At 47.6% G+C, this 954,667-nt stretch overlaps 1 protein-coding gene and 1 long non-coding RNA gene across 6 annotated transcripts; one reads left to right on the forward strand and one right to left on the reverse strand.

The window, feature by feature from the left end:
• Positions 1-46,966: 46,966 nt before the first annotated feature.
• Positions 46,967-848,235, forward strand: LOC146798697 (nuclear RNA export factor 1-like). 5 transcript variants are annotated; one of them, XM_085626008.1, is made up of 21 exons: positions 46,967-47,143; positions 55,462-55,660; positions 191,960-192,119; positions 192,592-192,675; positions 192,765-192,869; positions 310,891-310,989; positions 311,157-311,226; positions 389,409-389,497; positions 427,442-427,549; positions 427,661-427,770; positions 431,149-431,185; positions 431,357-431,425; positions 434,402-434,457; positions 435,201-435,305; positions 537,309-537,373; positions 603,936-604,051; positions 604,483-604,525; positions 604,615-604,687; positions 722,297-722,479; positions 722,950-723,010; positions 824,208-824,310. In XM_085626008.1, exons 1-21 carry the CDS (start codon positions 46,969-46,971, stop codon positions 824,292-824,294), a joined length of 2,094 nt encoding a protein of 697 aa, XP_085482134.1. In that variant the 5' UTR covers positions 46,967-46,968; the 3' UTR covers positions 824,295-824,310. The 5 variants fall into 5 exon arrangements, with proteins under 5 accessions (XP_085482134.1, XP_085482135.1, XP_085482138.1 ...); XM_085626009.1 differs by lacking the exon at positions 824,208-824,310 and adding an exon at positions 845,791-848,235 and having other exon boundaries at positions 46,968-47,143; XM_085626012.1 differs by lacking the exon at positions 824,208-824,310 and adding an exon at positions 845,791-848,235 and having other exon boundaries at positions 46,999-47,527.
• On the reverse strand, positions 311,839-414,971 carry LOC146798698 (uncharacterized). The gene is made up of 3 exons (XR_014968750.1): positions 414,836-414,971; positions 312,638-312,735; positions 311,839-311,972 (listed from the first exon to the last, which is right to left on the reverse strand). It is a non-coding gene; the product is annotated as an uncharacterized LOC146798698 (long non-coding RNA).
• Positions 848,236-954,667: the final 106,432 nt, after the last annotated feature.

Genomic DNA, 954,667 nt, shown 5'->3' on the forward strand with positions numbered 1-954,667 from the left:
GCCTTCGCGCTAGGGTTCCCGCCTGCCCACGCAGGGCTCCGTGCCTGCAGGGCTCCGGGGCTGCAGGGCTCCGTGCCTGCAGGGCTCCGGGCCTGCAGGGCTCCAGGCCTGCAGGGCTCCAGGGCTCCGGGCTGAAGGGCTCCAGGGCTGCAGGGCTTTGGGGCTGCAGGCCTCGGTGGCTGCAGGGCTCCGGGGCTGCAGGGCTCCGGGCCTGCAGGGCTCCGGGGCTGCAGGGCTCCGGGGCTGCAGGGCTCCGGGCCTGCAGGGCTCCGGGCCTGCAGGGCTCCAGGGCTCCGGTCTGAAGGGCTCCAGGGCTGCAGGGCTTTGGGGCTGCAGGCCTCGGTGGCTGCAGGGCTCCGGGGCTGCAGGGCTCCGGGCCTGCAGGGCTCCGGGCCTGCAGGGCTCCGGGGCTGCAGGGCTCCGGGCCTGCAGGGCTCCAGGGCTCCGGGCTGAAGGGCTCCAGGGCTGCAGGGCTTTGGGGCTGCAGGCCTCGGTGGACGCCCGGGGGACCCATGGAGCCCGTCCTGGGCACTTTGCCTCGCCGCGGGCTGGAGGAGGGAGCACCGGACGCCCCGGGGAAGTGTCGTCCGGGCTTGGCCCATCTGGTCCCCGCCTGAGAACCGCAATCCCCAGGAGGGTCATCCTGGCATACCCTGCCCCTACTAATCCAGAGGAAGGCTACCCACCTTTCTTGTAACCCTCGCGCTCCGAGTGACGGAGGGGACCCTAGGCGCGGACGCGCCCGGCCTCCTGGAGCCCTGGCTGGGATCCGCGAGGCGAATGGACCCTCATCGGGACTTCCAGGCCGGCCCAGCCATCTGGTCGCCCCATTGGAAAGCATTGCGCGCGACCAGATGGCCGAGGGAAAGGTGCGACCAGATGGCCGGGACCGAAAGGACTCCCAGTTGCCCACACCGAGCCATAGCGGTAGGGCTCCTGCCTGCCCTTGCAGGGCTCCGGGGCTCTGCACCAGGGTCCCTTGTCCCGGGCAGATGGACACTTGGCAGGCCGCAGGACGTGGGATCCCAGGCCCTGACCAAACATCAGGAGGCCCGGGGCCGGTCCCTGCTTCTCAACGCAGCCAGGCCGGGGAGATAGGGGAGCCTGCCCAAGCACGAGGGACCCCAGTCCCGGGCACACGGTCCCTCAGGTTGTGCGCTCGTTTTCAACAATTTTTTTTCAAAATTCCGCGAAGAGGCATTCCGCAAATTCCGCCCAGCCCTAGTTGCGGGATGGGTTGCGGCACGGGAGAGGTCCGAGTCGTAGAGGGTGTTTTTCCACACTCCGACCTCCTGCTCCGTTTCCCGACTTCCTCGAGCACTTGCACCTGTTTCTTTTCTTTCATAGCACCGAGCACTCACGGGTTATCCCTCACTCCCCTTTCCCCCACGAACGTCCAGGCTCGGACATTGATTGCTTTCTCCTCCTTTTTGCATGTACCCAAGTGACGTCGGATCAAGGTACAGACCAGACCCAGTGCCATATCGCAAGCAACCAGGGAGAAAAAGACCCGGACGAAGATGATTGTCACGTGCCTTAATACTGGCTTCCCAGAGGAGGATACAATATTGTTTAATAAAACCCGCTTTATCAAGACACGGTCTTTGGAGCATTTTTTCCCCAAGCCCAGTCACTTAAGCAGTGAGGTTCCACCACAAAGTCCAAGATGAACTTTAAAAGGTTTCTAGATATTAACATAAAATCAACGTAGCTAGCCCTACCATATCCAACAAAAGTGGGGCACTGTTGTGAAAAGTCCACGACCCAGCAGTTGATAAGGCCTAGGCCGTTCCCTATCAGGACAGAGTTTAGAGCTTCTCCCTGTGAAGAGTGGGTAAAAAGGGGTAGGGGCTGTCCCTCAGTGTCCTCCAGACCACACACATGTTGAGTGCTGTGCTTACACAATGTACAGTTAAAATTCTCTACCCAGATGATACATTGTGGCTGCCACTTTCCAGTGATTTAAGTTTTCTTTTCATTTTTTTAGAGTAGGGCTTCTAAAAACATTTTTACAAACATTCACAAAGATAAGGGGTCTTTCTTGAGGACCCCTTCCCTTTTGCGAATGGGTTACCACCTAAGTGAAGTGGGTGGTAAAATGCGAATGTGTAGCGACCGCATTTGGGTCGATAAACATTCTTACATACCACTGCAATTCGGTATTAGGAAGAAATACCATAAACACGCCCCTTCCTAATACCGAATTGGTAGGCATTCGCAATTCCAAATTGTGATTTTGTAACATTACCGAATCGCAATTTGGATTGGTACATACCGCTTGATACATTTGGCCCTACACTGTATTTACCAATTGCGAATATAGTCCTTGACTTTGATGGGAAAACATCAGAGTTCAGCAATATTCAAGTTTGGAATTTATATTTTTGGTAACAACCTTTTACTGTGGACAAAAGATTAAAGACCATCTGTTATGTTCTGTAGATGTTATGTCTTTCCTGGAATGACTCGATGTTCCATATGGAATATCAAGTCAGACAGAGAAAGGCAAGATAAGCTGTAAGGAGGACGTGTTACCAGGCGGCTTCAAGATTAATAAAGTGTGTACTTAAACTGCCTGCTCCTGCGTTTATGTACCTCATACGCACAACAATTTGGCGACGAGCTTGAAGACGGTACCCACGCAAAGAATACAAGCAATTAATTCTTCATTACACTCAACGGAAGGAATCATGAGGGATTCATGATATTAGACTGAAGTGGTGGCACGTATTGAACTCACATCATATGATGAGTTTACATGGATCCAAACAATGTTTGTTTTGATGGGAATAACGAAATAATTTTTCCTTTGGCTATGAATGCAGACCGGTAGCGGAGTGCGGCATTTGAATTCATTAATGTTAAGTTGCAGAAACTATGCCCGCGCTCCTGCTGTTACATTCTGTATCCGTGCTCATCGTTCCATGCAGTCAGCGTGAGACGTGCAAGGGCTCTGATCTCTGCGAGGTCACACACAGCCTTATGTCAGCAATTTACGTGGTCACGCTATGTGACCCAACTGTGCCGCCATTTTGGACCAATTAATGGCATAGCAACACATGGAGAACATCACATGGAATTAACTACGACTTGCACACGGTAACTTTTACAATTATTTAAAAAAATAAGTAAATAAATAACAGGTGAGTTCAACTACGGATTATAACGTGCATTGCTCAGTGACAGTAATTTTTCTTTCACGGAAAAAAAATAAGAGAGGATAAGGTGAGAACAAATAACATGTGCCTCTAAGTTTCTTCCACTATTGACTATGGCAACACAAAATGTCAGTATCTCTACACCTCATGCATTCTGGCCAGCTGGACCAGAACCTACATTAAAATGGACCGAATGGAAAGCATATTTTTTTAAAACTTAGTGGCTGCCATAGATGACTCTAGTAAAATGGCTGCAGTACAAAAGAAAATAATCCTTCTACACTCTTTGGAATCTTATGGTTTAAAAGTGTTCAACCAAATGTTAAAAGCTCCAGTTGTGGGTGATGCAAACGTTTTTGAAGCAGCATTGAATTATCTTGATGATTACTGTGCTTCTGAGGTGTGCATTGGAATTACCAGATATAACTTTTTCCAGCGGAAACAAGAACTGGGGGAATCGGTGGACAGTTACGTTGCAGAATTAAAAGAATTGGCAATAGATTGTAAGTTTGGAGCATTGCAAAATTATCTTATCAGAGACCAGTTGGTTATGCACATTAACCACCATTCCATACAAGAAAGGCTGTGGGTCAATGGAGACTCTCCATTAGAGGATATCATAAACATTGTACGCAAAGCTGGAATGTCTGGTAGGTGTGCTAAGGAACTATTAACCAAGGACAGAAAGGTTGAGACTTTACGTAAGGTAGCAGTAGGAGGATCATTCAGTAAACCTATGTTTAAGACATTTCAATGCTCATTGAAAAACGTCAAATAATAGATGTTACCGATGTGACAGTAGAGAAAATTTGTCTCACAGCTAAAACTGCCCTGCATTAAAACAGAAATGCAGTAACTGTGGAATTGTAGGGCACTTTGCAAAGTTTTGCAGGAAAAAAAGGGTAATGTTAAGTACATTTCAGAACAGGATAAGGAGATTGATGACGAGGACGAGATTGATCAAAAGGAGATAGGGTACGACAGTGTGATGAATTTAACAAGTAAACTGATTTTGAGCATCAATGATGAGTGCACAAAAAATAAACCAGTGTGTTGGATGTGCATTGGTGGTGTTAGAATTACAAAATTTGCAGATTCGGGATCACCATATACAAAAATTATTTTTTGATTTTTTTATACATTTTATTTATTCGTTTTTATGATCAATAAAAAAGATACAATACATACAATTCAACCAAAAAAATAAAAATAAACAAAATCACAATTAGTCACAGCGATCATGAGTATACACCAAGGTACATTACTGGTAGGATATTGCATGATACATTGATTGTTTGACCAGAGTGATACCTGTACATATTCCAAATCTAGTTTTCACATAGGGCTCCTGCTTTTATACACACTCATTTCTGGCCTTCTAAGTAACTCTTATATAAGCTCCAAACGTTCTTGGGGCATCTTCGAGGGGTAGCAGTTCACTGTATGATTCAGATTGCGTATTGCAAAACAAAATATCTTTGGACCGTTGAGTTAGGGGAGGGGGTGGGCCACGCGCCCAATGCATCGCCACCACTCGTTTTGTAGCCCCATGTCTATTAGGCGACTTATATCTTTACGGACCCGTTTGGAGAAGCTCAATAGAGCTAGCAGTGGGTCTGGTCTCAAGGGTTCACCGGTGATATCACTTAGTTTTGAGAATATTACTATCCAATAATTAGCTATCGAGGGGCACAACCATGCTAAGTGTAAGAAGCCAGCAGCCTCCTCTCCACATCTTTTGCACTTGTTGGTGTCGCGCAGCCCAAACCTGTATAACCGGACTGGAGTATGGTATATTCTATTAAGAAATTTAAATTGGATAAGTCAGTGTCAACCGCTCAGGGAAATGCGTAGTGTTGCCTCACAGCAGTACTTCCATGTGTCATCATCTAACTGGGCCCCTAAATCCTATCGCCACTCTAGCCTGGATTTAGTATATTGATTCTGGAGAAGTTCCTGTGTTTTGCTGTAGATGTGTGAAACGAGCCTACTCGGGGAGTCTGTGCGTAACATTGTAGTAAGGAACACAACTTCCGGAGGTTCTAGCAACTCCTCACCCAGCAACTTTTGGAGTGCACGTCGGACTCTATAGAAGTGGAATATCATTAATGAGGCAACATCAGGCTTATTAGAGACCAGCTGTTCCCAGTCCCACCCCCTCCCATCTGTAAATAAATCTCCAATTATCGATATGTCCAGAGTTTGCATTGGCTCTCACTACTTCTGGTTCTATGACGGTTAGGAGCCAAGCGCACCACTCAGTGGGTGTTAAGGGGGAGTAAAGGATGGTGACAGCTTGGCGGTTTGTGAGATTATGCCAAACATGTGTGGTTGCGTTTATGGAATCTAAGATGCCAGGCGTCGTATCGTCGCACGGAACAGTGCTGTAGTCAAGTGCTACCCTTTCTATGTGAAGATGGGGGGGTTTGTTGGTGTGACCAGTAAAAGGCGTGTGAGCATTGAGCCGCGCGATAATAGAGATTCAAATCCGGGGCTCCCAACCCCCCATCGAGTAGGGGAGAGTAAGAACATCCATTCTGGCCCGTGGTTGTTTACCTGCCCAAGCCAACTTGATCTGCAAAGACTTAAGGAGATGAAAAAAGTGAGCTGGGAGGACAATTGGTATATTTAAAAATAAGAAAAGGAGTCTAGGTAGCATTACCATCTTCATGAGGGATATCAGTCCTAGGAGCGATAAGGAGAGCCAATCCACCTATTTATATCGTCTTCCAGTCTAGCAATCGCTCTGCAGTAGTTCTCCTTAAATACTGTTTCCGAGCACGTATGCACTTGGATCCCCAAGTATCGCACCAGGTCTGCAGACCAAACCAAGGGGAAATCCATATCCACCGGATACATCGCTGGGGTGAGGGGAAATATAGTAGACTTTGACCAGTTAATTTTGAGTCCCGAAAAATCCCCAAATTTCACCACCTCCCTCAACACTGGAGAAGGGTCACGAATGTACAAGAGCGTACCGTCCGCATATGAGGAGATTATCAGATTGTAATTGGGGGAAACAAACCACCCTATGGTACTCCCTAAGGGCACACGCCAATGGCTCCGCGACAAGCGCATAGAGAAGCAGGGATAGCGGGCAACCCTAACGGGTGCCCCTGGAAACCACCACAGGGGAAGTGACAATATTTCCAACTCCTACTTGGGCCGTTGGGGAGGTATACAGGACTTTCACCAGTTGATTAAAAAGGCCCCCCAACCCCATGCGCTCTAGCACCAGCAGCATAAAATTCCATTTCACAGAATTGAAAGCTTTTTCAGCGTCTTGGAATATTGCTGCCACCTTGGTATCTGGTTTTGTGTGCTGGATAGCGCCAAACACTGTGCGTAAGTTGTGGATTAATGTACGGCCAGGGACGAATCCTGCCTGTTCTGGGCCTACCAAGGACGGGATATGGGGAGCCAATCGATTCGCAAGGATCTTGCCAAATATTTTAGCATCCACATTTAAAAGGGACTGTGGCCTATATGAATCGCAATCGTGTGGCGGTTTACCTGGCTTTAGGAGAGTGACCAGCATAGCTTCGCGCATCGTGGGTGGCATGGATCCACATTCGCCCATCACCTCAAATAAAGCGATCAAATGAGGGGCCAGCTGCTCTCTGAACTCTTTATTAAAGGCCACCGTGAGCGCATCTTGACCTGGTGCGCTATTGGCTCGCATTGATCGCAGCGCATCAAAGACTTCCCATGCCTCTAAAGGTCTCATCAAGTACTCCCTGTGGTCATCGGACAAGCAAGGCAGTTTTATGTGGTCCAAGTATTCCAGCATATTTGTGTCTGTACCGTGTGATTTGGTGCTATATAATAACTGCAAAAGCGCTCCGCTACGGAGTCAGGGTCGCTAGTCTTGTCTTTGGAGTCTAGGCTAACCTCTATGGGGCCTGCACACACCCGTCTACCTCTCATTATAGTTGCCAACGTGGCTCTGAGACGTTCTCCCTCCCTGTATGTTCTCGCTAGTGCATATTTTCCCAGCAGTTTAACCTCCCTGTCGGCCTCTTAATGATATTTGTCTAGTGTATTCTTGAGTTCGTCCATAACCTGATCACTGCCTCCCCCGAGGGCCTCTCGCTCTAATTAAGCCAGCTTCTTTTCCAGCGATGCTAATCGCCGTCTAATAGATCTTAAAACCCCCGAGTGTATAGAAATAGCAATTCCTCGGATATAAACCTTGAAAGTTTCCCAAATGGTAGCAAATTGCGGGACTAACCCAATGTTAGTGGTAAAGAAAACGTCTATGGCTTCTGACATCTCCCCCTTAAAGGCGTCGTCTAATACAGCATATGGAGGGAATCTCCAGGTAAATGGGGGTGGGCGCTTTATAGGGCACTCTAGGTCCAGCAGTATTGGTGAGTGGTCTGAATACGAGGGAGGAAACACCTCGCATCCCCATATGGCATGCCTCAGAGAACCTAACAGAAACCATAGTGTGTAAATCCCCCCGTGTCCCCAGATTGGGAGCGCCAAACGTCAACCAACCCCAGTTCCATTATTGTGTCTACAATCGCCTTGTCTGCTAATGACTGGCGCCTAACAGGGCCCCCAGAGTGGTCAATGGCTGGATTTAACACACAGTTAAAGTACCCTCCTCAAATTTGCGGCAGAGAGGGTAGCTGGTGAGCTAAATCAAGGAGGCTCTAAAAAAACTGTGGGTGATCATAGTTGGGGCCATATACGTTAATGATAACACATTTCATGCCTTTCCCCTTACATTTGGATATGGTATATCTGCCCCCGGCATCTGTGTAGAGTTCTTCTAGGGAGAATCCAGCCCTAGGGTTTACCCAGGTGAGCACTGCCCGAGCATGTGAGGAGAAGCCAGCAGCGTGGAACGAGCCACGCATCCTCCTGCGAACCAACACCGGGTTGTCAAGGGGAAGGTGAGTTTCCTGTAGTAGCGCAATATCTATATTATGCCTGGCTAAGTACGCCATCACTTTCCTGGTTTTACGATGGTAGTTCATTCCCCTTACATTCCATGTCAACAATCTTACCCTATCTCCCATTGCATATGAAAAGGGGGGGACATTTTCCCAGTTAGGTTCCTCTGGTGCCCTCCAGCACGACAGCCTCTAATCGGCACTATGCCACAAGCTTTTTCTGGTGCAGATGCCAGATACACTACTCTCACTGTGACCAAATTAAAACATACAAAAAAGTACGACACCCAAAACAAAGACCCCACCCCCACCCTCGCCATGCAAACCCAAACTTAGCATAGTCGGTATCCCCCCCACCCCTAAACCTTAGGTAGATAAGGAAACAGGCCATGTAGTGTGTAACACACAGGGGAAGAGTTTACCGAAGCACTACTAGTAGCATCAGGCAGTGTGCCCTGCCATCAGAACTAATATGGCACATTCCAGACTAACATAAATCACATTGATACTCGTAAACGGTATGGGAGAGTACAAACCCGCCACCCCCGTGGACAGAGCATCCTCTAGAAGCGCAAAATAACAAAAACAATGGCAACAATAGGGAGCTCAGTGGCCCTCTGACGGGCCACATAAACTGTCATTAACAATACTTGCAGGAGTTCAGGAGGCTTCATCCCGCCGCGCCGATCTTCACAGTGTCGTTTAGTGAGTATAGTCGGCAGTAGATCACTGCTGCGCACCTCGCTCAGCCGGGTGCACCTTCAACTTTCTCAGGCAGCCAAAGAACCAAGGGGCCTAGTGCACAGTGGGCCGTTCAGTCCTGATCATCCAGGCAGCCACCTGACGCCCCCCGGCCGCTTCATCAAGATTTTCTGCTTCTGCATTTCGCTCCACCATTTTGGAGAAGTCTTTCAATGCATTTTGCAAGGATTTAGGGTCCGAGAAGATACGAGCCTTGCCGTTCAGGGTGACTCTCAGGCTGGCAGGATAAAGCATGGCGTATTCTATATTTTGGTTGCAGAGTTGCAGCTTCAGGGGATTGAATTGATGTCTGGCTTCCTCGACCTTCATAGTAAAGTCGAGCTAGAGAGATATCGCAGAACCCTCATACTGTAGTTCCCCCAACTCCCTGGCCCGCCTGAGGGCGGCGTCCCTGTAGTTTAGCAGTTTTGCTATAATCGGGGACGGGGACCCCTGGAGGTGGCCATGGGACAAGCGAACGATGGGCTCGTTCCACCACAAACATATCGTAAAAAATGTTTTGCGGCCCAACAGGGAGATTATACATTTTTCTGTGAACTATTCCAGATTGCCCATCGAGGTGGACTCCGGCAGGGCTGTGATGCGGATGTTGCTCCTTCTAGATCTGGCCTCTAAATCTTCCGCTTTGTCCTGTAATGCCATGAGCGCTTTAGCCATTTGTGTTTGAATCGAGACCATTTCCGATTGCACCTCTTCCACCTTGGCCACTCGACGCTCAGCCATGTCTATCTGCTCCGCTTGTTTGTCGAGGCGCTCCGACATTCTATCCATTCGGAAAACACGTGAGTCAAGCATGCCATCGATTGTTAGTAAGCTCCTTTATCATTTATATCTCCGGGCTCTTCCTCTGGGTTGTCCGCCTGGTCCTCCGCAGTGCGGGATCCCACTGTTTCCCTGGTTTTGGTCCTCTTTTGGCTGAAGAGCAATTTTGTTTGGGTCTTGTCTACTTTGCCCATTATATCATCCGTTGAGGCTCAGCCCTTGGCCAGGGCACGTTCGTGCTGTTGTTTGGGGTACCCAGTTCGCTCGGGACCCACAGCGCTGTGAGCAGGCTACCGTGTCCATTGATATCTCAGGCTGCGCTGGTACTAGCTGCCTCCTCCCTATGATCGCCTGCCAGGTTCCACAGCCCAGTGTTCTTCCTGCTCCCCAAAAATGGGGGCCTCTAGCCGGGGGTCACCTCCGCAGCCGCTCTGGTGTATTGTGCGGGGGGATGTGTAATAGGCTGGTACCTACTCTTCACTTGGGGTACCCTCCAGGTACGATGGGCAGGAATCAGAAACCCCGTTCCGCGACAGTTGGACCTGTATTTTATGAGACTCAGTGTCTCGTGGGGGCAGCAAGAGCCGCAGCGTCGTCTTGCTGGGGCTGGTAGATCCTTCCCCCACTGAGGCAAAGTCAAGTGCCCAGGCAGCAATGTGGGATTAAGGGCCCCCCAGGGCGGCGCTGCAATTATGTGGATTCTTTTGGCCTGGGACCCCCAGCTCGCACCAGCGCTTCTGCCGAAGGCGTCACCTCCGTCTCTAGCTTTGGGATCCATGGTGTGCCGCACTCACCGCCTTGTCCAGAGTCCGGACCTGGAGCAATGCGCAGGGATGCGCACGATTGCCGCTTCGCTGTGTGCCTTCAACCCGTGTGATCAGGCCTTTGGCCGACTCCAGGCCCAACAGGGGAGGTCCCAACTCAAGTGGCGCACCGCAGGGAGTAGCCGTCAGCGGCGGGGGCACGCTGTGTTCGTTGTAGCTCTGGAGGTCCTCCGCGGTAAATCAGACAGGTATCGTGGGTCAGGAGCCTCTGGCTGCAGTCGCTAGCCGCTCCTCACCAGGTCACCCAGCCGGCCAGGTAAATCTACCGGACATGCAGCGCGGCGCGGCCAGCAGCAACACGGGCCACGGTCGCACTCTCTCCCTTATGCGTGGGCTCCGCCGTCAGTCATGTCACCGGAGGGTAGCTCTGATTGTGCTCTACTACCTCCTCCCGTCCATAGAACAGTAGATACTGCGGATGTGAGGATAATTGCTGATTAGTTGTGATGGCTCGCAGAGCTCTCCGTTCACGTGGCCATCTTGTGCTGCGGCAAGCTCTGCCCCCCACCATATACAATTATTAACAAAGAAATATGGAAAGAGAAGTTCATTGGAAAAATTGGCAGCGATTTATGTGAGCCGGATATACAACCCTAAGGATACAGCGGAGAAAAGATTGAAATGATAGGCTACCGCTGGCTCACTTTCAGGTCAAGGACAGACAAGCGAGTTCTAAACTATACATAGCAAAAAGAGGCCCACCGGTCCTTGGTTGAATTGATCAAGGGAAACTACACATCATACTGGATCCTGGTAGTCCAGAACAGGTCAAAATAGTAGATGAAGGATTTAATGTAGCAAAGAATATGTTAAATGAATTTCCTACAGTCTTCAGCACAACTTTAGGCAACCTTAAGAGATTTGAATACCACATCATTTTAAAAACAGATGCCATCCCTAAGGTGCACAAGGTCAGGAACATCCCTATTACCATGAGAGAAGAGGTATCAAAGGAACTGGAGAAACTAATTGAAGCAGGAATAATTGAACAATTTGAATCAGCTGAGTGGATTTCTCCATTGGTTGTTGCCAGAAGCCATAATGGAAGGATCCGTTTGTGTGTGGATTTGCACCACTTAAATGATAACACCGTGATCGACCATTTTCCACTTCTAAAATTAAATTAAATGGTCAGTTGTCTCAAAGCTGTCAAAACATTCTCCACGATTGACTTATTGGCCACATACCACCAAATCTCTTTGACGTGTGAATCGAAAAAGTACACAGCATTCATCACCCCATTTGGCTGCTATCAGTTTAAAAGAATGCCTTTTGGACAAGCATCTGCAACCACAGTCTTTCAAAGACTTATGATCAATCTATTCGGGAAGGAGTCTAGTATCAAGTTCTTTCAAGATGACATATTGGTCTTTGGTGAAGATAAAAGTAGTCATGACTCCAAGCTACGGAAAGTACAGGAAAGTTTGGCAGGGAAAGGTTTGACTGAGGAAATTTCAAAATCCAAATTTGCGGAGAAAAAAGTGACATACTTAGGGCATGAAATTGGAAGCGAAGGAATCAGACCAAAAACTTCACTCATCAATTCCATAAAAGGTGCCCCAGTTCCAAGCAAGAAGGACGAAATAAGATCCTTTGTAGGATTAATGGAGTACTGTTCAAAGTTTATACCTAAGTTTGCTGAGAAAGTTTTCCATTTACGTCAACTTTTAAAAAACAAATCTACATTTCAATGGTCAACAGAGTATCAAATGGAGATTGACCAACTCACATCCATTATTGATAAAATTCCCGCACTGGATTGTGTTGATCCAAATCTGAATCGTTAAGTCACCACGGATGTATGCACAAAAGGGGCTAATGAAAAAAAAAATTCAATGCCTGGAGGGTAGAGAGGATTCTGGGTCAGAGTAATTCCTCCCAAGTTTAAACAGTTAACCACAAATAAATTACTCTAACTGACCAGCCAGTTGTCGATCAGGGTGCACTAAGATGGGAGGATGTGAAGAATTAAGTGAGGGGATATATTACTTCACCGAAGGGTGAGCAAGGAAGCACTTCCTTTTTGTTTAGTTACCCTCACACACTCTAGTGGTTTCATGCTTCATCATCGGGTCACCCCGATGCCTATAACTCGGGGTGGGCTCAACCACAGTGTTGGGAGCTCTTTGAAGAAGTAGAAGACCAGGGGTGCTGAAAGATTAAAAAACCTCAGGCAGATCCCCAGTATCCCTTTATTATTGGGTCTGTCTGGGTTAATAAAATTACTTTAAAAATGGGTCTTGTTGGAAGTATTATGGTCCTAAGACCCTAGTGCCAACATGTTTCAGTCCATACAAGGCCGTAAAGGTCCAGGACTTTCTTCAGAGCAAAGAAGGCCTCCCTAGGGGGCAAGAGGGGGAATTCCCTATCCTGTCCGTGAATCAAGGGCAGAGTAGCTGCTCCTCGTGTGAGTGACTGATTATCAATCTATCATCCGTAGTACTCCATCTGGAAAAGGAACAGAAAACAAAAAACACAACATACACTTGTATGAAAACATGGTAGTAATTCCAAAATGTTGTGTCCCATATTCGTGCTTTGGAAAAAGACCGAGACCACATGTGCCAAATGTGTCTATGACATAGTGGTGTTCTACTCTTTCCAAACATGTGCCACTCGTATCCGTATCTGTACATAAAATTACTGCGTGACAGATATATCGTGTGGTGGCAATTTTGCTCGCCTACTGACAATTGGTTCATGCCAGTTGGTGCATAATATCAAAGTAAAATTCTCTGTAGTTCGCTCTCATTCATCACTCATGCCGTATCCGTGAAGAAAAATAATCGCTAAAACCATGTACGATTATCGTTATCACATTTGGTTGAGATATGCCCACAATACACAAATCCATATTCTTACCCAACTTTTGGTGAGTATCCGTGTCTCAGGGGACCGTAAGGCTAATTGGGGTAGCTCTATAGTCAAACCCTATTGTTTTAGCCCCGGGGGGGGAAGAAAAAAGAGAGAGAGAGGATTTGGAAATAGAATGTGAGGGAAAATACTGCACAGCGCTATCAATTGTGGCGCTCGATGTGCGGGGAGACGCGTTCGTACTCAAATCCCTATGTTCGTGCCCGTGACTTACTTCATCAAGAGTCCTGCCCCACCTGCCCACCTGTTTGGCTTCGGTCCCCGGCTTGAGCACCATTGAGTTGATAACCGGGGGATTTTATACTTCTGCATATCGCAGCAAGATGTTTGTTGATGTTCCAAGGCGCATAGTGTGTGACATCAGAGCGTCTTGTACGTAACTGGAGGATCATGGGAATTGTAGTGTTCAGCGGAGTGGATGGAGTTGTGCCCCCACAACTCCACCCCGTATAACGTGGCGCCCCTTGCTTGAGCTTTATAAATTTCCACCACAGGGGCTGCTGGTTTAAAAACTGAACTTTTGTACAATCTCATTATACCACCCACTGTCTAGCTTAGCCGGAGTCTTGCTTTGGCCAGCTGGGGCCCCCATTCAAAATTCTCTGACAGGGTAACTACCAAATAATCAAATATCTTTACTTTTTCTAGTGGAGTACCATTTAGAGAAGGGTTTGGACTAGTCATGCTAGGGGGGTTGAAGACCATGTATTTAGTTTTAGTTAGATTGATCTCAAGTCCTCGTAGCTTACAAAAAACAAGGTGTCATCGGCAAACATCAGCGCAGACACCCTCCCTGATGCTAGCTTGGGAGCGTCGTTGTCCTTGATGTTTATGAGATAATCGACCAGACCGTTAATGAAAACACAAAATAAAGTAGGGGCTAGAATGCATCCCTGTCGAACCCCCTTTTGGAGGAAAGCGAGAAGTAAGTTCCCCATATTTTCCACAACGTACTTGGGCAAAGTTTCCCAGGTGGAACCTCTCTATGACCTTGAGAAGATAGAGAGTAATCCCAAGATCACTCAGCACCTTCCAGAGCTTCTCCCGCGGGTCCAGATCGAAGGCCGACTTCAGATCAACAAATGTAAGGTAGAGGCTGCCACCATCTATAGTCACCGTTTTCCAGAAAAGTAGTTGTAATCTGAATATCTGGTCTACAGTTGACATGTTTGATCTGAAGCCTGCCTGGTAGGGACTTAATATTTGTTCTTCTTCCATCCAGCCCTGGAGACGGTCCAAAAGCACCCGGCCGAAACGTTTTTGGGTAATATCAATTAAACTAATCGGCCTGTAGTTAGAGGGTGAAAGGGGACAGCCTTTTTTAAGTATGGGCACTATCTCCGAACCCACGCCAGGCATCAGGGGGATCCAAACCCTTCAGAACAGCATTAAAGAGGGCACACAAATATGGTACCCATATTTTTGGCTCTTCCCGGAAGAGGTCCCCCGGTAGTTTGTCCAGAGCTGGCGCTTTGTTGTGGTGTAGCTTTTTAATGGTATTTCCCACTTCGGTCATGGTGATCTCCGAAAACCCCGCCAAGAGGACCTCCGCTATCATACTGGGGAGAGTAGAGATGACAGAGCCACCATCCCCGATGGTGTATAAGGACCCAAAGTGGATTTCCCAGACTTCAGGCGCTATGTTGGGCTCAATGGTCAATCTCCCTTCCCTGTCGCCCGAGCTTACTATGGCCCAGAAGGTTTCCAGATTGTTAAGTTAAGGGCAATCCTGAGGGATTCCCACCTCTCTAATTCCCAGGTTTTTTTTCCTGGTAGGTGATCTGTTTGTACATGGCCCTAGCAAGTTTGGTTAGTGTCCTGTCCTTAGCCTTCGCCGCATCCAGGAGGTCCTTCTTAGCTTTGCGGCAATTGTCGTTAAACCAGGAACATTTATTTAGATTGGTTTTCCACCTGCGGACAGGATGGAAAAACACATCAGCCAATTTCGTGGTTAGCTCGGTGTGTATTTTCCCTACCTCTTCAAGGTCCAGGGTAGGCCCATCCGCCTGCGTTGCCTCCCACATTTTAGCTATCATTGGGATTGCTAGCTGGTACACTTTGGCGAGCTTAGAGGGAGACTGTTGTATATTGTGCAATCTAACCTTTCTTCTGTTATTTGTTAGAATTAGTGGGCCTGTCCCGTTTGTGGTGCTAGGAAGGAAATTGGAAATGCAGAGGTCCCATGGTTTTAAGATCAAGTTCAGGGCATTGTGGTCATTATCTTGCCTCTGCGTGATGTAAAAATCGAGGACCTTGTCCCACAATCTCGTTTCCACCATGATGTAATCAATTAGAGAGGATTGACCTACTCTGTTAAATGTGTGCTGGCTTGGCTGATCAGATTTAGTCCGTCCATTGCATGCCCTGAGTGATAGAGTTAGGGTAAGTGAATTGAGCTGCATTACCAGTGGTGACCATACTTTGGTACGGGCGGTCAGGTGATCGGGAATAGACCTTCAAAAATCTTCTTCGGTGGAAGTGGAGTGGTTAGGGTCAATAAGGGGTTCAAAATGGCAATTAAAGTCACCCGCCACAATCAACCATATCTCTGGGTCCAAGCTAAGAATAAAGTGACCCAGGTGGTCGATTGTGGCAGATTCTTGACTATTGTTGACAGGGTGGGAGTACACGTTGATTAGGGTGATTTTCGTCTTTGAGGGAAAGAAGAGCAGGACACATTGGATGTCGTTTGTGGGTGTTATCATTTGCTCTACTCCACAACCAAGGTGAGTACCTACCCAAATGGAGAGGCCACCTGAGGGTCTACCCCTCCTCCCCAAGGATGGCAGAATGTTAAATGAGGCAAACCCCATCTGGTGGGGGTTTTCCCTCGCCCATGTCTCCTGGAAAAGGCATATATCATGTTCATCAACAAATTCACCCCAGTCAGGGCAGTGCAGGGCAATTTGTTTTTGATAACCTGCCAGGTTCCACGAAAGTAACCTCATCCCACTTACCTGCCCTCTTCCCTCCCTTACGACCTTGGGGGCACCAGCACGGTGAGGTAGAGGGTCACCAGTGCCAACCCCAGACTGCATAACTGATGCCCCCCTCAGTTGACCTTCTCTTCGTATGATGCCCGGCAGGACGGGGGAAGTCACGTTGTGAGTCCCACTTGATCCTATCCTGCCACCTGCCGGATCATTTCGATGAGGGAGGCTAGAGCTAGTACCCCTGTTTGTAGATTTTGGGCCACCACCCTCTTTGCCCATCGTGTAATGGCCTGCCGGATCTATATCCACACCCTTGGGAGGTCCCTCCGTCAGTCAGTCTACCTCCTCGAGGCAGCCATATCTGTTGTTCACCGGGATATTAAATTGGGGGAACCTAGTATGGGCATCCCTGTTTCTCTCTTGAAAAGACCCTGGACCTTTTGATGGAAGTAAAGATTGTACACAGCTTCTAGGGTACACTTGAGGTTGTGGGTAAAAGAAGTCCAGAGGACGGAGGCTCATGACTGTTGGTGGATTGTAGTATTTGGGGGTGGTTTTAAGTAGATTGGTAACAGTTTGAGGGTTATTAAAATTAATGACTACACAGTCACCCAGTTCGCTCTTTCTACGGTTGCCTACCCACCCGACCTTTCTAACCATTAGTATCTCCCCTGACTGGCATGGTCAAAATGCTTGTGTCTAGCCAGCCAGAAGAGACATTTGTTTCTCAGCTGAAATTGGGTTTCCTTAGAGTTCTACTCAGTTTGCAGGACACGTGTCAAAACAGCTACGTACGGGGAGCAGGGAGGGGGAAGATTTATATTGGGCAGGTCTGTACTTGGATAGGCCTGTCTCCCCTCTCTGGATTCTTGTACCTGTTGCCCTCTGACATGTCTGTTAATAACTTGATCTTGGGTGCTGGGTTTGTCACGCTGCTTATTTGGGGATGACCTATCTTTTGCTCTGAGCTCATGGCTTGGACCCCTGCCTCTCTGGTGCATAAGGTCACTCTGCTCCCCCGTGTCTTGTCTGGTAGGGGGACCATTGTGGTCATGTATCTCCACCCCGGGCTGTGATATTGAGCCCACGCTGTCTTCCCGACAGCCCATGTCAATCCCTCTCCCCATCTTACTGGGGGAATGGTTATGAGAGTCAGTTAATCTAGCTTCTCTTGTTGCCAGTGCTTTCTCCAAACTGTCTAAACGCAGGATAAGGGGGGTCACTTCTTCTCTGATAATGGCCCTCAAGTTGTTTTGCAAATCTGTCATCACATTCAGAGCCCATGCCGGATAGGTTGGGTCTAAGATGTCTGTCGGTGTTCTACCAAGGGTCAGTTCTAGCTCTTCCCCCTCCAAGTGGACTGTATTGCCCTCACAGCATTTTTTTTGTGTTCTTTTTTGGACCAACCTCCTGTGATGGCTTACGCTTTCCATTCTTAGGATTGTTCATGGTAGTTTTACTCTTTTGCACTACTTTCTTATAGGGGACAGCCAGTGGTGGAGGTGACAGGGGTTGAACGTCTGGGTGAGTTTGGGAGATGTCTGGTGGCTTAGCCGCATCGGGCGGGGGAATCAATAAATCTGGTGTAAGTGAAAGCTGCCTTTCTGTTAACTCAATTTCAGTATCTACTGCCCCTATTGCCCGCTGCAACATTTTGTCTACAGCTGTTGGAGATGGCAGCATTGAAGGTACACTAGTAGTTTTGGCTTTAGCGTGGCCTACCCTCCTCCCCATTTTGTAGCCTCCTACTGGTCCAGTAACCCAGGGCTCTCTGCCCTGAATTTAAACAACAAGTGACTATTGTATGGGACCTGTGTTTAGCTTCACCACTTAGGAGCAAAAACCAAAGAAAGCCATAGGCCAATGACCAGAAGGAACAAAAAAATGCAGACTACCCCAACAACTTCCTCCTACTCCCCTGCCTGCCTGTATTGCTCGGTGAATATGGTGTTAGTTCAGTCAGCTGGACCTTGAGTCTCCACAGAACACAGTTCGAGCCAGTTTGTAAATGATAAATCCTCGATAGAAACTGCTAAATGCGGGAGGGCTTACCCGCTAGTGCTGCTGAGTCACGGGTCACCACGGACAGGGGTTCTGGCTCTGCCCTGCCTCTTCCTGTCGATGACGGGCGCAGGACGGGCCCGCCCTGGGCCCGGGCTTTGCCCGGGCGCAGCCCGCGCGCGTCCCGCACTGCGGGGGGTGAGGCTGCACTTTGTAGCGTGCTGGTACCGCCTCCCCCTCACCTGTGGCAGCGGTGATGCGGCGGAAAGGCGGGAGGACGCCGCGTTGCACCCTGGGACTTAGAGTCTCTTTACTACTTACCAGTCTTGGTACGGGACGCGGCGTACGGGGACGGCTCCGGACAGTCTACCTTGGATGTGGCTAATACCATCATTCAATCAGACCTTACACAGACAGAGATCGTTTACTCTTGGGTCTTTGAGCCTTATTGTCGTTACACGTTAGCTTGACGGATCTGATGTTCTTTTGCTTGCTGATTATTTCATCAAAAGATATATCCTACACTCATAACAAATTTGCCCTGAAGAAGCCCATGTTTGGGCGAAACGCGTTGGCTGGCTGTTTTTTACGAAGTACAACAAGAACAATAAAAGACGGAAGATATAAAACATCTCTATGTGATCTGTTCTGTGTTGTATTTGACTCATCTGTGCTATTATATTGCCTCTCATTCAATTCATTTCCGACTTAGAGTCCCACCAGGGTGAGTGGCGGCAAAGGCTGGGGGCCTTGATGACAAGAATCGGCCGGTTGGCAGTAGCAAAAGGTAAATGTTGTAACTCCCTGGGCTTAGGCTCCCACCAGGGTGATTAGAGCAGCAGTGTTCTCCGTTTGTGCCCCGCTAGCACAAACGCGTCCCGCACCGCAGGGGGTGAGGCTGCGCTTTGTAGCGTGCTGGTACCGCCTCCCCCTCACCTGTGGCAGCGGTGACGCGGTGGAAAGGCAGGAGAACGTCGCGTTGCACCCTGGGACTTCGAGTCCCACCAGGGTGAGTGGTGGCAAAGGCTGGGGGCCTTGATGACAAGAAATGGCCGGTTGGCAGTAGCAAAAGGTAAATGTTGTAACACCCTGGGCTTAGGCTCCCGCCAGGGTGATTAGAGCAGCAGTGCTCTCCGTTTGTGCCCCACTAGCACAAACGCGTCATGCAAGAAATTATACATAAATTTATATACCCACATGGCAAAGACAATGTAGTGGCTGACTGTTTGTCTCGATTGCCAGCCAAGTTAGAAGAATGTGAAGATGAGGTGTGTAATGGTTTCCACGTGGTGTTTGTACACAGTGATAGTGGAGATGCTGTGTGAAAAGAAGAGTGGCTGAGTGAGTATGAGAAGGACAGAGTACTAGTCCAGGTCAAAGAATGCATTGATGGGAATTGGCCTAGGAAAAATGAGTTAACGGCAGAAATCAAACCATTTTGGGAGATCAGGTCACAACTTACTGTGGAGAATGACACCATAATGAGGGGAGAAAAAAATCATTCCTCCAAAGAATTTGCAAGAAAGTATGATTGCTTTGTGTCATGAGGGTCATTTCGGTATACTAAGAACCAAGGGGCATGTTATCAAGCACTGTGTTAAAATTATTGCCGCTTTAGCGACAGAAAACTGCCGCTAAAGCGGCGATAATGGGCTTGATAATATGCTGCAGAGAATTCCAATAGAAGCCCATGTTGACACCAGAACATGGGCTTCTATGGGAATCTCAAGGGCATATTATCAAGCCCATTATCGCCGCTTTAGCAGCAGTTTTCTGATGACTGTATTCAAATGAACATTGGTGATAGTGTGAACGAGGTGGAGAGGAGTATGGGACAGAGAGTAAGGAGACCTTCGGTGTGGTTGAAGGATTTTGTGTGTGGTTAAAAATAATTATTTGGTAAGGATTAGACTCTATGCAGATGCATTACACATGAAGTATTTGTTGGATGCACCTTTTACAGGGTGACCTCCTTTTCTATGTGTATTTTAGTTTTGTATTTTAGTTTTGGTTAATTGCTAGTGTGTATAAAAAAGAGGGGATGTGTAATGTTCTGTAGATGTTATGTAATTCCTGGAATTACTTTGATGTTCCATATGGAATGTGGAACATCAAGTCAGACAGAAGAAGCAAGATAAGCTGTTAGTAGGCCGTGTTACCAGGCGGCTTCAAGATTAATAACGTGTGTACTTGTAAGCGGGTTAGAGGAACTCACGGACACAGGTACTGCTTTTATGCTGGCCTTTATTGTCCTTAACAGTCTTTTCCTCCTGGGAGGCAGTCTATAGTATGGTAAAGTGAGTTCCGGCTCGTTATCGGGGGATCAGCGTCCTCTTTGAAAGGGGCTTCCCTCCTTCTTCCACTCCAGGGTGCTCCCGTGGCGGCCGCCGGACCGGAAGGCAAATGCAAAGAAAGAAAAAAAGAAAGGACTTGTATTCAGTCGACGGTCCTGCAAAAGTGGTGAACGGGTACGGTCGTGAGGAGACACACGGTGCACAATTCCCCAAAACAATATAACCCAAACAAAAGGTAAGGGGATGGCCCGTGTCGATAGTGCTCAGGGAGAGGGGGTGTAAGGAAGTTGACGGCATGATCACGGGAGTTTAAAACCTTTCCTTCCTACCCACCCCGAGACTCGCGCCCGTACCTGGGTGAGCCATGCGTCTCCTGACGAGTGGCTGGGCGGTGCGTGGTGTCCTTGGCCTCCTGGCTCTGTCGGTCTGGGAAGGGAATCGTCTCTGAGGGTCGCTTCCGTCGGGGGTTCTTTCTCGGCTCGGTCCTCTCGTCCCTCGCTCTCGCGTTCCCCTTCAGGTCTCTCCGCTTCCTTCTCCTTCCTTCCGGGTTTTGGGGCCTCTGACGCGGTGACGTCCCAGGGGGCGGGACCTTCCGCGAACTCGGCCCAATTAAAGAAACAGGGTCCTGCTTCCTCCTGTGGTCGTGGAAGCGTCAGTTCTTCCTGGTTCCAGTTCTTGGGATGCTGCGGGGAAAGAGGCGCAAGAGGTATAGTCCTGCTATTCATCTCTTCTATCTCTGGGGGTCCGGACTGGCTCCACTCGTGACACAACTTCAACTGCCTGTTCCTGCATTTTTGTACCACGTACGCACAACACAATCCTTGAATATATTTCCCGCTCTGCATGCACCTGTTTGCTTTAATAGAATGAACTTTATCTGCACAATGTCCCTTTCGTTCTATGGACCATCTACGTTTTGAATTATATTATTATTTCCATGTACACATAGTTCTATAGCCATGTTATATATTATTATAACATTAGTAATACGATGACTTGAACTATGAATAACAAATAGCAAACCTCAGGGTCATCGTCTTTCTCCATATGCCATATATTTACTTTGCACGAGGTTAAACTCGATTTGTTTAAGCCAAACGTAAAAACAATAGAACATTTTCCAGCATATACAACAAGAATTTTAGATTCTATTAAGAACACGGAGGAGAGGATTATGCTTCTCAATCTTTACTGCACCATTATACAGCAGCCCATGAAAAAACAGTAACGTACAAAAACACTTCAAATCCCATGAGGCTTTGAACCATGCCTCCTTCAAACACCAATCAGATTAGTCCAATATCTGCAAAATAACGAGGCACCATCATACTGCCTCTTTCTTTGCACAAGCAGTCTTCTTTAATTGCGTCATAACAGGTTACTGTTCCAGCTCTCAACGGAGAGCAATGTTCAACAATAGGTCCCAAAAGAGACAACTTTATCCAAGTTGGGGTGGAAGCCATCCGACCAATACCCATATTCAGATCTGTTTGGAATCCATTCCTAAAATCAAAAAGACGTTTGAGTATCATAGAACCCAAGAACCTTCTCATTTCAATGGAGGGGAAATTAACATGTGAGAGATATCATATGACATCATGGCAGTTAAGAACTCTTCTTACCTGTCCCACTGGGTGGGATAATCCTCACCTCCGTGTCCCTAATAGAATCTAAAATTCTTATTGCATATGCTGGAAAACATTCTATTCTATGGCAGGACTGGAGGCTCAGATTATGCTGGTTCAAAGCTGACCAACAGCAACAGAAGCAACATGTACAATTAGCTTGTAATACAATATTTTAAGGGTTTCTGAATAGTTAGAAGCAAAGGCCCAAGAGGGTCTGTTCTGTGAGACAAAGTACAATCTTCATACGCTTTTAAACATTTTACAACACGTAGTTTATCATTATGCGGAAATGCAGGATAATCAGTTGAACGTGACATAGTCTTAGTTCTCTTGGATACAATGAATGATACCCCATGAGGCAAACATAACCTACCTGCTAGATCAAGAGCACGTACGTCAGAAACTCTCCGACAGGAGATGAGACACAAAAGCATAGTAAGTTTCGCAGAAAGTTGTTTTAATGTTAAATCTTTGTTTTCAGGCCAAGATTCTAATAAATAAAACGCAATAGAAACATCCCATAGAGTGTTGTACCTGGGTTTCAGGGGTATAGCGACCCTAATGCCTTTCACTCATTTGCAAACAACCGGATGTACTCCTACCGGTTTCCCATCTATGTGATTATGACCGGCAGACAGAGCAGATCTAAAATTGTTTACCGACCTGCAGTAAAGTCCAGACTCTGCACATTCTGAAAGGAAAATCAAGACATCTTTTAAATTGGTTCCCACGGGATCCACCTCCCGTTGAAGGCACTAACCCACCCAACGTTTCCATGCAGCAGAATATCGTATACGTGTGAAAGGAGCCCAAGCTTGTTGTATAAATTCGGCAGCTGCCAATGAATGACCTTCAATGTGTTTGTGTCTTCTGAGATCGTCCACACCATGAGAACCAGCTGGTCTTGAAGAATCAACGGATGTGGGGACCCGACTGGGTCCAGGAGTAGCTGTAGAAATACAGGAAGCTGAAAAGGTAGATTTACTGACAACTCCAAGAGCGTCGGAAACCACGATTGTGTCTTCCACAGAGGAGTGACTAAGCTCAATGACGCTGACTGATGGCAGACATGGGCCGCTACTCTGGGGATCATCACAAAGGGCGGGAAGGCATAATTCGTCTGTGTTCCAGAAGGATGGAGAAACGTATCCGTTCCCATTGCCATCGGATCCGGTCTCCAACTGTAGAATCTGTGAAGTTGCGCGTTCAGACGAGAGGCGAAAAGATACATGAGGCAAGGACCTCAAATATCCATGATCTCTTGAAATACTGAAGGATGGCGCTTCCAGTCGCTGAAGTCTCTCAGGAACCTGGAATTCCAGTCTGCTACTAAGTTGTCTTTGCCGGAGATGTATTCCGTTAAGACCGTAATCTTCCAAGCTAGGCAGAAATGCCAGAACCCTTGAGCTATATTGGCTAGGAGCCGAGACCTCGTCCCTCCGAGGCGATTTATGTAGCGAACCGCTGACATGTTGTCCATCCGGAGGTGGATGCAACAATTTCTCTTCAATGGTGAAATCGACTTGATGGCAAATGAGCCCGCCAACAACTCTAGACAGTTGATGGGCATGCTCAATTCTTCTGTTGACCAGGGACCTCCAGTGGCGAATTCTCTGCATCTTGCGCCCCAGCCCCACAGCTGACATCCGATTCGATGACTACATCGGGAGAAACTCCGAGAATGGTATTGCCAATGCAGACTTCCATATATTCGTGAGCCATCAACGAAGCACCTCTTGCGCTTCTAGAGTCAGAGCAATGGAGTGATCGTAGCTGAAGTTCTGTTGTAGATAATGAATTTTTAGACATTGCAACGCTCTGTAATGAAGCAGGCCTGGGAAGATCGCTTGGATGGAAGAGGTCAATAGGCCAACAATCCTCGCTAGTGACCTCAAAGAAACCGTCTGTCTCGACAATGTCGATTTGATTTCCCTCTTGATAGATTTGATCTTGGTTTGTGGAAGGAGTAATTGAGCTGACACTGAGTTGATCTGGAACCACAGAAATTCTATCTGTTGAGAGGGACTGATCATAGATTTTTTGAGATTTATCACAAATCCTAGGTTTTGTAATAGAGACACTGTCCATTGTAGATGTGTCATCGGCAATGAAAGATTCTGTGCTAATAGAAGCATGTCGTCCAAATGGAGAATCATACGAACTCCCATTGCTCCTAATCTCGTTACCACTGGTTTCAGGAGCTTGGTGAAAACCCAAGGGGCGGAGGAGAGGCCAAAAGGTAGGGATTGATAATAGAACCACGGGCCCTTCCATTTTTTTTTTTTTGTTTTTTTTTTTTTGTTTGAAAAACCTTTATTGAACCATTGAAAGTGTACACTGCTGTTTAGCCAACAACCCGGAGGCAGGCAGCTTGTATTCGCGGCATCGCGCCGCAAGCTCGGATCAAAGTCATACACTTGAGCAAAATCTCGACAGCAGCGGTGTCTCGGCTTTCCACATTTTACCATACAAAAATAGAAACTGTATAAACTACAACAGCGGCTGCAATCTGAAAACGGAGGAGAGCCCCCTAGCACCTGCACAAAATTTTCTTGCAGTGAACACCCAGCGATAATGCGGCCATATTCATACGCTGCTACATGAGACCCTGCACAGACTACCCCTCGTCGCAGTTTCACACCCATTCCGCAACAATGCCACACATCCAGCAGTCTCTTTCAGTCATCGTCAGTTGCCCCAGTCGCTGCCAGCCAGTCCACAAGCGGCTGCCAAATGTCCGCGGGTCTGGACCGCAGCGGCATCTGATCCCAGTAGGCGGTCAATTGCTCCTTGCAGTAAGTTGCCGACGCCACCCATCCCGAGACCCTCGGCGGTGACTTTTTCTTCCAATGCAACGCTATTTGGCGCTTAGCAAACAGTAGGAGAAGGGCAACCAGCTTGCGCGAGGCACATGGCACGCTCAGCACAAAACCCAGAAGGGCCACAAGAGGGTCCGGCGCGATAGTCAGACCCACCATCTTCCCTATGGCGGCAAAAACTGCCTCCCAAAACCCATAAATCGGACCGCACACCCAAACTAAGTGGTAGAATGTGGCCTCCCATTCGCCACATCGCCAGCAATTCGCATCCACCTGTAATCCCATTTTAAAGAGTTGCACGGGTGTTCGATACGTCCTGTGAAGGAAGTTAAAGTGAATAAGTCTCAATCTATAGTTAGGCGACAAGTTTTCAAGCTGGGTGCAGCAGAACTCCCACTGCTTCTCTGTAATCTGAATACCCGCCTCCAACTCCCACAGGGACCGTGAGTCTGCATGGGCCACAGGCGAAGCACTTTGCGTAGCTCTATATATACGCGTTATCAGCTTGCGCGGGGATCTATTTGATAGTATGTCTTCTAGCGCTGCCACCGACGGTGGAGCCTTCGGAAACGTAGGATACCTATGCCTACACGCCGCCCTTAGCTGATAATATAGGAGAAGTTCAGAAGCCGACGGGTCCGGTGCCACGGCCACGGGCCCTTCCATTGAAAGTGGAGAAAACGTTGATGGGGAGGATAGATCGGGACTGTCAAGTAAGCATCTTTTAGATCTTGCCGAACCATCCAATCCTTTTCCCACAACAGATCCCTCAATAGATGGATGCCTTCCATCTTGAAGTGACAATAGGTCACAAAGGGGTTGACAGCTTTGAGATTTAGAACTAATCTCTGACTGCCTCCTTTCTTTTGGACCAAAAAGACGTTGCTGCAGAAACCTCTGTGTTGGAGGTCTCCCACAGCAATGGCCTGTTTTGCCAAAAGATCTCTCAGCTCTGAGTCTATAAAAAGCTCTTCTTGTTGGGACAATGGAGAGGGGTGGGGGAACTGGATCGGATGGGCGGTCAATTGTATCTGATACGCTTGAACTGTGTTCAGGACCCAAGTATCTGAAGTGATCTTTGACCAATTGTACATGTAGTGCATCTGCCTGCCTCCCAAGGCAATCGAAGTAGAAAATGTTGAATCAGTACCTGAGGATTGGCCATTGTTGTTGCGGAATCCTCTGTTGACGCCTCTGTTGAAGTGGCCCCTGAAGCCTTAAGATCTGGTCAGATAGAATCCAGCTTGGGCCTGTTACATGGCCATTAGGGTCATTGTCGACATTGCTAAGTTAGCATGAGCTTTGCTGCCATGATATTGCTTTTGCGCACGTTACTACATGCTCTTTATTTTGCAAGACGCTGTTTATGCCTTTCACATGAGAACTGTCTGCCTTTCAAGTTCTCTGCGAGTTCCTGGAGTTTAGTCTGAACACGATGTGCAAGGTTGATAAAAAATGCCCCTTGTTATTCTGTTCTGGTCAGTCCCTAGTACCTAGACATAACATGCTAAACACAGCTGCACTGCTGAAGACTTGTGCTTTGATATTACGGGGATGCAGGTTGTTTTAACACACACTTGGAGAGAGCCCTTTCCATGGAGAAGAGCTATGCTGTTCCTATGATGTAAAGCTTACATCTAGGCTTTAAGGTATGGTGTCTGCTGCCAAAGCCCAGAGATCTTCTTTTATATAATAAACTTCTTCCAGTCAAGGGGAGGGCGGTTAGGCCTTATTGTCCTTTTCCCACTGTCTTTATATAATGACTTCCCCCTTCGTACTCTATGGAATTGTAACAACGCTAATTGTTCTGAGTTTATGCATTTTGCTGCTGGTAGTGGCTCGTATACTGTATTATAGAGCATGATAGTTAAAATAAACATTTTATACTACTACAGTGTCTCTGTCAATTCTTATTGTGGACAAGTACGAGTGAGCGAGCGAAAGGGTATGTCTTGCTACCGCGACTCCTGAGAGAGTCGGTAACGTTGTGTTCTGGGTGGTCTAATAACTTGTAGCTTCGTGTTTTGGGAGGAGAACGAATGAGACACTATAGCGGGTCGGTTTGGGGATTTTGGGCTACTAAAGTGATAGGTTGGTACACCCCATACAACTAGGTTCTGTTTTCCTGCGCATAGTTCTGTGTAGGTGCAGAATCCCCGCAACAGGCCGGGTCCTGAGCATATCCCCTGCGTCTGGGGTTGGAGTCACGGGAAGGACCTTGCTGATTGAAGCGGCCGGTCGAGCGTCCTCTGCCGCGACCGGCCCTATAAGAGAGGGGATGAAAGACTTTCATAAGAGATGACTGAGATCTCTCTATTGATGTGAATGTATAGACTAATTTTGCAATATCCTTCACAAAGCAGTCTCCGAACAGATGTCCCTCTGCCAAGGGGCCAGGTTCTGCACAAGCCAGCTCGGCTAGTTGGGGATCCATTTGCAGGAGAACCGATTTGCGTCTTTCCGAAAAGAGTGCGCAATTAGCGTTGCCAAGGAGACAAATCACTCTCTGAGTCCATCCCGCGAGGACCTCAGGGTGGATTGCCGCACCCATCTCCTGTGCCTGTAGGGCCAGTTCTAAGATCTTGACCTGAGGGACCGACACGTCCTGGCATGCTTGCAGGGCTCAATTGATTCCCTTCTTTGGGTCTTTGCGAAACATTTTTTAAAAGGTTTGCATGGACACGTCTATGTCAGGAGTAAGGGCAGTCTTATTAGGAAGGTCCGGGTGGGAACATTCGGATCTGAGGCGGGATCTGACCTCATTGTTGAAACTTTTCCACAGATTAGCGTGCATATAATCAGCCGGGGCTGGGGACCAGTCAGAGGATCTAGGGTGAACAATTTTGGATCAAAATTGAAACGGGACTGAATGGAGGGGGAAGAGGGACGCTTGCGCTTCTTAGAGTGTTTACATGGTTGTGACTCCTGGGAGGAGGAAGAATCAGTATCTGCGTGCGTGATAGGGGAAGGAAGGGGGAGAGGTGTGGCCGGAAGGGTCGACGGATCGGTAAAATAGTCATGATCCCTTGCCTTCTCTGTGACTTTAGTGTAGATCTGTACATGAGGCCAGGAATGGCCGGGGGGCTCTGAGAGGGGAGAGGATTAGAGGAAGGGTTGGGTGACGGGGACAGAGACGGGTCGCTCCCTACAAGTTTGTCAAGATGTTGTGCAATTGGTAGGAGGGCGGAGGACAAAGCTTTGTCAAGTTTCTTGTCAAGGGTTTGTCAATCAAGGTTTCCATGTTTTCATCATAATAATAATCCTTGTCGTCCTGAGGACCATAAATAGCCAACTCCTGCTCGCACACTTCATAATCAGACATGGTGTAGGGAAGAGGGTACTTCCTAGATCAAAATTCCCCAGAGAGAAGCCAAATTCTTACAGCCCCCAAACAGCTGAAGTAGGGCGTAGGTTAGGAGCAATGAGCTGAACTTCGGTACCTTAGCTACTTTCCTCAGGTCTTAGAAGGGGTGTTGAGACCCTAAGCCTGGGACCAGCTAAAAGTTGCCAAACATTATTTAAAAAACATCAGGTTGTAATTAGAACAGGAATGTAGAGAAAGTCATCCGATTCATGAAAATATATAATTGGCTCGATACCGCATGCAAATTAACTGAGGAAAACCCTGTTATCCGAACCCGGGTCAGGCGTCACCAGCTCGATGAAGGGGAGGCTGCCGCATGCACTCTTGCGTGCGGGCTCCCGAGGCACGGGTATGTAGCCCAATGGAGCTGCCTACGCGACCTCGCTCCAGGGAGTGGCCATTCCCAAGGGTACAGCGCAGTGCGCGTCTGCCCCAGCCCGGACGCTCGGACTACGGTCGCGGGCCGACGAAAACTGAAAAGCTAACGGGGAAAAGGCGCCACACACGCCGAAGTCAGGTCAAGAACGTGACCGCGGGAAAGCGGATTCTAGCAACGGAAGGCAGAACACTGCAAAGGCTGAAACAATTAACTACTCAGGGAAACGCCTTACTGGGAGTGCTCATAGATATAAACAGTATGTAACCTTCAGAGACAACCAAATATATGCAAAATACAAGAGACTATCAGCAATACTGCCTAACCAATGTATACAAAATAACGAAGCACTTATCTTGACTGTGGAGCAGCAAAGAAAAAGGGAGTAAGATGGTGCCTCGTTATTTTGTAGACATTGGACTAATCTGATTGGTGTTTGAAGGAGGCGTGGGATTTGTAGTGTTTTTTTACGTTACTGTTTTTTCTTAGGCTGCTGTTTAATGGTGCAGTAAAGATTGAGAAGCATAATCTGAGCCTCCGGTCCTGCCAGAGAATGAAAAATGTCCTAGCTAACGAGAAGGAATGTTTCAATTCTATTAAGGACTAGGAGGCGAGGAATATGCATGTTTTTCTTCACTTTATTTGCATAGCAGTTTTAAAGATCATTAAACAAAAAACTAGTAAAAACATTACAGACTACACATTCCATAAACCATAGGGGAGCAGTCTCCATGGTAACCATAGTCCAATCATATAACAGTCCATAACATATAATCGTGTGACGTCACTTCCGCTTCCTCTTCTTCACTGGAGGATGTTAAGCTGGGATTGCTGCTTTATTCGAACGTTTGGTCATTCCCTGCAATACAAAGAGAGTCCAGTTATCAAATTCCTTAGTATACTGGGATCTTCACAGTATTCATGAAAAGAAAAATACATTCAGAATGCAAACTTTCAACTGTATAAAATTTCAATGACATTAACATTTAATCAAAGACATCATCATGGAAGCAAATTACTTACTGATAACGAATCATCCTTGGAGGGCTGAGTTCAAAAATCATCTCAGGGTGGGATAATCCTTGCCCCCTAGTCCTTAAAAGAATTGAAACTTTCCTTCTCATTAGCTAGGAAATTTTTCATTCTATTTCAGGACGGAGGCGAGGATTATGCATATTCAAAGCTTACTAACGACCAGAGATGTTTCTGAAATGGGCTTGAAGTAAAACCTCTTAAAGGTAGAATCATACGACCAATCAGTCGCATTCATAATATCTTCCAGTCTACCACCTACCTGAATGGCTTTCGATGCCATAGCCCCTCTTGTGGAATGTGCATCAAATTTACTCACATCCACACCTGCCTCTGACATGATCTATTGTACCCACCTGGCAATGGAAGGAGAGGAAACCGCCTTGAAAGGTTTCTGCTTGGCAATAAGTAACTGCCTTTCTCCGGGAGGCGAAGCTCCGAGGTGGTCTCCTCATATGCCTTAATGCACCTCACCCCACACAGCTTTGGATGCTCCGGAAAGGAAGGATAAGATACCGACCTGGTATTCGTCTTTGTCCTTCTTGATATGTTAAAGGTGACCCCTTCCAGGGTAAAAACTCTTACTATGATGTCCAGAGCTCTGACATCCAAAACTCGCTTACATGAGATGAGACATAGCAGGGTGGCTAGTTTAGCCGACAGCTCCTTACGAGACAGATATTGATTATTCTGCCAGCGAAGAAGAAGTTTCAGCACTAGATTAACGTCCCACAGGCCCAAATATCTAGGCTCTGGAGGCCGGAAGCCTCGCATTAGCTTACAAACCCAGGGGTGTTCCCCTGCCGGTTTGCCATCAATCTCACAGTGCCCTGCTGAGATGGCCGAACAAAAGGAATTAATTGTTCGATAGGCCAGGCCAGCTTGGGAGAATTCTGCTAGAAAATTTAGAATGTGAGTAACCTTTGCCTCCATGGGATCCACGTTTCTCTCCAGACACCAAATGTGCCATTGTCTCCAAGCTGAGCGATACCTCTTGATTGTACCTGATGTCCATGCCAGCTCGATGAGGTTTGCAGCTTCTGACGAAAGTTGTTTGTCTTTCCAGCATCCCCTGAAATCCTCCATGCCATGAGTTGCAAATGACCCTGAAGCACAAATGGATGAAGGCCCCCTTGGGGGTCCTTGAGAATTGAAGGGAATGAGGGCAGCTGTATCGGGCAATCCCATGACAGCTCCGTCAACGTTGGGAACCAGGCTTGTGCTCTCCAAATTGGCATGATCAATACTATGGACGCTGCCTGTCATCGAACTTGAGCCGCTACTCATCATGAAAGGGGGAAACGCATAAGGGTACTCCATCGACCAGTCTTGGAGAAAGGCGTCCACCGCAGTGGCTTCCGGGTCCGGTTTCCAGCTCACGAATCGTGGGAGTTGGTGGTTCAATCATGAGGCAAAAAGGTCCAGATTGCAGGGTCCCCATCTGTCCATCAAAGCCAGGAAGACCGCACGATCTAGTTGCCAATCGCTGTACTCGGAGAAGTTCCTGGAGTTCCAATTCGCTTCCGTATTTTGCAGGCCGGGAAGGTATTCCGCTGTCACTGAGATTTGTTTCTGGAGGCAATAGTGCCAAAAGTCCTTTGCCAGGTTGGATAAGTCCTGCGATCAAGGGCCGCCCATGCGGTTGATGAATTGGACGGCTGAGATGTTGTCCATCCTCAACAGAATGCAACAAGAGACTTTGTCCTTGATGAGGGAATTCACTGCAAAGAATCCCGCCAGCAACTCTAGACAGTTGATGTGCAACTGTAACTCGCAACTGTAACTCCTCCTCCGACCATCTGCCTCCCATCGAGACTTCTCCACATCAGGCTCCCCAGCCCAATCTGCTGGCGTCCGGCTCTATCACCATTTCTGGGGTCGATCGAAAGATCGACCACCCATTCCAGGCTGCCATGTGGCCGATCCACAACTGGAGTTCCGTCCTGGCTTCCTACGTCAGGGAGATGATTTCTGAGTAGGTAAGACCCCTCTGTAGATGCTGAGCTTTCAGTCTCTGAAGTGCTCTGTAGTGTAATGGGCCCGGGAATATGGCCTGAATCAAACAGGAGAGAAGGCCCACTATCATGGCCAGCTGACGTAGCGAGATTCTGTCCCTCCAGAGTACTTGTGAGAGTTCCTTCCTTATCTTGTTCACCTTTGACGTTGGCAAGCTCAGGGACGCTGACGTGGAATCTATGAGAAATCCCAGGAAGACCATCTGTTGAGCCAGGCGCAGTTCCGACTTTTGTTCGTTGATGACAAAGTCCAGGTCCTGGAGTAATGCAATAGTCATGTTCACATTGCGGGTAAGATGCACCAGAGACTGATCCATAATAAGGATATCGTCCAGGTAGATGATCATTCTCACCCCCCTCTTGTGGAGCATTTCCACCACTGTGCGCAACAACTTTGTGAAGCACCACGGGGCTGAAGAGAGGCCGAAATTCGAACATTTGGTCCTTCCAAGTGAACTGGAGAAATCTCCTGTGAGGAGGGAAAATGGGGACTGTTAGGTAAGCGTCCTTCAGGTCTAGTCTGACCATCCAATCCCCCGACAGGAGGAAGTCCCGTAGTAAGTGTATCCCCTCCATCTTGAAGTGGCGATAGAACAGCCACTCGTTGAACTCTTTTACATTGATAACAGGTTTGAAGCCCTTGTCCTTCTTCTGTACTAGGAAGAGGTTACTGAGAAACCCGTTTGGGTGGAGTACCGACCTGCAAATAGCTCCTTTCTTTAGGAGCTCCTAAATTTCAGATTCTATCAGACACTCTTCTTCTGCTGAAAAAGTTAAGGGTCTGGGGCGTACCACCCGAGTGGGGGCAACGTAGAACTCTATGTGGAAGCCCCTTACAGTCTGCAACACCCACAGGTCTGTTGTGATCCTTCCCCAATTGTGTGAGAAGTGTAGGAGCCTCCCCTCTAGATCTTGAGGGGAAGAAAGGGTAATTCTTACCAGAGGGTCCCCCTGGAGCATTGGCACCTCCTCTGTTGTTCTGTCCTTTCCCTCTTCCGGAACCTCTGCTGGGATAGAAGGTTCCTTGGCGGCCATCGTTCCAGCTATTATTTCTTCGTTGCTGACCTTTGTTGGAGGGGCCTTGCTGATGGATGTGGTCGGAGGAGCGACCCCTGCCTCTTCCGCCCCCGGCAAAAACCTGCCTCGGAAAAATCTTTTTTATGGAGGCCCGAGTCTTATCCAGGACTGAAAAGGTAGTAACAAACTTGTTGAGTTCCTTAACAAAAGGCTCGCCAAAGAGCTTACCCTAAGCTATGGGGCCCGCTTCAGAGGTAGCTAGGTTCCCTAATTTGGGGTCAATCTTTATAAGGAGAGACCTTCTTCTTTAAGCTGCCAGGGCACAATTTGCGTTGCCGAGGAGGCATATCGCCCTTTGTGCCCAACCAGCAACTATGTCCATAGACAAAGGGGATCCAGACGCTTTCGAACGTTCTGCCAGTTGTATGATTTGGTTCAAGGGGCCTACCACGTCCAGGAGCTTGTCCTGGCAATTTCTCCAGGATCTATCTATTCCTTTTTTGGGAACTCTCATGTATTTTGAAAAAAATGTGCATAGTTTCTCATCTATCTCTGGTGAGTTTGCCACTTTCCCTTTAAGTGAGGGTCTGTGGCATTCTCCCCTCATCTTAATCCTGACTTCCTTCTCTAGGGGCTGACAGAGTTTCCCCCACCACATAATCCACCACTTTGGTGTCAGGGATCCACTCTGCCAACCTAGGGTGATAAATCCGAGTAGGGTCGAAAATGTCTGAGTGGCCCCCGTCCCCTTCTGGGGACTCAGGGGAGTGGGAACCTGGACGCCAGGGGCGACCTGAATCCTTATCCTCGTCGGAGGAGAAATCTTCCTCTGATACACCCTCCCCTCAAAGGGAAGACCACCATCGGGGTCAGAATTTGAGACGACTATGTCGCAATTTTCTCCGGGCTCATCTTCCTCCAGGCAGGGTGCGTGTTTTAGCGTTTTCACACTTTTAAGGAAGGCTTCTCTGAGTTTGTCAAACCCTTCCAAGTGCCCCGGGTTACACTTTATGGCCCTTCTATTCCCCGCCTGGGAGTCACTGGGACCCGCCTCAGCAAGATCGGGATAGCTGAATACCCCTGGGATGCTTTTTGCCAACCTATCCACCAGCTCCCTAAGGGGTGCCAGCGCCCTAGAAAGAGCCTGCGAGAGGGCCTGATCTACTGCAGGTGGAAGGCGTTGGGGGGGCCATTCCTCCTCAACCTCCTGGAATGAGGAATAAAAATGGTCCTCAGATGAAGACATTTCAGTTTGAGGGTGTGAGCACAAAAATCGCCCTTTAGATGTATTGGGCAGCCCCCTCGCCGGTGCTCCAACAGCTGGGCTAAAAACTGCTGCCAGAAGCTGCCAAATTGCACACAAATCAATAAAACAGTCACCACCAGGTGGCGCTGCAGTCACCAAATCGTGACTGTGTGGGGGAGAATCACCGCGTTGCAGCGAGGGTTGGTTAAGGATAGGACTGGCCAGAAGCTCAGCATCCTAATCCCTAAACGCTCGCAAAGTGCCGACGGGAGCGCTCGACTGAGCAGCCTCGCTCGGGCTGCTCAGTCTGACAGATTCTTCACAGTGCACGAAGTGCACACCGGGAGGTCCGCGTCTGCGGGGAGGAAAAGCGCTCGGGCAAAAGCCTGCGGTGCAATGAGCCAACAACACAATAAGCAAGTACAGAGCAAAACCGTTACGCAAAGCACAATAAAGAACGTCAGATAAGCGAAGAATGTTAGGATTGTCACTTAACTGACAAGCAGTGAAGAAAGAGGAAGCGGAAGGGAGGTCACACGATTATATGTTATGGACTGTTATATGATTGGCCTATGGTTACCATGGAGACTGCTCCCCTATGGTTCATGAGATGTGTAGTCTGTAATGTTTTTACTGTTTTTTTTGTTTAACGAACTTTAAAACTGCTATGCAAATAAAGTGAAGAAATACATGCATAATCCTCACCTTTGTCCTGACATAGAATCAAGATGTCTACCAGATATGTCCTTTGTAGTGTCTTAACTAGTTCAGCCCTGCCAAGTATCACGCATCAGGCGTTAGACTAACACACTTTAATGTGGTGGTCCGCATCACCGCATTAAAATGCATTGTCATGCATTTTCAGCTTCTGTTGTCCACCTGCTGTGAGCCTGGTGAACAATTCAACTCTGTACCTTACAATGTGTAACACCATATTGTAATATACAGAGTCGAATATTTCAGTTAACAATGCCGCGCAGATTGCTATTTCTTTCTAAGGTTTTTGCATCGACATCACATCCTCTTTAATTAGGTTGCTGACTTAGGCAGCGCAGCCGTGGAATAACTGTTAATTGACATCACAGGAGGGGCCAATGGCTGCTCCTGAGACAGGCAGGAGCGTGCGCACTCTGCGCAATTTTGATATTAAGTTGACTGCTGGGCTGGCAGTGGCGGCAATCGTGGCAGCGCAGATCACGGTGCACCTGGAGCCCAGGCAGTAGGAGAACACCAGCCCTCTGGATCATTAATTGACTCATGCCCGGCCGTTCTGTTGTGGCGGGACAGGGGTTGTTGCTGTACCTGCAGACTTACATGTGGCACTAGCTGCCAACTCTGCAAGTGGTTTGGCAGCAACCGCTGGGACTTTACAGACACAAGGCACCGCTGATGTTAAGGTTATTTTTAATAAGTTGCATGATCTTAATTCGCAAAGCTGTTGTGTTATTATATATATTTTTTTACAGCTAGTTGAACTGAAAATTAAAAGTCACGGCGTGCAAAGGCGCTGTGTTTAATAAATGCACATGTTATTCTCAGATACTGGGTGAACGATGACTAGTGGCTAACGAACGCCCTTAATCTATTGACTTTGTTCCAAATTCAGCCCTCGGTCGGAGCGAACATTTTCTGTGTAGAAAAGCAAGTATCCTGACTGCACCGGCGGTTTGTTTCAGCTCCTGCCTCCGGCAAAGCTTTATTTTTTCCAGTGAGTCTAGGCTTTTTCCTTGGAGCACTGTGTTCCCCTTTTCTGGTCTGTTAGCCTGAGGAAGATTTCTTATGGTCACCTTCAGAGCCATATCTAAATATCTATTTATTCATGAGACTTTTACTCTGATTGTTTACGCGACTCAAGCTCTATAAATTAACTGTGGTTGGCAGCCCTTTGTCAATGAAATCCGATTACAATCAATTAGAAGCCAATATGTTATTAATGAGTACAAGTAGTGTTCACCTTGTTTGCAAGTATTTTAGTTTTACAAGCATCTGTTGCTGTCTTTTTGAAGCCCTTTGAGCCCAATGGGCGTTGCGCGCCTGGCACTAGGTTAGTTCCCTTCCATTTCCGGTGCTTTGCAGGTATGTTTTAGGATCTTCTTAAGAGTTTCTCATTGCTCAAATGGGCGAGACATATAGTGAGAGAGGAGATTTCAGAAGGGGACTTAAAGCCACGCCCATCATTTTCCTTGGGTCGCGTCAGCTTTTATGCTAAACGCTGGCTTCCCATTGAAAATGATGCTTTTTGGCCACAGCCCTTTGTCCCTTTCGTCCGCCCCATCCGGACTGGCATTTCTGCTTCACGGCTGTCGTGAAGCAATTTCTTATCTCAACATCAGCCGCGTGTTTATTTTTGCATCGTGCTTTCACTTACAGTGAAAGTGAAAGCACGATGCAAATATAAACAAGTAGCTGCCTTCCCGCAATGTCGAGTGCTTGTTTTCTCTGCGAAAAGAATGTCTCCCATCATACTTTCTCTTTTCCGTCACCTGGTGTCTTTGCTTTGCATCCTCGCGTCCTCGCTTCCACTCGTACATCAGCTCGCGTCTTCCCTCAGCATCCCTTCTCGTCCTCCCTTTCACTCATATATCAGCTCGTGCCTACACTGCATGCCTCACCTCTGCCCTTTCTCTCACACATCAGCTCGTGCACTCTCTCTCCTCTTAGTCATGCCGATCTGTCCTCTCTTCACTCCAGGACACGCTTTTCCTTCCCATCGGCCCACTATGTGCACCCTACTACACCCCATGGCCGTGGCGTGGACTCAATCACGCAGGAGACCCCCAACAGTACCTGTCACCTGGGGGAACGCCTCTCGGTCCTCCTCCCCGAAGATCAGCCGAAAGTCCAGCTCCTCGTCTTTGCAGCCGGCCACCACCATGGCTCTGGCGGGGATCGGGAGCAGATGCTGCCATCCTCCGGGAATCTTTGAGACTGAGGGGACCTTCGCTGGGCTAGCATGATAGGGACCCTTCAAAGAGAATCAAACTGTAAACTTGGGCTGTTTTTATCAAAGAAAGGAGTGTGGGGTTTCCGCGCAACCATCGCTGCTCCTGGGCCTTTTAACCTAAATCTCCGTCCTTTGTGCCTTCTCTCACACTCCCTCTAATTTTAGGCTTATAATAGCAACTTTTTCCCCTCCCTACACTGGGAATGAAAAATTGAAAACGTCCCAAGCCCCACCCCCTAAATTTGATGATTGACAGGCTTGAGTTTCGCTCTCCTTTTGGGAGGGGGGTGGGCGTATACTTTTTACCAGGTCACACCTACGTCCACTGGCTGGTCATTGGACCAGTCTGCTCAACATCGTGCCAAGGATAGGCTTTCAGAGCAGCCAATTTGTCTGCGTTCTGACGGCTGAACTAGTTTAAAAAGTTTGTTTTAAAGGTACAGTGTCCAGGACTGGATAGCCACCCAACGGTGGGACCCGTTCCAGGTTATAGCGGTCTCCCACTCTAGCACACCAGTTACTTCAGTCCGTATGGTTTCATTCGACCTCGTGCTGATTGATTTTGCTTTCGTTTTGGTCGGTCATGCATTACAAATTACAACTTGCAAAGATGGTTTGAGGGAGAATGTTTGGACTGATGCTGGGGTAGGCACACCACGAGAGGAGCGAGGGCTGCTGCTGATGTTGCCCTTTACACATCTGGAATGGGTTGCACTACCAGCGTTGTTAGAAAAGTAATAATGCATCCAAAATAATAATCACAGAAACAAGGCAGGTATGTCCCGAGTGAAGTTTAATCGATCTTCACATGTCCAGCATCAACGTACCATGCCCAACCAAGTCAAGTCAAGTCAAAAATTGGCTTTATTCGGTTAAAAAAATTTAAAACCATCAAAGCATACACAGTAAAATTCCTATCACAATTAATCACATTACTGTATCATAATTAACACAACTAAATATATTACAATGTAAAGTGCTATACAATTGATAAGTACAAAAACACAATAAAAAGTTTGTCACCCAATGGAAAATTAATTGTTTTTTATAAAAATTTCAGAAATCATTCATCCAGTTGTCGTTACAGTAAAACTTTCTGTTACACTGCGTACATGAAGAGGCAGAGGGGGGCGATTAGGGTAGCAGCATTTTCTTACGACATCTCGCAGCCCCTATAATGTAACTCGCCACCCCGAAACAAATTGCAGAAGACCCAAGCACTGTTCAAAATTACAACATCTTAGCAGTGGCAGGATAAATTTCTTTCGCTGCAGTACATAAAACTCGCAGAAAAAGATCATATGCAGGACATTTTAGTCTGATTTGTTGTCACACGGGCAAGGCCCTAAAGACCCACTTTTGGCATACCCCCGGGGGAAAGATAGCAACCATGGGAGCATGCCGTGTTTGAACCTTTGCAGAACAAACAAATGGAATGGCTTATTTATGTATGTTAAGTACGGTTGAATCTCTCTCCCTGTGCTTAACATAACAAAGTTTCTGACCAATGGTTTTGCCAATTCCTCCTCTTACCTTAGGACCATCAACCTATTTAAGTACTGAGATTTTACTGCCTTAATCGCGGTTTTGCTTAAGGCCCTAGGGTTTGTAAACAAATCAAGGCTACCCATTGACTCCATTTGAGTTTTAATATAATGGATCCATGGTATAGCCATGGCATTGTCCAAGGACAGACAGTCCTGAATAATTCGTTGATTTAGATTCGGAGCTTGCTGTGACCAGATTCTAAGCCATCCTAATACCGGTGCCACAGCAATCTGGTCAGAAATATAACCAGCGCCCAAGTCTTCATGAATGTTAAAGGATGCTGCAGATTGAGGGAGCGATAGGACTTTTCTAAAAAAGACATTTTCTGCCATTTGGATCTCACTAGATTTAGTATAGCCCCACACCTCACTCCCATACAACACCATGGGCAAACATTTGGCGTTATAAATTTTCATGATGGCCGGTACTGGCTTACAACCTAAACGTTTAGCAAAGCCCAACAGGGCCCCTGTGGCCTTCACTAATGTGTTTTTTTTCAATGAGCGTTGCATTACCCATGATCTTCTATCGTCAAAGACAATACCCAAGTATGGGAAGGCAGGTATTTTACGTAGCTCCTGCCCTTTACAGACAAATGATGCCCTTTTCGCCCGACTGCTGCCTAACGTCATAGCGTGTGATTTTTTAAAATTAGTTTTCAAATCCAAAGAGTCCATAAAACTAATAAAACAATCTAGAAGTGATTGTAAACCTCTTGCCGTCCTGGCTACCAACACAGCATCATCTGCGTATAATAGCGCAGGAATCTTTTTATTGCCCACTCTCGGGATGTCCTTACATGATGAAATTAAGGCTTCACCCAACTTGTTTATATAAAGTGTGAACAGCAGAGGAGCAAGGATACATCCTTGCCTTACCCCTAGATTTACTGGCCAGGCGTCCGTCAAGCTCCCGTTCTCATTGTAACGCACAGCAGCACTAGTGTCTTTATGAATATCGGCTAGGAAGGATATCAGTATGGGATCTAGACCTATATCAGACAAAGCAGTCCAGAGTTTCTGATGGTTTACAAGGTCGAACGCAGTGGACAGATCCATAAAGGCTAGATGTAAATCCCCCTGCTTTGCGACCGTGCACTTCCCTATGAGGAGGTGTAAGTTGAGGCATTGCCCAACAGTACCTCTTCCTTTTCTGAACCCGAACTGCAAGTCTGAGATGACTGCATTCTCTTCCAACCAGTTTGTCAGCCGCTCCAGGACCACTTTCCCCATGATTTTTGCTGCTGAGTCCAGGAGAGAGATCGGCAGATAACACGCCGGATCCTCTCTTGAACCCTTTTTAAATATAGGAACAATAACTGCTTTGTCCCAGGACACTGGGGAGCCCACTATGGTGACTGCGTTAAACACAGCAGTTAAAACCTTTGCCCACAAATGCGGATCTGCCCTATAAAGATCTGCCGGCACCCCATCCGGGCCGAGTGCTTTCCCATGTGCCGTGGACTCAATGGCCTCCAACACTTCCTCTTCTGTGAAGTTAATCTTTCCTACCTGAGTGGGTTTACTTTGAATCACAAGAGATGATTTATTTATTCCAGCATAGAGGCCACCGTAATGCTCCACCCACTTATCTGGTGGAATGAGGCAGTCTTGATTAGTGTTTACTGTCTCATTAAACAAGGGACTGTTAATCACTTTCCAAAATTGAGTACTACTTTTCAGAATACTCACTTTGGTCAGTTCCTCCCAGGCCATATCTTGTAACTCAATTTTCCTACTTTTAATAGCCTTTTTATAAGACCTTCTTGCCTCCGCAACCTTCTGTGCGTCCTTGACAGGTTCTTTAAGCACTTCTAAAAGGGCCATATGGGTGTCACTACAGGCTTGGTTAAACCAATTTTTCAATTTCTTGGGCCTTATTTTACTTTTCCTAGTCAAATTAACTGTTACCTGTACTGTGATGCGATTAAAAGCATCCAGAATTTCCCATGGATCTGGATTTTCTCCTAGGCATTTTGCCAGGTCCTCTGCATTACTCGTGTACAGGTTTTCCAGAAAGTCGCTAGGAGTAATGACCACCCACCTTAGCCTGCGTCCTTGACATTCGGAGACTATATTAGAATTTAAAATAGTGGATGGTACAAGTTCAGTATTTAGTGCCCTGATATTGATAGTCAACGTGAGTGGATTATGATCACTAAAGCCTCTCTGATCCACACTAAAAGGACCTAGAGAGTCCCTCAGTAGACATGACACTAAAATGTAGTCAATTGTAGACTCATTGCCTTGGCCATTAAAAGTTGGGACAGGGCGCTGAGTTTCCCCTTGTGCTGGGACAAACAAGTAATATGTCGATAAAAAACTCTCCAGATAGACCCCACTCCTAGTGTGCTCGAAATGAATATTCCCGAGTGGGTCTTCCTCAAAATCCAAATTCTGTAAACATTGCATGAGACAAACATGAATATTAAAATCCCCAAGCACTAACAAATAATAAAAGGAATTGGTGTGTTCATCATAATCATCCAGGAACCCTGATAATGCTAGTAGATGTTCTAATTCATCATTCCTGGTGAAGGAATTATAAAAATTTACCACTAAAATAGTAGGCAAGTTATCACCCTCCAATCTTACTGCTAAAATGTTTGGGGAACTTGTCACTACTAATACAGCTTTGTATAGTAGTTTCAGACTGAATAACAACAGAAGTCCACCCCTGGATCACCCCATTGTGGAAGGAGTTGCAAATTTAATGAATGATTGATAACCATCCAGGTAATAACCTTCTTTAGCTTCCCGCGTTTCCTGTAAAGCTATAACATGATGGGCAACAAGAAAAGCCTCCCAGTTGGTATCCCCTCTTTTGGATCTTAGTCCGGCAATATTCCAGGATAAGATTGCCATCTTGTTCTCAGATACTGCAAGACTTAATTCTTTGGGGTCCAGATTCCCTGTTGGCAATCTGTCACTCACTGGTGAGTCACCGTCCTCATGTTCCACTGTGGGACTCCCGAAACCACCTTTCCGCCCTGCGGGCTCCCCCATTAGTGTAAAGCTCAAAACAGACCCGTTTCTCATATTGTCCTCTTCCCTGGGCAAAATATTTTGGACTCTATCACTGGTAGGTGTGGCACAATTTACCATTAAACCACGGTCAACACATTTTAATCCCAAATCCGTGGTCGGACACACCATACATCCATCCACTGAGGGGATTATTCCCAGTTCTACACTGTCACCATCCCCAAGTCAATCATTTGCATTTAGTGAGCTTAGTGCCTCATATCTATTAGTCAGGGCCACTGTACTAGTCGGGTAGACCAGTTGTAATCTATGTCCTGTCTCACTATTTAATCCAGTGTTGACTGGGGGGTAGAAAAACCTCAGTGGGAGTACATTTACAGAGTCAAAATGGATCCTTACTGATCAGGCCTGCTTAAGAATGTGGTCCACCAGTAAAGGGCAGCTAAAACTTACCACCGCGCAATCCCCCTTGAGAGACTTATTAGTTTTACCCACCCAGGGTATCCTCCTCACCATTTTAAAGTTCTTAAACAGGTGATCCCCTAACACCTGTGTGGGATATTGTGGAGAGGTGTGGCTCACTGGTTAGAGGCGGCAGACCCGTAAGCAGAGAATCGGCCAGGGACCAGGGTTCAATTCCCGACGCGGCAGGGTCGTGGACCAGGGTCAAAACGGACTCGATAATTCTCGCCTCGGTACCTACTCTAACCAGGAACACACTCGGCAACTCTGGGCATTAAGCTTGCCTCATCTCTACAACGGCCCCCCACAGACGCTGGGGATGCCTGGTTTCACCTTGGAGATACCCAGAAAGGGACCATCTCACAGGGATAGCCAGGACGGGTTCCCCAGCGGTCTACAGCGCCGGGACGCCCCGTTGCTGGGGCAGCTGTGCGCTTTACAAGTCTACAACATTTACATTTACATTTACTGTTTTGGTGGTTAAATAATGTAAGGCCCTGTTTTTAAGGGTACTCCAGTGTTCCTCTTTTCCCTCCTGCATTTTCGGAATGTTTGCCAAAATCACCATATAGGGACATGCTTCTGGGGGGAGGTGCAATGCTCTTTCTCGCGGGTACCTCTGCGCTGGGGGGCTAATTTTCCCCTCTGATCCTCTAGGACCCTTCTTTACCCCCTGAGTTACTCCCACTCCTACAACTATGGGCGGCGTAATCAACGCTGCTACATGGGGTACCGGAGATACTTGGGTTGCTATAGTCAACATCGGGTCAGTCCGGTTAATTACTGTGGTAGCAACGGCTCTCGTGGAGTGCTCCTTGAGAGGCATTGAACCCTGCACTGACACTTTTTGACCAGCAATATGCTTTTCGATGGTAGTTAATCTGCCCTCTATGTGCTCTAATTTCACCATAACCGGTGAAATGAGTACCCCTAAACATTCTTTCATGGCCTTGATAAACTCCAACATTTTCCCCCCCAAAACATTTTCTAAATTTGCGTCCTCATGAGATAAACCCCCCATTGCCCTCCCATCTATACCGTAATTTGAAACATTTTCAACATAAACATCAGGCCCAGTCACAGAATTTTTACTATTCCTGGGTTGTTTCGCCTGTTGCCTGCTGCCCCTGGGCACATTACTGGCCTTTCTTTTCCCAGTCAGAGATTTACCTCCAGCCGATCGAAGCTGTCTAGTACAAGTTACTACAGAAGAAGATGGTACACTAGGCACGGGGTATGCCTCAGCCGTGATAGACAGACTCAGGTCTAACACCGCTCCATTTGAGGCTGGGCAAACTGGGCGGGCCAGGGACGGGGCAATTGTCTTAGGCACATCTATGTTAAAACTTGGAGGGAGGGTTTGAGAAGATGGGTCCAGAGATAACCTTTGTTCCACGAGCACGATTTCTTTTGCCACAGCGGTCTCTGCTCGTTTTAAATAAGCGTCCAAGGACCCAGCCCCCCCGCACCCTTTAGCAATGGATTTAGCCATGAAGTGAGATCACAATGTCACAATAAGACCTAATAATTAATGTACGGCTGGCAGCTGAAGACCACAATTGGTACTTATATCCAAACAGAACGCCCTCCTTACATATCGCTGTTAGTTTCCGGCTGTGGTTGCAAGGTACAGGGCCCAGCCTCCTCCGGCCTCCTTCGCCCGGTGCCGACGGCTGAGTTCCTCCTTGCTCATCTCCTGGCGCCGGAAATGCGTGTGGCCGCTAGGTCGTCTGGGATCTGTAGTCCCGATGCCCCTGGACCCCCCCCTCCTCACTGCGGCCGCTGGTAGATGGATGAGGTGCGGCGGCGGGAGGGGAGACTGGAGACAACCGGACAGTCAGAGAAGGCGGCAGGCATGACCCGCTAAACGCAAAACGACCCCCTCGACGCAGCACCGAGAACGCTGCACAGATGAGTGTGGGCTTCAAACTGGAGTGTGTCTCCACACGGGAGATTGGAATTACTGTACCCCCTTTCAGTCAATATGCTGCGGGAAGGCGAGCCAGCGGGGAGCGGGTAAGCGAGCAAGCAGATGAAAGGTCAAAACAGCACGTTCCTGGTCAGCTCTCTGGAAACCGGAAGTTAGTCTCTATCATGCCCAACCATTCATCACCCGTTAACCACCCCATGGAACTCCCATTGAAAACATAACTACATTGTGTAGAGCGTGACATCTCACAGCATTGTTAAAAACTTCTATAACTTTCTTGGGATCCGACCAACATTGAAAACCTTTAGAAACACCTTTTTTTTAAGCGGACCAAATCACCAATTACAATTCTTTGTTTACTCGCAGAACCCCTCTTCTTATCCATGACATGTTTCATTCTTTCTTTGTACATATTAACTCTGTGTCTAACTAATTCATAGTCAATCATTGCTGTATTTTTATCCTCACTTAAAAAACAATTTAACGACCAAGGAACCAATTTGGTACTTGGCTTGCGCCCCCTAAGGAGTTCGAATGGGCTAACCAAGGTGACTGAGTTAGGTGAAGTCCTATATGCTAACAACATGGATTGCAAAGCATTACGCCAATTAAGTCCTCCCTTAATGGATAATTGAATTGCTTCCTTCACCACGCGATTAAAACGCTCAACTTGACCATTAGCATCGGGATGGAACACAGCTATTCTTCTATGAGTTATTCCACACTTCTCCAAAAAGGAGTCCATTTCCTTACTAATAAATTGAGGTCCGTTGTCTGTGACAATTTACTGTGGAATGCCAAAAAATACTATCAAGAAATTCAATGACACTGTGAAGTGACCTCCTTAACCATCTTGACTTCTGGCCATTTTGAATAATAGTCAATAGGAACAATACCAAAACTCTCATTTTTTGGAAAACCTGAAATGGACCAATGATGTCTAAGCCCAATTTCATCCATGGACCAACAGGAAAATCAAAAGGGTGAGATTCGTCACGCAAAACAACAGCTGACTTATCGCTGTTTGAACATTTGGTACACAAACGCACAAAATGCTCAACGGAAGCATCTATTCCAGGCCACCAAAACGCCTCCCTGATCCGTCTCCTAGTAAAAGAAATGCCCAAGTGTCCCTCGTGGGCAATCTCCATAAGAATGTCTCTCAAGGCAAAAGGTGGAATAATTTTATCATCTCTCATGACTAAACCATTTTCAATAGCTAATTCATCCTGAGTTTTCGAAAAACTCATATCTCCTGATAATTTCCTATGTTCCGGCCATCCTTGAACAATGTACTTTTTAATAGTATTTAACTCAACATCCTTTTCCATTTCTAACAACCAAATCTCTTCACAGAAATTGGGTCTTTCACCATGTATTAAATTTACATCACGTGTAGTAAAAGCTACTTCACAATCATCCTACTGACTCATTTTGTCACTAACAATAGGTAACCTGGACATGCAGTCAGCGTGCATATTCGTTTTCCCTTGAACATATTCAATCCGGAAGCGAAAAGATTGTAGCCTTGAGGATAACCTAGCCTAGGTCCCGAGTGAAGTTTAATCGATCTTCACATGTCCAGCATCAGCGTACCATGCCCAACCATTCATCACCCGTTAACCACCCCATGGAACTCCCATTGAAAACATAACAACATTGTGTAGAGCGTGACAGCCACGAGCGGAAAGAAGAAACACGCTCGTGACTACCACGCTCAGCAAGATCAATATATACAACCAGCGTGGTCCTCTTCAAAGGCATGCGGACCATGTTCGAGAGGAACTGTGCCCACATCTGCAAGCAGCAGGGTGACAGCAATGCCCTGGAGTACACGGCGCACGATCTAGCGAAGGAGGACTCGGCGCTGATCCATTCTGCACTGGTATTTGTTTCTTCTTTTCAGTACACTAGGTGTGACATGCCGTGCGTGTGTGTATCAGCAGAAGTGCAGATATTTAATTATTTACTTAAGTTTTATATAGCGCTGGCTAGACCCGGAGGTATCAGAGCGCTTTACATGAGGAGAGTTACATAGGTTACAAGTTACACATTGATACAGAAGGTACATCAATTACAAGTTACATCCGTTGGTTCATGGCGTGTAGAAGGGTAAGGGGGTAATGTAAAAGAGCGACGGGGAGGGAGATTAAGCGGAGCTTAGACACAAGGATAAACAAAGCAGGCAGGGGGAGAGAGATTCAGGGGAGAGAGGAAAGGAATAGGAGAGGCAAGCAAAGAATGAAGGAGGAAAGAGGTGGGGGAGGGGGTAGGAGACACAGCGAGGAGACGAGGTAGAAACTGTGTCTGAAGTCCGGCTGGGTGGGAGATGGCTCCCCGCGGTAAAGGGATCATTGCCAGTCTTCCATTATGTGTGATTAATTGACAGATAGTCAATTGCAATATCATAATTAAACATTAACATGTTTCTTGCATATATTATTGAGTGCTTTACGGATGAACATTTAAATTATGTTAAATCCTAGATTTTTCGTGATCTCTAAAATTTTAAATTTAAACCCTGCAGCTCTCACCTGCACAGCACCATCCCTACTTACGTGATATGGTCAGTAACCTAACGGGCTATGCAATGCAATAGGTGTTGCTTTTGGTATTGGAAATAACAATGGCTTTTAATTTGTTTCAAAGGCATTGCCATTTATAATGCCAATAGCTCTAAAATGCGCAGTTGCGAGACCTATTGAAATGTAAATGCTTGTTGATAATTGTATGTTTCTCTTGTCTTCATTGCTTGATTTTGCTCGCGAGGAAGTGTCACTCATAGTCATTGAAATGTCACTCATAATTACACTAAAATTATGAAAATGTCACACATAGCAATCTCAAACCTTGGCAGCTATGCTAGTTCTATCCGTTTAGAAAGTTTCCCATACTGCCTCTCGGTATGAAGTAGTCACAGAGTGCGTCACAGAGTACTCCCGTGTGTTTCCGCCTCTGTTTACCGGAAGATGAGGCGCAGACGCAGTGCTTGGAACGCATTTCATACTCCGCATAATGCCCGTTCGTGGTACGCACTGCGCATGTTTGGGTTGCGTTTCTCGCTGTCCTCGGAAGAGGATAGTTGGTATCGCGCATGCGCTTCGCTTCTCCCATACTTAGTTTCACTTTCAGGCGCTGGTTGAGGGCTGAATCTTTTACTTCGCACCCCTGCTATACTGTGCGACCGGGTATGGCGCAACCCCTGTACCGCGCGATGGGGAGGAGAGCCGGCCACACTTCCCCGCCCTCGGAGAGCCGCTCCTACATTAGTGAGTGCTTACACACTGACGTTTGAATCCCCTTGGGTGTCGCTAGGTCCACTGGTACTCAACAGTATCGTCAAGTCGTGTTTCTACTTCTGCTCTGACGTTTACTACAAGCAAAGATAGTAGGATTTAGTAATCAGGCCAAGTCCCTCTGGCATATTCCTTCAAAACCCCACAATTGCAAGGCACTGTGTTAGATATCGGGAATATCGGGCACCGCTCCTCACTACGCTCCCTCTTGAGCACACCCCAAGCGCCCCAGTTTTAAACCCTAAGTATCACTTGACTGGATGGTGGTCAGTGACTTTCCCATCGGCAGTTCCTCTTCCCGAAAACTGATCCCTGTACCGTAATCTCCCCGACGTATTTTCTATTGCATTTACTGATGTACGTATGATATTCCACTGTTTGAATTCTAACGTTGTGTGTTAAAGTGATTGGTTTATAAGTGATACTGATGGTGATCTTATGAAAGTATTGCATGGCTTTGAAACTATTAACAGCTGGGTGACAGTGGCACGAACTTGCAGTACCTAGTCCTTACCTTTTCAGTAAGTGTTATTGGTATATAATGTGATCAAAGGGGTGCTAATCTTTGAGAAATTCCTTGTCACTCTAAATGGAGCTATTTCAAGAGGTGAAACTCATCCCACCAAAGTGTCCACACTGTACCTAACACAAGTAGGCAGTGGTCCCGCTCTTCGCCCCAGCAGCTGCACTGTTGACTTGCCGGCCGCTACACCCGACACCTCTATCCAGGTAGGTGTTCGAGGCCCTCCTCCACCCTTAGGCTCCTGCTTGCACCTCATCCCTGGTGGTCCAGTGGGAGAGCCTTGCTCTTATGCTGTTCCACTTTTGTCTGTCTGCATGTTGTGCCCTTTTTGCCTCTGTCTATCTTTTGTATTGTGCCTTTTGTTTTTCTGTTGACCCTGCTATTTTTGCCCTTTTTAGGTCGAGCGTGAGCCAGCGTGCATGCGCTGCTCTGCAAGACTTCTTGTAGCCAAGTAGCGAATAGAAGCCCCACCCACTCTCCGCCCATGTTTACCATTGGCTTGTGTCATTATCCTAAATGCTGGTTTCTGATTCGTCATTACGCTTGTTAGTCCCTCCTTAGTGCTGACTCCTCGTCATTTGTCACCTCCCATGGCGACTGCCCCCCTTACTTAATTTGTTACATGGTACGTGATATTTTAGACTGCCAGCACTATTTTCTTTACGGAGGTTCTCCTTCTCAGGCACAATGTGCTTTGGTGCCTTCTTTAACCAACCGCCCGCCTGCACGTTGTCCGTGCCTTCTCCACAACCCGCCATCCCGCACGTTGTCCATGCCAGCTCCCCCGCCCTCCCTCCCGTTGTCCGTGCCTTCACCCTCCCTCCCGTTGTCCATGATGCCAACCATTTACAATGCAATAGGTCTCGGTTAAATGCGAGACCTATTGCATTGTAAATACTTGTTTTCATTGGTGTGTCTGTGCCCTTCTTTGTCCTCCGTGCCTGTTTTCGCTGCCCTTTTCCCCCACGGGCCCTCCCCCATGCTGGTTCCCGCTCCTGCCTCCCTGCTGCACTTTCCTCCCTCATCGCTATTTAATGGCGGCCACGCCGCCGGCGCGTCAAAGGCAAGCCCATCCACGACCAGCGCCAGGGACCCTGGTTCTCTGACCAGCCACCACTACGACTTAGCTTCCCTCCTCGTACTCAACCCCAGAAGGGACAACACCTGCCAGCTGTCCACGCCGAACACCACCCACAGCCAATTGTCCTGACGTTACTGCCGCCAAACCTTCACTGCACCCCCACGGCCGCCTCCCCGCACCGGACGGCAGCACCCCAAAGCTTTGAGGTGCATCCTTCTCAACATGAACTCCCTGCACTGACACGCTGTAGAGATCTGGGACCTCCTCGACACCCTCTCGCCAGATGTCTCCTTCTTCACAGAAACTTGGACCAACTCCCCCTCTGCCCCACATCGCAACCGACATCCCCGGCTGATAGAAGATCCAGAGGAAGGACCACCCAACCGTCCAGGAGGAGGACTTGCCATCGCACACAAGAGATCCCTCTGACTCACCACCTCCAACTCGAGCGTCAGCCCGCCCACCACCAAACACTTCCACTTCCAGATCCAGACCAGCCCCAGAACAACACTACAAGTCACCCTCGCCTACAGACCTCCCAGACCTCGAACCGCGTTCACCACTACCATCACCGACCTCACCGCACCCCACGCTAGGGCCTCCTGGGACTACATACTCATCGGAGACCTCAACTTCCACCTCTTCAACCTCAGTGATCCTCAACTCTGTCCCCCTCCTGGACAACCTCACCAACCTTGGACTGAAACAAACAAAAACACCCACAAGGCAGGACACACCCTCGACCCCCTTTTCGCAGGAGATAACAACATCCACTTCAGCCACACCATGCAACCCCCTGGACGGACCACCACTGCTTACACTTCCACGTCGACAAACCCACCACTCCCAAATCGGCACCCCGCTGCCTGAAGGAACTGAAGCAAGGTCACCGAGGAGCAGCTCAACTCAACCACGATGCCCCCTCCTCCTCAACCGATGCTCCCTCCACCTCAACTGATGCCAACCCAGCAGCCAAAGAACTTCACAGATGGATCACCAACTGCGCAGACGAGATTGCACCCCTACGTAACCCCAACAGACAGCGCCCCAGAAAGCTCGCCTGGTTCACCGCCGACCTCCAAGAAACCAGACGATGCTGCAGACGTCTCGAGAAGAACTGGAGAAACAGCAAATTCCCGTAAGACCACACCAGCTACAAGAACGTCAAGACAGAATACCATCAACGCATCAGATCCACCAAAAGGACCTTCATTCGGAACAACATCCGCGTCAACTCCAGCAACATGAAGGAACTCTTCAGCATCATCCAAGAATTCACTAAACCCCCCAGCCAAACTATCCTCCCAGGACCTCTGCAACAAGCTTGGATCCTACTCCATCTTAAAATCAAGGGCCTCTACGACAACTTCAACGGCCAGGCACCTGACTCCGAAGCCAGCCAGCCAACACACCATCTCATCCTGGACCCCAGTCACCGCCCAAGACACCGTAGCGACCATAAAAGGCATCCACTCAGGGGCCCCCACAAACCCCTGCCCCCGCACATCTTCCACAGAGCCGCCGCCGCCATCGCACTGGAACTACGATGCACCATCAATGCCACTTTCGAAATCGGCACTTTCCCTGACGACTGGAAACGCGTAGAAGTCGGGCCTCACTCAAGAAGCCCTCAGCAGATCCTAAGGACCTCAAGAACTACCGACCCATCTCCCTCCTCCCCTTCGCATCCAAAGTCACAGAGAAGACTGTCAACGCCCAACTAACGAAATTCATCGAACAAAAATCCATCCTCGACACCCCCCCCCCCCCATCTGGATTCTGCAGCAGCCACAGCACTGAGACCGCTCTACTCGCCACCACAGACGACATCCACACCCTCCCCGACAAAGGATATACCGCGGCTCTGGTCCTAATCGACCACCCTGCAGCCTTCAACACCATCTCCCACTGCAGACTCGCCGCCAGACTCCCCGGCATACAGGGAACCGCCCTCGACTGGCTCCGCTCATTCCTCACCGGCAGAACCCAAAGAATCAGCCTTCCTCTCCGAACCCACAGAGATCAACTGTGGAGTAGCCCTATGTTCTTCAACATCTACATGCCCCCCCTCGCCTCCATCGTCAGACAGCACAGACTCAGCATAGTATTCTACTCTGGCGACACCTGGCTCATCCTCTCCCTCACCACGGACCCCATCACCACCAGACTCTACTTCCAGGAGGGATTGAAGGACGTCGTATCCTGGATGAGCAGCAGCTACCTGGAGCTCAATTCAGAGAAGACAGTGGTCCTCGTCCTTGGATCCTCTCCCTCTCCATGGGACAACACCTGGTGGCCCACCGCCCATGGCAGCCCCCCCAACCCCGATGGACAACGCCCGGAACCTCTGCATCATACTCAACTCCTCCGTCTCCATGACCCGACAGGTCAACGCAGTCGCCTCCACCTGCTTCAACACCCTCCTCATCCTCTGGAAGACTTTCAAATAGAACCCCCCCGAATCAAAGAAGACCGTCACCCACGCACTCATAACCAGCAGACTGGACTACGTAAATGCCCTCTACATTGGGATTAACACGTCTCTGCTCCGCAAACAGACCGTACAGAACACCGCAGCCAGAGTCGTCCTTGGCATCCCTCGACACGAACACATCACCCAACACCTGAGAAACCTCCACTGGCTCCCTGTCGAGAAGAGAGTAACTTTCAAGATACCCACGCCTACAAATGCCTCCACAACACAGGACCCCAATATCTCAACGATAGAATCTCCTTACACCTACCCAAGAGAACCTCCGATCAGCCTACCTCACCGAACCCCAGCGCATCCGCAGAGCAAGAATGGGTGGAAGAACCTTCTCCTACATCGCGGCCAAGACCTGGAACGAGCTCCCGATCGACATCAGACGCGCCCCCACCCTGCACATCTTCAGAAAGACCCTCAAGACCTGGCTCTTCGACTGACCGGAGCAGCTCCCCCACGCCTTGAGAGTAGCGCGCTCAATATTCTCTGATTGATTGATTGAAATAAGAGGTTACACAACTAACAGCGAACAATGCAATTAAGACAATGTGGAAAGATGCTCTTTTACAAAACGCCCATAAGTCAATTTATCTGTATATATCTTTTTTGCAGGATGACCCACCAGGGCTAACCATTTCTTATTCTCTGCAGTCTTTAATCATTACATTCAGCTGATCTCCAAACAGCTTGCACTCAGATAAAGGAATGCTTACTAACATTTTTTTATGTGCAGCCTCTGCCTTCTATGCCCTCATACATTGCAGTCTCCTGGTTGCTCTGGAAGAGCCTGCGGTTGTTGTAGGTGCACTTGATTCAATAGACTGATCGAACAGAAAACTAACCTGTTGTTCCAAAATGGTCAGACTATCAGTGATAAAGCCCTTCTGTTGTTTCTGTCCCCTACAATCTTTCAGGAGAGATTGTACTACGTAACTGGTGTATGCTGCAGTTCTGATGACAAAATCTGGGGCTGCAAAAGACCTCTTAACTTCCATCTCAAACCTTTTATTAATAGGATCAAATGGAACAACATCCTCTGAGATAATTACACATTGAGTGGATTAGCCAAATCATTTGTTGTGCTATTTCCTGCTCCACAGGTATTATGTGTTCGAAATTCTCTGATGCTGGATTCAGAATGGCAAGGAAATGATTCACCAATGGGTACATATACAGCCCGGCCCAAGGACTAACCATGATGGTTACAGCCATTCATCCCTATACTCGTACCCACTGTCTGTCAGACTTTAAGCCCCCCCCCCGAAGAGAAGTCAGCTCTGTTATTAGTCTTTGGTGTCATAGGAAAGAAGACTTTCCCCAGATCTGTCATGAACTGTCCCCAATGCACTGAAGTTCCTGTGTTGGGATCAGGTGAGACCTCTCTTGCCTGAACAACCACCCATGCTCCTCCAGATCCACATTGTATGGGATTGTGCCTTAGGAAAACAAGAGGAACAGATCAGCCAGTTGTCCAAGTACAGAAATACTTAAATCTCTTTAAAATGTAACAACACTACTTGAGGAGCCTCCCCCTCAAGCTCAATATATATATTTTCTTCTCCTTGTGTTTTCCTTCCTCCATGTCTGCAATTGACAATGAGGAACAAAACACTCTTCTATACAAGCATTCAGAAACCAGTTACAATTAAACTCCATATCGCTGACCAAAGAGCGAAATTTCCACTTCCTGCCACACCCTGTTGCTAAGGAGCACTTTGCCCAAATCACAGCTGTGGCCGGGGTAGTGATTGTTAATGTCTATTTAAATCCTGACATTTGGCTGCCCTCCCTATTCCCATCAGTGTCCTGGTGGCAGAAGGACGACAGTTTCAGCATTCGTTGCTGGACTGTTAGCCATACTTTGGAAAGAAGGGGGCACCTCTGGTCTTACTTATTCAATGTCACTCTTCTTTTGACGTCACGTCTTCCCATAGTTTTGGGTGCCCACAGATTCAGTAAAGGGGAAACCTCTGGTCTTACTCATTCCATGTCGCTCTTCCTTTGACTCCACCTCTTTCCATAGTTTTGGGTGACCACAGATGCACTGACCGATACCCAGCCTCTGTAGTGGATAAAGTGTGGTAAAATAAGCTTGTTACTTGTCTCGGTGCCCGGTACAGCAATTACTAGACAGTAATCACACAAAACCTCCACAAGTCCCAACTACTGTGTTAGGGAGACCTGTAATGGTGTCATTCTGTGAGGGACTGTTTGCCTAGTTAAATGCTATATAACATTAAGTCATTGATGGTTATTGTATAGCTGTGATCATGCAGACGGTCTGTTTCCTATGCCCTTTTGGTATGCTAAATAACTTTGGTGCCCTTTGACAGATTTGTGCAAAATTTGGAAAACCAAATAATTTGAGGTTCATTATGTCAAGCTTTGTGGTCATCTGCTCAGTGGGGAAAAGCTAAAGGGGGTGGGATTAAAAAAGGAATAAGTTTTGATTCAAGGATCTATCGAATTTTGTTCTCTGCTACAGTAAAAAGTGAAAGGAATTACTAGACCTTTAATCAGAATAGTGCATGTTGCGATTTGGTGTAAATCGATTCAGTACTAATAAAGGGCTTTGCGTCACTTGATGATGTATGGGAGACTCAATGGATTAAGTTATAGAAACGTTTTACCCTTTAATCCGTGGTCATCAGAGAATTTCACCTCTCTACTTGGCTATCAGCAAGTTACATTTTTATTCTGCTGGCCATTTACAAGATGCCAGGAACTGAAGCCTGCATCAGCATATCTGGTCAGGCCCAGGCAGTGTTTTGGGACTGTGACAGGAGTCACAGGCATAACAGTATATACTTTCTTACCCCCGCCTCCTCAGGATTTTGGTGCCCTGTTTATGGTTTGTCAGAATGCTTGATATGGTCTCCCTGTACCAATTGAATGCTTTTGACCTGATGAGCAACTTTTTCAGTCTACTAGTCCAATAGTCTAGTTATTTTATAACTTTTATTATGACTGAATTAGAAGATACTTGATGACTTTGAGTGCAGCAGTGATAATTTTTGGTTTGGTGTAAGAAGAGCTAAATTGAACACAGAGTATCTTTTCAGGAGCGATTGCAAAGTTTCTTAAACATGAGATTTGTTATGGTCCAGTAATATGAGTGTCTTGCAGGTTGTTCTGAAATCTTGAAGTTCCTAGTGCACAGTTACAACTGATCTCAAAAATAATACTTTGGCGCTGGACTTCTGGTTTCCTCATTATTTCTTTTGACTTCTTCTTGATGCCGCTATAGACATAAGAGCCACAACCATCTGCAACGGAGTCAAAATTCTGTTTGATGATTGAAGCAGAATGGAACTCAGACGGTGGAAACCATGTTGTTTTCATGGCCAAGCATGGCCTAGGCAATGCATAGACTCTTCCTATTATTTAGAAAATGTATTTAAGATGGTCTAAATTAAATGTTTAAAATGATTGAAATTCCTGATAACCGGATGTTAGAAAATTGATGTTTGGGTTGTGTACACATGGGTATAGTTTAATGTTTTGTGCTGTACCACTGTATCATGATCAATGTTATTTTTTTTTTATTGGGTGCTCTTTTGTTATAAACATCTGCTTTGACAGTTAGGAATGTTGACAAAGGTATGTAAAATAAAGGGTGTTGTCATTCTGTTGGAGGACCCAGCTGCAAGGAGTGAATACCAAACCGTGTTATTGAGTGAAGGGGTTTGGAATGCACTTTGGAAAATAAAGGTGGGTGATGCACCAAAATATTTGCTTCTCTGTATTCTTGGGTGATTAGGAGCACTCTTATGTCAACTGAGGATGGCAGAGAATGAACTGCCTATGCACACTTTCAACTGACACAGGGACTTTCCCTGAAACGTTGAGTGGGTTAGTTAAATTTGAATTGAGCTGACCCAGACAGAAGACTGTTAATTTATGGTTTAGTAGTTGTTTACTTACAACCAGTAGAAAAGGGTGGCATCGAGCGGGCACTCCATGAGCCCGCTGGGTACTTGTGAGGATATTCCTTCAAATTATTGAGATAGTAGTTGTCTGTATAGGGTGCTGTGAGGCATCCTGCACCACTAAAGTAAATTTGGAACAAAAATTAATACCTGCATAAATAAAGTAATGCAAGCAGTTCAGATATACCGATTGAGAGAAATTATTTAATTGATGTACACCTCTCTAGTCTTTCAAGCTCTGACTGTTTTGTTTGTGTTCCTTTTTCTGTACAGAACACAACGATCGTGTCACTGGAGGCTTTCCCATGAGGAAGAAAAAAGGCCGTGGGCCCTTAATGGCAGCGCTGTACTGGTCCCAAGGCAAGAGGGCTCGAAACCGAGGGGGTGGTGAGCCTCCTCGTCGCCTCCTAGAGGACCGAGATGGTGATGTCGCCATGAATGATACCACTGCTGACAATTACCGAAGTCGATAGTAAGTAGAGTTTGTTTGATTTAGAAGTAGATAGTTACGTTTGTTTGATTGATACATTTAAACTTGTAGGCTTACTGGTGGACTGTGGGGGAACCTGTGTTGGAAAGTTGAGACTTCTTCCTCTAAGACATGATGTTAATATAGTATTTGCACTGGAGAATGGAGTTGCTCTCTTGAAGTGCTTAGAGATTGAGGGGTTGACAATATGTTCGGCATAGGGAAATCAAACATGTTAACCCTCTGAAAAGGGATTGGTAGGTTCAAGGGTTTAACACTATTATTGAATACGCCGCCTTCAGGGCCAGATTCTCTCAAGGTTTCTTCAACATTATTTACAGCTGAAAGCTATTCTTCAATATTGCATCCAGTATTAAGCATCAATCTTGTTTGATGTTTGGGTGGGGAACGATTAGAGGACGGCTTCATCTTACTCCACTTGATGCTAAGTATACTGAAGACATAGAAAGCTGCTGCTTGGCTTGTTTTCTCCCATAGGAGTATTTGTGAACATTTGATTGGTCTTATCCTTTGCTCTTTTGCATCAGTATTGAAGATTTCTCAAAAAGTTAAAAGTTGTCAGTGCCTTGATCTAGTCTTCTTTTTATTTATTTTTTAAATTTATTTTAAATTTCCCATTATGAGTACGGAAGATTAGAGTGCACAGACCAAATAATTGTCACAAGCAAAGCTCCACCCAAAGTGACTTATCAGCATCACTTGAGGGTGTCTCATTAATTTAACTGCTTTTCAAATGGCATACCCAAATTGCAACATCAAAAGAGCATTTTTGTTTCAGCCGTAAACGCAGAACTGAAAAGGCTATATACGTCACATCCCCAGAGGTCAGAGTACATAACTTTTGCTTTAGCAGGAAAGATTCAGTGCTCTTCCAGCCTGGACTTCCACTATTCTGAGTCTTCAGGTCCTGTTGATAAAGCTAAAATTCCTCCTTCAAGTGGTCCCGTCTTCTAACCCTCTCACCATCGTCCACTTTCTCTGGAACACATTGAAAGATTGTTTATTCAGCCGTAGATAACCATAGGTTTGAAGGGAATCCTTAAAAATAGAAGCCACGTCACAGATTTGTGAGGTCTTCAAAATGGGCCTCATTGTGACTGATGTCTGCTTCCACTTTCCAGTTCATTGTCATCACAGGATAGTTCCATGACATTGAATTGATAAAAAAAAATCAAAACTGTTTGGTATTTTGATTCTGACTCCAACCACTTCTCAATTGACTTTTCAGATGGCGGTTGTGGTGTAACATTTGATCCCAGGGTAATTTTTGACTTGTGGTCTTATCAGCTTGGATTAATCAAATCAGTTGTAAGATGCGGTAGCTGGCATATAAAAATCCTGCCAAACACGAATGTTGGTCCCCCGAGCACTTACAGTTGTGAAATTGCTGTTTAACTCTCATAGTCTATGATGGAGAACTCGTCCCATGTGGAATATTTTGTTCGGTATAGTGGATTATTATTTTGGTAACCTATGGATCCAGTTACCATAGCCCGTAGCTACCCAAAGCAATTGATATTATTAATCTATTTTCATTTTAAGGCATTTGTATAGCACTGTATGCACCTCATAGTGTTTTTTTAGTGTTACCTGCTTATACAGTTTAGTAAACAGAAGTGTTGACCAAGGATTGTGGCATAAGTAGGGATGCAGGGCATTCCATTTATTGGGGGCTATAGTACTGTCAACCATGACTTCTTTCTCTTCCGAGGAATAGAGAAAATGTTATTCTAAGATTTCAGGAATGAAAGTTTCTGCACATTTTGTCCTTGGGGATTGACCACTCATAGTACAGTATACAATGCACAAGGACATGAAATAGCCCTGCAGTAAATTGAAAACCACTTTAAGATTTTGAGGACTGTATCCACATGTTCAAATCTGCAATCCTCTGATAGAAGTCTAGCTGTTAAGATGTGAAATGGCTGTGACCTGGAAAGGACTCTGTTATTGAAATCAAAGTAAATAGCCTTTTAGTTCGTTAGCAAGACCCAACCAGAGGCGTAATGGCTGAGGTGAGGTCTACTTGGTTAGCAAGATTCTCCTAATAAAAGCCAGTTGTTTTGAGGGCAGAAATTTAAGAGGTTAGAGAAAGCTGGTTTTCTGTCTTAATGATGAGATCTCCACTGGTTTAAGGCTAACTCCTAATCAACCGAGTTGACAGTTTATTGGTAGATCTTCTACATCATAAGGGTGCACACTAATAATCAGTTTCCAATCAGATTTTTAGAAAAATATTTATTGGTTCTTTATATTCTCTAATGTAAATTTTTATATTTAGGACTCCCGATTTGATGGTATTTCTGTCATATTTATGCATATTTATTTTTTGCCCATGTTCTTTTTGTATATATCCATATTTATTATGTGTTTTGAGAGAAAATGGAATTGTAAAATGGCATATTTTCACATTTATTTACCCGATAAATTTGCACTCATACTTTGATGATTGTCTCTTTTTAGCAAATTAGAAAGCCAAAAATAACAAAACCCTGTACCCACAGGTAAATATCAGCTATATATAGAAATATATGTTAATCTATGCATGTATTTAAGGATATCGCATCCCATTTTGTGCCTCCCCATGCTGTCTATGTGCTCAGTTGTTGGCCTGAAATTCATGGAGAACAACTTGGAAGAGTCGTCCACAAGAAGCACAATTTTCAGTAATTTTATGCATTTAAAAATAAATACAAACGGGGAACATGATATTTTCTGTCTGTATTTATCAGAAAAAATCAGTAAAAATGAGAAACTGGGAGCCTTTATATTTCTCCCCATTTCAGTCTTTAGTATGGGACCTTTACAGTGATACATATGCCACAAATCTGTGTGTGTTTCAAGACAACTTTTGTCCTTTCTTCAGGGTAACTGTGTTTATCAACATTGCCAAACTCCATTCACATGTATACTATATCTGCACTAACTTGTCACTCATGCCAGTAAAAAGCTGTGAAAGTGACTACGGAGGCTATAGAAAGGTGTTGGCTCCATTGAGATCAACCACTCCCTAAACTGCAAAGATGTCAGCACAGCTCTAACACTAGACCTCAGTGGAGTCTACCAGTTTTATAGCCACTAATCTCTTTACTTCTTCCACTGTTTGTCCAACTGCAGCTTTCATACACTTTGCATGACTAACAGGTTCAGCGAAGGTTCTAGCAAAGTCAGATCCCAGGCTCTGTCATATACGATTCCTACTTTCTCAGTAGGAAAGTGCCCCTTTTTGATATGAAACCCCCACTTTTTGCCTGATATTTGATTCAATTTAGAATGAAGTGCTCTGGGTTCCTGCTAATCAGGTCCCCAGTGCCTTTTCCATAAAACAAGGTAACTGCTCATCTACTCCCCAGTTGGCAAGACCTTTAGCACCTCTGTTAGTGCTTAGTAAATGATACCTCTGGTACCACTTGGGTACTAAAGAGTGTTCCTAAGGGCTGCATCATGTATTGTGCCACCCACCATAAGGAACCCACCACTAAACTCATGCAGACTGCAGATGCAGGCAAAGGTGAAAACACGACATGGCACACACCCTGTGTGCCTTGCCCACAGATGCTGCATGCAATATGTTAGTCACCCCTAAAGTAGGCCTTATACCCCTAAGGCAGGGTGCATCATATTACATGTGAGGACATATCTGCTTGAACAGATATGCCCCTATGCTGTTTAGTTTAATTGCTAGATAGTAAAAGTGAACAGGGAAGCCATCTTAAGTACATTTACTGGGCAATGGCCATTATGAGTTCCCCAGCTACATGATGGCTTCACTGAAACTTATGGTTTTTGGTATCAAACACATTGTCTTAATAATTACAGATGCCAGTGGTGGATGTATTAAGATATGCACTCAGAGGTCATCCTAGAGGCGCTCCCTGAAAACCTACCAACCTCTTAGTGTGCTGGCCGACTGGTATCTTGCAGCCTGCCACCACAGACAAGTTGCTGATTCTCTGGAGTTGAAAACCCCTGCTCTCCGGTAAAAAAACATGCCTGCTCTGGTATACTAAAACAATTCCACTTCGGACTGTCACTGCTCCTTGACTTGCCAGGGCCCGCCCCAGTAACTATTACTAGACTGGGCTTTCCTAAAGAGGTGGTGTCAGTCAGAGGTAGTAACTTTGTGTCTGGCTACCTAAAAGCCATGTGGGCAGAGTATGGGGTGACATACAAGCTTACCACTCCATATCGCCCACAAACCACTTGGTTATGTTGCGAGGTTCAACAAGATCATAAAATGTATGATCATGGGACTCCCTGAAAAACTCAGGAGATGGCATGTCCTTTTGCCATGCCTGCTGTTTGCCTACAGAGAAGTACCACAGAAGGGAGTAGGCTTTAGTCCCTGTTAGCTTCGGTTTGATCATCCTGTGAGGAGACAAACTATGTCTAGTAAAGGAAGGCTGGTAGAGTTCTCTCAAAGAGCACCTCACATGGTCATCCATGTAAACCGCCTGAAGACTTTCCATGACGGGCTGATGGGGCCATGCTGTTCAGGGGTGTGGAATTTATTAAAATATCTTGTTCATGGGGCAGGTTGCTTCATAAATCCACTTACCCCGTAACAAAACCCACTTCCCCTTTGGTGCCATGTAGTGCAGCGACAAAAATGTTGGCAGCAAACTCAATGTATAAGAGCTCTGATATAGCCTCTCTGATTATGCTAGGTCTCATACCATAGTAGTGTTTGAATACTTGCAATCCCCTTATGTTAACATGTTTCCGCAGATCTACATACCGGGGTTGAAGGTAGTGGTAAACAGTAGTTCCAGGGTTAGAAACGCCGTTTTGAGTCTGTGCAAACCTACTAACTTGCATGTTTTAAGGGTTTTCAACAACTCTTCTCTAATCTTTTCCCATACTGAGAAATGTTGGAAATTTACTCCTGACAATGGCAGACGTAAACCTTCTTCCAGAGTTGGGAAAAAAGTGGTTGGAGGGAAAATGAACTTGCAAACATTCAGATGTTTGCAAGATCAAATCTACACATGCATATTTGTTCATGCTAAAATGCAGTTCACAAATATTTTCTAAGAGTACTATTTCTTGTTCTACTTCTGTAAATTCTTGGGAATTCACGAAAGCCATATAGCTGCACTTAATGCAAGGACATATACCATGGGTGCACTTTAGAGACTTTCTTAAATAATTGAGACCCTAATTTGGTCTGGCGTTGACCGTGACCTTTTGTGTTTATTACAATTCTCTCTCTCTCTCTGTATCAGCTGGCTTCACTGTGAGTGACAGCATTCTGCTATTTCACAAGGAGCATAGCTGCACACAAAGTAGTTTTGTTCAGTGCCAGTAGCTACTGTGGCAGTGTGTGCTTTTTGAGACCAAAAAACAATTTTTGTTTTTGCCAATGTTTGTTATAATGGTGAGGGCCCGGCAGCTCCCACACCAATAAGGTTTTACAAAAACCGTGCCAAAACAAGTCACACATTGACAAAACTAAAAAGCTGACCACCAATTTCAGACCTACTAGCTTTGCCAATGCTTGTTTATTTTTGTTTACTATAATCGTATTGAAACTGATTACACTGATCTTCCATTATGCAGACCCTCCAGGATTTCGCGATTTGCCACGAAATCGGCACTTTTGTAAAAATGCCGCGATTTTTTTACAAAAGTGTCCACGAAATTGAAGGGTAGCGGCTGCTGGCCCAGGCTGGAGGAGGGGTGATTACGTCTAATTTGGGTAAAACAACAAAGCTGTTGCTACTTGAGCAATACAAAACGTTCGATGTGCAACATGTAATTAGCTTTCTACTTATTTATTGTGACTCACTTTTTCGACGGCTTTTCACCAAAATGTAACATGGAGTGACCTTGAATTAACTGCCACCCCTTGGCTCACAATTTAATAGGTTTCCTTTCTCCAGGTTAACGAAGCTGGCACAGACGTAAGCAGTGTGCCACGCAACCAACGCAACGCAACCAACCTCAAACGAGTAACAGAGGACTAAGATTTAAGGACACAAACAACCCATCAAAATGTAGTGGTGGCACTGAAGCATTTCCTGTAACCAATCTGTAAAGACAACCAAACTATGATGGAATGACACCTAAAAAAAGACAGGAATGTATTCAAACAATAAACAGAACGGCTACTCAAGACAACAGCAAATGTGTGTGCAGAACACATAGCGGATTTTACTGAGCAATGTTCAGTGTCTTTCAACTTAGTGAGGAATAAACGTTAACGTGCACAGGAATAAACGTTAACGTGCACGTGTGAACCTCAAGGAGCTAAGACAAGTTAGGGCTTACTCGGTTACATCATGCAGTAGGCTAGTACAGCCAAGAAAGTGAGCCAAACTTGAACATCTAACGTTAACGCCAGTGATCTCGCTCTTCCCCGCACAATCACTTAAAAAAATATCTAAATTGGATAGGAAAGTTAGTTGAGCACACAGCACGCCACACGTAGTTTTCAGGACGGTGTCAGTTTTCAGAAGCGCTTGCGTTCCTTGATAAAGGCAATAATAATAAACTTTATTTTTCAGAAATAGTTTTGGAGCGGCTAGCACAATCGCCTAACTATACAGAAAAAATAGCTCATAGTGCTGTTAATGATCAGGCTATATGGTTTAACGCACAGTATGCCCAAAAGAACCAGGATATTTAATATATGAGGAAAGTACCCAATTCATTTATTTAAGCTATCCATGTCACTATTTTTTAAAAAACAAATCTGTTTTACCTTGAATTCTGGCAACTAGCGCCTTTCGTAGTTTTTTATGAGTGTGCAACATAGACAATAATTGAATAAAGTTACTTGCCCGGTTGTAGTTATTTTAACACTTGTTGAAACGTATGTAGAATTGTACATTTACATACATTTTATTTGTGGGATTTACTTTTTAACCTACATAAAATAAATTCTATTTAGCTTGAACAGTAACTTGGTCAGCTAGATGCGCAGTGCTGATCCCGAGAGCCAGCATCTAGCACGAGTACCGCTGCCAATAGTCATTGTCTTACTTCCCTATACAGACCCTCAAGGATTTCGCGATTTCAGGCTGAAAATGAATGATTATGAGTAAAATAAAGTGCCGCAAAAATGCCGCTAAATTTCCATATTTGTGCCGCTAAATTTCCATATTTGTGCCGCTAAATTTGCTAATCCATGCCACTATATCCTGGGGGGTCTGATTATGAATGTTTTTGGGAAATACTAGCATGCATCAACACATGTTACTAAATGATGCTGCAAAGAAATGGTACCTGAAATGTTTTACAGTAGTTTAGCAAAATGTTTTCTTCCTGCCTCCATTTTTTTGTGAACATTTTATTTCGAAAGTAAAGAATCAGCAATCTTGCTTTCAAGCTTCTGCAAATATTTGCATTAAATCAGAGAGCATTATAAATAGCCTCATATTGCTAAACTTTAAAAACATGCGTACACATTTTTATACTGGAACCACTGTCAGTAGTGCAGTCGGAGCTTACAACATTTACTTATAGCCCTCACCATAATAATAAAGGCTTTTAATTAATGAACCTTAAAAACAAGTGTGAACATCATTAACATATGTGTAAACATATTACCTTAGCTGCAGACAGTGGCCATCCCTGAACCATAATGTGGTACTGCAAACTGTCAGACAAAGAGTTTGTGCTGCAGGGGGTTGGGCCTACTTGTCCCAAGGACACAATACACATGGAAACTTGTTGCCCTTGACCCCAAACAATATGTCCTGGGCATCGGGCTATAGGAATTCCACATCCCTGCTGTTGGTCACTGATGAGGACCATGAAGAAGAGTGAACCTCTCTACCTGACCTCCTCTCCCACAGTGCCAAAGATTGGCCAGTTGAAGGTGTTGTATTTTTGGACACCCTCTACCCAACAGCAAGCTGACTGCAGACAAATTCTTGGGCAGTATGCTGGGCTCTTTTCCCTAACCTCTGATCAGACAACCTGGTGTTCCATGATGTGGACACAGGAGACTGCATACCGGTCAAAAACAAAATATACAGACACTCTGACCAAGTTAAAGAAATTATCAGAGCTGAAATCAACACAAAACTGGAATTAGGTGTGAGAGAGCCCTCTGAAAGTCCCTAGGCTAGCCCAATGGTCTTAGTCCCCAAGGCTCATTACAAGGGTGATGAACCAGAGCTGAGGTTTTGTGTGGACTCTACAGGTCTCAGATGCTGTCACCAAGACAGATGCTCACCCAATCCAAAGACCTGGTTGTAGGAAGCAGGCTCTGTATATACTATACAACGTGAGGTAAAGTGTGCACAGAGTCCATTGGAACCCCAAAGGTAGGCAGAGGTAAAAGTAGATAGCACCTTACTCTCTATTTGTGGTAGTGTGGGCGAGCAGTAAGGCTTTATCAGAGGGTAGTGTTACACATTTATTGTACCAACTCAGGCAAGAAATTATGTCAAACACTCAAAACTGAACTCAGACCAATTTGTTTGTATAAAAATATAATTTTGTTATTTTATTTATAGAACCAAGCCAGGCCTGGTGCTACTGTAATGCAGTTTGTAAACAGTTTGAATTGCAATTGTATATGGAATTTGATTTGATTACTGTAGAGCTACTAGTAATGCAATGCTTTTGATATACTGTACATACACTTTGGATTGGCTTTTAAGTAGAATGTCAAGTATATTACTTTGCAGATTAATTTTCTTACACAGTGCAGTATACTTGGATACTGGACTTGGACATTTCCTGTAAACAGTTAAGTAAAAGTTTTTGATATTTAGTTACAGTTTTAAAGGGTTTCTTAGATTTTCCAACTCCACACTAAGAAACGTTTCATAGAAAAACAGTCAGTGTTATCCTATGGAGGATAATAGGGTTATCGGTTCAAAGGTAAGTATTCGGTTGTGGGAGTTGGTATTCTGGGGGTAGACTCGGGTCCCCCAGGGTCAAGGATGCACTCTTGTTACACCCTCAGTGGCACTAGGACAGCCAGGTGCAGAGTGCTGAGGCCCAATGTTAGCCAATGCAGGATAGGGGGCCTCCGGTTGGTGGCTGCTTACGGACTGGCCACTGGGTTGTGGGAGCAAAGCTCCTGGACTTAAGCTCAGGGCAAATGGGGGTTCAAACCAGCAGCACAAAAGGGGCACCATCAGCGGCACTGGGGCGGCCGGGTGCAGAGTGCTGTTTTGGCGTCTGGCGCCCTGTAGCTGTCAATGGGGAGTCTCCGGTTTGCAAACACACTGTAGGCAGCGGGACGATGGTCTCCTGGGTACGACCACCACTTGGAGAGGTAAGTTGGGATGCTGGGGGTTGGTGAGGCACCGTCGGTTGGGCCACCCAAGGCTGTGGGGCGTCGGGTGCAGGGGTGCCTCAAGCTGCTGATTGCGGTTGGGGGGAACCTTCCGGTTTGAGACTGCAGGCGTCTGCTGAAGGCTTGAGGCAGGTCAGGGATCACCAGATCTTGGGTCCGGATCGCCGGGGACACCGCCTTGTGATGTTGGGCCACTCGAACTCTGGCCGTGGTCGTCAGGTGCAGAGTGGTGCAGACTAGCGGATCTTGCCAGAGCTGGTCTGTTGGGGAACAAATCTGGTGTTCACAGGAGACAGAGTCTTTTCGTTTGAAGGCAGGGCAGGTCCTCGGGGTTCTTGAGGCTGCTGGCTGCAGGACACACTGGAGTTTTGCTCCTGCCGGTTCGATGTGGGACAGGCCAAGTCAGTAGGCGTCGTCCTCTTGTTAGCTTCGGCACGGCTGTTCAGTCCTTCTTTTCTTCTTCTGGTTTCTTGTCTGAGGAAGCACGGTTCGGGGTGCCCCTTAAATACTAGATTTAGGGGCGTTACAGGTAAGTAAAGGTTGGGACCAATGGGTCCCTTTCTTGGGGTGGGTACACCCCCTATTATGCCACCCTCCAGTGGGAGGGAGGCATATGTCTCACTCTTGTTGGCTGGGTCCCCCCATCTGCAAGATGGTGGGGACTGAGAATGTGCTTCGCCTCGCCTCTCCCACCTGAGGGGTTGAGTTGGCAGAGGTGGGCACCCCTCACTTCCTCATTTGTTTTTCCTGCCGGTTCTCCCTCCCAAAGTGGGGGTCAGAACCAGTGGGGACCAGTTGCTGAAAGCAGCAAATGGCCTGGGGAAGCTCAAAAAGGCAGCAAGCCTTTGAAGCTTCCCCTTCGTGGACCCTGTTCATCTTGTGGGAGAAGGCTTGGCACCTCGTCCCAGTATGTGCATTGTTTCAGGCCCACGAGAGCAGAAGGCTCTCAACCCAGGGGTCCAGAAACAGGTCTGGTGGTGGCAGCTGAAAGGAGCCACTCAGCCCGGACACTAGTGGTAGTTCGGTTTTTCAGGGGGCATCTCTAAGATGCCCTCTATGTGCATTTTTTATTAAATCCCACACTGGCATCCGTGTGGGTTTAATGTGCTGGGGAGTTTGATACCAAACTTTTCCGTTTTTAGTGTAGCCATTATGGTGCTGTGGAATTTGTAATCACAAACTCCAAGCAACTTATACTCTTAATGACAGCACTGCAATTACAATGCCTAAGAATGGACCTAGACACTGTAGGGGTACAGGGCTCATGCACCTGTACCCACACCACTGGTATAGTGCACCCAGCTAGAGGGGTGGTTGACCTATGCCAGGGCAGTGGGTTGTAGGCATGGCACACAGGGATGTGTGCCATGTCGACTCTTCATAAACTATTGGTTGGGGGTTCCTGAGACCATTTGGCCATTGTAGACGTTTGTTGCTGCTGCCCACATTAGCGCTGCTTACCTGCCGCGCTGCACTCCCCCGCCGCCGCCATCCACATCAGCGGCCGCAGTGTGGGGACTGGGTTGAACTACATCCCCCAGCATCCTGAGCGCCACCGGACCCGCGGACGCCCTGTTCGCGCCAAGAGGCGCTCAAAAGATCACCGTTGCCTCGACGGAGCGGGTTCCTGAGACCATTTGGCCATTGTAGACGTTTGTTGCTGCTGCCCACATTAGCGCTGCTTACCTGCCGCGCTGCACTCCCCCGCCGCCGCCATCCACATCAGCGGCCGCAGTGTGGGGACTGGGTTGAACTACATCCCCCAGCATCCTGAGCGCCACCGGACCCGCGGACGCCCTGTTCGCGCCAAGAGGCGCTCAAAAGATCACCGTTGCCTCGACGGAGCGGGTTCCTGAGACCATTTGGCCATTGTAGACGTTTGTTGCTGCTGCCCACATTAGCGCTGCTTACCTGCCGCGCTGCACTCCCCCGCCGCCGCCATCCACATCAGCGGCCGCAGTGTGGGGACTGGGTTGAACTACATCCCCCAGCATCCTGAGCGCCACCGGACCCGCGGACGCCCTGTTCGCGCCAAGAGGCGCTCAAAAGATCACCGTTGCCTCGACGGAGCGGGTTCCTGAGACCATTTGGCCATTGTAGACGTTTGTTGCTGCTGCCCACATTAGCGCTGCTTACCTGCCGCGCTGCACTCCCCCGCCGCCGCCATCCACATCAGCGGCCGCAGTGTGGGGACTGGGTTGAACTACATCCCCCAGCATCCTGAGCGCCACCGGACCCGCGGACGCCCTGTTCGCGCCAAGAGGCGCTCAAAAGATCACCGTTGCCTCCGCGTCGCGGGACGCGCGCGGACAGCGCCGGGCTGAGCCCGGGCAGAGGGCGGGCCGTCTGTGGCCGTCCGTGGCAGACCGAGGCAGGGCTGGGCCTAGTCACCAACGTCATCGCCCTAAACTTAAGGTACTGTGTGTCTTCAAGTTTGTTGCAAGCGGCACACCCTGCCTAATAGTTGCTCTTTGTATCAAGTATTAGTGTGTATCCCACATCAGTGGTATGTGATTCTGCGGACCCTTATTGACGGGTGTAGTCATTGAATCAGTTAATTAATTATGCCAAAACCAACCCCTTTCCGTAAACCAGCTACGCTGGGAGGATCAGTCAGAGGCACCCTGGACAGTTTTATCACAAGAGCTGCTTCTGTTCTGGAAAAGGAGATTGCTATAGTTGAACAACGCTTATCGGTCGAGCATTTACAATCTAAAAGATCTTCTCTCGGCCCTATCCAGCTAGCCGTTTCACCGGCACTGGCTCTACCTACTTCTAGCCAGATTGCCTGCCCTTCGTCTCCACCAGCTCATGTAAATAAGTCAGTGTCACATTCTTACACACAATTAACACTGCCTACTTCCAACCCTGTTGAAAATCATTCTATGGACTCCACGTCATCGATCCTACAAGTTCCTGGAACCCCTCCCATTACTACTGATGCTAGCTCGCAAAGGATGGGAAGGAAATGCCATACTACAGGTCCGCCCCCTTCAAAGAAAAGGAAGAAAGGAGGAAAAAAACACCCTAAAACGAACTGTCTGGGCATTGTTAATCATAACTCAGCGGAGAACACTGTCAATTGTTCTCCGCCAGTTGTCGAACAAATAGACCAAACAACAGCCTCGGACCCTCCTAATTTTGTCTTTCCACACGATGACATTATGTGTCGACTTGAGACATTAGTAAAATCACTTCTTCTTCCTCTAATAGAAAGGATGAAGGGGGTATCGAATCAACTTGGGGTAATTGAGCAGTTGGTTTTGAAAAATGTCGTCCAACCAAAAGATACACCGCCTGAGGTTTTGGTACCATCAAATGGTTCTTCTTCTAATTTACTCCCAGCGTTGGATGATAGGCATAGTTGCGCAGAGTATCCCAAAGTTAAAATCATACCAACTTTACCAAAGGTAATTAACTCTATACCTAACCGAATGTTAATTGATGTCCCTCCCCCTTCCAATAGTTCCCACCCGCCCGTAAACAATGTACCCTCTGAACAAAATACATGGTGCGAGTCTTGATCATATACACCTGCCACCTGAAGCAGTTCCCTATGTAGTTCTGATGACAGGTGTCCCCGTACTAGAGGCGGGAAGGAAAGAGGGTTACTCTGACCTTGAAAATAAGGTCTTACATTGGTTGGGCAAGAATAGACCCTTACCTTACAGCATAAATGGCGAACTATTGAATGTTCGCAGGCTTGGCTGGGTGGGTCCACGGCCTAAGGATATCGAAGGCGACGTAATTGTTGTCAACTTTAGAGACCACAGAGCAACCAAACATATAGTCAATTACTTTCAACACCAACACCAGAGCGCCATTAGTACTTTTGATTTAACTTATTTTTACCCACAAAGTTTAATTAGGAACCCAATATATTCCAATACTCCTTCTTGGTTAAAGACAGCCCCTCCTGTGTTTAATTTACCAACTTTTAATCGTTTTTCCTCCCTTAGAGGATTAGAGGATGTGGATTGACTCACCCCAGAAGCACACCACCAGCACCCCTCCTGTGGCTCATCAGATGTACAATCAGCCAGAGATTACTGCGCTTTAACTCCGTCCAATGCTGGACCAGTTAGCGGAGGGGGCAACTCTGGTACTATCCAAATACTTTCATGGAATATTGCAGGCCTTAAGAAGCATTTGGCTAATACGGTCTGGATTGACTTTGTCAACCAATACGAAATTTGTATGTTCCAGGAGACCTGGAGCCTGGACCCTCTTTATATGTCCGGCTATTCCACTTTTTACATACCGGCAGTGCATCAGGGTGTGGGCCGCCCTTCGGGAGGCCTACATATCTGGATCAAGGTCACACTTAACCTGGATATCAAAGTCCATAATGCCAATTCAGCAGACATCCTCCACTTATCTTTCAAACGGCCTTGGAATGGCTCTAGAGTTGATCTTTTTAATGTATATGCTAGGGGAGGCCCCTCTAACAAAAATTCTGTCACTATCTCCACTTTGGAGGATGCCCTGTCAGGTATTCCTCCTCTCTCTAATATAATTCTGGGTGGCGATCTGAACTGCACATACGAACCACTAAGTGACGCAGATCTTTTGGGCCCTAATGAGGATGACACCAAAAACTGTATCCCCCCCCTTAAATTTGAGTCCTATCAAAAGATGGACAACAAGGGCTCTACAGATCACTGGTCTCACGCTGGAATACGACCTCCGAGCATTAAACGGAAGAACCCCCTCTGATCCCCATGGGTCTATGACGTTTAACAGATTAAATGGGCCGTCGCGCATTGACTATTTCATTGTTGACGCGAATTTCTGGGCCAATGTGGTTGATATGAAGGTAGTTCAGACGCTAGATAGTGACCATAATCCCCTTTGTGTAGTATTAAAATGGCACATAAGGTCAGAGCTTTTAAATTCGAACCTATCCTCAAAAGCAGTAATTCCCACAAACTGCAACAGAAAGTTGAAATGGTACAAAGTATCATCTCACGTGGATATCTTAGATTCCATAAACACCCAAGTGGCGACTAAGGCTGCCGAATTTGCTCTCCTTAATATCACGAATGTAGAGACACACTGTGCAGATTTCAACAATACTTATAAAACCTTTATCGAGGATATAGGCTCCCATTTTAAAATAAAAAGATCAAAGGCTGGCACAAAGTTCCCAACCAAGAGAGGCAATCCATGGTACACCACCGAATGCAGAACCCGAAGGAAGGCGATCTCTCTTGCCCTTCGTAAAAGAGACTCTGTAGCAGCTAGGTTGGCCAGACAAGCCTACAAAAAATCCATAGTAGAGGCTAAACGGACCTGGGAGGAGGATCATTGACAAGCGCTAAAGAACGCAGCCTTTTTAAAAGATTCTAGTACCTTCTGGACTTTAATAACTCAACTAACCAGAAGAGACTCTGACCCACTTCCCAACCATATAACCAAGCAGCAGTGGTCTGCACACTTCTCTAAACTATATTGTAATGAGGTAGAGCTCGACCGCCCTGCGATTGCCAACCCTGACCACAACTATATTCTGCCGCAGCCGGACCCAACAGATCTCTTTACCCTTACGGAGGTTCAGACCGCCATTAAAAGCATAGCACCTGGGAAGGCAGCGGGCCCAGATGGCCTCCCAGGAGATCTGATCCTCCATAACCCCTTAGTATGGGCAAATCTTATTTTTAACATAATTAATCTCTTGTTATATGGTCACACAGTCCCAGACTCTTGGAAGGGTGCTGAGTTGGTCACTATCTATAAGAAGGGGGCGAGAGAGGACCCTGCCAACTATAGACCGATAAGTCTAATTGATGTCATCCAAAAGGTGGTGGGCAGGGTCCTTAACTCACACTTGGGGACTTGGCTGGAAGAGGGTAACATCCTAACTCATTTACAAGCTGGCTTTAGGAAGAAAGTAGGTACCATGGACCGAGTGTTCAGATTTGTAGCCACTTATTGGAAGACCGTTCTGATTGGTGGGGGATCTTTATACTTGGCCTTTATTGACCTCAAAACCGCCTTCGACCTCGTCCCTCGGGTTAAATTGTGGCAGGTCTTATATGAAATGGGGCTACCAAGATATCTTTTGGAGTTTATTAAAAGGTTGCATGATGGTACATACGCAAGAATTAGATGGGGATCCGAAGGACAATTGACTGATCGAATTCCTGTCCAGAGGGGGGTCCGCCAGGGATGCGTGATGGCTCCGACTTTGTTCTCCCTCTTTATCAATGGGGTGGCAGACCATCTGAGGGAGGACTCAGCGGATGCACCATCCCTGGCGGGGGAAAAAACACCTACCCTCCTCTTTGCAGATGACACGCTCCTCATGTCCAAAACTCCTATGGGCCTCCAGAAACTGCTTGATAGGTTTGGTGCCTTTTGCGATAATCGTGGTCTTACTATCAATAACACTAAGACCAAATTGATGGTACTAACTGGAAATAAAAAACATAAGAAAATCAATATCGCATTAAATGGCACCCCGCTCGAGGAGGTAGATGCATTTGATTATTTAGGGGTCAGGATTAATTCCAAAATGAAATGGGACTCCCACATCACTAAGATGTCTTTAAATTTTAAGAGAGTAACAGGAGCAATACTTAAAGATCATCGTCTATCCTCTACTAAACCTATTAGCCCGGCGCTATTAGTATATGAGGGTAAGGCACTGTCTGCCGCTTCTTACGGCTCTGAATTATGGGGATTTGAAAGAATTATTAGCTTAGGCACAGTAGAACACAAATTTTTGAGAGAGCTTGTGGGCCTTCCACTTTCCACTCCTCTTAAACCTTTATTTTACGATTTGGGACGCCATTCTATTAAAGATATCCTTGGGCTTCGCCCCCTATTATTTTGGGTTCGTCTTAGAAGGACCCCGGAACTTAGTAATTATGCCGCGGTCCTTGATGAACTCATTGCTTTAAACGGTTTTGGTGTAATATCATGGTTGAAAAACTTAATGGACCTGGTACTCAGCTTGGGGCTAAAAGAAGAATGGCTCTTACAGCAGCCTCCGCAAAAAGACATCATTAAGAAACTATACTGGGCAAATATAGATGCAGCGGTCTTGAAAAACCCCAAGCTGGGCTCCCTAACTGACACATTCTTGATCTGTAAGCCAAAACCAAAGTGGGAACCTTTTTTTGACTTTATCTCCTCACCAAGGGATAGAGCCTTGTTTCTTAAAATGAGGCTAGGCACTTTACCCCTAAACGCTTTCACAATAGGCTGGAAAAACCATAAACCCCACCACACAACTTGCCCGGGATGCTCTAACCCCACTGAATCATTGGGCCACTTCCTGTTCGCCTGTAAAGCATATAGGACGCCCAGAAAACGTTGGCTGAGCCCAGTTTGTATTGGTCTGGGAACTAGGCAGTCGTCAGTGGCCCTCCGTATCCTAACAACGGATACTACATCCTTATTGGTAATTTGTGGGGTGGCTAAATATCTTGGGAAAGCATGGCAAATACGAACTAAGCTTGTCGAACCAAGTAGCTCTGGGTTGTAATTTTATGTAATTTTTCCACTATATGAAATACCCTCTCTACATTTGATGTGTTCCCCCTTGCTGTGCTTTAGGATATCTGTTTTTACCTGAGCCTTTTATGTTTTCATTTATTGCCTATGTATTTTTAGCTTTTTAAAGAAAACTATGCATATTTGTATATGTTTTTTTAATAATTTTATGGTTCTATTTATGCTGTATTGTTCACTTTTATGATACATTGCTATCGAATAAAGTATTCAATCATAGTAGCGGGGCAAAGGGGAGTTAATGACCAATGATTTGCTGAAAGGGTACTGTGCACCCCTTACCAGTAGTTCGTATTTAAAGGGCATTCCCAAGCAAGATGCAAAAACATGGCTTGAGGTGCAGAGCCGTGCAAGCAACTGGCCTCCTCGTGCAGTCTTACATGTTATAGATCAGGGGTACTCATAGTACGGCCCGCGGGCCGCCAGCGGCCCGGCTAGCCTTTCTTGGCGGCCCGCGGACCTTTCAGACATCGTACCAGTGTTTTCTTTTTATTTTAACAGTGTCCGCAAACACAGACTCTGCTCTGTGGGGGCCCGGGTATTCAAGCAATAGTCAGAGTAGAGCTGCTGGGGCGCTAAGAGGTGAAATACAACAAAGCCTCGTTATCATACAAATGGTCTCTTAAAGACCTGTGAAGTACTGGGGTGGGGCTGTGTGTCTGCCCTGGAAGGGAAGCTGCCTCAGCTGCCACACAAGCGGAGGGGGGGGCGGAGAGGTGACAAAGGTTCCGTGCAGCAACAACTTGCTCAGACTCTGGCATGCCGTTTTCTGGGACCTGAGCATTCAGGCACAGGCCTTCCCTCGCAGCAATCGAGCACAGGAGTCTTGGCCTGGGGCTGCGACTGTGGGGTTTGGGTGTTGTCTGATAGCAGTGCCCAGGACACAGGCGGACTCCTGCCAGCTTCCTGCCATCGGACTCCAGAGAGAAGGACAGGCCTTCCCTCAAGCGATTCCAAGGTACGTTATTGGGACTGCTATCGCTTTTTCAGAAAATGTTATTTAAAAAGCTGGATTTCACTTAACCTTTCTTTATGGGTGGGGCCGGCAGGGCGAGGCAAGCTGATTTTTTAAATTGGTCTCTGTAGTCGTTATGCCTTACTTACAAACACGCCTCGTCTTGAAAATAGAAAAGTGTACTGTTCTGTTATTACAGTTGGTGCACTTGCAAGGAAGAGATAATACGCATTATTTATTATGGTGTGTTCCACAGAATATTAGCTTAAGGCTTAAAATACAAAAGTAGAATGTCGTTCTGTGTTATTTTAACGTTAGTGCACTTGCGAGGAAAAGATCATAAACATTTTTTACTGTGAATCACGGCAAAAAAAAAAATCCTTATTTATCTTTTCTTAGCAGCGGCACTAATTGTTATTAGAATAACACCGAACAACATTACAGTTTTCCATTTTAGGCTTTCAGCTATTATCCTTTGAATCAAAATGCACTAACTGTAGTAACACGGAACATTATACTTTTCTATTTCAGGCTTTCAGATCAAATGCAGGCGCAAGTCCCAACATCGTATTACTACAGTGTTGATGCACAGTCCAGCGTCCTTTGAATGATAATCGTTTGTGTGTGTGCCCTGGAAGGGAAGCTGCCTCAGCTGCCACACAAGCGGAGGGGGGGGGGGGCCTGAGAGGTGACAAAGAATGACAAGAGAACAGCAGGGTGTGAGAGTCGGGTAAGGGGACAGAGGGTGACAGAGGGCAGTAGGGAGAGACAGAAACAGACAGAGACAGAGATAGAGACTAACAGAGACAGGGATAGACAGAGACAGATAGGCAGAGACAGGGACAGATAGAGGCAGAGACAGACAGAGAGGCAAAGAGACAGACGGAGAGGGAGACGGAGAGGGGGGGTGACAGAGAGAGAGGAAGACGGGGAGAGAGAGGGAGACGGGGAGAGAGAGGGAGACGGAGGAGGGAGGGAGACGGAGGAGGGAGGGAGACGGAGGAGGGAGGGAGACGGAGGGAGAGGAAGACGGGGAGAGAGAGGGAGACGGGGAGAGAGAGGGAGACTGGGAGAGGGAGGGAGACGGAGGAGGGAGGGAGACGGAGGAGGGAGGGAGACGGAGGACGGAGGGAAACGGAGGAGGGAGGGAGATGGAGGGAGACGGAGGAGGGAGGGAGAAGGGAGGGAGATAGAGAGAGGGAGAGAGAGAGATATGTGTATGCCGGGTCCGGTGGCTCAGTGGACGAAGGTATCCGCTGCAGGGACCTGTGTTCCACCTCATGGTCACAGTTTTTTTTGGTTCCTCTAGCCCCGCCCCCTCCCCCAATGACCCCGCCCCCAAGGTGCGGCCCTCGGCCACAAACCACACTGTAAATTTGGCCCCCAAGAGAAAGTTTGTGAGTACCCCTGTTATAGATGGACAGGAGTGTGGTATAGCCAGCCTATGTAAAAACTTGAAATGTATACGGCAGTCGGTAATTAGGCGAAAGGGCTGCAGTCTGCGCAGAGCAATATGACCATGACCATTGTTCGTCACTTACCGCAGGGTCTAGGTCCTGATTGCATTCAGTCTGAGCGGCCGTGACACACACTGGTGCTTTATCTTGCCTTACCATAGAAAGTCTGGTGACGAGTCTGCAGTGCAAAGTGTGTGAGAGTATATGTTCAAGTGCAAGTAACGTCGGGGGAGGTACCGGGAAGGTGGTGTCAAGTGCACAACAAGTGGCCCTGAGCCTAGTATAGAGAAGATTATCCATCATTCTGGGTTTAGTGATGTCAGTCAGAGCAGGTATTGCGAGGAACTGGTCATTCGGATACAAGTATGCAAATGTAAAAAGAAATTTCTTCTTGGCTGTCTACACACTCCACTATCCATCATTGAGGGCAACATGGGGTTGTGTGCTATAGGTATAGAAGGGTCGTATAGACAGTTGAGAGCCACTCGCCGCAGAGACCGTCCCACACCCACCTCCTGCACTCCACTGTATCCGCTGCAGTGCGTGTGCATTTGTAGGGCCGATAGAGTGCTGTAGCAAGCGGGACCGCAGCAACTAGGTCGGTCACTATGGCCAGGTGTTGGTGGAATTTGACCGTATCAGCCAGAAGTGCAGGTACTGGGCCAGAGCGCAGAAAGCATACAACTGCATTCCAGGCACATTGAGACCACCCTGACTGAAGGGCAACGTGAGAATTTCTAACGCTATTCTTGGCTGTTTTCCTGCCCATGTCAGGGAGATAAATTTGGACTGTAGACGTTTAAAAAAATTGCTATGTGAGTGGCATGGGGAGATTAAGAAACAGGTATAAAAATTAGGGCAGCACAACCAATTCGGCGATGGCAAGCTGACCTGTCAGTGACTATGCGAGGTGCGTCCAGGCCGATATTCTCTCCTCTAACCAGTACATAGCTCTGCCATACTTGGCCTGCCAGAGTTCTCTCACGTTGCGACTAAGCCAAATGCCCAAGTACCTGACCGGCTCGGACGCCTACTGTAAGTAAAACACTGAATGGAATGGTGTTGTGCAAACAGTTAAGGGAAATATAACAGATTTAGTCCAATTTATGGCTATGCCCGACACCCCCCAAATGCCACAACCTCTCTGATTACTGGGTCTAAATTGTCCTGTGGGTGTCTGATGTATAGAGCCACATCATCAGCATACATGGAGACCAGGATGCCCAGCTCATTGAACTGTATGCCCCAATGAGCATGATGCTGGCGCAGTATAGCCGCCAGCGGCTCCATGGTGAGTGCAAGAGGAGGGGTGACTGTCTCGTGCTGCGAGAGATTAAGAAAGGGTCGGACAGTAGCCCATTTATTCGCAGCCTAGCAGTGGGAATTGGAACAGAAACAGGCCACTCCAAAGAATCAAATGCCTTGGTGGTGTCCAAGAGAGTGGTGATCGCTGGTAGGCTCGGATCTACGCCATGCATAACCACAAACAGAGTTCTGAGATTATTTGCCGTAGAGCGGTCTGGCACAAACCCCGACTGATCATGTCTGGGAGCAATGGGGCCAGACGATTCTCGATTAATTTTGCTAAGATCTTATTGTCAACATTCATCATCGAGAGGGATCTGTAGGAGCCACATTATGTGGCAGGTTTACCGGGCTTAAAAATAGTGACAGTGACTGCTTCTCGAATTGACGCAATGAGTATTCCTGTTTCTACGGATTCTTGGTACATAGCGAGCAGATGTGGGGTTAATTGAGGGACGAATTCCTTATAAAAGTCGTCATGAGACCATCAAGACCGGGTGCCTTATCATTCGGGAGGCTACGGATGACCTGTTGGACCTCTTCCTCAGTGAACAGAGAGTCTAAGTATTGGTGATGGACATCATCTAGCCACACCAACTGTATGGATTCCAAGTACTCCTTAATCTGTTCAGAGTGGAGTTGTGATTTGGTTCAGTAGAGGTCAGAGTAAAAAGTAGCCATTGTGTTTAGGATTTCAGTGGGGTTTGTGTGGGGTTGTAGTTGCCCGTCAAGGGGATCCACTATGTAGTCATGCGTTTTGTGTGGCCAAATGAGTTGGGCTAACGTCTTGCCCGGGCGCTCACCCTCCCCATATCTACGGGCTTTAGCCTCCCAACCCAGATAGTGAAACTCACGGTGAGACTCCTTCGTCTATTCCGATAACGTTTCCCGTATTCTTGCCCGGATGCCCCGATCGTTCATTTGGAATAATTCAAGCTCCATTGCTCTAAGCTCGGACTCCAGGCGTGCAAGTTGTGCACGAATATCCCTTAGTATTCTGGCTTGTTTAACAATACAGACCCCCCCGGATTACGGCCTTGAAGGCCTTCCATAGCACAGATGGGTACTCAACTGAACCGGCATTCAGCGCAAAATACTCAATATTAGTGGACCGTATTTCTGAGCGAAAAACCTGCTCTCTCAGGGCGCCACACAGCAGGCACCAAGTGAAAGCCCTCTGGACCGCATGGGATAACATCAACTCCAAATATTACTGAGGAGTGGTCCGAGAGTGTGCAGGGGGGTATCGAGGTACCGGTTGTCCATGTCCGGACGTCCCTGGTGACGAGCCAATAACCAATGCGCGACCATACTCCGATAGCAGACGTGACGCATGTGCCCTCCTTATTCATACCATGCAGGGATCGCCAAGCATCATCTAGGTTTTGGTCTTGTATTATGTGAAGTTGTGCCGCTGTGTTTGGGTGCGGGCGACGGGGCCCTCCTGACCTGTCCATATCTTGGTCCAAAGCAACATTAAAATCTCCTCCCCAAATTATTGCCCCAGGTCCTAGATTCACAATGTGTCGCCACACCTCACTGAAGAACTCATGGCAATCTGTATTGGGGCTGTAAACACACGCAATTATGATTGGGTCCCGGTGCAGGGTGCCTGATAAAAGTACAAAACGGCCCTCTGAATCCAGCTTCGCTTGTATGAGTTTCCATGGCAAGGTTTTACGGATCAGTATGGCAACTCACCGGGCATAATTAGAGTAAAAAGCGACGTGTGTCTCGGCACACCATCAAGCATGTAAACGAGCAGTGTTGGAGAGTGAGGTGTAGCTCCTGCAAGAAAAATATGTCGGCTTGATGTCATGCAAGGTAGGCGTGTATGAGGCGGGCTTTTCTGGCGTTGTTTAGCCCACGGACATTCCAGGTGAGACATTTAATGCGAGGTCATGTTACAGTGTGGGGGAAATGGTCAGTCTCAGTGAGTCTAATATTGTAGCAGCATGCATGGGGCTACTTCCTGAAGCAGAGACTGTTAATTTTGTGGGCGGGGTGTGCGAGCAAAACCGGGAGCATTTCTCTCAGTCCACCAGGAAAGGTGGGGGAAGAGAAGGAGAAAGGGAAAATGGCCTGTGCAAGATCAAGCATGTATACTAACCAACATAACAGTAACTCACTGTGATATGTAGATACCCAAACCCACCCAGTCAACAGTAAGGCTTGCGTAACAAGTAGCCAATATCTCCAGTACAAACCCACAGAGATAGGACTCGTCCCAGGGGGGCAGAGGTGAGCCAGACGAACACCCCAGCCAGAACTAGGCTGGGTGGCTGAACCGACAACTGTCGCTCACCATGATGTACATCAGGGAGAAAACCTTTACATTTAACCTGCAGTAGCCATTCGTCACCCGTATCCCGCCAACAACAATCATAGGGCGCCGAGTGGCAGCATAAATGAGCCCCAGTGCAGGTTACATATGGTGGCAGCACTAGTCAATGTTGTCCAACGACAACACTTCCTCGTAGCGCGGAGATCCTCCCTGACACACTTGGGCCGGGGTTTTAGTGAATTTATGGGCTGGGGTTTGTGCTGGTGAAAAAGTGAGACTTTCATGCGTGTTAAGATTCTCAGTTTGGCGGGGTATAGGAGTGCGACAGTAAAATCTGGGTAAAGATCACATTACCACGGAACTGCATCTCTCCTCGGTTCAGCACCTCATCTTTGTCCTTGTAGTTGAGGAGGCGCGCATTTATAGGGTGTGCCAGAGCGCCCGGGGGCGGCCGCGGCACCAATGACCTGTGTGCCCGCTCCTCAATGAACACTGGGGATAAAGTGGCTCCAAAGAGTTCCTTGAGCATGATTGTGATGTAGTCTTCCATATCGTCAATTGCCGTGGATTCTGGAAGACCTATTATGCATAGATTATTACGTCTAGAACAGGACTCTAACACTTCATTTTAGGCTTTGATAATGGATAGGACACTGTTCATGCAGAGTAATTGCTCTCTGGTCGCGGTCTGATTGTAGTCGATATCCGAGACCTTCAAGCTGGTCTAGGCAGTCCCCATGTTTGTCAGCTCTCTTGCACATTTTATCAAGACGTTGCGCCATCCCATACAGTTTTGTGTCGATCGCCTTGAGGCTGGTCTTTACATTCACCATCATCTCCTTGAGAATCTCATCGCGGCTGGCCGCCCTTCGGAGGAATCAGATTCATGACCTCCACGCTGCTCGGACTCTGCCTGGGGCTGGGTGTTTTTACCCTCAAATGGGAGCTTGGTTTGACCTGTGTCGGGCTTACCCATTTTGAGAGTGCTGGCCAACAACGAGCTATATTAGGCAGCTCATCTCAAAGAAAGGGCAGAAATCACATTGGCCGACAGCACTCCCTCGGTGTTCCTAGTATTTAGGCAATTAGGGCAGATAGTTACTGGCCAATCCACCCTCCGGCGCAAGCCCAGGGGGAGTGGGGGGGTCACACCGGCGCCCCACCGGAAATTATGTCTTCATAGGATGGGCCCCACCAGACTCAATGAGCACAGCTGCGCTCCTCAATGCTCAGGCTCAGGCAGAGGCCGCAGGGTTACACGGCGGGGGGCCAGGACGAGCGCCAGCGCACCCAAAGTGACCCAGCACGAAGGGTACTGGCCGCAAAGATAGGAAAGACGCAATGCACCTGGCTCCGCCTGCTCACAGCATCTCTCCTCACCGCGGCCCGCAGCGCCCAGCCCCGTCGTCCGTCCGATCTGGCGATGTCGCTCGGCTGACCGCGTGTCTGACCAGCTAGGCACTCTCCTCCCGGGGTCTCGATGTCTTTGGTACGCCGGTCAGGCAGCAAGGTCAGTTGCAGACCTCCTTGAGTGTGCCCACCCCTGCCGCGAAGGGGCGGCAGCGGGTGGGGAGCACTGTCACGCGGGGCCTCCAGGCACGGCTCGTACAGCCCACGCTGGCTCGCGCAGTCTTCCCTCCCCTCGGTCGCCCCTGCACAGAGGCAAGATTCAGATGCGGGATGAAGGTGGCCAACGCTTACCCTCAGTCGCACCTCAGGGTCCCAGCCTCGGATCCGAGGGACCGCCAGGCAGCGGGCGACACCAGCCCAGCCAGCAGCGGGGTACGCGACCTTCCTCTGCGGGTCTATGCACAGCCCCAGCAGCGCGGCACTACAGTGCAGTGTTTCGTGCCTTAGTAAGGCTCGGCCTGTGCATTAGCCACCGTCTTCGTTGCCGCAGGACAAGGTGTGCCGCAGGAAACTTCTCATAGGGATACACCCGTGACAGCTACACGCAGGCAGACACCGAGTGCTCCTAGATGTGCACAAATTATTATGCTTTCAGCCGGTGGAGCCCCTCTATTGAGTGGCCATCTTGCTGCTCTGCCAAGCTCCGTCCCCCTTAGCGCAGCATATCTTGATGATATTGCCGTCTATAGCTCCACTTGTCAGGATCACCTGATCCACTTGGGCAAGGTCCTTGAGGCTCTGCAGAGTGCTGGCTCACTACCAAGGCAAGCACGTGCCAGATGGGGCATTGATTTGTTGTATACTTGAGCCAACTTGTAGACGGAGGTCAACCAAGTTCAACCCTTAAGCACAAAATCCAAACAATTGTGGACTGGATAACTCCCAACAACCAAGACTCAAGTCAGGGTATTTCTTGGCTTGACTGGGTACTGCAAGAGGTGTGTGAAGGGGTATAGTACCATTGTGGCACACCTCACAGAGTTGACCTACAAGAAGCAACCCAAGAAGGTAAACTGAACAGCGAGCAGTCAAAAGGCTTTTGACAGTCTGAAAGAAGCAATGTGCTCAGCACCCATACTAAAAGCTCCAGATTATTTTAAGCAGTACATATTGCAGACTGATACCTCCAAACAAAGGGTAAGAGTGGTCCTTTCCCAGCCCAATGTTGATGACCATGACCAGCCTGTTGCTTTCAGTAGCAGGAGATTTCTCCCCAGAGAACAACATTGGAGAGCCACGAAGAGGGAAGCATTGGCTGTGGTTTGGTCCCTAAAGAAGCTGAGACCACAGCTGTTTGGTACTCACTTCCTCGTACAAACTAACCGAAGGCCTCTCTGATGGCTGATGCAAATGAAAGGTTTGTGAAGGAAAGTGCCCCTTTCTGAAATGGTCACCCCCACGTTTTGCCTGGTATTTGATAAAATTTTGACTGAAGTGCACTGGGTTTCTGCTAGCCAGGCCCCAAGTGCTGATGCTCTTTCCCGAAACTAAGGTAACTGCTCAATTGTTGCCCAGTTGGCAAGGTCTTTATTATCTTTGTAATCACCCTAGTAAATGGTACCTCTAGTACCATGGGCATGGGTACTAAAGAGGGTTCCTAAGGCCTGCAGCATGTATTGTGCCACCCACCAAACTCATGCAGGCTGCCATTGCAGGGTTTGTGAAATGCTGCATACAAAGGTGAAAACATGACCAGGCACACACCCTGTGTGCCATGCACGCAGATACTGCATGCAATATATGTAAGTCACCCCTAGATCGGGCCTTATAGGCCTAAGGCGGGGTACATCATTTCGCCTCTGAGGACATATCTGCATGAAGAGATATGCCTCTGTGCTGTCCAGTTCAATTGCTAGATAGTACAAGCGAACAGGGAAATCATCTTAAGTACATGTACTGGGCATTGGTCATTATGAATTCCCCAGCTACATGATGGCTTCACTGAAACCTACAGTGTTAGGTCTCAAACACCTTGTCTTAATAAATCCATACTGATGCCAGTAGTGGATTTATTAATATATGCACCGAGAGGGCACATTAGTGGTGCCCCCTGAAAACCTATCATCCTCTTAGTGCGCTGGCCGACTGGTATGTTCCAGCCTGCCACAACAGACTAGTTTCGGACCCCCCTGGAGATAAGAGCCCCTGCTCTCGTAGGTCAGAAACAGTGCCTGCTATGGCAGGAGGTGTTTACACCTCCAGCAGGAGGGCTAGTGAATCTGCATACCAAGGCCAGCGGCTTCAAAGCGTCTGCCGCCTTTGTTATGCGACCCCTGCTTCCCCCAGACCTGGAAGATGCCATCTCCTGTCCTGATGCCCACCTGGCATCAGGCCAGGGTGGCAAATAAGATATGCAAGTAGGTGGTTTGCACCACCAGGCTAGTTACACCCCTAAGGTAGGCTGCCTGATCTGTCAAGGAAGGATTCCACCATCTTGATTTTGGTGGAATTAGGAACTCTGGGACAAGGTTATGTCCTCTCCCCACAGAAAGTGGCCATATAGGGGGTGTAGTTACTCCGATGGTAAGTAGCTCCTTGGCTACTACCCTTCACTTCCCTTAATGCCCCTGAATTCAGTATTTATTTGGTCCTCTGACACCAGGAACTCATATTTGCTTGACTAAAGAAGAAGGACCTTGAAGAGTTGAATGAAGTGAGTACTGTGGACTTTTGGTGCCAAACCTTGCTTGCTCCTGTCCCATCAATCACGGTAACCCGACTTGTCATACATCTGTGCATCCTCCAAAAGCATCGGGCAGCTGCCAGCACTTCCCAAACAAGCCACTATCTCTCTTGAAGTGGAGGGGCCATTTCCCTGCAAACTGCAGGCATCAACAGCAACCCCAAGTTCACCGAACTGCTGACCACCCCACCCACCAAAGCAGCAACCGTCCAGGAGGAGGTCACATGCTCCCAGAGGTCAGATCCGTCTCCCCACCAAGTTTGGAGACACCAGCACCCCCAGGAGCCGGCCTGCCCAATACCCGGGGAACCGGATCCCTTGCTGCAACCACAGCTTGTTTGAAGTTGACTCTAACCCTGCATTGACTGACCAGCCGACAAGGGACATTAGCATTGCAGAAGCCAGCACCAAGCGTGGTCCAGCTATCCTGTTTTGTCTCCCTCTTCTGTGTGACCGAGAGCTGTGAGTGTATTTGACTCATGGGTACAGCCAACCAAAACCCACTGCACCTGAGCTCGCCGACCCGGGTTGCCTCTGCTCCCCAGGTCCTCATGAAGCCCCCCATTGGGAGCTCCTAGACCTGTCCCCAAGTCCCCCTCTGCAGCCTGTTTCTAGGTACCCCCCACCCCTGCCTACGGTGTTGCATGCAATGCTACCAACCCATCAGGCACATCTGCACCCAGACACACTCTAGGGAAGGTAAACCCAAACTGCTGGTGCAACTTTTGACCTTGACCCCCCTAGCACCTGAAGTCCTGAAGGAGATCCCCAAAATACGATTACAAATACTTATATGCAATATATGTTTCTTTCTCCGTTTGAAAGCATTACTGTGCAAAAACGCATTTGTGTGACATGTTTGCTTAACTGTAAAAATTGATGACTCGTAAAGCACTTACTCAATTACGAAGTTCTTGGTGTTAAATATATAAAAATACCTGTCATTTTTTTCTAGCTTGGTCTTGAGTTTCTTCGAGTGTGTCTCATTTATTGACTCTTTGTACAACAAATGCTTATCACTACCCTCTGATGAGCCTAAACTGCTCGCCCACACTACCTCAAAAGAGCATTTGAGATTATTAACGTAAGCCCTGCAAGCCTATAAGGGTTGTCTGGACTTTCTATATAGTGTAGCTCGGTTTGGTACACTATATAAAAAGCCAGCTTCCCACACCCATGAAACCTAAACCTTAAAAGCAGAAAGAAAGCCAAACTGCACGTAAGTCAGTTTAAAAAATACATCATTAATATCTGCATGTAAAAAAGCAACTTTGCTTGTAAAAAGAAAAAACAGAATTACATTTTTTTGCCTTTTTTAAACTGCTTGTGTATTTCAACGTACCGAGAAGCAGACAAAGCAATGTTGTTTCCAGCTACCGCAGAGGTTTCCGTCGGCATCCTATTCATAAGCTCTAAAGAATAAACATGGTTGTTTCCAGCTCAATCTGCAGCCGCTAAAGGTGTGACAGCTAGTAGTTCTTCTGCAGAAGATGAGCCAGAATCCGAAAATCCCAAACCAAGGCTTCCAGCTCATAGTTTGCATTCCGCAACAATGGCAATCGCACGAGACAACTTAGCAGGGGAATTTTTAACAGACCCATCCGCAGTTCCAAATCCGTACATTGGACAATTGGCATGCCAAGACATGTATCCAAAGCCCTCTCGAAAGTGCACTGTAGACAGCGGAATGCAGCCTATACGTAATGTAGCCATATAGGTTGAAAGGCCAAAGACTAGCTGTCGTTTAGTTCCTAAAGCAAGGGTGTGCCAAAACACTGCATCATGCGTTCACAACACACTAGCACATGTGGCAATGCTATTCTCATTTGGCCATGTGAAGGAACATCCATTGCGGAGGAGCAAAAATAGAGGTAAGATCCTGACCATTAGAAACCAGACAAGTGGTATGCCTCCAAAAATGCTAGAGACCATGCTGTGTATGAAGGTTGGAATCGCTCTGAAGACAGTCTAGAAAGTGCTAACAAATCCCGACCAATCGCTTTAAAAAAATGTGCTGCTCCGGCAGTGTTTGATGCATAAAATGCCTATGCACAAGTTCTCTGGCGTATTGTGGGAGGTTAGTGCATAGTAGTGCAGGATTTCAGAAGAACACCAAACAATTTGAAGAGCAAACGTCTCCCCTGCAGATGTTAAAGAAACGTCCTTCTGAAACAATATGGCTTTCAGTCTGCTCAGACTTAGCATTAATGTTTAAGATAGAAATGAAATTGAAGGACAAATAGTCACTTCTCTAAATGTATGGGCAGGTGGAAAAAGCACATTTGTACAACCGGTAACGACCCTGGAAACTGTCACCACATAGGGCACAGCTAATTTCATCCCACAGCAACCATAGTCATTCAACATCAAATAACTTCCATTTGAAAGTAATCTAAATGGTGGACGAATTACAGCAACTTGGGAACCCTTCAGATAACAGGCTAAGTTCGCCTTGGACGCATTACAAGCTGTTTTTTCTCCCCATCACGGCATTTTGTTGAGGAACAGTGTGGTTTTTGCGATGTCTTCAGAGTTCAAGCCCTGTGGCTTTTGTGACAGACAGATTTAGATCACAGATCCTCATACCATCTGTTTGTGGTGCCTTGGAGAACTCCGGATAGTTGGGTTCCTGTCAGCATCTTTGACAGAAGGCGTTGAGAGAGCGTTGTATGAAACTTCTGGCGTAGCGATTATCTGAGGCACTGTGGCGTCATCTCCTTGTGTTTGCTTTGTTCGCCTTCAGTTGGCAGGGTATGTACAGACATGGGTCCCTTGCTCACTTTGCCTCTGGATTCACGCTAGCCTGGCTGTTGAGGGGTGTTACCCCGAAACTGGTCCCAGGATGCTTGTTTCCGGTCCAGGGAAAACCTAACTTGGCAGTTCGGGCTGGACTGTTCCCATGAGGAACAGGGTCAAGACTGATTTGCATATGGCTGGGCCTGACCTGGGGTGGCGAAGTGAGCTAAAGAACGATGATGGATTCAACCCAGATCTGTGACTTGGAGTGAGTGTCGGAAAAGTTTCAGCACTCCGCCCATCATCTCCTTGTGTTTGCTTTGTTTAATTGTATAGTCTAAGACCAAGCGATATGAATGATGTGGTTTCATTACTGGAAACAAAGGATTGTTCATTGGTTAGGTGAAGGTTTCAATTACACCTTTTTTTAATTTAAAAAAATATATTTTTATTGAGCAGCTAGTGAAGCAACAAACCTGCATCGCCCCCACAGAAGGGCTGAGCAAAATCACTGTGCCAACATAACATCTACAAGCCATTTTGCAGTTCAAGAAAGAAAACACCTGTTGCAAAACAAACCCTCACCCCCCCCAACCTCCCCCCAGCTCGGCACTAATACATATAACTGTGACATCTGGCACTAATACAGTGATATTTTCGATTAGCATTATAGAACAGTCCCATTCCTCCCAGCCCATAAACAGCAATGGCCTGTACAGGAGATTATGCCAAATCTGCATTCGTAAGGAGATACCCAGAGAGGGGAGCCCAAAAATCTTTCGGTCGGGACGCTTCCGGCAACTCCTCCGCATATATTGCCAATTGGTCCCTACAATAGACCAGGTCACGGATCCATTTCTTAATCGTTGGCACAGTCTTTGCACCCCAGCATTGCGCTACAGCCCTCTTAGTAAATAAGGTAGATATGGCTACCAGACGCCTATTACAGGGCTTGAGTTTCTGCACCTAGCCCAACAAACATACCTAACAGGTTCCATAGTAATATCAGTTAACACTTGCGTGACACGTAAACAAAATTTAAAAATACCAGCGCAAGACCAAGCTAAGTGCACAAAGTCTGCGTCAGCCTGACCACATCTCACACAGCACGCACTTTCATGCAAGCCAAACCTACATAATTGAACTGCTGTATAGTAAAGCTGGTGCAAGTATTTAAAATGGATGATGGCAGTGGTTACAGTTCACCGTCAGACGCCCTGTTAAGGCACAGCAGAACTTCCAGGCATCCAATGTCAGCGTATAGCCCAAGATGAAATTCCACTTAGTATAAGAGGGGGATGCAGTTATTTCTTGCTCCCGAAAAGATGCATTATACAATTTAGTGATTAGGCCGCTTCGATCCTCGCCCCCTAACACCGCCCGCAAGGCCTGTAGTGTTCGCGGTTCTTCCGGAAATGCGGGGTAAACGTCCCGAATTGCCTGCCGCACTTGCACATAGGTAAACACCAACATCAGACCTAGTTCCTGACCCGCCTGCAGGTCCAACAGAGTCCGGAATTGACCCTGTTTATATAAGTCGACAATATGATTAATCCTCACGGCACTCAACGTCTTCAAAGCCGCCGTTCTCGAGCGGCAGAGATACCAGGATGTGCTGTAAGTGGCAGTTTAGGTGCATATAAATAATCCAACTGTGCTCTACTAGCAAGAGTTTTCCACGCCCAGGCCGTACCTTGAACTGGACTAATTTCAGCGCGCGGACCCCCTCCACCGCTCATCAAAGCCGCCGCCATCAGGGGCATAGGCAGTACGGTGTCTGCCTCAATCGCAGTGTGCGTCTGGAACCTCTGTGGGTAATACCAAAAGTGCGCAAACTGGGGGGGGGGTGTGGCTTGCGACCGCTGGTAATGGTCGCTCTCTGAGGCGGCTCCGCAGCCGTCGCTGAATATCCGCTAACTTCTCAGTTTCCAGCGAGGAAGATTTCCCTCTAAGCTTGGGAATCTCCCATACAACCGATCCAGCACAGAAGCGCTGCCTCTGGATCGTACAACAACGGCTCCGAAGCTGAAAGGAGCTGCTGAGTGGAGGAGCTCCGTGAGCACCAAAATGACAGCCTGAGACCATCGGCAGTGTCTGCGGGGATCAGTGGTGCCGCCGGTGGAGACGAGATCGCCTTGCCCGGGGCTCCTGCACGCCCTGGGGACCAACGAGCAGCTGAGGTGAGGAGGTGGCGTGCGAGCTCTGTGGCGGGCGGCGGCGTGACGAGGAAGACTCTGCAACCGCGGAGTGCTGAAATGAAACCGGGCGGCCGTGTGTAATCGAGGCCCCGGTTTTGAGGCCTAATGGCGGGATCAACAGAAAACAGCCAAATATCCTCGATTCTGGGCGACAATTGTGAGCGTAGGTGATGCCGAGCCCCCGCCCCTCTTCTAGTGCAACAGCAGCCGACACCAATTGGCAACTCGGCCCCCTACATCTTTTGACCTCCTTGGAAGCTCCTATTTTGTGAGACGCCATTGAAGGAGGAGCTATCACCAGCCGGGGATCGACCGGCTCCCTGTATTGGGGCAGCTCCTGCGGATTCCTCGAGTGGCGGGCAGGGGCCCCCTTGACGGAGACTTCGCAACATGCCGCGTAGAAAGCTCATTGAAGGGGGGGGCTTTGCAGCAGCAGTCCATGGGCCGCATATACACCGTCTCAGGAGCAGAACGGTCTCACCCAGTTGTGGCCACCCAACAGACCTGGTGCCCTGGCGGGCAGGGGTGCAGGCTCCCCCCCGCTCCATCCTCTGGCCTGAAAAGCTGAAACGCTCTGGAGGAGTCCTCAGCATTGCTTTTCCATGTGGGCCCAGAGGGACTCCGCGACTGACCCGAAACAACCTTCCTGTGATTAGCTTGAAGGCGCAAGACGCAGTGTATACACCCACACGCTGCTTGTTGGACCCACCGAAAGTCATCACCGATCCGATGTCCCTCTTCAGCTGAGAGAGGCCTACAGCAGCACAACACTACAGGAGACGATCGGGTTCATTTCCTAACTACTGGAACCACCTGGAACACCTACAGGTTGGCGGTGGGCAGCTTTCCCATCCACGCAGGCGGTGGCGAGTACAGGTCTGTCCTGCCGACTTCTTGCAATCTCTTGTCTCCACATACCAAAGGTGGCCAACAACAAGGGACTTAAATCACAGGCCCAAAAACAGCTGGCAGAATTTGCCTGGAACAAATCAGGTGAGGACACCGACGCAACACCTGGAGACAACTCCAAAGCCTCGCAGCCTTGCCCTTCAGCCAAAGACCTCACCCTTCAAGATGTTATGGAGGCCATAGCAGGAGTGCGGACATCTTTAGAGACCCGTATTGACTCAGTAAATATAGAGGTGACTCTCCTGCAGGCAGGCCTAAAGAAAATGGACTCCAGGGTTAAGTACGTGGAAACCACTACAACAACTTTTGTGTCCGACACCTCTACTCTACAACAGCAGGTAGCTCAGCTCCAGGATCAGCAAAAAAGAATGGAGGAGCTCCTCGATGATTATGAAGGGAGGGCAAGGCGGAACAACATCCGTACCTTAGGAGTTCCTGAACGAGCGAGGAGCCTGCAATGGACCTCTTTGTGGAAGATCTAGTGCTCAACAAACTCCAGCCCAAACATCTTTCCATCGAACGGGCCCACAGAGTTCCTGGGGGGCGTCCAAAGCCCGGAGCCCCTCTCAGGCCCATAATTGCAAGGGTCTTTACCTTCCGCGACAGGGATGTCATTTTACAAACTGCAAGAGCCAGCCCTCTGCTGAAAATCGACAACGCGACTGTTACCCTTTTCCCGGATTTTACCATCAAGGTTCAAGCACAAAGGCGCAGCTTCACAGCAGTTAAAAAAGCTCTACGTGACAAGGACATAAAGTACTCCATGCTGTTTCCGTCTAAACTCCGTGTTGAATCAGAGGGTAAGGTATGGTTTTTCCTGTCCCCGGAGGAAGCCTGGGAGTGGCTGGAAGGCTGGTGTCGAGTAGGGAGATCATCGGTAGGCCGCAATAACAGGACCCACAACAATAGTCAGCGCTTCCCTCCAGCCTCAAGAGAAAACAATTCGGGTATGACACAAATGGCAAACTCTGACTCGAAACACCAAGCCCCATGTGCTCTAAACAACACCCTTAGACTACAAGCGCACTCTCCTATTCCGAATTTACGGCCCACATGGGATGGCTTTCTGTGTGATTGATGGCACAGCTTCCACGGCAGCGTTGGTTGCAATGTGCTCATGCCTTAATGGTTCACCGTCAGCACACGGGTATTCGTGCGGATTGGATTAGAATTGACTGCTTCTAAGTTTAACATGATTACTTTATTCTGACCAGGTGAGGGGTGGAGGTAGTTGGCCAGGTACCTCACACACGGAGGGGTGGGTGACAGGCACTCTGCCTTGTTGGGGAGTGGAAAGTTGGAATTCCACTGGCAGGGGGCAGGAAGGGGGGTTCGGGGTGTGGGAGGGAAGACGGTTGAGGTTTTCTTGTTATAGTTCTTATTAAACAGAGCATCCCAATGGATCTAGCTCCGCTAGGTCACTTTGCTAGATTGCTGACACTGCCGACATATTTGGGAGGGTATGACTGATGGGGCTCTACCTTTGCTTTTAACTTGCACTGCTTTCAAGTATTGGGGTCGCGATGCACACCACCAATGGTCGCCTTGCATTCCCCATCTGATCTGAAAAACTACCCACCATGACTGACACAGGGTAGATAAAATTGTCAATACTGACGTGGAATGTGAACAGCCTGGGCGATAAAATAAAACGGGGAGTGGTTCTGCAATACCTTAAGAGACAGTCGCCAGACCTGATACTATTGCAAGAAACCCATTTGGTGGGTAATAGTTGTAAGGCTCTAAACAGATGGGGTTACAAGCTTCTGATACATGCGGGGTTTACATCTGGGTCCAGGGGTACAGGTATCCTTATACGAAAAAATCTGGCCCTCACTCCTACCCGCATGTGGGCCGACCCACAGGGCAGATTTGCTGTGTTGGAGGCTCTCTGGGAGGGTAGGCCACTGAATGTAGTATCGGTCTATCTTCCACCGGCGCTGGGAAAGACTGCACTGCAAGACCTGGGCAAAATCTTGATAGCCCTCCCCCCTGGTACCCTTCTATTAGGAGGAGACTTCAACATGACAAGGGATGAAAGGCTTGATAGACACCCCCAGAAACTGTCTCCCCGTCGTAGCACCCATATGACAGACTTCGCCCAAGCAATGGGCCTCACTAACATTTGGCGTTCACTGTACCCCACTGTAGTTCACTACACACACTACTCCAATGCACATAGAAGCATGTCCCGCATTGACTATTTTCTTACCTCCCTTGCGGCTATAGGCCACTTCCAACGCCCCCCGTGGGCTCCCGAGAGGTATCTCCGATCACTCTCCTCTTTGGGTTGAACTCACTTTTCACTGACGGTCTACCCGAGGCCCCATAATTATTAATCCATGACTCCTTACGATTCCAGATATTAAGGATGACCTTGCTGAACACACTGACCATTACTTTGCTGAAAACGTCGGATCCGTCGATTCGGCGAAGACTATATGGGAAGCTTACAAGGCAGTGATTAAGGGGCATGCTCTAGCGTTGAAGATTGGATATATCCAAAATCAAAATAAACAGCTGACACAACTTGAAAGCGACTTGCTCCAACTGGAAACGAACCATTATGCCTCTCCCACCGCGGCCACAGCGCATAGTCTCCTGACTAAGCAGCTAGAATACAAAGCCCTAGCACGTGAAACCCAGGCGAGATTGCTCCATACTCTCCATAGGGTGTACGAGCTCGGAGATAAAGCCGATAAAATGTTGCCGTGGTTGGAGTGACGAGCCCAATGGGTCCCTGAACTTTTGCTTGAAGACGGGAGACGGGTGACAGATCCCCGTAGGTGGCGGAAGCATTCGCAACCCACCTGGAGGCAGTATACACCTCCAAGACCACCACTTCCTCGGACGACCCATGTCAACTCTTAGAGGAAATGAACCTGCCCACACTGTCGCACCGTGACCGGGAAGTGCTAGACGCAGATATAACAGCGATATGTAAAGCTATTTTTGCAATCCAATCGGGGAAGACAATGGGGCCTAACGGGATTCCAATTGAATTCCTTAAAGGAATGGCCTTAAAGGTGGCCCCACATCTAAAACACATGTATGAGGAGAGTCTGCAACAGGGCATCCTTCCTTTAGATCAAAGGCTGGCCTCTATAGTTGTCATACATAAACCTGGGAAACCAGCGACCAACTGTGGTTCATATAGGCCTACCTCTTTAATAAGCTCAGAAGCAAAGGTGTTGGCAAAACTTCTCGCGTCCCGTCTGATTGCGGTCCTCCTCTCACTGGTCCTTGAAGACCAATCTGGGTTTGTGCCAGGGCGTAATACCGCTTTAAATATTCGTCGGGTCCATAATGTCCTGGGTAGGCAGCCATATATACAATAAGACGCGGTCATATTGTCATTGGATGCCGCCATGGCGTTCGATTCAATAGAATGGCCTTACCTCCTCGAGGTTTTAGCCGGGTTTGGCTTTGGTCCACGGTTCCGACAGTGGGTGGCGCTGCTCTACAATGCGCTGCTAGGTCAAGTCAGAGTAAATAATCACACGTCGCGAACATTTTCCTTACAAAGGGGGACCAGGCAGGGATGTCCCCTGTCGCCCTTACAGTTTGTGCTGACTCTTGAACCGCTGTCGACATGGATATGACGTGACGTGTCGATACGTGGATTGCTTTGGAGCGAAGACAAGGAAGACAAAATATCGTTATACACTGACGACATCCTGGTATATTTGGCGTCCCCACGGGCCTCTATTAACAGCCTGCTAAACGTCTTTACTAAATTTGGCAAATATGCGGGTTACACCATCAACTGGTCCAAATCTGTGCTATATGTCTTACACGGCCCCCCACCTAGGTCGCCTCGCGGGTACACAATTGAGCTGGCCACGGAGGGTTTTAGGTACTTGGGTATCTTTATCAAACCTGACCCCAAAATATTCTATGATCAGAATCTTCTGGGCCCCCTCAAACAATTGCAAGACGACGTCAAGCACTGTAGATCGCTGCCCTTATCCCTCCTGGGAGGGGCAGCCTTGTTCAAAATGCTCGCCCTACCTAGATTCCTATATGTACTTAAGAACTGCCCGTCCCCGATTTCTGATAATTATTTCACCTCCATTGAAGGGGAAATCCATACCTTACTATGGGACGGGGGCGCACCTCGCATCGCCCTCCAGAAGCTGACAGAGGGGTGGTATGATGGAGGAATTGCACTTCCGGATCTACGCTTATACTATTGGGCCTCGCAACTGGTGGCAATTAATCAATGGATTTATGGCTCCCCATCGAACCCATCTTTCCAACTAGAAAAGTATCAAATGGGGCGGGAGGGATATATAAGCGCCCTCTACACTAATATCCGGAGGGGACACTATTTGGGGCCCATGTCACAAACCATAGCCATTTGGCACAAGGCCACTAAACGCCTGGGGTGGGCAGGTAAATTCACGAAAGCCACACCTTTGTGGTCCTCTCAATAGTTGGCACTACTCTGCCATCACACAGGTTTTGATAAATGGGACACCATTGGCACAACAAATGTAGGCGACTTGATCTACAGGGGCAAACTTCTCACGTTTAAAGAACTACAAACTAAATATGCTCTTGCGCCCGGGGAGGGTTTTCGATATTTGCATATTAGACACGCCCTTATCACGAAAATTCCGGACCTAACTCCCTTACCAGACTCCTCCCCTTTAGAGGACCACTTGCTCTCAGAACCTCTCTTGACAAAAGCTACCTCCTGCACCTACCGCAAACTCTGTAACAACCTACCTGACTCCTTTCAGACTCTTCATGATCGCTGGCAGATGGACATGGGACAATAGATGACGAGGACTGGCAGTCAGCTTTAATGTCCCTCAGGGAAACGGCAATCAACCTATGCTTTCGCCTCATACAACTAAATATTCTACATAGGTCCTGCCTTCCTGGGGTGCTACTGGTTAAAATAGGCAGTTGTGCAGATGCATTATGCCTCAGAGGCTGCCGCCAAGAAAGCACCTTTTACCATACCTTGTGGGACTGTCCCGAAATACGTTCTCTGTGGGCTAATGCAACCAGAAAAATGCAAGACACATTGGGTAAACAGATCCAATTAACACCAAAGTTAGGGATCCTAAACATATGGGAGGCCACAGATCTGACGGAACTAGAGCAACAATGGGTCGCACTGGGGTACCTGCTGGTAAAATGGGCAAAAGCGATACTTTGGGGATCTAATAGATGGCCCTTAACAGTTGGTTGGGTGGTGGAGATGGATAGATGCATGATTGCGGAGAAGGAGGTCTACAAACGGAGGGGCTGCCCCAAGAAATGGGGTGGCTGGAATGCCTATAGAGGGGAAATGTGTACCTCACCGACAGCAGATATGGCAATGCGGAGACGACCAGAACTAAAGCCTCCCACAGTAATGAATGTGCACAATCCATGAGTATTGTTAAATTGTATTTCGCTGCAATGGCAAAGTGATATTGTGTTGAAATGATGACTGTGTTTTCAACTTCAATAAAAATTGTTTTATAAAAAAATAAAAAATAAAGTGAGCAAACTGCGCTTGGGCGCACAAGTAGTACAAGCGCATATCTGGGGCCTCAAAACTACCGCGGTCGAATGGCAGAGTCAGTACACTCCAGCTACAGCGGGGCTTCCCTCCCCCCCAGACAAATGTTAAGAGTCTACTGCAGCGCAGTGAACAGTGCTTTATTCAGACGAATAGGGATGCTAACAAATAAAGGAGTTTGGGCAAAAAAGTCATTTTTATGATCACAATGCGATCCGCAAGTGAAAGAGGAAGTTTAGCCCATTGCGCGGCTTGGTCTGTAATCTTGTCAACCACCCTGCCGTAACTAGCCAAGATCACCACCTCAGGGTCTCTATGAAGCCAAACCCCAAGATATTTCACTGGGTCGACCGACCACTGCAAAGGGTATTCTAAATCAATATACTTGGTACCTGCCATCAATGGAAACATGGTAGATATAGCCCGGTAAATGCCCGAACCCGAGTACCTCTCAAATTTGACATGTTCTCGTAAGAGTGCCGATAAATATGTGGCGGGTTTGCGGACATAGAGCAGCATGTCATCTGCATACAACACCACCACCAAGGGTCTCTGTCGAAACCGCAACGCCGCTTGGGCATGCAGTTGACGCAGCTTACACGCCAGAGGCACCAGGGCCAACGCAAATAGCATGGGCGACAGGGGGCAGCCCTGCCTCGTGCCTCGTTTAATAGAAAAGGGATCGGAAATCCAACCATTCACACGATTCTGTGCTACTGGTGCAGTATACAGAAGGTGAATCCATTTTTAAAAAGAACGGCGGTAGGCCCATCCGCAGCAGGACGGTAAACATAAATTCTCACTGAAGGGAATCGAAGGCCTTAGCTGCGTCCAGGAGCACAGCCACGGCCTGGAAATCCTGCTCAAAATAATGTAGGATGGAAAAAACAGTGCGGAGGTTGTGCATTGTGGATCTGGAGGGCACAAACCCCGACTGATCCGGAAGGACCAGTTTGGGAACCAAGGGTTGGATCCTGGTTGCAATAATTTTTGCCAGTATTTTGGCATCAACATTTATAATAGAGAGGGGCCTGGAGGAGTCACAGACATTTGCCTCCTTTATCCGGTTTCAGAAGCATTACTAATAGGGCCTCTTTAAGGGAGGGAGGTAGAGTACATGAATCATACGCCTCAGCAAATACTTCTAGTAGGCGTGGCGCAAGGACATCCACAATAGCCTTATAAAACTCACTAGGGAGTCCATCTAGCCCTGCTGCTTTACAAGTGGGGAAAGACATTATAGCCTGCTTGACATCCTCAACGTCGAATAGTTGCGTGAGGTATTCTTGATAGTTTGGTGGCAGCCAACCCAGCGTCCCATCATCCAAGTAGGCATGAATATCCTCCACAACTGGCCGTTCCCGGTCCCCATATAAATCCGAATAAAAGTCCAGCACTACATTACTTATCTCAGTGGTTCCAAAATGCGCCACTCCATCCCTTTCCAGCAGTTCGATGATGTAGGCCTGGCTGCGCGAAGCAGCCAACTTCTGCGCCAACGAGCGACTAGGGCGTCCCCCCTCTCCATAATAACGAGCAGTACACTGTCTGGATCTGTGCACCATTTCTTGATCCACTGTCTTGTTATGTTTGGTTATGAGTTCACGTATGGCAGCCAGCGTCTCAGGGACCGGATTGCGAGCATAAGCCCGTTCCAAGGTGGCGATTTCCCCGGCCAGCTTATGTATTCTGCGGCGCAGATCTCTAAGGACCCCGCTTGAGCACCAATGCAAACCCCCCCGGATAGTAACTTCAAATGCTTCCCAGAGAACCCCCTGATTGTTGACCGTCCCTTCATTTTCCCTGAAATAGTTATGAATGGCCTCACCTACTGCGTGCTTAAAAACCTGATCACGGACACAGTGGGGATTATGGGTGCACTATACAATAGGGTCAGGAGAAGCAGCCTCACGGGTCCAACAACACACATTGTCCATGTCTGGGCTGAGGCACAGCGAGCACTGGGATGGGAGGGAGTAATAACGCAAGCAATGCCATTATGGGACACGAAAAGGCTGGGTACACTACGCAACACCAAAGGTTTCCAACAATGGGACCTGATAGGCATAACAAGGGTTGGGGATCTATGGAAGAAAGGGGAGATGGTTAGATTCGCTCACTTACAGACCACAGATGGAATGGCAAAGACCGAATTATTTCGTTACATGCAGATCAGGCACGCTCTTCAGTCAGTAATTCCACCGGGAACAAGACTCGACAAATCCTCGTCACTAGAAGATAGGATCTTGACAGATTACCTCCACAAAAAAGCTATCTCCCAAACCTATCGTAAAATTGTAAATAACTGACCAGACCCTACAGCGGCGTTGAAGGCTAGATGGGAACTAGATAAAGGTGACAGACGAAGCAGACTGGAGAGAGGCGCTCGCGTCCCCTCGGGAGGCAGCAATACCATCTAAGCTCAGGTTGGTGCAATTAAAAATCTTGCATCGCACATACTATACATGGAGGCTGCTGCATAAAATAAAACGCCACTTTGTCTTCAGCAATGTGGAGAGTTAGGCACACTCTAACATACCCTAGGGCAATGGCTGGAGATTGCACAGTACTGGAGAGCGGTGATGCGCACACTCTCACAGGTGACGACGGTCACGATTCTCCCAGAGCCGAAACGCTGCCTTCTTAATGTGTGGGAGCCCACAGACTTAAATAATACAGATCAGGATTGGGTAACACTGGGCATGACATTGGCGAAGCGAAATATAGTGCAACACTGGGGATCTAGGCAAACTCCTACCCTTCACCAGTGGTGTAATGACATGGACGTAGCAATGGTGGCGGAAAATTCAGTCTACACTCATCGAGGGTGCCCCACAAATGGACAAGGGTATGGGGGAAATGGAATACCTACCGTGGGACTATATGTGAACTTCCGCATGAAGAATCTATGTCAGATATTAGTGAATAATCACGCTATAACTTGTTCAGTTTGCGAGATGTGGTACAGTTATTTATTAGGTACTGTAACTCATACTGGTCAGTCTCCAATATATATATGCAGCATTGAAAGTTTATATAACCTGCTGTATCTCCTTATATGCACCGTAATATTCAATTGTATTGGATGGTATTGTTATATTCTACATGTCAATAAAAATTTTAATTATAAAAAAAAAAACCTGATCAGACAGGGAAGATGGTTGCAAGCGCCACGAGAATGGGGCCGCTCACACCCAGGGACGCGCAGCTCAAGAGGTACAGGAGAGTCATCCGACAAAGTTTTAGCCAGATGTTGTACATCCCTCACCCAGGTACAAGCAGCCTCCGACAGCAACCAATAATCCTACCGGGACCACGTTGCATGTACCGTAGGAATAAACATGCTCTCTCTAACTCCAGGGTGCCGCACTCGCCAAATATCATGCAAGTTCCCAGCATCCAGAATTCCCAGAAGTGCATCTGTGGAAAGCCTATGTCTCGCTGTCCCTGTTTCCGCCCTATCAGCGCTAGCATCCAGACATGTATTAAAATCCCCACCCCAAAGAATATCAGCAGCGGGAAAGGCAGAGATGCGATGCCACACATCCGCAAGAAAGGGGTGGTCATCTACATTCGGACCATAGACATTCACTAAAAGCACACTCATACCCCCAAGTGTTCCATGCACAATAGCCAGCCGGCCCTGATCATCTGTCTCTGTGCTGTGAACCTGAAATGGGACTCCCTTCTTGACCAGGATCATCACCCCAGCCCACTGCAATCCTACAGTCCGTTCTGAAAGAGTAGTGAGATGGGTCTCCTGTAACATGGCCACTTGAATATTCAGCCTATCAAGGCTCGCTATCACAGTGCGTATCTTTTTAGGACTGTTAAGGCCATGTACATTCCAGGTTAGGAATCTAAAAGTACCACTCATATGACGTAGTTCTTAGATGCATACGTGTACATGGAACTACATTTAGAACCTTGCGCCAGATGTGAAATATAAACCAATCAGCCAGTGCCCGCTGTATCCCACCTAACCCCCCACCCACTTCGGCCTCCCCATCTGGCCAATGCCATCCCATTGTTGGTGAATCAACCTCCCCCCAGAAATAGCCCCCCAAACCTAGTCCAACCCAACCAACAAAAAAATGCCAACAAGCACAGATGGGGTACTCCCATAAGGGGGGCGTCAAGGCGCGTCTAGCCTCCCAACTAGCAGGAGGTGGCTAAGCATTCCCAATAATCATGCCTATCACACAGTAGCACAGTATCCCCCAGCTCCCGGTCAGAGAGAAGCATATATAGGCATTAAGTCCCGACTGTAACAACCTGAAGAGGAAAAGAATAGTTATAAGCAACAAAGCCGCAGTATACACCTACAATCATCAATGACAGCATAAAGGTCGAGCTGTCGTGCCCCTACTGTTCCTCAGTGTCTGAGGGCGCCTGAGACAGTCACCTTGCCCGTTTTAGGTGTTTTGCATGTTCAAGGGCAGCCTTAGGATTTGTAAATATTTTGAAGTCCCCCTCAGAACCAATACGCAGGCGAGCAGGTTATAGCATAGCGTAGGGGACCCCTTCGGAGTGCAGGAACTTTTTCACGGCACCAAACTCCCTCCTTGCAGCCTGTACTGCGTCAGTAAAATCAGGAAAAAATGAGAGAGAGTTTCCCTGATGCACAATATTCCCCTTGTTCCAGGCAATACAAAATCACATCACGATCCCTGTAATGGAACAGGCACGCTATAATGGGGCGGGGTGGAGCTCCCGGGACAGGCCGCGCCACAAGGGATCTATGAGCCCGTTCCACTATGAACATAGGGGACAACTGTTTGGTACCAAAGACCTCCTTGATCAAGTTCTCAACAAATGGCTCCATCTTGCCGATATTCGTGGATTCTTGGAGACCCGTTATGCGAATGTTATTACGTCGGGAACGAGCCTCCAAATCCTCATTCTTGGCCTGGATTAGAGATAAGACCTTCTCCATGTTCAGCTTCTTCCCGGTGACCTCACTCAGTCCATCCTCCGTCGCAGACACCTGTTGCTCCACTTCTCCCATACGAGCATTGTGTTTTTCGAGTTGCGCCGACATATGGTCCAGTCGATGGTTCAATGTGACCATCGTCTCCTCTATGGACTGCCAACTGCGCTGCATGGCTAGCAGTGTTGTCTAGAGCGTGAGAGGCCCAGCAGTCGGGGCGTTGGCCTCCGAGTCCAAGGCCGCCCCCTGCGAAGTCTTAGAGGATTTGTGTGCCTCAAAAGTGAGGCGAGGTTGTGTTTTATCCATTCTTCCCATGGCAAAAAGCAGCACAGGGCCCCTGGCCCAAGTGGCACCCCTATAGTGGATCTCGTAATCAAAGGGCACCGGAAGACGTCTTCCACCACAAATAAGCCCCTCGTGGCACAAATCTGTAAAGCGCCACCCTTCTCAGCAAGGGGGGGGAACACCTCAATCACATCGGAGTACAATAGCGCCAAATGCAATAGATCCCCCTAAAAGATATAGGACGCCAGCCAAAAGATGCCAGTCTGAACAGTCACAACCGGGGCAAGGATCGTAGAAGAGCGCAGCACACCAGGTTCAAGTCATGATCCCAGACAATAAAGCGGAGGGAGGAGGCCTACCAACGTAGAGGCAGAGAGTCACACGCAGCGCCAATGCTCACTTGATGTGCCTCAGTAAAATAGTCACTGCACTGCACTCCAAACTCCAGCAGCATTGCCAAAGTGGTGCACACCGAGCTCCTTGCATAATCTCAATCAGCCAGTCGTTGAGCCGCCTCCCAGCGCAGTCCGCCACCCTCCCGCGCACCCCCACACCAAGCCACAGCTCGCAGGCCGCAATCCAACCCCCACCGGCGCCGCCTCCACAGTCACCGGCTACTGGCAGGCCGTCCCCACTTACCACAACCAGCGCGGAGCATGCAGGATTCCGCACATCTCCTCTGCTCAGATCCGGATGGTCCAGGCAGGATCCGCGGGCCCGAAGCAGCAGGGCTCCGCTCCACCAGCACCTCCGGCGATATGGGCCCAGCACACCTCACCGGACGGCAGTTGGTAGGCAAGCTGCCAGCGAGCACCAAAAGCAGGATCAGCCCCTCGGGCAGCAACAGCGTCCTCCGCGGGCGTAGAACGCCGCAGCACAGTCACGGCGCGCCGGCCACAGTGCCGCGACGAAGCGGGCATTTTAGGCAGAGACAGCCGATGTCATGCACTCCTCGCCAGCAAGTGGAGCGGCAAGTACAACCAGCGATAACCACGCCAGCCCAGTCAGGAAACGTCAGAGGTAAGGAGCGCTCGGTTCACAGCTCTGAATGGACGTGTGTAAGGTGGATATTAGGCGGATTGATGGCTCAGCCCGGCAGAGCCTCTCTAATGAGCGGCCATCTTGTTGTGCGCTCAAGCCACGCCCCCTAATTACACCTTGATATTAAAATTGTTCTAGACTTTCTCTATAACCTGTTGTTTAGCCTCATGTTTGATGGGTTATTGTGGTTACACTTGTGGGCTAGACCATATGGGTGTAATATAGTAAGGGGATTCTTCATCCCAGCCCATATGATTGCAGTATAACGCCGGGGCTTGTGCAAGGGCCCACCTCTTGGTGTATGTATGTTTAATTGATTCTGGAACGAGGTCGGAGAAAGATAGTAATATTACACCTTCCCCTCGTGGGACTTGTCATACAAACTCAGGTGGCCAATTCTTTCCAGCCAAGAGAATGTCATAACCAAATGATACATTCTCCAAAAAGAGAATGTTACCAGTACGAGGTATCACCCTCCATTTGGAGTTGTAATTTATACAACTGACTTGGAACACCTAATCTCTTGTCCAGTGTTTCCAACTGGACGTAGTCACTAGTTGCTACTGCCGCAAGACCTTCTTGAAGATTCTGGCAAACTATCTTGATTTCTGCTGGGATGTCTAGCAGAGTCAGAGCACACACTCCGTTCAGAAGCAGATTTCTCAATATGTGTTGCATGTTTAGCTTTTATTCCAGCCACTTTCTTCTTTTCAAGTTGGGGCTTTTACTGTGGAAGCTTTTCTTCCTTTTTATGATTAAGTCAGAAGAGCGTTGGTAGGAGAAGGATGTGTATCAGTATACTGATACTTATCAGGCTTTTTATTGTATCACAATCGCACTTTTCATGGGACTCTTGTGGAGGAGATCCATCCCGTGGCTTTTCAGAATTACCCCTAAGTTGTGGTTTATTTGGTCTGGCTCCCTAATTATCTTAACCTATCTGTATAGATGGCAGCAATCATTTTTGGTAGTTCTCATTCCTGGAACTTGTGCAAGACATTGGGGTACTGCCAATTCTGCTGCTACCCCTTTAATATTACTTAATTTAATTGAAAAGACCGTGGCATAATTGCCAATAAGTTTCATCCCCAAGTCCAGGGCTGCCCATATTCATTTTGAATCTGTTTTAGCACTTCAGAAAAAACAGCAGTGGGTGGTGTGCCATGGTTTATAGTGCAGAACGCAGCAAATACTGTGCCCCAGGTGGCGCAGTCATCTACCGGGGGAACCATTCCTAACGGTAGGCACATTGTGAGAATTCTATGTTTATTTTGAGGTTCCGTATGGGGGAATACTGCTTAAAGCTGATTTGTTTTTTGTGCAATTCAGAATGGAATTTCCTGCTGTCTGGTGGGAACTTTTTCCATTATTCAATTTGGACTAATTGCCAGCATTGCTAAATGCTGCTGTGCAGCTAGCTCATTGCCCTCTGGGTTTATTGTCATTATTTGCATAATGTATTGTGTCATACATCTGTATAGACCAACTATATTTGTGTATAGTGTTCGTAGCTCTGGTGGTAAAAGGTTTGCTATTTCTGTGTAAGATGTGTAACCGGCTAAGACTGGCCATGTTGCCCCTTCATTGCTTAGGAGACCCGATCTAACATTAGCCACTGTGTGTGGGAGGACACCTTAGAACCAATTTGGGTGTTCCTGATATGTTAATGGTATTTCTAGCTCTTCATAAGCTGTGTAGTTGTTGGGAACTGCAGCTATGGTATAATTGTGAAAGTGTCTTGATTGAGCGTTTGCTACTGGAAATGTTACCCATGAATAGAATACCTCTCTTCTGTATGCTTTGTGTGCCTCTACCACGAAGGTAACTTCTCCAGCCGTAAGGTCGAGCCCATGTTGTTATAGCATTTGATTCGAGGCATATGAGCTGCAGATCACACACTATGCATAGATCGCCATCTGGCGTTGGGCCCGGATGTTTGCACTTGTTTTCGTCTTGGAAAAGTCTTTGGAAGTCACGAGATAGGTGACTCCTCCTTTGGATGATAGTGCTCATGGGCTCCATCTTCAGATTGTTTTTTGCCGCCATCGGACTCAGATGTGTTTATCGCGCTCCAGTTCGGTGCTGTTACTGATCCAACTTTCGACGCGCAATCCTCACCCTTTCTTCAGTATTGTTTCGATCGCGATCCCTAGTCGTCGCGCATCTCTTCAATTTCGAAGTCCTCGATTCCGGTCGTCGACGAAGGCCTTCGGGCCTACTTAGGACATTCTCTCTGGCTCATGGAAAGGACTCCTTTCAAGAAGTGTCCTCAATGTGGGTTAAAATTCCCACACACAGATCTTCATGAGGTGTGTAACCTCTGCCTCTCACCGGAGCACGAGGCCAAAGACTGTCCAGCGTGTGCCTCTTTCCGCTCCAAGAAAACCATTTGGGATCGTCGAGCTCGAAGAACAATGGCTCGCTCGTCGGCATTCAATCCCGATGACATCTTCCAGGAGGGCGTCGATGTGCCAGAACAGGAGCTGGTCGAAAAAGGCCACGTCAGCGCCTCTGAAGCCGATGAATCTGACGCCGAGGACATCACTCCTGGGCAGCGGGTCGTAAGTAATGACGTCAACCCTGACCCTGACCCCACACCGAAAAAGGATTCGGTAACACCTTCACCTTCGGGCCCAGGAGACAATACTTCTCACACCCCGCCTTCGGGCCCGGCAAAGTCCACAACTAAGCCTTCAGGCCACTCGGGCTCGAGTCAGCCTACCGTCGGTGCCCAAAATCAAGCCCCGGCACCGAAAAAGAAACCCTCCTCCACCTTAGTGGCGACCACTGCCTTCCCATCCACGCTCTCTGCACCCAAACCTACTGGCACCAACCCCTCGACTCTGAAAAAGCCATCGGAACCGAGCAAAAAGACACTACTGAAGAGTTCACATTCTCAACCTTCGGAACCGAAGAAGCCATCGGAACAGAAAAAACTATTGGTTCTGCAAACTCCTGCAGAGACAAAAAATCTCACACTTCAAAGCCTAAGGAGCACATGTCCACTCCAGAATCGGTGCCACGCAAGCCTTCGCAAATGAAAAAAATCGGCGCCGAAACACCAGCCTCCAACAGAAGAGTTTTTTAAACCGGATCCCACCCAAAAAAACTCTTCTAGAAGACCCAAAGAATGGTCAACTAACTCTCAGTTCTAAAAAGAGACCACTGGACACGCCTCCACCGGCTCCACCACCTAAGAAGAGAGACAACATCGCCTCTGAGTCCCTTCTCCACCTCTACCTCCACATCACTCTCCTCCACCATCTCCTCCACCAGTGAACGATGATGACACCTCTGATGACATGGGGGAGGGGCCAGACAATGAACTACTAGGGGATCCTAGTCCACCTTATACCCCAGACCCCTGGGACGATTACAACACACCAGATGTCCCTAATGTACCACAAGACCACATCTATCCCTCTAGACCTTCCCCTCAAGAGGATACCATAGGTTTTACCCACCTCGTTCACAGAGCTGCAGAATACCATGGGGTTGCCCTACATACAGATCCTGTGGAAGAGGATTTCTTAGTGGACACTTCTGATACTTCACAAAAGTCCACCTCCGTCCTCCCTATGTTAAAAGGGGTCATCAAACATGCACTTGAGGTGTTCAAAGATCCTGTTAGGGCTAGGGTTATAAACCCAAGGATAGAGAAAAAATATAAAGCTGCCCCAGCAGACCCCATATACATTAAAGACCAAAGACTTGGACTCCTTAGTGGTCTCCAATGCCAGAAAAAGGGCTAACTCGCAAACGTCAGGGGACGCTCCACCTCCAGGCAAGTAGTCAAAACTCTTGGACGCCTCTGGTAAACGTACGGCGTCACAAGCAGCTAATATATGGAGCAACGCCTACACTCAGTCTTTGTTAGCCAGATACAATAGGGCACACTACGATGAGTTAGAGTCCCTATTGCAACACCTCCCTGACAGATACAAAACTAAGGCCAACGACCTCATACTTGAGGGTAAGCTCATCACAAATGCCTCCATTCGTTGCACTCTAGATGTGGCAGACACCGCCTCCAAAGCAAGTGTCCTTCTGCGTAGGCATGCATGGCTACTCATTTCAAGTTTTAAACCTGAGGTTCAGACTTCCATTCTTAACCAACCATTTGACCAGGAGCATCTATGTGGGCCAGCCGTGGATTCATCTCTCGAAAAGATGTAAAAAGACACCGACACGGCTAAATCAATGGGAGCCTTGCAATCACAAGCTCCCAGACGTTCCTTTCGTCGCTCCTCTTTCAAGGGCACCTCCAGAGGCTACTCCTCTGACCATCCCTCCACGTCCTATAAAACTCCCACCCAGACCACATTCACCAGAGGTTATCAAAGAGGAGGCTACAGAGGAAATAATAACAAAGGTAGAGGCAAGACCAATAATACCTGCTCTGCCTCCACCCCTACCCAATGACTTCCCTCCTCTCCCCCCAGACCATTCCACTACGGTCAGGGGAAGATACATTTCCTACCTGTCTGGAACAACATCACCACAGACAAGTGGGTGAGACAAATCATTCAATCAGGTTACTGTCTAGAACTCACTTCTACCGCCCCGAACATACCACCCAGACAGCGCCCAATGTCACCGGAACATTTATCGCTGCTAAAGCAGGAGGTAATCTCTCTCCTACACAAACATGCAATAGAACCAGTCCCCCTGCAACAGCAAAACACAGGAGTGTACTCCCTGTACTTCCTCATTCTGAAGAAGGATGGCTCTCTAAGACCAATCCTAGACCTCAGATCCTTAAACCTGTACATACACTCAGACCATTTTCACATGGTCACGTTTCAACAGGTCCTTCCTCTTCTCTCACAAGGCGATTTCCTTGCCACTCTAGATCTCAAGGACGCCTACTGTCATATTCCCATTCACACCTCTCACAGGAAATATCTCAGGTTCATAGTGGATGGTCAGCACTACCAATTCAAGGTCCTCCCATTCGGAGGCACCACAGCACCCAGAGTATTCACCAAGTGTCTGGCGGTAGTTGCGGCTCACCGAAGAAGACCGCACATCCACGTCTTGCCATACTTAAACGATTGGCTCATAAAAGCCAACTCATACCATCAGTGTGTACATCACACTCACGCCACAATCCAACTACTGCACGACTTAGGGTTTACAGTAAACCACAAAAAGTCTCACCTACAACCGTCCCACATACAACAGTACCTCGGTGCCACAATAAACACCTCAAAAGCGCTTGCATATCCCAGCAAAACCAGGATAGTAAGCATTCAGAGTCTCATATCAAAATTTCAGCCGCAACACTCTCTTCCAGCTCGAGTGTTCATGCAGTTGATAGGGATGATGGCCTCATGCATATTCACGCAAGACTCCAGATGCGCCCCCTGCAGGAATGTCTGGCACGTCAGTGGAACCAAGCTCAAGGTCAGCTAACAGATCTGGTGTTGGTGGACGTCGCACGCATTGCTCTCTGCATTGGTGGAACACCAAAATCCTTTCCAAAGGGTGACCGTTCCTCGAGCCGGTTCCACAGATTGTGCTAACAGCCGACGCATCGCTCTCCGGCTGGGGAGCTCATCTGTTACATCACACCATGCAGGGCAGGTGGACGCCTCAACAAAAGTTACTCCACATCAATCAACTGGAGTTACTAGCCATCTTCCTAGCACTCAAGGCATTCCAGAAACAAATATCAGGCAAGGCTGTCCTAGTCCGCACTGACAACATGACAGCCATGTACTACATACAGAAACAAGGTGGGACACACTCCCTACAGCTCTCTCAACTAGCGCAAAGCATATGGAGATGGGCTATTCCTCAGAACATTTTTCTTCTAGCCTAACATGTCCCGGGAGTCCAGAACAACATAGCCGATCTGTTAAGTCGTCAGTCGCAACAGATTCACGAGTGGGAACTTCATCCGCAAGTTCTTCAACCATTTTTCCACATGTGGGGGCAACCAGAGATAGATCTCTATGCCACACACGAAAACGCCAAATGCCCAAGCTTCGCCGCCAGGTATCCACACCCATTGTCCAAAGGAAATGCGATATGGATGGATTGGTCAGGCAGATTTGCGTACGCTTTTCCGCCTCTCCCACTCATTCCACTGGTGGTGCGCAGACTACAGCAACACTCACTGACTCTCATCGTAGTTGCTCCAACATGGGCCAGACAACCATGGTACACCACATTACTGGAACTAGCCGTAGTCTCGCACCAAAAGCTACACCTCTTAACCCAGAGCCGTGGAGAGCTCAGGCACCCAGACCCAGCACAGCTCAACCTAGCGATCTGGCTCCTGAGGTCTTAGAGTTTGGTTACCTTAACCTTCCCCCCACTGTATGAACATTATCAAAGAAGCTAGACGTCCCACCACTAGAGCCTGCTATTCAGCCAAATGGAAACGATTTGTGATACATTGTCACAATAATACCATCAATCCTTTAGATTTGTCTGTTCAACACATTATAGGTTACCTACTGCATCTCCAAAGGTGTAACTTAGCATACACATCTATTAGGTTACACCTCACTGCCATAGCAGCCGACTTACAAAATAGACAACACTTGTCGCTTTTCAGGGTACCTGCCATCAAAGCATTTATGGAAGGCCTCAAAAGAATAATTTGTCCCAGGGTACCACCCTCACCTGTGTGGAATTTAAACATAGTTCTCACAAGACTAATGAACCCTCCTTTTGAACCTCTGCACTAATGCGAGCTGTGAGAAGTTGGCCTGATGTATGATGTCACTAGTTATAGTGTACACCTTATATCAGTCCAAATACCCTTATGGTGATTGGTTGTAAAGTCAACCTTATAGACCAGCTATCCTAGTGGTAGCATGGACAAGAGCAGTCTTAGGCTAAACTCTGAATGGCATGTGAAGCCAGCTGTGATACCATATATAATCCCTTGAATACCAAATGAAAGGACACCACAACAGATATATATATATAAAATAAAGTGTATTTATTCTAAGCAAACCCTCAGCACTCTTTATGAGATTAGAGGTAAGTACAACACAGTCTTATTAATGCATACAGTAAGTCACAGAGGTAAGTAATACAGTTAGGCCCTAGGGGCCACGCAAACCATATACTAAAGAAGTGGTATAAGGACCACTGTCACGGAAATAGAATAGGCCTAGGCCTAGGGAATCGCTGGGGTTACACTGCACTAGCAACAGTTAGGAAGTGGGAGGCCCACGGGATTCGTATGCAGAGTGGAAACACTCACGCGTAATGCGTAAAAGTCACTAGCAATAGTACAGTTTAGAAATAGATAGATTTAGGACACTTCCGGAGTAGCTAGGAAGTTGAGACTTGAAACTTAGACACTAGGATAGTCACTATCCTGATGAGCACCGGAGTACCCAAGTTACCTAGCCCACAGGCTGCGGGTGCATAGGGTTGAAGTTGCGTCGGGTTTCGTCGTCGACTCCTATGGATGCCTGAAGAAAGATGCTGACAGGCAGTCAGTGAAGAGTGTCCGGTGGATCCCAAGGCTGGGATCAAGAAGAGAAGAGACCTGCAAGCAGAGGGGACAGAGTCAAGATCACTAGCCAGTGACCACGTGGAACCAGGAAGGAACCAGACGATGTCGTGAAGAGTTGCAGGTGAAGGTGAAGCTTGTCGCTGCAGCCAGGAGGACCAGGAAGCGTCGAGGACGACCAGGACCAGGAGGCGAGCTGTCCCACGAAGGCTCTTGCTGTCGGCGGCGTCGAAGCTGGGCTAGGACTCACCAGGCCTTGGCAAGCGGAACCCACGAAGAACGGAGGACTTGCTTCAGGATCAGACCAGGAAGGTCTGGGGTGCTTCTTCTTTGCAGGGAAGCAGGAGCCAGTCTGGAGGAGCCAAACCAGCGCCGAAGATTTCGGGATGCGTCGTCACAAAGGCCACTAGCCAGCGGGCAAGCAACCGGACAGACGCGGCAGGCAGGAAAATGCTGAAAGGCCCCACGCAGGACTCGTTGAGTGTGGGGGGCTGATCTTCGGTGCAGATGGTGCTTGGGGGTGGGGCTTCTCAATCCCCGGTGCACAACTTCGAGGGTACCTCAGAAGCTGCGCTTGAAGATACTAGCCACTTTTCCCAGGTAGCCGGTCCCACGTCGCTCGTCGCCTCCACGGATCTCAGCTCTGCTGCAGATGTGGATGAGGGTCGGAGAAGTCTGAGAGTCAAGGCTCTGGTCGGGCTCTGTAGTCGGTTCCTCGTAGAACGTTCACAAAGCAAAGGGTAGTCTCTTGATGGTGCCTGTTTGCACAGGGTAGCCACTCCTTGGCCACAAGGGAGATTCTTCAGTCTTCTTCTTCCGTCGAATGTCGAAGGTCCAGAGTTTCTGTTCAAGATTGCAGGTTCAGGATAATCTAAAGTCTTGAGGCCCAACTCCCACTCTTATACTAATCTGGGGGGCTGGGATACCTGCTAGGTCACGCCTTATGGGTGGGACCTGGGAGGGGGTGGTTACACCCACTTCCCTTTGTCCAGTTTCGCGCCAGAGCTGGGGCTGGAGTGCCCCAGCACCGGTTTGAACTGGACTATGCAAGGAACACCTTGTGTGCCCCAGGCATGTCTCATTCCTTTCAGCCCACCCTGCCCCAATACACTAAAGGCTGTCTGGGGAGGTGCTAGCACCTCCCCAAGCAGGAAACCTATTGTCCAGGCCTCCCTGGCTGGGATCACTCCCAGCTGCAGGAGGTCAGACTTGTGTCGTGGCAGCAGCATCCATTTTGTGATGCTGAGGCTTTGGTCAGAGGTTACACAGCAAAGTAGGATTTTAACATGTCTCTCCCTCTAGAAGGGAGGGATAATATCCTCATCACCAGAAATGGTATGGGGGTATTATTCCAAAGTGTTAGACACCTTACACGACATGTTTTGATACAGCCCAACCATAGTTACCATAACCGTTTAAGATTATAAGGCACTTTAAGAGTATATGGTAGGCTATATCATAGAACAGCTATAAGGACATGGTTCCGAAAGCTGCAGACAGGCTCAGCTCATGCTAGAGCACCATCTCACATGTTACCAAGCACTCTGCCTCCAGGATTGTTAAGGCCTGCCATAGGAGTGACTGATAGGTACACATGTGTCTATATATAAGGTAGATATAGATATACTATATCTAAGCAAGGGGTGATTACACGACCTTGCCCCAGCTGAGTGATCAGCCAGTTGTGTCTGATTGGAAGGCCAGACCAGGGGTGGCATAATACATGCTGCAGCCCCTGGGAGGCCTAGGGTACACCTATGCCCTGGGTACCTAGGGTACACTGTACAGGGTCCAATAAGGTGATCCTTACCAATTGGTTATGTACCTAGGGTACATGGAGTCCATTTTACAGAGAGAGCAGACAGCCTGAGACCCTGAATGGCAGGATCTCAGGCCAACTAAGTCAAAAAACCAGCTAGACACTAGGCAAAAAGTTGGGGGTAACCATAGTCAGATATCCACCTTCCTACACGAGCTACAATTTCTAACATGGAAAGTCGCTTTCCTAGTGGCCATTACTTCCCTTAGAAGAGTCAGTGAGCTACAGGCACTAACTATTCAAGAACCGTTTTTACAACTTCATCATAACAAAGTGGTTCTTAGAACCAATCCAAAATTCCTCCCTAAGCTTATTTCTCCCTTCCACCTCAACCAGTCTGTGGAGTTGCCAGTATTCTTCTCGCAAACCACAAACAGTCGCAGAAAGAGCTCTTCACACTCTAGATGTAAAAAGAGCACTGCTTTATTACATTGAAAGAACAAAACCTTTTCGCAAGACAAAACAACTTTTCGTTTCCTTCTCACCACCACATAAAGGCAACCTCATATCAAAATCTGGGATAGCAAGGTGGATTGTCAAATGCATACAGATTTGCTATCACAAAGCAAAATGTACATTATCAGTTCCCCCTAAAGCCCACTCTACCCGAAAAATAGGTGCTTCAATGGCATTTTTAGGAAACATTCCCTTAGATGACATCTGCAAAGCAGCTACATGGGCTACACCGCACACATTCGCAAAGTACTATTGTGTAGATGTGCAAAGAAAATAGGAAGCTAGTGTGGGCCAGGCTGTTCTCAAAACATTATTTCAAAGTACTGCAACAGATACTTGTGGTCGCTGCTAGAAAGGGGTACTGCTATACAATCTATGCATAGTGTGTGATCTGCAGCTCATATGCCTCGAACGGAAAATGCTACTTACCAGTATGCATCTGTTCTTGGCATGTAGAGCTGCAGATCCACACACGCCCACCCACCTCCCCGGCTACCTTTATCTGTTCCAGTACTATCTTATTTAGACACAGTATACATGGGCTTCTTATCTGTTTCTCACAAAACTCCCATCATTTCCCTGCTGGCAAAAAACAATCTGAAGATGGAGCCGATGCCCATGCGCACTATCATCCAAAGGAGGAGTCACCTATCTCGTAACTTCCAAAGACTTTTCCAAGACAAAAACAAGTGCAAACATCCGGGCCCAACACCAGATGGCGATCTATGCATAGTGTGTGGATCTGCAGCTCTACATACCAAGAACAGATGCATACTGGTAAGTAGTATTTCCTTTTACATGTCTGCAGTTCACTGGTATGTTAACAAGTGCTGCATTAGCCACTTTAATTTATGGATTTCAGAGAACAACCTACAGGCAAAAATAGGGATTCCCTATTTAGCTGAGGAGGATGCATCCCTAATACCACAGACATCTTTGGTATATTGGTGAGTAGTGTCTACGGGCACACTTAAGAAAATTACTGGGGAGCCCCATTAAATCAGTACCCAAACTAGAACGTTGGTGGCACCATGTCATACCGTTCCTACTTTTTCAGTAAGACTGCTTGTAGCCAACTAAGCTTCAAAACTATGTGGGACTGAGTCCAATCAGAAAATATTGACTTAATTCCTGGCTAGCTCACAGTGTGCCACCCGGACCCCTAATCTGAGATGGCACCGGATGGTATCTGCAAACTCAGAACATGACAACCCCAATTCCCCCAAGGAAATAATTGAAACAGATTCTACCCTTTCCTGAGAAACACAAGCATGCCCAAAGGGAGACACAATAAGTTGGCAAATTGGCTTTTCAAACATTTATTGAAGCAATTTTACTCTTGTGTAAAATACGTGCACTGCAATGATTGATAGAATGGAGCAAAACAATGTTACCAGTATTACAAGAATGGTGAACAGAATGAATGATTCATCCATCATGCCTTTCCATTAGATTATATGCATACATGTTTACAGGGCTTGAAAAATCCCCAAAAATGTTACTAGACATCTAGGTCTAGTGACTTAAAAACTCTACTCTACCTAATTATAATGCTCTTGACCCATAAACTGGTTTCAAATTATGTGATCCTGGGCAATTATTTTAATTCACTGAGACGCCATTTTCTTTTTTATAACATATGAGAGCTCCTTCAAATACGCACTTTCAGCACGTCTGCTGTACAGAAAACGCCTTTGTTCGATTTAATAGACTAAACATTAGCTCCATATAGAATGCAAATCTAGCCACACATAAGATACACCTGACTGCAGACTTGCCTCTTAATTCATTAAATGCATTGTCATCCAGGCTTGGCTATGAATGTCTCTCATATTATGTTTAAAAACTATCACTTTTAATAAATACATAACAAAAGCATGAAGTAGCAGCTCACTGTTATTTGCAATCAGCAGATTTTACATTGAAATGGCCACATAATTTGTCACTGACATGTGGTTTTAAAACTATATAGTGTAAAATGTTTGGAAATTAAGTTTCTGCAAATATTTGTCCTTTGCACATTACCAAGTAAAGTGTTCTGATTTGTTTTCCTTCAATTTAAATCTTTGTTTCCATCATACTTTTGAATTACAAAAAAAAAGTTCTTTCATAATTTCAGATCTATTTGTACTATTCATTTGCAAGCCGGTCAAATGTTGTTTTAGAGTAAAAAATTGGACATTTTACTGCATTTTGATTCGCAATCCTTGTCAAATAGCTCACTTGACAAAAAGCATTAACTTTGAAAAGAGAAAGAAAAGTAAACACCATTTGCCAGGAACACATGAGCAACAATTAGTAAAAAGACAAACTGACATTTGACCTCTGTCCTTTAGCAGTTGGCAAATGTGTCAAGATAAAACAAGATTTAAAGGTGTTTTAATTGCTCATTCACTTTCTGAACAAAAAGAACCCCTGTTGCTTCCAGCTTAAGTTTACTCGCCAGGAAGTTCCGCTTATCCTATAAAGTATAGGGTGTGCGGGTCTTCCAGAATACCTTTAGAGTGGTCTACTTCTCCATTTACCTGTGGGTGTGCATCATCTGGCAGCCAGCCTTGGTGTAGAACAGGCCGCTGTCTTCTTCGGGATAGTGTTTGAATTCAGCTGTGCTAGAATTCAGGCTTGGGTCGACCTTTGACAATCCATTGAGATGCTTATCTTCCTAACCAAAGACTGCCACAGTTTATACAATAAACCGGACCTATTCATTCTGTGCCTGAGTTCCTGGTCCTGTTGTCATTGTCTATTCTATCCATCCTGGGCTGTTGCCAAACAGACAACAGCAAACAACAAGTCCTTGTACAGAATGTTCTAAGACCTGGTAATGTACGTACAAAAAAGTTTAACTAAGCAAAAGCATTGTGAGTACTTTATCTCGTGAGGCTGCTCATGCAAATGTGTGTTAAGTCATCGTCTAAAAAGGTGTCGGCTTTAAACATGAGCATGTGAAATGGAGGTGTGTGTACCAGGGGCCTTTGTAACCACACAACAGGTCTTCCCCTCACTGGTCTACACAGGTGAGCGTAAAGATTTGCATCTGACCAAACACTTCTCGCTGCTAGCTAATGCCTCCCATTGAAACAAAGGAATCACTTCGGAACTAGGGCATCTTTATCGATGGTCTCATCCCTTCTCTAAAACAAGTGCTAGTCATTAAAACTAATGTCCTAAAATGGGCTTGGGAGTACTTTGAGCCACACTGTGAGGAGTATGTAGCCAAATGGAAAGTGACCAAGGACGTTCTATTATTTATTTATGTTCAGAGCTTTTTATTAAGGTTTTTACACAGTTAAGTACAATATAGGCTGTGTTAAATAGAAACCAAAGAGATGCTAAATAATGCTAAAGAGTGGCAGAATCGGAAAGGTGCACTTTGTTCTCGAAGTGCGACCCCCTAAAAGTCATGTCTCAGATAGAGGAGCATTCCCAATAGCAGTTGACAAGTACTTTCCTCAACTGCCTCAATTCCCCACTCCCCCTTATTTATTTAGTTTAACATAGCAAAAGAATAGTGAGGATAAAAAGCCAAACGGAGCACAGTACCCGAAGGGTGAAAAGGTACGTAGGGATGTATTTGTGAGGGGTAAATACTGATGTGCGTTTGCATGGAGTTAACAAGGGCATCTTGCCTTCTGCTAGATCTACAACTCCTGGGTGTGGGTCCACATCTGTATGTGTGTTATATTACTATTATATCTGATGAGGGCTCAGTGCCTCCAGATTGGTTTCCACAGGGTTTAGTCTACGAGTGGAATTGCTCTTAGCCCATTATTTGCTAAATGGAAAAATTACAGCTTGACGTGTAATCAATAAGGGTTTGCTAACACACTGCAAATTTCTTTTCGGTGAGCAAGAGCTTATGAGAGATTGTTCCACTGCTGAGAACCAAGGCCAATTAACCCACATTGAGGAGGCCGGGGCCTCTTTCTTCCTTCAGTAAAATGCTGTAAGCTATTTAGCAGCTCCAGGCATGTGGCACACCAGTTTCCAGTCTGCCTGCGTCATACTGTTATACATGTGCTAGTCTCCGCCCCAGATTTATAATTCCTGGGTCTACAGGGAGATGACACTCTAGGTTCCCTTTATTTTGTCCCAGTATCTCTTTCCAGACTGTGCATGACAACCATATATGCATAAAGTCATCAGTGGGCTGTGTCAACACCAGCGTAGATAGATTTTGAAGGGTATATTCTTCTCATCATGCAGGAGTAAAGAACAATTGATATATGACCTTGTAGGCGGTTTACCTCTGGGGGATGCTCCTATGCAATTTTGGGATACCCCGCTATATATTGGCGCATTGTTTTCCTGATAAGGGCCTCCAAGCCTGCTTCCCTGTGTGCTTGGTATTGGTATTGAAGGAGAGGTTGTGAGTCTTGTAAAGTACTGTAAGTCTTTGAAATGGGTCCTTTCAAATTAGCAAATTACTTTCTCAAAATTGAGTATGGGATCATGTAGCTACAATGGCGTCCAGTAGGTGGACTGGCCGTCTTAGCTGATCACCTTGTAATCAGGAGTTTTCAGGTATTTTGAGGTCTTTTGTTTTTTTGCTTTAGCAAATGTTTTTCTCCAACCTTTTTCTGACCAGATCCCCGAGTGTTCTACAGTCCCCCTCACCTATCCCAGGAAAGATGCATGTGGGGCTGCAGGGGTAAAGTCAGGATTCTTTGCCATGGGTATTTTTCGGGGATGGTAAGGTACTGAGACCTCTTCTCGTTACAACCTTGTCCAATATTTCAACATTCAGTTCTTTTTCTCTGGTAATGCCTGTGCTCTGCCTGTAGTGATTACGGTCTCTAACAGATGTCTTGCTTACAGCAAGAAAAATCATTCTTCAGACTGAACAGTGCCAAGATTGCAGGCTTGCACCTGTGGCATGAGTCATACCCAAATACCTCACTTAGAAGCGCAGCAGGAGTATGAGTTCATGCTAATGCCGACCAAGAGGTGGCTGAGCAGAAACTGTAAATATCCCAGGATTTTATTTATGCTACTGCTAGGCGTTTGCTTGAGCTTTCAATGCAGTTGAAGTCTATAGACTTGAAGCTGAAAAACTAGGAAAAGGTCATGAATCAACCAAAAAAAGGCAACAGCCTCTTCAATCACTCCACCAATGAGGTAATATGATACCACAAAATGGATACACACATAGGCAAATCATGTAGTACCATCAAAGCAATACAAACCTGGACTAGATCCTCCATGCCCTCCGTCCCAAGCCTACCCATATGTATTGGAAGGCTTTCTGTACTTAAATGCCCGCACAACTTATTTCACAGCAAACCTCCTCTGCCTTTAAAGCCAAGAGTAGCCACTTCAGGGTGTAAACCTAGTCCATCTCAACAGAAGCCCAGTATGCCTAATGACATCACAGTTTGTCTGTAGTTTCACTTGGTGCCATCTATGGAGGTTCATTCTTTTCTGATCGGTAGAAGAATTTCCATCCATTTTAGACTTAAATTGCCAGTGTGCCCACTCAGTTATATGGGTTAGCAAATCCCTCAACTCCTATGCAGGACCTTTGACTCATTTAGCGTCTCCAGAACTTCTGTGAAATTACCTATCATTTTAGATCTGGTCAAATGTCAGGATTTATAGTGTAGCTATTTGAAATGTTCCTTTGTATAGCAGATTCTATGGGCAACAAGAGAAATGTATCTCTAAACAGTAAGGGAACTATTCTCTATGGTTATCAGTCTTTCTCAATCTAGTAGCTCCAAGCATGAGGCGGCCTCACTAGCTTCCTGTGATGAAATGGTTATCTTTTTCCCCAAAATAAAATCAAGGATATGTTCTGTTTCATACAGATGCCTAATATAGGCTCAGGTAGCAACCCAACCTTTAACCTATATTTCCCCTGCCATTACACCACTTAACGGTTCTTGGTACTGACCTTTTATCTAGTTACGGTAATGCCTAAATGAAACGGGGTTTTTCTAAAAAAACGAGCCTCATTCATTATGCTTGAGGATTCCTGGAATCACAGCAGGACACAATTTCCTGCATAATAACTATGTACAAGGGTCATTCCTTCCGTCATCCTAGTCCGACATGACACAGCAAGGTACAGCCCCTGGGTATCACATTGGGTATATAAACACCATATCTTTGCTGAGGCAAGAGAGGAGAAAAGGACATCCATACCGACACACTTATGTGAGACACTCCAGTTCGCAGTGGTCTGACATCCCTTGCGGGGTGTCCATCTCGAGACCAAGACGGGGTGCCACAGTCTCTCACTTCAGGTAAGGGGGTTGACTTTATCCTAGAGGGATTGTTGGCTTGACACCCACATACATGCTAGGTACACTTAGGTACATCTAGTTAGGGTCGCATCGTAGGAGTACGCATTTACTACTGTCATGTATTTTATATGGTAAACGGCGTTTACTTAGCATGCGTTACTTCGCATGCCATTACTACGCGGACGTTAGTACGAACGCGTTGTTACTTAGAAAACCTTTACTACGCAACAGCGACTTGCGTTAGGGGGGGAAGGTGTTGGATTTAAAATCCAACACCTTCCCTAGTGTCCGCATAGATTGGAGTTGGAATAGTAGATTATACTATTCCAACATCCAGCACCCCCTACTGCAATTCGTTGTTCCGAATTGCGTAGGAAAGGAATGCAAACTAAAAACGCGGTCGTACTAACGACCGCGTAGTAATGGCATGCGTACTAAACGCATGCAAAGTAACGTCGTATATTCATTTTATATACTTGCCTGTATTCATTGTTTTAGCACGATGGTAAAAATCTACCATCTTTTTATCCTGTTAGTGCTTCTAATCATTAATATTTGTTTCTGTCTGATGGTTGTTTCAGCACACTTATTTTACACTAGAATGACGCTGGTTCAATAAATGCTTATTGAAAAACTTCCCCACTGTTTATTCTGTGTATCTCTCTGAGACAAAGTGAGCAGGAGTGACTGAGCGAAAAGTATCGCACCGTTTCCATGATCCTGGGGGATCAGGGTTGTCATGTTTGATAGTAGCCAAGAACTATTCTCTCCTTGGTAAGAGGGGTTTCTAGTGGCACTGTGAGCTAGCTGGTATACAGGCTAACATACCCGGTGGGGGTTGTCTAGAATCAGTCTGGACACTAATACTACAGTGTATGTTGTCTAAACTGACAGTTCCTATATAGGTTAATAGGAACTACACTACAACAACCTTTTCCCATATTCCAACATTCAGTTCTTTTTCTCTGGTAATGCCTGTGCTCTGTCTGTAGCAATTACGGTCTCTAACAGATGTCTTGCTTATAGCAAGAAAAATCATTCTTCAGATTGAACAGTGCCAAGATTGCAAGCTTGCACCTGTGGCATGAGTTATACCCAAATACCTCAATTAGACGTGCAGTAGGAGTATGAGTTCATGCTAATGCCGGCTAAGAGGTGGCTGAGCGCAAACTTTAAATATCCCAGGATTTTATTAATACTACTGCTAGGCATTTCCTTGAGCTTTCAATGCAGTTGAAGTCTATGGACTTGAAGCCGAAGGAATAGGAAAAGGTCATGAATCAACCAAACAAAGGCAAGAGCCTCTTCGATCACTCCACCACTGAGGTAATATGGTACCACAAAATGGATACACACATAGGCAAATAATGTTGTACCATCAAAGCGATACAAACCTGCACTAAATCCTCCCTCCCAAGCCTACCCATATATATTGGAAGGCTTTCTGTACTTGAATGCCCACACAACTTTTTTCACATTAAACCTCCTCTGCCTTTAAAGCCAAGAGTAGCCTTTCAGGGTGTAAAGTCCAGTATTCCTAATGACATCACAGATTGTCTGTAGTTTCACTTGGTGCCATCTATGGAGGTTCATTCTTTTCTGTCCTGTAGAAGAATTTCCATCCATTTTAGATTCAAATTGCCAGTGACTTGTGTCCACTCAATTATATGGGTTGGCAAATCCCTCTACGTTTATGCAGGACCTTTGACTTATTTAGAGTCTCCAGAACTTCTGTGAAATGACCTATCGTTTTTGATGTGCTCAAATGTCAGGATTTAAAGTGTAGCTATTTGAAGTGTTCCTTTGTATAGCAGATCCTATGGGCAGCAAGATAAATTTATCTCTAAACAGTAAGGGAACTATTCTCAATGGTTATCAGTCTTTCTCAATCTAGTAGCTCCAAGCATGAGTGGCCCAACTAGCTTCCTGTGATGAAGTGGTTATCTTTTTCCCCCAAAATAAAATCAAGGATATCTACCGGGATCTTCAGTGTACAAATAGCATGCACGATGACACTCCAATTGATGAAAGGCCTGAGGCAGTGGTTTTGCAGAAATCTTTGGAGTTGACTTCACTAGAAGTTCCTAAACGTATTGTTCAGAGAAAGTCTTGTTCTGAGTGATCCCTGTCTCCCCCCCCCCCCCCCCAACCCCTATTCTCCAGCTCATTCCAAAATGCTTTGCAAGGCCGCATACTGACGTATGCAATGCCGTAATTGGAACGGGTGTCTTCCCCACAAAATCGGAGGAAGCTACTCTAATTCTGCTCTTGAAAAAAGCAACAGCTAATCCAGAGGAATTAAAATATGGATAGGCCTATTTCTCCTTTACACCTGCTAGCAAGGCTTTTCGAGAAAGCTATAAACCAAGAGCTACTGGCGGTGGCAGAATTGTATAACTAACTTGGCAGTTGACTGTCATGTTTCAGGAGTGGACCCAGTTCTAAGACAGCCCTTGTAACAGTAAAGGAGGACATCAGGGGCATTGCTGACTGAGGAGTATCAACGGTTGTCATTCTGTGGCACCTCTCGGCCTTTTGATTCAGTATCCCACCTCCTATTACTAGAACACCTTAAACATGTAGGGATCAGTAATAAGGTGTTACAACTTTGTTTGCTTTTAGCTAATTGAACCCAAGAATTGGCGTGCAATTGATTTTGGGCAATCATAATCTAAGCCCTACACGTTTCAATCTGTGTATGTCCCCTCTTGGCATCCTGATTTGATCATTCAGGTGGATGTTCTTCTGATATGCAAATAATTGTTTCAATATTGGATTATATAACATCAGTAGCACATAATTTTCATAGCTGCATGCAGAAAGTGAGGGACTGGATGAAATCAAACTGCGTGAAATTGAACTCCAAATAAGCAAAGTTATTGTTTTTTGGCAATCAATCTCTGTGTTGGTCCCAGGTCTTGCCGTCTGCTAAGTTTACTTAAGATATACAGTAAATTTGGCCAGGAATCTTAAGAGTGATTATGGATAACAAGATTACTTTTTCTCGAAGCACATTAACCAGATCATGTCCTCATGTTTTTGTATTCTGAGAATTCTTAAAAAGATTCTCCCCATGATTCTGGTCCCTTCTTGGGGAAAACATTGTTACATCGTTGATCTCTTAATGCCTGGAAAACTGCAGCGACTTGAGGTTACTCAAACTGCGGCTGCCCATGTTATTTCAGACTGGCCAAAATATCAGTCTGGATCCAAGGAAGATGGTGCAGTTCCATTGGTTGCTGGATGGACCATGTTCAGTGCTTTGTGACTGGCATTAAAACTCTATATGAAAAAGGCACCTTTTCCCTTGCATCGATGTTTTGTTGGTGCAGTACTGGGCGTCATCTTAGATCTGTTGGTAAGAAAAATCTAGTGACACCGAAAATTAAGCTGAGTTGTTGAGAAATTAGATCTTTCTTGCATCAAACATCTAAACTCAGTAATTCAATCCCTACAGCCATTAAAATAAGATGCCATCTTAAATTCAGGAAAGCTATCAAAACGTGGCTCTTTACCTTTGGAGGGTAGGATTCTCCGACCATATGTTCCTCTACAAGGCCCTTCTCTAGCACCAAGACGCTGACTGATATTTGAGCGCTTTCATAGCCTTTTTTCATTTCATTTTAATGTCTTTTGAAGTCTTTAAAATGCTAACTCCGGCTGTTGTCATAGCATCTGCCAAGAACAAACAGAGGCTTCTTTACTTTTGCTTGCAGGAAGTACATCTTGTTGATGGTGAGAAACAGACCAGGATTAAGATGTGGTCTTTAGTCCTCAAGGCAGCACCTTAAGTCTTTTCCAAGATTCTGGCTATGGTCGCTGCTTTCTTGGAGCTGCCAATGTCCAGTTGCCTGTTGATGGCCTGTTAAGGTAGCTGACTGTAATGTCTGGCTTAGGTTGTTTGGACTCTTTAATTTTGTGTTCTGTACTAGCTGCCCCAAAGTCTTTTGTTTGGTAAAAGAGAATTTGACTAATCAGACAATTCTTCCTGTTTAGTGGGTTTTAGCATCAGCCGCACAGTTGGTCTATTCTTGGGCAAGTCATCCGTGATGGGCTGGTGGTTCCAATGTCTTTTGGTACTACAGATGTTATTTATCCTGGCAGTATGAGGACAATTCTGTTCTGTTTTGATACATTAAGTGGTTACTGCGCAATGCCTTGTTGAGTAGTTATTTTCTAGTGATTTTCTGAGATCACCAATGCTATTTCACTCAAAGTGAATAACTATCTGCTCCCTTTGTGCCCCTCTACCAGGCCATAGTATTCCCAATGTAGCAAGCTGTGAATACACTCGATACGCAGGCAGATTTCAAAATAAAATGGTAACAGTTTTGTTATGATGAGATTGCCTGATTTTCCAATATTGGATCTTTCATCAATCAGGGAATTGTAAGCGCGCTACTCACCCGTGAGGGTCTCAAGGCGCTGAGGGGGAAGGGGCGTGCAGATCCGTTCAGCCGAAGAGCCAGGTCTTGAGGGTCTTCCTGAAGGTGTTCAGGTTGGGGGCGAGTCTGATACCTGCTGGTAGCTTGTTCCAGGTTCTGGCTGCAATGTGGGAGAATGATCTTCCGCCTGCTCTGGCTCTGTGGATGCGAGGGGTTTCAGCCAGTGCGAGGTTGGCAGACCGGAGGTTTCTTTTGGGTACGTGGAAGTTTATTCTTTATTTGATGTATTTTGGTCCATTGTTGTGATGGCAATTGTAGGCGTATGTGAGAATTTTGAAGGGGATTCTATTCTCCACGGGGAGCCAGTGGAGTCTCCGCAGGTGTTGGCTGATGTGTTTGTTACAGGGGATGTCGAGGACGAGTCTGGCTGCGGTGTTCTGTAGGGTCTAAAGTTTGCGGAGAAGGGACTTGTTGATGCCGGAGTAGAGCGCATGGATTCAAATGCTTGAATCATCCCTGTTGTGGAGCTTGAAATCCCACGGAATAAGTAAAGAACAGCACAATGTTAAGTATAGGCATATTACGTTGACACAGTCACAGAAGTGGCCTGTACGCACCATTTTAAAATGACCAAAAGCTCAGCCAGTTGGCAAACATCACACATTTCACCCAGGTCCCCAGGCTCAGATGTCTACCACACATCATGTGTGAGGGGAGTCCCTTTGAGCTCGGGTTAGTTAGTCAGCCAGATAAGTAGTGTTAGAAATGGGGGTCTCTGGTTGGCAGTGGATGGCTACTGTCCAAGCAGGGACTCTTCTTTCTAAGTCAGAGTGAAGGGCTGCACCCCCTAGACAACCCCTGCTCCACCCTGTGGTAACGTAGCACGAGCAGTTAGGCTAATCTCAGAGGCAGTGTGTAAAGCGTTGCTGATCTTACACAGTAAATACAGTGAGGAACACTACAAAGGGACACAACACAGGTAGTTATCAAAGAAAATAGTTATATTTATAGAGACTTATCACAAGACCAAATAACGAGAAAATCACAATACTGTACATAAATAGTTCTGTAGTAGGGGATCTCTGTGTATAGTCATAATCTATGAATAGTCCCGCCCATGTGCGGGGACCCCGGAGTAATCAAAATATCTCTTAAGCTGTCCTGCATTTGCAAACCTGCAAAGACACTTAAGAGACAGACAAAAATAATACAGCCTAATAACAACATGGCTGCACTGGCCAGCACTTCCTCTGAAGTGAACACAAAAGCCAAAATAAAGTTTAAATGTCATTTTTATTCACATCTGACATGTTCCTTTATTGTATCACACTCCCTTCACCAAAATCCCTTTAAACAATAGAGAGCAAGGGGTGGACAGACAAGCCCTATAGGCTGTCATTATGTGTCTGCTAAAGGGATACCGTGCCTTTAAGAAACTCTCCAGAGACCCCCGGTATCCCAGGATGCACAGCCCAAGCAAGTTACTTTCAGTTCTTTTTTCCGTCTCCTGCTAGCAGGACCCTGGAGCTTGAGCTCTACCCTTTTGGGTGGTTATTTGGAATAAATCTTAGTTTTTTGGTTATATAGTGTGTTCATTCGACGTCTAGAGGCTTTCTGTACTGCATCCTGAGTTTTGGTGCAGTTTGCTCACTCTTAGCATGGCTTTATTTGATAAATGCCCTGAGTGTGGGAGGAAGAAGGCCAAGACGGACCCACATGATGTCTGTATCCTCTGCTTGTCTTCATCGCATGTCCCTGCTACGTGTGCCATCTGCAAGACCTTCTCCAAGAGGACCCTGAGGGACAGGGAGAAGATTCGCCTCCAGGGACAGGAGAAGCAGAGGACAGGTGGGACTTCGGGGCATGGGGGATCCCATTCCCCTTCTTCTGCCCATGCTTCAGCCACTGGAGGGACCTCCGGGCAGAAACAGCAGCAGAAACGGCGCCTACCGGCTGGTAGATCGCCTTCGACGTCGAAGGCGACGACGTCGACGGCGAGAGGTAAAGCACCGGTGTGTTCGCCGTCGATCCCGGACTCAGGATCGCGGCGTTCTTGACGTTCGACGTCGAGAGAGGGGCCGGCGAGACCTAGGACTAGGTCGCCGTCGAGGATTCCACGGTCGTCGTCGACACACCATCGACGTCGTACCGAGCCCCGCGATGGATCGACGCCGACGACATCGACGCCGAGGCACCGGCGACTGCCGTCGAGACGGAGGGGATCGCCGTCGAGGCACAGATCGCCGTCGAGGCACAGGTCGCCGTCGAGGCACAGGTCGCCGTCGAGGCACAGATCGCCGTCGAGGCACAGGTCGCCGTCGAGGCACAGGTCGCCGTCGAGGCACAGGTCGCCGTCGAGGCACAGGTCGCCGTCGAGGCACAGATCGCCGTCGATGCACAGATCGCCGTCGAGGCACAGGTCGCCGTCGAGGCACAGGTCGCCGTCGAGGCACAGCTCGCCGTCGAGGCGAAGGAGATCGACGTCGAGGCGAAGGAGATCGACGTCGAGGCGAAGGAGATCGACGTCGAGAAGAAGACGATCGCGTCGAGGAGACGTCGGTTGCCGTCGACGTCGAGGGGCCAACGGTCGACGTCGAGGGGACGCCGGACGGCGAGGAGACGACGGTCGAGGTCGACGATCAGCTCGACGTCGGTGACATCGGGGAACACGTCTTCGGTGATTACAATCTCCAGTCGTGGTTCTAGGAGGCGACGGCGCTCCCCCTCATTTACTTCAACACGGGATCGGCCCGCCAAGAAGAGAAGGGTGGACGGGAGTCCGGACCGTGCTGGTCCTGGTTCCCCTGCAAGGAGTGATGGGGCTCCGCAGCCTCTCCCCCAGCCGTTGCCTCGGAAGCCTCCAACGCCTCCTCCGCCTCCTCCTCCTCCTAAGCGGCCTACTCCACCTCCTCCACCGCCAGTGCCGCAGCTTCCACAGTCTCCTCGGCTACCGGCGGCTCCTAAGGCTCCTCGCAGACAGAGGTCGCGTTCTCGCCGGAGGTCACGGAGTAGACGCAGGTCGTCCACCCACACGAGACATGGGCGACGGAGGTATAGATCTCGTTCCAGAGGCACGTGGTATACGGACTCTTCTGGCAATGGACAGCTCTCCCCCTCACTGTCGGAGACTCCGCCTACTCGAATCTCACCGGTGGATGATATTGCCACGTTCCAGGATGTGCTGATGAGGGAGGCGGCGAAGTTGGGGATCTCCGTAGCAGTCCCGGTTCCCACTACTTCGGTGATCTTTGAGACATTGCACAAAGCTCACCTCTCACGCCCCCTCCTTCCTTTGGTTCCGGGTTTGGAGGAACCAGCCATGGAGGTTTTCTTGACTCCTGCGGTGGTGAAATCTGCTCCCTCACGGTTGCAGAAGAAGTACAGGGCCCCTGATTCGGACCCGGCCTTCCTCAGGGTGGACCCTCCCCCGGACTCTGTCATTGTGGTGGCGGCTCGTAAACAACACTCCACGACGCCCTCTTCCACTGCTCCTCCGGATAAGGAGAGCCGCAAGATGGACTCCTTGGGGAGGAGAATGTGCTCTACGTCGGCCACGACTATGAAGGCCGCTAGCGCCTCTGCCCTGCTGGGTCGCTATGACCGATCGCTTTGGGACTCTCTGCAACAGTTTGCTGCCTCCCTGCCTAGGGACAAAAGAGAGGACTTCCAGGAGGTGCTGAACGAAGGCATGATGGTCTCCAACCAGATCATCAGTGCGGCGGGGGATGTCTCGTTGCTGGCGGCCCATGGGTACTGTCATGGAGTGCACATGAGGAGACATTCCTGGCTGAGGCTTACCTCTCTCAAGCCTGAAGCGCAGCAGAAGATCGCAAACTTGCCTTTCTCTGGCTCGACGCTGTTCGGGTCTCATGCGGACGACGAGATGGCACGCATGAAGGCCGAAGCAGAAACCCTGAAGGCCGTGGGGTTGGAGCGCCCCAAGGAGCAGAAGACGTCATTCCGTTCCTATGGCAGGCGTTATTCTAAGCAACGCGGTCAAGGGCGCCAGTCTGGTCACCAACAGCAGCATCAGCAACAACAGCAGTTCCCGAGGCAGTCCTTTCAGAAGCGCCAGAGGGGCAGAGGCCAGCATCAATCCTCGTCGGGGAACAAAGGCCCGGCCGGGTCGAAGCCCTGAAAGGTCACTTCCCCCTCGTCCGTTACCCGCTCCGGTGGGGGGAAGTATTCAGTTCTACCTGGCAGAGTGGAGGACAATAACTCAGGACAAGTGGGTGCTGAATATTGTTTGCAATGGATACAGTCTTCGTTTCACCAGCCCGCCTCCTCAGATTCCACCAGTGCGCTCTCCCTTCATGGTACGGGAGCTCCAGGGGGAGGCGGACGTCCTGTTAAGGAAGAAGGCGATAGAAGCTGTTCCTTTGAGGCAAAGAGGAACAGGCCTGTACTCCAGGTTCTTTCTCGTCAGACAAAAGGACAAAAACGAGTTCAGGCCTATTCTAGATCTGCGTCAAGCAAACACGTGGATCCGCAGAGAAAAGTTCCGTATGTTGTCCCTGCATCAGATTTACCCTCAATTGCATCGAGGAGATTGGCTGTGCGTCATAGATCTGCAGGACGCTTACTTTCATGTGCCGATCGCACCAAAGCATCGCAAGTTCCTGAGGTTTCTGGTAGGCAACAACCATTACCAGTATACAGTACTCCCGTTTGGTCTGAAGTCTGCCCCACGGACGTTCTCCAAGTGCATGGCAGTGGTGGCAGCACACTTGCGGAAGACCAAAGTGTTTGTGTATCCATACCTGGACGATTGGCTGATCAAGGCTTCCACGTTCCGGGAAGCACAGTGTCACTTCAACAGGACAGCTGCCTTGCTTCATCGCCTGGGGCTGCACATCAACATGTCAAAATCAGTGCCGATTCCTGTGCAGTGTCTCCAGTACTTGGGGGCCTCAGTCAATACCTTGAGCGCAAGCGTGTGTCCTTCGGAGGAGAGACGCTTATCGATCCGTGGGTAGGCCCTGCACCTCCTCTCAGCCCACTCTCCTACAGTGAGGACGGTGTCCTCCTTACTGGGGTCGATGGCTTCCTGCATCTTTCTCACCCCCAATGCACGTCTGCATATGAGGCCTCTGCAGGAATGTCTGGAGGATCAATGGGACCAGAGGCGGGGGCGTTGGGAGGACAAGATTCATCTGTCCCAACACGCTCTCCAATCTCTGAAATGGTGGTGCTCCTCAGAGAATGTTTGCAAGGGGACTCCTTTCCACAAGGATATTCCGGTCCAGACCATAGTGACCGATGCGTCTCTCCAGGGCTGGGGAGCGCATTCGGGCCCTCTTCAGATTCAGGGGATATGGTCGCAGACGGAGATGACTTACCACATCAACTTTTTGGAACTCAGAGCAGTACACTTGGCCCTGAAGGCGTTCCATCCCTCCTTCACGACGAACTCCATGCTTGTTCAGACGGACAATACTACTACCATGTACTACCTCAACAAGCAGGGGGGCTCCCGTTCACGCACGCTGTCTCGGGAGGCACAGACGATCTGGAATTGGCTGGTGGCCAGGAACCTGACGATCACGGCAACCCATCTGCCGGGAGTGCAGAATGCCCAAGCTGATGCGCTCAGCAGGCTCGTTCAAGAAAATCACGAGTGGGTGCTAAACGACGACGTGCTCAGAGACGTCTTCGCAGAGTGGGGCACTCCGGATATCGATCTGTTCGCTACGGCAGAAAACAGCAAATGCCGCGACTTCGCGTCCAGGTACTACCAACCAGGGACACTGGGGAATGCCCTATGGATCAGCTGGTCCAACAGCTTTCTCTACGCCTTTCCACCCATTCCCCTGATTCCGGCAGTGCTGATCAAGCTGTCGCAATCCAGAGCCAGAATGATCCTGATTGCTCCGGAGTGGCCGAGGCAATGGTGGTTCACCGACCTTCTTCACCGGTCTGTTCTGCCACACCGGCGCCTGCCGTGTCGGCCGGACCTTCTCACAAAGTTCGGAGGACAGATGGTTCACCCCAATCTCTCGTCCTTGAGTTTGGCAGCATGGCTCCTGAGCTAGTACAGTATGGACACTTGAACCTACCTCAGGACTGCATGGAGATCTTGAAAGAGGCGAAGAGACCGTCTACGAGGATTTCTTACGCCTATAAGTGGAAGAGATTCTGCTTATGGTGCAAGGCAAAGGACATTGACCCTACATCCTGTAAAGAAGATGTTATTTTGCCTTATCTGCTGCAGTTGGCTCAATCTGGGCTTAATTTTCAGTCTATTAAAGTTCATCTCGCAGCTTTGGCTGCGTATAGAAAGGGCCCTTCCCAAACCTCATTTTTTCAAATCCCTGTGATTAAGGATTTTTTGGAGGGTTTGCGTAAGGTGTTTCCCCCTGTTAGACGACCTTCTCCACCATGGGAATTGAACGTGGTGTTGTCCAGATTGATGAGGGAGCCTTTTGAGCCTATTCATAAGGCTTCTTTGCAGCATTTGTCCTGGAAGGCTGCCTTCCTTGTGGCCATTACATCGGCCAGGAGGGTAAGTGAGATTCAGGCTCTGTGTTGTCAAGAGCCGTATACTGTATTCCATGCGTCTAAAGTAGTGATGCGTACTCATCCTAAATTTTTGCCTAAGGTGATATCTGATTTCCATGTAAATCAAATGATAACTTTGCCTACATTTTTTCAGCATCCCTCCTCTCCGGCGGAGAGGTCTCTGCATTCACTAGATGTGCGTAGGGTGTTGAAATTCTATCTAGATAAGACAAAAGACATCCGCAGGTCGGATCAACTGTTTGTAAATTATTGTTCAGTAAGAACTGGTCTAGCTACCTCAAAACAGTCCATCTCTAGATGGATTGTGTCCTGTATTCAGCTTTGTTATCAGAAAGCTAATAAGACGTTAGGGGGTAAGCCTACAGCGCATTCGACTAGGGGCAAAGCATCTACTACAGCTTTGCTTAGGAATGTTCCAATTGCTGACATTTGTAAGGCTGCCACCTGGAAGTCGGTCCATACGTTTACAAAGCATTACTGCCTGGACTCTGATGCTAGGGCAAATGCGCAGGTTGGACAGGCTTCGCTGAGGAATTTGTTTGCACAGTGATTTGTTGGTGTTTGGTTCTTACTCCACCGCTGTTTGTTGGTTGGGATGGGCTTGCCATTCTATTCATAGATTATGACTATACACAGAGATCCCCTACTACAGAAGGAGTAGTTTCTTACCTGTAACTCCAGTTCTGTAGTAGGGGTATCTCTGTTATAGTCATAAACGACCCTCCCTCCTCCCCGGTGGGGTAATTCTGACAGTATCAGGCCTGTTGTTATACACCTTCAAAAAGAACTGAAAGTAACTTGCTTGGGCTGTGCATCCTGGGATACCGGGGGTCTCTGGAGAGTTTCTTAAAGGCACGGTATCCCTTTAGCAGACACATAATGACAGCCTATAGGGCTTGTCTGTCCACCCCTTCCTCTCTATTGTTTAAAGGGATTTTGGTGAAGGGAGTGTGATACAATAAAGGAACATGTCAGATGTGAATAAAAATGACATTTAAACTTTATTTTGGCTTTTGTGTTCACTTCAGAGGAAGTGCTGGCCAGTGCAGCCATGTTGTTATTAGGCTGTATTATTTTTGTCTGTCTCTTAAGTGTCTTTGCAGGTTTGCAAATGCAGGACAGCTTAAGAGATATTTTGATTGCTCCGGGGTCCCCGCACATGGGCGGGACTATTCATAGATTATGACTATAACAGAGATACCCCTACTACAGAACTGGAGTTACAGGTAAGAAACTACTCCTTCTCTCTGGATGCTGCAAAAATAGTTCCAATGGGTAAGGTAAAGTTCAGTTCAGGAGACTGGTCTCTGCAACCCCTCTTACTCACAGTTGAGATGTTGGCAAAAAATCCACAAGAAATGTCTCTCCGGCGGGTTAGCTATGTTTTTCCTCACGCTCTGGTCACGGCCGCTCGCTAACGGGGGTTAGCGACGATTTTGCGGACGCTCAGCCACTGTAGCGATGATTTTCGGGCCGCAAACATGCGGGGCGATGATTAGGCCAGCGAGCCTTCAGCGGCAGTGATGCGACGATCTTCTTTACGCTCAGCAGCTGTAGCGATGATTTTCTGGCCGCAAACGTGCGGGGCGATGATCAGGCCAGCGAGCCTTCAGCGACGATTTTCTTTACGCTCAGCAGCTGTAGCGATGATTTTCTGGCCGCAAACGTGCGGGGCGATGATCAGGCCAGCGAGCCTTCAGCGACAGTGATGCGACGGTTTTCTTTACGCTCAGCAGCTGTAGCGATGATTTTCTGGCCGCAAACGTGCGGGGCGATGATTTTTAGGCTTCAGCGATAACTTTGAGGCTTTAGCGACAAAATGAAGTCTACTGGTCCTGAGACTTCAGTCAGGGGGCTAGCTCTCTCTCTAGCCCTTGGGTGATTGCAGGTTCAAGATTAAAAAGTTCTCTTACAGCTCCTTTTCCCTCCTTTTTCCAGTCCAAGGAAAACTACTGCAGGCCAATCCAGGGAACAGCACACAACACCAGGACAGTCCTCTCCTGCAGCTTTCTTCAGTTCCACGGACAGAGGTTGGTCTTGAGATCCAGGGGCAGTACTAATTGTAGGGGTTTCAGCACAGATATTTATACCCCAGAAGTCTTTGTTCTAAAGAGTCACAAGTCACTGAACCCAGCCAGAACCAGTTCTGCTCAGTCCTGGAGCATTTTGTTTACCAGGCTGCTTCTTTCCTTTCAGGGTGCAGGGCAGAGACATCAGACGCACCATAGGAGGTGGAGCCAGCATTGTGGAGGGAAGGCACAGCCCTATTCAGGTCCCAGGTGCAACTACTCCCACCCATCTAGATGCAGATCTCTCTATTCACCACTGGGACACCTCACCCTGTCTCCTGGAATTCCCCACCCCTGTCACTCCAAACCCAGACAGCCAATACACATAACAGCAGAACACACTGGAAGGCTTAGGCAAGAAAATACCTACTTTCTAAAAGTGGTATTTTCAAACACAGAATATAAAAATAAACTTCACTAAAAGATGTATTTTAATATTCTGAGCTCAGGCATACTAAATTCGTTTTTCTACCATGTTCTATGGATCAGTTAGGACTATAGAATGTAATAGCTAAAACCTCTTATTCTGGCCTATGGAGAACAAGTAGCCTTACAGTAGTGAAAAACGAAATTGGGTGTAATTCACTAACAGGCCATGCTACACACATCAGAGCATGTCCTACCTTACACATACAATGCACCCTACCATAGGGGTGGCTTACATGATGCCAAGGGAAGGTTCAGGGGCTGGGAAGTGGGTGCACTTCACAGCCAAGATGGCAGTTCTAGACTGCACACAGACACTGCAGTGGCATGTCTGAGACACACTTTACAAGCTGCTTCTGTGGGTGGCGCAACTCAGCGCTGCAGGCCCACCAGCAGCATTTGGTTTACCAGCCCCGGGCACACACAGGCCACATTACTAGGGACTAACAGGTAAACCAAATAAGCCAATCATGGATATACCAATTCACATGTCATATTTACAAAGGGAGAGCATATGCACTTTAGCACTGATCCGCAGTGGTAAAGTGCCCACAGTCATAAAATCAACACAAACAGGTCAGAAAAAATACAGGAGGAAGGCAAAACGTTTAGGGATGACCCTGCAAAAAGGGCCATTTCCAACACAACCCCCTTCCAGCCAAAACGCAGGGGAGACCAATCACTACCTTGATGGACTTCCCTGCTTTGTGCGATAGAACATGGATCTGGCCCGCGACTGCAGGGGCATACTCCAGTTCTACGCCACTCCGAACCCTGGGGGATCCCCTGGTCCACACTCTCAGGGCCCACTACGACAACCAATGGGGAACTCTTCCCCTCACCTGTGGACACCACCTGTGCAGCACCTAACCCAAGCTTGCTAACAGGTGTGTTCCAACAGAGAGACAGCAAGCAACAGTTGCCACTGACCGTAGTCAGCGATGAGACCCAGGCCCTATACCTCTCAAGGCTCTCGCATCTCAGTGGCATCAGAGAGCGGGGGGCAATAGCCCCAGGTGCCTGGCATCTTTTGTCCACTCTCATCAGGACAGGCAATACACCCTGACACTGACCCACCAGCCCTGGGCCTGCACCCAGTGGCGGTGCCGGAGACTGGGGTGGGCATTCCCACACCCGGTCCTCCTCTTTGGGGCTGGGTACCCTCCCACCTGGAGCGGTACCCCCTTCCAGAATTGTCAGGGCACCTGTGGCAGGTGTCTGGCACAATTCGCCCACCAGTTCAGGGGTGCTATCCTGCAACTGGCATCCCAGCATAGGGTCTGTACCCTTAGACTGGGCGGAGGTCAGGGGTGACGCTGCCCTCTCCCCGCCCCCTTTACTGGGGCCCTGCACCCTCCCACCTAGAGAGGTGCCCCCATAACACAAACCGGTAGGGGCACTGTTAGCAGTTGCCCCTTCCTCCAGGTCAGGGGCGACACCCTGGACCTGGTCCTCCAACCCAGGGTCTGTACCCTTAGGCTGGACCTGTGCCTGGCAACCCAGGACTTCTGGGGGAGTACACCAATTCCCCCCATGGACAACACCCTCCTCTAGAGTTGGGCAACAGACTGCCTGGCACACCAGGACTTCCTGGGGAGCACCCAGGCCCCCCTTGAGGGAAACATACCCCTCCACCAGTTCAGGGCCTTGACCCTGCAAACGATCTACCAACCTGGAAAACCCCTCAGGTGGCACCAGGGTCAGAGGCGAGGACTTCCTCCCTCTGCACACCCTTCCAGCATACTGCACCCTCCCACATGGAGTGGTGCTCTTAGAAAAAAAAATGGTCGGGACACTGCTTACAGTTGTCCCTCCCTCCAGGTCAGACAACACCTAGACCGGACTTCCCAAATTAGGGACCAACCCCCACGGGTGAACAACCGCCTGGCAAACCAGGACTTCCTGGGGAGTACAAACGCCCTCCCCGAGGGTAACACAGAACTCCTGTGTTGCGTGACAGTCTGCCTGGCGCAGATCTCCCGGTCCCTGTCCACCTGGCAGGGTGCGAAGATCTCCCCGGACAGAAGTGGTGTCACCATGGTCATTCCTCTGGAGCTCAGCCCTCCTGACTGGCCCCTGACCCACTGGTTCTCCCACTGGGGGCTCCTTCCCCCTCTCACCCCTCAAACTGGACTTCTGCACCCTCCCCCTAGGAGTGGCACGGCCAGACACAAGATCTGATGGAGGCCTGACTACGGGCACTCCCAGCTCACCTAACACGGGAGACTCCCCACAACTGACGGTCCATCCGGACAGACCATCTTCTCTACCTGGTGTTCCCTCATGGAACCATCCAGTACTGGAGACTGAGGTGGAGGCACTTCGGGACCGATCCCAGTCTCACTCCTGCTCCCTCGAGACAGGATGTGAGGCCCTACAACCTCCTCACAACAAGGAGACCTAGCTGCATCACTCCGGACCTCTCCCACCCCTCTGGGTTGGAAGACCTCTGAACCACTCCGTTTAGAGTCATTCCCTAATGCCTCTACAGAGCCTCCGGTACTCACCCAGAGGTCTGCCTCCTGTGCCATTTCCCTAGGATCAGGGAACTCGCGCTCTAACCGGTGTTGGTTTAGTTCTGGAAAATAGGAACTCACAATACGCTCTCCCACAATTGGATTACACAGTTCCACGCAGGTGCTAACCTTCAACTCACAATCCAGTGCCTCACATACGTACCCCACACCACTCTCCTGAAATGAGCGAGACATTACATGACTGTCTCTATCACTCAACCCACACTTCTGGGCGTTTCTCACACTCATAAACCAGGACTTCAACCACAGGGGAACCCCTCTCCCTGCACCTCACATCTAGAGTCGGTAGGGTGTCCTTCCCCTCACTACGACTATGGGCCCCTGCGCTAGTTCCCCAATCCCCCTCAGGGACACTGCACATCAATGGAGCTACCTCATATCCTTGAATCCCCTGGTGTAGATCAACCCCCTTCTTCGTGTCAGGTGCCACCTCTCGGGGTGGGCGTACTACCCTGCCATCATTACATAACTCAATTTTTCTGCCACCACTGGACCTAACCCTCACTGGTGAGTCCAGATAATTAAAACTGCACTCTGGGAACAATCTACCCTCCCAAGCTAACTTCTCCTCTACTGCTATCTGCGCTCTCTTGTGGAAATCCCTAACAACCTCTTTAGGAATGTATACTCTGCTCTCTGTCTGTACTACTGGTATGCTGCCACCAGAGGGACTGGAGGTCTCTCCATCATTTGCCTTAATCTCCACCTCCCTCAATGCTCTCTCATGCTCAAGCTTCATTTTCATCATTTCAAGCTCTATCTTCCTGATCTCACGGTCTCTCTCCTTCTGACCTTCTATTTGCATCTTAGCCATATCCCTATTATGGCGTCTCTCTCTTTCCCTGTCCTCCATCTCCTCTGGTGACAGACCCCACGCCGACACACTTGTGCCCGGGCTGGAAAGCGCTTTACTACCTACTACCTCAATCACTTCATCCACATTCTCTCCCTCCACCACAGGCTCTCCCATATTCCTAGGGGCATCCCTGTCTGCTAGCCAGGCCTTCAGTGCCTCGCAGAATTCTTCTTTCCTGGTGAACCCTGTGGTAGGGACTGTAAATTTTTCACAAAATAATTTTAGCTCCTTGGACGTGTAGGTATCTAACTTCTCTTCTTCATAGGAAAACTCTTCTGGGTCAACAACTCTGGGCTTGGCCATTGTGACAACAACTGGCACTCTTAAACAAAAATAGACTTAAAAACAAAAATCCAAAAACAAAAATTCCTCAAATACGTATGTGGCACGTTATGGTCTGCACTCACTAGTAGTGTACACTATAATTACTGTATGCGGTCACCAACGCAAGTCCAGATCCCCACCGCTGACCACCAGTGTTAGAAATGGGGGTCTCTGGTTGGCAGTGGGTGGCCACTGTCCAAGCAGGGACCCTTCTTTCTAAGTCAGAGTGAAGGGCTGCACCCCCTTGACAACCCCTACTCCACCCTGTGGTAACGTAGCACGAGCAGTTAGGCTAATCTCAGAGGCAGTGTGTAAAGCGTTGCTGTTCATACACAATAAATACAGTGAGGAACACTACAAAGGGACACAACACAGGTAGTTATCAAAGAAAATAGTTATATTTATAGAGACTTATCACAAGACCAAATAACAAGGAAATCACAATACTGTACATAAATAGTTATCTCTGGATGCTGCAAAAATAGTTCCAATGGGTAAGGTAAAGTTCAGTTCAGGACAGTGGTCTCTGCAACCCCTCTTACTCACAGTTCTGTGATGTTGGCAAATAATCCACAAGAAATGTTGCTCCGGCGGGTTAGCGATGTTTTTCCTCACGCTCTGGTCACGGCCGCTCGCTAACGGGGGTTAGCGACGATTTTCCAGACGCTCAGCCACTGTAGCGATGATTTTCGGGCCGCAAACATGCGGGCGATGATTAGGCCAGCGAGCCTTCAGCGGCAGTGATGCGACGATCTTCTTTACGCTCAGCAGCTGTAGCGATGATTTTCTGGCCGCAAACGTGCGGGGCGATGATCAGGCCAGCGAGCCTTCAGCGACAGTGATGCGACGATTTTCTTTACGCTCAGCAGCTGTAGCGATGATTTTCTGGCCGCAAACGTGCGGGGCGATGATCAGGCGAGCAAGACTTCAGCGGCAGTGATGCAACAATTTTCTTTACGCTCAGCAGCTGTAGCGATGATTTTCTGGCCGCAAACGTGCGGGGCGATGATCAGGCCAGCGAGCCTTCAGCGGCAGTGATGCGACGATTTTCTTTAAGCTCAGCAGCTGTAGCTATGATTTTCTGGCCGCAAACGTGCGGGGCGATGATTTTTAGGCTTTAGCGATAATTTTGAGGCTTTAGCGACAAAATTAAGTCTACTGGTCCTGAGACTTCAGTCAGGGGGCTAGCTCACTCTCTAGCCCTTGGGTGATTGCAGGTTCAAGATTAAAAAGTTCTCTTACAGCTCCTTTTCCCTCCTTTTTCCAGTCCAATGAAAACTACTGCAGGCCAATCCAGAGAACAGCACACAACACCAGGACAGTCCTCTCCTGCAGCTTTCTTCAGTTCCACGGACAGAGGTTGGTCTTGAGATCCAGGGGCAGTACTAATTGTAGGGGTTTCAGCACAGATATTTATACCCCAAAAGTCTTTGTTCTTAAGAGTCACAAGTCACTGAGCCCAGCCAGAACAAGTTCTGCTCAGTCCTAGAGCATTTTGTTTACCAGGCTGCTTCTTTCCTTTCAGGGTGCAGGGCAGAGACATCAGACGCACCATAGGAGGTGGAGCCAGCATTGTGGAGGGAAGGCACAGCCCTATTCAGGTCCCAGGTGCAACTACTCCCACCCATCTAGATTGAGATCTCTCTATTCACCACTGGGACACCTCACCCTGTCTCCTGGAATTCCCCACCCCTGTCACTCCAAACCCAGACAGCCAATACACATAACAGCAGAGCACACTGGAAGGCTTAGGCAAGAAAATACCTACTTTATAAAAGTGATATTTTCAAACACAGAATATAAAAATAAACTTCACTAAAAGATGTATTTTAATATTCTGAGCTCAGGCATACTAAATTCGTTTTTCTACCATGTTCTATGGGTCAGTTAGGACTATAGAATGTAATAGCTAAAACCTCCCATTCTGGCCTATGAAGAACAAGTAGCCTTACAGTAGTGAAAAACGAAATTGGGTGTAATTCACTACCAGGACATGCTACACACATCAGAGCATGTCCTACCTTACACATACAATGCACCCTACCATAGGGGTGGCTTACATGATGCCAAGGGAAGGTTCAGGGGCTGGGAAGTGGGTGCACTTCACAGCCAAGATGGCAGTTCTAGACTGCACACAGACACTGCAGTGGCATGTCTGAGACACACTTTACAAGCTGCTTCTGGGGGTGGCGCAACTCAGCGCTGCAGGCCCACCAGCAGCATTTGGTTTACCAGCCCCGGGCACACACAGGCCACATTACTAGGGACTAACAGGTAAACCAAATAAGCCAATCATGGATATACCAATTCACATGTCATATTTACAAAGGGAGAGCATATGCACTTTAGCACTGATCCGCAGTGGTAAAGTGCCCACAGTCATAAAATCAACACAAACAGGTCAGAAAAAATACAGGAGGAAGGCAAAACGTTTAGGGATGACCCTGGAAAAAGGGCCATTTCCAACACAACCCCCTTCCAGCCAAAACGCAGGGGAGACCAATCACTACCTTGATGGACTTCCCTGCTTTGTGCGATAGAACATGGAAATGCGACTGCAGGGGCATACTCCAGTTCTACGCCACTCCGAACCCTGGGGGATCCCCTGGTCCACACTCTCAGGGCCCACTACGACAACCAATGGGGAACTCTTCCCCCTCACCTGTGGACACCACCTGTGCAGCACCTAACCCAAGCTTGCTCACAGGTGTGTTCCAACAGAGAGACAGCAAGCAACAGTTGCCACTGACCGTAGTCAGCGATGAGACCCAGGCCCTATACCTCTCAGGGCTCTCGCATCTCAGTGGCATCAGAGAGCGGGGGGCAATAGCCCCAGGTGCCTGGCATCTTTTGTCCACTCTCATCAGGACAGGCAATACACCCTGACACTGACCCACCAGCCCTGGGCCTGCACCCAGTGGCGGTGCCGGAGACTGGGGTGGGCATTCCCACACCCGGTCCTCCTCTTTGGGGCTGGGTACCCTCCCACCTGGAGCGGTACCCCCTTCCAGAATTGTCAGGGCACCTGTGGCAGGTGTCTGGCACAATTCGCCCACCAGTTCAGGGGTGCTATCCTGCAACTGGCATCCCAGCATAGGGTCTGTACCCTTAGACTGGGCGGAGGTCAGGGGTGACGCTGCCCTCTCCCCGCCCCCTTTACTGGGGCCCTGCACCCTCCCACCTAGAGAGGTGCCCCCATAACACAAACCGGTAGGGGCACTGTTAGCAGTTGCCCCTTCCTCCATGTCAGGGGCGACACCCTGGACCTGGTCCTCCAACCCAGGGTCTGTACCCTTAGGCTGGACCTGTGCCTGGCAACCCAGGACTTCTGGGGGAGTACACCAATTCCCCCCATGGACAACACCCTCCTCTAGAGTTGGGCAACAGACTGCCTGGCACACCAGGACTTCCTGGGGAGCACCCAGGCCCCCCTTGAGGGAAACATACCCCTCCACCAGTTCAGGGTCTTGACCCTGCAAACGATCTACCAACCTGGAAAACCCCTCAGGTGGCACCAGGGTCAGAGGCGAGGACTTCCTCCCTCTGCACACCCTTCCAGCATACTGCACCCTCCCACATGGAGTGGTGCTCTTAGAAAAAAAAATGGTCGGGACACTGCTTACAGTTGTCCCTCCCTCCAGGTCAGACAACACCTAGACCGGACTTCCCAAATTAGGGACCAACCCCCACGGTTGAACAACCGCCTGGCAAACCAGGACTTCCTGGGGAGTACAAACACCCTCCCCGAGGGTAACACAGAACTCCTGTGTTGCGTGACAGTCTGCCTGGCGCAGATCTCCCGGTCCCTGTCCACCTGGCAGGGTGCGAAGATCTCCCCGGACAGAAGTGGTGTCACCATGGTCATTCCTCTGGAGCTCAGCCCTCCTGAGTGGCCCCTGACCCACTGGTTCTCCCACTGGGGGCTCCTTCCCCCCTCTCACCCCTCAAACTGGACTTCTGCACCCTCCCCCTAGGAGTGGCACGGCCAGACACAAGATCTGATGGAGGCCTGACTACGGGCACTCCCAGCTCACCTAACACGGGAGACTCCCCACAACTGACGGTCCATCCGGACAGACCATCTTCTCTACCTGGTGTTCCCTCATGGAACCATCCAGTACTGGAGACGGAGGTGGAGGCACTTCGGGACCGATCCCAGTCTCACTCCTGCTCCCTCGAGACAGGATGTGAGGCCCTACAACCTCCTCACAACAAGGAGACCTAGCTGCATCACTCCGGACCTCTCCCACCCCTCTGGGTTGGAAGACCTCTGAACCACTCCGTTTAGAGTCATTCCCTAATGCCTCTACAGAGCCTCCGGTACTCACCCAGAGGTCTGCCTCCTGTGCCATTTCCCTAGGATCAGGGAACTCGCGCTCTAACAGGTGTTGGTTTAGTTCTGGAAAACAGGAACTCACAATACGCTCTCCCACAATTGGATTACACAGTTCCACGCAGGTGCTAACCTTCAACTCACAATCCAGTGCCTCACATACGTACCCCACACCACTCTCCTGAAATGAGCGAGACATTACATGACTGTCTCTATCACTCAACCCACACTTCTGGGCGTTTCTCACACTCATAAACCAGGACTTCAACCACAGGGGAACCCCTCTCCCTGCACCTCACATCTAGAGTCGGTAGGGTGTCCATCCCCTCACTACGACTATGGGCCCCTGCGCTAGTTCCCCAATCCCCCTCAGGGACACTGCACATCAATGGAGCTACCTCATATCCTTGAATCCCCTGGTGTAGATCAACCCCCTTCTTCGTGTCAGGTGCCACCTCTCGGGGTGGGCGTACTACCCTGCCATCATTACATAACTCAATTTTTCTGCCACCACTGGACCTAACCCTCACTGGTGAGTCCAGATAATTAAAACTGCACTCTGGGAACAATCTACCCTCCCAAGCTAACTTCTCCTCTACTGCTATCTGCGCTCTCTTGTGGAAATCCCTAACAACCTCTTTAGGAATGTATACTCTGCTCTCTGTCTGTACTACTGGTATGCTGCCACCAGAGGGACTGGAGGTCTCTCCATCATTTGCCTTAATCTCCAGCTCCCTCAATGCTCTCTCATGCTCAAGCTTCATTTTCATCATTTCAAGCTGTATCTTCCTGATCTCACGGTCTCTCTCCTTCTGACCTTCTATTTGCATCTTAGCCATATCCCTATTATGGCGTCTCTCTCTTTCCCTGTCCTCCATCTCCTCTGGTGACAGACCCCACGCCGACACACTTGTGCCCGGGCTGGAAAGCGCTTTACTACCTACTACCTCAATCACTTCATCCACATTCTCTCCCTCCACCACAGGCTCTCCCATATTCCTAGGGGCATCCCTGTCTGCTAGCCAGGCCTTCAGTGCCTCGCAGAATTCTTCTTTCCTGGTGAACCCTGTGGTAGGGACTGTAAATGTTTCACAAAATAATTTTAGCTCCTTGGACGTGTAGGTATCTAACTTCTCTTCTTCATAGGAAAACTCTTCTGGGTCAACAACTCTGGGCTTGGCCATTGTGACAACAACTGGCACTCTTAAACAAAAATAGACTTAAAAAAAAAAATCCAAAAACAAAAATTCCTCTAACGTATGTGGCACGTTATGGTCTGCACTCACTAGTAGTGTACACTATAATTACTGTATGCGGTCACCAACGCAAGTCCAGATCCCCACCGCTGACCACCGGTGTTAGAAATGGGGGTCTCTGGTTGGCAGTGGGTGGCCACTGTCCAAGCAGGGACCCTTCTTTCTAAGTCAGAGTGAAGGGCTGCACCCCCTTGACAACCCCTACTCCACCCTGTGGTAACGTAGCACGAGCAGTTAGGCTAATCTCAGAGGCAGTGTGTAAAGCGTTGCTGTTCATACACAGTAAATACAGTGAGGAACACTACAAAGGGACACAACACAGGTAGTTATCAAAGAAAATAGTTATATTTATAGAGACTTATCACAAGACCAAATAACAAGGAAATCACAATACTGTACATAAATAGTTATCTCTGGATGCTGCAAAAATAGTTCCAATGGGTAAGGTAAAGTTCAGTTCAGGACAGTGGTCTCTGCAACCCCTCTTACTCACAGTTCTGAGATGTTGGCAAATAATCCACAAGAAATGTTGCTCCGGCGGGTTAGCGATGTTTTTCCTCACGCTCTGGTCACGGCCGCTCGCTAACGGGGGTTAGCGACGATTTTCCAGACGCTCAGCCACTGTAGCGATGATTTTCGGGCCGCAAACATGCGGGCGATGATTAGGCCAGCAAGCCTTCAGCGGCAGTGATGCGACGATCTTCTTTACGCTCAGCAGCTGTAGCGATGATTTTCTGGCCGCAAACGTGCGGGCGATGATCAGGCCAGCGAGCCTTCAGCGACAGTGATGCGACGATTTTCTTTACGCTCAGCAGCTGTAGCGATGATTTTCTGGCCGCAAACGTGCGGGGCGATGATCAGGCGAGCAAGACTTCAGCGGCAGTGATGCAACAATTTTCTTTACGCTCAGCAGCTGTAGCGATGATTTTCTGGCCGCAAACGTGCGGGGCGATGATCAGGCCAGCGAGCCTTCAGCGGCAGTGATGCGACGATTTTCTTTACGCTCAGCAGCTGTAGCAATGATTTTCTGGCCGCAAACGTGCGGGGCGATGATTTTTAGGCTTTAGCGACAAAATTAAGTCTACTGGTCCTGAGACTTCAGTCAGGGGGCTAGCTCACTCTCTAGCCCTTGGGTGATTGCAGGTTCAAGATTAAAAAGTTCTCTTACAGCTCCTTTTCCCTCCTTTTTCCAGTCCAATGAAAACTACTGCAGGCCAATCCAGAGAACAGCACACAACACCAGGACAGTCCTCTCCTGCAGCTTTCTTCAGTTCCACGGACAGAGGTTGGTCTTGAGATCCAGGGGCAGTACTAATTGTAGGGGTTTCAGCACAGATATTTATACCCCAAAAGTCTTTGTTCTTAAGAGTCACAAGTCACTGAACCCAGCCAGAACAAGTTCTGCTCAGTCCTGGAGCATTTTGTTTACCAGGCTGCTTCTTTCCTTTCAGGGTGCAGGGCAGAGACATCAGACGCACCATAGGAGGTGGAGCCAGCATTGTGGAGGGAAGGCACAGCCCTATTCAGGTCCCAGGTGCAACTACTCCCACCCATCTAGATTGAGATCTCTCTATTCACCACTGGGACACCTCACCCTGTCTCCTGGAATTCCCCACCCCTGTCACTCCAAACCCAGACAGCCAATACACATAACAGCAGAGCACACTGGAAGGCTTAGGCAAGAAAATACCTACTTTATAAAAGTGGTATTTTCAAACACAGAATATAAAAATAAACTTCACTAAAAGATGTATTTTAATATTCTGAGCTCAGGCATACTAAATTCGTTTTTCTACCATGTTCTATGGGTCAGTTAGGACTATAGAATGTAATAGCTAAAACCTCCCATTCTGGCCTATGAAGAACAAGTAGCCTTACAGTAGTGAAAATCGAAATTGGGTGTAATTCACTACCATGACATGCTACACACATCAGAGCATATCCTACCTTACACATACAATGCACCCTACCATAGGGGTGGCTTACATGATGCCAAGGGAAGGTTCAGGGGCTGGGAAGTGGGTGCACTTCACAGCCAAGATGGCAGTTCTAGACTGCACACAGACACTGCAGTGGCATGTCTGAGACACACTTTACAAGCTGCTTCTGTGGGTGGCGCAACTCAGCGCTGCAGGCCCACCAGCGGCATTTGGTTAACCAGCCCTGGGCACACACAGGCCACATTACTAGGGACTAACAGGTAAACCAAATAAGCCAATCATGGATATACCAATTCACATGTCATATTTACAAAGAGAGAGCATATGCACTTTTGCACTGATCAGCAGTGGTAAAGTGCCCAGAGTCATAAAATCAACACAAACAGGTCAGAAAAAATACAGGAGGAAGGCAAAAAGTTTAGGGATGACACTGCAAAAAGGGCCATTTCCAACAAGTAGCAATTCTTTCTGTTTTTGTCTTTCGACTTTCTGAGAGGTAATTCATTCCTTTACTCTACAATGACTGAATCTTCTAGAAACGTCTATTTAGACCACACGCATATGTGGCTGGAAAAGACATCCTTAAGATTACCCCCCCCCCCCACCCCCAGCACTGCATATATTGCTTATACACTGATCATAAGTAAAAAGAAAGTAAAATATGCAAATAATTTCCACAGAAATCCTTAAAAACGCTGAGTAGACCTTTACTATGGCTCTAGAAGAAAAACTCAGAAGAAAGCTATACCTTTGAGCAGGGGTACGATTCTACCCCAAAATCATGTATAAGACATAAAAACATGCATAATCTGAGCACTGCTCAAAACATTATTTTGAAGGAAAATCCTCAACTTAAGAACATTGCTTAAAAAAATCTGAGAGACGCAGTGAAGTGTCTCCTGAAGTTGTAATACTGACAGAAAAAATACATTCTAAATCTGTCAGCAAACCGTCATCTGAGCCATCTACTTAAAACAGATCCTTTGATAGGTCAGCTTCCAAATCAAAACCAATTCTTTCATCATTGACTAAACCAGCGTTTGAATCATCATTGAGGAAGAAACCCTCATCATCGTCCATGATACCACTGTTGCTGAAGTAACCCTCCTCGTTGACATCACTGGCTAAGTTACCATTAACACTCTGCAAAGATGAGATCATTGATGAAAGTCTTGTTGGCCATAACACCCTCTATGTCAACGCCATTGACGATACAGTTGACTTTCATTTCAACTACATATACAACTTCACCGATTGACAATACTATAGACAACGGTCCCACACCAAAAAAGCACTGCACAATCACCTCAATGGGGTGGGGAATTCATATCTCTCGACGCTCGAGCCATGCTGATTTCTGTTGGGGGGGCAAGAAGATTCAATGTCTATTTTGCCCGATGGACAATTAGACATTAAATCAAAGTAAACGGGGGCAAAGCTACAGCACTGTAGTGCTCACAGCCAATCAAGAAGGCTGAAAATATATTACATTAACGTGGAAAAATGTGTGCAAGTCTCCAATTGGATAAAATCCCATAATTGTATTCTTGGCTGGGAGAGTCTGAGCCTATCCCAATATAAAACATAATACCGTATCTTGATATTGGGAAAAACAGCCCAGGGTGTGCTCAGAGGCTGGCTCTGTGCTGTGATTTGGCAATTGGAGAGTGAATTGCTGAAAGCAGCCCATGTTTCTCCACCATCGACCCAAACACATCACTATAGGAAAGTGGTTCCCAAAAGTTTTCGACCTCGGCTCCCTTGACCCATTGGCCATTGTCCGCAGCTCCCACCTTTTACTTCTTTTGGAGGGTGGGGAGGATGTAAGCCAGGCCTCGGGGGTACTTGCATTTTTCTCCCTGAAAATAATTGGGATGAAGCTGATGAAGGTATTATAATCATATACACAGGGTGTTTTGTATTACTAAGGTGGCGCCTCTAATAAAATATTCCTAGTTACAATTCTTTGCCCATGCCTTTTTTTAGAGTACCCTCTCAAACCTTATCATCCCACTTACAGTTCTAGATAGCACCCCAATGCGCTTAGGCCCCATTGCCAAAGTGTTTCTGCGCTTGAAGAATATTTGCATGCACTTCCATTTCTACCCATGTCATACGTGCCAATACTCTTGTCTCAGCTGGGTGACTCACGACCTTCTAAACCACATACTGCTTTATTTTTGCTGTTTCCTCCGTAAAATTGGCTCCAAATCAATGCAAGTCAAATAAATTCCTCCGTTTTTTTTTTACGTCCTTCTTTCTTGCTTCCAAATGTTGGCATTAGGCTGTATATGGTGTTTTACTTCCCTGTGCTCAAAGAGAGAGCAGGCCTGTCTATAAATGTGTGCGTACTGAAAGAAATATGTACGAGAAGTACCTATGGTTCCAAGTACAAGTGTCAATACTTTATAATACTTAATGTGTTTAATAGACCGGACAACTGTACTTTCCAGACCCTTCAACATTAAATGCATTAAAGTGCTTAGTGCACGGCTCCACAGGCTAGGTTTGGCGGCTCCCCAGGGAGCTACGGCGCACAGCTTGGGAACCACTGCTATAGGAGCTCAGAGAAGCTACATGAGGAACGCCAATGTAGCTCCTATGGCACACCTCCAGTACACTCTGGTAAGAATTTGAAGGCGAGAAATAAATAAAAGGGCTTCTAAAATGTAAACATATTGATTTCCTGATATAAGTTCTGTGGTCTCCCCCACACCTCTCGTCACTGCCCCAATACACCTTCCCACTTGCTCTCTTTGATCCAGCACTTCCCTGCCTTGAAGTGTTTGCTTCCAGGCACTCCATATGTCTGTCCCTCGTAACCCCAGCCTGCTGCTCTTTGCTTACCCAGCTTTTAATTTTATACCTGTAACTCCTCTGTCAGGAAGAATATGCACACACACCGGTCTTTAATACCCGTTCCCTGAGTCCAAGTCAGAGGTTCTTTCACCTGTACTCTAATGCCCTTTACCTCACTTTTTCTCCCTCTGTGTGACTTTGAATGCTCTGGGCCTTAGTCGGCAAGCATCATTTATTAGTTCTCGCAGACCTAGCGCTGGAACGCACATGCGCTTCTCGCTCTGCGAGGCTTATAGTGGTCGAGAAAATTTCAGTAGTGCACTTATAGCCACGCCCATCAATCCGATTGGTTGGCATCACCGTTTATGCTAAACGCTGGCCTCCGATCGAAAGTGAGGCTTTTTTGTTACTACCCTGTTTCCTTTTGGCCCAGACCATCCAGACTGGATTGTTTCCTTGCGGCGTTATACTGCCTCCTTCATTATTCGGAAGGCACTATGTTTTGTCAGTCGCAAGTTGAACAGCTTTAAAGGCGGACGTGCTGGTTAAACAAGCAGCGTAAGAACAATGGCTATCCCGACAGCCCTGTGCCTCTCATCTCCTGAAGGAGAGGGCAGGGGCGCTCAGTCACATGACCACGTCTTGTTTTCAGCGGAGCTAGGTAGGACTTCATAGTGTTGTCCCAAAGAAAACACGCAAACTATATTTGCTCGTGGCTCCCAAATGCCTCCATGTCAGAAAGAAACTAAAACAAAAACACGAGGAAAGATGTGAAGGTCCTTAAAACCCAAATGCATTATCCCAGAAGCAGTGGCGGCATGTGAAATTTTAAACTGGCGAGGCAGAAACTACTGACATATGAAAAATATAGTGATTGAAGGGGTGAAAACAGATAACATTAAGGAGCAAAGCGGTGAGCAAGCACCTCTTCTGCAGTGAGGGCCAGTAATTGTGAAGGCGTAGCGAAAGACCTCGTTACACCAGCAGTGCCATTCCCTTCAGGTTGGAATAAATATTAAAGCACTAAAACTGATTAGCCCTAGCCTCCCCCCCACACCCTCCCCCATCTCCGTGCCAGCAGAAGCAAATCGTCAGGGCCGGTTCAAAGCATACCTCCTGATCCCCCATGTTTGTTTTTAAAGTAAGTTTGAGAATTGTGTGTTTCTAAACTTGCACGACCAGCATCAATAAACAAAGTCATTAGTCTGTCGATGTACCTAATACCAAACCGAATGTTTGCATATCGATGTGACGAAAATATTTGCATGATTGTACTACAGTTAGATTGAAAGTTATAAAAGAGCGAGTTTTGAATATTGTATGATATCTTGCACTCTGAAATGAAAGTGACATGAATAAAGCATTTTTAAAGCACTCCTAATACCCAAAGGTGTCTAGGCACTAGCCAAAAAGAAAGACAACACTCATGAGGAATTAAGGATAGCAGGGGAAGTTCACTGATTAAAAAGCCATATTTTCAGTGCCTTTCTAAAGGCCAAAAGGTCCGTGTTTCAATACTGTTAATGTTTAATAGTGAAACGTCTTACACAAAACATGCAATCTAACACCAATTAAAATCATAATTACCAGCACAACGGGCAAACAATAAAAATATAAATCAATTCAAGAGCTAAATATCTCCTCTGAAACAAGGGCCGACAACCGGTATCACAGTTTACCACACACGTCATGATTCTGCCAGTCTTACAAAACCCCAAACAACACCCGGGGCTCACAAGCAGCGCTCTCCTGATTTCTCAATTCTAGTACCTACCTGTTGTCACACCCCAGCCTGGCAATAATCAGCAATGCTATGCTGTGACTTCAGCTGGTGCCAGTATCCGTCCCGAGCAACAAACACATGGAATGCAGCACAACTTCTGCGTGCCGATTATGGCGAAATCAGAGCTGCACAGCCAAACTCTTCCACAACCCCCGCCCCCAGCTCCCATTATCCAATAAGGAGGCCTAAAAGTAGCGCGAAGGCAAGGGAGTTCTCCAGTTGTTGCCACCCACTACTCTGTTTTTAGATAGGCCAGCCCTGCCCCTTGCCATTCATTTCAATATCCCGCTAGTAAAACCGCCTGGGCCGCAGCATTAGCGCCCCATTTATAACCAACTATTTGACACTTTCTCTGGCCACTCCCTTTAGGCTGACATCACTCTTTTCGCATGTGCTTCGAGCTCATCCATTCCTTAAAAAAAACCTGAATTTGTAATCAACACGCAGTAGTGAGCACTTCATTTGAAGCTGCTGCATGGCGTACAGTCTCTCTTTTATCTCCTCCTGTCGCTCCCGATGTTAGTCCAGAAGCTAGTAGGGCACTGCCTCTTTCGCCCGTTAACACCAGCCACCCTTGCCCAGAAGAAAGCTATTGCCCCGTACGTTGCAGATTTTCTGAGTGCCCTCTCTGATGGCAGACCAGAGTCCTTCCAAACCACTGCCCCAGAAGCCCTGCCCTCGCTCTGCTCCGCTCCCTCTCACTGCGTTGCCTCGTGCTTTTTTTAGGTCTCGCCTGAGCCAGCGCTTTAGCGCTGCTCTGGCGAGAGCTATACAAAGCGGGATTTGGAAGTGCAAACTAGTGCTTTTCAGGCCGCCAACTACAGTGCATGTGCGCCGGGCGCGCGCACCATTTGGCAGCCTGCCTGATCACTTTTGCGGCCGCTTCGATGTTCTCAGTGAGCCGCGCGGCCAATGAGAACATCAAAGCGGCCACAAAAGTGATCACCATTTGCCACCCCCTCCCTTATCCCACTTCCTGCTTGTTATATTTACCATTCGTCATCACGAGGCCGTTCAGTAGCCAGCTCCCGCGCGTCTTCTTAGCTATGTGTGTGCTGGTGCAGTCTTCTTGAGTCCTGCGCTGACAATGGCAGGATGCAGCTGCCGGAAAGATCTCGTGGACACCCAACCACCCATTCAGTGAAACAAAAACGCGCCCAACACGAAGAATCTTAAATCAGTGGTGCGCCACGATTTCTGTACGCGCTTTATGGCGAACACGTGGGTCTGTAAAGGGCACCGGGCGATACAACAGAACGGAGAATCCAGGGGCCCTGATGAATGCAAACAATGTCGACCCTTTTAGACTAATGTAGTCGCCGCACATTCTCTCATCAAACCTTTATCTGCCGGCACCGGTGTACATTTCCCTACTTGAACTTCGCCATAATGCGATACAGATGTGAAATCCACAATGGGGAGCCCACAAGGCAAGCACTGTTCCCGATGCCAGGCACCAAGAAGTACGCGCGGGATGTACGCGTATTGGGGTGAAATTCGGAAGCGCTAGATGGACACCTGCGTGTACTTTCATTCTTCACACCAAGGCCAATGGCTCTTAATGAACTTCTAAGGACATGCGTCATACTTCCTTTTTCAAGACTCCATAAACAATTACCAAGTAGGGAGGCCCTGCTAGGTTCAAACGTGCTTGGGCGCCAACTTCTGTGGGGCACAGGGGATACGCACCAGAAAAAGTTTAGCAGGGGGCGAGGATTGTGAAAAAGCACCAGAGACAGGATTCGGGGATACCCCAGCAGTGAGGCTTTGCTCTCATCATCTCAAGTCAGAACATATTCGGTTTCTGCTGCTGGTACACATCGTGACCAAAGGAGGGCTGGGGGTTGCAAGTGGTACTAGGATACAAAGCCCCGACCCAGTGGAGTGTAAATGTTCGCACGTCAGCTCTGGGATTATATAATCTGTACGTGAAATGTAATCTTCGTGAATTCACAGCATCACTAATTAATATGTGACTGCTTCAGAGAATAAAAGTGGAAAATCGTGAATAAAAATATTTTTTGAACATTACAGAAGTTGCTAAGCGGCTCACTGCCATGTATGGCACCTTCAGCCAGTTGTGACATTTCTGGCGCCGCACTGTTTCATTTTCTGACAGTTTAAAAAAAAAATGTACAAAGGAGTGGAAATTGTCAGTATGCTAAACGCTGCTGTCTAAAACGTCAGATTGGCCTCAAGGAGCCACGGATCATGGCATAAAATCACTTGACCTTTTAGATTTTACAGTGTCTTGTCCATTTAAAAAAGTGCTTGATCTGAAAGTGAAACGAAATGTAAACCCTTTAGTCCTATCTTATTCAAATTCACTATTTCAGTAACACATCATGCATGAAAACAAGCATTGATAAGGCCATTTGTTTTGACATTTGAATAGTTCATAGAGAACATGTTTTATCTTTCTTCAATAACAGGCAAGATAAGTATAGCAAAAGCAGCAGCACTGCAACCTATTCAAACAACACATATATTGGAACAAGCATTGGCATAGCCAATAGGTCTCGCTTTTGGGACCTTATAAGTAGTTAGTTATGCAGCACAATATCGTTGGTGCAACAACATCAACTGTTGCATGGCTAAACACTTATAAGGTCCCAAAGGCGAGACCTATTGGCTATGCCAATGCTTGTCCTGACTGTCAGCCGCAGCCCAGGCGTTCTACGCAGACTATGGTGTTCGCTTCAGGTAAAGTACCGCTGCCCCCTCCCCTGACTAGCCCGGCATCTGCCGCCTGGGGGTCTTTAACGAGTAACGGGAGGGGGCGAGAGGAGAAGGGCATGGCGTGGGAAATGAGATGGGGAGCAAAGCACGGGAATGGCGCCACACTTCCCAATATTGAGCGCCGCTCAGGCATGCGAGGGCTAGCCGGCTTCCGGAGGTGACGGAGGGGATAAAATTTGAAATAAGAGCTGCCACCGCAACCACCGTACTCACTCAAGGATGGGCTGCGAGCTGCTGGTGCTACCGCCGGAGGCGTCAATCTGATTTCTATTCCAATGTGCAATAGTAAGTCTGCAAAGTCTGCTAGCACAAGGCTTTTTTATATATATATTTTTTATAGCTTTTGTATCTCTTTGCAAGCCTCGTTTTTACATTTATACAGAACCACGAAGTTTCTAATGGCATTAAAAGCAAGAACTGAGAGGCAAACGTTAGGGGGAGAAAGGTGAACACAGGAAGTTGAACAACTTTTTACGCCTGCTGGGTGGGGGAGTTTGATATTTGTATAAGGTTTCCTGTTTCTTGCTGATGGAATGAGCGGTAGGCCTAGGGAGCTTTGGGAGGAGAGAAGGAAGGCATGCTTACAAAACCCTACTTTGGAAAAACATCAAAGATTAGCCTTTTGTTTTGTTATGACTTTCAAGTCACCTGGAAACGGATCGTGTTTTGCTCCATAGATTCCTTGGCACCAGCGCATGACATCTCGACCACAAGGGCGAAACGTACAATCACAAAGCTACATTGGGCGACCTTACTCCGGGTTTGTAGAGCCAACAACCCTAAGACCACCTGACCCTTAACACCAACATATTAACCAAACCTAAAAGTACAGTAGCTCATCAGGCATCCCAACACAGTGAGGCTATTTTGCAGCACGAATTTCCAAATTCCCAATCACAGCGGCCGTCGTAAATATCTGCATGCCTACACATTACAGGCCTGTTTTACAAAACAACCAGACGTATTTAGAATGCTGCAGATTAAGGATGCAGGCATCCTAAACTTCAAGCTTCTGCTGCAAAAGCTACTCTATAAAATAGCATTTAAACTCAATTATATTAGTCATTTCTAAGTCTTCAGGAACGTCATTTGAATGTGAAAAAATAATGTCATAAAAGGCTCCTCATATTCCAACTTTTTAAAGTAGGGTTTGATTTAAATCTTTGCAATTGCTGATTGGCAATTAAAAGTATTTTCAAGTGCACTGATTTTGACTTGAAACAAAATGTGAAAGCAGAATGCTGCCTCAGTTAAACATGCCCTCAGTCATCTTGTGACACATTTTTAATACAGCTCCAGTTTATTGATTGCGGTTATCTCTATATCCTTATATTTTACACCATTACCCTTGCCCATCTCATAAAGACGCCTCGCAAAACTGTGTGAGCAATGGACTCTGATTCTGAATGTTTCTTTCTGCATAATAAAAAGGGTAATATTCCCAAAAATACATTAATTGAAGTGATGAGAGGCCATGCATACTAACCTTCTGTTATGTGTTGCCCATGTTGTAGTTTCAAATCTGATATTGTTGAGTTTTTGGTAATAAGTTACATTTTACTGATGAGCCCAAGTTTTCCACTCCCTTTTCCTGGTAGCGGCCTATCCTCCCTGGGGTCTCCCACCAGCACCCCAATGGGTACTAGTTGGGGAGCCCGCGGGGGTGTTGGGGCTCCCCATCTCCCAACAATTTTAGCAGTTGTTGGTGCCCCCGGAGGGCACCTACTTTAGAAATACAATTGCCGGGTCTTACTGGCACCCGTATATGAGGTTGAGGAAACTGTTGCTTGTGTTACATGATCAAAGCAACCCAAAAATTCACTGAAAAAAACAAAGGTTGAAGTGAAGTTTCTAATACAATGATACATTTTAAAAAGGTTAGAAATTCGCTGAAAAAATTAAGTTTAATTTGAATTATGGTGCAAACTAAAATTTTTAAAAACTGAAATTTGCAATTGGTGTGCAAGTTAAGGTTTGCATGTCTGTCATGGAAACTATGGATTGTGGTCCTCACCATAACCTCTGAAAGATAACTATTATTTCACTTTAGCATTTGTATTTTTCAGTACATTTTTTAGTTTTTTTTATTATATACCACATACAACAGTTTCCTGTGCCTAAACAACCATGGAAGGCCACCCACCATTGCGCGTGGCCTTTGGCACCTCTATATAAGTGCACGGCCAAAGGCAACATGCAGTCATGGGTGGCCTTCCATGGTTGTTTAGGCACAGGAAACTGCTGCATGTGGTATATAATCAAAGAACCCCCTCCCAAAAATGATATATATATATATATATATATATATATATATTTATATTTATATTCTACTGGCGGTCGCCAGTAGATAGTTATAGTTAGGAACGTGTTTCCATAGGAAATCTCAAAATTCTATTTTGAATAACTTTGGCGCCGGTTGACGAATCCTCACGAAATTTTCAAAACTAATGGGGCGCTCCGTTCAGCTCCTACCCTGAAAGTCTTGGGGTGATTCGTCAAGCGGGGGCCGAGAAAAAAGGGGGGTCCCAAAACGCGTTTTCCCCATGCATTTTTCCATAGGACCTTTAGACGCAGCTACAGCCCGAACGGCTGAACAGAATTACTTGAAATTTGGCAGAGAGGTAGCCATAAGGTCAAGGAAGTGCCTTTTGCAGGTCTGGTGTAAATCTGTTCAGTATTTCCTGAGAAAATAGCATTTAAAAGCATATCAATATCTATACGCGCACAGGGTGCGCGCACCGTGCGAGCACCCTAACGTGCGCGAGCGTAATTCTGATTGGTGGTTACATGTTAGTCAACGTTCGAATCGGTCGAAATCAGGAAGTGTCGGCCGCCATTTTGTTTGTTTTCAGTGCGAGAGTGAAAAAGGAAGGTGGCGAACGTGAAAAGGGGGCAGGGTAGAGAGTTCCTGACCCCCTAGCCTTTGTTTTTTAAATCGCGGGGGTGCGCGGTGAAAACCAAAAAAAAAAAAAAAAAAATTTAATACGTAGTTTATTGTAAAATAAATATATATAAAAAAAAATACATAAATAAATTAGCATTTAAAAAACCGTACAAATTCACTGAAAAAACCATAGGTTTCACACATGTTATAGTTAGGAATTAGCATGTAAAAAACCTTGCAAATTCACTTAAAAAACCATAGGTTTCACACATGTTATAGTTATGTGGATATTTCACTCGTAAAAAACCAATGAAATTCCCCCGTTATAGTTAGTTCAGATAACTATAACTCGCGCGACCGCCACTCTACCACAAGGATGATGTCATCAGTGATGTCATGAGTGATGCCACTGACCATGTCATGAGTGATGTAATATGTGACGTCATGAGCAGTGGATTGCGGGCGCGCGAGTTATAGTTATCTGAACTAACTATAACGGGGGAATTTCATTGGTTTTTTACGAGTGAAATATCCACCTTACTATAACATGTGTGAAACCTATGGTTTTTTAAGTGAATATATATATATATATATATATATATATATATATATATATATATATATATATATATATTCCAACAAAAAAGGCTAGGTTTTTGCTGCAATTGGCGGCGCTCTTTAGTGCGGTGCACTGCTCCTTGGCTGAGCCCAGCCGTGAATTATCATGAAACGAATCCTCCCTTTGAAAGAACAAACGGATTAACCCGCGTTCTGTGATTTGGATAATTAATAAACGCTGAGTAAACCTTTTGGAAGTGCGCTCCATTTGTTCTTTCAAAGGGAGGATTTGTTTCATGATATATATATATATATATATTTTTTTTAGATGTTCAAATGGTAGCCATTAAATGTAGCTTGAAAAAAATAACATAATTATATTCAATTGTATCACTGGGTACTGGATTCTCAAATGACATAAAATAAGTACAGTTTGAGGAAATGCTGCACTGTTCCTTAAAAAAGGAGAGAAAACGTAAGATTCCGATCCTTGCGACAAAACGGTAACTCTAAATTGCTGTGTGTTTTTGCTGATTGATTGTGAATACCAGAAAAAGTATGACAATACTGAGTTTAAATGTTGCTATAACAAGATTCTATGGCAGTAGAATCAAGTGCATACAAGACCTATTTAGCCCTTGGTGACATGGAGATTTACTCAGTAAAGGAGAGGTGGCAGCGGTATCTACTTGAGGTTCAAAGACTTTAAAAACTCTAAGTACCAGCAAGCACTGAGCCTAACACGCCAGGAGGCGGAACACAAGTAATATTTAAATGAGACACTCATCCGCTGCCTTTCCGAATTTGCCATACCTGTGATCAAGGGCGACAGGACGCCCGCAACGCGTAAGGTATTAGATGGCTGAACTTTGCTGTGGCCGCGGAAACGCTGTAAAATGCTGCCTGACAAAATAAAAGTCATACACACGCTGTGAGTGGGGCTCCAACAATGGGTGCTTTCTCGATTGGAATATATTGCGGCCCTCCCAGGTCGCGGAGGTCCCCCCTGCTGATGTGCGGGACCGGCGCCGATACTACACCGACGCCAATGGTACAACGTGTGTTTTTTTGCCAGGGAAACTAAAGCAGAACAGTGGACACGGAGGACCTGGCATTCCACTAGGAGATTTACTCAGTAAAGGAGAGGTGGCAGCGGTATCTACTTGAGGTTCAAAGACTTTAAAAACTCTAAGTACCAGCAAGCACTGAGCCTAACACGCCCAGGAGGCCGAACAAAAGTAATATTTAAATGAGACACTCATCCGCTGCCTTTCCGAATTTGCCATACCTGTGATCAAGGGCGACAGGACGCCGGCAACGCGTAAGGTATTAGATGGCTGAACTTTGCTGTGGCCGCGGAAACGCTGTAAAATGTTGCCTGACAAAATAAAAGTCATACACACGCTGTGAGTGGGGCTCCAACAATGGGTGCTTTCTCGATTGGAATATATATATATATTCCAACAAAAAAGGCTAGGTTTTCGCTGCAATTGGCGGCGCTCTTTAGTGCGGTGCACTGCTCCTCGGCTGAGCCCAGCCGTGAATTATCATGAAACGAATCCTCCCTTTGAAAGAACAAACGGATTAACCCGCGTTCTGTAATTAATAAACGCTGAGTAAACCTTTCGGAAGTGCGCTCCATTTGTTCTTTCAAAGGGAGGATTCGTTGCATGATATATATATATATATATATTATCTACTGGCGGTCGCCAGTAGATAGTTATAGTTAGGACCGAGTTTCCATAGGAAATCTCAAAATTCTATTTTGAATAACTTTGGCGCCGATTGACGAATCCTCGCGAAATTTTCAAAACTAATGGGGCGCTCCGCTCCGCTCCTACCCTGAAAGTCTCGGGGTGATTCGTCAAGCGGGGGCCGAGAAAAAGGGGGGGTCCCAAAACGCGTTTTCCCCATGGATTTTTCCATAGGGACTTTAGTCGCAGCTACAGCCCGAACGGCTGAACAGAATTACGTGAAATTTGGCAGAGAGGTAGCCATAAGGTCCATGAAGTGCCTTTTGCAGGTTTGGTGTAAATCTGTTCAGTATTTCCAGAGAAAATAGCATTTAAATCAATATATATATCTGTACGCGCGCAGCGTGCGCGCTGGGTGCGCGCACCTTGCCGTGCGCGAGCGCAATTCTGATTGGTTGTTAGATCTTAGTAAACATTCGAATCGGTCGAAACCAGGAAGTGTCGGCCGCCATTTTGTCTCTCGCACTCTGAGGGGGTGAAAAACAAATGTGGAGAACGATGAAAAGGGGGCAGGATGGACAGTTCCTGACCCCCTTGCCGTGGTCAGGGGGTCCAAGAAGGACCCCCGGGCCAAAATCACAGTCGGTGATTTCGAAAAATCACCGACTGCGCGCACCCTGCGCGCACCACCCAAACGGAAAAAATTCTGCGAAGTTCGCGCAGCGTGCGCGCACTCCGCGATTTATCCCAAAAAAAAACATGTATTTGGCCCTTGAGGACGAAGCGCTCCGCGCGCGCACGGCACGAACTGCGTAAACTGGGCGCGCGGTGCGTGAAGTGCACCGCGTGCCCACCGCGCGCGCACGGTGCACGAAGTGCTCCGTGCGTGCACGGCACGAACTGCGTAAAGTGGGCGCGCGTTGCACGAAGTGCACCGCGTGCCCACCGCGGGCACACGGTGCGCGAAGCGCACCGTGCGCGCGCCGTGAAAAAGTTTTGTTTAAAAAAATATATTAATAAATACATAACTTAGCATTTAAAAACCGTACAAATTCACTGAAAAAAACATAGGTTTCACACACGTTATAGTTAGGAATTAGCATTTAAAAAACCTTGCAAATTCACTTAAAAAACCATAGGTTTCACACATGTTATAGTTAGCTGGGCATTTCCCTCGTAAAAAACCAATGAAATTCCCCTGTTATAGTTAGTGCAGGCAACTATAACTCATGCGACCGCAATCCTCTGCTGATGACGTCAGATATTACATCACTGATGACATATGTGTCTTTTTGAAAAAAAATAAAATGTAATATATGTATAGCTAAAGATGAATGGAAGAACACATGGGTATATAAGTGTCTAAATACAGTGATGTAATATCTGACGTCATCAGCAGAGGATTGCGGTCGCGTGAGTTATAGTTGCCTGCACTAACTATAACGGGGGAATTTCATTGGTTTTTTACGAGGGAAATGCCTAGCTAACTATAACATGTGTGAAACCTATGGTTTTTTAAGTGAATATATATATATATATATATATATATATATATATATATATATATATATATATATATATATATATATATATATATTTTTTTTTAGATGTTCAAATGGTAGCCATTAAATGTAGCTTGAAAAAAATAACATAATAATTATATTCAATTGTGTCACTGGGTACTGGATTCTCAAATGACATAAAATAAGTACAGTTTGAGGAAATGCTGCACTGTTCCTTAAAAAAGGAGAGAAAACGTAAGATTCCGATCCTTGCGACATAACGGTAACTCTAAATTGCTGTGTGTTTTTGCTGATTGATTGTGAATACCAGAAAAAGTATGACAATACTGAGTTTAAATGTTGCTATAACAAGATTCTATGGCAGTAGAATCAAGTGCATACAAGACCTATTTAGCCCTTGGTGACATGGCGCCACTGGGGAATTTTCACAGAAAGTGCCCTTGCTGACATGGCAGGAGCACTTCTGGTGAAAATGTAAGGCCGAGTGGACCCTCATATCATGGTGACCTGTTTGAAGACTTTTGCTTTACAGAAACAAATACTTAAGCAAGGAAATGTAGTTCGCTAAAGCAAAATAGCAGTGGCTTTGATGGACTGGGGGAGGAGGTGATTGCTCATTTCACAGCAGCCACAAACAGAAACAAGCATTTGCAATGCAAATTGGTCTCGCATTTGTGAGAGTTAGAGATATTGGCGTTGTAAATGAGAATGTCTTTTACCCATGTGTTTTGGATTGGAGCAAATGTATGTGGTGTGGAGTGCATTTATGTGCCTTGGAATTGTTAGTTGAGGAATGGTGTGTGGTGGAATTGTGTGAAGTGGATTTGTGTAGTGGAATTATGTGGCATGGTGTGTAATGGAAATATGTGGATAGTAATTATGTGGTATTGAGTGCACTGTAATTATGTGGAATGGCATTTTGTGTGGGGCGCTGAGTGAAATAATGTTGATTGGAATTATGTGGCATGGTGTGAAGTGTATTTGTGTGGACTGTTTTATCACGTTTAAAAATGCACCTGTTTTAATGCCAGCCTTACTTCTTGTAAGCAATGACTATAACTACAAAGTGCGTGTTTACGCACTGATTGCAGGTTTTCAAAACACATGGGTAAAAGACATTGTCATTTACAATGCCGATAGCTAAAACTCTTGCAAATGCGAGACCTATTGCATTGAAAATGCTTGTTTACGATGCAACACAGCGCTGAGGTCTGGCAGGGGCCACAGTTTGTTTATGAGCTGAGAGGGAGACGCTGCAGTAAAAACACATTTTGTATCCTTCAGAAAGCTGATCATGCGAACATATGAAGTGGAGGATCATAAACTTGTAGGAGACAGACTAAAGCCTTTAATTATACTGTATGCTCGGTTGGGACAACAGAAGTGGACTATACTGTAACAGTGTTATGACCAGTGATTTAATAATGGGATTTCTGCTGCTCTGCCATGGTCCTGCAAATGCTTAAACTGGTGTAAGTTGTTAGGGGCTCACTGCATTTGTCACTTTATGTGAAAAAGAGGCTGTGCAAAATGATATTTTTTTTTAAATATCCTAACCTTTTTGTAGTTTACTGATCAAACACGCCCAATCTCAACCCTCTAGGAGCTATGTGCCCGTAGCCCCCCCCAGCCTCACCCAGTGTCACAAAGTACTATCTCAACTAGCTGTGGTTTTCTAGATGGGCATGTGTAAGTCTATAGATACTGGCAGTTGGTATTGCGTTGGACTCCAGTTCTTAATTTGCCTTAACTAAAACTGTATTGATACAGAGCTCGTGCTGTTATGACAATGACTGATCGGCACCTGCTTACCCTTTGATTCCAGTTGTACTTAGAATTGTTCCAAGGCTGACCGTGCTGTGCAGCACCTCGGAGTCTTGTTCATTGTGCCAGCTCATCACAACAGCCCTGAAGATGGCACAGAGAAGATTGAGGCTCTGTCTGCATGAGCCAGGTCCATTCCGTCAAGAAAGCGGTGTTAGCTGAATATCTTCAAACTGAAAGGAAATAAGATACGAGAGTTAAACATGTAGTATTTTTTCAAAATTTAAAGCAAGCAAACTCAGAAGCTTAAATTATGTTGATGTTGGCCATCTATTCTGTGGTTGGTGGGAATGAGAATTTTAGGACATCACTAGTAAAAGAGCCAAGATCCTAAACAGCCCAGAGGCCAGGGGTGTCCAATTTGTGCCCAGGAGTGCCAAACTCCATCCTAGATTTTCAGAATTCTCACCTAAAATAAATTAATTTGTTCTCATTGGAACTCATTTGCATAGTCTGTAATTCTGACATGGATTCTTGCCTGCCCTCATGAACTAATGCTGAGCATCCCTACCACATAAGCCAAAACGTCCTTGGAATCCTTCTCCTTCTGCAAGCTCCTTAGACAGAGCTTACTTGTACATTTGTACAATGCTTCTCCTTAGAATGGAAAATTAGTGGCTTCTTGCAACTTTTTGGGAAATCAGTAAATTTTGTTCTGCAGGCCACTGTCTCTGCTTCAGTCAGGCAGACATGTGTTATGAAAACCTTTATTGTTAGGCACTCCTTGATGCATAAATGACTTTGTCCATGTTGCGGTTTAAGGGCACCAGACTATCAACAAGCTTTGTGGCTTTTCTATAAGCACAATCAACAGTGGATGTGTTGTCTGTGTACAGCAGGGCTATGTTTGTGCATGACGTATGTTTCTTTCTGCAGAGTGTGTGTGCTCGCGCACATGGCATATATGTCTGCATGGGGGTTATCTGCACATGGGGTATGAGTCTAAAGTAGCATTTGTCTTTAGGATGTGTGTTTGCCTATAGGTAGTGTATGGGTCCATCTAGAGTGGATGAGTGTACATCTTTAGGGAGGATTATGTCTGTAGAGGTGTGTCTGTGCAGTAAGTGATGTTAATCTATGCAGGGGTGTTTGCTTCTATAGTATAATTATGTGTCTGGCATCTGGTGATAGAGAGAACTTCTCCAACTGCACAGAATATTTGACCCTTTTCTTTTTTTACTGTAACGTTGAGATACTCCACCTTGAAATCGACTCCAGAATACTGTACGTGAATTATGAAGGTCCAAAATCATGAGTAGGTATTAGGTAAGTAAAGATTCGCTGTTATTCTCTAGAACCAATATTTTGGTCCTGATACATTTCGACATACAACCAAACCAACATGGATGAATTTACAAATGGCTGCAGCTTGCCTTTTGTATCTGGATGTCCAAACTGCTGTACCTGAAGTCAGTTATTCAAAACTCATCCCAGAATAGAACTCGTCTAGTAAGGTCTCGCCATATCCACCACGCAAACATTTTTATAATTAATGTTCTGTTGTGTAGTTCCTAGGAGTCCCCCAGGACTTGCGCGTTTTGTATGACCTAAACTGAGAACTTGGTGTCCCAACCGCTTCAGCACCACACAGGATGTCAGCCGTTAGACCAGTTAGCTCTACAGTGCCACTACCACCCATTGTATCTTACAGTGGTGTAGGTAGTTTCTAGCAACCACTGAACATGACAACCCTGATTACTCAGGAGTCGTGGAAAACAATACAGTACTTTTCGCTCAGACACTCATGCTTGCTTTCTCTCAGAAAATACACAGGATGGCAATTAGGACATTTCAATAAATATTTATTTGACCAGCGACACCCTTGTGCAAAACATGTGCTGCGACAATCAGGAGACAGAAGCATACGAAAGAGATTTCTAGTACCAATATAGTAAATAGTAGATACATTTCTACCATAGTGCTAATAAGATGAACATAAGCAGTTTAGTAGCACTTGCTTATTCATAAATACGCGCCCTAAGTAATTTGCCTAAATGTACCTAGCCTCACCTGGATGTGTAGGTGCATATGCGTATAGGTATGTGTATCTGTAGCCAAGAAACCCCTACGGAAGAACCAGCCCCCTCACCTGATGGTTTAGAACGAAGGACCCCGTCTCTGCGTTGAGGATGAAAACCCGCAAGGGATGTCAGACTACTATGTGTCGAAGATTCGACATTCAGGACCCCCGTCTCAGCCTGGAAGGAATTTTCCTCTAATTTGTAGGGGGAGTGACGGTCTTTTGTACTTTTGGTCATTCCAGGGTTTATTTCTAGAATCAATATGTTTTTTAAACAACCGTGGATGGTTTGAAAACAATCATACATGTTTTAAAAACAATCATAAATGTTTTGAAAACAATCACCAATGCTTTTCTAAACAAGTTTGATCATGCACAGCTGGCTGTTAGCCAAAGATGAAAAAATATGGTGACCCTTATACAGAATAAATCTGCCGTGCCTGGGGACATGTTTATGTACCTCAGGTACAGGGATTATGATAAAATATTTTGAGCCTGGTTTCGAGGAGACAGGAGCAAGCTACTATGTAAAAGGTCACCTGTTTGGAATCGTTATTATCGTGTGGATGGGACATTATATGTAAAGATGGGTTATACATCCATGGGACTATCCTAAAAGACATGACAGCCACTCATCAAAAGGTCAACAAGGTCAGATAGGTAATGATAAAGCTAACATTATTAAAAGGCATAACAAATCACTTTTATTAAAACATAGTAGAAAGCATTTTTAAAAGCCTACAAAAAGTCCCTAAAAGAAAGTAATTTTTCTATAAAGAAGCATTCAAAAGGTCCTCTATACTTGTATGTATTATTATTGCACTGAGCACCTGAAAGCCATGAAGCTCGGCTTTAGAGCCGAGAAAAGAGAAAAAATAAAACAAAGTCCCACTCGACCTTCAATTTGGTAAATGTTCGAAAAGTTGCCAAACGGTTCCCAGCCCAGGAGCGGACAGATTGTTTTAGGAATCCTGCGCTGAAGACTCTCAACATCGCTGACCATCGCATCCGCAGGTGGCAGCCCTTTAACAATTTCCAGTATCATATCCAATGAGGAAAGATGGTCATCTCTGGTTCCCACGGCAGCCGCTGGGGAAGAATTAGATTCCTGCACTCCTGATGCTGATGCATGTACTTCTGGAGCAGAGCCGATATCCCTTCCAACCGGATCGGAAGCATCCCTTGGAGGATCTAGAAATGCCGTCATCAACATGGGAATACGCTTTGGATAACTGCACTTGTGTTCCTGCAGAGGCGCCAATAGCGCTTCTATGTCCGGCAGAGCAACCGATGGAAGTGTCAGACACAGCCCAACACGCAGCCAAATCCGCAGCAGAGGCAACGGAACACACTGGTCTGAAAGACAGGAACCAATGCTCACTCAGCTCTCGCAGCCAAGGTGTAGTCAGGTAGAACAGCATGCGCTCACGACAACGTCGTTCCAGTTGTGTTCTCTCTTTTTCTTGAGGGATTGCGACGTCCATTGCGAAGCAAGAGTATTAAAATCAGGATGCCTGCTACTGAAATAAGGACCAAAGGAAGCCCTCCAAAAACGCTTCCAAGTATGGAGTGTATGAAGAATGGAATTACTCCGAGAATGGTCGGAAAGGTGGTTAAGAGACCTGATCCAAGTCGCTTAAATAAGTGTACGATCCCACTCGTATCAGACGTGTTAAAGATACAATGAACCATTCCTCTGAAATGGATCGAGAAGTTCATACGGACCAGAGCCTGTATCTCTGCTGAAGACCTTGCATCCTGGAGATTAAAAGTCTCTCAGGCTGAAGTTAAGGCCACATTTTGTTGAAACAACATGGCTTTCGGTCTACTCAGCGAATCAAACCGTATACTGGAAACATTCAATGAAGGCCACAGTGGTGCCTCCCTAACTGTGCGAGCCGGGGGAAACAATACTTGCTTACAGCACACCACCCTGAAGTTTACTATGACTAGATATGCGATGCCTGGCGCCATTCCACAACAGCCTTGATAATTCCGCACTAAATAACTTCCATTCAAAAGTAATAAAAAAATGGATGAATCACGGCAGCTGGGGAGCCTTTCAAGTAGCAAGATAAGTTCGCTTTTGACGCATTACACATTCCATGAAACAACACTTCTTTGCACACTAAAGACCCACTTAAAGCCTTACTACAGTCAGTACTACTTAAGAAAACTTCAGTGTCCTTATTTTTCTGCACCTATATCTATACGGCAACTCCCAGGTTTCCTGTATGAACCCTTCACTCATTGTTTCATACCTGCCTTCTTGGTTGTACCTAAGGCAGTAGTGGAACTGAAATGTCGTGATTGGCAGTGTGATATAGCCATGAATTAACCATTCTGTAGGTGCTGACTCTGCTACAGTGAAAGGTAACTTCTCAAATTTTTCAATGAGCAGCATGGTATATATTGCATCTCTGTGTGCCATAGTCAACTGTCTGTCGGTCAGATTGTAAGCCGAGAACAGGCTTGTGTTGTTAATGTATCGCCATGGCACGTGGCCTGAACGCAGTGATTGTAGTGTCCAGCTTAAAAGCATAATGGAGCGCAGTTGAGATTTCCCATGCTGTAGAATAGACAAATCTTATTCCATTATGTCAATTGTCGAGGACACAATGTTGACTCAGTGAATAAATACATGAAGATAGTGTGGGCATACCATCCTCTACCACAGCCAGGGCCTTTTCTAGGTTAAGCCTATCGATTTCACGTAATCTCTCAGCAGCCTCCTGTTGGGAGACTTTCCATAGTTCGTTGTAGATGGCATACAAGAAGCGTTTCTTATGTGGTTTCTTGGGACCTAACAAGAAATCCCTAAGATCCATGTTGTCAGCTAGAAGGGACACGTGTTGTTTCACCAGTTGTAGCTTTGAGGTTTTTAGCCATTCTCGGCAGAAGTTCCCAACACTATAAAAAGTCACTACCCCTGGGTCGTCTGTGTGTATATAGCGAGGGTCGGGCCTGTGGATACTAAACCCTCTGGTAGTACCCTTGAATCTTGCTTGACACCTATTTGTGTCGATAGGCCAAACCAACCATCCCTTCCAATTGGGAGTTGAAGAATTGTATGTACAATTCTGTATCATTGTACCCAGTGCCTCCTCACTATTCTGTGTGTCATTCGATATACCTTCAATAGGTATGGGCGAGGGGATGCGTGGTGTTTTCAGGTCTTTAATTTTTTCAAACCCGTAGTAGGTAGTTTGTGGCACTGTTCTGTTCAGGAATATTATCTGTAACGGTCTGAGGCAAGCTCTAAATGAAGCCTCTGTTCCTTGAACCTGTCAATCTTTCATCCCTTAGATGGATTTTGTGTCTATCGTTTCCCTCCAATAGTGTCAACCTTGTATAGATAGTTGGGAGGTGAAAGGAGCTGAATATATGAGCTTTGTGTTAGCATAATGTTCTTCGCAGTTGTTTTTGACTACTAATTTATAGTTGTATGACATTGGGTCTGATGTATTGAACCCTGAAAAGTATGCAAATTTCTGTACGAATGTGGCAGAACTACCTCTTGGTGGTGTCGGGCAATGTTGGTAAGTGTTACAGTGCGTGGAACACTTGCTCTATGCAAAAAGTGATGACCATAATGCTGGTAACAAAACATACTATCGAAGTCAGGTGTATCTTCATACAATTCCCTTTAAGAAAATGCAGCAGATAGTTCTAGATCTGAAAGCATAGTATTTGCAGTCTCAATGTCCCAATCATCAGAGAGCGTACTCGGGGTAATGAAATCATTCATTGAAATTTTACATACATGAAATGAAATACCAGCATTCGTAAAGCGCACAGCTACCTCCGGAGAGGTGTCCGAGCGCTGGGGGCCGTCGGGAAGATTAAGGGAGCTATTGCCCAGAGTCACATGGTGCTGGGCTAACCTGCTACCGGTGCCGGGGATCGAACTGTGTACCCCGTGGTCCGGAGTCAGGCACCCTGGCCGCTACGCCACACCTCTTCCACATGTGGAATTTTCTATTTTTCAGTAGGACCAAATACATCATATGAAACTCTATCCCAAACTATACCATCCGGTACTGGAACTGCTGAAATGTTCTCTAGGGACAAGTCTCTTTGTTCAGGGGAAGAGGTGTGGCGCAGATTAGCCCAGCACCATGTGACTCTGGGCAATAGCTTGCTTAATCTTCCCGACGACACCCAGCGCCTAAAAACCCTTACGGGTGATTGTTCGCGCTTTACAAATGAGGATTATAATTATTATTATTTGTTCACGGTGTGATGACGTATGTGGTTTTGCCGAGCATTGTGGGAGGTAATGTCCATTCATTAGTAGAAAAAGACAGTTACTATATCAATCCAAATTTACAGGAACAGGATCCCTCATGCAATCCAAAAATGCAACCAAGGGGATACAAGGTAAGTCTTTTTCAGCCAGAGATAGAATTGTCGAAATTGTTCTATTCTAGAGATGGGTGGCGTTTGCTCAGGTAAACTTGGATCTGAAGAAAAGTCATCGAAGTTGATGAAGTAGCCAGATGCAGTTCGATCTATTTTTGGGAGTTCAGCAGTGTTTGTAGAACTGGCAGGTGCTTCTTGTGAAGGCACACTGATGTAAAGTTCAGTATTGGGCCGGATTGCATTTTGCGTTTGTTTCAATTCAATGTTGTTAAATTTCAACAGGTGTAATTTGTACTCCATTATTGGCTACTCCGGCATCTTGCACAGAGGAGTCTTGGAACGTTATCAGTCTTTCCATCTGAACTTCCTGTATAGTAGCTGGAGGAGATCTGAGGCTTCTCAGGATTCCACACGGCTTGCTGTTGAGAATCAGCCACATAGTGTGGTTTGATCAGATCAGTGGAGACGAATCGTTTATCTTTTCGGCCTGCAAGAGGCGGAAGAAGTACTGTTCTTGTTCCTTGAACTGCCCGGCCAGGTGTTCTGTAGGATGGACCGCACAATAAAGAGCCCACGGGTCCAAAAGAAGAGAGTCAGTAGAGCATAAGTGTGAACAGACAAGATGCACAAGGAACAATAGTGATGCAGGGAATATCCTTTTTTTAAGGACGACTCCCCTCACACACCAAAGGTGTCATGCTTCATCATAGGGGTGCCTCCTCGCGTCAGAACCTAGTTCTGGCATGGGATACAACCTCCTCTCTACGAGGGGGGAGCACAGGAATGTTTTTTAATGTGGGCACAAGGGTTGTCCTAAAAACCCTATGTGAGCGTGGTGTGTGGAGAAATAAAGTGCAGTGCTGATAATGTGTGTGTGAGTTAAAAGAGCCAACAGAGGTAGCAGCAAGCTTTATTCAGCTCCCCTGTGGCAGGATTAAAAACAATAAGCTGTGTAATGAGCCTATCCATATTCGAGATAGCTACATTAGTTGGATCGACATGTTTCAGCCCTATTGACCTATATAAGTGTCTAGGCTTTCTTCATGATCTTTAGAAAAACAGCTACTGCTAAAGTGAATAAGTGCAATGGTGCAACACATCAAACAAAAATAAACAATGGTGTCTCAATACAGAACCGGATGCTGTCGTGTTCAGTCACATCCAACGTTTAAACCTATAGTGGAAACAGTCAAGAAACATTGTATATCTTAAACTGTGCCACACCTCTACTGACAAATAAAATAAAATAGAAGCCCAAACATATTTTGCCAGGCTTAGTCACTGACAAACAACTAGCAGTGAGTATTATTATGGCACTCACCTATTTAGGCAGTTAGAGTTACCACATCTGCCCGGTTAGTATTAGTAAAAGGTACAAACGCCGACCTATGTGAAGAAAAAAGTGGTGGCGTAAAAGAGAGATTGAGGAATAGAAAGACAGTCAACAACACACAATGTAATGTCGATGAATGCCAATGTAATTGTGTATTGGTACATGTTTAAACTAGGAAATTGACCTTGCCATTCAGGCACTGAAACAGCGCTGGGGTAGGACTCAGGGTAGAGAACCAATTTGGGACTCAAAAGTCCGCCTCTAAGACCATACTGGGGCAAAGTGGAAAAAGTCCAAAGCTCAGACTCAAGTGAAAGACAGCGCTCAACAAATCGCTGGTCGTGGTTGAGAAAAGCAGTACTTATTGGATCGCCCGTGGGTGCTTTTAAGACAATCGGGCCAAAGCAGAGGTACTAAATTCAATAAAAGTCTGAGACAAAGCTCCGGTGGCAGCATCGGGCTCAGTAATATGTTACAAACGAGCCACTGCGTCTGTCCATCCGACAGGAACTGTCGGGTGGCTGGGGGCCGAAAGTTTCTAAAAGTGCACTTCCGGCCGTGATGTGTGACTGGAATTGTAGTTAAACCGTGAAGAATCACGGAACTCGCTGATCGTGGTTTAGAAACGCAATACTTCTTAGTTCGCCCATAGGGGCTTTAAAGAAAATCAGGCCAAAGTAAAGGTACTAAATTCAATATAAGTAGGAGACAAAGCTCTGGTAGCAGCATCGGGCTCGGTAATATAAGTTAAAAACGAGCCTCAGGCAAAAACGCGGCATGGAATGGCTAGCTGGTCCGGCCTCCTAACAAAGATAAGAGATGCCGGCGGTACAAATACCAGTCTTGTCCAGAGACAATGCTCCGACATCAGTATCGGGCTCAGCAATGTAAATTTTAGTAGGAGCCACAAACAACGCGCAGTCGACTACGCTGCGTGACTAGTGTATCTGGAGTCAAAGCTTCATGCAGGACCGAGTCTAAAGGAGAAACAGATCGCAACAATTAACGGAAGTGCTGATTCACAGAGCTTTAGTGTGAACAGTATAGAAATGCACACGGAGGACTCTATATTCACTGGCAACTCGGAAAACTCACGAGTGGTGTCTGATTAGAACGGAATCTGTTATAAGGTATACGAAACAGAAAAGGAAAGGCCTGGCATATCTAAGTGGGAAAGGGGGGGGGCCATGTCTAATGTATGTCATTGGACAGTGAAGCGCATAAAGCGCCACATGTCTGGCCAATGAGAGATGCGCTAATGGGGAGATTTTACACAAACCACTGTGGTGTGAACCAAGTGAAAATAGAAGGACTTCAGAAGTTGTAGAGTGAGACTCCTCCGGGTCTGAGAAGGAACATCGGTGTGTAGAAGAAAGGCTATGGGGAGATAGTCATGTCAATGATAGCCACGGGATCTCCTTGTTGAGTCCCGCCCTGGACGTGCCCAACCTAAACACCCATCGCTGTTCAATGCGTAGAAGTTTGAGGGCAAGGTTGGGTGTGCTAGCAGAAAGGTTCCGTTTGTCATTTACCGTCCAGGTTAAAGAATCTGCCTGATGTTTTAGCTCTAAACAATGTTTTGTCAGTCGTGTGTTCTGTTTCTCACACCTAATGGTGCTCTTATGTTCTTGTATCCGTACCTTACGGGTGGTCATCCCCTCATACCTAAGGCAGCAGAGACAGGTTATGAGGTGAATGATGTGTTCACTGTTGTAGTTGGTATGATGCATCAAAACCCATGGTTTGTCGGTCCCAATGTCTATGTGTTTGGTGGGGCGTGTTTGTGCGCAAACTGAGCATAAGCCACAGGGAAAGTGGCCCTGAACAGACGGTAGTTGCCATAGTGTATTCACCTTCTGTCTGGATAGAGGCCTAGGTCTAGTGTGAACGAAGGTGTCGCGCAAATTAGTGCCCCCTTTAAATGCAAACATTGATTTCTGTAATGTAAGCTGGCCTTTATTGAGGATCTTCCAATTGTTCAAAATTGATTTTTTGACTTTGAGAGTGTGCTAAAGGTGTTAACACAAACAAGTCTGGATTGAGGTGGCTTACAAGTGGTGTTGTCTAACAAAGCATCACGATGATTGTTAAGTGCCCGCTTTGCTGATTTTCTCACCAACGATCTGGGATATTGTCGATCTAAAAGATGATTTCTGAGCGTGTGAGCATGTTCTTTGTATTTATCAACGTTGGAACATTTGCCTCGCAATCTCAGAAATTGTCCAAACGGAAGATTATCTCGGAGCGATCTCAGATGGTAGCTCCCATAGTGGAGAAGTGCATTCCTAGCCATTGGTTTGGTGTAAAGTTCAGTGTCTAGTTTGCCCCTTGATAGAAAGATAGAAAGATCCAAAAAGGCAAGTTTGCTCTTGCTGTATTCACATGTAAATTTAAGAAATTCGCTGCGTGTATTGAGCCAAGTGTGGGAGGCATTGATGGTTGTTTCTTCTCTCCATATAACCAAAATATCATCAATATATCTCTTCCAAACCCGGATATGGGTCTGGAAAGGGTTGTTGGAAGAGAGTACCGTGTCCTGTTCGAACGCATGCATAAACAGATTCGGCGCAAAAGTGCTACCCATTGGGATGCCCGACACTTGAAGATACAATTGTGTTTCAAACTGAAAGAAATTCTACTTCATAGCTAGAGTCGCACACTTCATTATGAAGGGAGTCGGTGTTATGGTGTCTGGGACAGCAGTTGATCAATAGTGGCCAAAGTCTGGTCTTGTGGAATACAGGTGTAGAGTGATTCTACATCGAAAGAAACAAGATAATCTGTAAGGGGATCGAATGAAATCTCTCTGAGAAGCCTTAACACGTCTTTAGTATCTTGTAAGAATGTTGGCATTGTGCATACTAATGGGCGCAGAAAGAAATCAACAAACTGGGATAAAGGCTCTAAAACAGAACCAATGCCGGAGATGATGGGTCTTCCAGGCGGGGGTCTTTGTATTTTATGAATTTTTGGCAAGATGTAAAAATAAGGTGTAACTGGCTCTATGGTGTATAGAAACTCAGCCTCCTTGTGCGTAATCCAACCATTGTCCTGTCCCTTTTTTGTCATAGTCGATATCGTTTTGGCAATCCTTTCAGTGGGGTCTAAAACCAATTTATGGTATGCAGTCTGTATGTTCAACTGACGCAGACATTCTGTTCTATAAGCTGTCGTGTCCATTATGACAGTGGCGCCCCCTTTGTCTGCGGGCGTAATCGTAATCGTGTCGTCCGTCTTCAGTTTGCATAAGGCTCTTTGTTTCCTCTTGGGAAGGTTTTGGAAACTGTGTGAAGGATTTGAGGTCATAAGTTCAAAATCTTTCAATACTGCCTTCTCGAAGGTAATGACTTCTGCCGGAATTAACACTGTCGGTGGATTGAAAGTTGATTTAACTCAGGGATCGGTAGTAGTTGTTCTCACATTGTTCTCCGATGGTGTTTTGTCGGCAAAGAAAAAGTGGAGCCTCACTTTCTGAAAGAACTGATGGATCTCTTGTTGTATTTTAAATTGGTCACCTCGATTTGTGGGGACAAAACCCAGGCCTCGTTCCAAAACAGTATTTTCATCGGTCGTCAAGGTCCGTTGGCTGAGATTCACTACAAGGCTCGGTCCCGACTGGGACCTGCCTGCTGTCTCTGATGTCGGAGCATTGTCTCTGACCAGAACTGGTATTTGTACCAACGGGCATCCCTTATCTTTGTTAGGAGCCCCCACCAGCGAGCCATTCCTTGCCGAGTTGTTGCCTGAGGCTCGTTTTTAACTTATATTACCGAGCCCGATGCTGCTACCGGAGCTTTGTCTCCTACTTTTATTGAATTCAGTACCTCTGCTTTGGCCTGATTTTCTTTAAAGCCCCTACGGACAAACTAATAAGTATTGCGTTTCTAAACCACGATCATCGACTTCTATGATTCTTCACGGTTTAACTACAATTCCCTTCACGGCCTGAAGTGTACTTTTGCGAACTTTCGGCCACCCGACAGTTCATGTCGGATGGACAGACACCGTGGCTCCATTGTAACTTCTATTACTGAGCCAGATGCTGCTAAGGGAGCTTTGTGTCCTACTTTTATTGAATTTAGTACCGCTGCTTTGGCCTGATTTTCTTAAAAGCCCCCACGGGCGAACCAATAAGTACTGCGTTTCTCAACCACGACCAGCGAGTTGTTGAGCGCTGTCTTTCACTTTGAGTCTGAGCTTTGGACTTTTTCCACTTTGCCCCAGTATGGTCATTGAGGTGCACTTTTGAGTCCCAAATTGGTTCTCTATCCTGAGTCCTACCCCAGCGCTGTTTCAGTGCCTGAATGGCAAGGTCAATTTCCTAGTTTAAACATGTACCAGTACACAATTACATTGGCATTCATCGACATTACATCGTGTGTTGTTGACTGTCTTTCTATTCTTCAATCTCTCTTTTACGCCACCACTTTTTTCTTCACATAGGTCGGCGTTTGTACCTTTTACTAATAGTAACCGGACAGATGTGGTAGCTCTAACTGCCTAAATAGGTGAGTGCCATAATAATACTCACTGCTAGTTGTTTGTCAGTGACTAAGCCTGGCAAAATATGTTTGGGCTTCTATTTTATTTTATTTGTCAGTAGAGGTGTGGCACAGTTTAAGATATACAATGTTTCTTGTCTGTTTCCACTACAGGTTTATTTTTTTTTTGATAAACAAATTTTTATTTTTGCAAATAAACATACAAAATTACATGGACAACTGTCCAAGCGAACTGGCATCAGAAGATATCGTCTACGATCATTGACATTCAACAACAAGACCTCCCACCCCTTTCCCGACTGCCTCACTCCCTCCACCCGCATTGACACCCCTAAATTATACCCCCTAGCCACTTCCCCCATACTCTGTTAAACTTCTGAGGACAGCCCCGCGCTGAATACATCATGCGCTCCTGCGTTGCACACCAATCCACCCCCCTCCTCCACGTAGCACATTTGGGTGGGTCAGACCGCTTCCATGCGGCCGCAATATCCCGTTTTGCTACCACCAGAGCTGTAGTTAAAAAGAATTTCTCATGACGGGAACCGTCCAGACCGTCCGTTATCCCCAACAGGGCCATTCTGGGATCATGGGGAACCTCCCACCCCAGTGTCTCGGTTAGCTCAGTCTCAATCTCACCCCAGTAGGTTCCCAGACGCGGGCATGTCCACACCATGTGGAAAAAAATCCGCCGGGTCCGCCCCACAACGTGCACAGGAAGCATCCGGAGAAAGACCCGCACGGTGGAGGCGTTCCGGGGTCAGATAGGCGGTATGCAAAAAGTAAAGCTGGATGAGCCGCAACCTGGCCGAGGAGGTGATCGTCCTAGGCGCCATAAGGGCCTCCCTCCAATCGGCCTCATCCAGTGGTCCAACCCAGGCCTCCCAGCGCAACTTCGCATCCTCCCAATCCATAGGGGTGTTATTGACCAGGGTCCGGTAGATACGGGAGATACCCCCCCTGCCCAGAAACCCCATCATCACCTGCGCTTCTGGTGGGCTATGATCAGGGAGCCGCGAATCAAGAGGAACGTGAGACCGAAGCGCGTGGCGCAGCTGGAGATACTTATAAAACTGTGAGGGGCACAGCGAGAAGCGAGCCTGAAGCTCCCGGAAGGAGCACATGTGACTCCCTCGCCACAGATCGCCTAGACAGGAGATCCCAAGGAGATCCCACGCCCGAAATCCTTCCAAGCCTGTGACCTCCCGCAGCCAAGTGCCATGCCAGAGTGGTGTAACGCGGGTCAGTTTCCCCGACCACCGGGTATGTCGTAGAGCGGCACGCCAAGCCAAGAAGGGGGCCCGTACAACGTCCGGAAGCGACCGAGGAAGCGTCGCCCCGTGGAGCATGTTTTGAATAGAGGGGAACCCCATTAGCTGAACGTCCAGCCTGTAGGCCGGGTCGTCCCACCCTCCCGAGAACCAGTCATGGACCACCAGAAGCCGAGTCGCAAGGTAGTATAAATAAAGGTTGGTCACGCTCATACCTCCATCGTGCGATGGAATCCGGCACCGGCCCAGGGCCAGGCGGGCCCTGCCGCCTCCCCATAGAAACTTGGTAGCCATACTATCCAAGTCCTGGAACCACGGGCGGGAGAAAGAGCAAGGCGTGTTTTGCAGCATGTACAGGAGTTTGGGAAGGATCATCATCTTATAGAGGGCAATCCTCCCCAGTGGGTTCAGCAGGAGCGATTGCCATCGCGCCAGGTCCGATCTGGCTTTGTTAACCACGGGAGCCACGTTAAGGGCCCAGCAGAGCTCCGGTAAAAGGGTGACCCAGATTCCCAGATACTTAAAAGAAAGCCTCCGGAGGGGAATATCGGACTGCCAATCGAAGCAATCTCTAGCCGGGTGCAGCGGAACCAAGACCGATTTCCTGGGGTTGAGGCGAAGACCCGACGCCCGACCAAACCGGTGAAGAATCTCACGCACAATAGGGCCAGAGGTAGCCGGGTCTGAAAGGTAAAGGAGGACATCGTCCGCATACAGAGCTATTTTATCGAGGACCATGCCCGGCCAAGCCCACCCGCGGAGAGCAGGGTCCGAGCGGACCAAAACCGCCATAGGCTCCATTGCCAAGGCAAAGAGGAGGGGCGAGAGCGGGCAGCCCTGACACGTCCCCCTCCCGATAGGAAACGGGCGAGACAGAGCCCCATTCACCAACACCCTAGCCCGTGGAGCCGCGTATAAGATCCGGACCATGGCGCGGAATTGAGGCCCGAACTCCATCCTCTCCAATACCTCATCAAGGTAGACCCACCCCACCGAATCAAAGGCTTTTTCGAAGTCGACCAACAACAAAGCCAGATAGGGAGAGAGGCGTGCTCGGTGAGCCATGGCGAGATGCAGGCGCCGCAGGCAGTGCCGCGTTCCTCGGTTCGGCATGAACCCACACTGGTCCGGGTGGACCAGGGAGTTGAGGCATGGACGCAGCCGCTGTGCCAGGATGGTGGCGTAAATTTTTATCTCAGTATTAATAAGATTTATCGGTCGGTAGTCCGAGCAGGACTGCGACGGAGGCTGCGTCTTAGGGAGAACGACTATCGTAGCCGTGTCAGTCTCCGATGGGAATGAGCCCTTCTCTATCACCTCTGCATAAAGGTCCAAGAGCTGCGGAGCGAGGGTTCCACGGTAGTGGGCATAGTATTCCTGTGGGAAGCCGTCCGGGCCCGGGGTTTTCCCGGGGGCCAGATGGCTGATGGCGTCATCAATTTCTTGTAAAGTAACGGGCGAGTCAAGGGACTCCCTAGCCTCACGCCCCAAGCATTGCAGCTCCGCACCACCCGCTCCCAACAACTCCTCAAGGGAGGTCCCGGGTTCCCGAGCGCGGTACAACGTGGAGTAATAATCAGCAAAGGATTGAGCCACCGCCACAGAGGCCGTGTGAGTATCACCGGTAAGGCCCACAATAGCGGGGATAATCCTGCTCGACCGGGGGTACGTGGCCAGCTGGTGGAGAAGAGCACCGTTCTTGTCCCCCCATCCGTACACCCGCGCCACCGAGGAGCGCCATAAAGTTTTCGCCGCCTCCATGGAATGCAGGCGAATTTCATCCCGTAGAAAGGCCAAGCGTCGCGCCCGCCCGGCGTCCCTCAAAACATCTGGGTCGCGCTCAAGCTCCAGGGCCTGCGCTTCACATTCAGTAAGCCGCTGGAGCCGCCTCCGGCGCTGCTGCTGTACAAGTCCCTTAGCCGCACCCCTGATAGTCGCCTTCCCAGCCTCCCAGAGGACGGCCGCGGAAGAGACCGATCCCACATTGTGGTGGTAGTAATTAGAAATCTCAGTACCCACCAACTTCCGGAAGTCCTTATCCTGAAGGAACCAAGCGTTCAGGCGCCACATAGGGCGGGCGGAGAAGGGAGGCGGACCAAGGGCCAGAAACAGCGGAGAGTGGTCTGAGAGACCCCTAGGAAGAATGCGGGCATCCTGTACCCCCGCGCATTCGGTGGAGGGGACAAAGATTAAATCAATCTGGGCGTGCGAATGATGCGCCGCCGACGTGTGGGTGTACTGGCGGGCCTGCGGGTGCCAGACCCTCCAGACATCACAGAGGCCCTGGGCCTCAGCCCAGCCCGATAACAACTTCGAGCGGGCAGCCCTGGCAGTGGAGACCGGACCCGTCGCATCCATACTGGGTGTATATACCGCATTGAAATCCCCCCCCCCCAAGACAAGCGCACCCGCCGGGAGTGTTGGAAGCAAGTTTGCAGTGTATGAGAGGACGGGCTGCAACTGGGACGGTGCTGCGTACATGGAGACAAGGGTCAAGGGACGCCCCTCAAGAGCACCAGAAACCGCAACCGCCGTACCCTGGGAGTCAAAGTGCACCTGAGCAAGAACGAAGGGAAAAGTCCGCCGAAGCAGGATAGCCACACCCCGGGAACCCCTAACAAAGCCCGAGTGCCACACCCTATCATACCCATAACGAGCAAGAAAGGGACAATTGTTGCCCAGAAGATGGGTCTCCTGCAGGAGAAGGACATCAATCCCCAGACGCTGCGCATATTTAAGGACTGCCATGCGCTTGAAGCGATCTAGAAGACCCTTGACATTCCATGACAGAATACGCATGGCGGCCCTAGGAATGTTAGTGTCAGCCATCACCCCCTGCTGGAGCATCTATGGGACGAAGTAGGGGGGTGTCCCCGGAGCGCGATCCCAGCAGCGAGACCATGGAGGACGCAGGCGCAGGGGCTCCCCAAGGGGAGAGATCACGGGCATGCAGGCCAGTGGGAAGGTCAGGAACACAATGATGCCATAGAACAAGAACCCTGAGGAGGATCTCTCTAACCAACAGAATCCTCCCTAGAAGAAAAAAACAACCCCAAAACCACCCCAACCCCCCACCCTATACTTCGAGAACAGAAGCATCTGTCGCCCTAACTGTGAAGAACAACTACCAAGCTAAAACGCTCGGGCTTGAGCACCTAGTGGACCCCCAATCAAGCGGATAATGACCAAATCCCCCGCCCTGGCCGAGAGCTATCTCTGAAATGGAGCACGGAAGTCCAAATACTAACAGTGGCAGCCCGGCAGACCATCCCCAGTCCCCTCGTAATCAAGCAAGCCACCTGCATAAAGGGAAGTCAAATAAGTGGACTGCGGGAGAGGTCCGAAATGTCCAGTTGTGCAGTGAGCGGGGCCGCAGAGCCCGACCGCCCCGGGGACACGACCAGGCAGTCAGCGGCACCGGGGCCGGCAGGGGCGACAGAAGATGCAGGGGAAGCTCCAGAGGCCCGACGCGGCCGTCCCATGGAGCGTGTAACCACCACCTCCCCCTCGGTGCGTCCCCGTGGCACGGTGCATCTCCTACAGCGGGTCCTGGACGGCCTGGGCGTAGTCGGTACCCTGCGGCTCCGTGTCGGGGAGCCCTGCCCAGGACGATGGAGCGGGTGCTCTTCTGTCAGCCAAGTCCAAGCGGCCCGAGGCGTCTCAAAGAAGATGGCTTTGTTTTGAAAGATGACCCGGAGGCGGGCCGGGAACTGCAGCTGGTACTGAAGGCCCAGGGACCGCATCTTCTGTTTCACCTCCGTGTAGGATCGCCGCTGCTCCTGAACCTCCCGAGTGTAGTCTGGGAAGATCATGATCTTATGATTCCGGTACTTGAGGGATTCGGCCCGCCTGGCCTCACGGAGAATGGCGTCCCTGTCTCTGAAATTAAGGATTTTAAGAATGAAGGGGCGGGGGGGGTGCCCCCGGAGGCCTCGGGGCCAAGGAGCGGTGGGCCCTTTCAACAACAAACCAGGTCGCCAGGATCGGAACCAGCGCTCCAAGTAGTCATCAGCCCGGCCCGACTCGGCCCCCTCCGGAAACCCCAGCAAGCAGAGGTTACTGCGGCGCGCCCGATTTTCCGCATCCTCAGCCCCGCGGTGCAGCTCCTTGGAGTGGGTGGTGAGCTCCCGTACTTGATCCTGTAGCTGCCGGATATCGTCCTCCGCTGTTGAGATTCTCGATTCGGCCTCGGAAATGCGGGCAGTGGCATTGCGCAAGTCCTGTCGTAGAAGGGCAACATCCACCTTAACCTCGCCTACCATGCCCTCCAAGGAGGAACGGGATGCGTTCATGGCCTGCAAGATGGCCGCCAAATCCGTGGCCGGTGCTGGTGCCGCCTCCCCGGTCGGACCAGTTCCCCTTTCGGAGGTCGTAAATTGATCGATTCTGGTTTGGGTGGCCGCAGGCGCCGGTCTGGAGGCCTTGTCTTTGCCCATACTTGCCACACTGCAGTCCGTCGGGGACAGCCGCACCCGCCCGTGGGCCCCGCAGAGGATCCCGGTGAGCCCAGGAGGACCGGGGAACCGGGCAGCGGGAGGAGGAACGTGCAGTCAGGGCCGCCACTCACCCGGGCAGCCGGCAGACACAAGCCCCGCAAATCGCCTCCCGGGGCGCTGCCCGATATGACAGCCGAGCCCTCCCCAGGATCCGCCGCCGTGCCACAACCCGTCAAGGTCTAGGGTGGTGCGCCGCCACCTCTCTCCGCCTGCAGCCGATGCCGTCGCCGCCTGTGGGGCCCCGTGTCCCTTCACTCCTTACTGGTGTGTAACCGCTGCAGGGCGACCCCCCGGGGCGCGGACGGAAGGGGGAGAGAAGAGGGAGCCAGGCCTCCCGACCGCCGGTCGCAGCCCGATATTCGGGGACAGCCTCGGCCCCGCAGCGCCCCTTCGCGGGTCAAGACGGGCGCCCTCTGAGGGCCTGCAGCAGCCGCGGGGGGGGGGGGGAGAAGCAGCCGAGAGATCGCCGGTCCCCCCCCCCCCCCCCCCGGAAAGGAACCACCACCGGATCCCAGGCACCACCTCTATGGCTCCGCTGGCCGCCTCCACGTCGTCGCACTCACTAGCCTCCACCTGGCGTCGAGCTGTCCCTCGGAAGCTGCTCACCCCCCACCAGCAAGCAGGGTCCGCTGACTGTAGGTGGGTATCGAGGGGGGGGGAAAGGGCCCCCGCGATCGCCGCGGTCAAGCTGCCCCCTCTGTGTCACCGGAGACCCGGGGCCCAGAGACCTCGTGGGCGCCGCGGGCTCCCGTATATTTCACCGCCGGGCTCCGCTCCAGGCGCTCCGTATCCGCGCCCCGGGCCCGCTTCAGACACGGCTGGCGGCGCCCGGGGAGGACCGGAGCTCTTCACAAGTCACCCCCTGGACGCGGGACTGTTCCGAGTCCTGATGCGCCCGACAGCTCCCGGCCACGGCAGCTAGGGGCGACGGGTGCAGGAGAAGACGGGGTCGGGCGCTCGGAGCCGCTCCGCTAGGCGGCCATGTCGGTCCGGCGCCCCCTAGCGCTCCTCCACTACAGGTTTAAACATTGGATGTGACTGAACACGACAGCATCCGGTTCAGTATTGAGACACCATTGTTTATTTTCGTTTGATTTGTTGCACCATTGCGCTTATTCACCTTAGCAGTAGCTGTTTTTCTAAAGATCCTGAAGAAAGCCTAGACACTTATATAGGTCAATAGGTCTGAAACATGTCGATCCAACTAATGTAGCTATCTCGAATCTGGATAGGCTCGTTGCACAGCTTATTGTTTTTAATCCTGCCACAGGGGAGCTGAATAAAGTGTTGCTACCTCTGTCGGCTGTTTTAACTCACACACACATTATCAGCACTGCACTTTATTTCTCCATACACCACGCTCACATAGGGTTTTTAGGACAACCCTTGTGCCCACATTTAAAAACATCCCTGTGCTCCCTCCGCGTAGAGAGGAGGTTGTAGCCCGAGCCAGAACTAGGTTCTGACGCAAGGAGGCACCCCTAAGATGAAGCATGACGCCTTTGGTGTGTGAGGGGAGTCGTCCTTAAAAAAGGATATTCCCTGCATCACTATTGTTCCTTGTGCATCTTGTCTGTCCACATCTATGCTCTACTGACTCTCTTCTTTTGGACCCGTGGGTTCTTTATTGTGTGGTCAATTCTTTAGTGGGGATTGTACCCACGCTGGTCCTTAAACTTCCCTCAGGCTCCCCTTTTTGTGTGTGTTATTGTTCTGTAAGATGGCCCAAACTCCTTCTTATCCGCAATCTTTTCTCTAACCAGGTCCCCAACGTTTGGGACCCAGGCAGGTCTTGCCGGGCCCGGTTTTCACTTCCCCAGTGGCGGTGCGTTTTACTTGGACGTTGCTTTGTAATGCCCGGAATTCATTGAGTTCCTGTAAAACAACCAAACGATCATTCAATTCAAATGGTTTTACATCCGCCACTGTGCTGGCACAATCGAGGTCAGGTACCCACATTCTTGTCCCAAACAGGCTCTCATAGGGGTACCTCCTCCCAAGGATTTTCTTGGCATATTATTCATTGCCCTCTGGACCCCATATATGTGATTGACCCAACTACAACCCGCACCTAATACCCTTGCTGTTAAAGATTGCTTTAGGTCCCGGTTTTTCCTCTCCACAGAATTTCACTCAGGATGGTAAGGGGAGGAGTACCGCACGGCCATGCCCATACTTTCCATGGCTTCCTTGTTAGCCCGAGAGTTAAACGCAGGGCCACGGTCTGAATGTAACGTGCCAATTGCGCATGTTCCGATGAATATTCGCAAATCCTTTATAACAGTTTGAGCGTCAGCCGAGCGCTGAGGCCAAACCCATAGAAATCTAGAGCATAAATCCACTGCCATCAAGTTGTACTTGTAAGCCCTGTCTGAATTTAAGTGGCCACAGTGATCCAAGTAGACGCATGCGAGAGTTCTATCTGAAATAAAAAATGGTGTTTGTGGTGGCCGTGCTACGGTGGAACCTTTCATCTGCTGAAAGATGTCGCGCTTTAAGACATAAGCCTTTGTTTGTTTAGACAAAGTTGGCCACCAGAATCGCCACTTCAGTAACAAAACTGTAGCAGTGGCTCCTGCGTTTGCAGAGCCCAGACCCTCGTGTGCAGCTAGAATTAAACCTAATCTGCAATCAGTGTTTGGTATAACCCTATCCCCCACTTAGAATTTAAGCATACAGTGTGTTTTGCTCATCTAATTTATAGGAATGTTTGAGTGGAAGGCCCTTCAGAATGGCAGAGCCGTTCTTTGAGGCGTTGACAGCTATCAGTATGTCTCAGTCTGTCGTGCTAGAACGAGAGTTTGCAGCAACGGCAGCAGTTCGCACTGTCGCCTTGGCGGCTTCATCAGCCAGTGAATTCCCTTCAACGTGTATGAAAACACGCTGGTGACTCAATGCTGTGAATTTATTGAGCCCGTGGCAGGCATGCTTTCAGCTTTGCCACTTGTTCCCATAACAATTTGTTTAGTTGTGCAACCCTTGGAATCTCTAAACCCACTGCACACAGTAAAATGAACCCGACACTATCAGTGTGGGGAATTCTGAAGTGCCAGTATTGGGGCTTTCAACTCTACCAACTGCGCTGTACAATCTCCTAGAGATTGCTTAGTCGTATTGCTGGGATGGAACTTACCATCCTGCATCCTACCCTTCACTATAGCTCATGCAGCAGTATACTGTTAGATTCCTATCGCAGGCTGGGCAGATCCATCAGTATAAATGATGTATTCATATTTCCCTAGAGGCAAGATTTCATTCGGGAGAGGGTATTCTTGTTTGTACTGCAGGAACGCTTCTGTTTTTAGTGTAGAATCGTATTTGTAATCTACATCTGTTGCAGTGAGAGAACTACCCCATTGTATCCATCGTGGATGCAGTGCTTTTGCATTTGGATACTTGCTTTGGTAACAGCTTCTAAAGTTGGTACCTGGGTTACGACATTTTTGCGTTTCCCCTGTGCAAGTGCTCTTTCCCTCACTACAGCAGTCTGTACTGCAGTCAATAATTTTTCAGTTGCCGCAAAATCTCATTTCAGCATTTGTGTATAAATGTGATTTGTATGCAATTGGAACTGTCTCACCTTCATCGAACGTGAGGTAAGTATATCTTGATAATCCGGGGACGAACTGCCTCACCAAGTTAGTGGCATTCACACGTGTGTAGAAATGTTTAGATGCTATCATATCACCCTGAACTGAACATAGAGTATCTGTGTGTTGCTGTGTCCACTGATGTGGTGTAAAATCAGGTCTGATTAAGTCGTAGAAAGGTTTAACTCTTTCTGTGTAATCTAGAATGTATGTTCTTCCAAAATTTAGAAATCCTAAAATGGATTGCAAACCTTTGAGAGTCATAGGAGGTTGGAGCAATGCGCACTTTTCTAAAAAGTTTTCTACCAGGCTCTTGCCTTCACTTGACAGATTATATCCCAAAAATAGGACATTGAGATGGGCAAATTTGATTTTTTTTAAATTTAATTTGTAGCCCAAATTGGCGAATCCCACAATTATGTTGTTCACCCTGCTCAAGTGTTCAAGCAATTCATCGTCCGTCAGATAGATGTCATCTACATGGGACACAGCCTTCTCGTCATATGTTTGTAATAATTCTAGCATTCTTGCCGAGAATAACCCCGGGATGTTCTTATACCATTGAGGCAAACAACAAAAATTCCACTGAGCACCGAGCGCAGAAAATGCTGTCCAATATCTGCTTTCTGGAGCTATATTTTGGCAGAAGAATCCATTCAAGATATCTAATGTCGTTTTATATTTCTTCTGCACAATGTTATTCTTAATTGCGGCACTGTGTGCGTTTTGAACTGCAATTGTTTGTGTGCATGTTTTCAAATGTCGGTACACTAAAACTAGACGATATGTTTTGTCTGGTTTCATTACTGGAAACAAAGGACTATTCATCGTGGAGGTGCAAGTCTCAATCCCACCTTGATATTCAAGTTCTTCTTAGATTTCTTTGGAAACTCACAAAACATACGTCCCCTTTTGTAACAAGGGTCGTGTAAAAGAAGTCAGTGGAGAAAAAGAGATCCTTTTTAAGGACGAGAACTCTCACTCACTCGAGGGTGACATGCTTCATCATTGGGTTCCGTCCTCACATCGGGACCGCAAGGTCCTGGATGTGGGCAACAACTCCCCACCAGAAAAGTGTAGGTGGAGAGGAGCTGAGGTGTTTTGAGTAGGGAATACCAGTGAGCAAAAAGGTGAGTGAGGGGCAGAGTGCAAAACCCCAAAATAGTGAATAATTAAAACTATCTCAGGGTACCAATAACTTTATTCGGTGGTACCCTTGGATAGGATTAAAAAACAAGAAGACTGGGGGTTCAAAACAAATATACCCCCTTAGTGGTCAACATGTTTCTACCTCTATTTAGACTCAAAACTAGTTCTCTAGGGATTCATCAGGACCAAAAAATCATTCAAGTCACTCTGCAACAATAAATAAAAATCCAACAATCAGATGGTTATACTGGCCATGTTCAATTGTAGTCACGGAGAGGATGGGTACTTAATTCACCATCTCCATCTGAAAGAAAAAATTAGATACAGTGAAACAGAAAACAATGTAGTCTAAAAAAAGGATCAACTAGTTCAAAAGTATCATGTACATAGTATCACAGGGCGCAGTTAGGGAGTGGTACGTTTTCCCCCTTTTTCGGGAATGTCTCCCTTGGATCGCTTGTGTGAATTTGAACTAAAATATCTTTGACCTGTGTTTTTGCATCATTTTTTATAGGGTACTGTCTCTGTGGATTTGGAGTAGATTTTAATGGGATTTCATGGTGGGTAGACTCCACGTCCCATCCTAAGTGGTTACGGTATAATGCCGGAGCTAGCGCCCACATCTGCACGTATGAATGTTTTAAAGGTATTGGAACGAGGTCAGAGAAAGCAGGCAAAATGACGCTTTCTCCTTTTGACCGATCCATTACAAACTCAGGCGGCCAATCCTTTTCTGCTGGAGCATTTTGCGCAGGTTGGGCTGTTAATGTTCGCACAACGAACTGGACACTGTGTCTGTATAGCCTATGTATTTGTATATTTTATGTACTTCATCCACTGATAGTGTATCTACTGTGGATATGTCGCCAAGACCGGCCAGGTCGCTCCTTCTATGCTGATCGGACCGAGTCTCATCTCAGATGTGTGTGGGAGGGTGCCTTTAAGCAAGCTTTTAGGCTGCTGGTAAGGGACTTCAATGTCTACTTATGGAATGTATTCTTCTGGTGGTTCAGCTACAATGTATATGTGGAACAATTTAGTTGCCGGATCTGCAGGTGGGAACTGAACCCAAGAATAGAATGCCTCTGATCCGAACACCTCGTGTACCTCAATCACGAAGGTAACACAGCCACCAGTTGCTGATTCGCCGTGTTCTAACAATTTCATAGTAACTGCTTGTCTGCAGTTTTCTGTAATGTTAAGAGCGCTAGCCAACTCTTCCTCCGAATTCCCCGAACCACTGCTCTTGGACTCAGTCATTCTCAAATGAAGAAGAATTAAAAAAAAAAAAAGATTCTTTATTCAGGATTTTGCACAATGTGAGGAAACTTTTATCCTTACAAGCTTGCTAAACCTTCAGCCAATACACAGAGTATATCTGCTCAGCTGAGGCGGAATTCCCTTCCCACTTCAGATGTCTCTGAATGGTTTGAGTAGGGATTTTCTGAGAAAGCACGATTGAACCACTCAGATTTTCACTGTTAATATAAGAACCAAACCAACGTTGGTGGCGTCATGTCGTGTAGTTCTTAGGGGTCCCACAGGACCTGCGCTTTTTGGATGACCTAAACTGAGGGCTTTGTGTCCCAACCGCTTACGGACACCCCCACAGGATATGGCAGCCGTTAGACCAGCTAGTTCTACAGTGCCACTACCACCCCCCTGTATCTTACAGTCGTGTCGGTAGTTTCTGGCAACCACTGAACATGACAACCCTGATTACTCCGAGATCGTGGAGTACAGTACTATTCGCTCAGACACTCGTGCTTGCTTTCTCTCAGAAAATACACAGGATGGTGAGTAGGACGTTTCAATAAGTATTTATTGGTCCAGCTACAGCCATGTGTAAAACATATGTGCTGCGACAACCAAGAGACAGAAGCATACGAAAGAGATTGCTAGTACCAGTATAGTAAATAGTAGATACATTTCTACCATAGTGCCAATAAGATGAACATGAGCAGTTCAGATAAAAACAGTAGTACTTGCATATGCCTAAAATGATCGCCCGAAGTATTTTGCCTAAATGTATCTACCCTAACCTGGATGTGTAGGTGCATATGTGTATCTGTAGCCAGGAAACACCTAGGGAAGAACCAGCCCCCTCTCCTGATGGTTTAGAACAAAGGACCCCGTCTCTGCATCGAGGATGACAACCCCCAAGCAATGTCAGACCGTTGTGTGTCGAAGAGTTGGCATGCAGGACCCCCGTCTGAGCCTGTATCTAATTTGTAAGGGGGGGGGGGTCTTTTATACTAAAGTGGTCACTCCAGGGTCTTTTCTATAATCGATATTTTTTTAAAACAACCATGGATATTTTGAAAACAATCATAAATGTTTTGAAAACAATCACCAATGCTTTTCTAAACATGTGTGTTCATGCACAATAAATCTGCTGTGCCTGGGGACATGTTTATGTACGTCGGGTACAGGGATTATGATAGAATACTTAGAGCCTGGTGTCAGGGAGACAGGAGCAAGCTACTAGGTAAAAGGTCACCTGTTTCGAATCGTTATTGTCGTGTGGATGGGATAATGAATGTAAAGATGGGGTATACATCGATGGGACTATCCTAAAAGATATGACCGTTCCGCAGGAGAAGATGAGAAGACGATGCCCATTTGGCCCTGCATCTAGCCCAACACAGCTAAAGGTCAAATATCGAGACCCAGATGAGGGCGAACATGATCAAGCTGAAGAACCTGGTTCTGCAAACCGTACCCATTTACAAGGTCCACTTACTAGAAGATCTTATAGGTCTTTCCAAGACTACCAAGACAACATGATCATGAACGATATAATCAGGTTTATTTTGGTAGACGTTGAAGAATCACTGCAGTCAGTTGAAACTGATACGGACACTGCAAGTTCTGTGTCACTCTCATAAAGACGACTGCAACACTTTCGTTGAAGTGAAGGAAGTGGCCAGTATTCCTTTAGAGTATGTTACCAACCTTACAGATATCAACCAATTCAACAGCTGTAGCGTCAAGGTTACACGCAACAATATAGACCGCCGCCACCAGGGTTTTACATTAAGCCTCCCCTCGAAGATGATCTACAAACCATTCTCGCGGAAACTAACTTCAGATAAAACAGACATTATGGAAGCAAAGGTCACGATAATTCCTGAATTGCTTGTAGGTGAAAGAACCTCAACTTTAAAAAAACAAAAACTTTTGAGTTTCATATAGCACAAACTAGACCGGAGGATATCTGGTATCAGAGTGCTTTACAGGAGCACCAGTTTCGTTACAGACAGACACATTCATTTTTGTTAGGCACGCGGAGATCAAGTGATATGCCCAGAATCACAGGATGTTGAGCGTCGTCGTTGAAACTCGAACCCGGTTCCCCAGCTTCGAGGTCGGCCGCTCTAGACATAAGGCTACATCCTCTCCCCAACTTTTTACAGACTATGGTAGATATAACTTCTGACTGCTGGGTATTAGGTCTGATACACTTTGGCTGCACACTAGAATTCGCTCAAAAGCCACCACCACTGTCCAGAGGACCCCACGAACATCTTTGTCTGTTAGAAGCTGAGTTTTAAATAATGTTGCAAAAAGGGGCAATAGAGCAAGTCCCTATTTACCAGAGAAAATTAGGATTCTAGTCTTGCTTTTTCTTGATTAAAAAGGAAGAATTCTGGAGAATGAGTTTTGGCTTTACAAAATTAAAACCAATCTCTCAAGAAGCAGCCCTTGCTTATGGCCACTTTACAAGCAGCCCTCCAACTAGTTCAACAAGGAGTTTACCTGACATCCTTAGACTTAAAGGGTGTATATTCACACCATTGTTCCAAATCATTTGGAACAGTGGTTCCCAACCTTTTGACTCCTGACGACCCCCACTGAGTCCCCACTGGTAGTCGGGGACCCCCAAGCGATTTAAATTTCAAACATTAAAACAGTAATTTGCAAAAAATACACAAACAAGTACACACCAAAGAAATACTCAAATTACTAAAGATTTTATTATTTTATATTGAAAAAAATGCAAAAATCAAAACATTTTAATGGGAAGGTTGGTGCTGCATCTCAGCGACGAACTTTTCAAAGTTTGGTTTTATTTCGCGGTTTGAGGCTCCTGCTACTGCAAGGGCTGAGCTGAGAACCCAGATTAGCCCCTACAAATGTTGTCAGACCAGTCCCCATACGGTGTATAGCGAGTGCAGCGAGCGAGCCTGATCACTACAAAGTGGGGTTCAGGGCATTTCTCCCCCCAAGAAAATTTGGGGGAAAATGCATTCTACAACACATTCATCATTATATATTCAATTGTAATAGCTTTTAAAGCATAGTAAATGATGACCTTACTGTCACCAGGATACAACAGTCTTTGTTGGGGCTTTTGAATGATTCCCTCACTATCACCCTTCAACATTGCCTCTCATCTCTCCATAGCCCCTCTGTCACATGTATTTCAATTGTTTTATAGCACCTCTCATACTAGTGTAGGGTGTCGGAGCACTTTACATCATACACATACAGACAAAATAAATCATACGTGTGTAAATCAATGTATAGAAGATGTTACATTAGGCAAAGGGGACTTCAAGGTGTAGGATTCATGTCATCTATACTGGCAGGCATTTTTTAAGAGTGCTTGGTCGGGAAAAGCACAAACTCGGGATTCACAGCATAACATTGACATTCACATCAGCGTTGACTTTAATAATAAGAATGTATTTAGCATCAGGATAATGAAAGACTGCGAAAAAAACGTAACTTTCTAACTTGTACCATGCAGTTTGCATGCAACTCTTTGGCGCTTCATAGCTCTCACTTTAATAGTGCTAGATTACAAAAAGAGTAACCCACCGAGCTATGCACGTAAAATACTGTTTTTTGATATGCATGGTACACGTTCTTTGGAGCAGGCGTATTAAATATCAGCGCTACCTGAGATGAATCAAAACTGCCACTAGACAAAACTCCCATCTCTCTCCAGCAGGTACATTAATCACCAGAGGTCTCTTCACACTTTTATTGTTGCCCAAAAACTACTGGATCTACAAGTAATGTTGCAGTGCTTTTAAAACTGTTGCCTGCAGCCCCCTGGGTCTGTGTCATGCCCCCCCGGGGGGTCCGCAGACCACAGGTTGGGAACCGCTGATTTGGAATATTGACAAAGTGTATGGCTGCGGTAGCAGTGCATCTAAGAAAACAAGTACATAAAATATATTCATACCTAGACTACTGGCTAGTCAAAGGAAACTCTCACAAAGCTCCAAAGAGATAAACAAGAGACTGCTTGCCATCTTCCACAAATTGGGGCTTAGTTTGAATGAAAAGAAATACTGCTTAATACCCTCAAGAGAAATACAATTTGTAGGAGCTATTTTAGACACCGTGCAACACAGGACCTTTCTGTCCAAAGAGACAGTATAACGTCTAACCTCAATGGCCAAGACTTTGCAAAAGAAAAAACAAGTAAGAATCTTCAAGTGCTCTTTACGGATGATCTCCTGTGCATCCCCATGATCCCTCATTGCTGTCTTCATACGAGACCCTTTCAAGAGGACAAGGAGTGGCTTCAGGTTCAGGCATCATTCGAGGAATCATACAGGTGACAAAACAAATGGAAAAAATGATTTACCATGGTGGGCTCAGTCTACAAATCTCAATGAGGGGTTGCCATTTCTGCAAGGATAAGTTCACTTCAATAAGATTATAGATCCTTAGGAGGTTGGGGAGCGCACTTGCAGAAGCTAGCAATCTGCTTAAATGGTCCCCCAAAGAGAATCCACTACGTATCAACATACTAGGTTGAAGACCATAGCACCGAACTTACGAGTCTTTCTTCGAAGGATAACCAATTCTTCAGTATTAATATGGACACATTACTATAAGCATGTTTTATATCCACAAACCAGGAGAAACACGTACCCTACAGCTCTCCATTGAAGCACAGAAAATATGGGACTGGGCTATTCAAAGCCATATCTAACTAAAATCTCTCAGGAGCACCTAACCTTTGGGCCAACAGCCTCAGCCAAACCCCCTAAGAATGTTGTGGGAGAGAGAGTTGCAGCAACAGCAACAACTGAACAATATTTTACTGAGCTGGGGCATAACAAATCTAGATCAGTTTGCGAACAGCCTGAACTGAAAATGCTGATACAAAGCCAGCAGGCAGTGCCCTCGTGGATCATAGAGGGAATGTCTTTTCAGTCACCTGATCAGGGCTTATGAATACACCTTTCCACCCCGTTCACTGATTCTAGGGGTCCTAGCAAAGATTAAAGGAGAAGGATGTTGTATTGTTCTAATAGTTACTTGGTGACCCACACAGTTGAGATTCACAAAGCTACTTCTCCTCTCTGAACAAACCAGAATTCAGTTGACATAATCCCAGAACGTATTGGCACAATGAAACTGCCAGGTAGTTAATCCAGACCCAAACTTTCTGAGGTGACAGCTTAGCTCCTGAGTTCAGTGAATTCTGCCTTCTAGATAGTCCAGAAGATTGCAGGAGAATGTTATCTAATGGTAGCGCTCCATCAAGGAAGAAAAGTAATGGAGCCACATGGAAATGATTTTACTCATGGTGTGCTGATCACAGCTTACACTCAAAAATAATCTCTACGAAACCAAATATTGCCATGTCTGTTGCATCTGTCTCAGTTAGGTCTGAGCCACGCATTGCTCAAAGTCCGCATATCGACTATTTCTTGCTAAAGAAGACCACTGCTATAGTCTTAAAGAATAATTAAAGAATTTCTCAAAGGGCTTTTTAGACTTTATCCACCAGTAAGAACCTCACAGATTTAGTGGCATTTGAATGTAGTTTTAGCCTAACTAATGAAGACTCCTTTTTAACCAATCAACAAAGCAGAATTGAAATGTCTTTCTTAAAAGCTATTTTATTTTGTAATAACTTTATTGGCATATAGGTATATCAAATAGTGCATATCATAATGAGTCCATTTATAAGCTTCCCGCATCCCCCCGACAGGAATAAATTAACCAAATCCCATTGCTTGTTCAAAAGGGCAGGTTTCTCGTAGATCGGGCTAAAACCCACCACAGTAGTCTAATTAGATTCATGTCAGACACCCAACCGCAATTTAGCTTACTTGAAAAAAAAGCACTATGCATCATCTATTTAGCACCCATGCCGACATATACCAATTCCCCCCACTCCTTAACATGCTTTTGTTTTAGGACAGTATAAAACCGATAGAAGCAAAAATATTGAGCGATTACTGGTTACCCTCAGAGGCTATAGTGTTGTGTGCCCGGGTTTAGGCCCATGTAGCAACGCTGCACATTTCCTTACATTGTCCTCTTTGTGCACAATAACCTTTTACTATGACCTTTTGCAGATATTTGCATGTGTGACTTTGTTGGATAAGTTAGTCTGAAACTGCATTTCTTATACATCTGGCCTCCGCAACATCATGATGCCTCAAACATGGAGTCCAAGGCCTTTGGGCACGTTGTGCAAATGTCATTCTATCTTCATCCACGGGGGCGACGGGGCGCTTTGCATACCCATAACACTAATCTGCATATACATCGCAAGGATGTTTTTTATTATAAATTAAGAACCATTTCCAGGGGTTATAGAGGAGACACTTCAGCTGACGTCGGGAGTCACTGTATGCTAAGGCTTCAGCAAGCAACTGCCTAACTTCTCTGTAACGGGTGTCTAGTTTGTGACCAAGACAGTGTCCTATATTCTTTCCCGCCAGGTAATGGGGTTGGATCATCCAGTGGGGGGATTCTTGGCTATGCACCTACATACACTCTGTTTTCAGGAACGAAGGTCCCTACAGTCAATATATAGATAACAGTGCTCTGGAGACCAGAATAATGTCTAGGAGTAATCAAAAATAGATATGTAGTACACTTTTAATCAAACATTTATGTGTGTGGAAGATTAACCCCACTGGAGTAATCATCAACGGGTGTTAAAAACATGAAAAACAGCAGACTTGAGACATTAAATAACCATCAGTTGTATTCACCATGGGGGTTACTTATTTACATCAAGGAGAACACTACTGCACCCAGAAGTCATATACACATATTTAAAGGGTCAGAGTGTTTAAGGTCGGCGTTTAGATCTGTGATAATGCAGGATCATCATCAGGACTTCAAAATACATGCCTGATTACATGTATTGGTGTGCAAAGAATACATGTAATCTTATGTATAATTAACAACACCTATGGTACCTGAGTACCATTTACTAGGGACTTATAGGGGCCAGACATATTTCTCGACCCAGAAACATGTCTGGTGGTGGCAGCTAGGGAGCAGCGACTCAGTTTAGACACTAGTGTTGGTTAGTTTTATGGGGGCGTCTCGAAGATGCCCTATGTGTGCATCGTTTTTCTTCAGACCGGACCACAGACCTCTCTGATATCCACTGAGAAAACGGCCTGCTTCACTTGGGCCACCCGGGCATCACCACTGTGAAACTACTCCGCCATCCTGCCAGCCCTCACCCCCCTTGGAAGGTTTTATTAGGCTTTTATCAATGCATACTTCTGCCAGAAGGGTTAGCGAAATCAAAGCCTTTACAATCAAAGAGCCTTTTTTCCAGAATAAAGATGATAATATAATTCTAAGAACAAATCCTGGTTTTATACCTAGGATGCCCACTAATTTACATTTAAACAAACCAATTGTACGAAAGTAGCCCTTTTTTGACAATTACCCCACTTCTTGCCTGGTAACTGATGTGATTTCGAGTGCACTGGTTTCATGCTAACCAGGTCCCCAGTGCCAGAGCTCTTTCCCAAAACTTTACAATTGTTTCCCCAATTAGCAAAACCTTTAGCCCTCTCTGTAAGTCCCTAATAAAGGGTACCTAGGGCCTGAGGTACTAAACAGTGTCCCTAAGGGTAGAAGTACAAATTGTGCCACCCTAAGGGACCCCTCACCAAGCACATGTAAGGCTACCATTGCAGGCTGGGTGTCTTGGTGCCGACAAAAGTGAAAACGCATGTCTCACATTCTTGTATGCCATGTCCTCTAACACTGTATTTGATATTTGTAAGTAACCCCTACAGTAGGCCTGACAGCCCTACGGCAGGGTGCTGAATAGTACATATGAGGGCAAACCTGAATGAGCAGATATTCCCCTGTGCTGGTCAGTCCTGTTACTCCCAGCGCAAGCGGACAGGGAAGCCATTTTAAAACATGTGCTGGGCACTGGTGGAAATTAATTCCCCAGCTACATGGTGGCTTCTCTGAAAATAGGCAAGTTTGGTATAAGACATCTCGTATTGATAAACCGTCACTGATTCCAGTGCAGAATTTACCAATACATGCACCCAGAGGGCACCTTTAAGGTGCCCCTTGAAAACCAACCAACCTGTGGTGTCTTCCCTGACTGGTTTCTGCCTGACTGACAACAGAGATGCTGCTCTGACCGCCTAGGGTGAGAGCCTCTGCCCTCAGAAGGCCCAGAACAAAAGCTCATCCGGGAAGAAGGTGTAACATCCCCTCCCACAGGATGGCCTGCTGATTAGCCCCCCCAAGGCCGGCAAGCTTCAAAGAGCTGCCGCCTTAGGAATGCAAGTCTGGCTCCTCTCACAAGAGGGGAAGCCCCCCCCCGTCCAGGACCCCCTTGGCACCTGGACAGGCGGGAAAATTAGCTAGTCCAGTAGGCATGCCACCTCCAGGCTAGTACCACCCCTAAGGTGGGCAGCACTAAGGTGGATACAATTTTTCAGAGAGAGACCTCTTTCTGTTGACGTATTTGCGAATTCTGGGACAGGGAATGCCCATTTCCCATAGGAAGTGGTCATATAGGGGGCGTAATGACCCTAAAGGTCAGTAGCCCATTGGCTACTATCCTAACCCCCTCAAGTCAGTATTTGTTGGAGTTCCTGCTACTAGGAAAGCAGATCTGACTACCTAAGAAGAGGGTGGACACCAAAGCAGAGAAGAGAGAAAAAGCAACTGACCTAGTACCAACCCTGCTGGCCTATCTGCATCCCTCAATCCCTCATTAAAAACTGCACCATAGTTGACCCGTCCTGCAGCTCTTGACTCGAGAACCTTGGAGGTCTGCCTGCCTTTGATGAAGATCCAAGACCTCCAGTGAACAGTAGACCTGTACCCCTGCAACCTGCAGAAACTCTGAAGCAAAGACTCTGAGGCCCCCGGAACTGCCAAAACCGGACACCTGAAGCCACTACTGCACAAGTCGACCCCAGCCCGAGTTGAAGTGGGCCAACCATGTCAACAAGGTCCCCCAGCCCTCCAGAGCTAGTCAATCGTGGTTTCACCCCTCGTGGACTTCCCAACGTCGCCAGCAGCCTCTACACACAGGCCCTCTTGACCGCAACTGTTCCCAGTAAGAAAACCTGATGCCCAAAGTCACCTCTGCATCTGACGCCCCTAGGCCCCGGAGAAGAGGCTCTCAGGTGGCCCTACGTTCCTGAGCATTGCAGTACTTGAACCCCCATGTTGTTTCAACCTGACTGGCCTTTTAGTCAAAGCCTACAGCCTCTTTTTGCTGTGACCGATCTCCATAGAAAACCATTGGGCTTCCGCCGCTGTTTTGTACCCTGCACCTGGCCGCCTTCATGCTGCTGGTGGTATACTGCTGGTGCTGCCTTGGACCTTGCCTATCACTCACCTTAACTCCTGGAGAGTGGTCTTGTTAGTCACAATGCTGTATTTGTTTGCAGAACTTGTCACACACGCTAAAGAGCAGTGAGCCTCCCAGGATACCGTACCTCCCCCTTGTCCCAATCTGTCAAATGGTGTAATTTTACTTCGTGCACTAAATCAAAGCACCTGCCGCTCCCAAGATGCAGCCAGAGGGTTAAACAGATTCATATACAAGTCAAATTCCAACATGTATGTAATCCAGAACATCTTTATTTTTCATTGATTATGGCAAACCCTAGTAGCAAGACGTGCAGCTGTGTGGCACGAGAGCTGAGCAGTTTAGGAAATTTCTTAAGGAGTCAACAATGAATGCATAATAGCGGACCCTGGCTGAATTATTCATATCAGCGGGAGATATGATGAACTGATGAAATAGAGTGACCGGGTTCGCAACGGGTGAAAATTAGAAACCAAATGCCATACTTGATCAATGCAAATTTGTATTTACCCTGGTGAGTTGACATGTAGTGAACGAAACGCGTTTGCTGTCTTTTGCTGTCATCAATGAAAAATAAAGACTTTCTGGATTAGATGCATTTTGGAATTGGACTTGTATTTGAATAGACTCTAACTTTGCAGTGCACTACCATCTGTGAGTTTTGAATTCTGTTTGCATAACATGTTCATCCTTCCGCAGGGTAACATTGCAGAACTCAAAAATTGCAGTGTGTCTGCTTTTTGAACTCAAAAGAATTTATATTTAAAAACATACTAACTTGAACAATTTTTCTCTGATGCTTAACATATATAAAGGTATTTGCTATTTTTATTACATTTGTTTTGCTCTCCATCTTGTGTTGTGTCATTTATTGATACTTGTGTGTATTTGCTGATGTCTTGCACTCCTCTGTGTTTTCCCTAAGGCTGCTCGATGACACTACTCCCTAACAGAGCATTTTGGGATTGCCATAGCAAGCCCTGTCCACTCATAAATGAACCCCTGGATTCTTTACAAGGTATATCAGATTTCTGATATATCACATAAAGAGCCAGTGTCTTACACCAATAATCTTAAAAATTTATTTCGACAACCCAACCAACGCAGTGAAAGGGAGCACTTCATACGTTAGACATTTAAAGGTGTATAAAATGTTATATTGATAGAACAACATTTTTCCAGCAGTCTGCTCAGTTATTATTGTCCTGCGGTTCTCCGTGAAGAGGGCAACCACTATTGAAACACTCACTGGGTTTCTGCAGCCATACTCTAATGCCATAATAAGGTGGGATACCCGCTTCAAGGAAATGTCAATGCACTTTCCATAAGAAGTTCGTCTACATCTACAGTTGTATTTTCCGGGATTCCAATAGTGGCCATTCGCAGAGCAGCCACATGAAATAACATTAACAATATTACTCTGCATTATTGTCTGGACTCAACACTTGACAGAGATGCGGCAGTGGAACAAGCAGAGCTACGTCATCTTTTTCATTAAGATGAACCTGTCTTTTCTCCGCCGCTCCTTCTATTATCTGTATAATGTTACTGCTCGCTACTCTGATTCAAGCATGTGAATCTACGAAAGACCCAGTATTGGAGAAAGAAATCGTTATTTACCTGTAACTTTAGTTCTCCAGTATTGGTATTTTTCCTAGATTCACATGCGACTCACCCTCAGGCTCACCTATATTGCACTAAATTTAAAAACACTTGTGCTACAAAATCTGAACCTGGGGACCTCTGTGAGGAAGGGTGAAGTGTGTGCTGATTGCCAGAGATTCAGATCATTTTAAAATGATGTGGGTAGGCTTCATCTGTGACTGTCAAGGTTTTCTGCCTATACTTAACATTTTATACCGTGGGACTCCTAACTCGAAGACATGGATGAATCGAGCAATACTGGAGAACTGCAGTTACAGGTAAGTTGCTTTTTCTTTATTAACTAACAGTGCTTTGCCCCCTGATTTCAGGGACTGATTGATGAAAAGTAGGGTAGTCTTCGATCTACTGACCTCAGTTCAGCAATGATTTAGAATTCCTCTTTTACACAGCAACCCCTATGGGCAGAGGCCACCCAGACATGGTGAACACTGTCCTGCTCATGACCAAGGCGGTACATCTAATATCCACATCACAGTGAGACGAGCCACTCCTCCCCATGACCTACGAGAAGGCAATAGAAGTATCCTAAACCAACGGTTCAGGGTCATGGTAAGGTTTGGATCCACTAGCCATGAGCTTCTGATGCTGGAGAGTGAGCGAATGGAGGAAGTTGGGAGAAACAAAGGCCCCATTGATAGTTTGTAGTCTGCTGGTGGGTCCAACTGCAATAGGACAGTAGAGGACTTTGTTAGACTGGGTTGGGTTAGATTATACCTATTGATTAGGGATCTCTGCTGCATGTGTGGGTGTTGATGAATACAGACATGAGAGTGAATACAAGGGTTCATGGAAAGGAGTCAAGAGGGAGTTATTGTACTTGGAGCAAAGGAAGCATTATATAGCTTTTATGAGATGCTGGGGGGGTGGTAGAGGTAATCAGGAAACGCATTGTCTTGTACATAGTTCCTGAGAAGGACATATGCTAAAGGTTTGGTAGTGTGAAAGATGAACATGTAATGGCTGTGGTTTTCACATTTGTAAGCCTTTAGCCGCTTTCACCAGTCTTCTCCTTTGACTCTAGATCCCCCAGGGCAGGAGGTTTGACAGGAATTGGATCCTGTCTTCTATTCAGAGTGCTTGCAGTGTTCCATTCCACCCTATAGAGGTATGGTGCTCTGCAATCTACAGTTCTTACAATGAACACAAGACCACTATCAGTAGGACAGTTCATTCACCTTCTTTTTTTCACTCTAGTTTCATTTCAGCCGCATGCGAGCAGTGTTCTTTGTGCAGGGGGCACAGGTGGCAAGTGCTCTACAACAGGTTTCCGGGAGTATCACAGACCCGGATGGCAACAAGGTATGATAAAACCCACACAACTGTTGCTTTTTCCTGACAAGAACTGTTTCTCAAATACTGTGTTTCCCCCACACCCCTGAAGGGAACTCCAAATCAGCTGAACTAACTGGAGTTGCTTCATTTGTTTTGTGTTTTTATATGCTTATGAAAAATGTTTTTGAAAAGAAGGCGAAAGTATGATAGGATCCCTGTTTGAGTGTCCTGTTAAAAGTAGTCATTGATTTACATGATTATCACATCTACCACAATCCTTTGGTTTAGGGATGCTTGGAAAGCTGCTTTCAGTATATCTGGTTTTGCAGTGTGAATATTTTCTTGATTAATATGCTGTACTTTGTTATGAAATCCAGTGGCTGTTACTGACCACTATTTGGTGCAATGTCCTTCCTCCAGTGACATTAGATGTACGTCCGGAAGTTCCTGTGTGTGATTGCCATATTAAAAATATTATTTTTCCGCAGTCACTGAAGAACTGAAAGGTTTTAATGAAAGATCAAGGAAAAACATGGAAGATGTGAGGAAAACTAGAGTATTGCTGATGCCCAGCAAAAAAACATTTAAGCATACAGAATACTGAAAGTGTTAAGGTGTTTCCCATGAGAAGGCAATCATGTGAGTCCGAGAATGAGAGAAGGGTATGGAATATGCTCCTTTACGATTTTTGCCTAAAGTGCCACTACAAGTCAGCATACAAAGATAACCAAAAGGTGTGCATTTTTTGCCTGCCGTAGGACCACTGCAAGGTGGGCTGTGACACATATGCCTAATTTCAGTGGAATATGGAGGTCAAACTGGAGAAGACTCTGAAAAAAACATCGAAAGATAGCGAGCCATGAAAACACCAGTTAACACTTCAGGAAGTTGCAGTAAAGTCAAGCCAAAACCTTAGTTCTCTAGGTCCTGGAAGAGTAAGCCCCATGGCACCAAAGCCAAAAGCTAGGGGGGTGGGGGAGGTGCACAAACATAAGGAACCCTACGAGTCAAAGTCAAAAGAGACTGTTGGCGGTAAATCTTTGGATCCAGCCTCCACTTCGAAAGGCGATCGCAACTGTGGGGGAACTGGGGCTTATGAGAGAAGCTCTTGAAGTTGAAAATAGCGTCAATCCCAAGCAAAAATCTCTTTTGGCAAAAAAAAGGGGAAAAAAATGCTGACTTGAGGCTAAAGTGAAGCCTATAATAAAGAGGAAGAAATTAATTTGAGTCCTTGGAGGAATACCATATTCCTAACAATACTCTGAAGAAGGGGATGTTCCTCAAGAAGAGGAACCCACAGAGCTGATTTCTCCCTTCACCCCCACACGCAAATTTGTCACTAGAGCCCCAAGAGGAAGAATAGGAGGTTGTCTTTGACTATAAAGTGAGCAGTAAGAGAAGCAGTATGGAGAATGTCCATATCTTTAGGTTGAAACAGAAGAAGTGTGGCAGGATCTAGACACCCATTTTCCCCTGAGGAAAGGGTTGAGTCATATGTCTTGGCTCTCATTTCCTGATGACCTACCAATGTAATCTAACGCTCTAATCAAAAGAGCAGCTGTCACCTATGAGGTACACCTAGAGGAATAGCATGTAGTTATGCTTTCTACTCAAGACACTTCTACCCTCACAAAGCAAGAATCAGTTTCTACAATGATGCTCAGCATTCTAGACCAGGGCCATGAAGTTTTGAAAGACCCAGCAGCCTCTAAGGCAGTGACACCAAGAATAGACAAGAAATATTCACTCTTTTGTGTACCTAATTTGTATTAAGGTGAATGCAGCATCTGGCTCCATCGTTGTTACTACCTGGAAGAGATGTGACACACCCACATCATTGGTCCCTCCACTGGATAAGGAGAGCAAGAATATGAACATGGTAGGACTGAAAATGGAGATGGTGGCTGCCATGGAGTGCCACATTACGAATCAAATGCACTGATTAATAGATACAACCACCAAAAATGGGAGGAGATAGAGGAGCTCATGCAGCACCTTCCGGACAGTACAAGAAAAGATCAGATTGTTACTCAGGAGGAAAGGTACATGCCTGAAGTCCGCATTAGGTCCCACGGACATAGCAATTCGAGAGCTTTGCTCAGGAAGTAGCTTAAAGAGATAACGCCTGGCTGAGAATGACCGGGTTCAACCCAGAAGTGCAGTAGACAGTGGTCAATATGCCTTTCAGTGGCCAAAGCCTCTTGGGAACTGCAATGGATGAATCCCTGCAATCCCTGCAAAGAATGAAAAAAAATGATACTGCTAATGCAATGGATGCTCTGCATTCCTGGGATCCATTTAGAGGAGGTCTTGGTCCTAGAAGAGCAATGCGGAAAAGAGGGGCATCACAGGCAGTTACCTCACATATGACCATCACACCACAAACCAGCTCCCAAAGTGCACTAGCACAATGGCAATACATAGCAACAGCATGGCTGCCCTTTCAAGGGATATCCAGAAGAAGAGGAACACCCCATAACTGGTGGCCCTATTAAATGAGTGACGTGACAAAAATAATGCTGCAACACACAGCATGAGTAGGAGGCAGAATTGGAGAATTCCTTCAGGATTGAAAGACTATTTCCTAAAACATGCATGAGTAGGAGGCAGAATTGGAGAATTCCTTCAGGATTGAAAGACTATTTCCTACAACAAATGAACGTTAAGCATAATAAAGCCTTCCATTGCATAGAGCTAATCGAAAGGCCTCTCACATCAATCTGAATAGAACAAGGAAGAACAGCTGCACCTACAAAAGAAATCAATGACCTACTAATCAAGCAGGCAATAGAGAGGGTTCCAAGAAAATAAATACGTCCTGAAGTGTATGCAGTTTTTCTCCTGTTGCCAGAACTGTCAAGAAACTCATGCTGATCCTATATCTACGGATCTTAAACAAGTTCATAGCTCAGAGTCCTGCCTTATCATAACTGTATCAGGATTCGATTTCCATTTTCTACTACTTTACCTTCCCCCTCCACCCCTTCTTCTATCCCTCCCCACCACCCCCGGTTCAATGTCATGTGTAGTTGGGCGCCTCTGACAGTCAGGTCCTCCTTCATCATGTCGTCATAGATTCTCCAAGGGTCGCTCCTCGCCCACTCTCCTGGTGCCTTTCAGCAGTCTTGCCTGTCGTCGGTCAGCATAACAGCCTGACTCCAATTTAGTGCAACTCTGTAAGCTATTAACTTAAGCTCCATTTTGGAGGTGACATCGAATCCAGAGGACGTTTCACTCATTAACTTAGCAGTGACACTTTATATTTCCACCTTCCTCCAGCTACATCTAGCCATCTGCCATGGATCCTAAATCATCAAGAGCTATACTTAATCACTTGGAGCCTTCAGACCATAATGCCTATAAAATCATATATCCTCCCAACTAAGAATGCATCTAAAACTTTCAACACCGACTCCTCAAATCCCACCCAGAAACCCTTATTTCGGACCCTTTCTTCTGCATAAAAAGAGGAGCTATAATTAGTGATCTTATCTTCTAAACAAAAAGACATGCTCAATGGAGGATGGCTCTATATTTATTGCTCGTTATCATTTCATCCAAAAAATCTCGCCATGGTCTAAGACTCACGTTCACCCCCTCGCCTAGTTACAAGTTTAAAGCGATCATCTCCCTTTACAATACTGGGATTATCCTTATCCAATCCTGTAAACGCTACCTTGCAATGTTTGAAGATTTTTCCCCATGATCAAAAACTAGGTGACTAACACGAAATCCGCCCCCTCCTAAAGTTGGTTCTTTTCTGCAGTCTCCTCTGCTGGGCGTCTTCGTTCGTCCTTCTTCATAGGTTGCGGGAATCTGTCTTCTTGGTTCAGGGTGGCCCCCTAAATACTGTATTTAGGGGGCGTATTTAGTGGTCTCTAGATCAGTAGCCAATGGGCTACTGACCTCAGGGTGACTACACCCTTGGTGTGCTTACCCCACGTGGGGAGTGGGCACAATCCCTAATCTTGATTGGAGAGTGCCTGCCATCTGCAAGATGGTGGGCACTGAAGAGTGGGCTTCACCTCGCCTCCCCCACCTGAGTGGTGGGGTTGGCAGAGGTGGGCACACCTTCTAGGCTGTGCTAATTTTTCCTGCCTGTCTTCCCGCCGAAAAGGAGGGGAAACAAGAAGGGGGCCTGCTCCTGATAGCAGGAGAGGCTGGGGGTCGCATTACGACGGCGCCAAGGCCTTTGAAGCTCTCCTGCCATAGATGGCTCTTCCTGGCCTGGGGTAGGTGTGACCACCTCTGCCCAGATAAAAAGGCTTTGTTTCTGGGCTCTGGGAGCGAAGGCTCCCACCCCAGGGGTTCAGCAATATGTCTCGTGGTAGCAAGCTGGTGTGTACCAGTCAGGGAACCCACCATGGGATGGTCTTTTTTCAGAGGGCATCTTTAAGATGCCCTCTGAGTGCATGTTTCATTAAATCCCACACTGGGTTTAATGTGCTGAGATGTTTGCTACCAAACTTCCCATTTTTCAGTAAAGCCATTATGGTGCTGTGGAGTTCGTAATGACAAGCTCCCATCACCATATACTCTTAATGGCTGCACCGCACTTACAATGTCTAACAATTGGTCTAGACACTGTAGGGGTACAGGGCTTATGCACCTGTACCCTCACCACTGGTATTGTGCACCCACCTAGAGGGGTGGCTAACCTATGCTAGGGCAGTGGGTTGTAGGCATGACACACAGGGATGTGTACCATGTCGACTCTTCACCAAAACACGCAGCCTGCAAGGGGGGGGGGGAACTGCCATGTGGCCAGGGAGGTGCCAATTGGGAGTACAAGGTACAGTTTTGTGAATGAACACAGGCCCTGGGAACCTGATTGGCAAGGACCTAGGGCACATCGAGTCAAAGTTCATCAGTAGTCTGGCAAAAAGTGGGGGGGTTACTGCAACAGAAGCCTAGCTTCCTACACACAAGTCTCTGAAAACAATCACAATCGCGCCCATCCCACTAACTACTGCACCAGGCCTCCAGCACATCACCCATTCACTGTGCTCTCACCAATCCTGACCTCCCTTCACTCTAGATGAAAAACCTCACCCTCTCCAATGACTCCACTCGACCCATTAGACTAAATGATCCACTGACTGACAAGGATAGTCACTCACTCTTATGACCCAAAGTACACTGACAACACACACAAAAAGCGTCAAATCGAGACAATCCAAGCTGAGCCACACAGTGAACCCAGGGCTAATCCAAGAGCCTTAAAAGAGAACAAACTCACACGAGTCACCACCTCACATACAACTCTAGCCAACACCAATTCAAATCTTAAATGCATGCTTCTCAATTACAGATCTGCTGTAAGACACACAGCAGATATCGCTGCCCTCATCCTAGAACATGATCCTCATCTCCTAATGCTGACCGAAACCTGGCTAAATGACTCCTCTGCACCTATACTTGACCTACTAGTCCCTCCTAGTTATGACATTATTAGGTTAGACAGATCTAGTAGGCAATCTAACAGTTTATGGAAATTATCTCGACTAACTCAGATCATCACGTCACACAGATCTTCTTTGAAGATTTTATCCTCCACTGGAACGACATGAATAACCTGTCTGTAAACAGCCTCAAAACTTTCCTCATGGACTTAAATCTAACCCAAATATGCGACAGCCCTGCGCACGTCAAGGAAGCAACCTTAGCTCTAATCATTGTTAAACCCGACTCCATGCAACTTGATTCTATCGTCCGTGGCGACTGGTAACACCACCACTGCATCACCTTCCTCATCACAGAATCTGTAAGTACTAATAAAATACAACCAATAAAACCCAAACACTGGCAAATAAGACTGAGAAACATGAACCTGGATAATCTGACAACCCTCAGTAATAACATTTTACACCCCCCTGAGGATATGACCGATTTCCTCGTCCTTTTTGACCACTGCAAAAGATCCATGACAAGCATTCTAGACACGATCGCCCCTATACATTTAAAATAATATCTTCCTTAGTCTCCAAATCCTGGTACAACGGTAGTCTATAAACACTGAAAGAAGAAACCTGAGACTAGCAGAAAGATTTTGGAGATCCTCGCCGTCCCATGAGCATGTCAAACATCTGCACTCATTAAGGAACATCTATAACAAACGCATTATAATCTGTAAAGCTAACTATTTCATAAACCAACTTGAGCAAGCAAAAAATCGACCCAGAAATCTTTTCAAAATTGTTGAGCTTTAATCAAACTGCCAACTCAATCTTTCCCCGTTGGGATCATGTCCACAGCCGAACTGCGAAAAATGTCCAATTTTCTTCATTGAAAAGACAATAAAGATGGAAAATGATCTGCGGACTGCAATGGAGCTCCTGCCGATCTTGCCTCCTATCAGCCCCACCCTCCCCAATTTTTGGTGCCTACGCTCGCGCCAATTTGTATCACCAAGAACAATGCCTCTCGGGGATTATCCGCAATCTTGCATGATAACCCTATTCTAAAAACTCTGACAGCATTCAGACCATCCAACCACTTCAGTGACCCTTTGCCATCGAATTTCTTCAATGAGATTAAACTATCCCAACTTTCACTATGGGCCAAGATAGTCAATACCTCACTGCTCCAAGGCTTTATCCCAGACTGTCTTAAGTCTGGACAGGTATCCCCTATTCTTAAATAGGATTAGAATAACTTTTTTTTGCTTTAAACCATCAAAGTATACAAACAAGATCCATCATTTTACAGTCTAAAACAAAAGAATAGAGTTCTTAGATTACATATGAAAATGAATGGTAAGAAAAACAGGAGTAAAAACGTTAAAACAGACTAGCTTCTAGTTAAATAACCTTCCAATTAGAAGCAACGCCTCTTAAAAACATACTTTAAATGTAATCTTATGTACAAAACACAGTTAATTTGTTCCAGTAGCCAACATTTCCACAATCACGAAAATTCAATTCTGATGAAACCAGCCATTCCAACCTAGGTTAAAAACTTCTGACGGTTAATCCAGAAGAAGAATAAGAAGCGACTAACTGCAAAAACTATTGGCCCGTATGTATCTGTTTTTAGGATTCTGTGGGCAACCTGATCCCTTTTTCGGTTACTCTGTCCAAACCGGGGCAAATTAAGGGTACTCGATCTATTCTAAAAAGAAATTGGAGTAATCTGACCGAAGTTTCCTTAAGCCCTATTCTGCTGGACAATTATCCCCCTCCTATCTTCTGACCCCAATGCAGATGCAGCTGCCATACATCAATGGATTGCCACTGCTGTGGAGTCTGTCGCGCCGGTCAGAGTAGTGAAATCTATTAGACTGTCACCCTCTGCTCCCTTGTTTTCCAATGCCCTCAAAGAAGCAAAGAGCAGGTGCAAAAGATTAGAACGCCAGTGGAGGTTGTGTTACTGCGCTTTAGCTAAGGGAACTTACAAAAAAGCACTAAAAGATTTTCATAGGGCATTAAAAGCAGCCAGGCGGGATTATATTGTTTCGCGTATCCATAACGCAGACCACACCAGTAAGAGATTTTTAAAGTAGTCCAAACCTTTTTTTAAACCCAAAGCAATAGAGACTGAAGTGATACCGTCCCTAGCTTTGTGTGAAAAAATTGCTAGATATTTTGATATTTTTTTTTTAAAGGTCTCTAATTTCATACAGATCGCGCCTCAAGATGCTTTAGCAGAAATCCAAAAATGCCGTTCTGGTGCCCCAGATGATCCTTGCCCTCCCAAATTGTGGAAAATGTTATCCCTTTCCCTGATGGGTGGGCTACTTCATATATGGAACACCTCTCTAGACACGGGCATCTTTCCAGATAAATGGAAACATGCAACACTTCTCCCTCTGAGAAAGAACCCATATGGTGACCCAGGAGACCTTAGCAACCTTAGACCTATCTCTCTGCTCCCCGCCCCAGGAAAAATGTTGGAGAAGTTGGTCCAGCGCCAACTGACCACTTTTATTGAGCAGAATGGTGCCTTGCATGATACACAATCTAGTTTCTGGGCGGGGTTTAGCACGGAGACCGCTCTCCTTGAGGTGGCAGAATCGGTAAGATGGTCGTTGGATTCAGGGGCATCAGCATTGCTGGTGCTCCTGGATCTGTCCGCTGCATTCGAAACTGTTGACCACATCATACTGGTCCAGAGACTACAAGGTGTGGGCTTTAGGGGGAAAGTGCTGACCTGGTTGACATCCTACCTGAGCGGTCGTACTCAGGGAGTTGCCCTACAACCATTTGAATCTAAACCAAAACAGCTCTGGTGCGGTGTCCCCCAGGGTTCAGCTTTGAGCCCTTTACTTTTCAACCTCTACCTAGCTCCACTGTTTTCCCTGATTGCCAACTGGGGAGTTGAAAGCGATTTCCCACGCTGATGACACCCAGTTGGTTTTTCCGTTTCAGGAGCGGACGGTAGATGCCTTCAAGAACTTCAAAGGTTGCCTGCGAGACATAGCTCTATGAATAAACACAAACAAATGAAAACTTAATGCTGGGAAGACAGAAGTTTTGTTCTTCGGTGAGGGCCCAGTGCCAGATTCAGATCTATGGTGGCCGTCAGAAATGGGTCCACCACCATCCCCTGCCACACGTATCGAAATCTAGGGGTGAGATGGGAGGCAGACCTCTCTTTTTCAGCCCAAATACAGCAGGTCGCTGCAACTTGCTTTAGTAAACTAAAACATCTCCGGAAAGTTTTACATTTCCTACCGGAAGATTGCCGCAAATCAGTAGTACATGCCACAGTTACATCTAGGCTAGACTATGCTAATGGCTTATATCTTGGCCTCCCCAAATACGCTATTTGCCGCCTTCAGATGATACAGAATGCGGCTGCGAGACGTATTCATCACATACCGTTTCGACATCATGTCTCTCCGCATCTACAGGAGCTCCACTGAGTCCCAGTGGAGAAATGAATTAAATTCAAGGCCATGACGCTGGAGTACCGAGCCCTTAATGGAAAATGCCCTGGTTATCTGAAGGAAAGACTGTGTCCCTATAAGCAAAACCGTGCGTTGAGATCCAATTCTCATAACTTGCTGCATACCCCACGCTTTGCGAAAACATGCCTGGGTGGCAGAGCATTCACAGTTAGAACGGCTTCATTGTGGAATGCCCTCCCAGGGTTCCTCCGGCAGGCTAAGTCAGAAACCTGTTTCAGAATGGCCTTGAAGACGTGGCTCTTTGAGGCAGATTAATATGGGTTGTTAACACCGGAGCTCTTTATGGATGCAATTACCTGCTGTTTCAGCGCCGGGACACCCATGTTTGGGGTAGCTGTCGCGCTTTATAAGCTTAAGTATTATTATTATTATTATTATTATTATTATTATTAAGCGACTAACTGCAAAAACTATTGGCCTGGATATATCTGTTCTTAGGATTCTGTAGGCAACCTGGTATTGCCTTACTCTAAGGCTTAAGCAGATCAGTTGGTATTTGCTACAAAAAAAGAGTATATGTTCTTCTGTCTCTTGTACTCTAGCATAGGCAGGACATAGTTCTGGTAATAACCCAGCAGCCTGGTTACTGGGGAACCTTAGGAGTTGATTGCCATACCTGAATCTAGCGTATAAACATTTAGCAAGTGGGGGTGTGATTTGATCCAGAAAGGGTTCTAATCTGGGGCATAGCTTGACACTTAAAAATTGTGTTGTTAAGTGGCCATTTGCTGGTCTAGTAACGTAGCGCTCTCCCACAAACGCCCAGTACCTAGCTTTCAATAATACTACTACATAATACTGGAACCTCCTGAGGCTCAGCCGGGAGTAGTCTTTAGCGCTCGTTTTTCACCTTTTAAACCTCGCTAGAATTGATTTTAAAACACTCACCTAGCTTGCAGGCACCCGATTTCATTGGTGCAGGCACCCCCCACAACAGCGGAATCGCGCTGAAGAGGGAGAATCCCTGACTAACTTCCGCTGCCATCACCCACGCCCAGCCACGGGACACGCCCACTTGAGGCCACGCCCATCGCAACAACTACTAATAGCGCGCTGAATACTAGCGTCGCACATAATATTGGAACCTCCTGAGGCTCAGCCGGGAGTAGTCTTTAGCGCTCGTTCTTCACCTTTTAAACCTGGCTAGAATTGATTTTAAAACACTCACCTAGCTTGCAGGCACCCGATTTCATTGGTGCAGGCACCCCCCACAACAGCGGAATCGCGCTGAAAAGGGAGAACCCCTGACTAACTTCCGCCGCCATCACCCACGCCCAGCCACGGGACACGCCCACTTGAGGCCACGCCCATCGCACCCTTCCTTTGCCCTATAAACATGTGTATCTACCGGAAGCGCAGCGGACGAGCGCAGCGGGCGCGACGAATGCGCGCCGAAGGCGCGCTTAAGGCAAGCTCGTCTGCGCTCGTCCGCGCCGAGTCCGGGCCCAGGGCCATACGCCCTACACCTCAGCTACAAGAGTCCAGGTATTACAGTGCTGAAACCCTCCACACTCTTAGACCCTCTGCTACAAACTGCCTACTGCATCGCTATCATGTTGAAAGCATTCCACAAACCTGTCCACATTGTAAATTATCCCTCAAACCTAAGCTGGCCAAAGAACCGACACACGACTACCGTATGTTTATGCTAAATTGCAGATCCCTGCCGAAACACAGAGCGGAAATTGCCCTTCTCTTAGAAGATCGAATGCCGGACATAGTTTTCCTGACGGAAACATGGCTCACCACAGACTCCGACCCTGCCCTTGTAACCGCCCTCCCTACAGGCTTCCAAATCACTCGGCAGGACCGACCTGAGGGGAGAGGAGGAGGTCTAGCAATCATTTATAAAGAACAGTTTCATTGCCGAGTTACTTCTGAAACCATTCCTGATTGTGAGAGCCTTGCCTTCAGTCTCGAACTTTCCCCCAATAACTGCTTCTCAGGAACACTTATCTATCGTCCCCCAGGCCCCCTTAAGCAATTCCACAATCTTCTCCCTTCGATTGTGGCGGAACGCGTTAGTACCACTTCTAATTTCACTCTGCTAGGTGATCTCAATCTTCATTTTGATTCTGCACTAGACCATACAGTCACTACGCTCATGGATGACTTAGCTGCTCTACAATTAACCCAACATGTCAAAACCCCAACTCACGTTAAGGGCCACCTGCTGGACCCAGTGTTCAGCAACTGTGCTGACCTGGTAGACGGCCTACCAATTCCGCTCCCATGGACGGACCACTTACTGGTCCCCTTCACCTGGACCACACTTAAGCCCCCACCAACTGGACCCACTATAAGATTCACCAGAGCCTGGTCTCGTCTTTCAGTCGACGAATGGTCCATCAAGCTCGCCAGCAACCAACCCCTCTATAATGAGGACCCTGGTCTAGCCAACCAGGCTTACGAAGACTGGATCACACAAACTCTTGAAGACACCCTCCCTAAAAGTAAAAACTCGCTGAAACGCTCCCACAAAACTGCCCCCTGGTACACGGAGGCTTTCAGGGAAAAGAAACGCCACTGCCGGAAAACCGAAAGACGTTGGCGTTTAGACTATTCTCCAGGAAATAAAAGTCGCTATAGAGAGTCAATCAATGACTACAAAGCAGAAGTCAAAGCTGCTCAGGCTATATACTTCTCAAACAGAATCATCCTAGCAAAATCAAAACCTAAAGAAATTTTTCAAATTGTGAAAAAACTTACCAAACCCCCACCTAGCCTGTATGAAACAAAATCCACTACTCACTGCAATAACGTAACTGACTTTTTCCACCAAAAAGTTAGCAAAATCTACTCATCCTTCCTCCCCATACTTACCACTCCATCAGTCCAGACCAATACTATTATGGCACCCCCCCCCCCTTCAGCCTTCACCTACTCTGGACCACTTCCCCCTTCTGGACCTTGCAACCCTTGAGTCCATGGCTCGGAAAGTAAAATCCGGTTCCCCTGACGATCCAGCCCCGCCAGACATTGTAATGTCAGCATCCCAGATCACGCTGCCAACCATTAGGGACGTCCTGAATGTATCTATCACCTCCAGCACTGTCCCTCCTGTCTGGAAACGGGCCATGGTCCGAGCATTGTTAAAGAAACCCAATCTGGACCCCTTAGATTTCAGCAACTACCGGCCCATCTCCCTGCTCCCATGGGTGAGTAAAATCCTGGAAAGATATATTAATCTCCAACTGGTGAACTTCTTAGAAGACCACCAACTGTTAGACCCTACCCAAACGGGCTTCAGACCCAAACACGGAACCGAGTCCGCCCTCCTTATGGTCACTGAGGAATCCAGAAAAATCCTGGATCAAGGAGGATCAGTGGCAGTGATCCTCCTTGACCTCAGCGCGGCATTCGACACGGTCAGCCATGACACCTTGCTGTACCGCTTGTCTAGTGTCGGAATCAAGGACCAAGCCTGGCTTTGGTTCAAATCCTTCCTGGAGGACAGATCCTTTCGAGTATTCGATGGTGAGTCTGTATCCAATAGTAGACCACTAAAGTGTGGAGTCCCTCAGGGATCCTCTTTAAGCCCTGCACTTTTCAACATCTATATGAGGCCATTGGCTGAGGTCGTCCGTCCATTTGGGGTCAAGATAATTTCTTACGCGGACGACACCCAGCTGGTGGTCTCATTGGCGCAGGAGGCCAACACGCCAATATCAGGCGGACTTGGAGAGTGCCTAGAGGAAGTAAAGAACTGGATGTCCTCATCATCCCTCAAACTAAATGGGGACAAAACGGAGCTGATGCTCCTGGGCCCCTCTAACCCCAGCTTCTTCAACTCCTTGTGGCCCCCCTGTCTAGGCACCCCTCCAGCACCCAAGGGCAACATCAAGAGCCTTGGGGTGTGGCTGGACAGTACCCTCTCTTTCAACACTCAGGCCACAAAACTTTCAGCCACCTGTTTCGGCCTCCTCAGCACGTTAAAGAAAATCTTCCCCCTTTTAACCTTGGAGGCAAAGCAGGTAGCTATCCAGGGTCTAATACAGTCTCGCCTAGACTTTAACAACGTGCTCTATCTTGGCGCTCCAGATTACACCTTACGCAGACTCCAGACAGTGCAGAACTGCGCGGCTCGCTCACTGCTTGAGCTTCCTCGCAGGCAATCAGTGAGAGCCGGTCTGCTCAGCCTTCATTGGCTGCCAGTGCGTCAGAGAATCCTCTTCAAGGCCATGTGCATTGCCCATCAGGCCTTCTGGGACACAGGTCCTGTGATTACTCGTGACTTAGTCACCCATTACCAACCCAACAGAAACCTTCGCTCAAGCCAGACTTTTATGGCTAAGGTCCCTAGAATAAAAAAAACTAGGACTGGCGGCAGGACGTTCTCCTACAATGCCTCCAAGACCTGGAACACTCTTCCCCTACATCTTAGAGCCAACCCCAACCTTTCCTCATTCCGTAAGCAGTTAAAGACTTTCCTATTTAACTCTTCCCACTAACTCTCTGCTAACCACACTACGAGGTTTCCTTTGTTATTTTCTAGAGCTTGGACGCCCCTGGGCAGCAATTCGCGCTCTATAAATTTACCTTCAATTCAATTCAATTCAATTCAATCTAGGTAGATCCCCTTTGATTGCCCTCTCTGGATGTTCCCATGTTTCCAACATATCTAGGGATTTCCACCAACTTGCGATATGTTTGAACCACTGTAGTAATTTAGTTCCACTGATCTCAGGACCTCCCTCAGGGAATTACAATTATCAGAAAGCTAACGTGTTGTCCACATACGTAGCCAATGCGTTAATGGTTCCAGTGAAGCCATATTGTGGGAAAGTGCCCTCTTTCTGCATGGTTGCCCCCACTTTTTGCTGTACTGCTGATGTACTTTGACTGATTGTGCCCAGGGCTCCTGTCAATTAGGTACTCACGGCCTATGTTCTTTCCCTAAAACTGGATTGAAGACAAAACCCAATCGGCACTCTCTGGCCACAGGTCAGCCCCTGGTAAATGGAACCACAGGTACCCAGGGCACTGTGACCAGGGAAGAGCTCTAAGGGCTGCAGCACTTATTGTGTCACCCTTAGAGGCCCTGTACCTTTACACTCACACACTGCCCTTGCAGGCTGAGTGTTTTGTTGCAGAACAAAGTGAAGAGTTGACATGGCACACATCCCTGTGTAAATCAGTGGAAGTTAGCGCACTCATGAGTAGACTTTTCAACTCTAAATTCGAAATACTCTTTTTAACAACATATACTATCTAAAAACACATAGTGCGTGCAAACCGGAAAAGGTAGCCAACCTGAAACAACATGAATGAAAAGCAGGTGCTATTGCTTCTTCAGCAATAAGGAAACATACAGACTGTTTCACCATGTTCACTTAATCATTGAACATAATCATTCCTTGAACTAAAATTAAACAAACAGTGACATTTCTTGTAACATGAAATCTGATCCTTTGATTGTTGAGCTTTATAGATCATCAAAATCAAAAATTGTTCATTTGATACGAAACTTAGTAATGCAGTTCCAGATGAACATATGAATTATCAATGTCAATACTTCTTAAAAGAACATCTGCATAGAATTTGCAACAATGAAATTAACGGCGATTGTAGTAGTTGTTTTTTGCCCAATGCATTTCCGGATTCTCAACGATCCCTTCTTCAGGGAGCTGTGTGTTAAAGGAATAAAACAAAAGAACATATTGCACATATTCATTGTATGTAATATTGAAAGCAAGAATACACTTTATCCGTGGATACAACGTGCATGACCAGAGTGGTAAGAACACACCTGTACATGTCCTGTAACCAGACAAGAATCAACAAGAGTGAATGAAGTTGAAAATGGTTTCGACTGTGTAGTGTCGTCATTCTGCGTGGAAAAGAGAGAAGCAGAAGCCAATCACCCAAAGAACACGCACCCTTTTTATTGGTGACCAGTGATATGCTCAAATGAGGAGAACACGGAAGAAGAGAGAAGAAACAAAGAAAAAGTAGAGAAAACATGAGAAAAAGGTTTGGGTACTAAGTTCATGATCGTTACTGAAATCGCAGTAATCCGTAAACTGGATGCTGAATATATATCCTCTCAGTATAGATAGCTATCTCCCGCACTCCTCTGAGTGATGTACAGCAACTTCAACTAGTCTGCTAAAAAATAAGAAACACAGACTGAACTCGCTGTTCAACTACCTTGGACATGTGAGAATCTCAGAAAATCACATCCTCCTGGCACTGTACCTCTTGTCAGACTGTGATGTGAATCAACACCAGAATTCTAACTCGTTCAAAAAGGCAAAAATGCCTCCGATAATATTGTAGCCAACCAAGCCCATATGTTTATACAGAAACAGCTGACTGCGGCAAAACCTGGATCGAAAAGAAACAACACGAGGAAATATGGTTATTGACTCAGCGGTCGCTGAACCTTACTTGTTGCCACTCGCAGAATACTGACGACAATATTCACGGCTCAGAGTGTCCCTTTTACCTCAAATGAGTAGAGAAATCTTGTCAAACCTGAGCGGCAAGGCGATACGAATGCACTAGTTGTAGAGCGGCGGCGAAGATCCGCGTACGCTGTTGTTTAAAAGGAAGTATTGCTGCATCGCGTCTGACGTCACCCCGTGTGTGCTGACTAAAGACACTGAAAAAAGACTGGCGCAATTCCTTAATTCTTGTGACTCCGTGAAGGAGTGAATAACCTGAAATGTACCCCGTACTAATCATCCGACGGCAACTAGTAGGTGCCGGTCACTTTGGCGATGAACTCGTGGTGTAATAAGTGTACGTCTCACTAATTTAAAAAATCAAGGTGAATGAAATGCTATAAGCACAATGGAGATCTGCTCTATCAATAAAACGGACTGGATGAAGGATACGTGGTTGAATGAATGTGGAAAGTAAAATAAACTGGAGAGATTAGATATATGATGCCGCTGACTGAAAATGATGATTACTGCTGGACAAGCTGAAAGAATTGATGTATCAACAACGATCTTTCCTAATGTTCTGCAGATGTGTGTGGTGCTACAATGAATGATGCTTGTCAATAAAGATAAATAGAAAAACATGCAAAGGTGGAAACCACAGAGTGAGTGATCGAGAATGACTCCTGGAAAAACAAGTGTGCCCATAGAAAAAAAAAAATTTCAGCAAGAGACAAAAATTAAAATCGTAGATAAACTGGTGGTTGATAAATGAATGGAAAGGACAGTACTTACAGGCTACTTAATTTAAATGAAACATAGCATTTCCAATTTATCATTGAGCCCTGCTGGTACCAGTGTGTGAAGGAAGTTTGTCCACCAAACTTCCCTTTGGGCTAAAACCTTTAGAGTGTCGGTGCCTTGTCTAGATGGAACAGTTTCTAGAATCATGAACTTCAATTGAGCATTGGTGTGGTGAAATTGTTACCAGTGCGTGGCCAAGTTTGATTCGAGATTTTTTTGTCCGGATTGAACCTGTGTGCCATGCCTACAACCCACTGCCCTTGCATAGATCAGCCACCCCTCTAGCTGGGTGCACTATACCAGTGGTGAGGGTACAGGTGTATGAGGTCTGTACCCCTACAGTGTCTAAGTCAATTATTAGACATTTTAAGTTCAGTGCTGACTTTAGGAGTATATGGTGCTGGGAGTTTGTCATTACGAGCTCCACAGTTTCACAATGGCTTCACTGAAAAATCAGAAGGTTGGTATCAAACTTCTTAGTACATTAAACCCACACTGATGCCAGTGTGGGATTTAATGAAAAATGCACACAGAGGGCATCTTAGAGATGCCCCCTGAAAAAATGACCTAACACTAGTGTCCATCCTGAGTGGCTGCTTATAGCTGCCACCACCAGACATATTTCTGGACCGCTGGGTCGAGAGCCTGCTGCTCTCAGGGGTCTGAAACAATGCATATCCTGGGACGAGGTGCCAAGCCTCCTCCCCCAGGATGGGCAGAGTCCACGAAGGGGGAGCTTCAAAGGCTTGCCACCTTTGTGAGCTTCCCCAGGCCTGTTGCTGCTTTCAGGAACTGGTCCCCACTGGTTCTGACCCCCACTTTGGGCGGCAGAATCAGCTGGAAGACCAAGTGAGGAAGAGAGGTGTACCCACCTCAGGTGGGGGAGGCAAGGTGAAGCACAACTCTCAGTCCCCACCATCTTGCATTTGGGGGGACCCTAGCCAACCAGAGCGAGGCATCTGCCTCCCTCCCATTGGAGGGTGACATAATAGGGGGTGTACCCACCCCAAGGAAGGGACCTGTAACGCCCCTAAATCTAGTATTTAGGGGCCACCCCGAACATTGCCTCCTTAGACAAGCAACGACCAAGAAGAAAAGAAGGACGGAACAGCCGTGCCGAAGCTAAGAAGAGGTCGTCTACTGACTTGGCCCCAGCCCTACCAGCCTGTCCCCACCTCGAACCTGCAGAAGCGAAACTCCGATGTGCCCTGCAGCCAGTAACCTCAAGAACCCCAAGGACCTGCCCTGCCTTCCAAAGAAAAGACTTTGTCTCCTGTGAACACGGGATTTGTTCACCCACAGACTCCAGCTCCGGCAAAATCCGCAAGTCTGCACCACTCTGCACACGTCGCCCACGGCCCGAGTTCGAGTGGCCCAACACCACGAGGAGGTCTCCCCAGCAATCCTGACCCTGGATCCAGTGATCCCTGCCCTGCCTCAAGCCTCCAGTCGACGCCTGCAATCTGGAGGGTCCCCTCAACCACAACCAGGAGCTGGCAAGAAGATCCGACCCTAAAAGACACCCCTGCACACGACGCCCCACGGCCTTAGGTGGCCCAACCGACTGTGTCTAGCCAACCCCCAGCATCTCAACTTACCTCTCCAAGTGGTGGTCGCTCCCAGAAGACCTTTGTCCCCAAGCCTGCTCAGTGTTTGCAAACCAGAGAAACCCCATTGAAAGTAACAGGGCGCCTGATGCCTAAACAGCACCTTGCACCCAGCCACCCTAGTGCCGCTGAGGGTGTACCTTTGGTGCTATCTTGAACCCCCATTTGCCCTGAGTTAAAATCCAGGAACTTTGCTCCCACACACTTGTGGCCTGCTGTTGAGCGGTGACCAACCGGAGGTCCCCTACCCACCATTGGATAACATTGGGCCTCAGCACTCGGCTGCCCTAGTGCCGCTGAGGGTACCTTGAGAGTGCATCCTCGACCATGGGGTACCCCTGAGTCTAACCCCAGAAACCCAATTCCCACAACAAAGTACTTACCTGTGAACCGATAACTCTATTTCCTCCCAAACGATAACAAGTGTGGAGTTGGAAAATCTATAAAAGTCTCTATAACTGCATACAAATAACCAAAACGCTTTTCCTTATCTGTTTACAGGAAATGTCCCAGTGCAGTATCCAGGTATACTACACTGTGTAAGAAAAGTAATCTGTAAAGTCATTTACATGACATCATATTGAAAAGTCATTACAAAGTATATGTAATATGTTAAAGTATTGCATTACCAGTAATTCTACTGTAACCAAACCAAATTATTTATACAACTGCAATTCAAACTATATTGTTACTGCAAAGTATAAATCACTTACCTGTGCCAGGTTTGCTTGGTTCTAGGTAATAAATATAACTAAAAGAATATGTTCGAGGCATATGAGCTGCAGATCACACACTGAGGATAAGATCGCCATCTGGTGTTGGGCTCGGATGATTGCAGGTTGTTGTTGTCTTCGGAAGAAGCCTTTGGTCACGAGGTTGGTGACTCCTCCCCTGGACAACAGTGCGCATGGGCATCCACTCCATCGTCAGATTGTTTTTTTCCGCCATTGGGTTCGGATGAACTTTTTTCCGCTCCAGCAGAAAACTTCTAGCAATCAATTTAACTCCTTAATCTTCATTCCATCGACGTCGAAATCAACTCGGACCGGTTCCGGAAGCGGCTGATGGACAGGACACCCTTCAAAAAATGCCCCCAGTGTGGAGCGAAGTTCCCCCACAGTGACCACCACGAGGTTTGTAACCTCTGCCTGTCGCCGGAACACAACGAGTCCACCTGTCCAGCTTGTGCCGCTTTCCGTTCGAAGAAGACCCTCCGGGACCGAAGAGCTCGACGCCATATTATGGCCAAACCAGCTCCAGAACCGGAGGACATCTTTGCTCAAGATGTTCCCGAAGATGACACCGAAGATCTCGAGATCGTGTCCGAGGCCGACGATTCCGATGACCTCATCACTCCAGGGCAGCGTGTGAGTACCACCCCCCCTGCCCCTGCCCCATCCAAAAAAGCATTGGTCAAGACTCCGCCAGCTGGGCCCAGTCGCGACCGGAAATCCTCTTCAGATGCCCCGCCCTCGGGCCCGGCTCCGAAGACATCTAAGCCTGTAGGTGGCTCGGGCTCGAGCAAACCTCATTTGATTGTGCCTTTAACACCCTCGGCACCGAAAAACCCACTATCGGCACCGAAACTGGGTTCAAGACCGAAATCTCCTTCGGCACCGAAACGTTCATCGGCACCGAAGTCTCCACCGGCGCTGAAACGTTCTTCGACATCGATGCCTAAAAGTCCCTCGGCACCGAAACATACATCGGCACCGAAACATTCATCGGCACCGAAACATACATCGGCTCCGAAAAATCCATCGGACCCGAAACATCCTTCGGCACCGAAAACATCATCGGCACCGAAAACTACGTCCACACCGAAAAAAGCTCATAAAGACCCGAAGCGGACGTCGCCGCCACCACCTTCGGAGCCAGATGAACTTTTTCGACCAGATCCTACTCAAAAGCGGATCTACATCAATCCTGACACTGGACATGTGACTGCCATCCCATATAAAAAGCGGAAGCTGGACATTACACCTCCCCCAGCTCCCATACGAAAAAAGGACTGTGCCACTTCACCACTTCGTCCTTCCTCTCCTGTATTACCTTCTAACCCGTCCCCCCCTCCTCCTCCTGCTTCTCCTTTACCTTTACCATCTCCCTATCATTCACCTCCTCCACAGGATGAAAATGATGACTTAGGGGGAGGGGCGGACCCTGATTTATTTAATGATCCTGTTGATCCAAACGACCCGTTAACTTTTCCAGACACAGCACCGGTAGATGACTGGTCTTATCCAATGCCTGACATGCCTGACCCCACTACCTACCCCTCCAAGCCCTCCCCTCCTGATGACCACCTAGGGTTTGGCCAACTAATAAATAGGGCAGCAACATTCCATGGTGTCACTATGCACACGGACCCCCTTGAGGAGGATTTTCTCCTCGATACCTTTGAGCAGTCACAAAAAACTGTTCATATACTTCCCATGATTAAAGGGGTTATAAAGCATGCCACTGACGTCTTTAAAGACCCTGTTCGAGCGAGGGTTCTCAACCCCCGCATCGAAAAAAAGTACCGACCAGCCCCGCAGGACCCTGCATACATTAAAGCCCAGCTCCCTTTAGACTCCTTGGTCGTATCAAATGCCAGGAAGCGCGTTAACTCACAGACAACTGGAGAAACGCCCCCCCCCAGACAAGGAGTCTAAGCTTTTAGAGGCCTCAGGCAAACGAGTCGCCGCACAGGCGGCGAACCACTGGCGTATTGCCAATACCCAGGCCCTGTTAGCCCGGTATGACAGGGCACATTATGACCAACTTGAGGACCTTATGCAACATCTGCCTGAACCCTTTAAGTCCCAGGCCACTGACCTCATTAAAGAAGGCAAATTAATATCTAATGCCTCCATTAAATGCGCCTTAGATGCGGCAGACACTGCTTCTAGGGCGGTCAATACTAGCGTCTTACTCAGACGACATGCCTGGCTCCGTATTTCCGGTTTTAAACCGGAGGTTCAAACCGCAATTCTGGCTCAACCTTTCAACCAAGAGCAGTTATTTGGCCCTGCAGTGGATACTGCATTAGAAAAAATGAAGAAGGATAATGAAACTGCCAAGTCTATGGGAGCACTGCAGTCTCCTCAAAACCGGGGTTCCTTTCGTCGCTCCTTTTATAGAGGAGGCTCCAAAAACACATCAACTGAGACCACGTCCACCTTTAAAAATTCTGGACAAACATCCCCTAACAGAGGTTATTTCCGGGGAGGTTATAGGGGAAACAATAACAAAGGTCGAGGGCGGGGCAACAACAACAACACCCGCACCTCCCCAGCCACCAAACAGTGACTTGCCACCACTCCCCCCAGACCATTCCACTCCGGTCGGGGGGCGACTCCAACAATTCCTACCTGTCTGGACTTCCATCACCACAGACAGATGGGTAAGACAAATTATCCAGTCTGGCTACTGCCTCGAACTCATACAATCCCCCCCAAACATACCGCCCAAACAACGTCCAATGTCCTCACATCATCTCTCTCTCCTCAAACAAGAAGTTCAATCCCTGTTACAAAAACATGCGATAGAACCAGTCCCCCTTCAACATCAGGGAAAAGGGGTATATTCTCTATACTTCCTCATTCCCAAAAAGGACAAAACACTAAGGCCCATACTGGATCTCAGACTACTAAACCAGTATATACATTCGGATCATTTTCATATGACCACTCTCCAACAAGTCCTCCCACTTTTACAACAGGGAGACTTTCTTGCCACATTAGACCTCAAGGACGCATACTTTCACATTTCTATGCATCCCGCTCACAGAAAATATCTACGATTTGTGGTAGATGGGCAACACTATCAATTTACAGTTCTCCCATTCGGAGTAACAACGGCACCCAGAGTGTTCACCAAGTGCCTAGCAGTCGTGGCAGCGCACCTCAGAAGACAACAGATCCATGTCTTCCCCTATCTGGACGATTGGCTCATAAAAGCCAATACATACCAAAAATGCGTTCTCCACACTCATCGCACGATTCAAACTCTCCACGATTTGGGATTCACTATCAACTACCCCAAATCCCACCTACAACCTTCCCACTTACATCAGTATCTAGGAGCAACCATAGATACATCCAAAGCCATTGCTTATCCCAGCACTGCCAGGATAGCCAGTATACAAAATCTCATCTCTCAATTTCAAACTCATCCATCTCTTCCAGCAAGAGTGTTCATGCAGCTCCTAGGCATGATGGCGTCATGCATCTCCATAGTCCCACATGCACGACTTCAAATGCGTCCCTTACAGGAATGTTTAGCACAACAGTGGAACCAGGCTCACGGACAACTTACCGATCTGGTGTTGGTGGACAGTCGCTCACTTCGCTCACTGAAATGGTGGAACACCATCAACCTGTCCAAAGGGCGACCGTTCTTAGAGCCTCTTCCACAAGTTGTGCTAACTACCGACGCATCTCTCACGGGGTGGGGAGCCCACCTCCTTCACCATACCACTCAGGGCAGATGGACCAGTCAACAAAAACTGCTCCACATCAACCACCTGGAACTCTTAGCAGTGTTCCTAGCACTAAAATCCTTTCAAGTTCACCTAAAGAACAAAACTGTCCTCATACGCACAGACAACATGACGACAATGTATTATATACAGAAACAGGGAGGGACACACTCTCTCCAACTGTCCCAACTGGCACAGCAAATCTGGAGATGGGCAATTCCCTTAAACATCTACCTGTTAGCAGAACATCTCCCAGGGATCCACAATCAAGTGGCCGACCTCCTAAGTCGCCACACACAGCAAATCCACGAATGGGAACTACACCCCAAGGTTCTACTCCCCTTCTTCCAAAAGTGGGGACAACCAGACATAGACCTGTTCGCCACTCCCGAAAACACAAAATGCCCAACCTTCGCCGCCAGGTTTCCACACCCACAGTCGAAGGGCAATGCCCTATGGATGAACTGGTCAGGCAGATTTGCGTACGCCTTTCCGCCTCTCCCACTAGTTCCATTTGTGGTACGCAAACTGAAACAACAGTCACTAACACTAATACTAGTGGCTCCCACTTGGGCACGTCAACCGTGGTTCACCACACTTCTGGAACTATCTTTAGTTCCACATCAAAGGCTACGCCTCTCCCCGGATCTATTAACCCAGAACCATGGAGAAATCAGACACCCAGATCCTCAAACACTGAACCTAGCGATCTGGCTCCTGAGGTCTTAGAGTTCGGTTACCTCAATCTCCCTCCAGACTGTATGAATATCATAAGGGAAGCCAGACGCCCTACTACTAGAGCGTGTTATGCCGCTAAATGGAAACGATTTGCCATCTACTGCGCTAATAATGACATACATCCATTGGATGCTTCCACCCAAGACATCATTTGCTATCTACTACACTTGCAAAGATGCAATCTAGCGTATTCCTCTATACGTTTACACCTAGCAGCCTTGGCAGCCTACTTGCAAAATAGGCAACACCTGTCCCTTTTTAAGGTACCAGCCATCAAAGCGTTTATGGAAGGTCTCAAAAGAATTCTTCCCCCAAGATTGCCACCTGCACCAGTGTGGAATCTCAATGTGGTTCTAACAAGACTCATGGGTCACCCATTTGAACCTATGCACAAATGTGAATTGCAATTCCTAACATGGAAGGTAGCTTTCCTTATCGCAATCACTTCCCTACGCAGAGTAAGTGAAATACAAGCCCTTACACTAGAGGAACCTTTCTTACAACTACACCGTAACAAAGTGGTTCTTAGGACAAACCCTAAATTTCTTCCAAAAGTGATTTCCCCTTTCCACCTTAACCAATCAGTAGAGCTACCGGTCTTTTTCCCAAACCCAGACTCCGTAGCTGAAAGGGCCCTACATACCTTAGATGTCAAAAGAGCCTTGCTTTATTACATCGACAGGACAAAACCCTTTCGAAAGACAAAACAACTCTTTGTTGCTTTCGCACCACCACATAAAGGCAACCCAATCTCCAAATCAGGTATAGCCCGGTGGATAGTTAAATGCATCCAAATATGCTACCTCAAGGCTAAACGTACACTTACAGTGCCCCCTAGGGCGCACTCCACGCGTAAAATAGGGGCTTCTATGGCCTTCTTAGGTAACATTCCCTTAGAAGACATTTGCAAGGCAGCCACGTGGTCTACCACGCATACCTTCACTAAACACTATTGTGTTGACGTGCAGGCCAAACAACAGGCCTCCGTGGGCCAGGCTGTCCTAAAAACTTTATTTCAAGCTGCTGCAACGGATACAGGCGACCACCGCTAAGGGGAAGCACTGCTGTATAATCTATCCTCAGTGTGTGATCTGCAGCTCATATGCCTCGAACGGAATATGCTACTTACCAGTATGCATCTGTTCTTGGCATGTAGAGCTGCAGAGTCACACACGCCCGCCCGCCTCCCCGGGACCTGTATCTGTTCCAGCATCCGTCTTACTTAGACATTACACATGGACATCCTTTCTTTCATTTCTATACACTCCATCTTTTCCCATCATGGCGAAAAAACAATCTGACGATGGAGTGGATGCCCATGCTCGTGACCAAAGGCTTCTTCCGAAGACAACAACAACCTGCAATCATCCGAGCCCAACACCAGATGGCGATCTTATCCTCAGTGTGTGACTCTGCAGCTCTACATGCCAAGAACAGATGCATACTGGTAAGTAGCATATTCCTTTTATGCAAAACAAATTGGTTTGAGTTAAGTCTTTGAGTGTGTGTGGAATCATTTGCTGATTGAGTGTGTGCAACAAATGCTCTGATAAAGCCTTACTGCTCGCCCACACTACCACAAATAGAGAGTAAGGTGCTTTCTACTTTTACCTCTGCCTACCTTTGGGGTTCTACTGGACTCTGTGCACACTATATACACTTTTTGGTATAGTATATACAGAGCCAGCTTCCTACACATATCCCCTATTCTTTTCATCCCCAAAATCGAAGAACAGTGGGATCAGTGGGGTGGTGATGGGTACCGAGATAAGTGGTCTTACAAAGATATTTCACAAATCGTCAATTTGTTTGTGCTGATATGCCCCCATATCTCTGCTCCATGCACAGCACTGCTCTGGGCTTTAGAACAATAAACCTCTAATACTGGGGTCAGTGATCGAATACATGACTGTCTTTGGTATCTTAGTATTGATTTTGACCTATGGCATAAGGTAAGATAACTCTTATCTATTTGTTGTTTCCAGCCAAATGAGTCACTTAATCTTATCCCGAGGTAGTCAAAGCTTTTCACCCTCTCAAGGGGTTCACATGGAATTTACCTCACGTGATTTCCCCTGCGCTTTCCTGAACACCATATATTTTATTTTGGCACTGTTAAGTTCTAGGCTCTTATCTCTGCAGAATTCTAAGAATTTGTCCACTAAGATTTGTCCTATTGGGGTTGTGGAAATAAGTAAAGAATCATCTGCAAAGAGCAGGATCAGGACTTTCGTGCCATTCGTAATGGGAGAGTCATTCCTGCAATCCAGTAGTCTGCTAGCCACATCATTAATGAACAGAGAAAATAATGTGGGAGCAAGCACGCACCCCTGGCACACCCCACGCTGTTTAGGTATCCTATCGGTTAGTTTGTTTTTCCCCATGTGACCTGAGCGTAATTGTCCTCGTGAAGTATTGTTATCAAGATTACCAGATCAAAAGGGGCACCGAAGTCCAGCATAGTTCTCCATAACTATTTGCGTGGAACCAGGTCGAACGCGGCTCTCAGATCAACAAATGCTACATAAAGTTTTTGTTTTTTTAGCAGCACATATTTCCATGTTAATAGAGTGAATCTGAAGGCCTGGTCGCATGTACTTATTTTAGAACAAAAACCTGCTTGATATGGGAACAATATCACCTTGTCATCTATCCAGATTTGAAATTTATCCAGAACTTGCCTTGCAAAGATCTTTTGAAGATTGTCAATCAGGCTGATGGGTCTATAGTTGGAGGGGATGGAAGTGTCTCACTTTTTGTGGATTGTAATTATCTCAGCTCCCACCCAGGTTGTCGTAATATCCCCACCAGCCGATATACAATTTGACAAGAGATTTATGTACGAAGCCCATAACATGGGTTCTGATTTATATAAATCACCTGGTATCTGATCAGGGCCAGGGGCTTTTCCTGCCTTGAGTCTGTTAATTGCTGATAAGGTGTCATCCAAGCTAAGAACCAATGCAGTGCCAGTCGAATGCCTGGCAGAAAGGATGTTAGGACTATTCTGGTCAGCTCAAAGGTTGTCTATACAGCGAGTATACTCATTCCTGGTGTATAATATGGTGAAGTGTTCAACCCACACCTCCGGCTGGATATTATAACTAAGAGTATTTGCGTTTTCCGAGTTTCCCTCTGCAATAATGTGCCAAGCGATTGTCAATGCATCTGGCGGCTAATAGCAGATCTTGCCAATTTTTATCTGCAAAATCACGCTTAGCTTTGGCAAGTGCAACCTTATACCTGTGGTGTGTCAGGGCTATCCCAGGCTGACTACGCTCCTTAACCACTAACTGTAGTGCCCTCTTTGCTAGTTTGCATTCGCAATTGAACCATTTATTGTTCGTTCTACCAGCGGGCCTACTACCAGAGCTATTTTTAGTAAATGCAGCTTGCAGGGCTTCGTAAAATTCCCTATGCACTGACAGTATGGAAATTGACCCTGGGGAGTGTGCACAATCCAAACTACTGCTCAAACCAGACAGAAAGTGTACAAATAGCTCATAAATCTTAGTATATAAATCCATGTCTGCAAGGACTTTGGGCCAGCTGACTCTTATTCAGTTATTGGCTAAAAGTGGCTCTTTCGCCCTTGAGATACATTCGGATGATATCCTTACAGGGCATTGCATATCGTTTTTAACAGCAAGTGATTATGATCGCTATCAGATCTCTGGGCGATCCTCATATCCTCAACTAGTGACCATATTCTTACGTCAACTAGAATGTAATCGATGACACTAGTGATGACACCCCATTTGAAAGTGGCGTGCCGGAGACTTGGGGAGGGGGGCAAATGGCGGCCGCTTGAGACCGTAGTGCAGTGAGCTCCGGCCGGTGCTCGTAGCTAAGTCTTACAACCTGCTATGTGAAGACTGAAATACAGGCTTCAACTACGCTAAGGATCAGAGGAATGCTGCTCGAGGAATCAGCCGACAGGGTTGAAATATTGAGTAAGAGCCGGGTTTCGATTTTGGCCTCAGTAATCGGCCTATCTATAGTCCGGTATTTATGCAGCATCAGTAAAAACTTCAAGGGCCATCGCCAATCCTACCTGAGTGACACGGAGATCCAGCAGTGTAGCAGCATGGCTCCGAAATATGCCTCGAAGAACGCAGTCGCTGCGACCACGAAGCAGAAGGAGATGAGAGTGACCAGGTTGGCCGCCCGAGACACAGCCGAGGCGCCAGCTGCGGGAGCATCAGAGGGGATTCCATCTAAGGGCTTGAATGCGAGCGGCTCAACCCGGAAGAGTGGACAGACTGTCTCCTCAGTGATTGAGCTCCTACGCGGGATCCCGGCTCGTTCTCTTCCGGGTCGAGGTGAGCAGTGCAAGCCTCACACTCGAGACGCGCTGGGCATTGCTGCAGTGAGCGCCACTCACACGGAAACTGACAACGGCACCAATGGAGTTTCCTCTGCTGAAATTAGATGGAGCCACATACATATACAGACGGTGAGAGGGGGGGAAGATCACAGGGGTCCTTTGGGGGGGGCCAATGGCGAGATACAAGCTGCTAGTAAGGCTGTAACGAATGATGACAGTTCTCACTCAATATTTACTTCTGAGACTGGAACCGATGCTTGTCTAGTACCCCCCCCCCCCCCCCCGCTCAAACAAGTGGCCCGGGAAGCCAGCAATCGAATCAGGCTCTAGTGTCCTTATCGAGAGATCTGCAATCTGTGCAACTCGGATCTGAAAATCTGAGTGAAAATCCGAGTGAGGCTGACACAGATAAAGATAGAGATAAGGATAAGGAACCCAGTGATTTTTATTCCTTCTCTGATGAGTTGGGATGGTCTACCGATACTGCGTCTAATTTATCTGAGTCCAGCGATGAAGAGACTAACATTAGTAAGGTTAGAACTGCTCAGAAATTGGGACCTAAACACAGGAAAAGTCGACACGACTCAATAGACTTGGCTTGGGATTATACTCCTATTAGTGATCTCCCCCCCCCCCAAGGGACAACCTTGATACAATCACAGCGACCTATCTCTGGCTCTAATCAACATCAAGAGCAAGGTACCACTCAAGACACGATTGCACCAACGTTAGAAACGATTTTGTTAGCTATAGCTGCGCATAGGGAGGAGACTTCTCATGATGGTCCTAGGGCCCAAGCAGAGTTACGTAAGGTGCAGGGTGTGGTCCGTAAGCTCTCGAAGAAAATTGATTCCTTCAACGATCGTATGAATGAGATGGAGTCAAGATTACTGCTCAATGAAACGGAAACTGCACTAAATCATGAGAAGACTGAGGCGCACGATAAAGAACTCTGACATGATGTGGAAACTCGAGGACATGGAAAATCGCCAACGGCGAAGTAACCTACGAGTCCTGGGAATTCCCGAGGGAATTGAAGGGGGGGATGTCCGCTCTTTCATGGTTAAACTGTTTCAAGATTCCCTCCCAGAGCTGTCAACGTGGAAATGGGATATTGAGATACAACGTGCCCATCGGGTACCCCTTAACATGAGAAGCACCCCTAAACCTGGAGCGTATCCAAGAGCAGTATTGGTATACTTTGGTAATTTTCTGTTGAGACAGGCGATATGGGAAAAAGCTAGACCTGAGGCAAAAAAAACTAGTGGCAACATAACTTATTTCGTACGCCCCGATTTCTGTCATGTAACGGTTGAGCGGAGGTGGCGTCTCCGCCAACTCATTAGACCATTTCAAGAAAAAAAACTTCAGGCATTCTTGAACAACCCGGCCTGTCTGAAAGTTATTAATGGTAATCAGACCAAGTTCTTCACTTCTGAGATAAAAGCCAAGGAGTATCTGGACACTCTCTAGGGCTGAAATTTAGTTTCCTCGCTCTTGGTTAATTAATGTTATCCCTTTGATATTTTTTTCTCGGTAGCTTTAAGCTCTGGAAAATGACGGGGGGGGGATAAGTTTGTCTAAAATACTTTATCAAGGAGGGGTATAGATCTAATAGAGAGCACTGGCCTTTCACTGCACGTCCATCACTACAGACTCTTATGGAGTCGATTTGCCCTAGTAACGGGGGAGTGGAGGGGGTGGGTGGAGGGAGGGAGGGTAAGGGGTTAGGGAATGGGTTGGGATTCAGGGGGGTGAAAATATATACAAAATGTAATTGCAGGTATGGAAATAAAAATGGAAGCAGAGATGGAAATGGATTTCGTGAAATTATTATCGCCAAATTTGGTCATACAGTAAAATCTGACTGGTTAATAGATATAATGAAGTATGGCTAGCTTAAAATTATGCTCATGGAACATCGCGGGTCTCAATGATAAGGGGAAAAGGGATCGAATGTGGGGAGTGATCTCCCAAAATACGTTCGATATAATTTGTCTTCAAGAGACACACATTCCCTGGGCAGAAAGAAATATACTGAGGGTCCCGGGGTTTGATTTAATGGCAAGCACATCCCATACTACTAGAACAAGAGGAGTAGCTATCTTGGCAAAATCTTTTTTAGGACCGCCTACACGTAAGACAGCTGACCCTCTGGGCCGGTGGGTGATTGTCGAGCTTAAAGTAGGTATTACTATATGCTCTATTTATGCACCCAACCAGGATGATCCATCTTTTTTTATCAATCTAGAATTGGAATTAGCATCCTGGCCCTCCACATTAATTTTTTGTGGAGATTTTAACATCTCGCTGATTCACCGGGACCTGATATGTAATCATGAGCAATTTAAATATGTGGGATATAAACCGAAGGTATACAGAGCCATATTACAATTAAAAGAAAGTCTAGGCTTAGTCGATGTGTGGGACATGAAACAACGTCAAGATCCGGGATATACCTATTTCTCATACCCACATAATAAATATGTCCGCATTGATTATATCTGGATAACAAGTAGCTGGCTTAATGAGGTACAAATAAATAAACTTCCAAAAATCATCTCGGATCACAATCCCTTAGTGCTCATATTAAGGACTAATAATATTCTAAGACCTCGGTCAAGCTGGTCCTTCGATAGAAAATTATTAGTCGATAATGACTATATAGAATATATTAAAGTATGGGCGCAAAGGTTTATAGACGCTAATCGTTATAGTGCCCCACGGGATGTGGTCTGGGATTGTTTTAAAGCCTCAATTTGTGGTGAAACAATAAGCTATGTGGCCAGGAAGAGAAAGGAGCTGGTTAGAGCCAACAAGCTTTCTCTCCTAGAACTAGCTGGGAAGGAGGAGAAACACACCGCTATAATAATGCAAGGTGGTGATGGAGGGCAGATTCTAAATGAAATGATGATTCTTAAAATGGCAATTAATAGTAGGCTAACCAAGAGAGCAGCAGAGACCTATCAATCTCATCGCAACGAGATATATGAGGCCGGTGAGATGGTTGGTAAGCAATTAGCTCTCCGTACTAGACAAAAACAATCCCTAAACCTAATTACCTGTATTAAGGAAGACGGTCAAGACCACACAACATCTGAAGCCATTCTAGAAGCCTTTAAAAAATCCTATCAGAAACTTTACCAAAATGAGGATACGCTGGACCCTTTAATAATCAAGGATGAATTGGCTAGGTGGGCAACTGAGCAGGCGGGTAACCCAGGACTAGAGGAGGTTACCAGACAAGATCTAGAAAGAGACATAACCCTATTAGAGCTACAAACGGCCCTTGCAGAGCTTGCTCCAGGCAAGGCCGCAGGCCCAGATAAAATACCCTTGGAACTATATAAAATTCTTGGTAATATTATAACACCACTTCTTCTAGATTTATTTATAAGTATCCAGGTGCGCGCCACCCCTCCTAGTTCTTGGAGGGAAACGAATATAGTTGTCTTTCCTAAAAAAGACAAACCGCCCAATCTAACTACATCGTACAGCCCAATTTCTCTCATAAATACAGACTCGAAACTCTATTCTAAAATTCTAGCTAATCGCCTCAGGGGGATCGTCGAGCGTCTGGTCTCCCCGTGGCAGCATGGCTTCATTCCGGGCAGGGGCACTACGGATCATATCCGCCGGGCTATCCCCCTGTTTGAAGCCATGGGTGTCTCGGGCGGCCGGATGTCGATGATCCTTCTGGATGCGGAGAAAGCCTTTGATAGGGTTTCATGGGCATTCCTATGGGCAGTACTTGAGCAAAATAAAATTGGGCCGTGTCTTATGAAATCCATCAAGGCTATGTATTTTATGCCAAAAGCTAGGGTTCTGGCAATGGGTCTTGAGTCTGGCTACTTTGATATATCTCGAGGCACTCGCCAGGGATGCCCATGCTCTCCGATTCTCTTTGCCCTCTATATAAACCCTCTAATCTTGAAATTGTTAAAAACAGAGTCTATTAAACCTATTACTATAGGCCCATTTGATACCAAAATCCTCGCTTATGCCGATGATGTGGCCATAATAACATCTCACCCTGCTGAGGCTTTGTCTACTATTGAACAGATTACCCAGGGTTATGGTCGCCTCTCAGGATACTCTCTAAATAGAGATAAAACAATGGTTATCTGCACTCATAATACCCAATTTGCTGATTCAAGTAGAGTTGACAGTGCAATTTATTTAGGAGTTCGGATATCCTCAAAAATAGAGGAAATAATTAAAATTAATTATGATCCTCTCCTCCAAAAGATTAAGAACGATTTAAAAAGGATAGATGGCCTGCATCTATCAATTATTGGAAGAGGGAATTTCCTCAAAATGAATATATTACCCAGGGTCTTATATTTATTTCGTGCAATCCCGCTACTAGTTGACGATAAAATTATTAAAGCCATGGAATCCCAGATGGCCAGATTCATTTGGGGGTACGGGAAAATAAGGAGATCAATTCGCTTTCTCTCTTTACCAACTATGAGAGGCGGCCTCTCTGTTCCGAATTTGGGATTTTATTTGTGGGCCACTTTGATCCAACAGATGTCCACGCTACTCTTCGTTAAAATACCAGAAGAAGAAATAGGGGGTAAATGTATACCATCAATCTATGAACTCCTTATAGGAGATAAGGCTAATGGCCTCCTAGTAAAACAGTTGGAACCCTCCTATTATAAGAAAACTAAGTTCAAGATCATAACTAGTGCCTGGGCTACCTGAAGGAAAATAATGCGTCACCTTAATATACCTAAATATAACAAGTATATTTCTTTGTGGCATTCTACAGCTCTACCATCACATATATACGATACTATGGCTAGAAGATGGGAATACTTGGGAGTTCTAACGTTAGGGGATTTTTTGCTACCAGGTAACACTAATAGATTTCAAGTGCTGCAAAGTAAATTTTCCATTCCGGATAATAATATATTTAAATATATTCAGATTAATACAATCTTAAAACTAAGGAGTTCCGATTTCTCTCTGAGTAATATCCCCATATTTGAATGCATGGCCAAATCTACAACCAAGATTGGCACTCTTTATACAATACTAATCGAAAACCAGCAGGATGATCTGGAAAATACGGAAAGGAGATGGTCATGCAATTTAAATAACTCCAATGTGGACATTGATATGTCTCTATATCTCTCAATGAAATTATTTGTTTCATCCAATCTCAAAGCTCAGTTATACAAGACCATATATGATCTCTATTTTACACCATCAAAGCTTTACTCTTGGGGGAAAAGGGTGAATTCAGAATGCCCAAGGTGTGGGAAAAGTGGGGCACATTTACTCCACATGCTCTATGAGTGTAGTAAACTTGCTCCTCTAAGAGATCTGATAGCTGGCTTCTGGCAGGACGTGTTCGGGCACTCAATATCTGAATCCCCCACCCTATATATGCTGGGCTACGATAATACACTCGGGCATACAAAGAGAGAGGAAATCTGTCTCTTTCTAGGGACAGCGATCTATAGGATAATTTTAACAGCCCGCTGGAAGGACACAGACCCCCCCAACTTCCAGGTTTGGCTAGCTAGGCTACTGGCTATGTATAACCAGGAGAAAGCTATCTTTGCATGTAAAGGCAAAAAAGCGAGATCCCTAGGGAATACGATCTGGGAACCGATAGAAACCTGGAAGAATAATAATGCAAATGTATGATTGTAATATGCTTAAGTTATATTTATATTAATCCTATGGATTATCTGCTTGTTTTTCTCCTTAATTGTAGCTATTACGCATGTATTTTACTTTATATGTCCATTGTTTAACGTAAATTTCTCTCTATGCAATTAACCATGCAAAGTAATTTTTGTAATGCCTGCAATAATAAAAAAATGAAAAAAAAAAAATGAAAGTGGCGTGCCTGTTTATATCAGATACAGTCCTCCCGTTGCATGCCCTCAAGCTCCTTCCTGTAACCAATGATGCAATCTGCAAGGAAACGGATGTTAAACGATGGCAACGTTTGGTTATACGTTTGGATATACTGCATTCACGGCACAACGAAATCACGCACCGGGTAAAAGAACACGTCAGGCTGGAAAGCCACGAATAATATCCCCGTAATTGAAAAGACGTGAATGCCGAAATTTCAGGATCAATGCATAACCAAATCTAATATGAAGAACATAATGCTTGTGGAGTCTAATTGATAAAAGACCACAGAATGCAAAAATTCTTTATCGATTTTTAGAGTGAAAACGTCATCCAATTGAGACGAAATAAATAATCTGGATTTTGGGAACAGTTGGATTTTTAATCTATGAGATTAGCTGGTTTACCCTCACTCCATTAAACAGCGGGAGTATAACTCACTACACTGCTGTTGCACCGGCAAGAGTACAACCAAACTTAAGGAGAAAATACTTCTATTTGTCCTGATGAAGGTGGTTTAAATGTATATATACCACTGAAACGCGTCGACGCCTACTTGTTTTGTTAAATCCGGATCATTCAGCAGCTTCAAAAAGACAGGATAATTACATCTATGTTATCTGCTGTATATAAGATAACCGGATTAACATATAAATGACAAAGTGTATTGTCTATGTTTGTTCTCCTTTAGGGATGTTATAATTCTGATGAATTGTGTTTTTTTGGACACATGTTTTTATAAATAATGAGATGTTTTTTAATGTATGATATACGGTGTATCAGGTGACCAGGTTTTATGATTAAAAAGACGTATATTTTTTCATAATTGGTTTCATAAGTGCTTCTATACATTCATGGTGAACATTTAGAAGTCCTTGTTGGCTGGGTATTTCTGATGTGTGAATGATTGAGTATTGGTTGTGTCCAAAGGGAAAACTTTTTTTCTAACTTGAACGTTTAGTCGTTGCCAGATTAGGTATGCCCCATATCTCATCCTCCTCCTCTAGTAAAGTACTTAGTAGGGAAGAGGGTTCGAAAGAGGCATTAAAATCCCCAGCTAGTATGATTTTGGAGTTCCTTTGATATACTCCAACCAGATCATCTAGCAACGATAATATTTGAGACGCACTGCTGTAAGATTCGGACCTAGCAGAGACATTAAACACGGTCAAATTTAGGCCTGTTGGAAAGGCAAGCTGTTTCCCCAATCTATCTTGTGATTTTATTGTTAGCTGTTTATACTTGCAGGCTAGAGTATTCCTCACAAGAGTTATCTGCCCCCCACTAGCTCTGCCGGATTTTATGGGGCGCGTTAGTTTCCACACTGTATGTTGTGTAACCATTTATGTGTACCCTGTCCACAGCCCAAGTCTCCTGGAAAATACAGATATCATTTTTGACTATAAAGAAGTGCCATTCTGGATCTTGAAGTTTTAAATGGATCCCGCCAGGTTCCAGGAGTTTAGGGTCAGTCTATTTATTACCTCATTGTTGGGTGTGGGTAAGCATCTATAGGTCTCTGCGTCATAAGACGACATATTATCAGTAATCGAATAATCAGATCGGATTGGTGAAGTGATTGTCAATGGAGGCGCAACCTTGCCTACATCAGGGTTGCAATTAGGTGGTACTTCAATTTTTACTTTGGAGTGCAAATTAGTAGATGATGGCTCAGCAGTGTGACTGACTCCCAAGGGCCTTGGGATATGGCCACTATTGGAAGATGTGTGGTCTAACAGTAGATGCAAAGGAGCTTTCAATTTCCCCTTTTGGCCACACACCATACTATTCAGGCTAGATTCACCCCCTTAGACCACTGTCAAGAGGTTGAATTTGGGTAAAGTTACCAGACCTTGCTACACATGCATTACTGCAATTTACATGAAGTGGTGCAGAGGTAGGAAGGGAATAATTTGAAGTATTCGTGAGTCAATCCACATCGCGCATTGGGGATAAGGGGCTCTTCCTAAGTCTGATACCCTGCAGTACATAAGATCCTGGCCTGCAATACTTGAATCTAATACATGAATTTTTGTAGGTGTTTGTCCTATTGTCTAGGGCCACTAGATCATTCACCAACCTTGCATCTTTTAATGTTAGTTCAATCACGTCAAACATTGAGTTCTTGGGGGAGCCCCTTCAGGCACAGAGGATGTCTTCTCGAATAATCGCGCTACAGCCTTTATTATGCCTAATCCAGTGGGTGGTTTTGTTTATGAGAGAATCTTTAGATTCAGACTTAACGTGGGGCTGCAATTTAGGTACCTTTTATCATTGCAAGTTTGTTTTTTTAATTATTAGGCACTTCTAAAACAAGAGGCGGGCCTGTCGTTCCACCCCCTGTTAACTCTATCGTACTGAGGATTAGAGATCCATGTAGGATTCAGTGACTGCAACTGACGGGAGTTAGGCAAACTAGAATTGCTCAAAACACTATTACTCCATTTTTGGACAGGATTGGCTCTAGTGTTGTGCTGGGAATGAGACTGGGATCTTAGGGACCTAGAATTCCTACTTACTGCCTTGTGTGCTCCATGAGTCCCCTGTGGGTAGGGAGCATCAGGTGGGGATATAAGCTGTTGTGCATCGAGCTGTTAGGTCGTCTGGGTGTTCAGAATGGTAGACTTGTCAATATCATTTGCACCTTTAAGCTTATTTATTGTAAGAACCAATCTAGATTTGATAGTTTTTAACTCTCCCTTTTCTGTTCTTAGGTCATTGATTAAAACAATACATTCCTTGCCTGATTGAGTTGTGGATTCTGGTAACATAATATCCAAAGGAGAGTTAACAGGGGGAACAGGGATAATGAGTTCATCGGCTATGTCAGATAATGGTGAGATTCGGTTACTACAATGGACAATATCGACTATAGTAGATGGATGAGATGGATCGGGTACATCCGGACTAAAAGGTTTGCTCTGAGTAACGGCAGTGGTCGTAGGCTGTCTCGATACCTTTCCAAACATACTGGGTATTTGCAGTTGTGAGCTATGTGTCAGAGTGTAGCAAGTCCTCACAGTCAACAATAAGGTTGTCAATTCGGTCAATTACACAGTTCCTGCCGGCACATTTGGCAATTCTTTTTGATTTTTTTGTGTTTGTGGTGCCGGTGGACCCCTCTGTTGGTTTTCTCTTTCCCATAACTATGATGATAGTAGGGGCAAGGTACTGTTGGACAACACTAGTGCAAGAGAAAGAAGAGCCGCAATAGTCATGTAAAGAAATTAAAACAATGGTGTCAGTAATGCCCCCTGATAAGGTCCCAGTCACTCAATCACTCCATGTGAGTTTGAATATAGCATCCAGCAACAATATAGAGAAAATGGAAAGAAAAAAGTCTTGCTGCGTAACTCCTAGAGTTCAAATGTTAGAGGGATGGCCCAGCCCAGCCTCCTCCGGGCGTGGATGGGCCTGCCCTTGGCCCGGGCGCTTTCCGCGCTGCGAGAGCCCCGAACTGGTCTTAACCGCCTCCTGGCGCGAACAACATTGTTGGCGGCGGCAGCCGCAGGGCGTGTTGGGGGATGGAGTCCCCTTAGGCTATGACGGGCTACCTTATTCTTGAATAACCTATGTCAGACAACAGAAAACTTACGATCAAGCTTTCTCTGGTATCGCCCAGAGAATTTGGAACTCCCTGCCCCCTGAAATCAGGATGACCCCCTCAAGAACATCTTTCAAAAAGGAAGTTAACACACTCTTGGTAAACAAATTTCTGCCCTAGAACCCCCATTCCCGACAAGTACTCAAATACGTGCCTCCCTCTCCCTTGTTTATTACCAGAATCTTTATGATTGTGTTTTGATCTTGGTTTTCAGAGAGTTGCTTCTTTTTTGTACTTTTTTGTATTTACTTTGTTATTGCATCCCCTAGCTTCCTCATCTGCGACATTTGTAATCTGCTTCGCTTATTCTTGTGCCGCTATTCTCCAGGCCTGATGTGACACGTTGCTCACCCTTAGTCCATGCTTCAACTGTTTGATTATTCCTTGTTCTGTCGGATTAAAGTTCTTCTCCCCCTGTACTCTCGATTACCCTGTTGTCTGATTTATATGCTTCATCTCTATCGCTAAACTGTAAAGCGCTCTGATACCCTCATCGGTCTTGTTCACGCTATATAAAACTTTTAAAATAAACTGCTGTCCACGCGTCTGGATGGTGCCTCTATGTGGCTCTGTTGGTCTCTTCCTGAGTGGAACGGCATCAGCGCAGTACCGCATGGCTCCCCCCACCGGTACTCAGGAGCACTGCTTTTTTTAGTTTTCGGAAGCGGTCTGGTGGCCTGATATATTCACAAGGAGTGAAATCTTCAGTTAGAGTATCCACCAGAAAGAACGTAAGAGAAAGTAACTTGTTCATTGATTGCACATAGTGGTTATTGCTGCCCGTATGTATTTCTTGTGTAGTGAACCATATAGTCTGTAAAATGTTTAGTGTAATGGGCATTAATGATTTTTGGTTGATGGGTCATAGTATTTGTATTTATTTGTTGTACGCAATGGAAATTAAAAGTTATTATTAATTCACAATAAATGTTAGGTGACCAGACTTACATGTTCTACAAACATTCATTAGCCACCGATTACTCAAAATCACATCAACTTATGTTACCTAACTACTGTTTGCTATCAGTTAAATAACAATTCATAATAAGCGTTTCACCTAAAATATTTACAAGTTGAGTCAGCAGTTGATGTATATACAATTTCTAGTCCATGTACACACGCTTTCTGGAATGTTAAAACCTCTTGGAGCATAAACTTCTTTTTTTAAGTAGATACACTTAGGCTCTTCTAATCTTAGGCAAGATGTAATATGTGCAAGAGGCTCCTTGTCTGGGTTATATACTTTGCTTTTTTAACTGCATGCTTCCATTTCCCAGTCAAGGCTTACACTTGAACTTTTTGAAATGTGAAACGAAGAACGTATGCCATGTACTTGCCATTATAACTTATGCTTCCTGTTTTCCGTTTTTACACATTTTTACAGATAAATACAGTCTGCATTTAATTTTAAAAGTGGATAAATACAGAAAATTGTGCTTTTTTAAGTGACTCTCTGTACTGTCTTTCATAGATTATAGGCCAGCAGCTGAGCAGATGGACAGCATTAGAAATTTAAAAACAGGATGACATTTCTTTAACTAATGGCATATGTCAACAAACATTTATGGTATAATGCTAGTATTTACCAGTGGATGTATTGTTGTGTAATATCTGGCATCTTAAATAGCTAAATTACGACAGACATCAAAGTATGAGTGCTCGTCTATCAGTTAAATAGATATAGAAATGTACAGTTTTAAAACTTCATTTATATGCAAAACACGAAATAAATATGGATAAATACAGATAAAATGGCCCAAAAATAAATATCGATAAATAGAGATGAAAATGGCCCAAAAATAAATACCATAAAACTGGGAGCCCTAATTATAACATACTTGAGATGGTTCAGTTTCATGTAAGGATACTGCATGGGAATTAAAGAGCAAATACGTTTTAGGACATTCACGTTTTGTCAGGCCTCCGTGTGGCTCACGTTACTCCAGCACATTCATTTTTAGGTCTCGCTAGCGTAGGCTGCGCACATGCGCAGTCTCGCTGGCGAGATTGAATGTTTTGAGGTCTTTTCGGTAAAGGGCTTTAAGCCCAGCCCCTCTTTTCCACTGGCTGGCGTCACCGTTTATGGTAAACGGTGGCCAGCCATTGAAACAGAGCTGTTCATGACGTATTTGCTCGGCTTTTTGAGCCGTCCCATTTCGACAGGCTCGTCTGCCTTCCTTGCGTCGCAAAAGGTTTCTTATCTTTATGGGGCCAAACACATGGCCCCATAAAGACAAGAAACCTTTTAGCAGGCGAGGCCGTCCAAGTGGGACGGCAGAAAAAGCCGAGCAACTACGTCATGGTGAGCGCTTGTTAGCCCTGCTTCCAGTGCCCACAACAAGGCGTGATTGCTTGTTGACCTTAGATTGTTGGCTGCCAGGATACTCCGTCATAGACGTCGTGGATGTCACGTCTGCAGTATTACAAGTGTGTTATCGCCTTTGCCGGGATGTCCGCAACTTTTTAATAGATTATGCGGTCTGCCCCACTGTAAATAAGCCCTTTGTTTCTTGTGCGTAAGCGCTGCCAGCACAACACAACCCCTTGTACGGTGATAGGGTTCAAATAATCTCTTCAATATTAAGCCATTAGTGCTCTTTTTTTTTGTAAATTATTTTTATTAGAAACATAGGGCATCAACAATTCGCATGATCTGTACAGAATTATTTCTTGGCAGCACCAGTACATTTTTACCTTTATGAAAGCAATATGTGGACACAACTCCAGTGAACTTCCAACAACATTCCCGCCCACCGCCCCCATCCCCTTTCCTCCAAAATCTCTAATCTGATCTTTGTACATTGTCTAATCCTGGTGGGTCACAAATGTACCCTCTGAATTTATTCCAATCTCCACAGACTCTTGCCCATTTTTGGGGGCACCCTCGATGCACATACACCGCCCTTTCTGCTACCATGGCTTCTTCCATATCCTTACACCAATCTCGCAGTGCAGGTACCTCGTTCGATCCCCACCTCCTTGCAATATTTCTTTTAGCAACCACGGTTCCCATCGTTACCCAGTCCTGCGCTGGGTGGGTTAGATCAGTCGGCTCCCATATGTTTAATAAGCGTTGTTTCGGTTCTGGAAGCACTGATTCCGCCACGGTTTGTGACATAGTCCTCATTATCTTGATCCAATATGCCCTAATCTTCGGACATTCCCATATCGTGTGATAGAAGATACCCTCTTCCCCACAGCCCCTCAGACAAAATTCGTGTGCAGCCATCCCTATTTTAAAGAGGGTCACTCTAGTGTAATATGTACGATGAAGTACTTTCAATTGTATCAACCGCAGGCGTGCCGGTATTGCCACCTCCCGAGGGGATGACAGCGCCTCCTGCCACTCTCCATCATCCAACTCTCCCAGGTCTACGACCCATTTCCGTTTAAGTGCCAACATAGGGTCCGGCAGATTGTTCACCAGCTTACGATAGGTAAATGAGGTGGCCCTTTTATGCATATACTCAGTTAATAATCTATCCTCCAAGGGAGTGGCCTCGGCCAGGATGGTACCTGCAGGGATAGTCGCCTGTAACGCATGTCTCACCTGCATATATCTGTAGAATTCCGACGCAGCAAGTTCATATTTGGCCTGTAAGTGTTCAAATGGTATTACCGCGCCCTTGTTCCAGAGATCCCCCACCGTGGATATGCCTATCACATCCCATTTATCAAAGCCTTTACTATTCTTCAGTCGTCCAAGACGCTGAGATGTCCCGAGTGGTGTCATTTGCGTAATAACCCCTCTCCAACTCAGCCTGGTATGCGCCTCGTACCATATATGAACCGTGTGCACTGTTGGCCCAATCAGTTGTTTGGATTTTGCTCTATTATACAGCACCGCCATGACTCCACCTTCTCCTAGGCCCTGCCTATCCGCCTGAAATGCTGGATCAGTATGAGGAGCGTGCAGCCAGTTATTATTTACTTTCAATTGGGCCGCCCAGTAATATAACTGTATATTAGGGAGGGCTATACCCCCATCATACCAGCCTCTGACCAACTTTTCCTGTCCAATGCGCGCCGGTTTATTTCCCCAGACCAGACCTGAAACCTCCGACACGATTGCTTTAAAATATCTTAGCGGTACTCGAAACGGGGTGTTCTCCAAAATGTACAAAAACCGTGTGAGTGCCATCATTTTAAAGAGTGCCGCTCTCCCCAGCATTGATAACGGCAGACCGCGCCACACTAACGTGTCGCGCTGAAACCGTTCCAAGGGAGGTCTAAGATTTCGCTGCATGAATTCCTCAGGCGTAGATGTAATATGAATGCCTAAATATTTGAAGGTCGTCTCTGCGACCTGCAACGGGCAACCCCCCGGAAGCAATGGCGTCGGACCATGCAGTACACATAGGACCGATTTGGACCAGTTAATGGTGTACCCTGACACTCTCCCGAATATTTCACAAATATTTAAGAGCGCCCGGATAGAACGCTCGGGGGATGCCAGGTATAGCAACACATCATCCGCATAGAGGGAGATGCGGTCCTCCCAGTGTGGTGCCCATCTAAGTCCACGAATCATCGGTTCCCATGTGATCCATGCCGCCAGCGGCTCCAACACTAATGCGAAGAGCAGCGGAGACAGCGGACATCCCTGGCGCGTTCCCCTCGCCAGCGGGAAGTCTCCGGATATGTGTCCATTGACAGCCACATGTGCTATAGGTTTAGTGTAGAGCATCCTTACCCACGCACAAAATTTGGGGCCAAAGCCAAAATGCCTGAGGGCTGCAAACAGATACGGCCACTCTACCATATCAAACGCCATTCGTGCATCAAGAGAAAGGATAGCTGCCGGTTCCTGAATGTGGGACATGCGCGCTATTACTCCCTGTAACCGCCGCAAGTTCAGAGCTGTGCTCCTATTTGTCATAAATCCAGACTGATCTGGGTGAATTAAGGTTGCCAGGTGGGGGGTCAACCGTGCCGCCAATAGCTTGGCTAATATTTTGGCTTCAGCGTTAATTAATGAGATCGGGCGGTAAGAGGAGCACTCCTCAGGAGACTTTCCAGGCTTTGGGATTGCCACAATGGTGGCCGTTCATTGATCTCGGGGAAGCTCCCCCGTCGCCAGGCTTCCGAGATACATATTCAAAAGAAAGGGGGCCGTCAAGACGGCTGTCTTTTTATACAGTTCGATGGGCAAACCATTAGGACCCGCTGCCTTTCCCGATTGTAGGGAACCTATGGCCAATTGTACTTCCTCGACCGTTAGGTCAGCTTCCAGGAGGAGGGCTTCTTCTGGGGATAATCTAGGCAACTTAATGTCCTTGATGTACGCCTGCGCCTCTGTTGTGTCTATAGTCGTCTGCGATTCGTATACCTGCTTAAAATGCCCGGCTAACGTGTTCTCTATTTCCTCCATGACATCCACCAATGAGCCATCTGGCGTTCGCAGCTGTGCTATCGTTCTTTGTGCTCGTTCCTTTTTATCGAGCCAGGCTAGGAGTTTATTAGCCTTATCACCCAGTTCGTATACTGTGTGTCGCGTGGCTTGGATCCGTGCCCTAGTCGTCTCCATCTGGTATTCCCTAAATTCACATTGTTTGGCATGCAGCCCCTGTGATGTCTCTATGGACGGATTCTGTGTGTGCTGCTCTGTAGCAGCGCGAAAGTCCGATTCGATGTTATCTAATTCGGCTTTCGCCGCCCTCCTGTGCCCAGCAACCGAGGAAATGATTTGCCCACGAATCACCGGTTTATATGCTTCCCAAAGAGTACCCAGGGACTGGACTGAGGAAGCATTCTCCTGGAAATAATGCCGCGTTGTTGTGATTACTTCTTCTGATATCCTAGGGATTTGTAAATATCCCGGATATACAGGGTAGACACGCCTCCGCGCTTTATGATGACGCGTATATTTTAACATTATGGGGGAGTGATCTGAAATGCCCCTCGGGCGAATTTCAACATCCACCACATTCGCAAGATCCTCTGCGGCTGCAAAAAAATAATACGCGACAAGCTATTATGTACCCCCGACTGAAAAGTATATTGTCTCGTCTCTGGATGCCTGTATCTACACACATCTGTAAGCCCGAGAGCCTCGGCAAACCCTTCCAGGCGTGCAGTGCCTGTCGCGGTCTGTCTGGGGGGATACCTATCTTTCGTGCCATCAATAACAGCATTGAAGTCCCCCCCCATCATTATCACCCCCTCTGGAAGATCGAGTAGAAACGCGCTAAGCGCTGGGAGGGCTACGGAGTTGAGGGCCGAGGGGATGTATACGGACACGATATTATACTGTTTCCCTTCCCACTGATAGAATATTGCAGCAAATCGACCCTGGTCGTCCGTTGGTGTATGTTGTATGACCAGCGGGAATTGTTTACGCACTAAAATCCCCACCGCCCTTGAACCTGAGGAGAACGCCGAGTGCGGCACCATTTTGTATCCCCAACGATCCATAGCCTTGCAGGCCGAACCCACCAAATGTGTTTCCTGCAGCAGGGCCACTGCCGGTGCGCATCTCTTTAGATATTGTAGAACGAGACCTCTCTTTATTTTATCCCCTAGCCCATGCACATTCCACGTGAGCAGTGTTAAGGGGGCAACCGGCGACATTAAGGGCCTCTGTGAATTGGACTCAGCTCGTGTCTGCGTCATCCCTGTCCCTTCCGCACATCCTGTCCTCTCTCAGAATCATGTATGTCGTGCGTCCACCAACTTCTCCTAATCACATATTGAAAGTGTGCCATGCCTGCCCTTATACAAAACTGAACCAAAAATAGAAAAAACCCACTTCTTGTCCGTTCCCCCTCCCCCCCCCCCCCCCCCCCCGACCGAACTTCGTCTGGAGTACACATAGTTGGTGTAGCCGCTCTTTTTTAAACTTATCTCATTTGCTAGGGTGATGTCACAAAGTGAGAGTTAAGATCTGAATTTCTTTGCGTTGAGTATCAGAAGTGTTCAGTGCTATTTATGTTATTTGGAATCTCGCCAGAGAGCAGCCCCCCCTGCCGCTTACAGTGCGCTCTCCCACAGAGACAAATGCGGAAGCAGTGTTGTTATCATGGCCAAGTGGAATTTCAGTTATGTAGCAGCGGCCTTCCACAGGTTCCGCGGCTCTCGCATACCATGCCTCTGTGCACCCTTTCATAGCTGCGACAAACAGGGCCGGTCGGCACGGAAAGGACCGGCCCAGATGGGCTGATTCGGGACATACCACAGCTGCCCGACAAAACGCAGAGCCCTGAGAAACTGGCAATCCTCCAAGGAAGGGCGCTTGTTATTATGACTTCTGTAGTAGGGGATCTCTGTGTATAGTCATAATCTAGTGAATAGTCCCGCCCATGTGCGGGACCCCGGAGCAATAAAAATAATCTCTTAAGTTGTCAAGCCATGCAGACCTGCATCTACACTTAAGAGAGAATTTCAAAGACAGATAATGCAGCCTATATCCACAGGCTACACTGTCCAGTACTTCAACTAGACAATTCCACCAACATCCACAAACAGCACTGCCTGCCCAGCCTTTTCCACAGAGAAAAAACCTGCCTCTACCAGCAAAAGCCTCTGGACTGATAGAGAGGGAGGAATGGACAGACAAGCCCCATAGGCTGCCATTATGTGGCTCAGAACAGGATACTGTGCCTTTAAGAAAACTTTCCAGATCTTTTCCAGTATCCCAGAATGCACAGCAGCTCCCTTTTACTTTCAGTTCTTTTTTCCGGCTCCTGCTAGCAGGACCCTGGAGCATTGAGCTCTCCCTTTTCAAGGGTTTATTTGGATTTGTTCACTTTTCACGTGCTATATTAAGTACCTTGTTGCCTTCCTTTTTGTGTGTGCTCTGTGTGGTCAACATGCCTGGCTTGTTTGACAGGTGCCCAGAGTGCGAGAGGAAGAAGGCCAAGTCGGACCCACACAGGGTGTGCATCGTCTGCCTTCCCCAGTCCCATGTCCCAGAGGAGTGTGACATTTGCCAGTCTTTCTCAGCCAGGACCCTGAAGGAAAGGATGAAGATCAGGCTCCTAGGCCTGGAGGACAGAAGGCTGAGGGCACAAGGTGGGTCAGTACGGGCTGATTCTGCCCATGCTGAGGCCCCTGGGGGGCTCCCCAGGGGCAGGAAGCCCAGCAAACGTCCCCATTCCCCGTCGACGTTGACTACAGCGTCGAGGGGGATGGCTGCAGTCTGCTCACCGTCTCCCCAGGGCTCTGGGGAGAAACGGCGTCGACGCTCGACGTCGAGGGAGCTGAGCAGCCCGCCGTCGACGACATCAGCATCTTCGTCGACGCCGTCGACTTCTCCGTCGAGTCATCGGCGTCGAGAACAGTTCCGGCGTAGGCGCTCGCCGTCGAGGCGAGGTCGCCGTTCGCCGTCGGCGAAGAGGAGACGGTCACCGTCGAGGGGATCCCTGACGTCGAGGACCTGTCCCAGGCGTTCGCCGTCGAGGAGGCGTTCGCGACAGCGTTCGCCGTCGAGGAGGCGTTCTCCGTCGAAGAGGCGTTCGCCGTCGAAGAGGCGTTCGCCGTCGAGGAGGCGTTCATCGACACCGAGGCAGCGCAGGAGGAGTCCTGACGCCGGGAGTTCCTCGGGGTCACGAAGGGAGAGAATGGAGTCACCGGGCTCGGTGTACTCAGTGGTGTATACACCTCCTAAGCCGAGGTCGCCACCCTTTCCTCCTTTGCCAAGGGAGCCTTCACCGCGGACTCCTATGCCACCGCCTCCGCCACCACCACCACCACCACCGCCGCCTCCTCCTCCTCATAACATTCCGCCGCACACACCGTCGGGCCCACCTGTGGCCCCGCCACGGTCGGTGTCGTTGCCTAGGTATCCGACGCCGCCGAAGAGAACTCCGAAGCGGCCACAGCCAAGCAGATCGCGCTCCCGCTCCGGACGGAGAGGAAGGTCACGGAGCCGTGGACGGGCATCATCGACATCTGGGCGACGCCGCTGGAGGCGCAGCGCCAGATCCCGCACCCAATCGTCTGCCAGGGACTACTCGCCGACGCTGTCGGACTCGCCAAGGACGGGAGTATCGCCTGTCGACGATATAGTCTCCTTCCAGGAGGTGCTATTGAGGGGTGCGGCCAAACTAGGGATCACGGTGACGGTGCCAACACCTACGACGTCCGTGATCTTCGAGACGCTGCACCAGAAGCACCTGTCTCGTCCCCTGCTGCCACTAGTGCCGGGATTGGTGGAGCCCGCTACGGAGTTGTTCCTCACTCCGGCGGTGACGAAACCGGCCCCCTCTAGACTCCTGAAGAAGTATCGGGCGCCGGAATCGGACCCGACCTTTGTGAGGATGGACCCGAAACCGGACTCGGTCATTGTGACGGCGGCAAGGAAGCAGCATGCTACCACTCCTTCCTCGACAGTGCCGCCTGATAAGGATAGCCGTTGGCTAGATTCGGCGGGCAGAAAGGTCTGTGGGACGGCTTCTACCACCATGAAGGCGGCAAGTGCCGGGGCTCTGTTGGGGCGCTACGACCGTGCCCTGTGGGAGTCTCTCCAGCAGTACGCGGAGCTGCTGCCTCGCAACAAGAAGGAGGACTTTCTAGAGACTTTGCGTGAGGGGATGCTGGTGTCGAATCAGATTATCAGCGCGGCGGCGGATGTGTCTCTTTTAGCGGCACATGGATATTGTCATGGCATTAACCAACTGCGTCATGCTTGGCTTCGCCTTACCTCACTCAAACCGGAGGCACAGCAAAGAGTGGCCAACCTGCCTTTCTCGGGGGAGACCCTGTTCGGCAAGCATGAGGACGACGAAATGGCCCGCATGAAGACGGAGGCAGAGACCCTGACGGCTGTCGGGTTAGAGAAGCCTGAGAGGAAAAAGCGCCCGTTCCAGAGACGGTTCGGGGCTGCAGGAAGAGGGCGTGGGCAGACCTCGGGACAGCAGCAACAACAGCAGCAGCAGTTCCGGAAACCCTTCCAGAAGCGCCAGAAGGGTAGAGGAGGCCAACAGTCCGCTACAGCGTCCAAGGGCCCGGCTGGGTCTCGGCCCTGAGCGTTTACTTCCCCTGCAACCGTTACCCACTTCAGTGGGGGGGAAGCGTTCAATTTTTTCTGGCAGAGTGGAGAAAAATTACTCAGGACAAGTGGGTCCTGAATATTGTTTGCAATGGATACAGTCTTCGGTTCATCAGCCCGCCTCCAGCGATTCCGCCGGTCAGCTCACAGTATCAACTGCGAGAGCTCCAGGCGGAGGCAGACATCCTGTTGAGGAAAAAAGCGGTGGAAGACGTACCTCTGTCTCAAAGGGGAAGAGGTCTGTACTCTCGGTTCTTCCTGGTTCGCAAGAAGGACAAGAACGAGTTCAGGCCCATTCTGGATTTGCGGCAAGCAAACAAATGGATTTGCAGAGAGAAATTCCGCATGCTATCGTTGCATCAGATTTACCCTCAGCTGCAACGGGGAGACTGGCTCTGTGCCATAGACCTACAGGATGCGTACTTCCATGTGCCCATTGCACGGAAGCACAGGAAGTTCCTGCGATTCCAAGTCGGCGCCAATCATTATCAATAGACAGTACTGCCATTTGGGCTAAAGTCTGCGCCCAGTACCTTCTCGAAGTGCATGGCGGTGGTAGCTGCACACCTGCGGAGGAACAAGGTGTTTGTCTACCCGTACCTGGACGATTGGTTGATCAAGGCCGCCTCCTTCTCGGAAGCACAAGCGCACTTCCAGAAGACGTGCGTTCTCTTGAACAAGCTGGGGTTGCACGTCAACATGTCCAAGTCTGTCCCGACTCCGGTCCAGTGCATACAGTACTTGGGGGCCTCCATCAATACGCTCTCAGCAAGCGTGTCTCCTTCGGAGGAGAGACGGTTATCACTCCTTCGGAAGGCTCAGGCTCTTATTACCGCCCCATCGACGACAGTGAGGAAGGTGTCTTCTCTGCTGGGATCGATGGCCTCATGTATCTTCCTCACTCCTCACGCACGGCTGCACATGAGACCACTGCAGGAGTGCTTGGAGGATCAGTGGGATCAGAGGACAGGTTCTTGGGACGACAAGATACGGCTGTCTCTACATGCTCTTCAGTCGCTGAAGTGGTGGTGTTCTGCGGAAAATCTCCTCAGGGGGGTTCCCTTCCACAAGGACATTCCCACGATGAGGATCGTAACGGATGTGTCTCTCCAAGGCTGGGGAGCGCATTCCGGAGACTTACAGATACAAGGAAAGTGGTCCCCGTTGGAGGCGACGTACCACATCAATTTCTTGGGACTCAGAGCCGTTTACTTGGCATTGAAGGCCTTCCATCCGTCCTTCCAGACCAACTCGCTGCTGGTACAGACGGACAATACAACCACGATGTATTAGCTCAACAAGCAGGGGGGGTCGAGATCACGCACTCTGTCGCAGGAGGCGCAGTCGATCTGGCACTGGCTTCTGGCCCGAGGACTGACAATTACGGCCACGCATCTGCCAGGTGTGCAGAATGTTCAGGCGGACGCGCTGAGCAGACTGATTCAGGAAAACCACGAATGGGTCATAAACGAGGAAGTACTAGGGGACGTCTTCGCAAGGTGGGGGACTCCAGACGTAGATCTGTTCGCCACCGCCGAAAACAGCAAATGCCGAGACTTCGCATCCAGGTACTACCAGCGGGGGACGCTGGGGAATGCACTATGGATCGACTGGTCGAACAGCTTTCTGTACGCTTTTCCACCCATCCCCCTGATTCCGGCGGTGCTCATCAAGCTGTCCCAGTCCGAGGCACGGATGATCCTGATTGCCCCGGAATGGCCCAGACAGTGGTGGTTCACGGACCTGCTTCACCGGTCTCTCCTTCCTCACATACGGCTGCTGTGCAGGCTGGACCTTCTCACGAAGTTCGGGGGGCAGTTGGTGCACCCCAACCTCTCGTCCTTGAGTTTGGCGGCATGGCTCCTGAGATAGTGCAATATGGCCATTTGAATCTACCAGCAGATTGTATGGATATACTGAAGGAGGCTAAGCGACCTTCCACTAGGGCGTCCTATGCTTACAAGTGGAAGAGATTCTGCATCTGGTGCAAGTCCAAGAACTTTGACCCGACAACATGTAAGGAAGATGTCATCCTTCCGTACCTCTTGCATTTGGCGCAGTCTGGCCTTAATTTCCATTCCATTAAGGTTCATCTCGCTGCTTTGACTGCTTACAGGAAATGCCCTTCACAGACTTCCTTTTTTCAGATCCCTGTGATCAAGGATTTTTTGGAAGGCTTGAAGAAAGTGTTCCCTCCTGTCAGACTTCCCTCGCCTTCATGGGAATTGAATGTGGTGCTGTCCAGATTGATGAGGGAGCCTTTTGAACCTATTCACAAGGCTTCGTTGCAGCACCTGTCTTGGAAGGCGGCGTTCCTAGTGGCCATTACATCGGCCCGCAGGGTGAGTGAACTTCAGGCGTTGTGTTGCCAAGAACCTTATACGGTTTTTCATGCTGCTAAGGTTGTTATTCGTACTCATCCTAAATTTCTTCCTAAGGTTATATCTGATTTTCATGTCAACCAGACCATAACTTTACCTACGTTTTTTCAGAATCCCTCTTCTCCAGCGGAAAGGTCTCTACATTCCCTGGACGTTAGGAGGGTGTTGAAGTTTTATCTTGATAAGACCAAGGATATTCGTAGGTCAGACCAATTGTTTATCAATTATGGATCAGTCAGGACCGGTCTTGCTACCTCCAAACAGTCCATCTCTCGGTGGATTGTGTCCTGTATACAATTGTGTTACCAAAAGGCTAATAAGACCTTAGGGGGTAAACCTAAGGCTCATTCCAGCAGGGGCAAAGCTGCCACGACTGCTTTGCTGCGTAATGTTCCGATTGCAGAAATCTGCAGGGCGGCCACTTGGAGGTCGGTCCATACCTTTGCTGAGCATCACTGTCTGGACGCGGATGCCAGGGCAGATGCTCAGGTTGGGCAGGCTTCGCTGTGAAATTTGTTCGCACAGTAGTGGTATGATTTTGTAGTCTTCTCCACCGCCGTTTTGGTGTGGGGATGGGCTTGCCATTCTATTCACTAGATTATGACTATACACAGAGATCCCCTACTACAGAAGGAGTAGTTTCTTTTCTGTAACTCCAGTTCTGTAGTAGGGGTATCTCTGTTATAGTCGTAAGCGCCCGCCCTCCTCCCCGGTGGAGAGATAAATGTTAATGTAAGGAATGCTACAGGTCTGGCGTGCTACGCCATCAAAAAGAACTGAAAGTAAAAGGGACCTGCTGTGCATTCTGGGATACTGGAAAAGTTCTGGAAAGTTTTCTTAAAGGCACAGTATCCTGTTCTGAGCCACATAATGGCAGCCTATGGGGCTTGTCTGTCCATTCCTCCCTCTCTATCATTCCAGAGGCTTTTGCTGGTAGAGGCAGGTTTTTTCTCTGTGAAAAAGGCTGGGCAGGCAGTGCTGTTTGTGGATGTTGGTGGAATTGTCTAGTTGAAGTACTAGATAGTGTAGCCGGTGGATATAGGCTGCATTATCTGTCTTTGAAATTCTCTCTTAAGTGTAGATGCAGGTCTGCATGGCTTGACAACTTAAGAGATTATTTGTATTGCTCCGGGGTCCCCGCACATGGGCGGGACTATTCACTAGATTATGACTATAACAGAGATACCCCTACTACAGAACTGGAGTTACAGAAAATAAACTACTCCTTCATGTTGCTGCCCAACAGGCGTGACACAAAAGCAACATTCCAGACACTGTTGTCATCTTTCAGCATCTCTGGAGCCCCAGCTCCTGCGTTGGCTCTGAGGATTCCAGGAATAATATTTTGTGTTCTGCTTCGGTGTTAGAGCTTTTCGTAGCATTTCCTGTTCCCAGCACAGATAAACTGATTCTTTACTGTGGTAGTTGGGCCAAAGGCCTCAGTAAGAGTAAGGGTGTTGCATGTGGGTATGTTGGTGGTTGCACATACATTATTTACCTGCTGGGTATGCTGTCTATTCACAACCCTCGGAAGCTCTTGAAGACCATCAACCTAAGCATTGACCCAGGGGCGGCTCCTCCCCAGGAGCGGAGGAGCATCACCCCGCCTGCTGTAAGCACAGCAGCCAAACATATAAATAAAATGGCATTTCAATGCCATTTTATTTATTTGCCACCGCACGGCTCGCACTGTGTACAGCGTGAGGGTGGGGGCGGGCTGAATCCTGCAAATGCAGGATTACAGCACTGGTCTGCAGTGCGCCTGTCAGATTGGCCGGCTGTCTATAGCCATCCTATCTGACATGCTCAGTGTAGACCCAGCAATCCAAAGGCTGTGAAACAGCCTAGGGATTGCTGGCATAGGCCCCCAGCCTCAAAATGAGCGCTGGGTGAGCCTGCTCCCACAAATCCTGGAGCTGCTTTCACAGCATGAAAGCAGCTCCATGATTGGTTGGAGTTCCGTTCCACAAGCAGTAAGGAAGTCCTTCCTTTTCTTGCTTGTTTAATATCTACCGCAAAAACAACAGTTGATGGACAGAATGCAGAACAATGTCATACATTCACCCCAGTACAGAGATCTGGGCCTAAATCCATTGTTTTTTTGCTCACCATGCCGTTTCAGTTTGAACCCAGCCATATGCAAATCACTCTTGACCCTGTGCCTCATGGGTACAGTCCAGCCCGAACTGCCAAGCCATGTCCTCCCTGGACTGGAAACAAGCATCCTAGGACCGGTTTCGGGGTTTCACCCCTCTTCAGCCAGGATAGCTTGATTCCAGTGGCATGGAGAGCATGGGACCCACGTCTGGGCATACCCTTCCCACTCGGGGTGACAAATGCAAAAACAACAGTTGATGGACAGAATGCAGAACAATGTCAGCATTGACCAGCTTTGCCATCCACTTTAACCATTTTACGAGCCCAGCCTTGAGTGGTTTACAGGTTATTAAAGGGATTAAGTGTATTATTTAACTTTTATCTCATTGGCGCTTCATGTTCACACAGCATGCTTTCTGTTTAGGTCTCACCTAGCGACGCAGCGCGAAAGCGCTGTCGCTAGCGAGATCTATTGTTACCGACTTGCTTTGGAAAGGGAGACAGGAGATGTGCATGCGCAGGACGGACTGCAATTGTGAATGCGCCCATGAACACTCACGTACAGACACGCGATGTGCACATCTCCTGTCCCCCTTCCGTCCTCGCAAGCCTCATGCAATCTTACTTTCTTTTTTTTATTGCGCATGCGCGCTCCAAGCGCTGCGCGCTTTACACCTACAGCATGCTTCATGTGCACTAATCCAATCTTGCCTTGCCATGGAGATTGATAAGCTGGGATCCCACAGGTAAGCGGAAGACGAAGACACCAAGTTGTGAGGTGAATTTAGCACGCTGCGCGTACACAACAGCCACACAAAGCGAAAAGGCAACTGTCTTCACTGTAGTGAGCAAGAACTTGATAGGTCACATATATTGATGAGACTGATGGACAGCTATATAAATGCTGTAAATGCCATAGAGATGGACTTTGTAAATGTGTTCTTCTGCCCCATATATTTAGTGTGGCCATCATAGACACTGTTCCAGTTGGTAGCTTTTAACCCTCAAATCATTCCTTTGAGGTGTGTTACTCTAAATAATTAACTGGAAGCAAACCAAGACACACCATGCAGAATGCATTAGATTGACCCTCTATTATAGTGTATCTAACAACATGGAGTGAGGTAACTACCCACTGGGATTCCACTTAAATAGAGGAATACCGCTAATGTTGCTGCCATTTTGGCCAACACCATGTTCGCTTTCAACCATTTCTGTCTTTTTAGCCAACCAGTATTTCTTTGTATTCCGGATTTGTAGTGCCCTTTCGTCCTGTTTATCTGTGTTCCTACCACCATCGAAGGTGCTGCTTGCATCTCAAGTTGACTCCCTGAAAGCTATGTTTGTGGGCTTCTGCGAATGTTGGAGGGGTTGTCGGCAACCGTGATGTTTTCCATATATGCTGGGCCTGTAATGACAGAGTAAGTCTGGAAAGAGATTTTAGCTCATGTTAAGGATATTGAAAGCATTCCGCCTCCCTGTGACCGGGTGGTAGTGTTACAGGGAGATCTACATCAGTACATTCTACACTTTTTACTTTTGAGCGTGTCCATCCTACAACAATTTCTGTTGATGGTGCGTGCTTTGCAGGGTCCCAGACTTGGAAGCCTCTGATATTCCGCCCCCCACATTGTCACTCTGGTGAGTGAAAATGTAACGCACATGCAGTTGAAAAGCGAAACGCCACTGTGGGACCATCTTAGATGAAGAATGGCTTTTGATGTATCTAGGCTTGCCTGTGGCCGAAGTCATGAAGATGTGCTATAGTGGACACCCATGTCCTCTATGTGTATGTTTATATTTTAAATACATGTGTTCAAAAAAAGAGGGCTGTTAGCAAAACTCACCCTTCCGGCATCTGGTCAGCTTGCAGCTATGTGGTTGCGCAACAGAAGACTCTTGCTTTGGTGACGTTAGACTGTGTTGCAACACAGGGACATCTGCCTTGTCCCTGACGGTATTAACTGTGTGGTTGTGGACAAGCTGCTTTTCCTTCTCTTGTTTGCTGAACTGTTCGGGTCAGCAGTCCCTACCATGCATGTTTCTAGCCTCCTTCTTGCCTATCGATTGGGGTAAGCATTGCTCGTAACCAGGGTTGTACAGAACTGCTCCATTAGGAGCAGACCCATAGCTGTTTTTCACTGTATCTGGAGGTTGTATAAATGACTCCCATTTAGGTCCACCGCTTGTGAATTTATTTCATGGGGATACTATGAAAATCTGGCCTGGAGCAGTCTCTCTAAACATTGGCATTGAAACCAGGTATTGCTTTCTTGAAATCACTCAATTGGGCCAATTACATAGGACTTCCAAGATTGTTAATGAGGCGCACTGTACACCTACAGCATGTCTCACCCCACTTACCGGCTCTTGTGGGGAGTCTGCGCTGCTCCTCGGCTGGTGTCGCGTCTTCAGCCATTATTCAAGTACGGCGAAGTCCGCACGCGCCGCCACTGGGCACGAGCCACAGGCAATGCGCCGCCAGGCTGACTCGATACGTTAGAATGCGGGCAAAAAGTTCTAGGTACTGCGCATGCGCGGGCAGCCCTCGCCCTCCCAGGTCTCCTCCCCGAGCCGGATGTCGATCTGCTTTTAAAAGAGGTGCAGGGCACGTGGGGCTCCGGCAGTGCTCGTCACCTCACATCTCTCTCTGACAGCCCCACCGAGCCGCAGCCGTGTCGGACCAGGCCCCCTTGGGTGGGTGTGGCGTGTTTCCCCTCTTGGGTGGGTGTGGCATGTTGCCCCGTCTTGGGTGGGTGTGCCGTGTTTCCCCTCCTGGGTGGGTGTGGCGTAGTTCCCCTCTTGGGTGGGTGTGGCGCGTGTCACCTTTTGAGTGTGTCTGGTGTTTCCCATCTTGGGTGGGTCTGGCGTGTTCTGTAGTAGGGGATCTCTGTGTATAGTTATAATCTATGAATAGTCCCGCCCATGTGCGGGGACCCCGGAGCAATCAAAATATCTCTTAAGCTGTCCTGCATTTGCAAACCTGCAAAGATACTTAAGAGACAGACAAAAATAATACAGCCTAAGAACAACATGGCTGCACTGGCCAGCACTTCCTCTGAAGTGAACACAAAAGCCAAAATAAAGTTTCAATGTCATTTTTATTCACATCTGACATGTTTCTTTATTGTATCACACTCCCTTCACCAAAATCCCTTTAAACAATAGAGAGGAAGGGGTGGACAGACAAGCCCTATAGGCTGTCATTATGTGTCTGCTAAAGGGATACCGTGCCTTTAAGAAACTCTCCAGAGACCCCCGGTATCCCAGGATGCACAGCCAAAGCAAGTTACTTTCAGTTCTTTTTTCCGGCTCCTGCTAGCAGGACCCTGGAGCTTGAGCTCTACCCTTTTGGGTGGTTATTTGGAATAAATCTTAGATTTTTGGTTATATAGTGTGTTCATTCGACGTCTAGAGCCTTTCTGTACTGCATCCTGAGTTTTGGTGCAGTTTGTTCACTCTTAGCATGGCTTTATTTGATAAATGCCCTGAGTGTGGGAGGAAGAAGGCCAAGACGGACCCACATGATGTCTGTATCCTCTGCTTGTCTTCATCGCATGTCCCTGCTACGTGTGCCATCTGCAAGACCTTCTCCAAGAGGACCCTGAGGGACAGGGAGAAGATTCGCCTCCAGGGACAGGAGAAGCAGAGGACAGGTGGGACTTCGGGGCATGGGGGATCCCATTCCCCTTCTTCTGCCCATGCTTCAGCCACTGGAAGGACCTCCGGGCAGAAACAGCAGCAGAAACGGCGCCTACCGGCTGGTAGATCGCGTTCGACGTCGAGAGAGGGGCCGACGAGACCTAGGACTAGGTCGCCATCGAGGATTCCGCGGTCGTCGTCGACACACCATCGACGTCGTACCGAGCCCCGCGATGGATCGGCGCCGACGACATCGACGCCGAGGCACCGGCGACTGCCGTCGAGACGGAGGGGATCGCCGTTGAGGCACAGATCGCCGTCGAGGCACAGATCGCCGTCGAGGCACAGATCGCCGTCGAGGCACAGATCGCCGTCGAGGCACAGCTCACCGTCGAGACACAGCTCGCCGTCGAGGCGAAGGAGATCGACGTCGAGGCGAAGGAGCTCGACGTCGAGAAGAAGACGATCGGCGTCGAGGAGACGTCGGTTACCGTCGACGTCGAGGGGCCACCGGTCGACGTCGAGGGGACGCCGGACGGCGAGGAGACGAAGGTCGAGGTCGACGATCAGCTCGACGTCGGTGACATCGGGGAACACGTCTGAGGTGATTACAATCTCCAGTCGTGGTTCTAGGAGGCGACGGCGCTCCCCCTCGTTTACTTCAACACGGGATCGGCCCGCCAAGAAGAGAAGGGTGGACGGGAGTCCGGACAGTGCTGGTCCTGGTTCCCCTGCAAGGAGTGATGGGGCTCCGCAGCCTCTCCCCCAGCCGTTGCCTCGGAAGCCTCCAACGCCTCCTCCGCCTCCGCCTCCTCCTCCTCCTCCTCCTCCTCCTCCTCCTCCTCCGCCTCCTCCTAAGCGGCCTACTCCATCTCCTCCACCGCCTGTGCCGCAGCTTCCACAGTCTCCTCGGCTACCCGCGGCTCCTAAGGCTCCTCGCAGACAGAGGTCGCGTTCTAGATCGCGCCGGAGGTCACGGAGTAGACGCAGGTCGTCCACCCACACGAGACATGGGCGACGGAGGTATAGATCTCGTTCCAGAGGCACGTGGTATACGGACTCTTCTGGCAATGGACGGCTCTCCCCCTCACTGTCGGAGACTACTCGCATCTCGCCGGTGGATGATATTGCCACGTTCCAGGATGTGCTGATGAGGGGGGCGGCGAAGTTGGGGATCTCCGTAGCAGTCCCGGTTCCCACTACTTCGGTGATCTTTGAGACATTGCACAAAGCTCACCTCTCACGCCCCCTCCTTCCTTTGGTTCCGGGTTTGGAGGAACCAGCCATGGAGGTTTTCTTGACTCCTGCGGTGGTGAAATCTGCTCCCTCACGGTTGCAGAAGAAGTACAGGGCCCCTGATTCGGACCCGGCCTTCCTCAGGGTGGACCCTCCCCCGGACTCTGTCATTGTGGTGGCGGCTCGTAAACAACACTCCACGACGCCCTCTTCCACGGCTCCTCCGGATAAGGAGAGCCGCAAGATGGACTCCTTGGGGAGGAGAATGTGCTCTACGTCGGCCACGACTATGAAGGCCGCTAGCGCCTCTGCCCTGCTGGGTCGCTATGACCGATCGCTTTGGGACTCTCTGCAACAGTTTGCTGCCTCCCTGCCTAGGGACAAAAGAGAGGACTTCCAGGAGGTGCTGAACGAAGGCATGATGGTCTCCAACCAGATCATCAGTGCGGCGGGGGATGTCTCGTTGCTGGCGGCCCATGGGTACTGTCATGGAGTGCACATGAGGAGACATTCCTGGCTGAGGCTTACCTCTCTCAAGCCTGAAGCGCAGCAGAAGATCGCAAATTTGCCTTTCTCTGGCTCGACGCTGTTCGGGTCTCATGCGGACTACGAGATGGCACGCATGAAGGCCGAAGCAGAAACCCTGAAGGCCGTGGGGTTGGAGCGCCCCAAGGAGCAGAAGAAGTCATTCCGTTCCTATGGCAGACGTTATTCTAAGCAACGCGGTCAAGGGCGCCAGTCTGGTCACCAACAGCAGCATCAGCAACAACAGCAGTTCCCGAGGCAGTCCTTTCAGAAGCGCCAGAGGGGCAGAGGCCAGCATCAATCCTCGTCGGGGAACAAAGGCCCGGCCGGGTCGAAGCCCTGAAAGGTCACTTTCCCCTCATCCGTTACCCGCTCCGGTGGGGGGAAGTATTCAGTTCTACCTGGCAGAGTGGAGGACAATAACTCAGGACAAGTGGGTGCTGAATATTGTTTGCAATGGATACAGTCTTCGTTTCACCAGCCCGCCTCCTCAGATTCCACCAGTGCGCTCTCCCTTCATGGTACGGGAGCTCCAGGGGGAGGCGGACGTCCTGTTAAGGAAGAAGGCGATAGAAGCTGTTCCTTTGAGGCAAAGAGGAACAGGCCTGTACTCCAGGTTCTTTCTCGTCCGAAAAAAGGACAAAAACGAGTTCAGGCCTATTCTAGATCTGCGGCAAGCAAACAAGTGGATCCGCAGAGAAAAGTTCCGTATGTTGTCCCTGCATCAGATTTACCCTCAATTGCATCGAGGAGATTGGCTGTGCGTCATAGATCTGCAGGACGCTTACTTTCATGTGCCGATCGCACCAAAGCATCGCAAGTTCCTGAGGTTTCTGGTAGGCAACAACCATTACCAGTATACAGTACTCCCGTTTGGTCTGAAGTCTGCCCCACGGACGTTCTCCAAGTGCATGGCAGTGGTGGCAGCACACTTGCGGAAGACCAAAGTGTTTGTGTATCCATACCTGGACGATTGGCTGATCAAGGCTTCCACGTTCCGGGAAGCACAGTGTCACTTCAACAGGACAGCTGCCTTGCTTCATCGCCTGGGGCTGCACATCAACATGTCAAAATCAGTGCCGATTCCTGTGCAGTGTCTCCAGTACTTGGGGGCCTCAGTCAATACCTTGAGCGCAAGCGTGTGTCCTTCGGAGGAGAGACGCTTATCGATCCGTGGGAAGGCCCTGCACCTCCTCTCAGCCCACTCTCCTACAGTGAGGACGGTGTCCTCCTTACTGGGGTCGATGGCTTCCTGCATCTTTCTCACCCCCAATGCACGTCTGCATATGAGGCCTCTGCAGGAATGTCTGGAGGATCAATGGGACCAGAGGCGGGGGCGTTGGGAGGACAAGATTCATCTGTCCCAACATGGTCTCCAATCTCTGAAATGGTGGTGCTCCTCAGAGAATGTTTGCAAGGGGACTCCTTTCCACAAGGATATTCCGGTCCAGACCATAGTGACCGATGCGTCTCTCCAGGGCTGGGGAGCGCATTCGGGCCCTCTTCAGATTCAGGGGATATGGTCGCAGACGGAGATGACTTACCACATCAACTTTTTGGAACTCAGAGCAGTACACTTGGCCCTGAAGGCGTTCCATCCCTCCTTCACGACGAACTCCCTGCTTGTTCAGACGGACAATACTACTACCATGTACTACCTCAACAAGCAGGGGGGCTCCCGTTCACGCACGCTGTCTCGGGAGGCACAGACGATCTGGAATTGGCTGGTGGCCAGGAACCTGACGATCACGGCAACCCATCTGCCGGGAGTGCAGAATGCCCAAGCCGATGCGCTCAGCAGGCTCGTTCAAGAAAATCACGAGTGGGTGCTAAACGACGACGTGCTCAGAGACGTCTTCGCAGAGTGGGGCACTCCGGATATCGATCTGTTCGCTACGGCAGAAAACAGCAAATGCCGCGACTTCGCGTCCAGGTACTACCAACCAGGGACACTGGGGAATGCCCTATGGATCAGCTGGTCCAACAGCTTTCTCTACGCCTTTCCACCCATTCCCCTGATTCCGGCGGTGCTGATCAAGCTGTCGCAATCCAGAGCCAGAATGATCCTGATTGCTCCGGAGTGGCCGAGGCAATGGTGGTTCACCGACCTTCTTCACCGGTCTGTTCTGCCACACCGGCGCCTGCCGTGTCGGCCGGACCTTCTCACGAGGTTCGGAGGACAGATGGTTCACCCCAATCTCTCGTCCTTGAGTTTGGCAGCATGGCTCCTGAGCTAGTACAGTATGGACACTTGAACCTACCTCAGGACTGTATGGAGATCTTGAAAGAGGCGAAGAGACCGTCTACGAGGACTTCTTACGCCTATAAGTGGAAGAGATTCTGCTTATGGTGCAAGGCAAAGGACATTGACCCTACATCCTGTAAAGAAGATGTTATTTTGCCTTATCTGCTGCAGTTAGCTCAATCTGGGCTTAATTTTCAGTCTATTAAAGTTCATCTCGCATCTTTGACTGCGTATAGAAAGGGCCCTTCCCAAACCTCATTTTTTCAAATCCCTGTGATTAAAGATTTTTTGGAGGGTTTGCGTAAGGTGTTTTCCCCTGTTAGACGACCTTCTCCACCATGGGAATTGAACGTGGTGTTGTCCAGATTGATGAGGGAGCCTTTTGAGCCTATTCATAAGGCTTCTTTGCAGCATTTGTCCTGGAAGGCTGCCTTCCTTGTGGCCATTACATCGGCCAGGAGGGTAAGTGAGATTCAGGCTCTGTGTTGTCAAGAGCCGTATACTGTATTCCATGCGTCTAAAGTAGTGATGCGTACTCATCCTAAATTTTTGCCTAAAGTGATATCATATTTCCATGTAAATCAAATGATAACTTTGCCTACATTTTTTCAGCATCCCTCCTCTCCGGTGGAGAGGTCTCTGCATTCACTAGATGTGCGTAGGGTGTTGAAATTCTATCTAGATAAGACAAAAGACATCCGCAGGTCGGATCAACTATTTGTAAGTTATGGTTCAGTAAGAACTGGTCTAGCTACCTCAAAACAGTCCATCTCTAGATGGATTGTGTCCTGTATTCAGCTTTGTTATCAGAAAGCTAATAAGACGTTAGGGGGTAAGCCTACAGCGCATTCGACTAGGGGCAAAGCAGCTACTACAGCTTTGCTTAGGAATGTTCCCATTGCTGACATTTGTAAGGCTGCCACCTGGAAGTCGGTCCATACGTTTACAAAGCATTACTGCCTGGACTCTGATGCTAGGGCAGATGCGCAGGTTGGACAGGCTTCGCTGAGGAATTTGTTTGCACAGTGATTTGTTGGTGTTTGGTTCTTACTCCACCGCTGTTTGTTGGTTGGGATGGGCTTGCCATTCTATTCATAGATTATGACTATACACAGAGATCCCCTACTACAGAAGGAGTAGTTTCTTACCTGTAACTCCAGTTCTGTAGTAGGGGTATCTCTGTTATAGTCATAAGCGACCCTCCCTCCTCCCCGGTGGAGTAATTCTGGCAGTATCAGGCCTGTTGTTATACACCTTCAAAAAAGAACTGAAAGTAACTTGCTTTGGCTGTGCATCCTGGGATACCGGGGGTCTCTGGAGAGTTTCTTAAAGGCACGGTATCCCTTTAGCAGACACATAATGACAGCCTATAGGGCTTGTCTGTCCACCCCTTCCTCTCTATTGTTTAAAGGGATTTTGGTGAAGGGAGTGTGATACAATAAAGGAACATGTCAGATGTGAATAAAAATGACATTGAAACTTTATTTTGGCTTTTGTGTTCACTTCAGAGGAAGTGCTGGCCAGTGCAGCCATGTTGTTCTTAGGCTGTATTATTTTTGTCTATCTCTTAAGTGTCTTTGCAGGTTTGCAAATGCAGGACAGCTTAAGAGATATTTTGATTGCTCCGGGGTCCCCGCACATGGGCGGGACTATTCATAGATTATGACTATAACAGAGATACCCCTACTACAGAACTGGAGTTACAGGTAAGAAACTACTCCTTCCCTCTCTTCATGGGCGGGCGAGTTACGAGTGTTGTTACTTGGTAGGCTTTGCTTTAATTACAGCCTCCCAGCACAGCAGGCAGGACATGCTCTCTCCTAATGCTTTTTTAAAACATTTATAGCATGGGCGCTGCAATCGGTCTCACAATGCAATCGGTCTCACATTTGCGAGAGTTTAAGCTATTGGCATTGTAAATGACAATGCCTTTTATTTATCTGTTTAAAAAACAACACATAAATAAAAGGCATTGTCATTTACAATGCCAATAGCTCAAACTCTCGTAAATGCGAGATCTATTGCATTGCAAATGCATGTTTTAAACACCACTCAAAAGAGAAGTATCCTACCATCTCAATTCACAATTATTGTGCTTAGAATCGCATCCCAATTCAATGGTGTGAAAAAATACATCCTTTTTAGATTCTGTGGTTTTCACATTTTGATGTTTGATCTAGTTTTCATCAAGCTTTAAGAGTAGATAAATCGAACTTCATCTAACAAAGAACTCAAAGTTAACTTTTTCATAATTTCTTTATTATTTCACATTGTCATTCAAAACTGAGGTTATCCTCAAACTAGTTTGTCACAAAAGAAAATAAATAAAGCTCTCAAACTTTATGGGCAAATTCCCCAAACCATAGGCAGTAGGCAGTGAATTTGTGATCAGTTGTTCCAGAAAATGCTTTTACTCATTCCTGTGAGTTGTACTAATTCTGACAATATTGATTACAAACTGGAATTTGCAGGCCAGAAAAATCCAGATTGCTCCCTACTAGTTGAGACATTGTTGGTATATAGATCTATGTACATCAGAGACACCTCTTAGGTGACTGTTGTGTAACCCTAATCTGCTATCCAGAGAGCACTATTGAATTTACCTCACCAACTTATCATTAAACTTGGTTACAGGGCTCCTGTATAAAAGCAGTGTGGCCTGTCCAAATTTTCCTAGAGACTTCATAGACCCTTTGAGAGCAACTGAAAGTCCTTCCACTAGATCAACACAAGCTTTCAAACAAAAGATATCAAAAATTTGGTGTCATGATTATGTGCCATTAAGACTCTATCTTGCAGTATCTTCCATATCTTTTAAACCTGGTTAGGTGATATCTACAAATATAAATGCAATTATATATTAAAGTTTTTTCAAAGAAGATATTTATGATGTAGAGCCTTTCCTACTATCTTCACTCCAAACCCCATGTTTCCTGAGCTGAATGCGCCTTTGTTCAGAAACTCTTCAATCCATCTGCAAGTATCATTCACATTATTGGTGAAGGTACAATTCCTTTTCAAGGGCCTTCTGAGTCTAATTTCCCTGACATGGTTGTTAGGAGTGTCATGTTCAGTAATGCCTAACTTTATATAGATAGGTGGATAAAACGTTTGTAACTATTCTGTGTTTAAGACTTCTTAATTATTGTACGTATGAGATTCTGTTCCCTGCTAGTCGTTACTTGTACCCCTCTGCAATCTGTGCATTAGGTCGAATTAATGCTGAGTACACCACAGTTTCATTATTTTCTACTTTAATGCCCACATTAAAAAAAATCTGGTTCCATTTTAATATTTTCTGTGTGCTGTTTTCAGAGATAAAAAAAGGTATTTATGAGCTTTCCGACTAAGAAAACTGCTGTGATTCCACAAGCCCATATTACCTCTGCAGTGTGAACCTTTTGTAACACGATTTTAGAGAGAAATATTTTTTTAAGGTAAACCATTCTCTTTCTCCCACTGCTAACTGAGTTGAAAACGTTTTCTTTTTTTAACTTATTTTTGATGTCTGATGCAAGCCAAGGACCTTTGATTTGAGCATATTAGAAGCTTCATTCATAAACATTGCAATAATTTGCCGCTGCTTGTGTGGACTCCCGAACCCTTCATCTTAAATAGGCGTCCATAGAATTATGCACATAGATTGCTGTTGCCCACATGATGGTAGCACCTTTCAAAGGTCTATCCAGGGCTCGGTGTTCCCAAAGTTTAGCCTGTTAGAATTCCAGAAGAGACCATTTCAAGACTTCTTTGCAGCATCTGATGTGGGAAAATAATCAAATACCTGTTTACCATTGCAGGAAAAGGGGAACCATATAGACGTACGTTGAAAAGCTTTGAAAAGAGACACCTTTCCCTTTAAGGATCCAAACGCTTCCCCTACTCGTGATCAAATGTACTGGCTGTCACTATCTTGCTATTTTTTTTTGCAGTGAAGATGTGATTGCTGGTGCAATCACATCCTGCTCACAAGAAGTACCTAAGGTTTGTGGTGGACGGACAACACTACCAGTTTACAGTCCTTCCATCCGGAGTAACAACCGCGTCCAGAGTATTCACCAAATGTCTAGCAGTAGTAGCAGCACATCTCAGAAGACAACAAATTCATGTCTTCCCGTATCTAGACGACTGGCTAATAAAAGCCAAGTCATTCAACAAATGTGTTCTTCACACTCACCAAACTATCCAAATCTTACACAACTTGGGATTCACGATAAACTATCCCAAATCTCATCTACAACCCTCCCACATACATCAGTATCTAGGAGCCACTATAAACACCTCAAAAGCCCTAGCATATCCCATCCCAGCCAGGATAGCCAATATACAAGCTCTTATCGCAAAATTTCAAACCCAAAACTCTCTTCCAGCAAGAGTGTTCATGCAACTCATAGGCATGATGGCGTCATGCATCTTCATTGTGCCTTATGCAAGACTTCAAATGCGTCCCTTGCAAGAATGTCTAGCACGTCAGTGGAACCAGGCTCACGGACAACTTTCAGATCTGGTGGACAGCCGCACACATCGCTCTCTCAAATGGTGGAACATAAAAAACCTCTCCAAAGGGCGGCCGTTCCTAGAGCCTCTTCCACAGATACTGCTGACAAAGGACGCATCACTCACAGGATGGGGAGCCCATCTCCTCGGACACACCACTCAGGGCAAATGGACCACTCAACTGTGGTAAATAAAATACCGGACTGAATTTCATACGGAATCCTAAAATAAAGTAAAATAGCTCAAAATAACAAGAGGCAGAATCCGTGGTATAAGAGGTTTTCTAAATGGGCTTTATTCCATTCAAAATGGCCGACTCGAGTCGCGGCCTTCAGGTTCCGTCACCACGAGGGTTCAGGAAGTGAAGTACAATAATTTATTGACAGACATGTATTTTTATAATAAGTGCATTACAATGAAACGAATGTAAAAGGCGTAACATTTGATAAGAAAAATGACGTGACAGTGACATAATCGAAACTAGGCGTAACAAGGAATAAAAGAAACATGATTGGTTTGCATTATCAGACATAGGTGGATCTATAAGATAATACTTGGCATAGATGCGCGCGCAGCAGCATAACGTGTAATTGACGTGCAACTAGGGGGTGAAGGGGACTTGACATTTAGCTCTACATGTGGAGACGAGAAGTCTGGGGGGTCAAGTCAACCTAATCCCAAATCATATCTACCATCCTATGTTTGGAGAACTATGTTATCCACAAGGAAGGACTCTCGGACAGAATCTATTCTATACTAACTGTGTGTGCGTGTACAAGCGTCTAAGTGTCTATATGAGATGCGAGGGGCAGAAAACTTTCCATGGCAGCAGGACTATGAATCACTTGCAGGAGGACGGAAAGGCTGAGTCCTTGCTTGTGAGCTAAAGGAAATGTTTACCTAAATCACTTGACAGGAATGCATCGGCTGAAGAGCAAAATAGATAATTCGAAGGTGAAATACAACTTCTTGGCAGGCAGGCGAAAACTGGCCGAGGCAGACATTGTTAGCTGCACAGGGAGTAGGACAAAGTTCATGGATACAGATGCGAGCTCAAGCTGAAGCTGTCAGAGACAGAGAGCAGGGAAAGGCTTTGAGGACAGAATCGGGCCTACTTGCCTGAACTGTAAAAATGGAGTAACTTAGCCATATAAAGTCGGTGGCCTTTCATACTTAGGAATCGAATATCCAGCCCATTGATGGCGGATCTGACAGAGAACATGTCGACGGTAGACACACATATGTTTGCGTCTTAGAAACTGGAACTGGAGGGAACATACATGTATTTGTAACATGCACATAGAACCGTTGGGGTCCAAGATAGGGGACATAACTGATCAGGAAAATCCACATTTCCACATTCCCTCCTTGTCCCCTTCTTGCCCTTCAAGAGACATCAATCTTCATTATTCCATCGATTTGCTCATGGAGCATCATTTCTTCTTCCTTCTTCTTCCGGCATTCTGAACGAGACCTTGGTGGTGGAATACACGATGTGGCACACAGACCACAAATCGCTGGTCCACATTGTAGACATAGACAGCAACTGAATAGTATGAGAAGGCCAATACCTAGGAAGGATAGAACTCTCCATCCCCAGGCTGATATCACACTCCAAAACCACCCGGACCACGTCCAAGTGCCTGGATTCTCGTGTATCTGGCTTACAATCTTATGAAGGCGTGTTATAGCTTTATATACGGATGGCGAATTTTCTGGTATGAATATGCAGCAGCTGGATCCGATGACCCTGCAAGCTCCGCCCCTATCGACCAGGATGACGTCAAGGACAAGACGATTCTGGAGAACAACAATTCTCATCGCTGATTGTTCCTCTGTCAGATTGCCTAGGGCGGCTATAGTCTCGTTTACTACAGCTTCAAGAGTCTTGGTGAGTCTGCGTATCAGCTTACTATTTGATATAGTACCTATATAGGGAAAGATACCTTTATTGAAATCTACATATTTGTCCCATGCTGTCTCAGTATAATCGACAACTGGGAGATCTCTTCGCTCTCTATTGTGTACTAAATGAACATTTCGATAATAATCAGGGGGAGCTAGGAAAACAGGTGGCAAAAGGAATGCTATGTAACAGGTACCATCCCAATCTAGAGGCAGACGCATATATGCCGTCTGGCCACATATGAAGTAAGAATGGCGAGAAGCTCTAAATGAAGATTTACCTTGATCACTATATTCTACTATAGTAATGCATTGGCTATGGCCCATATGTATGGAACCAACTTTTCTCACACATAATTCACCCTTAACTGGAAATACTGACATAGTGGGCAGAATTAGTTCAACTTCGGATTTGACATTCAAAATCATAAGATTAGGCGTAAAATTACCTAATTTATACACTTCATTTTCTAAATCAGTTCCTGTTCTACTGGGGTGACCCTCCTTATTAGGGTGACAGACTTTGAATAAAACTAGATTCAAATTTCCCCATATCCAATGTTGTTGATAAACTGCTGTGTCTGGGTCTATGGAATTTAATAAACTAAACCATGCTCCACAGGAGCCATTGTGTGTGAACGGATGTGGAAAGAAAGGCAGAACTCCTTTGTTATTCTGATAGGGAGGAAGTCGGCCACACACCCAACAATTGGTGGCATTACTAGTCTGATGGGAATGATGTAACATACTAATGAATGTGTTATTACGCAGCGCAAGTCTATAGGACAACTCATGTGGCGGTAGGTCACTAAAAGAATGTTCATCAGTTATATTGAAAGCACGTTTAGAAACAGGATAATACATATGCAACAATATACTTGCAGTAACTATTAAAAAACTCAAGAAAAACAAAATTAATAAAGTCACAATACAGTGGCTACGCAGTGATTTACAATAAGCATGTCGTTTCATTATGATTCTGGACTCTACATGATTCAGACCTAAGGGATACATGTCGGGACAGATTCAACCGCTTCACCTTGGAGAGGACTTAAACAATCAAATCGTCCGACAGTTTAGATCTGGACCTGAGTTTCTGTTTATAGAGTTCGGTGCTACTGGCCTCAGCCAAAGGTAGCTTTGAGTCAATGGGGGAAGACACACGGGGAGTACTGTTTGTGTCAGGAGGAAGTCCATGAAATTTTTTTATATGGCTGGAGTGCACCCAGCCTTTCCTCCCTTCGATCTTCACAGCTGTTCTGGTCGTCAGCAGGACCAACTTAGGAAGCCTCCACCTTGGCTCCAGTTGGGTTTTCCGATCAAAATTCCTGACGAGAACATAATCGCCGGGAATTACGTCATGAGGTTTCACCTCGGTGTTGTCAGGAAAAGCTGCGACTACCTGTGAACGACAAGATTGTAGTGCAGACATCAAGGAAGCCAGGTAATCTGTCAGCATATTACAGTCAACATCAGTTATTTTACGGGGTATAGGCGTCCCCCACATATTCGGTGGCCTACCAAAGATCACCTCATAAGGCGATAGCCCTGTTCGAGAGTGTGCTACCATCCTCATGTAAAATAGCGCAACTGGTAAGGCTACTATCCAGTCCACACCCTTTTCCTGACATATTTTAGACAATCTGATTTTTAAAAGTTGATTATGTCGTTCCACGAGACCTGCTGCCTCGGGGTGTCGGACACAGTGGAATTTCCACTGATATCCCAACAAGAGTGAGACATGTTTCATTAATTCGGATGAGAAAGGCTGACCGTTATCTGAATATACAACACGTGGTAAACCGTACCGTGGGAAGAATTCTCTAATTAGCTGCTTGGCAGTAGTCGGGGCAGTGTAATCTGATACGGGATACGCCTCTGTCCAACGGGAGAGAGCGCAGACAACTACGAGAACATATTTGAATCCTCGACAACGTTCCATCTGAATATAATCCATCTGGAGGACTTCAAAAGGATGGTCAGGAGGCTGAAATCCACCCTGCTCTACGGGAACACTCTTTCCTGGATTAAACTGACAACATATCATACAGGTACGAACTTTTTGTTTAGCTGCTGCTCGTAAATGTTTATTGAACCAAATGTGCTGAATGCTGTCTAGCATAGCCTTCTCTCCTAAATGTGCTGGACTGTGAACTGTAGCTATAATGATTTGAACCATGGAATCAGGGAGAAACCATACAGATTTCTCCTTCGTCATCCATCCTTGATCTGTCTGGATCCCTCCTAGTTCAGTCCACTTCTTTATTTCTTCTGCTGTGGCATGTGTCTGTATGTCAATTACGTCAAGTGCGGGGTCCTTAATTGTCATACACTGTGTTGGTGTCTGAACTATTGGCTTTGTCATGTCTAATGTGCGATTCTGAGCAGTCTGTTTAGCTGTTTTGTCAGCTAAATCATTGCCTTGAGAAATGGTATCAGTAACCTTCGTGTGTGCTTTACATTTCATAATCGATATAGCAGTGGGTAGATGTATTGCGTCTAACAAAGCATGAATGAGGGGTCCGTGCTGAATGTGGGCACCATGGGAGGTTAAATAACCTCTCTCTCGCCACAGCACGCCGAAGTCGTGTACAACTCCGAATGCATAACGTGAGTCAGTGTATACATTAACTTTCTTATTTGTGGCTTGAATACAGGCTTGTGTTAGAGCAATAAGTTCTGCTGCTTGGGCTGACAAAGTATCTATACAATTTGTTTCAATAACTTCAGTGTCTGTTGTGACTGCATACGCGGCCACTAAATCTCCTGTACTTGTTCTCATGCACGATCCGTCTACATACAACGTCAGGTCTGGATCTAACAATGGAACGTCTGTCAAGTCTTGTCTAGGTTTCGTCTTTATTTCAATGATTTCAACACAATCATGAGCTAGTGGGTCTGTTCCAATTACAGGTAATAGTGTAGCAGGATTCAATGTATTACACCGTCGGATCTCTATGTGTGGTTGAAACAATGTCAGTTCATAACCGGTAAGTCTTGCTATGGTCAAGTGTTGTGTTTGTGTTCGGTTCACAAGAACCTCTACTGCATGTGGTACTTGTACTGTCAATGGGTGTCCTAATACTATGGCATCGCTTTGTCTGATTGCTAAAGCTGTCGCTGCCACTGATTTCAGGCATGCAGGCAAAGCCTGAGCTACGGGATCTAATGTACTGGAAAAATAAGCACATGGCTTGCGTGATCCTGCTTGATCCTGAGTGAGTACTGACAAGGCAGTACCTTCGCGTTCTGTAACAAAAAGTGTAAAATGTTTGCTATAACATGGCGTTGCTAAAACAGGTGCTTGACATAAAGCTTCCTTTAGGCTTTCAAAAGCCTGTGTATGTTCCTGAGTCCAAGGGAGAACAGTCGATGTGGCTGCCTCCTGTGTGGTTAACTGAATGAGTGGTTTTGCTAGAAATGCGTACTGAGGGATCCACTGCCTACAATATGAAGTGAGGCCTATGAAAGCCCGCACCTCCTTTTGTGTCTGGGGTATTGACATGTTAGCAATTAACTGGATGCGATCTGGTGTAAGCTGCCTTCCCTCCTTGGACAGCGAGTGACCAAGATAAATAACTCGCTGAACACAGAATTGCAGCTTAGAAGGGGACACCTTGTGCCCCTTGTCGGCTAGGAAATGTAAAACTGTCAGAGAAGCCTTTTCACATTCTGGCTCGCTTCTTGCGGTGATCAGCAGATCATCGACATATTGAAGCAGTGCAGTATTGACTGGCATGTGGATACTGTCAAGTTCTCGTTTCAGTGCTTGGCTGTAGATGCTGGGGCTTTCTGTAAATCCTTGGGGAGCGCGTGAGAATTTAAAGCTGCGCCCATTTAAACTGAATCCGAACAAGTATTGGCTTTCCGGATCTATTGGGACGCTGAAAAAAGCATTCTTGAGATCAATTACAGTAAAAAATGTTGCTTCGGAATCAATTGCTGTCAACAATGATGATATATCAGGGACCACAGGGAATTGTGGTACAATACACTTGTTTAGTTCACGCAAATCAATAACCAATCGGTATACTGGTGGGGCAGTAGGGTCAGTTCGTTTAAGAATCGGAATTATCGGTGAATTACATATATTGGAGTCTGTTTCTATAACTACTCCCTGGGCAATCAGCTCATCAATGATTTTCAGCAAAGCCACTACAGCATCATGCGGTAACTTGTATTGTCGCATTCGTGGTAGTACCACTCCTGCTTTCAATGTAACTCGATAGGGTGTAATGTTCATGCAGCCAACATCCGTAGGGCCTTGTGCCCATAGATGTACTGGTAAAGTCTGTAGTCGGGGAACCATGTCTCTAGACACATAGTGACCTTTAAAATCCCGCAAAAACAACCTTACTCCTTCCGGAGAACAACATATTATGGCTCCTAGTGCTTTCAGAGTTTTAATTCCTAACAGATTTTCTGGGCATGATTTAGTAAGCAATAAATCTGTAGTTCGTGTCAAAGGTCCTATCGTAAGTGGTAGAGGCTGTGATACTTCATTAACAATAGGTTTTCCCGAAAAACCAAGGGAAACATTTTGAGAGCCTGAGAGGGGTGCCCCTGGAACTTCACTACGTTTTATAGTTGTTCGACTTGCCCCTGTATCGAGTAAGAATTTTCTATCTTGACCTAATAATTCACTATGTACATAAGGTCCTTCTTGATCTACAGGAATCTCGATAAGCGGTAAGTCAACTTCCCTCTCTAGGCTGGTTCATGCGTAATGCTGATATTCAGGGTATTCATACTGTGCAGTCTGATACATTTGTCGTGTTGTTGTTTGTGTGGCAGGAGCAGGCAACGGTGGTGCAGCTGGCACAAACTGTATGGGTTGCTGTGAGGCTGGCATGGACTGTTGCTGAACTGGCATGGACTGTCCATGCTGCATAGCTCCTTGTTCATTCTGATCTTGTCTAACTAATCGTGGTCTCTCTTTTGCAATACCCGTAGCTATATTACGTTTCAGGACTGGACAATCATGTACATAATGGCCTAGTTGTTTACAGTAATTGCAAGTTCCCTTTACAGGAACTGCAGAATCACCAGAATGTGTCACACCCTTTTTGTGACCATCTGCTGGTACTGTCTGAGAAACTAGCATTTTCATTTTTGTATCCTTCATGCGTCTATGCTCGTGTTCTTGTTCATCCCTAATTCTATTGTGATGATACTGTAACATTTGTAGCATTTGCGACGGAGTGTTACTTTGCCAGGTACTCTCGAATTTCAATATTCTATTCTTCACTGGAGGCAATGCATTTTCCACCAATTTTGTCACAAATAAATGTGGATATGAGTCACTACTTGCTTTTATACCACTATTTATACCAAAACATTTTTCAAATCGAGCATAATAATCGCTTGTGTCTTCATCTTGCTTTTGTTTGCAGGCTGTGATTGCACCCCAATCTTCCTTTTTTGTAGTTAATAAACGTGGCAGTACCTGTACTAGTAAACCTGGTAACAGTTTAACTTTATCCCCGAGCCCCGAACCTGCAGTTCGGCTCCTTTCTTCCTCTGCTAATGCTGTCCAGTCTATCTTTTGGTCTCCTACTTCCCACTCTTTTTCTTTCAGTTTTTCATAAATGCCAGCAGGCAAAAGCACCTTTAATATCGTCATAATATCAGGAAAGGTGTACTCTCCCATCAGTAACATGTCTTTAATTTCTCGGTGGAAACCCGCTGGGTCTTTGTCATGACTAGGTACTACTTTCTTCATTTCTAATAATTCCATTTTTGATATGGGTGTGTAAACAAATACACGGTGAAACTCATTGTCTTCGCCTTTTATTGGGTGCACTTCTCGTAAAGGATTTTGTCTATCCATATAGTACGGCGTTCTTTCTCTGTGTGGCAGCGAGAGAGAATCCGAACTTACAAAAAGGACATACTGTTTACGTGACACTAATATCTCTTTAATTAGCTTATTACTAGAACCTCTCCATCTGTTTGTGAGTAGTTCCGTTAATATATCAGGTAAAGGACCAGGGTCAGCATGTTGGCACTTATATAATATGAGGAGTTGCTGAATCATATAGATTCCAGCTAAGCGTTGTTCATCTGTACTGAGATTGAGAAACGTGTGTGCTACGGTCTCATCACCGTATTTTTCAGGACTGTCAATCCAGTGAACGGCTGATCTGGCTAATTCTTGCTCATCCATGGAATCGAGGAGGTGGTAACCCCTTCGTTCTCGTAGTATCTTATCTGCGGCTTGAAACGAATGTTCAGGAGACTTCAGATTTATTACAGGCGTCGGATACGTTCTGCTGTTTTTTTGGGCATACAGAATGTATTGGATCAGGAAAACATCTAGTATTTTCACAGGATCTTCCTCTGCCTACATAGGCTATGGTCTCTGACTGTCTTGCGGAATTCCCTGATTCGGACACTTCATCTTGCTCAAACTCGTCTGTTCCCAATCTTTCTTCATGAATACGCTCTATTTCTTTACGTATTTTTCGGCACATGGCTATTATACAATTTTGCTTATCGTGTCTCCCTTCTGATATATTCTGACTCCATCTTGTAAGAATAAGCATTGCATTCGGGTCTACCCCCGGACGATCTTGATTTCTGATCATACAGTTTATGAGGAAACGTAACAGTTCCCCCTGTATCTCTACTTTCTGGAATTCCATAGCTCTGTTAATACATCCTGGATCTCGTCCTGTTTGAACAAAATGATATATGTTGTCTAGATGCGTAGTCATCCCTGGTAACCTCGCTAAATACTCTGCGGCTCGCCTGATACGTAATGATGCCAGGACCATTTCGTCCTCTTTACCAACCACCGGGTCATATCTACAATTTACAAGGAGTTCCTTAAGCGTACGTTCACTTACGAATTTAGGTGTACGTGAATGTGCTGACTCTTGAAAGACAAGTTTATTTATTCTAGGTGGTGTAAAAGTACTGCTAGCACCTCCCGTGGCCCTATCTGGGGCGTCGGGTGTGAATGGGTTCGTTGAACGTGACACAGCAACTATGGGTGTCGATACCTCTGTAGAGTCGACTGCGGAGACAGATGCGGAAACAGATGTGCTTGCCGACGCTTGTGTCGGAACTTGCTGTTGCACGGGGACAGATACCTGATCCTGACGTTGAACCCCTCCGCCAGACGGTCTATGTGGTGCGGCGTTAGCATACTCGGGAGCTGCGTCATCTAGATATGAGGAAAGAAAAACATCTTCTGCGGTTCTGGGAAGCCCCTTTGGATGTACCTTAATTGGAAATAATGGGGGTGGCAAGTCTTTTGGTATCTCTGGAGCAGCCTTAGGTAATCCTTCGGCTAGTAGGGGATACATACCATTCATAAGAGCATTTCTTTGTCTATTTACTTGTTCTGATCTCACTCGGATACCTTCCTCAATTAATAGATTTTCTTGAACTTTATTTGAACTTTCTTTACTCCTCTCTTCTTGTCTACGTGCTTTTTCTGTTCGTCTATGAGATTCTTTACGCCATAACTCAACAGCGTCTTTCTGTGACTGTCTGACCTTTCTTTTCCATAACTCTTCCTCCACTTTCATGATGCACTCTGCATCCCAGGTTCCCGCTATGGGCCACCTTTGACTTTCCGGTAATCCCTTGGTATAATCTACCCATAGATCAAGAAATAATATGGCATCTAAGCCATGTTTATGGTACATAAAATGCCCTGGAGTGTCCCTAGGAGGAATAGGAACTGCTTCTTCAAGCACCCCTTTTCTGGTAGTAATCTGTCTTAACTTCGAGAAGAGCGGCATATTTACAACTGATCTGATACTTACTCTTGAATTTTCTTAATACGAAAAACACAATAAATGAACAGTGAACAATGAACAGTCATTCATACCACAATATGCAAGACATTTTCTGAATACTTTAAACATTAAACATTATAACAATGATCGACAATGATGACAGTCTGCCTAACTAATCACCACGCTGAATTCTTGACAATAACTGAATACTTCGGAATACTTGATATACTGCTAAACAGTACATATACACTGCTAAACAGTGCAGACCGGATTTGTGTACCCAAATCCGTCTTGACCGGCACAACCTATGTGCGCGTCAACACGCCTCCCCGGCGATGGTACTCACCGAGTAGCTCCTTGAAACGGAAGGCCTCAGAGAATGGACAGGACTCGATGACTGCGGACAGCGGACCCTCTGGACATCGGGATTTCGGAAAACCTGGTGGGCCTCTGTATACCTCGGATCTTGCTCTCTCAGCTAGGCTCTGGTCGGGATACTTCGCACTTCTCACCGCCTCGTCTGGGTTGATCGCAGCCTCAGTCGCCCCCGCTTGACCGGAGGGAGCTTACAGGAAATCCTGCTGGTACGCGTTTATGGTCCGTCCAGCTGTGGCAGGAGACCGGGCCTGCAACGCACCGCCGGCGCGTGAGATGAGAAAGTGTCCCTGTTCGGGCGCCATTATGTGGTAAATAAAATACCGGACTGAATTTCATACGGAATCCTAAAATAAAGTAAAATAGCTCAAAATAACAAGAGGCAGAATCCGTGGTATAAGAGGTTTTCTAAATGGGCTTTATTCCATTCAAAATGGCCGACTCGAGTCGCGGCCTTCAGGTTCCGTCACCACGAGGGTTCAGGAAGTGAAGTACAATAATTTATTGACAGACATGTATTTTTATAATAAGTGCATTACAATGAAACGAATGTAAAAGGCGTAACATTTGATAAGAAAAATGACGTGACAGTGACATAATCGAAACTAGGCGTAACAAGGAATAAAAGAAACATGATTGGTTTGCATTATCAGACATAGGTGGATCTATAAGATAATACTTGGCATAGATGCGCGCGCAGCAGCATAACGTGTAATTGACGTGCAACTAGGGGGTGAAGGGGACTTGACATTTAGCTCTACATGTGGAGACGAGAAGTCTGGGGGGTCAAGTCAACCTAATCCCAAATCATATCTACCATCCTATGTTTGGAGAACTATGTTATCCACAAGGAAGGACTCTCGGACAGAATCTATTCTATACTAACTGTGTGTGCGTGTACAAGCGTCTAAGTGTCTATATGAGATGCGAGGGGCAGAAAACTTTCCATGGCAGCAGGACTATGAATCACTTGCAGGAGGACGGAAAGGCTGAGTCCTTGCTTGTGAGCTAAAGGAAATGTTTACCTAAATCACTTGACAGGAATGCATCGGCTGAAGAGCAAAATAGATAATTCGAAGGTGAAATACAACTTCTTGGCAGGCAGGCGAAAACTGGCCGAGGCAGACATTGTTAGCTGCACAGGGAGTAGGACAAAGTTCATGGATACAGATGCGAGCTCAAGCTGAAGCTGTCAGAGACAGAGAGCAGGGAAAGGCTTTGAGGACAGAATCGGGCCTACTTGCCTGAACTGTAAAAATGGAGTAACTTAGCCATATAAAGTCGGTGGCCTTTCATACTTAGGAATCGAATATCCAGCCCATTGATGGCGGATCTGACAGAGAACATGTCGACGGTAGACACACATATGTTTGCGTCTTAGAAACTGGAACTGGAGGGAACATACATGTATTTTCTCGTCCGAAAAAAGGACAAAAACGAGTTCAGGCCTATTCTAGATCTGCGGCAAGCAAACAAGTGGATCCGCAGAGAAAAGTTCCGTATGTTGTCCCTGCATCAGATTTACCCTCAATTGCATCGAGGAGATTGGCTGTGCGTCATAGATCTGCAGGACGCTTACTTTCATGTGCCGATCGCACCAAAGCATCGCAAGTTCCTGAGGTTTCTGGTAGGCAACAACCATTACCAGTATACAGTACTCCCGTTTGGTCTGAAGTCTGCCCCACGGACGTTCTCCAAGTGCATGGCAGTGGTGGCAGCACACTTGCGGAAGACCAAAGTGTTTGTGTATCCATACCTGGACGATTGGCTGATCAAGGCTTCCACGTTCCGGGAAGCACAGTGTCACTTCAACAGGACAGCTGCCTTGCTTCATCGCCTGGGGCTGCACATCAACATGTCAAAATCAGTGCCGATTCCTGTGCAGTGTCTCCAGTACTTGGGGGCCTCAGTCAATACCTTGAGCGCAAGCGTGTGTCCTTCGGAGGAGAGACGCTTATCGATCCGTGGGAAGGCCCTGCACCTCCTCTCAGCCCACTCTCCTACAGTGAGGACGGTGTCCTCCTTACTGGGGTCGATGGCTTCCTGCATCTTTCTCACCCCCAATGCACGTCTGCATATGAGGCCTCTGCAGGAATGTCTGGAGGATCAATGGGACCAGAGGCGGGGGCGTTGGGAGGACAAGATTCATCTGTCCCAACATGGTCTCCAATCTCTGAAATGGTGGTGCTCCTCAGAGAATGTTTGCAAGGGGACTCCTTTCCACAAGGATATTCCGGTCCAGACCATAGTGACCGATGCGTCTCTCCAGGGCTGGGGAGCGCATTCGGGCCCTCTTCAGATTCAGGGGATATGGTCGCAGACGGAGATGACTTACCACATCAACTTTTTGGAACTCAGAGCAGTACACTTGGCCCTGAAGGCGTTCCATCCCTCCTTCACGACGAACTCCCTGCTTGTTCAGACGGACAATACTACTACCATGTACTACCTCAACAAGCAGGGGGGCTCCCGTTCACGCACGCTGTCTCGGGAGGCACAGACGATCTGGAATTGGCTGGTGGCCAGGAACCTGACGATCACGGCAACCCATCTGCCGGGAGTGCAGAATGCCCAAGCCGATGCGCTCAGCAGGCTCGTTCAAGAAAATCACGAGTGGGTGCTAAACGACGACGTGCTCAGAGACTTCTTCGCAGAGTGGGGCACTCCGGATATCGATCTGTTCGCTACGGCAGAAAACAGCAAATGCCGCGACTTCGCGTCCAGGTACTACCAACCAGGGACACTGGGGAATGCCCTATGGATCAGCTGGTCCAACAGCTTTCTCTACGCCTTTCCACCCATTCCCCTGATTCCGGCGGTGCTGATCAAGCTGTCGCAATCCAGAGCCAGAATGATCCTGATTGCTCCGGAGTGGCCGAGGCAATGGTGGTTCACCGACCTTCTTCACCGGTCTGTTCTGCCACACCGGCGCCTGCCGTGTCGGCCGGACCTTCTCACGAGGTTCGGAGGACAGATGGTTCACCCCAATCTCTCGTCCTTGAGTTTGGCAGCATGGCTCCTGAGCTAGTACAGTATGGACACTTGAACCTACCTCAGGACTGTATGGAGATCTTGAAAGAGGCGAAGAGACCGTCTACGAGGACTTCTTACGCCTATAAGTGGAAGAGATTCTGCTTATGGTGCAAGGCAAAGGACATTGACCCTACATCCTGTAAAGAAGATGTTATTTTGCCTTATCTGCTGCAGTTAGCTCAATCTGGGCTTAATTTTCAGTCTATTAAAGTTCATCTCGCATCTTTGACTGCGTATAGAAAGGGCCCTTCCCAAACCTCATTTTTTCAAATCCCTGTGATTAAAGATTTTTTGGAGGGTTTGCGTAAGGTGTTTTCCCCTGTTAGACGACCTTCTCCACCATGGGAATTGAACGTGGTGTTGTCCAGATTGATGAGGGAGCCTTTTGAGCCTATTCATAAGGCTTCTTTGCAGCATTTGTCCTGGAAGGCTGCCTTCCTTGTGGCCATTACATCGGCCAGGAGGGTAAGTGAGATTCAGGCTCTGTGTTGTCAAGAGCCGTATACTGTATTCCATGCGTCTAAAGTAGTGATGCGTACTCATCCTAAATTTTTGCCTAAAGTGATATCATATTTCCATGTAAATCAAATGATAACTTTGCCTACATTTTTTCAGCATCCCTCCTCTCCGGTGGAGAGGTCTCTGCATTCACTAGATGTGCGTAGGGTGTTGAAATTCTATCTAGATAAGACAAAAGACATCCGCAGGTCGGATCAACTATTTGTAAGTTATGGTTCAGTAAGAACTGGTCTAGCTACCTCAAAACAGTCCATCTCTAGATGGATTGTGTCCTGTATTCAGCTTTGTTATCAGAAAGCTAATAAGACGTTAGGGGGTAAGCCTACAGCGCATTCGACTAGGGGCAAAGCAGCTACTACAGCTTTGCTTAGGAATGTTCCCATTGCTGACATTTGTAAGGCTGCCACCTGGAAGTCGGTCCATACGTTTACAAAGCATTACTGCCTGGACTCTGATGCTAGGGCAGATGCGCAGGTTGGACAGGCTTCGCTGAGGAATTTGTTTGCACAGTGATTTGTTGGTGTTTGGTTCTTACTCCACCGCTGTTTGTTGGTTGGGATGGGCTTGCCATTCTATTCATAGATTATGACTATACACAGAGATCCCCTACTACAGAAGGAGTAGTTTCTTACCTGTAACTCCAGTTCTGTAGTAGGGGTATCTCTGTTATAGTCATAAGCGACCCTCCCTCCTCCCCGGTGGAGTAATTCTGGCAGTATCAGGCCTGTTGTTATACACCTTCAAAAAAGAACTGAAAGTAACTTGCTTTGGCTGTGCATCCTGGGATACCGGGGGTCTCTGGAGAGTTTCTTAAAGGCACGGTATCCCTTTAGCAGACACATAATGACAGCCTATAGGGCTTGTCTGTCCACCCCTTCCTCTCTATTGTTTAAAGGGATTTTGGTGAAGGGAGTGTGATACAATAAAGGAACATGTCAGATGTGAATAAAAATGACATTGAAACTTTATTTTGGCTTTTGTGTTCACTTCAGAGGAAGTGCTGGCCAGTGCAGCCATGTTGTTCTTAGGCTGTATTATTTTTGTCTATCTCTTAAGTGTCTTTGCAGGTTTGCAAATGCAGGACAGCTTAAGAGATATTTTGATTGCTCCGGGGTCCCCGCACATGGGCGGGACTATTCATAGATTATGACTATAACAGAGATACCCCTACTACAGAACTGGAGTTACAGGTAAGAAACTACTCCTTCCCTCTCTTCATGGGCGGGCGAGTTACGAGTGTTGTTACTTGGTAGGCTTTGCTTTAATTACAGCCTCCCAGCACAGCAGGCAGGACATGCTCTCTCCTAATGCTTTTTTAAAACATTTATAGCATGGGCGCTGCAATCGGTCTCACAATGCAATCGGTCTCACATTTGCGAGAGTTTAAGCTATTGGCATTGTAAATGACAATGCCTTTTATTTATCTGTTTAAAAAACAACACATAAATAAAAGGCATTGTCATTTACAATGCCAATAGCTCAAACTCTCGTAAATGCGAGATCTATTGCATTGCAAATGCATGTTTTAAACACCACTCAAAAGAGAAGTATCCTACCATCTCAATTCACAATTATTGTGCTTAGAATCGCATCCCAATTCAATGGTGTGAAAAAATACATCCTTTTTAGATTCTGTGGTTTTCACATTTTGATGTTTGATCTAGTTTTCATCAAGCTTTAAGAGTAGATAAATCGAACTTCATCTAACAAAGAACTCAAAGTTAACTTTTTCATAATTTCTTTATTATTTCACATTGTCATTCAAAACTGAGGTTATCCTCAAACTAGTTTGTCACAAAAGAAAATAAATAAAGCTCTCAAACTTTATGGGCAAATTCCCCAAACCATAGGCAGTAGGCAGTGAATTTGTGATCAGTTGTTCCAGAAAATGCTTTTACTCATTCCTGTGAGTTGTACTAATTCTGACAATATTGATTACAAACTGGAATTTGCAGGCCAGAAAAATCCAGATTGCTCCCTACTAGTTGAGACATTGTTGGTATATAGATCTATGTACATCAGAGACACCTCTTAGGTGACTGTTGTGTAACCCTAATCTGCTATCCAGAGAGCACTATTGAATTTACCTCACCAACTTATCATTAAACTTGGTTACAGGGCTCCTGTATAAAAGCAGTGTGGCCTGTCCAAATTTTCCTAGAGACTTCATAGACCCTTTGAGAGCAACTGAAAGTCCTTCCACTAGATCAACACAAGCTTTCAAACAAAAGATATCAAAAATTTGGTGTCATGATTATGTGCCATTAAGACTCTATCTTGCAGTATCTTCCATATCTTTTAAACCTGGTTAGGTGATATCTACAAATATAAATGCAATTATATATTAAAGTTTTTTCAAAGAAGATATTTATGATGTAGAGCCTTTCCTACTATCTTCACTCCAAACCCCATGTTTCCTGAGCTGAATGCGCCTTTGTTCAGAAACTCTTCAATCCATCTGCAAGTATCATTCACATTATTGGTGAAGGTACAATTCCTTTTCAAGGGCCTTCTGAGTCTAATTTCCCTGACATGGTTGTTAGGAGTGTCATGTTCAGTAATGCCTAACTTTATATAGATAGGTGGATAAAACGTTTGTAACTATTCTGTGTTTAAGACTTCTTAATTATTGTACGTATGAGATTCTGTTCCCTGCTAGTCGTTACTTGTACCCCTCTGCAATCTGTGCATTAGGTCGAATTAATGCTGAGTACACCACAGTTTCATTATTTTCTACTTTAATGCCCACATTAAAAAAAATCTGGTTCCATTTTAATATTTTCTGTGTGCTGTTTTCAGAGATAAAAAAAGGTATTTATGAGCTTTCCGACTAAGAAAACTGCTGTGATTCCACAAGCCCATATTACCTCTGCAGTGTGAACCTTTTGTAACACGATTTTAGAGAGAAATATTTTTTTAAGGTAAACCATTCTCTTTCTCCCACTGCTAACTGAGTTGAAAACGTTTTCTTTTTTTAACTTATTTTTGATGTCTGATGCAAGCCAAGGACCTTTGATTTGAGCATATTAGAAGCTTCATTCATAAACATTGCAATAATTTGCCGCTGCTTGTGTGGACTCCCGAACCCTTCATCTTAAATAGGCGTCCATAGAATTATGCACATAGATTGCTGTTGCCCACATGATGGTAGCACCTTTCAAAGGTCTATCCAGGGCTCGGTGTTCCCAAAGTTTAGCCTGTTAGAATTCCAGAAGAGACCATTTCAAGACTTCTTTGCAGCATCTGATGTGGGAAAATAATCAAATACCTGTTTACCATTGCAGGAAAAGGGGAACCATATAGACGTACGTTGAAAAGCTTTGAAAAGAGACACCTTTCCCTTTAAGGATCCAAACGCTTCCCCTACTCGTGATCAAATGTACTGGCTGTCACTATCTTGCTATTTTTTTTTGCAGTGAAGATGTGATTGCTGGTGCAATCACATCCTGCTCACAAGAAGTACCTAAGGTTTGTGGTGGACGGACAACACTACCAGTTTACAGTCCTTCCATCCGGAGTAACAACCGCGTCCAGAGTATTCACCAAATGTCTAGCAGTAGTAGCAGCACATCTCAGAAGACAACAAATTCATGTCTTCCCGTATCTAGACGACTGGCTAATAAAAGCCAAGTCATTCAACAAATGTGTTCTTCACACTCACCAAACTATCCAAATCTTACACAACTTGGGATTCACGATAAACTATCCCAAATCTCATCTACAACCCTCCCACATACATCAGTATCTAGGAGCCACTATAAACACCTCAAAAGCCCTAGCATATCCCATCCCAGCCAGGATAGCCAATATACAAGCTCTTATCGCAAAATTTCAAACCCAAAACTCTCTTCCAGCAAGAGTGTTCATGCAACTCATAGGCATGATGGCGTCATGCATCTTCATTGTGCCTTATGCAAGACTTCAAATGCGTCCCTTGCAAGAATGTCTAGCACGTCAGTGGAACCAGGCTCACGGACAACTTTCAGATCTGGTGGACAGCCGCACACATCGCTCTCTCAAATGGTGGAACATAAAAAACCTCTCCAAAGGGCGGCCGTTCCTAGAGCCTCTTCCACAGATACTGCTGACAAAGGACGCATCACTCACAGGATGGGGAGCCCATCTCCTCGGACACACCACTCAGGGCAAATGGACCACTCAACAGAAAGTGCTCCATATCAATTACCTGGAACTACTAGCAGCGTTCTTAGCATTAAAATAATTCCAACTACATCTCCACAACAAAACTGCCCTCATCCGGACGGACAACATGACAGCCATGTATTACATACAAAAACAAGGAGGCACACATTCTCTCCAGCTGTTCCAGCTCGCACTGAACATTTGGAGATGGGCCATTCCCCAGAACATATACATACTCAAATTGCCGATCTGATAAGTCGACAAACTCAGCAGATCCACGAATGGGAACTACATCCACAAGTCCTACTGCCCTTTTCCCAACAATGGGGGCCAACCAGACATAGAACTGTTCACCACACACGAAAACACAAAATGCCCAACCTTCGCCGCCAGGTTTCCCCACCCGGAGTCAAAGGGCAATGCGATATGGATGAACTGGTCAGGCAGATTTGCGTACGCTTTTCTACCTCTCCCACTCATTCCATGAGTGGTACGCAAGCTCAGGCAGCAGTCTCTCAAACTGATCCTAGTAGCACCTACATGGGCACGCCAACCGTGGTTCCCAACACTACTGGAACTCTCGCTAGTTCCACACCAAAAACTACTCCTCTCCCCGTCCTTATTAACCCAGAACCATGGAGAAATCAGACATTCAGATCCAGGTCAACTGAATCTAGCGATCTGGCTCCTGAAGTCCTAGAGTTCGGTTACCTAAACCTGCCACCAGACTGCATGAATATTATAAAGGATGCCAGACGACCTACCACTAGAGCCTGCTATGCTGCAAAATGGAAAAGATTTGCCATTTACTGCACTAACAATCATATAAACCCACTGAATGCATCCATCCAAGACATCATTTGCTACTTACTGCACTTGCAAAGATGTAATTTGACATTCTCATCCATACGTCTCCACCTAGCAGCATTAGCAGCCTGCTAACAAAATCGACAACACTTGTCACTATTTAGAGTACCTCCGATCAAAGCCTTCATGGAAGGACTTAAACGGATTATTCCTCCCAGATTACCACCCTCTCCAGTGTGGAATCTAAACATTGTTCTTACAAGGCTCATGGGACCCCCATTTGAACCTCTGCATAAATGCGAACTACAGTTCCTCACATGGAAAGTGGCTTTCCTTATCGCTATCACATCCCTCAGAAGGGTAAGTGAAATCCAGGTTTTAACCATACAAGAACCATTCTTACAATTACACCGCAACAAAGTGGTTCTCAGAACAAATTCGAAATTCCTTCCAAAAGTCATATCTCCATTCCATCTTAACCAATCAGTAGAGTTACCAGTGTTCTTCCCAAATCCAGACTCGGTAGCTGAAAGAGCTCTTCATACCTTAGACGTTAAAAGAGCCCTTCTTTACTACATTGACAGAACCAAGTCATTGCGCAAAACAAAACAATTGTTTGTTGCTTTCTCTCCCCCACATAAAGTCAACCCCATTTCCAAATCTGGATAGCTAGGTGGATAGTTAAATGTATCCAAATATGCTACCACAAAGCTAAACGCACACTAAAAGTTCCCCCAGAGCGCATTCCACACGCAAAATAGGGGCTTCCATGGCATTCTTAGTAAACATTCCCTTAGAAGATATTTGTAAGGCAGCCACATGGTCTACAACACACACCTTCACTAAACACTATTGTGTTGACGTGCAAGCAAAGCAACAAGCTTCTGTGGGTCAGGCTGTCCTTAAAACTTTATTTCAAACGGCTGCAACCGATACAGGTGACCACTGCTAGGGGAGACACTGCTATATAGTCTATCCTAAGTGTGTGATCTGCAGCTCATATGCCTCGAACGGAATATGTTACTTACCAGTATGCATCTGTTCTTGGCATTTAGAGCTGCAGAGACACACATGCACACCCACCTCCCCGGGACCTGTATCTGTTCCAGCATTGTCTTACTTAGACATCACACATGGACATCTCTCTCTTTTCTACAAACTCCATCATTTCCCATCATGGCGAAAAACAATCTAAGGATGGAGTTGATACCCATGCGCACTGTAGTCCAAGGGAGGAGTCACCTATCTCGTGACCGAAGACTTCTTCCGAAGACAACAACAACCTGCAAGCATCCGAGCCCAACACCAGATGGCGATCTACTATCCTAAGTGGTTGGCTCTGCAGCTCTACATGCCAAGAACAGATGCATACTGGTAAGTAGTATATTCCTTTTCAGTGTTCTGAGAACAATGACTAACCAGGAGTTAGACCCAATGCAACAAGCACTGCCCTTCTCTGAGGGGGAAGATGTAGATGCAGTACCTATTGCACCGAATTTTAGGAATACAGTCACCCTGAGACTGCTAGAGCATGGATTATCATCTCGGAGTGGCATAGTAGTTTTCGTGATTGAGACACACTAATCTAACAAAACAGAGGTTTTTTATTCGTGGGTTACATTCCCAGCAGCAAATGCAAGAACAAAAACATTTCACTCTTATACAGAAGGAGATGCACCAGCGGAATACTGTCCGCTCACGTACCAGGAACACTTATACTGGTTTAAAGGCGCCCTACCACATATAAGAAGAAGAAAGGGCTGCAAATGAAAGCGTCTGGGTTTTTCCCTGCAAATTGTATCAAAAAAGGGTTTGTGGGGCTGAAATCACCATTTTCCCAGCTTTTAAGGAATGACAGACTGTTGTCAGAAAACCAACATTTTTACACAGTTTTGGCGTTTTTCTGGGACATAGCCCATTTTTGCTATTTTTTGTGCTTTCAACCTCCTTCAAGTTAATGGTAGAAATGGGTATGAACGCAATAATGGATCCTGGAAAGCTATACATTTTAGTAAAGTAGACAAAATTTTGAATTTAGCAAGGGGGTCTTTATAGAAACTAACAGTTAAATATAGGAAAAATTGAAAATTAATTGAAAAAAACAGCCGTTTGTGTTAACGTTTTCACCTGTAACTTCTTCTAATTATGACAGCTCTTTGAAAGCAATATACCGTTACATCCGCGGGACCTTACTGGTTGTGGGGATATATAGGACTTGTAGGTTTACCAAGAACCCGACGAACCCAGAGCCAAAAACTGAGCAGCGACATGCAATGGTTTTTTATTATATACCGGGTATATAGCAAATATTCTGGGAAAATGTATACATGGAAAAATCGGTATGAAAGACACCTATGTATTTCTGAAATGGGAAAAAAATATAGAGTTTAGAAACAGTAGACATTTGCACATTTCCCAAATTAGGAATACTCATACTAGCATGAGAATTATCGGGCATTTTTCAAAATGACTTCTTTTTTACATATTGTCTTCCATTTGGAATGCAGAAATGCATTGAAAGTCAATAGGTAATAACAGTTGCTTTACAAATCTGAATTATCCTAAGTCTCCCGATAAAAATGGTACCTCACTTGTGTGGGTAGGCATAGTGCCCACGACAGGAAACGGCTCAAAACGCAACTTGAACACACCACATTTTCACAATGAAAATTACCCTTATTTTGCAAAGTGCCTAGCTGTAGTTTTTTAACCCTAGCTCTGTCGGCACCTAGGGAAACCTAGCAAACCTATACATTTTTTTAAATTAGACACCCAGGCGTGGGTCTCCCTTCCATTTTTCGCTTTTGTCTCCTCCGTGTTTGCTGGTGTTAGATGCTCTGGGCGCTGTGCCTCTGCCATTCTGTGCCACAGCGCGAATGCTCCCTATTGTAAATGAACTGCATTACCTTCTATAATCCTAATTGACCCAAGGAACCTGATAGGAAAGCCAAATTTAGTATGCCTGAGCTCAGAATATTAAAGTGCATCTGGTAGTGAAGATTATTTCTATATTCTGGGGTTGAAAATACCACTTTTAGAAAGTGGGTATATTCTTGCCTAAACCTTCCAGTGCGCTCTGCTGTTATGTGTATTGGCTGACTGGTTTTGGAGGGACAGGGCAGGCTGAGCCCGACCTGGATTGAATGGAGAGATCTGCAGTTGGAGTATGGGGAGGGGTGACCCTTTGATCTGAGCAGGGCTGTGCCTGGCAAGGTGAATGATGGCTCCACCTCCCACAGTGCGTCTGTTAGCAGACCCTCTCTTCCTGAAAGACAGGATGCAGCCTTGTAAACAAAGTGCTCCAGGACGACACCAAACTGGTTCTGGCTGGGTTCAGTGATTTGTGACTTTTTGAGAATAAAGACTTTTGGTGTATAAAGATCTATGCTAAAACCCCTACACAGTGTGTTACTTCTGGATGTCAAGACGAACCTCTGTCCTTGTAACTAGAGGGAAAGGACTTTGAAACTTTCAACCATCTTGCTGAAGCAACTACCCAAGGGCCCGATTTGAGCTTGCCTCCTGCTGAAGTCTCAGGGACATTAGACTTCACCCATCAGCTTCCCGGATTCCTATTTGAGGGGAATTCTACTCGCAGGTGAGGCCTCTGTTGAGAATTCCAGAGCCTCTGGTTCTACTGCAGGTAACGCGGGCTGAAAGTCGTCGTATCGCTAGTGTGGGCCGCCGCAGCTGAGGAGCTGTGCCGCTGAGTGCCCGCATTTGCCATACTACGAAAATCATTGTTATCGCTATTGTGGGCTGCCGCAGCTGAAGAGCTGTTGCCGCTGAGAGCCCGCATTTGCCTGTGTTACCCAAGTCATCGCTATGGCCTTTGTGGCCTGCTGCAGCTGAGGAGCTGTTGCCGCTGAGGGCCCGCATTTGCCTGTGTCACCCAAGTCATCGCTATCGCCATTGTGGGCCGCCGCAGCTGAGGAGCTGTTGCTGCTGAGAGCCCGCATTTGCCTGTGTTACCCAAGTCATCGCTATCGCTATTGTGGGCCGCTGCAGCTGAGGAGCTGTGCCGCTGAGTGCCCGCATTTGCCGTCCTACGAGAATCATCGCTATTGTGGGCCGCTGCAGCTGAGGAGCTGTGCTGCTGAGTGCCCGCACTGGTCACCACTTCGAGGATCTTGTTATCACCTGCGTGTGCCGCTGGGTGCCCGCCTTAAGCCCCGCCCCAGGATTATCATGAGTGCACGCTGTGGACCGCTACAGCCGGGAGCTGTGGCTTCTGCGAGTACGCCTGTCATCACCGCGGCTTCCTTGTGAGGCTGCGTGCTGTGCCCCCATTTAAATCTCAGTTACATTGTGCATCACCGGATCGCGTGGACCCCGGCCTCGAACTAAGTTCGTTCTACACGCTTTTTGAGTGCCTTGATTGCTTTTGAAGAGAATCTGTAATTATGTGCATTGTGGTTTCTTGAGTGCTTTTAAGCCTTGTGTTCAGTCTATATAAAGAGAACTATTTTTCTATAACTACTTGTGGTGTCCGTTTGTAGCGTCCTTCCTGCGTTATTGTATATGGTCATAAATGCTTCACACACTGCCTCTGAGATAGGCCTGTCTGCTCATGCTACGTTACCACAGGGTTGAGCAGGGGTTGTCAAAGGCTATAGCCCCCCTTACTCTGACTTAGGAAGAAGGATCCCTATTTGGACCTCGGCGTCAGCCTCTGCCAACTAGAGATGCCCATTTCTAACAGGAATTCTAGCAAACCTATACAGTTTTGAAAACTAGACACCCAGGGGAATCCAGGATGGGGTGACTTGACTGTCTCCCACCAGGGTCTGTTACCCAGTATCCCTTGCCAACCTAATAAATTGTCAAAAAAAACCCACATTTTCCTCACATTTCTGTGGTGGCAAGTTGGAATCTGCGCGGATCCACAAATTTCCACCCACCCCGCGTTCGGCAAAGTCTTCCGAGAAAATTGGTACCTCACTTGCGTGGGTAGGCCTAGTGCCCACAACATGAAACGGCGCAAAACGCAACATGGACACACCACAATTTCACAGTGAAAAATGACCCTTTTTTTGGCGAAGTGCTTAGCTATAGTTTTTGAACCCTAGCTCTGCCGGCACCTAGGGAAACCTAGCAAACCTATACCTTTTTGAAAACTAGACACTCGGGGGGATTCCAGTTTTGGGCCCTTGCCTGTCGCGGGTACTTGGGCCTCCCACACACGTGAGGCACCATTTTTATCGGGAGACCCGGGGGAACACTGGGTGGTAGGAAATTTGTGTCAGCCCGGTGATGCTACAACTTTCCCTCACAAAAATGTGCAGAAAAAGTGATTTATTTCAGCTAAATTTGAGGTTTGCAGGGGATTCTTGGTAAGAAAACGTTGGGGGATCCACGCAAGCCACACCTCCCTGGAATCCCCCGGGTGTCTAGTTTTCAGAAATGTGTGGGTGTGGTAGGTTTCCCTAGCTGGCCGTCGAGCATGGGGCCAAATACCCAGGTGACCCCCCTTGCAAAACTAGGTTGTTTTGTGATAGGCAATTTTTGGGCCCTTGCCTGTCGCGGGTACTTGGGCCTCCCACACGAGTGAGGCACCATTTTTATCGGGAGACCCTGGGGAACGCTGGGTGGTTGAAAATTTGTGTCAGCCCGGTGAATCCAGAACTTTCCCACACAAAAATGTGTGAAAAAAGTGACTTTTTCTGCACAATTTAAGGTTTGCAGGGGATTCCGGGTAAGGAAACGTTGGGGGATCTATGCAAGCCATACCTCCCTGGAATCCCCCGGGTGTCTAGTTTTCATAAATGTGTGGGTTTGATAGGTTTCCCTAGATGGCCGCCGAACACGGGGCTAAAAACCCAGGCGACCTTCCTTGCAAAACCAGGTCGTTTTGTCATGGGCAATTTTGATGTTGCCTCAATACGTTTTGGGGATCCACGCAAGCCACACCTCCCTGGAATCCCCTGGGTGTCTAGTTTTCAGAAATGTGTGGGTGTGGTAGGTCTCCCTAGCTGGCCGCCAAGCACGGGGCCAAAAACCCAGGTGACCCCCCTTGCAAAACCAGGTTGTTTTGTGATAGGCAATTTTGATGTCGTGTCACTACGTTTTGGGCTCATACCTGTCGCGGGTACTTGGGCCTCCCACACGAGTAAGGTACCATTTCTATTGGGGTACTTGGAGAAAGGCGGGGGATAGGAAATTTGTTATTTCTTTATGCAGCATGATAATTTTGGCACAATAATGCAAGGAAAACGTGACAGACATTTTGAGGTTTGCAGGACATTTGTGGATACCAACACATTATGTTACCCACGGGACCCACGTCTGGGCATACCCTTCCCACTCGGGGTAACAAATGCAAAAACAACAGTTGATGGTGATGTCTCTCTTGTGGATACCAACACATTATCTTACCCACAGAGAGACATCACCATGTACTCCCATGGACAATATCTACAGTTGGTGGGTTATTCTTAGATGGAATGTACACCTTGGCAGAGAGACTAAAAAGACCAAGATTACTGCACAGCCATCTATTCCTCAAGCACACACACATACTGGTTGAATTTGGCACGAGGGTTAGTGATGGTTCAGTATATAAAATGGTATTAACAAGAGATTTCACAAAATTGAAATGCCCTGTCAATAATTAAAAGGACAATACTCTGAACCAGTGACTCGTAGCTTGTGAGCTGTAAAGCCACGGCAAGGCACCAACCACTTTACAGGCCATTCACACACCTTTCATATGTGATACACACAAGACCATTCACACCACCAGGCACGAAACCAACACATTACAACATTCACAAAAAGGGACAAGGTACACCCTGCTTGAGAAACACGGAAAAGACAAGTATTTCTGCACAACGCCTATTCTTCAAGCACACAGACATACTGGTTGGATTTGGCACGAGGGTGAGTGATGGTTCAGTATATACAGTTGTATTAACCAGAGATTTCACAAAAATGAAATGCACTGTTAATAATTGAAAGGACGAGAAACTGAACCATTGACTCACAGCTCGTGAGCTGTAAAGCCACGACAAGGCACCAACCGCTTTACAGGCCATTCATACACCTTTCATACGTGTGACACATACAAAACCATTCACACCGCCAGCCGCAGGCCCAGCACATTACACAACACTCACACCAGCAGACAGCGCCATTCAAGGGCCCATCACTTTCACACGTCCACATTCCTGACACAGCAACCACACCAGCTCACGGATTGCATGGAGTGGCGATTAGCTAGCAGTGTAGGTAGTGACCAGCAGCAAGTCACTACTCACACACCGCCAGCCAAGCACCAGTCCATGCACACTGCCAGCCAAGCACCAGTCCATGCACACCGCCAGCCAAGCACCAGTCCACGCATACCGCCAGCCAAGCGCCAGCCCACTCACCGCCAGCCAAGCACCATTCCACGCACACTGCCAGCCAAGCGCCAGTCCACACACACCGTCAGCCAAGCGCCAGCCTACGCACACCGCCAGCCAAGCGCCAGCCCACGCACACCGCCAGCCAAGCGTCAGTCCACGCACACAGTCAGCCAAGCCACAGTCCACGCACACCGTCATCAATTTTATTCAACAAGAAAAAAAACACAAACAAATTGCAACTAGATACAAAACTATAACTACAAAAACAACAGCAGTAACTAAAGACATCATTCTAATGCCAACATTGAAACTGAACAACAACTATATAAAACCATACAGACCAGGCAGTACACTATTAGACTCACGGTTGCACTCAAAAACTCTTTAGAGTGTGATACAATCTGAAACATGTGGACACACACAGCCCAGGATTCGAATGACAATTGGCACAGTGCATACGACTCTCCTTCCGCATACCTCTTTGCAAACAGACTCTACATCTCTTACAGGGATTGTTTTTTTTGGCGTGGGAGGAATTAAATCGGGAAAATGGTGCTCTTTCAATCTAGCCACATTCTCCACCACTCCAACTCTAGGAACACTTGCCTGTTCCACAACAACAAGGCTGCCTATCACAGACTCCTGAAACTGAACAAAAGTCATCTTTGACGCAGGAGAACACTCCTTGAACACAACAAAAGCATTAAAAGTTGCTTAATTGAAGAGATGGACGGCCAACTTCTTATAACAAATGTAAGCCTTACGAACAGCAGTGTAAGGTTCCAACCTCTGATCTACTCTATCGACTCCACCCATGTGCTTATTGTAGTCTACAATGCAGACAGGTTTGCGCACTTCAGCAAGCTGACCCCAAACAGTCACAGGTGAAGTACTGTCAGCATGGAAGGTAGTCAGCATGTACACATCCCTCCTGCCCACAAATTTTACAGCTAGCAGTTCCTCACTACGCAAGGCACTCCACTGTCCCCTCTGAAGCTTTTTGCAAACAAGCTCTTTTGGGTAACCTTTACGGTTAGAGCGGATTGTGCCACAAGCAAAAGTGTCCACTTTTAACAATCCTTTAAACAATGGCACAGCAGTGTAGAAGTTATCAAGGTACAAATGGTGACCTCTGTTAAACAGTCCTCTAGCAAGTTCCCACACAATTTTCTCTGAAATGGACAACCAGGGGGGTCAATAGTGGAATCCTTACCAGTGTACACCCGGAACTTAAAGACATATCCTGTCCTACTCTCAGACAACATATACAGCTTAATTCCATAGCGTGCCCTCTTGCTAGGAATGTACTGCCTAAAAACCAAATGGCCCTTGAACAGGACCAAAGACTCATCAATAGATATTTCTTTGCCTGGAGTATAGATCTCTGAAAATTGATCTACAAAGTGATCAAGAACAGGCTGAATCTTAAAAGGACGGTCAGAGTCAGGGTGATCTCGTGGCAACGCCAAAGCATTATCAACAAAATGCAGCATCCGGAGCAAAAGTAAATACCGATCACGACTCATAATTGCAGGAAATATGGCCGTTGCCATCAAGGGAGTGGTAGACCAATATGAAGCCAGGGATGGCTTCCTTATCAAGCCCATCAAAAAAGTAAAACCCAAAAACTTCTTCATCTCATTCAGATTTGTTGGAGTCCACCGGGTAGCTCTAGAGCGGAGCCTAAGTCTGGCACTGTTGTCCCTCAAATACTGTTCAGCATACAAATTAGTCTGCTCAACTATCTCAGCCAAAAATACATCATCCATAAACAACTGAAAAAACTGTATAGGCAAAAAATAATCTCAATTCACTCTACACCCTGCATCACCACTAAAGGCAGGCCGCACCGGCTGCACCATGTTTGGATCAACCCAGAGTCCAGCACTACCGATGGGAAGCCTTACAGCCCCAGGCTGCAATCCAGATGCCTCTTGCACCCTGGCACATGAGTGCCCTCCTCTAAAATAGGCACTTCATCCGCACTGAGAGTAGCTTCATCCACACCGAGAGTAGCTTCATCCACATCGAGAGTAGCTTCATCCGCACTGAGAGTAGCTTCATCATCCGATGATTCCAGGTGGAGAGAAAACTAACTGCCTGAATCTTCTTCTCCCTCAGACTCACTGTCAGTCTTATAAACATGGTCAGAGGAAGATTCAAAAAGCATACCAGCCACCTCCTGAGCAGTAATTCTACGGCTAGCCATAATCCTTACTAATAAAGGTAACTGGTCAAACAAGTCAACAACAACAAACACTTTGTAAAATAAGTAATAAACAAAATGCGTCTTTAATAAAAAAGACCTATATACTCCAAAACTATACCACTCACTTGCCAGAAGCATCTAGACTCACCACCACCTACTCTGCACAGACACAGTAAGGATCAACAATATCCCACTAAAAAGAAAAAAGAAAAGAAAATTACACATAATACAATGCAATACACATCGCTAAGAATTTCATGCTCAAAACACTAACTAAATATGCTGCCATTCTCACACCACTTACAAAAAAATTCATTCATGCATGACAATAATACTCATTTAGAGTAAACACAACAAAAAAAATGTTTTTACCAAATAAATGCAACTACGCGAAACTGCAGAATAACCACTGCCGAAACCGCAAACAAGAATCAAAAGCTTTACACTAGAATAAAAAGGAGAAAAAAACATTACAATCACATATGCAAATATGCACCTGCCAAGCTAAGGGATAGGTGGCCTAGGAGTATACATAAAATATTCACCCCCATAAAAAAGGAGCAACCCTTGCCCAAGGGGCCACTCCCCACAGTTAGTCCCTGGTGGTCTAGTGGGCAGCTAAAATAACATTACATGGCGAGATCTGCCCCCACAGGGGGGCAGACAGACACAAACATTGCCCCCAATGGGGTGTGACCCTTGCCCGAGGGGCCACTCCCCACAGTTTTTATTTTATTTATTTATTTTTGGAGTTTTATATAGCGCTGACCTGACCCGGGGGTATCGGAGCGCTTTACAACAGTGTTTCTTAATAGTTACATGGTAGAGCAATCATTAAACAGAAAGTTGTGCAGTCCAAGAGTGCTGAGGCTTCTTGAGGTAGTGGTTGAGTCCTGAGGTAGCCTTGTCGAATGCTTAATTGAGGTAGTCCGAAAATCTTGAGGCAGCCTAATTTTTTTGTACACTTGTCTAGAGGCGGGCTGAGGTGGATCTGAGCGATGTAAAGTCAGAGAGCACCGGTGTTAGTCCCTAGTGGTCTACTGGGCTTTTAAATTTAAATTAAGTGGAGAGATCTGCCCCCAGTTAGTCCCTGGTGACCCTAGCCCAAGGGGCCACTCCCCATAGTTAGTCCTTGGTGGTCTAGTGGGCATCTAAAACAAAATAATTGCATGGCGAAATCTGCCCCCCCCCCCAGGGAGGCAGACAGTCAAAAACATTGCCCCCAATGGGGAGTAACCCTTGCCCAATGGGCCACTCCCCACAGTTAGTCCCTGGTAGTCTAGTGGACTTTTACATTTTTAATTATTGGCAAGATTGGCCTTCTCCCCCCCCCCCCCAGGGGGCAGACTGCCAAAACATATTGGCCCCAAATGGGGAGCGACACTCGCTTAAGGGGCAGCTCCCCGCACGCTGTTTAGGCTTTTAAATGTGTAAAAAAATAAATCCCTGGCGCTAGTGGGCATTCCTGCTGCACGATGGGAGCCATCCAACGCATGCGCCCACCGTGACGCATGGAAGGGGTTAAGAAAGTGCAATACATAAATACATACTCAGTGTATGGTGATGACTGAGTAGGTGCATACTGGCGGAAAAAGAGGGCAATAAGCAGTATCAAACAGACATGCACAAGATCTAGGGGGCTCTTGTATCTACTGCTTTGAAGTAAAGCAGGATTTCCCAAACAGTCCTCCATTGAGTCAGGTCTTGAATTGTTGTGGAAAAGTGAAATATCTTCACTTTTAAGAAACCAGTTTTGAATGTGCATTTAATGTGATGGTTGGTAGTCTATTCACAATATTGTTTGCGTTTGAAAGGCAGGAGTTTAGATGAAAAGGCTTAAACTCTTACCACGTCCCAATCCCCCTCCCCTCTTGGGGGCTATATGCAATTTTTTTACAAGGCGTGACGATTTACTACTCAAGTCCCTGGTTGCAGTCTCACTTAACTAAACCCCTTTACAATAGGAAATAGCCGTGTGGGGAGAAATTTGCCATGTTCCTTGCAATGGGAGAAAATAAAAAAATAGTTGTCTAATGTTTGAAATGAAGCTTGATTAGTGGATCGAATCAAAAGAGCACACTTACTGCTCTGGATTTATTTCCATTTAATTAATGAATGTGTAAGCAGTTCATCTATGTATTTTAATCATCCCAGAAAGTTTCCAAATGTATAACCAAACAAAATATTTGTTCGAGACATGTGAGCTGTAGATCACATGCTGTGCATAACCCGCCATCTAGTGTTGGGTCCGGATGTTTGCACTTTGTTTTTGTTCGAAGAAGTCTTTTCCAGTCATGAGGTAGGTGATTCCCCCTTTTGGTGATAGTACGCATGGGCATCGACTCCATTGTTAGATTGTTTTTATCCGCCATCGAGTTTGGATGTGAATTGCTGCGCTCCGGTTTGGCACTGTTTGTCAGGTTCCCTTCGACGCGCAATCCACTACCCTCGACGGTATTGTTTCTTGATCGCGTTTCCTATACTCCGCGTATCGTTTAGAACCAAGAATCTTCGATCGGAAAACTCATGAAGGGCCGTTGGGCCTACCCGCGCTGGGCTCGCTAGCAGTCGATGGAACGGACTCCTTTTAAGCTCTGCCCCGGGTGTCGCACCAAGTTTCCGTGCACCGACCTGCACGAAGTGTGCAATCTCTGTTTGTCCCCGGAACACGACGAGAAAGACTGCAACGCGTGCAGATCATTTTGATCTAAGAAGACGCTCAGTGACAGTCTGGCTTGACGTCACGAAATGCAACATCAAGGCGGCTCCGTACCAGACATCTTCGTAGAAGATTCCGACCAAGAACACGCTCAAGGAGCCGAGGAAGAAGAACATGTCTCCATGTCCGAAGCCGACTCCGACAATAAGGAACAGGAGCAAGTTACACCGTGTCAGCGTACCGTGAGTACAGGAACCCCCTTGCCAGAACAACCAAAACCTAAGAAGGTTTCCGCTCCTTCCTCTGCCTGCGGGACAAGGTTGGCACCAAGAAAATGTTTCGAGCACCCCGCCCGTGGGACCGGCGCCGAAACACAAACAAAAGCCTTCCGGCTCGGGATCGAGTCTGCCCCCTAGTGGCACCGAACCACGCATGTCCAGCCTCCATCTTTGTCCAAGCCTAAATCTTCATTGCCGAACAGTTCGGATCCAAAACTCTTGATGCCGAAAACTACAACTAATGAGAAAAAGACTCCAACAAAAGATTTTCGGTCCGATGTTCCACCTCCGGATCCGAAACATAAAGGACTGGTTATCAACCCAGATACAGAACATATATTCATGCCAAATTACCTGAAAAAAGGAAATTGGCACATCAGGATGAGCATCATATACGTCTAAAGAAAAGGAATATGGATACAAACCCATCACCACCTGATATTCCACCTCTTTCACCTACTAATCCGCACCTATTTATTACCCCCACTAATTCACCACCACTATCACTTGTACCACAGGTTGAGGGGAATGGGGATGACAACAGGCCACAAGATGCTGATCCATGGGAGGATTATAATACTGATCCACATACAGACACTGACCCTGATTTGTATCCATTTAGCCACCACCTCCTGATGACAATATAGGTTATATTGAGCTTCTTAATAGGGCTGCTCACTATCATGGGGTGGAATTACATAAAGAAACTTTAGAGGAGGACTTCTTATTCGAGACATTAAGCTCCATTCAATTCAATTCAGCTTTATTCGGTGCATAAAGAAAAATCACCATAAAAGCACAAAGTCCAAGCAGCAACAGTTCAGTAATAAAAATCACAATACAATATTACATTGATAAAACTTCTGTCATAGAGAGCAAATACTTATTTATAAAAGAGATATATATGAATTTATTAAAAAGCTTTGGCAAGTTATCTCTGCACAGTCAGTCAGGCCTAGATTATGTCATCTACATTCTCATATAATAATACTTCCAAATAAGAGTAATCTTTTCTTTTTCTAATTGCACATTGTATATATATCTGATAACGGAATTAATAATTTTTGCATTTCCCAAGTTACAGATAAAACTGTAAGCATGTTTATGATTAAAAAGTTTATTAGATAGACAGTGTGGAGAAACAGTTTAATTTTACCATACTATGTGGTTATGCCCAGAGATAGCGCCCTACTGGAGGGCGGTGATGCGTACGCCCTCTCAGGTTACGAGAGTCACGATTCTTCCAGATCCGAGATGCTGTCTCTTCAACATCTGGGAACCTACAGATTTAAACGCTATTGCTCAGGACTGGGTTACTTTAGGCATGACGGTAGCAAAACGAAACATTGCACAACGTTGGGGGTCCAGACTTGGCCCTACTCTTAATCAGTGGTGCAAGGATATGGACATGGCAATAATGGCGGAAAAGTCTGTATATATTCACCGAGGGTGCCTTAAAAAATCGACAAAGGTTTGGGGGAACTGGAACACCTATCGGGTCAATATATGTGAGCCCCCTCCACTGAATGAGTCTGAGTCGGATATTAGTGAATGAACACACAGTACTATATGATGTCTATTGGTCGCAATTTGACGGATCTCTTAGACACACTGGTTTGGGCAGAAAAGTCCCTGATATGTAAAACAATAGGATTCATCTAAGTACAATATTCTATCACTATCTATACACCATGTGAAGTTTGCTGTCAGTGTAACGTTAAACAAAATATTAATACAATTGTTTAAAAAAACAAAAACACAAAAAAAGTCTATTAGATAGACATAAAGGTTTTAAATACAGTTTCCGTATGTCTATATAAAATTTACAAAAAAAGGATAAAGTGCATAGTCGTTTGTGCATGGGCATTTAGGTAATTTTTTTTTCCAATTTTCAATCTTTGGAAAGGCTACTAAGAAATGTAATATATCAAACCTTAGCCTTGTTAGGTAGAATCTGTGCTGTATATTTTTTACCGATATTAAATATATGGGTAAGCCAGACACAACCACCCGTTCTTGATAAGAGGCAACACTTTCTTTTAAATTAGCAACTCTATCCCTATCGTTTTTTACAAATGCAAGATAACTGGCCTTCAAATCTCTTTTACTATAATCTTGAATCTTCGATGGATTCTTATAGTCGAGATTGATTCTACAGCAAGTTAATAGTTTTGAGATATGATCCAACCATGGAATTTTCCTATTACGATCAAGTGTCAGATAATCCATTATAATTTCTTCGAAAATTTGGATTCATCCTTAGACCATATCCCTTGCCACAGAAGCAGGCCAGCTAAATTTATTGTGTCGCTTAGAAGTGGGGCCGATATCTCTTTGTAAACTATGTCATTTGCTGTAGCTTGAGGGACCGCTAATAATCTTTTAAAAAGCGTATTTTCTTGAGTTTGTAGTGTAACAATAGATGCTCTCCCCCAAATCACGGCCCCATAGCAAACCCCAGTAATACACTTGCTCTGATATCGGGCTAACATTTCTCGTATGGACTTGTTACCTAGTTTTGTAGAAAATCTAAAAATACCTTCTGTCACTTTTAAAAAATTCATGCTATTCAGTTTAATGTGCAAATTCCATCGGCCTGTATTACTAACAAGCATTTGCAATGAAATAGGTCTCGCATTATAAAAGTGTGAGCAGTTGGCATTGCTAATAATAATGCAACACTAGCTATTGGCATTCTAAATGATAATGGCATTTATTTATGTGTTTGTTTTATAAAATAGATCAAAAAGGCATTGTCATGAACAAAGCCAATAGCTTAAACCTTTGCAAATGCGAGACATCTTGCATTGCAAATGCTTGTTTAAGTACTGCAGGCTTTTTAAAAGTTTTAGTCACTACTCAAAATGAAATCCATTTTATCAGCGTTGCCAGTGCTCCTTTATGTTTAATGCCATAAATGAAACACAATCTTCTAAGCAGATTGCTAAATAGCATCTCCAGCCCCGATTACAGTGTCTCACTTCATGCTGGACAGTGGGCACCCTGTTTTCATGCAGCGCCAAGACGGGGTGAACTAATGCACAGACTGAGGTCTGTCAGCCTCCGAGGCTCAAAGCATTCCTTGCAACAGTCCGCTGTGTCAAGGTATTGCCATATGTACAGCACACACTCTGCAACAGCAAGTGGTTTCAAAGTTGGGGGTGACTACCCAAACTTTCCCGAGGTGTTCATCGTGTTTGGTGACATTGTATTTATGCTCACAGCCCAAAAAATTGGGCGCGTGTGTGTTTGGGCACGTGTGTGGTTGGGCGAATGTGTGGTTGGGCGCGTGTGTGTGGTTGGGTGCGTGTGTGTGGTTGAGTGCGTGTGTGTGGTTGTGTGTGTGGTTGAGTGTGTGGGTGTGTGTGGTTGAGTGAGTGTGTGTGGTTGAGTGAGTGTGTGTGTGGTTGAGTGTGTGTGTGTCTGTGGTTCAGTGTGTGTGTGTCTGTGGTTCAGTGAGTGTGGTTGTGTGTTTGGTTGTGTGTGTGTGTTTGTGTGGTTGAGTGTGTATGGTTGTGGTTGAGTGTGTGTGTTGGTGAGTGAGTGTGTGTGGTAGAGTGAGTGTGTGTATGTGGTTGAGTGTGTGGTTGTGTGTGTGGTTGTGTGTGTTTGTGTGTGTTTGTGTATGTGGTTGAGTGTGTGTGGTTGTGGTTGAGTGTGTGTGTGTGGTTGTGGTTGAGTGTGTGTGTGGTTGTGTATGTGGTTGTGTGTGTGTGGTTGTGTGTTTGTGCGTGTGGTTGTGCGTGTGGTTGTGTGCGTGTGTGTGTGGTTGTGCGTGTGTGTGTCGTTTGGTGTGTGTGTGTGTTTGTGTGTGTTTGTGTGTGTGGTTGTGTGCGTGTGTGGTTGTGTGTGTGTGTGTGGTTGTGTGTGTGGTTGTTGTGTGTGGTTGGGTGGGTGCGTGTGTGTGGTTGTGGGAGTGTGTGTGTGTGGTTGTGTGTTGTCGTTGTGTGTGATTGTGGTTGTGGGTGTGTGTGGCTGTGGGTGTGGGTGTGTGTGGCTGTGGGTGTGTGTGTGGTTTGAGGTCTGCTCGTGTCTTGCGATTTACTGTGACGTCATGACTGGATGGCCCGTTTAAAAAGTCCAGGCAAAGCTTAGAGAGAAGCCGGCAGTACAGCACACCAATCAGCTGTAATGCAAGATGTATTGCAGCTTGGACAATTTACTTTAAACAATGGGCAGGAATGCAGGCACCTAAGCAGGGATTAAGACGACCCATTTTCTTTGCTTGCAATTGGCCACATACTCCATTAATATGCCACATCTGAACAAGGGGTACACAGGCTACAATAGTACAAAAATGAGCAAAAATGAAACTTACAGTTTAACGGAAAAAGTAGAGGAGGTGAGCACTTCTCGCGTGCCAACGGCGTGGACCATGAGCGCCATCTTGGAATCGCTATTTTTTTCCGAAATTCTGAGTCACATGTAGTAATGGTAAAAACAAACTGGGCGGCTATCTTTAAGTTATACTAATGCGTTCCCATATGAATCACGCATATCGTACGAGTGAATTTCACGTAAGAGTGGTAAGAACAAACTGGGCGGCTATCTTTAAGTTATACTAATGCGTTCCTATATGAATCACGTATATCGTACGAGTGAATTTCACGTAAGAGTGTATTGACAAGAAAAGAAAGTATTAGAATATGATTAAAACGGACATCGCGATCACTCTAAAAGCGAAAGTGATTGCGATGACTCACGCTAGGGATGAGTGCGCAGCAGCGGGGGGAGGGGTATGGTGCTGAAGGCTGGCGCAGGAGATGGCTGGGGAGAAGGGAGGGGAGCAGCTGTGCGCTTGCACGCCATCGTGCACTGTAGCTTGTCGCCAGCACAAAAAGGTGGGTAGCACTTTCTAAACGCACCTACAAAATGTCTCGCCAGCTCAGCGCATGCGCTGGGTCAGGCGAGACCTAAAAAGCATTCCAAAATACGAAAAGGTGGAGACTCAATTTTCAACCCGGCAATCGCCACATATTACAGTCATACACAATGTTGTGATACATTGAGGTCATCGTACGGTGTACATGCATTATCCTCAACAATAAGTGTATGGCACAGTAGTACAACTATCCCATCCCTCCCTCCCTCCCCTTACTTCATCTGGCGCCAACCTCTCCCAGTGTATATTTCAAGGTGTTCCCACAGCTACTCCCAACTGCATGCAAATATTCAAATGGGTATGTGTGCATCCCACAGTGCAGGAGGCACAAACAATGGAATCCCCTAAACGCGGAAACTGAAAAACAGGGGCTAGGTAATGAAAGAGTCATTATGTCCTAGCTATCGGCACAGGTGGCGGGGCCAAGGCCCTGAAGGCTTCCAGGATACTGTCCCAGTCCAAAGAGATAACCTTTTTGCGCAACCCCGAGCCTCCTCCCGACGGATGGCCACACTCTCCGCACCACCCCATCTCACTACTTCCCCATGCCAGCCGGAAAGTGGGGGGGGTTGTGGTCGACTTCCACCGCATCGTAATAGAGCGTTTAGCCAGAAGCAAAGACAGGTCCACAAAGCGAAGTTGCACCTTCTGTGCCTTAGGGCGTCTTATCAGCCCCAAAAGGCATACTGCAGGCGTGCCCGGGACTAGGATCCCAGCCGAGGTTGTGAGCAAGGACAGTACCTCGGACCAATAAGGGGTAAGCACAGGGCACTGCCATAGCATGTGTAGTAAATCAGCACCCTCTAATTTGCATCTCGGACAGCAGTGGTGTGTGGCCGGAAAAATACGTTGCAAGCGGTGTGGGGTAAGATACGCTCTGTGCAATACCATATACTGTATGAATTTGGCGTTCCGTGGAATTTTCCTGGGGTATGCCAAGGCTTTGTCCCAGTCCCTATCTGACATGTCGGTCCCCAGGTCTGCAACCCATTTATGGTGTAGACCCGTCAGTGAGATTCTGGTGTGAGTGGTAATGCCTTTGTATAGCCATTTGGTAAGGTGACAGCCGTTTCCCATCAGGTAGGTCATAAAGACCAGTTCGTGGCGTGGGGGCTCCTCCCTATTTGGGGCCCAATGTTTCTTCACATACTGCATGAGTGCGGCATGTAATAGGTACAATGCATCCGTGACCCCATGATGCCGTTCAAAGTTACCGTGGTCCATTAATGTGCCACCATCAAATAGGTCACCCACTGTGGTCACCCCACCCTCCGCCCAAGGAAGCAATCGTCGTGTAGTGATCAGTCCAGTGGGGGAAGGGATCCCAAGGAGCGGAGTAGTGTCGGAATAGGGAAGGCAACTACTTGTGTAAGGAATGGCTTTTTTCCAATAAATGAGCGCCGTGCGCAAGAGCAACGTGGCATCCACCAGTATCATAGCCTGCGGGAGCAGTAGTGTGTGGAGCCGCCCCCGGTCTACGTCAGCCGGGGAAAAATCTATTTCCTGTAAGTTGCGCCCTGCCAGCCAATACGACAGCCATTGCCATTGGCTTGCATAGCAGTATGATCGGAAGTCTGGGGCACCCAGCCCGCCCTTATCCGTGCCTAATTGTAACTTGGTCAGCCCAACCCTACGGCGGCCATTACCCCAGATCAAAGCGGAAAGTATAGTGTTCAGAGAGTTGAGTATCGGGGTCGGGATCACAACCGGCAGGATAGTAAAGAAATATAAAAGCCGGGGCAGGACTACCATTTTCGAGATCGCCACTCAGCCCATCACCGAGAGTGGAAGGGAGGACCAGAAACTGACCTGGGAGCGGAGCGATCGTACTGCTTTACCCAGATTGCCCTCAATGAGATGTGGCGCTGATCGGTAAATCCGAATGCCTAAATATCGAAAAGTGTGTGCAGCGACAGTTAGGGAACGGGAGCCAAACTGAACCATCTCTGGGCGATCCCCCTGTTGGAAAAAGAAGGCATACGACTTATTGCCGTTTATGGTAAGGCCCGAAAGCCGCGCAAAAGAATCAAAAATGCTCAGGAGGGGCGAGAGAGAGGCCAGATTATCAGCGTACAGAATTATGTCATCCGCATATGCGGAAATTACATGTGTCGTCTGCCCCAGGCGGATCCCCTGTTGCGTCGCTGATAGCCGCACCCTAAGGGCCAAAGGCTCCAGTGCCAGTACAAAAAGCAAGGGGGACAGGGGGCATCCCTGGCGGGTGCCTTTACCTATCGGGTACTCCCGTGAAATATGCCGTCCCGTGCGGGCCCGTGCTGTGGGGTCCGTGTATTAAATAATCCGGGGGTATACCAAAGCGTTCTAGCGCTCTGAACATGTAATCCCACCGGAGCGTATCGAATGCCTGTCGCAAATCTAGAGTGACACATCCAGCGTCGGCTCTCTCCTCGGGGCTGGTTGCCATAACATGATACAGCCTCCTGATATTTAGCGAGGTGCACCGCGCCGGCACGAAGCCGCATTGGTCTGGGTGTATGAGCTTGTGTACATATGGTAGCAGGCGGCTAGCTAGCACTTTACTCAATATTTTATATTCGGTATTGAGGAGGGACAATGGTCTGTATCCGGACAAGTCCGTCGACGGACGTCCCGGTTTAGGGAGAGAGACTACCAGTGCCTGCCTAGTGGAGTGAGGCAGGGACCCCGAAGACAGCGCGACTGTGTACAAGCTCTCTAGTTGTGGCACCAGAGTGTCCGAAAAAGTGGCATAGAATTCAGCCGGAAGGCCGTCCAAACCTGGGGCCTTATTCCGGGGTAAGGCCCTGATGGCCGCCTTAATTTCGGTCCTTGTAATAGGGCCGGAGAGGGCATCCTGTCCTGCTTTGTCCAATTGCGGAAACTGTACCTCCGCTAAAAAGGTATCTAGAGCCTCTTCCGTCAATGGGGGGGTGCTCGATATAGAGCCTGATAATAGTCACAGAAGGCCGCATTTATGGCCTGTTGCGTATGTACTGTGTCCCCGCTGCTAGTGATAATCCTATGAATCGGGGAATGTGGAGGGTCATCCCTGAGTATGCGTGCTAGTAGCAGGCCCGCCTTGTCTGCGTCAGCATGACTTGCGTGCGTATAGGCAGTATAATCTATTTGCCTAAGCGTCTCCAGCAATTCAGCATGTTGTATTCGGGCGTCTTGTAGAAGCATGCCCTTCGTGGGGTCAGTCGCTGCAGCCTGTTCAAGACTATTGAGTGATTTTTCTTCCGCTTTCAAGTTGTTATGTAGTTCCCTGCGTGCCCCAGCCGTAGTGCTGATAGCTATCCCCCTGATCACTGTCTTGAATGCATCCCACTCCACCTGGGGTGTGGATGCGGTACCAGTGTTCTCAGAAAAGTAATTGTCTGTGCCAGTCGCCAGTGCCTCCCGGAAGACTGGGTCCTCGAGCATCTGAGGCCACAATTTCCAGGTAGGAACCGGGGTGGGGATTCTGCCCCAGCTGAGGGAGATCTCCAATGGGTTGTGATCAGAAAGGGTCTTACCCAAGTATGTAGTGTGTGTTACCTGGGTTGTAATGCAACTGGAGCAAAGTATCCTGTCTATGCGAGTATGAAGTTGGTGCGGGTGGGAAAAGAATGAGTATTCCCTACTGGTGGGGTTTTTCAAGCGCCAAACCTCCCCCAGGCCCCAGCCCTCGGCCCAGCTGCATAATGCCTCCGCTTGTCGGACAGTGCTTGCCCCTCCTAGGGGGGGGTGAGACCTATCAATAGTTGTGTCCATTACAGCGTTATAGTCCCCTCCCAGTATCCACGGACACTCAGCCCAAGGCGCCAGGACCGGATTGAGGCTCAATAGGTACGCATCCTGATCGAAGTTGGGCGAATATATGCTGCCAAGGACAATCTGTGCCCCGTCCAATGTGCCCCTCACCAAGACATATCTGCCCAATGGATCCACCCGCTGCTCCAGAGCCTCAAAGGGAACCCCATTCCGTATCCGGATGGACGCTCCCCTCGCAAATGCAGAATATGACGTGGAGAAAATATGGCCTCTCCATTTTTTGCGAAGCTTAGCCGCTTCAGCAGCCGTCAGGTGGGACTCTTGTAAGAACACTATATGGGCACGCCTCCTGTTCAACCGTGCATGCACTCTGTGCCGTTAATGAATCGACCCCAGTCCCCTGACATTCCAGGTAATCACGCTGAAGCTATCCTGCATTGATATGTAAGCCGTGTATCCATATATCGCCTACGCAGCAAAGGGGGAGCAGCAGTGTAGTGAGGTGGCTCAAATACCCATCTACAATACTCGGGCCAGCTATCGGAACTTTGCTGGCCCAAACCCACTGCACAACGGTGCAAACTGAAAACATTGTGCATGTTGCTTTCGCTATAGGGGGGTGTATGCCCACAGCCAGACCAGCCGAATTAGATCGTTCCGAGCTTTACGCAGCCCGGACCACTATTATTACCTTCATATTTTGCAATTTCGGCTCCAGCGGTATGGTATCATGACTTTAGGTGTAGGACATAAGTGGCGGGGTCAGTAGACAACCCACCTCTACAAAGTGCAGTAGTCAGCATGACCCTAGATAACCATCAGCAGTCTGGGGCGTAATGTTACTAAACAAGTTAATACTAGATCCTGAGTCCGTGTGGTTTGATGCCGCGTCAAAAGAGTCGGGTAGGACCGGCGGGGCCGCCTCCCCGAACCGGGCAGCCGTCTCCAGCGCCTCAGCCTGATCCCGCCGGACCCGCTCCGGGGTGGGAGTCCCAGGCGTAGTGGCGAGCCCCCTCCGGAGACGTTTTGATTTGCGAACTCGCCGGGACCTCGGTGGGGGGGGAGGGAGCAGGGGCCGTCTGGGAAGAGGGCCCAGATCCGCCAGGGGGGAACATGATTTCAATCCAGTCTGCCGCCTTGTCTGGGGACTTGTGTCTTATGGTCATGAATCACTTTCAACTTGGCAGGGAATAACAGTGCATACTTAACATTCAGTGCCCTGAGCTTGACCTTCACGTCCTGGTAGTGGGACCGTTGGCGTTGGACCAGAGCGGTATAGTCCGGATACAGGGATATCCTCTGATTTTCATATTGTATATGGGATAGCTCCCTCGCTTTCTGTAATAGGATGTCTCGATCCCTGAAGTTCAGTACTTTGACAATTAGGGGCCGAGGGCGTGCTCCCGCCACTGGTCTACCCGTCGGCACCCTGTGCGCCCTTTCTACACAAAAAAGGTCTGAGAGGCCCTCCGATGCCACATGTTCCCTAAACCACCGCTCCATAAATCTAGCAGCATCAGAACCCTCGCATCGTTCTGGCAGACCTATGACGCGGATGTTAATTCGTCGGGCGCGTCCTTCCGCCTCGTCCGCCCTCTCCTGTAGGCCTGCAACCTGCTTCTGGAGCAGCGCAATCTGTGCACCGTATCCTTATGTTGTGGTGCCAGCACCAGTAGAGTGTGTTTGTTTTCTTTGACTCCCGCAGCAAGCTTGTCGTGATCCGCTTTAAGGAGGGTAAATCCAGAAGACAAAGTCCCAATCTGTTTCTCAATGGCCTGTCGCGAATCACGCACCTCCTTTAGGATAAGGTCCAGTTTGTCTGGGGGAGACCCCAAGGCAGAGGGCGAATCGCTGGCCGCTGTCTGCGTGACTGGAGGAGAGTCATCAATCTGCTGACTATCAGCAGCGCCAGCATCCGTCCCCTTAACCCTGTGGCGACCCATTGCGGCTCCGGGGGCCAGTGATGGTCGCAGGCCCAGGCAGGTCAAGAGATACCCCTATGAAGATGGCGTAATCTTCCACAATCGTAGCGGCCAAGGAGTCACAACAAGTAAGAAGGGGTGCCCTGGGCCCCAGGTAGAGTGTCACCTTATACACAGTATGCCAGGCTGCACCCAGGTCCTAGTTAATGGCAGGTTGCCGTCCCCAAGCTGGATAAAGCGAGTATAAGCCCACCAGTGATTCTAAAGTTCCAGATCAGGACGAGCACTCCAGTATGTGAGACATGGAGGAAGAGTAGGCCCCAGCAGACAGCCAGGGAGCTTGAGCAATCAGAGAGGCTGCAGGCCCCAGACGCTCTCCATTAGCCAAACCAGTAGGAGCACACAGGACCCGCCCGCCCGCGGAGACCCCGAGGCCGCAGACCTATTCAAGCCGCCAAGCCAGAGGAGCAGGCGCTGCAGAGTCACGGACCGCCAGCGGCAGCCGGGGAGGAAGCTGGGAGCACCAGGTGTATGCCCCCGCTCGCCCATAAAATCCCAGACCTCAAAGTCACTCAGGGCCGCCGGTCCGGAAAAAGCAGCGACAGGACAGGCCCCGGGCACAGAGCGCCGCAGCCGGAGTCCGCCCCGTGCCGCCGGGTGTCAGGCAGCCAGCAGCAGCAGTCAGCGCAGCTTCGCTCCACGCAGTACGCCGGTATCCCTTGCAATGTTGGGAGCAGCACCGGGCCTCAATCCTCCCCGAAGCCAACAGGGGCCAGCAGACAGTCACGGCCCACAGGCCCGTCCCGATCCCCCAGCACTCACCCCCCTCAGCAGCAGCGGCGAGGGCATAGGAGACCGCAGCAGCGTCAGACCCGGCCCACGTCTCCGCGGCCCGCTCCCGCGCGATGAGCCACAGTAAATGAACAGGGGTGCCGCAAGGCCAAGGCAGGCTGTCTCACCCTTCACTTTACACCGGACAACACAGCAGCACAGCAGGGCCAGGTCCACGCAAGACCGTCTTCCCCCATTTAGATCCAGGCGTATGCTAGCCCTCCAGTAACCACAGGGTCCAATGTCATACCCAGCATTCAACAAAATAAGGCGGAGGGGGGGGGGGGTCGGCAGTCCGGCACGCCAGAGCCCACCTGCGTGGCCTGCCCGCAGCAGTCATCCAGCAATTACAAATAAGCAGAGGGGCTGCAGGCAATGCTCCCTTGGGCGCTCCCCTCAATATCGCCGCTGCAGGTAGTCAAGGAAAGGCAGGGAGAAGTATCAGAGACAGGCCCCGCCTGCATACGGAGTTCCCCAACCTCAGGCGTACACAGAGCCGCCGGTCCGGAGGTGAAGTGGCAGAGCGGGCCCTAGGCGTGGCTGAGATTCATAACCAGAGTCACTCCTACCCGGCACCGCAGCGTCCTAGGCATCCAACAGCAACGGTAGGCACAGCGCCACTCCACCCGCTCCAGTTCCGATCAGTAGGGCAGGTGCGGCGGTGGAATCGGCAGGCAGACCACTCAGCAGGGGGCTGTAGGCGACACTCCCTCGGGCGCTCCCCTAGGATAGCCGCTGCAGACAGTCAGGGGGGTGTCAGTGGGACACGCCAGGGACAGGCCTCACCTGTGTACGGAGTTCCCATGCCGCAGGGATAGTCAGAGCCGCTGGTCCGGGAGGGAAGCGGTGGAGCGGGCCCTAGGCGCGGCAAGATGTCGCAGACAGAGTCACTCCTGCCCAGCACCACAGAGTCTCAGTAGCGGCGGAGATCGCGGCGTTACTCCACCCGCTCCAGCTCCGATGACCAAAGTAAAATCGGCAGTGGTGGCGCAGCTAGCAACCCGGGGCCTCAGACATTCCCATAGTAGCTAGGGGAACGGCAGTCGAGCACGGCCCGCAGATCAGTTCCGAGCCCGTGGCTCCCACCTCTCCACCTCACTCCCCTCTCCTCGGTCTCGGGGGGGGGGGGGGGGGCACTCAGCGACAGTGGGGGCACAGAGTTCCACAGCGGCACCAGTCCCAGCATCCGTCAGCGCCACTCGCCCCCAGGGATCAGGCAGGCCCACTCTGGTGTTCAGGAGGGCCTGGCAGCATATACAGGCGATTTCACCGGGCAAGGACCCGCTCGGTCCGCAGGGGGCGCTTATCGGGAGATTTCGTGTCAGTTAGGAGCCGAAACTGCCAGGATTAAGCAGGATGCAGCAGGTCCGGGCACAGAGCCCGTTTACTGTGTGGCCGCCATGCTCGGCAGTCAGCCACGCCCCGACCACCCCGTCAACTTGATGTTGTTTGATCTGTCGTTTGGTTCATGCTCGCTGTCCCTACCGCCGAGACACCCACGGGTATTTGCGCTCTCTACAAATTGCATAAATAAATAAATCTTAGGTTTTTTTTTCCACAAATCATCACAAAAGTTTTTTTTAAGTTTAGCTGTAAGCTTTTATCAGTCATAAATCTAACAAAGTTATCAATTAAAATTTGCAACCCGTTTGCTGTCCTAGAAATTAGGACTGCGTCGTCCGCGTATAAGAGGACTGGTGTTGGGCGCATACCCACTTTTGGTTCGTCTGCTGGTAATGATTGTAAAAAAGAGTCTACACTGTTAATATAGAGCGAAAATACAAAAGGCGCAAGACATTGTCTTATGTCACGTGTAACTCTAAAAGCTGAAGTACATTCTCCCTTTTTTCCGTAACGTACCCTAGTAATTAAAAAGTTATAGATCTGGGACAGGTAGTTAATGATTTCTATGGGTGCGCCTTGTTCCTTTAAAGTTTGCCATAATGTTTGGTGGTTAACCAGGTCAAAAGCACTGGTTAAGTCTACAAAGCACAAGTGTAACACCCCTTCTTTTGCTAGTGTATATTTTCCTATTAGTAAATCTAAATTCAGGCATTGTTCAACCGTACCAATACCTCTTCTGAATCCATACTGGGCATCCGATAAGATATTACATTTGGTTGCCCAGTTTTCGAGTCTTTCTAACAGTATGAGACCCATCACTTTAAAATAGGAATCCAGAAGAGATGTTGGTCGGTAACAATTTGCCATTCCCCTGTCCCCTTTTTTAAAAATGGGTACGATAATGCTCTCTATCCATGTTGCAGGTAGAGCGCCTTTTAAGGTTGCGTTAAAGGCGTTCTTTAAGATAGAAATCCAGAAAACTATATTAGACTTAAAAACATCAATTGACACACCATCTGCACCGGGCGCTTTACCATTTGCAGTCTTGTCCAGTGCAGTTTGTATCTCCTCTTTAGTTATAGGAGCCATTCCAACCGGTTCTATGATTATGGGTTTGTCTACATTGGTATTAGTATTTTTTATGTGACCTGGGTTGAAAATGTGCTCAAAGTGCGAAACCCAGGCTTCTGGGGCAATACCTGTGTCAATATTTGCAACAGTATTCTCAATAAAAAAAGGATGATTTATTGTTTTCCAAAACAGCACTTGGTCATTCGTGGCTGCAGCTTGGGTCAGTGTTGCCCACACCCCTTCGCGTATCTCTATTTTTCTTTCTACTAGAGCCTGTTTATAATCTTTCCTCACAGTACGAACCCTGGCATTATCTCTTGGTTTTTGTTGTAGTGCCAGTTTCAGATCTCTTAATTTGGTGCATTGTCGATTAAACCATCTAGGGTTTGTATTACACATTTGCTTTTTCCTTTTGATAGTAAGACCCTTAGCAATAGTAATGGTAATGTTGCAAAAAGCATCTATAATAGCTGGGACACTAGAAGTGGGTTCGAGACAAGTATCAATGTCGCTTTGTGATCTCCCAATTAACTGTTCCATAAAAATTACTGGATTTACTCCACTTCATTTTATAGATACTCCGTTATTACCGTGGGTAGTGATTTCTTCATCCAATAATTTATCTCTAATTCTATGGACAAGATCCATCCTGATTGTAACAATTAAAGGGTTATGATCACTGAAGAGGCTGTTTTATATATAGGAAGTAATCACGTTGTTACCACAATTATAGGATGCAATAAAGTGGTCTATATTAGAAGACGACCTACTCCCCACAAAAGAGGGTACTGCGAGTTTTCCATCCATACCTGTTGGTTCTAAAACCGATAGGTCAAACTTATGCATCAAATAGTTAATTGTCTCACCATACCCATCATGTATGAAATGTGGGATCCTATCCCCAAAAGCATCATAATACCCACATGGATTGCCCACTTCATGGGCACACATAACACAGTTGAAATCACCCCCCAAATAATATTATAATCCCCTTTAACACTCTTCAGGAAGTTGTCCAGATCATTTTCCAGTGACATTATAACTTTACATTTTGTTTTGTCAAAGATGTTGTTATAAAAGTTAATTATGACAAATACCTCGTTTTCTAGTGAACAAAGTTCCACACATTGGTAAAATTCAGACGTTACAAAGGTATTACGTATAGAAAGAGGTGAAGTGACCGCAATCAAGGTAGCAATACCACCCTTTGCTCTTCCCATACTAGATGATCTAGCATTGGTACTGATTGTCTGAAAGCCGTCTGTAAAGAAAGGCTCAATACACCATGTCTCTTGGATAAGAATGATCATGTATCCATCTATCATTTTTAACCATTCTTTATCTTTAAGTTTACTTTTAATACCCGCCACATTCCAAGTCATAATTTTAAAAGTATCATCAGTAGCTAGAAAAATCCCACCACTCTCCTGTTCATCCTTTTGTAAGTATGTAATAACATGTGGATGCGCTTTAGCCCCGCACTCTTGTGGTCCCGCTTGGTTTTCATGTTCCTTATTAATGGTCATGTTGATTACTTTAAGGGAATCTTCACTGGCAGGCACATGGACCACTTCGTTTGCTCCTTCTAGTTGTGTAATCGTATACATGACAGGAGAGCAAGAGTTAGCATCATCACTCTTATTAAAATTCCTATGGATGCCCCTTGTCCCTCTGAGTCAATCCACTTCGCTACACCTGCGGAGTGGGGAGAATCTGTTATACAGGGGGAGATTAAACATTGGTTGGCATCTCTGTTTTATAGGATATTTATTTAGAGTGGGTGTATAAAAGAAACCTAGTGGGAACGCCACAATATAATCATTCCTGGCTAGACTGAATCCATTATAGTTATCCGCCAGGTCCCTTAGTAAATTGCCCACCAACTTGTGGTTTTGAAAATTGACTACTACACAGTCTCCATCACATGATTTCCTGGAGTCACCCACCCAGTCAACTCTTCTTAGCATAATTATATTTTGATAAAGAATATGCGCTCCGTCAGCAGTGTTTGTAGCAAACCAATGTACCACTTGATTTTTTAAACTATCGTATGACTCTCTCTGAATAGTACTAAGTTTTGGGACATTTTTTAAAACAATCACATATGGTGTCGCCTGGGGTGGAAGATTAAAAGATACTTTACGAATAGGATCATTCTCGCCAGGTAATACTCTGCTGGATAATGGTAAGCTATCAGTTTCCCTTACAGTGTGGAGATTATCGAGCGTTTTGACTTCTTTCTCCAAACTCTGGCCTTCTGACGGTCGTTTTATTATTTCCTTATTCAAATTTGGCTTATTAGGCTTATTGGGCTTATGTGACTCCTTATCTTTCATGCAGTCCCTTACCTCTACAACTCTACTGTGTATATTTTGGTCTAGGCCTGTGGCACAAGTTATTTTGTTTTTTATGTTTGGAAAATGGTTATTTAAAACCAAATCTGTTGAAAAAGCCACATCTTTCTGTAATGATTTAATTTCAGACAAAAGTTGTTTTTCGATATTATCTCATTTGCTATGGAATTTTTTTAACAACTTTTCATAGTCATCGTCATGTTCCCCCTGACTGTCCTTATTACATTCACACTTTTTGCGAGCAGATTTAATAACCCCCTCTTCTTCTTATGTTTATGTTTTACTGTAGAAGTAGAAGTAGGAAAAGAAATAAGCTTTTTTACATGCCCCTCATCCTGCTCTTTCGAATATGGAATGATAACCGTTACTAATTGGTTCTTTTTTTTTTTTGCCCGGTGGGGATATTAGTGATATATCATTAGACAGTGTTGAAATCTCTAATGTCGAGGTGAATACACAAGGGTTAGGATGTCCATGCATTTGTCCATGCGAATTTACAAGATCAGAATCAGTCCTTCTGGCACCTCCAATCTCCTTTTCCTTTTCACCCTTCTCATGTGTACCAGTTCGTATTAATGCCTCACTTTCTAATGCATTGTCCCTTATCACGACGTTTAATGCAGATTTGGTAGCCGCCAGTTGTTCCTCCACTTGCACAATTTCACGGTCAGTGATGCCCACAGCACTTTTTAAATAGTTTGTAATCGGGGCAGTTTTTGGAGGTAACTTTCCACCTAGCGTAGTTAACTTCCTTTTGCCCATGTTAAATGAGGATAGGGATAATCACACAAACAAAAAACAGAGGGCTTGGCTTCTTACCGTTGTCTTTGATTATACAATCACGGGATCACGGGGGATGGCCCTGCCCTGTCATGTCCTGACGCGGACGGGCGCGCCCTTGGCCCGGGCTTTGCCAGGGCACGCCCGTGCGGGTCCCGCGCTGCGGGAGGGCTGCTCGGCTGACATTGCGCCTCCAGGCGCCGCGATGACATCCCAAGCAAGCGTCAGGCAGTGCCTGCTGGGGATTGTAGTTTGCCACAATTGCCGTTGCCCTCACGGCGGGATCTGCCAGTATGCCCTTGAGCCGTTCCCCTCACGGCTGGAGTCCTGCTGGTGACAGGAAAATGAGAAAGGGAAAATGAGAAGCCGTTCCTCTCATGGCACTGGATTCAAGGCAGGTGAGCACGTCCCGTGCTGCGGGAGGGCTGCTCGGCTGATATTGCGCCTCCAGGCGCCGCGATGACGTCCCCAGCAAGTGTCAAAACAAAACAACAATGTCTCAACCAGTAATCATTAAAGAGGCAATTACAGTAAGTGCATAAGTCACTGAGGGAGGGAAAATAGGAGACCAAGATAAGAGAAAAAGGTTATTATTAAGCAAGTAGTTATAACAGCACTCCATTACAAATGGATTAAAGTAACTAAAAAACAACAACCAATTGTGCACTGACCGTGCTCGGTGTAAGTGAAAAGTGCAGTGACACAAGTGATATGTACACAGCGTGAAGCGGCGCAAAACAATAACGTCAGACAATAATCAGGATCAAATAATATAAATTGAAATAATACAACAGATAATTTGTTTTTAAGTATTTTCTAAAATGATCCTGTGGTGGCCATAGATTACACTGTAATGTCATGTGTTGTTTTGTTATCATACTTTTCCCGGTGTCAACTGGGTTAACGGGTTTAGTCCTGTTCCACATTCCCCCAACAAGTGTCAAGCAGTGCCAGCTGGGGATTGTAGTTTGCCGCAATTGTCGTTGCCCTCATGGTGGGATCTGCCGGTATGCCCTTGAGCCGTTCCCCTCACGGCTTGAGTCCTTAAAGGTTGTGGTGCAGCTCCCCCCAGGTCACCTAGTCTGTCTCTGGAAACCACCAAGCTTCTCGAATGATGTACTGAAAAAAGCTTTCTTCCTGCATGCCGTCAAAAAACAACACACACTTTACCAATGCTTAAGGGGATGCTCAAGCAAGCAGATGAGGTTTTCAAAGACCCTGTCTGGGCAAGAATAATCACGCCCAGGGTTGAGAAAAAAAATAAACCAGCACCTACTGACCCTGCTTACATCAAAGGTCAACTGCCCTTAGACTCTTTGGTGGTCTCTAATGCTTGTAAAAGAGCAAATTCACAAATAGCAGGTGAGGCCCCTCCTCCTGATAAAGAGTCCAAGTTAATTGATGCATCTGGTAAAAGGGTAGCTTCTCAGGCAGCTAATCACTGGCACATTGCCAATGCTTAGGCTTTGCTAGCCAGATATGATAGAGCTCGTTATGATGAGTTGGAAAAACTTATCCAATATCTGCCTGATGAGCATAAAGCTAAGGCAAATGATCTCATACAAGTAGGAAAACTCATTACCAATACCTCCATCTTTTGTGCATTAGATGCAGCAGACACAGCAGCACGTGCAGTAAACACAAGCGTGTTGCTACACAGACACGCATGGTTAAGAATATCAGGTTTCAAACCTGAGGTATAGCCCTCTATTCTTAATCAACCTTTTGACAAGGAACACCTATTTGGCCTAGCAGTTGACACCTCGCTGGAAAAAATAAAAAAGGATACTGAGGTCACAAAGTCCACGGGGGCTTTACAATTACCTGCTAGTAGAGGTTCCTTTTGCCACTCCTTTTACAGGGGTGGTTCCAAAACTGTTATCACAGAAAATCCCTCCTCCTCTTACAAGGGCAACAATCAATCGCCCTCATCAAGTGGATATTTTAGAGGAGGTTTTAGAGGAAACAATGGTAAGGGAAGAGGAAGAGGCAACTCCACCCACTAATAATAAACAGTGACTTGCTTCCACTACCCTCCGATCATTACACTCCTGTCGGGGGACGTCTTTCTCAATTTCTCCCTGTCTGTAACACCATCACCTCAGACAAATGGGCTCTACAAATTATCCAATATGGTTACTGCCTGGAACTTACAGACACTCTCCCAAACATTATTCCAAGATCACATGCAATGTCACAGGAACATCTCACCCTTCTAAAAAACAGAGGTACAATCTCTGTTAGAAAAAGGAGCAACAGAGCCAGTCCCATTAGAACATCAAGGAACCAGGTTATACTCCCTATACTTCCTAATTCCCAATAAGGACAGATCTCTTAGGCCTATACTGGACCTCCGAGAACTCAATCTATGCATTCAATCAGACCACTTTCACATGATCACTCTACAACAAGTACTTCCACTCCGTCAACATAGCGACTTCCTTTCCACTCTGGACTTGAAGGACACCTATTTCCATATCCCAATACATCCTGCTTATCGCAAATACCTAAGGTTCGTGGTAGCAGGACAGCATTATCAGTTCAAGGTTGCCCCCATTTGGAGTAACAAGTGCACCCAGAGTTTTCAACAAGCTCACCTTCGAAGACAACACATTCACGTCTTCCCATATCTGGACGACTGGCTCATAAAAGCCAGCTCGCAAAAAAGCTGTCTCCGTCACACTACATACACAAATACAGAACAGTGCAGTTGCTCCACGATCTTGGATTCACTGTAAACCTGTCCAAGTCTCATCTACAGCCATCCAACACACGTGTATCTGGGAGCCACAATAGATGCACAAAAGGCTTTGGCCCACCCCAATCCGACTAGAATCCGTAACATGCAGGCTCTGCTCTGCTAGTTTCAGCCTCATCATCATTACTAGCTCGAGTGTTCATGCAGTTACTAGGTATGATGGCATCTTGCCTACTAATAGTCCCTTACGCAAGACTTCACATGCGTCCGCTTCAAGAGTGCTTGGCACGTCAGTGGAACCAGGCTCAGGGTCGGTTATCAGATCTAGTGTTGGTGGACGGCCGCACCCATCGCTCTCTGCAGTGGTGGAATACACAAAACCTTTCAAAAGGTCGGCCCTTCATCGACCCGGTTCCACAGACAGTGCTAACATCAGGCGCGTTGCTCACTGGTTCAGGAGTTCATCTCCAAACACATACAATTCAGGACATGTGGAGCCTGCAGCAAAACAGCTCCACATAAACCATCTAGGGCTGCTATCAATTTTTCTAGCGCTCAAAGCGTTTCAAGTTAATTTGTAGGCAAAGCTGTCCTGATCCATACAGACAATATGACAGCAATATACTACATACAAAAACAATGGGGTACACACTCTCTCCAGCTGTCACAACTAGCACAGACCATCCGGAGATGGACCACACATCACAGAATGTTTCTCCGGCAGAACACCTTCCAGGAGTAAACAATCAGATTGCAGATCTGCTCAGTCGTCAAAGACAACAGATCCACAAATGGGAACTCCACCCTCAAGTTCTCCTCCCATTCTTTCAAATGTGGGGCTTTCCAGACATAGATCTGTTCTCCACAAACCTAAACGCAAAATGCCCAAACTTAGCATCCAGACATCCACAACCATTGTCCTAGGGCAATGCACTATGGATGAATTGGTCAGGGATATTTGCCTACCCTTTTCCGCCTCTCCCACTCATTCCATTAGTTGTTCGGAAGTTTAGAGAGGCGTCCCTGACATTAATCCTAGTTGCTCCCACATGGGCTCGACAACCCTGGTTCCCCACCCTGTTGGAGCTCTCAGTAGTTCCTCACCAAAAACTACACCTCACTCCCAATATGCTCACTCAGAGCCATGGAGAAATAAGACATCCAGATCCCAGCCATCTCAACCTTGCGATGTGGCACCTGAAATCTTAGAGTTTGGCTACCTTAATCTTCCGCCAGACTGTATAGATATTATCAAAGAGGCTGGACGTCTTACCACAAGAGCCTGCTATGCAGAAAAGTGGAAGCGATTTGTTATATACTGCAATACCAATCAAATAGTTCCACCTTGGTGCTTCAGTTCAAAACATCATTTGTTATTTACTACATCCACAGCGTTCCAATTTAGCGTACTCTTCCATGCGCTTACATCTTGCTGCAATAGCTGCATACCTACAGAACGGACAACACCTGTCTCTTTTTAGAGTGCCTGTCATCAAAGCATTTATGGAGGCACTTAGAAGAATCATTCCTCCAAGACTTCCACCTGCTCCAGTGTGGAATCTAAACATTGTCCACCCTTTGAACCATTGCATAAATGTGAAATAAAATTTCTTACTTGTAAGGTAGCTTTCCTTATAGCTATCGCATCTCTGAGGAGAGTGGGTGAGCTTCAGGCACTAACCATACAAGAACCATTCTTACAAATACATCAAAACAAAGTGTTTCTGTGGACCAACCCTAAATTTCTACCAAAAGTAATTTCTGCCTTTCATATCGACCAATCTGTTGAGTTGCCTGTGTTCTCCTCTCAACCAGATTCTGTGGCAGAATGTGCTTTACACACTTAAGGTGTTAAAAGAGCTATTCTTTACTATATAGAAAGGACAAAACCTTTCCGCAAAACAACCATTTGTCATTTTTGCTCCACCACATAAAGGCAATCCAATATCAAAATCAGGCATTGCAAGGTGGATAGTCAAATGCATTCAGATATGCTATGCAAAAGCAAAAAGAACTTTATCAGTTCCCCTTAGATCACACTCCACTTTCAAACTAGGGGCTTCTAAGGAATGTCTAGGAAACATACCCATATATGATATCTGCAATGCTGCAACATGGTCTACACCTCACACATTCACAAAACACTATTGTGTAGATGTGTTAGCAAGACAGCAAGCTAGTGTGGGCCAAGCAGTTTTACGCACACTATTTCAAACCACTGCAACAGCTACAGGTTAGCCACTGCTTTGGGAGATAACTGCTTTGCAGTCTATGTACAGCATGTGAACTACAGCTCATGTGCCTCGAACGGAAAATGCTACTTACCCAGTATGCATCGGTTCTTGGCATGTAGAGCTGTAGAGTCACATGTGCCCACCTGCCTCCCCGGGTACCTATACCTGTTGCCGTTACATCTTACTTAGATACATAGATACATGGACATCTCTTACTGCTCTTACTAACTCCATCATCACCCTCTGCAGCAAACAATCTAACAATGGAGTCAGTGCCCATGCGCATCGAAAGGATGAGTCTCCTACCTTGTGACTGGAAAAGACATATTCGAACAAAAACAAAGTGCAACCATCCGGACCCAGCACTAGATGGCGGGCTATGCACAGCATGTGACTCTACAGCTCTACATGCCAAGGACAGATACATACTGGGTAGGTGCCCTTTTCCTATCTTCACATCCTAAAATATAACAAGCTTCTTAAACAAACAAAAAAACTCTCACAAACTTCACCTAGATTTAAAAAAACGTATCACAGCATTCCTAAACCGGAAGAAAGTGCTGTTCAACAAAAGGCCCTCAATCATGCGTATACCTTATACTCATGATGCCCTTCGATCCAGAATTGTCTTCTTGTGTAGTTTCCTATCCATTACTGCAAAATAAAACTTAAAGCGATAGACCATGAAGTGAATTGTTGCAATTTATAATTTTAAAATTGACAAGGTGATGGATGGAATGCTTGAATTAATCTCAGCCACTGACAATTACCCAGGGTCGCATATCTATCCATCGTTTTTCGCCCTTCATGCTACCTCAGTTTGGAACCAGCTATATGCATATGCAAATTGCCTTTGTTCGGTTCATGGAAGACCTGGCTTGGCAGTTCGGGTTGGATTGTTCCCGTGAGGAGCAGGGTCAAGACTGATTTACATATGGCTTAGTCCAGACTGAGGTTGCGTGGTGGTAACAAAATGATGGATTGAGATGGGGCTCGAGCGATTGCCAGTGTCTGATATTAATTCAAGCATTTCATGCATCACCTTGTTGTTTTTCCATTTTATAATTCCACATCGTCATACGGAATTTCCAATAGGACATTTCCCGCGACTGGTACCATGTATAAATCACTTAACTAAACATTTGATAAACTTTTACAAAAAAACTCTTGCAATCTTGTCCTCCATTTAGTCCACCAGGATTCACTGTTACAAATCTATCCAAAACTACTTGCATTGTTAAACCGGTTTCATATCACCGCCTCTAAAGTGTGGATCCTACTTTGCTTAAGTATCTAAAAACATAACTGAGCAGCATTAGCGTACACTTCAAAATAGTGCCTAGCTGCATTTGATGTGGAATATATATCTAACTTGTGTTTCATTTGAATGTTCATACTTCTGGAGGTCTGTCCTAGATAACCTTTATGCCAGTGTATTTCAAACAATTAATATCATTCTTTAAATGTCTTAACAATGCTACCTTACCAGTCCATGAATGTACATAAGTTCGATATCCTACATCAAGTGCTGAAACAGTCTACCACATGTTTATAACCTACCATTACTAAAGCTCTTCAGCCAAACGTTTTCCTATTTGTCCTTGTAATCAAGGCATTGTAAAGAGCATGACACCATACTACTCTAAAATGTTTGTCCTGTTTACTACACTTTCCACATCCTTTCCAGTAAACGCCTTTGCTCATCCTCACACTGCCCTGGCTAACACCTTTTTTACTCCTTAGCGACTGCTGTTCCACCTTAGCAATGCAATTTTTGATCTATTCATGTGTTTACATTCCCTGCCGTATTATGACATTAGCAACTTGAAATTGTTTGTTCCCTTCTTTTAGATGGCCCTATTAGTGGATCCTTGTAAACCACCAAGACGTAAACTGAAAATATTCAGAGACTTCAGAGAATTGGTGGACGAAGATATTGTGCACCTAAAGGTGAGCCAATTCAGCCTGTGTGTTTGTTGAAAAGGAGTGTCTTCTTGAAGTATGGTCACATGAAGTGCTTACTAAGGTACTTTGCCACTCCTATTGTTGCTACTCGGATTTTCTGGGGAATCTTAGTAGTAAGGATCTTTATTCCAGTTGATTCTCTTGTCTTCCAGCTCTGCATGAGAAGACGGTATGATGGAGCATTGCAAACATTGGATCTGAAGAATATCTGCAATGATACAGGTACTACAAAATGATTGTTTGTTGGAGTGAACTTTCTCTAGCAAGTTTGGAAGAGGCACATGTTTGAAACAGTGTTGGATCCTGATATCTTGGTGTATTGCTTGATCTCATAACTGATCTGTGAATTGTAGGGGTGGGGTTTATCAAAAAAGTGTTAATTCGCTAACACGTTTGACATTGTACGATTTTGAATTCACACAAGATTTGGCAGTGACTATCAAGGATTAGTTTTCTATAGGTTTGGCAAGTTTAGTACCAATCCATAAACTGGGAGGGGGAAGGGACGTAGTTAAGTTTTGAGTTCAATACAATTTTCACTTGCTTATCATTTTGGTGCTGTTTGGTAGATCTGTCGCAAGTGTCACAAATAGTTAGCAAGTGATATTCAGTGTAAGTTTGAGTTTCATTAAGATCCTATGGCTGGGGGAGAGGAAGACCTCAATATTTTTTATTTACTCCAAAACCCAAACTAAACAGAGCGACGGACTAGTTGGTTAGCACCTCACTTTATTACTGCAATTTAGTCTTTGATAATTGTGCACAAACCATCCAGCACTTGTCGCCCTTTAGTGCCACCGAATACAGATTTCGATTTTTGATGAAGGCAAGGAGGTGCACCAAGAAAGTAGATTAAGTCCATAATAATTTCTTCAAGAAAGTTCTTCATTCAAAAGTTCATGCTCATTCAAAGAACAACCAGCCAACTTGTTTTGTTCCCAAAATGAAATCGTGAAACTTTGTCAGGGCTGTAACAAATAACATAAAAGACATGAAATAGCTGATGGGCATAACTGATGATATAAAAAAACTCATTATCACTACCATCAAATATTGACATGTGAATTAAATCACTTCCCTAAATTACATATAAAAAAGCACAAAGGACACAAAACAACATAACTAATAACCAAACAAAGATTTTTTTGTTTTGTATGAAACAAGGATAAATACACAATGTGAGTAACAAAAACACAACTACATGAAGACTGACATGATAGAGACATATTAACAAAAACACCTACATGAAAACAGGATGAGCAAAGACCTATTTGCAGAACTCTTTAGCAAAAAACAGTTTGCAAGTGTTATCCCTTTGTTTGACAAATAAATGGTTAATTTACGTGAGTAAGTTGTATTAAAAACTGGCGTGTTTATCTCATCCATTAGAGACACTAAATACAATCCAAATTTCACCCTAAACCGTGGTGAAAGTGATAGTTTAAAAGTATTACAGGGATTTAATAACTTATTTGATGAGTATGAAAACCAATTTAGAATAGCGTTAAGAGAAAGACAGAGAATAATAGAGATAAATTGCGGAAAAAGACAGATGCTACAGGAAAGCTAATCAATGGAGTTTATTCCTGAGAGGCTAAAAACAGCTAAATCAAATGATAATCTGAACTCTCACCTCTATAATGTAAAGTTCTGGTACGCCGTAAGGATACATCTTAAATCTCATTGCCGCCTTATGATAGAGGTAAGTTTCAGGTTTTTACAGCTTGTCACCTGGTATGAAAAATTATTTAAAAATGTATGATTAGAGTAATTATAAGGTTTATTTTAAAACCACTGTGTAATTCCTATACCCATAGACGTAAAACTCGTACTTCTTTAGGCCACATCTGTGTCATGTGTAACTAACAACTATGTTATAACTACCCTATAACTACCATAGATCCGAGTTCTCCCAGGACCCATAAACAATAGTTATCTAAGGACATTCATCCTTCCTGATTTGATTCCCCATGCTATGTAAAGCAACTTGTCCCCTCCATTTACCGAATTATGGTAACTTTGATTAAAATCCTAAGAATTGCTTTGCTTATTGTGGTCCCCAGCTACACTGCACAATGACACATGAAATCTGCCGAGTTTGGATCTTCAACATAGTTTGGCCGCATTGCCAATTCTCTAGTTCGTTGCTATACCTACCAATTTCTAGCATGCCTTTCAGTGATTTATCTAAGTTAATGCTTGCCACGATACCCTTCCTCTTCACACACTTAAGCGAGGGAGTTTAAACTGTATCTGAAAGCTCAGAATATCCTACCATAATAAGCGTTTTCAAGCAAGTCTTAAAAACAGCATTTACAGGTGATGCTGACCCCGTAGCCCCACTCTAGATAAATCACGTATTGCGCTCAAATGCGACAGTTAAAAAACCTTGCAAAATAATCAGATTGTCTCAATTCTCCTTCCGTGGTTCCGTGTAGTTTTGAAAAATGCGCCGTACTGACATGTTTAAATACTCCTAACTAACAACAGGTGATAATATGTGATGTCATATATCACCTGACGCACCGTTGGTTTCACCTCCTAGTGTATTGCCAGCTATCGATAATAGGTTCGGCCATCTTTGAATGGCGCCAGTGGCACTTTAAACCAAGAAACCCCGATTCATAATTATTACATCAGTGGAATGCTGCATGATCCAGCTTACAAAAACGAACTTTTTACAAAAATCTACCTACAATCCAAACGTATGTGTGAGAAGCTGGGTTTCTGTTGCAGTAACCCCCCCCCCCCACTTTTTGCCAAACTACTGATGCACTTTGACTTGATGTGCCCTGGGTCCCTGCCAATCAGGTTCCCAGGACCTGTGTTCTGTCTCCAAAACTGTACCCTGTAAGCCCAATTGGCACTCTCTAGGCACAGGTCAGCCCCTGGTAAACGATACCACAGGTACCCAGGGCACTGTGACCAGGGAAGACCTCTTAGGGCTGCAGCACTTATTGTGCCACCCTTAGAGGTCCTGTACCTTTACACTCACACAATGCCTTTGCAGGTAGCGTGTTTTGGTGCAGAACAAAGTGAGGAGTCGCCATGGCACACATCCCTGTGTACCATGCCTACAATCCACTGCCCTGGCATGGATCAGTCACCCCTCTAGCTGGGTGCACTATACCAGAGGTGAGGGTACAGGTGCATGAGTCCTGTACCCCTACAATGTCTAAGTCCATTCTTAGACATTGTAAGTGCAGTGCTGCCATTAAGAGTATATGGTGCTGGGAGTTTATCATTACGAACTCCACAATACCATAATGGCTGCACTGAAAACTGAGAAGCTTGGTATCAAACGTCTCAGGACATTAAACCCGCACTGATGCCAGTGTGGGATTTAATGAAAAATGCACTCAGAGGGCATCTTAGAGATGCCTCCCTAAAAAAACGACCAGCCTCTGGCGGGTTCCCTGACTGGGACACACCAGCCTGCCACAGTGAGACATGTTTCTGGACCCCTAGGGTGGGAGCCTTCGCTCCCTGAGCCCAGAAACAAAGCCTTTCCTGGGCAAGGTGTTCACAATTTCCCCAGGCCAGGAACAGCCATCTCTGGCAGGGAAGCTTCAAAGGCCTTGCAGCCTTTGTAATGCTACCCCCCAGCCTCTCCTGCTATCAAAAGCAGGCCCCCTTCCTGTCTCCCCTCCTTTTCGGCGGGAAGACAGGAAGGAAAAATTAGCCAGCCCAGAAGGTGTGCCCACCTCTGTCAACTCCACCCCTCAGGTGGGGGAGGCGAGGTGAAGCCGACTCTTCAGTGCCTGCCATCTTGCAGATGGCATGCACTCCCCAATCAGGATTAGGGATTGTGGTCACACTCCCATGTGCCAGCAACCTCAAAAACCCTGGAGGACCTGCCTGCCTTCAACCACAAAGACTGTGTCTCCCGTGAACACCGGATTTGTGAACCTCTGGCTGCGTCCGTAAACCGCGAATCCCCCCCCACTCTGCACCCACCGTCCACGGCCCGAGCTCGAGTGGGCAAACACCACGAGGAGGTCTCCCTGGTGATCTTGACCCGAGATCCAGTGATCCCTGACCTGCCTCAAGCCTCCAGCTGATGCCTGCAGCCTAAATCCAGAAAGTCCCCCCAACCGCTACCCAGGAGTTGGTAAGAAGATCCGGCCCTAAAAGGTACCCATGCACCCAACGCCCCACGGCCTTGGGTGGCCCAACTGACTGTGCCTAGCCCACCCCCAACATACTTCTCAAAATGGTGGTCGCACCCAGAAGACCTTCGTCCCCGAGCCTGCAGTGCTTTTGCAAACCGGAGATTCCCCATTGAAAGCTACAGGGCTTCCAATGCCAAAACAGCACTCTCCACCCGGCCGCCTCAGTGCTGCTGAGGGTGCATCTTTTGTGCTGGCCTAAAGCCCCAATTGTCCTTAGCTTAAGTCCAGGAGCTTTGCTCCCGCAACCAAGTGGCCTTCTCGTCAGCAGCCACCAACCAGAGGCCTCCTATCCCCCATTGGATAACATTGGGCCTCAGCGCTCTGCACTCAGCCGCCCTAGTGCCACTGAGGGTGTAACAAGAGTGCATCCTTGACCCTGGGGGACCCCTGAGTCTACCCCCAGAATACCAACTCCCACAACAAAGTACTTACCTTTGAACCGTTAACACTATTTTCCTCCTTAGGATAACATTAGGTACTAACAAAAACGATTTTTCTTACCTGCTTACAGGAAATGTCCCAGTGTAGTATCCAGGTTTACTACACTGTGTAAGAAAAGTATTCTCAAAAGTAACTTACCTGTAATTTTACTAAAACGCTCATTCAAGGTATATGTACTGTATTTACAAAGCATTGCATTTCTCAGTGGCAATACTGTAAGTCAAAACAAAGTGCATATCCAATTACAATTCAAACTGTATTACAACTGTATATTTACTGCAAAGTATTTATCAGTTACCTGTGCCAGGCTTGCTTGGTTTTAGGAAATAAAATAACTAAAAGAATATTTTTATACAAAAACAATTCGTCTGAAGTTTAGTCTTTGAGTGTGTGAATTTATTTGCTGACTGAGTGTGTACAACAAATGCTTAACACTGCCCTCTGATGTAGCCTTACTGCTCAACCACACTACCACAAATAGAGAGTAAGGTGCTATCTAGCTTTACCTCTTCCTACCTATGGGGTTCCACTGGACTCTGTGCACACTATACCTCATTTGGTTATAGTATATACAGAGCTAGCTTCCCACATATGCCACAATGCTTGGTTAGTGTCATTTCAATCCAAAAAACCGCAGCGCATAACTATTACATCAGCGTAGTGCAGCATGATACTGCTTTTAAAAACTATCTGTTAAAAAAACTTTTAATAACCCAAACGTACGGCCACATTTTAATGGAGCTAGTTTCAATAACCAACCGTGTCTCATAATTTACTCATCAGTATAATGTGGCATCATTCTGCTTTAAAGAGCGATCTATTTGTAAATATATTCTTATATTTAAATGCGGCTTGTTTAGACAACCAACGTGGACTAATATCATCGGCCATATTTAAGTGAAACGTGTGAGCCAATGCCCACTGCCACACCGAACTGTCCGGCCATCTCGGAGTAGAATGGATTTGGCTATAACCAAACGCGTCTAAGAGTTTCTGCCAAATTTAAACAAAGCATGTGGACCATTGCTGGCTACCATGACATGACTGCTATCCAGTTTATCGTGGGTCACGCCAATTTAAGAGGCATAGATGGATATTATGTCATTGTTTAAAACAATGTAACCCAATTGGATGAACAGAAAAAAGGGTATCGAACAACAATGTCCGGCCATCTTTGAGTATGGCAAATATAGCTACAGCCAAACTAGGCTGACTGTTATAGCCCAATTGCTTAAAAAATAAAAAAAGGTAACAAACCACATTGTCCGGCAATCTTAAAGTGTGGCAAATATAGCTACAGGCAAACTGGGCTGACTGTTTTATCCATCCGTATGTGAGGCTGCAAAAGCCTAATTCAGATATTTGTCAAATACGCCTATTTTGGCATTTGGAGTTAGCGCCGTAGGGTAAACAGAGGAAAACAACATGTTCGAGACATGTGAGCTGTAGATCACATGCTTTGCATAGCCTGCCATCTAGTGTTGGGGCCGGATGTTTGCACTTTGTTTTTGTTCGAAGAAGTCTTTTCCAGTCACGAGGTAGGTGACTCCTTCTGTCGGTGATAGTGCTCATGGGCATCGATTCATCGACTCCATTGTTAGATTGAGTTCGGATGTGAATTGCGGCACTCTGGTTCAATGCCGTTTTTCGGGTTCCCTTAATGTGCAATCCACTGCCCTCGATGGTATTGTTTCTCAATCGCGTTTCCCAATTCTCCACGTATCGTTTTGAGTCAAAGTCTTCGATCAGAAGATTCGTGGAAGGCCTTTGGGCCTACCCACGTAGGGCTCGCTAGCAGTCGATGGAATGTACTCCATTCAAACTCTGTCCCGGCTGTTGCGCTAAGTTTCCGCTCACCGACTTGCATGAAGTGTACAATCTCTGTCCACCCAGGGAACACAACGAAGAAGACTGCGACTCGTGCCGATCGTTTCGATCAAAGAAGGCGCTCTGTGGCCGTCGGGCTCGACGTCATGAAATGCACCAACAAAGCGGCTCCGCAGCGGACATCTTCGGTGAAGATTCCGACCAGGAAGAATTCTACACACAAGGAGCTCCGACATGGAAGAAGAAGAGCAAGTGACACCGGGTCAGCGTACCGTGAGTACACACACCCCCCTGCCTCAACACTTGTCGACGAAAATGTCGCCGGTCATTCCTCTGCCCTCGGGCCAAGGTCGGCACCGAGAAGTGGTTTTGGACGCCCCGCCCTCTGGCTTGGCAACGAAACACAAAGCCTTCTGTCTTGGGATCGAGTCAACCCCATGCTGATGCCGAACCAAAACCTTCGAAATCGAAGCATGTCGTTGTGGCCATTCCCATGCTACTGAAGAGTAAATCTTCGGAGCTGAAACTTTCGATGTGGAAAAGTACTGTTCCATCCAAAGAGCCTTGTTTAGACATTCCACCTGCAAACACAAATCCAAAACAGAAAGAACTGGTTATCCATCCAGATACTGGACATAAGCATGTGAAACTGCTAGAGAACAGGAAAATGGGCTTACAAGAGGACTACCACATTCCTTTGAAACGCAAGAATGTAGGTACTAACCCTTCTCCTCCTCCAATTACACCTCCTTTACCCATTGACCCAAATTTGCTCATCACACCCACAAATTCTCCACAATCTCAATCACCTAACCCACAAGATGAAGGGGATGGGGCTAGGCCACAGGACGTCAATGACCCCTGGGAGGACTATAATAAAAATCAGATCACTTACAATGATCGGATCATTACCCCTCCAATCCCTCACCACCTGATGACAATATAGGGTATATAGAGCTACTTAACAGGGCTGCTCAATACCATGGGGTGGAATTACACAAAGAGGCTCTTGAAGAGGATGTTCTATTTGAGAAATTACGTTCCTCTCAGAGATCAACACAGACACTACCCATGCTTAAGGAAATGCTTAAACATACTGACAAAATATTTAAAGACCATGTGCGGGCAAGAATTATCACACCCAGAATTGAGAAACAGTATAAGCCAGCACCTACTGACCCTACTTACATCAAGGGTCAACTTCCATTAGACTCCCTTGTAGCCTCCAACGCTCGCAAAAGAGCAAACTCACAAACTACAGGAGATGCCCCTCCTCCTGATAAGGAGTCAAAATTAATTGATGCATCGGGCAAAAGAATAGCATCCCAAGCAGCCAGTCAGTGGCGAATTGCAAATGCGCAAGCTCTCTTAGCTCGCTACGACAGAGCTCATTGTGATGAGCTAGAAAAGTTAATGCAGTTTTTACCCGACAAACACAAAACCAAAGCCAATGACCTGATTCAGGAGGGATAATTAATTACCAATACTTCTATTAGGTACCCCTTAGACGCGGCAGACACAGCAGCCCGCGCAGTCAACACCAGTGTACTGCTACGCAGACCTGCTTTGCTAAGAATTTCTGGGTTCAAACCCGAGGTCCAAGCCTCTATTTTGAACCAACTCTTTGATAAAGAGCACCTCTTCGGTCCTACAGTGTACACTTCTCTAGAGAAGATGAAAAAAGATACAGAGGTTGCAAAATCCATGGGGGCTTTGCAACTTCCTTCCAATCGGAGATCATTCTGTCGCTCCTTTTACAGGGGTGGCTCTAAAACCACTTCATCAGATAATTCCTCCTCCTCTTACAAGGGCAATAATCAATCGCCCTCGTCAAGAGGTTACTTTAGGGGAGGATTTAGAGGGAACAACGGCAAGGGAAGTGGCAGAGGCAACTCAACACGCACTTCCCCTGCAAACACAAAACAGTGACTTCCCTCCTCTACCCCCCGATCTTTCTGCTCCAGTCGGGGGACATCTCTCCCAATTTCTACCCGTCTGAAATACAATCACCTCAGACAGATGGGTTCTACAAATTATCCAATATGGTTTTTGCCTGGAACTTACAGACTCTCCCCCAAACATTCCTCCAATATCACAAGAACCTCTCAACCTTCTCAAACAAGAAGTTCTCTCTCTGTTACAAAAAGGAGCTATAGAACCAGTCCCATTACAATATCAAGGGGCTGGTGTATACTCCCTGTACTTCTTAATTCCCCAAAAAGACATCTCTATCTGGCCTATACTAGACCTCAAACTATATATCCAATCGGATCACTTTCATATGGTGACACTCCAACAAGTACTCCCGCACCTTCAGCAAGGTGACTTTCTGTCCATTTTGGATTTAAAGGACGCATACATCCACAGCCCGTTACACCCTGCTCACCACAAATGCTTCAAGTTTGTGGTAGCGGGCCAACATAATCAATTCACAGTACTCCCATTCGGAGTCACTACTGCTCCTAGGGTTTTCACTAAATACCTGGCAGTAGTCGCAGCTCATCTACGAAGACAACGCATTCCCGTCTTCCCATACTTAGACGACTGGCTCATAAAAGCCAGCTCGCAAGCATACTGTCTACAACCTACTCACACAACAGTGCAGCTGCTCCACGAACTTGGATTCACAGTAAATTTGTCCAAGTCCCAACTCCAACCCTTCAACACGCAAAAGGCTCTGTCCTATCCCAATCCGGCAAGAATCCGCAACATTCAAACTCTACTTTGCCAGTTCCAGCCTCAACACTTATTGCCAGCTCGAACGTTCATGCAGGTACGAGGAATTATGGCATCTTGCATCCTAATAGTCCCCTACGCAAGACTTCAAATGCGTCCCCTTCAGGAATGTTAAGCACGTCAGTGGAATCAGTCTCGGGGTCAGTTATCAGATCTAGTGTTGGTGGATGGCCGCATTCATCGCTCTCTGCAGTGGTGGAATCTTCAAAACCTTTCCAAAGGGCGGCCCTTCATCGACCAGATTCAACAAACCGTGCTAACAGACGCATCGCTCACTGGTTGGGGAGCTCTTCTCCAAACTCACACAATTCAGAGCATGTGAAGCCTGCAGCAAAAGTAGCTTCACATAAATCATCTAGAGCATCTAGCAATATTTCTAGCGCTCAATGCCTTTCAAGTTCCCCTGGTAGGCAAAACTGTCCTGATACGCACAGACAATATGACAGCAATGTATTACATACAGAAACAAGGTGGGGGGGCACTCTCTCCAGCTGTCACAACTAGCACATACCATCTGGAAGTGGGCAATACGTCACAAAATATATCTCCTCGCAGAACACCTTCCAGGAGCAGACAATCAAATCTCAGATCTGCTCAGCAGACAGAGACAACAGATCCACGAGTGGGAACTCCACCCTCGAGTTCTCCTCCCATTCTTTTAGACGTGGGGCTTCCCAGACATAGATCTATTTGCCACACACCAAAACGCAAAATGCCCAATCTTCACCTCCAGGTATACACACCCATTGTCCAGAGGCAATGCACTATGGATAAATTGGTCAGGGATATTTGCCTATGCTTTTCCGCCTCTCCCACTCATTCCACTAGTGGCTCGGAAGCTCAGGCAGGCGTCCCTGACACTAATCCTAGATGCTCCCACATGGGCCCGTCAACCGTGGTTGACCACTCTGTTGGAGCACTAAGTAGTTCCTTACTGACAACTACATTTTACACCCAATCTCCTCACACAGAGCCCTGGAGAGATAAGGCATCCAGATCCCAGTCATCTCAACCTTGCGATCTGGCACCTGAAGTCACAGAGTTTGGCTACCTTAATCTTCCGCCAGACTGCATGAAAATTATCAAACAGGCTAGACGTCCTACTACAAGGGCTTGCTATCAGCAAAGTGTTGTAATTTATAGTAATAACAATTAAATCAGCCCGCTTGATGCTTCAGTTCAGAAAATAATCTGCTATTTACTGCATCTACAATGGTCAAATTTAGCGTACACATCCATACGCTTACAGCTTGCTGCAATAGCCGCATACCTTCAAAATAGACAACATCTGTCTCTCTTCAAAGTGCCTGTTATGAAGGCATTTATGGAAGGACTCAAATGAGTTATTCCCCCAAGACTTCCACCTGCCCCAGTTTGGAATCTCAATCTTGTCCTCACCAGACTGATGGGTCCACCCTTTGAGCCATTGCACAAATGTGAGCTGCAATTTCTCACTTGGAAAGTTGCCTTTCCTCATAGCTATTACATAACTGAGGAGAATAGGTGGGCTTCAGGCACTAACCATAGAGGAACCATTTGTTCGAGGCATATGAGCTGCTGCAGTCACATTATTGCATTAGATCGCCGCCTAGTGTTGGGTCCGGATGTTGCACGTTGTTGTCTTGGAAGAGTCTTCGAGATCTCACGAGATAGGTGACTCCTCCCCTGGACTACATTGCGCATGGACAGCTCCTCCATCGTCAGATTGTTTTTTTCCGCCATCGGGTTCGGATGTACTTCTGCGACGCCAACTTCGACTCCGAAGTTTTTCAACTTTATTCATAGCAAATCAAAGCATCTCGACGGGATTGATCTCCGGTCGATGCCCTACAACTTTACAGGACTTTATTTCTCATATTTTCATCGACACAGGCCTCCAGGCCTATCGACGCCACGCGGGCCTCGGGCCCATGGAAAGGACCCCCTTCAAAAAATGCCCCCAGTGTGGTGCTAAATACCCACACACGGATCATCACCCGGTGTGCAACAGATGTCTATCTCCGGAGCATAAAGAAGAAGACTGCTCAGCCTGCGCACTCTTCCGTTCCAAAAAGACAATCAGCAACCGAAGGGCCCATTGACAAGCGATGCATCGACAAGCAGCAGCACCGGCACCGGACGATATCTTCGACGAGCCCTCGGATGCCGAGGAATCGGACGACCTACAGATCGTCACAGTCGAAGAATCAGACTCAGATGACCCAATCCCAGCGGGGCAGCACGTGAGTACCGATGGCCCTGTCCCAATCAACCCACATAAGGCTCCGGTCAAGACATCGCCACAAGGCCTTCGTCACGATCGAAATATCCCTTCGGAAGCCCCACCCTCGGGCCCGGTTCCGAAGATAATAGAAAAGCCTTCCGGTAGCTCGGGACCGAGCAAACCGTATCTCCCTACACCAAAAATGCCTTCGGCGCCGAGAAAAACACATACGGCACCAATTCCGGCTCCGGCGCCGAGAGACTCGACCGTTCCCAAAAACGTCAAGCCGAAGCATCTCGAGCCGAAAACGGTCGATCCCAAGAAACATATCGACCCGAAAAAGTTAATCGACCCGAAAAAGACTAACGACTCCAAAAAGGTCACCAAGCCTAAAAAACAGATCGAACCCAAGAAAACGGTCGATCCGAAAAAGGATGTCGAAGTCAAGAAAGCTCCCGAACCGAACAAAAACAAGGTTCGGGAGCCAAACAAGTCGAAGCCGAAGCCTACAAATCCTTCGACTCCCAGTAAAAAACACCAAAAATCTTCGGTGCCGAAACCACCAAATACAGAGGAGGAACTGTTTTATCCGGATCCTGTCGATCCAAAACAGAAAAGAATCATCATAGACCCTAACACAGGTCATGTGGTGCTCCACAAGAGGAAAATTCATCCTGCCTTACCCTCTCCCATTCCTCTAAAAAGGAAGGACATTGCTACTTCTCCTAATAGGCCTGTTACTCGTCCTCCTCTCTCTCCTATTCTGCCTTATGTGCCATACACACCCCCCATGCCTCCACAGCCTCATGGGGACCCAGATGAGGACATAGATAATGACCCACAGGACCCTTATGAAGATCCTGATGACACAAATCCTAACCTGGACACATGGGGAGACCCATATTCACCAGACAATAACACACCTCTTCTAGACCCCACACCATATCCTTCAAAACCATCCCCTCCTGACGACACCATTGCATTCCATCAGTTAGTAGACAGGGCTGCTAGTTTCCACGGGGTAGATATGCATGCTGACCCTATGGAAGAGGATTTCTTGCTAGACACCTTCCCAACCACAGAAAGAAGTGTACGCACATTACCCATGCTCAAAGGGGTGTTAAAACATGCACCAGAAATATTCAAAGACCCAATTAGGGCTAGAATACTCAACCCTAGACTGGAAAAGAAATATAGAGCAGCACCCTCCGACCCTACATACATCAAGGGTCAACTACAGCTGGACTCTCTAGCAGTCGCCAATGCACGAAAAAGGGTGAACTCACAAACCACTGACGATGCTGCACCACCAGAAAAAGAGTCCAAACTACTGGAGGCATCTGGGAAAAGGGTGGCTTCACAAGCAGCCAACACCTGGAGAATAGCTAACACACAAGCATTGTTAGCTAGATATGACAGGGCGCACTATGACAAATTAGAGGAGCTGCTACAACATCTCCCTGACCCATATAAACAACAGGCAAATGATCTTATCCAAGAAGGAAAGTTCATCACTAATGCCTCATTAAAGTGTGCTCTAGATGCAGCTGACACAGCCTCTAGAACAGTCAATACAAGCGTGATGTTAAGGAGACGCGCATGGCTTCGCATATCAGGTTTCAAACCTGAGGTGCAAACCACTATTCTCAATCAACCCCTTAACCAAGATTTCCTGTTCAGGCCTGAAACAGATGTCCTATTAGACAGAATGAAAAAGGATACTGACACCACTAAATCTATGGGTGCACTGCAGTTTTATCAATCCAAACGTTCCTTTCGTAGATCCTCCTATGGAGGTACAAGGAGAGGGAATAATACACAAACCTCTCAACCTTTCCAAACTACCTCTCAAAACACATTTCACAGAGGCAGAGGAGGATATAGAGGAAACAATACTAAAGGCAGAGGTAGAGGTAACAACAACAACCGTACCTCCACCACTCCCAAACAGTGACCTCTTACACCTGCCTCCAGACCACTTAACACCAGTCGGAGGTAGATTATCACAGTTCCTACCTGTCTGGGAATCCATCACGACAGACAGGTGGGTGAAGCAAATTATCCATTCTGGTTACTGTCTAGAACTTACATCTACCCCACCCAACATACCACCCAAACACAGACCAATGTCACAGGAACATACCATACTATTACAACAGGAGGTCTTAGCAATGCTACAAAAGCATGCTATAGAACCAGTTCCCCTGCAGCAACAAGGAAAGGGAGTTTATTCTCTCTATTTCCTAATCCCCAAAAAAGACGGCTCCCTCAGGCCCATTCTCGACCTTCGTCCCCTCAATCAATATATACACTCCGATCATTTTCACATGATCACACTCCAACAAGTCCTACCACTACTACAGCAAGGCGATTTCCTCGCCACGCTAGATCTAAAAGATGCATATTTTCACATACCTATTCATCCCGCACACAGGAAATATCTCAGATTTGTAGTGCAGGGACAGCACTACCAATTCAAAGTCCTACCTTTCGGGGTAACAACAGCACCAAGGGTGTTCACAAAATGCTTAGCAGTAGTGGCAGCACATCTAAGGAGACAACATATTCATGTGTTTCCATACCTAGACGATTGGCTGATAAAAGCCAAATCACATCACCAATGCCTGCAGCACACTGTGACCACAATCCATCTAATACACAATCTGGGATTTTCCCTCAACTACCCAAAATCCCATCTACAAACCTCCCATATACAGCAGTATCTGGGAGCAACTATAAACCCCACAGTAGCAAAGGCTTACCCAGCTCCAGCCAGGATACAGAACATTCAAGCAATGATCCTACAATTCCAACCTCAAACTCTTTTGACAGCAAGAGTGTTTATGCAACTCATAGGCATGATGGCATCTTGCATATTCATAGTCCCACATGCTCGGCTACAAATGCGTCCCACACAAAAATGCCTAGCAACACAATGGAACCAGGCTCAAGGGAAACTAAAGGACCTAGTGTTGGTAGACAGTCGTACCCATCGCTCTCTGCAGTGGTGGAACACACAAAACCTTTCAAAAGGACGACTGTTCCAAGAGCCAGTTCCACAGGTAGTGTTGACAACGGACGCATCACTCACAGGGTGGGGAGCCCATCTACTTCAACATACAGTGCAAGGTCTATGGACACCGTACCAAAAAATACACCACATAAACTACCTAGAATTACTGGCAATCTTCCAAGCACTGAAGGCTTTTCAAAAACACATAGCCAACAAGACTGTCCTAGTCCGGACGGACAACATGACAGCAATGTTCTATATACAGAAACAGGGGGGGACACACTCTGCAGCTATCACAACTAGCGCAAAGGATATGGAGATGGGCCATTCCACAAAACATCCATCTTCTAGCAGAACATCTCCCAGGAGTAAACAACCAGATTGCAGACCTATTGAGCAGACACAGTCAACAGATCCACGAATGGGAAATTCACCCAGAAGTCCTACTCCCATTCTTTCAAGCATGGGGACACCCAGACATAGATCTGTTTGCCACAAAGGAAAACGCAAAATGCCCATCCTTCGCCGCCAGGTTCCCACACCCGCAGTCGAAGGGCAATGCGATATGGATGAACTGGTCAGGCAGATTTGCATACGCTTTTCCGCCAACCCCACTCATTCCATTAGTGGTACGCAAACTAAAGCAACAAACACTTACGATGATCCTCGTTGCTCCCACATGGGCACGACAACCATGGTACACAACACTCCTAGAACTCTCGGTAGTCCCTCATCAAAGACTACACCTCTCTCCAAAACAACTCCCACAGAACCATGGAGAGATACAACACCCAGACCCCAGTCAAATCAACCTAGCAATCTGGCTCCTGAAGTCTTTGAGTTTGGATACCTTAACCTGCCTGATGATTGTATGAATATCATCAAAGAGGCAAGACGTCCCACTACCAGAGCCTGTTACGCAAACAAATGGAAAAGATTTGTTATTTACTGCCAAAATAATCAAATCAATCCACTAGACGCTTCTGTCCAAAACATAATTTGTTATATGCTACACTTACAAAGATGTAATCTAGCATATTCATCTATAAGATTACACCTAGCTGCTATTGCAGCATATCTCCAAAACAGACAACACGTGTCTCTTTTCCGAATACTACCCATTAAGGCATTTATGGAAGGGCTCAAAAGAGTAATCCCTCCAAGAGCTCCACCTTCTCCAGTCTGGAATCTTAACATTGTACTTACTAGACTTATGGGTCCACCCTTTGAGCCTCTACATTCTTGCGAATTACAGTTCCTAACATGGAAGGTGGCATTTCTAATAGCGATCACTTCACTAAGAAGAGTAAGTGAGTTGCAGGCACTCACAATTCAAGAACCTTTCATGCAAATACATCAAAATAAGGTAGTTCTCAGAACCAACCCTAAATTCCTACCAAAGGTCATAACTAGTTTTCACATTAACCAATCAATTGAGTTGCCTGTCTTTTTTCAAAAACCACAGTCAGTAGCGGAAAGAGCACTCCACACACTGGATGTCAGAAGGGCTCTACTCTACTACATAGACAGAACTAAACCATTTAGGAAGACAAAACAATTGTTTGTGTCTTTCTGTCAACCTCATAGGGGTAACCCTATTTCAAAGGCAGGGATAGCCAGATGTATAGTTAAGTGCATTCAAATATGTTATCAAAAAGCTAAACGCACATTAACTATTCCCCCAAGAGCACATTCCACGTGCAAAATGGGGGCATCCATGGCTTTTCTAGGGAATATCCCCTTAGAACACATTTGTAAGGCAGCTACATGGTCTACCATACATACCTTCACTAAACACTATTGTGTTGATGTGCAAGCCAAACAACAAGCTTCTGTAGGTCAGGCTGTCCTTAAAACACTTTTCCAAACTACTGCAACTGCCACCGGTAACCACCACTAGAGGAGGAACTGCTATACAGTCTATGCAATAATGTGACTGCAGCAGCTCATATGCCTCGAACGGTAAATGCTACTTACCAGTATGCATCTGTTCTTGGCATGTAGAGCTGCTGCAGTCACATGCCCACCCTCCTCCCTGGTTCCGAGCACAGTTGCAGTACTATCTTAGTTAGATACATTTACATGGACACCTTTTCTTTCTATTACTATCCTCCATCTTTGCCACAATGGCGAAAAAACAATCTGACGATGGAGGAGCTGTCCATGCGCACTGTAGTCCAGGGAAGGAGTCACCTATCTCGTGAGATCTCGAAGACTCTTCCAAGACAACAACGTGCAACATCCGGACCCAACACTAGGCGGCGATCAAAGGCAATAATGTGATTGCAGCAGCTCTACATGCCAAGAACAGATGCATACTGGTAAGTAGCATTTACCTTACAAGTACACCAAAACAAAGTGGTTCTTCGGACTAATCCTAAATTTCTACCAAAAGTTGATTTCTGCCTTCCATATCAACCAATCTGTTGAGTTAAGTGTATTCTTCCCTCAACCAGATTCTGTGGCAGAATGTGCTCTACACACCTTGGACGTTAAAAGAGCATTACTCTATGTTGGACCTGGCCCTTTTGGTAGGTTCACCCCTAAACTTTTTGCATTTATCCTGGCCTTTTTCCCTATGTAGTGTTAGTAGTTTTAGACCTCTAGGCACTTTAGCACTGTATTCCAGTGTAAAGTGCGTGCGCTCTGTGTTACATGTAGTGAGACTGGCCTGCCCTCCCATAGGAATGCATGGGGGATATGTGTGTCCATGGTAGTTCCTGATGTGAGAGGAGTGCAGGGGCGAGTTTGGTATGTGCGAACTCGTGAGAATAAATGCTGCGCAATGGTGTGCGCAGATTTAGTGTGACTGGTGGAGAAGTGCCACTTCTAGAAGTTGGCATTTCTGTGTGCTGTGTGATGTGAATTGCCTGTCTGGCTTGTGATTGACAGGAGCTGAGAGGGCTGGGAAATTCCAGGAGCCAGGGTGAGTCTACCCGGTGGTGAATGGAGAGATCTGCATGTAGATGGGAGGGAGGAGTTGCACCTGGGTCCTGAATGGGGCTGGGCCTTCCCTTCACCTCCTGTGGTGCGTCTGATGTCCCTGGCCTGTCCTATGAATAGAGAGGGGAGCTGAGCAAAACAAAGTGCTCCTGAATGAGTTGTATCTGGTTCTCCCCTTGCCCTACAGTTGCAGAACAAAGGAAAATGCTGTATAAAAGAAGGGGCTGTGACTCCATGAAAATGTTCTTGTTTTTGGACTGGAATCTGCCTGGGGCGTGCTGCTGCTGGGGCCCAGGGGAAAGCTTGCCTCCCTGGGCTCTGCCCTGCCCCATGATACCTGGAGGACCCTGTGTGCTGGACACTGGGCCCTGTATGGCCCCTTGATGCCTGAAAGGACTTTCTCTACACCTCCAGGACCTCTTTGGACCTTTTTTCTCTTCCTTTGCCCTTGCCCAGACAGGATGCTGCCTTTTTGAGCCCTGGGAGCGCTGAGATTTGGCTCCAAGAGGAGCCCTGGAGCTTGGCAGCCCTGAGGGAATCCCCAGCATAGGGATTCCCCCGATATTGCTGAGATTGGCGGGTGCCCACCCCGCTTATTTTTATCTTTCATTGTGCAGGTGCACACTCTGCGTCTTAGTTTTTATTTTATAATCAATGCAGGTGCCCACCCCGCTTATTTGAGCCCAACGCGGGACCCACCCCGCTTCTACATGTATTTTCACTCTCGAGGAAGCCTGCCCCTCATTGTCTGCTTATTTCTTTATTTACAATGCGGGTGCCCACCCCGCTTATTTGATCTTCAACGCGGGAGCCCACCCCGCTTCTACCTTTATTTAATCTGAGCGAGCCTACCCCTCATTACCGCCAAAGAAATCAGAATGCCGCCGCCGTCCGCAGCCCGCCTGGTTGTGGGCGGGGCCTGACAGACGGAAGCGGAAGACGAGAGGCAGATGCGGTGCCGGGTCGCGAGGGGCTCCCGTGTGCGAAGGGAAGCCCCGCGCGCCGCACAGGAGGGAAGTCTTGTGGAGCCTCACGGGCTCTGTGGGTGAAGTAAAAGTCACGGGTCCCAGGAGGGGGCCCGGGTGAAAAGAGGCAGTCAGAGCAAGCCTGCCCCCGCCGCCTGTGAGAAGTCCCGGCCCCCAGGAGCGGGACCGGGTGAAGAGAAGACCGGAGCCCTGCCCCGAGAGCCGGTGAGTAATGGCTATTTGATGTTAAGGCTGGTTCGAAGCCCAGTCCGATTTCCTGAGCGGCCCCAGCCTGATAGGGGGTCGCTCCAACTAAAGGGGGCACATTGTTGTTTAAGGGCCCCAGTGGGGGTCTCGCGGGCCAGAGGGGCCCGTTCTGTTCACCAGGGCAGCGGCTGAGTATCCTGAGCGGCCCCACCTGCCAGAGGGCCGCTCCAACGTGGGCATTATTGTTCTTGAGCCCCGAGTGGCTCCAAGGTTTGGGGACATACTTATTTCCGGAGCCGGTGCACTCCACGGGGGTAGATTTATTTTCAGAGCCACATGGCTCCAATGCTCCACAGTATTTGTTTTAGAGCCAGATGGCTCCCCCACAACGCAGATTTGTCTTAGAGCCCAGGTGGCTCCAACTGGGGCACAGTTAGTTCCAGGGCCAGTGAGAGCCCCTGACTCATTTGATTATTCACAGCTGCGCAGCACTTAGTGCCAGCTGCTACGTTTAGGCTTGCGCACCCTTGACTTTCGCTGCATTGGCAGCGCGCCCTGACTTTCGGGACACAGGGCATTTGAGCCCCTTCTTTGCGATGGCCAGTTGGCCAGGGGGGCTGTTGGGATTGTTAGATTTATAGGGCGCCAGGCCCTACTGTGATTTTGGGTGCTAGGAAATGTGATTTCTGTAGAATGATTTACTCACCTGTGTTGATACCTCTAATAATGTGGTTATGATTATGAGGTTGGTTCACATATGATGGTTTATGCTAGTGAGAGTTATTCCCTAATGTAGTTATACTTAGGAGGTTAGGGTCCAATGCGTTTAGACTGGTGAGATGATTGCCTCGTGTTAATGATGGTGAGGTTGGCGCAGAATGTAATGTGCGACTGATGTGATGCTATGCATAATGTAGTTTATGTTACAGGCCGATGCTAAGTACAGTGATTACCAGTAGTTACTGGGGGTGTTCTATGTTTATGATAAATTCTACATTTACTAAATTCCCTTTGTGATGGTACTGACAGTGGTCCAGTGGGCCCTGTCAGGTGTAAATAATCCCTTGTAAATATGACCTAGTGCCAGGTGGCACCCTGTATAATATGTGCTTACTATTCTAATGTGTTATGATAATATAAAGGCTATTTTTATATATAACCTTGTGTGGAGTTTCTTTTGTGGTGGGCCTGGGATGTTGTTGCTGTGTGCGTGCGCAAATGCTTTACACATTGCCTCCGGGATAAGCCTGACTGCTCGTGCCAAGCTACCAAGGGGGTGAGCAGGAGTTATCTTCGGCGTGTAACTTCTTTTGCTCTGACTAGAGTGGTGGTTTCTGCCTGGCTTTGGCGCACGCCTTAGCCAGCCAGAAATCCCATTTCTAACATTGGTGGCAACGGTGGGATTTGAACCCACGCCTCCGAAGAGACTGGCAGTCTATTGCATAGAAAGAACAAAACCTTTCATTAAGACGAAATAACTCTTTGTGGCTTTTGCCTCACCTCATAAAGGCAATCCCATCTCAAAATCAGGTATTGCACTGTGGATAGTCAAATGCATTCAGACACGCTAGGCAAAAGCAAAACGAACATTAACTATTCCCCCTAGAGCGCACTCCACTCGCAAACTAGGGGCTTCTATGGCTTTCTTAGGAAACCTTCCCACAGATGACATCTGCAAAGCTGCAACATGGTCTACACCTCACACATTCACAAAACCCTATTGTGTAGGTATGTTAGCAAGACAGCAAGCTAGTGAGGGCCAGGCAGTTCTATGTACACTCTCTCAAAACTCTGCAACAGCTACAGGTTAGCTACCGCTTTTGGAGATAACTGTGTTGTAGTCTATGCACAGCATGTGATCTACAGCTCACATGCCTTAAACGGAAAATGCTACTTACCCATTATGCATCTGTTCTTGGCATGAAGAGCTGTAGATTCACATGCTTTGCATAGCCTGCCATCTAGTGTTGGGTCTGGATGTTTGCACTTTGTTTTTCTTCGAAGAAGTCTTTTCCAGTCACGAGGCTGGTGACTCTTCCTTTCGGTGATAGCGCGCATGGGCATCAACTCCATTGTTAGATTGTTTTACCGCAGAGGGTGATAATGGAGTTAATAAGAATAGTGGAATAGAGATGTTCATGTGTTTGTATCTAAGTAAGATATCACTGCAACAGGTATAGGCACCCAGGGAGGCGGGTAGCATTTTCCTTGCTTAAGGTGACTGTCCTTTGTGAGGGTTTTTTGGGTAAATGTATTTTGCTGTCATCTATCAAAGTGCAGAGGGACTAACACTAAGCCAAACTAACCTTATAATTGGGATCAATAAGGTATTCCCAATTTGCAAATTATTTAACACTGATCCAATTTGATCTTATCCATCAATTAATAAGACCTAAGAATCTAACTTTGTTGTAATATATAACTCAATTCATTACAGGGCTCACCTCCCTAATGCTGTAATTTGAAACTCTATTCATTATAAGACTCATCTGTCTAATAATTGTGGCCGTCTCAGAAACATTGGTACACACTTGTATACTCCACCAGTGATGTAAAAAAAAAAAAAATAGCAGAAAGAAGAGGTAATGAAACTTTAAAGATGTTAAGATCGCAAGGAAGGTACATAACTTCACACATATCGTTAACCCTTTTTTTACTCATGAAAAACTCTTTATAGTCTTATATAGGTGATAGCTGACAATACATTTTAAACCTGTTAGTGATTACATTAGAATAACTAATTTAACAGGCATTGAATATAACAGTTTCCACACATACAGCAATTAATTCAACCAATGGCTAAGTCACTTAACCACTAAGAAATGCTGTATGCTTTGTTTGAACCTGACAGCATATTTGATCGAAAACATTATAGTTAATTTAAGAAGTAATGAAACTCATTGTCAGTGTTATGACCACAGGCGATCGCCCGTAATCTACAGATCCATTTAGTCTCCGTCTGCCTGAGAGAGAGCTCCCTATCTCCTCCTCTCTTATCTATCCTTACATGCTCAATCCCATGGAACCAGAAGACAGAGTCAATGGATGGACTTGCCTATAGTGTTCAGCCCTAGAGTACCTGGTGTCCTCACTTGCTATGGCTCTATGGTGCTCTTGAATTCTCAACTTTAGACTTCGTGTTGTACTCCCTACATAGATCATTCCGCAGGTACAGCTTAGCACATATATCACAATTCCTCCTTATTCTTACCATCTCCCCTTACGGGATATTTTTGATCACTGACCGTGCATGTGCACTTGATGCATGCAGTACACCATTGCAGGCTGTTTCTTTCCAAAATAAGGTACTCCGGACAACTCAATTTTTCACATAATAGTGGAGATCAAGGAAATCTATCTCTTCTTTATGTTGATTCATTGTTAGTCTCACATTATAAGGATTATTGTTAAGAAACAAAAAATAATCCTGAAGTGCTTCATCAGAACCCGACCATAGGCAGATAATATCATCCATATACCTCCCCCAAAAGACTATATGCTGGGTTCAGGGGGAGGCATTTCTGCTCCAGGCGTGCTCCCTCTCATACCACGCTATAAAAAGACAGGCATAAGAGGGAGTGAACCTGGTGCCCATGGCTGTTCCGCGGATCTGATTGTACCACTGTCCATTATGAAGGAAAAAATTCTTGGTTAGAATTATGTCCATCATCTCCAAAATCATGTTGTTGTGCCATGAGGCCAAATTTGTTCTCAATGCAAGTATACAGACGGTCAAAATCAAATATGGCAAAGCGCAGGTCTTCGGACCATGCAATATCATTGAATTTCAATAGTACATCCTTACTATCCCTTATATAAAATGGGAGGGTGACCTTACATTTTTGCAACTTAATATCCACAAATTCTGACATCTCCTCAGTGGGTGAACCCACCTTCAAAATAATAGGTCGTCCCAATGGAAATGGGGCTTTTTGATTTACCAATAACTTTGCTAATGTTTGATTAGGGGAGAGGATGTGACCTAATGGCTAAAGCGGATGACCTCCAAGCTGGGGAACTGAGTTAGAGTCTCAGCAGGGACGCTCAGCATCCTGTGGTTCTGGTCAAATCACTTAATCTCTCTGTGCCTAACAAAATGAACATGTCCGTCTGTAATACAATTGGTTCTCATGCAAAGCGATCTGATAACCTTCGGGTCGAGTTCGCTCTATGTAAAACACCCCCAAAAAATGGATCAGCACGGATTTGCCAGGAACTCAGCAAGTGTAACTTTTTAGTATTTTTAAGTCTGTGCATATTCACTGGTGGTTGTGTTGGAGTGTGGGGGGGGGGGGGGGTGTTAAGTGTTTATTCAATAACACTGCCACTGCTTCACGAATCTGCCCAAAATTTGACACAAGCTTGGAAGGCTTTGCTTTTGATTGGTATTTCATGTTTTGTGACAATTCATCAATGGGGTGGGGGCAAAGCTAAATGGGAGGGCAATACATTTTTCAGTTGCTTGTACTTTAGCACAGTTTGAACTTGCATCAAATGTGGCAGGCAGATAGTAAGTTACACCCAGCGCGGGTACATCTGGTTTTGTGCAAATCCAATGGTGGCGTTAAAGAGGCGGTCAGAACATTTTTGTTTACTAATAACCTCGCCACCGTCTGATGGATCTGCATGAAATGTAGCAGAGACTTAGCATTTTTAGCCTACTATTGTGTTTCATTCAGGCCCATCAAACAGATCAGGGGTGATAGCAGTGCTTGTCTTCTAATACATTTGCCACTGATAAATGCACAGAAAACTTTAGCAGAGGTTTGGTGATTTTACCTTACTGTGGTATGTCGAGTTATGAGCGGATCCGGCAGGGGCAATGAAAAGTGGGAGACCAATTAGGGTTTCATTCACTCATAACTTCGTCACTGTTAACTTAATCTGTATCACTTTTTGTCAGCCAGTAAAGTAGGTGCAAGGCCAGGCATGCACTGCAACCCAGCGTCGATGCACACCGACAAAGTTGGTTGGGCACAGGGCCTTGCTGAATGCTGTTCACAGTGCAGATTGGGCAGTTGGCAGGGCCGTGTGGGGGCGCACAGCCCTGCAGCGCACATCCAAATATATAGAGAAGCTATATAAATACATTACGTTTGGGTGCTTTTTTTGTGCAAACACAGTGAAATAACTTGTATTTCACAGTGAACTATGAAATATGGGAAATATTTCACGGTTTCCTTGAAATAACTAATTTCATTATTGTTGGAAGGCGGACCTCTGGGGAGTCGGCGGGACCACCCAGTGGGCCTCCTTACTGCAAGGAAGTAGCCGAGCGCCGCTGAGAAGCCTCCTAGGAGAGATCCTTCCCCTATAATCGTACTAGCCCAGTAACACCACCACACAGGACTCGACACTAGTATCAGTTCTCATATATTTTTATCGGTAGTTATCGTCGGTTTCTTTGGCAATATGTACAGGTGGATCGAGGGATCCGAAAAGAGTCTCAATGTCTTTGTGGGGAAGGGTAGCGGGACAGTCTCAGTATCAGCCTGGTACGGGGGTACCCTGCGCCCAGGTATTAAGCCTCAAGCTGGGAGGGACTCCGGGAGTCGGAGCGTCGGGTGCCGGACACAAGGGCGGCTCGAAGAGGTCGAGCCGCGACGGAGTCAGCAGGGCTCGGAGGGTCAGTTCAGCTAGCTCGAGCAGCGATGAAGTCAGCAGGGCTCCGATGGTAGTTCCGCTAGGTCGAGCCGCAACGAGGTCAGCAGAGCTCCGATGGTAGTTCAGCGAGGTTGGGCCGCGACGGCGTCAGCAGGGCCCCGAGGTTTCCGTGAGGATCTTATTCTCAGCAAGGTGGAGCCGCGACGCAGTCAGCAGGGCTCGAGGTACAGTTCCAGGCAAGAGTCTTTTCTCCCTAGGGTCAGCCGCGATCCGATCAGCAGGGCTCTCGACTCCAGGATACAACTACTGTCCTGGTGCGGGTTCGCCCCAGATATATGTCTGGAGCCCTTTGATGTCCGGACCCTTGCGTCCGGGGGGCGGAGAGGCCGGCCTGGGAGAGGCCAGACGCCCAGCAGGAGAGGCGCCAGTGCCCAGAGAGGCCGGAGAGCGATCGCACCCAGGCGTTGGGGGACGGTTTGGGGTCCCATCGAAACTCCCCTCCTCCGGGATCGGGGGATTGGCCACGTGGTGCCCCCTGGCCGGATCTTGGTGCCTCGATGTCGGGGTTTCGCTGGGGCCGCGGCCGGGAGGGCTGGGTCACGTTGGCTGGTGCGGGTAGATGTGTACAATCCAGGGGGGGCCCCGAAGGGTGAAGAGGTCCCCGGTCGGCCTGAAAAGGGGGCCAGGACCACGCCACGAGGCCGGGTCCAAAAGGCGACCCCCCAGCCGAAGACAGGGAGAGTCACCCATCTCCTTGGGGGTTCTCCTCGCCAAGGCGGAAGAAACGGGACAGGCCGTCAGCATTGGCGTGGTCGTTGCCGGGCCGGTGTTCCACTGTGAAGTCCATCCCTTGCAGAGAGATGGACCATCGCAACAACTTCGGGTTCTCTCCTCTCATTTGCATTAACCACCGCAAGGGCCGGTGGTCGGTTTGGACCCGGAAGTAGGTGCCGAAGAGGTAGGGCCGGAGCTTTTTGAGGGCCCATACCACGGCGAAGGCCTCTCGCTCGATGGTGCTCCATCTCTACTCTCGGGGCAGCAGTCGCCGGCTGATGAAGGCCACTGGTCTGTCAAGGCCTTCCGAATTTACTTGGGACAGGACCGCCCCAACTCCGTACTCCGAGGCATCGGTCTGTACTATGAATTCCTTGCTGTAGTCGGGGGCTTGCAGCACAGGAGCGGTACAAATTGCTGTCTTGAGGGTCTCGAAGGCCGCCTGGCAGCGGGGCGTCCAGTTCACCTTTTTGGGTTGCTTCTTGGACGTAAGCTCCGTGAGAGGTCCCACAATGCTCCCATAGTTTTGGATGAACCGCCGGTAATAGCCCGTGAGGCCCAGGAAGGCCCGGACAGCGGTTTGGGTGGCTGGGGGCTCCCAGGCCTTGATGGCGTCAACTTTTGGCTGGAGGGGAGCCAACCGGCCGCTCCCCACTTGATGACCCAGATAGGTCACGGATCCCTGGCCTATCTGGCATTTGCTGGCCTTTATCGTGAGTCCGGCTCTCTGGAGGGCGGCCAGAACCTCCCCGAGGTGCCCCAGGTGCTCGGCCCAGTGGCTGCTGAGTACGGCAATATCGTCCAGGTAGGCGGCGCTGAACGCTTCCAGCTCGGCCAGGACCTTGTTCACTAGTCTTTGGAAGGTTGCCGGGGCATTCTTCATGCCGAAGGGCATCACCCGAAAGTGGTAGTGCCCATCGGGAGTGGAGAAGGCGGATCGCTCACGGGCGCCGGGGGTGAGCCTGATCTGCCAGTATCCGGCAGGGAGGTCGAAGGTGCTTAGGTAGCGGGCTGCTCCTAGGCGGTCGATTAGTTTGTCTGCCCGAGGAATGGGATGGGCATCGGTCTTGGTGACGGCATTCAACCCTCGGTAGTCCACGCAAAATCTGAGTTCTGGGGTGGTGCCTGGGGCGGCGGCCTTCGGCACCAGGACCACTGGGCTGGCCCAGGGACTGTCGGAAGGTTCGATGACCCCGAGGGCTAGCATCTTGGCGACCTCGGCTTGGATGCAGGCACGCACTCGGTCGGGCACCCTGTAGGCTCGGTGTCGCAACGGGGGTCTGTCCCCGGTGTCGACGTCGTGGACGCACCAGGGAGTGACCCCGGGAGTGAGGGAGAAGAGGGCAGCGAAGGGTTGCAGCAGCTGTTGACAGTCGTGGCGCTGTTCCGAGGTCAGGGTGGTGGAGAGTTTGACGCCCTCTATGGAGCCGTCTTGGTCGGAGGTCCTCAGGAGGTCGGGCAGGGGCTCGGAGTCGCCTTCGCCCCCATCGTCGGTAGCTAGCAGCAGGCTTAGTTCCGTTCGGGCAAAGTGGGGTTTGAGCCGGTTTGCGTGTAGAACCCGGAGGGGGTTCCTGGGGGACTCCAGGTCGACTAGGTAGGTGACGGGGCTCTTCTTTTCCACCACCTTGAAGGGCCCGGTCCATTTGTCCTGGAGGGCACAGGGGTCCACGGGCGACATGACCCAGACTTGCTGGCCTGGCTCGAACTCAATGGAGGAGGCGTTCTGGTCATACCAGCGTTTCATGTCCTCTTGGCTGGCCTCGAGGTTGGCCTCGGCCAGTGCCCGGAACCTCCGGGTTTGGTTCCGCAGGGTCAGGAGGTACCGGTAGACGTTGGGAGGGGCATTTCGGATGTTTGTCTCCCAGCCTTCCTTGACCAGGCTGAGGGGACCTCGGACAGGGTGTCCGTACAAGAGTTCGAAGGGGCTGAACCCCAGAGACTTCTGCGGGACCTCCCGATAGGCAAATATGAGGCAGGGCAGCAGGATGTCCCATTTCCGCCTCAGGGGCTCTTCCAGGCCCTTGATCATCCCTTTCAGTGTTCTGTTAAAACGTTCGACTAGTCCGTTCCCCTGGGGGTGGTACGGGGTGGTGAATTTGTAGGTGACCCCGCATAGTTGCCATAGGGACCGCATGTATTTCGATATAAAGTTCGTACCTCGGTCGCTCACCACTTCCCGGGGGAACCCCACTCTCGAGAAGATTCCCATCAAGGCCCGGCCCACCACGGGGGCTGTCACAGTTAGGAGAGGGATGGCCTCAGGGTATCGGGTGGCGTGGTCGACTAGAACGAGGATGAAGCGGTGACCCAGGGCGGTTCGGGGGTCCAGGGGCCCCACTATGTCGATCCCTACTCGCTCGAACGGGGTGTTGACTGCCGGGAAGGGCTGGAGAGGGGCTTTGACCCGTCCCCCAGTCTTCCCGCTGGCTTGGCAGGTCTGGCAGGTTCGGCAGTGATTGTCCACGTCCTTACGCATTCGGGGCCAGTAGAAGTGGGTCACCAGGCGGCTGTCTGTTTTGTCTTGCCCCAGGTGCCCGGCGAGGGGCACATCATGTGCCAGATTGAGGAGGAAACCTCGGAATCGGAGGGGGACCACCAGCACTCGACCGGCCCCTAGTTCTGCGATCTTCTGCTCGCTGTAGAGCAGGTCATTGTCCCAATAGACCCAGTGAGTTCTTGTTTGGTCACCGGCGGCCTGGGCGGCCGCCTGCTGTCGGGTCCCCTCGAGGGAGGGGCAAGTTTTCTGTTCTTGCTGGAACTGTTCCCTTGTGGGGCCCCCGTCGTGGCGCCATTGTGCAAGTTCAGGGAGTTCGCCGAGGGAGGTGATCTCGTTCTGGGGAAGTTCGGACGGCCCGGCATCCGCGTCGGGTTCCTCCTCGACAGAGGGAGGTGGTGGTTCGGGCCCCTCGGGCTTGTCGGGGGCCGCCGCTACGGTTGGTCGGTGGGCCTGAGCGGTCATGGACCGGGTGGTGGCGCAGCCCCATTCGGGCAGTCCCAGCATCCCTAGATGCTCCCGGCGCTCAACCTGGGCCCAGGGAGAACTTTCCAGGTCGTTCCCCAGGAGGCAGTCCACCGGGGCGTCGTCGCGGACGGTCACTTTCAGCAGGCCTGACACTCCTCCCCACTCGGATGGAATCTGGGCCATCCGGCACATGCTCTCGGTGTTGTCGGCCGTCCGGACGGGGCACAGTACATGAGGCAGGATCTGTTCGGAGGTCACCAGGTGGCAGCGGACAGCGGTCACGCTGGCTCCAGTGTCACGGAGGGCTTCGGCCCGGCGTCCATTAATGGTGACCCACTTGTGGTATTTCTGGGTGTTGCTCGGGATGGGGGTTTGGGGCACCATTTCTCGGCTGCCCAGGCATACGAGGGACATGGCGGCCGGCTCCCACTCGGTGGACCCGGCGTCGGTGTTCTCTTCCTCCTCCTCCCCTTCCCCCAGGGCGGCGGCCGCCAGCTGTCGGGGCAGGGGCCCGGTGGTCCCGCTTCATCGGTTCATGGGGCAGGTTGGGTCACTGGCATAGTGCCCTGGTTGTTGGCAGCTGTAGCAGGTTACCGTTGGCCGAGGTCCTGGTCGGGCTGGGGTTGTCCCCCTTCGTGCTAGGGTCGGGGACGTGCGGTTCGAGGGCGGGCCCCGAGGAGGACTCCGGGGCGGCCCTGCTGTAAAGTCTCGGTTCCGGTTTGACCCTCCTCCTCCGCCGTGCTGGTGGGGGGGTCCTGTGGCGTTCCGCTGGTACTCCCCCATCGAGTTCCGGGGGACCCGGGTGTTCACCCACCGATTGGCCTCGGCGGCGAGCTTGCGCGGCTCGGTCAGTTTGCTGTCGAGGAGGTGCTGTCTTAGCTCGACGAAACAGTTGTTGGAGAGATGCTCCCAGACAATGAGGTCGAACAGCTGCTCGTAGGAGGTGACTTTGCTGCCCTTGACCCACCCTTCCAGGGCTCTGCTAAAAAAGTCGACGTACTCCACCCAAGTGGTACCGGGGAGTTTCTTGCAGTCTCGGAAGCGCTGGCGGTACATTTCTGCGGTGAGGCCATAGCGGGAGAGCAGGGCCTCCGTCATGTGATCGTACGAGGTCATCACGTCGTCCGGGAGCTGTAGCAGGGTGTCTCGACCCTCACTGAGGAATCGTCCCCATAGGCCGGCACCCCAATCCTTCCGGGGTACCCGATGGGAGGTCATGGCCACTTCGTAGGCTTTGAACCATTGTTGGATGTCGTCGTTCTTGTAGTATTCTTTGACGGCATCCTTGGGGATATGTACCTTCGCCTCTGTCGGCGGAGGAGTGTCCTTGTTTCCGGGGGTGCCGGTCTCCCCCTTTTTGGACTTAAGTTCAAGCTCCTTGAGGCTCCGCTCGTGCTCGAGGGTTAGCCTTTTCTCCTCCAATTCTTTGTGCCGTTTTTTTTCCTCAATCTCTTCTTGCAACCGTAGTTGCTCTAGGGCCAACTTCTTTTCCGCCAGCAGGAGTTCTCCGTCCAGCCGGAGTCGTGCGAGTTCTAACTCATGGGTCCGGACCCTCTCCCTCTCCCGCTCCCGTATCTCTTCTGGGGATAGGCGGGCTTCCATGCTGTTTCTTCCCCCATGTGCAGGGGCTGTGGTTGGCTGTAAGGCTACGTTTAGTTCTGACATTCCTTCGCTTTGGGGCGACGCTACTTCGGACTCTACCCAGGCTCTTAGGGCTTTCTGCATGTCCTCTTTTGAGCCTAATCCGGTGGTCGAAATGCCTTTGTCTTTACAGAACTGTTTGAGTTCTTTGTGGGTATATTCCTCCAACCGTTCTTGTTGGAACCCCGCGGTCGTGGTGGTCTCCTGGCTGCTCATGGTTATTCTGCGTCTGGTTAGGTAGCGGGTGAGTTACTTGCTGTACGATTTGCGTCCGGCTCGGATCCCACCGCTGCCACCAAATGTTGGAAGGCGGACCTCTGGGGAGTCGGCGGGACCACCCAGTGGGCCTCCTTACTGCAAGGAAGTAGCCGAGCGCCGCTGAGAAGCCTCCTAGGAGAGGTCCTTCCCCTATAATCATACTAGCCCAGTAACACCACCACACAGGACTCGACACTAGTATCAGTTCTCATATATTTTTATCTGTAGTTATCGTCGGTTTCTTTGGCAATATGTACAGGTGGATCGAGGGATCCGAAAAGAGTCTCAATGTCTTTGTGGGGAAGGGGTAGCGGGACAGTCTCAGTATCAGCCTGGTACGGGGGTACCCTGCGCCCAGGTATTAAGCCTCAAGCTGGGAGGGACTCCGGGAGTCGGAGCATCGGGTGCCGGACACAAGGGCGGCTCGAAGAGGTCGAGCCGCGACGGAGTCAGCAGGGCTCGGAGGGTCAGTTCAGCTAGCTCGAGCCGCGACGAAGTCAGCAGGGCTCCGATGGTAGTTCCGCTAGGTCGAGCCGCGACGAGGTCAGCAGGGCTCCGATGGTAGTTCAGTGAGGTTGGGCCGCGACGGCGTCAGCAGGGCCCCGAGGTTTCCGTGAGGATCTTATTCTCAGCAAGGTGGAGCCGCGACGCAGTCAGCAGGGCTCGAGGTACAGTTCCAGGCAAGAGTCTTTTCTCCTTAGGGTCAGCCGCGATCCGATCAGCAGGGCTCTCGACTCCAGGATACAACTACTGTCCTGGTGCGGGTTCGCCCCAGATATATGTCTGGAGCCCTTTGATGTCCGGACCCTTGCGTCCGGGGGGCGGGGAGGCCGGCCTGGGAGAGGCCAGATGCCCAGCGGGAGAGGCGCCAGTGCCCAGGGAGGCCGGAGAGCGATCGCACCCAGGCGTTGGGGGACGGTTGGGGGTCCCATCGAAACTGCCCTCCTCCGGGATCGGGGGATTGGCCACGTGGTGCCCCCTGGCCGGATCTTGGTGCCTCGATGTCGGGGTTTCGCTAGGGCCGCGGCCGGGAGGGCCGGGTCACGTTGGCTGGTGCGGGTAGATGTGTACAATCCAGGGGGGGCCCCGAAGGGTGAAGAGGTCCCCGGTCGGCCTGAAAAGGGGGCCAGGACCACGCCACGAGGCCGGGTCCAACAATCATCATTATGACAGCCACCAAACAGCCCTGCAGATTGTAGTAAGCTGGCTCTGTATATGGTATGCCCCTAGGTTGTTTTACCGTGCACAAAGTTCAGGAGTTCCCCAAAAGTATACAGGGCTCAATGTAAAACCCAAAGTGCTCTAAACCCAAAGTGCTCTATTAGTGGTAGTGTGGGCTAGTAGCCTTGGGCCTAACACAGAGGAGTGTAAGACATGTATTGCAAAACATTGACCAATAATGGACACACGACTCTAAAAGGACATCCCTACCAATGTTAGAAAAATAAGCATTGTACTTTATTTTAAGACCTAGATCTTCACAATAAGGTAAGTAAGTTTTTAAATATAAATACTTTTCAGTTTTAAAAGTGGAGAGTTAAAACAATTTCTGAACAGTTCAATGTTATCCTATGGGGAAAACAATATTGCAGTTAAACTGATAAGCATCAAACTTACAGTTCCAGTCTTCTGGATCAAAGGTCAGCAAGGAGCAAGTGAGTATCAACACTGCACCACCAGCGGCACAGGTGCAGCCGGGTGCAGAGGTCAACATCGGAGTTCGGCCCAATGCGTTTCAATGGAGACTGAGGATACTTGGAGCCACACTGCTTGCAGGTAAGTAGATTGGTTGCAAGGGGCCGGGCTTTGGGGGTTAGAGCAGGCACAAGGGTGAGGGAGGCACAAAGCAGCACCAAACATACACCACCAATGGCTCAGGGGCGGCAGGGTGCAATTTCAGCATCTGGTGCCCAGTGCTTTTGCAGTGAGGATTCTGCTCTCAACAAACAGGCTGCAGGCGTCACACTGGAGGTTGCAGGAGGAAGACCAATGACAGCAGGGGTAAGAGATGTAGGGGGGTCGTAGGTGTATAGTCTGTTAAGTTCACCAAGGTCCAGGGGCTTCGGGAGCAGGGGTGCCTTTCGACGTAGGAGTCTTCTTCCTCCTGGAGCTAGTCAGAGGGAGCCTCTGGATTCCCACTGCAGTACAAAGGACCAAATTATGAGGCGAGGTTTACTAATGCAGCAAAAAAAGAATATGAATAGTTGTAGGAATAGTTCCCCTTTTTACATGGTTAACCCCCACTTTTTGCCTGATGTTTGATACTCCTTGACTAAGTGTGCCCTGAGTTCTTGCTAATCAGGTACCCGGGGCCTGTGTTCTTTCCTCAAAACTGTATCTTTGCTCCCACATTGGCACTCCTCTGGCCTACATGTAAGTCTCGTGAAAGGTACCAGGGGTACCAAGGGCCTTGTAGCCAGAGAATGTCTCGGAGGGCTGAAGCATATATTATGCCTCCCTCAGAGACTCCCCCCCTGACCCATACACACTGCCAGTGCAGCCTGTGTGCCAAGGAGAGACCCTAAAACTATGTCGACATGGTACACATCCCTGTGTACCATGCCCACCAAAACACTGCCTGTGGCATAGGTCAGTCACCCCTCTAGCAGGCCTTACATCCCTAAGGCAGGGTGCATTATACCAAAGGTGAGGGCACAGCGGCACAAGCCCTGGGCCCCTTCAGTACCTGTCCCATTCACAGGCATTGTAAGTGCAGTATAGCCATTTGTAAACCATGGGCTGGGACTTTGGCACCACGAACTCCACAGCTCCATGATGGCTTTACTGAAGACTGAGAAGCTTGGTTTTAAACTTCTCAGCCCATTAAACCCACACTGATGCCAGTGTTTCATTTAACGCCAAATGCACTGAGAGGACACCTTACAGATGCCCCATGAAAAACTACCTAACTCTAGTGCCCTGGCTGAGTGACTGCTCACCAGCTGCACCACTAGACCTGTTTATAGACCCTGTGGCTTGCTTGAGAGCAGCCACCAACCAAAGGCACCCCTAGCCCCATTGGCTAACATTGGACCTCAGCACTCTGCACCCTGCTCTTGGAAATTATCCTTGACCCTGGGGGAACCCTTGTTCTAACCCCAGGAACTCAACTCTCAAAACCGATTGCTTACCTGCAAACCAATAACCACATATTCGAGGCATATGAGCTGTAGATCATATGCTTTTGCATAGATCGCCATTTAGTGTGGGGTCCTGATGTTTGCACTTTGTTTTTGTTCGAAAATGTCTTTCCAGTCACGAGGTAGGTGATTCCTCACTTAGGCGCATGGACATCGACTCCATTATTAGATTTTTTTTTTCCGCCATCGGGTTCGGATGTGAATTCTTGCGCTCTGGTTCTGCACCATTCCTTCGGGTCCCCTTCGACCCGCAATCCACTACCCTCAACGGTATTGTTAATCCTTCGCGTTTCCCATTCTCGCGTATCGTTGCGTGGAAGGCTGTTGGACATACCCGTGCCGGTATTGGTCACAGCTGATGGAACAGACTCATTTCAAGTTATGTCCAGGGTGTCGCGCTAAGTTCCTGCGCACCGACTTGTACGAAGTGTGCAACCTTTGCCTATCCCCGGAACATGACGAGAAAGACTGTGACACGTGCCAGACCGGCCTCGCAGAAGAGTCCAAGCAAGATGAATCGCAAGCGCAGGGAGCCGAGAAGGAGGAGGAGCACGTCTCCGTATCCGACGCTGACTCCAATGCCGAAGACCTGACCCCGGCTTGAGGCTGTGAGGAATCGCTCAGTATTAGTGGAGATATGCGATGTGATTCATTAAGTGTGAATATTGCTGGTTTTTACACACGAGTTATCAACATTGTTAAAAAATTGTTTCGTAATAAGTTTGAGTATAGCTTTAACGATTTTGAAATTCGGTGTTTCCTGTCTATTGAATGCATAAGTATCATTATGGCACTGATAATTATTTTTTGCATCTTAGAAACCCCCGAAGAAGGGATTGTTCCCGAAATGCATTGGGTGATTTGAATAAAGAGTGACATGCGGAAACATTGATGTTCCTGCGTTTTAATGAGCAGCTAAAGAAAAGTGAATGAGTATAATGGATTGACAAAATGAAAGAGAAACAAAGGATAATTATACCTGATTAAAATGGAGGAAGATTAAATAGAGTTGATTACGGATTCAATGCATTGGATTCATTCTAATAGGTTGTGCAGCTTAATTGGGAATTGTAACGAGGTTCCCTCGTGTTTCCACACAGGGATGTGTGTCATGTCGACTCTTTGTTTTGTCTTATACCCAGACACTCAGCCTGCAAGGGCAGTGTGTTTGTCTTAGGGTACAGGGCCTCTAAGGGTGGCACAATAAGTGCTGCAGCCCTTAGAGGCCTTCACTGGTCACAAGGCCCTGGGTACCTAGGGTACCATTTACCAGGGGCTGACATGTGGCCAGGGTTTGCCAATTTGGGTTTGAGGTTTTAGGGAAGGAACATAGGCCCTGGGCACCTGATTGGCCGGAGTCCAGGGCACACTCAGTCAAAGTACATTCAGCAATTCAGCAAAAAGTGGGGGCATACCATGCAAGAAAGATGGCACTTTCTCACAACAATGCCTCTCACAAGGGCAACAATCAAATTGGCCTCTTCAAGAGGTTATTTTTGAGGAGGATATAGAGGAAATTACTGCAGGGGAAGAGGCTGAGGTAATTTAAAACGCACCTCACCCGCCACCAACAAACAATGACTTATTTCCCATACCCCCGATCATTCCACTCCTGTCGGGGGACATCTCTCACAATTTCTACCCATTTGGAATACGATTACATCCGACAAATGGGTTCTACAAATTATCCAATCTGGTTATTGCCTGGGACTTACAAGCACTCCACCCAGTATTCCTCCAAGGTCACACCTCATGTCACAAGAACATCTTACGCTTTTAAAGCAAGAAGTTCTTTCGTTATTGCAAAACAGTGCAATAGAACCAGTCCCTTTGCAATATCAAGGAACAAGAGTGTAATCCCTCTACTTTCTAATTCCCAAAAAGGACGGCTCTCTCAGGCACATATTGGACCTCAGAGAACTCAATCTCTACATTTAATCAGACCATTTCCACATGGTAACACTGCAGCAAGTGCTTCCTCTCCTTAAGCAAGGCGACTTTCAATCCACTCTGGATCTAAAGGACGCTTATTTTCATATACCAATACATGCTGCACACCGCAAATACCTCCGGTTTGTGGTAGCAGGCCAACATTATCAATTCAAGGTCCTACCCTTCGGAGTGACAACTGCTTCCAGGGTTTTCACAAAATGCTTGGCAGTAGTCGCAGCCCACCTGCGAAGACAACAGGATCACGTCTTCCCATACTTAGACGACTGGCTCATAAAGGCCAGTTCACACTACAGCGACACAAAGAAAACTGTGCAACTCCTTCACCAACTGGGGTTCACAATAAATCAGGCCAAATCCCATCTCCAACCATCCATGTCTTAAGACTATCTAGGAGCTACGAGAGACACACAGAAAGCTGTAGCATACCCAACTCCAGCCAGAATCAGAACGTTTGCACTATGGAAGAATTGGTCAGAGATATTTGCTTATGCTTTTCCGCCTCTCCCACTCATTCCATTAGTGGTTCGGAAACTCAAACAACTCTTTTGGAGCTTTCAGTAGTTCCTCATCAAAAACTACGTCTTACACCCAATCTCCTCACACAGAGCCATGGAGAGATAAGAGATCCAGACCCCAGTCAGCTCAATCGGGCACCTGAAGTCCTAGAGTTTGGCTAACTAAATCTACCGCCAGACTTTATGAATATCATCAAAGAAGCTGGACGTCCTACCACAAGAGCCTGCTTTGCAGCCAAGTGGAAGCTGTTTGTGATTTACTGTAACAACAACCACATCAACCCGCTTGATGCTTCTGGCCAAAACATTATATGCTATTTGTTACATCTACAACGTTCCAATTTAGCATACACATCCATAGGCTTACATCTAGCTGCAATAGCTGCATACCTCCAAAATAGATAGCATCCGTCTCTTTTTAGAGTACCTGTCATTAAAGCATTTATGGAGGGACTGAAAAGAGTTAGTCCACCGAGACGTCCACCTGCCCTAGTGTGGAGTCTCAATATCGTTCTCACCAGACTAATGGGTCCACCCTTTGAACCATTGCACAGATGTGAACTACAATTTCTCACATGAAAAGTGGCTTTCCTAGTTGCTATCACATCACTCAGAAAAATCAGTGAGAGTCAAGCATTAACTCTAGAAGAACCTTTTTTGCAAATGAAAAAAACAAAGTAGTTCTTAGGACCAACCCCAAATTCCTTCCTAAAGTAATTTCTGCCTTTCATATTAATCAATCGGCTGAGTTACCTGTATTCTTCACTCAACCAGATTCAGTGGCAGAACGTGCTCTAGACACACAAGATGTAAAAAGAGCATTGCTGTATTACATAGAAAGGACAAAACCTTTCCGTAACACGAATCAGCTTTTTGTGGCCTTTGCTCCACCACACAAGGGCAATGCCATATCAAAATCAGGTATTGCAAGGTAAATTGTCAAGTGGTTTCAAATATGCTATGCAAAGGCTAAACAAACATTACCATTTCCCCCTAGAGCACACTCTACACAAAAACTGGGGGCTTCTATGGCATTCCTAGGGAATATAACCATAGACATATGCAAAGCTGCAACATGGTCTACACCTCGCACATTCACAAAACACTATTCAGTGGATGTGTTAGCAGCACAACAAGCTAGAGTAGGCCAGGCAGTTTTAGGTACACTATTTCAGACTACAGGAGCTACAGGTCAGCCACCGCTTTAGGAGATAATTGCTGTATAGTCTATGCAAAAGCATATGATCTACAGCTCATATGCCTCGAACAGAAAATGCTACTTACCCAGTATGCATCTGTTCTTGGCATATAGAGCTGTGACTCATATGAACCTGTTGCAGTGACATCTTACTTAGATACATACATTCATGGACATCTCCTTCTAACTACTCTTACTAACTCCATTATCACACGCTGCAGGAAAACAGTCTAACAATGGTGTCTATGCCCATGCGCACTATGACCAAAGGGAGGAGTCACCTACCTCGTGACTGGAAAGACTTCTTCGAAGAAAAACAAAGTGCAAACATCTGGACCCAACACTAGATGGTGATATATGCAAAAGCATATGACTCTACAGCTCTATATGCCAAGAACAGATGCATACTTGGTAAGTAGCATTTTCCTACTCACTGCTTGCAATTCTTATTCAAGCATGTGAATCTGTGAAAGTTACAATACTGGAACAAGAAACAAGTTACTTACCTATTACTATAGGTTTTGAGGCATATGAGCTGTAGATCATATGCTTATTCATAGATTGCCATCTAGTGTTGGATCCGGATGTTTGCACTTTTCTTGTTCAAAAAAGTAATTTCAGTCACAAGGTAGGTGACTTCTCCTTTGGCGATAGTGCGCAATGGCCATTGACTCCATCCTTAGATTGTTTTTTCCCGCCATCGGGTTCGGATGTGTATTGCTGCTCACCGGTTCGGTACCGTTTTCGGACCCCTTTGCGTAATCCACTACTCTCGACGGTATTGTTATCGATCGCGGTTCCTCATTCGACACGCATTGTGTCACCTCGGAAAACCTTTGATCGAGAAACTCGTGGCAGGCCGTCGGGCCTACCTGTGCCGATCTCACTAGCAGTCAATGGAACGGACCCTCTTAAAGTTATGTCCAAGGTGTCGAGCTAAATTTCCATGCACCGACTTTCATGAAGTGTGCAACCTCTGCTCGTCCCGGAACACAACAAGACCGACTGCGGCGCGTGTCGATCGTTTTGATCGAAAAAGACACTTTGTGACCGTCTGGCTCGACGACACGAGATGCAACACTACAGCGGCTCCGCACCGGAAATCTTCGGAGAAGATTCGACACTGAAAATCAAGCTCAAGGTGCCGAGGAAGAAGAACATGTCCGACTCTGACCTGGAAGAAGAGGAGCAGATTACTCCGGGTCAGCGTACCGTGAGTAAAGATACGTCTCTCTCCCTTCAGCATAAAACAAAGGCTCCGGTTCTTCCTCTGCTCTCGGGCCAAGGTAGTCACCGACAAAAAGTTTCGGACGCCTCGCCCTCCGGCCCGGCTCCGAAACAAAAAGAAAAGCCTTCTGGCTCGTTCTCGAGCCGGCCCCTCTCTGGCGCTGAAACATATGCATGTGTTGGTCACAATAGCACCGGGGCCGAAGATTTCACCTTCGACACCGAAAGCCTGAGCACCAAAACCTTCCACGCCCAAAGGCTTGGAGCCGAAACCTTTGACGCCCAAAAGCTCGGAGCCGGAACCTTCGATGCCCAAATGCTCGGAGCCAAAACCTTCTACGCCTAAACCGGCACATAAAGAATAAGATACTCCCTCAAAAGAGCCTCGGTCCGATGACTCGCCCGCAGATCCGAAGGAGAAAAACTGGTGATCAACCCTGAAACAGGACAAATTCATGCTACTCTTCCAAAAAAATGGAAGATTGATCTATCTGAGGACTACCATATTCATCTCAAGAAGAAGAATGTGGGTACTAACCCTTCTCCTCTTTATTTACCAACCCCCTCTCCTCCCATTGATACCAACTTGACCATTACGCCATCTAATTCACCACCACCACCACCTTCACCTAACCCACAGGATGATGGGGATGGGGATCAGGATGCCCCACAGGACACTGACCCTTGGGGGAATTATCATACAGACCCAAACACCGACAATGACCCTGATGTATATCCCTCCAGACCCGCCCCACCTGACGACAGTAATTGGGTACGTTGAACTTCTTAACAGGGCTGCTCAATATCACAGGGTGGAGCTCCATAGGGAGCCAATAGAAGAGGATTTCCTATTTGAAAAACTTTCTTCTTCACAAAGAGCTACTCATACCTTACCAATGCAGAAAGGCATGTTAAAACACACAGATGAGGTATTTAAAGACTCTGTAAGGGCAAGGATAATTACACCAAGGGTGGACAAAAAATATAAATCCGCTCCTACTGACCCCGTTTACATTAGAGGCCAGCTGCCCTTAGACTCTCTTGTAGTCTCTAACGCTTGCAAGAGAGCTAACTCACAAACCACAGGTGAGGCTCATCCTCCTGATAAGGAGTCTAAGCTTATTGATGCCTCAGGCAAAAGGGTGGCTTCACAGGCAGCAAATCACTGGTGTATTGCCAATGCTCAAACTATGTTGGCTCGTTACGATAGGGCTCATTACGATGAGTTAGAAAAACTCCTGCAACATTTACTTGATGAATACAAATCTAAGGCTACCGACCTTATTCAGGAGGGTAAACTTATCACCAACAACTCCATCAGGTGTGCCCTAGATGCAGCAGATACAGTAGCTCGTGCAGTCAACACCAGTATACTCTTACTCAGGCATGCTTGGCTGAGAATATCAGGCTTCAAGCCGGAGGTGCAATCCTCTATCCTTAACCTACCATTTGATAAGGAGCATCTTTTTGGCCCAGCGGTTGATACCTTGCTGGAAAAGATGAAAAAAGACACTGAGGTCGCAAAGTCCATGGGGGCTTTACAATTACATACCAATAGGGGTTCCTTGCGCCGCTACTTTTACAGGGGTGGTTCAAAAACGGTGTCCACCGAAAATCCCTCCTCCTCTTACAAGGGCAACAACCAATCCCCTCTCTTCAAGAGGTTATTTCAGAGGAGGTTTTAGAGGAAATAAGGGTAAGGGATGAGGCAGAGGTAACTCCGCTCGCACTTCCCCCGCAAACAGAAACTTCCTTCCGCTCCCCACGATCATTCCACTCCTGTCGGGGGACGTCTCTCCCAATTCCTACCTGTCTGGAATTAAATCACCTCAGACAAGTGGGTACTACAAATTATCAAATATGGTTACTGCCTGTACCTTACAGACACTCCCCAAAATGTTCTTCCGAGAGCACATGCAATGTCACCAGAGCAGCTCACCCTCCTCAAGCAAGAGGTTCTGTCTCTCTTGGAAAAACATGCTGTAGAGCCAGTCCCATTACGATATCAGGGCCACCGGAGTATACTCCCTGTATTTTTTAGTTCCCAAAAAGGAGGGCTCTCTCAGGCCTATACTAGACCTCAGAGAGCTAAATCTATACATTCAGTCAGACCACTTTCACATGGTCACACTCCAACAGGTGCTCCCACTCCTTGAGCAAGGCGTCCACTCTGGACTTAAAGGACGCCTATTTCCATATTCCCATTCACCCTGCTCACCGGAAATACCTCAGGTTCATGGTGGACGGACAACATTATCAATTCAAAGCTCTCCCATTTGGAGTAACTACAGCACCCAGGGTTTTCACCAAGTGTATGGCAGTAGTTGCCGCTAATCTAAGTAGACCGCACATTCACGTCTTCCCTTACCTAGACGACTGGCTAATAAAAGCCAGCTCGCAACACAACTGCCTACACCACACTCAAAAGACAGTCCAACTGCTTCACGAACTCGGGTCACTGTAAACCTCACCAAGTCTCATCTCCAACCACCCAACATTTAAGTGCATCTAGGAGCCACAATAGACAGTCAAAAAGCTCTGGCGTATCCCAACCCAGTCAGGATCCGCAACATGCAAACTCTTATATTGCAGTTTCAGCCTCAACACTCATTACCAGCTCGAGTGTTCATGCAATTGCTAGGAATGATGGCCTCTTGCATTTTAATCGTTCCTTATGCAAGACTCCAAATGCGTCCTCTACAGGAATGCTTAGCACGTCATTGGAACCACCAGACTCATGGTCAGTTATCAGATCTACAGTTGTTGGATGGCCGCACCCTTCGCTCTCTGCAGTAGTGGAACACACAAAACCTTTCCAAGGGGCGGCCATTAGTCGAACCGTTTTCGGAGATAGTGCAAACAGCAGACGCATCGCTCACTGGTTGGGGAGCTCATCTTTACAGACACAGCAAATCCACGAGTGGGAACTACATCCTCAAGTTCTCCTCCCATTCTTTCAAATGTGGGGCTTCCCAGACACAGACTTGTTCGCCACACATCTAAGCACAAAATGCCCAAACTTCGCATCCAGGTATCCACACCCATTGTCCAAAGGCAATGCACTATGAATGAATTGGTCAGGGATATTTGCTTACGCTTTTCCACCTCTCCCACTCATTTCGTTAGTGGTTCGGAAGCTCAGACAACAGTCCTTGAACACTAATCCAAGTTGCTCCCACATGGGCACACCAACCCTGGTTCACGGCCCTGTTGGAGCTATCAGTAGTTCCTCACCAAAAACTACACCTTTCTCCCAAACTTCTCAGGCAGAACCATGGAGAGATGAGACATCCAGACCCCAATCATCTCAACCTTGCGATTTGGCACCTGAAATCCTAGAGTTTAGCTATTTTAATCTGCCGCCAGACTGCATGAACATTATGAAAGAGGCTAGGTGCCCTACCCCAAGGGTATGCTACGCAGCAAAGTGGAAGCGGTTTGTCATTTATTGTAACAACAATAAAATCAATCCGGTAGACGCTTCAATACAAAACATAATGTGCTATTTATTACATCCTCAGCGTCCCAATTTAGCGTACACATCCATACGCTTACATCTTGCTGCAATAGCTGCATATCTACAAAACAGACAGCATTTGTCTCTTTTTAGAGTACCTGCTATTAAAGCATTCTTGGAAGGACTTAAGAGTCATTCCCCCCAGAACTCCACCTGCTCCAGTGTGAAATGTGAACATCGTTCTTACGTTACTCATGGGTCCACCCTTTGAGCCATTGCACAAATGTGAACTACAATTTCTCACTTAAAAGGTAGCCTTCTTCATAGTCATCACATCTCTAGGAAGAGTGGGTGAGCTTCAGGCACTTACCATAGAAGAACCATTTTTACAAATACATCAAAACAAAGTGGTTCTTAGGACAAATCCGACATTTTTACCTAAAGTAATTTCTGCCTCTCATATCAACCAATCTGTTCTGTTGCCTGTGTTCTTCCCACAACCAGATTCAGTGACAGAACATGCTCTTCATACCTTGGATGTAAAAAGAGCATTACTATACTACATAGAAAGAACAAAACCCATCAGGAAGACTAATCAACTTTTCGTTGCTTTTGCTCCACCACATAAAGGCAATCCAATATCAAATCAGGTATTGCAAGGTGGATAGTTAAGTGCATTCAAATATGCCACATTAAAGCTAAACGCACTCTAACAATTCCCCCTAGAGCACACTCTACACGCAAACTAGGGGCTTCTATTGCATTCTTAGGAAATATACCCCATAGATGACATCTGCAAAGCTGCAACATGATCTACACCTCACATATTCACAAAACTCTATTGTGTAGATGTGTTAGGAAGACAGCAAGCTAGTGTAGGCCAGGCAGTTTTACGTACATTATTTCAGACCACTGTAATAGCTACAGGTTAACCACCACTTTGGGAGATAACTGCTATATAGTCTATACATAAGCATATGATCTACAGCTTAAATGCCTCAAATCGATAATGCTACTTACCCAGCATGCATCTGTTCTTGGCATGTAGAGCTGTAGAGTCGGATGCGCCCACTCTCCTCCCCAGGTACCTTTACCTGTTTCAGTAATATCTTTCTTAGATACAATATACATGGACATCTCTCTTTATTACTCTTACTAACTCCATCTTCACCCCTTACGGCAAAACAATCTAAGGATGGAGCCGATGGCCATGCGCATTATCACCGAAAGGAAGAGTCACCTACTTCGTCACTGGAAAGACTTCTTCTAACAAAAACAAAGTGCAATCATCTGGACCCAACACCAGATGTCGATCTATGCATAAGCATATGACTCTACAGCTCTATATGCCAAGAACAGATTCAGGCTGGGTAAGTAGCATTTTCCTTCTCCTGCATTGGAATCTTTCATAGATACACATGCGACCTGTCCGCTTCCCCTGGAGAAGGCTCACTTATCTCAGTTTTTTCTATTTATGCATCCTTCTGCTTGGAAAATCTAAGGGACTAGAGCTTCTCTCAGTAAGGTTCTACAGTGTGGTCTCTTCTGATTGGTTGAGTTTTAAGTTTGGTCCTTTTTAGGTCTTGCCTAGCGACGCAGCGCATGCGCTGCTCGCTTGCGAGATCTATTGTCGTGGATTTAGCTTCCGAAGCGGGGGTGGAGGCTCCCAAATGCGTGCTTTTCATCGGTAGGGAGGCATGTTTTGTTGCCTCCCTGTCTCCTGCTCGCCGTGGCTGCCTGGACAAGAGATGTGCGTGGGTACGCAAGCAACGCGCGCATGTTGTGCTTTCACTTTCCCTTCCTCTCTCCCCCCGTGGGCTCCAGATCATCTTGGAACCTCATGCACGGCATCAGCAGTCTCAGAGTCGGCTCACTGTTCTGTGATTCTGGGCAAGTCACTAATCCCCGTCTCTTCCGCCTTTTTTATCCTTTTCCCACAGTTGTGCTCTTCATTTTTTTATGGGCTTCCCGATGCGGCGGGTAAAGTTAGCTGTGCCGTAACTCTATTTGGAGCTTATGCTTCTACACCTTTTATTTCTCTGGCGCGGCTTGTTCTAGAATGATGCAGCACCGGCTCTCCGCCTCCCAAGAGCAGCCGCCTGCTTCTGCAGCCCATTCGGGCCACGGTCCACTTCCTGCTCTAAAGAGAAGGCGGGCACCCTCACCCGCTGAGCCCAACGTGCTATGCCTCAGTGGGCAACAACATATAGCTGGGCGCCGGTGTCAATCCCGGCAACAGCCCTCTAATCCTTCTCACAGAAAGCGGCAGTCCCACCATCTCGGAGCTCGCAGGCGACAGTAGGGCCCCTGGTCGGACGCGGAGGTCTCAACCGAGACAGCGGCAGGAGTAGCAGGTCCCCGATGCCTGGCAGGGCTTGTTCCACCGCCTTGGAGCTCAACTCAGAACCCCCCACTCAGCACCATGCCTTTTTAAACATTAATTTAGCAGCATTTCAACACCCCCCGGGTTCATGCTCCGAATTCAGAAGCACTGTGATGGCGACAGCTTGTTTTAATTCACTGCTCGCTTACCCTCCTTGCCTACAGCTGCTTTGGACATTGCGCTTTATTGGCTGATTTATATTTATATAAAGCGTACTGCGATGTTGCACTTTAACTTAAAAGATGGTGGAAGCACCTTTTGTGTGGCCGTTTTATATTTACAAAAAGCGCTCGCCACGACGTCGCGCTTTAAATATTATAATTTGTTTACAATTAAATACACCGCAATTCAAATTTTTCCCCCAACAGCGCGCCATGCCTACCTTTAACTTCGATAATGGCAAGTTCCCTCCCCGATTTTCTTTATTTGCAAAAACCTGAAGCGCTCAGGGGCAGACATCCAGCATAAAGCACTAACTTAAAGCTGCAAACCTGAACACAATGACTGGATTAGCTCAAAAGTGAAGACAGATTTCCAAAAAGCTAAACTTTTAGAATTGAGCCACTTGAAATGGAGCACCCCGCCCAAGTCTAAAGGAGTGACAAAATGGGATTATAGGATTTTCGCTAAAGGGTAAACAGAGTCCAGCCCCACGCAGGGCTTCCAGCCAACGTCAAAGGCCTGTGCCCCCTTCCTGCTACCCCCCTTCCCACACACACTCCTGATGGTAGTCGGCGCTGAATTCACACTTTTCGTCGGACCTGCACATCTTAGCCCGATAGGGGGTGTTTTCAGTTTGTTGTCCAAGTCTCTGGCGCTTTCAGACAGGAAAACAAAGGTGCTGCACGAGTGGATCCCCAAAATGGGACTCCCCCAGTATTTTTTGCTTAAACAGGGCGCAATGAATTAAAGATCGCATGTAGCGCTTTCTGTGTCTAGATCCCTTCTAGTTGCCTCTGAAACTCTGGTGCGGGGGTGGAAAGTGCTATAGAAAGCTTGGAATCGCTTGTGTGACGGTTTAGTGCCCAATATTTACTTGTCCACATTGAAAGCTTGAAAACCGTGTCTAACAAAAATGAATGTGTGTCCGTATGTAACGTAACTGGTGCTCATGTAAAGTGCTCTGATACCTCTGGGTCTAGTTAGCGCTATATAAAAAAAACCTCCCCCCCGCCCCCCCTCCAAAAAAGCGCTTTGTCTCGTCCAAGCACTATGAAGAATGCCAGTACATGAATATTTGCTGTTTAGTTTTACGTCCGATTCCCATCATGCCACAGTAATGTGTTCTATGTACATATTGCACGCCACTTACCCGGTTCGCATTCACCTGAAGAGAATACTAAACTAATCTGATGGGAGAATGTTAAAGTACATGAAAACCATCACAAAGAGCCCATCTCCAACATAATGCGTTAAAGGGGTACGGTTACACCCCCCCCCTGTTTGCTTTCAGTGGTTTGGGTCTAGGAAAAAATCGAGCTTAGAAGCTTACAAATTGTAGTGTGCGCCAAAAGCAGGACATGGCTCTTAAGGGACTTGCTTTTTTTTGAGGCACTGCAATTTTTCCATGAATAAGCTATCTCAGAACAATTTGGAACAGTCGGTGAAAATACTGGTTATATTTAGTCTTTTTATGGCATATTTGTCAAAATCGAATTATACAACATGACCCCTTGTTATCCAGTGTTTCCTGACAAAACGAGTGAGATTTGTATTTTTTTGTCAGTTTCTGACAATGTGCGTCCATCCTGCACATCTTCACAGGACCCCTACCTGAACTGTTATTTATCTGTCTTTAAAACCCCACAACCTGCTCCCTGCAGAAAGTGCTGGCGGTGTTTAATGGGAAGCCAAGGATCTGGCTGACCCCAATTAACACCGTTTGATTACCTGGCATTTCTCCGCAGCGTGTCGGACACGGAAAACAAAATAAATTGCATTTAATTAATGCTTCTCAGTGATACGGATCGGAGGCTGGGTTTAAGGACAGTGAGGGAGGGGACGCCCTCTCCCCAGTGTTTTTTTTCCCCATCTTCGGTGGCTGGACTGCCGTGATGGGATTGCAACGGAGGTATGGGAGGGGGGCAGCTCGGCGAGGGAACGGCTGTGCCTCTAATGTTTGTTTAATTCATCACCAGAAACTTTAATTTCAAGTGAGACGTCATGTAACGCAATTAAACAATAATATCAAATGTGGCTTAGGTAACGGATGCATATACCAGAGCTTGTTTAATTTGTACATTTATATAGCGCTAATAATCCCCGTTGAGGGCATCCAGCGCTGTACATGGGCAAGAGGAGGGTAAGTGATTTGCCCAGACTCGCAGGATGTTGCGAGATTCGAACCAAGATCCCCGGCTTCCGAGTCGGCAGCTCTGGCCGCTGCGCCCCACACTCTACTTTCAGCTCTACCGCTTGAAATAATTTCTTTTTAAATAAGTTTAGAAAAGTGCTCAATTGTAAATGGTGTGAGTGTCGTTCATGGCTTTGGAGAAGCCACTGCGCATAAAATGGTGATTTAAAAAAAAAAATACAATAGGTCTCGCATTTACGCAAATTTAAGCTATTGGCATTGTAAATGACAATACCTTTTATTTATGTATTAAAAACATAAATAAAAGGCATTGTCATTTATAGTGTCAATAGCTCAAACTCGTGTAAATGCGAGACCTATTGCATTGCAAATGCTTGTTTACTAAAGGACAGGGCTATGTTATAAAAGATTTCAAGGCCTAGAGACTTATGTTCTATGTCTAATAGGACAATTATTTTGATAATACCGGGGACTCCCATCTCGACGACGGGGAATAATTCAAGCATGTGAATCTATGAAAGATTCCAATACTGGAGAACTATTGTTACAGGTAAGTAACTTGTTTCTTCGTGACCGTCGGGCTCGACGTCGCGATATGCAGAGCCAACACACTGGTTCCATTCCGGACCTCGAGACTGAAGATGCCATTGGAGCCCAGGAAGAACAGGAGCCTATATCCGTCTCCAAATATGGCTCCGATGTGGACGAAGACATCCCGCAAGGGCAGCGTATCGTGAGTATTGATCCTCCCTTCCCCCAAAGTCCACCTCAGTCAAAGAAGAAGGCTGCGGTCCAACCCTTGCCTGCGGGCCAGTGCTGGCACAGAGAACATGTTTCCGACGTCCCGCCTTCCGGCTCGGCACCGAAACACACCTCAAAGCCTTCCGGCTCCGAACTCAGTCATTCAAAATCGGGCACTGAGCCAAAACCTTCGGGGTCAAAGTCAGGCTCAGCCCCAACCCTTTTGATGCTGAAAATGTCTTTCGATCCGAAATCCTCTGCATCCAAAATGCCGGAGCTGAACCCTTCGGCTCCGAAACAAACAGATGTGCTGATCCCATCAAAAGAGAACCATTTCGATGCTCCTCCCTCAAAACTGGATCCGAAACAGAGAAAACTCTTCATTCATCCAACAACTGGACATATTACCACCAAAGTGACTCCCAAACGTAAACCTGAGACTGAAGAAGCTTACCACATTCCTTTAAAAAGGAAGAATGTGGGTACTAACCCTCCTCCTCTCTTCCTCCTCCTCCTACTACTCCATCACCTCCTTCTCCTGAGTCTCAACTATTGCCAATTTCACCTGCTGACTCACTACCACCATATACACCTGATGATCAGGATGATGGGGATGGGGCTGTGGACAATGATCCAACACCTACAGACCCCTGGAGAGATAATAACACTAATTCTCCCACAGGTAACAATCCTGATCTGTACCTTACTAAGCCTTCTCCACCAGACGACAGTGTAGGATATATAGAATTATTAAGTAGAGCTGCTAATTACCATGGGGTTGAATTACAGAAGGAATCCCTAGAAGATAATTTCCTTTTTGAAACACTTGGTAGTTCCCAAAAATTCTCTCACGCACTTCCCATGCTCAAGGGTATGCTTAGACATGTGGATGACATTTTTAATGATCCTTTGTGGGCACATATCCTCACCCCTAGGGTAGACGAAAAATGAAAATCTGCACCATCAGATCCAGCTTACATCAGGGGGCAGTTACTTAATCTTTAGTTGTTTCTGATGCACGAAAAAGGGCTAATTTCCAAACGTCAGGAGATGCTTCACCCCCAGACAAGGAATATAAGTTGATAGACGCCTCTGGGAAAAGAGTAGCCTCCCAAGCTCCAAACTTTTGGCGCATTTCCAATACCCACGCACTTTAAGCCAGGTGCGATAGGGCATATTGGAATGAAATAGAGCAATTGCTCCAATTTCTGCCTAATGAGCACAAGTCCAAAGCTCAAGACCTAGTGCGGGAGGGACAGCTCATTTCGAACACTTCCATCAGGTGCGCTTTAGATGAGACTGACACTACGGCTTGAGCAGTCAACACCAGCATTCAATTAAGAAGGCATGCCTGGTTTTGCAGTGTGAATCCTTTTCTGGATTCACATGCTGTGCATCATTCTGCCATCTAGTGGTTGGGTCCGGAATTGTTTTGTTTGTTTTTTCTTCTTCTTGTTTTGGTTTCTTTCGACCACCATTTGGTGCCAGGTACGTCCCCTGTGTGACGTCAGACTGTATCTTGGAGGTTTACGTGCGCAGTGGCCATCTTTAGATTCTTTTTTCCGCCGTTGGGTCTAGAAGCAAGACGGGAAGCTACGAAGAAAGTTTAAATTTTTCCCCAAAAACCTTAAAAAGAAGATGATTACCGAAACATCTTTGACGTCGTAACCGGAGGCAGGAGCAGAGCGTCGGTTTGAACACCAGAGGACCACTCGGGTCCACAAATGCTGAGGTAGGGGTCATGGACCATACCCCTTTCAAGTTCTGCCCCAAGTGCCACCACAAGTACGCACAACACGACCCACACAACATCTGCAACCTCTGCCTGCCGAAGATCATCAGGACAAGGACTGTGAGGCCGGCGCAGCATTCCTGCCTAAGACACTCCGCACACGCCGAAACCAAAGACAGGCCCACTATGCCACAATATCGCAGACAACGAAGAAAACTTCCCTGAGAGATCTGTGTTTCTCTAGCGACGAGGAAGAACATGGAGCACCATTGGAGTCGACATACGAAGGATCAGACCTAGAGATCGTAGAAGGGGACCACGAAAAAATCCACGTCGAGAAAAAGGCGAGGGAGCCGAATAAGAAGACAAAGAAGGTAAGACACCATAAAGATCCCTCGGAAGCGAAAGGCCACGAACATAAGGCGCCCAAGGCAGCCCCGAAGCTGAGCAAGAAGGTGATTGAGGGTCAGCCGCAATTAAAAGAACCCCACGGAACCCAACCAAAGGTTGCTGAGGAGGGTTAAACGCCAGAGCCAAGGGTCGACACCAAACCAGTGAAAAAGGGCAGAACACCGCCGAAGACTGACGTCGACGCCGGAAAATAAAGAAAATCTCTGGCCTCCGATGCCGAGAGGGCCCTCGAAGTCGAAAGGAAAAGGAGAAGACTTGAGGAGGAAATGGCAAGTCTCCTACAAAAGAAAAAGGACTTTGGCGCCTCACTGAAGGATTTTTGAATCACAAAGATATCGGCAGCGGAACCAGAGAACGTAGATTCAGAAAAAGCAGAAAACGCAGAGGGAGAGGAAGAAGGTATCTTCGACTCCCCTTCAACCCCTGAACCTCGAGGCGAAGATCCAGAGTAATACGGAGACATACCTGAAGAAGAGAAACTCCGAAACCTTCGAAGATAAGTGGAACGACCTCGACACCGAGAGCCCAGAAAAAGAAATTTGCAGTTACCCCACGAAAGCTTTACCCACCAAATGACATAGCTTTCTGTAATGACATGGTAAAGAAAGCACCAAATTAATTTAGTGTACTCTTAGAGGTAGAAAAAAAGGACACTTGATTCTTGCTAGAAACCCTGGCACCAGCTACAAAAGTAACACAATACCTTCCTATGCTGCCCTGTATTCTGGATCAAGGCAAAGAAGCCTTCAAGAAACCAGCTTCAAACAAAGGAGTAACCCCCAGAGTGGTGAAGAAGTATAAGCCCTCCTCAAAGGAACCAAAATACATTCTGGGAAGTACAGTCTCTGACTCCATTATTGTCACCACAGCCAGGAGGTGAGCAAATGCAGTCTCCAACAGCGGGCCTCCACCATAAAAAGAAAGTAATGAGGATGGATATGGTGGGGAAAAGGATGGAAAAAGAGGCAGCAACACGATAGCGTATTGCTAACTCAAATGCCCTACTAAATAGATATGGCCACCAACAGTGGGATGAGATTGAAGAGTTGTTGAACAAACTCCCTGAGGAGGACAAAAAGAGGGCATTATCTATTGGCCAAGAGGGGAGGAACATGGCTAACACCTGTCTAAAGTCAGCTTTAGATGCAGCAGATACTGCTAGTAGGCAGATGTGCACAGGAACTATCCTGAGAATACAAGCCTGGCTCAGAATTTCAGGTTTAAAACTGGAAGTTCAAACATAAATCATTAACAGACCATCCAACAGTGAAGCTCTGTTTGGCAAAGAAGTGGATGAATCCTTTCAACAAATAAACAAGCATTGGCATAGCCAATAGGTCTCGCGTTTGGGACCTTGTAAGTATTTAGTTATGCAGCACAATATCCTTGGTGCAACAACATCAACCGTTGCATGGCTAAACACTTATAAGGTCCCAAAGGCGAGACCTATTGGCTATGCCAATGCTTGTTTATTCTTCTCTTCACTTAAGGCAAAAACTCTAAGGCACCTTCGGCGCTTACCATTAATGACCGACGTGTTTAATGTGCCCTCTGAATCAGCAACAGTGAGAAGCACGATTCAAGCAATCTGACCCATGTAAGTTATACCTGTTAGGCGCAGGAGCTGAATCCTGGCAGTAGAGGTCAGTGCATCGCTATCTCTATAAGGAAACTCTTTTAAGTAGGTCAATAAAATGAGCCCACTTTGATCCTGAAGCTCATCTGCCAGAAAGTGGCATCGGGAAGGAAATCCGTAATGATGACCATGATTTTGGGAAAGCAGAGCGATTACTAGGCGTAAATGCTCCTGTTGGCTCCACACAGATCAGACCGCACTTTCAGTTGTGGCACCGTATGAGAAATCTTTGGAACTGGTTTTAAGGGTTCGCAAAAGGGTAAATTGTACAAGAAAATTCTACAAGTTCTCAGAATCCACAGTGATTTTCTCAATTTAGAGCCAAAAGAAGCAACACACGCATCAAATGCACCAAGTGTATTTACTTTTACAATTCCTGGATGTTTAGAATGCAAGCTAATCACAACATTTAGGTTTTCTAGTCTCCTCACAATTATCATACTTTTGTGCAGCATAAATACAATAATAGTAATGCCCTAATTTTTTTTTATATGTCTACACCTCTCCACCATGTATGTCAAAGGAATTTCTAACATACACTCTACGTCTAACAAAACTAAATGTACCTACTGTCAGAATGATGGAAGGGGCTGGTCCGATTCAAACTCCTGACCTGCAGATAAACATTTGTTTCAAAACCATCAGCCCACTGAGCCATCCTACCATCTACGTTTAAGGTCTTTGCTTACAAGCCTGATGCCAGAGCTCGTTTCCTGTACACCTCACATCAGGCTCACTGAACATGTCTATAATCCGCAGCGCACGCACCCGTCTGCCATACTTAAAATGAATGGTAGGCAGCACAAGGACTTTTAAGCTCTAGAAGGCTTAAAGAGGGGCCCCCAGTGGGGAAACGTGAGCCTTGGGTGCGAGAATGTATTCTTTAATGGTGTAAATTTGTGTTACATAGTCAGAAAACTCGAGTTTACACGTGAAATCTGTTCCTAATGATAATGAGAGAAGGTTCTTGGGCGAGCAATACCTTGTAAAGCTGGTGAACATCCGGAAACGCGCGGGCTTGTGGGCATTAACAAACTTTTGTAAAACACGTACCCTTCCTCAATAGACATGGTGATTTATTCCTGAAAAGGATAGGAGGAAACCTTAGCTAGAGTAACAAGCATTGGCCGCGCGGCAGTAAGAGTAATGCCGCGCGGCCGTAAAAGCGAAAGTCATCGCGATCACTCTGAAAGCGAAAGTGAACGTGATGACGCGCTAAAGCACGCTAGGGATGTGCGCGCAGCAGCGGGGGAGGGGCATGGTGCTGAAGGCTGGCGCAGGAAAGGCAAATGGCTAGGCGAGAAGGGAGGGGGGAATGCGGGGAGCAGCTGTGCGCGTGCACGCCATTGTGCACTGAAGCTTGTAGCCAGCACAAAAATGTGGGTAGCACTTTGAAAACCCACCTACTAAATGTCTCGCCAGCCCAGTGCATGCGCTGGGTCAGGCGAGACCTATAAAGGACAACGAAACAGCAAGGGCAATGGGGGCCCTGCAGCAAAGAGGTGGTTCTTTGAAAAGAGGAGGTTTCAGTAGCAGAAAGCCCACAGGTAGAGGCACCTTTGGTCAAGGACAACAGATGCCACAACAATCTCAGGGACAGAACCCAAGTCAACAAATGGGTCAGCAGTCAAGCTACCAAGGTTGGCAACACCAACAGAAGCAGCCCTTTCGAGGAAGAGGCAATGGCAGAGGACGAGGAAATGGGTCAAACTGACTTAATCGCAAAAAGGACCCACACAAAACACCAGTGGGGGGGACGAATATCCTTTTTCCACAGACAATGGTAAAAGATCACAACAGACAACTGGATATTAAATTTGGTACAATACAGATATTGCATAGAGCTGACAAAAACACCACCTGCAAATCCACCAAAAACAAGAAAATTAAGATCAGAACAAACACTGCTAAACGCAGAGATCAAAGAACTATACCTAAAACAGGCAATAGAAAAAGTACCTACACAAGAATATTTCAAAGGAAACTATTCTCCATACTTCCTAGTACCCAAACAGGATCAAACTTTAAGACCAATCATGGACTTAAGATTCATAAACAAGTTCATACTAACACAACGCTTCAAAATGTGTACCCTCCAAGAAATAATCCCACAAATTCAAAAGGGGGATTATCTGACAACAATAGACCTCAAAGAAGCCTACTTAGATATTCCTGTGAACAAAAGACACAGAAAGTACCTAAGAATCCAGCACAATGGAACACACTACCAATTTGAAGTACTTCCCTTCGGAATAAAATCAGCTCCACGGGGTTTCACAAAGTGTCTAGCCGCAGTGGCTGCACACCTGAGAAGAGAGAGAATCCACGTCTACCCCTATCTAGACAACTGGCTCATAAGGGGACATGTCACAGTCATGTTAAAAAAACAATCCAAACGCTAGAAAAACTGGGTTTCTCAATAAACCACGAAAAATCTTCAACAACACCAGAAAGAGAAGAAAACCTTCCTGGGAGCAAGGTTGAATACAGCCACCGCAAAGGCATACCCCACACAAGCCAGGATACAAGCAATCCATCACGAAACAGCCCTCTACCAGAGGGGTCAGTCTCTGACAGTGAGGAAGGTAATGGAACTAATGGGCATGATGGCATCATGTATCCCATTTATCCCTCACTTTTGCCTACATATGCACCCATTTCAAGAATGGCTTACCAACAACTGGTCTCAAGCCACAGAAAGTTGGGAGGATATAGTGGTTGTTGCACAAAGGGTGCAAGCAGAGATACAATAATGGGCATTCAACAACATAGCACAGGGGAGTCCTTTAAGGAACCCAACTCCGTCTGCGACAGTAACCACGGATGCATGCCTCAACGGTTGGGGAGCACATTTCAACCAGCTGAAAGTTCATGGTCAATGGAGCGACCAGGACTCCACAAAGCACATCAATTTTCTGGAGATGAAAACTGTCTTTCTGCCACTCAAGGCGTTCTAGAAACACATTCAGGGGAAAAGTATCTTAATTCAAACAGACAATACAACAACAATGTTCTACCTAAACAAACAAGGTGGGGCAAGGTACTTTCCCCTGAACACACTTGTACAGGAAATCTGGCAATGGGCAATACTTCAAAAAATCAATCTACAGACAGTACATCTACCAAGATTAGACAACATTACAGCGACTAACTGAGCAGACAGAACAACTGCTCCCACAAATGGGAGTTGAAGCAGAAGAAAGATCTGTTCAACATCTGGGGTTCACCAGTGATAGACCTGTTTGCAACAGTGCAGAACAAGAAATGCCAATCCTTTGCCTCGAGGTTTCCACACCACCTATCAAATTGAACTGCACTTTCACTCAATTGGTCACAGACATTTGCCTACGTCTTTCCACCAATACCCCTCATGCAAAGAGTGTTGCAAAAAGCAAAAATTTCCAGGATCAAATATGATTCTCATTGCCCCTCAATGGCCAAGGCAAACATGGTACTCAACCCTCCTAGATCTATCCAGGGGAGAAATAGTCAAGATCAAAGCAGAAAAAGACCTGCTAACAATTCAGCAGATCCCGATTTTTCACCCAGAACCAGCGACGCTACATCTAGCAGCCTGGCGCCTGAGTACATAGAATTTGGTCACCTCAATCTGCCTCTTTGAACCATGGAAATTCTAAAAGAGGCAAGGAAACAGTCAACGAGAAAATGCTATACAGCAAAATGGAAGTGATATACCTCATGGTGCACCACTAACAGCAAAATCGGTTCAATCAACACACAAGAAACAATTATTACATACCTTACTTACCTCTTAGACGGCAAAATCAACTTCTCCAGCCATAAAGTGCACATTGCTGCCATAGTGGCATACACAAGAGGAAATTCATGCAAAAGCTTTTTTACAAGACCAGTAATCAAAATGTTCTTAGAAGGAGCAAAAAGAATTGCCCCACCAAGAGCTTCTACAGTGCCCACATGAAGTTTAAATACAGTACTTTCTCAACTAATGGCAAAGCCCTTCGAGCCCATGCATACAGCGTTCCTCAAACATATTACTCTAAAGACAGTCTTTCTTATTGCTATAACATCACTACGAAGAGTAAGTGAACTGCAAGCGTTAACATTCAGCCCCAAGATGGCCGACGGGTAAGAGCTCCGGCCGGGAGCTCCTGGCCAGGGATCACCTTTTGGTGTAAATCCCCTGAAATCTTCCCTCCATCGACCATTTCTACATACCTGGGGTCTTGTCTTTGTTCAGCGGTCCTCGCCTCTCTGGTTTCCCTCACTTGAACTGAGACCTCCCATGGAACTGTGACCGATATTACTGGCGGCTGAGCCTGGCCAATGTCCGGTGGAGCTGCTCCGCCAGCTATAGAGGAGATCAGCTCCGGTTCAATACCTCGGCCGTCACCTACCCAGCCGGACATCGGGCACAGTGCTCGTCCTCTCTCCGCTGATTCTCCTTTCTTCCTTCACCTTTTTGTGAACTCCTGTGGGTCTGCCGGTTGCTTGTTCGCTGCATCGTTGACCATGGCCCCGCCGATTGACGCTTCCTTTCTGGACCTTGGCTTGGCTACGATTCACGAACTGCCTGCGGCGCCTCACTGGGACTGCTGCTGGGACGCGTGGCCGCCCGCCTTCCTTTTGGAAACCGAGACGCGGTTGCTTCCCATCCCTCAGCTCATCAGCGAAGAATTAGGCGAGAATGCGACAAGGAGATCTGGCATTCGCCTGCGCGCTGGGCCGTATCTGTTGCTGCCTGGCTTCCCGCTGGCACCTTGTCCGGGGCTTCAACGGAGTTGTGTGGTTTGTGTCTTCCCCCGTCAGAGCCGCCCCGAGAGTGCCGCGACACGGCTATCCTGATCTCCAAGTTGGTTTCCCTTGTCCGCATTGAAGCGCCCGCCTGACCCCCATGGCTGCCTTTCCCCTTACAAGGCTGCTGCCTGAGCTCTCTCGTCTTCCCTTCTTCCCTGTTATCACTGGACAGCCGATGTGTCGTGGGTGTTCAACGGCCTCTTGACTTCCTTAATTATGGATCTGGGAGCTGCCCCCACTCAACCCTACTCGTGGGCTAGGTTTTTTCCCTTTTGGATTTTTTTTAACCCGATTTGTGTTTACCCACAATTGCCGCCATTTTTGATTGTGCGGTACCTGGGGTCCTTGAAGCTGAAAACAGACATCTTACGGTCTCGTCATTCCCCCTGACTGACTCATGCATCTGGTCAGTGCCTTGTTCCACCTTACTGACTATTGTCTATAATCGGATCTGCCTTCTCTACCCCTCTCTCTCTTCACCATCTATGCTCTCATATTCTCGTTTTTCTATTCTTTGTAAGGTCCTAGTAACTGATATAAATTGTTTCTGATGTAACCTTGTAACAATATGTAACTCTCATGTAAAGCGCTTTGATACCTCCGGGTCTAGCCAGCGCTATATAATACTCAGCAAATAAATAAATAAAACGATACAAGAAGCCTACTTATAAATCCACAAGGATAAAGTAATCTTGAGAACTAACCCACAGTTCTTGCCAAAAGTGGTATCTAAGTATCACTTAAATCAAAACATTCTCTTGCCGGTTTTCTTTAAAAACCCAAAGCCTAAAGGAGAGAGAATCCTCCATACCCTGGATGTAAGGAGGGCTTTATTGTTTTATTTGCAAAAAACAGAACAAATCAGGGAAACAAAGCAATTGTTTGTCGCTGACGTACATACCAACACAGGATCAGCTGTCACAAAGGGAACTATTGCAAGATGGATAGTACAAGCCTTCCAATTATGTTATGCCAATGCCAAGAAAAGAACTAACAATTCAACCAGCAGCTCACTCCATTAAAAATATTGGAGCAACGCTAGCCTTTATAGACAATGTACCTATTGACTCCATTTGCGCAGCAGCAACATGGGCATCACCACAAACTTTTACAAAACATTATTGTGTGGATATACAAATGAATAAGGAAGCTCAAATTGGACAAAGGGTGCTTCAACACCTGTTTGCAAGGTCTTCCTTTCACCACAGCCTCCCAGACACGTGAGAAACTGATACATAATCTGATGCACAGCATGTGAATCCAGAAAAGGATTCACACTGCAAATTGAAATGGTTACTTACCAGTAGGAGTAGTTTTGCAGCTTGACAAATATTCTGGATTCACATGCGACCCACCCGGCCTCCTCTATAAGGAAAGAAAACAGCTGGGGAAGCAAAGGACTACATCAGTTATTTCAATAACCATCTCGAGGATTACAAAAGATAATAAGAACAGAAAAAAGAATCTGAAGATGGCCACCACGCACGTCGACTTCCAGGATACCATCTGACGTCACAGAAGGGACGTACCTGGTACCAAATAGTGGTCGACAGCGACCAAAACAAGAAACAAAACAAAAAAGACCATTCCGGACCCAACCACTAGATGGCGGAATGATGCCCAGCATGTGAATCCAGAAAATTCTTCAAGCTGCAAAACTACTCCTATTGGTAAGTAACCATTTCGTTATGCATTTCAGGGTTTAAACAAGAGGTTCAAGCTTCTATCCTTAACATGCCATTTGACAAGCAGCACCTCTTTGGCCCTGTAGTAGACTCATCATTAGAAAAGATGAAAAGGACACAGAGGTGGCAATCTGTGGGAGCACTTCAGTCACCTTCAGGCCATGGTTCCTTTCGGCGCTCCTTCTATCGTGCAGGATCCAAAAACACCTCCTCAGACACTGCCTCTACGACCTACAAAGGCAACAATCAGCCCTCTGCTTCTAAGGGTTTCTTCGGACAGGGGTACAGAGGCAACAATGGCAAGGGTAGATATAGAGGTTCCAACACACGCGCCTCACCCTCCATAACCAAACACTGACTTGCCTACACCCCCCTCCCCCCCCCCCCCACGCCATTTAACACCTGTCGGGGGTGTCTTTCACAATTCCTGCCCGTCTGGCAGTCCATAACTACGGACAAATGGGTACTGGAAATGATCCTTCCTGGTTATTGCCTGGAGTTCACCACCACCCTCCAAACATCCCTCCACGTTCACACAACCTGTCACCAGACCACTTACATCTCCTCAAACAAGAGGTTCAGTCTCTCCTTTTAAAAGGAGCTATAGAGCCAGTACCACTACAGTACCTCGGATCGGGCGTATACCCCTACTTTCTCATACCCAAGAAGGACGGTTCTCTCAGGCCTATCTTGGACCCCAGAGAATTAAATCTTTACATACAATCAGACCATTTTCACATGGTAAAACTTCAACAAGTGCGCCCACTCCTACAACAGGGTGAATTGCTGTCTACTCTAGACTTGAAAGACGCGTACTTCCATATGCCAATACATCCCGCTTATCGCAATTTTCTCAGATTTGTGGTAGCGGGGCATCATTACCAGTTCAAAGTACTCCCGTTCTGAGTCACCACAGCTCCCAGAGTCTTTACGAAGTGTCTTGCAGTGGCCGCTGCTCACCCAAGAAGACAACACATTCATGTTTTCCCATACTTGGACGACTGGCTCATCAAAGCCAGTACGTATCCAAAGTGTCTCCAACACACTAACAGGACACTGCAGTTATTGCACCAAGTGGGATTCACAGTCAATGTGTTGAAATCGCAACTTACACCTTCCAACACCCAAAACTATCTAGGAACCACTTTAGATACTCAAAGGGCTCTAGCCTTCCCCAATGCAGCCAGAATTTGCAATATTCAGGCTCTAGTACTCCAGTTTCAGCCCACTCACTCACTATCAGCTCGAGTGTATATTCAACTGCTGGGAATGATGGCCTCTTGCATCATGATTGTTCCCCATGCCAGTCTTCACGTGCGTCCCCTCCAGGAATGCTTAGCAAGTCAGTGGAAACAATCACAGGGTCTTTTAACCGATCTAGTGTTGGTAAGCGGCTGTACTCATTGCTCTCTGCAGTGGTGGAACCCACAACATTTATCAAAAGGACGGCCCTTCATAGACCCAGTTCCGCAGACCATGCTAACAGCGGACACGTCCCTCACTTGTCTTCAACATTACACAGTGCAAGGCCTGTGGAGTCGACAACAAAAAACTCTCCACATAAATCATCTAGAGCTGCTAGCAGTGTTTCTAGCACTCAAAGCATTTCAGACTCACCTGGTCGGCAAAGCTGTCCTAGTTCGTACCGACAACATGACAACTATTTATTATATACAAAAGCAAGGGGGGACACACTTTCTCCAACTGTCGCAACTGGCTCAAGACATTTGGAAGTGGGCCATTCACCACAAAATCTATCTCCTAGCAAAACACCTCCCAGGAGTGAACAATCAGATTGCCGATCTTCTCAGCAGACAGAGACAGCAAATCCATGAATGGGAACTTCACCCTCAAGTTCTCCTCCCATACTTTCAAAGTTGGGGAGTCCCTCAAATAGATCTTTTTGCCACACACCAAAACGCAAAATGCTTAAACTTCGCCTTCAGGTACCCACACCAGTGTTCCAAGGGCAATGCACTATGGATGAACTGGTCAGGGATATTTGCCTACGCTTTTCCGCCTCTCCCACTCATTCCATTAGTGGTTCGGAAACTCAGGCAAACATCCCTCACACTGATCCTAGTAGCTCCCACATGGGTCCGTCAACCTTAATTCACAATCCTGTTGGAGCTGTCACTAGTTCCACATCAAAAAGTGCACCTCACATCCAGTCTTCTCGCACAGAGTCATGGAGTAATCAGACACCCAGATCCAAAACAACTGAACCTCGCTATCTGGCTCCTGAAATCATAGAGTTTTGTTATCTAAATCTCCCACCAGACTGTATGAACATCATTAGAGAGGCCAGAAAGCCTACTACAAGAGCCTACTATGCAGCTAAATGGAAACATTTTGTTATCTATTGCAATAATAACAACATCAATCCTCTTGATACTTCAATACAACATATCATTTGTTATCTGTTATACTTGCAGCAGTCGGGGTTAGCTTACACTTCTATCCGACTTCATCTCGCTACAAAAGCTGCATATCTACAAAATAGGCAACACTTATCTATTTTTAAAGAGACAGTAATCAAAGCTTTCATAGAAGGCCTTAAGAGTTATCCCACCAAGACTTCCACCTGCCCCAGTGTGGAATCCTAACACAGTCCTCACACGGTTAATGGGCCCACCTTTTGAATCCATGCATAAATGTGAGCTACCGTTTCTCTCCTGGAAAATCGCTTTCCTCATTGCAATCACTTCACTGAGGAGAGTGGGTGAACTACAGGCACTAACCATAGAAGAACCTTTTTTCTAACTCCACAGAGACAAAGTTGTTCTTCGTACTAACCCCAAGTTTCTACCTAAGGTAGTTTCTGCCTTTCACATCAATCAGTCGGTTGAGTTACCTGTAGTCTTTTCTCAACCTGATTCAGTGGCAGAACAAGCTCTACACACCTTAGATGTTCGAAGAGCCCTTTTATATTACATTGAAAGAACTAAATCATTTCGTAAAACTAAACAACTTTTACATTGCTTTTGCTCCACCACACAAGGGCAATCCCATATCCAAGTCCGATATTGCCAGATGGATTGTTCAATGCATTCAAATTTGTTATGCAAAAACTAACAAGTTACTTACCTTTGGTAACGCGTTATCTGAAAGAAACACGTTAGTTAGATTCCTCACCTTAGAATATCCCCAGACATCAGGCTGGATCCGGAAAGATTTTTCGTCAGCAATACCCCTTGCGCGTCGCTAGGCGTCGTCTGCAGCTCCGCGTCCGTCGTCGGCGTCGTGTGCCGGAATGACGTCGTTGGAGTACTTAGACGCCGCTCTCGCGTGCTGATGTCAGTTCTTTTTTCCGTGCCAGACAGCGCCGATCCGGGAAGAGCTTACCCCTTAGTCACTTTCTGACAAAAAATGTTTTGACTCTTTTTGGTCTTCTGTCGACTCGACTCTGGTGCCGGCAGGATGCCTGGTTTTAAGGCCTGTGACTCCTGTCATCGATTGATGTCGGTGACGGACCACCATCGCCGGTGCCTTTACTGCCTGGGGACCACCACGATGTGGAGTCGTGCCTCGACTGTCAGGCCTTGACCTCGAAGGCTAGGCGGGAGCGGTCCCGTAAGCTTCTCGAGCTTCGACACTCGGCTCCGTGCCGTTCACGGTCCCGGTCCAGGAGGAGGTCGAAGGACCGGCCGCGGAGCCGCAGCCACCATCATCGCTCGTCGGGCTCGAAGTCTTCGGGTAAGTCGAAGTGCTCAAAGAAGTCCAAGAGGCGACATCGCTCTTCGGACTCCCTCGCCGGTCGCGCGACTCGGTCGAGGGTCAGGGTGGTCCCACGAGCCGCGTCCGTCCCCATACCCGCCGGTCCCTGGGACTGACGCGACTCCGGCGAAGATCAGTGCCTTCCTCTCGGCCATGAGGGGCCTGGCTCCGCTGTCGGCACGCTTTCGGGCCCCGCGGGCTCAACTGGGCGACCTCGCAAGCAGGCGGCTCCGGCCCCGGAGCCGTCGACGACTTCGGTCCCGACGCTGCAGGTCCCCGAGGGATTGAGGCCTGGATCTCTGCCAGCGCCGGTCGACCTCACGACGCCTCCTCCGCCGGCGCCGACACCGGTTCCACCTCCGGCGCAGTCTCCGGACGCCGCCGTTCCCCGGTTCAGCCCCGGTCCGGGCCCGGCGCTGGTGCGGCGCCGCTCGATGCCGCACCCGACGCCGATGCATGAGCATTTCATCTACCGCCGGGCTCCGGTTATTCCCCCTGTTTATCAGGAATCGGATGACGGGGCGACTGGGAGGGGTCTGAGGACCCTATGGCCAGGCAGGCCGAACTTTCACAGGACTGGGCAGACGAACTGGGGGATGCCAGTGGTCTGGACACCTCCCCGGACGCTGGTTTCATCTCTCCTCCGACTGTTTTTCAGTGGTACTGCGCAAGGCGGCCGAAGCCCTTGGGTTGGAGTTGCCTGCTGTGGCCGTGAGGTGTAACATCCTCACTGAAGTGCTTCAACCGTCAGCAAGCTCCACGGAGCCTCTGCTGCAGTTCAATGAGGCACTAGTGGACGTTCTGCAGGGCACCTGGTCCAAGCCCTCCACAGTACCTCCTGTGGATCGGAACGTGCCCCGGCGCCACCGCCCTGCTCCGGGCGACCCCAGTTTTCTGTCCCACCACCCCACGCCCGAGAGTCTGGTTATCCAGGCCTCGACTTCCCAATCCTCCTTCCCGTCCGCTCCTCCGGATCTGGAATCCAAGAGACTGGAACAGTTCGGAAAGAAGCTGTTCTCTTCCCTTAGTTTGGGACTGCGGTCCTTGAATACCGCTTGCCTCTTGGACCGTTATTCCCACTCTCTGTGGGATACGGTGGAGGACGTGCTCACCTTTTGTGTCTGGAGGAAGACCGGTCACGGCTCACCCAGGAGCTTGCTGATGGGCGAGATGCAGCACGGCATGCCATACGATGTGGACTAGACACCTCGGACTCGCTGGGTAGGGCGATTTCAACCACGGTGGTGCTCCGTCGCCACGCCTGGCTGCGGTCCACGTCTTTCTCGGGGGATGTCCTGAGTACCCTCATGGATATGCGCTTTGATGGCACTCGCCTTTTTGGCGAGAAGGCGGATAGTGCGCTGGCTCGCTTCAAGGACTCCCGGGCTACGGCCAAGTCCTTGGGTCTCTCGGCCCAGTGGCGGCAAACTTCCGTCTTTCGTCCCTTTCGTGGCCAGGGAAGGGGCGCCGCCTCACATCCGCCTAGCCACCGGCCGCAGAACCAACCTGCACGCGGTCGCGGACGTGGATTCCGCCGAGGCGGTACTGGAGGACAACGTGCGGGTCAGTCCACATCCACCCCGGCAGCATCCGCCTCAAAGCCCTCCTAGTCCGAGCTTTCAAGCCCATTCCACGCCAGTGGGCGTCAGAGTTCGCCATCACCTGCTCCACTGGCGTTCCATCACGTCGGACAGGGGGGTGCTGCAAATCGTCCGATGGGGCTACTCCCTCCCCTTCGAGACAACCCCTCCAGACATGCCACCGCAGTACCACCGTATGTCGGAGGATCACTTGAATCTTCTGTGGGAGGAAGTTACGGCCCTCATGGCCAAAGAGGCCGTCGAGCGCGTTCCTGTTCCAGAAGTAGGTCGTGGTTCCTACTCCCACTACTTTCTGGTTCCCAAGAAGGGCAAAGGGGGCCTACGCCCTATCTTGGACCTCAGGAGCGCCAACGCCTTCCTCCGGAAGGAGAGGTTCAAGATGCTCACCTTAGCTCAGGTTCTGGCTGCCCTAGACCCTGGAGACTGGATGGTAGCGTTGGACTTGCAGGACGTGTATTTTCACATCCCCGTCCTGCCGGCCCGCCGGCGTTACCTGCGGTTCACGGTAGGCCAAGAGCACTTTCAGTTCACCGTGCTCCCCTTCGGCCTCACCAGTGCCCCTCGGGTGTTCACGAAGGTGATGGCGGTGGTCGCAGTTCATCTGCGCAGATCAGGGGTTCCAGTCTTCCTCTATCTCGACGACTGGCTGTTAAAGGCGGGCTCGCCCCAGCAAGCCGTCTCCCACCTCCAGACTACGGCTGACCTCCTGCATTTGCTGGGGTTCTCCATCAATGTGCCGAAGTCGCACCTGAGCCCCTCCCAGAAGCTCCTCTTCATCGGAGCAGGTTCTGGATTCGGCTCAGTTCTGGGCCTATCCTCCGGAACAGCGAGTCCGGGATATTCAGGCTCTGATTCCCATCTTTCGCCTTCTATCCTGGGTTTTGGAAAGGTTGGTGCTGCGACTTCTGGGGCTGATGGCCTCCTGCATCCTGTTGGTGCATTACGCCAGGTGGCGAATGCGGGCTCTGCAGTGGGACCTGAAGTTTCAGTGGGCCCAGCATCGGGGCAACCTGTCCGACCATGTCTTGATCTCGGAGGGCACTGCGAAGCAGTTGCAGTAGTGGCTCACGAACCGCGATTGGTTCAGCGGCAGATCCCTCTCCCTACCCCAACCAGAGCACGTGGTAGTGATGGATGTGTCCCTCCTGGGATGGGGGGGGCCACATGGGGGAGGTGGAGATCAGAGGCCTCTGGTCTCCGGCGGAGACTCGGCTCCATATCAACCTTTTGGAGCTGAGAGCGATCCGGCTTGCACTGAAGGCATTCCTTCCCTCTGTCTGGGGAAGTGTGGTGCAGGTGTTCACGGACACCACCACCGCCATGTGGTATTGCAACAAACAGGGCGGGGTGGGGTAGTGGACCTTTTGTCAGGAGGCTCTGCGCCTCTGGACATGGCTGGAACACCAGGGCAACACCCTGGTGATTCAACATCTGGCGGGCTCTCTGAACGCCAGAGCAGACGAACTCAGCCGCCTGATGGATCACGAATGGCGTCTGAACTCGGACGTGGCGCCTGGTCTCTTTCTGCAGTGGGGAGAGCCTTGGTTAGATCTATTCGCCACCGAAGAGAATGCGCAATGTCCGCAGTTCTGCGCGTTGGAGTTTCCAAGGCGGCACTCGCTCGGGGACGCCTTTCGTCGCGAGTGGAGTTGCGGTCTGTTGTACGCCTTTCCGCCTATACCACTTCTGCCCAGAGTGCTGAAGAAGATCAGGCGCGACCGGGCCCAAGTCATCTTAGTGGCTCCGGATTGGGCACGAAGGTACTGGTATCCCGAGCTACTCAGTATGTCCATCGACCCCCCGATACGACAGCCTCTTCAGGAGGACCTTCTGTCGCAACAGCAGGGATCTGTCCTCCACCCGAACCTGTCCAGTTTCCACCTTCATGCGTGGAGATTGTGCGGCGACAGTTGATGCCATTTGACTTGCCTCCTGAAGTCTGTGATGTTATTCTGGCAGCCAGGCGTCCCTCCACAAAAACGGTATACGCCTGCAGGTGGAACAAATTTGTGGCATGGTGCACAGCAAAGGCTGTGGATCCCCTTTCCGCCCCTCTTTCTGAGGTTCTCCTCTTTCTTCTTTCTCTGGCCCAGCAGGGCTCTGCTCTGGGCACGCTTAAAGGTTATCTTTCAGCTATCTCTGCTTTCTTACGGCTTCCTGATCAGCCTTCTCTTTTCAAATCCCCTGTTTTTTCTCGTTTCCTCAAGGGCATTACTCACATGTTTCCTCCTGTCCCCTTCGTAATGCCTCAGTGGGATTTGAATCTAGTCTTGACTTTTCTGATGTACGCTCCCTTTGAGCCTCTTCACAATTGTTCCATTCGTCTTCTGAGTCTTAAGACTGCTTTCCTGGTAGCTATCACCTCGGCTAGACGGGTGAGTGAGCTCCAGGCTCTATCGTCTAAGCCTCCTTTTCTTTCTGTTCATCGGGACAAGGTTGTCCTCCAGACTCATCCTTTCTTTCTTCCGAAAGTGGTGACTCCCTTTCACATCGGGCAATCTGTCACGTTGTCCACCTTCTTTCCGCCTCCGCATCCTTCGAAAGAGGAAGAGAGGCTTCACCGTCTGGACCCAAAACGGGCACTGTCCTTTTATTTGGACCGCACCAAACAGTTCCGGGTGGACGACCAGCTTTTTGTTGGATACGTGGGTGCTAAGAAGGGACGGGCAGTACACAAGCGGACCATCTCGCGGTGGGTCGTATTGTGTATAAAATCTTGTTACTCCTTGGCTAAAAAGGACCCTCCTGTAGGGCTGAGAGCCCATTCCACTGGGCCACAGCGGCTACTACTGCCCTGGGACGGAGAGTTCCCTTGCAGGACATCTGTCAGGCGGCGACGTGGGCCTCGCTGCACACGTTTGCCAAGCATTATTGCCTAGACAGCCAAGTCCGGAGAGATGGCTTCTTTGGCCGTTCTGTTCTCCAGAACTTTATGGTGTGATCTTGGTTCGCAGACCCACCACCTGGGTTGGTATTGCAGGGGTATCTATTCTAAGGTGAGGAATCTAACTAACGTGTTTCTCTCTGAACAAGTTACTTACCTTCGGTAACGATGTATCTGTAAGAAACATTAGTTAGTTAGATTCCTCACCGCCCCACCCATCCTCCCCGTTCTGCGAACCGACATCTAGGGTTAAGGCTATCCTTTCTAGGGCCCTAGATTATTTGGCACCAGTGTCGGTCTCTTGCATGGCTCTGCGTTCCTGGCTCGGAAAGCTATGTACAAGAACTGACGTCAGCGCGCAAGGGTGGTGTCTAAGTACTCCGACGATGTCATTACGGCGCACGACGACGGACGCGGAGCCGCAGACGACTCCTAGGGACGCGCAAGGGGTATTGCTGATGAAAAATCTTTCCGGATCTAGCCTGACACCTGGGGATATTCTAAGGTGAGGAATCTAACTAACTAATGTTTCTTACAGATACATCGTTACCAAAGGTAAGTAACTTGTTCATCTGGTAGAGACTCTATCTAGCTGCAGATTCCTTACCTTTGAATTTCCCAGGCGTCAGGCTGGATCCGGAAACTTTTGCTGAGCATTACCCCTTGCGCGTGACATCGGGTGGCTCCATTCGGCTTCGCGTGATGTCGGCGTCGGTTGTGTCAGTTATGACGTTGCTTTGCCTATATAGGTGCCACTCAGACACGCGGAAGTCAGTACTTTTTGTTTTTCCTCGCCAGAAGCGCAGAGCCACGAAGTAACTGATGTAGTCGTATGCAAAACTAGGGCCCTGAAAAGGGGAAAATCAACCCTAGTCCTACCACATCAGTCCGCAAAGCGGGGAGGCATGTGTGGAGCTGTAAGGAATCTGCAGCTAGATAGAGTCTGTACCAGATAATGCGTTACCGAAGGTAAGTAACTTGTTCATGTGATGGAGACTTCTAGCTGCAGATTCATTACCTTTGAATCAGATACCCGAGCCATACCATCCCGGCTGTGGGTTGCGGACTCATGACCTAGACTAAAAAGTCCTGCAGGACTGATCAGGCAAAACGCCCATCCCTGCGCACTTGACCATCAAGGCAATAATGTTTTGCGAGCATGTGCAATGATGCCCACGTCGCGGCCTGACAGATGTCTTGAACTTGGATACCCTGAGCCAAGGCCGTAGTCGCAGCCTTTGCCATGGTGGAATCGGGCCCTTAATCCCTCAGGGGGCTGCTTCTTCTCCGAGGCATAATATATTGTGATACAGAGAACGACCCAGCAAGAAATGGTCCTTTTCTGCACTGCCCTTCCCTCTTTGCTCCCACATACCCCACAGTGAGTTGGTCATCCACCCGGAACTCTTTTGTGCGGTCAAGGTATAACGACAATGCTCTTTTCGGGTCCAGTCGGTGGAGACGCTCCTCTTCCTTAGAGGGATGTGGGGAAGCAAAGAAGGTGCGCAAAGTGATGAACTGACCCAGATGGAATGGGGTCACAACTTTGGGTAAAAATGATGCCCTGGTGCTAAGCACCACCTTGTCCGGAAAGGACATAAGATAAGGAGGCGAGCTGGATAAAGCCTGCAATTCACTCACCCTCTGGGCAGATGTAATCGCCACTAAGAAGGCTGTTTTGATGGTTAACAGCCGGAGGGGACTATTGTGCAAAGGCTCAAACAGAGCGCACATCTGATAAGTGAGGACCAAATTAAGGTACCATTGTGGCATAACAAAGGGCGTGGGTGGAAATAAGTGGCCGAGCCCTTTTAGAAATCTATGTACAATAGGAGATTTGAAGAGAGAAACCTGATCTGGCAGCCGCAGAAATGCAGACAGAGCAGAGAGATAACCCTTGAGAGTTCCCAAGGCAGAGCCCTGCTGGGCAAGAGTTAGAATGAATAAAAGGACAGTAGAAAGAGAAGCCGAAAGAGGGTCAATAGATCTTTCTGCACAGTATAATACAAATGTTCGAGGCATGTGAGCTGTAGATCACATGCTATGCATAGATTGCCATCTAGTGTTGGGCCCGGATGTTAGCAGTTTGTTTTTCCTCGAAGAAGTCTTCCTAGTCACGAGGTAGGTGACTCCTCCTTTCGGTGATAGTGCACATGGTCATCGACTCCATCTTCAGATTGTTTTTTTCCGTCATCGGGTTCAAATGTTACTCGCTGTGCTCTGGTGTGACACAGATTCTTCGGTTTCCCTCAGTGCGTAGAACACTCACCCTAGAGGGTATTGTTTCGGATCGCATATTCCATTCCTCGCGTATCGTGTTTATTAGGAAAAAACCCTCTTTCGATCGGAGAGTTCGTGGTAGGCCGTTGGGCCTAGCCCCTGGTTCGATTTGCAGTCGATGGAACGAACTCCCTTTAAATTCTGCCCTCGTGCCACGCGAAATACCCACGCACCGACTCACACGAAGTGTGTAACCTGTGCTTGTCACTAGTACACAGTGAGCAGGACTGCGACGCGTGCCGAGCTTTCCGCTCCAAAAAGACTCTTCGCGACCGTCGGGCTCGACGTGACATGGAGAGCCATCACACTGGCTCCATTCCGGACCTCTTCGGACCTCAATTAGATGAAGAAGCAGGTGACGCCATCAGGGCCGAGGAGGAACAGGATCTGATCTCCCTTTCCGAGGATGGCTCCGACCAGGATGAAGACATCCTGCATGTACAACGTACTGCAAGTACAGTCCCTACCTCGCCCGACTCCCAAGTCAACCTAAAAAAAGGCTCCGGACCAACCCACGCCCTAGGGCCCCGGACGACCCCAAGAACACGCTTCTGATGCCCTGTCTTCTAGCTTGGCACCGAAGCCTTCCAAAAAGTCTTCTGACTCCGAAAAGCCCCACTTCAAATCGGGTACCGAGCCAAAGCCTTCGGGATCGAAGCCAAAGTCTGACTCCGAACCTCACCACTTAGCACCTAAAACCACTTCGGATCTGAAAACACCAACCCGAAGCCGTCGGCACCGAAAACTTCGACGATGAAACAGACTGATGTACCGAAGTCACCTAAAAAGCAACGTTTCGACGATCCGCTTGATAAACCAGACCCGAAACAGAAGCTGTTGTACATTCATCCTAAAACTGGACACAGTACCACCAAAGTGACTTTAAAAAGAAGGACTGATTCTGAAGAGGAATATCATATTCCCTTTTAGAAGAGAACTATTGGAACTAACTTTTCCCCTCCTCCTCTTCCAGCACCACCTTCTCCTCAGTCTCTACCTGTGCCAACTTCATCTGAGCACTCACCACCACATACACCTGACCGTCAGGATGATGGGGATGGTAATGAAGACGGTCAGCCAGAACCTATAGATGAATGGGACAACCTCAACACTGACTCGCCCATAGACAACGATCCTGACTTATACCCTACCAAGCCCTCCCCACCAGACGACAGTGTAGGCTATATTGAATTGCTCGGCAGGGCTGCCAATTACCATGGGGTGCAACTCCACAAAGAATCCCTTGAAGAGGATTTTCTTTTTGAAAACCTTAATAGTACACAAAAATCAACACATATGTTACCCATGCTGAAAGGGATGATCAGACATGTAGGCGGCATATTTAACAATCCTGTCAGGGCACGTATCCTTACCCCTAGGGTGGATAAAAAGTATAAGCCAGCACCATCTGACCCAGTGTACATAAGGGGACAGTTACCCTTAGACTCATTGGTAGTTTCAAATGCACGCAAAAGGGCAAACTCCCAAACTACAGGATATGCTCCACCTCCTGATAAAGAATCAAAGCCACTCGATGCTTCAGGGAAAAGGGTGGCCTCACAGGCAGCGAACTTCTGGCGCATATCCAACACACAAGCGCTATTATCCAGATACGACCGTGCACATTGGGATGAAATGGAACAACTCATCCAATTTCTGCCCCAAGAGCATAAATCTAAAGCACCAGACGTAGTACGGGAGGGACGACTTATTTCAAACAATCAAATCAGGTGTTCCCTAGATGCTCCTGACACATCTGCCAAAACAGTAACCACTAGTGTCCTTTTAAGAAAACACGCCTTGCTACGTATATCTGGGTTCAACCCTGAGGTTCAGACCTCCATATTGAACACACCCTTTGATAAACAACACCTCTTTGGTCAAGTGGTAGATTCTTCACTGGAAAAGATGAAGGACGCTGAAGTGGCCAAATCAATGGGAGCCTTTCAGTCCATACAAGGCCATGGTTCCATTTGGCGCTCCTTCTATCGAGCAAGGTCCAAAAATACTTACTCAGAAACTGCATCCACATAGAAGGGCAATAACCAACCCTCTGGCTCTAAAAATTACTTCAGAGGGGGTTACAGAGGAAACAACGGCAAATGCAGAGGCAGAGGTTCTAACATACGTACCTCCCCCTCTACTACAAAACAGGGACTTACCCATACTTCCCCCGACCACTTAACACCTGTCGGGGGAAGACTGTCTGATTTTTTTATCAACTTGGCAGTCAATAACAACAGACAAGTGGGTTCTACAGATTATCCGTTCTGATTACTGCCTGGTGTTCATCAACACTCCTCCAAACATTCCTCCGAAGTCACACAAACTTTCACCGGATCACCTACACCTCCTCAAACAAGTGGGACAGTCTCTACTACTAACACCTGTACCACCACAACATCAAGGGTCGGGCGTGTACTCCTTTTATTTCCTAACTCCCAAAAAGGACTGCTCTCTCAGACCAATATTAGATCTCTGAGAGAAAAATATTTACATACAGTCAGACCATTTTCACATGGTAACGCTTCAACAGGTACTACCTCCTTTGCAAAGGGCGACTTTCTGTCTACTCTAGACTTAAAGGACACCTACTTTTATATTCCAATCCACCCTGCTCACCGCATATTTCTCAGATTTGCGGTAGCAGGTAACCATTACCAGTTCAAGGCACTCCCATTCGGAGTTACCACTGCCCTCAGAGTCTTCACAAAGTGTCTGGCCGTAATAGCTGCTCATCGAAGAAGACAAACATCCATGTCTTCCCATACCTAGACGACTGGCTCATCAAAGCCAGCACGTATCAACAATGTCTCAAGCACACTTCTATAACCTTTTGGTTACTTCACCAACTGGGGTTTACAGTCAATGTGTTAAAATCACAGCGTCAGCCAGCCAAAACTCAGAACTACCTAGGAGCCACTTTAGATACTCAAAGGGCTCTTTCGTTTCCCAACGCAGCCAGAATTCGAAACATTCAGGCGTTAGTTCTCCAGTTTCAAGCCAATCAATCACTTCCAGCTCGAGTTTATATGCAACTGCTGGGAATGATGGCATCTTGCATCATGATCGTTCCCTAAGCCAGACTGCACATGTGTCCACTTCAGGAATGTTTAGCCAGTCAGTGGAACCAGTCACACGGTCTATTAATCGATCTAGTGTTGGTAAGCGGCCGTCCTCATCGCTCTGTACAGTGGTGGAACACACAAAATGTGTCAAAAGGATGGCCCTTCTTAGACCCAGTTCCACAGACAGTACTAACAGCGGACGCGTCCCTTACTGGCTGGGGAGCTCCTCTTCAGCAACACAAAGTGCAAGGGCTGTGGAGCCACCAGCAGAGGATGCTCCATACCAATCATTTAGAGCTGATGGCAATCTTTCTAGCTCTCAAGGCCTTTCAAAATCACCTGCCTGGCAAAGCTGTCTTGTTTCGGACCGACAACATGACAGCTATGTATTGCATACAAAAACTGGGGGGGGGGGGGACACATTCTCTCCAGCTGTCCCACTTAGCCCAAGACATCTGGAGATGGGCTATTCACCTCAATATCTATCTCCTAGCGGAACACCTCCCAGGAGTAAACAACCAGATTGTGGACCTCCTTAGCAGACAGAGGTATCAAATACATGAATGGGAACTTCATCCTCAAGTTCTCCTCCCATACTTTCAAGCTTGGGGAATCCCTCACATAGATCTGTTTGCCACACCTCAAAACGTAAAATGCCAAAGCTTCGCCTCCAGGTACCCACACCCGTTATTTAAAGGCAATGCTCTATGGATGAATTGGTCAGGGATATTTGCTTACGCTTTTCCGCCGCCCACTCATTCCATCATTGGTTCGGAAACTCAGGCAAACATCTCTCAAACAAATCCTGGTAGCTCCTACATGGGCACGTCAAACCTGGTTCACAACCCTGTTGGATCTCTGTCTGGTACTGCATCAAAAATTACATTTAACTCCCAGGCTCCTCACACAGAGGCATGGTGAAATCAAACACCCAGATCCCAAACAACTGAACCTCGCGATCTGGCTCCTGAAGTCATAGAGTTTGGTTATCTGAGCCTTCCACCAGACTGTATGAACATTATTAGGAAGGCCAGAAGACCTACCACAAGAGCCTGCTATGCAGCCAAAAAGGAAGCGTTTTGTTATCGATTACAATAACAATCACAACCCTCCTGATGCTTCCATACAGACTATACTCTGCTATCTGTTACATTTGCAGCAGTCAGCTTTGACCTATACATCCATCAGACTGCATCTTGTGGCGATAGCTGCGTATCTTCAAAATAGGCAGCATCTATCACTTTTTAGAGTGCCTGTAATAAAAGCATTCATGGAAGAACTAAAACAGTTATACCACCAAGACTTCCACCTGTTCCAGTATGGAATCTTAAAATAGTCCTTGCAAAGTTAATGGGCCCACCATTTGAACCCATGCACAAATCTGAACTACAATTCCTCACTTGGAAAACAGCTTTCCTCATTGCAATCACTTCATTAAGGAGAGTGGGTGAACTACAGGCACTGACCATAGAAGAACCATTTTTCCAACTTCTCAAAGATAAAGTGGTTCTTCGTACAAATCCCAAATTCCTACCTAAGGTAGTATCTGCATTTCACATAAATCAGTCGGTAGAATTACCTGTATTCTTCCCTCAACCTGATTCTGTTGCATAACGAGCTCTACACACCTTAGACATTAGGAGAGCACTATTTTATTACACTGAAAGAACAAAATCATTTCTTAAGACCAAACAACTCTGTCGCTTTTGCACTACCTCACATGGGCAATCCTAGCTCCAAATCAGGTATTGCTAGGTGGATTGTTAAATGTATGCAAAAACCAAGAGGACTCTACTTGTACCCCCTAGAGGGCATTCCACTCGTCAAATAGGGGCTACTATGGTTTTCTTAGGGAACATCCCTATTACTGATATCTGAGAGCTGCAACATGGTCTACACCACACACATTCACCAAGCACTATTCTGTAGATGTGCGAGCAAGCTAATGTGGGCCATGCAGTACTTAAAACCCTATTTCAGACAACTCCATCAGTTACAGGATAGCCGTCGCTTGGGAGACACTGCTGTATAGTCTATGCATAGCATGTGATCTACAGCTCACATGCCTCGAACGGAAAATGATTCTTACCCAGTATGCATCTGTTCTTGGCATGTAGAGCCATAGAATCTCATGCGCCCACCCACCTGCCCGGGTACCTGTAGCTGCTGTAGTTCTCTTGTTACTGTACATACATACGCATAGACATCTCTATTCTTTACTACTACTCCATTCTCTCACTCTCTGCGGGAAAACAATCTGAAGATGGAGTCGATGACCATGCGCACTATCACCGAAAGGAGTTGTCACCTACCTCGTGACAAGGAAGACTTCCTCGAAGAAAAACAAACTGCAAACATCCAGGCCCAACACTAGATGGCGATCTATGCATAGCATGAGATTCTACAGCTCTACCTGCCAAGAACAGATGCATGCTGGGTAAGTAGTATTTTCCTTCTGCCAATGGCAGGTTTATTCCGTCTTGGTGAAGGGCTTCCTGGCCGCCAGAATAATGTCACAGACTTCGGGAGGGAGGTCAAAAGCTATCAACTGTCGCCGCTCAATCTCCACGCATGGAGGCGCAGAGTTGACAGGGGCAGCCTGATCAGAGGATCGATACTCCTGCTCAGAAGCGCTGGATACCAGACTCTCCTTGCTCAGTCCGGAGCCACAAGAATGACATGGGCCCGGTCCCTTTTGATCTTCTTCAGAACCTTGGGCAGAAGTGATATGGACGGAAAGGCTTACAACAGGCCTGAGCTTCACTTGTGACGAAACGCGCCGCAGAGCGATAGCCGCCTTGGAAACTCCAGCGCGCAGTACTGCTGACATTGCACGTTCTCTTCGGGGGCGAACAAATCTAGCCAAGTTTCTTCCCACTGCTGAAAGAGACCTTGCGTCACCTCCGACTGTAGACACCATTTGTGATCTGCTAGGCATCGACGCCTGTGATCGTCTGCCCTGGCATTCAGAGAACCTGCCAGGTGTTGAACCACCACGGTTATGCCCTGCTGTTCCAGCCATGTCCAGAGCCGCAGGGCCTATCAACAAAGAGTCCACGACCCCACCCCGCTCTCTTTGTTGCAGTACCACATGGCGGGGGTGTTGTCCGTGAACACCTGCACCAACTTCCCCTTGACAGATGGAAGAAATGCTTTCAATGCCAAGCGAATTGCACGGAGCTCCAACAAGTTTATGTAGAGCCCTGTCTCTGCCGGAGACCTGTGTCCCCTGATCTCCATCTCTCCCATGTGGCCACCCCATCCCAGAAGTGATGCATCTGTCACGACTGTGAAATCTGGTTGGGGGAAAGAGAGAGAGGTCTGCTGCAGACCCAGTCGCGGTTCGTTAACCACCACTGCAGATCCTTCGCAGTTCCTTCTGAGATCTGAACCACATCGGTGAGATTTCCCTGATGCTGTGCTTATTGGAACTTCGAGTCCCACTGCAGAGCCCGCATACGCCATCTTGCGTGTCTTACCAGCAGGATGCAGGAGGCCATGAGACCCAACAGCCTCAGAGTCCGCCTCACTGAAATCCAGGATAGAGGCTGAAATATCGGAATCATACCCTGAATATCCTGGACTCGCTGCTCGGGAGGATAAGCCCAAAACTGCACTGTGTCCAGAACAGCTCCAATGAAAGGGAGCATCTGAGAAGGAGTCAGGTGTGACTTTGGCACGTTTATAGAGAACCCCAGCAAATGCAGGAGGTTCGCCGTAGTCTGAAGGTGGGAGATGACAGCCTGGGACGAGGACCCCTTCAACAGCCAGTCGTCGAGGAAGGAGAAGACTGAAACCCCTAACTTGAGCAGTTGACCTGCAACCACCGCCATCACCTTGGTGAACACCCGAGGAGCACTGGCAAGGCCGAAGGGGAGCACGGTAAACTGAAAGTGCTCGCGGCCCACCTTGAACCGCAGGTAATGCCTGTGGCCTGGCAGGATGGGGATGTGAAAATACGCATCCTGCGGGTCCAGCGCTATCATCTAGTCATTTTGGTCTAGGGCAGACGAGACCTGAGCCAAAGTGAGCATTTTTAATTTCTCCTTTTTGAGGAAGAGATTTACATTCCGAAGATCCAAAATGGCTCGTAGCCCCTTGTTCTTCTTCGGAATCGGAAAGTAGCGACAATAACAGCCACTGCCTACTTCTGAAACTGAAACCCTTTCTATTGCTCCTTTGGCCAAAAGAGCTGAAACTTCCTCTTGGGGAAACTTTAAATGATCCTCCGTCAGCCGTTCCTCTGACTTGGCAGAATAGTAGGAGGGAAAGGAAAGGAATGGAATTGCCCTCCTGGACGATCTGCAAGACCCACTTGTCTGATGTTATAGATCTCCAGCGGGGGGAGATGATGACGAATTCTCCCACCCATGGAGTAGTGTGGTCCTGCGGAATCAGCTTAGGAGTGCTTGGAGACTGTGGCTGCTGGGGGCAGTGTGGTAGACGATTTCTGGCTTCCATTCCGAGGTCGGAATGTACCGCGTCCACGCACGGCTTGAGCAGTCTGTGCGGGACGGTGGCTAGGATAGGGCTGACGTGGCTGGAAACGAAAAGGGCGAAAGGAAGACTGGCCATGAGGAGTGGAGGAGAGGCCCAAGGATCTGACCCTAGCTCGAGAGTCCTTGAACCTGACCAGGGCTGAGTCAGCCTTTTCTCCAAAAAGGCGGGTTCCATCGAAGGGCAAGTCCATCAAACTGGCTTGGACATCCCCCGAGAAGCCAATTGTACGAAGCAAGGCGTGGCGTCTCAAGGCCACCGTCGTGGACATGGATCTTCCCAGCGAATCGGTCGTGTCTAATCCACACCGTATGGTGAGTTTTGCTGCATTTCTCCCGTCTTTGACAGCTTGGGAGAGCAGAGCCCGGGCCTCCTCCGGGACTAGTGGCAGCACACTCGCAACCGTCTCCCAAAGGGAGTGGCAGAAACGGCCCAGAAACGGCCCAATAAGCATGCGGTATTCACCAACCGCAATGCCAGACTGGAGGAAGAAAACATCTTCTTCCCAAAGGAGTCCAGTCTCTTGGATTTCCTATCCGGAGGTGCAGAAGAGAATGGGCCCTGGGATGTAGAAGCCTGCACCACCATACTTTCTGGGGTGGGGTGTTGGCTGAAGAACATTCAGTCGCCCGGAGGTGGGCGATGGCGGCGTGCAATCGTCCTGTCCACAGGAGCCCCTGTGCTAGATTTGGACCATGTACCTAGAAGGACGTCCGTAAGTGCCTCATTAAAGGGCAATAGGGGTTCAGTAGTGGAAGTCCAAGGTTGAAGCGCTTCTGTCAGGAGATTAGTCCTGACCTGCACTGAGGGCCTTCAAGTCCAAGGACTTCAGCTGCCCTCTTAACCACCATGGCATAGGATGCCCCATTCTCTGTAGCTACTGTAGGTGGAGAGAGCATGTCAGTATCTGGAGAAGTATCCAGATCACTGACTTCCCCAAGTTCCCCATACCAGTCCATTGTCTCCTCAAAGACATCCTGGTTCTCTAGAGGGTCTCCAGACTCCTCCCAATCCTCTCCTGAGCCTAGCACCTCCTCAAAGTGCTCAGGTGACAACATAGAACCCCTGGGTTTTGTCGACGTCGGAATCGGCGTTGCTCGATGCCGTTCCGGCTCCGTGTCGTTGGGTATGAGGATGGGGCTCACGCCACCGACTGGCATCGACAACGTCGTAGGCACGACTTAGGATTCGACGCCGGGGACGGTCTCGTTGGCACGACCAGCGTCGATCTGGATCCGGGATCGGATCCCTGAGACCCCACCGGCGCCATGGCCGGAGCCGACAGCGTCGAATGCGATGGGGCCCAAAGGCTCACCAGTGGGGTTGTTCTGCTCAAATACTGGGCACATAGCCTCGTAAAAATCTTTAATTTGAGCCAGAGTCGCTCCGGCTCCCGGGAAGGGCGGGAGGCACGAAGTCGACTCCGCAGAACCGTGCCTGGAGCGTCGGTGCTCCTTATCTCTCTCGATGACAGACGCCAGTTGAGGTGAAGTCGACGTCCACTTCTTGTTCTTGTGCTCTTCCCCGAGTGTCCAGAGGACCTCGAATGGGAGGAAAAGAACTTAGGGCTCCGTGAGCGGTCCCTTGACCTCCTTTTCTTCGAGCGGCACCGTGACCTCCTCGGAGTCTCGCGTACCGTAGCGTCGACTGCCGGGCCGCGAGCAACTTTATCGCTTGCTCCCTCAAGGTTTTCAGGGCCATGGCCCGACAGTCTGAACATGACTTCTAATCGTGGTCGCATTCAAGACACCACAGACAAATGCGGTGGGGTATGGTAACCGACATCATGCGGGAACAAGTCCCGCATGGCTTGAAACCTGTCTTCCTTGAAGACATCCCTCGCACACAAAGTCGGATCAAAAATGTCTACAAAAAGTTGCGAAAAAACCTGCCAAAAAGCGGCAGAGGGGTAGCTCTTCCCGGATCAGCGCTTAACTGACGAGGAAAGAAAAGAACTGCAACCGCGTGCCTGGGTGGTGCCTATATAGGCACTGCGATATCATAACCAATGCTAACGACGCTGCTGATGACATCACGTGGAGCCGAATGGAACCACCCGACGTCGCGCGCTAGGGGTATTGCTCAGCAAAAGTTTCCGGATCCAGCTTGACGCCTGGGAAATTCAAAGGTAAGGAATCTGCAGCTAGAAGCCTCTATCAGATAAAGAGAACTTCAACAATACACCCTAGAGTGCATTCCACTCTCAAAATAGGGGCTATTATGGCTTTCTTAGGAAATATCCCCATAGTTGACATTTGTAAAGCTGCAACATGGTCTACACCGCACATATTCACCAAACACTATTGTGTAGATGTGTTAGCAAGGCAGCAAGCTAATGTTGGCCTGTATAATCTCTGCAAAGCATGTGATCTACAGCTCACATGCCTCGAATGGATAATGTTACTTACCCAGTAAGCATCTGTTCTTGGCATGTTGAGCTATAGATTCACGTGCCCACCCGCCTCCCCGGGTACCTGTTGCAGTTCTCTCTCTTACTCTATATACATACGCATGGGCATCTCTATTCTTTACTTACTAACTCCATTCTCACCCTCAGCGGAAAAACAATCAAACAATGGATTAAGTGCCCATGCACACTATCACCGAAAGGAGGAGTCACCAACCTCGTGACTGGAAAGCTTTCTTCGAAGAAAAACAACTTGCAAACATCCGGACCCAACATTAGATGCCAGGAGTATGGAAAGCATGTGAACCTACAGCTCTACATGCCAAGAACAGATGCTTACTGAGTAAGTAACATTATCCTTTTCCAGGATTTGTATCTCTCAAATTGATATGAATGCCACGCTACCTCTTCAAAAAAATAGCCCAGCTAAGATTTTGTATAGTTGACGCCCAAGATACTTAAAAAAAATTAAGTTCTATATTAAAACAGTGTAACTAGTCAAAAATATTTTTTTGTATTGCAGTAAACAATCACATTGAAGTAGTAGATGGCGTATTTTTTGTTGGACACAGCTAATCAATGGTATACTTAACAAACTCAGACCATACAAGTAGGTGAGGGAATTGGATATTGTTTCTTCTCCCTCATCCTCCACTTCCAATGATTTCCCATTTCCATGAGTACCTGGGGTCCAGGCGCTGTCACAAAACTCATAGAACTCTCTACACCATCCCCATCGCGTGTCATCTACAGTAATTTGTACTTGTAGCACTTAGCCCCCATCATTCAAATCTACCCACATGCCCTCTTGCTGCATTCCTTTAGAATTTGTAGAAAAATAGCCTGAGGTATGCAGAGCAGGAGGGCACATAGTCTGCTGGAGCCCAGATAACACATGTACTCCATACTCCTATTTTTAGTGCGATTTTGCTGTGAAAATCTCATTAGCAAGTTGGAAGTGGGGATAGTGCATACAAATACAAGAATCGCTATTCGGTGTAAGGTTTAACTATGTAATTTGTTTGCTGTCTTTCAGAACTCCTAACACAGCATGTAATGGTGGGATTGTTTAGGAAGGATCACATGCGGGCTGTGCTCCGGATTATCAAGGAAAACATCCCTGAGGTGAGTGAGGCAAACCTGGGTTCCAGACATCAAAGTCAGATATGTGTTAATGTAGCATACATTCTAATACAGGTGGTTGCCTCCAAACATTTCAATGCACAAAAAGAAAATTAGACACAGCTACTGCCTAAGTAAACATGACCATTTTCTATATAAGGGCCATTTTTTTTCGCTTCTCACTTCCAGTCCAAGTGGAAGGAAAGAGGAATAGCCAAGCTCGAGCCGTGCAGCTTCACCTAAAATACCTTGGTTCCCACCATACAGAGGGACTTCTAAAGCGCTAATCTCCTAACCTCAGATTGCTGTTCCGTGTAAATTCCATCTCTACTCGCACGCCCATATATGTACATCTTCTCTTCCCTATCCTTGCTCCAGAATGATAACTGAGCAAAATGCTCTCACTCAAACGGATAGCTGCCTCAGATAAGAAGAGTTACCACTAACCCTCCCCTGCCGGTATCCTAGGGCTGGTGGGCTTGGTTGGATGCTTTTCGGAAATTGCTCTTTAGTTTATCAGTAGCTCTGCATGTGGAATCCCATGCTCTGTATTCATTTTAATATCTCTGATATGAGATCCTGTGGCGTCTGAGCAGTATGCTGTCAATCCAGTTATTTACACCTAGTGTGCCATCAATGATGGTCCACTGCAATTCTCTAAGCAGTCTATATTCAGATAGGAGGTGGTAGAAATGAAAACTCACACATCATGGCAAAGTATCAAGCACACAGTCAACCAAATGTCCAGCTAGTGCTATAGCTTTTAACTTTACACTAACTTTACAGGTAAGTACAAACGTGTCAATCAAAAATATAATGTTCGTAAAACACAAGGTGCTAGCATACGGAGGTGTGATAAAACATGTAGGAAGCTGGCTCTTTATGTGATATATCAATAATCTGATATATCGTGTAAAGAGTCCAGGGGTTCCTTTACTAGTGGACAGGGCTTGCTATCCTATCCCAATGTGCTCTGTTAGGGAGTAGTGTGGTCGAGAAGCCTGAGGCTTAACAATGAGTGCAAGACATTTACAAACACACAGAATGATTAATAAATGAGTTACATGACTCTGGAAGGAGTTCCATACTAATTTGTAGAAATAGCAAGTACCTTTATATAGGTTTAGGCATCAGAAAAAAATAGTTCAGGTAAGTAAGTTTTTAAATATAAATTCTTTTCACTTTAAAAAGTAGACTGAGTTTTGCAATGTTATCCTATGGAAGAATAACAAGTTCTGCAAACATATATAGTACATGGACTTACAAGACCAATCTCCAGGAGTTAATGTGAGCGGTGGGCCCTTGTAGGAATCTGTCTCTTTATATGGTATTACCACTAGGTGGTTATACCGTGCACAGAGTCTGGGGGTTCCCCAAAGGTGTACAGCTCTCAATGTAAAACCCAAAGTGCTATATTAGTGGTAGTGTGGGCGAGCAGCCTTATGCCTAACACAGAGGAGTGTAAGATATTTATTGCATAACATTGACCAATAATGGATACACGACTCGAAGGAGATCCAAGCCAATTTTAGAAAATTATACTTTTTACTTTATTTTAAGACCAAGATCTTCACAATAAGGTAAGCACGTTTTTAAATAACATTACTAGTCACTTGGAAAAATCGACACTTAAAAACTTTTCCGCACAGTTAAATGTTACCCTATTGGGAAAACAATATCGCGGTTAAAGAAGTAAGTAATGCACTTACAATTCCAGTCTTTGGAACCAAATGTCACCAAGGGGTTCTGTCCAATGTTTTTCAATGGAGTCTGGGGGTGGCACACCTACTTGACTAGCTAATTCCCCCGCCTGCCAGGGTTTCAAGTGGGCTCTGACAGGGATGGGGGGGGGGGGGGGCGGGGGGTTTTGGCTTCCTCTCCTATGATTGGACCAAGTTTTGCATCCCGAAGGCGGCGACTCCTTTAACGCTTGGCAGCCCTCTTCCTGGCCAGGCTTTTATTCCAGACCTCCTGAGAGCAAAAGGCTGTCACCTTAAGAGGTCACTAACTTGTCTCAGGCTGGCAGAATCCAGTTAGCAACACATATCAATATTAAGCACCCTGCTTTAGTGCTGTCAGGCCTGCAGTGGTAGGGGACATGGCACACAGGGATGTGTCACTGAATGGTAGGATGCACACCATTTTTTGCTCCTTTTATAGTCTCTTTTTTAGTAGCTGCTCAATGGCCATATTTAAGCGTGCTCCTTGACTTGTGCTCTTGCCTGGCAGCACGGACGAGATTCAACGTTCCTAAACACGGGGATGTGTGACATGTTGCGTTTTCACTTCTGTCTGCACCAAGACATGCAGCCTCCTATGGCAGTCATGCATGTGCTTGGTGAGAGGTCCCTTAGGGTAGCACAATTCGTGCTGCAGCCCTTACAGAGGGTGCTAAAGGTTTTGCCAATTGGGGGAACAATTGCACAGTTTGGGGAAAAAGCTCTGTCACTGGGCACCTGGTTGGCAGGAACCCAGTTCACTTTGTCGAAATCACATAATGTACCAGTGTACCAGGCAAAAAGTGGGGGCAACCGTGTCAAATAGGAGCACTTTCTACAAGACCCCCTCCCCAAAGAGGATGAAACTAACCTTTGTCAAGAGAGAGTCTTCATCTTCTAAGTGGAAGAGCCTAGAAAGGCCAGCTGCATTGGCATGGTCAGTCCTAGGTTTGTGTTCCACTACAAAGCCCATTCCCTGTAGAGATATGAACCACCTTAACAGTTTGGGGTGTTCACCTTTCATTTGCATTAGTCATCTGAGAGGCCTGTGGTCTGCTTGGACAAGTAAGTGAGAGCCAAACAAGTATGGTCTCAGCTTCTTCAGGGACCAAATCACAGTAAAGGCTTCCCTCTCAATGGCACTCTGTAGGAAGCTGGCTCTGTATATACCATACCAAAGTGAGGTACAGTGTGCGCAGAGTCCAGTGGAACCCCAAAGGTAGGCAGAGGTAAAGTTAGATAGCACCTTACTCTCTATTTGTGGTAGTATGGTCGAGGCCGTGGGGCGTCAGGTGCAAGGGTGCCTTTAGGGTCAGATCTTCTTACCAGCTCCTGGTCCCGGTTGAGGGGACCTTCTGGATTTAGGCTGCAGGCGTCAGTTGGAGGCTTGAGGCAGGTCAGGGATCGCTGGATCTCGGGTGAGGATCGCTGGGCAGACCTCCTTGTGGTGTTTGCCCACTAGAGCTCGGGCCATGGACGGCCTTCTGGCTTGGGCTTGACCCGTCCCCACGCCAGTGCCGACCCGAAACGTTCGGTGTAGAAAGCGAAACACCTTCTGGTCTCCATGCTGCCGTTGCGTAAGGCTAAATCTTCGGAGCCGAAAACTTTGGAGCCGAAACTTTCGCCGCCGAATCCGGCATCTAAAGAAAGTACAGCGACTAAAAAGCCTCGGACCGAAAATCCACCGGCTCCGAAACAGAAGGAAATCGCATTTCATCCAGAAACTGGACACATTCATGCCAAACTTCCTGAGAAGAGGAAAATGGGCTTATCAGAGGACTGATGAATGGTAAGGGGTGTGCCGCACACTCCTATTTGTATGTAAACTTAAGTTGCTTAAGCGTGCCGGGTGGGAATGAGGTAGCCAGCCTCTATGAATTATGTATCTGAGGACTACCACATTCCTCTAAAGAAGAAAAATGTGGTTACTGACCCTTTTTGTCCTTACATTTCAGAAGACTACACATTCCCCTACACCATCATCTCCTGACCTACGGTATACAGGGGATGATGATTTAGATGACTATGCACCACAAGATCCTGATCCATGGGATCATTAAAATGTCCCTCTACCATATAATGACCCTGACTTATATCCATCTAGACCTTCCCCTCCAGATGATAACATTGGGTACATTGAGCTCCTTAATAGGGCTGCAGAATATCATGGAGTAGAGCTTCATAATTAGAGTTTAGAGGAGGATTGTTTATTAGAAATCCTGAGTTCATCCCAAAGGGCTACACAAACATTACCAATGTTAAAGGCCATGCTAAAACATACTGAGGATATCTTTAAAGACCCTGTCAGAGCTAGGATCATCATTTCCAGGGTAGAGATAAAATACAGGGCTGCACCTAATGACACACTCTATATCAAAGGCCAGTTACCTTTAGACTCTTTGGTAGTTTCCAGTGCTCATAAGAGGGCTAACTCTCAAACAGGGGATGTCCCACCTTCTGATAAGGAGTCCAAAATATTGGATGCTTTAGGGAAAAGGATAGCCTCACAAGCGGCTAATAATTGGCACATTGCCGATGCCCAAGCATTATTGGCAAGGTATGATAAATCTCATTATGAGGAACTCGAAAAGCTCATTGAATTCCTTCCAGATGAGCATAAATCTAAAGCCAGAGACAGTATTCAAAAAGGTAAATTGATAACTAATACCTCTATCAGTTGTGTGTTAGATCAGGCAGATACAGCAGCTTGGGCAGTAAACACCAGTGTACTACTTCATAGACATGCTTGGTTAAGGATTTCAGGGTTCAAGCCTGAAGTACAAGCCTCTATTCTTAATCAACCTTTTGATTAGCAACATCTCTTTGGCCCAGCTGTTGATGTATCATTAGAAAAGATGAAAAAAGATACAGAAGTTGCGAAGTCTATGGGGGCCTTACAATCACCTTCTAGCAGAGGTTCCTTTCGTTGCTCATTCTATAGGGGCAGTTCCAAAAATATATCTACAGGCAATCCCTCCTCCTCTTACAAGGGCAACAATCAGTCACCCTCTTCAAGAGGTTCTTTTCGAGGAGGATATAGAGGAAACAACGCCGGGGAAGAGGCAGAGGTAATTCAACACGCACCTCCCCTGCAAACAACAAACAATGACTGATTTCCCATACCCCCGAGCATTTCACTCCTGTCGGGGGACGTCTCTCACAATTTCTATCCATTTGGAATACGATTACATCAGACAAATGGTTTCTACAAATTATCCAATCTGGTTATTGCCTGGAACTTAAAAGCACTACACCCAATATTCCTCCAAGGTCACACCTCATGTCACAAGAACAGCTCACTCTTCTAAAGCAAGAGGTTCTTTCTTTATTGCAAAAGGGCGCAATAGAACCAGTCCCTTTACAATACCAAGGAACAGGAGTGTACTCCCTCTACTTCCTAATTCCCAAAAAGGACGATTCTCTGAGGCCTATATTGGACCTCAGAGAACTAAATCTATACATTCAATCGGACCATTTGCATATGGTAACACTCCAACAAGTGCTTCCTCTCCTTCAGCAAGACGACTTTCTATCCACTCTGGATCTAAAGGACGCGTACTTTCATATTCCAATACACCTCTGGATCTAAAGGACGCTTACTTTCATATTCCAATGCACCCTGCACACCGCAAATACCTCAGGTTTGTGGTAGCAGGCAAACATTATCAATTCAAAGTCCTACTCTTCGGAGTGACGACCGCTCCCTGGGTTTTCACCAAATGCTTGGCAGTAGTCGCAGCCCATCTGAGAAGACAACAGGTTCACGTCTTCCCATACTTAGACGACTGCCTCATAAAGGCCAGTTAACACAATAGCTGTCTGCTCCACACAGAGAAAACTGTGCAACTCCTTCGCCAGCTAGGGTTCACAATAAATCAGACCAAATCCCATCTTCAACCATCCATGTCTCAAGACTATCTAGGAGCTACCATAGACACACAGAAAGCACTAGCATACCCAACTCCAGCCAGAATCAGAAATGTTCCGAACATAATGTCTCAGTTCCATCCTCAACACTCCTTACCAGCTCGAGTGTTCATGCGATTACTGGGAATGATAGCGTTTTGCATTTTCATAGTTCCCTACACAAGACTTCAGATGCGTCCCCTGCAGGAATGCTTAGCACGCCAGTGGAACCAGGCTGAAGGTCGGTTATCAGATCTAGTGTTGGTAGACGGCCACACCCATGCACTATACAAGTCTGTATTCATTTCAAGTTCAGCTGGTACGCAAGACCCTACTAATTCGTACAGATAACATGACAGTCATGTATTACATTAAAAAACAAGGGGGGGACACACTCCCTCCAAATGTCCCACCTAACACAGGAAATCTGGAGGTGGGCCATTCATCACAAAATCTATCTCCTAACAGAACACCTCCCAGGAGTGGACAATCAGATGGCAGATCTGCTAAGTCGTCAGACACAGCAAATACACGAATGGGAACTAAAGCCTCAAGTTCTCCTCCCATTCCTTCAAATGTGGGGCTTCCCAGGCATAGACCAGTTTGCCACGCACCTAAACGCAAAATGCCCAAACTTCGCGGCCAGGTATTCACACCCATTGTTCAAAGGCAATGCACTATGGATGAATTGGTCTGGGATATTTGCTTACGGTTTTCTGCCTCTCCCACTCATTCCATTAGTGGTTCGGAAACTCAAACGTGCGTCCCTGACACTAATCCTAGTTGCTCCCACATGGGCACGTCAACCATGGTTCACAACCCTATTGGAACTCTCAGTAGTTCCTCATCAAAAGCTAAGTCTTACACCCAATCTCCTCACACCGAGCCATGGAGACATAAGACAACCAGACCCCAGTCGACTCAATCTGGCGATCTGGCACCTGAAGTCCTAGAGTTTGGCTATCTAAATCTACCACCAGATTGTATGAATATCATCAAGGAATCTAGACGTCCTACCACAAGAGCCTGCTATGCAGCCAAGTGGAAGCGGTGTTTGATTTACTGTAATAACAACCAAATCAACCCGCTTGATGCTTCTCTCCAAAACATTATATGCTGTTTGTTACATCTGCAACGTTCCAATTTATAACTATAGAAGAACCTTTTTTGCAAATGCACCAAAACATAGTAGTTCTTCGAACTAACCCTAAATTTCTTCCTAAAGTAATTTCTGCCTTTCATATCAATCAATCTGTTGAGTTACCTGTATTCTTCCCTCAACCAGATTCAGTGGCAGAACGTTTCCTGGGTAGCAGCTTGCTGCCTCAGGCTTTCAAGAGTTGGACTGTCCTGCTGTCCAAGGCACAGCTCTTTCCTAGAGGGTCCCTCTGGGCCTAAGAGTTCAAACTGGTAAGGGTCAAGCTCCATGGGCTCAGTTCCCTCTGGGGTGTCCAAGTCCTCTCCCAGAGCAGAGGGTTCCTGATCCTTTTGCTGTACAGAAGCTGGTTTCCCAGTCTTCTTACCTTTCCTCTTGGAAGGTTGGGCCATACTTTCAGGCACCAAAACTTCTTTTTCACCCTGTTTTGTGCTCTGTGCTCTTCTTTTTACACACATATCCAGCATTGCTGCATGTGTTTTTAGTTCAACCTCAGCCCATGCTCAGGTTTCCAGGTTATTGCCAAGCAGACATGCAGCTGGAAGCTTTGGAGAGACCACTACCTGTTTCAGGCCAGTAACGCACCCCCCCCCCCCGGTCTAATGGTCACCATAGCCATTGCATGGTTAGTGGTAACACTGTCAGCATTGGTGACTGGGTAAGTTCTCCCTATCAATTATTGCTCAGGGGAAACCAGTGTATCTCTCACCATAGTGACACTAGCACCTGTATCCCTCAGAGCTTCTACCCTAGTTCCATTAATCCAAGGGTACTGCAAATACTTTTTTAAGTTGGGTGGCCACAGAGCTACAGTGGAAATCTCAACTTCCCCTTCTGAAACTAGAACTGCTTCAGTGTGCAACCCGAATTGCTCTAGGCACACTGTTGATCCCATCTGGAGACTTGCTACACCAGGAGTAGCTGTAGTAGGACTCGGGGGCTTCTTGTTAGGGCAAAAAGCATCTCCAGTTAAGTGTCCCAGCTTCAGAATAATGTCAGAGGCCAATGATGCAACAAGCTTGAAAAAACTCAAACACGGAAGCTGGATATAAAACTATACAATAGCAGAGGGTTACCACAGTATATGTCGTCCCCCCTAAAGCCAACAATGAAGTGCCAACTAATGAGGCTACGATTCTACTTGATCCCCCTATTGGCATATAAGTATGGGCAAGGTTACAAAGAAATGGCAGCCATGCTGTGCCGCCCGTGTGGGGGAGAAGAAGAATCGTTAACTCGCATATTATGCATCTGCGAGACACTTCGCTCATTAAGAACTTGTTGGCTTCGTCCCATCTGGCGCATTTTAAATATTAGGATGCCTTGGTGGAATGTTTGAAGGGCGATTCAGCACGGTTGTTGGTGCGCTTACTGACATTTCTGCTGGCCGCAAAGGACTTTCTGGCCTCCAAAAAACCCATTGAACCATAAAGCTCATTCCACCATTATCAGTTTTATTAATTTTTAATGTGAATGCTCAAATTTTTAAAATTGAAAATGATGCACTTTATTCTGTATCTTATTATTTGCGATTGCAATGATTTTTATTAATTGTGCAATAACAATTTCTATCTAAAAAAATATATATATCCTACTAACTTTAGCTCATGACATCCCCCTAGCTGGACATCTGGGCCAAACCAAAACCTGGGAAAGGCTAGTCAGCCACTTTTACTGGCTCCAGATGTCTCAGAAAGTAAAGGGGTTTGTCAGCTCCTGTGTCACCTGTCAAGCCAGTGGCAACACAGGTGGACACCCGAAGGCCCCCTTGATTCCACTACCAGTGGTTGGGGTTCCCTTTGAAAGGGTAGGTGTGGACATAGTGGGTCCACATGAACCTCCCACAGCATCAGGAAACAAATTCATACTAGTGGTAGTGGATCATGCCACTAGGTATCCCGGGGCAATTCCCCTTAGGACTACTACAGCTCCTGCAGTAGCCAAGGCCCTCATTTGTGTCTTCACGAGGGTAGGGTTTCTTAAGGAAGTGGTGTAGGAAGCTGGCTCTGTATATACTATACCAAAATGAGGTATAGTGTGCACAGAGTAAAGTGGAACCCCAAAGGTAGGCAGAGGTAAAAGTAGATAGCACCTTACTCTCTATTTGTGGTAGTGTGGGCGAGCAGTAAGGCTTTATCAGAGGGTAGTGTTAAGCGTTTGCTGTACGCACTCAATAATCAAATGATTGTCACACACCCAAAGACTGAACTCAGACCAATTTTGTATGTATAAAAAAATATTCTTGTAGTTTATTTATTTTTTAGAACCAAGCAAGCCTGGTACAGGTAAGCAATAAATAGTTTACAGTAGTAATGCAGTTGTATCACAGTTTGGTTTGCAATTGTATATGCACTTTGTTTTGATTACAGTACTGTTACTGAAAATGTAATGCTTTGAAAATACTGAAAATGTAATGCTTTGGAAATACAGTACATATATGTGAGAAGTTGGCCTGGCATATGCTGGTCACTAGTTATAGTGGCCACCTTGCACCAGTCCAATTCGACTCTTATGGTAGATAGGTTTAAGACAACCTTTTAAAGAAAGCTATCCTAGTGGTAGCTGTGGAGAGCAGCCTTCAGGCTAAGTCTCAGAGGAATGTAAAGCAGCTTGTTTTACCTTATAATCTCTTGAATTACCAAATGAAAGGACACCACACAGGTATATATATCAAATATATATGTATTTATTTCTAGACACACTCTACTAATCTCTTCATGAGATTAGAAGGCAGGAACACATTCAAATATCAACGTTTCACAATAAGTTAAGCACAAATATGGCTGGGGCCCTAGGGGCGTACCAGACCATCTACTAAAAAAGAGGGTTAGGAAAGTCGACTTGCAAAATGACAAGGCCTAGGGCCTGTAGAATCGCTGGGGCTTCACTACTGCAGTGTAAGCAGGTAAGTAACAGACCCACGGGAGACGCACGCAGTGTGTGAACACAGCCGCGGGTTCCCTATTGATTATAATGGAGCAAGTCGCGGTTTGATTTTTAAAGTTTTAGGGTACTTCGAGGAAGTCTACAAGCAAGCCACTTACAAGGTAAGTAATTTGAGGGCCAACACACACTAGGGCACCGGAGTGCACGAGTTACCTCACCCAGGGAAGCCGGGTGCATAGGTGGCTTTTGGTGTCGGGTCGCGTCGCTGTTTTCTATGGAGACCAAAGAAGACTTGCTGCTTGCGGCGACTGAAGAAGTGTCCGGTGGAATCCAAGGGTGGATTCGAGATGCAGATGACCTGAAAATTTAAGGGACAGTGTTCACAGTCACTTGCCAGTGACCGGGGGCCATGAAGCTGGTTGCCCACGGAAGTCGGGTGATTTCAGGTGATCAAGGGTGTTTTGACTCTTCGCTCACAAGGTCCAGGAAAGATCGACGATGACCAGCAGCTGGATTCGGAGTGTCCCACGACGTCTGCAGCTGACTGCGGTGTCGGCAACCGGATTGGAGCCAACAAGCCTTGGCAACAGCAAGTCTTGTGTAGAGTGAAGAAAGTCGATGGTGCAGACCAGCAAGGTCTGAGGGACTCACCCAGCGAGGGTGAGTGAGGGCAGGCCTGGAGCAACCAGGGGAGCCCTTTGAGTCGATAAGAAAGTCTTAAGGGGACCCACAAGCCAACGGACAAGGGATCACGAAGACGCCTCGTGAGAAAATGCTTCACAGGAGCCCACGGTCACTCGGGACGGGGTAGGCCTCTGATTGTCGCTGCAAAACCTTCTGGAGGCTTGGGCCACAAATGGTCCAAAGCACAAGTTCTTAGAACGTCGTGAAGGGGTTGCACTCGACAATAGTGCCCGGTACCCGGGTATTGCTGTTCCTCGTCACTCGTGGGGTCCACTCACCTCAGCTTTGCTGGGGGCTCACAATGGCCGTCGACAAGTCAGGAAATCAACTTCCGGGGCTGCAGGGACTTCGAACTCCGGCGGGACCGGGAAAGTTTGCGACCTTTGATTAGAGTTTCTGGTGCCTGCCAAGCAGGGGAGTCACTCCTTGACCACAAGGGAGATTCTTCTGTCTTCCAAAGGTAGTGGAACGTCGAAGGGCCAGGATTCTTCTTTGTAGAGCATCGTCCAGGGTTATCTGTTTTGCAATGGCAAAGTTTGCTATCTTATACTGAAGATAGGGGAGGGACTAGCTCTATGACCACTCCTCTGGGAGGGTCAGGGTAGGGGGTGGTTATACCCACTTCCCTTTGTCCAGTTTCGAGCCAGAGCAGGGACAGGTAGCCCCTGAACAGGTTTGAGCTGGCATATGCACAGAGGAGCTTACTGCTCCCCCAGTGCAGGACTTCAAAACACTCTAGAAGTGCACCCACCCAGCTCCAATACACTAAATCCTGTCTGGAAGGTGGTGACACCTTCCTGTGACAGGGTGCCTATTGTTGGGCCTCCTCCACTGCGAGTTTCAGTCTGCAGCAGGAGGGCAGCCCAGTGTCTGTGCTGGTGGCATCCATTTTGTATTGCCAGGGCTCTTTCAGATTTCTACCGTGTTACCACAGTAGGCACATGTCGTCCACTCTAGAAGGGTGGGATCATGCTCCCACATCATGGACTGGTGTGGGGGTATGATTCCAAGTTTTTTGACACCAAACACAACATGTGTTGATGCAGTCATTCCAAAGTTAGCATTATAATGCACTTAAGAGTATATGGTTTAACCGCATCCACAAACAGCCACAGAGAATAGACCCTGCTAGCTGCAGAGGGGCCCTGCTCATGCAGAGGCACCCCCTCACATTGTAAACCAAGCACCCTGCCCTCTGGATTGATAGGGCCTGCCATAGGGGTGGCTGATAGGTTTATATGTGTGTGTATGGTGAGATATAGGAACCTATACCTCAGTGAGGAGTGCTAACACTACCTCACCCAGGCTGCAGTAGCAGGTCTGTGGTGTCAGATTGAGTCTGCTTCCCAGGGGTGACATAATACTTGCTGCAGCCCCTGGTAGGCCTGTGAAGTGCCTATGCCCTAGGTACCTAAGGTACCATATACTAGGGGCTCATAAGGTACCACAGTATCCAATCACTAGTGCATCTAATATGCACACCAAGTCGTTTAGAGAGAACAGAGAGACTGGGGCCCTGATTAGCAGGGACCCAGCCAGACTATAGCCAGAAACCAGTGTATACATCAGAAAAACAGTGGGGGCAACATAAGTGCAGATCCTCCTCTCCTACAATATACTTTGTATTTGTGCTTTGCCTGGTGCCTAGAAAGGCCTCTATTTCAGGCTCTCTCTTCGACCTCCATTGGCTGAGGATGGAGAATCGTATCAAATTCAAGGACCTATGTTACATGCATAAAATTAAATCGGGCACAGCGCCACAGTACTTGAGTGCCTTAGTCCATCCCTACCTCCCAACGCACCTTCTCCGATCCTCTACTCAAGGATCAAACTGGCGCTTATGGGTGGCCAGTCTTTTTCTTACCTGGCCCCTTCATTATGGAATTCTCTTTCCATGCCACTCCGGCACAAAACTATCAATAACAACTTTCGCAAATGCCTAAAAACGTGGTTATTCAACCAATAGTTTTTTCTCTCACTTTCCGCGTGTATCCGATGGCGCCGGGAAGCCTCCGGGTAGCTGTGCGCCTTATAAAATTAAATAATAATAATATAGGCTTTTTAGTAAAATGACTAGTAGATTACTTTACAGATTACTTTTCGTACACAGTACAGTATACCTGGATGCTGCACTGGGACATTGCCCCATAAACAGGTGAGTAAAAGCGTTTTTTTTTTTTTTTTATTCAGTACAATTTTAAAAGAATTTCCTAGGTTTTCCAACTCCACACTTTGACTGTTTTTCTATGAAAAGTTTCTATGTTATCCTATGGAGGAAAATATAGTTATTGGTTAGCAGGTAAGTACTTTGTTGTGGGAGTTGGTATTCTGGGGTTAGATTCAGGGGTCTCCCATGGTCGAGGATGCACTCACAAATCACCCCCAGCGGCACTAGGGCGGCCGGGTACAGAGTGCTGAGGCCCAATGTTATCCAATCATGGATAGGGGGCCTCCAGTTGGTGGCTGCTGACGAGCAGGCCGCAAGGTTGTGGGAGCAAAGCTCCTGGACTTAAGCTCAGGGCAAAATATGGACTCAAGTTAGCACCAAAAGTACAACTTCAGCGGCACTTGAACGTCAGGGTGCGGTTTTGGCATCGGATGCCCTATTACTTGCAATGGGGATTCTCCGGTTTGCAAACACACTGCAGGCTTGGAGACTAGGGTCTCCTGGGTGCGACCACCACTTCGAGAGTTAAGTTGGGATGCTGAGGCTTGACCAGACACCAACGGTTGCGCCACCAAAGGCCGTGGGGCGTCGGGTGCAGGGGTGTCCTCCGGGTCGGACCTTCTTACCAGCTCCTTGTCTTGGTTGCGGGGGACCCTCCAGATTTAGACTGCAGGCGTCGGCTTGAGGCAGGTCAGGGATTGCTGGATCTCCGGTCAGGCTCGCCGGGGAGACCTCCTCGTGGTGTTGGGCCCGGGAACTCGGGCCGTGGGCGTCTGCTGCAGAGTGTTGCAGACTCGCGGATCCGTCCGGTGCTGGAATCTGTTTGGTGAATAAATAGGTGTTCACGGGAGAGACAGTCTTTGGGATGGAAGGCAGGCAGGTCCTCCGGGTTTCTCGAGGTTGGTGGCTGCAGGACACACCGAGCTTCGGCACGGCTATTCGGTCCTTCTTGTCTTCTTCTGGTTTCTTCTCTGAGTTCTTGGTTCAGGGCTGCCCCCTAAATACTGTATTTAGGGGGCTTGAGGTCAGTAGCCAATGGGCTACTGACCGTAGGGTGAGTACACACCCTTGGTGTGCTCACCCCACGTGGGGAAGTGGGTACAATCCATAATCCTGATTAAGAAGTGCCTGCCATTTGCAGGATGGCGGGCACTGGAGAGTAGGCTTCACCTCTCCTCCTCCACCTGAGGGGTGGGGTTGGCAGAGGTGGGCACACCTTTTGGGCTGGCTAGTTTTTCCCGCCTGTCTTCCCGCCAATAAGGAAGGGAAACAATAAGGGGGCCTGCTCCTGATAGCATGAGAGGCTTGGGGTCGCATTACAAAGGCTGCATGGCATTTGAAGCTTCCCTGCCACAGATGGCTCGTCCTGGTCTGGGGGGAGGTGTGAACGCATCCGCCCAGGAAAGGCTTTGTTTCTTGGCTCAGGAAGCGAAGGCTCCCACCCCAGGGGTCGAGAAACATGTCTCGTGGTGGCAGGCTGGTGTGTACCAGTCAGGGAACCTACCAGAGGCTGGTCATTGTTCAGGGGGCATCTTTACGATGCCCTCTGAGTGCATTTTTCATTAACTCCCACATTGGCATTAGTGTGGGTTGAATGTACTGAGAAGTTTGATACCAAACTTCCCAGTTTTCAGTAAGCCATTAGGTACTGTGGAGTTCGTAATGACAAACTCCCAGGACCATATACTCCTAATGGCAGTACTGCACTTACAATGTCTAAGAGTTGGCTTAGACACTGGAGGGGTACAGGGCTCATGCACTTGTACCCTCACCACTGGTGTAGTGCACCCAGCTAAAGGGGTGGCTGATCTATGCCAGGGCAGTGGGTTGTAGGCATGGCACACAGGGATGTGTGCCATGTCGACTCTTCACTTTGTTCTGCACCAAAACACTCAGCCTGCGAACGCAGTGTGTGAATGTAAAGGTACATGACCTCTAAGGGTGATACAATAAGAGTTGCTGCCCTCTGAGGCCTTCCCTGGCCACAGTGCCCTTGGTACATGTGGTACCATTCACAAGGGAGTGCCCTGTGGCCAGAGAGCGCCAATTGGGGGTATAATTTGGGAAAGAACACAGGCACTGGGAACCCGATTTGCAGGGACTCTGGGCACATCAAGTCAATGTACATCAGCAGTCTGGCAAAAAGTGGGGAAGGTTACTGCATCAGCAACCCAGCTTCCTACAGGTGGTTTCAGACAAAGGGTCAAACTTCATGTCTGCTTACCTAAAACACATGTGGAAAGAGTGTGGATTGCAGTACAAGTTTACTACACCCTATCACCCACAAACCAATGGTGGTGTTGAAAGGTTTAACAAGACATTGAAACGCATGATTTTGGGGCTCCATGAAAAACTCAAAAGGAGATTGGTGGTCCTCTTACCATGCTTGCTTTTTGCCTACAGAGAGGTGCATCAGAAGGGAGTAGAGTTTCCCCCTTTGAACTTATGTTTGGCCATCCTGTCAGGGGACCACCATGTCTTGTAAAAGAGGGTTGGGAGAAGTCTCTGCAAGAACCCAGACAAGACATTGTGGACTCTGTAGTAGGCCTAAGGTCCAGAATGGCAGAGTACATGGAAAACGTTTCCAAAAATATAGAGGTCAGCCAGGAGCTTCAGAAGCACTGGTATGACCAAAAAGCTGCACTGGTAAAATTTCAACCAGGGCAAAAGGTGTGGGTTTTGGAGCCAGTGGCACCAAGGGCTCTTCAGGACAGATGGAGTGGCCCTTACCCCATCTTAGAAAAGAAAAGTGAGGTCACCTACTTGGTTAACCTGGGCACAAGCAAGACACCCAAGAGGGTGATCCATGTGAACCGCCTTAAGCTTTTCCATGACAGGGCTGACATCACCATGCTGATGATGACTGGTGAGGATCAGGAGACAGAGAGTGAAACTCTCCCTGACCTCCTCTCCCTGACCTCCTCTCCTACAGCCCTAAAGATGGGTCAGTGGATGGAGTGGTCTTTTCAGACACACTCACTGCCCAACAGCAGACAGATTGCAAGCAAGTCTTGCATCATTATGCTAAGCTCTTTTCCTTGCACCCTGGTCAGCCACACTGGTGTACCCATGATGTGGACACAGGTGATAGTGCACCTGTCAAGAACAAAATCTATCGACAATCTGATCAAGTCAAGGAAAGCATCAGAGCTTAAGTCAGCAAGATGCTGGAGTTAGGGGTTATTGAACCCTCTGAGAGCCCTTGGGCCAACCCAGTGGTTCTCTCCCTAAACCTCATCCCCAGGGTGGAAAGAGAGAAATGAGGTTCTGTGTGGACTATAGAGGGCTCAAGTCTTTCACCAAGACAGACGCTCACCCTATCCCAAGAGCAGATGAGTTGATTGATAAATTGGGTGCAGCCAAATTTCTAAATACCTTTGACTTAACTGCAGGGTACTGGACGATTGGCAATGGCACCTGGAGAAAATTAAAAGACCGCATTCTCCACACCTAATGGGAATCATCAGTTCACTGTTATGCCTTTTGGTTTAAAGAATGCCCCTGCCACTTTCCAAAGGTTGGTGAATCAATTCCTTGTTGGATTGGATTCCTTTAGTGCAGCATATCTAGATGATATTGCTGTTTTTAGCTCCACCTGTCGGGATCACCTGATCCACCTGGGGAAGGTTTTAAAAGCCCTACAAACTGCAGGCCTAACTATCAAGGCATCCAAATGCCAGATAGGGCAGGGAACTGTGGTATACTTGGGCCACCTTGTTGGTGGAGATCAAGTGCAACCCTTACAGCCCAAGATCCAGGAGGCCATCATGCACTGGGCAGCTCCAACAACCCAGACTCAAGTCAGGGCATTCCTTGGCTTGACTGGGTACTACAGGAGGTTTGTGAAGGGATATGGGTCCATTGTGACTCCCCTCTCAGAACGTACCTCCAAGAAGATGCCCAAATAGGTAAACTGAACAGTTAGTTGTCAAAAGGCTTTTGACACCCTGAAAGAGGCAATGTGCTCCGCACCAATTCTCAAAGCTCCAGACTATACCAAGCAGTTAATTGTGCAGACTGATGCCTCTGAGCTAGGGATAGGAGGGGTCCTTTCCCAGACCAATGATAAAGGCCAAGACCAACCCGTTGCTTTTATAAGCAGAAGGCTTCTCCCCAGGGAGCAGCGTTGGAGTGCCATTGAGAGGGAGGCCTTTGCTGTGGTTTGGTCCCTGAAGAAGCTGAGACCATACTTGTTTGGTACTCACTTCCTAGTTCAAACTGATCACAGACCTCTCAAATGGCTAATGCAGATGAAAGGTGAAAATCCTAAACTGTTGAGGTGGCCCATCTCCCTACAGAGAATGGACTTTATAGCGTAACACAGACCTGGGACTGCCCATGCCGTTGCAGATGGACTTTCCAGGTTCTTCCACTAAGACTATGAAAACTCTCTAAGGAAAGGTTAGTCTCTTTAATTGGGGGGAGGGGGGGGGGGTGTTGTGTGGGAAAGTACCATCTTTCTGCCTGCATGCCCCCACATTTTGCTGAACTGCTGATGTAATTTGACTGAGTGGGCCATGGACTCCTGCCAATCAGGTACCCAGGGCCTATTTTCTTTCCCTAAAACTGCATTGAAGACCAAACCCAATTGGCACTCAGGCCACAGGTCAGCCCCTGGTAAATGGTACGACAGGTACCCAGGGCACTGTGACCAGAGAAGGCCTCTAAGGGCTGCAGCACTTATTGTGCCACCCTTGGAGACCCTGTACCATTAAACTCATACACTGCCTTTGCAGGCTGCGTGTTTTGGTGCAGAACAAAGTGAAGAGTCGACATCCCTGTGTGCCATGTCTACAACCCACTGCCCTGGCATAGACCAGCCACCCCTCTAGGTGGGTGCACTATACCAGCAGTGAGGGTACAGGTGCATGAACCCTGTACCCCTGCAGTGCCTAAGCCAATTCTTAGACATTGTAAGTGCAGTAATGCATATGGTGCTGGGAGTTTGTCATTACGAACTCCACAGTACCATAATTACTTTACTGAAAACTGAGAAGTTTGGTATCAAACTTCTAAGCACATTAAACCCACACTGATGCCAGTGTGGAATTTAATGAAAAATGCAAACAGAGGGCATCTTAGAGATGCCCCCTGAAAAATGACTTAACACTAGTGTCCAGACTGAGTGGCTGCTCCCCAGCTGCCACCCCAGTCATGTTTCTGGACTCCTGGGTCGAGAGCCTTCTACTCTCGGGGGTCTGAAACAATGCACATCCTGGGACGAGGTGCCAATCCTCCTCCCCCAGGATGGTCACGGTCCACGAAGGGGAAGCTTCAAAGGCTTTCCACCTTTGTGAGCTTCCCCAGGCCTTTTGCTGCTCCCAGCAACTGTTCACCACCGCTTCTGACCCCCACTTTGCATGGGAGAGCCGGCGGGACAACCAAGTGAGGAAGGGAGGTGTGTTCACCTTTGCCAACCCCGCCCCTTAGGTGGGGGTGGCGAGGTGAACCACAACTCTCAGTCCCTGCCATCTTGCAGATGGGGGACCCAGCCAACCAGAGTGAGGCATATGCCCCCCTCCCACTGAAGGGTGGCATAATCAGGTTTATACCCACCCTAAGGAATGGACCCATTGGTCCTAACCTTTTACTTACCTGTAACCTCCGTAATTTTAGTATTTATGGCCACCCCTGAACCTTGCCTCCTCAGACAAGCAACGATCAAGAAGAAAAGAAGAAAGACCGAACAGCCGTGCCGAAGCTAAGAAGAGGAGGACGCCCACTGACTTGGCCCCAGCCCTACCGGCTTGCCCCCACCTCGAACCTGCAGAAGCAAAACTCCTGTGTGCCCTGCAGCCAGCAACCTCAAGAACCCCGAGGACCTGCCCTGCCTTCCAAGGGAAAGACTTTGTCTCCTGTGAACACTGGATTTTTTCACCCACAGGCTCCTGCTCTGGCGATATCCTCGAATCTGCACCACTCTGCACCCAACGCCCCCCGCCCGAGTTCAGGTGGCCCAACACCACAAAGAGGTTTCCCTGGCGATCCTGACCCAAGATCCAGTGATCCCTGACCTGCCTCAAGCCGACGCCTGCAGCCTCAATCCGGAGGGTCCCCCCAACCGCGACCCGGAGCTGTTAAGAAGTTACGACTCTAAAATTCACCCCTGCACCCAATGCCCCACGGCCTTGGGTGGCCCAACCGACGGTGTCTAGCCAACCCCCAGCATCCCATCTTACCTGTCCAAGTGGTGGTCGCTCTCAGAAGACCTTCGTCCCCGAGCCTGTAGTGTGTTTGCAAACTGGAGAATCCCCATTGAAAGTAACAGGGCGCCAAACACCAAAACAGCACCCGGCCGCCCTAGTGCAGCTGACGGTGTACCTTTGGTGCTAAATTAAACCCCCATTTGCCCTCAGCTAAAGTCCAGAATCTTTGCTCCCACAACCTTGTGGCCTGCTCTTGAGCAGCCACCAACCGGAGGCCCCCTGGATTACATTGGGCCTCAGCACTCTGCACCCGTCCGCCCTAGTGCCGTTGAAGTTGCTTTGAGAGTGCATCCTCGACCCTGGGAGACTCCTGAGTCTAACACCAGAAAACCAACTTCCACAACAAAGTACTTACCTGTTGACCGATAACTCTATGTTCGAGGCATTTGAGCTGTAGATCACATACTTTGCATACTCCTGCCATCTAGTGTTGGGTCCGGATGTTTGAAAGTTGTTTTTCTACGAAGAAGTCTTTCGAGTCATGAGGTAAGGTGACTCCTCCTTTCGGTGATAGTGTGTATGGATATCGACTCCATTGTTAGATATTTTTTTCCGCCATGGGGTTCGAACGGGAATTGTTGTGCTCCGGTTCAACACCGTTTCTCGGGATCCCCTCGGTGCGCAATTCACTTACCCTCGAAGGTATTGTTATTCGATCACGTTTCCCATTCTCCGCGTATCGTATTGGTTTCAGAAAACAACTCTTTAGATCGGACACTTCGTGGAAGGCCGTCGGGCCTCTCCTCGTCGGGCCACCTCGTAGTCGATGGGATGGACTCCATTGTGTGCAACTTGTTCCTCTCCCCGGAGCACAACGAACAGGACTGTGACGTGTGCAAATCGTTCCGATCCAAGACAACGCTTCATGACCTTTGGGCTCGACACCACAAAATGCAAGAACAAAACATCGGCTCCACTGTGGGTCTCTTTGGAGAATACTCCGCACAAGACCTCTACGAAGCGCAAGGAGCCGAAGAAGAAGAGGAGCTCATTTCCGTGTCAGAATCAAAGTCCGACATGGAAGAGGACATTCCGCAAGGTGAGCGTACCGTGAGTACTGATCCTCCCCTGCCCAAAACTCCACCTCTGCCAAAGAAAAAGGCTCCGGTCCCTCCTCTGCCTTCGGGCCAAGGTGGGCACCGAGAACAAGTTTCCAACGCCCCGCCTTCCGGCTCGGGACTGAGTCGGCCACATTCAGGCATTGAACCGAATCAATCGGAACCGAAACACATTTCAGAGCCATCTCCTTCTGTACCGTAGCAGAAACCATCTTCGGATCCGAAGACTTCGCCGCCGAAAAGTTCGACTCCAAAAAGTTTAGCACTGAAAAACAAAACGGTTCTGAATCCATCAAAAGAGCCTCGCTTCAATGTCCTGCCCTTAATCCCGGACCCGAAACAAAAAACTGGTTATAAATCCAAAAACAGGACATTTCATGCCAAATTACCAATGAAACGGAAACTAGACACTGAGGACATTTACCATATCCCTCTTAAAAGGAAGAACGTTGGTACTAAAACTTCTCCTCTTCCTCTATTACCTCCTTCCCCACGTAACCCAAATTTGTTCATTACACCTACAAATTCACCCATACATTTACCAAGACCACAAACACCTGACAATGACAACCAGGATGATGGGGATGGAGTAAATCTAGATAGTCCTGATCTATGGAATTACTATAATATGTTATAAGATTTTATTAAGCGCACATTTCACCCGAGGGTCTCAAAGCGCTAGCCTATCCCAAAAAACAGTAGAGGAGAAGGAATGAAGAGAGCAGGCAGAAGGAAGAGAACTCCGAACAGCCAGGTTTTGAGAGCCTTACGGAATTTCCAATGGTTGGTCTCCATACGTAGATGCAGAGGGAGTGAGTTCCATAGGGTGGGGGCAAGATGGGAAAAAGATCTCCCGCCATTTCTGGCGGTACGAACCTTAAATGGGATAAGAAGATGTTTATTGGTGGATCTAAGAGTTCTGGATGGGTTATACCTGATCAGTTTTTTTGCAAGATAATGTGGTCCATATCCAAAGATGGTTTTGTGGACCAGACAGTTGATCTTAAATGTTATGCGTTTCCTGATGGAAAGCCAATGAAGAACTCTCAGACTTGGCATCGAGGGGGATTGAGAGGGTAGGTTTAATACCAGCCTGGCAGCTGTATTTTGGAGAATTGTAATTTGGTTAGGAGCTCTTTATTGATGTAGTCCATTAGGGCGTTTCTATAGTCTAGCCGACTGATGATTAATCCTTGAACCAGCGACATTCGAGATGACAGTGGAACCCATTGGAAGATTTTACTAAGACTGCGCATTAATCCATAGCAAATACTGGCTACACGATTGACATGATCAGTCATGGAGAGGTGATTGGCAATCAGCACCCCTAGGTTATGAGCTACCGACTTGGGAGATAGACATGGGCCGAGATTGGGGGCCACCAATCACTCGACCACAAGGTTTGGGCTTTGCCGAAGAGGATGATTTCCATCTTGCTGGCATTGAGTTGCAAATGATTGTTTTACATCCAGATGTGTATATCAGACAGACACTTCATGAATCGAAGTTTGGTATCAGTCGGATCTGGGCCTAACGTGATTAGCAGCTGAGTATCGTCGGCATACAACACTGTGTCGAAGCCGTATGATTTGATCACACTGGCTAGGGGTGCCACGTACAGGTTGAAAAGTGTGGGGATTAAGATAGAGCCCTGGGTGACACCCTTGTCTATAGATTGGCTACTGGAGACAAAAGTACACACATGCACTTTCGAAGTTCATTCTGTTAGATAACTCCTGAGCCAGTTCAATGCAGTGCCCCTGACACCCATCTCCCACAGACGATTCACAAGAGTCCTGTGGGAGATGGTTTCAAAGGCGGCCGACAGATCCAGTAAAACCAGGATGGCTGATTGACCAGCATCAAGGGGGAGTCTTATGTTGTCATCTACCTCCAACAAAGCGTTTTACGTACTATGTGAGGCCTGAAACCCAGATTGAGAGGGGTCCAGTAGATTATTGCTCTCCAGAAAGGTGGTTAGTTGTTTATTAATTAGCGACTCCAGGACCTTCCCAAAACAAGCATTTACAATGCAATAGATCTCGCATTACTTAAAGTTTGAGCTAATTACGTTGCATTAATTGGAACGCCAATAGCTCAAACTTTTAGTAATGTGACACTTATTGCATTGCAAATGCTTGTTTATCTCTGCTGACCTGCCGAGGGTCGTTCCCTTATTTACAAATGTAATGTCCAATAAGGGCTGTGGCACACATTGAGGATATCAATTATGCATGAATTTGTGTCCTTGAGTGTGTGTGCTGCTTGCCAATGGTACACGAAAATCAGACAAAAAATATAAATAACATGTAATACAGGCAAATAATTCCGATCTACACAATATTACTCTAGCTTAAAATGTCCCTGTGACATCACCTGCATTGTTTAGACAAGTGCCGGGGGGAGCCCCGTAGTAAGAGCTGTGAGCGGGAGACCAGGACATCCCCTTCCATAACAAGCACTGACAAAGCCAATAGTTTGGTCCTTGGTGGAGTGAAAAATGTGTTTTGTGTGATTCTGATGCAGAGCTATCCCAGTGCCACTGTCACTGTACTGTGCATGAAAAACTATCAGTTTACAGAGGGGAATAACAATTTGCTTAAAACGTAATTAGTCTGCCATGCATGCACCAAAGTGCAGCATAATGGACTCTCCGAATGTGGCACAACATTTTTAAAATACTATGTAAGTCCGCGCCATGCTCCATTTTGGAGCACTGTGCAGGGGGCATGGGTGAGGGGGGGTGTCTTTCAGTGAAACACCAAGTAGCAAGGCGGCTCAACGAGTTAAATGCTCGCATCGGACACCTGCAGGTTGATAGTTCGAGTCCCAGTATGCCAATTGAGACTATCAATAATTCATTGGCCGGTTAATTAAGTCCCATTACAATGGATAATAGTAACAAGTGTTACTCACAGTGCTTAGAGGCAGCAAAAGTACTATTAAGTTAAAAATGCCAATCTGTACAAATTACAATCCTGACCTTATTAATACAGCTCCAGGCCAGAGGTAGGGCTAGGGTGAGGTAATATTAATTTCCTTGCAGACTTTGACTCGTTCAGTGAACAGTGTTTGCTCCTCCGGTTTAGGTTAAGATCAAAACCTTTGGTCACATTCCGTCCTGCACTTCAAACTGCTTAATCTGAGTGTACCTTCCTAAAGTGCAGCTATAAAAGGCCCCTTTGTGTCCCAAACAGATTTTACCGTCCTCTGTGCCCAAGAATAGAGCGCCATCTCTGCTCGCCTCACAGATGTACTGAGCTCGAAAGTTCCGGATGCTAAACTGAAGGGATCCGGCTGAGACCAATATCACATTACACCGTGTTTACACACCATGGCACTTGATTGGGCACCCTGGCCACGTGCCACCGATAACAATTATGCTCTGTTGCTCTTTCATTTAGGTTGCCTTGTAATCCGGTTTTAGAACAAGAAACAAAAGCAGTCAGCCGTACCCTATGCATAAAGAAACAAGCCGGAAGTCAGGCGCCCTTGCCCGGGACGTGGGCGGGGCCTGCTCCGGCAGGAAGAGAAACGGCGTGCCATGCTAATGCGGGGCTCCCATGCTGAAGGGAGAGCCCCGCGGTGGCGACCGGAGTGGAGCGAAGCCCCGGGTTCCAGGAGGGGGCCGAGGCTGACTGCGGCGGCCGAGGCTGCCCACGGCAGCGCGGGGCTCCAGGGAAGCCCCGCAAGAGAAGTGCTGCAGCCGCGAGGAGGAGCCCCCCCAGAAGAGCAGCCCGGTGAGTGAAGAAGGGCTGGGGGGCTCCGTGTGGGCTATTGTTGGTGCCTGATCGAGGCACAGCGTCCTTTTGGCATTCTGAGCAGCCCCGTCTTGCAGCGGGCCGCTCCAACAGGGCTGACATGTGGTCGGAGGGGGACAGGAGATGTGCACGCCGCGTGGCTGTAAGCGCGTACACCAATTCAAATCCGCTAAGAGCCTGCGCGTGCCCATCTCCTGTCCCCCTTCCGAGGCAAGTCAGCAACAATAGATCTCGCTGGCGACATCAGCGCTTCGCGCTGCGTTCGCCAGGCGAGACCTGAAAAGGAAGAAGGGAGAAAGGCCAGTAGTTATTTGGGTCCTAGGGGTCCAGGGTAGGCTTCTTTAATATGGGCTTGACCATAGCCGCTTTCCACTTTGTTGAAACGGTTGAGTGTCGTAAGGATGGATTAAAAAGCTTGCTAAGGCCTGTGAGAAGGGCTGGCCCAATTATGGACAGAATATGAGGGGAGACTGGGTCGGTGGGGGAACCTCATTTAACCTTACAGAGGGCAGTACTGGCTTCCTCTTGGGTGAATTCAATCAGGGACGTAGGATTGGAGGTATGATCACTGACGGACCAATGGTATTGATTTTCACCAGCCTTGTGGGGAAAGAGGCTGCGGATGTTGTTGATTTTGTCCACAAAAAAGGTGGACAGAGTGTCTTCCCAATCTTGCGTAATGAGTTGTTCCGGCTGACATGAGGTGGGACTGGTAAATTCTTTTAATATTTTATAGAGTTCTTTGTGCGAGTTGGAAGCCTTATTTATTCTGTCACCTAGATAGATTTTTGGGCCATTGCTATATGATCAAGGTGTTGTCTATGGGTAGATTTATAGGCCTGTCTGCCATCGGCACTTTCGGAGTGCCTCCACTTGCGTTCTGCTTTCTTGGTAGCTAGATAATTGGAATTTAGGTCAGCAGTGAACCAAGGTGACATTTTGTGAATACGTTTGACTTTTATTACGGGAGCAATGATGTCAAGGGCCTGACTGATTGCTACCTCAAAGATTCAACGGCAGAATTAAGGTTGACTGTATTGAGCTGGGAGGGTGGAGTGGTGAAGTGGTGAGAAAAAGTGACTACATTGACTTTCTTCAATGGTCTACTCAATATTGGTTCTTTACATGGGTTGCTTTGCATAGAAACTGTAAGGAGAATTTTAATTGGTGATGGTCTGACCAAAGGACTGGAATTGGAGACTCCACTTTAATGTGGGAAGAGTTGGTAAATAGGAGATCGAGTGTGTGGCCTGTTGAATGGGTGGAGCCAACTACCAGCTGATTGAGACCCAAAGTATTTAGGCTCGAGATTAGTGTGTTGGTATGAATATCAGTGTTGTTCCCTGGAAGGGGGGGAGGTGTCTACCCTGTAAGGAAACACTCACACACGTTGATTTCAAGAGGAGGGAAAGGGGGCTTTTTTTGCCAACAGTCTGTCCACCAGATGGAAAAATAAATAAATAAACTAGTCAGTCTGTTTTAAGAAGGTCCTTCTCGTCGTCACCGGTTCCAAGACTCGAGGGGGGGTTGCTGCAAGGTTCGCATTTGACGCTCCGGTCGGTGATCCACGTGGGCCCAGAAGTGTAGGCAAACTCAAAAACAATAGAAAAGAAACCAAGGGTCAGTGGACGGCAGCTAGAATCCACACTACAGGGGGGTGGGGGGAGAGAGTGTGAGGGGATCACCGTTTCTACTGCAGGGGTGGAGAGCAAGAAAGTGAAAAGAGAAGCGGTGTCCTCCCGCTCTGCTAGCCATTCCCTCCTGGTTTTTTTTTCGAAATTCAGGATGCGTTGACGTACCTGTTGCAGCCACCCTCCTCTAGGAGAGTGGCGGGTTGCAGTGCTATGTCGGACCCTGCCGATGCTTTTTTCTGGCTCGGGGAAGGTTCCGGTGACTTCCAACAGCTGGCCAGGCAGGCGGTCTCCGGTAAGGTGCTGGAGCAGCAGCTTCTCCCTTCCCGCTACGTCTCGCTGCTCTTCCGCGGTATATCTGGCTATAATGAGGTCCTCCTTCAATTCGGCGGGGCCAGCTGATAGGACCCAACACTGCTGACGTCACGCTTCCTGATGCCTCCTCCTGCCGGCTTCGCTGATGTTTAAAGGGACCGGCCTTGTCCCGTACCTGTGTCATCAGGATATCGGCGTTAATAAGGGACTCTGAGTCCTGCTCCTCATGCTCCTCCCGACACACCCTTTCCCCAGAATTTGCCCGATCAGGGTAAATAGGGAATCGGGACAGGAAGTCTGCATTGCCTTGCTCAGTGCCTTTACGGTGACGAACCTCAAATTGAAAGGGTTGTAGGGACAAAAACCACCGGAGCACCCGGTTGTTACATCCTTTGTTTCTCTGTAGCCAAGTCAATGGGGCATGGTCAGTATATAACACGAAGGGCCTGCCTTCAAGGTAATATCTGAACTTCTCTATTCCCCATTTTACGGCCAGGCACTCCTTCTCTATGGTTGGATAGATTCGTTCCCTGGGAAAGACCTTCCTGCTGATGTATAGGACCGGTCTCTCCAGGCCCTAGCTATCCAGTTGGGACAATACAGCACCTATCCCCACACCGGAGGCATCTGTAAGATGAATGTTTTACGAAAATCGGGCGTCTGTAGCACCGGTGAGGTGGTCAGGGCAGTTTTGAGGGTGTGGAAGGCCTCTTGCTCCCTGGCTGTGGGTGAGTTTAAGTGTGAGGAGGAGGCTGACTTTTTTAGCAGGTCGGTGAGAGGGGCTGAGTTATCCGCGAACTGGGGGATGAAACACCTATAATAGCCAACCAATCCCAAAAAGGCCCGGAGGTCACGCTTGGTGGTGGGGAGTAAGGTTTCTTGTATGGCCTTTACCTTCTCTGTTTGGGGTTCTATTAGACCCTTCCCAAGCAAATACCCGCGGTATTTCACCTTCTGGAAGGCAAAACGTGACTTCTTTACATTGATATGAAAATGCGCAGATTGGAGTTCGGTGAAAATGGCCTCTAGATGTCTCAGGTGTTCATCCCAGGTCTTACTAAACACCACTTTATCGTCCAAGTAGGCTGATGAATAGGCCAAATGACGTCTCAAGAGGGTGTCCATCACTCTCTGGAAACTGTCTGGTGCACCATGTAAACCGAAGGGCAGGACGGTGAAGTGGAAAAGGCCATCGGGGTGGAGAACGCTGTTTTCTTCTGGTCCTTGGGGTTTAGGGGTATTTGCCAATAGCCCTTGGTGATGTCAATGGTGGAAATATACCGGGCCTAATTCATCCACCCTGGGAAGAGGATAGCCATCCTGCTTTGAAATACGATTCACCACCCTGAAGTCAATACAGAAATGGATACTACCATCCGGTTTTGGTACGACCACTATCAGTGAGCACCAGTTACTATGAGAGGGGACCAAAATTCCGGACTCCAACATCTGCTTCACTTCTTTCTGAATGGCCTGTAGCCGGGCCTCGGGGACCCAGTAGGGTTGTTGTTTTATGGTGACGCCCGGTTGAGTGGGGATTGAGTGCATTGCCAGATGGGTTCTTCTGGGTTGGTCGGAGAACAAATGGAAAAAGGACTTGGGTAAGGTATGGATACTCTTTGTGTGGTCTGGAGTCAATTCGTTATTGATTATAGTGGTCTCGACGCTTGTATCCGCAGTGGAGACCAGGTGTGTTTTCTTTGGTGGGGGCCCTAGCCACTTCTTAAGAAGATTAATGTGATACATCTGTGTTTTGATTGCTGTGAGTGGCAATAAATAGCTGGTTTTGCCTATTTTTCGTATCACGGGAAAAGGGCCCTGCCGCTCTTTCTTTAATTTGTGGGTGGATGAGGGGAGCTGTATTAAGGCCCAGTCCCCTATCTGTAGTTCTCTTAATCGCTTGCCCTTATCGTATGGCTGTTTTTGTCTTAACTGGGCTCACTCTAGGGAGTCGTGGGCGAGGGTTCTTAGTTTGTGGAGGCTGGCCTTGACCTGATTGGCGTACTCAAGCAGGGTCTGGGCTTTTTGAGCACTGCCTTTTTCCCAACTCTCTTTGGTAATTTCTAGGAGGGTTCTTGGTTTCCTTCCGAACAGTAGCTCGAACGGGGACATTCCTAAGCTACTTTGGACCTGGCTTCTGATGACAAACAGGGCTAAGGGAAGAAGCTGGTCCCAGTTCTTCCCGTCTCCTGTAAGGAGTATTTTAAAAGTTAGTTTAAGGTTGCCATTGTATCTCTACCAGATCATCCGTCTGGGGATGATATACAGATGTCTTTATGTGCCTAACATTCAGTTGTCTGCAGACCTGCTTCATCAGCCTTGAAACGGAGGGGGTTCCCTGATCGGTTATTATGTCTCGGGGAAACCCCATCCGGGAGAACACCTCTATAAGTCTCTGAGCTATGGTAGTGGTGGTAGCAGAGTGTAAGGGCAAAGCTTCGGGATACCTGGTTGAATAGTCAACGATCATAAGGACGTATTGATAACCCCTGGTGGATTTGGGGAGGGGACCTATAAGGTCCATACCCACTCGGTCAAAAGGTTTCCCTATTATGGGGAGAGGTTGCAGGGGGTCTTTCGGTGGTATGTAGGGGTTCTTCTTTTGATATATGGTGCACTCCTGACAATACTTTCGTACCTGTGCATGGACCCCTGGCCAAAAAAAACTACGGAGGATGGACTGTGTTGTCTTTTCCGCCCCACAAAGGCCTGCAAGAAGGTGTGCATGAGCAAAGAACAGGATCTGATCCCTAAAAGCAGCGGGGACAAGCAATTGGGGTTCTTCTCTTACCTTGCCCACCCGGTACAGAAGTCCCTTCTTCTCTATAAAACAAGGGTATACTCTTTTTTGGGAGCAAAACGGTGTCCATGGCACTTTGCCAGGCGTTGCTAAGACTGCTGTCATTAAGCTGGGCTGTCCTAAAGTGGGTGTCTATGGCCCAGGGTTCGGACGTCAAGAGGCTGTTCTGGGGAGGAGGAAAAGTTGAACTATGCTTCAAAGTCCCATACATCAGACCAGGAAACCAGGGATTGTCTATGCCTATCATTAGAGGTTCGGGTAGGTGGGGTAATACACCGATATTGGCAGTGACATCTAGACCCTGTTCGCTCTGAAGTCTAATACGGGCCAGGGGGTATTCCCTAACATCCCCGTGCACGCACCTGATGCTAACATATTTTCCCGGCAAGAAAGAGGAGGGGGGTACAAGTCCATGTCGTATTACTGAGTGTTTGCAACCAGAATCTAAGAGGGCGGTTTTACGATGGTTGTTTAAACGCACACTCACGTAGTACACTGGACCGGTTTACTGGGCGTATAGTATGGACTGCGGTAGGTAGCTGACATCCATTGGCTCTTCTTCTGATTTTTCTTTTCGTTTCCTACAAAACCTAGCGATATGGCCCCACTCCCCACATTCAAAACATTGAGGGCCAGCAGAAGGCACAGCTTCTGGACGGCTGGAGCGTGCTTTTGGAGGTTCTGAATATGATTTTGTTGTTCTCTTCTCGGGTTTCCCTAATTGGGAATGCCTTGGAGTCTTATCGGGTTCTTTAACGGCTCCTCTGTTCTGTGCTCTTGCATTCAACGTAGCTATTTCCACAGCATGCTCGAGTGTTAGGCCTGCATGTTGGCGTAGCCACCTCTGTGTCCTATACGGCAGTGAATCTAGATATTGCTCGAGATAGATATTCTCCATTATTTTTTCTCGAGTCGAGTCCAGAGGTTTAAGCCATCTATCCGCAGCGTCTTTGATTTTATAAAATAGGGTCTTCAGGGTATCGCCAGGCACACCCCTCTTTTGCCTGAAGCGAAGGCGGTGTACTTCATCATCAACCCCTAGGCGGTCGAGTATTTCACCTGTCTGTAGGTGGCCGTACCATCCCGGTTGACTATTTGATATGCTGCCTGGGCTTCCCCAGTGAGGAGGGGTGCCAAGTAGAAAGACCAGCGGTCTGCAGGCCAAGCACTGGCCCTTGAAGCCCATTCGAAATTCAAAAACAATGAAAGCGGGTCATCTCCAGGGACGTACTTCTGTAAGGGTATAACCGTTCCTGGCAGGGCAGGCGCCTTTCCTTGTCCTAAGGCTTGTAGAAGCTGGGTCTGTCCTTCTTCCAGCTTCGTGACATTTTCTGCTTGTGTTTGTATGGCCGAAGTAAATACTGCACGGTCCATCTCTGCCTGATTTGCACTCTTTTCCATGGCCCACTTCAGCTTGCTCTGGGCCTCTCGCATCAGGGCTATAACCTGTACCATTGCATTCTCCACTACTTTTGTCATTCCCTGGAAGAGGGGGGGGGGGGTCTATCCTGTAAGGAAACACTCACACGCGTTGATTACAAGAGGAGGGAAAGGGGGATTTTTTTTGCCAACAGTCTGTCCACCAGATGGAAAAATAAATAAATAAACTAGTCAGTCCAGTTCAAGAAGGTCCTTCTCGTCTTCACCGGTTCCAAGACTCGAGGGGGGTTGCAAGGTTTGTATTCGACGCTCCGGTCGGAGACCCACGTGGGCCCAGGAGCGTAAGCAAACTCAAAAACAAAACAAAAAGAAACCAAAGGTCAGTGGACGGCAACTAGAATCCACACTACAAGGAAGGGGAGAGAGAGTGTGAGGGGATCACCGTTTCTACTGCAGGGGTGGAAACCAAGAATGTGAAAAGAGAAGCGGTGTCCTCCCGCTCTACTACCCGTTCCCTCCCAGTGTTTTCACGAAATTCAGGACGCACTGACGTACCGGTTGCAGCCACCCTCCTCCAGGAGAGTGGCAGGTTGCAGCGCTATGTCGGACCCTGCCGACACTTTTTTCTGGCTCGGGGAAGGTTCCGGTGACTTCCGACGGCTGGCCAGGCAGGCGGTCTCCGGTAAGGTGCTGGAATAGTGGCTTCTCCCTTCCCGCTACGTCTCACTGCTCTTCCGCGGTATATCTGGCTGTAACGAGGTCCTCCTCCTTCAATTCGGCGGGGCCACCTGATAGGGCCCAAACTGCTGACGTCACGCTTCCGGACGCCTCCTCCTGCCGACTTTGCTGATGTTTAAAGGGATCGGCCTCGTCCCGTACCTGTGTCATCAGGATATCGGTGTTAATAAGGGACTCTGAGTCCTGCTCCTCATGCTCCTCCCGACAATCAGATAAAAGTTCAGCATGATGGTTAAAATCTCCAAGTAGAAGAAAATTATCAGCAGCCAATACATGAGGCGCAATGGTCTCTATCAGATGATTAGTAAAATTGGTGTTGGTGCCAGGAGGGCGATAGAGTAAGGCACCTCTCCAGGACCCCTTGGTTGAGCATTCCATTTTAAAAATAGACTTCTCCCCAATCCAGAAGGAAACTTTCCATTATACTGAATTTTGAATTGGCCCTGAAAGCAATTGCTAGGCCGCCACTTCTCTTCTTGTTCCTATCAAGTCTGATCAGTTGGTAATCGGGGGGAAGGCTGTCGCGATGTAAGGGAGCGCGGACTCATGGAGCCATGTTTCTGTAACAAAGAAGAAGTCAGGTTTCTCAAAATCTAACAGACACTAGATTTCAAGGGCGTGTTTAGGAATAGAGCGGGCATTACAGTATAACCCTGTTAGTTGATTAGGTAAGTCTATCGGATTGCCACCTGAGAGATCAATGAGGCATGATTTAGAAGCGGGGGCGGATAATTAAAGAATTCTCTTTTTACCAACAGTGGAGCATACTAACGGGGAGAGACTTATGGGCTTCTCAGAGCAATTGGCTCTCTTAAGTGCGCGGAGTTCTTGACTCAAATACTGTATAATGGCCATGAGTACAAACAACTTTTGTGGAAAATGTAGGAAGGTAAGTGTGGATAGTAGGGAAATAGCAGCAGGAAAGGCAGCCAGAGTGTCTGGCGACGACCAGGCGCAGATGGGCGCAGACAGGCTTGACTTTGGCACGCCCCTGCGAGCGTCCGCGCAATGTGCTTTCTTAAGACAGGGTAGGAAGTGGAAGGGAAGAGAAAGGCGGCTGTGTCTAGAGCGCTGGCCGTGAGGTGAGAGTGACTTCCGGTGTAAGGAGAAATTTGGTGGTGTGAGTCCCTCCGCTCAAGTGGCACAAGCTGTGGCGGAACGGGGACCGCACATCAGGGGAAAGTAAATGAGAGGAAGTTAAGGACGGCGCTGTGAGTTTTTTTTAAAAGCTAAAAAGAATGCTAAAGCAATGAGGTTAGGCGCGCGCAGTAAGTAGCATAGTGCCGCGTCTAACCTGGTTCCCGATTTAGGCTGCACGTCCGCACAATGTGGTTCCTTAAAACAGGGTAAGAAGTGGGAGGGGAGAGAAAGGAAGCCGCGTCTAGTGCGCTGACCGTGAGGTGAGTGTGACTTCTGGTGTAAGGAGAAATTCGGCGTTGCAAGTTCCTCCGCTCAAGCGGCACAAGCCATGGAGGAACGGGGACCGCACTTCAGGTGAAAGAAGATGAGAGGAAGGTAAGGACTGGGCTGTGATTTTTTTTTAAGAGCTAAAAACCATGCTAAATCAATGAGGTTAGGTGCGCAGTAAGTAGCGGAGTGCCGCATCCTACCTGTTTCCCGATTAATACAGATCCAAGCAATGACCCAGTCTTATACCCTAAAAAGCCTTCTCCATCTGACGATAATGTAGGGTACATAGATTTAATCAATAGGGCTGCTGAATACCACGGAGTGCAGCTTCACAAAGATACTCTTGAGGAAGATTTTCTTTTCGAAATATTGAACTCCTCCCAAGGTCAAACTACACTTTACCTATGTTAAAGGGTATGCTCAGACACATGAACGACATTTTTAAAGATTCGGTTCGAGCGAGAATCCTTACACCAAGGGTAGATAAGAAATATAAAGCTGCACCATCAGATCCCATTTACATTAGCGGTCAGTTACCTTTAGACTCCCTAGTAGTTTCCAGTGCCCTTAAACGGGCGAACTCACAAACATCAGGGGACGCTCCTCCTCCGGATAAATAATCCAAATTATTAGATGCCTCAGGGAAAAGAGTGGCTGCGCAGGCAGCCAATCACTGGCGTATTGCAAATACACATGCCCTATTAGCAAGATACAATAGAGCACACTATGATGAGTTAGAACAATTCATCCAATACTTACCTGATAAACACAAGGCGAAAGCACACAACGTGATTCAGGAATGGAAGTTAATTTCCAATACATTCATTAGATGCGCCTTGGATGCAGCTGTCACTGCTGCAAGGGCAGTCAACACTAGTGTTTTATTAAGAAGGAATGCCTGGCTTAGGATTTCAGGGTTCAAACCCGAAGTGCAGGCTTCTAGTTTAAACACGCCTTTTGATAAAGAGCATCGTTTTGGTCCTACTGTAGACAATTCATTAGAAAAAAATGACACAGATGTAGCAAAATCTATGGGAGCCCTCCAGTCCCCATCCAATCGGGGTTCCTTTCGGCGCTTCTTTTACCAAGAGGGCTCCAAAAACATATCTACGGACAACGCCTCTTCCTCCTATAAAGGGAACAATCAGTCGTCCTCTTCAAGAGGATACTTTTGAGGCGGATATCGAGGCAATAAGTAAAAAGGGAAGAGGTATAGGTTCCACACCCCGTACCACCTCCACCTCAACAACCAAATAATGACTTGCTTCCCCTTCCCGCTGATCATTCCACTCCTGTCGGGGGACGTCTTTCTCAATTCCTTCCCGTCTGGAACACATTAACTTCATACAAATGGGTACTAGGAATTATCTGATCTGGTTATTGCCCGGAGCTTACAAACAATCCTCCAAACATTCCTCCACGGTCACACAAAATGTCACCAGAACATCTACACCTTCTCAAACAAGAGGTTCAGTCTCTCCTGGAAAAGGGAGCTACAGAGCCTGTACGATTACAATATCAAGGGTCGCTAATCAAAGCCAGTTCTTACCCAAAGTGTCTCAAGCACACTCAAATAACACTGCAATTGCTGCACAAGATAGGATTTACAGTGAATGTGTTGAAGTCCCATCTCCAACCCTCCAGCACACAAACATATTTGGGAGCCACTCTGGATACTCTCAAAGCCCTAGCCTGTCCCAATACAGCCAGGATCTACAATATTAAGACTCTAATTTCCCAGTTTCAACCCAACCAATCATTACCAGCTCGAGTATGCATTCAGCGGCTGGGAATGATGGCGTCTTGCATCATGATAGTTCCCCATGCAAGACTTCATATGCGTCCCCTTAAAAAATGCTTAGCACGTCAGTGGAATCAGTCTCAGGGTCGATTGACAGATCTAGTGTTGGTAGACGGCCTCATCCATCGCTCTCTGCAGTGGTGGAATCCACAAAACGTATCCAAAGGGCGCCCCTTCATCGGCCCAGTTCCACAGACAGTGCTAACAGCATACACATCGCTCACTGGTTGGGGAGCTCATCTCCAAACTCACACAGTTCAAGGTTTGTGGACCCAGAAGCAAAATCAACTTCACATAATCATCTAGAGCTGCTAGCAGTGTTTCTAGCGCTCAAAGCCTTCCAGACTCACATTGCAGGCAAAGCTGTCCTAGTCCGCACCGACAACAAGCCAGCCATGTACTACATACGAAAACAGGGGGGTACACACTCTCCCCAACTGTCATGCTTTGCACTAGTCATTTGGAAGAGGATCATACGTCACAATATTTATCTCCTAGCAGAACACCTTCCAGGAGTAAACAACCAAATCGCAGACCTTCTCAGCAGGCAAAGACAACAGATTCACAAATGGGAACTTCACCCTCAAGTTCTCCTTCCATTCTTTCAGATGTTGAGATTTCCACAGATAGAACTGTTTGCCACACACGAAAACGCAAAATGCCCAAACTTCGCCTCCAGGTATCCACACCCATCATCCAAAGGCAATGCACTATGGATGAATTGGTCCGGGATATTTGCCTATGCTTTTCCACCTCTCCCACTCATTCCACTAGTGGTTCAGAAGCTCAGGCAAACATCCCTCACACTAATCCTAGTAGCTTCCCCATGGGGCCGTCAACCTTGGTTCACTACCCTGTTGGAGCTCTCAGTAGTTCCTTACCAAAAACTACATCTCACACCCAGTCTCCTCACACAGAGCCATGGAGACATACACCCAGATCCCAAAGAACTCAACCTAGCGACCTGGCTCCTGAAGTCAGAGTTTGGTTATCTGACCCTTCCACCAGACTGTATAAAGATCATTAAAGAGGCCAGAAGGCCTACTACAAGGGCTTGCTACGCAGGTAAATGGAAGCGGTTTGTTATATACTGCAATAGCAACCATATCAACCCGTTAGATGCTTCCATTCAACATATAATTTGTTATTTACTACACTTGCAGCAGTCTGGGTTGGCTTACGCATCCATGCGCTTACATCTTGCAATAGCTGCATTCTTCAAAATAGAAAGCCTCTGTCACTTTTCAGAGTACCTGTTATCAAGGCTTTTATGGAAGGACTAAAAAAAGTAATTCCCCCAAGACTTCCACGTGCTCCAGCGTGGAATCTTAACATTGTCCTTACCAGACTAATGGGTCCACCCTTCGAGCCATTGTATAAATGTGAACTGCAATTTCTCACTTGGAAAGTTGCTTTCCTCATTGCTATCACATCACTGAGGAGAGTGGGTGAGCTTCGGGCACTAACCATAGAAGAACCATTTTTCCAACTCCACAAAGACAAAGTGGTTCTTCGCACTAACCCCAAATTCCTACCTAAAGTAGTATCTGCTTTTCACATTAATCAATCGGTTGAGTTGCCGGTGTTCTTTCCTCAACCAGAGTCAGGGGCAGAATGGGCTCTACACACTGTTGTTAGAAGAGCCTTATTGTATTGCGTAGAAAGGACAAAACCTTTTTGAAAAACTAAACAACTATTTGGGGCTTTTGCTCCACCACACAAATACAATCCTATTTCTAAATCTGGTATTGCTCGGTGGATTGTTAAATGTATCCAAGCATGCTATGCAAAAGCAAAGAGGACTTAACCAATACCCCCTAGAGCGCATACCACCCACAAACTAGGGGCTTCTATGGCTTTCTTAGGTAACATCCCCATAGCTGTCATCTGCAAAGCTGCAACATGGCCTACAGTGCACACATACCCAAAGCACTATTGACAGCAAGCTAATGTAGGCCAGGCAGTACTTGGAACACTCTTTCAGACAACTGCAACAGCTACAGGTTAACCACCGCTTTGGGAGAATATTGCTGTAGATTCTATGCAAAGTATGTTATCTACAGCTCACAAGCCTCAAACGGAAAATGTTACTTGCCCAGTAGGCATCTAGTCTTGGCATGTAGAGCTGTAGATTCACATGCATCCACCCGCCTCCGCAGGTACCTGTACCTGTTGCAATTTCATACATATATACATACGCATGGACATCTCTATTCTACTCTTACTAACTCCATTCTCACCGTCTGCGGGAAAACAATCTTACAACGGAGTCGATGCCCATGCTCACTATCACCGAAAGGAGGAGTCACCTTACCTTGTGACTCGAAAGTCTTCTTCGAAGAAAAACAACTTGCAAACATTCAGACCCATCACTAGATGGCAGGAGTATGCAAAGCATGTGAATCTACAGCTCTACATGCCAAGAACAAATGCTTCCTGGGTAAGTAACATTTTCCTTGCTCCCATAGGATAACATTGACTGTTTTTCTATGAAAAGGTTTTCAAGTGTGGAGTTGGAAAATCTATAAAATCTATAAAAGTCTATACAACTGTGTACAAATAACCAAAACGCATTTACTTACCTGTTTACAGGAAATGTCCCAGTGCAGTATCCAGGTATCCTACACTGTGTAAGAAAAGTAATCTGCAAAGTAATAGACATGACCTGCTATTGAAAAGTCATAAAGTATATGTACAATATTTCAAGGTATTGCATTTTCCGTAATTCTTCTGTAACCAACCCAAAGTATATATACAACTGCAATTCAAACTGTATTGTAAAAGTATAAATCACTTACATGTGCCAGGCTTGCTTGGTTCTAAGAAATAAATATAACTAAATAATATTTTTTCATACAAACATTGGTCTGAGTTCAGTCTTTGAGTTTGTAACATCATTTGCTGACTGAGTGTGTACAACAAATGCTTAACACTACCCTCTGATAAAGCCTTACTGCTTGCTCACACTACTACAAATAGAGAGTAAGGTGCTATCTACTTTTACTTCTGCCTACCTTTGGGGTTCCACTGGACTCTGTGCACACTATACCTCATTTTGGTATAGTATTTACAGAGCTAGCTTCCTACAATATGCTTCGAACGGATTATGTTACTTACCTAGTAAGCATCTGTTCTTGGCATGTAGAGCTGTAGATTCACATGCGCCAACCCGCCTCCCCGGACACCTATAGTTGTTGCAGTTCTTACGATTTACATTCATAAGCATGGACCTCTATATTCTACACTCAATTATTCTATCCTCACCCTCTTGCGGGAAAACAATCTAACAATGGTGTTGATGCCCATGCGCACTATCACCAAAAGGAGGAGTCACCTTACCTCGTGACTGGAAAGACTTCATCGAAGAAAAACAACTTGCAAACATCTGGACGCAGTACTAGATGGCAGGAGTATGCAAAGCATGTGAATCTACAGCTCTACATGCCAAGAACAGATGCTTACTGGGTAAGTAACATAATCCTTATGTACAGACTGCATAGACCATTGGAGGCGAATGACAAAGAGCAGGCTTCCTGCAAGGAGTGCAGGTGAAAAAGCATGTACCCCTGCACTATATTTGTTGTTGATACCTCCATTCACGTCCTAGTTCAATAAGAAGAGCAGTAGCCACCCTTCTTGTTGCATGCCTCACTTTTGATGTAGCTCATTTCAACTGAACCAGGCTATTTTGTGACCGTATTGTTTAAAGGAGTAACTCTTCTCTTCAGCTTGCAGTGTGAGTCCACTTACGGAATAAACATTGGTCATGCACCCTCCCCCCCCCCCCCCCCCCCTCACCACCACCATAAAAAACGAACCGTGCAGGGTGGCAAAGGTTTATTTAGATTGACTTGCCCAAGAAGCAGTAGTATGTAGTTTTTATACAAGCAGTTTACCTGTCAACATGCAGTTGTGTTTTTTTTTCTGAAACTTGGTCCACTGTATCTTTCTTCTATTTCTTAAATGTACATATCCAGCAGAGGCACTGGCCCCTTAGTCCACCTGTCTCTATTTCCCTAGACACATTTACTATTTCTACTTTTCATCCGTATGTGGTCACCCCTAGGTTAAACACAGTGTGCTAGTTCGTGGGATTGTTGTAGTTCATATTGTGTGAAGGTGTTGTTTTTTTTTTTTTTTAAATACGTCCTGGGGTGCATATGTGTCTAATCCTCAGTCTGTTGCACCATGTGCAAAGGTCTCATGAGCAACGGGTTTACTGTATGTCTCTAAATGGCTCATAAGCGGCCAATTCATGTGATATTGCTGTCCATGTGGGCTTCAGTAGAAGGACCTGAAGTTAATCTTTCTCTATCATTTGGTCTCACAGCTGCTTGCGCTTGATCTGAGCAATAACAAGTTACATAGTTTGGAAGTCTTGAAAGAGCTTCCGCAGAAGGCTCCTCTCCTGAAACACATTAATCTGTCTGGCAACATGGTAAGTGCTACATGCATCCTTTGGCCCCTGGCTCCATTCTTCTGGTTCACTAGTGTTGACCTTGGCTTTTCCTGGATCTTCTAATCCACCTCCTTTGCTTGTTCTCTTTAGTTGATGTCTGAGCGAGAGCTGGATCATTTGAAAGGCACGAAACTGCAAGAATTGTGGTTGGAGCGGAACCCCCTGTGCGACACATTCCTAGACAGGTCCACATACATCAGGTCAGTCTGCGACACCGTGAACTACAGCAGTATCAGCAGAGAGTCAGACAAGCTCCAGGCTGGCAAACTACTAGTGTTTGAAAGGTCTCCACAAAAGGTCATGTGGGAGTTGTGCATCACCTATCTTCATCTGTTTTGTGGTTATAGTGTGACCGAATGTCTCTCCGGAAGGAGCAGTGTTTCTAGCCCAGGAGATCTGTGCGGGTTGACTTCTGAGGGGAGGTGAACGGTGGGCGTTTTCCTGCCCCGATTGATTAGGATACCTGTAAATGGGAATGCCTGAAATGAGTTTCATTCCTTAAAATGTATTGTTTTTTGTTGTTGTTTTTTTAAAAGAGGAATCTCAGATGTAGTCTCTATTTGCTTTGTATCATCAGCTAATAGATGAGTATGCTGTTCAGAATTATATGTTTAGTATTCATGGCATCTGTCTGGGAGTCTCCAGTAAAGTCTGAATCGTGAAATTTGTATCGATGGCCCATAACTAGGTAGCCTTTATTAGTCTGTTTTCCTAGTAGTGAGTGTGTTGTCCTAGAAATGCCTGGGATTGTTTGAATTTCTTGTCCTTCGGTCTGCCGCTCAGGGCTCTTAATGCCTGGGGTGGCCTAAAACACATTGTTTTGTATCCAGGACCTGCAAAAGTTCACAATGGTCTATTTATCTGCTTTGTGTTTATGGTCCCTATCTTTGGATACTCTAGATGATGTGAATTCCTGGCTTTGTTTCGTGGCTACATGCTTGAGAATACCCAGGGTGATATGAACTCCCTATTAACTTTAAAAGCCAAACACAGAATTGTCTGAATTTAGTTTTGTATCCCCTGGCCATGTTTGTGATGGCTTTAACTTCGTTTTTTATTTCCACTATTCACGTCCCATGTATGGGGTTGTCTTAGTATCTACTCTTACATTCATGGTCCTTGCCTAGGGTGGTCTGTTTTCCAGTTAGGTTTTTGGGACCTATATCTGTGTATTCCATTGCAGGTATGAATTCCTGGATTTATATGTCCGTTATACTTGGGATGGTCAGAACTCCTAGTATTTTTTTTTCTTCTTTTTTTCCTATTTTTCCAATCCTTGTGCAGAATGCCTTGGTTATTATGAATTCTTCTATTTTTGTCTTTTGGAAGGACTTTAAGACTCTTCCACATAAATGGAAGTAATTGCCTGTACACTTCACGTGCACAGTACTGGAAAGGGAAGGGCATCTTAAAGGCAGAGTAGGGCAATTTTGTTCACACGCTCCTGTGCTGTGAAAGAGAGAATTCTATTCCTGACTTCAACTTTCCCCTGTGCTCCAAGAATTCAGTTTGTGGGCAATTGAACTTTGCTTCTCTTTCCTGCAATCAATCAACATGTCGTCTGTCACTCCACATCGTTTTCCTGTGTTTTCCATTGTCTGATTTCTCCATCATACCACCCCCTCAGCCTTACTCTCTAGATGATTGATTTTTCCCTGAAAGTCCAGCTGGGTTTGCCAGTGGTTGAATACTGTAATTTGGTACTAACACTGAAAGTGTAGGCTGTCTGCTTCATGCCTTTGAAGTAGCACGTTGATTAACCAAATAACTGATCGCTAATGGCACAAACCCTTTTCAACATAAGACTGTCAGGTTGTTGTATTGGTTCTCATCAATTTGTACAAGAGTAATCCATTAGCAGCCTCCGTGTCCTGCATTATGAGGTGGTATATACTCCCAAGTGTCTACTTACAAGAATGGAAATGGAGCCGTTCGTCTTAGGCTTACTTGCGTCTCTTGTTCCCTTCTCCCTTTTCATTGTTTCTCTTTTTCATGGTACCCAAATACTTCTGGCTAAACCAAATCATTTGATCTTTCTACTCCTGCTGTGCAGACTACAGACTTTTTTGGGTTGGAGAGTTGTGGTTGCAGCACTGATGTGTCAGAGCTTGAGTGAATGTTGAAGTCTGATGTTATCCTACTCAACCAGCCCTGACTAGTTTTTCTGCTGTGGCTGAGCTCTCTCCCCACTAGTTGGGTATTTTTCTATGTATTTCTTTTTTCCCGCTGTTTGAATGAGACAGATCTTGTGTCCAGGTTATCTCGTTGAGCGCTGTGGGTGAGTATGCTACAGGTAAGTATGAAAGGTGGAGGACCGCCTTATTCCAGTGCCCTGTTGTACTGCTCATCTTTTCTTAATGGGTGCCACAAACCAGAGGATACTGTGCCAGCACGTGTAGAATTCCTGCGCAGTTCTATCTAGGCCCATCCTTTCTCCATGATTCATCCCTTCACCACTATTTTTTTTTTTTTGTGCCTATCCAAATGCTTCTGTGGGGCTCAGACAAACTGATGGCTTGCACTTGGCGGAATCACCCCTTAATTATTCTCTCATATCATTAAAGCTTACCTTTTAGGGAAATAATTCTTCATCTCCTATATACCACAAGCTAAAACCAATAGCACTTTTGTCCCATTTGAGAGATTGCCTGCTCTCTTTATGGATTTTCCTAGAGTAGGGTGAAAATGTGTTTCCACCACCTCCTTTGCACCCTCTCTTGTACTTGAGCATTCAGAGGGCTCCTAATCTACCCATTTCCTTCCTCCTCATACTGTGGAGTCTCTATAGGGTGCCATTAGTGCTTCAGTTTTCAAAGAGGCAGCGTGCAGTGCTCGGTACTGGGAAGATAGTGAAATACAATAGAGCATAAGTTAACCACTGCTGCCCAGCTGATTGGTCAGAGTAGCCTCTTCGTGCTCCTAACCCAGTGCTGTAAATTAACTTGTTTGTACTTCTCACCACAGTACTTCTATTTTCTTTTTTCTGGTTTGGAGAGCCTGCCTTCAACCGATGTTCATACCACTAAACATAGGAGGTGCTAGAAGATTGCTGTGGCCTCTTGAGTGAAAGTCATGGAATTCCCAAATAAATCTACGCTACACTTTTTCTACTAAAATGTTAGCTATTAAATACAGCAAGGGTTATGACCTTTTGCCTTGCTGTTGGGCTTTGTATGATTCTTTATCATAAGAGGTCCCTTCAGGACATAAAAAATGTTCTGTGAATTCATAGCCTCTGTGCTCCCAGTAACCCCTCACTATGTTCCCTTTTTCAATTTCGTGCTAACTGGTTGATTTTCCTACCCACACAAATACACATGTATCCTGTGCAATTAGATGTGTGTAGGGCATAGGCTATGTTGATCCTTTCAGGACATTTCACAGCAGCATATTCTCCACAAGTATTCACCCTACCCATTGATCCTCTTTGCCATATTACATGTTGCTGAGGGAAGAGGGGCGAGGTAGACTCTTTAGGCTGTGCTTGCGGCAATCTCTTCCTGACCCGATTTGAAAACTCACTTTTATCTCTCGTCTTTTTTTTATTTATTTACTTATCTTGATGCGGTGTACGGCAGTGCAATCCGGAAACGCTTTTCGAAGCTGTTGCGTCTGGTAAGAGATTTTTTCTTCTAAACTATGAGCTTTGTAGTCACAGCTCTGACAGGTGTGCTTCCAGTGGGATTGTTTGATTTCTAACCATGTATTTTTCACCACAGTCTTATATTCCTTCTTCACATGCACTCTATACCTTGCTCTTTATTTCCTACTTTCATTTTTCCTCAGGATGGCCATGATCTAACCCCTCGCATTTCCTTTGATGTAGAAACTCCCACGACGCTCCCACCTTCGAAGGTGAGTAAGATATAATGCCACTGGTGAGCAAGGGTATATGTCTGCACTGTACCGCATGAAATTTATTTAAATTATTGAATGGTATCTTTTAACTAATTCATCATTTTCTGCTGGAAAATCATAGTTGGCTTTGTTTTAGCTGTCCGAGGGCAGATCTCAACATTTTTAACCTGTTCTGTTTTTGTACATTAGGATGAGATGTAATTTTGTGAAGACTTGATGAAACAGGTGGACTCTGAAAGGACTTGTGCATCATTTTAGGTTTTTAAGTCCTGTTGCAAAGTAATGTAGAAATTACTGTAGGCCTCTTAAGGTCTTTTTAGCTTTTTCTATAATTGATTACTTTTTCTTCTCTTGCCACCATGTTTTTCTTCCAGCTTATTTTTTACTGCTGTAGCTTTTCTTTACCTCAACTTTATTGTAATTTTGTTTTTGATATCCTTTCTCCAACTGTTCTTTTTCTATTTTACCTTTTATTTTCTAAAGGCAAGGCATTGGGTTATCTGACACCTAGGTCAGCATATTGATTCCAGGACATGCAACTCATTTTCTGAAGCGAATAGTTGTACAATAGTGTCTCAGGAACTCAGGATCAAACCTCCACATTTTTAGGTCTCGCCCTGCTATCGCGTAAGCGATCGCAAGGCGAGACTATTGTAAGGGGGTTTTAAAAGTGCTCCCAAAAAGCGGATTGCATGGCTAGCACGCGCACAATCACGCGCATCGTGCCGCCATGCAATCCGTTTGGCATCGCACTTCAAAGGGTCCGCTCCCTCGCCTGGAATGCGCTCCCCCACCCCCGCCAAGCGCGCGCGCCGCGCTCCGCCGGGCTTGTCTTAATTAACTTCACATTATTCAGCGTGGCGCCCATTTCCTAAGCGCCGTGCTTTCAACTTTAAAGCTCCATCTCCCCGTAGGCTGCCCTCCCTCCCACCACCAAACACAAGCTGCCTATGGAACTCTCCTCCCACCCCTGCTGCCAGGTTAAGGAGTTCATCGGTCGCCCGGTGTAGACTCTTCCGCTATGTTTTGCTTGCAGCTTGGACGCTGCATTTCTCCGTAGGGTGCCCTCCCACCACTTCGCACCTCCCTCCCACCTCCCCCGCTGCTGGGTTAAGGAGACTGCCCCTTCATCATCAGCCGGGCTCAGCCTCTCCCGGGATCACCTCTTGCTGCAAGAGCCATGGTGATCAGCTGCTGAGCTTGCCTCAGACCAGCACACAACACCAGAAAGTTGTTGCCTGCAGGTACTCCGATGGAGTTAAGTATTGGAATAACCCCATGCGCTTTGTTTGTTTCTTTTTTTCTTTCTTTATTGTTTTTGTTTGGTAATCGCTGAAATTATTATTATTTTTTTTCGATCCCTGAAGTTTCACTAAAGAGTCTTTGGGCCGAGTTTTCTTTAACAAAAGCAAACAAAAAAGTGGTTTCATCCTACCCCTACCAGCCCTTTAAAAACAATCCGCATTTACATTTTAGATATTGGCATTTGCTTATTGCACGCAACGTTGCGTCCATTCAAAGTAGGTTACGCTGCTTTTTACAGTATTTCATACAACCAGGGGCCTGCCACCAACCATGTCATACTGAATATTTGTTCACTGAAAACTAATTGCATTCACCGTCTGCGCCTGCTGAGAGCCAGAATCGTTTCTTCAAACAGTACAGTTCTCATTGTCTGTTCTGTCAGTATCATTTAATTAATCACAAACGGAAATGTATTTGAGAGACCACTCCTTCATTTAATGCAGGCCCAAGCACTGCAGAATAGGTATTGTCAAACTTATTCCTCTCTGATTTAGTAATTCGTTATTACCTATTATAAGCCCACCATCTGGCTTGTGTCTGACCTTTACGCGATTGTTCTTTTATAAAAGCTCATTAAGCACCAGATTGTGGTATGTTTCTGTTTGAAGGTCTTAAAAAAAAATTAAAAAAAATATTCTGAATGATCATGATTATTCACAATATAGCAAAACACATCTAACATTGTATCAGAAAGCTGCTTCCTTAGGTTAAGTATTAGCAGCATAACAAAGTCAATCAGACATTTTATTATATCTAGTTTCCTAATTAAAACATCTCAAAGTCCAGTTTCAGTTTAGGCAGTTTGAAAATGATTGAAATATTTAACTGAAAAAAGTCACGCATTTACAACAAAGCCCAACCATGTAAAATGTAATTGGAATTGTTAGCAGTCTTTTTATTTGTGCGGTATAACGTCTTTTGATATGCATGTTTAATGTTGTCACTTCAGTTCTCTTGGGTGGTTTCATACACGGTACATAAAGCGGTTGTAGATTGCCATGCTTCAGAGCCTCCCCTAGTGATCTCTTTGAGACTGATTTATATGGGCAGACCCATGGGTGGGTACATACTGTAGGATGACTTGTAAAATTCTGTTTTTCTAGCGATTGCTGTTTATAAAACGAGTCACATTTGAAAGAGCTCTGGTCAGCTAAGCGAATGCATGTTACATTGGCAGTATCCAGAAGGCATCTGGACTTATTTCATTTTTAACGCGGCTGTGTATTAATCGTAATGCAGCAAATCCTGATAGGGTTGGTTGTTTCGAGAATGTGCACATATAAGGTATTTGAGTTTTTTAGACAGCTATTGGCATTGTAAATAACAAAGCCTTTTATTTGTGTTTTAAAAACCTGAAAGCTTGCACCCCTTGCAGGTTTTCAAAACACATATATAAAAGGCAGTGTCATTTCCAATGCCAATATCTCAAACTCTCGCAAATGCGAGACCTATTGCATTGCAAATGCTTGTTTTATTTTGCAGCCTTAGACCCCCCACCCCCTTCCCCAACCCCACCCTTTCGCATCTTCATTGAGTCTTTTTAGCAAAATGCCTTCTCGAGCCTCCTCCATCAGGAATATTCTAAGGATGAAAATGTACAAACCTGCCCATTTGGAAACTCTTGTTAGAGGCAAATAACTTTTTGTTTCTTCTGTATCTTATTTGCAGGGAAGTTACTTTGGATCCGATGCCATTAAAGTTCTAGTGCTGCGGTTCCTGCATCAGTAAGTGCATCCCTGATTGTGACATAATGTGATTAGAGCTTGTGGTGAGGGTAGAGTGATGGTTGTGAGATGGCATTTCACAAGTCCTGTAGCACCCTTATGTGCTCTTAAAATCGGTCCTAAATCCATCGAAGTCAATGTGTCTATGTAGGAGATCACTTATGTTGAGTGTAGCACTGTTGTTTGTTTATTCATTTATGAATTCTTACAAGCATCCTCAACCCAATTTACATACAGCTAAGTAAAAAATAATTACAACTTACACAGATCTTGAAAAAGAAAATGTATAAAACCTAATCGATAAATGTTATAATCCAAGAGATTGAGTATCATCAGGCGTTGGTTGAAAGAGAAATCAGGAGAGGAGGAAGGGGCTTAAGTGATAAATAGTTGGAAGGAGAATGGATCAAGAGGGTAAGGTGTAACAAGATCATAAGCAGTAACTGAGAAGTGCTGTTGAAAGCCATGAAAGGCCAGGATAAGTAAAGAGAAAAGAGATTGTTGTGTCTGTAGAGGTTTGTGGAGAAATAGGAGGGTAAAACAGCTTGTGGTGAAAGAGTCCAGTGGGACGTAATAGTTGAGAATAAAGGGATGGGGAAAATGTGTTAATGATGGGAAGAGGTAAATGGCATTATATTAGATATAGGTCAGACAGTAATTGTTACTTCTGCAAGATATCCGTGTGTGAGAGAAGCTTTTATGCATCTTGGAGATTAATTTTGTCCGTGCTGTATTCCTTGCAGATATTACTCCGTCTATGACTCGGGTGATCGTCAAGCTCTGTTGGACACCTACCATGACGGTGCTTGCTGTTCAATCAGTACCCCATTCTTTAACCAGAGAACGAGGTGAATAACTTTGCAAATTGCATGTCTGGTTTGTTGTCTCTGATTCATCATAACTGTTTCCAAAGCAGAATAGTTGTTTGCACTAATGGTTATGTTTTGGGCAGTGAGCGTTAATGATGAATTTGTAATTATTATCTAAGGGTATTCTATAACGTAGGAAGATATAGTTGTGCTTTTTTCTCAGGACGCATTGCAAATTCAGGACATTTTTCAGTGGGGTGACAACATAAAATGTGAATTTAATAATGTCCTGAAAGACAGGAGACTGGATTGAACGTACCTGATGTCGACTAGTAGGTTTCAGTTTTGTTGCTGCTCTTATGAATGATTTTGAACTTGAGAGGTTTGATTGTTGTTTACAAGTGACGAGGGTCCTTACTGCTGAGGTGAGCGAGTCCACCTGAGTTGTTAAGTTGGCTAGTTCTGCATCTTAGGATACTCAATGAATGTCCTAAACATAGAATATTCTTGTGCATTTGCGGGGATCCTGGAACACACTTCTTCAAGTATTTAAAGTCCGCCTTTAGATCGAGGTAACCAATTCAATGTCCATAAAATTGGTGTTACTGTCATCAAAAAAAAGATGACAGGCCTGCTTTTTACTGAACTTTTCTGTGCCTTAAAATGACATCTAATTGAAGAATGTAACTACATTGCAGCATCTGACATGTGGTCATTTGGGTTTAATTCTAAAAAGCCTTTTAGGCACATCAGAGAGAGAGAAAAAAAGAAAAAAAGCCACCTGCCGGGTCAAGATTTCAAGGACTGCAAGGAAGCAATGCACTATTACTTTAAGAAGCCAGCAGCTCCCCTTCCTGGCATATACTTACTTGTAGTATTCTCATGTTATGCTGTAATGTTCCCTTTCCCCTTGTTCCTAGCTGCTCAGCCAGTGTGAGTGTTCTGTGTAGATTGTTGGTGTGATTGACGAGTGGAATGCTTGGGTGACTGGTGTGAGTGTTGTCAGTTGGAAGATGGGCTGAGCAGCTAGCAGGCGGCTCCTGGTGGGGCTTGCTGTAAATACTTCCTAAAGACTTAATAAACTACATGAAACTCAACTTGGCTACGTCTACTATGTCTCCTGAACACGTGGGGCCAGCCCACTACATTACTGTACTGGCATTTGGCCTCACAGCTTCAACTCTTTTTTCGGCTTATGCTAAGAAGAATTCCTACACACAGTCTGGGATTCTTTACCTAGTTCTTTCTTCACTTTTTGTCACAAAAGTTTTTTTTTTTATTCATTCGACATCTTTTAAGATGAACACTCTTCACCCACTTTTACATCAAAAGTGGTGTTCATTTTCTCAAAATGCCTTCATTTTTTATCAGATCCTGTGTGTGTGTGTCTGAGAGTGCGAATTTTGTCAAAGAAAGTAAAAAAAACATCCCTAAAAGACTATGAGGGCATTCGCCTAAGAGCAAAACTTGAGAACCTGCACCAGGAAGCGTAGAGAAAGAAACATAGAAAATAAGGAAAGAGACTGGGCTCCTTATTCTGAATTCAGTGGGGACTGGCCTACAGCCAGACAGGGGGCGACCTCATGGGGCATCGACCCAGGCAACCAGGACCCCCCCTACCATCTTCGTGGACCGAGGAGTCCCTGCAGGATGACCCCTGATGACCGGATAGGATAGCATCTACAGCAAGCTTTGAGCGCCATCAGGACCACGCCATAGGAATCCATTGCAACTTGGATAAAGTGCCTAGAACTCCTTCTTCTGTGATGATAACGGTTGTTGAGAACCTTGCTGGTCCCCTTGATTAGCTTCCTGCTGGGGTTGGTTACCCCAAGTACTTCTAACCTACTGCATGGACACTTAACTGAATTTTCTTTGAAAATGTTTTCAAGTGTTCAATTCATTGACTTTGCCATGACTTGTTCGCGGTTGAGCAAAATTGCTTTATTATGTCTAAAATCTACATCATCGTAACCCTCCGGTGGCTTTTTTGTTCTAGTATTCTTATAAAAGCAGTCTATTTTTATAAAATGAGTGTCGTATTTCTCGAGTGCTATGTTGATTTCTTCTTCAATTGTTTTGTTACTGTTTAAATGCTTAACACTTGTTCCTCTGTGTAAATCTTGCTGCTCAATTGCCAAAGCTACCCAGGGTTGAGCTGAGGGTTTTGCAGACTAGATGTAAAGGGGTTGGTACATGTTGGTGAGGGGCTTACTGCATTCTGGGAATTTTGGTAGCAAACTCCTCAGCATAATAAACCCACATTGATGCCAGTGTGGGATTTATTATACCATGCACTCAGAGAGCATCTTAGAGATGCCCCCTGAAAATCAACAAGCCTGTGGTGGGTTCCCTGGCTGGTACACACCAGCCTACCACCACAAGACATGTGTTTGAGGCATGTGTGCTGCAGATACACATACTTTGCATACTCCTGCCATCTAGTGTTGGGTTCGGATGTTTGCAAGTTGTTTTTCTTCAAAGAAGTCTTTCCAAGTCACGAGGTAAGGTGACTCCTCCTTTCAGTGATAGTGCACATGGGCATCGACTCCATTGTTAGATTGTTTTTTCTTTCTGCCATTGGGTTCGGACATGTATTGCTGTGCTTCGGTTCGAAACCGTCCTTCGGGTTCCCATTGGTGCGCAATCCACTGTACCCTCGACAGTATTGTTATCGTACATGTTTCCCTCTCTCCTCGTATCCTTTAGATCGGAAAGTCTCATCTTCGGTTGAAAACATCGTGGACGGCCTTGGGGCCTAGCTGCGTCGATCCACCCCGCTGCCGATGGAACGGACTCCGTTTCAGTTCTGTCCTCTGTGCCACACCAAGTACCCTCGCACCGATCTATACCAGGTCAGCAACTTGTGCTTATCACCAAAGCCCAAAGAAGAAGACTGCGAAGCCTGTTGGTCGTTCAGGTAAATAAATACTCTTTGAGATCGTCGAGAAATGCATCTCCAAGGCACTCAACAGACTCCAAATATCCTTGGAGAAGAGTCTGAACAGCTGCGGAAGAAGAGGCCTACTCGGTCCCTGAATCGGATTCCGACCTTGAGATAGAGTTAGAGTCCGAAGACATTCCAGCGGGACAGGGTATTGTGAGTACTAATACCTCCGCACCCCATAAACTAGCTTCCACCAAACAAAAGGCTTCGGCACCACCTCTGCCTTCGGGCCTTAGTCAACACGAGACGATGTTTCTGATGCCCCGCCCTCGAGCCTGACACTGAAACAAGTGGTCAAGCCTTCTGGCTCTGGATCGAGCCGAGCAGGGCCGGACTGGCCGTAGGGGGCACTGGGCGTTTCCCTGGTGGGCCACCAGCGTGGGGGCCAGTTTTCGGCCCCTGGGGGCTGTTTTTGTAACCAGGGTCCGCAATATCGGCTCCCTGTAACAAAATTGGTCAAAACCGGCCCTAACAAACAGCTCAGCCGCACCCCTTCTCACCTCCAGGGGTGCTGACCGAGCAGTGTGCCAGGGCCGGTTTCGGTTCTCAGTCCGGCCCTGGAGACAAGACAGATCGTCTCCGGACCCAAAACATTCCGCTCCGAGAGACCAATCTGGTTTGGAGCCGAAACCTCCTTCTTCCAAAGACAAGTAGGACAAGTCCGGTTCGGCATTGAAGATTTTGGCACCGAAATCTAAAGAAGAACTTTCAGAATCCTCGGAACCAATCTTGGACATTAAGAAGGACAGACTAGAACCAAAACAGAAAAAGCTTTACATCAATCCAGACACTGAACATATTTTAGCCAAACTCCTTCCAAGAGGAAAGTCACTTCAGAGGACACTGGATACAAGATCCCTCTTAAAAAGAAGGGCATTGCTACAAGGCCTATCCATCCTACTTTGCCATCCTCTCCACCACCTCCACCATCTTCACCTTTCTCAATACTGCCAGGCTCAGATCCATTATACATAACAAAAACCAAAGGAAATGATGGACGGAGTGTTGAACATTGCAAGCACTCACCCCCAGTCAACTGATCTGGGTTTAATCCATCACCGTTCTTTAGCCCACTCTGCCACCCCAGTTCAGACATGGCCACATGCAAATCAGTCTGACCCTGTGCCTCATGGGAACAGTCCAGCCCGAACTGCCAAGCCATGTCTTCCCTGGACCGGAAACAAGCTTCCTAGGACCGGTTTCTGGCATTTCAGCCGTCTTCAGCCAGGCTTGCTTGATTCCAGTGGCAAAGTGAGCAAGGGACTCACGTCTGAGCATACCCTGCCAACTTATGGCGAACAAAGCAAAAACCAAAGGAAATGATGGACGGAGTGTTGAACATTGCAAGCACTCACCCCCAGTCAACTGATCTGGGTTTAATCCATCACCGTTCTTTAGCCCACTCTGCCACCCCAGTTCAGACATGGCCACATGCAAATCAGTCTGACCCTGTGCCTCATGGGAACAGTCCAGCCCGAACTGCCAAGCCATGTCTTCCCTGGACCGGAAACAAGCTTCCTAGGACCGGTTTCTGTCATTTCAGATGTCTTCAGCCAGGCTTGCTTGATTCCAGTGGCAAAGTGAGCAAGGGACTGGGGGTGAGTGCTTGCAATGTTCAACACTCCGTCCATCATTTCCTTTGGTTTTTGCTTTGTTCGCCATAAGTTGGCAGGGTATGCTCAGACGTGAGTCCCTTGCTCACTTTGCCACTGGATTCAAACAAGCCTGGCTGAAGACGGCTGAAATGCCAGAAACCGGTCCTAGGAAGCTTGTTTCCGGTCCAGGGAAGACATGGCTTGGCAGTTCGGGCTGGACTGTTCCCATGAGGCACAGGGTCAGACTGATTTGCATATGGCCATGTCTGAACTGGGTTGGCAGAGTGGGCTAAAGAACGGTGATGGATTAAACCCAGATCAGTTGACTGGGGGTGAGTGCTTGCAATGTTCAACACTCCGTCCATCATTTCCTTTGGTTTTTCCATTATACATAACACCACAGGGGTCTCCTCATACACAGCCTGATTTAAGAGATGCAGATAATGATGACAATCATGACAATGTTCCTTTGCCAACAGATCATGGGATGATTATAATATTAATCTACCCATGGATAATGATCCAGACTTATGCGCTGCAAAGCCTTCACCTCTAGATGATAGGGTATCCTATCTAGTTCTAATTTCCAGAGCTGCAGCATATCATGGGGTTACACTGCATAAAGAGGCCTTAGATGATGATTTTTATTTGAAACACTAGGGTCTTCACAAAGAGTTAGTCTGAGTCTCCCTATGTTAAAAGGCAAGATGAGAAATGCAGATGAGTTTTTAAGGACCATGTTCATGCACATATTTTAACACCCAGGGTTGATAAAAAATATAAACCATCACTTTCTGATCCTGTTTTTATTAAAGGACAGGTCCCTCCAGATTCCTTAGTAGTTCCAAACACTTGTAAAAGAGCGAACTCACAGACCTCTGGGGATGCACCTCCCCCAGATAAAGAATCTAAACTTTTTGAATCTTCTTGTAAAAGGGTAGCTGCTCAAGCCGCTAATCACTGGCACATTGCCAACACACAAGGCCTACTAGCTAGATACGACAGAGCACACTGGGATGAGACGGAAGACCTACTTCAGCACCTCCTAGAAGAGCACAAGAAATGAGCACAAGAGCTAGTTCAAGAAGGGGAACTCATTTCTAAATCTTCTATTAGATGTGCTCTTGATGCTGCTAACATTGCAGCGAGAGAAGTTAACACCAGCATTCTCTTACATCGGCATGCCTGGCTTCGAATTTCAGGTTTTAAACCAGAAGTCCAGCAGTCTATTTCAAATGCTCCTTTTGACAAGCAACATCTTTTTGGACCTCAAGTTGATGAGGCTTTAGAAAAGATGAAAAAAGACACTGATGTGGCGAAATCCAAGAGAGCACTTAAGACTCCTCTCAGCAGAGGCTCTTTTCTACATGCCAAGAACAGGTGCTTACTGGGTAAGTAGCACAATCTTTCTGGACCCCTGGGGTGGGAGCCTTCGCTCTCTGAGCCCAGAAGCGAAGCCTTTTCCTGGGCAGAGGTGGCCACACCTTCCCCAGGCCAGGAAGAACCATCTGTGAGTTTCTAAGGCCTTGCTGCTTTTGTAACGCGACCCCCCAGCCTCTCCTGCTATCAGGAGCAGGCCCCCTTCCTGTCTCCCCTCCTTTTTGGCGGGAAGACATGCGGGAAAAATTAGCATAGCCCAGAAGGTGTGCCCACCTCTGCCAACTCCACCCTTAGGTGGGGGAGGCGAGGTGAAGCACAACTCTCAGTCCCCGCCATTTTGCAGATGGGGGACTCAGCCAGCCAGGGAAAGGCTTATGTCCCCCTCCCACTGGAGGGTGGCATAATAAGGGGTGTCCTCTCCTCAGGGAAGTGACCCATTGGTCTCAACGTTTTTCCTACCTGTAACGCCCCTAAATCTAGTATTTAGGGGCACCCCTGAACCTTGCTTCCTTAGACAAGAAGAAACTACAAGAAAAGAAGGACCGAACAGCCTAGCAGAAGCTAACAAGAGGAAGATGCCCACTGACTGGGCCCCAGCCCTACCGGCCTGTCACCACCTCGAACCTTCTGCGAAATCCCAGTGTGTCCTGCAGCCAGCAACCTCAAAAACCCCGGAGGACCTGCCTGCCTTCAACCACAAAGACTGTGTCTCCCGTGAACACCGGATATGTTCATCTGCAAGCTCTGGCTCCGGTTGGACACCGCGAATCTGCACCACTCTGCAAGCGCCGTCCACGGCCCGAGCTCGAGTGGGCAAACACCACGAGGAGGTCCCCCCGGCGATCCTAACCCAAGATCCGGCGACCCCTGACCTGCCTCAAGCCTCCAACCGACGCCTGCAGCCTAAATCCGGAAGGTCCCCCCAACTGCAACCAGGAGCTGGTAAGAAGATCCGACTCCAAAAGGCACCCCCTGCACCCGACACCCCACGACCTTGGGTGGCCAAACAGACAGTGCCTAACCAACCCCCAACTTACCTTTCGAAGTGGTGGTCGCACCCAGAAGACCTTCGACCCCAAGCCTGCAGTGCTTTTGCAAACCGGAGACTCCCCATTGAAAGCTACAGGGCTTCCGACGCCAAAACATCACTCTGCACCCGACCACCCCAGTGCCGCTGAGGGTGCAACTTTTGTGCTGGCCTAAACCCCCATTTGCCCTGAGCTTAAGTCCAGGAGCTTTGCTCCCACAACCCAGTGGCCTGCTCGTCATCAGCCACCAACCGGAGGCCCACTATCCCCCATTGGATAACATGGGGGATAACTCTGCACCCGGCCGCCCTAGTGCCGCTGAGGGTGTAACAAGAGTGCATCCTTGACCCAGAACCTCAACTCCCACTACCAAATACTTACCTAAAAACCAATAACACTATTTTCCTCCATAGGATAACATTGACCATTTTTCTTGGAAAATGTTTTAAGGGTGGAGTTTGAACACCTAAAGAAATTCTTTAAAATTGCACTACCTAACAAAAACAATTTTACTGACCTGTTTACAGGAAATTGCCCAGAGTAGTATCCAGGTATACTACTCTGAGTAAGAAAAATAAACTCAAAAGTAACTTGCCTGTAATTTTACTGAAAAACCCATTCAAGTATATGTACTGCATTTACAAATTATTGCATTTCTCTGAAACCATACTGTAATTCAAAACAAAGTGCATTTACTATTACAAATCCAAACTGTATTACAACTGTATATTTACTGCAAAGTACTTATCACTTACCTGAATCAGGCTTGCTTGATTCTAGAAAATAAAATAACTTAAAGAATATTTTTATACAAAAACAATTGGTCTGAAGTTCAGTCTTTGAGTGTGTGAATTAATTTGCTGACTGTGTACAACAAATGTTTAACACTGTCCTCTGATACTGCCTTACTGCTCGACCACACTACCACAAATAGAGAGTGAAGTGCTATCTAACTTTACCCCTGCCTACCTTTGGGTATCCACTGGACTCTGTGCACACTATACCTCAGTTTGACATAGTATATACAGAGCCAGCTTCCTACAGCATGTGAATCCAGAAAATTATTTAAGCTGCACATCTAATCCTACTGGTAATTAACTTTCTCCAGTATTAGGGTGTCTTTCATAGATTCACATGCTTGAATATTCCCCGTCGTCGGAGTGGGAGTCCCACGGTAAATAAAATAGCAATATATACATATATATATGTAGTAAAATATATACATAAGTAATCATATAATTAGTGCATATAGGTGTAAAACACACATAGTGTACCTATAAGAGAAAAACTCCATAGGAATACAATGGAGAGAGACAAAAGACCTTTGTAGTCTATCTCTGTCATTATGTAAGTCCGAACTCCAGCCAATCAGGCGTCAGCCCCTCTCTAGAACCTTCTCCTCAGAGCTTCTCACCTCAGATTTTCTACCGCACGTCGTGTGACAGGGAGTCTCCCTGAGCTCTGCTCAGTTTTTGTCAGTGAGGATGTCTTCTAGTAAGAAATCTTTGTTTAGACCATGCTCTTCATGTGGAAAACTGCGTTTGTTCTCTGAGGACCCACACAGTAAGTGTATTTACTGTTTATATCCTGACCATGAGGTGGCAAAATGTAAGTTTTGTAGAACTTTTTCTACAAAAACTCTAAAGGACAGAGAAGGCCGCCTGCTTTTATGGCTACAGAGACTGAAGGACAAGGATAACTCTCCCTCTGATGTGGAAAGTCTCTTTTCTGGTCGTTCTCAACCAGCCTCTAAGCGCAGTAGTGTGCAGGAGTTACCATCTCCTTTCCTGAAGAAAAAGAAGCTGGCTTTGCCTCTGACAACTGCCACCTTTGTGGTTTCACCTACTGCTTTGTCGCCTATGGGACACTGTTCTCAGGCTGCTGAGGCGTCTACTTCCTATTCCTCGGGGAAAACTTTGTCAGCCTCGTCGACGATGCTCCCGACGACGAGATCTGCTGTTTCTACCTCGTCGACGGTGACCCCGACGACGACGTCAGCTGCTTCGTCATCGACGAGCGTTATGTCGACGTTATCCTCGTCGACGATTACCATCACTTCTTCAAGGGCAGTGACTTCTGTTGTGCCCATTACTTCGACGTCGACGAAGAAGGTAAAGGTTCCGTCGACGAAGACTGTGTCGTCGACGAAGACGTCGTCGAGCTCGTCGACGCCCATTCCGTCGGCGAAGAAAAAGAAGATCCCGACGACGACACTGTCGACGGTGGTTCCGTCGACGAAAGCCTTGTCTACGAAGACCTCGACGACGGCTCCGTCGGCAGCGGCTCCGTCGACGGTGGCTCCGTCGACGGCGGCTCCGTCGACGGCGACCTCGTCGACGGCGACCTCGTCGACGGCGAATCCGACGACGGCAATCTTGTTGCCACAGACGTCGTCGACGATAATTCCGTCGACCATCATTCCTTCGACGACGGCTCCGTCGACGAGTACATCCCCACAGACATTCGTAAGGGTACGAATACGCGGTGTGGCGACTACCCAGAAAACAAGAAGGGAAGGAGTTTCTTGGACACCATTACCTCCTACTGTGGGCTTGGAGAGCCAGGAACATAATATTCCTTTGGGAGTTGCACAGCCTCCCTCACCATTATTTGCTACAGATTCGGATCAGGAATCCGAGGGGTTACCGGAGTCTTTCGGAACGGCACAAAGTCCATCCGACTTGGTTATTAAGTGCCAGGATGTCAGTAGTGAGGATGAGGATCCGGTATTTATACACCAGGCCCCTCCGAAGCATAAAACGGCGACTCTTCCTCTGTCGCTCATTACTAATCTCCAACGCATGTTGGACGACTACAACCAACGGTTCCCTCTATCCCCTCAACGTTCAGAGGTTCCGTCAACCCCGGTGATTCCAGCAATTATTCCACCGGTACCTATTGTAAATCCTGCTCCACAGATGCCGCCTGTACCTCCACGACAGGTTCCGGAAAGGGTGTTGCCTCATTATGAGCCTGTAGAGGAAGGCCCTCAGGACCCAGAAGAGGGTGAAATCCCAGATGATGATGGGGATGTAGATGACAATGATGATGATATGGCGGAGTGGGACAATTACCAGGCACAAACACCATCCCCCTCACAAATAGTAACAGGGGATTCACCTCCAGTGGACATAGCCAATTTTCACCAACTGATGGAAAGGGCATCACACCGTTTTAAGTTAACAACGGAGCGCAGGGAGGAAGATTGCTTCCTTTATGATTTCAAGAATCAACCCTACAAACAGACTCATGCTATTCCCATAGTTGAGTTTATCTGGGAAGAAGGCAAGAAATTAATGCAGACACCGAATACCTTGCCAGCTCAGGTGCCTCGATTGGAAAAGAAATATAAGGCACCGATAGGAACCCCAGCATGCCTCACGGGTCAGGCTAAACCTGAGTCGGTCGTTACGCAGGCAGCGCAACGTAAGGCGAAAAATCCGGCATCTTCTATCACCTCGCCTCCGGATCGTGACGGACGTCGGATGGATGCCATAGGGCGTAAATTCTCTTCTATGGCCTCTACGGTGGTTAGAGCAGCTAATGCCTTGGCCATCCTGGGACGATATGACAGACAAGTTTGGGCTGATATCTCGGATGTGGTTCAGGAGTTACCAGAGCCATCTAAACTGGAGGCAATGAAGTTGCTCCAAGAGGGAGAAGCGGCATCGGCGGAAATAATCGATTGTGCAGTGGACATCGCCTGCATGGGTTTCCGTCAGCTTGCCGGAGCGGCTGTTCTGCGTAGGCAAGGATGGTTAAAATCTACATCCTTTCGTCAGGAGGTTCAGTCTATGATCTTAAACATGGCATATGACGGCGAGTCTTTATTTGGGAGCCACGTCGATGAAGCTCTACAGTCCATAAAGAAAGACACTGAAACAGCTAGATCACTAGGAAACCTTCAATTTCAGCGGAGTAATTTTCGTGGTGCACGCGGACGCGGCACCTCCTCAAGTTTTCGAAAAGACAATAAACAATACAAACCTTACAATCAAGGGTCCAACCGTTACTCTTATGGACAGCAACAGCAAACATCACGGCAGCAAACCTCCAAGTCATATAGAGGAAAATCCTCATACAGAGGATCCGCATCAAAGAGACAGTGACTCTTCCCGGACAGACAAGGTTGGAGGTCGAATCTCTCTGTTCTTTTCCCAATGGTCCTCCATCTCAAAGGACCGTTGGGTTTTGGACATTGTGAAGAAGGGACACGCCTTAGAATTCACCAAATTCCCTCCTCCCACTCCACCCTCCGGACCGCCACCAGCTCACATGAAAGAACTGTTGCATCAAGTCCGACTTTTAAGGCAAAAAGGAGCTATAGAACTGGTACCAGTGTCTCAGAAGGGAAAAGGTTTTTATTCCCGGTTCTTTTTGATCACAAAGAAAAACGGAGAGTGGAGGCCCATCCTCGATCTAAGAGCACTAAACAAATATATAAAGAGCCAATCCTTCCGTATGATGACGCTGGTAGACATCTTGCGCTTACTCTTGCAGGAAGATTTTCTGGCGACTATAGATCTCCAGGATGCCTATTTTCATATCCCTATTTTACAGCGGCATCGAAAGTTCCTGCGTTTTCGAGTGGGTCAACACGATTACCAATTCAAGGTGTTACCATTTGGCCTGCGCTCAGCCCCTCGAGTGTTCACGAAGGTACTGGCTCCAGTAATAGCGTATTTGCGCCTCCAGGGAGTGCAAATATTTCCATACCTGGACGATTTTCTCCTGAAATCTCAGTCAAGCACTCACCTGCGACAACACACTCTTCTGTGCCAGAACGTGTTTCGCTCTTTAGGCCTGTCCGTAAATGTGGAAAAATCCCAACTTCATCCGTACCAACAAAGAGATTTCCTGGGCGCAACTCTGGAGACTGTGTCGGCGAAGGCATTCCTCTCCCAGGAGCGTCTCAAAAAGATGCTGCGACTGGTGGCTCTGATCAGATCAAGAGAGTCAGTTTCTGTGAGACTATTAAAATCATTTCTGGGGATGGCGTCATCATCCATTGCCTTGATCCCTCATTGCCGGCTGAGGACACGTCCTATCCAGGAAGCTCTGGATGCTCAGTGGCGTCAGGTAACGGGATCTTTCCACGACATGATATGTGTCACAGATCAGATAAAGTCAGCACTCGCATGGTGGGCAATTCCAGCCAACTTGACGGAAGGCATGTCCTTTCTGTCGCTGCCACCGGACAGAACACTCACAACAGACGCCTCATTGGAAGGATGGGGCGCTCATTTGGAGGATCTCTCTGTGAAGGGAAGATGGTCCACACATCAAAGATCTTGGCACATCAACAGGTTGGAGCTCATGGCGATTTTTCTGGCTCTAAAATCGTTTCTGCCTTTGCTCCAAGGAGAGTCAGTGCTAATACAGACAGACAACACAACCTGTATGCACTATGTCAACAAACAGGGCGGAACAAGATCCCCAAGTCTCTCCAGGCTAGCTCAAAGAATTTGGGACTGGTCTCTCAGTCATCAGATCTTGCTTACGGCAGTCCACCTGCCAGGAGTATCCAATGTCCTAGCGGATTCCCTGAGCAGGTCCTCCTCGTCGACCCACGAGTGGGAGTTACACCAACCCACTCTAGAGAGGATATTCCAACTATGGGGCCGTCCGCAACTCGATCTCTTTGCCACGCCGGAGAACCGGAAATGCCGAAATTACGCAAGCTGGCATCCCCACAAGCAATCACAAGGGAATGCCCTTTTGATAAACTGGTGCAATCTATTTGCGTACGCCTTTCCTCCAATACCCCTCATACCTCGGGTTCTTTGAAAGATGAGGAGACAGCCTTGCCACCTGATCCTAATAGCCCCGCGCTGGCCACGGCAAGCGTGGTTCTCAGAACTGCTCCTCCTGTCCCAATGCCAGCCAATCCTCCTGCAACATCGGACGGATCTGCTTACCATGAGCGAAGGGAGAATTTGTCATCCAAATCCCTCCTCACTGAGCTTATCAGCATGGAACCTGAACACCATGAGTTCGCCCACCTAGACATCCCCCAGGATTGTAGGGATATTTTGGCCCAGGCTAGAGCACCTTCTACAATCAGAACGTACAAGTTTAAATGGAAACGATTCTGCCATTGGTGTGCTGCTAACGGAGTTCATCCGATACATTCCACGGCAGAGCAATTGCTACCATTCTTCTTGCACCTAGCCAGTTCTGGACTGTCGCATGCAACCCTAAGGGTTTTTCTAGCAGCCATTTCCCGTTTCCGGCAAGATGGATCAAGTTCCCTTTGTTCCTCAAGAATAATCCGCCAATTCTTTAAGGGCCTATTCCGGAAATTTCCGCCAGTTCGGCGTCCTCCTCCGTTGTGGCACCTCAACGTTGTGTTGGCACAATTGATGAGACCTCCGTTTGAGCCCATTCACAAGGCCGACCTAAAATATCTCACTTGGAAAGTAGCTCTACTTCTGGCACTAACGTCTTCTCGTCGGGTCAGTGACATCCATGCTTTTACCATCAAACCTCCGTTCCTGCAGTTCAAACCGGATGCTGCAGTGTTACGCACCAATCCATCATTTCTACCCAAGGTGCCTACTGACTTTCACATTAATGAGCCAGTAATATTAAAGACCTTTTTTGCCAATCCTCAGACACCTGCAGAACAAAGATTACATTCTTTGGACGTCAAGCGGTGTCTTAAGTTCTACATCAGTAAGACAGCTTCTTTCAGGAAATCCGATCAACTTTTTATAGCTTATGGACGCTGTCATAAAGGACGTCAGGTTACTAAACCAACGATTGCACGCTGGATCTCGGCAGCTATTGTCTTCTGCCACCAAAGGGCAAATAAACCTCTGCAGTCTCCAGTGAGGGCACACTCCACTAGGGCAGTGTCATCATCTACTGCCTTATTTGCTGGAGTATCTTTGCAACACATCTGCAGAGCAGCTACGTGGTCGACCAGACACACGTTTACTAAGCACTACTGCTTAGCAACTTTAAGCGAGGAGGATGCTGCGGTGGGACAGGCAGTGCTGCGCAATCTTTTTAAGTAAGGTGAGCCTCTTCCTCCCGCCTCCATATTGTTTCCATATATATTATGCATTTACAATGTTACAGTTGTTCAATACTGTTTTTATGCATAAGAAGATTGATTATCTATATATGTTGAATCTATTTGGCATGGAAACAATGGTGATTGTTACTGCTAGCTATTCTATATTCAAGCATGTGAATCTATGAAAGACACCCTAATACTGGAGAAGAACAATTGTTACTTACCTGTAAACAGGTGGTTCTCCAGTATTGGTGTCTTTCATAGATTCACATGCGACCCTCCCTCCTCCCTTCAGAGGCTCTCTTCTCCTCATGCACTTTACAGTCACTCTTGTGCTACGAAAATCTGAGGTGAGAAGCTCTGAGGAGAAGGTTCTAGAGAGGGGCTGACGCCTGATTGGCTGGAGTTCGGACTTACATAATGACAGAGATAGACTACAAAGGTCTTTTGTCTCTCTCCATTGTATTCCTATGGAGTTTTTCTCTTATAGGTACACTATGTGTGTTTTACACCTATATGCACTAATTATATGATTACTTATGTATATATTTTACTACATATATATATGTATATATTGCTATTTTATTTACCGTGGGACTCCCACTCCGACGACGGGGAATATTCAAGCATGTGAATCTATGAAAGACACCAATACTGGAGAACCACCTGTTTACAGGTAAGTAACAATTGTTCATTTTGTTCGAGGCATATGAGCTGCAGATCACACACTAAGCATAGATCGCCATCTGGTGTTGGGCTTGGATGTTTGCACTTGTTTTTGTCTTGGAAAGGTCTTTGGAAGTCACGAGATAGGTGACTCCTCCTTTGGATGATAGTACGCTTGGACATCGGCTCCATCTTCAGATTGTTTTTTTCTGCCATCGGGCTCGGTTGTGTTTCTCGCGCTCCAGTTTGGAACTGCTACCGATTCCACTCTCCGATTCCACTCTCGACGCACAATCTTTCACCCTTCTCCGGTATTGTTTTCGATCGCGATCCCTAAGCGTTGTGCATCTCTTCAACATCGAAGTCCTCGATTCCGGTTGTCGACGAAGGCCTTCGGGCCTACCTGGGCCTTGGTATCTGGCTCATGGAAAGTACGCCATTCAAGAAATGTCCTCAATGTGGGTCGAAATTTACCCACACCGATCTGCATGAGGTGTGCAACCTCTGCTTGTCTCCGGAGCACGAGGCCATAGACTGTGCAGATTCGAGATCGTCGAGCCAGGAGAACAATGGCTCGCTCGTCGGCGCCCATTCCCTATGTCATCTTCCAGGAGGGCGTCGATGTACCTGAACAGGAGCGCACCGAAGAAGGCCCCATCAGCGCCTCCGAAGCTGATGACTCCGACATCAAGGACATCACTCCTGGGCAGCAGGTCGTAAGTAGAGACTTCGACCCCTACCCCCCTCCCTACACCATCGAAAAAGGCTTCAGTCACACCTTCACCTTCGGACCCAGGTGTACACCGTGAGACTGCTTCCCATGCCCCGCCCTCGGGCCCGGTAAAGAAGCCTACTAAGCCTTCAGATGACTCGGGCTCGAGTCAGTCTACCATCGGTGCCGAGTGGACACCAGCACCAAAAAAGAAACCGCCCTCCTCCTCCGTGCCGACCGCTGCCTCCACATCCAAGCACTCTGCACCGAAGTCTACAGGCACTGCCCCATCCACTCCGAAAAAACACTCGGAGCCGAGCAAAAAGCCGATCCCTAAAGCTTCGGATTCACACCCTTCGGATGCGAAAAAAGCCTTGGATCCAAAAAAACACCCGGTTCCACAAGCGGCCACAGAGATTGTAAAACACCACAGTTCTAAGCCAAAGGAGTCGGTGCCCCGCAAGTCTTCCGAACTGAAATGGTCGGCGCCGAAAGAACAACCTCCATCAGAAGAGCTGTTTAAACCAGACCCTAAACAGAAAACTCTTCTGAAAGACCCTAAAACTGGTCAGCTGACTTTAAATTACAAAGAAGAGACCATTGGATACGCCTGTATCGGCTCCACCACCTAAAAGAAGGGACATTGTCACATCTCCCCTCAGGGTCCCTTCTCCACCACCTCCTCCTCCCCCACCCCCACCCCCACCACACAATTCTCCTCCACCATCTCCTCCACCAATGGATGATGATGATGCCACCTCTGATGACACAGGAAGGGGTGCGGATGATGAGCCACTAGGGGATCCATCTTATTCCCCTGACCCTTGGGACGATTATAGTACGCCAGATGTCCCTAATGTTCCACAGGATGACATCTACTCCTCCAGGCCTTCCCCTCCAGAGTACACAATGGGTTTTCATCAGCTTCTACACAGAGCTGCCCAATATCACGGGGTTGACTTACATACTGACCCTGTGGAAGAGGATTTCCTTATGGACACCTTTGATAACCCACAAAGGTCCACCACTATTCTGCCCATGCTGAAAGGAGTTACCAAGCATGCACCTGAGGTATTTAAAGATCCTCTCAGGGCTAGGGTTATAAACCCCAGGATCGAGAAAAAATACAAGGCTGCCCCAGCAGACCCAGCATACATTAAGGGCCCCGTACCACTAGACTCTCTTGTAGTCTCCAATGCTAGAAAGAGGGCCAACTCTCAAACATCAGGGGACGCTCCACCCCCCGATAAAGAGTCCAAACTCTTAGACGCCTTTGGCAAAAGAACCGCTTCACAGGCAGCTAACATATGGCGTATCGCCAACACTCAAGCACTGTTAGCTAGGTACGATAGGGCACATTACGACCAACTTGAAACCCTATTGCAACACCTCCCGGACAAATATAAGGACAAAGCCAATCACCTTATACAAGAGGGTGGAAACTTATCACCAACACCTCTATTCGTTATGTGCTGGACGTGGCAGATACCGCCTCCAGAGATGTCAACACAAGTGTTCTCCTGCGTAGACATGCCTGGCTACGCATTTCAGGTATCTGAAAGAAACACGTTAGTTAGATTCCTCACCTTAGAATATCCCCAGGCGTCAGACTGGATCCGGAAGATTTTTCGTCAGCAATACCCCTTGCGCGTCGCTAGGCGTCGTCTGCGGGTCCGCGTCCGTCGTTGGCGTCGTGCGCCGTAATGACGTCGTCGGAGTACTTAGACGCCGCCCTCACGCGCTGACGTCAGTTCTTCTTTTTTCCGCGCCAGTAAGCGCCGATCCGGGAGAGCTACCCCTTTTAGTCTTTTTTGACTAAATATTTTGATCCCTTTTGATCTTTGTCAATCGACATCTGGTGCCGGTAGGATGCCTGGGTTCAAGGCTTGCGACGATTGCCACCGACTGATGTCGGTGACCGATCACCATCGCCGGTGCCTCTACTGTTTGGGCCTCGACCACGACGCGGACTCGTGCTCCGACTGCCAGGCCCTGACCTCGAAAGCTAGGCGGGAGCGGTCCCGTAAGCTTCTCGAGCTCCGACACTCGGCTCCGAGCCCTTCTCGATCCCGGTCCAGGAGGAGGTCCAAGGATCGGTCGCGGAGCCGCGACAGACGTCATCGCTCGTCTGGCTCGAAGTCTTCGGGTAAGTCCAAGCGATCTAAGAAGTCCAAGAGGCGACACCGCTCTTCGGACTCCCCTCGCCGGTCGCGCGACTCGGCCGAGGGTCAGGGTGGTTCCACCCCCGCGGCTCCGCAGGAGCCGCAGGCGCCGTGCACATCCCCATACCCGCCGGTCCCTGGGACTGACGCGACGCCGGCGGAGATCGGTGCCTTCCTCTCAGCCATGAGGAAACTGCCTCCGCCGTCGACGCCCGCCGGCGCGCCTTCGGGCCCCGCGGACTCGACTGGGCGACCTTGCGCGCCGGCGGCTCCGGCGCCGTGGGGGCTCCGGCCCCGACGCCGCAGGTCCTCGAGGGGCCCATGCCTGGGCCCCCGTCGACGCCGGTCGACCTCGTCACGCCTCCTCCGCCGGCGCCGACTCCGGTTCCACCCCCGACGCCGATTCCGGTCGACATCGTTCCCCGGTTCAGCCCCTGTCCGGACCCGACGCCGATGCGGCGCCCACCTCCGCTCGAGACTCACTATGTCTATCGTCCGGCTCCAATCATTCCACCTGTTTACCAGGAATCGGATGACGGGGGCGACTGGGAGGGGTCCGATGACCCTATGGCCGTTCAGGCTCAACTGTCACAGGACTGGGCAGATGAACTGGGGGAGGCCAGTGGTCTGGATACCTCACCGGACGCTGGATTCATCTCTCCTCCGACTGTGGCTTCGGAGGAGGGTGCTGCTTTTTCCGTGGTGCTGCGCAAGGCGGCCAAAGCCCTCGAGCTTGAGCTGCCTGCCGTGGCTGTGAGGACTAACATCCTCACTGAGGTGCTTCAGTCTGCAGCAAGCTCCACTGAGCCTCTGCTGCCATTCAATGAGGCCCTCACTGACGTTCTACAGGGCACCTGGTCCAAGCCCTCCACAGTTCCTCCTGTGGATAGGAACGTCGCCAGGCGCCACCGCCCTGCTCCGGGCGACCCCAGTTTTCTGTCGCAACACCCCACCCCCGAGAGCCTGGTTATCCAGGCCTCTACCTCCCAAACCTCCTTCCCATCCGCTCCCCCGGACCGGGATTCCAAGAGACTGGAACAGTTTGGCAAGAAGCTGTTCTCCTCCCTCAGTTTAGGCCTGCGGTCTTTAAACACCGCCTGTCTCTTGGACCGTTTCTCCCACTCTCTATGGGATGCGGTGGAGGACGTGCTGCCCCTGTGCCCGTAGGAGGCCCGGACACGACTTTCCCAGGCTCTGGCCGATGGGAGGGATGCAGCGCGCCATGCAATCCGGTGTGGACTTGACTACCGCTGGGTAGGGCGATTTCCACCACGGTGGCGCTTCGGCGTCACGCCTGGCTGCGGTCCACGTCCTTTTCGGGGGATGTCCAGAGCTCTCTCATGGACATGCCCTTTGATGGCGCTCGCCTTTTTGGTGAGAAAGCGGACAGTGCGCTGGCTCGCTTTAAGGACTCCCGGGCTACGGCCACGTCCTTGGGCCTTTCAGCCCCGCGGCCGCAAGCTTCCGCTTTTCGCCCCTTTCGTGGCCAAGGAAGGGGCCTCTCCTCACGTCCGCAGAGCCACCGGCCGCAGAACCAACCTGCACGCGGTCGCGGACGTGGTTTCCGCCGAGGCGGTTCTGGAGGATGACGCGGTCAGTCCACACCCACCCCGGCAGCATCCGCCTCAAAGCCTTCCTAGTCCGAGCTTTCAGGCCCATTCATCGCCAGTGGGAGGCAGATTTCGCCATCACCTGCTCCACTGGCGTACCATCACTTCGGACAGGTGGGTGCTGCAAATTGTCCGAAGGGGCTACTCCCTCCCCTTCGAGACGACCCCTCCAGCCATGCCACCGCAGCACCACCGTATCTCGGAGGATCATTTGAATCTTCTGCGAGAGGAAGTTTCGGCCCTCTTGGCCAAGGAGGCCGTCGAGCGCATTCCGAGCCCAGAAGTAGGTCGTGGTTGTTATTCCCACTACTTTCTGGTTCCCAAGCAGGGCAAAGGGGGCCTACGGAACGTCAATGCTTTCCTCCGAAAGGAACGGTTCAAAATGTTGACTTTGGCTCAGGTTCTAGCTGCCCTCGACCCTGGAGACTGGATGGTAGCGTTGGACTTGCAGGACGCATATTTCCACATCCCCGTCCTGCCGGCCCACCGGCGTTACCTGCGGTTCACGGTGGGTCAGGAGCACTTTCAGTTCACCGTGCTCCCCTTCGGCCTTACCAGTGCCCCTCGGGTGTTCACGAAAGTGATGGCGGTGGTCGCAGCTCATCTGCGCAGATCAGGGGTTCCAGTCTTCCCCTATCTCGACGACTGGTTGTTGAAGGCGGGCTCGCCCCAGGCAGTCGTCTCCCACCTCCAGACTACGGCGGATCTCCTGCATTTGCTGGGGTTTTCCATCAACGTGCCGAAGTCACACCTGAGCCCCTCTCAGAAGCTCCTTTTCATCGGAGTGGTTCTCGATTCGGCTGAGTTCCGGGTTCATCCACCGGAGCAGCGGGTCCGGGATATGCAGGCCCTGATTCCCATCTTTCGGCCTCTATCCTGGGTTTCGGTCAGGCTAGTGTTGCGGCTTCTGGGGCTGATGACCTCCTGCATCCTACTAGTGCATCACGCCAGGCGGCGCATGCGGGCTCTGCAGTGGGACCTGAAGTTTCAGTGGGCCCAGCATCACGGCAACCTGTCCGACCATGTCTTGATCTCGGAGGGCACTGCACAGCAGTTGCAGTGGTGGCTCACGGACCGCGATTGGGTCACGGGCAAGAGCCTCTCCCTACCCCTACCGGAGCATGTCGTAGTGACGGATGCGTCCCTCCTGGGATGGGGTGGCCATATGGGAGAGGCGGAGATCAGAGGCCTCTGGTCTCCGGCGGAGTCTCGCCTCCACATCAACTTGTTGGAGCTGAGAGCGATTCGACTTGCACTGAAAGCCTTCCTTCCCTCTGTCTGGGGAAGTGTGGTGCAGGTGTTCATGGACAACACCACCGCCATGTGGTATTGCAACAAACAGGGCGGGGTCGTGGACCCTTTGTCAGGAGGCTCTGCGCCTCTGGACATGGCTGGAACATCAGGGCATCACCCTGGTGGTTCAACATCTGGCGGGCTCTCTGAACGCCAGAGCAGACGAACTCAGCCGCCGGTGCATGATGGATCACGAATGGCGTCTGAACTCCGAGGTGGCGCAAGGTCTATTTCAGCAGTGGGGAGAGCCTTGGTTAGATCTATTCGCCACCGACGAGAACGCGCAATGTCAGCAGTTCTGCGCAATGTCAGCAGTTCTGCGCGTTGGAATTTCCAAGGCGGCACTCGCTCGGCGACGCTTTTCATCGCGAGTGGAGTTGCGGTCTGTTGTACGCCTTTCCGCCTATACCACTTCTGCCCAGAGTGCTGAAGAAGATCAGGCGCGACCGGGCCCAAGTCATCTTGGTGGCTCCGGATTGGGCACTAAGGTACTGGTATCCCGAGCTACTCAGTATGTTGACGATCCTCCGATACGTCTGCCCCTTCGGGAGGATCTTCTGTCGCAGCAGCAGGGGACGGTCCTCCACCCGAACCTGTCCAGCCTCCACCTCCATGCGTGGAGATTGAGCGGCGGCAGTTGATGCCATTTGACTTGCCTCCTGAAGTCTGTGATATCATTCTGGCAGCCAGGCGTCCCTCCACAAAGACGGTATACGCCTGCCGGTGGAACAAATTTGTGGCATGGTGCACAGCAAAGGCTGTGGATCCCCTTTCCGCCCCTCTTTCTGAGGTTCTCCTCTTTCTTCTTTCTTTGGCCCGGCAAGGCTCTGCCCTGGGCACCTTGAAAGGTTATCTTGCTGCCCTCTCTGCCTTCTTACGGCTTCCTGATCAGCCTTCTCTTTTCAAGTCCCCTGTGGTTCAACGCTTTCTTAAAGGCATTACTCATACGTTCCCTCCTGTTCCTTTCGTAATGCCTCAGTGGGACTTGAATCTTGTTCTCACATTTCTGCTGTGCGCTCCCTTTGAGCCTCTTCACAATTGTCCTCTTCGTCTTCTGACGCTTAAGACCGCTTTCCTGGTAGCCATCATCTCGGCTAGACGGGTGAGTGAGCTCCAGGCCTCCTTTTCTGTCTGTTCATCCGGACAAGGTTGTCCTTCGGCCTCGTCCTTCCTTTCTACCGAAAGTGGTGACTCCCTTTCATCTTGGGCAATCTGTCACCTTGCCCACCTTCTTTCCGCCTCCGCATCCTTCCAAAGAGGAAGAGAGGCTCCACTGTCTGGACCCAAAACGTGCGCTCTCCTTTTATTTGGACCGCACCAAACAGTTCCGGGTGGACGACCAACTTTTCGTTGGATACGTGGGTGCTGAGAAGGGAAAAGCTGTGCACAAACGGACCATCTCCCGGTGGGTCGTTTTGTGCATCAAAATCTGTTACTCCTTGGCGAAAAAGGACCCTCCTGTTGGGCTGCGCGCCCATTCTACTCGGGCTACAGTGGCTACTACTGCTTTGGAACGGGGAGTCCCTTTGCAGGACATCTGTCAGGCGGCTACGTGGGCTTCGCTACACACGTTTGCCAGGCATTATTGCCTAGACAGCCAAGTCCGGAGGGATGGCTTCTTTGGCCGTTCTGTCCTCCAGGACTTTCTGGTGTGATCTTGGTTCGCAGACCCACCACCGGGGTTGGTATTGCTTGGGTATCTATTCTAAGGTGAGGAATCTAACTAACGTGTTTCTTTCAGATGAACAAGTTACTTACCTTCGGTAACGATGTATCTGTAAGAAACATTAGTTAGTTAGATTCCTCACCGACCCACCCATCCTCCCCGTTCGGCGAACTGACTTCTAGGGTTAAGGTTGTCCTTTTCAGGCCCCTAGACTTTTTTGGCACCAGTGTCGGTCTCTTGCATGGTTCTGCGTTCCTGGCGCGGAAAGCTATGTACAAGAACTGACGTCAGCGCGCGAGGGTGGCGTCTAAGTACTCCGACGACGTCATTACGACGCCAACGACGGACGCGGAGCCGCAGACGACGCCTAGCGACGCGCAAGGGGTATTGCTGACGAAAAATCTTCCGGATCCAGTCTGACGCCTGGGGATATTCTAAGGTGAGGAATCTAACTAACTAATGTTTCTTACAGATACATTGTTACCGAAGGTAAGTAACTTGTTCTTCAAACCTGAAGTACAAAGTTCCATCTTAAACCAACCATTCGATCAGGAACACTTATTTGGCCCTAATGTTGATTCATCTCTTGAAAAGATGAAGAAGGACACAGACACAGCTAAATCAATGGGAGCCTTGCAATCGCAAGCTCCCAGACATTCCTTTCGTCGTCCCACTTACAAGGGCACCTCCAGAGGCTACTTCTCTGACAACCCCTCCACCTCTTATGAGACTCCCACCCAATCTACATTCACCAGAGGTTACCAGAGAGGAGGCTACAGAGGCAACAATAACAAAGGTAGAGGCAAGACCAACAACACCCGCTCTGCCTCCACCCCTACCCAGTGACTTCCCACCGTTCCCCCCGGCCCATTCCACTCCAGTCGGGGGAAGATTACAACAGTTCCTGCCTGTTTGGACCAACATCACCACAGACAGGTGGGTGAGACAAATCATTCAATCGGGCTACTGTCTAGAACTCACCTCTACCTCCCCAAACATACCACCCAAACAGCGCCCAATGTCGTTAGAACATTTATCACTGCTCAAGCAGGAAGTCATCTCCCTCCTACAAAAGAGTGCAATAGAACCAGTTCCCCTGCACCAACAAAACACAGGAGTTTACTCTGTATTTTCTCATACCAAAAATGGACGACTCTCTGAGACCTATTCTGGACCTCAGATTCCTAAACCTTTACATACAGTTAGACCATTTTCACATGGTCACACTTCAGCAGGTCCTTCCTCTTCTTTCACAAGGCGACTTTCTTGCCACTCTAGATCTCAAAGACGCCTACTTTCCCATTCACACATCTCACAGGAAATATCTCAGGTTCGTAGTGGACGGTCAACACTACCAACTCAAGGTACTTCCTTTCGGAGTCACCACAGCACCCCGGGTATTCACCAAGTGCCTAGCGGTAGTGGCAGCCCATCTGAGAAGACAGCACATTGACGTCTTCTCATATCTAGACGACTGGCTCATAAAAGCCAGCTCATACAGTCAGTGTGTACAACACACTCACTCCACTATTCAACTACTCCACGACTTGGGGTTCACAGTAAACCACACAAAGTCTCATCTACAACTTTCCCACAGTACCTAAGGGCCACAATAGACACCTCAAAAGCGCTCGCTTATCCCAGTCCAGCCAGGATGGCAAGCATTCAAGCCCTCATAACCAAATTTCAGCCTCAACACTCTCTTCCAGCTCGAGTGTTCATGCAACTCATAGGGATGATGGCCTCTTGCATATTTGTAGTGCCGCACGCAAGACTCCAGATTCGTCCTCTCCAAGAGTGCCTAGCACGCCAATGGAACCAGGCTCAAGGTCAGTTAACAGATCTGGTGTTGGTAGACGGTTGCACTCACCGCTCTCTGCAGTGGTGGAACACCAAGAACATTTCCAAAGGGCGACCGTTCCTAGAGCCAGTTCCACAAATTGTCCTGACAACGGACGCATCGCTCTCCGGCTGTGGAGCTCATCTTTTACATCACACCATGCAAGGCAGGTGGACTCCTCAGCAGAAATTACTCCATATCAACCACCTGGAGTTACTAGCCATATTACTTGCCCTAAAGGCATTCCAAAAGCAAATATTAGGCAAGGCTGTCCTAATCCGCACGGACAACATGACAGCCATGTATTACATACAGAAACAAGGCGGGACACATTCTCTACAGCTCTCTCATCTAGCACAAAGCATATGGAGATGGGCTGTACCGCAGAACATTTTTCTCCTGGCCCAACATGTCCCGGGAGTCCAAAACAACATAGCCGATCTGTTAAGCCGTCAAACGCAACAGATTCATGAGTGGGAACTTCATCTACAAGTTCTTCAACCATTTTTTCAAATGTGGGGCCAACCACACATAGACCTTTTTGCCACACACGAAAACGCCAAATGCCCAAGCTTCGCCACCAGATTCCCACACCCATTGTCCAAAGGCACTGCGATATGGATTAATTGGTCAGGCCGTACGCTTTTCCGCCTCTCACTCATTCCATTGGTGGTGCCAAAACTATAGCAACACTCACTGACTCTCATTCTAGTTGCTCCAACTTGGGCCAGACATCCATGGTACACCACATTACTGGAACTCTCTGTGGTTCCGCACCAAAAACTGCAACTCTCCCCACGCCTCTTAACCCAGAACCATGGAGAGATCAGTTACCCAGACCCAGCTTAGCTCAACCTTGCGATCTGGCTCCTGTGGTCTTAGAATTTGGTTACCTTAACCTTCCCCCTGACTGTATGAACGTTATTAAGGAGGCTAGACGTCCCACAACTAGGGCCTGCTGTGCAGCCAAGTGGAAAAGATTTGTTATATATTGCCATAACAACTTAATCAATCCTCTAGATGTGTCTATCCAACACATCATAGGTTACCTACTACATCTCCAAAGGTGTAACTTGGCTCATACATCCATTAGGTTGCACCTCGCTGCCATAGCGGTCTATTTACAAAATAGGCAACACTTATCACTTTTCAGGGTGCCTGCCATCAAAGCATTTTTGGAAGGCCTCAAGAGAATAATTCCTCCCAGAGTACCACCCTCACCTGTGTGAAATTTAAACATCGTTCTCACATGACTAATGGGTCTTCCATTTGAACCTCTACATAAATGTGAGCTACAGTTTTTAACATGGAAGGTTGCTTTTTTAGTACCATCACTTCTCTTAGAAGAGTTAGTGAACTCCAACCATTCAGGAACCTTTCTGTTCGAGGCATATGAGCTGCAGATTACACACTTTTGCATAGATCGCCATCTGGTGTTGGGTCCGGATGTTTGCAGTTTGTTTTTCCTCTTGGAAAGTCTTTGGAAGTCACGAGGTCGGTATTGCGCATGGGCTTCGGCTCCATCCTCAGATTGGTTTTTTCCGCCATCGGGCTCGGATGTAATACTTCGCGCTCCGGTTCCGAACTTTTCCAGTTCAACGATCGACGCAAAATCCTCGTTCATCGAGATTCTTCAGATACAAATCTTCTTAATCACCTTCTCTTCGACACTTCTTCGATTCCAGTCGTCGACGGCGGCCTTCGGGCCTATCCCGGCTCCGGTCTCGGCTGATGGAAAGAACTCCCTTCAAGAAGTGCCCTCAATGTGGGTCCAAATTCCCCCACACCGATCTTCATGAGGTATGCAACCTCTGCCTCGACCCTGAACACGAGGCTCGAGACTGTCCCGCCTGCAAGTCTTTTAGATCGAAAAAGACTATTCGAGATCGAAGGGCCAGACGCAACATGGCGCACTCCTCGACCTCCGCTCCAGTCGACATCTTCGGGGACGACGTCGAAGCTCCGGGACAGCAGCACACCGAAGAAGAAGACGACCTCGTCAGTGCTTCCGAAGCCGACGACTCAGATGTGGAGGACATCACCCCGGCGCAGAGGGTCGTGAGTACTATACCCCCTCCCACACCTGCGCCGACACCCAAAAAGGCTTCGGTCACGCCTTCCCCTCCGAGCCTAGGCAAGACCAAAGACACTGCTTCTAACACCCCACCTTCGGGCTCGGTGAAGAAGCCTAATAAGCCTTCCGGCGGCTCGGGCTCTAGCCAGCCTGCCAGCGGTGCCGAAAAACACCCTTCGGCACCGAAGAAGAGATCGGCCTCCACCTCCACACCGAGCTCTGCACCAAAGCCCTCGGTGTCGAAACCCGGCCTCTCGGTGCCGACCAAACATCATAAGGCCCTCGGCACCGACACTCCCGTGCCGAAGCCTGTCTCGGCACCGAACAAAAAATCGGAGGTTCCAAAAAAGCACGGCACAGACAAGCCTAGAAAGCCGTCGGCCCCGAAAACGTCGGCGCCGACCGAACAACCAGTGTCGCAAGAACTATTCACACCGGATCCTTTGCAAAAGACACTTACCAAGGATCCAAAAACTGGACATTTGGCACTGTCTTCAAAAAAGAGACATTTGGACAAACCAGCTCCACCTCCAAAGAGGAAGGACTGTGCTACCTCCCCTTTCAGAGTGCCTTCCCCACCTCCTCCAACTCCTCCACCCTCTCCACCTCTGCCCTCTCCACCTTCTCCACCCCTGCCTCATCGCTCTCCGACCCCGTCTCCAGACCATGATGATCAAGGGGACCCATACTACGATCCAGCAGATGTGCCACAAGACCCCACCCCTACTGCATCCCCAGACCCATGGGATGATTTTAACAATCCAGACATCCCAGATGTCCCACAGGATGACCTTTATCCATCCAGGCCATCCCCACCAGAAGACTCGTTAGGTTTTCACCACCTACTCCAGAGAGCAGTGTAGGAGAGTAGGGTCTGCAATCCTATGATCACCCAGATTTTTTGCTTTTGCTTCATTGGTTTACGACTTTCCCGGGCTGTGGGCCTGCCAATCAGACCCACAGCCTAGCTGTTCTCTCTCGAAATTAAAACACTTGTACACTAGGTGCATCCACTAATTGGAACTGGGCCGCCTTGTCAGTCCCTGTATCAGCATACCACAGGTATCCAGGGCATCGGTGTACCCAGGGCCTACCAGGGGCTGCAGCATGTATTATGCCACCCCTGGATGGCCGCCCAAATCTGACACAACTGGCTGCACGACAGCTGGGGCAAAGTTGTGTAATCACCCGTTGCTGTAGGTGTAATATTCCTATACCTAACCCTAGAATGGACACATGGATTCCTATCAGTCACTCCTATGGCAGGCCTTATCAATCCTGAAGGCAGAGCGCGGGGAATCATGTGGGATGGTGCTCTGGCGCGAGCTGAGCCCGTCGACGGCTTGCGGTACCAAGTCCTAATAGCCGTTCCATGGTGACGCGTGCCAACTACTTTAAAATGCATTATAATCCTTGTGGTTATTTGCTAACTTTGGCATCGCATCACCCACACATGTCGAGTAAGGTGTCATACGAATGGGAATACGAACCCCTCGCCAATTCTGGCGACGGGGTTAGCATTCCCCCCTTTTAGAGGGGCACGACATGGAAGTAACCTTGAACCCCGGTTAAAAGTTGACTCAAGCCTCAGCATCACAAAATGGATGCTGCCACCAGACACAAGTCTGACCTCCTGCTGCTGGGAGACCTTCCAGCGGAGGGAGCTTGGACAAAGGGTTTCCTGTCGAGGGCGGTGTTAGCACCATCCCAGACAGGGTTTGTGTATCCCAGGTAGGCAGGGCTGAAAGGAAGGTGATTGCAAGTGGCACCCCGGTGCTCACTGTGCATAGCCCGGCTCAAACCAGTTTCGGGGGCAACCCTGCCCCTGGGCTGGGGCGAAGCCGGACAAAGGATAGGGGTGTAACCACCCCCCTCCTGGCCCCACCCATAGGTAGGACCTAGTCACGGGCCAGCCCCTTTTCCTAGAATAAAGGTAGGAGCGAGTCCCCTTCCCAAATTGGATAATTCTGAATCTTGAACTACTTTCCACGAAAGGAACTCTTGACTTTTTCTGAAGACTCTCCCTTGTGGCTAAGGAGTAGCCACCCTGCACCAGCAGGCACCACCTAAGCGCTTGCGGGTTGCTGTACGTCTCTCCCACGGATCAAGACTGCCCAGCTCGACGAGACCCGGGTTCCCCGCCATCTCTGACCTCTACCTACATCGTCAGCCCAGCTGAGAGTCGTAGGTGTGACGAGACCTGCGGGACCGGCCATCTTCAGAACCTGCACGACGCTTATCTAGCACGCCCACCGAGGGACCCTCGAGTGAGTGTAACTAGGGTTTGAGAAGCCCTAACCCTGAGCAGCTCCAGCACCGAAGTCTGCTTCCCCAGCATCCACGAGATCTGCGTGGGGGCCCTTCCGCTCCTTGCTGTTCACCGCGTTGTCCGGCCACTTGCCGACCGGCTTGTGGCCCTCTTCACGACGCACCACGACAGTCCTTCATCACTGGTCTGGTTGCTCCAGACTGGCTCTTGCTCCCCTTCAACAGAGGAGTACCTCCGACCCTCCTGGTCCACTGCAGATGCCATCTTGACTCCACCGCGTGGGTTTGCCACTGCCAAGACCTGCTGCCCCACTCCTGGGCCCAGCATCGTCGACAGCAGACACCTTCGTGGGACAGCTCGCCCTCCATCCTGGTCGCCGCCGCGCCTCCTGGTCTGAGGAACAGACGAGTCCGACGTCATCCACTCACCTGGTCGAGGTGACTTCAGCCGGTACCTTCCTGGTACCCACGCGATCGCTGGCTAGCGGTTGAGAACTGAGTCCCCTCTGCTTTCAGGTTTCCTTCATCACCGATCCAGGCTTGGATCTCGCTGAACATCGACACTGGTCGCCTGCCAGCAACTTCTTCTTCCAGGCTCCGGAGACTACAACGAGGACTCCCGACATCTTGCCGAACCTCACGCAGCCGCAGCCTCTGGGCTAGGTAACTCGAGCATTTCGGTGCTCCATCGCAGGTTCGCTCCACAAGTGTCCAGTTCCTTTTGCGTTTAGTCCCACTGATCGGATCACTCCGGAATCAGTAACTCCAGACTCGAACCATTCGCATTTCACTGTTAGAGTAGATGGTTTCTCGTGCCCCTCGGGCATTTGTGTAAATTGTGCAACTGAAGTATTTTCATAAGAGTTTTGTAGTGTGCTTAGCTCCCTAACTCATAAAGAGCCAGGGTAGTCTTGTTATAAATAAATATCCTTTATTTTCATAACAACTTGTGTGGTGTCCTTTCACGTGGTGTTCAAGGGGTAAATGTGGTGGTAAAACAGCTGGCTTAACACGCCCTCTAGAGTTTAGCCTAAAGACTGCTCGTATCCACGCTACTAGGATAGCTGGTCTATAAGGTTGACTTACAACCAATCATCAATAAGGGTCGTTTGGAATGATACACAGTGATCACTAGAATAGTGAGCACTACATATCAGGCCAACTTCTCACATTGGTGAGCAGCGGTTGGGATTTGAGCTTGCTGTTGTTTTACCACACACGTATCCTAAGAATATCAAAGTGAAAGATCACATAAGTACCCAGGTACATATAACTTAACTTAGAATACTCTGAGTTCTACTGAACCAGCTGTTGTAGTGTAACAGGGCTTAGCACACCCTGACTACAACTCTTAGCAAGGGATCAGTAGGTAAACACCTAGTGTAGGTAGGTGCATCACTTACACCTCACTAGAAGCATGTCGGTCCACGGAGAGTCTGCGGAGACTCCCTTAGTGGTCAGTGACCCTCCACAGGTCGTGTCACGATATGCAGCTCTTAGCTTCAAGGAGATGAGACAACTGTGTGCCTCCAGGAAGCTAAACCAGGGTTCTAACCCTACCATCGCATTTCTGATAGGTCTCTTAGAGACGTACGATGCTAGGAGGTCCTCTAACACAGGTCCCCCCAATGCTGATGGGAACATGCCTCCCTTAGAGGGAACCCTTGGTGACCCAGACCTCGACCTCCATACAGAGGAGGAAGACCAGGAGGAGTTATCAGGAGACGAGGCAAACAAAGGTCCAGTGGTAGTCGGCAGGCTTACGAGGACCAACTTAAGCAGGCATGAGAATGGAACTGGGGGAGCCCCGGGCCCACGCTCAAGCAGGCCTAACATTGGGAACGGACGAGCTAGGTCTCTCTCCAGAGGCTCTAACAGATCTGTTCCTACACATGTCTCTCAGGCATCTTCTCAGAGAGGAATGACGTCCCCTCAGAGAAGGGAGCATGAAGCGAAGATGAGGGAAGTCAATCTGAGGATCGAGCGGGAAGAACTTGCCCTCGCCAAAGAAAGACTTGCCTTGGCCCGAGAGCAGAAATTAAGGGGGTTAGATCCCACTGGTGGCAGCATTCTCATTAGAGAGAAAGACAGGGTATAGACACTAGACACCTGAGTAAAATAGTGCCCCCCTTTAAACAAGGGGATGACATCCACAAGTGGATAACTGCTTTGGAGAGGGCTTGCACTGTCCAGTGCGTCCCCCCAAGTCAGTGGGCAGCTATACTGTGGCTCTCCTTTGAAGGTAAAGGACGAGACAAGCTCCTCACCACGAGAGCTGAGGATGCTAACAACTACCAAGTCCTGAAGAATACACTGATTGATGGGTTCGGCTTAACCACCGAGCAGTACCGGGTGCTGTTCAGGGACACCCAGAAAATTCAGTCTCAGGATTGGACTGACTTTGTCGATTGTGCCACTAAGGCTTTAGAAGGCTGGTTGCTGGGTAGCAAGGTTACTGATTACACAGGATTGTACAATCTTATCATGAGAGAACAGATTTTAAACAACTGTCAGAACCAATTGTTGCATCAGCACCTTGTCGACTCGGATCTGACCTCTCCCCAAGAATTGGGAAAGAAGGCAGACAGATGGGTCAGAACAAGGGTCAAGCAGAACCAGACTCAGAACCAGGGTGGTCAGAAGAAAGCAGACCAGAAGGGTAGTAACAAGAACGAACAAAATGACCAGAAGTCTTCGACAGGTCCCCAACAAACCAAAGAGGGTGGGGGTCAGGCTTCACAGAAGAAGAAGACTCAAGAAGGCCAGTCAAAAAGGTGGTGCCAATACTGTAAAAGTAAGACTCACTGGTTTAGTGAGTGCACCAAGAAAGGAGGGCAAACTCCTGCCACTGCAGCCCCTAAGGCACCTGCACCCCCTAGTACAGTCAGCAGTGGTAGTGCGCCTCCCAAGGCATTAGTTGGGTTAACCTTGGGAACCGAGGGGAGTGACGACTTGGTCAGCACGCTCACTCAGGTCGTCCTTGTCTGTACAGGGGATATGGATATGTCCCCTGATGCCAGTCCCAATACTTTGGACAAATACAGACAGACACCTTTGATCAATGGAAAAGTGGCTCAGGCCTACAGGGACACTTGTGCCAGTGTCACCATGGTGACGCCTAACTTTGTGGACCCTGGACAGATCATGCTAGGTACCGATTACCTAGTGACCAATGCCAGCAATGTCACTACCAATCACAGTATGGCAGTTGTTGATTTCTCCTGGGGAGGGGTAAGTGGCCCGAAAAAGGTTGTGGTTAGTTCAGACCTCCCCGTAGAATGTCTGTTGGGCAATGATTTGGAAACGTCACAATGGTCAGAAGTGGAGCAGAGGACTCACATGGAAATGTTAGGCTTGCCAGCACATGTCCTTGCTGTGACCAGGTCACAGGCCAAAAGATGCCCCACTGAACAGGTGCTGGATCCTGGAAGAACGGACCAGACACCTTCCAAGAAAAGGAGCAGTAAGGGAAAGGCTTCACCTTCCCCCTTGCCCCAGGTCGTGGATCAAGTCTCTGAGGAGGCTGACCTTAAAGAACTGAGGGAAACTGAGCCGAAAGAGCTTGAACCTGGTCAGGTTGAGTTTCTGGGCTCAGGGGGACCCTCCAGGGAAGACCTGGGGAAGGCACAGTTAGACTGCCCCTCACTTGAACCCCTCAGACAGCAGGCTGCTGCTGAGGCTGCAGGGAACGCCACAGGTACCCACAAAGTGTACTGGGACGATGGACTCCTGTACTCCGAGGCAAGAGACCCCAAACCTGGCGCGACCAGGAGGCTGGTCATCCCCTTGTCTCCGAGAGGTTTCCTTCTTACCTTGGCCCACGAGATTCCCCTTGCAGGTCACTTAGGCCAGAATAAGACTTGGGACAGAATTGTTCCACACTTTCACTGGCCCCACATGTCCGAAGATACGAAGGAGTTTTGCCGCTCCTGTGTCACTTGCCAAGCCAGTGGTAAGTCAGGTGGCACGACAAAGGCCCCCCTCATACCACTACCGGTGGTGGGGGTACCCTTTGAACGAGTGGGGATCGACATTGTCGGACCAATGGAACCCCAGACAGCATCAGGGCACAAGTTTATACTGGTGGTGGTGGACCACGCCACCAGGTATCCTGAAGCTATTCCCCTTAGGACCACTACAGCACCTGTTGTGGCACGGGCCCTAGTTGGAGTGTTCTCCAGAGTGGGCTTCCCTAAGGAGGTTGTCTCAGACAGAGGTGCAAACTTTATGTCGGGATATCTGACTGCAATGTGGAAGGAGTGTGGTGTCAACTACAAGTTCACCACACCCTATCACCCGCAATGCAATGGGCTTGTTGAGAGATTCAACAGGACCCTAAAAGGGATGTTTCACGGACTACCTGAAAAGCTTCGGCGGAGATGGGATGTCCTGATACCCTGCCTCTTGTTCGCCTACAGAGAGGTCCCGCAGAAGGGGGTTGGCTACAGCCCTTTTGAGCTTCTGTTCGGACATCCTGTAAGGGGACCCCTTTGTTTGGTAAAGGAAGGATGGGAGAGACCTCTCAGAAAGCCGGCATCAAACATTGTGGACTATGTGCTCGGTCTCCGCTCGCGGATGGCGGAGTACATGGAAAAGGCATCTAAAAACCTTGAGGCGAGCCAAGAATTACAAAAAGCTTGGCACGACCAAAAGGCTGTCCTGACTGTGTACCAGCCTGGACAGAAGGTGTGGGTGCTGGAGCCAGTGGCCCCAGCAGCACTCAAAGACAAATGGTCTGGGCCCCACACGATCATTGAGCAAAAGGGAGAGGTCACCTACTTGGTAGACCTGGGAACTCCCCGGAGCCCCCACAGGGTGCTCCATGTAAACCGGCTCAAGGCATATGTCGACAGGGAGTGCATGGGCTTGCTCATGGCCACAGATGAGGGACAGGAGGAGGAGAGTGACCCTCTCCCGGACCTGCTCTCTCAGAACCCTGACGATGGGTCAGTAGATGGTGTTGTCTTTTGTGGCAGCCTCTCTGGGCATCAACAACAGGATTGTAAACAGGTTCTTCAATCCTTTCGACATATGTTCTCTCTGACGCCCAGTCAGACCAATTGGTGTACCCATGAGGTCGACACTGGGGACAGTCTGCCCGTAAAGAGTAAAATCTATCGACAGCCTGATCATGTCAGAGACTGCATCAAGACAGAGGTGCAGAAAATGTTGGAGCTGGGAGTCATTGAGCCCTCGGACAGCCCCTGGGCTAGTCCCATAGTTCTCGTGCCGAAACCTCACAACCAGGGCGGTAAGAAAGAGATGAGGTTTTGCGTGGACTACAGAGGCCTCAATGCAGTCACTAAGACTGACGCCCACCCGATACCGAGAGCAGACGAACTTATAGACCGGTTGGCTTCGGCCAACTACTTAAGTACGTTTGACCTGACAGCTGGGTATTGGCAAATCAGGTTAGCTGAGGAGGCCAAGCCCAAAACAGCATTTTCTACCCCGGGTGGGCATTATCAGTTCGTGGTAATGCCCTTTAGTTTGAAAAATGCACCTGCCACCTTCCAAAGGCTGGTGAATCGAGTTCTCACTGGGTTGGACGACTTCTGTGCGGCGTATCTGGACGATATCGCTGTCTTTAGCTCCACCTGGGAGGATCACCTGGTCCACCTGAGGAAAGTGTTAGAGGCCCTGCAAAAGGCAGGCCTCACTATCAAGGCCACTAAGTGCCAGATAGGGCAGACACAGGTTGTATACCTGGGCCACCTTGTAGGTGGAGGCCAGGTTCAGCCATTGGAGAGCAAAATACAGGCCATCCAGGACTGGGCTCCCCCAACCACCCAGACTCAGGTTCGAGCTTTCTTGGGCCTGACTGGTTATTACCGGAAATTTGTCAGAAATTATGGATCCATTGTGACCCCGCTAAACGACCTGACAAGTAAAAAGATGCCAAAAAAAGTTCAGTGGACAGCAAGCTGTCAGAAGGCATTCGATGACCTAAAGCAGGCCATGTGCACAGCACCTATCCTAAAGAGTCCAGACTACTCCAAACCATTCATTGTCCAAACAGACGCTTCGGAGTTGGGTGTGGGAGCTGTTCTATCTCAGCTGAATTTTGATGGTCATGACCAGCCCATAGCTTTTATTAGCAGGAGGCTGACCCCCAGAGAGAAGAATTGGTCAGCTATTGAGAGGGAGGCCTTTGCTGTGGTTTGGGCCCTGAAGAAGTTGAGGCCATACTTGTTTGGCACTCACTTCAAGATTCAGACCGACCATAAGCCCCTCTTGTGGCTAAATCAAATGAAGGGTGAAAACCCCAAACTACTTAGGTGGTCCATTTCCCTACAGGGGATGGACTTCACAGTGGAGCATAGACCTGGCACTGATCATGGCAATGCAGATGGGCTCGCCAGGTATTTCCACTTAGAGCAAGAAGACTCACCTGGTCAAGGTTAGCTTATTGTCCCAAAGTTTGGGGGGGGGTCATGTAGGAGAGTAGGGTCTGCAATCCTATGATCACCCAGATTTTTTGCTTTTGCTTCATTGGTTTACGACTTTCCCGGGCTGTGGGCCTGCCAATCAGACCCACAGCCTAGCTGTTCTCTCTCGAAATTAAAACACTTGTACACTAGGTGCATCCACTAATTGGAACTGGGCCGCCTTGTCAGTCCCTGTATCAGCATACCACAGGTATCCAGGGCATCGGTGTACCCAGGGCCTACCAGGGGCTGCAGCATGTATTATGCCACCCCTGGATGGCCGCCCAAATCTGACACAACTGGCTGCACGACAGCTGGGGCAAAGTGGTGTAATCACCCGTTGCTGTAGGTGTAGTATTCCTATACCTAACCCTAGAATGGACACATGGATTCCTATCAGTCACTCCTATGGCAGGCCTTATCAATCCTGAAGGCAGAGTGCGGGGAATCATGTGGGATGGTGCTCTGGCGCGAGCTGAGCCCGTCGACGGCTTGCGGTACCAAGTCCTAATAGCCGTTCCATGGTGACGCGTGCCAACTACTTTAAAATGCATTATAATCCTTGCGGTTATTTGCTAACTTTGGCATCGCATCACCCACACATGTCGAGTAAGGTGTCATACGAATGGGAATACGAACCCCTCGCCAATTCTGGCGACGGGGTTAGCATTCCCCCCTTTTAGAGGGGCACGACATGGAAGTAACCTTGAACCCCGGTTAAAAGTTGACTCAAGCCTCAGCATCACAAAATGGATGCTGCCACCAGACACAAGTCTGACCTCCTGCTGCTGGGAGACCTTCCAGCGGAGGGAGCTTGGACAAAGGGTTTCCTGTCGAGGGCGGTGTTAGCACCATCCCAGACAGGGTTTGTGTATCCCAGGTAGGCAGGGCTGAAAGGAAGGTGATTGCAAGTGGCACCCCGGTGCTCACTGTGCATAGCCCAGCTCAAACCAGTTTCGGGGGCAACCCTGCCCCTGGGCTGGGGCGAAGCCGGACAAAGGATAGGGGTGTAACCACCCCCCTCCTGGCCCCACCCATAGGTAGGACCTAGTCACGGGCCAGCCCCTTTTCCTAGACTAAAGGTAGGAGCGAGTCCCCTTCCCAAATTGGATAATTCTGAATCTTGAACTACTTTCCACGAAAGGAACTCTTGACTTTTTCTGAAGACTCTCCCTTGTGGCTAAGGAGTAGCCACCCTGCACCAGCAGGCACCACCTAAGCGCTTGCGGGTTGCTGTACGTCTCTCCCACGGATCAAGACTGCCCAGCTCGACGAGACCCGGGTTCCCCGCCATCTCTGACCTCTACCTACATCGTCAGCCCAGCTGAGAGTCGTAGGTGTGACGAGACCTGCGGGACCGGCCATCTTCAGAACCTGCACGACGCTTATCTAGCACGCCCACCGAGGGACCCTCGAGTGAGTGTAACTAGGGTTTGAGAAGCCCTAACCCTGAGCAGCTCCAGCACCGAAGTCTGCTTCCCCAGCATCCACGAGATCTGCGTGGGGGCCCTTCCGCTCCTTGCTGTTCACCGCGTTGTCCGGCCACTCGCCGACCGGCTTGTGGCCCTCTTCACGACGCACCACGACAGTCCTTCATCACTGGTCTGGTTGCTCCAGACTGGCTGTTGCTCCCCTTCAACAGAGGAGTACCTCGAACCCTCCTGGTCCACTGCAGACGCCATCTTGACTCCACCGCGTGGGTTTGCCACTGCCAAGACCTGCTGCCCCACTCCTGGGCCCAGCATCGTCGACAGCAGACACCTTCGTGGGACAGCTCGCCCTCCATCCTGGTCGCCGCCGCGCCTCCTGGTCTGAGGAACAGCCGAGTCCGACGTCATCCACTCACCTGGTCGAGGTGACTTCAGCCGGTACCTTCCTGGTACCCACACGATCGCTGGCTAGCGGTTGAGAACTGAGTCCCCTCTGCTTTCAGGTTTCCTTCATCACCGATCCAGGCTTGGATCTCGCTGAACATCGACACTGGTCGCCTGCCAGCAACTTCTTCTTCCAGGCTCCGGAGACTACAACGAGGACTCCCGACATCTTGCCGAACCTCACGCAGCCGCAGCCTCTGGGCTAGGTAACTCGAGCATTTCGGTGCTCCATCGCAGGTTCGCTCCACAAGTGTCCAGTTCCTTTTGCGTTTAGTCCCACTGATCGGATCACTCCGGAATCAGTAACTCCAGACTCGAACCATTCGCATTTCACTGTTAGAGTAGATGGTTTCTCGTGCCCCTCGGGCATTTGTGTAAATTGTGCAACTGAAGTATTTTCATAAGAGTTTTGTAGTGTGCTTAGCTCCCTAACTCATAAAGAGCCAGGGTAGTCTTGTTATAAATAAATATCCTTTATTTTCATAACAACTTGTGTGGTGTCCTTTCACGTGGTGTTCAAGGGGTAAATGTGGTGGTAAAACAGCTGGCTTAACACGCCCTCTAGAGTTTAGCCTAAAGACTGCTCGTATCCACGCTACTAGGATAGCTGGTCTATAAGGTTGACTTACAACCAATCATCAATAAGGGTCGTTTGGAATGATACACAGTGATCACTAGAATAGTGAGCACTACATATCAGGCCAACTTCTCACAGGCAGCACATTATCACGGGGTAGAGCTACATACTGACCCAGTAGAGGAAGATTTCCTCCTAGACACCTTCGATACTGCACATAGGTCTACTGCTATATTACCTATGCTCAAAGGGGTAATCAAACATGCGCCAGAGGTTTTTAAAGACCCAATCAGGGCCAGGGTCCTAAACCCACGCATAGAGAAAAAATATAATGCCGCCCCCACAGATCCTGCCTACATTAAAGGACCTGCACCACTGGATTCCTTAGTGGTATCCACAGCTAGGAAGAGATCAAATTCCCAGGCGTCAGGCGAAGCACCACCACCTGACAAAGAGTCCAAGCTTCTGGACGCGTCAGGAAAACGCACTGCGTCACAGGCTGCCAATATATGGCGTATCGCCAACACTCAAGCGTTATTGGCCAGATACGACAGAGCGCATTATGATGAGCTAGAAACCATCATGCACCATCTCCCAGAAAAATACAAAAATAGGGCTAATGAATTGATTCAAGAGGGAAAAACCATAACTAATACCTCTATACGCTGTGCCCTAGATGCGGCAGACACAGCCTCCAGGGCCATAAACACTAGTGTCCTCCTCCGTCGCCACGCCTGCCTAAGAGTTTCAGGCTTTAAACCTGAGGTACAAGCCTCCATATTAAACCACCCATTTAATCAACAACATTTATTTGGTCCAAAGGTTTATGAGGCCCTCAAGAAGATGAAGAAAGACACAGATACGGCGAAATCTATGGGAGCCCTACAGTCACACCCTCCTAGGCGCTCCTTTCGCCGCTCTTCCTTACAGGGCACGGGCAGAGGCTACTCCTCAGATATCGCCTCCACGTCTACAAATCCCCTCCTCAGTCCACCTTCACAAGGGGTTATCAAAGAGGCGGCTATAGAGGCAATAATAATAAAGGCAGAGGCAAAACAAATACCGCCCGCTCTGCCACACCGCCTACCCAATGACTTCCCCCTGCTCCCTCCAGACCATCCCACTCCGGTCGGGGGCAGGCTACAAAATTTCCTTCACGTCTGGGAGACCATCACCTCAGACAGATGGGTGACCCAAATTATTCGTTCAGGGTACTGCCTAGAATTAACATCTACCCCCCCAAACATTCCACCCAGGCAACGCCCAATGTCACAAGAACATGCCACGTTACTAAAACAGGAGGTAATCTCCCTCCTGCAAAAACAAGCCATAGAGCAAGTCCCCATCAATCAGCAAAATTTAGGGGTCTACTCCCTGTACTTTCTGATACCAAAAAGAGAAGAGACTCTACGACCTATTCTAGATCTCAGGCCTCTAAACACTTACATACATTCAGACCATTTTCACATGGTAACCCTTCAACAGGTTCTTCCGCTCCTCTCCCAGAACGACTTTCTCACCACACTGGACTTGAAAGACGCATACTTTCACATTCCGGTACACCATGCTCACAGAAAGTACCTCAGATTTGTAGTGGACGGGCAACACTACCAGTTGAAAGTGCTCCCGTTCGGGGTCACAACAGCACCAAGGGTATTCACCAAGTGCTAGCAGTAGTGGCGGCACACCTCAGAAGACAGCACATTCACGTCTTCCCATATTTGGACGACTGGCTAATAAAAGCCACGTCCTACAACCAATGTGTACACAACACCGCCACTACAATCCAACTACTTCACCAGCTAGGTTTCACGGTAAACCACCAAAAGTCCCAGCTGATACCATCCGACACAAAGCAATACCTCGGTGCCACCATAGACACCTCAAAAGCCATAGCCTATCCCAATCCTGCCAGGATTGCATGCATCCGGGCTTTGCGTCAAAAATTCATACTTCAACACTCTCTCCCAGCAAGAGTGTTTATGCAACTCATAGGGATGATGGCCTCTTGCATTTTCATAGTGCCTCACGCAAGACTCCAGATGCGTCCACTCCAGGAGTGCTTAGCACGCCAGTGGAACCAGGCCCAGGGGCAACTGACAGATCTGGTGTTGGTAGATGGTCGCACCCATCGCTCTCTGCAGTGGTGGAACACCACAATTCTTTCCAAAGGTCGACCGTTCCTGGACCCGGTTCCACAAATAATCCTAACAACAGACGCATCGCTCTCCGGCTGGGGAGCTCATCTGTTACACCTCACAGTGCAGGGCACATGGACGCCGCAACAAAAGTTACTCCACATCAACCATCTGGAGTTACTGGCAATCTTTCTAGCCCAAAAATCCTTTCAGACGCAGATTTCAGGCAAGGCAGTCCTCATTCGCACAGACAACATGACTGCCATGTACTACATTCAAAAACAGGGGGGCACACACTCTCCACAGCTCTCTCAACTAGCACAGAGCAACACGTCCCAGGAGTCCAAAACACCATGGCAGATCTGCTCAGCAGACAAACGCAACAGATCTACGAATGGGAACTTCACCCACAGGTTCTTCACCCGTTCTTTCAGAAGTGGGGGCATCCTCAGATAGACCTCTTCGCCACCCACGAAAACAAAAAATGCCCAAGCTTCGCCGCCAGATACCCACACCCATTGTCCGAAGGCAATGCGATATGGATGAACTGGTCAGGCAAATTTGCGTACGCTTTTCCACCTCTCCCACTAATTCCATTAGTGGTGCGAAAGCTACAACAGCACTCCCTCACGCTCATCCTGGTAGCTCCAACATGGGCCAGACAACCGTGGTACACCAGGCTGCTGGAACTCTCGGTAGTGCCACACCAAAAGTTACACCTCTCACCATGCCTCCTAACCCAGAACCATGGAGAGATCAGGCACCCGGACCCAGCTCAGCTCAACCTTGCGATCTCGCTCCTGAGATCCTAGAATTCGGATACCTTAACCTTCCCCCTGATTGCATGAACAATATCAGAGAAGCTAGACGCTCTACTACTAGGGCATGCTACGCCGCAAAGTGGAAAAGATTTGTTGTTTACTGCCATAACAACACAATCAACCCTCTAGATGTATCCATACAGCACATCATATGTTACTTGCTCCAGCTACAAAGGTGTAACCTAGCATATACATCCATTCGGTTACACCTCGCAGCAATTGCTGCTTACCTGGAGAACAGACAGCACCTATCACTTTTCAGGGTGCCTGCCATCAAAGCCTTCATGGAAGGCCTCAAAAGAGTAATTCCACCCAGAGTACCAGCCTCACCTGTGTGGAACTTAAATATAGTTCTCACAAAGCTAATGGGGCCGCCTTTCGAACCTTTGCATAAATGTGAGCTGCAATTTCTCACATGGAAAACAGCTTTTCTGGTGGCCATCACTTCCCTTAGAAGGGTCAGTGAAATACAAGCACTCACTATACAGGAACCTTTTCTCCAAATGCATCAGAACAAGGTTGTACTCCGCACCAACCCAAAATTCCTACCCAAAGTCATTTCCCCCTTCCATCTGAGCCAATCGGTAGAATTGCCTTTTTTTTCTCACAACCTCAAACTGTTGCAGAAAGAGCTCTACACACAATGGATGTTAAAAGGGCCTTACTTTACTATATCCAAAGAACACAACCTTTCAGAAAGACCAAACAGCTATTTGTCTCTTTCTCTCCACCACATAAAGGCAACCCCATCTCTAAATCAGGGATAGCTAGGTGGATTGTAAAATGCATACAGATTTGCTACCACAAAGCAAAACATACGCTATCTATTCCCCCTAAAGCCCACTCTACAAGGAAGATAGGGGCTTCTATGGCTTTTCTAGGGAACATACCATTAGATGATATCTGCAAAGCAGCGACATGGTCAACACCGCACACTTTCGCAAAACATTACTGTGTAGATGTGCAAAGCAAGCAACAAGCTAGTGTGGGCCAGGCTGTACTAAAAACACTGTTTTAAACCACTGCAACGGATACCGGTGGTCGCCGCTAGGGTTGGGTACTGCTATATAGTCTATGCAAAAGTGTGTAATCTGCAGCTCATATGCCTCGAACGGAATATGCTACTTACCAGTATGCATCTGTTCTTGGCATGTAGAGCTGCAGATCTACACACGCTCACCCGCCTCCCCGGCTACCTGTATCCGTTCCAGTCTATCTTATTTAGATACAACACACATGGGTTTCTTCACTATTATTACTACGCTCCATCTTTCCCTGCTGGCGAAAAACAATCTGAGGATGGAGCCGAAGCCCATGCGCAATACGAACCAAGGGAGGAGTCACCGACCTCGTGACTTCCAAAGACTTTCCAAGAGGAAAAACAAACTGCAAACATCCGGGCCCAACACCAGATGGCGATCTATGCAAAAGTGTGTAGATCTGCAGCTCTACATGCCAAGGTCAGATGCATACCGGTAAGTAGCATATTCCTACAAATACATCATAACAAAGTTGTTCTACGAACTAATCCGAAATTCCTCCCTAAAGTTATTTCTCCCTTCCACCTCCATCAGTCTGTAGAGTTGCCAGTGTTCTTCTCGCAACATCAAACAGTCGCAGAAAGTGCTCGCCACACTCTAGATGTCAAAAGAGCACTGCTTTATTACATTGAAAGAACAAAACCTTTTCGCAAAACAAAACAGCTTTTCGTATCCTTCTCACCACCACATAAAGGCAACCCCATATCAAAATCTGGGATAGCAAGGTGGATTGTCAAATGCATACAGATTTGCTATCACAAAGCAAAACTAACATTGTACATTCCCCCTGAAGCCCACTCTACCCGAAAGATAGGGGCTTCAATGGCATTTTTAGGAAACATTCCCTTACATGACATCTGCAACGCAGCTACATGGTCTACACCGCACACATTCATAAAGCACTATTGTGTAGATGTGCAAACAAAACAGCTAGCTAGTGTGGGCCAGACTGTACTCAAAACTTTATTTCAAACTACTGCAACAGTTACTGGTGGTCGCCACTAAGGAGGGGTACTGCTATACAATCTATGCTTAGTGTGTAATCTGCAGCTTACATGCCTCGAGCGGCAAATGCTACTTACCAGTATGCACCTGTTCTTGGCATGTAGAGCTGCATATCCACACACGCCCCCCCACCTCCCCGGCTACCTTTATCTGTTCCAGTATTATCTTATTTAGATACAGCATACATGGGCATCTTTTCTGTTTCTCACAAAACTCCATCATTTCCCTACTGGCGAAAAACAATCTGAAGATGGAGCCGGTGCCCATGCGCACTATCATCCAAAGGAGGAGTCACCTATCTCGTGACTTCCAAAGACTTTTTTTTTTTTTAGACTTGTTTTTATTTTATTCATTAGCAGCAGCACAATACAACAGTCAAACACATAATTTTCCATGATGAAGAGCAATGTAATAGCCCCTGAATGCGACAAGTTGGCAGATAACAGTTCAACAACAGTGCATTTCTCCAACCTCCACCACTCCAAAGACTTTTTTAAGACAAAAACAAGTGCAAACATCCGGGCCCAACACCAGATGGTGATCTATGCTTGGTGTGTGGATCTGCAGCTCTACATGCCAAGAACAGATGCATACTGGTAAGTAGCATTTGCCTTTTTACCTCTGCCTACCTTTGGGGTTTCACTAGACTCTATACACACTATACTTTACTTTGGTATAGTATGTACAGAGCCAGCTTCCTACAGTGAACAAACCGCGATTGGGTCAGAAGCAGACCCCTCTCCCTTCCCCAACTATATCGCACAGTAGTGATAGCTGCATCACTGCTGAGCAGAGGAGGCCATCTGGGAGAGGTGGAGATCAGTGGACACAGGTCTCAGGCGTAATCTGGACTCCACATCAACCTGTTAGTGCTCTCTGCGATTTGACTTGCATTGAAGGCCTTTTTAACCTCCATCAAGGGAGGACTGGTGCAAGTGTTCACTGACAACACCACTGCCATGTGCAACAAACAGGGCGGGTGGGGTCGTGGACCCTTTGTCAAGAGGCAATGCGCCTCTGGACATGGCTGGAACAGCAGGGCATATACCTGGTGGCTCAGCACCTGGCGGGCTTTCTGAACGCCAGAACTGACTAACTCAGCCATCGATACCTCCAGGATCACAAATGGCATCTCCACCCTGAGGTGGCGCAAGGTCTCTCTCTACAGTTGTAGGAAGCTTGAGCAGTATATGGTATGCCACTAGCTGGTTATACTGTGCACAGAGTCCAGGGGTTCCCCAAAAGTGTGCAGGGTACAATGTTGAACCCTAGTGTTCTATTAGTGGTAGTGTGGGCGATGAGCCTTAGGCCTAACACAGAGGTGTGTAAGACATTTATTGCATCAGACGTGAGTCCCGTGCTCTCCATGCCACTGGAATCAAGCTATCCTGGCTGAAGAGGGGTGAAACCCTGAAACCGGTCCTAGGATGCTTGTTTCCAGTCCAGGGTGGACCTGGCCTGGCAGTTCGGGCTGGACTGTTCCCATTGGGCACAGGGTCAAGACTGATTTGCATATGGCTGGGTCCAAACTGGAAGGGCATGGTGAGCAAAAAAACGATGGATCTAAGTCCAGATCTCTGTACTGGGGTGAATGTATGACATTGGTCTGCATGCTGTCCATCAATAGTTCTTTTTGCATTTGTCACCCCGAATGGGAAGGGTATGCTCAGACGTGAGACGTGGATTTAGGCCCAGATCTCTACTTGAACCTTCCACCAGAATGTATGGCTATCATAAGGGAGGCTAGAAGACCTAGTACAAGAGCCTGTTATGCAGCTAAATTGAAAAGTTTTGTTATTTATTGTAATAACATCAACCCTCTTGATGCTTCCATAAAAAACATCAGCTGCTATCTGTTACACTTGCAGCGGTCAGGATTGGCTTACACCTCCATCCGACTGCATCTCGCTGCAATAGCTGCTTGTCTACAAAATAGGCAACATTTATCGCTTTTCAGAGTGCCCATAATTAAAGCTTTCATGGAAGGACTTAAATAAGTCATACCACCAAGACTCCCACCTGCCCCAGGTGGTAACCTAAACATAGTCCTCACAAGATTAATGTGGCCAGCTTTTGAACCCATGGATAAATATGAGCCACAGTTTCTCTCTTAGAAAAAGGATTTCATCATTGCAATCACTTCACTAGAGGGGGTGAACTACAGGCACTAACCATAGAAGAACCTTTTTTCCAACTGCACAGAGACAAAGTAGTTCTTTGTACAAGTCCCAAATTTCTGCCTAAGGTAGTATCTGCATTTCACATAAATCAGTCGGTTGAATTACCTGTATTCTTCCCCAACCTGATTCTGTTGCAGAACGAGCTCTACACACCTTAGATGTCAGAAGAGCACTTTTATATTGCATCAAAAGAACAAAATCATCTTGCAAGACCAAATAACTTTGTTACTTTTGTACCACCACACAAGGGCAATCCTATCTCCAAATCAGGTATTGCAAGGTGGATTGGTAAATGCATTCAAACTCATTCACCAAACACTATTGTGTAGATGTGTTAGCGAGACAACAAGCTAATGTGGGCCAAGCAGTACTTAGAACACTATTTCAGACAACTCCAACAGCTACAGGTTAGCCACCGCTTTAGGAGAATACTGCTATATAGTCTATGCGAAGCATGTGTTCTACAGCTCACATGCCTCGAACGGATAATTTTACTTTCCCAGTAAACATCTGTTCTTGGTATGTACAGCTGTAGATTCACATGTGCTCACCCGCCTCCTGTAGCTGCTGCAGTTCTCTCTTTAGTATACATACATAAGCATGGACATCTTTATTCTACTCTTACTAACTCTATTCTCACCCTCTGCGGGAAAACAATCTAACAGTGGAGTCAATGCCCATGCTCACTATCACCGAAAGGAGGAGTCACCTACCTCTTGACTGGAAAGACTTTTTCGTAGAAAAACTAACTGCAAACATCCAGACCCAAAACTATATGGCATGAGTATGCAAAGCATGTGAATCTACAGCTGTAAATGCCAAGAACAGATGTTTACTGTGTAAGTAACATCATCCTTACTCACCTTTTATTTAGGACATGTCCCAATGTGATATCTAGGCATATCACACTGAGTAGAAACTGAAATTGACCTGCCTGTAACCAAAACAATTGCATTCAACTGCATTTCAACTGTATTTCAACTGCCTTTTTTCTTGCAAAATACTATTAAACTTACCTGTGCCAGGCCTTGCTTGCTTCTAAAAATACAACTTAATAATATGTTCGAGGCATATGAGCTGTAGATCATATGCTTTTGCATAGATCGCAATCTAGTGTTGGGCTTGGATGTTTGCACTTTGTTTTTCTTCGAAGAAGACTTTCCAGTCACGAGGTAGGTGACTCCTCCCCTAGGTTTTTTTCCGCCATCGGATTCGGATGTGAATTGTTGCGCTCTGGTTCGGCACCATTCTTCGGGCCCCCTTTGACGCGCAATCCACGACCCTCGACTGTATTGTTAATCGACCTCTTTTCCCCTTCTCCGCGTATCGTTTACTCTCGACTTCGATTGGAACATTCATGGAAGGCTGTTGGACATACCCCTGCCGGGATCGGTCTAGACTGATGGAATGGACTCCATTCAAGTTATGTCCAAGGTGTCGCATTAAGTTCCTGCGCACCGACTTGCATGAAGTGTGCAACCTCTGCCTATCCCCGGAACACGACGAGAAAGATTGCCACGCGTGCCAGTCGTTTCGATCGAAGAAACCATCTGTGATCGTCGGGCTCGACGTCACGAAATGTACCAGCAAAGCAACCCTGCACCGTACCTCCTCGCAGAAGAGTCCGACCAAGAAGAATCGCAGGCGCAGGAAGCCGAGATGGAGGAGGAGCACGTCTCCGTATCCGACGCTGACTCCGATGCCGAAGACTTGGCACCGGGACAACGGTCCGTGAGTAAAGAGCCTTCGTTCCCCTATCATCTCCTGTACAAGAGAAAGGCTCCGGTCATTCCTCTGCCTGTGGGCCGAGGTCGGTACCGAGAAAAAGTTTAAAGCGCCCCGCCTTCGGGTGCGGCGCCAGAACACAAACAACAGCCTTCTAGCTCGGGCTCGACCCGTCCGCACGCCGGTGCCGACCCGAAACCTTTGGCTTTGAAACCGAAATACCTTCTGGTCTCCGTTCCGCCGTTGCGGAAAGCTAAAGTGTCAGGGCCGAAACTCTCAACGTCGAGATCCACGTTGAAAGAAGGTACAACGTCTAAAGAGTCTCAGACCGAAAATCCACTGTATCCGAGAGAGAAAGAAATCGCAGTCCACCTGGAAACTGAACACATGCCAAACTTCCGGAAAAGAGGAAAATGGAGGAGGGCTACAACATTCCTTTAAAAAAGAAAAATGTGGCTATTGATTCTATTTCTCCTTACATTTCTGAAGACCTTTTTCTTTCACCTACACATTCTCCTACACCACCATCACCTGACCCACACGATACAAGGGATGATGATGACCATTTAGATGACTATGCACCACAGGATATCCCACAGGATCCTGATCCATGGGATAATTATAATGTCCCTCAACCGGATAATGACCTGGATTTGCATCCATCTAGACCTTCCCCTCCAGATGATAATATTGGGTACATCGAGCTCATTAATAGAGCAGCACATTACCATGGGGTACAGCTCCATAAGGAGAGTCTAGAAGAGGATTTTATATTAGAGACCCTTTGTTCGTCTCAAAATGCTACACAAACCTTACCAATGTTAAAGGCCCTGCTTAAACATACTGATGATATCTTTCAAGACCCTGTTAAAGCTAGGATAATCACTCCCAGGGTAGAGAAAAAATACCGGGCTGCACCTAATGACCCAGTCTACATAAAGGGACAGTTACCTTTAGACTCATTGGTCGTTTCCAATGCTCGTAAGAGGGCTAACTCCCAAACTACAGGGGACGCCCAGCCTCCAGATAAAGAGTGCAAATTATTGTATGCTTCCGGTAAACGGATAGCATCACCAGCGGCTAATAATTGGTGCATAGCCAATGCCCAGGCATTACTGGCAAGATATGACAGGGCTCATTATGATGAACTCCAGAAGCTCATTGAGTTCCGTCCTGACCAGCATAAAGCTAAGGCCAGTGACCTTATTCAAGAGGGTAAATTGATAACCAATACCTCTATCAGATGTGCCTTAGATCAGGCAGATAATGCAGCTCGGGCAATAAACACTAGCGTCTTGCTCCGTAGGCATGCTTGGTTAAGGATTTCTGGGTTTAAACCCGAGGTGCCAGCCTCTATCCTTAATCAACCATTTGATGCACAACATCTCTTTGGCCCAGCTGTTGATACATCTTTAGAAAAAAGACACAGACATTGCTAAGTCCATGGGTGCCTTGCAAGCACCCTCCAACAGAGGTTCCTTTTGTCGCTCATTCTATTGGGGCGGCTCCAAAAACATCTCTACCGACAATGCCTCCACCTCTCACAAGGGTATCAATCAGTCGGCCTCTTCAAGAGTTTATTTTCAAGGAGGATATAGAGGAAATAACGGCAGGGGAAGAGGCAAAGGTAATTCTACACGCACCTCCCCCGCTAATAACAACAAACAATGACTTATTTCCCATACCCCCGATCATTCCACTATCACAATTTCTACCCATTTGGAATACGATAACATCCGACAAATGGGTTCTCCAAATTATCCAATCTGGTTATTGCCTCAAAGGTCACACCTCATGTCACAAGAACATCCTACGCTTCTAAAGCAAGAAGTTCTTTCGTTATTACAAAAAGGTGCAATGGAACCAGTCGCTTTACAATATCAAGGAACAGGAGTGTTCTCCGTATACTTGCATGATTCCAAAAAGCACAGCTCTCTTACACCCATATTGGACCTCAGAGAACTCAATCTATACATTCAATCGGACCATTTTCACATGGTAACACTACAGCAAATGCTTCCTCTCCTTCAGCGAGGTGACTTTCTATCCACACTGGATTTAAAGAACGCTTCTTTCCATATGCCAATGCACCCTGGCCACCGCAAATACCTTTGGTTTGTGATAGTAGGCTAACATTACCAATTAAAGATCTTACCCTTCGGAGTCACAACTGCTCCCAGGCTTTTCACAAAATGCTTGGCAGTAGTCGCAGAACACCTGAGAAGACAACAGGTTAACATCTTCCCCTACTTAGACGACTGGCTTATAAAGGCCAGTTCACACAACAGTTGCCTGCGACACCAAGAACACTGTGCAACTCCTTCACCAACTAGAGTTCACATTAAACCAGGTCAAATCCCATCTCCAACCCTCAGTGTCTCAAGACTATCTAGGAGCTACCATAGACACACACAAAGCTGTAGCATACCCAACTCCAGCCAGACTCGGAACGTTTTAGAACGTACTGTCTCAGTTTCAGCCCCAACACTCCTTACCAGCTCGAGTGTTCCTGCTGTTAGTAGGAATGATGGCGTCTTGCATCTTTATAGTACCCTACGCAAAACTTCAGATGCGTCCCCTACAGGAATGCTTGGCACATCAGTGGAACTAGACTCAGGGTCAGTTATCAGATCTAGTGTTGGTAGACGGCCGAACCCATCGCTCTCTGCAGTGGTGGAACACACAAAACCTGTTGAAAGGGCAGCCCTTCTGCGACCCGGTTCCACAGACAGTACTGACAACAGACGCATCACTAACAGGTTGGGGAGCACATCTCCAAAACCACACTATTCAAGGTATGTGGAGCCTCCGACAGAAACAGCTTCACATCAGTCACCTAGAAATCATAGCGATTTTTCTGGCTCTCAAAGCGTTTCAAGTTCAGTCAGTAGGCAAAACCGTCCTAATTTGTACAGACAACATGACAGCCATGTACTACATTCAAAAGCAAGGGGGGGACACACTCCCTCCAACTGTCCCAGCTAGCAGAGGAAATCTGGAGATGGGCCAAACATCACAAAATCTATCTCCTGGCAGAACACCTCCCAGGAGTAGACAATCAGATGGCAGATCTGTTTAGTCGACAGACACAACAGTTCCACAAATGGGAACTACATCCGCAAGTCCTCCTCCCATTCTTCCAAATGTGGGGCTACCCAGACATAGACCTGTTCGCCATGCATCTAAACGCAAAATGCCCAAACTTCGCGTCCAGGTATCCACTCCCATTATCCAAAGGCAATGCACTATGGATGAATTGGTCAGGGATATTTCCTTACGCTTTTCCGCCTCTCCCACTCATTCCATTAGTGGTTCAGAAACTCAAACAAACGTCCCTGACACTAAACCTGGTTGCTCCCACATGGGCACGTCAACCATGGTTTACAACCCTATTGGAACTCTCAGTAGTTCCTCATCAACAACTACGCCTTTCACCCAGTCTCCTCACCCAGAACAATGGCGAGAAAAGACACCCAGATCCCAGTCAACTCAATCTAGCGATCTGGCACCTGAAGTCCTAGAGTTTGGCTATCAAAATCTACCGCCAAACTGTACGAATATCATCAAAGAAGCTAGGCGGCCTACCACAAGAGCCTGCTCTGCAGCCAAGTGGAAGCGGTTTGTGATATACTGTAACAACAACCACATCAACCCGCTGGATGCTTCGGTACAAAACATTATATGCTATTTGTTACATCTACAACCTTCCAATTTAGCATACACATCTATCCACTTACATCTGTCTGCAATAGCTGCATACCTCCAAAATAGGCAGCATCTGTCTCTTTTTTGAGTACCTGTCATTAAGGCATTTATGGAGGGACTCAAAAGAGTTATTCCACTGAGAAGTCCACCTGCCCCTGTGTAGAATCTCAATATTGTTCTCACCAGACTGATGGGTCCACCCTTTGAACCAATGCACAGATGTGAACTGCAATTTCTAACATGGAAAGTGGATTTTCTACTTACTATCACATCACCCAGAAGAGTCAATGAGATCCAGGCATTAACCATAGAAGAACCGTTTTTGCAGATGCACCAAAACAAAGTGGTTCATCGGACCAATGCTAAATTCCTTCCTAAAGTCATTTCTGCCTTTCACATTAATCTATCGGTTGAGCTATCTGTTTTCTTCCCTCAAACAGATTCAGTGGCAGAACGTGCTCTACACACACTAGATGTCCAATGAGCATTGCTGTACTACATTGAAAGGACAAAACCTTTCCGTAACACCAATCAACTTTTTGTAGCCTTTGCTCCACCACACAAGTGCAATGCCATATCAAAATCTGGTATTGCAAGGTGGATTGTTAAGTGTATTCAGATATGCTATGCAAAGGCTAAATGTACATTACCAGTTCCCCCTAGAGCACACACTACACGTAAACTGGGGGCTTCTATTGCATTCCTAGGGAATATACCCATAGACAACATATGCAAAGCTGCAACATGGTCTACCCTTCACACATTCACAAAACATTACTTGGTGGATGTGTTAGCAGCACAACGAGCTAGTGTAGGCCAGGCAGTTTTGCGTACACTATTTCAGACTACTGCAATAGCTATAGGTTAGCCACCGCTTTAGGAGATAACTGCTGTATAGTCTATGCAAAAGCATATGCTCTGCAGCTCATATGCCTCGAAAAGAAAATGCTACTTACCAGTATGCATCCGTTTAGCATGTAGAGCTGTAGAATCATATGCGCCCACCCGCCTCCCTGTGTACCTATACCTGTTGCAGTTACATCTTAATTAGATACATACATTCATGGACATCTCCTTCTAAAACTACTCTTTCTGACTCTGTTAACACCCGCTGTGGGAAAACAATCTAACAATGGAGTTGATGCCCATGCGCACTATCACCTAAGGGAGAAGTCACCTACCTAGTGACTGGAAAGACATCTTCGAAGAAAAACAAAGTGCAAATATCCGAGCCCAACACTAGATGGCAATCTATGCAAAAGCATATGGTTCTACAGCTCTACATGCCAAGGACAGATGCATACTGGTAAGTAGCATTTTCCTTTTATACAAAACAAATTGGTCATAGTTCAGTCTTTGAGTGTGTGAAATCATTTCTTGCCTGTGTGTACAATAAATACTAAACGCTACCCTCTGCTAAAGCCTGACTGCTCGCCCACACTGTAGGAAGCTGGCTCCGTATATACTATATCAAAATGAGGGATAGTGTGCACAGTCCAGTGGAACCCCAAAGCTAGGCATAGGAAAAAGTAGATAGCACCTTACTCTCTATTTGTGGTAGTGTGGGCGAGCAGTAAGGCTTTATCAGAGGGTAGTGTTAAGCATTTGTTGTACACACCCAGGCAAGAAATGATGCCATATATTATTTAGTTATTTTATTTCTAGAACCAAGCCACGCTTCGTGTAGGTAAGTGAAATAATACTTTGCAAAATCTTATGCAGTGATTTCCAGTTGAATGCAGGTTCAAATGCAGTTGGTTAAGTTACAGGTAAGTCAACTTTTCAGTGACTTTACAGATTACTGTGCACGTTAATTTTTAGATTTCTTTTTAAGATACTTTTGCTAATCAGTGTAATATGCCCTGATATCACACTGGGACATTTCTCAGACAAAAGGTATGTAATTCACTTTTAGTACATTTGCAGTTTTTCAACGTTTCATACAAAGCAAACTTTCAAGGAAAAGCAGTCAATGCAATCCTATAGAAGGAAATTAAGTTAATGGTTTGCAGGTAAGTACTTATTTTGAGGGAGTTTGGTATTCTGGCGTAAAAAACAGGGTTCTCCCAGGGTCGAGGATGCTCAGGACACCCTCCACGGCACTAGGGCGGCCGGGTGCAGAGTACTGAGGCCCAATGGGGGATAGGGGGCCTCCTGTTGGTGGCTTCTCATGAGCAGGCCACAAGGTTGTGGGAGCAAAGCTCCTGGACTTAAGCTCATGGAAGATGCATCCAATTTAGCACACAAGGTGCACCCACAGGGGTGGCCTGGTGCAGGGTGCTGTGTTGGCATCTGGTGTTTTCAGTGGGAGTTGCCGTTTTTTTGGATTTTGGCTGCAGGCTCAGTCCAGGAAGACTTTCGGGAGAAACCAAAGGCTGGGCAGGTATGTTGGAAGTCTCGGGGACGTAGGTGCCCCTCTATAGGAAGCTGGCTCTGTATATACTATACCAAAGTGAGGTATAGTGTGCATAGATTCCAGTGGATCCCCAAAGGTAGGCAGAGGTAAAGTTAGGTAGCACCTCACTCTCTATTTGTGGTAGTGTGGTCGAGCAGTAAGGCAGTATCAGAGGACAGTATTAAGCATTTGTTGTACACACTCAGTCAGCAAATGAATTCACACACGCAAAGACTGAACTTCAGACCAGTTGTTTTAGTATAAAAATATTATTTTAGTTATTTTATTTTCTAAAACCAAGCAAGCCTGGCACAGGTAAGCAATAAATACTTTACAGTAGTAAATGCTGATTGTAATGCAATTCATTTGCAATTGTAAATGTACTATCGTTTGTCTTACAGTATTGTTTCAGAGAAATGTAATCACTTGTAAATACAGTACATAGACTTGAATGGGATTTTCAGTAAAATAGCATGTAAGTTACTTTTGGAATGCTTTTCTTACTCAGTGCTGTATGCCTGGATGCAGCACTGGGACCTTTCCTGTAAACAGGTGAGTAAAAACGTTTTTGTTTGATCGTACAATTTTAAAGAATTTCTTTAGGTTTCAAAACTCCACACTTAAAAACTTTTACAGGAAAAAGTGTCCATGTTATCCTATGGAGGAAAATATGGTTATCGTTTTTTAGGTAAGTAATCGGTCTTTGGAGTTGAGGTTCTGGGGTCCCCCAGGGTCTGTAATGCACTCTTGTTACACCCTCAGTGGCACTAGGGCGGCCGGGTGCAGAGTGTTTAGGCCCAATGTTATCCAATGGGGGATAGGGGGCCTCCGGTTGGTGGCTGCTGGCAAGCAGGCCACTGGGTTGTGGGAGCAAAGCTCCTGGACTTTAGCTCAGGGCAAATGGGGAAACAAATTAGCACCTAAGGTGCATTCTCAGCGGCACTAGGGCAGCTGGGTGCAGGGTGCTGTTTCGAGGTCGGATGCCATGTTGTTTCCAATGGAGAACCTAGGGTTTGCAAAAGCACTGCAGGCAGGGAAACAAAGGACTTCTGAGTGTGACCACCACTTTGAGAGGTAAGTTGGGAAGTTAGGGGTTGGTTAGGCACCGTTGGTTTGGGCGCACAAGGCCATGGGGCGTCGGGTGCAGTGGTGGCTTTTGGGGTCAGATCTTCTGATCAGATCATCTCCTGGTCGCGGTTAGGGGGGCCTTCTGGATTTAGTCTGCAGGCGTTGGCTGGAGCCTTGAGGCAGGTCAGGGGTTGCCAGATCTCGGTTCAAGATCGCCGGGGTGACCTCCTCATGGTGTTTGCCCACTCGAGTTCGGGACGTGGACGGTGGGTGCAGAGTGGGGCAGAGTCGCGGTTTCAGTCTGCTGCCATAGGTTGCAGTTGAACAAATCCGGTGCTCACAGGAGAAGCAGTCTTTGGAAGTGAAGGCAGGCAGGTCCTCTGGGGTTTTTGAGGTTGCTGGCTGCAGGACACACCGGGATTTTGCAGGAGCAGGTTCGAGGGGGAGACAGGCCGGTACGGCTGAGGCCAAGTCAGTGGGCGTCTTCCGCTTGCTAGCTGCTGCACGGCTGTTCGGTCCTTCTTCTTCTTTTCTTCTTGTTTCTTGTATGGATCTGAGGAAGCAAGGTTCAGGGGTGCCCCTAAATACTAGATTCAGGGGCGTTACAGGTAGGTAAAAGGAAGGGACCAATGGGTCCCCTCCCTGGGGTGGGTACGCCCCCTATTATGCCACCCTCCAGTGAGAGGGGGGCATGTGCCTGCCCCTGGTTGGCTGAGTCCCCCCATCTTCAAGATGGCGGGGACAAGGAGTTGTGCTTCACCTCGCCTCCCCCAACTGAGGGGTGAAGTTGGCAGAATTGGGCACACCTCTCTTCCTCACTTGTTTTTCCCGCTGGTTCTCCCGCCCAAAGTGGGGGTCAGAACCAGTGGGGACCAGTAGCTGAAAGCAGCAAGTGGCCTGGGGACGTTTACAAAGGCGTCATGCCTTTGAAGCTTCCCCTTCGTGAACCCTGCCCATCATGGGGGAGGAGGCTTGGCACCTCGTCCCAGGATGTGCATTGTTTCAGGCCCCAGAGAGCAGCAGGCTCTCGACCCAGGGGTCCAGAAACATGATTGGTGGTGGCAGCTGAAAGCACAGCCACTCAGCCTGGACACTAGTGGTAGGTTAGTTTTCAGGGGGCATCTCTAAGATCCCCACTGTGTGGATTGTTTATCAAATTCCACACTGGCATCAGTGTGGGTTTAATGTGCTGAGAAGTTTGATACCAAACTTCTCAGTTTTCAGTGTAGCCATTATGGTGCTGTGGAGTTCGTAATGACAAACTCCAAGCACCATATACTCTTAATGGTAGCACTGCACTTACAATGTCTAAGAATGGGCTTAAACACTGTAGGGGTACAGGGATCATATAGCTGTACCCTCACCACTGGTATAGTGCACCCAGCTAGAGGGGTGACTGATCTATGCCAGGGCAGTGGTTTGTAGACATGGCACACAGAGGTGTGTGCCATGTCAACTCTTCACTTTGTTCTGTACCAAAACATGCAGCCTGCAAAGGCAGTGTGTGTGTGTAGAGGTACAGGGCCTCTAAGGGTGGCACAATAAGTGCTGCAGCCCTTGGAGGTCTTCCCTGGTCACAGTGCCCTGGGTACCTGTGGTACCATTTACCAGAGGCTGACTCGTGGCCAGAGATGCTGATTGGGTTAGTTTTGGTGAAAGAATATGGGCCCTGGGAACCCGATTGGCAGGGACCCAGGGCATATCAAGTGAAAGTGTATCAGTAGTCTGGCAAAAAGTAGGGGGTTACTGTGTCAGGCCGGCAGTAGCCGTATACTCTAGGCTCCTACTAACCTGCGGATCGATCGGCAGGAACGATGGCGTGTAGAATAGTTCTCCCTTCCCACTGGTGCAACCCCACGCTGGCGAACCAAAACAACCAACGCGTGGTAGAGGCACTTAGGGGGAAGAAGAGAGGAACGAATGAAGGGAAGGATCGGGTCCGCTTGTCTCGGAACCGGATGGTCTGACGGGTAGTGCTCTAGTAAGCTGCAGGAAGGGGGAGACAGACAAGGCACAGCATTAGGGACGGAAGTACCACTTACCTCCTACCTCCCTGCTCCCCTCTCAAGGGCCACCACTCACCTACTGTGGGCGCTAACTTCGATTCCCCAGTCAGGGAGACCGTTGGCATCACGGTCTTGGAAACGGTAGATAGGGTATGGCTTGTGCAGAACCAGTTCGTTCTGTTGATGCCCACGCGGTAGTTAACCTCACTACCGTGGCAGTATCCAGCAATGCCTATCTAAACAATATGGTGTTCTCTCTCTGTCAACAATTGTCGAAGTAAGCGGCAGGGCTTCCACGCCTCCTCGCGCTGTTCGCGCAGGACGCAGACGAAGGAGACGGAAATCGGGAATTCCTCGGGAAAGACTCTGGGCTACGGCAGTTACGTCACTGCCTAGCAGATGATTATGCAAACGGGTGCTCCTGCTCCTCCCAACGGAGTGTCCTACCTGATACCGGCTCTAGGTACCTCAGGCAAGAACGGGAACCAGGGAGACTTCAGGAGCGGCGTAACAACGGGTACTGGACAGGGAAGTCACGATGCTGCAATGGTAAGCGAGCGCTCGTCCTCCAGCGGGGAATACCATCCGCTAAGCGCTGTCTTCAGGGAACCTCCTCGGATTGTCAAGCGCCATTTCTCCAGAGGGGGATGTGTGAGAAGTTGGCCTGATGTATGATGTCACTAGTTATAGTGTACACCTTATATCAGTCCAAATACCCTTATGGTGATTGGTTGTAAAGTCAACCTTATAGACCAGCTATCCTAGTGGTAGCATGGACAAGAGCAGTCTTAGGCTAAACTCTGAATGGCATGTGAAGCCAGCTGTGATACCATATATAATCCCTTGAATACCAAATGAAAGGACACAACAGATATATATATAAAATAAAGTGTATTTATTCTAAGCAAAACCTCAGCACTCTTTATGAGTTTAGAGGTAAGTACAACACAGTCTTATTAATGCATACAGTAAGTCACACAGGTAAGTAATACAGTTAGGCCCTAGGGGCCACGCAAACCATATACTAAATAAGTGGTATAAGGACCACTGTCACGGAAATAGAATAGGCCTAGGCCTAGGGAATCGCTGGGGCTACACTACACTAGCGTTAGTTAGGAAGTGGGAGGCCCACGGGATTCGTGTGCAGAGTGGAAACACTCACGCGTAATGCGTAAAAGTCAATAGCAATGTTACAGTTTAGAAATAGATAGATTTAGGACACTTCCGGAGTAGCTAGGAAGTTGAGACTTGAAAACTAGACACTAGGATAGTCACTATCCTGATGAGCACGGGAGTACCCAAGTTACCTAGCCCACAGGCTGCGGGTGCATAGGGGTGAAGATGCGTCGTTTTCGTCGTCGACTCTTATGGATGCCTGAAGAAAGATGCTGACAGGCAGTCAGGGGAGAGTGTCCGGTGGATCCCAAGCCTGGGATCAAGAAGAGAAGAAACCTGCAAGCAGAGGGGACAGAGTCAAGGTCACTAGCCAGTGACCACGTGGAACCAGGAAGGAACCAGGCGATGTCGTGAAGAGTTGCAGGGGAAGGTGAAGCTTGTCGCTGCAGCCAGGAGGACCAGGAAGCGTCGAGGACGACCAGGACCAGGAGGCGAGCTGTCCCACGAAGGCTCTTGCTGTCGGCGGCGTCGAAGTTGGACTAGGACTCACCAAGCCTTGGCAAGCGGAACCCACGAAGAACAAGGGACTTGCTTCTGGTGCAGACCAGGAAGGTCTGGGGTGCTTCTTCTTTGCAGAGAAGCGGGAGCCAGTCTGGAGGAGCCAAACCAGCGCAGAAGATTTCAGGGAGCGTCGTCACAAAGGCCACTAGCCAGCGGGCAAGCAACCGGACAGACGCGGCAAGCAGGAAAATGCTGAAGGGCCCCACGCAGGACTCGTGGAGTGTGGGGGGCTGGTCTTCGGTGCAGATGGTGCTTGGGGTTGGGGCTTCTCAATCCCCGGTGCACAACTTCGAGGGTACCTCAGAAGCTGCGCTGTAAGTTACTAGCCACTTTTCCCAGGTAGCCGGTCCCACGTCGCTCGTCGCCTCCACGGATCTCAGCTCTGCTGCAGATGTGGATGAGGGTCGGAGAAGTCTGGAAATCAAGGCTCTGGTCGGGCTCTGCAGTCGGTTCCTCGTCGAACGTTTCACAAAGCAAAGGGTAGTCACTTGATGGTGCCTGTTTGCATAGGGTAGCCACTCCTTGGCTACAAGGGAGATTCTTCAGTCTTCTTCTTTCGTCGAATGTCGAAGGTCCAGAGTTTCTGTTCAGTTTTGCAGGTTCAGGATAATCTAAAAGTCTTGAGGCCCAACTCCCACCCTTATACTAATCTGGGGGGCTGGGATACCTGCTAGGTCACGCCTTATGGGTGGGACCTGGGAGGGGGTGGTTACACCCACTCCCCTTTGTCCAGTTTCGCGCCAGAGCTGGGGCTGGAGTGCCCCAGCGCCGGTTTGAACTGGACTATGCAAGGAACACCTTGTGTGCCCCAGGCATGTCTCATTCCTTTCAGCCCACCCTGCCCCAATACACTAAAGGCTGTCTGGGGAGGTGCTAGCACCTCCCCAAGCAGGAAACCTATTGTCCAGGCCTCCCTGGCTGGGATCACTCCCAGCAGCAGGAGGTCAGACGTGTGTCTGTGGCAGCAGCATCCATTTTGTGATGCTGAGGCTTTGGTTAGAGATAAACAGCAAAGTAGGATTTTAACATGTCTCTCCCTCTAGAAGGGAGGAATAATATCCTCATCACCAGAAATGGTATGGGGGTATTATTCCAAAGTGTTAGACACCTTACACGACATGTTTTGATAAAGCCAAACCATAGTTACCATAACCGTTTAAGATTATAAGGCACTTTAAGAGTATATGGTAGGCTATATCATAGAACAGCTATAAGGACATGGTTCCGAAAGCTGCAGACAGGCTCAGCTCATGCTAGAGCACCATCTCACATGTTACCAAGCACTCTGCCTCCAGGATTGTTAAGGCCTGCCATAGGAGTGACTGATAGGTACACATGTGTCTATATATAAGGGCAGATATAGGCATACTATATCTAAGCAAGGGGTGATTACACGACCTTGCCCCAGCTGAGTGACCAGCCAGTTGTGTCTGATTGGAAGGCCAGACCAGGGGTGGCATAATACATGCTGCAGCCCCTGGGAGGCCTAGGGTACACCTATGCCCTGGGTACCTAGGGTACACTGTACAGGGTCCAATAAGGTGATCCTTACCAATTGTGTATGTACCTAGGGTACATGGAGTCCATTTTACAGAGAGAGCAGACAGCCTGAGACCCTGAATGGCAGGATCTCAGGCCAACTAAGTCGAAAAACCAGCTAGACACTAGGCAAAAAGTTGGGGGTAACCATAGTCAGATATCCACCTTCCTACACAACCCCCCCCCAAACGAAAGGAGATAAGGCTGGCCTTGACAAGGTAAGCCTCTATTGCCTGAGTGGCCATATAAGGAAGAACCAGCACTGGCATGGTTACCCCCTGTCTCATGGTCCACTAAGCAATCCCTCATCCTAAAGATATCATAGGGTCTCCACCATAGGGAATCTCTACCTTTGGTGTGTCTTTGCAAAGTAAAAGGCTGGTGTTGAGATGGAGTACTGAAGTGAGTGTCCTCAAAGTGAGGCCTCAGCTTCCTCCAATCATCCTCCACCATGGATGCCTTTCTTTCTCTGACTGAGTTGCACTGTGCTCTCAGGGTCAGCCTCTGGCTACCTAAAGCTGGAGGCTGGGTCCCTTTTGTGGGCTTACTGGAGGGACAGGTCAGGTTTGGGGCCCTAAGGTCCCAGGTTTGCCTGTGCCCAACAGAATCCCTCTGGGGGAGGTCCCTAACTACCTGTAAAGGGGATCCCTCAGGAATGTTTTTACCCATCACCTGGCTAGGGCTACTAGCCAGGCAATCCTCATTCTTTTGATTGGGGGGTTCTTGTGGACAGGGGCCCTCTTGGGGTCCACTGGCCTCCCTGACCTCTGCAGCCCTGGGCTGACTGAGGCAGGGTAGAGAGAGGCAGGCTACCTGCACCAGACTGGGTCCCACCTTGGAAGGGGCCACTGACATCAGAGGCTCTGCCAGGCCAGGCCTGGCTACCTCTGGGGCAGTTCCTTCACAAGGGGTGAGGTCAGATCCCTGAGGAGGCTGACCTTTTCCTAATGTCTGGGGAGAGGGAGACTTTTCTTCCTCCCCACTACTCTCTGTTTGTGTGGAGTGATCCATAGTTTCAGGCTTCACTACACCTATGTCAGTCTGAGTATAGGCTGAGACCATTACAGCCTTGCCAACCTTTTCAGGGAGGCACTCAGTTTGGGTTTGAGCTGGGACTGTCACAGCTCTGCCAGTCTCTACAGGGAAGTCTGTCTTTACCTGGGCTGTGGCTACCACTGCCCTTCCAACCTTTTCAGGGAGGAAATCTACTTGGACAGGGGTTGTGACTGGCACAACCCCACTACCCTTTTTGGAAAGGCCTACCATTTTAGAATGGGTGTCTTGTTCAACTCCAGCCCAAGCTGAGAGTTCTAAGTCATTCCCCAGCAAGCAGTCCACAGGCAAGGTTGGAGACACTGCCACCCTTTTAGGGCCAGTGACCCCTCCCCAGCTGAGACATACCTCTGCCATGGGATGACTGTTCTGTTTGCCATCAATGTTAGTTACCTGGTATGAGAAACCAGGCAAAAGCTGCTCAGAGGGAACTAGCCTATGGGCCACCATAGTGATGATAGCTCCAGTGTCTCTGTAGGCCTCAGCTTTTCTACCATTGATGTAGGGTTCCTGTCTGTACCTACCCAAAGTGTTGGGACAGGCAGTGAAGTTGGCAAACCCCATGCCACCATCACAGACAAGAGTAGCTGCTGTAGGGGAATTGGCTAAGCTAGGATCCCCCTGTGTTCCCCAAGAAAACCCAACCAAATTTTTGGGGGCACTCCCACCACCTGGGGGATTACTGCTGACAGTAATAGGTGGTGTGACAGGAGTAGTTGGAGGAACAGTTTTGTTTTTAGCCTGTGGACAACTGCTGTCAGTTTTCCAATGCCCAGGTGTTTTACACACATGGCAGTAAGGCTTTTTAACTGTGGTAGAGGAGGGAGCTTGGGACCCACCACCCTGTGTGGAGTTTTGGGGCCCTGAGGAAGATTTCTCTTTTGCTTTATCCCCACCCTTCTCTTGAGGCTTGGTGGTATCTTTCTTTTGGTCACCACCCTGATTTTTAGGCCTAATCCTGGTCCTGACCCATTTATCTGCCCTCTTTCCCAATTCTTGGGGAGAGGTCAAATCTGAGTCTACCAGGTGTTGATGGAGAAGCTGGTTCTGACAATTACTAAGGATCTGCTCCCTCATAATCAAGTTGTACAATCCTGTATAGTCCTGCACCTTGCTGCCAGTTAACCAACCTTCCAAAGCCTTAGTGGCACAATCCACAAAATCAGACCAGTCCTGTGTCTGTGTCTTCTGGGTATCTCTGAACAACAACCTATATTGCTCAGTGGTTAAGCCAAACCCATCTATCAAAGCACTCTTCAGGACTTTGTAATTGTTTGCATCCTCATCACTGACTGTGAGGAGCTTGTCTCTACCTTTGTCAGAAAAGGAGAGCCACAAGATAGCTGCCCACTGACTTTGGGGTACCTGCTGTACTTTGCAGGCCCTCTCCAAAGCAGTCATCCATTTGTGGATGTCATCCCCATTCTGATATGGGGGGACTATCTTGCTTAGGTTTCTATGGTCATAAGACCTATCCCTATCTCTAGGAATGTTGCTGCCACCAGTGGGTTCTGACCCACACAATTTTTGCTCTCTAGCCAGAGCAAGCTTCTCTTTGGCAAGGGCAATTTCTTCCCTCTGAATCCTCAGATTAGCTTCCCTCATTCTGGCTTTATGCTCCTTTCTCTCAGGTGAAGTCATTCCCCTGTGAGAGGAAGCATTAGAGATGCTAGAAACATGGGAGTGGATGGATTCCCTTGAAGGGGATCTGTCCCTCCTGCTTCTCTGTGAAAGCCTACTTGGGGGTCTGTATGGGGGGACCCCATGCAAACTCCCATGTAAACTTAAGTTAGCCTGGCTAAGTCTTCCTACTTGGCCCTGGCTGTCTACCTCTTCCTCTGAAGTCCCATCTGACTCATCTGTGGTGGGTAGACCCTTATCTACAGCTATGGCACCATCCCTGGCAGCTCTTTCAGCATCATAGGCCTCCAGAAGCTCCACTAGCTGTCTAAGGGTAGGGTTTGCACCCTGTTTTATTCCTCTGGAGGTACACAATTGTCTCATCTCCTGGAATGTTAAGGTATCATACCTAGAGGGGGTCTTCTGCAGACCTGCCCCTCCTGAGAGAGCATCTACTTGATCTTCTCCCAGAGGCATGATCTAGTGAGGGTGTGGTGTGTGCACCTACCTACACTAGTTGTTTCTACTAAACCTCTCTAGTAGTTGTAGTCAGGGTGTGTTACTCCCTTCAACCTACAACTACTAAGTCCAGTAGGACTTAAGTATAATAATCTATGTTATATGTACCTAGACAATATCTGTGTGATCTTTCAATTTAGTATCTCAAGATTACAATGGTATTACAACAGCAAGCTCAGATCCCAACCGCTGCTCACCAATGTGAGAAGTTGGCCTGATGTATGATGTCACTAGTTATAGTGTACACCTTATATCAGTCCAAATACCCTTATGGTGATTGGTTGTAAAGTCAACCTTATAGACCAGCTATCCTAGTGGTAGCATGGACAAGAGCAGTCTTAGGCTAAACTCTGAATGGCATGTGAAGCCAGCTGTGATACCATATATAATCCCTTGAATACCAAATGAAAGGACACCACAACAGATATATATATAAAATAAAGTGTATTTATTCTAAGCAAACCCTCAGCACTCTTTATGAGTTTAGAGGTAAGTACAACACAGTCTTATTAATGCATACAGTAAGTCACACAGGTAAGTAATACAGTTAGGCCCTAGGGGCCACGCAAACCATATACTAAATAAGTGGTATAAGGACCACTGTCACGGAAATAGAATAGGCCTAGGCCTAGGGAATCGCTGGGGCTACACTACACTAGCGTTAGTTAGGAAGTGGGAGGCCCACGGGATTCGTGTGCAGAGTGGAAACACTCACGCGTAATGCGTAAAAGTCAATAGCAATGTTACAGTTTAGAAATAGATAGATTTAGGACACTTCCGGAGTAGCTAGGAAGTTGAGACTTGAAAACTAGACACTAGGATAGTCACTATCCTGATGAGCACCGGAGTACCCAAGTTACCTAGCCCACAGGCTGCGGGTGCATAGGGGTGAAGATGCGTCGTTTTCGTCGTCGACTCTTATGGATGCCTGAAGAAAGATGCTGACAGGCAGTCAGGGGAGAGTGTCCGGTGGATCCCAAGCCTGGGATCAAGAAGAGAAGAAACCTGCAAGCAGAGGGGACAGAGTCAAGGTCACTAGCCAGTGACCACGTGGAACCAGGAAGGAACCAGGCGATGTCGTGAAGAGTTGCAGGGGAAGGTGAAGCTTGTCGCTGCAGCCAGGAGGACCAGGAAGCGTCGAGGACGACCAGGACCAGGAGGCGAGCTGTCCCACGAAGGCTCTTGCTGTCGGCGGCGTCGAAGTTGGACTAGGACTCACCAAGCCTTGGCAAGCGGAACCCACGAAGAACAAGGGACTTGCTTCTGGTGCAGACCAGGAAGGTCTGGGGTGCTTCTTCTTTGCAGAGAAGCGGGAGCCAGTCTGGAGGAGCCAAACCAGCGCAGAAGATTTCAGGGAGCGTCGTCACAAAGGCCACTAGCCAGCGGGCAAGCAACCGGACAGACGCGGCAAGCAGGAAAATGCTGAAGGGCCCCACGCAGGACTCGTGGAGTGTGGGGGGCTGGTCTTCGGTGCAGATGGTGCTTGGGGTTGGGGCTTCTCAATCCCCGGTGCACAACTTCGAGGGTACCTCAGAAGCTGCGCTGTAAGTTACTAGCCACTTTTCCCAGGTAGCCGGTCCCACGTCGCTCGTCGCCTCCACGGATCTCAGCTCTGCTGCAGATGTGGATGAGGGTCGGAGAAGTCTGGAAATCAAGGCTCTGGTCGGGCTCTGCAGTCCGTTCCTCGTCGAACGTTTCACAAAGCAAAGGGTAGTCACTTGATGGTGCCTGTTTGCATAGGGTAGCCACTCCTTGGCTACAAGGGAGATTCTTCAGTCTTCTTCTTTCGTCGAATGTCGAAGGTCCAGAGTTTCTGTTCAGTTTTGCAGGTTCAGGATAATCTAAAAGTCTTGAGGCCCAACTCCCACCCTTATACTAATCTGGGGGGCTGGGATACCTGCTAGGTCACGCCTTATGGGTGGGACCTGGGAGGGGGTGGTTACACCCACTCCCCTTTGTCCAGTTTCGCGCCAGAGCTGGGGCTGGAGTGCCCCAGCGCCGGTTTGAACTGGACTATGCAAGGAACACCTTGTGTGCCCCAGGCATGTCTCATTCCTTTCAGCCCACCCTGCCCCAATACACTAAAGGCTGTCTGGGGAGGTGCTAGCACCTCCCCAAGCAGGAAACCTATTGTCCAGGCCTCCCTGGCTGGGATCACTCCCAGCAGCAGGAGGTCAGACGTGTGTCTGTGGCAGCAGCATCCATTTTGTGATGCTGAGGCTTTGGTTAGAGATAAACAGCAAAGTAGGATTTTAACATGTCTCTCCCTCTAGAAGGGAGGAATAATATCCTCATCACCAGAAATGGTATGGGGGTATTATTCCAAAGTGTTAGACACCTTACACGACATGTTTTGATAAAGCCAAACCATAGTTACCATAACCGTTTAAGATTATAAGGCACTTTAAGAGTATATGGTAGGCTATATCATAGAACAGCTATAAGGACATGGTTCCGAAAGCTGCAGACAGGCTCAGCTCATGCTAGAGCACCATCTCACATGTTACCAAGCACTCTGCCTCCAGGATTGTTAAGGCCTGCCATAGGAGTGACTGATAGGTACACATGTGTCTATATATAAGGGCAGATATAGGCATACTATATCTAAGCAAGGGGTGATTACACGACCTTGCCCCAGCTGAGTGACCAGCCAGTTGTGTCTGATTGGAAGGCCAGACCAGGGGTGGCATAATACATGCTGCAGCCCCTGGGAGGCCTAGGGTACACCTATGCCCTGGGTACCTAGGGTACACTGTACAGGGTCCAATAAGGTGATCCTTACCAATTGTGTATGTACCTAGGGTACATGGAGTCCATTTTACAGAGAGAGCAGACAGCCTGAGACCCTGAATGGCAGGATCTCAGGCCAACTAAGTCGAAAAACCAGCTAGACACTAGGCAAAAAGTTGGGGGTAACCATAGTCAGATATCCACCTTCCTACAGGATGGTCTTATAGCTGCGGTCATGTGACCGACCCCGCTTCCGGTGCTCCGCCGTTGGATGTCCCGAGGTCTTCTGGGACTTGTAGTCGGCCTTAGGAGTGCGCTCCTTTGCCGCGCGGTTAGATACCCCCGGGTGGCGCCGATCTGCTGTCTGGAAGCCACATGGCTCGCGAGGATCATGACAGTACCCCCTCTCAAGGACCGCCGTCTCGGCGGTTGTCCTGGTTTACCAGGATGTTGGGCGTGAAACTGTCGGAGTAGTTGTGGACAATGTAAGTTAGCTGCTGGTTCCCAAGTCCGTTCTTCCGGCCCAAACCCTTTCCATTCTACCAGGTATTGCACTCTTCCCCTCACTTGTCGGGAGTCTAATAAGGCCTGGACTTCGTATTCCTCTTGCCCTTCTACCTCCACTGGGAGGGGAGTCAGAGGTAGTCTCATGTTGGCAGGGCATGGCCGGAGAAGGGAAACATGGAAAACAGGATGTATTTTCCAGGAGGCAGGAAGGCTTAGTCTTACCGCAACGGGATTCAGGACGCGGTCTATTCTGTATGGCCCTACGTACTTGGGTGCCAATTTACCCACCCCCTTTAGATGTAAGTTCTTGGTGGATAACCATACTTTGTCTCCTACCCTATACTCGGGTTCTGGCGTTCTCTTTTTGTCAGCGTATAGTTTTTGTGTGTTTTGCGCTGTCTCTAAATGGAGTTTGGTTTCTCGGAGAATGGTGCAAAGATGTGTATGGTGTTCTTGGATTGTAGGGTGTGTAGAGACTACAGGCCACTCGAATGGAAAAATGTCGGGGTGGAAACCATAAAGACAAAAGAACGGGGAACACCCTAGGGTGGTGTGTTCTGCGTTATTGTAGGCGAACTCTGCTAACCATATTAAGGGGTACCACTCCATGGTGTTTTGGAGGGTAAAGCAGCGCAGGTACTGTTCTAACGTCTGGTTCAGACGTTCTGTTTTGCCATCCGTCTGGGGATGGTAACTTGTGGATAGACGGGCATCAATGTTCATAGTGTCACATAGTTTTCTCCAAAAGCGTGAGGTAAACTGGGATCCTCGGTCTGTGATAAGCACCTTTGGTAGTCCGTGCGCTCTCACCACATGTTGTAGGAATACCAGAGCCAGTTCGCCCGCCGTGGGTAGTCTTTTGAGAGGGACGAAGTGGCCCATCTTTGTTAAGTGATCTACAATTACTAGCACGGTGGTGTAACCTTCACAGGGTGGCATCTCCACGATGAAATCCATCGATACTGTATGCCATGGGGCTGGTGGAATGGGTATGGGACGCAACAGCCCCGCTGGTTTCGAATGGCTGACCTTACTCTGCGCACAGATGGCACAATTCTTCAGATATTCTTTGGCATCTGTTCGTAATGTGGGCCACCAGAAGGATCTTTCAAGTCCTGCTATGGTTTTGTATTCCCCCATATGGCCTCCTAGCGCGGAATCATGAACCCAGGCAATCGCTTGCTGTTGTTGTGCTTTCTGCGGGAGAAATAAGGCATCGTTCTGGAACAGGAAGTCCCCTCTTTTTGTTCTGTGGGCTGGGTCGATTTGTATCCAGGCTGAAATGTTGACGTCAGTTAAGGACGCCTTTACAGCCTCAAGGTATTCGTCCGACGAGGTGAGAGCATGCACTTGATGAGCAAACGCCTTGCTGGGCAGGATCGACGGTGGATCGGAGGGTAGGCTCTCTTCAGGGGGTATGGTTTCTTCCATACGGGATAAGGCGTCGGCCTTGCCGTTCTGGGGTCCAGGTCTGTATTTGATGAGAAAGTCATAATCAGAGAAGAATAGGGACCAGCGTAACTGACGTGGTGTGAGGGCTCTGGCCGATTTCAGGAATAAAAGGTTTCTATGGTCAGTGTACATCTCAACAGTGTGGCTTGCCCCTAGCAGATAGTGCCTCCACTCTTCGCACGCCCGTTTAATGGCCAGTAGTTCCTTGTCCGTAATGGAGTAGTTCACCTCACTCGGGGAGAGTTTCTTGGAATAAAACGCCACCGGATGGAGTTGCCCCGTTTGTTGGTGCCGTTGTGATAGCACTCCTCCTATGGCGTATTGAGACGCATCCGTCTCCACCACGAACGGCAGGTCAGTATTTGGGTGTAACAAAATGGGAGCTGTTGTGAACCGCCGTTTTAGTTCCTGAAAAGACCTTTCCGCCTCTTGATCCCAGACGAAAGGAGTATTTTTTCTTAGTAGACGAGAGATGGGGTGGATTACCTTCGAGAAATCCTTTATGAAACGCCTATAGTAATTGGCGAACCCCAGGAATCGTTGTACCGCCTTAACGTGGCTTAGGGCCTTCCAGGAAGTGATTGCATCTACTTTGGCGGTATCCATTTGAAACCCTTGTGCATTAATGATGTACCCTAGGAAGGCAACTTCCTGTACATGAAATAAGCATTTCTCTAACTTGGCATACAACGAATGTCGTTGAAGACGTGTCAACACTTCCTGCACATGGGTGATGTGCTCCTGTAAGGTGGACGAATAGATGAGTATATCATCTATGTAGACTATACAACACACCTCCAGCAGACCTCGGAGAACTTCATCCATGAAGAACTGAAATGCTGCTGGGGCGTTGCATAGCCCGAATGGCATTACTTGGTACTCGTAGAGACCGAACTTCGTTCGGAACGCCGTCTTCCATTCGTCCCCAGATTTCACGCGAACCAAATGGTATGCACCTCGAAGGTCAAGCTTGGTGTATATTCGGGCCCCTTTGAGCTGGTCTAGCAATACGGGAATCAAAGGGAGAGGGTACCGGTTCTTGATGGTTATCTTGTTGATGGCGCGGTAATCGATGCAGGCTCGTAACTCATCGCAGTCCTTCTTGGCGATGAAAAAGAGGGGCGACGAGGCCGGCGACGAGGAAGGGCGGATGAATCCTGATTCCAGGTTCTCTTCCAGATATTTCTTGAGGTAACGGGTCTCTGGTTCTGTTAGAGCGTATACACGACTGCAGGGAATGTCCGCTCCAGGGTGTAGATCGATCCGACAATCAAATGTTCGGTGGGGAGGTAATGTGGCCGCTGTTTGTTTGTCGAACACCGGTTGGTATTGCAGATATTCGTTGGGTAAGGATACAGCGCAGCAATACTCGGCTTCTTCCCGACCTTCGGCGAGGAAACTGGCTTGTGTTCTGGAACCATTGTCCTGCAAGACGTGCCGAGTACAGTGCGTTTTGCAATACTCAGAGGTCAGTGACACCGTACGTTCTGCCCATCGTACTACCGGGTCATGTAGCGTTAGCCACGGCATGCCTAGGATCAAACGGAATTGAGGCGCGTCTATCAGGTCAAACTGCAGGACTTCGTAGTGTTCTTCCCCCACCCTCATTGTGAGGGGAACGGTGTGATACCTAACCGGTCCGGAGGTTAAGGTCTTCCCATCTACAGCCTTCACTATTTCGGGTATCATCTTCTTTTCGTATGGCACCCCAAACCGTCGAGCATACTGGAGATCCATAAAATTTCCGGTGGCGCCCGAATCCAACAAGGACGCCACCTCTAGCAGGCTGTTTTCAGTGATCCATAAGGTTACACACACATTGATGTGTGCTACGGCGGGTTGCATAGTGTTAGCGAGTGCAAGGGGGATCCGTGACGAATCGGTACCCATGGCAGTGATCCCTTCCTGTCTTGGGCTTTCTAGTTTTCCGACTCCTGTGAGAAGGTCGCGGCAGGTACCTGTGGGGGACCGGGTCTTTCCGGGGCCTTGGCTCTCGCGCGACATTCCCTGATAAAATGCCCGCTCTTCCCACAGTAAAGACACAGCTTCTGTTGTCTTCTTTTTTCCCGTTCTTCGGGGGTAAGAGGACCTCGCACTCCCCCGATCTGCATAGGTTCGCTGAGATCTATGGTCTTCTGACGGTCTTCGGGGAGCGATCGCATTCTGGGCAACGGGAAGCGGTTCTCACCTCGGCCTTTATCCGTCTTCCGTTCTTGTAGGCGATGTTCCAATTGCACCGCGAGATCAATCAGCTCCTCACAAGTGGGAGGCAGCTGAACCACTTGCGATAACACGTCTTTCAGCTCACCTCGAAGACCTTGGTAAAAGAGGGTGGAGCGTTTCTCGGTAGGCCAGTCGGTTTCCACCACCAATCGATTAAAGGTCGTGATATACGATAGCAGGTCCTGCGTGCCTTGTCTCAGAGTGAGCAATTCCCGATCCAAGGATAGCATGTGCGACTTGCGGTCGAACAATCTTCTTAGTGCGGTACAAAAATCGTGGAAGTTGTGCAGCACCGGGTCGTTTCTGTCCATCAACGGAATAGTCCAGCTGGCTGCATTGCCCCCCATGTACGACATCATAAAGGAAGTCTTGGCGGTATGTTCTTGGAAGATCGCTGGTTTGCAAAGGAAGTGCAGCCGGCATTGGTTAAGAAAGGTCTCAAATTTCTTTGGGTCCCCAAAGAACCTTTCGGGGGGAGCTAGTGGTATACCATGAGTCTGGATGACATGTACTGTCGGAGCAGAATCCTGTGGAGGTTGGGGCGTGCCCGAAGGAGTAAAGGACCCTGTACCAGTAGCACCACCCCCCATTACCGGGGTTGTGCGTGTCGCAGGCGGGGGAAGGGTCCAATCCTTTATATATGTACTCTTGCTAGGGCCTTGTCTTGTAATGCCTGCAACCTCCCTACGCAAGGTACTCATTTCTCTTTTCATATCCTGGTTCTCTAACCTAGAATCGTGCACTTCCTGTTGTAAAGCCGTAATGCTTTCCAACAGGGAGGTCAACACGACATTGGAGTCCATCGTTCAGGCCGAAAGGTATACGTGGGCTTGACAATCTGTCAGGCCGGCAGTAGCCGTATACTCTAGGCTCCTACTAACCTGCGGATCGATCGGCAGGAACGATGGCGTGTAGAATAGTTCTCCCTTCCCACTGGTGCAACCCCACGCTGGCGAACCAAAACAACCAACGCGTGGTAGAGGCACTTAGGGGGAAGAAGAGAGGAACGAATGAAGGGAAGGATCGGGTCCGCTTGTCTCGGAACCGGATGGTCTGACGGGTAGTGCTCTAGTAAGCTGCAGGAAGGGGGAGACAGACAAGGCACAGCATTAGGGACGGAAGTACCACTTACCTCCTACCTCCCTGCTCCCCTCTCAAGGGCCACCACTCACCTACTGTGGGCGCTAACTTCGATTCCCCAGTCAGGGAGACCGTTGGCATCACGGTCTTGGAAACGGTAGATAGGGTATGGCTTGTGCAGAACCAGTTCGTTCTGTTGATGCCCACGCGGTAGTTAACCTCACTACCGTGGCAGTATCCAGCAATGCCTATCTAAACAATATGGTGTTCTCTCTCTGTCAACAATTGTCGAAGTAAGCGGCAGGGCTTCCACGCCTCCTCGCGCTGTTCGCGCAGGACGCAGACGAAGGAGACGGAAATCGGGAATTCCTCGGGAAAGACTCTGGGCTACGGCAGTTACGTCACTGCCTAGCAGATGATTATGCAAACGGGTGCTCCTGCTCCTCCCAACGGAGTGTCCTACCTGATACCGGCTCTAGGTACCTCAGGCAAGAACGGGAACCAGGGAGACTTCAGGAGCGGCGTAACAACGGGTACTGGACAGGGAAGTCACGATGCTGCAATGGTAAGCGAGCGCTCGTCCTCCAGCGGGGAATACCATCCGCTAAGCGCTGTCTTCAGGGAACCTCCTCGGATTGTCAAGCGCCATTTCTCCAGAGGGGGATGGTCTTATAGCTGCGGTCATGTGACCGACCCCGCTTCCGGTGCTCCGCCGTTGGATGTCCCGAGGTCTTCTGGGACTTGTAGTCGGCCTTAGGAGTGCGCTCCTTTGCCGCGCGGTTAGATACCCCCGGGTGGCGCCGATCTGCTGTCTGGAAGCCACATGGCTCGCGAGGATCATGACATACTGCAACAGAAACCCACTTTCCTACACTTCTTTTGTCATTCTTTTTTGTAGGTTGCGGGTATCTCTTCTAGGTTCAGGGCTGCCCCCTAAAAACTGTATGTTCGAGGCATATGAGCTGCAGATCACACACTGAGGATAAGATCGCCATCTGGTGTTGGGCTCGGATGATTGCAGGTTGTTGTTGTCTTCAGAAGAAGCCTTTGGTCACGAGGTTGGTGACTCCTCCCCTGGACAACAGTGCGCATGGGCATCCACTCCATCGGCAGATTGTTTTTTTCCGCCATTGGGTTCGGATGAACTTTTTTCCGCTCCAGCAGAAAACTTCCAGCAATCGATTTAACTCTTTAATCTTCATTCCATCGACGTCGACATCAACTCGGACCGGTTCCGGAAGCGGCTGATGGACAGGACACCCTTCAAAAAATGCCCCCAGTGTGGAGCGAAGTTCCCCCACAGTGACCACCACGAGGTTTGCAACCTCTGCCTGTCGCCGGAACACAACGAGTCCACCTGTCCAGCTTGTTCCGCTTTCCGTTCGAAGAAGACCCTCCGGGACCGAAGAGCTCGACGCCATATTATGGCCAAACCAGCTCCAGAACCGGAGGACATCTTTGCTCAAGATGTTCCCGAAGACGACACCGAAGATCTCGAGATCGTGTCTGAGGCCGACGATTCCGATGACCTCATCACTCCAGGGCAGCGTGTGAGTACCACCCCCCCTGCCCCTGCCCCATCCAAAAAAGCATTGGTCAAGACTCCGCCAGCTGGGCCCAGTCGCGACCGGAAATCCTCTTCAGAAGCCCCGCCCTCGGGCCCGGCTCCGAAGACATCTAAGCCTGTGGGTGGCTCGGGCTCGAGCAAACCTCACCTGATTGTGCCTTTAACACCCTCGGCACCCAAACACCCACTGTCGGCACCGAAACAGGCTCCAAGACCGAAATCTCCTTCGGCACAGAAACGTTCCTCGGCACCGAAGTCTCCACCGGCACCGAGACGTTCTTCAACATCGATGCCTGAAAGTCCATCGGCACCGAAAACTCAATCGGCACCGAAAACTCAGTCGACACCGAAAACTCAGTCGACACCGAAAACTCAGTCGGCTCCGAACAATCCATCGGACCCGAAAAAATCATCGGCGCCGAAAACTGCGTCCCCGCCGAAAAAAGCTCATAAAGACCCGAAGCGGACATCACAGACACCACCTTCGGAGCCAGATGAACTTTTTCGACCAGATCCTACTCAGAAGCGGATCTACATCAATCCTAACACGGGACATGTGACTGCCATCCCATATAAAAAGCGGAAGCTGGACACTACACCTCCCCCAGCTCCCATACGGAAAAAGGACTGTGCTACTTCACCACTTCGTCCTTCCTCTCCTGTTTTACCTCCTAACCCGTCCCCCCCCTCCTCCTCCTGATTCTCCTTTACCTTTACCTTTACCATCTCCCTATCATTCACCTCCTCCACAGGATGATAATGATGACTTAGGGGGAGGGGCGGACCCTGATTTATTTAATGATCCTGTTGATCCAAACGACCCTTTTACGTTCCCAGACCCAGCACCCATGGATGACTGGTCTTATCCTATACCTGACATGCCTGACCCCACTACCTACCCCTCCAAGCCCTCCCCTCCTGATGACCACCTAGGGTTCGGCCAACTTATAAATAGGGCAGCAACATTCCACGGCGTTACAATGCACACAGACGCCCTTGAAGAGGACTTTCTCCTTGATACCTTTGAGCAGTCACAAAAGACTGTTCACATACTGCCCATGATCAAAGGGGTTATAAAGCATGCTACTGAAGTCTTTAAGGACCCTGTTCGAGCTAGGGTTCTCAACCCACGCATCGAAAAAAAGTACCGACCAGCCCCGCAAGACCCTGCATACATTAAGGCCCAGCTCCCTTTAGACTCCCTAGTCGTATCAAATGCCAGGAAGCGCGCTAACTCACAGACAACTGGAGAAACGCCTCCCCCAGACAAAGAGTCTAAGCTTTTAGAAGCCTCGGGCAAACGGGTCGCCGCGCAGGCGGCTAACCATTGGCGTATTGCGAATACCCAGGCCCTGTTAGCCAGGTATGATAGAGCGCATTATGACCAACTTGAGGACCTTATGCAACATCTGCCTGAACCTTTTAAGTCCCAGGCCTCTGACCTCATCCAAGAAGGCAAATTAATATCTAATGCCTCCATTAAATGCGCCTTAGATGCAGCAGACACTGCTTCTAGAGCGGTCAATACTAGCGTCTTACTCAGACGACATGCCTGGCTCCGTATTTCCGGTTTTAAACCGGAGGTTCAAACCGCAATTCTAGCTCAACCTTTCAACCAAGAGCAGCTATTTGGCCCTGCAGTGGATACTGCATTAGAAAAAATGAAAAAGGATAATGAAACTGCCAAGTCTATGGGAGCACTGCAGTCTCATCAAAACCGGGGTTCCTTTCGTCGCTCCTTTTATAGAGGAGGCTCCAAAAACACATCAACTGAGACCACGTCCACCTTTAAAAATTCTGGACAAACATCCCCTAACAGAGGTTATTTCCGGGGAGGTTATAGGGGAAACAATAACAAAGGTCGAGGGCGGGGCAACAACAACAACACCCGCACCTCACCAGCCACCAAACAGTGACTTGCCACCACTCCCCCCAGACCATTCCACTCCGGTCGGGGGGCGACTCCAACAATTCCTGCCTGTCTGGACTTCCATCACCACAGACAGGTGGGTAAGACAAATTATCCAGTCTGGCTACTGCCTCGAACTCATACAATCCCCCCCAAACATACCGCCCAAACAACGTCCAATGTCCTCGCATCATCTCTCTCTCCTCAAACAAGAAGTTCAATCCCTGTTACAAAAACATGCGATAGAACCAGTCCCCCTTCAACATCAGGGAAAAGGGGTATATTCTCTATACTTCCTCATTCCCAAAAAGGACAAAACACTAAGGCCCATACTGGATCTCAGACTACTAAACCAGTATATACATTCGGATCATTTTCACATGACCACTCTCCAACAAGTCCTCCCACTTTTACAACAGGGAGACTTCCTCGCCACATTGGACCTCAAGGACGCATACTTTCACATCCCTATGCATCCCGCTCACAGAAAATATCTACGATTTGTGGTAGATGGGCAACACTATCAATTTACAGTTCTCCCATTCGGAGTAACAACAGCACCCAGAGTGTTCACCAAGTGCCTAGCAGTCGTGGCAGCGCATCTCAGAAGACAACAGATCCATGTCTTCCCCTATCTAGACGATTGGCTCATAAAAGCCAATACATACCAAAAATGCGTCCTCCACACTCATCGCACGATTCAAACACTCCACGATTTGGGATTCACTATCAACTACCCCAAATCCCACCTACAACCTTCCCACTTACATCAGTATCTAGGAGCAACCATAGATACATCCAAAGCCATTGCCTATCCCAGCACAGCCAGGATAGCCAGTATACAAAATCTCATCTCTCAATTTCAAACTCATCCATCTCTTCCAGCAAGAGTGTTCATGCAGCTCCTAGGCATGATGGCGTCATGCATCTCCATAGTCCCACACGCACGACTTCAAATGCGTCCCTTACAGGAATGCTTAGCACAACAGTGGAACCAAGCTCACGGACAACTTACCGATCTGGTGTTGGTGGACAGTCGCTCACTTCGATCACTGAAATGGTGGAACACCATCAACCTGTCCAAAGGGAGACCGTTCTTAGAGCCTCTTCCACAAGTTGTGCTAACTACAGACGCATCTCTCACGGGGTGGGGAGCCCACCTCCTTCACCATACCACTCAGGGCAGATGGACCAGCCAACAAAAACTGCTCCACATCAACCACCTGGAACTCTTAGCAGTGTTCCTAGCACTAAAATCCTTTCAAATTCACCTAAAGAACAAAACTGTCCTCATACGCACAGACAACATGACGACAATGTATTATATACAGAAACAGGGAGGGACACACTCTCTCCAACTGTCCCAACTGGCACAGCAAATCTGGAGATGGGCAATTCCCCAAAACATCTACCTGTTAGCAGAACATCTCCCAGGGATCCACAATCAAGTGGCCGACCTCCTAAGTCGCCACACACAGCAGATCCACGAATGGGAACTACACCCCAAGGTTCTACTCCCCTTCTTCCAAAAGTGGGGACAACCAGACATAGACCTGTTCGCCACTCCCGAAAACACAAAATGCCCAACCTTCGCCGCCAGGTTTCCACACCCACAGTCGAAGGGCAATGCCCTATGGATGAACTGGTCAGGCAGATTTGCGTACGCCTTTCCGCCTCTCCCACTAGTTCCATTTGTGGTACGCAAACTGAAACAACAGTCACTAACACTAATACTAGTGGCTCCCACTTGGGCACGTCAACCGTGGTTCACCACACTTCTGGAACTATCTTTAGTTCCACATCAAAAGCTACGCCTCTCCCCGGATCTATTAACCCAGAACCATGGAGAAATCAGACACCCAGATCCTCAAACACTGAACCTAGCGATCTGGCTCCTGAGGTCCTAGAGTTCGGTTACCTCAATCTCCCTCCAGACTGTATGAATATCATAAAGGAAGCCAGACGACCTACTACTAGAGCGTGTTATGCCGCTAAATGGAAACGATTTGCCATCTACTGCGCTAATAATGACATACATCCATTGGATGCTTCCATCCAAAACATCATTTGCTATCTACTACACTTGCAAAGATGCAATCTAGCGTATTCCTCTATACGTTTACACCTAGCAGCCTTGGCAGCCTACTTGCAAAATAGACAACACCTGTCCCTTTTTAAGGTACCAGCCATCAAAGCGTTTATGGAAGGTCTCAAAAGAATTCTTCCCCCAAGATTGCCACCTGCACCAGTGTGGAATCTCAATGTGGTTCTAACAAGACTCATGGGTCCCCCATTTGAACCTATGCACAAATGTGAATTGCAATTCCTAACATGGAAGGTAGCCTTCCTTATCGCAATCACTTCCCTGCGCAGAGTAAGTGAAATACAAGCCCTTACACTTGAGGAACCTTTCTTACAACTACACCGTAACAAAGTGGTTCTTAGGACAAACCCTAAATTTCTTCCAAAAGTGATTTCCCCTTTCCACCTTAACCAATCAGTAGAACTACCGGTCTTCTTCCCAAATCCAGACTCGGTAGCTGAAAGGGCCCTACATACCTTAGATGTTAAAAGAGCCTTGCTTTATTACATCGACAGGACAAAACCTTTTCGAAAGACAAAACAACTCTTTGTTGCTTTCGCGCCACCACACAAAGGCAACCCGATCTCCAAATCAGGAATAGCCCGGTGGATAGTTAAATGCATCCAAATATGCTACCTCAAGGCTAAACGTACACTTACAGTTCCCCCTAGGGCGCACTCCACGCGTAAAATAGGGGCTTCTATGGCCTTCTTAGGCAATATTCCCTTAGAAGACATTTGTAAGGCAGCCACATGGTCTACCACGCATACCTTCACTAAACACTATTGTGTTGACGTGCAGGCCAAACAACAGGCCTCCGTGGGCCAGGCTGTCCTAAAAACTTTATTTCAAGCTGCTGCAACGGATACAGGCGACCACCGCTAAGGGGAGCACTGCTGTATAATCTATCCTCAGTGTGTGATCTGCAGCTCATATGCCTCGAACGGAATATGCTACTTACCAGTATGCATCTGTTCTTGGCATGTAGAGCTGCAGAGTCACACACGCCCGCCCGCCTCCCCGGGACCTGTATCTGTTCCAGCATCCGTCTTACTTAGACACTACACATGGACATCCTTTCTTTCTTTTCTATATACTCCATCTTTTCCCATCATGGCGAAAAACAATCTGCCGATGGAGTGGATGCCCATGCGCACTGTTGTCCAGGGGAGGAGTCACCAACCTCGTGACCAAAGGCTTCTTCCGAAGACAACAACAACCTGCAATCATCCGAGCCCAACACCAGATGGCGATCTTATCCTCAGTGTGTGACTCTGCAGCTCTACATGCCAAGAACAGATGCATACTGGTAAGTAGCATATTCCTTAGGGTGCGATTTAGGGGCCTCAAGGTCACTAGCCAATGGGCTACTGACCTTTGGGTGACTACACTCTTGGTGTGCTCATCTCACGTGAGGGAGTGGGCATAAACCCTAATCCTGATTGGATAGTGCGTGCCATCTGCAAGATGGCGGGCACTGAAGAGTGGGCTTCACCGCGCCTCCCCCACCTGAGGGGAGGGGTTGGCAGAGGGGGGCACACCGTCTGGGCTGTGCTAATTTTTCCTGCCCGTCTTCCTGCCGAAAAGAAAGGGAGACAGGAAGGGGACCTGCTCCTGATAGCATAAGAGGCTTGGGGTCGCATTACAAAGGCGACAAGGCCTTTGAAGCTCCCCTGCCACAGATGGCTCTTCCTGGCCTGGGGGAGGTGTGACCACCTCTGCCCAGGAAAGGCTTTGATTCTGGGCTCAGGGAGCGAAGGCTCCTAACCTCAGGAGTCCAGAAATATGCCTTGCGGTGGCAGGCTGGTGTTTATCAGTCAGCGAACCCACCAGAGGCTGGTTGTTTTTCAGGGTACATCTCTAAGATGTCCTCTAAATGGATTGTATAAGAAATTCCACAATGGCATTAGTGTGTGTTTATTATACTGAGACGTTTGATACCAAACATCCCAGAATTCAGTAAAGCCATTATGGTGCTGTGTAGTTCGTAATGACAAACTCCCAGACCATATACTCTTCATGGCTTTACTGCACTTACAATGCCCAAGAATGGACTTAGACACTGTAGGGGTACAGGGATCATGCACCTGTACCATCACCAGTGGCATAATGGACCCAGGTAGAGGGGTGGCTGACCTATGCCATAGGCAGTGGGTTGTAGGCATGGCACACGGATGTGTGCCATGTCGTCTCTTCACTTTTCTCTGCACCAAGACACACAGCCTGCAATGGCAGTGTGTGTGTGTGTGTGTCAAGGTACAGGACCTCTAAGGGTGGTACAATATGTGCTAGAGGCCTGAGGGGGCCTTCCCTGGCCACAGTGCCCTTGGTACCCATGGTACCTTTGACAAGGGACTTGCATGTGGCCAGAGAGGTGCCAATTGGCTGTATAAATATACAGCTTTAGGAAAGGACACAGGCTGTGGGAGCCTGATTAGCAGGGACCCAGGGCACATTAAGACAAAGTGCATCAGAAATCTGGTAAAACGTGTGGGGGGGGGGGTTACCGCAGCAGAAACCCAGCTTCCTACACACACTACGACAAATAGAGAGCAAGGTATTACCTACTTTTACCTCTGCCTTCCTTTGGGGTTCCACTGGACTCTGAGCGAACTATACCTTACTTTGTTATAGTATATACATGCCAGATTCCTACAAGTCATAATTCGTCATTTCTTAATCCTCTAGGAAGTGCTGCTAGCTGCTTCTCTGGTCTCGTCGGTAATTACCACTTTTGCAGCGTGAATCTTTTATGCATTTTTTATGCTGTGCATTATTCCACCATCTAGTGGTTGGGTCCGGAATTGTAGTATTTTTTTTTGTTTTGTTTTTTGTAGTTGGTGGGTGCCAACATACCACCATTTGGTGTTCCCCTGTGACGTCGATGTCCTTCCTCCAGACGCTCCCACCTTTTGTCGCCATCTTCAGATTTTTTTTTCCGCCATTGGGTCTGGATCGATACGGGAGGAGCTCCAGAAGATTGGAGAGAAGAATCAACGAAAATAATCAAAATCAACAGGAGAAGAACTACTTCGACGTTCTGGGCTTCAATTCTGGGAACTGGGACACAGCGAAGAGGAAAAGACTAAACTTCAACGTCATACGAAGAATGCGCATACAGTTGGCTCCCTGGGCGTGGTAATGGACAAGACACCATTCAAGGTCTGCGACAATTATCACCACAATTACGCCCAGAAAGATCAGCATCCGGTCTGCAACCTTTGCCTGCCGCTGGACCACCGCAGCGAAGATTGCAACGCATGCTCAGCATTCACCCCCAAAACTTTGCGGGTAAGAGAAAGCCAGAGAAGAGCAAATTGCAGCATGCAGGGTTAAGGACCACCACCGTCGCTTCGAGACCTGGGTCTCTCCAGCGAAGAGTAGGACAACGTCTCCGAAGGGCCTGAAAGAGAAGAGGACGCGTACGTCCCAGTCGTCGAGGTCAAAAAGAAAACTTCAAAGGAGGTAAGAGAAGCATCGACCTCCAAAAGGTCAGGCAACCCAGGTAAGAGTGACTCGAAGTCCCCGAAAGCAAGTGCGTCCAAAGAAAAACAGGCCGTCGGTTCCTTAGACAAAGACTCCGAGACGGCCAAAACCCAAGAAAAGACAGTCGTCGAAAGACAGTCACGAAAAAGACTTTTCAACATCGAAAAAAGAAAGGGTAAAACAAGCTTTGACTGCGACGTCGTCAAGCTCGAAAAGAAAAGCCGAAAATCTTGACGCGGAAACACAAGCGTCCGAGCTAGAAAAGAAAAAGAAGAGGATCGGAGCTAAAATGGCGAGTATCTTGCAACGCAAGAAAGATTTCAACGAAAAAATTAAACAATTCGAAATTCTACTGAAAATTTCGACCGACGCCGAAAAGGACATCGAGGAACTAGAGCCACCGACAACCCCAGAACCGGTCAAGTAAGAGGAGGAAGAAGAATACTTCTTCGAAGTCGAAGGGGAGGAAGAGGACCAAACATACCAAGGTTCGGCAACTATGGAGCCACAAGACCTACAGTGGCAAGATCTCGACGCTGAGTCACCAGAAGAAGTGGTGGACACATATCCATCAAGGCTTTCTCCACCAGATTACATTGGGATGTACAACCAAGTCATAAAGAAAGCAGCAGACACTTATGGAGTGCAATTGGAGGAAGAAAAGCCACTATCATGTTTCCTACTAGAGACCTTGCTGCCTACACAGACAAGAAGCCAATTTCTTCCAATGTTGCCAAGAGTACTGAACCAGGGTAAGGAAACCTTTAAAGAACCTGCTACATGCAAAGCAGTCACGCCAATAGGGGAGAAAAAGTGCAAGCATTCCTTTAAGGATCCTATGTACATCAAGGGGTCTGTACCAGCTGATTCAATTACAACTTCAACAGTTCCGAAGAGAGCTAATGTACCCACCAATGTTGGTCCACCACCAGACAAGGAGAGCAAGAGATTGGATCTCAGGGGAAGAAAGATGGAAAGAAGTGCGGCAATACAGTGGCGCATTGCAAATTCAAATGCATTAATCAACAGACATGCATATCAGCATTGGGAGGAATTAGGTGAACTACTAAAACACCTGCCAGACCAATTCCAAAGAAGGGCAAACAACTTAGTGGAAGAGGAGAAGAACATGGCGAACACATGTTTAAAATCAGCCCTAGATGCTGCATAAATATCTAGCAGACAGATGATGATCGGGGTTACTGAAAGAAGACATGCCTGGCTGTGAATTTCAAGTTTCAAACCGGAAGTACAGAATAATATACTGAACGACAAATTAAACCAACTAAAGAAAGAAAATGAAACAGCAAGGTCCATGGGGGCACTACAATTCAGAGGCATGCGTAGAGGCGCACCTTCACGGAGACTTGCAGGCAGGGGTAACCACCAACCTGTAGCCTCGCTCCAGACTTTTCAGCAAGGTTACCAAGGAGCAAGCCAGGGGCAACAACAGGGCCAACAACAACAAAGTTGGCAATACCAACATGGAAGGCAATCCTTTCGAGGGCGCCCTCGAGGAAGGGGCCAAACAAAAAGAGGGGGACCACAAACCACCTCCAAGTGAATTCACTCAAAACTTTGCACACCCTCAAACAACAACTCAGAGGGTGCAACAGAATACAAGCGCAAAACAAAATCATGGACCTATAAGTAACCAATTCCTCCAACACGCTACACCAGTAGGAGGCAGATTAACATTACGTCAGACAAATGAATATTAAACATAATGCAATACGGCTACTGCATAGAACTTGCAAGACAACCTCCAACCAAAAAGCCAACCAACAAGATGCATTCAGCAAAAGAACTAGCTCAATTGCTGGAAGAAGCACAGGAACTTCTAAACATGAAGGGCATATAGAAAGTACCACTAAAGGAAAAGGGTGTTTACTCCACGTACTTCCTCATTCCAAAGGTAGACGGAACTTTACGACCAATACTAGACTCAAGGTTCCTAAACAAATTCATAAAGACTGAAAAATTCAAAATGACAACTTTATAAGAGGTGATACTTCAGCTGCAGGCAGGAGACTACATGGCAACTATAGACTTGAAGGACGCATACTTGCACATCCCCATGAACAGAAAACACAAGGGTCTATTAAGATTTGTGATCAACAGAACACACTACCAATTCAGGGTGCTAGCATTCGGACTGAAATCAGCACCAAGGGTCTTCACAAAATGCCTAGCAGCAGTAGCTTCCTACCTAAGAAGGCAAGAAGTTCATGTATATCCATACCTAGACGACTAGCTAGTAAGAGCAAGCTCCTACAATATCTGTAAACAACACATACAGCAAGTCATTCAAACATTGTTCCAACTCGGTTTCTCAATACACTGGGACAAATCGTCACCAGAACCAGAGCGAATAAAAATGTTCTTAGGCACAGAAATAAACACGAGACTTGGGGAAAGTATTCCTAAGCAGAAAGAGAACATTAGAAATACTGAAGGAGACACATCTATACCACAAGGGGCAAGCTCTGACAGTGAGGACAGTGGGGAAACTGCTAGGGATGATGGCTTCATGCATTCATCTAGTCCCAAACATTCCACTATACATGAGACCATTCCAGGAATGGCTTCAAGAACAATGGTCACAGGCAACAGGGAGTTGGGAGGCTCTAGTAGTTGTCACACAAACAGTTCATCAAGAAATAGTGTGGTGGAACACAAAGAACATAGCATAGGGGAGACTTTTCACACAACCAACTCCAACAGTGACCATCACAACAGATGCATCCCAGCAAGGATGAGGGGCGCACATGGAGAACCTGATAGTAAGGGGATTGTGGATGCAACAGTTTGCGGTAAAACACATCACCTTCCTGGAGTTGAAAACATTGTTCCTAGCCTTGAAAGCCTTTCAGAAGGAACTTTACGGAAAGAGGGAGCCAATACAACAACCATGTTTTACATAAACAAGGAGGGACACAGTCCTTAGCACTCTCAACCCTAGCCCAACAACTATGGAGATGGGCGATCCCAAGATAAATAGACTTACTAGCAATACATCTGCCAGGGAAGGACAATGTAGAAGCAGACAGGTTGAGCAGGCAAACTTCTGCATCCCGCGAGTGGGAATTAAATCAGTCAGAGCTCCAAAGAATATTCAACAAATGGGGAGCGCCGCAAATCGACCTATTAGCAACTCCCCACAATGCAAAATGCCGACACTTTGCATCCAGGCAACCGTGCAAACAGTCCCTAGGGAATGTGCTATGGATAGACTGGTCAGGGATATTTGCTTACGCTTTTTCCCGTACACAGGGTAATCAACAAATGCAAGCTCAGCCACATGATATTAATACTCATAGCACCCCAGTGGGCCAGACAGACCTGGTTCTCTCAGATAATGGAGATAACTCAAGGAGCAATGCACAAGTTTCCAAAAAGAAAGGACCTCTTGACAATGCAGAACGGAAAGGTGCTACACCCAAAACCAGAGAGCCTAAGCCTGGCAGCATGGCTCCTGAGGACTTAGAATTTGCTCACCTCAAGCTACCAGGGAGCACAATGGCAGTACTCAGAGAAGCGAGGAAACCTACAACAAGGAGGTGTTACACAGCCAAATGGAAAAGATTCTCTCAATGGTGCCTTAAGGAAAACCTTTCAAAGAAGAGCAGAAGAGAATCAACAGTACTAAAGTACTTAACATATTAACTACACAGTAAACTAAGCTACACATCTATAAAGGTACACTTAGCGGCTATTGTAGCATACACAAGAGGAGAGACAGGAACAAGTTTTTTCACATCCCATCTGGTAAAAAGATTTCTAGAAGGAGCAAAGAAAATAGCACCTCCAAAGAGGATGCCACCACCTGCATGGAACCTCAATGTGGTACTAGCGCAGATGATGAAAGCACCATCTGAACCCCTGCATAAAGCAACACTACATATGCTCACACTAAAGACTGTGTTTTTAGTTGCTATTACATCACTACAGAGAGTAAGTGAATTGCAGGCGCTAACACTACAAGAGCCCTACTTCCAGATACATAATGACAGAATAGTCATGAGAACTGACCTGCAATTTATGCCAAAGGTGGTATCAAAGTTCCACATAAACCAAACGATACAAATACCAAGCTTCTTTCAAAAGCCAAAAACACAAGCGGAAAGGGCATTACACACCCTGGACACAAGAAGCACAGTCATGTATTACATAGAAAGAACCAAGGAATACAGGAAAGCAAAACAATTCTTTGTATCATTTGCCAATAGTTGTGAGAAGTTGGCCTGATATATGATGTCACTAGTTCTAGTGCACACCTTGTATCAGTCCAAACAACCCTTATGGTGATTGGTTGTAAAGTCAACCTTATAGACCAGCTATCCTAGTGGTAGCATGGACAAGAGCAGTCTTAGGTTAAACTCTGTATGGCATGTGAAGCCAGCTGTTCTACCATTATAATCCCTTGAATACCAAATGAAAGGACACCACACCAGGTATATATAAAATTAGAATGTATTTATTCTAACATATACCCTCAGCACTCTTTATGAGTTCAGAGGTCTAAGTACAAACAATTTCTTAAGTAGCATACGTTAAGTTACACAGGAAAATACAGTTAGGCCCAGGGGCCACGCAAACCATATATTAAGAAAGTGGTATAAGTACCACGTCACGAACAGGGAGTAGGCCTAGGGCCTAGGGAATCGCTGGGGCTACACTACCCTACCAATAGTTAGGAAGTGGGAGGCCCACGGGAAGCGTGTGCAGTGTGGAAAAACACACGCGGGTTACATTAAAGTCAATGGGAATGTAACAGTTAGAAATAGGGAGAATACGGACACTTCCGAAGGGGGGGGCGGAGCTAGCTGCGCTGGGAAATGGCCGCCATGTAGGTGAGCTCTCCCGACCGACATGACAAAATGAAATCATCCTGTGTCACACGGCGACACTAACATCCTGTAAATGAGCGAATATGTGCGGGATACCTACTGCCACAACATCCACTAGAAATAACTGCTGTTGCTGACTCCACGAGGCTGCGAGGTGCGCCGATCGACACCGCCGAGAGCCCGAGCTGAGCGCGTCGGACGCTGAGACGAGCCTCCTATGTGAGACCGGGGCGTGTGCGGCCTGATCCGGCTGCCCGGTGCTGCCTGTGTCTGCGGCGTGGGGACGGAGACGGGAGGACGCGGTGACACGCACCTGCCTGAAGCTGCTTCCTTGTGCGCTCCTCTTGATGTGCCGGTGAGAGGGGTTGCTGAGACGCCGGAGCGGTGAGCGCAGAGGCGGAGCGGCCGGCGACTGCGGATCCGGATGCGGAGGCCTAGGCTGCATCAACGGGAAGGCATCCGACCACAGCTGGTGAGGACTCGGCGTTCGGAGAGGCGCTGCAACTTGGAGGTGACGCGGGGGGATGCTGAGCCGCCCCCCCCCCCCTTTCTCTTTCGGCATATGCGGGACAGCGACGAGGCACGGTGGGTTTGAGGACGGATTGGGCCTCCGAGTGACGATCCTCTATTACCGGGAGGGCGCGCTGGGCCCCTATTCATAAAAGGACACTATTTACAATAAGAGGAAGCAAGAAATATAAAGGGGCAGATTTGTGCTTTCCCAGTGATTGCCCAGTACAGCGCCCGGACGGAAGTGATCGGGCGGCCCCCTCCGATATAGGTCAGTCATCTAATAACAACAGTGCAGTACCCCAGGGTCCACCTTTAATATATTTGGGACCCACGTGTCGCCTGATACACACCGCGAGGGAGTAACATACACTGGCAAAATAGCAAGGTGAGACGTGGGGTCTCTGGATGCGGTACAGTTGCCGGATTATGTGGGTGCTCGACGGGGCTGCCTGGCGCCAGTTACTTTGATTGCCGGAGGTCTCTGCTGCTGGCGGGCTGGTGCGATAAATGCAGAAATATCCTACTGTTTCCCGTATTGGCATCGGGGGACGGCTGCGAGCTGACAGGTCGTGACGGATACCAAACATAGATAAGTTGCTATTGCTATACTGTCGGCTCCCGGTGTACTCCTGGTAGGATGGGGAAACCGGAGAAAAATCAGCCGAAACTGCACTTTGATCAGCAACGGAAGGCGCCAGAAAAGATCACTGAAACACCTGGATGAGGCCCGATAGGCGCTACGGATGCGACGGATTCAGATGAGGCGATGGATTTCAAATCAATGTTCGCGGTAAAATACAAGCCACTCTATCAAACATAGACGGTAAAATAGATACCCTAACATGCCGGGTAGACCGTATGGCTGAATGCTTGGACAAACATACGGAACGAATAGACACAGCAGAGCGTCGTATATCGGAAGTGGGAGATCTGCAGCAGCAAATGGAACAGAAACAGAATGCAGCGAGAAAAACTATACAGAATCAAAGACTGAGGATTTGGAAGCCCGATCTAGACGCTGCAACGTACGCATTATGGGAGTGGCGGAAACCACTCAAACAGGAAACATGGAACGCTACATCGAGACATTGTTAATCACGATGTTAGGCAGAGAAACATTCTCCGAGGTATTTATAGTGGAGGGTGGGCATAGATCTCTAGCACCGCCGCCGAGGCCTGGAGCACGGCCGCGACCCATCATTGCCAAAATCCTGAACTACAGAGACAGAGATGCCGCGCTCCGAAGGGCCCGTGAGTTGGGAGATCTTGCACATGAAGGAATGTCAATATCAATATTTCCGGATTTCACTTCGCAGGTTCAGGAGGCACGTAAGAAGTTTATGGATGTCAAGAAAAAATTAAGAGAGATAACATTTCATACGCCATGCTTTATCCTGCTCGTTGAAGATCAGTGTAGAAGGAAAAAGCACCATTTGTAATGAACCAAAAGAAGTCCTCAAATTCTTGCAACAGCAACACCCACACACTCTGCGCCGTAAATCTCCAAGGGGCCAGAGTGTAGAACAGGACCGAACATCAGATGTCGAATAAAGATAGGATAATATATGGTGGTGTAAGAGGATGTAATAGAGATTATATTATCTTTAAAATGCAGGTGCTTGAATAGCAACGTGTGGGATGTGACACGCAAATGTAATGATACAATGATAACTGTTGTGATGAATCGGTCACTCGGCTGTAGCGTAGCTGAGTTTGTTAGCGGGCAACTACCGCCCCCCTGTGTATACCACTGAAAGTTATTTGGAACGGGGGTGTTAATTTGGGGAGGGAGTAGCGAAGGGAGAATTGGAGTTTTACCATTGTTGATGGGAATTGTCTTTGCCAAAGTTGGGGTGGTAAAGTGGGTGGGGGTAGGGAGGGATGGGGGTTTTGATATATTTAAGAGAAGCTTTGTGTTTTGTTCTGGTGATTTTGCATATAGGAAGATCTTGATATATGGTGTGCTTGACGCCGGAGGCACGGGGAATGCACCGCACTATAGGACCCCCGGCCAATTATACAGTATAGTGGACACTGATGTCACATAGTAGAATGGCAAATACGCCGATACGATTGTTAACTTGGAATGTTAGGGGCCCAAATAATCCCAAAAAAATTAGACAGGTATTGGCGTACCTTGATAGGCATCACGTTGACATAGCCCTACTTCAAGAAACGCATCTCTCACCACACAAGGAGAGACGATTGGGGCTTAGATGGGCGGAGCTCACAGTGTCCGCAACCTACTCATCCTATGCTCGGGGGTGTCAACTCTCATACGTAGGGGCACCAAATTTGTATTAGATGAGACGATTGTTGACCCGCAGGGGAGGTTTGTTATAATTACAGGAACACTACGGGGAACAAGGGTTGGCATTATTAATGTATATGGCCCTAATACGGACGATCCCGCTTTTTTTCAGACATTACTGACTACACTAAGAACATTACCAGAGTTGGAGATAGTGTGGGGGGAGACCTAAACGTCACATTGGATGCCAGTAAGGACAGATCACCAAACACCACAGAGTATCATAAATGAGCAGTATTCGTTTTGCAAAATGGGATGACAGAATTTGGCCTACACGACATTTGGCGTGTCCATCACCCTGCCACATTGGAGGGTACACACTCATCCACGGTGCATGGCAGTTGGTCAAGACTAGACCACTGGCTCATTACTGAACATGCTACCACATGGACAAAGGAGGTGCGGCACCTTCCACAGACCCTATCGGATCATAAACCGGTCCTTTTAGCTTTACTGGTCCCGACATATTCACCCCCGCCATTTGTATTGCGATTCAACGCCGCAGCCTTACTGGATCCCATTTATAAAGAAGAGATACATAAGGCGATAGAAGACTATTTCGCGAATAATGCACGCTCGGTTGATAGCGCAGGGGTGCTCTGGGAGGCATTTAAGGCAACGCTACGAGGGGTGTGCATCAGCACACACGCGGGAATATTGAAAGACATACAAACCCAATTGAAGAACTGTGAGGATAGAATAAAGGCCCTGGAAACTGAGTACGAAAATACACACACTGCACTAGCATTAGGGAATTTACGTGAAGAAATCAGTAGGTACAATGAACTCGCAGAGGATGAAATAAAATACATAGGCCGTCATTGTGCGGCACGAAGGCTGGGAGAGGGAGGTAGGCCGGGGCGGATATTGGTGCATAAGATACGACTTGAACATAAGCAACACACTGTCACAAGATTAGAGGATAGAGAGGGGCGGATACACTGTGATACACAGTGAATACTATCTACCTTTGCGGATACTTATAGAGACTTCTACAGCACCCAACATCGGAGGCCGAAATACTAAATTATGTTGAAGATATCGCACTGGTGTGGCTGTTAGATTCACACCGTGAACACCTGGCGCGGCCTGTGACGGAGGAGGAGGTACAGCTAGCTATAAAATCTCTGCCCAATGGTAAATCGCCGGGGCCAGATGGTTATACTGGAGAATTTTATAAAGCATACTCAGACCTCCTGGTCTCACACATGCTTGCAATGTACGATGAAGCATATAATAATAAAATTTTACCCCCGACACTGCGAGAGGCACTTATAGTAGCCTTGTTAAAACCTGATAAGAATCCGGAAAAAGCAGAATCATACAGACCCCTTTCACTAATAAATACTGATGTTAAAATCCTGGCCAAAATTATCGCCACACGCTACAACCATTTATGTCCACAATAGTTCTGCCTGATCAATCGGGCTTTATTCCGGGGCGATCGACTGCAAATAACTTGCGCACTATATTTGCCCTGCTGCATCAATTGAATCCGAAACTGCAAGCAGTGGCAGTCCTATTGGATGCTGCCAAGGCTTTTGACTCTGTCAAATGGTGCTATATGTTTGCTATATTAAAAAGAATAGGATTACCGCCTAGGCTGATCAATTGGATCACTCTGCTGTACACTAAGCCCGTTGCCCGCGTTAAGGTAAACAGACACATATCTGACACAATACATATACAACCAGGCAAGGCTGTCCGTTGTCCCCACTGCTCTTTGCGATAGCACTGAAGCCATTGGCTTGTAAAATACGGCAGAACTATGCACACACAACATTACAATTCCGGCTAAGGCCCATTAGCATATCATTATACGCTGATGATATGGTGTTATATGTGCGGAATCCTGAAGGAAACCTGTCGCCGCTGCTGCGCGAATATATAAAATTCGGAGGGCATTCAGGATTGCAAATCAATTGGGATAAATCAGCAATAATACCATTGACAGTCAATACCAAAGCGCCAAAGCTGGACTTTCCTCTCGTGTGGCAGGAAGATTCTGTTAAATATCTTGGAATCTGGATCCACTGGGAGGTGGAAATCGTGCTACGATCCAACTATGGGGTGGTGATGGACCGCATAGAGGCGCAGATAAGTAGGTGGATTAATCTCCCTCTCTCACTAGCAGATAGAATATCGTTAATAAAAATGGTACTATTGCCTAAACTGTTATATTTATTTGTTAATATCCCGATACCACCGCCCATCTCACTCTTTAATAGAATACGGACGGCCTTTGCTAAATTAATTTGGGCTGGGAAGCAAGCTCGTATCAACTTGCACATCATGACACTCTCATACGCAGCGGGTGGCTTCGCAGTCCCTGACATGTACATATATTATCTATGTGCCCAGACACAATACGCCTACTATTGGTATCACCCAGTAAAATACCTCCCACACCTGGCGGTAGAGGATGGAGACGCGGATCCGATACCTCTATCACAAATACTGCCGCATACACGAACACATCTTACATCAACGTAAATCAATACGATACGCACTACATCGCAAGCATGGCAGCGCATCAGTCAACTAGCGAATAAGACTCCGTTATATGCACCGAACTTACCGCTGGCGCACCACCCTGCTATATCTGTCACACAAGAACAAAAGAGTATGAGGATGCTAGAGCAGGTGGGAATAAGGCAGATGGGTGATCTATATCCCGATGGAGCCTTTATTACAACTGACGAGCTGTCCTATGTCCGAAATCAATCGCTGCTCTTTAGATTCACCTATCACAGGCTCAGAGCGGCCATAAGGGAATTCTATCCATCTTTCCCCGAAGAGCCCCTTAGTCTTCAACCATTACAAACGTTGATAAATGCGACTACACACTCCAACTTGATATCAATACTATATAAAATGGTGCAAACAGAAATAGCAGCGGATACTTCTAAAGCACGAGATAGATGGAATAAATTATTAGACACTCCATTAACCGATGAAGAATGGGTTACATGTTGCACGCTCACTACATTACTCACAGCTAACGGAAATCATACATTTTAAATACATACATCAAGCATATTACACCCCAGCTAAACTATATAGGTATGGACTACGTGACACTGCACAATGTAAAAGATGCGGTAGTGATCAGGTTGATTTCATACATCTTTCATGGGCTTGTCATAAGATACAGCAATTTTGGGAAGCGGTAACTTGCCAGTTAGGAATGATGGTGCTGGGCACTCTACCGTGTGAACCCCGACTATGCCTCTTAGGCCTTAATATACCAGCAAGATTAAAAAAAAAAGAAACTGATAGCCATTATGTTGTTGCTGGCAAAACGCAGAATTGCAATGCACTGGGACAGTAAGACATCCCCCACTCTCACCAGCTAGATTGTGGATGCTGTTTATTGTAGGGATAAATTTGCGACGTATGCAGAAGAGCTGCTAACAAACTCTAGGCCCTCGGACATTTGGGAACCTTTGACAAAATATCTGTGTGAACGTCAGGATCTACTTCCAAAAAAGAAATAGTTTGTGTGTCAGGTTGTTGGGATTGATGCGCTGTGTTGGATTGGACAATTATGTGATGTTGGGAGGCATGCATTGTTTGATCGGGCACTAAGTTGTAATTATATGGTCATTACTGTGTAAATTGTCAGAACATTCAATAAAGTTTTAAAATTAAAAAAAAAACACGTCCGAAGAAACTAGGAGGTACCAACTAAAGACTTAGACACTTGGATAGTCAATATCCACTGGAGCACCGGAGTACTCGCATTACCTCACCCACAGGAGACGGGTGCATAGGTGTGAAGATGTGTCGGGTGTCGTCGCTGGATCCTATGGATGCCTGAAGAACAGATGCTGGCAGGCGGCCAGGAGGAAGTTGTCCGGTGGATCCAAGGATGGATCTTGAAGGAGGAACACCTGCAAGCAGAGGGGACAAAGTCTGGGTCACTAGCCAGTGACCGTGTGGAACCAGGAAGGAACCAGGCAATGTTGTGCAGAACACAGGTGATGTCTTGAAGCTTGTCTCTGCAGCTGCGTGGACCAGGAGGTGTCGAGGACGACCAGAACCAGGGTACGAGCTGTCCCACGAAGGATCTTGCTGATGGCGGAGTCGACGTCCCGATTGGAGTCAACAAGCCTTGGCAAAGGCAACCCACGCGGAAATGGAAATTCGCTTCAGGTGCAGACCAGGAAGGTCTGGGGTGCTTCTCTTTCACAGGGAAGCAAGGGCCAGTCTGGAGGAGCCAAACCAGCGTTGGAAAGTTAAGGGTTCGTCGTCACTGAGGCTACTAGCCAGCGGGCCAGCAACTGGACAGACGCGTCGAGCAGGAAAATGCAGAAGGCCCCCACGCAGAACTCGTGGAGTGTGGAGGGCTGATCTTCGGTGCAGATGGTGCTCGGGGTTGGGGCTTCTCAATCCCCAGAGCACAACTTCGAGGATGCCTCAGAAGCTGCGCTGGAAGCTACTTGCCAATTTTCCCAGGTAGCCGGTCTCACGTCTCTCGTCGCCTCCACGGATCTCAGCTCGGCTGTGGATGTGGATCAGGGTCGGAGAAGTCTGGAAGTCAAGGCGCTGGTCGGGCTCTGCAGTCGGTTCCTCGTAGAACTTGGGCAAAGCAAACAGCAGGTCGCTTGTTGGTGCCTGTTTGCACAGGGTGGCCACTCCTTGGCCACAAGGGAGATTCTTCAGTCTTCTTGTCGTCGAATGTCGAAGGTCCAGAGTTTCGTGTCTAGTTTCATTTCAGGATAATCCAAAGTCCTAGGGACTCAGCTCCCACTCTTATACTAATCTGGGGGGCTGGTTTACTTGCTAGGTCCCTCCTATGGGTGGGACCAGGGAGGGGGGTGGTTACACCCCCTTCCCTTTGTCCAGTTTCGCGCCAGGGCTGAGGCTGGAGTGCCCCAGCACCGGTTTGAACCGGGCTATGCATGGGACACCTTGTGTGCCCCAGGCAGTGTCTCGTTTATTTCATCCCTCCCTGCCCCAATACACTAAGTCCTGTCTGGGGTGGTGCTAGCACCTCCCAAGGCAGAAAACCTATTGTCCAAGCCTCCCTCGCTGGAAGGACTCCCAGCAGCAGGAGGTCAGACTTGTGTCCGTGGCAGCAGCATCCATTTTGTGATGCTGGGGCTCTGGTTAACTTTAACCGGGTAAGTAGGATTTCAACATGTCTTCTCCCTCTAGAAGGGGGGAATACTATCCTCATCGTCAGAAATGGTGTGGGGGTAGTATTCCAAAGTGTTAGACACCTTACACGACATGTTTTGATAAAGCCAAACCATAGTTGCCATAACCGCGAGGATTATAAGGCACTTTAAGAGTATATGGTAGGCGATATCATAGAACAGCTATAAGGACATGGTTCCGAAAGCTGCAGACAGGCTCAGCTCATGCTAGAGCACCATCTCACATGTTACCAAGCACTCTGCCTCCAGGATTGTTAAGGCCTGCCATAGGAGTGGCTGACAGGTTACCCATGTATCTATATATGAGGTAGGTATAGGGATACTACACCTAAGCAAGGGGTGATTACACAACCTTGCCCCAGCTGAGTGATCAGCCAGTTGTGTCATGATGGGAGGCCAGCCAGGGGTGGCATAATACATGCTGCAGCCCCTGGTAGGCCTAGGGTACACCTATGCCCTGGGTACCTAAGGTACACTGTACAGGGCCCCATAAGGTAATCCTTACCAATTGGGTTATGTACATAAAGTACATAGTATGAATTTAGAGAGAGAACAGCTGGGCTGTGGGTCTGATTAGCAGGCCCACAGCCACATCTAAGTCGAAAACCAGTAAAGCAAAAGCAAAAAGTGGGGGTGACCATAGGAAGCAGACCCTACTCTCCTACAATAGTTTTCTCGGAAAACCAGTGACAAAGAATACCATTGCAAGATGGATTGCACCAGCCATACAGTTATGCCACAAACAGGCAGGTCAAACATTGCAAGGAGCACCACATGCTCACTCAACAAGAAAGAAAGGAGCAACAGTCGCTTTTCCAGCAAATACGCCTATTCAAGACATTTGCCAAGCAGCAACATGGTCTTCAGTGCATACTGTGTGGATATTCAAATGAATAAAGAAGCGCAAGTAGGACAAAAGGTCTTACAACTTATATTGACAAACCAATGCTCATCTTCCACCCAACCACCACAAGACTAGCAAACCGCTACAAAGTCTATGCACAGCATAGTGAATCCAGAAAAGATTCTCACTGCAAAACATATACTTTCTTATCTGTCGGTGTAGTTTTGTAGCTTGGAGAATTATCTGGATTCACTAGCGAACCCACCCTCCTCCCCCAAAAAGATGAGACTGGTGGAAAGGAGGATAGAACAAGGACAAACAATCAGGAAAAGAAAAGAATCCGAAAATGGCGACCAAAGGTGGGAGCTACCGGGGGAAGCACGTCGACATCACAGAGGGACACCAAATGGTGGTATGTCGACACCCACCAACTACAAAAGAAAAAAAGAGAAGACATACTACAATTCCGGACCCAACCACTAGATGGCGGAATAATGCGCAGCATAGTGAATCCAGAAAATTCTTCAAGCTGCAAAACTACACCGACAGGTAAGAAACTATACGATATGCTGCAGCCGTTTCTCTGTTCCCACTGATAATCCTCATTCTAAGTCCTCTAGGCAGTGCTGCAGCTGTGTCTATTTTTCCCACTGGCAATTCCCCCATTCTTAGTTCTCTAGATAGTGCTGCATCTTTTCATACATCCACTACACTCCAAACCAAAACACATAGGTGTGAGAAGCTGGGTTTCTGTTGCAGTAACGCCCCCCAACACTTTTTGCCAAACTACTGATGCACTTTGACTTGATGTGCCCTGGGTCCCTGCCAATATGGTTCCCAGGGCCTGTGTTCTTTCCCCCAAACTGTACCTGGTACACTGAATTGGCCACAGGTCAGCCCCTGGTAAATGGTATGACAGGTACTCAGGGCATTGTTACCAGGGAAGGCCTCTAAGGGCTGCAGCACTTATTGTGCCACCCTTAGAGGTCCTGTACCTTTACACTCACACACTTCCTTTGCAGGCTGCGTGTTTTAGTGCAGAACAAAGTGAAGAGTCGACATGGCACACATCCCTGTGTGCCATGCCTACAACCCACTGCTATGGCATGGATAAGTCTTCCCTCTAGCTGGGCACTATACCAGTGGTGAGGGTACAGGTGCATGAGCCCTGTACCCCTACAGTGTCCAAGTCAACTCTTAGACATTGTAAGTGCAGTGCTGCCATTAAGAGTATATGGTGCTGGGAGTTTGTCATTACGAACTCCACAGCACCGTAATAGCTGCACTGAAATCTGAGAAGTTTAGTATCAAACTTCTCAGCACATTAAACCCACACTGATGCCAGTGTCGGATTTAATGAAAAATGCACACAGAGGGCATCTTAGAGATGCACCCTGAAATAGGACCAGCCTCTGTTGGGTTCCCTGACTGGTACTCACCAGCCTGCCACCACAAGACATGTTTCTGGACCCCTGGGGATTGAGCCTTTGCTCCCAGAGCCCAGAACCAAAGCCTTTCCTGGGGGGAGGTGGGCACACCTCCCCCAGGCCAGGAAGAGCTATCTGTGGCAGGGGAGCTTCAGAGGCTTTGCAGCCTTTGTAATGCGACCTCCAGCCTCTCCTGCTATCAGGAGCAGGCTTCCATCCTGTCTCACCTCCTTTTCAGCTGAAATACTGGTGGGAAGAATTACCCAGCCAAGAAGGTGTGCCCACCTCTACCAATCCCACCCCTCAGGTGGGGGATTTGAGGTGAAGCCCACTCTTCAGTGCCCACCATCTTGCAGATGGCAGGCACTACCCACTCAGGTTTAGGGATTGTGCTCACTCCCCCACGTGGGGTGGGCAATCCAAGGGTGTAGTCACCCTAAGGTCAGTAGCCCCTTGGCTACTGACCGCAAGACCCCTAAAACACCCCTAAATACAGTATTTAGGGATCTGAAAGAAACACGTTAGTTAGATTCCTCACCTTAGAATATCCCCAGGCGTCAGACTGGATCCGGAAGATTTTTCGTCAGCAATACCCCTTGCGCGTCGCTAGGCGTCGTCTGCGGCTCCGCGTCCGTCGTCGGCGCCGTGCACCGATATGACGTCGTCGGAGTACTTAGACGCCGCCCTCGCGCGCTGACCTCAGTTCTTTTTTCCGCGCCAGTAAGCGCAGATCCGGGAGAGATACCCCTTTTAGTCTTTTTTGACTACGTTTTTTTGATCCTTTTTGATCTTGTCTCGACTCCGGTGCCGGTAGGATGCCTGGTTTTAAAGCCTGTGCTGACTGCAACCGCTTGATGTCGGTTACGGATCATCACCGCCGGTGCCTTTACTGTTTGGGTCTCGACCACGACGCGGAGTCGTGTTCGGACTGCAAGGCCCTGACCTCGAAGGCTAGACGGGAGCGGTCCCGTAAGCTTCTCGAGCTTCGCCACTCAGCTCCGCGCCCCTCTCGATCCCGGTCCAGGAGGAGGTCAAAGGATCGGTCGCGGAGCCGCAGCCGATGTCATCATCGATCGTCTGGCTCCAAGTCTTCGGGTAAGTCGAAGTACTCCAAGAAGTCCAAGAGGCGACACCGCTCTTCGGACTCCCCTCGCCGGTCGCGCGACTCGGCCGAGGGTCAGGGTGGTTCCACCCCCGCAGCTCCAGCGGAGCTGCAGGCGCCGCGCAAGTCCCCATACCCGCCGGTCCCTGGGACTGACGCGACGCCAGCGGAAGTCAGTGCCTTCCTCTCGGCCATGAGGAACCTGGCTCCGCCGTCGACGCCCGCTGGCGCGCCTTCGGGCCCCGCGGACCCGACTGGGCAACCTTGCATGCCGGCGGCTCCGGCCCGGCGCCGTCGCCGGCTCCGGCCTCGACGCCGCAAGTGCCCGAGGGACTCGTCCCCGCCGACGCCGGTCGACCTCGTCACGCCTCCTCCGCCGGCGTCGACACCGGTTCCACCTCCGACGCCGGCTCTGCTCGGCGTCGTGCCCCAGTTCAGCCCCGCTCCGGACCCGGCGCCGTTACGGCGTCGATGGACGCCGCGTACGGCGCCACTGGAGACACATTATGTCTATCGTCCGGCTCCGATCCTTCCTCCTGTTTACCAGGAATCGGATGACGGGGGCGAATGGGAGGGGTCCGAGGATCCTATGGCCGTTCAGGCTCAGCTGTCACAGGACTGGGCAGATGAACTGGGGGAGGCCAGTGGTCTGGATACCTCACCAGACACTGGATTCATCTCTCCTCCGACTGTGGCTTCGGAGGAGGGTGCTGCTTTCTCTGAGGTGCTGCGCAAGGCGGCCGCAGCCCTTGGGCTCGAGCTGCCTGCCGTGGCTGTGAGAACTAACGTCCTCACTGAGGTGCTTCAGTCTGCAGCAAGCTCCACTGAGCCTCTGCAATTCAATGAGGCCCTCATTGACGTTCTGCAGGGCACCTGGTCCAAGCCCTCCACAGTTCCTCCTGTGGACAGGAACGTCGCCAGGCGCCACCGCCATGCTCCGGGCGACCCCAGTTTTCTGTCCCAACACCCTACCCCCGAGAGCCTGGTTATCCAGGCTTCTACCTCCCAATCCTCCTTCCCGACCGCTCCGCCGGACCAGGATTCCAAGAGACTGGAACAGTTTGGCAAAAAGCTGTTCTCCTCCCTTAGTTTGGGCCTGCGGTCCTTGAACACCGCCTGTGTTTTGGACCGTTATTCCCACTCTCTGTGGGATACGGTGGAGGACGTGCTGTCCCTGTGTCCGGAGGAGGTCCAGACACGACTTACCCAGGCTCTGGCCGATGGGAGGGATGCAGCGCGACATGCTATCAGATGTGGGCTTGACACTACGGACTCGCTGGGTAGGGCGATTTCTACCACGGTGGCGCTTAGACGTCACGCCTGGCTGCGGTCCACGTCCTTTTCGGGAGATGTCCAGAGCACTCTCATGGACATGCCCTTTGATGGCACTCGCCTTTTTGGTGAGAAAGCGGACAGTGCGCTGAATCGCTTTAAGGACTCCCGGGCTACGGCCAAGTCCTTGGGCCTCTCGGCCCCGCGGTCGCAAACTTCCGCCTTTCGCCCCTTTCGTGGCCAAGGAAGGGGTGCCTCCTCCCGTCCGCCTAGCCACCAGCCGCAGAACCAACCTGCGCGCGGTCGCGAACGTGGTTTCCGCCGAGGCGGTTCTGGAGGACGACGCGGTCAGCCCACATCCACCCCGGCAGCATCCGCCTCAAAGCCTTCCTAGTCCGAGCTTTCAGGCCCATTCCACGCCAGTGGGCGGCAGAGTTCGCCATCACCTGCTCCACTGGCGGTCCATCACATCGGACAGGTGGGTGCTGCAAATCGTCCGAAGGGGTTACTCCCTCCCCTTCGAGACGACCCCTCCAGCCATGCCACCGCAGCACCACCGTATCTCGGGGGATCATTTGAATCTTCTCCACGAGGAAGTTTCGGCCCTCTTGGCCAAGGGGGCCGTCGAGCGCGTTCCGAGCCCAGAAGTAGGTCGTGGTTGTTATTCTCACTACTTTCTGATTCCCAAGAAGGGCAAAGGGGGCCTACGCCCTATCTTGGACCTCCGGAACGTCAATGCCTTCCTCCGGAAGGAAAGGTTCAAGATGTTAACTTTGGCTCAGGTTCTAGCTGCCCTAGACCCTGGAGACTGGATGGTAGCGTTGGACTTGCAGGACGCATATTTCCACATCCCCGTCCTGCCGGCCCACCGGCGTTACCTGCGGTTCACGATGGGTCAAGAGCACTTTCAGCTTACCGTGCTCCCCTTCGGCCTTACCAGTGCCCCTCGGGTGTTCACGAAAGTGATGGCGGTGGTCGCAGCTCATCTGCGCAGATCAGGGGTTCCAGTCTTCCCCTATCTCGACGACTGGTTGTTGAAGGCGGGCTCGCCCCAGGCAGTCGTCTCCCACCTCCAGTCTACGGCGGATCTCCTGCATTTGCTGGGGTTTTCCATCAACGTGCCGAAGTCACACCTGAGTCCCTCTCAGAAGCTCCTCTTCATCGGAGCGGTTCTCGATTCGGCGCAGTTCCGGGTCTATCCGCCGGAACAGTCGGTCCGGGATATTCAGGCCCTGATTCCCATCTTTCGACCTCTATCCTGGGTTTCGGTCAGACTAGTGTTGCGGCTTCTGGGGCTGATGGCCTCCTGCATCCTACTAGTGCATCACGCCAGGCGGCGCATGCGGGCTCTGCAGTGGGACCTGAAGTTTCAGTGGGCCCAGCATCACGGCAACCTGTCCGACCATGTCTTGATCAGCAGTTGCAGTGGTGGCTCACGGACCGCGATTGGGTCACGGGCAAGAGCCTCTCCCTTCCCCAACCGGAGCATGTCGTAGTGACGGATGCGTCCCTCCTGGGATGGGGTGGCCATATGAGAGAGGCGGAGATCAGAGGCCTCTGGTCTCCGGCGGAGTCTCGTCTCCACATCAACCTGTTGGAGTTGAGAGCGATCCGACTTGCACTGAAAGCCTTCCTTCCCTCTGTCAGAGGAAGTGTCGTGCAGGTGTTCACGGACAACACCACCGCCATGTGGTATTGCAACAAACAGGGCGGGGTGGGGTCGTGGACCCTTTGTCAGGAGGCTCTGCGCCTCTGGACGTGGCTGGAACACCAGGGCGTCACCCTAGTGGTTCAACATCTGGCGGGCTCTCTGATCGCCAGAGCAGACGAACTCAGCCGCCGGTGCATGATGGATCACGAATGGCGTCTGAACTCCGAAGTGGCGCAAGGTCTCTTTCAGCAGTGGGGAGAGCCTTGGTTAGATCTATTCGCCACCGAAGAGAACGCGCAATGTCAGCAGTTCTGCGCGTTGGAATTTCCAAGGCGGCACTCGCTCGGCGACGCTTTTCGTCACGAGTGGAGTTGCGGTCTGTTGTACGCCTTTCCGCCTATACCACTTCTGCCCAGAGTGCTGAAGAAGATCAGGCACGACCGGGCCCAAGTCATCTTGGTGGCCCCGGATTGGGCACGAAGGTACTGGTATCCCGAGCTACTCAGTATGTTGACCGATCCTCCGATACGTCTGCCCCTTCGGGAGGATCTTCTGTCGCAGCAGCAGGGGACGGTCCTACACCCGAACCTGTCCAGCCTCCACCTCCATGCGTGGAGATTGAGCGGCGGTAGTTGATGCCATTTGACTTGCCTCCTGAAGTCTGTGATATCATTCTGGCAGCCAGGCGTCCCTCCACAAAGACGGTATACGCCTGCCGGTGGAACAAATTTGTGGCATGGTGCACAGCAAAGGCTGTGGATCCCCTTTCCGCCCCTCTTTCTGAGGTCCTCCTCTTTCTTCTTTCTTTGGCCCGGCAGGGCTCTGCCCTGGGCACCTTGAAAGGTTATCTTGCTGCCATCTCTGCCTTCTTGCGGCTTCCTGATCAGCCTTCTCTTTTCAAGTCCCCTGTAGTTACACACTTTCTAAAAGGCATTACTCACACGTTCCCTCCTGTCCCTTTTGTAATGCCTCAGTGGGACTTGAATCTTGTCCTCACATTTCTAATGTGCGCTCCCTTTGAGCCTCTTCATAATTGTCCTCTTCGTCTGCTGACGCTTAAGACTGCTTTTCTGGTAGCCATCACCTCGGCTAGACGGGTGAGTGAGCTCCAGGCTATATCATCAAAGCCTCCTTTTCTCTCTGTTCATCCGGACAAGGTTGTCCTTCGGCCTCGTCCCTCCTTTCTTCCGAAAGTGGTGACCCCCTTTCATCTTGGGCAGTCTGTCACCTTGCCCACCTTCTTTCCGCCTCCGCATCCTTCCAAAGAGGAAGAGAGGCTCCACCGTCTGGACCCAAAACGTGCGCTCTCCTTTTATCTGGACCGCACAAAGCAGTTCCGGGTGGACTACCAACTTTTCGTTGGATACGTGGGTGCTAAGAAGGGGAAAGCTGTGCACAAACGGACCATCTCTCGGTGGGTCGTTTTGTGCATCAAAATTTGTTATTCCGTGGCAAAAAAGGACCCTCCTGTTGGGCTGCGCGCCCATTCTACTCGGGCCACGGCGGCTACTACTGCTTTGGGACGGGGTGTCCCTTTACAGGACATCTGTCAGGCGGCAACGTGGGCTTCGCTACACACGTTTGCCAGGCATTATTGTCTTGACAGCCAAGTCCGGAGGGATGGCTTCTTTGGCCGTTCTGTCCTCCAGGACTTTCTGGTGTGATCTTGGTTCGCAGACCCACCACCGGGGATGGTATTGCTTGGGTATCTATTCTAAGGTGAGGAATCTAACTAACGTGTTTCTTTCAGATGAACAAGTTACTTACCTTCGGTAACGATGTATCTGTAAGAAACATTAGTTAGTTAGATTCCTCACCGACCCACCCATCCTCCCCGTTCTGCGAACTGACATCTAGGGTTAAGGCTATCCCTTTCAGGGCCCTAGAATTTTTTGGCACCAGTGTCGGTATCTTGCATGGCTCTGCGTTCCTGGCGCGGAAGGCTATGTACAAGAACTGACGTCAGCGCGCGAGGGCGGTGTCTAAGTACTCCGACGACGTCATTCCGGCGCACGACGCCTAGCGACGCGCAAGGGGTATTGCTGACGAAAAATCTTCCGGATCCAGTCTGACGCCTGGGGATATTCTAAGGTGAGGAATCTAACTAACTAATGTTTCTTACAGATACATCGTTACCGAAGGTAAGTAACTTGTTCAACAGCCCTGAACCAAGAAAACAGACAAGAACCAACTACAAGAAAAGAAGGACAGAACAGCTGTGCCGAAGCTAACAAGAGGAAGACACCCACTTACTCGGCCCCAGCCCTACCGGCCTGTCTCCACCTCGACCCTGCTCCTGCGAAATCCCGGTGTGTCCTGCAGCCAGTAACCTCGAAAACACCGGAGGACCTGCCTGCTTTCAACCAGAAAGACTGTGTCTCCTGTGAACACCAGATTTGTTAATCCCCAACCTCTGGTCCCAGACGGAAACCGCAAATCTGCCCCACTCTTCACCAGCCGTCCACGGCCCAAGCGTGAGTGGACAAACACCACGAGGAGGTCTCCCCAGCAATCCTGACTCGAGATCCTGCTATCCCTGACCTGCCTCACGCCTCCAGCCGATGCCTGCAGCCTAAATTCGGAAGGTCCCCCCAACCGACCAGGAGCTGGTAAGAAGATCCGACCCTAAAAGGCACCCCTACACCCAACGCCCCACTGCCTTGGGTTGCCCAAACGACGGTGCCTAGACATCACCTCCAACATCCCAACTTACCTCTGTAAGTGGTGGTCGCACCCAGGAGACCTTCGTTCCCGAGCCTGTAGTGCTTTTGCAAACCGGAGACTCCCTATTGGAAGCTTCAGGACTTCCAATCTCAAAACAGCACTCGGGACCCGGCCGCCCCAGTGCCGCTGATTGTGCATCTTTTGTGCTGGCCTAAACCCCCATTTGCCCTGAGCTTAAGTCCAGAAGCTTTGCTACCACAACCCAGTGGCCTGCTTGTCAGCAACCACCAACCGGAGGTCTCCTATCCCCCATTGGATAACATTGGGCCTCAGCACTCTGCACCCGGCCACCCTAGTGCCGCTGAGGGTGTAACAAGAGTGCATCCTTGACCCTGGGGGGACCCCAAAAGTGAAGTTGGAAAACCTAAAGAAATTCTTTAAAATTGTACTAACTAACTAAAACGATTTTACTTACCTGATTACAGGAAATGTCCCAGTGTACTATCCAGGTATACTACGCTGTTTAAAAAAAGTAATCTCAAAAGTAACTTTCCTGTACTGTTACTCAAAAGCCCGTTCAAAGTATATGTACTGTATTTACAAAGTTCTCAGTGACAATACTGTAAGTCAAAACAAAGTGCATATCCAATTACAATTCAAACTGTGTTACAACTGTGTATTTACTGCAAAGTATTTATCACTTACCTGTGCCAGGCTTGCTTGATTCTAGAAGATAAAATACCTAAAAGAATATTTATATACAAAACCAATTGATCTGAAGTTAAGTCTGAGTCTGTACAACAAATTCTTAACACTGTCCTCTGATAAAGCCTTACTGCTTGACCACACTACCACAAATAGAGAGTAATGTGCTATCTAACTTTATCTCTGCCTACCTTTGGGGTTCCACTGGACTCTGTGCACACTATACCTCACTTTGGTATAGTATATACAGAGCCAGCTTCCTACAATAGGTAAAAGACATTGTCATTTACAACGCCGATAGCTCTAACTCTAAAAAAATAAAAAATAAATGCTAGGCCTATTGCATTGCAAATGCTTGTTTCAATTTTCTCTTTGTATGTGCCTAATAGTTTTTATAATTAAACACAAATTACCTCTTCTCACATACTGCAATGTGGTCACATAAACATGCCATTATGGTTCAGAAAACTTCTGTAAAAAGCAGGCCTGTCAGGTTTTTTAATGGAGGTAACACTAATTTTATGGATTTTGATGTGGCTACCTTCATCTAAAGATTGACGTTAAATAATTGATGAAAAGGTGTCCTGGGATCCCCGTAAATGCATGGAAATATTCTATGTTTATGACTTCAGTGGAGGGATATGTGTGATGCAGAAAAAGGAATACAAGTAAGTAACTTTTCCTTGTGTGGGTTTGTTCACATGACTACTTTTGGTGCAATGGTTATGAATATTAGCTTCTATAGCTCCTTTGTCTTACCAGGGAGAGAACAGCATTGTCCTTCATGGGAGGGCCTGTTTTCTGTAAGGGGGTGTGGGGTTGATGAAAGGAAGAAAGGGCGTGCCTTTTTGACCTTTGAGTTTTCTTTCCAGTTTAAGGAGTACCCTGTATGTCTACCTCAAACACAGCCGAAATGTGAGGAAACAGAAGGATCCCAGTAAGTGACAATGTCCTTGTGTCTTAAACTCTTTCATACAGATGTATGTGTAACCAAATAATCCTATAAGCGATTCCATTCTTCTTTCACAGGAACTGCTGTGTGCCTCAGAGTGGGTTGGGAGTAAGGTGGGTCGGAGTCTGAGAACAGAAAATTACAGAGCGTGGCCCCCAGCTCAGTGAATTGATCTGTGTTCAAACTGATTTCAACCCCTGTTCGGTGCGTTTCATTCTCCACTGTAATCTAGTCTGTTAATCTAGAATGCCACAGGAACCCTTGACCTTGTATCATTTTATGCTCCTAAAGGAGGTTATTGGATCAGTGATCTCTCCTGTGAATCCACTTCTCATTCTGTTGCACTGCTGAGACTAGTCTCCTGCCTCCAGTTCCCATTTATTACTTTCTTCTACATCCTTTGAGCTTGTTAGAATAAGCACTTAGTAGTCTTTCCATATCTCTAGGAACTTAACATAGACTATCTCTCAAAGCTTGGGCAAAGAAATAAAGCTCCAGTCCCTCTATGGACTGTGTAGATTATCCCCACCACCCCCATATAGATCTTTAAGCAATGCAACTTTTACCGTAGCTTGTTACTCTGATCTACACTATTCTCATACTTTATCAGAACTCTTCTTTTTTTTATAGATAAACGTTTACTGTAAATGTAATTTCATTTTCAGTCGGATGGGCGGAGTTGAAAGTAGTCCTCGTCTGGTGTTTTTTTTCTAGTAGTCCTTTTCTAGTGTGGTTTTTCCCAGGAGATCGTCAGCATAGCAGGACTGGGAGAGGCATGTGGTGTTACAGCCAAATATCCAGAAAACCTTTGCGATGTCCACAATGATCTGAAATTATTCTTTTCTTGTGTGGCTCTTCCTTGGTCACATTGTTTAGCTGATGCCACATTTTTATTTTTCAGGCAGATGCATGTATTTTCTTTAATGCTTTTTGGTATAGTCTCTCTTCTGTCACCTCGTGGTACATTTGCAGCAGTCAGATTGCTCCTATTATAGCACCGCACTGGAGGTGCTGCAGGTCGTTTTTAACTTTGTTGAGATCAGAGCTGTGCTGATATTAGAGGATCTCCAAGATGGTCCTCCACCCCTTTTCTGAGTAAGTGTGCCATCTACCCCCTCAATCCCTATTATGGTGTGACTGGCAGTGTGATTCTAATACACGCACGGGCACATTTAATTTTTACCTGTGCCCTTATGAAGAGACTAAGTGCTTGGCAATGTTCATAGAAATCAAGTGCTTAGCGGTAATAAACAATTATAATATATGGTTGAATCCTATTAATTTAGATTTCTATTTTTACTTTACCATTTATCCTTCTGTTAAGTAAAATACTTTGCTTTTTCAAAGTAAAGCACTGCCTGAGTATTGAAATGATTGAGGTTTATTTACCATTTCATATTGAATCTTAGGTTCTAAACCCTCTGCCTCCTTGAATAAGGCTTGCCTTTTATCCTTGCTACCCTGGGCTAGTCAAGTGCCTAAGGTAGTGACATGACTGTCTGATTGGAGGGTAGAAGTATTGTAACCTTGACTAAACAATTGTACCTGCAGAGCATGCTGTGCAGTAGTTCTTGAATGCCAGTGGCCCCCAAGAAAAGGCCTCACACTTGTGGAACATGCCACCCTCAAGCAGATAGTGCAGTGAGAAACTCAACCTCATAGGCTTTTCTGCTTCTGGTTCTCGAAAATGGGGACATTGTGAAGAAAACATTTTGGCACTACTTGTCATCCTCCATGTAGACTGCATTGTGCACTCTCAATAGGTACACTTTGGTTATCCTATGACATCAGAGGGGCTAACAAAAAGGTATGACAAAGAGAGTACCTCCAACAGCCATGTAGGATTGTTGAACTCACTGTGGCAAAAAACACAGGTTTTCCGTAAAATGTACAATGGCAGAGCAGCATAGCTTCACGCAGCAGTCATGAGATTTTTGTCTTAACAGTAGTTGACAAGGAACTCCGCCTCAAAACTTTGCCCCTAAATAAGATTCTGCATATACCTGAAACTGGTGCCCTTCCATCTTATAACGAATGGACTTGGGTCATATGAGAATGACCAAGCAACGATTGCTAATGGGAAACACCACATGAAAGCTCAATCTTCCTCCTTAAAAGAACTACATTGGTCTTCATTTTGAATTTGGCTAGGGACATTACAAGTTCCATGCGATTGGCAGGATTGGCCTGTTATTTTGGTGGATTATGCCAAAGACATTAACACCTACAACATGGCACATTGTTCATCCATACACGGAAAAAATAGGCCGCAAGGACCCACATAACATTTAGTTCGAGGCATATGAGTTATAGATTATATACTTTGCATAGATCGCCATCTGGTGTTGGGCTCAGATGCAGTTTGTTTTTGTTGGAAGAAGTCTTTGTAGTCACGAGATAGGTGACTCCTCCTTACGATGATACTGTGCATGGGCATCGACTCCATCTCCAGATTGTTTTTTTCCGCCATCAGGTTCGGATGTGATTTGCTGCGCTCCGGGTCGGTATCGTCTTCGAACCCCCTTTGACACGCAAACCTTCACCATTTGACGGTATTGTTCTCGATCGCGTTCCCCTTTCGACGCACATCCTCCAACTTCAAATAATCTTCAACCAAGAGCTTCAATGCGGGCCGTTGGGCCTACCCGCGCCGACCACGCCGGCAGTCGATGGAATGGACTCCGTTTAAAAAATGCCCAGGGTGTGGTGCTAAATTCCCTCACGTGGATGAAGTGTGTAACCTCTGCTTCTCCCCTGAGCACGAGGAAAAACACTGCGAGGCCTGTACATCGTTCCGGTCCAAGGAACCATCCGTGATCGTCGGGCTCGACGTCACGAAATGTCCCGCGGCAGCAGCTCGATTCCGGACATCTTCGGAGCAGGTTCTAAGGTCCATCCAGAACTCCAACCTGCAGAAGAAGATATCTCTGTGTCCGAAGCCAACGACTCCGAGAAAGACGAGCAGAACGTCACCCTGGCTCAAAGGATTATGAGTATCAATCCCCAAGCCGCCACCAAACCCAAGTCTCCGGTAACACCTTCGCCCTCGGGCTCAGGTCGACACCGTGAACAAATTTCAGACGCCCCGCCCTCCGGCCCGGCTATGAAACTGAAACATAAAACAGTGCATATTGACCCCGAAACTGGTTACCTTCTCACCAAACCTCCTGAGAAACGGAAATTAGACTCCCTAGAGGACTCTCACATACCTCTCAAATGCGAGGACATGGGTACTAACCCCTCTCCTTCTTATATAACTCCCTCTCCTCCTCCTGATCCTAACTTATTTTGCCATCAAACTCACCATCCCCTACACTCTCACCTGCACCACAGGATGATGACGATGGTGGGGATGGGGATGGGGATACACTAGGGGATGATGACAACCAGAAGACAACACAGGACACAGACCCATGGGATAACTTTGGCGCCGAAAATTCACCCACACCCTGCCCATGCTAAAAGGCATGTTAAAACACGCTACCGAAGTATTCAAAGACCCTTTTAGAACCTGAATACTTACATCAAGTGTGGACCAAAAAACTAAAACCAGCTCCCACAGACCCTGTGTATATCAAAGGCCAGGTACCCTTAGACTCTCTTGTTGTGTCTAATGCACGCAAGAGGGCTAATTCGTAAGCTACAGGCAATGCCGCTCCTCCTGACAAGGAGTCAAAGCTTATAGACGCGTCAGGGAAAAGAATTGCGTCACAGGCTGCTAACTATTGGCTCATTGCCAATGCTCAAGCTCTGTTAGCCCGCTACGACAGAGCGCACTATGACGAGCTGGAAAAACTAATGCAGCACTTAACAGAGGAACACAAATACAAGGCTAATGAACTCATTCAAGAGGGCAAACTTATAACTAACACCTCCAAAAAATGCACCCTAAATGCAGCTGATACAGCATCTCGTGCCATTAACACCAGCATATCTGATAGAGACTGGACCTGGAAAACTTACTTGCCCAGCATCTCTGCGCGCCGGGGGGCGGTACCAAGTGACTCTGCCATGATGTCCTCCGCGGGCGTGACGTCCGCGAGGTCACATAATCCCCACCCCGGCGCGCTGACATCAGTTTTTCTTCTTTTCCGCATGCAACGCGGACCCGGATCATGTTCCTGGACTGTTTTCGGGCTTTCTTTTTACGCTCAGCATTTTCTTGGGTACAGTGTGCGAATGCCTTTGGGCTTCACGACGTGCTCGTTTTGCGCGCGCCAGATGTCAGCAATGGATCCTCACCCCATATGTATGTGGGGTTTGGGGGAGCACCATGACTCCATGGACTGTGAGGCGTGTCAGCAAATGAAGCCGAAGTCTCGGCGCTCCCGCCGGATGAAACTCCTTTCGGCACACATGTCCAGGTTGGCGTCGTCGCCGCGCCCATCTCCCATGGAAGGCTTCAAGAACCGCCGCTTCTGTCTCCGACATCGTCCCTCTCCAAGGCTGCAAATGCATCGCTCACCTGTTGGTAAGTGTCGCAGTTTGTCCCCGAGACCCGGTCCCCGGCCTGTTGGGAGGGTGGGTTCTCTGCTGGTGGTGCGGCCCCACGCGTCGTCACCCTATCCGCCGTTCCCTGGTGCGGGGGCGACCAGAGACCAGATGGAGGCCTTTGCGGTGGCCTTGCAGGCCTCTTTGGCTCCTCCCTCTTCTCCTTCTCTTCCTGGGACGTCTGCGGATCCCTTGCCGTGTGCGGGGACTTCTGCGGCATCGCCGGCGGCTCCAGGGCCGACTGGTTCTGATCCAGGTTCGGAGGATGTGGTGCCGTCGGGGTGCGTCCCGTTGGGTTTTCCCTCCTTCGGACCACGGCGCCTCTGCCTCACCGCAAACCACCGCGGGAGTCCCTGTGGTGTCACGGGAGGTTGCCGGGGCTCGGGGCACATCCTCGAGTCCCCCTCGGTCCCCTGGGCAGGCGGCAGCCTTGTCCGAGGCGACGCCGTTCAGGCGCCGGCGGCTGCTGGCCCTGGTGGCGCCTGCGTCGTGGCTTTTTCCCTGGCATCTTCTAAGGACGGCTCTTCGCCGTCACCGCGCCCGCAGTCTTCGCCGGAGGCGCCTCAGGTTCCCCATTCATCGGTCCACCCTCCCCCTTTTCGAGCTTGGCCTTTCCTTCCTCCGGTTGGGCTGGGGGACGGCCGCCTTAGCTTGCAGCCGTCGCCCACGAAGGAACTGCTTTCCCCGCTTCGGGGCCCTGCGGAGGCGAGTGCTGCCTTCGCTCGGGCTGTTTCCACGGCTGCGGGAATCTTGTGCATGGGCAATCCAGCTGCCCATTTCCCCACGGATGATCTGCTAGAGGTTCTCCATCAGGGCTCTGGTGGACGGGAGCTGCTTCTTCCCTTCGAGGCTGCGCTCCACAATTCTCTTTTGGGGGCCTGGGGGCATCCTGCCACGGGGGACCCGGTGCCCCAGGCTCTTTTCACCGCCACTGTCCTGCTCCGCATGATCCTGTCTGTCTTTCCCTCCACCCTTCTACCAGGGGCCCTCTTTTACAGACTGCCTTTCCCTCCTTGCGGTCGGTGTTGTCTCCCCCATCACGGGAGGCCCGCTGGTTAGATTCTTGGGGGCGCAACATCTTCGCCTCCTCCAGTGCTGCTCTACGGGCCCTTAACACTCTTTGTGTATTGGCCAGTGCCACTTCTTCCTTATGGGACTCGGAGGAGTCTCTTCTGTCTTCCGCTCCTCAGGAGGGTGCCTGCGTTGATCTGCGGCACCATGTGTTGGATGGCCGAGAGCTAGCGACGGTTATTCTTCGCTCTGCTCTAGACGTTTCGGAGGTGCTTGGTCGTACCATGGCTACTTCAGTGGCCCTTCGTCGCCATGCCTGGCTCCGGGATAGTGTTTTCCCTGAGAACGTTAGAGAACATCTGGTTGACCTCCCTTATGATGGCGCTCTGTTGTTCCACGCCCCTGCGTATTCTGCCATTCAGAGGTTTCTTGCGGGGCTTCTCCCTCCTCCTCCTCCTCCTCCTCCTCCTCCTCCTCCTCCTCCTCCTCCTCCTCCTCCTCCTCCTCCTCCTCCGCCTCCTCCGCCTCCTCCTCCTCCTCCTCCTCCCCCTCCTCAGTGACCTGCCTGTCGATCTGTGTTTTGGGAGGTGTTCTCCCGTTGTTTTCCTGGGGCCTTGTAACGGGTAGCCCAGGTTGTGTGTTCTGTCTGGTTGATATGCCTTGGGTCCCTTTGTTGGGCCCTTGGTGCTATTGGTTGCTGGTTCGGCCCTTTGTTGACTTGTGGTTTTGGCTGTTGATAAGCCCGGTAGGCTCTGAGATTAGGCCTTCAGTCTCTTCTTTATTGACTGCTTGGTAAGCCGTCTGCGGGGGGTTTTCTGCAGGTCTTTCTGTTTTGTCCTCTGATGCGGAAATGTTTTCCTAAGAGGTGTTCCCATGGTCTTGGGAGGTAACCTACCCTATGTGGGGTACTTGTAGCTATTACATAGCTCTGTCATGTGCTGGGGAGGTGTGGTCACCCTTATGGGTTCCTTGCTCTCCGAGGCGTCACGGTATGTGCGCAGGTGCGATCTTCTTGCCACTTGTCTTGGTGCAGCTTGCGCTGGGTCCGTCCTTCTCCTTGTCGCCATGTCGCTCAGCCGGTCTGGCCTGCTGTCTGCGGCATCGTGTTGTGGTGGTTCCGCACTTTTGTCCTGTGTTCTGGCTTGGTCCTCTGCCTGATGTTCCAGAGGGTTTGGCTTGTCCTGCTCTCTCTCCTCTCCCCTCTCCCCTCTCCCCTCTCTCCTCTCTCCTCTCCTCTCTCCCCCCTCTCCCCTCTCCCCCCCCCTTCCTCTCCCCTCTCCCCCCTCCAGTTTCTCCACTTCTTCGTGGTCGGTGTGTGTGTGTTTCTGGTCCTCCCTGGCCTCTGCCTTCGGCTGGCATCTGCCTTTTCCTGGGTGCGCTGTTCCATGGTGTTGCCTGTTGCTGGTGACGCATGCCCGTGCAGGACTGCTTGTTCTACACCATCGTTGTGATCTTGATGTGTTTCCTTGCGCCCCTGCCTCTGGTTCCGCTGGGGATTCGCGCAACGGTGCTTTTCTTCTTCCGCCTGTGCTGTTGGCGGTGCGGCCATTCCTGCCTTGCCCACTGTTTGCGGCCAAGGTGTTTTCGGCTCTTTCCTATCTCTGTGCATGTGTTTCTTCCAGTGGGTCCTGCCTCTGGCTATACCTCTTCTACCTGGGTTCGAGTTGGCCCTTGTGTTCCTTTAGGCTTTTTGGGTGCTGTCTGCCCCTGCGGGGTGTTGGGTGCTCTTCCTCGGTTGGGTTTAGGATATCCTGTCCTTTTCCTTCTTGTTCTTGTGCCATGTCCCCTACTGGGGCCCTGGTCTCTCCTGGTGGGGGCACTCTCTCGCAGGCCCTCCTCCCTTCTGGGTATGGCTAGGGTATCTATTCTACGTTAAGGAATATGCGGCTAGTAGTCTCTAGCAGATGTACAAGTTACTTACCTTTGGTAACGATATATCTGGTAGAGGCGATTCTAGCCGCAGATTCCTTCACGACCCGCCCTTCCTCCCCGACCCGCCCTTCCTCCCCGTTCTGCGAGTACCCTCAGCTTGGTTTTTTGCACTCGCCTCCCTCTGGGTGGCTTGTCTTCTGTGGAGGACCTTTTTGTTTTCTGCCAGTCGGGCTTCCCTCCAGCTGGGTTCTGTCCAGTGTAGGGGCCTGCTTTTGCTCCTTTTCCCTTTGTTGTTGCAATTTCCGATCCCCTTGCAATCTTCTACGCTGGGGGGTCTTTTGCCTGTCCTTGGCCTCCTGCTCCTTTCAGAGGCTCTGGCCTTCCTTGACTGTGTAGTCCGGGGATGGATTGCTGTTGCTCCTCTGTTCCGGGCTGGTGGCTCTTTGCGGTGTAGTCTATGGTTGTTGTCTCTCTCTCTCTTTCTCTCCAGCGCTTTCCGCTGCAGGTGCCTCCGGCCTGGCTCTCACCTTGGCTTGCTCGTTGGCTCCAAGGAGGGGTGCCTTACACTTTCCCTGCTGTGGCTTTACTGATATGTCCTTCTGGTACTTTTGTGCTGCCCGGTGCTTTCACCTGGCTTGCACAGTTGTTCCTCAGAGGTGGTCTGCTCTTTTCCTGATTTGGCTTTCCTGTTGTGGCCTCCTGGTGACTTGGTGTCACCTGGTGCTGTTCCTCCCCATTTGTCTCTCTGTTTGGTTTCTCTGGTTTCTTCGCACACTGTTCCCATGCTCTCCTCAGTTTTGTTGTGATGGCTCCGCGTTGTGGCGTGGAAACATTCTCCGAAGCAAACTGTCGTCAGAGTGCCGGGATAGGGCTTATGTGACCTCACTGACGTCACGCCTGCGGAGGTTGTCAGTGGGGAGTTGCGTGGTACCGCCCCCCGGCGCGCAGAGATGCTGAGTAAGAAAGTTTTCCGGGTCCTGTCTCATGCCTGGGAATAATTCTATGTTAAGGAATCTGCAACTAGAATCGTCTCTACCAGATACATCGTTACCGAAGGTAAGTAACTTGTACATCACTGCGTAGGCACGCTTGTCTTCGAATCTTATGATTCAAGCAAGAAGTTCAAACCACCATACTCAATCAGCCCTTCGATCAAGAGAATCTTTTTGGACCTACAGTCGATACTTCATTGGAGAAAATGAAGAAAGATACAGATACTGCTAATTCCATGGGGACCTTTTGCCGCTCCTTTTACAGGAGTGGCTCCAAAACAATGTCGTCAGACAATCCCTCCTCATCTTACAAAAGCCCCAATAAATCTACCTCCTCCAGAGAATATTTTCGGGAAGGATACAGAGGGAACAATAATAGGGGAAGAGCCAGTGGTAACAACATCTGCAATTCCCCTACCACCAAGCAGTGACTTCCCTACACTACCCCCGACCAATCCACTCTTGTGGGGGGACGTCTCTCACAGTTCCTACCTGTCTGGATCTCCATCACAACAGACAAGTGGGTAAGACAAATTATCCAGTATGGTTATTGCCTAGAACTCACCTCCACTCCCCCAAATATCCCTCCCAGGCAACGTCCAATGTCATCAGAACATCTGACGCTCCTAAAACAATAGGTTCTTTCCCTGTTATAAAAACATGAAATAGAACCAGTCCCCTTGCCTCATCAGGGCACAGGGGTTTACTCCCTATATTTCCTAATTCCAGAAAAGGACGGCTCTCTCAGGCCAATACTGGACCTCAGACCACTAAACCTCTATATTCAGTCAGATCACTTCCACATGGTCACCCTCCAACAGGTGCTCCCATTGCTTCAACAAGGCGACTTTTTTCCACTCTGGATTTAAATCCAGATCCATATTCCCATTCATCCAGCTCACAGAAAATATCTCGGGTTCATAGTGGACGGTCAATACTACCAGTTCAAAGTTCTCCCGTTCGGAGTGACCACAGCACCCAGATACAATCAGAAAAAACCCAGAGTCTTCACCAAGTGCCTCTCAGTATTGGCGGCTCGCTTAAGAAGACAACACATTCACGTGTTCCCTTATCTGGACAACTGGCTCATAAAAGCCAAGTAACACAGCAGCTGCCTTCACCACACCCGAAAAACAATTCAGTTGCTTCATGACTTGGGATTCACCGTGAATCTCACCAAGTCCCACCTCCAACCATCCAACACACAAATGTATCTAGGAGCTACAATAGACACTTCCAAAGCAAGCTCTAGCATATCCCAACACAGTCAGAATACTCAACATACAGGCTCTAATATCACAATTTCAGGCTCAACACTCAATACCAGCTCACATGTTCATGCAATTAATTGGGATGTTGGCCTCTTGCATTCTAATTGTCCCTTATGCAAGACTCCACATGCGTCCTCTACAGGAATGCTTAGCACATCAATGGAACCAGGCTCAAGGTCAACTAACAGATCTGGTGTTGTTGGATAGCCGCTTATATCGCTCTCTACACTGGTGGAACACACAAAACCTTTTCAAAGGGCTGCCGTTCCTTGACCCGGTTCCACAGATTGTACTAACAGACGCATCGCTCACCGGATAGAGAGCTCATCTCCAAAACCTTACCGTTCAAGGCATATGGACTACACAACAAAAACAATTCCACATAAACCACCTAGAATTACTGGCAGTTTTTCTGGCATTAAAATACTTTCAACTCCATCTGCTAGGCAAAGCTGTCCTAGTCCATATGGACAACATGACAGCAATGTACTACATACAAAAGCAGGGAGGGACACACTCTCTACAGCTTTCACACTTAGCTCAACGCATATGGAAATGGGCCATTCCACAAAACATACATCTCCTTGCAGAACACCTCCCAGGATTACACAATCAAATAGCAGATCTGCTCAGCCGCCAACAAAAACAGATCTACGGGGGGCGTGGCCAAGATGGCTGGGTGAGCGGACGCTTCCTCCCGTAGCTCCTCCGGCCCGGCCAAGCTAGAGCCTTTTTCTTATGCTTTTCTCCCCCCGCTGAGGCTCAGCGTGGGAGAGGAGCGTGGCGGAACATCAGGGGCACACATCGGTGCTGTTTTGGTCCGGATCGCCCCGGGGGAACCCCCCCAAAAGTTCGACCGAGATCAAGGCACGACGACGGCGAGCCCGAGGGGCGGAGCACATTGGAGAGCTGTCCGGGCGCCTCGGCTGGGCCTGGTGCTGAAAGTTGCGATCTGGAGGGGACCTGGCCCGCCGGTCGACGGTGACTGAAGGAGCCTTGCGGATAGGGGCCCGACGGTGTGGAAGGCTTGGGACGGGTGCCCCGGCACTCGGATTGGTGACGGCGACACCTCGCACTGCGGAGGCCCTGACCCCTAGCCGAGGTACAGCGGACTCTCTGATGGGGTTGGACCATCTGGGCCCCTGTGCGTGACAAACGGTGGCCGGTGGTGGAACTTATTTTACTGCGGGGTGCCTCGGGGGCCCCGGTGGTGTCGCCGGGCCTGGTCGTTTTGGCCTGCTCCGCCCGGCCGCCATTTTGTCCCCGAAGGAGCAGTGGTGGCAGCCTTCGCTGGAGTCCTGGCTGCGGGATGCAGGCGACCCCCGCTACTGCTGGGCTGACTACCGGAGGGATGTGCTGTTGGGACCCCTCCGCTGCGGCCCCCTTGGTTGTCTCACACTAGCTCTTGCGGCTGACGGTGACCGGGCTGGGCCGCCATTTTGTCACCTGTGACGCAGCGACTTCACTCGTGGGGGATACCCAGGTCGAGTGCTGGCCGGCGGCTGAGCATCCCTGGGGCGCCTGGATCGGTGCCCGACTGCGGAGCTAGCGATGTCTGGAAAAGGAGGCCCGAAGAAAGGGGACCGTACCCTGCCGGACATGCTTGGCAGGGCCCAGCACTTGCGGGACAGGACGCAGCCCTCACCGGGGCCCTCCCGGGCTCCGGCGGATGTGACTGGAGGGGAGCCACCCGTCACGAGGGCCTTTATGGAGGAACTGTTTAGCTCCCTCAGGGAGGACTTCCAGACACTGAAGCGGGAGGTGGCCAGCGAGGTCCGAGAAGTGCGCAGGGAGGTGGAGGGCCTTGGTGAGCGTGTGGAAGCGGTGGAGACGGAGGGCCAACAGCGATCGGAGGAGATAGTCCACCTCCAGCAGGACGTTCTTCGCCTCCGGGAACAGTGTGTGGAGCTCCAGGCCCACTCTGAGGATCTTGAGAACAGATCTCGGAGGAACAACATTCGAGTGCGTGGTGTGCCGACTGCAGACGAGGGGACCGATCTGGGGGGCTACCTGCGGGCCCTGTTTCGAGAGATCCTGGGGGAAGCTGCGGACTTTCCCATCAGCATTGACAGGGCGCATAGGGTTGGCCGGCAGCGCCAGTCATCGGCACCTCCACCGGACATTCTGGCCTTCCTGCCCGACTTTCCACTAAAGGAGCGCATCATGGCGGAGGCCCGCAGGAAACAGCCCCTGACTTTCCGGGATCGGCCGGTGGCGCTTTACCAGGACCTCTCTGCCATCACTCTGCAAAAGCGCAGGTCCTTTAGGATTGCCACTGACTTTCTGCGCGAGCACGAGACGCCGTACTCTTGGGGTCACCCCTTCCGCCTGATTTTTCGGTGGAACGGAGTGTTACACCAGCTACGCTCCTTGCAAGACATTTGTGGGGTTCTGGGGCTCACGGCGGCGGAGGAAGAAGGAGCTACACCGTCGTGGAGGTCCTCGGAGAGACGGAACCGGCGGAGGTCATCGAGGCGGCGCTCAGCGACCAGTGTGGGGCGCCCGGACTCCCCTACCATCAGAGCGGACATGGCAGACGCCCTGAGGGCGGCGGCCGGGGACTCGACTGGCTCCTCTAGCGTGGCCTTGACGGCCTAATACACACTCCGGGGGGAGATGTCTTTAGCTTCTTTACTTGCTTGGCCCGGGGCGGGGGGGTTGGGGGGGAGCGGTTGGAGGTGAGTGGCTGGACGTCCACTTTGCTCTTTCCTACGGACTTGCCCGTTTTGGGGCTTGACTGAGACTATGGGGTGTTTGAGTTTGGGGGTGGCTAGTTGCCAGGGTTGTGTTTTGGGTGGGGGGGGGGTTGTTTTGGGGTTGAGAAGGTCCCGTCCGATGTTGTCTATGCCCGCTTTGTTCTGGCTTGTCCTGCGCTGCGGCCTTGCGCGCCCCACCCGTTGATTCCCTGCCCATTGCATGGCGCTCCCGACCCCCGCGAGGAATGCCGGGCCTAAAGGTTGTGACCCTTAATGTTCAGGGTCTGAACAACCCGGTGAAGCGCAGAGCGATCCTGTCGTTGCTGGAGGGGACGCAGGCGGACATTTGCCTTTTGCAGGAGACACACTTATTGCCCCGAGATTGCCACAGGATGCGCTCTGCTAGGTTCCCTACCCAGTTCTTTTCCTCGGCAGCGAACAAGACGGCGGGGGTAGCTATTCTCCTAGCGAGCTCCTTTCGGGGGGAGGTGTTGCATAAGTGTGCTGAACAGAAGGGGAGGCTCCTTGCGTATCGCATGCGCCTGGGAGGCATAGCATTTACGGTCGGCTCCGTGTATAGCCCAAACGATCACCAAGAGCGCTTCCTAGATTCCGCGCTGGTGGATGTCACTGCTTCCCCCGACCGCCACGTTATCTTGGGGGGAGACCTCAACATTGTCTTTGACTCTATGATGGACAGATCGGCGCAGCGCTTCCCGCAGACGGGGGAACTGTCCCAGGCTGGGAGGGCCCGGATTGCGGAAATGGGTTTGCACGACCTCTGGCGCTCCATGCACCCCACGGATAGGGACTACTCTTACTTCTCGCACGCACATCGCACCTACTCACGGCTGGATTACCTCCTGGTGAGTGGACCGATGCGTGCCGCTGCCACGGCGGCGGACATCGGGGTCCTGACCCTGTCTGACCACTCCCCAGTCACCGGCGTTTTCCAGTGGCCGGCGGCCCCCCCCTCTCGGGGGGTGTGGCGCCTCCGGGACACACTTCTACACAAAAAGTCGGTGGTGCAACGCATCGGGGAGGTCATACAGGACTATCTCACCCACAATAGCAATACTGACACCTCGCAGGCGACACAGTGGGCAGCATTGAAGGCCGTCCTTCGGGGGGAATTCATCTCTATCTCTGCAGCTGAGAATAAGGAGCGGCAACTGAAGAGGGAAGAGCTGACGGCTCAAGTCCGGGAGCTTGGGCAGGTCCACCGCCGTACGGGGGCGCCGAGGGTGTGGAGGCAGCTGAAGGCAGCGAGGAAGCTCTTGTCGGCTCTGGATCTTGACAGGGCAGAGTACGCCGCCCTACGTTTGAAGCATGCCTACTACACCGGGGGGGACAGATGTGGCAAGCTCCTAGCACACCGGCTCCGGGTCGCGCAACAACGCAGCGTTGTGAAAGAATTGGTGGGCGCGGACGGGGGGGTTGTCTCCGGGGACGCGGAGGTAGCGGAGTCTTTCCGCGGCTTCTACGAGGCGCTGTATGCTGAGGAGCTCTCCTTGCCACGGGATGCCGACGGCTATTTGGAGTCGGTGACCCTCCCGGTACTGGATCCGGCTCAGGCTGACCACCTGGAGCGGGACATCCATGTTGAGGAAGTGATTTCCGCTATCGCGCGGCTGAAACATGGAAAGGCCCCGGGCCCGGACGGGTATACGTCGCTCTTTTACAAGACTTTTTGCACGGCCGTGGCCCCTGTCCTTACTCGGCTATTTAACTCTTTCGCCGAACCGGGAGCCATCCCTCCGGATCTCCTGAGAGCGACGGTCGCAGTAATCCCGAAACCTGGGAAGGACCGGGCCCTCTGCGGCTCGTACCGACCCATTTCGCTTTTAAATGTCGACCTCAAGTTGTACACGGGGATTCTCGCGTCCAGGCTGAGTCCACACCTCCCCGATCTGGTGGAGGCGGACCAGGCTGGTTTTGTGCCCGGCAGACAGACGGTTGACAACACCAAGAGGGTGACGCATGTTCTGGAGAAGGCCTCAAGGATCTCGGGGGAGCGGATGTTGCTGTCTGTTGATGCGGAGAAGGCCTTCGACAGAGTTCACTGGCCGTATCTTGAGCTGGTCCTCAAGAAACTGGGAATCGGTGATAAGTTCCGCACCATGGTATTTAACTGCTATAAGCATCCTTCAGCGTCGGTGCGGGTCAATGGGTGTAGCTCTGGTGGCTTTGCCATCGAGCGCGGCACGCGGCAGGGCTGCCCTCTTTCGCCGCTCTTATTTGCCCTTTACATGGAGCCGTTTGCTCAGAGGATTCGTAATAATCCGGATGCAGTCGGGGTCCGGATGGGCCAGTACGTTCACACTGTCAGTCTCTACGCGGATGATGTCCTGCTGACTTTGGACGACCCTAGGAGGTCGCTGCCTGCTTGCCTCCGAGAGCTGGACGCTTTTGCGGGGGTGGCCGGCTTCAAAATGAATATGAGCAAGTCGATGGCATTAGACGTGTCCCTGGCTGCGGACACCAGGAGGGATCTTCAGCGGCTCTTTCCCATGCAGTGGTCCTCGTCCACGGTGCCGTATCTGGGGATTCTGCTGGCGCCCACATTACCGGAGATGGTTACGGCCAATTATGCCTCCCTCAGCAGGAAGATCAAGGACGAGCTTGGCCGTTGGAGTAAAGGCCTGCTGTCTTGGCTGGGGCGAATCGCGGCGGTCAAGATGACGGTGTTGCCCCAGATACTATATCTTTTTCGGGCCCTTCCGCTCCAACCCCCGGTGGGCTGGATACGACAAATGCAGGCTGACATCTCCCGCTTTGTCTGGCAGGGCCGTAGGCCACGCATGAAGAGGGTCCTCTCCACGCTTGCTCCGGAAGCGGGGGGTCTCGGCATTCCGGACCTCCGTAAGTACTTTCAGGCGGCGCAGCTTCGTTATCTGGTGGAGTGGAGCAGGTGGGAGTCCGATAAACATTGGCTCTTCCAAGACCAAGCAGTGGCGGGCCGCACCTTACAAGAGGTTCCATTCCTGCGCCGCGCGCACCGCCCCCCCAATCTTTACGCTTCCTTTGTTACGCGGGTCCCCCTGCGTGTGTGGGACGCGGTCTGTGAGGCCCGGGGCCTTACCACCTTCCCTTCGCCGCTCACGCCCATTGCGGGCAACCCGGACTTCTCCCCAGGGATGGAGCCGGGGGTTTTCTCCCACTGGGTGCAGGCGGGCTGCAGGGCACTCTTCCAGATCTATGGCCCGGAAGGAGTGGTTCCTTTTCAGCAGCTCCGCCAGGAGTTCGGCCTGACGGAGCTGGACAGATTGCGCTACATGCAAGTCCGGCATTGGGCCCTCCAGCCCCAGGTGCGTGCCACCGCCGCCCGTCCAATTACACCGTATGAGAGGTGGTTGGCTACGCGGACCTCCGACGCTAAATTGATCACCGATCTGTACAAATACCTACAACCTCCGCCGTTTCACTATTACAACCCGGGGAGGGAGCGTTGGCACAGGGAATTGGGTAGGACACTTAGCCACAAGGAATGGGACAAAATTGCGTATCGGGCGCGGCACTCGGCATATCACACGGGCCTTACGGAGACCTTTACTAAGGTGTCCACATACTGGTACTACACCCCGGAGAGGCTGTATGAAATGCATAAACACACTGACAAGGGGTGCTGGCGGAGCTGCGGGCAGGAAGGTACCCTTACACACATTCTGTGGGATTGCCCAGTGCTGACCGCCTACTGGAGGGAAGTCTTGGACGAGGTGGATAAGCACTTTGAGATAGAGCTGCCGCGACTCCCGGCGTATGTCCTGTTGGGCCTCCCCAATGACCTAATGTATCCACTGAAGTCCCGCAGGGGTAGGCAGATCGCAATCGCGCTGGGGTCTGCGGTTCAGAACATTCTAATCCACTGGCGCACAACCACCGTCCCCTCCATCACCGGTTGGTTGCATAGGCTCTGGCATGTGCTGGGGATGGAGAAGCTGTCGCTGACGGTCGCGGGGGAGATAGACCAATTTGAAGAGCTGTGGCAACCCTTTCTAGCGCTGCTGTCCACTGAATTCCGGGAGCTCACCTGCCCGAGGTATCTTAGGCTTCTTAGGCTGACGCCGCCGGTGACCCCGGCGGACTAGCTTACATGTGAGACGGGGACCCCCCGGGGAGGGGGGGGCGCGGGGCTTCCTGGTTAGGATCACTCTGATGCGGGACCATAGGACGGGGGGGGGGGGGGGGTGTTGTTGTTTCGTCACTGGGAGGATGGGGGATGGGAAGGGGGGGGGGATTGTGTTCTGCTGGGGTGTTGATGGGGGGGGGGGGAGTTTTACTGCTTAGATTTGGGGTGTCGGATACGCGTGCGGGGATTCCACAGCTTGTATTTCTAGCTCTCATTTACTGTGTTTTTTCCCCTGACCCACCGCGCTACCTATTGCCAACCCTCTGGAGTTGCACCCTTTTTCTTTGACTGTATTTCATGTATCCTGCCCTCCTATCCCCCTCCCCCATGGTTTGTTTTTGTCTCAATAAAACGTTTTAAACATAAAAACAGATCTACGAATGGGATCTTCATCCTCAACTTCTTCTTCCATTCTTTCAAATGTGGGGCTACCCAGAAATAGATCTGTTCGCCGCACACCAAAATGCCCAACCTTCGCGTCCAGGTAGCCACACCCATTGTCCACAGGCAATGCGATATGGATGACCTGGTCAGGGAAATTTGCTTACGCTTTTCCACCTCTCCCACTCATTCCATTAGTGGTTTGCAAGCTCAAACAGCATTCCCTCTCACTAATCCTGGTTGCTCCCTTATGGGCTCGACATCCCTGGTTCACAACCCTATTAGAAATGTCAGTAGTTCCACATCAAAAACTACACCTTTCTCCCAAACTTCTCACTCAGAACCATAGAGAGATAAGGCATCCAGATCCCAGTCAACTCAACCTTGCGATCTGGCACCTGAAGTCTTAAGGTTTGGCTACCGAAATCTCCTGCCAGACTGCATGAACGTCATTAAAGAAACTAGTCCTACTACCAGAGCATGCTACGCAGCGAAGTGGAAACGATTTGTAATTTACTGTACAATCAAATCAATCCACTAGAAGCTTCCACTCAAAACATTATTTGCTATCAATTACACCTACAACGATGTAACCTAGCATAGACATCTATACGACTAAATCTAGCTGCAATAGCAGCTTATCTATAAAACAGACAACACTTTTCTTTATTTCGAGTACCTGCTAATAAAGCTTTTATGGAAGGACTTAAAAGAATAATTCCCCCTAGAGTTCCGCCCTCTCCAGTGTGGAATCTTAATATCGTCCTTACAAGGTTCATGGGCCCACCATTTGAACCTCTGCACAAATGTGAACTACAATTTCTCACTTGGAAAGTAGCCTTCCTTATAGCCATCACATCTCTTAGAAGAGTGAGTGAGCTTCAGGCACTAACCATACAAGAACCATTTTTGCAAATTCATCACAACAAAGTGGTTCTCAGGACTAATCCAAACTTTTTACCTAACGTTGTGTCTGACTTTCACCTTAACCAGTCTGTTGAACTACCAGTTTTTTTCCCTCAACCAGACTCTGTGGCAGAAAGGGCTCTTCACACGCTAGACATTAAAAGGGCACTACTTTATTACATTGAAAGAACTAAATCCTTTCGTAAGACTAAATAACTCTTTGTTGCTTTCTCCCCACTTCAAAAGGCAATCCCATTTCAAAAGCAGGTATTGCACGGTGGATTGTTAAATGCATCCAAATATGCTACCTTAAAGCCAAGTGTACATTAACCATTCCCCCTAGGGCTCATTCTACGCGTAAACTAGGGGCTTCTATGGCCTTCTTAGGGAACATTCCCTTAGATGACATCTGCAAAGCTGCAACTTGGTCTACACCGCACACATTTACAAAAAACGTTTGTGTAGCTGTGCAAGCAAAACAACAAGCTAGTGTGGGCCAGGCTGTCTTAAGAATACTTTTTCAAACCACTGCAACAGATACAGGTTAGCCACCGCCACAAACAAAACTGCTGTATAGTCTATGCAAAGTATGTGATCTATAGCTCATATGCCTCAAACAGAAAATCCTACTTACCAGTATGCATCTGTTCTTGGCATGTAGACCTGTAGATTCATATACGCCCACCCGCCTCCCCGGGTACCTTTATCTGTTGCAGTGTTATCTTACTTGGATACAACACACATGGGCATCCTTTTCTATTTCTTACTAACTCCATCATCACCCTTTACGGCGAAAACAATCTGGAGAGGGAGACGATGCCCATGGGCACTGTCATCGTAAGGAGGAGTCACCTATCTCGTGACTACAAAGACTTCTTCCAACAAAAACAAACTGCAAACATTCGGATGTTTGCAGTTTGTTTTTGTTGGAAGAAGCCCAAAACCAGATGGCGATCTATGCAAAGTATATGAATCTACTCTACATGCCAAGAACAGAGGCATACTGGTAAGTAGCATTTTAATTCATGGGAGTCCAGGTCCGCAGATGTTCTCACTGAGGATTGGCCTAGAGATGCTCGGACTCAAAATAACGGTGATCGAGAACTATGTCCATGTCAAAGAGAGCTGAAAGAGACAATTAGTTATAGATTCCTTACCTTAGAATCACCGAAGGCGTCAGACTGGAACCGGAGACTTTTTTCGTCAACAGTATTGCACGTCGATAGGTGGCGTCGGTCGACTCTGCGTTCGTCGTTGACGTCGCGGTCGCCGGAATGACATCGCGGTATCTACTTAGACACTACCCTCATGCGCTGACGTCGGTTCTTTCTTTTTCCGCACCAGCCAGCACAGTTCCGGAGAGAGCGGTACCCTTAGTCACTTTCAGCCTTATGCATCAACCCAAAATCCAGTCGGTAAAATACCGATTCCTTATTAGCTCCCGGTATTAAGTAAAAAATTCCCAATCCCAATGCATCAACCCAAAAGCAGAAATCGGTATTTAAGGAATCCTTAAATAGCGATTCTTTAAATAGGGATTCCTTAAATACCGATTCCTTAAATAGCGATTGCATTTAAGGAATCCCAAAGTGAGATTCCTTAAATGCAATGCATCAAAGGTAAAAAATTAGCGATTTCGCTAATAAGGGGAGCAAATTACCATGAAGATGAACTGCATGGTAATTTGCAAAAACTTTGAAAAATGCACTTTTGTGCATTTTTCAAAGTGTCATGTTGCGCACACACATGCCCTTAGAGCATGTGTGTGTGCAACATATGTGCACATATCATTTTCAGGGGTGCAACAGGGTGTCCTTTTGACACCCTGGCACCCTTGAAAGTGCTCCAGCTATTAGCGATTCGGTAATACCGAATCGCTAATACAGAATGGCTTTACATTCATTCCTATGGGCCTCCAAGCCCATAGGAATGAATGGGTAGGTATTCCTTATTACCGATTCGGTATTACCGATTCGGTAATAAGGAATGTTAAGGAATCGCTATTTGAATAGCGATTCCTACATGCATAGCCTTTTGCTATTCCTTATTAGCGATTCCTTATTTTTCGCTAATAAGGAATCGCAAATGCTAATGTTGATGCATATGCCCCTTTGTGACTAACTTTGTTGCGACTTTTATCAACACCTTTTTTTGAGTCTTCTCTAGTGCTGGTGCACGCAGGGATGGCCAGTCGTCCTCGGCCCGGCTTCAAGACTTGTGACACCTGTCGCAAGCTGATGTCCGTTACAGACCCACACCGCGTGTGCCTGTGGTGCCTGGAGCGCGACCACGATCCCAAGTGGTGCTCCGACTGCCGGACCATGAATCAGGTTGTGTCCCCAGCTGGCGTCGACCCCGGCCTCCACCCTGACCTGGACACGGAGCCGGACAGACGTCGACCGACGCTGGATCCAGCGCTGAGCCGTACTTTTGTACCTCTGTTCTACCCTATGAACCACACTGAAGAGGAAATAAGGTGGCAAGTGAATACAGTGATTAATCAACCACCTAGATGTACGAACATTTCTGTCATCCTCAATAAAGAGGAACTAAAATGGATCATAAGAACGGACAGTCTACATACTGGATTAAATCATTTGGAGGACTGGTCCAACTTGCTGTAATACTATGTGGTTTACTGCCCTTCTCTGCATCCCCCGCCCTTTCCCTTTTCCAACGAATGACCAATTGTTGTTGAGCTCAATCATGTTTTCTGAACCCTTTCCGACCTTCCAAATACTGAAATATCTATGTTGCGTTGTGGTCGTTCCTTCCTTATATGTTTTTTTATATGTTTTTTATATTAATCCATGTCTTTCTCCTAATTTGTGTGATGCTTTTTCTGACACCATCAATCTCCTCTCTGGTCCTCCTTTTACTTTCACAATTCCACTATTCTTGCTATACTGCTCGACTTGGCTCTCTCCATATATCTGACTCGACCTACCTCCCTTGTTGGTCCTCCTCATACTTTAACAATCCCACTAATTGTGGAATACTGCTCCACTTGGCTCTCAGCATGCCCACCCCCCACTGTCCTCACATGGTTCTCTCCACTATCCGTTCTACCATTTTGGAACCAGTTTCACTCCTTTCCAATATGGCCGCTCTGTTTGTCACTTTTATTCGTGACCACTACGCATGCGCGTGTGGATCACGTCATATCCGGTACTGTTATCACACAGCTCGCAGAATTCGAAGCACTCGTAATCCTCAAGGCTTTTCGGATTACAAACGGCACTCGCTCTCCCTAGCGCGGCGGTGATTTCCTGCTCGTGGTAGCCTCCCACTTTCCACATGGTGCCGATTCTGGTAAGCACTAATTTCTTGGGATTACTCTTACAGTAATCGAGTATTCACAGCCTCCCATTATACCCCTCCCTCTACCTTATTACAGGCCCGTTACTTCAGCATTGCTCCCCCCTGTGCGTTCCCGGCCGGGAACGTCCAGTTAATTCATGCCATCTTGAAGACCACTTCGGCAAGCCCTGCTCCATTGGGTTGACAACTGCGTTATTCCTAATTACTCCCTGCTTACTGATACTTGTTTTTCTATCCCTAGGCTGCCCGACCTTCATAATCCTTACTACCCATCACCCCTTGGGGTTACTCAGGCCCTCTTCGCCTACCCCATGAGTAAGTCGTATTCCCTTGACTTACTTCCATAGTCCATTTTGCGCGTAATTAGCATATTCAACCCATTCTGGGTTCGCGCAACTCATCTGCAGTATCAACACCCCTGTCAATGAGTCAGGCTCCCCTACCATTCTAGTTACGGTGCCCTGCCCTGTGCCACTTTCCAGCATGCAATCATTATTTTGATGCCTATCCTGTACTACGGTTATTTATATTAAGAGCATGTTCCCTTGCAATTGAGTCCTTCCTTGGCGCCCAATTCTAATCTTTGTCTCTGTCACTTTGGGTTACATTAGTCCTGTACTCTAGCTATTTTAATTACCTTGTACCCTTGCTACACTACTTCCTTACCTCTTTTACTTCCCCTTCTCTACCCCTTCCCCCTCCCTCCCCTACTCTTATCCAGGCAACTTCCCTGGCACTTGTTTTACTGCTTAGTCCTGATGAGATCCCTATACCTCAGTTGGGATTGAAACGTCGTCGACACCTACATCTTCAACTCTATACTCTATTTGTAATCAATTGTGGAGTATGAGATGTAGCTCTATTGTGACTTTCTCTTTATCTACATTCTCACAGATTATAAAGTCACTTTTTAAAGTCACTTGCCTGTGGTAAGGAAATCGGCTGATTTCCCTCTACCCTGTCACGTTTTGCTCACTCACCCCTTGTATATTTTACTTGCGCTGCACTGAAGTGTGAATTAAAACCATACTTTGCATTTATAACTAATTATAATTATAATTTTTGATTACTAAATTGTGATACTGTACTTATTTTACCTGTATGGGACCTCTGTTCGCTTTAGCATACATTCACCCTTGGTCCCGTCAGACTTTTAGGGTCTCCTTGTCCATTTTTGAACTCTGTTCTACTCTGGCATTCCCTATAGCCTGGATTGGCAGCCAGAGGAGGGTGAGGAGGTCTGGGAGGGGTCTGTGGACCCTCTAGCAGGACCGGACTGGAGCAAGGAGTTGGGGGGGAAACCAGTGGTCTAGATACCTCCCCAGACCTTGCCATGCTGTCTCCTCCTACCGTGGCTACGGAGGAGGATGCTTCTTCCGCAGTGGTGTTGCTGAGGGCGGCGAGGCCCTAAACCTTGAACTACCTACGGTGGCAGTCAGGATGAATCTCCTGACTGAGGTACTTCAACCGGCAGCGGCCTCTTTGGAGCCCCTGCTGCCATTCAATGAAGCCCTTACCGACATCCTTTTGGACACCTGGTCCAGGCCCAACACAGGAGCTCCTGTGGATCGGATGATTGCCCGACCTCACCGCCCGGCTCCGGGCGACCCCTCTTTCCTCTCCCAACACTCCACTCCTGAGAGCTTGGTGGTCCAAGCCTCTACATCCAAAGGCGCATTCCCTAACGCACCACCTGATAGGGAATCCAAAATGGCTGGACCATCTTGGGAAGAGGTTTTCTTCCGCCAGTTTGGCACTGCGGTCTGTAAACACTGCATATCTTTTGGGCTGTTACACCCACTCTGTGTGGGATACTGTAGCACAGGTGCTGCCACGGAGCCCGGAGGAGGCCCAGGCTGTGCTCTCCCGTGCAGTTGCCGAGGGGAGAGACGCAGCGAAGTTTTCCATCAGATGTGAACTGGACACCGCCGACTCGCTAGGCAGGGCGATTTCAGCGTCGGTAGCCCTTCGACGCTACACCTGACTGAGGTTGACTGGCTTTTCCGGGGATGTCCAGACTACCTTGTTGGACATTCCCTTTGATGGCCGTCGCCTGTTCGGTGACAAAGCAGACCAAGCGCTAGAGTGCTTCAAGGACTCCCGGGCTATGGCCAAGTCCTTGGGCCTCTCCACCACCCGCCGAGCGCAGTCTGCTTTTCGCCCCTTTTGTGGCTATGGAAGGGGTGCCCCGCCACATTCCACCTAGAGCCACAGGCCTGCGCAAGCTGTCCAGCCCCTGTGCGGCTGGGGACATGGAGCCCACCGTCGTGGGTCTGCGGGCCAGCGATTGGGCCAGTCCACCAACGCTCACTCTGCATCAGCCTCCTAGTCCGACCTTCCAGTGCCACCAATCGCCAGTGGGCAGCAGGATTCACCATCACCTTCCCCACTGGCGCACCATCACGTCGAACAGGTGGGTTTTGCAGATAGTCGAGAGGGGCTACTCCCTCCCCTTCGAGACTACCCCTCCATCCATGCCACCTCAGCACCATCACATCTCGGAGGATCATCTGGCCCTTCTCCAACAGGAAGTTACGGCTCTCTTGGCCAAGGGAACCATCAAGTGAGTTCCTGCCCCAGAAGTAGGTTGTGATTGCTATTCCCACTACTTTCTGGTGCCCAAGAAGGACAAAGGCCTGCGTCCTATCTTGGATCTCAGGAACGTCAACCGCTTCCCCTGGAAGGAGAGGTTCAAAATGTTGACGTTGACTCAGGTCTTGACTGCCCTAGACCCTGGAGACTGGATGGTAGCGTTGCACTTGCAATACGCTTACTTTCATATCCCCGTCCTGCCAGCCCACCAGCGTTACCTGCGGTTCACGGTAGGCCACAAGCACTTTCAGTTTACCGTGTTCCCTTTGGCCTTACCAACGCCCCTTGGGTGTTCACGAAAGTGATGGCGGTGGTCACAGCTCATCTGTGCAGATCAGGGGTTCCAGTCTTCCCTCTATCTAGACGACTGGCTGTTGAAGGCAGGCTCGCCCGAGGCAGTCGTCTCCCACCTCCCGACTACGGCAGACCTCCTGCACTCGCTGCCGTTCACTTTAAACATGCTGAAGTCACACCTGGTTCCCTCTCAGAAGCTCCTTTTCATCTGAGCGGTTCTGGACACAACACACTTTCGGGCTTATCCTCCCGAGCAGCGAGGCCGGGATATTCGGGCTATGATTCCGATCTGTCAGCCTCTATCACGGGTTTCGGTCAGAATGACCCTGTGGCTGCTGAGCCTCATGCTCTCCTGCATCCTGCTAGTAGATCATGCCAGGTGGCATATGCGGGCTCTGCAGTGGGACCTAAAGTTCCATTGGGCGCAGCATCAGGGGAATCTATCCGATTGCGTTCAGATCTCGGAGGGACCTGCACGATAATTGCAGTGGTGGCTAACAAACCAGGATTGGGTCAAGGGCAGATCCCTCTCCCTTCCCCAACCAGAGTTTACAGTAGTGACGGATGCATCACTTCTGGGGTGGGGCAGCCACATGGGAGAGGCGGAGATCAGAGGCCTCTTGTCTCCGGCGGAGTCCGGGCTCCACTTCAACCTTCTAGAGCTTTGGGCGATCCGTCTTGCACTAAAAGCATTCCTTCCCTCTGTCCGGGGAAGAGTAGTGCAGGTGTTCATGAACAACACCACCGCCATGTGGTACTGCAACAAAAAGGGCAGGGCTGGGTCATGGACCATATGTCAAGAGGCTATGGCTGGAACATCAGGGCATATCCCTGGTGGTTCAACACCTGGCAGGTTCTCTGAACGCTAGAGCGAACAAACTCGGCTGCATTTGCATGATGGATAACGAATGGCGTCTTCACTCGGAGATGGCGCAAGGTCTCTTTCAACAGTGGGGAGATCCTTGGTTAGATCTATTCGCCACCAAAGAGAACGTGCAATGTCAGCAATTCTGCGCGTTGGACTTTCCAAGGCAGCAATCGCTAGGCAACTCTTTTCGGCGCGAGTGTAGTTGCGGTCTTCTACATGTCTTTCCGCCTATACCACTTCTGCCCAGATTGCTGAAGAAGATCAAGCGCGATCGGGCCCAAGTAATTCTTGTGGCTCCGGATTGGGCACGAAGAGTCTGGTATCTCGAGCCGCTCAACATGGCCATTCATCGTCCGATCCGACTGCCTCTGTGGGAGGATCTTCTGTCGCAGCAGCAGGAGACGGTTCTCCACCCGAACCTGTCCAGCCCCCAAATCCTTGCGTGGAGATTGAGCGGCGGCAGTTTACGTCATTTGACCTGCCTCCCGAAGTCTGCGATGTTATTTTGGTAGCCAGGCGTCCCTCCACTGAGACGGTATACGTCTGCAGATGGAACAAATTTGTGGCATGGTGCACAGCAAAGGCTGTGGATCCCCTTTCCGCCTCTCTTTCTGAGGTTCTCTTGTTCCTCCTTTCTTTGACCCAGAAGGCTCTGCTCTGGGCACTCTTAATGGCTACCTCTCGGCCATATCAGCCTTCCTGATCAGCCTTCTCTTTTCAAGTCCCCTGTTGTAAATAGATGTTCGAGGCATATGAGCTGCATATTACACACTTTTGCATAGATCGCCACCTTCGGGCCCGGTGAAGAAGCCTAATAAGCCTTCCGGCGGCTCGGGCTCGAGCCAGCCTGCCAGCGTTGCCGAAAAATACCCTTCGGCACCGAAGAAGAGATCGGCCTCCACCTTGACACCGAGCTCCGCACCAAAGCCCTCGGTGTCGAAACCCAGCCTCTCGGTGCCGACCAAAACATCATAAGGCCCTCGGCACCGACACTCCCACGCCGAAGCCTGTCTCGGCACCGAACAAGAAATCGGAGGTTCCACAAAAGCACGGCACAGACAAGCCTAAAAAGCCATCGGCCCCGAAAACGTCGGCGCCGACCGAACAACCAGTGTCGCAAGAACTATTTACACCGGATCCTTTGCAAAAGACACTTACCAAGGATCCAAAAACTGGACATTTGGCACTGTCTTCTAAAAAGAGGCATTTGGACAAACCAGCTCCACCTCCACCTCCAAAGAGGAAGGACTGTGCTACCTCCCCTTTCAGAGTGCCTTCCCCACCTTCTCCACCTCCGCCCCCTCCTTCTTCTCCACCCCTGCCTCATCGCTCTCCGACCCCGTCTCCAGACCATGATGATCAGGGGGACCCATACTACGACCCAGCAGATGTGCCACATGACCCCACCCCTACAGGATCCCCAGACCCATGGGATGATTATAATAATCCAGACATTCCAGATGTCCCACAAGATGACCTTTATCCATCCAGGCTATCCCCACCAGAAGACTCATTAGGTTTTCACCACCTACTTCAGAGGGCGGCACATTATCACGGGGTAGAGCTACACATAGAGAAAAAGTATAAAGCTGCCCCCACAGATCCTGCCTACATCAAAGGGCCAGCGCCACTGGATTCCCTAGTGGTATCCACTGCAAGGAAGAGATCAAATTCCCCGGCGTCAGGCGAAGCACCACCGCCTGACAAAGAGTCAAAGCTCCTGGACGCGTCAGGAAAACGCACTGCGTCACAGGCAGTCAATATATGGCGTATCGCCAACACTCAAGCGCTATTGGTCAGATACGACAGAGCGCATTATGATGAACTAGAAACCATCATGCACCATCTCCCTGAAAAATACAAAAATAGGGCCAATGAATTAATTCAAGAGGGTAAGACCATAACTAATACCTCTATACGCTGTGCCTTAGACACAGCCTCCAGGGCCATTACCACTAGTGTCCTCCTCCGTCGCCACGCTTGGCTGAGAGTTTCAGGCTTTAAACCTGAGGTACAAGCCTCCATATTAAACCATCCATTTGATCAAGAACATTTACTCGGTCCAAAGGTAGATGAGGCCCTCGAGAAGATGAAGAAAGACACAGATACGGCAAAATCTATGGGAGCCCTACAGTCACACCCTCCTAGGCGCTCCTTTCGCCGCTCTTCCTTTCGGAGCACGGGCAGAGGCTACTCCTCTGATAGCGCGTCCACGTCCTACAAATCCCCTCCTCAGTCCACCTTCACAAGGGGTTATCAAAGAGGCGGCTATAGAGGCAATAACAATAAAGGTAGAGGCAAAACAAATACCGCACGCTCTGCCACACCGCCTACCCAATGACTTTCCCCTGCTCCCTCCAGACCATCCCACTCCGGTCGGGGGCAGACTACAAAATGTCCTTCACGTCTGGGAGTCCATCACATCAGACAAATGGGTGACCCAAATTATTCGTTCAGGATACTGCCTAGAACTCATATCTACCCCCCCCCAACATTCCACCCAGGCAACGCCCAATGTCACAAGAACACTCCACGTTACTAAAACAGGAGGTAATCTCCCTCCTACAAAAACATGCAATAGAACAGGTCCCCCCCCGATCAGCAAAATGTAGGGGTCTACCCCCTATATTTTCTGATACCAAAAAGAGACGAGACTCTACGACCTATCTTAGATCTCCGGCCTCTAAACACATACATACATTCGGACCATTTTCACATGGTAACACTTCAGCAGGTACTTCCGCTCCTCTCCTAGAACGACTTTCTCACCACACTGGACTTGAAAGACGCATACTTTCACATTCCGGTACACCATGCCCACAGAAAGTACCTCAGATTCGTAGTGGACGGGCAACACTACCAGTTCAAGGTGCTCCCATTCGGGGTCACAACAGCACCAAGGGTATTCACCAAGTGCCTAGCGGTAGTGGCGGCACATCTCAGAAGACAGCACATTCACGTCTTCCCGTATCTGGACGACTGGCTGATAAAAGCCGCGTCCTACAACCAATGTGTACATCACACCGCCACCACCATCCAACTACTTCACCAACTAGGCTTCACGGTGAACCACCAAAAGTCCCAGCTAACACCATCCCACATAAAGCAATACCTCGGTGCCACCATAAACACCTCAAAAGCCATAGCCTACCCCAATCCGGCCAGGATTGCAAGAATTCAGGCTTTGCGTCAAAAATTCATACTTCAACATTCCCTCCCAACAAGAGTGTTTATGCAACTAATAGGGATGATGGCCTCTTGCATTTTCATAGTGCCTCATGCAAGACTCCAGATGCGTCCACTCCAAGAGTGCTTAGCGCGCCAATGGAACCAGGCCCAGGGGCAACTGACAGATCTGGTGTTGGTAGACGGTCGCACCCATCGCTCTCTGCAGTGGTTGAACACCACAAATCTTTCCAGAGGTCGACCGTTCCTGGACCCGGTTCCACAAATAATCCTGACAACAGACGCATCGCTCTCCGGCTGAGGAGCTCATCTACTACACCTCACAGTGCAGGGCACATGGACGCCGCAACAAAAGTCACTCCACATCAATCATCTGGAGTTACTGGCAATCTTTCTAGCCCTAAAATCCTTTCACACACAGATTTTAGGCAAGGCAGTCCTTATTCGCACAGACAATATGACCGCCATGTACTACATCCAAAAACAAGGCGGCACACACTCTCCACAGCTCTCTCAACTAGCACAGAGCATATGGAGATGGGCAATTCCACACAAAATCTTTCTCCTAGCCCAGCATGTCCCAGGAGTCCAAAACACCATGGCAGATCTGCTCAGCAGACAGACGCAGCAGATCCACGAGTGGGAACTTCACCCGCAGGTTCTTCACCCGTTCTTTCAGATGTGGGGGCATCCACAGATAGACCTATTCGCCACCCACGAAAACAAAAAATGCCCAAGCTTCGCCGCCAGATACCCACACCCATTGTCCAAAGGCAATGCGATATGGATGAACTGGTCAGGCAAATTTGCGTACGCCTTTCTACCTCTCCCACTAATTCCATTAGTGGTGCGAAAGCTACAACAGCACTCCCTCACACTGATCCTAGTAGCTCCAACATGGGCCAGACAACCGTGGTACACCACGCTGCTGGAACTCTCGGTAGTGCCACACCAAAGGTTACACCTCTCACCATGCCTCCTAACCCAGAACCATGGAGAGATCAGACACCCGGACCCAGCTCAGCTCAACCTTGCGATCTGGCTCCTGAGATCCTAGAATTCGGATACCTTAACCTTCCCCCCCAACTGTGTGAACGTTTTCAGAGAAGCTAGACGCCCTACCACTAGAGCCTGCTACGCTTCCAAGTGGAAAAGATTTGTTGTTTATTGCCATAACAACACAATCAACTCTCTAGACGCATCCATACAGCATATCATATGCTACTTATTCCATCTACAAAGATGTAACCTAGCATATACATCCATTCGGCTACACCTTGCAGCAATTGCCGCTTACCTACAAAACAGACAGCACCTATCACTTTTCAGAGTGCCTGCCATTAAAGCCTTCATGGAAGGCCTAAAACGAATAATCCCCCCCAGAGTGCCACCCTCACCTGTGTGGAACTTAAATATAGTTCTCACAAGACTAATGGGACCGCCTTTCGAACCTTTGCATAAATGCGAACTGCAATTCCTCACATGGAAAACAGCTTTCCTTGTAGCCATCACCTCCCTTAGAAGGGTCAGTGAGATACAAGCACTTACTATACAAGAACCTTTTCTCCAAATGCACACGTACAAGGTTGTCCTCCGTACCAACCCAAAATTCCTACCCAAAGTGATCTCACCCTTTCATCTAAACCAATCGGTAGAATTACCGTTTTTTTTCTCGCAACCTCAAACTGTTGCAGAAAGGGCTCTACACACACTGGATGTTAAAAGGGCCTTGCTTTACTATATCCAGAGAACATAACCTTTCAGAAAGACAAAGCAACTGTTTGTCTCTTTCTCTCCACCTCATAAAGGCAACCCCATCTCTAAATCAGGGATAGCTAGGTGGATTGTAAAATGCATACAGATTTGCAACCACAAAGCAAAACGCACGCTATCTATTCCCCCTAAAGCCCACTCTACAAGAAAGATAGGGGCTTCTATGGCTTTTCTAGGGAACATCCGATTAGATGATATCTGCAAGGCAGCTACATGGTCAACACCGCACACTTTCACTAAACATTACTGTGTAGATGTGCAAACCAAGCATCAAGCTAGTGTGGGCCAGGCTGTACTAAAAACACTATTTCAAACCACTGCAGCAGATACCGGTGGTCTCCGCTAAGGTTGGGAACTGCTATATAGTCTATGCAAAAGTGTGTAATCTGCAGCTCATATGCCTCGAACGGAATATGCTACTTACCAGTATGCATCTGTTCTTGGCATGTAGAGCTGCAGATCTACACACGCCCACCCGCCTCCCCGGCTAGCTGTATCTGTTCCAGTCTATCTTATTTAGATACAACACACATGGGTTTCTTCACTGTTATTACTACGCTCCATCTTTCCCTGTTGGCAAAAACCTATCTGAGGATGGAGCCGAAGCCCATGGGCAATACGAACCAAGGGAGGAGTCACCGACCTCGTGACTTCCAAAGACTTTCCAAGAGGAAAAACAAACTGCAAACATCCGGGCCCAACACCAGATGGCGATCTATGCAAAAGTGTGTAGATCTGCAGCTCTACATGCCAAGAACAGATGCATACTGGTAAGTAGCATATTCCTTCTCAAGGGCATTACTCATCTTTTTCCTCCTGTTCCCTTCGTAATGCCTCAGTGGGACTCTCGGCCATTTCAGGCCTCCTTAGGCTTCCTGATCAGCCTTCTCTTTTCAAGTCCCCTGTTGTAAATAGATTTCATAAGGGCATTACACCTCTTTTTCCTCCTGTTCCCTTCATAATGCCTCAGTGGGGCTTGAACTTGTTTCTTACCTATCTTATGTGTGCTCCCTTTGAGCCACTACGTAACTGTCCTCTCAGACTTCTCACTCTGAAAACTGCCTGTTCGAGGCATATGAGCAGCAGATTGTACACTTTTGCATAGATCGCCATCTGGTGTTGGGCCCGGATGTTTGCAGTTTGTTTTTGTTCTTGGACAGTCTTTGGAAGTCACGAGTTCGGTGACTCCTCCTTCGGTCCGTACTGCGCATGGGCTTCGGCTCCATCCTCAGATTGTCTTTTTCCGCCATCGGGCTCGGATGTGATACTTCGTGCTCCGGCTTTGAACTTTTCCAGTTCCAGCCTCGACGGAAAATCCTCGTCCATCGAGATTCTTCATCAATCATCTTCTTCATCTCTCTTAGAGGCACTTTCTCGATTCCACTCATCGGCACCGGCCTTCGGGCCCTCCTCGACTCCGGTCCCTGCCGATGGAAAGGACTCCGTTCAAAAAGTGCCCAAAATGTGGGTCTAAATTTCCCCACACCGACCTCCATCAGGTGTGTAACCTTTGCCTCTCTCCCGAACACGAGGCTCGAGACTGCCCCGCCTGCAAGTCTTTTCGATCGAAAAAGACCATCCGAGATCGAAGGGCTCGACGCACCATGGCGCACTCATCGACCTCGGCTCCACCGGACATCTTCGGAGACGACACCGGAGCTTCGGGGCAACAACACACCGACAGGAGAAAGATATCGTCAGCGCTTCCGAGGCCGACGACTCCGACCTGGAGGACATCACACCGGCGCAGAGGGTCGTGAGTACTCTACCCCCTCCGTCCCCCGCGCCCATATCCAAAGAGACTCCGGTTACACCTTCGCCTCCGGGCCTAGTGAAAACCAAACATGCGGCTTCTATCACCCCACCTTCGGGCCCGGTGTCGAAGCATCACAAGTCTCACGGCAGCTCGGGCTCGAGCCAGCCTACTCCTGGTGCCGACAAACACCGCTCGGCACCGAAGAAAGTGACACCCAGCTCGGCTCCGAAGCCACCGGTGCCGAAGCCTGGACTCTCGGTGCCGACAAAACACAAGCACAAATACCTCGGCACCGACACTCCCGCGCTGAAGCCTACCTCGACACCGAAAAAACCGGAGGTTCCAAAAAAGCATGGCGCAGAGAAACCACCCAAGTCCTCGGCTCCGAAAACATCGGCGCCAGCGGACGATTCGGTGCCAACGGAACTATTTACACCTGATCCTTCTCAAAAAACCTTATCGAAGGATCCAAAGACTGGGCTCTTGATTTTGTCTATAAAGAAAAGACTTCTTGACACACCAGCTCCTCCTCCACCGCCGAAACGGAAAGACTCTGCCACATCTCCTCTCAGAGTGCCCTCCCCACCACCTCCTACACCTCCTACACCTCCTCTCCCTCCCAGGTCTCCGCCACCCTTGCCTCATCACTCCCCAACCCCATCCCCAGAACCGGATTACGGGGATCCAGATTATGATCCAGCGGACGCCCCTATGGACCCCACACCCCCAGGGACCCCAGACCCATGGGAGGATTACCAAAACCCTGACATACCAGATGTGCCGCAGGATGACCTCTACCCATCCAGGCCATCTCCCCCGGAGGACTCACTAGGGTTTCACCACTTAGTGCAGCAAGCAGCACACTATCACGGGGTAGAACTACATAGCGAACCAGTTGAGGAAGATTTCTTACTGGATACATTTGATATTCAGGATAAATCTACAGCCATCTTGCGCATGCTTAAGGGTGTTACCAAACATGCTGCAGAGGTGTTCAAGGACCCAGTCAGGGCCAGGGTCTTAAACCCCAGAATAGAAAAAAAGGACAAAGCAGCCCCCACAGATCCTGCATACATTAAAGGACCTGCTCCTTTAGATTCACTAGTTGTATCCACAGCTAGAAAGCGGTCCAACTCCCAGTCCTCAGGTGAGGCTCCACCGCCAGATAAGGAATCAAAACTCTTAGATGCGTCTGGTAAACGCACTGCCTCGCAAGCCGCAAACATTTGGCGCATTGCGAATACACAGGCGCTGCTTGCGCGTTATGACAGAGCACACTACGATGAGCTAGAGGCTCTTATGCAACACCTCCCAGAGAAACACAAACTTAAAGCTCATGACCTAATACAGGAGGGTAAGCTCATTACTAACACCTCCATTAAATGTGCCCTCGACGCAGCGGACACTGCTTCTAGAGCTATAAATACTAGTGTCCTGCTTTGCCGTCATGCCTGGCTCAGGATCTCAGGGTTTAAGCCAGAAGTCCAGGCATCCATACTAAATCACCCCTTTGACCAACAACACCTATTTGGGCCAAAGGTGGACGAAGCATTAGAAAAAATGAAAAAGGACACGGACACAGCAAAGTCTATGGGGGCATTACATTCCCAAACCCCTAGACGCTCCTTTCGACGTTCGTCCTTTCGTAGCACAGGCAGAGGTTACTCCACCGATAGTGCCTCTACCTCCTACAAGTCCCCTCCTCAAACTACCTTCTCAAAGGGCTACCAAAGAGGTGGATACAGGGGCAACAACAATAAGGGCAGGGGCAAAACCAACACCACCCGTTCTGCCACACCGCCCACACAATGACTTCCCCTCGCTCCCCCCAGACCATCCCACTCCGGTCGGGGGCAGACTACAAAACTTTATTCACGCCTGGGAGTCCATAACATCGGACAAATGGGTGACCCAAATTATTCGGTCAGGGTACTGTCTCGAACTAACATCTACCCCACCCAATATCCCACCAAGGCACCGTACAATGTCACAGGAACATTCCACACTGCTCAAACAGGAGGTGATCTCCCTCCTCCAAAAACACGCTATAGAGCAAGTCCCCGTCAATCAGCAAAATTTAGGGGTCTACTCTCTGTATTTTCTAATACCGAAAAAAGACGGGACCCTGCGGCCCATTCTGGACCTCCGGCCTCTAAATGCATACATACATTCGGACCATTTCCACATGGTCACCCTACAACAAGTCCTCCCACTCCTCTGTCAGGGAGACTTTCTCACTACCTTGGATTTGAAAGACGCATACTTTCATATTCCAATACACCCTTCTCACAGGAAGTACCTCAGGTTTGTGGTGGACGGTCAGCATTACCAATTCACGGTTCTCCCCTTCGGGGTCACCACCGCACCACGGGTGTTTACCAAATGCCTAGCGGTAGTAGCAGCACACCTCAGACGCCAACACATTCACGTCTTCCCTTACTTAGACGACTGGCTGATAAAAGCCGCGTCCTACGACCAATGTGTGCAACATACAAACAGCACCATCCAACTGCTCCACCAGCTAGGCTTCACGGTGAACTACCAAAAGTCCCACCTCATACCATCTCACACAAAGCAATATCTCGGGGCCACTATAGACACCTCCAAGGGTATAGCCTATCCCAATTCAGCCAGGATTGCAAGCATACAAGCCTTGCGCCAAACGTTCATTGCTCAGCACTCTCTCCCAGCAAGAGTGTTCATGAAGCTAATAGGGATGATGGCATCTTGCATTTTCATAGTGCCCCATGCAAGACTCCACATGCGTCCACTCCAAGAGTGCCTAGCACGACAGTGGAACCAGGCCCAGGGACAGCTGACGGATCTGGTGTTGGTGGACGGCCGCACCCATCACTCTCTGCAGTGGTGGAACACCACAAACCTTTCCAAAGGGCGGCCGTTCCTGGACCCGGTTCCTCAGGTGATTCTAACAGCGGACGCATCGCTCTCCGGCTGGGGAGCGCACCTCCTACACCTCACAATGCAAGGTCTATGGACGCCACAGCAAAAATCGCTCCACATCAACCATCTGGAGCTATTAGCGATCTTTCTAGCCCTAAAATCCTTTCAGAAATAGATTTCAGCCAAAGCAGTCCTCATTCACACAGACAATATGACTGCAATGTATTATATTCAAAAACAGGGGGGACACACTCTCCCCAGCTCTCCCGCTTAGCACAGAGCATATGGAGATGGGCAATTCCACAAAACATCTTTCTCCTGGCACAACACGTCCCAGGCATACAAAACACCATGGCAGATCTGCTCAGCAGACAAACGCAACAAATACACGAATGGGAACTGCATCCATGAGTTCTTCGCCCATTCTTCCGCAAGTGGGGGCATCCCCAGATAGACCTCTTCGCCACCCACGAAAACAAAAAATGCCCAAGCTTCGCCGCCAGATACCCACACCCATTGTCCAAAGGCAATGCGATATGGATGAACTGGTCAGGCAAAATTGCATACGCCTTTCCACCTCTCCCACTAATTCCATTAGTGGTCAGAAAGCTACAACAGCACTCCCTCACACTCATTCTGGTAGCCCCAACATGGGCCAGGCAGCCGTGGTACACCACACTATTACAGCTATCAGTGGTACCACATCAAAAACTGCACCTGTCCCCATGCCTCCTAACTCAGAACCATGGAGAAATCAGACACCCGGACCCAGCTCAGCTCAACCTTGCGATCTGGCTCCTGAAATCTTAGAATTTGGGTACCTTAACCTTCCCCCTGACTGCATGAATATTATCAAGGAAGCCAGACGTCCTACCACTCGAGCATGCTATGCCGCAAAGTGGAAGAGATTTGTTGTTTACTGCCGTAACAATACAATCAACTCTTTAGATGCATCCATACAACACATTATATGCTATCTACTCCATCTTCAAAGGTGTAACCTGGCATATTCTTCCATACGCCTACACCTAGCAGCGATTGCTGCTTACCTGCAAAACAGACAGCATTTATCACTATTCAGAGTGCCCGCTATTAAAGCCTTTATGGAAGGCCTTAAACGCGTAATTCCGCCCAGGGCACCACCTTCCCCTGTATGGAATCTAAATTTAGTTCTTACACGGCTAATGGGTCCGCCCTTCGAACCAATGCATAAATGTGAGCTACAGTTTCTCACCTGGAAAACAGCTTTCCTCGTAGCTATCACTTCCCTTAGAAGGGTTAGTGAAATACAAGCGTTCACTATACAAGAACCCTTTTTACAGATACATCACAGCAAGGTGATACTTCGTACAAATCCAAAATGTCTGCACAAGGTCATTTCCCCCTTCCATCTTAATCACTCGGTGCAATTACCTGTCTTTTTCTCGCAACCTCAATCTGTTGCGGAAAGGGCTCTACATACACTTGATGTTAAGAGGGCTTTACTGTACTACATACAAAGAACGCAACCTTTCAGGAAGACTAAACAATTGTTTGTCTCCTTCTCTCCACCGCATAAAGGCAACCCCATCTCTAAATCAGGGATAGCTAGGTGGATTGTAAAGTGCATACAAATTTGCTATCACAAGGCAAAAAGAACATTATCTGTTCCACCTAAAGCCCACTCTACAAGAAAGATGGGGTCTTCTATGGCTTTTCTAGGGAACATACCCTTAGATGACATCTGCAAAGCAGCCACATGGTCAACTCCGCACACCTTCACAAAACATTACTGTGTAGACGTGCATTCCAAGCAACAAGCTAGTGTGGGCCAGGCTGTACTAAAGACATTATTTCAAACCGCTGCAACGGATACCGGTGGTCGCCGCTAGGGCTGGGTACTGCTATATAATCTATGCAAAAGTGTACAATCTGCAGCTCATATGCCTCAAACGGAATATGCTACTTACCAGTATGCATCTGTTCTTGGCATGTAGAGCTGCAGAGTTGTACACGCCCACCCGCCTCCCCGCCTCCCTGTATCCGTTCCAGTCTATCTTATTTAGATACTACACACATGGGTTTCTCACTGTTATCACTACGCTCCATCATTTCCCTGCTGGCGAAAAACAATCTGAGGATGGTGCCGAAGCCCATGCGCAGTACGGACCGAAGGAGGAGTCACCGAACTCGTGACTTCCAAAGACTGTCCAAGAACAAAAACAAACTGCAAACATCCGGGCCCAACACCAGATGGCGATCTATGCAAAAGTGTACAACTCTGCAGCTCTACATGCCAAGAACAGATGCATACTGGTAAGTAGCATATTCCTTCTGGTGGCCATCACCTCTGCACGCAGGGTGAGTGAGCTACAAGCTCTTTCTTCCAAGCCTCCCTTTCTGGCTATCCATCCGGACAAGGTCGTCCTTAGAACTAGACCTTCCTATCTTCCCAAGGTGGTTACTTCTTTCAACATTGGCCAAACCATCACTTTGCCGACCTTCTTTCCGCATCCTTTAAAAGAGGAAGAGAGGCTCTACCGTCTGGATCCAAAACATGCGCTTTCCTTCTACTTGGATCGCACCAAACAATTCCGGGTGGACGACCAGCTCTTTGTTGGTTACGTGGGCGCTAAGAAAGATCGAGCCGTACACAAACGGACCATCTCCAGGTGGGTCGTTCTGTGCTTTAAAGTCTGCTATTCTTTGGCAAAGAAGAAGCCTCCAGTGGGGCTGCGCTCCCATTCCACCAGGGCGACGGCAGCTACTACTGCTTTGGGACAAGGAATCCCCCTACATGACATCTGTCAGGCAGATACTTGGGCATCGCTGCACACGGTCACCAAACACTACTGTCAAGTCCGGATAGACGGCTATTTTGGCCGTTCATTTCTCCAGGACTTTCTGGTGTAAACTTGGTTCGCATACCCACCTCCAAGGTTGGTATTGCTGGGGTATCTATTCTAAGGTAAGGAATCTATAACTAACTGTTTCTTTCAGATGAACAAGTTACTTACCTTCGGTAACGATATATCTGTAAGAAACATAGGTTAGTTATAGATTCCTTAGCGCCCCATCCATCCTCCCCGTTCTTCGAACTGATTTCTAGGGTTAAGGACTGCCTGTCAGGGCCTTAGTTTTGTGCACCAGTGGTCAGTGTCTTGCATGACTCTGCGCTGCTGGCGTGGAAAGTCGTGTACAGAACTGACGTCAGTGCAGCGTCTATGTAGGTACCGCGGCATCATCCCGGCAACCACAACTGATTAACGCGGAGTCAACCGACGCCCCCTTCTGACGCGTAGGGGTACTGCTGACGAAAAACTGTTTGAGGCTTATGAGCTGTTGATCAAGTGCTTTTGCATAGATCACCATCTAGTGTTGGGTCCAGAAGTTTGCACTTTGTTTTTTTTCGAAGAAGTCTTTCCAGTCACGAGGTAGATAACTCCTTCTATCGGTGATAGCGCGCATGGGCATCGACTCCATTGTTAGATTGTTTTTTTCTGCCATCGGGTTCGGATGTGAATTGTTGCGCTCCGGTTCGGCACCGTTTCTGCGGGCCCCCTTTGACGCGCAATCCACTACCCTCGATGGTATTGTGTATCTATTGCGTTTCTCATACTCCGCGTATCGTTTGCTCACGAAAACCTTAGATCAGAACATTCGTGTAAGGCCGTTGGGCCTACCATCGCCAGGATCGGTTGCAGTTGATGGAGCGGACTCCACTCAAGTTATGTCCAGGGTGTCACGCTAAGTTCCTGCGCACCTACTTGCACAAAGTGTGCAACCTGTGCCTATCCCCGGAACACGACGAGAAAGACTGCGACGCGTGTCAGTCATTTCGGTCGAAGAGAACCCTCCGTGATCGTCGGGCTTGACGTCACGAAATGTACCAACAAAGCGGCTCTGTGCCGGACCTCCTCGGAGAAGAGTCCGAACATGAAGAGTCACAAGTGCAGGAAGCCGAAATAGAAGAGGAGCACGTCTCCGTATCCGACGCTGACTTCGATGCCGAAGACCTGACACTGGGACAATGGATCGTGAGTAAAGAGACTTTGTTCCCATACCATCTCCTTTAAAAGAAAAAGGCACCGGTCCCTCCTCTGCCTTCGGGCCAAGGTCGGCACCAAGAAAGGGTTTAGAGCACCCCGCCTTTGGGCTCGGCGCTGAAACATAAACAACAGCCTTCCGGCTTGGGCTCTACCCGTCCCCACGCCGGTGCCGACCCGAAACCTTCGCCGTCGAAAGCGAACACCTTCTGTTTTCCATGCCGCTGTTGCAAAAATCTAAATCGTCGGAGCGGAAAATTTCGGAGCCGAATCTTTCGACACCAAAACCGGCATCTAATGAAAGTACGGTAAATAAAGAGCCTTGGACTGAAAATCCACCTTCGGATCCGAAACAGAAGGAAATCGTGATTAATGCAGAAACTGGACATCTTCATGCCAAACTTCCTGAAAAGAGGAAAATGGGCTTACCAGAGGACTGCCACATTCCCTTAAAGAAGAAAAATGTGGCCACTAACCCTTCTCCTCCTTATGTTTCACCTTCTTCACCCATTCATGAAGAATGAAAAATTACCTAGCTTACGTAACGGAAAGTTTCAATTCTATTAAGGACTCGGAGGCGAGGATTAGGCTTTTCTTAGAAAAACAACAAAAAGGCTTCATTTCCCATGAAGTCTAAGGAGAAAACAACAATGCAATGCGGTAGTCCAATGACCAATCGGGCGCCTCCTGGGACCATAACAACCCCTGTTCTATCCTGGACGTCCTTTCTTCCTGCGACCAGGCCGACCGTCAGCATTCCTAATCCTGCTTCGACGACTCTGATTCTGCGGGCAGAAAAAGGAATTCGTAAAACCTGCCAGTAAAAGTTTCCAGTACAGAAGTCAAACAATATACAGCAACGGCAGTTTGACCAGGAAAACGCCTTACTTACGTCTGACGACGCATCCTGATGAACCGGGCGGGTCAAGGAAAATCCTAAGGGTGGACTAATCCTCGCCTCCGAGTCCTTAATAGAACTGAAACTTTCTGTTACGTAAGCTAAGAAATTTTTCATTCTATGTCAGGACCCGGAGGCGAGGATTAGGCTAGTTCAAAGCTTATCCACCACCAGGGACGCAATGGAGGGGACTGGCTTGAAGTAAAACCTTTTAAAGGTTGCGTCAGAAGCCCAGTCTGCCGCATTCAAGATGTCCTCCAAGCGTGCTCCTAGCGTGAAAGCTTTTGAAGCATCGCACCCCGAGCGGAGTGCTCTCCAAAAACCTTAGTGTCGATACCAGGCTCCACCATGACCCAACAAACCCATCATGCGATCGTAGGAGAGGAGACTGCTCGGAAAGGCTTCCGTAAAGCAATCAAAAGCTGACGCTCCTCATGAGGGCGAACGTCTTCGGTCATAGCCTCATAAGCTCTGATGCATCGAACAACACAGAGTTGTGGACAGTCCGGGAAAGCCGGATAAGAAATAACTCGAGACTGGGTCTTGGTACGCCGGGACACATGAAAGGTAACGCCCTCCGGCGTGAAACATCGCACTGTAAGATCCAGGGCCTGAACATCCGAAACCCTTCTGCAAGACACTAAGCATAGCAACATGGCCAGCTTCGACGACAACTGCTTGCGTGAGAGGTATTTGTTGCTGGGCCATGCGGACAAAAAACGTAAGACCTTATTAACATCCCAGAGGGCAGAATACCGTGGCTCTGGAGGAAGAGAAAGGCAAATTCCCCTAGGAAGCTTCTGCACCAGAGGATGATCACCCACCGGATGATCTGCAACCACCGAGTGTCCCACTGAAATCGCAGAGCGGAATGTATTAATCATTCTATAAGCCAACCCCTGTGAAGCCAGGGAAGCCAGAAAATTCAGGATGTGAACAACATCTGCCCACACGGGATCCAGACTCCGTTGCAGACACCAACCCATCCATCGGGACCAGGCCGATCGATACCGCTTGACAGTACCATCGGCCCAAGCCCTGGAGAGGAGTTCTGCAGCGTGGCGCGAAAGCCCAGGGACTTGCCATCGAAACCGGTAATCCGCCACGACATCAAGGCCAACGAGCCGCTCACTATCCGGGGATGAAGCTCGCCCGACGGATTGAGCAGGAGATGAGGGAGCCGGGGTAGACGGATTGGAGAAGCCCAAGAAAGTTTCATCAGAAGTGGAAACCAGGCTTGCGCTTTCCAAATCGGGGTGATCAGCACCAGATCTGCCCCCTGCTGACGGACCTGCGTCGTCAACCGTATGATCATAGCAAAGGGAGGGAATGCATAACCCTGCTCCCGTGACCAGTCCTGGAGAAAGGCATTGGTGGCCACTGCTCCCGAATCCGGCCGTCAACTGAAATACCGGGGAATCTGAAAATCTAGACGAGAAGCAAAGAGGTCGACAGAAAAGGGACCCCAATGGTTCTGCAGAGTGAGCAACACCGGTCGGGAGAGCTTCCACAAGCTGGAATCCTGAAGATGACGAGACTGCCAATCGGCCACCTGATTGGCTGACCCCGGTAAGTGTTCCGCAATCACCTACAATTGATTGGTCAGGCAGTATTCCCAAAATTCTTTGGCCAAGTCTGCCAGGGCTTTGGAACGCGTCCCCCGCCAAACGATTGATGTAGCGAACCGCCGCCACATTGTCCATTTTGAGGAGGACACACGAGTGAGTCTTGATGTGGAGAGAGCCTTCCTCGGCGGACCAACCTCCTCCTGTAGTGAGCTCGCCACAGCATGCCCCCCAACCGGAGCCGCTGGCATCGGACTCGATCACCAGATAGGGCGGGAACCGAAAATGTCCCGGCCGTTCCATGCGTCCATGTGGGCGAGCCACCAATGAAGCTCGGCCCTGACTGTCTGAGCATAGGTCAAACCCCTGCGCAGGTGAAATGCCTTGAGACGCTGTAGGGCCCGAAAATGCAGAGGGTCCGGTAAGATGGCCTGAATCGAAGCGGACAGGAGTCCGACCACCCTGGCAATACTGCGAAGCGAAGTCCGCTGTTTCCGAAGCAGCTGCCGGATCTCGTGACGAATCTTCGTTAACTCTCTGGAAGGCAGACTTAACGTCGCAGCCACCGAATCGATCACAAAACCGAGGAAAGTGATGGAACGAGTGGGGTGGAGACAAGACTTGGTTTGGTTTATGACAAACCCCAAAGACTGCAGCAGAAGTACCGCCGACCGCAGCTGGCGCAAGAGGGTCTGAGGACACTGATGAAGGAAGAGCATATCGTCTAGGTAAACGATCATCCTGCGGCCTTGCGCCTGCAATGCCTCCACCACCGGGTGCAACACCTAGGTAAAACACCAAGGGGCGGACGACAGACCAAAGCGAAGCGAGGTGAACTCGAAAATCTGGCTGGCCCACCTGAACTGTAGGAACCGACGGTGAGGAGGGAAAATGGGAACCGTCAGGTACGCATCCTTGAGGTTCAAACGGACCATCCAGTCGTCGGGGCGTAACAGGTCACGAAGGAGGTGAATCTCCTCCATTTTGAAATGCCGGTAAACAAGCCATTCGTTGAACACCCAAAGGTTGATCACCGGACGCTGGCCGCCATCCTGCTTCTGAACCAGAAAAATGTTGCTTATGAAGGCCCCGGGTTGGGGATGAGAATGGCAAGTTGCTCCTTTGTGCAAGAGCTCCTGGAGCTCGAGACGGATCAAGCCTGCCTCGGTCCCCGAGAACCTTATCGGGGCTGGAGGGGAGAGTTGGACAGGGGAACCGAAAAACTCTATGTGAAACCCCTGCACCGTTTGCAGTACCCAAGCGTCTGACGTCAAAGCCCGCCAATTGTCCAGAAACCGGGCTAAACTGCCCCCCAAACGTTGACATGAGACAATTATAGAACTCACTGTAAGTGGCGGCGCCGCCGGAGCCTCTCCCACCGTTACGCTGGCCTCGGCGTCGAGAACGGCCTCTGGTGGGGTAGAAACCCCCAAAGCGGGAGGAGTCCTGGTACTGCCCCCTCTGGGATGGTGGACCTCTGCCGGAGGCTGCTTGCGAGAACTGGCCAGCCGAGCACCCCCTGCCACGACCGGCCCCTCCGAAAACCCGTACATTGAAAATGCGTTTTACCGTGGACTGTGCCTTGTCCAGAGAATTAAAGGTGGACACAAACTTGCCTAGTTCTTTAACAAAAGGATCTCCGAAAAGACCACTCTGCACCACTGGGCCTGCTTCGGAGGTCGCCAACTCCCCCAGTTTGGGATCCAATTTGATAAGAAGCGACCGGCGCCGCTCAGTAGAAATGGCGCAGTTCGCATTCCCCAAGAAAATGATGGCCCGTTGAGCCCAACTGGATAATGTGTCAGGGGAGATGAGGGCGCCCAAGACCTTGGCGTCTCCAGCCATATCAAATATATTTACCAAGGGACCCGTGATATCCAATAATTTATCCTGGCAGGCGCGCCAGGACCTATCGATGCCTTTCTTCGGGTCCTTGAGATGAACTTGGTCAGATAAGTGGTCATCTTGGCATCGATTTCGGGGGTTACCGCCACCTTCCCCTCCACGGAGAGGCGCGGGCATTCGGATCGCAGGCGTGCACGGACGTCCTGATCGAGAGGTTTCCGCAGGCGCGGTCACATACTTGGCCACTTTATCGAAGGGGACCCACTGCGAAGAACGGGGATGCAACAGGTCCTCCGGGTCCAGAAGATCCAACGGCATTCCCCCCTGGGAAGCTGAAGACTGGGGGCATTCCACTGAACCCGAGGGAGAGGGACGCCATGACCTGCCCTGGTTTGAGTCGCCATCTGACGCACCCTGGGAGTCCTCCGAAGGGGGAAAGGAAGGCATGGGATCAGGGACCCCCACAGGTGGAGGGTCAGCCGGGGAGGGATCCGCCGGCACGGACGGGGTCTGGGCGTCCAAAAAAGCCTGACGAAGTCGCTCAAAAGCCCCAGAATCAACTCCGTCAGAACGGGCCCGCTTACGCGGAATCTCAGGAAGAGTGGTGGGGCTCAACTTCGAAGGTAAGGAACCAGATGGTCCCGGAGTGTCTTCCCTCGCAGGGCGGGGTTCAAGGAGCTTCACTAGGTCATTCAACCTCTTCTCCAATCTCTTCTCCAAAGGAGCTGCCGCCTCGGAGACCGCCTTCACAATGGAGGAATCCACCGCGTCGCAGAACTCATCGGACAGCGGAAAAAACTGGGATTCCTCCTCCTCGTAATAGTCATCAAACTCCTCCATGGCGCACCAGGGTGAAGCTGAGGAGTAAAAGTAATGGTGGCCACCCACCAGGTAAAAGGGAATTAAAACGTGGGATATCACCCCAGGCAACAGAATGGAGGCAAGAGTCAGAGCCCCTCCCCCTGTCCCAGACAGAGGACAGCAGAACACCCACAGGCAACCGGGTCTCCAAACAGCACACCCAACACCCTAATGTCAAATACGGGCCTGAATTGTATGCCTGGGCACGGTGTGCAGTAAATATATATAGAATCCTACCCCCGCGGGGGGTGTCCGCCTCAGGCACAAAACCGGCAAAAGCGCGAGCTAACTCGGGACGCGGGCGGAGGCGCTCGGAAACGGCTGTTAGATGACTGCGCAAGCTCCGCTCGCGTCCCGGAGAAAGCTCCGTGCCGGAAGAAGATCAAGGGGATGCGCGCCCTCTCGCGGTCGGCGGACCGCCGCACTCCCCGCCGGTAATCGCAAACGCGTTGCGCGGCCGCGTAGGAGCAGGCAGAACGCTCCCGCGGCCGCGATCACGGAGCAAAGGCCCCGATCGGCACCTAAATGGCCAAAATGAAGCCGCGCTGCATACCGAGCCACACGGAGCCGAACGCCCCGACCAAAAAAGCAAACAGCACCAACTGTATCAATCAACAGATTAAAAAAAAAACAAGATAGCCAGCAATCAAGCGGAGCAAAGCTCCTACAAGGTGAACGTCAACAGTGCCCCCCAACCACCAGCAATGTGACAGAAGGTAAGAGCACTTAGCTGAGGGTGGCTGCTAGCAGCGAAGAAAGAGGATGTCCAGGATAGAACAGGGGTTGTTATGGTCCCAGGAGGCGCATGATTGGTCATTGGACTACCGCATTGCATTGTTGTTTTCTCCTTAGACTTCATGGGAAATGAAGTCTTTTTGTTGTTCATTGTTGTTTTTCTAAGGCTGCCATGTAATAAATAGAAGAAAGAAACGCCTAATCCTCGCCTCCGGGTCCTGACATAGAATTGCTTATTACACCTACACATTCCCCTACGCCACCATCACCTGACCCACAGGATATAGGAGATGGGGATATAGATGACTATGCACCACAGGATGCACCACAGGATACTGATCCATGGGATCATTATAATATAAACCAGATAATGACCCTGACTTATATCCATTCAGTCCTTCGCCTCCAGATGATAACATTGGATACATTGAGCTCCCCTAAAAGGGCTGCACAGTTTCATGGAGTAGAGCTTCATAAGGAGAGTTTAGAGGAGGATTTTTTGTTGGAGACAGAGTTCTTCTCAAAGGGCTACACAAACATTACCAATGTTAAAGTCGATGCTCAAACACACTGTGGCTATCTCTAAAGACCCTGTAAGAACTAGGATCATCACTCCCAGGGTAGAGAAAGAATACAGCGCTGCACCTAACAACCCTGTGTATATCAAAGGCCAGTTACCCTTAGGCTCTCTGGTTGTTTCCAATGCTCATAAGACAGCTAACTCTCAAACAACAGGGGATGCCCCTTCTCCTGATAAGGAGACCAAATTATTAGATGCTTCGGGAAAAAGGATAGCCTCACAAGCGGCTAATAATTGGCGCATTGCCAATGCCGAAGCATCGTTGGCAAGGTATGATAGTGCTCATTATGACAGCCTCGAAAAGCTCATTGGATTGCTTCTGGATGAGCATAAGACTAAAGCCAGTGACCTTATTCAAGAAGGTAAATGAATAACTAATACCTCTATCAGGTGTGTGTTAGATCAGGCAGATACAGCAGCTCGGGCAGTAAACACTAGTGTACTACTCCGTAGACATGCTTGCTTAAGGATTTCAGAGCTCAAGCCTGAAGTACAAGCCTCTATTCTTAATCAACCTTTCGATAAACAACATCTCATTGGCCCAGCTGTTGATGTATCACTAGAAAAGATGTAAAAAGAAACCCAAAATTGCTAAATCCATGGGGGCCCTACAATCACCTTCTAGCAGGGGTTTCTGTTGTCTCTCATTCTATAGGGGTGGCTCCAAAAATGTATCTACAGAGAATCCCTCCTCTTACAAGGGCAACAACCAGTCGCCCTCTTCAAGAGGTTAGTTTAGAGGAGGATATAGAGGAAACAACGGCAAGGGAAGAGGCAGAGGTAATTCAACACGCACCTCCCCTGCAAACAACAAGCAGTGACTTATTTCCCATACCCCCCGATCATTTCACTCCTGTCGGGGGCGTCTTTCACAATTTCTACCCATTTGGAATACGATTACATCAGACAAATGGGTTCTACAAATTATCCAATATGGTTATTGCCTGGAGCTTACAAACACTCCACCGAATATTCCTCCAAGGTCACACCTCACGTCACAAGAACATCTCACCCTTCTAAAGCAAGAGGTTCTTTCTTTATTGCATTAGGGGGCAATAGAACCAGTCCCTTTACAATACCAAGGAACAGGAGTGTACTCACTCTACTTCCTAATTCCCAAAAAGGACGGCTCTCTGAGGCCTATATTGGACCTTAGGGAACTACATCTATACATTCGGTCGGACCATGTTCATATGGTAACACTCCAACAAGTGATTCCTCTCCTTCGGCAAGGTGACTTTCTATCCACTCTGGATTTAAAGGACGCTTACTTTTAAATACCTCAGGTTTGTGGTAGCAGGCCAACATTATCAATTCAAAGTCCTTCCCTTCGGAGAGACAACCGCTCCCAGGGTTTTCACAAAATATTTGGCAGTAATCGCAGCCCACCTGAGAAGAAGATTTTTTCGGGTCTTCCCCTACTTAGACGACTGGCTCATAAAAGCCAGTTCGCACAACAGCTGTCTGTGCCACACACACAAGACTGTGCAACTCCTTCACCAACTAGTATTCACAGTAAATCAGACCAAATCCCATCTCCAACCATCCATGTCTCAAGACTATCTAGGAGCTCCTATAGACACACAAAAAGCTCTAGCATACCCAACTCCAGCCAGAATCAGAAATATTCAAAACCTGATGTCTCAGTTCCAGCCTCAACACTCCTTACCAGCTCGAGTGTTCATGCAATTACTGGGAATGATGACGTCTTGCATTTTCATAGTTCCCTACGTAAGACTTCAGATGCGTCCCCTACAGGAATGCTTAGCACGTCAGTGGAACCAGGCTCAGGGTCAGTTATCAGATCTAGTGTTGGCAGACGGCCGCACCCATCGCTCTCTGCAGTGGTGGAACACACAAAAAGTTTTGAAAGGGCGGCCGTTCAGCGACCCGATTCCACAGATCGTACTAACAGCAGACACATCACTGACAGGTTGGGGAGCGCTGTAGGAAGCTGCCTCTGTATATACTATACCAAAGTGAGGTATAGTGTGCACAGAGTCCAGTGGATCCCCACAGGTAGGCAGAGGTAAAGTTAGGTAGCACCTCACTCTCTATTTGTGGTAGGGTGGTAGAGCAGTAAGGCAGTATCAGAGGACAGTGTTAAGCATTTGTTGTACACACTCAGTCAGCAAATTAATTCACACACTCAAAGACTGAGCTTCAGACCAGTAGTTTTTGTATAAAAAATATTCTTTTAGTTATTTTATTTTCTAGAACCAAGCAAGCCTGGCACAGGTAAGTAATAAATACGTTACAGTAATAATACAATTGAAATACAGTTTGAATGATAATTGTAAATGCACTTTGGTTTGATTTACAGTATGGATGCAGAGAAATGCAGTACTTAGACTTGAATAGGCTTTTTAGTAAATTAGCAGGTAAGTAACTTTTGAGATTACTAGGCTTACACAGAGTAGTATACCTAGATACTACTCTGGGACATTTCCTGTAAACAGGTAAGTAAAATCGTTTTTGTTAGGTTATGGAATTTTAAACATTTTCTTAAGTTTCTCAAACTCCACACTTAGAAACTTTTCACAGAAAAACAGTCAATGTTTATCCTATGGAGGAAAATAGTGTTACCGGGTTTTGAGGTAAGTATTTGGTAGTGGGAGTTGAGGTTCTGGGGGTAGACTCGGGGGTCCCCCCAGGTCAAGGATGCACTCTTGTTGCACCCTCAGTGCACTATAGCGGCCGGGTGCAGAGTGCTGAGGCCCAATGTTATCCAAGGGGGGATAGGGGGCCTCCAGTTGGTGGCTGCTGACGACTTGGTTGTGGGAGCAAAGCTCATGGACTTTAGCTCAGGGCAAATGGGGAAACAAGGTAGCACCAAAGGTGCACCCGCAGCGGCACTAGGGTGGCCGGGTGCAGGGTGATGTTTCGACGTTGGACACCCTGTTGTTTTCATTGGGGAACCTCTGGTTTGAAAAGGCACTGCAGGCTTGGGGACGAAGGTCTTCTGGGTGCGACCACCACTTCGAGAGGTAAGTTGGGAAGTTAGGGGTTGGTTAGGCACCGTTGGTTTGGGCACCCAAGGCCGTGTGGCGTCAGATGCAGGGGTGCCTTTTGGGGTCGGATCTTCTTACCAGCTCCTGGTCTCGGTTGGGGAAACCTTCTGGATTTAGGCTGCAGGCGTCGGCTTGAGGCAGGTCAGGGGTCGCTGGATCTCGGGTCAGGATCACCGGGATGACCTCCTTGTGGTGTTTGCCCACTCGAGCAGGGGCAGTGGATGGCGAGTGCAGAGTGGTGCGGATTTGCGGTTTCCAGCCAGGGCCAGAGGTTGCAGATTAACAAATCCGGTGTTCACGGGAATCAAAGTCTTTGGGCTTGAAGGCAGGCAGGTCCTCTGGGGTTTTCGAGTTTGCTGGCTGCAGGACACACTGGGATTTAGCAGGAGCAGGTTCGAGGTGGAGACAGGCCGGTAGGGCTGGGGCCAAGTCAGTGGGCGTCTTCCTCTTGTTAGCTGCTGCACAGCTGTTCGGCACTTCTTCTTCTTGTAGTTTCTTCATGTCTGAGGAAGCAATGTTCAGGGGTGGCCCTAAATACTAGATTTAGGGGCATTACAGGTAGGTAAAAGGTAGGGACCAATGGGTACCTTCCCTGGGGTGGGTACACCCCCTATTATGCCACACTCCAGTGGGAGGGGGGCATGAGCCTGTCCCTGGTTGGCTGAGTCTCCCCATCTTCAAGATGGCGTGGACTGAGAGTTGTGCTTCACCTCACCTCCCCAACCTGAGGGGTGGAGTTGGCAGAGGTGGGCACACCTCTCTTCCTCACTTGTTTTTCCCACTGGTTCTCCTGCCCAAAATGGGGGTCAGAACCAGAGGAGACCAGTTGCTGAGAGCAGCAAGTGGCCTGGGGAAGCTCACAAAGGCGGCAAGCCTTTGAAGCTTCCCATTTGTGTACGCTGCCCATCCTGGGGGAGGAGGCTTAGCACCTCGTCCCAGGATGTGCATTGTTTCAGTCCCCAGAGAGCAGAAGGCTCTTTACCCAGGGGTCCAGAAACAAGTCTGGTGGTGACAGCTGAAAGCAGCCACTCAGCCTGGACACTAGTGGTAGGTCAGTTTTCAGAGGGCATCTCTAAGATACCCTCTGTGTGCATTTTACTTTAATCCCACACTGGCATCAGTGTGGGTTTAATGTGCTGAGAAGTTTGATACCAAACTTCTCCGTTTTCAGTGTAGCCATTATGGTGCGTTGGAGTTTGTAATGACAAACTCACAGCACCATATACTCTTAATGGCAGCACTGCACTTACAATGTCTAAGAATGGACTTAGCCACTGTAGAGGTACAGGGCTCATTCACCTGTACCCTCACCACTGGTAAAGTGCACCCAACTAGAGGGGTGACTGACCTATGCCAGGGCAGTGGGTTGTCGGCATGGCACACAGATGTGTGCCATCTCGACTCTTCACTTTGTTTTGCACCAAAACACACAACCTGCAAAGGCAGTGTGTGAGTGTAATGGTACCGGACCTCTAATGGCACAATAAGTGCTGCAGCCCTTAGAGGCCTTCTATGGTCACAGTGCCCTGGGTACCTGTGGTACCATTTATCAGGGGCTGACCTGTAGCCAGAGATGGCAATTGGGTTTAGGCTTCAATGCAGTTTTAGGGAAAGAACATAGGCCCTGGGTACCTGATTAGCAGTCAAAGCACATCAGCAATCCAGGAAAAGGTGGGGGCAACCATGCAGAAAGAGGGCACTTTCTCAACGGAGATTGAGAGTGAACCTCTCCCTGATCTCCTCTCATAAAGCCCAAAAGATGGGTCAGGGGATGGAGTTGTCTTTTCAGACACCCTCTCTGCCCAACTGCAGACTGGTTGCAAGCAAAATCTATCGACAGTCTGATCAAGTCAAGGAAAGCATCAGAGCTGAAGGCAGCAAGATGCTGGAGTTAGGGGTTATTGAACCCTCTGAGAGCCCCTGAGCCAGCCCAGTGGTCCTAGTCCCCAAACCTCATCCACAGGATGGCAAGAGAGAAATTAGGTTCTGTGTGGACTGTAGAGGGCTCAACTCTGTCACCAAGACAGATGCATACCCTATCCCAAGAGCGGATGAGTTGATAGACAAATTGGGTGCAGCCACGTTTCTAAGTACCTTTGACTTAACTGCAGGCTACTGGCAAATTGGCATGGCCCCAGGAGCAAAAGAAAAGACTGAATTCTCCTCACCTGATGGGCATTATCAGTTTACTGTTATGCCCTTGGTTTAAAGAATACCCCTGCCACCTTCCAGAGGTTGGTGAACCAAGTCCTTGCTGGATTGGAGTCCTTTAGTGCAGCTTATCTAGATGATATTGCTGTCTTTAGCTCCACCTGGCAGGATCACCTGATCCACCTCGGGAAGGTATTAAATGTCCTGCAAACTGCAGGCCTACCTATCAAGGCATCCAAATGCCAGATAGGGCAGGGAAATGTGGTGTACCTGGGCCACCTTGTTGGTGGAGACTAGGTAGAACCCTTACATCTCAAGATCCAGGCTATCCTGGACTGGGCACCTCCAACAACCCAGACCCAAGTCAAGGCATTCCTTGGCTTGACTGGGTATTACAGGAGGTTTGTGAACGGATATGGGTCCATTGTGGCTCCCCTCACAGTACTCACCTCCAAGAAGATGCCCAAAAAGGTAAACTGGACAGTTAGTTGTCAAAAGGCTTTTGACACCCTGAAAGAGGCTATGTGCTCAGCACCAATTCTCAAAGATCCAGACTATGCCAAGAAGTTCATTGTGCAGACTGATGCCTCTGAGCTAGGGATAGGAGCGGTCCTATCCCAGACCAGTGATGAAGGCCAAGACCAACCTGTTGCTTTTATAAGCAGAAGGCTTCTCCCCAGGGAGCCGCGTTGGAGTGTCATTGAGAGGAAGGCCTTTGCTGTGGTTTGATACCTGAAGAAGTCAAGACCATACTTGTTTAGTACTCACTTCCTAGTTCAAACTGATCACAGACCTCTCAGATGGCTAATGCAAATGAAAGATGAAAATGCTAAACTGTTGAGGTGGTCCATCTCCCTACATCGAATGGACTTTGTAGTGGAACATAGACCTGGGACTGCCCATTCCAATGCAGATGGACTTTCCAGGTTCTTCCACTTAAAAAATAAAGACTCTCTAGGGAAAGGTTAGTCTCATCCTCTTTCGTTTGGGGAGGGGGGATTGTGTGAGAAAGTACCCTCTTTCTGCTTTGTTGCACCCACTGTTTGCTGAATTGCTGATGTACTTTGACTGATTGTGCCCTGGGCTCCTGCTAATCAGGTACCCAGGGCCTATGTTCTTTTCCTAAAACTGCATTGAAGCCTAAACCCAATTGGCATCTTTGGCCACAGGTCAGCCCCTGGTAAAAGGTACCACAGGTACCCAAGGTACTGTGACCAGAGAAGGCCTCTAAGGGCTACAGCACTTATTGTGCCACCCTCAGAGGTCCTGTACCATTACACTCACACACTGCCTTTGCAGGCTGCGTGTTTTGGTGCAGAACAAAGTGAAGAGTCGACATGGCACACATCTCTGTGTGCCATGTCTGCAACCCACTGCCCTGGCATGGGTCAGTCACCCATCTAGCTGGGCGCATTATACCAGTGGTGAGGGTACAGGTGCATGAGCCCTGTACACCTACAGTGTCCAAGTCCATTCTTAGACATTGTAAGTGCAGTGCTGTCATTAAGAGTATATGGCGCTGGGAGTTTGTCATTACGAACTCCACAGCACCATAATGGCTACACTGAAAACTGAGAAGTTTGGTATCAAACTTCTCAGAGCATTAAACCCACACTGATGCCACTGTGGGATTTAATGAAAAATGCACACAGAGGACATCTTAGAGATGCCCCCTGAAAACCAACCTACCACTAGTGTACAGGCTGAGTGGCTGCTTTCAGCTGCCACCAACAGACATGTTTCTGGACCCCTGGGTTGAGAGCCTGCTGCTCTGCGGGCTGAAACAATGCACATCCTGGAACGAGGTGCCAAGCCTCCTCCTCCAGGATGGGCAGGGTTCACGAAGGGGAAGCTTTAAAGCTTGCCACCTTTGTGAGCTTCCCCAGGCCACTTGTTGCTCTCAGCAACTGGTCCCCACTGGTTCTGACCCCCACTTTGGGCAGGAGAACCAGGGGGGAAAACAAATGAGGAAGAGAGGTGTGCCCACCTCTGCCAACTCCACCCCTCAGGTAGGCGAGGTGAAGCACAACTCTGTCCATGCCATCTTGAAGATGAGGGGATTCAGCCAACCAGGGACAGGCTCATGCCCCCCTCCCACTGGAGGGTGGCATAATAGGGGGTGTACCCACCCCAGGTAAGGCACCCATTGGTCCCTACCTTTTACCTACCTATGACGCCCCTAAATTTAGTATTTAGTGGCACCCCTGAACCTTGCTTCCTCAGACAAGAAGAAACTACAAGAAGAAGGACCGAACAGCCCTGCAGCAGCTAGCAAGAGGAAGATGCCCACTGACTTGGCCCCAGCCCTACCGGCTTGTCTCCCCCTCGAACTTGCTCCTGCGAAATCCCGGTGTGTCCTGCAGCCAGCAACCTCAAAAACCCCGGAGGACCTGCCTGCCTTCAAGTCCAAATACTTTGTCTCCCGTGAACACCGGATTTGTTCATCTGCAACCTACGGCTCCAGCCGGACACCGCAAATTCAACCCACTCTGCACTCGCCGTCCACGGCCCGAGCTCGAGTGGGCAAACACCACGAGGAGGTCACCCCGGCGTTCCTGACCCGAGATGTGGCGACCTCTGACCTGCCTCAAGCCTCCAGCCGACGCCTGCAGCCTAAATCCAGAATGTACCCCCAACCGCGACCAGGAGCTGGTAAGAAGATCCGACCCCGAAAGACACCACTGCACCCGACGCCCCACGCCCTTGAGTGCCCAAACCAACAGTGCCTAACCAACTCCTCCCTTCCCAACTTACCTCTCAAAGTGGTGGTCACACCCAGAAGACCTTTGTCCCCAAGCCTGCAGTGCATTTGCAAACCGGAGGTTCCCTATTTAAAACAACAGGGCGCAAGATGTTGAAACAGCACCCGGCCGCCCTAGTGCCGCTGAGGTTGCACCTGTGGTGCTACTTTGTTTTCCCATTTGCCCTGAGTTGAAGTCCAAGAGCTTTGCTCCCACAACCTTGTGGCCTGCTCGCCAGCAGTCACCAACCGGAGGCCCCCTGTCCCCCATTGGATAACATTGGGCCTCAGCACTCTACACCCGGCCACCCTAGTGCCGCTGAGGGTGTAACAAGAGTGCATCCTTGACACTGGGGGACCCCTGAGTCTACCCCCAGAACCTCAACTCCCACTACCTAATACTTACCCTGAAACCGATAACACTATGTTCAAGGCATATGAGCTGTAGATTATGTGCTTATGCATAAATCGTCATCTATTGTTGGGTCCGGATGTTTGCACTTTGTTTTTGTGCGAAGAAATCTTTCCAGTCACGAGTTAGGTGACTCCTCCTTTAGGTGGTAGTGTGCATGGGCTTTGACTCCATCCTTGGATTGGTTTTTTTCCGCCATCGGGTTCAGATGTGTATTGCTGCGCTCTGGTTCGGTACCATTTTCGGACCCCTTCGACGCGCATTCTACTACCCTCAACGGTATTGTTATCGATCGCAGTTCCCCATTCGACGCACATCGTCTCACCTCGGAAAACATTTGATCGGGAAACTCATGGCGGGCCGTCAGTCAATGGAACGGATTCCCTTCAACTTCAGTCCCGGGTGTTTTGCTAAGTTTCCACGCACCGATTTGCATGAAGTGTGCAACCTCTGCTTGTCCCCGGAACACGACGAGAATGACTGCAATGCGTGTCGATCGTTTCGATAGAAAAAGACACTTCATGACCGTCGGGCTCGACGCCACGAGATGCAACACCACAGCGGCTCCGCACCAGACATCTTCGGCGAAGATTCCGACACTGCACATCAAGCTCAAGGAGCCGAAGAAGAACTGATCGCCGTGTCCGAGGCCGACTCCGACATTGACGAAGAGGAGCAGGTTACTCCGGGTCAGCCTACCGTGAGTAAAGATACCCCTTTGCCCCCTCAATCTAAAACAAAGGCTATGGTCCCTCCTCTGCCCTCGGGCTAAAGTCGGCGCCGACAAAAAAATTCCGCCGCCCCACCCTCGGGCCCTGCTGCGAAACACAAATAGAAGCCTTCGGGCTCGGGCTGGCCCCACTCTGGCACAGAAACAGCACCTTCAGTGCCGAAACACAAGTCCAAGCATGTGTTGGTCACAATACCACTGTTGACCAAGATTCCTCCTTTGACACCGAAAGGCTCGGAGCTGAACCCTTCGACACCCAAAGGCTCGAACCCGAAACCTTTGATGCCTAAACCGGCACATACAGAGAAAGAAACTTCCTCTAAAGAGCCTCGGCCCAATGACCCGCCTTTGGATCCGAAGCAGAAAAAAACTGGTGATCCACCCTGAAATAGGACATATTCACACCACTCTTCCAAAAAAACGGAAGATTGTCCTACCATAGGACTACCACATTCCTCTCAAAAGAAAGTGTGGGTACTAACCCTTCTCCCCCTTATATTCCACCTCCCTCTCCTACTGATCCCAACTTGCTCATCACACCATCAAATTCACCACCACCACTTTCACCTGACCATCAGGATGAAGGGGATGGGGATGAGGATCAGGGTAGGCCACAGGACACTGGCCCTTGGGATGATTACCATACAGTTCCAAACACAGACAATGACCCTAATTTGTATCCCTCCAGACCCTCCCCACCTGACGACAACATTGGATACATTGAGCTCCTTAACAGGGATGCTCAATATCATGAGGTGGAGCTCCATAAGGAGCCTTTACAAGAGGATTTCCTCTTTGAAACGCTTACTTCTTCCCAAAGAGCTACGCATACCTTACCAATGCTCAAAGGCATGTTAAAACACACAGATGAGGGATTTAAATACCCTGTAAGGGCAAGGATAATCACACCTAGGGTGGATACAAAATATAAACCTGCTCCCACCGACCCAGTTTACATTAAAGGTCAACTGTCATTAGTCTCTCTTGTGGTCTCCAATGCCCGCCAGAGCGCTAATTCACAAACCACTGGTGAGGCTCCTCCTCCTGACAAGGAGGCTAAACTTATTGATGCCTCCTGCAAAAGAGTGGCTTCACAGGCAGCAAATTACTGGCGCATTGCCAGCGCGCAAGCTCTCTTGGCTCGTTAGGATAGGGCTCATTACGATGAGTTAGAGACACTCATACAACATTTACTTGATGAATACAAATCTAAAGCTATTCAGGAAGATAAACTTATCTCCAATACATCCATTAGGTGTTCCCTAGACGCAGCAGACACAGCAGCTTGTGTAGTCAACACCAGTGTATTCTTACGCAGGCATGCTTGGGTGAGAATATCAGGCTTCAAGCCAGAGGAACAAACCTCCAACCTTAACCAGCCATTCGACAAGGAACATCTCTTTGGCCCAGCTGTTGATACCTCGCTGGAAAAGATGAAAAAGGACACTGAGGTTGCAAAGTCCATGGGGGATTTGCAGTTACCTACCAATAGGGGTTCCTTTCGCCGCTCCTTTTATAGGGGTGATTCAAAAACTGTGTCCACCGAAAAGCCCTCCTCCTCTTACAGGGGCAACAACCAACCGCAAAGAAACAGTGATTTCCTTCCGCTATCCCCCGATCACTCCACCCCTGTCGGGGGACGACTCTCCCAATTTCTACCTGTCTGGAATTCGATCACCTCAGACAAGTGGGTACTACAAATTATCCAATATGGTTACTGCCTGGAGCTTACAGACACTCCCCCAAATATTCTTCCAAGATCACATGCAATGTCACCAGAGCATCTCACCCTCCTAAAACAGGAGTTTCTCTCTCTCTTGGAAAAACATGCTATAAAGCCAGTCTCATTACAATACCAGGGGAACGGAGTGTACTCCCGGTATTTTTTCATTCCCAAAAAGCACGGCTCTCTCTGGCCTATAATAGACCTCAGAACTAAATCTGTACATTCAGTCCGACCACTTTCTCATGGTCACACTCCAACAGGTGCTCCCACTCCTTCAGCAAGGCGACTTTCTGTCCACTCTGGACTTAAAGGACGCCTTTTTCCATATTCCCATTCACCCGGCTCACCGGAAATACCTAAGGTTTGTGGTGGACGGACAACATTATCAATTCTAAGTCCTCACATTCGGAGTAACTACAGCACACCCAGGGTCTTCACCAAGTGTCTGGCGGTAGTCGCGGCTCATGTAAGAAGACAGCACATTCACGTCTTCTCCTACCTAGACAACTGGCTAGTAAAAGCCATCTCGCAACAACGCTGCCTACGCCACACTCAGAAAACAGTCCAACTGCTTCAGGACCTTGGGTTCACTGTAAACCTCACCAAGTCTCATCTCCAACCATCCCACAAATCTGTATCTAGGAGCCACAATAGACACTCACAAAGCTCTAGTGTATCCAAACCCAGTAAGGATCCGCAACATGCAGACTCTAATATCGCCATTTCAGTCTCAACACTCATTACCAGCTCGAGTGTTCATGCAAATGCTGGGAATGATGGCATCTTGCATTTTAATCGTTCCTTACGCAAGACTCCAAATGCGTCCCCGACAGGAATGCTTAGCACGTCAGTGGAACCAGACTCCAGGTCAGTTATCAGATCTAGTGTTGGTGGATGGCCGCACCTATTGCTTTCTGCAGTGGTGGAACATACAAAACCTTTCCAAGGGGCGGCCATTCGTCGCCCCCTTTCCAAAGATAGTGCTAACAGCAGACGCATCGCTCACTGGTTGGGGAGCTCACCTTCAAAAACATACCATTCAGGGCATGTGGACTCTGCAACAAAACTCCTCCACATAAATCATCTAGAACTGCTAGCAATGTTTCTAGCATTGAAAGCCTTTCAACTTCATCTAGGAGGCAAAGCTGTCCTGACTCGCACAGACAACATGACAGCAATATACTACATACAGAAACGGGGGGGGCGCTCTCTCCAGCTCTCACAGCTAGCCCAGAGCATTTGTAAATGGGCCATTCCTCAAAAAATATATCTCCTTGTAGAACACCTTTTGCAGATCTGCTCAGTCGGCAAATCCACGAATGGGATCTCCACCCTCAGGTTCTCCTCCCATTCTTCCAAATGTGGGCTTCCCAGAGATAGATCTGTTCGCCACCCACCTAAACGCAAAATGCCCAAGTTTCGCATCCAGGTATCCACACCCATTATCCAAAGGCAATGCACTATGGGTCAATTGGTCAGAGATATTTGCTTACGCATTTCCGCCTCTCCCGCTCATTCCATTAGTGGTTCGGAAGCTCAGACAGCAGTCCCTGACACTAATCCTAGTTGCTCCCACATGGGCCCATAAACCCTGGTTCACAACCCTGTGGGAGCTATCAGTAGTTACTCACCAAAAACTACACCTAATTCCCAATCTTATCACTCAGAACCATGGAGAGATAAGACATCCAGATCCCAGTCATCTCAACCTTGCGATCTGGCACTTGAAATCCTAGAGTTTGGCTATCTTAATCTTCCATCAGACTGCATGAATATTACCAAAGAGGCTAGGCGCCCTACCACAAGAGCATGCTATGCAGCAAAGTGGAAGCGGTTTGTCATTTACTGTGACAACAATCAAATTAATCCGTTAGATGCTTCAATCCAAAACATAATTTGCTATCTATTACATCTACAGCGTTCCAATAATAGCTGCATATCTACAAATCAGACAGCTTTTGTCTCTTTTTAGAGTGCCTGCTATTAAAACATTTATGGAAGGACTTAAGCAGTTCATTTCCCCGAGACTTCCACCTGCTCCAGTGTGGAATCTCAACACAGTTCTTACAAGATTCATGGGTCCACCTTTTGAGCCATTGCACAAATGTGAACTACAAGTTCGAGGTATATGAGATGTAGATCATATGCTTTTGCATAGATTGCCATCTAGTATTGGGTCCGGATGTTTGTACTTTGTTTTTCTTCGAAGAAGTCCTTCCAGTCACGAGGTAGGTGACTCCTTTCTCAGGTGATACTGCGCATGGGCGTCGACTCCATTGTTAGATTCTTTTTTCCGCCATTTGGTTCGGATGTGAATTGTTACGCTCCGGGTCGGCACCATTCCTTCAGACCCCCTTCGCCACGCAATCCACTACCCTCGACGGTATTGTTAATCAATCGCATTTCCCTTTCTTCGCGTATCATTTACTCTCAAAAACCTTCGATCGGAACATTCGTGGAAGGCCGTTGGGCATACCGGCGCCAGGATCGGTCGCAGCTGATGGAACGGACTCCGTTCAGGTTATGTCCAGGGAGTCGCGCTAAGTTCCCGCACCGACTTGCACGGAGTGTGCAACCTTTGCCTATCCCCGGAACACGACAAGAAAGACTGTGACGCGTGCCAGTCGTTTTGGTCGAAGAAAACACTCCGTGATCGTCGGGCTCGACGTCACGAAATCTACCAGCAAAGCGGCCCTGCGCCGGACCTCCTCGGAGAAGAGTCCGAACATGAAGAATTTCAAGCGCAGGAAGCCGAGATGGAGGAGGAACACTTCTCCATATCCGACGCTGACTCCGATGCCGAAGACCTCACCCCGGCACAACGGACCGTGAGTAAAGAGCCTTCGTTCCCACACCATCTCCTTTATAAGAAAAAGGCTCCGGTCCCTCCTCTGCCTTGGGGCCAAGGGCGGCACCGAGAAAACAGAAACAACAGCCTTCCGGCTCGGGCTTGACCTGTCCCCATGCCGGTGCTGACCCGAAACCTTCAGCATCGAAAGCGAAACACCTCTTGGTCTCTGTGCCACCTTTGCGTAAAGCTAAATCTTCGGCGCCGAAAACTTTGGAGCCGAAACTTTTAACGCCAAAACCGGCATGTAAAGAAAGTACAGCAACTAAAGACTCTCGGACTGAAAATCCACCAAATCCGAAACAGAAGGAAGTCGCAGTCCATTCAGAAACTGGACATATTCATGCCAAACTTCCTGAAAAGAGTAAAATGGGCTTATCAGAGGACTACCACATTCATTTAAAAAAGAAAAATGTGGCTATTGACTCTTTTCCTTACATTTCAGAAGACGCACTTATTTCACCTACACATTCCCCTATACCACCATCGCCCGACCCACAGGATACAGGGGATGATGATAATGATTTAGATGCATATGCACCACAAGATGTACCACAGGATCCTGATCCATGGGATCATTATAATGTCCCGCAACCAGATAATGACCCTGACTTAAATCCATTTAGAACTTTCCCTCCAGATGATAACATTGGGTACATTGAGCTCCTTAATAGGGCTGCAGAATACGATGGTGTAGAGCTTCATAAGGAGAGTTTAGAGGAGGATTTTTTAATTAGAGACCCTTAGTTCATCCCAAAGGGCTACTCAAACTTTACCAATGTTAAAGGCCATGCTTAAACATACTGAGCATATCTTTAAAGACCCTGTCAGAGCTAGGATCATCACTCCCAGGGTAGCGAAGAAATACAGTGCTGCATCTAATGACCTAGTCTATATCAAAGGCCAGTTAACTTTAGACTCATTGGTCGTTTCCAATGCTCATAAAAGGGCTAACTCACAAACGACAGGGCAAGCCCTGCCTCCTGATAAGGAGTCCAAATTATTGGATGCTTCAGGAAAAAGGATAGCCTCACAAGCGGCTAATAATTGGCGCATTGTCAATGCCCAGGCATTATTGGTAAGATATGATAGAGCTCGTTATGATGAACTCGAAAAGCTCATTGAATTCCTTCCTGATGAGAATAAAGCTAAAGCCAGTGACCTTATTCAAGAGGGTAAATTGAAAACCAATACCTCTATCAGATGTGCCTTAGATCAGGCAGACACCGCAGCTCGGGCAGTGAACACCAGTGTATTGCTTCGTAGACATGCTTGGTTAAGGATTTCAGGGTTTAAACCTGAAATACAAGCCTCTATCCTTAATCAATCCTTTGATACGCAACATCTCTTTGGCCCAGCTGCTGATGTATCTTTAGAAAAGATGAAAAAAGACACAGAGGTTGCTAACTCCATGGGGGCCTTACAATCACCTTCCAACAGAGGTTCCTTTCGTCGCTCATTCTATAGGGACGGCTCCAAAAACATTTCTACAGACAATCCTTCCTCCTCTTACAATGGCAACAATCAGTCACCCTCTTCAAGAGGTTATTTTCGAGGAGGATATAGAGGAAATAATGGCAGTCTAAGAGGCAGAGGTAATCACGTACCTGCCCCGCAAACACCAAACTGACTTATTTCCCATACCCCGATCATTGCACTCCTGTCGGGGAACGTCTCTCACAATTTCTACCCATTTGGAATACGATTACATCTGACATATGGGTTCTCCAAATTATCCAATCTGGTTATTGCATGGAACTTACAAGCACTCCACCCAATATTCCTCCAAGGTCACACCTCATGTCACAAGAACATCTCACTCTTCTAAAGCAAGAAGTTCTTTCGTTATTGCAAAAGAGCGCAATAGAACCAGTCCCCTTACAATATCAAAGAACAGAAGTGTACTCCCTCTACTTCCTAATTCCCCAAAATAACTGCTCTCTCAGGCCCATATTAGACCTCAGAGAACTAAATCTCTACATTCAGCTGGACCATTTCCACATGGTGACCCTCCAGCAAGTGCTTCCCCTCCTTCAGCAAGGCGACTTTCTATCCACTCTGGATATAAAGGACACCCTTTTCCATATACCAATACACCCTGCACACTGCAAATACCTCCGTTTTGTGGTGACAGGCCAACCATATCAATTCAAGGTCCTACCCTTCTGAGTGACAACCGCTCCCAGGGTTTTCACAAAATGCTTGGCAGTAGTCGCAGCCCACCTGCGAAGACAACAGGTTCACGTCTTCCCATACTTAGACGACTGGCTCATAAAGGCCAGTTCACACAACAGCTGCCTGCGACACACAGAGAAAACTGTGGAACTCCTTCTTCAACTGGGGTTCACAATAAATCAGGCCAAATCCCATCTCCAACCAACCATGTCTCAAGACTATCTAGGAGCTGTGATAGACACACAGAAAGCTGTAGCATACCCAACTCCATCCAGAATCAGAACATTTTAGAACATAATTTCCCAGTTCCAGCCCCAACACTCCTTACCAGGTAGAGTGTTCATGCAATTACTGGGAATTATGGCATCTTGCATTTTCATAGTTCCCTACGCACGACTTCAGATGCTCCCCCTGCAAAAATGCTTAGCACGTCAGTGGAACCAGGCTCAAGGTCAGTTATCAGATCTAGTGCTGGTAGACGGCCGCACCCATCGCTCTCTGCACAAACCCTGTTAAAGGGGGGGGGCCCTTCAGTGACCCGTTCCACAGATAGTACAAACAGCAGACGCATCTAAGGATGGAGTCGATGCCTATGCGCGCTATAACCGGAAGGAGGAGTCACCTACCTCGTGACTGGAAAGACTTCTTCAAGCAAAAACAACGTGCAAACATTCGGACCCCCTGTGCACTGTGAGGTGTAATTTGTAATACCTGCATATGAAAATCACAATAAAGTTTGTTTTAAAAAAAAAAAAACATTCAGACCCAACACTAGATGGCGATCTATGCATAAGCATTTGACTCCACAGCTCTGTGTGCCAAGAACAGATGCATACTGGGTAAGTAGCGTTTTCCTTTCCTCCATAGGATAACATTGACTGTTTTTCATGGAAAAGTTTCTAAGTGTGAAGTTTAAAAACCTAAAGGAATTCTTTAAAATTGCACTAACAAAAACGATTTTACTTACCTGTTTGCAGGAAATGTCCCAGAATAGTGTCCAGGTATACTATTCTGAGTAAGAAAAGTAATCTCAAAAGTAACTTACCTGCAATTTTACTGAAAAGCCCATTCAAGTCAATGTACCTTATTTACAAAGTATTGCATATCTCTGAAACCATACTGTAAGTCAAAACAGGCATATACTATTGCAAATCAAAACTGTATTACAACTGTATATTTACTGCAAAGTACTTATCACTTTCCTGTGCCAGGCTTGCTTGGTTCTAGAAAATAAAATAACTGAAACAACTTTTCGAGGCATATGAGCTGTAGATCATATGCGTTAGCATAGATCGCCATCTGATGTTGGGCTCGAAGGTTTGCACTTTGTTTTTCTTCGAAGAAGTCTTCCTAGTCACGAGGTAGGTGACTCATCCTTACGGTGATAGTGCGCATGGGCATCGACTCCATCCCCAGATTGTTTTTTCCCACCATCCGGTTCGGATGTGCATTGCACCGCTCCGGGATCGTCTTCGAACCTTTTCAACGCGCAATCCTTACCACTCAACGGTATTGTTTTCGATTGTGGTTTCCCTTTCGACGCGCATCGTAAAATCCAACTACTTCGATCGACGCTTCGACACGGGGCGTGAGGCCTACCCGCGTTGACAGCGTCAGCAGTCCATGGAATGGACTCCATTTAAGAAATACCCGGGTGTGGTGCTAAGTTCCCACACACGGACCTGCACAAGGTCTGTAACCGCTGCCTCTCCCCAGAGCACGAAGAAACCAACTGCGAGGCCTGTCGATCATTCCGATCGAAGAAAGCCATTTGTGACCGTCGGGCTCGACGTCACGAGATGAGAAGCGACACTAGTCCGGTGCCAGACATCTTCAGAAAAGAGTCGGCATTCCAACCCGGCGCTGAAGAAGAACACATCTCCGTGTCTGAAGCCGACGACTCCAACATGGAAGAAGACTCGCACGTCACTCCGGCTCAAAGAACTGTGAGTAATGAGCCTCAACTGCCCACAAAAACACCAAAGACTCCGGTTACACCATTACCCTCGGGCTCAGTTCAAAACCGTGATACCATTTCAGACGCTCGGTCCCGGCTATGAAACATAAGGACAAGTCCTCCGGCTCTGGATCGAGCCAACCCCACTCAGGTACCAAACCCACATCTTCGGCACCAAAACCAAAGACCAAGCCTGACGCTGCGCTGCCAGCACCGAAGACATCTTCGGCACCGAAAGAGTCGGATCCGATACAGCATAAACCCAAGGCTTGGGCGCCAACACCAGCTAAACCAAGGCTCCGGAATCGACACCGACTAAACCAAAAGCTTTGGAGCCGAAAACACATAAAGAGAAATCTTCGGATCCGAAACCAGGGAAAACCAAACCTTCGGAGCCCAAACATCCTGCACCGAAGGGCGAAGAGCCCATAAAGCTTGGAAGTCCTCTTAAACCCTCTGAATATAAACAAAGGGACAAAGACACTCCGTCCAATAAACTTCCTCCATCAGATTCTTTGGATCCAAAACAAAAACAGTTACATATTGACCCTGAAACTGGGAAACTTCGAGCAAAACTTTCTAAAAAACTGAAGCTAGACCTCTTAGAAGACTACCATATACCTCATAAGAAAAAGGACATGGGTACTAACCCCTTGCCCCCTTACATACCTCCCTCGCCTCCACCTGTTAATCCAAATTTACTAATTTCACCAGCAAACTCACCACCACCACATTTCTCACTTGAGCCACAGGATGATAATGATGGGGATGGGGACGGGGATGGGGATGGAGATGGAGATGATACTGAGGACACCATTCCACAGATCTATATCCCTCCAGACCATCACCACCCAATGACAATTTTGGTTTCGCACAGCTTATCAATAGAGCTGCTCAGTTCCATGGGGTGGAACTACATACCTATCCCTTAGAGGAGGATTTCTTGGTGGAAACTTTCACTCCCTCCCAAAAAAACACTAATACTTTGCCCATGCACAAAGGTATGATAAAACACGCCAGCGAGGTATTCAAGGACCCTGCTAGAGCTAGAATACTTACGCCAAGGGTAGAGAAAAAGTATAAAGCCGCTCCTACAGACCCAATTTACATCAGGGGCCAGGTACTATTAGATTCTCTTGTCGTTTCAAATGCACGAAAGAGAGCAAATTCTCAAACTACAGGTGACGCCCCTCCTCCTGACAAGGAGTCAAAACTTATAGGCGGGTCAGGCAAGAGAATTGTATCACAAGCTGCAAATCATTGGCGTATTGCCAATGCACAAGCTCCTCTGGCACGATATGATTGAGCTCACTATGACGAGCTAGAAAAACGAATGCACCATTTACCAGACCAATACAAGGCTAAAGCTCACAACCTCATTCAAGAGGGTAAGCTTATCACAAACACTTCAATCAAATGCGCCCTCGATAGGCTGATACAGCCTCGCGTGCCATTAACACCAGCGTTTTGCTACGCCAACACGCTTGGCTTCGAATCTCAGGATTCAAGTAGGAAGTACAATCAGCACTACTTAAAGGAACATCTCTTTGGTCCCACAGTCGATTCATCATTAGAAAAGATGAAAAAAGACACAGAGACTGTTAAGTCCATGGGGGCCTTACAACTACCTTCTAGTAGGGGCTTCTTTCGTCGCTCCTTTTATAGGGGTGGCTCAAAGACAACTGCATCTGAACACACTGCATCCTCTTATAAAAGTCCCAATCAATCTTCCTCATCCAGAGGATATTTTCGGGGCGAGATACAGAGGAAATAACAATAGAGGAAGAGGCAGAGGTAACTCCACACGCACTTCCCCTGCCGCCAAACAGTGACTTCCCTCCACTACCCCCGTTCATTCCACTCCTGTCGGGGGACGTCTCTCACAGTTCCTACCTGTCTGGAATTCCATCACAACAGACAAGTGGGTAAGACAAATTATCCAATATGGTTATTGCCTGGAACTTACCTCCACTCCCCCAAACATTCTTCCCAAACACCGTGCGATGTCCTCAGAACATCTCACTCTCCTAAAGCAAGACGTTCTCTCCCTGTTACAGAAACATGCAATAGAACCAGTCCCCCTGACTCATCAGGGCACAGGGGTTTTACTCACTCTATTTTCTAATTCCAAAAAAGGACGGCTCTCTCAGACCAATATTGGATCTCAGACAGCTAAATCTCTACATTCAATCCGATCATTTTCACATGGTCACCCTCCAACAGGTGCTTCCGCTAATTCAGCAAGGCAACTTTCTTTCCACATTGGATTTAAAAGACGCCTACTTCCACATTCCCATTCACTCCGCTCACAGGAAATATCTCAGGTTCGTGGTGGACGGTTAACACTACCAGCTCAAAGTCCTCCCATTCTGGGTAACCACAGCACCCAGAGTTTTCACCAAGTGCCGAGTAGTTGCAACTCACTTATGACAACACATTCACGTGTTTCCTTATCTGGACGATTGGCTCATAAAAGCCAAATCACAACAAAGCTGTGTTCAACACACCCACCAAACAATTCAGTTGCTTCACCGCTTGGGATTCACGGTAAACCTCACCAAATCCCACCTCCAACCGTCCAACACACAAGTTTATCTAGGAGCTAATATAGACACTTGCAAAGCTCTTGCATACCCCAACCCGGTCAGGATAAACAACATACAGTCTCTAATATCACAATTTCAACCTCTACACTCATCATCAGCTCGAGTGTTAATGCAGCTAATCAGAATGATGGCATCTTGCATTCTAATAGTCCCTTATGCAAGACTCCAGATGCGTCCTCTACAGGAATGCTTAGCACGTCAGTGGAACCAAGCTCAAGGACAGCTGACAGATCTGGTGTTGGTAGACAGCCGCACCCATCGCTCTTTGCAGTGGTGGAACACACAAAACCTTTCCAAAGGACGGCCATTCCTCGAGCCCGTTCCACAAATAGTGCTAACAGCAGACGCATCGCTCTCTGGCTGGGGAGCTCATCTGCAAAATCATACCATTCTAGCAATTATTCTAGCGTTAAAAGCCTTTCAAGTCTATCTAGTCCACAAAGCTGTACTAGTCTGTACAGACAACATGATAGCAATGTACTATATGCAAAAGCAGGGAGGTACACACTCCCTACAGCTCTCACGTCTAGCTCAAAGCATATGGAGATGGGACATTCCTCAAAACATATATCTCCTGGCGGAACACCTTCCAGGCGTAGACAATCAGACCAACCTTAAAAACAATTGGTCTGAAGTTCAGTCTTTGAGTGTGTGAATTCATTTGCTGACTGAGTGTGTACAACAAATGCTTAACACTGTCCTCTGATACTGCCTTACTGCTTGACCACACTACCACAAATAGAGAGTGAAGTGCTATCTAACTTTACCTCTGCCTACCTCTGGGGTTCCACTGGACTGTGCACACTATAACTCACTATGTTATAGTGTATATATAGAGCCATCTTCCTACAATGTGTCTTATAGGTATATCCTTATTGAAGGTAAGTAACGTGTTCATTTTGAGTCGGTGTGTTTCTGTAGTGTCTTTGCCGATATCTTTCTTTGATGTACTGGTCACATCTCTCCTCCCCCTTTTCTGGTTATATTCTTTCTTTACTACCTTTCTCATGCTCTAAATGAGAATCATAGATTACCCATTGGGACATGTGTTCAGTAGCTTCTGATATCCAAATAGATGGCTTGAAGTTCAGTCACTCATGATCTACCAAGGCTTCCTAAAGCAGTTGCTACTCAGTGTGTTCCAGGAATCTTCCTCTGAAGTCAGGCAATAATTTAATCAAGTGATACTTACTTTGAAACATACCAGTGTCCATTGAGTATTTACCGTCTCATCTCTTGCAGTTATGAGATTCAAACTACTGAAGCATACTAGGCTCAATGTTGTGGCCCTCCTGAATGCGCTGCCGAGGACTCTCCATGACATCAATTCCTTTGTGATTGACATCACCGCTCAGACAGTGAGTCTCTTGGAAAACCCCTCTGTTAACCACAACCTTTGTGTGTTTTTTCAGGGGTGAGCTTCAATCATCACATGCCCTCACTTCTTGCTTTTCCTTGACTTCGCCCCTTAATCCGTCCATTATCTAGCACCTTTGGTCTCCAGCGCCGTTCATGCCCCTTTGCTTTGTTTCCTTCTACCTTTTTCCTTTCCTCTCTATAGGTCTAATGTGTCATCTCCTCTGTTAGCTCTTCTCTCTCTCTCCATGTGTCATCTGCGCTCCGTGAGCTTTTCTTCTACTTTGCCCCCTCCCGCTGTTATCCTTGTCATCCCCTGTTCTGTTTCCATTGTTCTTATTATGCTTTCTTCCTAATTCTCCTCCTCTGTTTCCATGTTTTTCACCTCTCTTCTGTTTCTAGTGTATCCATTATTGTGCTTTTTTTTCCTCAGAACACTCTCTTGTGCTTCGCTGTTCATGGCATCTTCCAGGAGGGTAAGCATTTCAATTCCTCTGCAATTGTGTGAACCAAACTCTGTTGTTTCTCTTCTTAATTTTATGTTTTTTGTGTTTTGTTTGTATAGTTGAAGGGAAATTTCGATACTTCAAGAGGGCTTTTAACCGGGTGTTTATCGCAGTACCTGCTCCAAACACTGGGTAAGGTTACAGCTATACTCTGTAAAGGCAGTAGTCAGACACTTGTTTTTAGGTCTCGCCTGACCCAGCGCATGCGCTGGTCTGGCGAGACTTATTGAGAGGGCTCCAAAAAGTGCTACCAGGCCAGCCTAGAGCTACAGTGCATGTGCGCGGGCGCGCGCGCCGCGCTCGACCGCGATTACTTTCACTTTTGCGGCTGCACGGCCGCTTTGATGTTTGATCGCGATTGCGATCACTTTCGCGGCCGCACGGCCACTTGACATAGCCATTAGGTCTCGCTTTTGGGACCTTATAAGTATTTAGTTATGCATTGCTAAACACTTATAAGGTCCCAAAGGCGAGACCTATTGGCTATGCCAATGCTTGTTTGTAAATGTCAACAGGGTTATGGAACTGAAACCTGCAGACTACTTGTACTGTCAGTTACTTTTGGATATTATTACTTGTAGATATAGACCTAGGTGCACTAGCACAGCAAGCAGACAAAACACTTGTGTGCACGCTTAACTGTATCCCTCACTACCCCCACACACTAATTCAGTCTTACACAGCAGTTGATTTGGGGGCCAGAGAACTCTTACTTGAAAAATATATGACCCCAACCATGATGTAATAGAACACGGAGTCCAGTTGTCAGTGTTTTGCAGCGTGAATCTTTTCTAGATTCACATGCTGCGCATTATTCCGCCATCTAGTGGTTGGGTCCGGAATTGTAGTATTTCTTCTCTTTTTTTAATTTAATTTTTATTGTTGGTGGGCGTCGAATTACCACCATTTGGTGTCCTTCTGTGACGTCGATGTGCTTCCTCCGGAAGCTCCCACCTTTGGTCTCCATCTTCAGATTCTTTTTTTCCACCGTTGGGTCTGGATCGATACGGAAGGAGCTCCCAAATTTGGAGAGAACAATCGCCGAAAATAATGGAAAAACAAGAGAAACACCGGTAGGACGTTTTTTCGACTTTCAAGCAAAGAAGACCCGAGTTCGACGAAATGGTCGAAAAGCAAGATCTTCGACGACGATCGGAGAATGCGCATGCAGGGGGCTCCCTGTGTGCGGTAATGGACAAGACACTGTTTTTGCAAGAACTCACCACAAGTACTCACAAAAGAATCAGCACCCAGTCTACAACCTGTGCCTGCCGGTGGATCATCGGAGCGACGACTAACGCCTGCTCCGTCTTCACTCCAAAGACGTTGAGGGTGAGAGAAAGGCAGCGACAAGCCAACTACAACATGCAAGGCCAAGGACCACCGCCTTCGCTGCGAGACCTGGGCCTCTCTAGTGAGGAGGAAGATAACGTCGCCGAATGGCTAGAGGGCGACGAGGACAGAGATGTTTTAGTCGTGGGGTTCGAGAAGAAGTCTTCAAAGGAGGTAAGACACTCGTCGACCTCGAAAAAACTAGAAGAGTCTCGAAAATCAGAGACCACGAAAGGGAGCCTCGGCGTCGAAGTATTCGGCGACCGGAGCTGCATCCAAACAAAACACACCGTAGGATCCTTGGATAAGGAAACCGGAATGGCAAAGATCCTCGAAAAGACAAAGACGTCAAAAAAATGTCTGGAAAAGGACTCCTCGGCGCCGAAAAAAGAGAGGCCCAAACAAGCGTCGACGACCGATTCGGTGTCAACAGGTGAAAAACGGAAAGCTGAAAATCACAACGCCGAAACACACGCGGCCGAGATATAGGAAAAGGCTCAAAGCCGAAATGGCTAATATCTTGCAACGTAAAAAAGATTTCAACGAAAGCTTGAAGCAAATCAAGATACCGCCGAAAGCAAAAAACACGGAAGGCGAAAAGGTTGAAGAACTAATTCCGCAGACAACCCCTGAGCCGATCAAAGAAGAGGAAGAATCATTCTTCTTCGGAGAAGCCGTCGAGGAAGACGAACAGACATATGCCGAATCGGCGATATCGGAGAATTAAGACCTCCAATGGCAAGATCTTGACGCCAAATAACCTGAGGAGGCTGTGGAAACATATCCTTCGAGGCCATCACCCCCAGATGACATTGGCATGTATAATCAGGTGATTAAAAAAGCTGCTGAAACTTATGAGGTTCAACTGGAGGAAGAAAAACCACAGTCATGTTTTTTATTATAGACACTGATGCCTACACAACCCAGAAATCAATTCCTCCTAATGATGCCAAGTGTACTAGACCAGGGGAAAGAGGAATTTAAAGAGCCTGCTACATGCAAGGCTATCACACCAAGAGCAGAAAAAAAGTTTAAGCACTCCTCTAAGGATCCTATATACAACAGGGAATCGGTACCAGCTGACTCTATTATTACTTCAACAGCAAGGAAAAGAGCAAATGTACCAAGTACAGTTGGACCACCTCCAGATCAAGATGCAAGAAGATGGACCTTGTAGGAAGGAAGTTGGAAAGAAGTGAAGCGAATCAATGGCGCATAGCCAATTCAAATGCATTATTAAACAGACATGCTTATCAACATTGGAAGGAGGTAGGAGAATTGTTAAGAAATCTACCTGACTAATTCCAAAAAAGAGCCAGCCACCTGGTGGAAGAGGGTAAAAACATTGCAAATACATGTTTAAAATCAGCCCTAGATGCTGCTGAAACTTCAAGCAGACAAATGATGATTGATATCACAGAAAGGAGGAACGCATGGCTTAGAATCTCAGGGTTCAAGCCAGAATTGCAAAGTAACATCATGTTCGAGGCATATGAGCTGTAGATCATATGCTTATGCATAGATCGCCATCTAGTGTTGGGTCCAGATGTTTGCACTTTGTTTTTGTTCGAAGAAGTCTTTTTCAGTCATGAGATAGGTGACTCCTCTTTTCGGTGATAGTGCGCATGGGCATCGACTCCATCCTTAGATTGTTTTTTTTCCACCATTGGGTTCAGATGTGTATTGCTGCGCTCCGGTTTGGTACCGTTTTCGGATCCCTTCGACGCTCAATCGACTACCCTCGACGGTATTGTTATTGATCGCGGTTTCCCATTTGACGCGCATCGTCTCACCTCGGAAAACCTTCGATTGAGAAACTTGTGGCAGGCCGTCGGGCCTACCCGTGCCGACCGCACTAGCAGTCCATGGAACGGAATCCCTTCAAGTTATGTCCCGGGTGTCATGCTAAATTTCCACGCACCGACTTGCACGAAGTGTGCAACCTCTGCTTGTCCCCGGAACACAACAAGACCGACTGCGACGCGTGTTGATCGTTTTGATCGAAAAAGACACTTTGTGACCGTCTGGCTCGACGACACGAGATACAACACTATAGCGGCTCCGCACTGGACATCTTTGGAGAAGTTTCCGATACTGAACATCAAGCTCAAGGAGCCGAGAAAGAAGAACAGATCTCTGTGTCCGACGCTGACTCTGACATGGAAGAAGAGGAGCAGATTACTCCGGGTCAGCGCACTGTGCATAGAGATACCCCTGTCCCCCTTCAGCATAAAACAAAGGCTCCAGTCCGTCCTCTGCCCTCAGGCCAAGGTCGACACCGACATAAAGTTTCTGAATCCTCGTCCTCTGGCCCGGCTTCGAAGCACAAACAAAAGCCTTTGGGCTCGAGCCAGCCCCACTCTGGTGCCGAACCAACACCTTCAGCGCCGAAACACAAGCATGAGTTGGTCACAAAACCACCGATGCCGAAGATTTCACCTTCGGCACCGAAAGCCTCGGCACCGAAACCTTCCACGCACAAAGGCTTGGAACCAAATTCTTCCACGCCCAAAGGCTCGGTGCCGAAACCTTCGATGCCGAAACCGGCACATAAAGAAAAAGATACTCACTCTAACGAGCCTCGGTCCAATGATCCGCCTTCGGATCCGAGGCAGAAAACATTGGTGATCAACCCTGAAACAGGACATATTCATGATACTCTTCTAAAAAAACTGAAGATTGATCTATCAGAGGACTACCATATTCCTCTTAGGAAGAAGTGTGGGCACTAACTCTTCTCCTCCTTATATACCACCCCCTTCTCCTCCCATTGATCCCAACTTCATCATTACACCATCTAATTTACCACCACCTTCACCTGACCCACAGGATGATGAGGATCAGGATGCACCACAGGACACTGACTCTTGAGGGGATTATCACACAGACCCTAACGCAGACAATTACCCTGATTTATATCCCTCCAGACCCTCTCCACCTGACGACAATATTGGGTGCGTTGAGCTCCTTAACAGGGCTGCTCAATATCACCGGGTGGAGCTCCATAGGGAGCCATTAGAAGAGGATTTCCTATTTGAAACACTGAGCTACTCATACCCTACCAATGCTGAAAGGCATGTTAAAACACACAGATGAGGTATTTAAAGACGATGTAAGGGCAAGGATAATTACACCAAGGGTGGACACAAAATATAAACCCGCTCCTATTGACCCTGTTTACATTAGAGACCAGCTGCCCTTAGACTGTCTTGTAGTCTCTAACGCTCGCAAGAGAGCTAACTCACAAACCACAGGTGAGGCTCCTCCTCCTGATAAGGAGTCTAGGCTTATTGATGACTCAGGCAAAAGGGTGGCTTCACAGGCAGCAAATCACTAGTGCATTACAAACACTCAAGCTATTTTGGCTCGTTACGATCGGGCTCATTACGATGAGTTAGGAAAACTCTTGCAACATTTACTTGATGAATACAAATCTAAGGCTAACGACCTTATTCAGGAAGGTAAACTTATCATTAACACATCCGTCAGGTGTGCCTTAGACGCAGCAGACACAGCAGCTCGTGCAGTCAACACCAGTATACTCTTACGCAGGCATGCTTGGCTGAGAATATCAGGCTTCGAGCCGGCGGTGCAATCCTCCATCCTTAATGTACCATTTGATAAGGAGCATCTTTTTGGCCCAGCGGTTGATACCTCGCTGGAAAAGATGAAAAAAGACACGTAGGTCGGCTTTACAATTACCTACCAATACGGGTTCCTTTCGCCGCTCCCTTTACAGGGGTGGTTCAAAAACTGTGTCCACCGAAAATCCCTCCTCTTATATGAGCAACAGCCAATCCCCTCTTCAAGAGGCTGTTTCAGTGACTTCCTTCCGCTTCCCCCGATCATTACCACTCCTTTCAGGGGACGTCTCTCCCAGTCTGGAATTCAATCACCTTAAACAAGTGGTTCCTACAAATTATCCAATATGGTTACTGCCTGGAGCTTACAGACACTCCCCCAAATTTTCTTCCAACAGCCCATGCAATGTCATCAGAACATTTCACCCTCCTAAAGCCAGAGATTCTCTCTCTCTCTTGGAAAAACATGCTATAGAACCAGTCCCATTACAATATCAGTATACTCACTGTATTTTTTAATTCCCTAAAAGGACGGCTCTCTCAGGCCTGTACTAGACCTCAGGGAGATAAATCTATACATTCAGTCAGACCACTTTCACATGGTCACACTCCAACAGGTGCTCCCACTCCTTGAGCAAGGCGTCCATTCTGGACTTAAAGGACGCCTATTTCCATATTCCTATTCACCCTGCTCACCGGAAATACCTCAGGTTCATGGTGGAAAACAATATTATCAATTCAAAGTTCTCCCATTTGGAGTAACTACAGCACCCAGGATTTTCACCAAGTGTCTGGCAGTTGTCGCGGCTCATCTAAGACAGCAAATTCACGTCTTCCCTTACCTAGACAACTGGCTAATGAAGCCAGCTCGCAACACAGCTGCCTACACCACACTCAAAAGACAGTCCAACTGCTTCACAACCTCGGGTTCACTGTAAACCTCACCAAGTTTCATCTCCAACCATCCAACACTCAAGTGTATCTGGGAGCTACAATAGCCACTCAGAAGGCTTTGGCGTATCCCAACCCAGTCAGGATCTGCAACATGCAAACTCTAATATTGCAATTTCAGCCTCAACACTCATTACCAGCTCTAGTGGTCATGCAATTGCTAGGAATGAAGGCCTCTTGCATTTTAATCGTTCCTTATGCAAGACTCCAAATGCGTCCCCTACAGGAATACTTAGCACATCAGTGGAACCAGGCTCAAGATCAGTTATCAGATCTAGTGTTGGTAGATGGCCGCACTTACCGCTTTCTGCAGGGGTGGAACATACAAAACCTTTCCAAGGAGCGGCCATTCGTTGACCCGGTTCCACAGATAGTGCTAACAGCAGACGCATCTCTCACTGGTTGGGGAGCTCATCTTCAAAACATACCATTCCGGGCATGTGGACTATCCAACAAAAACAACTCCACATAAACCATCTAGAACTGCTAGAAATTTTTCTAGCATTGAAAGCCTTTCAATTTCATCTAGTAGGCAAAGCTGTCCTGATTCGCGCAGACAACATGAAAGTGATGTACTACATACAAAAACGGGGAGGGGGGGGCACACTCTCTCCAACTCTCACAACTAGCCCAGAGCATCTGGAGATGGGCCAAACCTCCCAAAAAAAACGATATATATATCTCCTTGCAGAACAACTTCCAGGAGTAAACAACCAGATTGCAGATCTTCTCAGTCCTCAACAACAGCAGATCCACGAAAGGGAACTCCACCCTCGAGTTCTCCTCCCATTCTTTCAAATGTGGGGCTTCCCAGAGATAGATCTATTTGCCCCCCCACCTAAACGCAAAATGCCCAAACTTTGCATTCAGGTATCCACACCCAGTGTCCAAAGGCAATGCACTATGGATGAACTGGTCAGGGATATTTGCTTACGCTTTTCCACCTCTCCCTCTCATTCCGTTAGTGGTTCGGAAGCTCAGACAGCAGTCCTTTGACACTAATCCTAGTTGCTCCCACATGGGCCCGCCAACCCTGGTTCACGAGCCTGTTGGAGCTATCAGTAGTTCCTCACCAAAAACGGCATCTTTCTCCCAAACTTCTCACTCAGAACGGTGGAGAGATAAGACATCTCATTTATTGTAACAACAATAAAATCAATCCGCTAGACGCTTTAATACCAAACATCATTTGCTGTTTATTACATCTACAGCGCTCCAATTTAGCGTACACATGCATATGCTTACATCTTGCTGCAATAGCTGCATATCTACAAAGCAGACAGCATTTGTCTCTTTTTAGAGTACTTTCTATTAACCCCTTCTATGCTCATGATGGAATGGTTCTGTCATAAGCACAAGTTCTAGTGTGCTCATGACAGAACCATTCCGCCATGAGCACATGCTCAGGAAATCCCTCTGCTGCAGACAGCAGAGGGATTTCCCTTTTTTTTTGCCTGGGGAGGTGGGGAAAAGCTTCTTCAACCTCCCCAGGCCTATTTTTGTATTTTATTGAAATGACAATCGCGTGCATGGCGCGCTATCGTCATTACAATGAAATCGAAATTGAAACTTGATATCTGATAGAGGCTACTAGCCGCAGATTCCTTAACGTAGAATTATCCCCAGGCGTGACCCGTAAAACTTTATTGCCCAGCATCTCTGCGTGCCGGGGGGTGGTACCACGCGACTCCGCCCGACGTCCTCCGTGACGTGACGTCAGCGAGGTCACATAAGCCCCGGCACGCTGACATCAGTTTTCTTCTTTTCCGCGTGCAACGCGGATCCGGATCTTATCCCTGGCCTGTTCAGGCTTTCTTTTTCAGCTTATAGGCGTTTTTAGTGAGAACAGTGTGCGAATGCCTTCGGGCTTTAATACGTGCTCGTCTTGCACGCGCCAGATGCCGGCGACAGATCCTCACCCCAACTGCATGTGGTGTTTGGGGGAGCACCACGAGTCTACGGACTGTGAGGCGTGTCAGCAAATGAAGTGAAGCCGAAGTCCCGGCGGAAACGCCTGATGAAAGTCCTTTCGGCGCGTATGTCCCGGTCAGCATCCCGGTCAGCGTCGTCTCCACGCCTGTCCCCCGCAGAAGGCTTCAAGACCCTCGGACATCGTCCCTCTCCCAGGCCGCATGGGCGTCGCTCTCCTGTTACTAAGTGTCGAAGTTTGTCCCCGAGGCCCGGTCCCCGGCCTGTTGGGGGAGCGGGTTCTCCGCGATTGGTGCAGCCCTGGGTATCGCCACACTATCCGCCGTTCCCCGGCGCGGGGGTGACCAGAGCCCAGCTGGAGGCCTATGTAGCGGCCTTGCAGGCCTCTTTGCCTCTTCCCTCTTCTCCTTCTCTTCCTGGGACGTCTGCGGATCCCTTGCCGCATGCGGGGACTTCTGCAGCGACTCCGGCAGGTTCGGCTCCAGGTTCTGAAGTGGTGGTGCCATCGGGGTGCAGCCCTTCGGGGTTCCCTCCTTTGGACCACGGCGCCTCTGCCTCGCCGCAAACCCCGTGGGGGTCCCTGTGGTGTCGCGGGAGGTTGCCAGGGCTCGGGGCGTGTCCTCGAGTCCTCCTCGGTCCTCCGGGCAGGCAGCGGCCTTGTCCGAGGTCGAGGTGACGCCGCTCAGGCACCAGCGGCTACTGGCCCTGGAGATGCCGCAGGGACTGGCTAGGGGTCGGTGCGTGTCCCCGAGCCCCCCTCGTCCCTCCACGCCAGCGGCTGCCGCGTCAGAGATTGAGTCGACGCCTTTTCGGTGCCGTTCATTAGCTGCCCCGGCTCCGACCCAGCCTCGGTCTCCTGCGCTGCACGTTGTGGTGGAGGTCGTTCCGGCGTCCCCTTCGGCGCCGGTCGACATTGACCAGGCGCCGGTCACGGACTCTACGATGCCGGGCCGGCGTCGGGTCGTTGATTCGTCTTCGGACGCCCCCTCTACTCCAGAGGTTCGGCGGTTGATGGTTTAATCTTCTCCGGAGACGGGTCGCCGCGTCGTGGCTTTTTCCCCGGCGCCTTCTAAGGACGGCTCTTCGCCGCGCCCGCAGTCTTCGCCGGAGGCTCCACCCTCCCCCTTTTCGAGCTTGGTCTTTCCTTCCTCCGGTTGGGCTGGGGGACAGCCGCCTTAGCTTGCAGCCATCGCCCACAGAGGAACTGCTTTCTCCGCCGCGGGGCCCTACGGAGGCGAGTGCTGCCTTAGCTCGGGCTGTTTCCACGGCTGCGGGAATCTTGAGCATGGGCGATCCAGCTGCCCATTTCCCCACGGATCATCTTCTGGAGGTCCTCCATCAGGGTTGTGGTGGTCGGGAGCTTCTTCTTCCTTTCGAGGCTTCGCTCCACACTTCTCTTTTGGGGGCTTGGGGGCAGCCCGCCACGGAGGACCCAGTGCCCCAGCAACTTCTGCACCGCCACCGTCCTGCGCCGCATGATCCGGTCTGTCTCTCCCTCCACCCCTCTACCAGGGCAGACTGCTTTCCCTTCCTGCCATCGGTGTTGTCCTCCCCATTCCTGGGAGGCCCGCTGATTAGATTCCTGGGGGCGCAATATCTTCGCCTCCACCAGTGCGGCTTTGCGGGCCCTTAACACTCTTTGTGTCTTGGCTAGGGCCACTTCTTGCTTGTGGGACTCGGCAGAGTCCCTTATGTCTGCCGCTTCTCAGGAGGATGTCTGTGTTGATCTGAGGCACCATGTGTTGGATGGCCGGGAGCTGGCGGCATTTATTCTTCGCTCGGCTCTGGACATTTCGGAGGTGCTTGGTCGTACCATGGCTTCTTCAGAGGCCCTTCTTCGGCATGCCTGGCTACGGGATAGTGTGTTCCCGGAGAACGTTAGGGAACGGCTCGTAGACCTTCCCCTTGATGGCACTCTTTTGTTCCACGCCCCTGCGGATTCTGCCATTCAGAGGTTTCTTGCGGGGCTTCCTCCTCCTCCTCCTCCTCCTCCTCCTCCTCCTCCTCCTCCTCCTCCTCAGTGACCTGTAAGTCGGTCTGTGTTTTGGGAGGTGTTCTTCCGTTGTTTTCCTGGGGCCTTGTAAAGAGTAGCCCCGGTTGTGTGTTCTGTGTAGTTGATGTGCCTTCAGTTCCTTTCGTTAGGCCTTTGGTGCTGTTGGCTGCTGGTCCGGCCCTTTTTTGACTTGTTGTTTTGGCTGTTGGTAAGCCGTGTGGGCCCTGAGATTAGGCCTTCTGTGTATTCTTTATTGGCTACTTGGCAAGCCGTCTGCGGTTTTCTCCGCAGGTTTTTGTGTTTGTCCTCTGCTGCGGAAATTTTTTCCTAGGAGGGTTCCCATGTTTGGGACGTAATGCCCTATGTGGGGTACTGGTAGCTATTATATAGCTCTTTCATGTGCTGGGGAGGTGTGGTCATCCTTCGGGCTTCTGCTCTCCGTGGCATCACGGTATGTCGCATGTGCGATCTTCTTGCTGATGGTTTGGAGTGGCTTGCGTTACGCCCCTTCTCCTGGATCGCTTGCTTAGTCTGGCCTGCTGTCTGTGGCAGTGCGTTGTAGCGGTTTGCACTTCTGTCCGCCTTGGTCCTATCTTTCTTTCTCCCTGGTTCCACTTCATGTGTGGGTCAGTCTGTGCCGGCCCCTCCCTTGGGGCGTGTCCTGGCCCTTCTTGGCCCTTCCTAGCCTCTGCCTTCGGCTGGTGCCTAGCTTGTCCTGGGTGCACTGTTCCGTGAAGTTGTCTGCTGCTGGCTGTGCATGCCAGTGTAGGCCTGTTTGTTCTACTACACCCTTGTGGCCTTTGCTGTATTCTCTTTTGCCTTTCTTCTTTGGTCTGCACGTTTGACGGTGCAGCCGTCCCTGCCCTGTCAGCTGCTTGCGGCTGGGGTGTGTACAGCTCTTTCTGTCACTGTGTATGTGTTTCTTCAAGTGGGCCCTGCCTCCAGTTCTACCTCTTCCCCCTGAGGGTTGAGGTGGTCCTAGTGATCTTTGCGGCTTTTCGGGCGCTGTCTGCCCCTACGGGGGATTTGGGCAGTTCTCTCTTGGTTGGGCTCAGGATTGCCTGGCCTTTCCCTTCTTGTCCCTGTGACAGGTTCCCTGCTGGGGCCCTGTGTCTCTCCTGGTAGGGAGGCTCTCTCACAGGCCCTCCTCCCTTCTGGGTATGGCTAGGGTATCTATTCTACGTTAAGGAATCTGCTGGTAGTAGTCTCTATCAGATGTACAAGTTACTTACCTTCGGTAACGAAGTATCTGGTAGAGACGATTCTAGCCGCAGATTCCTTCACGACCCACTCTTTTTCCCCGTTCTGCGAGGATCCTTTGCTTGGGTTTCTGCAGTCGCCTCCCTCTGGGTGACTTGTCTTCTGTGGGTGTCCTCTTCGTTTTCTTCCAGTCAGGCATCCCTCTAGCTGGTTTCTCTCCAGCGTGGAGGTTTACTTTTGCTCTTTCCCTCTGTTGTTGGAGTTTCTGATCCCTGACCGGTCATCTTCGTTAGGGGTTCTTTTACCTGTCCTTTGACTTCCTACTCCTTTCGGAGGTTATGGCACTGTAGTCTGCGGAGGGATTACCTGTCCTTTGACCTCCTCCTCCTTTCAGGAGGTGTGACCATCCTTGGCAGTGTAGTCTGGGGGTGGATTGCTGTTGCTCCTCTGTTTCTCTCTCTCTCTCTCTCTCTCTCTCTCTCTCTCTCTCTCTCTCTCTCCTCTCTCTCTCTCTCTCTCTCTCTCTCTTCTCTCTCTCTCTCTCTCTCTCTCTCTCTCTCTCTCTCTCTCTCTCTCTCTCTCTCTCTCTCTCTCTCTCTCTCTCTCTCTCTCTCTCTCTCTTTTTCTCTCTCTCTCTCTCTCTCTCTCTCTCTCTCTCCTTTCACATGTTTGTGCCTCCAGGAGGGCTCTTGCCTTGGTTTGCAAGGTGGTTCCACGGAGTGGTGCTTTGCGCTTTTCTTGCTATGGCCTCGCTCCTCTGGCCTTCTGGTGCTTCACTGCCATCTGGTGCTCTGCTGTTGTCACCTTCTGGTGCCTTGGTGCCACCTGGTGATGTTTCTCTCCTTTTGTTTCTCTTTATTTTGTTTCTCTGGTTTTTTCGCACACTGTTCCCATGCTTTCCTCAGTTTTGTTGTGATGGCTCCGTGTTGTGGCGCGGAAAAGTCTCCGAAGCAAACTGACGTCAGCGCGCCAGGGTGGGGCTTATATGACCTCGCTGACGTCACGCCCACGGCACACAGAGATGCTGCTGGGCAAGAAAGTTTTCCGGGTCCAGTCTCACACCTGGGGATAATTCTACGTTAAGGAATCTGCGGATAGAATCGTCTCTACCAGATACATTGTTACCGAAGGTAAGTAACTTGTACTTCAGTTTCTCAGTTTCGGTGCTTGTGGGGCAATCTCAGCCCCCCGAGCAACGAAAAAGATGGGAGAGGTATTGTTGGAAAGGGGAGAATCTCCCCTTTCCAATGGTACCCTTCATTAGTGGATCCCTGCTTGGGGATCACCCCAGGAGAGTGATCCCCAAGCAGGGATCCACCCACTAGCACCAGGGAGGGGGGACAAGCCCCTTAAGCAAGGGCCTGTACTCCCCCATTTTCTTTTGGGCACAACAGTCTTTCTGCCCCCCCCCGATACCAGGGATTTTTTTTATTGACGTTGGTGTGGGGGTTGCCCAAAAAGGGCTTGACAATGCCTCCACCCCCCCCCCCCCCACATAAATGTCAGTCTTTCTGCCTCCCCTGGGGGGCAGATGGGGGCAGTAGCCCCCAGTCTGCTCCGGGGGGGGGGGGGCAGAAAGCCCACCAAAATCCAGGGATTTATTTTGTTATTGACGTTGGGGTGGGGGATGCCCAAAAAGGATATGATAATGCCCCATCCCAAAACAATTACCACAGTCTTTCTGCCCCTCCCCGGAGGCATATTGGGGCAGAAAGCCCACTAGGCCACAGTCTTTCTGCCTCCCCTGGGGGGCGGATGGGGGCAGTGGCCCCTGATCTGCCCCCGGGAGGGGCAGAAACTCCAATAGGTGCCAGCGATCACGCTGGCTTTTTTATGCGTGGAGGCTGCCCCGAATGGGCATACCAATGCCGCCACCACCAAAAAAATAGCCACAGTCATGGGGGCATATCGGGGCAACCCTCCCCGATTTCCCCCCAGGGCGGCAGAAAGCCCACTAGGCACAGACTTGTTTTTAGCAATGTGCCTACCTGTGGATTTTGGGCAGCTGGCACTTAGGGAAACCTAGCAAACCTGTACATTTTTTCAAACTAGACACCAAGGGGAATCCAGGATGGGGTGACTTGTGTGCCTCTTACCAGGTTCTGTTACCCAGAATCCCTTGCAAACCTCAAAGTTAGTTCAATAAAACACTTTTCCCTCACAATTCTGTGATGGAAAGTTCTGGGATCTGCGTGGATCCACAAAATTCCACCCACCCCGCATTACCCAAAGTCTTCCGAGAAAAATGGTACCTCACTTGTGTGGGTAGGCCTCGTGCCCGCGACCGGAAACGGCCCAAAACGCAGCGTGGACACACCACATTTTTATAGTGAAAATTGACCCTCTTTTTGCAAAGTGCCTAGCTGTCAATTTTGAACCCTAGCTCTGCGGCACCAAGGGAAATCCAGGATGGGGTGACTTGTCTGGCTCTCACCAGGTTCTGTTACCCAGAATCCCTTGCAAACCTCAAAATTTGTAAAAATTTAAAAAAATACATTTTCCTCACATTTCTCTGGTGGAAAGTTCTGGAATCTGCGTGGATCCACATAATTCCACCCAACCCGCATTCCCCAAAGTCTTCCGAGAAAAATGGTACCTCACATGTGTGGGTAGGCCTCGTGCCCACGACAGGAAATGGCCCAAAACGCAACGTGGACACACCACATTTTACTGTGAAAACTGACACTATTTTGCAAAGTGCCTAGCTGTAGATTATGAACCCTAGCTCTGCCGGCACCTCGGGAAACCTAGCAAACCTATACATTTTTTAAAACTAGACACCCAGGGGAATCCAGGATGAGGTGACTTGTCTGGCTCTCACCAGTTTCTGTTACCCAGAATCCCTTGCAAACCTAAAAATTTGTATAAAAAAAACAACAACAAAAAAACACATTTTCCTCACATTTCTGTGGTGGAAAATTCTGGAATCTGTGTGGATCCACAAAATTCCACCAAGGCCGCATTCCCCAAAGTATTTCGAGAAAAATGGTACCTCACTTGTGTGGGTGGGTTAAGTACCCGCGACAGGCAAGGGCCCAAAACCTATTGAGGTGACATTAAAATTACCTATCACAAAACAACCTGGTTTTGCAAGGGGGGGGTCCCATGAGTTTTTGGTCCCGGGCTCGGCGGCAATCTAGGGAAACCTACCAAACTCACACATTTCTGAAAACTGCACATCCTGGGGAGTCTACCAAGGTATGGCCTGCGTGGGTCCCCCAACATTTCCCCACCCAGAATCCACTGCAAACCTCAAATTTTGTTTAAAAAATCTATTTTTTCTCACATTTCTGTATGGGAAAGTTGTAGGTTCACCGGGCTGACACAAATTTCCAACCACCCAGCGTTCCCACAGGTCTCCTGATAAAATGATACCTCACTTGTGTGGGTAGGCATAGTGGCTGCATCAGGAAATGGCCCAAATCATACTGTGGAGACTTCAAAAATTACTTATGACAAAACTACCTGGTTTTGAGCAGGGGGGGCACCTGGGTTTTGGTCCCGGGCTGGCTGTCTAGAGAAACCTACCAAACCCACACATTTCTGAAAACTCGATACCCTGGGGAGTCCAATGAGGTATGGCTTGCGTGGGTATCACAATGTTTCCCTACCCAGAATCCCCTGCAAACCTCAAATTTGGCTGAAAAAAACACATTTTGCACATTTTTGTGTGGAATCACCGTGGTGGCACAAATGTTCTACCCCACAGCGTTCTCCTTAGTGTCCCGAGTAAAATGAGACCTCTGGGTAACAGAACCTAGTGAGACCCAATCAAGTCACCCCATCCTGGATTCCCCTGGGTGTCGAGTTTTCAAAAATGTATAGGTTTGCTAGGTTTCCCTAGGTGCCGGCAGAGCTAAGGTTCAAAAACTACAGCTAGGCACTTTGCAAAAAAAGGGTCATTTTTCACTGTGAAAATGTGGTGTGTCCACGTTGTGTTTTACGCGGTTTCCTGTAGCGGGCACTAGGCCTACCCACACAAGTGAGGTACTATTTTTCTCTGAAGACTTTGGGGAACGCGTGGTGGGTGGAATTTTGTGGATTCACACAGATTCCACAATTTTCCACCACAGAAATGTGAGGAAATTTGTTTTTTTGGACAATTTTTTAGGTTTGCAAGGGATTCAGGGTAACAGAACCTGGTGAGAGCCATTCCAGCCACTCCATCCTGGATTCCCCTGTGTGTCTAGTTTAAAAAATGTATAGGTTTGCTAGGTTTTCCTAGGTGCCGGCAGAGCTAGGGTTCAAAAACTACAGCCAGTCACTTTGCAAAAAAAAGGTGCATTTTCATTGTGAAAATGTGGTGTGTCCACGTTGTGTTTTGAGCCGTTTCCTGTCATGGGCACTAGGCCTACCCACGCAAGTGAGGTACCATTTGGATTGGGAGACTTAGGGTAACACAGAAATGTAGAGCAGCTGTTATTACCTATTGACTTTTGATGCATTTCTGCCTTCCAAATGAAAGACAATGTGTAAAAAATAAGTCATTTTGAAAAATGACCTATTATTCTCATGCTAGTATGGGTATTCCCAATTTCGGAAATGTGCAAATATCAACTGTTTCTCAACTCTATATTTTGTTCCCATTTCAGAAATACATAGGTGTCTTTCATACCGATTTTTTCATGTATACATTTTCCCAGAATAATTGCTATATACCCGGTCCATAATAAAAAAAACATTGCAAGTCGCTGCTTAGTTATTGGCTCTGGGTTCGTCGGGTTCTTGGTGAACCTCCAAGTCCTATACATCCCCACAACCAGAAAGGTCCAGCGGATGTAACAGTATATTGCTTTCAAACAGCTGTCATAATTAGAAGAAGTTACAGGTGAAAACGTTGACACAAATGCTGTTTTTTTCAACTAATCTTCAATTTTTCCTATATTCAACTGTTAGTTTCTATAAAGAAACCTTGAAGTATCTACACATTTGACCCCTTGCTGAATTCAGAATTTTGTCTACTTTTCTAAAATGTATAGCTTTCCAGGATCCATTATTGCTTTCATACCCATTTCTACTATTAACTGGAAAGAGGTTGAAAGCACAAAAAATAACAAAAATAGGCTATGTCCCAGAAAAATGCCAAAACTGTGTAAAATATATTGGTTTTCTGACAAAAGTCTGCTTGTCCCTGAAAGCTGGGAAGATGGTGATTTCAGCACCACAACCCCTTTTTTGATGCCATTTCAGGGGAAAACACAGATGCTTTCACCTGTAGCCCTTTTTTCCAATTGTTTCATCCCAAAAAACAAAATGTAGCTGTATTTTGGCTAATTTCTGGGTCCCCTCCAGGGGAATCCACAAACCCTGGGTACCTTTAGAATTCCTATGATGTTGGAAAAAAGGCCGCAAATTTGGCATGGATACCTTATGTGGTCAAAAAGCTACAGGGCCCTAAGCGCGAACTACCCCAAATAGCCAAAAAAAAAGGCTTAGCACGGGGGGGGGCCTAGCAGCGAAGGGGTTAAAGCATTCATGGAAGGACTTAAGAGTCATTCACCCCAGACTTCCACCTGTTGCTGTGTGGAATCATCATTCTTACAAGACTCATGGGTCCACCCTTTGAGCCATTGCACAAATGTGAACTACAATTTCTCACTTGGAAGGTAGCCTTCCTCATAGCCATCACATCTCTAAGAAGAGTGGGTGAGCTTCAGGCACTTACCATAGAAGAACCATTTTTGCAAATACATCAAGACAAAGTGGTTCTTAGGACTAATCCCAAATTTTTACCTAAAGTCATTTCTGCCTTTCAGATCAACCAATCTGTTCAGTTGCCTGTGTTCTTCCCGCAATCAGATTCAGTGGTATAACGTGCTCTTCATACCTTGGATGTAAATAGAGCATTACTATACTACATAGAAAGAACAAAACCCTTCAGGAAAACTAAGCAACTTTTCGTTGCTTTTGCTCCACCATATAAAGGCAATCCAATATCAAAATCAGGTATTGCAAGGTGGATAGTTAAGTGCATTCAAATATGCTACGTTAAAGCTAAATGCACTCTAACAATTCCCCCTAGAGGGCACTCTACGCGCGAACTAGGGGCTTCTATGGCATTCTTGGGAAATATACCCATAGATGACATCTGCAAAGCTGCAACATGGTCTACACCTCACACATTCACAAAACACCATTGTCTAGATGTGTTAGCAAGAGAGCAAGCTAGTGTGGGCCAGGCAGTTTTACATACACTATTTCAGATCACTGCAACAGCTACAGGTTAACCACCGCTTTGGGAGATAACTGCTGTATAGTCTATGCATAAGCATATGATCTACAGCTCATATGCCTTGAACGGAAAATGCTACTTACCCAGTATGCATCTGTTCTTGGCATATAGAGCTGTTGAGTCATATTCGCCCACCTGCCTCCCTGTGTGCCTTTGCCTGTTGCAGTAATATCTTACTTGGATACAATATTCATGGACATCTCTCTTTACTACTTTTACTAACTCCATCATCACCCTTTATGGCAAAACAATCTAAGGATGGAGTCGATGCCCATGCGCACTATCACCAAAAGGAGGAGTCACCTACCTCGTGACTGGAAAGACTTCTTCGAACAAAAACAAAGTGCAAACATCCGGACCCAACACTAGATAGCGATCTATGCATAAGCATATGACTCTACAGCTCTATATGCCACGAACAGACGCATACTGGGTAAGTAGCATTTTCCTAACTCACCATTCAATGGGGAACAATTGTTTGGGAGTGTGGTTGATGAAAAGCTCAATCAATTAAAAAAAGGATAACGAAACTGCAACGTCCATGGGGACTCCACAGTTCAGAGGCATGCGTAGAGGCACACCATCAAGGAGACCAGCAGGGATAGGTACACACCAACCTACTACCTCACATCAAGGTTACCAGCAAACGTACCAAGCTGGAAACCAGGGTCCACAGCAGGGACAGCAGCAGAGCTGGCAATACCAAGGAAGAGCATCCTTTAAAGGGTGTCCCCGTGGCAGAGGTCAGCCACAAAGAGGTGGACAACAAACTTCTACTAATTGACTGCACTCACAAAAAGGTACACTCACAAACATCAGCAATCAGGGTACACAGAGAAAAACAATATATACAAAAACAAACCAGTGCACAGTTTCTCCAACATACCACCCTAGTAGGAGGCAGACTACATTTTTTCCTGCAAAAATGGAGGAAAATCACCTCAGACAAATGGATTTTAAACATAATACAGTATGGTTACTGCATAGAGTTAACGAAACAAACTCCAAACAGGAGGCCAAAGCAAAAGAAACGTTCAAAAGAAGAATGATCTCACCTAGTCAAAGAGGTGCAGGAACTTCAGGGAAAACATTCAATAGAGCCCGTACCACACAGAGAAAAGAACAACTGAATATATTCAACATACTTCCTAATTCCAAAAGTGGACAAAACATTACGGCCAAGATTAGACCTAAGGTTTCTGCACAAATATATAAAAACACAAAGATTCAAAATGACTACACTGCAAGAAGTGCTCCCTCAGTTGCAAAAGGGAGATTACATGGCAACAATAGACTTAAAAGATGCGTATTTACACATCCTAATGAACAAGTGACACAAGAGGCTGTCAAAATTTGTCGTGGACAAAAAACACTACCAATTCAAAGTACTCACTTTCGGACTAAAATTAGCACCAAGAGTGTTTACAAAGTGCCTAGCAGCAGTAGCAGCACATATCAGAAGGCAGGGGATTCATGTTTACCCCTACTTGGACGACTGGTTAGTGAGAGCAAACTCTTACAGTCTATGCAAACAGGATATACAAGTGATAGAGACACTAGTTCAGCTGGGATTCTCCATACATTAGGAAAAATCATCAATGTGTTCTCGGGCGCAGAGATAAGTACAGTGTTAGGGAGAGCATTCCCAAGCGAGAAAAGATCAGACCTATTGAAGGAGACTCCTCTATACCAGAGGGGCATCATCTGACAGTGAGGACAGTGGGGAAATTAATGGGAATGCTGGCCTCATGCATTCATTTAATTCCCAATATTCGTCTACACATGAGACCATTTCAGGAATGGCTCCAGACACAGTGGTCACAGGCAACAGGGAGTTGGGAGGATCTAGTGGATGTCAGAAAACAGAGTTCATTAAGAGATGGCATGGTGGAACAAAACAAGCTTAGCAAAGGGGAGACTTTTCACACCACCAACTCCAAAAGAGACCATAACAACAGATGCATCCCTAATAGGATGGGGAGCACACATGAACAACCTCAAAGTAAGGGGATTGTGGACACAGCAGGATGCAGAGAAACACATCAATATCTTGGAGCTAAAAACAGTGTTCAAGGCATATGAGCTGCAGATTACACACTGTGCATAGATCGCCATCTGGTGTTGGACCTGGATGTTTGCACTTGTTTTTGTCTTGGAAAGTCTTTGGAAGTCAATAGTGCGCATGGGCATCGGCTTCCGCCATCGGGCTCGGATGTGTTCTCGCGTTCCAGCTCGGAAACGTTAATTATTTCTCTTCGACGCGCAATCCTTCCCATCTCGACGGTATTGTTTCCAACCACACGCGCCCTTCCACTCAAAGTCTTCGATTCCGGTCGTAGACGAAGGCCTTCTGGCCAACCAGGTCCTCATCTCCGGCTCATGGAAAGGACACCATTTAAAAAGTGTCCTCGATGTGGGTCGAAGTTTCCCCACACCGACCTACATGAGGTGTGCAACCTCTGCCTCTCACCGGAGCACGAGGCCAGCTTATGCCTCCTTCCGCTCCAAAAAGTCCATCCGGGACCGACGAGCTCGAAGAACAATGGCGTGCTGTGAGAAAGTGCCATCTTTCTTGCATGGTATGCCCCCACGTTTTGCTGAATTGCTGAATGTACTTTGACTGAGTGTGCCCTGGACTCCTGCCAATCAGGTGCCCAGGGCCTATGTTCCTTCCCCCAAAAACTTCAAACCCAAATTGGCAAACCCTGGCCACATGTCAGCCCCTGGTAAATGGAACCCTAGGTACCCATGGCCTTGTGACCAGGGAAGGCCTCTAAGGGCTGCAGCATTCATTGTGCCACCCTTAGAGACCCTGTACCCTAACACACACACACTGTCCTTGCAGGCTGAGTGTCTGGGTACAAGACAAAACAAAGAGTCGACATGGCACACATCCCTGTGTGCCATGCCCACCACCTACCCTGCCCTGGCATACATCAGCCACCCCTCTAGCAGGGTGCCCTATGCCAGTGGTGTGGGCACAGGAGCATGAGCCCTGTGCCCCTACAGTACCCAGGTCCATTCCTGGGCACTGTAAGTGCAGTGCTGCCATTTAAGAGTACATGGTGCTGAGATCTCGTCAAACAAGAACTCCACAGCACCATATTGACAACACTGAAGACTGAGAAGTTTGGTATCAAACTTCTCAGCACATTAAACCCGCACTGATGCCATTGTGGGATTTAATGTACAAAATACCACAGGGGGCATCTTAGAGATGCCCCTTGAAACCTAACCTTCAGTCCACGTCTGGTCTGGGAGGCTTCCTAGGCTGCCACACAGCAGACATGTTGCTGGACCCCTGGGTAGAAGAGCCCCCGCTCTCCTGGGCCTGCAAGAAGGCACATCCTGGGCGAGGTGCTAGGTCTTCTCCTCCAGGATGGACAGGGGGAAGCTTCAAAGGCATGCCGCCTCTGTGAGCTTCCCCACTTACCCAGCAAACTGGCCTCCATCGGTTTTCACCCCCACTCTGGCTGGAAGATTGTCCGGAAACCCCAAATAAGGACAGGGGATGTGGCAGCCTGCCAACCCCACCCCTCAGATGGGGGTGGCGAGGTGAAGCACATCTCCGGGCACTCGCCATCTTGAAGATGGGAGGCCCTGCCCAATCAGGACTAGGCTACTGCCCCCCTCGCACACAGGAGTGTGGCAGGATAGGGGGTGTACCCACCCCAGGGCAGGGACCCATTGGTCCCTGCCCTTTACCCACCTGTACCGCCCCTAAATCTAGTATTTAGGGGCACCCTTAACCTTCCTTCCTCAGATTCCGAAAAACTAAGAAGAGCAAGAAGAAACAAGACCTGCCGTGCAGCTGCTAAGAAGAGGAAGACACCAACTGCTTTGGCCCCAGCCCTACCGGCCTGTCGACCCTCGAACCTGCTACTGCTACATCCCGGCAACTCTTGTGGCCAGCAACCTCATAAACTCCGGAGGACCTGGCTACCTTTTGGCTCTAAGCACCTGGGACTCCCATGAGCAGAGGCTCTGCTCAAAACCAGCTTCTAACCCCTGGCATCAGCCCGGAACCGCGAACCCTGCACACTCTGCACCCGCCAAGCCTGGCCTGTACCAGAGTGAACAAAGACCCCGAGGACGCCCCCCCCGGCGACTGTGACCCCGAATCCAGCAACCAAGGACTCACCTCGACGCTCCTGACGACGCCTGCAGCCTCAGAACCAGGTATCCCCCCAACCGCGATCAACAGAGGGTAAGATTTCCCGACACCAAAAGGCACCCCTGCACCCGGCGCCCTGCGGGCCCCTGTGTCCAACTCTTGGGTACCTACCTATCCTCCAACTACCCAACTTACCTCTCGAAGTGGTGGTGGCACCTGAAGAATCTTCGTCCCCGAGCTTGCAGCCTTTGTTCAACCAGGAGCTATCCCATTGAAATCCATTGAGCGCCCGAAGGTTCAAAAGCACCCTGCACCCAGCCGCCCGAGTGGCCCTGGCAGTGTAACCTCTACACCTATCTACTTCCCCATTTGCCCTGAGCAAGTGACCAGGAGCCCAGCTCCCACAGCCGCGTGGCCTGCTAGTCAGCAGCCACCAACCAAGGCCCCCCTGCCTCCCATAGGATAACATTGGGCCTAACTCACTCTGCACCCGGCTGCCCCTGTGCCGCTGAGGGTGTAACAACTGTACTTACCTGACCCTGGGAGACCCCTGAGTCTGTGCCCAGAACCTTAACTCTGCCAGTCGAGTACTTACCCAAAAGCCGATAACCCAATTTTCCTCCATAGGGTAACATTGACTGGTTTCTTCTGAAATTTCTTCTAAGTGTGGAGTTTCTAAAACTTAAAATATTCACCTAAAATCAAACGAGTAACGTAAACGAAAATACTCACCTGCTATTAGGAGAGATCCCAGTGCTGGATCTTGGTGCCCAGCACTGACCCTGAAAAATATTCACAACCGTACTTACCATTAACCCAATTTTCTTCCATAGTAAATCATTGACTGTTTTTCTGTGAAATTTCTTCTAAGTGTCGATTTTTGCAAACTACAAATATTCTTTAAAAATCATACCAACTGTGAAAACGTAATTACTTAACTGTTTTAGATAGAGGTCCCAGTACTGAGTCTAGGAGCCCAGTACTGGATTACAAAAGTAATGAGAACATACTTTACCTGCAACTTGAATTTTCACCCATAGGGAATCATTGACTGTTTTTCTATGAAATTTCTTCTAAGTGTAAACTTTTAAAATAGCACAATATTATCTAAAAATCACAACAGTAACTAAGTCGACTTTTATCACTTGTTTCTAAGAACTGTCCCAGGATTGAATCTAGGATCCAGTCCTGGAGTTACAAAAGTAATCCTGAAAGTAATCTATTGCAAATAACTTAAAACTTCCATTGAGCTCAATGCATTATTGTGTTTGAAATTGTGTTGCCTATTGCAACAACCTGTAACCAGTATTTACAAAAGTCAATTGCATATTGCAAAAGTATTTACCTAAAGCATCTCATTCTGAGAAAGTATATTTTAATACCTATTGTTGGTTCTAAAATAAAACAAACATATATTTTTTTTATAAACCATTGGCCTAGAGTTCAGTTATTGAGTGTGTGAGACCATTTGCTGACTGAGTGTGTACAACAAATGCTTTACACTGTCCTCTGATACTGCCTTACTGCTCGACCAAGCTACCACTTTAGAGAGTAAGGTTATATCTAACTTAAGCCTCTGCCAAACCTCTGGGGACTGTGGACTCTGTACACACTGTACCTATTTGGAAACAGTATATACAGAGACACTTTCTCACACGCGCTCGTCATCTTCGATCCCCGACGACATCTTTCAAGAGGGCGCCGATGTTCCGGAGCAAGTTCGAGTCGAGGAAGCCATCATCAGCGCCTCCGAAGCAGACGATTCCGACGTCGAAGACATCACTCCAGCTCAAAGGGCCGTGAGTACAGACGTCGACCCCGACCCACCCACCCCCTCGACACAGTCGAAAAAGGCTTCGGTGGCACCTCCACCTTCGAGCCCAAATGCACGCAGAGATACTGCTTCCCTTGCTCCGCCTTCGGGCCCGGTAAAGAAGCCTGCTAAGCCTTTAGGCGACTCGGGCTCGAGTCAGCCTACCCTCGGTACCGACAAGCCTACTCCGGCACCGAAGAAAAAGGCGTCTTCCACCTCATCCATGCTGACCGCTGCTCCCACGTCGAAGCACTCGGCGTCGAAGGCTAGCACCAGTTCTTCGGCACCGACAACACCCTCGTAGCCGACTAAAAGCCGCCCGCCGAAATGCCCCGATACTTCCAAACCGAAGACCTCGGAACCGAAAAAATAGCACCCTTCTCCAACTCCAAGAGACACTTCAAAAATATACGGTTCCAAGACTAAAACCGCTACCGAGGCAACACCCCAAAAACTTACGGCAGGGAAGCCCTCGGCACCGATGGATCTACCCAAAAGACTCTAATGAAGGATCCTAAAACTGGTCATTTAATGCTCAGTATCACAAAAAGACCACTACACATGCCTGCGCCTGGTCCACCACCAAAAAAGAGAGACTTTGCCACCTCTCCATTAAGAATTCCTTCTCCTCCTCCTCCTCCTCCTTGCCCACCACACCACTCTCCCACACCATCACCTACCCCAATAGATGATGATCATGACAACACATCAGACGATGAAAGGGGAGGTGCGGACAATCAACCCCTTGGGGACCCTACCCCTACTGGCACCCCTGGGATGATTATAGTGTTCCAGATGTCCCTTACACCCCACAAGATGATATTTATCCCTCCAGGCTTTCCCCCCCAGAGGACAATTTCAGGTTCAACCTGCACACAGAACCAGTAGAGGAGGATTTTCTTATGGATACCTTTGACACCACACAAAGGTCCACCTCAACTATGCCCATGCTTAAAGGGGTCATTAAGCACGCAACAGAGATCTTTAAAGACCCAGTCAGGGCTCGGGTCAGCAACCCAAGAATAGAGAAGAAATATATAGCTGCCCCTACTGACCGGGTATACATTAAGGGCCCCGCACCACTAGACTCACTAGTAGTCTCTAATGCCAGAAAGAGGGCAAATTCCCAAATGTGAGGCGATGCACCACCACCAGACAAGGAATCCAAACTCCTAGACGCCTCTGGCAAACGCACAGCGTCACAGGCAGCAAATATTTGGCGCGTTGCTAACACACAAAATGCTCCTAGCCAGATATGACAGGGCACATTATGACGAACTTGAGTCCATAATGCAGCACCTCCCTGACAAATACAAAAACAGGGCCAGTGAGCTAATCCATGAGGGTAAGACCATCACTAATACCTCCATTCGCTGTGCCCTAGATGCAGCAGGCACCGCCTCAAGGGCAATCAACACCAGTGTACTTTTGCGCAGGCATGCCTGGTTATGTATATCAGGTTTTAAACCAGAAGTACAGAGTTCTATACTCAATCAACCTTTTGATGAGCAACAATTATTTGGGCCCAGCGTAGACTTATCCCTCCAAAAAATGAAGAAGGATACAGACACTGCCAAATCTATGGGAGCCTTGCAATCGCAAGCTCCCAGACAATCCTTTTGTCGCTCATCCTTTAGAAGCACCCATTGAGGCTACTCCTCTGATAGCCCCTCCACCTCTTACAAAGCTCCCGCACAAGCCACCTTTGCTAGTGGTTACCAATGGGGTGGTTACATGGGGAATAACAGCAAAGTCAGAGGCAAAAATAACAACTCCCGCTCTGCCTCCACACCAACCCCATGACTTCCCTCCACTTCCCCCCGACTATTCCTCTCCAGTCGGGGGAAGCCTCCACCAATTTCTCCCTGCCTGGACAAACATCACTTCAGACAGGTGGGTCCACAAAATAATTAAATCAGGCTACTGTCTCGAACTAACTTCTACCCCCCAAACATCCCACCCAAACACCGTCCAATGTCACAAGAACATCTGTCACTTTTGAAGCAGGAGGTAATCTCCCTCCTACAAAAGAGTGCAATAGAACCAGTTCCCCTGCACCAACAAAACAAGGGAGTCTACTCCCTCTACTTTCTCATACCAAAAAAGGACGGATCTCTAAGGCCTATTTTAGACCTCAGACCTCTAAACATATACATACATTCAGACCATTTCCACATGGTCACACTTCAGCAGGTCCTCCCTCTGCTTTTCCCAGGGCGACTTCCTTGCTACTCTAGACCTCAAGGACGCCTATTTCCACATTCCCATTCACAACGCTCGCAGAAAATATCTAAGATTTATGGTGGACGGTCAGCACTATCAATTCAAGGTACTCCCATTCGGAGTCACCACAGCACCAAGAGTGTTCACCAAGTGCCTTGCAGTAGTGGCAGCACATCTAAGAAGACAAAACATACATGTCTTCCCATACCTAGACGACTGGCTCATAAAAGCCAAATCGTACAATCATTGTGTACAATACACTCACGCCACTATTCAACAACTTCACAACCTGGGATTCACCATAAATCAAGTCCCAGCTCCAACCGTCCTACACGCAACAATACCTCTGTGCCACCATAAACACCGCAAAAGCACTCGCCTATCCCAGTCCCGCAAAGATAGCGAGCATCCAAGCTCTTCTCACCAGATTCCAACCGCAACACTCTCTTCCAGCTTGAGTGTTCATGCAACTCATAGGAATGATGGCCTCTTGCATATTCATAGTGCCTCATGCAAGACTCCAGATGCGTCCTCTCCAAGAGTGCTTAGCACGCCAATGGAACCAGGCTCAAGGTCAGCTAACAGATCTGGTGTTGGTAGACGGTCGCACCCATCGCTCTCTGCAGTGGTGGAACACCAAGAACTTTCCAAAGGACGACCGTTCCTCAAATAGTCATGACAGCGGACGCATCACTCTCCGGCTGGGGAGCTCACCTACTACATCACACCATGCAGGGCAGGTGGACAGCTCAACAAAAGTTACTCCACATCAACCATTTGGAGTTACTAGCCATATTCCTAGCCTTAAAAGCATTTCAAAAACATATATCAGGCAAGACTGTCTTAGTCCGCACCGACAACATGACAACCATGTATTACATCCAGAAACAAGGCGGGACACACTCTATGCAGCTCTCTCAACTTGCACAGTGCATATGGAGGTGGGCTATACCTCAGAATATTTTTCTCCTAGCCCAACATGTCCCAGGAGTACAAAAAACACAATAGCCGACCTCTTGAGTCGTCAAACAGAACAAATCCACGAGTGGGAACTTCATCCACAAGTTCTTCAACCGTTTTTTCAGACTTGGGGGCAACCACAGATAGACCTCTTCGCCACCCAAGAAAACACCGAATGCCCAAACTCCGCCGCCAGGTATCCTCACCCATTGTCCAAAGGCAATGCGATATGGATGAACTGATCAGGCAGATTTGCGTACGCTTTTCCGCCTCTCCCACTCATTCTGCTAGTGGTGCGCAAACTACAGCAACACTCATTAACGCTCATCCTAGTTGCTCCAACTTGGGCCAGACAGCCATGGTACACCACACTGCTGGAGCTCTCAGTAGTTCAAAACCAAAAACTACACCTCTCTCCACGTCTCTTAACCCAGAACCATGGAGAGATCCAAAACACCCAGACCCAGCTCAGCTCAACCTAGCGATCTGGCTCCTGAAATCCTAGAATTCGGTTACCATAACCTTCCTCCTGACTGTATGAACGTCATCAAAGAAGCTAGACGGCCTACCACTAGAGCAGCCAAGTGGAAATGTTTTGTAGTATACTGCCATAACAACAACACTAATCCCCTAGATGTGTCTATCCAACACATCATAGGCTACTTACTACACCTCCAAAGATGCAACCTAGCCTATACCTCTATCAGATTGCATCTTGCTGCCATAGCAGCATATCTACAAAATAGACAGCACCTCTTACTTTTCAGGGTACATGCCATAAAGGCCTTTATGGAAGGACTCAAAAGAATAATAATAGAGTACCACCTTCCCCTGTGTGGAATTTGAACATCGTTCTCACAAGACTAATGGGGCCTCCATTCGAACCCCTACATAAATGTGAGCTACAATTCTTAACATGGAAAACTGCTTTCCTTGTAGCCATTACTTCTCTACGAAGAGTTAGTGAACTACAAGCACTAACCATTCAAGAACCCTTTCTACAGATGCATCTTAATAAAGTTGTGCTCTGAACTAATACTAAATTCCTCCTTAAAGTCATTTTTCCCTTCCACCTCAATCAATCTCTAGAGCTGCCTGTATTCTTCTCGCATATTAAAGGAGCAACAAGGGCACCCAAAGGAATTAGACAGGGACCTTGGGTAGATACGTATTGCAGGAAACAGTGGTCCCTGAAACCAAACGATAGAGCAAATAAATGAATATAGTCAAAATTGGAACTATATTATAGCCAATGTCCAGCCGGGCATGGCAACTTTAATAAGTAGAAATTCTTGACAGTAAACAAGGAAATGTAAGTAGAAATTCGGTGGGACACAAGCCTGTATCCTATGACTTACATACCAAGTAGACAGAAAATGACAAAACACATTCAGGCAATTACAGTGATGTTTCTTTGAGAAATAATGAATAGCGAAACATCTGATATTCAGATTGCCACCTTCACATTATATTACATACAGCAATATTTAAGGTGTAGGGTGGGCAACAGAGTCGACGGCGTTTCGATCCTTATGAGAGAGATACAGGATCATCATCAGGACTAAATTAGTTAAATTGCCCTTATTTAGAATGCCTGAGTGAACATCGGACATAAGGCAAACATACAACCATCATAAATATGGGAAAAACAATGAAAATAATAAAGGGGAGGGAAGGGAAAAAGGAAAATAATAATCAATCGATTTGTAATTACATACAAACATTACATTTCGCATCAAAAAGGTACTACGTCAGATCAAGTGCTCGTTCAAGTGTGCATTCCTATGCAGAAGTGACATCGCAAGCAGTTGTTTTATGGCAACTAATGTCTAAACAGAAATACGAAAGTAGACGATTTTAAAGGTTACGTTAAAAAATGAAAAAGACATCATGACAACCGTGGTTTAATAGTCACTAGTTGCGCGGTACGATGTGGACCCGTGAGGCGCACGAGGACGCTAAGTGAAGAAGCCTGTAGAGTCCGAAAGGTCAAAGGAGGGGTGGCGGGGAACGAAGGTGAAGAGGGGGTAAGTGGATGGGGGATTACCTCATGTTGCCATGGAGGCAACGGAGAAGATGCCGATTCACGATAAGGTAACGTTGAGTTAAGGATACGAGTTTACGGTAGGACAATGCCTGTGAATAAATGGAAAACATAAGAAGGGCGAAGTGTAGTAGTGAATGCGTAGGGCGTGCCGTGAATGAAGGGCTTACCTACGAACAATTCTTCCGGGAGGAAGGACACGGATTGGTCTAGTGAAAGAAAGTGCAAGAAATGAATAAGGATCCAAGTATAAGGAGCGGGACATCTGGATCGCGAGTGCGTGGTGGAAGGGCTTACCTCAATCAACTTGCAGAAATGGGTTCCGTGGCCATGCAGTGTGTACGGACGATGCCGGATCAACTGTGGGGGCAGAGAGGTGAAGCTACCTAATGTAGGTGTTTCAGGTCATGTGGGTGGTCACATGGTGTATCATGTGACCAGGGAGCAAGGTCGTGCGAGTGTGAAGGCAATTGTCGGCGAAACCAAGGCGCCATGTTGGAAGGGTAATTAAATAATGAGAAAAGTGGCCAGCGGGTAGCGGGACGAGTGGAAAAGAGGAGGGATTCAGTGAGAAAGTGAATGGTAAACGCAAATCGCATATTACAAAGAATTTACAATATGTACATACATATAAATAAAACATGTGATTTATGTGGAGCAATAACCATCAGACATCCAGTGATGGGAAACGATTACCATTAATCACGGAGCCTGGTGTGGAACCCACGGGGGTGTGACCTAGAGTAGGTATTAGTCATTGTTCAGAAAATTGTAGAGTGAAAATGAATCCAAAAAAGTTCATAGTAAAGAGGTCCAGTCCTCAAGGCGATTCAGCCCACTGTGTATGCTTCCTGTTTTGAGAATCCATTTCAATTCCTCTTTGTTTAGCAGTTGGGCGAGATCAGCGCCCCTGGGTGGGATCTTCACTACAGAGATTACTGTCCAGCGTATTTCATTCTCAGAGTGGCCCTTGGCCTCAAAATGTTCAACCAATGGAGCGTTCGGAGTTTTGCATCTTAATCTGCTTCTGTGTTGGCAGATTCGTACCCGAATTTTTTGTGTGGTCTGACCTATGTAGATCATATCGCAGGGACATAAGATAGCATAAATCACATTACAGGTGTTACAATTACTGAATTGTGTGAGTGGTTTACGTATATTACCATATACAAATTCTTTGCAGTCATTGGTAAAACCACATACTGAACAATTGCCACATTTATTATGACCAGTCAAAGAGGGTAACGACCAATGGTCATGAAGGGTGCCAGTGTTTGTGGTACTGGGGAGAGCTGCTCTGACCAAGTGGTCCTTAATGTTTTTGTTTTTCTTAAAGGCGAAGAGAGGTTTCTCTAGGTTCAGCATTCCAGCATTGATTACATTCCAATGCTTTAGAATGCTTTTCCGTAGTTTGTGTGAGGAGAGGGAAAAAGTTGTGACGCATACTATGCGATTCTCTGATTTTTTGTTTTTGGGTTCCAAGAGAGTGTCCCTGGGACAGTACCAAGCTCTTTTGAGGGAGTTTCGGATCAGTCTTTTGGGATAGCCTCTGGAGGTCAGTTTGTTGCTTAGTACTTTGGCTTCCCTGAAATAATCTTCCTTAAGAGTGCAATTGCGTCTGATGCGGAGATACTGAGAATAGGGAAGAGAGTCTCTAAGAGCTCTGGGATGATTGCTGCTGTATTTCAACAGAGTATTGCGCTCAGTTGGTTTTCTGAACAGGCTAGTGACCAGAAATCCGTCTCTGTGAATTATATTGAGGTCAAGAAAAGGAATGGAAATTTTGTTGTGTGTGAGTGTAAATTTCAAACCACCACAGTTGTTGTTCAGCCAATGAAGGAAATTTTCGAGCATTGCCTGGGTGTCATGCCAAATAAGGAAAATATCGTCTATGTATCGTTTCCAGTGTGACAGGGCAGAGAAAAAAGGATTGAGTGGGACCAGTATACAGTTCGTCTCCAGAGCATTCATGTAAAGGATCGCCAGATTTGGGGCAAAAACTGCCCCCATCGATGTTCCTTTAGTCTGCTGATAGTAATGCCCGTCAAACAAAAAGAAATTCCTGGTAAGGCAGATCTCAAGAAGTTGCAAAATAAAAATAGTTGGAACTGCGTGTGGTCTGATGCGTGTCTCTAAAGTTTCTTCAATAACGAGCAATGCATCTCGTTGGGGGATGTTAGTGTAAAGAGACTCCACATCGAGAGTGCAGAGTGTATCTGTAGAGGGATCAAAACTCTGGTTTTCTACCAATGTAATCATCTGCATGCTGTCTCTGACATAATATGGTGTAGATGGGACGAACTCCTTTATGAAAAAATCTACATACAAGCCCAATGGCTCTAGAATGGAGCCGCAACCGGAGACGATAGGGCGTCCAGGGGGGTGTTCAGTGTCCTTGTGGATTTTGGGTAGGGTGTAAATAACTGGTATCCGAGGGGCCTTAGCATTCAAAAACTGGTATTCGAGTTTAGAAAGGAAACCTTCGTCTAGGCCAGATTTGGTGGTTTGTTGGATCATTTGTTTGAGTTCATTAGTGGGGTTAGTGGGTAGTCTACAGTAGTGATCTGTATTCCCTAGCTGTCTTAATATTTCGTTTTTGTAGGTAATGGTTTCCTGGAGTACTATCCCTCCCCCTTTATCAGCAGGTTTGATGACTATCGTGTTGTTATTCTTAAGAGTCTGAAGTGCTGATTTTTCTGCCAGTGAGATATTGTAAGGTATATAGTGGTGTTCTTTGGCCAGTTGTGTCAGGTCATTTAACACCAATTTTTCAAAGGTGGAAATCTCCGGTGGGACCATATTGGCCGACGGGGAGAAAGTGGAAGGAGGCCTCAAAGGAGTATTGGGTGCTTTCGGTGAAAAAGGATTTAGCAGGAAATAGCTGTGTAATCTCAGTTTGCGAAAAAATCTCAAGACTTCTGTTTGTAGGTCGAGAAAATTAGTTTTTGTGATGGGTACGAATGACAAACCCTTGCTAAGTATCGATAATTCTGAGTCATCCAAGTGGTGTTCAGTGAGATTGAATATAGGGAGTGAGAGATTGGATTGTATCTGGGTGAGGGAGGTGGTGGTGTCCGTGTGCTCCGATTGGTCTACCAGCGGTAGTAATTGCGTCGGGTTTGCCGTTCGCCTGGTTGGTTTTGCCAATGGGCACGTTTCAGACCCCCTCTCCTTGGTGGCTCGTGCTGGCCACGTCCTAAAAAAGAGGTTGAAGGTTGTGGATTAACTGGTGTTCTATTGGCACTACTAGTCCCTTCGCCTGGGTCTGAGCTATCAGAGGATTCTACAGAAGTGTCAGAGAATCCAACTAGAGTTTGTCCTCTGTTGAAACGTCCCCAGGGGCAACACTCCCTATATTCAATCTCACTGAACACCACTTGGATGACTCAGAATTATCGATACTTAGCAAGGGTTTGTCATTCGTACCCATCACAAAAACTAATTTTCTCGACCTACAAACAGAAGTCTTGAGATTTTTTCGCAAACTGAGATTACACAGCTATTTTCTGCTAAATCCTTTTTCACCGAAAGCACCCAATACTCCTTTGAGGCCTCCTTCCACTTTCTCCCCGTCGGCCAATATGGTCCCACCGGAGATTTCCACCTTTGAAAAATTGGTGTTAAATGACCTGACACAACTGGCCAAAGAACACCACTATATACCTTACAATATCTCACTGGCAGAAAAATCAGCACTTCAGACTCTTAAGAATAACAACACGATAGTCATCAAACCTGCTGATAAAGGGGGAGGGATAGTACTCCAGGAAACCATTACCTACAAAAACGAAATATTAAGACAGCTAGGGAATACAGATCACTACTGTAGACTACCCACTAACCCCACTAATGAACTCAAACAAATGATCCAACAAACCACCAAATCTGGCCTAGACGAAGGTTTCCTTTCTAAACTCGAATACCAGTTTTTGAATGCTAAGGCCCCTCGGATACCAGTTATTTACACCCTACCCAAAACCCACAAGGACACTGAACACCCCCCTGGACGCCCTATCGTCTCCGGTTGCGGCTCCATTCTAGAGCCATTGGGCTTGTATGTAGATTTTTTCATAAAGGAGTTCGTCCCATCTACACCATATTATGTCAGAGACAGCATGCAGATGATTACATTGGTAGAAAACCAGAGTTTTGATCCCTCTACAGATACACTCTGCACTCTCGATGTGGAGTCTCTTTACACTAACATCCCCCAACGAGATGCATTGCTCGTTATTGAAGAAACTTTAGAGACACGCATCAGACCACACGCAGTTCCAACTATTTTTATTTTGCAACTTCTTGAGATCTGCCTTACCAGGAATTTCTTTTTGTTTGACGGGCATTACTATCAGCAGACTAAAGGAACATCGATGGGGGCAGTTTTTGCCCCAAATCTGGCGATCCTTTACATGAATGCTCTGGAGACGAACTGTATACTGGTCCCACTCAATCCTTTTTTCTCTGCCCTGTCACACTGGAAACGATACATAGACGATATTTTCCTTATTTGGCATGACACCCAGGCAATGCTCGAAAATTTCCTTCATTGGCTGAACAACAACTGTGGTGGTTTGAAATTTACACTCACACACAACAAAATTTCCATTCCTTTTCTTGACCTCAATATAATTCACAGAGACGGATTTCTGGTCACTAGCCTGTTCAGAAAACCAACTGAGCGCAATACTCTGTTGAAATACAGCAGCAATCATCCCAGAGCTCTTAGAGACTCTCTTCCCTATTCTCAGTATCTCCGCATCAGACGCAATTGCACTCTTAAGGAAGATTATTTCAGGGAAGCCAAAGTACTAAGCAACAAACTGACCTCCAGAGGCTATCCCAAAAGACTGATCCGAAACTCCCTCAAAAGAGCTTGGTACTGTCCCAGGGACACTCTCTTGGAACCCAAAAACAAAAAATCAGAGAATCGCATAGTATGCGTCACAACTTTTTCCCTCTCCTCACACAAACTACGGAAAAGCATTCTAAAGCATTGGAATGTAATCAATGCTGGAATGCTGAACCTAGAGAAACCTCTCTTCGCCTTTAAGAAAAACAAAAACATTAAGGACCACTTGGTCAGAGCAGCTCTCCCCAGTACCACAAACACTGGCACCCTTCATGACCATTGGTCGTTACCCTCTTTGACTGGTCATAATAAATGTGGCAATTGTTCAGTATGTGGTTTTACCAATGACTGCAAAGAATTTGTATATGGTAATATACGTAAACCACTCACACAATTCAGTAATTGTAACACCTGTAATGTGATTTATGCTATCTTATGTCCCTGCGATATGATCTACATAGGTCAGACCACACAAAAAATTCGGGTACGAATCTGCCAACACAGAAGCAGATTAAGATGCAAAACTCCGAACGCTCCATTGGTTGAACATTTTGAGGCCAAGGGCCACTCTGAGAATGAAATACGCTGGACAGTAATCTCTGTAGTGAAGATCCCACCCAGGGGCGCTGATCTCGCCCAACTGCTAAACAAAGAGGAATTGAAATGGATTCTCAAAACAGGAAGCATACACAGTGGGCTGAATCGCCTTGAGGACTGGACCTCTTTACTATGAACTTTTTTGGATTCATTTTCACTCTACAATTTTCTGAACAATGACTAATACCTACTCTAGGTCACACCCCCGTGGGTTCCACACCAGGCTCCGTGATTAATGGTAATCGTTTCCCATCACTGGATGTCTGATGGTTATTGCTCCACATAAATCACATGTTTTATTTATATGTATGTACATATTGTAAATTCTTTGTAATATGCGATTTGCGTTTACCATTCACTTTCTCACTGAATCCCTCCTCTTTTCCACTCGTCCCGCTACCCGCTGGCCACTTTTCTCATTATTTAATTACCCTTCCAACATGGCGCCTTGGTTTCGCCGACAATTGCCTTCACACTCGCACGACCTTGCTCCCTGGTCACATGATACACCATGTGACCACCCACATGACCTGAAACACCTACATTAGGTAGCTTCACCTCTCTGCCCCCACAGTTGATCCGGCATCGTCCGTACACACTGCATGGCCACGGAACCCATTTCTGCAAGTTGATTGAGGTAAGCCCTTCCACCACGCACTCGCGATCCAGATGTCCCGCTCCTTATACTTGGATCCTTATTCATTTCTTGCACTTTCTTTCACTAGACCAATCCGTGTCCTTCCTCCCGGAAGAATTGTTCGTAGGTAAGCCCTTCATTCACGGCACGCCCTACGCATTCACTACTACACTTCGCCCTTCTTATGTTTTCCATTTATTCACAGGCATTGTCCTACCGTAAACTCGTATCCTTAACTCAACGTTACCTTATCGTGAATCGGCATCTTCTCCGTTGCCTCCATGGCAACATGAGGTAATCCCCCATCCACTTACCCCCTCTTCACCTTCGTTCCCCGCCACCCCTCCTTTGACCTTTCGGACTCTACAGGCTTCTTCACTTAGCGTCCTCGTGCGCCTCACGGGTCCACATCGTACCGCGCAACTAGTGACTATTAAACCACGGTTGTCATGATGTCTTTTTCATTTTTTAACGTAACCTTTAAAATCGTCTACTTTCGTATTTCTGTTTAGAGATTAGTTGCCATAAAACAACTGCTTGCGATGTCACTTCTGCATAGGAATGCACACTTGAACGAGCACTTGATCTGACGTAGTACCTTTTTGATGCGAAATGTAATGTTTGTATGTAATTACAAATCGATTGATTATTATTTTCCTTTTTCCCTTCCCTCCCCTTTATTATTTTCATTGTTTTTCCCATATTTATGATGGTTGTATGTTTGCCTTATGTCCGATGTTCACTCAGGCATTCTAAATAAGGGCAATTTAACTAATTTAGTCCTGATGATGATCCTGTATCTCTCTCATAAGGATCGAAACGCCGTCGACTCTGTTGCCCACCCTACACCTTAAATATTGCTGTATGTAATATAATGTGAAGGTGGCAATCTGAATATCAGATGTTTCGCTATTCATTATTTCTCAAAGAAACATCACTGTAATTGCCTGAATGTGTTTTGTCATTTTCTGTCTACTTGGTATGTAAGTCATAGGATACAGGCTTGTGTCCCACCGAATTTCTACTTACATTTCCTTGTTTACTGTCAAGAATTTCTACTTATTAAAGTTGCCATGCCCGGCTGGACATTGGCTATAATATAGTTCCAATTTTGACTATATTCATTTATTTGCTCTATCGTTTGGTTTCAGGGACCACTGTTTCCTGCAATATGTATTCTTCTCGCAGCCACAAACAGTCGCAGAAATAGCTCTTCAAACCTTAGATGTCAAAAGAGCACTACTATACTACATAGAAAGAACAAAACCCTTTCGTAAGACCAAACAACTATTCGTGTCTTTCTCACTACCACATAAAGGCAACCCCATATCAAAATCTGGGATAGCTAGGTGGATTGTCAAATGCATACAGATTTGTTACCATAAAGCAAAACGTACATTATCTGTTCCTCCTAAAGTCCACTCTACTCGATAGATAGGGGCTTCAATGGCATTTCTAGGCAACATTCCCCTAGATGATATCTGCAGAGCAGCTACATGGTCTACACCGCACACACTCACAACACACTATTGTGTTGATGTGCAAACTAAACAACAGGCTAGTGTGGGCCAGGCTGTACTCAAAACACTATTTCAAACTACTGCAACAGATACTGGTGGTCGCCGCTAAGGGTGGATACTGCTTTACGATCTATGCACCGTGTGTAATCTGCAGCTCATATGCCTCGAACGGAATCTGCTACTTACCAGCATGCGTCTGTTCTTGGCGTGTAGAGCTGCAGATCTACACACACCCACCCGCCTCGCCGGCTACCTTTACCTGATCCAGTATTATCTTACTTAGATACAACACACATGGGCATCTTTTCTGTTTCTTACTAAGCTCCATCATTTCCCTGCTGGCGAATAACAATCTGAAGATGGAGCCGATGCCCATGCGCACTATGATCCAAAGGAGAAGTCACATACCTCGTGACTTCCAAAGTCTTTCCAAGACAAAAACAAGTGCAAACATCCGGGCCCAACACCAGATGGCGATCTATGCACAGTGTGTAGATCTGCAGCTCTACATGCCAAGAACAGATGCATACTGGTAAGTAGCATATTCCATTCTTAGCCTTAAAAGCTTTTCAGAAAGAGCTCTACAGGAAAAGGGTGTTGATACAAACAGACAACACAACAACTATGTTTTACATGAACAAACAAGGAGGGGCTCATTCTGTAGCTCTCTCAACTCTAGCCCAAGAAATTTGGAGATGGTCAATCCCAAGGATAATAGATATTATAGCAATACACCTACCAGGAAAAGACAATATAGAAGCAGACAGACTGAGCAGGCAAACAACATCATCCCACGAGTGGGAACTAAATCAAACAGAAGTGCAAAAGATTTTCATAAAATGGGGAACACCACAAATAGACCTATTTGCAACACCCCACAATGCAAAATTCCAAAACTTCTCATGCAGGCAACCTTGCAGTCAGTCCCTGGAAAATGCGCTTTGGATAGACTGATCAGCAATATTTGCTTATGCTTTTCCCCCAATACCGTTACTGAACAAAGTGATCAGCAAATGCAGGATCAGCAAAATGACAATGATACTCATCGCACCACAGTGGGCCAGACAAACTTGATCCTCAGAAATAAATAATGGAAATGTCTCAAGGAACAATGCACAAACTTCCAAAAAGAAAAGATCTGCTAACAATGCAAAACGGGAAAGTGCTTCATCCAGAACCAGAGAGCTTAGGCCTCGCGGCATGGCTCCTGAGGACTTAGAATTTGCACATCTTAAACTACCAGAAAGCACAATAGCTGTCCTGAGAGAAGCTAGGAAACCAACAACAAGAAAATGTTATACAGTGAAGTGGAAAAGATACACACAATGGTGCTTTAAAAAACGTATTAAAAAAAAATTTACAAAAGAAAGAACTGTGCTAAAATATTTGACACATTTACTACAAAGAAAATTATGTTTTACTTTGCTAAAAGTACACTTAGCAGCAATTATAGTGTATACAAGAGGTGAAACTGGAAAGAGTTTCTTCACTTCACATGTAGTCAAACGGTTTGTTGAAGGAGCAAAAAGAATTGCACTACCAAAAAAAGGTACCAGCACCAACATGGAATCTGAACATAGCTCTCGCGCAAATGATGAAAGCACCATTCGAACCACTCCATAAAGCAACGCAACAAATGCTCACGCTAAAAACTGCCTACGTAGAGTTAGCAAACTGCAGACACTAACACTACAGGAACCCTACTTCCAAATACATAGTAACAGGATTGTCATGAGGACAGATCCTCAAATCATATCAAAGGTGGTATCAAAATTCCACATAAATCAGAGTATTCAGATACCAAGTTTCTTTCAAAATCCAAAGACCAAAGCGGAAAGAGCTTTGCACAGACGTGACGCAAGAAGAGCAGTCATGCATTACATTGAAAGAAATAAGGAATACAGAAAAAAAGCAGTTATTTGTATCCTTTGCAAAAAGTTTTCTGGGAAGGCCAGTAACCAAAAACACAATTGCAAGACGGATAGTGCAAGCCATACAATTATGCTACAGGCAAGCAGGACAAACTTTACAAGGTGCACCATGGGCACACTCAACAAGGAAGAAAGGAGCAACTATTGCATTTCTAGCTAACACTTCAATTCAAGACATCTGCATGGCTGCAACATGGTCTTCAGTACACACATTCACAAAGCATTACTGTGTGGACATTCAAATGAATAAAGAAGCACAAGTAGGACAGAAGGTCTTACAGCATATATTTACAAACCAAAGTTCATCTTCCACCCAGCCACCACAAGACTAGCAAACTGCTACAAAGTCTATGCACAGCATATGAATCCAGAAAAGATTCATGCTGCAGAAAAAATTGTTTCTTACCTGTCGGTGTAGTTTTGCAGCTTGAAGAATTTTCTGCATTCACTAGTGAACCCACCCTCCTCTGCCAAGGAAGAGAAAAATAAGGAGGAGAGAAGCAAAAAAATAAAAAAATCCGAAGATGGCGACCAAAGGTGGGAGCTTCCGGAGGAAGCACGTCGACGTCACAGAAGGGCACCAAATGGTGGTACGTCGACGCCAACCACCAACAAAAGAAAAAAGAGAAGAAATACTACTATTCCGGACCCAACCACTAGATGGCGGAATAATGCACAGCATGTGAATCCAGAAAATTCTTCAAGCTACAAAACAACACCGACAGGTCAGACATTATTCGTTATCCAACGAGGAGGCATTCTGTTGATCTCTTAATCCTTTGGGTCTCATAGAGCTTTGCAGTTATTTGTTTACTTTAGCTAGTCAATAGAGGAATGGTGTGAGACAGAAGAATATAGTATATTTAGAGTGATGTGATCAGTCTTTGCCTTTAATGATATAAGCTGGGCAGCTCCTTGGGTTGAAGACCCTGCAGTGTAGTTCCCAGAAATCAATCCCAAAAATCCGGTATGCTCAAACCTTCACCGCCGAAGTAGGAATATGGTATCGCCCAAATGAGATGGCTCAGAATACAAATATCCAGTTGACAGAAAGTCTTGATGTCCTCTTGACGGGGCTACTTAAGGCCTACTAGTCAGGTTTTCCTTTGCATTCAATGCTGTGAAGAGACTACGGTGATTCGTAAATCTCATGCCTCTGCACAGTGCCACTGTGCTTGTTATTGAACATTCATAACCATTAATGTATTTTGGTATGGTTTTCATATATCTCAAACACATTGCCAAGGCTACTTTATTCAGCTAAGATGGCAACTTATTGAGTAGAACTATCCAATTATTATGGGGTTAGGGGAGACTTCTAGATTAGACTGTTTGATCAAGATAAAGGTTTTGGGGGCAGGGCCTGTCAAGATTGGGAGGTAAGGGTATGGTAGTGGGGGGATTGGTGGATGAGCTTGTGTTCCTCACTAGACCTGGGTGGAGATCCACCAGAAAAGTGTCCAAAAAACTCTGCCACGCTACTCGGAGTTCCGAAAGCGACGGAGTGCGATAGGTCGTGCCATTCGCAATTATTTTTAGTGCCGGGTGTTTGTCCAGTGCGAATGGCACCATGCGATTCGCAAGAGGGCGCTGCTTCTTTCTGCTGCTCGAGTAGATTTTCTGCTCGAGCTGCGGCTTCCTCAACGTAAATGGAAGGTTTATCAACACGAGTAGTAGCGGCCATCCGCGACCACTCGCCTTAAAAAATCTCCCAGGAAGCTGGTCTGGAGTAAGATTTTCCGTACTCGCCAACTTGATGTTGGCGAACGAGGAAAAAAACTCTGCTCCACGGAGTGGTAAAAACTCTGCAAGCTCCGCAAACTGAGCTGAATTTCACAACCAGGCCTATTCCTCAGTTGGCAAGAGCAGTCTGGAAGGCTTCCTGGAATAATGTTGTCCTAAGGGCTTCCTTGAAGGAAAGGAGGGTGGACAGGTATCTGAGATGATGTGGATTGTGGGTATTGCAAAGGTAAGAGTACTGGATTTGTACAGTGTTTCTACCATGGTGTAGGAAGCTGGTTTCTGTTGAACCCCACCACTTTTTGCCAAACTACTGATGCACTTTGACTTGATGTGCCCTGGGACCTTGCCAATCAAGTTCCCAGGGCCTGTGTTCTTTCTCCAAAACTACCTTGTACACCCAATTGGCACTCTCTGGCCACAGGTCAGCCCCTGGTAAATGATACCACATATTCCCTGGGCACTGTGACCAGGGAAGGTCTCTAAGGGCTGCAGCACTTATTGTGCCACCCTTAGAGGTACTGTACCTTTACACTCACATACTGCCTTTGCAGGCTGCATCACCAGCGCTCCTCTGCAGAAGCCTCCAAACCCTCCTAGTCCGGCCTTTCAGGCCCATCAATCGCCAGTGGGTGGCAGGATTCGCCATCACCTCCCCCGCTGGGTCAACGTCACGTCAGACAGGTCGGTTTTGCAGATAGTCCTAAGGGGCTACTCCCTCCCCTTCAAGACTACCCCTCCATCCATGCCACCTCAATTCCATCGCATGTCGGAGGATCACCTGGCCCTTCTCCAGCAGGAAGTTACGGCTCTCTTGGCCAAGGGAGCCATTGAGCAAGTTCCTGTCCCAGAAGTAGGTTGTGGTGGCTATTCCCACTACTTTATGGTGCCTAAGAAGGACAGGGGTCTGCATCCTATCTTGGATCTCAGGAACGTCAACCGCTTCCTCCAGAAGGAGAAGTTCAAAGTGTTGACTCTGGCTCAGGTCCTGTGTGCCCTTGACCCGGGAGACTGGTTGGTAGCGGACTTGCAGGACGCTTATTTTCACATCCCTGTCCTGCCGGCTCACTGGCGTTACCTACGGTTCACAGTAGTCCACGAGCACTTTCAGTTTACCCTGCTCCCCTTTGGCCTTACCAGCGCCCATGGATGTTCGCGAAAGTGATGGCGGTGGTCGCAGATCATCTGCACATATTAGGGTTCTGGTCTTCCCCTTTCTCGACAACTGGCTGTTGAAGGTGGGCTCGCCCCAGCCAGTCGTCTCCCACCTCCAGACTACAGCGGACCTCCTGCATTCGCTGGGGTTCACTCTCAACGGGACAAAGTCACACCTGATTCCCTCTCAGAAGCTCCTTTTCATCGGAGCGGTTCTGGACATGACGCAGTTTCGGATTTATCCTCCCAAGCAGCGTGTCCAGATATTCGGGCTATGATTCCGATATTTCAGCCTCTATCCCGGGTTTCGGTCAGAATGACTCTGAGGCTGCTGGGACTCATGGCCTCCTGCATCCTGCTGGTGGATCATTCCAGGTTGCATATGCGGGCTCTGCAGTGGGACCTGAAGTTCTAGTGGGCACAGCATCAGGGGAATCTGTCCGATTGCGTCCGGTTCTTGGAGGGCACTGCTCGACAATTGCAGTGGTGGCTCACGAACCAGGATTGGGTCAATGGCAGATCCCTCTCTCTTCCCCAATCAGAGTTTACAGTGGTGACGGATGCTGTGACAAAGTGCTCTCTTTCTGCATGGTTGCCCCCACTTTTTGCTGAATTGCTGATGTACTTTCACTGAGGGTGCCCTGGGCTCTTGCTAATCATGTACCCAGGGCCTGCATTGAAGCCTAAACCAAATTGGCATCTCTGGCCACAGGTCAGTCCCTGGTAAATGGTACCACAGGTACCCAGGTCATTGTGACCAGAGAAGGCCTCTAAGGGCTGCAGCACTTATTGTGCCACCCTTAGAGGTCCTGTACCTCTACACACACACACTGCCTTTGCAGGCTGCGTGTTTTGGTGCAGAACAAAGTGAAGAATCGACATGGCACACATCTCTGGCGCTTTTTAAACACCACGAATACGAAGATCCCACTTCCACTCTTTGCCTTCAAACGGGGATCCAACCTGAGGGATAGACTAGTACATACACGCACCAGGGAACAAGAACCTAGGAGAGTAGGCACCCTTTGGAACCTCCCACCTGTCCAGGGTCATTTCCCGTGCGGTAACTGCACAGTATGCCCACAAACCAAACATACCAAAACTCTAGATCTTGGTTTAACCAGGCCTTGGATACAGAAGAACTACACTAACTGCAATAGTGAAAACCTTATCTATCTGATACAATGTCCATGCCATCTGCAATATGTTGGTATGACGACGCGTAAGGTTAAAACTAGGATGCTGGAACACAAAAGTACCTTCAGGTGTAAGAAGGACAATACTAGACTTACCAGACATTTCTTGGAACTGAACCACCAGGCAGATGATTTCTCTTGGACTGTCTTGGAAAAACCATTCATACAGTCCCACCAGAGTGACAAAGCCAAATTCTTGTTCACTAAAGAGCAACGTTGGGTTTTTAAACTCCAAAGTGATTTAAAAGGCCTGAATGACTCCATTCCATGGACTCTTTTATAAAGAGTCACACTCTGAAAACTCTGCATCGATAGTTATATCTAGTTATACACTGCATCCAGCAACTAGACTCTCTATCATGTTTACACAATACAGATAGTTTGGAGATTCTTGCCTTGGCTTAAAGAATACGCATCGTTACATCCACCTTATCCGTTAACGATGCGCACATAATATCTGTCCCGTAAACGACCAGCCTTTATTTTCACCGACAGATTCATGTATCTCTAAACGAACTACTACTTCCGGATATAGTGATGTCATCCTGTAGTCCTGCACCGCCACTCCCCTGAGTTAATTGTAGCGCTCAGCGTGGTGTGTCACATGACCTACTCACGTCCTTAAACTCCCGTCACACGTTGCCTCGGCACCTCCCACAAACACAGGAAGGACCGAGGCACCGACGGAGAGGTGAGTCTTTATGCGTGTCTAGATCTGGCTTTTTTCTGATTCTGTCCCATTCGATATGTGACTCCTGAATCACTACGGCTAAATTATCCACCCCTAGCGATCCTTCAGCTACGCCCACGGGGTTCCACTAACTTACGCGATAGACATCGCGATAAGTTATAACAGTCTGTTTGTCCACCATTAAGAGACACATCTTATTATCTCACGAATCCTCTGTGATTATGTCCTATTCGAGATGTGACTCCTAAATTGTCCACCCCTAGCGATCCTTCAGCTACGCTTACGGGGTTCCACTAACTCACGCGAGAGACATCGCGATAAGTTATAACTGTCTGTTTATCCACCATTAGAGACACATCTTAGTATCTCACGAATCCTCTTTGTCTAGCTTTACTATGACCGGCTAGCCTTTGATTCGTTTGATACTGTCTCTGGTGCCATAATATGGCGTTATTTCACCGTAACACAATGCCGCAGTACTAACTGTTTGTAACTCGCCTTGGGTTCTGCTGAATATAATGCAAGGGCGCCATTCTCACTGGTGCTCGGCAGCTCTCTGTTATTCTGAGAATCTGCATCTCCACACTCTAGTAGCATACACAGTAGTCTTCTGACGTTTTATTCCTACTGGACACGTGCTGGGCAACTTGTTCTTCAATCGCTTTTCTTGTATTTTCAACACTATCTTTTAGTATGTTGAATAATCCGCCCTAATTTGATTTACACTTACAGGGCGGGGTCTCAATTACCTGAGTTGTTACCGGGTGAGGTGAGGTCTGACGCTCACACAAGTCAGGTGAGTTGTGGTGCTCTGTCTCATAAGATGATATTTCGGTTGTTACCAGTCTTGACAACCTATCTCTAACTTTGCATGCACTGAGGAATACTGAAATAGAACACTACCTACCGTCTGTATTTTATTTTCTTCCAACAGGAGTGAAATACACCCTACTTGCTGTGAGGTCGATAGGTACCAGGTTGTATCACTTAACAACTTGCCATTTTTTCCACTTTTTCTTGTTTTTCACTTGCAGTAGCAGTTATGTATTGGTCCTGAAGAAAGCCGGGTAAATAGTCCCAACTGGCTGAAACTAGTTGACCCCTATATGATGCAACCTATTTGCTAAAAGTTGCCGCTACAATTCTTTTTAATAGGATTGGAACAGAGATATTCAATAAACATAGTTTTCCCTGTCCAACTCCCTTTTTAATAGTTTCTTCACTTGCACTGCACTCACTACACATAGTACCTGTCAACAGGAATACATATGGCCACTCTTGGTCGATTCCTCCTTGGAACTTGTACTCTGCTCTGATCTTGCCTACTACACCGGCCTCTTGGCTAAATGGAGTAGTGACAGGAAGGAAGGATTACCAAGTGATGACACTGGCCTCCCTTGGCAGTTGATGGGAATCCGCATCAAGAGTACATTGTTCTATTTCTATCAACCACACTCAGAATAGTTGATTATAGCATTCTTCTATTTTTCACCTGTTCTTTGTATTCATTTCCTCATTTTTCCATGACCACCAGTTCACTATTTGTATTTTACACATCTCTGTGTGCCATGCCTACAACCCACTGCCCTGGCATAGGTCAGTCACCCCTCTAGCTGGGTGCACTATACCAGGGGTGAGGGTACAGGTGCATAAGCCCTGTATCCCTACATTGTCTAAGTCCATTCTTAGACATTGTAAGTGCAGTGCTGCCATTAAGAGTTTATGGTGCTGGGAGTTTGTCACTACGAACTCCACAGCACCATAATGGCTACACTGAAAACTGAAAAAGTTTAGTATCAAAGTTCTCAGCACATTAAACCCACACTGATGCCAGTGTGAGATTTAATGTAAAATGCACACAGAGGGCATCTTAGAGATGCCCTCTGAAAACTAACCCACCACTAGTGGCTGCTTTCAGCTACCACCACCAGACATGTTTCTGGACCCCTGGGTCGAGAGCCTGCTGCTCTCTGGGGCCTGAAACAATACACATCCTTGTACGAGGTGCCAAGGCTCCTCGCCCAGGATGGGCAGGGTTCACGAAGGGGAAGCTTCAAAGACTTGCCACCTTTGTGAGCTTCCCCAGACAATTGCTGCTTTCAGCAACTGGTCCCCACTGGTTCTGACCCCCACCTTGGGCTGGAGAACTGGCGGGAAAAACAAGCGAGGAAGAGAGGTGTGCCCACCTCTGCCAACTCCACCCCTCAGGTGGGGGAGGCGAGGTGAAGCACAACTCTCAGTCCACGCCATCTTGAAGATGGGGGGACTCAACCGACCAGGGACATGCACATGCCCCCCTCCCACTGGAGGGTGGCATAATAGGGGGTGTACCCACCCCAGGTAAGGGACCCATTCGTCCCTGCCTTTTACCTACCTGTAACACCCCTAAATCTAGTATTTAGGGGCACCCCGGAACCTTGCTTCTTCAGATCCAGACAAGAAACAAGAAGACAAGAAGGAGGACCGAACAGCCGTGTAGCAGCTAACAAGAGGAAGACGCCCAATGACTTGGCCCCTGCCCTACCGGCCTGTCTCCCCCTCGAACCTGCTCCTGCGTAATCCCGGTGTGTCCTGCAGCCAGCAACCTCAAAAACCCCGTCGGTCCTGCCTGCCTTCACTTCCAAAGACTGCTTCTCCCGTGAACACTGGATTTGTTCAACTACAACCTCTGGCTCCGACCGGACACCGCAAATCCACCCCACTCTGCACCCGCCGTCCACAGCCCAAGCGGGCAAACACCACTAAGAGGTCCCACCGGCAATCCTGATCCGAGATCCGGCACCCCTGACCTGTCTCCAGCCGACGCTTGCAGCCTAAATCCAGAAGGCCCCCCTAACTGCGACCAGGAGCTGGTAAGAAGATCCAACTTCAAAAGGCAAGCCTGCACCCGATGCCCCACGGCCTTGTGTGCCCAAACCGACGGTGCCTAACCAACCCCTGACTTCCCAGCTTACCTCTCAAAGTGGTGGTCGCACCCAGAAGACCTTCATCTCCCTGCCTGAAGTGCTTTTGCAAACCGTAGGTTCTCCATCGAAACCAACAGGGCATCCGACGTCGAAACAGCACCCTGCACCTGGCCGCCCTAGTGCCGCTGAGGGTGCACCTCTGGTGCTAATCTGTTTCCCCATTTGCCCTGAGCTAAAGTCCAGGAGATTTGCTCCCACAACCCAGTGGCCTGCTAGCCAGCAGCCACCAACCGGAGGCCCCCTATCCCCACTGGATAACATTGGGCCTCAGCACTCTACACCCGGCCGCACTAGTGCCACTGAGGTTGTAACGAGAGTGCATCCTTGACCCTGGGGGAACCCTTTTGCTAACCCCAGAACCTCAACTCAAAAGACCGATTACTTACCTCCAAACCGATAACCCTATTTTCCTCCATAGGATAACATTGACGGTTTTTCTGTGAAAAGTTTCTAAGTGTGGAGTTTGAGAAACTAAAGAAATTCTTTAAAATTGCATAATCTAACAAAAACTATTTTACTTATCTGTTTTCAGGAAATGTCCTAGAGTAGTATCTAGGTATACTACTCTGTGTAAGCCTAGTGATCTCAAAACTCACTTACCTGCTATTTTACTAAAAAGCCTATTCAAGTCTTTGTACTGCATTTACTAAGTATCGCATTTATCTGCATCCATACTTTAAAGCAAATTAAAGTGCATATACAATTATCATTCAAACTGTATTTCAATTGCATTACTACTGTAAAGTACTTATTGCTTACCTGTGCCAGGCTTGCTTGGTTCTAGAAAATAAAATAACTAAAAGAATATTTTTATACAAAAACAATTGGTCTGAAGTTCAGTCTTTGAGTTTGTGAATTCATTTGCTGACTGAGTGTGTACAACAAATGCTTAACACTGTCCTCTGATACTGCCTAACTGCTCGATCACACTGCCACAAATAGAGAGTAAGGTTCCATCTAACTTTACCTCTCCCTACTTTTGGGGTTCCACTGGACTCTGTGCGCACTATACCTCACTTTGGTATAGTATATACAGAGCCAGCTTCCTACAGATGCCTCACTTCTGGGGTGGGGCGGCCACATGGGAGGGGTGGAGATCAGAGGCCTCTGGTCTCCGGCAGAGTCCGGGCTCCACATCAACCTTCTGAAGCATCGGGCAGTTCTTCTTGCACTAAAGGCATTCCTTCCTTCTGTCTGGGGAAGAGTAGTGCAGGTTTTGACAGACACCACCACCGCCATGTGGTACTGCAACAAACAGGGCAGGATGGGGTCGTGGATCCTATGTCAAGAGGCTCTCTGCATTTGGACATGGCTGGAACATCAGGGCATATCCCTGGTGGTTCAACACCTGACAGGTTCTCTGAACGCCAGAGCGGATGAACTCAGTCGCAGGTGCATGATGTATCATGAATGGCGTCTTCACTCGGAGGTGGTGCAAGGTCTTTTTCAGCTGTGGAGAGAGCCTTGGTTAGATCTATTCGCCACCGAAGAGAATGCGCAATGTCAGCAGTTCTGCGCGTTGGAATTTCCAAGGCGGCACTCGCTAGGTGACGCTATTCATCGCAATTGGAGTTGCACTCTTCTATACGCCTTTCCGCCTAGACCACTTCTGCCCAGAGTGCTGAAGAAGATCAGGCGCGACCGGGCCCAAGTCATTCCTGTGGCTCCAAATTGGGCACGAAGAGTCTGGTATCCCGAGCTGTTACACATGGCCATCGATCCTCCGACCAGACTGCCTCTTCGGGTGGATCCTCTGTCGCAGCAGCAGGGGAAGGTCCTCCACCCGAACCTGTGCAGCCTCCTCCTCCTAGCGTGGAGATTGACGTCTTTCGACCTTCCTCCCCTCACTAAAATGGTATATGCCTGCAGATGGAGCAAATTTGTGGCATGGTGCACAGCAAAAGGCTGTGGATCCCCTTTCCGGCCATCTTTCTGAGGTTCTCTAGTTCCTCGTTTCTTTGGTCCAGCAGGGCGCTCTGCTCTGGGCACTCTTAAGGGCTATCTCGCTGCCATTTCAGCCTTTCTTAGGCTTCCTGATCAACCTTCTCTTTTCAAGTCCCATATTGTAAATAAATTCCTTAAGGGCATTACTCATCTCTGCCCTCCTATTCCTTTCGTAATGGCCCAGTAGAACTTGAACTTGGTTCTGACTTTTCTTATGTGCACCCCCTTTGAGCCTTTTCATAATTGTCCTCTCAGATTTTTTACTTTGAAAACTGCCTTCTTGGTTGCCATCACCTCTGCTCGCAGGGTGAGTGAGCTTCAAGCCCTTTCTTCTAAACCTCCTTTCCTGGCTGTTCATCCAGACAAAGCTGTCCTTCACGCTAGGCCTTCTTTCCTTCCCAAAGTGGTTACCTCTTTCCACATAGGACAGACCATCATTTTGACCACCTTCTTTCCGCTACGCATCCTTCTAAAGAGGAAGAGCGGCTCCATCGTCTGGATCCAAAACGTGCACATTAGAGGCGTATGAGCTGTAGATCATATGCTTTTGCATAGATCACCATCTAGTTTTGGGTCCGGATGTTTGCACTTTGTTCTTCTTCAAAGAAGTATTTCCAGTCACGAGGTAGGTGACTCCTCCTTTTGTTGATAGTGCGCATGGGCATCGACTCCATTGTTAGATTGTTTTTTTCCGCCATCAGGTTCGGATGTGAATTGTTGCGCTCTGGTTCGGCACCGTTTCTTCGGGCCCTTTTCGACGTGCAATCCACTACCCTCAACAGTATTGTTTATTGATCGCGTTTCCCATTCTCCGCTTATCGTTTGCTCTCGAAAACCTTCGATCGGAACATTCGTGTAAGGCCATTGGGCCTACCCGCTCCAGGATCGGTAGCAGCTGATGAACCGGCTCCATTGAAGTTATGTCCAGGGTGACGCGCTAAGTTCCCGTGCACTGACTTGCACGAAGTGTGCAACCTTTGCCTATCCCCCGAACACGACAAGAAAGACTGCGACGCTTGTCAGTCGTTTCGGTCGAAGAAAACCCTCCGTGATCGTCTGGCTCGACTTCACGAAATGTACCAACAAAGCGGCTCTGCGCCGAACCTCCTAGGAGAAGAGTCTAAACACGAAGAATTGCAAGTGCAGGAAGCCGAAATGGAGGAGGAGCACGTCTCTGCATCGGACGCTGACTCCAATGCCGAAGACCTGACACCAGGGCAACGGACCATGAGTAAAAGGGACATCATTCCCATACCATCTCCTTTAAAAGAAAAAGGCTCCGGTCCCTCCTCTCCCTTCGGGCCTAGGTCGTCATCGAGAAAAGGTCTTGCGCACCCCTCCTTTGGGCTTGGCGCCGAAACATAAACAGCCTTCCGGCTCGGGCTCTACCCGTCCCCACGACCCGAAACCTTCAACGTCAAAAGTGAAACACCTAGTGGTTTTCGTGCCACCGTTGCGTAAACCTAAATCTTCGGATCCGAATACTTGGGAGCCCAAACCTTTGATGTCAAAACCGCCATCTAAAGAAAGTACGGCAACGAAAGAGCCTCAGACTTAAAATCCACCTTCAGATCTGAAACAGAAGCGAATCGTGATTAATCCCGAAACTGGACATATTCATGCCAAACTTTCTGAAAAGAGGAAAATGGGCTTACCAGAAGACTATCATATTCCTTTAAAGAAGAAAAATGTGGCCACTAACCCTTCTCCTCCTTATATTTCACCTTCTTCTCCCTATTATGAAGAATTGCTTATTACACCTACACATTCCCCTACACCTCCATCACCTGGCCCACAGGATACAGGGGATGGGGATATAGAAGACTATGCACCACAGGATACTGATCCATGGGATCATTATAATGTCCCTCAACCAGATAATGACCCTGACTTCTATCCATCCAGGCCTTCGCCTCCAGATGATAACATTGGGTACATTGAGCTCCTTAATATGGCCGCACAATATCATGGATTAGAGCTTCATAAGGAAAGTTTAGAGGAGGATTTTTTGTTGGAGACACTGAGTTAATCTCAAAGGGCTACACAAACATTACCAATGTTAAAGGTGATGCTCAAACACACTCCGAATATCTTTAAAGACCCTGTAAGAGCTAGGATCATCACTCCCAGGGTAGAGAAAAAATACAGAGCTGCACCTAATGACCCTGTGCATATCAAAGGCCAGTTACCCTTAGACTCTCTGGTCGTTTCTAATGCTCGTAAGAGAGCTAACTCTCAAACAGGGATTCCCCTCCCCCTCCTCCCAATAAGGAGTCTAAATTATTAGATGCTTCTGGAAAAAGGATAGCCTCACAAGCGGCTAATAATTGGCGCATTGCCAATGCTCAAGCATTGTTGGCAAGGTATGATGGACCTCATTATGACGAACTAGAAAAGCTTATTGAATTCCTTCCGGATGAGCATAAGACTGAAGCCAGTGACCTTGTTGAAGAAGGTAAATTAATAACTAATACCTCTATCAGGTGTGCTTTAGATCAGGCAGATACAGCAGCTCGGGCAATACACACTAGTGTACTACTCTGTAGACATACTTGGCTAAGGATTTCAGGGTTCAAGCCTGAAGTACAAGCCTCTATTCTTAATCAACCTTTTGATAAACAACATCTCTTTGGCCCAGCTGTTGATGTATCACTAGAAAACATTAAAAAAGATACTGAAGTTGCTAAAAGCATGGGGGCCTTACAAACTCCTTCTAACAGGGGTTCCTTTTGTCGCTCATTCTATAGGGGCGCCTCCAAAAATGTATCTACAGAGAATCCCTCCTCTTACAAGGGCAACAACCAGTCGCCCTCTTCAAGAGGTTATTTTAGAGGAGGATATAGAGGAACAACGGCAAGGGAAGAGGCAGAGGTAATACAACACGCACCTCCCCTGCAAACAACAAGCAGTGACTTATTTCCCTTACCCCCCGATCATTTCACTCCTGTCGGGGGCGTCTTTCACAATTTCTACCCATTTGGAATACGATTACATCAGACAAATGGGTTCTACAAATTATCCAATATGGTTATTGCCTGGAGCTTACAAACACTCCACCGAATATTCCTCCAAGATCACACCTCATGTCACAAGAACATCTTACCCTTCTAAAGCAAGAGGTTCTTTCTTTATTGCAAAAGGGGGCAATAGAACTAGTTGTGAGAAAGTGCCATCTTTCTTGCATGGTATGCCCCCCACTTTTTGCTGAATTGCTGAGTGTGCCCTGGGCTCCTGCCAATCAGGTGCCCAGGGCCTGTGTTCCTTCCCTAAAACTGCATGGCAGCCTAATCCAATTGGCATCTCTGGCCACATGTCAGCCCCTGTTAAATGGTAAACTAGGTACCCAGGGCCTTGTGACCAAAGAAGGCCCCTAAGGGCTGCAGCACTTATTGTGCCACCCTTAGAGGCCCTGTACCCTAACACACACACACTGCCTTTGCAGGCTTAGTGTCTGGGTGCAGAACAAAACAGAGAGTCGACATGGCACACATCCCTGTGTGCCATGCCCACAACACACACTGTCCTGGCATACCTCAGTCACCCCTCTAGCTGGGTGCCCTATGCCAGTGGTGTGGGTACAGGTGCATGAGCCCTGTGCCCCTACAGTACCCAGGTCCATTCCTGGGCACTGTAAGTGCAGTGCTGCCATTAAGAGTATATGGTGCTGGGAGCTCATCAACACGAATTCCACAGAACCATGATGGCAACACTGAAGACTGAGAAGTTTGATATCAAACTTCTCAGCACATTAAACCCGCACTGATGCCAGTGTGGGATTTAATGTACAATGCACGACAGAGGGCAACGTAGAGTTGCCCCCTGAACCTAACCTATAATCCACGTCTTGTCTGAGGGGCTGCCTAGGCTGCCACACAGCAGACATGTTGCTGGACCTCTGGGTAGAGAGCCATCCGCACTCCTGCGCCTGCAACAATGCACATCCTGGGCGAGGTGCTAGATCTCCTGCCCCAGGATGGGCAGGGGAAGCTTCAAAGGCGTGCCGCCTTTGTGAGCTACTCCAGGCCACTTGCTGTACTCAGCAACTAGCCCCTACCGGTTTTGACCCCCACTCTGGCGGGAAGACTGTCCGTAAACCCCAAGGAAGGAAAGGGGGTGTGTCAGCCTCTGCCAACCCCACCCCTCAGGTGGGGAGGCGAGGTAAAGCACCTCTCCGGGCTCTCGCCATCTTGAAGATGGGAAGCCCTGCCCAATCAGGACTAGGCTACTGCCCCCCTCCCACAGGAGAATGGCAGGATAGGGGGTGTACCCACCCCAGGGAAGGGACCCATTGGTCCCTGCCCTTTACCTACCTGTAACGCCCCTAAATTTAGTATTTAGGGGCACCTTGAACCTTCCTTTCTCAGATCCAGAATCCGAAACAAGAAGGAAGATCAAGAAACAAAAATACCTGCCGTGCAGCTGCTAACAAGACCCTCGAACCTGCTCCTGCTTAACCCCGGCATCTCCAGTGGTCAGCAACCTCAAAAACCCCAGAGGACCTGACTGCCTTGTGACTCTAACTACCTGGGACTCCCATGAACAGTGGTACTGGTCAAAGCAAGTAACAAGCCCCTGGCATCAGCCAGGAACCGCAACTCCTGCACACTCTGCACCCGCCAAGCCTGGCCTGTGCCGGAGTGAACAAAGACCACGAGGACGTCCCCCCAGCGACTGTGACCTCGAATCCAGCACCCAAGGACCCACCTCGACGCTCCTGACGACACCTGCAGCCTCAGAACCAGGGACCCCTCCAACCGCGACCAGCAGAGGATAAGATTTCCCGACTCCAAAAGGCACCGCTGCACCCGGCGCCCTGCGGCCCCCTGTGCCCAACTCCTGGGTGCCTACCTATCCTCCAGCTACCCAACTTACCTCTCGAAGTGGTGGTCGCACCTGAAGAATCTTCGTCCCCGAGCTTGCAGCCTTTGTTCGTTCTTGAGCTCTCCATTGAAATCCATTGAGCGCACGATGGCTCTAAAGCACCCTGCACCCAGCCGCCCGAGTGCCCCTGGGAGTGCAACCTCTGCTCCAATCTACTTCCCCACTTGCCCTGAGTAAGTGACCAGGAGCCCAGCTCCCAAAGCCGCGTGGCCTGCTAGCCAGCAGCCACCAACCAAAGGCCCCCTGCCTCCCATAGGATAACATTGGGCCTAACTCACTCTGCACCCGGCTACCCCTGTGCCGCTGAGGGTGTAAAAACTGTACCTACCTGACCCTGGGAGACCCCTGAGTCTATGCCCAGAACCTTAACTCTGCCAGTCGAGTACTTACCCAAAAGCCAATAACTCACTTTTCTTCCATAGGGTAACATTGACTGGTTTCACTTGGAAATTCTTCCAAGTGGCCAGTTTTGAAACTTTAGAATATTCATCTAAAATCCGCCGAATAACGAAAACGAATTTACTCAACTGCTATCAGGAGAGATCCCAGTGCTGGATCTGGTGCCCAGCACTGACCCTGCAAAGTAATTACACCGTACTTACAGCTAACTTGATTTTCCCCCATAGGATAACATTGCCTTTTTTTTGACAGAAAAGTTACTGTCGATTTTGCAAACTTACAAATATTCGTTAAAAATCGCCTGTATAAGAAAAACGCATTCTTTCAACTGTTTACAGAAGATACACCAGTGCTGGATCCAGGATCCAACACTGAGTTAGAAAAAGTAACCATAACCCCACGTACCTTCTAAGTGAATTTCCTCCCATAGGATAACATTGGTGTTTCAATGTGAAAAAGTTTCTGTCAACTTTTAAAATACAATAATATTCCTTAAAAATCACAACTGTAACCAAAACGTTTTTACTCAACTGTTTACAGGAGATGTCCCAGGACTGAATCTTGGATCCAGTCCTGTGGTAAGAAAAGTAATCCAAAAAGTAATCAATTGCATTTAACTAGAAATTCCCATTGAGCTCAATGTATAATTGTGTTTGAAATTGTGTTCCCTATTGCAACAACTGTAACTATTGCCTTCAAAAGTCTATTGCCTATTGAAAAGTATTTATCTAAAGCATCTCATTCTGAGAAAGTATATTTTGATACATATTGTTGGTTCTAAAATAAAACAACTATATATTTTTATATACAAACTATTGGCCTAGAGTTCAGTTCTTGAGTGTGTGAGACCATTTGCTGGCTGAGTGTGTACAACAAATGCTTTAAACTGTCCTCTGATACTGCCTTACTGCTTGACCAAGCTACCACTTTAGAGAGTAAGGTTATATCTAACTTTAGTCTCTGCCAAACCTCTGGGGACTGTGGACTTTGTGCATACTGTACCTATTTGGGAACAGTTTATACAGAGCCACTTTCTTACACTAGTTCCTTTACAATACCAAGGAACAGGAGTGTACTCCCTCTACTTCCTAATCCCAAAAAGGACAGCTCTCTGAAGCCTACATTGGACCTCGGGGAACTAAATCTATACATTCAGTCAGACCATTCGCATATGGTAACACTCCCAACAAGTGCTTCCTCTCCTTCAGCAAGGCGACTTTCTATCCACTCTGGATTTAAACGACGCTTACTTTCATATTCCAATACACCCTGCACACTGCAAATACCTCAAGTTTGTGGTAGCAGGCCAACATTATCAATTCAAAGTCCTTCCCTTCGAAGTGACAACCGCTCCTAGGGTTTTCACAAAATGTTTGACAGTAGTCACAGCCCACCTGAGAAGACAACATGTTCAGGTCTTCCCATACTTAGACGACTGGCTCATAAAAGCCAGTTTGCACAACAGCTGCCTGCGCCACACACAGTAGACTGTGCAACTCCTTCACCAACTAGGATTCACAGTAAATCAGACCAAATCCCATCTCCAACCATCCATGTCTCAAGACTATCTAGGAGCTACTATAGACACACAAAAAGCTCTAGCCTACCCAGCTCCAGACAGAATCTGAATTATTCAAAACCTGATTTCTCAGTTCCAGCCTTAACACTCCTTATCAGCTCGAGTGTTCATGCAATTACTGGGAATGATGGCGTCTTGCATTTTCATAGTTCCTTACGTAAGACTTCAGGTGTGTCCCCTACAGGAATGCTTAGCACGTCAGTGGAACCAGACTCATGGTCAGTTATCAGATTTAGTGTTGGTAGACGGCCACACCCATCGCTCTCTGCAGTGGTGGAACACACAAAACCTTTTGAAATGGCGGCCCTTCAGCGACCCGGTTCCACAGATAGTACTAACAGCAGATGCATCACTGACAGGTTGGGGAGCGTATCTCAAAACCCACACAATTCAAGGCATGTGGAGCTCTCAACAAAAACAGCTTCATATAAATCATCTAGAACTGCTAGCGATCTTTCTAGCTTTGAAAGTATTTCAAGTTCAGCTAGTACACAAGACTGTACTAACTTGTACAGACAACTTGACAGCCATGTACTACATTTTAAAACGGGGGGGGGGTGGGGACACTCAATCCAACTGTCCCACCTAGCCCAGGACATCTGGAGGTAGGGCATTCATCGGAGGTGGGGCATTCATCACAAAATCTATCTCCTAGCAGAACACTTCCAGGAGTAGACAATCAGATGGCAGATCTGCTCAGTCGTCAGACACAGCAAATCCACGAATGGGAGCTACATCCTCAAATTCTCCTCCCATTCTTTCAAATGTGGGGCTTCCCAAACATAGAACTGTTTGCTACGTACCTAAATGCAAAATGCCCAATCTTTGCGTCCAGGTATCCACACCCATTGTCCATAGGCAATGCACTATGGTTGAACTGGTCAGGGATATTTGCTTATGCTTTTCCGCCTCTCCCACTCATTCCATTAGTGGTTCGGAAACTCAAACAAGCGTCCCTGACACTAATCCTAGTTGCTCCCACATGGGCACGTCAACCATGGTTCACAACCTTATTGGAACTCTCGGTAGTTCCTCATCAAAAACTACATCTTACACTCAATCTCCTCACACAGAGCCATGGAGACATAAGACACCTAGACCCCAGTCAACTTGATCTGGCACCTGAAGTCCTAGAGTTTGGCTATCTTAATCTACCACCAGACTGTATGAATATTATCAAGGAAGCTAGATGTCCTACCACAAGAGCCTGCTATTCAGCAAAGTGCAAGTGGTTTGTGATTTACTGCAATAACAGCCACATCAACCAGCTTGATGCTTCTGTCTAAAACATTATATGCTATTTGTTACATCTACAACGTTCCAATTTAGCATACACGTCCATACGTTTACATCTCGCTGCTATAGCTGCATATCTCCAAAATAAACAGCATCTATCTCTTTTTAGAGTACCTGTTATTAAAGCTTTTATGGAGGGACTCAAAAAAGTTATTCCCCCGAGACGTCCACCTGCTCCAGTGTGGAATCTCAACATTGTTCTCACCAGACTAATGGGTCCACCCTTTGAACCATTGCACAGATGTGAACTGCAATTTCTCACATGGAAAGTTGCTTTCCTTGTGGGTATTACATCACTCAGAAGAGTGGGTGAACTTCAGGCATTAACTACAGAAGAACCTTTTTTACAAATGCATCAAAACAAAGTAGTTCTTCGGACCAATCCTAAATTCTTTCCTAAAGTCATATCTGCTTTTCATATCAATCAATCTGTTAAGTTGCCTGTGTTCTTCCCTCAACCAGATTCAGTGGCAGAACGTGCACTACACACATTAGATGTGAAAAGAGCATTGCTTTATTACATTGAAAGGACAAAACCTTTCCGTAACACAAATCAGCTTTTTGTCGCTTTTGCTCCACCACACAAAGGCAATCCTATATCAAAATCAGGTATTGCAAGGTGGATAGTCAAGTGCATTCAAATATGCTATTCAAAGGCTAAACAAACATTACCAGTTCCCCCTAGAGCACACTCTACACGCACACTGGGGGCTTCTATGGCATTGCTAGGAAATATACCCATAGATGATATATGTAAAGCTGCAACATGGTCTACACCTCACTCATACACAAAGCACTATTCTGTGGATGTTTTGGCAGCCTAGCAAGCTAGAGTGGCCAAGTAGTTTTACATACACTATTTCAGACCACTGCAACAGCTACAGGTTAGCCACCGCTTTGGGAGATAACTGCTATGTAGTCTATGCAAAAGCATATGATCTACAGCTCATATGCCTCGAACGGAAAATGCTACTTACCCAGTATGCATCTGTTCTTGGCATATAGAGCTGTAGAGTCATATGCGCCCGCCCGCCTCCCCGGATACCTATACCTGTTGCTGTAACATCTTACTTAGATACATGCATTCATGCACATCTCATACTAACTCCGTTATCACCCTCTGCGGGAAAACAATCTAACAATGGAGTCAATGCCCATGCTCACTTTCACCGAAAGGAGGAGTCACCTACCTCATGACAGGAAAGACTTTTTCGGAGAAAAACAAAGTGCAAACATCTAGTCCCGACACTAGATGGCGATCTATGCAAAAGCATATGACTACAGCTCTATATGCCAAGAACAGATGCATACTGGGTAAGTAGCATTTTCCTTTCCTTCTATCTGGATCACACAAGACAATTCCGGGTGGATGATCAACTCTTTGTTGGCTACGTGGGCGCCAAGAAAGGTTGGGCCGTACAAAAACGGACCATGTCTCAATGGGTCATTTTTTGTATAAAAATCTGCTATTCCTTGGCGAAAAAGGAACCTCCAGTAGGGTTGCGTGCCCATCCCACCAGGGCAACAGCAGCTACTACTGCTTTGGGACTTGGAGTCCCTCTTCATGACATCTGCCAGGCAGCTACGTGGGCTTTACTGCACACGTTTACCAAACACTACTGCCTGGACAGACAAGTCCGGAGAGACTGCTTCTTTGGTCATTCGGTTCTCCAGGACTTTCTGGTGTGAACTTGGTTCGCAGACCCACCTCCAGGTTCGGTATTGCTGGGGTATCTATTCTAAGGTGAGGAATCCATAACTAATTGTCTCGTTCAGATGAACAAGTTACTTACCTTCGGTAACGATATATCTGTAAGCGGCATAGATTAGTTATGGATTCCTTACCGCCCCACCCATCCTCCCCGTTCTGCGAACTGACTTCTAGAGTGAGGGACTCCCTTTCAGGGCTCTAGTTTTCGTGCACAAGTGGTCAGTGTCTTGCATTGCTCTGCGCTTGTGGCATGGAATGTCGTGTAAAGAACGGACGTCAGCGCGCGAGGGCGGCGTCTAAGTAGATACCGCAACGTCATTCTGGCGACCACGACGCCACCTATCAACATGCAGGGGTACTGCTGAAGAACAATTCTCTGGATCCAGTCTGACTCCTGGGGGTAATTCTAAGGTGAGGAATCCATAACTAATCTATGGCTCTTACAGATATATTGTTACCGAAGGTAAGTAACTTGTTCATCGACGCCGAAGAGGCAGAAGAAGCCGCGGGAGAAGAAGGTATCTTCGACTCGCCCCCAACCCCAGAACCTCTAGACGAAGAACCCGAGGAATACGGGACATACCTAAAGAGGAGGGAATATCCGAAAATTTCAGAGATTCGTGGAATGGTCTCGACACCAAAAGCCCGGAGGAAGAGATATGCAGTTATCCCTCAAAAGCCTCCCTCCCCCACCCCGACGACATAGCTTTCTACAACTACCTAGTCATGAGGGCAGCAAATCAATTCAGAATAGCCCTAGAGGAAGAGAAAGGAGTCACATGTTTCCTCCTAGAAACCCTGGACCCAACTACTAAGGAAACTCAGTATCTTCCTGTGCTTCCTAGCATTCTGGATCAAGGCAAAGAAGCTTTCAAGGAACCAGCTTCAAACAAGGGGGTAACCCCCAGGGTGGAAAAGAAATATAAGGCCTCCTCAAAGGACCCTAAATATATTCAAGGAAACACGGTGCCTGAGTCAATTATTGTCACCATAGCCAGAAGGCGAGCTAATGCAGTCTCCAACACTGGCCCTCCGCCAGAGAAGGAGAGTAAAAGGATGGACATGGTGGGGAGAAGAAGAATGGAAAAAGAAGCGGCAACACAGTGGCGCATCACAAACTCCAATGCCCTACTAAACAGATATGGTCACCAACAGTGGGATGAGATAGATGAGATTCTTAACAAACTCCCTGAAGAGGACAAGAAAAGGGCAAGATCTATTGTCCAGGAGGGAAAAAACGTGGCAAACACCTGCCTTAAGTAGGCTTTGAATGCAGCAGATACTACTAGTAGGCAAATGTGCACCAGAACTATCCTGGGAAGACATGCCTGGCTCAGAATATCTGTTTTCAAACAGGAATTTCAAACCTCCATCATTAATTGACCATTCAATGGGGAGGCACTTTTTGGAAAGGAAGTGGATGAATTCCTTCAAAAGATAAAAAAGGACAATGAGAAGGCAAGGGGGGTGGGAGCCCTACAGCAGAGAGGTTCCTTTAAAAGAGGTGGATTCAATTACGGAAAGCCCACAGGTAGAGGCACCTTTGGTCAGGGACAACAAATGTCACAGCAATCACAAGGGCAGGACAACAAATAGATCAGCAGTCAAGCTACCAAAGTTGGCAACAACTGCAGAAACAGCCCTTTCGGGCGAGAGGCAAGGGCCGAGGTAGAGGCCAGTCCTCTAGAGGAAGAGGAAACTTATCCAACTGACTCAATTACAAACAAGGACCCACACAAAACACCAGTGAGGGGAGGATTATCCTTCTTCCTCAAACAGTGGCAAAATATCACAACAGACAATTGGATATTAAATTTGGTAAAGTACGGGTATCCCATAGAGCTGTTAGAGAAAACCACCTGCAAGCCCACCAAAAACAAGAAGATTCCTAAAATCAGAACACATACTGCTAGAGGCAGAAATCAAGGAACTATACCAAAAACAGGCAAAAGAATTGGTACCAAAACAAGAATGGTTCAAAGGAAACTACTCCCCATATTTCTTAATACCCAAACAAGACCTAACTCTAAGGCCAATCTTGGACCTAAGGTTCATAAACAAATTCATACTAACACAACGCTTCAAAATATATACTCTTCAAGAGATAATACCACAAATCCAAAAGGGAGACTACATGGCAACAATAGACCTCCAAGACACATACTTACATATCGCTATGAACAAGGAACACAAAAAGTACTTGCGATTACTACACAACGGAAAACATTACCAAATCAAGGTCCTGCCTTTCGGAATAAAATCAGCTCCCTGGGTATTCACAAAGTGGCTAGCCGCAGTAGCGGCACACCTGAGAAGAGAGAGAATCCACGTCTACCCTTATCTGGACGACTGGCTCATAAGGGCACATTCAAAGAAAATGTGCCACAAGCATGTTCAAGCAGCTATCCAAACGCTACAGAGACTGGGTTTCTCAATAAACCACAAAAAATCTTCCACAAAACCAGAAAAGAATAAAAAATTCCTAGGAGACATTTTTAACACAACGAAGGGAAACGCGTACCCCACGCAAAGCAGGATACAAGCTATCCATCAGGAAACGACCCTGTACCAGAGGGGACAATCTCTGACAATGAGGAAGGTCAGGAAACTGATGTGCAATATGGCATCATGCATCCCACTTATCCCTCATGCCCGCTTACACATGCGCCCATTCCAAGGATGGCTTACCAACAGCTGATCCCAAGCCACAGGAAGTTGGGAGGATCTAGTGGTTTTTTCACAAAGGGTGGACGCAGAGATACAGTGGTGGGTATCCAACAACATAGCTCAAAGGAGACCTTTCAAAAACCCAACTCCATCTGTGACCATCACCACGGGCGCATCTCTCAACGGTTGGGGAGCACACTGCAACCAGCTGAAAGTGGGGTGTCAATGGAACAAACAGGATTCCATAAAACACATCAACTTCATGGAGATGAAAACGGTCTTCCTGGCACTGAAATCATTCCAGAAACACATTCAGGGGAAGACTATCCTAATCCAAACAGACAATACAACAATGTTCTATCTGAACTAACAGGGAGGTACAAAGTCCTTTTCCCTCAGCTAACTTGCACAACATATCTGGCAGTAGGTAGTAGTTCACAATATCAATCTACAAACTGCATCTACCAGGAGTTGACAACATTACAGAGAAACCAGCTGGACAGACAGAACAACTGCTCCTACGAATGGGACTTGAAACAACAAACGGTACAGTACATTTTCAATCTCTCGGGGGTCACCAGTGATAGACCTGTTTGCAACAATGCAGAACAAAAAATGCCAGTGCTTTGCCTTGAGGTTTCCACACCACCTATCAGAGCGAAATGCACTTATATCCAACTGGTTGCAGACATTTGCTTACGCCTTTCCACTAATACTCCTGATGCAAAGAGTGTTAGAAAAAGCAAAAGATCCAGGAACAAACATGATTCTCATTGCCCCTCAATGGCCAAGACAAACATTGTACTCAACCCTTTTAGAACTATCAAGTTTCAGATCAAAACAGACAAGGACCTGCTAACAATACAACAAGGCCAAATCTTTCACCCGGAACCAGCAACACTGCACTTGGCCGCCTGGCTCCTGAGTACGCAGAATTTGGCCACCTCACACTGCCTATACAAACAATGGAAATTCTAAAGGAGGCAAGAAAATGCTATACAGCAAAATAGATGCGATATACCACCTGGTGCACCAACAATAAGGTCAGTTCAATTAACACTCAAGATACAGTAATTACATACCTGACTTACCTCCTAGATAGCAACATCAACTATTCAAGCATAAAGGTACACCTGGCTGTCATAGCAGAATACACAAGAAAAAAACATGTAAAAGCTTCTTTACAAGGCCTGTAATTAAATGGTTTTTAGAAGGAGCAAAATGAATTGCTCCACTAAGAGCAGCTCCAGTACCTACATGGGACCTAAATACAGTCCTATCACAACTTATGACAAATCCCTTCGAGCCACATTACTCTAAAAACAGTTTGTTCGAGGCATATGAGCTGCGGTGTTGGGCTCGGATGTATGCACTTTGTTTTTGTTCGAAGAAGTCTTTGTAGTCACGAGGTAAGTGACTCCTCCTTTCGGTGATAGTGCGCATGGGCATCGACTCCATCCTTAGATTGTTTTTTTCCGCCATCATGTTCGGATGTGCATTGCTGCGCTCCGGTTTGGTATCCTTTTCGAACCCCTCGACGCGCAATGTCTTTCGATCGCGGTTTCCCATTAGTCGCGTATCGTCCAAACTGTAAAAACCTTCGATCGGGAGCTTTGAGGTGGGCCATCAGGCCTACCCGTGCCAACCACGCCAGCAGTCGATGGAATGGACTCCGTTCAAGCTATGACCCGGGTGTTGTGCTAAATTTCCACGCGCCGACTTGTACGAGGTCTGCAACCTGTGCCCATCCCCATAACACGAAGAATCATCCTGCAAAGCGTGTCGATCATTCTGATCAAAAAAGACCATCCGTGATCGTCGGGCTCAACCCCACGAGATTCAACGCGGCAGCGGCTCCATACCAGACATCTTCAGCGACGAACCACAACACAGTCCTGCCGCATAAGCCGAAGAAGAAGAACTGGTCTCCGTGTCAGAAGTCGACTCTGACATGGAAGAAGACTTGAGGGTCCTCCGCCGAAAAGTTCGGAGCCAAAGGAAACCACTCCAAAGGCTACACAGCCTAAACTGACTACAACTAAAGAACTAGATTTCAAGCACTCAGCACCCAAAGACTCTAAACAAAAATCTTCTATGCCAAAATTCACTCCAAAAGGAACAGAGACTCCTTCCAAACAACTTACAACACTGGGCACCTTATGGCTACTCTTTCCAAGAAACGGAAGTTAGACCTCCCACAAGAGGCCCCTATACCTACTAGGCAAAAAAGAGACATGGGTACCAACCCTTCTCTCCCTTATATACCTCCATCTCCTTCTCCTATTCCAAACATCACACCATCATATTCACCACCTCCAAGGTCACCTGACTCACAGGATGACGATTTTGATGATGGGGATGGGGGATGGGATTGGGAATGATGATCATCATATCTCGCAAGACCCAGACATACCACACTACATTGACCCATGGGATGATTACGGTAAGGATCCAGATGTACCAAATGACCCTGATCTATATCCCTCTAGGCCTTCCCCACCTGATGACAACATTGGCTTTGGGCAACTCATCAACAGGGCTGCCCAATATCACGGGGTGGAACTACATAGTGACCCTCTAGAAGAGGATTCCTGGTCGAAACGTTCACACATTCACAGAGGTCTACTAACACTTTACCCATGTTAAAAGGCATGTGAAAACATACTAACGAGGTATTCAAGGACTCAGTTAGAGCCCGAATACTAACACCTCGGGTAGGTAAGAAATACAAGGCCGCTCCTACAGACCTTGTATACAGAAAAGGTCAGTTACCACTGGGCTCTCATGTTGTGTCTAATGCCCGCAAAAGAGCTACATTTCAAACAACAGGTGACGCTCCTCCTCCTGATAAGGAGTCAAAACTTATCAATGCCTCGGGCAAAAGGGTAGCTTCCCAGGCCGCCAACTCTTGGCGTATTGCCAATGCTCAAGCTCTATTGGCACGATACGACAGGGCACATTATTCAGAATTAGAAAAACTTCTACAACATTTGCCAAACAAAATAAGGCCAAAGCAAACGACCTCATTCAGGAAGGGAAGCTGATCACAAAAACTTCCATAAAATGCGCCCTAGATGCGGCAGACACAGCTTCGCGTGCGATCAACACTAGCATACTCCTGCGGAGACACGCTTGGCTTCGAATCTCTGGATTCAGGCAGGAGGTACAATTCTCCATAGCTAATCAACCCTTCGATAAAGAATATCTTTTCAGGCCAACGGTAGATACTTCATTAGAAAAAATGAAGAAAGATACTGACACTGCAAAATCCATGGCAGCCCTACAATTACCATCTAGCAGGGGTTCCTTTCATCACTCCTTTTTGAGGGGTGGCTCAAAAAACAATTGCGTCAGAAAATCCCTCCTCCTCTTACAAGAGGAACAACAAATATAGCCCCTCCAGAGGCTATTTTCGAGGAGGTTTCAGAGGAAACAATAACAAAGTCAGAGGAAGAGGCAACTCCATCCGCACCTCCCCTGCCAACAAACAGTGACTTCCCCCACTACCCCCCGACCATTCCACTCCTGTTGGGGGAGGTCTCTCACAGTTCCTACATGTCTGGAATTCAATCACCGCAGACAAGTGGGTAATACAAATTATCCAAAATGGTTATTGCCTGGAACGTACCAGCACTCCACGAACAATTCTTCCATGAGAGCAGGCAATATCACCAGAACATCTCACCCTGTTAAAACAAGAGGTCCTCTCTCTGTAAGACAAACATGCAATAGAACCAGTCCCCTTACATCACCAAGTGACAGCGGTGTACTCCCTATACTTTTTGATTCCCAAAAAGGACGGCTCTCTCAGACCCATACTGGACCTTAGACAGCGAAACCTCTACATTCAATCGGACCACTTCCACATGGTCACCCTGCAACAGGTGCTCCCATCGCTTCAGCAACGCGACTTTCTTTCCACTCTAGATTTAAAGGACGACTATTTTCATATTCCCATTCACCCAGCTCACAGGAAATATCTCAGGTTCCTGGTGGACACACAACACTACCAATTCAAAGTCCTCCCTTTTGGGGTCACTACAGCACCAAGAGTATTCACCAAGTGCCTGGCAGTCGTAGCAGCTCATTTAAGAAGACAACACATTCACGTCTTCCCTTACTTAAAAGACTGGCTAATAAAAGCCAAGTCGCAACACAGCTGCCTACACCACACTCAGAAAACAGTTCAACTACTTCACGACTTGGGATTCACTGTAAACCTCACCAAGTCTCATCTGCAACCCTCCAACATGCAAGCGTATCTAGGAGCTACAATAGATATCCGCAAGGCTCTAGCGTACCCCAAGTCAGTCAGAATACACAACATACCAGCCCGAGTGTTTATGCAGTTGAGCGGAATGATGGCGTCCTGCATTCTAATTGTTCCTTACGCAAGACTCCAAATGCGTCCCCTACAGGAATGCTTAGCACGTCAGAGAAACCAGGCTCAAGGTCACGTAAACGATCTGGTGTTGGTGGACGGCCGCACTCATCACTCTCTGCAGTGGTGGAATACATACAACCTTTCCAAGGGGCGGCCACTCATCAATACGGTTCCACAGATAGTGCTAACAGCAGACGCATCCCTCAGTGGTTGGGGAGCTCATCTTCAGACACATACCATTCAGGGCATGTTGCCTCTACAACAAAAACTGCTCCACATAAACCATCGGGGGCTGCTTGCAATCTTTCTAGTACTAAAAGCTTTTCAGACACATCCAGTAGACAAAGCTGTCCTAGTTCGTACAGACAACATGACAGCAATGTACTACATACAGGGAGGGACACACTCTCTACAACTTTCACACCTAGCTGAAAGCATTTGGAGGTGGGCCTTTCTTCAAAACATATACCTCCTTGTTCAACATCTCCCAGGAGTAGACAATCAGATTGCAGATCTACTCAGTCGTCAGAGACAACAGATCCACGAATGGGAACTACATCCCCAAGTACTCCTCCCAATCTTCCAAATGTGGGGCTACCCAGAAAGAGATCTGTTCGCTACACACCACAACGCAAAATTCCCACACTTTGCGTCCAGGAACCCACACCCATTGTTCAAAGGCAGTGCGATGTGGATGAATTGGTCAGGTAAATTTGCTTACGCTTTTCCACCTGTCCCGCTAATTCCATTAATGGTTCGGAATCTCACTCAACAATCCCTCACAATGATCCTAGTTGCTCCCACATGGGCTCGACAACCTTTGTTCACAACCCTGTTGGAACTATTAATAGTTCCTCATCAAAAGCTACACCTCTACCCCAAGCTTCTCACTCAGAACCATGGAGAGATAATACATCCAGATCCCAATCAACTCAACCTTGCGATTTGGCACCTGAAGTCTTAGAATTTGGCTACCTTAACCTCCCATCAGACTGCATAAATGTCATTAAAGAGGCTAGACGTCCTACCGCAAGGGCATGCTTTGCAGCAAACTGGAAACGATTTGCAATTTATTGTACTAAAAACCAAATCAATCCGTTAGATGCCTCAACTCAAAACATCATGTTCGAGGCATATGAGCTGTAGATCACACACTTATGCATAGATCGCCATCTGGTGTTGGGCCCGGATGTTTGCACTTTGTTGTTGTCCTGGAAAGTCTTTGGAAGTCACAGGATAGGTGGCTCCTCCTTTGGACAATAGTGCGCATGGGCATCGACTCCATCGTTAGATTGTTTTTTTCGCCATTGCGCTCAGATGTGTTTATCGCGCTCCAGTTCGGTGCCGTTACCGATCCAACTTTCGACGCGCAATCCTTCACCCTTTTCTCCGGTATTGTTCCGATCACATTCCCTACTCGACGCGCATCTCTACATCGAAGTCTTCGATTCCGGTCGTCGAAGAAGGCCTTCGGACCTACCCACGCCATTACACCTGGCTCCTGGAAAGGACTCCTTTTAAAAAGTGTCCTCAATGTGGATCCAAGTTTCCACACACAGATCTGCATGAGGTGTGTAACCTCTGCCTTTCACCGGAGCACGAGGCCAGAGACTGCCCAGCTTGTGCCTCTTTCGGCTCCAAGAAAACTATCCGGGATCGTCGAGCTCGAAGAAGCATGGCTCGATCGTCGACATCCATTCCCGACGACATCTTCCAGGATGGCGTGGATGTACCACAGCAGGAGCGGGTTGAAGAAGGCCTCGCCAGCACCTCCGAAGCCAATGACTCCGACATCGAAGATATCACCCCAGAGCAGCGGGTCGTAAGTAGTGACGTCGACCCCGACCCCCTTCCCCCACCCCCGAAAAAGGCTTCGGTAACACCTTCACCTTCGGGCCTAGGTGCACACGGGACAAGACTTCCCACGTCCCGCCTTCGGGCCCGACAAAGAAGTCGACATATAAGCCTTCAGGCCACTCGGGATCGAGTCAGCCAACCGTTGGTGCTGAAACCCAATCCCCAGCACCCAAAAAGAAACTGAAACAGAGCTGCACAATACCACGGGGTAGCTCTACATACAGACCCTGTGGAGGAAGACTTTCTAATGGACACATTTGATACATCTCAAAGGTCCACTACTATTTTCCCTATGTTAAAGGGGGTAATTAAACACGCACCTGAGATGTTCAAAAATCCTGTTAGGGCTAGGGTTATTAACCTCAGGATAGAGAAAAAATACAAATCTGCCCCAGCATACCCTGTTTACATCAAGGGACAAATACCATTGGATTCCTTGGTGGTGTTCAACGCCAGAAAGAGGACCAACTCACAAACATCAGGCGATGCCCCCCCCCCTCCCGACAAGGAGTCAGAACTCCTGGACGCTTCTGGTAAACGAACAGCGTCACAAGCAGCCAACATATGGTGTATCGCCAACACACAAGCTTTGCTGGCTAGATACGATAGGGCACACTATGATGAGTTGGAAACCCTTTTACAACACCTCCCAGACAAATACAAAGCAAAAGCCAACGACCTCATACAAGAGGGTAAACTTATAACAAACACCTCCATTCGTTGTGCTCTAGATGTGTCAGACACCGCCTCCCGAGCCATCAACACAAGTGTCCTTTTACGTAGACATGCATGGCTACGCATTTCAGGGTTTAAACCAGAAGTTCAAAATACCATACTTAACCAACCATTTGATCAAGAGCATCTATTTGGTCCTGCCGTGGATTCATCTCTAGAAAAGATGAAAAAAAAGACACTGACATGGCTAAATCAATGGTAGCCTTGCAGTCCCAAGCTCCCAGACGTTCATTTTGTCGCTCCTCTTATAGGGGCACCTCCAGAGGATACTCCTCTGATAACCCCTCCACGTCCTGCAAAAGTCTCACCCAAACAACCTTTACCAGAGGTTATCATAGAGGAGGCTACAGAGGCAATAATAACAAAGGCAGAGGCAAAACTAACAATACGCGCTTCGCCTCCACCACCACCCAGTGACTTCCCTCCACTCCCCCGGACCATTCCACTCCGGTCGGGGGAAGACTGCTACAATTCCTACCTGTCTGGAGCTACATCACTACCGACAGGTGGGTGAGACAAATCATTCACACCAGTTACTGTCTAGAACTCACCTCTACTCCCCCAAACATACCACACAGACAGCGCCCAATGTCAACAGAACATTTATCGGTGCTAAAGCAAGAAGTGCTTTCCCTTCTACAAAAACATGCAATAGAACCAGTTCCCCTGCATCAGCAAAACACAGGAGTCTACTCCCTGTACTTCCTCATTCCAAAGAAGGACGGAACCCTGAGACCCATCCTGGACCTCAGACCCCTAAACATTTGCATACAATCAGACCATTTTCACATGGTCACACTTCAACAGGTTTTACCTCTGCTCACATAAGGCGATTTCCTTGCCACCCTAGATCTCAAGGACGCCTACTTCCATATTTCCATTCACCCCGCTCACAAGAAATATCTCAGATTTGTAGTGGACGGTCAGCATTACTCATTAATTGCTTGATCACAACCTCTATGTCACAAGGTTACTCTTAACCTTAGTATTTAGTACTCCGTCTCTTTGTTATACTTAATTTTGTTTTGGTACAAATATTGTCTACATCGATGGTTGAATTACCAGGTTGTTACTACGCATATTACACCTCTGTTTCTTCGTACCTTGATCTGGTCACTTCACAAATCAGAATATTCACTCTTTCTCCGCCGCACGTCCTCATAATTGCTTGATCACAGCCTCTCTGTCACATGGTTACTCTTAAGCTTAGTCTTCAGCACTCCGTCTCCTTGGCACGTATACTTAAGGGTTAGCCCTTTGTTTTGGTACAAATATTGTCTGCATCGACGGTTGAATTACTAGGTTGTTACTACGCATATTACCGTTACGTACCCTGATTAAGGTCCATTGGAGACCTTCCTCTTCCTAACGCCACTTAATTCTGCACTTAGCTGTCAGGAACTACATTCTCACTGGTTGGCATGTATATGTTGGACACTGATCCCAAACACACCGCGTAAGATACTTAGCACCAATATTGACACCCTGTACACTTTCCATTGTTTGAGTATATCTGCTTCTGCCCTTTTTTCATCACTCCTTGCCCCTTGATATGAGATGACGTACAGTACTGTGTTTGATCAGACTTTTTAAACCCCCCTTCTAATCATGTGTTTTTGAATTATTACTGTTCGAGGCATATGAGCTGCAGATTGTACACTTAGCATAGATCGCCATCTGGTGTTGGGCCCGGATGTTTGCAGTTTGTTTTTGTTCTTTGGACAGTCTTTGGAAGTCACGAGTTCGGTGACTCCTCCTTCGGTCCGTACTGCGCATGGGCTTCGGCTCCATCCTCAGATTGTTTTTTTCCGCCATCGGGCTCGGATGTGATACTTCGTGCTCCGGCTTCGAACTTCTACGGTTCCAGCCTCGATGGAAAATCCTCGTTCTTCGAGTTTCTTCATCATATCTTCATCTCTCGAAGCGGCACTTTTCTCCATCCCGTACATCGGCACCGGCCTTCGGGCCCTCCTCGACTCCGGTCCCGGCCGATGGAAAGGACTCCGTTCAAAAAGTGCCCAAAATGTGGGTCTAAATTTCCCCACACCGACCTCCATCAGGTGTGTAACCTTTGCCTCTCTCCAGAACACGAGGCCAGAGACTGCCCCGCCTGTAAGTCTTTTCGATCAAAAAAGACCATCCGGGATCGAAGAGCTCGACGCACCATGGCACACTCATCGACCGCAGCTCCACCGGACATCTTCGGAGACGACGCCGAAGCTTCGGGGCAACTACACACCGAGCAGGAGGACGACGTCGTCAGCGCTTCCGAGGCCGACGACTCCGACGTGGAGGACATCACACTAGCGCAGCGGGTCGTGAGTACTGTACCCCCTCCCACCCCCGCGCCCAAAACCAAAGAGACTCAGGTTACACCCTCGCCTGCAGGCCTGGGTAAAACCAAGCACACAGCTTCCATCACCCCACCTTCGGGCCCGGTGTCGAAGCCTCAAAAGTCTCACGGCAGCTCGGGCTCGAGCCAGCCGACGCCTGGTGCCAAAAAACACCATCCGGCACCGAAGAAAGTGATACCCAGCTCGACTCCGAAGCCACCGGTGCCGAAGCCTGGACTCTCGGTGCCGACCAAACACAAACACAAATCTGTCGGCACCGACGCTCCGGCGCCGAAAACTCCTTCGACGCCGAAAAAACCTGAGGCTCCCAAAAAGCATGGCGCACAGAAACCATCGAAGCCCTCGGCTCCGAAACCATCGGCGCCAGCGGACGATTCGGCGCCACTGGACCTCTTTACACCAGACCCTTTGCAAAAGACTCTATCTAAAGATCCAAAGACTGGGCTACTGACTTTAATTGTCAAAAAAAGACGTCTTGACACACCGGCTCCTCCTCCACCACCCAAGCGGAAGGACTCTGCTACTTCTCCTCTCAGAGTACCCTCCCCATTACCTCCTCCTCTGCCTCCTCCACCTCCTCCACCCCCTCCCCCCCCCCCCAGGTCTCCGCCACCCTTACCTCATCGCTCCCCGACCCCGTCCCCAGATCCGGATTACGGGGATCCAGATTATGACCCGGCGGACGCCCCAATGGACCCCACTCCACCGGGGACCCCTGACCCATGGGACGACTACCACAACCCTGACATACCAGATATGCCTCAGGACGACCTATACCCATCCAGGCCGTCTCCCCCTGAGGACTCCTTAGGGTTTCATCACTTAGTGCAGAGAGCAGCACACTACCATGGGGTGGAAATGCATAGTGAACCAGTGGAAGACGACTTCCTACTGGACACATTTGACATTCAAGACAAGTCCACGTCTATCTTGCCCATGCTTAAAGGTGTCACCAAGCATGCTGCAGAGGTGTTCAAAGACCCTGTCAGGGCCAGGGTATTGAACCCTCGAATAGAAAAGAAGTACAAAGCGGCACCCACAGACCCTGCATACATTAAGGGCCCTGCTCCCTTAGATTCCCTAGTTGTGTCCACAGCTAGAAAGCGGGCTAACTCCCAGTCCTCAGGAGAAGCCCCACCGCCAGATAAGGAATCCAAACTTCTAGACGCATCTGGCAAGCGCACCGCCTCCCAAGCTGCCAACATGTGGCGCATTGCAAATACACAAGCGCTACTTGCGCGCTATGACAGAGCACACTACGACGAGCTTGAGGCTCTTATGCAGCATCTCCCCGAAAAACATAAACGCAAGGCTCATGACCTCATACAGGAGGGTAAACTAATTACAAACACCTCCATTAAGTGTGCCCTCGATGCAGCCGACACCGCTTCTAGAGCCATAAATACCAGCGTCCTGCTTCGTCGCCATGCCTGGCTCAGGATCTCAGGGTTCAAGCCTGAAGTCCAGGCGTCCATACTAAACCACCCCTTTGACCAACAAACTCTCTTTGGGCCAAAGGTGGACGAAGCATTAGAAAAGATAAAAAAGGACACAGACACAGCAAAGTCTATGGGGGCACTCCAATCACAGGCCCCTAAACGCTCCTTTCGACGCTCATCCTTTCGTAGCGCAGGCAGAGGCTACTCCCCGGATAACGCCTCTACCTCCTACAAGTCCCCTCCTCAAAATACCTTTTCAAAGGGCTACCAAAGGGGTGGTTACAGAGGCAACAACAATAAGGGCAGGGGCAAAACTAACACCACCCGTTCTGCCACCCCGCCCGCACAATGACTTCCCTACACTCCCCCCAGACCATCCCACTCCGGTCGGGGGCAGACTACAAAACTTTACCACGCATGGGAATCCATAACATCGGACAAATGGGTGAACCAAATTATTCGGTCAGGGTACTGTCTCGAGCTAACATCTACCCCACCCAATCTCCCACCAAGGCACCGTCCAATGTCTCAAGAACATTCCACACTGCTCAAACAGGAGGTGCTCTCCCTCCTCCAAAAACACGCTATAGAGCAGGTCCCCGTCAATCAGCAAAATCTAGGGGTCTACTCCCTGTATTTCCTTATACCAAAGAAAGACGGGACCCTGAGGCCCATTCTGGACCTCCGGCCTCTAAATGCGTACATACATTCAGACCATTTCCACATGGTCACCCTACAACAAGTCCTCCCGCTCCTCTGTCAGGGAGACTTTCTCACTACCTTGGATCTCAAGGACGCATACTTTCACATTTCAATACACCCTTCTCACAGGAAGTACCTCAGGTTCGTGGTGGACGGTCAGCATTACCAATTCACGGTTCTCCCCTTCGGGGTCACCACCACACCACGGGTGTTTACCAAATGCCTAGCAGTTGTAGCTGCACACCTCAGGCGTCAACATATTCACGTCTTCCCTTACCTAGACGACTGGCTCATAAAAGCCACGTCCTACAACCAATGTGTGCAACACACCAACAGCACCATTCAACTACTCCACCGGCTAGGTTTTACGGTGAACTACCAAAAGTCCCACCTCCTACCATCTCACACGAAGCAATATCTCGGGGCAACTATAGACACCTCCAAAGGTATTGCCTATCCAAACTCAGCCAGGATCGCAAGCATACAAGCCTTGCGCAAAACATTCCTTCCTCAACACTCTCTTCCAGCAAGAGTGTTTATGAAGCTCATAGGAATGATGGCGTCCTGCATTTTCATAGTGCCCCATGCAAGACTCCACATGCGTCCACTCCAAGAGTGCCTAGCACGACAGTGGAACCAGGCCCAGGGTCAGCTGATGGATCTGGTGTTGGTGGACGGCCGCACTCATCACTCTCTGCAGTGGTGGAACACCACAAACCTTTCCAAAGGGCGGCCGTTCCTGGACCCGGTTCCTCAGGTGATTCTAACAGCGGACGCATCGCTCTCCGGCTGGGGAGCGCACCTCTTACACCTCACAATGCAAGGTCTATGGACGCCACAGCAAAAATCGCTCCACATCAACCATCTGGAGCTCTTGGCGATCTTTCTAGCCCTAAAATCCTTTCAAAAACAGATTTCGGGCAAAGCAGTCCTCATTCGCACAGACAACATGACTGCAATGTATTATATCCAAAAACAGGGGGGGACACACTCTCCCCAGCTCTCCCGCTTAGCCCAGAGCATATGGAGATGGGCAATTCCCCAAAACATCTTTCTCCTGGCACAGCACGTTCCAGGCGTACAAAACACCATGGCAGATCTGCTCAGCAGACAAACGCAACAACTACACGAATGGGAACTGCATCCACAAGTTCTTCACCCATTCTTCCAACAGTGGGGGCATCCTCAAATAGACCTCTTCGCCAGCCATGAAAACAAAAAATGCCCAAACTTTGCCGCCAGATACCCACACCCATTGTCCAAGGGCAATGCGATATGGATGAACTGGTCAGGCAGCTTTGCATACGCCTTTCCACCTCTCCCACTAATTCCATTAGTGGTAAGGAAGCTACAGCAACACTCCCTCACACTCATTCTAGTAGCTCCAACATGGGCCAGGCAGCCGTGGTACACCACACTACTACAGCTATCGGTGGTACCACATCAAAAACTGCACCTGTCCCCATGCCTCCTAACCCAGAACCATGGAGAAATCAGGCACCCGGACCCAGCTCAGCTCAACCTTGCGATCTGGCTCCTGAAATCTTAGAATTTGGATACCTTAACCTTCCCCCTGATTGCATGAACATCATCATGGAAGCCAGACGTCCTACCACTAGAGCATGCTATGCCGCAAAGTGGAAAAGATTTGTAATTTACTGCCGTAACAATACCATCAACCCTTTAGATGCATCCATACAGCACATCATATGCTATCTGCTCCATCTTCACAGGTGTAACCTGGCATATTCATCCATACGCCTACACCTAGCAGCAATTGCTGCTTATCTACAAAACAGACAGCATTTATCACTGTTCAGAGTGCCCGCTATTAAAGCCTTTATGGAAGGCCTTAAACGAGTAATTCCTCCCAGGGCACCACCTTCCCCTGTATGGAATCTAAATGTAGTTCTTACACGGCTAATGGGTCCACCCTTCGAACCAATGCATAAATGCGAGCTACAGTTCCTCACCTGGAAAACAGCTTTTCTCGTAGCTATCACTTCCCTTAGAAGGGTTGGCGAAATACAAGCGTTCACTATACAGGAACACTACTTACAAATACATCACAGCAAGGTCATACTTCGTACAAATCCGAAGTTTCTGCCCAAGGTCATTTCCCCCTTCCATCTCAATCAATCGGTGGAATTACCTGTCTTTTTCTCGCAACCTCAATCTGTTGCAGAAAGAGCCTTACACACACTTGATGTTAAGAGGGCTTTGCTGTACTACATACAAAGAACGCAACCTTTCAGGAAGACTAAACAATTGTTCGTTTCCTTCTCTCCACCACATAAAGGCAACCCCATCTCTAAATCAGGGATAGCTAGGTGGATTGTAAAGTGCATACAAATTTGCTATCAAAAGGCAAGAAGAACATTATCTGTTCCACCTAAAGCCCACTCTACTAGAAAGTTATGGGCTTCGATGGCTTTTCTAGGGAACATACCCTTAGATGACATCTGCAAAGTAGCCACATGGTCAACACCACACACCTTCACAAAACATTACTGTGTAGATGTGCATTCCAAGCAGCAAGCTAGTGTGGGCCAGGCTGTACTAAAGACACTTTTTCAAACCACTGCAACGGATACCGGTGGTCGCCGCTAAGGTTGGGTACTGCTATATAATCTATGCTAAGTGTAAAATCTGCAGCTCATATGCCTCGAACGGAATATGCTACTTACCAGTATGCATCTGTTCTTGGCATGTAGAGCTGCAGAGTTGTGCACGCCCACCCGCCTCCCCGGCTACCTGTATCCGTTCCAGTCCATCTTATTTAGATACAACACACATGGGTTTCTCACTGTTATTACTACGCTCCATCATTTCCCTGTTGGCGAAAAACAATCTGAGGATGGAGCCGAAGCCCATGCGCAGTACGGACCGAAGGAGGAGTCACCGAACTTGTGACTTCCAAAGACTGTCCAAAGAACAAAAACAAACTGCAAACATCCGGGCCCAACACCAGATGGCGATCTATGCTAAGTGTACAACTCTGCAGCTCTACATGCCAAGAACAGATGCATACTGGTAAGTAGCATATTCCTTCTAATTGTTATCTCCCTTTTCTCTCTTCTTCCCTCTTCCCTTTTAAGGCTATTCAGGTTAAACTGTAAAGGCATAATCAATGTTGTCCTGATGATGATCCTAATATTTCGTTTATAGGATCGAAACGCCGTCGACACTTGTAAACACCCTATATGGTCTTAGCAATACTAAGTATGATACATAAGGGTGTCCCATGTAATGTTTGTTGGTTCATTTTCTATTCCTGCCATTTGCAACAAACGTTTTTTGCCTGAACCTTTGTTTTTTCTGTTCTTCTCCTTGTTATTTGTACGGGACACAGGCTTGTGTCCCACTTTGTGTATTTTTTCGATATTTTGCTTCATTGCTATATCAGTAAAATCTATGACCGCTGTCCGGCTGGACAAGTCTTTAAAAATAAGCACTGATTGGGTCCTTATTCATTATTGTTTCCATTCATTCCTTCCTAGGGACTTTTTGTTGTTTATAAATACGTAATTCACAGGGTCCCTGGTCGACCTTATATGGGTGCTCTTGTTGTTATTTAAATATATACTAGATGTGTCAGACACCGCCTCCCGAGCCATCAACACAAGTGTCCTTTTATGTAGACATGCATGGCTACGCATTTCAGGGTTTAAACCAGAAGTTCAAAATACCATACTTAACCAACCATTTGATCAAGAGCATCTATTTGGTCCTGCCGTGGATTCATCTCTAGAAAAGATGAAAAAAAAGACACTGACATGGCTAAATCAATGGTAGCCTTGCAGTCACAAGCTTCCAGACGTTCATTTTGTCGCTCCTCTTATAGGGGCACCTCCAGAGGATACTCCTCTGATAACCCCTCCACGTCCTACAAAAGTCTCATCCAAACAACCTTTACCAGAGGTTATCATAGAGGAGGCTACAGAGGCAATAATAACAAAGGCAGAGGCAAAACTAACAATACGCGCTTCGCCTCCACCACCACCCAGTGACTTCCCTCCACTCCCCCCGAACCATTCCACTCCGGTCGGGGGAAGACTGCTACAATTCCTACCTGTCTGGAGCTACATCACTACCGACAGGTGGGTGAGACAAATCATTCACACCAGTTACTGTCTAGAACTCACCTCTACTCCCCCAAACATACCACACAGACAGCGCCCAATGTCAACAGAACATTTATCGCTGCTAAAGCAAGAAGTGCTTTCCCTTCTACAAAAACATGCAATAGAACCAGTTCCCCTGCATCAGCAAAACACAGGAGTCTACTCCCTGTACTTCCTCATTCCAAAGAAGGACGGAACCCTGAGACCCATCCTGGACCTCAGACCCCTAAACATTTGCATACAATCAGACCATTTTCACATGGTCACACTTCAACAGGTTTTACCTCTGCTCACATAAGGCGATTTCCTTGCCACCCTAGATCTCAAGGACGCCTACTTCCATATTTCCATTCACCCCGCTCACAAGAAATATCTCAGATTTGTAGTGGACGGTCAGCATTACCAATTCAAATTTCTCCCATTCGGAGTTACCACAGCACCCAGAGTCTTCACAAAATGTCTAGCAGTAGTTGCAACTCACCTAAGAAGACAACAAATTCACGTCTTCCCATACTTAGATGACTGGCTCATAAAAGCCAAGTCATACAGCCAGTGTGTAAATCACACACACGCCACAATCCAACTACTTCACGACTTAGGATTCGCCATAAATCTCACAAAGTCTCACCTACAACCGTCCCACATTCAACAGTATCTCGGTGCCACAATAAACACCTCAAAAGGCCTTGCATATCCCAGTCCACCAAGGATAGCAAGCATACAAAGTCTCATTACAAAATTCCAACCACAACACTTGCTTCCAGCTCGAGTGTTCATGCAGCTCATAGGGATGATAGCCTCTTGCATATTCATAGTACCACATGCCAGATTCCACATGCGTCCCCTACAGGAATGCTTAGCACGTCAGTGGAACCTGGCTCAGGGTCAGCTGACAGATCTGGTGTTGGTGGACGGCCACACGCATCACTCTCTGCAGCGGTGGAACACACAAAACCTTTCCAAAGGGCGACACTTCATAGAGCCGGTTCCACAGATTGTACTAAACAGCAGACGCATCGCTCACTGGCTGGATAGCTCATCTCTTACATCATATCAAAACATTTTTCTCCTAGCCCACCACGTTCCAGGCGTCCAAAACAGCATAGCGGATCTGTTAAGTCGTCAGACACAACAGATTCACGAGTGGGAACTTCATCCACAAGTTCTTCAACCGTATTTCCAAATGTGGGGGCAGCCAGAGATAGATCTCTTCTTCACACATTACAACACAAAATGCCCAAGCTTCACCACCAGATAGCCACACCCATTGTCCAAAGGCAATGCAATATGGATGAATTGGTCAGGCAAATTTGCCAACGCTTTTCCGCCTCTCCCACTCATTCCATTGGTGGTGCGCAAACTGCAGCAACACTCACTAACACTCATCCTAGTTGCTCCAACATGGGCCAGACAACCATGGTACACAACACTGCTGAAACTATCAATAGTCCCACACCACAAACTACACCTCTCCCCACACCTCTTAACACAGAACCGTGGAGAGATCAGACACCCAGACCCAGCACAGCTGAACCTAGCGATCTGGCTCCTGAGTCTTAAAATTTGGTTACCTTAACCTACCCACTGACTGCATGAATGTTATCAAAGAGGCTAGACGCCCCACCACTAGAGCCTGCTATGCAGCCAAGTGGAAAAGATTTGTAATATACTGTAATAACAACATCAATCCTTTAGATGTGTCTATTCAACACATCATATGTTACCTACTACATCTTCAAAGGTGTAATCTAGCATACACATCTATTAGATTACACCTCGCTGCCATAGCAGCTTACTTACAAAATAGGCAACACTTGTCATTATTCAGGGTACCTGCCATTAAAATATTTATGGAAGGCCTTAAAAGAATCATTCCTCCTAGGGTACCACCCTCACCAGTGTGGAATTTAAACATTGTCCTCACAAGACTAATGGGCCCTCCATTTGAACCTCTGCATAAATGCGAGCTACAGTTTTTTACATGGAAAGTCGCTTTCCTTGTGGCCATTACTTCTCTTAGAAGAGTCAGCGAGCTACAAGCACTAACTATTCAAGAACCTTTTTTACAACTCCATCATAACAAAGTGGTTCTCAGGACAAACCGCAAATTCCTTCCTAAAGTTATCTCTCCTTTTCATCTCAATCAGTCTGTGGAGTTGCCAGTATTCTTCTCGCAACCACGAACAGTCGCAGAAAGAGCTCTTCATACTCTAGACGTAAAAAGAGCACTCCTTTATTATATTGACAGGACAAAACCTTTTCATTTATCAAAACAACTTTTTGTATCCTTCACACCACCGCATAAAGGCAGTCCCATTTCAAAATCTGGGATCGCAAGGTGGATTGTCAAATGTATACAAATTTGCTACCACAAAGCAAAACGAACCCTATCTATTCCCCCTAAAGCCCACTCTACCCGAAAAACAGGGGCTTCAATGGCATTTTTAGGGAACATTCCCCTAGATGATATCTGCAAAGCAGCTACATGGTCTACACCGTACACATTCACAAAACACTATTGTGTAGATGTGCAGGCAAAACAACAAGCTAGTGTGGGCCAAGCTGTACTTAAAACACTATTTCAAACTACTGCAACAGACACTGGTGGTCGCCACTAAGGAGGAGTACTGCTATGCAATCTATGCATAAGTGTGTGATCTACAGCTCATATGCCTCAAACGGGAAATGCTATTTACCAGTATACATCTGTTCTTGGTATGTAGAGCTGTAGATCCACACATGCCCACCCACCTCCCCGGCTACCTTTATCTGTTCCAGTATTATTTTATTTAGATACAACATACATGGGCATCTTTTCTGTTTCTTACAAAACTCCATCATTTCCCTTCTTGGTGAAAAAACAATCTAACAATGGAGTCGATGCCCATCCTGTGACTTCCAAAGACTTTCCAGGACAACAACAAAGTACAAACATCCGGGCCCAACACCAGATGGCGATCTATCCATAAGTGTGTGGATCTACAGCTCTACATGCCAAGAACAGATGCATACTGGTAAATAGCATTTTCCTTGCTATCTGTTACACCTACAACGTGCTAACTTAGTATATACGTCTATACAATTACATCTTGCCGCTATATCGGCTTACCCTGAGCCCCATCCTGGACCTCAGACCCCTAAACATTTACATACAATCAGACCATTTTCACATGGTCACACTTCAACAGGTTTTTCCTCTGCTCACATAAGGCGATTTTCTTGCCACCCTAGATCTCAAGGACGCCTACTTCCATATTCCCATTCACCCCACTCACAAGAAATATCTCAGATTTGTAGTGGACGGTCAGCATTACCAATTCAAGGTTCTCCCTTTCAGAGTCACCACAGCACCCAGAGTCTTCACAAAATGTCTAGCAGTAGTTGCAACTCACCTAAGAAGATAACAAATTCACGTCTTCCCATACTTAGATGACTGGCTCATAAAAGCCAAGTCATACAGCCAGTGTGTAAATCGCACACACGCCACAATCCAACTACTTCATGACTTAGGATTCACCATAAATCTCACAAAGTCTCACCTACAACCGTCCCACATTCAACAGTATCTCGGTGCCACAATAAACACCTCAAAAGGCCTTGCATATCCCAGTCCAACAAGGATAGCAAGCATACAAAGTCTCATTACAAAATTCCAACCACAACACTCGCTTCCAGCTCGAGTGTTCATGCAGCTCATAGGGATGATGGCCTCTTGCATATTCATTGTACCACATGCCAGACTCCACATGCGTCCCCTACAGGAATGCTTAGCACGTCAGTGGAACCTGGCTCAAGGTCAGCTGACAGATCTGGTGTTAGTGGACGGCCGCACGCATCACTCTCTGCAGTGGTGGAACACACAAAACCTTTCCAAAGGGCGACCGTTCATAGAGCCGGTTCCACAGATTGTACTAACAGCAGACGCATCGCTCACCGGCTGGGTAGCTCATCTCTTACATCATACCATGCAAGGCAAATGGACTCAGCAGCAAAAATTACTCCACTTCAATCACCTAGAGTTACTAGCAGTTTTTCTGGCATTAAAATCATTCCAGAAACAAATATCAGGCAAAGCTGTCCTGGTCCGCACAGACCATCTGACAGCAATGTACTATATAAAACAAGGCGGAAAACACTCCCTACAGCTGTCTCAATTAGCGCAGAGCATATGGAGGTGGGCTATTCCTAAAAACATTTTTCTCCTAGCCCAACACGTTCCAGGAGTCCAAAACAGCATAGCAGATCTGTTAAGTCGTCAGACACAACAGATTCAAGAGTGGGTACTTCTTCCACAAGTTCTTCAACCGTATTTCCAAATGTGGGGGCAGCCAGAGATAGATCTCCTCTTCACACATTACAACACAAAATGCCCAAGCTTCACCACCAGATATCCACACCCATTGTCCAAAGGCAATGCGATATGGATGAATTGGTCAGGCAAATTTGCCTACGCTTTTCCGCCTCTCCCACTCATTCCATTGGTGGTGCGCAAACTGCAGCAACACTCACTAACACTCATCCTAGTTGCTCCAACATGGGCCAGACAACCATGGTACACAACACTGCTGAAACTATCAATAGTCCCACACCACAAACTACACCTCTCCCCACACCTCTTAACACAGAACCGTGGAGAGATCAGACACCCAGACCCAGCACAGCTGAACCTAGCGATCTGGCTCCTGAGTCTTAAAATTTGGTTACCTTAACCTACCCACTGACTGCATGAATGTTATCAAAGAGGCTAGACGCCCCACCACTAGAGCCTGCTATGCAGCCAAGTGGAAAAGATTTGTAATATACTGTAATAACAACATCAATCCTTTAGATGTGTCTATTCGACACATCATATGTTACCTACTACATCTTCAAAGGTGTAATCTAGCATACACATCTATTAGATTACACCTCGCTGCCATAGCAGCTTACTTACAAAATAGACAACACTTGTCATTATTCAGGGTACCTGCCATTAAAATATTTATGGAAGGCCTTAAAAGAATCATTCCTCCTAGGGTACCACCCTCACCAGTGTGGAATTTAAACATTGTCCTCACAAGACTAATGGGCCCTCCATTCGAACCTCTGCATAAATGCGAGCTGCAGTTTCTTACATGGAAAGTCGCTTTCCTTGTGGCCATTACTTCTCTTAGAAGAGTCAGCGAGCTACAAGCACTAACTATTCAAGAACCTTTTTAACAAATCCATCATAACAAAGTGGTTCTCAGGACAAACCCCAAATTCCTTCCTAAAGTTATCTCTCCTTTTCATCTCAATCAGTTGTGGAGTTGCCAGTATTCTTCTCGCAGAAAGAGAGCACTCCTTTATTATATTAACAGGACAAAACCTTTTCATAAAACAAAACAACTTTTTTTATCCTTCTCACCACCGCATAAAGGCAGTCCCATATCAAAATCTGGGATCGCAAGGTGGATTGTCAAATGTATACAAATTTGCTACCACAAAGCAAAACGAACACTTATCTATTCCCCCTAAAGCCCACTCTACCCGAAAAATAGGGGCTTCAATGGCATTTTTAGGGAACATTGCCTTGATTATGATTTCTGCAAAGCAGCTACATGGTCTACACCGTACACATTCACAAAACACTATTGTGTAGATGTGCAGGCAAAACAACAAGCTAGTGTGGGCCAAGCTGTACTTAAAACACTATTTCAAACTACTGCAACAGACACTGGTAGTCGCCGCTAAGGAGGAGTACTGCTATGCAATCTATGCATAAGTGTGTGATCTATAGCTCATATGCCTCGAACGGAAAATGCTATTTACCAGTATGCATCTGTTCTCGGCATGTAGAGCTGTAGATCCACACATGCCCACCCACCTCCCCGACTACCTTTATCTGTTCCAGTATTCTCTTATTTAGATACAACATACATGGGCATCTTTTCTGTTTCTTACAAAACTCCATAATTTCTCTTCTTGGTGAAAAAACAATCTAACGATGGAGTCGATGCCCATGCGCACTATTGTCCAAAGGAGGAGCCACCTATCCTGTGACTTCCAAAGACTTTCCAGGACAACAACAAAGTACAAACTTCCGGGCCCAACACCAGATGGCGATCTATCCATAAGTGTATGGATCTACAGCTCTACATGCCAAGAACAGATGCATACTGGTAAGTAGCATTTTCCTTGCTATCTGTTACACCTACAACATCCTAACTTAGCATATACGTCTATACAATTACATCTTGCCGCTATATCGGCTTACCTACAAAACAGACAACACTTGTCTTTGTTTTGAGTACCCGCTATCAAAGCCTTTATGGAAGGACTCAAAAGAATCATTCCTCCTAGACTTCCACCTTCTCCTGTGTGGAATCTTAATATAGTCCTTACAAGACTCATGGGCCCACCATTTGAGCCTATGCACAGATGCGAATTACAGTTTCTAACCTGGAAAATAGCCTTCCTTATAGCTGTCATACTCCTAGGAGAGTTGGTGAGTTCCAGGCACTAACTGTACAAGAACCATTTTTACAAATTCACCAAAAATAAAGTGGTTCTTAGGACTAACCCAAAATTTTTACCCAAAGTCGTTTCTGCTTTTCATCTCAACCAGTCTGTTGATTTACCTGTCTTCTTTCCTCAACCAGACTCAGTAGCGGAACGTGCTCTTCACACATTAGATGTAAAAAGAGCAATTCTTTATTACATTGAAAGAACCAAACCTTTTAGGAAGACAAAACAACTCTTTGTTGCTTTCTCACCACCACATAAGGGCAACCCCATTTCAAAAGCAGGTATTGCACGCTGGATAGTTAAGTGCATACAGGTATGCTACCTCAAAGCTAAACGCACCTTAACAGTTCCCCCTAAAGCGCATTCTACATGCAAAATAGGGGATTCCATGGCACACGGATGGAACATACCCTTAGATGACATTTGCAAAGCTGCAACATGGTCTATGTCACACACACTCACAAAGCACTATTGTGTAGATGTGTTAGCAAAACAACAAGCTAGTGTGGGCCAGGCTGTTTTAAGAACATTTTTTCAGACCACTGCAACAGATACAGGTTAGCCACGGCTTGGGAAAGACTGCTATATAGTCTATGCTAGCTAACGCATATGATCTACAGCTCATATGCCTCGAACTTACCCAGTATGCATCTGTTCTTTGCATATACAGCTGTAGATTGATATGCACCCACTTGCCTCCTCGGGTACTTTTACCTGTTGCAGTATTATCTTACTTAGATACACTATACATGGACATCACTTTCTACTCTTACTAACTCCATCATCACCCTTACGGCAAAACAATCTAAGGATGGAGTCGATGCCCATGCACACTATCACTGAAAGGAAGAGTCACCTACCTCATGACTACAAAGACTTCTTCAAAGAAAAACAAAATGTAAACATCCGAGCCCAACAGCAGATGGCGATCTATGCTAACGCATATGAATCTACAACTGTATATGCTAAGAACAGATGTATACTGAGTAAGTAGCATTTTCCTTCTCATCGCTATCACGTCCCTACGAAGACTAAGTGAACTACAAGCTCTAACAATACAAGAACCATACTTACAAATCTACAAAGATAAAGTAATCCTAAAGACAAACTCACATTTCTTACCAAAGGTGGTATCAAAATATCACTTATATCAAAATATCATCCTAACGGTTTTCTTCAAAAACCCAAAAACTAAAGGGGAAAAAAGCCTCCATACCCTGGATGTAACAGAACAGATCCGTAAAACAAAACAATTGTTTGTCACCTACGTGCATACCAACACAGGATCACCAGTCACAAAGGCAACCATTGCAAGATGGCTAGTACAAACCATCCAATCATGTTATACCAATGCCCAAAAAACTAACAATTCAGCCAACAGCTCACTCCACAAGAAAGAAGGGAGCAACCCAGGCTTTCATGGCATTACACACTCGTTTACAAAGCATTACTGCGTGGACATGCACATGAGTAGGGAAGCTCAAATTGGACAAAAAGGTGCTTCAACACCTGTTTGCAAAGTCTTCCTCTCACCACAGCCTCCCAAAGACGGGAGAAACCTCTACATTGTCTAATAGAAGAAAAGGATTCACGCTGCAAAACAAAATGGTTACTTACCAGTAGGAGTAGTTTTGCAGTTTGTAGAATTTTCTGGATTCACATGCGACCCACCTGGCCTCCCCTACAAGCAAAACAAAGGTGGGAAAGCAAATCATGAAATCAGTTATTCAACAAGCATCTCAAGGACTATAAAATAGTAATGAGAACAGAAAAAAGAATCGGAAGATGGCTACCACGCACGGTGACCTCCAGTATACCGTCTGACGTCACACAGGGGACGTACCTGGCACCAAATGGTGGTCGACAGCGACCAAAGCAAGAAGAAAAAAAAAGACAATTCCGGACCCAACCACTAGATGGCGGAATAATGCACATCATGTGAATCCAGAAAATTCTTCAAGCTGCAAAACTACTCCTACTGGTAAGTAACCATTTGGTCTGGACTTTGACCTTTCTCGGTGTGGACCTTTTCTTTGTTCTGTTTTTCTCTGTTGGGCACATGGATTTTCTCCTACTCATATTGTGTTCCTATTTATCCGGGCCTGGGTTACATTACTCCACCTCCCTAATGCCCTTGAGGTGTTGGCATATTATTTCAAATTGCGCCTGCACACTACTTTCCTGTGTAGGCCCTTTTCTACTTTATCGTGCTCCTGGTCATGTTTATTTTCAGCAGTGTTTATCCTTTCAGCATCTAACCTACCTACTTGGGGTACAGCTGCTGCTGCCTTCCGCGTTTTTTTTAGTAGTTATCAGCCATTGCACAGTGGGGTACCTATTGTGTCTGCCTTTCTTTCAGTTCTCTTCCTGTGGGACACCAGTCCCCTTGATTGTTTGGGTCCTTGTCTGGTATCCTTCTTTCACCAGAGGCTGGGTTTCCCTTTCTTTCCTGTATCTTCCGCCCTCCACTCCCGCCTCCCAGTATTATTTTATTTAGATACAACATACATGGGCATCTTTTCTGTTTCTTACAAAACTCCATCATTTCCCTTCTTGGTGAAAAAACAATCTAACGATGGAGTCGATGCCCATCCTGTGACTTCCAAAGACTTTCCAGGACAACAACAAAGTACAAACATCCGGGCCCAACACCAGATGGCGATCTATCCATAAGTGTGTGGATCTACAGCTCTACATGCCAAGAACAGATGCATACTGGTAAATAGCATTTTCCTTGCTATCTGTTACACCTACAACGTGCTAACTTAGAATATATGTCTATACAATTACATCTTGCCGCTATATCGGCTTACCCTGAGCCCCATCCTCGACCTCAGACCCCTAAACATTTACATACAATCAGACCATTTTCACATGGTCACACTTCAACAGGTTTTTCCTCTGCTCACATAAGGCGATTTTCTTGCCACCCTAGATCTCAAGGACGCCTACTTCCATATTCCCATTCACCCCACTCACAAGAAATATCTCAGATTTGTAGTGGACGGTCAGCATTACCAATTCAAGGTTCTCCCTTTTGGAGTCACCACAGCACCCAGAGTCTTCACAAAATGTCTAGCAGTAGTTGCAACTCACCTAAGAAGATAACAAATTCACGTCTTCCCATACTTAGATGACTGGCCCATAAAAGCCAAGTCATACAGCCAGTGTGTAAATCGCACACACGCCACAATTCAACTACTTCACGACTTAGGATTCACCATAAATCTCACAAAGTCTCACCTACAACCGTCCCACATTCGACAGTATCTTGGTGCCACAATAAACACCTCAAAAGGCCTTGCATATCCCAGTCCAACAAGGATAGCAAGCATACAAAGTCTCATTACAAAATTCCAACCACAACACTCGCTTCCAGCTCGAGTGTTCATGCAGCTCATAGGGATGATGGCCTCTTGCATATTCATTGTACCACATGCCAGACTCCACATGCGTCCCCTACAGGAATGCTTAGCACGTCAGTGGAACCTGGCTCAAGGTCAGCTGACAGATCTGGTGTTAGTGGACGGCCGCACGCATCACTCTCTGCAGTGGTGGAACACACAAAACCTTTCCAAAGGGCGACCGTTCATAGAGCCGGTTCCACAGATTGTACTAACAGCAGACGCATCGCTCATCGGCTGGGTAGCTCATCTCTTACATCATACCATGCAAGGCAAATGGACACAGCAGCAAAAATTACTCCACTTCAATCACCTAGAGTTACTAGCAGTTTTTCTGGCATTAAAATCATTCCAGAAACAAATATCAGGCAAAGCTGTCCTGGTCCGCACAGACCATCTGACAGCAATGTACTATATAAAACAAGGCGGAACACACTCCCTACAGCTGTCTCAATTAGCGCAGAGCATATGGAGGTGGGCTATTCCTAAAAACATTTTTCTCCTAGCCCAACACGTTCCAGGAGTCCAAAACAGCATAGCAGATCTGTTAAGTCGTCAGACACAACAGATTCAAGAGTGGGTACTTCTTCCACAAGTTCTTCAACCGTATTTCCAAATGTGGGGGCAGCCAGAGATAGATCTCTTCTTCACACATTACAACACAAAATGCCCAAGCTTCACCACCAGATATCCACACCCATTGTCCAAAGGCAATGCAATATGGATGAATTGGTCAGGCAAATTTGCCTACGCTTTTCCGCTCCTCCCACTCATTCCATTGGTGGTGCGCAAACTGCAGCAACACTCACTAACACTCATCCTAGTTGCTCCAACATGGGCCAGACAACCATGGTACACAACACTGCTGAAACTATCAATAGTCCCACACCACAAACTACACCTCTCCCCACACCTCTTAACACAGAACCGTGGAGAGATCAGACACCCAGACCCAGCACAGCTGAACCTAGCGATCTGGCTCCTGAGTCTTAAAATTTGGTTACCTTAACCTACCCACTGACTGCATGAATGTTATCAAAGAGGCTAGACGCCCCACCACTAGAGCCTGCTATGCAGCCAAGTGGAAAAGATTTGTAATATACTGTAAAACCAACATCAATCCTTTAGATGTGTCTATTCAACACATCATATGTTGCCTACTACATCTTCAAAGGTGTAATCTAGCATACACATCTATTAGATTACACCTCGCTGCCATAGCAGCTTACTTACAAAATAGACAACACTTGTCATTATTCAGGGTACCTGCCATTAAAATATTTATGGAAGGCCTTAAAAGAATCATTCCTCCTAGGGTACCACCCTCACCAGTGTGGAATTTAAACATTGTCCTCACAAGACTAATGGGCCCTCCATTCGAACCTCTGCATAAATGCGAGCTGCAGTTTCTTACATGGAAAGTCGCTTTCCTTGTGGCCATTACTTCTCTTAGAAGAGTCAGCAAGCTACAAGCACTAACTATTCAAGAACCTTTTTAACAAATCCATCATAACAAAGTGGTTCTCAGGACAAACCCCAAATTCCTTCCTAAAGTTATCTCTCCTTTTCATCTCAATCAGTCTGTGGAGTTGCCAGTATTCTTCTCGCAGAAAGAGAGCACTCCTTTATTATATTGACAGGACAAAACCTTTTCATAAAACAAAACAACTTTTTTTATCCTTCTCACCACCGCATAAAGGCAGTCCCATATCAAAATCTGGGATCGCAAGGTGGATTGTCAAATGTATACAAATTTGCTACCACAAAGCAAAACGAACACTTATCTATTCCCCCTAAAGCCCACTCTACCCGAAAAATAGGGGCTTCAATGGCATTTTTAGGGAACATTGCCTTGATTATGATTTCTGCAAAGCAGCTACATGGTCTACACCGTACACATTCACAAAACACTATTGTGTAGATGTGCAGGCAAAACAACAAGCTAGTGTGGGCCAAGCTGTACTTAAAACACTATTTCAAACTACTGCAACAGACACTGGTAGTCGCCGCTAAGGAGGAGTACTGCTATGCAATCTATGCATAAGTGTGTGATCTACAGCTCATATGCCGCGAACGGAAAATGCTATTTACCAGTATGCATCTGTTCTTGGCATGTAGAGCTGTAGATCCACACATGCCCACCCACCTCCCCGACTACCTTTATCTGTTCCAGTATTATCTTATTTAGATACAACATACATGGGCATCTTTTCTGTTTCTTACAAAACTCCATAATTTCTCTTCTTGGTGAAAAAACAATCTAACGATGGAGTCGATGCCCATGCGCACTATTGTCCAAAGGAGGAGCCACCTATCCTGTGACTTCCAAAGACTTTCCAGGACAACAACAAAGTACAAACTTCCGGGCCCAACACCAGATGGCGATCTATCCATAAGTGTGTGGATCTACAGCTCTACATGCCAAGAACAGATGCATACTGGTAAGTAGCATTTTCCTTGCTATCTGTTACACCTACAACATCCTAACTTAGCATATACGTCTATACAATTACATCTTGCCGCTATATCGGCTTACCTACAAAACAGACAACACTTGTCTTTGTTTTGAGTACCCGCTATCAAAGCCTTTATGGAAGGACTCAAAAGAATCATTCCTCCTAGACTTCCACCTTCTCCCGTGTGGAATCTTAATATAGTCCTTACAAGACTCATCGGCCCACCATTTGAGCCTATGCACAGATGCGAATTACAGTTTCTAACCTGGAAAATAGCCTTCCTCATAGCTGTCATACTCCTAGGAGAGTTGGTGAGTTCCAGGCACTAACTGTACAAGAACCATTTTTACAAATTCACCAAAAATAAAGTGGTTCTTAGGACTAACCCAAAATTTTTACCCAAAGTCGTTTCTGCTTTTCATCTCAACCAGTCTGTTGATTTACCTGTCTTCTTTCCTCAACCAGACTCAGTAGCGGAACGTGCTCTTCACACATTAGATGTAAAAAGAGCAATTCTTTATTACATTGAAAGAACCAAACCTTTTAGGAAGACAAAACAACTCTTTGTTGCTTTCTCACCACCACATAAGGGCAACCCCATTTCAAAAGCAGGTATTGCACGCTGGATAGTTAAGTGCATACAGGTATGCTACCTCAAAGCTAAACGCACCTTAACAGTTCCCCCTAAAGCGCATTCTACATGCAAAATAGGGGCTTCCATGGCACACGGATGGAACATACCCTTAGATGACATTTGCAAAGCTGCAACATGGTCTATGTCACACACACTCACAAAGCACTATTGTGTAGATGTGTTAGCAAAACAACAAGCTAGTGTGGGCCAGGCTGTTTTAAGAACATTTTTTCAGACCACTGCAACAGATACAGGTTAGCCACGGCTTGGGAAAGACTGCTATATAGTCTATGCTAGCTAACGCATATGATCTACAGCTCATATGCCTCGAACTTACCCAGTATGCATCTGTTCTTTGCATATACAGCTGTAGATTCATATGCACCCACCCGCCTCCTCGGGTACCTTTACCTGTTGCAGTATTATCTTACTTCAAATCAAATCAAAAATAAGCTTTATTCGGAAAGTTGATCTCAATCCATAAAAGCGTATACATTATAACATATCATACTGAATACATATACACATAAAAAGGTTTATAAAATCCTAAATGTACAAGATGTAGTGCAAGGAAATTATCGGTACAAAATTGGAAAAAGCGAAAGCAACTTTACAGCTCGAAAATATACAAGTCGTTATTTCAAATTTATCTGCCCTGTTATTAAATTGGTTAAAAATTTTGTGAAACTGGAGACCAAAAACAATGTAATGTGCGCCCCCTACTGCGTTATTAGGATGCAGTTGGGGGATAAAACCAAAACAACGTTTGGAGCTATGTCTTTATATCAATAATACTGTTTGTCCATCTGTTCACCTAGAACCTAACTGGGAAACATTTATATGTCATGTGAAGGCGATAAAGAGAATCCACCCAGCAAATATATAATACAATATTAACAACTTTAAAAGTCCATATAAACAAAGGTGCTAAAAATGAGTTAGCAGTTTTTTAGGGCAAAATAGAAGAAACGTATGCCCCCTACTGCTTTTTTAGGATGCATTGGGGGATAAATCCAAAACAACGTTTGGTAACTGATGTCTGCTATTCTTCTAAAAATTTGCTCTATTCACAAAGAATCTAGAACAATACTATTTCTGTGTTTAATCAAATGTTTTAAAAAGACGGCCACATTGTAATTTATACTGTTGTTATCAAGACATTGTAGGGCCAGAAATGCTGGTCGACATTGACGAATTCCCCAAAGTTTAAAAATTGGTTTCAACCATCTCTTTCTGTGTTCATCATAAAATTTACAAAATAAAATGACATGAATTGTTGATTGCACAGAAATGGAATCACATGGACAGGGTAAAAGTTTGTTAGACCAGTTATTGACAGTTGGAAAAGTCACCAGCCTATGGAAAACATTTAGACGGAAGCGGGTGAGCACAAATCTATCGTAACTTTTATCTGTGTTTTGAAGATATAATTGCATGCCTAGTGAAGTAGATATCATTAGGTTATGGCTCACTGATAGTTTTGTGGCTTCATTGGTTAGTCTCAAACTCTCCATATGATTCATACAACGTTTCTTAAAGTCTTTCCTTGCAATAGCTGTCATGGAAAAGGGATTGTTAAAATAATCGGGATTACCAATGTCTGTCATAAAATCCTTCACATACTTAATCCATTTAATTTCGAGGCAGTGGTCCAGTTTGAGAACATCTTGTAAGCACCAATTGATTAAAGTGGTATGTTTCTGACTTCCAAATACGGTGCCATAAAGTTACGGGTTGAATTTTTATAATGTCCGTGATGTAAGGGACTCCCAGCTCAGCATGGCAAACGAAAGTGGAAGTTGAAGCTGGAACCGCTAATAGATATCTTAGAAATGCGTTTTCCACTTTCTGCAATTCAAATACATTCCTATGTCCCCAGATCCCTGCCCCGTATGTTGCCACGCTTATACATTTTGCTTTATAGATTTTGATCAGTTCTGAAGGTGGTCTTTTCCCCAGTTTTTGTGAAAAATTGACAAGGGCAGTGGTGGCTCTCGTAAAAAGGAGTTTTCTTTGTATGATTGCTTGGTTCCATGTGCCCTTATCATCTATAAGTATTCCCAAGTAAGAGTAAGTAGGTGTACTGGCCAATTTATTCCCGTTTAGGTAGATATCTTTACTCTTTTTGCTACCATTGCCACAGTTCATCACAAAAGTTTTTAAAATATTGATATTTAAGTCGATGCCTTGCATATATTTGTTATACAATACTAATGCCTTCTGGAGAGCTATGGGGGTCCTAGCTAGGATCACAGCGTCGTCAGCATACAATAATGCTGGTATACGTCTAGGGGTCGAGATTTGCTGAACCTGGGGGACGTCCTGGGTTCCATCCAGTAAAGCCTTCTCAAGGCCGTTTGTATAAAGAGTGCAAAGGAATGGGGCCAGGACGCACCCCTGTCTAACCCCTCTAAGTACTTTAAATGACGAAGTACATTCTCCCGCTTTTCCGTATCGAACTCTCGCTGAGGCATTGCTGTAGAGGGCTTTTAAAAAATCTATTAAAGGTTCTTCTACTTTCATTTCCTTTAAAATATGCCACAGTTTATCGTGAGCAACACAATCGAAGGCTGAAGAGAGGTCAACAAACGCAAGGTATAGTTTCCCTCTCTTCGCCCTCGTGTATTTGCCCAACAGAATGGCTAGATTAAGTCCCTGGTCTATTGTCCCCAGGCCTTCTCTGAAACCGAACTGTAAGTCAGACAGTATGTTCTTGTCTGCAGCCCAGGTTTGCAGCCGCGTCAGAAGGATCCTTCCTGCTACTTTTCATAGTGAATCCAGGAGTGAGATTGGTCTGTAGCAGGAAGGATCCTGTCTATTGCCCTTTTTGTAAATAGGGACCATGATGGATTCCGTCCAACTGTTAATGAGGCCCTGAGAGGAGGTAGCATTGAGAACGCGGGTTAATATTGGTGCCCAGAGATCTGTGTTATATTTATAGATGTCTACCGGGACCCCGTCAGGACCAGGGGCCTTGGAGCCTTTACTTTCATTTAGTGCAATTAGGACTTCCTCAAGTGAGAAAGATAACTCAGTGGTAAGGGGGATAGGAACTTCATATTGCGGTGGTGAATTTGAGGCAAAACTATTTCGCGACTCTGAGTCGCCAAAAATTCTTGTGAAGTGATTCACCCATTGGGCCTCGTCAATAGCTATTTCTATTGATGGTTGATTATCCGTTGAAAGAAACGGGGACCTAATTACTTTCCAGAATTTTTTGATATCATTCTGGTTGCTTGCCCTATGTAGATCCTCCCACAATGATTCTTTTAATACCTTTTTCCTGGTCGCGATAGCCTGATTGTAACTTTTCCTTGCTTGCTGGACTGCTAGTCCGTCTTTGTCCCTATTATGGATGGCTCTTTTTAGGGTGCGATGGGCATTTGTGCAGGTTTTATCGAACCATTTTGTTTTCTTAGGGTCTATATTTTTCTTGTTTACAATCAGTGTGTTTTTTATAGTAGTTGTAATGGAAATAAAACTGTCTATGATAGTCGATGAAGGGGTATTCTCTTCCAAGCAGGACATTATATGGGGTAGGGCCTTAGTCACCACTGAAGAAGTAATGGTTTCTGGGTCTACTAGTTCCCATTTTAAAGAGAAACCATTCAGACTATCAATAGCAAGATTGGGACAATTGTGACGGAATATATTCGTTTTGCGTTTAGTGAGGGAATTGGAACTTTTCCTCATGATATCTACGGTCTGTGGGAAGTGGTCGCTAATAGCGATCTTATGGGTGGTAAATTGCTTTACCCTGTTTTCGAGATTATTTGATGCAAGAATAACATCTATTACAGAGCCTGTTCCTCTCCCATTATAAGTGGGTAAGAATGCAGTTGGAGGGATCACTAGTTCATTTGCGAATCTCAGGTTCAGCATAAATAGAGATTCATTCAGAGCACCCCCCAAAATATTATGAGGAAAGTGTGTAAGATTATAATTGTCCTCGTCAGTCATACCACAAATCCTATTATTATTTTTGGGGCACAACTTAACGTTAAAATCCCCTCCCCAGATGATTTGGGCGTCACCTGAGTTGACCAGCTGAATGTCATGAACAGCTTGTCTGAGGTGATCAATAACTTTAAGTTCGTTCTCTTTTGGGATGTTGTTGTAAAAATTGACGAGTATTAAAACGTCTTTCCTATCTAATGTGAGGGTGAGTATTTGAAAATAAGAATTTGAACATTCTAGTTTGACTTTTTTTAGTACCACAAGATTGGATAAGTATATACATAGGCCTCCCTTTGGTCTTCCATAAGGGGAGGGAGAGGCTGGAATATGGAAAGTTTTGAAGCCATTGATATTAATTGCGCTTACCGACCAAGTCTCCTGCAGACATAAAATGTCTGAGTTTTTAACAAAATCAGTGAAAAGGTCGTTGTGAATTTTTGAGTATAGGCCCCATATATTCCAGTATGTGATATTAATATAACCTTCCTCTTTCCTAGATATTATAAGTGGAAGTTCAGCTAGTCTTGGGGCCTCTGTTTCCTCTAAAGTAGGATTCAGGTTGATTTTATTATTGCAAGCTATAGCGTGTATATCCTCCTGCATTGACTTATGCCGTGGCTGCCTTTCGGTGTCAGCGACTGTTGCTACTACATCAATCTCAATCTCAGGAGAGCTCCTTCGAGGATGGGGAAGCAAGCAGATGTCGGAGTTCCCAGCTAGACTCCTAGCTCTATTTAATGGCTTTAGGGAGAGTCAATCCTGATCGTCTAGAGAGGTGAGTACACCAAAACGATTACGGACAGGGATGTTAAATTTTTGGTTCAACGAAAATTGATGATGAACCGAATTCATTTGTTCGGAGGGAGGGCGATAGAAAAAGCCTAGGGGAAGAATCTTAATCCCTTTGTCGAATATATTTTTTGGTGCGGACCCCAAAATTTTTCTAACTAACCAGGGGGATCTAAAAGTCAGTATCAGGCAGTCGCCCATAAAGGATTTCCTTGATCTTCCTATCCATCCTATTCTGCGTATCATCTTGAACTCTTCGAACAGGATGTTAGTGTCACCCACTCTGTCTCCCAACCAATGTAGTGCTTTGTTCCTTAATGATTCGTTGCTCTCCTGATCGTTTAGGCCTAGATGGGGAACATTGCCCAAAATCACTGTATAAGGAGTACATGCTGGAGGAAGATCAAGATGTAAAGGATGAGACGCCTTTACAGATGTTGGATTAATAGCAGAAGAGGAGTGACTATTAGAGACTGTGTGAGACGGCATGACTGTATTATGTGGTGTCTTTGTTACCCTAAGCTGTTTGGTACTTTCAGTTGTGGGAGTCTCTACAGGTGCGTCAATATGGGGATGAGAGGTTCGAGATTTCCTGGTGTAATTCGCGCTGTTACTAGTGGACCTTAAGCTGGGGGATGAGATAGGTGTATCTTCTTTACGCGAAAGGAGTTTCGCGACCTGGGACTCAATCTGATCTAGTCTAGAACCGATCGCCTCAACAGCTTCTCTAACGAAAGCATCAAGAATTTTAATGGAAGAGAGGATACATTCCGGTTCAGTCCCCTTATTATGTTGTTGTATGGGGTTATTTGTTGCTATATGGGATGTATCAGGAAGTTGTGTTGAGTTTTTAGCCCTGTCTTGGGTTTTTTTCTTGCCAAAAATGTCCTTACCTCTATGTGGCCTAGATTGACTAACCACTTTTGTGCCTTTACCTTGTTTCCCTAACTGTTTCTTAGTCAAGTTTTTCCCCTTATCTTGTTGTACTAAGTTTTGATCGCTGTTGTTGTGTACTATTATGTCATTTGTAATATTTTGGACACACCCATTAACTGGTATTACAATATCTGTACTCACAGTCGAAATAATGGGGTTAATGAGAGTGAGTTGATCGTCCCCCTCACTGACTTCTTCATTCACCAGAGTACCCGCTGCTAATGATTGTTCTACTGAGGAGATTTGTTTTTCAATTGCCCCCATTGCCCCGGTCAAATATGTTAGTAGAGATTGCTTTTTTGGCTTCTTTGTGTCCATTCCCTCTGTTGGTTCGCAGCTCAATGCTTTCCTTTTGCCCATGATCAAGAGAGATATTCAACTATATCTAAGGGCGTTTATTTTGCCCACAGTCTGGTAGATGTAATCAAAAAAGTTCGGATCAGTTAGTGTTACAGGAATGGATGGCAATTACCTGCGGATGAACACCAATCCTTGAGGGAAGATCGTGATGGGAAGATGTAAGGATATAAGGAAAAACCACGATGGGTGGTCCAGTCCGGTCTCACACGGGCACAGACGGGCAAGGACGGGCCCGCCCTTGGCCCGGGCTTCGCCCGGGCGCTGCCCGCGCGCGTCCCGCGCTGCGTGAGCGCCTGCTCGGATTTAAAGCAGACCGGCGCTGAATAGCGTCGTCATCAGCGTGCGCTGCCAAGGGGAATGCTGGGATATGGAGTTTGAACAGGCCGTTTCCCTCACGGCGGTGTTACTCCGTGGATATTCAGCCCCGCAGCACCTCTGCGAGCCGTTCCCCTCACGGCAAGTAGGTAGGTTATGGATCTCTGCTTTCTCTGCGTCCTGTAATGAGCGTCCCGCGCTGCGTGAGCGCCTGCTCGGATTTAAAGCAGACCGGCGCTGAATAGCGTCGTCATCAGCGTGCGCTGCCAAGGGGAATGCTGGGATATGGAGTTTGAACAGGCCGTTTCCCTCACGGCGGTGTTACTCCGTGGATATTCAGCCCCGCAGCACCTCTGCGAGCCGTTCCCCTCACGGCAAGTAGGTAGGTTATGGATCTCTGCTTTCTCTGCGTCCTGTAATGAGCGTCTTACTTAGATACACTATACATGGACATCACTTTCTACTCTTACTAACTCCATCATCACCCTTACGGCAAAACAATCTAAGGATGGAGTCGATGCCCATGCACACTATCACTGAAAGGAAGAGTCACCTACCTCATGACTACAAAGACTTCTTCAAAGAAAAACAAAATGTAAACATCCGAGCCCAACAGCAGATGGCGATCTATGCTAACGCATATGAATCTACAACTGTATATGCTAAGAACAGATGTATACTGAGTAAGTAGCATTTTCATTCTCATCGCTATCACGTCCCTACGAAGACTAAGTGAACTACAAGCTCTAACAATACAAGAACCATACTTACAAATCTACAAAGATAAAGTAATCCTAAAGACAAACTCACATTTCTTACCAAAGGTGGTATCAAAATATCACTTATATCAAAATATCATCCTACCGGTTTTCTTCAAAAACCCAAAAACTAAAGGGGAAAAAAGCCTCCATACCCTGGATGTAACAGAACAGATCCGTAAAACAAAACAATTGTTTGTCACCTACGTGCATACCAACACAGGATCACCAGTCACAAAGGCAACCATTGCAAGATGGCTAGTACAAACCATCCAATCATGTTATACCAATGGCAAAAAAACTAACAATTCAGCCAACAGCTCACTCCACAAGAAAGAAGGGAGCAACCCAGGCTTTCATGGCATTACACACTCGTTTACAAAGCATTACTGCGTGGACATGCACATGAGTAGGGAAGCTCAAATTGGACAAAAAGGTACTTCAACACCTGTTTGCAAAGTCTTCCTCTCACCACAGCCTCCCAAAGACGGGAGAAACATCTACATTGTCTAATAGAAGAAAAGGATTCACGCTGCAAAACAAAATGGTTACTTACCAGTAGGAGTAGTTTTGCAGTTTGTAGAATTTTCTGGATTCACATGCGACCCACCTGGCCTCCCCTACAAGCAAAACAAAGGTGGGAAAGCAAATAATTAAATCAGTTATTCAACAAGCATCTCAAGGACTATAAAATAGTAATGAGAACAGAAAAAAGAATCGGAAGATGGCTACCACGCACGGTGACCTCCAGTATACCGTCTGACGTCACACAGGGGACGTACCGGGCACCAAATGGTGGTCGACAGCGACCAAAGCAAGAAGAAAAAAAAAGACAATTCCGGACCCAACCACTAGATGGCAGAATAATGCACATCATGTGAATCCAGAAAATTCTTCAAGCTGCAAAACTACTCCTACTGGTAAGTAACCATTTGGTCTGGACTTTGACCTTTCTCGGTGTGGACCTTTTCTTTGTTCTGTTTTTCTCTGTTGGGCACATGGATTTTCTCCTACTCATATTGTGTTCCTATTTGTCCGGGCCTGGGTTACATTACTCCACCTCCCTAATGCCCTTGAGGTGTTGGCATCTTTTGGCATATTATTTCAAATTGCGCCTGCACACTACTTTCCTGTGTAGGCCCTTTTCTACTTTATCGTGCTCCTGGTCATGTTTATTTTCAGCAGTGTTTATCCTTTCAGCATCTAACCTACCTACTTGGGGTACAGCTGCTGCTGCCTCCCGTGTTTTTTTTAGTAGTTATCAGCCATTGCACAGTGGGGTACCTATTGTGTCTGCCTTTCTGTCAGTTCTCTTCCCGTGGGACACCAGTCCCCTTGATTGTTTGGGTCCTTGTCTGGTATCCTTCTTTCACCAGAGGCTGGGTTTCCCTTTCTTTCCTGTATCTTCCACCCTCCACTCCCGCCTTTGTGGTGTCGCCTTTTCTATGAGAGAGGTTCAGTTTCACTCCCTTCTTTGGTGGGGTATTATATTACATTTTCTTGGGGCATATCCTATCTTTCCTCAAATTTCCATGGAGTGTTGGTCAGGTTTCTTACCTGTTCCTCCTGCTTCTTTAAGTTGGACAATGTGTGATTGGCATACTCACTTATCTGTTGCCCTTAGTTTCTGCCAGCCCTTTGTTTTCCATGGCGGTCTTTTTCTTCTACTTCTCTTTCTCTTTCATGGTTGACTCCCACATGCTGTTTATTCTTTGTTTCCCCTGCTACCGCCTGCTGGCACCCTTCCTTAGTCGGTGGTGTTGGTTCTTGGACGGTTGCCCTTGTTTTCTTGTAGTGGGCGATGCCTTTCACTTCCTACTCTTCTGTGACATTGTGTTTTGATGTCCCATCTTTGTCTTTTTCTCCACCTCAGTTACTGTCGTAATCTCTTCTTTTACTATGGTAGGATGTATTATCTCTGTTCTTTTTTGGTTACCTCTTTTCTTATAGTGTTCCTCGTCTCTCCACTTCTCGTCCTCCCATTCACTGTCTGAGGATGTGGGTTGCCCTCGTAGGAGTGGATATGCTTTTGCTGTACGGTCTATGACTTGTGTTTTTACGGGAATTTATGTGGTTTTTTTTTAATATGTATATTTACTCTATATACATTTATATTTGGATGTCTCTTCATGTATATGCCTATCTTTTGAATAGATCTCTTGTAGATATCTTTTACTTCAGATATATATATATGTGTTTGTTTGCACATATGGTTGTCTGGCCTTCTCTACGGTGTACTTCGCTGCATTTTACCTACACCTACTGCGACATGGAAGAGTGTGTATATATTCATGCAGCATTAATACCTGAAATCTGTACAGCACAATGATGCAGCGTTTGGACAGGTTTTACTACACCACTTATTTCAATAAGGGGAGCCTCTTTTGTTCCCATGTGTTTGCTTATGTATATTTTTGCAAATTATTTTTTTCATATATGCATATATTTTTGCAAATTTGTATTTTTTTTATATATGTGTGTGTGTGTATATATATATATATATATATATGTGTATATATGTATATATAGAAATAGATATATATATAGATATAGATACATATATATATAGCTATACAGATATATATATATATAGATATGGATATAATATATATAATGGATATATTTTCTACCCACCATCCGCTATTTGCGCTAATACTGTAAGATATACAAATACAGTAACTGCTTGCTTTTCTGATTCAAGCATTTGAATCTATGAATGATCCAATTCCGGAGAAGAAAATAAGTTACTTCTCTGGAACTGCAGTTCTCCAGTATTGGTATATTTCATAAATTCACATGAGTCGCACCCTCCTTCCCTGAGAGGCTCCCTTTATAGCTCGGGATTATTAATTCCTACTTGTGCTTGATAGTCTGAGGCACTCAGCCTGTTTGGAGTATTGTAGAGGGTGCTTTCACCTTATTGGTTATAGTTCAAGTTTGGTCCTTTTTTAAAAAGGACATAAGTTATTAAACTGACTTTTAATTGTCATTATAACCTATGATAGTGATACATACTGCTTTATTATGGTACTAAGGGAGTCCCACCACAGGGAATGATTCAAGAATGTGAATCTATGAAAGATACCAATACTGGGGAACTGCAGTTACAAGTAAGTAACTTATTTTCTTATTGCTGCAGAAGTCTTGTTTACCTTGAACATTCCATCTCAAGATAGCCAGGGCTCCCGGGCGTCACCGCTGTTTGCGTCTGAGAAGTTGGGCTCTCTCTGGACCTCGAAGGGCTTCGCGAAATGGGACATGATAGGCATCAGTAAAGTGGGGGATCTCTGGTCGAGGGGAGGATTTAAAACATTCGAGATGCTGCAGACGGAGTTTCAGTTGCAGGGCAGTGAATACTTTCGATACCTGCAGATCCGTCATGCACTGGGCTCCGTCTTCCCAGACGTCGCCTCCATCCCGGAGTCTTCCCCCCTGGAGGATAGAGTGCTGGATGGCCACGTCCCAGACAGTACGATCTCCCTTATTTATAAAAAACTGATTAATGATCGATCGGGCTTGCTGATTGGCCTTCGCGAGGCTTGGGTTGCCGACGGTCTGGAATTGGACGATGAGGACTGGATCTCCGCGGTGGCCTCTCCGAAGGAGGTGGCTATACCGGCTCGCCTTCGCTTCGTCCAGCTCAAGATACTCCACCGGGTCTACATGACGGGGCCAAGGCTTCAGCGCATGGGCTATACAGTGGATGGATTGTGTAAGCGTGGTTGTGGTGCCGTGGCGACCTTTCTGCATATCTTATGGGAATGCCCGAAGGTGGAGCGATTCTGGCGCGATGTGCACGAGGTCCTGCGAGTGGTTACGCATGTTGCGCTGCTGCCGGAGGCGAGGAGATGCCTGTTGAATGTGTGGGAACCAACTGACTACTCGGCTCCGCAAACGTGGTGGGTGACTCTGGGATATATGATTGCTAAGCGTGACATTGCGCAACTGTGGGGATCCCAGAACCCCCCGACGGTGTCGGCCTGGAAAGAGCACATGGACTGGTGCATGTTTCGAGAAAAGGTGGTGTATGTGGCGAGGGGTAAGCCTGGGACATGGGTGAAAGTGTGGGGCCCCTGGAACGCCTACCGTGGGAGTATTTGCGCGCCACCATTGCTGCCTGCTGCCTCACCAGCCCCGTCCCCTTAGCTGACCCCTTCCCCTAGCCCCGGGCACAGGGTTCCCCCAGTCCTCGCTCTGTTTCCCTTCCCCTCCTTGGACTCCTCTGATAGTTGGGGTTCCCCATTGGGGAGCACGTGCTGCTACTTTCGACTGTAGGGTAGCCTTGTGGGTGTTATTTTTTTGTTGTTTGTATAAATGAAACCGCACTGTGACGTATTATGGCTGTGGCCCATGATGTTGATGACTCCTGCTTATGCTCCTTTGTAACGCCAAGTGTTCTATGAACGTATGCCATATGTTTCTGCCATTCCTAGCGGCCGGCCGGAAGGTTGTGGGCCCATATTTGTATATTCTTGAGATTTGTAATAAACGGTTTCAAAAAAAAAAAGATAGCCTGGGCTGCATCCTTGCAGGGCAGAGTTGTAGGAAGCTGGCTCTGTATATACTATACCAAAGTGAGGTATAGTGTGCACAGAGTCCAGTGGAACGTCAAAAGTAGGTGTGGTCGGGCAGTATCAGAGGACAGTGTTAAGCATCTGTTGTACACAGTCAGCAAATGAATTCACACACTCAAAGACTGAACTTCAGACCAATTGTTTTTGTATGAAAATATTCTTTTAGTTATTTTATTTTCTAGAACCAAGCAAGCCTGGCACAGGTAAGTAATAAATACTTTACAGTAGAAATGCAGTTTGTAAACAGTTTGAATTGAAATTGTATATGCATTTTGCTTTGACTTACAGTATGGTTTCAGAGAAATGCAGTACTTTGTGAATACAGTACATAGACTTGAATGGGCTTTAGAGTAAATTTACAGGTAAGTTACTTTTGAGATTACTTTTCTTACTCAGAGTAGTATACCTGGATACTACTCTAGGACATTTCCTGCAAACAAGTAAGTAAAATTGTTTTGTTAGTTAGTGCAATTTTAAAGAATTTCTTACGGTTTCCAAACTCCATACTTAAAAACTTTTCCAAGAAAAATCTTAATGTTATCCTATGGAGGAAAATAGTGTTATCGGTTTTGAGGTAAGTATTTGGTAGTGGGAGTTGAGGTTCTAGGGGTAGACTCAAGGTTCCCCCAGGGTCAAGGATGCACTCTAGTTACACCCTCAGGGGAACTAGGGGCGCCGGATGCAGAGTGCTGAGGCCCAATGTTATCCAATGGGGGATAAGGGGCCTCTGGTTGGTGGCTGCTGTCAAGCAGGCCACTTGGTTGTGTGAGCAAAGCTCCTGGACTTTAGCTCAGGGCAAATATGGAAACAAAGTACCACCAAAGGTGCACCCTCAGCGGCACTAGGGCGGCTGGGTGCATGGTGCTGTTTCGACGTCGGGCGCCCTGTTGGTTTTAATGGGGAACCTCCGGTTTGCAAAGGCACTGCAGGCTTGGAGATGAAGGTCTTCTGGGTGCGACCACCACTTCGAGAGGTAAGTTGGGAAGTTAGGGGTTGGCTAGGCACTGTCGGTTTGGGCATCCAAGGCTGTGGGGCGTCGGGTGCCTTTTGGGGTCGGTTTTTCTTACCAGCTCCTGGTCACGGTTTTGGGGGACCTTCCGGATTTAGGCTGCAGGCATTGGCTGGAGGCTTGAGGCAGGTCAGGGGTCGCCGGATCTCGGGTCAGGATCGTCGGGGTGACCTCCTCGTGGTTTTTGCCTACTCGAGCTAGGGCCGTGGATGGCGGGTGCAGAGTGGGGCGGATTTGCGGTGTCCGGTCGGAGCCAGAGGTTGCAGATTAACAAATCCGGTGTTCACGAGAGACAAAGTCTTTGGGATTGAAGGCAGGCAGGTCCTCTGGGGTTTTCGAGGTTACTGGCTGTAGGACACACTGGTATTTCGCAGGAGCAGATTTGGGGTGGAGACAGGCCGGTAGGGCTGGGGCCAAGTCAGTGAACGTCTTCCTTCCTCTTGTTAGCTCTGTACGGCTGTTTGGTTCTTCTTCTTGTAGTTTCTTCTTGTTGTTTCTTCTTGTCTAAGGAAACAAGGTTCAGGGGTGCCCCTAAATACTAGATTTAGGGGTGTTACATGTAGGTAAAAGGCAGGGACCAATTGGTCCCTTCCCTTGGGTGTGTACACCCCCTATTATGCCACCCTCCAGTGGGAGGGGGGCATGAGCCTGTCCCTGGTTGGCTGAGTCCCCCCATCTGCAAGATGGCGAGGACTGGGAGTTGTGCTTCACCTCGCCTCCCATCTGAGGGGTGGAATTGGCAGAGGTGAGCACACCTCTCTTCCTCACTTGTTTTTCCCACCGGTTCTCCCGCCCAAATTGGGGGTCAGAACCAGTAGAGACCAGTTGCTGAAAGCAGCAAGTGGCCTGGGGAAGCTCACAAAGGCTGCAAGCCTTTGAAGCTTGCCCTTCGTGAACCCTGCCCATCCTTGGGGGGAGGATTGGCCCCTCGTCCCAGGATGTGCATTGTTTCAGGCCCCAGAGAGCAGCAGGCTCTCGACCCAGGGGTCCAGAAGCATGCCTGGTGGTGGCAGCTGAAAGCAGCCACTCAGCATGGACACTAGTGGTGGGTTAGTTTTCAGGGGGCATCTCTAAGATGCCCTCTGTGTGTATTTTTCATTAAATCCCACACTTGCATCAGTGTGGGTTTAATGTGCTGAGAAGTTTGATACCAAACTTCTCAGTTTTCAGTGTAGCCATTATGGTGCTGTGGAGTTCATAATGACAAACACCCATATACTCTTAATGGCAGCACTGCACTTACAATGTCTAAGAATAGACTTAGGCACTGTAGGGATACAGGGCTCATGCACCTGCACCCTCACCACTGGTATAGTGCACCCAGCGAGAGGGGTGACTGATCTATGCCAGGGCAGTGGGTTGTAGGCATGGCACACAGAGATGTGTGCCATGTCGACTCTTCACTTTGTTCTGCACCAAAACATGCAGCCTGCAAAGGCAGTGTGTGTGTTTAAGGGTACAGGACCTCTAAGGGTGGCACAATATGTGCTGCAGCCCTTAGAGGCCTTCTCTGGTCACAGTGCCCTGGATACCTGTGGTACCATTTACCAAGGGCTGACCTGTGGCTAGAGATGCCAATTGGGCTTAGGCTTCAGTTCAGTTTTAGGGAATGAACATAGGTGTAGGAAAGTGTGTTTCTGTTGCAGTAACCCCCCACTTTTTGCCAGACTACTGATAACTTGATGTGCCCTGGGTCCCTGCCAATCAGGTTCTCAGGGCCTGTGTTCTTTCCCCAAAACTAACCCAATTGGCATCTCTGGCCACAGGTCATCCCCTGGTAAATGGTACCACGGGTACCCAGGGCACTGTGACCAGGGAAGACCTCTTAAGAGCTACACCAGTTATTATGCCACCCTTAGAAGCCCTGTCCCTCTACACACACACACTGCCTTTGCAGGCTGCGTGTTTTGGTGCAGAACAAAGTGAAGAGTTGACATGGCACACATCCCTGTGTGCCATGCCTACAACCCACTGCCCTTGCATAGATCAGTCACCCCTCTAGCTGGGTACCCTATGCCAGTGGTGAGGGTAGAGGTGCATGAGCGCTGTACCCCTACAGTTTCTAAGTCCATTCTTAGACATTGTAAGTGCAGGGCTGCCATTAAAAGTACATGGTGCTGGGAGCTTGTCATTACGAACTCCACAGCACCATAATGGCTACAATGAAAATTGAGAAGTTTGGTATCAAACTTCTCAGCACATTAAACCCACACTGATGCCAGTGTGAGATTTAATAAAAAATGCACACAGAGGGTATCTTAGAGATGCCCCCTGAAAAACGCCCAGGTGGGTTCCCTGACTGGTACACACCAGCCGGCCACCACAAGACATGTTTCTGGACCCCTAGGGTGGAAGACTACGCTCCCTGAGCCCAGAAACAAAGCCTTTCCTGGGCAAAGGTGTTCACACCTCCCCCAGGCAAGGAAGAGCCATCAGTGGCAGGGGAGCTTCAAAGGCCTGGCAGCCTTTGTAATGCGACCCGCAGCCTCTTCTGCTATCAGGAGCAGGCCCCCTTTCTATCTCCCATCCTTTTCGGCGGGAAGACAGACGGGAAAAACTAGCCAGCCCAGAAGGTGTGCCCACCTCTGCCAACTCCACCCCTCAGGTGGGGAGGCGAGGTGAACTCCACTCTTCAGTGCACACCATCTTGCAGATGGCAAGTACTCCCCAATCAGGATTAGGGATTGTGCTCACTCCCCCACTTGGGGTGAGCACATTCAGGGTGTAGTCACCCTAAGGTCAGTAGCCCTTTGGCTACTGACCTCAAGCCCCTAAACGCCCCCTAAATACAGTATTTAGAGGGAAGCCCTGAACCAAGAAGGCAGATTCACGGAACCTAAGAAGAAAAAGGACGAAAGACGCCCAGCAGAGGAGACTGCAGAGAACAACTGACTTGGCCCCCGCCCTACAGACCCGTCTGCAGTTTCCAGAGATCCTGTACCAAAAATCGTCTTGTCTTGCAGCCAGCGACCTCCAGAACCACTGGGAGGACTGACTGCCTTCAACAAAGACCAGATCTCCTGTGAACAGCAGTCCTGTTCAGAAGAAACCCCAAAGAAAGACTCCAAGCCTGCTGAGGAAAAAGAAACCCGACGCCTGGAACCACTACTGCACCCGTCGCCTACGGCCCGAGTTCTAGTGGCCCACCGGTCCCAGCAAGGTTCCCCAGCACTCCAGAGTCAAAGTCCACCTTTGGTTGACCCCTCCAGGACTCCCCGACGTCGCCTGCAGCCTCTGTACGGAGACCCCCCCAACCACTAGTGGCCCGGTAAAGTGAAATACGACCTCAAAAGACACCCCTGCATCCAGCTGCCCTGTGCCCTGGAGAACGGAACCCGAGGTGCACCTACGTCCAAGAGTCCTCCAACTTACCTGCCCAGCTGTTGGTTCCTCCTGGAAGTCATCCTGGACCGAGCCTGCAGCTGAAAACAAAACCAAAAATCCCCATTGAAAACAACAGGGCACCCGATGCGAAACCTGCACCCTGCACCCAGCCACCGCTGAGGGTGCACTTTTTGTGTTTGCCCGCAGCCTAACACCAGGAGCTTAGCTTCCACAACCTTGTGGCCTGCTTGCCAGCAGCCACCAACCGGAGGCCCCCTATCCCTCATTGGATAACATTGAGCCTCAGCACTCTGCACCCGGCCGCCCTAGTGCTGCTGAGGGTGTAACAAGAGTGCATCCTTGACCCAGGGGGACCCCAAGAGTGGAGTTTGAAAACCTAAAGAAATTCTTTAAAATTGTACTGTTTAACAAAAACGATTTTACTTACCTGTTCACAGGAAATGTCCCAGAGTAGTAACCAGGTATACCACTCTGAGTAAGATAATTAATCTCAAAAGTAACTTACCTGTAATCTTACTGAAAGTCTCATTCAAAGTATATGTATTGTATTCTGAAAAGCATTGCATTATCAGTAACACTACTGTGGAAATATGGATTTTTCTGGTCAGTTATGTCCCCTATCTTGGACCCCAACGGTTCTATGTGCATGTTACAAGTACATGTATGTTCCCTCAAGTTCCAGTTATGAAGACGCAAATACATGTGCGTCCACCGTTAACATGTCCTCTTTTAGATCCGCCATGAATGAGCCGGATATTCCATTCCTAAGTACGAAAGGCCACCGCCTTTATATGGTTCACTTATGCCATTTTACAGTTCAGACGAGTAGGCCCTGATTCTGTCATCAAGTTTTTCTTGCTTTCTATCTCTGAAGCTCCAGTCCGAGCCTGCATCTGTGACCATGAACTTTGTCTCATCCTCTGCGCGGCTCACGATGCCTGACATCAGCTTGCTGCCTGCCAAGAACTGTATTTCACCTTCGAAATTATCTGCTCCGCTCCCTGCCCAATGCATTCCTGTCTAGTAGTTTAAGTAAACATTCCGCCAGCTACCGAGCAAAGGCCCGGCTTCTCTGTCTTTATGCAAGTAATTCATAGCCCTGTTACTATGGAAGATTCCTACCCCCTCGCATCTAGTGTAGACACTTAGACGCTTGTACACGCACTAACAGTCAGTATAGTCAGCATAGAATAAGATTCTACTCCAAGAAGGCCTCTCTTTTGGATAACATAGTTCTTTAAACATAGGATGTTAGATATGATTTGGGATTAGGTTGACTTGACCCTCCAGACATCTGTCGCCACATGTAGAGCTAAATGTCAAGTCCCCTTCACCCCCTAGCTGCACGTCAATCACACGTCATGCTGCTGCGCGCGCATCTCTGCCAAGTATTTCTGCTGACATTGCGAAATTCTTTCATGGAACCACCCCATTATGACATCATGCCTGATGACGTTCCTTTGTTACGCCCAATCACGCCCATTTTCGATTACGCATGAATAATGTTATCTTCCTTATCAATTGTTACGCCTCTCGCATCTGCTGCACTGTAATGCCTATTGTATAAAAGTAATTAATTATCAATAATGTATGTACTTCACTTCCTGAACCTCCGTGGTGATGGAACCTGGAGACCACGATTCCGAATCGTATATTGGAATAAAGCCCATTCCGAACCTCTAATACCACGGATTCTGCCTCTTATTTATTGAGCTATTTTTATTATGTTCTGTATCAAATTAAGTCCCGGTAATTAAATTATTTACCACATAAATGGCGCCCGAACAGGGACACTTTCTCATCTCACGCGCCGGCGGTGCGTTGCAGGCCCGGTCTCCTGCCACAGCTGGACGGACAACAACGCGTACCAGCAGGATTTCCTGTATCTCCCTCCGGTCAAGCGGGGGCGACTGAGGCTGCGATCAACACCCAGACGAGGCGGTGAGAAGTGCGAAGTATCCCGACCAGAGCCTAGCTGAGAGAGCAAGATCCGAGGTATACAGAGGCCCACCAGGTTTCCGATGTCCTGAAGTGTCCGATGTCCTGAAGTGTCCGAAGTTTTCGAGTCGAGTCCGGTCCAGTTCAGTTCAGTTCCGTTCCGAGGCCTTCCGTTCCGAGCTACCCGGTGAGTACCATTACTGGGGAGGCGTTCTGGCGTGCACATAAGTTGTGCCGGTCCAGACGGGTTTGGGTACACAAATCCGGTCTGCACTGTTCCAGCAGTGTATCTGTACTGTTTAGCAGTATATCTAGTATATCAAGTATATAAATTCAGAATAATTCAGTTAATGCCGAGTATTATGTTTAGTGATTAAGTTTTTTTAGATCATCGTCATCATCATCGTTGCTCATTTAAATGTTAAATGTATTAATATGTCCTGCATATTGTGGTATGAATGACTGTTCATTATCGTGTTTTTATGGTATTAAGTTTGTTCAAGACCAAGTATCAGACCAGTTCTCAATATGCCGCTCTTTTCGAAACTAAGACAGATCACCACTAGAAAAGGGGTACTCGAAGAAGCTGTTCCTATTCCTCCTAGGGACACTCCAGGGTACTTCATGTATCATAAACATGGCCTAGACGCCATATTATTTCTTGATCTATGGGTAGACTACACTAAGGAATTACCAGAAAGTCAGAGGTGGCCCGCAGCTGGGACCTGGGATGCAGAGTGCATCGTGAAAGTAGAGGAAGAATTATGGAAAAAGAAAGCTAGACAATCACAGAAAGACGCCATTGAATTATGGCGTAAAGAATCGTATAGACGCACAGAAAAAGCACGTAGACAGGAAGAGAAGAGTAAAGAGAGTTCAAATAAAGTTCAAGAAAATCTATTAATTGAAGAAGGTACACGAGTAAAATCAGAACAAGTAGACAGACAAAGAAATGCCCTTATGAAGGGTATGTATCCCCTTCTGGCCGAGGGATTACCTAAGGCTACTGCGGGGATACCAAAAGACTTGCCACCCCCGTTATTTCCAATAAAGGTACATCCTAAGGGGCATCCTAGAACCGCAGAAGATGTTTTTCTTTCCTCATATTTAGATGACGCAGCTCCCGAGTATGCTAGCCCCGCCCCGCATAGACCGTCGGCCGGGGAGGTTCAACGCCAAGATCCTGTATCTGTATCCTTACAGCATCAAATCCTGACACAAGTTCCGGCAAACACGTCCGTTTCCACATCTGCTCCTACAGCTACTTCTATAGCTGTGTCCACACCTATAGTTGCTGTATCGCGTTCTACGAATCCTTTCACGCCCGATACTCCAGACGGGGCTACCGGAGGTGCTACCAACATTTTTTCTACGCCACCCAGAATAAATAAACTTACCTTTCAAGAGTCAGCACATCCACGTACCCCCAAACTCATAAATTCCCGCACGCTTAAGGAACTTCTTGTAGATTGTAGATATGACCCTGTGCCCGGCAAAGAGGACGAAATGATCCTGGCATCATTACGTATCAGACGAGCCGCGGTGTATTTAGGGAAGTTACCAGGAATGACTATGCATCTAGATAATATATATCATTTTGTCCAAACAGGGCGAGATTCTGAAAGTATTAACAGAGCTATGGAATACCAGAAAGTGGAGATACAGGGGGAACTGTTACGTTTCCTCATAAATTGTGTGATCAGAAATCAAGACCGACCGGGGGTAGACCCGGAAACAATGGAAACTCTTACCAGATGGAGCCAGAATATATCAGAAGGGAGACATGACAGGCAAAAATGTATAATAGCCATGTGCAGAAAGATCCGTAAAGAAATAGAACGCCTACACGAAGAGAGATTAGCGGTAGACCAGTTTGAACAAAACGAGGAGGAGGAAGGATCAGGACTGTCCACAGGACAGTCCGAAACCATAGCCTATGTAGGTAGAGGAAGATCTTGTAATAATACTAGATACTTTACTGACCCAATACGTCCGATATGTCTAGATAATAACAGGAATTTCCAAGCACCTATAATAAATATGAGGTCCCCCGAGCATTCGTTCCAAGCCGCTGACAAATTACTGCGAGAACGAAGGGGTTATCATTTTCTTGATTCTATGGATGAACAAGAATTAGCCAGGTCAGCCGTTCATTGGATTGACAGTCCCGGAAAGTATGATGATGATACAGTAGCACACACATTTTTGAACCTCACCCCAAATGAACAGCGTTTAGCTGGGATTTATATGATTCAACAACTCCTTATACTATATAAGGCCAACATTCAGATCCTGGTCCCTTACCTGATATATTGACTGAATTACTCACGAATAGATGGAAAGGTTCAGGTACTAAGTTAATTAAGGAAATACTAGAATCCAGAAAACAGTACATTCTTTTTGTATGTCCAGAACATGTTTCATTGCCCATCAAGGAAAGACCAATGTATTACGTGGACAGACAGAATCCCTTACGAGAAGTACACCCAATAAAGGGCGAGGACAATCAGTTTAAACGTGTATATGTATATACGCCCATATCGAAAATAGAATTGTTAGAAATGAAGAAAGTGGTACCCAGTCATGACAAAGACCCAGCGGGTTTCCACCGAGAAATTAAAGACATGTTACTCATGGGAGAGTATACCTATCCCGACATTATGACAATATTAAAGGTATTAATGCCTGCTGGCATTTATGAAAAACTCAAGGAAAAAGAGTGGGAGGTAGGAGACCAAAAGATAGATTGGACAGCATTAGAAAATGAAGAAAAGGCCCGAGGTCCAGGTTCGGGGCTTGGGGACAAAACTAAAGCACTGCCAGGTTTACTAGTACAGGTACTGCCACGTTTATTAACCACGAAAAAGGAAGACTGGGGTGCAATCTCAGCCTGTAAACAAAAGCAAGATGAAGACACTAGTGATTTCTATGCCCGATTCGAAAAATGTTTTGGTATAAATAGTGGTATAAAAGCAAGTAGCGAGTCATACCCACATCTGTTTGTGACAAAATTAGTTGAAAATTCTTTGCCCCAAGTGAAGAATAGAGTATTAAAATTCGAGAGTACCTGGCAAGGTAATACCCCATCACAAATGTTACAAATGTTACAGTACCATTACAATAGAATTAGAGAAGAACAAGAACATGAACAAAGACGCATGAAAGACACGAAAATGAAAATGCTAGTCTCCCAGACAGTTCCAGCTGAAGGTCATAAAAAGGGTACGACACAGTCCGGTGATTCAGCAGGACCTGTAAAAGGGACATGCAACTATTGTAAACAGCCAGGACATTACATACACGATTGCCCAGTCCTGAAGCGTAATATCGCCACAGGTATTACAAAAGAAAGACCACGGCCACTTAGACAGGATCAGAATGAACAAGGAGCACCGCAGCATGCACAGTCCATGCCAGCTCCACAACAGTCTATACAGTTTGTGCCAGCCGCACCAGCGTTGCCTGCTGCTGCCACACAAACCACGACACGACAGCTGTACCAGACTGCACAGTATGACTATCTTGATTATCAACGATATGCATGAACCAGCCTAGAGAGGGAAGTTGACTTACCCCTTATCGAGGTCCCTGTAGACCAAGAAGGACCTTATGTACATAGTGAATTATTAGGCCAAGATAGAAAATTTTTACTTGATACAGGGGCAAGTCGAACAACTATAAAACGTAGTGAAGTTCCAGGGGCACCCCTCTCAGGCTCACAGAATATTTCCCTTGGTTTTTCAGGAAAACCTATTGTTAATGAAGTATCACAGCCTCTTCCACTTACGATAGGACCCTTGACCAGAACTACAGATTTATTGCTTACTAAATCATGTCCAGAAAACTTGTTAGGTATAAAAACACTGAAAGCTCTAGGAGCTATAATATGTTGTTCTCCGGAAGGAGTAAGATTGTTTTTACGTGATTTCAAAGGTCACTATGTGTCTCGAGACATGGATTCCCGACTGCAGACTTTACCCACACATTTATGGGCACAAGGCCCTACAGATGTTGGTTGCATGAACATTACGCCATATCGAGTCACACTAAAGGCAGGAGTGGTACTACCACGAATGCGACAATACAAGTTACCCCCAGATGCTGTAATGGCTTTACTGCAAATCATTGACGAACTTATCGGCCAAGGAGTGGTTGTGGAGACCGACTCCAATGTATGTAATTCACCGATAATTCCGATTCTTAAACGAACTGATCCAAAGGCTCCCCCAGTATATCGATTGGTTATTGATCTGCGCGAATTAAATAAATGTATTGTACCACAATACCCCGTAGTTCCAGACATCTCTTCGTTACTGACAGCTATTGATTCCGAAGCAACATTCTTTACTGTAATTGATCTCAAGAATGCCTTTTTCAGCGTCCCAATAGATCCGGAAAGCCAATACTTGTTCGGATTTAGTTTAAATGGACGTAGCTTTAAATTCACACGCGCACCTCAAGGATTTACAGAAAGCCCCAGCATCTATAACCAAGCACTGAAACGAGAACTTGACAGTATACACATGCCAGTCAACACTGCTCTGCTTCAATATGTCGATGATCTGCTGATCACCGCCCGAAGCGAACCTGAATGTGAAAAAGCATCACTGACGGTTTTACAATTTCTAGCCGAAAAGGGGCACAAGGTGTCCCCTTCTAAGCTGCAATTCTGTGTCCAGCGAGTTATTTACCTTGGTCACTCGCTGTCCAAGGAGGGAAGGCAGCTTACACCAGATCGTATTCAGTTAATAGCTAACATGCCAATACCCAAGACGCAAAAGGAGGTGCGGGCTTTCATAGGCCTCACTTCATATTGTAGGCAGTGGATCCCTCAGTATGCATTTCTAGCAAAACCACTCATTCAATTAACAACACAGGAGGCAGCCACATCGACTGTCCTCCCTTGGACTCAGGAACACACACTAGCTTTTGAAAGCTTAAAGAAAGCTCTATGCCAAGCACCTGTTTTAGCAACACCATGTTACAGAAAACATTTTACACTCTTTGTTACAGAACGAGAAGGTACTGCCTTATCAGTACTCACACAGGAACAAGCAGGATCACACAAACCATGTGCTTATTTTTCCAGTACATTAGATCCCGTAGCTCAGGCTCTGCCTGCGTGCCTGAAATCAGTGGCAGCGACAGCTTTAGCAATCAGACAAAGCGATGCCATAGTGTTAGGACATCCATTGACAGTACAAGTACCACACGCAGTAGAGGTTCTTGTGAATCGAACGCAAACACAACACTTGACTATAGCGCGACTTACAGGTTACGAATTAACATTGTTTCAGCCACATATAGAAATCAGACGTTGTAACACATTGAATCCTGCCACACTTTTACCTGTAAATGGAACAGACCCACTAGCTCATGATTGTATTGATGTTATTACAATAACGACGAAACCCAGACAAGACTTGACAGATGTCCCATTGTCAGATCCAGACCTGACACTGTATGTAGATGGTTCATGTATGAGAACAGGTACAGGAGAGTTAGTGGCCGCTTACGCAGTCACAACAGACACTGAAATTATTGAAACCAAGTGTATAAATACCTTGTCCGCTCAAGCAGCAGAGCTCGTCGCTCTGACACAGGCCTGTATTCAAGCCACAAATAAAAAAGTCAACATATACACTGATTCACGTTATGCATTCGGAGTTGTACATGACTTCGGCGTGCTGTGGCGAGAGAGAGGTTATTTAACTTCTCACGGTGCCCACATTCAGCACGGACCCCTCATTCATGCCTTATTAGATGCAATACATCTACCCATTGCAATATCGATTATGAAATGTAAAGCTCATACGAAAATTACTGATATCATTTCTCAAGGCAATGATCTAGCTGACAGAACAGCTAAACAGACTGCTCAAACTCAAACATCCGACATGACAAAGACAATAGTCCAGACACCAACACATTGCATGATGGTTAAGGATCCCGCTCTTGATGTAATTGACATACAGACACATGCTACTCCAGACGAAATAAGGAAATGGACTGAGTTAGGAGGGATCCAAACGGATCAAGGATGGATGACGAAGGAAAAATCTGTATGGTTCCTTCCTGATTCAATGGTCCAAGTCATTATTAACACTGTCCATAGTCCAGCGCATCTAGGAGAGAAAGCTATGCTAGACAGCATTCAACATATTTGGTTCAACAAGCATTTACGAGCAGCAGCGAAACAAAAAGTTCGTACCTGTATGATCTGTTGTCAGTTTAACCCAGGTAAAAGCATTCCCGTAGAGCAGGGTGGATTTCAGCCTCCTGATCACCCTTTTGAAGCCCTTCAGATGGATTATATCCAGATGGAAAGATGTCGAGGATTCAAATATGTTCTCGTAGTTGTCTGTGCTCTTTCCCGTTGGACCGAAGCGTACCCAGTATCAGATTACACTGCCCCGACCACTGCCAAGCAGCTAGTTCGAGAATTCTTCCCACGGTACGGTTTACCACGTGTTGTCTATTCAGATAATGGCCAGCCGTTCTCATCCGAACTAATGAAACACGTTTCACTTTTGTTAGGCTATCAGTGGAAGTTTCATTGTGTCCGACACCCCGAGGCAGCAGGTCTCGTGGAACGACATAATCAAACTTTGAAAATCAGATTGTCCAAAATATGCAGGGAAAAAGGTGTCGACTGGGTAGTAGCATTACCAGTTGCACTCTTTTACATGAGAATGGTAGCACACTCTCGAACAGGGCTATCCCCGTATGAGGTGATCTTTGGCAGACCACCAAATATGTGGGGGACGCCTATACCACGTAAAATAACTGATATTGACTGTAATATGCTGACAGATTATTTGGCTTCCTTGATGTCTGCACTACAATCTTGTCGTTCACAGGTAGCTGCAGCTTTTCCTGACAACACTGAGGTGAAACCCCATGACGTAATTCCGGGGGATCTCGTTTTAGTGAGGAACTTTGATCGAAAGACTCAGCTGGATCCTAGGTGGAGGTCGCCGCAATTGGTCTTGCTCACCACAAGGACAGCCGTGAAGATCGAAGGCAGGAAAGGCTGGGTACATTCAAGTCATATCAAGAAATTTTATGGACTACCATCAGATATAAAAACTACACCTCGTGTGTCTTCACCCATTGACTCAAAACTTCCTTTGGTTGACTCAAGTAGTCACGAACATTATAAACTAAAACTCAGATCTAATCAGTCGGGAAATTTGATTGTTTAAGTCCTCTCCAAGGTGAAGCGGTTGAATTTGTCTCCGACATGTATCCCTTAGATCTGAATAGAGGAAAAACCCGAAAAATGTTGAAACGACATGCTTACTGTAAATCACTGCGTAGTCATTGCACAGTGACGTTATTAATTTTGTTTTTCTTAAGTCTTTTAATAATTATTGCAAGTATATTGTTGCACATATATTATCCTATTTCTAGACATGTTTATAATGTTACTGCTGAACATTCTTTTAGTGAATTACCCCCGCATGAATTGTCATACAGATTTGCGCTGCGCAATAACACTTTTATTAGTATGTTACATCATTCCCATCAGGTTAGCAATGCTACAAATTGTTGGATATGTGGCCGACTCCCTCCCTATCAGAACTATAAAGGAATTCTACCTCTTTTTCCATACCCGTTCACACACAACGGCTCCTGTGGAGCATGGTTTAGCTTAATTAATTCTTTAGATTCAAATTCTGCAGTTTATCAAGACAACTGGGTATGGGGAAATCTGAACTTAGTTTTGCTTAAAGTCTGCCACCCCAACAAGGAAGGACTTCCCAAAAGAACAGGAACTGATCTAGAAAATGAAGTATATGGATTAGGTAACTTTACGCTTAATCTTATGATCCTAAATATCGAATCCGAAGCTACTCCAATTTTGCCCGCCATGGCAGTATTTCCAGTAAAAGGTGAACTATGTGTAAGAAAAAATGGTTCCATACATATGGGCCATAGTAGATGCACCACTGTAATAGAATTCAGTGATCAAGGCAAGTCGACATTTAGAGCTTCCCGCCATTCCTATTTTATATGTGGTCAGACGGCATATGTACGTTTGCCTCTAGATTGGGATGGTACCTGCTACATTGGATTCCTTTTACCACCTGTTTTTCTAGCTCCTCCTGATTATCACAGAAATACTCATTTAGTACACAATAGAGAAAGGAGAGATCTCCCAATAGTCGATTACACTGAAACAGCATGGGAAAAATACACAGATTTCAATAAAGGTCTTTTTCCCTATATAGGTACCGTTACTAATAGTAAGCTGATACGTAGATTAACTAGAACCCTTGAAGCAGTAGTGAACGAAACTATTTCCGCCTTAGGCAATTTAACAGAAGAGCAGTCTGCTATGCGGATTGTTGTGCTTCAAAATCGTCTTGTCCTTGACGTCATCCTGGCCGATAGGGGCGGAGCTTGTAGGGTCATCGGATCAAGCTGTTGCATTTTCATACCAGAAAATTCGCCATCTGTATATAAAGCCATAACACGCCTTCATAAGATTGTGTGCCAGATACACCAGAATCCAGGCACCTGGACTTGGTCCGGTTGGTTGTGGAGCGTGTTATCAGCCTGGGGATGTAGAGTTCTATCCTTCCTAGGTATTGGCCTCCTCATACTATTCAGTTGCTGCTTATGCCTGCAATATGGACCAGCGATTTGTGGTCTGTGTGCCACATCGTGTATTCCACATCGTTCAAGATTCCGGAAGAAGAAAGAAGAACAAATGATGCTATATGAACAGATCAATGGATTAATGAAGATTGATATCTCCTGACGGGCAAGTAGGGGACAAGGAGGGAATGTGGAAATATGGATTTTTCTGGTCAGTTATGTCCCCTATCTTGGACCCCAACGGTTCTATGTGCATGTTACAAGTACATGTATGTTCCCTCAAGTTCCAGTTATGAAGACGCAAATACATGTGCGTCCACCGTTAACATGTCCTCTTTTAGATCCGCCATGAATGAGCCGGATATTCCATTCCTAAGTACGAAAGGCCACCGCCTTTATATGGTTCACTTATGCCATTTTACAGTTCAGACGAGTAGGCCCTGATTCTGTCATCAAGTTTTTCTTGCTTTCTATCTCTGAAGCTCCAGTCCGAGCCTGCATCTGTGACCATGAACTTTGTCTCATCCTCTGCGCGGCTCACGATGCCTGACATCAGCTTGCTGCCTGCCAAGAACTGTATTTCACCTTCGAAATTATCTGCTCCGCTCCCTGCCCAATGCATTCCTGTCTAGTAGTTTAAGTAAACATTCCGCCAGCTACCGAGCAAAGGCCCGGCTTCTCTGTCTTTATGCAAGTAATTCATAGCCCTGTTACTATGGAAGATTCCTACCCCCTCGCATCTAGTGTAGACACTTAGACGCTTGTACACGCACTAACAGTCAGTATAGTCAGTATAGAATAAGATTCTACTCCAAGAAGGCCTCTCTTTTGGATAACATAGTTCTTTAAACATAGGATGTTAGATATGATTTGGGATTAGGTTGACTTGACCCTCCAGACATCTGTCGCCACATGTAGAGCTAAATGTCAAGTCCCCTTCACCCCCTAGCTGCACGTCAATCACACGTCATGCTGCTGCGCGCGCATCTCTGCCAAGTATTTCTGCTGACATTGCGAAATTCTTTCATGGAACCACCCCATTATGACATCATGCCTGATGACGTTCCTTTGTTACGCCCAATCACGCCCATTTTCGATTACGCATGAATAATGTTATCTTCCTTATCAATTGTTACGCCTCTCGCATCTGCTTCACTGTAATGCCTATTGTATAAAAGTAATTAATTATCAATAATGTATGTACTTCACTTCCTGAACCTCCGTGGTGATGGAACCTGGAGACCACGATTCCGAATCGTATATTGGAATAAAGCCCATTCCGAACCTCTAATACCACGGATTCTGCCTCTTATTTATTGAGCTATTTTTATTATGTTCTGTATCAAATTAAGTCCCGGTAATTAAATTATTTACCACACTACTGTAATCAAATCAAAGTACATTTACAATTGCAAACCAAACTGTGTTACAATCTGTATATTTACTGCAAAGTACTTATCACTTACCTGTGCCAGGCTTGCTTGGTTCTAGGAAATAAAATAACTAAAAGAATATTTTTGATACAAAAACAATTGGTCTGAAGTTCAGTCTTTGAGTGTGTGAATTCATTTGCTTGACTGAGTGTCTACAACAAATGCTTAACACTGTCCTCTGATACTGCCTTACTGCTCGACCACACTACCACAAATAGAGAGTGAGGTGCTATCTAACTTTACCTCTGCCTAGCTTTGGGATTACATTGGACTCTGTGCACACTATAGCTCACTTTGGTATAGTATATACAGAGCCAGCTTCCTACAATAGGCCCTGGATACCTGATTAGCAGGAGCCCAGGGCACACTCAGTCAAAGCACATCAGCAAGTCAGCAAAAAGTGAGTGCAACCATATAGAAAGTGTCACTTTCTCACAACAATTTCTCTGAGAGACTGGTAACTGCAATTCACTTAGACATTGCTGGTGCCTGTTCTTAACCGTTTTCTTGGAGGACAGTGGTCTTGGCTCAAATGGTTTTGTCTCACATTTCACAGTCCTGGATTTAGGCTTCATATTATTAGTTACGGGCCAACTCCTTTATATTGAACATTACCTTCATGAATATCTGGTTACATTATTATGTTCACTTAAAACAGTGTTGTTGGGAGTGGTGCAGGAGGGTGACAGTTAATTCTTTCATGGTTCTTATATCTTGAGTGATAAGGGAACTGCTTTCATGTCGTCCAAAGCGATTGAACTCCTCTGGAATAGGACCAAAGGCTGTGTATCAGAATCACTACAGAGAGTAACTTGCTCCAACTTCTTGGTGGTGGGCTCAGTGCCTAAACACTGGATGGCCACCTGTTTAACCCAAGAGACTAGCCTTTGTGCTGTTTGTTAAAAGAGTCTGGGTTACCTCTGTGTTATCCCCTTAACTTAGTAAGCTGTTACCTTGGTGGTATGTTGAGTAACTATTGGTGACCAGTCAGTACTCTGTGCTCTCATTCTCTGGCAGACTCTGTATAGTGAATGACCAGCTCCATGTTCGCGAAGCCACTCCAGAGGAGATCCGCGAAGCATTTGTCACGTCAGCTCCAACGCCGTCCAGCAGCCTGGTGCCCACCCTTCCCTCGACGCACCAAGAAATGATCAAAGACTTCTCACTGCAATTCGGCATGAATTTGGAGTGGTCACAGAAGTGAGTTTTTTCTACTATTGTCTCCAACCCTCACTGTCCCACCCTCCTCCTTTCTTCCCATTCACCTTGTCCTTTGCATATTTTTAGCTCTATCTTCACCATCCTGATCATGTTTTATCACATCTTTAATGTCAATTTGTCAAGTTTTTGTTCCATTTTGATATCTTCAGCAATTTTTTGTAATGTATTTGTCTGGCTTATGTCTGTTGCTGACTTGTCTCCTTTTCTACTCTTTTACTTAATCTTCATGCTACTTAACTCTACACCTCTTCACTTACATTTTTCATGACACCCGCCCTCCTTATTTTTTCATTTTGCTCTGCCTCCATAACAGCCTGTCTTGACTTCAGTCAGATTTCACACTAACATCTCCTTTTCGCCCTCCCACTTCTTCAACCCTTCCACACTTTCACAGTCCCCACCCTCTCTAGTTTTTCTCCACATCTGATGTTCTCTTGATTTCCCGATAGGTGTCTTATTGACAATGACTGGGACTTTGCACTGGCAGCACTGATCTTCACCAAGCTTAAGGTGAGTGGACTGTAACAGAAATAAGGGTACTACCCAGTTTTAATTTCTATATCATTTTGGGCAGGACATGTGGCTTGGCTTCAGTCTCATTTCTTGGTCTGCCACCTCATATCCTTCCCCATCTTTTGCATTCATAACCTTTAGAAGCCTTCCTGTAAGTCTCAGTACATTTTTAGAATATTTTTGGTAGACATATACCCTACAGGAGAATACTATAACTGCACAAACTAGGCGCTTTGAACCATGAGCCTTGTCGAATCACATTCTGTGGAGTTATCCTACCATCTTGTGGTTTCATCTGGAATTGAATGGATGATTTGTGAAAACTAAATTTAAACTTCCAAATCCTACCATCCCTTCCCATGCACACACATCTTTAATGGTCTTCTCCTGATGTGGAGGAAATTTGGAGAACTTATATTCAGCATTGGTCTGGTTCTTTTAGCAGATTTAAGACTGGGTACAAGTGCCACTGGATTTACACTCTGACTTGCCCACAAATTGCCTTTCTTCAAGAGCTCTAGTTCTTACTGTGTCTCAGATGACTTGATGTCTTCATTTAATTCTTATTTTTCCTGAGTAAATGGATTTACACCAAGAGCTCTGGTTCCACATTATTATTCTGCCTCCAGGATGATAACCATGCTGCGGGGAAAGGGTTTTAAAAGGATGTAGATCTTGTAATCTGAAGCTGACCCACCTAAAATGATTCTGGCAATTCTCGGCTCCCCTGAAGGAGCCCTCCATAGTTCTTGTTAACAGAGCCGTATTCCAGTGCAGCAACTGACATTGAAAACTACACTGCCCATCAACCTGAAGTATGGCTAATCTTGTGAAGGGGCCGAGAGTTCCAACCTTCCGCAAAAGCACCAACTGCCAGTTCTCCAGCCTCGTTTCTTTCATAGATTTACATGATTGAATCATTCCCTGTCATCAAAGTGGGAGTCTCCTTGTAACTTAAAAATAGCGCTAAAAGGCACCTACAGCTTAGAAGAGCATAGACAGTTTCCACCTTAAGAAAGCTACCTCATTCTAATAGGCCCAAACATTCGCCAGTGAGGTTAAAGTGCTCTCAGATGTCTTCATACCTCAGATGTCTACCACAAGTCGTATGGAAGGACGTGCCAGAACTTTGCTCTTACTTAAGGTACAGGTGAGTGACAGTTCAGACCTTTTTCCTTGATATGAGATGGACTATTAAACCCTACTGTGTCTGAAAAATGGCAGCGAAAGAAAAATCTAAGAAAAGCTTTTTTTAAAGCTTGTGATTCCTGTGGGAATATGAAGGCTTTAACTGATCCTCCCAAGAGATGCATCGACTGTCTATACCCAGATCACAAAGCCAAAGACTCCAAGATCTGCAGAACATTCTTGGTCAAAACCCTCAATGGTCATGAGGGGAGACTTCTTAGATAGATTCAGAAAAATAAAGCATCTGAACAGCCAGTGGTTAATTTGTGCCGGTGCTTTCCAGTGCTTAGCACCCGCACTGCTCCAGTATTGGGGTATCTTTCATAGATTCACATGCCTGAATCATTCCCCGTTGTCGGAGAGGGAGCCACACGGTACATAAAAATAGCAATATATATATGCATATAGAAACCATATCATGGGTAACCTAGAACCAGGAAGTAAAGTAGCCAGAAATCAAAAGGAAAAAATCCTCCACTTTCATGACTCGTCCAAGTCATTATATATGGTCCAAACTACAGCCAAACGGGCGACAGCACCACTGCCCAGAATGTTCTCAGAGGCTCAGGCTCTCAGATTTTCTACCGCACGTCGTGTGAAGGGAGTCTCCCTGAGCTCTGCTCAGTTCTTCTTTGGAAAATGTTCTTGTGAGGATGTCTTCTTCAAAGAAATCTCTCTTTCGACCATGTGAATCTTGTGAGAAGCTCCAGCTGTTTTCAGAAGATCCCCACAAGAAATGCATTTACTGCTTGTATCCTGACCACCAGGTGAGAGACTGCAAGATCTGCAGAACTTTCCCACCAAAGACTCTGAGGGACAGAGAGGGGCGTCTACTTCTGTGACTACAGAAGATTAAAGATCAGAACAATCCCTTATCTGAAGTTGGGAGTGTTGCCTCTGTCCAGACTGCGTCCTCCAGAAAGAGGAGTGCTGACACAGATTTATCTTCTCCTGGGGCTAAGGTGTCGAAGAAACAGCATATCTCCAAGAGTGCTGAGTTGCCTTATACTTCTAAAAAGGCTCTTCCATCTTCTAAGAGTAAAACTATGCCTTCTACGCCCCCGAGAAAGATTGCGAAGTCTCAATCTTCAAAGCAAGTTTCTGACAAGGATTTACCTCAGAAACAGGGTCCCTCGTCGACGAGCTCGACGACGACGCTTTCGTCAACTAAGCCTTCTGTCGCCACTACGATGACGTCGACTGCAACCTTCTCGTCGCCGAAGCCACAGATGATAATGTCGTCGGCGTCTTCGCCGCTGGTATCTGACCCCGTCAGACCAGTTCCGTCGATGAAAGAGATTAAATCTACCATCGACGCTCTGACGACGAAGATTAAAAGAGTGTCGTAGACAATTGCCTCGTCGACGACTGCCTCATCGACGAAGTCCGTCTCGTCGACGAAGTCCTTCTCGTCGACGATGACTCCATCGACGCCTGCCTCGTCGACGACTACCTCTTCGACGGTTGCCTCGTCGACGTTACCACTATCTTCATGTACAGCTCTTCAGGTTTGGTCTTCGTCTACGCCTGCTGTATCTTCGACACCGTCTATGACACCATTTATGCAATTGCCTCCGTCGACAGCGACGTCTTTTTTACTACAAAGACGTGGATCTTCATTGGAGGTGCTCTCTCCAATTAAAATCTCTCCTTCTAAGGTTCCTCTTAGGTTACCTGAACAACTACTGGATTCTGAAGAGGATGATGAAGAGTCAGACGAGGGAGATAGGTTTCGTGCCGCCAGGAGCCCTTCTGAACTCCTCATTAAGTACCAAGATGTGGATCAAGATGACGAATTTTGTCCGGAGACGGTTCCTTCAGCTCCAGATCCAGTTCCTACGGCCCAAATGCCTTTGGCTCTGTTAAACAATCTGCAGTACATGTTGGACGATTACTATCGCCGTTTCCCTCCATCTGAATCGGCTTCTTCTATACCGCCCACACCTGTGCCTCAATCTTCGTCAGCTTTGAGGTCACCCAGGCCACATTCTCCTGTACCTTCGCATCACTCACAGGATGCTCACACCTCTGATGATGATAGAGAGGAAGGAGAATTGAATGACAGATCACTCCTCACGGAATGGGATGATTACCAAATTCAAACTCCGTCTCCTTCAACTCCTGCAACTGTTGATTCTCCTCATGTTGACATTGGAGGTTTTCACCTTCTTATGGCGAGGGCTACACAGCGTTTTCTACTTCCTATGGAAACAAAGAAGGATGATTGTTTCCTTTAGGATTTTAAAGATCAACCAAGAAAGCAAGTACGGTCTATTCCGAATATTGTTTTCATTTGGCAAGAAGGATTAAAAGTTATGAAGGCTCCGGCTTCTGTTCCTGCGGTCCTGCCCCGCCTTGATAAAAAATACAAGGCGCCGGACAATTCGCCTGCATGCTTGATAGGCCAACCAAAGGCAGATTCAGTTATCGCCCAAGCAGCTCAACGACGACCGCGGAATCCCTCCTCTCCGCTCCTCCGGATCGGGATGGTAGACGTCTGGACGCTATTGGGAAGAAGGTGTACACTATGGCTGTAGGAGAGTAGGGTCTGCTTTCTATGTTCACCCCCACTTTTTGCTTTTGCTTTACTGGTTTTCGACTTAGATGTGGCTGTGGGCCTGCTAATCAGACCCACAGCCCTGCTGTTCTCTCTCTAAATTAACACTATGTACTTTAGGTGCATAACCCATTTGGATAGGATCACCTTATTGGCCCCTGTACAGTGTACCCTAGGTACCCAGGGCATAGGTGTACCCTAGGCCTACCAGGGGCTGCAGCATGCATTATGCCACCCCTGGCCTGGCCTTCCATTTTGACACAACTGGCTGATCACTCAGCTGGGGCAAGGTCGTGTAATCACCCCTTGCTTAGGTGTAGTATTCCTATACCTAACTTACATATAGACACGTGTACCTATCAGTCACTCCTATGGCAGGCCTTAACAATCCTGGAGGCAGAGTGCTTGGTAACATGTGAGATGGTGCTCTAGCATGAGCTGAGCCTGTCTGCAGCTTTCGGAACCAAGTCCTTATAGCTGTTCTATGATATAGCCTACCATATACTCTTAAAGTGCCTTATAATCTTAGACGGTTATGGTAACTATGGTTTGGCTTTATCGAAACATGTCGTGTAAGGTGTCTAACACTGTGGAATAATACCCCCATACCATTTCTGGACATGAGGATATTATTCCCCCCTTCTAGAGGGAAAGACATGTTAAAATCATACTTCACTGTTAGCCTCTGACCAAAGCCTCAGCATCACAAAATGGATGCTGCTGCCACGACACAAGTCTGACCTCCTGCAGCTGGGAGTGATCCCAGCCAGGGAGGCCTGGACAATAGGTTTCCTGCTTGGGGAGGTGCTAGCACCTCCCCAGACAGCCTTTAGTGTATTGGGGCAGGGTGGGCTGAAAGGTATGAGACATGCCTGGGGCACACAAGGTGTTCCTTGCATAGTCCAGTTCAAACCGGCGCTGGGGCACTCCAGCCCCAGCTCTGGCGCGAAACTGGACAAAGGGAAGTGGGTGTAACCACCCCCTCCCAGGTCCCACCCATAAGGCGTGACCTAGCAGGTATCCCAGCCCCCCAGATTAGTATAAGAGTGGGAGTTGGGCCTCAAGAGATTAGATTATCCTGAACCTGCAAACTTGAACAGAAACTCTGGACCTTCGACATTCGACGAAAGAAGAAGACTGAAGAATCTCCCTTGTGGCCAAGGAGTGGCTACCCTGTGCAAACAGGCACCATCAAGAGACTACCCTTTGCTTTGCCCACGTTCTACGAGGAACCGACTGCAGAGCCCGACCAGAGCCTTGACTTCCAGACTTCTCCGACCCTGATCCACATCCACAGCAGAGCTGAGATCCGTGGAGCGACGTGGGACCGGCTACCTGGGAAAAGTGGCTAGTAACTTCAAGCGCAGCTTCTGAGGCACCCTCGAAGTTGTGCACCGGCATCATCTGCACCGAAGATCAGCCCCCCAACACTCCACGAGTCCTGCGTGGGGCCCTTCTGCATTTTCCTGCTTGCCGCGTCTGTCCGGTTGCTTGCCCGCTGGCTAGTGGCCTTTGTGACGACGCACCCTGAAATCTTCTGCGCTGGTTTGGCTCCTCCAGACTGGCTCCCGCTTCTCTGCAAAGAAGAAGCACCCCAGACCTTCCTGGTCTGCACCAGAAGCAAGTCCTCCGTTCTTCGTGGGTTCCGCTTGCCAAGGCTTGGTGAGTCCTAGTCCAACTTCGACGCCGCCGACAGCAAGAGCCTTCGTGGGACAGCTCGCCTCCTGGTCCGGGTCGTCCTCGACGCTTCCTGGTCCTCCTGGCTGCAGCGACAAGCTTCACCTTCACCTGCAATCTTCACGACATCGCCTGGTTCCTTCCTGGTTCCACGTGGTCACTGGCTAGTGACCTTGACTCTGTCCCTTCTGCTTGCAGGTCTCTCCTCTTCTTGATCCCAGCCTTGGGATCCACCGGACACTCTTCACTGACTGCCTGTCAGCATCTTTCTTCAGGCATCCATAGGAGTCGACGACGGAAACCGACGCAACTTCACCCCTATGCACCCGCAGCCTGTGGGCTAGGTAACTTGGGTACTCCGGTGCTCATCAGGATAGTGACTATCCTAGTGTCTAGTTTTCCAGTCTCGACTTCCTAGCTACTCCGGAAGTGTCCTAAATCTATCGTTTTCTAAACTGTACTATTGCTAGTGACTTTTATGCTCTGTTTCCACTCTGCACACGAATCCCGTGGGCCTCCCACTTCCTAACTAAAGCTAGTGTAGTGTAGCCCCAGCGATTCCCTAGGCCTAGGCCTATTCTATTTCCGTGACAGTGGTCCTTATACCACTTACTTAGTATATGGTTTGCGTGGCCCCTAGGGCCTAACTGTATTACTTACCTGTGTGACTTAATGTATGCTTAAATAAGACTGTGTTGTACTTACCTCTAATCTCATAAAGAGTGCTGAGGGTTTGACTAGAATAAATACACTTTATTTTATATATATATCTGTTGTGGTGTCCTTTCATTTGGTATTCAAGGGATTATATATGGTATCACAGCTGGCTTCACATGCCATTCAGAGTTTAGCCTAAGACTGCTCTTGTCCATGCTACCACTAGGATAGCTGGTCTATAAGGTTGACTTTACAACCAATCACCATAAGGGTATTTGGACTGATATAAGGTGTACACTAGAACTAGTGACATCATACATCAGGCCAACTTCTCACAATGGCAGCGACGACAGTTCGTGCAGCTAACTCACTAGCTATCTTAGGACTATATGATAGATAAATGTGGTCGGACATTTCTCCCTACATCGACATGTTGCCTGAGCCCTCTAAGTCAGAGGCGCTTAAGATCCTGCAGGAAGGGGAAAGAATCTTGGCTGAGATTATTGATTCATCGGTGGATGTTGCATCTACAGGTTTTCGACAACTGGCAGGTGCCGCAGTCCTGCGGAGGCAGGGCTGGTTAAAATCAACATCATTTCGCCAGGAGGTTCAGGCTAAAATAATTGATATGCCTTTTGATGGTGAGTCTTTTTTTGGGCAGCATGTTGACGAGGCCCTACAGGCCATTAAAAAGGATACCGAGACAGCAAGATCTCTCGGAACGCTTCAGTTTCGTAAACCGCCCTTTCAGGGTGCGAGAGGCCACGGATCCTTTTCTAATTGAGGAGGATATAATCAGCAAAGACAATATCAGTCCTATCAAAGTAACCAACGGTTCGAGGCATATGAGCTACAGATCACACACTTAGGATAAGATCACCATCTGGTGTTGGGCTCGGATGATTGCAGGTTGTTGTTGTCTTCGGAAGAAGCCTTTTGGTCACGAGATAGCTGTACAACAGTGTGCATGGGCATCCACTCCATCCTCAGATTGTTTTTTTCCGCCATTGGGTTCAGATGAACTTTTCCACTCGGCTGAAAACTTCTAAAAATCCAGCTTTCGAAGCGAAAAACCTTTACATACTTCAACTCGACGTCGAAATTCAATCGGACCGGTTCCGGACATGGCTCATGGAAAGGACACCTTTTAAAAAATGCCCCCGATGTGGAGCAAAGTTCCCCCACAGTGACCACCACGAGGTCTGCAACCTGTGCCTCTCGCCGGAACATAACGAATCCAGCTGTCCGGCCTGCGCCGTATTCCGATCCAAGAAAACCATCCGGGACCGAAGAGCTCGACGCCATATCATGGCCAGACCGACTCTAGAACCAGAGGACATCTTTGATCAGGGCCCTAATGTCCCGGAAGAAGATTCCGAGGAACTCCAAATTATATCCGAAGCGGACGACTCCGATGACCCCATCACTCCGGGGCAACGAGTGAGTACCAGTGCCCCTACCCCAATCCCCCCAAAAAAGGCATTGGTCAAGACTCCGCCAGCTGGCCCCAGTCGCGACCGAAAACTGTCTTCAGAAGCCCCGCCCTCTGGCTCGGCTCCGAAGAAATATAAGCCTACAGGTGGCTTGGGCTCGAGCAAACCACATGTTATAGTACCCACAGTACCTTCGGCACCGAAGACTCAAGACCTCTCGGCACCGAAGCAGGCTCCAATACCCTTGATACCGAAACCATCGAGACCTATTGATAAACCGGCATCTAAAGCTATCAATCTTAAAGATTCCCTCTCTGCACCGAAATCTCCACCGGCACCAAAACGTTCTTCGGCACCGAATTCTCCACCGGCACCGAAATCATCATCGGCACCGAAACCATCATCGGTACCAAAACAACTGTCTAAAGTCCAAAAAGACTCTGCCGATCACCCAAAACATAGATCGAAACCGAAAAAATCGACACCAAAGCCACTTTCGGACAATGAAGAACTTTTTCACCCTGATCCCACGCAAAAAAGGATTTATATCAATCCAAAAACTGGACATGTCACCGCTGTGCCATACAAGAAAAGGAAGCAGGACACAACACCTTCTCCAGCTCCCATAAAGAAGAAGGACTCAGCCACCTCACCCATTCGTCCTTCCTCTCCTATACCACCTCTCACCCCACCCCCCCTGCCCCCACCTCCTTCTCCTCTACCATCTCCTTCACATACACCACCTCCACAGGATGATGATGATGGCTTAGGGGGAGGGGGTGATCCGGATGACCTTAATGATCCTAATGATCCTTTCACACTTTCGGATACGGTACCCTTAGACGACTGGGCTTACCCTTTACCTGATATTCCTGATCCCACTACATACCCCTCCAAACCCTCCCCTCCAGATGACCACCTAGGGTTTGGGCAGCTGATAAACAGGGCAGAACTTTTCCATGGCGTCACCATGCATTCAGATACACCCGAAGAAGACTTTCTTCTAGACACATTTGAACAGTCTCAAAAATCAGTTAAAATCTTGCCCATGATTAAGGCAGTCATAAAACACGCCACAGAGGTTTTTAAAGACCCCGTCAGAGCTAGGGTTCTTAACCCTCGAATTGAAAAAAAATATAGACCTGCCCCACAAGATCCCGCTTACTTTAAAGCACAGCTCCCTCTAGACCCTTTAGTAGTTTCAAACGCAAGAAAGCGGGCTAACTCCCACACAACAGGAGACACACCGCCCCCAGACAAAGAGTCCAAGCTATTAGAGGCCTCGGGCAAAAGAGTTGCAGCACAAGCTGCTAACCATTGGCGTATTGCCAACACACAAGCCCTATTAGCTCGATATGATAGGGCTCATTATGATCAGTTAGAAGATCTTTTACAACACCTACAAGATCAGTACAAATCCCAGGCTAATGACCTCATTCACGAGGGAAAACTCATATCTAACGCATCAATTAAATGTGCACTAGACGCCGCGGACACTGCTTCTAGGGCGGTCAACACAAGCATACTTCTTAGACGCCATGCATGGCTACGTATTTCAGGCTTTAAGCCAGAAGTACAAACAAAAATACTTGGCCAACCATTCAACCAAGAGCAACTATTTGGGCCCGCAGTAGATACTGCACTTGAGAAGATGAAAAAAGATAACAAGACTGCTAAATCAATGGGAGCATTACAGTCTCCACAACCACGAGGCTCCTTTCGACGCTCCTTCTATAGGGGAGCCTCCAAAAATATTGGAACAGACACCTCCTCCACCTTCAAAACCTCCGCACAAACATCCCCCAACAGAGGATATTTTAGAGGAGGATATAGGGGAAACAACACCAAGGGCCGAGGTCGGGGCAATACCAACACCTGCACCTCTCCAGCCACTAAACAGTGACTTGCCTCCACTCCCCCCAGACCATTCCACTCCGGTCGAGGGAAGACTCCAACAGTTCCTACCTGTCTGGAATTCCATTACAACAGACAAGTGGGTAAGACAAATTATCCAGTTTGGTTACTGCCTCGATCTCACAAACACCCCCCCACACATACCACCCATGTGCGCGCACCGTGCGCGGCTATAGATATTTATGTACTTTAACTTCAATTTTCTCAGGAACTACTGAACAGATTGACTCCATATATGCAAAAGGCACATCCCTGACCTGAGGACTACCTCTTTGCCAAATTTCAAGTAATTGTGTTCAGCCGTTCGGGCTGTACCTTCGACTAAAGGTCCTATGGGAAAATGAATGCGGAAGACGCGTTTTGGGACCCTCCTTTTTTCTCGGCCCCCGCTTGACGAATCCCCCCGAGACTTTCAGGGTAGGAGCTGAGCGGAGCGCTCCATTAGTTTTGAAAAATTCGCGAGGATTCGTCAACCGGCGCCAAAGTTATTCAAAATAGAATTTTGAGATTTCCTATGGAAATACGGTCCTAACTATAACTATCTACTGGCGACCGCCAGTAGATAAAAAAAAAATATATATATCGGTAGTGCTACACAGCGGAGCACCCAAAGTACGCGCCAGACGAATGGAGCAAGGATGACAGCTGCGGAATTGGAGGCTGCAGAGCGAGGTGGTTGTGAGCGACGGCCAGCATGCAAGTCTGTGTTCCAAAGCACGGAAAGCCTTACCTGGTATACTGGCGCCCTTTGGAGACTGGGCACCGTAGATGCTGATGCGGAAACGGTGAGGTCTGTCATGGCTTGTCTAATTTGATGTACATCAGTCTCCCCCGACCTCCATGATATGCTCATTATGGATTTACATTTCGAGCTGCTGCTGAATTCAGGTTGTGTGACACTATTTTTGATATCCCCATGCTTAACTTTGGACTGAATTTAAAACACCCGTTTTAAATAGAGCATCCCAAAAGAACACTTGCAAATTCAAACCTTGTCTGCCGGCATACACTAACGGACTTTGGTATTCCAAGGCCAGCAAAGGGAATTATGGGTCCTGTAGTTCCATGGGATAGCAAAACGAAAGCGCCACGGACATTGGACTACGCTCCCATGTTATGCTAGTAACGGGTTTGTTCCACAAGTGCATTTGCATGTTGTCAATTCAATCATGCCCTATTTCTTACGGGACTAATTGATTACAACTGGATGGCTGGGTTTTCTGCTTTCTATTTCAAGCACAGCAAGTGTCACAAATCATTATGCAGCCCGATTTTATGTACTGCAATTTACGCAGTTTTCATTTTATTTGGCTATCCGTTCAAAAATGTTAGTATGTGATGAGAGAAATGGCACTACATCTAAACATTATATGCCTCCACCCTAAATGAACAGATGCTATTTTTATTCTCCGTGTTATTACACTGTAGAATTACAATCCATTTATATCATTCAGCTAAGCATGCTAATGAGACACTGCGCCGAGATCTTCACACATTAGCTGATACTTTGGATTACTGGCACTGAGCAAATTTTAGTTGAGATTTGCCAGTGACCTTTTGCATATAGTCTTTCTACCATGTCCATACATGTTTGAAGGAGTGGGAGGGCGCTATATATATCCCTAATATGTTGGTGTCATTTGGATTGATAAAGCCTGCTGTGCAGGCGAAACGCGTCTCTCTTTTCTGTGGGGTCGAGGGCGACTTGAATTACCATTAAATCAGCCCCATATCCACAGACCGGTGTGCGTACCTCTTCTTTGGGGAAGTTGGTTTGGTGATGTATGTGTATGTATATATATATATATATATATATATCTCCAAACTTTCACAACAAAAGCAATCGACGCCGTGTCTGTGCGCAAAAAATATTTTTTAATGCCAGCTGAAAATGCTAGACGCGTTTCGCCTGTCCTGCACTAGCTAGTGAACAAGCCTGCAGGACAGGCGAAACGCGTCTAGCATTTTCACCTGCCATTAAAAAATATTTTTTGCGCACAGACACGGCGTCGATTGCTTTTGTTGTGAAAGTTTGGCGAAATTACTGATGACCGTGACTGGGAGGTCTTTACTTCGACGCGCCCTTTGGTCTGGAGGCAGCGGGTGTTCCCATTCGTTTGTGGAGTGTATATATATATATATATATATATATATATATATATATACTTATGTTTGTGATGATAATATCACTAGTATTGTTATGGAGTTACTGCTCTCTACTCTGATTCAGGCATGTGAATCTATGAAAGATACCCCAATACTGGAGAAGAACAAAAGTTAATTACCTGTCAGTCAATTACTTTTATTCGATCAATTAAAGATCATAAAAAGAGACAAAACAAACAGATAGTCACATTGCATAAAATACAGGGCAAGAATACATCAATTACAAATCTGGTTATAAATAGCATTGTCAGAATTTAAAAATTTGAAGAGAACATATTTCATAGGTTCAATTCTAAGTTAAAAACAATAAATAGGATATAAAAATAAAATTTCCATCTAAAAAACTAACAGGGATAGGATACTCCATAACTAAAGACCACCATCCGTCCCTACCACGTCAATTATGTTAAGAGTGGGCCGCACTCTGACACGCTTCTTGCTGATGCGAACAGCTGCGACTAAAAAGTTTGCTACATAAAAAGCAATAGTAATATTGGGCAGGAGTTGCAAGAACAGAAGCGCAGGCCGAACCTGAACAAAGCCAGCGCCTTTAAGTAAAGGTAACAAGTATTTTGTCCTAATCTGTGCAAAATGTTCACAAAACATAATAAAATGTAGTGTGTCTTGGCAAGAAAAATTACCACAATCACATGGGGTAGCATTATCAGGGGTAGCCCATGTGGGATAAAAACCTAGCACAAAATGTATCAAGTTTAAACGAAATTTGATTAGGAGAGACCTGTGAAGTGGGCTGGTTACAAATTCCAGGTAGGGTTCGAGACCAGGAACAGTAATTAACCCGAAGTTCCTTCTCACTAACGGCTTTTTTAGTTCTGTATCCTCCCTCTCGGCCATAAATCGTGTCAATAGTGCGGTCTTAATCCCCATGATGTCCTTCTTATTAATACAGTCAGGGGAATTAAATTAACTCTGGTCTGCCTACTGTGACCAACATCTTTTTAACGTATACTAGCCATGGAATTGTATGGGCTCTATCCAGGGCAAGGCAATCCTTAAGTATCAAATGAGTTAAAAGAATTTCTTGGTTAAGCCAAGTTTTTAACCAACATATAACAGGGGCCACTTTGATTAAGTCGGCAACAAACCCCAAACCCAGTTCTGAATGAGTTGTAAAAGTGGGTGTGGACTGGGGAACAGACAGCAAAGATCTTAAAAACTTGTTTTCCACCCTCTGAATGGTGTCATTATTAGTATAGCCCCATATGGCAGAGCCATAAGTGGCTATTGCCAAAGATTTAGCTTTATAAACTTTCAAAATGGCCTCCAGGGGGCGAGCTCCCAACCGTTTGGCAAAACCAAGTATAGCTGCGGCGGATCTTGCCATCGAATTGCCTTTTAGTTTATGTTGCGGGCCCCACGTGCCCTTCTCGTCAAAAATGACCCCTAGATAAGTAAAAATTGGGACCCTTTTGACCTCATGGCCTAGACAAAAAAAGGATTTAGATTTCTTTTTCCTACTGGCCTGGCCAGTGACCATGACCTGTGATTTTTGAGTATTAATTTTCAGGTCTAATGATGTCATAAAGTCACCGAAAGAGGCCAATAGTCTGTCAAGAGCCACCCCTGAACGCGCCAAAAGCACGGCGTCATCCGCGTATAGGAGAACTGGGATCTTGGTGTCTCCTACACGTGGTACATCCACCACTGCATTGGCCAGGCTGGGTCCAGGGCATTTATATAAAGTGTGAAAAGGAGAGGTGCCAATATGCACCCCTGCCTAACGCCCCTCTCTGACTTGAAACAGCTGGTGCACCTTCCCCCCTGGGTAACTCTCACCGAGGCTGATAAGCCACGATGGAGATCTGCCAAGAATCCAACCAGAGGGGGATCAACCCCGATGTCCAGGAGAATACTCCACAATTTTGACCTGTTAACCAGGTCAAAAGCTGAGGAGAGGTCCATGAAGGCCATATACAGAGACCCCTCCTTTGCAATAGTATATTTGCAAATAAGTAGGTGGAGTTCTGATGGATACATCTGCCAGTGGATTCCTCACCTTGTGAATATCCCCTGCGCCAGCAACATTCGGAAACTTTTGTAGCAGTCCACGCCGATGAGGTCGAAGACGACGTCACAGAGGCACGGCTCCGCTCGCGACTCCGCTGACGTCACCGGCTCCATAAGAAGACCTCCTCGGCGTGATGACGCCAGTTCCCTTTTTTCCGCGCCGACGACGCCAACGGATTTCGGGAATCATTACTGGTAGCTTTACCTGTTACTTTGTGTTTATTCTGAAGATTCTCTGTCTTTCTTCGAGAATGTCGACAAGGAAGTCTGGTTTTAAGCCTTGCCGTGAATGTGGCAAACACATGTCCATCACTGACCCGCATGACGATTGCGTTTGGTGTTTGTCCTCGGACCATGACGTTGGAGGTTGTTCGAGTTGCAGGAAAATGAGCTCGAAGGCTCTTAAGGAGAGAGAGGCAAAGCTCTTTATCGCCCGGATGAAGAAAAAGGAGAAAAGAGGTAGAAGAAGATCCAGGTCGAGGTCGAGGTCGGCTTCCAAGTCGACTTCGGGACATGCTTCAAAGAGCAAGAAGCATAAGAAGAAGAGGAGGCATTCGTCGCATCATAAGGCTTCGACGTCGAAGTCGAAATCGCCTGCTCGGCGTCGAAGGGAGTCAGTGTCTCCTTCTCCTGTCCCGGCTTCGCCTCCGGTTCCATCTTCTCCGGTGTCTTCGCCGGCTCCGGCTGAATCCCCGGTGCCGGCGTCCTCTCCGGCGCCGGTGCCATCTCCAGATCCTGCAAGTCCTCGGGCTCCGTCTCCGACTCCGGCCCAGGATGAGGATCGTCAGGCTCTGGGTGAGTCTGTGACGCCGCAAGTTCCACCGTCGGCGCCGGCAGGCCCGAGTCCGGTGTTACCTGACCAGTATCCGGCTTTCCCCAATCCAGGTCAGGACCCCTCGCATTATCTCAATGCAATGTACGGGGTGTTCTCTCGGGCCATCTATACCTCTGGTGCACCCATGGGTCCGATGGTTTTCAATCTGGGTGTGCCGCAGGTTTACCCTCAAGCACCATTTATGCCGTTCTTCCCAGCAACGCCGTCTTGGCAGATGCCGGCGCCGAGAACATCGACGCCGCTTCCCTCTTCGCCGACGCCGGCTGCTCCAGCTGATCCGCGTTCGACGCCACTGCCGGCGCCGTCGGATTCGATCACGGCGCCGCCGACGCCGCAGGTGCGGATCCGTTCAAGAAGGGAGGCGCAGAGAGTGCTGGAGGAGAGACGCTTTCTGATGGATGAGGCTGAAGAGGGGGAATTGGTCGAATCTGATGAGGTGTTCGACGAATTGAAGGAGGCAAGTGGTCTGGATTTGTCTCCGGAGTGGGAGATCACTCCGCCATCGGATGAACCCTCTAAAGACGCGGCACCCTATCATGCTGTAATTAGAAAGGCTGCAGAGTTGTTGGACCTTCAATTGCCATCTACTGAATTCAAGTCCAATATTTTAACTGAGGTGTTACATTCTCCAACTGCGGTCTCAGAGCCTCTGTTGCCTTTCAACGAAGCAATTTTGGAACCTGTGCTGGATGTATGGCGCAAGCCTTTCTCAGCTCCTGCAGTCTCCAAGGTAGTCGCAAGAAGGTATAGGGTGGCTCCAGGGGATCCTGAATTTTTATCTTCACACCCTTCACCTGAAAGCCTAGTAGTTCAGGCGGCTTGTTCTGGACGGTCGAAAGGGGCATTTCCTCAAGTCCCAGGGGACAGGGAGGCAAAGAAGGTGGACCAATCGGCCAAGAAGGTCTTTTCATCAGCCAGTATGGCATTAAAATCTTCAAATGCGACTTGTCTGTTGGGACGCTATATCCATGCGCTTATGGACTCGGCTAAAAAGTTGGCGCCAAAACTGTCAGAGGAGGATAGAGGAGGCTTCAATGAAGTTCTATCGGATGCCCAGGCGGCTGCTCGCCAGGTTATACAGAGTGGCCTGGATACAGCAGACTCAGTTGCCAGGGTCATGGGGTCTTCAGTTGCCACCAGGAGGGGTGCATGGCTTAAGTCCTCCGAGTTCTCTTCGGATGTCCAGACAACTTTGTTGGACTTACCTTTTGATGGGTCTGGTCTGTTCGGGAAGAAGGCTGATGCTGCTCTCGAGCGCTTCAAAGAGAGTAAGGCTACGGCTAGGTCGTTGGGCCTTCAATCCCAGCCGAGGGGTACTTTTAAGAGGTACAGAGGCTTTGGAAGGGCGAGTTTTCGTTCCTACAGACCAACCCAGCAGCAGCAGCAAGGCTCTCTGTCCAAGGGATATAGAGGAAGACTTAGAGGTCGCTCACGTGGCCGTCAACTCTCCTCCTCCTCTTCCTCTTCCTCAGCCCCTCCCACCACCGCAAAACAGCCCTAGATTCGACATTCCGGTTCATGCTGGTCCTGTGGGGGGCCGGCTTACCCATTTTCTGCAAGATTGGGAATCTGTAACTACATATCTCTGGGTTCTAGATCTTGTAGAAAATGGGTATGCCCTTCCCTTTCGGGAATTCCCTCCAAATTATCCTCCTTGCCAAGGGGCTTGCTCGGAGGACCACCGTCTTCTCCTGCAGGAGGAAGTCCTGAAGTTGTTTCAGAAAGGTGCGATAGAGGTGGTTCCAGAGCAGGAAAGGGGTCAGGGATGCTACTCCCGGTATTTTCTGATTCCGAAAAAGGACGGCAGATTGCGTCCGATATTGGACCTCAGGATCTTGAATCTTTATCTGAAGCAAGAGAAGTTCAAGATGCTCACCCTTGCGCAGGTTCTTCAGGCGCTGAATCAGGAGGACTGGATGGTGTCGCTCGACTTGCAGGATGCGTATTTTCACATCCCCATTCTGAAGTCGCACAGGAAGTATCTCCGGTTTACGGTAGGGTCGCAACATTATCAGTTTGCGGTCCTCCCGTTTGGTCTTACTTCGGCACCACGAGTCTTCACAAAGGTGATGGCGGTGGTGGCAGCCCATCTCAGAAGGTCGGGGATTTCGGTTTTCCCTTATTTAGACGACTGGCTGATCAAGGCGGAGTCGCCAGGGAAGGTGCTGCTCCATCTGCAGGATACAACTCAGCTGTTGTACAAATTGGGTTTTTCGATCAATGTGCCCAAATCTCACCTGGTGCCCTCTCAGCGCAACCTGTTCATAGGTGCGGTACTGGACACTACTGTGTGTCGAGCATTCCCTCCTCCTCAAAGGATTCTCGACATACAGGAAATGATTCCTTTATTTTTCAACGGAGCGGTCGTTCCAGTTCTGAAGGTCCTTCGCCTGCTCGGTCTGTTCGCCTCCTGCATCCTGTTGGTCAACCATGCACGCTGGCACATGAGGGCACTCCAGTGGTGCCTCCGCAAGCAGTGGTATCAGCACAGGGGAGATCTCAGGGAGTCTGTGAGGATCTCCAGAGAAGCTGCAGCGGATTTGTCTTGGTGGAGCGTGGAGGGCAATCTGTCCCAAGGAAAGCCCTTTCATCTACCTCCATCGGTGGCCACGGTGATAACGGATGCATCCACTCTAGGGTGGGGTGCTCATCTGGGGGATCTGGAGATCAAAGGTCTTTGGTCTCCAGAGGAAAGGTTGCTTCACATCAACCTTCTGGAGTTACGGGCGATACGTTTAGCACTCAAGGCCTTCCTCCCTTCCCTTCGCGGTCAGTCTGTTCAAGTCCTGACGGACAACACTACCGCAATGTGGTACATAAACAAACAGGGAGGAGTGGGGTCTCTTTGTCTCTGCAGAGAGGCCCTGCGTCTATGGTCCTGGGCTCGGGACCATCAGATTTGTCTGATGGCGAATCATCTGGCCGGTGTTCTGAACGTGCGTGCGGACAGTCTCAGTCGGCAGTTTTCCGCCGACCACGAGTGGAGGCTCCATCCGGAGGTGGTTCGTCACGTCTTTCGGACGTGGGGAACTCCTCGGGTGGATCTGTTTGCCACCCGCGAGAACGCGCACTGTCCGTTGTTCTGCAGTCTCCAGTATCCGATGCAGGGAGCGTTGGGGGATGCGTTTCAGTTGAGTTGGGGCTCTCGACTCCTTTACGCGTTTCCTCCCATACCCTTGATTCCTCGGGTTCTGAGGAAGATTCGCCAAGACCGGGCCCAAGTCATATTGATCGCCCCGGATTGGCCAAGAAGGGTGTGGTATACAGATCTTCTCCACCTCTCCTCGTGCCCTCCGCTCCATCTCCCTCTGAGGGCAGACCTCCTCTCGCAGTCGGAGGGGCAGGTTCTACACCCCCACCTCCAGAGCTTACACCTTCATGCCTGGAGATTGAACGGGGCAACCTGAATTCTTTCTCTCTCCCTCCAGATGTGGTGGACTTTATTTTATCGGCCAGGCGACACTCCACCAAATCCATATACTCCTATAGATGGTCTAAATTCGTTCTCTGGTGCGGAGAGAGGTCAATTGATCCCTTGAAGGCTCGTTTGTCTAATATTTTACAGTTTGCCCTTTCTCTTGCTCAGCAAGGCTTTGCTGTGGCTACTGTAAAAGGATATTTATCGGCTTTGTCGGCTTTCCTATGCCTGCCGGATCAGCCGTCCTTATTTAAATCACCTATTGTGCTTAGGTTTCTTAAGGGCCTCATGAATAAATTTCCTCCTACTCCCTTTATTGTACCTCAATGGGACTTAAACCTTGTACTGACTTATCTTATGGGTTCTCCCTTCGAGCCCTTGCATAAGTGTCCCTTGAGACTGTTGTCTTTTAAGACAGTATTCCTCATTGCAATCACCTCGGCAAGGAGGGTAAGTGAGCTTCAAGCTCTTAGTTCAAAACCCCCATTCTTGACTGTGCATGCTGAACGAATGGTGCTCCGGACCAGGGCTGCGTTTTTGCCTAAAGTGGTAACTCCCTTCCATCTGGGGCAATCCATTACTCTTCCTTCCTTTTATCCTCCCCCTCACCCTTCCAAGGAGGAGGAGAGACTTCACCGTTTGGACTCTAAGAGGGCGGTGAGCTTTTACCTGGACAGGACAAAAGACTACAGGATTGATGACCAGCTCTTTGTGGGCTTTGCTGGCTGCAGAAAGGGTCGTGCGGTGCACAAGCGCACCCTGTCCAGATGGATTGTACTATGCATCAAGATCTGCTACTCCCTAGCTGGTAAGGAGCCTCCGGAGGGTTTGAGGGCTCATTCTACCAGGGCAAAGTCTTCTACGTCTGCTTTATCTAGGGGTGTTCCTGTGGAGGACATTTGTAGGGCGGCAACTTGGGCCTCCCTCCACACCTTTGCAAAGCATTATTGCTTGGACACCGAGGTGAGGAGGGACGGACATTTTGCGCGATCTGTCCTTCAGGACTTTCTGGTATAGAAGGGTGGACACCCTCCTCCGGGAGTGGGGACTGCTGTGGAATCTATTCACAAGGTGAGGAATCCACTGGCAGATGTATCCATCAGAAGAACAAGTTACTTACCTTCGGTAACGCTTTTTCTGGTGGATACAGTATCTGCCTGTGGATTCCTCACTGACCCACCCGCCTCCCCGTTGTCCATCCTTCTATACCTGTGGTTCTATGCCTGTGATTCTATTGATGGTGTTTCAAATGTGTTTATCACTGTCAAAGGCATTTTGTTATTTCTTGTGCTTTGTTACTTATTTTCCACACTGTGTGTGTTGATATGCATTTTGTGTACTGTGTATACTGTGTATATATATTGCTGTCAGTCCGTCCGTGTGCCTCGAAGGCACGGAAAAAAGGGGCGGAACTGACGTCATCACGCCGAGGAGGTCTTCTTATGGAGCCGGTGACGTCAGCGGAGTCGCGAGCGGAGCCGTGCCTCTGTGACGTCGTCTTCGACCTCATCGGCGTGGACTGCTACAAAAGTTTCCGAATGTTGCTGGCGCAGGGGATATTCACAAGGTGAGGAATCCACAGGCAGATACTGTATCCACCAGAAAAAGCGTTACCGAAGGTAAGTAACTTGTTCATTTAAGCATTGATCCTGCGTGCTCCTATTAGCCCTAAAACCATATTGAGCGTCTGATAGTATGCCGCTACCCGCAAACCAAGTATTCAATCTACCCAAAATGACTCTGCCTAAGATTTTAACGGCAGAGTCAATTAGGGAGATAGGCCTATAACAGGCCGGGTCATCCCTCTGACCTTTTTTAAAAATTGGGATGATTGTAGATATTGCCCAAGACTCGGGAATATTCTTATGTCTAGCAGCATTAAAGACGTTTGTAAGTATTTTGGCCCACAATTTAGGAGCAGACCTATATAGGTCTGCAGGGACGCCGTCAGGACCTGGCGCCTTACTCTTAGATGTCTCTAGAATGGCTTTTTCTACGTCCTCCTCCTTGAAGGCCGAAACTGGACCGACCTGGTTCAAGGGTAACAACCCCTCTAAATTCCCAGGCGAGACAGAACTATAAATTTTTTCAAAATGGGCTAACCACTGCTCGTCAGGAATACTACAATCCATGGCCTGATTCTCGCTACCGGAAAAGAAAGGGTGATTTATCACTCCCCAAAATTTGGAGCTATCCCGCAAAGTATCCGGTGACAGTAAATTATTCCAGGCTTCTTCCTGAATCTCGTTTTTACGAGCTTTAATGGCCAATTTATACTGTTTCCTCAGAGATGTAATCAGAGGTCTGTTTCTCGGTTTGCCCTTTGTTGCCTTCAAGAGAGCGGAATGAGCCTTGGTACAATTGGTATCAAACCATTTTTTGCCTGTATAGCAGCCTGACTTGGATTTAACCAAGAGGGCCGCATTTATATGTAGGCAAATGGTAGTAAAGGCCTCAACTATACTTGAGTTGGTATTAACGTGGTCTAAGCATATACCCATCTCCGGTTCAACCTTAGACAGAACTTCTTGAAAAAAAGTAATCGGGGACACCTGAGCCCATTTTAACCTCCTGCCCTGGTCTTTTACTACCAGGGCTCTGGTTCCCAGGTTGCTAGAGTCTTTAAAGACCAGGAACCCTTCCATGGCGACCTCGGCTATCACGGGGTTATGGTCACTAAATGCGGAGTCCTCCACCCTGTAATTTAAAATCAAGGGAAAAATCAGAGAGGAAACAAAAATGTAATCGATGACTGAACCTGAGTCAGGACCTTTAAAGGTACACGGTCTCTGGCCTTCCGCACGGCAACCAGGTTCAGAGAGGTCTGAGGAAGCCAGTAGGCTCTCCAAGGCCTCGCCTTGTTTGGTATGTTCAAAATGTGTGGATGATGAATAGGAAAATCCATCCTCATCATCCAAAATACAACCTAGGCTGCAAGGATGGATATTTAGATCACCCATTAGGATGACCTCAAAACTATTATGTGACGCCCTGTATTTATCCAGAACCTCCCCCAGAGAGTCTAGATGGTAATTTAAGCTGACACTATCTTTGGAATTATAAAAATTAATCAAAAGCAAAGAAGGGGAGTTTGCCACCACTAGTTCTACAGCTAAGCAATGTTGGGAGCCAGAATCTACCTGTTTAGCAGACCCTTTCAGGTTCAAAGAAACCAACAAGGCAAGCCCCCCCCTTGCCCTCCCCGCCAAACTAGGTGTGGCTGGAATATAAAAATGAACATAACCGTCCAAAAAAAGGTTATTTGCTGTGTCCCAGGTTTCCTGCAATGCAATAATATCATGGGACACAACATAACCCACCCATAGCTCATCCTGGCTTTTGAGTCTAATGCCCGCAATATTCCAGCTTAGAATTTTGCAGGTATTTTTTTGGTTGAACTCATGCGACTCACTAGCTGCTACTCCCTTTCCCTCAGATCTAACTATCAAATTGTTTAGTGAGGGAGACATGCTAGAAGGAGACCCCTCCAAGCCCGGTCAGGCTAAGGCTTCCGGATGGTGTATGTTATCAGTACGCACAGTGGGGAATGTGACAGTATTTAGATTGATTCCACTTCTTTCCTTTAACTGACCGAGGCTTCCAGGGTTGGTAGGATAAGAATTATAAAAATACCTTAAATCATGAACCCTTATTTCCGACCTGTCCCAACTAGGTAATTACCTGTAATCTGTGGTTCTCCAGTTTTGGTATCTTTCATAGATTCACATGCAATCTCCCCCCCTCAGATGCTCTCCTCTGCTCTGTTCACTCTGGAGCACACTTGTGCTAGAAAATCTGAGAGCTTGAGCCTCTGAGGAGAACATTCTGGGTGGTGCAGTCGCTGGCTGGCTCTAGTTTGGACCATATATAATGACATGGACGAGTCATGAAAGTGTAGGATTTTTTCCTTTTGATGTCTGGCTACTATACTTCCTGGTTCTAGGTTACCCATGATATGGTTTCTATATGCATATATATTGCTATTTTTATGTACCATGGGGCTCCCACTCCGACGACGGGTAATGATTCAGGCATGTGAATCTATGAAAGATACCAATACTGGAGAACCATAGATTACAGGTAAGTAACTTTTGTTCTATTTTGTCAGGCCCGGGCCTACACTGCCACTGTCAACTTGAACTCACGTCAAGGAGGCAACTGCACTCACTGCACGTGCCGTCATATTTCAAAGTAAATATAAGTTCTCTTTCAGGGGATCCTCATCAATAGTCATAAGCATTGAATATTCCCGCCCATGTGCAGGGACCCCGGAAATAATAAAAAAAATATATATGAAAACATATGTTCGAGGCATGTGAACTGGAGATCACATGCTTTGCACAAGATCGCCATCTAGTGTTGGGTCCAGATGTTTGCACTTGTATTTCTGGAAGAAGTTTTCCCTTGTCACGAGGTAGGGGACTCCTCCCTTAGGTGATAGTGTGCATGGTCATCGACTCCATCTTCAGATTGTTTTTTTCCGCCATCGGATTCGGATGTAACTCACTGTGCTCCGGTTCGACGTCGATCCTTCGTTCCTTATTGGCGTGTATTCCATTCACACTCGAAGGTATTGTTTCCATTCACTTTCCCCTTCTTCGCGGATCGTGATTCCTTACGAAAACTTCAGTCGGAGAGCTTGCAGTAGGCCATTCGGGCCTAGCTCCTGGTTCGACTCGCAGTTGATGGAACAAACTCCCTTCAAGTTCTGTCCTCGGTGCCCCGGGAAATATCCGTGCACCGACTTACACGAGGTGTGCAATCTGTGTTTGTCACCCGACCACAGAGAAGACCACTGCGACGCGTACCGAGCTTTCCGCTCCACGAAGACTCTTCACGATCGTTGGGCCCGACGACGCAATATGCAGAGACAACAAGCAAGCTCCATTCCGTACCTCTTTGGACCTCAATCGGAAGAGGAGGAAGGCAATGAGCCCATCGGGGCCGATGAAGAACAGGAAGACGTCTTCGTTTTCGAAGAAAGCTCTGATGAGGGTGAAGACATCCCTCAGGGACAACGTACAGTGAGTACAGCCCCTACCTCGCCCCACCTTCCACTTCCATCGAAGAAGAAGGCTCCGCACCAACCTGCGCCCTCGGGCTCCGGTGGGCGCCGAGAACAAGCTTCCGAAGCCCCGCCTTCACGCCCAGCACCGAAGCATACAAAAAAGCCTTCCAGCTCCTACAAGCCCCATGCCAAATCGGGCAATGAGCCAAAGACTTTGGAGCCGAAGAAAAAGTCTGGCACCGAACATTCTCCGTCCGCACCGAAACAAACTTGGGATACGAAAACCCCAGCCAAGAAAGCATCTGCACCGAAACATTCGGAACCGAAACACATGGATACGCCGAAGTCACCAAAGAAGCACGTTTTCGGTGATCCGATCGACAAGTTCAAACTTCCATACTAAACACACCCTTTGACAAGGAACACCTTTTTGGGCCTGTAGTAGACACTTTATTGGATAAAATGAAGAAGGATACTGAAGTGGCTAAATCCATGGGAGCACTTCAGTCTCCACAAGGGCGTGGTTCCTTTCGTCACTCCTTTTATCGAGCAGGATCTAAAACTTTTTCCTCAGATACTGCGTCCACCTACAAGTGCAATAATCAACCCTCAGGTCCCAAGGGTTTCTATTGAGGCAATTACAGAGGGAACAACGGCAGGGGCAGAGGTAGAGGTTCCAATACATGTACCTCTCCATCCAATACAAAACAGTGACTTGCTCACAGTTCCCCCCGACCACTTAACACCTGTTGGGGGAAGACTGTCACAATTTCTACCAAAGTGGCAGTCCATAACGACAGACAAATGGGTTCTCCAAATTATCCATTCTGGTTACTGCCTGGAGTTCATCAATAACTCCTCCAAACATTCCTCCAAAGTTGCACAGACTTCCACCAGATCACCTAAACCTTCTCAAACAGAAAGTACAATCCTTGCTACTAAAACAAGCCATAGAGCCCATACCACTTCAACATCTGGGGTTGGGTGTGTACTCCTTTTACTTTCTAATTCCAAAGGAGGACGGCTCTCTCAGACCCATACTGGATCTCAGAGAACTCAATCTTAACATACAGTCAGACCACTTCCACATGGTAACACTGCAGCAAATACTGCCTCTTTTGCAAAAGGGACATTTTCTTTCTACTCTAGATTTCAAGGACGCCTACTTTCATATCCCCATCCATCCGGCTCACCGCACATTTCTCAGGTTTTTGGTAGCAGGTCAGCACTACCAATTCAAAGTGCTCCCATTCGGGAGTCACCACTGCCCTCAGAGTCTTCACAAAATGTCTGGCAGTCGTGGTTACACACCTCCGAAGACAAAAAATACACGTCTTCCCCTATCTGGACGACAGGCTCATCAAAGCCAGCACATATCAACAATGTCGCAAGCACACCTCAGTAACCATTCAGCTGCTACAGCAGCTAGGGTTCTCAGTCAACGTGCTAAAATCACACCTACTGCCAAACAAGGTTCAAGATTACCCAGGAGCCACTATAGATACTCAATAGGCTCTAGCGTATCCCAATGCAGCCCGAATTCGAAACATTCAAGCGTTCGTTCTCAAATTTCAACCTACTCAGTCACTTCCGGCTCGAGAGTTTATGCGACTGCTGGGAATGATGGCATCTTGCATCATGATTGTTTCCCATGCCAAATTATACATGCATCCACTTCAAGAGTGTTTAGCCAGTCAGTAGAACCAGTCTCAAGGTCTATTAACCGATCTAGTGTTGGTAAGCGGCCATACTCATCGCTCTCTGCAGTGGTGGAACACACAACACCTATCAAAAGGACGGCCGTTCATAGACCCGATCCCACAGACAGTGTTAACAGCGGACGTATCCCTTACTGGCTGGGGAGATCATCTTCAACAAGGGTTGTGGACTCACCAGCAAAAGATGCTCCACATCAATCATTTAGAGCTCATGGCAATCTTTCTAGCTCTCAAAGCCTTTCAAGATCACCTATCTGCCAAAGCTGTGTTAGTCTGAACCGACAACATGACAGCTATGTATTACATACAGAAACGGGGGAACACACTCTCTCCAACTGTTCCCCTTAGCCCAGAACATATGGAAGTGGGCTATTCACCACAACATTTATCTCCTTTTGGAACGCCTTCCAGGAGTCAACAATCAGATTGCGGACCTCCACAGCAGGCAGAGGTATCAAATACACGAGTGGGAACTTCACCCTCAAGTTCTCCACCCGTACTTCCAAGCTTGGGGAGTCCCTCACATAGACCTGTTCGCAACACCTGATAACGCAAAATGCCAAAGCTTCGCCTCCAGATATCCACACCCGTTCTCGAAAGGCGTTGTCCTATGGATGAACTGGTCCGGGATATTTGCCCATGCTTTTCCGCCTCTCTCACTCATTCCATCAGTGGTTCGGAAACTCAGGCAAATATTACTCACGCTAATACTAGTAGCTCCAACAAGGGCACGTCAACCCTGGTTCACAACCCTGTTGGAACTCTCGGTGGTACCACACCAAAAATTACATTTAACTCCCAGCCTCCTCACGCAGAGCCATGGAGAAATCGAACACCCAGATCCCAAACAGCTTAACCTTGCGATCTGCTCCTGAAGTCATAGAGTTTGGTTATCTCAACCTTCCACCAGACTGTATGAACATTATTAAAGAAGACAGAAAACCTACCACAGGGGCCTGCTATGCAGCAAAATGGAAGCGCGTTGTTATCTATTGCAATAACAATCACATCAACCCTCTTGATGCTTCTATACAGAACATACTATGCTACCTATTGCATGTGCAGCAGTCAGCATTGGCCTATACATCCATTAGACTGCATCTTGCTGCTATAGCAGCTTACCTTAAAAATAGGCAAAATGTATTGCTATTTCGAGTGCCCGTCATCAAATCATTTATGGAAGGGCTAAAAAGAGTGATACCACCAAGACTTCCACCTGTCCCAGTATGGAATCTTAACATAGTTCTCACAAGGCTAATGGGTCCACCATTTGAACCCATGCATAAATGTGAGCTACAATTCCTTACTTGGAAAACAGCTTTCCATATTGCAATTACCTCATTAAGTAGAGTGGGTGAACTACGGGCGCTAACCATAGAAGAACCCTTCTTCCAGTTACATAAAGATAAAGTAGTACTTCATACCAACCCTAAATTCCTACCTAAGGTTGTATCTGCATTTCACATCAATCAGTCGGTTGAATTACCTGTATTTTTCTCTCAACCTGACTCTGTTGCAGTGCGAGCTTTACATACCTTAGATGTCAGAAGAGCTCTTTTGTATTTCACTGAAAGAACAAAGTCATTTCGTAAAACCAAACAACTCTTTGTAGCTTTTTGCACCACCTCACAAAGGCAATCCTATTTCCAAATCAGGAATTGCTAGGTAGATTGTCAAGTGTATTCAGATTTGTTATCATAAAGCCAAAAGGACTCTTGCAGTACCCCATAGAGCACATTCCACTCGCAAGTTATGGGCTACTATGGCCTTTTTAGGGAATATCCCTATTACTGATATCTGCAAGGCTGCAACATGGTCTACACCACACACATTCACCAAGCGCTATTGTGTAGATGTGTTAGCAAGACAACAAGCTAATGTAGGCCAAGCAGTACTTAAAACGTTATTTCAGACAACTCCAACAGTTACAGGATAGCCACCGCTTCGGGGAGACTACTGTATAGTCTATGCAACGCATGTGATCTACAGCTCACATGCCTCGAGTGGAAAATGCTACTTACCCAGTATGCATGTGCTCTTGGCATGTAGTGCTGTAGAATCTCATGCGCCCACCCACCTCCCCCGGTACCTGTAACTGCTGTAGTTCTCTGTTTTTTACTTCTTTTTACTATACATACTTACGCATGGACATCTATATTCTTTACTACTACTCTATTCTCTCATCCTCTGCGGAAAGCAATTAGAAGATGGAGTCGATGACCATGCTCACATCACCTATGGGAGGAGTCCCCTACCTCATGACAAGGGAAATTTTCTTCTAGAAAAACAAGTGCAAATATCCGGACCCAACACTAGATGGCGATCTAATGCAAAGCCTGAGATTCTACAGCTCTACATGCCAAGAAAAGATGCATACTGGGTAAGTAGCATTATATATATATATATTCACTGAAAAAACCATAGGTTTCAGACATGTAATAGTTAGCGGAAATTTTACTGATAAAAAACCAATGAAATTCCCCCGTTATAGTTAGTGCAGGCAACTATAACTCACGCGACCGCAATCCTCTGCTGATGCTAATACTGTATTTAGACACTTATTTGCCCATGTCTTCTTCCATACATTTTTAGCTATACATATATTAGAAATATTTTTTTTTCATAAAGACACATATGTCATCAGCAGAAGATTGCGGTCGTGTGAGTTATAGTTGCCTGCACTAACTATAACGGGGGAATTTCATTGGTTTTTTATCAGTAAAATTTCCGCTAACTATAACATGTCTGAAACCTATGGTTTTTTCAGTGAATTTGCAAGGTTTTTTAAATGCTAATTCCTAACTATAACGTGTGTGAAACCTATGGTTTTTTCAGTGAATTTGTACGGTTTTTTAAATGCTAAGTTACTTTACGCCATTCGTGGCGTGCACGCCCACTTAACGCAGTTCGTTCCGTGCGCGCACGGTGCCCACTTTACGCAGTTAGTGTCGTACACGCAAGGTGGGCACGCAGTGCGCTACGCGCACCGCGTGCCCACGTTACGCACCGTGCGCACATGGAGGACATATTATGCGCTTCCTTGTGATAGGTAATCTGTTAAATTTAATTTGTAAGTGATGACAATAATATGCCATGCACAGAGAGTGTTTTTTTTTTTTTTATTAACATTTTTAGCGTAAGCGCACCGTACGCGTACGGTAAGCGTAATCGGCGAAATTTTCAAAAAATAAAAATTTACCGTTTTTGGCCTTTGAGGACTCAACTAACATGGCTATGTGCATGGGCGCTGTCTAAACAGCCCCTTTATATGTTTTTTGCCTTTATTTACAGCCCCCCCCTCAGAGTGCGAGAGAGAAAATGGCGGCCGCCGCTTCCTGGTTTCGACCGATTCGAATGTTTACTTAGATGTAACAGCCAATCAGAATCGCGCTCGCGCACGCCACCGTACGCGTACGGTAAGCTTACGGTAAGCGTACCGTAAGCTGGCTCAGATATATATATTGATTTAAAGGCTATTTTCTCAGAATCTACTGAACAGATTTACACCAAACCTACAAAAGGCACTTCCTTGACCTGAGGACTACCTCTCTGCCAAATTTCTAGTAATTCTGTTCAGCCGTTCGGGCTGTAGCCCTGTCTAAAGGTCCTATGGAAAAATGCATGGGAAAAACGCGTTTTGGGACCCCCCTTTTATCTCAGCCCCCGCTTGACGAATCCCCCCGAGACTTTCAGGGTAGGAGCGGAGCGTAGCGCCCCACCTATTTTGAGAAATTCGCGAGGATTCGTCGACCGGCGCCAAAGTTATTCAAAATAGAATGTTGCGGATTTCCTATGGAAAAGGGGTCCTAACTATAACTACCTACTGGCGACCGCCAGTAGGATATAGATATAGATATATATATATATATATATATATATCCATCCATCCATCCATCCATCCATCCATCCATCCATCCTTCCTTCCTACTGGCGGTCGCCAGTAGGTAGTTATAGTTAGGACCACGTTTCCATAGGAAATCCGCAACATTCTATTTTGAATAACTTTGGCGCCGGTCGACGAATCCTCGCGAATTTTTCAAAATAGGTGGGGCGCTACGCTCCGCTCCTTCCCTGAAAGTCTCGGGGGGATTCGTCAAGCGGGGGCTGAGATAAAAGGGGGGTCCCAAAACGCGTTTTTCCCATGCATTTTTCCATAGGACCTTTAGACAGGGCTACAGCCCGAACGGCTGAACAGAATTACTAGAAATTTGACAGAGAGGTAGTCCTCAGGTCAAGGAAGTGCCTTTTGTAGGTTTGGTGTAAATCTGTTCAGTAGATTCTGAGAAAATAGCCTTTAAATCAATATATATATATCTGAGCCAGCTTACGGTGCGCTTACGGTACGCTTACCGTACGCGTACGGTGGCGTGCGCGAGCGCGATTCTGATTGGCTCTTAGATCTTAGTAAACATTCGAATCGGCCGAAACCAGGAAGCGGCGGCCGCCATTTTCTCTCTCGCACTGAGAGTGATGTTTAAAATATAAAGCACAAAAACATGTAAAGGGGCTGTTTAGACAGCTCCCACACACATAGCAATGTTGAGGGAGTCCCCAAAGATCCCCCAAGGCCAAAAACGGAATTTTTATTTTTTAGCTAATTTCGCCGATTACGCTTACCGTACGCGTACGGTCAAAAATTATAAAAAAACAAAAATTATCCACACTCTCTCCACCCCGTGTGCAAATGGTGCCCGAAGGGCACCATTTGTGCATGGCTTATAACATATCCGAAAAATTAAAATATTACCTTTCAAAACGAAGTGCATCATATGTCCTCCATGTGCGCATGGTGCGCGAAGCGCATCGTGCATACATGGCCCATCTAGCGTAACGTGGGCACGCGGTGCGCATAGCGCACCGCGTGCCCACCGTGCGTGCACGGCACTAACTGCGTAAAGTGGGCGCGCAGTGCGCGAAGCGCACCGCGTGCTCACTGTGCGTGCACGGTGCGCGAAGCGCACCGTGCGCGCACGGAACGAACTGCGTTAAGTGGCCGCGCACGCCACGAATGGCGTAAAGTAACTTAGCATTTAAAAAACCGTACAAATTCACTGAAAAAACCATAGGTTTCACACACGTTATAGTTAGGAATTAGCATTTAAAAAACCTTGCAAATTCACTGAAAAAACCATAGGTTTCACACATGTTATAGTTAGCGGAAATTTTACTGATAAAAAACCAATGAAATTCCCCCGTTATAGTTAGTGCAGGCAACTATAACTCACGCGACCGCAATCTTCTGCTGATGACATATGTGTCTTTATGAAAAAAAAATATTTGTAATATATGTATAGCTAAAAATGTATGGAAGAAGACATGGGCAAATAAGTGTCTAAATACAGTATTAGCATCAGCAGAGGATTGCGGTCGCGTGAGTTATAGTTGCCTGCACTAACTATAACGGGGGAATTTCATTGGTTTTTTATCAGTAAAATTTCCGCTAACTATAACATGTGTGAAACCTATGTTTTTTTCAGTGAATATATATATATATATATATATATATATATATATATATATATATATATATATATATATATATATATATATATATATATATTCTTGAAGAAACACAATCCAATGTATCAGATAGAGTCGAGCCCACACCATCAATTTCTGCAGGTAAGTTCTTTATTCAGATTGCAGACAAGGACGAGGCGTTTCGATCACGTCCGTGGTCTTGGTCACATGACCTCCGCCTCCAGTCACACATTATTTAAAGGTGCAGTCAGCATTTGTCATAATGATAGACATAAAAGAAATAAATGTTACAGTCACATTTCAAAAACGATATTTTGTGCCAAACTGTGTTACAAATACTTAAAATGAAGATAGCAGTTCTAGGTCTTTGAAGTGCATTACAAGTGTGGTATTTGATAAAGGTTTGTTGTTACTTTCTATCACCGCCGTGTTTTCACGCCAGCATCAATAATACTGTATTGGTGATAATCATTGTTTAATCAGTCTAGTGCCCGTTTTTCACTAGAAACCATCAGCCATGTTAGTTCTAAAGAAGGTCATAGTTTTATTGGGGTTAATTCCTCTATGTTGATAGTACGAAGAGAGAAAGACTCAATATTACACGCAACAAAGTTATTGTTTCTATTGTTTTCAGCAACATGGCAATGTAAACCAGTGAGATTACTCATTCAAAAAACTGTGAGGGTTTAGTACCCTCTAGTGTCCATCGGTAGAACAAGTTACGCATGACAATTTAAAAATCAAAATGACCATCACTTTTCCTCAATGATGTGCACAACTCTAGACACTGCTACACTATTATTAAAAACAAAAAGGTGTGAAGTGTGGAGAAAGAAGAAAGGAGCGAGTGTTCAGTCAAGGCAAGATTAAAAGTGTATATTCGTGGGTTTACAGATGGCTATACAATTCCTCATCCTGATTCAGGCCATTGGGAAATTTGGTGCCTGCTAGAAGAATAAGGCGTGACTCCCGTTTGCGTAATGCAGCTATTCGATTACCTCCCCTTGGATTTGGGTTGACTGTATCCAGTCCAAAAAATCTGGCTTTGGTCCAGTCACTCCCGTGTTCTTTGGAAAAGTGTCTTGCTGTGCTATAGCTCTGGTCATTGTTGGTAATCGCACGCCAGTGTTCTAAGATTCGTATTTTCACTGCGAATGTCGTAGACCCTATGTACCAAAGGTCACAAGGACAGACAATGGCATACACTACAACAGTGTTGCAATTTATTGCACTGGGTATTTTCCATTTGATCTTTGTCCTTTCAAGAACAGTTTCGGTGACATTGCTGCTATGTTTAGAGGCTTTGCATTTACCGCATCTGCGGAAGCCTTTACTTTTCATCAATCAATCAATCAATCAATGAATTTGTAAAGCGCACTACTCACCCGTAGGGTCTCAAGGTGCTGGGGGGAGGGGGATCCGCTACTGCTCGAAGAGCCAGGTCTTGAGCTGTTTCCTGAAGGAGAGATGGTTCTGGGTCAGTCGTAGGTGGGTAGGGAGGGAGTTCCATGTCTTGGCCGCCAGGTAGGAGAAGGATCTTCCTCCGGCGGTGGTCTTGCGAATGCGCGGGACGGTGGCGAGGGCGAGGCTGGCGGAGCGGAGGTGGCGGGTGGGTGTGTAGAATGTGAGGCGGTTGTTGAGGTATGTGGGTCCCATGTCGTGGAGAGCCTTGTGTGCGTGGGTGAGGAGTCTGAACGTGATCCTCTTGCTGATGGGGAGCCAGTGCAGGTCTCTCAGCTGGGGAGAGATGTGGCTGAAGCGGGAGGTGTCCAGAATAAGTAGTGCAGAGGCGTTCTGTATGCGCTGGAGTCTTTTCTGTAGTTTGGCTGTGGTTCCAGCGTAGAGGGTGTTTCCGTAGTCCAGTCAGCTGGTGACGAGGGCCTGGGTGACAGTCTACCTGGTGTCGGTGGGGATCCACCTGAAGATCTTTCGGAGCATGCGCAGGGTGTTGAAGCAGGATGACGAGACGGCGTTGACTTGCTTGGTCATCGTGAGGGTGGAGTCCAGGATGAAGCCCAGGTTGCAAGCATGGTCCGTTGGCTTTGGAGCGGAGCCCAGGGCAGGGGGCCACCAGGAGTCGTCCCAGGCGGAGGGGGATGTTCCCAGAATGAGGACTTCCGTCTTATCTGAGTTCAGTTTCAGCTGGCTGAGCTTCATCCATTCCGGGATGTCTTTCATTCCTTCCTGGAGGTTGGCTCTGGCTGTGGCGGGGTCGTTGGTGAGGGAGAGGATCAGCTGGGTGTCGTCGGCGTAGAAGATGATGTTGAGGTTGTGTTGGCGTGCGATGGCTGCGAGGGGGCTCATGTAGACGTTGAAGAGGGTGGGGCTGAGCGAGGATCCTTGCGGGACGCCGCAGATGACTTCGGTGGCCACGGACCGGAACGGGGGAAGCCGGACTCTCTGGGTTCTGCCGGCGAGGAACGAGATGATCCATTCCAAGGCCTTTCCTTGGGTTCCGATGTTGCTGAGGCGCTGTATCAGGGTGCGGTGGCATGCGGTGTCGAAGGCTGCCGAGAGGTCCAGGAGGATGAGGGCAGCTGTTTCCCCGTTGTCGAGCAGGGACCTGATGTCGTCGGTGGCTGCGATGAGGGCGGTCTCGGTGCTGTGGTTTGCTCGGAAGCCGGACTGCGAGGGGTCGAGGGATCTGTTGGTCTCGAGGAAGGCGGAGAGTTGTTTGTTGACGATCTTCTCGATGACTTTGGCCGGAAAGGGGAGGAGCGAGATGGGGCGGAAGTTCTTGAGGTCCGTGGGGTCCGCGGTGGGTTTCTTCAGGAGGGCGCTGAGCTCGGCGTGTTTCCAGTTCTCTGGGAAGGTGGCGGATGCGAAGGAGCTGTTGATGATGTTCCGGAGTTGGGGTGCGATGATGGAGTCAGCTTTGTTGAAGATGGGGTGTGGGCAGGGGTCGGTTGGGGAGCCGGAGTGGATGGTGTTCATCGTGTGGGTGGTATCTTCGGTGCTGACCGTCGTCCAGGTGCAGAGGGTGGTGGTGAGGGGCGCCGGATCAGTGGTAGGGTGCGCGGTCTGTGCGCCGAAACTGTTGTGTATGTCGGCAATCTTGCGGTGAAAGAACGAGGCGAGTGAGTCGCAGAAGTCCTGCGAGGGTGTGATGTCGTTGTTGCAGGCGCTGGGGCTGGAGAGCTCTTTGACGATGTTGAAGAGTTCCTTGCTGTTGTGGGAGTTGTTGTCCAGTCGTTCTTTGAATGTGGTCCTTTTGGTGGTGCGGATCAGTTGGTGGTGTTTGCGGGTGGCGTTCTTGAGGGCTGTCATGTTTTCTGTAGTCTGGTCGTGGCACCAGGCTTTCTCGAGGGTACGGCAGGTGTTCTTGGAGTTTTTGAGGTCGTTGGTGAACCAGGAGGCTTTCTTGCTGCCGTGTCTGCTGGGGGGGTTCTTCAGTGGTGCAAGGTCATCTGTGCAGTTGGTGAGCCGCTGTGTGAGGTTGCGGGCTGCTTCGTTGGGGTCCGTCGTGTTGGTGGGGGTGTTCTGGCTGAGGGAGGTGGTGAGCTGGTCGGCGGTGATCTTGCTCCAGCTTCTGCGGGGAACCTGTTGAGGGTGGTTGTGGGTCGTGGTTCTCCTGAAGTTGAAGTGGACGCAGCTGTGGTCTGTCCAGTGCAGTCCGGTGGAGTGGCTGAAGGAGATGTGCTTGCTGGAGGAGAAGATGGGGTCAAGCGTGTGGCCGGCGATGTGGGTGGGGGTGTTCACCAGTTGCTTGAGTCCGAGGTTGTCCAGCAGGGTGGCGGTGTTGCTGTCATTGTTGCTCTCCAGGTGGAAGTTGAGGTCTCCTAGGAGAATGTAGTCTGAGGAGGTAAGGGCGTGCGGGCTGACGAAGTCTGCGATGGCTTCGCTGAATTGTGTGCGTGGTCCCGGGGGTCTTGGGGTCGGTGTGTATCTGGAAGTGAAGGTGTTCGGCGGCGGTGAGGGTGTCGTCGGAGTTGGTCGTGATTCGGATGGTGTTTCTGTGGATGATGGCGATGCCTCCTCCGGCTTGGTTGACGCGGTCCTTCCGGGCGATCTTGTAGCCATCCGGGATGGCTATGGCGATGTCGGGAGCTGAGGAGGCGTTCATCCATGTTTCTGTGAGGAAGGCGACGTCTGGTGATGTTGTGTCGAGAAGGTTCCAGAGTTCGACGGCGTGCCTGTGGATGGAGTGTGTGTTGAGCAAGATGCACTTGAGGTGGTCGTTGCTGGAGCCTGGCTTGGTGGGTGCGGTGCAGGATCGGGTGCAGGTGAAGTTGCAGGCGTGGCAGGTGAATGCTCCGTGGGTGCGTTTCGGGTTGGCTTGGTAGCAGGCTGGCTGTCGGCCAGTGTTGAGTGCGTGGAGGGTGGCGGCGTCGTATCTCTGTCGGGTTGGCTGGCTCCGGCGGGGTCCAGGGGTTCTGGCGCTGGGCGCGGTCCAGGCGTGGACAGGCTTGCCTTTGGCGCGCCTTCGGTGTGCAATCGGCGCGCCCGCTGCGCGTGGCCGCTGCGCGTACGCGCGGTCCCCGCCATATATGGCGAAGTGGGAGGGAGGAACAGCTGGGAGGCGGGAGCGGGGCGGCGAATGGGGAGCGGGTGCCTAGAGAAGGGGGCGGGGCCGCAGGAGAGCAGCGGCGGGGAGCGGAAGGGGGGGGTGGAAAGAGCGGGAAGACGGAGCGGGAGAGCGAGGGCAAGCCTGGAGAGCAGGGGCCTTAAGGAGAGGCGGCAGCAAGAGAGGCCAAGAAGGCAGCAGCAGCAGAATCTGGGCACACGGGGGCCGTGCGGAGTGGAGTGACCGGGTCAAGGGTCACTTTCAGTTGTTGTCCTTGGGCCGAAGGTGACTGTGTACTAAAATATCTCCTAGTGAGGCACTCCTTCTGAAAGTAATCGATGGGGAAATAGTTATTTTGTTACGCAGTATGGGATCCTGTCTAAGGATATCCCATCTGTTCCTTAAGATCCTGCGTATTTGGTTAGATTGGCTGCAGTATCTGGTAATGAACCTCGTTGGTTCCTTGGTTTTTATTTGTTTCCTTTTCCTGGTTCTACTCTTTTCTAGAATTTCTTCCCTGCATTGCGTTTCTACTCTTTTTTCTGGTTGATGTAATGCCTTTCTCGAGTAACCTCTTTCCTTAAACCTTGCTTTCATCTCCTTTTTGGTTCTTGTGTATGCTGCCTCAGTACTGCAATTACGTTTGGCTCTTAGAAACTCGCTATAGGGGTTTCCCCATCTGAAGCTAGGTGGATGTGAGCTGGAGGAGTGCAGAATAGAATTTCCTGCTGTTATTTTTCTAAGGAGATTAGTACTGACTTTCCCATTCTCAACAGTCAATTTTAGGTCTAGGAATTCAATGTGGCTTTGGCTAGTGTCTTGTGAATCTTAGATTAACATCATTTAAGTTTAAGCAATCAATAAAAAGATTAAGATCATTTTCAGACCCACTCCAAACAAAGAAGACGTCGTCAATATATCTCAACCACTTCGAAACATTACAATACCATTGTTCAGTGAGGTCAATCCAGAGCACCTGCTTCTCCCACCAGCCCACGAAGAGATTGGCGTAGCTTGGGGCGAAGCACATGCCCATAGAGGTCCCCTGTAATTGTCTATAATGTACATTCTCACACATAAAAACATTTTCTTTAAGGCACATTGTAATCATTTCCAACATGTGTGTGTGTTGTAGGGATTCAGCTTTGCGTTTTCTAAGAAAGAACTTGCATGCTTTTAGACCATCTTCATGCCGTATGCTCCTATACAGAGCTTCGACATCTAAACTGACCAACCACTCATTCTCCCCTGTTGTGATGTTTTGTATTTTGTGGAGAAAATCAGTTGTGTCCCGTAAATAAGACGTAAGGTCTCTAACAAAGGGAAATAGGAAGTGGCCCACATAGATACTGGTATTCTCCATTAAGCTGTTTTTAGAGGACACTGTGGGTCTTCCAGGTGGATTACTACTGTTCTTATGTATCTTTGGCAGCAGATATAGTGTGGGAGTGGTGGGGGTATCATTTTTAGGAATTGTTTTTCATCCCATGTAAGTAGATTTTGTTCATGCCATGTCCCAAGCTTATCATGGTATTGATTTTTCAAGTCGTTAAGATATTTCTTGTCTACTTTACCGTAGCAAGTATTGTCGTCAAGCTGGCGATGCGCCTCTTTGATATACATGGTCCGTGTCATAAGGACCACATTACCTCCTTTATCGGAGGGTTTAATGACCAATTCTTGGTCTTTTTGTAAATTATTCACCGCCTCCCATTGAGATTTTGTCAGGTTGGTATTCTACTTTGTTTTATTAAGGAGCTTGAGTAGATCTTGGGCCACAAGGTCACTAAAAACATCAATGTTGTCTCTGGCAAGTATGGGTACATACTTTGATTTGGCTCTGAACTGTGTGAGGGATGCCTCGCCGGTATCTATGCCTAGGAGATCGGAAATATTGGTAGTATGTGTGGGATTAAAGGGGTCCAAGGGAACAGTGTTAGATGCTTGGGATATCTGTTGTTCTAGATTTGTCATGATTTGTAGGGTCGGGATATCAGCAATAGTTAAAACAGAGTCACAGTCTATGTTGGGTGCTGTACATTGTTTGTTACTTTTCTTTTTTAAAGCATGCATTTTACATAGTTTTAATTTTCGTTCAAATTTGTACAGATCAACCCTAGCTTGTGCGTAGTCAAACCCTGTCTCAGGACAAAAAGACAAACCAAGTTCTAGTACACTCATTTCGTCATCAGTTAGAATCTTATTGGTTAGATTCATTACCGTTAACTTTGGTGCAGTGTTCTCCATTATGGGTTATTTGCTTTCTGGCCTCTTGTTCCCTTGCCAGTTGTTCTTGGATTCTCGGCACCTGATGTTTCTTTTCTGGTTTTGCCTGCGTTTTCTTGTCTTTTTCCTTTCGGCCTTCCTCTGTTAGAATGTTCTTTTGCTCTCTGTGCGAACAGAAGTTCCCGGGAAAAAGACTGTTGTTCCAAACTTCCTGATGTTGCGCTATCTAGCGATTCCTGGTCAGAGCTGAGATCGGTCGTGGACCCCTCTTTACTTGTTTCCAGGAGTTCCAGGGCTCTGTCTTTTTTCAATTCTGTTCTCATTTTGTCATATTTTTTCGCAAAAGTGAGTATGCGTCCTGAGGCATAGTCAATTTCATCACTTATAAATTTGCGCTGTTTTCTAGCAACAACATCTTTTTCAAAGGCTCTCATTTTGTCATCCACCAGTTTAATAGTTTTTTCCACCTCCTGTTGGTCTTTCTCTTTTTTCAAATGATCCAAAATGTCCTGTATTTGTACTAGCAAGTTCTTTTGTTCCTCCCAGGCATTGGCTATCAATATTTCTAGCATTCGTCTTGAGCATGCAGTTTTATTTTCAACCCAATCTTGTAATACTTTGGGTTTGGGTATTGACAGAGTGGGGGTGATAAAAATCCGGAGCCCTCTTGGTATCCAGTTGACCTCTTGATAGTTTTGCAGTGAGGTCACCTCCCACCATCTGCTTATTTCTTTGCGCCGCAAACGCTCAAGTGAATTGCCCTTTTGTCGTATATTCATTGGTAGTTCATCATTTGCTGTACTTTCCGAGGGTTGTACATCCCACTGTGTTCTGGTAATAATTGCCTTGGCTGATGCCTCGCGTGCCTTTAACAACTCGTCTGCCATTCTCTTACTGTGTTTGTTAGGTGCTTGATGCGCTGCCCTGCTTGTGAAACTGATCTCACGCTTGGAGCCGTCTGGCTCGCGTGAACTCTGGTTAACCGCGCAGTCGGCTGGGATTGGATGTCGGGACAAAGTCAGGCGGAAGTGCTGCTACACACCGCGCCTCACACCGCGCTTCTCTCCGTTGTTTTCAGCCAGCCAGCTTGGGATCGAGGTGGGGAATCGTACACCTCAGCGCGCGTTTACCTCACCTCTCTTCCCATCCAATTGCTGGTTCCGCATTTACAGTTCCGTTTCGTCACTTTGATGCCGCATGCGCTTGTGGTTAACCGGCGGATACTCCTTACAAAAAGGGCTCCAATCGAGTGGTGGACGGATACGGAGTACCCTTCCATACGAGTCGGGGCTTCGTTGGCGGACGCCGCCGCCGCTGTATTCTTGAAGAATCACAATCCAATGTATCAGATAGTCGAGCCCACACCATCAGTTTCTGCAGGTAAGTTCTTTATTCAGATTGCAGACAAGGACGACGCGTTTCGACCACGTCTGTGGCCTTGGTCACATGACCTCCACCTCCAGTCACACATTATTTAAAGGTGCAGTCAGCATTTGTCATAATCATAGACATAAAAGAAATTAATGTTAAAGTCACATTTCAAAAACAATATTTTGTGCCAAACTGTGTTACAAATACTTAAAATGAAGCTAGCAGTTCTAGGTCTTTGAAGTGCATTACAAGTGTGGTATTTGATAAAGGTTTGTTGTTACTTTCTATCACCACCGTGTTTTCACGCCAGCGTCCATAATACTGTATTGGTGATAATCATTGTTTAATCGGTCTAGTGCCCGTTTTACGCTAGAAACCATCAGCCATGTTAGTTCTAAAGATGGTCATAGTTTTATTGGGGTTAATTCCTCTATGTTGATAGTACGGAGAGAGAATGGCTCAATATTACACGCAACAAATATATATTATTTTTTTCTCTCCTCCCAATGCAGCCCCTATATAGGAGGCTAAACAATGCAATAATAAATAACTGCTTTTGTAATTACATATTATATACATAGACCACAGGAGGGCAGGTAGCACTTGAACTCTTTTTAATGAGTAGACTCATGAAAACTGCAAAAGAGCTAGCATTTTTAGCCTACAGGCTGCATTGGAAACCAATAGCATAGAAAATGAAAGCAATTGAAACACAAAAACTGGCTCCGTGCCTTTAAGGCAGTCATGACCCCTAGCTTGCCATCATGCCTCAGGGGTGACAGTTAAGTCAGTTGTTCTTTCCGGCTCCTTCAGTCAGGACACCTGGAATTCACAGGTCTGACTTTTTGACTTTTTTGTCAAATCAAATCAAAAAGAGCTTTATTTGATTTCAGTCATATAAAATCACAAAATCAATCTAATAAAAACATTTCAGAAATTCTCTGAAAATACAAATGTACACAATTCCAGAGTCCATTCATTTACAAGTAGACTTAATCCAAAACATATAATATTGGGGGTAGTCATTGCAAATAGAGTAATCCTACAGAATTTAGTACATTCTGATCTACTTTCTAAGAAAGTTAGACATTGATACTTTTGATTGCACTCAATATACTTTTTAAACAGCCAGCCATAACTCCAATGCAATAATCACAATCCAATAGCTGTAAATATAACAAGCAATAGGTCTCGCATTATTAAAGTTTGATCTGTTGGCATTGCTAATAATAATGCAACCCAAAAACCAAAGGAAATGATGGACGGAGTGTTGAACATTGCAAGCACTCACCCCCAGTCAACTGATCTGGGTTTAATCCATCACCGTTCTTTAGCCCACTCTGCCACCCCAGCTCAGACATGGCCATATGCAAATCAGTCTGACCCTGTGCCTCATGGGGACAGTTCAGCCCGAACTGGCAAGCCATGTCTTCCCTGGACCGGAAACAAGCTTCCTAGGACCGGTTTCTGGCAACACCAACAGCAGCTCAAAGATTCAGTAATGTGAGACCTATTGCATTGTAATTGTTTTTTGTTTGTTGTGTTTTTATATAGCACGGACTTGAGTGAAAGGTGTGTATTTATGTTGCATTGAGTACAGTGTAATTATGTGTTGTGTTATTATGTGGCACAGAGTGAAATTGAGTGGAGTGTATTTATCTTGCATTAAGTAGAGAGTAATTATGTGACGTGCAATTATGTAGTACTGAGTGGTATGTGGAGTGTATTTATGTTGTATTGAATACAGTGTAATTATGTGATGTGTAATCAAACAACCACACACACACAACCACACCCACAACCACACACACACACAAAACCACAAACAACACACACACCCACAACCACACACACAACCACCACAACCACACACACAACCACACACAGCCACAACCACACACACAACCACACATACAAACACACACAACCACACACACACACACAACCACACACACACACAACCACACACACACAACCACACACAAAACCACAAACACCACACACACCACACATACAACCATATAAACACACACAACCACACACACACACAACCACACACACACACAAACACAACACACACAAACACAACACACACAACCACACACACCCACCCAACCACACTCACACAAACACAACACACACAACCACACACACCCACCCAACCACACTCACACACAACCACAAGCACACACACACACAACCACAATCACACACACAACCACACACACACAGCCACCCACACAACCACACACACACAGCCACCCACACAACCACACACACACACAACCATACACAACTACACACACAAAATCACACACACAACCACAAACTTCTCATTATCCATTCCTACCTTTTTGGAAGAAGATGTTGCACTCAAATGATATACTTGACGATCGTTTATTTAATTCTCCCTTCCCTTATTTTATTCCCTTAAGATTAAATGTAAAAAAAATTGTTGTTTGTTCATTGTAAAGTGCATTAACCCCATTTCACAGGTAGAGTGACACTATATAAAATGTAAAATTAAAAAAATTGAACTGGCTGACTACTACTAGTTTTTGGCTCCCCAAACGCCAAAAGCAGCCTGGTCTTCATGTGATTTACAGAAAGGTAATTCCCTTGAGATTGTGTTTAAAGTCGGTACAGACTTCCTTGAAGAGCCAAAACCATAGGTTCTAGGTCAGCTCAACTTCAGAAGCGAGGAATCAACTTAGACTGATAGGTCACTTGCATAAATCACAAAAAGGATCAGTGCAATGACACAATCTCGACTCACTCCCCTGCTGCCTTGCTAGGCTTTTGTCTATAGTGCCCGCTCAAGTATCTAGGCCAAAAAGATTCTCCTACAATGCACTGGGAATGCCAGTCAACCAGAAAGGCCTTGCCATCTTGGTCAATAAGCATCCTCCCTCTCCATTGTATGCTACATTGTCCAGTGTTTCTATTCCCTGCCTAGGCCGAAGGAAAGATGCCTAGGGTGTGAACCCATTCAAGGAGATGCTGGGTAAATCTCTCAGTAAAGATAGCAACTGAGCATGCGGGCTAGCATCGCTGTTAATATATGGTTCTCATGTAAAAACACAAGGAATTGCTATGGTCCTAAGAATTTCAAGAGGGAAACCTATTTAACATCAAATAGTCAGCGTCCCGGAAGCCCTTATGTGTCAGATTCTTTCAGATAACGGATAGCAAGAGAGAAAATAACATTTCACCAAAAAGGATTGGTGGGAAAGGGGTCTTAAATTTAAAGGACAGTGAGGCAATTCCAGACAGAGATCCTGCTGCACTTTCTGTGATAACTCTGAAACTGCGTCACACTTGGAAAAATCTCATTGATCCTTTAAGGTAAATAAAAGTCCCACATCTCCCACGAATGTGAGAAAATCACAGCCAGTATATAAATGGAACAAAAACTAGAAACATAACGATCTAAAGCATCCTGATCAACTATTAGGCAACAGAGTGAGAGCCTCCCATGTTCTCAGGTTTCCCTCTTGGGATCTACAAAAAATAGCGGGCCAAAAGCACCTTCAAAAGTGCTGGTGCACCTCAGTTTAGGTATTATAAACTCACCAACTACACATACTTCTATCTCCGTCTGACTCTAAGAGGTGGTGGGGGGCCAGGGGGGACCAGGAGAGTGCCCTGATGTCCTGTAAGTTCCAGGTGGCACTACATACTATGTGTACAAGAGGCATCAAAGACCCCGGTATTTGCAGCCAGTGACACTGAATTCACACCATTCAAACACTCCAAAGCCCCCATCCCCTTTTTCAAACGCGGTCGACACTCGCTTTGCTGTCCAGCAGATTCCATCCCGGTTTCTTGTTCACCAATTCTGATGTAACATCAACAAAACGTGTCCGGAAGTAGACCTTGCAGTTTCCAGGTCACGGACGGTATCCAAGCAACCATGGGACGCACATTAAAACAGAGTTCGGTTCGCTCCTTGTCAGTGCTCTGCTCTCGTGCCTACTGCTCCGAAAGCGGTAATATGTCAGTTTTCAGAACAGCTTCTCGGTGTGGACGCTCAGAAGAGCGAGAAGGCGCTCTGCAATATAACGCTATGGCTGAAGACGGTACATGCCAATATTTTGTAAAAACGAAAACACATAAGCCGCGCGCAAGAAAATGCAAGCGGCACTGAAAAAAAACCCACGCCTGCGAGTGGTGCGCACGCACGCGTCACTGCGAGGCATATGTTTTCAGTTATCGCGCCCGTGTCTGGGCACGATAATTGAAAACATATGGGCTTTGGTGCGCGTAACAGACACCAATAGGCCACGCAATGCGCCCGCCTTTGGCCTATTGCGTGCTCTGTTGAAACAAAACACGCACTCAAAGCCCAATTACAGACCCCAAAACAGAAAACACACTCACAAGCGTGTGCGATTCCAGGGTCCATTTCTGAACCCCGGACAAAAGGACTCTCGCCTGCGTGAGCACTGCTGCGCAGTGCAACTTAAGTCGCAAGACCTAAAAAGGCAGGTCGACATTGCCTCCATCCCCCCAGCCTTTCAATTTGTAAAATAAGATCACTTGAATAGTTGTTTGTGGGGAGAGATCGTCGCAAGGACAGTGACATAGCTCTCTGGACCAGTCATTCATCTCTGGATAGCTAATTAGTCGATGAAAGGTCCCAAACCTAAAAAGAGTTAAAACATACCTATCATACTCCCCTAAACAGCTTAAAAGATATGGTTGGATATCATATGTTATTACAGTCAATTGGTGTTGGACAACCACAGGTTTATTCATCTCCATTGCAAGTCTGTTTGTCTCAAGGTGGGTCTTACAGATTACTTTAAACTCCTTCCGACAAGTAGAGTTTAACTTCTCTGGGGCAGTATAATAATCTGGACGCCCAAGATCATGCATAAAAGTTTTTACATACTTTAACCAAGTAATCTTAGTAGCATGATCCAACTTCATAGAATCCTTTATTTTTTCCTTATTTTAGCCTGTGCTAGTGGAGGTCCAAATTATGTGCCAGAGTAACACTGGTTGTACCTTAATAACATCTGAAATGTATCATATCCCCAACTCATTATGACAATTAAAAACAGGAGAACTAGCAGGTACAGCCAAAATAAATCTTAAAAAGGCATTTTCAACATATTGAATGGGGGAGGAATCCTAAAAGCCCCAGACTCCCACCCCAAAGGTAGCTATAGTCGCACTTTTCTCCTGGTACATTTTAAGAAGAATTTCTGGGGGCCTTTTACACAGTTTTTTTGAGACATTACCGACAGCCGTGGTCGACTTCATGAAGAGAAGACTCCTACTCTTGACCGCCTGGCCCAGGAACCAGTGCGATTAAATAAAACACCCAAATACGTAAACGTATTAGTGGCGTCTACCCTACTTCTCCCAACTTGGAGGCTCTTGCATTTTTGCTTGCCCCGCCCGCAGGTCATATTAAAAGTTTTCTTGGCGTTCAGTTTTAACCCTAATTCATCCATGAAACTTGTGTAAAATGTAAGAGCTTTTTGTAGTCCTATCTGCGTGCGTGCCATGAGCACTGTGTCGTCTGCGTAGAGAAGGGAGACTATCGGACGTTTGTTGACATACGGTGGGTCCCTCGCCTTGGCCACCAACTCATGTTCCAAAGCGTTGGTATAAAGAGTGAACAGGAATGGTGCCAAGACTCATCCTTGTCTTACCCCCCGCTCTACTTTGAACAACGCAGTACACTCCCCTTTGGTTCCATATCGAATTTTGGCAGTTGCCCCCGTATACAATTGTCGTAAAAACTGTACCAGGACCGGATCGACCTTTAAATCAATCAGAATGTTCCACAATTTACTGTGTATAACACAGTCAAAAGCGGCTGTGAGGACGACAAATGCCAAGCAAAATCTCCCTGTTTTAGCCTGAGTATTTTTTCCAATTAAAATACTAAGATTAAGAACCTGCTCAATTACTCCTAATCCCGGTCTAAAACCGTATTGTACATCGCTTAAAATATTATTTTCCTCTGCCCATGTTTGCAACCGGTCTAAAACAATCCTTCCTGCTACCTTCATCAGGGAGTCTAATAGGGATATCGGACGGTAGCATGCAGGTTTTCCCGTTCCCCTTTTTTAAAAATCGGTACAGTTATCGACTAGGTATTAATAAAACCTTTCACACAACAGGCTTGTAGGTCCCGTGTTATCAACGGGGACCATAATGATGGAATTGATTTAAACAAATCAATTGGCACCCCGTCCGGGCCTGGGGCCTTACCACTCTTGCTTGCATTTATTGCCCCAATAACATCTTTGTGTGTGATCTGAAAGTCAATAGGTAAGAAGACAAGGGGACCCCCTTGCTGGCTCGTACAGTCTATTACACTTTCTGTATCCCCCTGCGATTTATAGACATTTGAGAAGAAATCTACCCACGTCTTCTCCTCTATTGCCACCTCTATTGTCGGGACATCAGACTTAATAATAAAAAAGTGGTGCATTCACCGCCCGCCAGAATAAAGAGCTATCCTTGCTCAAAGAGGCTTCATGGAGAGTAACTGTTAGAAATGGGATTCCTAGTAGGCTAGGGCAAGGGCCGAAGCCAAGCAAAAATCTCCACTCTAGTCAGGATAAGGGAGTTACACTCCTAAAATAACCCCTGCTCACCCCCTGGAAGCTTGGCACGAGCAGTCAGGCTTATCTTAGAGGCAGTGTGTAAAACATTTGCACCTAACCCACAGTAATACAGTGTACGCACTACAAAAGGACACCACACCAGTTCAGAAAAATATCCAATATTTTTATATAATTAAAACAAGACCAAAAACGACAAAAATCCACAATACTATATGTTAAACAAAAGTCTGTAGTTATCAAAATAAGTTTCAAACAAAATTCCTCGATGTCGATAGCTCCATCCGGGGCTACCACGGCGTCTTGAACAACAAATCCAACAGTTCTGGCTGGTCGCGGGCCAGCTACGGTGTTTGGAAGACCCGCAAACAGTACCTGTGAGAAATGCAGGGCGATGACGCCCTCGAAGTCACTCGTGTTGCAGGTCGAGCTCCTCTCTGATGGAATCAGGAGCGCTGGTGTCAGGTGCTGCTGTGCGAAGTGCAGCAGTGCGGCGTGCTGTGCGAGCAGCAGCTCGGTGGCCGCGTCGGATGGCGCCGTCAGTGTAAGAAACTGGCTCTATATATACTGCACCAAAGTGAGGTACAGTGTGTATAGAGTCCAAGAGTCTCCAGAGGTTTGGCAGAGGTTAAAGTTAGATAGAACCTTACTCTCTAAAGTGGTAGCTTGGTCGAGTAGTAAGGCAGTATCAGAGGACAGTTTAAAGCATTTGATGTACACACTCAGTCAGCAAATGGTCTCACACACTCAAGAACTGAACTCTAGGCCAATTGTTTTGTATAAAAAAATATGCTGTTGTTTTATTTCTAGAACCAAGCAAGCCTGGTACAGGTAAGCATATAAATACTTTGCAGTAGTAATTTACTTGTATGAACACAGTTCAGAATTGCAGTATAACTTGTACTGGTTTTGGTTACAGTTTTAAGAAAGCAGTTTGCAACACATTGCAGATATAGTACATTCAATTGAATGGGCTTTTTAAGTAAAATGCAGTTAATTACTTTTCAGATTGCTTTTGCTAACACAGGACTGGATCCTAGATTCAGCTCTGGGACATTTCCTGAAAACAGGTGAGTAAATGCGTTTTGGTTACAGGTACGATTTTTAAAGAATATTATTGCATTTCAAAAGTTGACACTTAGAAACTTTTTCACATAGATTCACCAATGTAATCCTATGGGAGGAAATTCACTTAGCAGGTAAGTTAGGTTATTGTTACTTTTTCTTACTCAGTGCTGGATCCTGGATTCAGCACTGGGACATTTCCTGAAAGCAGTTGAGAAAATGCGTTTTGGTTAATCGACTGATTTTTAAGGAATATTTGTAGATTTTTTTAAAGTCGACACAGAAACTTTTTGGGAGAAAGTGTCAATGTTATCCTATGAGGAAAAATGAGTTATCGGTTTCAAGGTAAGTAATCGGTCTTTTGAGTTAGGGTTCTGGGGTTAGACTCAGGGGTCTCCCAGGGTCAGTGATGCACTTGTGTGGCACCCACAGCGGAACTCGGGTGGCCGGGTGCAGAGTGTTGAGGCCCAATGTTATCCTATGGGAGATAGGGGGACTGCAGTTGGTGGAGGCTGGCAAGCAGGCCACAGGTTTGTGGGAGCAAGGCTCTTAGGGTTAAGCTCAGGGCAAGTTGGGGACCAAGTTAGCACCAAAGGGCAACCTCAGCGGCGCTAGGGCAGCCGGGTGCATGGTGCAGTTTTGAGGTCGGGTGCCCTGTTGAGTTCAATGGAAAGTACTCCAGTATTGAAACTTTCATAGATTCCCATAGCTTGTATCATTCCCCGTCGTCGTAATGGGAGTCTCGGTAAATAAAAATAACATAGCAGTAGGTACAAAAAAGAAGAAAAGGCCTAGGCCTCATCTCATGTTGTGGCTTATCCACCTATTTTTGTAAAAGAGACCAAAATAATGCAACAACCTATCAGAATAGCCTCACCCCACAGAACCTTCCTGAGAGAACCTCAGAGCCTCAGATTTTCTACCGCACGTTGTGCTTAGGGAGTCTCCTTTGAGCTCTGTTCATTTCAACTCTATTCTACTGTTTTTTCAGCAGTTTTTTCTTCAGAATTGTTTGATATTTCTTTTGGAATGTCTGACAAGGAGAAAAAAGCCCTTTTTAAGGCTTGTTCCACCTGTGGCAAGAAAAGGTTGTATGTGGAAGACAGGCATAAAGACTGCATCTACTGCCTGTATCTGGACCACAAGGCATCGGACTGCAAGATCTGCCACACCTTTTCCACAAAGACTCTTAGGGACCGTGAGGGTCGCCTTCTCACCTGGCACCACAAGCTGAAGTCGAGAAAGGAAACACTGTCAAGCGACAGCGAAGATTCGTCATCTGCCACTTCATCCAGAGGGTCAGTGAAGAGGGGTAGGGCTTCCCCTTCACTGTAGGAGAGTAGGGTCTGCTTTCTATGTTCACCCCCACTTTTTGCTTTTTGCTTTACTGGTTTTCGACTTAGATGTGGCTGTGGGCCTGCTAATCAGGCCCACAGCCCTGCTGTTCTCTCTCTAAATTAATACTATGTACTTTAGGTGCATAACCTCATTGGATAGGATCACCTTATTGGCCCCTGTACAGTGTACCTTAGGTACCCAGGGCATAGGTGTACCCTAGGCCTACCAGGGGCTGCAGCATGTATTATGCCACCCCTGGCCTGGCCTTCCATTATGACAGAACTGGCTGATCACTCAGCTGGGGCAAGGTCGTGTAATCACCCCTTGCTTAGGTGTAGTATTCCTATACGTACCTTATATATAGACACATGTGTACCTATTAGCCACTCCTATGGCAGGCCTTAACAATCCTGGAGGCAGAGTGCTTGGTAACATGTGAGATAGTGCTCTAGCATGAGCTGAGCCTGTCTGCAGCTTTCGGAACCATGTCCTTATAGCTGTTTTATGATGTAGCCTACCATATACTCTTAAAGTGCCTTATAATCTTAAACGGTTATGGTAACTATGTATCCCATTTCTGGGGATGAGGATATTATCCCTCCCTTCTAGAGGGAGAAGACATTTTGAAACCTACTTACCCGGTTAAAGTTGACCAGAGCCCCAGCATCACAAAATGGATGCTGCTGCCACAGACATGAGTCTGACCTCCTGCTGCTGGGAGTGATCCCGGCAAGGGAGGCTTGGACAATAGGTTTCCTGCCTTGGGAGGTGCGAGCACCACCCCAGACAGGCCTTAGTGTATTGGGGCAGGGAGGGATGAAAAGAATGAGACATGCCTGGGGCACACAAGGTGTCCCGTGCATAGTCCAGTTCAAACCGGTGCTGGGGCACTCCAGCCCCAGTCCTGGCGCGAAACTGGACAAAGGGAAGGGGGTGTAACCACCCCCCTCCCAGGTCCCACCCATAAGGCGTGACCCAGCAGGCAACCCAGCCCCCCAGATTAGTATAAGTGTGGTAGCTGGGCCCCAGGAGATTAGATTATCCTGAACCTGCAACTTGAACAGAAACTCTGGACCTTCGACATTCGACGAAAGAAGAAGACTGAAGAATCTCCCTTGTGGCCAAGGAGTGGCTACCCTGTGCAAACAGGCACCAACAAGAGACTTACCCTTTGCTTTGCTGAAGTTCTACGAGGGACCGACTGCAGAGCCTGACCAGAGCCTTGACTTCCAGACTTCTCCGACCCTGATCCACATCCACAGCCGAGCTGAGATCCGTGGAGGCGACGAGAGATGTGGGACCGGCTACCTGGGAAAAGTGGCGAGTATCTTCCAGCGCAGCTTCTGAGGCACCCTCGAAGTTGTGCACCGGGGATTGAGAAGCCCCAACCCCAAGCACCATCTGCACTGAAGATCAGCCCCCCACACTCCACGAGTCCTACGTGGGGCCCTTCTGCATTTTCCTGCTTGCCGCGTCTGTCCGGTTGCTTGCCCGCTGGCTAGCAACCTTTGCGACGACACACCTTTGATTTTCCACTGCTGGTTTGGCTCCTCCAGACTGGCTCCTGCTCCTCTGCAAACGAGAAGCACCCCAGACCTTCCTAGTCTGCACCAGAAGCAAGTCCTCCATTCTTCGTGGGTTCCGCTTGCCAAGGCTTGGTGAGTCCTAGTTCGACTTCGACGCCGCCGACAGCAAGAGCCTTCGTGGGACAGCTCGCCTCCTGGTCGTCCTCGACGTCTCCTGGTACCCGTGGCTGCTGCGACAAGCTTCACCTCTTCACCTGCATCTTCACGACATCGCCTGGTTCCTTCCTGGTTCCACGTGGTCACTGGCTAGTGACCCAGACTCTGTCCCTTCTGCTTACAAGTATCCTTCCTTCTTGATCCCGGCCTTGGGATCCACCGGACACTCTGTACTGACTGCCTGTCAGCAACTTTCCTTCAGGCATCCATAGAAGTCCATGACGAAACCCGACGCAAGTTCACACCTATGCACCCGCAGCCCGTGGGCTAGGTAACTTGGGTACTTCGGTGCTCACAAGGGTATTGACTATCCTAGGGTCTAGTTTCCGAGTCTCGACTTTCTAGCTATACCAGAAGTGTCCTAAAACTGCTTATTTCTGAACTGTACTATTTCTATCGATTATACGCATTACGCTTGAGTGTTTCCACTCTGCACCTGAATCCCGTGGGCCTCCCACTTCCTAACCTTGGGTAGTATAGTGTAGCCCCAGCGATTCCCTAGGCCTAGGCCTATCTTATTTCCGTGACAGTGGTCTTTATACCACTTATTTAGTATATGGTTTGCGTGGCCCCTACGGCCTAACTGTATTACTTACCTGTGTGACTTAATGTATGCTTGAATAAGACTGTGTTGTACTTACCTCGAATCTCATAAAGAGTGCTGAGGGTTTGACTAGAATAAATACACTTTATTTTATATATATATCTGTTGTGGTGTCCTTTCATTTGGTATTCAAGGGGTTACAAATGGTATAACAGCTGGCTTCACATGCCATTCAGAGTTTAGCCTAAGACTGCTCTTGTCCATGCTACCACTAGGATAGCTGGTCTATAAGGTTGACTTTACAACCAATCACCATAAGGGTTGTTTGGACTGATATAAGGTGTACACTAGAACTAGTGACATCATACATCAGGCCAACTTCTCACATTGGTGAGCAGCGGTTGGGATCTGAGCTTGCTGTTGTAATACCATTGTAGTATTGAGATACTAAATTGAAAGATCACACAGATATTGTTTAGGTACATATAACATAGATTATAATACTTAAGTCCTACTGGACTTAGTTGTTGTAGGTTGAAGGGCCTAACACACCCTGACTACAACTACTAGAGAGGTTTAGTAGATACAACTAGTGTAGGTAGGTGCACACACCACACCCTCACTAGATCATGTCTCTGGGAGGAGATCTAGTAGATTCTCTCTCAGGAGGGGTAGGTCTGAGAAAGATCCCCTCTAGATATGATACCCTAACTTTTCAGGAGATGAGACAACTGTGTACCTCCAGAAAGTTAAAACAGGGTGCAAACCCTACCCTCCTTCAGCTAGTAGAGATCCTAGAGGAGTATGATGCCCTTAGGGCCTCCCAGGCTGGTACCCTAGGTACAGGGGAGGGTCTACTCGCTACAGATGAGTCAGATGGGACTTCAGATGAGGAGGTAGACAGCCAGGTCAAAGTAGGAACACTTAGCCAGGCTAATTTAAGCTTACATGGGAGTCTGCATGGGCTCCCCCCATTCAGACCCCCAAGTGGACTTAACCAGAGAAGCAGGAGAGACAGATCCCCTTCAAGGGAATCCATCCACTCCCATGTCTCTAGCATCTCTAATGCCTCTTCTCACAGGGGAATGACTTCCCCCTAGAGAAAAGAGCATGAAGCCAGAATGAGGGAAGCTAGTCTAAGGATTGAGAGGGAAGAACTTGCCAAGGAGAAGCTTGCTCTGGCTAGAGAGCAAAAATTAAGTGGGTTAGAACCCACTGGTGGCAGCAATATCCCTAAGGATAGAGACAGGACCTATGATAATAGAAACCTGAGCAAGATTGTCCCTCCCTACAAGTGTGGGGATGACATCCACAAATGGATAACTGCTTTGGAGAGAGCTTGCAAAGTACAGCAGGTACCCCAAAGTCAGTGGGCAGCTATCTTGTGGCTCTCCTTCTCTGAGAAAGGTAGAGACAAGCTCCTCACAGTTAGTGATGAGGATGCTGACAACTACACTGTCCTGAAGAGTGCTCTAATTGATGGGTTTGGCCTAACCACTGAACAATACAGGTTGTTGTTCAGGGATACCCAGAAGACACAGACTCAGGACTGGACTGACTTTGTAGATTGTGCCACTAAGGCTTTGGAAGGCTGGCTATTGGGAAGTAAGGTTAAGGACTATACAGGATTGTATAATTTGATCATGAGAGAACAAATCCTTAACAACTGTCAAAACCAGCTACTGCATCAACACCTGATTGATTCTGATCTGACTTCTCCCCAAGAATTGGGAAATAAGGCAGATAGATGGGTCAGGACTAGAGTTAAGCAGAAAAACCAGAACCAGGGCGGTGATCAGAAAAAGGCAGACCAGAAGGGTAATGATCAGAAACAAAAAGACCAGAAGTCTTCACCAGGCCCCCAAAAGGCTCAGGGGGAGGGTGGTCCCAAAGAGGATAAAAAGAAAGATGGCCAAAAGAAACCATGGTGCAACTATTGTAAGTCAAACTCACATTGGTTTAGTGAGTGCACCAAAAAGGATAAGCCCCCAGCCACCATTGCCCCCAAGGCAACTGTACCCCCCTAGTTCAGCTGTAAGTGGTGGTTCCCAGCAAAAGGGTATAGTAGGGTTAACCCTGGGAACTGAGGAGGATTCTGGCCTAGTCAGGATACCTACTCAGGCTGTTCTGATCTGTGATGGGGACATAGATTTGTCCTCTACTATAGGCCCCAGTAACCTGGGCAAGTACAGACAGACTCCTTTTATCAATGAGAAAATGGCTCAGGCCTACAGGGACACTGGGGCTAGTGTCACAATGGTGACACCTGCCTTTGTGGACCCTGGACAGATCATACTAGGTGAGAACTACCTAGTGACCAACGCTAGCAATGCCACTACCTCGCATAGTGTGGCAATTGTTAACTTCTCCTGGGGAGGGGTAACTGGCCTCAAGAAAGTTGTTGTTAGTTCAGACCTTCCTGTGGAGTGTTTACTGGGCAATGATCTTGAAACTTCAGTTTGGTCTGAAGTGGAGTATAGGACCCATGCAGAAATGCTGGGGATAGATGCACATGTCCTTGCTGTGACCAGGTCACAGGCCAAAAAGTGCAACACTGAACAAGTGCTGGATCCTGGAACCATGGACCGGTCACAACCCAAGAGAAAGAGCAGTAGGGTAAAGGCTGTGCCTTCCCCCCTGCCTCAGGTAGTGGATCAGCCCTCACAGGAGGATGATTCTGAGAGCCCTGAAGGAACTGTCCTAGAAGAACTTGAACCTGATCAGGATGAGTTTCTTGGGACAGGGGGAACTTCAAGGGCAGATCTGAGGCAGGCACAATTAGACTGCCCCTCTCTTGAACCCCTCAGACAGCAGGCTGCTGCTGAGGCTGCAGGGAATGCTCAAGGTACCCATAGAGTGTATTGGGATGAAGGGCTGCTGTATTCAGAGGCTAGAGACCCCAAGCCTGGTGCATCCAGGAGGCTGGTCATACCACTGAAGTTCAGAGGCTTCCTTCTTACCTTGGCCCATGATATTCCCCTTGCAGGACACTTAGGCCAGAACAAGACTTGGGACAGGCTTGTCCCTCACTTTCACTGGCCTCATATGTCAGAAGATACCAAGGAGTTTTGTCGCTCCTGTGTCACCTGCCAAGCCAGTGGCAAATAAGGTGGCACCACAAAGGCCCCCCTCATACCTCTACCTGTGGTGGGGGTTCCCTTTGAGAGAGTGGGCATAGATATTGTAGGACCAATGGACCCACAAACAGCATCTGGGCACAGATTCATACTGGTCATAGTGGACCATGCCACCAGGTATCCAGAAGCTATTCCCCTAAGGACCACAACAGCTCCTGTTGTGGCAAGGGCCCTACTTGGAGTATTCTCCAGAGTGTGCTTTCCAAAGGAGGTCATTTCTGACAGAGGTGCCAACTTCATGTCAGGATATTTGACTGCAATGTGGAAGGAGTGTGGTGTGAACTACAAGTTCACCACACACTATCACCCACAGTGCAATGGGCTTGTGGAGAGATTCAACAAGACCCTAAAAGGAATGATAAAAGGTTTACCAGACAAGCTTAGGCGAAGATGGGACATCCTTTTACCCTGCCTTCTGTTTGCTTACAGAGAGGTCCCACAAAAGGGGGTTGGCTACAGCCCTTTTGAGCTTTTGTTTGGGCATCCTGTAAGAGGACCCCTATGTTTAGTAAGGGAAGGATGGGAGAGACCTCTCAGACAACCCAAACTTGACATAGTGGATTATGTACTTGGTCTCCGCTCCAGGATGGCAGAGTATATGAAGAAGGCTTCTAAAAACCTTGAGGCAAGCCAAGAACTCCAAAAAGCTTGGCATGACCAAAAGGCTGTGCTGACTGTTTACCAGCCAGGGCAGAAAGTGTGGGTGTTGGAGCCAGTGGCCCCAGCAGCACTCCCAAGACGAATGGTCTGGACCCCACACTATTGTTGAGAAAAAGGGAGAAGTCACCTACTTGGTGGACCTTGGGACTCCCAGAAGCCCCCACAGGGTGCTTCATGTCAACAGATTGAAGGCATATGTTGACAGGGCAGACATGGGCTTACTCATGGCTACAGATGAGGGGCAGGAGGAAGAGAGTGACCCTCTCCCAGACCTGTTGACTCAGAACCCTGATGATGGCTCAGTTGATGGTGTGGTCTTTTCTGACAGCCTCACTGTCCATCAGCAACAGGACTGCAGACAAGTTCTGCAATCCTACAGATATTTGTTCTCTCTGACCCCAAGTCAGACAAACTGGTGCACCCATGAGGTGGACACTGGTGACAGTCTGCCTGTGAAGAGTAAAATCTACAGGCAACCTGACCATGTCAGGGACTGCATAAAAGTTGAGGTACAAAAGATGTTGGAGCTGGGAGTCATTGAACCTTCAGAGAGCCCTTGGGCTAGTCCTGTAGTTCTTGTGCCAAAACCTCACACCCAAGATGGTAAGAGAGAGATGAGGTTTTGCGTGGATTACAGAGGTCTCAATGCTGTCACTAGGACAGATGCCCACCCAATACCTAGGGCAGATGAGCTCATTGACAGACTGGCAGCTGCTAGGTTTTTGAGCACATTTGACCTGACAGCAGGCTACTGGCAGATCAGACTAGCTGAGAATGCAAAGGCCAAAACTGCTTTCTCGACCCCAGGAGGACATTATCAATTTGTGGTAATGCCCTTTGGTTTGACGAATGCACCTGCCACTTTCCAAAGGTTGGTGAATCAAGTCCTTACTGGGTTGGATGACTACTGTGCAGCTTATCTTGATGATATTGCTGTCTTTAGCTCCACCTGGGAGGATCACCTGGTCCACCTGAGGAATGTTTTAGAGGCCCTGCAAAAGGCAGGCCTCACTATCAAGGCCACTAAGTGCCAGATAGGGCAGAGCAAGGTTGTGTACCTGGGCCACCTAGTTGGTGGGGGTCAGGTTCAACCACTGGAGAGAAAGATCCAGACCATAAAGGACTGGTCTCCTCCAACTACCCAGACTCAGGTCAGAGCTTTCTTGGGCCTGACTGGGTACTACAGAAAGTTTGTTAAGAACTATGGGTCCATTGTGACACCACTTTATGACTTGACCTCCAAGAAAATGCCAAAGAAAGTTCAGTGGACAGTAAGCTGTCAAAAAGCATTTGATGACCTGAAGCAGGCCATGTGCAGTGCACCTATTCTGAAAAGTCCAGACTACTCCAAAGAGTTTATTGTCCAGACAGATGCTTCTGAGTTGGGTGTGGGAGCTGTTCTTTCACAACTTAATATAGATGGTCAAGACCAGCCCATTGCTTTTATAAGTAGAAGGCTGACTCCTAGAGAGAAACGTTGGTCAGCTATTGAGAGGGAGGCCTTTGCTGTGGTTTGGGCCCTGAAGAAGCTGAGGCCATATTTGTTGGGCACTCACTTCAAGATTCAGACAGACCATAAGCCCCTCTTGTGGCTAAATCAGATGAAGGGTGAAAATCCCAAACTTCTTAGGTGGTCCATTTCCCTACAGGGGATGGACTTCACAGTGGAACATAGACCTGGGACTGACCATGCCAATGCAGATGGACTCTCCAGATATTTCCACTTAGAACATGAAGACTCAACTGGTCAAGGTTATTTTAATGTCCCTAAGTTTGGGGGGGGGTGGGTTGTGTAGGAGAGTAGGGTCTGCTTTCTATGTTCACCCCCACTTTTTGCTTTTTGCTTTACTGGTTTTCGACTTAGATGTGGCTGTGGACCTGCTAATCAGACCCACAGCCCTGCTGTTCTCTCTCTAAATTAATACTATGTACTTTAGGTGCATAACCTCATTGGATAGGATCACCTTATTTGCCCCTGTACAGTGTACCTTAGGTACCCAGGGCATAGGTGTACCCTAGGCCTACCAGGGGCTGCAGCATGTATTATGCCACCCCTGGCCTGGCCTTCCATTATGACACAACTGGCTGATCACTCAGCTGGGGCAAGGTCGTGTAATCACCCCTTGCGTAGGTGTAGTATTCCTATACCTACCTTATATATAGACACATGTGTACCTATCAGCCACTCCTATGGCAGGCCTTAACAATCCTGGAGGCAGAGTGCTTGGTAACATGTGAGATAGTGCTCTAGCATGAGCTGAGCCTGTCTGCAGCTTTCGGAACCATGTCCTTATAAGCTGTTCTATGATATAGCCTACCATATACTCTTAAAGTGCCTTATAATCTTAAACGGTTATGGTAACTATGGTTTAGCTTTATCAAAACATGTCGTGTAAGGTGTCTAACACTTTGGAATAATACCCCCATCCCATTTCTGGGGATGAGGATATTATCCCTCCCTTCTAGAGGGAGAAGACATGTTGAAACCTACTTACCCGGTTAAAGTTAACCAGAGCCCCAGCATCACAAAATGGATGTTGCTGCCACGACACGAGTCTGACCCACTGCTGCTGGGAGTGATCCCGGCACGGGAGGCTTGGACAATAGGTTTCCTGCCTTGGGAGGTGCGAGCACCACCCCAGACAGGCCTTAGTGTATTGGGGCAGGGAGGGATGAAAGAAACTAGACACTGCCTGGGGCACACAAGGTGTCCCATGCATTGTCCAGTTCAAACCGGTGCTGGGGTACTCCAGCCCCAGTCCTGGCGCGAAACTGGACAAAGGGAAGGGGGTGTAACCACCCCCCTCCCAGGTCCCACCCATAAGGCGTGACCTAGCAGGCAACCCAGCCCCCCAGATTAGTATAAGTGTGGTAGCTGGGCCCCAGGAGATTAGATTATCCTGAACCTGCAACTTGAACAGAAACTCTGGACCTTCGACATTCGACGAAAGAAGAAGACTGAAGAATCTTCCTTGTGCCCAAGGAGTGGCTACCCTGTGCAAACAGGCACCATCAAGAGACTTACCCTTTGCTTTGCTGAAGTTCTACGAGGGACCGACTGCAGAGCCTGACCAGAGCCTTGACTTCCAGACTTCTCCGACCCTGATCCACATCCACAGCCGAGCTGAGATCCGTGGAGGCGACGAGAGACATGGGACCGGCTACCTGGGAAAAGTGGCGAGTATCTTCCAGCGCAGCTTCTGAGGCACCCTCGAAGTTATGCACCGGGGATTGAGAAGCCCCAACCACCATCTGCACTGAAGATCAGCCCCCCACACTCCACGAGTCCTGTGTGGGGCCCTTCTGCATTTTCCTGCTTGCCGCGTCTGTCCGGTTGCTTGCCCGCTGGCTAGCAACCTTTGCGACGACACACCTTTGATTTTCCACTGCTGGTTTGGCTCCTCCCGACTGGCTCCTGCTCCTCTGCAAACGAGAAGCACCCCAGACCTTCCTGGTCTGCACCAGAAGCAAGTCCTCCATTCTTCGTGGGTTCCGCTTGCCATGGCATGGTGAGTCCTAGTTCGACTTCGACGCCGCCGACAGCAAGAGCCTTCGTGGGACAGCTCGCCTCCTGGTCCTGGTCGTCCTCGACGTCTCCTGGTACCCGTGGCTGCTGCGACAAGCTTCACCTCTTCACCTGCATCTTCACGACATCGCCTGGTTCCTTCCTGGTTCCACGTGGTCACTGGCTAGTGACCCAGACTCTGTCCCTTCTGCTTGCAGGTATCCTTCCTTCTTGATCCCGGCCTTGGGATCCACCGGACACTCTGTACTGACTGCCTGTCAGCAACTTTCCTTCAGGCATCCATAGAAGTCCACGACGAAACCCGACGCAAGTTCACACCTATGCACCCGCAGCCCGTGGGCTAGGTAACTTGGGTACTTCGGTGCTCACAAGAGAATTGACTATCCTAGGGTCTAGTTTCCGAGTCTCGACTTTCTAGCTATACCAGAAGTGTCCTAAAACTGCTTATTTCTGAACTGTACTATTTCTATCGATTATACGCATTACGAGTGAGTGTTTCCACTCTGCACCTGAATCCCGTGGGCCTCCCACTTCCTAACCTTGGGTAGTATAGTGTAGCCCCAGCGATTCCCTAGGCCTAGGCCTATCTTATTTCCGTGACAGTGGTCCTTATACCACTTATTTAGTATATGGTTTGCGTGGCCCCTATGGCCTAACTGTATTACTTACCTGTGTGACTTAATGTATGCTTGAATAAGGCTGTGTTGTACTTACCTCGAATCTCATAAAGAGTGCTGAGGGTTTGACTAGAATAAATACACTTTATTTTATATATATATCTGTTGTGGTGTCCTTTCATTTGGTATTCAAGGGGTTACAAATGGTATAACAGCTGGCTTCACATGCCATTCAGAGTTTAGCCTAAGACTGCTCTTGTCCATGCTATCACTAGGATAGCTGGTCTATAAGGTTGACTTTACAACCAATCACCATAAGGGTTGTTTGGACTGATATAAGGTGTTCACTAGAACTAGTGACATCATACATCAGGCCAACTTCTCACATTCACCATCTGCAGACCATCACTCAAAGGCCTCAAAAAAGACCCCCCGTGTGTCTGAGAGCCGGAGTCCTAGCGAATCTCCTCACCATGGTGCAAAGGAGCAGTGGCAAAGTCTGATAAACCTTTTAAAAAGCCTTCTTCTGTGTCATCTGAGAAGTCTGACAAGAATAGTCAATCGTCGACGACGCTGCGAAAGACTCAGTCGACGAAGGTTTCAAAGGTACAAGTTAAAACAGTGCCACCGTCAACGAGCCCGTCGACGGTGGCACTGTTCCATCCGTTGGTGTCGACGGGCTCTTCGGCGACGATGACAATTCCTTCAAAGTCGACGTAGGTGTCGGCAAAGGTGTCGACGACGATAGCTGCAACGACGATGACGTCGACGAGAGATTTAACAACGACGGCGGTGACGACGATGACAGCGGGAGTGTCGATGGTCTCGACGACGAAAGTGTCGTCGACGCCCATCTCATCGTCAACGATCTGCTCGTCGTCTGTGGGTCTTCCGTCGACTACCTCGTCGACAACGATTTCTTGTTCTTCTCCACCGTCGACGGTACCGCCGATGACGTCTTCGTCGACGGAGAAAATCGCAATTTCTTTGACGAGAATCACGCTGGACATGACTTCTCCAAGAAGGGTTACCCCTCTGCCTCCCGCATTGTTGCTGGAGGAGGAAGACAATTCTGAGGGTGAGGATGCCCCTCACAGCTTCTAGTCAAGTGCCAGGACACTGATTCTGAAGGTGAATACCTTCATGGGCACTCATATCATCACCCTTTTCAACCTCAGGAAGACACTAGACAGGAGATGGTTTCTGTACCTTCTTCCCTTTTGACAGATCTTCAAGACATGTTGCAGGACTATAGGAGGAGATTCTCCCAGCCACCTCCTCCTTCACTTCCTTTGACGCAGAATGTTTCTGCTCCACCAGCTCGTTCTTTGTCTTCGCCAAGACCATTGTCCCAGATGGTTTCACAGCCTCAATTAACCAGTCCAGTCATACCTCCAGTGGTTCCAGAGTTGAAGATTGATTCCTCGGACGAGGATCAGGGCGATATCACCAGGCCGGACCAGGGTACTGAGTGGGATGATTATGTTATACCGGACCCAGCTTCTCCAGCACCGGATACAGCTGATTCTCCCCCGGCAGACATTGGGGGGTTTCATAAATTGATGGAAAGAGCTTCAAGCAGATTTAAACTTCACATGGCCACATGTGCAAACTGAATGTTTTCTTTATGATTTCAAAGAACCTTATAGGAAGACGGTCCGTTTCATTCCTATTGTCAGCCATGTCTGGGATGAAGGTCTTAAGGCAATGAAGAATCCGGCTACTGTCATTCCAGTCTTGCCGCGTCTGGAGAAAAAATACAAGGCCCCTGAAGACAGTCCAGTATCCTTAACAGGTCAACCGAAGCCGGATTCAGTGATATCTCAGGCGGCTCAGCAAAAATCACGTAATACTTCTGCGCCTCTTACTGCTCCTCCGGATAAGGAAGGCAGACGCCTAGATAATGCTGGGAAAAGATTTTCCGCAATGGCAAGTCTTTTGATTAGAGCGGCGAATGCGTTGGCAATACTTGGCAGATATGATCGTCAGATGTGGTGTGACCTCTCACCATATCTAGACCAGCTGCCTCAGGAAAATAAAGTGGAAGCAAAGAAAATCTTGCAGGAGGGAGAGGTCACATCAGCTAAGATTATTGACTGCGCAATGGACATTGCCACAACGGCTTTCTGTTCGCTTGCAGGCGCAGCTGTTCTTCGTCGCCAAGGCTGGCTGAGGGCGAGATGGTTCCGGCCGGAGGTCCAGAACAAAAACCTGGACCTTCCGTTTGATGGGGAGGCATTATTTGGTAAACATATTGATGATGCCCTCCAAAACATCAAAAAGGATACGGAGACAGCAAGATCCTTAGGAACCCTACAATATTGGCAGGTTCCTTCCGTGGAGCCAGAGAAAGGAGTACTACGACCTACAGGGGTTCATACCAACAGCAACGGTATCCTTCTTATAATTCACCGCGTCAGTCTTATCGTCCATCTTACTATCAAAGACAAAGGCAGACCTCTTCTTTCTCTAGGTCTAACTCTAGAGGGAAACAGAATCGCCAGGGGCGTGACACCTCTAAGCGACAATAGCGGCATACTGGCTCTTCCTGCTGTACCCCCCTCCAAGACAACATCTGTGGGGGGCAGGGTATCTCAATACCTCCACAACTGGCGACGGATAACATCAGACTGTTGGGTACTCAACATCATTCAATGTGGCCATACGCTGGAATTTGTACATCTTCCACCTTCCAAGCCCCCTGCCGCCATGCCTTCGAAACATCTGCGTCTTCTGCGGCTCGAAGTTCATCAGTTGCTCCTCAAAGGGGCTGTAGAGCTGGTCCCTTTTTCTCAGAAGGGAGAGGGTTTCTACTCCCAGATTTTTTCTGTTCAAGAAGACGCCGGAGAAGTGGCGCCCCATTTTAGATCTCGGTGAGCTAAACACCTATCTCATAAAACAATCCTTTCGGATGGTGTCTCTCCAGGACATTTTACGTCTACTCAACCCTGGGGATTTTATGGCCACTCTCGATCTCGAGGATGCCTATTTTCACATACCCATTCATCCAGCCCACAGGAGGTTTCTACGGTTTACAGTAGGCAAGAGCCAATTTCCGTTCAAGGTTCTACCTTTTGGACTTCGGTCTGCTCCGAGGATCTTTACCAAGGTGCTAGCGCCGGTGGTAGCCTTCCTCAGGAAGCAGCATTTTCAAATCTTTCCCTACCTGGACGATTGGTTGCTGAACAGACAGCGGAAGAAACAGTCGATGCATGTACGCATCTGTTCAGCAAACTGGGCCTGATTCTCAACAGGAAGAAGTCATCTGTCTGTCCGTCCAAGGAAGCACGATTCCTAGGAGCCATTCTGGACACGTCTCTCAACAATGCTTCTCCATCCCTCGAAAGGCAAGAGAAACTGATGTCCATGGCTCAGCTGTTGAAAAGAAGAAAGTATCTTTCAGTTCGCCATTGCAAATCCCTGCTAGGAACAATTTCCTCTTGCATTTCTTTAATACCTCACTGCAGGTTACGGATGCGTTCACTTCAGGAACAGCTCGACCTACAATGGCGACAAGTGGACGGATCCTTCGACAAGGTGCTAATCGCTCCGGCTATGAAAAAGGCTGCCTTGTGGTGGGCGAAGGAGCAGAATATATCCTAAGGTCTATCCTTCGTAATCAATCCAGCTCCTCAGGTTGTGACTACAGATGCCTCGCTGGAAGGTTGGGGCGCGGTGCTACAGGATTTACATGTAAGCGGACATTGGTTGCCACAGCACCGCCTTCTTCATATCAATCTCCTGAAACTCAGGGCGATTTGTCTAGCCCTACGGGCTTTTCTTCCACGGCTGCAAGGATCGACGGTTCTCGTCCGCACGGACAACACCACAGCCATGCACTACATAAGCAAAGAAGGGGGTACCAGATCTCTTCCGTTGTCACAGGAAGCCCAGAAGGTTTGGAAGTGGGCTATCCTTCACAGGATATCTCTGAAGGCAGAACATCTTCCAAGAATACTAAACGAAAAGGCGGACATGCTCAGCAGGCTGTCGTCAGTCAGCCACGAATGGGAACTGAACCACACTGTCTGACAGGAAATTTTTCACCGGTGGGGCAGACCTTCAATAGACCTCTTTGCCACCCCGGAGAACAAAAAATGCAAGTTTTATGCAAGCAAGCTACACCATCACGGATCGCTGGGGAATGCGTTTTTGATAGCCTGGTCAGGCGCGTTTGTATACGCTTTTCCCCCCATTCCGTTGATACCCAGAGTACTCAGGAAGATCAAAACGGAACCGTGCAAGATGGTCTTAATAGCTCCAGCTTGGCCGAGGCAGTTCTGGTTCACGGAACTTCATCTCCTCTCCCTGGTCCCTCCACGGCTGCTACGGATGGTCCCAGACCTTCTCACGATATCCCAGGGCCAGATCTGGCATCCGGACCCTCGCTCCTTACACCTAACAGCATGGCTCCTGAGCAGCGAGAGTTTCTTGGGCTAGATCTCTCGGAGGAGATTAAGGAGGTGCTCTCTCAGGCCAGAGCTCCTTCTACTAATACGACATACTGTTTAAAATGGAAGAGATTCTGCATCTGGTGTCAGCAGGAGGGTTTCGACCCTTTTTTATCTCAACCTCACCAAGTTCTTCCATATTTAATGTCTTTGGCTAAAGCGGGGCTGGCTCATTCATGCATAAAGGTTCATTTGGCGGCAGGCTTCTCGCTATAGATGCACTGCATCTGGACCTTCTCTTTGGTCAGCCAGGATTGTCAAGCAGTTCCTCAAAGGCCTCATTAGAGTCTTTCCTCCAGTGAGGCCTCCGCCTCCTATGTGGCATTTGAATTTGGTTCTCACCCAGCTGATGAAGCACCCCTTTGAGCCGATTCATCAAGCAGATTTGATTGTGCATGAAGTTTCACGACGAGTTAGTACAACTCAGTACCTGCATACACCGCTGTTACCCACTACTGAGGTTCAGTCCACTATGCTAATCATCGATGTTTAACTCCCCTCATGTACAAGGTGGTAGGTTGTACGTCGTCGTTGGCATCCCATGTGGCCATGCTGAACATGGTGGACTATGACACAAGAGGTGATCTGTCATCAATTCCTTTTACATAACTACTACATGGTAATTCACGGGCGTGTTTTGAACTGGACGCATGGTCGATCGCTGGGTATACCTGTTAAACTTTCTTCTGGCAATGATTGGCGTACGTCCTGTACGGTCTGATATGCTAGCCAAAAATGCTGTTGTATCGTATCATATCATGTATTTTCTTATTTGCTTGTTAATGAGTATGCTGTTTATTGAAAAAATGGAAAAATGTCAATAAAGATATTTAAGAAAAAAAAATAAAAAATCAAGCAGATTTGAAATTCCTTTCTTGGAAGGTGGCGCTTCTTCCAAGCTCTCACTTCTGCAAGAAGAATGGGTGAATTACAGGCTCTGACAATCCAGGAACCCTTCCTACAATTCAAGAAAAATACAGTGATCCTAAGGACTAACCCAAGGTTCATACCTAAGGTGCCTTCGGACTTTCATTTAAATGAGCCGGTGATCCTTAAGGCTTTCTTTCCTCAGGCCTCTACGCCGGCAGAAAGAGCACTCCACTCTCTGGATGTGCAGAGATGTTTGAAGCTCTATCTGGACCGTACTAAAGAATTCCGAAAATCTTCTCAACGGTTTGTTTCGTTTAGCGCTCCCCGCAAGGGCTTGCCCCTGTCCAAGCAGGGGAGTGCTCGGTGGGAGGCCAGTGCCATAAGTTTTTGTCATTCAGCAGCGGGCAAACCCCTGGAGGGTAGAGTCCGAGCACATTCTACAAGGTTAATGGCTTCCTCTACGGCCCTCTTTGCTGGGGTCCATATCAAAGATATCTGCAGGGCTGCAACTTGGAGCTGCTTGCACACCTTCGCAAGACATTACTGCCTGGAGGCCTCGACATAGGAAGACACGGCTGTAGGCCAGGCAGTCCTGAGGAACCTCTTCCATTGAGTGGTTTTGGAATTATATGTATATTTACTTTTATTCTTAAATGTTATTGCACTATTTTTAGTGTTCTTTTGCATGATGCATTTTTTTTTTTAAAAAGGGAGAGAGAATAGGGAAACACAACGAGGAGAGAGCAAAATGTGCTTCTGAATGCTAGCAACTCTGATACAAGCTATGGAAATCTATGAAAGTTCCAATACTGGAGTAAGAAAACAAGTTACTTACCTGTTAATGTTAATGTTATGGGGTGCTTATAAAGCGCAATCAATCATCCCAATGGGATATCACGGCGCTATAGTTGCAGACAGAATTGCGTAGGTAATGCGGGGAAATGCCAAATGATTACGTTTATTCGTCGGGTTTGGGGAAGAGGAACGTTTTTAGCTGTTTCCTGAATGATAGGTAGTTAGTTATGAGTCTGAGATGCACAGGTAAATCGTTCCATCTGTTAGCCGCCAGGTGAGAGAAGGCTCGCCCTCCCATCTTTGCGGTTTTGACGCGTGGGGTTCTGGCTCTAGCAGTGGATTGAGAGCGTAGATTTCTGGATGGGAAGTAAAGTGTGACTTTGTTTTTTAGGATGCACGGGCCTGTATTGTGTAGTGTTTTATGTGTTGTACAAAGTAGCTTAAATAGAGCTCTTTGTCGAATCGGCAGCCAATGCAGGTCCCTCATGCAGCTCTTGGCTGAGTCAAATTTCTTTTATTACATATCGCCTTAGCTGCGGCATTTTGTACAGTTTGTAATTTGGTGAAGAGATAGTCATTCATTCCTACAAACAGAGAGTTTCCGTAGTCTAACCTACTCATTAGTAGGGATTGTGCCAGAATCTTTCTGCAGTCCAATGGTATCCATGGAAAGACTCTCCTCAGCATTTTTAACATGGCAAAGCCTTTACCACATGTTGTGGATACGTGGGTTTTCATGCTTAAGGCTGTATCCAAAGACACAGCCTGTAACTTTGGTTCTCCAGTATTGGTAACTTTCATAGATTCCCATGCGCCCACCCTCCTCCCCTGGGAAAGCTCAGCCTTCAGCATGTTTTGTTATACTGTTACACAACGGCTACGAAAATCTGAGGCTCTGAGGTTCTTTCAGAAAGGTTCTGTGGGGTGAGGCTATTCTGATTGGTTGTTGCATTATTTTGGTCTCTTTTACAAAAAGAGGTGGATATGCTACAAAATGAGATGAGGCCTAGGCCTTTTCTTCTTTTTTGTACCTACTGCTATGTTATTTTTATTTACAGAGACTCCCATTCCGACGACGGGGAATGATACAAGCTATGGGAATCTATGAAAGTTACCAATACTGGAGAACCAAAGTTACAGGTAAGTAACTTGTTTTCTTCTCCAGGATAAAGAAACACTGCAGGCTGAGGGACGAAGATCTTCCAGGAGTGACCACCAATCAATCAATCAAATGATCTTTATTCGGATATGTTAAAAACATCCATAAAAGTACATAAAGGTTATTTCATACATTCTCATACAAAAGTGCAAAGTCTGAAAGCTAACAGGCCAAGTGACCACCACTTTAAGGGGTAAGTTGGGATGTAGAGAAATGGATAGGCACCACTGGGTTGGGCACACAAGGCCCTGTGGCGTCGGGTGCAGGGGTGCCTTTGGACGTCGGATTTTCTTATCCCCTCTGGTCGTGATAGGGGGGGGTCTTCTGGATTGAGGCTGCAGGCGTCGTCTCGAGTCTTGAGGCAGGTCAGGGGTCGCCGGATCTCGGGTCAGGATCGCCGGGGGGACCTCCTCGTGGTGTTTGTTCACTCAAACGCGGGCCGAGCTCGGCGAGCGCAGAGTGTGCTGGATTTGTGGTTTCTGGCTGGCACCAGAAGCTGCAGTTCAAACATGTCCGGTGTTCACTGGAGAAGCAGCTTGGAAAGTGAATGCAGGCAGGTCCTCCGGGGTTTTTGAGGTTGCTGGCTGCTGGACACGCAGGGGTTTTGCAGGAGCAGGTTAGAGGGGAGACAGGCCTGTAGGGCTGGGGCCAAGTCAGTGGGCGTCGTCCTCTTGTTAGCTCTGCACAGCTTTTCGTCCTTCTTCTTCTTTCCTTCTTTTCTTGTGGCTGCTGGATCTGAGGAAGGAAGGTTCAGGGTGCCCCTAAATACTAAATTTAGGGGCGTTACAGGTAGGTAAAGGGCAGGGACCAATGGGTCTCTTCCCTGGGGTGGGTACACCCCCTATTCTGCCACTCTCCAGTGGGAGGGGGCAGGAGCCTGTCCCTGGTTGGCTGGGTCCCCCCATCCTCAAGATGGCGGGGACTCAAGGTTGTGCTTCACTTCGCCTCCCCCACCTTAGGGGTGGAATTGGTAGAGGTGGGCACACCTCTCTTCCTCACTTTGTTTTTCCCACCGGGTCTCCCGCCCAAAGTGGGGGGTAGAACCAGTGGGGACCAGTTGCTGAGTACAGCAAGTGGTCTGTAGACGCTCACAAAGGCGGTATGCCTTTGAAGCTTCTCCTTCGTGAACCCTGCCCATCCTGGGGGAGGAGGCTTGGCACCTCGTCCCAGGATGTGCACTGTTTCAGGCCCCCGAGAGCAGCAAGCTCTCGACCCAGGGTCCAGAAACATGTCTGGTGGTGGCAGCCTAGGCAGCCACTCAGTCAGGTCACTGGGAGTTGGTCGAGTTTCAGGGGGCATCTCTAAGATGCCCTCTGTTGTGCATTTTACATTAAATCCCACACTGGCATCAGTGTTGGTTTAATGTGCTGAGAAGTTTGATACCAAACTTCCCAGTCTTCAGTGAAGCCATTATGTTGCTGTGGAGTTCGTAATGACAACCTCCCAGCACCATATACTCTTAATGGCTGCACTACACTTACAGTGCCCAGGAATGGACCTGGGTACTGTAGGGGACAGGGCTCATGCACCTGTACCCTCACCACTGGCATAGGGCACCCAGCTAGAGGGGTGACTGATGTATGCCAGGGCAGTGGTTTGTGGGCATGGCACACAGGGATGTGTGCCATGTCGACTCTTTGTTTTGTTCTGCACCTAGGCACCCAGCCTGCAAAGGCAGCGTGTGTGTGTCAGGGTACAGGGCCTCTAAGGGTGGCACAATAAGTGCTGCAGCACTTAGGGGCCTTCTCTGGTCACAGTGCCCTGGGTACCTATGGTGCCATTTACCAGGGGCAGACATGTGGCCAGAGATGTGAATTGGGTTTAGGCTTCAATGCAGTTTTAGGGAAGGAACACAGGCCCTGGGTACCTGATTGGCAGGAGCCCAGGGCACACTCAGTCAAAGTACCTCAGCAATTCAGCAAAAAGTGGGGGCATATCATGCAAAAAAGAGGGCACTTTCTCACAGTCGGTGAGACCAGGGTCGCGGTGCGAGATGAAGGCAGTGCTCGTCACGGTGCTAGCAGGTCACGGGGTAAGCAGCGGCGTCTTCGTTACTGAAGCGCTGTCGTCGGCTGATGAGCGGGAGTTGATGGTGCCGGCGTCGGTGGGCCAAGGCTCCGGTGCGGGATGAGGGCAGTGCTTCGTGTGATTTACGAGCGGTGCCCTCGAACCACGGTGCAAGCAGAGGCACCGATTTCGGCGTGGAGCGGCGGCGGGGAGGCCAAGGCCAAGGCGTCCTCGTGAAGCAAGGCGGTGCGGAGTACGGTGCCCACAGGTCGCGGCTTGAACAGCGGCTCAGTGGCAGCGTCAACAGGCGTCGTCGGTGAGACCAAGGTTGCATTGCGGCGGTGCTCTCTGCGGTGCCATGGCTTAGGCGTGTAGCGAGGCAGTGCCGAGCCCACAGGTCGAGGTGCAAGCAGCGGCTGGGTGGCAGCGTCGACAGGCGTTGTCGGTGAGACCAAGGTTGCGTTGCTGCGGTGCCCTCTGCTGTGCCTTCAGCGGCGTTGTAGACGTTGCTTTTCCTCTGATACAGCACAAAACACACAGTCCCCAGTGCTGCGGGCAGAAGAGCTTGGAAGTCTTTGCTGTTCCTGAGACTTCGTGAACAGGGGGCAAGCTCTACTTCAAGCCCTTGGAGAGACTCACAATATAGGTTGCAAAAAGTCCAGTCCAGGCCTTTCACTGCCCAAGACAGAAGCAGCCACTGCAGGTCAGCTCAGCAAAGCACACAGCAAAGTGGTAGTTCCTCCTCACAGCTTCTCCAGCTCTTCTTCTTGGCAGTCTTCTTGATCCAGATGAGTTCTAAAGTTTAGGGGTCGGTGCCCCAGTATTTGTGTCCAAAAATCCTTTGATCCTCTAGGCAGAGGGTGTCAGTGTCCAGCCAGAACCAGTTCTGCCTTCTCTGGTTTGAATTCCTGGCAGGAGGTGGAGACGGCATTGTCAGAGGCAGACCAGGCCCTTTGAGGTGCAAGGAAATCCTTGTTCCCTGGGTCAATTTAGGATTATAAGATGTTATAATCAAACTGCCCATTCAGGCCTATGAGAACAGATAGCCTTGCTATAGTGAAAAACGAAATTGGCTGTTATTCACTATCAGGACATGCCACACACACCCAGGCATGTCCTACCTTTCACATACACTGCACCCTGCCTACAAGGGTACCGTGGGCCTACCTTAGGGGTGCCTGACATGTAAGAAAAGGGAAGGTTAGGGACTGGCAAGTGTTTGCACTGGCCAAGTCGTCATGGCAGTTACAAACTGCGCGCAGACTCTGCAATGGCAGGTCTGAGTTACCTTTTCAGGGCTACTCACGTGGGTTGCACAGTCAGTGCTGCAGGCCGACGAGTAGCATTTGATTCACAGGCCCTGGCACACTCAGTGCACTTTACTAGGGACTAACAAGTAAATCAAATATGCAATCAAGGAAACACCAATCCACACACAATTGACACAGGGAGCGCCTGCACTTTACCACTGATCAGCAGTGCGAAAAATGCGCAGAAACGTTACGCCAGCAAAAACAGAGTCAAAAGCGGGAGGTCAGAAAGTGAAAACTCAGGGGAAACATGCCAAAAGATGCCAAGTCTAACAGTAGCCCAAGCTTTTTCTTTTAACTCTTCCTTTCGTGACCTTCTAGCTTGATTGTATAGCTTCCTACATTCTCTGACTTCCTCCTTATCTCTTTCTGTCTTATGAAGGGCCTCTTTTAGCTTTGTATATGTTTTAGTGCAATTTAAGTCAAACCACCCCTTTCTACTAGTACTTATACCCTTGCTTTCCACTCTCAGCAAGTTTTTAACAGTTGCTGTAATTTGGGAAAATGCTATCAATATATTTTCATAAGAAGTAGATTCCTCCAAACACACTAAAATTGAGTCATAGGCCTTAGTTATAATTTGTTTGTTGAACTCGGATGGATCTTGGCTAGACCAACGCAGAGTGTAGCCATTCAGTCTACCCATTTGTACATTCTGGGTCCAAACTACCTGATTGTTGTGTTGTCCACTAAAACAGTTGGGAAGGTAATGTTGATGCTTAAGGGCAAGTGATCACTCATTACATTTTTGTGGGTTTTATAACTCATAATATAATTTGCATAACGGTTAGGGGCAATTATAAAATCTATTGTGGATTCTAATCCCCTGCCTATATAGGCATGTTCAAAATCCACTCTAGGGGAGCACAGGCAATTGGCAAAACCAAGGTCATATGAGAATAAAATCTCATTAAACATCTCCCCCCTATCAGAGTGCACAAAATGGATCAAGGGATCATCCTCCTCTATTGTTAGGCCGCCTTTGCCAAGCCCGGCTAGCAGACATAAACCAATATTAAAATCACCTCCCCAAATAGTAATCATTTCAGTGTAACTGATTGCCTTTAATTTACTAAGATCGTAGCTAAGCATCTTCAATATAACCCCCAGCTGTTCTTTTTTGACATTATTGTAAAAATTGATTACAATAAAATACATTTACTATCTATACAAATCGATACTATTTGATAATAAGTTTCAGATTTTATCATTTCAGTCTTTAATGCCCCAACCAAATTCGAAACATAAACGCATAAGACTTTTTTGTCAAATAATTCTACTCTTATTGTGGTTTTCTGCCTTTCACTCAACGTCTTTTAGGCTTTAGAGTGAGGTACAACCATTTTATTGACAGAAAGTGATTTATTTTCTGTCATAATGCCATCTCTTTTTGACCCTTGCCCCTCCTGTGGCAAGAAGAAGGCCAGGTCTGACACACATTCTGTGTGTATTCTCTGCCTCCCTGACTCTCATTCCCCAGAGACCTGTCCGCATTGTAAGAAGCTGTCCAGGAGAACCATCAAGGAGAGAGAAAGAATTTGTCTTTATGGGCTCTCTGAAAGAGGTAGGTCTCCGTTGAGACAGAAGAAAAAGAGAGTAAGATCGACGTCGAGAAGCAAGGTTCCGATCTGTTCAGGATCGGCGTCGAACTTACCAGTGGTAGAAACAGATGTCGTAGTTGAAGTCTTCGACGGTGCAGGCACACCAATCAACTCCAAGACCGAAGACGACAGTTCCAACGTCGAGTCACCAGGTAACTGACCCTCCGTTGACGTCAACCCGGCGACGATCAACATCGAGGAGCAGGTCTCGGTCAACGTTGTTAGACATCGAGGCACAAGTCTCCATCGACATTTTCTCGTAGACGATCGACGTCGAGGCATAAGACTCCATTGGCGTCTTTTCGTACAGGATCGACGTTGAAGCAAAAGACTCCGTCATCGACGTCGAAGAAAAAAACTCTGTCTGCTTCGTCTCAGAGGAGGTTGACGTCGAAGGCACATGACTCCGTCGCAGAGGCGCTCGACGTCAAGACACAGGTCCCCGCCGGCGCCTTCTCTTGGGCGATCGACGTTGAGGCAAAGGACTCTTTTGGCGTCAACACAGAAACGTTTGACGTCGAGACAAACCCCTCCGTCGTCGTCGACCAGGTGGCGATCGACGTCAAGGCACAGATCTACCCTCAGAGAGCGATCGACGTCGAGATATCGTTCTCGATCCGACTCACGTCCAGTGAGCATTGCTCCGTCACCATCACCGAGGTCTATGCAGAATCTCCAGCCCCGGTTCACACAGTAACTCCACGTTCAACGTCGAGGCACTCTCACCAGTCGACGTCGACCCATTGCACTGTTTCAAGACGCTCTCCGGAGGTGGTTATCTCAAAGTCGAACAGTCCGGCGTCTTCACCTGTACGCCCCGTTCATCTGAGGCTCCTGCACGGGAAGAGAGGCAGAAATCTCTATCTGTACACCTCTCTCATATATGGATGGGAGAAAGGTCTGTGACACGGCAGCCTCCATGCTGAAGGGCTCCAGCGCCTCAGCGCTATTAGGGCGCTATGATAGATCCTTGTGGGACTCGCTTCAAAGATTCACAGAAAAGCTGCCCAAAGAACACCGCAGGGATTTTGAGGAGATATTGCAGGAAGGCAGTTTGGTGGCAAACAAAGTTATCAGCGCTGCAGCTGATGGAGCGAGGCTGTCTGCACACTCCTATGCGCACGGAATCTGTGCTAGAAGGTCATCCTGGCTCCGACTCACTGTGCTAAAAGCGGAAGCGCAGTCTTGAAATCTCAATCTCCCTTTCTCAGGCCCATCCTTGTTTGGCACTCACACAGATGAGGAAATGTCGAGGATGAAGACAGAGCTTGATTCCCTGAAGGCGGTCGGGCTTGCAAAAAGAAAAGAGTTCAGGCGACGTTACAGGCCATACGATCGGCGGCCCTTCCATCAGAGGGTTCAAACCCCTCACTGGCAGAGGCAACAACATCAGCAGAGCCAACCAAGATCACACTATCAGGACCGTCATGCCCCCAGAGGAAGAGGAACCCCTCGTCAATCTACTGTCTCAGCGAAGACACCATCTAAGCAATGAGTGTCCGCTTCCCCTATCGCCGTTTCCCACTCCTGTGGGGTGGAAGTATTGCCAACCATGTAGAAGAGTGGCGTGCTATCACAAAAGACCAATGGGTGTTGGCTACGCTGCAGAATGGGTACTCTCTGTGTTTTCGGCATCGGCCTCCTACGATCCCTTCAGTAAAAACAACGTGCCACCAGATGAAAATACTGTAAAAGGAAGTATCCATCCTACTGCGTTAATCAGCCATCGAGGAGGTTCCTATATCGCAACGAGGTCGAGGGGTATATTCGAGGTACTTCCTAGTGAGGAAGAAAGGTCGGAAATCAGAATACAAATTCATCAAAAAAGAGAAGTTTTGCATGTTGGCTCTCCATCAAATATATCCACATCGGCAGCAGAGAGATTGGATGTGTTCGCTTGACCTGCAAGATGCATACTTTCACGTCCCTGTATGTCCACATCACAGTACGTTCCTACGTTTTCTGGTGGGATCGGCCCATTATCAGTTCAAAGTACTGCCCTTCGGGCTGAAGTCAGCTCCTCGAGTGTTTACAAAGTGCATGGCAGTAGTGGCAGCCGCTCTACGGCGCAGAGGCATCTTTGTGTACCCCTGCCTCGACGACAGGCTCCTAAAAGGTCCCTCCCCCCAGAACGTGAGGAACCAATTTCAACAATGTCTAGACCTTTGCCAGCAGCTGGGTCTCCACGTCAACTTCGAAAAATCAACTCAGTAGCCCACACAAAGAATTCACTATCTGGGTGCAACAATAGACTCCGCAATAGGAAAAGTGTTTCCTTCGGAGGAGAGACTGTCACCTATCACACTGAAGGGCAAGCATATTCTATGCAACAACTTACCTTCGGTCCGTCAGGTTGCCTCTCTCCTAGGGTCGATGGCATCCTGCATCTTTCTTGTCCCCAATGCCAGGCTGAGAATGCGTCCTTTACAGCAAGATCTGGAGGACAAGTGGGATCAACAAACGGCTTGGTGGGATGACAGGATGCAGCTGTCAGAAGCAGCCAGAGCATCAATTCCATGGTGGATGCGGCAGGAGAATCTGCTGGTAGGGATTCCATTCCATCAGACACCTCCCTCTCAATTATTGATCACGGATGCCTCCCTCCAGGGTTGGGGAGCTCACCTGGGTTCCCTCCAGACTCCAGGTCGATGGTCAACAAAAGAACAGTTGTACCTCATCAACATGCTGGAACTGAGAGCGGTACATCTAGCTCTCAAGTTTTTCCTCCCTTCGATTCAGACCAACTCCATTCTAGTACAGACGGACAATACAACCACCATGTACTATCTGAACAAGCAGGGAGGAACTCGATCGAGGTCCCTATCTCTGGAAGCCCAAGCTCTCTGGCATTGCTCCTTGCGAGGAATCTATCGATAACAGCAATACACCTACCGGGAGAGCAGGATTCACAAGCAGAAACTCTCCATTGTCACTTCGAGGACAAGCAGGACTGGGTTCTAAACAACAAAGTCATCGAAGACATTTTCCAAGAATGGGGTCGTCCAAGCATCGACCTGTTTGCGGACGACACAAACAAAAAATGCCGAGACTTCGCATCAAGATTCTACCGACCAGGGTCGAAAGGGAATGCCCTTTTGATCAGGTGGTCAGGGGCATTTGTGTACGTCTTTCCTCCCCTTCCACTCATCCAGAAGGTCGTGACCAAGCTCTCCCACTCATTCTGATTGCTCTGGACTGGCCAAGACTGTGGTGGTACCCGGACCTTCTTAACCTGTCAGAATGCCCACACAGGTGGCTGCCGTGCAGACCGGACCTGCTGTCCAAGATGAACGGGAGCATTCATCACCCCAGCCTTCCCTCACTGAACTTGGCAGCATGGCTCCTGAGGTCCTCCAGTATGGTCATTTAGGTCTTCCTCAGGACTGCATGACCATCTTGAAAAAAACTAGAAGACCCTCCACAAGGCACTCCTATGCTTGTAAATGGAAACGTTTTTAGTTATGGTGTGTAAAAAATAATTGTGATCCTACCAAGGGACAGGAGGAAGTGGTTTTGCCCTACCTGCTTCACTTAGCTAAGGCAGGCCTATAATTCTCTTCCATTAAAGTACACCTAGCTGCCATTACGGCATATAGGCGTTTTCCTTCTCAGCCTTCCTTTTTAGGTTGAGCCTGAGCCAGTGCACATGCGCTGCTCTGCTAGGCTTCTTGTAAGCACTCTAAACTTCTTTGTGTGGGTCTGACTCCCCCCCCCCACGCTTTGTGTTGGTTGTTGCCTGTGTCATTTCGTTATTGTAGCCTGCAAATGGCTAAAGGCGGGCGCAAGTCCCACCTCTTTTGAAAATTCTCACTCCCACAGCGTTTTGCTTGCGGGAGCGAGCAGTGGCGCGCAGGGTAGCAGCTGCATTCCTTGTTTTTTTACTTCCTTACAGCACGCGCACCACTCGCGGGACGCTGTTCTTTATGTTAGGCGTGTTTCGAGCAGCGGCGTGCAGGGTGGCAGCTGCATTCCTTGTTTTTTTCTATATCCTTGTTTTCTGTTTGTGGCACGCCACGATTTCTGATGGAGCAGCTATGCTTTCCCTCGTCGCTGGTGCCATCTCGCTGCGGCAATCTCCTTCATAGAATGTTTTCACTAACGTTTTATGAGCTGCTACTGCAGATCGATGTCTTTTTTTAACAATACAAACAGCTCTGAATTCCTGTCTGACTGCCGGGGCCTGAAGTCCAGTTACAAAAATAAACAGTCTGCACTAACTAAACTACAGCCTGCTGCGGACTTGCAGCGCCTCCAGTTACAGGCTGTAATTTAACGTTCTGACTGATTTTTAATATTAACATTTAACATTATCTACATTAGGGACCACTTGGTGAAATACGCCTTACCCGCTTGCGCGCTACATTTTTCTCAGGTCTGGCTGACTTTGGCCATTTGTGCGAACGGCATCACCATGCCCACTGAGACAACTGCGGCCGCCATTTTCGGTTGGTCAGCAGTCTTCGATTTTTGGCCTCCTCAAGCCATTTTAACCTTCAACCTGGCGCAGACGTGCAGTGACGTCAGGTAAGGACTGTAATTTTAAAAATGTTAAACGTTTTAATGGGGATCCTATACATCAGCGATATGAGAAATGTTTGCAAGACTTCTTTTTAATATTTGCATTATTTGCAACAAGGGACCATTTGTTGAAATACACCTTACCTGCTTGCACGCTGCACTTTAGCTATTAGAATTCTGGGTCCGCCCTAACCCTGGTTGTTTGTGTGGAGGGAATCATCATGCCCACTGAGACAACTGCGGCGGCCGTTTTTGGTTGGTCAGCAGTCTAGTCTCAGATTTTTGGCCTCCACTAGCCTATTTAAACTGCAACCCAGCGGCGTTAGGGGCCCTGCATCTCGCTGCTCTGGGGTAACAGCTACCACTAGAATCCTAAAAAAGCAGGTTTATGCATGGAGGGAAGTACGCCCATGGGGTGAGGCATTCCATAAAGTTTTTTTTGCCAGCTTATTATTTTTAAATGCCGCGGCTCCCCAGGGTATTGGGAAATAATACCAAAGTGTCTTCCTCATAACTATGCTGAGACTCTAACAATGATGGCACCCGTCATTTGTGTGGCTTAATGGCTACAGCGGTCGACTTTGAAGCTGGGGAACCAGCCTCAAGTCTGGCTGGAAGCTCAATCAACCTGTGATTCTGGGCAAACCACTTAATCTACCTGTGCCTACAATGAATGTATCCATCTGTAATTCTACTTGTGATCATATAAAACGCTCTGATATCTTCGAGTCGAGTTCACGCTATATACAACTGCAAAAAAAAAAAAAACATCGCCCAAGGCTAACAAACTAGGAGGTCATCTTCGTGCCACTCCCCAGGCCCGTCTCGTTCCCCCACGCAGGTGGCTGCCTCGGAGGTGGTTGAGTCGGCGTCACTCCGGCGCCGCCCCGAGACCAGTGCGGCTCCAGCTCTACTCCGGTCTCTGCTCCGGTCCCGGTGCGGGGTGACTTGGAGGTACCTTGTCCGGTGACGCCGGCTGGTGCCAACGTCCTACCTCAATCAGCGGATTCTATGGCTCCGCGCAGGCGCCGTACCGTGGATTCGTCTTCGGATGCTCCTTCTCCAGAGGCAGGCTGCATATTGGTGTCGTCCTCCCCGGAGACCGGTCGCCGTGTGGTGTCTTTTTCACCGGCGTCGAAGGGCGGCTCCCCGCCCTTCCTGGGGCAGAGGTGTTCATCGGAAGAGCAGCAGGTCCCTCATTCTTCGGCTCCTTCTGACTTCCAGGTCTGGCCCTTGCCCGCCCCGCTTGGCCTCGGGGACAGCCGCCTTAGTTTGAAGCCTTCACCCACAGAGTAGCTGATTTCTCCACCACAGGGCCCTACAGAGGCGGGTGCGGCCTTCGCTCACGTGGTGTCCACGGCTGTGGGCATCCTGCGCATGGGTGACCCGTTGGCTCACTTTCCGGCGGACCATATATTGGAGGTCCTCCACCAGGGCTCTGGTGGGAGGGAAATCTTAATTCCCTTTGAAGGTTCGCTCCTTTCTTCGCTGACGGGAGCTTGGAGGCGTCCTGCCTCGGGGGACCTGGTGCCTCAGCATCTTCTGCACCGGCACCTCCCAGCGCCGCGTGACCCGGCGTGTCTTTCCCTTCACCCCTCAGCCGCCAGCCCCCTTTTGCGGACTGCTTTTCCCTCCCTGCCCCCACTGTTGAGTCCGCCGTCCCGAGAGGCCCACTGGCTGGATTCTTGGGGACGCAACATGTTTGCCTCGACCAGCGCGGCCCTGCGGGCCCTTAACACCTTGTGTGTGCTGGCTAGAGCCTCCTCATGTTTGTGGGACTCGGCTGAGTCTCTGGGATCTGCACCGTCCCAGGAGTCTGGCCTGGTGGACTTACGGCATCATGCATTTGCTGGCCGGGAGCTTTCGGCGTTTATTCTCCGCTTCGCTCTGGACATCTCAGAGGTGCTGGGCCGCGCCATGGCTTCCTCCGTCGCTCTCCATCGCCATGCTTGGCTTAGGGACGGAGTATTCCCTGAGAATATTCAGGAGCGACTCACCCACCTTCCGTTTGATGGGAGCCTGTTCCATGCCTCGGCCGACACCGCCATCCAAAGGCTCTTGGCAGGGCTCCGTCCTCCTCCTCCGCCTTATCCACCTCCTCCTCCGTCCCCTCCCCAGTGAACTTCTGAGTTGGGTTGATTCTGGGCCTTCTTAAGCTGCCTGTGCAGTCTGTTTTCTGGCTGTTTACGTCCTTCCTTGGGACTTTGGCATTGTTGGCTGCTGGACGGCCCTTGTGCGTGGTTCTGCAGGAGTTGTTGCGCAGGCTTGGCCCTGAGATTGGGCCTTCTGCTTTGCTTGGGCTGCTTGTCAAGCCTTCAGCGGTGGTGTTTTTTTTCCCCGTCGCTCTTTTGTTTTTTCCTCTGCTGCGGAAGTTCTTCCAAAGAGGTTTTCCTTATCTTGGAACTTAACGTATCATATGTGGGGTAGTGGTAGCTGTCATATGGCTTGCGCTCTGCTAGAGGGTTCTGGCCGCCTTCGGGTGCCTGCTCTCCATGGCGTTTTAGTAGGTTGCTTTTGCTTCCTGTGGTCGTGTGCGCGGCCACTCGTGGTGGCCCGGGCATCTCCTCATCTCTCTGCTCCTGTCCTGAGGTCTAGGATGATCCTGTGTCTCCCTTACCGGGCGTCACCTACTCGGCCTTCCTGGGGCCTCGGGCTGTTCTTCTTGCTTCTGGCTTGACTACCGGCGCTGTTCTGGCTGGCAGGCTGCTCGCCATCTGGAGTGGGTTCGCCTTCTTTCCCCTAGTTTCCTTGGGCCCTCTAGGCTTCTTCTTCTTTTTCTTCCGCTTTCCTGTCTTGGCATTGGGCGGAAGCTGTGTTGCCTTGTGGGGGAGTGGGGTGCTTCGGCCTCTCAGTCCTTGCCCTTGGTTCCTCTGCTGTGAGTGTATGAGCCTCTTCATCCTTCTTTCCCTCCTACATCCCCTTGGGGTCGGTGGGGTCCTGCTTATGGGGGTTCCCTTGGCCTGGCTGGGGCGAGGTTCTACATGGTCCACAGATCTGGTCTCCTGTGGGGCCCTCTGTTCTGCATTGGCTGGTGGGGTCCTTTCGCAGACCCTTCTTCCCAGGGGGTATTGCTAGGGTATCTATTCTACGTGAAGGAATCTGCGGCTAGTAGTCTATCAGATGTACGAGTTACTTACCTTCGGTAACGATGTATCTGGTAGAGGCTATTCTAGCCGCAGATTCCTTCACGGCCCGCCCTTCCTTCCCTATTCTGCGAGGACCTTTGGGTGGGTTTCGGTACTCGCCTTCTGGTGGGGGGCTGTGTCTCCTGTGAGTGCCTTCCTTTTTCTTGACAGGTGGCTCCGTCTGGGGGCAGTTCATTCCTCCTTGGTCCTTTGGAGGATGGGGTTCCGGTACCCTGCTGCTCTGGCTACTCCAGGTTTGGGGGGGATCCCTGTCCTCCCGCCCCTCCCTTCCTTCCATTGCTACCCTCTGCTTAAGGGTCATCTGGCCTTGTCTTGCCCTTGTACCTTGTGGGTGGTTGCCCTCTACGTTGGGGTGGCTTGGAGGTTTGTTGTCCCTGTCTGTCTTGGGACTGGTCCCATTCCTTGCTCAGAATGGATGGGGGGGGGGGCTGTTCCTACGTGTGCCATGACTTTTACACATGCTCTTGCCTCCGGGGCACAGGGATGGGAGGTTGTCTATGTGCTGGCAGGGTGACTGTGCAGGTTTGTGCTTGTTTTTCTTTTTTCTTCTTTCCCTGCCCTTGGGTTCTGTGGTGTTGGCACAACTCTGGTGGTGTTGTTAGTCACCGTTTCTTTCCAAATTTTTTTGCTCTTCGCACACTGTTCCCATGCCTCCACAGTTTTTTATCTGGTGGTTCCGCGTTGCAGAAAAGTTCTCCGAAGAAAACTGACGTAGGCGTGCCGGGGCGGGTCTTACGTGACCTCGCTGACGTTACGTACGCGGACGACGCCTGGGCGGAGTCGCGTGATGTCGCCCCGCCCCCGGCGCGCAGGAATGCTGTGGCAAAAAGTTTCCGGATCCAGTCTCACGCCTGGGGATAATTCTACGTGAAGGAATCTGCTGCTAGAATCGTCTCTACCAGATACATCGTTACCGAAGGTAAGTAACTCGTAAATCTGTGGCCTGTAGTGGCAGCGGCGTTTGTTCATCACTGTGGTCTAAAGCCTTAGAAAATCCCAGTCGATAATTTAACTAGTAGTTGTCTCTTTTAGGTGCATTTTACAATCTGTCCCTTGCACAAGCACAGTGAAAAACGTAGTGCCTAACCGGCATTTGCTTGTCTTTTTTATTGGTTATCAAAATGAAAGCAGTTGATACCGTTGTGGATGCTCACTGCAGTATACAATTATCAATTAACAAAATATCATGTTTAAACGCAATGAATAATCTGTCACATATCGATCCCAAAGGAAACAAATAAACAAAACACTACCAGCCTGGTGTGTAACAGTTGTTCGGGTAATACAGTTTCCAAGGCCCCATCCGTGTCCAGGGTTGCACCCGACGCTGACTGCACTTAAAGCCATGTTCCCCCCCATGTCCCTTGATGGGAGTGTAGCTTCTTGTTGTGTGGGTTCCTTATCCCATACTGTGTAGTTTTGCCTGAGAAGGTATCGTAGTGCCGGGATCAGACTACCCACCCCACACCTGTGGGGACTATGCCCAAGTTCGTCGGGGATGTGGGGGAGTTGCGAAGGGTTTCTAGGTATGCTTTGTATGGGCCCCAAATATCCTTGGGACGAGAGGAGCTGGATAACGTGCTGCCGTAAACTTCGCTATTAGTGTTGCAGTAGGCTATGCTGGTCAACCAAATCTGTAGCGTGGGCAAAGTCCTACGACCCCAGTGTAGTGAGAGCTCCCTCTTTGCTAACAATAGGCTGATGCAAATCTCCGAACTGTCTTAGGGAAATTCACCGTGTATCCCAGGAGTGCTATTTCTGGAGAGGGAACAAGGGTGAGTCCGGTCATGTCTCCCAGTGTTGAGTGCACTTGCTCCCAGAAGGAGCGTATGTCGGGGCAGGTCCAAGTAAGGTGGGTGAAATCTGCATGTGGGGCACCGCATTTCCTACATGTATGTGGTCTACTGGGATCAAGTTTATGCACTTTGGCCGGGGTAATGTAAATTCTACGTAGAAACTTATAGTGCAACAGTTTATGTCGGCTGTTCAATGAAACGTCTTTCGTGGCTTTACAGCATTTGGCCCATTGGTCGTCCGTGATCGGATGCCCCAGATCAGCTTCCCAGTTCCAACTGAGTTTGTCATCAATGATTGGGATCTCCGCGGCACAATCTTTGTAGAGTTTGGATATAATGTGCACTCCGGTCTCATTCTCAATGAGAAGGGATAGAGGAGCGAACATATCCGGTTCTAAAGGGAAACCTGGGAGCGTAGCCCGCAATGCAGAGTGCAGGCGCTTAAGAACAAATTTGTCCATGAACGTCGCTTCTTGGAAGCGGGTGTCCTCTGAGGCCGAAAAGACGTGACCGCCTGGGTACAGGGTGCCCACTGTCGAAATGGAAAACTTAGTCATAGTGCGCTGCACCAGTTTCTCGCCTGTGATGGGGAGCCAGCGGGCATTTGGTAGAGGGAGGGCCGATGAGTTTAGTACCTGGGTGCCAGTGTAACGGTGAAGTTAACTCCATGCCCAGCTAGTAGTCGCAACAGGTTTTTATGTCGACAGGGTCCCTAGGCACACCTCTGGGTAGAACGGTAGCTAGCTGCCCAGGAAGGACAAAGTCCGCCTCTGGGCGCAGAAACTGAATTCTTGCGTCTGGGTGGTACCACGCATAGGCGTAACTACATTGTGCTACAAGATAATATAAATAAAAATCTGGTACCCCAAATCCGCCCCTGTCATATGGTAGTGTGAGTGCCTGCCAGCGAACACGCGCCTGTTTAACACCCCAGACAAGCCTTATGAGATGTGTTTGCAATTTTAAAAAGAAACTATTCGGGAGGGGAATGGGGATATTATTAAAAAGATATAAAAATATAGGGAGGACCACCATTTTAATTATGGCGACTCTGCCTGCGAGGGACATTGGGATTCGCAGCCATTTCTCTACCTGGGTCTCCAGCGCCCCTATTGACTGCCCACAATTAAGCCGAATTATCTGGTCAGTGTCCAAGTGCACGTGTGTGCCTAGATATTTGATTGAGTCTGAGCACCACTCAAGAGGAAATTCACAAGCCCAGGGGGATGTGCCGGTCGTCAAGGGAAAAATAATAGATTTGTGCCAATTTATGCCCAAACCGGAGTGTTGGCCAAAGCGAAGGATCTCTCGGATAAGTGGGTCTAAGTTCAGGTGAAGTTCCCTGACAGTGATGATAGTGTCATCAGCGTACAGTGAAACCAGGAGGGGGCCAGTGTTAAACTGTAGCCCCCTGTGAAGGTGCCTGTCCTGGAAAGTCCTTATTAAAGGATCCATGGCGAGAATGAATAAAAGGGACGATAAAGGGCACCCTTGGCGTGTGCCGCATGATGGTGGGAATGGACTTGAGAGCGTGCAATTTAGGCGAAGCCGTGCCATGGGCCAACTGTAAAGCAGTGCTGTGGTGGCTATAAAGCCAGCCGGCATACCCATGCGAAGCATGATGGGCATAAAGAAAGGCCACTCAAGAGTGTCAAAGGCCTTTTCCGTGTCGAGTAGTATCGCAGCAGCAGGGACCTCAGGGTTGATACTGTGTAGGACCCCAAATAAGGTTTGTAGATTCAAGGAGGTCGATCGGTGAGGGACGAACCCAGATTGTGCCGGGGAGATAATGAATTCCATCAATTGAGATAGTCTATTAGCAATTATTTTTGCGAGTATCTTATAATCTAAATTAAGTAGGGACAGTGGCCTGTAAGATCCACATAGGGAGGGGTCCTTCCCGGGCTTGGGGAGAAGAATAATTACCGCTTCACTTAGTGTGGGGGATAGGATCTGCTGCTCCAGTACCTCTGCATACACTTCAATCAACTCCGGCGCCAATAGGTCATTGAAGGCCTTGTAGAACTCCCCGGTGAAGGCATCCAGCCCCAGGGCAGAGGATCCACAAAGCACTTTGATAGCTCCAAGGACCTCATTCTCCGTAATAGGTTCTGCCAAGAAGTCCGTATGTCTTTTTCTAGATACACAAGGGCAACTTCCGAGAGATAGGCTTCCTGTGCGGTAGGGTCTCGTCCCAGTTGCAAGGTGTATAATGAAGTGTAGTAAGCCCGAAATTCAGCTGTTGATGTAAGTACTGTATCTGTGGAAGAGCGAATTTCAGTGATGTATGCTTTGTTGTAAGGCGGTCTGAGCACCTGAACCAGTGTACGACCTGGCTGGTCGCCCTCGCCATACCGGCTGGCAGTTTGATATTTGCCCAACTACAGGATCTCATGGTCTGCTGTGTCTCTGTATTCCGAGAGAAGGAAAAATCTCCTGCCTGCCAAAGTAGATGTAGGGACAAGTCGAGCCTCGTTGTCTAGATCTGTGAGCTCGCCCTCTAGCCTCGTCAGTGTGATGCGAAGTGCCTTGAGCACTCTTGCATGTTTGGAAATGCACACACCTCGTATGTAAGCCTTGAACACTTCCCACAGCACGGCCCAAGTGTCGACCGAGCCGGTGTTATCCTCTTCTGTGCCCATGACGAGATAGTCTCGTCATGGAGCACGGTCGCGCTGTGCCCATGACGAGACTATCTCATCATGAACCCCACCCACTAATGAAACGCCCGGCACAGGAGGGGGAAAGGGCGTGGCACAGAAGGGGTTAATAGCAAAGTATCCTTCTATGGCCTCACGGATCTCATGGCAGAAAAGGTCGTCAAGGAGTGCGCGGCTAGGGAAATGCCACTGCCTTTCAAACCCCCCGGCCGAGGGACATTGAGAAAGAGTTGGACCGGGGAGTGGTCTGAATATGTCCTCGGTAATGTTTTCAACGCCTGATACCAGGAGGACATCCCGGGGGATAGTAACCAAAAATCAGTTCTGGTCCAGGTATCGTGTAGACCCGAATAATGCGTGAAGTTGTTGAGGTGAGGGTTACGCCTGCGCCAGATGTCAAGCAGCGAAAATTGGTCACACATTTCAGTGCGCGACGCTCACGAGCTTTAGTGTCTGTTGAAGCGGCTGTACTATCTAGGTCAGTGTTTAGAAGGAGATTGAACTCCCTCCCTACCAGTATTAGACCAGACTCCAATTTGCAGAGTTCTACATGCAAGGAATGGAAGAATTCCGGGGAGTCAGTGTTCGGGGAATAGACACTTAGCAACGTAACCTTCTGTAGTAGGGGATCTCTGTAGTAGGGGATCTCTGTGTATAGTCATAATCTAGTGAATCGTCCCGCCCAAGTGCGTGGACCCCGGAGCAATAAAAATAATCTCTTAAGTTGTCAAGCCATGCAGACCTGCATCTACACTTAAGAGAGAATTTCAAAGACAGATAATGCAGCCTATATCCACAGGCTACACTGTCCAGTACTTCAACTAGAAAAAATCCACCAACAGCACTGCCTGCCCAGCTTTTTCCACAGAGAAAAATCTGCCTCTTCCAGCAAAAGCCTCTGGAATGATAGAGAGGAAGGAATGGACAGACAAGCCCCGTAGGCTGCCATTATGTGGCTCAGAACAGGATACTGTGCCTTTAAGAAAACTTTCCAGGACTTTTCCAGTATCCCAGAATGCACAGCAGGTCCCTTTTACTTTCAGTTCTTTTTTCCGGCTCCTGCTAGCAGGACCCTGGAGCATTGAGCTCTCCCTTTGCAAGGGTTTATTGGTGATTTTTGTCAAATTTTCAAGTGTTTTAGTGTTGGGACTTCCTTCTGGTGTTGTCAACATGCCTGGCTTGTTTGACAAGTGCCCAGAGTGCGATAGGAAGAAGGCTAAGTCAGACCCACACAGGGTGTGTATAGGCTGCCTTCCCCAGTCCCATGTGCCGGAAGAGTGTGAGATCTGCCACTCGTTCTCAGCCAGGACCCTGAGAGAAAGAATGAAGATCAGGCTCCAAGTCCTGGAGGACAGAAGGCTGAAGGCACAAGGTGGGTCCGGAGGGGCTGATTCTGCCCATGCTGAGGCCTCTGGGGGGCTCCCCAGGGGCAGGAAGACCGGCAAACGCCCCCATTCTCCACCGGGGTCGATGACGTCGACTAAGGCGTCGAGAGGGATGACTACGGTCTGTTCGCCTTCTCCCCAGGGCTCTGGGGAGAGCGACGTCGCCGTTCAACGTCGAGGGAGCTGACCGGGCCGCCGTCGACGACTTCGGCATCGTCTGCGTCGACGCCGTCAACTTCGCCGTCGAGGCATCGACGTCGAGATCAGGCCCGGCGTCGGCGCTCACCGTCGAGGGGAGGTCGCCGGTCGCCATCGGCGAAGAGGAGACGGTCGCCGTCGAGGCACTCGCCGTCGAGGCGGCGTTCGCCGTCGAGGCAGTCGACGTCGAGGAGGCGATCGACGTCAAGGAGGCGATCGACGTCGAAGAGGGATTCATCGACGTCGAGGAGGCGCAGGGGGCGCCCGGACACCAGGAGTCCCTCGACAGAGTCCCCGGGCTCGGGGTACTCAGTGGTGTATACGCCGCCTCCTCCTCCGCCACTGCCGCCACCACCACCACCTCCTCCTCCTCCTCCTCCTCCTCCTCCTCCTCCTCCTGCTATTCCGCCTCGCAGGCCTTCGGGCCCACCAGCGGTTCCGACACGATCGGTCTCATTGCCCAGGTATCCGACGCCGCCGCAGGGAACGCCTAGGCCGCGGCGCCAGGGTAAGCCACCGTCGCCGGGCCCGGCGAGGCCGGCGGACAGACCGAAGCCAAGGAGATCGCGCTCCCGCTCCGGACGGAGAGGGAGATCGCGGAGCCGTGGGCATTCGTCGTCAACATCGAGGCGACGCCACAGGAGGTGCAGATCCAGATCACGCACTCGATCATCTGCCAGGGACTTCTCACCGACGCTGTCAGACTCGCCCGGGACGAGGGTGTCGCCGGTTGACGATCTGGTCTCCTTCCAGGAGGTACTACTGAGGGGTGCAGCCAAGTTGGGAATCACGGTGACAGTATCGACACCTACGACGTCCGTGATATTCGAGACGCTGCACAAGAAGCATCTGTCTCGCCCCCTGCTGCCTCTCGTGCCGGGACTGGTGGAGCCCGCTATGGAGTTGTTCCTCACTCCGGCAGTGCCGAAATCCGCCCCCTCCCGGCTCATGAAGAAGTATCGGGCCCCGGACTCGGACCCGACCTTTTTGAGGACGGACCCTAAGCAGGATTCAGTCATTGTGACGGCGGCGAGGAAGGAGCATGCTACCACCCCTTCATCGACAGTTCCGCCCGACAAGGAGAGCCGATGGCTAGATTCGGCGGCAGGAAGGTCTGTGGGACGGCTGCTACCACCATGAAGGCGGCAAGTGCCGGGGCTCTGTTGGGGCGTTACGACCGTGCCCTGTGGGAGTCTCTCCAGCAGTACGCGGAGCTGCTGCCTCGCGACAAGAGGGAAGACTTCTTGGAGACTTTGCACGAGGGGATGCTGGTCTCAAACCAGGTTATCAGTGCGGCAGCGGATGTGTCTCTGCTGGCGGCGCATGGGTACTGTCATGGCGTCCACCAACGACGTCACGCGTGGCTTCGCCTTACCTCGCTCAAGCCGGAGGCTCAACATAGAGTGGCCAATCTGCCTTTCTCGGGGGAAACCCTGTTCGGCCAGCATGCGGACGACGAGATGGCCCGCATGAAGACGGAGGCAGAGACCCTGATGGCTGTCGGGTTGGAGAAGCCAGAAAAGAAGAAGCGCCCGTTCCAGAGACGGTTCGGGTCTGCGGGCAGAGGGCATGGGCAGGCCTCGGGACAGCAGCAACACCAGCAGCAGCAGTTCCGTAAACCCTTCCAGAAACGCCAGAAGGGTAGAGGGGGCCAGCAGTCCGCTACTGCTACCAAGGGCCCGGACGGGTCTCGGCCCTGAGCGTCTACTTCCCCTGCAACCGTTACCCACTCCAGTGGGGGGAAGCATTCAATTTTTTCCGGCAGAGTGGAGAAAAATTACTCAGGACAAGTGGGTGCTGAATATTGTTTGCAATGGATACAGTCTTCAGTTCATCAGGCCGCCTCCAGCGATTCTGCCGGTAAGCTCGCGGTATCAACTGCGAGAGCTCCAGGCGGAGGCAGACATCCTGTTACGGAAAAAGGCGGTGGAAGACGTACCTCTGTCTCAAAGGGGAAGAGGTCTGTACTCTCGTTTCTTCCTGTTTCGCAAGAAGGACAAGAACGAGTTCAGGCCCATTCTGGATTTGCGGCAAGCAAACAAATGGATTCGCAGAGAGAAGTTTTGCATGCTGTCGTTGCATCAGATTTACCCTCAGCTGCAACGGGGAGACTGGCTCTGTGCCATAGACCTACAGGACACATACTTCCATGTGCCCATTGCACGGAAACACAGGAAGTTCCTGCGATTCCAAGTCGGCGCCAATGATTATCAATACACAGTACTGCCATTCGGGCTAAAGTCTGCTCCCAGGACCTTCTCGAAGTGCATGGCAGTGGTAGCGGCGCACCTGCGAAGGAACAAGGTGTTTGTCTACCCGTACCTGGACGACTGGTTGATCAAGGCCTCATCTTTTTTGGAAGCGCAGGCGCACTTCCGGAGGACGTACGCTCTCTTGAACAAGCTGGGGTTACACGTCAACATCTCCAAATCTGTCCCGACTCCGGTCCAGTGCATACAGTACTTGGGGGCCTCCATCGATACACGGTCAGCAAGCGAGGAGAGACGGTTATCGCTCCTTCGGAAGGCTCAGGACCTCATGGCCGCTCCATCGGCGACAGTGAGGAAGGTGTCTTCGCTGCTGGGGTCGATGGCCTCCTGTACCCTCCTCACTACGCATGCACGGCTGCACATGAGACCACTGCAGGAGTGCTTGGAGGATCAATGGGATCAGAGAACAGGTTCTTGGGACGACAAGATACGGCTGTCTCTACATGCTCTTCAGTCTCTGAGATGGTGGTGTTCGGCGGAGAATCTCCTCAGGGGGGTTCCCTTCCACAAGGACATTCCCGAGACGAGTATCGTGACGGATGCGTCTCTCCAAGGTTGGGGAGCGCACTCCGGAGACTTACAGATAGAAGGAAAGTGGTTGGTCCCCGGTGGAGTCGACGTACCACATCAATTTCCTGGAACTCAGAGCCGTGTACTTGGCATTGAAGGCCTTCTATCCGTCCTTCCAGACCAACTCGTTGCTGATACAGACGGACAATACAACCACGATGTATTACCTCAACAAGCAAGGGGGGTCGAGATCGCGCACTCTGTCGCAGGAGGCGCAGGCGATCTGGCGCTGGCTTCTGGCCCGGGGACTGATGATCACAGCCACGCATCTGCCGGGGGTGCAGAATGTTCAGGCGGACGCGCTGAGCAGGCTGCTTCAGGAGAACCACGAATGGGTCATAAACGACGAGGTACTAGGAGAAGTCTTCGCAAGGTGGGGAACTCCAGACGTAGATCTGTTCGCCACCGCCGAAAACAGCAAATGCCGAGACTTCGCATCCAGGTACTACCAGAAGGGGATGCTGGGGAATGCGCTATGGATCGACTGGTCGAACAGCTTTCTGTACGCTTTTCCACCCATTCCCCTGATTCCGGCAGTGTTCATCAAACTGTCCAAGTCCGGCGTGCGGGTGATCCTGATTGCCCCGGAATGGCCCAGGCAGTGGTGGTTCACGGACCTGCTTCACCGGTCTCTCCTTCCTCACATGCGGCTGCTGTGCAGGCCGGACCTTCTCACAAAGTTCGGGGGGCGGATGGTGCATCCCAACCTCTCGTCTTTGAGTTTGGCGGCATGGCTCCTGAGATAGTGCAATATGGCCATTTGAATCTACCAGAAGATTGTATGGACATACTGAAGGAGGCTAAACGTCCTTCCACTAGGACTTCCTATGCTTACAAGTGGAAGAGATTCTGCATCTGGTGCAAATCCAAGAACTTTGACCCGACGACCTGTAAGGAAGATGTCATCCTTCCATATCTTTTACATTTGGCGCAGTCTGGCCTTAATTTCCACTCCATTAAGGTTCATCTCGCTGCTTTGACTGCTTACAGGAAATGCCCTTCACAGACTTCCTTCTTTCAGATCCCTGTGGTCAAGGATTTTTTGGAAGGCTTGAAGAAGGTGTTCCCTCCTGTCAGACTTCCCTCGCCTTCCTGGGAATTGAATGTGGTGCTGTCCAGATTGATGAAGGAGCCTTTTGAACCTATTCACAAGGCTTCGTTGCAGCACCTGTCCTGGAAGGCGGCGTTCCTAGTGGCCATTACATCGGCCCGCAGGGTGAGTGAACTTCAGGCGTTGTGTTGCCGAGAACCTTATACTGTATTTCATGCTGCTAAGGTTGTTATGCGTACTCACCCTAAATTTCTTCCTAAGGTTATATCTGATTTTCATGTCAACCAGACCATAACTTTACCTACGTTTTTTCAGAATCCTTCTTCTCCAGCGGAAAGGTCTCTACATTCCCTGGACGTTAGGAGGGTGTTGAAGTTTTATCTTGATAAGACCAAAGATATTCGTAGGTCAGACCAATTGTTTATCAATTATGGATCAGTCAGGACCGGTCTTGCTACCTCCAAACAGTCCATCTCTCGGTGGATTGTGTCCTGTATACAGTTGTGTTACCAAAAGGCTAATAAGACCTTAGGGGGTAAACCTAAGGCTCATTCCACCAGGGGCAAAGCTGCCACGACTGCTTTGCTGCGTAATGTTCCGATTGCAGAAATCTGCAAGGCGGCCACTTGGAAATCAGTCCATACCTTTTCTGCGCATTACTGTCTGGACGCGGATGCCAGGGCAGATGCTCAGGTTGGGCAGGCTTCGCTGCGAAATTTGTTCGCACAGAAGTGGTATTATTTTGTAATCTTCTCCACCGCCGTTTTTGTGTGGGGATGGGCTTGCCATTCTATTCACTAGATTATGACTATACACAGAGATCCCCTACTACAGAAGGAGTAGTTTCTTTTCTGTAACTCCAGTTCTGTAGTAGGGGTATCTCTGTTATAGTCATAAGCGCCCGCCCTCCTCCCCGGTGGAGAGATGAATGTTAATATAAGGAATGCTACAGGTCTGGCGTGCTACGCCTTCAAAAAGAACTGAAAGTAAAAGGGACCTGCTGTGCTGTGCATTCTGGGATACTGGAAAAGTCCTGGAAAGTTTTCTTAAAGGCACAGTATCCTGTTCTGAGCCACATAATGGCAGCCTATGGGGCTTGTCTGTCCATTCCTTCCTCTCTATCATTCCAGAGGCTTTTGCTGGAAGAGGCAGGTTTTTCTCTGTGGAAAAAGCTGGGCAGGCAGTGCTGTTGGTGGTTGTTGGTGGAATTTTTCTAGTTGAAGTACTGGACAGTGTAGCCTGTGGATATAGGCTGCATTCTCAGTGCAGTGCGCGGAATCTGGCCGACAACCCGCGACCGCTGCAATTTCATGGTAGGGGAGGCGACTGGAGTCAAAGACAGAGAGAGCCCAGATGTTCCGCCGCTAGTGCACGGGTCCACTCGGATACCGCAACAACTGATATCACCTCTGCATTCTGCTAGCCCACCATGTCGCCAAGCCAGGCTCTTTGGCGTGGTGCTGATGCGTTGCGAACCGATCAATGTGGCAGCCAGGCCAGCGGAAGAAACCCACTACACCGCCTTGAGGAGCAACTGGTGGACCTATAGCGCAGCACTGCAGGTCAACAACCTTGTGACGTGGCGCAGCAGGGATCTGGGGCCATGTACCATCTAAAGCAGTAGGCCAAGATTTCACCGAAGAGGGTGCACCCACACAAGCCCGGCGCTGCAACACGGGACAGCATCGCTTGGAGGTCGAGTCATGCAGGCCCTATCGTTAGGCTGAGGGCAGCCGTGCAGTTGAATCGGCACAAGTCACAGCCACCAAAGCGGGCAGGCCCTGGGGACAGAACAGAAGCAGAGCCGGGCGCCGGGGGCAATAGGCAGCCTCAAACTTCACCCCATTACCCCCCCCCCCCCCCCCCCCCCCAAAGCACTACCCACAACGGCCTCCCAGGCTCCTCCCGCAGGCCCTGACCCTGCGGGGCCTTAGGGACTAGGCAGTAGCGAGGGTGGAGACTCGGGGGCGAGCCAAACGGGCCGAGCCCCGTGCAAGTAGAGTGGAAGGCCAAAGAGGGGGAGAGGTGTGGGTAGAGGCAAACCAGACCAGCACCCAGGACACTCACCGGCAACGAAGGTCCCTGTGTCTGTAAAGGCTGCGGCTCTGGCGTTCTCTCCCTGTCGCTCTGGTGCATTAGGCCGCTGGATCCTCGCTGTTCGCTCCGCGGGCACGGGTCACCGCAGCACCACCATAGAAGCGTTTCTTTGCACCAGGCCGTGCAGCATGGCCTCCGGGGCACAGGGCTGTCTCTTCCGCCCTCTGGGCTGCTCACGTTGTGGGGGATATCGCATATGGCGCAGGCCGGCAGGCGTAGCTTCAATGCCGCGTGGCCATTGTGGTCGGCGACTTGGCCACGCCCCGGCATTTGCTTGTCTTTTGTTTTTCCCTTTTCGTCTACATCTAAAGTTATTTCATAAAGGTGCTTAATTTGTTTAAAAAAAAAAAAAGAAGAAATGAAAGTGTGCTGCATGGCAAAATCTTTATAAGGTCCCAAAAGCGAGACCTATTGGCTATGCCAATGCTTGTTTCAACTGCAGGTATTAAAGGACTTCTTACAAGGCGCAAAGAAGGTCTTACCTCCTGTTCGGTCTCCTTCACCTCCCTGGAGCTGAACTTGGTTCTATCTAAATTGATGTGTCCCCCATTTGAGCCTGTCCACAAAGCAACCCTACAACACCTTACGTGGAAGGTAGCTTTCCAAGTGGCGATTACCTCAGCTCGCAGGGTGAGCGAGATCCAGGCTCTCTGCTCAAAACAACCATACTCAGTGTTCCATCTCAGTAGTTGTTTTGAGAACCCACCTCTCCTTCCTTCAGAAGGTGGTGTCAGATTTCCATGTCAACCAAACCATTTTGCTGCAGACCTTTTTTCCTAATCCCTATAGTCCAGTTGAGAGGTCACTCCACTCCTTAGACCTGAAAAGGGTTTTAAAATTCTATCTGGACAGGTCTAAGTCGATTAAAAAATCTGATCAACTATTCATTCATTATGGTTCGATCAGAACAGGTTTTCCAGCCTCCAAGCGTTCCATCTCCAGGTGTATAGTTTCATGTATCAAACAGGCTTATCAGTTAGCACAAAAGCAACTTTGGTGTAGGCCCAAGGCTCAATCCACTATAGGAAAAGCAGCTACAACTGCTTTCCTTAACAATGTATAGATATCCGAGATCTGTAGGCCAGGCCTCCTTGAGGCATCTGTTCCAACACTAATTAATTCTGGTTGTTTGTTGGGTCATTCCTTCTCATTTGCCCGCAGGCGGAGGATGGGTTTGCTATTCTCTTCAGTGCTTGACTATTGATGAGGATCCCGTGGAAGAGAAGGATAAGTTACTTACCTGTAATCCTAATTCTCTTCCAGGAGTATCCTCATCAAAGTCATAAGAAACCCACCCGCCTCCCCAGGCAAATGAGACAGTTTTATTGTTAAGCTATATCTTTGTGCCCTGACCTTCGGGTCTCCGCAAAGAACAACTGACCTAACTGTCACCCCTGAGGCATGATGGGAAGCTAGAGGTCATGACTGCCTTAAAGGCACAGTGCCAGTTTTTGTCTTACAATTGCTTTCATTTTCTATGCTATTGGTTTCCAATGCAGCCTGTAGGCTAACAATGTTTGCTCTTTTGCAGTATTCATGAGTATACTCATTAAAAAGAGTTCAAGTGATACTTGCCCTCCTGTGGTCTATGTATATAACATGTAATTACAAAAGCAGTTATTTATTTTTGCATTGTTTAGCCTCCCAAATAGGGGCTGCATTGGGAGGGGGGGAAATGATATGTGTATATATATATATATATATATAGAGCTCTATATATATGTTTTCATATATATTTTTTTATTATTTCCGGGGTCCCCGCACATGGGTGGGAATATTCAGTGCTTATGGCTTTGATGAGGATACCCCTGGAAGAGAACTAGGACTACAGGTAAGTAATTTATCCTGACTGACACACTACAGTGTTGTTCGAACTAGTCTGTTACGGTCTCCCTGGTGAAGAAGCGTGTTGCTCTGCTCATACTGAGAGAGCCGACAGTTGATAATAAATCCTCCTCCATATCCATGCAAATTTGCCTTCGGTTCAGTGTTGTGGTGGGCGGGCACTGATTAGGCTGTGTTTGGTCTTGGAAAGGTAGGGGCTGCACCGCTGCGGCAGCTTGCGTAACCTTTTTTAAAAATTAAATTCCACTCCCCAGCATGCACCGCCACCGCACGAGTCACCGTGGCGTCAGTTCAGCATGGCGTTGAGACGGGCACTGTTATTTGAGGCAGCAGCGCAGCCGACCTCTTAATAAAGGCAGTGCCACCAGTAAAGTAATCCAGTGAGTATAAAAACAAACCATCCAACGCTGCTTTTCTTGACCGTCAGTCGTGGGGGTAGAAAAGAGAATTGGTATGACTAAGATTAGAACCGAGGCCCGAACAATAATGCGACCGGCGACCGGCGGCTGGCAGGGCACAGTGTGCAGGAGTAGTAGTCAGCTCAGTAGACTGGAAGGACAGGGCCTTGCCCTTAACCCCAGATACAGTTTTAAAGATTCTGCCCACGTGTCAGACTATCTGGTTTAACCCTTGCCCTTCACCCCTAATACATTTTTTTTCGTTTGTTTGGTTTTTTTTTTGGAAGAAAATTTGATCCTTTAATAAAGCAATTTGTAGCAACACAACTATCAATATCAGGAAGGACTTTTGTAGCAATTGTAATAATTTTCCATGATGGTCCTTCCACAACATCTGGACATTACACTGCCTATCTAAAATGTGACAAAGGTTGGACACTTTGTAATGATTCCCAGTTGGTTTTCAAACAACGTTTGCCTAGGGAATTACCAAATTCCTACCTAATATTTTTTTTTTTGTATAATCTTTTTATTAAACATTTTGCAAAGCATGACATCGATATTACTTCCGTGTGACATATGAACTGAATTATTCCGGCATTAACATTAGCATTACAGTACATCTCATAGTGCCCTCCTTCTCGTTCCATCTCTGGCAGCCTTGCGGTCCCATCACCCATGCTCCCTATATGTGTGCCCCTTCTAATCTGCTGAGACACTGGCATCTGAGTCCGATTCATCGAGCGGGGGGGGGCTCACAGATACTCCCACGATAATTGTTCCAGCCACCCCAAACCCTTTCCCACTTTTTGGGACACCTCCGGTGGATATATACTGACTTTTCCGCCACCATTGCCGTATCCATATCTTTGCACCGTTGATCAAGTGTGGGGCAGTTTCTGGATCCCCAGCGCTGGGCAATGTTACGCTTGGCTATCGTCATTCCCAAAGTTACCCAGTCTTGAGCCACCACATTTAAATCTGTAGGTTCCCAGATATTGAGCAGGCAACATCTCTGGCTTGGGAGTGTACCGATCTGTGTGACCTGGGACAGCGTTCGCATTACCGCCGTCCAGTACTGTATTATTTTGGGGCATAACCAGATGGTGTGGTAAAATGTGCCCTCCTCCCCGCATTGCCGGAGACAGAGCGGTGTGTCCGCCCGAAGTATTTTATTTAGGAGTTGCCTAGTGTAGTATGTACGGTGCAGGATTTTTAATTGGACTAGTCGCAGTCTTGATGGGATTGCAGCTTCTCTGGGGGAGGCTAGTGCCGCCCGCCAGTCCGCCTCATCAATCTCTCCAAGTTCGTGTTCCCACTTAACCTTAAGCGCTACCATAGGGTCCTTCCGGTTATTAACTATTTTCTTGTATGTCAATGAGATTGCCCTTTTGCGGAGGTGGTCCGTCAGGAGTCGATCCTCCAGTGGAGAGGCCACTTCAGGCCTCGTACCTGGTGGTAATAGGGACTGCAGCGCATGTCTGACCTGCATGTATCAGAAGAATTCTGTCTGGGCCATGTCATTAGTGGCCTGAAGATGAGCAAAGGTAACCACCTCACCTCGCTGCCACAAGTCCCCCACTTTGGAAATGCCTATTTGATCCCATCCACGAAATCCCTTTGTCCTTCCCAACATTCCAAGTTACTTTGTCTCCCATAATGGCATCGCCAGTGTGACAACACCGTCCCATCCTAGTGTGTGTTGCGCCGCATACCATATTTGCAGTGTGTGCCGTGTAGGCCCCGTAATGTTGCGTTGCTTCCTCTTATTGTATAGAGCACCCATTATCCCTGGTGGCTCTAGGAGGTGTCTATCTAACCTGTATGCGGGGTCGTCGCGAGGGACATGGAGCCACTGGTTGATTGCGACTAATTGGGAAGCCCAGTAATAGATCTTTAGATCCGGAAGGGCAATTCCGCAATCATACCAGCTGCTGGTGAGTTTCTGTAGAGCTATTCGGGGCGTTTTTCCATCCCAGAGCAGCGACGTCACTTCCGCATTTACTGCTGTGAAGTAAGCATCTGGGACGTGGAATGGCGTATTCTGTAGTGCATATAACAACTGGGGAAGCGCCATCATTTTAAATAGGGCTGCCCGCCCTAGGAGCGTTAAGGGTAGTGTACGCCAATGCTTAACGTCTCTTTTAAATCGTGCCAGGGGCTGGGTCAGGTTTTTTTCTGTGAATAGCGCATGATCATGTGTAACAAATATTCCTAAATATTTAAATCCATTCGTGACTATTTGCAGTGGGCATCCTCTTGGGAGCCGCGGTGGGGGGCCGTGTAGGACATAAAGCAGTGACTTTCCCTAGTTGATGGTATACCCTGACATCCGCCCGTACGCGGCACAGATATCTAGAAGACAGTTGATGGATCATGCAGGGGACGTTTGGTACAATAAAATATCATCCGCATATAGCGAAATGTGATCTTCCCAACCGTTGGCCCATCGCAGTCCCTGTATCGTAAGATCCTGCCTAATCCAATCCGCCAGGGGCTCCAGGACCACCGCGAATAGGAGTGGTGACAGTGGGCAACCCTGTCTAGTCCCTCTGCCTAATGGGAACTCGTCCGATAAGTGGCCATTGACTACAACTTGTGCCACCGGCTGCGTATATAACAGACGTATCCATGCGCAGAATTTTGACCCAAACCCCATATGTTTAAGGACTGCAAATAAAAAGGGCCATTCCACTAGGTCAAAAGCCATCCTTGCATCTAACGAAAGTATGGCTGCGTCTTCATCTATAATTGATTTACGCTCTATTACTCCGTGCAGCCTTCTAATATTTAGCGCTGTATTGCGGTGGGGCATAAATCTAGATTGGTCTGGATGGATTATAGCTGAGAGATGCGGCTGTAGCCTTGATGCCAGTGTCTTCGCAAGTATTTTTGCCTCCGTATTGAGGAGGGAAATCGGTCTATAAGATCCGCATTCGTGCACCGGTTTTCCGAGCTTATGTATAGCCACTATAGTGGCCAGTCGTTGATCTCTGGGCAATATTCCTTTGTCTAAGCTTTCAGTGTACATGGCCAGGAGGTGGGAGGCCAGCTGTGGGCTCGCTAATTAAAAAAATTCTACTGGAATTCCATTGGGCCCTAGCGCCTTTCCTGTATGCAGTGCCCTAATGGCTTGCGTAAGTTCCTCTGGCGTAATATCTGCCTCGAGGGCAGTTATGGCGGCTCCGTCAAGCGATGGCATACGGATATCTCGCAGGAACGCTAAGTGCTCTTCCTCTGTCGCTGTAGTCATCGGTGTATAGATTGCCTCGTAATGTTGCGCCAGCGCCGCCGTGATTTACTGTGGTGCCGTCACTAATGCCCCATCCCCCGCCCTTATCTGGGTTATCCAGTTGCCCGCTCTTTACCGCTTTCCCAACCAGGCCAGGAGTCGTCCCGCCTTATCCCCCTGCTCATAAATTACATGTTGCGTCTGTGTCAGTCTATCTATAGCCTCTTCTCGTGTGTATGCCCTATATTCCTGCTGCACCAAATGTAGATTGTGTGTCGTGTCATCAGTGGTGTCTGCCGCTAGGGCCGCCTCCGCCCGTGAGAGTTCTGCCTCTAGGCCATCAATGTGCTTCCGGTGGTCTCTCTGCTGTCCTACTATCAATGACATGGCCTGCCCGCGGAGCACTGTCTTATATGCCTCCCACAGCGTTATCGATGAGGTGACCGAGCCTGAGTTTTCCTCCAAATAGCATTTTGTCGTCCTAAGGAGGCCCTTTCTTACTGTACGGTTCTGGAGGTGTCCTGGCCTGATGGGGAACAGTCTGCGGGTCCGCGGGGTGAATGGAGCATACGTGATGAGAATCGGGGAGTGGTCTGAGATACCTCTAGTTAAGTGTCTAATGTCTGCCATACCTAGCATCCCTGTCGCTAATGTGAAGATGTAGTCTAATCTAGAAAGACTACGGTGTACTCCCGAGTGGAAGGTGTACTGCTTTTCGCTTGGGTGTCTAGCCCTCCATGCATCGAGCAGCCCAAGCGCTTCAACAAATTCCTGTATTCTATGGGTTGGGCTACTGGGGTCTCTGGGAGGGTGCCGGTCTATAGCCATATAAATGACGGCATTGAAATCACCACCGAGTATCAGTTCCCCACCCGGAAGGGCCAGCAGGAAGTTCCCAAGATCTGTGAATGCAGGCTGGTGCAGCATCAGTGGTATGTATACTGACACTATGTTGTATATTCTACCATCCCATTGGCCCGTGATGGCCGCAAACCTACCCTGATCATCTCTATGTGTTGCAGTTACAGTCAGAGGGAAGCGTTTATTGAGGAGGATCCCTACCCCACGAGACCCCGAGGTGAATTCGGAGTGCACTGCCATTCTGAAACCCCAGCGATCTAGTGCTTTGACTGTCGTGCCCTGCAGATGCGACTCCTGAAGGAGTGCCACCGCCGGGTTCTTCCGCCTAAGGAATTGCAACACCAGCCCTCGTTTGATTTAATCGCCCACCCATTTACGTTCCATGACATCACAGTAAATGGGGGCCCTCTCGTTTGATTGTCTTGTGCGCCTGGGGTGCTGCTGCCGTCATTTTGGTTTATGTCTGCCATCCCGATGTGGAACGAGAACTGTGCCCTTTGCTATTTCCGGCTTGTCTGTCACGCTACAGTCCATCACATTCTTCGTCGCAGCTTTGCAAAAAAGTGTTGCCACTAAAACTGAAACCCCACTCAACATGAACTGATCCTGCCTCCCTACCCCCCTCCCTGCCTAGCGGATGTGGAACTACCCGCCTCCCTAACATAGCAGAGCACTTAAATCCCCTTCCCATGTACCTTCGTGCAGGGGGGAAAAGTCCCCCTCGGCTCACCGAGCACCCCTTACAAAGAGTTTTTTGAGTCTGTGGTGTATGGACTGTGTCCAGTTTCATTCACCCATCGGGCCCTATAAATTATACATCATCACTGGTAGGGGTCCGCGCCCCCGGGATCTGCAGGCACAGTTCACAGTCCGCCACTTTGCACCATCTCTGTGGGTCGACTCCTTGGCCAACCCTTTCCCTAGGACACTTCAGGGCTTACCTGGTGTAGGTCCCAAAGATTCGGCGTGGGACAAAATTCAATTCCAATACCACTGCAACTTCGACCGTCCTCTCGTCTCCCGCGCGCCCTTGCCTCTAGCTGGGCGCCAGCCCTCCAGCCAGTCTTGCGCCTCCTCTGGGGTTACAAAGAACCAACTTTTACCCTCCGCTTCCACTCGTAACTTCACCGGGTAGAGCATTGAGTATTTTAGTTCTCTGCTGCGAAGTTCACGCTTGACTTCTGTGAAGGTGCGCCGCTTCTTTGTGACGGCGTCCGTATAGTCCGGGTAGAGGGTTACCACACTGTTGTCCACCCGAATCGGTGGTCCCACTCGGGCTGCTTGTAAAATTGCTTCTCTATCTCTGAAGTTGAATATCCTTGCCAGGATAGGTCTCGGAGCAGCGCCCGGCACATGGTGAGCTCTCTCCACCGAAAAGAATTTGGAGAGTCTGCGGGGCTTCAGCTGGTCCTGGATCAGCTCCTCTACAAATAGATCCAGCGCCGGGCCTGTAACACTTTCCGGCACACCCACCAAGCGCACGTTATTCCGTCTAGCGCGCCCTTCTTGGTCGTTGAGCTTTTCCGCCATCTGTTTATTAGCTAATTCAAGCTGGTGTACCTGCCGCTGGAGAGTCTGCGTATCAGCTGAGAGGACCGCCGTTTTGGCCTCAACTTCCGCCATCCTTGTTCCCATTTTCGAAATGTCGGCCCTCAACAGCGTCACATCGCAAGAAAGGGTGCCTATGGAGGCCTGCATCTGCTGCAAGGTGGCCATAACATCATGGAGCGTGATTTCTTTTTGTGCTTCAACAGGTGGGTTAGGCAGGACTCCCGACGCCGCCTCCAATACGCCATGCCGATCTTTGGTGGTGGCGTACTTGTAGATGCGGTTGCTCTGCACTGATCTTGGGCCCCTGCCGCTCATGGCGCTTTAAGTATCAACGTGGGCGATATCTGCACAGTCGGCACAGGGCAGGCGGCGCAAACAGTCTACCACCAATCGCCTCTCCGCACGCTCCGCCTTCTGTTACTCCGGTCCCGGCCCTGGGTAGGATAAAGGTACCCCACCCGGCATCGGTTGTGCTGCGCGTAGTTCGCTATGCGGGGGGCCTGGTATGGGCCTTAACCACGACCTCCGGGGCCGACCAACTACTTGCCGCTATGGCCTCTGGTGATCTCCTCTCTTCTGTACCTGCAGTTTGGCAAGCCGCCGGGGTGCTGGCGCCTTGCGCCTCGCGCCTCTCTCTTCTTCCTCTTTCCCAATGCACCTGCTCCTTTTTAATTTCCAGCCACACAAGGACATCCTCTCCCCTGCATGGGGTCTTCTCCTCACTTGGTGGGGGACCGCGTCTGGCCGTCCCGATCTTCATAAGGCGCGCCGTGCGTGGAAGGCCCAGCTCCGTCCTGTCTCAGGGCCTTCTAGTTATTTCCCCACGGGGCCTTCCTTCAATGGGCCCGCGCCACTTCTTTACATCAGGGGCGAGTTGCTAGGTCCTCCCTGCACCTGTCCTGCCTCCCACTACCTGTGAGCTGCAGCGTCCTTGCTCGCCGCGCCTCCCGCCGCAGCTCACTTCACTTGCGGCTGCCACTGTGCCTCCCGGCTTCTCCGCCGGGTTTAGGTCGCCGCTGCTTCTTTGGGCTTCCGGCGGGTTCACAGGCACGTCACAATTTTCCGGCCGCTGCAGCAGTCGCCGCTAGTGGTGCGGCATCTCCGTCGCCGTTTCCTGGTCACAGACTTCAGGATTTCTGCCCGGATTGTCGGGGGTTATCTCGGCGTCCTCGGGAGCCTCCTAAGGCTGCGGCCATTTTCTCCGGTCGCAGACCACGCCCCCCCGATACAGTTTTAAAGATTCTGCCCACATGTCAGACTATCTGGTTTTAATCCACGTATCTTTAACAGTTTAATTACTGTTTTTCTACTCTCCCATTGTTTTGATGCACTTAAGAACTAAATATCAACGCCACCTTGTGTCTGTTGTGTTTTATCGTTTTGTTGCTGTCTGACTCTAAAATCTCTGTGTTTCCCAGATTGCTATTTTACATTTGATTGTGGCAAAGGAGTAATATAATGTCGCAAAGAGGTGGGATTCTACATAGCTTACCATGGCAGAGGGGAGAATGGATAAACTGCAGTATTTATTATAACTGTGCCACACGCACCGCAACATCGCCCATGTAGCATTTTCTTAGAGGTGAAATCAACCCGGTGAAAGGGAGGATTGAACACAGAGCAGGGATTTATTTCGGACCGCTGTGTGAGTCACACTGCCTCTATGGTGCTTTTCCGTTGCAACATGTTAATGGCAGGCTGTGCGTGGCCACGCCATAATGAACACACCACAGTGAGTCACAATGGTATTGCAGCTAAGAGGAGACAACCCCACAGCTATCAGAAGCAGGTTTTTTCTAATTACCATCACTTCTTTCTATGGCATTTAGGGGTATATGTATCAAGAAAGCGTTTTGCGAGTCCTTAATAGCGAATTTTAGCGATTCGCTATTAAGGACTCGCAAAAGGCAATGTATGTAGGATTCGCAATATTAATTGCAATTCCTACATCTTCCTTAATTGCGAATCGTTAATTGCGATTCGCAATTAAGGAATACCTTCCCATTTATTCCTATTGGCCTAGAGGCCAATGGGAATGAATGGGAAGACATTTGCAATTTGCGAGTACCCATTAGGTACTCGCAAACTGCGAATGCAATTTCAAAGGTGCAAGGGTGTCAAAAGGACACCGTGTTGCACCCCTGAAATAAGCATGTGTGCACATGTGGCGCACATACATGCCCAAAGGGCATGTATGCGCGCCACATGGCACTCTGAAAAATGCAAACAAGTGCATTTTTCAAAGAAATCGCAAATTACCACCAACTTGAAGTTGGTGGTAATTAGCGATTTCTAAAGCCAAAATCACACAACTTGGGTGCTTTCAGAATTGCATATAAGGAATCGCAATTTGCGATTCCTTAAATGCATTCCCAGAATAGGGAATCGCAAATTTTGCAATTCCCTATTGTGCGAGTGCCTTTTGGGATGATACATCCCAAAAGGTCTTTTCCCGTTCGCAAACTGGCCGATTCTGAGAATCAGCCCATTTGCGAACGGGAAAAAGGCTTCATACATATGCCCTTAAGTTCAGTTAGGGCGCTGGGTGCCAACCAGCAAAGCCTTCTTCCTAAACCAATGTGTAACCAAACAGTGATTAGACATTTTTTTTGTATTTGGGAATTTGCTCGAACATAGTTGAAGGCAGTGTCAATGAGCAGAAGGGGGGTAGAGCGAAAGAGGGTAATTACTGCACCATGACATAATGTTCTTTAAAGAGGTGTCTTCAGCGGTGTCCTTGATGGAGTGTGGTCTTGGGAAAAAATTGTCTCTTCACATGTGCAGAACAGAGATACACTAAACAGCTAGCTTTGTGGGATGTAAGCGGAATATATATGATTGAATGTGACTTAGCTGCAAAGCAGTGGAACTACTAAATGAATAAAAATACAAAGTGTGGGAGAGGCAGTGGTGCGCGTAAAGCAATAATGGGCCCCCCTAAAAACATATGCCTCAGGACCCTCTGACGCCTGTGTCTAACGAATATTCATAGACCACTTGAGGAAGAATGAGGGACTCTTCAAGGAGGAAGGTTGACGGGCAGGGCGGATAGGCAATCGGGCAACCGTCTGATCCCCCGATTGGCCTTGGCCCTAGGGCAGCTAGTTTGTTTTCTATTGATGAAGTGCCCCCACCTGCCAGGACGGGCGCGACTGCTAAACCTAAAATGTTGCTGCCTTTCAGAGTGAGCAGCACATGCTGATGCAGTTTACAGAGTATTAGTACGAAGCAAAAGTACTCATTGTCATGCTTAGACTGACAACAGGCATGCCATAAGTGCCACAGCATGAGGTACGCAAACACCACCACCCCAGATCCTCAAGTACGCCTCCCAGAGGTCCTGCATTGAAACAGCCTTACAGATCAGAAACTATCCCAGGTTGTGGGAGGAAAGGGGAGGAAATAGATGGGAAGAGAAGGTAATGTCTGTGGTGGGGACTGGTGAGAGAAGAAGGTGGTCAGCAAGGAAATTCTTCTGTTTCATTCATCCCCTGGGGTGCAGGCCTCTCCCGAGCTTCAGCTACGCACAGCATAAACATTAGGTAATGTAGTACCCCTCTCACAGGCGAAGCAAAAGATGGCCTCTCACTCTCCATACATCACTCTCCGATTTCTTGTTTTTATTAGTGTGACATTTTGGTTTTATTATCCGGAACTAAAACCTTAATGTATCCAGTTTTCTATAACAGTAAGTTTTCTTCATAACATTTTTGTTGTTGTCATTGTGTGTTCACCCTGACATATAAATACCCAGCGGGGGTGCCTAGCTCTGCCAGGATACAAGAACCGTGATCTGCATATCCCTAGATCTATTGTTGAGGGCTAGCATTGAATACTGTTTGATTGTGAGTCCCCAGATGCCTTGGTATGGATTAGCACAGACTATAAGCTGATCTTGAGCCCCCGATGGGTGTGTACCCCTTGGTATGGGCTAGCATTGATCATATGCTGATCTTAAAACCCAGAAACAGCTGAAGCCCCACCAGCAGGCTAGCATTGACATTAACTGTGATTTGTCTTCACTTGCAGTGGTTGACAGAGAAGGCAGATCCTGGGAGGAATGGACACTGTAGGAGAAAGTCTGTAGACACTGCAGGAACAGCGAGGAACATCTAGTACACAGTGGGATCAGGTGATTCTTGAACTTAAGACCACTAGGGATCCTCAAGTCGAAATTCTCCCACCCCCAGGATGGATATTGGCTCAGCCAATATATCTAGTGTGTACACTATAGAGCTGATGTTCGGTTAATGCGCAATACAAGGAGCAAACACACAAGAGAGAGACAAGCTTTTCCAAACAGAACCCAAAAAACTAAAATATGTAGATCTGAGGGACTCGGACAAAAAAAATATTTTACATGAAAGAATGTGTTCGAGGCATATGAGCTGTAGATCATATGCTTGATGTGAATTGTTGCGCTCCGGTTCGGCACCGTTTTGCGGGCCTCCTTCGATGCGCAATCCACTGCCCTCGACGAATTGTTAATCGACCGCGTTTCTCACTCTCCGCGTATTGTTTTACTCTTGAAAACCTTCGATCAAAACATTCCTGGAAAGCTGTTGGACAAACCTGCGCCGGGATCGGTCGCAGCTGATGGAACGAACTCCAACCAAGTTATGTCCAAGGTGTCGCGCTAAGGTCCCGCGCACCGACTTGCAGGAAGTGTGCAACCTTTGCTTATCCCAGGAACACGACGAGAAAGACTGCGACGCGTGCCAGTCGTTTCGGTCGATGAAAACCCTACGTGATCGTCGGGCTCGACGCCACGAAATGTACCTACACAGCGGCCCTGCGCCGGACCTCCTTGCAGAATCGCCCCTTAGAATGTATAATGTACCATTAACTTAATGACTGCTGTATTACGTGACTAGCCTTGAGAAAGCCCTGGCCTGATTTGCCACAAAGGGCGAAACACGTGTTGGCTGTTGCATTTCCAAAAGAGCGATATTTTGCACGATGGAATTACAAAGCGGTTGATGCTAATAAAATAATCATTCCTATATAAATAATTCTTGACAGTCGTTCTTTGTTATAAAAAGGAATCACCCTATTGGCTGAACTTGCCATTTAACAATGCTCCAGAATAACCTGGAGTCATTCCTGTCACTAGCTATCTTTAGCTCAGACCAATGATGCTCATCCCAGGCTTTCTTTGCCTTTGATATACTAGCTTTATATTCCTTTCTAGCAGATCGAATGGCAGTAGACTGCCTCCCCTTTATGGCGACTTTCATTCCCTGTGTGCCTGCTGCTGACACCTTACCTGCTTGCCCTGGTTCCAATCTTCGTGCCTGTTAACCGTCTCCCTCCCGCTGCCGCCATTCCACCGCGGCCGCTGTGAGGAGGGGAGACTACATCCCCCAGCTTTCCCTGTGGCGGAAGAGGAAGCCGCTTCCTGTACTTTGGCGCCTGGAGGCGTTATAAACATCAGCTGGGCTTCTGGCTGAGCGGGCGACTTTCATTCCCTGTGTGCCTGCTGCTGACACCTTACCTGCCTGCCCTGGTTCCAATCTTCATGCCTGTTGATCGTCTCCCTTCCGCTGCCGCCATTCCACCGTGGCTGCTGTGAGGAGGGGAGACTACATCCCCCAGCTTTCCCTGCGGCGGAAGAGGAAGCCGCTTCCTGTACTTTGGCGCCTGGAGGCATTATAAACATCAGCTGGGCTACCGCCTCACGGGACCGTGCGCGGGTCCGCGCCGGGCTAAGCCCGGGCAAAGAGCGGGCCCTCTGTAGCCCTCAGGAGCCGAGGGAGACCGGACCGGGCTCACCCCCTTATAGGTGCTTGTGATTTTATTGGAACACTCTAATTCGTGAGCTGGCATTCACTCCCTTGTTCTGTGCCCTTTGTTCTTTTTGCATGTTTTACCCATAGTGAGCTACCTCATTTATAGCTGTTAACTCGACCCATAGTCCAACCACAGCGGTATTACCTTTAACATGACTGGAGGCGCTAACAAGGGGACTCTAGATAGTTATTTATTTAGGGTCAACTCGGGATTAGAACGGGAATCAATCCTTGCTGAACTAAGGGCAAAGCGCCGTAGCTCTATTGAGCTTATCAAAAACTCGCCATCCCTCGTGGGTTCTTTGCACTTAGCAACTTCCCCACCTAGGAGTTGCCACTCCCAAAATGAAGACCTAGATAACTCCAGCAATGATGATCTCCCAATCCTATCACGAAATGTAACCTCCTTACCCGAATTAAATAATGTCCAGTCCCTAACTGCCCCACCTCTACTCCTTAATTCAATTTCTGAGCCAGTACTCTCAATTGAGTCACCATCACAAGCTGTTAAGTTTCCACCTCAAAAGGCTAACACACCTAGGCAATCTAAATTTTCAGGTACACCACCTAGAAAAAGGAGAAAGAGGTAGTGAGCCGTTAAAGAGTAAAAAAAAAGAGTAACCACTCTGATTTGGTTTCAACTGCTAAGGGTCCTGTAACTTGTACTGATAAAACATCTTTCCCAGTTACTTCCGCTCCTTGCTTACCAAATGATATATCTATTGCGGAGGTATTGGGTAATGTTGAACAGCTATTTAGATCTCTCATCTTACCTATTCTCGAGAGATTAAAACTAATAGTTAATAGACTTGATAATCTAGAATCGCTAATCGGTAATAACAGGGAATTAATCAAGAATTTTGCAAAGCCAGTGATGGCGCCCCCTATTACTACAGCACCTGTTGTATCATCCCCCATTGTACCATCTCTAAACTCTGTTTCTCAAAATCATCCAAGTATTAATAATCTAAATAATAAAAGTATAGGAAGAGTCATTACCTCCAAATGATTGCAACACTTTACTTCAAATAAAGATAGAGAGTCTTTGAGGGAAGACAACTTAATTCAATCTGGTACAACACGTGATAAAAAAGGTAAAATTCCATCTCCTACTGCAAAGAAACGCAAGGGGCTCCAAATAGAACTGCCACCTGAAGCAGTTCCCCTTGTGGTTGTTCTCGTGGGAGTCGCAGCATTAAAAGAGGGGACAACCTAAGGTTACTCGCAGTTAAAAAATAAAGTTATTCATTGGCTTGGTCAGAATCGCCCTCTTCCTTTGTATATAAATGGCGAAATTTTACATGTACGGCGTCTCTCTTGGTTGGGAAACACACCTAAGAATATAAACGGGGATATTGTAATAATTAATTTCAGAGATACCAGAGCCGTCAGCCATATTCTTAATTGGCATACGAACAATGCGAGGTCTTTTATTTCTACCTGGGAATTGACATATTTTTACCCAAGAACTCAAATAGTTCCCTCTGCTATTCCAGGGGCTCCACTTTGTAAACAGTCCAATCCTGTCATTTCTCTTGGAAACCGCTATGAGGTTCTAGCAAATCTTGAAGAAGTGGATTGACATAATCACCATAAGGGCTCAATGACAGTCATCCAAGAGACTTCTTTTGATTTACCTTCCCCTCCCAACGAGCTAGGAAACTTACCACTAGAAACAAGTGTTGGTATTTGTATTAATCCCCTCATTTCCCTTGATCCTCCTTTATTAACTAACCCCCCGGTTGGCACTGGGGATAACATGGGGAAGCTACTTTCATGGAACATTGCTGGGTTGGCCTCTAAACTGATATCTGACGACTGGCTTTGTTTTGTTAATAACTTTGACATATGTATATTTCAAGAGACCTGGCTATGGGAACCATCTTTCGCTCAGGGATATTTGAATTACTCTGTGCCTGCTTTAAAAGGTCCAAAGGGGAGACCTATGGGTGGATTAACTATATGGGTCCGTCAGAGTCTAAAGCTAGTTGTCAAAGCCATTGACACCAGCCATAGAGACATTCAATTAATCAGAATGAACCTAGATAAATTGGGAATGCTTGATATTTACAATGTTTATGTGAGGAGTAATAGGGGAGGGAGATCTGAGGTTTTAGCGGCCTTGGGAGGCCTCCTTGATATCCACTCTCTAAACAATAACATTGTCATTGCGGGTGATTTTAACATTCGAACCCCTAGCTACTGAAGATGATTTTCTTGGGGACGAAGAAGATCGGCAATGGGGAGTTCCCAAGTTGGAGCTCAAATCGGTTGTGCGTTGGACCGATAATGTGATTAGTTTGAATGCCCTCTGCTATGAAAAGGGCTTAAGAGCTCTAAATGGGAGGACTCCAAGTGATAAAAATGGGACCAATACATTTGATAACGGGCGATACAAAAGTAGAATTGACTATGTTTTATGTAGTCTTAAATTATGGCGGTTGATCTGCGACATGGAGGTTGTTTGGAGGAGTGAGAGTGACCACAACCCCCTGTGTGCAGATCATAAATGGTGGTTTTTCACCAACCGGACCATTGGCCGACTGAGCTTGCCCCTCCTTTGACTGTCCCCATTAATGATATGCGCAGATTAAGGTGGGCGAACATAGTGACTAACCAACTGGCCATTGCTAATATCAGTGGCGAAGTAGATGAAGCAATACTAGCCATCGAGCATATTAATTCATCTAGCACCGGGTTGGGCAGAGTAGTTGAAATACACGACTCTCTCTTTTGTGCAATAAAAAACCACTTCCTTAAGCCTGTGAAAAATAAAGGAAAGAGAGTCCAAAAGCCTGCAAAGTGGTATAATGACCAATGTAGAGATGCTCGACTAGCTTTAGGAACCGCCATAAAGGGGAGGCAGTCTACTGCCATTCGATCTGCTAGAAAGGAATATAAAGCTAGTATATCAAAGGCAAAGAAAGACTGGGATGAGCATCATTGGTCTGAGCTAAAGATAGCTAGTGACAGGAATGACTCCAGGTTATTCTGGAGCATTGTTAAATGGGGAAGTTCAGGTTTACCCGTACCCCCAAATAACAATGTACCGGAAGATGAATGGGTAAAATTATTTAAAAATCAGTATGCTGAGTCAAATAAAGTCGTCACAGGGTCAGATATAAGTTTAATTCAATTTAAAGAAAATTTCTTTAGTATTAAAGAGATTATGATGGCCCTTAGCTCAGTGTCTGGTGGACGCGCCCCAGGACTTGATGGTGTCCCAGCTGATGTCTTTATCAATGATAAAGAGCGCTGGTGTAAGTATATACATCTCCTTATTAATGCAATTGCGCAGGGCGCAGCGGTACCAACATCTTGGCAGGGTGCGGTAATAATACCCGTGTTCAAGAAAGGCGACCGGTCCCAGCCGGGCAACTATAGACCCATAAGCCTTATTGACACTATCCAAAAGGTTGTGGCGTGCGTGATTGCCAATAGGCTCCTTGACTGGGCCGAGGAGTCCAATGCCCTGTCACCCTTCCAGGCAGGATTCCGTCGGTCCACAAGAACGGTGGACCAGGTCTTCCGCTTTACCCTGTTGCAATGGAGGACCGTGGTGCTGGGCGAGGGCAGCTTGTACGCAGCTTTTGTCGATCTGCGGGCTGCCTTCGACCTTGTTCCCCGGACCAAGCTGTGGTTGGTTCTTAAGAACCAGGGTCTACCAGAAGAGTTACTGTCACTAATAATGAGGCTTCATGAAACAAATTTTGCCAAGATTCAGTGGGGGGGATATGGTTCGGTGACTGTGGATTTTCCAGTTGAACGGGGTGTTCGACAAGGATGTTCAATGGCTCCCATCCTTTTTACATTGTACATCAACGATGTTGTTGCCCGTATGCTCTCTGCACAGGTGGATGCTCCCTCTATAGCTGGCTCAAAAATGCCTATTTTATTTTATCTAAGACCCCAAGCGGCCTGCAGTGTGCTCTGTCTATTTTTGACCAATTTTGTAGGGAGTATGGCTTAGAGGTCAACACAGCTAAAACAAAACTTATGACTTTTAATTCCCATCGTAGTTTTAAATCCAAAATTACTATGAATGGCCGCCCGCTAGAGGTGGTGAATACTTTTACGTACCTAGGACTACACATATCTAGTGAGAATAGATGGCGTCAGCATATAGACATTGCTACACTTAGACATAGGCAATTGTCCGGTGCCATTAGCTCAGAGCATAGAAAATCTTTGACTAAACCAGTAAAACCTGTACTTCAGGTTTGTGAAGCGAAGGCTCTAGGCTCTGCACTCTACGGGGCTGAGCTATGGGGCTTCGAGAAGGTGGCTGCACTTCAAACCTCGGAGAATAAATTTCCCCGGGCAATAACCGGTGTCCCTAAAAGTTCACCTTTGTTGACCCTTAGATATGACCTGGGTAGAAGAGCAGTCACAGATTTGGTTAGGCTCCGTCCGATTTTGTATTGGCGAAGACTATGGACGACACCAGTGCTCTCCCACTATGCTGAGGGGTTCCTAGATATTATTAGAATTGATGTATTCCACAAAATCGGGTGGCTTAAATCAATTAAGTTAACTTTGACTGAGCTTGGTATGTGCTCGCTTTGGGAAGATCCTGTGGGAGCAACTTTTCCATCCAAAAGCATTCTGAAAGAAATGTATTGGGAGATGGTAGCCTCTCGGCATTGAAATAGTTCTAGCGCTAGATCTATGGCTAGAGGATTTCTAGAAGCTGAGATGTATCCTTGCCTGGAACCCTACTGGGACATCATAACTAGACCAGGTGATAGAAAGCTCCTTTTCCAACTAAGAGCAGGTGCACTACCCCTCAGATATTTGGTAGCCAAATGGGAAGGTGGATCTTGTGATAGCTGCCCTGCATGTGGCACCACCAAAGAAACAATTGGTCATTTTCTATACTCTTGTAAAGTTTATCTGGTTCCAAGACGCATCTGGTTATCTCCGATGTGTAAAAACTTGGGGACTACTAGTAGTATTTTTGCTCTGCGTATTATACGCATCAGCACTTTGTCATGGATCACAATAACTACCGCGAAGTATCTTGGATGGGCGTGGTCGATTAGACAGAGACTGCTAGTCACTTGACTATTCTCTGTTATGATCCTTTGTCTATACTTCCAACCTGTATTCCTTTAAAAAACAAGGAATTTTTAACCAAGATAAATTTTAAACTTTTTATCATTTTTTAACTGTCTATAGGTATAGTACGTAATTCTTAAATTAGAACTGTTAATCAAGTTAGAAATTGTAAAACGTATGTCTTGTATTGTGATATCATGTGGCTGCAAATTTAATTCTATTTTAAAATGTTGTATGAATTTTAATTCTTTCTTTCTGTTGTATGTATTCTGCTTTTATGATTGAAATATCGAATAAAGCATACTTTGACTTGACTTGTTAACTGTGAAGGGAGGAACAAATGCTCAAACCCCCACCCTATAGAGAAGAAATACCGGGCTGCGCCTAATGACCCAGTCTACATCAAAGGACAGTTACCTTTAGACTCTTTTGTCGTTTCTAATGCTCTTAAGAGGGCTAACTCCCAAACCAGAGGGGACGCCCGCCTCCGGATAAAGAGTCCAAATTATTGGATGCTTCCAGTAAACGGATAGCATCGCAAGCTGCTAATAATTGGTGTATTGCCAATGCCCAAGCATTACTGGTAAGATACAATAGGGCTCATTATGATGAACTCCACAAGCTCATTCAGTTCCTTCCTGACGAACATAAAGCTAAAGCCAGCGACCTTATTCAAGAGGGTAAATTAATAACTAATACCTCTATCAGATGTGCCTTAGATCAGGCAGATAATGTGGCTCGGGCAATAAACACTAGCAGACATGCTTGGTTAAGGATTTCTGGGTTTAATCCTGAGGTATAAGCCTCTATCCTTAATCAGCCTTTTGATAAGCAACATCTCTTTGGATCAGCTGTTGATGTATCTTTAGAAAAGATGAAAAAGACACAGAGGTTGCTAAGTCCATGGTGGCCTTCCAACAGAGGTTCCTTTAGTCGCTCATTCTACAGGGGCGGCTTCAAAAACATCTCTACGGACAATGCCTCCTCCTCTAACAAGGGCAACAATTAGTCGGCCTCTTCAAGAGGTTATTTTTTAGGAAGATATAGAGGAAATAATGGCAGGGGAAGAGGCAGAGGTAATTCCACACGCACCTCCCCCGCCAACAGCAATAAACAATGACTTATTTCCCATCACTTCACTCCTGTCAGGGGACATCTTTTACAATTTCTACCCATTTGGAATACAATTACATCCGACAAATGGGTTCTCCAAATTATCCAATCTGGTTATTGCCTGGAACTTACAAGCACGCCACCCAATATTGCTCCAAGGTCACACCTCATGTCACAAGAACACCTTACGCTTCTAAAGCAAGAAGTTCTTTTGTTATTGCAAAAGGGTGCAATAGAACCAGTCCCTTTGCAATATCAGGGAACAGGAGTGAACTCACTATTCTTTCTAATTCCCAAAAAGGACGGCTCTCTCAGACCCATATTGGACCTCAGTGAACTCAATCTATACATTCAGTCAGACCTTTTTCACATGGTAACACTCCAGCAAGTGCTTCCTCTCCTTCAGCAAGGCGACTTTCTATCCGCTCTGGATCTAAATGATGCTTATTTCCATATACCAATACACCCTGCCCACCGCAAATACCTCCGGTTTGTGGTAGCAGGCCAACATTATCAGTTCAAGGTCCTACCATTCGGAGTCACGACGGCTCCCAGGGTTTTCACAAAATGCATGGCAGTAGTCGCAGCCCACCTGAGAAGACAACAGATTCACGTCTTCCCCTACTTGGACGGCTGGCTTATAAAGGCCAGTTGACACAACAGTTGCCTGAGACACACAGAGAACACTGTGCAACTCCTTCACCAACTAGGGTTTACAATAAACCAGGCCAAATCCCATCTCCAACCCTCCATGTCTCAAGACTATCTAGGAACTACCATAGACACACAAAAAGCTCTAGCATACCCAACTCCAGCCACAATCAGAAATATTCAAAACCTGATGTGTCCGTTCCAGCCTCAACACTCCTTATCTGATAGAGACATCTAGCCGCAGATTCCTTAACTTAGAATATCCCCAGGCATCAGACTGGATCCGTAAAACATTTTGCAGCAGCACCTCTGCGCGCCAGGGGACGGTGCCACACGACCCAGCCCTGACGTCGTCCACATACGGGACGTCAGTGAGGTCATATAAGTCCCTCCCGGCGCGCTGACATCAGTTTTCTTCTGAGAAACTTTTCCGCTGGATGGAGCCGAGTCGGTGCCGGACGGGGCAGGGTCGGCGCCAACCGTAGGCGTTTTGGCGCTGCATCGACGCCGGGTTGTTGACTCTTCTCCGGAAGCTTCAGGGGAGAGTTTGGCGTTGCCTTCACGTCTCACAACGCTGGATCTACCCTTGCATGTGCCCCCCTTAGAATTTGTGGACCTGGCAGGATCCCCACCTCCTCAGGAGCCCCATCAGGACCCCCATTCGTCAATGGGACTCCCTTCCTTTGGGCATTGATCGCGCCCTCAGTGTCTTGGAAGACTTATTTTACAGCCCTCACCTACAGATGAGTTGCTGTCCCCTTCTCGCAGGGCTTCCGAGGCTGGTGCGGCATTTCTTAGAGTAGTCTCCTTGGCCACTCGTGTTCTAAACATGCAGCCTCCTTCGGTCCCCTTGCCTGTGGACCCTCTGCTTGATGTCCTTCACAATGGGTCGGGGAATGTGGAGCCGCTTCTGCCCTTTGAAGCTTCTCTTTATGATGCCCTTTTGGGCTTCTGGGCTTTGCCAGCTTCCGGTGATCCGGTGGCTCGTTCTGTCTTGCACCGCCCCCGTCCTGCTCCACATGATCCAGTTTGCTTATTTGTTCACCAAGAGGTGCAGGGGTTTGTTTTGCAAACTGCCTTCCCTTCCTTGCCTCAGTTAATGCTTCCTCCCTCCCGGGAGTCCAGATGGCTTGAGTCGTGTGGTCATAACATAACATCTTCGCCTCCACTAGTGCTGCCCTTCGTTCACTGAATACAGTGTGTGTCTTGGCTCGGGCTACCTCTGCCCTGTGGGTCTCTGCAGAGTCTCTCCTTTCGGCCACCTCTGAAGGCGCTCGTGTTGACCTCCTTCATCTTCTCCAGGATAGCCGTGACCTTGCTGAAGTCACCATCCGCTCGGCCTTGGGTACTGCAGATTCCTTAGGCCGAGCTGTGGCTGGTTCGGTTGCCGTGAGGCGCCATGCTTGGTTGCCGGAAAGCGTCTTCCCGGAGAATATCTGGGAGCGACTTGTTGACCTACCCTTTGATGGGGTTCTGTTGTTTGATGCCCACGCCAAATCGGCTGTTCAGCGCCTCCTTGCGGGCTTTCGCCCTCCCCCTTAAGCCTATATTTCCCATGTCTTCTTTTCACATGTTCTGGGGTGGTTACCCTTTCATTTAGCATCCTTTCGATGCATTATGCGTTTTGGGCTGGCAGTAAGCCTATTTTGGCAGTGTTCCACAGGTGGTTGTGTCTGGCCCTCTGACTGTGGTTTGCCCTAAGAGGTGTTCCCCGTTGTTTGGGGTGTCCATACTCCAAGTGGGGTACTTGTATGCTATTATATAGCTCTGCTTTATGTCATGTGGGCCTAGAGATCCTTTGGACTCTAGGCGTCCCATGGTGCTCTTATCTTGCCGTTGTACGGTGTTCGATGTTGTGACTTGGTGCTATCTTCTATACGTCATGGGTCATCTTGCTTGTATGCCACGTTCTCCTCCTTGGGAGATTTTCATGGTGTTTTTCACGCTTAAAATGCGGCTACCACCTGCCATTAATGCACTAGTTGTGCTCCTATAACACCCATATTGCCTGCTCATGGCTCGTTTAACCCCTTCAGCGCTGCGCGGATTTCCGCGCAGTGCTGAAGGTTCTGAGCGCGGGCGGGGCCATGACGGAACGGTTCCGTCATAAGCACAGCCCAACCGACGTGCATGACGGAACCGTTCCGTCATAAGCGTCGAAGGGGTTAACCTTCTTTGCTATATATATATTTCTATATATGTGTATATACAGGTTGCCATGGATACCCTTCCTCCTACATCTCCACCTCTCTGCGCTGCTGCGAGGTCTGGTCTCCATGGGTCAGGGAGCTTTTCGGGGCTGCACTCAGGATTGCCCTTGGTCTGCGCATCAGGGTGTCTTTCAGTACACTTAGCTGCACTTTCTTGCTTTTCCTGCATCTTTAGCAATAGGGTCCCTTGTGTGTCTCACTACCTGGGGTGGTTCCCCGGCTTTACACTGGTCCCTTCTTGGTGTTCAGATACTGAACGATATCTCTCTTTCTGGACGAGGGTTAATTTTTACTACCAGTCGTAGGATGTGGTCTAGGATTCTGAGATTCTTTCCTACATTTATACGCCTATTGGTACTCTGGTGCCTCTGCTGCCACTTCCTTCGGATGTGCGCCTTTCATTAGGTATCACCCTATACTACGTCGGCTATGCCTGATGTCAGTCATCCTCAGGTCTGCACCCTGCATGTCTGTATTTCGAGAGTTAGTTCTCACCTTAGTCGTCAAGCTGCCTGGTTAAGCAGTCCTATGCTTATTTTAGCTATGCCACCTTGTTGTCTCTGTGGCTCTCGGCTCTGTGCATGTTTCAGTGGTGGCCCGCATCCGCGTGCTTCAGATTGTTACTGTTCGCCCCTGTCCCCCCTTTGGTGCCTGGGTGTGAACTTGGCGTGTTTCTTGTTCACGCCTGCCCTTCTAGGACATTGCTCAGTTTCTACCACTTGCCCTTTGATTTCTGGCTGTAGCTTCGCCGGCCTCCCTTCCATAGGCTAGCCTGGTAGGCTCTGGTTGCCTCTCTTCATGTTTTCCCCAACCTTGGTTGGTGTCCACATAGTGCGCCATTAGGCTGAGAGTGGTCCTTCTTCCTCCTTCGTTCGGGACTCTCTCTCTCCCTCTCTCTCTTTGTCTGAGATATAGCTGGTGCAGTTTCTACATCTCATACTTATACGGGTATGGTGTAGCACCTTTCAGGCATTTTTTGGGTCGCCTTGCCTCCCGTTATCTTTTGCTCTTTCGAACGAATTGGGTTGCTGTCTGGCTATCCCGCTACAGCTTTCCCCATTGTCCGTCACTCTGTTGCCGGCTCAGTGCTTGGGCACTTACTGTGATTCTGTCGCAGATCCCTCCCCCCCTCTCCTCCCCCTCTCTCCCAGGTATGGCTTTGGTATCTATTCTAAGTTAAGGAATCTGCGGCTAGATGTCTCTTATCAGATGTCTCTACCATCGGTAACGATGTATCTGGTAGAGACGTTGTCTAGCCGCAGATTCCTTAACGCCCACCCATCCTCCCCGTTCTGCAGGAACCTTGCCAGGTGGACTTCTCCTCTTGCCTACTTTCAGTTGCCATTGGTTTTCTTTCAAGGGTGCTCACATAGTTGCGCCCCTTTCGGAATTACCATATGCGGCTGACTCCCTCCAAGGGTTTTTTTCCTGTAGATGGTGCCTTTCCATTCACTGTCATCAGAATCTTCTTCTTCTTCTCCTGCTGTCTTCCCTCCCTCCCCCCTTCTCCAGTGACAAATCTCTTAAGCTCTGTTTTACACTTCCATTATTATGAGGGAAGATAACTTCTTGAAGTACATTGCTGTTCTTTCTGTGCTCCGTCCTTGTTGGATGGCACGGTTCTACATGGTAATAAGTCTATTTTTGTCTGTGGAGATATTCTTCCCTTGTTGCTCGCACTTTGGGAAGGGTTTACGCTTCACTATGCGGGGTTCTTTCTCACAGTGTTGTTCCACTTTTGCTTTTTCACTTATATGTAGACAGTGTCTGATACGGTCTTTTATGATGGTGTTTTGCACCATCCACCTTATTTGTTTTCTGGATTTTTCATCCCTCGCACACTGTTCCCATACTTTCACAGTTTTGTTGGTGGCTCCGCATTGTACCGCGGAAAAGTTTCTCTGAAGAAAACTGATGTCAGCGCGCTGGGAGGGACTTATATGACCTCACTAACGTTCCGTATGTGGACGACGTCAGGGCGGGGTCATGTGGCACCGTCCCCTGGCGCGCAGAGGTGCTGCTGCAAAAAGTTTTCTAGATCCAGTCTGACGCCTGGGGATATTCTAAGTTAAGGAATCTGTGGCTAGACAACGTCTCTACCAGATACATCGTTACCGAAGGTAAGTAACTCGTACACCAGCTCAAGTGTTCATGCAATTACTTGGAATGATTGCGTTTTGCATTTTCATAGTTCCATATGCAAGACTTCACATGCACCCCCTGCAGGAATGCTTAGCATGTCAGTGGAACCAGGCTTGCGGTCAGTTATTGGATCTAGTGTTGGTGGACGGCCGCACCCATCGCTCTCTGCAGTGGTGGAACACACAAAACCTGTTAAAAGGGTGGCCCTTCTGCGACCCGGTTCCACAGATAGTACTGACAGCAGACGCATCACTAACAGGCTGGGTAGCACATCTCCAAACTCACACCATTCAGGGGATGTGGTGCCCCAAGCAGAAACAGCTTCACATAAATCATCTAGAGCTCCTAGCCATTTTTCTGGCTCTGAAAGTATTTCAAGTTCAGTTATTACGCAAGACGTTACTAATTCGTACAGACAACATGACAGCCATGTACTACATTCAAAAACAGGGGGGACACTCCCTCCAACTGTCACAGCTAGCACAGGAAATCTGGAAATGGGCCATTCATCACAAAATCGTTCTCCTGGCGGAACACCTCCCAGGAGTGGACAATCAAAAGGCAGATCTGCTAAGTCGCCAGACACAGCAAATACACGAATGGGAACTACATCCTCAAGTTCTCCTCCCATTCTTCTAAATGTGGGGCTTCGCAGACATAGACCTGTTCGCCACGCATCTAAATGCAAAATGCCCAAACTTAGCGTCCAGGTATCCCACCCATTGTCCAAAGGCAATGCACTATGGATAAATTGGTCAGGGATATATGCTTACGCTTTTCCGCCTCTCCCACTCATTCCATTAGTGGTTCAGAAACTCAAACAAACGTCCCTGACCCTAATCCTGGTTGCTCCCACATGGGCACGTCAACCATGGTTCACAACTCTACTGGAACTCTCAGTAGTTCCTCATCAAAAACTAAACCTTTCACCCAGTCTCCTCACCCAGAGCCATGGCGAGATAAGACACCTAGATCCCAGTCAACTCAATCTAGCAATATGGCACCTGAAGTCCTAGAGTTTGGCTATCTAAATCTACCGCCAGACTGTATGAATATCATCAAAGAAGCTAGGCGTCCTACCACAAGAGCCTGCTATGCAGCCAAGTGGAAGTGGTTTGTGATTTAATGTAACAACCACATCATCCCGCTTGATGCTTTCGTACAAAACATTATATGCTATTTGTTGCATCTACAACATTCCAATTCAGCATACTCATCTATCCGCCTACATCTTGCTGCAATAGCTACATACCTACAGAATAGACAGCATCTGTCTCTCTTTCAGCTACCTGTCATTAAAGCATTTATGGAGGGACTCAAGTTATTCCACCTAGATGTCCACCTGCCCCACTGTGGAATCTTAATATTGTTCTCACCAGACTAATGGGTCCACCCTTTGAACCATTACACAGATGTGAACTGAAATTTCTTACATGCAAAGTGGCGTTTCTAGTTACCATCACATCACTCAGAAGAGTCAGTGAGCACACTCTACACGTAAACTGGGGGCTTCTATGGCATTCCTGGGGAATATACCCATAGACGACATATGTAAAGCTGTAACATGGACTACCCCTCACACATTCACAAACCATTACTCGGTGGATGTGTTGGCAGTACAACAAGCTAGAGTAGGCCAGGCAGTTTTACGTACACTATTTCAGACTACTGCAACAGCTACAGGTTAGCCACCGCTTTGGGAGATAACTGCTGTATAGTCTATGCAAAAGCATATGATCTACAGCTCATATGCCTCAAACGGAAAATGCTACTTACCAGTATGCATCTGTTCTTGGCATGTAGAGCTGTAGAATCATATGCGCCCCCGCCTCCACGGGTACCTATACCTGTTGCAGTTACATCTTACTTAGATACATACATTCACGGACATCTTCTTCAAACTACTCTTTCTGACTCCATTATCACCCGCTGCGGGAAAACAATCTAACAATGGAGTCGATGCCCATGCGCACTATCACCTAAGGGAGGAGTCACCTACCTTGTGACTGGAAAGACTTCTTCGAAGATAAACAAAGTGCAAACATCCGGGCCCAACACTAGATGGCGATCTATGCAAAAGCATATGATTCTACAGCTCTACATGCCAAGAACCGATACATACTGGTAAGTAGCATTTTCCTTTCATGGGGGAAGGGAAAACCCCATTACAATCATGGGGATATATGCACACACCCCAGCTGGATGCCTATATGTGCCATTTCCATGGTTTATGGTCTAGCCCTGACTTGGATGCCCATATGTGACATTTCCACAGATTATGGAATGCTTTCTGGCCTGGGTGCTTATGTGTGACATTTCCATGCTTTCTGGCGTACATGCTTGTGTGACATTTCCATGCTTTCTGGCCTTGGAACTTAAGTGTGACATTTCCATGCTTTCTGGCGTACATGCTTGTGTGACATTTCCATGCTTTCTGGCCTTGGAACTTAAGTGTGACATTTCCATGGTTTATGGCTTGGGTGCTTGCTTATGTGTGACATTTCCATGTTTTAATGGCGTGGGTGCTTATGTGTGACATTTCCATGCTTTCTGGCCTGAGGGCTTATGTATGACATTTTCACAGTTTATGGCTTGGGGGCCAGTTGAGGGTGTTGGTGGAACCAATAGAGGAAGTGGGTAGAGCTAGCGGAGGAAGTGGGTGGAGCCAGGGGAAAGTGGGTGGGGCCTCCGACAAACATTTGAGCACCTGGACTTCATATTTTACAAATTAAGCACTGTGAGCAGCACACTTCAAGGTATAAATATGAGACCAGGCCCTTCAAGTCCAGGAAAAGGAAAGGAGAAAAGAAGCCAGATGCTCCTGAATATTCAAAAATCTACTGTTGGCCTAAGGAATCGGCCGCACATGAACCAGAGGAAAACCCCACAAAAATAAGCTCTAAAAAAAGTCAGTAGGCATGCCTTCTCTAGAGAAGGAGCCCATGAGAAGGCATTCTCCAACATATATGCCTCTTTCATCATCTGCTGATGGAACGGACACAGTTTCAGTCCTGTCCTCGGTGCCACGCCAAGTACCCTCGCACCGACCTACATCATGTTTGTAACTTGTGCCTCTCCGAAGCACAAGGAGGAAGACTGCGACGCCTGTAAATCGTTTCGGTCCAAGAAAACTCTGCGTGGTTGTCGGGCTCGACTTCGAGAAATGCAATACCAAAGCATTCAACAAACTCGGGATATCTTTGGCGAAGAATCCAAGCAGGAAGAGGTCAAAGAGGAAGAGGCCTTCTCCGTTCCAGAGTCTGATTCTGAACTCGAGATTGATTTGAAATCCGAAGACGTGTCTCCGGGACAAGGTGCTATGAGTACAGAAGACCCCTTATCCCCCAAATCCTTTTGCAAAAAGCATAAGGCTATAGCACCACCTCTGCCTTATGGCCAAGGTCGGCACCGAGACCATGTTTCCGACGCCCCACCTCTTGGCTCGGCACCAAAATAAATTGTCAAGCCTTCCGGCTCGGGACGGAATCGACCGAAATCATCTTCAGATCCGAAACCCTCCGGTTCAAAGGACAAATCTGTGTCAGAGCTGAAATCCACGGGCTCAAAGGACAAATCTAGTTCGGAGCCGAAACCTTCCGCTCCCAAAAGCAAATCTATCTTGCGCCAAAATCGAAGGACAGCCTCTCTGAGCCTCCCGAAGCAATTTTAGACATTCTTAAAGCTAAATTCGGTCCTAAACAAAAGAAGATTTATATCAAACCTGATACGGGACATATTTCTGCGAAAACATCCTAACACAAACTTCCTTCAGAGGACACTGCATATAAGATGTAGACCCATGGAATGATTACACCATTGACCCTCCAATGGATATTGACAGACCTTTACCCTGCTAAGTCATCACCATTGGACAATATTGTGGCTTATCGAGAACTTATTGCTAGAACAGCAGAGTATCATGGGGTAGCCTTACATAAAGAGCCCGTAGAAGCAGACTTTTTATTTTAAACACTTGGGTCAACACACAGGTCAAGTCAAACACTCCCTATGCTAAAGGGCATGATGAGGCATGCAGATGACCTCTTCAAAGACCTAGTGCGAGCACGTATTTTAACTCCCAGAGTCGATTACAAAATATAAACCTTATCCATCTGATCATGTGTTTATCAAAGGACAATTACCTATCGACTCCCTAGTGGTTTCCAATGCTCTCAAAAGAGCTAATTCTCAAACCTCTGGTGATACACCTCCCCCAGACAAAGAAACTAAGCTTACAGATGCCTCGGGGAAACGAGTGGTTGCACAAGCCATTAACCACAGGTGCTTCGCAAACACACAGGGCCTACTAGCCAGGTACGACAGGGCACACTGGGACGAGATGGAACAACTGCTCCAATATCTCTCAGACTAACACAAAGCCAAGGCACACGAGGTAGTTCAAGAGGGGAAACTCATTTTAACTCTTCAATCAGATGTGCTCTAGATTCTTCTGAAACCGCAGCTAGAGAGGTCAATACCAGCATTCTTCTTGGTAGGTATGCATGGCTTAGGATTTCAGGGTTTAAACCTGAGGTTCAGCAATCCATTTTAAACACCCCATTTTACAAAGAATACTTATTTGGTCCTGAAGCCAATGAATCTTTAGAAAAAATGAAAAAAGACACAGAAGTGGCAACGTCCATGGGAGCGCTCCAGTCCCCATCAAAGAGGGGCTCCTTTTGGTGCCCATTTTATAGAACAGAGTCTAAAACTACATCTTCCGACCCAAATGTTTCCTCTTATAAAAGCAACACACAATCCTCTCCCTTCAGAGGTTACTATAGAGGAAACCATTCCAAAGGTAGGGGTAAAGGCACAGCACAGCGTAACACTCCTTCCTTAACAAACAGTGACTTGCACACATCCCCCCCGGGTTACTTAACACCTGTCGGGGGAAGACTTCAGCTGTTTCTCACCATTTGGCAATCCATACCAACTGACAAATGGGTGATCGACCTTATCCGACATGGCTATTGCCTGGTGCCTACCACCAGTCCTCCAAACATTCCACCTCTCATTCACAAACTGTTGTCAGACCACTTCCAGTTGCTCAAACAAGAGGTGCAATCTCTCTTAGAAAAGGGAGCCATAGAACCAGTTCCATTACAGTACTAAGGTTCAAGGGTTTACTTTCTGTATTTTCTAATCCCCCAAAAAAAAGGCTCCTTAAGACTTTGGATCTCAGACTGTTAAAACAGTACATACTGTCAGAACATTTCCATATGGTCATGCTTCAACAGATCCTTCCACTTCTACTGCACGGCAATTTTATGTCCAAACTAGACTTAAAAGATGCATATTTTCACATTCCAGTTCATCCAGCTCATCGCAAATATCTCAGATTTGTAATAGCAGGCAAACACTATCAGTTCAAAGTACTCCCATTCGGAGTAACTACTGCTCCCAGAGTGTTTAACAAATGTTTAGCAGTAGTGGCAGATCATTTCAAAAGACAACAAATTCAAGTCTTCCCGTACCTAGACGACTGGCTCATCAAAGCCAGCACATCTCAAAAGTGTCTAGGACCACACCATACCACACTACACCTACTTCACCAACTGGGTTTTATGGTCAACATGCAAAAGTCTCACCTATAGTCTTCACATATACAATCTTATCTAGGAGCCACTCTCACTACTCACATATCCAAACTTTATTGCTACAGTTCTAGACCGACCAAACCTTACCAGCCAGAAATTTCATGCAACTACTAGGAATGATGGCATCATGCATCGCAATAGTGCCTGATACAAAACTACACGTTTCCTCTACAAGAATGTTTAGCACGTCAGGTAATCAATCACAGGGTCAATTAACAGATCTAGTGTTGGTAGACAGCCGCACCCATCGCTCTCTGCAGTAGTGGAACACAAAAAATGTATCAAAAGGGCGGCCGTTTATCGACCCTGTTCCACAAATTGCGCTAATAGCAGACCCATCTCTCACAGGTTGAGATGCACATCTCCACCATTATACAATCCAGGGTCTTTGGCACAACAAGCACAAACCTCTCCACATAAAGTATCTAGAGCTTCTAGCAGTATTTCTAGCTCTGAACGCTTTTCAGTCTCATCTCAAAGACAAAATTGTCCTAGTCCGCACAGACAACATGACAGCTATGTACTATGTACAAAGACAGGGGGGACACACTCTCTCCAACTGTCACGCCTCTCTCAGACCATTTGGAACTAGGCAATCCATCACAGGATTCATCTTCTAGCAGAACACCTTCCATTAGTGAACAATCAAATTGCCAACCTCCTCAGCAGAAAGACGCACCAAAACCACGAGTGGGGCCTTCATCCCCAAGTTCTCCTTCCATACTTTCAACAATGGGAATACCCACAAATAGCTCTGTTCGCCACAGTAGACAACGTACAGTGCCCAAACTTCGCCTCCGGGTTCCCACACCCTCTCTCCTAAGGCAATGCCCAATGAATGAATTGGCCAGGGATATTTGCCTACGCCTTTCCAACTCTCCCATCTCCTTCCATTTCTGGTTCGCAAACTCAGGCAAACATCACTCACACTCATTTTGATAGGTCCCACATGGGCCCGTCAACCATGGTACACCACACTGTTAGAGCTATCAATAGTTCCACATCAAAAACTACATCTCACCTCCAGTCTTCTCACTTAGAGCCATGGGGAAATCAAGCATCTAAATCCTAAGGAGCTCAAGTTATCAATTTGGCTCCTGAAGTCATATAGTTTGGATATTTAAATTTGCCACCAGACTATAAGACTATTCTGAAATAAGCAAGAAAGCCTACTACCAGAGCTTGTTATGCAGCAAAGTGGAAACGATGTGTTGTTTATTGTAACAACAACAAAATTATCCCTGTAGATGCTTCTCTTTAAAACATTATTTGTAACCTTGGGCACCTACAGCAATCTGGGTTGCACGATTGCACGTTGCAGTAGTAGCTGCGTATTTAGAGAACAGACAGCATTTATCTTTCTTCAAGGTTCCTGTCATTAAACCCTTTATGGAGGACTTAAAATGAGTAATACTACCAAGAATCCCTCCAGCACCAGTGTGGAATCTCAACATTGTACTTACAAGACTTATGGGTCCACCTTTTGAAACATTACACAGTTGTCCTTTACTGTTTCTTTCATGGAAGGTTGCCGTCCTCATTGCAGTCACTTCATTAAGGAGAGTTTGTGAGCTACAGGCATTAACCTTAGAAGAACCCTTATTTCAGCTGCATAAAGCTTGGGTAGTTCTTCGCACCAACCCAAAATTCCTCCCTAAAGTAGTTTCTGCTTTTCACCTTAACCAATCAGTTGAGTTACCTGTGTTCTTCCCTCAACCTGATTCTGTAGCAGAACGAGCTCTTCACACACTTGATGTCAGAAGAGCGTTATTGTATTATATAGAAAGGACAAAAGATTTTTATAAAACAAAGCAACTGTTTGTTGCATTTGCTCTACCACACGAAGGCAATCCGATCTCTAAATCTGGCATTTCAAGATGTATTGTTAAATGCATTCAAACTTGCTATGCAAAAGTTAAAAGAACTTTATCTATACCCCCTAGAGCACATTCCATTCGCAAAATAGAGACCTCTATGGCCTTTTTAGGTAACATTCCTATAGCTGACATCTGTAAGGCAACAACATGGTCTACACCACACACATTTCCCAACTCTATTGTGTGGATGTGTTAGAACACCAGCAAGCCAATGTAGGGCAAGCAGTGCCAAAGACACTTTTTGAAACAACTGCAACATCTACTGGTTAGTCACTGCTTTGGGAGAATACTGTTCTATAGTCTATGCAAAGCATGTGTATCTTTAGCACACATGCCTCAAACGGATTGTTACTTACCCAGTAAACAATTGACATGTAGAGCTGTAGATTCACATGTGCCCTCCCACCTCCCCGGACACCTGTAGTTGTTGCAGTTCTCATTATTTACATTACATACTCATGGACATCTCTGTACTACACTCACTTATTCCATTCTCACCCTCTTATGGAAAACAAACTAACAATAGAGTCTATGCCCATGCGCACTATCATGGAAAGGAGGAGTCACCTTACCTCCGTACTGGAAAGACTTCTTTGATTAAAAAAACAATTTGCAAACATCCGGACCCAACACTAGATGGCAGGAGTATGCAAAGCATGTGAAGCTACTGTTCTACATGCCAAGAACAGTATCCTACTGGGTAAGTAACATAAGCCTTCATTTATAATTGCAAAACATATAATTTAATTCTAAATGTGCCTTTGTCTTAACTGTGGTGGGAGACCTATGTTTAGCGTGTTTTTAATAAGCGCCTAATAGCTGTAAAAGCTTAGTAATGCAGGGTTCCCTGGAGGTCAGTTTTGAGGCAGTCCAAGGATACAGTTGCCAGATTATCAGAAAAACTGATGCCGAAGCATGTATAAGCTTCAAGCCATATAACTTGTAAGGGTTGTGAACTCCTCTTTGTATTGCAGGGCTCTCTGTTTTGTCTGAGACAGAAACGGAGTGGAGTACACAAATGATGGTTGTAGGTTTTTAATAAAAGTTTTTTTTCCCCTCATTCTAAACTTCAGTTCAGTTTTCTTAGAAAATGTATGTAAAGAAATCATGATTATTATCATCATATTGTGTTGTATCTTGTCTAAAACCTCTAACCTCTTTTCTTATTGCAGTTGGAAGGAAAAATACCTGATGTCGCCTTCCTGAAGTGATGTTATATTTGACAGTTTCCAGCAAGCAGCATGAGGCTGTGACTCAACCCTTGATTTTTTTTATATTTCAATCCAACACCTGCCAGTGCGGGGGATGTACTGAACTCTGGGACATGTGGTATCCACCTGTGAATGATCCAGGTGTGCTGCGAAGTTCACCCTCTGTCAAGTGTGGAGGAACATAAAGGGCAGATTATTTTTGTAAAATTTGTTGTGTTTTGAGATAGTGTCATGTCATCTTCATTTATTAGATCCGTCACCTGCATCGCGCCATTTTTTTGTATTTTAATATATTTTATTTTATGAGGTTAGCAGGGGGGGGGGGGGGGGGGTCTGTTTTAAAAAGAACTTCACCTTTCAGAACGTACTATGAAGGACCTCACTTAAGTGGTGGGGCCTTGAGATGCCTAGTGGTGGCCTTCTGTGATCTGGGAAATTCAGATTTGAAATCTGAGATGTGCTGTTGCCAAAAATGTGCCTGGTTTGCAGGATCCTTCCCCCAAGAAACTCAATCCCCACTCCTTTCAATACCCTGTTCCCTTCTCTCTCGGTCTCCCCTTGCTTGCCAGTAAACGGATTCCCTTTTTCATCTAGCAGGCCTTTCTTCATTTCAAGGCCCCAGTAGGTTGCTGTTTTTGAAGTGTCTTGCATGCCAATTACTCCCTACCTGAACTCTTCCAGCATTTCACTACCCCACCCCTCTTGCAGAGATCCTTCAAGATAACTCTTGGTAGGAAAGGGAAGGACTGACTTGGAAACCATAGTATACATACTCATCCAGACAATAAGCATGTAGGATAGAAGTAAACAAAGCTGCAGCGATGTCCTCACCATGGGGGAGGGAGGGTGGAAGGGTTGGAAGGGCAAGAAGGTTGCATCTCTAAAAGAGACTACCACCCGCTACTCATTGCACCACAGAGTTTTGAGTTGCCATTCTGCAGCTGAGAACTATTCTGCTCACAGTGAACGAGGATCAGACAATTGCACGAAGTATACATTTCTCACTATCCTGTGGACACTTGGAGAACATCTACGGAGAAGACAGGGCACTGTGCCTGCCTGCGGTAAAAACAGCACTACTGCAAGGCACTTTGTCTGGTGCCAGTTCATTTTTATACCACTTCAACATCCAGTAGAGTGGTGTCATCAGCGGGGTCTCGATTCTCTCTTCAGTCAGGAGACTGGATTTCTGTTCCCGCAACCCCCTGCCATTGGCACTGGACAGCGTCAAGAAGATTAATCAGAATGATTAATCGCTTCAAGGGTGGGTGGGCTAGAAAAGGCGCTTTATTTGAATGTCTCTTTAAACGGAAATCCCCTGTGAATAGCCACTTCCATAGAGGATAAATAAAACCTGCAGTCCTCGCGTTAGAAGCGATCCTTCCATGATGGATTTCTAAGCCACAAAATTTACTTTGAAGCAGGATATCCTTGTTTTTATGGGAGGTCAATTGAACAGCCAGTATTTTCTCGTCTGACCAAAAGGACAACCCTTTCTTCGGGTATTGCTTTTATTTGCTTTGTTGCTGTGTCTTTGTTGGATGTGTATGCAGACTATGAAACTCTGAGCCTTCCTAAGCCTACTCCTTTCCCTACAACCCCTAATGTCCAATCTGATCCACCAGAGCTGTCCTTCTGCCATTCATGTCATTTTTTGATTGTCAGATCACCCATTGGGTTGCGGGTTCCGATCTGGAATGAATGATGAATGTATGCATCTTTACCCCACAATCCGTTCCAGCTCTTTCTCTTGGCAGTCACTTAAAAAAAATTACTCGCTAAAGATTCAGGGGCTGGTGCCTGAACCCTGGCAGGAATGAAGGAATCTGGCATTGCATACCTTCTGTGAAATATCTGCACTTCGTGTTAAGAAAAAGCTTCACAGAGCTTGTGACATTTCTGGGTTGCTTTGATGCTCTTTGACTGGTCTCACTGCTTATGTTAGGATTATCCACCATGTTAGGAAACATGTATTGTATTGTCAAATACATTTTTCTTTGTTAAGATGGTTGTGTTCGGAATGTTTCTAGAATCTTTCTAAAATGTGTCTATAAAGTAGTACTCTGCAACTGTAGATTTGCAGCATGGCATAGCTGCCACAAAAAGCATACATCTCCTGGTCTGTGCAAGTTAAAAATGTTAGGTGGCTGGGTCACTAAAAGCTTACTTGAAGACCTGGGATGTGGGCATCATTCCCAGGCCCTCCTATATATGGATAGTTGATTATAATTTTTTGGACAATGGAACTTTTTTAGGTGCACATGTCCGAACCCTTCCCCATTGTCAGGCTTTGAGTACCTGTAAGCTTTATAAACTAGCATGCTTTCGAGTACAGCAGTGTCTATTAAGAAGCTTTTTCTCTTGTAAATGCGCCAACATTAGCCAATAAACTTAATGTCCTTTGAACATTATTGTCTCTATAGGTTGCCATGAATCTGACTTCTACTGCACATTGTGACTCATCAGTGGTTCTTTTATCATTGACAAACAAGTCACCGTGTATTGAAATCCCTCATTGATTACTAAATCTTTGTTAGTGACTTCCGTCAATCTACAGCTAGATCCTAGTTGGTGGCTCCCACTCCATTGGTGGCAATATCTTCGTCAGTGGCACTCTTTTCTCCAGCTACAAAACCCTTGTCAATTACCTTGCCAACCGATAAAAAAAAAAACATTGGATGACTTGCTCGACTAGTGCGCTTTTGTCAGTTAGCTGTACAGTTGTTGCATGTGCTGCTGTAGATTACATGCTTTCCACACTCCAGCCATTTATTGTTAGACTTGGAACGTTTTCGAACATTGTCCGCTTCTGATAGCAACTTCTAGCCACATATTCATAATCTTGAGAATTTCCCCAGGTGTCAGACTGGGTCAAGGGAATTTTGATAGCAATTCCTTAGCGTTTTGATAGGTGGCATTGTGCACCTCTGAATCAGATTTGTCCCTCCCCAGATGTGATATTGAGGCCACTATAGCTCTGCCACTTCCATGTGCTAAAGTCAGTTTTTCTTTCCATGCCTTCCGACTCTTTTCTGTAGCTCTTTTGAAACCGATCAGCTTGACAGAATTTCTTCCCTCAACTTTTCGAGTGTGCAAAGGACATATCCCCTCCTAAGACCACAGGGTTTAAATCTTGCAAGGACCACAACAGTCGGATGTCAGACATCATGGGTGTTACTGTCTCCTGTGCCTCTGCTCCATGCATGGTGCTATGTCGGGTGAATGCTATGAAAAGATGAATTAAAAGGACCTCAGTGACCCCAAAGCCAAACTTGCTGTTGTAAACTTCAGTGGAAAACGAAAAAGTATCAGTCAAAGGTGCAGTGTGTTCTCGTTCCTAGGGCCAATCTCATGACTGTTTATCTTCAAATTCCAGGAGTTCTGGTAAGTCCAACAAATTAAAAAAGCACCCTAAGTTGAGGCACAGATCTCAGTTGTCCTGCCACACACCTACTGTTCATAGTTGTGCAATTCCCTTAATAGCTCCAGGGCCACATTCGTTCCACCTTTATTCGGCAATTGATCCTAATGCACCCTGATTTTCCCAGGCCTCACCAGCTCCATGAGCTTAAACTGGCTGTGGGCAAAATATTTAGTACCCCACAAGATCCCTCTGGAGCGCCTTCAGGCCCTAAGGATCCAAGGTGGCCTCCAGTCAGATTATCACTGGAAGATCTGCCCCCGACTGCACCACTTGACCTCACTTCAAGTGGTCAAGGTCCCACGCTGACACCACGACCGACACCACAACACCTGGTCTTGACACTGGCTCCAAACCCTAAATTAATCCAATAGTTTTATAGGATTCAGAAGCTCAGTTCTGCGCATTGAATTCTTTTCTGGATCAACATGCTGCGCATCTATTCTACCACCTAGTGGTTGAGTCCAGAATCGTGTCTGCTGGAGCTTTTTTTTCCCCCCATTTAGGGGGTCGTCAACCACCATTGGGTGGTAAGTCCATCCCCTGTGTGACCATAGATGTGCAGCCTGGAAGTTCCTGTGCATGGTCGCCATCTTCAGATTATTTTTTCTGCAATTGAATCTGAAAGCAATGCGAGGAGCTCTGAAGAACTCTTAGAAAAACTGAGTGTTTGAGGCATGCGAGCTGCAGATCACATGCTTTGCATACTCCTGCCATCTAGTGTTGGGTCCGGATGTTTGCAAGTTGTTTTTCTTTGAATAAGTCTTTCCAGTCACAAGGTAAGGTGGTCCGATGCATGCAAGGGGTTAAAGAGGAAGATTGTCAGTACTAACCCTTCTCTTTCACCACGTTCCCCTACACCTTCACCACCTTCTCCAGTTTTTGAACATTTACTTATCACACCACTCAATTCTCCACCCTCACAGCATGATGATGATGATGGAGATATTCAATTACCTGTATATCCCTGGAAAGACTACACTATTGATCCACCTGCAGATAATGGCCCAGACCTTTACCTTGCAAAGCCTTACCCTCCTGACGAAAATGTAGGTTATTTAGAGTTGCTTGCTAGAGCTGCACAATATCACAGAGTACAACTACACAAAGAATCCCATGAATATTTCTTGTTCGAAACTTTCAGTAGTACACACAGATCTAGTCAGACTCTCCATATGCTCAAAGGCATGATGAGACATGCCGATGGCATCGTCAAAGACCCTGTTCGTGCTCGCATTCTGACTCTCAGAATAGATAAAAGGTATAAGCCTGCTCCCTCTGATCCAGTCTTTATTAAGCAACAGTTACCCCTTGGCTCACTTGTTGTCTCTAATGCCCGTAAACGGGGTAATTAACAAACTTCGGGGATTCCCCTCTCTCCCTCCCCCGGACAAGGAGTCAAAATTAATAGACTTCTCTGGCAAATGAATAGCTGCCCAGGCGGCTAATCATTGGTGCATTGTTAACACCCAGGCCCTGTTAGCCAGGTATGATAAAGTGCACTGGGACAAAATGGAGCAGTTGCTCCAATACCTCCCAGATGAGCACAAAGCTAAAGCACAGGATTTAGTACAAGAAGGAAAGCTCATCTCCAATTCCTCCATTAGATGTGCTTTAGATGCTGCCGACACTGCAGCTTGAGAGATTAACACTAGTGTGTTACTCAGACACGCCTGGTTAAGGATTTCCGGTTTTAATCCTGAAGTCCATCGATTCATCTTAAACACTCCGTTTGATAAAGAGTATCTTTTCAGGCCTGAAGTTGATTAGGCATTGGAGAAAATGAAAAAAGACACTGAGGTAGCTAAGTCTATGTGAGCTCTACAGTCTCCTAACCGGGACTCCTTTCGTCACTCCTTTTATCAATGGGGGTGTAAGACCACATCCTCAGACACCAATGTTTCCTTCTCTAAAGGCAACAATCAACCTTCCTCCACAAGAGGTTTCTTTAGAGGAGGATATAGATGAAACAACAGCAAGGGTAGAGGAAAGGCTTCCACACCCTCTACCTCCCCTTCCTCTAACAAGCAGTGACTTACCTACCCTTCCCCTGATCATCTAACACCTGTCAGGGGACGTCTTCTACAATTTCTCCCCATTTGGCAATCTGTAACAACAGACAAAGGGGTTATAGGAATTATCCAACATGGTTATTGCCTGGAGTTTACCGCCAATCCTCCAAACATTCCACCTCGTTCTCACAAACTGTCACCAGAACATTTGCACCCCCTCAAACAAGAAACCCAGTCTCTCTTGCTAAAACAAGCCATAGAACCGGTACCATTACAATATCAAGGGTCAGGCGTTTACTCCCTGCATTTTCTAATTCCCAAAAAGGACAGCTCGTTAAGACCTATTTTGGAACTCAGAGAACTGAACCTCTACGTACTGTCAGAACATTTCCACATGGTGACACTTCATCAAGTGCTCCCACTTTGACAACAGAACGACTTTATGTTTACTCTAGACTTAAGGGACGCATATTTCCACATTCCAATTCACCCCGCTCACCGCAAATATCTCAAATTTGTAATAGCAGGTCAACATTACAAATTCAAAGTTCTACCATTTGGAGTCACAACTGCTCCTAGAGTGTTTACCAAATGCCTGGCAGTAGTCACAGCTCATCTGAGAAGACAGCATATCCACGTATTCCCCTATATGAATGACTGGCTCATCAAAGCAATCACTTACCAGAGGTGTCTCCAACACACTCAAGCCACAATTTACTTACTACTCCAACTAGGATTTACAGTGAATGCGCTGAAGTCTTATCTGCAGCCTTCAAACACACAGACTTATTTGGGAGCCAGCATAGACACTCAAAAAGCTCTAGCCTCACCCAATGCTGCCAGAATTCACAGTATTCAGTCTTTTCTCACTCAGTTTCAGCCCATCCACTCATTACCAGCCGGAGTCTTCTTGCAACTGCTGGGAATGATGGAGTCTTGCATCATGATCGTACTCCTTCACATTCGTCCCTTCAAGAAAGCTTAGCAGGTCAGTGAAACCAGTCGCAAGGTCGATTAACCGATCCAGTGTTAGTAGACGGCCGCACCCATCGCTCTTTCCAGTGGTGGAACCCACAAAATGTACCCAAAGGGCAGCCCTTCCTCGACACTATTCCACAGAAGGTGCTAACAGCAGACTCATCGTTCACTGGTTGGGTTGCTCACTTACAGGCTCACACAATCCAAAGATTGTGGAGTCTAAAGCACACAAATCTTCATATAAATTACCTAGAGCTACTAGCAGTGTTTCTAGCTCTCAAAGCCTTTCAAACCCACCTCGTAGGGATAGCTGTCCTAGTGCGCACGGACAACATGATAGCTATGTACTATGTACAAAAACGGTGGGACACTCTCTCAAACTGTCACGTCTAGCAGAAGCCATTTGGAAATGGGCTATACACCACAAGATTTATCTCCTGGCAGAGCACCTTTCAGGAGTAAACAATCCGATTGCAGACCTTCTCAGCAGACAGAAGCAGCAAATCCACGAGTGTGAACTTCGTCCTCATGTTCTCTTCCCCTACGTTCAGAAATGGGGATATCCTCAGATAAACCTGTTCCCCACAGCAGAAAACGCAAAATGCCCAAGCTTCGCCTCCAGGCTCCCACCCAAAGGCGCAATGCCCTATGGATGAACTGCTCAGGGATATTTGCCTACGCTTTCCGCCTCCCCCACTCATTCCACTAGTAGTTCGGAAGTTCAGGCAAACATCCCTCACACTAATTCTCAAAGCTCCAACATGGGCACGTTAACCCTGGTTTATCACCCTGTTGGAGCTGTCAATAGTTCCACACCAAGAGCTGCATCTCACCTCCTGTCATGTAGTTCCTATATTACCCATACAAGACCTGCACGTTCGGATAACATAAACTGTAGGATTGGTGGCAGACTAACTCTGAGCACCCCCACCAAATATGTTAGCCTCTTTCGCATTAGCTAGCTCACAGTGCCACTAGTGTCTCCTCTTATCGGAGAGAATCGTTTCTGGCAACCTCAGAACATGACAACCCTGATCCCTCAGGATTGTGGAAACAATGTACTACTTTTCGCTCAGTCACCTGTGCTCACTTACGTCGTCTCAGAGAGGTACACAGAAGAAACAGTTGGGCGTGTTTACAATAAGTATTTATTGCACAGTTGTTCCTCTAGTGTAAAATATATGTGCTGCGACAACCGTTAGACAGTAGCAGAGATATATGATCAGCAGTACAGTGAATGTAAAAGGATAGTATAGTTCTACCATTTTGCAATAGTCATGAACAAATACATGGATATAAAATGCATGATAAAAGTGCGCGTACTCCTACGATGCCTATCTAGATGTATCTAAGTGTACCTAGCATGTGAGTAGGTATAAAGCCAAGAATCTCTCTAGGCTTAGTCTAACCCCATTACCTGAAGCAAGAGAGTGTGGGACCCCGTCCTGGTCTCGAGTTGGACACCCTGCAAGGGATGTTTAGACCGCTGTCAGCTGGAGCGTCTGCATGCAGGAGCCTCAGCGTCTTTGGTTAGTGTGTTGGCCTGGAAGTTTCGGTTCCCTCGAACTACTGCTAGCAACAGGTGCTGTATTTATACAGAGATTATCTAAGGTTCCTTTGTCCCTTGTTTGTTGTGTTAGCCATTGTTGGGTATGAGGATGACATATGGGATGAACCTTGTGCGTAGAAATTAGGAAGGTGTTGTATAGCCCGTGCCTGGTTTCCAAGTAGCCTCATGAATATTCATTCATGCAGTATCAGTCTAAAGATGAAGTCATAGAACACTATTGTTCATGGAAACCCTTCTTCTGCTCCCAGGACTAGAACTAGGTAAAAGGTTTAATCCTTAAAAGGGGTTCAATCCTAAAAAGGCTCGTTGCTATGTTATGTAGGGGAGGTGATGTAGGTGAAAGGGTATGATGTTACCTGGGCCTATATTAGGGTACCTATATGAAACATAACACTAAAGTCTCCTCACTCAGAGCCATGGAGAAATCAGTCATCCAAATCCCAAAGAACTCAACCTGGCTATCTGGCTCCTGAAGTCATAGAGTTTAGTTATTTACACTTACCTCCAGACTGTATGAATATCCTAAAAGAGGCTAGAAAGCCTATTATTAGGGCATGTTATGCAGCAAAATGAAAGCAATTTGTTATTTATTGTAACAATATCAATCCTCTTGATGCTTCTGTACAGAACATCATCTGTTACCTGTTACATTTACAGAAATCTGGACTAGCCTACACATCCATTTGCCTACATCTAGCAGCAGTAGCTGCATACTTATAAAACAGACAACACTTACCTCTGTCCAGAATTTCAGTGGTTAAAGCCTTTGTAGAAGGTTTAAAAAGGGTGATACCACCAACAGTCCCACCTGTGCCAGTGTGGAACCTAAATATAGTACTTACAAGGCTAATGGGTTGACCATTTGAACCAATGCATAGCTGCCAATTACAATTCCTCTCATGGAAGGTTGCTTTCCTCATCGCAATAACTTTACTAAGGAGAGTTGATGAACTCCAGGCATTAACTATACTAGAGCCCTTCTTTCAGCTTCATAGAGACAAAGTGGTTCTTTGCACCAATCCTAAATTTCTCCCTAAAGTAGTTTCTGCCTTTCAGATCAACCGGTTGAGTTGCCCGTTTTCTTTTCTCAACCTGATTCTGTAGCTGAACGAGCTCTACGCACCCTTGATGTTAGAAGAGCTCTACTATATTACATTGAAAGAACAAAAGAATTTCACAAAACAAAGCAACTCTTTGTTGCTTTTTCTCCACCACACAAGGGCAATCCCATATCTAAATCGGGCATTGCAAGATGGATTGTAAAATGTATCCAGACATGTTATCAGAGAGCAAGAAGAACTTTTCTAATACCCCCTAGAGCGCATTCTACTCACAAAATAGAGGCCACTATGGCCTTCTTAGGGAATATTCCCCTAGCTGAAATCTGTAAGGCAGCAACATGGTCTACACCACACACATTCACCAAACACTATTGTTTAGATGTGTTAGCGAGGTAACAAGCTAATGTAGACCAAGCAGTACTTAAAACACTGTTTCAGACAGCTACAACAAATACAGGTTAGCCACCGCTTTGGGAGTATACTGCTGTATAGTCTATGCAAAACATGTGATCTACAGCTCTCATGCCTCGAACGGATAATGATAACTTACCCAGTAAGCGTCTGTTCTTGGTATGTAGAGCTGTAGATTCACATGCGCCCACCCGCCTCCCCGGTCTCCTGTAGTTGTTGCAGTTTCTCAGTTTACATACATACGCTTGGACATCTCTATTCTACACTTACTAACTCCATTCTCACCCTCTGCAGGAAAACAATCTAACAATGGAGTCGATGCCGATACGCACTATCAACGAAAGGAGGAGTCACCTTACCCCGTGACTGTAAAGACTTCTTCAAAGACAAACAACTTGCAAACATCTGGAACCAACACTAGATGGCGGGAATATGCAAAGCATGTGAATCTACAACTCAGCATGCCAAGAACAGATGCTTACTGGGTAAGTAAAACTATCCTTTTTCCCCGTAGAAGCAGCGAGGATCAGCGGAAGGAAAGCCAAAGAACAGGGAAGGGGAGCCTTCTCAGCCCTAACGGGAGACTCCACCACATGGCTAGAGAATGCGGAGGAGGGAGGCTGCGAAGGGACATAGAGAACACCCCCTTTAAATTGTGCCCCAATTGCCACCACAACACTAAAAACTAGATTTGAGCAGTGTCCAGCTCACCACGCCATGGCAGACACTCAGAAAACCCATTTCCCTAAAGGATCTGGGCCTGTCCAGTGATTGAGGACAAGAATGTCAGAGGCCTTATCAGCACAACGGGGAAAGGCGAATGCCGAGGAGAACATCCTTGACATATAAAGGGTGGAGGCCGCAAGAAGATCAATGAGAGGTGTCAAAAAGAGGCAGCAGAAAGTAAACAAGACGCTAAAAGGCGCGGACTGTAGGCCCTAAAAGCTACTACATTGCAACACTTGACAAACAAAGGGCTGCATAAAAATAGAGCTACACAGTCCCTGCCAAAGGACACTGATGTGGCAAACCTTTTAGCCACCCCTCGATGCCAGCAGGCACACCGGAAGGAGTGAAGGGCAAGGAGCCGAAGGCCAGAGAGCCGCTATCCTCACAAAGAAAGGCAACTTCATTGCGTTGAAGCTGAGCAACGAAGTCAAGCGGAAAAGCACTGGTACAAAGCGGAAATGGCAGCTCTCCTGTAAAGAAATACATGTTTGATTCCTTTAAGGATTTTGGCTTCCAGACGAAAACCCTCAGAACCTATGTAGACTGAGGGCAAGCAACTGGACATTGAGGCACCCTCTAGGCCGGAACCACATGAGGAGCAGGAGAAATTCTTAGACTACGATTAAGATGAATCTGCTATGCTGGAAGGTCAGGGACAGCTCGTCGACAGGTGGCGAGATCTCTATGCCGAATACTCCGAAGAGGTTTTCGACCACTACCGCTCAAGGTCCTCACCACTGGATGATCTGTGCATGTACAATGATATCAAGAGGGCGGCAAATACATATGGAGTCCAGTTCAAGAAAGAGGGAGCACTCCTGCTTTTTCCTCAAATGCATGCCACCACAGAAGGCAAATCTATATCTGCCTATGCTCCCCAGCATCCTGGACAAAGGTAAGGAGGCTTTTTGAGAGCCAGACACAACAAGAGCTGTAAACCCTTGAGCGGAGAAAAAGTACAAACACTCTACAATAGACTCTCACTACATCAAGGGAAATGTGTTCATAAAATCCATAACTGTGGCAACAGTCAGGAAAGGAGAACAATGTACCCACATCAACCGGGCCACCAAACCAAAAAATTAGTGCAAAAGGATAGATCTGGTGGGAAGGAAAATGTAAAGGGAAGCGGTTACTCAAAGGAGACTAGCCAATTTATAGGTACTATTCAACTACTACGCCCAGCAGCAGCAGGATGAAATGGAGGGTCTCATGCAACACCTCCCAGAGGAGTTTAAAAAAAGAGCCAAGGCAGTAATCCAGGAGGATAATAACATTGTCAACTGCTGCCTCAAATCAGTGTTGGGTGCAGCAGTCACTGCCAGAACGCAGATGTGTACAGGCACTACTCTCCATAGGCACACCTCGCTAAGTGTCAGATTCAAAGCAGAGGTTGAGGCATTGGTGATCAACATGCCTTTCATGGGAAAAGCCCTCTTTGGAACAACTGTGGACGAAGCACAACAGCAGATTAAACAAGCATTTGCATAGCCAATAGGTCTCGCCTTTGGGACCTTATAAGTATTTAGCCATGCAGCACATTATCCTGGGTGCTACAACATGTACTGTTATTTCACATGTCACCGGTAACGGCCACACAAACCCAAGGATGGGTTTCCGTGCTACTTAATGAAAATGTAATTTATAACACGCCCTGACATGCTCAACTGATCTTGAGGTAAGGTTGCGACTTCTCGGAGCAGGGCAGTGAATTCAGAGTTATAGAGAAGATGTTTAACCTCTTCGCCGCGTGGCAAATTCAGCCTCGGTGAGAGGGGGGGCAGGGCTGGGCGTGGCGCTCTGGTACCCAGGACGGCTCCCGGCCGTCATAAATCATGGTGGGCGTGTGCTCATGACGGCCGGGAGCCGTCCGAACTCCGCCCACTAATTAATTCGCCCGCACAGGCGGGGAAATAGCCGCGCGTGGGCGGAGCGGTAACGGACGGACGGCTGGCTCCCGGCCGTCATGAGCACACGACTACCGTGACTCATGACGGCCGGGAGCCGGGTTGAGCACCCATGTGGTTAACTTGATTTTATCACTTGAGGTTTAGAAAAGGATATTTTTTAAATCCATCTCCTTTGATTCCAAATGACATTCACATGCACCCATATAAAGGAGCTTGAAGTAATTCCGCAAGTAAATCTCTGCTTTCTAAAAAAAAATGTCTTTGATTTTGTCAGCAATATGGACTGCACCTCCTGACTATAGAACAAGGCAGCTGCACCAATTGTGGAATTGCAGCCCCTAAGTAAAGCAAGCTTGTACTACACCCATTTTTAACGTGAGCATTCAACTACTGAGCCCATTATGCCACGAGTTGTGCAGTAGTTTTCACAAAGGTATATTACAGACACACCCTGGCGAAAGAACTCCAAATTAGCAAAATGCTAAAGACTGCAAAAAAAACAGTTGTGCTTAATCAGATTCAGACTTCGGTGTGGTACCCGCAAAAGTAATACTACCGCCACACTCTCCTGCAGCTGGGCAGTTAGACCAAATATTCCAACTGCAAATAAACAAAAACGTTCACTTAACCTTCTAAAAAGTCCAGCATAGTGCCCATTAAGAGATGAACCTAAGGGTCAGAAGACCAATCACACTTGGGTGTTTTCATGCTGCCTGTAGCATGTGGAGAAGTCTTTCCACTAGTAACCAAGTCTCGGTCAGAAAAGAAAAGGGGTATAGCTGCAGGCATTTGTTTAAACTCTGCGGTCTCCAAGAATTCACTACACGCCGAGAATATCACATTAGAGCGAAAGGTTTGTAGGGTGTCCTATTTTGAAAGTTCTTTAGTGGATGTGTAAAGAGGTTGTATGAAGACCGTCCATGTTAAAATAAACTTTCAGGTTGTAAAATACTGCTTTATATTATTTGTGCTATGAAATAAGATTTCCACATATGCCAAAATCTTCGAACAGGTAGAAACAATGACAGAAATCTGAAAGAAACAGTTAGTTATAGACTCCTTACCTTAGAATTACCCCCAGGCGTCAGACTGGATCCAGAATTCCTTTTTGTTAGCAGCACCCCTGCGCTTCGAGGTCGCCGGGATGACGTCGCTGTAGCTACTTAGACGCCGTCCTCGTGCGTTGACGTCAGTTCTTTCTTTTTCCGCCTCAGCGAGCGCAGATCCGGAGAGAGCGGTACCTCCAGTCACTTTTTTACTGACTTTTTCTCGACATTTGTCGACTTAATTTTTTGAGTCCATCGTCTCCTGGTGCACGAGGGATTCTCGGCTTCAAGGCTTGCGGTTCCTGTAACCGACTGATGTCGGTGACGGATCTGCACCACGTGTTGCTCTACTGCCTGGAGAACGACCACGACCCCAAGTCGGGCTCTGACTGGCAGACCATGGCCCCGAAGTCTTTGTGGGAGCGGTCCTGAAAGCTACTCGAGGCCCGGCAGTCGGCTCCGCGCCGTTTGAGGTCCTGGTCGCGGAGCCAACATTATTCTTCATCCAAGTCTTCGTACTCGGAGTCAGGTAAGTCAAAGCACAAGAAGTCGAAGAAGCATCGTCGCTCTTTGACTTCTCCCTGTCCGTCGGCCGACGCAACGAGGGTTGCGGGTGGTGCCCCTCCCGCAGCTCCACATGCGGAACCTGTTGGATCGGCTCTGGGTCCCCCCCCCCCCCTTCCCAGAATCGGCAGCAACTCCTGCCCAGCTTCGTCAGTTTTACAAAGTGATGCACGCCATCTTTGGGCAGCCTGACTCCGCCGGCGTGCCTCCGGGCCCCACGGACTCAGCTGGGGGCCCTGGGCCTTCGGCGGCTTTGGCCTCGGCACCGCTGGGTCTCCTTGTATCCAGGCCTGGATTCGAATTGGCGCCGGTCGACCTTGTTACGTCTCCCCTGGCGCCGATTCCACAGGCACCACGTCCGCAGACAGAGTCAGCTGTGTCCCCAGCCGACGTCGACCCCGGCCTCCACCTTGAGGTAGACACAGAGCTGGACCGACGTCGGATCCGCCGCCGATTGGTCCTCTTGTGCCCCTGTTCTACCCTGGGTCTTTGAGACCTGATTGGCAGCCAGAAGAGGGTGAGGAGGACTGGGAGGGGTCTGGGGACCCTTTAACCGACCAGTTAGGTTATGAACCGGACTGGAGAGAGGAACTGGGGGAAGCCAGTGGTCTGGATACCTCCCCAGACCTTGGCATGTTGTCTCCTCCCACCGTGGCTATGGAGGAGGGAGTGTCATACGCAGTGGTGTTGCATAGGATGGCCGAGGCTCTCCACCTCGAGCTACCTACGGTGGCAGTCAGGACTAACCTCCTGAGAGAGGTGCTTCAAACGGCAGCGAGCTCTTCAGAGCCCCTGCTGCCGTTTAATGAGGCACTCACAGACATCCTTTTGGGCAGCTGGTCCAGGCCCAACATAGGGGCTCCTGTGGACAGGATGATTGCCCGACGCCACCGCTCAGCCCCAGGCGACCCCCACTTTCTTCTCCCAACACCCCACCCCTGAGACATTAGTGTTCCAAGTCTCCCCCTCCAAAGGCGCATTCCCTAGCACACCACCCGATAGGGAATCCAAAAAGCTGGACCATCTTGGGAAGAAAATGTTTTCTTCCTCCAGCTTGTGACTGCGGTAAACACTGCATGTCTGTTGGGCCGTTACACCCACTCTGTGTGGGATACAGTAGCGCAGGTGCTGCCCCAGTGCCCGGAGGAGGCCAGGGCCGCGCTCTCCTGTGCAGTTGCCGAGGGTAGAGACGTAGTGAAGCTTACCATCTGCTGTGGGCTGGATACCACTGACTCACTAGGCTGGACGATTTCCACATCGGTAGCCCTTCGACGCAACGCCTGGTTGAGGTCGACTGGTGTTTCGGGGGATGGACAATCCACTCTTATGGACATGCCCTTTGATGGCCATCGCCTTTTCAGCGACATGGCAGACAACGCGCTAGAGCGCTTTAATGACTCTCGAGCTACGGCCGGGTCCTTGGGCCTCTCCACCAACCGCCCTGCACAGTCTGCCTTTTGTGGCTACGGAACATGTGCCCAGCCACGTCCCGCCCAGGGCCACAGAAGGAGAAGTTCAAAATGTTGACGCTCGCTCAGGTCCTGTCTGCCCTCGACCCTGGAGACTAGATGGTAGCGTTGGACTTGCAGGATGCTTACTTTCACATCCCCGTTCTGCTGGCCCATAGGCACTACCTGCGTTTCACTGTAGGCCACGAGCATTTTCATCTTACTGTGCTCCCCTTTGCCCTTACCAGCGCCCCTCGGGTGTTCACAAAAGTGATGGCGGTGGTCGCAGCTCATCTGCGCAGATCAGGGATTCCAGTCTTCCCCTATCTCGACGACTGGCTGTTAAGGCGGGCTCGCCCCAGGCTGTCGTCTCCCACCTCCAGACTACGGCCGACCTCCTGCATTTGCTGAGGTTTTCCATCAACGTGCCGAAGTCACACCTGATTCCCTCTCAGAAGCTCCTCTTCATCGGAGCGGTTCTGGACACGATGCAGTTTCGTGTCTATCCTCCCGAACCGCGAGTGCGGGATATTTGTGCTATGATTCCGATCTTTCAGCCTCTATCCCGGGTTTCTTTCAGGATGACCCTCGAACTACTGGGTCTGATGGCCTCCTGCATCCTGCTGGTGAACCATGCCAGATGGCTTATGCAGGCTCTGCTGTGGGACCTGAAGTTCCTGTGGGCCCAACATCAGGGGAACCTGTCCGATTGTGTCCAGATCTTGAGGGCACTGCATACCAGTTGCAGTGGTGGCTAACGAACCAGGCTTGGGTCGACGGCAGATCCCTCTTCCTTCCTCAACCAGGGTTCACAGTGGTGACCGATTCATCACTTCTGGGATGGGGTGGCCACATGGAGGAGGTGGAGATCAGAGGCATCTGGTCTCTGGCGGAGCCCGGGCTCCATATCAAAGCATTCCTTCCCTCTGTCCGGTGAAGAGTAGTGCAGGTGTTCACGGACAACACAACTGCCATGTGGTACTGCAACAAACAGGGCGTGGTGTGGTCGTGGACCCTATGTCAGGAGGCTCTAGACATGGCTGGAACATCAGGGCATATACCTGGAGGTTCAACACCTGGCAGGTTCTGTGAACGCCAGGGCAGATGAACTCAGCCGCATGTGCATGATGGATCACGAATGGCGTCTTCACTCGGAGGTGGTGCAAGGTCTGTTTCAGCAGTGTGGAGAGCCTTGGCTAGATCTATTTGCCACCGAAGAGAATGCGCAATGTCAGCATTGGAATCTCCAAGGTGGCACTCGCTCGGCGACGCTTTTCGTCGCGAGTGGAGTTGCGGTCTTCTATAGGCCTTTTTGCCTATACCACTACTGCCCAGAGTGCTGAAGAAGATCAAGCGCGACCGGGCCCAAGTCATTCTTGTGGCTCCGGATTAAGTACGAAGAGTCTGGTATCCCGAGCTGCTCAACATGGCCATCGATCCTCCGATCCGACTGCCCCTTCGGTAGGATCTTCTGTCGCAGCAGCAGGGGACGGTCCTCCACCCGAACCTGTCCAGCCTCCACCTCCTTACGTGGAGATTGAGCGGCGGCAGTTGACGTCGTTTGACCTGCCTCCCGAAGTCTGTGATGTTATCTTGGCAGCCAGGCGTCCCTCCACTAAGTTTGTGGCATGGTGCACAGCAAAGGCTGTGGATTCCCTTTCCGCCCCTCTTTCTGAGGTTCTCTTGTTCCTCCTTTCTTTGGCCCAGCAGGGCCCGGCTCTGGGCACTCTAAAGGGCTACCTCTCGGCCATTTCAGTCTTCCTTATTCTTCCTGATCGGACTTCTATTTTCAAGTCTCATGTTGTAAATAGATTCCTTAAGGGCATTACTCATCTTTTTCCTCCAGTTCCCTTCATAATGCCCCAGTGGGACTTGAACTTGGTCCTTACATATCTTATGTGCGCTCCCTTTGAGCTGCTACATAACTGTTCTCTCAGACTTCTCACTTTGAAAACTGCCTTTCTGGTGGCCATCACCTCTGCACGCAGGGTGAGTGAGCTACAAGCTCTTTCTTACAAGCCTCCCTTTCTGGCTGTCCACCCGGACAAGGTCGTCCCTAGAACTAGATCTTCCTTTTTTCCCCAAGGTGGTTACTTTTTTCCACATTGGCTAAGCCATCACTTTGCCCACCTTCTTTCCACCTCCGCAGCCTTCGAAAGAGGAAGAGAGGCTCCACCGTCTGGATCCAAAACGTGCGCTTTCCTTCTACTTGGGTCACACAAAACCATTCCGGGTGGACGACCAGCTCTTTGTTGGTTACGTGGGTGCTAAGAAAGGTCAGGCCGTGCACTAACGGACCATCTCCAGGTGGGTCGTTCTCTGCATCAAAGCCTGCTACTCTCTGGCAAAGAAGGAGCCTCCAGTGGGGCTGCGCGCCCATTCCACCCACCAGGGTGACGGCAGCTACTACTGCTTTGGGAAGAGGAGTCCCCCTTAATGACATCTGTCAGGCAGCTACGTGGGCATCGCTGCACACATTCACCAAACACTACTGCCTGGACAGCCAAGTCCGGAGAGATGGCTTCTTTGGCCGTTATGTTCTCCAGGACTTTCTGGTGTGAACTTAGTTCGCAGACCCACCTCCAGGGATGGTATTGCTGGGGTATCTATTCTAAGGTAAGGAATCTATAACTACTAGGGATAAGGATTTCCTTTCAGGGCCCTAGTTTTGTGCACCAGTGGTCAGTGTCTTGCATGGCTCTGCGCTTCTGGCATGGAAATTCGTGTACAGAACTGACGTCAGCGCGCGAGGGCGGCGTCTAAGTAGCTACCGCGACGTCATCCTGGTGACCACGACGCCGACGATGAATGCGGAGTCGACCGACTGCACCTTCTGACGCGCAGGGGTGCTGCTGATGAAAAAACTTTCCCGATCCAGTCTGACGCCTGGGGGTAATTTTAAGGTAAGAAATCTATAACTAACCTATGTTTCTTATGGATATATCGTTACCGAAGGTAAGTAACAAGTTCTTTAATTTCCATGTTGATTTGCACTTAAGTGGAGGGAGGTTTAGCGGGTGAAAGCTAAAATTAAGCCCCCAACCCCGCTTAAAAAGGGACCATCATCCCCAAATCAGGAATGTGCACGATTATAAAATAGATTTTTTTTATTTTTACTTTCCGAGGTAGGCAAAAGTTAAAATCAGTGTTTGTGAATACTATGGGAGGTCAGCACGAGATTATGTATGCCAAGAAAGTGACATCACTGCTAATGACTTTGCTTGGGTGCACATGACACATGACAATCTGCAGTGGCACAGGTGGGAAAGTCTCTTGGGGAGACTACTTACCGTAAGCGCTCCAAGCCCTCTTAATACATCCCCGCAAGGTGTGTTTAGTCCACCATTCAGCAACACGTCTATCTGTCTCACATGGCGGCTCCTAACTATGAGGTCAAGGCACGCGGCCGGACGGGGGTGACATCACACCCTTAGCATTGAGCCGATGCTGGGAAGCCTGAGCCCATACCACAAAGAGTCAGCGCTTCAGAGGCCAATGCTTGAACAAAATCTGGCATTGTTTGTGTTACAAAATAACCAGCCTGCGCAGTACAAGTGGTAATAGTGCCAACAGACATAGCCCTTCTGCCTGGCAAATGGCGCCCACCCACCTGTACTGAGACAGCCACCAGAGGCTTCCTAGTTTTCTCATTGACCGCAATAAATATGGATTAAGTCCTTAGTGTGCAGTGTTAATTAGAACGCTCGTTGGTATCTTGATTTGCGTGAATCACTGTATCAGAAGTCCTTAAGTAAGGTAAGTGATCCCAACGGGAGCTTGAACCTAGATATTGTGCTGTCATGAACCTGAACGGAAAACATAAATAAATGAGGGACTTATGAAACGTGTGCGGCGGGGGAGCTAAAACATAAATACACGAGGGACTTTTGAAATGTGTGCTGCGGGGGAGCCAAAACATAAACAAGGGACTTTTGAAACTTGTGCGGCAGGGGAGCGAAAACAAATAAACGAGGAACTTTTGTAATGTGCATGGTTGGAAAGACACAAAGAGCTGCTGTGTTCACGGCACGGGACCAATTGAGTGAAAAAAAGAGTGCAGTAAACACTGGAAATACAATCAAAATGTAAGGGGACATTTAACATGGGTGGTTGCCACAAAGTGAAAAACACGCCCAAAGGCGAGCCAAAGAACAACGTCTTGCCAATAAGAACAAAGGAATTAAGAAAGGCACAAGAAGGAACAAATGGCTCTATGACAGATGGTTACAAGCCACAGGGAGCTGGGAGAAGCTAGTGTAAAGGTTCAGAAAGAGTGGAAACGTGGAACACAATAAATATAACTGTAGGGAGACTGTGCAAACCTATAGCCCCCATGGTGACCACAGCGACAAAGGAACAATGTTGATTCTACTATCAAATGTAGCACAAGAGATATGGGAGTGGGCATTCCAACGGAACACAACGTTTTTGGCGATACACCTCCCAGAAGGACAGAACACAGAAGCAGACAGACTAAGTAGACAAGCAAACACCTCTCGTGAGTGGGAGATGAAACTAGAGGTACTGGTGATGTGTTCAGACAATGGGACACTCCAAGCATAGACCTGTTTGTAAGCCCAGAGAACGCAAAATGTCAGAACTTTGTCTCCAGATTTCCACACCACCAGTCCAAAGGGAACGCCATGTTGATAAACTGGTAATGGAGATTTGCATACACATTTCCACTGATTCCCATGATCCCAAGAGTATTGGACAAATTCAACAGTCAAAGATGTCGGGCAAGAACACTGCGCACACTGAAAAGCTATACAGGCAAGTGGATTAGAAACATCCATTGGTGCAGGGATCACAAGAAGCTTGCAACAAGGACAGATCACTGCACTGTACTAACATACCTCACCCCCCTACTGGACAACGGCCAGAGCTACGCATGATTGAAGGTCCACTTGGTTGCCAGAGTTGCATATACCAGAGGAACAACTGGGAACAGCTTTTTACTACTGGTGGTGAAAAGATTCCTCAAATGATCATAGAAGGTTGTACCACCGAGATCGGCACCAACACCATTGTGGAACTTGAGTATAGTACTCACACAGCTGATGGCAGAACCATTTGAGCCTATACACAAGGCAGGACTGAGATTCCTAACCATCAAAAGTGCCTTCGTAGTAGTGATCACGTCACTTTGCAGGGTGAGCGAGCTACAACCACTCACCATCCTAGAACCATACCTTCAAATACACAAGGACATGGTGCTAAGAACAAACCCACAGTTTATACCAAAGGTAGTATCACAATTCCATGTCAACCAGAGCATCCAATTACTGGCCTTCTTCCAAGAACCGAAAGCCCAGATCAAATGGGTGCTACACACCCTGGACGTGTGTAGAGGGCTCATCTACTACATACAAGAGACAAGGACAGTAAGAAAGGGGAACATCTCTCCATCTCCTTTGCCATGGCAAGCAAACGTACACCAGTAACAAAAGGCACAGTCACACAGAGAATAGTAGAGACATCCAAATCTGCTACACAAGTGCAGGAAATGTTTTGCCTTCAATGCCCAGGTTGCACTCAATGAGAAAGAAGGTGCAACCCTGGCAAATGTGGTTATTAGCGACATCTGCATGGCTGCGACATGGTCATCCACACAGACCTTCAAGAAACACTATTGCGTGGACATCCAGATAAAAAAGGAATCAGAGGTGGGACAGAGTACTCTCCCCCTGTTTGTTAACTGCAAAACAAAATGGTTACTTAACAGTAGGAGTAGTTTTACAGCTTAAAGAGTTTTGTGGATTCACATGCAACCCACCCGCCTCCCCAGAATTGTGGGGCAACAAACAGGCAACTTGAAAACTACTTCAAGAAGGAGGAAGGTTCCAACTACCAAAGTGGCCAAGGGGAAAAAAAAGAATCTGAAGATAGCAACCACATACAGGAACTTTCTGGGCGCATGTCTGACATCATACAAGGATGAACTTGCCACAAAATGGTAGTCCACTCCCAAAAGAAATAGAAGACAGACAAGACACAATTCCAGAACCAACCACTAGATGGCAGAATAAATTCACAGTATGTGAATCCAGAAAACTCTTCCAGCTGTAAAAGTACTCCTATTGGTAAGTAACCATTTAGTTTTCACCACTCCCAAGGTCACAAACATGCTTGTACTCCTACTCTGACCGAAAAACCTCCTAACCTCATGCAGACGACAATAATAATAATAATGATGGTGATGATCCTTTCTATTATGACAAAACCTATTTCTGGATTTGCAGGATACCATTGGTCTGGCCAGATCTCCAGACATTGTTGCCATAATCTAGTTAGGCGGAGGAAAGACCAGAGGACTCCGCCTCCTTCTCAACAGTCATTAGGAGGGTGGCAAATATTTTGGATCCTACCCAGCCCATTATAGATGCCCACAACCTAACCCAGCCCAAACAACTGGGAATCTCTGCTTTCCTTCAGTGAGGTCCTAACTGATGGTGCTGATTGTGACCTGGGTAAAGCCAGGATCTTGCAACACCCCCCAGAAGTTAATAGGCAGTTGGTAAGGTGCCAAAGACCTGCTCCTGGGGATCCAGATTTTCCCATTGAACACCCCAATCCGAAGAGCTTTGTAGTGCAGGAATCCTCCATGAATCACCTTAATTTAATGCATTTCCTATGACCCCTCCTGACAAAGTCCAAACGCATGGACACATTTACCAAGTGTATGTTTTCCTCCGCCGGCCTTTCCCTTGGGTCTGTCAATACTCCTTACCTTCTGGGGAGGCAGTTGCATGCGTTGTGCGACAGTGGGCTGGACATCTTGCCTGTTGTCCCTGATAACATTCTGCCAAACCTGCAACACCTCATCGCAGATATCCTGAATGCAGCAAAATACTCCCTTTGCTTAGCCTTTGATCCAACCAACTGTCTGAGTAGGGCTATTTGAATTAGTATGGTGCTTCAGCGCCACTCCTGGATCTGCTTTACAGGCTACACTTCGGATGGCCAACAATCCTTGATGGACATGCTGTTTGACGGATCTAGACTATTTGGAGCGAAGGCGGACTTGGCTGATGAAAGACTGAAAGAGAACAAAGCCCCTGATCGCTCTCTAGGCCTAGCTCTGCCTGTTTGGTAGTTTCCCCAACAACCTTGCCCTTTTCGAGGCTTTGGGAGGGGATACCAACAGAGGCAACATCAGTATCTGCCTGAGAAGCAACATGCCTCCCTGTCCTCTTTTTGAAGAGGCTGTGGTTGAAGCAGACAGCTTCCAGGGGCAATGTGGTACCCAACCCCCAGCTACCCCTCCCGCAGCAGCTGCAAAACTGCTTTGTCACCCATGGAAGCATAGAGTTACCCGGTCGAAAGTTGCATCCCCTTATATCTCCCCGGGTGGAGGAGTATCTCATCTGACCAATGGTTGCTCCAAATTGTGTAACACATTTTCTCCCTATCCTTCCTGTCACATCCCACAGATACGCCACCCACACCACAGCACCTTCCAGAGAACCACTTGTCCATCTCGAAGGGAAGTTCAAGCTTCCTTGGCCAGTGGAGCCATAGAAAAGACACTGGCACCAGAAATTGGGGCTGGTTGTTACTTCCTTTATTTCTTAGTGCCATAGAAGGATGAGGCCTTTGTCCCATTCTAAATCTTCGCCCACTGAACGTATTCCTTCGGAAGACGATGTTGAAAGTACAACCCCTGGCTCAAGTTCTGTATGCCAAGACTTATGGAAGTGGATGGTGGCATTGGATTTGCAGGATGCCTATTTTTGCATTCCCGTACTGCAGTCTCACTGACACATTCTGCCATTTCAGGTACACCAAAAGCACTTTTAGTTCTCCATATCTCTCTTTGGCTTCCTGCCAAGTGTCTTTAAAAGAAGCAGCTAAGCAAGCGGACTCCTTTCCATCATCAATCTGCACAGGTATTGACATCACTGGATTTCACATCATCCATTAGTACAGGAAAAAACATCACCGGATTATCCATCTGCACAGGAAGTGACACCACTCGACAACCTCCCCCAGATCTACCCAATGATGGCAGCAGCGCGGATACACCAAAAACAAGCCTGTCTGTACCCAGGCCAGGGTCCATGTTCCTCTTCCCCCCACCACACCCTCAACCCCAGCCAGCACTCTCCACACTGCTGCTGTGCCGCACTACACCACACAACACTGAGGGAGCGTTCTCCTGCACTTTCTGCACGTTTTCATGCACTTACACCCATCACTCATTGCACCTGCACCTACAGCACCCCACTCGCACAATCCTGCCAGCATCCACACAACACTTCGCATCTGCATGCTCTTCAAAACCCGCTCAATTGGCAAGTGTGCCACAAAGTTCTGGGACCTGGTGCACCACAATGCCATAGACCTACATTTCCTCACAGAAATCTGTCTGAATCCTGCTTGGGCACCTGACATATCCTCAGCCTTTCCCTCTTCTCCCCCACTATAAGATTGCAAGCAAGACTGACTTCACAAGCCTGGAGGTGGAATTGCCATCAGATGTACCACCTCCACAGACCCGTCATCCTCTAACATGAAACCTTTGTCATTCAAGTAGCCAACTTCACCCTAAGCAGCAGTCTCATCTACAGACCTCCGGGACCGGACCCCAAGTACACATGCCCTCATGAACTTTGTCATACCACTCACCCATAGCGGGAACAATTACATTCAACTCAGACTTGAACTTCCACCTGGAAGACCACTCTAACCCCAGCTCAAAAGCACTATTTGAAGATCTTGGAAGCCAGGGCCTCACCCAATAAATAAAAGCACCTACCCATGTCGCCAGCCGCCATCTGAATTTTTTTTTCACCTCCTTTGATAACATTTGAGTATATGAGCCCACACCTGTGTCCTGGGAAGACCACACCCTCGTCAAGTTCAGCGTGCCTGCCCCGGTCCCGTGCACACATACACCACTGCCAGACTAGCCCACCTAAAGAAGGACAGCATCATTGACAAGAATTGGAACACTGCTCTCAACACCCACTGACTCAAACACAGCAACGTCCTCCTCAAAGTCAAGAATCTCAACAATTGGATAACCTCCTGCGCCTACACCCTGGCCCACTTCAAACACAATGCAGTATGATCTAGGCCCCCTGGCAAGTTGGTATACAAAGAAACACAGGCTTATTAAATGCACTGCAAATGGCTGGAGCGAAAATGGAGAATGAGTCAGGACAATAAAAACAGTAGTACATTCAAATCTGCCCTGTGACGCTAATGCCAAATGCTCTGTACCACCAAACTCTGCACTTTGGTGGACCATATTGATGCCAGCACCAAGAGAAGCAAAAAAATCTTCATCATGAAGGATTTCCCCTCCACAGTGGCTGACTCAAACTCAATCACCCCCTCTCAGGACCTCTGCAAATATCAACCCTTACTTCTTCAGCAACAAAATCGCTGCCATTTACAGCAGCTTCAACCCACAACTGAACAAGACAGACCTCACCAAACGCCTCCCGATCTTATCCAGAGAAACAATGCTAACCAAATGGCCCGTCATCACCCCAAAAGAAAATGCCTCCACTATGAATTCAATCCACTCACAAGCCCCAGCAGACCTGTCTCCACCATGCCTACTCTAGAAGACTCCAACCCATCAGTGCCATGTTCCCATTCTGAACACCTCCACCAGTTCTGCAACCTTCCCAGACGCTTCGAAATGCACAACTGTCCTCCCATTGCTGAAGAAATCCTCTGTGGATGCTTCATTCCTCACCAACTATGGACTGATCTCTCTTCTACCATTCCCTGCCATGGACTTAGAGAAAATCATTAGGAGGGAGCTCCCCAAAAACCTCAGCGTCCACCAACTCCTCGGCACCACTTAGTCTGGTTTCAGACCCAACCAGAGCATGGAAACTGCCCTCATTGCCAGCACGGATGACATCTACATGACTGGATGGAGGAGACACGGCTGTCCTCATCCTCTTGGATCTCAACACACGGTTTAGCATGGTCTCCCACCCCATCCAGCGCCAACACGGCATCGGAATACAAGGACATGCACTCTAATGGAAGGACCAAGACTGTCTGCCTGGCACTGTACACCTCAGACTCCCGCAACCTCATCTGTAGAGTTCTGCAAATATCCTCCCTGAGTCCAACCCTCTTCAGCGTATAGATAATCCTTCTAGCCCTCATCATCCCTTCATACAGCTTTCATGTTTTGGCCCACAATGGCACGCACCTCATTCTTTTTCTCATGGACAAGACACCCAATCAAGTTCTATGCCTGCATGATTGAAATCGCCAACTGGATGAACACCAACTGTCTGAAGCTAGCCACCGACAAGACTGAAATAGAGAACTTCGGGAAGAGGTTCTCACCCTGTGACTCCAACTGGTGGCCAACTGAGTTAGAACTGACACCCCTAACACCCACGCCAAGAACCTCGGGATAGTCCTTGACCACAAACTCAATATGACCGTCCAAGTCAACGCCATCACTGCCTCATGCTTCCGTACCCTGAAGATGCTGAGGAAGATTTTCAAATGGCTCCCAATCAGCACCTGAAAAACGTCACATGCCCTTGTCACAAGCACACTGGACTACAGGAACATCCTCTCTGCTGAATCAACATAAAACCCCACAGAAGGCTGCAGACCATTCAAAACTCTGTGACCAAAACCGATCTCAACCTTGCACACTACACTCTCATCACGCGTCACCTGAAGGAGCTTCACTGGCTTCCTTACACAGACTAGCACAATTCGAATTCCTCACCCACACTTTAATGGCACTGCATAACACTGGCCCAGCATACCTCCACAATCACATCTGCTTTCACAAACCTTCCAGACACCTCTGCCTGTCAGTACTCCTACTTGCACATATTCCACACATAAGGAAATCTAGATCATGTGAGTGAGCCTTCTCATACATCGCTCCAAAAGCATGGAACAGCCTGCCAATACCCATAAGGGCATCCTCACCACTTCATGAATTCCTCAAAAAGCTGAAGGCCTGTTTTTTTTAGTAGTGCCATTAAGCCCTAGGTTTGGCTCAACTCACACCAGCTCAGTGCCAGAATACTATCCCAGTGATAGTGTGCTCTACAAATCTGCACACCCTAAAATAACCTAACAGTGCACCCTAAGTGTTCACAAAGGCAATGATGGTCACAGCCTATGGGAATACCAGTCTTCCCATAAGTCATCTCCAGACGACTGCCAACCTGTAGACATTTCTGTATTTTTCTATCAACGTGCCAAAGTCACCACCTGACACCTTCACAAGTGCTGCCCTTCATTGGCACTATCCTGGATATGGTTCTCCTAAGAACCTTCCCTCTGCCTCAAAGGCTCAAGGAGAATCTTGCAGTTAGCCTTATGTTTCAGCTCTTTACCTGGGTCTCAGTGAGAGTAGCTATTGGACTTTGGAATCTCTTGATCTCCTGCATTCTGCTTGAGGACCTTGCCAGGTTGCATATGTGGGCTCAGCACCATAGAAACCGGTCAGTCTATCCAAGTGTTGAAGGAGTCTGAGAAAGACCTGTAGTGGTGGCTGCTTGACCGTAATTAGGCCAGCAACAGACTCTTCTCCGTACACAGAACTGACGATGGAGACTGATGCATCACTGCTGCGCTCGGAGTTCAATTTAAAGAGGTGATGATCGCAGGGCTCTGGTCGTCAGCAAAGGCTTACCTCCTAATCAACCTGTTGGAGCTGTGAACTATTCTCTTGGTAATGAAGGCGTGCTTACCAGGGCGTGGCCAGCCGGCCAAGATGGAGGGCGCACTCTAAAGAGGCTTCGTCTCACGGCCCAGAAATCCGTAAATTATCCTGCGCACAGCAGTGCCATCAAGACGCCAAAACCAGTCCGCTGGGATTGGGTTGCCAGTGTGTGTGTGAACAGCGAGTTTGAAGGTACTGAGGGCCATCTCCGATGAGGAATGGCCGCCTACGCTGTGATGGCGCTGTAGGGCCGAGCTGGAAGCAGAGTGATGCTGGGTGACACGTGATTGCCGAGGCCGCAACTAAACAGTGCCGCTCAAAACAGAGACTTTGCGACTCATCAATGAGCGTAGTGGCTCAAGGGCACTTAGAGGTGAGCTGGAACCGACCCTACGGCTAGAGGAGCGGAATGACACCGATCCAGTTGAGCGCTGGTGCGTACGACCGAGGCAGAGTGGAGGGTCCCCGGGTAGCGTAGAGAGCACAGGTGGGACCGCTTCTACGGCAGGGACTGCTGAGGGAAAGTAGCCGACTGGAGCCCTGCAGCAGGCTATGTGAACAGCGGAGCAATGCTGGCCCCCCTGGAGCTAGAGGAGTGCTGTGGCCCATCGCCGGAATACTACAAGCCTTGCGGTGGCACCCCCGCCTGGCGCCAGTCGGGTGCTGAGAGGGTGCGCAGGACCGCGCAACAGCCTAAGGGACTGCCCTCTGTAGCAGCTCATTGCTTCGTGAAGCCATTGCCAACCAAAGTTGTGCGGGCCGCGACCTCGGAAGCATGCACTGACAGCGCCCACAGCATAATTGCGTCAGAAGAACTGGTGAGACAGGGAGGCGGGCGCGGATACGGATTAGGAAATAGGCCTGGGTCGCACCGCCTGAGAGAGAGCACTTGCAGGCAATGGAGGTGCGGGCGCTTACAACGACATGTGCTGAGGCCTGCATCATCTCTGTCTGAGCACGGAGATACGCGGTGGCCAGCTGTTCCCAGCCAACCGAAATGAGCTGAAGCCCCCCGCCTCACCCTGGTGCTTGAAGACGTGAGGCGTGATAGTGGGAAGTTCTGCAGCCTCATTACAGGTCTGCACAGCGCTGTGGTCCAGGGCGACAGGTGAGAAGCAGGCACGGGACAGTAAGAGGCCTGAAGAGATAGCAAATGCACCCATATGAGTGAGCGTGGTGGTAGCGTACAGCGCCCAGGAACTAACACAGACCAGTGGCACGGTCATATAGCATAGCAAGACGAGCAGTTCATAATTCCTGCATCTGCCACACACAAAACCCAAACACAGACGCAGAATACAACACTGACCTCTACATGTGAGCAACTTGAGACATGCCCGCGAGCACATGGAAGAAGTGCAACATGCCGGACACAAGCGAACTCATGCAGCAGCCACACGAGCAGCATCTGGGGCGTACTTAAGGAGTCACAAGAAACCCAGTCAGACTGGACCGGCGCAGTGGGCGGCCAAACCCGGCGAAGGGGACTGGGGCGGATTCAGCGCATCACTGGCGGTTCCAAATCTGGCACATGACAGCCTGCTGAGCCACGTGGGTGGAGCCTCTCTGAGTAGCTGACAGGTGCTGGGGGACACAGAAAACGATCCCATCTTCTCATACAACAGTCGTTGCACCCTAGCAGGATGGGGAGACAACGTGCAGGCACGAGTGCGGCGTCTACGTGATCGCATCGGGCCCAACTCAGTCCGACCAAGAATCGGAAGCATCAGGCACTGCCAGAATTTCTCATTTGGAATCAAAAATAGACTCTGTACTCCAGGCAGTGACACAAATTAGCAAAGCTTTGACGCAGACACGTACATCTCTCGAAGGCCGAGAAGACAAGGTCACGTCGGACTTTAGCCTCCTTAATGCTGACCACAGAAAACTAACAGGGAGGGTCAATGAGCTAGAAACAGAAGTAAAAGAGACTGTCCCAGTGGCCAAGGAAATGTCTGCGGAAGTATGCAATCTCACATTCAGACTTCACTCCTCAGAGCGTAGAATGGACGACACAGAGAACCGGTCACAGCAAAATAATGTACGTGTGGTAGGGCTGCCAGAATGCACAGAGGGCGGAAACGCAGTAGCATGCACAGAAGCCTGGTTGCAGTCCTTGATATTGGCGGGCTCGCTCTCGGCTTTCTTCACAGTGGAGAGAGCACACAGGGTGCCATCAAGCCACCCGCCACCGGGGGCTGGACCGCGACCTTTCCTGTTTCATCTCATGATTTTTAAAGACAGAGACACAGTGCTTCGGGAGGCCAGAAAAATGGAAACGATAAAGGGGGACAACTCACAAGTTCTCTTCTTCCCAGACTATGCCCTGGGTGTGCAGCAACAGCGGAGTGCCTTCCTCACTGTCAAAAGGCGAATGTGGGACCTGAATCTGAAATACTTTCTAATTTCCAGGCCCGACTGTGAGTAGTCGCGGATGGCTCCACGCATTTCTTCAACAAAGTGGAGGACGTGTGGTTCTGGCTCGAAACCAAAGGACATCACACCTCGCCGAGCCAGAGGCAAAGTAACGTGGGATCGCAAGCAGGCATTTGCAGGGGTCACCGCAGCAGGCGTAGAATGCAACCAGCAGAGCCACCAGTGCAGTCAAAAGTTGCCCCCAACCGTGAACAGGTGTTGCAGAAAAGGACAGATGCATTACAAGCGGTAGCGGACTTGCGCGAATGGCGGAATAGCAGAGATGCTGATGCCTCTTCCGAACAATCGCTGAGCAAGGACAGCTCGCAGGCCGTGTGGCCGGCTCACGAAGACTCTCAGTCACTCCTCGTTGGTAATGCCTCAGACTGCGAATGATTTAATGTAGCAGGAAAAATACAGACTGTGGACACGCAAGTATGAGATTGTAGAAACACTCACCCGTGGGATGCATGCGCTCCTCGCGTGCCCCGCGCTTGTGGCGTTCTAATGCACTATTTAGAATGCAGTACACAGGTAGGCCGGTGCTGATGTGCTCACACCCCAAGCAGTAGACCACTGGCATGTGGCACAAGATATAACACAGCACACACATTCACACGTGCAAGGCGGGCCCTAGTCCACATTGCAAGCTCTAGCCCACCCCACCTCCTAGCAGGATCGAAACAGCGAACGTTGCTGTGACTTGGTGTTGGGCACCGTTAACAGTTTGGGCAGACACGCGTTGTTTTTCTGCTCTATCCCAGTTGACCCTCATAAGGTCTTTTCCCACGACCCCTGTTTGGGTTAGGATTCCCCTACACCCATGGACATCACAGTTACATTTCGCAATCACTGGATGTTTGCCGTGTCGTCCCTGCATCCCTAGCATAACCAGCCGCCCATGGGGCCCACTAGCCTATCACTATGTTGCATGCCGCCTACAAACGTCATTACCTGGAATGTTAGGGGGATCCACACGCCAGCCCGCAGGTATGAAATATATGCGTACCTTAAGTGACATGCCGCTCAGGTGGCACTTCTACAAGAAACACACATCTCACAGCCAGAAATTCGCAGATTACAACGGCGATGGAAAGGTCAAATACTGGCCACGGGCTACTCGGCTTACGCCAGGGGAGCCTTAATTTGGATACAACCGGGTACCCAATTTTTGTTGGAAGAGACTGCAATAGCCACACATGGCAGATACGTACTTGTCAAAGGCCGCCTCAATGGGATGCACATGGTTTTGGGATCCATATACACCCCTAACACAGAACAGGGCACATTCTGGCACGCACTGACAGACCTGCTCTCGTGCTGGTGTGAAGTCCCCTGGTTGTTGGGAGGTGACTTTAACTCGATCTTGGACACATCACTCGAAAGGTCGTTTCCGCCACTGCCGCAGACGGCGGCAACATCCAATGCTAGGAACCTAGGGGAGTGGCTGCGCCGATAGGATTTATCAGATGTATGGAGGGCCCTTAATCCACAGGCTCGATTGTACTCACATTACTCACACCCGCTTGGGCTACATGTTCAGATTGATCATTTTGTTGCAAGCATGCCGATATTAGCGAAGTGCCTCTGTGCAGATTACCTTGGCAAAACACACTCCGACCATAACCCACATATGACACTGCAGGGAGAGGATGGGGGACCCACCATCCGCCTATGGAGGCTCCAGCCTCTGGCATTGGAGGACCCCCCGTTCAGAGAAGCAGTAGACACAGCGATAGAAACCTACTTTGAAAGCAATGCGGGGTCAGTTGCAGATACGGGCCCCCTATGTGATGCCGGCAAGGCAGTGGTCAGAGGGTGTTGCATGGGGTTGAGTTGGAGCATCAAGAAAGAACTAGATGATGAAGTGAAACTCATTGAGAACGCTCTGTCCTGAATCGAACCTGAGTTAGCGCAAGGCAACGGTGTACAGCCTGACATAGACACACAGCGTAAACAACATGCTGAAGTGCTAGAGCGGCTGCGCTGTTTAAATTACGCGTCACATCCTGCATGCACACATGCGGCAGCCGACAGAGTGGGTAGGTTGCTGGCGAGCATGATCAGTCAAGAATACACGCAGGTGCCTGTGCTGCAGCTGCGGTTATTCCCAGACGTGGGACCCGTGCTCACTACGCCACTGGAGTCAAGCTATCCTGGCTGATGACGGCTGATAGCCAGAAACCGGTCCTAGGATGCTTGATTCCGGTCCAGGGAAGACATGGCTTGGCAGTTCGGGCTGGACTGTTCCCATGAGGCACAGGGTCAAGACTGATTTGCATATGGCCATGTCTGAACTGGAGTGGCGTAGTGGGCAAAAGAACGATGGATTTAACCCAGATCTCTTGACTGGGGGAGAATGTCTGCATTGTCAGCATTCCGTCCATCATTTGTTTGTTGTAACGCTTTTCGCCCTAAGTGGGATGGGTATTCCCAGACGTGGGACCCGTGCTCACTACGCCACTGGAGTCAAGCTATCCTGGCTGATGACGGCTGATAGCCAGAAACCGGTCCTAGGATGCTTGATTCCGGTCCAGGGAAGACATGGCTTGGCAGTTCGGGCTGGACTGTTCCCATGAGGCACAGGGTCAAGACTGATTTGCATATGGCCATGTCTGAACTGGGGTGGCGTAGTGGGCAAAAGAACGATGGATTTAACCCAGATCTCTTGACTGGGGGAGAATGTCTGCATTGTCAGCATTCCGTCCATCATTTGTTTGTTGTAACGCTTTTCGCCCTAAGTGGGATGGGTATTCCCAGACGTGGGACCCATGCTCACTACGCCACTGGAGTCAAGCTATCCTGGCTGATGACGGCTGATAGCCAGAAACCGGTCCTAGGATGCTTGATTCCGGTCCAGGGAAGACATGGCTTGGCAGTTCGGGCTGGACTGTTCCCATGAGGCACAGGGTCAAGACTGATTTGCATATGGCCATGTCTGAACTGGGGTGGCGTAGTGGGCAAAAGAACGATGGATTTAACCCAGATCTCTTGACTGGGGGAGAATGTCTGCATTGTCAGCATTCCGTCCATCATTTGTTTGTTGTAACGCAGCTGCGGTCTGAGGCGGGGCTGGTGCTCACTACACAGCACGATGTCCACGGTGAGTTTGTTGTACATTACACCAGAGTATACCAGGCGTTAAATCGTGCAACACCAACGGAAATAGACTCCTTTCTTACTCCCTTAGCCCTGCACCAAGTCACAGCAGAGCTAAGCACCGGCCCGGATGGTTACCTGGCCGAATACAATAAAGCTTACCAGCAGGCATTGGCGCCAAATCTTCTCGCAATGTACCAGAATGCGCTGGGAACAGGCACAGTCCCGGACACGCTTCGGTAGTCCCTATTGGTGTCCTTGCCCAAACCTATCAGGAATCTGGAATTGATAGGATCATATCGTCCGCTAGCACTACTTAATACAGACTATAAGGTGCTAGCTAAAATACTAGCAAATAGATTGGCCCCGTTGGTGCCACAACTAGTGCATGCAGACCAAAATGGATTTGTGCCGGCGTGCAGCACGTCACTAAATCTGCGACACTTCTTCTGAATAGCGACTTACTCCAGGGACAGGTGGGCGCATGTCGTATGCCTGGTGTTGGACCTGGAGAAGGCATTCAACACCCTAGAATGGGGGTTCCTGTTTGCTGTGCTGCACAAGTATGGACTGGGAGAGGTGTTTTTGGGCCTTGTTAAGTTACTATATACGCACCCAATAGCCAGGGTCAAGACTGGCCCATACATATATATATATATATATATAGACCGAGTCCACATAGAACACGGCATGAGGCAATGCTGCCCACTCTCCCCATTGTTATTTGCGCTGGCCATCGAGCCATTGGCTGAGGCACTTCGCAATACTCAAGATGAATGGGGAATCCCTTTGGGAGACGGCACGCATGCGATCTCATTATATGCAGATGACCTGCTGATATACCTCAGGGATGAAAGGCAGTTATGTACGGCGATTGAGGCCACGCTGCTTGAGTTTGCCTCAGTGTCAGGACTGAAGGTGGAGTGGGAAAAGTCGTGTCTATACCCCTTTGCAAAACCTATCCCGGATCCGCAATTAATCATCAATGGTAGGTCTGTGCACTGGCAGCTAGCAGCGTTCCGATATCTCGGGATCCTAATATATAGGGACTTGCAGGATCTTCTTGAGGGCAACCTGGGGCACGCCATCACAGCAGTAAGAGCGCAGATGATCTTCTGGAGTACCTTGCAGCTCGCGGTTATGGGCAGGATTGCGCTACTAAAAATGGTGACCCTACCACACCTACTTTATTATTTCACAAACTTACCACTACACCCTAGACCGCCGTTTGTTATAGGCTTGTAATCAGATATACGGCAGTTTATCTGGCATGGGGCGTGAAGCAGAGTATCACTGGCCAAAATGTACCCATCAACCGCCCAAGGAGGCCCCTCGCTGCCCAATATTGAGCAATATTATCTAGCGGCTCAGCTTCTGTGGGTGGCGCGATGGCTAAGTGCATGCCAACTCGAAGACACTGTTCCACCCTAGCAGGATGGGCAACACACCTACACAGTTACTGGTGCGTGTGGCGTATCAATGCTATCGGGCCAATCTTTGTCACACACACCAAGTAACATTATATGCACCATCTCTTCCTATACTGGGCACACCTAGGAGACATCAGGCAGTCACCAGCGCAGAACTTATTCATTGGGAGGCAGCGGGCATACAAACACTAGGTGATCTGTACAATGATGGGCAGCTCATCCCATTTGGGGAGATGGCCGAAAGTTCAGGCCTGCCACAAGGTCAGTTCCTATTACATGCCGCTGTGACACGTGCACTGAGCGCATCATGGGGAAATATGGCGAAGGAACCTGTCACTCATCTAACCATACAATATTTACATGAACTGGGCTCTTGTCGCCATCTTACCAAATGGTTTGCGGACTCCCTTAGAGCCTATACGGCACCGCAATTGTTTTCCCTCTGCGCCCATTGGGATGCAGACTTACAGAGGCCCACCACGGAACGGGATTGGGAAAATAGACTTTGGAGTCCCACACGAATCCCTCGTAATGCCAGATTTCAACTCATCCAATACTATATAATGCATAGGGCCTATCTAACACCGGAACATATAAACAAATATTTTATCTGCACAGACGCCAAACGTGCGAGGTAGGTGCAGACCTATTACATATGCTGTGGTCATGCACAGCTATTTGGGCATATTGGGGAGCGGTCACCAGCTGCTTAACTCAGTGCACGGAACGAACCCTTGACTGATCATGGGAATCGTGTATACTGGGACTGTGACAAAGACCCAAAAAAAGTAACATCTAGGTACATAGATTTAGGCCTCATAGTGGCCAAGCGTCTACTCACGTGCCGCTATAAGTATCCTGCCTCCCCTCCCCCAGGACAAAGGCCTGGTATCAATCCCTATTGTGCTGGGCGCAGGTGGAAAGTATAGCGCTCCGCCGCGAAGATGGGATGGGGCTGTGGAAGCAACCATTAGCAGCAGCATGGGATGCAATACTATGAGACTTCCTCATGGCTTGGCGGGAACAGTCGGAGACACCAGCAGACGCCCCCGGCAATGAAGAGGGGTAGGCAATAGTAGGTAGCATAAGGTGCACGGAAAGGGGAGTAGTGACGAGCGCATAACCAATGGCGCCTAAGTTAGCTTGGGGGTATGACGCTTTTCCTTTCCCTCTCCTTTCCCCCCCTAACCTCCACAATCCTTCTCCCTCTTCCCCTTAACACCCCTCCACCTTTCCAACTCTTCCCCCCCCCATATACATTCAGCCCCCAACAACCAAAGAAACTCATTAGATAACGAACTTTGGGCAATGGCAGACATAAGAAACGAAGTTTACACCATGTAACGGCAGGTTAGGTGGATGGGATAACACAATGAGATTAAGTAACACCAGACGTGATGCATGGAGTGAGGCGCAGGTATACAGTGAATGATTCAAGGGGGAGGTTAATAATGTTATGTTTTATTCAAGTTCAGTTGGCTATAGTTAAAACCTGAATGTAAAGATTTTACGCCAGCTGATAGTACACTGGTTTTGAAAGTGACGATAACGACCGAGGTGTCTAACGCCATAATTGCAGTGTCTGTACAATGTTAGTATGCAAACTATATTGAATTGCTGATATACCAAATGAAAACGTACAAACTCTAATAAAACAAATTTAGACAAAAAGAAAAAGTAGGCGTGCTTACCAACCATCAATGGAGAACGGGTACTGTTTCTTACAGACAACAAACCCACCATGTGGTATTGCTACAAACAGGTCGGTGTAGGGTCGTGGGTCTTGTGCCAGGAGGCAGTACGTCTCTGGAAGGAACTGAATGCAGACAAACTCTGCCATAATGGTCCTCTAGGCAATAGTGGGTGTTTCGCTCGAATGTGGCACAAGGTATCTTCCAGCAATGAGGAAAACCCTGTCTGTATCTGTTTGCTACCGCAGAGAACGTGCAGTGTCTATGCTTTTGTGTGTTGGAGTTCCCAAGGTTATTCTCCCTCAGACGCTTTCCTTTTCAACTGGGGCTTGGGTTTCCTGTATTCCTTTCCGCGCCTACTCTTCCTGCCTAGAGTGCTTAAAATCAAGAACAGCTGGGACCAAGTTCTCCTAGTGGCTTTGTGGGTTGGTGTGGGGGGGGGGAGTAGTAGTGTGGTACCTGTAACTTCTGGCCATGAGCATTTTTCCTCCAATCCAGCTGCCTCTTTAGGGGGAGGACCTATTGCAGCAACAGGGCTTAGTTCGACATCCAAACCTGCTCAACCCACACCTGGATATTGAACAGCGACAGTTAATGGATTTTGATCTCCCACCTGAGGGGGTTGGTCTAATCTTGGCAGCCATGTGTCTATCCACCAAAACTGTATACGCAGGATGATGGGAGGAGACTGTTGCCTGGTGTTCCGTCCGTAGCATTTAATCCTTGATTGCAAAGTTGTTTTGTTATTTTGTCTGTCTTTATCCCAGCAAGGACTTGCTTGGGGAACGGTTAAACAGCATTTTTACATTTGCCAGATAAGCCGCCATAGCTTTTCATATTTCCTTTTGTGACGTGTTTCTTGAAAAGGTTGATCCACATATTCCCACCCAAACCTTTGGTAATGCTGCAGTGGTACTTTAATTCCGTTCTCACTTGCCTGATGTGCACTTCTTTAAACTGAGGCGTAGCTGTTCTCTATGATTCTTAACTATCAAGACTGTTCGTCACCACCAGTACATCTGCAAGGCGAGTAAGTGAACTCAAGTCCCTGTCTGTCCAACAGCCATAAACATTGTTCTTCCCGGACAAATTGGTCCTATAAAGAGTAGCATCTGATAGAGACATCTAGCCACAGATTCTTTACTTAGAATCCTCCCCCGTACCAGACTGGACCCGCAAACATCTTTCCCCTCAGTACGCCTGCGTGCCAGCAGAGGGCGTCGAGCGACCCTGCAGCGACTTCGGGATGTTTCGTTAGCGGAGTCCTTTTAACTCCCTTGTTGATGCGCTGACGTCAGTTCCTTCTTTTCCTTGCTTGCAACACTGATCTGGAGCAGAGTTCTGGCCATTATTGGGCCCTTTTTTTCCTTCTCTTCTCGTCTAGGTAACAGTGTGCCAACGATGTCATCAGGGTTTAAGCCCTGTCGCTCTTGCGAGAGGCCGATATCTATCACAGATCCCCATACGATCTGTTTATGGTGCCTTGTTGAGGGGCACACCTCCGTTGACTGCAGTTCCTTTCTGCGTCTCCGGCCAAAGGCGCTGAAGGAATTCCGTATGAAGCTGCTCGTGCGGCAGCTCTCAGATAAACCACGATGTCGCCCATCTTCCCTGAAGCAGAGATACATGTCGAGGAGTCGCTTGGGTGAGGAGCCGCCGCCTTCCAAGACGGCGCCAAAGACCCAATGTGCCAAACGTAAGTTCAATGTTGTCTCGCAACTGCCGGTTGCGGAGGCCTCTCAGGCGACCCTGTGCCACCCTGCATACCCTGGAGCCGTGGCGACCTTTGACCAAATGAAAGAATACTTTCTTTCATTTTAACATATCTTTGACCCCCCGACCGCCTCTGGTGCGCTTTTAAGCCCCAAGGAGGTAGGGAGTGTCCCAGTTGCATCCTCACTGGCGGCTTTGGCCTCCGTCTCAGGGGGCTTTTCGAATCCGTTAGCGTATTCGTTGCAGCGCCGGTGCACAGCCCTCCGGGATTTACAGCTTCTGCGTTTCTTCAGCCTGCGACGTTGGCGGCACCACTTGACGCGGATCCCATTGCTATTTCCGATGTCGAATCGTCACCGCTCTGGCGCCTGACGGTGTCTGGTGCTATGCCGCCTATTGTGGACAATCCTGATTTAGACCCTAATCGGTCTTTTTCTAGCTTTTCTATGAGAAATCCTTGTTTGGTGGGAGGAGAAGAGGCTGTGGGGCTAACTCTATATGATAGAGACATCTAACTGCAGATTACTTAACTTTAGAATTCACCCCAGGCCCCAGTCTGGATCTGGAAATTTTTCAGCAGTATCTCTGCATGCCGGGGAACGGCGTGGTACGGCTCCACAATGACGTCGACCGTGGTCATGATGTCAGTGGAGCCATATAAGTCCCCTCTGGTGCGCAGACGTCAGTTTCTTCTTTCCCGCGGTGTAACGCAGATCTGGAGAAGTGGTTCCTCGGTTGATTTGTTTTCTTGACCTGCTTCAACACTTTGTTTCAGTGGAACAGTGTGCCTTTGTACTAATGTCTACAGGTTTCAAACCTTGTGGGTCTTGTAGCTGACATTTGTTGGTGACGGATCCGCATACACTTTGTTTGTGGTGTTTAGGCGAGCACCACAACACCGAGGATTGTGGCTCCTGCCAGAAACTAAAACAGAAGTCGTTGAAGGAGCGGTTGTTGAAGTTAATGGTGGCGTGTGTATCAAGATCCTCCGAGGCTTCCAGGGCTCAGTCTTCATTGTCCCGGGAAGAGCATTTGCGGGGTAGATCTAGGAGCTGAAGCCGATTTGGAGAACGTAGTTCTCCAGGGAAGTGAAAAGGTAAGGGGCAGTTGAAGTCGCAGGATTCTCAGACTGTACAGCATGGAGACAGTCTCTCATGGCTCCTCCCGCTCGACAGTTGAGGAGGCCTTACGTGACTCTGCACCGCGTCTCATCGCAGCACGGAGATGGAAGACATTAAAATCGGCACCTTTGCTCTGAGGCCCACCGGAGGGCTTTGAAACTGAAATTACAAATGAATTGCCAGAATGCGGACCCCACTGAAGGGGAAGAATTGTTTGAACACTTCAATACCCAGCATGCACCTGTTGATTACTCACCTGTGTGATGGATTGAAAAAGGGAGAAATGCCTTGAAGTGCAATTCCGTATCCTGCTGGCTTCCCTATGAATAAGGAGCTGCCTGCTCCGAAACGTGTCAGGGTACATTAATTGGAGCAGGGGTGCCGATTTGGTCAATAAAGTTTCAAGTTGAAATCTTTTCTGGTGGAGTGCATCCTTAAGATCTGGGCATGTTGGAAACAATATATATATATATATATATATATTCACTGAAAAAAACATAGGTTTCACACACCTTATAGTTAGGAATTAGCATTTAAAAAACCTTGCAAATTCACTGAAAAAACCATAGGTTTCACACACGTTATAGTTAGATGGACATTGCTCTCGTAAAAAACCGTTGAAATTCCCCCGTTATAGTTAGTTCAGCTAACTATAGCTCGCGCACCCGCAATCCACTGCTGATGACGTCACATATTACATCACTCATGACATGGTCAGTGACATCACTCATGACATCACTGATGACATCTCAAATGACATCACTGATGACATCACTAATGACGTCATCAATGTGATAAATTACCACATCTTCTCACACCCTTATAAAACCTTTGATATACCAACTCAAAATTACAGAGTTCCATTCTCATATCCATAAATAATGCAATAACAATAACTGCATACCCACATATTAACTTTTAGGTCTTCATACACCTCCACACACTCACCTGTAAAGTCACTCATAGTTACAGTCACTCCATAAAAAAGTATCATATGAATTTATACACACACCTATATAGACACTCACACACTACCAATCATCCATAGAGGTACTCTCACACCTAGTCATTCATACAAATAATCACACTGCCATTTACTCACCTATGCAGTTATACACACTCAAGTTCCCTTGCTCACAAAAATAGTATCACATTTTTATGCTCTATTAGAATCATTGACAAAAGCACACACTCATCCATACAGTCACTGTCACAATCACACATTCTCACATCTAGCCACTTATATACTCTTACACACATATATACTGCCTTTCACATATGTAGTTAGTCACAAATGTACCACTTAGATATACATTCAATCCCTAACACACCCATACATACACTCGCTCAACCATACAGTCCATCACAGATGCACTCTTAAAACCATGCACCCATAGAATCACCCACTCACACATCTATGCACAGAGTGACACACAGCCTACCCACACTAACACTCAGGCACCCATACAGATACTCAGACAACCAATCGATAACCCATATAGACACTCATATAGCTATTCACAAAACCATGCAGCCACGTATACACCAACAGACAGAAACATACAGACATTCACACAGATTAGTCACTAGTCTGCAGTAAGATACATTTAATGACTCACTTATAGAGTCAGTTACGCACCAAAGAAAATCATACATTTACACACTTGTACACCCACTCATTCTTCAACAGGCCTTTCCCTATATATATTAAACATATTAAAATTGTTCAGAAACACATAATCAATGGATGATGACATCAGTGATGTCATGAGTGATGTCATTTGAGATGTCATCAGTGATGTCATGAGTGATGTCACTGACCATGTCATGAGTGATGTAATATGTGACGTCATCAGCAGTGGATTGCGGGTGCGCGAGTTATAGTTAGCTGAACTAACTATAACGGGGGAATTTCAATGGTTTTTTACGAGAGAAATGTCCAGCTAACTATAACGTGTGTGAAACCTATGTTTTTTTCAGTGAATTTGCAAGGTTTTTTAAATGCTAATTCCTAACTATAACGTGTGTGAAACCTATGGTTTTTTCAGCGAATTTGCAAGGTTTTTTAAAAGCTAATTTCTAAATATAACGTGTGTGAAACCTATATTTTTTTCTGTGTTTTTGCATGGTTTTTTGAATTCTAATTCCTAACTATAATGTGTGTGAAACCTATGGTTTTTTCATTGAATTTGTTTGTTTTTTTACATCATTTCTTTTCTTTTTCTTTTTTCCTTTAAACACTATTCTACCTATGTATATATTCATGGTTTTAATGCATTCTTCAATTTATAAAGATTCACCTTTTTTAAATAAATGGTTAGATATAGTTGTATAACATAGTTAATATCTTCAACAAACCTTTATCTTTTTTTTTGTTTTAATTTTTGTACCGTGCGCGTACGGTAAGCTTACCGTAAGCGCACGCTTCGCTTTAGGTACGGTGAGCGTAAGTAATATTTATACTCCGTGTGCGCATGCTTACGCAATTTGCGTACGCGATGCGTAAGCGCATGCTTCATACGCGCGCGCGCGCACGTTACGCGGAAGTGTACGAGCGTGCCTGTAATGCGCGTGCGCGTGTCTTTCGTACGCGCATGCGTACTTTTACCGTACGCGCTCGGTAAGCTTAACGTGCGCGTACGGTTGGTCATGTGATCAAGAAACAACACTTTTGATTGGTTTAAACTACTTTCAGTTCCAGAATCTTCCTACACCACACCCATTCCCCTCATTACTGCTTGTGATTCCCTAGGAGAAGGAGCTGAATTGTCTTTGGGATACAATGGCAGAGCAGCAGACCTCTTCTGAGAGTGAGCAGGGCAGCAGCATCATCAGACAGAGAAGGAGGAAACAAAAGAATTCTTTTGTTTGGGAGTATTTCACTTTTCCAGAGGGGCAGAAAAAGGTAAATGCTCCATTGGTCACCTGCTCACTTTGTGAGCGTGTCTTATCTAGAGGTAACCCAAGGAAGAAGTATTCCTTTGGTAATCACACTATGGTGAGACACATTAGGGATGTACATCCCAGGACTTTTGCTCAACATACTGAAGCAAACCCTTCAGTAAGTCACCCGAGCACACCCGCAGAAGCTCAGCCGAGTACATCTTCGGCAGCTCAGCCGAGCACTTCCTCTGCGGTGGGAGCATCACCCTCTTCTTCTCCTCTGGAAACGAACCCTCGATTTCAGAGGGTACAAATGAGGTGCACCAGATGTTATGGCTCTAATTGTTCATGGGGAGAGCAGTATTTCCCTAATAAACAATAAGATAGACCAGCACATCTGTGGTCCTTGTTAATATTCCCATTCTTTCTTTCCTCTGTCCCTGTATTAACACAACGGCTCTTTTAAGAGCCAACCTTACCTCACAACTTTTTTTAATTTTTTTAAATTTATTTTTTTTTAAATTTTTTTTACCGTACGCGCATTTTTAATTTTTTAATTTTTATTTTTTTACATTTTTTTCACCCTACAAGGTCCTTGAGGGAGTACAACTGAAATGAGAAAAGCAGAGAGAGGAGAGGTGAAAGAAAGGGAGCATGAAACTAAATGTGTGATAAATACAGAAATTTCACACTTACCTGAGCAACAAAATAACTTATTTATTAATAAATGGTTTATTTAAATTGCTAGAAAAAAGGTTTATTTTTTCCTAAATTTTCTTTCTCAATCTGAAAAAAAAGAAAAAAGTATTAATATTTAATAATACATTTTAGAATACAGTACACATATTTTCATATTTAAAAAACAATTTTTCACCACATACATCCCCTCTCAAACTCATATCTCACCTTTAAAATTAGTTAGTTGAGAAAGAAATGTGGCACTCAAACAGCAGATTATCAGAGTCAGAATCTCAGAGCTCTACACCTCTGTCCTCTCACCAGAACCAGTAAATGGCAATGTTTCCCTCTCTTTTTTCACACATATACATGTTAATTACAAATCTCAGTGCTTCCCACATTTTTTCAAATGAAATCGCACATTTCTATTGGTTGAAAACTTCAACCCTTTTCCAAATGAACCCTTCCCCCAACTTGACTTCTGCCTGCTACCATAGCAACAGCTCATGGAACACTGGTGTGAGCAGAGAGGTCAGAAGTTCAGCACACAATGTTTCTATTCCAAAGAGCAACAGTGCTTCACCTGTCGAACCTAACAGCAAATCCAAATTAATCTTCTGTGGGAACACAATTTTCTGAACCAATACAAAACATGCTTCTAAAAATGTACACATACAGCCTAGTTTTAACTGTAAAATGGTTTGAATCAGCCAATGAGTTCTTTTTATTTAAAAAAATATGTATGCCTCCATTTTACAACTGTCTTTCATTTCATATTGCCATTCTACTGAAAAACACCTCCTGAGTGCATCCAGATCTCCTTGAAAGATGTTCACAGTGTGGATTGTAGGTCACAACTATGTCTTCTGGAGTGAAAAGTATGCAGAAAAAAGAGGTATGGTGAGAGACCTTGCTTTGCCAAATGTAGACATTAAATGGATTGGTCAGAGAGGGTTAAAGTGGCACCAATTAATGCCTTTGGTGAAAACCTTTCTACATCTCCCACTGCCTAACCTTATTATTGTGCACTGTGGTGGAAATGACCTAGGCACTTTAACTGGGGTAGGTCTGGAAATGCTTGTTAAGGACACCTTTGTGCAATTGATGTCGCTTTTTCCTCAATCTGCCTTTGTATATTCTAATATATGCCAAAGGCAAAAGTGGAACTGGTCCAACCAATTTTGTCCACAGATTGACAAAGCAAGAAAGCACGTCAACAAATCTATTTCTGCTTTCCTCAGAGACTATGGTATGGGTTCTATATACCACAACAACTTGCGTTACAACATGCAAGGCATTTATAGAGGAGACGGTGTACATTTCACTGATGAAGGCAACAGAGTCTTCCTCTTGAACTTTAGACTCTGCATCGGTACTTACTTGTAGGTACCACAAAAAAAACACTTCATAAACACAACGGCTCTTTTTAGAGCCCCCTAATATCTAAACACTTAAATTTGATTTTTACTTCTATTTTTTTTATTTATTTTTTTCTGCCATGCGCGTACGGTAAGCTTACCGTACGCGCACCCCGCCATTTAAAAAAAAAAAAAATTAAATGTATTTTTCATACTTTTGGGACCTTCTTGGACCCCCTGACAAACGCTAGGGGGTCTGCAACTCTCTTCGTTGCCCCCTTTTCACGTTCTCCACCTTTGTTTATCAGTGTGAGACACACAAAATGGCGGCCGACACTTCCTGATTTCGACCGATTCGAATGTTTACAGTCATGTAACCACCAATCAGAATTAAGCTCGCGCACGGCAGCGTGCGCGTACAGTAAGCTTACTGTACGCGCTCGGAGCGCGCTTATAGATATATATATTGATTTAAATGCTATTTTCTCAGGCAATACGGAACAGATTTACACCGGACCTACAAAAGGCACATCCCTGACCTGAGGACTACCTCTCTGCCAAATTTCAAGTAATTCTGTTCAGCCGTCCGGGCTGTAGCTTGGACTAAAGGTCCTATGGAAAAATGCATGGGGAAAACACGTTTTGGGACCCCCCCCTTTTTCTCAGCCCCCGCTTGACGAATCCCCCGAGACTTTCAGGGTAGGAGCGGAGCGGAGCGCCCCACCTATTTTGAAAATTTTGCGAGGATTCGTCAATCGGCGCCAAAGTTATTCAAAATAGAATGTTGCGGATTTCCTATGGAAACACGGTCCTAACTATAACTATCTACTGGCGACCGCCAGTAGATAATATATATATATAGATATATATATATACATATATGCTTCACTTGACATATTCGGTTATGTCTTCATATGTTTAGCTGTGTGGACTTCACTTGTGAAATGCTGCTTTCCGTTCTATGGGCATGACTTTCCTTTCTATAGGATTCCTTTGTTACATTCTATCATACATGGTGTTTAGTACCTCTTCTCGGTCCTGGCTTTACGCAACCACATGAGACATTTGGGTGCTCATCATGTTTGACTTCATTTTCTTGATGATGATTTTATATATATATATATATATATATATATATCCACAACTATTTGTCGCGCAGAAACCCGAGCCCCTTTCAGCAGTGGGCTGTGACGGGGTCACGAGCCCCTAATCTCCGCTACGATCGTGTGTTTGAAAGTATCGAAAAACGATGTCACAGCCACTTAATCCTTTTCAAAGCGTGTTTATTTCAGTTCCGTTTGGCCAGTTCACTCGACACGTTTTGGAGTACAACTCCTTTTTCACGAGTATATAGTATATAGTCTATGCCTTAGTAGATGCATACTTGTCTTCTGCTTTTTCGCTCCTTTTTAGGTCACGCCTGGCGTTGGAGCGCGCATGCGCTCCTCGCGTGCGAGAGCTATAATAAGAAGTCAGTTTCAAGAAGAGGGCTCTGAGCTCCGCCCCTCCTTTTCATTGGGTAGCGTCAGCGTTTATGTTAAAAGCTGGCTTCCCATAGAAAAGGAGGGTTTTTGGTTGCCTCCCTTTGGCTTTTTGGTGGACTGGTTCGCCTGATTCACGGCTGTCGTGAAGACTTTTCTTATCTGCTTGTTTATTTAACAAGCAGATATGAAAAGTCTTCACGACAGCTGTGAAGCAGGCACGGAGCTCAGAGGCGCACGGGGTCACATGGAGGACAAAGCAATGGCGAGCGCTTGTGGGTTTTTTGTCCCATGTGCAGCTGATGCTCTTTTCTGTGGAGCCAACATGACTTGACACCTGACGACGCTCTTGTCATTACCCGCGTGCCATGGAGCTCAAAGTCTCGGTGGACGGCGTCCAACGAATCGTATGCAGGGTAAAGGAAATCACAACTTGCCAGGAGGTAGTCATCGCATTGGCACAAGCAATAGATACGTGGTCACCTGGCCGGATGCTGAGGTCACTATTGGCGTCTCTCATGGCCACTGGTGCAAATCCCGTCGGGTGCACTCAGGCTATCATCCTTCCGAGGCCGTTAAAATGAGTACAATTTGAGTTGGATAACAATAGATACATGTTATTTCAGTGCCAGGAGGAGCGTGAAGGTGTGGTTTTCAAAAACATTTTCTGTAGCAGTGTATGTGGTCTGCGGTGCTGGCCGCCTCGTTAGGTTAGTGTTGTGATGATGCTTGTCTCCCAGCTCCTGTGTGATTACAACATTTGTAACAAGAGAGGCGATCTCCTGGCTGTGTTGCCGACTTTGGAGTCCAGAGGCCTGGGTACTGAGCCCGTCTTCCTGTTTGTATATCATGATAGCTGTGTTATGCTGGCCCTCCAGGCGGCGGTGTCGTTTGGGAATCTGCCAACAAACACTGCCATCTAATCACCAGACTAGACAATGCATGTTTGACTTCCCATCCTACTGGCCTCTGGGCCTCCAGGGGTTCTGGGCTTCAGAGGTGGTCTCTCATTGTGTTTCTTGTTTCAATGTGTGCTTGCGTCACCTTACCTCAGAAGACCCACAGGCCTTGCACTGATGGCAGGGCGATTACTTCACTGCTCCCAGTCAGGTATCCTGTCATTCAATGGGGCACTGATCGGTGACTGCGAATGCTCTCTTCTTCTCTCGGACTTAGGCTTCGTCTCATGTAAACCGGCCCCACGTTTTCTGGCCCGTGGCCACATTTATTTATTTATTTTGTGACGTATATAAATCACACCCTAATTGCTAGGGTATCAGGATGGTTTGTAAAGATGTTAGTGTGCATCCCTGGACACAGCAGCAAACAACACCACAGCAACAGGAGGACAGCGGTGCACACAAAGTAAGATCACACCAAGGTCCTCTCCAGTGTGCAGGCAGGAGCTGAGGCAGATGATGAGATTTCCGTTCCAGGACAGTAACAGGAAGTGGTGAATTCAGGAAGATGTATCCATATTTGTATTGAGTGCAGAGGAGGCAGTTTTTGATGATGGCGAAGTAGACAGCGCTTATCACTAGAACGCTACAGTTACATGCAGCGTGTGAATGTGTGAATCATGGGTCCTTTCAATGGGGCAGTAAGTGTTATATCTGGAAACAAGCCTTGCACCTTAACACAAACACCACGACGCGCAGAAGCGAACGTGTGGACATCAAGGGATACTTGGCTTCAACCTCGATTCAAGACCCATTTTTAAAACTTATTTTGTGAACTCGCTTATGTGAAATATTGTAAAAGCAAGAGTACACCATGAGAAGTGTATGGCAGAAGAGGTTTTTTCAGGCAAATTCGTTTTATCCGGGTGTTTGTTCAGATGCAGCAGATGTGAAATGTAGGTAATGGGCGTTCTGAACACCGTACAGGCCTGCATTAACATCTGCTTGCATCTGGTAAGAGGGAAAGTAAACATCTCTAACACACCCAGAGATCTTATCAAGGCTGATTCTAAACTTAGATTCCACAAAAGGCCACAACGAAGGTGCGCCACTCCCAGGAGGCTGGCAGCGGCATATTAAGTCATTTAAGGATAGAGTTTCACCTCAAAGGATGAACTGGCAGCCCTGTGCTGGAAGAATAAGATTAGCTTTTAAATGCCAGCCCTGCAGCTCGGTGTTTTGTCTGTCATGATAGCCATCTCTGCTCCGGGGTCCCTGGCTGAAACTAGTATGGCGTCAAAACGCACATGGGGGCATATCAACAACTACCGGCGATAATTATCGCTAAGCGCACTTAGCGCTAGGATAATTATCGCCGGCTAGCGTGGATTTTTGGCGCAGAGATAGCGTGCTATTAGCAACGATTATCTCAAAAGCGATAAAAATCCTAGCGCTAACTGCCTAATTTGAGATTATCGCTGGAAACCCAGCGATAATCTCACGAAATGTGGCGTTAGCTTGTTGATAGGGACTCACAAACTTAGCCATGATATCCACCTTCCATAGGATATCATGGCTAAAGTCAGTCCTGAAGCAGGCGTAAGGAAAGTAGCGATAACAGGGGTTATGCCTACTTTTCCTGACGCTATGCTTCATAGCGTGGGGCTTGATGATAGGAGAAATGTCGCTTAGCGACATTTCTCCTGTCATGTCAGGTCAGGAACGCCCACTTTGCATCATTAGAGATGCAAAGCTGGGCGTTAAAATTTTGTACGCTGAAGCAAGGTTTCACGCGTTAGCGTGACCTTGCTAATTAGGCGATAATTTTCAATCGCCTCATTGTTGATATGCCCCATGGTTTCCACATTTTCTGTATACTGGCCTGCATTATTGTACTCCGTTTACCACATGTGGTGGTGTTTACTTTCATCAGGACTTTCAGTGGGTGCTGAGCACCGGCAGGAATTCAAAATAGACATTGACAGGGGCCTCTACCGGGCCCTTTGTTCATATCCTTCACGTTATAAGAAGAAACAGTGATTTTTGTTCTCGACAATGTGTTTCTGTCCCCATAGGGCAATTCAAGTCAGAGGGGCGGTTCCTGTACCTTTGCCACATTTCACACTATGGTGCTTGGTGTGTGTGTGTGCGCCTGTTTCCTAGAAATATTCTATTTTCCAGGATTTATTTGGTTTAATTTTTCATGCAACATGTGAGTGCTATAAGGCACCCTTTATAACACCGTAGGGAAAATGTTATTTCTGTAACAATTGCTGTATTGAAAATACCATTTGCTTCATTATGCCTCCAGTTAACACATGTTTTTATTTTATTTTTTTATTTTGCTTGAGTTTTATATAGCTCTGGCTAGACCCAGAGGTATCAACGCGCTTTACAAGAGTAACAACAGCGGTACAATAAATTACATAAAATTACACATTAAAACAAGCATTAAAAATGAAATAGGTCTCGTCTTTTATTAAGTTAAAGCCATTTGCTTTGCTATACATTAGCAAAGCAAATGGCTTTAACTTAATCAAAGGCGAGACCTATTGCATTTTTAATGCTTGTTCTTTATGCAGTGACATTGTCTACCCCGTCACAATTCCCAGTATTACCCTACAGTGGGCTGAGCTGCTGTCTGTGGTTGTTTGGGGTCCTAGTGAACTTTCATGCTTGGGAGTTCCAGCATTCCGGGCAAGTAACTGCTTATATGGTGTCTTTGGCTTCCCTCTCTATTGTTAGCACAGGGTCCTGGTTTTACCATCACACTGATTTTTTTATGCTCTTTCTGCTTTGCAGTGTTATAATGCCATGCATTACTATTCACACCTTTCTTTATTGTGGGAGTTTCTTCCCTCCAATAGGCATTTTTCCCTTGCTATGATGGTGTTCATAGCCATTGTTCTGTCAGGAGCAGAGGCATTCGTCTTCCGGTTTTACCGCTTGTTGCTTCTTTATTTTTCTCATTCAAGTTCATGTTCCTCTGGGAGCAGTTCCCTCCTTCGTCTGGCAAATAGTTGGGACTTGCATTATCTTTTTAGTTCCTACATATTATATAGGTGTGTGTGAGTGTTTATGTATCTATATATATCTACTACCTACTGGCGGTCGCCAGTAGGTTGATTTAGTTAGGACCAAGTTTCCATAGGAAGAACATTTTTTGTTTTGCTTATAACTTTGGCGTCATTTGATGAATCTTCATGAAATTTTCCAAACTCATTCTTTGTTCATATCAGCTCCTATGTTGACAATTTGGGGATGATTCGTCAAGGGGGGGCCGAGAAAAAAAGGGGGGTCCCACAACGTGTTTTCTCCATGTTAATTTCCATAGGAAACTTTAGACCAGGCTACAGGTCGAACGGGTGAACGGAATTAACCCAAATTGGGCAGGGAGAAGGGTCTTGGTTTAGAAAGCACGCTTTTGTTATTTAGTGTAAATCCGTTCAGTAGTTTTGGAGAAATATCAAAATTTACAGATATCGATATTTGGGAATTCTGTCATCTGACTGGCTGAGGCGTTACGAGCACGAGCTTTCTGCTTATTGGCTGCGAGCGGTTGCAACTAGGAAGTGTTGGCAGCCATTTTGTGATTCTGTTGAAGCGAGTAAGGGGGAAAAAGGGCAAAAAGAGTAGGAAAGAGGAGGGTAGGAGTGCTGTGAGCTCTGTGGGGTGGTTAGGGTGTGCTATACAGGGAGTGTGAAGCGATGTATTCACACCTACCGGTGTGAAAGTGCTGTTTTGCCCAGAGTGAGATGGTGCTGAGGTGAGGTGCCGGTACACTCTGGGATGAAACCGTGAGCGGATTGCTGTAAACTGATGTACTCTGGGCGCTGTAGCATACTGGCCGCTATAGCATAGCTGTGCAAGTGGTGTTAGTATGGGTTTAGACTATAGCGGGAGTGGAAAGCAAACTACTCACCCCTACCGGTCTGAAGACTCGAATGGAGTGTTTTAGCAAACAGGAATAAAGAAATAATCGTGAAGAATATAATGCAGAATGTTGCAATGCCACATGAAATCAGGTGTGTTTAAGAAAGTGGCTGTGTGGGATAAAGCGATGGAGTCTGCAAGTTCTATAAAATGTTTCTGTGTTTAAGTGCCATAAATGGACCCACTGGTGCAAGAGCTAAGGCATCCAGCTGAGACAAACTCCAACCGCTTCTGCTGTATTCAAACCTAAGCTCCTGCATCAGTCAATTCCACATTACATGTTACAGTTCCATGTGACATAAACAATACCTATTAGATATGAATGACTGTAAATTGTAGAATGAAAATAAAGGTAGGATACGATTACCACACTGTGCCAACCAGTTCCTAAACAATGCCATGTTTTTTAATCTTGATCGCCAGCTCGTGAGCAGAGGCTGAGGATGATCTAATTTGTAGACATGGTTTCAAAATGGATGTCGGGTTTAGGCTAATTTAGCAAGTTAATAGCATATTTGCATAGGCCATACATCACCCATCCCTGGTTAGTCTGGAGACGTAAGAGGCAATAATGAAAACAGAGTTCAAATGCCTAAGCATACTTAGAAAGTTATTATATGAAAATAGTTCAATTGAAGTGTATTAAAAAAAAAATATAGGAAAAAGTTGGAAAAAATCAATCCAAGAATAAAGTGAATTTCTTACAAGTCTTGGAGATTGCAGTCTGGAAGTTCTTCAGGGGCTTGAGATGCGTAATGTTCCAAGAGGCGGTTGTTGTCATCGTGTGAGAAAAGCGAAGCGATCCAATTCATATCCTCGAAGGGACAGTAATATTCCTCGAATGTTGGAGCGGCAATTTGAATTGGCATGCAATCTGCGATGTTGTCAAAGGTGTCACGTTGCAGGAGATCTTTCGCGGCTGCGCAGAAATCCCATTCAGCCAGGATACCTTTTTGCGTTGCATCCGACATTGCTCCACAGCCCGAACAATCAAGTTCATGGTTTTCAAGATACTCCATTACCTGCTGGATATCGGGAGCATTTGCTGGGATGTTGGCAAGGCATAGATCCATTCGCCAGTCGAATGGGCAAGTTTTGCAATAAAAAGATGGTTGCATGCAGATTGTATATGTGTAAATAAATGTTATGTTGTAGCTGGCTCCGATAATAGATAGAGGCAGGCAGCCAAAAAGTTGTTCCATTTTTTCACGGTATTGATGTAGCTTTGCAAAGAGGCATATTCTGTCGGACATGCTTGTTACCACAGGGAGCGCAGCCATTTTTTACAAGCTAAAATAGTAGTAAGATGACAGCAAACAGAGCGAAAATTATAGGCACTGTTCCTGTTATTCCAGAGATGATCGAATGAATGAAGTCTGGTATTATACCAAAAATAGTTTGAAAGCCTGTGACAAGGCCAGAGGAGACAGTCTTAAAGTGTGCCAGAGCTTAAATGTCAGATGTGTTGAAAATTGTGTAACAATTCACAAAGTGTAATGGGAGGTTCGTATTTAAAAGGGAGTGTATTTTACTTGAAGTTCGTGCTATCTGCAGTCGATAAATTACTTTTGGAGAAGTGAGGGACACTTCTGTTTGAAACAAAAGCGCTTTCAGTTTGCTCCGTTTAATAAAATCTGTTTTCAAAGTAGCTATTGAAGGCCAAGTTGAACTTTGGGAGTTACTTTGTGTGGGTGGGAATAGAGATTGCCACAGGAAGTTATCCGATTTGAAACAGTAAGGACATACGGTATGTCAGCTCACATTGCGTAGCAGTCCATGTTATTAAGAAGCAGATAACTGCAGTTAGAAAGCTGTGTGAATGTTGGTCTGATTGTGGGAGTTGGCGTGCTTTTAAGAAAGCACGCAAGATTGGGGGCTGTAAGGTTAGAAGCGTCATGCAGTTGGACATTCTTGCATAGTAATGAATGAAGGCCATTGTGGCCCCACTTTTCACCTGTGAGAAAGTTCTGTATCCTCTTTAACACAGTGATATGTAAATGGGAGAAACCACTGCTCGTAAATAAACGCACTACCTTATATAATCACATACACCATGACAAACAACATGTACACCTAGCAGACACAACAACACTACGTACTGTGGGAACCGTGGCTAGCCATGTACACAAACCAAACATACCACCTCTGCCACACAATGCAGAATGCGGGGAGAGTTGGGAGCAAAGTATGTGCGAAGGTGGCAAGTGATTCTCAATTACAAAAGTATACAATGCAAAGTGTTGAGGGGATGTGCCGGACAGACTTGAGTATGCAGAGCACAGACATGTACATGTCAACATACACTGATGGTCTATTGAGTGAAGTGGACAGTGGATGCAACCATGTTAGTACAGTCAGTAGGGAAGATTACGAAAACATAGCGCGTACGTGCCCACTCCCTCCCCCCCCCCCCAAATCTTTAGCATAGTGGGCTGGCTCGGCGTACGCAAGGCTAGCGTAGGGGTATGAATAAAAGGCACGTTTCTCTGGGTGTGGTTCTCTTGCGGAATGGCGAACATGTCTGTCAGGTCTGCGCAGCTTACACCACCACGAGGTTGACGCCGTGAGCAAAGGTGGCTGCGGGAATAATGCTCTCAGCCTGCTGGTACCCAGAAACTATCATGGCCGCTGTGACGCGCATATGCCCCACAGTTCACCTTTCGACACTGCCGTATGTGAAAGAGGGCCCACTACATGCCGGCGGAAGCTTTTGGGCCGAGGTCTGCGAGCTGGGAAAGCTCCTGAGATCAACGCTGGCTACCACGACACAGGCAGGCAGCGCCCAGCCTGAGGCCCAGCACAGTGTAGTGCTCTGTATACTACTAACACAGTAGTCCAACAGGTACCAACAGTGGAACGGTGTCTTGATCTCACAATGGATGATGTTAGAACTGCATCTGAGAGCGCAGATGAAGGTACTCCCTTCAACCAGGTGTAACCAACTCTAGGTCCCAACAGTGGAACGGTGTCTTGATCCCACAATGGACGATGTCCGATATTACCTACTGCTTGTTGGTTTTCACAGAACTCCCTCCGTTGAGGTGCATCAGACTCTGTGCTTCCGTAGCTAATTGCTGCACATGATCATTGGGCTTGGCTGACTGCAGTCGCTGGAGTACACCGCGGTACAGCAGGTCCGAACAGTGAAACGGGGTCTTGATCCCACAATGTACGATGTTAGAACTGCATCTGAGAGAGGAGATGAAGGTACTCCCTTGGACCAGGTGCAACCATCTCTAGGTCCCAAAAGTGGAACGGTGTCTTGATCCCACAATGGACGATGTCCGATATTACCTGCTGCTTGGTTTTCACAGAACTCCCTCCATTGAGGTGCATCACACTCTGTGCTTCCGTAGCTAACTGCTGTACATGATTATTGGGCTTGGTTGACTGCAGTCTGTGGAGTACACCGCGGTACAGCAGGTCGGAACAGTGAAATGGGGTCTTGATTCTGTGATTGAGGATGTCAGAATTGAAAGTCTGTGATGATTTGTGTGTTACCCCTCTAATCAGGTGCAACCAACTCTGTGCTTTCGACTCCAATGGCACTTGGCTGTGAGGTGTTAATGACCACTGCCTCTGGCCTACACTGCGGTCAGCAGGGCTCACAATTCAGATCGAGTGGTGATTGTTTAATTACAGAATCCAGAAGGCAACTAACTACAATGTCTATTGAAATATACACAATAGCCTTTTAGTATATTTGCTTGAAGAACTTTTTTTAGATGACTTATAGGTCAAGTACAATGACCAAATTCTTCTTGGTAGTGGTAAAGAACACTGAATAACAGTCTACACTGTGGACAGCAGAGATCGCAGGATCATGCAAATAAAGAACCCAGTTCACTCGAGAACCAATTCGTCAAACTAGAGAGACTTTTGGAACGAGAAACACGGAAATGGTGGGAGGCCACCTCGCTCCAACATTATATTGATGTACAACGTATACCTCGAGGTTTACGTATTTATACGATTCCTTCTTATGAAAACCCGGACCCAGCGCTGCTAGAGGAATGGGCTGCATATACAACGGAATCTTCAGTTGGCATGCTTAAAATATTGATAAAGTTTGCATGGAGCGACCGTGAAAAATGTCTCAAAGAAATCGAGGAATTGGAGGCCATTATTGCGACTAACCCGGATACAAAAACCAAAGATGAACTCAGACAAGCAATGAAGGACCGATTGATAAACTACCAAGAAAAAATCAAGACACGCAAGCATACGAAATTCAATAGAGATGCAAGGGACTACGAACAAGGAAGAGTACTTACTTTTGCACGAAAATTTGATGGGCCAAGGAAAGCGCTCAGAAGGATTGTCCCTCAAGATCAGGAAATCCGAGATACCTCTGAATCAAATGTGAGCACAGATGCAGAGCAATCAGGGGAGGAATTTAGTGAAACAGCCATGCCCTCCTCAATACAAAGTCGTTTTTTAGAGGAGTTCCAACTAATGCGCAACTCACGACAAAGAGGGGGACGCGGCAGGTTCCAAACATCAAGGAGAAGAAATGTGGCCGGAAAACAAGACGGGGCGGCCACACAAAGTCAAAATCAAGGAATCGCCTGGCAAACCCGCAGCAAGAGAGGATCCAAAAATTAGAGAGCTCTGATAATCTCACTATTGTTAACTTGACTCAAAAACAACTAACGGAGGAACAAGAATCTGTTCTTAAAAAAGGCCTAACTTTCTGTCCAGCAAAAAGATGTGAATATACTCAAACACGGATCGATCTATATCTTTTTTCCAGGAAGTTAAAACTGATGAAATTTTTCAAATCCAAAAACGTGCAAGGAAATATCAGTGATGCACCTCAGCAGATTTCCGTCCCTGATCCAATAACAACCCTTACAGGGGATGACCTTGAAACATTATGTGTACTATCCAGTCAAGAAACAATGGGACCAGGTACAACTAAAGATGTTTCCTGTATCCAAAGCTTTGGTATTGAACAAGTTGCTCCAAAAACTCATTTCAAGCAAATATCAACCTTTGTTCCAGTCACTCCTTATGACTCTATAGATATCTTTGAGGAATCAGTGAAAAAAGATCTCATGGAATTGAGACTTTCAGAATCTACGAACTTATCTAACAACCTTACTGTGAAGGAAAGGACTGCTCTTTCACAATTAATGGATGACCCAAATATAATTTGCAAACCCTCCGACAAAGGAGGGAACGTGGTATTAATGACAAGAAAGTTCTATGTGGAGGAGGCAATGAGATTACTCTCAGACAGATCATGTTACTCTCCAATTGTTAAATCTGAGTATATTGCAAGTATCAATGAATATCATATATTGATTCAGAAATGGTTTGATCGACATATGCTCAATTTTGATGAATTTAAATATCTAACATGCCCATATCCCACTACAGCTACTTTCTATCATCTACCCAAAATCCATAAAAACGTGGACAGACCACCAGGTCGTCCTATCGTGTCATCCATTGGGTCATTAACAGAACACATGTCTCAGTACATTGATTTTTTCTTGAGGGAGTTTGTGGTAACATTATCTTCTTACATCAAAGACACGACGCATTTCATTTGCAATATTGCTAATACACCTTGGGAGCCTGACATGCTCATGATTGTCTTGGACATTACAAGTCTCTACACAATCATTAAACATGAGCATGGTGTGAAGGCAGTAGAATATTTTTTAAAGGAGAGATCTCTCCAATTCGCTGAGCATAATATCATGCTCACTGAATTTATTCTGTTCTGCCTCAATAACAACATCTTTTTGTTTGACAAACAACACTATCGTCAGATCCAGGGTACAGCCATGGGCACCTGCTTCGCCCCCAGTTACGCGAACTTATTCGTAGGCTGGTGGGAGAGGCAGGTGGCCTGGGCTGATACATATGAACATTGGACAAAAAATATTATTTTATGGTATAGGTACATAGATGACCTGTTTATTTTGTGGAAGGGACCTAAGGATGAATCTGAAAAATATATTTCAGCACTCAACACAAATACCTTGAATCTTCATTTATCTGGACAAATTAGCACGCAACAAGTCCCCTTCTTGGATCTTAAAGTCTTTGTCCAAGACGGGAGTATATGTACCACTCTCTTCAGAAAAGAGACTGCAGGGAATTCAGTACTAGAAGCACAGAGCAGCCATCAAAAATCTTTAAAAAACAGCATCCCTTACGGTGAATTACTACGCCTAAAAAGAAACTGTTCCCGTGAGGTGGACTTTCAATATGAAGCATCAACTGCCATTGAAAGATTTCGATTGCGTGGCTACTGTCCTAACCTACTAATGAAAACTTTAAGTAAGGTCAACAAAATCTCAAGACAATCCCTATTAGACACAAACCGTGCTAATGCTAGAACAAAATCAGATATTTGCAGATTTATCACAACTTTCTCTAATGAGACAAATACCCTGAGAAAGATCCTTTGCCGGAATTGGCATATTCTGAAAACAGATGCAATAATAGGTGACATCTTACCACCCTATCCACAAATAACCTTCAGAAGATGTAGATCCTTAAAAGACAAATTGGTTAACAGCCACTATGAACCTATTCCTTCTGTCCAACCTATCAGTAAAGTTTCCGGCTTCTTCCCTTGTCTGAAATGTAAGGCGTGTAGGAACAGTAAAAAGGTATCTTCATACAATGTTCCTGGTATGAAAAAACCAAGACCAATTAACAAACTGATGACTTGTAATACGCCATTTTGCGTTTACTGTCTTACATGTCCTTGCCCAAAGCAATATATTGGCAGCACGATCCACCCCACAAAAAAGCGCATCCTAGAACATGCCAGAGCAATTGAAAAGCAAGACTCCTCATACCCTGTAGCGAGACATTTCGCACAATACCACAATAGTGATAGAAATCTATTGTCGTTTTTCTGCCTTGATCATGTCCCAGTCAGTGACCGAATGGGAAATCGGGAATTGAGGTTGAGGAGATTAGAATCTCGCTTTATTATTGACCTCCAAACCACAACACCTTATGGTTTGAATACAGAGGAGGAACTGTCATGTCATCTAGGTAAACGCTGAAATAATATATTTTTTCGATACTTGGGGACCAAGTTGGTAGAGTGTTTTTTCTGCTTCACTGTGATGAATATATTACTGTCACTTTATGCCCATACAGGGCTCAATTATGTTTAGAGAGTTTGAAATGAATTATATGTAAATACTTACTTTTTGTTGGATGCAGAATTTTGAATTATTAATCATTGTAGGCTGACTTGACTTATTTAGGGTAACAATTCGCCTAAAATTGACCGCCTATCGATGTATTTACTTTATTGGTTCCGAAGTGCTCTTTTCACTAGTAATAATGAACTTCAGAATTATAATTTACTCATGATGCAAAATATATATTATTTTTCTCAAGTGAACAAAAGTCCGATTTAAACTGTATTCACAGTCTTTTCACTATGTTTAAGTGAACCGGAACTAGATTATGTGAACCGGATATAATACTGCTCATGTAACTTGCACGTTGTAACTCAGTCGAAAAAGGCGCGAACGCCGAAACGCGTCCTGGTGTTACTGCTGCTATCTCGAGACAATGCAATAAATAATCGCATCGAGAAATCTTGCTGAGTGCGGTCTCCTTCATTCCTCGAGTGAAGTCCTTGGAGCTTTATATATATATATATATATATATATATATATATATATATAGCCTTTCCACCTCCTCGGATATTGCCGGGACACTTACGCGGTGGTGCACTCATGGTCCAAGGTCGTCCTTGTTTTCCATAAAGTTCCACTGTACAAACTGCACGCATGCACTCCTTCCGTAATAATTTGCACAAATCAGAGAGCTTGGGAAGAGTTTATTTTCATAGCTCCAAGCCACAAACAAACCCAACGCGTTTCGGCGAAACCGCCTTGATCATGGGTGAATTCATTGCTTTATAGTTACTACATATATATACACACTTCTCATTACGTTCAACGTGCAAAAACAAGTGACATAAAAAGTGGACTGAATAGTCAAGACTTAGTTAGAAAATATCGGCCATCTTGTAAAGGTGAAATCAGCATATAGTACTAATCTCATATTTTCATAGTACTATTCCAAATGGAAAATGTTAATATACATTTCCATTTATAGTTAAAACAGCTGATTATATAAATTCTCTAAACATTTTATAATTGCTTTACTATAAACTCGGATTCGATATTACATAGTCATACCTTCATCACCCGAGCTAAACCAGCAAAGTAATGCATTAGGCTCATATCATTCCAAGCTAAAGAGTTATTGTTAGCCCCCAATATAATGCTCAAATAGCCATGCGATATGACGGCAGTGATGCAACAAGCAAAATCTAACAGAAAGATAGCCAACCACTAGTAACTTAAAAAAGAATAGGAAGATATTTAACCGTTTTGCCGGTTCAACAATCAAACATGTCCCTCCAGACTATACACAATCGCCTAAAATTGAACTTTCAAAGTGCTATTCCCAAGTGGGTTAATAGATAAAATGACAATAATAGAGCTTCCTTATTCTTGGGGTGGTGGAAGCAGCAGGTGCCCAGGAGATACAGTCAATACCATGACCATGTAAAACTCTGGTTGCGGTATATTGACAACCTGTTTATCATCTGGGACGGTAGTCTTGAGCAAGCTAATGAATTTATCTCTACTTTAAAAAGAAATGAGGTGAATTTGAGAGTAAAATAAGTGATTCCTGTATTGAATTTTTGGATTTACAAGTAGAAGTAGTTAATGATCAACTAACATCTAGACTCTATCGTAAGAAGACAGCAGGGAATACTCTGTTGCATGCAGAAAGTGGTCATTGTATAAGAGAGTTAGTATGTGATAGTATCTATATCAATAAGGGAAGTGGTGTGTGTATAAATAAATCAGGTGGTTTGTATATATCTGCATAGGTGAGTACATGGGTGTGTGATTGATTTTTGGCATGACTGAGTAGATGTGTGAGTAACTCTACGGATCAGTAGCACTGTGTGAATGTATGTATAGGTGTATGAGTGGATATTATACTGATGTAATGATGAGAGACAGCATGTATGCGTGACTGTATCAGTGTATGTCCAGCTCACAATATATAGATAGGAATCAGTGAATGGGTATCTAGTATATGGTATTGGTGTGTCTATGGTTTCGAAAATGGTAGTCTGTTTTTAGAGTGGGTGTATTAAAGGTTATATTAGAGTGTGAAGAGGTGTGTCAGACTATCACGTGGATGATAGTCTGCACTGGCTCCCGGTCACCAAGAGAATCACCTTCCGTCTCCTCACCCACGCACACAAAGCCCTACACAACCAAGGCTCAGGATACCTCAACAGCCGCCTCAACTTCTACGCTCCCAAACGCCAGCTTCGATCGACCGGCCACGCCCTCGCCACCGTCCCCCGCATCCGAAGAGCCACCACAGGGGGACGGTCCTTCTCCTTCCTCGCCGCCAGGACGTGGAACTCCCTCCCGACCCACCTCCGCCTGACCCAGGACCACCTCGCCTTCAGGAAGCAACTCAAGACCTGGCTGTTCGAGCAGTAGCGGACCCCCCTCCCCTAGCGCCTTGAGACCCTCTGGGTGAGTAGTGCGCTATATAAATGCTTTGATTGATTGATTGATGATGTCATCAGTGATGTCATTTGAGATGTCATCAGTGATGTCATGAGTGATGTCACTGACCATGTCATGAGTGATGTAATATGTGACGTCATCAGCAGTGCATTGCGAGCGCGCGAGTTTTAGTTAGCTCAACTAACTATAACATGTGAATTTCTCTGGTTTTATATGAGTCAAATGTCCAACTAACTATAACGTCTCTGAAACATATGGTTTTTTCAGTGAATTTCTAAGGTTTTTTTAAATGCTAATTTCTAACTATAATGTCCCTGAAACCTATGGTTTTTTCAGTGAATTTCTAAGGTTTTTTAAATGCAAATTCCTAACTATAACGTCTGTAAATCCTATGTTTTTTTCAGTGAATTTCAAAGGTTTTTTAAATATCGAACTACTATTGTGCTATTTGTCATTACTACTGTTTTTTCTAACTTTTCAACTACATAAAATAAACTGCAAAACTACTATGTAATGTAATATATTTCATAAATTGCAGTGAGTTTTTAAATAATACAAAAAAATTTAACAGTCAGAAAACAATTTTTCTCCCTTTTTTTGCTGTCATCAGCTACTACTTAACTTCACTATTCACAGTGATGTCAGAGTAGTTTCATCATAGACAGCAGGGAAAAAAACAATCAACTAGATTGTTTAAAAAAAAAAAACAAATCCCTAATTCTCACAAATATAATACATAATCAACACAAATAACACATCCAATACTATTTCCAATCTTCAAATCTTACCTTTACTTTGTAGTTTCTGTGAACAGTTTCCAATGCGCCAAATAATGTGTCAAACATTTCACTTTGAAAGAATCTAGTATGAATTCCTTAAAGTATCTTTACACCTTCCCACAAAGCCGAATGGTGTACCTAAAATCTTTGTTTCAGAAATATCAAGTATGAGTTGGGTAATTCATAAGGCAATCTCGGTTTCATTTCCAAGTGTGTATCGTTGCAGTGACTCCAACCATTATTACACTTTAAATAAACTGTATAATGTCCACTTGTGTTAGTACTTCCATCATGGAAAACAATAGCAACTGTTGCAAAAGTTCTTCCAAAAATAGATACTTGACTAGCAACAAAATTTTAAATTTTGGTTTCCACTTTTCTTCCATTTGGTCTACAGCGTTGTAGCATTATAATCAAATATTTTCCATATCTTTGTAGGCATAATGTAGATAGCATTGTTGATTTACAATGAGAACAGATCATCTCGTGATCTTCTTCTTTTAGTAATTTGGAAAATGGTACAGATTTGCAATCAGGTATTGTCAAATATAGAAATCGTTCTCGGTCAACTGTAGTGCTTGAAGTTAACGAACACAGTTCACATTTATGTTCCCATTTGTAACTGAGTCCAAATAAACTCTCAATCTGAATTCCTTCATCTTCTAGTGCTCCAAGCATAACCATCAGAAATTCTTGTGCATCTTGTTGTATATTAGCACTGAACGTTAAAGATCCAGTACATGTATCCAACAGTTGGCGAATACCAGAAGCAGAATGGATCTTACTTCTATCAGTTCTCAATTCCTGAAATAAAGTATAAAGGGCCATATGTAGGAAGCCCAATACCGGTCGGTAACGGCCGATTTTCAGTAAATATCCCGTTACCGACCGGTATTCAGGCTTTTGGTATGTAGGGGGCACATTTCAGGATTCGGTAATTTACCGAATCGGTAAAATTACCGAATCAGTAATTTTACCGATTCGGTAAATACCGAATCCTGAAATGATATGTAGGGGGAGTGTATGGTTGTTGTGGGGATTCGTTATTTACCACCAACTAAAAGTTGGTGGTAAATGACGAATAGCTGTAAAAAAGCATTTCTTTGCACTTTGAAGTGTGCAATGTGACAGACATACATGCCCTTAGGGCATGTATGTGTGCCACATGTGCACACATGCAGGAATCAGGGGTGCAACAGGGTGTCACTGTGACACCCTGCCACCCTTGATTGTGCTCCCCCCATTACCGAATCGGTATTTACCGATTCGGTAATGGTAACTGGCTTCCCATTGATTCCTATGGGCCTCCTGGCCCATAGGAATCAATGGGAAGCCAGTTACCATTACCGAATCAGTAAATACCGATTCTAAGTTACCGACCCATTCCGAATCGGTAAATATTACCGATGGATTACCTACATAGCATTTACCACTTCATAAATACCGAATCGGTAAAATTCGGTATTTATGAAGTGGTAAATGTTAGGCTACCTACATATGGCCCTAAGTGCCGAACATGATCTTTATTCCTGACTTTCCATCATTTCACCATAAACATCTTCAAGATAAAATATAACGTTTAGAATAACATTACCATAGCAGTTGACACCAGAAGCATTTTCTAATTGGAATCCGACAACATCATCACTTGTTTGTATTTTCTGCTTCTTTACATCATTTCTTTTCTCTTTATTTTGTTTCTGCTTTCCAACCATAGTTGATTCTTCACCATGTTTGCGTTTTGAACACACAACACGTTTCTCATAAATAGGATATTCACCTAAACTTGGAGGATAAAGCCTTCTCAAACTATTATATTCTCTTACACAATTAACATCAGCACTAACCTTGTTCTCATCAAAATCAATTAAATACAAACCAGACAACGTTCTAACTTGAGATAATGCAACATATACCATTCCCTCTTCAAACATGGTTCTTTATCAAAGCATTATCTACACTTAAACCTTGAGATTTATGAATAGTTATTGCATATGCTAAACAGAAGGGAAACTGTTTTCTACGTACAAGTCATTTACAAGCAAAAAACGTACAGCACAACGCGCAATCTGTTTTACCTCTGTAATCTGATCAAATTTAACTTTCAAGAATTCAATTCCATTTCTATTTTGATATTTCACAAAATCAACAACTTTCCCCATTGCTCCATTCACTAAACCTTCGTCTACATTCAGATTACGCCTCAAAATTACCCGACAGTTTAAACATACATCTACATTTTTTCTAAGCCAGCAGTTTTTGATACAGACTTTTCCAAAGAATCCAATTTAGTCTGTAGTTTTTCTGAAAGAAGAATTGTTATTCCTTGATGCTCGATTTTATCAATAGCTTCAATGTGAGCTATTTCTTCATTTTCCAATTTCATAAACTCTCTATTAAATGTATAACACTCTTCCACTGTAGGCATTAAGCAAACCATAGACTTTTTTGTTGTACATTACTTCTGCTGGTGTGTTTTCATTTGCAAACAAGTTCTTTAGTAGACGACTTTGAAAAGCTTCTTTACCATGTTTGCTTAGAACACCAATTCTTACATATTTTAGAATATTTCCATAATCTTCATCTCTTGCTTGTCGCATATTCTGAGTGAGTTCTTTATATTCCAAATTTAACCACAGATTCACATTTCCAATACTTCCCAGAGATTTCTTTGTGTCTTCATGTAGAAGAGTTTTATTAAACACTGGTTCTCCTTTTACAGGTATTAGTTGTCGCAGATCTCCAAATACAATTTAATGTTTTCCTCCAAAGAGAACGTCATAATCTGTTTTTAATACCTGTTGAAATCTTAAGTGTACAAAAGCAAGCATTATGTTTGAGACCATGCTCACCTCATCAATAATTAATAGTTTCATTTTCTTCAGCACTCTTGACACTTCATGAGAAGCCTCTCCAGACAACTTCTGATATTGTAATTTACTATCATGCTCAACTGGTAACATCAGTAATCTATGCAAAGTAACTCCATTAACATTGTGTGCAGCTAATCCAGTTGGAGCTGTTACCACAGAACATAAATGTGAACCAGTAGTTTTTTTAAGATAACTGGTCAAAACTTTAATTAAAAACCTTTTACCTGTCCCAGCTTGACCACTGATGTACATCAGAAGAGGTTTAAAAGATGAACACACACATTCTTTTTTTCATGCAACAAACCATGTTCTATCTGTTCTCTCACTTGTACATATATTTCTCTCTGTTCAACATTTAGTTGTTCTTCTAACTTCTCCAATGTAATAGTCTCCTCGTGTGCTTGTTGCATTGCAATTTCGACTTCATGCATAGTAATCGCTGCTTCATTTTCCAGTATTGGTTGTCCAAGAGGATCTTGACTACATTGACCACTACTTTGACTATCTTGAGAACTTTCATTAGCTATTTCAGCTGTAATAGTCTTTTCCTGTTCAACTTCATCATTCAATATTCTTAAATATGTAGGGAAAATTGTACATGCAATCTTATCTTTAAATGCATTAAAAGAATCTTCATAGCAGTTAAAGTCTCCAAGTAATTCACTTTCAACACGCCATGGTTTAATGAGTTGGAGAAGTGCTAAATAGTAAAATTCTCGCTTATTTGGAGTTTCACAACTGAGTTTCTTGTGGTTTATAAGATTACCCTTTGCATGTTTTACTAAACAACCATCACATCCAACTACTGCATATTTTCCTTCTTTTAAATTCTGTTTAACATTTCTTTTGAAGCTGTAATGTCGAAGTACTTCATACAGACTTAGCTGTTCCAGATGTCGACTCCTTTTCAGATAGTATGTGTCCAACATATTAGTTTTAAGAATGTCTGTACTGTCTGGTTAATTTGCTGCTAAGTATTTAATGTCTTCTAATGATTTCAACACTCTATTCCATGAGCAGGCAAGACCTAAACTTACCCAAATGATTCCTCGAGACTTTGAATATAAACTTGAAGAGCACAAGTGGTCTGTACATTCATAGGATCCAATTTCTCGGTGGGAAAGCATTTTCAAAGTAAAGCTGTACAATTTTTTGCTAACGCTTTTCTCTTGGGCAATTTCTTCCCACATTTGTTTCATCTCTGTTTTTTCTGATTTTGTTATGTACGATGTAACATAACGGGCAACAGCAATTGAGTTATCTGCAACATACTGGATGTCCATGTTCGCATTCCACATTTTTAAAATGACTGGATTGTAGTCATTGATATACTTTGACACTTCTGTTCTTTTTAAGTGTGTCTGTTGTTATTTTTACATATTTTAATACTTGGGTATTTTATCTCTGTACATCAAGTTTTCCTATTGTGCATTATTTTTTATCTGTCATTGTGCTTTTATGGTTCTTTCTGTGTGAAAAACCGAATAAAGATTTTCTACTACTAAAAAAAAAAAGTTGTAGGTATTCTTTGTAGATTTCCAAGTTATTGTGTGCCTTACAGAAGAAAAAAAATAATGTACTCTTCCTTTACAAATGAATGCACGTGGAAAACCAAACCGACAGTTGGTGTAAAAATTTCCTTTAGCCTTGTATTTTCTTCTGCAGTACTTTCCACAATGGTGACTTTGGAAACTTAAAACTTGCTGTCTCCAGCTTCTATCTCCTTCTTCTCTCGGAAACTCACGTCACATACTGTTCGATGAAAGACAATACTGTTTCATCAGAATGAGTTCCAAATTTAGGTGCATCCTTGACCCATAGTAGCATATGTATATGAGGTGCACCTCTTGCTTGGTACTCCTTTCTCCAAAAGAAATCGGTAACTTCTCCAAGAGGTGGATTCTTTTTATTGCAGAGAAAAGACATCATAGCTTGAAACCTATGATTAAAATATCTGCACACATTTACAGGATCCAATGAGCACAGTTCACCAGGAGTCTTTATTTCAACATTTTTAATATTGGAATTCACTTCTCTTAGAAACTCAAGCAAATCTTCCCATGCATACTCTGCACAGCTAAGTGTGACAAACCATGTTGGTGTACCTAAGTTCCGTAACATACACTTGAGTTCTCCATGACGACGATACCAATACTCATTTGTTCCACGTTGACATGCCATCAAATTGATTAACTGTGCTTCTAAACTTTCATCTGTTTTTTCAACTTTCTCCACAAATTCTTTGCAGAAAAAAGTGATTGATGAACTCCAGTTTTAAGTATGTTGTTCACTCCATACGACAGAGAAGATAAATCACTTTCAAACAAAAGGTGAAATATGCATGGAATGCACTGTCGAAATCTAGGATCTTCAGAATATAATCTTGTTGACTGATATTCTGAAACTGGAATACGTACAGGTCGGTCATCCTATCGTCCACCTTCTCCAGTAGGAAACAGCTGTGGAAAACAACGAGCTTCCAAGCTCTTCTCCCATACACTCATTGGAGTTCCCTGTGCTTTTTTCCTTTTAAATAACTCAATGCTGCTTCCTATTACTTCTTTTGAATGCAAAGGACATATTGTGTAATGTTCACTATCTCTATTTGACCACTTGAAATTTCACATTCATCTTCTAAACTTATTACCTGTTCATCCACATTTACAGTTTTGTAATAAATATTGTTCTCTATAAGATATAAGGTAGCCTTTTGAACTTTATTGACATCCACAAATTCTTGCCATATTTTCCGACTCTTTGTTGGTACACCATTTACTAGAATGACTACTGCCTCATTTTCCTCTTTCTCTCCAGCAATAGTTTAAATATTTTTCTTAAAATCCAAAGGTAAGTACACCACACTTCCTTTCAGCCCTCTTTGCAAGTCTGTTGGTGGCAGTTTACCTGTTTTAAGCTCCATCCAAATTATAGTTTGAAAAAGATGAACAGATTGAAATAGAACCGACTCATATGTATTAAATTCTGCCAGTTTCTCCGGAATAGCTACTCATTTATCGCATTTCAATTTCATCACACTTTTTTTGAACATCTGATAAGGAACCATATAAAAGAGCTGTATTATCTGAGAAAGGATATACGGACAACGCCGGCTCTTCAGATACTTCAATTGTGACATAATCTCCAAAACGGCCGACTGAGTTCACGCCGCGCTAGTTCCTGCCGCGGACAACAGCGGATCGAGCAGTAGATTAAATCCTCCTTTCCCCTTCTTTGGAGATATTTCTCAGTATCCATTAACACTCGGAAAACCTCGTGGTTGTCCTGATTTCAGAAAGAAATACCTTCAGTCAACCCGACACCGTTCCACACACCCGGTTGGGCAGAGTTCCCCGTTCCTTAGATTAAGTCAAGTGTTGGTCCTGACGAGAATCCCCCCCAACAAAGGGATTCGAAACGCGTAGACCTTGGTTTTTTCTACGGCCAATCTTGCGAAAAAACAGCATTAAGCCTCATTATTATGCACAGTAGTGATTTGATGGCCTTTTTGTAAAGATTTATTGAATGAAGATCTCTGTCTTATGTTGTACGTTAGTGTGGTTGTACGAGTAGTATGTGTAGTATGAATGCTGTCCTCATGGGTGAATGTATGAATGAATATAGTGGTGTCTAATTGTTTCTAATGATGTCATCATCAAGTTAAGTGTTTTCCATGTTTTTTGTAATGAATATGTATTGTTAAATTCAAAATGTTTCTAAACGTGAACTAAAAGTTTTTCACAGGATTAAATCCAACGGAACAATTGGTTGTCTGTGCCCCTGTTTTATTCCGGGAACAGAAAAATTTCAGGCAAATTCACACGCAGCATTGGATTGTCTTTTTGTTCTTATATTCAGTTAACTTAAGCATAATGCAGGACTTTTTACATAGTACAGTTTCCTTACAAACTTCTGCATTTCTGAATGGTGTACTGCTAACATCCTCAAGTGATGAAAAACACTTTTACACACTTTTCTTGAAAGACAAGCCAGAGAATGCCCATGTTTCTAGATATATTTTCTTACATTACATGGATCTAGTCCTTGCAACAACTTAATCTTCTGTTTAATACTTTTCTGTGTATATTCTCGTACAAATGTCGCATTATATCAATAGATTCCTGTTGAATACTACAAATACTGCTACAACCCCACTCATACACAGGAGCTTGTGTACGTTTCCCTTGCTCTTCTTCAGCTATTAACTCTTCTGCACTTTTACCAACCAATTCCTCTTTTGGAAGGGGACAACCATCCTGAACTTCGTAGCAACGACCTCCAGTATCAACTGCATATGGTAACCTATTTTCCTGGAAGTAACTTTCCTCATTAAAAAAAGGCTCACTACTAGAAGTATGTTTCCAATGTCCACTAAAGATTTTGCAAAAGTTGGCTCTGTTCACAAGTCTTTTTCTTCTACTTTTCTCTTTCAACTCTTTGATTACTTTATCTAATACTTTTATCCTCTTCAAAATCACAATGAATAACTTCTGTTTTAAAGTGAAAGCAGTATCCACTATACTTTTGATATGCTGGTTCTGTTTGAATCGCAGCACTTTCTTTTTATATTTGCAGCATGTTCTCATTAAATTCTGAATCACTCTAGTTCGAAAAAGTCTCTGACGAATTTCTTGAAATTGTTTTTGTCTCCGGGTAACAGATACTGTTTCTTTATCTTGTTTTCTTTTCCTTGTATTTGAAATTGAAGTCTCTTTCTCCTTACTATTTTTTTCAGAAATTGGCTAGTGTTTTTACCAGAAGAAACTGTTTGTGTAGTTATCTCATTTTCTTGTAATTGAAAACCTTTTCTTTTCTGCAAATATAAATGCTTCTTTTCTTGTCTTTTTTTCTCAGTTCTTCTAAGCATTTTCAAATTTTTATCCAAACGAAATAATTTTCTGAAAAAAAAATAGATTCAATTATTTTTTATATCAGTTCAATATATTACAATAATAACATACAATTACATAAATTCTACTGACGGCTTCCAGAGGCAGTATTGCAACGTGATGGAGCACGGCAGGGGAGCAGTAGGATGACGGGTAGTGCCATAGAACATACAGCAAGTATTTATTTAATTATTTACATACACCTTTACAATTGAAGCACAACCTCGTACTTTTCACCTCTCCACCACACCCCACCACCCCACACACTCCCTCTGCAACCCACCGCAGACAACTTTATTGATAATATTTTTAAAAATTATTACCAACCAATCGGCACACAGAAAAATTACCATTATTAGCCTAACAATTTTATCTACAACTTCGCAAACAAAACACTGCACCCAAAGCTTTAATTGGAGGGGAGGGAGTCTGAGCACCGGCAGTTTATTTTTGGGGGCCTCAAAACGGATCTCTATGGGTTCTATTTTCGGGCCTCGCAAAGGTAGTCCGTTGTTGTTTTTTTTTATTGGACTGTAGTGAGACAGTGAGACCATGCACATTGCTCACTACTAAAAAGTGGACACATCATGCCAGGTGAGTCGCGTTGTAGGAGAATAGAAATCCTTTAAAGAGAGCTATTTTCTCTCATGATTTCCCTTCTCCTTTTGCAGCGCAGGAGCAACATCATCGTGGTGTGATTAGCAGATAGACCACCAGGCACACAACGCCCATTACCCCGGACTCCCTGAGACAGCTTCCCACTAGCACACACAGAGCCGCACCCGAGTACTTCACAGGTCTTCAAAAGACCATTTGCTTGTAAATGATGGTCTGTCCCCCCCCCCCTTTTTAGAGCCCCTATATCCCCACTCTGCCTATTGCTGAAAGAACTAGCCTCCCCCGAAATTTCGCTCTGGTTGCGCCTTTGGAGACGACCACACACGGCCAACTCAAACACAACCCTGCCCTCACCTTTCACAGGGTGTTGTTGTAGTGCTACGAAAACACACGCTTTGCCTGGCTCACTTATGGGCATATTATCAAGAACGGCGTTAAAATTATCGCCGCTTTAGCGGCGGGAAACTGCCGCTAAAGTGCCGATAATGAGCTTGATAATATGCCCTTGTGAATTCCCATAGAAGCCCAGCTTCACACCACAACCTGGCCGGCTATGGGAATTGACAAGGGCACATTATCAAGCTCATCATCGCCGCTTTAGCGGCAGTTTCCTGCCGCTAAAGCAGTAATAATTTTAACGCCGTTCTTGATAATATGCCCCGTTATCTTTCTAAATTAACATCTTACACTGAAAAGCTGCTTTACATTTCTTTCCCTGCATCAACCTTTGTTTAAAACACCACCAGAGAAGGGTGGTGAACTCTGGTCCACAAAGAGCAACTCAAAGCTTTCTTGTTCTTTATCAGAAACTTCATCTGCCTCTCAATGATTATTGCCAGGCTTTTCGGCCCCTTAAGAGGCTGGGTGGATGAGTATAATACGCAGTATTTAGGATCGGTGGCGGAGAGTGCACGAAAATAAGGACGGATAGTTGAATAAAGGGCGACTGGATGGATGGCCAGATGGATGAATGGATAGTAGATGGATGGATGAATGGAAGGATAAATGGATGCATGGACCAGTACTTAGGATACACGGGTGGGCTGATAGATGCGTAGGATTGGTTCTGGGACAGATGTATTTATGAATATATGGGCGTATAACTGGATGGATGGCACATTGCTTACCATAGACGAGTGGGCTGATAGTTACTTAGAATAACTGCAGGGACAGATGTATGTATGTATGTAGGTAGGAATGTCTGAATGAATTGAAAGATGGTTGGATGGCGCAGTGCTTAGGATGAATGGATGCAGGGCTTTAAGTGGGCCGGCTCTGAGCACCGACAGTTATTTTCAGAAAAACTCGAAACAGGTCTCTATCAGGCTCTATGTTCAGCCCTCGCAAAGGTAGTCACGTTTACTTTTTTTTTTATTGGACTGCAGTCAGAGCATGCACATCGATGTGCGCATTCTCATTTTGCTCACTACTGAGAAGTGGAGACATCATACTACGTGAGCCACGTTGTAGGAGGAAGGGCAATCCTTAAAAGAGCGTGTTTCCCGAACGTAGGATCATTCAAGGGGATTTTCTTAAGCACACAATGCTAGTTATCTTCATGTAGACCACGCCCCTACTTGGATAGCCCACACCCCTTTAACAGATTTGCCCCGCCCCTTTTAGAGCACCCCCAGTTTTTTTTCCCACTTAAAGCCCTCACTGCACCATAGTAACAAAGAAATGGTCCAAGCTTCCATTAAAATATTACAATGGCACCAAGTTTCATAATTTGCCCTCAACGCCGGCAGCCTTCCACCACAGTGCAAGAGTGTCTATCAGCACGAAGATTTGTTATCCACAGAAATGTTGTGTGATTTGCGTAGCTGTCTGCTGGAACACTCATCACCAAAAGGTATTAAAACATGCAACTTTGCGAGAAAAACGTATACCATACCATAAACCGCTTCATAAATGGGCCCATTGCCACTACACCACCCTCATCCCCATTCTTGCTTAACCTTACGAAATCAAAGAAAGACCCCAGCAAACCTGGTAGAGCCACTATAGCAATACAGGGACTTAATTTGAACAAGTCTCTGCCGGAACGCCCAGCAACAAAAGGTATTAAAACATGCAAATTTCCAGATAAAACATATACCATGCCACAGAGCGCTTTATAAATTGACCCAGTGGCACTACATCACCTTTACTAGCTACACATATGCACGTTACAAATGTCCGTGTTATAATCCGCAACATACCCACCTCTCCTACCCCCACCCCTTCCCTTGCTTAACCTTACGAAATCAAAACAACAAGCCTCAGCACTCCCGTTAGCGCCATTATAGCCATGCATAGCCTCAATTTCAACAGGTGTCTGCCGGAACGCTCATCAGCAAAAGGTATTGAAACCTCCAATTTTCTAAGTAAAACATACACCATACAATAAGGCGGTTTATAAATAGTCCCAGTACCACTACACCACCTACACACCTGCACTTGCTTAACTTTACGCAATAAAACAAAGAGCCCCAGCAAACCTGGAAGTGCCACTATAGCCATACAGAGGCTTAATTTCAACAGATATCTCCCGAAACACTCATCAGCAAAATGTATTAAAACATGCAAATTTGCGGGTAAAACATATACCATGCCATAGGGCGCTTTATAAATGGTCCCAGTGGTACTACATCACCTTTACTGGATAGACGTCTGCACATTACTAAAGTCTGTGTTTTAATCACCAACATTCCCACCGCCCCCACCCCCACCCCCGCCATTGCTTAACCGTACAAAATCAAAGAGAAACCACCACCATTCCTAGTAGCGCCACTATACCCATACTCGGGCTTACTTTTTAAAGGTGTCTTCCGTAACGCTTATCATCCAAAAGTATTCAAACATGCAAATTGGCAGGTAAAACATAAACCATCCCATGGCACGGTTTATAAATGGGCCCAGTGGCACTACACCACCTTTACTAGCTATACATCTGTATGTTAATAAAGTCGTTTAAACACTGTAGAGTGTATAGCAGAGGATGGGGAGAGTAAACAAAGTTGTAATTCCCAAACTTTTGATATACCGTTCCTTTACTGTATGTATATTAAGGACATTAAATTGAATGAAAAAATTGACAAGTGTCTCAAAAGAAATAGTGAAACTGAGCACCGGTAAAACCTGCACCACTTAAACACCTACGTATATTCAGCACAGGAACACAGCCTGACAATTACTATCACTTGTAATGACATGTACTTTACTAATGTCAAGAAAGTCATACAGAAAATATATCGAACATTTTCATTTCTTTTTTATCTCTCACACATTTATAAAACATCTATTCTAAAGAAACACTCCCCAACCACTTCTATTTCATAGGAACAGACAATAATTAATACGTTTACTACCATATATTTTAGTATATCAACCATGTTCCTATTATATCTCAACCTATATTCAAATGATTCAAACTATGCGTACATATAAAAGGAACGTATCACTTTTACTATCTCCATCTCCTCTCCATGTAATCTCCAAACACTGTAGACGGCCTCACAGTACAACAACCTACCTAGACTTATATTCAAATCTACCTCTCACTGTCAAAAATGAGACCACAACCTGTCCACATAACATTTCTGGGTTTGGTTTCATGGGGCCATATTATGAAGACCGGCGATAACATCGCCGCTTTAGCGGCAGGAAACTGCCGCTAAAACGGCGATAATGTTATCGCCGGTCTTGATAATTTGGCCCATCGCTTTTAGCTTAATAACACATACATCTCCTACCCCCCCTTCCCCACTACTTCCACAAAAAGTATAATTTGCAAACATGGGACATTTTGTTTATCTCGCCTGAATACAATAACAAACCCAAATTAACGCTGTACCTCATTTTCAAAACCATACAGTCCTTTAAAGATGACAAACTACATTTCTTCTTTGTGAAAAATTCCTAAACATATATAAAATACTTCTATAACAACAGGTCAAACTTTATGCATATTTTATAACCAATATGAAACACCACACTTTACTAACAGGATATTATTTTCAAATAAAAAATACTTTCAAACTTAAAAATATCACCTCAAATACTTAATCACTACTAAAGAACACATAACACACCTTGTTCATTTCTACCTCACCTTTGTAGTTGGTATGCAGATTTCAAATGTCACACACGCATGCAATTCTTTCTTTCTCACACAGTACATGTAATGCACCGCTTTCATCAAGAATGAAACCAGTAATGGCACAATTTCTCTGTCGCTCCACATATAAATTACATGTAAACAACAAATCAGAATACTTCATTCCTTCATCGACATTCCAAAACTTATCTCCATTGGTTATTTTTGAATTTTGCATCTGAAAAGCTACTTAATATTCCGCACCACACACAGGTCAGAAGTTCAACTTATTTTATCACTACACTTTCGGGAACATTCTACGACACCTGCAGGTTAAAAGTTCATGATTTTTTTAAACGTAACCTTTTCTTTTTCAGCATATTCTCGAACATTTAACACCACCTGCGGGTTAAAAGTTCACCATTGTTTTAAGTTACAAATGTACCTTCCAAATGCAAGTAGCACGTCTGGTTGAGCTTTGCACATTTCATCCTATCGTATGTACTCCACGTTTAGACTGCTCTTTATTAACCAATGACAAACATGCTTTTTCACGCAACTAATATGCACCCTAGTATTTAGTACCCAATGCTTCTTATCTTCCAATCAATTATAGTTTTCTGTGTAGTTTGCACTTTACAAATACCATATTGATTTACCTTCGCACTCCCTGTATAACACCACCTAAGAACCATATACAAATTACCGTGTTGCAAACAAAACTTCCTCCTACTACATATAGAATATTACTGACACTACTTAGACAGGTGTGGCACAGCGGCCAGGGCACATGACTTCACACCATAAGACACACAGTTTAGGCTCACGCTTTCATCCCTGGCTCCCGCACCAGCTCACCTTAGCACCATCAGACTCTACGCAATACCTCACTTTAATTTCCGTACCCAGCACTTTCAGACCGGTAGCTATGAGTAGTTCGCTTCGCACCCCTCTATAGCACACCCTAAACACCCCCACAAAGGTTACAGTGCTCCTACCGTCCTCTTTCCTACTTTTTTCGCCCTTTTTTCCCCTTACTCGCTTCGACGGAATCACAAAATGGCGGCCAACACTTCCTAGTTGCAACCGCTCGCAGCGCTCCCAACCAATAAGCAGCAAGCTAGTGCTCGTAACGCCTCAGCCAATCAGATGGCAGAATTCCCAAATATCGATATCTGTAAATTTCGATATTTCTCAAAAACTACTGAACGGATTTACACCAAAGTAACAAAAGTGTGCTTTCTAGACCAAGACCCTTCTCCCTGCCAAATTTGGGGTAATTCCGTTCACCCGTTCGACCTGTAGCCTTGTCTAAAGTTTCCTATGGAAATTAATATGGAGAAAACACGTTTTGGGACCCCCCTTTTTTCTCAGCACCCCCTTGATGAATCACCCCCAAACTTCCCCCATAGGAGCTGATATGAATAAAGAATTAGTTTGGAAAATTTCATGAAGATTCATCAAACGACGCCAAAGTTATAAGCAAAACAAAAAATGCTCTTCCTATGGAAACTTGGTCCTAACTATAACTACCTACTGGCGACCACTAGTAGGTAATATATGTATATATATATATATATGTATACTTTAATGGAACTACGAGTAGAAAATACCAATATGGAACCCAATTCCCAAGAAAACAGGGGGACCACACAAGCTGCAAATTTACCAGCAGAGTAATATATGTCCACAAGAAAAGCCACACCATTTAAAAGCAAATCTACATTCAATCCAATTATGCCTAGAGACAGCATCGATATTTTCAATGAACAGGTGATCAACGAAGTCAAGACACTCAATCACAAAATCCAAAACACCAAACAAAAATTGAATCCAAAGGACAGGCAATACAAACAGCTAATTTCCAAATTGCAAAGCAATAAAAACATCATTGTGAGAAATGCCGACAAGGGTGGCAACATTGTCTTGTGGGACAGAAAGAAATATATGGAGGAAGCAGCATTGCAGCTTAATGACAGGTCGTGCTATAAAATCAGCAATGTGTGGGCAATAAAATCAATACAAGATGATTTCTATGGGAAACTCTTAGCATGAAAAAGCACTAGAATTTTAACATTAGACGAATACAATTTCATTAGAAAGGAAAGTCCGACCATCCCAAACATTTATTTCATCCCAAAAATACATAAGGACGCAAAAAATCCACCAGGTCGTTCAATTATCTCGGCACTAAACAGTCTGTTAGAAAATGCAAGCCAATATATAGACTATTTTCTACAAGAATTGGTGCATTCCCTTCCTACATATATCAGAGACACAAGTGATTTTTGGCCAAACTGCAGAATTTCAAGTGGAAGGAGGGCTATCAATCGATGTCTTTGGATGTAGTGTCTCTTTATACCAGCATCAGACATCGAGATGGTATAAGGGCACTAGAACACTTTTTGGGAAAAGGAAGAACAAGACTGTCTACGCATTGTACAATGCTAAGTAATTTGACCCTATTTTGCCTAAACAATAATGTATTTTTATTCGATAAAATTGTCTATCAACAGATGCGTGGCGATGGGGGCCAGCTTCTCCCCCAGCTACGCCTGTTTACATATGGGGTGGTGGGAGGAGCTGGTCCTCAACGTAACGCACAGGCAATTTATGGAAAACAATGTCAAACTTTTTCTCAGATTTATTGATGAAATTTTTATTGTTTGGGATGGTTCTATAACAGAAGCGGATGAATTTGTAAATAATATCAATGATTTTTATTTTTTTTAAAATACTTTTATTGGCATTTAAGAATATAAGTATACATACATCACTTTCCGTGAAAATGGGTACGTTACATGAGTGGACAAATAGACCAACATCAATATAGAGAGTACGTATATGTCTTGTTCCGTGTGGAAGTGGTCTGTATGGTAGCAGATCATTGCCTGTATAAAAAACTGGGGAGGAGAACCAAACTGGGGGATGCCATGGAGTTCTGAGTGACGAGGTCTAGGCTATGTCCCAAGTCTGCCATTGCCCATTTGGCTATATAGCTGCCTCCCATCTAGGGGGGGGTGGGCGTGTGCACAATCCGGGATGAGGAGCCGTGGGGTGCAGCAGGTGAGCAGAGGGGGGAACTCAGCTGGCCCGGAGGTGGTGCAGGGGGACATTGGGGGGGATCCCCCGCCGTGGAGACCCGGACCGCGTGAGGCGGTGCGGCGTCGGGGGTATTCCTGTCGGCTACCAGTGCAGCTGGGGTCTGAGATTGTCTGAATTGGTGTAGTAGGAGCGCCCATTCTAAAGAGATTGGGGTTTTACGGGTACCTTTGGCCTCCTCCTCTCATATTGCGTCCTCCTCCGCAGCAGCCCATTTAAGAACTGCCCCTACCAAAGCTGCAAGTGGAGGACCAGTAGGGGACCGCCAGTCATTGCTATACAGCGTTTGGCCAATAGGTGGGCCAGGAAGACGAAGCGCATCGACACCTTGTGTCGCTTTCTCCGCCCAAGGATACCCAACGCGCATCCCTCCCAGGTAGTCAAATGGGTCAGCCCAGTGAGATCTCTGAGTGTTGAGTGGATAGAAGTCCAATAGTTCTGAATGCCTGGACAGGTCCAGAACATGTGAAAGAAGGCAGCATCCTGCGCCTGACAACGAGGGCATAGAAATGTAGTGTCGGGATAAAAACGTTGAAGGCGCGCTGGCGTCAAATAGGCCCTATGGAGAATGTGGAACTGTATATTCTTAAAGCGGGCATTCCTGGATACTTTTTGGGGGAATTCTATCGCTCTGTCCCATTCGCTGTCATGAAATGGTCGTCCCGTCTCCTCCTCCCATAGGGCTCGGAGAGGCACCAGCAGTGGGGGTGTTAGGTCCCCAATTGATTTATTCAACCATGTAATAAGGTGTCGACCCCGTCCCAGTTGTAAGAGTGTGTGAAGGACTGGGTGTGTGGGAGGCTCCCCTTGCGTGAGGTCAGAATATGGTCGAAAGTGGCTGAGGAGTTGATGGTGAAGCAGGAACTGGCCTGGGGGCAAATTGTATTCCTCCATGAGCTGTCGGTATGGCCTGAGCTGTCCCTCGTCAAATAGCATTTCCGCTTCGACAATGTCCCTCGCAGTCCACTCCCGAAGCATGGCGGGTGTGAAAAATCCGTCATTTCTGGGCCAGCCGACCAGCGGTAGTGATGGCGTGTATGGAGGGCAGCGCGGTGCCATGCGGTGGATACGTTGCACACATTTCCGGGCAATGTCCACCTGCAGGGGGTAGGTTCGCGTGGGACGAGAACCCGGCAGAAGCAGGCGACGCAACTCGGGCAGGGGCACACGTCCCGTGACATTGCATGTCTCAAGCAGGCATCGCTCCGCCATCCAATATGAGAGCCATTGGAGCTGCGACGCCAGGAAGTAGGCTTCGAATGAGGGCGCCCCAAGCCCCCCTTGCGTCGTGGGCAGTCTTAGCTTGGCCAGCGCGATTCTGTGCCGTCCCTGCCCCCATATTAGAGAGCTGAGGAGCGTATCTAAATCTTTGAAGAAGGAGCGGGGGGGAATCACTGGGAGATTGGTGAAGTAGTACAAAAGCCGCGGGACCAGTATCATCTTTGCCAGGGCTACCCGGCCAATCGGGGCCAGCGGTAGACTCCGCCAGAACCCAATGGAGGATCGTATCCCTGCTAGTGCTCTTCGATGGTTCCCCTCAAAAATGTCGATTGGGGAATGATATAATCGGATCCCGAGGTATCGGGGACCCTCCGTCGCCCAGTGCAGTTTCCGGTCACCGATCCAGACCTCCCGAGAGGGGGCGTCCGGGTGGAGGGGATAGACCATCGATTTGTCCCAGTTCACCCTCAGCCCCGAGGCCTCCGCAAACTCCGCCAGGGCGGTCTCAATGGTGGTGAGATCCGCCGTCACATCCCGTATATATATGAGAAGATCGTCCGCATACATGGATACACAGTGTGTGACGTCCGCCAGTGGGATACCCCAGGCCTGCCCATCCCCACGGAGCCGGATGGCCAAGGGTTCTACCGCGAGTGCGAATAAGAGGGGCGAGAGGGGGCACCCCTGTCGCGTGCCCCTGTGTATCGCGAATTCCGGGGAGATATAGCGACCAAAGCGGATCCGGGACGTAAGATTGGCGAGTGTAGGCTATGAGCGTGGGGCCAAGACCCGCCCGCCCCAGAACTGCAAAGAGGAATTGCCACGTTAGGGTGTCGAACGCCTTTTCAATGTCCAAGATCAGACACGCCGCGTGCGGAAAACGATCCCCAATCTGATCCTGAATGTGAAAGAGGCGCCGAATATTATGAGAGGTATTCCTCCCTGGAACGAAACCGCATTGGTCCGGGTGTACTAACGGGCATCTGATTTGAGAGTATCTGTCCGCCAAAATTTTCCCCAGGATTTTACAGTCAGCTGTGAGCAGCGTGATGGGACGGTAGGAGGCAAGGAGTTGAGGGTCTCGGTCGGGTTTCGGAAATGTCACAATCACCGACGCTCTCATAGAGCCGGGCAGTTCGCCGAGTCTAAGCGCCGAGTCCAATACTGCTGATAGACGAGAGGTCAACTGTGGGGCAAAAGTGGCGTAATATTCAAGTGGGAGCCCGTCAAGGCCAGGGGCCTTGCCGCGGGCCAGTGCTCGTACCGCACTTGTAATCTCAGTTGTTTTTATCTTTGCGTCCAACCCCTTCCGGTTTGCAGCGGCAATTCGGGGAAGGGGAAGAGGGTCGAGGAAGTGGTCGATGGCCCTGGTATCGAGAGACGTGGGAGCAGTGTAGACTGCCGAGTAATGGTGATAGAACGCCTGGAGGATCTCATCCTGAGACTGCACCAGGGTACCCTGGGGATTTATGATTGCAGTAATAGGCCGGACTTCGGTATCTTGCTTAGCAAGCCATGCCAGGAGTGTGCCCGACTTATCACGGTCCCGATGCATTCGGTTTGCGTATGCCCGAAAATTGTGACGAAGCAGGTCCACGCACGCCACCTGGTACTCTGATTTGGCGTGGGCGACCTGAGCTACTGTCGCCACTGATTGATCTGCGGCCTTAGTGGCCGCAGCCAGTTGCTGCTCCGCCTTCTCTAGGGCTTGCTCCAGGGTGTGTCGCAACCCGGTTCTGTACCGAATGCATTCTCCCCTGGCCACTACCTTGAAACCATCCCACTCGACCAGGGTTGACGACGCGGTCCCCGCATTATGCGTAAAGTAGTCTTGGATGCTACGTTGGTGGTCATGTGTAAAGGTCTGGTCCGTGAGACACTCCCGTGACAGCCGCCACGTAGGAACAGGGGGGCGCGGGGGTCGCCACTGGAGGCCGAGAAGGTGCGCATCATGGTCGGAAACGACTCTACCCAGATAGTCCGAGTTACATATTTGCGGGAGAAGCGCTGCAGTGCATAAGAATCGGTCAAGCCGAACTCGTAAATTATGAGGAATGGAGTGGAAAGAGTAAATGCGGGTCTGGGGATGGTGCAGCCTCCATGCGTCCGTGAGGGACCAGTGTGCGGCCCACGCTTTAAAGCGGTCTATTTGTCTATAGGTGGGAGAGTGTGGGAGTGGAGGGTGTGAGCGATCCAGGACCGGGTCCAGGATACAGTTGTAGTCCCCTCCTAATAGCCAGGGCACCTGTGTGAATTGAGCCAAAGAGATTGTGAGTCGGTCCCAGAATTTATCCTGGTCGACATTTGGGGCGTATATACTGCCTAAGAGGACAGCCCTCCCGTCTAAGAGACCCTCTAGTAGGACGTATCTGCCTTCGTCGTCCACCACCCGTCTTAGTTCCCGAAAAGGGGTTCCCGGGCGAATCCATATCAGTGCCCCTCTGGCAAACGAGGAGTAGGTCGTGGCGCAGATGAGTCCGCGCCATTTTACTCGTAGTTTGCCGACTTCGGTTGCATTAAGGTGGGTTTCTTGTAAGCAGAGGATAGATGCCTTCTGTCGTTTCGCATAGGCGTATATCGCGTAGCGCTTACGTGGGGTATGTAGACCACGTGTGTTGAGTGTGAGTATATTAATGTCTGCGCTAGTTGTCAGTCATGCCATAGATGGTCGGTTCTGTGTGGGGACGGGGTGTGGTGCCCCTTAGAGAAATCGCATAGTGGACCCTCAGGGACGCGCTGCGTTGGAAGGGGGCAGGCGGACTGGAAGCCTGGAAAACGGATGTGCTGTGGTGTGAAACTCCATGGCGAAGTGGGACATATGCAAACCGGGGTGTGAACAACGTGTGGGGATGCGGGAAACTGTCCCAATACTCAGGACTCATCGTGCGGGTAACGATGTGTCCAAACTACCTCCCGTAACACTAGAGGGGGGAGAACTGCTTTATATGATAGGGAGTGACGATGTGCTAGTGCGAGGCCGCACGCTGAGTGGGCATGTAGTAGGATCGCCGTGTATCTGGAGCAGAGTGACTGTCCCTGCGGGTGCCATATCATGGGTGCTAGGTGCGCATCACAGATAAGGATACCAAGAGTCTGTGTGCCTGAGTTGCCTCAGGAGAGAGGAGGAGAGGGCGGCCCATCCAATAGTCCATCTGCAGTTTGCGGAGTGGCGTGGGGGGGCGCCGCCTGGTCCGCCCCCGAGACGGTGCTGTCGCTGTCGTTTTCGCCTTCGGAGGAGAACAGGTGCGGAGGTCGATCTATAGAGTCTGAAGGTTGTGTGGTGCGCAGGTCGATCACCGCTTGTAGAGCTTCCCGTCTTTCTCGCATAATCTGTTCGAGATCCGGCGAGTCGTGGGCGCCTTGCGTTGGTCGGGACTCGATGTTACGGAGCTTCTTGGGCCGCTTCCGGGCGTGGAAAGTTTTGAGAGGGGAGCTCCTCTGGGGACGAGGATCGGACGCCCGCGAGCAGTGTTGATCTGTCCAATCTTGTGCGGCCTCTGCGGATGCGAAGAAGAGGGAGGATCCTTTATAGATAATCTTGAGGCGGGCTGGGAAGAGCAACGCGTATTGGATCTTATTGTCCCGTAGCCTCCGCTTTACGTCCAGAAAGGAAGATCTCTGTTGTTGCACCGCTCGAGCATAGTCCGGGAAGATCATGATGTGGCTGTTGTCCACTCGCAACGGTGCGGACAGTCGCGCCGCCCGAAGCACCGCATCTCTATCCCGGAAGTGCAGGAACTTGGCGAGAAATGGTCGAGGAGACGTGCCGGGCGGGGGCTTTGGGCCGGCACTTGGTGAGCCCGTTCTATGGAAAAGAATGGTGTGCGGTCTGCAGGCGGGGTAAACGACTTCAGCCACGTGTACATGTATGCAATGGGGTCGGCACCTTCGACTCCCTCCGGCAGCCCCAGCACCCGGATGTTGCAGCGTCTCGAGCGGCCCTCCAAATCCTGCGCGTGTTCTTCCACCGCAGCTAGACGAGTAAGGACCCCCTGGAGCGTCTACTGTTGCTCTTTTAGTATGGGCTGTATTTCTGCAAGTGTCCGCTCCTCCGTACGCACCCGGTCCGCCAATTTCCGGTGGTCATCGTGGAGGAGATTTACATCCGTCGCCAGGGTACCAAGGCGTTCTTCCATAGACAGACGGGATAGTTCAATGGCGGCGAGGACCTTATCCAGCTTGTCCGAGATCGATAAGTCCGTGGAGGCGACCGTGTTGGGGGACCACGTCGAGGTCCGAGGCATGTTCTCCGGGATCACTTGATGCTGCGCGGGTTTTGACTTCCCCATCGTGAGTCCACGTGGTCCGGCCTAGTCGGTAGTGTCTGCCGGGTCACAGGAGCCCCAGCGACGCAAGGAATCCACGGAAGGGCGGAAGGCGCAGCCGCGTTGTCTCACGGGTGAAGCCGCCCAGGGAAGCCGCCGTCCGAGCCGGCCCACCAAGGTCCCCCCCGTGGACCAAGCACAGGAATCGTCCACACCAGCCACCAGGCGCCACACTCAGGGCGCTCCCAGCACCAATCCACCCCTCGCGGGGTCTCCACCGACGGCTGGCGCCACGGGGTATCCTCCGCGGCTGCCTCAAGGTCAAGGGGGGGGCGTAAGCACCGTCCTCGTGGCCCCCGTGCAAGCCCAAGTCTTTCTCAGGGTCTACTGTCGAGGCGAGGCCATCAAAGTCCCTCGGCGACTCGTAGCAGCTAGGCGGTCAGCAGGTCTGGCAAGGGCACAGCAGCTCCCACGGGTTGCGCCCAGAAGGCCGTCGCTTCGGTAGGCACAAGGAGCAAGGCCTCACCGGCTGTATGGAGAGGGATGCGATGTCCCGTGGGCAGCCATGTTAGGGTCAGGCAATCGCTGGTCGGGTCGGTTGAATGCCTCCAGGTCCTGCCGTCCGCACCAAAGCCCAGCTCCCCCTTAGCCTCCTCCAGCGCCAGTCACATGGAGTACCTTAGGTACATGGGGCCGCCCAAGGGTCCGACTCCGGGTCTCAGCGGGCTCAGTGGACTCAAGATGGCGGGTGCGCAAAGCCCCTCCGCTCTCCGATGCCCCACGTCTCTATCCGGGGGTCCGCTCCCCGCTCACACTCTCCGAGTGCCGGCGCGATCAGGGCGAGACGCGTTGTCAGCTTCCCTGTCTCCCCTCACGGCATCTCTCGCATCGTACGGAAGAGCTCTGCCGCCATCTTACGGCTCAAGATGCGGCGCTGGCGGCAGTAGTCGGACCAATTCCCGTCCGGAGGGCTAGGGGTGCGCCCAGGCATCCACTGTCTCCCCGCTGTGATGCAGCCACCTTCCGATGCCCTCTGCATCGATCAGCACCCGGTGAGACACTCCATATAGCTGCCGAGAGGCGCCCAGACGCGGAGCCTCAGCAAAGCCGAACCGCCATCGTGGCTCGCTTAGCCACGCCCCCCAAATAATATCAATGATAATGACATTAACTTAAGTTTTACGTCAACCATCAGTAATCAGACAATAAACTTACTTGATGTTGAAGTTTTTATAAAACACAACAAACTGGAAACTAGAATATTTAGGAAGGAAACAGCGGGGAACTCGGTCCTTCATTCGACGAGTTTTCACCCACGCCATCTAGTAAACAGTATCCCCTATGGGGAAATGCTGAGAATCAAAAGAATATGTAGCAACCCCACTGACTTGCAAAAAATGCAACTAGAAAGTAAAAATAGGTGTCTAGCTAGGGGATACAAAGGCAAGATAATAGATGCAGCCATTAACAAAACCAAGAAGAGCTTAGAGAGAGACTCTTTACTAAAACCCAAACCAACCGAGCTAGACAAAGAAAAGGAACTATTTCAATTGCGGCTCATTACAACGTACAATATGCAAAATAAAACTATTAAAAATATTGTAGAACGCAACGGGCCTATAGTTAAATGACCCGATTTTAGGTAATACTTTACCAAAATCCCTGGGCATAACCTACAGGAGGGCTCCGTCTATGATGGGAAGTTTAGTTACGAGCAGCCCGGAGGTTGTAGAACAATCAAATTGGCTTACGCAACGAAAGGGGTTCATAAAATGCACGAACTGTAAGGCCTGCCAGTATAGTGTTAATAAAAAAACATATAAAACACCGTTCTGTGAGAGGGAGGTGGAGATTGCCCGGACCTTGCATTGCAAAACAGATTACGCCATATACATCTTGGAATGCTCATGCAACCTAAGATATGTAGGGAGTACTAAGCTCCCTGCAAACAAAAGAATTTTACACCACCTTAGGGCAATAACAAATCGTGATCCAACCTACACCGTAGCCAGACACTTTCAGGAAACCCATAATAATGACCTGAAACATCTATCATATTACCTTATAGACTCTGTACCAAAGAACAGAAGGGGAGGTGATAGAGAAGGTGCACTGCGAAAGCTAGAAACAAGATATATTTTAAATCTTGACAGTAAATCTCCGGGAGGTCTCAACACTACAGAAGATCTTTATACATGTATGTAGAATAGCCCCTTATATATGTAAGCACGGTTGGTTTTAAAGAATCTCTAACAACAGCAATTTTAGATCATGATTTTTAACATGTATTTATACCGGTAAAGACTCTGATAATTGGTCATTTGGCTGCGATCTAGCACATAGGATAAAAGGGAGGTTGTAAAATACCAAATGAAAGTACAAATCCAAAACAATGAGAGGCTGCCACCTGACCTTAACCATAAAAATAATGTTTTTTTCAACAAATTGTTATTTGCAAACATAGGGATGTATTGTTAACTTTTTTAAGGTCTTTTTTAAGGTCCATATTCATAATTTTAAGGAAATTAAATATTTTTTGCACAAGCACTTTACACACATTTTTATTTTTAATGAGATTGGGTAAACAATAGAAGACAGGATGGACAACACCGTAAACTAACCAAGCCGAAAAAAGGTTTAGAACAAAAGAACTGCATAAATGCAACTATGTGATGAAATGGTGTTTTATGATGTATTTACCATATTTTACATTCCGTTTTTATCTCTATTTATCTTGCATTTCAATTATATGAAAAGCCGCTGCTATGGTATTTTATTATAGGTTTATTTATTGGCATATTTATTTGTACCCATGTCCAAATTGTTAAACGAGATATTGTAAAATAGCATTAAATAATTTTACAACAAGATAGGGAACCAAAAACGTGAATGTATAACAATTGATTAGCTACAGTATGTCTTCGCTGTCTATGGGGAAATCACAGAACCTTCCACTAAGCACTGGCACTTTAAAAAGGGAGAAAATGCTAATGAGTGCTGTCATGTGATCAAGGTCCAGGAGGGACCGAAACGCGTCATGGCCGACTGAGAATAAACAAACTTTTGCACAGAAACGTGGTCCGTGCCTGCTTTCCGATAACAGGATTGGTGAAAGGATTTTGAAGCAGTGTGAGAAGATATATATATATATATATATATAAGCCCCCTCCGTTGACAGGTATCACAGCGCTATTTAGCAAGAGAACTTTGGCTCCACTATTGGTATTTACCGCAACATGGAATGCTGGGAGATGCAGTCTTTTGACATCAGACTGCAGCTGCATTCAATTTAAGTGGAGTCAGCTGACCTTCCAATATCGGGAGGGCCATAGAAATACAATGGAGGGAGGAGAAAGAACCTCATTTGGCTGGCGGCATCTGACGAAGGCACTACGCCGAAATGCATCATGCCTTGCAGCAACTGTCATTAAAGGAACCTCCGAAAGCTCCCCGCTGTGTTCTCTGGTCTCTTTTATGGAGGGGTCTGTTGTTCATGTTTCACGCACTTGCCAGTAGCGCGTTTAAGAGGACCCATTCTTCAAGTGTCCTGCGGCTTGCTGGCAACGTGGCAGATTGTTCTTTTCCGAGGTATCGGATACCGCAGGACCGCCTCAGGATCAAGCCAGGCATGTGGCTGCTGTCAGTGACAGTCTGTGACTGCACGGAGAGGCGGGATCACTATATCTGTGCTTCACGGCCCGTTTTGACGTTCAGATGTTGGGGCAGAACGTTGGGGACCCAAGGGGGTCCTGGACTTTTATTCATGGGGTTTCTTCACTACATCAAGCCCCCTCCGTTGCCAGGTATTACAGCGCTATTTAGCAAGAGATCTTTGGCACCACTATCGGTATTTACCGCAACATGGAATGCTGGAAGATGCAGTCTTTTGACATCAGACTGCAGCTGCATTCAATTTAAGTGGAGTCAGCTGACCTTCCAATATCGGGAGGGCCATAGAAATACAATGGAGGGAGGAGAATGAACCTCATTTGGCTGGCGGCATCTGACGAAGGCACTACGCCAAAATGCATCATGCCTTGCAGCAACTGTCATTAAAGGAACCTCCGAAAGCTCCCCACTGTGTCCTCTGGTCTCTTTTATGGAGGGGTCTGTTGTTCATATGTGTATATATATATATATATATATATATATATATATATATATATACATCACTCATGACATGGTCAGTGATATCACTCATGACATCTCAAATGACATCACCGATGACGTCATCCAGTGAGTCTGTGTTTCTGTAAAGTTTAAATATGTTTAATATATATAGGGAAAGGCCTATGAAAGAATGAGTGGGTGTATAATTGTGTGAATAGATGATTTAGTAGGTGCGTGACTGACTCTTTAAGTGAGTCATTAAACGTATCTTACTGCAGACTAGTGACTAAACTGTGTGAATGTCTGTATCTGTCTATCTGTTGGTGTATAAGTGGTTGCATGGTTTTGTGAATAGCTATATGAGTGCTGTGAGAAGTTGGCCTGGCATATGCTGTTCCTAGTTATAGGGACACCTTGCGCCAGTCCAATTCGACTCCTATTGATGGTAGGTTTAAGATAACCTTTAAAGAAAGCTATCCTAGTGGTAGCTGTGGAGAGCAGCCTTCAGGCTAAGTCTTGAAGGAGTGTTAAGCTTATTGTTTTACCATAATAACCTCTTGAATAACCAAATGAAAGAGTAGCCCACACAGGTATATATATAAAATATATGTATTTATTCTAGACAGAATCCCACAGTCACTTTATGTGGCTAGTGGCAAAGTTACAATTCAAACAAGCATTTCTAAACACAATAAATAGCACAGAAATCAATGGGCCCCAGGGGGGGACCAAACCATATACTAAAATAGTGGTATAAGAACCACGACAATTCTACAGGCAATGCCTAGGGCATTCAGGATCGCTGGCCCCTTAAGAATCCACCCACAGTTAAGAGGAAGGGGACCCACGGGAGGCGTGTGCAGTGCGAGAAGTTGCTGTCGGGATCGCAATGTTAGCCTATGGAGAATGTCGCGGTTGAATAATTAAGGTTTAAGGACACTTCTAACAACAGTACAAAGTTAAGGCTTGAGACTTAAGGCTTTGGAGAGCCCACCACCACGGAAGTACCGAAGTACCACTGTTACCTGCCCCAGGGAAGCCGGGTGCATAGGTCGATTCTGGTGTCGGGTCGCGGGCTGATTTTCTATGGAAAAGGAGTCCAAACTGCTGCTAGCTGGAAGTGTCGCTGAAGTCGTGAAGATTGAAGTTGAAGAAAAGACAAAGATGAACCTGAAAGCAGAGGGGACAGAGTCTGGGTCACAGCACAGTGACCAGGGAGCTCACAGGAAGGAGCTCGTGGATGTCGGGTGCTTCAGGTGTGGAAGGTACAGCTGGGCTCTGCAGTCACGGGCTCCGGGAGGCTTCAAGGAAGGCCAGCTTCTGGAGGGCGACTGTCCCACGTCGGCTGAGGGTCGCTGCGGTGTTAGTGTCCCGATTGGATCCACTAAGCATTGGCAACCGCAACCCACGCAAGATGAACAAAGCAGCTGCTGGTGTAGACCCACGTGGTCTGAGGGTGCTCTCCTTTGCAGGGAGCGTAGAGCAGGCCTGGAGCAACCAGGGGAACTCTTAGAAAAGAAGATTGTCCTCCGTCAGGGCCCACAAGTCGAGAGACAAGGGACCGCGGAAGGCAGCAAAATGGAGTGCGTAAAAGGGCTCCCACGGGCCACCGGAGCGGGCCAGGGAGCTGAGGGTTGGCACAAATGCTGCTTGAAGGTTGGCTCAAGAATGGGCCAAAGCACAACTCCCCCACTGGTCGGGGTCGTGTGCTGGACAAGAGGTGGCCGGTGTCTCGGGGTATGCGGGGATCTCGACACCCACGTGGTCCAGGGTGCTTAGACTTGCTGGGCACGCTCACAGGACGCTGGGATGCACTGGAGACCCACCTCGAGGTTGCTGGAAGGCGTCGAAGGTCGTGAGAGCAACGAAGTTCCAACCGGGTATCTTGTAGTCTTTTAGGTGCCTGCCAAGCAGGGGGATAACTCCTTTATCCCAAGGGAGATTTCTTCAGTCAGCTGGGCAGCAGCTCGTCGAAGGTCAGTTCTGTGAAGTCCTGTACGAATCTAAGGCTCTAGGGCAAAGTTATTCCCATATATCCCCAAGATTAGGGGATGGTCCCAAAGCGAGCCTACCAATCAGAGTAGAGGCGGGAAAGGGTGGCTACACCCACTCCCCTTTGTGTGTTTCCCGCCTGGGCGAGGGGCAGGATGCCCCTGAACCGGTTCCAGGCGGTGTATGCAGAGTTGGGGCTCTGCAGCTGCCTACGTGCAACTCTGAATGGACATTTGGTGCACCCACCCTGTTCCAATCCACATCATCCTGTCTGGGGAGGTGCTGGCACCTCCCTGCCACAGGAGCCCTATTGTCCAGCTGGCGAGGCTGGGATTTTCCCCAGCAACAGCCAGCCAGAGTCGTGTAGGTGGCGGACAGTAGCCATTTTGTGGTACATGTGCACTTTTAAATTGGTGTCTAAAATCTACCGCTTTTCCCATATCACCCTCCTAGCAAGGGGGAATCGTGCCCCCATGCCCATGGCTGGACTGGGGGTATGATTCCTTCATGTTTGACACCAAACACGATATGGTTCTGTGTAGCCAGTCCAAAGTTACAGCGATGACGCAATAACTTATAATGCGGTAAGAGTATATGGTATGGCTACACTACAAACAACCCAGTAACGGTTTTACGAAGGTTGCAGGGAGGTCCTACTCACGTAGGGGTCCCCCCTCACACATACCTCAGCACCCAGCCCTGTAGGATTACCAGGGCCTGCCATAGGGGTGACCGATGAGAGTATATGTGTTGTAATGGTATGGGACATAGGGTACCTACATCCCCGTAAGGGGTGCTAGCACCACCTTACCCAGGCTACAGTAGTGGCCTGGTGGTGTCAGTTTGGGTGGCTGTCCCAGGGTGGCACAATAAGTGCTGCAGCCCTGGTAGGCCTACTGGGGGACCCATGCCCTGGGTACCTAGGGTACCATCTACAAGGGACTGGAAGGGCATGCCCAGCATCCAATTATGTTTGTACCTAGAGTACTCACAACAGTTTTAGGGAGAAAGCAGATAGGCTGGGGTCCTGGATAGCAGGATCCCAGCCAGACTAGTCAAAAACCACTTAAATACCAGGCAAAAAGTTGGGGGCAACCATTAGTCAGATTCCACTCTCCTACATAACCCCCCCCCAAACGAAAGGAGATAAGGCTAACCTTGTCCAGATAAGCCTTTATTTCCTGAGTGGCCATATAAGGAAGAACCTGTACTAACATGGTTGCTCCCTGTGTCATGGTCCACTTGGGAAATCCTACCCCAAGGGGTTCTAGAGTTTCTCCAAAGCCTAGGGAAATTACCTGTATTGGTTTTTGGGTCAGAGGTGGGCTGGTGGGGTGTCTGAGTCTGGAAGTGAGACCCTACTTGGGTTGGTCTCAACCTCCTCAGATCACTGGCCACTATGGAAGCCTTTCTGCCCATGACGGTGTCATATCTGGCCCTAAGGGTCAACCGCTGGCTGCCTACAGCTGGGGGTTGGATCCCTTTGGCTGGAATAGTGGAGGGCACTGGAAGGTTTGGGGCAGCTAGGCCCCAGGTTTCCCTGTGCTCCACAACATCCATTTGAGGGGTGCCTACACCTAGGGGTAAGAGGGATCCCTCAGTTTGTAGAGGAATATTCACCTGGCTGAAACTACTCTGCTGGGTGTCCCTAATCTGTTGATGAGGGGGTTCCTCTGGGCAGGGGCCCAATAAGGGTCCACTGACCTCCCTGACCTCTGCAGCCCTGGGCTGACTGAGGCAGGGTAGAGAGGGGCAGGATACCTGCTCCAGACTGGGTACCACCTTGGAAGGATCCCCTGCCATCAGAGAGGTGGGCAGGCCAAGCCTGTCCACTTCTGGGGCAGTTACTTCACAAGGGGCAGGGTCAGTTCCCTGAGAAACTGGACCTTTACCTGTAGTCTGGTGGGGGGAAGACTGCTCTTCCTCCCCTATGCTCTCTGTTTGTGTAGAGTGATCCATAGTTTCAGGCTTCACTCTTTCTATTTCCTCCTGGGGTGGAGGTGAGGCCCTCAGGGTCTCATCCACTCTCTCAGGAATTCCTACCATTTTCAAATGGGCCTGGTGGTCAACCTCAGCCCAGGCTGAGATTTCTAGATCATTCCCCAGTAGACAATCTACAGGCAAGTTTGGGGACACTGCCACTCTCTTGGGGCCAGTGACTCCTCCCCAGCTGAGATTTATCACTGCCATGGGATGATCTGTCCTGATTCCATCAATATTGGTCACCTGATAGCTAAACCCAGGTATAAGCTGATCTAGGGGCACTAGCCTCTTGGTCACCATGGTGACACTGGCCCCTGTGTCCTTATAGGCCACAGCCTTCTGACCATTGATCATTGGTTCTTGTCTGTACCTGCCCAGAATACTGGGGCTCATGGTAAAGTTGGCAAACCCCATGCCACCATCACAGACCATAGTTGCTAATGCAGGGGACCTGGCTAGGCCAGAGTCCACTGGTGTCCCCAAAGAGAACCCAACTAAGTTTTTGGGTGCACTCCCACCGCCTGGGGGATTACTACTAGTAGTAACAGGAGGTGTTGGAGCTGGTTTTGGAGGAACACTTTCTTTATTGCCATTCTTAGGACAGCTGGAGTCAGTTTTCCAGTGGCCAGGTTTCTTACACACATGGCAATATGGTTTCTTGGTATTAGAGGAAGTATTTTGGGACCCACCCCCAGCACTGGTTTGTTGGGGCCCTTCAGAGGACTTTTCTTGTTTATCATCCCCACCTTTCTCTTTGGGCTTAGTGGAATCCTTCTTCTGGTCACCAACTTGGTTCTTAGGCCTAATCCTGGTTCTGACCCATTTGTCTGCCTTCTTTCCCAATTCTTGGGGAGAGGTCAGATCAGAGTCCACCAGGTGCTGGTGTAAAAGTTGGTTCTGACAATTATTAAGAATCTGCTCCCTCATAATGAGATTATACAATCCTTGATAATCATTAACTTTACTGCCATTTAACCAACCTTCCAGTGCCTTGGTTGCACAATCCACAAAGTCTACCCAATCTTGATTCTGTGCTTTCTGGGTGTCTCTGAACTTAAGTCTGTATTGATCAGTGGTTAAGCCAAACCCATCTATTAAAGCAGCTTTCAAGATATAATAATCATCAGCATCCTCTTCTCTTACAGAGAGGAGCTTGTCTCTCCCTTTATCTGAAAAGGAGAGCCACAGGATTGCTGCCCACTGCTCTACAGGGACCCTCTGTACTCTACAGGCCCTTTCAAGAGCAGATATCCATTTGTGGATATCATCCCCATTCTGATAGGGGGGCACAATCTTGTGGAGGTTCCTATTGTCAGGGACTCTCTCTCTAACTCTAGGGGTTTCATTACTGCCACCAGGGATCTCTAGACCCCACTTTCTTGAAGCTTTCTGAAGCTCCAGGGTTTCCCTGTCTAATGCTAACTGTTCTCTTTTAAGCTCAAGCTTAGCCTGCTCAAATTTGATCAGTCTGCATTTCCTCTCATGAGAGGTTTCTCTTCTCTGAGAAGAGGCAGAGGACCCTTTGGATCCCTTAGACTGGTTGGATCCCACTGAGGGGGATCTGTTCCTTCTTGGACCCACCACTCCCCTTTTAAGGGTGGAGGGAGTGCCTCTTGGGCCATCACCTCCATGCTGTGAGTGGTTTGTTTCTTCCAGGTCAGGATTTTCATCCTCTTCCTGTTCCTCTTCAGATTCCACTCTGGGAGTGTCCTCTTCTGAGGGGTGCCCACCCACTCTGTCCGTCCCTCTGGATCCTATGGACTCCATAAAGTCTGCTATGAGCAGGATCTCCTTGAGACGTTTTGTGTTGGCACCTCTTTCTGTCTTCAGTCCCCTAAGGGTGCACATTTCCCTGAGCTCTGCAAAGGTGAAATTATCATACTTATCTACTGGGACCCTCTGGGGTCCTTCCATAGCCTTAGTGCCACCTGAAGACATGTTTAGTGTAGTGATGTATCTACCTACACTAAGTGTGGCCTACTGAACCCTCTCTTGAGTTGTAGTCAAGGTGTGCTAAACCCTCTACACACAACTCCAAGTTCAGTAGAACTTATTGTATTCTAGCTTGAATTTATATGTACCTTTGGTACCTTGTGGCTTTCACTTTAGAAATTCAATTTGTTATCTGGTAAAACAATGGCAAGCTTGAATCCAACCGCTGCACACCAATGTGAGAAGTTGGCCTGGCATATGCTGTTCCTAGTTATAGGGACACCTTGCGCCAGTCCAATTCGACTCCTATTGATGGTAGGTTTAAGATAACCTTTAAAGAAAGCTATCCTAGTGGTAGCTGTGGAGAGCAGCCTTCAGGCTAAGTCTTGAAGGAGTGTTAAGCTTATTGTTTTACCATAATAACCTCTTGAATAACCAAATGAAAGAGTAGCCCACACAGGTATATATATAAAATATATGTATTTATTCTAGACAGAATCCCACAGTCACTTTATGTGGCTAGTGGCAAAGTTACAATTCAAACAAGCATTTCTAAACACAATAAATAGCACAGAAATCAATGGGCCCCAGGGGGGGACCAAACCATATACTAAAATAGTGGTATAAGAACCACGACAATTCTACAGGCAATGCCTAGGGCATTCAGGATCGCTGGCCCCTTAAGAATCCACCCACAGTTAAGAGGAAGGGGACCCACGGGAGGCGTGTGCAGTGCGAGAAGTTGCTGTCGGGATCGCAATGTTAGCCTATGGAGAATGTCGCGGTTGAATAATTAAGGTTTAAGGACACTTCTAACAACAGTACAAAGTTAAGGCTTGAGACTTAAGGCTTTGGAGAGCCCACCACCACGGAAGTACCGAAGTACCACTGTTACCTGCCCCAGGGAAGCCGGGTGCATAGGTCGATTCTGGTGTCGGGTCGCGGGCTGATTTTCTATGGAAAAGGAGTCCAAACTGCTGCTAGCTGGAAGTGTCGCTGAAGTCGTGAAGATTGAAGTTGAAGAAAAGACAAAGATGAACCTGAAAGCAGAGGGGACAGAGTCTGGGTCACAGCACAGTGACCAGGGAGCTCACAGGAAGGAGCTCGTGGATGTCGGGTGCTTCAGGTGTGGAAGGTACAGCTGGGCTCTGCAGTCACGGGCTCCGGGAGGCTTCAAGGAAGGCCAGCTTCTGGAGGGCGACTGTCCCACGTCGGCTGAGGGTCGCTGCGGTGTTAGTGTCCCGATTGGATCCACTAAGCATTGGCAACCGCAACCCACGCAAGATGAACAAAGCAGCTGCTGGTGTAGACCCACGTGGTCTGAGGGTGCTCTCCTTTGCAGGGAGCGTAGAGCAGGCCTGGAGCAACCAGGGGAACTCTTAGAAAAGAAGATTGTCCTCCGTCAGGGCCCACAAGTCGAGAGACAAGGGACCGCGGAAGGCAGCAAAATGGAGTGCGTAAAAGGGCTCCCACAGGCCACCGGAGCGGGCCAGGGAGCTGAGGGTTGGCACAAATGCTGCTTGAAGGTTGGCTCAAGAATGGGCCAAAGCACAACTCCCCCACTGGTCGGGGTCGTGTGCTGGACAAGAGGTGGCCGGTGTCTCGGGGTATGCGGGGATCTCAACACCCACGTGGTCCAGGGTGCTCAGACTTGCTGGGCACGCTCACAGGACGCTGGGATGCACTGGAGACCCACCTCGAGGTTGCTGGAAGGCGTCGAAGGTCGTGAGAGCAACGAAGTTCCAACCGGGTATCTTGTAGTCTTTTAGGTGCCTGCCAAGCAGGGGGATAACTCCTTTATCCCAAGGGAGATTTCTTCAGTCAGCTGGGCAGCAGCTCGTCGAAGGTCAGTTCTGTGAAGTCCTGTACGAATCTAAGGCTCTAGGGCAAAGTTATTCCCATATATCCCCAAGATTAGGGGATGGTCCCAAAGCGAGCCTACCAATCAGAGTAGAGGCGGGAAAGGGTGGCTACACCCACTCCCCTTTGTGTGTTTCCCGCCTGGGCGAGGGGCAGGATGCCCCTGAACCGGTTCCAGGCGGTGTATGCAGAGTTGGGGCTCTGCAGCTGCCTACGTGCAACTCTGAATGGACATTTGGTGCACCCACCCTGTTCCAATCCACATCATCCTGTCTGGGGAGGTGCTGGCACCTCCCTGCCACAGGAGCCCTATTGTCCAGCTGGCGAGGCTGGGATTTTCCCCAGCAACAGCCAGCCAGAGTCGTGTAGGTGGCGGACAGTAGCCATTTTGTGGTACATGTGCACTTTTAAATTGGTGTCTAAAATCTACCGCTTTTCCCATATCACCCTCCTAGCAAGGGGGAATCGTGCCCCCATGCCCATGGCTGGACTGGGGGTATGATTCCTTCATGTTTGACACCAAACACGATATGGTTCTGTGTAGCCAGTCCAAAGTTACAGCGATGACGCAATAACTTATAATGCGGTAAGAGTATATGGTATGGCTACACTACAAACAACCCAGTAACGGTTTTACGAAGGTTGCAGGGAGGTCCTACTCACGTAGGGGTCCCCCCTCACACATACCTCAGCACCCAGCCCTGTAGGATTACCAGGGCCTGCCATAGGGGTGACCGATGAGAGTATATGTGTTGTAATGGTATGGGACATAGGGTACCTACATCCCCGTAAGGGGTGCTAGCACCACCTTACCCAGGCTACAGTAGTGGCCTGGTGGTGTCAGTTTGGGTGGCTGTCCCAGGGTGGCACAATAAGTGCTGCAGCCCTGGTAGGCCTACTGGGGGACCCATGCCCTGGGTACCTAGGGTACCATCTACAAGGGACTGGAAGGGCATGCCCAGCATCCAATTATGTTTGTACCTAGAGTACTCACAACAGTTTTAGGGAGAAAGCAGATAGGCTGGGGTCCTGGATAGCAGGATCCCAGCCAGACTAGTCAAAAACCACTTAAATACCAGGCAAAAAGTTGGGGGCAACCATTAGTCAGATTCCACTCTCCTACAAGTGCCTATATGGGTTAATGATTGGTTGTTTGAGTATCTGTATGGGTGCCTGAGTGTTTGTGTGGGTAGGGTGTGTATGACTCTGTGCATAGATGTGTGAGTGGGTGATTCTATGTGTGCATGGTTTTAAGAGTGCATCTGTGATGGACTGCATGGGTGGGTGAGTGTGTGTATGGTTGTGTTAGTGATTGAATGTATATCTCAGTAGTACATGTGACAGTAACTACATATGTGAAAGGCAGTATATATGTGTGTAAGAGTATATAACTGGCTATATGTGAGAGTGTGTGATTGTGAGAGTGAGTGTATGTATGAGTGTGTGCTTGTATCATTAATTGTATAAGAGCGTAAGAATGTGGTAGTATTTTTATGAGTAACTGAAGTTGTGTGTGTATAGCTGTATAGGTGAGTAAATTGGACTGTGATTAATTATTTGCATGACTGACTAGGTGTGTCAGTACCTCAATGGATGATTGGCGGTGTGTGAGTGTCTATATAGGTGTATAAATGCATATGATAGCCAGAACTGTATGCGAGGGAACTCCGTGGAGCTGTTGGTGCCCTCCCCTCCTCACCTGTAGCCTTACCGCTGTTCGCCTGGGCTCCTCTCGCCGCCACATCATCTCGCGGCCCCACAGCGGGGAGCTACCGCTCCCAGGTGCCCCAGCGGCTCGTGACGCCAACCACGCGCCCGGAGGCGCTTAAAAGTCTGTTGCTCCCTCGGTGGAGCGGGAAAGCCAGAACTGTATGCGAGGGAACTCCGTGGAGCTGTTGGTGCCCTCCCCTCCTCACCTGTAGCCTTACCGCTGTTCGCCTGGGCTCCTCTCGCCGCCACATCATCTCGCGGCCCCACAGCGGGGAACTACCGCTCCCAGGTGCCCCAGCGGCTCGTGACGCCAACCACGCGCCCGGAGGCGCTTAAAAGTCTGTTGCTCCCTCCGCATCGCGGGACGCGCGCGGGCGGGCGCCGGGCTAAGCCCGGGCAAAGGGGCGGGCCCTCTGTGGCCCTCAGAGGACCGAGTGAGGCCGGGCCGGGCCCTGTTATTTGCTCCGCGCACTCTACAACCAGGATACACAGTAAGACTTTGTTTCCCCAGTTGTTTATGTACTGGCCAAGGCTGTAACTCATATTGTGACTGTTAGTGTGACCAAAACCTGATTTATATTGTACTTGTTGACAATGTCTAAAGTGAGGCCTGGTAAACAAGTCCCAAATACTGAAGCAAGGACAATGGACAATTATCTCGTCAAGGTTGTCAGTAAGATCAACAAAGATAGGAGACTATCACTAACAAGGGTTAGCCCAGATTCCTCACCTACAAGGGCATGTACCCAGTCTACCTCATTGCTTAATCGTTGTTCGATAATGGATATCGATGTAGAAACAAATAATGAGATTTTAGAGGCCGAACAGGAGATTGTCCCTGACCCTATATTAAGTCCAGGTGTGACATCCCCTCGAAGGCTTACACCACCTCAGTCTCCATTACGGAGAAGGGTACGTGCATGTAGGAAGGCACCCGTTAGAAGAGTAGTGACCCGGAAGACTAAAAAGGCAGGTACATCCCCTACTAGTGGAGAAGATGCCCCTGAGCCAATAAATAATGTCGAGGGAAACATTCTGCACCCTTCCCAGATTATTCTCTTGACAACCATATTGAGTCTAAACTACAGGCATTGATTACTCCACTGGTAGAAAAGTTAGACTCAGTAGCCCAAAAAGTCACTAGTTTGGAAGGTGCTTTACACTCCTATATTACACAGTCTCAAAATGGGTTAATATCACAACCTCGTCTATTGGGGGTGATAGGATCTAGTATAGGGGGCCCAGGGGGTCCGGAGGCACATCAATTGGATGGCCTAAAGGTACATGGTAATGACACCGGGGCGTATGCAAAGGCGCCTTTAGTCACTAACTCACTGACTACCCAACCAACGTGTATGCCATCAATGGGTATTGCAAATGCACAGGCAACAGTACAAACACAATATGCCCAAAATAACAAGCAGAATATTGCAGGTGGGACTGAACAAGGTGGGAGAAATAGACCGAGGAGGATTGAATGTGTAAATCTCCCCCCGGATTGTGTGCCATATACGCTTGTACTAACTAATGTTCCGGAGATTGACAGTTGCCTGTCTGACTCAAGGCAAGAAACATACGTTGCCCTAAAAAAAAAACGTTGGCCTGGTTGAACAGGAATTGTGGTTTTCCGTGTGCCCTTGCAGAAGACATATTATTCACCCGTCGAGTTAGCTGGATTGGCAACGGTAGGAAGAATATAAGGGGGGACTGTATTATCATAAACTTCAAATATCCCCAACACGTGGCAACAGTCCTCCTAAGGGCTGCCGTTTTGCCAACCGTGGAAAATTCGGTACGTGTTAGACCTCTGGGTTTCTTTTATAATCATTTGGACAACACTCAACACTATTTGCCTGTACAACATAGGTATCCTGGTCATGGGGGCCAGTTGGTTCTGTTGCAAATGTGAATAGATCTTCCTATCAAATCAGTGGGGACATGCGGGCTCAGCAGTTACCAAACAGTCAGCTGGGTAATACTTTATCTCTCCATAATCGTTTTTCTGTTTTATCATCCCTGGAGGAAAACGACTGACTGTCTGAAACACCAGTGAAGTCGGCACAGCCAACAGTTTCATCCCTTAAAATTGCCACATGGAATATCGCCGGCATAAAAAACAAAAGTGGGATTGATGAATGGTTAACATCATTAAAATCTTTTGACATCATTGCCCTCCAAGAGACTTGGGACAATTCGAACAGTTTCGCCTTGGATGGCTATTCCCATTTTTTTGTTCCAGCAACGTGCAGTGTGGCAGGGAGGGCTAAGGGGGGTCTGCTGAGTTTATTCAAACTGGATTTGAAAGGGACCCTATCACAGTGTATGTCGGGCTCTGAAAATTGCTTGGTTGTTGAATTATTAACCCTAGATAAGGTCAGGATTTTATTTGTAAATTTTTATAATACACACGCTAAGGAGTGTACTAGCCAAAACCTGGAAGTTTTGGACAACTTCTTGTCGGCCTATAGTGCTAATGTAAATTCTTTCGACTTAATATTATTAGGGGACTTTAATATACATCCGTGTACCCTCCCCTGTATTAGTCAAGAGGATGAAGGCCCCCCTCTTTCCTCACCGGTCCATCTAGAACATACCAGGTCTGGGGAGCTTTTGGAAATCTTTTTGGCTAGATGGAACCTATATGAATCAGGGTGTGGGAAGGGAATATATAGAGCCCCTACCTTTAAGGCAAAGGATACGGCTACTATAATTGATTATATTTTTGTGTCTTCTTTTTTGTTGCATAATGTGTTAAATTATTATACAGAGGTTTCAGTTTTTAGTGATCACAACCCCGTTGTACTTGCAGTAATGCAAACAGATTTAATCTCACTAAATAGAGCAAAAAACAGAGGGGGTGTAAATCTGAAGGCAAAAGACCAGAATCGACGGCTAAAATGGACTAAAATTGTGCCGGATATTTTCTTACGAGATGTGTTGTCTAAAGTAGATGAAGAAGTAACAATATGTTTAGAGAGTAGCACACAACCGACAGATATTTTAATGGCTTTTGAAAATATCTGTAAGGAATTGAACCAGGGTCTTCAGAACAAATCGAGCCAGAAGCCCGTGATGGGAAAAAGATGGTTTGACAAGGAATGCACGAAAGCACATGGAGTTTTATTAAAAGCACTTAAAGCGACCCCTACGATTCGTGCTGATATAATCAGTGCAAGGTCTGTGTATAAAAAAACCATCTTAGAAAGAAAGAGGGTTTTGAAAGAAAATGCGCTGGTCCAACTCCTCGAACCAGAAACATTAAAAAATAGCAGCTTATTCTGGAAAATAATAAACCAGCCATTTTTCTGTGATGATTCCAATAGCCCCTTGGAGGCAAATATTCCAGATGAAGACTGGATCAAATATTTTAGCCAGATATATTCAGCAACAATGAGTGTGGCTGCAAATGATGGGATCTCGGAAACTGACGTAGGGGCACCCTCTACTTTTGACACTGCTGTCACCTTTGATATAGTAGACGTTGAAAGGGCGATAGATCTAACTCTAAAAAATAAAGCCCCAGGACCTGACGGGGTGCCTGGGGATGTCTATAAAAGTGAGCCGAAATTTTGGGCAAAAATTGTATGTAATGTTTTTAATGCTCTTCCTAATGCAAGAATCCCAGATTCCTGGAAAAAATCCATCATTATTCCTGTCTTTAAAAAGGGTAACAGGCAAGATCCTTCCTGTTACAGACCTATTTCCCTGATTGATACCTCAGTGAAAATATTGGGACGAGTTATCTTAACAAAATTGAATGAGTGGCTTACAGAGAAAGGGGTACTGTCAAATGCCCAGTATGGTTTCAGACCAAAAAGAAGTACAATAGACCAAGGGCTTAATTTGTACTTACTAGTTGAAAAATATACAAGGGCTAAAGAGGGTTCTATGTACCTGGCGTTCATGGACCTCTCGTCAGCGTTTGACCTGGTAAATCGCTCTAAACTATGGGAAATTTTGCTAGACATTGGATTAGATAGGGCCCTTGTCAATCTATTAGTAGACCTACATACTGATTTAACAACTTCGATTAGAGTAACTTCAGAAGGGCGCTGTACAAGTCACTTTAAGTCGGATAGGGGCGTGCGGCAGGGGTGCATTCTGGCGCCGCTATTATTTACCATTTATATAAACGCCCTGGACCCTATTCTTAAAGATGCAACCCCAGACATCCCACGCGTAGGAGATCTTGGTATTCCAGTTCTCTTATATGCCGATGATGCTGTCCTGCTCTCACGCACTGGGGTGGGTCTACAAAGATTATTGGACGCATTTGAGAATTTTATGGCATCATTGGACTTAAAGATTAATGCTAAAAAGTCCCAAATCATGATAATGGGCAAGAATAAAAAGAGTAAGATCTCAAAGACATTTGTTTGTGGGAAGCAAGAGCTGTGTAAGGTAGCTACTTTTCCTTGGGGATCACATTTGATGAAAGAGGCACTTGGGGCCCCCAGATGAAAACTAGAAATATTGCCCTAGCTAGATCATCTTCAGCCCTTCAGGGATTTGGTAAAAAACTAGGTGCTAGGCCAATAGCATCGCTACTCAAAATTTATAAGGCAAAATGTCTTGCTGTTGCCACATACGGAAGTGCTATATGGGGCAATTGCAATTCTGACAGTATACAGATTACTGAAAATAAATTTTTGAGATCGATACTCTCTGTACCGCAGTCTTCTCCCACATATATTGTCCATACAGAACTGGGAATGGGTTACATCACAGACCTGATTAGAGTAGCTCCGGTCGTGGCCTGGTTAAAAATATGGCTGAATCAAGAAATTCCTCTCAACCACATCATTTTAAAAGACTGTTTGCAGTTGGATAGAGCCATAAACATACCGTGGCTAGCTTACATTAAAAATTGTTTTGTTAAGTTAGGGAGAGTGGAACTTTTTTCCGCCCCGGAACAGATCACTGCGAAAGACATTGGTCTTATTAGGAGGATGATGGTCGAGTTATTAAGCTCAGAAAGAGAAAGAGTTGAACTGGAGAAACCTTCGGTTCGGAGTAGCATCATTTTGAGTACTCACATAGGTATCGAACCTTATTTAACCATAGTAAATCTACCTTTTCACCGGTTCCTTTTAACTCGTTTCAGGTTTAACATGATTCACCTAATACTTGGACACTTTCCAACCTGGTGTATCCCAGAAAACGCCAGTCCGTGTAAATGTGATAATTTTTCGATTCAGGATACTACACATTTCTTGATGTTCTGTGATTATTACACTGCCCCAAGAAAGAAATATTTGCTTCCTATCTTAAGGGAGGCTGGGTTTATTCAAGTCAAGCCTGCTATCCTTTTTTTACAGCTTTTGCAAACCCCCAGGATTATGTATCATGTAGCTAGTTTCCTGGTGGGGGCTATTAGGATTAAGAAAAGCAAGTCACCCAATAATCAGACAAATATCAACTTATAATGGTGATTTTATTAACACTGCCAGCAGGATCTCGTTTCTTGGGGGATTCTTGTATATAAATGTAATTTTTAGATGGATGTAAATAGACGGTTTTATCTGACTGACCTCTTTTTTAATATTTTAATGATTGAGTTGTTTAATGAAATAATGTCTCTTTATGAATTTGTATTGTATCGTTCCTATGTCTTTTTATGATATTTATTTATCGAAATAAAAGTACTTTGACTGACTGACTGACTGACTGGCATATGATAGTACTGTACTGAGTGACTAAGTATGAGTGACTGTACAGGTCAGTGAGTGGAGGTGTATGTAGACCTAAGAGTCAATGAGTGGGTATGTAGTTATTGGTATTGGAGTATCTATGGTTTTCAAAATGGCCGTCTGAAATTTTGAGTCGGTGTATCAAAGGTTATATTAGCGTGTGAGAAGATGCACTAATTTATCACATGGATGACGTCATCAGTGATGTCATCAGTGATGTCATTTGAGATGTCATCAGTGATGTCACTGACCATGTCCTGAGTGATGTAATATGTGATGTCATCAGCAGTGAATTGCGGGGGCACGAGTTATAGTTAATTGTAACGCCCCTGAAACCTATGGTTTTTTTAGTGAATTTCTAAGGTTTTTTAAATACCAATTCCTAACTATAACGTACTTGAAACCTATGGTTTTTTCAGTGAATTTCATAGGTTTTTTAAATGCTAGTTCCTATATATAACTTATCTCTAAAGCTATGATGTTTAATGATTTTCAAAATTTTTGTATTTCAGTGTGTCAATCCCTTTAATTGTGTTTTTTTAAATACTTTTTATCACCATTTTTTTAACTTATTTTTTCAATTAATTCTTTTAAAAATTAAAAAATATTTGTTTTTATTGTTTTAAAAAAAGTTTACATTTTTTTAATATATTTCTTTACATTTAAAAAAAAAAATTTTAAACTATATTTTCAAATGTTTTTTTTTTTCCATTTTCAGTTTTTTTTCCTTGGATCCGCGCACCCAACACGTTAGGAACCGCACACCCAACGCGAGAGAAACCGTGCACCCAATGCGTTAGGATGCGCGACTCCTAATTTTACCGTAAAAAAAAAAATAGCCCTTATCACAAATTTTTATTATCCCAGGGGACCCCATGCCCCGGGGCTTATAAAAAAAACGTTGGAGACCGTGGGGGGAGCCCCAACGCCCCCACGGTCCCAGCCGGCTCACCGCGTCCTTCGGGAGCCGGCATTGCTTTTCCACATGGGGAGCTGCTGACATGCAGCTCCCCGTGTGGAAAAGCAATATCGTTTGGATTTTGAAAGAGAGAGCAGGTTTCCCTGCTCTCTCTTTCAAAATCCTAACGAAGTTTGCTATGGGAGGGCGGGAGATTCCCGCCCTCTCATAGCAAACAACAGTGTCCTGGGGTGGGCACCCCAGGACACTGTAGGAGCCGGCCCGGGGCGTGGTGGTCCCCAGGACCCTCGAGGGCTCCAGGAGGGGGGGCCACGCAGCCCCCGCCCCCTATTAATTTATAACCATTTTGCCCCCGGCTAATTATTAACGAAGCGCGGAAGCCCGCGCGTCGGGGTTGTTTTTTTTTTGGGCCGGATCCGCGCACCCTGCGCACATTTCGCCGTTTAAAAAAAAAAAAGGGGGCCCCAGGGGGTCCTTCTGGGACCCCCTAAGCAACACTAGAGGGTCAGAGTATTTCTACCCTGCCCCCTTTACATCTTTCACACACTTATTTCCCTTACTTAATCAGCCTCGCTTCTACCGAGGCACAAAATGGCTGCCAAAAGTTCCAGGTTCGAATGTAGACAGATACTTGACAGCCAATTAACATTCAGCGCGTGATCGGGAGGGTGCGCGCTTGGTTCGCAGAGGGTGCGCTCAGGGTGCGCATAGGGTGCGTGGATCCTCCGAGGCCATAGATATATCTATCTTTTTTACTCTAATTTTCTCAGAATCTACTGAACAGATTTACACCATTTATGCAAAAGGCACGAGTCTGAACTAAGGACTACCTCTTTGCCAAATTTGGTGTAATTCCGTTCAGCAGTTCGGCCTGTAACTGCGTCAACAGGTCCTATGGAAAAATGCATGGGGAAAATGCGTTTTGAGACCCACCTTTTTTCTCGGTCCCCGCTTGACGAATCACCACGAAACTTTCAGGATAGGAGCGGACCACAGCTAGCCAAAAGTTTGGAAAATTTCGCGAAGATTCGTCAACCGGCGCCAGACTTATTGGGAATAGAATGTTGAGGATTTCCTATGGAAAATAGGTCCTAACTATAACTACCTACTGGCGACCGCCAGTAGGTAATGTATGTATATATATATATATATATGTATGTATATATGTATGTATATATATATGTATGTATATATGTATGTGTATATATATATGTATGTATATATATATATATATATATATATATATATATATATATTTATATGTATGTATATACGTCACATATTTTGCTTATGGATTTGTGTGCTTGAAATCAGTCTTCTATTTCCACCTTTGGTCTGGCGACTTTTCTTGCATCATCTGTGGATGCTTTTATTTGCAGCTTTGTAGTCAGGTACTCCTACACTTGAGGTCAGGCGCTACATTGTGCTACAGCAGGTTCCCTTCGGTTGGACTCCTTCCTTCTCTTATGCTACCTGGTTTTATGGTGGTTTTCATGCACCTTCCTTCATTCTTTGGTGGTAATGAGTTGGTTTTTCTGTGTACTGTACTGCTCCATGTCTCTATGTGCCATTTCAGTACTTTGTGCTGTCATTCTTACATATTATGTCCCTCTATTGTGGGGGCGTACGCATGCTCCTAAGTTCTTCCCTTTTCCATGCAGATATACGTATATATCTAGGTCCGGCATGTATATCTAATGATATTCTAGGTCTGTATGTTTCCATGTATATGGATATTCAATGGATTTTCCTAGAGATCTTCGCATCTCTAGTTTCTTTTTCTATTAATGGCCGCTTCTATGTAAATAGTAGTTGAGATTGTTTCAATTTCAGATTGTTTCAACTTCGCTAGCATATTTCTTTTTGTTATTAAGGGATTGCCCAGTGGCTTTGAGGTTCTATAATCCACAGGACTTGCTCAATCTTCTAGATTAGTTCTACGATCACTTATGGCCTTGTTAGGTCATTTATTGATGTTTTCTTCTTGCCATGAATATTTCTCCTAACATTGTTGGAGTTATTTTGTGGTTCGGTGTATAGTTGTTGTCACATTATATGCATGAGTCAGATGCCGTTGGGGTCAAAACTTTCTTGTTTCTCCTGGTGCATTCCTTGGGCAGTGATGTGTCCGGTTAACCAGTATTCAGCTCCCATGGTTTTCGGCGTATGATTCTTCTGCACCTGGGCCCTTCTGCTGGACTTATGGGGAGGAGTTTGATATTTTCCTCAGCTGCTCTTCCTTCCAGTCTCCTTGTCTTCTGGACCGGGTTTATTCTACTTCGGTATTCTTTTGCAGTCCCAGTTCTCAGGCCCTCCTTCAGTGATGGTATGGCTTGGGTATCTGATTCTAAGTAAGGAATCTGCAGCTAGATGTCTCTATCAGATGAACACGTTATTTACCTGCGGTAATGCTGTATCTGGTAGAGACAGGATATAGCCGCAGATTCCTTACACCCCTCCCATCCTCCCCACACTGCGAACTATTTTCTTTCTTCCTTTCATATTGAGTCTGATATAGGATATTGCTCCTTGCAGGTATCCCGGTTGTGTGGCATTTCTCCCTGCTTCATATCCAGATGCTACTCTGTCCTGTACAGTGGTATTCTTTGAGGCTGTGGCGATCTTGTTGGCGGACGATAGGACATACCTGTTCTGCTTTCTGCCATGAATCATCCTCTTTAGCCTCTTGCTTTTGTTGGCCGTTTATTATGAAAAAAAAGAATTTGAGATTCAATAGGGATGTGACACATAGTGTCTTTGATCTTGGCACACTGTTCCAATAGGCAGTTTTTAGCTGTAGCTCCACGTTTTGAGCGCGGACATTAGTTACTGAAGAAACTGACGTCAGCGCATCGGCGAGGGAGTTATATGGACCTCGCTGATGTCACATCCGGAGGACGACGTCGCTGCGGAGACGCGAGTCACCTCTGCTGGCGCGCAGGCGTACTGTGAGGAAAGAGGTTTCTGGAACCAGTCTGGCACCTCGAGAGGATTCTAAGTAAGGAATCTGTGGCTAGATTCTGTCTCTACCAGATACAGCGTTACCGAACGTAAGTAATGTGTTCATTCCTGCTGAAGGTACATACACCCTTCCACATAAGGCAATCAATCACCTTCCTGGCATGCTACAATCCACCTCGCACTCAGGGCCGTTTCTAGGTGTTTTGCCGCCCTAGGCGAGAATTGAAAAATGCCGCCCCCTCCCTTTTTCTACCATCACTCTCTCCCCCTGTCATTCAGGTTAGATAGGCACACCCTCTACTGCCGAACCCTTCTATGTTACTCGCATTTACTATCAGGAAACACAATCAAAACAGTCAGTTCTGCAAATGACCTCAAAGAAAGGCCCAGGCCAGACCGTTACGGTAGCCATACACTCACAGAACTATGTACACGGATGCTCAATAGAGCCTTGTGTTTAAATACTACCGAGGCGGCAAGTGCACCTCGTTTTCAAAACCAGAAACAACAAAAATAGTAACTTGGTTATGCCAACGCTTGTTTTTTTTTTTCTTTCACTGAGGCACCTGTAATAGTTATCATCTACCATTGTATCCATTTAATAGAGGCTTATCACAACAATTAAAAGATTTCCACGTCAGGGAGATTATAGCTCATGATGCTCAAATCTACGCTAATCAGACACGTTAATAAAGTTTGGCGTACAACACAGAATGAACTGCTTCTTGGCGCTGTGAACAGAAGTTATTGACAAGCTTGTGCATGGTACCGCTATGAGAGTAAACCTGACCAGAATTTGAGCCGGTGCACGGCAGAATACAAACTTCACCATAGTTGACAAGTGGTTCCATGTTGTGGACCACCTTCAACCAATCACGGGTTTGCGGCCACCTGTGCATTGCATTCTGGGATTTGTAGTCTTACTTTTAACCGGGTAAGCACTTGCTCAAAAATCCCAGTGTGGACATTGACGTTGGCCTAAACAGTCACTACCGGATGACGGTATCGGGCATGACACTATGGAATATATCTCCTTACATCGCGGATTTTACTCCACGACCGCGTTGTCACAACGCACTACCTTTACAACGCAAGTCGTTATATCGACTTGCGCTAGATGGCGCGCTGGACTCCAGTGTGCGCAACACTAGGGAAAGTGATGGAATAGTAAATCATACTATTCCTTATCCTAGAGCGCCATCTAGCGTAAGTTGTTGTAACGACTTGCGTTGTAAAGGTAGTGCGTTGTGACAATGCGGTCGTTGTACCGACCGCGTTGTGTTTGCATCACGGAGTGAAATCCGCGATGTAAACATTGTTTCCCGACACTAGGCTAGTGGTCATTTCTTTTTAGGTCGAGGACTACCGGTCTGCCGAAGGCAGAACCGGAAGTCGAGATTTAATGTTTCCTAGAGTGGCTCCTTAGCCCGCCTCTCTTTTTGCCTCTCCTCCATTGGCTGGCTTCCTAAACGGAGGCCAGGCATTGGAGGAGAGAGCCGTCCCTCCAAATAGGCTCCGTCTTTTTCAGATTCGGGGGCGTGTTCCTTGCTGTTCTTTCCACTTTTTAGCCACGCCCTTTTAAAACAGCATGAACACGCCCCCGAATCCGAAAAAGATACGATTCTTCCAGCCGCCATTGTTTTGCTGTTCTCTAGCTGTGACGATTGTTCTCTGGCTGTGAGGATCTTGTTTTGTAGAGCTGGTGGAACCGGGCAGCGCAGGCGCAAACTTGGACCCCATTCGAAAGAACACCGGAGAAGAGGTGAGCCTGGTAGTGAGTTAGACAGCGGCTCTCTCCCCCGCCCCAAATCCACTCCCACGGAAAAAGTCAGGCGGGAGACTGCTCTTGCAACGCCGCAGCAGGAAAGCGGCGGCGAAGTTCGTTTCGTAAGTGACTGCTGGCCGTAGCAGAAAACAAAGACAAGCCGCAGAGGAATCGAGCCTGACGGGATTAACTTGGCTTCAACTGGGGTTTCGATTGAAAATGTGTTGAGTCTGCAGATGACAAAACTTGACAATTAACAAAACTACGCAACGCAGGAACTTAACATATACGGACTTAAAATATCTGCTCGGTCCGTGTGCTGTGTGCGGGTGACCATGCTGCGCTTACCCCATGAATGATGCTTGCGTTGCTTCTGTTGCCCACTTTAGTCTGTTGTGCGGGAGGGAAGCTTGTCTGTGTTTTGGAAGAATCTGGTGCAACGGCTGCCACTGTCACGTGTGCGTGGGAAGTGTCACTGCTTCTGGGTGCAATACATTTGTTCTGCATGTGAGGCGAGTTGGTACTGTTGTTGCGTGTGCTCTACATATTGAGAGATATGCAACAGAGCGTCAAAAGGCTGCAGGCCGGAGTCTTCTATTAAGGGCTGAAAGTGAGGACAATAGGACACTGCAACGCCGCGCGCTGGGGCAGTGGGGGCCTGCCTCAGAAATGACGAAACGTGCCCGCTCTGTCCGGTGCTCACGTTGGACAGGCGGTGAGCAGTTTTGGGGAGCGGGTTTGTTTTACAGTATCCGACTCCGAGCTAAAGCAAAATTGAGGAGCGTAGGGAGAGAGTTTGAAAGAAGGACGCAGATAACGATAACATAAATCAGCTACGTGGGGAGAAAGCAGGGGGAAAAGAACATGCAAGAGTGAACTAAAAAGATAGGACGTGTGGGTTTAGGGAAGAAAGAATCAAGAACTGGCATGAATAGTACTAGTCTGCAGCCCTGGCATTCGGCAGCGGCGGGCTCCTAAGAACAACTTTAGACCTTTGCACTATTTTAGCAAGTTAAGCACCCCAGCGACTCTGAAGGGTGGCAGGGCCCACCTTTCAGATCGATAAAGAAATGTGCAGAATTTTGAAAATGTCAGTGCAGTAAAAACAATAGCACGCAAGCCACGGCAGCATGAAACCAAAAAAGAAAGACAATTGGCTAATTTCTCTGCAGCCTTGCGACGCACAGGCTTTACATGGTCGCCGGCTTTACCAACTGCTAGTATTTCAGATGGGCATCCGAAAAAAAACACCACGAGGCAATGCTGCCGATAAACACTACAGAGCAGAACAAACTGCTCCAAGTGAGGCCTTCGGACGTGATCTCCTTAGCAGGACACACTGCTTAATTTATGTTATGAATGTATTGTGTTACACAGAACGACCTTAATCCAGCGAGGTTTCAAAGAAATGTGCAGAGTAGGTTTAAGAGAACAGCGTATATGCATTGACCGAAAATCAATAAGATGCAGAGTTCAGAATTAGAAGCTCACAACCTCACAACTTCACTCACTACCTCAATCACTCTCTATCTCACTACCTCACTCTTTCTATCTCACTAACTCACTTTCACTCTTTCTATCTCACTACCTCACTCTCTATCTACCTCACTCTCTCTCACTACCTCACTCACTATTTCAATACCTCACTCTCTCTCTCTATCTCACTACCTCACTCTATCTCTGCTAATGCAATAGGTATCACATATGCAAAAAAAAAAGCTAATGCCAATAGAAATGACAATGCCATTTATTTAGGGATACAAAAATGATAAAAAAATAATGAGCAATACCAATAGCTCTACCTATAATATTGCGGAGACCATTGCATTGTAAATGCTTGTTTTTTACTGAGTTTCATATAGCGCGATCTTGACCCGAAAGTATTGGGTATCAGAGCGCTTTACACGAGCACAAGTTGTGTTACATCATGAAGACACATTCATTTTTGTTATGCACGAACAGCCTACAATTATGACAACAGGCACAAAGTTCACTGACCTGCCGATATTTCAGCCCAGAATTCCGAAAGAGAACAATAACCATTTTTAATAGTTCAACTAGGGGCGGTCTAGGGGCTGAACAAAGGGAGGTGTGGGGCGGAAAGACAAAGCAGATTTTCATTAAACTCCGCAGTGAATTGTTGCAGGACGAGCAACCGTTACATACCTAGTGATATGCCTGTCGATGAGGGAGAGCTCCGTGCTATCCGAGACTTCTGACATTATTGTACACATTCAGGTACGAGGGCAGGAAGAACAGGCACAGTATTCCGAGTGGAAGATGATAAACTGAGTTCACTTTCACTACAGTTCTCTGACGTGCCCTGGCCCTGCAAACCCCATTCTCTCCCCGAACCCAGGAATCGTGTTTACCGCCTCTTAGTCTGAAATTCAGCGGAAATATTCTGGGGCTCGTAGAGTTGCCCGAGTAGTGTATATGTGTGGTCGTCATCTTGAAATGAGTGATTTGTTGCTGTATTTTAAAACAGGTGTTACGCCAATTATGCTAGCGCTAATGTTTGAGAAGTACAATAGTAAGTTTTATTCGTCCAGAAGAAAAATGAAATCGAATTAGATTTCAAAATAAAGTGCAGAAAAAGGTGCACTGACCTACTATTTAATTTGCAGAAGCAGTTATAATAACGCTTAGGCAGCTAGTGAAGGCTAATAAGGCCTAACAGTGGAAACCCCTCACCCCTACGCATACTAAATTTGAAACTCTCACATCAAACTATACAAAGCTAGTCCAAGATGGCCTCGGAGTATACATACCACTTTGCGCGTTTGTCACCATAGAGCTACGTCCCTTTACTCTGATGTAGGGCAACTCAGTTTGCCGTTGCTAAGCTAGGAAGCAGCTGGTTAGCTTGTGTGGCTTACGTTTTCTTTTGCACAAATACCCACCTTGTCGTTCCCCTTCAGGGCTGTTTCTAACCATTAGGCGAGACTAGGTGGCCGCCTAGCTTTACTTTCGTAGGTTCAAATTTTAAAAACATTCCCCCTTTTACAGCCCTAGCCCTTT

The sequence above is a fragment of the Triturus cristatus genome, chromosome 9 (assembly GCF_964204655.1).
Source record: "Triturus cristatus chromosome 9, aTriCri1.1, whole genome shotgun sequence".
NCBI classification, from domain to species: Eukaryota; Metazoa; Chordata; class Amphibia; order Caudata; family Salamandridae; genus Triturus; species Triturus cristatus.

Excerpts from the sequence above, each read along its gene's own strand:
- LOC146798697 (XM_085626008.1), top strand. The coding sequence starts at position 46,969 with ATGCGCTTCGCTTCTCCCATACTTAGTTTCACTTTCAGGCGCTGGTTG. Across the intron at positions 192,870-310,890 it reads CAGACCCGGATGGCAACAAG|ATGGCCCTATTAGTGGATCC; the intron begins GTATGATAAAAC and ends CCCTTCTTTTAG. Across the intron at positions 389,498-427,441 it reads TCAAGGAAAACATCCCTGAG|CTGCTTGCGCTTGATCTGAG; the intron begins GTGAGTGAGGCA and ends TTGGTCTCACAG.